Genomic DNA, 1,153,433 nt, shown 5'->3' on the forward strand with positions numbered 1-1,153,433 from the left:
TATGGAAACTAAGTAGACTCCCTTATTGTGCACTTCAAGGAAGAAAAACGTGTTAGGAAGCGCACATGGTGGTGGCACACCTACAATCCCAGCACTCAGGAGGCTGGGGCAGGAGGTCTGAGTGAATTCAAGGCCAGCCTGGGCTGCATAGTGAGTTCAAAGCCAGCCTGAACTGCATACTGAGACTCTGCCTCAAAAAAAAGTTTGAAAGCATAGTTTGACCAGAAAAGAAATTGGAATATGCTCTTTGTGTTTGTTAAGAGTGGTTACAATAGTGATTTAGCCTCCTTTCACTCCAGAATAAAGTCAGAGATGTAAGGGAGAAGTTGACAGGTATATGTATGTCATTGTCCTAGAAAGAGGATATAAAATAAAGAAGCCTGGAATCAAAAACCCTAAAAATTTGGCCCTGGTATACTATTTCCAGGGCAGGTCTAGCTGTTGTTGCTCTTCCTCTTCTTCTTCTTTTTCTTCTTCTTCTTCTTCTTCTTCTTCGTCGTCGTCGTCGTCTTCGTCTTTTTCGTCGTCTTCTCTCTCTCTCTCTCTCTCTCTCTCTCTCTCTCTCTCTCTCTTTCCCCCATCTTCTTTCCTTTCTGTCTTCTTTTCTTTTTGTTTGTTTGTTTTTGAGTCGGGGTCTCACTGTGCAGTTCAGGCTGACCTTGAACCCACTATGCAGCCCAGGGTGGCCTTGAACTCCAATCCTCCTGAATCAGCCTCCCAAGTGCTGGGATTACAGACATTCTCCACCATGCATTGTTTCATTTTGTTCTCAGGCATACCCAGACACTATTTTAAGGCATTCCTTTCTAAAAGTCAGTGGAGAAAGAAATGGAGGTTTTTGTTGGACACAATTCTAAATGCCTCTGATTTATCGTGACTTTACTTTCTGCTGGACCTCCACTGAGACTTGTAGGGAGTTGTCACTAGGGCGCTGCTGCCCCAACACCCCAAGACCTCCCTCAGTTTGTGAGATTTTGAGCTCTTTGTCCTTTAATGGAGGATGTTAATAGTAGAACACATTAGAGACTAAGAACCTAAGGCTTGTGGGACTATTTTTTCTTCACTTTTGCTAAAAACAGGCACTATTTCCAAGAAACACATGTATGAGTGCACATTAATTTTACAAAGTACCGTGTGGCATTTGCATATGTGCACATAACGTTTTAATCATATCCATCCTATTCCTCTCCCTTCTACTTTGACAACATCTTTGATCTTTCATCGTGTTTTGTTTCTTCATGGAACTTTTTTTATTCTGCATGTCAAAGAAAATGTGTGACACTTGTCTTTCTGAGGCCAGCTTACTTCTCTTAACATGATCTTCAGTTCCACCCATTTCCTGTTTTTCTTTATGGTTCTTCCATGAATAGCAACTAGGTTCATTTCATCTTTGGCTATTGTGATTTATGCCACACACAAAAAAGAGGGGTAAATGCAAGTAGCCTTATATTATGCTGGCTTTATTCCTTTTGGAACGACATAGCTATATCCATATGGTAGTTCTATTTTAATTTTATTAGGAACCTTCTAGGTGATTTTCATACCATTTCCTTAGATATCGTAAGGGGAAAAGCCACAGGTGCTAGTTCCTTGCAATTAAACAAATACCAGGCGAAATGAGAACTAGTATTCTCAGTGATTGTCTCCCCGAGATTTCTTCCCACATGTGTTTTCAACTGAAATTGTCCCACATCAGACTAGCCAGCACAGAGAATACTCAGCATGGGCAAGCATTTGCTCCTTATTGCTCATAGAACAGTGCCCAGCAAATGAGCTTTCTCGTAGGCCTGTCCATATTTTTTGCTCTTAAATTCAGTCCCTGGTGACCTCTGATATCTCAGTCATCAACTGTTGGGGTCTTCTCCATCCAACCCATCCATCAACACATTGATCTCCGGCAAAAGGTGATGCTTTAACTGTTTGTACTCAGAAGCTTCCGGTGAGTCCCTTCTGAGTACCACCTCATTCCAGACACAAAGAGCCCGTGAGAGCTTGCAGTGACTAACCGCAGATCACAGTTCTAAATTACTGTCCCATTGTTACACAGTTGGGCCAAATTCAATGAAGTGTGTCACATGCTGCCAGCCTCCTGACCTTGTGTAGCACATCCTCTCCAGCTGGAATTCTCTTTTTATGTGTTACTATCCCACTCATCCTTCTAGGGGCAATCCGAGTATTTTCTCCAGCTATTGCACTGTAACTTATGTATAATGTTTCCTTAAATAATATATGTAAACTTAACACATCTTTTATCTTGATAAGTAATTTCATTGCCCAGGTATGTTGATAAGTCATCTAATGATATTTAATTTTAAATTTTAAGTAGGATAAATTCTTAAACTTTATTTACCAATAATAAGATACAGTTTTTTCCTGTATAAGCCTACACTTAATCACATAGTTTAAATTTGGATTGTGTGGCTAACAGGTCAGATTCTACAATATTCCGGTTTTTTTAAATTACAAGTATTTTATTACCAAGTACAGTATAGATCTCTCAATGATTAGCAAGTAAAAATGTAGATTTTAAAACTTCAGGTAAACTGAAATTTCTAGACTAGAAATTCACCATTTGTCTAATGATCAGAAATTCCCACCGGGCATGGTGGTGCACTCCTGTAGTCCCAGCACTTGGCAGGCTGAGACAGGAAAATCATTAGCAAGTTTGAGACCAGCCTGGGCTACAAAATGAGCCCAAGGCCAACCTGAACTGCATAGTAAGACCCTGTCTTGAAAAGAAAAAAAAATTCCCAACAGAGAAATATGTTATATGTATTATGTATTTCTGGGAAGAAGTTATTTGAAAACAGAGACACACTCAGAACCATTTCTTGATGCCCCTAACAGTAGAGCATCTCCAAATGCACAGCCTTCAGAAAGAATTGATTCCGTTAAGGCAGATTCAGACAACATCCCAAACAAGTTTTTAGTCTGATACTCCCAAATTGCAGTTATTAATCCTTCAACGATCATTTACTGACCCTCTTGAAATTTTGCGTATTCTTTCTCTTGGACTAGACACAACCCATTGAAATGACATCCAATCAGTGCCTACATTTGTTCCATCCCAATGTCTGATCTCATTTTTTCCTGAAAATAGAAGTCTACAGATAGGCAATGGATGGAGCAATTAAAGCTGAGCCAAAATGGAAGAAATAGTGTAGAATCTGATCTGCTAGCCACACAATCCACATTTAATCTAATTAGTAATTCAAATATAATTCTTGTCTAGACAGGTACATAATTCAGGTTCAGTTCCTCTCTATGGAGGAAGCTGGATTATGTCCCCATTTACCCATCATTCTCAATATTACCTCTCTGTGAATGTGTTTTATATAAGCACTGGCCTTTGAACTAATCATAACATCTTATTGGCAGCCTCATTAATAATGCACACAATAAAATCCTTAACATGCATTCATTTTCTGTATTTGTGAGAGCCATAATCTTATAATTTTATAATCATTTAACAATGTTTATTGAATTAAACTATACCAGTTTCTAACCTGTTGATTTTAAGTATTATATTAGATTTCTTGTCACTGACACAATACCCAACATTGCAACTTAGAGATGTTTCACTTGCAACTTAGAGATGTTCACTTGCTCACAGTTTCAGTCCATGGACAGCTGGCTGCACAGCAGGAGTATCAAGGTAGAAGGCCATGGCAGAGCAGAGATGCTGAGTTCATGTAAGTTGGACAGCAGCAGAGAGAAGATAGTGAGGGACCAGACACACAGCCCAAAGTCATGCCTCTGGGGCACGTCCAGGAGCATCCATTAATCTGCTAGGAGTTTCTTAATCCAAGGAAGCTGACTTGATAGGATTAATGGTCACAAATATCTTTACTTCTTATATATAACAAATATAATTCATTCAGCCCTCTACACTCATGGCTTCTGTTGTAGAGAATTCAACCAACACACATCAGAAATTTTTTAAAACTGTTCATACAAAACATACAGAGACTCTCCTTGTTCTCTAAGAAATAGAGTATAACTATTTACATAGCCTTTATGTTAAGTATTATAAATCATAGAGATGCCTTGTAGTACAGAAATGTGTGCTCAAGTTATATACAACTATGACACCATTTTTGTAAGAGAATCAGCACCCTGGGGAAGAGGTGTTCCTGGAAGTAATCTGCAGACAGAGAGAGACAGCTGTACTTCAGATCCTCAATATGAAATCATGAACACTGAAGAAAGATCTACAAGAGACATTAAAAGCTTCCTGCAACCTCTTCCTGCTCCTTGGGGACAATCACCATTGGCGGTGCAATGCAAGACTCCCAGACATTTCTTTACACTGCATTTTTTGAAAATATTTCTATGTAAAATATTTCTGTGTGATTTTTTTACAACTTACTGATACAAAAACGTGACCCACCATGGCATCCTGCAACCTGTTTTTTTGGTTTTTTTTCCTGGCTCAGTAAGTGGTTGATCTGCCTCAACAGCTCCACAGTAGTCCATTGTATGAATGGCTTGTACTTGTCTCCAATTAATTCCTTACTAATGGATTTTTCATTGCTTTATTTTCTTGGTCTATCCATCTTGATGCTTTTGCCCTTTTTAAAAATTAAATACCTCCATAAGCACTGTTAATATTGCCAGGCATGTAATTTATAATTCCTGAAGTTACTGCTTCAGAGTCTATTTAGTTTGGCTGTCCCCAAGAAATTTCTCTCCCCTTTTGTGTACGATAGTTTCCTGGTACTCGGGAATCTTTGAGTGCTGCTGATGGAAAGTAGTTCTCTAAGTACAAAAACCGAGTGGCATATAAATGGGGCCAATATGATAAACACGGTTTCAGTGGCTGAGCTCGTTTCCTAGAGAGGGAGCATTTCAAGGCATAATTGAAAGCAGAAATTCTTGTTCATCACTTTAAAATACCAATTTTTCCATATTAAGACAGCATGTAAAACAGTCTCTGTAGGCTCCCTATATGTATTGAGTATTTGTTAATGAGATTTTGGAAGGGGAGTGGATTTTGTTTGTTAGATTATTTCTGTTTGTTTGTTTGTTTGTTTGTTTTGAGATCCAGTCTCACTACAAATTCAGGTGGCCTAGAATTCACTGTGTAGCACACACCAGGCTCAAATTTGTAGTGATCCTCTTGCCTCAGCCTCCCAAATACTGAGATTAAAGGAGTGTACTACCATGCCCCACTGGAATTTATTTTTTAATGGAATATATTTTAATGGTTAAAGATGTGACCCCCAAACTATACCTTGGTTTGCATTTTGGTTTCAGACTGTTTTGTACTGTGAGGCAAAAGACACTTAAATTTCTGTTTTTCAATCTCAAATTTTGAAAAAAAAAACCCTATCTACTTAAAAGTTTAGTAGCTAAACATATTTAAAGTGCCCTTTACTATGGAACTAGTAAGAAAAAGATCCTTGCTTTCAAATAAGTTGCTACAGACAACTTATTTGTAAGTTGTAGAGACATGTAAATAAGGGTTTACAATGTTGTGTAACTGAGAGGTTTCACAAGATACAGCAAGCATCTTTGGGACCAACTCTAGTTTTGAAGAATATGGGGAAATTTCCTACAAGCAGAAAAGGTGAAGAGTCCCCCAGATCCCCCCCACTTTCTTTCCAGATACAGACCGATACACGGAATACCTTGACTGCTGTGTGATCTGGCCAGCTGCATGGAGTTTTTCTCCCCACTGTAGCCTTGAATCCAAGCCCACGTATTGAATGCTCCCAGGCACTGATAAAGCTGTGTAAGTTATTGCCTGAAATATCAAAAAATTCAAATATGTGCTAAACACAGGAATTAGCCCCAGCCCTGAGCCAGCTTTCTTAAACTCACATACAAACTCCATGTCTTAGTTACTGTCTCATTCCTGGGACCAAATATCTAACACTCACAATTTAAAGGAGAGGTTTATTTTGGCACAGTTTGTAAAGGTTTCAGTCCAAAGTGGACTGGTTCCAAGTACAAAGCAGCATGGCAGCAGAGAAAAAGTTTACGGCATGGCAGTCACGAAACAGCCATCAAGGGAAGTGGAAGGATATATATTATATATCTCCTTATATATATTCTCCTTCTAAACCATGCCCACAGTTAGCCATCTCTTCCCACCAGGATTAACCTCCCAGTGTCACATCCAGCTATAAGCCTGTCCGTGGACTAATCAAGTAGCCACATCTATGATCTAATGAGTTTGCAAAAGCCCTACCTATGAGTGCATGAGGCATCTAGATATAAACCATAACACTTCACAATCTGCCTCCTTTGTTGTGAACATACAACACTCCACTCAAGCATATTATGAATTCTCTTAATAAATGCTTTGGACTGATCACTCTGATCATTTCTTGAGGATCCCAACTGACCACCTCTCTGGATGGTTTGGAGCAATTCTTTTGTGAATTACTACCCCTCTTGAGGAAACTTAAGTCTAAGGTTCAACTGAGGGGAACAGATAAACATTAAGACTTGAAAAGTCTTTGAGATGGCAGATAGAGTCCACTTCTCTCAGGTACATTTTGGGAACTGCAAACAGTTTGACAGGATTGGCTCATGAATGGTATTTGATGAAAAGAAAGGACATGATGTTAAATTGATGACTGAAGAACATATGATACCAAGTTTCTTTTTTTTAGCTTTTATTTTTGTTAGTATGTTTGCATTACATAATGACATTTCTTATGGGGAGTTGGTACACACACATAACACATCTCAATGCAAGAATTTAACTTTATCTAAAGCCAGAGAATGGACATTATACAGAAAAACAAGTTATTTAGTGTTAAAAATGACAAATGTGACAAAATGAGTAATGCAGTGATACATTTGACTATTTAGCAGGTAGCAAAAAAAATGTACTGGCTGTCTGTCTTCAGGAGGCAATTAAAATTCAGGTAAGTGTACTACTCTCCTAAAGCAGCCCCTTACACTACACTTGGAGCTTTTCCACTTACTGTGATCTTGGGTAAGTAACTTTGCCAATTCTCTGAATTGGCAAACTCTTCCATGTGAGATCAACTTTGTGTCACCTAATTGTTCTTCACAGGTTTTTTGTCAAACTCAAATGATATCATGAATACAAAGGGCTTAATACAGTGTTCAGTGTGTTAGACTAACGAATGCAAAGTAAGTATATTATGCAAAAGAAAGAAAAAAAGCAAGCAGTGTTGTTAGGTGGCCAAGCTCTACTTGAACTCACCAAGTTTAAACTCTGGACCTGCCAGTTAGTAGTTATGTGACCAAAGAAAATCCCTAAGATGTTTTTATGCCTCAGTTTTAGTTATGAAGGGATGAAGAGAGTAACCCCTCTTTCATAGTGCTTTGGTAATGGGGGAAAATGACATAATTTAGGTAAAGTGCTGGATCCTTAATTCACTTAAATATTTGTTGAATATATTTATCAGGCGGTGGATGCAGTGTTAAACACAACACACTGATACCGAAAATGTCTTCGTGGATCTTATTTCCACATAATAGTAATGTGTCCCTGGCACACAGAAACATAAAGTGTTTTAACACTAGACGACTTGAGTAGTGTTAAATCATTTCTATAATTTTTACTATATGAAAATAATAGTATTTTCATATAGTAAAATATTTTTGGTAATTTTTAGTAGTAATATGCTAGACATAATTATAGCCACATTCCAAGATAATTGAGACACTGGAAAGACACCAGATATTCAGAAGTGGAAATAAATTTGAGGCTAAGACTACTAGGAAAATTTTGCTTTTATTATTATTTTTGCCCGAAAAAGCTGTGAATGTTACTCCAGCACCTGCTACAAGTCTTCTTAGGGAAGGTACACTTGACGCTTACTTCCTTAAACTACGATAAAACATGAGGAAAAGTCTTGGAAGAGAATTACTAGTTTCTGCCTTTATTACATACTGCATGTAAACACAGAGAGGTTTTGAATATATCTTATTGCTTAAAATGCGTCTACAGCTAGCAGTTCAGGGATTTTTTGTTAATGAATTTATGAACTCAATTCTTTAAAGGGTGTAACGTGAAGAGTCAATCTAGCGCGCAGCAGGAAGGCCACGCCCCGTCTTCCGTTGCTGGGTAACTGACTCCACCCCCCGCCCCTAGAAAAACAAACTTTGGGGTCCAGAAATGTGGCTACCTCCCTTCTGCGTCCCTGCACAGGGGTTTTTGTTTGTTTACAGTTGAAAGCAGGTAAAGAATATCAGTCAATGGAGATGTTGGATTTGACCCCTGATCCCAAGAAAGAATGCTAGAAAACGAAGTTTGTCCATCAGCAGGAACCTTCGTTCACGGCCCCAGTAACTCCTTTCCGGGATAAAAAAAATTCAGTCCCGAAAGCGCGCCCACCGCGAGGAGGGAACCAAGTTAGCCCCACCTCCCAGTGGCTCTCGCGATCTTTGAGGCGAATGTACTGACGTCACTTCCTGCATCGACTCGGCTACTCCACGGGGATTGGTGGATTTTCACGGGTGGCTGCGTGACGTACCTCCCGGAACTTGTGGACGCACGTGCCGTGAGTCCTACGGACGGGGCCGGGGTTCCGGGATTTGGAGAGTGGGCTTGCTGCGTTTGGTGGGAGTGAGCGCCGCACGGCAGCAACATGGTAAGCAAGCGTAGGTTGTTTCTGCGGCTGTACGCCGTGGTTTCATAGAGACAGGGGCCGTTGCTGGTCACTCTTGGCGTTGGAGTTGCATTCTTCTTCCTGTTTGCTTTGGGAAAAAGAGAACTTGTGCGAGAGAATAAGATTGGGCCAAAAGTGAGGCCACTTCGTTGGTTCCTTTGAGCATCAAGGTTGAGTAGCGAAATAATATGGACGGGGATAATCTTAAAATAGTAGCTGTACCTCTCCTGGCTTTATTCACTCGTTGGTGAAGTTTACCCTGTTTGGAACGGTCTACTTCAGAATTTCTTGTGGCGGGCTCCTGGACTTTCTGGTTTCTGTGAGGAGCCTTCCTAGGGCAACCAGACCAAAGGAACTCTATGTTGTTGGTACATCACAGTGTTTAATTTCCTTTCTCTGTAATTATCTGATTTGCTTGCCGAGAATGAAGACTTTCTCTGACTTTCCCATTGCTGCATTCCCAGCTCCCATATCAGTCTGGCACAGCCTAGGTGCCAAACTAAGGTTTGTTGACAGAAGGTAAGTATGGATTTTATACAGCACAGCCTTTTTTTCTGTCCCGGAAGTGTAGATTGGAAAAGTATGTTGACTCTTAACTTGATGTATTGCAGGTACATGTGAGAGCTGTGGTATGATCCACCGAATTTTGGTTCTGTTTTAATGACTTGTTCTGGTTCGTTTCCTTCAAAGCCTCACAGAAAGAAAAAACCCTTTATAGAGAAGAAGAAAGCTGTGTCTTTTCACTTGGTCCACCGGAGCCAGCGAGATCCTTTAGCAGCAGATGAAACTGCACCCCAGAGGGTTCTGTTGCCCACACATAAAGTAAGTCCTGTTCTTTTAGCCCGTAACTTGCAGGTGGACTTTTGGTAGAGTTTTTGTTTTGCTTTTTTGTTCGTTTTTGTAGCGCTCAGGGTCAGACCCAGAGCTTCATGAGATCAGGGCAAGTGCTCTGAGTGAGACTTTTAAATGAACAAATCTGGAGTAGTGGTAAATATTCACTAAACCATTGGTTACAACGTTGCATGGATGTTACTTAAGGCATAACCATATGCTCAATATTTGCTTTCCTAGAGCCCTGCCATTTCATGATCTCTTCTTCATAGATTTTGGTTGTGCCTCCTGATCATTCATGAAATGTAAAACCTCTGAGCTTAGGGATTGGCTTTAGAAAATGCCAGGGAGCTTTGTAAAGGTTGATTTGACTTGTTAAAAGTGGATAACATAAAAGAAAGTGATGAAGGACATTAGTCATATTTACCCTTTCAGTAGAACTGGTTTTCTTGTACATTGATTTGGGGGGGAGGGGAGTGCCTTTAAATACAAGAGTATACTTACCTTTCAGAGCCCTCAAGTCTTCTAATCATCCAAATAGAAGGCTAGTGCAAGTTTATTTTTTAGCTCCAATGTTTGCAAAGAGATGTCTAATAGTCCTAGGAATTGCTTTTGTTCTGAGAGGAAAGTATTTTCTACTTTCTTTTTGAGATAAGATCTCACTCTGTTGCCCAGGTTGGTCTCAAATTTGTGGGCTTAAATGATCTACCTCCCAATTTCCCAAGTAACTGTGACTTCAGGCATCTGACACAATACTTGGCTTGTTTTCATTCAATTTTAATTTTATATGGCCTTACGGCTTAGAAGCTGCATTTCCTGATTTTGTCAAAATTCTTTGTCTCATTAGTCTCATGTGGCATATGTGTTCTATTGTGAACATTGTGCTCATTGTAAGATTCCTGGACCTTATTTGTGGAAGAGTCACTAATTCCATTTTGTTTGTTATCTAAGATAAATGATGAAGAAAGACGAGCAGAACAGAGGAAGTATGGAGTGTTTTTTGATGATGACTATGACTACCTGCAGCACCTGAAAGAAACATCAGGGCCCTCGGAGCTTATCCCCACCCACACCTCCAGTGCATACAGCAGTAGAGATGAGAAGGAAGAATCTTCAGTAACTCCTGTAAGCCCGCTCAACAACCTGTGTGTTAGAGCGTGAGTGTGGAAATGAGTAAAGCAACCAAGGGCAAGATAACTGCCTGGGGCAAGAAATGGTGATAGTCTGAAGAGTACACATGGGCCACATTTCTACCTAAAATTATGTGTGCATGTGTATATGTTATCGAGAGTAGGCCACCTTGTTGCTAGTGGTAAGTGTCAAAAGTAAGTCTTTGGCCAGTTTCAGAACCTTTAATTTATAGATATGGTCATGTGAGGCAGCACTTTCAATAGAAAAGCAGTTGTGTGTGGTCCACTAAAGTATAAATGAGCACATACTGTATTTGTATGGAGCTAGTGCTACGCGTTAAGTTCTCTTTCCCCTGTTTATGTTAAGGGTATCCATGTGCTCTGTTGTCTTTCAGTATGAATTTCGTTGTAGCTATTTGTATGTCATGTGGCATTTTTACAAAAGAGACATTGAGATTATAGAAGCAAGAAAACAGACTTCAATGTTCCTGTTATCCGGCTCTGTGATGGTCTAACGTTGCTTCCCACAGGGAAATGAGATCAGAGCTTTTTTTCAGCTTGTTGTTGAAGAAGAGTTGGAAAGGGTTAAGTTTCTGATATCACCTCAAAGAAAGAGGTGATAAGTGCAGCAGGCCCTGGGTGAACCAGGTGTCTAGGTGTCCTCTTTTCTAAGACCCCACATCCCACTACTCCTCACCACCCTCAGCCATCATCCAACCAGCTTCTGTTTGTTCATCCTCAAGGCATTATGTTAATAGTATTACTTTGATAGCTCACTTATTTCAATACCCCATATCGGGAAAGAAAAGAGGGGCCTAGTACTGTTTTAAAGTAAAAGTTGCAACTCTTGACTGAATGTATTAGCAATATAAGGCTAGCTCCTAGTCCTTAATTCATTATAGGTAAAAGTAATCATTAATTGGTCTTTAGCAGAATCAACTTATTAAATGAATACCTCAGTTGTATTTACAGCAAAGACAAGTGAATTATATTTAAAAACAAAAATGCCGTTGATTTTTATTTAGTGCTGTGCAAAAATGTGAATTGATCCCATGGACTGTTTTTACCAGTTTGTAACCAGCTACAAAATTGAATAGTTCAAAACAGATTAAACCTTAGAAACAGATTGTAGGACATTAAAGAAGGACGGTAGAGAAATGAGTTTTAGCTTGCCCTGGTTTTCACATGAGAAGAATGAGTGTTGCTATTGCAGGAAATAGCTGGGCAAACTGGGTATAGTTGGAAACTGTTGCAACCAGTTTAAAAAAAAAAAGTTAATGTCTCTAACAACAAAAGTAATCAATCAAAAGTAATCAAAATACTAAAACTGAATTATGTATACCATTTTTTGACTAGCTTTCAAAGGCTGAAAAACTACAGGTAAATTTACTAAATACAGCTTGACCCCTTGCCCTAGAATTCTAAGGATGGTCAGAGTGATATAGTTAAAAACTAAAAGACTATTTTTATCATAGGTTATATATCATTTTATTTATTTTGATAAGATATTTGCCTTTGGCTTTATGTCACATAAAATCCTAATGCAGACTTAACTTGAAGGACAGTAAATGTCTGGAAATGAGATCCATGTCAGTATATGACTTGTCCATGTCTTTTTCAGTGTCATCTCAGCCAGTTTCTGGCATGATATTCAGATATAACATACAGAGGTAGAAGAATACAAAATATATGTGGTATTCCTTTAAGACAGATGACGTATGAATATCACAGTTTTAGAGTTAGTAATTCTTACATGAGTAATGTAATGTCCAAAAATAAAAAAAAAATTACATTGAACAAGTTAAATGGGTGAATAACACAAAAACACTTGTTTTTGAATAAGAATTTGTCACAGTATTGCCACTAATGCCCTTCAGAATCCTCCTCCTTGCTTAGAGCACACTTCTTCCATCATTCTTGCCACCTTGAAGGCATCTTTTTGTGAGTGTCGTGGCTGCTGCTAAAGAGCATGAAAAATAGTTCCGAGAGGAAGCCGAGAAATGCGGGACTGCTGTGGGCTGCAGTGGTAGGCGTGTACATGCTCACTAAATTGTTTTGAATTACTCTGTGGTGGGTAGGCACTACGCGGGCTTTATTCGGTGGTCTTAACTGAGTAAAAGTAAAAAATTTGAGAACTTGGAGTAGTTCTTGTTTTATAAGGCCTTGAAAAACCAGGAGCTTACACACAAAGTGAAAATCAGGATTTGGTACAAGTTTCAGAAAGTCACTTGATAGAGGTATTAAGGGAGTTTAAGCTGGCAGAGGTGTGAAGGTTAGATTAGGGGTGGACTGCTGTGGTAATCTGTCTCGGGTAACCATAAGCAGGATGATGCCCAAGGGAGGGAGTGAATTTACTCTGCAGGAGGTCAAAGGGACATAGGGACAGAGATGATTTATGACCACTAAGGGGTTTAAGACAGCTGATTCAGCGAAAAAGTAGACCAGAAATGAAGACATTATTGCCAGTTTAACAAGAAAAAATTAAATTTTATTCTGATACTTCAGGGAGTTGGGGCTAAAAGATCTGGATTTGAATCTAGAAGCCCGTGGAGATCTGTCTCGGGCAGATACGCTGTTTAGCCTTTTTTCCTGTTCTTCCCCTGACACCTCTGGTACTCAGGGCTTAGGGTCTAGATGGAAGAGTGAACTGGAGCGGGTGCTGTGAAGTGTTGCAGGGGTGGCTTTGAGGTGATGCCGAGATATGCAGATAGGAATATATGACTGGCACTGGGTAAGAGATTGCAAAATGCGGTTGTCACAGTTTCCTAGGGCAATTGGTAATTTAAAACAACAGAAATTTATATTCTCACAGTTCAAGAGGCCAGAAATTTGTCTGAAACGAATGTATTCACAGGTTCCATTCCTCTTGGGCTTGGGGAGATGGGGTGAGGCGCTCACGTCTGGGCCTTGCTGGCACTCACTCCTTACAGTGCTTGGGCTCGCGGATGCGACACCGCAGTCTATTCCGTTGTCACATGCGGTTCACCCTGCTGTGCCCTTTTATAGAATACACCCTAATCCAGTACAGCCTCGTGTCAACCTGTTACATCTGCAAGGACTTAGTGTACTTTTATGACTGATAGTTACTCCACCATGGACTTGGGTAAATTGCAAGGAAAAGAGACTTATTTTTGCTCACATCCAAGGTTGAGGGGCCACATCTGCCGGTGGCCATGCTGCTGTGGGCAGAGACCAAGGTAGCACATGAGGTCACAGGCACACATGGCAGACCTAGCAAAAGTGGCATTTATAGCAGAGCTATTCTCACAGTGACCTGTTAATCCGTTATATGAATGTGTTAATCCATTTATTAGGTCGAAGCCTCCTCACCCTTTGGAGTACAGCTGGTCTTGTCTCTTAATATCTTTTAATGACAAGTAAATTTTAACAACAGTTTCAGAGGGCACAGGCTGTTGCCAGTGTTATTTTACATGTGGTCACAGATGGAGGGGCCAGATGTGAATTTTAAGGGGATACTTTTCAATCCAGTCAAGTAGTGGACAAGTATTTTGTAAGTAAGTCTAACATTCATGTGGTTTCTTTCTAAGAGCACTGGAATTAAGTTGCCTTCATCAGTGTTTGCATCAGAGTTTGAGGAAGATGTTGGATTGTTAAATAAAGCAGCTCCAGTTTCAGGTGGGTGTAGTTTCCATACCTAATAAATGAGACAATGAGATGGGTCAGAATTCAAGTTAAATTCATGAGGAGGAGAGGAGAGTGGTTCTTTTGTATTATGCTTTCACATTCTTAGAACTTTAGAGATTCTATATGGAGAAAATCATGGGAAAACTACTTATTTCTTTAATAGGGAAATTTTAACATCACTTAACTTCTTATGACAATAATAATGACATCTACAGATAGTGTAATTTTGAACAATAACCTTTCATCTTTCAAAATTTCTCCCCAGGGCATAAATGCATATTATAGAAATGTATTCTACTATGTATTTACACTGAAAAAGTGGATTTTTAATAAATGTTCAGTACCGGCATTGTGGTTTAGAACAAACACAAAAATCCTCCAAATTAGTGTTTGGTGTTTTCTGAGTGGCCTAATTATTTGCCATCACTTGTCCTGTAGCTTTCAATCTATAGATTTTTGAGTTGCCAGTGTGGTAAGGGCTTCAATTAAGCCAGAATAAAACATAGTTCCAGACTACAAGGAATTTATGCCAGTTATAAGATAATAAATGAGAAATCAAAATTTCAGTACAGAAGTGTATCAAGACTGGTGGATGGAGGGATATCAGACCTAGTCTCAAGGAGTTGGGCAAGGCTTCCTAGAAGATATCTGAGTTGATTTTTTTGTTTTGTTGCTGGATATTGAACCCAAAGTTTGTCATACGCCAAGCAAATGCACAACCACTGCGTTACACCCCAGACTTTAAGTGGGAGGAAGGAGGGGTAGAGATTAGAGGTTATTCCAGACAGAAGACTGTATGTAGAGAAGCTAAGAGACATGAGTGTCTGAAGCCGCCTACATTTTAGCATGCCAGAAGCAAGGATAGGAGTTAGAGTTAAGCAGTGGCCATGTAGCATGTGGTATTGCAAGCTGTACCTGATAAAAATTTGAACTTAATTTTCCTGAACTCTATTATTTTTCAGATAGAAGAGTATAGCTGAAGAAATCAGAATTTATTAAAGATTTTTACATTACTGAAAAGACAGAAAATACAGTATTCTGTAGGTACTCATTGTGAATTAGTTCGAAGCATAGTTTCTTTCTGCAGGTGAAAGCTTTGAGGTTTGCTAAATAAACAAAGTTGAATAATCTAGATTTATGGAAGAACAAAAATTACAAGAGGAGAAATTTTTTTCTCCCATCTTTATGTCTGTTTTTAACTAGATCAAACTTGAACATAATTATTTTATCCTCACTACCTAACTAGAGTCTAGAATATTACAGTATTCAGTATTTAGATTAAGTAAATTGTACATTTTTGCTCCTTTTTTTTTTTAGGCCCTCGACTAGATTTTGATCCTGACATTGTTGCTGCTCTTGATGATGATTTTGACTTTGATGATCCAGAGAACATGCTTGAAGATGACTTTATTCTTCAGGCCAATAGGCCAACAGAAAAGGAAGAAGGGATGGATATTCCGTACGTGTAGTTTGTTTCTAAGTAAAGTTGACCTAGGACTGCTGCTTCTTGAGAAGGAGGGTAACCACATCATAGTTGGGGAGAGACCTGCAAGAGTATTTAGACTTTATCTGAGACATGAGGCCTCTGCCAGCTATTGATAGTGCTGGCTGACATCATAAGAATTTTGTTTACCCCTTCATTTTTTTTTTTTTTTTAACTCTGCCTGCTTGGTCAAGCAGCCTCTCTGTTCCTGCCTACACCAAAACCTTTCCTGAGTGCTCTCTAGTTTTATTTGTGTAAAGTTTTCTTGTTTTGACTCTGGCTACAGGAAATCTGAGGGTGAAGACAGCAGTGAGTGGGAAGATGAGGACGAGACAGGGAGTGGCAGTGACTCTGCAGGTGACCACAACTCTGCAGGCCCATTGTCAGATGAAGATGTGCCATCCTTCTTTGGAGATGCTCACAGGCCCATAGAAAAGCATTTGTTCTGGGAGGAGGAAACAAAAAGTCGCTTCACAGAGTATTCTATGACTTCCTCAGTCATGAGGAGAAATGAGCAGCTGACCCTACATGACGAGAGATTTGAGAAGGTGAGGTCCCCCCAAATGACACTGAATCCTAGTAAACATCATTGTTGGAAAAGAACAGGATTAGAACCAAAGGCTAAAACTATCAAGGACAGAAACAGCTGGGGGTTGTTTGTTTGTTTTAAATTTAAAAAGAGCATAAAACCACCGTAGTTCTAGTTCTGAAAGGAATAGAATAGGCCCAGAATGTCGACTGGTTAAAACATTCTGACTGACCTGAGAACTGAGATTTTGATTGTGAGTCTCTCTGACCAAAGTCTCCAAGCTGTTTTCCTAAAGTGTTGACCCGAGTATAAATGAAATTGTATTTCTTTCAGTTTCTCATACCTGGAGTTTTCAAACAAGGCAACCCTTAACACAAAAGAAAAAGGATACAGGATACTCTAAAGGCTTGAATTACATTATCCTGGATTGGGGTGTCCTTTGACTGACCGGCTCAGAGCTTCCATTTCTGTCCTGTGGACTGTGTGTGTTCAGGTCTCTGCCCTACTCACGCTGCCCAGTAGCACTCACCACCTTCTGCTATCATTTCTGATTTGTGTCTTACATTATGTTGTGTGTGGGTTTGTTTCGGATTCAAATGGAAGTTCCCTAAGGGCAGAGATTCTTGTGTGTTTCACTGGTATATCCCAAGCCCTAAAGTGGTATGTGGCCTATGGTAGGAGTTCACACTGTTTAATAAATGATAGAGTGATGAGATGGTTTCCTTCAAAATGAACTCAGGGCAGAGGTTCTGACTTAGCTGCATCTTCAGAAAGTATGTTTCCTTCATCTCTTTCATGAGAGGCCAGCTGTTAGCTCTTCACTGGTCAGGAGATGGACCACCACCTGAGTATTCTTCAACAAAGCCAAATAACAGTGAATGCCATCTAAACAAGCATGAAATGGATACACTAATAGGAGGCTGTGTTCAATTACATGATCTTTTAGGCTCTATAACCGAGGAATTTCAAAATATTAAACATTCTGAGGTAAAGATTTCTGCCAAGCATGTTAGTATCCAACCCAAGTAGAATAGCTGCTTTCCCTTTCCATGTTAAAGAGGAGCCTGTCTTCAATCTGCATGTGAATCTGGCAGTAACTGGCCCTATTATCAAGGGTATTAAATCCCTGCTGTTTTCATTAATTTACCATTGGTGTGACCTTACGGTAGTGCTTAAAAATTATGTGGGATAAAAGTAACATTTAATGTAGTAATGAGTAATTTATTTTTCATGATAATCCTTTTTCCGTTTATATTCCAGTTTTATGAACAATATGATGATGATGAAATTGGAGCTCTGGATAATGCTGAATTGGAAGGTTCCATTCAAGTAGACAGCAATCGCTTACAAGAAGTTTTGAATGACTACTATAAAGAGAAGGCTGAGAAGTATGGCGATTTTTTTTTTCTTGCTTGTCTGCTTTTATTCCATCTCTAATTAGGATCTATTCTTATACAACTGACTTGTGGGAAAAAATCCACCTAATCAGAATCATCATCGAGGGAACAGTACATTTTCCACAAACTTTGGCTCATAAAGTCACATGTTTTGTCTACATTTAAGAATTGAATTCTGACACTAAATATGACAGTAAGAAAATAGAAGGAACTACTGACTCAGCCCCAGTGACTTAGAAGAGCCCTGGTGGGAATATGAAGACTTTTCATTTGGAGACTAGGGCGGTGCTTCTAGTCTGTTTGGTAAAGAGTTATTCTGGCTTCTAAGAGTCCATTTTCTTTTCATCCTTCTGAAATGCTAGCAGTTCTAAGAGGCAGATATTTACGGCATAGAGAAATGAGTTTTTCTCTCCAGTTGGACTAGCAGAACTGATCAGCAAATTATTTAGTTGACTTCTCTAGGAGAAACTGGCAAGGTGTTTAAACCTGCTAGCAAAGTGCTGTATTCTGTGATCATTTCACCACATGGGTCTCTCAGTAGGAAAAGGGGTTACACAGTGTGAAGTATCCAAATGCATTGAAAACATGATAGGCTAATCCTTTTCTGTGTTTTAAAAAGGCCTGTCCTAGAGAAACCACCATCTTGTTTGATGTGTAGCTCTCTTTCTAACCTTACAAAGAGTCGAGCCCCTTATCAGTTAGCAGAGTGAATGTCCAAAACACACTGGGACGGAGAAGCAGGGATGGGTACGGCCACATGTGACTGAAAATGACAGGTGGTCACAGGAGCATGTGGATTTTAAAATTCACTATTTTCATAGCTGTTTGAGTAACAACCATAATGGGTTTTGTTTTTCTCCTTTCTTTATTTTAAAAACTTCAACCCAAAGTTGTATAAAATTGAATACTCTTGAACCTTTTGAGGATCAAGACCTGCCAGTGGATGAGCTTGAAGAATCTGAAGAGATGATTACTGTAGTTCTTGAAGAAACCAAAGAGAAGTGGGATTGCGAATCCATTTGCAGTAAGTATCTTAGTGTCTACTGCTCAAACTATTAGTAATTTTACAGTGTTAAGTACATCAGCTTTGAAAAATGCATACATTTTTCAATAGAAGTTAAGCTTTTAGGCAGTATGTGGAAAGAATGTATAAAGGGGAGTATTCCTATTACTGAGTTATAAACAATTTTAAAACATTTTATCAGAGAGACTCCAGTATTATTTTGCATCACCATGGTCAGGAATATAATAGGAACACAGTAATTTTTTCTGAACTAGAATTTACATACTGATAACCTGATTTTTTTTTTTTTTTTTGGTAAGGTACATACTCCAATTTATACAACCATCCACAGCTTATCAAATACCAACCAAAGGTAAGTCTGGGTGTCCTGAGCCTATTTAAATACCTACTTTAGGGAACAGAGTGTGCTCACATTCTCATTGCAGCATTCACTTTCGTGGCTAAGCAGCATCAGTGTTATTTAGGAGCTACATTTAATGGGAATAGGAAATAACTAGTTCTATCATCTTTATTTCAGCCCAAACAAATCCACTTATCTTCTAAAACAGGAATACCTCTCAATGTCTTACCTAAGAAAGGACTCACAGCAAAGCAAGTCGAACGAATGCAGATGATTAATGGCAGTGATCTGCCCCGGGTATCAACTCAGCCACGTTCAAAACATGAAAGCAAAGAGGGGAAGAGAGCAAGAAAGCAAGCTATAAAAGAGGAGCGCAAGGTAAAATAGTTTCTAAGTTTACAAAGAGTTGGTGGAGGGGAGTCCAGGAATGTTCTTTCCTCATGAACAGTAGTTTGTGTCATGTTAAGGATGTGAATAACTTACGGATCCTCTTGTACAGGAACGAAGAATGGAGAAGAAAGCTAACAAATTAGCGTTCAAGCTGGAGAAGAGAAGACAGGAAAAGGAGCTGCTGAACTTGAAGAAGAACGTGGAAGGTCTGAAGCTGTAGGTGGTGGGATGCTGAGGAGGAGGCGTGTTCCCATCAGGGGCTCCACGTGTGCGCACTAAGCAGCCAGGTCTTCAGGGGCCACTGTGTGCGCTGCCATTTTTAAGGAGCAGATGGCAGAGAGAGAAATAGAATACTTAAGAGTATTTTGTACCACCAAGTTTTCCTATCAACTGTCTTGTAAATATTGTAACATTTTAATTTAAATTATAAGCTTAGATTTGCCCTGAAATAAATGACTTCATAAATATGAAATGTTTGGATAAGTTAAAGGAAAATATCTTCATAACTTGAATGGAATTGATGTATTCATTTATTTGTATGGTTGTCATAGTTGTTTTTTGCAGATGTTCTCAAATATTTCTTTGAAACCTCTCCACGCCTTTTCAGGAATTTCATGGTTTAATTTGCTGTATGTAGAAAAGTGGCCTGGTTAAACTCAACTTTGAAATGCTGAGTTTATCCTGCTCAGTGGTGAGAAGAGTTTTCCTGAGAAGATTCCACTAGTCGGAAGCTATTTTCTCTTCTTGTATACAAAAGGACCATTTCAAAGGAAGGGTAAAACCGAATATTAAAGTCATTAGAATTCAGATGTCCTGTTACATTTCTGGATGACTTTGGGGATTTAGGAATAGTGAAGGCAGGAACAGAATAGTTGAAAAAGTAATCAAGAAAAAACTACTTTGGCTTTAGTAACTCCCTAGCTCAAAATCAGAACTCTACTTCAGTTTAAAAACTAGTGTTGTGCTCACTTAGGCAGCATATTACTAAAAAGCAGAATGTTGTCTTTTTAACATTATTTAATACTTGGAACCTTTTATATCTGACAAAAATACGTAGCTGAAGACTGCATGTTTTTGATGGGGTGTTTTTCTTTTAACGTCTACAGACTGAAGGTTTAAGCAGTTGGCTCCATCACAGCTGTTAATTATTTGGTAAACTGTGACTTTTGCAGCCACCCCTTATTGCTCCATCAGTGACTGATGTTACCCAGACTGGACTATAAAAGCTGTGGCCTCTGGGTCCTCACTGAGTGAGGACCAGAATGTTTAAGACAGAACCATTTTTGGCAGGTGAGCTACATTTGATATCTAAATTACAAGAAATATTTTCATCTCTAGTTTTTGGCTTTTCCAAAGCTGAGGTAATCTTGTTCTACCAAATGTTACCAGTTTAAATAAGTTACTGTAGGAGCCAAGCATGGTGGTTCACACCTGTAATTCCAGCATTGTGGGGAGCTGAGGTAGAGGGGCTACAGGCTGAAGCATAGCGTGGGTAATTTTTGACTTAGCAGTACTCTGTCTTAAATTTAAAAAAAAAAAAGAAAAGAAAAACTGGGGATGTAGCTCAGTGTGGAGGCCTGCATTCTTAAGTACTGTATTTTATTCCAGTACTTAGGAAAAAAATGTAGGACTTTTTTTTTTTTTTTTTTTTTTGGTACCGGGAGTCGAACTCATAACCTTGTACTTTCCAGGAGCTTATACCAGTGAGCTAAATCCTCGGCCCTCATTTTTTTAAAAGAGTTGAAAAATAACTGTATTGGATAATGAACCAAAACTTGGCTATAGAAATAGATGTAGCTTGCTGAGGAGCTTTAAATGCTAACCTGCAAAAGCAAAATGTCAGTTGATGGTTTGTGTATCAGGGATATGAGTCCTGAAAGGATCAGGAGTTTATTTTGTTGTCTGTCTCAAATGAAGGTTCGGAGGACCAGCAAGCTTTAGACGCTGGCTGTCACTTTGTCCTGGTGCTATTTATATTCCTGTAGGGCAGTGGTGGTGAACCTACGTGCATGTCACAGCAAGTTGTAACACGGGGAGCTCTAAAAGGTTCCCATCAGTGACGTATGTTTGACCAACATAATTTACAATTAGAGGAGTGATGAAGCCACAAGTCTTGACTCAGCATACGGTGGCATAAGGCAAAAAAGCTCCAGACTTAAGAGATCTTAACTTTATTCTGGAGAATAAATTGATTATAATTTAAGCTTGTAATATTTTAAGCTTGTAATACCCGCCCCCTCCCCCCCAGCAGCATCCTGGATCCCCCGCTTTCCACAGCCAGGCACTCAAGTTGGTTGATAGTTTAGACATTTATAAATAGTAGCTGGGAACTGAACATGTAAGCTCCATGCTAAATAGTAGGAGTTCCCAGAGGTCAGAAGTTTACTTGTCAAGAACTATTCGGCTTCGAAAAGGAGGGTGTATGTAGGTTGGGCAGTGGGGCCAGTGTGACAAGTGCCATTCATGAGAAGCTTGGTACTCACTGTTCCCCCGAAGTGTCTCAAGCCTTCCTCAAGGTGGGTGCTTGTTACCACCCTCTGTGGAAGCGCTTCCCTGAGTGTGTGTGTAAAAACTGCATTCTTCTCCTCCCCTGCTTTAGCTTCACTGATGTGCGAGACTGTTTTCTAGTCTCTTCTCCCTGCAGCAGACTTAGCAGAATTTTCGTGTATAGCTTTATCTTCCGTGTCTTACTGTGCCTGGCATGTGGTATTGTCTGCTAAGCAGTGTGTGACTGAATGAGTTTGAGTCTGTCAGACATTTCAGAAAAATACTTAAAACTTGGAGGGAGCAGCAGCACCCACATTCAGGGGGCTTAGCATGAAAAGGGCCTCTGTGAACTTGGGTAAACGGCAAAGTCATGACGAATTTGCCAACTGTTTTTTATTCCTGTTCACATACTCTCCAGGACTGGTTTAAAACTACTTGATAAGGTCTTTCAGTATCTTACCTGCTGTGACCTTTTCTGTATATTGTCTGTGAGGCACTGTGTCCACACCATTGTGATGTGATTATGTCACCTAGGTGAAGGACAGTTGTACTCATCTTAGAACTTTATGGCGAACTTTCAGTACTTAATGTTTTGTTGATTTGTTTTCTGGTCCCCCTCCCGCCACCTTGGGTGCTTGCATTGGTTTGCTTTATCAAGTGTGCTCTAGTTAGAGGACAGGAGAGAAAAGGTCAAAAGAAGGTTACAGATTCTTAATAGCCTTGTATTTTAGTTATGAAACGTATGGGAGGGTATGTCAAACACACACCCACCATTCAGCTCAGAAATACAATATGGAAGCTGCCTATGGAACCATTGTCAGTTTATTCTGCTCTTTCCTCTCAGGAAACTTAGTCATCTGTAAACCATCTAGGCTGTTATACTAACATTTCCTTCCTTTTTTTTTTTTTTATTGTTTTATCTTTAAACCATCTGAATGGTATCCCTAAACACAAAATCATCTGTTTTTGAACAACTGAAAGAGAAGCATAAAGCTGGCTGTGAGGGCAGTGTTTGCCTCTGATAGGTGAAGCGTCCTGGAGAAGATGAACTGAACAGGCCCTGGGTTGGACTTTAGCCTCTGTAGTTTACACAAAGAATTCCGTGTGCAGATGCCAGAGAACACAGTTATAAGTCCCAGGGAACAACTCAGCAGATTTAGAGCTATGATCGAAAGAGTTACACACATAAGGTTGTATGACTGGGCTATATTTTCTGCTTCAAAGGTTACGGGACCTACCTCAGTCTCAGTACCCATGTGCATGCTTCCCTCAGGGTGCAAGGAGCATCCTCATCTAAATGTGTGGATGTAAAGAGAGATTTGCGGGCCATGGACAGAAAGACCCCATGTAGAACAGAAAGGAGGCGGTTTCCCATGGATACACTCCGGAAGATCACAAAGGCAGGAAGTACCTTGGTCCTGTTAGCCCCCAGTGTCTGTCACACACCTCCAGCTGGGGCGGCTTGTGCTCTGCTCTGGGATGCCATCTCCCTCTGCAGCTGAGTTGCCTTTTTTTGTATCTTTTCCTCACATAATTTGTAGATCATGTGCTCCACTAATTCCACAAGAAGGTACATGGGATATACACCTTTGGAGAAGTTGGATGTTTGGAAATGGCCTCTATCTTCATATTTAACTCGTGGTAAAATGATACAAAATTCTAGGTTGCAGGTTTTTTTACGTTGGAAGTTTGTAGAGGGTTTTTTAAAACATATTTTAATTTCCCAGTTTGCTGTTTGGCAGTATGAAACTATTCTGATTCTTAAGCTTGTGTGTAACAAGTTCTTTTTCTCTGGAAGTTTGTAGAAGGTCTTTCTTCAGTGTTCTGAAGTTATACAATGATCTTCGTTTCTTTCAACCAGGAGGCCTGTGTCCTTGAAATTGTGGAAAATTACTTCTTTCATCACATGTTCTCCTTTGCTCTCAAATCCATTTGGTGTAGGACTACCTGGGCTGGTACTCTAATTTGCTTGTTTCTGTACCAGTTTTGTACCAGTTTACTCTTTTCAGGGAGATTACCCTAAGTGCCTTCCTACTTGTTAGTTTTTCATTTCTCCTACAAAGTCTTTAATTCCAAGAGCTGTAATGTTCCTTTAAATTACTTTTTGTTTGTTTTGGACTTACTTACCCAGAGACATTCTTGAGACCTTTGGAAACTCTTTGTTTATGATTAAGTTGAGGGGGAAAAAAAGATTTGAGGGGAAGAAAACATTGAGTATTTGAGGGTAAGCTTTCTCATAGGGTGAACTTTTTGAAAATCTCCCATGTCAGTATTTTTAGGTATTTCCCAGTACAGTAGTAACTCAGTTTTTATGAACTTAGGTTGTTTTACAATTTTGGGAAAGATGACTGTGTAGGGAAGACGGCAATGGTCATGTTTGTCCTTGATACAGTTTGTGAGCAGAACCAAATTTTGCTGAACACTTTTGTTTTGTTTGAGACAGGGTCCTTTATGTAGTACAGGCTAGCCTGGACTCACTGTGTAGCCCAGACTGGCCTTGAACTTGAGGTGATCCTCCTGCTTCAGCCTCCTGAATGCTGGGATTACAGGCATGTGCCATGATACCCAGCTTGCTGAACACTTTTGTTTGCAAACCAAACTGTTCTCCAAAAGAAGCATTCATGAACAAGCTACTGCTTAGATTCCCAGGGAAGTTTTCATTCTGCCATGAAGATAGAGTCTGAAAGCCAAGTAGAAGGCGACGGCAGGGTGGTCCCTGCTTTTCAGTATCATTATCCATGAGATTACTCACTGGATTTTGTATATAGATGCATACATGTACATCTAGACAGGTGCCTTTACACGCAGTCCTCCTTGGTAAATTCCCTCTTTGCAGTCCATGGACTTGACCAAAATTTACCTGTAACACCCAATCCAGTGCTCAGGCCACTTAGGCAGTCATTTCTGAGAGACGTGTGTGGTCATAAGCCACCCATCAACCGTGTTTCCAACTGAGGTCCAGCAAAGGGGTTTTCTGCCCACTTGTTTAAGGTCTGGAACTAAACTGGTATTCTTTTTGAGGGCTTTTTTTTTTTTTTTTTTGCACTTTTTCTTGGTGATTTCATCATTTAAAATCGATGGCCAATTTCCACAGGCCCGTGTCTTTCACCATCCACTAAACTAAAATGGAAATAGACCAAAGATCTGAATATTAAAACAGAGACGCTAAATCTGTTGGAAGGTAGAAAAATAGAACTCTTGAAAACATTGGTATACGCAAAGGTTTTATGAACAAAACCCCAAATGTGCAAAAGCTTGCACAAAGAATCAACTGAGATCTCATTAAAAAAAACTTAAGCACAGCAAGAGAACCACCAACAGAGTGAAGAGACCCACTGTGTGGGAAAAAATTTTTTGCCAGCTGTTCCTCAGACAAGGACTATCTAGAATTTATAAAGACCTAATCCAAAACTGGGCCCTGAAATAGACACTTTTCAGATAAAGAAGAAGAAATGACAAAAAAAAAAAAATTAAACATCACCAATCATTCAAGAGATACAAATTAAAACTGAGAGTCCATCTCCAGAATGAATGGCTGTTTTTAAGAAATCAGGGACAACCCACTTACGATCTCCTCTTGTCCCTCAAGCTGGAGCTGTCTTTCCTTTAATAAAATTTCTTACTTAAAAAAATTAACCAGTAACAAATGTTAGTGGAACCATGGAGGAAAAAAGACTTCTCTACTATAGGTGGGAGTGTATACTGCTGCAACCACTGTGAAGATCAGTGTGGAGAGTTATCAAAAGGCTAAGATTCCATTCAACCCAGCTATTCCTCTTGATATGTTACCAAAAGAATTAAAAGCAGTGATATATACACATCCATGTTTATAACAGCACAGATGTAAAAATAACTAAATCTTGGGAACAGCCCAGATGCCTAGCAACTGAGGGATGGATAAAGATGATTTTTAAAAATATATATAATGGAATACTACTCAGCCACAAAGAAGCATAAGCTTGAGACATTTTTTAGGTAAACAGATGCACCTTGGGAACATATTCTTAGGTGAAATCAGATGTGTAAATAATTGCATTGTTTCTGAAATTTGAGAAACCAAATATGTAAATAAGGATCAAAATGTATAATAAAGATTGTGAAATAGGAAAATGTTCAAATGGGAAGGGGAACTGGCAGGAATGGGGAAGATAAAAAAGCAAGAAATGGAAACAGCTTTTATAAAATAGGTGGTTTGGGGGAGGAGAATGCGAAAAGAATCACAATGTATCATGTACAGATATAAATTCCCTATGATGAATGTGAGCATATATTCCTAAGATGTGCCAATAAACTTCATTAAAAACAAAGTGGATGCCAAGCATGTCAAAATGCCATCTAGTATCCCCAAGCACTAAGCCATGATATGCCTGTAGGAGAAACTACATATACTAGGCCTCTGTCTTGGTTATGTTTCTCTTGTTGCAGGGATAAAATACCTGTCACCTAAAATGAAGGAAGAAAAGGTTTATTTAGCTCACTGTTTGTGGAGGTTTCAGTTCATAATCAGCTGGCTCCAAGGCAGGGTGGCATCCCACAGGTGCAACACTTGAAGGCAGCAATCAGGAAAAGCAACCAGAACAAAAAGATGCAAGAGCAAGCCTCTTTTCCTCCTGTGTGTTGTACACACACCACCGTCCCCTTCCAGCATGGGTAGCACTCAAAAAATCTTGCCTTCCTCTTGCACGGATTGAGGATATTTACCAAGTAAGAATCTTGGCTCTTGGCTCTTTTAGTTAAACTAAACTTCTCAAGTTAACACAGTGTATAAATCATAACAGCCTCATTCAACCAGCAGTTCTGCTTGACATAAGTGCTTCCTGAAGCCAGTGATATATATTAAATAGGTATCTCTAAGCAGAGACTGGCATAAGGGGTTGTATTCACTGAACCCAAAAGGGGCATGGTCAGTGACTCTTAGGAAGCGCCCTGCATTTCCCCTGGGAGCAGCAAGTGGGTCTGTTGCTAGTCCAGTGATCACATGGCTTCCTGGAACAGGGCTGGCACCGACAGTGAGAACCGCTGCATACGTGTGCTCATGTCTATCTGCCGGCTTCCCTGGGTTTGCTGCGGTGCCCATGTCCTCACCTGTGCCATGTGTTGTCTGTGGCAGACGTTCTCTTCTGTCCTTTTCAGAGAGTTGACTTCTGCCAAAGACAGGGAAGGGCAGTTACCCAAGGACAGCACGGGATGTGTCAGGTGGAGGGTTATTCAAGAAGCTTTCCCTGGGAGTCGATCAAAATGGCGGCTTGCTAGGGGATCGAGCGAAGAGTCTCCGGAGAAATGATACTAGAAGCTAGAATATGACAACATGGAGAGGGCCAGACAAATCGATAGTGATTCTTATTAACCAAGACAGTGCAGCTGGAGGATTTAAAGTCATGCTGAGACCGTGAACGCTGATAACGGGAGGCTGCAAATCCCACACCTTTAAATCAACAAACTGACCCGTGGACCCAGCAGGAAAAGCTGTGTTGCTTTTGGTGACTGCGGGAAACTGAGACCCGGGACTCTGAGTAGCAGCCAGGACTGCACCGCTGCCCCAGAGGAGATGTACAAGGCTCTGGAGTTTCAAATCTAAATGGTGCGCAGATAACTGACCGTTCCATGCTGTGCCGGGAGCGCACGCTGTGCACCGTTCCGCGCTGTGCCGGGAGTGTGGGAAAGGTGGGCAGCTTGGTGTGCGGTGGACCCAGAATGAGGACCTGCTCCGGACTCTGGTGAGTACTGGGAACCCCGCGGCTGCTGGGGCTGGCCAGAGAACATCTTGGAACTGGACAGTGCCCGCCACTACAGGGAAATCAATAACCCAGAGTCTGGCGGCAGACATTTTAGTGTTGGGCAGCTCGGTGACATCACCAGGTCCCCCTGTAGGAAGGGCTGGTGGAAGACATCTTGAAATTTGGCAGAGCCTGATTACGTGCTGGCTTCAGCTCCATACAGAGAACTAGTGGGAGACATCTTGGATTTGGGCAGATCTGCTGTTCTGGTGCTCCTGTCACAGAGAGGTCTGGAAGAGAACAGCTGGGATTTGGGCAGAACCCTGTGCCATAGTGACATTAGTCAACTGCTTCTGGTACAAAGAGAACTGGCAGGAGCTACTGGGGCTAAACCAAGCCTCTGCTTGGGGCCCAATAAGCGGATACAAAATTTGTCACAACTCAGTGACATCCAGAAAGTACAGCCTAATTTATGGACTGACTGGCGCAGAGGCTGGAGACTAGCCTGTACCGCCCCTGCATCCCAGCCTACCCCAGATAACAGTAAATTGGGGAGGACAGCAAAAACTCAAGTCAGCACGCTTCTGAAAGGCCCTAAGCAATTCGGAGAGGGCCAGAGAACCCCAGGACAGTCTGAAAGAAACCAGAAACATGACAAGAGATAAAAATTTAAAAAAATTTCCAGCTGCCCAACATGAGAAAATAAGCCCAGGAGAAGTAAACACTGAAGAGAACAAGCACCATCCATTGTTCGACACAGCATCAGCCGAAATTAAAAAGTACCTACATAATCTCATAGAGGAATTTAAAGCTGTACTCCTGATCCAAGTGAGGCAAAATATAAAGAGATTAATTAAAGAAATGACAAGCCCCGCCCAAGAGAACACAGATGGAAGAACTGAGGAAATCAGAAAAGAAAGAGAAACTTCTGAAGAAGAATTTAAACATAACTTAGAATACATGAAACAGATCCAAAGAGAATACCAGGAAACTAAAAACTCCATTGAACACTGGCAAAATGCCTTGACCGAAACTAAAGACAGCCTTCTGAAACTTGAAGAGAGAATTATGGCATATGATCGTGAAAGAAAAAGCCTCTTAAAAATAACAAGGAACCAAAAAGAAGCAATTCAAAAACTGGAGGATGACAAAAAGATACATAACTTAAGAATAAAGAATGTGAGTGAGGAAGCAGGAGCAACCAAAAATGAAATACAAAAAATATTCACAGATATATTAAAGCAAAATTTCCCATGTATAGCAAAAAGAAATGATATCCAGATAAAAGAGGCATACAGAACACCAGCTAATTACAACCAAAACAGATCTACGCCTAGACATATAATAATCAAGATTCCAGAAATCCACCAAAAGAACAGAATATTAAAAGCATCCAGAGAAAAGATGCAGATTACCTACAACGGGAAAACTATCAAAATAACAGCAGACTTATCAACACAAACTCTTAAGTCAAGAAGGGAGTGGGGAGAAATATTCCAAGTCCTGAAAGAAAAAAATATGCAACCAAAGTTCATATACCCATCAAAACTCTCTCTCAAAATTAATGAAGAAATAAGATACTTTCAAGACAAGGAGGAACTGTGGGAGTTCGTGGCCACCAATCCAACCCTACAGAGAGCGCTGAAGGACATTACAGAGAAAGAGAGGAAGAGATACCAGGATTCCAGCAACAGTGGCAGAGATGCCTCAGTGAATGGGGCAGACAATGGAATGAGGGAATAAGGTGGACAAATTATAGCAGAAAAGTGGAGTAGCAGACATGAGGCAGAGAGGGTAAGCTATAGTCTTTAGTATAGACAGCTCTGAAACTATATTTTAAAAAAAGCAGAGGTCATTGTTAATGGTGTATAACGATTTAAAAGACACAGTAGTCCTAGTGCCATATTTAGTTTGAATTTAATTTGTTCTGGTCTGTCCACTCATGTCAGATTTGAGGGCACAGACCTCTTGAACCAAAAATAGCAGGTTATACCATGGTAACTATCCTTACTTTCCTGTTAACTTAAACTGAAATCCTGTATTACTTATATTGTCTTACTATGACTGATCTTAATTGAATCTGAATCATAAGACTATTGGTTGGCCTTGGCTGATTTTATTTGAAATTGGTATGCTTGTTAGTATCAACCCTAAAAGTAGAGGAAACTACTCCGAGCATGACAAGTTGTAAAGGATATCCATACTGGTATTAATTAGTAACAGCTCTCAAATCCTACAATGCTGTCAAAGTTAAGTTTTTATAAAAATAGGTGATACTATGTTTAACTATAATAAGCCAGTGTTGTGGACAAATCTATTGAAAATAACAAGAGAAAACATAGTAGCTACGGAAGATCATTTATATTGTAGTCTTATATGTCTTATCCATTGCATGTTTTTCTAGGAAATTGTTTTGCTGTCTTGCTATGACTTGGTTTTCCCTATAATACACAGAGGATAGATATATATGTAGAAATTCACACATGGTTTTTTTTTAATTATTTACGGGAACAGATTATATAATGCAAGATGTAAGGAACAGATACTCTGAGGAAGAGACGCTGAGAAACCCGAGGCTTATTTTGTAGCATTATAATATAAATTCTAGCAATCTATTGTTCACTGATTAGAATGACATTGGACTGGTTTCTTGAGTTCAACTTCAGCATATGTAGAGATGGGGACAGCTATCACAAAGAGAATGAGAGATGCGATGGTAGTTACTATTGTCTTCCCTAATTTGGAACTTGAGGACCTAAAAAGACTTCATCATCCTGTAATGATTTGATTAGTTCTATAATATGCAATAAATATATAAAGTGGGTGAAGATAGGGACAACTATTTGTGAGAAACTAGAGACAGTTAGATAATGAAGATCTCCAGTGGACTTGCTTTGAAATCTGTATTTCTTTAAATTGTTTTTTTTTAAATGTTCTGTTCTGTTTTGATATGTTTAATCTTACCCTCTTTGAGATGTAAAACAAATGTGTAGGACTGATAATCATATTACTGAGCTTTTGTTCGATCATAGAGCAGAATGGTTTGTAGGGTCACTTTTTGAATGTCATTCTAAATACTTTAATTCTATAACCTGAACAGCTATTTCTAAGATGACAATGTGTAACTTATCAACCAGCAATTTCTTACCGTTTGTTTGTCTGTAATTTTGTATTATTTCTACCCTTTTTTTATCTCCATGTACTTTTTTTGTTTCCTTTTCTTTAAATAAATAAAAAAAAAAAAGAAGAAGCTTTCCCTTTATTTTCTGGGTGCTGGCCCAACTTTTACAGTTCTATCTAGTATGCAAATCCAGATGGCTGTTGGTTCTTCCCTCTTCTCGGATTGGCAAGTGGATTTGATGGGACTTTGAGTCTTGCAGCTCAGTCATTGTGCCTGTCCACTTGCCACAGCCCAGCTTGCTGTTGTCTTCTTTCCTCGCTGTCCCTGTGGTCCTGTTTCTGTGTCCCTTTCCCCCTTCACTGTAGCCTTATTATGACTTGGCAGAGAAAGCAGATTGGTATCTTAATTTCCTTTACTTTGTGACACATGTTCCTGTGATAATTGATAAACTGAGGTCTTCCTGCCAATCCCTTGCTGCAAGGACATGGAAATTGTTGGGATTGCTAAATATTTGTATATTCTGGACTACAAAGAGTTCAATTGTTAGCCCTCTGAAAGCAGAAATATCTTGCTCTTCCCTTCTCTACTGTGCTGTGTAGGAATCTCTAAAAGCATTCTTTTGTTTTGCTTTGCTTGTTGTTTTTTTGGTACTGGGGATCAAACTCATGACCTTGTACCTGCCAGGCAGGTGCATGTGCTGCTGAGCTAAACCCCTGCCCTCTAAAAGTATTGTTAACTTCCAATTCAAAAAGAACATCTAATCAGAATCAGAACTTTTTCAATTTCACTCTTCACCCTTTCCATGTTTTTTTATAAAGCTTTGAACAGAAATTTGTATGTATTTGTCTCTTTTGAGACAGGGTTTCACTATGCAGTTTGGGTTGGCCTTGAACTCACTTTGTAGCCCAGGATGGTGTCGAACTCGGCAGTAATCCTCCTGTGTCAGACTTCCAAGTGCTTCCAAGTAAGATCACAGGCATATGCCACCATGCCCAGCTGAACTGAGATTTTTATAATGCTTATTTTTCATTTTTGCTGCACTAAGTAAAACTGTTTCTTATTTCCAGAATGCTATCTTTTCTTTGATTTTAAAACTTTCAAGGATTGGGGCTGGGGATTTAGCTCAGCGGCATGAGCGCCTGCCTTGCAAGCATGCGGTCATGAGTTCGATCTGTGGTACCAAAAAAAAAAATTTTTTTTTCAAGGAATATAAGCCAAAGCTTAACACTAATAGCCACCATCATAGTTAACTAACTCCAAGTAGAGAGAGAAAACAGAAATACCTGTTGATATTCATTATGGTACACCATTTTCAAAGGGGTTCTTTTCAATTTTTTAAAAATCAGTCTGAGTTTTAGATTAATAACATAATCTTTGTAAAAAATTAGAAAATCCAGGAAACTCAAGAATAATCCCAATCATTCCTACTACTCAGAGATAGTTACTATATGTTACGGATTTAAAAACTTAATGCCAGCTGAATTAAATCAGTATGATGCTGAGTGTAGATGGCCCACCTGAGAAAAGTTGCCAGCATAAATACAGATGTGGAGAACACAAGCGAGGCACTGTGGGTTTCTCGAAGTGTTGCTGTTTTGAGCTGTTGGTTCTCCTGGAAGAGCTCGTCATGACTAGCTTCCCAGTGTGAGTTTGACCATTGTCACTGGAGGAGCTCAGGACCTTGCTGGTGAGAGTGTTTCAGGTTCACTGTGGGAGAGCTCTGGTCCTTACATCAAGCATCACTTCCTGACTCCGAAGGGGAAGACATATGCCACTTAATCTCCATGACAAACTCGTCATGCTGGCTTTCTGGTGTGTACCCGACTGTGCTTATCATTGGAGGAGCTCGGGATCTCTGTGTCACTGAGGATGGCTGCAGTGCTTTTCAGGACAGCCCTGGTCCTTGTTTTGAGCGTGACTTCTCGGCTCCAGTGTAGAACCCTCAACCTACCAGCACAGCTCCTTCACCCTGCTGGCATAGACTTCTTAGCTTCCACTGCTGACTTTTGGGCCTTCCCAGCACAGATCCATAAAACAGACTGGCATGAGTACGTGTCCTGGCTGTACACCTCCAATTAGACTCATGGAGGCATTGTCATGACTGCTAGGTTTTCATCTCTACTCATGCAGGACATTGCTGTGGGATCCAGGCCCTTGGCTGAATATTCCGGGTCTTTAGTGTTGTGGACAGATTTCCTTTACTTTCTTGTATTAAATTCTGGGTGATCATCATAAAATAATATTATAAATTCTGTGTCCTCATTCTAATTGTTCTCTGTGCAACCCTGACTACAACACTATGTATCTTTCCAGTATTGTAGATATGTGAATAAAATATATCAACTTTTTCATGTTATTGTCCCAGAATTATTTTCCCAGCACTGGGAATTGAACTCAGGGACCACTCAGCCATTTTTTATTTTTATTTTGAGATAGGGCTTTACTAAGTTGTTCCTAGAAGTTGGCCCATTGTCTTAGCTTGGCCTCCCAAGGAGCTGGGATTAGACATGTGTGCTGACATGCCTGGCTCACGAGTCATTTTTAATTGTTGTATCTCATTTATCAATTGGTAATCTATTTGTATAAAGGGCTAAGTAGTATAGTTCTTCTTTGGCTTGTCACAAGTCTCATAACTGCACATCTCTGCCATGCAGTGTGAGATCAGTAGGGGATCCTATGTAAATCAGTGAGCATGGCTGTGTTCCCTCAAAACTTCACTTACAGAAATAGCAGCCTCAGATTTAAGAGGACGCAGCCTGCCAACTTGTAGGTATTATTTTAACATATTTTATTTTGACATAATTAACAGCTTCACAAAAACTTGTAAAGTAGTACAAAAGAGATCCTATGTGCCCTTTACACAATTTCCCCCAAGTTTCATCTTAAATTACTCTGGTACAACATCAAAATTAAGAAACTGACATTGGTACAATATGCATTCTCTATCTTCCTTAAAATGCATAACCACAACCAACAATGAAGACACGGATCTGTCCCATCACACAAAGGTCTCATTCTGTCCCTGTGGAGCTTACGGTGTGTAGCTTAGTATTAGCTACAACCACCTGCCTTCCCAGCTGATCATTCTTACTCCTCCTTGACAAACTAAATTTTCCATTTCTTTTTTTTTTTTTTTTTTAAGCTGGGGATTGAATCCAGGACCTTCACAGAAAGATACTTCCCTGGTTCTTTTTTGATTTAGAGACTGAGTCTTGCTAAGTTACCTAGGCTGGGCTCGAACTTGCTATCCTCCTGGGTTAGCCTCCCTGCATGCTGGGATTACAGGCATACCCCACTGCCCCCAGGTCCATCCCTAGTTCTGTCACTTTGATAATGTTAATACAAATGCAGTTGTGCAATATGTGACTTTTTGAAATTAACTTTATTTTCACTCGACCTTAGAGTCTATCCAGATAGTCACAAGTGTTAATAGCATTCCTTTTTTTCTGCTGAGTATTATTCCACCATCTGAGTGTACCACTGTTTGTTTAGCCATTCTTCCAGGGTAGGGCATTTTGGCTGTTTGAAAGGCTTCATTTTAGGTTGTAGCAAGCAGAAATCCCATGTAATTTTAGTGCACAGTGATAGCGTGGACCTTCACCTCCACTTTACCTCAGCGAGTGTGGCAGGTGCTCTATCCCTTGTAGACAAGCTTCCAAATTGAGCATGATTCTGAATGTGGTAATCCATCCACATACAAGTTGGGGTTTTTTTTTCTGGTTTTTTTTTTTTTTTTTGTACTGGGCATCGAACTCATGACTACCTACTTGCCAGGCAGGTGCTTATACCACTGAGCTAAATCCCCGGCCCCTCATATACAAGTCTTGAATTGAATCTTATTGTGTCTTTTAATATTTTCAAGTACTTGAAGTCATTTAAAATGCACTAATTTAAGCCAAAGGTCATTGATCCTGCAGGGATTTCCAATTGCTTTAAGGCTAGTACAGATATAATAGTCCATACTTAGAGCAATGGTCGAATTCATCTTCTAGATGTGGAGACATCTGGACTACTGTAGAGACAGACTCAGGTTCAAGTCTCCCTCTTACCACTTACAACCTGTAGTCCGAGAGCAGTCACCTTCCTGGGACCCTCTATTTTCTTGCTGTTAAAACAGTGCAAACCCAGACTGAGGATGCAGCCCAGTGACCAAGCATGTGCCTAGCACACATGAAGCCCTGGGTTCAATCCCCAGCACCACCAAAAAGGACCAACCCTGCTTCACAGGGCTCTATGAGGAGCCCAGGAGAAAACATAGAAAAAGCATCTGGGGAAAAGGAAATCACCATATAAACCCTACTCTAGTAATCCTAAAAATAGATTTCCTTCACTAATATCTTAGAAAAAATAATAGATTTATAATTAGAATGAATACTTTCTGTGGAAGGCTGGGATAACTTTGCTGGAAAAAAAAAATAAAGATCCAGTCTTACAGAGCCTGAAAGAACAGACAGGGAGGAAGAGTTCTGTGTGCTGAGACGGCTGGCCTGAACTGAAACACAAAACCAAATGACAGGCGTGAGGAGCCGTGATGTAAATCAGTAATGTCTGGAGTGTCCACCATCTGCTTCCTGTTGGCCAGACCTTCCTTCTGCAAAGGCTCTTCCTGGGTTTCCACAGCCCTGCCTCTCCTGCTTCTCCGGGCTCCTCCCCTCCCCCTCCCTTCCCCTCCCTCTTCCTCCCCCTCCCTTTCCCTCTCCCCCCCCCTCCTCCTCATCATCATTTCCTTGGCCCCTCAATATACGTTTCCCTAAGGAGCCTCTCCATACTGTGCTTTCCGTGACTTCTTCCCTGGCAAGATCATGCCTTGACTTCATTTCTCAAAGTTTACATCTGTGACTCTCACTGAGCTGACCTCCTCATTTCCATCCTGCTGGCGGGACGGTCGACTTCAGCTCAGTATTTCCAAGGCTGAGGTCATTTGTCTTCCTACAGCAGCCCTTTCTTTCCAAGCTCCCTGTTTCTATCCATAACCCCAAGGTTCACACTGCTTAGACGCTCAGCGCAGTCCTGTTTTCTGTGTAGCCCTCCTAGGCTGTCCCCAGCCTGGCCACCTGGCAGATTCTTGGATGCTGTGTCTCCCATTTCCTCCTTCCCTTCTGGGCCTTTCCCTCCCGGAGCCCCCTTCCCCGCCCTGCCCTGTCTCTTCTCACCGTGGCCTGTGACTTCTGCAGCTCTGGGTAGCTCCTGACTCCCGGCTGATTCCCTTGTTTGTGGGGCAGATGTCAGATGATTATCCTAAAACCAAACGGTGCTCAGATCACAGACCTTCTAAACTCATTTATGTAATAAAGTCCAGGTGAACCAGAAGGCAGTACCAGAAGTCTGTAATGTTCTCACTTGACTCTTTCCTGACTTATTTTCCTGCGTTCTGCCCTCTTCTTTCCTTGAACCACGTATGGTTTTTCTCAGTATTTCCACAGAGCAATAGATAGCAGATCATTAATTATTTGTTGAATGATCAGCTGGTCCTAAGGTAGAAACCAAGTTCTTGTTTGGATTATACCTTTAGCTTTTGTTGAACACCTTATTCTGTGTCAGATACTGTGAGGCTCTTGGAATAGAGTAGGCGCAGACTGAAGACTCCAGCCCTGGAGGAGTTCCAAAGGTGTTAGCACTGGATTATTTATACAAATAGTTATAAATTATATATATATATATATATATATGGCATGTGTGAGGTTTTTTGAGACAGAGTCTTTCTATATAATCCCTTGAACTCATGCTGGCCTTGAACTTGCAGTGATCCTTCTGCCTCAGCCTCCTGGGTGCTAGGATGATAGGCATGCACCATCCTGCCTGGCCGTCACTTTATATTATGACACTAACTTTGCACCAATGTCTAAAGCATAACTATCAGGCACTTCATTTAAGCACATATTAACTACAGAGTCAAATAATTAAATTCTGATTGCCTGAAGGTTATGGAATTTACCTGTCCAGTCAGGTGAGTTTGTTTTAGGAAAGGAAAGCACAGGAGAGTTTCCGCAGGATCTTCTTTAGGGAAGGAAGCAGCGGCGGAGGAGGGGGGACGCTGTGAGGGTGACAGACTGCTGAGGTCACCGCTCGCCGGTCACTCCTTCTCAGCCAGGTCGTACCATGAAGCTAACAGAATGTTCTTTTGACTCTCATGCAGGAGGCCATCAGCAGTTGTTTCCCTGCGAAATCTGTGGGAGACACTTCGCAGAAGATGTTCTGGTAAATATAAAGATGTTTCTAGATGGGTTTCCCTGGAGGCAGTGAAGAGGTGGCAGCGCCAAGATTGAAGACATGCGGAGGGGAAGCCAGAGAAGCACAGTCCCGCTGGCTGCCAGGTGCCGGCAACACTGAGGCACTGTGACGCTGCCACATCCAGAAGTGACCCTCTTAGCCACTCTGCTCCTCACAGTGTGCGGGTGGAGGGGTCCTGGCACAGCTGACCAGCCCTTTAGAGGTTTTGGCTCTTCTGCCTTTTCTTTAGGCATCAGAAATTCAAATTCCAAGACCAAAAAATGCCAGGGAAATTAGCTAGTCAAAAGGAAATGAGCGTTGAATTTCAGGCATCTGGCAACTTGGCTGCAAATTTGTCACTAATTCTGACAAGTTATTTAACCTTCCTATTTTCTACTTTGCCATGTGTAATGAAGCCTCCAATCTGAGGGGCTTCATACCATTTGAACAAAGAAATATGCAAATGCAGGGCCTGATCCAAATTCTGTTATTCAGACACAAGCAATATGTCAGGGTCCTTGGTTGGTGGCTATAATGTCAAATAAAACCTTAATCTACTTCAAAACTAAGGTATTTCCACACCGTATGTTTATCTTTTAATGAGGCACATGTATTGAATTTATGGATTACAGTTACTAATGGAGGACACATAGAAGAGGATTCGTTTTCCAGATATACTTCGAGTCTTCTCAAAGAATTACAGCTCAAGCTAACAAGAATTACAGCTCAAGCTACAGTGTTAGTGTACATTCTAAGGATGGCAAACAAAACTGAGTCCTTCCTTATTTCTTGGGATGATTTCTGGGACCTCATTTGTAATCTTATAATTAGTGGATGTGATTCTACACTGACTGCACTGGGCGTGAGTGCTGTAATTTTCCTCAGTAGCCCATTATTTGGGGCTTGGAATATTGGCCTTCATTGGATCAACTGAAGATGATGATAGGCGGCTTGGCTTTGTAGCACCTGTTTTATTTTTTATTTTGGCTCTTCAGACTGGTTTAAGTGGGCTAAGACCAGAAGAGAGACTCATTCACCTAAGTAGAAACATGTGCCTTTTGTTAACCACAGCCTGCATTTCATCCATGGAATGACAGACCCTGAATTAATGTCTCTCAGGGCCTCCCATGTTTCATCTTTTCATAGACATTTTCCTGTGCTGTTTGTCTCTGCTTATCTGTTCATTCTTCCTGTTTTACTTAGCTATGTTCTTTGGCACCACTATGCACTAAATACATGGTTGTTTGCAGTTACAGCCTTTTGTGTGGAGCTCTGCCTAGAAGTAAATTGTTTCCCTCACTGTTTATACATTATTCATGATTGATGGCTACTATAATGTCCTCTGGGAAAAGCTTGATGATTATGTCTACTATGTTCGTTCAACTGGCAATATTATTGAATTTATCTTTGGAGTAGTAATGTTTGGAAATGGGGCTTATAATATGATGTTTGAATCAGGAAGCAAAATTCGGGCTTGTATGCATGCATATTTTAACATCTACCTACAAGAAAAAGTGACTGGAAGACATTCATGAATCGTAGAACTGTTGTTAAGAAAATCAATTCACTTCCTGAAATAAAAGGGAGCCGCTTGCAAGAAATAGATGATGTATGTGCAATCTGCTATCATGAGTTTACAACATCTGCTCGTATTACACCATGCAATCATTATTTCCATGCGCTCTGTCTTTGAAAATGGCTATACATTCAAGATACTTGTCCAATGTGCCATCAAAAAGTATACATTGAAGATGATGTCAAGGATGACTCCAGTATATCTAACAACAATGGATTTATTGCACCTAATGAAAATGAAAATCCACAGGAAGTCAGAGAAGATGCAGAATCTGACAGGGAACGGAATGAAAATGACAGTACAGACTGAGACAATGATGTGCAAAGAGAAAGAAATGGAGGGATTCAGCACACAGGTGCAGCAGCTGAAGAATTTAATGATGACACTGATTAAAATGCATTTACTAATCACTGAGGGTATTTGTTTAAAATTGAGTTCATCCAAAATGGAGTAATACACTTCAGTTAACCAAGCACAAAAAACAGTATCAATGTTGAATCTGTGAATGGTTTTCCGTTTACTGTAATGTGCTACTGTAAATATACCTCTTTAATTACTCCTGGTCTCTTTAGTGACCCATTTAAATTTGTGTATATTATTGTACATAGAATAAAATGTTTTCATGTTTTTATGACAAAATTTGAACAAATAGCTTTTCATAGATACATTAGTCATATGGTGCGTCAACTGTGCCAGAGATTCTCAATGCAATTATGTAGTATCTGAAACTCTGTGGGCTAATGATTTTTTTTTTTTTTTTTTTGGTACCGGTAATCAGCTCAGGACCTTACACTTGCCAGGCAGGTACTGTGCCACCGAGCTATATCCCTGGGCCCCTAGTGTTTTTAAAATGGATATTCAGGGCTGGAGATATAGTTCAGCCACACAGTGTCTGCCTGGAAATTGGGAGGTCATGAGTTTGAGTCCCCATACAGAAAAAAAAGTGGATTTTCAAATTGGAAAACTCTAAGCGCCAACCAGAAAAATCACATTAAAGTCAAGGAAATAAAGTGATTATAATAATTTGACCAAAGGAGTAATGCGTAAACTAAGGAAAAAATTATCCTGCCAGAAATGACTGAAAAGGTTTTTTGTTGCCGTCGTTGTTTTTAAAGGCAGGGTCTTGCAATGTAGTTCATTAGGCTTTGAAAGAACTTTGTAGCTCAGGCTGCCTTGAACTAAATGGTAGTCCTCTTGCCTCAGCCTCCAGAGTGCTGGCATTATAGGCATGCGCCACCACGCCCTACTTTGTTTTTCCTTTGGTCTTTTTGAGACAGAGCTTCACTGTGCAGTTCAGGCTGGCCTCAAACTCACTTTGTAGTTTACGCTGGCCAGAACTTGCAGCACTCCTCCTCCATCAGCCTCCTGAGTGCATGCGCCACCATACCCCACACACCTGACGTTTCAGAAATTTGAGTTGCTAGGTTCAAAAGTCTTGAGTTATGCCGACCTGTCAGAAGCAGGCTTTAGCAACTAAGTTGTGATATACAATAGAATGTGCTGAAAAGTGTCCTTTCAGTCTTTTGATGAGAAGACACAATGCAAGCAGCTAGGTTTTGTTTCAAACTGCTGCATTGAGTGATAAAAAATTCTGATTTCATGGATATAAATAAAGGAAACAATGTGAAGTGATTCTTTAGACAGCTTTCAGGTTTTCTTCATTGAAACTTAGAGTAAATTTTGCCAGAAATTTTTCATTCATGATGAAATATGCCAATTAAATATCAAGAAAAAAATTTTAATTGTATTGTTATGTAAGGTATTAGCTAATTCCAGTGGACCCTCATCTCTTACTGCTGACATTATCTCTGGTATTTGACTAAAACAAAACAAAACAAAATATGGTTAAATTTCCAAATATGTATTGTTCTAAAGGCATATAATCATCTTTTCCATGTAAAAGAATATCTTGTATTACTAGCACTTTTAGCCTAGTAAGTTTAATAAAGTTTTCAGCAAGTATAAAAAAAAAAAAACAAAAAACAAAACTAGGGTATTGTACAGCTAGTAGGCCCAAACATTGTAAAGAGATTCCTAGGAAGATGATAAAAGATGTTAACAGTCTTACAATAATACTGTGATCCGTGAGGTATTTCAGATCAAGGAGACATATCTCAAAAGATTTGGATCATAAGCCTGACTACGTTTATGGGCTACAAAATGAAATTGTGGTTGGGGTTTTTTTCCCCCACCTAGGGAATTTAAAAAATAAAGTCTGTTCTTTTCATGACCTATGGTTAGAGCTTTCTGAAATTTTAGGGGGGTTTCCCCAGGGGATTGCTCTTGCCTTGGCCAGCCAGAAGCTGCACCTCAGGATGTAGGTTTGAGTCTTGGGAGGTCTGTGTGTAGAGGGATCAGTAAAAGTCTGGTGTGTTTTGGATACTCTTGAGTTCCATTCCCTGAGCCTATTTCTAGGCTGCAGACAAGGTTTGATCAAGCAATCTGATATCCTTTGGTTTAACATGGGATGTCTTGTTCTTAGCCCAATGTGGTGAAGTTTTTAGAGCCTACACTGTATTGGGTGGAGATATGTGGGTGATAGCTATTATATGTTGCATACCCACCTGTTATGGATTTAAAACTGGTGGTCAATTTAAACACCAGCTGAATTAATGAAATCAGCATGGTGCTGAGCGTAGATGGTAGATGGTCCACCTGAGGAAATTTGCCAGCACAGAGATGTGGAGAAGACAAGTGAGGCGTTGTTGTTTCTCTAAGTGTTGCTGTTTTGAGCCATTGTTTTTTCTGGAGGAGCTGCCGTGACTAGATTCCCCAGTGTGAGTTCGATTATTATCATCAGAGGAGCTTGGACCTTGCTGGTGAGAGTGTCTGTGGTTCACTGTTGGGGAGCACTGGTCATTACTTAGAGCATCACTTCCTGACTCCAGAGTGGAAGATGTATGCTGTTTAATCTCCAGGAGAAGCTTTTCATGCTGGCTTTCTGGCATGTACTCAACTGTGTTTATGGTTGGAGGAGCTCGGGATCTCCGTGTCACTGAGGATGGCTGTAGTGCTTTTCAGGACAGCCCTGGTCGTTGTTTTGAGCGTGACTTCTCGGCTTCAGTGTAGAACCCTCAACCTACCAGCACAGCTCCTTCACCCTGCTGGCATAGACTTTCTAGCTTCCACCACCGACCTCTGGGCCTTCTCAGCACAGAGCCATAAAACAGACTGGCATGAATCCTTGTTGTGGGCTCTAGATCTCCAGTTGGACTCATGGGAGGCATTGTCATGGGCTCCAGGTTTTCATCTCAACTCACGCAGGACATTACTGGGGATCCAGGCCCTTGGCTGATTATTCTGTCTTTGGTGTTGTGGACAGATTTCCTGCACTTTCTTCTGTTAAACTCTGGGTGACCATCATAAAATAATATTATAAATTCTGTGTCCTGATTCAAATTGTTCTCCTCACAACCCCTGACTACAAACACCACCACAGAAAATGGCAAAGGGCTGATGTCATCCCATGGGGACCCCGTAACAAATTTTAGAAAAGCAGTTCACAGGCAGAGGTCTAGGTATTTATTCTCTAGTTCTTGTGCCAAAAATGCTGAGTACTTAAAGAACTTCTGGTTGGAATAAAGAAGGTAGTCTCAAAGTTTTAGGTTAAATATGTGAAAAACAAATTTGAAGTCAGTCTCTTTAGCTGTTGTATTACTTTTGCATCACTAAAACAAGATACCTGAGATGTTCTCCTTACAAAGAGAAAAGGGTTATTTTAACTCATAGTTTCTAAGGGTCCAATCCATCATGGTTGTTTGGCCGATTACTTTGGGCCTGTGGTGAGCAGCATCTCAAGGCTGCAAAAGCATATGATGGATCAGAACTGCTCACCTGATGGCCAGGAAGCAAAGGACAGGCTGCTAGGAGGAATGGGCAGCAGTCTCATGATCTCTTTCAAGGCATGCACCTGGCAACCTAAAAATCTCCCTTTAGGTCTAACCTCCTGCAGGGTCCATGGCTTCCCAACAGCACAACCTTGGGGGACAAAGTGTTTAGCACCTGCACTTTTGGGGGACCTTCACGATCCCAGGCCTTTCATTGTCTTTGCCCAGACACAGTACTGTATTGAATGTGGTGAGGACAGCCACATAGACTTGCTCTGCTGTGGTCCAAGAGTTAGAAAATGGACTGGATTCTGAAGTAGCAAACTCCCTCACCGGAGTGGGGGCTGTCAAGTACACAAAAGGATTAAAAACCTCTGTGATTATGCATTTCCAAAATTCTAATACCTCTTTCCTTTTCTAGAAAAGGCATGAACCAATATGTAGAAAACTCTTTGACAAAAAACGTAAACCCTTCAATTCCTTGAAGCAGAGATTACAGGGCACCGACATTCCCACCGTGAAAAAGGCTCCTCAGTCTCAGGTACTGTCATACAGTCTTTCTTATGCTTTAATACAGTCTGTACATCTACACCCATTTTCAGTCTCTCTGGTTTTGTTTTTGCTTGATAAAGAAGCATAATATCATGTAAGTGTAATCTACCTTAGCTCTTTTCTTCATAACCTTCATCACTTATGTTTCCAAATATATTTCAGATACTTTCCAGATGTGGGTAAAAGAATTGTGTTTATATTTTCATTAGAGTTGCTGTACCTCTAGCAATTAGGAAGGATGTCACTTCCACTTGTCTTCCGTTAAAATTTGGTAGTTTCATTGTTTCTTATTTTTGTGTTTCCCTTCACTATTGTGACTTGCAAACTTTATTACTAAAGTTTTCAAACCTCAGGCTGGGGGTTTAGCTCAGTGGCGTAAGTGCCTGCTTTGCAAACACGAGGTTGTGAGTTCAATCCCCAGCACCAAAAAAAAAAAACCTCTTTAAGTAGTGTTTTGAAAAACAAATTCTCCTTTCTCCAAATTTTACAGTCCTATTTCCTGTAGATGCAAATCCCAACTTAAAAAAAAATTATCCTTGAGGATGTGGATAGTCTTAGGCAGTTTGTTGATTCTGATTCTTACAGTCTCAGCCTGTGAGGAAATCTAACTGGAGACAACAACATGAAGATTTTATCAACGCAATTCGATCGGCAAAGCAGTGCATGCTAGCTATGAAAGAAGGCCGGCCTCTGCCTCCTCCACCCCCTGCCAGCGTCAACCCAGGTGTGCAGACATGGGGGTTTGCCTCCTCCTCTTCTTCTTTTTCTTTCTCCTCTTCCTCCTCCTCCTCCTTTTGTTTTTTTCTAATACTGGAGTTTAAACCCATGGCTTTGCTCATGCTCAGTAAGCTCTCTACACTGAGCTGTAACCCCAGCCCTTTGGTTTGCTTTAGAGGCTATGCTTGTCTGTTGCCCAAATTATTATCCTTCTGTATACTCTAAAAGTGACAGTAACGTCTACACAGAAGTGATTTTATCAATTACATAAGGGTTGTATGTATATATGAAAGTCTTTCCCTCGATTCCTAGAAAGATCGTTGTGTCTTCCTCAGTCTTAGCGTGAGAGCACCACTGTGCCTTGCTGTCATCACACAGTTCCAGGGCGTGCGTTACTGTGCCTCGGCTGAGGACCAAGGAGTGTGCCGTGACCTAAGCAGTGCCACAGGCGTCGCAGAGTCAGACGGCCACAGCTGCCTGCCTGCCTGCCTGCCTTCCGTCCTTCCTTCTTTCTTTCCTTCCTTCGTCCTTCCTTCCTTCCTTCCTTCCTTCCTTCCTTCCTTCCTTCCTTCCTTTCTTTGTCTTTCTTTCTTTCTTTCTTTCTTTCTTTCTTTCTTTCTTTCTTCCTTCCTTCCTTCCTTCTTCCTTCCTTCCTTCCTTCCTTCCTTTCTTTCTTTCTTTCTTAAATTCTTACAACCAGGTTTGCGTTTTAAATTGTACTGTTTAGTGCTTTTTTGCTCCAGGCTTTTTATTTTGGAAATTTTCAAATCTATGAAGAAGGAATAGTACAATACCTTCTACTGAAATGTGACAAATTTGCCATTGTCACCACCCCTGTCCCCTGCGGAACTATTTCAGAATCATTATCCTTGACTACTCAATGTGCATCTCTTCAGTGGATTTTCCTGCATAAGTATTAGTTTAAAAATATAGACTCATGTTTTCCCAGTTATCCTAGAAATGTACTCTGGAGCTCTCCCTGCCATTTCTCCTCTTTTCTTGCCACAATCAGGATATGGTCAAGGTGGAGGTTTTTAGGTTACATTTATGATCTTTTAAAAAATCTTATAGATCTGCCAAACTGTTTGTCTCTTGGAATATCTCATGTTCTATAGTTGTCTGCTTGCTTAGGCATCTTACTGTTTAACTAGTTTTTCTGTCCTATCCTTCTGTACATTAAAAGTTAGGGCTAGAAGCTTAGTTAGATTAATTTTAATCCTCTATCAAATATATGATTTGCAAATATTTTCTTCCACCTTGTGTACTGTCTTTTGATTCTCTTAGATAGAATCTTAAAATTTTAGTAGTCTAGCATATGTTTTTTTTCAATATTTGTCCTTTATTTTAAAAATCATATATTTGTCATATATTTTAAAAATCATGGCCAAATCTAATGCTTTTGTATGTATTTTTTGTTCTATATTTTTAGCTCTTATGTCTTTGATCCATTTTGAGTTGTTTATATGTGATGTAAGGAAATAATTCAACTTCTCCTTCTACACAAAGAACACCTCTTTCCTCAGCACCTTGATGAAAAGACTTCTTCCTCCATGGAATGGCCTTGGAATTCTTATCAAAAGGCAATAAACTATATATTTGAGAGTTTAATTTAGGTTCAATTCTGTTCCATTGGTTTGCACGGCCATTTTTATGCCAGTACCACAACATTTTGATTACTGTAGCATTATAGTAAATCTGGAAATCAGGAATTGTGAGTGCTCTGATGTTGTTTTGGCTATTAGAGGTTTTTTGTTTTCGGTTTTAGATTTAATGTAAATTTTAGGATTTTTTTTCTATATCTGAAAAGTTTTGGCATTTTAATAGGAGTTGCATTTAACCTGTAGATCACTTTGGATAGTACTGTAATCTTAGGAATACTGTCCTCCAATCCATGGTCACAGGATCTCTCTCCATTTATTTATGCTTTCTTTAATTTCTTTTAACAGTATTTTGTTATTCTCAATGTACAAGTCTTTTTCTTGATTAAGTTTATTCTTGTGCATTTTACTTTTTATTTATTGTAAATGAAATTGCTAACTTCCTTTTCAGAATGTTCACTGTTAGCATATAAAAATACTACTTATTTTGGTATAATGGCTCTGTAATGCGACAGCCTTGCTGTATGTATTTATAGCTCTAACATTATTTTTGTGGAATTCTTAAAATCAGTAAACATAAAATACAGTGAAATGTTGGTTTATGAATATAATTCATTCCTGAAACATGCTCATAATCCAAAGCACTTGTGTATCAAAGTGAATTTCTCCATAAGAAATAAAGAAAACTTAGATGATTTGATCCACAAGTCAAAAATATTCATATAAAATGATTATAGCACTGTAATATAATATAAAATAACAAAATATAAAGAAAAATAAACAAATTAACCTGCACTTTGAAAACCTTCGTAGCTGGTATGAGGGAAACGAGAGAAGGGTTACTGTGTAGGACAACTGTCACTATCCCTAACTGTCACTATCCCTAACAGAATCACTGCTCTCTATTGGCTTAATGGAATCTTTCTTTTTGAGCAACCTTAACTCACTGTTTACTTGCTTTTTCCTTCTTTTGAGGGTTTCATGGAAATGTGACATTGTATTGTCACTAAACAGATTCACTGTTTGTGCTGCTAAGGATTATTTGGCTAGTGAGGGCTTTTCTACAAAATTTTGTATTGTTTCCTACATTTTATACATCTCCCTAATCTCATTTGAAACGAGAGAGTCCTCCTGCTGTTTCTCCCTCCCCTGCAGAAACTTGCTCTAGAACTTCTTGCTGCTGGGAACATGACCCACAGTCCTGCAGAGGAGGAGGGGAGAGAGGAGAGGAGGAGAGACAGAGACAGACACAGAGACCTGGACAGAGACAGAGAGAAGAACACTGGCCCAACTCAGTTCACATGCTACTCATATTGCAAGACATGGCTCTTTTGTCAAGTTAAAATTTATGAGAAATGTGTTCCTGTCTTGCAGAACACTTACAGAATCAGTTACTCCCAACCCAAGAATTCACTGTAATGTTATCTGTAAACAGAGACTTTGTTTGTTGTAAACAGAGACTTTGTTTCTTTGTTTTTATTTGTATCCTTTCTTTTTTTTTATTTTTTTCATGTCTAAATCCTCTGGCTAGCTAGAACTTCTAAACTATGTTGAAAGAAAGTGGCAAAAGTGAGCATTCTTATCTTTTTTATCCATTGAGTAAAATGCTGGCTGTGGGTTATACTTTATTATTTAAGGCATTGAAATAATGACACATCTTGAGGATTATAACAAATGGAAATATGCATAAAAACAATAGCATAAAAACAATAGCACAAGTTTGAGTCCAGAAAAAGAACTTTTTTGGTACCAGGGCTTGAACTGATGAGCTCGCATTTTGCCAGGCAGGTGCTGTGGAGGACATACTATTGTAAGGTCCTTACATTATACGTCACACTACATACAGTACTATTTGAAGATGGACTCAAAAGTACTGACTCAGTTAATAAGACAATGAATTGAGATGAAAATGAAAACAAAATCAATCTAAAAGAGAATCTAAAAGAGGAAAAAATGAAATCCGATGAATACAAATAGCAAAATGTTATGGTTAAACCTAACCATAAGTGCATATAAATGACCTATACACTCCAGATAAAACAGATGATTAAGCTGAGTAATACAGAGCCAACTATTTTATGTATTTCATAAGAAGCACTTAAGGGACACAAGTTAAATGCATAGGAAAGGTATACATATAAATAATAATCATATAACTAGAGTGGCCAAGCTGACGTCAGGCAAAGTAAACTGCAGAGTCAGTATTCAGAGAGATCTTGATTCAAAAGACTTATTCAACGTGAAGACCTATCAGTTCTACATGTTTACGTACCCAGTAATGGAGCTTCAAAGAATGGGAACAAAAACTGACAAAACTGGAAGGAGAAGTAGACAAATACACAATTATAGTTGGGGCCTTAACACTCTTCTTTTAGTAACTGATGGACTATGCAAAAGCAGAAGCAAAACCAAGAAGATGCGGTGGCTCAAGCCATGATATCAGCCGGTTTGACCTACCTGGTATCAGTAGTTACAGTTTCACAAACAGCTGCAGCACACACCTCACACCGTTTTCAAATCCGTGGAACGTTCGCCAAGACGGACCTTAGCCAGGACCAGAGAGCGGGTCGCGGGAAACTTAAAAGGGTTAGGACTGCAGTCATGAAGACTCTACTTTCTGCTCACAATAAAATAAAATTAGAAATTAATGAAAAATGTATCTAGAACATTCCTGAATATTTAGAAATTAAGTCTTTGCTAATAAGCCATGGATCCAAGAAGAAATCACAAAAGAAATATTTTTAGGAAATATTTTTAACTGAATGAAATGAAAACATTGAAATTCGTGGGATTTCATCTTACATAGTACCCAGGAGCAACTTTACAGCTTTAAATGTTTATACTAGAAAAAAGGAGGTTTTGATCAGCTACTTTGGATTTTCTATTTACAGAGAAAAATAACAAATTAAACCTAAATTACATAAGGAGAAGAATGTAATAAATCTAGTTTATCATAACAACATACTTTTTGAAGCACATGGTCATCTCAAAAGAGAAAGCTTTGACAGTATTACATCTATCTGTGTCTAAAACAAAACAAGAGCCTCTCAGGAAAGTGGAACCAGGAGTGAGCTTCCTCCAAATAGGGCACCTAAAAATCTACAGCTCACAGTACACGGTGCAGAAAAACTGAGCATTTGCCACTAAGCTCAAGGAAGAAGCAAGAGCATCCACGCTCTCAACACTACTAAACGTAGTATTCAGTGTCATAAGGCAAAAAAATCAATCAATAGATAATATATAATTATATGTAATATACATAAGTGATATGTATGGCATAAAGATTGAAGAAGTAGAAATAAAATTATCTTTATTTACAATCAATGTAATTGTGAAGGAGTAAATGTAGAGAACTACAAGGGAACTAGGGAACTACAAGACAGCTACTGAGAAAAGCAAATTTGGTAGGTTGCAGATACAAGGTCTACACAGTAAGCCAGGTGTAGTGGCCCCTGCCTGCAATCCCAGCTACTCAGGGCCGAGGCTTGGGAACTGAAAATTGGAGCCCAGCGTGTGCAAGTTAACCAGACTCTGTCTTGAAATTAAAAAATAAGATAGAACGGTGGTATAATTCAGGTATTCCTGGGTTCAACTGCAAACAAAATATATACAAATTGAATTGCATTGCTATTTAAAAATGAAGTTAAAAGGCCAGTTACTATAATATAAAAATTAAATATTTGGGAATATAGTTAGCAAAAATGTGCAGGGCCTAAGAGATGGAGCAAGGAGGAAGGGAAGAAAAAGATGTAACAAGAATCAATGTGTTATATACATGTACCAACACTACATGAGAATGTAATCATTATCTACTGCAAACATGTACCAATAAAAATAAAAACATTTTAGTTTTAAAAATGTACAGGACCCGTAAAATGAAAAGTACAAAACATTTCTTCAAAGAATTGAAAAGGACCAAAATAAGGAGCAAGATTTACTATTTTTCTGGCTTGGGAGATTCAGCATTGTGATATCATTTCTACCCAAATTGATCTGTGGTTTCAATGTCATTCTAAATACCTGCATTTTCACAAAGGTGGAATTGGATAGCTGACTTCAAAAATGTGTAAAATATGGAAGAATTTGTAGCAGCCTTGGGGAAAAAGAAAACAAAACAAAAAGCACAAAATCTTGACGAACATCAAGAGTACAGTAGTCCTGACTTGGAAATGGATGTATCGATTGAAAATAGAATCTAGATATAGGCCCTGCCCTCGTTCTATATGCAACTGACTTATTAAAAGGATGCAAATATGGTCATATCACCAAATGATTCTGGAACGACAAATGATTCTCTATATCCATATGGGAAAAATGAACTCTGATTCTTACAATACACATAAAAATTAACACACATCATTTACCGAAGTACTATAACAATAAAATTTCTAGAAAAAACTAAAAATTGGTCAACAAAGATTTCTCAGACAGGACACAAATGCTAAGTTTTTTAAAAATTTGGTAGTAGATTTGGCTTCATGAAAAATAAAAATTACATTTTGAGACATACCACTAAGAACAAAAAGGCTACCTACAAGCTGGGAGCAACTATTTATAACATCCATTTGAATCTTTTTTGGTATCAGGCATTGAACTCATGACCTTGCACTTGCCAGGTAGGTGCTTATGCCACTGAGCTAAATCCCCAGCCCCTATAACATCTATTTGAAAAAGGACTCATGTCAAGAATATATAAAGAACTAAGCCAGGCTTGTGGCACACTTCTATTCCCAGCACTCTGGGAGGCTGACTCAGGAGGATCGCAAGTTCAAGCCCAACTTGGGGAACTCAGAAACTTAGCAAGACCTTGTCTCAAAATAAGAAATTAAAAGGGCTGGGGATGTAGTTCAATCCTCACTAACATTAATCGATCCATCTGTCCATCAAACGGAACTCTTACAACTCAGTAATGACACAACCCTCCAAGAAAAAGACAAGAATTGTATTTGAACAGACAAGTTGCAAAATGATACCAAATAAAACACTTTGCACTGGTGTTTCCTCGAACAAACACTTAACCTATGTAGCAGTTCCACTTTTAGATACTCTTGCAAAAAAAAAGTCCACAGAAAAGCCTTATATGTGAATGTTCATAGCTTTATTTATGTAGCATAACCTAGAAATCCACCAACAACCAACAAGCAAATTATGGAATGTTTATAAAGTGAAATATTACTTAGCTACACATGCAGGAGGGTGGATGTTCTGTGATATTAGAGATGAAGTGAAATTTGTGTATAGCGACAGGGAAGTAGAGGCAGCGTTAGAGGTCTATACCTGAAATGAAGCTTGAGGGAAATTTGGAAGTGATGAAAATGTCCTCTGTGCTAATTAGAGTGGCACATTTGTCCAAACTTGTTAAACTGTACACTTCAGATAGTTAAATTTTATTTTACATAAATTAACCTTCAGAGTCATCTAAAAAAGTACAAAAACAAAATGCCACAGTGAGATTATACTAAAAAGTTATCTACCAAACACATGATCTGAACTTCTGTATCATAAAATAATCTGCATAATTGCTTTCACTTTTACTGGGTAGTGATGAAAATGTAGCTTAAGATAGATAATGTGCTGTCTTGAGAGGCTCATTAGAAAAACCTGTGGCTACAATTTTAATAATATGAAAGTAACAAATTTCATGGGGAAAAAGCATCTTTTATGAGAAAGAGCTTTGTTTTAGAATACACAATATGTAAAGGGCTAATTTATAGCCCTTTAGTTGAATAAGTGAAACCATGTCAAATGTTGTACTGTGTGAATTTTTCTCATTACTAAGTTGGATCTAAAGTGTGAGGGTTGTTTTCTCTAAAAAAAAAAAAAGAAATTTCCCCTTGCAAGGCCTCCTTGCATGTTCAGTTCATTTTCCTTTCACATTTTTATGCCAAAATAGAGTTTTATAATTAAATTCTTTCTTGTGCACTTAACTATAATTATATGCAACAAGTAAAATAATTCTATTACAATACCACATTTTCATTATGACTTGATTATTTTGATTGTGCAAGAATTTTATATTATCCAATATTCTCAGGCTTAAGTACTAGAAAATGCATGCATACACATGACTAGAAATATATATAATATGGCCTAATATACCTGTCATTGAAAGTCATTCCTTTTTCTTTCATGCTTCAGGTTTTGTAACATTCATGGGTGTATTCTATTCCTTACTGATGTAACCGAGTCAGAGGATGATTTAAATTTCCAGGATATTGTGGTACTTTATAGAGGCAGTGATGTAAAATATTTAGATTTGGGGTTATTCTTTGGGGCCCAAGACATTCGGTCACTGTTTCATGTGGCGTCTCTATCAGTGTTTGCATTTAAAAATGACGCTTATGTTTCTACCTTAACTTTGTACAAGACTTGGCCACCAGAATCCATTTGTAGTCTGAAGTTTGAAATCATCTCTATTGAAATACATGGGACATCGTAGTTTCTGTAAAAGCAGTGTTGACAAATGAAGAAAGGTGACTCTGAGCTGAGGAGGAACGTGTGGCTCAGTGTGCCACAGTTAGATGCTTGTTTAGAAAAATAATGTTCTCCATTCTCAGAGTGTTCGGTATTCAGCATAACGCAGCGGGGCAGACTCCCACCCACTCCCTGCAGCTGAGCTGCTGGTCCCTCCTGTGGACCCCAGAGAGGCCCCCACAGCTCATCCCCCCCCCCCATAGCTTATCCTGCCAGGTGGCAATTGTCTATCTGTCTCATCATCCCCGATATTTTGTTGGCAGGGAACTATAACTGAACTTGGTTGCCCCCATGGTGGCACATGGTGGTACACAGAAGGGTGACAGTGAGTGACAGAGCAAGCAGTTCAGAATTGCCCTGGCCAATGTCTTTGCCTGTTTGAGTAGGGTTCATTGCTAATGCTAGTTGATAAAAAATGAAGAAATAACCACCCGCTCACTACCTCACCAGGTTCTATACAGTTTTCTGCAGCATTGTTAATAAGCTCTGAGTCATCATGGCACTTCCAACGTTAGTTTTCTCCTAACCAGTCGCATCCCTTCCTGTTTGGTAGTTGCAAACACAACCTTGCTGCACCAGAGCTAGCATTTATGAAATATGCAGTCTGTTCCTCTCCGCTTACCATGCCGAGCTCACGAGGGGGTAATCCTAGTTAACTTTTGCAGCAGCCCAGTGAGACGGATGATATGAACGGTGCTGAGGAAACTGGCTTAAGGAAGTTGAGTAATTTGCCCAAGTTCACAGGCATTGCAAGCTCCAAACCAGCCCGGCAGGTTCCAGGCCTCTGCGCCTTTTCCCAGTGCTGTCTTGTCTGACCTGTTTACTCTGAAGACATTTTTCGTGGTGGGATTTTTGTTGCTTTGATTTGTTTCTGTGTTGGCCTGCTTACTCCTTGACTGGATAGGCATGGCATCCCCATCTCTAAAGCTAAAGTTTCCCTACCCATAAAGTCTTCCTGCCACCAAGTATGTGTTCAGGAAATTTTGATCATTAAGTACTGCCTTTCAGAATGTGAAATAGCCAGAATGATAATTTCTAAGTGCTTACAATTCCTACATTTTAGGACAACTAGGACATGATTTGTTCAGATAGAAAATAGCCCGAACTGCTTAAGAATGTAGGAATTTTGACTGCACATATCTAAACTTCCATGCTGAGTTTAAGGTTGGCCTGGTGTAGGAACCTTGGGGGGAGTTTCTGTTATGTCACTCATATCCTCTTTGTTATCCTTTAAAGTTGCCCAAGTCAAAACAGAGCAAATTCCATCCCTGCCTGCTTCAGCCAGGGAGGCCCTGACTTAGCTTTGCTACAAACAGCTCCACATTCCAAGAAGACCTACATCTTTCTCACTTCCCGCTTGGTCTTGTCTGACCGTTGCAACTGAAAGAAACATTCAGACGCAAAGGTATTTCGCAGAATCCCAGAGGACTTAGCAGGCCAACAAGAGCTGCCTGGAATTCGCATCCCCGAAGCTGAAGCTGAGTCTGAGGCCATTTTCCCATCACCCCTCCTTTGTTTCTTCTCTGATTATTTGACCCCTGACATCTCTCATCCTTTTACTCTCCTGAACATATTATTTGCCTCCTCACCTAGTAAAGTGAAAAGACTCCAGCTGCTGCAAAAGCGGTACTTCTTTCCACTAGTGACACAGCAGCATTGCCTTCTAGCCTTACCCCAAAGCCACATTTCGAAATGAAACCTTATCTCCCTCGGTAAGGCAGTCATTTCTGTATGACCTCCTGCCTCACCTGGCACCATAGCCTCTGCTTCATTTTGGATTTTCAGTGCCTTTCCTCACCAGCAGTACCAACGAGCTCCCATTTCTGGGCTGCTTTCCTTACATAAGGATTTAATAAATAATCCTTTTAATGGGGAAGTTCCTAAGTATAAGGAACCTACTAAGGAAAGGTGTCACATACACATTTTATGGGCACATTTTTGATTGAAATGAGTGCTCAGGGAGTAAAATTTCTCCTGCAATCTCATTTATGTTGACCCTTGCTTGCCTCCCGCTCTGTCTCAATGCTCTGTCTCATACTAGAGTTTGGGAACTTGTTCTTTCATGCTGTTCATATTTTACTTATCTTTTCAGTTGATATTCTACTTACAGAGTTCGTTCCATATTTGTTTCTGAATTGTTAATTGGCTCTCTGCTATTATCTTCACATTCAGACTATATCCAATGCCCATATTGTATGAGGAGATTTAATGAAACCGCTGCCGGCCGGCATATTAATTTCTGCAAAGATCAGTCTTCTCGTCGAGTCTTTGATCCAGCTCAGACTGCAGCTAAATTGGCATCAAGAGCTCAGGTAAATGTCCAGGTGTGGGCTCTGTGTCCTTGGATACCTGAGAAATCAAGGAGAATTTGCTCAGGTTCCTCAGCTAGCAAGTAAGAATGAACAAGTCAAGAGAGCTGATGACTGTCACTTCTTTTGGAACCATCTTTGCAGATTAGCATCTTTGGGCGTTTAAATATGTTATGTTTGAGAGTTCTTAGGATGAAGGCTGGGATATATAAAAGTTTCTATGAGGTTACAATAATAGCCTGTTTATTTAGTGATAATCATCAGCCAGAGAAGAACTGGGACTCTGAGTTAAACTAGCCTGGATGGGGTTATCCCCAGGAAGACACCCCACAGGTCATGTGTTCCGGTCTATGGTTGGGGGAGGATCTTCAGGGTTTTCAGAGGCACGGAATCAGCAAGTTAAATGGGCATGCAGATGAATCAAAGCCTCCATTACAAATGGGTGCCCATAAGGAAAGGGCACCCTTATCCCCTGAGCCGGATAACAATAGCTTTGCAGGCACAGATAGGACTGCATCAGCAAACAGCTCCATATACATCAAAGTCACAGTGACATAACTCATAGTATAGTATAAAAGCTATTAGGGTCATAGCATGGCTCAGCCACCAAGAAAAGTATTAAATTGGTCTTGGATACTTTGAGCATACAGCTTACTTAGAAATTCTTCAGTTAAATCCAGCACCTAATAGGGGTGGGACCCTTTCCATGACAAGCATATGCTACAGATGATGGATTTTAATCAATCTCTCTCTCTCCCTATCCCCCCCGCCCCGCTTCGTCCTTAAAGTAGGGAGTTATTGCACATCTACTGTTCACCAGACCATCCAAGCTAGGTACTGCTTAATCAGGGATTTGGATTTCAAAGAAGGGACTTAGAAATAGCACAAGATGCAGTAGTTTAGTTGACATAAGGAGAGCTATGGAGGGGATTCCTGAGCATCTTCAAAGGCAAGTGAACATTTCCTCTGTAAGATTTAAAATGAGCTCACCAGTTGCAATTTGCAGGCAGGAAGGGCAGCATCTGCAAAGTGGCCTGCTGATTGAGATTGCAACATGGGAAAATGAGGTCCCAGAGTAAGAGTCCTAATAAGGGTATGTGGGGAAGGATGCAGAATAATTGATGTAAGAAATGTTTGCTGCTAGAAGGTTCGAATTCAACCTAATTTTGGAAATGTTTCTTAGGTGTAACTCTCTCCACTTTGTAAAGCAGTAGAGAACCAATTACATTTCTGCAAATGGTTCTTTAAACCACCAGTCCACAGGGTAGCAGGAATTCCTAGGCTAAAAAGGGCACAGGGAAGCAGCAAACGGAAGTGTTCCTTAGGCCTGCAGAAGGCCAGCTGGCACTGTTCCTGACTTGCTCTCCAGAGCTAAGCAGTGCCTGGGAATACAGAAGCGACCTCCTTGCTCACTCTCTGAATCCTGTCACTCACTATCAAGCATCGCATCATCACCACTTTGGGGCCTTGATTAACAGTGGTGCTCATTCAGAAATGAAGCAAGAAGGAAGGGGTGGCTTCGGTCTTGAAGGGCTGTTAAATGTGTTTCCATTTTAAACATAATCAACTTTAAAAATGCATCATATCTTTAGCGCAAAGAGCCCAATATGGGCCACTAAAAATAACTTGCTTTGGATGGGGATGAATTGCCTGATGTAATCTCACAAACTCCCTTTTCCAGGCGGGAAGTCTTATGCAGATTAACAGGTTATCTCTGACCATAGCTTGTGAGGGACTGGAGGTGGTTTGGAGCAAGATGAAAGGAGCCCCGGGAAGCCTGTTGGTTCTATCTCAGGCTAATCCCATCATTCTGCCACTGCTCTAGGAGGACTGAGATAACCTAGGGACTCTGGCATTCCATGCTTAAAACGTTTGCTGCCAGTCAGTCTGATTTTTTTCTCTGTTCATGTTTGAAAACAAAATTGTCTTAACGTGTAATGAAAAAAATGTTTCACAACTCTGTCTTTATGGACAGAAAGGGATTTCCGATGTCTCCATTCACCCACTTTTATAGGGTAAACATACCGCCACTGACTCCAAAGGCTTGACTGTGGGATGAAAACTCTAAGACTCAGATATGGCTTTGAGCAACTGTGATGGTGCTGGTGGTGATGGGGGAACAGGGCCCAAGTGAACAGAGGTGCCGGGTGTGTGTCTGTCCCTTGTCTCTGCAGATGACTCTAATGTGTTGGTTAAGTGGAAATAGCTTTAGCTCCAGTTGTTACCTGGGCTATAGTACTGTGCTCCGTCTCTTGTCTCTCTCTCTTTCTCTCTGTAGGATAAGGCTCAGGTGAGTCCCAAGAAACAACCAACTGTAACTAGTGCCGTGGGAGCTTTGCTACAGAATAGAGCCATGGGAGCAAAGAATGAGGCCTTGGGCAAGTCAGGTAAGTCAGCGTGCACCCCACCTCTCAAATAACGGTGGTCACCATTGGCTTTGGTATCATCCATAGTGGGCAAAAATTAAAATGGCATCCAATTTACTTTAGTGTGTTTGAGGTTAAAGATCACTTGCAAGAGGGGATATTTCTTAATTTAACAGGATTACACAGCCTGGACAGTTTACACAGTCCTATTCAATTACAGCAGCAAGAGTCTAGAATCATAGTTCCGCAGTCTATTACAATTGAAAAGAGGCTGAGAATAGAAGATCGCCTGGCATTTGTTGCATTGAAAATAAAGGAAGAAAGTTTCCTTTCTTTCTAGAAAGGGAAATGAACAATTTCTTCAAAGTGCAAGCAAGGCATGACCACCCTGACAGTACTAACCGCATGCCAACCTGTTTCGTTTAATATTCCACTCATCTTTTGAATATCTTTCTCTACATCTTATAGAAAGAGAAATTCAGGCTTGAATAGATGTTATTTTTCTAGGATACACAGCAAGTAGCCCACAGCTTGGATTAGCTAGCTCCTGTGGTATTCGTTTGCCTTAAGCTCCATTAATAGGTGGAACACTTCAACAAGTCATCAATATGTGATCAACATACACTTTCAAGGCAGTGTGGCTTGTTTCATGGCCATAGTGGCACTTCTGGGCAGCAGAAATACTTTGAAAATATTATCAGAACTTGAGTACAAGTTGCTAGTCTCAGAATCCACAAAGTAACAGTGCTAAAAAGTTTTATTAGTGGACCTACAGCCTTTCTAGAATGGCTTATCATAGACTAAAAAGGTAATGGATATTTTTTAAATGTCCCTACACTTCTGTGAACCCAAACCATTGAAAGTTGTCTAGTGGAGATGGTGGTTGTGGGTTTTGTTTAACAATACAATATTTTGTAATGTAAGTTTTTATGCCATTTTTAAAATTGTAAAATATCTACATTCGCAATCTTAACCACTTTTAAGTGTACGTTCACTGGTGTTATATACATTCATAATGTGCACAATAATCACCATCATCCACCTGCCCAACTCTTTTTGTCTTTTTTTTGTTAGTGCATGTTTGCAGTGTATAATGTTTACATTCCTTATGTGGAGTTGGCCCATATACACAACACATTTTAATACAGCTTTTCCTCCCTGCCAATTTCTTGATCCCCTTTCCATCTGAGAAAGATCTACCTTCCTACTTCCTATTATTTGCTCTTTATTTGCACTTTGGGTTTCTCATGTAAGTGAAACTATGTGATATTTAAGCCCATATGTCTGATGTATTTCACTTAACATTACGGTCTCAAGGTGCATTCATTGGCCTACAGATCTTTATGGAAAAGCAGCGTTATGTCTAAATACACTTTCCTTACCCATTCACTTGTTGCTGGACATAAGAGTTATCTACATGATTTAGTTCTTAAGAATTTCGCTGCTATAAATATGAGTATGCATGTATCACTGTAGTATGATGCTTCTAACTCTTTCAGTAAGATACCAAAAAAGGGAATACCTTGGTCAAACAGAAGTTCTAGTGTTAGAAGGAATTTCCGTACTTATTTCCATAGCCACTGTACTAGTTTGCGTTCGCATTAACAATGTAGAAGTGTTCCTTTTCCTCCCTGAAGCCTCGCCAGCATTCATTATTTGATTTCTTTCTTGTCTTTTTTTTTTTTCCTATCGGTACCGGGGATCGAACTCACGACTGCCTGCTTGCAAGGCAGGTGCTTATGCTGCTGAGCTAAACCCTCAGCCCCCATTATTTGATTTCTTGATGATAACCATTATTCCCTTTCATCTTTTGAAGGTGAAGCTCAGGACCTATTAAACAATTACTTTCTGTTCCTTCCTCCCCCGTGCCTGGTAGCTACTATTCTAATTCCTCTCCAGATGGTCTTGAATACTCTGAGTACCCATGTAGATGGATTCATACAGCAGTTGTCCTTCTGTGACTGGATTATTTCACTTAGCATAATGTCCTCAAGGCTCATCCATGCTGCAGCATATGCCAGAATGTCTTTCCTCTTCAAGGATTAATAACATAGTGTTGGGTATTTGTGACTGCTTATCCATTTATCCACCAGCATATGCTTGGGTTGTTTTCACGTTTTAGTTATTGTAAAGATTGCTGCTACGAACATGAATATACATGTTTAAGACTCTATTTTCTTGAGACTTAAATTTCAGTTTCTTCGGGGGCATGCACTCAGTAGTGAAACTGCTTAATTGCATGATACTTCTATGCTTAATTTTTAAAAGAACAATGGTATTTTATATAGTGTATATACCATTTCTAACATTTCTACCAAGAAGGCATAAAGTTCTATTTTTTCCAGATTTCATCAACACTTATTAATCTGGTTTTAGTTTGTTTCAAGAATGGGTCTCACATGTTGCTAAACTGGCCTCAAACTTAGGATCTTCTTTGCCTCAGCCTCTTAAGTGCTGGGATTTTAAGTATGTGCCCCACATGAGCACACTCACATAGATTTTCTGCCTGGATAGTAGCTGTCTTAACAGGCATGAAGTGGTATCTCATTGTACTTTTGATTTGCAGTTCTTGGATGATCCATGATGCTAAGAATCTTTTCAAGTGCTTAACGGCCACTTGTTTATCTTCTTTTGAGAAACATCTATTCTAGTCCTTTGCCTATTTATGAACTGGTGACCTATTTTTTTGTTACTATTACTTATTCTCTGTGTATTCTGGATACCACCCTTATCAGATATATGATTTACAAGGGTTTTTTTCTTATTCTGTGTGATGCCTTTTCACTCTGTTGATACTGTCTTTCGATTCATGTTTATGAAGTCTACTTTGTTTCTCTCATTAGTTACTTGCACTGTTGGTGTCATAGTCAAGAAATCATTGCCTAATCAGTGTTACACACACAATTACTCCTGCATTTTCTCCTAAAAGTTTCATAGTTGTAGGTTTTATGTTTAGGTCTTTTACCCATTTTGAATGCATTTTTATAGAATGTCGGGTAAGAGTCCACGTTCTCTCTTTTCCAGTTTTCTCAACACTACTTGTTTAAAAGACTGTTCCTTGCCCACTAATGAGTCTTAGATCCTTGCCAAAATCATTTGATTGTATATGCAAGAGTTTTGTTCCTCTCTCTTTCTCTGTCTCTCTCTCTGTTTTTTTTTTTTTTTTTTTTTTTTTGCTTTGTTTTGTTTTTGAGATACTGGGGTTGAGCTCAGGGCCTTTGCATACTTTTGTTTCTAAAGCCCTTTGGTCTTTTGTTTTGGGACAGGATCTCACTAAGTTGCTATATTTCCCAGGGTGAGGTTCAACTTTGCAGTCCTCCTGCCTTAGCTTCTCAGAGCGCTAGGGTCACGGGTGTGCCCCCCACATCCAACTAAGGGTTTATTTCTAGGATCTTCATTTTATTTGTTTTAATGCTGGCCCCACACTGTTTTTGATTACTATAACTTTGTAAAGTTTTCACATCAGAAAATATGACTCCTCTAAGATACTGCTAAGTTTGTTTTGGAAATTTGGGGCTACTGAAATTCAATATGAATTTTAGGGTGGTTTTTCTGTTTGTGTAAGAAACATTATTGGGATTGTGATAGACATTTCATTGAATCTGCAGATTGCTTGGGGGCAGAACCAGCATCTCAAAAATATCTCCCAATCCATGAACGGTGGAATATGTTTCAATTAATTTATGTCTATACTTTCTTTCAGCAATGTTTTGTAGTCTTGCTTATTTATTTGTTTTGGATACTAGGAATTGAACCCAGGGGTTTTAGCATGACAGGCTGAGCCACATCCTAACCTGCTTTGTAGTTTTGTTTTTTAATTTTTCTGCTGTGTAGTTTTTATCATGCTTGTCTTCCACCTATTTAGGTGTTAATTCCAAAGTAGTTTATTCTTTCATGATACTACTATAGATGAAATTGTTTACATGATTTCCTTTTCAGATTGTTCTTTATTAGTATATCGAAATGAAGTGGATATGTGTACAGCTATTTTGCTAAGTTCATTTATTAGTTAAAATATTTGGGGGCTTCATGTCATTAGAGTTTTCAACATATAGTTTTTCAGATGATAGCATCTGTGAACAGAAATAATTTTACTTCCTTTCTAATTTGAATTTTTTCCCTTTCCTTTGCCTAATTGCTGTCTAGAAATTCTATTATTGAATAAAAATGATGAAAATAGAAATCCTTATTTTCTTCCTCATCAAATATTTCGTCTTCAAACATGTAATGTGATGTTCTCTGAGGTTTTTGTGTATGGTTTTTATTATGTTGAACTGATTTCCTTCTAATCTTAGTTTACTGAGTGTTCAATTATGAGAGGATGTTGAGTTTTGTTAATGCTTTTTCTGCATTGAGATGGTATTGTTTTCCCCCTTTATTCTACTGAACTGGTGTCTTATGTCAATCAATTTTCATATGTCAAACCATCATTGTATTACAAGAATAAACTGTACTTGGTTGTAATACATAATCCTTTTAATATGCTGCTGGATTTGGTTTCCTTGTATTTTGTTGAAGATTTTTGCATAACTATTTATAGGGGATATTTTCCTGCAGTTTTCCCGTAATGGCTTTGACTGTTTTTGCTCTCAGTGTATTGCCAGCCTCATGGAATGAATTAGAAATTGTTTCTTCTTTAAAATTTTTTGGGGATAGTCTGAGAATTGTTGTTAGATGTTCTTTAAATGTTTGGTAGAATTTACCAGTAAAGTCATCAGGTCGTGAGCATTTTGGTTGTCGATTTGATCTCCTTACTAATTATGAGCTGATTTAGATTCTCTAATTCTTCATAATTTGAAGAATTGGTTGCCTTCGCATCTTTTAGGAACTTGTCCATTTCATTGAAATTATCCAGCTTGTTGCCATACAATTGTTCTCACAGAACCTTGTTTCTGTAGAATTGATAGTAATAGTCCCATGTTCACTTCTGATTTTAGTAATCTGAATCTCCTCTTTTTTTTCTTACTCCATCTAGCTGATGGTTTGTTACTTTTGTAATCTTTCGAACGAAACGACTTTTGGCTTTTCTTTCTTATTTTTCTATTTGATAACTTTAGTTGGTTCTTTCTTTCTCATTTCTTAAGTTGCAAAGTTAGGCTGTTGATTTGAGGTCTTTTTTACTGTTTTCATGCAAGATTTATATTATTAGTCAGCTTTCCTATTGCTGACACCCACAACTTAGAGGAGCAAGAAGAATTTGGCTCGCGGTTTCCAATGGGTTCACTCCATGGCTGGCCGGTTCCAAGGCAGAAACAGCATGGTGCGAGGGAGAAGCCAGAGGACAGCTGCTCACCCTTGGGAGTGGGAGCAGAGAAAAAGAAGGAGAATCCGGGACAGGAACACAGCCTTCCAGTGAGCACCTCTAAGCGGGACAGTCTCCTCACAGCATGTCAGCTATTAGCCCATTGATGAGAACAGCTCCCCTCTGATTCAGTGAGCTTCCAAACACAGGAGACTTTGGGGGAGCATTTTAGATTGAAACCTTAACAATGTTTATAGCTATGAATTTACCTTAGCAATGATTTGGTTGTGTTCCATGAAGTCTGATATGTTATGTTTTCAATTTCATCCATCCCTGAGTATTACAGTTTTCCTTGTGACTTCTTTTCTGATTAATTGGTGAAGAATACATTTAATTTCCACAAATTTATGATTTTTCCAGTTTTTCTTCTGTTACTGATTTCTAGCTTCATTCTGTTGTGATCAGAGAAGACACTATGTATGAAACGTATCTTTTTAAAAATGTATTGAGTCTTAATTTGTAGCTGAACATGTGGCCCACTCCAGAAACTGCCTGTGTGGGCATGAGAAGAATGTGCACGCTGCTGCTGTTGGACAGAGTACTCCGTACAGGCTGCGTCTCTAAGACGGAGTCAATTTATGATGTTGTTTAAGTCCTCTATTTCTTTATTTATCTCTGTTTGGCTGTTTCATCCATTATTGAGAATGGGAAGTTGAGATCTCCAAGTATGATAGAACCATTTACTTTTCTTTTTAATTCTGTTTGGGTTTTGCTTCAGATGTTTTGATGGTCTATCATTAGATTCATAATTGTATCTGTCTGCTGTCTAAACCTCTTATTGATATATAATATCCTTCTTTCTCACTTGTAATGTTTTTCACTCAATTAAAATTATTTTATCTACTATTAGTGTAGTCACTCCTTTTTTTTATTAGTATTTGAATGTTATGTCTCTTATTCATCCTTTCACTTTCCGTCTATTTGTGACTTGATTTAAGGTGAGCTTCTTGTAGATAGCATATAGCTGGATCATTCTAATAGTCTTTGCCTTTGATTGGAGAGTTTAATCCATTTGCATTTAAAGTAATTACTGATGAGGAGGGATGTCTTTGATTTTAATATTTGCTTTTTATATTCCTCATTGTTTTTTCATTCTTCATTTCCTGCATTACTATCTTCATTTGTATTGAATTTTTGCAACAAAACATCTAAACTCTTTTCTTTTGTGTATTTCTACAGTTATTTCACTTCTAATTATCCAGGTTGTTATATGTAAAAGTTGTAACACTTTTACTTGAACTTGCAGTGCCTTTCAGTAACAGAGAAACTGCTCCTTCAACAGCTCAGTCCCCACCTCTTTTGGTTGATGATGTCTTTCATTTGTTATATTCTTCAGTGTTAGAATTTAGTTTTGGTTTCTCTTTGGGAATTCTCTCTCTCTTTATTAGTATTTCCATGCTGTTCATTAGTTCATAAGTTTGTTAACTTTCTCTATATCTTCTTTTAGTTCTTTAAGCAGCTTTAAGACCGTTCTTTAAGTCTTGGTCTACCAGATCTGTTATTAGGTCTTTTTCAGGCATAGTTTCTGTTGATTTTTTTTCCCTTTGAATGAACCATATGTTCTTATTTCTCCATGTACTATGTGATTTTCTTGTTGAAAACTGGACATTTGATCTAATAACAATAACTCTGCAAATCAGAGTTTCCTTGCACAGGGTTTTCCTGATTTTTAAAAATTTTTTTCTTTTAAATTTTTTATTTATTTTTTGAGATGACGTTTCACTATGTTGTCCTGTCTTGCCTTGAATTTTGGGCTAAAGTGATTTTACTGCTTCAGCCTTCTAAGTTTAGGGGGTTTTGTTGTTGTTGTTTATTTCTTTTTAGGTACTGGGGATCAAGGTCATGACCTTGTGCTTGCCAGGCAGGCAATTACACCCCTGTGCTACATCCCCAGCCTGATTTTCCTTAAAAATTTTTAAGTCATCCAAGACTGTCCCTGTTCCAACAATCAGCCTGAGGTGTAAACTGAAATCCCCTTGAATCCTTTTTCTGTTCCAGTTTTCTTATATGTGTAGTTGTTTCTTATATGTGTAGTCCTAGACTCTAATAAGTCACCTCAGCAGGCAGTAGGGTCACCATGGCTCTGTCTGTGCCTCTTTGATCTGAAAAAATAATCAGCGATCAGACCAGAATATCAGAACACAGATTCCCAATATTTGGAGGATAGGATCTGTGTTGCTCTCTGACCCCCAGGAGCCAGGTGCAGATGCTGCAGGAGCACTGTGGGCACAGTTGCCTGCATGTGGCCGGGGCTGCGGGATGTGTGCCTGCTCCCACGCCCGGAGCTGAAGCTGCCTTCACGTCTGAACCTTCAACAGACTGCAGAGTTCCAGCAGTCACAACAGGCAGCCCCACCAGGCCGCTGTTCTCCGGGTGGGGAGACAGGTTCCGGAGCCCCGAACTCTGCTGACGCTCCGGAAGTTTCTTAGACAATCCCTCTTCTCCCTGGTACTGTGAAATCGAAACAATGAGGTGGATTTTTGCTTTCATTAAGAAAAAAATAAGTCAAAGTGTATGTTTATCTTTTTGGTAAAATTCGTCCTAAGAAAACTTCTTTTTAAAGTATTGCGATTAGTAAGTAGTGCCTCTCAGAAGAGACGGTTTCTCTCTGTTAATTTTCCTATTTTCAGAGAATAGGTGATAATGCTTCAGAGCATGAAAGTGGGCCTGAAGGTCTGATGTCAAAGCTTCCTTGCGGAGAAGGAATATTTCTTAATTTGCCAGGATTCAGTGCTCTGACGGTGGGCGCAGCTGGCTCCTGTGACAGCACCACATGCCTGGAACCATTGGCCTCTCTGGTCTAGTAAGCTTGTGACCAGATTGGTACTAGGAAAAGGCAGCGCGCCAAGCATTCTGTTGAAAATCAGGGAACATTTTCTTTCCTTGGGCAAATAATTCTGAAAAGTGGCAGCAAGGAAGCCGTCCTGAAATTAGGAGTTGGAAAACCCACATGTGATGTGAAGTGGAGTTCAAAGGCCACCGTGCTGACAGACATTCCAGGAAATGGGTTTGCAGGCCGCTAGATCCAAGTAAGTGCTATGTTTGTTCTTGACTACTTAGCGGAAGGTTATAACTACTGTGCTAAAGGCAAATGTCCTAAAATGACACACAGCTGGTTTATACCATCTGCCCTCAGCTTCTACTCTTTCTTCTTGATCCTTCCCCAGCTACAACTGCTGCCGTCTGGTTCTTGAATGTTATATACATGTGTCCTCCTGCCACAGGGCCTTATGCTAATTCTCACGTCCTTCTGTGCTTTGCTGAGTGCCAGCACCTCAGCGAGTTTTCTGCAGCCTGTATTCAAAACTAGTCAGGGCCTCCCAGTTCCCTGTGCAGCTTTTGTGACCAAAGCATTTACTGCTGTCTAATATTTAATATATATTTAATTCATCCCCGAAAGAGGAATGTAATTTCCAAGAGGGCGAAACAGTATCTTGTTTTTAATGTGCTACTATATTCCTATTGTTAGACTTGTTCACGCTGCACTTAAAAGGATTTCTTGAATAAAAGTTATGAGGCAAAGTGGGGATCTCAATTCTCTAATTTCTCACTTAAATTATTGGTGTTTGTCTATAATTGATATTAGGTTTAGGAGATAGTTTCTTTTTTTCCAATTTCAGGCTTAGGTGCTTTACTTTTTAAATCTCTTTTTCTTGTCTGTGGCCTCACCTGCTTACATGTAAAAATAAAATCACTAGATTTAGTGTGTCTCTGAGAGAGACGCAGATCATTTGGAGCAATACTGGGGAGGAGGAAGAAGTATATTCAAGGAGATGTTCAAGACTTGAGCGAGAAGGCCCTAAGTGCCCTTCACTAACGTAAACACCCCAGCACAGATCCGAATCGCACCTTGGGCGTCTGTTGCTTTGTCTGAGCTGTGTTAACACGAGGCTCTGTATAACATGGGGGTTTGCCACGGGTGAAGGTAACCCTCAAAGTGGATGTGTGGGGAGCTTACTCCCCAGTGCAGCAGTGTGGAAAGAGTGGCCTTCAGGACGTGATGAAGAGCCATCTCAGTCATCCGGAGATGGCCCTCATTAGAGGGAGGTCGGCCCTCTTCCGCCCCCTGACTCACAGGGGTGCACTCTTGGCCTTCTGCCTGGACAGTGCGGCAGAAATGCGTCTGCCTTCCCAGCCTCGGGAACTGTAAGAGAGAAATCTTGGTTTAATGCACCCACTCTCGGGTATTCTGTTATCATAGCACAAAACAGACTAATTCAGAAACTGTGACCAAAACGTGTGGCTATCGCTGTAGCAAATAAATAAGGGGCACATTTCTGAAAACGTGGTGTTGAGGAGCGGCTCTGGCATTCGGTAAGTGGAGGCTGGCAGGACTTGAAGGAGAAGGCCAGAAAAGTCTTTCGTTAGTGAAGTCTTGCGGGCAAACCTGGTGAGGACGCGGAAGGCAGGAGCTGCCTGCCGGAAAGCCCCGCTCCGATGTGAGAATACAGCGGTGGGGAGAATACAGGCTTAGTGGCTGAAGCGCTCACCTGGCAGGTGCAACGTCGTGAGTTTGATCCCTGGTACGGAAAAAAAAAACACATATACACACAAAAAACTCCCCGACAGAACGTATTTGAGAATGCAGTCATGCACCACATAACGGTGTTTTAGTCAGTGATGGGCCGGGCTGATGATGACAGTGCCCTGTGCTACAATGGAGCTGAAAATTCACCTCCCCAGCTGACGCAGCTGCCAGAGGCTGTGGCACAACACTCCCCTCACGTGTGTGTGGCATTGCTGGTGTGCACAGAACTACTGCACTGCCAGTCACATTATTACCTGGTACTAGACAATGACAGTACACGGCTCCCTCACTGGTTTATGTTCCTACTGTGCTACACGTTAGCAGCTCACAGCTTCTATTCATTAAAGAAGTGCTTGCTGTGACACAGTCTGCTGCGCTGAGCTGGCAGCAGCCTCACATCTCATGTTACCAGGTCTCTGGACACACCCAGCCTGTCAGGTGTCTACACAGACAGCCCCAAGAGGTTCTCAGAGGACTGACTTTGCCACGTAGGTTCGTTTATGTGCCCGCTGGGACGGTCACGTGGTAACACGGCCTGATGATGTACTTCTCTAAGTGTGTGTCTGTCCTCAGCTGCTGTGTGACTGTCCTCAAGTGCTCATGGTCAGAGTATTGGTAGAATTCAGAAACAGGCAAGAAAGGCCATTCTGATGAGGTTTCACACGGGCATGAGGGAGAAGGCCCTGGAAACAGGAGTAACGGGCATCCTTCCTACACAGCAGCAAGGGACTTGTTGGAATTCTGCCCGGGTCCATGGATTTTGCACAAAGCAAAACCTAATAGCAAGGAACTCAGATATCTGGCAAAAGAAGTGTCTAAGCCTCGAAGTATTCAAGGCAACTCATGGCTTCTTTTGATCACTTACAGTAAAGTGGAATGATTTCAAAGTGGAATTTATAATTAAAAGGAAGGCAGAATGGAAAGATTTAGGAAACGCTCAGTGTGGCCATGTAAAGAATAAGAAGGGTTCTTGGAAGAGAGTGCCAAGGCTGGGGCCAAATGGCTGTTGGCTGAGGAGACTCATCCGGATGGCAGAAAGCCAGGTCCTGCTCGTCAGGTCAGCGGGGCACGGATGCTAAGAGCATGTTTTCCAGAGCAGCAGCCTTCAGGACAGCATGGCGAGCCTGTGGCACGCGCACCATTGCCAGATGTTTGTCACCATGGGAAGCTCTAAAAGCTCCGCCATCACTGCCTTAGGGCCTCAGTGCCCACTACCCTGCATTTCAGGACTCTCCTCCCCCAGTTCTGGCACGGTACCCCTCTGCTGTCCAGGCGGGTTCAGGTGGGATCAGTGTGCCTTGGACCACTACTCCAGAAGGTTCAATCCGTAAACCCTCCTTCCTCGGCTAGACCCCCCTCATTTACAAAATGTCTATCTGCCTATATCCTGTTATCTACCTTTTATTTTACTCTAAATTATTTGTACTTTGGGTTTCTCATATAAGACAAGCATGCAGTATTTAAGCTTGTGTCCTATTTTGCTAAGCCTGATGATCTCATGATACATTCATTTTCAAATGACTACACATGACTCAAATCTATCCTCCTTTAGAGCTTTGCAGCTCCTTGATTTGATATAATCCCATTTGTTGATTGATGATGTAATTTCTTATATAATTGGGCTTCTGTTCAGAAAGTCCTTGCTTGTGCCTCTGTCTTCAAGAGTTTCACCTACTTTATCTTCCAGAAGATACACTGTTTCCACTTTAATATTTAGGTCTTTGATGTATTTTTATTTTATTCAGTGCATGATGAGAGATGTGAGCCTAGATTCGTTAACCAGTTTCCCCAGCACCATTTGCTAGTTTTTCCCTGGCAGGTGTTTTTGGCTCCTTTTCAAAGACCAGATATCGACATGTGCCTGGGGCATCTTGTCTTCTGTTTTCATTGTAGAGTTCTTTTGTGTCCTTGATTAAAGTAGTATTTCAGTATCTAACGTATTTAAGCTCTTGTGAATGGTATTCTTTTCTTGACTTTTTCTCAGTATGCTAACTGTTGGGGTACAGGAACACTCTTGATACTCATGCACTGATTTATATTCTGGTACTTGCTGAATTTATTTTTTAGTTGTAGGAGTCTTTTGGTGGATTTTTTTTTTCTTGTTAGTGTAATCTTGACTTTGGTTGCATTCTGATAGTTATCCACCTCTTTGATCTACTCAGTTTAATAGGATTGGATCCCACCACCGTGTTGTGGGGAAAGGTGCCTTTACTGGTTATTTCAGTGTCAGTAGATCCAACATATATCAGCCATGTACATTAAAACTTGTTTTAGCAACGTCTCCCTTTTATCAGTGTCCCATATAGACTGTACTACACTGCTCCTAACAGGTAGACTGCAGTGTAATGGGAAGGAGCATGGAAAAAGGAAGAGAGAAAGGAGGAGAGAGTTAGATCAGAAGACAGAAAATATCTCCAGGTGAAAAACAGGCCAGAAATCTGCCTCTGTTAGAATTCTTTTTATAGTTGGAGGAAAGCACTAGTTGTCAAGAAAGGATGCAGGAGGAGGGAAGGGTAGAGCAGCTGGAGCCTGAGGGAAGCTGTGGGAATGTCAGACTGTTGATATGTGGATAGTCAGCAATTGCAGTGATTTTACCCCGACATGCCCATGAAAGGTTTTCCTGTGTTTAGATCAAAGCACTAGTTCATTCTCGTTTTCTTCTGCGCATATACAGATATTCCCTATATACAGCTAGATGAAAGGAAGAACAGAGCAAAAATAATAGGAAAAGAAAGAGAGGAAAAAAAGACACAGAGGAAGTAAAAAAGAAACCATAACCACACCAAACCAAATTAAAACAAATCCCCGTACAGTTCAAACAAAATGAACATCTTCACAGTCCGGTTAATACTACAGTCCAAGTTCTACTAGTGCTCTAAGAGAACATGATTTGTTTGGCCAAAGAATAAAAAAGAACTGAGAGCAAGAAGAAATTTAAATGGGATGGTAGAGAGCCATGAATGTTAGGTGGGGACCGGGGCCAACCGCACACCTGCCACGCTGGCATCTGCGTGAGACACCTGTGTGAGCGAGCAGTGGTGACGGCCATGGAGCAGGTCCTTTCCAACCACTTTAAGTGACCCTGCTGAGAATTTTTCTGGGAAATAGCATTTTAAAAATTATGTAAGAATTCATGCTTACTCTGAACGATCTTGGGAAATGGAGGAGGAGGTATAAAAATCATGCATAATTCTACCACTCTAACCACTGCTGTCATTCTTTTTTTTTTTTTTTTTTCCTTTTCTTTTCAAATTATTTATCCAGAGCCAGGGGCGAGTGCAATGACACAAGTACTACCTGGCAAGAGCAAGGTCATGAGTTTGATCCCTGGTTTTAAAAAAAAAAATCAACAAAATTATCTATCCATACTTTGTCTTTCTTCCCTTCGATTAGTGGTGGGGTCAGAGTGCATGTGTAATTACACATGCTGGTTTTTTCCTAACCTAACATTGTATTTCCCTATGGCAGCAGGGTATCTTTAAAGATACAGCACCAAATCATGATATGATGTAACTCCTTCAGCTGTTTTCTAGTGTCAAGCAGATCACTGCCTCTACTTCTTTACTGTATTAAGTAAGCCCCTTGTTCACGCACCAATGGTCCCTACTTATGTTGTGCACACTTCCAAGCGCTTCATGTATGAACTCATTTAATCCTCACAAGTGCATGAGGAGGTCAATGTACATTTATATCCTATTTTACAGATGAGGAAGCCATAAAGAGGTTAAGCAGCTTGGACAAGCAATTTAACTGAAAGCAGCAGAGCATTTCCCCAAAGCTTTTTCTGCTTTAGGAAATCTGTGTCCAAACATATAAACATCAAAGCTGTAGATACACACTAGGAAGTGGTTTCCGGAAAATATGTGATCTTGCATTCCCACAAGGCTCTAGCACTAAGGTTTTGACTTAGCAAGTGTTAAGGCTTCTATCTAGATATTCCCACAAAGCCTTATGTCCTCATAGGTGGGGTTTTGGGCAGTAACTGGACCATGAGTGTATGATACTGGATCAGCCTACTGATTGGCTTAGCATAGTTCTGGGTGTGACTGGCACTAACCAATAGGCTTGTTGTCTGGACAGAATAATAAAGGAAAGAGGGAGAAAGGCTCCTTGTCTCCTGCCTTTGCCCATGACTGTTTCTCCTCTGCCATGCTGCCCTGCCTTGGAACCAACTATGCACTGAAACCTCTATAAACTGTGCGCTAAAGTAAACCATTCTTCCTTTAACTTGTGGGTGTCAGGAATTTGTCTCACACTAAGAAAGTGATGAAGACAGCAAGTTACTGGTGACTGTTTTTATGTGAGAGCAATTAATATACTGGGAACATGTGATGACCAAGTCCTTTCTCGGCATCTTTGTGCAGAAAGAAAAGTTACTGTGAAAATGTAGTTCTCGGATGCGTACCTGTGTGGCCTTTCAGAGCTTTGCTGTGGGCTCTGCTTTTATAAAGCTAAGCATTTACCCGGGCTAGCATCCTTTCCTTACCTAAGTGCGTAGCAAAGGCAATGAGCCGCGAAGTGTCCATTGGCGATTCTTTGGCAGAGGGAAAACCTGTGTTATTTCTTAGTGAAACAAACACCAAACATTCTTTATTCCCATATCCTTTGGCTTTTTAATTTATAAAATTTCTTTGTTGCCACTTCTTTATAAAACACTGAATATTAAGACAGAGGCATCCCAGGACAGAGGGAATTTGTTGCTTTCTACAAAGGACAGCTTTTCTGAGAATCCTTCTCAAATATGTAGTCAAAACCAGACCACAGTACAAGTGTGCTCCTATCTACAGACTCTTGTATCTCCATACCTAACAGTTCTGCTGCCCAAAGGCCAAGAACACTGTTTACAAAATGAGTTCAGTGTGACATACATAATCCCTGGGAGGGAAGGCAATTTGTGCTCCAGAAGGCTTATCACACGCTTTCTGGCGTGAGAGTTGGCAAAGCATTATGAAGATGTGAAATACTCAGTGTACATTTTGAGAGCTGGGGCAGGAGTGGGAAGGATGTTGAGGTCGTACTGTATAAATGTGGGTCACTTGAGGGGAGATCTGAATTCAGGGGTAAACAAAGAGCTACAGGGTAGTGGGGAAAATCACCTGAGACAGCCCTTGCTTTCTTATTATTTGTCCCAAGTCAGAGAGTGGGTGTTCATCTATAGCTACGCAAACGAAGCATCAGAAACAAAATTGGACTCCAGTGTAGGGATTTCACAACTATACACTCCCCCACCCCGGGAACTGGACTGTTTTGCTTTGACATAATGAGAAATCTGTTTATGTTTGCAAAGGATCAGGTATAGACTCTGCTTCTGGAGCAAACAGACAAGGATTCAGTAAATCTTCTAAAAAAGATTAACTCCTAGAAGCCAGGTAAGAAAAAAAATCCCACCCCGAAAGCAGGTTCTGTTGATCATGTAATATTCAGGCAAACCTTTGAGGAAAAGAATTCATAGCAGGCACAGCTTGAATTGGAGTAACAAACATGTACTCTTAAAACTGTCCTGTTCATGCTGGCTGTGGTAGTCATATCTGAAACTTCAGCATTCTAGGAGGCTGAGGCAGGAGAACTGTATATTCAAACCCAGTCTGGGCAATTTATCAATTTACAAAACCCTGTCTTGAATTGAAAGAAAGAGAAAAGAAGGAGAAAAAGAAAGAAAGAAAGAAAAACTGGTGGCTACGATTCAGTACAAAAGCTTCAGGCTCAATCTCCAGTACCACAAAAAGAAAAAAAAATGTTAAGCATACATTTTGAAAAGATGTTTAGGTTTGATCCTTAATAGGAAAAGGAAATGATCCCTTCCCCTTGAAGTTCCTGCCTTACTCCTTTTTCCAACCCCACCTCCAGGACAGTCCTGAGGCTGTGAATTGTTTGCAAAGCCAGTATTGATCTAAGGAGGCCTGTTTTTTAACATTCTCTGTGCGGAAGTTCTCCGTGAACTTCTAAAGCGCTGGCTTTTCTTTCTGCTCTCAGGCTGATTCCGCAACCCTGCAGCTGGGTAGCTCTACCCAGGAATGTCCCCCGGGGAAGGGTGGAGGGCAAGTGTCAGTCTGTCCAGCCATCACTCTGATCTTCAGTTTTCCTCACTGACTCCTTTTCAAAACAAAATTATTAAATACATCAACCTTTTATTTATGTTGTCTGATTTAATGTCCGATGTAAAGATTCATCGGAAGTGCTGCTTTTTAAAATTGGACATTTCATAGGCATTTAAGGGCAATGTTGCTTTGATATTTGAAACTTTTTGTGAAATATTCATTGGATTACTAGCATTATTTATTAGGAATATTCATCTCCATAAAAATCTATGAAACAGGACAAAAGCATACACTGGGGCACAGCCTTTTTAACAAATGGTGCTGGGAAAATTGGATATTCCCATGCAGAAGACTTAAGTCTAGATGCATATATCTCACCATGTAGTAAACTGAAATCAAAATGAACCAAAGAAATAAACATTAAAACAATTCACTGGAAGAGAACTATGTAAAATTCTTGAGGATATATGCTGAACAGAACCCCAGTGGAACAAGAAGTGGTACCAAAAATTAACAAACAGGATCATATCAAATTAAAAAGCTTATGCACAGCATAAGAAACCACCAACAGACTGAAGAAATAGCCTAGAGAAGGGAAAAAAAAAATGTTGCAGCTATTCCACAGAGGACTAACATCTAGAATATATGAAGAACTCAAAAAAAGTTAGACTTCTCCCCAAATAAAAGATTCAATCAAAACATGGGCAAGTGAAATGAACAGAAGTAGTGCAGAGGTACACAGAGCCAATAAATACATGAAAACATGTTCATCATCACCACCCCCGCCTAAGAAAAACGCCAATTAAAACTACACAGAGATACCATCTTACCCTAGAGAGCATGGCTGTTATATAAAAAAAATCAAATAAATGGCTGGGGAGAATGGGGAGGGCAGTGAATTCTTACACATTGCTGGTGGGAATGTAAACTAGTACAACCACTATGTAAATCAGTGTGAAGAGTCCCCAAAAGCTAAAAATAGAAACTCTATATGACCCAGCTATCCCCCTTCTTCCCAGAAGCATTAGAATCATACATATTACAGGGATACATGCATACCCGTGTTTACAGTGGCACAATTTCTAATACCTTGATCTTGGAAACAGCATATATGTCATCACTAGACAAATGGATAAATATGTATTTATACAGAATGGAGTACTACTCTGCCATAAAGAAAAATTTGAAGGACTCATAGGCAAATGGATGCAACTTGAGACCAAAGTGTTACATGAAATAAATCATACACAAAAGCTTACATATCACATGGTTTTTCTTAAGAAACCCAGAGTAAAACTAAAGAGCAAAATGAAACATAGGCAATAGGAAGTAGGGAGCTAGATCCTTCTCAAAGGGAAAAGGATCAAGAGATAGGAGGAGGACAGAGGGAAAGAATGGTTACAGGATGAAAAGAAGGAATTAGAATCCTTTGCGCATGTGCACCGACTCCACACAAGGAATGTAAACATTATGTACTGCAAACATGTACATAATAAATCAATAAAGGAAAGGATGGGTGGAGGGGGGAGTAAAGGAGGGAAGGGGAATGAAAAAGGAATTAAAATATGCTATATACATATTATGGCTTATATCTAGATGTCCCCCCCCCCTGCAAAAAAAAGCCTCATAGGTGGGGCTTTTCAGAGGTGGATGGATCGAGGGTGTATAAATAGATCAAGGGCATGCGATAACTAAATTAGCTCACTGGCTTAGCATAGTTCTGTGTGTGGATGAACGGAAGGTCCACCCTGAGTGTGGCTGGCACCATCCAATAGACTTGTACCCTGAGTGGCATAAAAGGGAAAGGGAGGCTTGCTGGTCTGCTGCTTTCTATCTGCTCTGCCATGGACTGTACCTCCTCTGCCACACCCTTATCCAATGTTGCCCTGCCTTGGAGACTGTGGACTGTGGACTGAGACCTCTACAAACTGTGAGCTAAGATATACCTCTCCTTCTTTAACTCATGGGTGTCAGGTATTTTGTCTCAGCAATGAGGAAATAAGACAGTATATGCACCAGCTTCCCACAAGGAACGTAAACATTGCGTACTACACACATGTTCTAATAGACTAAAATATTTTTAAAGTATATTTTTAATATAAACACTAATTTGTTTCACTTATACCATTTTTTTTAGTTTTTCAAAGAGAAAGTTTTGTGCTTTTATTGTTCTTTCTTTGTAAGAATGAGTCCTTTTGTCTATGACTTGTACTCTGAGTAACATTTGGGCCATTCTTTTAGGATTATGACACACATGTATTAACTGTTATTCCCTTTTGTGCTGTGAAATTTTTATCTTTTCATAGAAGAGTGCTTTTCATATTTTATTAGTATCACTAGTATTACATTAGAATAAGAAGCTGTGAAATCCCAGCTATATTTGCACCCATTATTAGTAACTATTCCTATTGTAGAATTGTCCCCCAAACACAAGTCACACAGATCATATGTATTGGAGGAAACCAGAAGTGGAGGGAGAAAGCTTACACAGAAACCTCTTGGGGTGGGAGGCGAGCTGAGGGCCTCAGACGTTTACCTGTCATGGCCAAACAGTATCCACCTGTTTATTTTCTTCTCCATTGGTGTGTTCCAATTGGCAAACCTTCCGGAGCTTTCAGTGATAACAAACACCTGCTGGGCCCATGTGCCATAGGTCTGCCCCCATTGGGGTACACAGCTGCTGGGAGGCAGCGGGTCAATTCGTCCTCCTCCCCACCATCTGAAAGATGAATAAGCTTCTTTTCATAGAGTCATTTATACTGAGTTCATACTTCTTAGTCCAAACCCTTTTTCTTAATTTTTTTTTTTTTTTTTTGGTACCGAGCATAGAACCTCGTGCTTGCCAGGCAGGCACTTAAGCCACTAAGCTAAATCCTCAGCCCTACACCCTTTTTCTTAATCAGAAACTGTAACTGGGAAAATTAAGCCATGTTGCCTGTCTAAATTTCAGTAAGAGAATCACAGGTTGAAATCCACAGGCTGGATTCATCTGATATTTGTGACCTGTATCTCGGGGACCAGATGCCATTGTTTGATGTGCAGGAAAGTCAGCTCTGTGTTCTGGAACTGATAAGCCACGCAGGAGTACATGTGCCCTCCCATCCCTTGTCCTGGGACAGGAAGACCTAACCCTGGGAGACCCCTTTTGCCCAGTGGAGGAGGGGGAAGAGCCCCAGTGTGGACACCTTGGGCAGAGGGTTCCTTCCAGGGAGCTGCAGTCTCCTGGGATCTCATTTCCTCCCTAAATGGTAGCTGAAGATGCTGGTTTGACATTTGCATCCTGCCATTTCAGCTTCATCGGGTCAGCTCCTTATGCTTCGAGTAAGCCCTGAGTCACTGCGTGCAGGGTGGGGACCTTGGTTTCCCAATACGTAGGACATACGCACTGAGAGGATTCTTGGAAACTCAAAGGAACTCAGGGCTTCTTTTTCTCTATCACCCTCACCCTACTTAGAGTTAAAAACAAATAACCTCGTCAGATTGAAGGGCCACGGTACTTTCTAAAGAAATTCCAACAATGAATAAGTACATTTCTAATTTCTACTAGGAATTAAAAGTAAATTGTGTAAAACTGGCCGAGAGTACATAGTATTCTAATCTATATACATCGTATGATATTATAGGGTGTGTAATGTGTCATACATTATTATAAGTTCTTAGCACATATGCCTCAATTAATGAGCCTTAAACCATACAGGCTGCACTCAAAAAGCAGTTTGTAGGTCAGGCTAGTTTTTGTGGGGACAGTGATGACCAGGAGGGGGCATGCGGGAGCCGGGAACGTTCTAATTTCTGAGTAGCTGTCAACAGGCAATAGCTATATGAAAAACCGAACTAGCCAGGTTGCAAGATATGTAACGTTTATTATATGTAAATATATGTTTATGAGAAAAAGCCTCTAAAAACAAAGGAAAGACTGTAAAAAGCTTTTACATTTTAAAAAACTCATTAACAAGACACCAGTTTCAAGAGATAGATTACAGATACAGTTACATTGCAAAATTCTCTTTGAAAAAAGCTAATGACTTAATTCATGAATTACAAATACACCTATCAGCAATTCAAAACAATAGGAATTTAAGCAGCTTGAGTAGTTAAGCTAGGCAAAGAAAATTCCTGTTTAATATATATATATATTTAATTCCAGTAATATTCTCTTAAATTCCTGTTAAAAATATAATCAGTATTATAGTCAGCACAATGCCTTTGACTGACGCCTGGATTATTTTACCACTTTACCTGGTTACACAGTGATTTTTTCTGTCAGATGTAACTGACATCGGTTTTGTCTTTCAGATAAATGAAGTGAGAACTCACATTGCAGCATCATGTGGAAAATATTCGAACTACATTTAAAACGCGCTTTTTTAAAATGGAGAAATCAATTGTCCCGCCAACAGCTGTGTCTGTAAACTGCAGGTTGGCTATGGTAATAGTAACTAAACTACATCCCACCCTGAAGGCAGAAGAGTCCCTGAAAAGAAATACACGGCCTAGTCATAATATGCCATATAAAGGTTATATTCTCATTTTTAAAACGTCTCCCAACGTGGAGAAACCCACAAACGCTTCCATGGTTCCCTTACTAGGCGGCGCCACATGGAATTATTCGGTTAACATCATTATAATCATGGCTTACAGTTAAATTCAATATGACCAAACACATACACATAGCAGCCGTGGGTTTGGATGTTGTTTATGACAGTGTTTGCAGTTCAATTAAAGAACACGGGCTTGTTAAATTTGGTACAAAGCTTGAACACTCAGGACAGATTGGCACAACACATGCAGTTGGAGAATTTTCTCAAGTCAGACATCACCACATCAGCCACAGTCCTAGTCCCAAATCTCCCTTTGTATTACAAATGATGTTTAATTAAAATGCTTCTGAAAACAGCTTCCAGAGTAAGACCCCCCCCCCAACAAACCAACCAACCAACCCAACAACGCTTCTAAAACCCAGTTCATCATCTGAAGGCGTGGTGGAAGTGAGGCAGGATGGCGGTGCTGGTGCCGGCCGCGAACACGTGCGGGATGGGGGGCAGCGGCAGCTGGCCCAGGCTCACGGCGCCCACGGCCAAGGGGGGCTCTTGCTGCTGCTGCTGCCCCAGGCAGCTGAGCCGGTGGGGCAGAGGCTCCGCGGGCCCCAGGCCCAGCGGGCCGGTGCCGAAGGCGCCCTGCGTGGGAGGCGGCAGCTGCCAGAAGCCCAGCAGGGAGGAAAGGTCCAGCGAGGCTGGGATGGCCAGGTTCACGGCCTCCGCGGGCAGCTCCTTGTGCAGACTGACCTTCCCAGGCCCGGCCTTGGCCAGCTCGAAGCCGGGGTGCAGCTTGTGAGGTGACTGAGGCTCTTGCAGCGGCAAGTCCTCGAACAAATTGACATTGCAAAACCCTTTAGCATCTGCTTTGAGGGGCAGGCTCGCCAGGGCGGGGTATGAGGTAGAACCGGCGTTGTACTTGTGACCTGGTAGGGTCGGGGGAGGGGAGCTGGGGGCCACCGCGGGGTGCAGGGCGGCCAGGGGATCCGGCAGCGGCGGGGGCGGGGGCGGGGGCGGGGGCGGGGGCGGCGGCGGCGGCACGGACGGGGCGCTCGGCTCCGGGGGACTCAGGGGCAGGCTCTGCGGTTCGGTGGGCAGGCCGGCTGCAAGCCCGTTCTGGGCAGGGGGCCCTAGAGGGTAGGGAGACAGGGGCGCGGCCTTCAGCGGGAAGGAGGGCGAGCCTGGATGGAAGGGGCTCAGGAGGTCCCCGCCCTGCAGGCTCTCCTTCATCAGCTCCTGCGAGTGCGTCTTCTTCGTGTGCCGGGTGAGGTGGTCCTTGCGCCCGAACCTCTGCGCGCAGAACTGGCACAGGAAGTCCTTGCAGCCCGTGTGCACCACCAGGTGGCGCCGCACGTCCTTCCGGGTGTAGAAGCACCTCTCGCAGTGGTCGCACTGGTGCTTCTTCTCCTTGGCCCCGCTGGGTGGCTTTTCCTCCGCGTGGGATTTCAGGTGGTCCAGCAGCACCTCCGTGCTCCCCAGCTCCAGGGCGCAGACGCCACAGGTGAGGTCCCCGCTGCTGGCCGCGTGCAGCGCCAGGTGCCGCTTGTAGCCCAGCATGGTGTTGTACTTCTTGCCACACTCCTCGCACCCGAAGGCCATCTTGTTGGGGTCGTGGGTCTGGAGGTGGTTCTTCAGGTGGTCTTTCCGGTTGAACGTCTTCTCACAGTGGGCGCACTGGTGAGATTTCTGGGGAGAGTGGGTAGCCATGTGCCTGGGGCGGAAGCAACATTGCACAACAGGAGTTGGAGCAGGGTGTAGAAATAGCAGCACACTGGAATGTTAATAGTTCGGTGCATCTTCACTTTAACATTACCTTTCCGTATTTTCCAAATACGTACAACTTTATCATTAAAAATCAAAAACTATCCCGGCATCGTGTCATACACCTGTAATTCCAGCACTGTGGGAGGCTGAGGCAGGAAGATTACACGATGTCTCAAAAATAAAATGGGCTGGGGATACAGATCAGTGTGCAGGCCCTGGGTTCAATTCCCAGTACTGAAGGAAAAAACCCAACCACAAACCCAAGGACTGTTAGAAGTATATTGCAATTTTTATACCTAGAAGGAATGTGTTTTTGAAAAGTTACTGTATCCTTAATGTGTATAGATTCTAAACAAATATAAGTTTTAAAAGTTATGTGATGAAAACTACTTTTCAGGAGGTTAAATATGTATTTGATGCTCTTAAAATTCCTGAATTTCCTATGCCCCAAGTTTTAGACTGTTGTTCCGAATATAATTTGTGTGTGATCTCTACTGATGGAGCTACAACGTTCGGACCAGAGACATAAGACTGTTAGGAGCTTTTTAAAAAGTCTGTCCTTAGCCAGGAGAGGTAGCAAATGTCTATAATCCCATCTTCAAGGAAGGCTGAGGCAGGAGAGTGGCAAGTTCAAAGCCAGCTTGGGCAATTTAGCAAGACCTCATATCAGAATAAAATTAAAAAGAAATTCAGGTCTCCCTGATTCAGTCTCCAGTACTGGAAGAAACAACAAAACCTTACCCTTAATTGTGGAGAAAGTATATAATTGGAACCCAGTTGTTAAAAACTGTCACTTTAAGTTATATAAGGCTTACTTTAATAACTGAGACACCAAGTACTATATATGAGTATTCCTTATAAAACAGAATTCCTTCTTTGCAGCTTGCAAGGTACCAGGTACTTTAGAGCAACTGCCTCCTCTAGAATCTTTTTAGAGGCTTAACTTGTCTTACTAATAATTGTGGTGCAATTGTATCCTCTGAGTTTGTGACTTTGGATACAAAAGAATTTCTAACAACTCATTCTATTAACGAAAAAAAGATACACTCTCTTTCAGACTGTATGTTTAACTCAGAAGTGTACTTAATTATACTTTTTACCCAACCCCCTACTCTGTCTTACTCATTCCTGATAACTGGTCGCTACCAGCTGGGATTTAGAAGACAGTGGTCCCACTGAGAGGCAGACTGGAAGCCAGTTCAAACATTATAAAGCTGAGCTGGATCACTGTCTTAAAAATAAAGCCCAACATTGCACACCTCCCTCCTCTCTCTCTTGAGTAACCTGCGAGGTGCACAGAATAAAAGGTTTGCAGGAATATTGTGCTGGGTGCCGAGGGCGAAGGACCAGTCCAACAGGCATCTAAAATCAAATATGCAGCTGACTCCACATTCAAGGTGTACCCAGGTACGTCCACAGTTGCACAAAGGATTTTTAAAAGCATGTGAAGAGAGGAAATTGTTGTCTTGTTTTAAAGCTACCCACATGTGTGCAAGAGGGATTATTAGTATGGCGCGGGGCTGACATCAATTCATATTTATGCTGTTTCAATTTGGCTTAGTACTAATAAATAGTGCTGCAAAGGTCTGTGCTGGATCTCCTATCGTTACCTTTCTCCGCCTCTTTCTTTGTAAAGGATTTTAATCTGGCTTGGTTTCATCTGTCATCCAGGAGCAAATCAGCTTGAGGTGAGTAACTCCGGATGTGGGGTTTCCTACTCACTCGCTCCTGGGCTAGACCTGTGCTGGCCCTGGAGCCCAGGCTGGTTCCAGCACCTGAGCAACACCATCGCCTTTCAGGTTTCACCATCTTCCATCCTTTAGTTATTTTAGCAGTTTTTCCTTTGCCCAAGATCCGATTCTTCCCCTTTTAACTTTCCCCTCACGTCCTCTTGCAACAGTCCCAATCGAAAACATTATCATAGCTGAAAATGCTTCAACAATTTGTTTCTTTCTCAACTTTTCTTCTCAGCTTACCACTCACGAGACTTCCCTTTAGAATGGCCTTTAGGGGATACCAGAAGCCACCACCTCTGGCTGTCACTGAATTAGGTCAGTGCTGTGAGAACACTTCCAATCTTGGGCTTGAATCTGCCCTGCCAAGTCCTCTCTCCTTTCCCTGTGCTGTCTCCACCTAACTGGTTTCATTGTTTGCTGTTCTTGAACCTATGTTCTCTTTTCTGGTTAAGCAAGTCAGTTATTTTCTCCTTCAATTACTGCTCATAAAAAAGAACTCCCATTCCAACTGTTGAGAAATGGGGTGGAACTGTTGCCCTATCACCTTTTCTTTTTTAAAGCCAAACCTTAAGCATCCTGCCATCTTACCAGGCCCTCCTCCCTTTAGGAGAGTATGGCCAGAGAGGAGAGCCTAGGGCTGGGTAAGGCCCACAGGGCTTTCATGAAGGCACAGTTTCCCTTTAATGCTTACTTCATACCCTTAAGTGGACAACTCATTTCCCTTGAGCCACCCCAATGGTGCTTAAGACATCTTCAGGGCGGTTTGACCACATAACCCCAACGAATTCCCCTCTTTCCAATCATCAGCGTGCTCTGCTGTCTTTTCCAGGTATTTCTTTCCTGCCTGTCTCATGGGCTTTATCGTCCTGCAGCTCCGCTGCACCCCAGGCTGCCCTGAGGGCTGGGGCAGTGATGCCTGCTGTACACACAGCAGCAGCTCCAAGCAGAACGGGGAGCCACCACCATGACACTGTGCGCACGGCATGCGCACGGCATGCACTTAGACTACCATGACAACTAGAGTGGCCTGCATACGGTGGGAAATGCTGGAATTTTAATGCCTATGCATTTACAGGCTTAATTTTAAAAATCAACTTATGGCATAACACAGCATCTGTAACAGTGGTATGCTTAAGGCCAGCAGTAAAATTTACATTTTTGTTTACTTTGATCAAGCACTGTCCCCAGGGTGCTCCAAGATTGAATGATAATGAGGACCCTGTTAACAGCACTCAGATGGAAAGGCACGCTTGCCAATACTACTCTCACCTGTGCATTTTTATGCACACATCAGAAAGCTGAAACCTAAAGACATGAACACATTTCCCCTAAGCAGGCATCAGAAGCAACACACATTCATGGGAGTCTTCGCGTGTGGCTCTGCGGGCACCGTAAACGTCATGCACACAGCTGTCACTGTCAATCAGACTACTGTCTGGCTGCGTATTTTACCCTCTCTGTAATATCAGAATCCCTGGAAATAGCAGCTGTATGTCATGTATCATGGTGGCATGCAGTGCCTAACAGCTCGCAAGAAGTAATTTGGGGGCCTAGGATTTAGCTCAGCAGCGTAAGCGCCTGCTTGACAAGTCCGAGGTTGCAAGTTCAATTCCTGGTACCAAAGGAAAAAAACAGTAATTCAGATTAAATATGTTTCTTTAAAATAGACTCATCTGCTACAGCAGTGAGTTTTACCCTTTAATAGATAATCACGGGTGCCCCTGGATTCCGCTAATGCATAGATTGCGCATCTCTACACGCAATGGAGCCCCAGTGCGTCTTCCTTTTCCAGGCAAGGTGACAAGCTGCTCTAGAAGCCCACACTTGTACGCATATCCTGCCCTGCACCTTCTCTTGAGGGACTTGAACAAGCCCTTGCACTTGTGCTTGGACTCCTGCAACACGTCCCAAATCGGCCTCTTTACTCCTCATGTACACTGCTATCAGAGACACCTTCCTAACATCCTACTCAATGGCTGAACAACCCTTTCAGACAGTAGCCTGGTGCACAGCGCATCCTCCCGATGCTCCCGGCCTGGCCCCACCGCTCCCCAGCCCTCTGTGCACAGCGCTTCACAGCTGAGGCTCTCAGCCGTACCAGAGCCTGCTCTCTATGCTCGCTGTCACAGCTGGGGGCTGTGCCCTTCTGAGATTCTGTGCTGTCCTCCTGGGCAGTGAAGGAGAGAGCCCAGGAAGCAGGGGGCCGTGTTTAAAGGTGTCTGTGTACCACCTCTTCAGCTGTGAGCTCGCCTCTGCCTTTATGCCCAAAGGAACAAACTGATACTGCACAGCCAAGCCACCAGAGAGAACCACAGCGATCACTGGAGAGACAGTTTTAAGAATGGCTAAAAGGCTACCGCGCATCCCATTCCCCTTGGAGCTAGCTGTCTGAGGGCCGGAGGAGCCTCTCTGGCGTCTCTCACCTCATCAGTTTGTATCTGGACACAAAGGCTTTGCCACAGTCAGTCTGCGAGCACTTGAACGGCCGCTCCCTGGAGTGAGAATAATTGTGGATAGTGAACTTCTCCAGGGTGAGGAATGTCTTGCCGCATAGCTGGCAGGGGAACGTAGCCATGGGCTTTGCTGCTCACACCTTTCTCTCCAGGTGTGCTGATCCAACGCTGTGCCATTTAGCACAGATGGAAGGAAGGTGCCAGAGCCGGGCACATCAGTGGCGTCACTGCAGCTGGGCTCCAGAGCCGGGCAGAGGCAGCATCACCGCCCAGTCCTACCCAGACTCGGTGCTCTTGGATGCACCAGGTTTGCTTCCTGCTTCCCTGTGTCCTGGTTCACATGCAGACTTGAGATCCAGGCACAGGAAGGGGGTCTGCATTGCTACCGCCGAGCAGGGTCCTGCATCACCAGACCATCTGTGGAGACAAGAAGTGCCTCGGGTCAGCTGTGGCTCTGCCTCGCTTCTCCTCTCTGCCTCTTTGGAAGCAGCCACCCACACTCAGCGTGTTCTTCTAAATGGCTCTAATGAGCACAGTTCTCCCTGTGCACTTCAAAAGGCCCTTCTGCACGGAAATCTGCCCTTCTGTGTCTCCAGGTGGCTCGCCACCAAGCATGCACCTATACTTGGGGGTGATGTGGCACACTCCTTACAGATAAGGACAGCTCCTCCCATGGGTTCAGCCTCAGCTGCTGTGTGGTTTCAGGTTCGGGTGACAAAAGACAAAAAGAAAAACCTGCCTTAGTGTGCTGGAATGTTTGCTCACAAACAAAATTTCCCCCCTTCCTATTCAAACCATGGGCTTTCCTTCACGTGCTGTTAGCATAAGGTAAGTTGTTTATGACACCTGTTTAAACTTCCAGAGGATGAGAAAAAATCATTTGTATACATCTAAGGCAATTTGCTTGTGAGATCACTGGGTACAAGGACTGCGGTAAATATGAGTAAAGCCGGGAAGCCACACTGATGAGGTGAGGGGAAGAGATGACGTTTCCATGGAAATGAGACTCATGGCTGCTCCGACAGCACAGGCCACACTGACGCTTGTTGCGCCATCCTCTAGAAAGGTGTAACGTCCATCTCTGCCCCTTTTGTTCACTAGGACATTTCCTCATTCTTCAGCTGCCCCTACTGTTACAGTCAGGGATGGCAAGGAAAATGATTATGTACAAGACATAATTTATAATATTATTTTATATTAGTCACCCAGAGTCAAATATAAGAAGCACAGGAAATCTGTCCACACACTAAAGACCTACAGAACCCAGCCCAGGGCCTGGATCTCACAGCAATGTCCTACATGAGTCCAGCTGAAGAGCTAGAGCCCATGACAATGCCCCCCATGAGTCCAACTGGAGACCTAGAGCCCATAGCAGTGACTTATACTGGCCTGCTTCATGGGTCTGCACTGGGAAGGCCCCAAGGTCATGGTTGAAGGCTAGAAAATCTGTGCCAGCGGGATGAGGGATCTACACTGGAGCCAGGAAGTGATGCTCAAAATAAGAGCTTCCCCTAAGTAAACTGCAGCCATTCTCAGCAACAAGGTCTAGAGCTCCTTTGACAATGAGAACAGCCACGTTCGTATCAGGAAAGAAGCTCAGCAAGCTCTCCAGGAGAACAATAGCACCAAACAATATCATCGCTACTCTTCCTCTCCAGGTCTCCTTTTTATGCTGGCAACAGCCCTCAGGTGGGCCATCTACACGCCACATTGTGCCGATTCAGTTCAGTTGGCGTTTAAGTTGACCTTCAGTTTTCAATCCAGCACAGCTGGTAGGGCAGTTCTAGGCGCTGTGCCTGCCGCCCCTTTAAACTCCACCAAACTCCCAACTGTTTCCTCTATCAATGGACCTCATTTGAGGACTCGTAAGTGTCTAAGCACCATCGTGAGTAACACAGCCTATGAATAATGCAGTTGATCCTGGAACCTTGTGCTATTTGAGAGTCATCCCTAGTGGGGTGGAGCCTAATCTTTCAGGTGCCAACACTTAAGAGATATTAGAGTACAGGTTGAACGTACCAAATCTGAAAAACCTGGAATGCTCCAAAATCTGAAATCTTTTGAGTATCAACCTGCAACTGCGACTGGAAAATTCCACACTTGACTTCATATCATGGGTTAGATACATTAGAAATGTATAAAACCACCTCAGGTTATGGTTAAGATGTTTATGAAATGCAAGTGAACTGTGTTTAGACGAAGGTTCTACATAGATATAATATTCCAAATCCTAACAGCTCTGAAGACCGGAACACCTGTGGTTCCAAACACTCTGGACAGGGGATATTCAACCTGTCCTATATGCTTATATCAAACGTGTGAGTGAGTATCTCTTGTATGTAGGCCAGCCTTTTCTCTATGTTGCCAGGTAACCAGGGCATGTCTCTAATAAAGCTCTGTTCCCTGCAGTTGTTCATTTATGGCTAAGTCTGCGTGTTTCAAGTTGTTCTTTACTGACAAGCTGACTTACTTTTGCAGTTACTTGCTCACTGGAAAGCTAGATATTATTTTATTGTAATAATAGTTTAAGTACTTTTTAAATACTAGTACAAACATCCATACCTCTTCTAATTGGTAAAAATTATAGGAAACTTATAGCATTTCTTATCCCCCACCCTAGATGTTTTCAGTGCCCGGCCAGAGGTCACAGCAAAGACAAATACCTCTCACTGCCCTGCCCCTCCAACTTGGAGCTGACAGAACTGGCTTGGGGGCGCTGACCTGAAGATTTGGCAGGAACACAGAGAAATCCTCAGCCAAACCCCCTTTTGGATTTCAATTCTCCTTTCTGATCCTATCACCTTTAGCTGGACTTCTGTCCCAGCCCTGCCCAACACCCTCCCCCACCCCCAGCTCCCTTCCCCCACAGCCACCCCAACACCCCGGCCACAGAGCCCTTCTAGGAATTCTATCACATGCACAGCCGCAGCCAGCGCTGTGGTCTGACCTCCCCGATGCAGCCTGAGTCTGGCCACAGTACCGGGCCAGCTGTAAAATACACTCATTCACTTGAAATTGCCTGTGTTCTTTCCAGATCTATTTTTAAGAGAATAAAACAGCTACAGGTTATAAAATCTGAAATGCATGTTTCCTCCTTTCTTTTGGAGTTTAACTCACAAATCGCTTGTCACTCTGGAGGAGCTGGTTTGGTAGGAAGAGTTCTGTATTTCTCTTACCTACTTAGCAATTCCAGGAACATATATATTTTTTCAATTTATCTCGGTAAATTAATTTTCCTTAACTCTTGTTTCCTGAACTTTCTGAGACAATGGTAATGCTGTGTACATCATGCATGGTTCCCAAACACTCGAAATTGCCACTGAGAAACAGGAACTCATTTTGTTTAATTTTAACAGCCACATACAGCTAACGGCAGCTGTGTGGCACGGCACAGGCAGACGCTTAGTCTCTAAGATACCTGCAGGGCAGATGTGGGCAAGGCTGGTTTCCCTCGGACATAACTCATGATACAGATGTGCCCTCAGGTGTTTTCTCTGGAGTGGGGAAGGAACTAGGCATTTGTTTTTTAAACAGTGGAAAGATTTCCTAGTTCAAATTCCAGCTTACCCACGTAGGCTACATCCCAGGTTTCTGTTTCCTCTTTTATGAGAGTCACCCAATGTATGTAAGAGGGGTGTTGGGGACAAGCAAGTGAAAGAAAATGACCAGGAAGCTAATTTTAACCTAAAAAAGTACCAGAGAGATGTTGTAATGTTATGGACCAGTGAGGTTAAGGTAGAACCATGTACCCAGGACCAACTAATGGTTCCTAAGAATTCAGAAAGGAATCCATCGGAGGAAAGACACATCCTCTCCCGTGTGTACACCATCAATTATTCCTACAGGGAGGAGCCAGAGGGAAGCAAAAAGCCCGTATACTTTGTTTCTCAGCAGTTGTAAACCCCCATGGATTATTTACCAACGTTACAGGAGTACTCAGGAAAATCAGATATATTCAATTTTTAAAAGTTCCCTTTGAATGAAGTTTTTCAGGTCCACTTTCTGGTCAGTTGGTCCCTAGATTCACAAGCCCAGCAGTCACACACAGTGCCTGTGCCCATTCTTCCCTGTAGGGAAAGCAGTCACCCAAGATGGTGACTATCATCGGAGTGTTAGACGTGGTCATGTTTTATTTAGGGGTGAGGCACATTTCCTCCACTTCAGGTTCCCAAACCTTCCCTCGAAAACAAAGTCTTTCAAATTTTTTATTCACATCTAACTTGTTCTATGAATGTTCTCCCCAAAACTTTCTCTTACGAGTTGCACATTTATGATAAATGTACTCAGCCTAACACAAAGTATAAAGTTGGTCCTCAGATGTTGAGTTGAATTAATTACGTGCTAGTGAACACTTTAATTTCTTTGTGAAACCTTTAGTGATTGACTAACTCAAATTCATAGGGTTATACAATTCCAGTCACTGTAACTATGTATTTCATAAGTATGAACCTTAGAATACAAATGTTTGCACAGTTCTTGTGATCATGAACACCTATAAATTGTCTTTCCCCAAAGACCACATATTCTTTGCTGCTGAAGATCAAAGCTTAGTTAGCTATTAAAAAACATAAATAAACTGTGTGGATAAGGCAACATCGCTCATCACCAGGCACTCTGTTAGTACTGGCTGTTTCCAGAAGATTCTGAACTTTGGTTGAAACCCGATGCACTTTCTGGCCACAATCCTGAAAACGACTTACGGTTGCTTTCTGTTACCTGGCCCATCCCCAGCAGTCCAAGGAAAACTGACAAAGTGCTGGTCTTGATGTGGGCCAGCCTGCCCTAGCCTCACCCAGATTGCATTTGAATTGGAACTACGGTACTATTTCAACACCTGTCACCCTGGAAAGATGGTAAGTCTTCCCCCAAAACATCTCAGAACATAATTTTCAGTCCCCTTGATTCTAAAAATACGGAGTGAGTGATACAGATCTGCCAGGATGCCGAAGAAGGCTTGTGCCATCTGCTTCATTCTGTTCATGCTGATTATTTTAGGGATGAGAGAGGATCAGACGGGAGTAAGAACATATATATATGGCAACAGCCTTGGAAGACTGTTCCCTGGGGCCGGGGGGAAACAGCGGTGAAGGGGGGAGGTCAGAGCACAAGTGCAGTTCCAGGACTTTCCTGGTGCTGCGTAACACAATCACCTAACGGGGGACAACTGTTTCACAGCATTCTCAAAATAAACCATGACTTCTGGCTTCTACTTCCATTGTTCCCAGTGATATGATGCAAGGCCCGTGTCTGAGGGGAAAATGCGTTTCCATTTTTGGCCGTCCAGGATGGATGCTCTCAGTTTTTATGTTCATATCACTCATCACTACTTCTTATGGATAAAAGGTTCTACTCCAGATCTCTCCCCCATGCTCCAGAGTCCCAGATACAAATAACACTAAGGCCAGTTTTAAAAGACCTGTAACAAAGATGTTTTTTCTTATTGTCATGACTTAAGATGCAACCAGTCCTGGAACAGGAAAGGTAGAAATTCTTTGCTTGTCTGACCCTAGGAAGCATCTGGAGTGTTAGTATCAGTTTTTGAAGGACTTGGGTAGAGGAGAAAGAGGAGGAGGTCTGGAACCCCCAGGGAATTGTTTCTGCTTATTTTTCATTCTGTGCATGCATCATAAGATCTACTAAGCACCGTGTCCAAGAGAATGCAGTGTCAGAAGAGATGGGCTCCATGATCTGCAGAAAAAGGTGCTCCTGGTGTGTGACTTCACATTGTCATTGATATTTCCTTGCCCATGGGCCACATGTTTTGTGTCTGCCTTCTAAGGAATTAAAAGGAAAAGGAAAAGTGGTGTGATACTGTTTTTCTGGAATTTGGGCAGCAAAGCAGCTTGTGCAAATTTCCTTCCAGTGTGGGTAAAAGTGGTCACTTCACAGGTCCTGTCCTAAGAGACAGACCTACTTTACAACTAGGTGGTAACGTGCCCTCAAGCCACAGGGATTTACTAGTCAGCATCTTTTAAAGTCACTTATTAAAATAAATGCCTGGATGAAGCATGAAGATACTATTATTGAGATCCATCAACACGAGCTGACATCTCTGTGAAGGAGGTGCCGCCCAGCACGGGCTCACAGGTCCTGTCTGGGGACCTCTCTTCTGTAGTTGCATAGAGGCCAGTCTGCTTGCTATTCATGGCTACATTCTCTCGTGCAAATGTACATCCCCTCTTGGAATGCCTGCCATCCAAGAGGCAGGCCCACCTGGCCGACTCCTCTCCTGTCACTCTTGGGCACAGGAATGAGTTCCTCTTCCAGGCCACGGGGCTCACTTGACGGTCCCGCACACATGTCCAGCGCACCTGTCTGAAACCATTTCACCCCAGGGTGTGCTCATGGCTGGGAAGCCTGCCTGCCCTTTTCCCACCCCCCACCCCCCCCGCTGCCCTGGTATGGGAGGACCACCGCAGTGTGCTGGACAGTCTGGTCTACTGCCTGGCTTTCTTAAACTGTTGGTTGAGAGAATTTTATTATGACAGCAACTAAGCTCTTATTTTCTTAAAAATAAGACCTCGCATAAGAAAGGATGCCAAAGTGAAGTGTTTATGTAATATTCAGAGAGAGAAAGAGAGCTCTCCAGTGTGTTATAGCACTGCTTTAGAACATTGGATCTACGTGCCAGCTGTAAAGTTTGGAGAGGGTGGGTGGTTCTGTTTGCAAACAGCATGAGTTGTATCTACTTAAAGACCGTAGAGTGAATAAAAGCACACTGCTTTGGTCTTCCCAGAAACTCTTCTAAAGACAAGGGGGAGGGTAGGTTGCCTCAAGGATCCTGGCATTACCCAGATCGACAACCACAACAATGACAACTGCATCGAGGCCCTTGTTGACAAAGCCCTACCCAAGCACACGGGAGGAGCCTCCTTGGCTCTTTAACGGCTCTCCTGTCCTGTATCAGTAGACAGTCAAGGATTACCAGGAAACAGGAGACAGCATCTAAGAGGAAAAATCAATACAAAACTTAAAGAAAAATGCAGCTAGGGTGGAGAAGAGAGAACACAAGAAAAATTTAAAAGCTGCTTAATATCCCAAAGGAGGTAGGAGAGATACATAAAAGATAACCAGGGTATTAAGAGAACAGGATATTTAAGGAGCCACACTAACAAAACTGAGGCAGGGACACATGTTGGAGGCAAGTGTGCTAGGAGAGCATCTCAGAACCTGTGACTTTAATTGATTTTCCTGATGATTCCGAGCCACCTGTAGGTTGATAATAGGGCTTGGAGGGTCCCTGATGTTTCCCATGTGCACTGCGCCTGTTGCTCACTAGCGAGTGACACACAGAGCATTCAGCTAATGTAATCCTGGGGCTAACAGTAAGATTGTTTACATGTACAATGGTTAAAATGTGAACAGTTGGAACAAGCACCTGGGATTACTTTTAGGTTAACAAAACAGAGTTTATAATCTTCACTACAGGACAGTTACCTAGAAAATATTCCTTTATTGTACTAGAAGCTGTGGATCATAGAATAAAGAAATAAACAGAAATAAAACATGTAAATTTAAAATAAATCTTTCATTTATTGTAGACCATGTAGATCAGGGTCTAAAAGATACCAAAGAACTCATACCAGAAGATTAGCATTATAAAGTTTGTCAGTATTTAGTTTTAAAAACCAAACTATAAAAATCCACTGCATTTCTAAATACCAGAAAACAGAGATATAATTTAAAATGCCATATATGTTAGCCAGAAAACAAAGATACCTACGTAACACCCAGCAAAGGGAAAAGAGGCAATCTATAAAACTGGAGTCACAGGGAGGATGTGTGTATTCAAAGATTTATGCTTTGAGGGGCCGGGATATAGCTCAGCAGCACAGTACCTGCATGGCAAGCACAAGGTCCTGAGTTCAATTCCTGGTGCTGAAAAATAAAAAGATTCATGCTTTAAGCAGCAGGTATGATATGATCCAGTTGGATCTGCTCATGCAAAAGTGATAAATCATGATGAAAACAATTATCAATAGGATAGGAATTTGGTTGTCTAGGGAGACATCAGCTATTGTTGGGAGATCAAGATGAGTTTCAAGGAGGAGCCAAGCTTAAGCTGAGCTTGCAGGTTTAGCACGTGTTGGAGGGGGAGCTGGTGCACTCCAGGCCAAGGTAACAAATACACATGTAATATCTGAAAGCAAGTTGTTTAGTAGGACTGAAACAAGGACTTGAATATGGAGCAGAGCAGTGAAGCAGGCTGGAGAGGCAAGTGGAGACCAAATCATGCAGGGTCCCCTCTAGCCAGGGACGTGTGCATCTGTGGCAGGGCAGGGAGAGAAGAGGGAACCATAGCTGGAGAATGCTACCGCGACCCTGTCTCAACAGCACTGGGAAGAAAGCTAAGCCCATGACTGTGAGTCACAGGGTCACGGAGAACCAAGAGAAGCCAAGCTCCAGGAGAAAGGGTGCCTCCAGCACGGAGGACCCAAGAGCAAGTTACAGGAATTCATTAGAAGTCATCACATGCCCCTTTCCAATGCCGCTCTGGCAGGATAAGTGATGCAAGCCTAGTGTAGACCACTTACACTTCTACTTGTCACAGAAGAGACAATGTGACCTATACAAGAAGAAAGGGGCAGAGGTAAGTGACATGGTGGAAGCAGACTAGTTAGACTACAACTTAGGATCCCCAAAAGAGGTGATGGTGGCAGCAGAGATGGAGAGTCCTAGAGGAAAACTCCTACAAAAAGGGAGTTAGGGATTCAGTTTCAGACATGTTGGGTTTCCTGGTGCTTAACTCCACTCAGGCCAATACGGAGATGCCCAGCAATGGAGCTGGTGAAATCCCCTCTGAAAAATGGGGCACAGGCCTGGCACGGTAGGGCATGCCTATAATCCCAGCGCTCTAGGACACTGAGCAGGAATCCAAGTTTGGATCCAGCTTTGGCAATTTAGAGAGACCCTGTCTCAAAATAAGGGGAGGCTTAAGAATGTAGCTCGGTGTGAAGGCCCTGGGTTCAGTTCCCAGTACTGGGAGGAAGGGGGGGAAGGAGGGAGGGAGGGAGAAATGGACAAACGGACAGACAAATGGTGAATAGCACCCTTTGGCTTCAGGGGAAGAGGACACTATCCTGAATTCTGAACATTGCTTATCCAGGTGGCCTTATAAATGTCTCTGAGCTCTCTGTGGGTGGCCCCGGATCCTGACAGGAAGCTCACACAACCAACTTTGATCACCAGTGTTTCTCCTTCCCAGAGTAGTTTAGTGAAGAGAGTTCGCCCTGGGCGAAGGAAGACTTTGTTTTCTTTCTGGCAGGCCACAGCTAGACTAATCCTCCTCGCGGGTCCTGGTCCTCTGCAGGCAGGGTGTGCGGCGGGCTCGCGGGGGCACACAGTCCTCTACCCTGCCACAGCAGTGCCAGCTTCCGCCTGGGAGCTCCAGGCCACTCTGTGGTGCGAACCACCAGCAAATGGTAACCGATGTTTGGTTCAAAGCTTGATGAGATCTGCTACAGACCCCTGCACGCTGATCTGACAGACAGGTCCCAGGCAGCTTTCACAAGTCTTTGGTTCTCTAGCAGAAGGTGGGCTGTCTGCAGCTGCAGTCTCTCTGTTTTATGTTGTTTAGCTCTGAGGCCAGCAGCTAACTTACCGGAACTGGCCACTAGCGGTCAAAAAGCAGCAGCTAATGCCCGTGATGCTGTCTCTCTCAGAGTGGGGAGCAGCTCCAAGGCGTGCCCTGCTCATAGATGCGAGCCCCAAATAGCCACAGGTGCCAAACTGCAGGAGAGAAGACCCTCTGCTGCCTGGGGCCCTGGGGGGTGTCTCCATCAGTGCATGCGCTGGCTCCCAAACACCCACCAGCTGCCTTTCCTCATCCTGCAGAGGGTGAGCAGGGCTGATTCACTGGGGTTCCCAGGCAGTGCCACAGCCACCTAGGGGACGGTTGTGTCCAGAAAGGCAAGTGTTAAATCCAGGATTGACTCTCAAGTGGAGACGGCCTGTCCTTGTTTTAAGATGACCATTTATTGATGGAGATTCTAGATAGCCTGGACGGGGAGAGGAGTGACAAAAGGCTTTGGTATTAGGAGCAGATCACCTAATCGTTAAAGTCAGGGATGGGGACTGGTCCTTTGTGACAGCTGAAAATATATCCCCCTCCTCCCTCCCTATAAATCCTCACTGCCTGGCCTTTAGACCCTTTTAGGGTCTGCTTCTATAGCTGATGGCGTAATCTCTTTTCCTGGATGCTAAGTGTAGGTCATGGAGGAACCAAAACTCCAATTAACAGCAGGACCTATTGTCCTAACAGGGACCCCATTTAGGGGACAGAACAGCCTGGTTCCTTTTCTGGAAGTGTTGAGGGTGCAGGCTCACACGGAGAAAAGCAGCATGGAAAGCTTCCCCGCCACCCCGACAAGGGCAAGCCAGACTCATGAGTTTAAACTGGAAGGAAACTTTTACTCTATCCTAGCCAGAAAGGATGCTCAAGGCTTGGGTGGTTTGTTTGGCCCTAAGAGAACAGTATTATCAAACAGAAAAAGGGCAAGCAGAGTTGGGTATGACGTGGTGGTGCACACCTGTAATCCCAGCACACGGGAGCTGAGGCAGGAGGACCACCATGAGTTCCAGGTCAGTCTGGGATACACAGTGAGTTCAGTGCCACCCTAAAATACAAAGTGAGTCCCTGTCTAAAAAAAAAAAAAAAAAGAAAGAAAGAAAGAAAAAAGAAAAATATTTCAGTATGTCAAAAGGATCTGATTGGGTAATGGGACAAGATGATACATAATTTTTCTTTTTCCTTTCTGAGTCTCTGCACGGCCTAAATTTTCATTACAACTGCTTAGGCTGAGCCCTGAAGTACCATCAGCAGGACAGAAGAGGAAGGCGACTGCAGGCAGACGAAAGAAGGTGGAAAATCAGAGCAGGGCATTTTGGAGCTTGGGCCAGGCTGGCTGGGAGGTGGGGGAAGGTGGAGGGGATGGAGGAGGTGGGGACGGTGCAGGGCCAGGCTGGGACCTGCGGGCTCATTACACTGGGAACCAGAAGCGCATGAGGCTCCCTGGTTTCCTCAGCAGACTGCATCCAGAGGGGACCTCAGAGGACAGTCGTGTCTGCCCCATGTGGCTGAGTTACCTGGAGAGAACAGCAAACGTGAGGTACTGCTCTCAAGACTCCTTGCCCCCTGCCAGTCAAGCCCAGGCCCAGTCCGATGAACCGGGACACAGACGTGATGGGTGCTTTTACAGTGACAAAGTGCACTTGTGTTTCAAGCTCTGTCAGAGGGTGGCTAGCCTGAACTTAAACCAAGTACTAGATGACTGTGTGACAAAAGTCAGACTGCTGCTTCTGTGTCTGGCAAATTGTTCACTCAGAAATAGATCTGAGACATACAACTGTTTATCAGTGGTCCTTTAAGATTACCTGGGTCTCCTTTAAAACTGCTAAACATTTTGTTGGGTTTCTGTCTCAAAGCCAAGTAGCACTGAAGAAATGAGGTGACTTTCCTAAGCCTCTGCACTGGCTTCTTGGGAAGAGCGGGTGAGGAATGTTAAGGCAATGGGCAGAAAGCAGAGAAAGGCAGAACACTCACAGCCAGCCCCTTTGCTTTTCACCTTCTGTCTGCTTCCTCCCATTCACAACTTTAGGCCCTTTGTTTGTTTAACAGACCATCACAATTGCAGGCCAGGCCCGGGCTCAGTGGAGGAGGAATGCACTGTCCGCAGTGCACATGTGTGGTCCAGCCCTGCCCAGCGAGCTGCTCCCAGCGCCCTGGAGGCCAGCACCTTGCTCACAATAAGCTGACACCCTGTGAGCCAGACTTGCTGCTCCTTCTCAGGAGCCTGCAGCAAGTCTCAGGTTGCTCTTGGTCTCCTCTGGCCTTACCACTGAAGCTCCTGAGACAGCATGGCCTGGCACGGGCCACCCCTGCCCGACTCCCTCCAGTGCGTCTGCTCTGACAACTGCAGACCCCAAACAGGACCTCTCTGAGATTGCTCCTCCCTGACTGCCAAGCCCAGCAGGGCCCCTATCCTGTTTCTTAGTTCCTGGTAGGTATGTTCAGCACCATTGGGATGAATTTGAATCCCTTGGTCAACAGATCAAAATGATATTCACTAACAATGCATTTCCATGAGAATCAAAATAATGCTGTATCTAGTACAATGATAAACGTATTTCAGTGGAGCTCACAAAGCCCACCCATGCTATTCTATCTAATGATTTCCGTCCTGTGTTCTGGTGAGACAGCTACAAAGACATTACTGTCCCCATCAAGGCTCACTGGACTTAAGTTCTTCACCCACAAGCACTGATTGTGAAACCCAAAGGATGGATCACACTAAGAAAAGGGCCTGATTCATGGTAAGGGTCCAGAAGTGTTAGCCCCACTGGGTGCAGCCCTGCTCCTCCTCACCAGTGATACTGATGGAGGCTATCACTGGCAGTCTCTTCCCACTTCTGCCCAACCGCAGTGTCTGCAGCAACCGAGACCTTCAGCAAGAGCTCTGACTGAATTTCCAAAGAAAGCCTAAGAATGGGTAGCAGGTGCCGTGGTGCAGCTGCGATGTGACTAGTCCCCTTCCCGGGTGACCCCTCAGCTTCTACACAGGGAAGGGAGCCTTGACACATGTTAAGGCACACAAGTAAGGCTGATCATACGGGTGGTTGTTAAGCTTCAGAACTGACAAGGTTGTCAGCGGAAAATTCCGCAGATCTGCAGTTTCCCTGGGGCTGTGGATGGGGTCAGCAGGGAAGTGCTGCTTCACCAGATTCCCTGCAATGCAGAGGATACAAAAGAAAAGCAAAAGCTTGCCACAAAATATTCTGCAGTCGGAGGAGGGAAAGAGAGTAAAGTCTACTTATTCTCCACTAGAACCTTCTTGATGATGTATCCTTGCCTCTGTTTGCTGTGTCTCCAAGCAATTATTCATACACACAGCCCACTAGAAATGACTTTAAGGCTTGCAAACCTCCTGGGTAATAGGAACCGTCAGCTGTGAGGTGGGTTTGGAGCTCTCCCTGCAGTCTGAAGATCCCAGCCTGTAAGACATGGTTTGCACACCTCCAGTCAACGCAGTCAGAGAAACGCTCTCCCCACTATGCTGTAACCTGCATACACACACGTGTACCCCACCACAGTGTCACAGATTTTCTACTGCTTTTTCATGCCCTTGATGGGTGATCCTTCCTTATATCCATTCTTTTACTGCAACTGAATTAAAACGACTGTCAAGTTTTTCCCTGCCTTTTCAGCGAGGAAAAAAAAAAAAAAAGAACACGTGAAATTGCTTACATAAAACATTCAAAACAGCCCTCAGAGGAAATGGCATTTCTTTTAAACCAACAGAATTAAAATACCATAAACAGGCATGCAAATCTATGCAGTAATGGACCTGAAATTATGAACTGAAAGTCAGCCATGATTGGTCAACACTTTCAACAAAAGCTTGTGATAAACATTAAGGTTTATCAAATAAGCAAGGTCAAAACACTGACATCTCCAAATTGAATATTCAATTTCGTAATGACTAAATCTGGTTGGGTAGTTGAAAATCTTTTTAAAGGACAGATTCTTAGATCAGCACAGACTGAAATATCTTGGGCACCCTGAGAATTTATGATTCTTTCAGGTCCTCAGGAACCAAGTCTGCTGCTAGCTTTGTACCACTGAACCTTGATGAGCATTTCAAAACCAGTATCTCTGTTCACCAATTAGAGACAGAGATAAAACGTGGCTTCTTCCCACTAAAACCATTCCAACCAACAGAGCCTCTTAGTGGGAAAGCTGCACAGGATTTTCTTCACTAGTACAGGGATAAATTGATTATGAAATAAAGTCAAGTATAACTCACCTAGGTGACTTAATCACTGGCTGCCTGCTTCTTTTAAGGGCCATGCCCTTTTATTCTGTATAGAACTTCCTTGTAAGTTAAAAATGGAGAAATTAGGAGTTTTTCAGACAACTGAAGTTTAAAAATAACCCGACAGAACTCTGGAAGAAACTGGAGGTGAACAGGTTATTTGTCTGAGTCACTCGGTCTGTGTTCGGTCTCCTCCTTATTTTGCATGTCTAAACACTTCACAAATCATCTGCCTGATCCGCCTCTCATCTTGAAATGCTCAGTGTTTACCAGGGTGGTTTAAATGGATGGTCCCCAAAAGCTTGTAGTAAACTCTCCCCACCAGGGCTTTAAAAAACAGGAAGGCAAAAGAATCAAATTCTTCTGGAGGATGGTTTGCGCTTGTCCATCTTACAAGTGGACAATATCAACTTATTTATTCAGATGGTGGGGGCAGCTTTTCCTTCCCAGGAAAGGGTATCCCAAACACAAGATACACAAGCCCAGCCAGCAACAGCTTAGCTTCATTGTCAAAATATTCAAATTGTAACACACACACACACACACACACACACACACACACACACTCACACTCACACACACAACAATTCCTTTCAGAATTCAACAATGCCCCTTGGTCCAAAGGCTCACACAGGAGCTTATTCTTAAGCTGTTCAGTGTAAGCTGCGTTCGTGAAAGCGGAGTGCTTGGACAGGGAGGAGACTATGTCCCGCAGCCGTTCCCACCTGCCGTCTCAGCACCAGGCTCCCATGGTCACAGCTAACAATGCAATGGGAAACCTAATGCAGGCCTGGCCCAGGGACAGTCACATGCAGTATATGACAATTCAATACAGTGGAGAAGAGACAAGCAGGAAACAGCACATCTCGGTTTGATAGGTTGCAACTTGCAGACTGCTCTCCGGGTCTGGATGTAACTTTTAAAAGCAGAGGTTTCTGGATGGCAATTTCTTTTTATGTATGTTGTAAAAAGTCACCCCGTAAAGTTAATCCTAAAGATCAAACTTTCTGAGTTCCCCAGTGGCCCACAATATCATGCTTCCCTTGGAAGGGAGATTAGCACGTGATAACCACATTCGTTCACTGTCTTTAATGAATGGGGAATATTTTTAGGAAGCCTTTCATTGACAACAAAAAGGAAAGTTTTGTAAATCTAGAGCATATGATTTCTAGAGTGCTTTTCTGCTGAGACAATGTGTTTTCGAGGTGTCTGCTTCTGAGGACAGAATTTAGGGATGTTCTTTTTCTCAGATAATGAACGGGGTTAACTACTGGCAGAGCAGCTGCTGAAGCCCAAACTGAACAAAAACATTTCTTCCAGTTCTAGCTCATTTGCTTCTCGTGACTCCTGGTTTTACTTAAGCAAACTCTCCAAACTGACTTTTTTTTTTTTTAACTTCTAATGATTTGAATAGAGAAGAAGTAGGCAACCCTAACCTTGGAAAATCAGTCTTTGTTTTCAGTGAAGGAATCCTTTAGACTGAAGATTTGCCAGGTTTGTTTTTGCAAAGCCTCTCATGTGTTTAACTTTCTTTCTAAAGTCCGTAATTCCAGATGGGAAGAGGCCCACCTGATTTCGCAGATTACTGACAACTAAATGCTACCACAGCAAGATGCATCAATCATGGTGAACAACAAGACTGTATTTCCAGAAGAGACCCTCAGATTCACCTCCAGACAATGACATCATTTTAAAGATGTCCCAGGAGGGGTACGTTGTTCAAGGATCCCATGAAATTTAAACACATTTGTGAGCCTAACACCGGACCCTCTACCTTCTTCTATTATAGATACTCCCAGGGAGACATCATTCAAACACCAGGGTATCTAATGCTTCCTGAGGTCAGAGGCCTCCCAAATATCTTCAATACCAAACTTTTAACTATTTTGCAATACCCAACGCCTTGCATTGCAAGCAGTCTACCACTAAGCGACATTTCCCACCCTTTTTATTTTGTAAATTTTCAGATAGGGTCTCACTAAGTTGCCCACGCTGGGCTCCAACTCATCAGGAGCCTTCTGCCTCAGTTTCCCAAGTAGCTGGGGCTGCAGGTATGCGTCACCATCCCTGGCTCAACCCTGGCCTCCCTCTCAAATTCCTAGACCAGTGCACCTACCTCTTCCCTGCACTTCTCAGCCTGTATTATGTCGTGGTGCCCCACCTAATCATGTCTTTTAAGTGGAGGTTTCACACTCCAGGTCTCAAGCTGGCACCTCCTGGAGCTATGTAAATTGGCTGAGGGTATCGCTGTGCAGTGATGGCTATCAGGTCTTGGTTGCTCAGAGGTGATGGCTACTGTTTGATACTTAACATCCTCAGTAAGGCTCTGAGTAGGCAATGGCAGCCCTATTTTACTATGGGAAAACAAAGCCTTAGAAGTTGTGCTGATTTGCCCAATTCCACAACCAGCAAGCTATTGAGCTGGATGTGAACCTGGAATATGTGATTTGAGACTCCATCCCTTCGCTATAACTTCCCAGCTACCACCAAGTCAGAAACTCTGGAGTTATAACGAGGTTTTTCTCTCTGATTAAGGTATAAGGTTGTTATGGGTTTACTGTCTTAAGTCTGCTCCCTCCTCCTAGGTCCCCTAGTTACTTCTTCTTAGGTACGGACTGCCTTTATTTTGGCTTGCAATTCGGCATGGTGGGCATCTGACTTTGTCCCACCCCCCTTCCCTTTCTAGCTCATTCAAAACAATGAAAGGTTCATTATCTCTTGTATTTTAACCCAGCCAAAGCCAGAAATGGGCTGAAGACGTCTGTTAACATCTAAATCCAGTGAAGAAATTCTGCTGGACTTCTGAGAGCAGCGGAGAGGTATATGGTGGCGGGAGGGGAAGGACACACTTCCATTCCACACCGGAGGCCAGAGTTCAAATGAAGATGGTGCTGGGGAATAGCTTTGTGCAGGGAGAATCGGATCCATGGTCCCTCAGGAAGGTGCTATGAATCCTACTTAGAACCCTGCTTCGCTACAACAGCTGGGACTGGATCTGTTTTTCATAAAAAGGCCACCATCAGCCCATAGAGAGGTCTAGTGAAGGTTCTAGTGACCTGAAGGTGGGACATGTGCCTTAGATCCTGGGCTGGACAGTGCACAAAGGAAGGAAACCAGGGCAGACGCAGAACACGCACAGATAACGCCTCTGATCCATACACGAATACCTAGAAAGGGGAGGCCTTAATCTTAAGCTCTGGACTGCTAAAAACAAACAAAAAAGGAAAATAGGGAAATCCATTTTGAAGCAGAAAGAGGAGCCTTAATGCTGGCAATTTTAGGTCCAGGACACCCCTGCTCCCTAACCCTGGGTGTCCCTCCCAAGTCAGAGTGCAGGGAAGGGGTCCGGACTTGATTTCCATATGATGGAAATGATGGTCTCCATGAAACTGAGGCACTTTGTGGAAGGGAAAAAGGGTATAAATCCTGTGAATGGGTTGATTCCCATTCTCCAAGGAAACTCCACTTCAGCTCATAGCTGAATGCCTGCCCCCTCCAGAAAAGGATTTTTAAAGGCCCTGGTGAAGCCTGATAGATCTGCTATAACACAGAAATTAGAACTTTTGAATGCAAAGAGCTGTGGCCAGCAGAATTTCAGACAGGCAAGCATCAGGCAGCAGAGCAGCTTATTTTCTTGCCAAAGGGCACACTTCTAAATGTGAAGGGTGGCTGGGGTGTGCAGCTACGAGGGCTGTGATCCACAGGAAGCTGCGTTCCCATCTGTGGTGCCTGCACCTGAGTGGGGAGGGATGTGGAGAAGGAGGACTGCCCACTCCACCGGTACAGCCTGAATTCTTATCTAACTTCTTCCAGATACCCAGCACCCTAGTGAGAAGCCCGGAGCCAGGTCCAGGGAAAGCGCCACTTCTGCACGCTGGACACAGATCCATATTCTTCCCCAGGCTCTCTGGGTTTGAACTGGCTCCCTTCATTTCGTCAGAAAACTGCTGTCAGTGTGGTTCCTCTAACATGCAAATATGTTCCTGTCAGTCACCTGTTTAGAATTTTTCAACGGTCCATTCACTTCTGTCAATTGCAACCAAGAGACCTGTCTAATTCAAGCCACTGAATTTTTAATACTGGGCACAGTGTTCACAGTGTTCATTTTGAGTTATAGAAAGAGACTTCAGGTAGCAGATATAGAGATGATTCTCCTGATTTATCAATTATGCACACTGAAATGGGCAAACAGATAAGTCGTGTATAAGTACAAAGTCCCTATGATGAAAATGATCGTTATGTATGTTTAAAATGTACCAATAAACTTAATTTAAAAAAGAAAATAAATAAAATAGGCACATAGTAATTCCCATAGTACAAATCAAACCAAGCAACAAAACTGTTCGGAAGAATAAATGCTACCACTGAATGCCCAAGTTTCTCCACAAAACCACTGAGAGTTCTATTTCTTCCCTGAATCAGAACTAGCAACATTTATGTACTTTGATTTGAATAACTGAGACAAATGAGAACTATCTCTGGAAAACAAAATAAAAAGACTGTATCTTAATTTACATGGTGATTGTGTGTGTTTCATGAGTCACTTTTAATTCCTGCTACTGAAACAAAAGGAAAAAATATTACCTTGATAAATTCTACAAAATGGACCAATTAAGATATTCCCCAAATAGAACACACTTTGTTATAGCATAAACATATATAGTTTCCAGCATTTTAGACATCAAGAAATATATTTTATTTGTTAATTTTAATAGTTATATTTATACTTTCCTCTATTCTAATTACCTTCATTTTCACTTTTTATTTTTTGTTCATGAAGAAGGGAATGTGAGTTTTAATACTACTCTCTAGATAATAAGTTTTCCTACCTGAAAGTGTACAATGATGTGTTCTACTCTTGCTTCACTCATTATGAGGGATGCGTACTCTACTTAATACTGTATTATAGTAAGATGCTGTGGTTAAAGAACTCACCCAAGAACAGTGTTCTTCCAGATATAGCCCAAGACAGACTGGGAAGAAAACTAGCTTCAGAGTTCTAACTTTAGAGTTTAATGCTAATTCTGCTACTTGACCTCCACAAAGTTGCATAATTTCTTCTCTAAGCTGAGTCTCCTCTGCCACAAGATGGGGATGTCTATCTTTCGGAACTGTTATAAGAAGATAAATTATATGGACACATATAGCAGCATAACGATAGGTATAGTCCAAAAAAGATGAACATAGTTAGGTGTGGCCTTTAAGAAGTAACAGGAGTGATTTTTACTTACACAATGGATGAGCTCATAACAAGGAAACTTTAATATTGTTAATAATTTATTTTGGAACCCCAAACATGCAACAGAAAGCATTTACATGAGTGATCCACTTCCATTCTCTTTAATGTGAATCATCATCTTACTTTCTAACATATTCATATAACAGAAATTTCTATTATTATCTATTTGCTTTAACAGTGTACAGTGTGTATTGGAAAAATTACTAAATTCTTAAGTAGTGCAATACAATTTACTGTGCTAATGATGCAAGACTGAGCTTGATGACAGAAAACAATTGTGAATGGACCTGGCATGAACTGGTCTTACAATTATCCAAAAGATGAAGCCATTTGTGCATTTTTAAGTTTTTCAAAATCTTTTCTTCTGAATGTGTTGTTGGGGAAGTAGACCAATTACGGTTAGAATTATCTGGAGATTACACCCATATACTAATCTCCATGATGAATGTAAACTTCATGTACTGCAAACATGTGCAAATAAATGAAAACCCGCTATTAATATTAAATGTTTAAAAAATGATCTGGAGAGCAGAATGTACGTGGGCACACCTGATACCCCCACGTGGACAGCTGGAAATTAGCCTTACGATCACAAAAGTCAGGCAGTGATTTATCTTTGGAAAATGGTGTGTGTGTGTGTGGGTGTGGGTGTATGAGAGAGAGAGAGAGACAGACAGACAGACAGAGACAGGCAGAGAGACAGAAAGATAGAGACAGAGATGTAAGATGGATAAGAACACTTACAAAAGCCACCAGAATAAAAAAAAATGGGACTACAGTAAGGGAATTTTGCATAAAAGTACCTGGGAAGAAGCCAAGAGTTACGGTCAAGCAACAGTGCAAAAGCTGCAAAACAAGGGAAGGGCTGCTTCAGGGTGAAACGGCGTGGACAGAGACCCACACGTGCTAGGAGAAAACCGCACAATTGTCGGACAGGAAATTTAAGGCAGAAATTAAGGACCATTATCTTGAAGTGTGTGGTTAAAACAAACCATTATCTTTGTGAGAATGGTGGAAAATGAGAAATAAAATGTTGATATGTAACAGGGACCCTGCCAATCATAGATTCCTTCAAATAAATTCTGGACCTACCTCACTCACAACGTTAGGAAACCTGGAAGGAGCACGCACAAATGGACAACGGCCCCGAGTGTGACTCAGGAAGGACGATTTAGAGACTGTTACACATCACATAGCAGATACGAGATCTGAATGGAGGACAATACCACGTCCTAGTACCTTCTTTGTTGTTTTTTAAAGATAAAACAACTTTAAAACATCTTTTTAGGCTGTCTGAAGGTAGTGAGTTATCTCAACTGATTGTTCACAGTCAGTGCAGATTGAACTCCTTGTTCTACTCTTTCCCCCCTTCTCACTTCTGCACCTGACTAGTCTTTAAAAAAAAAAGATAAAAAATCCCATCTTTTTAAAAGAGAAGGAAAGGAGATCAGAAATGTTCTAGTAAGCAAATCATGATACACAAAAATCAATGGTACAGCACCCATTGATTCTAATTCAGTATGGGTAGTAGTGATGTTCTTAGTAAATTTTATTTATTTTTTTAAAATAGGGTTTTGTAAGTTCCTTTATCCCTCAATCCTACTTTTCCCTCAAGGCCTAAAGTTCCTCAAATGCAAACTTTCTAGCGCCGAGGTCTGCGGAAATGCTGTAACCCTTCTCCTGATGTGGGCTCCACTGCAGGGAGGAAACGTGAACAGTTATCGATGGCCACAGGGGAGGTGAGTGTGCAGGCATCTGAGGGCTTAGCCAGACATGCTTACCTTCCTATTTGAGGTACAGGTGAGTTTCACATGTGACCCAAAACAGAGGCCACATCAGATGTGAGAGCAAACCTAGGGGAAAAGAACATAAGACAGAGGTATAAAAAAGGACAAAGAAACCACACTGGTACCCCGCACGGCGACATTTACCTCTGCAGAATATGAACTAGGAAGTGTCAGCATCAAAAATCTCTCCCCATCACACCCGTGCCATCATGGCACTGTGTCACAGTGCAACATTCCTTTAGTTCCTGAAGGAATACATACGTATGTACGTATGTGCGTAGGTACTGATTTTGAGTCATGGACTTGCTAAGTTGCCCAGCATGGTCTTGAATTTCTAGTCCTCTTGCCTCAGCCTCCCCAGTAGCTAGGATTAGACTGTTTGCCACTACACTTAGTTTTAAAGGATTTTCCATTTGCAAGAAGCAACAGCGATGTCATTAACAGCATGGCTATGGTATCAGAAGGCACGATTCAAATCCTTGCACTAACTGGATCTACCCAGGAACCTTATCCAGTCTGTTTAACTTCTCTACCTCAGTCTCGGCACATGCAGCACAAGACCCTTCGCAGAGTAAATGAGTTAACAGGAGAAAAGTGCGTAACCCTGTGTCTGGTGAGCAGCAAGCACTTAGACATTTGCAATTATTTTCCGAAGTATAAATATCCTACAGCTTGAAGTGGAAATGAGAAGATAATTAGAACCTTTTTAGAGTGTCGGCTAAGCCAGGGAAGGTAACACAAACCAGTAATCCAGCCACTCCGGAGGGTAAGGCAGGATTGCAAACTTGAGGTCAGTCTGGACAACTTAGTGAGACCTTAAGAACAAAAACAAAAACAAAACTAAACAGGACTGGGGATATAGTTCAGCAGGAGAGTGCACGGCCCTTGCCTAGCATGCTTGAGGCCCTGGTTCAGTGCTCAGTGCCAGGGGAGAAACTGAAAGTGTCAACCAACCAACTAATCAACCAACCAACCATATGTCCACATAGTGAGCAGAGCTGCGATGAAGGGGTCCTGGCAGAGGGCGGGGCTACTCAGGAATAAGGAAAGGTCCCCCTAAGCAGCGAACTATCAAAACCAAACACCTACCTCTGCAAAACTCCATTTTTTTTTTTTAAAGACAAGACTGTCCTGAGGGGGGTCCTAGTGCACAGGACTTGACTTGGGCTCTGAACTAGGCTGGGGTTTTTTTCCTTTGAGTGTGGGTTCTTGTTGAAAAAAGTCTCACTAAAGGAGATAATAAGCAATGTTGCACAGTTATACATACACTAGCCATTTAACATCCTTGTGAATATACTGAAGATTAATACAAATAATTCAGTAATGAATTATTATGAAAATCTTTATACTATAGTAACACTTGGCTTCATATACATCTTACGTATGATTTTAAATGATCTTATATTTCAGGATCTCCTGCAATTCAGTCTAGTGGGTAAGGAGGGTATCTCATTGTTAGTGACTACAACATGAGACTTTTTCTTTGCGGGATGGAGTGGGGGGAGTGTTCAGAAATGAACACAGGGCCTTTGCACTGAGCTACATTCGCAGCTGTTTTTATTTTTTATTTGTAGACAGGTCTTGCTAAGGTTGGAATCAAACTATGATCCTCTTACCTCAGTTTCCCAAAGTGCTGGAATTACAGATATGTGCTACTACCCCTGGATTACATAAGCCTTTTACAAAACCACCTTATTTACTCAGTGTGGGTAGATGGGAAGCTAAGAGGGCGGAATCTGGTGTCTTTTCTACTAGAATGTCTGCTTAGGTAGCATAACAAAAATATAGGACAGAGTTCAAAAACCTACTGATCCCTGAAACTGTTTTGAGGGGCTGACTCCTGAATTACTTGAAATTGTTATTTCAGTATTTGGGCTGAAAAAAATGACTCTTTTACGGAGGATGCCACAGTTGAAGTTATCTGATTCTATAAACATAGCAAGCACACGGTTTCTGGTGGCAGCCACTTCCTTGGCCTGCATGTAGATAAAGCAGATAAAGATAAGCTTTACCGCTGAGAGTTTACTATCACACGGGAAAGTCCAACTTGGTTTCCTAGTTTTTCCTCTATTCTTCACCTCCCCCCTCCTGTGGAAGGACTGAGCAGCCAAGCTATAAAACTTTAGAGTTATGAGTAAAGCTTTCTTATCTACAAGTGAATAGTCAGGGAGATGAGTCTACCAATGATCAAAGTCACGGTAAGCTTCCTGTTTTAGAAGAAATCTATAATCTCAGCATAAAATAACTTGTGAAATCTACCATATTAGTACAGCCCCTACAGATACCCATTCCTCTACAGGGGTCTTACCATGACCCACAAATCTGTACACCTCTATTTCAAATTTCATTCTTTTCTTTTAGTCAGAACAGAAATCCAAGTAGATTTCTTTCAAAATAACGGTAGTGGTACAAATTAAAATGAGTTAAATATTAGCCAGTTTCTGTGCTTTTATGCTTGCTTTTCTATACTCTGCAATTTCTCAAAAGTTTTCGTTATGACTTTAAGAAGTTATTTTGTTATTTCGTTATGATTTTAAGAAGTTATTTTTCCAAAGAATGTTGGGAACTATTTCCTCCTTAAATAAAGCTCAGGCTTAAAAAATAGATTGTAATTTGAGACTAGCTCAGAAATTGAGTTTGTCTTAGGGTCCTGTGAAATCAGAGTTCTCAAGCCTTCAAAATCAGTTTCCCTTTCACTTTTCACTGAGAACTGAAGGCGTTTGCTTCCTCTGATAAAGGATTTATGATAGAGGGGTAGTTAACCTGGTTGAGGAAATTGTAAAAGGATGCTTTGTTTGCATTATTTAAAATTACATCATACAATTAAGTCATATGAAATGGGAGCTGCATCCATCTGAGCCACTAATTTTGGATAAGTGAAAGCATACGAAATTCTTAATTAAAAGCTTTTTCATCTTAATGGCAGTAGCAAAACATCACCTTGAGGTTTATTTTTAAGGAAGAATAATGGAGCAGAGAGCTGGCCTCTGCAAGGGACAAGGCCATACACGGTTAGGCTAGCGCCTCCTCCTGCAGCCATACACGGTTAGGCTAGCGCCTCCTCCTGCAGCCATACACGGTTAGGCTAGCGCCTCCTCCTGCAGCCTGGTGGGCTGCCCAATGAACCTGCCCAAGGGAAAACCTGTTTACTAATCCTCCATAAAGAAAAGATTTCTACAGCTATAGCACCAATCAGGTAACAACAGACCAATCAGGTGTTTCCTAAAGTTTAGAATTCACTGCGGAAGGCTGGATAAGTAATTACATTCAAAGAAATGTCCAGAGAGCCATCAAGCCTCATTTATTCAGCCCCATTTACTGAGCCGAGTGCTTTGCTAAGCTTGGAGATATCAAAATGAATACAACACAGCTGCTTTACTTCCAGCTCACAGAATACACCGAAACAAAGGGCTGGGGCAGTGTGTTAAGTACTATAATTGAGGTGTGCACAAAGGGCTGGGGGCCAAAGGAAGACGCCATAAATTCTTCCAGGGGTGGGGACAGTGGCAAGAAGGGGTGATGACATTTCCTTGTGGCAAGTGCAAGAGTTTTTCTTTACTATGGTCTAAAAAGACAGGTGGTAGTTTTAAGATTTATGAACCATTGTAATTTTAGGTGCTATTTTGGCCCTATTAGCCAGTTTCACCTATATTTGACACTGACTTTCAGTTACAAAATCCTAGGAGTATACATTTTTAAAAATAAATGTATTATACTATTCTCCATGAAACACACACACAGAGCAGACTGGCAGGAACTACCGGCACGAGTGAAACTTAGATCCCAAATTTGAAACCTCAGTGAATAAAAGCCACTTGACAAAATTCATGTACAATACTTTTTTTAAAAAATAGGATAAAAATGATATGAAAATTTTAAAAAAGAAATAGAAAATTAACACTCCGTGATATACCACATTGTTATCTTGAAAGTAGTTGTTCAGATTGCAAGATGTAGGCATGAAAGAAATTATCAAACCACCAGACAATGAAAACACAACTGTTCTTTTCGATGAACAAAGATTAGTAGTTTACTTGTCTATCTTGTACATATTTACATACACACAGATGTGTGTATATATTCTTACTTTAAATATCACTTTTTTCTTCTGAAGGCAAAACTAAAAGCTTCACCTTATCATAGTATGGCATTTGCCTTTCTCTACATCTATGTTTTTAAAAAGGAGGGTGTTGAATCAACTTCTACTTAAGATCACTTATTATGCATACCATATTCCTACTTATAACATAGTTGTGACAAAACCTCCATTGTTCATTACACACCAGCCCCAAACTTGAGTCATTCTAATGTAAGCATGAGAAACTCCCGTCTCCTTTGGGGTGAATTTCCAAATTCCTCTGTGTTAAATTGAGGTCTAATTTTCCTTGTGCCTGGTTTTCACAAGAAGGTCCATTCCACCCCATGTGCTCCTTTTCAGCTGTCAATAAACACAAGCAGTGAATTCCCCACGGCTTCACAAAGCTAGTTAGGCAGAGCCATTCAGTCCTTCAGGAAAACAGGGCATTGATTTCAGCGAGTTCCCAGGGAGCAGCTGCAACAAAGAGATCAAAGGCCCACCTCTCTCCCCGCCAGAGCTTTCATTAGGCCCAGCCCAGACGAACAGCGACAGGTCTCCTTGAGACTAGAGAGGCCCGGACGACCACCTCATGGTTCAATTCAAACTCATCCATTTCCTACATTCCGGTGACAGTCCAGAATGCTACCCATGACAAACCGGCACAATCGGCCGGCATAATATACTGCTCGCTAGTTCATCCAAGGTCAGAGGGAGAAAACTAGCGTGGAGGGAAGTCCGCTGCTTCTGGGCCTGCTGGGCCTCGATGGCCCCCTGACAGTCCATAAATAACCCTCTCCCTCTCACTCTCCCTTTCTGCCTGTGTCCTGCGCCCCCACGAGTGATGGGCTCACTTAACAAACTGCAGTTTCTTTCATGTCATCGAAGCCGAACTGTTAGGAAACTCTGTTCCCTGTCTAACACTCGCCGAGGCCCCAGGGCCCGGCTGCACGTGCAGGCAGCCCTTTGCATTCACTCCTGAGTGCTGAAGCTCCTCTGCTGCTCCCAGCCAGCACCTGCCAGGTGAAGAGCCAAGCGGCAATGGCTAGAGAAGGCCACAGCACTCCAAGACAGGGTGCGTGAACGCGGTTTGCAAAACAAAATGTAAACTGAGATTAAGGAGATACAAGCTTTTTTTACTGAGCCAGGGGTTCACTCAAGCCCCTGAATGACAGGCTGTGTGTGGATGAGTTGTGCTGTGTGTGTAGGTAAGCAGAGAGGGTTGGCAAGCGGGAATCTGAAAGACATGGACTCATCCCCATTGGTTACCTACAAAGAACAAATGTAATTAAAAGGCTTCTGAACTCGACATCGGATCCAGAACTGCTTCTCTGACGCAGCCTTCATGACAGCCCGTAATAAGATGCATTCGTTTCATTCATTCCATTTCTGCCACTCACTCTGAGCAAACACGGGAATAGATGGGTTAAGTTTTGAAATTCCTAAACTGAAAAGAAAATAAACAGTATTGGAACGAAAGGTATGGAGAACTCATTCCTTGATGCAGAACACGACCTTCCCGCATGCCTACTGAGAAGCTGTGGCCAGGACCTGGGGGACCGTGAGAACCTCCGGAGTCCACTGTTCTCTGTCCACCACCATCCCTCTTTGCCTGACCAAGGTGCTGTTTTGCCGAGTGCCCAACAGCCTTCAGGGAGAAAAAGACTTCCACTTGTTTTCAAGTGTGGACAGAAAAGAAATGGAAAATACAGAACTCTAAAGTGGACAGGAAAGATAGCCTGGGACCAAGGCAATACGGCCGCTAAGTCAGACCCCTAAGGCTGACTCCAGCACTGACTCACTTTGGGCTCTGAGGACATATTTAGCCTCTGTCTTCTATTCTTCCAAAATGCAGAGTGAAATATACGCCAGGAATTTCTTTACAAGGTACTGTGAAATGATCACTCCTCCAAAACCATGTAGTGCCTTGGAGAAGGCCAGTCTTATGAGTCGCAGGCCGCCTGATTCAATAGAGGGCCTCTGAAACTTACAGGTTCCTGTAAGTCACTTTATTCTTTTTTTAAAATTTTTTTTTTCGTCTTTTTCCTTTTCATCGGTACCAGGGATCGAACTCACAACTGCCTGCTTGCAAGGCAGGCGCTTATGCCGCTGAGCTAGATCTCCAGCCCCCAAGTCACTTTATTCTTAAAAATACTCCAAACACTACTTTAAAGAAAGGGTAAAGCAAGTGACCACATACACCCATCAAACCATTTCTGTATCGTTCAGAAGCATTTACAAAGCATTTAGGAAAAGGATCGATTTGCTCTTTTCCATGACCCCAGGGTAGGTAGTTTTTAGTCTATTTTTGAGGAGGAGAAAATAGGCTCAAGACGAGTAAATGAATCTGCCAAAGTCACCAAGTTAACTAGTGGAGTTAAAAATTTCAAATTCAAGTACTCTACCTCTAAGCTACATGCTGTTTATATTACACCTAACTACTCTGTACTGTGACTATAATTAAGCTCTCTTGCTATAACTAAAGTAATAATCATAATCAACTTCATTTTTTTAGTACTAGAGTTGAATCCATGGTCTTTTGCATGTTAGATGAGTGTTCCTCCTCTGAACGATACCCCCATCGCTTTTTATTTTTATTTTGAGACACAGTCTCACTAAGTAGCCCAGGCTGACCTCTAACTTGCAATTTTTCTGCCTCACCTCCCAAGTGCTGGGATTATAGGCATCTGCCACTACACTTCAGTAGCTCAGTTTCCCCATCTGTAAGAGAGGATAACCATACTTTCACAGGGTTTGTAGCAGATGAAATTGGACAACTTGTTTAAAGCAGTCACATCCCTGTTAGCAAACAATAAATGAGCAGTAATGGTAGTGAATACCATCCACACTGAAAAATTAAATCAACATAAAATCTGTTTTTCCTTTTCAGTTAAAAAAATTCCTTTTCAATAAAGATAGAAAATTATAAAACTTAACTTTCAGCCTCTAGGTTACATTTAACCCTCCCCTCCCGCACTTAAATTTAACACTTAAAGCTGGGGTTTTACGGAGATCAAATAATGAACCAAGATCAAACTGTTATATAAGATTTAAAAAGCTACTTTACAAGGTAGAAACACTAATTAAAGTATCTTTTAAAAGAGCTAATCCAGGCAAACACGTTTGTATAAAACAAAGTGTGTGGTTTTTGTGAAGTTCAGCTTCAGCTCTTGAAATCTGGCCATTTCAAGAAGAAATGTATCGATAACAGGAAGAAGTCACAGACTTAGGCATGAAAGGAAAGATGCATGCGGGGTGTTCATGGATGTAGATAATACTTTAGTTTTCAAAAAGAACGAAGGATACATGTGCTATTCCATCTCCTTCTCACATTACCAAGCAGCAACAGATCAGCTTTCCAGCACAAGCAAAGACTGCAGCGGTAAACAGCAAGCTTCATGTTTCACTCTTTTTCTGCACCGCTCCATGGAGGGAGGTAGCAGGTAGATGTGAGAGTACAGGGTGTACAGAAGGCTGTGAGGGGACAGAGACAGACAGGACACCACACCTGGGAAAGCCAGGAAAAGCCTTCAGGAGAAGGTGACATTTACACGCCAACCTCTGCCCAGCACAGATATACCTCTGAATATTCCGAAATGTCCCTCAGCTCAAAATGTTTCTGTGAATTCCAAACTTGTCGTTCAGTGACTTCTTTATCACCTGTTCATTTACAAACTTACGTGGGTCCTACCTTCCCTTTTAAAAACCCAGCTAAGGCACTGATATAAAGAGACCGGGAGCTGAGGGCACTGCTGTGTGACTAACCATCACCATGTGCCTTCTTCATCTGCAGTTGTGATTTTTTTTTAAAAGTTATTATTCATACTTGTAGTATGTTATCTAGTCCACAGTAGTATATGATATATGACATATCATTTTAAGTGTGCATATTAATTTATAGACAATATTGATGAAGATTTTTTCTTTACTGTTATTTAGCTCAAAAAGTTATAGTTGGAAAGAACTCTACAGTATGTTGAAAACAACCAGTCCTCGTGGTGCAGCTCTGTAATCCCAGCACTGTGGGAGGCTGAGCAGGAGATCCAGACTTTGAGCATGACTGGGCAACTTAATAATTAGTAAGACTCTGTCTGGGGAGTGGAGGGAAGACAGCTCAGTGCAAAAGCCCTGGGTCCAATCCCTAGTACTAAAAAAATTACACATTCATATATAAAGAAGAATGAGTCTCACCAAAGAAACTTAGCCTATAGCTGGGAAGGCTAATGACTTTCTCTCATAACAAGAGCTGAGTCACCTTTTGGCCCCACTCCTGACCCTGACTTCTCTAGCAACAGAAGACAAATCTTTCTAGAAAGAAAGCCATTCAGACCTTTAACACCTGTGACAATCCCGTACAATGAGTCATTAAGGTCACTGTTTTCTAGTTAATTTTTATTTGGTTCCAAATGCTTTCTAATTTCCCTTGGGAACTGCAGTAATTTTCAGAGCAGTTTTAGGTTCATAGCAAAGTTGGTCTAAGCATAGAGATTTTCCATTTATTTCATCCTCACATATCTCTAGTCTCCTGCATTACCAATGTCCACCACCAGCTTAGAACATTTGTTATGAATGATGAATTCACACTAACACATCACCACCACCGAGAGTCCACATACATTATGACTCTTCCTGATGCACATTCTATGAGATTGAACAAATTATGATAGGTAACCATCACTGTATCATATGAAGTTTTGCTGCCCTAAAAATCCTGTGGTTCATGTATCTTCCATAAACCAGAGTATTTCATGCTCTCTACCATTTTGCCTTTTCAGAATGTTAGTCCTACAGCCATAACACTATATTATGCAGCTTTTTTTTGACTGCCTTTTTTCCTTTATTAACAGATTCCTGCTGGCTTGAACCATCAGTGACACATACATGACAGTCCCATTGGGTGGCACAAGCTGCTCAGCAGAGAGACATATGAATTTATGGCCCTGTCTTGAACATGTTAATATGCATTTAGATTTCTTCTAGCTATTTACATGGCTTGACAGCTCATCTTGGTGCCAGTTCTTTTCTTTTTTGTCCCATGGGTTATTTGGTGTTTTGTTTTTTGTTCCATGGCTTGCTGTTTTCTCGAAGATATTTTACTATTACTGTAATTTGATCTAAGTAGATATAGGACTATTTATGCTCTCTATTTCTCTTTGAGTGAATTTTGGTGGTATATATGTGGATTTCAAGGTACTAGTCCATTTTGTCTAATGTATCCAATCTGTTGGCAATGACTGTAGTCCTTTATCAATCCTGTAATCAGTGGTGTTAACTACTCTTTCATTCCCAATATTGATAATGTACATTTTTTCTTTGGTTGTCTAACTAGAGGTTTATAATTTTACAGTATTGATCTTTTCAAGGAACTGTCTTTTCATTTTACTGATTTTTCCCATTGCTTTCCTGTTTAAATTTTTTGACTTCTGCTTTAATTTCCACTATTTACTTTTGCTGGGGATTTAGCTCAGTGGCTTAAGTGCCTGATTGGCAAGAGTGAGGTCATGAGTTCGACCCCCAGGACAAAAAAAAAAAAAGTTTAATACTATTTACTTTCTTCTGATTGTTTTAGGTGGAATAGGTGGAATTTGTTCTCCTTTTGCTAATTTCCCAAGGTAGAAACAGATTGGTTTTAGTTCTTCTTATCTACTATATGTATTAAATGTTTATTTTGATGAATTGGTTTTTCTTTTTCAATTAATTTAAAATATTTCCAAAATTTCCTCTGGACTTCTTCTGTGACCCTGTTATTTAATAGCATGCTAATTTCCAAACATTTGAGAATTTTTAGCTTTTTCCTTTATTAACATCTAGCTTAATTCTGCATGTAGTTTGAGAATATATTTTCAATGATCTATATTCTTATAAATTTGTTTAGACGCATGATTCAAAAAATGTCCTCGGGTTATTTGGAAGTATAATGTTCAACTAAAAGATACCTTTTTTTAGATTCCGCTCTGTTCTAATTTAATTCTATTATGGTCAGAGAACACTTTATTCTTTTGAATTCACTGTAATCTACTTGATAAATGCTCTGAGTATACTTGTTAGGTACAGTGTTCTACAAATGTCAATTATGTCAAACTGGTTGAGTGTCTTACTATTCAAGTCCTTTGTATCTCTACTGATTATGTACTTTTTCTTACAGACAAGGTCTTGTTAAGCTACTAAATTGCTCCAACTCAGCTTGAACTTGCAATCCTCTGCCTCAGCCTTCCCAAAATTCGGGATCACAGGTGTGTACCACCACACCTATCTTCACTATCTACTTGATCTGTCGTTTATTGAAAGGTGTTGAAATCTGACCATAATTATAGACTTGCCTAGTTTTCCTTATCTATATTAAAGGTTTTTTTAAAGGTATAAACAATTAAAATCATATCTACTTGATGAATTTACCACTTTATCACTATGAAATAATCCTCTTTATCTCCAGAAATATACTTTGCTATACAATTTCTACTTTGACATGAATATAGCCACTGTAGGATTTCCACAATGGATTCTAACATGGTACATTATTTTCTTTCTTTCAGATTATAACCTTTTTTGCATCTAAATGTATGAAATACATTCTCACAGGTAGCACAAGTCATTTTCTTGAAAGTCTAACCTGACATTCTTTGACTTTTAATTAGTGTATTTAGACTACTTTATTTAATATGATTTCTGAGCTAGGCTTAAATGTAGCATCTTATTTGTTTTTTAATTGTCCCAACTATTCTTTTTTCTTTTATTGCTTCCTTTAGAACTGAATGTATTTTTTGATTTACTTGTATCCCCATATCATAACACTGCTTTGATATTTTAGTGGGTGCTTCAGAGTTTAGAGTTTTATCTTCAATTATCACAGTGTGTCTTCAAGAATATACCACTTCACATATGGCATAAAAACTTTATGATTCGGTGTTTCTATTTTTCCTTTTTTGACTTTTCTGTAATTATTGTTGTACCTTTTACAGATCATGTATCTCATACTATATTATTTCTGTTAAAAAATTAAATTTTGAAAACATGTTAATAAATTGTATATGTTTAGCCCAGTGGTTACCATCTCTGGTGATTTATGCTTTACTTCTGTTTGGTATTATTTTTCCTCTCCCTTCAGGAGCTCCTTTAACATTTTGTTGCACAATGAGTTTATCTATTCTTTTAGATTTTCTACTCTTTTTTTTTTTTTGATACTGAGGATCAAACTCACGACCTCATGCCTTGCTTATGCCACTGAGCTAAATCCCCAGCCCCTAGATTTTCTATTCTTGAAGGACTTCATTTCACCTTGTTTTTTGAATGTATTTTCACAGTTATAATTTTTTTATTTTAAAATGAGCAACAATAATACAGAATTTCAAAACAATATAACAGGAAATTAACAATGGTTAATATATTATGTATTGTTATCTTCAAAGTAGTTGCTCAGATTACAAGATATGGGCATGAAACAATGATCAAACAATGAAAGCACAAACCATTCTTTTTGATAAACTAACAGAGATTAGTAGTATAACTATCCATCTTGTGTGTATCTAATATATGTAGTCTTTTCCCTTTCTGTTTTCTTTTCCCTCATTCTAATTCTTTCCTATTGAGTAGTTTCTTCTCCTTTCACTTTCACAGTATCTACTGTGCATTTTGGATCCTGCCGTGTCAGTCTTTTACACTAGGGAGACAACATGATGTTTACACATGTAGGTTGATTTATTTTGTTTATGAGTATCATCTCAAATTGCATCCATTTACCTATAAAAGCCATTCCATCCAATAAAAAGCCATGTTCCATCCAACAGCTATTCCCCTTCTGGGTGTTTTCCCAGAAGAACTGGAAACATCATACCACAGCAATATATGCACACCCATGTCCACAGCAGCACAATTTGTAATAGCCAACTCTTGGAAACCAAATGTCAATCAACCACGGAATTAATAAAAAGGATGTGGTATTTTTACACAGCTATCAATTTCTAAGCTGACAGTTTTAGTTGTAGTACTTTAAAGATGTCGCTGCACTGTCTTCTGGATTACATTGTCTTTGAGGAGAAGTCTGCTGTCATTCTTGTCCTTCTTCCTCTTGTGTACTGTCTTTTTACTCTATTTAAAGCCCTTTTTTAATATAGGTTTTAAACTGCTGGATTACAGTGGACTTTGGTGTAGTTTTCTTCTGTATTTGACATTCACTGAGGTTCTTAGATTTGTGGGCTTATCATTTTCATCAGATTTTGGCAGGTTTTCAACCATCATTTTCTTAAATACTCTTTCTGTCCCGCCCCTTCCACTGGAGATGCCAAACATACATGTATTCACCCATCTGAGGTTGTCTCACAGTTCACTGATACCGTTTTCATTTTTTTCACTTTTTCCCGTTTCATTTTGAATAACTTCTATTTTTATGCCTTCAAATTCATAAAATCTTTGATCTGTGATGTCTAGCCTGTGATAATTCCTACCCAAAGTGTCTTATCTTATATGTTTATATCATCTCTAGAAGCATAGAAGTTCTAATTAGGTATTTCTCTATCCTTCTTTAAAAAGTTTATGCATTCCTTTAACATATTGAAGATATGGAAAATAGTTATATCAACAATTTCAGTATCCTTACTAAATTTACTCATTGAATTTTTATTAAATAATTCAAAAAACCTGTTTAAATTTATGTTAGTATCTTCACTTATTAAATCTGCCATTTCTCTGTTGATTGACTTTTCATTACTGAATTTGCTTCTTTATAAGCCTAGCCAATTTTGATCAATGGCATTGTATATTTTGAAAATTTCATATTTCTTAAATATCCTTGAGCTTGGTTCTTAGATGCTATTAGAAACAAGTTTATTCTTTTAACCAAAAGCCTGCAACTGACTAAATCTGGTCCACTGCCCATCTCTATAAATAAAACTGTAGCACAACATAGCCATCCACATTCATTTACATACTGTCCATGGCTGATTTCACACTACCGTGGCAGAACTGAGTAATTATAATAGTGACCACATGGCCTGCAAAACCATTTTCCATCTGGCCTTCACACATGCAAAAATAAAAAGTTTTGATTCCTCTTTAATGGCTTACTTTTAGGCAGGACCAGAGCTGCCTGTATTCTGGGGCTAAGTTCCCAATATAGAGGCTTCGTTGTTCTGAGTACTCCATCTAATGTCTCTTACATTACCAAGTTTTTCTACTCTTTGAATGGGAGACACATTCTTCTCAGCCCTGCGTGTGAGTTACTTTTTCTTCCCAGTGGATGTTTTCTCAGCCTTGGGTGGTTACCTTATATGTATGCATTAATCATCACTCAGCTGAAAACTCTAAGGAAGTCCTACTAGAACCCGCTGTTGGTGCAACTCTCTCTTCTCTGTAACTCTGGCCTTCAAATTTTCACTGCCTCAACCTTCCTGAACTGCTAACTCTACCACCTCAACTCAGAATCACCAGGTTGTATGAAGCTCCTTTTCTTGCACTGCAGTCTGGGCCAAATCATTTATTTTAATTCTCTCTGCATTCACTGTCTTTTGCCACTTGCTCAGTGTCTGAACACTTTTTCCCCAGTTCAGGCAGGAGAATAAATCCAGTTCTCTTATTGGAAGTAGAAGCCTCCTCAGTAGAGGTCCTGATCTCTCATATTTGCATGAATGTTTTATATATAAGAAGGTGCTCTAGCTTGAGTCATTTTCCATCAAAAGAAAAGCATATTAGGAAAAGTCAGTAGCTACTAAATCCTTCCCCTCTTCTAGCCTTCCCTTTCTGTGCAGTGTATATTGGGAAATGGGAGCCAAACTGTAATGAGTTTTATTTAACATTTGTTTTACATACACACAGTATTTACTGAGGATCTATTTGACTGGCAATCATCTAGGAGTTGGGATCCACCAGTGTGAACAAAATACACAAAAATTCCTACCATTGAAGAGCTTCACTTTGAGTGAAAGGGACACACACAAAAAATATGATATCAGATGGTGAAAAATGAAGGGATAGGAAAATGGTGCCAATTTAAAATATGCTGGCCTGGGAAGCCTGCGAGCAAAAAATGATAATTTAAGGAAGAAGTAAAAACTCAGGGAAGATCTGAAGCAGGTAAAGCAATCACTCGTGGTTACTTGTGGGAATAGTAACTGCAAAATGTGAAGCAGGGGTAAGAAACTGTGTGTGTCTCAGGGAGTAAGCGAAGGGAGCAGCAAGAGGTTAGGCCAGAGGCAACAGTGCCCGTATCACCCAGGTGCTGCTAAATGAGACAGGAGCCAGCCCTAGAAACACTGGAGCAGGAGAGACACATGAGCAGACCTACAGCAGACTTTTAAATAATTTATCTGGCTGTTTGGAAAATGAGTTAGAGGAGACAAAGTATAAAAGGACGGAGACCAGTTAGAAGGGATTATGGTAAGTGGATGTCGACGGCAGGTAGCAGGACCGTAGCAGAGGAGTGGGGGTATCTGCGAGGTGGGCTTGACAGCATCTCCTGACAGCCGGCTCTGCAGAAAGTGGGATCAGGCAGAGATGAGAACGGTGACAGGGCCTCTCGCCTGCGCAACTAGAAGATTAGCTTCCATTTACTAAGAGGAAGAAGACCAGGGAAGAAGGCAGCATGGTTGGAAGTAAAGGAGACTTTGAAGCCCAGGTGAAGGCTTGGTAGGTTTGAGGATCAGAGTCAGCAGCTGGATGTTTGAATCTGGAATCCAGAGAAGTTCACACTGGGGATGAGCAGTGTCCAGTGCATATGTGTATTTAAATTCAGAAAAATGAATGAGATTAGCTGGGGGTGAACCCAGACAGAAGAAATATCCATAGTGTATACGCCGAGACAGCCAACATTTGGAAGTCAGGGAGCAGAGCGCTCCTGCAGAAGAGGAGGTATTACAAAGAGAGACAAAACAGAGTGATCCTGCCTTGCCACAGGAAGGCAGCTGGAAAGTGCAATGACTCTGAAGACAAGGGAAGAAAGTGCTTCACAGAGAGGCATGATCATTTGTGTCAGGGTTATGGATTGGTCAAAGTAAGAATTAGCTGACAGACTTGCATTATGGAGGTCACTGGTGATGCTTTGAGAGTTCCGATGGAACAATGGGAACCAAAGCCTGATTTAAATGACATAATGAGCCAAGTGTGATGGTGCAGGCCTACATTCTAGGAGGCTGAGGCAGGAGAACTAAAAGTGCCAGGCAACTTAGCAAAACCTTGTCTCAAAATGAAAAAAAGTTGCAAAGAACTGGGATGCACCTCTGTGAAGGTCCTGATTCCAACACAGTACATAAAAATGGGGTGGGGGAGACAAAATGGGAATAAAGATTGAGAAATTGTGTAAACAAAAGTAGAGAAAGTAAATAGAGTGGCAGCTAGAGAGGAATGGGTGTTAATTTTCGAAGTAAAATGGAGAAGAGACAACTATTAGAGCACTATCCCTGAATAAACAGAAGAGGATGGATCATCAGAGGGAGAAATCGAGAAGAGGACTTGGAAATTTATGTAAAGAGTTTTAAATAGTTCTTTAGGAATTCACTGTCCAAATTACCAGAAAACATTAGGAGCCCACTTAAAGTTATCGGTCAAAGTCAGGCCAGTGAGCGTGGCTGGCTGCTTTTCTCCAGCTTGGTTCCACTTGAGAGCTGCAGCACGGACCAGGTAGATGGAGGCACCGGGACCCTTCCAGCAAATTACACAAACCAAGAGGGAAGGACGAGCAAGGAGAGTGTGTGGCTGATTTTAACATTAGGGTCGGCTACTTATGCCGAGTTAGTTGGGAAGGACGTGAGATACAAGGGAAGCATGGCGCACTGTACGTGGAGGATGCCTAGGTGGAGTTAAAGATGTGCTTGAGTTGGGGAGAATGGAGTTTCGGGGCTCAAGGAGGGAAAGCAGCTATTATTAGTGACTTAGGTCCACAGTATACCCATGGGAGGAAATGGCAGAAATAGTTCGGAGGTCAAGCTCACTGAAGGAGAGGTAGTCAAGGAACCCAGAAGCCGACATACTGGAAGGATTCTACATAACCTTAAAATCACCAACAACTGGGATACACTGGCCTTGAAGAGAATGATGCTGACCCAGGAACTGAATAATCAAGGATAAAGCAAGGAATAATATGACAAGGAAAAATATACCATGTATTTTTCTTTTTAGATTTTAAATTTTTATGTTGTTTTAAAACTATATTTATCATAATTATTTAGATATGGCTTTGTCAGCTGATCAATGACTCTTTTATACTACAACTTCCTCTATTCTCCCGAAATGTCATTCATTTTTGCTCTCACTGGGAAAAAAGTACAACTGATCCTGTCAACTATACCAGTTGCCTAAATTTTAAAACAGTATTTCCTCCCAAATGTTTTCCGGAGCACCAGTCCTATGATGTATTTCATGACATGGGTCACATGGTCAAATGTTTGAGGAACACCACAAACCAAAACCACTTTTAGAAAAATCAGTGGTCGGAAATAAACTAGTTTAATTTTAACTCAGTTTTCCCCCTAGTATAATGACCACAGTGTCATTTCCCATAAAATATCAATTAACAGCCCAAGGAATGAACATTCAAAGGCATGAACTTTGGGAAAGACCACAGTACAGATGTGTCTCTTTGGCAGTATTATGATTGTGTCTGGATGTCCCCTTGAAGCCTCATGTACTTTTAGATGGGGCTTTTTCAGAAGTGGCTGAACCTAGAGTGTGTGACTGATTCATAATGCAATGCTAAAATTAAGGGTGCTAGAATTAGGGTGAGTGATTGCTATCAGCATCACTGATTAGATTGGCACCGCCCTAATCTCAGCAGTCTGGATAAGATACAAGGGGCAAAAAGAAACTTGTTTCTCTTTTGCTCTTGTTGCTTTTCCTGTCTTTGACACCATAAACAGTTGCCCCTCTAACATATGCCACCCTGCCTCAAAGCCAGCTGATTACAAACTGAAACTGCCACAGAAAAAAATTTAAAAAAATAAAAAATAACTAAAAAAAAAAAAAAAAAAGAAGAAGAAGAAGAAAAAAAAACCTCCACAAACTGTAAACTAAATAAACTTTGCTCCTCAAACTTTCAATCTTGGGTATCTTGTGTCAGCAATAAGAAAAGTAACCAAGACAAGCAGCTTAAAATAGAAAATAGAACAGAACTTGCTAGAACAATAATCAAGGTATATACTGAGTAACTGTCAGAGAATGCAAGCCTTTATTACATTACTTTATAACAGTAGTCCCTTGTATTTTTAAGATGATGAAAAATAGCCATCTTCAAACAGTGAAAGGTGTCTTCTAAATTGGTATAGCATATTTCAATCCCTGTGCATCTGTTATGGTTTGTATTTAGATGTCCCCTCAAAATCTTATGCTTTCATAGATGGGACTTTTCAGAGGGGGCTGGATCCAGGGTGTATGCTGCTGGAATCAAGGACGTGAGGTGGGGTTGATTTTTAGTGCAATGCCCTCCTGTAGGTGTGATACCCACCCCAAGGGTAGGTAGCTCTGATAAAACAGAAGGACAGAAAGAGTGTCACTTGCTGTTTGCTTCCTTAGTACTTTGCTGTCTTCCTGCCTTCTCCCCACCATCAACTGTTTCTCCTCTATGATGCCCGCAGCCCTTGGAGTCTGCCATGCCACCCTGCCTTGGAGCCATCCAACTATGAACTGAAACCTCTACACACTGTGAACTACAGTAAACCTTTGATCTTTTAATTTTGGGTGTTGGATATTTTGTCTCAGCAAGGAAGAAAGTGACTAAGTCAGTATCAAAATCAAAGATGCCACAAAGATGACTTGGATGAAGACTGTGATAGCCAACAGATTGGAAGCATATAAAACCTGACTTCTGCAGGTGGCCCTCGGGTCCCACCTAGTATAACCCCAGAATGAAGTCCTCAGGAAACACATACTGCTAAGCATGGTAGTATACACCTCTAATCCAGAGTTTGAGAGGCTGTGGCAGGAGGATCATGGAGTTTGAGGCCAGCCTGGGTTCTGTGAGCTCAAGGTCAGCCTGAACTACACAGCAAGACCCTGTTCCCCAAAAACAAAAATGAAAAGAAATAGATATTCCTGGCCCAACTTGGGTAGATCAAACTTTTTCAAAATAATTATTACCTACTAGCATCAGAAAAATGAAACAGATCTTAACATAAAATATATGAGGAAAACAATAAAGTTTTATTCCTCCTGTTGCTCCAGGACACCCCCACCAAAATGTACTCTAAGACAAAGTGCTAGGAAGAAGGATAAAAAATAGAAATATCAACTTACAAAGGCCAAAGGTACTGTGCATGAATCGGGCAGAGATGATCTGAAAACAAACAAAAATCATTAGTTTTATACGGTAGTTGCGTTGATCTGTTAATTACAATTTTAAGATTGGTGGAGATTCACACAGTTTTAAGAAAACTTTCATTCACTTCCCACAAGCTACAATGTAAGCAGTATATTAACACAGCTCACAGACCTTTTGAGATCACCCAGCTTATCCATGTATATTTCGTTCTATATGATTTTTACCGCACCTAGAAGCTTCCATTTCCACCACCACAGTCAAGATGCCGAACAGTTACATGGCCATGAGGGTCACTGGTGCTTCTCTAACCATGTGACCAGACCCTCACCACCACCCTCTTGAGTCCTGAACTCACGAGCTCTATCTTTAATATTAAAAACAGTAATGTGCATTTATTTGTATTTTACTCATAACCCATAAGGGACTATATTGACCTATGTATCAAATTATGAAAAAAGAATTTTGCTTTGCTACACCAAAGACTCTACCTTAGGTTGAGGAACAAATTTTTCTAAAACAGAAATTTCTTCTCATTGTTATGATAGCTTTGACCATACTCTCAACAATCAAAACGTGAAAGGTAAGACAGCTAGATGTGCTATCTAAATTCACACTCTGTATTTTCAATATTTCTGCAGCAAGAAATCTGCCAGTGCTTACTGTGGCTCAACCAAGGTATTTGATATACATTAAATCCTCATAGCCCTCCGATATGTACAGACGTATCATCTTTGCTTGGCCCAGGGAAAAACAAAATCACTGAGGTGTTTAACAAGTTACTTAGTAGCACAACTAGCAAAGAGCAGATTTCAGCATCTGGGACCAGATTTTTAGTATCGAGAAGAATCTGTACCTCAAGAAACCAATGAAAATGAAATCAAACTATTTTGTGTTATTACCACAAATCAACCTCATTTTAATATACAGAACTGAATAAGGAAAATGCCTAAAACAATGATTAGTAAAATGGAAAAAGTGCTTTATTCCAACATGAAATGATAGAAAATCATCAAAAACAAGGGGCAGAACATGCCAGCAGCACTGTGATAAAGCAACAGATAGCTCGCCAGCCTTGCATTGCTAGGATTCAATATACACTGCAGATCGTCAGGCAGCAGTTTATACAGGGCTGCGAGTACTCTTGAAAAAATATATTCAATTGGGCAAAGATTACAATAGGAAAATTGGAATTTTCAGCCACAGATAAAAAGCTGCACAAAATTAGGCTCCTTAGCCACTAGTCATCTGAAGGTCCGGAGATAATGTCCAGATAATAACAGCAGGCATCTATTGTGGAGAATATTCAGGGGGCCTATTAGCTTAATGATATAGCATTATTACTGAGGATTAGTAGATATTCTTTCTGTGAAACCACATAACGCATTTAGGATTAGCTGTGGCATTTCTACCCATCATTCAACAATGCTCAAAAGGTCCCCATGCGGTGAGCCATTGCTATGCCACTCCCATATGCTGCTAGGCTTTCTTCCCTGTGCTGATTTCACAGACATCTGGATGATCTAAGGCCAGCAGGTAGCCAGGGCGGAGAACACATTATTGGCATTGTTTGGTGTCCATATAACAGAGTCACACACAGAAAAGAGGGAAATGCAGCTCTGAAGCTCCTCTTCTGCATGAAGCCACATACTACGCATCATTCCTGATTCTAAGGGATGAAATCGAACTCATTATCTCATTAACATGTAAATGGATCAAAACTTTAAAATGCTTGCATGTTATGCAGTTTCTCAAACCACAACAGTGTTGACTTACGGTAACTACACTGTCCTCCCTCTTAGTTACCCAGAACTCACACTTTCTCAAGGATGAGAAAGTAGAGGGTGAAAGTGAAGGTGTCCACTTCTGCCTTTTAGACCACACCCCATGGCACCTGCTCGCTGGCCCTCACCAAGAGGCCAGACATTGAGGCTGGGCCATGAGGGAGGCCCTGGGGGACACTGAATACAGCACCCCTTTCAGTGATTCCAAAAGTGCAAGTTTTTGTAAGCACCATAATTTCAGGAATAACCCTGTCTTCTTGAGCAAGTATAAGGCAAGTGGCAAATCATTTTTTTCTTAAGGTTCTAGCTCCACAAAATGGGACAAAATAAGTTTCAAAGTTCTAAGAGAAGAAAAACTGGAATTCATTCATCGGTCACATTTATGGCCAATTCTTTTTGCAGGGAGACACATAGGACTTCGTTTTTAATTTAACATGGTTTGTTTTTCTTATCGCTCTTCCTAAAAGTGCACTCTTTATTTAGAATAATCTTTCTCCACACACAGAACATCAAAACTCACAGATTCTTTTCCCATTCCCAGAAGCATTCCTGCACGAAGCCTTGGTAAGCAATGCTGACTACCCTTGAAGTCTACCTCCTTGTTATTCTATTGCTAGGCAGTCATCCAGTGACAACACGGTGTCAATTAGTCCTTGTGTGGCTCTTCACTTTAAAGTGCTACAAAGTTAATCGAATTTTTCAGGGTTTTTTTTGTTTGTATGTCCCCTCAGCTACAATGTCTCTGCTTTCTGTTTTATTTTTCTTTTTTTCTGGGGCAAGGGATTGAATCCAGGGCTGCCTACATGCTAGCCATGTATTCTACCATGAAGCTAACTGCCCAGCCTTTTTTAAATTTTTATTTTGGGATACAGTATCACTGTAAGCTTTCCAACTGACAATCCTCCTGCCTCAGCCTCCTGCTCAGTTGGGAGGACACGCATGTGCCATCATGCCCAGCCCACTGTTTGTCCTAAACTGTTAAACTCTTAGAGGACAGGTGCCATATCTATGAAACTAAATTGACAAAGGCCAGCCGGCCTTGCACAAACATCCCACAAGGGCCTTTGGTAGTGATGATCACAATCACCCTAACGATAATGGCAGGTTCACTCCACTTAACCAAAAGTTCTGGTTTCTGTCAACCTGGCCCCTTCACTGAGAAGCAGGACTCAGTGTCAGAGGCTCCTGTGGACACTTTCTTTTGACTTCCATTATCTGCCCGGTAGATAAAGAGTCCTTAAAGACTTCTCAGACTCTAGGACATAAAAAACTGACCACACCCACCTTAGCAATTTCAGGTCACGATAATGAAGGACTGCAGAGGGGGTGACAGACAAGGGTTATTTCTCACAGCTCTGGAGGCTGGGAGAGGGCCCTCAGTACTCTGATGAGGAACCTCTCTGGGGTGGCAGACTGCAGGTGTCCATGTGTTCTCATGGCCTCTTCCAACAAGGGCACTCATGAGGGCTCCACCCTCGGACTGACTGCTTCTCAAATGTCCACTTCAGAACATCAAGACCAGTGTTTCAACATATTACTTCGGAGGAGTCCCAAACACTCACAGGTGTCTGCCAGGTCACAGTCAGAGGTCAGCTGAGCTACCAAAGGTGCACTGGACCCAAACATTCAGCCCTCTGTGACGACGGCCTTATGTACACATGAAGGAGCTTTCGGCGGTGCTGACACACCCCCTGCACAATTTCACATCAAAAGTACCACGTGAAGACGGTCAGCTCAGAGCCATCCTCCACCCTCATACACAGGCCCTGTCTCCTTTACCTCAAGCTGCACTGCGATCGTGGCAGCCCTGGATAAGCACCTCATCCCTCCAGCTCTAAACCCACAAATTTCCCGCACCCACAGGAGGATGTGCACGTTCTAGAACCAGAGGCTGATCCCATCTCTGGCCTCAGAATTCCTTCTATTTTATCATCCTCGCTCTTTCTACTGGAGATACTCACCCCCAGTGTAAAACCATGCTGTGGTACTTCCCAATTGTATGAAAATGCATTACCCCAGCTCCTACTTTATCCACATCCTTTCTCACTCAAACTTCTGAGAAGACTGAAAGTTACACAACCTGCATCTCCTCAGACGCCCGTGTGTGCCAACCCCTTCCCCGCTCTCATCGAAGGATCCCTATCAAGGTCACCGAAGCAGTTCTGAGTATCCTCTTTTTTAAAATCAGGACATGGAGGCTCAGCTGGGTCACCCTTAGAGATTCACAGAAGCTAGACTGCCTCGAAGTGTTCTTTTCCCAGCTTTCATACCAAGGACTTCATCTTCCAGGGACTCTGTCCTTCCTCGCTTACACCACCTCCTCCACTTTAACTCTCCGACTTTCTTCTTGGAATATCATTGATTTTCATTACTTTCGATTGACAAAAGGACTTTATTTGCCTATGAATGCTTTGTGTTGACCTCTTGGTGTAAATTGCTTATTTGTCTCAATAACTTGAGAATGGGCGCTTCTAATTCCTGAATACAAATACAACCTTGGCTGTGAGGATACAAAGCCTTTCCTAATATGCCGCAGTAACAAACCCAACAGCAAGCATCTGACTTCTGACCACAACTGGTGTCCTCAGCCAGCTGCCTGTCCTTTCGGGTAGGGAGACCTCACTGTTTCTAAGTTGTTCTCATTTGATAGTGACACGCTAGGCGCATCACTCAGAGATGTGCCTCGGTTCCATCACCTCGAGAGGTCAGGAAAACTAGAACTGATACAAATATGCTATGAGCACACACATGAGAAACTGGCTTTGACATAATGGGACTTCATGAGAATTTTAGTTGTCAGAATACAATGCTCGACTTCAGTGATGGGAGCATCGTCCCTCCTAGTTCTCCCTCAGAGGCTGGCTTAATACACATGATGGGGACAGAGACCTGTGACCCCCACATCCACTCTGGTTTTCTAGGTGCACGAACACTGTGCTTGCTCAGGACTGCTGCGAAATGTGCACACGAGTGACTCTCCTCCAGACCCAAGCTTCCTTCTGGCCCTTGCCCGGTGACACAGTTCTGCTGGAGGGAGAAGCCCCAGGGCCCTGGAATGTGCTGGAGGATGCTTCCAGTGCTGAGAGCCATGGGATTCCTACAGGAAGTCTGCTTGCATGACTTTCCCAGTTGCCGCCTCTTCTGAAGGCAGGCTGTGGCCCTCCTGGGCCTGACAGAGGAGGCTGTGAGGGCCAAAGCTGGCTGGGAAGTGAGTGGGACCTATCAAGTACAAGATCCCAGGGCAGCACCAAATAATCCTCTGGACTCAGACACCACCAGGAGCCCACCATCATGACACAGCATGTACTTTTATCTTTTGCTTTTACCTTTTTTCTCTTGCCCTGCCCAAGTTCACTCCTGCAGAGTTGGTTTCTTCCAGACCCACTTGTCCCTCCCTTCCCAAATAAACTTCTGACACCATTTTTGGTTTGTCTCATCCAATTCTTTGGTTGAGGCAAGGAGACCTGGAAAACTTTTAGCCGGCAAGCTGTTTCTAAAGGAACTACCTGATAACAGGCCCAAGGGGGAGTCAGGGGCTGCCTGCTTGCTGACTGTGCAGTCACAAGTCTGCTGTGTGTCCTTCATGGTCCAGAAAGGGAAGACGGCACCAGTGTGGAGTTTCTCTTCCAAGATTCCATAACCAAACGTGGCTTTCCAGGCCATATGGAGATAATAGTTAGATAGATGGTAAAGACTGTTTATATTTCTACGTGAGCTTCACTCCTTATCACAAGCAAGGGCCACGTGACTAGCTCTAGGCTGTTAATAAACAGTTAATTATGAGACTGATGGTTCATAACTGGACATCCACCCAAAATCGCAGCGCTCAAAGGTGGGGAGGATGCTTGTGGAAGGTGAGTGCATTATGGGGTGCTTCAGCTAGCCTGGTGGTGGGAGGTAGGGTATGGTCCCAAGAGGCAAATTACTGGGGGTGTGACCTGGCAGGGCATCTCCCATCCAGGCCCCTCTCTCCTCCCTGTGCTTCCTGTCTGCCAGGAGGTGAGTGGCATTCTTCCCGTGAGGCTCCTCCCCCGTGCCACTCCTACCCTGGAACGAGCCCACCATGGACTGAAACCTCTGCAAACTATGCGCCAAAACGAACTTCTTGGCTTTTGAGCTTGTAGGTGCTGGGTATTTCATCTGGGACACAAGAAAATGAGTAAGGCAAAGACCATTCAACATTCTCTTCTCCTACCATAGCAACAAGACAGCTAAGTGTCTCAGATAATAATTATCTTATTTGACTCCAAGATGATGGCACATTCATCGGCTTGCCCCTTATGAGGGGCAGTGCCTCTGCAAACCCGCACTGAATACTTAGTATGAGCAAAAGGTGAACTTTTAGAGTGAAGCCCCTGAGGTCTGGGGATGGCTTGTTAGCACACCATAACATTAGCACATCCTGACTAGGTAAAAACTGGTACCTACAGTAGGACTGTGCTTCAGCAAAACCCTAATATACATAACCTTGGTTAGATAGTCTGGAAGCAGTGAAGAAACTCATGGTTCTCAAAAAAAAAAAAAAAATGATCCTGTATTTTCTACAGTGGCTACGTATTTGGTAAAACATTTGCCTCTGGTACCTCAGAAGTCAGAAGCCCTGCCTTAGTGAACTTGTAGCCTTTGGAGAAGAGAACACAACACTTTGGAAGTGTACATAGGCCATTACTGGCCTCATCTGGCAATAAAGAGATGAGCTCAGAAAAAAATTACTGCATTTTCCAAAATAAGTGAAAGGAAATGGAGAGATTCTCAACATTTCAGCTTTTACAGGTAGAACTGACTCCCCCCACCCCCATTCCAGAGAAGACTTTGAAGGCTGGAAGCCCAGGAAAATGTTGTTGTTGTTGTTGTGGGTGTTGTTAAATTAAATTGCTTCAGGACAAAGACAGACAGTGTATCCATTAAGTCATTTCATGGTGATAAATGACAGAAAGAAAAGGGTAAAGATCTTCAGGAAAGGCCAGAGTGTCCCAGTAACTTTGTACAGGTTCAGAAAGAGGGCTACAGGAGTGAGAAAGCACATGAATGTACCAGATCTGACAATGAAGTCTTGTCTCAAAATAGAAATTCAGGGGCATGTTTATATGCACACAGAACTTGCATAGTGGAAACATAAGAAACATTCCAAATTTTGGAGAGTATTTTGCTGTCAAAGACAAAAGCCTCCCAGCTGAAGTGTCAAAATGAACCTTCTCTATGCAGATAGTAGGCCAAAGAATAGTTCAGATGCCAGAGGAGCCAAACTGTCTACTGCCACTTTGAGTGTGGCTAAGAAGGAAGAAAGAATCCTCTGAGAGCAGAAACTGAACCTCTTAAAACAAGGAACAAAAAGGTAGAATTGAGGCCTAATCAAGAAACATTTTGCTTTCCTACAGTGACCTGATTTGAGAATTGCTGTGGACCACCTGATCTCTGTCTTAAGGCATGTTGATTAAATTTACAGACTAGGTTTGACTGAGTAGTTTCTTAATAATTCTGGAGAAATACCTGAAAGACAGTAATTATCCTATGCATCACAGACTGCACAGCCTCAGTGAGTGGCAGGCCACCTGTGCTCCACACTGTGCCTCTGAGAATGTCAACATCTTCTTTCTGCTTTTTAAAAGCCATTTTCTAAATTGCAGCTTAATACAAGACTTTCAAAGTGACAGGTATTACTCTGAAAGCATACGACACCGACATCACACCACACAGAAGTGCAGACAGAGACAGCAAAGCAGCTCTGCATGAGGAAAACTCTCAGAACCTCACGCAGAAGCCACACTAATGGCATCAGAAACACAGCTCGCGTTATTCTTCTAACACACAAGGCAGAGAATGAGGGAGCAGCACGGACACTAAGGCTGCTTCCGTTCAGTGAAGACATTTCCCTGCTGTGTTTCTAAAACATCCACTTTTACAAACTGAATTGTATCCACCAACTCCAATGTGACTATATTTGGAGACAAGACCAAGAAAGGTAATTGAGATCCTAAGAGTAGGGCCCTAATCCAATGGATGGGTGCCTCATAAGCAGAAGAAGATCGGAAAAACTGCGCCCTCTGTTCACATGCTACCTAGGACAGGCCCTGCAGGGCACAGAAGAAGGAGCCACCGTGAGCCAGGAAGAGCCCTCATGAAAGGGAATATTCTCACACCTCTGACCTCTAAAATGGTGAGAAAATTTCTGTTGTTGGACCACCCAGTATTATTATGACAGTTCTACTTTATCAAGACATTTACCAAACAATTTTTCTTTAGAGATGAGGCAGTAACAGAGGGCTAAACTCCTAACCAATGATTTAGAATCAAATTTATAAATAATGGTGACAACCAAACAGGAAACAGTAATCCCACTTTCTATGTTAACTCCAAGGGTAAATGCTTGTCATTGAGTAAATGCTTATCAATATAAGTACAAATAATATATCAAACAGTAGTAAGCTAAAAGAAAAGCCTTCGATTTTTTAGTCTAAACACAAATCCTAAAACCAATCCAAAATAAATACACTAACATTCACAAACCTTTTTAGAACTTTTAAAATTTAGTTTTGTTTTTTGGAGACAGAGTCTCACTATGTAATCCAGGATAGCCTTGAATTCACTATGTAGCCCAACCTGGACTTCCAACTCAAGGTGATCCTCCTGCCTCAGCCTCCTCAGTGCTAGGATTCTAGGCATGCACCACCACTCGTGGTGCTGAAAGTCTTAGAAATGAATTATAATGCAGAGTTCAAGTACACGGCTAAAGGCACTTAACATATTTAAGGGCCTAGTGGACAGTCAATCCTCATGAACTCCGTGGCTTTCACCCACAAGTTATTCTAATCTCATATTTAATAATTATTTCATTTCTTGTGCAATAGCTGAGCAATCTGCTAGTGATTTGGTGGACAAAAATATCTCATTTTCAAAGAAGGCTTCCATGATCTGAATATTGAAGATTTATAGTTATATAACTTCAAATAAATGTAGCCACAAGGAAACAGCAGTCCCTTCTTATCTACTGATGTGATGGTAAAAAAGAGTAGATGGATTCATATTGTATCTTTTCTATCAAACACATCAAGGCATATGTATCAAGTACTCACAGCTCTTGTATCTCTATAAGACCTCAGGGTGTTTTTTTTAAAGTATTATGATCATAATACACATGTATTTTTAGCCAGAGGCCTACAAAACCTGGAAAAACACTCCATCAGATCAAAGCATCACCATACGAAGCCAGTAATGACACCAAGTACCCAGTCCTCCTGTGCACAGCTTAGTCAGTGGTGGGAACCCTATGGCATAAACACCACAGCTGGCTGTTTTGTAACACTGAAAGCTCTCAAAGGTTCGCCATCACTGGTCTTAAGTGATTCTTAAGTGATAAAGCATCAGCTTGTCACACTTTAGATAATAGCAACAAACAGCAGGTTATCAGCACCAACTAAATAATCCATTCAAAACAGCTCAGCTAAGAACACAGAAAAATAGAAATAAGAGAGGAAAATGATGACTACGAAAACTGACCATCACTTACCTAAATTGCTTGGAGCCAAAAGTGTCTTGGATTTTGGAATATCTGCATATGTAAATGAGATGGGACCCAAGTCTGAGCATAAAATTCATTCATGTCTCACTGTCTGTCTATTTGTCTGTCTATCAGTCTAGGTAATCCCATACACATTTGGAACACCTATGTTTTAACTGCAACCCTCTCATATGAGATGTGGTGTGTAACTTTCCACTTGCAGTATCATTTCGATGCTCAAAAAGTTTTCCACTTTGGAGCATTTCAGATTTTAGATTTTCCGATTAGAGGTGCTCAGCCTACTCTGCTTAGGAAGTGTATGCGGGAATTTCTCCTTCTGGATGGATGTAATATTGACCTAGACGGTGGTTCCACAGATACGAACATAGACCGAAAAAGCCATCAAGGTGCACACTTATTTAAGACAAGCAGTCTTTACCTCCTTTTTCCTGCAAGTATTTTATACAGCAACAGAAAAAGGATGCATACACTTTACAAAAGAGAATCAGACTCTGTCTAGTAACCCAGTAAAGGTTATTAGGCAAATGGAAAATGTTCTACCTAAGAAAAATACCAAAGTGTGATTAAGTTTCTATTTGACTCCGCTCCCCAAAATAAGGCAAAACTAGCATATTTAAACTTTCTCCATGAGTAACAATAACTTAGAAGACAGATTCAAAGAAGGAGCCCATTAGTTAGCTGTACCCCAACATGGTCACCAAGTGAAGACTCCAAGTAGCATATTGGCAATGAACACAAGACAGTTCCAGTGAGCATGGTACTATAAACACTTCCATCCAGTATTCCATTTACTTAGCTATTTTTAGCACCAAGGCACTATGGCACAAATGAGTGAGAATTCTGAGCTGGACAAACTAGTTTTGCCACTTACTAAGTATATGGTGTTAGGTAAGTTTCTTAATTCCTTTGATAGCAAATTTCTTCACAATTTCAAACAGAGATAATACTTACTTTGCAAAATTGTAGCACAATTATAGTCAGTACTTAATAGTAGTAGCTATTTAGCAATAGCTATTTGTATGTGAAGTACCATGCTAGGCATTTAAACCCCATCTCTAAGAACCTGACCATCTGGAAATGACATTTAGATAAAAAGACTGGTGATACAAGCTTAAGAATTTAACAAGGGCTATAGATTACAAATTATAGCGTTCCGATTTAGCTAGGAAGATCGTAGAGTATCTTGTGAATAGGTCTGAAAAGTTTTGGTTGAAAACTGGTTTGGGTGAATTTAAGGTTTAAGAAACGCATGAATAAAAACATGGCCACAGATATAGTCCTGTGTACTTTCCGGATTGCCACGCGGTCAGGACCATCTGCCTGCAGACCAGTCCTAAATAGTAAAGGACTAGAAAGCTAGTAAAACAAACTGGGATGGTGACTATGGTCTGGCTAAGAACCCAACATGTGTGCATGAGTGTGCGTGCACATGTGCACATGTGTGTGCACACGTGTGTTGTGTGTAACTAGTGGGTGGGGTTCATGACACATTTTCCCAAGACCTGAAATGCATTTTGATGCTTCCTATTTGCTTTCTTGATTTATAAATTCTGATCACTATCCACTTAGATGATCGTATGACTCATAAAAATGAACTTGTGGTGTTGAAAGCATCATTCTACAAGACAAATATTTAGGCAGGGAACTGCTGGGCCAGGGAACACAGACAACAGATGCCATCAAATGTCCTGATAGTAACTTTTAAATAAATGTTGCTATCTATGAGTAAATTCACCATGACTTCCTTTTAGAGAAAAAGCCATGGGACATGAGGACATTTAATACTTTTATCATTATTAAACAGTATTAACTGGAGCAAGGAATTAGCTTAGTGGCACAGTGCCTGCCTGGCAAGCATGAGGTCCTGAGTTCGACTCCCAGCACAAAAAAAAAAAAAAAAAAAAAAAAAAAAAAAGCAAAACAGTATTCATCACTTACCACGTGCTAGTAAGCACTGACTGGCCCCAGAGCCAGACGTTGGATTCATCTGTGAAGGACCCGCAGAGAAAAGGAGGAACTTGGGGAACCAGGACCTCAGGAAAACCCCAGAAAATCACAGGATGGCCCTTGGGTGCTACCTGGGTGGAAGGGGTTAGAAAAGGTTTCCTGGAAAGAGGACCTAAACTGGCTGTTTTTATTTTTAATTTTTAATGATTTACTTTAGCATAAAAGTAACTTACTAGGAAAAAAACTTAATTTCAAGCGTGCTTTCAGTATAAAACAAGAAGTCCTTAAAGTTAGATGCGCCGACGAAGTCACTGAAGTTGCCCGTGCACTATCCTAACCTAGGACCTTTTCAGGGTCCACACTTGAAGCGTTCAAGCGGACAGCAGATCCAGTCCGTCTAGGAAAGCATCCACACAGTCTTAGTTCCCAAAATGGATGCAGATGCATTCGCTTGCGTTCAGCTCCGCGATCCCTTTCTAACCGACTCTTTCCTCTTGGCCTCTGGGCCAGCTCCGGAGACACCGGTCTGCAGCTCGCCGACCTGCGGTCCCACGCACCTCCGCCGCGGGGCAGGACCGCCGGGCGCCGGTCACCATCTGGGGCGTTTCGCACCTCGCCGCCCGCCGGCCCGGTGCCACCTCGCGCCCCACGCGCGCTCCCCAAGGTGGCGCAGCCGCACGGTTCTCCTCCTCCCGCGGCAGCGCCTCAGCCCGGTTCCGCCACCGGTCCCGGAGCCCCGCGGCCCCGCGTGCCGACGCCACCGCCACCACCTACCGTCTGCGTCGCCCGCCTGCCCGGCTCCGGCGCGGCCGCCCCAGCGTCCCCTCCGTGGCCATGGCGAGACCGAGCCCGCCGCGCTGCGCCTCCGTCCAGAGTCCAGAGTGAGGCCGGCGTCCCGGCCGCGCCTAAATTAAGGCTCGGGGCGGTCCCGCGGGCTGAATGACAAATGGCAGATGCCGTGGGCTTTGCCGCCCGCCGGCCAAGAGGACGCTGCGCTCAGGGGCCGCCGCGCACAGGCGGAGCCGCGTCGGAGTGGAGCAACCGGAGAGGAGGGGAGAGAGGAGGGGGGGAGGGGGCACGGTGGGGTGGGTGGGGCAGGCAGGAGCGCAGGGCAGGGGAGCGCAGGGCAGGGGAGCGCAGGGCAGGGGAGGAGAGTGCTGGGCCGCCGCGCAGGCGTGGCGCAGCTGGGGTCCCAGGAGGAGGGGGCGCTAGGCTGGCGGAGCCCCAAGTGGCCACAGTGGGGCGCCCAGGTGTGGGGATGGCACCGGAGATCCGAGACCCGCCGGGCGCACGCTGTCCCGTGGGTGCCCCGCGATGCCTATCCCCGAGCTCACTTCCACGCTAGCAGCAGGGTGAATCGGCCACGCGCCTGGCAACCCGGGTTCTGGGGGGCGGGGTGAGAGGTACTCTGGGCGACGGCCGCGGCCACCGGACAGATACTCGGACAGAGACTGGGACAGATCAGACAGCAGCGCCTCGGGCTTGTGCTGGGTACACTTCCACCTACAGATGCCTGAGTATTACTTGGTGTCAGGAACGGAGAGTTTCTTCACCACTAGTCCTGAGACCCTCAGGAGGCTGGGAACGCTGCCGGGGGCAGGACACCACGACCACACAAGGGACGCAGTTTCCCCTGTACACCTCACAGGCTCTGAGAGGGATCAATTAGCATCTTACAGTCCCACCCACCTCTTCCCCGACCTCTGGATGGCCACTGCCTCGGCTACTGTTGTCTTATTAGAGACCAGAACATTCCTGATCCGATCTCTCTGTGGCTGCTCCGTCTTAATTCCGTATTTAAACGAAGGAGATAGTCACCAGGAGGAACCATTCCCATGCCCTTTGTTTCTATCTGTACCGGATACACTGCCTTCTTTGACAAGCCATTTTCTTACACAGGGCTTGCACATCAGAGTCGTGTTAGACAAAACTGTTGCTTCCCACTGCCCATATATACATAAAAACTGAGCTGGGTAAAGTATTTTGAACTCACAGCTTTCTTCAAAATCTCACAGGACAAGAAACAACTGTCCTGATTTCCGACACCAGAGGCTCTGTGGAGAGACCTGACTAGTCCAAAGCCACTGCTTCACCCGGAGGCGACGTGATCTTGCTGTCATTAACATGCTCTTCCCTGTCTGCATGACCCACGCTTAGGGGCAGTTCTGTGGCTTCCTCGCAGTGCTGCACAGTGGCATCTCTGGCTCCGTGGCTTCCACACCTGTTTTCTAAGTGTCAAGTCTACTTTCTTGTGCACTGAAGGTTGCTGGTCAAGGCAGGTGGAGGAAGGGGGCCTGAGACCCACCAAGGCTGAGTGCAGCGCAATCCAGGGGCCTCATCACCCTGGAATCACCGCTGCCTGTGGCTCCCAGTTCCTGTGCTGCCATGGCTTGGTTCCGAGAGAGTGGCACAGTTTCCTCTCCTGGCAAGAAGCCACAGTGGCGCCTCACAGTTCTCGGGGTGCCGCCCACCCCTTTCCAAAATGCAGGGTGAGTGGGATGGTCCTCGGGGCTCATCCCACCATCCCCTCCCTCCACGGGCCTTACAGGGTAGGTAGGAGGCTTAGCACAGACACCCGCTCTCGGGACATTTTAACTGACACCTTTGCCATCACTTCTCAAATTTCATATTATGAAGTCACAGTTTTTCTTCTTTGGTTATAGCAGATTTTTATTTATTAATTTATTGTTTATTTTCCTGCTGGTTTCTTCCTTTTGGGTGGCTTAGGCACTTAATTTCCATTTCGTGTGTGTGCTTCTTCATCCGGGGACAGTCTGCCTCTCTCACAGGTAATGAATTATATGAAATCCTGCTCCTGTGTCTAGGCCCTTCCCGCAGTGCTCACTTTGAACACAAGTATGCCGCTTTGGTGGCTGTCGTACCCTTCCTTCCCCTAAGCTTCCCTCACCAACATGTGCCTTGGTGTAAAGATGTACCCCAAGACAGCCACCGACCTCTACACAGCCAAAGCACTGAGGAACAGCTCTATGATCAAGTGGTGAGAACACGCCTTGGTGAGGAACAGACGTGTATGTCACTCATGTTGAAGGCTGCCACTAGAATTCACGGCAGTGTTGCGGAACCTGTACAATTTTCAAGAAGCATGATTTCTAATGCTTTTATGAAAAATCTCCTCATCTTGGAAATAATACAGGGGCCAAATGAAGTCTCTCTCAAGGTCAAACTGGACCTCGGGTTACCAGTGGGGACTCTGTTATACAAAGAACCACTCAGAAGAAATTCTGTAAGCATCCATCTCCTGACATATTATTTTGTTCCACACACTGGTCAGTGGCTTCTGACAATTTCTTTACCAAATACACAGCAAGAAGAAGGATTCTGACATATATACAATTTGATAAAATCTGTCAAGACCCTACACTACTGAAGACAGCTGTTAATAAGGGTAATAGCTATTATGGGGCTAAAATACACACCAGCTTGGGTGCCAACTGGTGCAGGTCATGAATAGATTAAAAAATAGCAGAGGAAAATAGTTTTTCAGTTGAGGTAGGAAAGACATTTGCTAAAAAATCTAACATTCACTTTTGAAAACAAAAACTAGGTGTAGAATGGGACTTTCTTGGTCCGCTAATGGGTGTATTTGTTTCCTATAAATGCCATAATAAATTACCACAAATTGGTGGTTTGAAATAAGAAATTGAGTTTCTCATACTCCTTAAAGGACTTTCAAGTCTGAAAGCAAGACACGGGACCAGCAAAGGCCGTGTGTGCCCTCTGGTGGCTGTAGAGCAGACTCTTCCCTCGCCTCTTCTGGCTTTTGGTGGCTCTTTAGGAGTCCCTGACTTCCAAGGCTTCTCATTCTGTGTGTGTGTCCTGTAAGGATGCCTGTCAGTGTAGCCAGGACCCACCTGAATAACTGGGTGCTTTCATTTCACTATCCTTAAATTAGCTTCTTCCGCAAAGACTTTCTAACTTTTTATCTATCAAATAAAAGAAAAACATTCTCAGGTTCAGGGATTAAGACACAGCTAGCTCTCCTTTGCAAGGCCGTCTTTCAGTGCGCTAGAGCAGGTACAATGATGTCGGCTTTGTTGTGAAAACTGCCAGGCTGATCCTAAACTTTACATGGAAACGAGAAGAATCTAGAGGAAAAAACATAACCACAAAAAAGAAAAAGTTGGAAGGCTTATGCGACCTGATAAAAGGCCTACTATAATGCTAGAGCAATTAAGCCAGGATGGTGCTGGCATAAGAAAGAAAACGAAAGGATATATTAGGTCCACAAATAGACGCACGCATAGGATTTACTGGTGATTGAGAGGGCTGCGATGTAAGGCCATGGGAAGAGAAATAACGGTATTTCTGGTTGTTTCTAATGGAAGGCAGAGGGAACGAACTTCTAGCCATTTGGCATACTGTATATGAAAATCACAACAAATTATCACAGTCCCAAAGGAAAAACAAGGAGCATAAAACTTCTAAGCCTGCCCTACTTAATACGACAGTCTTTGGCCACGCGTGGCTACTGGGTACTTGGACTGTGTCTAGGCCACACTGAAGTTCACAGTCAAAAACATACTCTGGCTTTCAGGGGCTCCGGATCAAGAAAAACTATGTGAAATACATCATTAATAATTTTATATTGATTACATGTTAAAATGATCATTTTTAAAAAAAAATAAAATACATGCTTTAAACTAAGTGGAACTGTTTCTTCTTCAGTGTGACCACCAGAAAATTTAAAACGACATATGATATTTCTGTTTGGCAATACTCATCTGGAAGAAAACCTAGCGCTAGCCAAAGATCAATTGGGAGGAGATACAAAGCAATGATCATAAGAGAATAAATCAATAATTGCAATAAAATAAAATAAAACCTCCTATTCTTAAGGAAAGACTATTAAGGAAATACAAATTCAAGCCATATACTGAAAGAAAATATTCATGATACCTATCTGACACAGGGGCTGTATCAAACTATTTGAAAAACACACAATTCTGTAAAATAAACAATGCAATAAGAAAAACAGGCAAAACACTTCAAAAGAACTTCCTCTAAAAAAGCACATATGAATGAATGTCCAGCAAACAAAATAAATGGCATTTAACCTCATTTCTTCAATGACTAATGCAAATGAAAATGAAATGCCAATACATACCCACTTAAAGAGCTAAAATTGAAAGACTAACATAGTAAGAATTGACAGCAATGTGGAAAAACTGAAACTCTCACTCCCAAAGGGAAGGGAAATTGTTATCACTTGAAAATTTCGTTTGAAGATAAGCATCTTCAGTGATCTGGCAATCGCAAGAGGTATCTATCCCAGAGAAGAAGCTGTACGTCTAGGCACAGACTTAAATGGAAATAGTCACGCTAATCCCAAACAAGAAACAATCCAAATGTCAGTAATAAAATGAGTACACAGCTGATAGTCTCTGCAGCTCAGCCGAATCCAAAGAACATGGTGCCAAGCCAAGGAAATCACAAAGATGACACACTAGAGGGTCATGTTTCAGAACGACATTTTCATGTGTGAATTTCATATGAAGTTTCAGAAATACTAATCCGCAGGGACAAAAAGCAGACACGTGGCTCCCTCGGGTGGATGCAGGAGGGTCCTGGGTGAGTCCGTGGGGCGAAGGAATCGCCCCGTATTCGGACTGATGAGAGGATTACCTGGGTCAGTACATTTGCCACACCGCGCTGTGTGACACTTACAATAGAGGCGTGTTATTTGTCACTCATAAACCTCAGTGAAGTTCATTTTGACTACTGCTTGAATAGGATGAGAAGAAAAAAATACTAGACTTTTTATCTTCATCGCCAGTAGTCTGAGTTAGAGTGTCCCTTCTTTTGGTTGCAGACTTTCTCATCCGCCCTCGCCAGGACCTTGGTTGCACATGGCACAGATGCAACTCCAAGCCAGGCCCTCCCCTTGCCCTCACCCTAGCCAGAGGCTTCAGGGAGCAATCACATCACACAGTTACAATGCATGCACCAGACTTTAAGCCATAACTACTGGGGTGAAGTCTTTTAGTACATTCAGCTCAACGAATACTCAGTGAGTGTCTCAATTTAATTTCCTCTAACCAAACTAGAAGTGACACTTGGGAACCTCTAAGAACGTGTTGTTCTTTGTAGTTCTGGCTTCAGGCCAAGCCACCTGTCCCCAGCCCTCTGCTGGCCTCTCTGCTTTTCATGCGACTGTCCGCTTAGTACACAAGATTCTGGTCCCCTTCCTCTTCTTGCCGCTACCTGCAGCGACTTCTCCATTCAGGTATCATTTCCCCAAGCCCCGCCATGAGAACATTTTGAAAAACTGTTCCCTAAGCAAGACTAATGTCCATTTCCGTCTTCCTGGAGTCGACCTTTGACCCCTGAGGTGAAGTCCGCTGTCTACTGTCTCCATCTCCATGCACCGCGGAAAGCGCATTGAGAAGTGATTAGTTAACCAGATACTGTAGACCTGTCTTCTTTTGTTTTTTCTTTTTTTGCAATACAATGGTACTCAAATGATACACAAATGGGGACAGGAACTTTAAAGTTTAGTAGGACAAAATTCAGTGTCTAGCTTGAAACTAAAACACCACGTTAAACATACGAAAAAAAGTCCCACTTCACCTTTTATTAGTACACTATCAGAATTAGTAAGAAGTAATTTCAAGTAGAATCAACAGCATCACTTTCATTCCCACTTCATGTAGCACACACAAAAAAAGTGCATGCTGACAATGACCAAGTGCTGACCTTTGCGGCAAAAAACTCAGTTATTTCCGGATGTCAACTATTAGTATTTATTTTCTATTATAATTAAAACATCACAAAAGTCACCATCCATAGGTGAGATGACACCAGACAAAGGGAGAATGGAGAAGGCTTTTTGTAATGCAGGAGGATTAGCTATTTTCTGTTTGGTTTGGTTTGTTTTTGCAGTGCTGGGGATGGAACCCAGGGTCTTGCAAGTAAGGCAAGTGTTCCACTACTAGGCTAAAAATCAGCCCGTCAGTGGTAGACCCCTATAATCCCAGCTACCTGGGAGGCTGAGGCAGGAGGATTCCAAGTTCAAGGTCAACTTGGGAAACAGAAAAAGTAAACAAGGCTGGGGATGCACAAGTCAGTAGTAGGGCACTGGTCTAGCATGCGTGAGAGCCTGGATTCAATCCCCAGTACCATGAACGAAAGAATGACAAGGGAAAGGAAAGGAAAAGCAAGGCAGGCAGGCAGGCAGGCAGGCAGGGGAGTGGTGTCCAGGGAGCCCTCCACACTGGTGGAGCCTCAACACACAGCACGGGGTCTATTACTTAACTGCATGTCCACGTCACTGTTAGATCTCTTACCTGTGATGTCTGGCTCTTCCATCCATGCCCTTGCTTCTGTCACCCATGGACCCACTATGGATCCTGCTCCGTGGAGGACTGTGGCATTTGAGAAGTTAAAGTTCCCAGCATCCTGCGCTAACTGAGCATTCCTACAGATGATTTATTCAGTTCTGTAGTCTTCGAACGCCTTCCCTTCCTCCAAATGAAACTTTCTCCACCCAAACAGTTCTCTGAATCCATAGCAACCCCAAGTCTCCAAAGCCAGGAACTGTTCTTCTGTGGAAACCTCAAGCTCCAAAATCCCCACCCCTGATCACAACTTCCTGCCCCTCCAGCACACTCACTCGCTTACTGGCAGGACCTTTACTGACTGAAGAGAGACACCACCCACCCCCGTCCCGTCTCCTTCATTCGATGCCCTTCTCGTTTCTGTTCTTCCCCAGCCACCTGGGCTGCATGCTTCTTCCTGTAATTGCTTTTTCTCCTCTGACCTCAGATCACAACGTTCTGTCCTTGCATGGAACCAAGCCCCAAAGCACAAAGGCAAGCCAGTGAGTAAGCTGAAAAGGAATCATGCAGAAAAGCTGTGTTTTGTAAGCATCATAGTAGTGAATGATCTGTACAAGAATCACCAGAGGAGGCCCAAACTAAGGTAGGAAATTGGAGAACAGGATATTTCCTGTTGAGGTATTGCCTCCAAGGATGTGTCTCTTCCCAAGTTGTAACAAAATGACAAGGAAGTGGGGCAGTCACTACAGTGGTGAAAATTTCTCCATACTTTTTTCAATCTCAAGCCATCTGTGCCATCACAAGAGCATAATTACAAAGTTACAAAAAGGTGAAAACAGTGACTCTACAGTAAAGAGACCTGGCAGATTCTCCCTTAACTATGTGATTACAATTAGGGTCATCTCCGCCCCAGAACACAGATGGGTGTGCCAAACAAGAGCTTGGACATGCATGTTCCTCCCAGTGCAAAGCACAAGAAGTGAGAGCCAGAGTCGAGCTCAGCGTTTGCTGAGAATGAGAAGAATGCTGGAAGAAAATGCATGAAAAAGCCAGGTGCAGAAAGACAGATACTGTGGGATTTCACCCATGTGACGTGTGAAAAAGTCAAACTAGTAAGAGTGGAAACTGATCTCGTGGTTACCAGGGAGCTATTGGGTATGAGATTGGAAAGATAAATTCACCAAGGGACAAAAATTGTAGTAGTTCAGGAAGAATAACTTCAAGAACCTTCGTGTACATGACCATGAGTACAGGTGATGGACTGAGCATCTGAAAACTGCCACGAGCACATTTCCAGGTATTCTCAGCACACACAGAAACAGGATGTGACGTAAGTAGGTTATTATAGCCATTCCATAAGATAAATATATTAAAGCATCGTGTTATGCACAGTATTTTTATGGTTTTGTTTTTGGGTATTTCTCCTCCCTTTGGTGGTACTAGGGATTGAACACAGGGCCTTCACACTGAGCTACATCCCTAGCTCCCCATCTGTTTTCCCTAATCATTTTGTTTCATTTTGATCTATTGTTTTTGAGCCAGGTTGGGTTGTCCAGGTTGGATTCAAACTTGTGATCTTTCTGCTCAGCCTTGCTGAGTGCTGGGATTACAGGCACGTACCACCATATCTGGCTTTGATTTTTGTCAATTTACAAAATAAATAAAAAATAAAATACTTTAACAGTGACTCAACTTCCCTCAGTAATACATGTTTTTAAAAACCATACCATAGGGGCTGGGGATTTAGCTCAGTGGCATAAGCACCTGCTTTGCAAGCAGGCGGTCGTGAGTTTAATCCCCAGCACCAATTAAAAAAAAATACCAATAATGGCACACCTGAACCTGAGCCTCCTGAGGCAACACACTGAGAAAGACACATCACTGATGCAGTGTCCCACTAAAAACGCATGACTCTAATCATAAAATGATGGAATAATCAGATGGGCCCAAATTGAGAGATATTAGAAAAAAGATGATTATGCAAAGAGATTGACATTATAAAGAGAAAGAAAAACTAAGATTACAGAGTAAATGAGATCAAAAATATTAAACTGAATGCAAGGCTTCATCCTCCACTGGTTCGTGGCTTTTTGTTTAATGCTGTACAGACCTGGAGACCACTGGACAAACTTGAAAATGCACTGTCCTTTGCACAACAATACCAGACCAATGTTAAATTTCCCAATTATAATAAAAGTCATACTATGGTTATGTAGGAAACATCATTGCTCCCTTGAGACAAATGCTAAAGTGTTTAAGTTTAAGCAACCCTAAGTCCAACTTACCCTCAACCAGTTCAGCAAAATAAACAGATATTATATTATTACTGAGTCTGACTGAAGGGTGAAAGAGCTCACTGCAATATCCTTCCTGCTTTTCAATTTGAAAAATTTCAAAACCACAGAAAGTTATTTAAAAATGGTAAAATAGAAAACAAAAATACTCCAAGTCAGATTAAACAATCTCATTAAGATGTTCTTTAACTGTGCTGAGCAATGCTAAAATGCCCCGAACTCCACTGAACGTCTGTTTCCCCCAGCAAATCCAAACTTGGGAACACTGACCCCCTGCCGGTGGCATCCATGAGGCTGAGCCCTGTGACAGGCTGTGAATTCAGGAGAGGACGGCAGCCCTCACGACCTGCTGAGTGTCCTTCCAAAACCAGAAAGTGACTCCAAACCCAGCAGCACATGGAACCTGGGCCTCCCAGCCCGCAGGCTGTGAGAGAGCAATCACTGTGCAGTCAGCAGTCTGCTTACCAGTCCCAGCAGCCTGGGCTGAGATGGTGCACATGAGGAAACAAAGCCTCAGGAGGTGAAGGGGTCTTCTGAAAGTCTCTCAGGTAGTAAGTGACCAAACTGAAAACCTCTTTCTAAACCAGGCACAGTGGCATAAACCTGTAATCCCACTACTCTGGGAAGCTGAGGCAGGAGGATTGCAACTTCAAGCCTGCACTGCTTAGCAAGACGCTGTCTCAAAACAAAATGGGAAAAGCTGGGGATGTAGTTCAGCAAGAGGGTGCTAGCACACACAAGATTCTGGGATCAAGCCCAGTATCACAAACAAAGCAAAACAAAAACCTCTCTTCTGAATCCATAGTCTTTGCTCTGCTACTCCCATAAAATCATGAACACAACATGGGCACGATGGTGAAGACAGACACAGAAACTAAATGGGCGCATGTGATTTTCACTATGAGGTTTGAGTGAGCCCACAACACATTATGTCAATTGAGGCTGAAGCAAGACTTCACACTCTAAATCTACTACAGAGTAAGGAAAAAGCCTCGATAAATTCAGTTTTGTCAGGAAATTTTGGCAAGCATTATTATGTTTTTATATTGTCCTAAGTTATTACTAATATCTTTTAAAAATTATTCCATCTATAGATCATCTTCAAAGTACTGTGTCCCTTTTCTTTATGAACCAAGCCTTCCTAATATCTTACAGGAGTTTTCCTGTTTTGTTCATCAGGGGACTTACGGCAGGGAGAAAAACAATTTCCATTTTTAAAAAAGCTTATTGATGATGGAAGGGGACAGAGAAATTCTAAAGGGCCACTCTGTTTCCTCACCTGCTGACACAGGTACAAAGTTTGCAACACACAGTGAACACAAAGGTCGTCACCACAAACAGAGCTTCTGAGACATGAGTCAGTAGACTGTTGTCCTATTGTGATTTTTCAAGTTACTGACAGATTTATTTTGCTCTGGTGTGCCATCCTAATCACTGATCTTTTAGGCAGAGGGAGTAATAAAATTCTACAAGGAAATTAAATACTCTCAATGTCCAGATCATGGAGTCCTTTTCCTTTGTGAAAGCAATTAGAAAGGTAAGAAGATCTAACTGTATACTGGTAGCATTCCAGGAAGGTTTGAAAAGCTGAGGTGGTAACAGCATCGCAGAACTCAATGTTGAAAAGCACCTGCTCCCGTGCAGGTAACTTAATACTCCCATGTTATAGATGAGGTGGTCAAGACTCAGACAGACTGAGCAGCAAGAAACAGCCAGAGGACAGACTAGCTGGAGAAGATGTGAGTGACCGCCCCTTCCTACCTCCAGCAGATCTGGAGATCGGAACCAGAGTTTCAGAACCACCCAAAGAACTTTTTAAAGACCCATATGCCAAAGATAAACCTCAGACTGGGAGAAAATATTTGCAAATCCCAGATCTGATATAGGGCTTCTGGTCAAACAAAAAACACTTGCAACGACAGAAACCCAAACAGTACAGATTAAAAATGAGCAAAAGGTAAAATACGCAGAACACTTGCCAAAGGAAGTGAGTGGTGCATACGATGGCAAAAAAGGATCACTGTAACTTGTCTTGGGGAAAATGCACATTAAAACAACAAGATACTGCCCTACACTGATAGGATGGCTGACATCCAAAACACTGACAATGTCAACCGTGAACAAGGCTGAAAAGCAAAAACTGATCACTGGTGGGAGACCCCAAAATGGTGAAGCTGCTTTACAGGAAGACATTTTGGCAGCCTGGTAAAAATCTAAATATCCTCATCATACTGTCCAGCAATTTTACTCCTTGGAATCTGCCTGCTTGATTTGCAGGCCTCCGGTAGAAATCGGCAGAAAACCGGGTGCTAAGCAAATCACACTGCACCTTCCTCTCCTCCAATAACCATAACAATCAGATCTTAAGACAAAAAACAAGGCAGACAGTGGGCCAGGACCAGAGTGCAGCTTGTGGCAGAGAGGTGGCTCCCAGGGTATCAGAGTCAACAAGCCTCGCCTCTCCTGGGCAGGTGGGCCAGTCATAGAGGGGGACCAGCTCTGAGACTCCAGGGGCAGGAAGCCTGCTGAGGTTTGGGAAGAGAGAGCAGAGGAACAGATCACGGTAATGCTCTGAAGAGGGCAGGAAGTAGGATAGAGTCAGGCCCAGGGGGTCTGGTTCCCCAGTCCAGGTCAAAGCTTCCCCGCTGTGGACATGGGATTGCGAAGAGAGCTCACTGGCTGAATACTGCAATATACCTAAGATCCTAAGGATGCTTTCATTTTGTTGTCAGAGCTTGGGTTTTTCTTTTATTGCTGTTGTTTCTTCCTCTCTTTTTTGTTTCTCCCTTCTTGATCCTTCATCTCCCTCGTTCCTTTACTGTGGCATGTAAGGACAGGTCCACACATACATGCAAAGGAGAATAAGAATGAACCGGAACTTTCATCTAAATAGCACCTGTGGCAGGTCAGTTAGGGTAACCCTCACCATAACTGCGCATAGAGGAACCAAACCCAAGCTAACTACAAACTTATTAGCAGGTTCTGACATTTTCACAGCCTCCCACAGTCTCCCTCTCATCCTTCTCCCACTCTCACAAGTAATCGCTCAAACCCCCTGACACCAGCCCTTGACTCTGCTGTCTGATCTCCTATATATGTTTCACCTAGTGATACTTATTAATATTTCTTTTCTCACCTTTCACCCATGCCAAATCCACTATATACCAGTCTAACCATTAGTATCCAGTGCTACAGTCTGTGTGGGCATTGATAATAGGGTGAAACTGTTAAACAAGTTTTAATGTACATAACTGATACATGCTTGGACTTGTAAACATGGATATAATGGGTAGAGATTCTCTGCTTGCAACACAGCGACCGAGACTGATTCTATTAAATTGAGCAGCTTGAACAGACAGACAAATACCAATATGCAACCAAAGTCAAGATCCTATCACTGGGAAGCAAACACTAACTAAAGAGATCTCCTTGCAATCAGCAGTCTTTCTGCTCTAACTGATCTTCAACCATCAACCGAAAGAAACAACAGAAACACAAGAAAACAAGGCAAAAAGTGCCTCCAAAAACTATTAATTCCCCCAATGTTGATCCACGGGGCATTGATAGGGAAAAAGAAATCAACACCCAGACAATTGAATTATACAAATTGATAAAAAAAAAATACAACCACCACAACAAAAGCAGATCAGTAAGATGTTCAGGGAGCTCAAGGATGATGTAACTCAATAGGTAACAGACTTAACAAAAATAAAGATCAGTGAGCATAAGACAGAAAAAAGCTAGCTCAGCTAGCCAACACAATGTAAAATATGAATGACCAGGTTAGCAAGAAAAAAATAGGGACCACAAAATGATACCAAACATAAATCTAGGAGATTTTTAAAAATTCTATTTAAAGGATGAGCAACAGAAATGACTAATGTGAGGAAAGAGTCAGAACTAGAAGACAGGGCTGATGAGGTGACTCGATACTCACATATCGCTTAAAAACAATGAGATCACAGAAAATGATCTAACAGCTTCTAAATGATGCAAATATATTCTAAGAATAGATGGAATCAGAGAAGAAATAGAAGGTGCTGTAAATGGCATTAAAAAATCTGTTCACAGAAATCATAGCAGAAAACTTTCTATGTATGTTGAAAGAGATCAGAACTGAGATAAGTGAGACACACAAAAACCCAAATAGCCACAACTGGAAAAGAAAACAAATCACCTATAAGGGTAAAACAATTTGAATTTTGTGGATTCCTCAACACAAGCCTTAAAGGCCAGAAGAGGAAGGGGGGGGGGGAGATCTTCAAGCCCTCAAAATAAATTTGAAGCCAGATTATTATATCCTGCAAAATTACCTTTTATTTATTTATTTATTTGGTCTTTTTCGTTTTTATCGGTACCAGGGATCGAACTCACGACTGCCTGCTTGCAAGGCAGGAGCTTATGCCGCTTAGCTAAATCCCCAGCCCCAAAATTACCTTTCAAAATGGACCGAGAAATTAGGACTTTCCAAGACCAACAGCACTTTAAGAAATTCATGACTATAAAACCAGCACTACCAAAGTATACTCAAGGATATCCTAGACAGAAGCAATGAAGATGTCAAAGGCAAAGGGCCCACTGGAATGAAAACAGCAAACAGGGCAAGTAGTTATGCAAAAGGGAAAAATAAAGGAACAGAGAAACACCACAATGGCAGGAATCAGTAATAAGTCAAATGGTCTCAACTCTCCAATTAAGAGACACAGACTGGGAGAACAGATAAAAATACAAAACCCAGTGGCACGCTGCATGCAAGAAATAATCTTTAGAGAAGACCATAGATTAAAAATCAGAGGGTAGAAAACAGTTCTTCATGCAGCAGAAGCCTAAAAGCAAGCATGAGTGGCTATCCAATTTTCAGCAAAGTGGACTTCAAGCCAAAATTGATCAGAAGAGGCAACCACGGTCATTCCATGAAAGTAGAGGAAAAAAATTGAACAGGAGGAAACAACAATTATAAACATATATGCACCAAGCATTGATACATCCCACATCATAATACAAATACTATTAGACATAAAAGATCAGATAAACAACACAGTCCTAGTGAGGGAGCTCAACACCCCACTTCCACAAACAGATCAACTTGACAAAATCAACCAAGAAATATCAGAGTCAGGCCACATCTTCAAACACATGGACTTAATAGATAGCTATAGAGTGTTACACACCCAACAAAAACAGAATATTCATTCCTTTCAGGAGCTTTTTGGAACTTTCTCCAAAACAGACCACCTATAAAGCCATAAATTTTGTCTAAATAAATACAAAAGAAAGGATATAATCCCATTTATACTATCAAATCATAGTGGAATGAAACTAGGAATCAGTGACAAGAGAAATCACAGAAATAATATAAACACAAGAGGATTAAACACAATAAATTACAATCACAATAAATCACAGAAATAATATAAACACAAGAGGATTAAACATTGAATAATCAATGGATCACAGAAGAAATCTAAGAAGTCAAACATTTCCCAGAACAAAGAATAATGTTAGTGCAATATACCAGAACCTATAAGGCACAAGGAAAGTAGTAGTTCTATGAGGGAAAATATATAGCCATGGATGCTCACATCAGAAGCAGAGGAACTCCAAATAGATAACCTAACTATGCACCGCATAGTTCTGGAAAAACAAGAACAATCAATCCAAAACTAGTATAAGAAAGGAAATAGAAAGATGAGAGTGGAAACTAATGAAATTGAGACAAAAGTACAAAGAATTAATGAACAGCTATTTCTTTGAAAGGATAAACAAAATAGACAAACCCTTACCCATATCAATGCAATTACGAACAAAAAAGGTGAAATCACAATTGACATCCCTGAAATCCACAGGATTATAAACAACTAGTTTGACAACCTGTTCTCCAATATATCGGACAATTTAGAAATGAGACTTCCAGAAGGAGGGTGCAGTGGTGAGCAGCAGAAAAAAGAGATTCTCCAAGATTTGGTGTTCACACACTGGAATATAGCAACATGAGGAAGTGAAGGAGGAGGGAGGTGGGTCCCCCGGCCCAGGAAGGATCTGAAGCAAGAGCTGAAGCCCAAGGGGCGAGCAAATAGACAACTTCAACAAAGCAGCAGCTGGTAGCAGGCAGCGCCTTTTCCCTGAGCCTGGACTCACTGCATGGGAGGGGGCAGCTCAAGCCTGCGGACACACAGAGACTGCTGGCCACCCCAGAGGCCTCCACAGGGAGATGCAACAGCGGAAGGGAGCAGTGGATATGGAGGACTGCGGTGGCTGCTGAGTGGTGCAGGGGTGTAGATGGCCCTCAGGAGAGAAATGGACAGATTTCTAGACACATATGAATTACCAAAACTGAACCAAAAAAAATAATAATAGTTCAATAACAGGCAACAAAATTGAGATAGTAATAAAAAACCTACCAACTAAGAAACGCCCAGGATCCAGTAAGTTAAATACTAAATGCTGCAAGAACTTCAGGAAAGATCTAATGCCAACATTCCATAAACTATTCAATGAAAGTGAAAGGGAAGGAATGCTACCAAACTCATTCCTGGAAGCTAGCATTACCTTGATACCAAAACCACACAAGGACTAAATAAAAAAAGTAAATTGCAAGCCAATCATTGTAACGAGCATAGATGTAAAAACGCTCACCAAAATGCTGGTAAACATCATGCAACAAATCATTAAAAAGATCATACGTCAGGACCAGGACCAAGCTGATTTCATTCCAGGGATGAAAAGAATGATTCAACATACATTAAATCAATAAATGTAACAGATCACATAAACAGAAGCAAGGATGAAAGCCACATGATTATCTCAGCAGACACAGAAAACAGCCATTGACAAAATCCAACATAATTCATGATTATAAAAAGAAAACCCTGATGAAAACAGGCCCACAAGGACTTTATCACAATCTGATGAAAGCCGTTTATGACAAACCTACTGCCAACATCATAATAAGTGGAGAAAGATGGAAAGCTTTTCCCTGAAAATCAGGAACAAAACAAGGTTTTCTACTCTCACCACTCTTGTTCGATACAGCCAGAGCTATCAGGCAAGAGAAATAAAAAGGATATATATTAGAAAGGATGAAGTCACATGGTCCTTGTTTTCAGATGACACAATCCTGTACCCAGAAGACACACACACACACACACACACACACCCTCCAGAGAAAGACTCCTAGAACTAATAAAAACTCAGCAAAGGAGCCAGATACAAAATCAACAGTGTTCCTTTATCCCCACAATAAACACACAGATAAATAAATCAAAAAGACACTATCATTTGTAATAGCTTCAAAACAATACATAGGTATTAATGTGATCAAGAAAATGAAAGACCTCTGCTATGAAAACCACAGTTCTTTAAAAAAGCAGTGAAGAGGTTGCTGGAAAATGGAAAGACATCTTGGACAGGCAGAACCAGTATTGTCAAACTGGCTATATTAGCAAAACTGACACACAGATTAATGCAATTCAAGCAGTCAAGATGTCTATCAAGAGATGAATGGATAATGAAAATGCAGTAAATATGCACAATGGAGCAGTACTCATGCAGTAAGAAGGATAAATTTCAGTCATTTGTAAAAAAAAATAGGTGTGCCGTAAGATGATAATGCTTAATAAAATAAATCAGACACGGAACTTTAAATATTATATAATTTATCTGAGAAACCCAAAGTATAAATAATTCAAAAAGCAAAGTAAAAGATAACAGGAAACGGAGAGATAGACCTTTTGCAAGCATAAGGGGATCTAGAGGTAAAGAGAAGTAAGGAGAAGAGGAAATAAAATGTCCTATGTACATACATTATCTCCCCATGATGAATGTATTCATTATGTATCATGAACATGTACTAGGAAAACAATTCTTTAAGGGCTAGGGACATAGCTCAGTATAAAGCACCAGAGTTCAATCCTATATCTGAAAACCTGGGAGAACCACAAAGTCTTTTGCTGGGTGAATGAACAAGCTATGGGATGAGCTGTGCCTGAAAAACTGTCTAGATTTTTAAAAATTTATTATAATGAAAGACACGCAGCCATTAAGTGCCATCAGGATGCTCAGCCTCACTTCAAACACACTTCTCCATTGCTATGGCCACTTTCGGAGGCACTTGTGGAAGTGCTCTTTCACGGCTGTCTTGAGTTGCAGGGCCGTGGTGCTTCAGTGTCCTGAATGGATTCAAATGTTTGCCATCCATGATCGTTTGACTTTAGAGAACAGCCAGAAGTACCAGGTCTGGTGAACAGGATAATGTTTTTATGAGCTTGCCTTCCTGTTGGATGATGCGGCAGCAGCAACAGAATCCACTGTATTTTTAAAATAATACTGCATGAGGATATGAAAGAGGACTTGCAGAACTGCTTCAGAAAGTGGCGAGAGCAGTGGGATAAACGTGTTTGCAGAGATGGGGTATATCCTGAGTGGAGATGACAGCTACATGTCTTTTCCTATAGTGTATTTTAGTTGTGAACATTAACCATATGTTTTTACCACATTTCATGTACTCATGATTTGGAAAATTATTCAGAATCAAAAGAAATGAGTAGAAACTCATGCAACAACACAGAAGAGTCATAATGAATATTCTTAGGTAAAAAAGAGCTACTTAAAAAACTACATACTGTGTGTTTTCATTCATGTAACATTTTGAAAAAGGAATATTACAAAGATGAAAAACAGGGCAATTACTCTAAGTGTTAGGGAGAAGATGATGGACGAGGTATATACAGGGGTTTATTTTTAGGTCAGTGAAGTTATTCTATGGTAAGTGTGGTGAATACACAATCATACATAATCTTATGCATTTGAAAAAAAGACACAGAATTGTACTGCATGAAGAATAAACCTCAATGTATATGAATGTTATGGCTTAGATTTAAAAAGTCCCTCAAAGTCTCATGTGTTTGGAAGGTAATGGGACTGCGGGGTTGTTCTGGCTGATGTGCAGCTAGGAGAGGGGGTCTGGGAGGAAGAGGCAGGTCACTGTGTGAGTGTGTGAGTGTGTTTGTGTGTGTGTCTGTGTGACCTAGAAGAGTCCATCTCCTTTCTACCTTCTCCCTTCACTCTTTTCTTCCTGTCTACCATGCAGGGAGCAGCTACTTTTCCAGCATGTCCCTGTGCCATGCTGTCCAGCCTTGAAGACAGCCAACCATGTAGGGGCTGAGACTGCTGAAATGTGAGCCCAAATAAACCTCTCTTCCTTTAAACTGTGCACATCAGACACTGTGCTCAGGGATGAGAAAGTGACTAAACCAGCAAAGGGTTAAAAATTCAACCAAGATATCACACAAGATGGTATGCAGAGTGTGACAAAAAGATTTAATAACATGGGAGAAGGTCAGAGAAAAAAGGGGCTGGCTTATATAGCTTTGAAAAACACTAAAGACCCAGAGTATTACACTTGAAGTAATTATTGCACCCGGATTGGTAAAGTTGTTTCCCAGGTGAGTTCAAATTAACAGTTCTTAAATCACTGGCAATACACTGTGAGGATCTAAACAGATGGTGGAAACACTCCAAGACAACAAAATAATGGTGTACATCAAAGGAACAGGGAAACCAACTGGAAAGTGCGCCAAAGAAGCAAAACCAAAACAATCTGAATGCTTGATGATTTTCTCTTTGCAGAGACACAATGCCTGAACCCACAACTTAAGAGGAAGAAAGGTTTACTTAGCTCACAGTTTGTAGAGGTTTCAGTCCATAGTTGGTTGGCTCCAAGGCAGGATGGGGTGGCAGAGGAGGTTTGCAGGAAGGGGGCAGATAGACCCCCACCAGGCCACACCCCAGTGACCACTTCCTTTACGTAAACAGGCTTTGCCTCCCAGCATCACAATTACCTATAAACTCATCAGTGGGCTCATCCACTGCAGAGGACCATATCCCCATGATCTGGTCACCTCCAAAAGCCCCACCTACGAGCGCAGGAGGCTTTAGGAGGACATCTAGATATGTCATAACACTGAGCAACCAAATAATTCCACAGTATTCCATTACAGCCCAAAGTATAATACTCATTTCTTATCAGCATGAGTCCATGCTGGTATAGATAACTGAAGAAATTAATGAAGAAGAGACAAACCCCACACAGGAGAACTCCAGATAGCATCTGTGACTCCCCACTCCCTAGGGGTAATCTGCACATAGTGACTTCCTCCCAGAGCACAGAGTCTGGAGGCAGGGACCGAAAAAGAAAGCATAACTTTTCACTATAGAAATCACAAAAATTACCTGAACCAAGTGATCACGGAGAGCATCGACAGTGACAAGACAAACTGAGAACATGCACCCTTTTTCTTTACTTCTGTGATCTCCCCCAAACACCAAACTTCCCTAACAATGAGAAAAATATTAGACAAACTCCAAATTTAGAAACATTTTACAGAACATATGATCAGTGTTAAAAACCACCAAAGTGCTCAAAAGAAAAGAAAATACGAAATGCTATTGTAGTTAACAGATCCCTGAGAAGACATGACTAAATGTCATGCAGTATCCTGGATGGGATCCGGGCATAGAAAAAGGACATTAGGGGGAAGATAAATGAAATTGAAATAAATTATGTAGTTAATAACACTGTAGCATTATGGGCTCACTAAGTGCAACAAATATTCCATAAAACTATAAGATGTTTACAGTGGGGGAAACTGTGCTGCAGAATTCTCTGGATTATTTTTACTCTGTATTATCTTTCCAAGTATTATTTTTTAAAATTCCAAAGCTATCCTTTAAAAGCATATTTAAAAAGCTAGGTGTAAATATCCATGCCTGTAATCCCAGCATTCCAGGAAGCTGTGGCAGGAGGATCCAAAATTTAAGCCCATCCTGGGCAACTCTACACTTAGTGAGATTTTGTCCCAAGATAAGAAAATTAAAGAAGAGATTAAGGATGTAGCTTAAGATGTAGTGCTGAGTTTAAAATCACTCTGGAGACACTCAAAAAACTAAAAATAGCAGTTCTATTCGGACCAGCTATGTCTCTTTTGAGTATCTTCCCAGTTGAGTAAAAGACATCAATTAACAGTGATACATACAGGTTTATAGCAGCGTGACTCACAGTAGCTAAAGCTTGGAAGCAGCCTTTATGTCCAGCAGCAGAATGGATAAAGGAGCGTAGTATTACATACAATGGAGTCCTATTCTGCTATAAAGAAAGATAAATTTGAGTCACTTATAGGCAAATGGATGCACCTTAAAATCATAATGCTAAGCAAAATAAGTTGAACATACAGGTTAAATATGACATGGTTGGGCTGGGGATTTAGCTCAGCGGCATAAGCACCTGCCTGGTAAGCACAAGGTTGTGAGTTTGATCCCCAGTATAAAAAAAAATCACATGATTTCTCTTATATGAGAAGTCAAAGTAAAAATAATTTAAAGTGCAAAATAAAAGACAGATGGCAAGAAACAGGAACATACAACTTTGGCAGGTGAGATGGGGACATTAGGATGAGGGAGAGGAAGGGGGAAGGGAAGAAGTAAAAAAGAAATATAAAGCCATGTATGTACATTTTGGTGATGAATGTAGTCTTTATATATTGCAAAATGTACTAAAATAATAAAAATACCAGAATGCAACTAACAATACAGTTTTGCAAAACAATTTTGTCTACGTGTATCTCCTGAATTATGACATAAAATGCATTTCTTAAAGTAAGTTAAAGCCAAAAGAATTTGAAAGATGATGTAATAAACCATAGCCCTGGCCTCAGGACACTCAAATTTAGCAAAGAAAAAATGACAAATAAGTCTTAGAGAAAGAAAAAGATTTTCTTTAACTATAGCACAATGAAACAACTTTCCATGATTTATACAAAAATAATATTATGGTAACCCATTGACACAATCTTTTCCTCAAAAGAGCCACTGCATATTTATAATTATTTGCCTATATTTTATTCTACCACATCTCCAAAAGAAATTTACGGCAATTGTCTAACTGATGGTCATTATGCATTGAAGCTTAAGAGACCGGGCACTCAACTACTGCACAAATTTCCTCTATAAATATCCTAACAAGCTTCTGACAGTATGTTTTTATTGCCATCTCTATTTTCATTAATTTCCAATAATTCAACTATACCCAAGCCCCTGATTTGTCCAAATGTGTTTTGTTATTATCTCAAATTAAAATGAGTATGTATTTTTAATCTCTACATTACTTTTACACGAACACAGTAGTGCTAAAGATTAATTAGTGTTTAATACTTGGGTGCCCTCGGAATCACTGTGATGCCTGCACGGCAGATGGAGAAGTAAGTGACAGAAAGTGTCCCGGCACTCCAGAAGGTTGAGGCAGAAGGACTGCAGATTTGAGCCTGGCCTAGGTAACTTCGTGAGTCAGCAAGAGATTATCTTGAAATTAAACATTATTAAAAGGCTGGGAGGCAGCTCAGCGGGAAGGCCCTGGGTTCAATCTCCAGTGCTACCCGAAAGAAGAAAGGAAAGGAACAGGAATAAGAGCAGAAGAAGCAGAAGGAGAGAAGGAGGAGGAGGAGCAGCAGCAGCAGCAGAAGCAGAAAACGATGAAGAAGAAGCAGAAGCAGAAGAAGATGACGACAATGACAATGACGGAGAAGAAAAAGAGGAAGAGGAAACAGCAGCAGCGGCAGGAGAAGGAGAAGAAGGATTGAAAACAATTTTGGAATTTAATATTTCCAAGTTGGACCACTTTGCTCAGCCTTCTCAATACGAATCAGCTAGTTTAATGAAACTCGGCAGTATCTGAAGTACGTGGTCTCTAAGAAGTTAAATCTGTAAGTATTCAGAGCAAAAAGCAAAATTGTGGGTGAAGGTTTTCTTATTTCCTGCAAATTCCGAAAGAAAAGGGGAGGAAGAGAAATGAGGACAAAAGAGTAGGAAGGAACAGGAGAGAAACAGTTCCTCAAGGAAAATATTGAAGGAGGCACAAGCCATTCAGGAGCAGAACAGAAGCAGCCCAAACGACAAGGCTGACCAGCAGCACCCCAGCAAACCCTGTGATCATGAACACACACACACACACACACACACGGCCGCTTACTCTGAAGTGTTCCTCTTTTGAAATGAGGTAGGTATTTAAAACAGTCTCTTCACTGGGAAACAGTTCTACGGGGTTCTTGTAACGATGTTCGCTGGGTTTATTACATGTTTGGTATTCTTTCTAATAGTCTTGTTTCTCTAGTCTTGCTAATATGTGCCCAGACTCACACATAAGAAAGGACTTTTCAGAGGTTCCCCCATACTGCAGTGTCATTAATTTTGATAAGAGAAAAAACAGATGCCTTGCTGGATCTTAAGAAGGCAAGGAAATGTAAAGAAATCAAAACCCCCAAATGTATAAAGCGTCCCTTTGAAGTCTCAGCACCTCAAAGAATCCAAGTTATGGCTTAGATGGTTCTTCACCACTTTTTCTTATTATAATTTTATGCTATAACCAAAGCAGAGTTCCTAGTTAATTATTTAACTACATACAGTTATTGTATAAACCATTAACTTTGAAGTTTATCTCTTTTGAATACTCTAAAATTAACTGTTACCCTTGTGAATGCTCCAACTATGTTAGAATAAAATTCAGTACGTATTTTGAATTATATTTTTAAAAATCAGATCTCCGCAGTCTCCTGATGAAAGTCCTCTGTCTTAATACTGGTGCCAGCTTCAAGGAAAAACACTTTGTCAAAACTCAAGCTGCACACTGAATTTGATTCTGTTTTATTGTTTGTAACTCAAAGTTGTAAGGAAAAAAATACTCTACCTGGTGCAGTGAAGCTGAAGGAGGTGGTAGAATGGGATGGAGGCAGGAAGGGAGGGACAGAACTTTTTAAAAAGACCAGTTCTAGGAGGAAGAATTTAAGAGAAAATAAAAATGCAGTATGTAGCAGTAATTTTAGGACACGATTGTAATTTGAGCTGCTCCTGTCTGTACAGTGAAATACATAAAAGTGAATATTCCCTGAGATGCTGATGTCTGGCTAGAAAAGAAGAAAATCTGGATAAACCAGCTCCAACTCTGGACAAACACCATCAGTGTTCTTTAGCCCACTCTTGGGCTGCTAGCGTTTGGAGGCTGACGAGACTCCGAAACAGGAGTCCTTTACAAATGCACCTTACACCAACGTTGCAACAACAGCATTTACACTGTTGTATTTTTTTTCTTATTATCAGATGTGTTTGTTACAGACTTTTATGACAAATAGGAAAACATTTTAAATAGTGAAATAAACTCTCAGCAGGTATGGTGGCTGAGGCAGGAGGACCACAAGTTCGAGTCCACCCTGGACAACTTAGCAAGGCCCTGACTCAAAACAAAAAATAAATAAATGGCTTGGGATGTGGCTCAGTGTGAAGGCCTTGGGTTCAATCATTTAAGTTTTAAAATTAAAAAATACTCTCACTACCCAATTATAATTATTAATTTGTCTTCTATTTTTTCTACCCATATCTTTTATGTAATCGAAGCAATTTGGAACTGATATGGTTTGATTTTGATCTTGGTCAAAACAAACATATTCTCATATGTTTATTTGTAAATGTATTATTCATATGTGTTTAAGAACCTTCCTCCTGTCGATGTTATTTACACAGATTCCATAATAAACCATTACATAGTGATATCACAATTAAAAGCACCATTCTTCAATGACCAGGATTCTACACCATCAATTTTTAAATTTACAAATGATGCAACAAATATCGTTACAAATAAATACATTTTGGGGGGTCTTTTTGAGACAGGGTCTCTCTATGCAGTTCAGACTAGCCTTAAGCTCACTTTGTAGCCAAGGCGGGTCTCAAACTCACAGTGACCCTCCTGTCTCAGCCTCCCAAGTGTTGGGATTACAGGCATGAGCCACATAAATACATATTTTTTAAATGTCCTTAGGTGAGCAAGGAATTTATTGAGTTTGATACAAGCTCCAAAAGTCACAAAAGAAAAAAATGATAAATTCCACCACATAACACAATCAAATTTTCTGTGTGACGAAAAACTGTAAATAAAACCAAAAGACAATAGGCGGAGATATGAGCGGAAAAAGAGTTGTTACTTAGGATAAAAGTCCTGAGGAACAGTAAGGAAGATACCAACAACTCCATAAATGAATGAATGAAGTCTATGAACAAGTACAGTTCATTTAGTAAGGGATAAAGAAACAGCCCTTAAATCTACTAGAAATGTTCTTCATCATAAGGCAAATGCAAATTAAAGCTATACTCAGATTTTTTTTTTCATTTATCAGATTGGCAAAGATCCAAAATTTTAACGTACACAGTGCTATCACAGGTTTGGAGAAAAGCATTTCCTCTCGCATGTACTGTTGGAGGGAGTCTTGGAAAGCCCTCTGGGCAACAACCATCCAAAGGATGAATGCACATTCTTTGATCTCATAGTTCTGTTTAAGAATATACTTGCAGATAAACCAATGTGTGCAACATGACAGATGCACAAGGCTGGGTAACAATGCATTCATTAACTGTAATAGTAAATGTTCGATAATAGAAAACATAATACAGTATACATCCATAGCATAATGTAAGAGGCGGCTCACAGGTCTTTATGCATAGACATGTAACAGTCTCCAAATACTATGTAAAAAGCCAAAATAAAGTCCAGTTTATATAGCAAGTCACCACTTGTGTGACTGGTGTGCCAGAAGGGAGATGGTATACACACACACGCATGTACACAAGGGTTTGGATAAACGATACTTGTCATGGCTTGTATCTAGATGTCCCCCCCTCTCCAAAAAGCCTCATGTGGTTATAGGTGGGACTTTTTCAGAGGTCGTTAAACCTAGAGTGTGTGCCTTGGGATCAAGGATGTGATGCAGGGTTAAGGGGGTGTGTGCTGCAGCAGCCTGGATAGATTATGAGACAAAGAGAGCTGCTGTATTTGCTTGTTGCTTGCTGCGGCTGCTTGTTGCCTCCTCTGCAATACCTCCCTGCCAGGCCACCCTGCCTTGGAGCCAGCTGACTATGGACTGGAGCCTCTACAAGCTGTGAGCCCAATAAACCTTTCCTCCTTTAACTCTGGGTGTTGGGTATTTTGTCTCAGCAATGAGAAAGCTAACTATGAGGAGAAAGATTAAACTTTGAGGAGAAAATATTCGAATAGTCTGAGGTTCATGATGACAAGCATCTATGTCAAGAATATTGAGAGCAAAGCTGCTCACAGAAGGGAAATGGCCAAAATGTCCATTATAAGGAAATCAGCGTGGCACAGAACAGTATTCTTTACATCAGCAAAAATGATTGAAATTATAGTCGGGTTCAAAAAAAGGTAAACTTTTAATTTATATCACTTAATTCAGCTTTAAAGTTGAACAACTGAAACTAAATATAACAAATGCTAGGTAAAATTAAGAAGATGGTAACAGAATGATTAACACGAAGATCTTCACTGTGATAAAAGACCCACGAGGAAATGCAAGCGTGACACAGAGAGGATCTCATAAAGTTAATGGTAAAAGACACATGGATTTTAAAAGTAGTTTCTATGCACCAGGTCGGATGGTGCACACCTGTAATCTCCGCTCCTTGGGCATCTAAGGCAGGAAGAGCTCAGCCTGGGAACAGAGCGAAGCACCGTCTCAAAATAAAAGTAAAAAGGGGATGGAGATGTAGCTCAGTGGTAGAGCACGTTCCTAGCATGCACAAGGCCCTGGGCTCAATCTCCAGTACAGCCAAAGGACAAACAAACTCTTTGCTATGATGTGGACACAGCTTGAATGTGACCCCAAAGGTTCATGGACAAAAAGCAGCAGTGGTGAGGGTGTAGAATCTGCAAGATAGGTGGCTTCGTGGAAGGTGACTAGGTTATGGGGCAGCACCTTTGGGGGGGACTAATGAGATATCCTGGGACTGGATTAGCTCCCTCTAGACGGCACCCCAGATTCCTTTTCTGCATGTGCTGTCCACCACTGTGACACCATTCACCATGCCAAGCAGATGATGGCACCGTCTCTTGGGCCTCCAGAACTGGAAGCTAAATAAACCTCTTTGAGAAGCAGCCAGCCTCAAGTATTTTATCATAGCAACAAAAAATAAACTAACTCTGTACTCAAAACATTGTATATTCGTAAATTATTTAATCAATATCTTACTTAAAACAATGTCTAAAAAGGAAAAAAAAGCTAATAGGATGTGAAGTAGTAGAGACAACCAACCTTGAATAATCCTTACAACCTTTTGGTGGGAAGAAAAGAGAATACAATAATTAGAAGGAGACAGGAGCTTTTTACTTCTTTTTTAATTTTAAAGAAAATAAAACCAAACCAGTGTAAAAGATACAGGACTTTAAAATGTTACAAAATCAATAATAGCTACCATAATGCCTTTTAATGTCTTCAAAATAGCTGCAGATAATGTCAGATATAGTGAAAATCACATAGAACCGAATAGAGACAATAAAAACAAAACAATGAATGCAATAAAAGACTTCAGAACAAGCCAATTGTAAATCGAAAGTTGCTGCCATAATATATCTTGCTATCTTTGAAATAGCTGCTCTTGCCATTGGATCTGATATAATCAAACAAAACAAAAGAGAATAAAACCCAACCCAACAAAACAATGGAAATGATACAGGACCTCCAAACCAAGAACATAGGGAATTAACAATAGCTGCAACCCTCAGAAGAAGATCCCTCTTAGTTGTCACACTGTGTACCGCTACCCTCTGACCCATAGACCACTGGCCCTAGATCTGCAGGGTTAGTGAAACACCAAAGCACCACAGGCATCCAATTGCATTTCACCTCCACAGCTGTCATCACAGAGTGTGTTTCTCCAGATAAGATAAGGTAGTCACTTCCGTGGGGGTGGGCATAGGGGTAGGGTGAGATTGGTACTTCTTGTTTGCCAGCCTGCGCACCAGAAGGGGCTGGGGTCTGTCTGTTCCAGTCCGGCTATAGCCGGTGCATGGCCCTGGTTCCCAATCAGGGTTTGCTTGCTGATGCAGCATTATTCTCTCTACCTTTGGTCTGTGAATGGACACAGGAGCTTTTTTTTTCTTTCAGAATAGAAAATGCCTCACACGCAGTAGATGGCAGGAAGAGAGTAACAATCAGTAGCGATTTGGAGATTCAGCTGTTGATCGTAGTAGCAGTGGGAATGGCAAAAGCGAGCAGCTAATGAGCATTTGTGCCAGTTAGGGGCTCAGCTCTGCATGCCTAGGTCACAGTGCCCCACAGCACTATGCAGCAAATGGAAAGCTGAGGCACAAGAAGGTCTGCAACATGCCTGCGGTGTCACGTTTTCAGAAAATACAAAATCATGCACCACTCTGGCAGACGCGGCTGCAGGGCAGGGAGTCTTACCCCGTGCTGTCTGCCTTCTGGGTGAGACTGGGAGGGTTTGCCTGAGAGGCAGCCAGGTCCTGGCAAACAGGAGACAGACCTGAACTAAGAAGGAAACTTCAGACCCTGGAAGAAAGGACAAAGGAACGGGACAGAGGTGTCTAAACCAACCGAGGGCAGGCGTGGGGTGGATAGGAATCAAGCACCAATTTTTGTTTTTATTTTGTGATGCTGGGGATTAAATCCAGGGTTCCACCGCACTGAGCTGCATCCCTGGCCATTTTTTAAATTTTCATTTTATTTTACCATATTGTATTTTGAGACAAGGTCTCACAAAGTCTCTAAATTGCTCAGGCTCTAAATTGCTCTTGAACTTGCAGGCTTCCTGCCTCAGTCTCCCTCCCCCTGCCAGAGTCGCCGGCATTATAGAGTTGTGTCACAAATCTAGCTGATTTGTTTTCTAGTGAGATAGGAGGTCAGGTTTTTCCTGAAAGTGAATGACAGGGCAGGCTGAATTGAACCAAAATATTTAGGCATCTGGTGAGAGCTGAATGGAATCAACCAAGGGAACACGAGACCCATATTGCCCATGGAAAACTGATTCTGGAACCCACACCTTGGGACACCTTTTTTTTCCTTCTCTGTATCTTGATTAGTTGAATACAAATAAATAAAAGTGTCTGCAACATACTGCCTCCATAAAGTATTTATACCAGCAAGTAGGGCTTGTTCAGCATCCCTGCACACAACCCTTCCCCAGACATTTTTAACTTCTGTGTTATACTCCCCTACCCTCTGTGTGAGAAGAGAAAAATACTTCTGCACTTCTGAAAGACTAGCCTTTCTTCTATATTTATATATCCATAATTAGATTATAAACTCATTCTAGGGAATAAATATATCTTATGTCTTGCAGGACTAAGCATATAATATTTAATATAACTGTTTCAGTCATCTCAATAATATAGATTCTACATATCTTTCAATTAAATTATAATTATATACAAAGTAGATTTTTCTTCCATGCTTCCAAAAATGTACTTGTACATAGATTTAAAACTCTTACTATTAACACAGCTCTTTTTTTCTTTTTCTTTTTGGATAACAAACTCTTGTCTCTCCAGGATATCATCTAACCCCTGACCAAATTTTCACAAATTCTAAATGAATTATGTTTTTCTACAGGCTATTAAAAACTCCAATTTAGGGAACCATATCTGTCATTCTTTTATTACAAACAATATCTTCAGGCAAAATCCACTGACGAACATTTATAGATTAGACTTTAAAGCATCTTAAATCATCTTTACGTGTAATAACATATTAAAATCTAAACAGCCATGGAATTTACTATAATCAGATAAGGTCTAGGAAATCACCTCACTTTATTTCCGAAAGTTTCTCTGTATATCACACACTTAAGTTACAAAATAAATGAATTTCAAAAAAACACACAATTGGCCAGTACAGGAAATACCATAAGCCAAGCACAGAAGGGGGAAACCAGTAGCTACGACATGAATGTGAAATGGAAAGAGACCTTTTCTGCACTGTCAGCCTTCCCTTTGCTAGGACACAGCACCTTACACCCACGATTTAAAGGAGGAAAGGTTTGAAATAGCTCACGTTGCAGAGGATTCAGTCCATGGGAAGCTGCAGCATGGTGGCAGGAGGGAGTGGCAGAGCAAAGCTGCTTAGTCCCAGGTCTGGGAAGCAGAGTAGAGGAGCAGCATGAGCGAGCAAGGAGCCAGGGACTACACACAGCACCAGGCCACGCTTCCATGACACCCAGCCCCACCCAGAAGTGTGGTCCTCCAATCCCCAACCAGTCACACAACCCCACAACCAATCCCTTCAGTCCCTCAACCAATCAAGTTGACACTGCCCTAACTGCCACCGGCCCCTGTACAGATGCCAAAATGTTCCCACTAGTATTTTTGTCACACAAATTCTACTTCACTGCTTTGAATCCTTTCGGTAAGGATTCATAAGGTAAGGATTCGGTAAGGTAACATGCATGCACGCACACATATTACACACAAGGGCACACGCATGGGCACGCACATACTCAAAAGACAGCTAAGGATAACTCTCCTACCTCCTTTGATGCACAAGAGCATCTTACCTGATGCCCTTTAAACCAATGTTTCATGTTTCCAACCACAACCAATAGCAACAAAAATAAGTTACAAACTAATTCACATACTTATCCATGAAGTTTTATATAACAATATCTAACTAATCATGATACATTCAAAGATATTTTTATTCTTTACAATGCTGGTTTTAGTCTGCCAAAATGAAACTCAATCGTTTGAAGAGACTGCTCCAATAACTCTACTTCAATTGTTTTAAATGTCATGATCCTAAATTGTTACTCAAAAACTGAATGTGATTTGCCCGAGAACCAGAAAAAAGTTGTAGTTGACACCCCTACTCCACCGGGGGCAATACCTTTCTTCTTTGTATACTGATGAATTCCAACTTAGGATGGTTTAACTTCTAACTTTACCATGGTGCAAAAATGATATGCATTCAGTATAAACAGGACCTTGAAATCCAGTGTCTTCCTGGGCTGCTCACCTGCGGCATGATCTCTCCTGATTCCAGGCAGTAGTGGCCGCAGTCACAGCTCCCAGAAAGCCACGCAGTCCTAAGGGGAAACACTGGACACGCTCACTCCACTGGGAGGCTCAGCCAGGACGTGCAGTTGGTGAGGGGTATTTGATGCATTTCTACTTAGGCTATTTTTATTTTTTATTATTAGGATATGTCTGTGATATATAAGGATACATTCATCTTGGTACACATGCATACTGAAATAGAGTCCCAATTTTGATTTCTCTGTCCCTTCCCATATCTTCCCCTTCACTCTACCCCTAAGTCCCCTTTCCTTCACCAAAAGGTCTGGTCCCCCCTTTTTATTTTGCTCTTTAATTTATTTATACTTTTGGTTTTTCATAGAAGAAAAATCATACCTTGTTTAACATTTCTGATTTATTCTACTTAGCAGTATGGTCCCCAGGTGTAGCCACCGTCCTACAAATAAATTTATCCATTTTTATGGCAGAGCAGTATTCCATATACACTGCATTTTCTTTATCAGTTCATCCAGTGGTGGACATGGAGCTTGTTTCCTAGATGTAGCAATTCTGAGTTGTACTGTTACAAACATAAGTATTGCATACTGTACACTGTAATGCAATGTCTTTGTATGCTTGTAATATGATGTCCTTCGCTTTTTTGAGAAGATACCCAAAATAGGTGTAGCTGATTCAAATGGAATTTCTATGTTTAGTGTTCTGAGCAATCTACACACAGATTCTAATCATGGCTGTAGCAGTTTACATTCCCACCAACAATGTAAAAGTAGTTCTTTTTTCCCCTCCTTCAATCTTGATAGCTTTTGTTGACTTTTTGAGTTCTTAACAATAGCCGCTTTCTGGCACAAGATAGAACCTCAATATTGTTTTAATTTTCATTTCTCTTATGGCCAAAGATGCTTTTATTTCATGTATTTACTAGTCACCTGTACTTCTAAGATGTGCCTATTCATTTTATTATTTATTTGTGTCTATTCATTTTAATTGCCCATTTTTGATTGGGTCTTGAGTATTGTGGGTTCTGATTTTTTTCAAGTTCTTTATGTATTCTAGATATTAGTCTACTATCTGGGGAGTAGCTGGCAAAAAATGTTTTCCATTTGGTTAGTTGTTTTACTGTGCCAAATCTTTTAAATTTGATATCATTTTGTTTGCTGATTCTTGGTGATATTTCTTGTGGAACCGGGTTTCTATTCGCAAAGTCCTTGCCTTTGCCTATGGCTTCAAAGGTTTTAGTCATTTGGGGGCTGGAGGTTTAGCTCAGCCGCATAAGCGCCTGCCTTGCAAGCAGGCAATCATGAGTTCAATCCTGGTACCGAAAAAGACAAAAAAAAAAAAAAAGTTTTAGTCATTTTATCTTCCAGAAGATTGTTTCAGTTTTAGTATGTAAATCTTTTATGTGTTTTGATTTTAGTACATGGTAAGAGACATGGGTCTAGATTCAATCTTTTGTATGTAGATAACCAGTTTTCCCAGCACTATTTGTTAAAAAGGTCACTTTTCTTGATCTATTAAATGTTCAAGATGTACCCTCATCATAAGCCAGAGACCCTTGTGCCTACATACGAGACACACTATCCATGAGGACCGCTTACACATTTCTGGGGCCTAGGGCAAATCAGATTCCTTTACTGGGAGAGTAAACTAGGATCATGTCATTAAAAGAACATGTGAGGGAAATCAAGGGGTGCAGTCCAGGGCCAGTGAGTGGTCCCACCAGGAGAGGGGTAAGGAAAAGGAGAAGAGCCTTTCTGTATATATGTAGCCAGGGAATCTGGAATTCCACTAGCCAGTATGGCCAGGAGGGCGGAGCACTGAATCTGAAATCTGGATACTTAGTTCAAGTCATAATTCCACTACTCTGGGTGAGACACTCTGTAGATGTAATCATTGCATCTGTGACAGATGACACAAAACAGGAGCTCTGTCTGGAGCCCAGGCGGTACACGTACTTGACAAACAGTAAGTGCTTGGTGGATATTAGTAAAGAAATAAATGGATGAATTCTACCATGCTCATATGGTTTCAAGCATGATGCCATGCCCATTGGTAATTTTTGTTTTAAAATTCAGTCTGAAATAACTGGAGACCCATTATACTGGCAGTGCAAGGAGATGGTGGGAGTATTATACCTGCCCTAGAAAGGTAGCTTGCTTACAACATAAGGGAGAAAAAGAGGCTTTCTGCCCATTTTTGGCTCTTTTACTGTCTCCTGCTGTCTTCAACTATTGCCTCTCAGCCATGCCACCCTGCCTTGCAGCCAGCTGATTATAGGCTAAAACCTCCACAAACAGTAAGCTAAATAACTTTCCAACCTTAATTTTGAGTGTTGGGTATTTCGCCTCAGCAATGAAGAAAAGGTAACTAAGTCAGAATTTAATACCAGTGAAGTGGTATCTTTGCTCTCTATACCTGACCATGTGGTTCAAAAGCCTTTAGAAGTGATTGTGGGAAGAATTTGGAAAGATTTGGACATGTTGTCTGAAAAAGCACAGCTGTAATAACTTAGGCTGCTCTATATGGGAGATTCTGATCAGAGCTCAGAAATCTTGCTGGTAAAGACCAGGTTCAGGAGATTTTGGCAGGGAAGAAGGACTGCATTGGCTCTTGGACTTTAGATGATGTGTGTTATAACTTGGCAAAAAGTTTGTCTGCATTTTGTTCATATCCAGAGACTTTGCCTCAGATTAAGATTAAGGGCAGTAGACTAATTAATCTGGCAGAAGAAATTTCAAAGCAGTTGAATGTTGAGATAGTGGCATGTCTATTGTTGGGGCATGTTTGCCAAATTTATGTTGAGAATCAAGAGCAAAGAGCCCAGAAGTATGATTTAAAATGTTGTGAGTTTGGCCACAAAGGAAGGTCCAATAATGCTGTGGACTACAAAGATAGAGCTGAGGAGATCTCAATTGCTGAGAAGGAACAGGAGAATATAAAAGATGGCTTGAAGGCATCACAAAAAGCAGTGTGTCTCAAACTTTTGCAGCCTCAAAACTGCAAAACTAAAAGACTTTGCTTAGAGGAGAAACCCACAGAGCACAATGTTTCAGAGTGGTGGCAATGTAGAGAATTTGTTCCTCAGAACTGGAGTCAGAGTATTGGATGATCCATGTACTCAACCTCTACAGCCAAGGGAGAAAAAGAGGCTGGCCACTGCTCCAGCTGGTAGCGGATCTTGGAAGCATCCATGTGGCACTGGTTTTAGGTGCATGTCAAATGCAAGATTTGTGGGCTTAAGAAGGCTTCCACCCTGATTTCAGGTCTGGGAGACCAGGCAGTGTTCCCTTGAGAGCTGAAGAGTAAGAGGCTGTGAGTGTGAAGCTGAAGGTGCAGTGGAAACCCCAGATGTTTTGAAAAGCCCAGAAATGTGGATTGTCTGAGCAAAGTTGCAAGGAGAGAGCAAAGCAGGCCTAAGAGAGAAGCCATGGGAGCTATAACCACAAGAAATGCCATGAGCATGAAGTCACTCAAGCCCTTTGGAGCTCACAATTTGCCACAGATTGCCTTCAATGTTACATAGGAAACTACAGGACTTAATGTTTGCCCTGCTGAATTTTGGGCTTGCTTTGGCCCCAGTTCTTTGTACTGTCATTTCTAACTTTTGGAATGAAAATGTTTATCTTGTGCCATTGAATGCTGGAAGTGTTTAACTTTGTTTTCATTTGTACAGGGGCTCATAGCTAAGTTTGTCTTACATCTTGGAGGAGACTTGGGACTTGGACTTTTCGGCAACTCTGAAATTGTCAGAATTCTGGCAACCCTTAGAGATGAATTAAATGCATTTTGCATAAAAGGGATAAACATGAGTCTTCAGAGGGCCAGGGTCAGAACGTTATGGTTCTAATGTAATATAATGCCGATAGGCTTAATACTGGTTCTTAAAGATTGTTAAACTTGTTTTATAATGTTTAAGTTGTGAAAAGGTAAGAATAAGCCTGCCTTTGTATCTGGAAACTGGTGTCTGGTTGCCAAATGGACAAGGGGTGGATTGTAATGGTTGATACATTATGTCAACTTGAGAAGTTTACAAGTTTAACTAAGTGATTCAGCAGGGAGCCAGGGTCCTTATTTAGTAAACATCCTGATGCTTAGGGCACAGAGATGATGGAAGTGCTACATCTGCCCTAGGCAGGCAGCCTGCTCACAGTATAAGGGAGGAAAAAGGCTTCTTCCTTCTTTAATTTTGGGGGTCAGGTATTTTGTCTCAGCAATGACAGAAAAGTAACGAAGACACAGTTACTCTTTTAGCTGGACAAAAAAATTTGCTTACTTCAATTATCCCATGAATCCAAATCCTGACAAAGAACACACCAAAATGAACAGCTTCCACACCACTAAACTGATGTGGTCTAATGAAACATTATTTAAAAACAGGTCTTAAATTAATTAAACTGCATGATTGAATTTAAAATTCTAGTAAGTTACTTTAATAAAAAGAATTATCCTATAAGAGCTCATAGTTATTAAATTATAAAGTTAACATGTTCAGTGTAACATAGAATACAAAATTATATAAAGTAAGAATTGGAAGTTTACTAGACCATCTATAGTCCATTCCCCAGAATTAGCCAAGATTAAGTTTTGTAAATGTCTTGCAAACTTCTTTTATTTCTCATTCATTCATTCACTATGATTAAGCACAGAGCTTTTGCAGAGAGCTATATCCAAAGTCCTTTTCAAAAAATTTTTAGTTATCCAGCCTGGACTCAAATTTGCAATTTTCTTCCCTTAGCTACTCAGTGCTAGGATTATAGGCACATGCCACTGGCCCTCGATCCAAACTTCCTTTCTACTGATGCAAGGAAGAAGAGGTGTGTGTTTGTATTCATGTGTAAGGAATACTAAAGGCACTTTTGTTACAGAAGTATTTGCGCAAATTTTGAATGTGTAGAAGACATATAGTATTAGCAGATGAACAATAATGCAAAATTTAACGACATTTTATTTTGTGTTTCCCACAGCTCAGAGTTTGCACATGTACAAACTAAAACATGGAGGAACACAGCTCTTGCTCTCAATTTCCTTTCAATTAATCCATGAGTTTGTTTAAAGTGAAAATGAAAGTGCTCAAACTCCTTAAATATAAACAACTCAACTTTTATTTATTTATTGTCTTTTTCGTTTTTATCGGTACCAGGGATTGAACTCACAACTGCCTGCTTGCAAAGCAGGCGCTTATGCCACTGAGCTAAATCCCCAGCCCCTTCAGTTGTTTTTTTTAAACATGACTGATATTTTTAAAAAAAGAATCCATCCAAGTTTTGTTGAAACTCAAAAAATAGAACTTTCTGTTGAAAAACATCCTTTACATGTAGTGATCCACAAATGTCAAAAAAGAAAAGTACTGCACACTGACTGACCTAGATACTCCTGTCCTTAGATATTCCTGAAAATACACTTTCAGAAACAGGAGTCCGTCAGGAAGAAAGCTCATCCAGTGCTTAGTTTAACACTTTCATTTTACACACAGGAACGCAGACTCATTAAGAACAGTGGCAGCACCAGCCACACCCCACATCTCCTATAGTGCTCCTGGTGCTCAACATCCTAAGAATTTTATTCTCCAGTGGGGTTTTATGTGGTGTCAACGTAAGTTTTTATTTGACCTGAGTGGCCCTTGCCCCCAAATCTAACTCCTTAGAGCCTGTGTGTCTCTGCTACCCTAGAGCTTCCAGGCCTTTCCCCAGCTCCAGGCTCAGTTCCAGTCTCGTCCATGCCCCACACTCCTGCTGGTCATCTCCACTCTACCCCAATCCCGCCCTTCACAGTCAGGCTGAGCACAGTCCTGAGGCTTCATAAAGGGAAATATATGCACACACATTTCCAGATATGGAGCTACCAGCTCTCAGAGATATAGACCATACCATACCTATAGGTACTTTAAGAAGAGCAAAAGGTATGCTTACATTATTAACAATACAAATATGGAAGGACAGACGAGCACTTCCTGGACAAGAACGGAGGAGACCACTGGGTCTGACAGCAGCATACGGTGGAGGCACTCCCATGTACTTTGTGGCATGATACCATCATTTTTAAGACAGATAACAGGAAGTAGGAAGATATTTTTCAAATGGCAAGGGGAACAAGTGCTCAAGAGAGAATGCAGGAGGGGAGAGAAAGGGGAATTTTTAAAAATCGAAAACAAAAATCAAAATAGTGCTTTTGTAAATGTGAAGGGGACCGAGAGATGGGACTAGCAGGGAGTGGCACTGGGTAGGAAACGGAAAAAGAATTATGATGTGCTCTGTGGATGCACCAACTCTCCATAAAAAAGGGAAAACTAATAAAAATAAATAAATATACAAAGACTGGGAGGAAGCACCCGATCCCCAGAAATGATTACACAGCCCCTGTCTTATCTGGGTGCTATATCCACCTAGAGACAGATACGCAGTCCAAGCACATAGCCCAATCACTGGCTAAAAATTAACCTTCACAAGCTGACATAGGAATGCCACTCTTACTTTTGAAAATAATCACAACGATATAACAGAAGTTCAACAAAGACAAAAGTACAAGAGACAAGATGAAGAAAGGTAGTAAAAGGTTCTTTACTTTTCTTTCCCTTCCTTCTGTCTTTCAAGTCACACTCACCTTTTGGCAGCTCTGAGGAACTGCACACTTGTGCGGAATCAGTTTGTGAATTACTGTTTGCTACCTATTGACACTGTCACTTTAAAAAAATAGACTTCACGTTTTAGAGCAGGTTCAACCTCAGAGAAAAATGGAGCAGAAGGCAGAGTTCCTATAGAGTCCCTGTCCCCACACATGTCTATCACCTTTGTCAACACACCCCTGAAGTGGTACCCTTGTTGTACCTGAGGAACTGACCCGGACACCACATTCTCACCTAGAGGCCAGGGTTGACACTGGAGTGCATGCTTAGGGTTGCACATTCTACGCGATGGACAGACACACGACAGGAGTCCACCGTGACAGTAGCAAACGGCAGTTTCACTGCCTTTAAGTCTTTTCTCTACAGTCCTCACTCATAACCCCTGACCGCACTACCTTGTTACCGTCTCCATCCTTTTCCTTTTCCAGCTCATTACACAGTTGAAGTCTTGCAGTTTGTACTTTACCAGATTGGTTTATTTCACTTAGTAACATGCACTGCAGGTTTTGCCCCTTCCTTCCACCTCTGAAGTGCTCTTTTTGTTTTTAGAACTAAACAATCTACCCCAGTCTCAATGTGCAAGTTTATTTGTCAATTGAAGGACGTCCTAGTTGCATTCAAATTTAGACAATTATGAATAAAGCACCTATAAACATTCTAGTGTAGATTTTTGTGTGAACATAAATTTTGAACTTTCGTGGGTAAATATTAAGGAATGTAATCACTGGATTATAACGAAGGAGTATATATAATTTTGTTTAAAAAAACTGCCAAATTACTTTCAAAGATACATTCACTTTATTAAACAATGTCAAGACCTACATAAAAGCAGAGTGAATGACACTTTACATACTGTAAATTGATAAAAATGGGTAGCAGTCTATTTTATTTATATCTAGTTTGTTAGAAACTGTATATTTGCACATCTCCCAAACATTAACAAGATGTTTTATAAATCATGTTTTGTATTGGATTAATATACATATTTAAAAATCAACGGTACGTGTGGTGGTGGCATACACCTATAATGCAGCTGTGTAATAGGCTGAGTCGGGAGCATTGTAAGTATGGGACCAGCCGGGACAATTTAGGAAGACTGTCTCAAAAACAAAATAAAAGAGGCTGGAGACATAGCTCAGTGGCTCCTGGTGATTTGATCCCCTGTGCTTTTTTTAAAAAAGGTTTTTTTTCTTTTGATCACAGAGGCCTCGAGCTATACACCTGGGTAAGGGATAGCCCAGCAGTGGCAGGAGGACACACACATCTTCACCAGCTCTACTGTGAAATGCATGGATATCCCTACCCCAGATGCCATCTCTCAATGTATCCCCAAAGATCCCACCCCCACAAGCTACTAAAGATACTGTATTTCCTTCAATTCTCATCCAAAAATGCCACGAAAGTGGCTTTCTTGGCCCATAACTCTAACCCTTCTCCTGAGAAGCCAAGTCTGGTAAATTGGGGCCTTGCAGAAGTGGCACTGGAGAGACTGCCAAATACCCTGCCATCCCTTCCCTTGTACTCCTTCCCTCCATTTTTTCTACCTCCATACGCTACTTCTCTCTTGCTTCAGCCCAAAGTCTTCAGGTTCATGGACTCATGCAAATTAACTACCAAAGAAACCTATTATTACTGTTGCAGTTGTATCTTCAGTCTGACCTCCATCTAGTTTAGGTGAAACCGATAGTTCAGCTTGTGACCTGGTGGCAGGTTGGTTACCCTGGACCACTTCTATCACGGGAAGGACAGTACCTTATCCTTACTGAATAGAGTACTTCCTGTGGGTACAGATTTGCCTTCTCTACATGTAACGCTTCTGCTAAAACTACTATCCATGGAATTACAGAGTGCCTCATCCATCATCATGGTACGCCACACGACACTGCTTCTGACTAAAGAATGTACTTCATGGCCAAAAAGTGTGACAGTGGACTCATGTTCCCCTCAACCTTATGTTCTGCTGGCCTAAAAGTCTTATTTCCAGCGGGGTAGTCTACAAGAAGGCACAACAATGACTCATGGAACTAGAAACTGAGACTCTTCCCCCACTATTAAGGGATCCTCATGCCTCTGAATCTGAGTCCACAGGTTAAAAAGGAGTTATAGTAATAGTAGAGGGTAAAACTGGACTGCTACCTCACAGTGGAGACAAGAAAAAATATGGAATGCCAGAGATCACACAGGGCATTTCCTAGTATTACCATGCCTTATTACTAAGGTCAGTGGGAAAGTACAACCCAATCCAGGCAGGATGACAAAAGACCAGAACCTTCAAGAATGAAGGGTCCGCCTGCCAGGTAAAGAATCAAAACCCAGTGAGGGACAAAGGAATACAAATAGATAGCTGTAAAAGGAAGTTACAAATACCAGCTATGACCAGTTACAGAAATGAGGACTGTAATCGCAGCAGTTCTTTCCCACTTTGCTCACCTATGAGCATAAATGCTACACACATATATTAATCAGGTCTTTGTTTTCTTTCTTTGTAACATTATGTTGATTAACGAGAGTACTTCAATATTGTTAAATATTTAAGTTACGGAATTTCTGAAGACGTGTCAAATCATGTTAGGCATAATTATGAGATTAGGAATAGTTCAAAGAGCTATGTCTTGTAGTCAAGTGACAAGAGGTAGATTGTGACTTCCAACTGTGATACATCAATGTGCCTGAGTAGGAACTGCCTAGATGGATTGGGAGAGCAAAGGCTGAATGTCTAGATGAGTGGCATGCAGGCAGCAAACTGAGGCTGGGAAAACCCACCCCAGATGTGAGTGGCACCAACCAAGAGCCTGTAGTCTGGGTGGAATAAAGAAAAGCAAGAAGCAGCACGCGTGCCTGTTGTGAAGAACTCCAGCGCCTTTGAGCAGACGCGCTCCTGCTGCCATGCCTTTGTGCAACAGTCTCCAGGTCCTCCAGCCTTCCCACACAGCCGCATACCAGCGGCTCTGAGCCCAGGCCTTTCACCTTGGACAGGCGCTGCATCCTTGATTGCTCTTGTTCCGCAGCTTTCACCTTATTGGGCTGAGCAGCTAGGAGATGTTCTCGTTCTCAGGCCACAGATGGCCACTGGAGACTCACCCTCCTCTGATCCAGTAAACCTACCCAATAAATTGGTTTCTCCAGACACCCCTCACCAATGCACCAGAGAAAAGAGACCTCAGGATGAGTCTTTAATTACTCAAGGCATCTCTGGCCTTGTATGAGGGAGAGGCCACGCCAGCGGCCAAACAGGGCATCCCCCTCACCAACATGTGAAGGACAGAGCAGACTGCCAGGGTGTCCCCCCACCATTACTAAAGGTCAGTCAACTTTTCATTCTTGCTTTTTTCTTAACAGCTCTCACCCTTTATTTGGTTTCCTTTCCATATGATAAAATGCCTGATCTACAATGGAAAAAAAATACAGATATGGCAGGCACTTTCATTCTTTTAAGGTAAATTAGTAATCTGGAAATGGCATGCATTTGTTTCTTATGAATTTACTCAGTGTAACTGAGCCCATGGATCTTGCTAAGGTTCTCCACCAACTGGGCAGGACTCAAAGGCCTGCTGGATCAGTTGTCTCTGATAACAAAGACCCCAAAGTCCTCATGGGACAGCTCTTTCCAGTTCCTCCTTCCAGGGACCATGTGATTTCCTGCTCTATAACTCCTCTTTCCAGTAACAGGGAAGGATCACTTCTATGTGTGATTCATACAAGTTGAGTATCCATTATCAGAATACTTGAGAAATGTGTTGAATTTTTTTTCAGAACATCTGTTTGTAACTGATGAGCTATACTGGGGAGGCTTTGAGCTGTGCTCAAAGCCAGCAAATATTCGGTCTCATGTATACCTTTTTCACACAGCTTGAAGGTCATTTTACCCAATACTTTAAGTGTATCTGCACTTTGGCTGGGATTTGTCACGCGAGACCAGCTGTAAAAATTTCCATTTGCAGTACCTTGTTGGCACTCAAAAACGTCCGTATTTTGGGGCATTTGAGATTTTAGACTGTCAGATTAGGGATGCTCAATCTATACCCTTCACAGCCTGTAGCCCAACCATAGCGCTAAGTTTTCCAGCTATTTCCAATATACTTCACAAATGTCTTCAGCAAATACCTACCATGAAGGTAGTCTTTAAGTCTTTAAGTCTTCTTTAAGTCTTCATCACCTGCCATGAATTTGAGGGAGCCTTGTTACTGTCCTAATAAGCTCTCTCATTAATATCTTCCCATCCTAAGCCTACCCAGAAAGGAAACCTGTTTTCAGGTTGGGCTACCTGAGGTCATCTTGAGAGTTCAGCTTTAAGTTCTCTATCACTACCTTTACTCTTTTACTTTTCTGTTTTCCAGTGCCACAAATCTGACTTAGTCACTTACTCCACAACCTAAAAGAAAAGAGGTTTACTTTGGCTCTTATTTTCATTCTGTAGTCAGCTGGCTCCAAAGCAAGAAGATACAGCAAAAGGCCATCGCAGACGAAAAGCAGTTCACATCATGGCAGCTAATGAGCAGAGTGAAGGGAGAAACCAGACAGGAAGTTGTACTCTACCAGGTGAGCTGTCTCTTCTGTCCAGGCCTCAGGTCCTGACATCACATTTAGCTTTGTTCTCCAGGAGCCAATCATCTTTCAAAAGCCCCATCTTTGAGCACATGAGACTTCATGGGGCATCCAGATATTAACCATCACATTCCACCCTGACCCCCAAAACAGTCCTGTACGTCTCTTTATACAAATGCATTTAGCCCACCTCTAAGAGTTGCCAAAGTCCTAGCACATTCAGCATTGCTGAGAAGTCCAAGTCCAAAGTCTCTTCTGAGACTTACAGGAAACTCTCAGCTATAAACCCCTACAAAGATTTAAAAGAAATTTAAACATTGCCAATATACAATGGCACGGGGCAAACATTCCTGTTCTAAAAAAGTGGAACATGTGACTAGAAAGAATTCAGCCCAAAGCAAGCCTGAAACCCAGCAGGGTAGATGTTAAATCCAGTTGCTCTGTGTCCAAGGCAAAGACACCAGCTCCAAACAGTTTGGGTGTCCCCACCCCATGGCACTGCTAGTAGTTGTAGTCCTCATGGCTTCTCTCTTGGGATGGCATGGATGACTCAAATATTCCATGTTCCTGGCTTCTCCAATTTCTTGGGGGTCTCCACTTCACTCACAACTTCACACTGCCCTCTCGGGAGCACACTGCCTGGAAGTCTTCTGAAATCTGGGTGGAAGCCTCCCTGACCCCACAACTCCTGCATTTTTCAGGCCTATAAAAAACCAAAACAGGCAGATGATGCCAAGATCTGCTGCCACCTCAACCAGTAGCTAGGCCTTCTTGTACCATAGTTACAGAGGCCTTTCAGTTCTCAGATGATGGAGCACTGTCAGCCAAACCCCAGAAAATCAATTTCCTAAGTGCATCCTTGAGCAGGGTGTCCTGGGACTCTCCTCCCAAAGCAGTCTTTCACTTTCACATTTTTTTGCACTAAGGAGGATACAATCTTTCTGATTCCCTGGATGCCCTCACGGCATATCTCCTATTGTCCTGATGCAAAATACTTGGCCTCATTCTCATCTTTTCAGCAGCCTTGCTCTCCAAGTCACCACCTCCTTTAAGGCCTTGCTGAAAACTTTTCAAATGGGCCTTTTGCTCTTGTTTCTCTTGTTTTTTGCTTCTTTTCCTCTGGTTTCTCACAGTAGATCTCAATAAAAGCAAGTAATACAATAGCCTGAATGTTGGACTGCTTTAAAAATTTCTCCATCAGACTGATTGGTTCATAGCCTAATCTTAGTCTTTAGCAATGTCTCGAGACATGAGACACATTTTAGACCACAGCATAATATGTACATGGTCTCTAACTCAACTGTCAATGGAGTCTTTAATCTCAGCTGAAAGCTCCTGAGCCTGGTCTTCTCTGTCTTCACTGCTTTCATCATTCTGGTTTTTTAAGCTCCAACTAGAATCTCTAATCAAGCTCAGTTTATAGTATTCTAAGCCTGCTCTTCCAGCCAGCATCTCTAAATGTTCCCAAACTCTTCATGAAAGCCAGTTCCAAAGGCTTCTAAACCACAGGGACAGATGGTCACATGAATGACCCCACTCTTTTGGTACTAAATCTGTCTTAGTCACCTTCTTGTTACTGAGACACAATACCTGAAACCTACAATTTAAAGGAGAAAAGGTTTCTTTGGTTCACATTTTCAGAAGTTTCAGTCCTTGCATAGGCAGCAGCATGGTGGAAGGACCTGGGTAAAGGAAAGCTGATCACATTATAGCATCCAGAAAGGAGTGAAGGGAGAAATCAGAAGGGAGATGCACCCAAGCAGGCCATGCCTCCAGTGACCTACATCTCTTGACCAGGCCTCACTTCCTAATATCACATTTAGGTTTAGTACACCCATAATTCAATCACCCTTCAAAAAGCTCCCCTTTCGATGCATAAGTCTATACATAAACCATAAGAGCCACCCAACTGCCCCTCAATCCCCAGGTGATGAAGTATTCAAAAGATTATTTGCAACCTTCTAGAAAGGGTGAGTCCCTCTCTTCTTCCATGAAGTGCAATCTTATGAGAGCCTTCTAATCTCGTTCTGAGAGAATGTGACACCAGCCGGGTTTCTCCCTTGCTCTTTAGCTAATGCTGCCTGTCATCTTCATGTTATCATTTCTATTACCCAATATCTTTGTAGGCACATTTGGTGTGAAATGCCCCTTTGGACTACTTGATTTCAAAGATGAAAAATGCTAAATTGAAATACACGCATATGAAACTAGAAAGGAGATTCAGGAAGATTAAGGATGCCCTTTTCTAAGAAAAAACTGACCCAGCACTGGGAACTACTCTCAAAAATAGCCTTCCTTTATACTTTTCTGTGTCCTTATTTTTAATAAACAGATTCTTGGTCATACGTTTCCATCCTGAGTTATGTATTATCTCTACTCAAATCTGACCCACATCCTTGAGTTGTTTGTACATGGTACTCTCCACCACCTATCCAGGGACCACAAACGTGAAAGTAGCTGTGCCAGGAAACAGGATTTCTGACACCAAAATACCAGCTGTAGATGAGAGTAGTTAAGTCACTGGACCAAAAAACCCCTATTTTTCAAATACTATTACATCACATTACAGGAAGTTGGAGAGAGGGGTTCCCCCTTTTAAAGCTCTTCCATATATGACTTCCTTATACCATTTTTGTCATCTTCTCCTCAGGAGTTCACTCATATACCTGAACTTCCAAAAGAAAAATGCACAGATTTTTAAAGAAATCAGTGAGACTGGCAAGGTGACACATGTCTGTGATCCTAGCATTCAGGAGGCTGAGGTGGTAGAATCACAAGTTCAAGGCCAGTCTGAACCACACAGTACCTGAGTAAACTCAAAAAAGTAAGACAGGAAGGGAAGGAAGAAGGGGAAGAGGAAGAAAGACAAAGGGAGGGCGGGTGGAGGAAGGAAAGAGAAAAGGAGACAGAGAGATCAAAAAGTAGAAACATGGCAGGTAGTGGTGAGCAGAACTGCTAACACACACCCAGGGTTACAACTTTTGTCCTGTGCCTCTAGACTGAGGAAGCACCCAGATTGGGTCATGTGTAACTCCTCAGCCAGGGCATGGAGCAGATGAAGAGAGATATCAGTTCCCAGAGACAGGGCCCTTCATTTCATGGTCACTACCAATGAGCCCCATGGCTTTATTCAGCCAGCCTCTCCCTAATCCAGCTTCTTCTACAATTCTAAGTGGAGGCCAAGACTGTTGGGCAGCCTACCATTGATGGTCTCCGCCAGTATCACAAGGTGAGCCAGGATCAAGGGCAGCAGCCGCTGCCCACCAGAGCCTACCCCAGCCACATGCCTGCTGGCCCTGTGGCTGTTCATCTTCACTAGCTCCTCCCCCTCCCCCAGATGACCTGGTTACTCACATTTTACAGATGAGCAGATACAGCTGGTCAAAGGGCACTGTGGAAGGTCACCAGCTAGCTAGTAAGCTATTCCACTTGGAGGCTGCTTAGCTCATCCTTTAATTCATGCCACTTCTATCTATCTACCTATCTAGCTCCAAGAAGCTGGCTCCCAGGTCTGATTCACTCACTTCTTTTTTCCCACCTTCAGTTCCATCAAAGTCCCTCTTCCCTTTATTCCTCTTCCCTTCTTTTGTGCCTGTAGTGTCCTTTTTAAGCTTTTGTTATCAACACATTGAGAATGTCAGTAACAAAAAAACTAAAGCAACTCTCAAAAGCGCATTCACCAAAATGATTTATCTGAAACTATTTTAAGCGGAACTAAATAGTAAGAATACAGGGCACACTTGGAATTTTTCTCTTTAGCAACCTCTTGCTTTACTTTTGACAGAGCTGAGACTTTTAAAACTACAAGCCTGCTCAGTAAAGACAGAATGCCCAGCATATTTTGAAAAGTCACCGTGAAACCAAAAATCCCTTCCATTTGAGGCCATTTGAATTGTATCAGATGGGAGAAAAGAACGTACAATGCTACATACAGCTTTTGCAAGTGGGCTGTTGACCCCCAAGACTTCAGTGCCTCCTCTCCCTGGGCCACACAACACATCTGCTCACTTTTGTCAGCATCCCCAGGTTATACCGCAGCCTGTTTTCACATTGGTCTCCCCGACTAGATGGAGAGGGCTGCGGGGAAAACCAACATTTTATTCATCTTCGGATTCCGAGAATGCCCGGGTACATGAAGATCCTATACATAGGTCTCTTGGAACAGAAATTCACAGTTAGCAGGAAAACACGCGGCTTTCGGGCAAACTGGGGTTTAGCAGAGGGCAGAGCGTTGTTGACAACTGGCTGATGATTTGCCTAAAGGAAACTAATTAAAAGCTTTTAGTTCTTGAGAAGAAAAACTAAACACGGTGTATTTTCAAATCATCCTCCACAGACTGGAGTGTGCTCACTTTTTGTTTGTATGGTGCGGGTTTTCCGAATTAGGGTCACACTATCACTCTCACAGATCTGAGCCCCTGAAAAGCAACCCGCCTTTCCTTCTGCTGCTCACCTTTACTAGGCCCCAACACCGATGCAGAACCAAAGCATGAGCCTGTTTATTGCCACCTGCACCCTAATTTTCTGTCTCTATTCCTTCCTTGTCCACACTTTCCTACATACCATTTCACCTCTAACGACATGTTCTTAAGGTCACTCACACGTGAGAAAACCTTGTTTGAAGTCACAACAAAAGCCCGCTTCCCCAGCTTTGCTCCCCCTGTCCTAAGACCCCACCCCAAAACCTCTGATCAAAACACACAAGCCTGGGGCTCAAGCCTCTGTGCTCTTGATTCAGGGCCTGAGGGGCGGGCAACAGGTGGCTTTGAAAAGCTCTCCACACAGCGAGGCCGCCCCGCGCACTAGCTCTGGGGACCGCTCCTCCTAGGCGACCGTGCCCACGCGGAGGAGCCGCTCCCAACGCTGCCCAGCCGCGCCCGCCGCCCGGCGGCCACCAGGCGCGGGAAGCGAGGCCCGCGCCTCCGCCGAGAGCGCCCCGCCCCCACCGCGCCCTGCGGGAGCCCCGGGGCGCCCCGGCCGGGTCCCTGTTTCCCCCGAAGTCTGCGGGGACTTCCCCCGCCGCCGCCACACCACTTTCTTCCCATCAACTCAGTCCCCCAAGGGACCGGCGACGCCAGAACTTGAAATTCTCACGTTCGGGCGCTTCCGAAATGACTGCCCTCGGTCCGCCGGACCCCCGCCCCGCCCCCGCCAGCGCGCGCGGCCTCCCGGACGGCAGCGCACGCCCCCCGCGGGGAGCCGGGCACCCGGCGGCGCCAGGCGGAGGCTCCCGCTCCCGCTCCCGCGTCAGCCGCCCCGCCCCCGCAGGACCCGCGCCGAGCGCGGCGCTGGGGAAAAGGGAAGCGCGCCCCGGCGGGGCACAAAGGCGGACGCCCGGCGGGCTCCGCCGCGCCCGCCGCCCGCCGCCCGCCACCCGCCGTCCGGGGCGACGGGGGAGGCCAGACGCGCGCCCCGCCGGGGCCCGGCGGCCAGGAGGCCTGCGGCGCCGGCGCGCGTGCACGTGGACACCTGCGGCCGGCCCCGCGCGCGCACTCAGCGCGCCCCCGCGCCCCCGCTTACCTGGTCCCGCGCGCCACGCGCTGCCGAGGGCCCGCGGCCCAAAGTTGTGGCGCGCAGTCGGCGGGGCGGCGCCGGCAGCCGGGGGTGGCCAGAGGTGCGGGCGGCCGCCGGGCGCGCTGCGCTGCGCCGCTGCGACTCGGCGGCGCGGAAAAGGAGAAGGGGAAGGGGAGGAAGGGGCGGGCGCGGCGGCGCGGGTGAGCCCCCGCCGACCCCGGCCTGCTCGCCCCGGGGACTCCCGCGCTAGCTGGGCCGCCCCCGCGGCGGCGCCTTGCCCGTCCCGCGAGACCCCGGCCGACGTCTCGGCGGTGGCGCGTGTGGGCTCCGGAGTCGGGCCCTGCGCGCGCGGCAGGGCGAGCTCTTAGGCAACGTAACTTTACCCCTCTGCAAAAGGAGGGAAGTGGTAAAGCCGAGCCCGGGCGAACCCACGTGTTCTGGGCTGGAAACTTAAAACAGCCTGGGGGAGGAGGGCTCCAAAGACAAGACGCAATTCTCCCGGCTTTTGGAAGGCTTGGGTGCAGAGGGGGCTCAGAGCTTAAAGTGCAGGAACTTCACACATGCAAGCTGCTACTGTGAACCCTTTTAGGGTTATTGTGAGAATGAACAAGATGAGCCTGGAGGCCCTGCCTAGTGCCTGGCGCACCCCTAAGGTGCTGTTTAGGCGATGCAGGTCCCTGGAACCGATCAGAGAGACCCGATAGAGGAAATCACATCAATTGCCAGCTATGTGCAAGGTGTTTGAAATGCCCAACGTGCTTTATTTACGGAGACTCGTGTGTGTGTGTGTGTGTGTGTGTGTGTGTGTAAGCAGTGTGCAGGTGTCAGCACTTCCAAAAGTAAAGCTCGAAGTCCTGTAACTTGCTTAGTGTCTCACACAATTCTGCCATTATTTCAACCACCCGGTTTTTCCACAGTTCCATGTCACAAATATTAATATGTAAAGTATTACTCTAACTTCTTGTTGGGACAACAGAAGAAAAGAAATTCCCCAGGAGAGAACAAAGTGCCTCAGAAATACCTACTCATGAATTTTCACTGCAAAATTTCCCCACCTCAGAACAAAAGCAAACGAAATGTTTTCCTGCAGGTGAAGTACCCTACTGCAAAGTCAAGAAATAGCTTTCCTGACTCGTATTCAGGTTGCACCTTCGTTTTCTGTGCTAGCACACTGTGTTTACTTTTCCTATCATTTACCCATACTACTGCAGTTCAAATTAATGGATTTATAGCCTACCCGTAGGAGGCTTAGATATAAAACAAACAAAATGAAATTCTTGTGCAAGACACTTCATGTACTTTTTGTCTGAATTTCCACATCTCTGCTGTAGTTGCAATTACTTGCTGTTAGCAGGTGAAAGTGGAAAGTGTGTTAATTCATCTATATGCGCACAGACCGAATTTGAACCTAACTGTGCTTGGATCCTAAACTGTGGCTCCCCCCCCCCAACACCTAGGTAAAAAAAGAATAAACTAATAAAATACATTAAGTCATTTATGTTGTGCAAAGTAGGGGGAAAGGATACATCAAATTATGACAGCTGTTTTCTTAAATTGAGTTTCTGTAATGAGATAATTAAACATAAAACTCCAAAACCACGGTGTAGTATTCTAAGGTGAGGAAAGCAGAGGATCCATTACAGTATCAGGAACAGTAAAACATGTATGCAGTGAATTCAATCAAAAATACTGTAACCAGTAAAAGAGTAGTTACTGGGAGCTTCGTGTGTGTGTGTGTGTGTGTGTGTGTGTGTGTGTGTGTGTGTCTGTGTGCGTGTGCGTGTGTGTGTGTGTGTGTGTGTGTGTCTAAGAATGAACCCAGGGTGGTGCATATGCAGGGCAAGTGCTCAGCCACTGAGTTCAATCCCAGCCCAATGATCTCTTAAATCACAATCTTTTCGCAGAATTATTCCTGTAAAATGATAATACAACCAAGGACCTTCGCCCCTTGGCTTATAAACTGCCAAGTTAAATTTTAAAAGGAAACAAAAAGACAGTAGAAGCAAAGAAGCCAGGCACAGTGGTGTGCACCTGCAATTCCAGCTATGTAGGAGGCTGAATAGCAGGATCTGAAGTTTGAGCCTGGGCGGTTTAGCAGACCCTAAATCGAGATTTAAAACAAACAAACAAACAAACACCAAGTGGGCTGGGGATGTAGCTCAGTGGAAGCAACTTTTTTTTAAAAAGAGATGAAGACCAAAGAGGACATAACAAAGCAGATCACATCAGAACAATGCAAGCAACACAGCATTTTACCACAAGACAACCCATAATTAACAGTAACTACCATAATGTCTCTCTTTCTTTGAAACAGCTGAGCATAACTTCATATATGATAGTATCAAACATAACAAAACAGGATAAAACCATTCAAAAGAATGAAAGCATTACAGGGCATTCAGAACCAAGTAACAGAGAACAAACAATGGCTACTTTGTTATTATCTCATTTTCCATAGAAAATTTGTTTATACTATTTCATAGAAAATTTGTTTATACTATCACACATAATAACATCAAATAAGATATAATATGATAAAACCAATGGAAACAGAAGAACAAAAGTGTAGCAGGACTTCAGAGTAAGATGATATTAAAATCAGCACTGGCTATCACAATGTCTTGTTTTAAAATAGTATTCATACCATCACAGATAATAAAATCAAACAAAACAGGATAAAACCATTCCAACTAATGAATGCAAACATTATAAGGCTTCAAAGCAATGCAGTGGGGGATCATATATGTACTCTTACCATTTCTTACACTAGGGAGACTATATGATATTTATACATGTGAGTTTGATTTATTATGCTTATGAGTATGGTCTCAAGTTGCGTCCATTTATTTATAAATATCTCAATGTGATCATTCTTTATAGCTGAGTAGTACTCTGATGTATAAAAATATTACAACTTTTTTATCCATTCCTCAGTTGATGGACACGTAGGTTGTTTCCAAGATCTGGCTAAAGCATACTTCATTAGCATGCACCGGCCCTCAGTTCCACCTCCAATATTGTAACAGCAGAGAATTAAAGGATCATAGAGGAGAAGAAAGGAGGAGTGAGGGGAGACATTCTTTCCTTTGCCTGCTTCTCAGAGGGAAACAACTTTAAACTTCAGCAAAAAGCATAGAGGCATGTTGCATTTTATAACTGAGAAATGGGAGCCATAGTTTGACTTTTATTGTATAGGCATAAAACTGGTGTTTTTGGAAGATGGAAATCAAATCTGAATCCCCAACATTATCAGTCTCTGAGGCTTTGGATAGTGGGGGGTGAGGGCTGCATGTTTAATAGAGAAGGTCCCCTCACTACTACTCCCTCTGGCAGGGAAGCATTCATGAAGGAAGTGGACTCTCAAAAACTTGCAAAAACAAGTTTAGTAAAGGAAATGAGAGGGCCACACATACAGCTTTCACGGAATTTTTCAGGGAGTCAGAGAAAGCGTTGAAATGGGAGATCTAGTCAAACGAGGAATAACTTGCTTTAGGTTTTATCCAGGCAGACTCACTCCAGAGCCAGAGCTCCTTAGCTGATGCTGTTAATGGGTTTGCAAGAGAGCATGTAAGCCCCTCTGGTCCAGACACTGCAAGTGGCAAAATAGAAAGGAAAGAAAGAAAAAGGGGACTCTAAACTTTCTTAAATAGCTGCAGAAGAAATGATGGGCTTGAGCCTAAATCTGCAAGCAAGTTGATTCCCCAGTCCCAGATGGAGACCAGAGCTCCCTTTGGTCACACACCTGTTAGCACAACCATCATGAGCAAGTGTCACTAGCAGGGCCAGCAGTGAGTTGGTTTCAAAGTACAGGATCTATCCTTGTGTACAGTCTGCACAGCTGCACACAACACAACTATTTTTCATGCACTGATTCCACTTGAGGTTACCATGTGCAGAGACATGACTCCACCTACAGGGCCGGGTGCTGCTCTCAGCTGCTTAACCAAAGCAGCAAAGGTTGCTGGGGTTTGAGGCTGCAATGCCCATACCCATCATGTGGAAGAGCTACCGTCTTTGACCACGTCTCCAAATATGCAGCCGTGAGACAGACTAGAGACTATGTACAGTAGCCAGAACTGTCTCTGCTGGTGCAGAAGTAGAGCTAGTTCAGTAAAAGACAAACAGCCTCAACCCCACGGGCACTAACACAATCAAGTAAAGCAGAGACTAAAGATCCGTGTCCTCTCCCTTGTCCCAACTGTGCAACCTGGCATGATGGTGGTAGTCAGTTTAATCTGTGCAGATGTCTGGGGTGAGGGAAGCCACAAGTATCTCCTGTCTTGCTTTGGCCATAAAGAATAAATTTGTGATCATCTTTTTTCAAGTATCAGTACTTGTGCATCTATTATTTTTTTCTTATATGTTTACCTTTTCATTTGTTTGTTTGTTTTGTGCTCCTGAGGATTGAACTCAGGAGTGTCTACTACTGAGCCATCTCCCTAGTCCTTTTTATTTTTTATTTGAGACAGCTCACTAAATTGCCCAGGTGGGACTCAATGTTCCACTGCCTTTTAAGTCTCTCCCATACATTCTGCTTCGATGGTTGTTACTTTCCCAAGTTGCTCCATATTACTGGAGCATCATAAGAATATTTGTTGGTGGGATCTGCTGTGTTTTCCTCCTTTGAGTTCATATACTGAATCCTAACCTCTCAAGTGATAATATCAAGAGATGGGGAGCTTTGAGAGGTATGGTTATTAATCCTGACATGTCAACTTCATTGGATCATGGAAATGCCTAGCTGATTGGTTAAGTATGCTTTTGGGTTGAGTGGGTTGTGGAAGTGTGGCCTTTGGTACTATATACAGCCTTCAACCATTCCTGTTCCCTTGCTTTGCCTCTCAACCCCCATTAACAAATTATCTTCGCTCCACCAGGCCCTTCCATCACGCTGTTTCTGCCTTGGAACCAGCCAACCATGGACTGAATTCCCTGAAAACGTGAGCCAAATTGAACCTGTGCTCCTCTAAGGTGGGGGCTGGGTATTGTATCTCAGTCATGAGAAAGCTGATGAAAGCAGGTGGTTAGATGATGATAGTAAACCATAGATTGGTTTAGTGCCTTTACAAAAAAGACCTCAAAGATGCCTCTTTTCTTTCCTCCTCATGAGGATACAATATGACTATGGTCTACAAAGCAGAACAGGGCTTTCCCTGGAACCCTGTACTGGCACCCTAGTCTTAGAATTCCAGGCTCCAGGTCTGTAAGAAATAAATCTCTGTTGTTTATAAAGTGGTCAGTCTGTTATTTTGTTATTATTTGTTATAATAATCTGCACTAAGACAGAATTTATATACGGTAGTCTTATTTCCTATCTTTGAACTTGCTGAGGGAAAGGGGTAAGTGTTGTAAATTGCCCCAAGGAAATAGCTTACATCTCTAAATAAAAGCAAAGCAATTATCAATAACTACAGGAAATCCTACTGAAATTACCTTTCCATTCAGAGCTGTTATCTCTGCACAGAGGAAATTATGCCCTGGCAGAAAACAATTCTCCCAGCTTTTGTAATTGGTTCTCCTAACATCCACAACTACTTGTTTGGCTCCATCTTTTTCCTCCTTGCCTGAACGTGATAGCCCTTTAGTTTTCTAGTCTCAGACCTTACCCGTTTTCTTCTCTTATTCTTTTCCCACCCGTGTCTGTAATAAGCACATTATAAATCACTTAAAGGCAGGTAGATCCAAATCTACAGCCCTGGAAGATCCTGAGATACAGAGGTCTGTTTTTGATTTCCTGATGAATCTCTTCCCCAGCAACTTCTGCCAGACCATTCAATGTTCCAAACTGAATTTAACATGTTTGTCCAATAACTAGTTTCATGTTTTAATTTTCTTAATTCTAAAAGCACCAATAATCTCCCAAACACTCAAATTTGAAAGCTGGGAACTTCTTTGCTTCTTCTCTATCCTTCTCTCTGTGTATCATACCTCCCAAATTCTATCCAAGAATTCACTTAGAGTAAATTTGGTGTACTTATTTTCATGATATCTGTCTTGTTTTGTCTTGAATTATTGGATGTAGCTATTTCTCATGGGCTTTTATTTTCCACTTCAGGCTTCACAAACACTCCATTGAGCCACATCTCAAGCCCTAAGGTGTGACAGTTTTAAGGAAAAATCTTTAAAAAGAAATTTAAACAACAATATGTAGATACTTATATTGCTCTCAATTATAGTATTAGCCTCCAAAAAATTATTTTTGACAAAGAGGAGATATAAAATCCATCATCTACCCTCAACTAATGTAGCAACTTAAAATTATTTATAGCTATATTTGCCTACAAGAAAATATTTTGCAACAATATATTGGTCGTCTTGAAAAAATTATTTTATGATGAAAAATTTAAACATAAAAGGTAAAATAATTCCCAAACAACGATTGCCCGAATACCAAGTTTTGCCACATGAGTAAAATAGTTGCTTTCTTTTCTTTCCTTTGTTGGCATATTTAAAGCAAACTTCAGATACCAGCTTATTTCATCCCTACTTTCTTCCCTATACCATTAAAATTGTGTTTTACAAAAGGAGCATATAAGCTTCTCCATACAAGCACATAGATTATAAAAGCATATACCAGTGTTACAATGCCATTTTACCACTAACAAAAATGAGTTATAGTGTTGGTGGTATGGTTTGTGTCTAAGTGGCCCCCCAAGCCTCATGCAATCATGGACAATGGCTGAATCTAGCATTCATGATTGGTTTGTTGTCTAGCACTAGGATTGGCAGTGTGAGTGCTGTACCTATCCAGGGTGGAGCCAGCGTACAGTATAAGGGTAGGGAAAAGGCATGTTTTCCCTCTTTTGTCCTGTTCACTGTTGCTGTCTGCAACAGCCATGACTGGCTGCCCCACAGCCTTGGGATGAATATGGACCGAAGCTTCCAAAACTGTAAGACAAATAAAACTTCCCTTCCCTAATTTTTTTTTTCTTTTTGAGACAGGGTCTTGCTGTGCAGTTCAGGCTGGTCTTGGGCTCACTTTGTAGCCTAGGCTGGTCTTGAACTCGCAATGATCCTTCTGCCTCAGCCTCTCAAGTGCTGGGATTACAGGTGTGAGCCACCATACCCGGCTACCTTCCCTAATTTTGGACATCAGATATTTTGTCTCAGCAATGAGAGAAAACTAACCAACACAGAATTTTGGTACCAGAGGAGCAGGGTTGTTGCTGTGACTGTACCTGACCATGTGATTCAAGAGCCTTTGAGAATGTCTTATAGGAAGAGTTTGAAAAGGTTCGAAGATACTACCTGAATGCATAGAGCTGGAATGCCTTAGGTTGTTCTGCATGGGAGATTCTGGTCAGAGATCAGGAGACTGATAGAAAGCCTGCTTGTAAAGACCAGGCTTGGAAGGTTTCTGCTGGGAAGAAAGACTGCATTGGTTGTTGGACTCCACATGATGTGTGTTATGGTTTGGCAAAAATTTGTCTGCATTTGGCCTGTGTCCAGAGACTGCCTGAGACTGTGATTAAGGGCAGTGGACTGGTTAATCTGGCAAAACAAATTTCAAGGCAGTCAAATGTTGAGATAGTAGCATGGCTATTGTTGGAGGTTTTTAGCCAGATTTATGTTGAAAACCAAGAGCAAAGAGACTAGCAGGGTGGTATAAAATATTGTGAGTTTGACATAGAGGCTGTGGACTACAAACATAAAGACCTCAATTGCTGAGAAGGAACAGAAAACTAAAAAAGATGGCCCAGAGGCATCCTGGGAAGCAGCGAGTTTCTACCCTTTGCAGCCTCAAAACAGCAAAAGTGAAAGATTTTGCTCAAAGGAGAAAGCTGCAGAGTGCCATGTTCCAGAATGGCTGAGGAAGCCAGAGGAGGTTCCAAAATGGTGGCAGCCACACCAGATTCCAGAATGATGGTGCATAGAGAAGCTGTTCCTCACAATCAGATTGAGAGAGCTCAGCAATCCAGGCACTTGACCCCTACAGCCAAGATAGAGGAAAGCCTGGCTACTGCTCCAGCTGGCAGTGTGTATGTGGCACATGGTTTTAGGTGAGTATTAAGGGACCTTCCACCCTGATTTCAGAAGGCCTGGGAGGCCAAGCAGAGGGCAGTGTGTGAAGCTGTGAATGTGATACCAAAGGTTCAGTAGAGACCTCAGAAGTTTGGAAAAGCCAGGAATGTGGATTATTCAAGGAAAGCTGCAAAGACTGAGCAGAATGAGCTTAAGAGAGAAGCTGGGGCAGCTGAAACCCCAGGAAGTGCCATCGGGGATGGAGTCACTCAAGCCTTTTGGATTGTGCAACCAAACTGTTTCAGATACTGAGTGTGAAACTCCAGGACTTAATGTTTGTTCTTCTGGATTTTGGACTTACTTTGGTTTCAATGCTTTGTAGTCTCCTGTTTGTAACTTTTGGAATGGCAATGTGTATCTTGTGTCATTGTATACTGGAAGTGTTTAACTTTGTTTTCATTTATACAGGGGCTTGCAGCTAAGAGTCTGCCCTAGATGTCAGAGGAGACTTGGGACTTGGACTTTTCAACAATGCTAAAACTGTTAGGACTTTGGCAACTCTTGGAGATGGACTAAATGCCTTTTGTATAAAGGGTGTACATGAATCAGGGATGGAATATTATGGTTTGTGTTCAGATGCCCCCCCCCCAAGCCTCATGCAGTCATGGACATGGCTGGATCTAGCATTCATGATTGGTTCATTGTCTAGCACTGAGATTGATAGTATGAATGTTGCACCCACCCAGAGGTGGAACCAGCATACAGCGTAAGCATGGGAAGAAGGCATGTTTTCCTTCTTTTGTACTGTTCACTCTTGCTGTCTCTGGTGGCCATGAACAGCTGCTCCTCAGTTGCGCCACCCTGCCTTGGAGCCAACTGCATGTGGACTGAAACCTCCAAACTGTAAGATAAATAAACCTTCTCTTACTTCACTTTGGGCATCAGGTATTTTGTCTCGACAAGGAGAAAAAAGTAACCAAGATATTGCTTAATTTTTAGCCCATATTCAAACTTTTTCTATTGTGTCAAAAATGTGTTTTCCAATTTTTTTTGGTGATGTTTTGTAGTAATTGGGAAACATACAAAAACTGCTGACTGCATTTAGTCATATCTCATAAGTTCTTTTTCACTTTCTTTCTATTCTATGCCACTGATCTGTGCAAGAGTCCACAATGTCTAAATGTCTGACAGTCTACTTTTGTCTGCTTACATCTTTCTTTTAACAAGTTGTTCATCTGTTCTCATATTTCCTGTAAGCTTATGCAAATCATTTTATTTTTTATATTTTGTGTCTTTCCTCCTACCATTTGGTCACTCAGAAAAAAAATGTGTCTTTCAACACCTTTTTTGATTCAGCTCAGTTGGTTCATGACATTTCACTAAGCACCATGGTGGTGAATGAGTCATATTCTAGTGGTTTTCTTAAGAGTAGACAGATGACATCATGCAAGAATGAAAGACACATAAATGGGTTAAACAAAATAAAATTATTTTAGAAGAAATCCAGGAAATGATTATCATGATTTTATACAGCTATATTCTCTAATTCAGTGGGCTCAGCTAGAAGAATATTCTTTTTTTTAAAATTATCCATTTGAAGGAAAAAATACCTTAATACAGAAATTACTTTTTTTAACTAGGAGAACTGGGACATAAACTGTTTAGATGTGAAGCATAATTTATTTTTAAAAAGCTGAAAAGATCTATTGTATGTTTGTGCTGACATTACACTTTATACGTATGTGAAGTATGTTGTCTTTTATAAGTTAAAAACTGGAGTTCTCTGAGGGGCAGACTTTCTCAAGAATATATCCCTGTGAATCAGCACCATGTGTAGGCTGCTGGGGAGACAGCCAGACACCAGCCTTTTCCCGTGAGTCGGCACCATTTGCCAACTGTAGGAGAAGAGAACAAGTCACCAAGCCATGTACAGGCTGCTGGGGGGAACAACCAGACGCCATTCTTTCCCCCTTGAGTCAGAGCCATTTGCAGACTGGGGGGAAGAGAACAAGAAGTCAACAAGAAGCAAGCCCTCTCTATGAATCAGTACCATGTGAGGGCCGCTGTGGGAGAGCCAAATGCCAGCCCTTTCCAGTGCATGGGCTGGGAAACAAGAAGAGCCAAACGTCACACCCCCACGCATACCATAAGCAAACAGCTGATTTGGAGAGGCACAAGCTGTGATGATGGCTACTGAGGTGGAATACAATTTAATGCTTGTAATGTTTAGTGTTTCACTGACTTTGCAGGTCTAAAGCCGGTGATCCGATCATCTATTTGGAGGACGGCAATACGCAGGGTAGCCTCCATGGGGGAATCTCCTGCTGAGGGTAGTGGCCATTGTTGATTTCCTATTGTCTTGTTTTGAAGTCCTGTATTGTTTTCATTGTTTTGTTCAGTTTTGTTTTGTTTGATTTTGTTGTATCTGATGGTGTGGGCAGCTATGTCAAAGATAGCAAAATATATTATGGTAGCAATTTTGCATTTACTGTTATCTTATTTTGAAGTCCTTTATTGCATTAATTGTTTTGTTTTTATTGGTTCTATTCTGTTCTGTTTTGTTTGATTTTTTTCTATAGCTGGGTGTATCTGCAGCTATTTTGAAGGCAACATTGAAAAGGCATTATGGTAACCATTGTTGATTACCTATTGTTTTGAATTCCTGTGTCTCTTATACTGGTTTGTTTTGATTGGCTTTGTTCTGGTTTTTTTTTTTTTGCTTGGTTTTATTCTCTTTAAAATAAAAAAATATTGATAGTCTAGTCATATTTGTATCATAAATACATGTAACTTTTCCATGAAGATGTAGTTTCTAAATATTTTCTCTAGATTTATGGATAATTTCCAAAACAGAGAAATTTTATAAGGGATATGCCACAATTGTTACACTTACTTAGGTTATTTGGGTATCTACAATGTATCAGGTATTTGTTTATACTGTATGATAAGCCACTTGAAGGTCACAAAACTCCCATGAACTAGGCTCTAGAGTTAGATCATTTCAAGAAGAATCAGCGGCACAAACCAATTAGGTACCTTTCCCAGGGTCTTTCAGAACCAGGACATGAATCCAAGTGGCTTTAGCCTGCCAGTAACTTCTATGCTATGCAAATCTTCCATTAAAAATAATCTTCCTGCAGAGGTGGGTGGAAGCAATTTAACAGTTCTCAACCTGTGTAGGTTGGTGGCTTCTTCCAGAGTGGGTACAGGCTACTGCTTCAGTTACACAAGAGCTTCAGGAATCCCCATCCAAAGAGAGCACTGTGGGAGAGATCTGAAGACACTGTTAGTGAGCAGTGGAAAGCCCCTGTCACTGGGAGGTGGAATGAGTCTAACATCTTCCCGTCCCGTCTCTGCCTTCTGACAGAACTAGTTCACAACTGCCACAAGTCAAGAAAAAAGAGGACATAAGCACCCTTGGGGGTAATCTGTAATAAAGGCCACATTGCCTAGGCTTCCCCTACCTTTCAAGAATGCAGCTGATGGCAGTTTCCATTTTGAAAGTCAGCAAGAGGGAAATCACTTAGGTGATATTTGCTTGTCATGCATGATGAACATGTGAATAGTAAATATGTCACTATTGTTCATTTTAGACTTTCAGAGGTTTCTGTAAAGAAAGTCTTCTTGTACAGTAAGAAGACATTGTATAAAAATTACACAGGGACTTCTTGGATTTTGCTTCAGTTTGCTGCAGAAACATCTCTGTGTCTAGAACCACACTGCACTGCCTGAAGTGCATCAGTTGTTTAGGGACAACTAATTTAGGGGTTCTAGAACAAAGTACCTAACAGAGATTCATAGTTCTGGGCCAAGGTGTCAACAGAGTTGAATCCTTCTACTGCCTGTGAGGGAGAATCTGTTCCACACCCAAGTCTCAGCTTTTGGTGGGTTGCTGGTGATCTTTGGCATTCTTTGGCTCTTACACTCATCTTTTCCTGAATTCCAACACAGTGTGCTCCTTGTAAGTGTCAGTCTCTGGGGTCAGATTTCCATCTTTTATAGGCACCAGTTGTAATAGATTAGGGCCCACCTTAGTAACTTTAAACTTGATTGCCTCTATAAAGACCTCATTTCCAGATAAAAGTTACCCTCTGAGGCACTGGTAGGACTTCAACATACATTTTTAGGCGTACACAATCCAACCCATAAAAATATTTTTATTAAAATCAATATCTTGCATCTTTTGGTACCAGGAATCAAACTCAGGACTTTGCACTTACCAGGCAAGCACTTATGCCACTGAGCTATATCCCCAGATTTTTTTATTTCTTTATATTGTTTATTTGTTTCTTTGTTTTGTGGTACTGAAAATTTAACTCAGGACTTCACATGTGTTAGGCAAGTTGGTACTGGTGAGCCACATCCTAGTTCTTTTAATTTTATTTTGAAAAAGATGAAGTAAATTGTCCAGGTCAGTCTTAAACTCAATCATCCTCCTGCTTCAGCCTCCCACATAGCTAAGACTGCAAGTGGGTGCCACCATGCCTGGCTCCTTCTTTTTTTCTCCTCAGATTATTTTCCCTATTTTATTCCCTGATGCCAGACATTTCTGTCTCTTTATTCTGTTGCCTGTCCTCTCCACCATTCTTTTTTTTTTTTTTTTTTTTTTTTGCATATTGATTCCCAGTTAGACTTCTACCATAATTTTGAAAAAGAAAATCTCGCTTGGAAATCTCCATCCTTTTTTTCCATTTTGTTTACTTGAGTTACCCTCTACTTAAATGCTATATTCACAATACATTTCTCTCAGAAGGGGGTTCCTTGTTCATGCTAACCAAAACTCTACCACTGTGGTACATCTAGTCCTTCATTTATTTTTAATCCTTCTAGCCCTGATACCTATCAAGGGCTTTATTTCATAATATATAAACTGCTGTCATATTAGGATGTGACACTGCTTTATCACTAAGATCATGTGGCTTTTAACCTGGGCACATTGATATCATTCTCCGGGTGATTAGAATATTAACAGAGGCAGAATTTCTCAAAAGACTCCACAAAATAACTGAGAGCTACTAGTTTGGGGCTCTTATGCTGACTTTGCAGGTACAGACAGACAACCTCTTTTGTCTCTAGCTTCAGGAATGTTGATAAACATACCAGATTCTCCACTTCTTCCCAGCATGAGGGTCATAAGAGCTGAGCAAATACCCCAGTGTGTGTCTCTGGATTTTTTCCCATGCTGCTGATGCCCATGCTGCTAAATCGTGACGTGGGAGTGTTGACATTTGGGTTTGCACTGTCATGAGACCTACAGTGATTACATGATACAAAATAATTTCAGAGATATAAAAAATGGGAAGAGAAAACAATATCTTAAACAAAAGGCAGTATGCAGAAGCATGTGCTTAACTGATTACATGTTTAACAAATGGTAAAAGGCACAATGAGGGCTTGTTTTGCTGCAGATCCATCCAGTCTTCCTTGATGAATGTCCTCCTGGTCATCCTGATGGATCAACCTTCTTGTTTACTGGGGTCTTAGGTACTTCTGGAGGCAATGACTCCACTGAGATCCAGGAATGGACTATGCCCCTGCATAGACTAATGGGTCCAAGGACAGTCCAGATGTTTAACTTGGCAGCTTTCAGGCCCAGAGCCAATACTGAAGAATCAGAAATAAGAAATAAAGAGAGGAAAAATGAAGTCTGGGGCACTTATTTGAATTCTGAGTTTTAAAGCACCAAAGCTGAGGTCCCTGAGCTGGTTAGTGACTCAAGCCTGTAAGATTTAGTCAGTGAATTTAATATCCTTCTTTTGCAATTTAAATCAGCCAGACTCAGAACAGGGAAGATCAACCGTAGGCACAGATACACGTTCAACAAATATTTATCGAATGCCTTCAATTACTAGCCCTAGACTAAACCTAAACTACAATGTGGAGAAAAAAATTGTCCCTCTATTCAAGCTCCTCAGAGGTCAAAAGAGAAAATCCTCCAGCAGCCTTGACTAGTTTAGTTTGATGCCCTGCTTGAACTCCTTTTAGGATCTTCAATATAATAAAGATTAACTTTGTATAAATGGTTTTGTCAGGAGGCATTTCTGAAGTATGCTGTGTAATGGATACAATTTGGACTGCTATTAACCACACATTTGTGATAAATTACAACTTCTTCTTAGCCATAATCCCTTATTATAAAAAATTAAGATATGACACCAACGGAGAACATAGATTTCACATTATCTTTTGGAACCAGCTTGCTGTTTCAAAGGAGCTCTTACTAAAGATACCCAAGAAAAGCAGAGTAGTTTGGATTAAATCCTTTTTGGGTTTATGTGCCCTGCAATACTGATGTTCAAGGTTCAGTTATTGGAGGAAATCTAGAGCAGAAAGTACTCAGCAGATTAGGCTGAAGATTAAAGAAAAGATGCACAGTATTTGCTGTACAAAAGAAATGCTATATTCACGTCAGCACTTACTGTGGCAGAGATAAGGCAACTGATGTTGATTATTCACATGCTGCACGTATGAAATTGCATTTTAGAATTTCCATAGTCTGACACCAAAAGATTTCAATCATTTAGACCTAGTCAGAAGAAATTATATGACTTGAAGCGTATAAAAATCAGTATTCTTGAGTGCATACTTGTAAAACATAAGCTAGATATTATTATCACCAGTTGAATTTCAAGCAATTAAACGTTAAGTGAAAACAGGGTTTCAGTAGGAATATATATATGTATATATATATATATATATATTATATTATATTATATTATTTGAAGCCTAAAATTAGACATACAGTGAGAGCCAATTTTTATTGTGTTGTCTAAGATGTGTCGGAGGCAAAAATAGACTTTTGCATAACTTAGAAATTAAACATAGGATTTGAAAGGGGTGTTAAAGATCTTTAATATGTAGTGTGAGGCAAACCTGTTGATAGAGGAAGGCAGACTGAATATATTCTTCAGCTTATGAACTTAATTCGTTCCATGATTCTGGACAAGATGGCCGCGTTAGGCCATATTAGGGTTCGTGCAGGCAGGATGGTCTCAACGTGTTCATCACGCAATGCAGAGTTCATGAATGGAAGCAAAATTTTGCTCAGCGCTTCTGTTCAGAAAGGGAATTGTTCGCAAAAAGAAGCGTTCATGAACCAAGGCACGGGAGTACTGTACAATTTTCACAAAGCCATGAGACAGCCGTCTTCTGACAATGTGAAAATCTGTGATAATTTTATAGGCTTTTAATATTAAATAAACTTTCTGTGTGATGATAGCCATGTATACATTACATGTATTTTTCAAAAAAAAAAGGAAATAATTCTTCCTGAAATACAAGTATACAGGCACCACCTCCAAAACTGACTTTATGGAGAACGAGTGGTGAACTATTTGCCCAGCATATCCAAAAGCCTCAGTCCAATCTTCAGCACTGCAAGACAAAAGACTAAAAAGTCTGGGCCAGGGATTTAGCTCAGCAGCATAAGTGCCTGCGTTGCAAGCACGTGGTTGTGAGTTCAATACCCAGTACCAAAAGAAAAAAAAAGCTTAAAAGTACTGGGAAACAGCTCCGGTCTCACACAGGGCACATGATGTTATCAGCGAGTTGCGGTATCTGACTGGCTTTCTATAACAGTATCCAGACATTTTTATCTCTCTACTACAAGTATTCCCAGAGTCCTGGCCTGAACTTTGATATACTTTATATCACATTCTAGATTTTGCAGTGTGCAAAGTTACTGGCTTGAACAGTGAATAAACTCTCAACTATGAGTATCCTCCTGAAAATACTTACTAGATAAATTCATTATCTTTAGATTTTTTCTTGTATTTTTGGTATAGAAACATAAATAACCAGTTCAAATGTAATTCATACACTAAACGCATTCCAGTGCTCTTCTACTATACCTGTAATAGCATATAAATGCTGTTTGTCATTCTATTTTCCATCAATAATGGTATCTTATGAAAATCAATTTGTGTTGTCAAATCATGGAATTCCTTGTGAAATCATTAAAACTTCTATTCTCTATGTACAGACTTCAGAAGTAAATGGCCTTTAACACGGTATGTCTTAGTATGTAAATTATAAAGATGTTCTAGGGCAGAACTGGATTGAAGATGCATTGGCTTCATTGCACTAGTTATGTGTTAAACTCCTTATCACAGAGTATCAAAAATCAATATGGAAAGGAAGAGGGGACAAAAGCCAGAGGAAACATTGACAGCCTGGGGGTGGGGGAGAGATGTCTAATTAGATTTTTATTTCATGAAGGTAAATATATTGACTTTCCACAATTTTCTCTCTAAAGGTTACAAATCTACTTAAGTAAACTGGAAAATAAGGTTCATATTTAGTCCTGAGCTTGCATGTTACATTTATCATCCCCAAGGTGAACCCTTATGATATATGTTTTTCTTAGATTTCGTTTCCATTGATTGGTAATTGTTTTCTGCTACATATGTGACATATTTGGTTTTTAGCAAAATATTCTTTCCTTAAGAAATTAAAGCAAGGCTTCCAATGTGCTTCTATAAAAATAGATATTGTAATATTTGTATTAGGTCGAAAGCATATTTTGATGTTTATGTCGCTTGAGGGTTTCATCTTATGTGAGATTATCAAGTTATTTGAGTCACAGATGTTTTTTGCATTGCTTACTTATATCAAATGGATGGGAACAAATGTGTGTTTCTTTGAGAGATGCTGAGGTTTTCAAAAAAACACAAAACCATGATAAGACTGAAGTCACTTTGATGAGGTGTTTAGTTCATCATGAAACACCAAAGTTCCATTTTGAACCCAAAGGGTGGAAAGACCCATGATCAGTGTTAGTTGAACATTTGTCCATGATTCATTTCAACCCTACCTGGTCTTCACTGCTTTTTGTGCATTTGTTTGTTCATTCATTCCTTTATTTTGTGGTTCAACACTTATTGAGTACCCATGCTGTATTATGTGCAGTATTGCAACATCTGGAGACCCACTGGAGTTCTGCATTGCCCACATGACTCCTGAGCACAAGACTTTGTATCATCTTGGGATCTGTTCACTTAGTCAGTGAGGATGCTTTGCAACATCTTATGACCTACTAGTGTGGTGGTCAACAAGTATCTGCACAGCCTTTAGAGTGCACTGAATGCTGAGCTACATAATGAACAGTATCAACTAAAACAATTTTCTTTCAAGTCTTTACTGGATACAGTTCAGATTAATCAAGCAAGAAGACCCAAGGAATGAAAGATGTTCCAGCCCTATGTGTCATGGAAAAGATGCATTTTGTCTTTTCTTTTAAACTCATTTTAAGGAAAATTTCTTCTAAAACCTATTCTTTCTTTGTAAGTTGAGATGGTTTAGGATAAAGGAGCTCTGTGGGTGGTGACAGGGGTACTTTCAAGGCTGGCAGTAGAGTTAGATAACCAATGGACATGGGAGAGGAAAGCGTGCAGAAGGAGGAAAGGAAGAAAAGATGGAGAGCTGGGTCCAGATGGAAGCCACGGAGTGAGAGGAGCTGCCTCTTGCTCTAATCAATCGATACGTGTCTTCTTCCCCACACTCTCCAAGACTGTGCACTTGGTGCAGGTTTAACAAACACTTAGTACAGAAATGGCTTAAGAGTAAAGTTATGAAAAAAAGAACCCTGCATTATATAATACTTTTTTTAAAAAGTCAAAACACAGGATACACTCCTGTGCCCTGAGGAGGAAACCACGCCACGTGTGACAGGACACGGATGACCATGTGCAGCGCAGAGCAGTCTGCTAGGGAAGCACCGCGAGCCGCCGGCAGCCTTGCTGGGGACAGATGTGCAACCGTGGCGTGCTCCTGCGACGTGGCCTTGAAAAGGAGCCCAAGACTGGTCATCGCTGAATTAGAAGAGGTCTTACAATACATGAAAAACCTTAAATGATATGGGCATAGTTATACATAGATTCAGAGAGCTTTGTTGAGAATCTTTGGCAAATGGAGAGGGGGAAAGCGCCAGAAGGATGAGAAAGACAGGAGGGAGGAGAGGATGAAAAAAGAATTGAGCTGCAGTATGTACACGTAGCATTTCCCCATGAGAACTGCAATCATGATACACTGCAAACATGTGCTACTAAAAAAACCAAAACTCGAGTGGGATGTGACAATGGAAATCCCAGCAACTCAGGAAACTCAGGCAGGAGGCTCACTTTGAGTTTGAAGCCAACCTGGGCTACAAAGCAAGTTCAAGGCCAGTCTCAACTGCACAGTGAAATCCGGTTTCAAAAAGACAAACAACAACAAAAAATACCTTGAGATGTAATTCACATACTATATAATTTATTCTTTAAGGAGCACAGTTCAATACATTTTGGGGACAGTTCAATATGTTATAAAATGTAATTAGTCACATTGACCATCCTGAAGTGGGTGATTAATTCAGTGTTACTGTAGCCGGCTGCAGAGGCAAATTCGCACACTCCCAGCACTTGGGAGTCAGAGGCAGGAGGGACATTTTGTGTCCAAGAATTCAAGACCAGCGTGGGCAACTGAGAAAGATTGTATCCTCAAGAAAAAAAAAGGAAAAGCATTATTAATTATATCCATAATAAGAGGTTGGGGATTTAGCTCAGCGGCATAAGCACCTGCCTTGCAAGCAGGCAGTTGTGAGTTCAATCCCCGGTACTGGTAAAAATGAAAAAAAAAATTATATCCATAAATGGTGTACAGCCATGATCACGGCTATTTCCAAAGCTTCTTCATTGCCCTAAAGGAAATGTCTGTGCCCATAGAGCACCCATTCGCATTGCCCCTCCCAGAGCCCTGGTGACTGCTGCTGTTTTCAGTCTCTATGAATTTGCCTGTTCCAGGCCTGTCATCTTAGTGACACCACGCAATGTTTATCCTTTTTGATTATTTCATTTAACACAGCTCCTTCAAAGTTCATCCACACCGCAGCACATACAGCATACATGAATTTTTGTGGCTGAATATTCCAGTGTTTTATTTGCCCATTTATCCACTGGTGGACTGTGGGTTTTTTTTTTTTTCACCTTTTGACTCTTGGTGGAGTAATGATGAACTGCACATAAGCATATAATTGTCTGTTTGAATTCTTCCTTTCAATTTCTTTAGGCATATACCTCTAGGATTGAAATTACTGAACTGTAAGGTAACTCTATCTTTTTCTTTTTCCCCATACTGAGGATTAAATACCGGGCCTCTGCACTGAGCTACCTTGCCAACCCTTTTAAATTTTTTAAATTTTGAGATGAGGTCTTCCTAAGTGGTTAAATTGGCTGATATCAAACTTCTGACCCTCTGCTTCAGCCTCCCAGAGTGCTCAGATTATAGTTATGCGTCTTTTCAAGGATCCAACAGTTTCATTTGTATATTCCTAAAATATAGTAAGACTCCTTTTAAAAAAGGGATAATAGTTCCTTAACGGAAATCTGTTTGTAAAATCCAATGAGCACACTGACAACGCACTCACAGAAGTGACCCTTAAGGGGTGAGGAGGGGATGGAAACGAGGAGGGAGGAAAGCTTCGGGTAGCAGCAGTCGGAGGAAGCCGGCGTCCATTTTATCCGAGATGCTTCTCTTTGAGTTTTAATTTCTTGTCTGTTTCAGGGGACAGGGCCTCCCTCTGTAATCCAGGCTGGCCTTGAATTCATGCAGTCCTGCTGCCTCAGCCCCCCGAGAGTCACCATGCCCAGCGCTTCTTTTGTGAAACGGGTATATATACATACAATTTGCAGAATTTTTTTTAGAAATATAAAAACAAATTTGACAAAAGATAAATCAGTTGTGAATGTGAAGGTAGGTGGACTATCCATGTTATACTGTTACTTGTACCTTTTTAATTGTTTTAATAGAAAAAGACAACTTTTTCAGGAGAGGACATATCATTTGATCCTCTAATCAAAACTGATGAGGCAGAGAGCAGCAGTGACATTCAAGAGGTTAAAAGAAAACAAAACAATTAAAACAATACATGACATGATTGTAAAGAACAGCATTAGGGAGCAGGCTGCAGTGGACCAGAGACAGTTCATTAGTGAAGGGCTGGCGAGTGAGGAAATGGGCCCGGGAGGGACACCCTAGATTCTGCGGTACTGCACCGGCCCGGTGGGGCTGCTGTATCCTCCCAGCCCCATTTCATGCTGGAAGACACTTCTGCTTGTTTTTGTGAGAAGACAGGAGGAAGCAGGGATAAGGTCCTTTGAAAGGAAGCCTAGACAGATAAGAGGGGAGGGAGAGACAAGATAACAGCTGAGACAGGGATGGGAAACGGGGGAAGCAGAGAAAGCAGGATTCTGAGGTGGCCGGATCAAAGGGCAGCGCACTTCAAAGAGCTGCTGCTGCAGGCCTGTGAGGCTGGGGGAGCGGGGGTTCCTGGGGCTCGCTATCTGCCAGCGGCAGCCTTCTGCTGCTGTAGGGCAAAGTGACAGAGTGACAGTGAGTGACCATGAAGGTGGGCAGTGGGATGACGCTGTGTGTGCAGTGTCTGAAAGGAAGATGCAGGACATGCGGGATCTGGAAGGAACATGGGCCGAGAGAGGAAAAGGCAATTAAATTAAGAACAAATTCTCATCTTTCCGAGGGACACCCACTGCTAGCTGCCAGATCGCTCCCTCCTGACGCTTCATCCATACACATCTTCAGACAGTGGCCGAATTAGTGAACACAAATGTCTAGATTCCTCTTGTCCTGGCAAAAGAATGAACTTGGGATAAGATTGTGACTAATCGGTGCCATAGAATTCTCTTTTTGCCTCCCATGTCTCTAAGTTGCTAGCCTCAGAGAGCTGACAGCAACAAACTTCCATTCACAAAAGTCCTTACTCTCAAGTGAGAGTCCAACCCTGGAGACGTCTCCTGAGGCTGTGAGTTCCTACCTATACACTGTCACCAAATTCAACTTTCTCAAGCCTGGGGTTGAACACTACTTTCTATTCCAGAATTGTTTCATTACCTAAATCAGTAACCCCCAAATCTATTCTGTTTTATCATGGTAATTGTTTCTTAAGAAAGGGATTCTAAGGTCAGATAAGTGTAGGAAATGATGAATTAAAATTTTTTGCTGTAAAATGTTAAATGATCTGAAGCATCTCCCAAGATGTGAGGCAATTCTCAAAGGAATCTAACCAATACTGTCCTCACAGCATTCCTAGAAACCAAAAACAACTCCACTTTCCATCCAAAAAGCTGCCAATAACTTTTCAAACTATTAGACTTCTGTAAACCACAGTTTTTTAAACCCTGACCTATGAAAAACCCGGATGCTGGAAGGAGACCTGAAGGTAAGTCTTTGTTCTTCCCTTTCTTGCTGACTGATATCAGGCAAACCGTTTAGTTTGCCCTCTGTGTTGCTTATTGATGTCATAACAACTGTCTCAAGTTTCTTGTGGAGCTTGAGATAGTGTGTCAGTCTTTAGCGCATAGTAGGCACTCAATAAAAGTAACTCTTACAGTGCCGTTACCATCCTAGGGCTCAGACTGGTTTTCTAGCCTTGTGACAGCAGGGCACAAAGACTGGGAGGTGGGGTGCACTGGAAGAAGTCATTAGAAGTAGTGGAGTGGTTCCTCAGTAGGAAAGGGTGATTTGAATTCTCCTGCCCTTCTGGGGTGACTGGTTATACCCCCAGAGACTCCCAGCACTCTGCCCTCGTGCTGATAGTGCACCTTCTGCTTTCTTATGCAAGGTCCTGCTCAAAGCCTTTCTCAACAGCGTCTCTCCCACCGTCCTGGCAGTTTGCTAGGCTCACTTCCTGAAAACTCCTCCCTCCGCCCTGTCTCGATCTCCTTTCTGGATACTTAGCGCTTGCTGCTATATTTAAGTGCTACTGCATTTATTTTGTAACTTGCAGCCTCTCCAGGGCAGAGCCCGTGTCTCGTTCTTTCTTGCGAGCCTGACGCAGTGATCCGGAAAAGGATCACTACAAATTTATCAAATGAAAAAAATGCCTAACTCTTTATGGTATTTCAAGTGGCGTCTTAATTGCAACATTCATGTGAATAAAGATGAAGACGGCTAATTTCATTTCTGAAATTGAAATTTACACAGTGTAAAGCTGTTTCCCAAAGCAATTTCCATCAGAGTCATCTGCTGCCCTCCTGTGTCTGACACAGATATCATTTCCCTGCATCAGAAGAGCCATGGAACAGCAGAGCAGTTACACTTGTTTGGGGTGCACCTTACTTTCAGATTCTTGGATACAAGTTTTTCCATACAAGATTACTCTTTCTTCTGTGCTTATCTTTATTCAACGTATTTCAAAGCTAACAGTTTTTAGTGTTATATGAGATCTCTTATATTCCTTCCTGTATTATTTATACTGATATTTCTTCAATATAATCTGCTAAGCTCTTAATATTTCCATTTTTAAAAATTGGAGACAGTATCTGACATCAACTTATTCTGGTATTATTTCTATATATTTGATCTACTTGGGCAGTGGGATTTTGGGGATTTTGTATTATGAAACCAGACAGACCTGGTTCAAATCCAGGCTTAGATAACAAACTGCGATTTTGCAAATTAGGTTTTTTTTTTTTGTCTTTTTCATTTTTATCGGTACCCAGGATCGAACTCATGACTGCCTGCTTGCAAAGCAGGCGCTTATGCCACTGAACTAAATCCCCAGCCCCGCAAATTAGTTTTAATCTATAAAATAAACATGGTACTTTCCAAAGATTAAATAAGATAAAATGCTTAAATAGTATTAGTATGATAGGAAGCATGTCTTCAAATATCTCATTTCTTTGCTATTATCTCTCGGCACAGTTGATAGATCTGTGTTATACATGTAGAGAATATAGTGCTGGGAGTTTCTCGGTTTCTTGATAGTGTAACACTTTTCTGATGAACGAAGAGTAATATTAATGAATATGACTTTTTCACATGTACAGAAAGATAATTAACACAAGTTGAAGACTGCCTGTGTACATGAATTAGCAATACACTATCTTCCTGTTTCCAACAAATGTGCCAGACACTTAAGATGCATTAGTTAATGGGTGAAAATCTTTGCCATTGTGTAATTTAACAACATAAATTGTAATTAACTGGAGGTCTTTCCCTGTTACTAACATTCTTTTCAATTCTTGCAATTCTTAACATATGTACTACTCACATATGCCATCCCATACTGTAGATCTTTTTCTCTTTCAGCATTCAAGACATCATCTTTCTTGGTCTGTCTGGTATGGCTTTGGATAGGGCTCACTGTAATGACACTTTGTGTATCTTTATCAAGTTTTATAAGGATGGTGATTTATAGTTTAACTCCTTAAGGTAAGGGGGAAACAGCATTACTGTTAACACTTTTATTTATTTATTGACACTGATTTAATTGCTAACAATTATAATAGTTTTTTGGTTTTTTTGTACTGGGGATTGAACTCATGGTCCTGCACTGCCAGGCAGGCACTTCTGCCTCTGAGCTATATATCTGGACTATAGTTTCTTTCATGTCACCTATTCTTTTTTTTTTTTTTTTATTGGTATCAGGGATGGAACTCACCACTACCTGCTTGCAAGGCAGGCGCTTATGCCGCTGAGCTAAATCCCCAGCCCCTCACCTGTCTATTCTCAACAGTGCAGTGAGAAGGCTCTTCTGAAAGCACTCAATTGATATTTTGAAAGTGACAGCCCATTTCATTCATTTTCAACAAAAATGTCTGCTAAACCTTCAGGTGTAGATAACTATAATTTATTGCTCATTCTTCCAAGTAAAAATGATAAGAATGTCAAGGAATCTGTGAAGTCAAAAGTACTTGTATACATGATTGTACCACTTGCTTTCCTATTGTTTGTGAAATTAACAATGAAAAGGACAATAAAATCATGTATACTTTTCATTGTTAATTTCATAAATGGTAGAAAAGTGGTACAATTACTAACATAAATCAAGGGAGTGGTACAAAACTGTATAGTAATCATTGGATTGTCATGTTCTCAATAAAAGCAGCTAAAACAAGACAAGCCTACCACATCACTTAAGAACATCAACGAAGCTATGAAGATTACTGACTTAATGAAATTGTACTCCTGGAAGAGCTGTCTTTTGCTACTTTGTGTGACAAAACTGGCCGTGCACATAAAGTGTTCCCATTAAGTGATGGATTCCTCAGGGGAAAGCATTCAATTGTCTTTTAAGGACACATCAGTTTTACATGAGCCGGTTTTCAGATTTGGGTGTTTGATAGAAATAATCATGTTCTTAAAAACAAATTAAGTGGGCCTGTCACTTAAAGAAAAATGAACTATTTTCTGCTAATAATCAAATTGAAATTTTCAAGCAAAAATTTAACACCCGTAGAAAACACAATGCTGGGAATTTCTGTTTATTGATACCGTCAGAACCTCCTGATGAAATAGAGGTGGTATTAATGAATTTGACCTTTTCACTAGCACAAAGTATCCAACACTTACAAGACCTGTGTTATTCAATGAGATAATGATTTCCAATCCAAATGACTGAAGCTTGATGTTCTAAATCATTTCTGAGTAAGTGATCTACCCAGAGCTCAAGGTAAGCCAAGGAATTTTAATGTGAAGCTTACAGAATGTGAAGTTCATTGATTGAGCTATAGATTCCATGTTGTACTTTCAGAAACTACCACTGGTTTTTGCTTAAATGTGAATAATACATATAATTATTTGAAATGGCTAAAGTCTTCCCAAACCACATACTCATGAAAAGCAGATTTTCTCAAACTTCAACCAAAACTTTTTATACCAACAATAAAAACGCAGAAAATGAGAACCCAATCACCTATTAATTCCGGTGTCAAAGACATCTCCAAAAGTGTTTTTTTTTTAAAGCCATTCTTCTCATTAAATTGTTCTGGAAGTTATTTTTCATAAAACTGCTTTCATTATGTAATATGTAACTTTGTTATTGTTACAAGAATTGCTGCTTTCTTGCAAATTTCCTGCCATAATTCCTACTGTGATGAACATTAATAAGTATGTATTTAAAATATACAATACAATACAGTCCACATCAATGTATATTTTAAAAGTATAATGGAGTTTAAATGTCAGGATGTTTTAAGGACCAGTGAGCAAAAATGTCAGAGGCAGCAAACCTGTAATTCCTCTAGAACACTCGATCTTAAATTTCAGCCCAGCATGGACCTTGGCAAGACCTGGTCCCCAAAACAAACAAAAGCCACAGAGGCTAGGGACGCGGCTCCTGGAGTGATCTCCAGCAGCACTAAACAAAACTGCCAGCTCATTTCTCTGCTTAAAAACCCTCAATGACCGTTTTCACCTCCCTCAGATGTCCTTGTCTTTGCCTACGGGGATCTACAGGTTCCCCCTCCATGACAGCATCTGTCGCTCAGTTAACCCCCTCGCTCTCTCTCAAGCTACCCTGGCGTCTGGTGTTCCTCAGATCAGCCAAACACTCCCAGCTTCGGGGCAATTCCCACAGATTTCTGCAGGGCTATTTCCTTCTTCAGTCTTTCCTCAAATGCCATCATCTCAATAACCTGAGCATCTTATTTAAAACAGGAACCTTACCAGCTTGCCTCACCTCCTGGCATTTCCTAACGTTTGTTCCAGTGTAGTTTGTTTTGCCTCCCTTTCCCCGACTAGCACAATGGAAGCCCCACAAGCCTGGAGAAAAGCCTGGTATGCACAACTAACTCAACACATATTTATTCAGTGTTGAATGAACCAAATAACTCATCTGCCAGCTAGTCATCTCTGAAGTCACACGTTTCCAAGTAGGTGCATTCAACTTACAATAGGTCAATGACAGGACCCATTTTGAAATGGGAGAATGGAATATAAAAATTTTCAAAACTTGGAAGGCACCGTGGGCCTGAAAACAACACTCGTGAACGATATCGGAGTGGAGTAACATTAAATTATAAAAGTGTGGACGGTGATTCCAGGCCTGATCATGAACGCAGGCCCTGTGCCCTGTCCCCATCTCCTACTCGCCCTTCTCAGCAGACCTTGGTTCCAGCGTCCTCCCCGAACCCCTCCACCGACACAAGCAGTTCACACCAGGAGCCTGAGCCATTTCTAAACTTTATGAAAAAACAGCGACAACGGCATCGACAAGCCAAAAGCCATTCTCTAAGTCCCGTCTCAGTCCAGCGCAGCCCTCCCCAACGCTTCCCGAAATCCAGGACTTCTCAACCCACACGGTTCTCGGGTCCCGGAGGTCTCTCAGGGCCGTGTCCAAAGGGCACATGAAGGCAGGTCGGAGGGACACCTCTGGAAACGCACGTCCATACACGCGAAGCCTGGGAAGCCGGAGGCACCAGGGAGCGGTCCGAGGAGGCCGGAAGACGCCGGGAAGACGGCAGCCCGCGGAGTTCAGGCGGGGCGGCTCTCAGTTCTCCTCGGGCTTGTCGGCGGGCGGCCCGCAGGGCTGCAGCATCTTCTCCATCAAGTTGAAGCGGACTCGCGCTTTGCTCTCGTTCTCGGCAATGGCGAAGTAGTTGAGGAGGTCGAAGTGGCCCATGTAGGAGCAGTACGAGTCGCGGTGCTGGTTCACCAGCCACTCCCACTTGGTGGTGTCGGCGTGGCCAGTGCCGATGTACTTGGACTGGAGATGCTCCAGCTGGCTGTGGATGGTGTAGCGGTCCGTCATCTTGCCGCTTTTCCTTCAGCTCCCAGAACACAGGCCGAAGAGAAGGAACAGCTCTGCGGTTTCCCGCCGGGGAGAGGTCAAGACGCGTCACCTCCGCACTCGCGCAGTCGCAGGAGAATGGCGTCACGACAGCGAGACTGCGCAGACTCTCGGCCAAGAGGCGGAAGCGGAAGTGCATTGTCACGCATTAGCGTTGCCTAGGCGACCCAGCAATTGTACCGCCCCTCGCAGAGCTCCGCCTTGTGGTCCACTCAGCGGTCCTAACCTGACTCCAGTCTCGCATTCTGGGGCTTGTAGTCTCGTAGTTCACGCTCGCGGGCCACAGGACCCTCGCGCGCTTTTTGTTGTTGTTGTTGTTCCCTCCCTACGCACCTCCGTCTTTCTTTCCTTCTTCCTTTCTCCTTCCGTCTCTTCTAGAGATAGAACCCAGGATCTTCGCACTGAGCTACATCCTCATACTTTTTACTGGGGACAGACTCGCTCAGTTGCCTAATTGCCCAGAATGCGTTTATCTCTAGATTCTCCTCCCTCAGCCTCCCAGAGTGCTGGGATTCCAAGCGTGCCCCGCCACATTCCGCTGCCCCTTGCTTTTTAAGAGGACTTGGGCTGCGTAAGAGAGAAGGACGGTGTTTGGGGAGACGGCTTGGGGTTGAGAGGGATTGGGAAACGCCAGCTAGGACTGGAGTACGAGCGCCCATAAAGATGCGCTCGCAGGGTGGGCAGCAGGTCGTTCCTTTACTGCCAAGGGCGGGCCCCCCTGAAGTCAGTCAACCCGGGGTCTGATCACAACTCTGTCTCTTGGCGTTGTTTAGGGTGAGAAGGTTGTTTCAACACCAGCAGCGCCTTGGTTTCCAGCTGCGTGTCTACAGTACAGCGCGAGTTCGACTCCTCCCAGTCTGTGTCTGGTTTCTATGCTCGTTCTAGCCGCTCACCCTACCCCCAGACCCCGCAGCACCGTGCTCCGTAGGCTTGTGGCTCCTCCAGACAGGAGAGGCCTCTTCGCCTCTGGGCCTCCCTTCGCTTTTCCACAATCCCTTCTATCGTGCTCTTTGGTGCAAATGCGCCCTCAAGCGAATAAAAACTGCTTGAGAAAAAAGAGCCTTTGCAGCTGTGACCTGCAATGCTATCTCTGTAGTCTGGCGGAGATTAAATTCTCAAGACACCTGATGAATGCATGGAGAGATGACAACGAAACGGAGGGAAGAAGCTGCTTATTCTTTGTCATAATTAAAGTTTCATTCCTAATCTGGAGAGTATTGTAAGGCGTATTTGTGCTTCGGCCATTTAGATGTACCACACCATGCTCTTTTGCCATTGTTGTGGTTTCAGACTTTGTTGTTTTTAAACACGTAAAACAGTGCAGATAAGCTTGACTTTTTGTCCGTGCCCTAATCTTGCCACTTCAGGGTACTGTCCTGAATTTAGAGGCCTCTGAGTGTCCTGTGCTCTTGATGCACTAGTTAGACATGTTCTCTGCAGTTGGAAATTCTTGTGATAGCTTCAGGGACTTGATTCTTATGTTGTTGCTGATTTTGTTTTTTAAAATAGAGTCTCACTATGCAGGTTGGGCTGGTTTTGAAGTCATTATGAGGCTCAAACTCAAACTCCCAGCAATCCTCCTCCTCAGCCTCCTAAAAGCTGGGATTGCAGGCATGAGCCACCATACCCTACTTGGGGCCTTGATTATTATCAAATATTTAACTGCTTTCAGTTTTGTCTTCACTGAAAGGAGGTTCTTCTGGATTTGGGGAGTACATGATTTTTCTAATCCAAGAATCTCTATTGTATCTTTCCCCCAGAATGGATATCTTTTGTATTTTTTTTATTCTGGTTGCAATGTGCAGTTGATCAGGATGCTATGAATTTTCATCATCTTCACGTGAAGGTTAAAACACTTTATCTGGAATTCTGGATTTGGAAAGTTTGTGACAAATCCAGTCTGTACCAATGCCATGTGTCACCTGCCTTGGGCCTCTGAACTCCTGAGCACAAGATCGCTGCTGTAAATGCAGCTACTATCACTCTTCATAGGCTGTGCCCAATAACGTTCCGCCTGAACTTCCCCAATAAATTATGTTTTGTCTGATCTTTTAAAAGTAAAGGCTCTTGTCCTTCTTGATCTTTTGATCAAAGGCTTTAGTTTAAAAAAAAAAAAGTTGTCTAGCAGCCAAGGATTTAGCTCAGCAGCACAACACCTGCCAAGCAAATAAAAGGTTGTGAGTTCAATCCCTGGTACCCCCCCCCAAAGTTGCTTAATACTTTGAATAATCAAAGCAAAATTCAAAAATAAAGAACCATGCCGAGAAATTCATTATCCAACATCTATCTGTGTTCCACCCCATCATCAATAAGTATTCATGTAATATTAGTTTCTTGCATATCCTTCAAGAGATTGCTTTTATGAATGCATGAGCCAATACAAATATACATGATTGTTATCAAATAAATATCATATCACACGATTGCTATCTCTTTTTGAAGCTCAAGTGGTAACAAAATGCCATAGTTCTGTACCTTTGTTTTTATTTTTGTTTGATTCTGTTTTATGTTCCCTGATGCATAATGGAAATCATTCTATATCAGCCCCTTTGGTATTTCTTCCTTTTTTGTCTTGTTTACAGGTACACAATACTCTGTTGTTAATCATTCTCTAAATCACCATTCTTGTATAGCCTGACACTGATGCTGCTTCCAACACCTCAGTAAACAGTTTTGCCACACTGACTGATTTTGGTCTTAGTGTTATTTTGCACAGGCACAAGTGTATTCACAGGGCAAGTTGCTGGAGTGGAATTAGCACATTTTATAAAGCAGAGATTGTCAGTGATTTTCACCTGTTGCATGCTTCTAGAAATTAATTAAAATTTTATTATGACTTCAAAAATGTGAACTTTACATGGTAATTAGCTACTCATACTTTCTTTGGTAAAAATTATTTTAGACTTCGGTTTTTTACTGTTAAGTATTAAAAGGACTTTCAGTGCGAGGAGTTGAAACCATGTTTCACACCAGGGGGCGCCAAAACCGTATTTAAAACCTGCAATAAACCATAGTTGAGAAGGCTTTTGTGAGTTGCCCTGGACCTTCTGGGAACACAGGCAAGGTGCCTGTAGAGCCTGAAGAGAACTAAGACTGATAACTTAGGAGGTCTCCTTGCCATCACATAGATTTTACCCGGAGTTTTCTATTTAGCTAGACTAGGTGGTGATGTAGAATTTAGCTGACACAGATCGTAAAGAATTTTTAAAAGAATTTCATAGCTGTGACTTTACTTTTCTGTGGTTAAAAATATCTTCAGCTTCTGTTTTTCTTTTCCCAGCCATTGTGGGTTTCATGTATCCCAGCAGGTCATACACACTAGATTCAGCCACCTCCAAAAGGCCCTAGGACCACGTGAGGCTTTGTGGGGACATCTAGACACAAACCATACGAGTGATTAAGAGAGAACACTCTGGGAGGTGACATTTACATGTGTCCTGCAGCTGAGAACAAGCCAGCTATGCCAGCAACTCTGGAAGAACAGATACCTTCAGGCAGGGAACCCAGGCCCTGGAGTGGGGAGGCTCTTGAAGCGCAGGAGCTGGGAGAGGGTTGGAGCTTGGAGACAGGGAGACAGAGTGGCACTAGCTGAGGGTGAAGACGGCAGCAGTGGCCAAATAATGCAGGGTCTTATGGGAGTTTATGCCTTAGTGGGAAGCAAGGGAGGGGTTTCAAGCCAGGGGAGCTCCGTGAAATCTCATTGCAGAAAAGGCGCTTCAGAAATGAAGAAGAGAATGAGCAAGGTCCAGCTAAAGTCACCATCTGTTTGCAGATGTGAGTATCAGAACGTTCTGTAACTCTGAACGACTCCTAATCCAGCTGTGCCGGTAGCTGTGTTTCTGGAGTCTTTGTGTTTCTTCTGCCTGGAGCGTTCTTTCCCAACAGGTCCATGTGATCAGGGACCTCATTTCGTTTAGGCTTCACTTACAATATCTTCTTTGTCTTCCTCTCCTTCTCCTCCTCCTCCTTCTTTGTAATTTTTATTTTAAAGAGAATTAAACCAAGCAAAAATAAAACAGAATAAAGCCAGTCAGAACAAGCAAGTGTAAGTGACATAAGACCTCAAAACAATAGGAAATCAACAATGGTTACCATAATGCCTCTTGTTGTCTTCAAAATAGCTGCAGATACCTTCAGACATAGCACAAATCAAACAGAGCAGAATAGGGAAGGGAAGGGAACCAATAAAAACAAAACAATGAATGCAAAAAAGGACTTCAAAACAAGATAATAGTAAACCATAATATATCTTGTTATCTTTGAAATAGTTACCCATGCCATCAGATACAATAAAATGAAACAAAACAAAATAAAACCTAACTAAACAAAACAATGAAAATGATACAGGACTTCAAAACAACATAATAAGGAATTAACAATGGCACCACCTTCAGAAGGAGATTCCTCCTTGGATACTACATTGTGGTATTATTATCCTCTGAATAGATGGTCAGGCTACTGGCTTTAGACCTGCAAAGTCAGTGAAACACTAAACACTACAAGCACTGAGTTGTATTTTACCTCAATAGCTATCACTGCAGCCTGTGTTTCTCTGGATTAGCTGGTCTATTCTGGGAAGGGGTGGGGAGCAGTGGCTCTTCTTGTCTTCCAGCCCACGCACCTGAAAGAGTTGCCCATGGTGCCAACTCCCAAGAAGGACTTGACTCCTTATTGGCTCTTTGTTTTCCTCTCCTGCAGTCTGTGAATACAATGTTCCCTTCTTAAATTCACTTCTAGTCAATTTACCCCGAATTGTAACCTGCCCAGGCTTTAAACCCGCATTTTCCTTTATTTTCCCTTCAGCATTTATTACTGCTGTTAATACATTCACAGTATGTTTTACTTATCTTGCTTGTTATCCATCTTCCTAACTAGAATGTAAAATCATGAGGTCAAGGATTTTGTGTTTTGGGTCCCTGCTCTGTCCCCAGGACCAGTTTAATGATTGACATAGGTACTGAGTGACTATTTACTGAATGAATGAAGGTGTGTGTCAGACCCCTGCAAGTATAGCAAAGGATTGGAAACAATCTGAATGCCAACAGTAAAGAAATAGTTACATAAATGTGCAGTTCTCACCTGCAGGGCTATAATTATAATGTGTGTGTTTTTAGAGACTGTTACAGTTCTTACAGTATCCAGATTCCTCTGAGAGCCTCATGTGGGCCAGAGCTCTGCAAGGGAGCTGGATTGTAGGGCCTTGTAGCTACCGGGTAGGAGGAGGCTGTTGCTGTGGATGTGACCCAGAAGGTTGTGTCTCCTTTCCTGGCTGCTTGCTTGATGCTCTTTGCTTCCTGCATGTTGTGACATGAGCTGTTCTCTGCCGAGGCCCTGCAGCCACAGTGCTGACCACGCAAGGATGGAAATTTCTAAAGTGTGAGCTGAAACAAACCTCTTTGCTTTCAGTTGTGGATGTGAGCTATTTTGTCCCAATAATTAGTGAGTGACTAAGACAGAGATGCATGACCATAAATAAATAAATGTAAAAATATGTTCATTTTCTACTAAGTGGGATGTGGAAGTTAGAGAAAATACCAATTACATGATCACATTTTTACAACACACATCCTCAGCCAGCCAGCCCACGCTGCTCTGGTATCTGAATAGGAAGAGGATTATGGTCCAGGGGTATAGCTCAGTGGCACAACATGGTGCAAGGTACAAGATCCTGAGTTCGATTCCTGGTACAAAAAAAAGGAAAAGGATTATGGGAACTATTAACAAAGTCCCTCTGGGGGAAGGAGGTGGTATGATTGAGGGGTTTACACATTATTTTGTTTCTATCAGCTTGCATTAATATTTAAATAAAAATAAAAATAAATAGAAAGTTACTTAAAATAAAACAAAAAGTGTGAATTCCTCATTACACCTATAGAAAACATTAAAAATTTAATATATTAATGATATTACATGTTGGGAAAGGTGTAGAGCAAATGGAACCCTCACGTAACTCGGAGACTTTTTGTGTTGTCTTTTAAAGCTGAAGTATGTACGTTAAGTGGAAATGCATTTAAACATGCACAAATATCTAAAACGATTCTGCAGGAATATTCACAGCAGAATGTGAAGCCAAGATAGATCCAACCCAAGTGTCTGTGGAAAGGTACAAATGTAGTGTATTCAAACAGTGAGGTGTCACACAGCAATGGCAATGAGGAAACTAGCTACGGCTACTTCCAATAACAGATTGAATTTCATAACTAACATTTAGAAAAAGTAGCTGGATACAGCAAAGCACATACTATATTGCTTAATGCATATAAAGTTTTAAAATTAATCAGAATTAATCTCAGGAGCTAGAATGCAGGCCACCAGTTACTTTTAGTAAAATTATGATAGAAGAGTGAACAAATGGAATTATTTCTTCACATCCAATGTATTTCTTGTAAGCATAAACGTCCAATATATTTCTTGTAAGCTCGCAATATATTTCTTGTAAGCATAATCTGATTTGAGCAAAGCCTGCTATAATTCTAGGCCCAATTTTATCACTTTACTTCCCATAAAAAGGAGCTCAGTTTCTCTCTTCTCTACCCTTACATTGTTCCAACTATTTTCTGGATGTAGATGGCTTACTGCTTACTTGAATGCAAGTTCTTTTGAAATATGTGACTGTGTTCTCTCTTATATCAGCACACTGACTGCCCCACGCAGGCACTCAATAAAAACTTGTGACTTAGACTATTCTCTAAGTGAATGAGGCAGGCAGATAATTCCAATCTCAAAGCATCCCCCAGGAGCTGGGATTAGTCACCTCGAAGTGCTGAGCACATGCTATGCAAAGCCTAAGAAGTGTAGATTTTAAGGGGACAATTCTTTCTTCCGTGCAAGGCCTTATGAGATTCAAGGCACAGTAAATTACAGTTGCTGCAGAGTTGCTCCTGGGAGTTAAGCCAGATTGTGTGAGACATCTGACCTGCTCAATCGGCCTAGCTGAGGTCCTGGCATGGTTGTGATCACCAGTGGTGACACGGAGTGTGAGAAGAGGTGGACAGGATTGACCTGCCGTGCAAGTCTGAGCCACTTCAGGAACGCACTCAAACACGCCACTTGGTATCAGTCTGCTGAGGGTGACCCAGGGAAAGGGGCTGAGCTTACACCTTTTCTTTGATTTGAATTTGACCAAGTGTAAGATTTGTCTAGCTTTTTTTTAGCAAAGATTGAGCACCGCTCAGGGGACTTACTTCACTTTTACTTTTTAGCACAGACGTATTTAGGAGAGAATTAATGGCAGATACAACAGATACATTCTTATTAAAGTGTATGTCCATGTTTTCCAGCTTTACTTTCATAAAACAACCACGTTTTAAAATCTCCCCATGTGTTTTCCTGATTTTATTTCTTTCATTCTATTACCCTTATATGTCCTCTGTGTTTCCTAACTTACAAGCTTTCAAGGACCCAGGTAATATTGCTGTCTTCAGTGGCCCAAAAGGACAATGAAAGGGAAGCAAGTTTAACCTTGATAATGCTGTCTAGCTGTTTGTGATGGCTTACGGTCAAAAAGAATTTGGGCTTAGAAATGATTGACATACATAGCCTGGTATAAGTGGCACTGGTGCCATTTCCCATCCGTTCCTTGTAGATTTTATTTTGCTGATGTGAAGCTCTATGCAAAGCAGTTTCAGTCTCCCCACTTCTGAGTAGATTTATGCCCCTTGGTCTGTCCTGTAAAGACATTCTGGCCTTACGCTGGCGAGGACTGTTTGAACAACGAATTTCGTGAGACACTGCTTTTGTTATTTGAAGAGCTGATTTATTGTTAGAGATGCAAAATATTTTTCTGTCAGAGCCCCTCTCTGGGGTCCCCATGATAACAGAATTCTGCTTGGACATTTCCTTTTACCTCCACTTTTGTGTCTCTTGATTTGCACAGACCATCCCTGTATGTGGCCTGACTCTTAAAAATGTAAGACCACCTGTAGCACTGCCCCACTTTCAGAGACCAGGCAAACTCGGGTCTTGCCTTTCGCCTGTCCCCGGGAACCGTGGTGTCTGTAGGACAAACGATGTGCCCGCTTACAACCACCTGACCCCGCTCCACAGTTCCCAGTTATTGACTCCAACACACTCAGACACCCTTGAAACACAGGTTCCCCATCACAAATCCACGTCCGCATATGTGCAGGCTGCAAATGGGTGCTTTGGTGCGGGTGTGTGCACCTGAGAACCTCAGTGAGTCAAGCAACCACTGTTGGCAAAGTGTCTAATTTGGGAGTTCAGAGAGGCAGGCGGAGAAGTAGTTTATCTAAACTGTTTGGGCTTAGAGCTCCCTCTTCACTTGGAGACGATTTTTTTTTTTTTTTTTTGTCTTTTTCATTTTTATCGGTACCGAGGATCGAACTCACGAAAGCCTGCTTGCAAGGCAGGTGCTTATGCCGCTGAGCTAAATCCCCAGCCCAATAGACCATTGTTTTAAAGGACTATCTGTTGTTCAGAAAAGATGCCAGAGACCTAAGCTTTCCTCCTCTTGCCACCTCAGGGCCACATTTCTTACTGGTAAGTAATCTAATGCCATAAATTGTAGACTTACTAACAATAATTTCTGTTTTCAAGCCGGGTGTGGTGCATTCCTATAATCCCAGCACTCAGAGGACTGAGACTGGAGGATCATTGCAAATTCAAGACCAGCCTGGGCTACAAAGAGAGCTGAAGGCCAGCTTGAACTGCATAGCAAGACCCTGTCCCCAAAAGACAATAAATAAATAAATAAATAAATAAATAAATAAATAAATAAATCTGTTTCCCTGAAATGGAACTTTTGATGAACTGAAATATTACAGCCACTTTTTGTTTGTTTGTTTGTTTGTTTGTTTGTTTGTTTTGGTTTTGGTTTTTTGAGACAGGGTATTGCTAGGTAGTTCAGTCTGGCCTTAACTCACTATGTAGCCCCGGTCAGCCTTCGATTCATGGCAAATCTCCTGCCTCAGCCTCCCGAGTGTTGAGATTGCAGCTATGCACCACCAAACCCTGGATTAAAGCTACAGCTTTGAGTAGGTGAGTGCTTTATAATCAGGTGAAGATTTATAATTATTTCTTTTTAAAAATTTTATTTAAAAGGAAAAAAAGAAAAAACAAGACAAAACAGTATAAGGGTACAAGTAATACAGGACTCCAAAAAAAATCACCAGTAAGAAATCACCAGTTAATAGATTACACATTGTCATCTTAGAAATAGTTGCTCAACTCACAGGATCAAAGCATACAAAGTGGACATTCAAACAGTGAGACTGCAAACAGTTCTGTTCAATGATCCAACAAAAACTCCATAATATGGTCATCTATCCTAACACACCTAAACTCACTTGCAGTTGTATCCTTTAAAAGAGCACTTTTTTCCTCTTTTTTTTAATAACAAAATCTATATATTTTGGGTTTTATTACTCCCATAGTTCTTATTACTTTTTTATAATTATTTCTTAAAATGGTAGAATAAGTCATGTCAGTATTAACGCTTGCATATTAGGTTTGGGAATAATCTGCTTACGTTTTTATTTAAAGTGTTTTTCATATTTAAAAGATAAGCATACTAGTCTATCTGACAGATATGATTTTACTTATTTAAAATTATAATTGACTTACAAATTCAAATGTAAAAAAGAATGTGAACAAGTGTGTATATTGGCATACAAATCTTTAAGAGAAATGGATTTACCAAATTTACAAACTTAAGTTTAGATTTATGAACCTTTAATATGTTTAAGAAGGTTTATCTTATTAAGATCACATGTTTGCTTAGTCAGGCATTTGAAATGCTGAAAGTAAGTTGAATATTTTAAACCTATCAATGCGGTTTAAAATATTTAATGGTGGTTTCCAGATAAAAAAATCGATACAAGCACTTTTATTTCAGCAAGAAGAAAATAAAGTAGGCCACACATAAATGGATACCTGATAGATAACCAAGGTACGCTTTCCTATAATTGGTGCTGGAACAATTGTGTACCACTGGGAAAAAGACAAAATTGGATGCCTCGTTCATACTATATAAAAAAGTCAATCCTAGGCAGATGTGAGGTCCAATATGCTATATATTATAAAGCTCTTCAGTGGTTAATCTAGGAGGATATCTTTCATGACCTCAGGTTAGAGGATTTCTTAAATGAGATATAAACAGCACTAGCTATAAAAGTGAAGGTAGTAAATTTAACTTCCTTAAGATAGAACGCCTCTATTCCCCAGTGATGTGGTTTGGATGGCAGACATTCCCCGGGGGCCTCATGCTCTCTTAGGTGGCGCTCCAGGGAGGTGACTGGCTCACAAGGGTGATATTGCCAGCCTGCTGTCAGAAGGTGGTTCTGGTGGGGGAGGGAAACAGGCTGCTGGGGGTGTGACAGTGAGGATATATCTCCTTTCCACACTCCTCTCTTTGCTGTCTATTTCCTGGTCACCATGATGCGAGCAGCATTTCCTTTGTTATCTACTTCTACGGTGTCACTTCTGCCTGGGAGCTGGCTGACCATGGACTGAAACCTCAAGCCAGAATAAACATCCCCACCTTTAAGTTTCAGGTGCATATACTGTGTCACAGCGATGAGAAAGCGACTAAGAAAAATTTGGTACTAGAGAAGTAGAATTGCTTTTATGATAATACCTGACCGTGTGGTTTAAAAGTCTTTGGAACTGATATGTGGGAGGAAAGGAAAGGTGGAAAGGTTTTGAGGTCCTGGCTAGAGAAGCCCAAGAAGGCTGTAAGCTGAGCTTGATGGGAGATTCTGGTAGAAGTGGCGGGATAGAAATAAATTTATTGTGGTCAGACTCAGAAGTCCAAAATGAAAACAGAAAAGCAGTCAGTCAAGGCCAGGCTAATGACGTTTAAGCTGAAAATAAGGACTGCGTGGTAAGCTGAACTGAAGAGCATTTATGTTATACTCCAGCAGAAAATTTGTCTACATTTTCTTCAAATCTGGAGGCTATCTTTGCAGGAGACTTTGGGGCTGAGGATGGCAGACTAAACTGGTGGAAGAAATTTCAAGGTAGTTCAGTGTGCATACTGTGTCATGAGTACTTCTGGGGGCTTTTAGCCAGGTTTATAATGAACATTAGGAGCAAAGAGCCTGCTGAAAATGTGTTCAGTTTTGTCAGAAAGTTAGTTTCCTTAAAGTCAGCACAGGACTTAGCTTGATTGGTGAAAAGATTAGCACTAAAAAAAAGTCAAGTACTTTATATTAGGACAACAGGAAGAATGTCTTGAGGGCATTCTGGGAATCAGCAAGACTCCACCCATAGCAGACTCAAGAGTGCACAAGTAAAAGATTTTGCTTTGAGAAAAGGGCACCCTAGCCCCAGGCACTAGAGGCACTAGTGAGTTGATTTTCTTGGATTTGTTTTATAGAGCTCAAACATCCAGGTACTCAGAGGCTGCTGCAGGCATGAATCAAAAAGGCCTCTTTGGTAAGATGTAAAATGTAACACCCAGCCACATAACTGGAAGGAGTGACTTGGTATCACCTAGAGTGTTGACACTCATCAGCTTTATTTTAGTGTCAAGCTACTGAATCTTTGTAGATAACACATCCTAACAAGGCATTCCATGTAACTACCACTTTTATGTCACCCATTTAGTGATCCCAAATGAAATTCTGTGGACTGTTCAGATGGCTCAGAAGTAGTTAGACTATTATTGAAAGGGTTTTGGCCCAGACAGGACACTGTAGCCAGAAAAGCCTCAACCGGAAGCAGGAAGCTCCTATCTCTCCTGCCCCTAGGAATTTACCTGTGACACCATCTTCCCGCCCTTGGAAATTTACCTATGGCACCAAACCTAGGACCAATGGGCTACCTGCGCATCCCTAATGCCCTCCTTAGGTTCTACCCCAAACCGAGGCATACCCCCACGCCATGTGTCTGCCGGAGAAATCACTGGACTCCAGCGGTGGGGGGTGCCAGTCATCTCTCTCCGTGTTCTCAGAATAAAGGCCTCTTTTTGTTTTATACTTCTCATCTTCTGGAAATATTTTTCATCTTTTGGAAATAATCCTATCATTTATGGGTACAGCACTAGAGAAATAAGGAACTGGTCATAGCTGTTATCCACATATGCTTTTGGGCCTACTTCAGATGGATATTGAAAAGAAAGCAGATCAACAGCCACAAAACCCACACATCAGAAGCTGTGCTCATTTGTTAAATACACACCACATCTACTACAGCAGATCTAATTGAAGTTGCTACTTGAAGAAAGTTTATATTGTTCATTATTATGCTCCTGATTATTTGATTTCATAAAACTAAGTGGTGAGGGGCTGGGGATTTAGCTCAGCAGCATAAGCGCCTGCCTTGCAAGGAGGCAGTTGTGAGTTCAATCCCCGGTACTAATAAAAACCAAAAAAAAAAAAAAATGGTGAATTATATGCAGATATGATGAGACCTACGATAGTGTCTCTATGTGCAAATTTTCCTCTTATAGAGAGAGACCCAGCTATCAGATTTAGGCCTACCCTAGTCAAATTTTACCTTATCTTCACTATTTACATCTGTAATAATTCTATCTTCAGATAAGGTCTGGGGGTTAAGACTTGGACATGTATTTTTGAGGATACAGTTCTACCTACTACAGGGTCAAAGGAAAAATTAAGTAACTGTAGACATTTATTTAATCCTTAAGTGAACCATAGTGTCTCATTTTTTATAGAGAGAGACTAAAACTGAGACAGGATAAGTGACTATGCAGGGTCATGAGACACTAAGAGGCTGAGCTAGGACTGGTCCACTGCTCTCATGCTCTGCAATGGACGCATGTGACCCTTACATGGTAATTTCAGGTTCCAATTAGGTTTCCACCAATCCACTGCCCATGTAATGACTTCAAGTTGAACCTCTCAATGGACTGGAGCCACAGGAAAGGGTGTCAGTTTCAGGAGTGGGTTTTGGATCCTCTGATTTAGGCTGCTTCCTCTAAAGGAGAAAGCGGAAGCAAGGATGTAGTCTGCTTGTGACTGCTCCTGCAGGAGCATTGGAGCACTGTCCTGCTTTGTGACAAGGGACTCAGTATTTAGTAACCTAGGGTTATACTGACTGTGACCGGCCCCAGGGGGTATTAATTCTGAGATAAAGTGGCTTTTCTTCTACTGGGATACAAAGAATGTAATGCATTGGAAGCAAACTATGCTTAAAGCAACTTGGCAGGTGTCATGGTTTATGTCTGTGTCCCCCAGGCCTCATGAGTTTGCATTGTGTATTTGTGATTGGTGCATTGTCTAGTGCTTGGATTGATGGTGTCAGTGCTCCACCCACATAGGGGTGGAGCCAGGATGTGATGTAATGGCAGGAAGAAGGTGTGTCTTGCTCTCTTTGCTGGTTCTTCCTTGCTGTTTGCAGCCACCATGAAGCCCAGCCACGCCTGCCTGCCTTGGAGGCAACTGAGTGTGAACTGAAACCTCCAAAACCTGTAAGAAATAAGCCTTTCCTTCCCAACTTTGGGCTTCAGGTATTTTGTCTCAGCAGTGAGTAAAATATAACTAAGACAGAATTTGGTCCTGAGAGTGGGGTCGTTTGCTGTGATTATACCTGATCATGTTTTTCGAGAGGCTTTGGAAATGGCTTGTGGGTGGAGTTTGAAAAGGTTTAGACATGTTGCCTGGATGCATAGAGCTGGAGCAGCTTAGGCTGTTTTGTAGAGGAGATTCTGGTCAGAGCTCAGGAGACCAGAAGGCTGATGATAGAAAGCCTCGTGGTAATGACCAGGCTTGGGAGGTTTCTGCTGGGAAAAAGGATTACATTGGTTGTTGGAGTCCACATGATGTGTGTTACAGCTTGGCAGAAAGTTTGTCTGCATTTTGCTCCTGCCCAGAGACTTTGCCAGAGACTGAGACAAAGGGCAATGGACTGATGAATCTTGAAAAAGAAATTAAAAAGCAAACAAACTTTGAGGCTGTGGCATGGCTATTGTTGGGGGCTTTCAGCTAGCTATATGTTTCAAATCAGGAGCAAAGAACCCAGGGGGATAATTTAAAATGCTGTGAGTTTGGCCAGAAGGAAAATTCCAGGAAGGCTGTGGATTGTAAACACAGAGTTGAGATTTTGATTGTTGATGAGAAACAGAGAGATAAGAAAGATGGCCCTGGCACATCCCAGGAAGTGGGTCCCCACCCTGTGTAGCCTCACAGCAAAGGTAAAACAAATTTGCTCCGAGGGAAAAGCTGTAGAGCCCATGTTCCAGAATGGTGACAGAGGCCACATGAGGTTCCAGAATGGTGGCAACATAGAGAAGCTTTTTCTCACAATCAGGTAAACAGAGCCCTGCAATCCAGGCAACTGACCCCTACAGCCAAGAGAGAGAAAAGCCTAGCTACTGCTTCAGCTAGCAGCAAACCTTGGCGGCATCCACAAGGCGCTGATTTTAGGTGCAAGGAAAATGCACAAAATCTGAGGGTAAGACAGCTTCCACCTCAATTGCCAAGGGCCTGGGAGGCCAAGCAGTGTGCCCCTGAGAGGGCAATTTGTAAAAATGTAAGTGTGAAGCCAAAGGTGCAGTGGAGACCCCAGAAGTTTGGAAAAGCCAGGAATGTGGATGATCCAAGGAAGGCTGCAAAAAGCGAGCAGAGAGGAGTTAAGAAAAAAGCTGCAGGAGTTGAAATCGCTGGATGTGCCCTGGGGGTGGAATCACCCAAGCCTTTGGAGCTTGCAACCAGATTGCTTCAGATGCTGAACATAAAACTCTAGGACTTAATGTTTGCCCTGCTGGATGTTGGACTTCCTTTGTTTCCAATGCTTTCTATCCCCTGTTTGTAATTTTTGGAATGGTAATGTTTATCTTGTGCCTTTGCATTTCAGAAATGTTTAACCTTGTTTCATTTGTACAGGGGTTAGAGTTAAGAGTTTGCCATAGATCTTGGAGGAGACTTTGGACTTGGACTTTTCAGCAATGCTGAAGATGTTAGGACTTTGGGACTCTTGGAGGTGGACTAAATATCTTTTGTATAAAAGATGTACATGAGTCCTGGGGGCCAGGGGTGGAATGTCATGGTTTATGTCTGTATCCCCCAGGCCTCATGAGTTTGCATTGTGTATTTGTGATTGGTGCATTGTCTAGTGCTTGGATTGATGGTGTCAGTGCTCCACCCACATAGGAGTGGAGCCAGGATGTGATGTAATGGCAGGAAGAAGGTGTGTCTTGCTCTCTTTGTTGGTTCTTCCTTGCTGTTTGCAGCCACCATGAAGCCCAGCCACGCCTGCCTGCCTTGGAGGCAACTGAGTGTGAACTGAAACCTCCAAAAACTGTAAGAAATAAACCTTTCCTTTCCCAACTTTGGGCTTCAGGTATTTTGTCTCAGTGACGAGTAAAATATAACTAAGACAGCAGGGTAAGACACAAGCCAGAAAGGGTCACGGATCCTGAAAATTTCTGAGCATTTTTTTATCTGTAAAATCAGGATATCAATGATGCCAGTACATAGTTCATGGCTTTATTTATGAAGTAAATGAGGTTGAAGAATTGACCACTTGAACCAAGTGGAATTCAGACACGGCAGGATTGGCACACAGCCTGTCAGAAGCCTGCAGGCTGCACGAGATCACGGACCTCCCTGAGAGGAGACTCAGTCAGTGTCTGCAGTGATCAACTTATTGGCTCCCTCACAAATCTTTATGCAAATGCCACAGTTCTTCCTATGGTTTTCCCAAAATGCTCTTGTTGAAACTCAGTCCCCTATGCGGTGGAATGAAGAGGTGCAGCCTCGGAGGTGCTTGGATCCTGAAGGAAAAGCCCTGATGAATGGGACCAGTGCCGCACAAAAGTGGCCTGAGAGCAACCTCGCATCTGTGGTCGGGTGTGGACAGAGCAGGAAGATGCCATCCATCAGAAAAGAGGTCCTCGCCAGACACCAAATCTGCTAGTGCCTTTTCTTGAGCCTTCAGCTCCAGAACAGAAAGCAATAGATTCCTATTGCTTGCAAACTGCGTAAAGAGAGGTACTTTGTTAGGGCAGCTTGAAGGGACTGAGACAGTGTGTCACTCTGTGCTGGGCTGTGAGCATGCTGACTGGCTTGAGCACGTAGACACAGAGGGGCAACCCATCCAGAGTCTTTTCCTTTAGGAGCTGAGAAGCATTTGGGAAGAGAACTCAGGTCAAGGAGCTCTGAATGGGGCATGGTGACTTTGGCCATCTGAGATTATTGAAGACTAGGGGCAATATATAAAAACAAAGGATTTAATGGAAGCTCTAATATGCCTGAAACGAGGAGCTCAGCTCTGCAACTCTTCTAAGTCTTCAATATGAATGCAAGTGGGGTTCAGGACAGTTTTTCCCATGGGACACAGAACATCAATGGTTTTGCCATCTTGAAGGGATCATTGTCCTCATCATGCTGGGGACAGCTCTCAGTAGGTAACACTGGGACTCTGCAGGAAAGGGCACAGGTGAAATTTGCAGAAATTTGCAGAAACTCTCCAGGACTCTGTCTTTGGTGTCAAGCCTCAAGCCAGTAAAGTTTGGGGACCTTGCATACAATGCCACCATTCCTGGTCCACCCAGCAGGGTGCAAAAATCCTAGCAGATGCTCACCTCATCCCCTCCTCTCTAGTTCTGCACTTCCATTTCTGGGAAACCACCTCAAATACAATTTTTGTAGATAGAACTAGAACCCAAAATATCAGCTTTGTCATTGATTTTCATTCCACCTATATACAATCAGAAATCACAACTGACAGGGATAGTTTTGAGAAATGGATCTGTAGGCAATTATGTCACTGTGTAAACATTGTGAGTGTCCTTCCACAAGCTTAGATGGTATGGACTATACCTCACTCCTAGGCTACACAGCATTTATGAGTACACACTTGCTCATAAGACCATGATGAACAAGTAATATGAGATTAAATCAGTCCCAAAGGAAAATGGTGCAGTCAAGCTGAGAATAGAGAGGCAGAAGGATCCCAGCACTCTTGGAGGCTGAGGCAGGAGGATCACAAGTTTGAGCTCAGCATGAGCAATTTAACAACTTAGCGAGACCCTGTTTCAAAATAGAAAGAGAACAGGGTCTGAGGATACAGTTCATTGTGAAGGCTCTGAGTTTAATCCCAAGTACCAAGGAAAGAAAAAAAAAACACAAAGCTCAAAAGAAAAGTTTCCATAAGCACAAGATGGATGAGGCTGCTCCTGGGATAACAGGGCACTGAGCTTTATTATGAACTATAAGAGAGTGATAAAAAGTACAGTACTGTAAATACATAAACTAGCAGCATAGTCATTTTTTATCATTATCAAGAACCATGTACTGGATGCAGTTGTACTGGCCGGGGTTCTCTAGAAAAACAGAATTGATAGGAAATATGCATGTAATTTGGCAAGGAGATTTGGTAGATAGCTTATGAGATGAGGGGTGGCAGAGTCTACAGTGACCATCCACACAGTGAAGAGCTGGAGAATCCAGCAGTGGCTCAGCCCAAGCCCTTAGAATGCTGCAGAGTGAGAGGGATCAAGGATGTAGCATTAGTCTGAGACGGAAGGCCTGGAAGGTGCATTGGAAGGCTGAAGAAACGCATTTGATATCCACATGCATCAGCAGCAGCAAAAGACGTGGCACTCAAGTGGAACATGGCTTACAAAACATGCAGTAGACTTCCTCTTTCTCCTTTATTCCACCTGGTGCCACACATGATCCAGGTGGGTCCCCCCTCAAATTGCTGGCCCGCATGCCCATCATATCTGGATACCTCTCACAGAGGCATCCAGAAGTGTACATCACCAATCTCCCAGGTGTTTCTTGATCCATTCAACTTGACACATCATGGTCAGATATGGACTACACTTTATGTATTATATTGTAGTTTATGTGACTGGTGGCACAAGAGCTGTGCTTACACCTGCATCACCATAAACACGAGAGTAACGCATTGTGTATAACCAGCTGTGATGTCCTGAGGCAATAAGCTTCATTATAATCTTACAATGGGACCAGGCTTCCTTAGGCTTCTGCTAGCTCAGGATGTAGCAGGGCAGTGTGTGCTCCAGAGCCCTGATTGGTGTCCAATTCTTCCTGTACACTCAATGTTAAGTGTTGGAGAGAGGTCTACTAGGCTTAGAAAAAAGAAGTACGGGTCTAACAAAAGAGATCAGAGAGGGCCCAGGAAAGGGACTGCTCAAAGGTCAAGGGACACATGCTTGCTTACAGAAGGTTTAAGGTGAAATTCAATGTTTCAGGAAGAGATGTCCTTATGAGGCCAATGTAGGATTTATGTTCAGATAATGTCTTTTTTTAAAAATTTTATTTAAGGAGAAAAAAGAAAAAAAAAACAGAAAAAGGGTACAAGTTATACAGAATTTCAGAAAAAATAAACAGTAGGAAATCACTAGTTAATTACATATTGTTATCTTAGAAATAGTTGTTGAAGTTACAAAACTAAAGCATATACAGGGAACTTTCAAACAGTGAGACTGCAAACAGTTTTGTTTAATGATCCAACAAAACTCAATAATATGGTTATCTATCTTATACACTTAAATATATATGCAGTTATATATTTTAGAGAACTTTCTTTTCCTTTCTTTTGTACAATGACAATTACACATTTTGGGTTTTATTACTCCCACAGTTCTTATTACTTTTTTTTTTTTTTGAAGAAAGTAAAACCAAATGTGACATACTAGGACAGAGTCAGTCAAATCAAAAGGATGGACATAATACATAATGTAAAAACAAAATACAAGGTGATCAACAATGGTTACCATAATGCCTCTTGTTATCTTAAAAAGAATTGCCTATATCATCAGTTATAATAAAATTGAACAAAACAGTAAAGGATAAGACCAATAAAACGAAAATACTGGAGACATTAGAGGACTTCAAAAGAAGATAACAGTCAACCAGAATGGGCGTCACAATGAATCTTATTGTCTTCATAGTTGTTGCCTATAATTTCAAACTTGGTACTATCAAGCATAACAGAATAGAGGAAAATCAGTCAAAACAAGATGGTGAGAGCAATACAGAGTTTCAAATCAAGTTAATAGGAAATCAAAGTGGGTTACTATAATATATCCTGCTATTTTTTATTTATTTTTCCCTTAATTAAAAGGATAAAAATGAAAAAGTAGATAATAAAAAGGAGATTGAGATAAAAAAAAAAGGGCATAACAACAAAACAGCGCAGGTCAAAACATAGCCATTTAAGCAAAATAGTGTTTCACCGCAAGATAATCTCGACCTAATAGTAGTTACCATAGTGTCTCTTCCCTTAAAATCTTTGGGTATAACTTTGTATACTATAGCATCAAACATATCAAGACAATGTAAAACCATGAGAATGACAGTATTACAGGGTATTTAGAATCAACTAACAGAAAATGAACAATGGTTTCTGTATAATCTCTTTGTCTATAAAAGTTTTTGTTTATATTATCACATATAATAAAATCCAATAAGATACAACAGGTTAAAACCGATGGAGACAGAAGAACAAAAGCTTGATGGGACTTCAAAACAAGAGGATATTAAATCAGCACTACCTATTATGATGTCTTGTTTTCTCCAAAATGGCTGTTCCTATTATCCAACCTTCTCTGCCTCATTTCTGTTGAGCTCTTTTTCTGGCATTAGTTGTCAATTTGTCCTCTTCATTTCACTTTCTGCTCCATTCATTGTGGCTGCTCTGCCACTGTTTCTGGAATCTTGGTATTTTTCATTTTTAGAATATCCTGCAGTAATCTCTGTAGAGTTGAATTGGTGGTTGCAAATTCCCCTAGTTCCTCTTTATCCTGGAAGCACCTTGTTTTTCCATCAATTTCTAGGGACAGTTGTGCAGGATATATCAATCTTGGCTAGAGGTTATTATCTTTTAAAGCTTGAATTATTTCCCCCATGCTCTTCGTGATTTGATAGTTTGTGCCGAGAAGTCTGCTGTAATTCTGATGGGTGTTCCCTTGTAAGTGATCTGTTTCTTGTCTTTGACAGTTTTTAATATTCTGTTCTTATATTGGATTTCTGGAATTTTGATTATTATATGCCTGGGTGTAGCTCTGTTTGGGTTGTAGGTGGCTGGGGTCCTGTATGCCTCATACATCTGAGTATCTTTACCTTTTGCTAAATTAGGGAAATTCTCCTGGATTATTTCTGTGAATAGCTTTTGTAGTTCATTTGTTTGAGTCCCTACTTCTTCTTTTATGTTCTTAATTCTTAAGTTATAGATTCTCTTATCATCTTCTAGTCTTTGTATTATGTATGCTGTTTGTTTTCTTGTTATTTTTAAGAAGTTTTTCATTTCATGCTCCCACCTTACAAATCTGTCCTCCAGTTCTGATAATCTATCCTTAGTTTCTTTCAAGCTGTTATGCCAGCTTTCAATAGAGTTTTTAGTTTCCTGGTAATCTCTTTGAACCTGCTTCACATATTCTATGTTTTCTCTATTTTCTCCATCAAACAATTCTCCCCTTTTTTTCTGTTCTTCCATTCCACCATCTGTTTTTTCTTGGGCAGTGCTTAGCATTTTTCTAACTATTCTTCTTATTTCTTGCTTTATTTCATTAAATACTTCATTTTTGAACTCGTCTATGAGGCTCTGGAGATACTGCTTTATGTCTATAGGTGCCGTGTTTGATATTGCATGTTTTCTGTCTTCATTCTCTTTTGCATTTACCTTTCCTGCATCAGTGTTCTCAGGATTGGGGACTGAGGACCCTTTCTTGTTGCTCCCTTTTCCCATACTTTTTGTTTCTTCCATACAAGTGTATGTAGTTTTTTTTTTTTTTTTTTCTCTTTGTCTGTTACAGTTTGTTTGAATCCGCTGATGAGGTGTTCCTGCCCACTGCAGTGTACTAGGGAGACACAGATCTGGGCAGCCTCTGCTGGGCCCGCCCCTCCAGGTCAACCTACTGAATGCTTCACTGCTAGGGTGCACCGCCAGGCACAGGGACCTGATTTGGGCTAGCCTACTGGGTCTTAGTCTGTGGCGTCACCAGGCCAAGCGCTCCCCACCACTCCCGCTTGAGAGGGGAATATGCAACTAAAGTCACTGCAGGGTCCTATTCCAGCTAGTCTGCTCATTCCCAGAATGTCCTCTGTTGGAGCCTCCTAGTCTATGAAAGGGTCTCCATTTCTCTCACTCACCACCGATCGATGCAGGGCTCCCTGCCAGTCCCGCTCTCAATGCTGTTTGGTTCGCCGATTCCCGCTCTCAGAACTTTCGCGCATCTCTCTCCCTGCCGCGGATTGGGACGCAGTATCGGCAGCAGGAAATTCAAATTGCGGCTTCCAATGGTGCGGGATCCAGCTTCCGCACTGAGATTTTATCTGTTATAGCATCAGGATTGCTTTTCCAGTTGGTTTCTCTCAGCTTAGTTTGTTCCTGGGTCGGCCGGGTACATCTCCCCTCACGTAGGACTCCTCACAGGGCACCGCTCCTGCATTCTAAGCTGGTAATCTCAGAGAGCCTCCGTGGCTGCTGTTATTTGACCGCCATGTTCTTCCGGAAGTCCTCAGATAACGTCTTCATCTTAATTAGGAGTTTATTACTTACTTCGAATACTGTAGCCGTGTGTCCACATCTGAACTTAATAAACAGCTAGTGGAATGGGTCAAGGTGGGAACAAGAAGGATAGGAAAGACTGGGCAGAGGGAGAAGTCCACACTGAGGGCTGGAGAACGGTAAGTGGATTCGATCACTGCTTGATGCAGGCATGCAGGGAAACTTCACAGAAAATCTCATTAATTTGAAAGACTCATATGTACCAAGAGCCACAATAGTAATAAAAATGTGAAAAAGAGTTGTTTTCATATTTTAACACAAGGCAATTCAGCATTGCAACTGTTTTTGTTTCTTCCTTCTGTCACAAGAAAATTAGCAGCATGTTTTTCTTTTTTCCAAATAGACCTCGAAGGTTAAAATAGAAAGCTAAATAACGTAAGTGACATACTAAGTGTCTCAGCAAGTGTTTGACTGAGATAAGTTTTAACACTTCTGCAAAAAATTCAAAAACTGTCACTTCCTTGTTAGAGCTGAAAATAGACAGCTTACAAGTTGTTCTTTCTGATGTGAATCCTTATTATGCTTAGTGTTATTAACACAAATCACTCAACATAATTCCAAATGGATGCATGTAGACTTAGAAAAAATTATGTAATGAATGATGCTAGATTGTTGCTAAAACATTTAATCCAGTTTAAATGAATGTTTGATCCAAAGAGAGCTGGTTCAGGTTTTTCTTTTTCCTCTTATAAATTCACATGTTATATGTCAATTTCATTTACTAAGCATGTATTATGCAGCTTTTAGTAAGAATTCAGGGACTTGGTACCATCAGGACCACAAAGATAAACAAAGATGTAGTGAATACTGTACAAAGGACAATACAGTTGTGTCTATGAACGTGAAAATGTTACAATTTATTGTAACAGGAGGCAGCCTAAAATAGTGACTATTTAGAGCAAAGGTAGATGCTTTTAATACATGGGACCTGAAAATGGCATTTGTAAAAGAAATGACCTAAGATAGGCTTAGATATCAGCAGTTGGTGATTTTAAGGAGACAATTTTTGTAGGGCACCTATCATGAGACAAGTCATAGAGAACTGAATCTGCTACCATGTTCAGCAAAAGGCAGGTTATATGTTAGATCTAAAATGTCCCCTCAAAGTCTCATGCGTTCAGATTTGGAAGGTGATTAAATCATGTGGATGCTATCCCTCAACAGTGGGTTAGCCGGTTGATTTCATTGGTGCACATGCTGTTAGCAGGTGGAGCCTGGTTTGAGTGACTCACTACAGGTGTGACCTGCAAGGATGTAATTCTTGGCCACAGCTCCCTGCTGTCTGCCTCTGGCTGCTTTGGGTCGAGCAGCTGTCCTGTGCCACACCCTTGCACCATGCTGTTCTGCCTTGGAGCCAACCACGGACTGAAGCTTCTGAAACCTTGAACCAAATAAACCTCTCTTCCTTTACATTGTGGGTGTCATGTATTTTGTCCCAGCAACAGAAAAATGACTAACACAGCAAGGTAGGAGGGAAGATGAATATCGTTGAAATGCTATTGTGGAGAATTTTAATTCATGTTAGCAAAACAGAAGGGGCTTCATCTGTAAATGAAAAAGACTCATTGAAGATTGTGAGATAGGAGAGTAATTTAATTAAATATGTGCATTAAATTTATAACTGATGATGCCAACTGAGGAGAATTAATAAAGGTAGATAGAGATTTATTAGGCAGTCATGGAAACAATTTAAGTAGGAGATAAGGTCACATTTCAAAGCAGATTGGGTCCCAGTGGCAAGAGAAATTCTTGTTCCTCAATGTTCACGTGATGGTTAACCTTGATTGTTAACTGGATTGATTTGAGAAGCGCCAGGAGACTAGTAAATGACACTTCTGGGTGTGTCTTGGCTCCTTTCTCGCCACCTCTTTCTTGCTCTGTTTGCTTCCTGGCTACTATGAGGTGAGCAGCTTTCTTCCACCTGACCGTCTGCAGGATGTGCCTGCCTTGCAGCCAGCCAACCATGGGCTGACCTCTGAAACTGGCCACCCTAATGGACCTCTTCTCCTTTAACTCGTGTATGTCAGCTCCTTTGATCCAGCAAAGAAAAAGAACTGGAACAGTACATTTTCCCTCTTCATTTTCTTACTGAGAAGTCCCCCACCTCCAGCTTTCACTAGGAACATTTGGATCTGGAGACATTAATCCCTGCCTCCGTCCACACACACACCCAGTTAATGAGGCCATGTGTTTAAGGTCTGGCCAATGGATGTAAATGGAAACAAGCGTGTAACTTCTGTGGAATAATGTGCCAGGAAGAAAATGTGTTTCACTTTATTGTTTCTTCTTTCTGATGGTTGAAGTGTAGAGAGGATGGCTACTCTACACAGAGCAGCCCCCTTGGCTGAGTACAGGCAACTTAAAAGAGCCAGAGAGGTCTCAGGCCTCAGGCCGAGACACCACAGGGGTCAGGCTGCACTGTGGCCTCCTGAGGTCTGAACTGAAATGGAGCAGAAGAGATGAACATCATTCTGTGCTGGACACCATTCTGCAAGGAGGCCCACAGCCTGTTCACAACTTCTAAACTTGTGCTTTTAAGATTATTTTCTCATTTGAAAGACCTCACCTTCAGGACCTGCCTCATCTTGCGAATACTCTAGTGTGGACTTGTGTCTTCCCACAAAATTTTGCCCACTCGTTTATTTGTTCATGATGTCAATGCCCCCTTCCAATCAACAGAACAGTGACGTCTTTCCTGCTTATTCTGGGCCCTTTGTTGAGTCCTTTCTGTGCACGATCTTACTGAGCCCTCTAAACATCACTGTGACAGGAATGCCCTTTCCAGTGACCCTAGATTCCCTATGAGCAGCTCTCTCCTGCAGATTTACAGTGGAGGTGATGTATGTGATGTACTAGAGCCTCTCAGGAGAACTCTGAGGAGGTGGCTGCCTTCAGAGCTAAAGGAGCTCAGTAAAGAGAATGTGGCAGTGGTTAACACCTACTATCTTCAGCTTTCTGCACCAGCCACAATCCTCAGCAACACAGAAACTCTGTGCCTTTCAAATATTGAAAGCACCTACCATTCAACAAGTATTTGTTATTTATTTTGAAAACCACATTCTGCATTTTATTTTGGTAAACAAAATTAAAACTAATCATTTTGTATTATTATTCATATAAACTATCCAGTTATCTTAACACCATTTGCTGAGAAAATGGTATGTATGTCCCCCATCTAAAATATTATATTAACCATAGACCGTAAATTAATTTTGTTATGTGTGCATGTGTGTAATTGCATGCTGTGAATTCAAATTCAAGTAGTTACTCCTTGGGATATAACCTTGATTTCTTAGTCACTTTCTTGTCCCTGGGACAAACATCTGACACCCACAACTTGAAGGAGGAGAGCTTTGTTGTGGTTCCTGTTTGTAGTCCCTGGTCAGCTGTCTCCCAAGCAGAAACGGTCTGGTGGAAAAGTGTGGTGGGACAAAACCTGCTCATGTCAAGGTGGCGAGGAAGCAGAGAGAGAGAACCCCAAAAACCCTGCCTGTGAGCACAGAAAGCTCTTGGGGGGAAAGTTTAGACATAAACCACAATGCTTGTAGTTGTGTTTTCCTTTTAACTTTTTAAAAGTAATTATAGACCCAAAGGAAGTTACACATACGCCTCAGAGTCCTATGTGTCCTTGTCCCAAATGTGACACCTTCCATAACTGTACAGTATCAAAGCCAGGAAATCAACATTGGTAAGTTATTGTTAACTGAACTATAGTTATTCACATTGTCACCATTTAAAAACTTTTGTTTTCTATTATATGTGCTTATGGTTCTATGCCATTTTATCCCGCATATACATTTCTGTAACTACCACTATACTGAAGAAACAGCTTGATTTCATTACCTACTGCTTTGTATTTATACTAGCCCTCCTCTTTTCCCAGTCCTCTACCCCCTGCTAATCTGTCTCTATCTCTATCATTTTGTCATTTCTGGATGTTTTATAAATGGAATCATTATAGTATGTAACCTTTTGGGGATATATTTTAGATACGCATAATGATAACGTTCATTCTTGGAAGCAAGTATTACTCTGCTACCACAACCCAACAGGACCCAATTAAAAAAGAGAACTGCATTAGGCCCATCCCCCTGGCAAACAGCATACAACAAATCACTAGGACTATACACCATGACCAAGGGCAATTCATCCCAGGGATGCAGGGATGGTTCAACAAATGTAAGTCAGTAAATGCAATACACTATCTTAATAGAGCAAAGGAGAGAAACCATTTGATCATCTCAATAGACACAAAAAAGCATTAGACAAAGTCCAACACTCATTCATCATTTAAAAAAAAACTACAGAAAATTGGAATAGATGATCTTTATCCCAGTTTGATAAAAGCCATCTATGAAAAACCAGCTCCCAACATTATACTAAGTGGACAAAAACTGAACGCTTTCACTTTAAAATCAGGAGCAAGATAAGGATGTTCACTATCATCTCTCTTATTCAATATAGTTCTGGAAGCATTACCCAGAGCAATCAGACAAGGGAAAGAAATAAAAGGAATAAGGAGGGAAAGGAAGAAGTTAAATTATCATTATTTGCAGATGATATGATATTTTACATAGAAGACCCAAAAATTCCACCAAAGGCCTTTTAGATTTAATAACCATATTCAGTGGTGTAGCTGGATACAAAATCAACACTTGAAAATCAATAGCATTCTCGAACATGACTAACAAGAGAGAAAGTAGAAAAAAAATCCCAAAATTTATTTGAAATCAGAAGTCATCTACAATAGCAAAAGCAATTCTGGGCAACAAAGGCAAGGTAGCAGGTATCAAAATCCGTGACTTGAAATTATACTATGTAACATTTTGAGTGATGTTTTTCACTGGGCACATTACCCTTGAGGTCCATCTGGTGGTTTCACCTATCAATAGTTCATTTTTTACATGAATGAGTAGTATTCGCTTGTATAGAAATACTAGTTTTTTCAACCATTCACCCAGGGAAGGATGCATGGGCTATTTGCTGAATTTTGCTATTGCGTATAAAATTGTTTTGATCATTTGTGTAATGTTTTGTTTCTTTAGAATAAATTTTTAAGAGTGAAACTGCTGAGTTATAAGATAAGGACTTTTTCTTTTATCAGACATTGACAAATTATCTTCCAGAGTAACTAAGTCATTTTACATCCCCACAAACAACAATGGGAGATACAGTTTCTCTGTATCTTTGCCAACATTTAGTGTTACCATTTTTTTTATTTCAACATAATTCACACAATATAATTAACGATCTCAAAGGGCAGAATTCACTGGTTTTTAGTATGCACAAAAGGTGTGCAGATACCACCACAGATTTCATAAAATTTTTATTATCCTCAGGAAAAAAGTCTCGTATCCATTAGCAGTATTCCCCTTTTCCCATTCCACACCCTCAGATGCTAACGACCACCAATCTACATTTTGTCTTTATGGATTCTCCTATTCTGGATACTTTACATTCATGGAGTCCTAATGTATAGTCTTTAATGTCAACATCATTTTTTATTTTCAGCACATACTAATATCTCATTGTGGTTTTAATTTGTATTTCCTTAATAGATAATAACACTGAACATCTTTTCATGTGCTTATATGTCTTGAAATATTTGTTCATATTCTTTGCTTTATAACTGGATTGTTTGTGATTGAATTTTGAGAGTTCTTTATCCTGGATCGGTTTGTCTCAGATCCATGGTTCGCAAACATTTTCTCCCATTCTGTAACTTGTATTTCCATTCCTGTTTACTAGATCTTTCCCTGCAGGAAAGTTTTGGTTTGTTTTTTGGTACTAGGGATTAAACTCACAACCCCCTGTTTATCAGGCAACACTCTGAGCCACTGAGATAAATCTTCAGTTCCTTGCAGGAAATTTTTAAATTTCATAATTTATTAACTTTCTTTTTTACAGATCACACTTTTGGTGGCAGGTCTAAGAGCTCTTGGCTAGCCCCATCCCAGAGAATAGGAAAATGATAAAAGAGCTAAGAAAAAAGGTCCATTAATCCAAAATGAATAGAGTAAGAATATGATATTTAAGCCAACAACATACAGAGTACACTAAAACTGAACAGCATGTTTAAAGTCCTAATAGGTACAAAAGAATTCTCTCTGTCACCCACACATACACACCACTGGAGACTGAATACATGCATTTGGGGAGGAGGTTAACTCTGTGGCATTATCATGTTTGCAGCTTATGCTGGCATTTGAGGTCTAGAGGACAGGCAGACAGGGAAGGAAGATGGAAATAAATGGAAGAGAACAAGCTAGAACTCACGGGACAGACTGAAGGCTGTCATCAGCTCCCTCTGCCTCTGATCTTGGTGGCACCTATGTGTCCTGCAGAATCTGAGGCCCTTCAAGATCCAGTTACACACACCTGGCCCAGGGGTGGAGGCCTAATTGCTGCCTCACACAACACCATGATCCAGCCCACGCGTTTGAACTACAAAGCTATCACTGCTTTGTTCCCTTCAAATCTCCCACAAGAATCTCTCCTGTGCCCTCCCCGAGCAGCAATGTCCAGGAAAGGGAAATCTGGGAAACACATTCGAGCCCTGCCACGGCATCTGATGGCCCCATTTATTCTAGCAAACTTTTAATAAGGCGGACATGGTGATAGAGATGTCTAAAGCCATCTGCAAAAAGTAGCATGCAAGTCAAGTGGACTTCGATGACTTTTATTGTAGGATCCACATCCCATGAAGAGTTTCCTAGACTTTGCTTAATGAGGATTCCATCTGGCTGAAAAGAAGTCACTCGCAGGGGGGATTTTAAGAGGAGTACATTAAGTGTACACATGCTGGGGCACAGCAAAGCAAGCCAGAGAGGAAACCTGGGGCACACAGAAGTAATAGTAGGAAGTCTTCCTCCCCGAGCTCCCTGCAGCCTGGAGCCAAGCGCCACTAGCGGCTAGGCTCACAGCTTGTGCTGGAAGCTGGTGTCACTTAGGAGAGATAGTGAGTATCCTGAGCGAGCCTCTGTCCACATCCACCCTCTGCTGTCCTACCACTGCAGCTTGTGGCTCAGAGCAGCAGGCAGAATGGGCAGATATGGACTTGGAGGACAGAGAACAGCAGGGGCAGCGAGGCCTGTCCAATTTGGCTGGACTCCTTACCAAGTTACAACAGAACCTGAAAAAGTTATGAAGAAAAATAATCTGGCACAGGGTTCACATTTTCTGGAGAACTTATTCGTTTTCATGAATGTTGGCATGCATTCATCATCATTTTGACAAACATCATTACTTTTCATTTTTTTCCACCAATGGAACACTAACATAAATTATCTTCACAGTAAAGACTGACTCAACTTTCAATAAAAGTGAAATATGGAAATCTGCCGTATTCTCACTCCATTACTCATAAATTTCTGTGTGTTAGTCAACTTCCTTAAGTGTTCTGAGTCACCATAACTCATGGGTAGGCACTGAGAATGCAATTCAGCTGTTCTCAAGTTGAAAGCGTGTAATGGGTTAATACGTTATTTAAGCAGTAACATCAGAAAGCGGAGCTCAACACAGCCAGAGCCCTAAATGCACTTAGTTCAAAAGTTGACGGATTCAAACTCATAAAGTCAACATCATAAATCTCATAACAAAACACTCCCAACTGCATTCTTGCCCTGAAGTATAACTTGAAAGTGTCAAATATTAGTCTGGCTATGTGGAGTGCACTTGGGTTCATTCCTCCCCTTCTTTCTGCCTCCCTCCCTTCTTTCCTCCTCTCCTCCCTTCTCCGCATCTTGAAGCACTTTCAGGGCCTGTTTCATTTCATCTTGAACAGAGCTATTGCAAAGACTTAACTACCCTGGCCACAAACGGAAAGCAGGGCACCTCTTCTGTGGTCTTCTCACTTTCTTTATTTTTGGTTTTTTAATTTTATTTAAAGAAAGACTAAACATAACAGAAAATGGGTAGAAATAATACATACGTTCAGAGAAAAAATAAACACTAAGAAATCATGGTTGGTGTTTACATACTGTCCTTTTACAAATAGTTTTTCAAGATACAAAAGTGGAACATATGAAGTGGGAATTCAAACAGCGAGACTGCAAACAGTTCTGTCCAGCTATCCAACAAAAACTGAGTAACATAGTTGGCAATCCTACACTCTTAAACATACACAGTAATCCATATCTTCATTTATGTTTAGATTAAACAAACTAAAGCAGGCTAAAGTCATTCTGAACAAAGAATAATAGTATTTCTGGATTTCATATCATGACACCCCAGGATCAGCACTGGGTACTGTAGTGTCTTTTTAAAATTTTTATTTAAAGAAAGACTAAACAAAACAGAATATGGGTAGAAATAATACATAATTTCAAAGAAAAAAATAAGCAGTAAGTAATCACTAGTTGATGATTACAGATTGTCTTCTTACAAATAGTTATTCAAGATACTAAAGTGGAGCTTATAAAGTGAGGATTCAAACAGTGAGATTGCAACCAATTCTGTTCAACTATCCAACAAAATCTTAGAAAAATGGTTATCAATCCTATACGCTTAAACATACATGCAGTTATCCATATCTTCATTTATGTTGAGATTGAATAAACCCAAGCAGGCTAATATCACTCTGAATAAAGAATAATACAATTGCTGGGTTTCACATTATGACACTCCAGGATCAGCACTGGGAATTTTAGTGTCTCTTTTTCTTCAAAGTATCTGTTCATTTCATCATGTGTCATAAGATCAGTTCTCATAAACTGTTTATAGATTCTACACATGCATGAGTCTTAGCATGTATTTCTATCCTTTCTATATTAGAGGAAGAAACGAAACAAAGCAAGACAAAACAAAACATATTCCTATAAACACATGACAAAAAAGACATAGAAGACCATTTTACAAGGAGTTCTACCATGGTTCCTGTGTTGTCTCTTGTTTTCTTCACTAGAATTGGCTATATCATCAGATGTAGTATAATTGAATATATCAGTACATAATAGTATAAATAAAAACACAACTTTGTATATAGAATAAAACTTCAAAAACAGGCACTTATCAAACCAGAATGTGTGTCATAGAGTCTTGTCATCTTCAGTGTAGTTGCCTATACTCTCACACTTGATACTATCAATCACATCAGTTTTGAATAAAATCTATCGATACCGAACAACAATCAAACAAACCAGATTTAACTAAGATCAGTCATGACAAAACAGTATAAGTCATACAGGGCTCCAGATTAAGATAATAGGAAATTAAAGATGATTACTGATCCTGATGTTTTTGGGATAGCTGAATGTGCCCTCAAATCTAATGCAAGTAGACAAACTGGGACAGAATAAAATCTATCTAAGCAGAGTAGTGCGAGTAATGTGGGTTTTAAATCCTGATACACTATTAACAATATCTTCTGCCACCTTTTTTAAGACTCTCCCTCCCCTTTCACTTCCCCAGGGTACACTGTGCATTTTTGGGTCTGACTAAGACCCTTGGTTTTAAATTAGGGGGGGCAACCTGCTATTTACCTAAGTGGTTCCGAACCTTCTCTCTCCTGGACTTGATCTCTAATTGTATTCCTTTACCTATTAAAGCCTGTCTTCCCAACCTATCCACAAATACTGGTCTAGTTGTCCCTATTACTCTCTGGTTCTCTGTCACATAGAGCATTGTTTTCTCATATTTGATTTTCAGTCTATCTGCTCTTTTTCATGTTAATTATATTTCCTATAAATAGCACCTTGGTGGACCCTACCTCCTGATCTACTCCACATGTGCTTTTTTTTAAATTTAGTGTATCAAGGCCATCTATATTAGAAATTTTAACCAATCTTCTCTGCCTCATTTCTGTTATGCTCTTTTTTTGGTATCAGTCGTCTGCTTGTCTTCTTTATGCCACTTTCTGCTCCATTCATTGAGGCCTCTCTGCCACTGTTTTTGGAATCCTAGTACTTTTCTCTCTCTCTCTAGAATGCCCTGCATTCTCTATTATTCTCTGTAGAGTTGGATTAGTGACTGCGATTTTCCCAAGTTCCTCTTTGTCTTGGAAGCATCTTGTTTCTCCATTAATTTCTAGAGACAGTTTAGCAGGGTATATAAATCTGGGATGGAGGTTATTTTCTTTGAGGGCTTGGAATATTTTGCTCCAGGCTCTTCTTGACTTGATGGTTTGTGTTGAGAAGTCTGCCATTATTCTGATGGGCCTTCCTTTATAGGTTATCTGTTTCTTGTCTCTAACAGCTTTTAATATTCTGTTCTTATATTGAATTTCTGGGATCTTGATTATTATATGCCTGGGTGTAGCTCTGTTTTGGTTGTAGGTGGCTGGAGTTCGGTATGCCTCATACATCAGAATATCATTTTCTTTTCCTATGTTTGGGAAGTTTTCCTTAATTGTTTCTGTAAATAACCTTTGTAGTTCCTTTGTTTGTACCCTGCTTCTTCATTCACATTCTTTATTCTCAAGTTATAGATCCTCTTGTCATCTTCTAGCCTTTGTGTTGTTACTGCTTGTTCCCTTGTTATTTTTAAATGTTTTTCCTTTCATAATCCCATACTGCAAAACTGTCCTCCAGTTTGGATAATCTATCCTTAGTTTCTTTCAAGCAGATTTGCCATCTTTCCATAGAGTTTTTAACTTCCTGGTGTTCTCTTTGAATCTGATTCATGTATTCTATATTTTCTCTGTATTCTTCATCAAATGGTTCTCTCCTTTGTTTGAGTTCCTTCTTCTGTCTGTGTATTCTTGAGGGACGCTTAGCATCTCTTTTATTAATCTATTTATATCTTGCTTTAATTGTTATGTTATGCTCTTTTTTTGCTATCCGCCTTAAGGGCAGGTCACTTTGAACTCATCTATGAGGTCCCAAAGATATCTCTTTATGTCCACTGGTGCCATGTCTGACATGGCTTGTTTGCTGTTCTCATTCTCCTTTGTATTTACCTGTCCTGGATCAGTGTTCTCAAGGTTGGGGACTTTTTCTTTTTGCTCCCTCTTCTCATCTTTTTTGATTCTTCCAGGAGGCCCCAGTTTCTTTCTTTGTTGGTTACAATTCTTCTGAAATGTGCTGGCTGGAATACCCTTCCCACTGCAGTGTGCTAGTGAGTTGCAAATAGGAGCAGCATATGCTGGCCCCTCCCCTTTGGATTAGTCAAGCTGCTGAGGCCTGCACTATATTACTGTGTGCCCCGCCTCCCCTTCGGGTCAGTCAAACTTCTAAGGCCTTCACTATGTTAGTGTGTGCCACCGCTGTAGGGAATTGATTTCAGATAACCTATTGGGTCTCAGCCAGGTCACGTGACCCAGGCTTAGCTCACTCCACCAATCCCATTCGGGAAGGGAACAACAGACTGAAGTCACTGCTGCCCCTTGTACTTGCCAGTCCTGTCCAGTCCCAGAATGTTGTCCATCAGAGCCCCCCTTTCTGTGGAATGGCTCCATTCTCATCACTCACCACAGGTCAATGCAGGCTCCCCACCAGCTCAGCTCTCTGTTCAGCTGGCTGACACCTGACCTCAGTGTGTCTGCACCAGCCTCCAGTGAGTCAGAGCGGTGGGACCTCAGATGGCCCACTGAGGCAAGAACACTGAACTTTTAGCTGTTCCAATAATAGCACCAGGACTGTATGTTTGATTGGTTCTGACCTGAATTTCTTCTTGGGACAAGAGAATTCATCTCCCTCTGTTTGGGCTCCCCATGCTGTATTATGTTGAATTCTAAGTTGACTATTTCAGGGTGCCTCTGTAACCAGCTGTTATCTATCCGCCATCTTTCTGTGGTCTTCTTACTTCAGTAAAATACATCACAATACCTTGCAGGACTATTTACTCACTTCTTATTGGAGTAGTCTATACTTTCTATGAACTGTCAATTTCATTTAAAAGTAGCGAAGTTTTAGGTTTATTAAAGCAGGAAAAGAGACACGCTCTGCAGAACAAGGGTGGGCCAATTAAAAGTAGGAAAAGAAGTGAATTACAGGGCAAGAGGGACCCTGTGATAGGGAGAGCCAGCAGCAGCCATCTTTTGGATCTGCCTGCCTCAGGCTGACTTCAGATCCAGGTTGTTCTATCAAAAACCTGCTAGAAGAATGAAAAATAGCACTTTCTGATTGATTTTTGGGAACTTGTGTGTGTATGTGTGTGTTTGTGTGTGTATGCATGCACATTTCCTAGATTTCCACAATCGGACCCATCCATTCTAAAAATCAGTATTCTGATTTCACCCAGTGAATCCTTTGTCTTGCGTAATGGAATACGTCAACCGAGACTATAAGAATAGCCTTTTTTATTATTTAAATTATGCCACAGAGATATAAAACAAAGAGCAGAACAACAATAAATACAGAGATGATACATGGGAGTATCACCTCTAGGCCACTCTTCAGGTCAAGAGGAAGTAGGTTGGCCACAGGGACAGAAGTCATCAAGTCACCAGAAACAGGCCTACCAAGCTCCTAAATCAGCTCAGGAATCTTGCCATTTTAGTTACTTTTCTCATTGCTGAGACAAAACATCTGACACCCGGAGTTAAAGGAGGAAAGTATTATTTCACAGAGATTTCAGTCAATAGTCAGCTGGCTCCAAGGCATGATGGGGCATCACAGAAGAAACAGTTTATGGCAAAGCAGGGCAGGCAGGAGGCAGCAAGCAGCAGCCAAGTGACAAGGTCCAAACACAGCAGGTCTCTCTGTCCCTTGTATGTTAGCCAGGTGACCTGCCCTTAAGGCGGGTAGCATTGACCCTTAATTCTAGGACCAGTGAATCAACCCCAGCATCACATCCTTGATCCCAGTGTCACACACCCTAGCTCCAGCCACTTCTGAAAAGCCCCACCTATGACTGCATGAGGCTTTGGGGGGACATCGAGATACAAGCAGTAACACATGCCAACAGTCGATCTACTTAATTGTGTTCACTAAGCACTGGAGAACATGGGTCCAGAGGAAGGTCTGCTCTCACACATGGCCGTCTCTCAAGATGGCCATCTCTCAGTATTACTCTCCCTCCATCACCATAAGAACTACAGTAGTATTTATTGGCCTTCTAATACCTGCCAAGCACTGCTTTCAGGTCTTTACATGATAGGCTCCCTTAGTCTTCATATTACTATAGGAAGGTGCTCTTATTCCCTTGACTTTTCAGATAAAGAAACAAGAGGGAGGAGGCCAGGTCACCCAGTCAGTATCACCTTGCCTTGCAGGGCCAGATTGTGGCCTGGGCAGCCTGACAGCCTGGACCCACTGAGTCCCCCCATGAACCCGGAACCCCAGTCAGGAGCCACTAGGCTCGGCAGAATGCCCAGCACTGTACACACTCAGAAGTACACTGAACGACTCCATAATCAAATGAATTGGGGGAGGGAGGAAGGTGCAGGAAGGAATATACAAACAGGTGCTTGTAAAGGTGGGAGACTGTTTCATGGTAAATAGGAGTAAGAAAGAAAAATTTGTTTTTCTTGTCTTCTTTAAGCAAACAGATATGTTGTTAAAAGATTTCACATGATGTTATTTATCAGTAATCATAATCTAAATCATTTTTAAATGAATACCAATCATATTCAGAATTTATCAAAAGTTTATAAAAAGATAAGGTTAATGTATCAAATAATATTAAAATTATCTTTAAAATCAAAAGATATAATACAAACAAGAAGCTACTGCACACACATCAGAAAGGTTAAAATCCAAAACCCTGGAACAACTGCTGACAAAGATGTAAAACATCGGGAACTTTCATTGGTTGCCACAACTGCACAAAATAGTCTCTGGTGTGTGGTGGGACAGAGGAGGAACTTCTGCAGCAATTATGGTCTCCACTGTTAACATCCAGCTTTAACTCCAAACTCAGGGGAAATAAGATAAAGGTTAAAATGCTATGCTTAGACTTGGTGGTTGTGCAGGATCGACTAATGGTTAACTCGTGACTCCCAGATGAGCTGAATCACTGTGGTTCTGGGTGTGGAAGACCCTCCACGCAAAATGGTCCAGCGACTAGGAAGACAGTTTGGCAGTTTCTTACAAAATCAAACACCATCTTACCATATGATCTGACAATCACCATCCTTGGTGTCTTACCAAATGAGTACAAAGCTTATGTTCAAATAAAAACCTGCACAAAAATGTTTGTACCAGTCTTAGTTGCAAATGCTAAAACTTGGAAGCAACCAAGATGTCCTTGAATAGCTGAATGGATGAACAAAACGTGGAACATTTGCACAATGAAATATTATTATTCGTTAATGCATGGTGATAATTGGTGGCTATTGGACATAAAGTCAGAAAATGATCATGTTGATAGTGGCTCTCTACTTTCTAGGTGCCACTCTGAGCTGTTTGCATGAACTATTAGACTGATTGTCATAACTTCTTTACATAATAGTCTATGCTGCAGTTATTCACATTTTGATATTTCTGAAGTCAGGATCCATTTTCCACTGCTGCTACAGGGCAGCAATTGTCAATCCGAATTGAAGCTTGTTTAATATTTTCAGAGGTATGCCTTTATTTCAGCCGGTCACCTGCGAGCATAATCAACCCAAGTACACTAAAAATTAAAATATTTCCTGGAGGATCTTTGTCTCACCTGAGCAATGTGAATGGAGGCTGCAAATTTCCGTGACTACCAACCTTATGCAACTGCTCAGGGCACATTTTTCCTCCTCTCTTTAGTGTCAAGATTGAGACCCAAGTCTTGGAATCTAGAAAGACTTTCTCTCCAGAATATCTTTTTTTTTTTTTTTTTTACTTCAACTGATTCATGATGGCAGTAGCAACAGTAAAATGAATGAAATCAAACATAATTGCCTCACAATGGTACCATTTAAAGCAGGGCTTTATATTGTGTGTTCCATAAAACCACTGTACCTTTCTTCCAGATAACTATAAATTCCAAGTAGGATGTGCTTTGACATCAGATTACAGAACAATAGTATTGTGCCATCCTTCAGTGGGAACATACAAAACCTATCCCTCAGGATGAAGAAACTCATGGCCAGATGCTGAAAACCAGGTTACAAGGAAAATGTGAACACTGTGCTCAAAGAATCCTGATAGCCCAACCCCACCACATGTTCTGCACGACTGTGCACCAATGGTATCCTTGTGGTCAGTATCACAGCCCAAGGAAACGGAATCCTCCATAAGCATATGATTTTAAAAAAGATTTTGTATCACTTTTTTACTGATTTAGTTTATTGGTTCACTTTAGATACACATAATGCTCACATTCATCACAGGGAGTTTGTACCTATATGTGATATATCTTAATTCTTATTTTTCCATTCACCTATTCTTTCTTCAATCCTTCTTCCCATTCTTATTTATAAAAGTTTTGTTTATATATTTTTTTCTTTTCTCCTTTTCCCCCCTTCCTTAGTTCCCTTTCCCATTTGAGTATTTTCTTTTTATTTGATAATATCTAATATACATTTTTGTCTTCGTTTCTCACACCAGAGAAACCATGTGATACTTGATTTTTTTAAATTAAGTGTATGGTTCCAAGATGCATCCATTTAACTAGAAAAGCCTCAAGTTTATCCTTCTTTATACCTGAGTAGTACTCCATTGCATTAAAAAAACCCACATTATCTTTATCCATTCATTGGTTGATGGGCATTTAGACTTTTCCAGGATTTTGCTATTAAAAACCGTGTATCTATAAACATGGGTGTGCCTACATTGCTGTAAGATGATGTTTTTAATTCTTTTAGGAAGATACTAAGAATGATTGGGTCAAATGAAGCCTCTAGTTTTAGTATTTTTTTTTGTCTTTTTCTTTTTTTATCAGTACCAGGGATCGAACTAACGACTGCCTGCTTGCAAGGCAGGCGCTTATGCCGCTGAGCTAAATCCCTAGACCCTAGTTTTAGTGTTTTGAGGAATCTCTATGCTGATTTCCACAGTGGCTGCACCAGCCAACACTTCCACTAGAAGTGGAAAAGGGTTCCTTTATCCCCACAGCGCTTCCAGAATTTGTTATTGATTGATTACTTGATAATTGCTATTCTTTCTGGAGTGAGATGGAATCTCAGCATTTTAAAAATTTGCATCTTTTAAATGACCGGTGATGTTGAACATTCTTCATGTATTTATTTGCCATTTCTACTTCTCCATCTTAGAAGTGTGTATTTATTTCACATGCTCATTTTTGTATTAGGTCCTTAAATTGGGGGTATGATTTTTTTTAGTTCTTTATATATTCTGCATTTTTAGTATTTTGTCTGAGGAATATCTGGAAAAATGTTTTTCCCACACTATGAGTTGTTTCCATTCTGTATACAGTTTATTTTGCTGTGCAAAAACTTTTTCATAGGAGGAGACCCCAGATGTTATGTTAGTATGTTGTTGGCTGATAGAAGATAGATGGCTTTTATCAGATTAAGACCCATCTATTCCAATTTTCTGTAGGGCTTTTATCAGGAATAGGTGTTGGACTTTGTCACTGTTGTTTTTGTATCTTTTGAGATGATCATGTGGTTTTTGTCTTTGGCTCTGTTAATATCATGTATTGCACTTATTGATCTGCATTTGTTGAACCATCCCTATATCCCTAGGATGAATCTGACCTGCTCATGGTAAATAATCTGCTTGATGATTTGCTGCATTCTGTTTACTAGGATCCTACTGAGGACTTTTCATCTATGTTCATTAGGGAGATTGGCCTAATTTGGTTCCCTTTTGATTGAATCCTTATCTGGTTTTGGTACCAGGGTAACACTTGCTTCCAGGAATGACTTGGGGATTATTGCTTCTTGTTCAACTCCATTAAAGAGTTTGAGGAATAGTGACGTTAGATCCTCTCTAAATTTCTTGTAGAATTTAGCAGTGACTCCATCAGGACCTGGGCTTTTCTTTGCTGGTAAGTTTTTAATTACATGTTCAGTTTCACTGACTGGTTTATTTAGAAATTTTATATCTCCTTGATTCACTTTAGTAATCCATATGTATGTAGGAATCTGTCCATTTCTCCCATGATTTCCATCTTATAGAATAAAGTTTCTCAAAGTAAGTATTACATGATCTCCTGGATTTCTGTAGGATCCATTGTGATTTTACTCTTTTTATTCCTAACTGCATGAATTTGAATCTTTTCTTTCTTTCTTTCTCTCTTTTTTATAAAGTTGGCTAAGGGTTTATCAACTTTATATAATCATTCAAAGATTCAACTCTTTGATTCATTGACTCTTTGTATTGTTTTCTTAGTTTCCACTGCATTAATTTCTGATCTGAGCTTTATAATTTCTTCCCTATTATGAACTCAGTATTAGGCTGGTTATTTGAGCTCACTCTGCTTTCCTGATATGAGTTCATTGCTATAAATTTGCCTCTTAGGACTCCTTTCATTGCACCCCGTAAATTCCAGTATGTTATAACAGCATTATCATTTAATTACATACCATTTAATTTCTTCTTTAATCTCATCTGTGAGCCATTGGTTGTTCAGAAGGCTGTTATTTAATGTTCATGGGTTTATGAAGTTTTTGTGGTTTCCATTGCCATCAATTTCCAATTTCATTGTACTATGGTCTGATAGTGTGCATGGAACAATTTCAATTCATTTGCATTTAGTTAACCATGTTTATAGGCTAGTATGTGGTCTATTTTGGAGAATGTGTTATACGTAGCTGAGAAGATTGTGTATTCTGATGTGGGGTGATACACTTATAAATATCTACTAAGACCATTTTTTCACAGATTTGATTCAGTTCTGATATTTTGTCATTTTTTTTGTCTAGTTGATCTATGTGACAGTGGGGCATTTAAGTCTCCTATTACAGTTATGTTAGTGTATTTGATTGTTCATGACAATTAATATTTATTTTATAGTCAGGTGTGCTGGTATTTTGTGCATATATGTTTATGACTATTACTTCTTCCTTTTGGAGTTTTCCCTTATTAAGTATGCAGTGACCCTCTTTGTCTCTTCTGACCAGTCTTGGCTTGAAATCTACTTTGTCTATAAAGAATAGCTCCCCATGCTCTTTTCAGGTTCCTCTGGTATGCAGTGTTGTGTTCTATCCTTTGACTTTCAATCTATGATTTTTTTATTTAAATGTTTTTTATATGCAGCATATTGTTGAATCTTGTTTCTTGATCCATTCTGCCAATCTGTTTCTTTTGATTGGTGAATTGACACCATTTACATTGATGGTTATAGCTGATATGTATTAGTTTATCCTTGTCATATTATTTTCCTGTTGTTGGCTTCTTTCTCCCCGCCTCCCACTCCCATTTAATTGCTTGCATTGACTGGTAGCTTCTTTCTGAGGATGTGCTTGGAATTCAGTCTTTGTTATCTCTTGGTAAAATTTCCTTCAGAACAATTTGTAGAGCTGGTTTCGTGGTCATGAATTTCTTCAGTCGTTCTTTGTCATTGAAATACATTATTTCTCCATTGTTTGTGAAAGATAGTTTTACAGGGTATATCAACCTGGGTTTGAATTTGTTCCCCATCAAGACTTGAAATACTTTACTCCAAGGTCTCCTTGACCTAAGTGTTTGGGTTGAGAAATCTGCTGTGGTGATTCTGATGGGCTTCCTTTATAGATGATTTGTTTCTTTTCTCTAGCAACTTTTGTGCTGAATTTCTGGACTCTTGATTATTATATGCCTTCATGTAGATTTATTTTGGTCATGGTTAATGGAGTTCTAAATGCCTCACATATCCTTGTGTCAAATTCTTTTTCCATACTTGGGAAGTTTTCTGCCATTGCTTCTGTGAACACGTTGTTTATGGTGTGTGAACCGTCTCCAGCTTTCTCACTGACTTCAGTCAATCTTATGTTATTCTCCTTTACATCATCTTGCAGCCATTGGATTGATTTTTCATAGTTCCTTGGTATTTTTAAGAAATTTTTCTTTTCCTGATTGCTAACCACAATCCTGTCTTTTAGATCTGATGCTCTGTTTCACCTTGGTTCCATCTACAGCATATACATTCAATGGAATTTTTAATCTCCTGTATATCTATTTGAACCTGTTCCATGGCTTGCATTTCTTTTTTTTTTTTTTTTTTTGTCTTTTTCATTTTTTTATCGGCACCAGGGATTGAACTCACGACTGCCTGCTTGCAAGGCAGGCACTTATGCCGCTGAGCTAAATCCCCAGCCCCTTGCATTTCTTTCCTATGTTGGGCGTTCATGGTTTCTATCATTTTCCTAAGCATCTCTACTTTTTAAAAAATTGGTGTCTACTCTAGATTCACTGAGAAAGTCTTCATTTTGATGGTCCTCTCTTTTTCATCTGAGAGATTATTTCTGATCTGATTTTTTCTGTAGCCTCAATCATCTATTTTTTTTTTTTTTTTTTTTTTTTTTTTTACTTCTGCTCCTACAATTTCAGAAAATTCAGTTGGGTGACTTCTGTTTTCCTCTACTTCACTGTCCTCTGGACTTGTCCTGGGTGGGCTGCAGGTCTGAGGTTGCACTTTGCTTCTGTGTGTTGTCTTTTTCTATTTTTTTAATTTTAATTTGATTTCTGTGTTGATGCTTGTAAATGTCTTATGGTAGGTAGCTTTATCACTGGTATTAAAGTTTCCCTGGGCAATGTCTACTCCTCAGAGATGTCTTCTAGTTGCAGCTGGCCCTTGCCCTTTGTGTCTGATCCAAGATCCTACCTACCTTCCCAATTTATAAGGGATGAGATGTTGTTACCTGTTTGGCTCAGCATCCAGTCATTTTGGTACTAGCCTGTGGTGATGGTTATGACCCCAGACAATCATCAGCATGATTGTCAGTACAACAGGCATGACATCCTGGCCAAAGCAGTGAAATTTTCGATAACACTAGCAACAAGCACAGCCCAGAAACTGCAAACTGTGGTAACTATTAACTTGGTACCTAATCACCATTAGAGCACGATCTCCAGGTGTATAATAAAATCAGCATAACCCAGGAACCTGTATGCAGTAAGCTTTCTCTTAGCAGAGTGCTGTTATGCTCTATATATGGGATGGAGGGAAGAATTTAAGAGAGATAGAGGGCAAAACAGAGAGATCAGTGAAGAGAAATGTAGTAGAAGCGAGGATGAAAGACAAAAGATGATAACCTAACCTTTGGGAAACCCAAGAAGAGGACAGGAGAGAAAGCAAAAGAATATCAAGGCAAACCAGAGAGACTAGAGACAATGTTCCCTCACATGAAGATATCAAAAAGTCAAGGAAGTTAGCTGGGGAAAGAGAAAGAAGATGAACAAAACAAAGCAAAATGTGAAAACCTAAACAATCAAAAAAATCAGACAAAATAAGAAAACACAAGAAAAAGGAAGAGAGAAAGAGAATACAGTCCCTCTGGTGTCCGCAGGTCCGGGGCAGTGCCGGGTCAGACCCTGAATCTGTGCTGGGTGACCCGCCAGGTCTGCAGTAGCATTGCTCTGCATGCGGGGCCGATCTTGGCCTCCAGATGTGGAGCTAGGATTCTGTGCCCCTTGATGGCCCATTCACGTCTCCCTACCCTGTTTGTCTCAGTCGCTACAGCACCCTCAGACAGACACAGCCCCAGGCCCTCTCAGTCCTGCGCGCAGCCCCCCCCCCCCCCCCCCCCCGGCCCTTGCACAGCCTTCTCTGTTCCACTCCCCGCATCTCTCTCCTCTCATGGGCCGGGGGTGGTGCTGCTGGCCCCTCACTGCTCCTGCTGTCTCTACATAGTTGGGAGCCTGGCGGGGAAGGGCTGACCTTCTGCTCATTGCCGCGCCATGGCTTACGGCTGCTGTTAGGCCCCTCTGGGAGCAGCGCAGGAGGGGCCCTGTTGCTCCACGCGTTACCTTCCGTGCTGCCTCTGGGATCCCTCAAAACAGATGATTTTGAGGTTCTTGGAGATCAAAAAGAAATGTTATCCTTTGCCATTTGAGAGAATGCAATGTGTATTCATTAATATGTTACTTAGTAAAAAAACAATAATATGTCTTTTTGTATTAAAGATCAAAAGAGCAAGTTTTGTTAGTAGCCTTTCTGTGCGTAGGGTGACTCTGTTTACCCTTGATTTAGCTTTGTATAGAGGTCTTCTTTTAGAGCAGGTTTTTTCCTTCTTAATGCCACATAAAATTAATCACACAGTCAAACATACATCATCATAAATAAAATATTAATATTTCTATTCAACAGATTAGGAAAGTAAGGCACATATAGGTTAACTTGATTCAAATTCAAACAACCAAAAAGTTGGGGTATCTAAATCACTTTCTCTCTACTGAGACATAATATGTGACACCTACAGTTTAAAAGAGAAGTTTATTTTGACTGTAACTTGTAGAGATTTCAGTCTACCATCAGCTGGCCCCAAGGCAGGGCAGCTTTGCAGAGGGCCGTGGAGACGGTGAGCTGCTCATGGCATGGTGGGCAGCAAGCAGGGAATCAAGGCGGGAGCCAGCCGGGATGGGAAATAACACCTTCTTGGTCACTCTCACAGTGACTGCCTCTTCCAGCAAGGCCTCATCTCCTAAGAGCAAGTCAGCTGGAAAACCCCTATAAAACAACCACTGCCTAAGGTCCCTCCACTGATCTCCTGAGACTTCAGGGGCACATCTCGATGTAAACCATAGCAAGCGGATCACAGATTGGCTACTCCAGAAGCATTTGCAGAGATAGCATATGAAGTGCAAATGTTCATTTGGGACCCATCTCAGGAGGGGATTAGAAGCAGGGTTGGACAAGCAAAAAAGTAGTATCCGGACACAGACCTGACGCAGTTCCAGCTGACTCAGCTGACTCTGGAACAGTGTTTATCAAACTGTCTTGCAAAAAATCTGAATTAGCCAGGCCTTTCTTCCAGTATGGGATGCAGGCTGCCTGGGGTTTCATATAATGTCAGGGCAAACGGCTCTCTCTGCAGCTGAGACAGACCGGGGTACACTGACAGGTAGATGCTGCCTGCTGACAGTATTCCCAGGATCTGGGCATCCAGTCCCTCCTGAGACAAGGATCTAAGGACAGCATTGGAGTGGTCTAGTTCCAGAGCTAACATTCCTAACTGCTGGAAGTCCTCTCCGTGACGGGCTGCCCATTCTTTTATACCATGCTTTCCTAAGTAGCTCAGCCATAACATAAGCTTGTGTTTCCAGTTAGTATTGATGTTTAAATCAAATTTTCATTTTGATGGCAATATCAACAATGACATTCCAGGGTTACTGGTATAGTCAAGTTTCTCACTGTTAGCATCTGGTTGACAGCAGTGTGGCAGCCAAACCAAGTCTGACCCCTGGTAAAGCTCCTGAGGTGGCGGGGTGATTGGTAGCACTGCAGATAGGCAGGGGAGAGCTGGGCCAGCACCCAGCACACAGCAGTGCAGGCGCCCGAGGACATGAAAATCAGAAGAATCCACCTTCAGCCCTACACCACTCACTGTGCCGCTCACCGCGCAGCACACGCATTCGGGTGGAGATGGAAGACACTCACTGGCTCAGGTAATTAGTGCTAGGCACGATAATAACCACTCAGTAAAGACACTTTCATTAGAATAAAGTCATGCACTGGCATTTTATTTAGGGACACTTTTAGGTTGATCGACTTGTTAATAAATCATGGATGAATGAGTTGGGATTAATTGCTTAAAGGAAAAATCATAGCAGTGTTAGTGAGGGAATCACTGGAAATGGTGCCTCCTGTATTCAGAACAAAGAGGCCCCTGTGGCTAATCAGTGAACAGTAAAACACCAGACGAAGTTTTCTGCACTCAGAACAGAGTTTGGCGGTTTTTGTGTTATCAAAATGACATTAAGTCAGTATAGTTCCTTTGAATATATAGCTTTAATGTGTGGGTTGATTTGGATGTTACAGGTTTGTTTTTTTTAAAAAAAAAAAGACTGCATAAACAAGAGGAATTGATCATGTTTTAAGGGACATGCTATTTATAGTACAGTCAAGGAACATAATGGTAGACAAGGATGATCAACACGGGTGCCGTGTTTTCTCCTTTAAAAAGTGTCCACTCATGAACCCTGTTGGAGAGACACCGTACTAGACCCACAGAAGGAATAAGATGTGAATAAGTTGTACGCTGCAACCACAGCCCTGTGTAATCTGTCGTGAATTCTGATTTGCACGGGAGCATCCACTCCGTAGATGTTTCCTGTGACCAGGATGCAGAATTGTGGCAAAAGTTCCTGTTTCATAATTCCCCTCTGTCCAGCATCACCTTGCAGCACCCAGTTTGCCGTGTTTAAAGCAATCTGCTGGAGCAGCTGCTTTCAACACGCACGGAGAGTGGTGCAAGACCACGCAGCCCCACCCGGAGTCCTCCTCCCATTCGGGGCAAGGAGCCTCAGAACGAGGGAGTCAACTCCCTGCTCCTCAAGTTCCCTTCAAGAAGATCCCTGCTGGGGACAAATATCCTCTGGGGAAGACTCTGTCCTTGGAATGTGTGAGTTCGTTACTCAGAGGCCATCTGTTTTCATTAATACCACTTTTGATCGTTCCTCTTCTGAAGCACTTTTATTTTTGTGGTGTCAGACTGTACTTTTCAGTGTTTTAGGGTCATGAAAGGATGCGCTACAGGTTGTGGACTTACAGAAATTACAAACCACCAGCAGAGAAGAAATCGGTCCGTCTGAGGAGTGTGTGAAAGGGAAAAGTGAGCGGAATATGGAGGTACAGCAAGAAAATGAAATGGACGAAGAGGAGGAAGAAGAAAAGAAGACCAGGTCTCAACCCCAAAGTAAGGTTTGTTTAGGTGTAGAACCCTATCTAATAGGGTCACAAGGTGTCTCAGTGGACAAAAGATGGGTGTAAAACTGTTTATTTTTGAAAGTGATGTTCTAGACTTAATTATTCTAATTCCAGGTTAATATTTAAAGGCTGAAAAGAGCACGCTTTTTTCTGTACAAGTCACAGCTTATTGGTTGCGTTCACTTATGCTCTTCTGTTTCACTTTTATAGTTCTGCACGGGAGGACATGGTGCAAAAAAGAGGTTACCAGTATTGAGTAACAGTTTTACCTTAAAATCGTTTAGCAACTTGTTATGCAAAATCATAGCTGCAGCAAAATAGGTTCCATCATGAACTATTAAGCAGATCAACTATACTCTCTCTACATCAGATGTTTTTTAAGCCATTTTAATCAGATAGGACTCTTTATTCTATCTGCATACATAAAGTAGCCAGAGTATATAAAACATTAACCTCTGATAGTAATACACATACATTGGAGGAAAGTTTTTACTTAGTTGAAATTTGGGTTAAAATAAAAACATGACCGTGTCATTTCAAGAATCATAGGCAGGGGTGAAATTTAAAACCACGTTAATACAATCTCTGCCTCTCATTTTCTAACCATCTTTGTGTATCATGCATGGAAAAATAAATGAGTTTATGGAACAAAAAAATTTGCTTTCCTATGAGTTATACTGTATGTTGCATTTTCTCTCTTTTTTTAAAGTAAACTTTCTAAATTTACCTAGAGTTTCATGTTGCTTTTTGATATAGATAACAAGATGAAAGAAATCATTTGTTTGGAAAACTCTTATGCGTTGGTTCTTCTGTGGTCTTTGATGTTGTTCTTGGATACTTTTTAATGGTTTAAAACAGGGACTTTTGTGCCAGGCCCTAAATTTAAATCTAAGATGTTCTGTATGATGGACAAGACACTTTAAGGTTCAGTTTACCCCTCTGTCAAGTGGGGTTGGGTGTGCACACTTCCAAAATTTGTGATGAGAATTAAATGAAATTACAGTGGTTTGCCTGTGAATCTAATATGTTTCTATTCTGAATGTACTGGAGAAAAATTTATGATATATAATGTGGTTGCTTTGTAAAGCCGATCCATGGATTAAACTAAGTATGTAACAATATCATCGGAGGTATTTTTGTAAAGATTGTAGTTATATAGTTTTCAGGGGTGGGATTTAGGTATATAATTTTGGTACTAATTAAGGATGTCCTATCAGTTAGGACCCTATGAGGAAACAATATCACATTCGTATTAGGACAAGCAGAATTTATAAATACAAACTGACTATGATAAAGATATGGACAGGGTAGACAGAATTGAAGTGGAAACTTATGCAAAAATCATATATAGGGTATCTGGAACTAGGACGGAGAGATACATAGAAAGATCGGCTAGAGTAACTGCGCCCTTCTGTTTGGAATACATTCTCCAAGCTCGGGCCTTCTTTTCTTTTCTTTCTTTCTTTTTTGGAACAGGATCTTGCTATGTAAGTTCAGGCTGCCTTCAACTTGGTGCTAGCCCAGGCTGGCCTCAAACTCATAGCAGTCCTCCTGCCTCAGCCTCCTGGGGGTCTGGGATTACAGGCATGAGCCACCACGCCCGGCTCCTCTCCCCTCTTGCCTGAGCTCTCTCTGGCCAAGCCCAAGGAAAGCCCCGGGGCCTTTTGTACAAACTATCAGATCAGCCTCCCAATGTAGACAGCAGAGTGGCAGGAAGGGAAGGTTCTAGAGGAGAAGCAATGCTACCTGCTGGCGTTATAAAAACCAGAGATTTATTGTTCTCATTCCAGTCACAGTTGACAAGTTTATAAAAGGGAGTTGCAGTTTTATTACAATGCATTGGGCAACATCCCTCCAGGAATTAAGTTTTAAGGTGTATTTTTTTTTGAACCACAGGGAAAGAACATCAGAGGGGAACACAAGAGTTTAAAATCTATGTTCTCTAAAAATTAAAAAAAAAAATTTGCTATAGGAGAGCTAGAGAGAGGTTTCTAAATCTCATTCTGTCTGAGGGCCCATCTCAAGGACCTGAGCTCAGCCTTTACTTAGACTATGCATCCATTCCTCTTTCAACAAATATTTACTAAGTGTCCCCAGTGTACTGCCTGTTGCATTAGGCTTGGAGTAAAGTTAGTGAAACAGACACACTATGTTGCCAGTTTGAAAGCTACAGTCTAAGGGATTTGTCAAATGTGGCAGAGAAAGCCTTAGACGGTTTCCTAGGTTTACATTCATGAAGCCTGTCATTGACAGCAAGCTACAAAACCTCTGTGTGACCAAGTATCATATTTAAACAGAAAAATGGGAGAGCCTGCTGATATGCCAAACAGCCATAGATTTTTAAGCAGCCTATTTTCCCCACACGCCAAAGAAAGATCTTCCACCTAAATTTTAACCTAGCCAGCTCTGGAAAAGCTTAGCTAAGTATTATTTGTGAGTCAAGATAGAGGTGGCCATCAGGAGCTAGAAAACTATCCAGTAATGTAGCTGGAGAACCCTGTGCAGTGAAAGAAGTGTTCTGTTCTGTACTGGCGGATATAGGACCATGCGTGAAGGGGACAGAGTAAGCACTTGGGGTGCTGCTTATGAGACTGAGGCTGAATTTTAAATTTCTCTCATGTTAATTACATTTAATTAGCCACATGTGGCTTTGGGAAGGCTTCACGCAGACTGAGGAGAAGCTGTGCAAGCTGGGACTCGCTGAGCTCGCCAGCTTCATTTACTCTCATTTCCACTTTCAACGGGGTTAATAGCAGACTTTTTTTTTTTTAACACAACACCGTGTGCCCCACAGGGTATCAAATGGGGAGTAACGGAACATGGGCTATGAAATAAACAAGTGTTGGAGGTGGGTGGAGGAACTGGAACCTTTGTGCCCTGCTGGTCTGAATGCAAACTGGTGCAGCAGAAAACGTTTTGATGATCTATGAAAATTTAAACATACAGTCACCATGTGAGCCAGTTGTTTTGCCTCTGGGTGTGTGCTCAGAGCAGGGGCCCTGAGAGAGATGTTCGCACCCTGCTCTCAGCAGCACTATTCACAACTGCTAAAAGGTGACAGTACCACAAGGCTCCCCAGACAGACGGGTGGATAAACAAAAGCTGACATACCCGCACGGTGGGACATTATTATTATAAGATTAAAAAGGAAGGGAATTCTGGAATTCTGACACTTGCTATCATGTGGGTGAAGATTAAAGACACTGTATTAAATAAGCCAATCACAAGAGGACACATAGTCTATGATGCCACTTAGATGAGGCACTGAGAGTAGTAAGTGCATAGAAACAGTGGGCTGGTGGTTGCCACAGGTCTAGGGGACAGGAGGGGAGGAGAAGGGAGTGGATAGGAGAGGACAGGACGGAATTAAGTGAGGCTTTGGGGTTGCTGAATGCCACTCAATGGGCAGCTGGGTTTCATGACCTTTCACCCCTGAGCGCTGGGGGACTTTGAAGCCCTCAAAATTAGGCAAGGTCATGTCCAGAGGTGCTGCCACCTGGGAGCCCTCACACTGCAGTCACAGCCTTCTCCACATGCGGACCCTGTTTTATCCAGGCTCTGCCCCAAGGTCCCCGTCGTCCCCATCTCTCTAAAAGTCCAACCAGATTAAAGGTGAGAGCCGACCCTCAGGAATGACTTATAAACCCAGAAGACCAACCTGGGGCCTCGGAGGTGAGGGGCCAACTGGGTGTAGAGAGGAACTCAGATGGGCTGTGCTCTAAGCTTTGCTGCGTCTGCTTCCCTGTCCCCAGCTCAAGCAGCCCACTCTGCAACAACCATCTCACATTTTCCCCAGGAATCTCTCCCTGCAGCTGCCACGATTTCTTCATCCTCCAAACACTCAATCCGTTGACCCCCTAATGCCTTTGCATTTTACCTCAGCGCTGTCTTTTATGCCCTCACCTGGCAGGCCTGGATGACATCTTGTAATAGGATCATTTTCTCACATACATCCTCAGGCCTCTCCCTTCCCCATCAGCCTGGCAATTTCAAGTGTTGGTTGTTCTAGACTCTCACCTAGTTCAGTCTGCACCCAAGTAAACAAGTGAGGCTGGTGAGAACACACAGGTGGCCAAACCAGCTGGCCTCCTGTGAGTGTCATGATCCCTGCCCTCTATCCATTCTACCATCAAAGTCTATTTCCTTTTCCACTGTCACAGACAACGATTTCAGCCTTCTCCTCACTTTTCAAGAGTCCCCACTCCTCACCCTCAGCAAGTGGCCTGGTTTCATATTCTATCGATGAAGTAGGTTCGGCCTCCTCATGCCCAGAGTCTGTGCCGTGACGCAGCTCACCTGCCTCCTGCTGGAACCGACCTGTGCACCGTGCGCTGGAGCCAGCCCTGCTCGACTGCCAAGAACTTCACGCTAGCGAGTACTGCTCAAATCCCCGACGTGGTCACTCTTTCCTTCCCTTCTGCTCCACATCCAGGAGCGTTTGATCACAAAAACTCCTTCAAACACGGCCTCTCTGCTTCCTTCTAGCTGTTGCTCCATTGCTTGGTCCCTGTTCTCTTTTCTACTCTCTGGGCCTACTCCAAACCGGCCTTGGTCACCCCACCACTCAAACCCTTCTTACAAAGTTTGATAAGCCAATTGTTTCATTTCCAGCTCTCACTTTTTGTCCTTTAAAGGCATTTAATAGAGGGAATAATTTTTTTTTCCTCCTCCTTTTCTCTTTCTTTCTCTTTTCTTCCAGCACTGAAGATTGATCTCAAAGCCTTCACACTAAGCTATAACCTCAGTCCTTTCTTTAATTTTGAAACAGGGCTTTGCTAAGTATTTGAGGCTGGGTTCCAACCTGGGATGCTCCTGCCTCAGCCTCCAAGAATGATAAGATTACAGGATTGCATCACCATGCCCAGCAAATTCTTTCTTGAAATTTACTTTCACTTGGCCTCTGAAATCTCTCTCTTGGCTCACCTCTTGCCTCACTAAGCACGTCTTCTTATTCTCATTTCTTTATTCTTTTATTATCCTGACCTCTGGACTATAGACTGAGGCTCAGACTTCAGACCAGTCAATTTTAGCTGCATACCATCTATGTGCTAGAGACTTCTAAATTTGTATCAGCATCTCAGACTCATCTAACCAGCTACCTTTCTTACAATGACAACTACAAATAGAAAATGTCAAGCTATGAAACTCACCAGGTGCCCTCGATAAACAGTCTTTCATTTCTCAGACAGTCCCCCTACTCCAGTACAAGGAGCAACTTTTATTTAGTTGCTCTGGTAAAACCTTGCTCTTTGACTCCTGTTTCTCCCCCCTGTTCTGCCTCTCCGTCATCAGCAAGTCCTGCCAGTCTTTGCTCACGGACTTGTGCTAAACTTGCCTGCTCTTGCCCTCTTCACTGCTCTGGCTTCTTATTAGTCATTGATTTTCCAGAGAAAGAGAACAATAGGCAGGGTAGATACCTACTGTATGTGCAGTACAGATCACAAGGAATTGGCTCCCAGTTACAGAAACTGAGCTGGGGATATAGCTCAGCAGCACAAGGGTCTGCCTGGCAAGCACAAGGTCATGAGTTTGGTCCATGGTACAAAAAATAAAAAACAAAACAAAGCAAAAAACATAACAGTTATGAAAGGTGAATAGTCCCAAAATTTGCAGCCAGCCAGCTGGAGCCCCAGAAGACCCAGGAGAGCCCATGGTGTGAGCTGTAGTTTGAGTCCACGTTCAAAGAGAGGACTGAAGACTCACATCCAAAGATAGTTGGGCAGAAAGACAATGAATGCTTCCTTAGCCTGCCTTTGGTGCTGCTCAGGCCTTCCCTGGGTTGGACAGGCCAGCTCCTCCTCTTGTGCACTGAGAAGGGCAAACTATTATTACTCACCCTCCCAATTCAGCTGTTATTCCCACAGAAGCACCTTTTTGGGCCTAGAGAGCAACCTGGGACCAAATATTTGGAAACTCTGCAGGAGTCAAGGTGACAATCACAATTGCCACAGCAGTCTAATTTGTTGATTGGCTTTCATCTTAATTTATCCCAAACACAATAGTGGAGAGAAACATCACACTGCTTTTCTGCTGAGAATTTTCCATGTCTCCCACCTAAAGGTAAAATTTAAAAACTAGGGTGACCACCAAGGCCCTGCTTTCTCTACTTCCCATCAGTAGCTTCACACACACACACACACACACACACACACACACACACACACACACCCCGCCCCCACTCTTTCTCCAGGAAGCCCAGCAGCTAGGCTGGACTTGGTCTTAATCCAAATACCCACATTGTTTCCTCCCGCAATGGTTTTCTTATCTGACAGGCCTTTGCAGGAAGCTGTTTTTAAAATGCCATCCCTCATTCCTCTTATTTACATCTTTTAAAGATAATTTAAGAAAAGTTTTATATTTATGAAAAACTTTTTTTTGGCAAAGATGGTAGCCCTCATTCATTATCATCTTCCGTCCACCTGAAGTTTATACTTGCTCATCTTTCCTTGGTTTTGCCCCTAAATCCCATCCTGGATATTTCTTTAATTTGGCTTTCAGGTCCCTCAGGATTCCCAGGCTGTGGCAAATTTTCAGACTTTCCTAGTTTTTGATGACCTTGAAAGCTCTGTTGGTTAGATATTTTATAAGGATTTGCCAGTCTTGGAATTTGTTTGATACTTTTCTGCTGATAACACTAGGATGGCGGGTTTTTCAGAGGACAGCCACAGCAGGGAAGTACCGTCTCCACCGCCACGTGAGAGGTTCTGAGGAACATCAGTGACACATGACTGCTCAGGGTGACCTTGAGCTCCCGGATGAGGTGACAACTGCGAAGCTCCTCTTTCTCCTTCCCACACTGGACTTTCTCGGAGGCAGTCACTAGGTGCACACAGCGCACAGGTAGAGAGTAGAGTGGCTGCGTGCTCTGAATTACTATATATATTTTTATTAGCACAGGACTGAAGAACAGAGTGACTCCACCGGTCGTGGGGACTTGGTACTACATAATTACTTGGCATTCTATGTGGAAGTTTCACGTCCTCCCCTGCAGTCACTGATTCCTGTCACTGCAGACTCCGGTGCGTCTCAGTCGGAGCTGTAACCTGTATTACTTTGCTCCTTAGCTTTCTGTAGCTTTGGGCACTGGCGGCTCTTTCGCTTGGCTGGTCTCTCTCATACTCCTCCATCACTCCTCCCCTCCTTTTGGTACGCTTTCTTACTTTTAAGGCTGAACCCTGTTTTCCAGGACGCACCCCGACCTCACACGAGGCAGGCTTCTGGGCTGCCGTGCTCTCTGCCGTGCCAGGGCCCCGGGAGCGAGGTGGTGCCCACCGTGCCAGGGCCCCGGGAGCGAGGTGGTGCCCACCGTGCCAGGGCCCCGGGAGCGAGGTGGTGCCCACTGTGCCAGGGCCCGGGGAGCGAGGTGGTGCCCACCGTGCCAGGGCCCCGGGAGCGAGGTGGTGCCCACCGTGCCAGGGCCCGGGAGCGAGGTGGTGCCCACGGGCTCTGCGGCGTGTGGCCCGGGCGCAGACGACCTTCTCCCGCCGCGCGTTCCGGGCGGTGCGGGGCGGGGCGGGACCGCGGGGGGGCGGCCCGGTTCTGGGAAGGCGGCGCGCACCGGCCCCCTCGCGGTCCCCGCGCCCACCACACCCACGCCGAGGACGGCGCGGAAGCGCCGGGGCTGAAATGTCACCCGCGCGGCGGGCTTCCCCCGGGAAAGTCCAGCGCCCGGCCGGCGAGCGCCCAGCCCGGCCCGGCCCGCCCCGCGCACCGACCCCGCGCCGCCGTCCCGGGGCGGAGCCTGGCGCATCGCGGCCCGCAGCCGCCCGACGCCCGGCTGCACCTGCCCGCGGGCCCGCTCGCCCGCGCCGCCCTCGGCTCCCTCCCGCCGGACCGCGCACCCGCCGCGCCCGGGCACCGGGCACCGCTCCTGCCTCTGCGACCCGGCGCGGCCCGGGCTCTGGCGGGGCACGGAACGCCTTGGATCCCAAAATTCCGTGAATTGTGGAGGGCGACGGACTGAGGACTCACGGTAATTATTGCAGAGCTACCTGTTGATGAACTGACTTTATAAAGTATCCTCCGCAGACCGCTTTTCTCCTGCTCGTCTTCCTTTTCTCTTTGCTTTCTTCTTTTTGCTCCTGGCCTTTGGCCTTTGAGCCTTACAGACGCATAGAACAGGCAAGCGCTCAACCACTGAGCTACATCTGCATCCTATTTCTTTTTTATGTCTTATCTTACTTCTGAGACAGGGTCTCGCTCAGTTGACCAGGCTGACCTAGAACTTGTGATCCACCTGCCTCAGCCTCCCCAGCAACTGGGAAGACAGGCGGGCATTACCGGGTCACTCATTCGGGGGGTGTGTGTACGTGTGTGTGTGCTCGTGTGTGTTGGGTTTGATTTGGTTTGGTTTGGTTTGGTTTTTAGATGGGGCTTTATTTCAGCTTGATCATCTCTTCACTTCCTATTAGGGTGCACTTTCTCAAAAACACCAGAATGGGTGCTTGTGACCTGACCTCAACTGTGACTTGAGCCAGGAAGTAGACACTGTACCGCCTTGAAACTGTTCCCACGATTTCATTTTCTTTTCTTTCTTGCCTCATTTTTCCTTTTTCAAATAAGGCCAGAATAGCGCCAAAGAGAACCCTGCTCCCCCAGGAGGGAATTCTCGCATTTTCTGCTCTCCAATGACTTCCTGTCCTACAGCGTGCTGTTTCTCACCAAAGGGAGGAGTTGTTGTTTCCACGCGGGCATCCAAAAATGAGTCACAGGGCTGCTGCCTTAATTGTGAGACTTTGCAATCACCTTTTGAAAAGCAAGTTTTGCTGTCTTTGTATTTAAAATAAGATTCTAGATGGGAAGGTGACCTGGGCTGCCCAACTGGATCTGGGCTGTAGTAAGTAGCAGCTCAAGTTTTTAGTTCCCTAAAGTGCCAGATAGGACAACACAGCAGCTGGGGTCACTAGGCTGATCTCAGATAGTAACCCTGAAGACCGTGTGCTTTGCTACAGAAAACCAAGAGAAAATTAACTTCATTGTTCAATAACTATTATGCTGTTATTTTCACTGCATGGTAGAAATATGTCAGTTCATGTCATACGGTGCTCTCTGAAAGCAAAATATTTTGGAGAGTTTGTTTTTACTGAATTGATGCCTAAAGCCACTTGAAACATTTTTAAAGCAAGTGGCTGCCTCTTGGGGCTGAGAGGTTTGACTGTTTGAGCAGACAGCTCCTGTTGTGGCTGGAAAGGGACAGTAGAGAGGGGACTGAATCTGACTGGAGCTGAGTTCAGCCTGCACAGCAGGTGCCTGCCACCTTCCTGTGCCGAGCTCACCACTGAGCACTGGTACACAGCCAGGAACAAGAAAAGAGGCTGCCCACGAGGGCCTTAGAGACTCAGCAAAGGCCAGCGGGGGCACTGCAAACCCCGCTGTAATGGGGGTGGTGCCGAGACACATCTACACCCAGGGTGGAATTTCTGTCCCCGTTTGATGCTGCTGCACATCTGGGATTCAGAATGTGCAGGATCCTTGCTGAAAGAGTTTGTCCTTGTGGGTGCCCTAGTCTTCCTTCCACAGCCACTTAAAATATTTTAAAGAGATGTACTTTTCAGAGTTCAATTACCATATTTCATGTTATTTAATGACCACGTAAAAATAAACCCAGGCTATTATTACCCCTAGTCAATTGCAAGTGCTTTTACCTGTGTGCTGTTTGAAAACACAGATGGACTAATTAGTGGTTTATACCTTTATAGCACTCTATTCAAGCTCATTGAATAGAGTGGGCTCATTGTTTTTAATCAGCAGATCGCCTTATCTAAGGTTTGCTTTCCATTACTTCTTCTACCCAAGAGGTTCCACTGAGGTTCAAAATATTAAATAGACATTCCACAATAATAAGGTACTTTCAGAGAAAAAAATGATGCTCACATAGCTTTTACTATACTATGTTGTTAAAATTCTTCCATTTTTTTATTAGTTGTTGTTACTCTCTTACTGTTTAGTTTGTAAGTTAAACTTTATCACAAGTATGTATGTATCCAGTTTCAGATATCCCTTGGGGGATCCCGGGGTGAAACTGCATATTAAATTTTCCCAATTATCCAAAAAATCCAACTAGCAAAGGAACTAGTGCTAAACTTGAAATAAATCTTAATGTCCATTTTTCTTTCTCCTTCAAGAGCTTCCAAGTTACTTGCCATATGAAAAAGGAAGGATGGGGTGGGTTGTTCGGTATTATATTCCCCAAGCTTGGCATGGGCCTGACCCTAACAAGTGTCAGGAAGTACTCAGTGATTAGAGAATGACCTTTAACAGAGGAGAAGGAGGAGTTATCCAACAGATGGAAAGGCAGGGGACCGAGCAGAAAGAACCAGCCTTGGGTGGTCAGGAGCCTGCAGCTTAGCCCGTGTGGGCAGGAGGGGAGGAGTGGAGGAGGCTGGAGAGATGGGCAGGGCTACCCTGCAAAGGCCTCCGTGCCACACATGAGCTGTGGTTTTATCCTCTCAAAGTCTTTGAGCAAATGAATATTGTCAGTGCATGATTTTTGAAAGCTTGGAATAGAGAAATCGTAGGCTAGATTAGATGAACATGGCATTGCCCTTAGGGAATTCCTGTCACATCTGAGAGGAGACATTAAAGAAGGCTGGAGTCCCACAGTGGTGGCAAGGAGTGGAGAGGAGGGAGATGGCTGACAGGTGTGCAGGAGGCAGAGCGGAGTGCAGACTCGGAAGCGGGCCTTTGGGAAGACGACACCTGTGTGTCTCCTTGATGACTGGGATTGTCTGCCACGTGGAGGGTAGATTTGGGCTACACGATGATGCAGAACTCACGTGGTAGTTGGCTTATACTGAGTACTCATTAAAATATTTTGACTGAATAATTACACTAAGTAGAAGTTGAGTGCCCATGATGTGCCATTAACACAAATTGTTCTGTGATGTAGGTGCTCTAGTGAACTGCTCTGACAGAGAAGAGTGGGTGGCAGTGTTAGGGACCCACAGAGCCAGTAATGATCTCAAGCACTGGGCTCTGGCCTTGTATTCTGAACCAAGTTACTGTGATATGCCGTCTCAGTAGATGAATGATTGAATGATGTTTTGAACTTTATGGAAACTCCAGTCAGAATTACTGTCCTGATCCCAACAGTTCCTCTCAATCAGGAAATAGCCTCAAGACATAAGGTGGACCCATAGCGGCCCGATTTTGCTATCCAACACCCTCTCCCCGACTTTCACCCCAAGAAGTACTTGATTAACCCAGAAATGAACCTGGAATTACCAGAAATGTTCCTGGGAATTTTACATCCTAATGGATACTCACAGTGTCTGAGGGTTTCTAGAGCTTCAAAAGCATGGTACCCACCAAACTGCCTTGGCTGTCACCCTTTCCAAGAACCAGATACCCAGCAATTCGTATTTCTTAGATGTGCTTTGCTGCTAAGATTTTCCACAGGGAAGCAAAGCAGTTGGCAGGAGTTAATGTACACATGGTAGGTGGAGAATCCTTAGTTAAGGGCTTGCGTTCTGCATAGTGGAGACTGTTTAGTTAAGGTTTCACCCTAATGTGAGCTTGTTACGTGCCTCTCTTGCTTCCGATTTACAGAATCTTACTAAGTGAACTTGACCCATCAGTGTCCTTGTGCGATTGATTTTGGCTGGGCAATATGAATCAAGCATCTTGGGTTCACACCCTGCTTTCTATTATGACATCTAGGTAGATCTTTGTCCCCATGAATATATTTTGACCAACAATCCTGTACCCCTTTAAAAAAATCTAGCCCAACTCTTTCTGACTGTCATTGTTTGATAATCCAGCCTACTCTTACTTGAGCTAATGTCTTGATTTTTGTTCACTTATCTGAAACTGAGTATTTTTGCCTCCAAGATTTCTACTTTGGACCATTTGAGAATTATAAGACTGAGTTACAGCTGCACCCAAAATGAATCAGCGACGTCAGTTAAAGTTTGAAGCTTTAAAGTGTCCAGATGTCTAAACATTGCCTTTTAAAATGGTTTGTCCACATCAGAAGTGAATGTTTCACATAGTATTTCTACGGCTTTGCAGGAAATCGCGATGCTGATAGTTGTCCATTTTGGGAAAACAATGTGAACCTTTTTGGGGTGACCCAGCCCATGTTTGTAGCCTTTGGTTTTCATTCCCACCTCCCTTCTGTGATAAGCAGCAAGAAAGGGAACAGACTGGGTTAACGGCTTGTGTGGGGTTGTCTTGCTTCCTCATTTCTGCAGGGTTTCCCTGCAAACTAGGAAGCGCGGAGCAGTGCACCACATACTGGGGTGCAGCTCAGGGTCCCCGGAACTCCTTCCCATTCTAACCTGGGACTTTGGTTGAAGGCAAAGCCACGTGTGCATGTCAGTGTTTGTGGGCCTCTCCGTCTGAGCCTATGAGTGGCGGACATCAGTTGTATATCCGATTCGAGTTCTTTGTAAGATTTAATCCATTAGTAATTTCTACTATGAATCACAGTTTTAGAGTTAGCAATTTCAGTTGTCCTTGAGATGATGAAATGTGCTTTTTAGCTCAAGTTGTATTAATTTTTCATTTTTTGTTTTGTTTTTGTTTTGGCACCATGTAGCCCAAGTGGCCCCAAGCTCACAGCAATCCTTCTGCCTCAGCTCCCTGGTGCTGGGCTTGCAGGACTGTGCTACCACCCAGCGCAAAGTCTTCTTATGTGAATATCTCCTTCAATTTTCATAGCATCCTTGCAGAATAGAAACCATTAGTATTATTGTTGTACCTGCTTTTGTTACTGCTGTGGATTTCTGTGCTGGAGGTTTTGACTGAGATGTGCCCTGCACACCACACGGACCAGAGAGGACACAGGACTACTCAGAGGGAGAAAGTGAACCCAAACAGTGCGACCCCCCCATCTCCCCACCCCCGTCGTCGTCTTCTGACCCGCGTCACCCTGTGGTAGGGGGCTGGGCAGGGTCTGGGAGCTGGCTCGCTTCACTCAAGCACCATTCTCCGAGCTTCAAACCCTGGCCCTGCCGAGCAGCGCCCACCAAGCCGGCATCTGTCCCAGACCTCTTTACAGACTCAGAATGCTGCCCAGACAGCGGGAAGGTAAAGTAGCCTTAGTCCTGCAAAGATGTGGCAGGAAAGCCAGTGGGAATCTGCTATCAGCACCTAACTGAGGGCTGCCAGTGTGGTATCACTCTGCCTGTACCCAGCACTCTGGGAGGCTGAGACAGTAGGGTCACCAAGTTTGAGCCCAACATGGGCAATTTAACAATTTATTGAGACTCTGTCTCAAAGGGAAACAAACAAACAAATAAGTAAATAACTGGGGATGTAGCTCAGTAGAGCGGGCCTGGGTTCAGTCCTCAGTACTGTCAAAAACCCAAACAAATAAAAACGAAGAGGGCTCAGCTGGTATCCCTGGCTCACAGCCACCCTGGATATGTTGAGATGCAACAGAACCATAATACCAATAAGCCTTTGTACAATTCTAGGCTGTCACAAAGTCACACTGGCAACAGTTTGGTGATCACTAAGCCTAAGTTCTGAGAATTGCATTAGGTGGCGTTGCTTTGCAAGGGTCCCTGCATAAACTGGGGTGCAACAGCCTCCCACATCCTTAGGCTCCATGATACAACCTGGAATTCCCAGGCCACAGCCCTGTGCAGCAGGTAACAGTAACACCGTGGTACGTGTCCGCGTGTCTAAACAGAGAAAAGGCACAGGAAAGTGCAGGGCGGAGGATAAATGACGGCAAGGAGCCCGCAGGACTGGCCCTGGGCCAGGTGAGTCGGGAGTGAGGGAGAAGTGATGTGGGCACTTAGTACTGTGCTTTATAAAAGCAGCGCAGAGTTAGGCTGTACCACATGGACAGAGATATTTTTCTCAATAAAAAAAAATTAACCTTGGCTTGCCGTAACATTTACTTTGCAAGTTTTAAAACTTTAAACTTTTCGGCTCTTCTAATAACACTTGGGACACAAACACATTTGTATGACTGTGCAAAAATATTTTTTATGGTCACTTTATAAGTCTTCCTCCTTTTTTTTTACTTTTTGGTTAAACACTAAGACAAACGCACATTACCTCGGCCTGCACAGGTCAGGATTATGAAATCGCCATCTTCCACCTCCACATCTTGTCCTGCAAGGTCTTGAGGGGCAGTAAAACGCCTGGAACTGTCCTGTCCTCTCGTGACAGTATGGTGGTCCGGCGTCCTCCTGGCCAGGGCTCTTCTTGAGATGTGTTTTCTCTTTTCAGAAATACATCCATGGCAGCTTGCTTAGTTTGTTTCTTTTTTTCATTGTAGATGTCCTTGTAAGCTGATACTATATTGTCATCGGTCCTGTTAAGGAAATCTTTGGGTGCTGGATCTATGTTTTCCAAGCTTTTAAGGAGCCTGCCAGGTTCTGCAGAATCACTGTTATCTACCCCCCTTCTTGTGAGTTTTCTTGGGGATTCTTTTTCTTTCTCTTCTGCAGTGTCTGTCTCTTTCTTCTGGCCGTGTGTCCTCTGAGTCATAGGAATGTTTAACTCTGCTGTAATCTCATGGGGAGTGCCCGTACGTGTTCCCTGCATTCCGTGTGCAGTATGTGACTTTATTAGCTACAATTCCCACCCATCCTCTTTTGTAAACCTTTGAAAGCCCCAAACTTGTTCAGTGAATCGCAGTACGAATAGCCTTTAAATCCCCTAAGCATCAGAATCAAAACAAAAGAGGAAGAGCAGTGCAGAGCCCATTCTAGATCCACTGGAGCAGGTTCTAGAGGTGGACATGAGTGGACATGTCCTCATGTCCATTCCTCAGGCACTCTGATCTATGCTTCTGTATTTGACGACTCTTGCCCTAAACCTGTGTCTCTGTGATGGTCACCAAACATGTTGGGATTTTCACATCTTATCCGGAAGCCACGCTCTGCATAGCAGCAGAGGGTCTCCTTAGCCTGTCCCCACAGCTGGGTACATGAATCACAACCTTGCTTTTCATTGAAATTCCTGATGTGGCCACAGAGAACCTGGTCCAAGTTCCTTGGCTGGCTGCTGACCAAGATTGCTGGGCAGGTGGGGTTTAGAGTGTTGGCCTTTGGCTTTGCTTTTTCCTGTCTCAAATGGCAGGGCAAGAGGTGAATAGTAATTTCAGGAGGAGAATCAGTGAGTTTGGAGAAATCAGTACACTTTCCAGGAGAAAAAGAAGGTCCCAGGAAATCTTCCAGGTGAAGCTTTGAGCTGCTTTCTTAAAACTCTGACAACCATCGAATAAGATGAGAGAGACGAGTTTGGAGGGAAGCTTAGCTTTCATAAATATGCAAGAGCATATATATCTGATTCACTGAGATGGGCCATTATTGTTCTTTAAAGGGAAAAGCTCTTTTAAGCCTATTGATTTTGAGACAAATTTTCAGAGGAAATATTAGTCCCTACAGAATAATCCTGGACACCTTGATCCATTTTCTTCCCCCCGTGACAATAAGCTGCTGTAGCTCCTGGGCCTCACATGCTCGTGCTTCTGCTCAGGTTGTCACCTCCTGGGTCTCTTCCCTACCTCCCAGCATCGAAGCAAACTGCAAAGCACTTAGAATTGGAAGCCTTTCCTTCTCTCATCATCAAGCTGTCCAAGTGTTCCCTGTTTCCCTCCATTGTCCTGTGGTCCAAGCAGCCTATCAGGATGGGGACAGGGTCCCAAGAATAAATTAGACAAAGTTTAATGAAAGGGAGACATTCTATTTATGAAGAAAAAAAGAAGAAGAAGGGGAAAAAAAGTAGATAGAGAGTTACCTTGATAAGAAAGGATCAGGTAGGGGCCTCAGGAAGGACAGGGACCCCTGAACCCGGTGCCCTTTGTTCTCAGCTATTCTATGGGTGGGGCATGTGACTCTTTCCTCTCCACCCAAAACTTGTCAGGATGCTTTGGGTCACCTCTGCCTGACATCAGGACTTCCAGTGGACTGTGTGCAGCATTTTTCTGTTTACTTGTCTTTGATGTAGCTTTAAAGGTCTTATCTTTGGCATGGGTGGCTGGTCGGCCAGGGGGTGCCTTATTTTCGGTTATCTTAGAGTTAGTAAGGGGGCTGTGGATATCTGTGGTACTTTGTAGTGACCCTAGAGGGAGTAATGCAGTGACTCTAGAGTATGTAAGTCACAGTGTATAGGGGTGAGGACACCCTGCCTTCAAATTAGCTGCCTCTTTGCTTCCCCTGTATCCTGGGGAGAGGGAGCTTAACATCTGTGGACTTGGCTTTCTCTCTGTGTGTTGCCTGTCAGCTCTTTTTTTGGTCTCAGTGCAAGTCCCAAGGCCACTGGGTACCTTCCTTTATCTGGGTTCTCTCTCCTCTCCTCTCCTCTCCTCTCCTCTCCTCTCCTCTCCTCTCCTCTCCTCTCTTCTCCTCTCCTCTGCTCCCCACCCCTCCCCTCCTCCTCTTCTTCTTCTTCCTCTCTCTCTCTCTCTCTCTCTCTCTCTCTCTCTCTCTCTCTCTCTCTCTTCCTTTCTCTGCCCCTGTCTCTGACTTGCCTCCCCAGGGAACCTCTCTAGTAGTAAAAGTTTGCTTTTAACTCCCAGTCAGGCTTAGCTGGAAGACCTCAGGAGGCTCCTATTTTATTTCCTTGCCCTCAGACCCCCGTCTTTATATCTATTACTGCATTTATGGTCAATGTTCTCCCTACCAGCCTGTGAGGGCAAGGACTGTCTTTTTCACCTTGTGTGCAAAAAGAACTAGCTTCATCCAAGTGACTGAAAATAACTATTCCTGTGAGCATGCTTTCTCAACAAGTATTTATTAAGGGTTTCTTAGATTTCCCAGTGTCCCCAGAAAACATGGCAAACACACCAGGTTCAGCCTGTGACTCCCCCAGCGCTCAGAGGCAAGCATGAGATAAGCAGCTGACAGGAGACTGTGTTGTGAAAGGGTCAGTCACAGAACATGGTGAGTCCCTGGAAAGAGGAAGTACCAGAAGTGACTTTCACAGAGCTGCAAACCCAGCTCCTCTAAGGTCCCCCCTCAGGAAGCGTAGGTTATATCAAAAATAGTGACTAAGAGGCTAGGACCTCCTTTTCACAAAGGCAGATCTTTTGGGCCCACTTAGTGCAAAGTCCTTTGTGTCTGATATGTGAGCACTCATAGTGGCAAAAGAGAACAAGGAAATGGGTGCTTCATTGATGGAGTGAAGTAGACGCACGGACCAGAGAAGGATGCCCCTGTGTCTTGTACACAGGCCTTCCCTAGAAGCTAGTTAAGATTTTCCTATGTAATATGCAGGGGAAGAAAATAACCCAAAACTTCTGGAAACTTTTTTTTTTTTTTGGTACCGGGGATCGAACTCATGGTCTTATGCTTGCCAGGCAGGCACTTATGCCACTGAGCTAAATCCCCAGTGAAAATCTTTTAAAAAATAAATTTAAGAATGTGATTACTGTGTCCGAGGGGAGGGTAACAGACAGAACTAGTCTCTGGGCTGGGATGCAGCGACCACCGGGAGCACACGTCCTTAGAGGCCGGGCCTGCTGGGACCTCTCGGCTATCGCTTGGCCTTCCGCACCTGGTGCGAGAGGGTGCAATACCAGGGTTGCAACTTGTGGCCTCGCTTAGCAGGGCCCTTCTCTCCTTTTCTGGCCAATTCTTGTAATCATCATCATCATCATCATCATCATAAGTTGCTTGTATAAATTTTAAGCTTAGTTGAGGTCAAGAATTATGTATTTTCTGACTTTTTTAACTTGTGTGATTTCATTTTTTATATTAAAAATGATTTAATATTATTCTCCAGTTCTGTTTGTGCATCACTAGGGTATCATGTGATATATGTACGGGTGTATCTACATGCCCACACAGTGTGGCATGATTAGATAAGCCAGGTAACATACCCACTGCTTTACTTGTCTGTTATCTCTGTAGTCGGACATCTGAAATTTTCTGCCTTATATGAAAATACATAGTGGGTTATTACTGATTGTAGTCAATTATATAGACCCCTGTATTTATATCTATTACTACATTTATGGTCAGTGTTTTCCCTACAGCCTCTGAGGGCAAGGACTCTCTTTTTCACCTTGTATGCAGAGAAAACTAGCTGCTTTTTGTGTATATGAAACTTTGTACACCGTGTCAGAAACTCATTTCCTCCTCCCATGCGTTCAGCTTTATTGGATTCCACGCACAGTGAGAACATAGTCAGTATTCATCTTTCTGTGCCTGGCTCGCTTGACTCAACCTAATGTCCTGTGGGTCCATCCTGGTGGTCACAAATGACAGAATTTCCCTCCTTTTGAAGGCTGAATACTATTATATGGTGAATGTGTTCCTTATTCTTAGTTTTTAAAACATTTTTAACACTTATTCTTCATTTTTTAAAACATTTGAATCCTTGCAGGATTTTTTATTTACATTTACCAAGTTAAATAAATACTTCAGGGTTAGTGCCTAAGTTCATGGGCAGTGGTTAGGTTGGGGAGAGTAACCAAATTATGTCCTTAGCAAGAACCTGTTTCTTGTTTAACTTGACATCACAGGTATGCCGAATGCTAACGTACATATTTAACCTCTGAGTGCCTCCCAGGATTACTCGGAATACCACTCAGTGGACTAATTGCAGAGAGGAAGGATTACATCACCACAGAGCAGCACTTAACTGGATGTAGGTAAAGATGTATAGTGCCCTGCTCTGACCCGCTAAAGTCAGCTGAAACGTCCACGCCATCCAATATAAATACCAAGATCTGTAGGCTTGAGTCATTTGCAGGAAATAGATGCACCTTGAATGGACAGTGTAAAGTAAAATAAGACACACACATCTTAACTATCACCTGGTTTCCTTTATATGAGAAGCTCAAAATAGAAATAAAAGATAGGTAATAGGAAATAGGGGGTAGATCTTTTGCATGTGGGAAGGGGACCAAGATGGTAGGAGAGGGAAAGGCGGAGAGAGGAGGGTGGGGAGGAGGAGGAGATGAAAAAAGAAGTAAGGTGGGTTATGGATGCGCACCAACTCCTCCGGAGGATGTAAACATTGTGTACTGCAAACATGCACTAAATAAATACATAAATAAATAAATGTGAAAAACATCAATAACAGAAAGGGTTCAACGGCACTGGACATGAAAGCCAGGCTTAGGGCTGACGGGGGGATGGGCCTCTGACATCAGTGATGACCTTTGGCTGTGGGGTTTTCCTCTTCCCTCCCGTCCCTGGTTTATCTCAACTATAACCTATCTCCTCAATGTGGTCTTCTTTTCCTATAACTATTATAGAAAAGGAGCGTTTGAATGCTCCAGGCATTTGTTCCTCTGCTTTCTATTTTGTGGGGTCCATTATTGGAATATAAGTAATGACTTTAGCCGCTGTGACTGTAGTCTGATACTTGATTAACTGTAAATTAGTTTTGCATATATGCTGTCACTAGGGATTTGAAATTTTCAACAAAAACTTGGGACAATCAAGTGGATTCTTTTCTCTTTCAGAAAGTGTAGCACTTTTTAGAGGGTGAAGCTTGTTTCCTAAAGGAATCATATTATAGTAGCATCAACTCATCTGAAAAAAGGATTAACTGTTTGCAGAGCAAAATCCCACATGGTCAGCATATTTTTGTTGTTTAATTGGAAAGTGTTCTCAGGTCATTGATTTTCCTTTGCTAAACTTTGTGTAGTATGGACATTTCTCTTGAATGGAAAATGTTAAGTAAAATATTGACACATAGATCCCTATACCCATCACTATTAGCAGAATAAATATTTTTATGTCAATTTAGTCTCAGCAACTAAAGCATAAATAAATGTTGTATTTTTGTCTTTTCTCTAATTTTTGGCTACATTAGTAAGTCTAAAGTGGTGTCTTATTTTTAATTTGTATTTATTTGCTAAAGAGCAAATGCTATTTTTTTCATATTTTTATCAAGACTATTTTATCTCTTATTGACTTTCTATATATATTTACCTTTATTTTATTATCATGTGAAATTATCTTTTTATACAAAAATGAATACCTGAATAATGTGTACTTCTGCAAATATTTTATTTCAATTTCTTGCTTTAATTAACATTATTCTTCTTGCTGTACACAGATTTCAGATTTTGTGCAATCAAATTTATCTCTCTCTTTGGGATGTCTTCTATAGGCTCAAATTTTATCAAAAGAATATATAAATATTCTACATGGAATATATAATATATAAATATTCGGCTTTATTTTCTATTAGTGTTTCTTCTATTGATTTTGCATGTTTAAGTCTTTTTTTTAAATTTTATTTAAGGAGAAAAGAAAAAAAAAGCAGGGAAAGGGTACAAGTTATACAGATTTACAGAAAAAAAATGAACAGTAGGAAATCACTAGTTAATGGATTACATATTGTCATCTTAGAAATAATTGTTCAAGTCACAAAATTAAAGCTTGTAAAGTGGACATTCCATCAATGATACTGCAAACAGTTCTGTTCATGCATGTTTAAGTCTTTTATGTCTGGGGATAAAGAGAATTAAAATTTTGCTAGCCTGATTACTTACAAGCTTCCTACCTGATTTATTTTCTGATGGCTTCTTGTTCGTATTTTAACATTTTGTGTATAATCCATTTCCTCATGTTTTCTATATTTTGTCATATTTTTATAAAGTGTCAGTCTCTTATATTATCTTATGATAGTTATCAGTGTTTGCTAGTACTTCCTCCGATATCATTGCTATGTTCTTTTCAATAAGGTTTATTTTAGGATCATTTTCTTTGTTGGATTCTTTATTTAACCTCTGGTAGGAATTTTGGATTTAGTTCAGCCAAAAAATTGATGTGGGGAGCGTTTCAGATTCTGGTTGTAAGTGTTCATTCTAAAGTGGAGTCTGTAGGTGATGCTGACCCCTGGGGCCGCGCCAGGCAGAGGGCTCTTAGTCGCCTAAACTGGGTGTCCCAGGCCGCCTTTTTGATTAAAGATTTGGATTTCCAGAAAATCTTTTGGTTCTTTTTTGTTTGTTTTATTTTTCTTTACTCCACTATGTTAATTTTATCAAACTTTTATTTGCATAGTTAGTTGTTAAAACATTTAGTAAAAAATGAAAATCTCTTGGAAAAAGCCAGTCTTCTTTGCATTTCTCCCTCACCAAAGCAACCACTTTCAACCATTTTTGGTATTTATCTTCATATCTCTAAATAGCACACGTCTATCGCTATTTCTTGATTTCTTTTTAGTTGTCAGCATCACCTATTGACTTCTCATCTGAAAGATGGTGATTTAGCTCCACCTCTCGATGAGTACCCTTCCTGCCCCTTTGTCCCCCTTTCACAATTTAAATTTGGCTATCATTCATTGATTCTGGGTTTTTGTGGGGTTTTTTTGGTCTTTTTCCTTTTTATCGGTATCGGGGATCGAACTCACGACTGCCTGCTTGCAATGCTATGCCGCTGAGCTAAATCTCCAGCCCCCATTGATTCTGTTTCATGATTATGAAAAAAATAATCACAGCTGAGCCATGCCTTATACCATGATCACTTTCTTTTAACCACATTATTTTTCTTTTTTGCTTTCCTGGAAGTTAATATCTGAGAATTTTGTTGTTAGTATTGTTTTCTTATACTTATAGTCTATTCAACTCCAAATTATATAAATCCCTTCTCAAGAAATGTTGGCCCAGCAGAAATTGTATCAGCTCATCTTTCGGAACAAATCTGGAGCCTTCTCCCAATCTAGACTGATGGTCTTTTGTATCAAGTGCAAAGCTGCCGGCTTGGGTTTCCCAGGATGCCTCTTTCCACTCTCCTCTCTTGAAGCTCATATCCTGTATCTTTGGTTTTCTTTCTTCGTTTTGTTGAGCTCTCTCCAAATAGCTTTGTGAGGAAAAAAGTACAAATTTTTGAGACTGTGTATGGGAAATAGTTTTTATTCTACCTTCATATTTGCTTCATAACTTGACTGAGTTATAAAATCCGAGGTTGAAAATTCATTTTTCTTGAACGTTTAAAAGTATTACTAAACTTCTTTTCTTTCTTTAAGTTTCCAGGGTTGCACATCCCTCCAAAGGAGTTTCTGCTGCTGTTTGTGAGCTGATCCTTCTGTCTTTACCTCCACCCCTCTCTCTCTCTCTCTGTCTCTTCTTATTTGCTCATCTCTGTAAACTCACTGGAATATCCTTCTGGAATTTCTGTGTCAGAATGTAAAGGTAAAGGACTGGATCTTTATGTTCTGTGTTTCCTGTGCGTATGCCTTTTTATCCCTTTTTCTTTTTGTCTTGAGAAGCAATTCTTTTTGGATCTCCCATTTTCCTCCTGTCAGGGTGCTGGGAAGCGGATGGAGGAGCACGGTGGAAACCCTCCACTCCTCCTCCGAGGTGCATTCTCCCAGGACTCTCCTGCACTTTGTGGTCTCTGCCATATTCAGAGTGGGGTCCCTTGCTAGGACATGGACAAGGGGTGGGAAATATCCTACTGCTAAAAAACCTTCTAAGCAGATCCAATTTGCTGTTACTCCACCATCAACTCCTTTCCCATAGGAGCTCAGCCTTTAATTCAGATTCCTGAGTCCTGGGTTTTCATGTGATGGCATAACTTTGATATTTCCTGGCCTTTTTCTGCTCCTGGCTGAGGATCAACTTTTTTTTGACACACGGTCTCGCTGTGTAGTTTAGCATGGCCTTGAACTCCGTATGTAACCCAAACTGGCTTCCAACTTGCAGCAATCCCTCTGCCTCAGCCTCCCGAGTGGAGTGCTGGGGTTACAGGTGTGTACCACACCCAGCTGGGGTCAATTTCCTTAAATCTTCTAGACAAATTATCAGTAGTTCATTTGCTTTACCACTTCCAAAACTGGGTTGCTGCTTTTTTCCCCCTACTCTTTATCCTGGTTGGCTTATGTCTTTTAGAAAGTTATTTTAGTGGAGATTTGGTTGGGAGCAAAGTTCAAAATAGCCATTTCATTCAGAATATAGAAAGCATCTTTAAAAACACAAATTTGTTTTCTGAGTGGAGTACTATTTCTAGGTTGAGTGTGATCAAAAGAATACATAGCTCCATAAAATAGCTCTTTACATTCTTAAAACAGAAAGGATGGGATGTAAGAGTGGGCTGATGAAGTGGACAGGACTGAGTTTGAGTACAGCAAGGCGAGGCTGAGGGGCAGGTCTGTCTGGGGGACGCCTTCAGAAGAAAAGCAGGATGAGATGGGCAGGCAGTGAGAAGTAAATGACTCAGCTGTCACTTAGGCTGTTCCTGCGGATGTTCATGGTGAGTGTGGATGTCTGCCAGCGTGAGTAGAAACGTGAGTGTTATATAAGAAGTGCCCGCCTTTGTGGAGAATTCGCTCACTGTGTATCGGGCCCTGTCGATAGCTCTAGAGGCTGATGGTGTTACTGTGCAAACTTGTGCAGAGTGGGGACTTCCAGGCAGGCTACTGGGCTTCCAGGTCTCATTGAAACCTTGGTGTCATAGCTGGCACTGAAGATGGAAATTAAGAAATTTATTGTAAACATACAGAAAACTGAAAATGTGTCCCTTTATGATCTTGTGTTCTGTCTTTTAATGTGTTGTAATCTTAGTAATGGGGAAGTTACATAAGTCAGTTTTAGTTTCAGCTGTGTCTATATTTTAAATATTTTATTAATCTCATCTAATTTCAAAATTCTTATATTCTTATTTCTACTTTTATAGGTAAAGCTCACATTTTTATTTCTAAATTGTGGTAGATTTTTAGCTAATGGAATTGAGACATTTCAATCTTACCTAAGTCTGATTATAAAAAATGCTCAGCAGGAGGTAGAAATGAATTATCGTGTCTCAAGCTATATCCATTTTTATTGGCTGAGAATTATTCCGCATGGATACCAATAGTCTAACGCTGACCCATTCCTTACAGAAATGCCAGTGCTTCTGTGTGGACAGAAGTTATTTATTGATTCCTACTGTAGACAACACCAATTCTCCTGCAAATGTGCAACATCCCCTTTAACCAGAATAGTAGCATTCATGTAAGGGGAAATGTGCTTATATTAGCACTAAAAAGTGTATCTTTCTAGCACCTACGGTCGCTGCTTATGTATTTCTAGGCAGCACAATTGCTATGCGAAACTCATTCTGTTCAGGTAACGGCTAACATTTTTCATCTGCTATTGCATTTTAGTTTATTAGTTTTGTTTTACAAAGCAATTTATCTCCCGTGAGAGGTATAATGTGAGACAATCTCTTTGCAGTAAGAGTGTTCACTGTGATAAGTGCTTTGTTGTCTCGGCTCCCATCCTGTTTTGAGATAGGTTTCCTCACATAGCCTAGAATGGCCCTGAACTTGCCACTCTCCTGTGTCAGCCACCTGGGAAGCTGGGATTACCATCATGGACCACCGCACTCAGTTTTGGCCCTGTTTTACACAGTGCATAGAAGGCATCTAACTCAGACATCCTTGAGGTTATTATTGAATATAAAGTATTAACATCCTAGGACCTGAGTATAGGAGTAACACAAAAACTGATCAGAGAATCATGATTTGGTTTTATAGAATCATTTGAGAACCCTTGGCACTTGCAGGACATATCTTGAATAAACTACCTGGTGAAAAGAAACTGATTATCCATGGCGATAGTTTACAATATAGCTATTTCTTGACTTACTGTGGGATTCTGTTTAAACCCATCATAAGTTGGAAATGCCAGAAATCTAAAACAGCTTCACACACCTAAGCTTCTGAACACACTGCACAGTGCAGCAGCACCAGACCCTGGTGTGTGGGTCCTTTCCCTTCGTGCTCCTGTGGCTGCGGGGACTGTGGCTCCCTGCTGCTGCCCTGCGTTGTGATGGAGGGTGGCACTTGGGAGTGCCCACCTGGGAGAAAATCAAAATTCAGAATTCGAAGTATGGTTTCTACTGACTGTGTGTTGCTTTTACCCCATCTAACCCTAACAATAAAACCTTATTAACTAGACCGCGAGGGGAATCTCACCTTCATGAGACAGAGGGAGATGTTTGATGCCATAGATTGAATTTAAAAATGTCAATCTGCTCTCAAAAGAAAATCTAGCCAGACTTCATAAGCACGAAGTCCCAGAAATACCATCCCTAGGACTGACCTAGACACTTCAGGATTCTTCCATTGTCTCTAAGGAATGTGGAATTGGGTAACCACCTTGGGATTCTTAAATATAAAAGGTCATGCAAGCATTCTCCTCCTTTCTAGAATTTCTTTTATTTTCCTTGCCCTGGGTGTGCTTTTTATGTGATAACACCTGTACTAATGATTTTATTGTGGACAATCAGGGTGCTGTGTCCTGTGACTGTGGGTCTGTGAGGGAACACCTCTGTCAAGAGGAAATCCCAGAGTTCCCCTGAAAATATTCTATATGTCACAACAACAGGATCAGTTCCTCTAAATGCTGTTTTTTAAGTGTTCATCACTTTGCAATACAGAAAGGAATCTTCAGTGATGTAGGACATTTTTATCATTGGCTGTTTTGTAGAGTTATTATATATAGTTATATTAGATGGTGGGAAATGCTTACTGTTTATGTCACAAACATCTGCAGTATTTGATTTTTAAATTATTGTTAGGAAGAGGAAGGATTGTTTTTATAATCAGAAAAAGATTTTCCAATAAAATAATTGGAAAAGAAGTATGAAAAGAACCTTGAGTAAGATATTAATCCATAGGTATTAATGCTCCCTTAGGGTCCCAGAGGAGACAGCTAACCAACCCTTGGCAGTACCTTTTCAAATGCGCTATTTACCTGACCAAACTGCATGAATAAATGAGAATAAATAGTGTATACGGAGGGTTTACTCTCCGGCAGGTGCTAATTAGAGAATTTATGTGGCTTATCTCACTCAGCCCTGGTGACCCTACACAGGCAGGACAAACCTTTAGAAAAGGTGGCTTACAAAGAAACGTGTCACAGGCAGAGACCTGGGGATTGCACTCATCTGTTGGGGTTTGTGCTTACTGCTGGCAGCTTTGAAGCCCAGCAGCAAGAGATGGGATCTAAATGTGACTGTGTCCCAGAAGGCACCTTCACTCCCTCTTGTTCTTCCCTAGCAGATGTGGACTTCTCAGCCGATCCCACAGCTCTGGAAAGCTGATTGCCTGCAGGGTTAGTAAGGCCGTGGTCAGCTTTTGACATTCCATAGGCACCTGGTTCACAGCCCACTAATTCTTACGCTTTTTTTGCACCGTGGCTAGAGCCTTCAATGACAGTGTGTAGCAGAGCCTCTTTGTCGACAAAGTCACACCACGCGTGCACACACACACACACACACACACACACACTGCTCTTTATTTCGGTGATCAAGCAGGAGAGGTGTGGTACACTTAAAACTGTCTACTTCCATTTCAAAACTGGTTCTTCAAGTGCTCAAAACCTCTTGTCAGCCTGAACTTCAGCCAGGGTTAAAACTGCCAAGTATCTGTATGTTGTCCTGACCTCACAGCCCAGGAACTCTGGGTCATGTGCTGATTGTCACAGAGCTTTGCAAACGCATTCTGTGGAGGCTGCCTATGTGTGAGGTTATCATTTTTTTAAACATCTTTTTCCCCTTCCTCATCATGATTCATCACAATCCACAAAGGAAAGGGCTGTCTTCAGATCTCCTAAGAAATATGTTCTTTTTAAAAAAAGTTTATGCTTTATATTAATTTTTGCATAGGCTATGACTAGACTATCATAAGTATAGACTGAATTAAAATCAAGATGTATTATTAACCTATGACCATCAAATAGATGGTATATGTCATCAGGACAGTTGTTTGGTACATGCTGCTTAGCACATACCAATATACCAATAAAGACATACCAATAAAGTTCTCCTTTAAGTACATGAGAGTTTACTTTCAAAAAATTATATTTCTTCATGATTCATGTCAGTGCCCGAGGCTGTGTTTAAAGAAGAATACATATTACATAGCACAGAAAAACCCAAAGAAAGGTGTACCTTGGGCTTCTCAGTGTAACAAACCACCCCTACAAACAATGTGCTGCTCATCATGGCTGTGAGGGATGAATGGAGTAATCCCCGAGGGGCTTCCCTTGCACTGCCTGGCAGACCCTGGGCTCTAGTGGTTCTCTGCCTCACCGGGGCTCAGATGTACTCTGCATGTGCTCCTCGTCCCCCAGCAGATCAGCCTAAGCTTTCCTGGTGTTCCCAGTCCAGTAGTCCAAGGGGACAAACCCTAGTGTGCAGTGCCATTTCAGTGCTCGTAATGTGTGTCCTACCATCTGCTGCACCCTCTTGGTTACTATTAGTCTCATTGCAAAGTCCAAATTCAAAGGGTAGGGGCCCAGACTGTTTCTTGATGAGAAGTACAATAGTGTGCGCACATGGACACATACCATCTGCTAGTTTTCTTTCCATAATTTCAGTTGTGATCCAGAAATATTAAATGGAAAATTCCAGAAATAAGCTGTTGCTCAATTTTAAATAACTACTACTGCATTGCTATGAATGTTCTTGTTGATTTTTAGTTTATCGGTGTCAAGTTTTTTTTCTCCGCCTAATTTTTAAATTAAACTTTTTCACAAGTATGTATGCATAGGAATAAACAATACATAGAGGGCCTGGTACTATCCATGAATATAGGCATCCAAAAAAACATGTTGAAATACATCCCCACTAAACCGTGGGAACTGCTGAACTGCTAAGAGTTTGTATCTATGATGGGAAATGGGAACAGAATCAAGGAGCCAAACCACACCTTCCCAGGAGCCAGGCTGTGTGTGGGCTGGGACAGAAAGAAAAGCAACACCCCACCCACCCCCTGGTAAGCAGTAGGCTGATTCGGAGGAAGCCAGGCTGCCATGAGAGCAACTGAAGTAAAGAGTAACTTGATGCTTGTATTGTTTGATTGACTTTGCGGCCTAAAGCTGGTCAGAGTATCTGTTTGGAAGATGACAATATGCATTATAGCAACTGGGAAGGTGTCTTATTTTTGAAATCCAGTGTTTTGTTCCATTTTACTGTTTTGTTTTATTCCCATATCTGGTAACCTGAGCAACTATTTTGAAGATAACAATCTGCAGTAAACAACCATTGTTAAATTACTATCTTGTTTTGAAAACCTATATAGCTATTGTTGTTCTGTTGTTATGGTAGCTGTCACTGTCATTTTGCTTTGGTTGTTTTTTTTTTTTTTTTTTTTGGTTTGTTTGCTTCTTGATTTTTCTTTTTTTAAAATTCTCTTTAAAAAAATAAAATGAGAAGTAAGCACAGGGTATATGGGGGGAGCAACCATGGTGTTTGTGAGCTGTCATCATCTCTTAGTATGAATACATGAATAATTATCATAGAAGAAAGGAAAAAAAACATAATCAAACAAACAAAAAAAAAAAACCAATCTGTGTCTACTGTATCATATATAGTCTACCTTGGGCGAAATCACTTGCATTTCTCCTGGAAATGAGGAAAACATGCTCATTCCCATAATCTTGTGTGAGCATAGCATTAGCTTGTAAATCTAGAGAGTTGTTTCTGGTCTGCACCAGATGCAGATTAACCTCCTCAGATACAGCTCTTCAGCTTTGGATCCCCAAACAGGTGTGGTGGCGCATGCCTATAATCCCAGTGCTCGGGAGGCTGAGACAAGAGGATCGCTGTGAGTTTAAACCCAGCCTGGGCTACAAAGTGAGTTCAAGGCCAGCCCAAACTGCATAGTGAAACCCTGTCTCAAAAAACAAAACAAAACAAACAAGTCAGACACGGGTCCTCTATTCTGACACAATGAACCGGAAGGATGGGGTCTTTCCCCGTGCACTCACAGAACACAGTGATGAGATTGGGAAAGGTTGACCAAAATAAACACTGCATTTTAAAGACAAACAAACAAAGCCTGAGCAGGATACAGAAGACATCGCGGGGCTACAGCAGTCCTATGCAGGGTACCTGGTCCCAGGTCCCTTCCTTGGCCAAGATTTGTTTCTTAATTGGGACCCAGCTCTAGAACTTGGAAGTGGCTTCTTGGTTTAAATTCTCCACCACTCTCCACTCTGTCTCTGCACACTCTTCCTCTCCCGGAAAAGATGCTCCACTGTTGCTTCCAAACAGCTTTCCCAGTCTAGTTCCTTCCCATAGAGAGCTGGGGGCCCAGAGCCCTCTGTCCCTTTAAAAGTTTCTATTGCTTTTAGACCACGCTTTTGCATTTGTTAGTAAAATTGTAAAACTTTGTGTATTTCTCCTAAACCTGATTAGAGCCCCTGACCATACTACCCCTGGCTATGATTTATTTCAAGTCAGAACTCTGCTTCTTTGGCTGAGGACCAGGCTGCCCTGTAAGCCCTTCCCTCTGGCTACGACAGTCAGTGAGGCACCGCACTGAGTTTTGCAGATGTTTCCCTCTGAATATCTTTTCTTATGTTGAGAATCTCCCTGCTGAGAAGACTGGAAAAGCAAAAAGGCTTTACTTCCCATTCTATTGAGTCCGAGCTTCTTTCTGTGTTCTCTCAATAGCACGTGAGATAGTTTGATTTTTAGCTCTCCTCTGCGTTGTAGAACTTCGTATGTAGCTGGAAGCACTCAGCTGACATTTCAGTAGTCAGTCTGGAGATCGTTGCAGCCTGATCCAGAATTCATTAGGTGCATTTTCCCCTTTTCAGTTCTACACGCAGCCACAGGCAATCGCGTTGCCAGTTGTTCCGCTGTTCCACGGGTGGCCTTTTCCCTGATCACTCCAATCATTTCCCAGTCCTCCAGCTTCCTCTCACACTGTCATCTGCCCAGTATTTGCTGACAGTTTCCTCACTGTACTTCTCCAGGTGCCTGGACTCAGAGTCAGTGGTGAATGTTTGAGATTGTTGTTCTGACAGCATGAATGTCCTAGGTACCAGCTGCAGCATCGGTTAGCTTTTGCTGTGTAAGGAACTGCCATGAATCTCAGCGGCTGAAAAATGATTATTCCTTCTCACAGGTCTGTATCCTGGCGAAGCAGTCTTGTGCTGGTCTCTGTCAGGGCTCATTCATGCCCGGTCAGTGGTGGGAGACCTGGGGCTTCTTCAGGGTTGTGGCTTGGTTCTGTTGACACCACTACATCATAAATGCTGAAGTGTTACTGGCCAAAGGAAGCTCCAGCCTCAAGCCAAATTTGAGGAGTTGAAAAATAGTGTGTACCTTTTGATCAGAGGAGCTGCAGGCTTTCTCAGAGCGTGTGTGGGAATGTGGAGAGTGCGGGAGAATGAGGCTTGGAAGGGAGGATGTGAATGGGTAGTCTTCACATCATGGAAATGAGCTACCGATCTTCAGCCTTAGTAGTTTGGAGACTATCTAGGAGTAAAATAGTGAAATTAATAGGTATCCTTTGTTGGAATCCCACTATATGCCATGCTCATAAAATGCTTTACACATACTCAGATTTTATTCCTATAAATGGAAATGTCTAGGCCATAAAAATTTCCCCATAATTTAAGATATTGAAACACATAGGCTGTTTGCACTAATGACCTTCTTCCCGTCATTTTTGGAAGCTTACTTAAATATAGTGAGTAATTTTTGCCTCGTTTTAAAATGAAAGCACCGTGCATGATAATGCCACAGTGTTTTTCTGCTCTCACTGATTTTACTTCACAGCTTCAGCCTCCTTGTAAGGTGAAGCAGCTGGTTGATGGACTGCATGTTGATTGTCCAGGCAAATGACTAGTTTACGGTGGACACTCAGGGTGTCACTGATGTGAGTGTTTCATTGCTTGCTTTACTTAGCAAGCTTGATTCTTGAGCGACGCTGGTTCACACTTCACTTCCCGTTATTGAAGGCGTGGTGAATGTGTTATCCTGCTGAAATCCATAAGGGAAACAAGGAGGTAACTCACGGCAGTTTGTGGAGATTGATGAGCAAGGCTTGACATTTGAACCCTAGAGGAAGAGAAACATACTCAAGCAAACAGAGCATGGTTCAAAGATGTTAGTAAGGACATCAGAGTCCTCCATAAACTGTGTCAGTGTTTTCTCTGAGGAAGCAGTGAAGTGTGGCAGTGTATTTCAGAAGAGGATTTCCAGCAAGGATCAGCAGATGCCTCTGACACACAAAGGGGGAAACCAGTGATTGTTTAAGGTGCTTAGGTGGAAGAACCTCATGCACTGATGATGTTGGATAATGCGATGTTTCTGTACCTCTAATCATCTTTTTTTTTGGTTACAGAGTTCAAAAATTAGTATAAAATTAGGGCCTAAGAGATAGATATAGAAAATTGGAAATCAGAATGTGAGTATTGTTAGAAAGTCTGCCTTTGGAGCATGCAGTGTATCTTAGCCCCAAGATCCTTTTGATTCATGAATAGCTGAATATTATATGCAAAACTCATGTATGTCTGTCTGTGCATCTTTGTTCCTCTCAAGACAAGAACCTCTTGAACTTATATTAAACCAGAATGGAGTCTAAAACATCTCTTATCATAAATACAGATAGATTGGTCCTTGCACACTTTTGAATTTGTTTCCTTCCTATAATCTCCAAGTTGATCTCTTAATCATGTGATTCAATTTTGCTGTGCTTTACATCATGGATTCCCAGGTCTGAAGTTTCTCATTACTTTCAAAACTACCTTAATATGTTTCTGGGAAAGCTTTTTGTTTCTTGGAATTAGGCAAAATGTGCTTATTGGATGCGTTAGTCCACTAAGGCTGCCCTAATAAAGGACCTGGGTCTGGATGGCTAGCACAACAGAGCAGTTCTGGAGGCTGGAGATCTGAGCTCCAGGAGTGGCGGGCAGGGTTGGTTCCTTTAGTCCAAGGCAGTGCTCCTCAGGGGAAGATGGTTGCTGTTCCCTGCTTCTGTGTGACCCTTCCTCTGTGCGTGCACAAGCCTCTGTCAGGATGCCCGCCAACTGAGTTCCTCTTATTGGATTAGGGCTGCCCACTGAAGACTTCGTTGTGACTTCATTACCTCCTTACAGACCTCAGCTTCAAACCACAACATTGTCAGGTACAGGGGCTAGGGCTCCTGCACATGAATGGGTGTGGCGGGAAGGGGATGAGGGGCACACATTAACCTGTAACAACACAGGAGCATTTTTTCTTGTTCCTCCATAGTAAGCAGGCACAAAATCCCTCCTTTCTGGAGAAGATATGACCATACATTGTGTTTATAAAAAGTTCATTAGGAGCAAATTGAGAACAATAAATTTCATGGTGGTTTTTTGTAGAATCCAGCGTATTGGTTATTTATGTATGGAGTTAACATTCCTATTCATTTTCTTCTTTTTTTCCCGTGTGTGTGTGTGTGTGTGTGTGTGTGTGTGTGTGTGTGATTGGAGATCTGAGCCAGGGTATCCCACATTAAGCAAGCATCTTTCCTTCCTAATATGTAAGCAAATCTCAAGATTTTATGTGCCCAATATGACAGGTTCTCCCATGAAAATTGAGGTCCCGGAGACCAAGATCTATAGCTAACTGTTCACTGTCAATGCTATCAGAGAATTTGAAGAACTCGAAGCTTGATTTTCCATTTTTAAAATATTTTCCTCTGGTTGGTCCCTTCAGTAATTATAATCATTCATCAAAAAGGAAGATGTTGAAGTTAATGATCTCTTAACATTTTTGGCCTTTTGGGCTTCCATAGATTGAGGATGAGTTCCCACTTGACTTAAACTTCTTCTTTGGCTCCTGTCCATCCCAAGGACTGGCAAGGAGTGCTTTGGAAAGCTACCAATAGCTACCTGGTCTTTTCTCTGTCAATTCTTTACTCATTAAAACTGCCACCAAACTGAGGACCATTGAAGTTCTCCAGAACTGCAGGATTTTTATAAATAAAGAGCTGGCATAACAGGTACCTATGGAGTGGGTCACAATTGTGCATGTGAGTTAGAATTAAGTAGCCATCATCTTAAACCTACTGGATCAGAATCTGTAGTGGCCTAGAAATCTACAGTGTTTGAAGGTTTCCAGGTGAGTCTCATGCCTCTGAATGACTAAAAGCCACTTAACTATCATCTCTTTTTTTCCCCCTCTCTCTCTCATATGTAAAATTTTATTTTTCAGTGAAAGAAGGCTTAAGCGCTTCTCCCTTCTTCCCTGTAGGGTTTGGTTTTCAGGACAGATTACATGCATGCCTAAGATTAAAATATGAAAGCAGAAGCACATGTATGGTAGTTGGTTAAAGATTTTCCTTTGAATTCTTCATCTCTGAGTGAATTAAAAGATTTTAGCAACTCTATGAATAAAATTTGCTAAAGTTTTCAACATCACCTTTTAGCACAGAGAAATACGAAGGTCAGTAGAATTGTTTGATCTTTGTCGTTTACCATTGTTCTTTTTGGGCTCTCGCAGTACAGAATCAAGCTAATGAATGTGAAGGTTATTCTGTGGTCTTTTGGTGCCCTCTTCTATAGCTTGATGTAACTTTAGCAAACTATATATTTTTAAGGTTTTAAGAGACATTCCTAGCCGTGGGTGCCTCCTGGTTGATTTACTGTGGCAGTCTTCCCAGTGCTTGCTCCTGTAGCCAGCAGACCTTCAGCGTGTCCTGCTGGGAAGGGTGGGCTGGAAGGCCGGAGGACCTTCACATCCTTTCGCCCTTCTTTCCTCTCTCTTCACCAGACTGTGGACCTAGGCCTTCACCTGATTGAGGACCTATAATAGTAAAGTAACTCTCCATAAAGTTCTTTCTTTACAAAAATTAGTTTATTGTACATTTTCATTTGCGTACTAATCACATTTGTCATAGGGCATAAAGATTTTTCAAAATCATTTTCTATGCTGTTTGACTTAAGCTTTATTCTTTGTCTTCTGGGTGAGATGATTTCCCCAAGTAGGGTTTTCATGGCTTCAGAGAGCAATAGACAGTGAGGGCCTGGCTCGGGTCACCAGGACACCTACAGGCAGATCCCTCGGGTCCTGTGGGTGGCAGTGCCCCTTTATTACCCATTTCCATTTCCACATTGGCCAAGATGCAAGAATGACTCCTATCGTCCATTCTTGTTTTGTCATCAGAATTTGCCCATGTGGCACGGTAAACTGTATTAGCTACTACCCTGAGCAGTTCAGATGCAGTTCAACTCCATGCAAGCCAGCTAGCGCTGGCCCCCCCGGGAAACAGCATAAACTCCTTTCCCTTTTCCTACCTAGGACAGTACTTACGATTTTCATGTCACTAGATAACCTTCTAAACCCTGATTTATGTGGCAGCCGGAACCTTATTATTGTGCACTGAGATCATTTCTGATATTCTGTAAAAAGAGCATGAAAATGAAGGTGTTTATAGCTATGAACCTCACATGTCTATAAATACCCTTACAATAAACAGCCGTCGATCATAACAAATGCAACCTGGAAAGCTTCTGATGTATATTTCTAAACTATCCTCTAGGAAGGTTCTATCAATGTACCTACCAGCATGTTGAAGAGTTCCCAGAATCCTTACCCATTTGAAAAAGATATTATTTTTTAAAAATCCTGCCAACTTACTGAGAAAAGAAAAAGAAAAAGAAAACCCACAATTTGATTTGTATTTCTTTGGCTTGTAGTGAAACTCTTTACTAGTATGCCTTTATACATCTACTAAAAGTAATTTTGTGCATAGTGACTGTCTTATTTTCCTAGTTGCTTGGCCAAAATCCCCAAAGGACGAGAGGTGTAAAGGTTTCAGCACGCACTCTGGTGGCTCCAAGGCAGGGCAGCTCAGCAGAGAAATAGCTACTCACATCCAGATGCAGCAGGGAGTGAAGGGAGGAGTCGGGGAGGGAGATAAACTGGTCCCTCCCAGGCCCGCCCCCAGCGACCACCTCTTCCGACCATACTCCACTTCCTAGCAGCACCTCAGCCCTAGTTCCCAAATCCGGTCACCTTTCAGAACCCCCTGCACTGAGTACATGAGGCCCCGGGGGCATCTGTATGTTAATCACAGCAACCTGGGATACAGTCCTTCAGAATCTCCTTCTGCTTGTGCGAGCTCTGAAAGTGACAGCACCTGCTCCCTAGAGCCTGTATCACAAGAAATTTACAGAATGTATCACAAGAAATGTACTCAGACAGCACCAGACATACAGTAAGCACCTGAAATAGATCAGGTATTCCTGCGTTCTCTGTCTCGTAATCTTTGTTTTGTCCTTGGGTGAGTGACAGTCTTTTTATGTTTTGTACTTTTTACAAACATACGCTGCACATATCAAAAAGCTAGAAGAAAGGACTTTGAAAGTTTTCACCATGAAGGAAATGAGAAATGTTTAAAGTGATAAATCTATTTCACTGGATTTATACATTATGAAATGTATGCATGGATTCAATCATTACAGGGTATCTGTTAATATGTAAAATTTTTATGTGTCATTTAAAAATAAGTCTAGAATAACTGAAAATATAAACTAGCTTAACCCATCATCATATATTGTTATTCTCTGCGAAATCCAGGCTTTTAAATTTATTCAAAGTGATCAGATAGTTGATTATCAAGACACGCAGCCCAGAGGAAGGTATGGTTAGGATCCAGGCTGGCTGTTTTTTGTCTGTCACTCAGTCTTTCTGTTGGGAAAGTCACCTTCCCGCCATCAAGAAAGTCTGGTATTGATTTTAGTTACCAGATAGCGTAAATGGCATTTTAAGCAGAAAAACTTCTTCACTATGATGGACTAAAGCATCTGCTTAATTTATGTAAATGATGTTGATGGTGGGTAGGAGGCCATGGCTAATATTTCACTGCTTTCCCATTTATCACTAAATCCAGCTTGTCAGTATTATGTTAGTGGTACAGTATAAGAGAGAAGCTTTTAATTGGAGGTCAAGATCCCTGGAAATTTGTGTAGTCATTCAATGCTACTGCTTTCCCCTTCTTAAAAATAATATCAGAAAGAGAGACATTTTGGGGCATGAAATGGCACTGTCCATGTAAAATAAATACTCTCTATATTGGTGCATATATATATATATATATATATATATATATATATGACAATTTTCACCTTAGTGGAAAGATGTGCATATAGAGACATTATTTTGCCTTAGTAAGCAGGAAAATTATCAGAACCACCCTTACAAAAACAAACTTTGCTTTAGCTGCCAACTTTATTCAAAAAGCCATTAAAAATGTACATATATTCCCGAGGTATGGTAGATAAATAAAAGTGTGTTATATTACTGCTACATGGCTGTGATTGAAGTTTTCCACAAAAAAGTTTGTTTATTTAGGAAAATATAATTTTATAAACCATACTTACCATTAGGGGATGATATTGGGAAAAAAACAAATAATCTCAGCTTCTCCTCCTCCTTCCCTCTTCCTTCCCCGTCCCTTCTCCCCTTCTCCTCTCCCTCCTTCTTTTTCTCTTCCTCTTCCTTCTTTTCCTTTCTCCTTCCCACTTTTCCTCGTTGCCCAGGCTGGACTTCAAACCATAAAAACAAGTGTTCATCCTGCCTCAGCCTCCCGAGTAAGCGGGTCTTACAGGGATCTGCCGCCTCCGCTGGCTTCAACTTCCAAATTTTATACCAAGCTTCCTTATTAATTTGTCTTTATTTTGTTATTGTTTCCCTTCACACGTTTTTCCTTTCACAATATGTTAAAAAGAAAAAAAAAATCACGCTCTGCATTCTACAGTAATTACCTGAAGAGTTAAATGCATGGGCTGCACAGGGGACTTTCGGGTTGGTTCCAAACCTTGAGAATTCTTTATTCCAAGTTCTCTGTAATTGCACATCTTTTCTTTTTCCTTGTGTGTGTGTGTGTATTTTGATTTGTGATGACTGGAAAAGTACATCCAGAATAAGATACTGTTTCCTAAAGCAAAGTTTTAAATTGCTGGAGCAGCGCCTGTAACACTGAACACGGTGACGGTGGCTTTCACTCGTGTTATTTCTCTGTCAGCTCCTTTATCAGCTACACCCAGGAATAAAGAACGAGGGGCCCTGAGGAGAACGCAGCTGAATTTTAAGCTTCAACCTCCTTGAATGACTCTTCCCTGGAGGACTCTTTTCACAATTTTATTCTTTATTAGTACATTAAAAGTCACTCTGATGGGCTGAAACATCTGCGGTGCACGGTGATCCCATTCCTCCAGGGGAGTTAGCTAGCACAGGGACACGGCACATCCTAATTCTTTTTCATCCTGTTCTCTCCTTCCCCTTCCTTCCATCTCTTGCCCTCCCCTTTCCCATCTGCAAAAGATCTGTCTTCCTACTTCCTATTCTCTTTTATTTTGCCTTCTGATTTATTTATGGTTTGAGTATGAGAAAAACCAGGCAATATTCTGATTCACTTCACATAACGTGATGATCCCAAGGTGCTTCCATTTCCTATAAGGTATTCAGCTCCAAATGATTATCCTTCTTTACACCAGAGCAGTACTGTGCTGTGTACAAATACCACATTTTCTGTATCCGTTCCTCCGTCGGTGGACATGTAGGCCGCTTCCGAGGTTTAGCTGTGACAAAGCGTGCAGCTGTCTACGGACGTGGGCATGCACGGATCACTGTAACACGATGTCGTTAATTCTTCAGGAAGAGCCCAGCAAGAATAGCTAACTTTTCTGTCTCCGCTTGCAGCCAACATGAAGGACCGGCTTGCGGAACTCCTGGAGTTGTCCAGGAGCTATGACCAGCAGTTCCCAGACGAGGACGATGACTTCGACTCGCCTCACGAGGACATCGTGTTCGAGACGGACCACCTCCTGGAGTCCCTGTACCGAGACATCCAGGACATCCAGGGCGACAACCAGCTGCTGGCGGCCGACGTGCGGCGGCTGGGCAAGCAGAACGCCCGCTTCCTCACGTCCATGCGGCGCCTCAGCAGCATCAAGCGCGACACCAACTCCATCGCCAAGGCCATCAAGGCGCGCGGCGAGGGCATCCACCGCAAGCTGCAGGCCATGAAGGAGCTGAGCGAGGCGGCCGAGGCCCAGCACGGCGCGCACTCGGCGGTGGCGCGCATCTCGCGCGCGCAGTACAACGCGCTCACGCGCGCCTTCCAGCGGGCCATGCACGAGTACAACCAGGCCGAGATGAAGCAGCGCGACAACTGCAAGATCCGCATCCAGCGCCAGCTGGAGGTCATGGGCAAGGACGTGTCGAGCGAGCAGATCGAGGACATGTTCGAGCAGGGCAAGTGGGACGTGTTCTCCGAGAACCTGCTGGCCGACGTGAAGGGCGCGCGCGCGGCGCTCAGCGAGATCGAGAGCCGGCACCGCGAGCTGCTGCGCCTGGAGAGCCGCATCCGCGACGTGCACGAGCTCTTCCTGCAGATGGCGGTGCTGGTGGAGCAGCAGGCCGACACGCTGAACGTCATCGAGGTCAACGTGCAGAAGACGCTGGACTACACCGGCGAGGCCAAGGCGCAGGTGCGCAAGGCCGTGCAGTACAAGAGGAGGAACCCGTGCCGGACCCTCTGCTGCTTCTGCTGCCCCTGCCTCAACTAGCAGCCGCCGCGTCCGTCCGTCCGTCTGTCCGCGTCCTGCAAGCTCCTTGGCTTTGCGCGAGTTACGGTAAAACTGACCTTGGGAAAGACGGGCTCTTTAATTTCTGATTCGTCACTTGATGTGCGTCATGTGATTCCTGCCTAGAGACAGACTTTTTTTCGCATCTGCTCTACTTATTAAAATCACCTCGAACACTTAATATTCTTATCTCATTGACTTTTATTATCTCCCACTAAAATATACTTGGGGGTTATTTTTCCTAAATATTTTTAAGTACTTAATATTGAGAGCGCACTCAAGTTGAGGGATCAGTCACATTTTATGTATTTTTCACATGAGTTATTTAAAATTTATCGTTTTACTCGATTTCATATGCACGTATATATGTGTAAATACTAACAGATACTAACATGTATACATAATGATCAGTTCGTTTTACTTTTGTAAATGTGCTATAGAAATATCAAGAAAAACACTTCTCCTGTCTTTTGGTTTGTCTGTTTTGTATTTTGCTTGTCCCTTGTCCAGTTTGGCTCAAAACTTTTATCATCTGGCATTGATATGCAGGGAAGACAGGTGTCAGAGGTTGAAAATATAGAGAGAATTAAGAGATGATAAAGTTATGTTCTTGGAAATGGTGTATTTGTTCTTTGTTTGGAGCATTCGTTTCACACATTACGATGGCGTAATTTTAAATGAAGTAACCCTGTTTCTCAAGTGAGCTTACTAATCAGAACGTTATAAATATCCTCTTACATATGTGAATCTTGCCCATTTAAATTGTGTTGTTTTTAAAACTTTTTCCACCTAGGTACTTTGAAGCTACAATATCTGGGCGGAATTCTGAACACAAAGGAAAAAAGCTCCAAGAGCTTCTCTCCTGAGTTATGATAGCTTAAAATCATCACATTTTAGAGCTCTGATTTGATCTGCAAACTTTGCAATGACCTAAGCCGCATCTGTCCTGCCTCCTATCTTTCTTCTAAGCCAATGCTTAGCTCTTTCTACCCCACATTTTGGGCACTTTTTAATCATATTCCTCAGGAATTCCAGAGGTAGAATTTTAAGAGGAAAAGGAGGAGTTTGCGAAGTCTTCAGGCTCACTGCTTGGACCTACTCACAACCAGGCAAACCTGGGCCCTACTTAATTTTAATTTCACTGTCCAACATGAAAATTGTGGAAAATGTGTCCCACCATGCTCTTCTCAGATTGCTCCTCATTTCTTTCTCAGGTGACCCAAGGGACTTACTTGGTTGCCCTTTGACTTTATTGTCTTTCCATAGAGAGGAGATAACGTCTCCATAACAGCCCCACTGCCATAGTTTTCACTGAGACAAGAGATACTGTAAATGGACACTGCCAGCTGTTTTCTGTAAGAGGCAATGAATTTGATTTGATTACACTCTAAAATAGCTGGGCATGGTGACACACACCTGTAATCCCAGCACTCGGGAGGCTGAGGCAAGAGGATTGTTGCAGGTTTGAGACCAGCCTGGGCTACAAAGTGAGCTCAAAGCCAGCCTGAACTGCACGGAAGACCCTGTCTCAAGAACAAAACAAAACAAAAACCCTAAAATAGTTTCCTTACTTCAAACCATCATAACAGTAACTGAGCTTTCAGGTTTTGGTTATTTTAATTCCTTGCTTTACCTTGAAGGATTCAAGACCACACTTTACTAAGAGCCTGAGGAAAAGCAAAACCTTCCTTTCTGCCGTCAGGCAACCAGCTGAGCTGGCACAGCAGTTCAGAGCACAAATTCCCGACTCTGCACTGAGGTACAATCCTGCTCTGCACCGCCAGCTGTTTGAGTTGGACACATTACCTAAGCCTCAGTTTCCTCATCTGTACAATGAGGGCGACAGGACCTACCCTACACAGTTATCGGAGTGAATGATTCTCCGTGTGAAAGCATTAAAAATGGCACCTGGTACACGCTGAGCACCGCCTTCACGGTCGCTGTTTCAGAATTTCTTTGGCTGAGAGAACTTGTAAGTTTTAAGTTTAGAGGGAAGTAATTTATTCTTCAGTTAATAGCCTTTAATAAAATGGAAAAGGAAAACAAGATTCTATCTTCTCTGATATTAGGGCTTTTTTCCCTACAGTGATGCAACTTTTCACAGTGGTATTTGAAATCCTTTGTGTCTCCAAACATGTTTTGAACAAATGCCTCCACCACAGTCAGGGAAGCAGAAGGGAGCTGTTGTGTTCTGCCTAATCTTGGCACATGCTTTCTCCTGATTCTCCCCAGAATGTGATCTGGAAAGGAGCAGTTACAGAGCCTGGATCCTAGACCCATGGGGAAGACATACGTGGCCCACATCCTGCCCTGTGCCCAAGCCCACCTGGCTCTGCCCATCATGCCAGGCAGCTGATAAAATACCAGCTTCTCCCAGGCTCACCGAGAGACACTGAGGCTTGTTGCTTTCTCTAATCCTGTGACACTCAGCTGGAAAATGCTGGAAGATGACTTTGGACAAGAAGACCTTGTGGCAATTATCATACATGAGAATCATTTGTTGTGCAAAATGAAAGAACCAGTTATGAAGAACAATGGATCCTTCACAGAAGAAGGTGGGAACCCTTTAAACCCACCGTAAGCCATACAGTGACTGCTCGTGACTAGTGAGATGCCCAACCTGATGGCCATTGTCACAGATTACAGGTGGTGACAGCTCCAGAAATGTCATCAATAGGAAAGGTGTTCGCCTAAGATGCTGGTGTCCAAGACACAGCATTAGAATGTTTTAAGGGCTGGTCATTAAAAACATTTGAATTTTGATATCATAGCCTTCGAAGTTAATAACTTGGAAAAGAGAATAGTGTTCTTTTCATACCAGTGCTCTTATTTTTATCTTAAAAATACTACCTATACTTTATAGTTAAATGTCACATGAAAATATTTTAAAACTGTACCACACATAGTTAATATTTTGAAATGAATCTACTGAAAGTTGTGCATAGCTTAATAAAATAAGACAATATAAAATAATAAAATGTTAATAACCCTTAATAAAGTAGAGGTTTTAGGGATAAGTCTTCTCATTCTATTTTCTCCCACCAGACATTTTCTGTGAAATGTGCAAAGCATCTCCAGCTACAGCATGCAATTCATTCATGTGCAATCAAGATGATAGTTTGAAATACCCAGTTGTCTCCAGAGTAACAGCTGACTTGTTCTGATAGCAGAACTGAAAATCATTGTGATTCATACAACAGAGCCATTACAAATAGAAGATGAGCAGGACACAGAATGTGACTGCATCAGAAGAGAAGTGCTGAGAGTCTGTGTTACCAACACGCGCTGGGAAGAGCAGACAAGTGCGATTAAACACCAGGAGAACTTGTTGCAAAGATTTTATGTTTATTGGTAAGAAAAAGATTTTCTGAGCTGGCTTTCTGAATGAGACTATGGAACATGCTTTAAAAGTCACGACATCCCATGCTATGAAAACTGAAAATCAAGTTTCCAGTATTAATCAGTTTTTCTTAGTTCTTAACGTTTATTGTTTTCAGTCCGATTGTATGGGTACATTTTATGTATACATAATGAGCACATTCATCATAGAGAATTTGTTCCTGTACGTGATATAACTTGACTTTTTCCCCATTCCCATACCCCCCTCCCTCTCTTCCCCATTTACAATAATGTTTATTTTAAAGTGTGTTTTCCATCCTGTTTTAATTATAAGCGTCTGTCCAAGCCACTTCTTGAACATCTTCTATTTTTACCTACACCTCAACATTTCCATGGTCCTAGAGCCAACTCTGAGTGGTCCATTCCTCTGCATCCTAGCATCTAACAGTATTTCATATGGGTAAAAACAACAGGGCTTTTCCAGCTGGGGTGTGGCTCAGGGCTGAGCATGTGCCTAGCCTGGGGAGCCCTAGGCTTAATCCTCAGCACCTCAAAAACTAAAAAAATAGCAGAACATGCAAAGTTATACATATAAGGGGTGATTGGACAATACAGTGTGTGTTTAGATGAATCACGGTAAAACAGTGTCATTCATCCTCCGTCTCTTGGGACTCACTTATCCCACCATTCTTGCCATTTTCTGAAGCAGGTCTGGAAGTGCTTTTTCATGGTGTCTTTAGGAGACTCGATTTTAGAAGTTCCAGTGAAAGCTGTGGTTAGTGCCACCCAGGACAGTGGCAGCCTTGTGAAGGCATTGCAGTGCGTCATCATCCACCCTGTTCACTGGGTCTGGCCCCATGCAACTTCTAGCTGTTCCCCAAAGTCAAAATACTATGGGGTGTTTCCAAAAAGGATGTCAAGGGCTACCTGGGAGCTGTAGCTCACTGCCTCTGCCCAGGTCTGGTACTCTGTATCCCTATCTGAGGAAAAGACCCAAATTCAAATTTGAAAGTATACTTTCCACAGACTGCAGATCACTTTCACAGCATTGTACAGCTGAAAAATCAAAACCTGGACCATGGTTTGGTCAAAATCACCTGTATTCATTCAACAACAGCTCCTCATCCCCAGAGCCTCCAGCCACCACTAGTCTCCTTTCTCTCTACAGGAGTTTTGAGAATAATCCTTTCTGGAAGTGGGAATTGTATAGAACTTGTCCTTTTGTGTCTGGCTTATTTCACTCAGCAAAATGTCCCCAGGAGTTATTCATGCTGTAGCATATGTGTCTGAAGTACCTCTCCTTCTAAGGCTGGAAAACATTGCATTTTGTTTGCCCACTCATCCATCACTGGGCCCTGGGGCTGTTGGGAGCAGCACCATCATAGGCTTAGAGCTCTGGGGTGGCTGTCCCTGTTGGGATAAAACCTCAGCTCCTTTGAGGGATTGTGGAAGCCCTGCAGGACTCAGGCCCTGTGTGCTTTCAGCCTCTTCCTCCCCTTTTCATTGCAGACTTGTTCAGCTGATGGCTTTCCAGCTGGTTGTTTCCCTGCTGGACCACACATCTCACTGGGCCTCTGTGCCACTGAGGTCTACTGAGAAGCAGGCTCCAAGAAGGGGGTTCAGCAGGTGACAATTTTATTAAGGGACATGCTGGTGAGAGAAAATGGGGACCAGGTTGGTTGAAAAGACTGTTCCACTCCAAGGCAAGCCTGTCCTGGCGAAGAAGAGAGGAGGGAGTAAGCAGAAGTGACCCAGGCAGCCAGTGAGGTGTCTGGGAGCCGGAAGTGACCATCACAGACAGCCACCCCCAGGGAGCAGGCCTGCCTTAGCATTGCAGCTCAGGCACTGGCTGGGAGGCAGTGGAAATGGGAGGATTTCAGAGCCCTGGAGCTCTATGAGGTGCCTAGCATTGTCCCTCCTCCTCTTCATGATGTTTTGGCTCAGAGGTTTCTGTCCATAGTTAGTGGACGCCATCCCTTTTAGGCCTTGGTATGGTAGATGCATCATGGTGGGAGGGCATTTCAGAGGAAAGCTACTCACTGCATGGCAACCAAGGAGCAGGAAGGAAAAGAGCCAGAGAGAGAGAGAGAGAGAGAGAGAGAGAGAGAGAGAGAGAGAGAGACATCAGAACAAGATCACACCCTTTCTTTGAGCGTGGCAGGCTGTGGCGGCCCAGGACGGGAGCCATTGGCGTTTACTGGAACCTGCGCCATGCTGGGACCTGGAGCTCCGGGAAATCAAGCAAGCCCTCCCCCACTGCCTGTTTTGTTTTGTTGAACTTCAATATACATGAAAGTATGGACAGCTATTTTGAAGAGAACAAGAGACTCTACGACAGCCATTAGTGACTTTCCTATTGTCTGGTTTTGAAGACCTAAATCACCTTGTTCATTCTGTTCAGATCATTTTTATACTATGTTGTTTTGTATGAAATCCATGTATGCGAAGACATGACAACCATTTGGAAGAAAATGAGACAATATGATAGACAGTGAAGATCTCAGGTCATCTAGCTTTGAAATTTGTATCTCTTACATTACTTTCTTATGTCCTATTTTGTTCTGTTTAATTTTACCCCCTTTAAAATAAAAAATAAAAAAAAGATTACACCCTTCAAGGTCATGGCCCCAGCAACCAACTTCCTCCAGCCAGGCCCGGCCTCCTGACAGCACCTTCAGCTATGAACTCCTCAGTGGGCTGATCTACTAGTGAGATTGCACCCTCGATTCCTGAGTCTTGGGGGAACATTGGATACTAAAGCCATAACAATGACCAGTAACATCTTATTTGTTTTGGGGTCTTAGCAATTTGTAAAGCATCTTTTATGTAATATGCTTTCTGATATTTATGATCTCAATACAGAAATAGACTCTTGGGATTTGTTTCCTGGGATAAGAGGTATCGTGTATGCCTTTGTGAATGTGTGTTTTTACAACACAAAGCACAATGTCAAGGCTGCCCTCCTGTGGAGGACCTGTACACAGCATCCTGGGTGGTGCCCAAAGGTGGACCTTGGTGAGGGGAGAGACAGGGGATTAGGGACCAGCTCCTTGGGGAGAGGCAAACTTAGTCCATTTTCTGCTGCCATGCAGAATACCTGAGATGGGGTCATTTATAAAGGAAACAGATTTATTTAGCTAATGGTTCTGAAAGCTATAAGTCCAAGATCAGTGCTGTCACCTGAGTGGCTTCTGATGATCTCATGCTGTTCCATGCGTCCGAGAAAAATAGAAGAGAAATGAACATGCACCAAGAGAGAGCAGGCAGAGAGGGCCATAGGCCTTATAACAACCCATTCTCAAAATCCAATCCAGCCTCGAGAGTGAGCTAAATCCTGCAAGAAAGTAAGGAATGCATGATGGCTCCACCCCATGACCCACACTCCCGGGCTAGGCTCCGCCTCCTAGCACTGTCTTCCTGAGCTCCAAACCTCAGCCCTGCTTCAGGAGGGGACAGACACAGAGTCTCAGAGCAGTGCGGCCAGGAGGACTGTGCGCTGTGAAGGCTGACCACGGGGAGTGAAAAGGGCTGAGTCCTCCGCACTGAAGCCACCAGCCCTGGGGTCCAAGAGAAGCTGGGAGTAGATGCTGGGAGGTGGAGGCTGAAAGGGTTTTGGCCCAGACAGGACTCTGTAGCCAGAAAAGCCTCAACTGGAACCAGGAAGCTCCTATCTCCCCCGCCCCTAGGAATTTACCTGTGACATCATCTTCCCTGGGAACTTACCTATGTTGCCAAACCTAGGACCAATGGGCTACCCGAGCATCCCTGATGCCCCTCTTAGGTTCCACCCCAAACTGAGGCTACTTACATACCCCTGACACCATGTGTCTGCCAGAGAGAAAGCTGGACTCCAGCGGTCGGGGGTGCTGGTTCTCTCTCTCTGTGTGTTCTCAGAATAAAGGCCTCTTTGGTTTTATACTTCTCATCTTTTGGAAATAATCCTATCATTTGGTGCCGTGACTCAGTTGGCAGGTGATTGACTCCTGGGATACATCCAGTTGAGTCACCAGCCGATTCACTAACTGGATTAAATCCTGCTGATTTTCTCTCCCGGAATCTTAACATGTTGCCGCCCACCTGCACTCAAGACCAGCCAATTAATTTCAGGTGAGCACTTTCTGGATAATCCTTGGCACTGGTCTCAGCCCCAGGCACTTCCACATCCTTAGGACAGCCCAGGGCAGGGTCTTTCTGAGCAAGCCCATGTCCACAAATCTCTTGTCCTTTGGGTTCAGATAGCCCAAGGCAGAGCTTTTGGACCGCCCACACTGGGTGCCCTCGCTTCCCTTTAGAGCTTCATGCTCTCACGGGCAGAACTGTTACTGGACTCCACTCATACATCTCTCAGTAACGACTGGAATATACAAGTTTTGAAAACTTACCTGCTGTATAGTGCCACAAAACAAGTGACGGCTTGCCTTCTGCAGCAAGGCTTCTTTCTTGCCTGAATTAGTTATGGGAAACGTGTTCTCTAACTCCCAAAAGACGCCTCTACAATGCCTAATTTGCAATTTACGTACCCTTAAGATTAAAAGTACCATAAAGACTAAGCAATTAACTTTTACTGCCAGGAGGTCTGGCCAACCTATCCAGTTAGCGGCAATCATTGGCCCAGGGAAGGAACATTTGACCCCTGCGTTCTCAAAAAACCTCTATGATTCTTGCCAGGCTAGCAACAGGTTGATAGAACTCCCATACATCGAGGCCTTCCTGGTTCTGAGAACACGCCCATCTCTCATTCGGTCCTGTACTCCCACCCAAATACTTTTAGCTAGCTCTGCCGCTACCCAAACTGTTTTTTCCTCCTGTCAGGATTTGCTTGATGATGTTTCTCCAGTCTTTCCTCAGCCACCACCTGCCTACCCCCAAACTCATTCCTCACTGTTACCTCCTGCTGTGGTTCCGCCCTCCCCTCCGCCAGTCTCTGATTCTCTCAGCAGTCCTGGTCCCTCTGCGCCTCAATTGCCTCCCACTGTGCGACCATTTTCCTGTTCCTCTCCCGGGACCCATAACTCTCCCAGCAACTCTAATCACTCTGTTAGCATTTCCTCAAAGTCTCCTGATAATCATTCTCCTGATAATTCTCTGACCTCTACAGCATTCTCACCACCCGCCCACCATACCCAATTGCTGCGGGATTGTTCAAGCAAGCTGCGCGATTGTTCTGGCTTGCGCAGGGAATGGTCGCCATCTTACAACCCTCCGCCACGTGACAGGGTGCTGCCATCTTGGGATGGATCTCACGGTCAATGGGCGTCCCCTTGTGGTTCCTCTTGTGAACAGCAACAGCTACTGTGTTGCGGTCCACATGACACTTCATTGTGCTGCTGATAGCAATTTTCTCGCTGTAAGCCACACAATGAGACGCATCTGCCTGTGTTTCCTCGTCCCAGGGTGACCAGCAGCCGCTCTGTAGCCACTCTACAGGTGATTGCTCACACGCGTCTACCAGACGGATGGCTGCCCAATGACCCTCTACTCTGCAATCTTCTCCTCAAGCTCTGCTACTGCTTCGGGAGCAAGCTGGTCCCCAGGGACTGTTTAATATACATGTGCCTTTCTCCCTTTTTGATCTGTCCCAGATTACCCACAAATTAGGTAGCTTCTCTGTTGACCCACAGAATTATATCAGGCAATTTGAATTTATTACTAATTGTTATAATTTACATTTTAAGGATGTTTATGTGATTTTAAATACCACCCTCAGCTCACAGGAGCGAAATCAGCTGTGGCAAGCAGCTCGAAAAGAAGTGGATCGCAGGCATAAGGCAAACACCACTGATAACGACCCTGGGCCTGTAGCTGGGCCAGAACAAGATCCAAACTGGAACTATCAGAATGGATAAGGTTCAACAAAATTACATAAGATGATTGAGTGTCTGATTGTGGGCCTTAATAAGATTGCTCACAAACATATTAACTATACCAAACTTTTAGAACAGGTCCAGGAGGCTAATGAAAATCCAGCTGTGTTCCTAAATCGGCTTTCTAATCCTCGCACCCTGTGAACAGTTCCAGCTTCACACACTTCATCAGGCCACCTCCCAGCCCCTCCCCCATGCGCCGTCCCAGCCCCTCCCTCCCCCGTGTGCCATTGTTGCTGCCGCCTTATTCATTTCTGGGGGCAGTCCCAGCCCGCCCCTGCATGCTACGTCCGGATGCTCGCCCCACCCCCACACTGGGCATGCTCTGCTGGTGCACCGCAAAACAGTATCTCAGTGCCTCTGCTCAGACATGCTTTTTTTACAATTCAGCTCCGCTCAAGATATGCTATTTTTTTATTACAATTCTCAAACCATTTAATCAAGGTTATTGGCCACCTAATAATTTTACCAGCCTTGTTTATCAATCAAAGCCTTCACCAATCTCCTGTTTAACAACTAAGGTTATAAATTCCTTTTTGCTGGGAACCACTAGCTCTGTTCTAAGACAATTATAAATTTTACTTGTCTTGGTTCATACTACTGCAAATAACAGGTTTCAAAAATGTAAATTTGTTCAACATTTGATAATATTATATCAGTTTTGGTAAATTTATTCATAAGATTGGTGAACCTTTACTGCAAAATGTTTCCATTAAAATGAGATTATACTCCAAAAGGGAGAGGACAGACTAAAGCCTTTTTGGGCAGACTAAAGCCTTTTTTGTTAATTCCATGTGGCACCCTACAAAAAAAGCGATATGCCATCCAGATAAAGTCTGCTCTCTGATCTAAAATGCCAATATTAAACTCCTGCATACTTACTTAATTCTACTGTAGTCCAAATCCCAAACAAAAAGGCAAAACTTGACCTTCAAACCTTAGAGAGATCTTAATATGGTTTTTCATATTTTTAACACTTGTGACACTTGGAGTTCTGAGGCAGGTAAACCTTCACAAGGTGGAGCTGCCTGGCCCCCCATGGACCACGCTCAAATGCAGCAAAAGACATTGGGCAAGAAAATGCCCCATCCTGGTGTTCTTTGAGACCTTACTCCAGGGCTGCTGGACTGTCCTAGCCACCAGAGAGTGGGTAAGCCATCCTAACTTCTAGCCCTCACAGAAAATGTCAACACTGCCAGATTCATCACCAACAAAATTGAAGACTGAGGGGGTTCAGGGCAACAACACCCCCCTTTAAGGTGTCCGTCCCAGAGTCCAAGTCACACTAAAGTCTCAGGTAACACAATTCTCTATATTTGTGGACATAGAGGCCATATATACAGAGTTCTTCCTGAGTTTTCAGGCTGCTATATTAAGTCCTCAATCTCTATGACGGGGTATTGATGGTCAACCTATGCCATTTACAAACAGGGCCTGTTTCGTGCAGGTCCTAGTCCTAAATCTTAAAATGCCTTTTATACAGGCTGACTGAGACACACTGAGGCCTCAACAGCTTACACCTGTTATTGCTAATAAACCTCTCCCCAATGATATAAGACCACCTCATTCCTTTCTTATTCACCAATTTCTCAGGTAACCCTGGTCAAGACTGACAGATACATTTTGTCTTCTTACTTTGTCTATACTTTTTCAGGATACATAAAAGCCTTTCCCACAACCAGAGAAATTGCTGGTGTACTTGCTAAAGTTCTGTTACAGCAAATCATTCCAAGGACAGTGACCAAAGTTGCTAGACTACCATTCTGGTTTTGCATCACTCAGGCCCTAGATCTAACCATCCTGTTGCCTACTCATCTCTGCCTTACCGAGGCCCCACAGCCACGACTCTCAGGCTGTCATATTTTGTTATCCACTTTGGTTCCTAGTTTCTTAAGTTCTATTAATGATCATTTTTACAGCAGGACTGTTGACAGTCTTTCCTAAAGACTCCCACATTACGTGTAAGGTAATCTTCATAATGTTCTATGTGATAACTGTCGTAGTTCTGTCTACCCTCAGCTGTCTGGTTAAGCGTGACATCCCTGAAAGCCTAAGCTCTTACGTTCCCTATACTGGTACAGCCACTGCCTCCCCTGCTCCCCCTATTTTTTCCAGTTCAACTCCTGGACTGGAGACAAATTTTACACACCTACCCTCTTATCTTTTATGCTTTCAGATGGGGGAGTAATCACCTCTCATAACTTCACTCCTCCTAACCTCACATTTATTTTTCAGAATTCTACCTTACTTTGCAAATGTTTCTACCTCAACATGGTCCTGATATAATGACATGTCTAAAATCAAAGGCACTTTTCCCTCTACCTCACCTGGGTCCTTAAATATGACAGTGCCATGCCTCCTCATAACATCATGTCTCTTTGTTTTTCCAGTCTAAGATACGTGCATTCACCAGTGAAGTTGTCCTGGATAAAACACCTGGCACCAGCGTCTACCTGGGCATCAACTGTCATCCCGTCGACTCCCCTAGATTCCAGTACAGCACCCCCTGCTAGCAGGAAATAGTTAAAGAGAGAAATCTTTGCCCCTTTTCATAATAATAATTGTAAGACAGGATATGAAAGGGTTTTGGCCCAGACAGGACTCTGTAGCCAGAAAAGCCTCAACTGGAACCAGGAAGCTCCTATCTCCCCTGCCCCTAGGGATTTACCTGTGATGTCATCTTCTCCGCCCCTGGGAACTTACCTGTGGGGCCAAACCTAGGACCAATGGGCTACCCGTGCATCCCTGATGCCCCCTTAGGTTCCACCCCAAACCGAGGCTACTTACATACCCCCGATGCCTCGTGTCCACCAGAGAGAAAGCCGGACTCCAGCAGTCGGGGGTGCTGGTTCTTTCTCTCTGTGTTCTCAGAATAAAGGCCTCTTTTGTTTTATACTTCTCATCTTTTAGAAATAATCCTATCAGAGGCTGAAGAAATATCTCAGGAAAGGGACAGATTCAGTTTGGATGGGAGCTGTAAAACTTAGTTTTCTCTTCCTATCCTATTCCTTCAATTAAAAAAAATCTTTAAAAAAAATAATTTGAGGTGCTAGGGACACAGCTCAGCAACAGAGTGCATACTTTGCAGGTGCAAGGTCCTGGGAACCAGTGGCCAAAAAAAGAATAAAAGAATATTTGGAGGATATGTCAGCTGGAGTCTGAACAGGACTCAGTCCTCTCTGGCTGGCATCTAGTAGGTAAAGAATGTAGCTACCTGCTCCTCATCGTAAGTAGCCGAGTTCAGAAGGACAGCTTTGGGCTTAGTACTATAATGTCCGCAGTCATAAATTGGCATGTATGACAGAGACCTGAGACGCCACAGTCCATTCCTAAGTGTGTCAGGGTACCCCACCACCACTTTGCCCCAGACGGACCTCCTAGAAATCCATAATGCTCGCAGGATGTGGTGGTGCACATCTGTGATCCCAGCACTCTGGGAGCTGAGGCAGATACCTCAGTTTGGGCAATGTAGTGATTTAGCAAGATCCTGTCTCAAATTTTAAAAAATAGAAACAGGGCTGGAGATATAGCTCTATAGAGGGAAGGTCTTTTGTTCAATCTTGAATACTGCAAGTATCAAAAAAGACGAGGAGGAGGTAGAGGGCATGAAGATGCCTAACTGCTGTGTGGAGAAGTAGCTTCGAGGCATTTTCTTCCGCAGGAGTTAAAGACCCGGGGAGCGGAAAGAGGACAGGACCTTCCCCGGCGGGGAGCTGCAGGCCCCCACGTTCCTCCTGTGACCCCGAAGGTGCTCTGTCTGGGCCAAGGTGCCTCTCCACAGCCAGAAGTGCAATTCCTTCAAAACTGGGTTTCCCGAAGCAAGCAGATCTCCAGGGACAGAGAGCAAAGTCATCCCGAGATCAAAATAAACTATTTAATATGCATCTCACAAGGATGGGACTTTTGCTTGCCCCAGGAAGGTGTGACTCACCCATTCTTTGGCCTTGCCCTTTAGTTTACACTGAGCTAATGCCCCCGAACAGGCAGCATAGATGGGGTGATGTAGTCTCTTTTCTCAGACTCTGACACATTCTGTAATCTGGTTTATGGAAGAAACCTGTCCAACAAGAAAGGCTGCCTGGTGGTAAGATGTTGGCACATGCATTGAAGAAGAGAGAGCAAACGGTCATCTCACCCTGCTACTGCATCGATCCTTCTCAACAGAGGATCCTCATTTAACCGCCACATTCTGGTCCTGCGCCCAGGTCACTGCATGAGAGATTGTGAATATCATTTGATACTCAGAATGAAAAAACTCCAACTTCATGACTTTGCCTCTATTTGCATCACTCTTACATGCAGTACTGTAATGTATGACAGCGCACAAAGCTACTGTACTGTACAGTACACTCAGCACATACTACAGTACTTTGGTTCATCTGTTTTTCTGACACAGGCTCTTGCAGCCTGCGCTGGCCTTGAAGTCACTATGGGCCAGGCTGGCCTGGAGCTTGTGTCAGTCCTCCTGCCTCAGCCTCCCCAGTGCTGGGATTACACACGTGCCCCATCATACCTGGCAGAAGAAATTTCTGAAGACATTTTTTTTTTTTCCATTTTCAAAACTGCCACAGAGCTGCGGGGGCACGACTGGCACGGGAGTACCCGGGGAGCACCATTAGCAGGGCGCCCGCCCGGAGCCTCTGCCAGCGGCTCTTGTCCCCCGTCCCAGGCCCCTGTTCCTGTCCCCATCGAGCTCCGGGCCCGCTGGCGCCTGAGTGAGGAGGATGTAGGAGGAGGGCGAGCCGTCTGGGAGCCGGGCGCCCAGCTCTGGGTCCCGCCGTCCAGCCTCCCGGCCGCTGGGTCCCGCCCTCCTGGATGCTGAGGGGAAAGCTGGCCCTTGTGGACGAGCAGCGGGCGTGGTCCCTTCTCCCTGCCCTACCCGCAGGGAAGGCAAGCAAGGATGGCAAACTGACCGGAGAACAGTTGTGGAAACCAGAGCCTGAGTCAGCAAATAAAACTTTGAAGAGTTTCAGCCTGGTGTTTTGTGTTTTTGTTTGTTTTTTGTACCCAGGGTGTGGAGAGCCTTTGCAAAGAAACTGTCTACAAGGCTTTGTATGTTAAGATAAAATGCTAAAGAATAGAAATGTTAAGGTAGATTCTTACACACGCGCACAACACACACACGCACACACGTGTGCACATGCAATACAAAGTGACACTGATCTATATTGATCGTACTCGGACCAGGAGGAAGTGTTTGCTTTTTAAAGTTTTGGCCGGATGGTTTTTTACATTTTCTTGACTCAAATCATTTGATGCTATCTCTTAATTGTAGACAATATGTTATGGATTAAAAACTGGTGGTCAGTGTTACACTAGCTGAATTATATCAGGAGGCTGCTGAGTGTAGACAGCCCACCTAAGGAAAGTTGCCAGCATAAAAGGAGACGGTGAAGAAGAGCAACATGTTGAAGGTTCTCCTAAGTGCTGTTGTTTGGAACTGTTGGTTCTCCGGGAGGAGCTCACCAGGCTGGCTCCCTGATATGAAGTCAGCCGTTATCACTGAGGTGCTCAGGACCTTGTTACCGAGAGTGGCTATGGATCACTTTGGGGGAGCTCTGATCCTTACTTTGGGCATTGTTCCCCGGCTCTGGAGGGGAAGATGTGTGCTGTTTAAGCTCCAGGAGAAGCTCGTCATACTGGCTTCCTGATATGTACTTGATGTGATACTTTTCAGGGGGAGTTCTGGTCCTTATTTTGAGTGTCAACTCTTGGCTCCAGTATAGAACCCTCAGCCTACCAGCACAGCTCCTTCACCTGCTAGTATAGACTTTCTAGCTTCCACTGCTGACCTTTGGGCCTTCCCAGCGCAGATTTGTAAAACAGACTGGTGTGAGTCCTTCTTGTGGGCTCTAGACCTCCAGTTGGACTCATGGGAGGTACTGTCATGGGCTCTGGGTCTTCAGCTGGATTCATACAGGACATTGCTGTGGGCTCCAAGCCCTTAGCTGAATTTGTAGGTCTTGAGTGTTGTGGACAGATTTCCTGCACTTTTTGTATTTAACTCTGGATGACCTTCATAAAATAGTATTATAAATTCTGTGTCCTGTAGGTAATTGTTCTCCTTGAAACCCCTGACTAACACAATGTTTAATTAAGTCAGCTTACTATTAATAAAAATAAGATACTTCAGGCATATGGAAATACATGGGTGGTTTAGACAGAGCATGTTTGGGTGTGTCCTTTAATTTTTTAGAAAAGTTAGGTACCTTTCTACATAGTTTTAAAACAATTTTGTTGGGATTGGGACTATTATACAATAGTTTGATAAATCTGTGTGTTGGTGGCACATGCCTGTAATCCCAGAATTTAGGAGGCTGAGGCAGGAGGATTGCCATGACTTTGAGGTTAGTCTACGCTACATAGTGAGTTCAGGGCCAGCCTGAACTATGTAGAGAGACCCTGTCTCTAGACAAAAATAAAACTAAAAATATTTTGTTGTTAGAAGTGCTTTTACACGAAGAACCTAAAAGAAGCTACTTGTCTCTTCTATAGTAAGCACAGGTAAGTAGGCCAGTTCTAAAGGCAGGATACATATACAGATCTGAAGAATGAAATTGGTGAATTCAGTCGAGAAGAGAATCACAATAGACCTGTGGTCTCTAAAACATTTTACTTAAAAGATATTTTTTAATGTTTGCTGGCTGAAAACAGATGTGTTTCTCGTACATTTTTGTAGTGTTTTGGGAGGAGGAAAACTGTTTAAGCATCTGATACACTGTGGGATGAAAATGTCAGATGTCTGTACCCATTCTGAGTTTTAATTTGTTTGTTTCCCAACTGAAGAGTGTTACCAGGGCTTTCTAGTCCCGATTATGGGAAGAATTGTGATTATAGAAAATGAAGTGGAAAGTAGCCAAGCTAGTGTATTCATAAATTATGAAAATTCTGTTTCTAATGTAATAAACATAAAACTGTAAAAAAAACAGAGTCTCAGAAACAAAAATTCTGTAGTTCATAATTTAAATGAAAACTCAAAGAATTAAAAGTCTATCAAGGAGCAGTGAGCAACTGAATTCTTCCTTAAACTTTATTGCAATAAACAAACAAAAGGAAACAGTCACACATTCAACTTTATGTCAGGAGCGCCTCTGAGGTTTGGGAGAGAGAAGTTCTATGGTGCCTGAGGCCCACACAGCTGGCAACAGGCTGGGTAACAGTGCTGGGTGTGTCTCAGGAAGCTTCAGGCGGTGAGTCATCAGACTGCTCCAGGCAGCAGAGCAAAGCAGGGAGGGAGGATTATTGCCCTGCAGTGCTGGGCAGCATGAAACCACAGATTTGCATTTTACAGGTGTCAGGGCCATCAGAGTCTGCACTCCCGCAGTGCTGTGGAATGGCTGAGAATCTCTCCTTCCCTCCTCTCTTTTTAGATGGTCTCCTCCATCCCATGGCTTTGCAGCTCCACGGGGGCCATTTCCAAATCTCGGTGGGTGGGGAGAAGACTGAGCGGTGATGAGCTCAGCAGCTCACATAGTTTGGCTGACAAGGAGCCAGGACCCAATCTCTGCCTCACCACCTGTACTGTGCGCATGCATAGGAAATGTTCCTAACAGCCAGCACTTTATCACCAGGTCTAGGCTAAGGCCCAGCTTGCCTGAGCTCCAGACTTTTGCATCCCACTCTCTGCTTGTCCTATTCCTTGAATGAAAGTGCTATGGGATCCTCAAGCTTGGCATTCTGTTCTCCTCCTTCCATTAATGGGACTGTAGCAGGATTCGCATGCAGGGCTCAGTGGGTTAACATTCCAAAAGGCTGAGCCCAAAACCTAGCGGGGTTTTATCTTTTATTCAGTTTGGTGTCTTTTTCTCTCATAAATAATAACACACTCACCTACTACAGCCTGATTGGTTAGAATCTGTGTTACAGAGCAGTGCTATAACACCACATGTGTATATCGGAACTGGGCCATGTGCATGTTGTGTTTCTTGATTCCAAGAAGGTTCCTTGCTCACTGTATTCCGTGGGGAGAGGCCCAGCCACAGTCCTCCAGGAAGGACTTGCCAGGTATTTAAAAGATCAGAATCACCTTCAGTTCCACTCTCTCTGTCCCCAAAGAAATAAAATTAAATAATATCAAAAAATAAAAGATTAACATCTGTCAGTCATTGGGTGCTTAATGTAATTCAAAATGAACACCAGGCACTTTAGCTGTAAAGGCAACAATTTGCTGTTTGGATTTGTCTAACTGGCCCAACAAGAAAGGAGATCATAATCTGTATTTTGATTTACAGTTAAATTTACATAATCCCTCATGTTAATGATTGCTCATTCAATAAATGTCTGTTATGTACACAGCTAATGCTAATTAATTTTGCTCCTAAGTTGCATATCCATCTTTACGTTTGTCTGGACCAGCTTCTCTTAGGCCTGTGGTTACAGAGTGGTTTCCAATAGTTCCCTTTTTCGTTTTCGGAAGTGTCTATGTTAGGGTGATTAAATTATATCATTGTTACAGTTTATATCTAGTTGTCCTCCAAAAGCATCAAGTACTCAAAGATAGGGATTTGGGAAGAGGCCTGGACAGCGGGAATGCCACAGCTGACTTCTTGTTCGGAGGTGGAGTCTGGCAGGTGAAAGTTCTTGCTCTAGTATAGATTACATTATGGCAATGGTCTAACATGGTGGAAGGCCAAACTGGAACTCTTATCCTCACGACCCTTTTCTTCCTCTTCAGTCCTAATTGCAATTTTCTTTCCCATTTGGACAGGAAGAAAATGTCAATCAGTTCCCTGCACGTCAGTCCCATACACCACGCCATGCACCAGCCCCATGCACCACGCCAGCCCCATGCACCACTTCCCATCAAGGTCATATAACCCTCTGCCCCTGTGTATCCAGCTGGAGGAGAAAGCCAAACCCCCAGGGGTTGTGGGCTCCTCTCCCTGTCCTCAGTAAAGGCCACTTTCACTTTCTCTTTCCTTCTACTTCTCTATTGTGCCAGGAAACTCTAACAGTAGGAAGAGGTGAGAAGTGTCATCATCCGTGTCCTCCCCCCTCGCCCCTTCCTCCAGGCTCCCCTCCTCTCCCCTTGCTTCCTAGTTGTCATGCCATGAGTGGACTCCCTCTATCCAGGCCCTTCTGCCATATCGCTTCTGTGTTTAAGTCTGCATAACACGATTGAAACTTAGGAACTGGGAGCCAATATAACCCTCTCCTCCCTTAGGCTGTGGACGTGAGGTGTTTTGTAAGTTCGTCCTCCTTGATTAACCAGTGTAGTCTGCACTCATCCTGAGTGGCTGTAGGAAGACCTTACCTTTCTCCAGATGTCCCCTCCTTGCTGAGCACTCTATGGGGATCGGGGATGTGGGTGTGTTTCCTTGCCAGTGCCCAAGGCCAGCTTTTCTCACTAGAAAAAAGCACAAAGCAAAATCAGTATTCTTAAAGACAAAAAAAAAAAGAAAAGAAAAAAAGGAAGAGTAAAGGCACATAAGGAATGGAGGAAATATTTAAAAAGGAAAATATTGATGTTAAAATGGAAGATTAAAATTTATTAAAAACAGGAATGCAATGGAAAGTGAACTATTGCAAAAGAATAAGGAAATGGACCAAAAAACGGGGCTGGGAGCGTAACAGTGCTAGTGCACTTGTGCCCAGCAGGAGGTGAGGGTTAGCTCTGATCCCCAGCGCTGTTTACGAAACAAAAATCATACCAAATTTAAAATAAAATTTTTAAAATGAACCCAGTTTAGGAACAAGTAATTTTAAGCTAGAGTAGGAATAAATAATCATTTTAAAAGAGTGTAGAGGTAATATTGTTAAAGGAAATACAAATAAAGGCAAGATAAAGAAAGAAAGACCAGATAGAATACTTAATAAAGAACTGAAATTGATGGCTTGGATGTACAGTAGCTCAGGGATAGAGCTCTGGCCTAGCATAGGAAAAGCCCTGGGTTAGTCCCCACGAAACACAGAGACAGGGAAAGAGGAGGAGGAGAGGGAAGAAAGAAAATTAAAATTGAAGTGGGGAACCTTAAATAAATCAAGATCATACGTGTAAAATACCTCTCAGAGTAACGCTGAGACACTGCTGCCTGGGAACAAAAGCTGGGCCGGAATGAGGCAGGAGAGTCTAAAGGGCCCTGCTGACTCCCAGCTCAGAGTCCGTGGTAAAATTCCCACATCGAATGTTCTGTACACTTGCACACCGCTTAGGGACCAGAATGCATACTGAGAAGGGCATCATTTAGGTGAACTTGGTTTTGTGTGTACGTCATAGAGTGCACACACACAAATCTAACAGGTGCAGGGAGGTCTGTCCCTCGGCATGGCCTTGTGATGCAATCAAGAGTCATAGCACGCAGCTGCTGGGGGCATATGATGGGCTTGTGCAATACAATATTTTTCTTATAAACACTCAGAGGACACTCTATAACAATAAAAAGTATACCAAATGCCTAAACCAGTAACACCATCATTCAGTAATCAAGTATGATGTACTGCACATAAATCATGTGAGTTACATGTTTATATGGCAGGCTGGTAGGTTTACACCAGCAGACTCATGTATGACCCCAGGATGGCTATGATATCACTAGGCCTTAGGAATTTTTCAGCTCCTCTAAACATTACAGGACCACTGCTGTACATCTCACCACCACAGACGGAAATGTCACTGCACAGAGTATGACCATTGTTAGGTTCTGGGTAGCTGAGAGACAGAGGCAGAGAGCAGTACAAAGCCTGTGTCTCCCCTGTCCCTTGTCCCGTGTCCCTGGAAATCTTGCATCTCTTTGAGGCATCTGTCAGAGGAGATTCAGGGCTGTGTGAGAGAGCCTTGCCACAGACAGCATTGGGTGACTTCACAGGTTTAGCCGCCAAATTTTTTCTCTGGACTCCAGAAGAATAGCAAGCAGCATGAGGTAGTTCAGTGTACACAGAAAACGCTTGGCAGTTCCCAGCACACGCCAACAGATGGTGCTGGAAAGTAGAATCAAGTCTGAAATCAAGTGCTTTTAATTGAATCTTCTAGTATTATAGTTGTCAGCCGGTACTGTATCAAACCCCTGTGAATGGAAAACAAGTTTGCCTGATAGCAGCCACCAGGCTTCATCAGACGCTTTTAATGCTGCGACTCCTGAGTATTTCTTTGTTCAGATGATGGTTAATTTAAAAATGGTTCTAGGTACTACAACAGTAAGAGATCTTTGTTCTTTCTCTTTTTCTTTTTAAGTAATTTTGTTCAGATGACTTCAGAACCTTGAAAAATTTATATATATTTTAAAATTTAATGCGTATGCTTTATATAATATTGAATTTTGGGAAACTTTAGCTGTGCTTTCAAATTTGGAAAAAGTAGTCCAGTTTACCCTGTTGAGTTGGTGTAGTATAGAAATTAGCAACCACATTTGTAGGAAACCTGTCTATGTATTTGTCTCTAAGCAGAGGGCGAGCAAGAATAAAAGCAAAGAGGCACAGAATTAGTTTAGAAAGAGAGACCAGGGGGCTCTTGTCTCCCTTAGATGGACAGCCTAGAACATTTAGCTCATCACACTTTTATTTAGTTAGACACAGAAGCAAGACATGAGAGTTCAGAAGCCTCATCTGCCTCGTGTTATCCATGGCACGTGCCCAGGTAAACCACCAGATCTCAGCTGGGCTGATTCTTCCCTGGAACTTGCGACGCGCCTGCAGGCCTGCCCTTTGCAGTCTTTCTCCTTTGTGCTCACAGAGAAGGCTGACTGGGCCTCAGCCTTCATATCTGGCCCCCTACGTCTCCCTCCTTTTGTTTTGGTAGCAGCAGTTGAACATCAGTTTCTGCCGTTCTTCTGTAGGGTATAGGCATTCTATCTTTTATCTTGAGGTCTGTAGCGGCCACAGTAAAGTATCTGTACTGGCTCCTTTTGAGGGCCTACCCCTGTCCGACTGCCTCTAATAGTTCTAACTTGGCTGTCCCCCTTCTGAAGAAGTACCTCCACCTTCCAGGAGTGGGCAAAGGGCGAAGACTGTTCTGGCTACTCCCATCAACACGACTATACCTCGACCCCAACCACCATCACAGTACAACAAACGCAGCTCCAAGAATTACACTGTCAGGCCAGGGATTTAGCTCAGTGATATAAGTGCCTGGCAAGTGTAAGGTCATAAATTCGATCCCCGGTACAAAAAAAATATAGTAATAATTACATTATCACATGATCCCATCCAAGGGCAGAAGAAACAGGAAAGTAAGGGACAGCAGCCGAGATGGCAGCAGCAGGGCCACTGGATGACCAAACCTGCATACATCACCTCCTTGCATTGTGTTCTTTAGAACTGTCATGGTTTATGTCTGTGGCCCCCAGGCCTCATGAGTTTGCATTGTGTATTTGTGATTGGTTCATTGTCTAGTGCTTGGATTGATGGTGTCAGTGCTCCACTCACATAGGGGTGGAGCCAGGATATGATGTAATGGCAGGAAAAAGGTGCGTCTTGCTCTTTGCTGGTTCCTGCTTGCTGTTTGCAGCCGCCATGAACTGCGGCCCAGCCATGCCCGCCTGCCTTGGAGCCAACCGAGTGTGGACTGAAAACTCTAAAAACTGTAAGAAATAAATCTTTCCTTTTCCAACTTTGGGCTTCAGGTATTTTGTCTCAGCAGCGAGTAAAAAGTAACTAAGACAAGAACCAACCAGCACTCAGGGTGAGGAATTAGCCTCCTCCAATTTCAGAAAGGAATAAGCTTTTACATATTTTCTTACTTCACCACACAATGTGAAGAGGATCTCACTGCTCAAATAAGCACATATACATTAAGAGCAACTTAAAAAGTGGGAAACTTCTCTCTGTAAGCAGTTTCTGAAATGAAGTCACTTGGACATCACAAAATGTCTTTTTTTTGAGATGGGGTCTCACTATGCAGTTTGGACAGGCCTTGAGCTCACTCTGTAGCCAAGGCTGGTCTTGAACTCGCAACGATCCTTCCACCTCAAGGTCCCGAGTGCTGGGATTACAGGTGTGAGCCACCACGCCCGGCTTCACAAAATGTCTTACTGACATTTACTCCTGATGGTGTCAACAGTAACAAGCCACTGCACAGCGATTTTCATTCTTTGCTTCCTCAAGGGGGTGTTGATCCTGTCTTACCTCGCCAGCATGTCTTGAGCCCTCCTTTCCCATGTTGGGGGAATCGCCTCCATCCTGAAGCCAGCGTCCTGAGAGAGAAGGTGGAGTGTGGATCCTTAGGTCCTTGCAACTAGGACCAGGGTCGGGACTGCGGTCCTTCCATCCACCCATGTCCAGGGGAAGTGCAGAGCTGGAGGACAGCAGCACCCCAGAATCCGGTTTCCAGACAGGACGCTGTGATGGGCTGAGACCTTGGTCTCCGTCTCTGGGCTTTTTCCTTCTGGATAGCCTCTCTCTCTCCAGTCTTTCCAACAGAACCCAGCTGATCAGTCTCAGAACTTCTGCTATCCACTGTTTCACTTAACTAAGCACACACACAAAGGCAGTGGTACAAACTGATAATGATTTTATTAAGTGACTGCTCTGTGACAGCTGGGTTGGGCTTTTTTGTTTTGTCTTTTTGAGACAGGGTCTCACTATGCTGCTCAGGTTGGCCTTGAGCTCACTTTGTAGCCTCTGCTGGCCTCCTCTGCCTCTGCCTCCGAAGTACTGGGCTTATAGGTGTGGGCCACCAAGCCCATCCGACAGCTAGGTGTTTAATTAAAGGGTGTGGTGGTGGGGCTGGGGTCCTCTCAGGTTCAGTGGGTTAACCAGTTACCGGTTGAGGGACAAGTCTTGCACAACCACATGTGGCTAAGGGGCTTCCTCCCAGAGCGGAGGTTGGATTCCGAAGACAGGCGGCCCTAGCCAGAGAAGCAGCTGCACAACAGAGCCCGGAGGCCACACAGCAGCCTCTCTGGGATGTAGAGGGGGAACCCAAGGTGACCCACGTGCGTGTCCTCCCCCCTCAATGGGAGCCAGGTCAGACCTACTGGAAAGACAGAACGGTGGGAAGGGAGTGTGGCTGCGGCTCTCTTTGAAGAAGGAAACCTGCCGCACCCCACATCGACATCGTCTCTCCCGTAGCACTTACCGGGAACTCACTAGACTACCTCCTGTTGGGCCCATTCCTAGACAGCAGGCCGGACTGCTGAGAAGAAATTTAACACAATCCAAGCTACCTGAAGACGTACCTCTAGGGGCGCCCTGGGAGGCGGCTGTGTTGCTCAGAACCGCCTTACACTGAGAGTTTGTTGGACACTAAGCCTGGGATAAACAGTCTCGCCTGTCCCACAAGATCGTGGAAGGACTAGCAGCAGAGCTCTGCGGTGCTCCCTGATGCAGGGCAGCCTGCCCAGCAAGCCTCCGCTCCGATCGGAGTCTGTCACTGGGTCCATGCGCAGCCTGAAGTTCAGACTGAGCAAATGCACACCTCCTCCGCAGGCGTGGAGAGAATGAAATCAGCTAACCCGCATACAGAGCGCACAGCAACACCCGTCACACAAGGAGCACCCCATTCCCGTCCTGATCACCAACTGCCGTCTTCAAGGCCAGCTGCAGGAAGTCCGAGGCCCTCGGCTGCAGTGTTAGAAGCCGAGATGGCGGCTGGAGGGTGTGGACCGTGTGTCATCATTACAGGAATGTCCACGCCCAGGCCTGGCACGGTTCAAGTTCCCCATTTCCCACCAGCGCAAGGCCTAGGAGTCTGTGCTTGTCCCGTTCTTGTGGGTTTCCTGTTGGGTGGCAGTACAGGTCACCAAGAGTCAACGAAGTTGTGTGGTAGTGCCCCCCCCCACTTCTGTCCCAGGCACCTAAGGGCTAGAACTGTGGCCAGGATGAGGCTGAGGCTGGGGGGCCACCCCTGCGACCAGGGAACAGGTCCCCAACAGCAAACAAAGTTGTGTGGTATGGGGGGCGCCCCACTGTTGCTGCCCCAGGCACCACAGGGCTGGAGCTGGGGCCAGGCTGAAGCTGGGCGCCCACTCGAGTGATCAGGGCCATGTCTCCAGAGATCAAAGGGGTGCAGCTAGGCAGGCAAGACCGGCCGGCTGCAAGTCTCAGATCGCGTGACCAGTGGGGCGGGGTCGCCCGTGACGTGGCACGCTCGACGTGGCACACGAGTGTGCAATTTCCCGCCTGGTATAAATTCTCGGCTCCCCGCCACTGCACGACACACTGCCCCTGGCTCCGGGGCAGAGCCGAGGGCCTGGGCGGCCCGGGAAGCAAAGCCCCGCGGAGCCGTCGAGGAGTCGCGCACGGCCAGGCCGGCGACGTCGATGGGGTCCTGCGGAGGAGGCACGCTGCCCGCCGCCCCAGCCCTTGACACATTTCCCCAGATCTCCCTTCGCGCGTGCCTAGGGCCACATGCTGAGAAGAAAAGCGTCCCGCAGGTGCCCAGGCCCCAGAACTCCGCTGCCGCCTAAGCGCCACCCGCGCAGCTCAGTCCCCGCTGCGCTCCGGGATCTGTGCCCGCTCCACCCGCCCGTGCCGCCGACGCCGGCCTAGGAACCCGGAAGTCTGCTTCTTTGTTTGCGGCGCCCGCGCGCCTCGAAATCGAAAGCTAAACTGGCGGAGCCCGAGCCCTGCTCCGTCAGGCGCCCGGGCCTGCAGCGCGCCCCTGGGCTGCAGCCGAACGGACTCGGGCACCTGGGAGCGGAGGAAAACGAAGCAGCCTCCGGGCCGGGGCAGGGAAGGCTGGGCGGTGCCCGGGATTCCTGCGGGAGGGAGCGAGGAGCAGCCGACTGCCTTGTAGGAAACGTAAGAAAGGTGCTTGCGTATACCAGGATGGCCGAGTGGTTAAGGCGTTGGACTTAAGATCCAATGGACATATGTCCGCGTGGGTTCGAACCCCACTCCTGGTAGTTACGTTTTCCTAACCGTATTACGTATTTTTTCAACCGGGTACACCGCTAGTATTTTGTCGTTTTTCAAACCGAGCACCCCACGCCCGGGAAAACGAGAATCCTTTTATTCTGGCAGAGACCAGCGCAGCACTACGGTGCTCGACTCTCCCCGGAAAGAGCCCGGCGGTCTGGGCTGAGGGGCCGGTGGAAGTAGCGGAGGGGCGGCGGGGTGCGGTGGGGCTCGTGGTCCGCTGGCTGGTCCTGCAGCTTGGAAATGCACCCCGCGCAGAGTTTTAAAATACAGCTTAAAGTACTAACAGCCCGCCTGGGCTTTCTCTTTCCTTTATTTCTTTAAAATAATAGTAATAAAAAACCTGACTTCAAACAGTAGTTACTTTAGCAGTGCAAAGAACTCCTCGCCCAAATTCACAGGGTGATCCACCAGGGCGATCCACCACCTGCCCACCCTGGGGTCCCCTAAGTCCCTCGCTAATATTCCTGTAGCAAAAATCTCCCGTTGAAAATAATGCATTTCATTTGCTCGTCTCCGCTGAGAATCACAGCCTCGGTCTCTTCCAGGACCTTGAAAATCTGTATCGATGGACAGGCTTGTCTGTCGGTCTGTGCCCGAGAGGAGGGCATACTGCAGGGGCAGTAAATATTTGGGGGTGAAGGGATTGGAGGGGCTGCTTTATTCAGTCAATAACCAGTTAGACTGAGCTCGTCTTTCTCTTTCCTTAAAAACTCAACGGCTATGTTTTTATTGAAAAAGCAGACCTGTTAAAATTAGAGAATTCTTTATATTTTTATACAATATTTTGAAGTTAAATTTGAATCGTTTTGTAGGTATATCACCCCTAAGCTTATAATGCTTTCCTAATAATTATTTTCCTACGATAAGTTATTATTTGGAATTATAAATTAAGGGAGTGGGTTATGAACATTCTGTGGGTTTGCGCAAGCTGTACGTTGACTCAAAATTGTTTATTGGACTTTTTTCCACACAAACTCTAGAAAAAAAACTTGTTACCGGTACCTTTAAACAGCGACACCTACTGGTGAAATTAGGGAAATCTATTTCTTAAATTTTACCTTTTTTTTTTTTTTTTTTTTGCTAAAATTCTGTTACTCCACAGTTACTGTGTGTAGGAGTAGATCAAGGCTACAAGTAGCCACACCAGTAAGGTTTTTTTTTTTTCTTGCAATCTTTAATGATAAATATGCCACTGACAAGGACCCCAAGTTGCTGATATAATATGTACGGGTCATTGGTTGTTTTTGTTTTGTTTTGTTTTGTTTTTGTCTTTTTGAGACGAGGTCTCGCTATGCAGTTCAGGCGGCCTTGAGCTCACTTTGTAGCCCAGACTGGTCTCAAACTCACAATGATCCTCCTGCCTCAGCCTCTGGAGTGCTGGGATTACAGGCGTGAGCCAACGCATTCAGTTGGTTCATTGTTTTAATCATAGGAATAGAACCTTTACCTCAGTGCGTTTCAATTTAACCTTTATCATAGAACTTTTGTCATCTTTGTTACATTCTTGACCATTTTAAAATTCTGAGACAGGGTCTAAATGGCTCAGTCGCCCGGGCTGACCCTCCTGCTTTAACTTCTCAAAGCACTGAGATTAGAGACGCAGGCCACAATGCAGGTGTTTTGCTTTTTGTTTTGTTTTTTGAGACAGGAGAGTCTCCCTATGCAGTGCAGTCTAGGCTTGAGCTCACTTTGTGGCCCAGGCTGGTTTTGAATTCACAGTGATCCTCCTGCCTCAGCCTCCTGAGTGCTGGGATTACAGGCATGTGCCACCGTCCCAGCAGGTTTTAATTGTAATTCTATTCCTTGCAGATTGTGACTTCGCACTATTTAGCTGCTTTGGGTCTTCATCTTCTCTCCTACCAAATGGGATTTGTAGCCAAGTGCAGTGATGCATTTCTGTAATCCTAGCATTTAGCCAGCCTAAGGCAAGAAAATTCCAAATTCAAGTCCTGCCAGGCAATTTAGTGAGAATCTATCTAAAAAAGAAAAAAAAAAAAAAAAAGAGTTTGAAAGGGTTAGGGATGTAGCTCAATGATAGAGAACCTCTGGATTCAACCTCTAGAATCCTGCCCCCAAAATGATAGCAGTGCCTACCCAACAACTTACTGCGGGAAATAATGTGATGCTGATAAAGAGCTTAGAGAATGACTAACACGTGTTGTAATCAACAGATCAAAGGATTGTACTTTAACAATTCTTCTAAAGCAGGATGGCGAACCTTTCAGAGGCCAAGTGTCCAAGCTGAACCCAAAACCCACTTGTTTACTGCAAAGTGCCAACACTGCCATTAAACCTGAATACTGAGGTTTTGCTTCAGAAAAACCAAATGTTAGCTGATGCTCGGCTGCTGGAGCGACCTGGCTCACATGGTGACCAAGAATCCTTTGTGTGCCCACTGTGGCTTGTGTGCCACAGGTTTGCCATTACTAAAGTGTATCTGTGAACTGACCGTGAGCTCAGTTCCCCAGCACCACCCAAGGGCACAAGTTGTTCAGAACACTGGTTCTGGAGAATGTGCATTGTTGTTGCTGTAAGAATTACAGAAAAGTCAAATGAGTAAATCAACAAAAAATTCAATTGTATCTGATCTGTTCATTTTTTTTTTAACTAAAGGTCTTCAAATGCCAAATTTCCAGCCTCTTTTTAAACAAAACCTTGGGTGATTTAGAGTTTCAACCTCTAACTTTTCAAACACAAAGAAACTGAACTTACTGTTCTCCCGGGGGGATCACACCCACTGGGTTAGTCACAAATACTATATTAAGGATGTTGTTCACATTTTTTAAACACGAGCAATCCTGACCCACCCAGTTCAGCTTTTTAAATGCAATCTGACTTCAATTTTTTATTCCACCTAAGAAATTTCTCTCATTAGGAAGATGTGCAAAGTAATACATAATATCCTGCTCCTGAGTGCAGCGAAGGGCATCATACAGTGCAGCCTGGCACTGAAGTCTTGTTATTATGCATACAATCTCTTTCTCGAGGACTCAATGTGACGCCTAATCCTGTTAGACATCACAAAGAAGAATGTGGGAAAGTGTACTCTTTCAACTGCAAATAACAAATGAAATTTAGAAGTGGCTAATGAGCTGAAATGACCTTGATAGTACACTAATTGGCTCCATTTGTCAGTTTCTTCAGGGCTGATTTTAGTCTCCTGGGAGTAACCTCAGACAGAAGTTAAAATGGAGATGAATTTGGGTTACTCTGGGTGGAGAAGCCCACTGGACGGATCCAGGTGAGAAGTGTTCCTCCCACTGGATGGCTCTGCAGTGAACGATTATTATAGTAACAGTCACACTGCCACTAAACCCCTCACTTCAGACATGCTCATCCACTGCTCTTGCCACCTTCCGAAGCAGTCTGGAAGCCCTCTTCATGAGTGTCTTCCCAAGACGTGATCAGAATTTGGTGGGTGCTGCTGCCAAGTGCCATCCAACAGGAAGGTGTGATTTCACCCACCTTCCTCACCAGATAAGGCACCTTGAAACATCTGGCTCTTCCCCAAAGTCAAAATAAACATGAAAGTAAACATTCGGAACCAATTTAGGACCCCATGGTGACCATAACAACACAACCAAAGACATGCATGAAAGAAGACTTTCAGAACTGCTTCAGAAAAGGGCAAGAACAATGGATACCTATGTTGGAAGTGAGGGGGAGGACGTGGAGGGGGAGTCATGGCAGCGGCTTTTACTGCACAGCAATAATTTTTTAATTTAAATGCATCACATTTTGATTACACCTAGTGTGTGTGTGTGTGTACATGTTCTCTATGTATTATCCATCTCTGTATGTGCAGCTATATATACCTCCACTTCTAATGCAACTCCACAAAGTTCATTTCAAAGTTTTCCCTCCTATATTTATATCTAACCTTCTCCAACAATGAGAAGCTTCCCTCCCGTTATTCTCCGGGAGGCCACTTATTCACACAACCCCGAAGTAGGCACCCAATTTCCGGTTGCAGGAGCCATCTCATCTCCTGCCTCTTTACAACTGCCAACCTCGAAGACCCAAACTGCTTGTTGGACCCATGCCCCTGGTACCAACCCTGGGCCAGGCCCACGCATAGCTCTGAGTCCCAGTGCTGAACCTGATAGAGCTCTTAACAGCCTTATTTAAACTATCTCGTAGTTGGTTGAGATTGTTTTGAATTTTTGTCAAGTCATCCAGGGCATTCACGGCTGCTCCTAGTTTGGGGCTACCCAAGCATTTAGTAGATTTTCTATTAGAACTGTGGATAAAATCTTGAGTACAATAGAGGGAAGACTTTCCTATTATTAAAGATATGCTTTATAGGCAGAATTGATACATCGATATGCAATCTTTGTGTGCCATTTTGCAACCTATTCCAACTTTACTTTTAATGATTATTCGGTTTGTATTTATCCACTGTGACCACAAAAAGAGCTGGAGATATGCTTCCTCACACTGCATCAAAAGTAAGATGCACTTGGCCTTAGTAAATGATCTTATTTAAAAATATTGTGCATCTGATCCAAGATACTATTAATGAATATAAGGGGTCAGGTAACTTGCTCAGAAGGCAGCTAATAAGCCAAGACCTGGAGTTGAACCTGGATGGCACCACAAAGACTTGCTCTTTCCAGCACCTCGGTCAGCTCACAGCCCCAGGACAGACCTCCCTTTCAGTTTCTATGTTATGTTAATTTAGTGGGACCCTGTCAGCTGCAAGTCTTGGCCTCTGGGCACATTCACGGCAGGACAAGGAGTATTCTGCCACATCTTCAGGCACTGCTCTTCACAACTTCTAAAATCCCTACCAGCATGTCCTACTGACTTGAAACCTGATGTAGAAAAGCAGGTTTGTGTCTCTGGTGAAGAACGAAGCTTTTGAAAAACACAATTATGAAACTGAATTATTTATACATGGTTGTTATAGTTTAAATATAAAGGTCCCCTAAAAACTCAAGTATTAAGGGCTTGACTCCCAGTGCAGCAGTGTTCAGAGGCGGGTGACTGACCTCTCATTACAGAGCTCCTCGGCACATCAATCCATTGTCCAGTCCAGAAATTACTGAATAAACTCTGAGGGTGGATGCAGCTGGGAAAGCCCACTGGGATTTGGGACCCCACCTCTTCTTCTCTCTCTGGGTGTTTTCCAATCCTCTTTGTGCCCCCACTGCCAGGGAGAGCACCTTTCCCCTGCCATGCCACTCTGCCAGGCTCCTCCAACCATGAACTACAACCTCAGAAACCGTGAGCCTCAATACACCTTGTCTCCTTCAAGTTGTGTACATGACGTGTTTTGTGCCAATGACTGAAAAGCTGGTAATAACATGAGAAATAGTCACTCAGGATTGTTTCTTTTCCTCAGAATTTCAGTATTTCAAAAAATATGTTGGAGGGTTGGGCAACTTTTTAGTTCAAGGCAGGTCTAGAGGTTTTTGTTGTTTTCTTTTTTAAAGAACAAAGCTTTCGTCTGATGCCCACGGAGGCTCAGAAGAGCCACAACAGTCACTGAAAATGTAACTAATTACATACCTGATAAAGGTGTGGTTACTCGTTCATTTGGATGCGGAGGGGGAGGGAGAGAAAGAGAAAGAAAGGGAGACAGACAGAATATGAAATCTCAAACACTGCAGCTGTCCGTGGGCTGTTGTGCTGGATTCTGTAGGATGCTGGGCATAACCTCACGTCTTGGGGTTGCAGTCATGTTGGAAGGGTCAGTGCAGAGGAAGAGGGACAATTCTAAACAAAGATCCAAGTTGACAGGCACGGAGAAGAGTCCCCAGTGAGGACTTGGTGACTTCGGGAGGGACTGTGGGAGGCCTTGTGGAATCCTTCAGACGGGCTGCACGAAGACACAGAGCCGCCTCTGTAGGGAGCAAGTAAGCTGGCGATCACTCAGAAAAGTCCACCCACTGCCCCTGCCAAATCCTTGGGGCTCTCTGGCCCCTGAGCACTCGAGTGAGGGCTCATGGTTGCCACCTCTCATGAGTGTGGCCTGTGGTGGCCCAGAGCTGAGCAAGCACAAAGCCCTTGCCAAGACCACAGAGATCTCTTTCACGTTATCCAGGAAAATACATGGTTTCTGCACAAGATCTGCATCCTTAGCTAACGTTTTCACACCCATCTTTATCGAATAAATCTGGACCTTTTGTCCAGCCATTTCTAATTGTTCAGGAAGCAATGCTACCAGGACTGCTGGTTGACCCCGTCCCACCATCTATTCCTCATTTCTTTCTATGGAAATTGAAGCACCATATGTAACTAGACACTAAGCTGCCAGGGATTAGTCACTGTTATCTAACTTAGTTGCAAACAGCAACATAGATAAGTTCTGGTTAACGACTTCTAAATAGAAGCATTACTGGAAAGTTTCCAGGAAAACATTCTCAAAAGACTCTGTGTGTGTGTGTGTGTGTGTGTGTGTGTGTACGCACTGCAAGGAAAGTGGCTATGATGGCTGATATGTCAACCACCACATTGCATCATGAGACTGGAACCCACAGGTTGAGGTTAGAGACAAAGCAAACCTAGACTACAAAGCTACACGTGTCCTCGAAGACAAGAAATATCTGTTACTTGGGGTTTCTTTCACCTGTGGTTAAGGCTAGTCCCATACAATATTAATATAAATATTAGTATCAGTTATGGACATTTTGGGGGTGCTGGGAATCAAATGCAGGGCTTGTACACGCTAGGTAAGTACATTTAAATAGTGGTTAGAGAAAGAACCCATAATGGAGACTGCAAAGGAGTCAGAGTTGTGAAAGAATAAAATCCTCCAACACCATGAATGTCTCTTGTTGGCCGCATGGTGAACAGTATGGTTCTTGTCCTGGGGATGTAGGGGCTTCCGGTTGAAGCTGGCACCCATTTCATGCACATGGAAGCCAATGTGCACTCAGGGGCAACCCAGGGAGTGCAGTGACTCAGGCACCGTGGGGACAGGGACTGGGCCCCGACGGGTCGGTCTGCCATGTGTCTTTCGAAGCAGATGAATACTGCAGGAGAGCCCAGCCTGACCCTGGGAAAGAGAAGTCTGCAAACTGCCTTTCTCAGATGGCAAACTCTTCTTTACCTCAGACTCTGCAGTCCTGTGAGGCCCTTCTCATGGGCACCTAGGAAAGACAGGAAAGCTGATGGTGGCTGGTAGCTGAATTCTCATGCTGGCCCTGGCCAGGAGGACCCTAGCCATCTACGCCATTTGCTTTTTGTTTGTTTGTTTTGTTTTGTTTTACCTTGTAGAAGAGGGATTTGAGATGGGATCTTGGTATGTAGTTCAGGCTGGCTTTGAACTCACTAAGTAGCCAGGCCTGCCTGGAACTCTCTAAGACCCTCCTGCCTCAGCCTCCTCAGTGCTGGGATTATAGGCTTTCACCATGCCACCTGCTGAGTTTTACAGCTGCTCTTTTATATTCCAAATGGGGCGCTCACCACGTGGAGGCAGGCTGGGAAACAGATAGAAGAAAGTTTCACAGACTTAGAGGCTGCCCTGCCTTTTGGGGCTAGAATCAGGATTTCCTGTTTTCCCCTTTCCTTATATTATCCATAATGATTTATTTTCTTTTCTTCTGTTAAAACGTGGTATACTGCACAGTTCTTGAATCATGTCGAGGCACTTGCTCCTTTTTATCTCTGTTCCTCGGTGCCAAGGGATCAATTGCTAAATATATTTCACGTCTTATTTATTTGGGGGAAGCACTGACACCATTCCGTCAGCTTCTCCACACCCAGCGCACAGATAAATCACTGTAATTATTTCTTCTCCTGGAAAGGAACCGGAGGTGTAAAAGCCAGGCTAATGTGCACCTTAGTGCACCCCAGTGACACTTTGGAAACCGGTTGTGGGAGCCTTTAAATACATTCTGTGCTTCCAGATCTCCTGATTGTATAGAGAACTGAGGCTCCTGGGGTGAGCTGAGAGTTTTTACTGATTTTTCAAAGACTACCACCCTTGGCTATAAGTATCTATCTATCTATTTATCTATCTTTCTTTCTTTCCTTCTTTTTTATTTTAAAGACAATAAAACCAAGCAAAATAAAACAGAATAAATCCAATCCAAACAAAACAATGAAAACAATACAGGACTTCAAAACAAGATAATGGGAAATCAACCCTGGCTACCATAATATATCTTGTTATCTTTGAAATAGTTGCCCATACCATCAGACATAATAAAATCAAACAAAACAAAGCAGAACAGAACCAAAAAAAAAAAAAAAAAAAAACCAATGAAAACAATACAGGACTTCAAAACAAATAATAGAGAATTGACAGTGGCTACCATAACGCCTCTCATTATCATCTTCAAAATAGATGTCCAGACCATCAGACACAGGCATGTAAAATTAACCAAATAGTACAAGAACTAAGTTGCTTCTTTTCTTCAGTTGTTCTTTTCAGAAACTTCAGGTGTGTGACCTTAACATCTACTATGTCTGTGTCTCCTGAACATGCTGTGTGGGCTGGAGGTCTGAGACTGTATTTGTCCTTCGTCTTGCTTGACATTTTCCTGTGTGTCCATTGTTGCATCCCGAGTGCTTCCTGCTTTGGCTCCAGTCCCTCGGCGTGGTGGATTGCACTCAGCAATCCACCTGGGTTCTTCTGATCCGGGCTCCTGAAGCAGTGGAAAGGCAGAGTGGGGTCTCACAGCACGGCTCCTTCTCTAGAACCCCAACACTGGGCTCTCCTGATCTCTCCAGGCTGCTGTTTCATGGCCTCAGAGCCGGCTATGCATTTCTGAGAATTTGTATTGAGGCTTCCAGCTCAGTCCTCAGGGTTGAGGAATTCTCAACACACTCAGAAACACAGAAACCAGGAGACCTAGAAGGTGGAGCCCTTTTGAAGCTAGGGTTAGGGACTTTTTTATTTTTATTTGGTTGTTTTGATTTCTTTTTAGCAGGCAATTTTTTTCCCATCTAACTATCATCTTGAGGAAATTAAAGAGTAATCATAACCACAAATACTTATCCTCTTCATTGAAAAAGGAGAGAAGAAATAGAGGCTTGCTAGAAAAGAAAAATACCTCCTATTCCAATAGGAGGCAAAAAGGAAAGTTTTTTCTGATAAACATTTTTCCTTAAGGTGATGGACAAAAAAAAAAACAATGGCCACATAAGTAACTTGTGTTGATGCTGTAGACCTAACAGGCAAAAAAGTAATCAGGAAATGTATGAGCTTGGGGTTCTAAGATTTGATAAATCTCATGTTACCACAATGGCTAAATTGTGCTACAAAAGTACTTATTTTTCTACAGCAGAAATGTTTTTGGTTCATTGTCGGGAAAGGGCTTGACTGGTCACAGTGGTTCGTATTTAATCCTCTCCACTCCTGGCCTGTTTTAATTTGAATACCCTCAAAATGAAATCTCCTAATGGCAAACTGTATAAGGAAATCTTAGTGGTAGATATGAGTCTAACTCATTTTCACATAAGCAGATTTTTTAGATGATAAAAACTAACCATTCACAGAGGCCCAGAAAAATAATTGGTAGAATTCTATTTTTGTTGAAAGCCCATTTCCAAAAGCTAATTCATAGAAAAATCTAATAGATCAGATAAAAATCTGATAAATTTTTCATGCATATATAACATTTCCTGGTAGGAAATCTAATGAGATTTTAAATTTCTAATAACAATATGAAATTCAGTATTTGCTTTTATTGAAGACTCAACTTTCCAAAATTTTACTATTCCCTATGGGAATCCTTCAAGTCATAACTTTAAAGAAAAAAAAAAACACATGGGATTGTTTCAACTAAATTCTGATTTACTTTAGATGGTTTTTAATCAGAAATTAGGAACTGGGCGGCCAGAGGTGAGTGTCCACGGACCATCCTGAGCCCCAGGAGAGTTTAAGATCATCGCCCCCAGTGGCCAAGGAACTGCCCAGTTTCCAGCCACCTACACTAGACTAGATTATGTGTCTCAACTAGATTATGCCCAGTGACCTTCTTCAATCAGGAGAGTTGAGGGCATGTGAAGTGAGTTCTAGAGCATTGGTCCTTGCCTGGGGAGGGCTTTGGACCATCATCCACAGTGGTTAGGTGCCCACTCAGCTTCCTGGAACACTGGAGGTGGCACAAGAGGTCCAATGGGCCTGACTGGACCATGCTCAGCAACCTCCATTCAGTCCCAGGAGCTGAGGGCATAGGAGACAATTTCCAACAAGCCCAGGGGAAGCTTTGGAATGATACTTGAAATATGGAAATATAGGAAAATGACAAAACAAAAGACCAAAATGCAATCTCAAACCTCCAACCCATCCCAAGAAAGCTTAGGAGCTATGTACATAGAAGAAAATATATGCCATACACCTGTAATACCTGAAATAATAGCAACTGAAATAAAGAAGCAACTCTGGGAAACTCTAAAGGAATTCAAATTAGAAATAATCTACCAAGTAAAAGGAAAAATGATAAAAAAGTAATGAAAGAGATGTGAAACACAGTTAAAGAAGACACAGTTAAAAAATTAGAGGAACAAAACAAAAAGATAAAATCCCTGGATGAAGCAAACAGAATACATGAAGCAGATTCAGATATACAGGAAATCAAAAATTCCATTGAAAGTTGTCAAAACTGCCTCTATGAAAGTGAAGATAAAATTTCAGACCTCGAAGACAAGATGGAAGCTAGTGAACAGGAAAGGCAAGATCTTTTAAAAATAACAAGGAATCAGGAAATAACAATTCAACAGCTGCAAGATGATGCAAAGAAAAACAACGTAAGATTGATAGGGATAAATGAAAAAGAAGAGGAAAACACAAAGGATATCAAGAGGATATTTACAGAAGTGATAGCTGAAAATTTCCCAGACATGAGAATGGAAACTGACATTAGGATTAGTGAAGCATATAGAACTCCAAATAGCCATAACCAAAATAAAACTAGAAATCCAACACAAAAATAGAATATTAAAAGCTGTCAGAGAGAAAAGACAGATGACCTATAAAGGAAAACCTATCAGAGTCACAGCAGAATTCTCAGCACAAAAAATGAAGTCAAGAAGAGCATGGAGTGAAGTATTTCAGATCTTAAAGGAAAATGATTTCCAACCTAGACTGGTGTACTCTGAAAAACTGTCCTTCAAAATGGATGGAGAAATAAAATACTTCCATGACAAAGAACAGCTGAAGAACTTCATGATCACCAAGCCAACCCTGCAAAGAACACTGAAAGACAGTTTAGATACACTTAGGAAAAAAACACTAAGCAAAGCAGACAGTTAAACAGAATGGAAAGATAAAGATGCAACAGCAGAAAGATAACATGTCAACAATAAACCAACATATAACAGTTATAACCATTAATGTAAATTGTCTCAATTCACCAATTAAAAGAAACAGACTGCAGAATGGATCAAGAAATAACATTCAACCATATACTGACTACAAAAAAATCCATCTAACCCAAAAATTAAACTCACAGACTGAAAATCAAAGAATGGAAAACAATACTTTATGCAATAGGCACCCCCAAGAAAAGAGGGGTAGCTATTCTGTTTGCAGACAATGTGAACTTCAAATCAAGAATGATCAGAAGAGATAAAGAAGGTCATTACATACTGGTTAGGGGAAAACTTCAAGAGGAAGAGATAACAATCTTAAATATATATGCACCAAATTCCAGAGCACCCAGTTATACAAAGTAAGTATTAATAGAAATGAAAAATCAAATAAGCAATAACATTATTATAACAGGAGACCTTAACACACCATTGACACCAAGGAACAGATCAACCAGACAGAAAATCAGCAAAGAAATAACAGAACTGAATCATACCTGTGAACAAATGGACTTGATAGACATACAGAGTGTTCCATCCAACAACATCAGAATATACATTCTTCTCAGCAGAACATGGGACATTCTCTAAAATAGACCATACACTAGCCCACAGAACATACTTAAATAAATGCAAAAGAGTTGAAATTATCCCATGCATGTTATTGGATCATAGCACCATGAAATTAGAAATAATGATAAAAGAAACTGCAAAAATCCCACAAACACATGGAAATTGAATAATACACTCTTGAGCAAGCAGCGAGTCACAGGGGAAATTAAAGAAGAAATTAAACAATACCTACAAGCAAGTGAAAATACAAATACAACTTACTGGAATCTGTGGGATGCAATGAAAGCCGTCCTCAGAGGAAAATTTTATTGCACTGAGTTCCCACATCAGGAAAACAGAAGTAATACAAATAAAAACCTGATGCTACAACTCAAACATCTAGGAAAAAAAAAGAGCAAGTCAAACCCAAAGCCAAAAGAAGGGAGGAAATTATAAAAATCAGAGCAGAAATTAATGCAATAGAGACTACGAAAACAATCCAAAGAATCAATGAATCAAAGTTGGTTCTTTGAGGGACTGGGGGTTTAGCTCAGTGGCATAAGCGCCTGCCTTGAAAACAGGCAGTTGTGAGTTCGATCCCTGGTACCGATAAAAAGGAAAAAGACAAAAAAGAAAAAAAAAAAAGTTGGTTCTTTGAAAAAGTAAATAGAATTGATAATCCCCTAGCAAAGCATATTTTAAAAAGGAAAAAAAGATCAAATTCATTTAATAAGGAATGAAAAAGGTGAAATCACTACAGACTTTGTAGAAATACAGAAGATCATCAACACCTATTTCGAAAACCTCTACTGTCGATAGGTTCGATAACACAGAAGAACTGGACAGATTCCTAGAAACATATGAAATACCAAAGCTGGGTCAAGAAGATGTAAAACTGCTGACTAACCCAATTTCTATTAATGAAATTGAAAATGTAATTAAGTCCTTACCTACAAAGAAGGCCCACACGCATTCACTGCGGAATTCTACAAGAAATACAGAGACGACTTAATGCCTCAAACTCTTCAATGAAATTATAAGGGAATCAATCCTACCTAAGTCATTATTGGAAGCAAATATTACTCTAGTACCAAAACCTGAGAAAGACTCAACTAAAAAAGAGAACTACAGGCCAGTCTCCCTAATGAACAGAGATGCAAAAATCCTCAATAAAATATTGGCAAACAGGATGCAGCAAATCATCAAGAAGATTATACACCATGACCAAGTTGGATTCATCCCAGGCATGCAGGGATGGTTCAATACACATAAATCAATCAAGGTAATCCACCATATCAATAAAGCTGAAAGTAAGAATCACATGGTCATTTCTATAGCTGCAGAAAAAGCTTTTGATAAGGTCCACCATCCATTCATTATAAGACCCTGACAGAAAATTGGAATAGATGGTCTTTACCTCAATATGATAAGTCCATCTATAACAAACCAACAGCCAGCATCATATTAAATAGCCAAAAATTGAATGCCTTTACCTTAAAATCAGGCACAAGACAAGGATGTCCCTTATCACCGCTCCTATTTAATATAGTACTGGAAATACTAGCCAGAGCAATTAGACAAGAGAGAGAAATAAAAGGGGTAAAGATAGGAAAAGAGGAAGTTAAATTATTGTAATTAGCAGTTGACATGATACTCTACATAGAAGACCCCCAAAACTCCATTGAAAAAACTCCTAAATATAATAAATAAATTCAGCAATGTAGTTGGATACAAAATCAATACTCAAAAATCAACAGCATTTCTATACAATAACTACAAAATCACTGAGAGAGAAATAAAAGAAGCCATACCCTTCACACTAGCATCCAAAACAGTGAAATACTTAGGAATTAATCTCACGAAAGAAGTAAAAGATCTATACAGGGAAAATTATAATACCCTGAAAAAAATTGAAAGGGATCTCAGAAAATGGAAAGACATTTCTTGCTCATGGATAGAAAGAATAAATATTGTGAAAATAGCTGTTCTCCCAAAACTGTTATACAGAATCAATGCAATCCCAATAAAAATACCATCAACATACCTCATAGATCTAGAGAAATCATTCCTAAAATTCATCTGGAACCAGAAGAGACCTAGAATAGCAAAGACAATTCTAAGCAGCAAAGGCAAGGCAGGAGGTATCCCAATCTCTGACTTGAAGTAATACTACAAAGTAACTGTAGTAAAATCAACATGGTACTGGGCTCAAAACAGACCTGAAGATCAATGGAATAGATTAGAAGAAACAACCACAGCTACCAACAACTCAACCACCTTATCTTTGATAAAGGGGCCAAACATGTTCACTGGAAGAACGACAGTCTCTTTAATAAAGGATGTTGAAAAAACTGGCTCTCCATATGCCGAAAAGTAGAACTAGACCTATTCCTATCACCATGTACTAAATTAAAATCTAAATAGATCAAAGATCTGAATATTAAAACAGAACCACTAAATCTGTTGGAAGACAAACTTGGTAAAAATCTTGAAGACATAGGGGTAGGTAGAGAATTCATGAACAGGAATCAAACCACACAGGAAATACTTTCCAGAATCAGTAACTGGGATCACATCTTATTAAAAAGTTTCTACATGTCAAAAGAAATCTCCAGCATAGTGAAAAGGAAACCCACAAACTGGGAAAAAGTCTTAGTGAACTGTCCCTCATACAAAGGACTTCTGTCTAAAACATATAAAGAATTTTTAAAAATCAGACCCCCAAAATTCAAAGATCCAATCAAAAAATGGACATCTGAGATGAATACACAGTTCTCAGATGAAGAAATACAAATGGCAAACAAATACATGAAAAAATGTCCATCATCATTACTCATTAGAGAAATGCAAATTAAAACCACACTGAGAGGGGCTGGGGATTTAGCTCAGTGGCATAAGCGCCTGCCTTGCAAGCAGGCAGTCATGAGTTCCATCCCCCATCCCCCAAAAAAGTAGGTGGGGGACCAATCAGGTGATTAGGAGTCTGGGCTCTTTGAACCCCAGTGATCTTAGCTCATGAGGCCAACTTCCAGGGAATGAAAGGGGCTGCAGATCGAGTTTCATCATGAGGAAAATGAGCCAATCATTCACATCTGTAATAAGATCCCAAATCTCTGGACACTGGGCTTCAGAAAACTTGTGCTGGGAGGGTAAAGCGTCTTGGCTCTGTGGGGAGAAGACATGGAAACTCTGAATTTGGGACTGTGATAGTCAACTTTTCATCACTGTGACAAAATACCTAAGAAAACAATATGAAAAAAGGAGAGAGTATTCTTGACTTAGAGTTTCAGGGGTTTTAGTCCATGGTTGCTTGGTCCCATGGTCTTTGAGTCTGTAACAAGGCAGTGCATCTTGGTGGGGAGTGTGTGAGAGAGGAGACGGCTCATCTCATGGCATCCAGGAAGCAAAGACAGAGAAGAAGGGGCCAGGGTCTCAGCGTCTCCTTCAAGGGTTTTCCCTGGTAACTAGACTTCCTCCTTTTAGTTCCCACATCTTATAGTTTCTTCCAGCTACCAATATACCACGAGCTGTTGTCCAAGATTTTACCATATGGCCCACTGGGGGACATTTAAGATCCAAACCATCACAGGGATCCCCAGGATTTCCTTTATATGTCTGTCTCTCTGGATGGTCTTGATGTGCATCATTTATAACACTGTAATGCTAATTATAGAGCTTCCTTGAATTCTGTAACTCACTCTGAAAAGTTATTGGATCCCAAAAGGGGTAGTAGGAGCTCCCAAATTTGTAGATAGCTAGCAGTGCATGTGGCCTAAGGACTCCTGAATTTGTAGCTGGCATTTGAAGCAAGGTCTTATTAGAATTGTCCCTGTAGGGTTCATTATGGTGGTTGGCAAAAGAGTTGTGTTATACCACGATAGTAACCAGGTTTGAGAGTCACTATTCTAGCAAATGGCAGCTTAGGGCAGCAAATGAGTGCCAAAATCAAAAGTCCATCCAGGCTAGGCCAGGATACTGTCAGAGTCCAGCCAGGATGAGGGAGTCACGGAATTAGAATGACAGGCAGAAATGAGGCACAAGGGCTCAGTGTCACAGTCCTCTAGCAAGAGGAGTAGAAATTATGAACCAACACAGAAGGACAGTGGTGACATGGATGGGATATCTCAGTCCTCAGACAGATATACCCCACACTTCCCAGATACAGAGGACTTGGGGAAGGGGTCAATGACTCTTTCTAGTGTCATCACCACTACAGCCAGCACAAGAAATTGTTGGTCATTTGCTAGGGTGGCACTGAATCTTCTGGTGCTAGAATAATCCTTGCTCTAGTGCAATGGGACTGAGGCCAGGAAACACCAGATACAGAGCAGCTGAGTTCTTCCCAAAAGAGCCTCCATAAAGGAAATAAGCTGAATTTGTAACAGTTGCAATACAGTTTGGTGTCTTGGATTTTTTGATGTCAAAGTATAATAATGATCTCTTTGCAAGATTGGTTGTCACCAGGAAAAGTGAGCTGACTGGCTGGTTTCCCAGAGGCTCCCAAGATGACACTGATCCTAATGAATTCACCACAGTTCACTGTCATGCCCAGCTTTCCAGGTGCATAATTCCCATCTCACTGCATTTTAGAATTGAGTTAACTTGGACAGGCCAATGGACACTGAGTAAACCCCAGGAGGCTGAAGTGCATAAGCCAGAAAATATTATTCAGTTACAGTGTCCTAAAGTGATGGAGTATTCTTTGTGTACTAAACTCTTTGGGAAAGAAAACTTTATAAAAATGTTATATGGTGAACACGGAGCTAAAACAAGTCTGTTACACTGCATGGGTGTAGTCCAAATGGTTATGTTCATTACAACAGATTAATGTGTTGCCACTCTCACCTCCAAGGCGACAGTCCTAGGAGATGAAATTTTCAGAATGTGACTAGGTCATGAGGACGGAGCCCTCTGAATGGAGTTAGTGCCTTAAGAGGCGTAAGACCTGATTATAGTGACGTATTCCTGCAATCCAACTGCTCAAGAGGCTGAGGCAGGAGGATTGCAGGTTTGAGTCCATCCTGGGCAACTTAGTAAGACTCTATCTCAAAATAAAATATTTTTAATAGCCTGGTGATACAGCTCATGGCCTGAAGTCCCACGAGAAGGGTGCATCCGTCCGTCTGCACCGTGAGGGCACAGCCCTGTGAGTGGCCTCCAGCCTCCCTGCTGAGCTCCTTGAATCTGTTCCTTGCTTTACCTCCTTCGCCAGTCAGTGCCCTCTATGGACAGATTCTCCTTTCTTTAGAAAGGTTGTTAACTTTAACCAGACAACTGCAGAGATTACTGGCCCGAGATCATCCGCTATTTTCATCAGTGACTTTACATAGATCTTCTTGGGTCCATTATGTCATAGTTTCATGTTTCACAGTCAGACAGTATTTTTTAAAATTATCTTTATTGTTTTCTTTTAATCAAAGACATTTTAATTTGTAAAGTGTGGAAAATATAAAGAGCAAAAAAAATTCATAATCTACCACAGAGTTTGAAATAAAGTGGAAAATTCATACAAAACTCACCGCATCGTTGGAACATAGTTATATTTTCTTTACTTACAAAGTTTATTGCTGGGTGACTGAGTATTCTTTTAAACATGGTTTAAGCGAGATTAAATTTACATGCCATAAAACTCACCCGTTTGAAGTATACAGTTCAGTGAGTATCACTAAATATACAGAGTTGTATAAACATCATCACACAGTCTAATTCTAGGGCAATGCTATCAATTTAAATTGATCCTTTATGCTTATTTCCCCAGCTCCAGGCAATCACGGATCTATTTTCTGTTCTTATAGATTTCCCTCTTCTGGACATTCCATCGAAGTGGAAACATGTGATTTGGCCTCTTGAATAGCTTGTTTCACTCAGCATAATATTTTTGAGATTCATCTATATCGTAGCGTGTACTGAGAATTATTTCCTTTTTATTTCACAATAGTCTTTTATTATGGGGCGCTGGCACATTTTACTTACTGATTCAATGTTTGATGTAAGATTGGATGGTTTCCATTTCTTCTCTATAACTAACAATAATGCTGTAATCATTTATGTGCAACTCTGGGCACAAGTTTTATTTTTCCCTTCATATATAACTAGAAGTAAAATTGCTGTATTGTAAGGTAGATTTATGTGTCACTTTTACAGAACAATGGTGCATCTGTACCACTTGAAATCCTCACCAGAGAGATATGAGGGTTCCGTTTCCTTCACGGTATTGTCAACACTTGGCATTGTCTGGGTTTTCAATGGCTGTCATCCTTGTGGCTGTGAAGCAGTACCGCATTAAGCTTTTAATTTACATTTTCTTGATAAGTAATGATGTTGACTATCTTTTTCTTTTCTTTGCTGAACTACCCATCAATACTTTTATCTGTCTCTAAAATTCAATTGTCCTCATATTGTTGATTTGGAGTTTTTTAATATTCTGGATAGTAATCATGTATCAGATATATGGTCTGGGAATATTTTGTCCTCTTCTGTGGCTTATCTTTTCACTTTCTCAGTGGTGTCTTATGAAGTGCAAAAGTTTTAACTTTGATGGATTCCAATTTATCAATTATTTTCTTTTGTGGGTCATGCTTTATTTTCCTACGATCTATTTTCAATTAATTTTTGTATATGGTATGAGGTAAAGATTTAAAGACACATTTTGCTTGTGAATATCTAATTGTTCCTGCACCATTTGTTAAAAGACAACTCACATTGAGTTACCTTGACCCCCTTTTTAGAAATCAATTGCCCATAAATGTACTGTTTATTTCCGGGCTCTCAGCATGGCTCCATTGATTTATATGTCTTCTCATATCAATTCCACACTGCCTTGATTACTGTAGTTCCCTATTAAATTTTGAAACTGGGAACTTGGCTCACCTTTCTGGCCATTCTGGGTTGTGCCTTAGCCACCATTTGGTATGGTCTTTCTGTCTCCTGTCTTGCTGGCAGCCCCCAGATCTGGTTGCCATCAGTGTGCCCAATACTGGCATAACAGTGACAATGACTCCTCCCTCTCCTCCTTCCTCCTTTTCATCCTCTTCTTTCTTCTTGTCCTTCTTCTCCCTTCTCCCAGGTCATTTTCATCATGTGCTTTGATCTGCAAACAGAAGGCCACCCTCTCGTGTGGGGGCAAGTCTCTCTGCACCCTACCACACATAGGCTGCCAGCAGAGAGGAGATGAGGAAACGGCCCCTGGCCTAGTTTCAGCACGGAGAACACTCGCTCTCTCCCAGCTGACACATGAAGTACACAAGGAAAGAGGTGATTGTGCGGCTGGCTGTGTTCCCTTTCTCAGCCGGGACCTGAGTTCATATTCCAGTATCACAACGCTACTTGTTCCAGCTGTCTTTCTCTCTGGGACGCCGACTCTCTCGTCATCAAAGGCTCTGTGCTGCCCCAAGGCTGTCTTTCTCCTCGCTTCCGGCCAGTCCTTTGCCCTCCTTTCAAGGACTAGGTCAGGGAGCTGCATTTGGTGTACTGAGAGCTACTTTCTGAAAGATGTCCACTGTTTTCCATGTAAAAGCTTAAGAAAGGAAGGGAAGTCTTGAATTTGTTCACCACCTTCCTATCCCGAGGGGAAAACTTGCCTACATCTAATCCCTTACTGAAAGGGTTTTGGCCCAGACAGGACACTGTAGCCAGGAAAGCCTCAACCGGAAGCAGGAAGCCCCTATCTCTCCCGCCCCTAGGAAGTTACCTGTGACGCCATCTTCCCGCTCCTGGAAATTTACATATGGCGCCAAACCTAGGACCAATGGGCTACCTGTGCATTCCTAATGCCCGCCTTAGGTTCCACCCCAAACCAAGGCTATTTACAGGCCCCCACGCCACGTGTCCGCTGGAGAGATCCCTGGACGCCAGCAGTGGGGGTACTGGTCATCTCTCTCCGTGTTCTCAGAATAAAGGCCGCTTTTCATTTTATATTTCTCATCTTTTGTTAATATTTTTCATCTTTTGGAAATAACTCTAGCATTTACTAGGAGAAAACAGGGCTGGAATGAGAGGCAGTGACTCTGGAATGAGAGGCAGTGATTCCTGGGTTCTTCTGAGAGCCCCTGTTTCAAACCATGCTTTTTTTTTTTTTTAAACCAAGGATCAAACCCAGGGGCTCTCTACCACAAACTACAACTCTAGGCCTTTTAAAGTTCATTTTGGGACAGAAAAGTTCACTAAGTTGTCCTGGCTGGTTTTAAACTTAGAACTTTCTTGCATCAGCCTCCCAAGTAGTTGGAATTCCAGGTATTCACCACCCCACCCAGCTGGCATTTTCATCATCATCACAATTTTTGCCATACAGATAAGATATGTTGTCCCATTCTTTGCTCTGTATTTTCTTTGCACCAATTTCCTTTACTGTGCCAATAAGTATATTTTTTAAATAAAAACCTTAACTCTTGTCTATAAATGAAAAGCAAGAATCAATGACCAAAAACAAACTCACTAAAATGAAACATTGTTAACTAAGTTCTGATCAGATATTGAACAGCAAAATTTCCACATCTGTGATTCTGTTTCTCTTTGTCAAAATAGAGATCAATAGTTGAAGATACAATAATGACAAATGGATCATTTCTCCTTCTCCATTCAGAAAGACTAAAGAAAAATCAAAGGAGAAATAAAATTCTTGCTAAACAATTCAGTGTTTTTAATGTTATGTCTATGTGTCACCTAAAGTAGTCAGTCTGTTCACACATGTGGAAGCCCATGGTGTGTGTATGATTAACACAAATGCTTCCCAGTCTTTTCACAGCTCATCACATATGGGGAGCAGTGTTTGTTGGCACACTGGACCAAACCAAGACAGCTGCTTACCATGTGAACCCACTGCCCTGGCGGAATGGACTCCAACCCAGACAAGCACCCCCAGTGTCTCCTGTGGCAAAGTAGGTGACTATCTGAGCACACCAGTACCTTTCCCAGGTTACATTCCACTGAAGTTCTTTCTAGGATTCTGTCATCCTGTAGTACAGGTGCTCATCGTTTAATTATCTACATGTTTAATAACTGCAGGTTTATAACCTTGCTTGGACTCATGATCTGTGGGAGGTTTTTTTGGTGTAGTTCTGAATATCTTGTTTATAGACACTCAATGTCTTTTTGTACAGTATACCTCATTTAAACAGTACTATAATTTTTACTTTTTGGACTGTACAATATAGTACAGTTGTTTTATGTGCTGTTATATATTATAGTACTTCATGTAAAAGTTACACACATAAAACAAGTTCTCAAATTGGAGTTTCCTTTAACCATTCCTTTGTTCTGAATATTGTAATGTACGTATTATATGCAATTTCTCATTCAGCAACCAATTCAGTTAAAGTCCCAGGAACAGAACTTGATTCTTAAACAAGGAATGTCTATTCATTCCTTTCAGTTTCTGGAATCCAAGAATTCAACTTGAAGTAGTTACTTTTGAATATACGTCTGCCAGCTCACAGGCTGGCTAAGGATCATTTCTGCACTTTCTGGGAAGTTCTATTGTGGGACATTCGGCATCTCCTTTCAGACATATGACAGAGGAACAGTTCTGAAATAGAGTTACTATGTTAAACAGGAAAACGAATTCCCTTGCTCCCTGACCACCAAATGAAACCTAAGACAACTTCTCTTCTGGGGTTTTTGCTACTCTTTTCTCAACAGACACACTGGAAAATCTGATTCAGTAAAAAGCAGTATGCATGCATATGTGCATGCGTGTGTGTATGTGTGTGTGTGTGTGTCTGTCTTTGCAGAATCCTTATTCACAATCTTAATCTTACAGATAAGAATGCACTTTAGTTACAAAAACAATTGGTGTATTCACAAGCAAACACGATTAGATAAGACAAAGTACTGTCTTTAAGGGCAGTAGCTGGGGTTACCTTATTTGGAAGAATCTGGATTGTTACTTGGGCTCTCTGTGGCTCAAAAACATCTGATACTAGTTTAGCGATTGCATGATTCATTAAAGGATTTTGGTTTGCTCCCACTGCTTTCATCCGTCTTTATCCTAGAGGTTTCCTACAAACAGACTTCAGTATTTTCCTGAATGGATAGATTATTTCTCTGATTTGATTTGTGTGTGTTTACGTGCCTGGTGTGGGACTTCTGAGTTCCTTTCTTGGGTGGGAGATGAGCTTTGGCTTCAGACTGGAATGTCCAAGAATAACTGCTATTTAAAAGACTCCTTGTGTGCTGCAATTTTAAGGACCTCTCATAACTGAGGCTGAATTCTATCCATAGACACCAGAGAGAGTAGGAGGATTTATAACCCTGATTTGTGCTCAGGGATCGCCATTACAGTGATGCCTCGGTTCATGAAATTAATTGGTTTCAGACTGAATTGGTCACAAACTGATTCAAATTTTCTCATAAGGTTCAATGTAAATAAACTTAATCTGTTCTGAACCATATGCATTTTTTAATCACAAAAATATGAAACAAAGTAAGTACAGGACAGTATGAAGAGAGAGAACACTGATTTGTTTGAGGTAATTTCTAGCATGAGGGACAAGAAAGTGGGTGGGGAGGAAGTTATTGTTTGGAAGGAGAGACCCCTCCCTATAGGGGAGAACTCCTTCGGAGTTTTCCTCTCTTCTTTGTTTCTTAGCCGAAGGGTCGAGTTTGGCAAAAAAAAAAAAAAAAATCTGTTAATGTCCCTTGATCTTCCCTGCACCACATAATACTCTGGAAATGAGAGACCATCAGATTCATCACCCTGGTCATTACAGTTAGTAAAATGGTGCTTCTTGATGAAATCCTGACACTTGTTCCATGTTTCCATAATGGATTTTGTCACATCAGTGCAACCCTTCTCCCCGTCTTCCTCTTCCTCGGTGGGATGTTCCTCAGCAAGCACCTTCTGCCGCTCACTCTGGAGTTCAGTAGGTTCTTCCATTGTCAGCTCCTTTTTAAGGTCCTCAATAAGCTCCTCTGTGCCTGCACAGATCCAGGCTCTTGCCTATAGACAAGATCTCCCCCAATGCCTGAGCATAAGACCCCTCAAAGTCCTGCTCTGTGACTCATTCTGGCCAGTTTCCTCCAGGCTGAGTTTAAGGTCCAGTACATGATATCTTCCCAGGCTTTGTCAGTGAGGTTGATGCAGTAGAGGGCATTGAAATGTTTCTCCTAGAACTCCTTCAGAGTCAAGGACGTCCCTTCAATGACATTAAAACGCTTGCTGAAGAGCTCCTCTGTGTACAGCTCTGTGAAGCTTCGATCGCTTGCTGGTCCATGGGTCTCAGAAAAGGTGTCATGTTGGGGCTGGGGGATCAGGGAGGACCTGACTCAGCCTCCATATCATACACCAAGCCTGGAGGATGTGCCAGGGCACTGTCAGCAGAAGGCACCTTTCAGACTTTCAGCTGTCAGAAATATATTCTTTCACAGTCTGTGTAAACGCCCAGTACAGCCTGTTTTATGAACAAGTGCTTCATGAGCCAGGCTTTTGCACTGGCCCTCCACATGGCAGGCAGGGTGGCCTTGCACACACCCTGTTCCTTGATGCACAAGGGCTCTGGCAGTGGTCTCCAGTAGTGGCTTAATCTTCAGATGGGTGCTTCGGTTCACACACAGCCAAAGGGCCGATCTGTCCTCCATGTTCCTTTCCTCTGGGTGATACCGGTTCTGTTTCCATCCTCTTCCAGAACAGCCCTGTTTCTTCACAACTGAGCACCCGTGGAACGGTGTATCCTTCTGCCTCCTGGAGTTCTGCAGATCCTTTCTTGTAGGCTTCTGCAGCGATCTCATCAGAGCTGAAGTCTCACCACGTCTTATCACACTGAGGATGCCTTTCCTCTAACAGAATTTATCAAACCACCTCTACTGGCATTACATTCATCACCGATTGTACTTGTAGAGAGGTTTTCTTGCAGTAAGTCACCAGGCAGTTTTCTGGCTGTTTCACAGATCACAGCTTCACTAACGCTATCACCTGTCAGCCACACTAACAGCAGTTTTCTCCCCTCTTCCCGCACTTGTGCCCTCTGCTTGGTTAACACTGTTACTTCTTTTGCCACATTAGCTGCTTTGATGGCATCTTTAGTCTTCAAAATAGTCAAGACTGTTGACTTCACCACCTAGTACTCTAAGGTCAGATCACTCACATGAGTACCATGCTCACTCATTTTTACAGTTTCCTCCTTCAGTTCACTGGTTATTTCCTCAAGATCTTCTTTTTACCATTTTTGCTCTGACCTTGTTGTCACTTTCATTCCTGCCCTGCACATTCTTGTCACTTTCATAACCACTCTGCACTTCCTTTTTACCACCATTGCTTGCTCTGGGCTTTCTTTGGAGCCACATTGTACAGGACCGTGAGTGCCATAAAGTGCACAGAAAACCACGCAAGTGTGCACAGGTCTGTCTGCAAAGAGATCTCAACGTGAGGAAGCCAAGACCTCACATCAGAGCAGCAAGACAGCCGTGGTTGTGTTCCTCAGGGGATGCGGAGTTAGCCACAGAAAAAAAAAATATTGCTGAACATGTTCATTCACGAACCAAACGGTTCATCCACAGAAGCATTTGTGAACCGAGACATTACTGTACTTCATGTTTAGTCCAGTTCTTCACTGAAGCCCACAAGAAGCATAGCTGGGTAGTATCTGAAGACAGCATGGAAAGAGGCGGCTCTTGATTTCCAGGCTCTTGATTTCAAACATTCAAATGTAGATTCTGAGCTCTGGATGGAGCCTGAGAAATTGCCTTTCAACAAATTCCCAGATGATGTCCAAGAAAAGGACAGGCTCCATACTTGAGGAGTATAGAGTATTTACCAAATGTACCTGAAGGTAAGATAAATCCTATCCTTGTCTAATGTGGGAAGCATAATAAATAAGAAAATAGGAAATAAACAGGAAAGTTATGATTTGTGATATATGCAGAGAAAAAATAAATAGGATGATGTGTGGGGGAAGATGGTCATAGGAGCTCTCCAAGGAATCAAGGTCATAGGAATCTCCAAGGATTTAACCTTTATCCTAAGCCAGACTGCTTGTAAATGCCTCTGTGTTGGGAGAATATTGTCTTTGGTCGTACTGCTTCTTTCCCTGTAGGTGCCTTTTTGTCAACTGCACCTGCTAATTATTTAAAACTAACCTAGCCAGGATATAGCTCAGCGACATAGCTCTTGCCTGGCAAGTGCCAGGTCAAGTTCGATTTCCGGTACCGATAAAAATAAAAATAAAAACCAACCTAAACATCCTCACTTTCACGCAGAGTCTCCCAACCAATATTCTTTTTGAGTATTCTGCCTTAAATTATAGTTGCTATGTGATAATAATGGTTGCATTTCATAAGTATGCATTGTTCTTTTATTATTTCCAATTAGCCAACAGCACTAGTAGATAATGTTGTTATCTCCATAATTTAAAGAAAGGGAGGCAGCTTAATAATTTACTCAAAATTAACTGATGATCAAGGGGTAGAGTTGAGATTCAAACTGACTTCCCGATGGATCTGGAATTCTTTTTTTCTTTTTGAGACAAGGTCTTGCTATGCAGTTCGGGCTGGTCGTGAGCTCACTTGATAGCCCAGGCTGGTCTCAATTTTCTGGTCTTGACCTCCCACGTGCTGAGATTATAGGCATGCGCCACCAGGCCCGGCTTCCAGTAGATATGTTTTATCTCCTGTAGAAGATCTTAAGCAACATGAGACAGGAAACTATTTTATCTGTATATCCTGAAATTTAAAAAAAAAATGGAGCTGCAGAAGAGTGCTAGCATTTGTGTATTACAGAAGAAACAACAAAGGACACAGCACTGCCCTCCCATCCATACGAGTGTACTAGAAGTGCTGAAAGAAGGTACGCACTGAGCAGCTTTAACAATAAAAACGTGTTGTCCACCTTATGGAGGCTAGAGTCGGGAATCCAGAGGTCAGCACGGCGTGCTGGGCGTGCAGGTGCTGAGCAAGTCGCTGCTCGGGTCTCTCTCTAGCTTCCACAGCTCACCGGTTGCATAGATAGCGTTCTCTCGGTCTGCGAATCTCTGTGTCCAAGTCTCCGCCTGTTTTTGAAGATACCAGTCATATTTGATCATATTTAAGATGCTTCAGAATTTTCATCTCAAAATAGATTGAGCTTAGAAAGTTCCATTAAGTTTTAGCACTAAAAGGAAATTAAATATTGCTATAAGGAGAAGAAGGGTGGTGAGAAGTGACCTATACACAGAACTTCATGTTGTAAAATATGTTGAAATGTTGCCAAGGGAAATTTTAAAATATAAAGTTCAACCAATCACAAAGCATAGGTCATGAAAATGTTAAGAATATTCAAGGGGGCCAGGAATTTAGCTCAGCAGCAAAGCGCCTTGCCTAACAAGCACAAGAGCCTGAATTCAATTCCCAGCCCCCTCAAAACAAAACAAAACAAGAATATCCAATCGGCCAAGTATAGCTGTTGCTTAATAAGTGGCAAATTTCCTGAGGAGATTCTCCCACCTGATTTGTCTTTGTATTCCAAACAACGTCCTGGTGTTGCATGTAACAGGTCTTATATTAAAGTGAATGAATTTTTTGGAAAGTGGCTTATCCGTTTTGACAGAGACAAGAAGTATTCAAAGATAAATGTAAGAAATTAAAGAAAGCAGGTAATGTTTTACTGCATGCCAACCACTGTCCTAGGTACAATCAGGAACAAGGTGGGCTCTGTTATCCCCATTAAAACGACGGGCAGTTTAAACAGCTCACACACCTAGAAAGTGGTGGCAGTGGAAATTCACATCTGGGCATTGACATTTACGGTTCGTGTTCTCAACCAGTCTACAGCAGCAGCGGGTAGCCCCATGGGGAACGGCCAGAGCTTGGTAAGCAAGCAGTTCTTCACTGCAGACGTCTACTATCACCAGCTGATGTATCGCTGGACTTAGAATTTAAGAATGCAAAGCAGTCACAAGCACTCTAACTTTGGAGTCACTCTACACCTAAGTTTAATCCCTGACTTTGACCTAGTTTGCCTAAATAACCTTGTATATATTACAGAACTTCTCCAAGACTCGGTTTTGCCATCTGTAAAGAAAAGCTGATTGTTACCTCATAGAGCTGTGATTACATGTGTAAAATATTCAGCACAGTGATTGGTACATAACAAAATCTCAATAAGGGATAGCTAAAAATCATGCTTATTTGGTAATATTTCATTGTATAAATAGACACTCCTTGTCCAATTTTGTTAAACAAAAATTGTAGGAGATCACTGCTTTCACCTGAGCTCCTGTACTAAGCCCCAAGAGATCAGACCAAACCAAAACGAAGTCACTCATGCTAAATGTCACATCACCAAACAGCAATCGTAAGGAAGCAAGCGGTTATCAAGAGACTTGTTTTCCCTAGATATAGGAGATTACAGTCTACCTTTGTCACTAGGATAAAAAAAAAAAAGTGTCTTGTGCTTTAACTCTTACCAAGAGGAATTCACAGTACCCTGATGGTAACCTGATTTTTTTCATATTGTTCAATTTTGTTCTTTCTACTTTACAAATTCCATTATTTAACTATTGCTTATTGGAAGCTCTCATTCTCTTTTATAAAATAAAGACCCTTCCTCTATTTATGAGTAGCACATAAAGGCTGATTTGAGCTATAAGTAAATTTGTTACAGTTTTATCCTTTGACAATGTTGACATACATTTGGATCACTTCTATTTTTTTGACCATTTTCAATAAAGCTACATTCCTGTACAAGTCTTTGTATAGACATGCTTTTATGTAGAGTAGCTATTATTGCTTAAATTACTACTTACATACATAGAGTAGAACGGGAGACACATGCTCAGTTTCCTAAAGAAGTTACACCATTGTACTTTACCCCAGTAGTATACACCCTGTCAACAATTGATGGGATTCATTTTAGTTATTTATTACTAGCAATTTTATCAACTTAACCACTGTTAAATGTATAAGTGTATTCATTATGAAATATGTCCCCTGAGAATTTCTAGAAGTTTTGGATTTTTTTTTTTTTTTTTTTTTGTACTGGGGATCGAACTCACAATCTCACACCTGCCAGGCATACGATTATGTCACTGAATTAAATCCTCAGTCCCAAGTTTGGAAATTTTTTTGAAACTGTGAACCTATGAAACAATATCTCTTATTTGCCAACCCCTCCCCTGCAACCACCATTCTACTTAGTGTTTCTACAAATCTGAGCATTTTAGACACCTCACAGAAGGAGACTCACACAGCATTTGCCCTTCTGTGGCTGGCTTATGTCACTTAGCAAAATGTCCACCAAGGTTCATCCATGTGATAGCATACATAGACTCTTCTCCCTTTTAAATGGCCCGGTGGTCCATTATACCCCATTTTGCCTAACTATTCACCTGTTAGCAGGCATTTGAGTTCCTTCTGCCTCTAGGCTGGTGTGGTTAAGAAGATGTGTGTGCAGAGCTTTTTCAGATTCTGCTTTCAGTTCTTTTGGGGGTACAGCCAGGAGTGGGAGTGCTGGATTGCATAGTAGTTCTATTTTTAATTTTCTGAGTAATCATCATACTGCTTTGTAAAGTGCCTGCAGCATTTTAGATAAGGGAGTTCTCATTCCTCCATATCCTTGCTAGCAAGTGTCATTTCCTGATTTTTAAAAATAATAGCCACCATGATGAGTGTGGGGTGATGCCTCAGTGTGTTTCAATTTCCATTTCTCTGATGATTATTGATGTTGGGCAACTTTTCATATGCTCATTGGCCATTTTGTATACTTTGGGAAAAATGTCTATTCAAACCGTTTGTTCTTGCTAATTATTTGATTTTATGTTGAATTGTAGGAATGCTTTATATATTCCAACTATTAACCCTTTATCAAATACATGTTTTACATTCCACAGGCTCCCTTTGATTCTGTTACATTGTTTAATGAATAAAAATCTTTCGGTTTGATGTACTTTTGTCTATTTTTGCTTTTGTCACAAGTGCTAAAGCATCAAAAGAAATCATTACCAAAACCAAGACTATAAAATTTTCTTCTTATATTTTATCCTAAGACTTTTATAGTTTTAGGTACAGTAGTATTTCGGTTCACAAACTCAATTCTCTCCACAATTCTGGCTTCAAATTTCCGCATAAGGTCAACACTGAACCTAACCATTGAACTTGATTCAGTTCTTATCCAACGCAGTTTGTCACCGGAATAGTAGAAAAAATGAAGTTCATGAACTGAGGTATTGCTGTATTACAGTTAGGCCTTCACTCCAATTTGAGTTAGTTTTTGCCTAAGATATAAGATTAGGGTCCAATTTCATTTCTTCACTTATGGATATAGTTTTTTCCAACATTTTCCAACTGTAGCTTCCCCACTGAGTGGTTTGGGCCCATCCTCTAAAATTGCTTCTCTGTTATTTGAGGGTGTGTTTTTCTGGTCTCCTTAGTTCATTGGCCAATGTGTCTATCAGGCTATAACACTCATGAAGTTCAAACTCAGCCTGGAAAACTTAGTGAAATCCCATCTCAAAATAAAAATTAGATTAAAAGGCTGGAGATATGGCTCAGTGCAGTACACACACACACACACACACACACACACACACCCCTCAATAAATTATATGTTTTATGTATGTGTAGTTTATTGTACAGCTCAGTAAAGCTACACAACTTGTGAATTTTCTAACCCAAAATTTTAAACTTACAGGCCTACATTCTACCTGATCATCTTTATCCTTAATTACAGTCTATTAAATATTCTTACGCTGAAAACTTGCTATGGGTAAATTTGACTCCTTGGCATGTTCACAGGTCTCCCAATCTTGATGCTGAGTGGTTACTACATCTGCATCAATTAGTTTTCTTCCCGCCCTGTGGAGGAACTGAAGTTTGACAGAGATATATGCTCCCAGACATCTCTCAGTTTGACTATTTCATATCTGTTTTCCAATGTGCATCCCATCAAAAAAGGTTCTATAAAACATCTTTGTTGTCTTGATTTTTTAAGAATATAGTATTTATTTTATTGCAAATACTCATGTTTAACTTTACAGACTTATTTTCTAGGAGCTTTGTCAATGATACAACTAGGAATGATGTTACAAATGACTTTACGATGTTAATTGTGTTGTTGAAATTATACCATTTACGTCACAGATGTACCAACTTTTACACCAGTGCTTTAAAAAAAAGTTTTTATCAAATAGACATGGTAGAATGTGCCTGAAACTCCAGAATTCTGGCAGGCTGAGGCAGAAAGGTTGAAGATTGGATACAGCCCAGATAATTTAGAGATTTAGGGAGACCGTGTCTCAAAATAGAAAATCAAAAAACCAGGGAAATGTAGCTCAGTGTAGAGAGTGTGGATTCAATCCCAAGCACCACACACACACAAAAAGTCATAATTGCTCTGTGTTAAAACAACACTATGAGTTGGGTTTGATGGCGCATGTCTGTAATCCCAGCACTCAAGAGGCTGAGGCCAGCCTGGACTACACAGTGAGTCCAAGACCAACCTGAACTACATAGTGAAGTCCTGTCTCAAACAAAATCAAACAAAAACAAAACCCAATACTATATACTATGTAGTAGATAAAAATATTTCAAGACAACACAATCTATGGGCAATTTGACACTTGTCTCTTAGGTTCTTAATATTACCAATGTCAGTCTTCCTTGTTTTAGCTGTTATGAACTCTCTTCTGGTGCAAACACAGCCATTCTTACTCCACAAAGTGGCTCCATCTATTATTAAAATCTCTATGGTTCCCATCGTCCCTGGTGGAAGGCTGTGATACCAATGTAACTTATTCAATCTTTTATCCAAAACTATTTATTGGACATCAAACTATATGCCAGGCTTCCATGCCAGAGACACCATAGTAAGTAAGCAGAGCAGAGCCCTTCCAGTGAACAGATAGTGCAGTTGGGAAGACAGTTAATGAACGAGCAGTTATAAGACTGCTAAGTGCGGACTTTGGGAGAACATGGCGGACAGACAACAGCAACTACTGAACGCTCTCTAAAGGCTCAGCTCAGAGGCCAGGAATGATGCGGACTAAGGAGATACGAACCAGTAGAGATATGCTCTGCTGACTCAGGAACGAACTGGGCTGAGAGAATCCAACTTGGAATATAGTCCTGGCGCTAAAATAGGAACAGAAAAATCTCGGTGTGGAGGCTCGACCCCGCGCCATTGGAAACCGCGGTTTGGATTTCCCGCCACCCAGCGGCTGGCTGCCTCCACAGCGGCTCAGCAAGGAGAGACGCGCCGAGCTCTGGGAACGGGAGTCTGCGAACGGAGTCGGAAACGTGACGGACAGGGAGGAAGGCTGACTGGTGGCGAGGTGAGCGAGGAACTGACTCCCTACCACAGTTTGACTTCAGCGGAGGTTTTTCTGGGCTAGGGCAGTCCTGTAAGAGCAGGGCGCGGTGGCAACTCCAGCCGCACATTCCCCTCTCGGACGGGATTGGTGAAAGGTGCCTGGCCGGAGTGACGCTGCTGGCGGACTCCCTAGGCTGGCCTAACCCAGATCCCAGAGCCTGACGGTGGCCTGGAGGAGCGACCGACTCCCACGTAGGCTGCCTCCTCCACAACTCCCTGGGGCGCAGCGGTGGGCGGGAACAACTAGCCAGCGCAATTTGATCAGGCTGTGGCTGACAGGCAGGGAAGCCGGGCCTCCTGTGTAAGATTGCATTTTATAAGGAACAGAAAATATGGGGAAGGGAAGCAACAAAAAAGGCTCCTCGGCCCCCAATCCTGAGAATCAGGCAATAAGGGACACTGCACCAATATACATTAAGCGCCATTTAGAGAGTCTCATAGACCAATTCAGGAATGAAGTTATCAATGACCTGAAGTTAGAAGTATGCAGAATAGTTAGAGAAATGCTAAGCACCACCCAGGAAAAAGCAGATGGTGGAATGGAAGAACAGAAAAAGAGGGGAGAATTGCTTGATGGAGAAAACAGAGAAAGCATTGAGTATGTGAAGCAGGTGCAAAGGGACTATCAAGAAATTAAGAAGTCTACCCAAGACTGGCATAACAGCTTGAAAGAAACTACGGACAGACTATCTGAATTGGAGGGCAGACTTGAAACATGGGAGAATGAAATGAAAAACTTCTTAAAAATAACAAAGAAACACGCAGCAATAAAAAAAAGACAAGAAGATGATAAGAGGAGCCATAACTTAAGGATTAAGAACATAAAAGAAGAAGTAGGGACACAAACAAGTGAACTACAAAAGCTACTCACAGAAATAATCCAGGAGAATTTTCCTAATTTAGCAAAAGGTAAAGATACTCAAATGTATGAGGCATACAGGACCCCAGCTACCTACAACCCTAACAGAGAAACACCCAGGCATATAATAATAAAAATTCCAGAAATTCAATACAAGAACAGAATATTAAAAGCTGTAAGAGACAAGAAACAGATCACTTACAAGGGAATACCCATCAGAATTACAGCAGATTTCTCTTCACAAACCATCAAATCACGAAGAGCATGGGGAAAAATAATTCAAGCTTTGAAAGATAATAATCTCCAGCCAAGATTGAGATATCCTGCACAACTGTCCCTGGAAATTGATGGAAAAACGAGGTGCTTCCAGGATAAAGAGGAACTGGGGGAATTTGCAACCACCAATTCAACCCTACAGAAAGTATTGCAGGATATTCTAAAAAAAGAAAAATTCAAAGAACCCAGAAATAGGGGCGGGGAGGCCACAACAAATGGAGAAGAGAACAAAATGAAGAAGACAAACTGACAGCTACTGACAGAAAAAGAGCTCAACAGAAATGAGACAGAGAAGATTGGATGATAGGAACAGCTTTTTTTGGAGAAAATGACATCTTAATAGGTAATGCTGATTTAGTACCATCTTGTTTTGAAGTCTCATCTAGCTTTTGTTCTTCTGTCTCCAATGATCTAAACAGGTTGTATCTTATTGGATTTTGTTATGTACGATAGTATAAGAAAAACCTTTTAAAGACAAGGAGATTATACAGAGACCATTGTTCATTTTCTGTTAGTCGATTCTAAATACTCTATAATGCTGTCATTCTCTTAAATGGATTTACATTGTTTTGATATACTTAATGCTACAGTATATGAAGTTGTACTCAAGGACTTCAGGGAGGGAGTCAATATGGTAACTATTTTTGGGTCAGGATTATCTGGTGGTGAAACACTATTCTGCTTAAATGGTTATGTTTTGATCTGCCCTGTTTCGCTGTTATGCCCTCTTTTTTCTCAATCTCCACTCCATTATTTACTTTTTTATTTTTATCCATTTAATTAAAGGGAAAAATATAGCAGGATATAATATAGTAACCCACTTTGACTTTCTATTATCTCGATTTGAAGCCCTGTATTACTCTCACCATCTTGTTTTTGACTGAGGTTCCTCTATTCTGTTTTGCTGGATAGTATCAGGTTCGAAAGTTTAGGCATCAGCTGAGAAGATAATGAGATTCATTATAACGCCCATTCTCGTTGACTTTTATCTACTTTTGAAGACCTACAATATCTCCAATGTTTTGGTTTTGTCGGTTTTATTCTTTACGGTTTTGTTCAATTGTATTACAACTAATGATATAGGCAATTCTATTAGAAATAGCGGGAGGCATTATGGTAACCATTGTTGATCACCTTGTATTATGTTTTCACATTATCTATTATGTCCACCCTTTTGACTTGACTGATTCTGTTCTGTTATGTCACATTTGGTTTTACTCTCTTCCAAAAAAGCAATAAGAACCGTGGGAGCAATGAAACCCAAAATGTGTAATAGTCATTGTACAAAAGAGAGGAAAAGAAAGTGCTCTAAACTATATAACTGCATGTATATTTAAGTGTATAAGATAGAAAATGATATCACAGAGTTTTATTGGATCATTGAACAGAACTGTTTACAGTATCATTGTTGGAATGTCCACTCTACAAGTTTTAATTTTGTGACTTGAACAATTATTTCTAAGATGGCAATATGTAATCCATTAACTAGTGATTTCCTACTGCGCATTTTTTTATTCTGTAAATCTGTATAACTTGTACCCCTTCACTGTTTTTTTTTCTTTCTTTTCTTTTCTCCTTAAATAAAAATTAAAAAAAAAAAAAAGACTGCTAAGTGCTACAATAAAGGCCATTTGCTGTGGGAACATTTCTTTTTCTTCTGATCTTCGGAAGGAAAAATCATTGGTTTAAAGAAAAAAAAAGCGATTTTGTATTCCCTCCAATTTTCCAGTGTTAGCAACCCAAAGGAACGGTCCACGTAGGGAGTTTCTGCAGAGACAAATCCCTTTTCTTTCTTTGTAGAGAAATAGAAATCTTCCTGAGGCGTAGTTCCAGTTAAGCTGTTGACTAGGTAGCATGAGGTATTTATAACAATTCTCTTGGTGACTACAACTGTTCTCCTCATTTTGTAAACTATCCCTGTCTGGGAGACAGAAATTATCCTCAAGAAACAATGTTTTAGCTGGGTGTGATGGTGTACACCTATAATCCTGGCACTGAGAGACTGAGGAAGGAGGATCACTGTGATTTGTAGGCCAGCCTGAGCTACATGGCAGGACCCTATCGAAAGAAAGAAAGAAAGAAAGAGAGAGAAAGAAAGAAAGAAAGAAAGAGAGAGAGAGAGAGAAAGAAAGAAAGAAAGAAAGAAAGAAAGAAAGAAAGAAAGAAAGAAAGAAAGAAAGAAAAGAAAAGACAAAACTTTTTTTTGTCTTTTTTGAGACAGGTTTCATTATGCAGTTCAGGCTGACCTTGAACTCACTATGTAGCCCAGGCTGACCTGGAAGTCTCAGAGATCCTCCTACCTCAACCTTTTGAGTGGTGGGATTACAGGAGTCCACTACCACACCTGGCTTTCTGGCTTTCTTTTCTTCTCTCTCGCTCTCTCTTTTTCTCTCTGTCAAAAATAAGTTTTGAAATTACTGTTAAGGAAGCTTTTAGATCATATGTACTGGTCTAAGGTCTAATGATGACCTTGAAGAGATGTTTTTTGGTTTCAGATTTCTTCAAAAGCTGGGGAACTCTCATGGCCATGTTTAAGGCCACGCTGCAGTTAACAGTGCCTAAACATTGTTTGGTATGAAAACCACTTAGCGGACCAAGTATAGCTAAGCCTGGTAAGGACTAAGTACAGGCCCGCTCCAGGGTCTTCTGAAAGGTGAACCAGCCAGCTCAACCAAGGCCAGCGGCAGCCCGCAGAGAAAGTGTCACCTCTGCTCTAAGGTGCCCATCCGAGGGGTGCACCAGAGCTGTCCTTCAACCAGGCCTGAACCAAATGGGAGATAAGTTGCACGTTTACAGGGAGAACCCCAACGCAAGTACTACAGGTCCAGAGCCCAGGCCAGTTGGTGACTTCCTTATTCTCCATTTGTCCCTCGAGTTCCCACAAGAAAGGGGAGGACTTTGGCACTTACATCTTCCTTCTCCCTAAGCTACCTAACAGCCCTGGTGTGTGCGTGTGTGTGTGTGTGTGTGTGTGTGTGTGTGTGTGTGCGTGTGTGCAGAGCTGTGAATGAATGTGACAGTTCTGCTGTGTCAGTAATTCTTGGCTGACACACATGTTTACCTGGGGCTGGGAGCAGAGCTCAGTGGTAAAGTGTATGCCTGGCATGGTCAACACCAGGGCTCCACCCCAAGCAGCGTGGGGGTAGGATGTCCTAGCAAGGGACCTGGAGTCAGACAGTACCCAGTGAATGCAGCGCCATGTGATGGGAGAGCCTTATACAGTGAGAAAATCAGGGAACCTGTTTATGTTGCTTTTACACGGACTAGAGTAGAGGTCCACAGGGCTGGATCAGTGGGAATTCTTGCTAAAGGCTAAGATTTGTGAGTCCAGGAAGATTCTGATTTGTGGTCTGGCAAGAGAAGGGGTGGGTGGCGCCAGGCTTGGGGTGAGGGCTGTGTCTTCTAAGGAGATGCTGAGCAGTTTCAGGAAATAAATTTCACATTCCATGAGTAATGTACTAGCATTCTACTACATAAACTCCTACAACCTGTGCTGAAATACAAAATAGCTGCTCTTTCCTCTCGCTTTCTAAAGAATAATTTGGGTTGATCCCAGGGTTATAACTAGCAATAATTAGAAAAAGAATGTTAAGAATGTAAAGTACGTATCACACCTAGTTATGAGGTTTAAGAATTAAATCAGATGTTTATAAGCATTAGTGCAAATCTCATAATAAAACCAAAGGAAAACAGTTTCCAAAAGCCATGTGTCAGGCACTTTTGAGGAAAGTCTGAAAAATAGTGACAACTCATTGAATACTGTATTTCCCAGCTGCACTGAGTGTGTTTGTGCACGGGATGTGGCCCTCGGGAAGTAGGGGTCATTATCCGCATTTTCCAGTTAAGAAAACAGAAAAGTTAAATACTGTGCTAACGTCTTACCTGTTCAAGACTGGAACCAGGCTGTGTTTTCGGGTGACAGACTATCTGTTGGTGTGTGGCCCCAAATATGTGAGATTAATTATTTAAAACTTTCCTGAAATAAATCTAAATGGGTATCTCTATCTAAAAGTTCTGAGGTGATAAGAAAGGTTTGTGACTCAGAAGGGGTCACCTGAGTCACAGAGTGAAGACCTGACTTCTGATGCCCGGTACACCGTTGGACAAATGGGGAAACAAGAACCTGGCCGCGGGCTCTCCCTTTCTCCTCTCTCCAGGTCCGCTGGTCCTGCACCTCTCTAGGCCAATTTTTAGTGAAGAAATGCAGCTTTCACAGCACTGGCCCGGGGGCAGCATTCTTTTCCAGCTCTGGAATCCTTTAGCTTGTGAGCTGTCACACAGCCCTTAGGTTTTCAGCCTCTGATGACTCAAAGGGGTGTGGAAACGTTTGCTCCTCTCTCTGGAAGATTCCTCTGTGACCTTTTCCACCTCCACCCAGTTCTGAGGCTGAACCTCTCACTTAAAGACAAGCTTTGTTCTTAGGGACATTGACAAAGAAGCCGAGAGTGGGCTTCCTTTTGAAGAGAATTGCCTGGATTGCTTTTTTTTTTTTTTAAGTCAGTTCTACTTTTAGTCTTTTAAATATATATTGGTCGGGAAATTCTTGGCAAAGATAAAAAGCGGTATTAGAGTTTTCTGAAGAAACTGCAGTATCATCATGAATCCTATAAAACTAGTATGAAAGACAAAAGTCCCGACCAAAAGCTTCTTTTGAACATAACCAGAGAAGCAAATGTAACTGCTGAACCTTTATTTGGCAGGGTCCAAACACTTGGCTTCCTCAAAGCAAGCGTCGAAGAGATGCAGATCAGGTCCAAGGAAAGCGTCCCAAAGAAACCACACTATTCAACTGGCCCCCAGGAGACAGTTCACCAGTCACAAGGACAGAAAAGTGAACAGGGCGACTTTGGAATTTGGAGAGGTCAGACTGGACAGTGGGTGTTATTGTGATGACCCCTCGAGTTAATATTGGACAAACCCCACTCAGCCTTCATTAGCTGATTGTTATCCTGGGTAAGGAACACAGTCCAACGAGGATAACTAGGAAGAGTAGGCTCTGACCTAGCCGTGGAGAACCATTTCATGGAATAGCTCTTTAAAAAATCTACTAGTCATAGCCTGGAACACAAATAGGTCTGGTGATAATTAAATGATGATTTATTCACACCAAGAAATATATAAAATTTGACTCCGTTTTGTATGCATCTCGACTTTGTATCTTTTCTTTCCAGTCTATAATTTTTCTTGGATCCAATGTTCCTCGTCTCCTTATTGCTTAGTTTCAATTTTATTTAATCTCATAAATTGGCTTAAATCCCATCAAAAAATCAGTAGGTCATTAAATAATTACATGCCAAGAGAATGATACTAAGAAATTTTTTTCTTTCTCTCTCTCTCCTTGTTTTTTTTCTTTTGGTGTTTTAAACAAAGATTAGTTGACAGTCTGATGATCTCAGTCCCAAAGTATTTGGCTTCAGCCTTTTTTCAGAGCCCCTCAGCTCTGGTAGGCAAGTGATCTCCAGTTAAGATGACAGCCCCCTCCCTCTACTGCTCAACTTTGGATTTAAAAGTTGAGCCTTTGCGATTTTACACTGCGCTATCGCTCTTTTAAAGATTATTAATATTATTGCCTTTCTAGTTGGCAGTTCTGTAGTTATTTTAACTATCCTGAACTAAAATGCAAACTAGAGATTTTTAAAAATACACAAAAACCGTTACTTTGGAGGAAAAAAGACTTCAGTTTAAAGACAATCCCTAAACACTATCTGTCTCCCAAAAAGGAAAATTTAAAATATACATATATTTTAAAGGCTTTGCAACTGTAGTGCAGACACGAGTCTCACTGCTTCAAGTCTAAGTTAGTATCTTTAAAAACCTTGCAAAGCCAGTGAAGAAGACCTGTTTGCCCAGCACTCCTTGATGCTGAGACACCGAGGGAAGAAAAAGCTGGGCTTCCATTCTGAGGAAAACCTGCAGGCCCAGAGGAGAGGTCAGCACGGGGCAGCCACTGGCCGACTTGGTCCTCCCAAGAGAGGCGCCCTGTGGGGCGGGGGAGGGGGAGCACCGGTGCCTGCACAACTGCTCCCCACTTCCCAAACTGTTCTCAGTGTCTGCAGCCCCTGAAATGGACCAGGTTTCTCTCACTTAGTGACTGGGCTGGAGAATCTGGGAGAGAGGTTCTGTGGATGATGTGGGCCCTGCTGAGGTCTGCAGGCTCTGAGGACCTGGCCCCGGATGATCTATCTTCTTGTAGTGGGCTTGTCCACCAGCTGTCCAATGCAGGCCCTTGAGGCTTGCAAGTGAAATGACTTGTCCAAGGTCACAGAACTAGTCTCTGGAAGAGCTGGGACTTGAACCCAGGGTTTTCTTCCAACTCATTCATATTTAATAAACCCAGTGATGTAGGGGAATAAAACTCCCAACTTACTATACCCAGTAGAAGTTTGTGTTCTCTAAAATCAAAGAATGAATTTTAGGAACAACGGAGGTTAAAAGTAGGATATATTTATTGAGAGAAGAGAGCTTCTGTCTGAGAGAGACAGAAGGGGTCCTGAGCGGGTGGCCAGGGACTCTGTCTTTTCCAGGGACTTTTATATAGCAAAATCATGAGGTGAGACAGGTTCAAGATGGGGAAAACTGGGAACTCATAAGGCAGATGGGCATAAGGTGGGACAGAACTATGGTTAGCCAATAAGATTGATAGTTCTGGTAAAACTGATTACATTAGGGAACAAATGGGGAAGTGACTTGGTAGTAGAAATTGGGCATTTTTAAGGAGCAGTGGCTCTTCCCTTAGGGGGTTGGAATGGTGACTCCAGACTTCCTCAGGAGTTAGGGAACTATTTAGAATATCAGTCCCTAGGATGTGGATGCATTTGTTTGATCTTTTGTCTTGAGGCCTGGCCCACAGCAGGAGGTGCCTGCCTCCCCCACAGTCTGGACTTTTGCACTGGCCCCTTTGAGGACCTAGTCCTGTCCCACTGCCTGTAATATTTCTAACTAACTTAGCTGCCTGCAACACCAATATATAATACATTACAATTAACTGATATAATTTGAAGGTGTACAACATAATGGACTTCGATACACACACAATATACATTTGAATTTTAATTGTAGTAAAAATACATATAACAAATTTCTCTTAATTTTTAAGTGTAAAGCTCAGCAGCATGAAGTGCCATATATTTTAGTGATATCCACTAAGTTAGATGCCAAGCATCTATACTGGAGTTGAGGGCCAGGGATTTAGCCCAGCGGTATTAAGCACCTGCCTGGCAAGCACGAGGTCATGAGCTTGACCCCAGGTTAAAAAAAAAAAAGCTGACCCAGGAAGTTGAAAAGGCCAATCAAGAAGATTTTCTTGACAGGTGTGGTAGTGCACAACTGTAATCTTAGCACTTGGGAGGCTGAGGCAGGAGGATTGCTGTGAGTTCAAGGCCAGCCTGGGCTACATAGTAACTCCACGGCTAGCCTGGCTACATGATAAGAATCTGTCTAAAAAAAAACCACCCAGAATATTTTTTCATAAATCAAGTACTTAATGGACACACATTATGTAGCCAACACCAGTTGAGATCAGACAGCCTCTGGGCCTCCCTTAAAACATGATTTGTTCAAGAGACAATATATATATGAGTAGAATATAGCTAACTATAAAGGCAGTATATAGTATGTTTTTAAAACTGATAGTGTTAAGGTAGAAATGATTGAGTTCATCAAAATATATGATCTTCATGTACAAATAGAAAGATGGTAACTCAAAGACGAACGTCAAGTTTGCTTTATAGTAACGGAAAAAGAGTTGGAGACATAAAAGTCTCTGAACATTATACTCAAGTGAAAAGAATCCTATGGAAAGCTGAAAGTACAGCTAAAAATGTAAGATGGGGTCGCATTAAGCTGCTGGTTTGGAACATTTCAACACAGCGTTATTGCTATGTAATGCATTTTAAAAATAGTGAGTACAGCAGTTTTGTATTACATTAGGATTGCTTCAAACAAAACTTTAATGTTTATACAGTCATTTAATTTCTATCATTCTGACTTAGATACTTAAGGCAAAAAGAGTTCTGCTAACTTTGTGATAAAGAGAAATCCCTGCTTTCCCTGTTTTTGTCTTTGCCAGGGAGGAGCTCCCATGAGGCCCCGGAGGCAATGTCTAGGATCCAGGAGATGTTGGAAGGACCCAGGAAATTTGGTTAAATTTGGCCTGAGGGGAAAAATGATTTAAACTTATATCAAGAATAAATTTTAATACTGATGGTATGGAACGATGGGGCCATAAAATCGAAGTGCCTCAGGCCTGAGACTGTCATCACGCAGCCCTGCCTCGCCCTCTAAATCCAGCTCTCTGACTTCCCATAAAACTGTGCTCCTTGTACTATCCTGCATGAGCTTATGAAACCTGCGAGTTTGTCAATTTTTAATTTTGTTTTAGAACTTTTACTTAAGTTTTGCATGCACATATTTTAAGAAATCACTAGCCCTGCAAAGTTTGCCAGGACGGCTATCAGTCTCTCTTGCCTTTTCCCATCACCTTTTTCTCAGGAGAATCTGCTCTCAACTTGAGAGCTGCTTTCTGGTACTTACCTCCCACCTCCAGCACATTCACGGTGTCCCTCCCTTTCTTCAGTCTACACGCCACATTTCATCATAAGACGGAGACTTAGATACTATTTCTCTTCCACCTCCAACAAGCACAGTTAGAAATACTCCTTAGCTGCTCATCTTCCTTAGTTAGAGCGCCTGCATTTTTGATTAACGAATGCAGTGTTGGAGGTTATGACTATTATGACTCTTCAGGTGAGTGTTGAGTCATGCAGGGAACTACGATTGCCTTTCCTTTACTGTAGGATTTTTCCCTCAGTGAAGAGTTCTTATGTTTTCTCCCTGCCTAGCTCTCTGTTTGCTTATTATTAACACATATTCTCTACCACATCTTTAAATACCTTCTATCTACATTCATGTAGAGCATTAGATTATTTTTATCTTCTCAAGTCTCTTCCGGGGCATTTGAGCCTGCATAAATTTATGAATTGTTTCTATATTTTTGTTGTATCATCCTGAGTGTGGGAGTTCTTTTTGTATTTCTCATGTTGGTTTTCTTGCTATCCTGAACTCGTATGTTTATTTTTCTCAATTTATCCCATCATTTTGTTAGTACACATTCACTATGGTTTATGTCTAGATGTCTCCCCCAAAGCCTTGTGGGGTTACAGGTTTTTTGGAGGTGGAGGTGGTTGAATCTAGGGTATGTGATTGACTGGTGGTGCAACGCTGGGATTAAAGGTGCTGGGATTAGATTGGATAGGTACAGCCCTGATCTCGGTAGACTGAATTAAATATGAGGGGCTTGTCTGCTCTGTCTTGTTGCTTTTGCTGTCTTCCATTGCCATGAACTGTTGCCCCTCTGCCATGTGCCACCCACCTTGCCTTGGAGCCAGCAGTAAGGACCAAAACTTCTTTACACTGTGAGCTAAATAAACCTTTTCTGCTTTAACTTTGGATGTCAGGTATTTTGTCTCAGCAAAGAGAAAAGTCACTAACACAACATCCTTCAGTAACTCCCTGAGCATGTGTATGCTGGGGGAGGGGGTTGTAAGCTTCTTGACCAATGATCTTTTTCCTCACTCTTTCTTGATGGTCGGCTAGACATTTAATCCTAGTGGAAACAATTTCCCTTGAGAGTGTTGAGTGCCATTGCTTCATTTCCTTTCTACCTTACTGCTTTGCTGTTGAAAAGTTCAGAGCCATTTTCACTTCTGGTACCTTTTATGTGATTCTTCTCCTCCTGCAACATTCTGGAAACTATAGAATCATTGGTCCCCACTGTCTTCATCTGCTGGGACTGCAATAGCAAATGGCAGTAGGCAGGGTGAATTATAAGCAACAGAACTTTTATTCCGTAGTCTTCTGGAGGCTAAACATCTGAGATTAGAGTTCCAACATGGCTGGTTCTGGGGAGGACCCTCTCATGGTCCTCTCACTGCAGCCTCGATTGTCTGAAAGGGGCCGGGGAGGGTTTCCTAGGGTCCCTCTCCGAAGGCACTATTCTTTTTATGAGGGCGTCTCCTTCATGGCCTAGTTATCTTCCACGTCCTACAGAGTTTACTTTTACTGCTAGATGCTCAATGAGTCCTTTCACATCAGACACAGATTATCCTTCAATATTGACAAACTTTAAATTATCTCATTAATGAAATGATTGCTTTCTCTCAGTCTCTCTTTGAGGAATTTCTTCTAGATTGGACTTTTAATTTGCTAGTACTTTTCCTTATTTTTCATTTATTTATTTTTTTCTGGAAGATTTCTTCAACCTTCTCTTCCAATTCATCTTCTTGATGTTCACTTCTACAACAATGTTTACATATTTTTCTTTAAGTTTATACTTTTGGTTTCCTATTATTTCTTTATTTCTTTTTTGAGACAGGATTTTGCTACATAGTTCAGCCTGGTCTGGACTATGTAACCCAAGATGGCCTTGAACTCTCTGTGATCCTCCTGTGTCAGCCTCCTAAGTACTAAGATTACAGATGTGTACCACCATGCTTGGCTTCTATTCTTATTTTTTTAATTTAAACTCTACTACCTGTCTACAGATATTAATATGAGCTGTACAAATTTTTCTCTGCCAGCCTAATCTTTATTTCCTTGAAGTTGTTTTTGTTTTCTGTTTATATATTTTATTGCAACACTTGTGTAAGAGATTATCCTCAAATGTCTGATAATGCTTGTCTATTCATGGCTAAGAGGGTCAGAGTAAAAGGCTGAGCAAAAGCTCACTGTGCACGAGTGTATCAGTTATGTCCTGTGCAGGAAAGGAACAGAACATTGCGTATCTTGTTACATGTAACATATGATAGTTATTGTATATGTTACGTGAATCATATGCACCATATAGAAAGAATTTACAAGGTAGGCTTACAATGGCTCCTTGCAAAAAAACACCATCTGCTTGCTATAGAGCTGGAGGATCCAGCTGAAAACTGAAAGCCTGCTGGGTGTGGTGGTTTATGCCTGTAATCCCAGCCCTCGGGAGGATCGATGCAAATTCTAGGCCAGCCTGCACTGATTGCCCAAACCCTGTCTCAGAAAGACAAAAAAGAAGGCTGAATGCCCAGAGTTCTCTGTAGAGTTCTCTCGAGTCTGTACAGGAAACCAACAGCCCGCACTGGAAGACAGATGTCCAACGATGATGGTGAAGACTGCAGCTCCTCTAAAGAAGCCAAAAGGGGGACTTTCTTCCCACGTTTTATTCCAGTCAGGCTGCAAGCCTATTGGTTGGTGCCATTCACACCCAGGATGGGTCTTCCCTCTTCCTAACCATCCCAGCCCCAGCAGCATGTGCTAAGCAATCTGCTCAGCATGTCTTGTTCAAGTTGATATCACGATAACCGTCCCAGTGAATGACCAACATTTTTTTAGGTTGTCTGTCTTCAGGCACTTCTCCTTGGGTTGATCAGATTCCCTGCAGAACATGCTTCTGGTCTCCTGGAGTCCTGTGAAGCCTACCTGCCTAGACTCAGCTGGTGCTGGGAGAGGATCAAATATGCGGCCCAGTCCTCCTCATTTTCCATTCAGTTCCCCACCCTTGGCTTGGTTCCCAGATCCAGAATTTCTCTAGTTTGCAAGAGCACATTTCTATTCCGAGGAGGTTACAGTTACGGAGCACTCCAGGGTGGCTCAGGGAATGGCGGGATCTATACACAGCTGTCAGCGGAGCTCCTCATCCCTTCCCATCCTCTCCACTGCTGTCACTGCTGGCTCCTTCAGTTCCTGGACTTTCAGCCTACGGTTCAGGGGGAGGGGGATTTCCTCTCCACTGTCTCCTGCTGATGGCGGGGTGTAGGCTTCTACAGACCTGCAAAGTCTGTTTCCGCTTGATCATCTGCCCCTAAGCACTGTTGTCATCATCTGTCTCTCTCTGGGTGATTCTATGCCTTTAAAAGTACCTTTAGAAAAAAATCCCTTCGGTATAATTTCCGTGGACTGTGGGAAGAAGCAAGATTACAGGGTGTGTTTAAGCTCCATCTTTATTTTGAAGTGACCACAGTTGAGGTGTTTACTCTAGTAAGTTTTGATTTATTTACCTTTTTACACAAATACAATGACTTTTGGGGCTTTTGAAGTTGTAGATAATATTTAGTAAAGATCTGTGATCATTATACTTGCCAGTCTTAACATGGTTGTTGGATTAACCCAATGTTTTGCAAACTTGAGTAATGTCCTAGCCTTGTTTATCTAACGAAAAATAAAACCAATAGACTGCTGGTGCAGAGTTACATTATTTTCATTAGAAGATTACTTAATGTATACAAATGTAAGCACAGACTATGCTCATAGCTCTTGTCCATTTATATAAACAAAAAGGGAAACCACTTAGTTCACCAAAGTTGTGTATTTAAACCAAACTAACAATATACATTAACGGTGACAGATATTATTATAACGGGGCTAAATTGCTGATCTAAATATGAATGTGAGACATCTCTGTATCACGGTTTCTTTTTGTTCACTGTCCATGTGCTACCAGTATGACATGAAAAATAAATCATCCATCTCGCTGAATTTGAAATACAGGGAAACCTCTTTTCAGAGAGCATGATTTGTTGTTCTATGAATATTATTTAGCAAGAATGTATCTTTTGCCTCCAGCACAGGTTCCTAATAAACACAATAGTAAGTGGTGATGCTAAGGGGATCCACGAAGCATGAGTGGCCCTTAATTTAATTTAGAAAGATTTTCTGAGCAAGGTCTCTGCTGCATATGTGAGTTCATAGACAACAGTCTTAGATTCGTGGCTCCCTGAGAAGTTCCCTAAGAGGGGAGATGTTATACTCTATGCTTATTGCCCTAGTAACCATGTACCTGGAGCACCAACCACATTATTACAAATTTATTATAAATTAACTGACCGCGTCGTCATGCTGTTATGTAATGTGTCGCCCCCCGCCCTTAGTAACCTGTGTGCTATGTCAACCTTTGTTCCCCCTTGTAAGAGACAAATGATGTTGTGTCAACCATTGTTCCCTTTATGAGAGACAAATGTCCCTGGAATTGGCAGATCAAGGGCTATGAATTGGCTAACCACCCACTGTGAAATGCCTCTGACCTCAAGCAAAGGGGAACAAAGGCCCACCTTGTTTCTGTTTCTCATCACTATGTACTTAATGATCAATGAGCTAATCATAAATGAACTATAAAAATCAGTCAAAACTCTAACTCAGTTGCACAGCTTTGCAAATTCCATCTACACTGTGTCGCTGGGCCAGCTAAAATAAAAGCGCTTCTTCCTAAAAACGACGGGTCGTCCTGCCCCATCTTTTCCATCTCAGGGGTTTTGCCCCATTTTTCATCTCAGGGGCCTTTTTGGGGAAATACAACAGAGGTGACAGTTTCATCAAAGCAGGGAAATATCTGTACTTACATACTGTTACAGAAATGATAAGCGGGTCTTCCTGGATTAAGAACAAATACATGAATAAGGAGGAAGAGTGCATTTTGTGTAGTTATGTGATTTTATTCCAGTATATAGACAGCCACAAGTTTGAAGTCTGTGGTGGTTCTACCTACACCTGCTCAGGTGTGAATGTCTTCACCAATGCCTCTGTTGAAATTTGATCTCTATTCTGAGCTATTAGGAAGTGGGACCTTTAGAAGTGATGGGTTCTGCCTTTGGGAATGGATCAATCCACAGATGGATTAGTGGATTAACAAGCTAATGGATTAACAAATTAATGGGTTATTAGGAGAGTAGCCCTGTTTTAAAGGCCATGTAGCCCATGTCTTTGTATGGGCCCCTCTCACTATGTGATATTCTGCGGCACTTTGAGGTGCTATAGTAACCCCACCAGCAAGAAAACTCTTATCAGATGTTCACCCCACTTTGGAACTCCCCACTTCCAAAGTCATGAGCAGGACAAGGTTTAACATTTTATAAATTACCCAGCCCATGACACTTGGATTTTACTGCACTGTATTCCAATTTGATGAAAAAAATCCAATACAGTGTGTCAAAATAATCAATGATCAAAATAACACTTAAATATTTTGCCCCTCTCCTGTGACTGAATTCTTGTGTTCTTCCTCAGGCTAACATTGCTGGAAATGCCCCATAATCTGCTGGTTCCCCTGCGGAGCGGCCTCCCTCTAGGCACTCAGTCTAGTGTGGGAAACCCCATGTACAGTATACCTGTACCAGTTCACCATGATAGTTTGACTGACAGGGACTCTGGAGAGGTGATTGGTTGATGAGGACACTCACCTCATCAATAGCTTGACCTCATCAATGAGTAGAAGTGGTCACATGGAGATGTGCTGGGAGGTTATACCTGGTCCAGGGCCCTTCTTTTCAGACTCTTTCCTTGCTTGCTGGTGGCCTGGTGCTGAGTTGAGCAGCTCTTCTCCACCACGCTCTTTCATTGTACCATTTCTGCCCGGGGGCCAGCTGACCGTGGACTGAAGCCTCTGAAACCAAAATAAACCACTCCTTTTCAAAATTGCAGGTGTGAGATACTTTGTCTTGGAAACAGGAAATCTGACTCATCCAATATATCCCAAAAGCAGAGTAAACATCAGTAAGAATTTGGCATCTGCCTAAACTTTATGAGAGAATTTTCTAGAAGGTAAAACAGTTGATCAAGGCCAGCTAGTTGGTGAAGGACTTTCCTTGGTCAGGATCAGGGTTAACTCACGTCGGCTGCCTGCCCCAGTACAGAAAGGCAGCCCCAAAGTGAGGCATTCAGGAAAGCAGAGCCATGGGGACACTCTGGGATGCTAAGCAGTCCTCCGTGAATCAATCATCTGGGCGACTTAGTGCATGCCTTTAAGATGGACACCAAGGACAGTCAGCTCAGCTGGGCAGCCTCTCCTGCCTGAGAAGTCACATGAGCTGGTTCTCGATGCCACATTGGTCTGTCTGACTCAGTTGACTCAGAGACTGTGGCCCAGAACCTGAACCCTGATTCTGGGTAAGGAAGCTGGCAGAGTTAGGCTGAGGGTGAGCCGGCCCAGGCTATGTCTGTGCCTGTGTTTGGATGTGCATGTGTCGGGGAGTGGGAACAGCAAAGCAGAACTTCAAATAAAGGAAGCATTTCTGCGGGAAGCATCACCACACAACATTGCCCATGCTCTTTCTTAGATTCTGGTTTTCTCAGAGGTCTGTTCTTAACCTGGCTGGTTTTTATGTTAGATGAGATACTTCCGGCTACAAGTGATAAAATCCCAACACACATTAGCTTTCAGAGTACAGGGGATAAGAGAAAGGGTACTGCCTGTGGGTATGGTGGCCAGGGCTCTCCTTCCTCAGTCTCTCTCTCTGTATGTTTTTAGCAACCTGTGCAGTGGTCTCAGTTTCTCCAGTAGATGTGGGGCTCCAGCTGGTAGGGGGTACAAGAGGAGAACAGCATGGGATGGTGAGAGAGTCTCAAGTTAGTGTTTATGCTGATTTACCAATTCTGGGGAAAAAAAGAACTTTCCTTCCTAACATTGCTATGAAGCCCTTGGAATGAACTCTGTTTGGCCTAGTCTTTGCTCAGTCACTAAGAGTGGGGTTGGGACTGTAGGCTTGGCTATTCCTGAATCATGAGCCAGGATAGGAAGGGGAGTAATTGACAGACTCACAAAATCCAACTGTAGCAGGACAGGAACAAATACCCTACAGGAAAGAGTAAAGTTCTTTTAGGACAAGGGAAAAAAGCCAGGCATGGTGGTGCACACCTATCACTCCAGCACTCAGGGGCTGAGGGAAGAGGATTGTACTCAGTTCAAGACCAGCTTGGATCACATAGTAAGTTCAAGGCCAGCCTGCGTCACATCATGAGATCCTGCCTCAACAGCAAGGAAAAAGTGTGCCTGGCTTGGTGGCACATGCCTGTAATTCTAGCATTTGGAAGGTTGAGACAAGAATCCGGTTAATTTTAGGCCATCCTGCAGTACAGAAGGAGTTCAAGACCAGCCTGAACTATACAGCAAGACTCAGTCTCAAAAAACAAAAGTAAGCAATACAAAATAAAGCAGGTGCCAGGCAAAGGCAAGACAGCAGACGTCTTTTACAAGTCCTAATCTTTTAAGGCTCCGGGGTCCCTTCCTGATGTCCTCTGTCCCATAGAGGAGGTAGGTATCTCTCTGCAGGCTCTCATTACCTCTAGGCTCCTCCACTGTGCTGTGCAGGGCTAATTTCTAATTATCTCATTATTCAGGGTCAGCCACTGTGGCTTATTCCTATTTCCACAGTCAGCTTCTCCACAAATACTGCAAGTTCCAGGAATGCTTGCAATGCAGGGACAAGGGTGATTCCCAAGTGACAAGCAAATCCTCCTCAGAGAAAGAGGAAAGAATGTCAGAAAGGTAAAGGAATCAAGCAAAGATAAGTACTTTGGCTAGGTCACTGCTTTGACTGTCACAGTGACAGCACTTGAGGGGGCATCACTCTTTGTATTTTATGGATTGGAAGTGAAAGGTTACATTTTAAAAGCTCACAACTGATATCTGTCACCGTCATAATTAACACTTAGGTAACTGAACTCTAGTCCAGGTCTCATTCACGTACCTTAAATTTGCGTCTCCTCTTCTACCCTAGCTCCCTCTCTTCTTTTAAAAATGAATTTTCATTTATTTGTTCATATTTTGAAACAGATTCTCACTATGTAGTTCAGGCTGGCCTTGACCTCTTTATGGGGCCTAGAGTGGTCTCTAACTTGCTGGGATCCTCCAGCCTCAGCCTCCTGAGTGTACCACCATGCCTGTCTGTTAATGAATTCTTATAAGGGTCCTCTTTCGACTTTTTAGCAGTTTGGACCTCCACCCTACCCTGTCACTATTATTATTAACTAAATGGAAGCCCTGGACCCTCCACCATTTTTTTTAAATAGCAGTGGAGCCAGGACCTTCTGCCCCGTAACACTAGCCAAGCCCCCTGCTCCCAAGCACCATCACGGGCCCTTTCTTCTCGCCATTTCTGGGCCTTACATTTGCTTCTTTATCTGGAAAATTAAAAGCCTGAAGGACTATGAATCTTTTCCAACAGCAGCAATGTAAAAGAACACAAAGTAAATGAAAGCACCGCAGTGACCGTGCAGCTGGCCAGTTCCTCTCAGGCTGCCCTGGGGCACCCTGGAAAGGGAGGCCGCACCGGCCCCTCTGCTCTGCCTTCCCCCTCAGTCTCTTCCGCTCTCCCTTTGGTCGCTCGGTGGATCTCATCCTCTCTCACAGTCCTCACACACAGTCCTGCCCTTGGCCCTCATCGGCTCCCTGCCCCTTCCCTCCCAGGTGTGTTCCCGAAGCCACCAGGATGCTAAGGCTCGCAGGTGACCTCAAGGGCAGCTGCACTCTGCAGGGAAACCTGGAATTCGCAGAGGTAAAGCCTAGTGTGGGGACTCTGAGATGAGGATCATGGTATGGATTTCCTTCTTTCCCTCGCAGGACAATTTCTAGGCCTTGCTTGCATCTAAAGTGGCCCACATGAGGCCAGTCCCCCAGGGCACAGCGCTGCCTGCCTGGGTCCCCAGCCAGCCCCAGCGAACCCTGCTGGGTCATGTGTTCAAAAAGGAGCCCTTCCCGGCCCCCATTAAATCAGAATTTCGGGAATGGCAGGTATTCTGAATTTAAAATACGCTTCCCTAGCTGCTTGACAGCTCATCGAGGTGTGAGGAATTCTGCATTTGTGTTATCTGTTCTTGAAAAGCTTCATGCATTATTGCTACGGTCCTTGTTTGTTTCCCCAACTCAATTACAAAGAATTTTATTTATAGGTATCTGTAACTTGTACAGGTGCTAGATATTTGGCCCAAGAATTTAGTAAATTTAGTAACACATTTATTAGACCATATTCTAGTATCTCTGATACACAAGCTGTAGATTTACATTTTCTTGACCTGCAAAAAAAAGAGGCCAGTTCCCTAACAACATCTTCCCACTCTGCTACATGGGGTAGAGAGCTTGGAAGGAGGTACTTGAGTTTTACACACTTCTCAGGGGCCTGTGTTTTTACTGCGTACAGAGAAACCGCATGTGGACATCTTGAACAAAGTGTAGCAGGTGCTGTTTGCTTTTTGGCTCTTCCATCAGGGTGACGCTCGTATGTGTGAAAATACCCATGTGAATTGGGTGTGCGCTGCTATGTGGATCCATAAATGCACCACGCACAGTCATTTCCTCCTGCCTCAAGGGCTTTCTGTCCCCCTTGAACCCATATAAGTCGCTTCAGCGTTCACAATCCTGGGAGGACTGGAGGGCAGTTCTGACTTAGGTTGATGAGCAGCCAGCCACACGGCTACACCACCCTCACTTTCTCCATGTGCTCTGCAGTCCTCTTCATCTTCGTGAGGGGCAGATGACTCACTAGCCTGTGGGCCAGCGGCCCCGCTGCAGAGGCTGTGGACAGGCTCGTAGGTGACCAAAGCCTGGCTGCACACACTTCCTGGAGGCCGCTTTCACTTGATTCTGATTCTGGAGATTCGAGGGAAGATCACACTGTGGAAACAGGACGTCCCTTGCCAAACTCTCTGAACAAAGAGCAGGGCCAGCTGTGGGCCTGTTGGTTATTCCATTGACCAGACTTCATCTGGCCTTTGGCCTTTCGAGTCCAAGGTTAGCAGCTTCTGGAGGAGGATAGGGAGGGGTTAGGGCACAGGTCCCCATAAGGCTCTCAGCCACTGGAGCTGTTGGGGGGCTCCCACTCATGCAGAAAGCTACTCTTGTCCCCTTTGCTTCTTCCCTCCCAGCCTTGGGGATCACTGAGCATCCCTTCAGAGTTTAGAAACTCAAAAGTGACCCGCGTGGCAGTGTGTGCCTGTAATTCCAGTACTTGGGAGGCTGCAGCAGGAGGATCACTAGGCGTTGCAGGTCAACACAGCAAGACCTTGTCTCAAACAAACAAAAACATGGAAATACTAGGCCGCAATACAACCTACTTTCAAAAGGTCCGAGTTGAATACATATTTATGTTACATCTCACAATTTCTAAAGTGTTTTATATTATATCACTCACAGTGAAAAAGTCATCAAACACCTTCACATGGCCTTATCTATTTTAAAGGGGGGAGGAATCTAATTCCCATCAACTTCACCAGGACACAGAAAGAAACAGCTGCCAGAAGTGTGTATAGAATTATTAGGTAGCACCTGACTTATTTTTCCCTTACTGTGGTCCTTGTGTCTATTTGCTTACATAGCATTTATTTTTTTGGTACCAGAAATTGAACTCAGGATCTTGTGCTTGCCAGGCAGGCACTGTACCATTGATCTATATCCCTGGCTGATACATTTTATTTATAAGGGCAAGACTTCTATCAGATCTTCCCTTCTTTTATTTTCTCTTTTGGTTTCTTTTTGATTCCTGGTCTGGCTATGTAGGCCAGGCTGGTATGAACTCACAGTGATCCATCTACCTCTGCCTCCCAAGTTCTGGCAGTACAACCACGTGCCACCACACCCTGCATCTACCTGATTTCTTTGAGTCGTCCATAATTGTCTGAAGAATCAGAGGCTCACATTGGTGTTTTTTAGATGATGGAAGGAGTGAGGTTAATGGACTAAGTCACACCCATTTCAAATTAATGCTTCGAACTTTTAGTTTATAAGAAGAAAATCCCCCAAAAGAAAGAACTTGTCTTGTTTATTTTTCCCTCCTTGCTAAGACAAAATACCCTACACTCAAAATGAAGGAAGGAAAGGTTTCTTTAGCTCGCAGTTTGTGGAGGTTTCACTCCATAATCAGCTGGCTCCAAGGCAGAGTGGCATGGCACAGGGTGAGCACTTTCAGGGCAGAAGACAGCAAAAGCAAGAAGAGGGGAGAAGAAGCCTCTTCTTTATATTGTAAGCAGGCTACCACTCCACCAGAGCCAGGGTAGCACACCACCTGTGTGCCCTACTCCTTCACAGGCTGAGAATGTTTTCAAAGTAAAGCTGCTGGCCTGCTGCTGAGTCTGTTAGTTAAACTTATAAACTTCTCAAGTTGAGAAGTGTCAACAAAGTATCAACCATTACAATCCACCCCTCCTCCACTTGGCAATCAGACACATTTTTAAAAATAGGTTTCCAGGTACAAAGACAAGCACATTCTTATCCTTCCATGAGGTGAACATTGTAACACAGATTCAATAATCCTTAAAAATCAGTATTGTCTATCAACATTATATTCTATTAGAATCATAACATTCTTCCTCTGTCCTTACCTTACTTTTTACTCCTCCTTGAGACAAAATACCTGATAACCAAAGTTGGGAAAGGAAAGGTTTATTTCTTACAGTTTTGGGAGGTTTCAGTCCCTACTCAGTTGGCTCCAAGGCAGGGTGGCATGGCTGGGCCACAGTTCATGGCGGCTGCAAACAGCAAGGTGGAAACTGACAAGAGAGCAAGACACACCTTCTTCCTGCCATTACATCCTGGCTCCACCCCATGTGGGTATGGCACGGACACCATTAATCCAAGTGCTAGACAGTGAACCAATCACAAATGCATAATGCAAATGCATGAGGCCTGGGGGCCACCAACATAAACCATGACAGTCCCCCGAAGACTCATACACACACCTTTATGCAAAAGGCATTTTATACATCTGCAAAAATTGCCAAAATCCTAACAATTTTAACATTGCTGTAAAGTCCAAGTCTCAAGTCTCTTCCAAGATGTGAGGCAAACTCTTAGCTGCAAACCCCTGTATAAATAAAAACAAAGTTAAACACTTCCAGCATTCAATGACACAAATAGTCTAGAACATCTTAAGGCATTCCAGCATAGGTGGTTATGGACTGAAACCTTCACAAACTGTGAGCTAAATAAGCCTTTCTTTCCTTAGTTTTGGGTATTGTGCATTTTGTTCTAGCAAGGAGAGAAACGTAACCAAAACAGAATACGGTACCGGAGAAGTGGGGTCATTGCTATGACTATACCTGATCATATGGTTCAAGAGTCTTTGGGAATGACTTGTGGGAAGTTTGGAAATGCTTGAAGATATCACCTTAAAGTGTAGAGGTGGCACACATTAGGCTTTCTGTATGGGAGATTCGGGTCAGAGCTCAGATCAGAAGGCTGATAGAAATCCTGCCATTATAGACCAAGCTCAGGGGGTTTCTACTGGGAAGAAGGACTGTGCTGAGTGCTAGACTCCAAATGATGTATGCTATGGCTTGGCAAAAAGTTTGTCTTTACTTTGCTCATATCCAGAGCTTTTGCCTGAGACTAAGATTAAGAATGATGGACTAATCTGGCAGAAGAAATTTCAAGACAGTCAAATGTTGAGGCTGTGACATGGCTATTGTTGGGAGGTTTCAGCTGGATTATATTGTGAATCAACAGCAAAGAGCCCAGCAGAATGATTTAAAATATTGTGAGTTTGTCCAGAAAAAAAGCTTCAATAAAGCTGTGGACTGCAAAGATGGAGGTGAGGAAGTTTCGTTTGCTGAGAAGGAACAGGAGAATAGACAAGATGGCCAAATGACATCACAAAAAGCAAGTCTCCACCCTTTTCAGCCTTGAAATTGCAAAAGTGAAAGACTTTGCTTTGAGAAGAAGGCCTCAGAGCACCATGCTCCAGAATGACAGCAGCCACACCATGTTCCAGAATGGCAGCAGCATGGAAAATTTGTTCTTCAGAATTGGATTCAGAGTGCCCAGGGATCCAGGCACTTGACCCCTACAGCCAAGAGAGAGGATTGGCTATTGCTCCAACTGGCAGCAGACCTTGATATCATCCACATGGTGCTGGGTTTAGGTCTATGCAGAATGGAAGAGTTATGGGGGTTAAAAAGGCTTCCAGCCTGATTTCAGAAGTCCTGGGAGCCCAGGCAGTGTGCCCCTGAGAGGACAGAGCATATGGATCATCTAAGGAAACCTGCAAGTAGGGAACAAAGCCAGTCCAAGAGAGAAGCTGTGGGATCTACAACCATCAGAAGTGCCGTAGGGTGGGATCATTTAAGCCCTTTGGAGCGCACAATGTGCTAAAGATTGCTTCAGGTGCTGGACATGGAAATACAAGACTTAATGTTTGCCCTGCTAGATTTTGGACTTGCTTTGGTCCCAATCCTTTGTATTCCCTTTTGTAAGTTTTGGAATGAAAATGTTTATCTTGTGCTATTGAATGTTGGAAGTGTTTAACTTTGTTTTTGCTTGTACAGGAGTTTGCAGCTAAGAATTCGCTTTCCATCTCTGAGGAGACTTGAAATTTGGACTTTTCAGCAAAGCTCAAACTGTTAGGACTTTGGCAACTTTTGCATATGGACTAAATGCCTTTTGCATAAAGAGATGTAAGTGAATCTTTGGGGGGGCAGGGGAAAAATGTTATAGTTCTAATGGAATATAATGCTGATAGGTTAATACTGGTTCTTAAACCTTGTGTATAATGTTCAAGTTGTGAAATACTAAGCATAAGCATATTTTTGTATCTGGAAACCTGTTTAAAATAATGTGTCTGGTTGCCAAGTTGACAAGGGGTGGATTGTAATGGTTGATACATTGTGTTAACTTGAGAGGTTTAGTAGTTTAATTAAGAGACTAAACAGGGACCAAGCAAGAGACCAAGCTGCTTACTTTGAAAACATCCTCAGCTTTGCAAGAGGAGGTCAGGCAGATGGCTTGACTATCCAAGGGAGGTAGCCTATGTACAATATAAGGGAGGAGAAGAGGACTGTTCTCCCCACTTTTGGTCTTGTTGCTTTTGCCCTCTGTGCCTTGGAAATGTTGCCCCTGTGCCATGCCACCCTACCTTGGAGCCAGCTAATTATTGACTGAAACCTCCACAAACTGTGAGCTAAATAAACTTTTCCTTCCCTCATTTAGGGTGTGGGGTATTTTGTCTCAGCAAGGAGAGAAAAGTAACTAAGACAGAACATAAGCTAGTACCCTTATAAGGAAGACCCTCGGGACCTTGCCCTTGCTCCTCAGCAGCTGGAGACCAGAGGCTTTCAGTGCACAACCTGAAAGGGGTAATGTGTACTTGCTGAAAACTCCTTCATGAACCATAATGTCTTATGGTTACTGAGCCAAAGTTCCTCTTCAACACTGAGCAGGCAACAAGTTCCTTCATCAACCATCCTTTCTTCTACATTTGTGTGAACTACTGTGAGCTTTGGAGTAACACACATGGAAGGAAATGTGCAAATAAGAGAAATGCACTGAGTTGGGGTTGGTGGCATATCATGTAATCACAGCACTCAGGAGGCCAAGGCAGAATTGCTGTGAGTTCAAGGCCAGCCTGAACTACATAACAGACTGTCTCAAAAAACAAAGCAAAGCAAAGCAAAGCAAAGCAAAGCAAAACAAACGTGATGAATGTGGTGGTACACACCATAATCCCAGCACTTGGGAAACTGAGGCATGAAGATTGCCACACCCAGCCCAGGCTTCTGAACCACATAGTGAGACCCTATCTCAAAAACAAAACGAAACAAAACAAAAAAACTCAAAACCAAAAGCAAAACCAAAACCAAAACCAAACCAAAATAAAACAAAAACCCACCAAAAAATAAACAAAAAACAAAACCCAATCAAAATAAAAATAAATGCACACACGACCGAAGCTCACCTCTTCCTAGCTATTTTTGGCCAGCCCTTTAAACTTGGAATAGGTTCCAAGAACAGATGCGTGTTTGTGTGCAAACTGGGAAAAGAGAACAATAAGGCCAGCTCAAATACCATTTGTACATATGAATGAATACATCATGACATTTCACATATTTTCCTTCTGTTAAAAAGGATGTTTAATGCCCGGTGTGGGGACATAGGCCTGTAATCCCATTGCGGAGGCCGAGGCAGGAGGATCACAGAGAATTCAAGGCCATCCTGGGCACATAAGAGACTCTCTCAAAACCAAACCAAACCAAAACACAATGCACTAATACTTCTCACCCCCCAAAACGAGCAACACCGGCAAACTCGTATGGGGTGCTTTGGTGGAACAGCTAGACATTTGCCTTAAAAACACAGACCTCTCAGCTGAGGGAGGTGTGACTCCCCTTACCCGCCTGGGAGTTAAGGGGGCAGTGTGCGCGCAAGCACCCCGCCTCCCCGCCCGCAAGCACTTTTCACCCCAGGGCTGCGGGCGGGGAGGGCGTGCAAGGCTGGCGCTGATTGACCCGGCGCGCAGTCAGGTGACCCGGGGCGCCACGTTCCCGGAGCGGGCCTGGGTGGCCGGCGAGCGTGCTGGGCAGAGCGAGAGGCGCAGTCTCGGGAAACAAAGTTGCGGGGCAGCCGCAGCTGCAGCAGGCTGGGCGGGGAGCAGGGGGCGCCGCGGGCGCGGAACGCGAGCCCCTTCCCGGGGGCGGAGGTTCCGCACCGCACCCGCCCTGCTCCGCCCGGGGCGCTGGGCTGCAACAAAGGGGCAGGTCCGGGCGGGGAGGAGCGGAGCCGCGAGCGGAGGAGGAGCCTCGGCCGGAGCTTTCTCCGCGCGAAGTTGGGGCTCGCTGGGCGCGGGAGCGGGGCGCACGCAGCTGCCCGCGGGTGTTCTCCTGCCGGGGGCGGAGGGACCTCGGCCTCTAGAAGCCAACCGGGTGTCTCGGGAAGACTCCCCCCCTTCTTGTGGGTCACTTGTGCACCCGGGAAACTTAGTGTTTGGTAAACTTGCTGCCCGCGCGTTTGCGCTTGAACTGTTTTGTTTTTGTTTTTGGCGGAACTACCCGGCAGGAAGATTGAACAAGTCAGGGGCGTTTCCAGTTGGTGTCAGTTTTTTCCCCTTTCTTTTTGGTTTCTGTCCTGTTCTGCACGTTTCATTAAAAAAAAAAAGAAAGCAACGATCTCCAACAGCAACCGTCGCTCTACTACACTCACCCTCGCGCGCACCCCCGCGATCGTGGCGACCCCGAGTCGCACCGAGGACTTGGGCGCAGGCGAAGGCTGCGGGCGCGCGTGGCCGCTGGCGAGCAGGTAAGCGAACCGGTGCGTTCCTGAGCCGGGGGCGGGAGAACGGGACGCGGCCCCCGGGGACTAGGGCGGGCATGGGCGGGAGGCTGACTTTCCTGCGGCTCTCCCGCCGCGATCGGGTCCCTGAGTCCCAGCGTGGAAGCTGTAACTTCGCCGTGCGCTCTCCCGGGACCCTCGGTTCGGCTCGGTGCGCGGAGAGAGCAGGCCGGCTTCGTGCAGCGCGCTCCGGCCACCAGGTCCGCGGAGTCGTTACGAGGTGCGAGGGACTCAAACTTCCCCGACTGGCTCCTTGCCGCCGCCGCCGCCGTCCCCTTGTTGCTCCCTGCCAAGGACGAGGGCTGCGCATCCCTGCCTTGCGCCGAGCGGGGCGCAGGGCCAGTGGTTTCCGAGAGGGGACGTGGCCTCCTCGGAGAGCCTGTCGCACTGGTCCCGGCCCGGGAAGGCGGGGCCCGGCACTGTCCGCCTGGCGAGGGTGGGGAGGGGCGGCGCGGTCGGCGGGCAGGGCAGCCTGGTCTCTGTGGCGGCCGCTCCCGAGGGTGGGGCTCCGGGCTCGGGGCGCGCTCGCCGGCTCCTGCGGCTGCGGGAGGCGGAGGGCACGGGTGCCTCCTGGGCGCGCGGACTCTGGGCGTCTCTGGCTGCGGCTGACAAGGTAATCAATCCGTGTCCCCCTTTGGTCTGGGGTGCTAGGGTCGCTCAAGGCCACTTAGAAAACCGACAAAGCGCTAATTGTAGGCTGGCAACTTTCAGAAGGCACATTATTAGGATAAATTTTTCTTTTCAAATCTCGGATTCCAAACGGGATTTGTTCTAGGGTTGTTTCAAGGGGAGGAGAAAAACTGCCCGACCTTCGAGAGCCCGAGGATCCACACTTTAAAAAAAAATTGCTGAAGCTGGGTGTGAGGACTCCACGGCCCCATGCGCTGGGTTGTACCGCAGACTCCCCAGCCTGTCCCAGCTTTCAGGTCACCAGGGTCACCAGGGCCTCGCGGGCCAGTTCCCCATACGGCGCCCTGGAGGCTCAGGGCACTGATCGCAGCGGCCAGAGCGCGCCGCGCTCGGGGCGAGGCCGGATCGCTGGGTCGGGTCGGACCGGGCAGGGAGCCGCATCCCCTCCCCGAGCGCGCACCGGGCTGTGGAAGCGGAGCTGACTCTTCCTGGGCGGCCGCTGCGAGGCGCGGCCAAGGAGCCTGCGGATGGGGAGATCCGGTCGGGCGCGAGCCCGAGGAATGCGAAGCTCGCTGGGACTTGCGTCTCTGTACCAGGCGGCCAGGGCCGGGGTTTCCGCGCGGCCCCGCACCCCGGCGTTTATGGGACCGGTGAGACAGCTCTTTAACCTTCCTTTGGTGTTTACCTAAAATTTATTGCTCCTGTAAACAGTATTGGTCACAGGAGCGTTAACCTGCCCTGGAGCGCCTGCGGGGTGAGTGGCAGCGCCTGGCCCGCCGCGTTTCTCTTACTGTGTTGCACGCGGAGCGCAAACTTGTTCCTCTGGCTCTCCTTCCACCTTCCACCGTCTCTGGCCGTCCTGGGCTTGGGTTTCTCTGGAAAACGGTTTTGCTTAGGTCCTAAACCACGTGGCCATCAGAACTGCGTATTGTTGAATTTTTGTTCATGCCAGCACCTTATTGAATCTTGCAAATTCTAACGTGCAGTTCCTAAACGAAGAAAAAAATTACTTTTTCTTTTAAGGTCATTCCCTGCCTTTTCACTTAGATTGTTTTTGAGACTGGGGCTTGCTGTGTAGTTCAGGCTGGCCTTGAATTCACTCTGTAGCCCTCCTTGGCCTCCAGCCCAAGAGCTCCTCCTGCCTCAGCCTCCCCAGTGCTGGTATCACAGTCATGCACCATCATGCCCGGCTTTTGTTTTTTCCCTTTAGGTTTATTGCTAAACACTTGCATTCTGGTCCATAGGACAGAAGCATAGGAGTGAGGTAAGGTTTCGGTGGGACCTTGGTCAAACTTTGCAGAATGTCATTTTGAACGAGAGGAAGGCTAGGGCCTGGGTAACAATGAATTACCACTGTGCAGGGCCTTCCCAGGGCCACTAAAGCAACACCCCTCCCCACTCCGCCCCCCAGTTGTCTGGTTTCTCACCTAGCTTTGTGTGGAGGGCAGCATTCCATCCATTCCTGGGATTCGGAAGGCCAGGGGTTACTTTGGGACACATTGTTAGTGGTGAAACTTGATTGTACCAGCATTTTAAGATTTAGAGGAAAGCTGAGACAGGAGGATGGCGGTGAGTTGTGGGTCAGCCTGGACTATGCAGTGAGTTCAAGGCCAGCCTGAACTAGCATGAGACCCTGTCTCAACGAAACCAAACCAAACCAAACCAAACCAAACCAAACCAAACCAAACCGTATAGATGTCACATCCATGGCCTCTGTTGCTCAAACCAAGCTCCCCTGGTCCTTGGTGGCAACAAGTGACAGTCCCCAGTGATGACTTGTTTAAATGGCCTGTTATTCCCTTCCCTTCTCATTGTTTCCAGGCCCTTTGATCACCTTTCCTGCTATAATTTTGTGGTCTTTAAGAGATTTGCAGTATATTATCAAGCAGAAAAAAAATTTTTTTGAGAGAAGTTCTTATGTTGTCCACACTGGTCTTGATCTTACTGTGCAGCCCAGGCTGGTCTCTAACTCAAGGCGATCTCCTGCCTCAGCTTCCCAAGTGCTTAAATTACAGGCATACATCACCACACCAGCTGGAATATTACCTTGGGAGGGCAAATTAGAACACTGTATTGAGGAACTATTACAGGTTATGTGGAAATAAAGTCCCGTGTAAACAATTTTTTTCGTCTCTCTCAGTATTTATTTTTGATTTTTGAGACAGTGTGTCAGGATGTATTCCAGACTGGCCTCCATCTCACTGTGTAGCCCAGACTGTTCTTGAACTGGCAGAGACCCTCCTGTCTCAGCCTCTCCAGTGATGGGATTGCAGGTGTGCGCCAACCTGCCAGGCACTACTTTTCTCTTTTTGTGGTGTGAGTAGAGTACTGGAAAAGCATTGACAGGGAGACCTGGGGCTAAGTCCAGTGTGAAGGAGAGCGTTAGACTTACCTCTCAAAGGGACTAGTTCTTCCTAGGAAAGAAAATCATTCTTAGGCAAGCCTGATTGTCCTTAATAAAAATTCTATACATTCTTCTGAACAAGGCTTTGGGCTCTTGAAAATACAAAAATACACTTAGGAATTTAGCAAATTCTGCAGTTTTGTACTCAAAGAACTTGTTGACACAATAATCCATAAATTCTTAACAGTAGGAAGGACATAAAAATAAAGCTTTTTTATAGTCTCGTAAGAGCTGGCAGATTCTGCTTACCCAATCCATAGATGCTAGAGAGACAATGGTTCTTAAAACTTACAGTTTTCATCTACCTCAACTGCTCTCACACTTAAAACTATTTTCTAGAATAATTTGCTTATTAGTAGAATACACCCTTTTCTTGACATGGTCAGAAGAAAGGATTAATATTATATATGATGCACAGTACTGTATGGTATAGTTTTTGAATTTTGTATTATCAAAAACAATGTATATAATATTACATATATATAAAGTGGTACATTTTTTAGAACAGTAACGTCATATGATGTGTCCTTGAATTAAGAGGTTGAGTTCTCCAATCCTGGTTAGCATTAAATGCTGATTCTGATACTTGTTTTAATATGTGAATCAATATACATTCTCTGCAGGTTAATGTTTGGATACATTGATGGTTACAGTCCCACTGAAATGATCAATGTACTTAATAGGCCTTTGGCCCCTCCTCCCCCTTTTGGGCTGTGCTGGGAATGAACTCAGAGCCTTCTCAGTCCTTTTAAAATTTTCAGTCGGGTTTTGCTCAATTGCCTCTTTGCCCGTGCACGACTCAAAGCTGCAATGTTCCCGCTTCAGCCTCCCGAGATACTGGGAGCACAGGCATGTGCCATCATGCCTGGCTTTGGGGTACTCTTGGATGAGGCTGTTGTCAGTAAAGAGGTGCACTGCTGACTGTCAGCTTGAAGTCTGCTTTTTTTGTTTTGTCTCCCAGGAAGTATTGGCAATTTAATACTGTAATTATTTGCAGTCTTTAAAAAATGTGGTGCTGCTGACCAAAAATCTTCAGTTCTCTAGAGTTTGGAGATGCTTCTCATTAGCTGCTAGAGAGCGGGCTTATTTTCTTTGAGTAGTACCCACGTGCCTCATAATTCACGTGCTAGGCCTGCCTAGGAAGGTTTGCATCCGTGGATGCCACATAGAGTCTTCCGGACTTAGCTCTCTGAGCAGCCCGACATCCTCGTTCGGGTTTCCGCCTGCCTTTTCCCCTGCCCAAGGTCTCAGAAGGCCCCTCAAAGTCGCCAGATCCAAACCCCACTCGTGATTTCTCCCTGCAGCCAGCGGCCCTCCGGTGCACCCCTGCGGCGATCCACGTACCTCTGCCTCACCGGGCCAGAACTGGGAGTTGTTCCGCGTGTTCCTGACCTGGTCAGCTGAGGTCCAGGAAGTTCCCGGACCCTACCCACCTCCCTCAGTTACTGTCACAATGTCCCACCTGGCCATTCCGGTTTTTTTGCATCAACCCTTGTCCATGTTTTATAATCATGTCCTGTCTGTAACGTTAAATACCCATGACAGATACCTAGGCGCCCTTTGACTAGTTTCTTCTCCCTTTTACAATAGGTCCTTCCTACGTCTATGCAGTATGCACATCTCCACATACATATGTATATAGATACAGATGGACTTGCTGTCTGTTGACATTAAATTGAGGCGGTTGTCACATTTCATTGCTAACTGGCCATCAGGTATCTCTTACAGTGGAAGACATTTTCCTGCATGGCCCCACCACTGATGAATGTTAAAGACATTGAACATTACTGCAATAACATGGCTTAGTCTGCAGTCCAAATTCACACTTTTAAATGACCTTCAAATGTTTTAAAATTCTGCATTTAATCAAGGGTTGCATTTGGTCCTTAGGCTTAGTTGTTCTCCTTTGATCCACAAGGGTCACCCTCCCGCAGGTAATTTGGGACTTTCTTCATGTGGACAGTTCTGAAGAGGCTAGGACATTTGTTTTGAAAAATCCTGCAGACCGGATTTTTCTGCTCGTGATATTCTTCACGTTAAGTATTTTGGAAAGGATACCATATAAAGGATGGTGTTTTCTTTCCATCCTGTGTGCCCCCTTGTGGGTTATGTGAAGTTTGATCATTGGCCGGCTTTACTCCCGACATTATCATTAAAATTTTTTAAACACATAGAAGAGTTGAAAGAAATTCAACTGGGCATGATGGTGCACACCTGTAATCCTAGCACTCAGGAGGCTGAAGCAGGAGGATCCATGTGAGTTTGAGACCAACCTGGACGGCATAGCAAGACTGGCTCAAATAAACTAAAAAGAAGAAGAAATTTTCATTCAACATCCATACACCCACGGCCTGGGTTCTTTAGCGATTTTCTGTATCTGGTTCTAGTATTCGTTGGCTCCCTCAATGTTCCTGTAACCCACCTACAAGCCACAATGTCTTTTAAAAAGACCATTCGGATGCTTTTGCTTCTGCTGACCACCAAAGAGACTCAGATGGAAACCCACAGCCTCGATCTGGACTCCGTGGCTGAGGCTGTGCTTCTGCCTCATCTCCTCACCTGGCTCCCCAAATCCACCTGCTTATTTGGTTTTCTCTTCTCTGAAAACCCTGGCCTGGGCTCAACTCTTTGTCTGCTTCTGCTGCTTCATACAGGAAGCTCTTACTTTACTTTTTCGGCTTCCCTTTTTGGCTAATTAATTTCTTCTTATCCTTGAAGGCCAAGCTCAAATGTCTCCTCTTGAAGAAAGCCTTCTCGATTGCCAAGGGCGGGTCAGATTCCTCTGTGGTATGCGCCTTTCCTTTGTAGACTGTCAGGACTGTACTGGAACAATTCATTATGTAATGAATTGTTTAGTGTCTTCAGCTCCTCAATGGGGAGGCTGTGTATCCGGTTAGTGGTGTTTGGATCGGTGCCTCACACATGGTAGACACTCAATACTCCACCACCGTCCATGGAATAGATACGAATACCATAGCCGTTGTCTGTCACTGGTATGTAATCATGTGCATATGCATGCATAGAAAGTCAGTTCTTTTCCTTTTCCTTGTAGGGATCCATGTCAAGGTGGTCCTTTATGCAGAGTTGAAAGTCTCACAAAGAGGACTTGGGAAATTCTTTGGATTACACTGAAACTCTACTAAGATGGCCAAATATGGAGACCGTGAAGCCAGGCCCGATGATGGGCAGAATGAATTCAGCGATATCATAAAGTCTCGATCTGGTAGGTGATGGATGCTCATGATAATTATGAATCTATGTATCAGCACTCTAGAAGGAGTAGGTTCCTGGGTCTGTTTTGCATTTTTCTTATGAGATCAGTTTTGTAGAAGGCAGTATAATGTCTTGGAGTCTCCTGGCTTCATTTTTTAATTCTTTTTGACAGAGTTTTGTCTTGAATGTTGACTGGCATTGACCAGGGAAACTGCTGATAGTAGTTGGGTGTCGTTCATTCATAGGACAACCCCATTAAAATACAAAATGCAGCTGAGTAATTTTTCCCCTTATTTCTGAAAATGCAAGGAGGTTCCATACGGGAAATAGGAGCCACCATGCTCTCTGGCCGGAAGGATTCCTTGGTTTGGTTGCTTTCTCATACACCTCCTGTCCCTTTGGGTGCACAGCCCTATGACGGAACAGCCAGCGTCTTAACTTGGCTTCTGTTGAAACTTCTGAAGAACTTTCCCAAGACGCATTTGTACCCCCAGTTCCATGAGCTTCCCCAGGACTGCTGAATGGTTTCCATGTGAACACTGACTCTGGGGACCTCTGGATGCCCCCTTCCCTGTGTGTCAGGTGTAACCCAGTGCCTTTTGCTTCTGGCCGATAGATGTCTCTACTGGGGAGATTTTACAAAGGCAGATGCATTAGCTCTGCACTAGACCTGCTGAATACAAATTTCTCTTTTCTTTCTTTCTTTTTTGTGCCGGGAATTGAACTCATGACCTTGTACTTGCCAGGCAGGCATCATTTGCTGAGCTATATCCTCAGCCACCAAATTTCTGTATTTCAAAAAGCTTCCAGTGTGATTCAGAGATGGGCTCCAGAGGTAGATATTTTTGAGCAGTTAGGTCCTTTCTGAGTTTTGCAAATTACACAGAGCTCTATTCTGGGTGTGAACACTATACTTAAGTAACTTCAAGAGTTACTTTGAGGTATAAAATTATATCAGTGTCACTTTCAAAATGAAAAAGGAACTCAAATCCTGTTTTGAAATGTGAACCCTTCATATATTATGGTAGGATCTTATTTCTTCTGTTTCTTTTGGCGGGGGGGGGTGGGGGACATGGTCTCCTTACGTAGTTCAGGTTGGTGTAAGCTCGCCGTAGAGCCCAGCTGGCCTTGAACTCACAGTGATCCTCCTATCTCTGCCTCCCAAGTGCTGGGATTACTAGCATGCATTACCCCGCCTGGCTATTTATTCTATTTAAAACTGCAGAAATACGCAGAACCTCAGACCTAAATGAACTATCTTAGGATGCACGTTTCCCTCTGTGTTCCTGGGGTTTGCTGACTGGTAAAGATCTTGGATATTGTCTATAAATAAGCAGTGGCTATTTTGTAGCTTGTGGTAACTTCTGAAGTACAGCTCCATACCCTATGGTTTGTGTACTTTAAAGTATGCTTTGAACATGTTCTATTTGCTCCAACGTCTTCTGTAGTCCGGGCTGGCCCTGCACTCACTGTGTAGCCCAGGCTGGCCTCGAACTCCAGGTAATCCTGCTCAGTGTAATGTGTTTTTAAAAAGGGCATAGCAATTGGCCAAGTAATTCTATTTCTAGAGATTTACCCCTAGGCAATACATAAAAATGTACTTTCAAGAAGTTGACCACAGCCTTATGTATCACAGAAAAAAATTGGATACATCAAATCCAGTGTGGAGGATTGGTTAGGTCTTTATTCCCCAAAGGACTTGAAAGACTCACAAATTTTAAGATTGTTAATGGGTAATTAAGGGTGCCATAATGAGGTAACTCTAGGACATACCAGTGAGCTTTCTAACTTGATTGTAGAATATTAGAGCAGATTCTGTGGAACCCGAGCAGAGCTGTTTACTTAGGGTGTATTCACATAGTGAAGACCAAGAGTTTATAAAAGCTGATATGGATGTGTATCTCTGTGGGTGTATGTGAGCAAGCACGTATACATTAGTTTAAGAATATGTGGTTGATAGTAGTGTTAAGTTAAAAACAGTGATATACAGAGTGGTTTATGTGACAGATCTTTTAGAAAAATGTATCAGGTATACACTCGATACATTGCAGAGAGTGATAATCTCTGCATTGTGTGATCATGCTTCTTTGTGTCTGCATGTGTCATTTAAACCTCTTCTTATAGTTTTAAGGGCTCCAATTGCCAATAGTGCTTTAATGGCAAGGTTACGTTTATCACTGTTCTTTAGTGGCACCTGTTTCTAAGCACATTGCCATTTTAGCTGTGGCATGGCTGAGATGTGAATCACATTCTTCTGGCTGGGTTGTGTTACAGAAGCCTGAAGATAAATCTGGATTTGAATGGGGCTGTTGGTCTCAATCTTGCTTTCTGGAAAGTGCTTTTTACTTCTTTTAAAAAGGTCAATAGTCAGTCTGCATAAGGTGGTACTATCTCAAGGTACTCCGAAGCTTACGTATTATTAGAGGATTTTCAGTTTATGCAAAGCGGAAGACATAACTTGCATTTTTTGTGTCATTTATCTTTGCATCCACCCATTCATTATCTATCTAACCATCCTTGAACATGTTCTATGCAGAATTTGTTGCTTTTTCATTTCTTAAGAATGAATGTTTTCCTCCTAGAGAATTTTGATCATTATCTGCTGCTCTGGGTTTTTTCCTTTGAAGATGGCTGGGGGGGGGGACGGAGGTTGGGGGGAAACACTGAGGCTGAGAAATATCAATCAATGAAATCTTTTTTTTTTTTTAAATCGGTACCAGGGATTGAATTCACGACCGCCTGCTTGCAAGGCAGGTGCTTATGTCGCTGAGTTAAATCCCCAGCCCCAGTCAGTGAAATCTTTTGCTATGCAAAGGTTCTTCTCCCTCTCCTCCAAATCCTCGCTGCGTTTGAACCGCCCAAAAGCCTAGCACAATAAAATAAATATGCATTCTCTGTTAATTATTGGGATTGTTTGTCTCCCTCCTTCAGTCTTAATTTGCTTTGTGCTATGTGTGTGTGAAGATTTTAATGTTTAACAGCTATTTCTAAGGAGATCTCTTTTCCCATCCTTGTGGTCTGGGAAGTTTATGTCTGTAATCCCATGGAAACGTTACTGGAATTCCAGTGAGTTAATTCCAATCTACCACTTCCAGTGCAACCCACAATAAAGACACCAAGAAAAATTTAAAATTATGAGAGAGTCAAGGGGGTCCCGAGTCCAGCCCAGGTAAAGGTTCGTGGAACAAAGGCCTTGACCCAAGGCCTACCCCAGATTTTATTAACTTGTGAAGAAGGAAGTAGCTAGAAGATGAATGAGTGTAATAATGGTGGGAATTCATGAGCGTGAGCTGAGCTGGCTGAGAGGCCAGAGAGCACCTGTGCAATCTGCAGAGGGAAGAACATGCAGAAAGACCAATCTGCATGACACAGTTGAGGTGTCATTTAACCGTTAGGTGGCAGAGCTTCAGTTCAGATGTGCAAACTTCTGCCCTGGGAAGTCACAGCCTCTTTTATCTGGAGGCTGGAGCCCAGCTGACAGCCCTGGAGCAGTGGCTCTGCCATCCTGCTGGGCTCAGTGTTTAGGGAGACACTGGGGCTGGCAAACATTTTCAGAGTCGGCATCAGTACCTCCGCCAGCCCTGTTTACGTTGCTCAGAGCCAACTGAAGGAGAAGGACATAGCTTAGCCAGCTCCGTACATAGCAGTACATGGAGTCGGGCCGGGAGTAGCCAAAGTGGAAATAACTGCTTTTTATTCCAGGAGAGTCCTTCAAGTGGCCCTCTGCAATTTCCATCATCTCAACAGAACCCAGAGTTATCAAGTGTTTTGGTATAACAGTTCCATGAGCATGAAAGCCATACCCTTGCATTATGGTTGCAGTTTAGTTGCTTTGGATTTGAGTAAGGCTGACACAAGAACTTGGTCTTTAATAGTGAGGATTTGAGGCTGGGTAAAAGCAGACTTTCTCTGCTTAACGGTGTATACATCAAGTTTGTCACCAGTGGCTGGGTTATTGACAGCCTTAATTAATAGGCTTCATAAATCTTACAAAGTTAGTAAAGATTTTCAGACAGTAGGCCCAGAATAATACTTTTTAAGTGAAATAGCTTGCCAGTGTAAGCTCCTGCCTGGAACGTTGTAAAATATGGAACAGTGGAGTGGTTTGGGGTGTGTGTGAGATCGCAGACTATCCTCACTGCTAACCTACTTGAAAACCCCAATACAGGATGGGTCATCTTTGACCACGAGGCTCAGAGCTGTTGTGCTGAATCTCAGCGCAAGATCCCTTCAGAAGCGTAGAGGTCAAGGCAAAGGACTGTGTCACCTGGCGACAAGTAGAGAGCTCCTGGTGGTGAGGGGATTAGAACCCTGGACTCTCAGATGGAAAAGGGTCATTTATTGTATGAATTTTTTTTTTTTTGTCTTTTTCCTTTTTATCAGTACCGGGGATCGAACTCACGACTGTCTGCTTGCAAGGCAGGCGCTTATGCCTCTGAGCTAAATCCCCAGCCCTGTTGTATGAATTATTAGAGTAAACTTTTCCTTGTATGATTCAGTCCTTTAAAGAACCATGTTTTTGTTACTGTTTTTGCGACAGGGTCTCACTACGTAGTTTAGACTGGCCTTCAACTTGAGGCAGTCTTCCCGCCTCAGCTTCCTGAGTGCTAGGATTGCAGGTGTTTGCCATCACGTCCAGCTTAAAACCCACGGCTGGAAACCTGCATGTAACATTGGTGTCATTTCTTTACTCACAATATCACTGTCTAATTCTGGGGTTTAATTGTTGAGGGAGCTATAGAAGTCTGCGCCAGTGCTGTGATCTCATGATGGGATCTTATCCATGATGATGATGATGATGATAATTTTGGTATTTATATTTAGTTTTATTTAGCATATGTACTGTCCAGGTACTGTGAGCAAACATGGTGCTGAGTTTAATCCTCCCCATCACTGTTTAATGGATAAAAAACCTGAGCCATGAAGAAGTCAGTTGTGGAACTACCTTCTCTTTCAATTTTGTGGTAGTGCGCACCCCAGGGCTTTTGCACTTCCCCCTTCTTGGATTCATGGTTCTAATATAGAGATTAAGTTTAAATATTACCTTCTCTGAGAGATCTTCCTTGCTGACTTTGGGAGGTCACACTAGCAGTCATTCTTGCCTATATCACTCTTCAGATTCCCTGAGTTGTTCTTCTCACTATGTACTACTTTTTTGCAATATCAGTCAATATCTTTCCCACTAGAATTTAACTTCACAGAAACCAGAGAGGGGTACATCCTTGGCCCCAAGCCCAGTGTCAGCTCATAGCTGGTAGGCAAGCAGTCTGTTCAGGGAAAGGACTCCAGGTCTTGACCTGGCTAGGACTGAGTGAGATTGGGACCCCATGCCTGACCTCAGAAAGCCTGCCCAGGACTTCTGCCAGACTGGGTTCGTTCTGTGGTTGGTGGTGGTTCTTTATCTTGTGTCTAGTGGTGTCCCTTGCAAATTTTTCACTGCACCAGTGGAATCATCCCCCTCTCCCTGGGTGGTTACCAAGCTTGGGTCCTGGCCCCCCAGACCTGGGGTTGTTACCAGAGCCCAATGCAGGGAGTCGGTGCCTGCCCTCCTGGGCTGTGGCTGCCTCTGGTCTGGTATCTCTCTGTGCTAAGAGCTGGCAAGATGGAGAATACCTGAGGACAGAGAGTCCTTCGGGCAGAAGATGGAGAAACAGATAACGGGTCTGTGACGTGGGTTCTCTTTTCTCTTCCCCTCTGACCGCTGCTCAGGGCTTTTAACTGGTCTGTGACAATGGCGGTGGATTTCAGCGGCAGTGACATGTGGCCCAGGTTCAGCCTGGTGCCCGGCCAGATCGGTAACTCTGGCACTGGGAGCAGCGTGTGGGGGAGGGGGAGAGAGTCCAGCGCAGTGAAAATGAGACAAATTCTTGAACCCAAACTGTTCCACCAGGCTACACGGCAGGCTGGGCGTCTGCAGCCGGGCTCTGTCTGCATCCTACTGTCTGCCAGCATTCAGTGTGGGGAAAATTAAGGTGGGAGACAAGTGACCTTCCTTGTTGACCTTTCAGAGACCTTTGTTTAGCAGAGACACTGGCTGCGAGGTGTTTGGGGAGCATTGATCTACTTTTATCTCTTACCTTTAAAGACCGATCTGGGAGGGGATTTTTCTTCCCAGCTTAAGGGGCTGTGAAAAATCATTCATTTCTTCTCCTGAAGCTTTACGTGGCTGGAATACCTGTACTTTGAAGGGAGGTCTTGGAGCAGCCTTGTTTTTGTTCCAGGAGCCCTGGGGATTCACTGCAAGAGGAGGACCCTGGACCCTGGGGAGGAGAACAGCTCTTCTGGGGTAGTGCAAAATGTCAGCCAGTGTTACCTCATTCTGCTTCCCCTAAGTTTTCTGTGTTCCTGGGACTCTCAGAGCTTTCCTAAGATTGTGAAGCTCCAGAGGGCACCCCGTTGCCGCCTGGAAACCTCGGGTTGCAGAGAATAACTCCAGGCGAAGGAAGTGCATTAACTATATGGACTGAACAGAAAACTCAATTTTATTGAACCTTGTTGGAATCGGGATGTACGGACCACAGTAGACAAAGAAACACGCAGGCTCATTTCAGCAGTTGGTAAATATGAGTTAAAATTTAATCTAAAGCACTGAAGAAAGGTGGTTTCACACCTATTGGCTGAAGTTTTTCTTCCCTTAAACTGTGTGTGGAGGCACAGACATTTAATATTTGTATTTATTTTATGTAATTTATTTACTTACTTTTTTGAGACAGAGTCTCGCTATGCAGTTCAGACTGGCCTTGAACTCACTTTGTAGCCCAGGCTGTTCTCGAACTTGCAGTGATCTGCCTCAGCCTCTCAAGTGCTGGGGTTACAGGGGTGCACCACCACACCTGGCCCTTTTGTCTTTTTGTGTGCCTTAACTGCTTAGCGGGAAATACACTCAAGTCAGTCTTTGAAAAGCCCGTGTGAGTTTTTAGAATATATTTATTCCTGAGATGATGACTTGGGGCCCTAGAAATGGGAAGAAGGTCCCAGTCATTTCACTCTCGTTTTCTCTGTTGTGCTTAGATTTGCACAAGTCGATTCCTGGGGGCGGGAGTTCTGGACTCTGCACTTGTGCTTCTATCCTGTATCCTGTGGGGCTCCTCTGTCTGAAACATGTTCTCTTGGCCCAGACAGCAAGGAGGAATTGTCTCTTTTTGCTTATCCGGCTGCTGAAATTAAGTTTGTGGTAGAAAACCTCTCATCAGCGTTGGGAATTCTATTGTAATGGTCAAGCACCACCACACCTGGCTCATCAGTGACTATTTTCTAAGGAACTTTGTTTGGGTGTGTGGCTGGTTGACTGTCAGGTATTATTTATGTCAGGTTGACAGTACTGAGGAAGATGTGAGGCAGATGCCTTTGGAGGCTGATTCTCTTGCCCCCCTCATAGGCGATGTGTGCATCTGGCTATTTTATATTAATTCTGTAATTGAGTGGATGTACCTGCGCATGTTTATTCTGAACACTGTGTTTCTCACACCTGTCTCGTGTGGTGTGTATAACTCAGGCTGCAGGGCTCATCAGCTTTTTGGATTCCCAGGGAGGCCAGGGAGGCCCTGGCATTGGGAGCTTCAGCCAGCTGCTGGGTTATTCTCTGTGACGTGCTTGGCTTACACGCCAGAAAGAGAGGCTTGAATCTCACAACCAAGGTGAAAGTGCCTGCACTCCACGTGCGAGGGAGTGTAGTCAAGTAGTCATGATTTTGGGGGGGGAGGGGTGTACCCAGGAGCAAACTCATGACCTCACACTTGCCAGGCAGGCCCTTGTGCCACTGAGGTAAATCCCCAGCCCCTTGTTATGATTGTTTTTATCTTTCTTAAGCTTTTAACAAACTTTAGTGTGCCATGTTTGCAGGGGGGTTGGTGCACATCTTAACCCTTTTTACTTCCTCTTCCCCTGCTTTCAAATATTTATGATTTTTACTTGTAAACATTCCATTAAACAATTAAAAAAGGGTGTTGCATTTGTATGTGAGTGTGTGTGTCTGTGTGTGTGTGTGTGTGCCTTGCCCATAAGCACTCCATTGTTTTTTGGTACTGGGGATCGAAGTCATGACCTTACACTTAACCAGGGAAGCGCTTGAGCTACTGAGCTAAATCCCAGCCCTAGCACTCCATATTTTGAAGGGCTTGGTTTGTGAAATTCCTCCCCCCTCTCTCTCCTTTTTTTTTTTTTTCTTTTCTGTACTGGGGCTTGAACCTACGACCTTTGCACTTGGCTACATCTCCAGCCCTTTTTTATTCTTTATTTTGAGCCAAGGTCTCACTAAGACAGTGGGCTGTCCAGGCTGAACCTGTAGTTTGATTCTCCAGCCTCAGCCTCCCCAAGTGCTTAGAGGTGCACCACCATGCCCAGGATCTAAAGACAAAAGAATTCATTCATTTTTCTGTGCTCAGTTTTCTTTAAGGTTGGAGAAAAGTGTTACATTTGCGTTTACATCTGTGTTTTTTGAGTTCTCAATAGGTGGCATCTGGTACTCCTATTTAATATAGCCGTGCTTTCCTTTGGAAGGAAACAGTTTGCCTCCCTTTTTTTCATATCACAAGCTCCCTATGGATCTGTAAAAACATCCCTGAGGTCCTATTAGGTCCTTACGTTCATTCAAACCCAGCCCCAAAACCACAACAGAGCCCTGCAGTGCTCTTTCTTGGCGCTTGAATCTTTCACTGCTTTAAACATTTAGGGAGGGAGGGATTTTCAGTTCCTCACTGATTAAACACCCTGCAAGGTTTGAGCTCCTAGGTGCCCTCCCTGTGCCTTTGTGTGGCGTTTTAGCGGGGACCTCCCTCCCTGAGGCAGTGGGAAGGTTTTGAAAGGGGCTCTAGGTGAGGCCGTGGGGCGTGATCTGCTGGGCCTTGGCCCTCTTCTGCTGTGGGATAAATCTTAATGAACCAATAGGGAGGAAGCTTTTTTCAGTTTATTCGAAACATAGGGACCACAAAATAAAACCAGCAAAGTCTACTTCCAGGAAAATCAACTTAAGGATAAAGTTTGGTTTCTAAACTGTGCATGATGTGTTTTTCAAAGTTAGTTGTTACATTGCCAGTTTTGAAATTATGTTGTTTTTGAAAATCTAAAGTTAAAATATTGAGATGGGAGCGTGAACTTAAGTCCTGTTTGGCACTGAAAGCTTCTGGCTGGCTTCATCCCAAAGCGCAGCCTTTGGAGGCTTCGTGAGTAAAAGCCTGTATGTGTTCTAGCTACAATGCGTGCCTACTTTCCCTCGTCACCCCACGTAGTTCCCGTAAGTGTTGCATGCCTGTAGTCCTAGCAGTGTGGGAAGCTGAGGCAGGATCACAGGTTTGAGTCTATTCTGGGAAAGTCAGCAATTTAATGAAACTCTATCTCAAAATAAAAAATTGATGCTGGGCATAGTGGCTCATGCCTGTGATTCCAGCACTCTGCAGGCTGAGGCAGGAGGATCACTGTGAGTTGAAGGCCAGCTGGAACTGCTTAGCAAAACCTTGTCTCAAAAAACAAACAAACAAAAAAGAATGTAGCTTGGCACAAAGAGCCTGGTTTCAGTCCGCAGGAGAAAGCGAAAAGTACAACCCGCAACACATAAAAATGCTAATTTCTGTGATTACATGTGGTATTAATGGTCAGTTCCGTAGCTTGCGGCCTATGTAGCGTATCCAACCTTGGTTGTGTAGAACTCCCACTTAACTACTGTTTGTATAGAAAAATCAGAGTGGACTTGAAGTAGTGAAACTTGCATGTCTGTTGGCAAGAGATGTACTTTTTTGCATTAGCAGAGTGATTCTTTAGAGAACATAAATATGGGTTGCTGTCTTATTGGGGACCTAGCCAAGATCCCCAGTTGCCTGTATGAAGGATAAAATGAGAAATAGAGACAAATCTAGTAATGTGTGATGGAGGACCGGGAGGTCAGTGCTCAGGATGGGCAAAGACCCAGATGTTCTAAACCCACCACTGTTACTGGGTGTGTGCAGGGCAGGGGTGTATGCAGGGACAGAAGGGCCAGCCGAAGATTCAAGGTCGATGACGCTGCAGGCAACAGATCATCCTGGGATGACTCAAGAAGGCACAGATGATCGCATGCTAAGAAGGATCTTGCTCTGGAGCGTTCTTGTTCATTTTAGTTTTAGTGTAGTCTTGGTGGGTGGGAGAGGATGACCATCCCGAGAGTTAATGGGCAATTTCAGAGTGCTACCATAGTCCCAAATCTCCTTTTAGCCTTTAGGGAACTGTGCAAACTTAATTGTTACGAATTCGTGGTCCCCAGTATGCCCTGTCTCAGGTTGGCCTTGAGGGGTGTTCAGGGCAGGACAGGTCCTAGTCTGGGGCGCTTGGCACTGGGTCAGATAGATTGCTTGCCTGTGTGTTTAGATGAGACATGTCCCAACTGGGGGTGGTGGCTCATGCCTATGATCCCAGCATTTAGGAGCCTGAGGCAGGAGGATCGCTGTGAATTTGAGGATAGCCTGGACTCCAAGATGAGTTCAAGTCAGACTGCATTACATAGTGAGACAAAACAAAACCCCCACACACCCACACACACACACACAAACCAAAGAAGAGCGATGCATGCTGAAGTCCTGACATCTAGTGCCATCTTGCCTTTTAGTCCACCCTGCCCTGCATCCCGGGTTACTGTCACCCAGGCAGATGGAGCCACGTGAAGACTCCCTTGCCCACTCCCTGCCTTTGCTGCTTGGCTGGTTTTGGTTTCTGTGCCTGCTTGCTCTTCCTCATAGTCTGAAGTTATGAAACCGTCAACGTCAACATCAGCGTAAACACCCAAAGCATCCTTCTCTGTCCCCGTGCTGGCATCCACCACCCTGTTGTTCATTCTTTTCCTCTGCTTTTGGCTCCTGCAGCTCTGTGTGTGTACCTGCCTTGCTCGTTGGCTTTTCTGATGCCAGCTTTAGCTTGGTCTGCAGGTTTGGAAAGGGCTTAGTAGCAGCTTCCTGAGCTCTTTCTTTTGGGCTTATTTCCCTCCGAGTTTATTCAGCCTGGTCAGTGCTGCTGAGGGCTGGGCGGAGGTACGAGGGACACACCTCTTTTCTTAGCCTGTCTTCTGCCTAGCGGGGATGAACACATCCTTTTTAAATTATTCAGTCCATTTACTGTGTGCCTGGTGATACCTAATCACAAAATTTACGCGGCTTAGTTGTACCTGAGCTGGCACATTGTACACACACAGCATTTTAGCTGTTTGCCTGAAATGTTAAGCAAATCCTTATAAAAGGATGAGGTTCTGTTACAGGTAATCTGCGCTGGAGGCACAAGCGTTGTCGTCTTTGGTCTTCTTATCCAAGGTGATGAAGTGCACGGTGCAGTGTGGGGTCCTCCCACAGTGCCTCACTTGGCTCACGTGCCTGAGATCCTCACGTCGGCTTCTTCACTATCAGCAGTTCCCTGGTCACCGACTCAGTCCTCGCCCTCTCTTTCCTCCTGTCCCCTCTCTATCCTGCCTTGGCAGCTGAAGTACATTCCCCTCCCCTCTTAGTGCGTTTGTCAGGCCTGAAGACCTGAAAAGGATGCTGCTGGCTGCACATGCCGCGGGTGGCTTCTGTGTGGTGTGCATCATTCTCTGCCAGGTCTCCCAGATGAAGCCCCTGGCCCCGCCTGCCACCGCGTCCTCCTGAGCGTGCGGGGGAAGGAGTCGAGCAGGTAGCGGTTGGTGAGAGTGACTTCCTGAATAGCCTGTCCACTCGGACCACAGCTGTCTTGCAGCACTGACTCTCGGGGCTTCTACCTTTTTGGGTGCAAGCCTCCTAATTTGCAAGACAGCGTCTTTTAGAGCTGTCATAGGCAACCTTGCACGAAACCCAGTGCAGTGACTGACCCAGTGACTGACTGGCTCAGCCACACACATGTCCTTTCCCACATTCACTCGGTGAGAACCTGTGCCCGGACCTTCCATGAGCTCTGTGTGAAGAAAGGTCCATGTAGGTCTTGCCTGTAGAATCTCGTGAGCGTCATCCTGGTCTGGTACTTCAGCGTCTTGCAAGGTGGCCCAGGGGTCTTTGGCTTTCTTGTTCCTGCCTCTGGGAAGTAGACATTAGGACAGAGGTTCATGTTCAGGTGAGTGGAGGGGAGTGTTCTCAAGCCCCAGCTGAACTGGCTATGTTAGAACAGAGGCAGTGAGCAGGAAAGTGTTGTGAACAAAGTTGAGATTGGAGATTATGGGTATCAGGCAGAGTGTTGCAGGGGTAGGTGGTGTAGGGGAAGGATTTGCAGGATGGCTGGAGGTTGGTAACAACATGCAGAAAGCCTCAGTGTCAGTTTCACCTTTATAACATCAACCAGATATGTAGGGTTTTTTTGTTTGTTTGTTGGTTTTTTGATCTTTTTGAGATAGGGTCTCACTATGCAGTTCAGGCTGGCTTGAACTCACTTTGTAGCCCAGGCTGGTCTTGAACTTGCAACAATCCTCTTGCCTCCGCCTCCCGAATGCTGGGACTATAGGTGTGCACCATCATGTGCCAGGCTTAATTTTGCAAATCATATTGCAGCTTAACTTTCAAAACAGAGTTAAGGGGCTGGGGGTTTAGCTCAACGGCATAAGCGCCTGCCTTGCAAGCAGGCAGTTGTGCGTTCAATCCCCGGTACAGATAAAAAGGAAAAAGATAAAAAACAAAAACAAAACAAAACAAAAACAACAACAACAACAAAAAACCAAACAGAGTTAATAACTCTGTCTTTCTCCAGGATAAGTTTTTTAACTTCACATCTTAATATTTTAGAGTTATTACTACTTAGTTGACTGCTAATGTTTTTCTTCCACTGCATCTTTGTTGTCTTTTTTTTTTTTTTTGAGACAGGGTCTTCCTTTTAGTGCAGGTTGGCCTTGAACTCACTTTGTAGCCCAGGCTGGCCTTGAAATTGTGGCAATCCTCCTGCATCAGCCTTCTGAGTGCTGGGATTACAGGTGTGTGCCAGCACTTGTGGATCCCCATTGCATCTTGCTCATTGAATAAAGTTTCAATAGCATTTGTATTTTTTTCTTATATATTCTAGAAGGACGACTGTACTTTAGGAAAACTTGGACAAATTAAAATGAGTAAAAAGAAAGTTTATTCATGTTTATGCAATACTCTGTAATCATTCCTTGAAAAAAGTAGCAAAGAAAGGTAATATTAATCTCATTTTAAAGTGAGGATAATAGTCTTGGACAGCTGAAAGAAAATCTATATGCAAAAAAGGGCCTGCAAAACTGTTTCAATGCAACTTTAATTGAAGAGTAGAATGTTTAATGTGACTCTGTGAAGATAATGTCGTCCTATATTACTGATTTCAGCTTCAACAGAGAGGACAGGGTGAAATGCAAATTAAAAATAAATTAAGAGCAGATGTTGAAAAATATCTTTCATTTAGGGAATAATTAAATTGTGGAAAGGTCATGGGAGTTTAGTCAGTAAAGCAAGGGTGCTCAGAAATCATAATTATTCAGCAAACAGATGCTTTTCTTACTGTGATGTTCTGTGTTGGTGGTCTTGGGAGTGGGAGAAAGAAGAGGCTGGTTTTGTTGTGCTGTTTTAAAGTTTCATCTTACAAATCCTCATGTTCAGCAGACCAACTTCAGATTCCGTGGTGTGAGCTGGTATTTCAGAAATGGTGTTTCCCTTAACTTTCAGTTTTCTTTTTGAGACAGGATCTCACTGTGCAGTTCTGGCTTGCCTTGAACTCACTGCAGTCTGTGGTTTCTGGGATTCGCAGTAATCTTCCTGCCTCGGCCTCCAAAGTGCTAAGAACATAGGCAGGCAGCACCGTGCCTGGCTTATTCCTTAATGTTTAAGAAAATACACAGGATCTCCTTTGAAAGCTCTTGCAAGCATTGTTGGGTTGTGTATTGGTGATGCCTAAGTTTTTGGTTTAGATCCATGGATCCATTTGGATCCATATGGTATGAATGAGACACAGGTCTGGTTATCAAATACGTGTCGCCTAGATAGGGCAGTTACTCGGAATTTGAAGAAAACAGCTCAAGCAGACAGGTACATGGTTTTGAAGTGGAGCAGCAGAAGCTGCTCTGTGAGCGTGTGGAAGGGTGCCTGATCCTGTGTCTAGGAGCCTCCATCCACCTTGGAAGTGGATTCTGTGAGCAGATCCGAGGAATGAGTACAAGGCAGAGACAGGCTGCAGAGTGCTGTTAGCATAGAGGAAATCAGGACACCTCAGAGTTTTGTCGGTAACTTTGGGAATGCTGGAGAATTAAGCTGGGACCAGTGAGTGAAGAGTGAGGTGTTAGGCATTTGGTTTATACTGGAAGGTAATGAAGAACCCCTGAAAGAGTTTAGGCATTGAAAAAATTTTCTGGTATACAGGAAATGTTGTATCAGCTATTCATATTTTGACAAATTGCTTTAGACTGGACTTTTTGTTTATTAATTTTTCTATCTTTCTGACATAGAATTTCACTGTGAAGTTTAGACTGGGCTTCAACTCACTTTATAGTGCAGACTGATCTTGAACTTGCAGAGATCCTCCTGCCTCAGCCTCCTGAGTGCTGGAATTACAAGTGTGTACCACCATGCCCACTTTAGACTATACTTCAAAAAGCAATCACAGCAGCATGGATAAATCTCAGAAACAATTTTGACAGCCTGACATGGTGGTGCACATTTGAAATCCCAGCGCTCAGGAGGCGAAGGCAGAAGGATTGCCATGAGTTCCAGGCCAGCCTGGATAACATAATGAGCTCAGTACCAACCTAACCTATACAACAAGGCCCTGACTCAAAAAACCAAAAGTGAAACAAAATAATTTTGAGTGGAAACAAAACTCAAGTTGTGTAATGAATTGAATGATACCATATATGTACAAAGTCCAAGTACTCTGCCAGAATGACTCTGTGCTGCTTATATACTCATAACTATGTAGCAAAATATAAAAGTATTCATGGAGATTACAGGTAGTGAATTATAGAGCTCAGTGGGGCGGGGGGGGGGGAGAGAGAGAGAGAGAGAGAGAGAGAGAGAGTCTTCCACTTCATCCATTGTATTGAATTCCTCCATAAATGTAAAAATAGCATCTGAAACAACTTAGAAACCATGTTAATGTGTCAAGGCTGGATAATGACTGTGGTAAACCAGATCCTTGGAAGAAGAATCCGAGCTGTGTGTGTGAGAAGTGTCCCTGAAGGGAGGAGGAGGAAGGATTGATAGACAAGTAGAGGCTGATCGATTGGATTTGGTGCATTTCTAGCCCAGAGAGGGAAAGACTGGGTTTTGGTGTGGACGAGACCAGGCTGGGGTTGCAGGCACTCGGGGGTTGGGAGGGGGGGACTGCTGCAGCTGAGGGTGAGAGATCCTGGAGCCCGAACCAAGCTGGCAGCGGCGGGGGAGCAGAAAGCGGGGAGAGCTGGGCAGTGCTGCCGCAGAAGCATTCAATTCAGACAGAAGTCCCCACGTGGCGCTAGGCTTAGGCTGAGTGGGCGCAAAGTTTTCTGAAGGACAAAATCTGTGATCCTGTCTGACCCAGTTTTGCATGTGATGAATTTTTATCTATTGATGAATCTTTCCCTTTTGTTGCTAAAAGTGGAAAATAATCAGCCACAAATTACTCATTAACAGTCTGGTTCAAATTTTATTTTATTTTTTAATTAAAGGAACTTAAGCTTCATCAAGCTCAGGTGGAGTGGGTCTCACAACGCTTGGTTTTTTTTCTGACATCAAAGGAGATTTCACCCCAAAATGCAGCTGTACTTGGCGTCACCACCTTTCTCGTGGCTTCTCTTCCCCAGCTGTCACCCTCACCATCCTGGGAAGGTCTCGCTTCTCCGCCATGGCCACCGCAGAGCACCTGCTGACCAACCTCACTCTGAATGTTCCTTCCTTCCCACCACTGCCTGCCCTTTCTTAGTGGCCTCAGCTCTTGGGTCACTGTCCCTCTCTGGAAGTTACTGTCATCTCAGTGAGCGTCTTCATTTCCTGAGCTTTTCCTTCTTCGCCCTTGTCTTCCACGCTGTGGTTCCATCCCGTCCCTGAGCACACCACCCTTTGGGGTGGCAGTGAACCTTGTGCTGCCCACCATGTCAGTGGTTTCTGGCTGCCTTTCGGGGAGGTCTCCAGCCCATCAGCGTGGCCCTTTTGTTGTGTTTTTCCCCTCATCTTGTCTTGTCTCAGCTCTTCACTTAGTCCTTTGCTTAGTCCTTTGCTTTCTAGTTCCATCGAAGCTGGGCCAAATCCCATGCCTTCAGCTGCACCCTGCTCCTTGGTCTGAGTTTCCTTGCAGAGGAAAGGGGTTGGAATGAAACACCCGGCGCGAAGTCTCAGTACAGCTCACCTCCCAGGGACGGTACCTGTTGTTGTCACAGGTAATTCTTTCACACCATCCCCTATTCCTGTAACATTCACCCCTTTTCCCCATCCTGACTCAGCTGCTGCCGCTACCTGCTCTTGTCTGAAGAAATCTGAAGCAAACTAAAGTGGGACTCGTGCGCTCCTGTACCGCATCCATCCCTAATGCTGTGTCTGTGTCAGCCAGACTGGATGCAAAGCCCCCGCGTCACTGGGCATGGTGGGCTGGACGTGCAGTGCTGCCCTCTTAGTTAGGAGCGATGTTCCCTCTGTCCTCTCCATCCCTGCAAGTTCCCCATTAGTGTGTCCCTTCCATGAGTGCCCAAGTATGCTTTGGTTTTCTTCTTCTAACGAAATTTCCATCTTGATCTCTCATCTCTCCAGCTCCGGCTATGTTTGGCTTCCCTTAAGGAAGGATTACAGTGTTTTATACTCCAACAGTTCCAATTGCTGTCCTCTGTCCTCTCTTAAAAACACCCCAGTCTGGCAAAGCCTGTCCTGGTCCACCAAACTGTTCCATCCAAGCTCCTCGAGATCTCCTCGGGGGAATCCCCACACAGTCTTGCGTCCTCCTAGATGGCCTGGGTCAGTCCCTTTCTCCTGCCGCGGGCATTCCCTTCGTGCGCCCTCTGGGACACCCACAAGCTCCTGCTTCTTTTTTTTGCAGTGTGGGAGTTGAACACAGGGCCTCATGCATGTGAGGCAAGCGCTGTACTGTGAAGCTTGATTTCCCTGTCCCTTTCTACTTTTTCACTTTGTGATGACTTTCAGTAAATGATCCCGGCTGACTTTAAACTTGCAAACCTCCAGTCTCAGCCTCTCAAGTACCTAGGATGACAGGTGTGAGCCACTGCGGTAGATTTTCATTTTTGCTGGTTCTTCCTGTCAGTGTTGGAGGGCCCGCGCACTGCCCTGGATCCTTGTCTCTTATCACCATTCCCTGAACGCTGACCTCACATTTCTCTCTGGTCCAGATTTCCCTGTCTTGGACTTCATCCTTATATTCCAGCTGTGTTCTTCAGTCTCCTGCCTGTAGGCCCAAACCTGGAAACATGAACTCTCAGTCTCCCCTTAACCCAAAGCAGTCTTGCCTGTGTCTGAAAGTCTGAAGTGAATATTTTTTCTTTCTAAATTACTGAGAGTCAGGTATTCTATGACAGCAGCAGCCAAGAGACTAAGACAGCCCACCAAGACTGGTCTCAACCCAGGTGTCCAGTGATCTTCTTTAGAGCAGAAGCAGACTGCACTATCTCAGGTTCACCACTCTGTAATGGCTCCCCACCGTACTCAGAGCTTTAGGGTCTGCAGGACCGAGGTGATCCTGCTGGGCTTCCTTTTGTGCTTGCCCCTGTGTGCCCGTGGCATCCCACAGGCATCTCCCAGGTCAGGGATTTAGCCTGGGAGCTCCTGCAGTGGATCCTCGTCCATGTGATGGAGGCCTGCCTCTCGGAGACCTGCCTGAGCGCCTTCCATCTGCTGTGCATGGCTTTCTCCTTTTGCAATCTCTCCCTCTCTAACAGCCTTGTTATTGATTTATTGCGTATGCTGCTGTCTCTCCCTGCTGAAAAGTAAACTGCGAGAGGGGGCAGGTATTTGGTCTAAGTTAAATTGTGAGTGTTCAGAACAGTGCTGCAGTTGTGTTTGATAAATCTGTGTTGAGTGAATAAACACATGGCATTCTTTATTGCTTTCAACATGTATGCAGTGCCTGAGACAAATATCAGTTAAATCCTGATTGTTTTTAGGTGATTGATTCGCTCCATGCCAGTCTTTGACTATGTTTCCCTAATGCTGATGACAGATGCCTTGGGGTTATTTCAATAGTCAGAAACGAAACCAGAAACCTGATGTCACTGGAAGGTGGCTCCATCTCAGTGCATGCCGACAGTCTTTACTTTTTCAAGATTGTTCTTTATTCAGTGATCGTATTAGGTTATGTTGCCATTAAAAATGCTCATTTAATGAGAAGGTGATGATAGATGTGACTTACGTATGAGAATTGTACTTGGAAAGCTTTTTTCAAAGGACTAAGTACTCAGAAAGGAAGTCTAGATAAGGTCTTGAAAGATGTGACCACTTCCCTTTGTTAGGGGGTTTTTATTTTTAATTTTATTTATTTATTTTTTGTGTAAGGCGAAACATCTTTCCTCAAATGAGGCCCATTTTAGGAATGTGACAATCTGGCAGGCAGTATGGCTTTCTAAACAGGCAGATTTGGGGTGTCGATGATGGCAGGCCAGGTGGTCCACCCCAGCTTGAGGGTCGTTCCTGTTTTTTGGGACATAACTTCCCCTCATTGCTTCTGTTGCTAAGTTCTCAGAAATCTGGGTGTTCTGTTAAAAGGAGTTTACTGTAATGTCAGAGAGGAGCCAGCTTCTCAGTTCAGCTCTGCAAAGAATACCAGCAGGACCTTGGGTCAGCCCCTCTGTCCCTCCGCACAGTGAGTGGGGTTGGTGGTAAGGTTAGCAACAGTGACCAGATGGCCAAACAGTCTGGAAAGCCAGCTCGCTAACGTGTGACCGTGAAGGCTGTGTTTGGGAATGGCTCAGTTCTGCTGCTGCTGCTGCTTCTTCATCATCATCATCATCATCATCATCATCATCATCATCATCATCATCTCTGCAGTTTCTCTTTGGTCTGCAGTGATCTTGTCACCTTTCCGAGTATTCTGCACACTTGCCATCTTGCGGGTGCTGCTGTTAGGATTATAGAAAGGATTATATGATGGCATTTGGGATAAGCCTGATATCTCTAAATTGAGTTTGGTGTTGGGTACAGCATATGATTTTACACATTATTGAAAAGGACGAGTAAGAAAAATCCCAGAGGATTTCAGTGTTTTGTTTTTAGCACTGTCTTGGGAGGCTGCTGTAGGGAATGGCTCAGAGCCGTGTTGGGTGTGGCGTGGGCTTGAATTCAGTCATGGCTGTGTGTCCCAGCTGTGTGAACTTGGGGCAGTTGCTTACCTGCTCCACGCCTGAGTTTTGTATCAGTAAAGTGTGGGGGGTAGTAAGCGTGTCTACGTCTTCTATTTTAAAAATGTAATGAGTTGATGTATGTAAAGCAGTGTGGTACCTAGGAGCACCTGATTATTCCTAACACACAAATACTTCCTATAATGTGGGTGTTCTTTCCAACTTTTAAAATAAGCATGTCACATTTTTTTTAAAAAATCATAGTGCACAAATAAAATTGTGGGGTAGTTAAAAAACATACCCAGAATTTTTGTTTTGTTTTGTTTTTGCTTTTTCAATATGAACTCCTTCTCTTGAGCATTTTCAGGTCATTTTGTAGGCTTTCAGGACATTTTATAGACTATGATAAATTCATGTGTGGAATTCTTTTAATTTTCTTCTGTGTTATTTAACTTTTTGATACCAGGAGTTAAACTGTGCTGCTGAGCTGTATTTCCAGTCCTGTTTGTTTATTTTTTGAGACCGGGTCTCACTGTGCAGTTCAGGCTGGCCTTGAACTCACCATGTAGCTGGCCTCAAACGCATGGATCTTCCTGCTTCAGCCTTGCAGTGCTGGGGTTGCAGGTGTGTGCCATTATGTCTACTTCTGTATTATTTATTAATTTATATTTTTTCTGATAGGAGTTTTGAAAGTATAACTGCATGGTATAGTGTCTCTCCACCTCTCTCCTCCCCTCTTTCCCTGTCTTTTCCTCTCCTTGCCAAATCTTTTCCACCAGCATTTTCTTTTTTTCTCTTTTTATGGTACGGGGGATCAAACTCATGATCTTGTGCTTGCCAGGCAGGCGCTTAAGCCACTGAGCTAAATCCCCGGTGATCTACGCAAGCATTTTCTTTCAATCATTTGTGCATGAGTTAGAGGAGAGGCTAGCAGGTGTACTAAAGAAACCTCAAAATACAGTGACCCAGATGCAGCCCAAGTTGATTTCTCTCTCACCTTCCGGTTCAGAGCTGGTGGCTGCTGTGCCGTGGTGAGCGGCGCTGGTCCACGAGGTCTTTCAGGGAACTTGAGTTCCACCGTGAATCCTCCTTCCTCCCTCTGTGCTGTCTCTGTGGTTCAGGCTCCTCTCTCCACCCCGCATCCAGGTTGTCAGCCAAGGAAAAGATGAGGATAGGAAGTGAAAACTCTGCCTTTTCCTTTCTCAAAGGCTGTGACCCACAACCCCTTCCTGCATCTCACAGCTTGCAGCTCAGTCTTGGGACCTCATCTGGTTGCTGGGGAGGTCAAGCAGTGTGGTTTGCGGCGAGCTCAGCTAAAGCAGGCTTTAGTGGGTTGGGGAGAAGGTTGTTCCTGATACTAAAAGAAGAGGAGGATGGATAATTAAGAATACTATAACAACATGGCGGGCCAGGCTTGAATTTGGGATTCCGTAGTTCTGCAGGGTTCAGTGCCTGACCGTGGTGGCAGGGAGAGGTGCCCTTGTGCCCAGCTTACAGACTCCCATGTGTCTCTCTGTGCGGGCTCCAGTCTGCACTGAGAAGGGCTTTGCACCTGGTCACCTGCTCAAACATCCCAGTCTCCTTGCCTCACTCCCTTGCAGCGGGGCGGTCGGTCCTTGGGCTGTGAGCTCAGTGCCTATTTGATACAGGTTAGAGGTCCTAGGGCCCTGGGCTGTGTTGTAGAAGGAGCTGCATGGCTCTAGGTCCTGTGATCTCTCAAAAATGGTCTGCAGGAGACCTGTCAGATGCAGTTTCGGACAGAGTCCTTTCTGGGGTAGGTCTAAGGGTGATCCTAGAAAGAGAATCATTATTACATGGATTCAAACCTCAACCCTGTTCACTTTCTCATGTTTCCACTTAATATTTGTCTCCACCATCTTAAATATACAAGTCATGCATTTAATCCACTCGAGAATATCTTTGAAATGAAATGGAGTGTCGCTTTAATGGATGCCATGGGCGGGAAGGAACAGGGAAAAAGGCTGGAGACTATTCACTTATTTAGCTTAAGGTTTTCAACAGTTTAAAAAAGAAAACAAAGCCTCCAAGTGGCCCTTGTGATTCCATGGCAGTTTGCCCAGACTAGAGGGAGCCAGTGTCTGGGAATCAACACTAGATTCACTTTGGTGAAATTGAGAAATAAAAAGTGACCGAACAAGTCCTAAGAATGTGGCAGGCGAAGTCCTGCAGAGGGCTGCTTCCCAAATACCCTGTCTCTCTGCTTGGCCAGCCTGGACCCGGGACACAAATCCTAACCTGTCCCCAGTCTGCTGACAGCAAGTTTCCTGGGTACTTGAGTAGTGAGTGCATACGACCCTCTTTGATTGACCAGCGATCGCTGCCTCTTTCAACTTGGATCATGATCTAAACTCTTTTTTCTTTTGATGTTTTTTGTTTTTATCGGTACCAAGGATTGAACTCACAACCGCACACTTGCAAGGCAGGAGCTTATGCCGCTGAGCTAAATCCCCAGCCCCTATGATCCAAACTGTTAATCCTTTATCCAAAGCTCTTGGAAGTGGGATTGGGGTGGCTCAGTGGTGCAAAGACCTGGGTTGATCCCCAGCACCGAGTAAACAGAAACAAGGGTGGGACGTGGTGGTGTATGAGGAGGATGGCTGTGAGTTCAAGGCCAGCCTGGGCGACATAGTGAGACCATCTCAAACAAAATGATAGCCTGGGAACCAGCTGTGGCTTTCTTTTTCCCCTTCCAAAACGTGATCCATGTATTGTACATTATGTAATACTGTATTTCCCTGGAGACTGGAATACCGCCCTGAAATTAAATATGCTAATATTTGTGCATCAGAAAGTATGCGTATTTACACTAAGTGGGGCACACAAGGTTATTATAAAAAGCTTCAGATCAGATCAGATCATGTTTTGCTGCCAAATGGGTTATGAAAAAACCCTTTGGTTTCAGGAGCTTTTCAGACCCTAGTGTTGGGCCGGGGTTGGGCGTCCGGGGCGGGGACTCCTTACTCAGCATGTCCTCCATGCTGCTGTATGTTTATTGCATGGACAGACCCAGGAAGATGATATTTTTTATCCTTACTATCCTTTTTTTTTTTTTTTTTAATCTTTTGAGACAAGATCTCACTTGTAGTTTAGGCTGGTCTTGATTTTACTATGTGGTTCAGAATGGCTTGAACTTGTGAGTCCTCCTGCTTCAGCCTACCCTGGAATTACAGGTGTGTGCCACCAATTTTTTTTGCTTAACAGATAGGGAAACTGAACATATCAGGTGGAGGGAAGACTGTAGAGCTGTGAAGTGTCGCAGATACACTGTTCTGTAGGAAATGCAGTTGTGCCCTGCCTGCCGTGGACTTCCCTTTTCCAATGACTTCATGGTGCTCCCGGGCCTGGCGGGACTGTAGGTCTGGGTGCTGCCGCACTGCTGACAGAGTGGGCAGCCGAGGGGTGAGGTGCAGGGAAGAGGAGAAGGCTCGTGTGTGGGGTGCGCAGGGACCTGCTGTCAGCGGAGGCCCACCTCCGAGCTGGGGCAGGGCCCGTGCTTGGGCAGTTGCTGCTGCGTGCTGCTGTTGTGTGCAGTGGTTTCCTTTTGCAAGTGTGAGGTGTGGCAGCTCCTGTGCGTGGCTGCGTGGACACAGTGCCCCTGCCGGAGAGGTACCGTTAGACGGGTACACTGCTTAGCGTTCTTTCCTCTGTCCTGCTGTGGTGGCTGCACTGGCAGACAACCACCAGGGCTGGCACAGTAGAACTCCACCTGGGAAGTGCCTCACATAGGGTAAGCCTTGGGACTTGGGTGGGATCTTCTTTGACAAATGAGGATGCGTGGTTGCGTGAGCTGTGAAGGTCCTCTGAAATGGTGGCTCACGGTTCTGTTGCCGTCCCTGGAGGCTGTTCCTTGCCTTCCCTCCTCTGAGTTGGAAGAGGCAGCAAGATTTCTGGATGTGTTTCCTCCAGGTGCATCCTCATCTGTGGTTATATTAAAAGTGGGTACAGCAAGGCACCATGGGGAGGCATTAAAAAAAAGACGAGGGAGGGAGGGAGAGATCAACAGAAGGGAGGAAGGAGGGGGAGATGGGAGGAGGAAAGACAAGGGGGAAAGAATTGAAAAAGAAAGGCCATTCCCACCAGGAGCTGGGCTCTAGCTCAGTGGTCAAGCGAAGAGCTTGGCTGGGTGCTGAGAGGTCTGGATTTAATCCCCAGCACCTCTGCTCTGGCACAGTACGGATCATATGTGGCATTTGGTGGCTCTTGCTGGCTCCAGAGTGTTCATTAGCTAAATGGACGTGGTCTGTATCACAGTGGGTTGCTGTGTGACTTAGGAAACTCTTGTGTAAAGAAAGCGTCGGAAATTAGAAAGTCTGGGTAAATGTACTAGTCTGCTGGTCACTTTGTTTTCAGCGTCTTCGTTTACATTACCTCCACTTAAAATTAAACACAGTCTGTTAAACTTTTACTTCAAGTAATGCACGAGTCCAGGAGTCTTAGCCAAAATCAATGTTTTTATTTTATTTTATTTTTTATTTAACAGGAAGCATCTGGATATACATTAACTTTTAAAATTGTAACCAGTTAGTTACACCATAAAAACTAGCAATGTGTGAACTAATTGGTTGCTTGCTCAACCAGCGCACATGAGGAAAATTAATTTTAGGTGGAGAAAATACTTCCTAAAGAAAATCAGAGGGAGGCAGAGAGCGAAGTATGTGTACTGAGCCTTTTCAAGTGTTACGTTTCACTTGTTCCCAACAGTTGTTCTGTAGGGAAGATACACTTGCTTCTGTTTCACAGGTGAGGAGGGTTTGACTCAGCTTTCATTATGTTTAGAAGACTCACCCCCCTTCCTGTCCCAAATTCTTATAGAAAGTCAGATTTGGGGGAAAAAGGCAGAGAGGGAAAGAAACATATTGATTTTTTTTTTTTTTTTTTTGGCCGTATAGGGGGGATCGAACTCAGGACCTTGTGCTTGCCAGGCAGGCACTTATGCCACTGAGCTAAATCCCCAGCCCTAGAAACATGTTGATTGCTCATGAAATGCTGCCTGCCTGATGGAAGGTGCCCTGTCCCCTGATAGAAGGTGCCCTGTCCCCTGATGGAAGGTGCCCTGTCCCCTGATGGAAGGTGCCCTGTCCCCTGATGGAAGCTCCTTGTCCTCTGATGGAAGCTCCATGTCCCCTTGTCAGTCCTAGGAGACAGATGGGTCTCAGCATTGCTATGAGAATAATGGTTAGTTACAAGGTTGACATTGTCTATAAATTTACAGAAATACTTTGTTCAAGTTCATGTAGAAGGTTCCTCTTTTTCTCTTAGAGGGGCCGGTGGTTTAGCTCAGTGGCACGCTGCCTGCCTGGGAAGTGCAAAGTCCTGAGTTTGATTCCTGGTTCAAACAAAAACAAACAAACAAACAAACAAAACAATGTAATGGGCCCAGGGATATAGTATAGTGCCTTGGTGCCTGCCTGGCAAGTGCGAGGTCTTGAGTTTGATTCTTGGTTCCAAGTATGGGGTGGGGGGCTTTTCACTTAGAACCTTGTAAATGGGACAAAGAATGAAAGGTGCTTCGTCAGCTGTAAGTCATATCAAGATAAGTAGAATTCTGACTTGTGGCAAAAGTAAGCCAGGCACAAGTAAATGAAATCATTAAAAAAAGAAAGAAAGAAAGGAGAGGAGAGGAGAGGATGTTCTCCAGTGGTTTGCTTTAATACAGGAGCAAAATTAAACTTTTTTTCCTGGTGTGTTGATAAATTGCCAAGTCGCTGTAATAGGAAGATGGGATTCTACTTTTACTTCTCATAAATTCACTTTCCAAAGTGGTTCTCGTACTTTCCTACCAAGGAACCCTTTGGTATCCCATCTGGTCTCACGGTACTTTTCCCATCGTGGTATGTAAATTTCTCCTCATGCAGCTAAATAAGTGTTAATGGAGCATCCTTTCTGGGTTTTCCCTCTTCTGTTCTCTTCCTGGAAATAGTTTCCAGGTGAGATGTTTTCTTCTGACAAACCTCAGGTCTGCCTGTTACCCTTGTTTGTCCTATTATCTCTTTTCTGAGCTTCATTTTGGCTCAACTTCTCTGCTTTTAGGATTTTTAAAAAATACCCTGTGATAGACACGGAAAATTCTGGGCAGCCATTAGTTTGCCGGGTTAACACCGTTAAGGATGAACTGCTGTGGATTGCTCTCTGCTTTCTCTTTAGAGAAACGTTTTCCTTCAGGGTATTCCTTCTTTCTCACTCCTTTAGTTTTATTTAGGGAATACAACCAATTAAGTTTTGCTCAGTTTAGTTCCCTTATAATGTTCCCTGTCTTTTGTTCACTGCTATAAACAAGTGAGGCCAGGAGCTTTTCAGGGAGAATTTTGTATACCACAGGATTTGTTTGAAACCTGGAGTGTCTGTACCTTCGGTTTTTGGCTTCAAATTATTTAAAGTAAAAATTGGAGTTATAAAATCTAGGAACCGGGAAGAATAAAAATAACAGTTCTTCTGTGTTTTGATGGGTCTCTGGCATTGTGAAAATTAAATGAGTTAGGAGTTGACCTGTACCGTTAGAGACGGTTGCCTTTGTCCTTGTCATTATTGTCATTATTTCCTTTTGCCATTCCTGCTCTGTGCTCTGTCCTTTCTGTGTCATTTGCTCTTGACTTTCTACAGGTTGTCAATAAGAACAGAGGGGACGTTAGACCCAAGTTACTGGGTCTGCTTGAATGGGCTTGGACTTACATTTTAGGCCACTAATTATGCAAATAATAGAGCATTACTAACAATGAAATAGCAGAGGATTACTAAAGTTATTTATTTTTATTCTTAATTGTGATCAATCATCTTCATAATTATTATGAAATAAATGGTAATTTGCCTGGAATGTGCCTGTACTTAGACATACACAATTGGACATTCTAGTTAGCTTTCGCTGTGTCATAGTAAGGAACAGCAGGGATTCTGTGGCAGAGGACCGCTTCTCCTAGACAGGATAACAGACGTACAATCATTCATCAAGGAAATTGCTGCCATGCAAACTGCTCCCCACGCCTTCTTTTCAGTCCCGGTGTGGGCTGTCTGGGTCTGGGTTGATAATGAACGAGCTTATGTCTCATTTAAGCCTGGAGCATTGACCCAAGTTGGCTTTTACAGATCTGTTAAGTACTCTCCCAACTCCTGCAAATCTTTCAGTGCTTTATTGATCAAGTTCTCCTATTACCTTTCCCAGCTCCTGGGGATGGAGTTGGGGGCTCTGCCTCCTGAGCGCATGCAAATAAGCCGACTGTCCAGCTGTTTAGCATCTGCTGATAATTTAATCATCCCCATCTCTTCGTATTAAATGCATTTGCATATGTTGTAGTGCTTGCTTCATTTTAACCTGAAACACTCTAATGGTTTGGATCTGAGGTGCAGATTTCCCAAAGTCCCCTCTGCTAAAGGTTTGCTTGCCAGTCGAAAACACTGTTGGAAGTTGCTGGAACCTTTAGGAGATGGGGCCTGGTGGGAAGAAGTGAGGTCATGGGGTGTGGTCTAAAGGGCTGTTGGGACCTGGCCCCTTCCTCCCAGTCTCTTTGCTTCCTGGTCACCATAGGTGAGAGCTTTGCTTCACCATGCTCTCCTCACTGACCATGACATTCTGCCTCACCCCTGGTCTCACAGCAGTACTAGGTGCGATCTCTAAAACTTGAGCCAAAATAAACCTTTCCTCCTTTAAGTTGATTATCTCGGGTATTTTGTCACAGTTCTGGAAAACTCACCAACTCAGAGATGACATGAAATAATCAGATATGTAAAAAATATTGCTGTAGTAGGAAGCACAGCTTACTGATTTTTGCATGCTGTGTCCATCACTTTTATGGATTTACTGTTACTCCTCCCTTATACATATGTGTTTGTATACAAATGCACATACACATATACCTGCATGTATATGCTGTGTTTGTGTATGCAGTACACACATGAATTCATTAATTATCACAGTGATCCTCGGAAGGAGGCAGTCTTACTACCCTCACTGTACAGTCAGGGAGCCAGGCACAGTTAAATGCCCATCTAGTATGGCTCAGTAGTGGGTGTCGGATCTGGAATTTAAGCCCGGGTAGCCATGTCACCTGCTTTATCACTGTTGTAGTGCTTCTCAGTGCTCAGTCTCTTTAACTCCAAGCAAGTAATAATGGTAGTGAATATTTGGAAAAAGTAAAAGAAGAATCAGAGGCACAAGCTCAACAGATTTATTGTGGAACAGACCTGAGAGGGGGACGGCTGTGGGCTGAGACCAGCTGCTCTCACACAGGTCCCGGGGGCTTTTGTAGGGTTATAGGGAGGGGGGTTGAGTGCAAGGGGCTTGTGGTCATGGTGGCCCAAGGACGGGACTTGGGGAAGCTCAGGAGCCAGGGCCCCTATCACTAGCAGGCTGACTCTGCCCTGAGTCTCCAGGTGCGGCTCTGTCAGGAGGGGCCGCTCTAGAGGGGTCTCTGTCCAGGCTGGTGGTGGTCAGATTCCTTTAGCGAAGAAGCTCATAGTTATTTTCTTATGAGACAATCAGAGAAAAAAAAAAAAAAAAAGAACCTGGTCTGTGTTTTTTTTTTTTTTTTTTTTTTTTACCATTTATGGATTCTCTCTCTCTCTCTCTCTCTCTCTCTCTCTTTCTCTCTCTGTCTCTGTCTTTGGTGTGTGACTTTTTGTTACAGAGTTTGCTTCTCCTATTGCCTGTGTGATCTTTCTGGCCCCCTGCAGAGGGCCCCACTGTGCATCTGTGGTTTCCAGATTGTGGGTGGCTTTTCACAGATGCTCTGTGGATCACCTTAGGACCAGGCATTTACTTCCACCATCGAACCTCTCCTTTGCCCCGTCACCAGGGGTTTGCATGTTTCCTTGATAGCTGAGGGAATAAAGGAACCTGATTCTGCAGGCCTACACGGGGCCCATGAAATGAGACTGACATTTCGGTGGGTCACAAGGTGGACAAGAGGTAAAAGTAGATGTCTTGGGCTCTTTGAAGTCTCTGCCTCAAGCAGTTTTGGCACATAGGGACCATGTGCCTTTGTGAAGGATTCTCGTGCAGAGAACTCGCAGAAGAGGAACTGTGGAGGGTGCTGATTTTGATCCTTCCCAAAGGCATTGCCAGTCCCCTGTGCACATACAGAAAGTGGCCCAATTCTGGGTTGCTTAGCGACTCATGATCTAGTGCCCACATTTCAGGAACAGAGATGTGTGTGGCTCTGCAGGATTACCTTGGTGATGCAATTTATTGGTTATTTATTTATATCTTGGTAATTCTCAGGTTTGGTGATTTGCATGATAGTGCTTCCTCTGGGAGGCTATCTACTTGTCACAACCACTATGTAAATTGTGAACTAAATGATATATTATGTGTAAATATTATAGGAGACATTTTTTTTTGTACTGGGAATTGCACTCAGGGCCTCAGGCTTTCCATGCATGTACTGCTGAGCTATATGCCCAGCCCCCTAGTTTGTAAATATTATAACATTATGTACCTCCATTCCTCTTACTCAATTAAGAGTAATTGAGTCCTGACCCTTCTGTAGGGTCAGGGGTCAGGGGTCAGGGGTCGAGGGTTGGGCTCCCTCCCTGGGCAGAACACCTGAGCTTACAGAACTGCGCCCCGGGGTCTGATGGCGATGAACTGCAAAGTCCAGGACCAGGTGGAAGGCAGGGGGTGTGTGGGTGAGGGAAGGGGTGGATGGATAGGGGGTGTGTGTGCACGGGACACCACAAAGACAGGGAGGCCACCTGTCAGGGCTGGCACGGTGCTGCCTGTGTTCTCCATAGTCGGCTTCATCTTCATCCCCATTGGCATCTTTGTCACTTCCAACAACATCGAGAGATGGAGAGTGATTCCAGAGGGACAGAGCCTTCCCTGCCCTGCAGTAAATGTGATACCTCGCGTTTGCACCCCCGGCTTCACACTGCAAAAGGGGTTTGAGGCCAATGTGTTCATGTATTTTGGCCTGTCTAATTTCTATCAAAATCATCGTTGTTACATGAAATCTCGATGGGGATTCCCGTGCTTTGGTTAATCCCAGGAAGGAACGGGCGCCCTAGTGAGGAAATGAAGACTACTAGTTGCCCCTTGTGGAGCTTTTGCCAACAGTGTGTTTAATGATACCTTGGAATTGTTTCTGGGGTCCGGTGAGTCTGATCCCACACCTACACCTGTTCTTTTGAAAAAGAAAGGTATTGCTTGGTGGACAGATAAACAGAAAATTCAGAAATCCTCCTGGAGGAGGAAGCCAGGAAGAACAATTTAAAGGAACAGCAAAACCAGTAAACTGGTTTAAGCCAGTGGTGTGCTGGAGTTGAATGAAGATAACAATGGCTTCATAAACGAGGATTTTATTGTTTGGAAGTGCACTGCAGTGTTGCCTACTTTTCAGAAGTTGTGTCATCTGATAGAGTGGACAAATGACTTACATCCAGTGTTACCAGCTGGACAGTGATATTTGGATATCACATACAGTTACCCTGTGCATACTTTTGATGGATGCAAACAGATAATCTTGAGTACTATCTCATAGATGGGAGGAAAAAGTCCATTTTGGGAACTTGCTTACATCACCGTTGGATCAATCTCTTTTCCTTCCGGGAGTTGTTCTGTTAGTAATTAATCATAAATATAGAAACAGTAGTGACACTGCTGACACACAACATTTTGAGGTTGGCACATAAAACTTCTTTTAAAAAGCAGTCTCCATCCTTTGTTTCTTTCCTGTGGATGACTTACACAAATAGAGGATGGGTGTAAAATTTAGCTGTGCTGCTATCAATGCTGAAACTGCTAAAGTTGCATTTTAATGTTTGCTTCTTGCTGGGACAGTGCGTAGCGCTTCTCTCAGGTGACGTGCGTCTGCTGCTTCTGTGCTGGTGCTGTGCTGATATATCATGTGGACGTGTGATGCTGGACGTGTGTGCCTGTTGTGTGATGAAGGGGACTGTAAGACGCATGTTTTGCTGCACAGCTGTAATCCCATCTTCCGGGAGCCCAAGGCAGGAGGGTCGTCATGCGTGCAGGGCCAGCCTGCACTGCATTGTGAGATCCTCTGGCCAAAAAAAGGGCACAAGTGCAATCACTTGCTAACCTTTCAGATTCAGAGTAATGGAAAGATGGAGAAGGATCAAATCTTTGTTTGTTTTTGGTACTGGGAATTGAAGAAAGACCAAATTTAATAAAATGTCTTCATTTACAAAAAAAAAATTGAAGGAGTAATTGAGTGTTATAATTAATAGAATTCTGTCATAATTACCAGAATATCAGAGCACTATTTCCTCCCTCAAATTTGTGATAGGGAGGAAGAGGGCAAGGAGACAGTTGTGTGAGTATCTGTTTTGAATTTTAGAGGGTAGTAAATATCCTTAGATTACAATCCATGCGACACAACATAAATTTTTATTTTGTGGTAAAGTTTTACACAATTTAGTAATCATTACTTTTTTTTGCTTGGTGCTGGGGGTCGAACTCACAACCTCGTGCTTGCTAGGCAAGCGCTTATACCGCTGAGCTAAATTCCCTGCCCATCATTATGTTTTTTAAAAGCTTTCAGAAAAACTTTAAGTTTTAAAGAAAATGAAAGGATACTGTTTTCTATTACTTAATAATATTTTTGTGATACATTATATGTATTTCATAACATGTGCAAATGTGTTTTTAAGCTTCCATGACTTCTCGAGGGTTAATGAAACTGGTTGTATGTAAACTCTAAACCAAGAAATTTGGGCAGTAGCTTGCAATTTTATAAATATACTGGAAAACCTTATTTTATTAATTCAAGCTAATTAGTTCAAGTTATTCTTCCTTAGGTAGACATAAGCAATTTCCCTGGGTTTTATGGGTGTTGTTGGTATCTAACTGTGAAGTTTTTTCTAGTTTAAAAGTCAGTCTTGAGGAATTTCTTCTTTTTGTGCACCTTACTGTCAGAAATGCACACGTTCCCTTTCAGCCAGAATGGAAAATGCTTTTTTGTTTTCAGTAATTGTAGGCAGGCCTTTTTGTGAGTCAGCAGGCTTCGCGGAGATCTGAACATTTGGGTGATAGAACTTCTACTTTAGATGATTTTCCCCTTTCATTATTAATATGCTCAATAACTTACAATCATTTTTTATTTAGTAAATGTAAGTGAACTTTGAGTTTCTTGGTTTGCTTTAATACACATTTTTAGGGATCAAATGTATTTAAAATTTTGATAAAGGTTTGGTGCAGTTCAGGATTTTCAGTACATAAAGTGAATCTGCATTGAGAACCCAAAATATCAGCTATAATTGGGCTGCGCTGAATCACCAAGTATAAAATAAAACTTCATATTTGAAAGTAGGGGAGAGGGGCTGGGGATTTAGCTCAGTGGCATAAGCGCCTGCTTTGCAAGTGAGCAGTCGTGAGTTTGATCCCTGGTACCGATAAAAATGAAAAAGACAAAAAAAAAAAAAAAAAAAATAGGGGAGAATAGCTTTAGGCTCTAACTATAAAATTTCCCTCTATGTGAAATCACTGAAATCCTTCTGTAAATTGAAGTCAGATTTTAAGTTGGACCTAATCTCGAATTGAACAGTTAGCTGACAGTCGCCAGCTGATGTTAGTAAGGTGACTTCACAAAGTCTGATTTTGGCTGTAAAATATTTGTGAAGGTCATCTTTTGGTTTTTGCAACCATGAGAACCATGTCCTGCATGCAGACTGTCACCATGTGAAATCAGTGTCAGGTCTGTTGTGAAGAGACATTTTGGAGTCTTCCCGAGCGTACTTGGAAGAGAACAGAAGTTGTAGCAAAGCAGTAGAGTGAGCTGTGTTCATCGCCGCTTGTTGTCATAGTGCTATTATAATTGCAGTAAAAGAGCAAGAAAACAGACTTTTGGCCAAAGGGAAGTGGAGTGGAGGTAACTGGGGGGAGCGCCCCCAGGGTTCACTGGGATGGTGGGTGTAGGGAGGCACTCTTGGAGGGTAGGGCCTGCCCCTGGGGACAGGGTGGTTGCTCTTTGAAGGTCACTCTTGTGTGGTCCCTTGAGAGAGGGATGTTGTAAAAGGATCGAGTCTGGCTCTTGTCCTCTTTGCTTCTGGTTCAAGATGTAATCGCTTGCTTGTTCCCACAGTCTGACTTGCTGTCTGGATTATGGGATGCTGCAGCCTGTAATTGTGCTGTTTGGACCTTAAACCTCCAAAGGTCTGAGCTAAAGGAGTGTCTGTTTTTTATAAGCAGCATGCTTCTGGTCTTCCTGATAGCCCTGAAAAGCTAGTAGAGGATAATAATGGTGGTGTGCCTGCTGCTGGGAGGACCAGGGCAGTGGTCACGATGGCCTCCTCATTCACCTCACACACTGCACGCTATTGCACTGAGTGAGCCAGACCCTCTGCGTCAGGTCACAAAAGCTTGAGAGAAATTTGGGGCTAGAAGTTGGAGATTTGTTGAGAATCTCTAAATGGCGCATTCTGACACTCAGTCTTTCCCTTCTACTCCACCTGCACTGGAAACAGGTGCTTATGTGTTACCTGGAAAAACGGAACTCGAAGGTGGGATTCCTGGCCATAGAGGATAGCAAGGTACTTACTTGACATCAGGAAGATGAAGTGGCACCAGGATGTCCCCAAATTCCTGAAGCTGTGTGCCTCTCCTTGCCTGCCATCCCTGATAATTAATAGATGCTTTTGCTGGGAGCGTAGTACAGTTACAGTGTGTAAACTGATCATTCCTTAGGAGTCCACTGAGAGCAGGTGACATTATGTCTGCTGTGAAATGCTGGTGTCTGGCAGTTGTCACCAGATGTTTGGGGACGAGGGGGAATGGAAGGGAGAGGAAAGGGAAATAAAATGATATACCAGGACCCCATGATAGATATATTCATTTTGAATGACAAATACACTAATTAAAAAAAAAAAAAAACTACACCAAAATAACCAGTAACCATACGGAACTTATGTAAGGCCCGACAAACCTCGGGGCTTTAGCGTTCATCTGAATCATCACATTTTGTGTGGCTTGTAAATACCCACATTTGTTTTGGGGCAGGGTTCTTCTTCCCACAGCAGCCACACATTTCCCTCATTTCTAGCGAGGGTGGTGATGTGGTATATTTCGCTCCTTAGTAGTGGAATGCGACAGCGAGGACCCGAGGCTCTGGAATGAGCAGAGGTTTCATGCGGAACCCATGTCTCCCTCCGGCATTTTCTGGCTTACGCACCACTTGGAGTAGTGCATTGCCTCCTGCTCTTCTCACATAATTGTGGCTAGAGGCTGTGAGTCACAGAGAGGCAGAGAATTTGGAGCCCGAAGATGCTGGGAGAGACTGGTTGGTCCAATTCCTTCGCCTTGGTGAGGAATTTCAGTGCTGGAGGGAGAACATTGCTTTCCTGAGATTAAACAGCTAGATGCCACAAGTCCCAGACTTAATTCTTCTGTGTCTTTGGGTTACCTGGACACTTTTTGCACACTTTCCCTGGTCGTCTGGTGGATTTGTGCCTGAGAGGGATGATGGCATGATTGCCTGTTGAGAGTGAGAGGTGTGTGAAGCTCTCCATGGACTCTGGGCTCCTGTCTAGCGGTGAGCTGGAGGGGATTAGTAAATCACCTGGAGGAGCAGGTGATTAGATTAGATTAGAGCAGGCTGATCAGGATGACCGTGAGCTCCGAGTCCAAGTTTCAGGAAAAGTGAGACTGGGAGAGAGTGCGGAGAGGGGCAGTGGGGGAGGAGGAAGGGGAAGAGGACGCGTGCAAGGTGCATGTCTCCATGGCTGGAGAGGGTGAGAAAGCTGCTGAGTGGATCTGGAGCTGCTCAGCAGAACTGGCCGGTCCCTGCCCTCACTGTGTTAGAGAAGCCTCAGCCTGCAACTAAAGCCCACAGGCTGCCTGGGAGGATTGCAGAGCTTGATTTTGGGGTCTTCTCCCACATCTGCTCTGTGCACCCAGCCCCTGGATGGTGCCCTGCTTTCTGACTCCAGCCCAGCCTGGCCTTTCTCAGGCCTCCTTTGTTGCTGGGGACGTGGGGGCATTAACGGCTTTAACCATTGGCTGATTAGAGCAGCTGGTGGTCAGGTGTGAGTGATCTCTTCTCTCCTCCCATGGGTGGAGACGGAGACTCAGACACCCACAACCTTGGTACAGAAATAGCCTGGGCCAATCTCCGCTTGCTAGGCCAGAGCTGAGGAGACACAAGATAGAGGTAGAAGTGTTACCTGTTACACAGCTGCCTGTGTCTGGTAGCCTCACTTTACAAACCTGGGAGGGGTCTGCAGATCTAAGCGGATGGAATTTTTTGGCTCAAGACCCCCTCTTCTTCGGGGTGTCAGGCATATCCAGAGTAGTGGAGCCGTGCAGTCAATGAAACTTGCCTGTCTCTTCTTGAGAATGATTCCTTTCAGAGTTTTGTATGATATTTGTGTTTATTATTGAAATGACCCTTTAGTTTATTCTGAATTATCCTCTTTTTAAAGGATTTTTTTATTCCTCTTCAGTGAGTGAAAAATATATTCAATCCACTGAAAACAAAATGTGTTTCTTGATGCACGAGATGTTTATATTTCATGATAGTGACATAGATTAGGGTTCTTACTTACCCCCCTCCCTCTGCCTTCATAACCCTTGCAATTTAATGAAGGCGTACTGCCCCTCCCCCCAGATTCTTTTTCTGGTAATGGATATTTACACCAAGTTACATCCCCAGCCTGTTTTATTTTATTATTATTTTTAAAAATTTCAGTACAAGCTCTTGCGAAGTTGCCTGGTCCAGATTTGAACTCATGATCCTTCTACCTCAGCCTTCCAGAGGCTGCAGTCAAATATTTTTGAATGCATAAAATAAAATACATGTACTACTCAGGGAACCAATTATACTGACATGCAGTTTTCAAAATACTTAAACCTGTGATAGATAGTGTTTGCACTTTGCTGGCGCACTCAGTAATAACCTCTGGCAATTCCAACTGCTACACTCTACAGTGGCACAAGCCAAGCGATTTCTTCACAGGTTTCCACTGCAGCTATATTGCGATGTGAAAACAGCTACCATTTTTGATGCAGGCAAAGGGAGTGTTACTCCTGTGTTTGTGACCTTCCTTCTCAGTGGATGGAGTTACACATTTCTGTCAAAAGTTGTTGAATGTATCTGATGGCTTTTTCTGACCAAGTTTATGGACTTCCCCGTAACAGCCCCAGATAAAGGTATCAGCTTCCAGCTGTCATTTGTTCCTCAGACCCTGGCAGTGTGTTACAAACGTATTTTAACAGAGAGGATCATTTTAAGTGAGCACCCCCTACACCAGGCCCCATACTGGGCACGATCAACAGAATTGGTGAACACAACTATTACAGCCTCTCATTGCTGGAACACAGTACCTGCCACCCACAACGTAGAGGAGGAGAGGTTTATTTTGGCTCACAGTTTGTAGAGGTTTCAGTCCGTAACTGCCTGATGCAGGGCCTGGGCAGCAATGGCAGAGGAGTGTGGAGGAAGAGAGCTGCCCAAGGCATGGAGGACAGGAAGTGGAACGAGAAGGGAGAAGCCTGGAGGGAGATAAACCCTTCCAGGCCACTCCCTTAGGCACCTGCCCCTTCCGACCAGACCCCACTTGAAACAGCAAGCCAGCTAGAAGCCCTTTTAATTCAGTCTCCTTCCAGAAGCCTTGAGTTATGAGTAAATAAAGCGAGGGAGACAGCTAGATATAATATTGGTGTCTTAAATATGTACAGACTAGTAGACGAGAGTGACATTGAACTACAGGATCTACAGACAGTGACCTATAGGGTTAGCATTGTGCTCTGCTGTGATAGTGAATGCTGAGGGGATCTCACTAGAGGGGACAGCAGGGGGTGGTGGTCAGAGAAGGGCTCCCAGTGGGGGCCATTGAGAGCGACATTCAGGGCAGGCGCTAAGCTAGCAGAGCTTGGCCCCTAGGAAGCCTGGGAGAGCCCAGTAATTGCAGGAGGACATGAGCAGAGGGCTGTGCCTTGAGACCAGCAGGAAGCTCCTAGTATTTCTAATTTGGATCCAGGAGACATTGTGTACCTCTTAGTTTGAAAGCATATATTATTTAATATGTTAATGGATGGCTCCCTAAGAGCTTTGAGATTCATTTGGAATGTACAGGGTTTGAGAAAGTGATTGTAGAATTTGCAAGAACATACTCCCTTGCAAGAGGTAGAACCATAAAACAATTTTATTTCAGTTCCTCAGTGGATCTTCACCCAGATTTCTATTTGGCTTGAATGTAAACAGCTTTGCTGTTTGTGGAGCAGCTGGAACAGTGGTGTTTGTAGAAATGCACACCTTGCTGTTCCCGGCAGATAAGAGCTGTCACCAGGTTGGGTTTTAAGGGGACAGGCCTGGTGCCTGGCAAGCCTGGAGGTGCAGACTGGGATTGGGCCATGCTGGGAGCCAGGAATGCGACCATTCTGGTTGGAGCGGTTGGGGAGGGACTCATCTCTCCACGTTCCCATACTGTTTGGGCCCTGGGTTTCAGTTTGGCTTCCTCCACACACATTTGCGAGCCCAGGGAGACGCATTTAACTTGGTGACTTGAAAAAGCATGCGCTGGTGGTTTGGGAATTCTCTTTCTATTTGGAGGACGGGCTGAGCCACGGAGGAATGGAAGTGGCCCCGGAATCCACACACGTCATCGCTGGAGAAGCACAGACAGGTAAAGAAGACTGGCTCACAATTTTGTGATCACTTAGGCATTTGCTCATCTACTCCTTGGTAGGAAACTGAAGCAGGACTCTTTCAGTCAAGAATTAGCATGAAAATTCCTGAGCAGCAGATTCTAAATGATTTGTCCTCTTGGTGTTCTAGAAACTTAAAAAAAAAATAAAAACATTATCTCTTAATAAAATTTTGGAATATGTTAGCGATGTTAAAAAATTTAACACGGCAGTCTTACCATTTTGAAGTTGTGGTTTCCTCCTCTTACTGGACTGGTGGCTTTTTTAGGGTGGGACCCTGTCACTTTGGGTATGTCTGTCGGATGTGAATTCTTTGGATCCACTGTGTAAGGATACGCTGTAAGGATACGCTGTGAAACTCATTCTTTGTGATGGAACAAGATTTGCCCCAAAGCCTCTGTTGTGTTGAAAACTTTATGGGGATGGAAGTCATCCTGCTCCTCCAACTGTTGATGAATAAGGTGTAACCAACACGCCAGTCCAGATCTCTGACCACTGAGTAATGAAGCAAGGGCTTCTGCATTCATTGAATTTGGCTGTTTCTCTCTTGGCTTGTTTGCTCGCTCACCTGCTATTTATTGCATCATCCTGGTGCCGATACTTGGAAACAGACACGAGGTGGTGGGAAGCATGGCAGTGCGCACGTGAGGTGCTGTGGGACCACTGCAAGATGTTAGCTCCTGGGGTTTTGCTGTACCTGAGAGGCAGGGAGTGTGTCTTGGAGGAAGGATTTGCAAGATTTTGCAAGAAAGTGAGGGGAACGCGTGTATAAACGCAGATGTTTAGAGACTCCTGGTGAGGTGCTGTCTTTATAGTGCATTTCCTCCCTGACTATCCATCGCTCCGCCCAGCTGCATGGCCAGCTTTCTGCGCCTGCCTTTCTTGGTCTCGCTGTGGCCCCAGACTCAGGCCAGCTCCTTCCCTGGGATTGGGCATTGAATTAAACTGCATCTCCTTGGAGAAGCCTGATGACATCATTCTGAAGCGGAATTCGACCTGTTACCCTGCCTTGCATTTCACGTTGGGACCTTTATCACCATTGCTAATTGCTTTCCTGGTTCACACGTTTGTAACTTTAGTGTTGCGAGGTCCTCAAGCCCGGGTCTCCACCTGGACTGGGACAAGGAGGTCTTGCTCATGGCATTGTTGCTCATTGCCTGTGCAGTGCCCATCCTGTGGGATGACAGATGCCTAGGGATGAAGGACGAGAACACCCTGTACAAGCAAAAGCACTTGTAAAGGATTTACTGTTCCTGTTTGTCTGTGGACACTTAGGCTATTTGGCTCTCAGCTAAGAATTTTATTCAGGACCTTTGGGTGTTACCTCATGAATTTTGGCAGGAATAACTTGAAAAAAAATAAATTTAAAAACATCAAATATATAGGGAGAGAGTTCTCTTGAGAAAGTTTAAGTTATACACAAAAGAGAAATTGACACATTTAAATAAAATTAAAGTGTCATTAAATGGAGTCATTCTCTATACTAATTTTAGAATGGCATTTACTGCAATGTATTTTCATTTTTCCTGACCAGTTCTTTGAAACATTATGAGAATTTTGGTGATGCATCCTTATGTGTGTTCCAGATACTTTATTCTTTTTTTTTTTTTTTTTTTTTGTCTTTTTCGTTTTTACCGGTACCAGGGATCGAACTCACAACTGCCTGCTTGCAAGGCAAGCGCTTATGCCGCTGAGCTAAATCCCCAGCCCCCAGATACTTTATTCTGATAACTAATATCACTACTGTTTTTAATGTACTTAAACCTCTTATTTGTGTAATCACGTTCTTACACTGATATGATTTTTTTTTTAAAGCCAGGCATGGTAGCACATATTTATAATCTCAGCATGTGTGAGGCTGGGGCCAAAGTCCCTAAGAGTTCAAGGCAGGTTTGGGACCTTACATAGTGAGGTCCAGGCCCGAACTGCATAATGAGACTCTGTTTCAGAAACAAACAACCAAACAAATAGAAGCATAGGAAAATCTAAAGGTGGATAACGACCAAGCCTGTATCTGCCTGTAGAGCAGAAGGTGTGACAGGAGAGCTCTGTTTGTATTTATAGCCCCATCCCTCCCTACATTACCACCAGAGTTCTGCCACCTGCCAGGACAGCTGTGGCATTAGATTCTCATAGGAGTGCAAACCCCACTGTGCTTTTGTGGGATCAAGGTTCTTTGCTTCATGTGAGAACCTAAGGCCTGATCTGAGGGGCAGCTGAGGTGGTGATGGAATGGAATTGTGTACCACAAGCAGATACTACTACTACTACTAAGAAAACAGGAATGAACCTGTCTCTCCATACACCAGATAGTAAAAAAATTGTCTTCCATAAAACTGGCCCCCATGGTGGAAAGGTTGGGGACTGCTGGCTTGCATGATTATGTGTCCTGTTTGGTCCTCTCATGACGAGAATTTCCCATGTATAGATCTGTTAATCTCCAAGGATGATAAATTGGCCTTCTCAGCTCTAGCTGGGGTGAGTTTTTAGAAATTCCTTGTTGTACAGCTCATTAGTCTTTTTTGCCCTTGGCTTCTTTTTCTTTTCTATTTCTTTTTCTTTTTTGTCTTTTTGAGAAGGGTTTCACTGTGCTGTTCAAATTGGCCTTGAACTCACTTTGTAGCCCAGGCTGACTTCAAACTCACAGCGATCCTCCTGCCTCAGCCTTCCAAATGCTGGGATTATAGGCTTGTGCTACAAACACCCAGCTGCCCTTGGCTTCTGATTCCAACCTTTTGTTCTTAGAGAAGTGAGGAACAATACATTTACAGACTACCCTGAAGGCAGGATGTTTTGTTATCTTTACTTATGAAGAGAATTTTCTGTTCACTATTTTTTTACTCATTCATTCCTTATTGTTCACGTACTATCCAGTCCCCACAAGCTTGTGGTCTGTTGTGTAATTTTTTTTTTAGTAATGAAATTGCTCCTGGCTGGAGAGGATGATGTCTGCCCTTCTGACATCATGGTCTAATGTTAGGTTGTGCTTGGCTCCCGGTGCTGTGGAGGCGTTTTCAGTCTTAATTTCTCCGGAACTCAGCACCTGTTGCTGGCTATTCTTGCATATGAAATCTAGTACCTAGAGTCACTTTCACTTCCTTTTCCTCCCCCACCCTCTTTCTGGAATGTATACGTGTGTGTGTGTGTGTGTGTGTGTGTGTGTGTGTATAGGGTCAGATTAGCAAGGCATGTGAAGGGTCACCCCCCTCCTCCAGCAGGGGCGTGATGTCCACACCCTCAGAGTCCTAGCCTTGCTTCCCTTTGTCCTTCCCTCTCTGGAAGGCTGACCTCTGAACACTCTTCTCTGTGGCATGTGTTCGTACTACAGTTTGCTGGCATGAGGAGGCTTGGGCTTGCAGCTGCTGCTGCTGCTGCTACCCAAGCCCTGGAACCTCATTGCTATTGAGGAACGTGTATTTCCGCTGGGCCTCCTTTGGTTTTTGGCTGGGCCTCTGGGGAAGCGGAAGTATCGTATAGCATCATTCACTTTCCTAAAAATAACTTTGGAGTCTCTGGGGTTACTGAGGGTGCAGGCCTTGCTATGACAAGGCACAGGTCCAGCAGGAGGAAGGGCAGTGGGTTGGCAGCCCCATGCCGAGCTGAACAACACTGACTGCCTGAATGGTGGACATTCTATAGAGAAGAAACATTTGCAGGACGTGAGACTTTGTGTGAAATTACACCAGCAGTCCCAACTTGCAAGCTGTTTGCCCTGGAATAAGAAGGCCTGGCTTTGTTTTTAATTTGCATTTCTTAATTTGCATTTTTTTTTTTTTTGGATACAGGGTCTTGCTATGTAGTCTAGGGGGCTTGAACTCACTGCATACTCCAGGGTGTCCTCGAACTCTCAGTGATTTTCCTGTCTCAGCTTCCTGAGTGCTGGGATTACAGGTGTGTACCACCACACATGGCTTCTGTCTTTGTTTTGGGCTTGTCTCTGTATCACTGTTTTTTCTTGTACCTTCTGACATCGTTTCTGAGCCCTGTGTTCCCCTCCGCCTCCCTCTTTGTGACTCCTAGGCCAGCTGGGTGTTTGTTCCTTCCAGAGTACAAATCATGCCCCCTTTCACTCAGCCTCCACCTGTCTTTCCCTGTTTGAGGCTCTGGTCTGTCTCAGTCCTCGAACCTGACCCACAGGGGCACGCCGACACAGCCTTGCCACGTCCACCCCTCTGTAGCACTGGTGCTGAGTCACTTGCCTCGCTGGGAACTGGTTCTCTTCAAGGCTGCGCTAACTGATTGGAACAGTTGCTGCCCAAACCTATCAGTGAGTCCTGGGGTATGCAGCCTGGAGAAACAGCTGCTGAGTCTCTTGGTTCAGCCTGCTGAGTGATAACCATTCCTGCTTCCGCTGTTCCTTAGCTCTTGGGACTTCCCTTGTGCCATGTTGGAAATCTTGAGGCTGATGTCAGATAGGCCCAGCCGGTTCCTCAGGATTGGTTTTACAAATGTGGTGATTACTGGATCCTTCCTATAGTACCCCCTAGTCCGCTTCTCATTCCCTAGGCACGGAGGACTCAGCAGTCTGGGCGGATGTGCCCATGATGACCCAGGACCATCTTTGCATGCCACAGCTGCAGACTGGATCTACAGATGACTCACACAGAGTACTGCCCACCTCTTCTGAGGCCCCAGCATCCTCAGATTTGCATGAGGGCACTTGCGTGAAAAAAGAAGCCGTCCTGTGACCAGCACTGGGGTGCATAACACAGTGTCTGAGGGACTGCAGGAGGCAGCGCTTGGTGAAGCCAGTTTGTACATAGGGACAGTTCAGGGACAGTACCTGGACAGAGTAAGCCGATGTGGTGGGAAGTTGGGGCTAGAAGCCAGCCTGTCACTCCACAGGCAATTGAGTGACAATATTATAGTGGTCAGGACCTGGCTAAAGCCACCACACTTAGCTGGGGAGAACCAGCAGGAAGACAGGCAGTATAGAGCTAAGGGGGCAAAATCAGAGTGACCCCATCTGAATCCATAGGCTGGTGGGTTCCACAAGACTCCTTGTCATTTTTCTGGCTGGATTGTATCACTGCCAGCAACTATAGCAATCTTTGTTGGTACCCTATCATGAAGCCTGAGAGTTTTAGAGTTCTCCAGGAACTAGAGAATTTTCCCTCACTGATGCTGATGAATGCACTGCAGGAAAACTCACTTCTGTCCTTGCTCCTGTGGTCCACCAAACTGCCCACTGATTTGTAAAAATGGCAACATGTACGTAATTCACAAAATCTTCCTTCTTTTTTAAAAATAATACTGAAAAATTCCTCTTTTAATATGTGCATTGTTTTATTGATGTCTTTTCGTATCTTATTTTTTGGTTGTTTGAGACAGGGTCTCGCTCTGTAGTCCAGGCTGGCCTTGAACTCATTACTAAGCCCAGGCAGGACTCACATTTGCAGTGAGCCTCTTGCCTCAGCCTCCCGAGTGCTGGGATTACAGGCGTGCACCACCACGCTCAGCTCTTTACTCTTCTCGTTAATTACTATCCTGCTTCCCAGAAGAGGTCTGGCAGTGACCTTGTGCCAATGGAGTGAGATGTTTGCAGGTGGAGTGGGCATCCCAGGGGCCCTACCCTGAGCAGTGAGCGATTTGGGGCTTCAGATTGGATCTTCCTGCTGCGAAGTGCTGGCCTCACTTGGCTTTGTGTAGTGATATGCTGTTCTGCTGTAGGTCGCTGTCACCTGCTGGGAGGCTTGGGGTTGTTCTGTGAAGTTGATGCTTCTGTGTCTGCACTGAGAGCCGTCCTCACCTCTCTTAGTGCAGGGGGAGGCTGAGCGTACCTACCGCCTCTCTCTCTGCTCATAAGGGATTCCGTGGGATTGCTGTCTGCCTCTGAATCTCAGTACTTTGATGCAGCTTTTCTGAGATAATCATGAGAAGGATTATAATTTAGGAATTTTCTTCTTAATTCATTATTTTAAGTATAAAGTCAGTATTTAAGATCTGCCCTTATACTTGTCGGTTGTTTCTTAGCTTTTTGATGATGGGAACTTAGATTTGACTCAATTTTGTTGATTATAGAATCATTCAATTCCTTTGGTATGCTAATATGGAAATAAAGGCATGATTTTAAATTTTATTTATATCTAAGTGCTTTGGAAACATAATCTCATGAAAAATCACTCAACTCATTAAATACCAACCTTGGCATAACTTTTCTGAGTTTGCTTATTTTTAAAAGTTTTTCCTGGCTTTGGTATTTTTCTTTTTTAATAATTGTTTTAACCAATACCAACGTAATTTAATGAATATTTTTAGACACATATTGTTGAAATCATGTTAAAAGTTCTTTCCATGTTAACATACAGGATTTTGTGAATGATCTTTACTCTGATCAAGAACCAAGGTAGACTTTCCTAGCCAGCCAGATAAGAATGAGTTAAAAATTCTGACAAGACCTTTGAGTGCTGGAAAAGTACAATTAGTCTTCCGTATCTGTGGGATCCATATTTGTGGATTCAGCTATCTGTGAATTAAAAAATTTGAAAAATAATTACATCTACAGTAAAGATGGATTGGTTTTTTTCCTGTCATTGTTTCTTAAACAAGACAACAGAAGAACTCTATACATCACTGACATTTAGTAGATACTACAGATAATCTCTGATTCAATGTAATGCTGTGTAGATGGCCTGTTCAGCTAGGGGGATGTGGTTCAGATTGTGGGGAGCCATAGGAACCTAGAAAAGGTGATCAGGCTCCATCCTGGCATGGGGAAAACTTTAAGGATTTTGGAGCTGGGAAGTTGCAGATGTTTAAAAAGATGTTCTGCAGGCCCAGTGGGGGTGAATGAACCTGGAACCAGAGGGGATGTTTCTGGTGACTTTTCCCAAGAACTTAGGGTAAAGCTGCCATAAAGGTGGGTGGGTGGTGGGAGAAACTGTGGATTTGGTGGTTACAGATCCATAGTCCTTATTCTGCAGTTTCAGTATCCAGAAAGAGCTCTGTGACCCTAAGGGTATTTTTTTAGTAATTTATCTGACGGATATACCTGAACTTGGCCTGAACTTGTTAGGTGTTGAAGCCTGACCTAAACTGTTAGGATTTGTTAAAAATCCTTTCTGATCCTCTCACCGATCATAAAATACATTTGCTGCAGAGCTATTAGTGTGCTTGATTAGGGAAAATTGCCCTGGAATTTAACGGGGTTTATGACTTGTGCCTTAACTTTTCTCAAATGGGAAAAGTTCTGGTTTGACTTTGGCTGGGGCTTGGAACCAAGGGGCCGTGAAAGGGACGAACCCATGTTTACAGAATGCTGTGAGTAAGGTGCCAGATAAAACACGAAGAAAGAACTGTTCCAGCCTGTGAGGCAGGGGCGTTGATGATGACACTGTCTCGTTACCATGAAGGGAAGCAGAACTGCGTGTGTGCGTGCTTGCGTGCGTGTGTGTGTGTGTGTGTGTGTGCGTGTAGGGCGATGGTGGTGGTGGTGAGGGGAATTGGACACATTCATCCTGTAGCCCACAATTTATTGAAAAGAATGTATCTTTGGTATTCAAGTGGTGCTTGTATCTAGAATCTTGAATTCCCCATTAGTTGAAAAGATTTAAATCAGATCTGTAAATCTAATGTTCTTGGAGAATCTGAATTCTGAAACTGCCAAGTTAAGTGAATTTCCAAGTCAGTTTTATGTCTTATGTTCAACTTTTTGTTTTTAAGCCAATCTGGTTTGCATCATAAGGTTAACATTTTCTGATCTGGGCAAAATGTTTTACAGTGTATTCGAGAAGGGTGTGCATGATGGCAATCCCAGCTACTCAGGAGGCTGAGTGAGGTAGGAGGATCGTATGTTTGAGGGCAGCCTGAACAATTAGCCAGACCCTCTCTCAATACTTAAAACAGCTGAGGCTGTAGCTCAGAGGTGGAGTGCTTGCCTGAGTTGGAGGGGCTGGGTTTATCCCCAGTACAAAAAAAAAAAAAGTGAGAAAAGAAAGTAGGCGTGTCTAGAGAGTTCACAGGAAGGCCATAACTCTTCCTGTCCTGCAGTCTCCCTGTGTTGCAGGGTGAGGCTTGGCTGTCGCTGCGGCTGGCAGGGTCAGGTTCATTCCTTGGGACTGACAGTTATCACCAGGAGGGTTTGCAGATAACAGGAAGATTGAGATAGATATGTGCCTTCAGTGACCTCTGCTTCCCTGATGTGATGACTTCTTGTGTGTTCCCTGGGGGAGTGGGGATTAGACCTGGAGTTTCAGCTGATTTGCTGTGTAACTTTGTGTCTGCTCGACTCTTTCCTTTTGATGAGAATGGACTGAGGCTGGCAGCCCAGTTGCTGCGGAGCTATAATAGAGCTGGTGTATGTACCGAATTTGATTACTGCTGTCAACACCAGATTGAATAAGAAAGTACATACTCCAGACAGATACTTGCACTGTAAATGGTCTATCGATTTTACAAGGACTAAAAATGAGGCCACCATATAATCGAGCAGAAGGACAGATCTGAGAAGTGTGGGTTCTGACAATACAGACGGGTTTGAAAAAGTGTTTCCTGTTAGGTATTTTTAGAAGAATCCTGGGGTAACTTTTGGTAAACTGATGACAGTGTCTGATGTTCTTCATTGTCAAGCCCTTAGAGAAAGTCCAGGACAGCCTTTGCACTTGTGTTTGGGCAGAGGTTTCCTCTTCCTGCCTAGAAGCTAGTTTAGAAATTATGTTAGTTGATCCAGACCTTCTTGGTTCCTGAGCTATGATGACATTTCCATTTAGCTTGATTATGAATGTTTTAGAAATTTCCCACAGTGGAAAGTTCTGTGAGACACCTTACAGTTCAGCGCAGTCAGTTTCATAGCCAGCTGTGTGCCAAGAAATAACTAAAACAATGGATTGCGTAGAGCAGCCTTGGGACATGGAAAATTCTTAGAAGATGGATGAATCATACTATTAATACATGCTGCAAGGCCCGGGGCCTTACGTTGGAAAATAAAGGAAAAAGGTTTACTTTTAAAGCTAATAGTTATTTGATCATTTTTATTATCTTTCATGTAGATTTTTTGTTCTGTTTAGTTTTTTTTAAAGGAATTAAAAAGTTAAGTCCTAAAGTTTTCAGAAACAGGTAATTCGTATTAGCATGATGGTCCATGAATTTCCTCAAACATGTTAAGGTCTTAAAAGTTGATAATCCCTTTATCAGATTTTTGAGAAAAATTACTCTTCTTCCTATATCTCAAGCTCTTAAGGGGAAGGGGGAAATTACTATTATTATCCAGACCCAGACTAATTATCCCGCTTTAAGTCAACTTCAGTGTTTGTAAGTTTCTCAGTCTTAATTCACATCTGGTCTAAATTTTTTTCCTGAAAATAATTAGGTACTCTGGGGGGCTGAAGCAGGATGATGGAAGGCTTGAGTTCAGCCTGGACAATGACTAACTGAGATCCTGCCTTATAGAGGGTGTCACAATTCCTATACTACAAAGCTACAGTGATATAAACAGCATGGTAAGGGCTGGGGATGTAGCTCAGCAGCACAGTGCCTGCCTGGGAAGCATGTGGTTGGGAGTTTGATCCCTGGTACCAAAAAGGCATGGTACTGGCAAGGAAACAGCCCAGAGGATCAATGGCATGCATAAAATAATTCCTAATACAATCAGCCACCAATGTTTAGCAGGTGGGAACCCTTCCATGGTACTGGTTGAATGCTGGAATTCTTTGATGAGTCCACCACACACGGAATGCTCAGCATCCTGCTTTGCCACTGTAGTCAGTGTTCATTCTGATTAGCTTTTGTATTTTGAGTTCTTACCTTTGCCTGTGGGAATGGAGATAGTTTGGCCTGCTGGTGAAAAGTGGGCTTTGATAACTGGCCATCCAGGAAATGCCAGTGAAATCACAGCGAGATGTTACTTCATCCCATCCTGGATGGCTGTAATAAAAAGATGGGTAATAACAAGTATTGGTGAGAATGTAGAGAACTTGGAATGTTCAAAAACCAAGTGTTGGTGAGAATGTAAATGCTGCAGCCCATTGGAAAATGGGCAGTTTCTCAAAAGATGAAGCATATGATTATTATATGACCTAGCAGTCTGCTCTTGGAAATGAGAGTATGTGTCCACATAAAAAAACTTGGGTACAAATGTTCAAAACAGCAATAATCATAATAGCCAGAAGGTGGAACCTGCCCCATGTCCCTGAACTGATGAGTGTGTAGGTAAGATACGGTTTACCTATGCAGTGGAATGTTATTTAACCATAAGAAATGAAACACTGATGCGCGCTACAACGCAAAATCTTGAAAACATGCAATGTGAAAGAAGCAAAAGAGTCCATACTGTGATTTCATTTACATGAAATGTCCAGGACAGGCAAATCTGCAGTGTTCATAAGTAGATTTAAGTGGCTGCCTTGGGCCAAGGTTGAGGAGAGGACACGCAGAGTGTTTTGGGTGGGGGTGATGCAAAAGGTCCTGCAGATGCAGTCGATTTTGGTGATGATGGAGCAGTTCCATGAACGTACTGATGATAGTCAGTGTGTTAATTGCACATGATTTGAATTATGTATCAATACGACTGTAACTCACTTTGGGCTTTTGTGATGTACGTTGTGTCCCTGCTTTTCCCTGTCTCCTCCCAGCAAGCCTAGGAGAGGGCTGAGATGAGTGTCCCAGTTCACACCTGTGGGGAGCAAGGCTTACAGAGAATATTCTGCCGTCCATACGGTTTCTAGTCAGCCCTCTCTCTTCAGTGCCTCAGCCAGGAGCAGAGAGAGAGATGCCTTTTCATCCAACCCTGTGTGTATCCTGATAGAGATACACACAGAGATACACACTCTATGATGACAGTCTTAGCAACAAGGAGAACATTCCAATTTCAAAGCAGGAAAGAAAAATGCCTCAATGAGACTAAGAGAGCAGGTGCGAGAAAATGCATACTAATTTTTTTTGCTTTTTTTGCATGTGTGTAGCCAACAAAAAGGCAAACAGCCTAAATAGAATAATCTGGAAATTATGAGTCAAAATGGTTATAGCTTGTCTTATAAATCTTTGTGGCTAAGTTTTTTTTTTTCTCTCCATAATAGCAATTTTAAAGGATTAAAAAGAAATCCTCTTGAACTTTATTGCCCAAAGAATATATAGATCCTAAAATAAAGTCATAGGTGCAATTTATTCTTTGAAGTATAGCTGATACGTAACCAAACTCTTTGCCTAATTGTACGGCCTGGGCAGACACCTTTACTGACACACACGCAGCGTGGGGGTGGGGTGGTGGCTGAGCCCCTTGACATCTGACACTGTCACCCAGGAGGAAAGTGGTCACTTCTCCACAGTACGTCAGAAACACTCAAAGGCTTTTACTTGTGACTGTTAAAAACAAAAAAATTACCTAAAGAGATTTCACTGGCTGCAAAGTGAAACTTCCTGTCTGGTATTTAGGGGAGGGTGGGTTAGGTTTAGTCAGATCCTCTTGTGGGAAAAATAAAAGGCACCACACACACACACACACACACACACACACACACACCCCACAGGACGTCCCAGTGTGCAGTTCGCAGGCCGCCTTTGTTGTTCACTTCCTCTGCATCTTCGCCCTCATCCTTTTAGCAGCTGTAGGTGATGAGCGGCCAGGCAGCCACCACCTTGCACTGGAAAAAGTGCAGATTGGATTTGCCCGGGCAGGCGGCTCTCCAGGCTTGCAAGCGATTGCCAGGTAAGTTCGTCAGCTTGCAGGACACCCGGCTGGCTGGGGCATCATGGAAAGCAGAGCTCTGAACTGAGGCAGGGCCGGGTGGGGATGTGGGAGGCACGGACAGCCTGCTGTCCCGGACCCCACATCTGCTGTCACCCCTGCCTGCTCCAACCAACAAAGTCTGCTTTAATTGGCTCTCGGGAAGGTGGTAACTGGCTGGTATTGATGGCATCTTTGGAAAAAGTATGCTGAAACCACAAATGTGTTGTGACAAATGTGGCTCGCTGTTGTCAAAGGAGCTTAGGGTGTGTGAGCTACTTACAGTCAGGTGGAGAAGAAAATTTCTTCCGTGGTGTACTGAACACAGACAGACCACATCTCATGTTATATTTGGGTTACTGTGTTGGCTGAGAAGTACTTTTTTGTAAAATGTAACGTTGAGAGGTGAGAAAGGGGAGAGCCAGATATTTGTACTTTTGGGGGTGATATAAAGGAGAGTTTGGAAACAGGCTTGTCCTGGAGAACCGTGTGGGGTGGCTCTGTTGGTTGGGCCGGGGGGAGGGGGACTTAGTTTTCCTGGTCAGCTGGGACGTCTGCATCTTGTTGAATGTGTGGAAGTGTGAGCTGGCCCTGATCATGTGAGCACAGAGAAATCATGTGTTTTGTCTGGCCACACAGCCATGAATGAATTGTTACTATGGAAAGACTTTTGGGCTAACTAGAGTTTCAAAAAATGTTTTTCTTTCCTTTAGAATCACTCTTTCCCTCCCATTGTTTTCCTTCCTAGCTTTGTATGAATGAGGTGCCAAGTGCTTGCTTACTCTCAGTATCTGTTAAACTACGGTGAATGAAGAAGCCTCTAACTTTAGTGAATTTGGGTTCTGGGCCGAGTGATGTAGGATATCTGTATGCTACGGTTTGGTTCTTTTCATTGGCCCTTACGTTGCTCTCTTGTTAAATAACTGCGGCCCCAGCACAAAACTGAAATATCTTGCAAGGACTTGAATTAAACTTGAGGCATAGAAGCAGCCTTTGCAAACACCATTGCCTTCACAGGTATTTTGGGACTTTGCCTCTTCTTTGCCTGACCTGAATCATCTCTTAGTGAACTTGTCTTTAGCTGATTGTCTTATTATAGAGGGTCCAGGGTTGCTGTAGTGATTGAAATTAGAAGAGAAATACAGACAAACTTTGAAACAATAAGTGAATTAAGGGAGTAGGCTACAGCTTTAAATGTATTTAAGTGCTCTACTGATCGAGTTCTGGTCTATTTAGATAGCATTCTTTCCTGCCCTCTGGCCAGTTGAAAGGTTTTAGGAAATAGAAAACTTTTATTTTTTTTAATAAAAAATATTTCAGGGCATGTTATTTTAGTAAAAATAGAAAATCAGTGTGTACATGATTTCAAATCCCACAGGGACCTAGCATCTCTCTCTCATCAGTTGTTGCTGAAGTTTTTCTCGTTTCTGTACTGTAGATGTCTTCAGTGAGCTTGTGAGAAGTAAAGATGTTAAAATTATTGGTAAAATCAACATGTTCACGGCTGGTTAGCAGTATTCTATCTGGGGGAGACCAAAGTGAGAGAGAGAGAGAGAGAGAGAGAGAGAGAGAGAGAGAGAAAGAGAGAGAGACCCAGACCCAAAATGAAAAATTATTTGGAGGCATCCCGGGGCATCTAAGTCCCCAGCAGTACCTGCATGATTTATGAGTGGAAGTCGACCTGCTCAGGACACTGCTTCTGGAAGCCCTGCTTATCTCTCCTGCCTTCCTGCTTTAGGTGGCTGACGGGACCCCATGTTTGTGTTGGCCACTTCCTTTTTAGATAGATGGGTTAAATGACTCCACCTTGGCTGCCCCGTGGAATCACAGGTTTCTGAAAACCTCCCACTGTGGGTTCTGCTGGAGTTAGACCAAGGCCTTGACTTGGCAAAGCATCCAAGGGTGTCTCTTGGGAAGTCTTGTGTTGGAGGGGCACAAGGGGGTCTCCTTGCTCCCCAGTGAACTGAGCTCCACTAGGAGGGGACCCCCACTTTGTGCCTGGCAGGCAGGAAAGGCTCAGCACCTACTGTGGAATGAATGAATGAGTCTGTTGTGGGCAACAGGAGGGTTGGACAGAGACTTAGCTTGGGGTCTGTGCTGGTGGGGAGAATGGAGTTTTGTGACCTGGACGGAAGCTCTAAGGCAAGATCCTTTGAGTGACTTAGTGAGACAAGTCAGGCTGAGAACATGGGTGTAAGAATCTCATCAGGTGTGTGTGTATGTGTGTGTGTGCATGTGCTTGCGGAGGTGGAGGTGGGTGGCATTTGGTGATACTACCATGAAGTCTACCTGAGACCCAGCTAAGTTGCAAGACCCTCAATTCTCTTGTCTTCACATCCCAGGGTTGCTGGGGTCTTCTCCAGTATCCCATTCTTATGTCTTATTTCGTCAACATCCAGGCTCAAGGCATAAAAATTCAGGTGTTCTGCCTTCCCTGGAAGGATGGTGTGGGAAGGCTCATCCAAGGTCTGGTGGTGGCTATAGGAAGGGAGTGTGATCATACTTGTCCAACCCACAGGTGACGACGTGTGATTAAAGGAGCCAGACTTCCCAGAGATTAGAATGAAGTCAGACTCTGAGAAAATCCTTTAGATGATGTGAGGTTTTTGCTGATCTTTGTGTCTGTTGAGAACATGAGTTTGTGGTTCTAAAGACCAGAAAAAATAAAATTCACAGAAGTCTGAAGATGAGAATCATTAAAGTGGGAGAGGGGTAGAGAGAATGACTTGTTTGAAATAAGAGTTTTTGGGGGAGAATGTGATACTGAGCAGCACTTTAGGAGATGGGTTTTGGCACTCCCTGCCATCCTTGCTACGAATCGAATGAGTCACTGAGCTTCTGAGACCCTCAATGAGGAGTTCCTGGAGGTTTGTGGTTTGGAGTCACCAAGTAATGTGTTTTCAAATGTTTTGCAAGCTATGCTAATAGTTCTAGGTGAATGAAAGCAAAACTTTTCAGGTGGGTGTGGCAGCACATGCCTGTAATCCCAGCTCTCTGGGAGACTGAGCCAAGAGGATCTCAGATTCCAGCTTGGCCAGGGCAATTGAGCAATTTTGCAAGTCCTGACCTAAAATAAAAAATTAAAATAAGGGCTAGGCATTTAGCTCAATTGGAGGCCCTGGATTCTATCCTTAGTACTTTGGGTGGGGGTAAATTCTACAAAAAATATAAAAATCTAGTCACTTGAAAATGAGCTTTGCCTGATAGGTAGGGTAGAGTCCAGGAACAAGAAATTGTTTTAGTCAGTTCTCTTGTTCCTGCGACAAAATACCTGACACTTACAAGATGAAAGAGGAAAGGGTTATTTAGCTCACAGTTCATAGAGGTTTCAGTCCATAGTTGGCTGGCTCTAAGGCAAGATGACGTGACAGAGGGGCATTACAGAGGAGAAACAGTGCATGGCATAGCGGGCAGGAGGCAGCAAAGCAGCCAACAGCAAACCTCCCTGTCCCTTTTATTCCATCGAGGCTATTGGCCTTTTTGATGGTGCCACTTATACCCAGGGTGGGTCTTGCCATTATCCACAGCCAGAAATACACTAAACCAATCAGTGGGCTAATTTAGTACCACACATCCTTAATACCAGCATCACACATCTAGCCACCTTCAAAGAGCACCAGCAGTGAGCACATGAGGCTTTGGGAGAACTATAATATTTTGCTCATGGTGTCACTTAAAGATATTTAAACTTGTCTTTCTAGTGTGTTTTTCCTTGGCATGCTATCGGTCTTGGATCTTTTCAGGTTTTCTCTTTGCTTTTCTGGCCCCTCCTCGGAGGGTACCAGGTGCTTCCTCCCCGTGATCCGAGTGTCAGATCCAGTCTGGGCACAGAGGCTCCCTCACTCCTGCCCTAATATTTTGACCTTAATTTTAACAGTCCAGTGATCTGGCAACTTGAGTATTTTTTTCCCACCACAGTATAGTAGGACTTTCATTGTTTGGCAGAGGAAGATGAGTCATAGCCTAGTTTTACAATTGTGTTGCAGTGAAATTCTAGTGCAGGGCTGCAGGGACACAGGTCAGACTTGTGGTTTACACCAGAGTATTGAAATGCGAATTGTGCATTGGGCAGAGGCTGGTGCCTATCATCCTGGCTATGGAATTGCTTTCAAGTTGAAGGAGCATTGTATCATAATATATTTTGCACCCTTGATCTAATTTTTAGCAATGTATTTAAAATATTTTAATAAAATACCTTAAATAAATCAGAATCACAAAATTTCAATGCAGAATGAAAATTATACAAAATAGAAAACTGTCATTCTGTTATTGGATTTAGGGATTCTGTAGATTTAGGGCCTTGGTGTCCTGAACAAAGAATTGGACAACATATGTGGAAAAGGTAGTGAGGTTTTGACATGTTCTAAAGGTAGAAAAAGTGTGCTCTGCACAGTGAGAGCTGGCTCCCTGGAGAGCCCATGGAGGCCGTGAAGTCAATGGCCGAGACTTTGGGCTGCTGTTAGGTCCAGGCTGTCCTATCAAAAGTCTGCTTGATTTTGCACCGTAAAAATGAAAGAAAGTGCCTTCTCTGCGCAGGCGCTGGCTTGCTGTGATTGACAGGTATGCCGCTTGCCCGGCCTGCTGGCCACTCCCTAATCTCCTGCCTCAGTCTTGTCTATGATTTTCCCTCATAACATTGTTTATAACTTCGTCCCATTACATTTTTTCCCTTTGAACTCAAAAAAGTTTGTATCTAAGTCCCTATAAGTAGTTTTTCTTTGTGCATGAAAATTGAAAGCATTTTGTATTAGTGATTAACATCTCATTTTAAAAAGAAACCTGGTGCTGCACACTTGTAATCTCAGCACTTGGGAGGCTGAGGCGGGAGAATTGCCTTGAGTTTGAGACCATTCTGGGCTGCATAGTAAGACTGTGTCTCAAAAACAACAGATAAACAAAACAAACTAAAAATACTCATCCATGTGTGGTTCATGTTTATTCTTACATGGCCATCCGCAAAAGATGGAGAGATGAAAACTAACAGATTAATGTTTGAACTTTTTGTTTTTTGGTGAGCCTAAACTCAAATGTTGATTGGCTCTTTGGACCAATTCTTCACTGAATTGACTTTTTATAGTTTGCCCATTTTCTTCTATTATTTGCATGTGTGACTTTTAAATCCTTAATGGTTCCAGAGGAAATTATTCCAAAAATGGCTGCTTTGGGATGAATTATTTGCATTTCTTTTGAGTTTTAACATGGTTAACTTATAAGTTAAAGACAGATATTCTTTCCTGATCTCTGGGATAGAGGTTTGTGTCTATGGATTTAGATTTTGTATTTTCTTTTTCTTTTCTGCTTATTGTGTTGAGACTAGTAATTATGTAGGTGATCTCACTATTTTATTACATTATTCATATACTGATAAGTTATTTTAATATGCATGGTAAACCTAGAATTATTTAGAGAAAAATCCACTTTCTGTGTTTTTGATGGAACATGTTAGTTAGTAGAAAGAAACTTTGCAGTTAGAGTTAAAATTAAAATCCAGCTGTGCTGCCACTGAGTCTTGATTTCTTTAATTGCAAAATGGAGCTAATGGGACTGATGTTAGCCTTTAAAAGTTCATGTATGTAAAGTAGCTTGCATATGACGTGGCCAAGTTGAGGGAAAATTATCATAACTGGTGACAGTTTATGGTAGCTAGCCTTTCAATTTCAAGCTATTACAGAAATTAGTAAACTTAGGTACTGATTGAAGGCAGGAATTAGTTTATGTGGGCTATCTATCTATCTATCTATCTATCCCATTATACAGTTTGCCGTCATCCTTCAGAGCAGATCTGTTACTGATTTTTTCACATCAAAGCTTGGATGCTGTAATCCTAGACTGGGCTCCTTTAGCCACAGATCCACCCGGGGACCGGAAGTGGAGAGTCATGCAGGACACCAGTGGCCTGCGGTTGTTTGGAGGAGGGCTTGGTGGCTCAGTACCCGAAAAGTTTTGCTCATTTCCACACTTGCTTGCATTTGTTAATAAACATTTTATTGTTTCTAAGTAAGCGAAGCCAGCAAAGACAAAGGGCACACAGCCTCCCATATAGCTGACTAGCTGTGTGCTGCTCTGTGGCCTGTTTACCTTTTGGTGCCTTATATAAAAAGCTTTATTTAGTCTACAAAGAGTTATTGCACCCAATTGAGGCAAACTGTCATAGTAGTCTGGAAACATGATAAATGTCAGTTGAACACTGCTAATCCAGGTGTTTGTAGAAGCCGGTAACAGGGTTTGGGAGGCAGGCACCTCGCACACATGCTTGTAGGATGCTTGCATATCCTCCTGGAAATGCCCAGGCAGACAGCGATGGGCTCGCACCCTGCGAAGCAGCTCCCCTCTTCACTCCCACACTGACCTCCTTCCCCTGGGACACCCAGCTCCTTGCTGGGAAATGCTGCCAGCATTATCTCTTGGCTTCTGACCTAGTTTTCTTGTTGACTTCGGGATTGTCTGGCTTCAGTTTCTGTTTGGACTCCTCAGCAGTAACCCCCTTTTCTGGTGTTAGAGGCTCTGGGCTCGAGTTTAGTAGAAGAAACTTATTTCTCCCCAGAGATTCCTTTTCTTCTATGATAACCTTAGCCCCCTTCTATTGACTAGCATCCATCAATACCCTCAGAACTGTTTTGTTGCTAGAATTTATTATCTAACTGGATTACTAGGGATAAAGCAGGAGAAATATATACATGTATATTTTTTATTTGCATATTTTCTTTGGTTACAGTGGTTTAAGGGACATTTGGGAATAGATGAGAAAAATAAACCTTGAGCTGAAAAAAAAAAGCCATTCTGGTTTCTCTGTTCATGTGAATTTTTAAAAATAAAACTCACTTTGTCTTTGCTTGTATGCATTAAAAAATCATGGTGTGTTTCATTGTGATAGATTTTTAAACTGGAAAGTGGTGGGTATCCTGCAGGTGGGCTGAGGAAACAGTTCTCATTTAATCTTGCGCGTCCCACTGGCCCGTCTTTACCTCCTGCCTACTCCTGCTTTTACAGAAGAATTTTATATTTTATGATGAGAATTTATTTTGTGGCTAAATGAAGTGTGCACTAAAAAAAATCTTTGTGATTGCGTTCTGTGTCTTCATTGAATTGGTTGCTAGGCTGTAAACTGGGAAATTTCTGGAAGTAATGAAATCTAAATAAAAATAGAAAGTATTATAGTAAATCTGCATCTTCATTAGTAAAATAAATTGACATCCCTGTCCTAAGATCTGGAAGACAATCCATAAATATTTGCCTGGTGTTTTATGATGAAAAATTCTACCATATTGGGTTTACATTGGGCAAAATGGAAGTGTTAATCTCTCTGTAAAATTTTAAATTTTTTTCTGTATGTGTTTTAAGTAGTACTTTGTTGTCTATCAACCTCAACACCCCCCCCCCCGCCATGTCTGAGTATGAGAAGTAAGAACAACAAAATGCAGTGACCCAAAATGAATGATTTGTTGGCCAGTGGAATTGCTGGAGTGTCTTAAATCTGGTTGTCAATGTAATGATTCTACTTCCGGTGGCCCAAGACCGCCGCGTGTGCCTCCCTGGGCACAGACCTTACCAGGAACTTTGTCCCCAGGCACGCAGTGCAGGCTCATCATGGAAGCGCTTCGGTCCTAATTTTGTGAATGTTATTTTACACCCAGGTATCCATTTCTAGATGTAGAGTTAGGTAAATTAGAAAGGTAATGGATGTGAGTGCTGCTACAAATGGAAGAGAGGTTCTTGTTAACATCCTGTAGGGAAAATGAACAAATAAAGAGCAGCCCAAAAGTCACAAAGCCAGCAGCCTCGGTCAACAGGGCAGTCTCTTTTGCTACTCAAGTAGGCTAAAATTGGAACTGTAATTAGCATGTGAAAAAGCCTTTCCACTGAAATGATTATGCCAGTTATAGGAGGCAGATTGGCTTTTCTAGGCTGTAGCTTCCAATCAGGCTCTAGAATCCTGTATTTCTGTTTCATATTTTGTCAGATCCAACTGGTTTGAAACAAAGCCCCTTTCCCTGGCTCTGGAGTGCACTGAATTAGGCCCATCTGTGCTGCTGTGGTCCTGCTGCTTGGGCCGCTTCTCCGAGCCAGGGTTTAGTGACTTTGACAAGCACTGTAAATGTGGCTGGTGGTGAGCAGCTGGAAGCACGGTGAGTCCTGATGGTCTTTGCTGTCAGATCATCAATAGTTCGAAGCTATAGTCAGGTACACCTTGTCCTGAAATTCTTTTCTGACCTCCAAAGATGTGTTTCTCTCTTCTCTGTTCCCATGGCTTGCCTGCCAGCATCAAATCCAAAGATCTGTGTTACTCAAAGTCTGATCTGTTTCTGTAGGGTGAGGCCTGGAAATTCACATTTCAATCATCTCTCCAAGTGGTCGTTGTGCATGTTTGATTACCTCTGCTTTAGACCATGAGCTTGAAGACAGCTGTTTCATACTTGGTTTTCAGTTCTCAGAACTGCCTGAGCTCCTGGCACATTTGGGTTGCTAAAATATTTTTTTCTGGTGAATGAGATAGAATTCTAATCAGAAATGTGTCAAAGTAGGCAAGCCTGTAAAGTTCAGTTGCCTGATCAAAAGCTGCCTGAGTGATTCTAGATCATTTATCTTTATTGTTTTGTAGTCAGTAGTATGCAAAATTGAAAATTTATTATGGTCATACCAGAATGAGTTTTTAATCTTTTGGCCAAGAAAATCCACTGTAACTTTATTCTTTGCATTCTGATCTTTTCTGAAACAAATTTTCAGAGTAGTTTTACATTTACAGAGAAATTGCAAAGATGGTACTGAGATTTCTGGTTTGCCTTATATCCAGGTTCTCCCGATCCTTGTTCTCCAAAATCTTATTTTACCATTTCCTTTGCTGCAGTCACTGAGCCAAGATTGATACATCACCATTCACAAACTTGCTATTATTAATAACATTAACTCAGAGGCCTCTGTTACTGTTGGAAGTTTATAGATTTAGTGGGCCTGTAATTGCAGCACTCTGGAAGCCTGGGACAGGAGGACTGTAAGTTTGAGGCCAACTTGAGCAACCCAGTGACATAGCAAGACTCTCTCTTGCTAAACTACAAACTGTAAAAGGTTTGTGGATGCAGCTCAGTGCAAAGGTCCTGGGTTCAATTCCCAGTTACTACCAAAAAAAAGTTTATAGATTTATAAACAAAAGAATATTTTTGATTTAAATTGTTTTGAGTTTGACTTTTTTTTAAAGTTTGAGTTCAGACTCAGAACTTTTGAATTCTTACATACAGTCATAGTTGTAAATATATCCACAAAACAAAAAGCCTAATACTTGTAATAAATAGGTTCTGAACAGGTATTTTCAATGTTACTTACCTTCCAGAACCTGGAGAAAGGGAAGGTTATTTCAAAGGCTAATGTTTGGCTAATATATTTGAAGTGGTCCATATTAATGAAAATAAGTACTTACTGACATGACAGGTTTCATTAGGCATGATATTTGTTTTAATTATAGTATCTTTAGGTAGAGAGAGTGATACTTCAAAATAGTTAAGAGGTACATGTGTCATGGGTCCCAGCCAATCAGATTGAAGACCAAATAATCAGAAGGATGCCAGCTGGCAAATATAGGGCCTATTAATGTCTAAAATGCCCTAGAAATGTCTCCAAAAATTTCCAGATGTCTCCCAGTTGAGAACCTCTAATATAAAATAGTTATAACAGCCCGTCATGACGCTAGGAAGTGCTCTATAAATAGTTCTGCTATTACTGACATTGGTATCTTGGTTCATTTCAGTAATTTATTTCTGCTAAGTTTAAAGCATATAGTTTAAGCAGACACAGTAGGACTGTATTATACCAAGGTATCTTGTTTTGGTGAGGTTGCATTCTGCAGGTTTATGCAGACCCAGACCCTGCAGGAGGAGAAAATGCAAGCTCTGTCCCAGGTTTGTTTTCAGTGTTCTTTACTGTCCCTCATCTGTCATCTTCCCTCTTGACACCACAGCCTGTTGACACTGGATGCCCCGGGGGAACCCGGAAGTGTGGAATATGGAATTTGAAAACAACTGTTGTAAGGCTCCCCCACATCCATTGCCCGAGATTCTAAGTTGGGGGCTGTATTTTGGCTCATGCCAAATCCCCCTCATTTACCACGATGATATGTTTTTAGCATCCTGATCCCTGTGATTTGTTCAGGTAATCTGAGCTTCAGGGATCTGGGAAGATCACAGTGTTTTGTTTTCTGTGACTTCATTTTGTATTGTATGCTCTGGGTAGGTAAGACTTTACCAGAAATGTCGAAGCTCACCAATTTAATATCTACAAACAGCATATGTCCTGTTTAATGTTCTAGAAACAGATGCTTTAAATTGGTTAAACAGTCCGTCTGCTATGAATTCTGAGTATCCATTTTCTTATGAGCAGAATGAATTTTTTTAAGCCTCAAATCCATGAGAACAGAATAATCAATGGATTTGAGAATCAGTTGAAAATTCCCTGTATTAGAACTATTGATCTCAGAACTGCCTGTGAAAACTTTGACAACCTTGTATTTTTCTCCTTTAAATGTACTTGGCTATTCTTAGCAAATATTCATTTGCTAATATTGGTTTATTATAAAAATAATGATTTAAAATGAGATTCTATTGGTTAAGCAATTGTTTAGTCTGCTCAGATAGATTAGTGAATTAATTTTGAAAGGCAGATTTTACATCTCCGTATTGGTTAGCTTTTTTATTCCCGGGACAAAATATCTGATTTACACAACTTAAAGGAGAATGGGCTTACTGTGGCTTATGGTTTGGAAGTTTCAGTCCATGGTTGGCTGGCTCCAAGTCAGAAACATCATGGAAGAAGGGCGTGGCAGAGGAAGGTGGCTCAGTTTGTAGCACTTGGTAAGTTTCTAAATATTAGGGGATATGCCAGAGAGGAAGGAGCCAGGGACCAGATCTAGTTGCCAAGGTTATTCCTGATGACCCACCCGACCACACCCGGAAGTGTGCTTTGCTAGTCTCCTAGCTCTCTTTCGAGCCACTCAAGTTGGCAAGATGAATTGTCACAATCCCATGTAGAAGTTACGATCAGTGTTTGATGTAGGAGAAGGGTGGGACCCTGTCCTTCTCTTACTCTGTCTTGTCTCCAGTGTTTATAGTATCCTGAGTCAAACACTTGGGCTTTGGAGCTAGTCTGCCTGAGTATCATTTCAGCTATTTCCACCTCCTAATTCTGCAGTACCTGGGCAAGTTGTGTAATTTTCAGTACCTGTAATCTTTGCCAAGAGGTGGGGACACTAAAAGCATTCATGTTATCTGGATATTGTGAGGATTTGATTGTGTAGTAATCCATATGGGAAACACTAAACAAATGAGCCTTTCCTCTTCTAAGTTGTTTTTGTACTGGAATCAAAATTACAACCTTGTGCTTGCCAGGCAGGCACTTGTTCCGTTGACCTATATCCCTGGTGTAAGTTTTATTTCTTATTGTCTCATTTAGTCTCTGTATTTATACTTAATAATTATAATTATGTATTTCTAATTTTTGTCCTGCTTTAGATTTATATGATTTCATGGGCATTTTTCATATTTCTCAGTAAAAACGACTAGTTACGTAATTTGTTTAACTTTTTTTGGGTTTTGTCCAAATTTACTTAGTTTCTTGAATTTTGGTATTCATTTTATTTCTAGTTTATCAGTATTATGGGTGAAAAATCCCTACTGATCTGTGAAATGGGTGTGATACAAATGCCATGAGGTTGCTGTAACAACATTATTAGTGCTGTTACTACTGCTCTTCTGAATCATGACACTTTTGCCACTTGGCCAGTTATTGTTGTGGTGGGGGCTTCCTGTGCATGGTAAATGGGTGACTGCCAATATCCCACGGGCCCACCCATGGGTGATGCCAGAGGGTGGCAGACTGATACGTCTTCCTCTTGCCTGCCGTCTCCCAGGGGCAGATGGGCTCTGATTGAGAATCCCTGATGCAGGCTGTTAGAACAGTCTGCACTGCTCTCTGTGTGGTGGATAAATATTTGTTTGCTGTTATTATTGCTATTGGTATCCTTAATTTCTGTGATTTATTTCTGATAAATTCCTAGTACTGCGCTGTCTTGGATAAGAGCTTTGATCGTTGGGTTGTGGACGTGTATTATCAAGTGCTCTCCAGTGGAATGAGTTGAGCTTTAATAAGTTTAATTGCATTTATTGATACAAATATCAGGACTTCTGAGATGCAGCTGGTATCTGGTTGATATTACCACATAATGCGTTAGCCTTAATTTCTCTAACTGCTGGTCAGGGTGAGTTCATTTCTTGAATTCTTTTTAGTTGTGTTGCCACATTTGACATTTGAACAGTTTGACAGTGGTCTTTGTCCATTTTGTTTTTTGTTTTTAGTTCCCTATGCCATCCAAAATTTACCCACAGGAACCAAGTCCGTATTAAGTGTCTTGGTTTGACCTTTTTGTATCAAGCACTGGGTGAGGGCTTTGGGATTGTTTTGTCTTCCCCGTTCAATACTCTGCTGTTTTAGAGTAAAACAGTAATTGACACTTTACCATAATATGAGACTTTTTGGAATTTCAGTGTAAGGTTATGTCCCCCTCCCACCCCCCTTTTTAAATGTTTTTTGGTACCAGGAAGTGAACTCAGGACACTGCGCCTGCCAGGCAGGTGCTGCACCTCTGAGCTTCATTATTCCCTTTCTAAAGGATAATTTTGTGGGAAAGAAACTGAACTTTACATTCTGTGATACATATCATCGGATGAACATGATTGCCTGTGGCTTAAGCTCTCTTGACCCCTCTTTCCCACTCTAGGTATCTTTCTGAAAGAGTTAAAGACGTATTACAGTGATTCACAGAAACCCATGCTTACGGCAGCACAGCTCACAATAGCTAAATCTTGGAAGTGGCCTATAGTTCACCAACACATGAATAATGGTTAAAGAAAATGTGGTATTCACACAATGGAGAATTACTTTCCCTTAAAGAAAGATAAACTTGAGTCATTTGTAGGACAATGGATGCACCTAGAGACCATAATGTTAAATAAAATAAATCAGACGTGCAAGATGAAAAATCCCATGTCTCTTATATGGGAAACCTAAAGTATAAATGTATTAACAAGCAAAAGAAAGATAAACAGGGAGATGGGTTTTTTCCCCCTCAAATGGAAAGGAGACCAAGAGATGGAGGGAGAGTAGAAGAGGGGAGGGAAAGGACACATAAAAAGAGTTAAGCTGGGTCCAGTACGTGTATCAGTTCCCCACAATGAGTGGAATCATTAAAAGCACTGCAAACATGGACTACTAGAAATAAAAATTTAAATACAGCATCCATGGGGAAGAATTGCAACCCTAACTCGGCACGGGCCTCACCCCTCCCCGGCACTGTCCTGCCCTGGGACTCCCAGCCCTAGGTGCCCGCCTTCCTGTGCCTTGGAGTGTCACTGGGTGAGCTCGCACACAGGCCTGGAAGGAGAAGATCTCAGCTCTCAGCGGGTCTGTCTTTTTACCCCGGTTCCCCAGCTTCCCAGGAGGATTGCAGTCCAGTGACAACTCTCTCCATACTGAGCCTTTTATTGGCCAGCTTCCCCAGGGCTTGCTGGACGGCCTCCAGAACAAACCACTAGACTTGAATCTTTCTCAGGATCTGCTTTTGAGGGGACCAGAGTGAGGCGTTAGCCAACTTCCCTTTGATGCTGACTGATGAAAGGAAAGGATAAATCCAACCAGAAGAGCAGGAGTCTTTCACAGACCTGTCTGGTCTGCAGGACAGATTAAAGCCTCCCAGGCTGACATGGTCTCGTCCCTGAGCACCCGGTCTTTGTAACTTCCTCACACCATGGCCTGACTCGAGGGCTTGCAGGGCTGCAGAAAACCTGAGCTTTTTTTGTTTGCCACTTTCCCATATGGAGACTGACTAATGTTAGGAAAGAAAAATAAATGGTAAAGCCCATTTATCTGTTGCTGTCCTAATTTTGTCCTTCACATTCAAGTTAATTATTAATGCCTCAGGAAAAATCCTTAGCTTGACAGGCAGGCCAATATTAGTTTTAATTGTGGGCGCAGTCCAGAGGGCTGTGCTGGAGTTAAAACCATCCAGGAGTTGTGGAAAGAACAGATGGTTCTATTTCTGGATGCTAGAAGGGATTTTGCAAGGCTGTAAGGAAAGAAATGTCTGCTAATTACAGGTACAGCTCGATCCTAGGTTAAATTCATTCTCCTGCCATTGCATCGCTCAAATTTAAACAATAAAATCAAAGGCCAGGTAAATCTTTCTCCTCCTGGTCTTCCTCATCCTCCTTCTCCTCTTCACCCAAACAAATGAAAAGAACAATCTAACTGTAAGCATTTGCTTTAATTAAAAAAAAATCCCCTTATTGGAGCTGATTTGTTAAAGTCAGATTTGGCTAGGATATGCTCACTGGCTGTCTTTGAAAGGTTGGGGTGCAAAGCTGAGGTGCTGCCCTGGGCATTCCATGCAGGGTAGGAATTTTCACCCCAGGCATGGATAGAGAGAGCCCTGCCTGGCCCCCTTCCTCCTCCTCCTGCCCAGCGCCCAGCTGTGGTCTCTCAGAGGCTGCACATCGGCAGGAGCGTTTGTCATCCAGTCACGGAGCTGCTCTGCTTCCTCTCCAGTGAAATGTTGAATGTGATTTCTGAAAAGCTGAGGTCATTGCCAGGTCTTCGGTGTCCTTTGCTGTAAGTGAATTCGACCCAGAAGCGAGTGTCGGCCCGTGGAGGTTTCCCGTTTTCCGTGTGAAAGTTCTGCCTTTGTTGTTTGTGATTAATAACGGGATAGGAGACAAAGCCAAGTGATTTCATTGTGGAACACAGCCTTGAAGGTCATGAGAAACTGCCTGTTCAAGTTCGGCCTTGCCAAGCGTGGGGGAAAGGGCTGCATCAACACCTGGATGGTTTTAGAAATAAGGCAGAGAATGCAGAAAAATAAGGGACGCGTCCTGTGCCCTGTGACCTGATGAGGACTTGAACCTGGTGCAGCTATGTTGGCGTGATACAATGCTTGGCTTTGGACACCAAGTGACCGCCTTTAAACAAAGATGCATTGAGGTCCTACTGTGTGCCAGGCTGTTGCGAGTGGGTTTGTTGTGCTAAGAGAGGCAATTGAGAATTGGCTGTTTGTTCAGAGCTCTATTTTTATTACGTTTTAGATGATGCTGGTTTGTTGTCTGAAGTACGATTTGGGGGACCCAGCGGGCAGTGCTATCCTAGCACGCTTGAGGCCCTAGCTCAGTCTGCAGCACTGGGGAGGGAAAAAGGGATGCAGGATTTTGAAACAAATTTCTCAGCCCGTAGGCACTTAGAGTCTCATTATATTTTCAGAAGATTTTATTGGCTCACAACTGATGGGTATTGTTTTATTGTTTTTGTTTTTTGAGACAGAATCTTGCTGTGTAGTTCAGGCTAGCTTTGAACTCTCCGTGTAGACCAGATTGGTCTCCAACTCCGGTGATCTTCCTGTCCCAGCCTCCGGAGTGCTGGGATTATAGGTATGTATCACCATGTCTGGCATGATGATCCTTAAATTTAAAAACAACAGGAACAAAACTCATGAAGCCCATCATCTTATGGAATTGTGTGTTTTTTTGGTATCTTCTTTTCTATGTGTTTTCTAGGCTTTAGATGAAGAATTTAGGAAAAGATTAACTTTTCTAGTCCCTCCTTGTCTTTCCCTTTAGGAAAAGGCGACTCAATGCCTCAGCTCTTATACAAGCTGCAGCAGCCCTACGCTTTGAGTCTCAAGGTGGATTCCTTTGAGTGTGACATAGGGAGGGCCTGCCCTTCTCATGAGTGTGTTGTGAGATTATGTGGGGGCAAAGTCTTACACACTTCTCTCACCTGGTCCCCATTAGGATCTTTCCCTGCTTACAACAAACAAAGCAAAAATAACATGAATGCATTAAAAAACATAATTTTATTGGACTTTTATTGTTTCTGTTGAAGTTTTTATTCGACGGCCAGCTCTTAATTTCTTCTCAATGGTCAGAATTTTTCCTTCTTTTTTTTTTTTTGTACCGGGGATTGAACTCATGACTGTGCGCTTGCAAGGCAGGTGCTTATGCCACTGAGCTAAATCCCCAGCCTTTCTTTCTTTTCTTAAGGATGCATCAGTTTATTTCTTTGCTGACTCAAGAAATATTTATTATATATTTAAGGTGCATACGGAACTAAGAGAGCGAGACCAGAGAGTATGCCAGCTCCTTCTAAGAGTTAAAAATCTCAAGAGTTAGATCATGCAGGAGTGGATCTGTCAAATATAAATAAGCAATTAAGGACCATATGAATTCAAAAAATGATGGCAGGGTGCACTACAGACAGGGAAAGGAACTGAAAGGACCTAATGAAATTGGGCCTCATCTGCTCTGGAGGCCGATAGGATCCTTGGAGAGAAGGAAGGTGCCCTAGGAAGAGGCTGGAATGGATAGGGCTGCTGCAGGGAAGGGCCCACAGCCATGCCACGGAGGTGCCTAATCTTGTCCCACATAGATACCCGTGGTCTTGAAGGCCGGAGATAATGTTAGGGGTTTTGAGTGTGAGGGTTTTTGTGATTGGGAGGAGGTTAATTTGTTTGCCTGGAGGGGGGCTACTTGGGGAGCTATTTTAGTACCTTAAAGGAAGGATACTGGGTATTCCATGTTGAGCTTAGTACCTCCATGAATATCTTGGCCCTGTTGAACAATTAAATTGAGTTATGGCAAAGCTCACTGCATCAGTTTGTGTATTTGAGATTTTGCTGCCAAATGCTGAGCTCATTGCTCTTTTGGATGTATCCGATGGAGGAAACTTTTGTGTGGATGGATCTTCTCTTGTTAGCTCCACACGATCGCTTTCCAGCTTGGGAAGTCTACCGCTGCCTGCAGAAGCTGCTTCTGATGGTGCCCAGCTTGTTCCCGTGCATTCCCCGTGAAAGAGGAAAGGAGGCACTGGAGCCCCACGTCCTCACTGCCGGGCCTGTCCCGTGGGCTTGCTGTTGTGTGGGTTTTGCTGTGGTTGCTTGCCTGTGCGCAGCCTCGCTGGGGTGGGAAGCCCAGATGTCTCCAGCTCTGCTCTTGCTGCTTTGCACTGCTGCTTCTGATTTTGTTTCTTACTTTGTGACTCACAGACAGAGTTGGGTGACTGAGGTGCTGCAGGTGAGGGGGTGAATCACTAAGATGGTTTTCTTTTGTGGCTGTAGGGCATTGGTATGAATTCATAGCTTGCAGCACAGCACTTGTATCGTCTTGTAGTTCTAGAGGTCAGAAGTCTGACGTGATGTAGTCTTGTGGATATGATCTATGAGGTGAATCTGATATGGCCCGGGTGTCACTGGGCCAAAATCAAGATATTGGTAGCGCTGCATTCTTTTTTGGGGAGTGCCAAGGATGAATCCATTTCCTTGCTTTTGCCAGTGTCAACAGGCTGCCTGCTTTCCTTGGCTGATGCTCCCCTCCTGCTCAGATCAGCAGTGGAAGGTAGAGTCCTTCTCAGCTGTGCACCCTAAAAGTCTCCTGCTTCCTCTTCCACTTAAAAGACCCCTGGCTTTGCCCTGGGCCAACTGAGAGAGTCCAAGACCATCTTTCTGTTTTACAGTCACATTAATTCTCAATCAAAATTCCACCTGAAGCTTCAGTTACCCCTCACCATGTAGCCAAATGTAGTTATAGATTCTCGGTTTAATTTTAAAAAGTTAGACAAAGCTTTTGTTGGGTACACGTGTGTGACATCATCAACGTGTATATGTTTGTCTGTGGGTGGCTGGGGGGAAAGGAACGCCCCAAGTACTTTGAGCTTTAGGGATTGCATAGGATCCACGGGCTGCAGTGGGTCCTGTCGAGTAGATTGTTAACTTCCCTGAGAGGTAAAAGTGTAAGCCACTCAAGATCATCTACTTCCTACACATTCCTGAACAATGTTCAGCAGTTAATGTGATCTAATGGATTTTTTCTGCAGTATTGCTTGGCCGGATGTTATGAAGGATAAATGTCCACTATATGGTGCTCAAGTATATTGGGGAGGAAGCAGGAGAATGACCACACTAAAAGTGGAATTTTAATGATTCCTACTTTATGAAAAGCAAGGATGTTCAGAGGTCGGTCATGCAGTGTTCTTCCCTCCCCACATACGTGGTTTCAGGACTGAACTGACCTGAGAAAGGAATTTATTTGCACTGAATTCAAATATGATTGTTGTAGCTGGTAGAGATTTTATGTACATCACATTCTGATCACATTCTGCTTCCGATATAATAACCCTGACGGTAAGTCTCATGACTGTGACTGTTGATGTGTTATAGTGGTACAGAAGTTGTTTTCCTCCTCCTCCCCTCCTCTCTCCCCCTCCCCTCCCCTCCCCTTCCCTCCTCCCCCCCCTTCCCCCTTCTTCCTTCTTGGGTCTTTTTGAGACAGTTTTGCTATGCAGTTCAGGCCAGTCTTGAACTTGTTTTGTAGTCTAGGCTGGCCTTGAACTAAGTGATCCTCTTGCTTCAGCCTTTCTCAGTGCTGGGATTACAGACCTGTGTCATGAAGCCTGTCCAGTAGTTCAGTTCTTAATTTACTTATAAATCGTAAGAGTAACTTGTGGAAACTGTCACTTCTAAGAAATTTCTACTTAACCTCCTTTTTTTGGGGGACAGGGTCTTGCTAGGTAGTTTAGGTGTGCCTTGGACTCACTGTGTATTGCAGGCTGGTCTGGAACTCAAGGCCATCCTCCTGCCTCAGCCTCTCAAGGGCTAGGATAACAGGCGTGCACCACCATGCCTGGCTTCTATCCGCATTTTAAAGAAGCCTTCATACATGTGTGAAGGATTTGTTAAGAAAAATACTCGCAGTGTAAAACAGATAATTCACTTAGACCTATCACTTCTTCCTTATTATTTTTATAGAAGTGAATGAAATTTTGTAGATGACTTTTTTCTCCTTCAACTCATTACTGTATAGATAATGCAATTGTTATAAAATAATATTTAATGTAGAATAGACTAGTATAGATGTTAGAGTATGCAAGACAATACTATTTAATATTTTTGAAAATATACATTTCTGAAAAACACAGATGACTATCACAGTGCAGGTAGGTTTTGTCATAGACAAACAGATGCCCTAATAGCATAATAACCTACCTACTAGCTTACTGCTTTAATCTTTTGTTATCATGTGGAAAAATTTTGTCAGCTTCTGTTTTTTAAACAGAAAATTATCTTCAAGAAGCAGTTATTTGTTGAGTGAGAGCCAAGAAGGAGATTCTGGGAATGCTAAAAGTCCCCTAAAAGGAAGAGGTTTGTGTTTATTGCTGATAATCCTTAATGGCCTCATAATTGAGATTCTTTAGGTATAAGAATGACATTGACTTAAGGAACAGTGGAACTGGCACACAGGAAACACCAGGAAAAAATTTCAGTGAGGCATACACCAAATAACTTGTTCATGTTTGAAGTTAGGTATTTTCCCCCTGCAGTGCCTAGAAGTGCAGTGTGTATCTTAAGGTGTTTACTAGAGAAACAGATATAATACAAGATACACAAATGTGTAAGAATTTACAAGGTTGGCTCACAGTGGCCACCCACAGATCAGGTGTGGAAGCATGCAGAGGGTGTCTGCACCTGGATATGGGAGGAAGCAGTGCGTGGTCCAGAGCTCACTGCAGTGTCCCTTGCGAGTCCGTGTCCGGAGGCTGGTGGGTCTGCCATGGAAGGCTGAAGAGTCTGCGCTGCAAGGTTGGAGGATCTGCCCTGGAAGCTGAAGAGTCTGCGCTGGACGCCAGGAGATGACGTCCAAGGCGAAGCTGAGGACTGGAGCTCCTCCAGAGAGCAGAAGCAGATCTGTCCTTCTGCATTTGCACTCTGCACTATTCAGGCTGTGAGCTGCCCTGGTGAGGGTCTTCCACACCGTAGGGTATGGAATTGCTGAGCTAAATTCTCGCACTCAGGTTGACACCATCCAACAACACACAAGGAAATGAAACATTTTCAACATCAAGAACTAAATCATAAATTTACCAAAAAGTAAAAGTAAATTTGACTTAGTGGCTGCCTAGGAATTATAAAACAGGACCTCCGAGAAATACAGCAATTTATTTTGTGATTTAGGTGTCATTACTGTGTTTAGCATCAGGGATTTTGTTTCACTTGTTTTATCCTTTAATTTCTACTTCACCTTTTCATAAAATGAGGTTTTATGGTATTCCATTAAGATAATGTCAATTTTTTTACTTGGCCTAGAGATATATTTAAATAAATCATTAGATGTTATGGAATTTCTGCCTCCACTCAAATTCACATATGTAAATCCAGGCATTATTTTTCTTACCATGTCAAGAAGTTGGTGAAGTCAGTAAAAATTCTCCAAATATGTTCATTTGCTTCATTTTCTCATGTGTATTCATTTGTTTTCATGTCTGTTAAGGTCTGTAGGACTATCTGATAGAACATAACCCTAGATTTTATTTAGTTTTGTTTATAAATAAAAACTGTACAAATTTAAAAAGTCAAATGTTTCATAACATAAACATTATATCGTCCTCCTGAAGGAGAGACAGTTGCTCTTGTTAAACAGTTTTTGTGTGTGCTAGTTTGCTACTAATGTTTGCTAGTTTTTGTGTGATATAATTTACCTCATATTGTGCCTATTTTTAAGAACAAATACAAGATCATATTTGTATTGTTTTGCAAATTTCTTTTGTTGGACTTTTCTTTTTCCTTTATACCTTAGTTAACCATGTTGAGAACTTTTCTATGCCAATACTTATAAATGTAACATATTCTTTAGAACAACTTTTAAAATTTTCTTTTTTCTTTTAATTTGTAACAATTTACAGTTATGGGTTACAGTGTGATGTATCCAGTACACTTGTAAGTTTACCATCATCTTTTAAATCACTGTATTAGACTTTATTTAACATGAACATGTTAACATGAATTTATATTAAAATAATTTGTAGATGAACTTTTTTTGGGGTACAGTGGTGCCTTGATTCATGAATTGAATTGTTTCTGTGATTCTATGCTTAGAATTCGGTTGCAACCAGAATTGCGGAATGAATTCTGTGACCAGAATTGTAAAATTCAGCTTGTGAACCAAGGTACTACTGTGTTAAGGACTAGGGATTGAACCTGGCTTTTTACATGCGCTGCACCCTAACTCCCTGCCCCTCCTTTTGAGACAGGGTCTCTCTGAGCAGTTCACGGTGTGTTTGAACTCACTGTGTAGCCCAGACTGGCCTCAGATTTAGAGCGATCCTCCCGACTCAGCCTCCCAAGTGTTGGAATTACAGGCCTGTGTGACCACACCTGGCTCCCCTAGTGCTTTTCATTTTTAATTTTTTTTTTGAGGCAGGGTCTCTCTAAATTGCCTACATGCCTAGGCTGCACTTAAACTTTCTCAGACTCCTGCATCCCAGAGTCTGGGACTACAGACACCTTCCTGCATAGTTTGTAGAGTAATGGTCATATTTTAACTAGGTGGTGGCAGAAATGAGAAAATGAACAAATGTTTGGAATGGCGGGTAAGTTGCTAAGCCTCGGCTTTGTTCCCTCTTCTCAGAGAGGGCTGTCTGTGCAGGACTGGGGAGGCACACATTTTGCAAGGAGGGGGTTGTTGACTAAGAAATCAGCCTCCACCTAACAGAACACCCACTGTGACTGTGTGCAATGTTTGAATCTCAGCAAAAAAATACCACTTGTAGTCTGAATTCCTTTGTTCTAACAACATAACTCAGTAAGAAAGAAAGTTTCCTACAATTGAAAAGAATAGACACTGTTGAGAGGCCAAGTTTTGCCTTTTAAGGCTGATTGTGCTTTATTTTAATTCCTTTCTTCTCAAGTTAAGAAGACTATTATAAACAAGGGGAGGGCCCTCTGGTATTTCTATACAAAGCTCCAGTAAGCCTTCTTTTTTTAAAAAAAAGTTAATTATTTTGAATCCTGCTTATTTATTTAGTGCTTACTGCGGTAGCGTCTAATGAGCTCAGTTTTGCAGACAGCACAGTGGCCCTGGGTAGCAGAGGTGGTTGGTTCCAGGAGCCCCACGCTGGCAGAGTTCCTGGCTACTCAAGTTGCTTTCTGGACCGCGTAGCATTTGCATGTAGAGTATGCACATTCTTTTAGGACATGTATAGGTTCCTTGTAATAACTAATACAAGGTAAATACTATGTACTTTATCATTTCAGGAGTGGTGATAAGAAAAAAATGTTTTGTGCAGATAGAAGTTGTTCTTTTCATCAGAGTGGGGCAGTACTAGAGATTGAACCCAGGGCCTCTCTGCCACTGAGCTGCATCGCCAGCCCTTTTTGTTTTTAAATTTTGAGACAGGGTCTTGCAGAATTTCCCAAGCCTTACTCAAACTCGTGTCCTCCTGCCTCAGCCTCCCTAGATGCTGGGGTGATAGGAAATATTTTTGTTCCGTGGTTGATCGATAGAATCCATGGCTGTGTAACCCACTGACAGTACAGGCTGACTAAACTTTCCACCGACCAGGGGGGCAGACTGTCTGGGTTGAGTCCATGCTCCAGTTCTTTTTCAGCCGGGTCTTGACCATTTGCTCATCTATAACATGGAGGATAATGGTAGTTCCACCTCTTGGTAGTTATAAGGAAAATAAAAATGCAAGTGAAAAGACAACCCAGAGAAAAACATTGTAGACTACATCCGATGAGGGTCTAGCATCCAGAATATATAAAGAATACTTAGAAGCCAACTATCCAAAAACAAATAGTCCAAATGAAAAGTGAGCGCATGAACAGACATTCCTCTGAGGAGAATACACACATGGCCAGTAAGTCATGAAATGATGGACAGCATCTTCATCATTAGGGAAATTCAGACCAAAACCACAGTGCCGCTCCACTTTACATCTACTAGAATGGGTGTGGTAAATGGATGTGGGAATGAGGAAGTACCGACCCAGATGCCGAGAGATTGGAGTCTTTACGCTGCTGGTAGAAACGTGTGGTGCAGAGCAGTTCTAGGAAACAGCTTTGCAGTTCTTCAAAAAGTTAGGTGTGGAGTTACCATATAACTCAGAAAATCCTCTTTAAGTACATGCCACCCCCAGCAAAAAAGAGAATCTGTGTTCACACAAACAGTTGTACGTGTATGTTTGTAACAGCGTTCATCAGAGGCAAACAGTGGAAACGGCTGAAATATCTGTCAGCTGATGAAGGGGGCCAACAAAATACAGTCTTCCCATGCTATGGAATATTATTCAGCCATAAAAAACAAACACAGTAGGGATACAAACCACCTGGTGCACAAACCTTCAAAACACAGCACTAATGGAAAGTAATTTGGTACAGATGGCCATATACCTGATTTCGTTTCTATGAAGTGATAGATGGACAATTCCACAGAGATATAAAGTAGATTAGTGATTTCTGGGGCTGGGAGAGAGGGCAGGGACTCAAGAGTGGATAGGATGATAAAAGTATCTAGGATGGGATAGAGGTAATTATTGTACAGTGTTCTAAATATACAACAAACCACTCAGTTGTACACTTTAAAGGATAGATTTTAGGCCAGGTTTCCTAAGGCTGTACCTGGGAAGCCATAGCATGTCTAAAATGAGGAAAGCATTCTGTGTGTGCTAGCTAAATCCCTGGGTGCTGTCTCAATCTTCGTTATTATTTTAAAAAGATGATTGCTCCTAATGTGGTTCTGTTACTTCCATTTTTTTTCTTCAAATTACGGAAATACTAGCTATTACAAAATGTTTTCAAAGGCCTGCATTTGTGAACTGGTCCTGGGATGGAAAAGCTTTAAATGATTGTGGCTGTATATCTTTTTCCCTTTTGCTTAGGCTGCATCTTTTTAGTATAAAATAAAGTACTTCTTGGCAGGTCATATGCCACGTATAGATTTTTCTTTTTACTGTCTTTCATTTGACTTATCTGACTGGCCTCTCAATTCCTGAGTTATTGGAGAGAAGGAAAAGAAACCAAGAATAGGATAATTCTAAGAAATTCTTTAATCTTGGCAATGAAATTTCCTTTTCATGTTACTGCCTTGTAGTAAAACAAAGAGTTCTTCCTTTTTTGGGTCAGTAGCTACATAGTATGAGGCTTGATGGTAATCCAGTGTGCTAGCAAATGTTCTCTAAAGATATTTTATGTAAAATAGATACCAAAAAGTGCCTCTTGGCTTTAGTCTGCTGTGGAATAACATTTAGACTGTGTCTGCTAAAAGTGTAAACATATCTTAAACACTGTGATTCTTTTGGGCATTTAATAAATTAGATTTGGGTGGTGTTTCATGGATTCAAGGAATTAAAGGATATTACAGAAGTGTATGTACTTTAATAAATCATAATTTATAAGCATATTGGATTACTTGGTTAGGGCGAGGGAAATGCACATTAACTGTCTTTTATAGCTCTAAATTTAATCTGGGCTGTAACTTTCATTTCTGGATTTCCTTCCGCAAGCTTACAGGGTATTCTAATTTCATTATTATCAATATCAAGATCATTTCACAGCTTCCTGGCAGCTAGGCGTCACAGTGACTTTTGCCAGGCTCTTTGTTTAGATTGTGACCTTGTTTGACTTTGATTACTCTTGTATCTGCTTTCTGTGGGCCTGGCTACTGATTCTTGATAATTCACTTTGACCTCTGGTAAAGCTGTGACTCTGGTGGTGGGGACCCACCTGGTTCGTAGAGTCCGGCCTCGCCCTGCCAGCTGAGTCTGTGGGTCTGCTTGCTGGTCGGAGTGCACCCCATAATGACCTGGAACTCTGATGCATGTTCTAGCTCTGTCTCTGTCTGGTGGCTGTCGGGGACATCTCTCTTCTCCTCAGCGCTGTCTTCTACGCAACAGCTGGATGTCATACTTTCTTTGCTCACACAGGGTAGCCACCTTTTAATAAATTGTATTAGGTGTGGCATGAGAATTATTACCAAACTCTTATTCACAGGTGAATGAGTTAAAATGGTTATTGACTTAAGACCCTCTGTCCTTCTGATTTGAATTTTTGTAAAATGATTATTGCACACTAAACATTAATATCTTTTATTTCCTTTATATTTTGTTGTTCAGGAAAAATATTTCCAGTGAGTACTGGTGATTTATGCATGAAAGAATTATGTTTAGGATCACCAAAATTGTCTATGGTTAAAATCTTCTATTAGGGTTTAAATTTGGTGAAGTGGAACATTTACCGAAGTTCAAATAGTGTGCATAACTTTATGGCTTGGTTTATGAAAATGAGTCAGTCATAGCAACATTAGTAAGATTATACTCTGAGCTGCAGATTGGAAAAGTAGGGGTACCTTATTTGTCACACTGAGTGGAATAGCCAAAGGTATGGTTTTCAGATTCGATGACTGTTTTATGTAGTTTTTATGCCAACAACATTTATTTCTCTGTGTGCAAGCATATATTATGGATGGGCTTGTGTATAGGCTTGAGTTAGTGTATTTTGTTGCTGAGTATTTCACAGAGATCTGTTAAGTCACTTGGGCACGATGATGCATTTATGCATAAGCTAATGTGGTTGTGGTGCTGGGCTGGCAGTGTGAGCGTGGAAAGACAGACGCGTGGGTGGGCTGTGCTTTTTTCCACTCAGTGCCACGCACAGTTGCTTTCTTGATTAGCTGTGCCGATCTGAGCTGTGGGGCAGCTGCCTGTGTGTGGCTTAGCCCCAGAAGCCACAGGGTCAGCTCGGAGTCCCGAATGTCTCTGGTTACAGTCGCTTGGTTCTTACTGGAAATGAGCAATGGGCATGGCGGCCTAGAGCCAGGCTTCAGCTTGTCCTTATTTGTATGTCTTGATTCTCCCATCAGAGCATCACAAATAATCTTGCACAGAGCCATGCTTCTCTCTGCTTTTACAAACACGGAACCTTGGAAAAGGAAATGATTACTCATCAAAACTCTAAACACTAGAATAAAATGTTCCTATTTAGATCAATTAGAGGTCAATTTAGTGCTCTAGTGAGCTTTAGAATTGCTTCTCTTGAGGGAAAGGAAAGTAGAGATGATCAAGATGAGATATATTTATGGCCCAATTCCCCAAGATGAATGTAATTGTGTACTGAAAACATGCTGATAAAAATTGCTTTTCTTGTCTGCTTTTAGGGTCTATTTTTATAACAATTTTTCTTCCTATTGTTCCTTGAGGTCTTGTCAATAATAAAATGATCTTAAAACATGCCAAAAAGATAAAATGCAAAAGTCATTAGGTCATCTTGGTGTTCATGCTTTCAAAATTTTACAGAAGTTTGGCAAGGAAATAGTTATTTTAATTGACATGTAGAAGTTTGAGGTCTCCATTGAATTCTGGGTGAATATATACTTTGTTGAGACTCACTGAGGACCTTTACTCATTCATTTGATAATTTTTTCATTGACAGCCAGTATTGGGAACTGCATATGCCACGGTGATCAAAGCTGGTTTCTGGGCCTTATAGACTCACACAAATCGATATGTAATCAAATTGAGATTGTGTACCAGGGTGAAAGAGAAAAGGAAACAAGATGCTTTGAGGGAGTCTAGAAGTCTGCTCTAAAGAAAAGATTTTAAAAAATTAACCCCTGGCAGGCGAAGGGGACCCTCCCTTCAAGGCCCTGTATAACTTGTAATTTTGCTGTTCTGAATTTTGTTGTTTAGCTGGCTGCCATTTAGAGAGCAGACCAGAAAGGAATAGAGCAGAATTCAGGAGGCAGTGTTGGGAGGTGACTTGCTTTACACTGGAGGCAGGAGATAGCCGTAGCTTAAACCGGAGGATGACAAGACATGAGGAAGTATTCAAGGTATTTTGAGAAATGAGAAGCAGCCAAACTCGGCAGAGGTGATAGATTGTGATGTTAGAAGGAAGAGCTATCGAGGACTCACTTCAGGGTCCTGGCAGGAAGCCGTGAATGGGTGAAGGTGCTGCGTTCCGAGATGCAAAAAACTATAAGCAGAGTGGATCAGCAGGCACACCAACAGTTACTGATGTGTCAGCGTGAAGGAGCTGTGTTGTATTTCAGCCTAGCTGTCAGGTAGGTGGTTGGATCTGGAAGGGCAGAGGAACATTCCCGCTTCTCTCTGAAGGCTGGTAACTTGAATCTGTGAAATAAATTGACACTAGACAGATTAATGGGAGAAGAGGCATACAGACTTACTGTGTGCATGGGACTCACACAGAACATGAAGCGCGTGGAAAAGCCAGTTTAGTTCATAAGCCATCTGAAGCTGCAGGATGGAAAAGGAGTTTGGGGTTTTTGGGGTGATCTGGGGGGCAGTGATTGTGGGAAGGTGAATGGGGGGAAAAGCACAGTAAGCAAGACTTTCTTCTGTGCAGATATAGTTTCTCGGATAGCTGCCTGCAGAATAGGTGCCAGGCTGTGTCAAGGCCTTTCGAGGAGATGGCTGTGGGCTGACTTCAGTATCCTTCCTGTGACGGGGTGATCTCTAGTGGTAGGATTCCAGCAGGGGTTTGTGACAGTTACATTCAGAAACTGCCACTATGATTTATATCAAGAAGTACCCCAGAGCCTCATGCACTCATGGGGAGGATCTTTAAAAGGTGATTAAATCATGGGGCCATATAGCTAATGAGGAAGGTTCCTGGGAGTGTACCTGGAAGGCACACCCCACTCAGGCTTCCTGTCTTTCTTCTCTGCTTCCTGGTCTCCACGAGGTGAGCAGCTTCCTCTGAAGACCCCCTTCTACCACGTGATTGCTGTGCTGAGCTTGCCCATCATGGACTGAAACTTCTCAAACATGAGCCACAATAAATCTTTCCTCCTTCAAGTTGCCAGTGTTGGGTGTTTTCCCAGAAACCAGGAAAGTAACTAAGACATAGTCAGATAAGGAAGTTTCAGAGGAAGCTGCACTCTGAGTTGCAGGGGAGAAAGAGGGAAGAGAGACAGGGAATTGGGATGAGACTGTGGGTCTCTGCTATTTCAAAGCATTCTTCACTCCAGAGTGCCACACTTCAAGGTACCATGTTCTGAGCCCCAGGTTTACATGGTATATATTTATCTCGTACTGTAAAGCAGAGTATTAAACTTAACAGCAAATCTATGTTAATAAGCTATTACTGCTTAACAAATTACTGTCAAATATGTCACCTTAAAACAACAAATAGGAACTGCGGCTGTTGCTTAGTGGCCTAGCATGGGTGAGACCTTGCAATCAACAGCAGCAACAAAACCACGAACTTTTACTTTCTCATGCAGGTTCCTAGGTCAGTGGCTTGGGTAGGTGACTGGGGCCCAGATTGTCCCAGAAGGTCGCATGAAGGATATTGGCCATGGTGGTCTTCATGAAGAGCTTGACTGAAGCAGGAGCTGGATCTCATGGCAGGGTGGCTTACACTTGGCATTTTCAGCAGAGGTTCTCGGGTTCTTGGTGGCTCTTGGTGGGAGGCCACAGCTCCTGGATGGCGTGATCTCTCCACACAGCTGCTTGTGGGTCTTTACAACTTGGCTTTCCCTAGAGCAAGAGATGGGAGAGACTGCAAGGAGGGAGCGCACTGCTGTGTGCGACAGTCTCAGAGCATCATCACTTGTACTGAATGGTGTTTGTGAAAAGTGAAACCCCTGTATTCAGCTCACACTCAAGGGGCAGGAGATGACCCATCACTCCTTTATTTTTTAAAATTTCTAGTTAGTGTTGATTGATTGCGATACTGCGGATTGAACCTAGAGTCTTCATGCTGAGCTACACCTGCGGCCCTTTTTTATTTTGAGGCGAGGTCTTGCTGTGTTGCATTGGCTAGGCTTCAACTTGCTGCTTCCCTGCCTCGGCGTTCCAGAGTGCTGGCATTGTAGTTGTGCCACCACCTGGTTTAAGTTCCATCTCTAGAGTCAGGAATACCAAAGGATTATGACCATTTTAAAAAAAATCATTATTAGAACCACCACCCTGATCTTGTAATTCAGAAGAGAGGATTGGGGTGGCTATAGAATATTGGGAGTTTTGTGTTTAGGAGGCATGGGGGCCGATGTCAGACTGCTTAATAAGAAACCATAAAATGGGGAGGAAGCCTATGGCTGATCCTTTAGGAAATCTCACTTCCAGAGGATATGCAGTAGAGGAATAGAGATGATGCTGAATCTGCAAGGATGAGAATGTGTTTCTCAGGCAAGAGCATCCCTGTGGTGGAAGCCTCCTGGGAGTTCTATTTACTTTCACTTTTATGAATTTATTTTTAAAATGAATGAATGAACAAACAAGCAGGGCATGTGTGTGTGCAGAATTTTAATACTGAGTGAGTTTGCCACAGAAATGCTCATTAAAAAAAAGCAGTAAAGATATATAACTATCAAAAAGACCGAAGATAACAAATGCTGGGACACATGTAGAGAAAAAGGAGCCCCTGCACACTGTTGGTGGATTTGTAAATTAGTACACTCCTTAAACAGTTGAAAATGGACTGGATGTGGTGGTACATGCCTTTAATCCTAGCACTGTTAAAGGCTGAGGCAGGAGGATTGCAAGTCTTTTAAATGCAGCCTGAGCAACTTAGCAACTTTGTGAGAAACTGTCTCAAAAATAAAATATAAAGAGAGGGCTAGAAAAGCAGCTGAGTACGAAGGCGCAGGATTCAATCCTTAATTAAAAGGAAAGGAAGGAAATGGAAAGGAAAGGAATCACTGGATGATCCAGTAATCCTAATAGTGGATATATACCCAAAGGAAAAAAATCAGTATGTCAGAATGACATCTTGACTCACATATACTTTTGTAGCACTATTCCTAATGGCCAACCAATGGAAATAGCTTAAGTGTCCATCTGATGATAAATGGATAAGGCATACGTCTACACTATATCAGACAGCTTTCCTGCTTTTGAGCTAAAATACCTGACACCTGCAAGTTAGGGAGGAAATGGTTTATTTGGCTCACAGTTTCTGAGGAATCAGTTCATTCTCATCTGGCTGCAAGGCAAGAGCATCGTGGTGGCAGGGTGTGGTGAGGCCAAGCCGCTCACCTCGTGGTGGTGGTTGGGAAGCAGAGCTCAGGGAAGAGCACCTAGGAGGGATGTCCTCCCCAAAGGCACCGCCCCAGCGGCCACTCTCGGAATCCACCTCGAGAAGGCACCTTACCCTGTGAATGTCAGTGGATCAGTTCAGTGATGAGTGTAGCATCTTGGCCAGGAGTCTCTCAGTCTAGTCAAATGGACAGTGATGTCATACACCGTGGAATACTTTAAAACCAAAGAGAAGAATGGGTCCCTGTCATTTGTGACAGCGTGGATCAAAGTGAAGATAACTGTATCAAGGGAAATGAGCCAGGCACCAAGAGACAAGTACTACACGATCTCACTCATATGCAGGATTTGCAAAAGCTGATCGCATGGAAGTTGAGAGTGAAATGCTGGCTACCAGAGTAGGGTAGAGAGAGACAGAGGGAGGGGAAAGGTGGATCAGCGCGTGTTCCTTTAGGCCTGGGGTGAGAGGCTGCGGGATGCAGCTGCACGGTGTGCTGACTGTAGATGATGGTGATGTGCTGTCCGGTTCAGGAAGCTAGAAGGGAACCTGAACGTTTCTGTCATAAAGAAGTGGTGAGTGAGAAGGCAGACATGTTTACTCTGATTTAACCATTTAACCATTACACGATCTATACATCTATTGAAACGTCACATCCATAATAAATTTAATCTAAAACTTTAAACCCTCCCCAAGTGAGTAAAATAAAATACATAATGAATGAATGAGGAGGTCGTGGTAAATAAATTTTTGAATGTCTTCGTACTGTGGTGTATTCAAGTGATCTTAGTAAAGAAGGTGTACTATCATGAAAACATGTTCGGTAATATATTTTAAACAAAGCTATACAATACTATTTTTAAACTTTACTGTAAAAAAGAAGCAGTTGACAGTGTCTTCCAAGAGGATATATATAAGAAAGTTAATACTGGTTAGCTCTGGGTGGAGGGAAAAGTGAGATTTACATTTTCTAGTTTGTCTAAATCCTGTTTCAATTGTTTATATTTTTGGTTTTTTGACCCAGGGTCTCTATGTAGTCAGGCTAGCCTTGAACTCGCTGTGTATACCAGGCTGGTTTTGAACTCATGGTGATCATCCTGCCTCAGCCTCCAGAGTGCGGGGATTATATGCCTTTGTCACTGCACCTAGCTAAATCTTGCTTCAGGAATGTGTTTACTTTTTTAATAAATTGTTTTCAGTTACCACCTGTCAAAGCAAAGCAAAATACAGTAAGAATACCGATCCTTAGAACTTGACTGAGGAAAATCACAGTCCTAACAGAACCTTGCTCACTTAAACTGAATTTCCTAGTAGCCTACTCAGAGGACACAGAGAATGAGTGAAACATACCACAGTCTAGAAGAAAGCAGCTTTCTGAGTATGCCACTGCCTGCCCTATTGCTGGCCACCAAAGGAACAGGAAGTGGTGCCTGCTGTCCTTGGAAGTGATGTCACGGCAACTGCGGAGCCTCTCTTGAGTCTTGGTGAAAGCAGGGAGCAGCTGTGGGTGGGGCAGTTCTGTGAGAGCAGCTGTCCCAGCCCAGAGGCTGCTGCACGGATTTGGGACCACAGTGACCGGCCTTCTGCCACCTTGGTTGTCAAATGGCAGTGGTTTTTTGACTCGAGGGTCCATTTGAGAGACCAGCTTCTCTGCCATCTCTGGCTTATGGGCTCCTACCTGACTCATTAAACCTGCTTGGAGCAAAAAAATCTTCATTTTAAGAACATTCTCCAGGGACCTCTGATGTGTGGCAGTGTCTGGGAATTTGGGCAGAACACCATCCTTTGGGGAGATGACAGCATTTACGTTTTATCAATAATGAACCCTGACACTCTTGCTGTGTGCTCTGATTCTGTTATCTGTCATTCTCACAGAAGTGGGTGAATTGTTGCAAACCCCCTTGTGTATAGGAGGAAAATCAAAGCAGTTAAATGTTGTTTAAAACATACACAAATAAAAAAAATCAAAAAGAAGCTCAATAAAGTGGTTGGGAGCTTAGCTTGTACTTTAAAAGACTGTCGGGATTAAATGAGGCGATCTGTCCACAGTGCCTATCCCAGTGCCTGCCTCACAGTAAACATTTAATAAATGCCAACTTTTTGGTGTCTGTGCTCATGTGTGGTGCCTGGGATTAAACCCAGGACCTTGTGCATGCTAGGCAAGTGCTGTACTGCTGAGATACTGTACCCTGATCCAATCAATGTTAGCATTATCCTGAGAAAACATTATTTTGGATTAAGGTTCTGTCTGCATCTAAGTGCATTCATGTCCTTATTCCAGTCATCTGTCTTTGTATATTTCTTAGTGTGAAGGCTATGTGACATGGGGACTGTTACATTTTAGTCTTATTGGTGTCCATTTTTACAGAAGGAAAATGTTCTAACTCCATCTCACACACCAGAAGCAATCCTGAATTTCTTGCTTTGGGTTTATCTTGGTCCCACCAAATTGAATGAAGAGTGAGTTTAGTTGCATATAAGAGAAACTTTATGTTACTTATTCTTGTTGCTGAGACAAAAATACCCATTGCCCAAAGTTAAAGGAGGGTGTGTTTATTGGCTCATGGTTTGTAGAGGTTTCAGTCCGTAATCTGCTGGCTCCAAGGCAGAGCGGCATGGCTGGGGGACATCACAGAGGATAAACACTTCATGGCAGACAGAAGGCAGCAAAAATAGCCAGCAACAGTGCCAAGTATCTTTCTGTCCTTTATGTCTTATCCAGGACGCCCAACCTCAGGGTGGGCAGCACTTACACCTTTAATCCTAGCGTCACTTCCTTGACGTATCACATACCATAGACCCAGCCACCTCTGAAAAGCCCCACTGTGACCGACTGTATGAAGCTGTATGAAGGGGAACATCCAGATACAAGCTATGTCACTCTATCACTCTGACTTAGAAAGAGTTCATTTCTCGTCTAGCTTGTAGTTAGTCCAGGGCTGGTTGCCTGCTTAGGCAAATCAGCCACTTCCGTCTTCCTGGCAGAAGAGGGAAGGGTAAGGGCGAGAAGTTCACGTCAGCCACAGCTGTTCCTTTTCATCATAGCTCTGCCGGGTGTTCCATCCAGCACGCTTCTGCACCTCTGCGGCCAAGGCTGACCGTATGGTTATCCCTAGTTGCAAGAAGTTGAATATTAAACTGACCACATTGCTGTAAGGAAAAAAAAAAAAAAAACCCTAAAATTTTCATTGTGTGAGCTAGTAAAGGAGAAAGGGTGCACGAGTAGTTAACAACAGTGTGTGCCACGATGAGTTTCTGCAAATATTTTCCTGGTCACAGTGAGGACAGTTCTGATTCTGGAATTCAGGTTATCTGCAGTTATATTCCCAAAGAGTGGTATGTGGAAAAACAAGTTTGAAAGATGAAACTGGAGCTGAATGAAATTTCTCCCTTCAGCTTATTGGATAACATTTGTGTTAAAACATGCTAAAAATCTCTTCTTTAAAAATCATACTGAAATAGAAATGAAAAATGTTTGTCCTTTGTGTTTTTCCCTATATTTTTTATTTTGATAAAACACCCATAGCAAATTTTACCATTTTAACCATTTTAAGTGGGTGTTCCTATCGCCGTGAAACTATCACCTCTGTACCTTTTCCAGAACTTTTTACACTCTACCTTTCCACAAAACCACATCTCCACCCTGTTAAGCAGCTCATAACCTTTCTTCTTTGGCCCTTGGTACTGACCATTCTGATGTCTGTCCCTATAAATTTATCTTACAAGTGGAACAATATAATCATTGCCTGGTGTGGCTAGGGAAAGCCATTTAACAGAATGTCCTCAGTGTTCATTCATTTGTAGCATAGGAGAATTTCCTTCCTGTTTAGGGATGAAGAATATCTCCAAGGTGGGTTCGAGTCCACATTGTTAATCTAGTCATCTGTTGATGGGCACTTGGCTTGCTCCCACCTTTTTGCGGCTATGAACAGCACTACAGTGAACACGGATGCACACACCCATGTCTCTTTGAGGTCCTGCTTTTGATTCTTGAAGGTATTTTATTTCACTTGCTTTTAACTGGAGAGACTTAGTGTTTCGTTGACATGACCATGAACATGGTGGTTAGTTCACTCTTGTCCTGAAGGAATTGAGACAGCTCTGAAGAAAGATTGCCCATCAAAGTCTTTTCTTTTAAGTTATTCTCTCTCTACCCTCTAAGAAAAATGTGTTATTGTGAATTCTATTTTAAACAGTCTGTAGGGTTATGGAAGGAAGTGAATAATTGCAGAGTTCCTGGAAGACATTAAGCATTTTCCTGCTATACTATAAAAGGATTCTAGGCTTTAGGGTTTCCTTACAAAAGGAGACAAGGAAGAAAACAGAGCACATCATCTTTCCTCTGCAAGGCCATGTTGGTGGTGCATGTGGATTACTGCGTGGGAGTCTGGCCTCCTGCACGAGTGATTTAGCAGCAGAGAGTATGACTAGTGTCGGAAAGCCAAGTCCCAGTGCACCATGCATTTGTGGTTTTTGTAAAACTGACTAGGATCATTAGGACTGTTCAGTTTAAAAGGATGAAAGTGGAATGCAGACATAGTTACTGGTTGTAAGTTCATTTATTTGAGGACAGCAAATACGAACTTGTACTTCTAGTCTTCAACTGTTAAACACATCTAAACCTTTGATGCTTATAATAGATACGTTTAAGAAAAGTAAAATGAAGAGTTGTTTTACATCCAAAATAATTATCAAGTTGCTACTCCCACTAATGGTTTAGACCATCAAACAAATGTCAGACCCATGGTAGACTATTAGCACCCACAGTGCTGATTTAAGGCTGAACTCCAATGTTAAGTAGTGACATAGAGGATAAGATGACCATCAGCATGTAGCAGAATGGCCTGAATCCAGTTTCTCTCTATCTCCGTCTGTCTCTGTCTCTCTATCTCTGTCTCTGTCTCTGTCTCTCTCTGTCTCTGTCTCTTTTTCTTTTTTTCTGTCTTTGTTTTTTCGAGACAGGGTCTCACTATGTAGTTCACATTGGCCTGGAACTCACTGTGTAGCCCAGTCTGGGCTTGAACTTGTGGCAGTCCTCCTGCGTCAGCCTCCCAAGTGCTGGAGTTACAGATGTGTACCACCACACCGGGCCTATGTTATTGATTTTTTTGGTTTACATTGTGGTTTTTATGTCTATCTCTCTCATCTAACTTCACACTTCAGTGGGAAAAAAAAGTTTACACACTTCAGTGGGAAAAAAAAGTGCTTGGTAGCACATACAAACTTTTTACATAGTTAAAGTGAATTGAAAATAAGTGATACTCCTTTTAAAGTAGTAGGCTAAGTATTTATTTTATTCACTTTGAACTTACAGGCTAGATCTTAACCATGAGATCTGTGGGAAAAAACCTTTACCCTTGAATTTTTAAGGGGAAACACAGTGTTCCTTTCTGATATTTTTCATGCTTATTATAAATATTTATCTTGGACAAAGAATTGGATTTCAGTGGGGTTGGAGTTTTGCAAATTTGATTATTAAAATGATTCTTCCTTTAGTTTTATGATTTTGCATTTGATTTTCACTCAACATTAGAACACTCCAAATAGAGACAAAAAACGCAATATAAAAATATTCCACAAGGCAATTTTGCAATGTTGTTTTTCTTATTTTAAAAATCATATTTATAGTAGGTGGCATTTCATTCAATTATATGAATAAAGGACAGATATGTCTCATTTCCCCTGAAGTTTACATTCTTCTTCTGAAAATAAGCAAAATATTTAAGCTTTCCAAAAGGTCTGGGCAGCTTGGTATGATCTATTGGCCACATTTGGTTTTGCAACAATCCTCTGGTTTTCTCTCCATATTGGTTCATAAAGGACCTGTGCGCTGACCATTTTGTCTTGAAACAGTTGAGGTTGCTGCAGAAGGTGTTTGTGAAACGACTCAGCTCTCCTCCACCATGTTTTGGTGGTAAATAGGCTGGAAGATAAGCGACCTCCATAAGTACACGTACACATCAGGCCACTTATCTCTTTGGACTGGAAACCAACTTCGCCGGAAAAACAGGTGCAAACAGAATCAGTTTAACCTGGCCTGTTGACGTCCAAAATGTCACCCCACACCCAGATCCTTCCTGTCTGCATGTAATTAACGATATGCAGAAGGCTCCCTGCCCTCCTCCCCTCCCCCAGCAGCCCTTCTGTCCATCTAGCTCCCTTTTTTAGCTGTCAAATTTTCCTCCCTTTCTCTGTGTCCACCTCAGAGTGCAGTAGAACATGTCTTTCATGGGATGAGTATTTTAAAGAAAAAAAAAATAGGTAGCAGATGTTTATTTCTTATAGAAAATGAGAAATACAGTGAATAAAGATGGATTGTATGATCTCTCATAATCTTTTAATTTAGAGATGCATTGCTAATATTTTGGCTGTTGGCTTTCTAGACAAAATGGCACTCTATGCACAAGTGAAGCACTATGTTATGTAGTCTTTTGTGTACTGCTTTTTATTCTTTAATTCGTTGTGAAAACCTCTGTGGCTTAAAGTATTCATTGTACACCTGCATGTCATATTTAATGATTGTGTTTATACTTAAAGATATACTTTCAAATAGTCATTACAAATGGACCTTCAATCACAACAATGCTATGATGAGTATTTTTAAATATTTAAATATCTAAATATTTGTGTCCCTATTTTTTTTCCTTGTGATTAATTTCCAATGTTTCTGGGGTGATGGTTATGTATTTTTCAAGTATTTTGATACAGATACTGTCATAGTGCTCCATGACATTTGTAATATCTTGTTATCTTCACCTGAACATTCTGCTGACCTCTAACTCATTAGGTGCCGAGGGAAACGTTAATTGTAATTTTTAAAAATAGAGAAGCACTGCGGTCCTTCAGGGTATGCAGTACACTTCTATATAATGAATGTCTGGACTTCTTTTTCTCCTTCATTACTTTTCTGATAATTCAGTTGTCCCAGCATGGGATAAGGCTGGAGTAATATCGGTCAAAGGATCATCAAACGAGAGAAATGAATTCAGGAGATCCATTGTACAATGTTGTGACTGTAGTTAATATTGTAGTGTATGACTTGAAAATTGCAGATTGAGTTTAAGTGTTCTCATTACAGATAAATGCAAACTATGCAAAAAAAAAAAAAAAGAAAATTTGTTCTAAACTTAAGAATCACAAGAAGTAAAGAGAAATAATACCCCCAGCCCCAATTCCCAACTGCGACCTTAAGGTCGCCATTCAACACCTGTGGTGTCCACCTCTCCTTTCTTGGCGCGTTGATCCTCACCACTTCAGGCTTTCAGAGGTCTGCCTGGTGGTTACGCTAACCCTGCACCTGGCTTTCTTCTGCCCTTCCTCCTGCGAATCCATTTTTTCCTGTTAATCTCACCAAAGCGCACTCCTGATCACATCGACTTGCTCTGAAAAGCCCCGTGGCTCACATTACTTGCTCATTTCACCACTGTGCCTTTGGAGCTGGGCAGCTGATGTTCCTTCTGTTCATTTTGACATAATCCTAACGGTGGTTCCTGTTCCCCAGTGCAAACCCGCACCCAAATGCAAATGGTTCTTTGAATCCTTCCATAATCCCTTTCTCATCCACATCAAGAAATAATTTTCCTATGAATTTATGAATGTGTCTGTACCTGGTGTATTAGGTCTCAATGTCTGTTACTTTGTTTTTCATTTCAGTCTTTACTCTTTGTTAATACATGTTTGTGATATATAATGAATCCCTTTCTCGTGGGGAGCTGGTGCATAGACACATCACATCTGCTACCTTGGCACCTGCCTCGGCCCTGCCCCATGCCCCAGTAAGGACTATACAGCTTCCTGAACACAGCATCTCAATCCCTTTTGGGACTTACATATAGCAGATGCTCGCTAACTGGTACTGTATAGCTTCTTAAATAAATAGGATTTACCACCGAATGGAAGGAGTACGGTTTATTTTTTATTAAATAAGGAGAAAATGTAATGAATACAGCATTCATTATACAGCACTGATTCTTAAGTCCACTTACTGGATCAGGAAGAATCTTACAACGTCATTAAAGTTAATTTGGTCGTGCGTAGCTGTTAATTTTTCCTGTAGTTTTGGTCCATGTTACATACTAGTTCCAATACGTAGTGGGACGTGAGCAGTAGTCATTGCTTCACTTCAGGGTTATAATGCAGAGAAGTTTCAGAACAAATCCTGCCCTGTACCCTAGTACCCTCTAAACAGTTACTGTTAACAAGGACAAAAAAATGTAATATATCAATACATTTAGAAATAGTGAGCTTATGCTCATATTTTTGGTTTTATATTGGGTTAAATAAAATGTCATTAGTAAAGTTATGCACATAACTTGCATTATATTTTCACTGGACAATGCTGTCTTAGAGGATTTAGTTACTCCTATAACCAGCAGCGTATAACTGGAATCCTCTTAGCCAGTGCTGACACAGGGATTATCTCCCAGATTTACTAGATTTTTTAAATACTCAACAATCAGTGGTGAGAATATCAAGAAGAGATTTTGGCAATCTGGTAATTCACCAATGGAAGAATACTTCTGGCATTCCACTAATGCCAATTTTCAAGCCTCAAGAAAAGCACACTTCTCCTGGTCACCGGGTTAATTAGCCAAGTTTCTGCTGTTGATGACAGTAAAGATAAATGCTTCCTTTGTGGCAGTGGCCCCTCTGTAGTTGAGCCTTTCTAATTAGATTACTGCTGACCTTCAACATGATGTTATCCTGAGATGGAGCAATTACAAGGCCTGGAGTGGTTTCACCCACAATCTGTGTGGCCCTGGGGACCATGAGAACTTCTCGGGGTTAAGGACCCTGAGAAGGATCTGGGTGCCTGCCTTCTCCTTTCCCATCTGTCCTGAGCCTCCTTATTCACTTTCCCTAGAAAAGTGATGCCTCCCCAAATCCTCCAGCAAGGCACCATGGAAGCAGATGCTTTAGGACTGCAACCCCAAGACTCTCCTTTAGGAATTACGACCTGGCCAGCACCTCGTTACACTGAGCCACGGCCTCTGCCTGCTGCCTCCCATGCAGGAAAGAGAATTGTGAAGTGAGGCCCCTGGAGACAGAGGACGTGGTGAGGTTGGACCACTCATTAGAAATTCAGTCTGATTTAGCTGATTCGTTTGACAGAGAGAGCTAATTTTGTTCATTAACAGAGGACACGTTCTCCATTCATTGAAGAAACCAAACTTGTACCTGCCTAACCATATGCTAGAAATCACATCTTTGTAACTGTTTAAATTCATGATAGATTCTCATTGTCTGTTTAAAATGTGCATGGGATTTTTCCCCCAGATACTCAGGAATAGGAGTTTTTCCTTTTCTCGTTTAGTGTTAGGGATGTCAGGGCCCCGGCATGCTAGGCTACGACTTGACACCGAACCGCTGCCCCAGCTGAGCAAAAGTGCATATAGCCTGTGACTTAGACTAACACAAAACAGTAATGTCACACTGCCTGTCTGGGGATCTTCTTAAGTGTGTAATACACAGCACACAAGAAGTGGTAAGAAGAGAAAGACAAGATGCAGAAACGGTCCAGAAGAGAAGCTGCAAATGGTGTTGGGTTGGCACAGGGAGAACGGCCTGGGGTAGGCCGGCCGGTGTCGCAGCTGAGTGTGGCTGTGGGGAAGATGTTGGAAGGGGCCGTGCAGACTGGCGAGTTGGAGGGAGGTGAGGACCTCAGAGCCAGTGGGCCGGCGGAAGCAGGTGGGTACTGCAGCTGGAGAGGAGAGAAGAGGGCCTTTCAGCCCTCGAGCCTGCAGAAATGTGGGGAGCTCTGTGTGAAGGGATCTTCATTCTGACCTTTAAAATCATCTAGGCTTTAAGGATTGTGTAATCATTATGAGCCAGAGATACTTTTTAAATCTAAGAGTTCCTTGGCTGCTACTTGGGACTCTCTGCTTAGCAGACTGGAAGCCAGCACTCAGGTTTACATGGGTCAGTGTTGTCCGATTCCTCAGCCTTGTCCAGGTGTCTCTCCAGGCTCAGTGGGCCAAGCCAAAGCAGTTTTAGGGAGGGAGCCACTGGCAGTCCTTTGGATTCATGGGAGTTGTTGTCTTAGTATCATCATCCTTGGAAGCCTGGCGGGGTGATGCAGGCCTGTAAGTCCTGTACTCTGGGAGGCTGAGGCAGGAGGTTTGAATGTTGGAGTAAAGTCTGGGAAACTTTAGTGATTGAACAAGGTCCTGACTTAAAATCAGCATAGTCTTGTGCATTGTTTAAAAACAGTAAGACCCTTCTCAAGGAAAGAAGTGAGTGGTTCATAAACTCTAACCTTAAAAGATGGGAACAATTAATGGTTACCTCTAACTCTGAAAATAATTCTTTTGAGAGCCAAGTAGTCATTTTGTAATACTCTGGATTAATGCCAAAAAGAATAAAACCTGTTCTGAACCCCAGCTCCTTCAGGATTGCATACTGTTGAACTTGGACTAGATTGGAAAGCCCTTATAATAACTCTAAGTGTGAGGAGTTTGCCTGGTTGCTTTTGCGTTTTTGAAAGGCAGCTTTATGGTCAGCGTCGTTAGTCTTTAGGGAAATGCAAAGCGAGGCACACTGACGTATCACCTTATACCTACGGGCATGGCTGTAATTTAAAAAGAAAACCTCGGGTAAGTTGGTGTTGGAGAAATGGGAACCTTGGTACCTTCGAGTAGGAGTGTGAATCCATAGAGTCACCATGAGACACAGTCTGGCGTTTTCTCAAAACTCTAAACAGAATTACAAGATGATAGCCCAGCTTTCTATTCCTAGTTGTATATGCCCCTCAGGAATGCAAGACAGGAATTCAAACCAGGCACATGTGGCTGGTGGTCACTGTAACATTGTTCACAATAGTCAAAAAGTGGAAGCAGCCCAACTGTCCATCTTTATGAATTTATTTAGAGATGAAGCCTTACTGTGTTGTCCAGGCTGGCTCAAATTCATTGTCCTCTTACACTGACCTCTTGAGTAGCTGGGATGACAGACATGGGCCACTGTGCATGGCCTTCAACTCCTCATCTTTAGCATATGGATAAACAAATGATGATATGTATGTATGGTGGAATATTACTCAGACCTAAAAAGGAACAGAGTTCGGCTACTTTCACAAACACGGTGTGCTCCCACTTATGAGAAACATCTAAAATGGGCAAATATGTAGAGCCTGGAAAAGTAGTTTTGTGGTTACTAGGAACTGGGAAGCGTGGAGTTACTGTGTTGTCATGCAGTTCCTGTTTTGTGGGATGAGAAAGTTTTAGAAATAGATATTGGTGATGGTTGCATAACATAATAAAGTTAATTAATGCCCCTGAATTGCACACTCTAAAAAACTTAAAAGTCACACATGTGCAGCACTCCTGATCTTATCTGTCATTTTACTTCCTGCAGGCCTAGTTAACTGAGGTGAACCGTGATCTGAAAATACTAAATGGAAAATCCCAGCAGTAAATAGTTCATTCTTTCTAAATTGCGTGCTGTTCTGACTGATGAGCCTGGTCCCTTTGGCTGGCTTGCTCCATGCTGTGTGGGACAGGAATTCTTGCTGGGTCTGACCTTCCCACACTGCACACCACGCCACCCCGCCCCTGTGGGGTGGCCGTCTTGGTCACCAGGTCCACTCTGCTGTGTCACTCATGCTAGTGCTCAGAAAACCCTGCTTTTCTTCCATGATGACCCCGGAGCACACGAAGGGTCGCTAGCGATCTGCGTGTGCCAGAGAGAAGCTGCAGAGCTGGCTGAGTGAAGAGGGAGCGGACAGACACATGCTCCTGTCACTTTTAGAGAGCATTGTGTGTTACAGTTGTTCCCTTTTATTGTTAGTTATTGTCGTTACTTTGTTATTGTGCCCAATGTACCCATTAAACACTATAAATACATATATGTAGGAAGGCAGCCTGCTGTATTTAGGGATCTCAGGCTCCCACTGTGAATCTCGAGGCATCTCCTCCCTGAATGAAGTAGGACCACTGTTTGTATTTTACCACCTTGAAAGAATTCTTGAGATACCTAAATCCACCGAACCTAAATCCACCGAATCTAAATCCACTGAATCGTCAGGGTAAATGGTGAATTGTGAGGCATGCCATATGTATCTCAGTGAAATGCTTGTTATTAAAACGGTGTTAGGAGTGGGGAGAGCAGGGGGAAGGAGAGAAGGAAAAGGGGAAAGAGTTACAACGTGTCACACACATTGTGTCACACCCCTTCCTCTCATCACGGTCTCTGACTCTGGCAGAAAGGTGAGTGGTGTGGGTGGGGTAGTTCTGTTCCCACCGGAAACAGTCCTCTCCCGTGTGCTATAGTTGTGGATTCCGAGCACAGCTGCGGCGTTCCTGAAGCCCAGGACCCCAGCCCTGCTGTTTTGGTTATTTTAGGAATCTTTATTTACTTCCAAAGGTATTTTCAAGCTTACGTTTCTAACTCTGAACCATTCTTATTTTATGGGTATAAACAACCTTCAGGATTGATAGCTTTCTGAAGCTGGGATTATCTTAGCCCTCTTCTTTTATCATTATATTTCATAATCCTCTGCGTTTTCATGTAGATTCACCATTCTTACATTAATATGCTTTTCTAGTCAGGAGTTGGGTGTGAGGCTCAAAGGAGAAAGGTAGTGTCTAGTTTTCTTCTGTCTAGAACACCCTTCATCCTGTCTTCGTGTGAAGCAGACTTTAGCTGTCCTTCAAAGACAGATTTCAGAGGCCTCTTTGGTTCTGAAACTCTTTTAACTTCTGCTGCTTGGAAGTATGTTGAACGCGGCCCTGGTCAGCCTGGCTTTGCCACTTGCGGGGTGGGTGGTGCTGGCGGTTTCTTTAGCTTCTGTCTCTGGGACTTAGGCTTCTCCCTAGAAAGGTGGAGTTGCTTTGCTTCCCCATCTCCAGATATGTTTCAGAGAGATTGTTCCCTTGGGTTTTGCTTGTTTCAAATCTGTTTTAAATGCAGCTTTTCATTTAAATAATGTCATCCTTTAAACATAGCAAACTTACAGCAGTATTATTTGACGTGTTTGTTATGTAAACTTCTTTTATTATGCGCAGGTCTTTCCATAATTTTGAAAGCCACACTTTAAATTTTAGGATTTTTCTTTTCTTTTGGTTCTCTGAAGATGCCAGATTTGGAAACAAACCTAGGGAGTCAAAACAGTCTGCTTGGAAGTGGTCTGGCTCCTACTGGCTGTTGGTTTACATATTTATATTTTATGGCTCATTATATAATAGTGATTATTTCCATATGACTTTGTAGCACATATTATTTGGATAAATGCACTGATTTTGTTGGAACCCCAGCAGCCTGTGTGTATGGAAACAGGAGGGTGTACAGACGCAGTGGGGGAGCCTCCTGGGGTGGCTCCCGAGGTGATTCATATGTAGTGCTCAGGAAAAGAGAGTCTACTCTGAAGTACTTTTTATTATTTCTAAAGTAATCTTCACTTTCGAGGGTGCGTTAAGCTTAGTGTTTGTGAAAGAGGCTTTAGTAAAGTCGATTCCAGCTTTAAATCATCCAAGAAGACTTTTCTGCCTTGGTTTGAAGTCCAGGCACTTCTTTTTTGAATAGCTGCATTTTATGGAGCTCATAATTAGGTTTAGGCCAGCCAGTTGGACACACTCACGTGGCTTCCAAAAATGTGCCAGCAGATAATGCTTTTTCTCAGATCCTAGTCAAATATTTTAGCGGTGGAGTGCATCTAATTTCTTTTCTGTGTTTTTGGGGGTAGGATTTAAATTGGAATTTATTGCTAAGTTCTACTAAGAATTTTCGATGCGCATTTTGAGCTGGTGAAGTAAAGATGCTTGCGAGTTGGTTTTCTTGAAGATAATCAGCAGTTTTGTTGGTGTCTTGCTTTCCCTCTTGTACCCGTCACAACACTAAAGTTCCAGGCTGGGCTGTGGCGGTGGCCCAGATCTGTGTGAGCACGTCAGAGGCATTTTAAGAAGAGCAAATGATTTAGAGGAAGAATTTGGAAAAGCAGCCTAAAGCTGTTTAACACATTTTTTCTTCTCCTAATTCTGTCCCGTGTTTGTCTCCTAATATATAAAGGTCAGTAGTGGAGAAGATTCAGTAAGCCGGGGAAGGTCTTGAGAAATGAAATGATTTTCTAAAATCCAAATATAAAGAGAACACATGTTTCAGTTTGGAAACCTGAAAGAGTATGTTTAGTGGAGGTAGATTTGCTATTTATTGATTTAATGCTTACACAAGTAATATAGTTATGTGTGAGGTGTTGTGTGCTTACACGTTTTTACTTTGATGGAATTAAACAAAATCAATTAGTATTGATAATAATAATACACTGGCTTGAGTTGTGGTAGTTGGAGACTATTGATGTTCTTTGTAAACTTCTAGGAAGACAAAAGGATTGATCAGGATAGCAGGACAGATTTCCAATGGTTCTGTTTTTGCTAATCTCCTGGAGAGACAGGCTTAGGTCAAGGTTGTTTAGCATAATTGTCTCCACGACATAGAGGTCAGTTCCATACTAGTATCTGTTCCTAATCTGTTACAGTTTTAATCTCATCATTGAAATGCCACAGGCTAATTGTCTTTTTATTGAATTTCTGTCTGTGGATAATCAGAGGTGTGTGTGAAAGAGAAATGCAAGCCAAAGGCTTCTTGAAGTGTGAACCTTTTTTATCATTAGCTATATCAGGAAAATGAATGCAGGAATTTTTATAAGTTTCGAGTACTTTGAACCATGTGGCTGTTCGACAGTTTACTTCTGAACCATTTGAATGTTAGAAGAGCTTCATTTCATCATTTACTTAAGACTCATTCAGACTTTGATTTGATTAAATATCATAGACTACTTTAGAATCATTACCTTATTAATTTTTATAAACACTTATGTACAAGAACAAATCTGTTTTCAAATTTGATTTCACTGTGTGTGATAAAATAAAAATATTTTATTTATCATTTAATAAAGGGTAGGTACTCATATCTTTACCTATACTACCTATAAAAATTCTACTTAACAAAGGATGTTTTAGTATGTTGGTGAAATACAAAAGTTAAATGCCTTGAAAAGATTAAGAGAAATAAAATAGAGTAATGTTTATTCCTTCGAATTTTGCCCATTTCTGTGGCCAAAAAATTATTAAATAGTATGATTATGAAATTAAGATATTAATGTTTTATTTCTACTCTTTTATCTCTTGGCTTAAATAATATTGGATATGGCAAAGTTTGCAGAAATAAGTTCTTTTTAAGGTACTGGGAAAAATTGGATTTTCCTGGTGCCCTGAAATACAGAAATTTAGTATTTAAATTCATTTTAGCGAGTCGGGCCTAGCGCCCTCTGCAGGTCGATGTGTGGAAATAGCCTCGTGTTCCTGGTATGGTCCTTGTGGGTTAGAGCATAGAGACCCAGAGCTCACTGTGTAAGCAAGCCCTCCTAATTAGTAAATGGCTTATTGTCACATTGATCGGACACGGGGTAAAGGCTGCAGTAGGGGCTGATGCTGTCTTCATTGCCCTTCCTGAGCAGAAGGTCACCACCTGCAGCACTGTTAGCCCCAAGAAGTTTCTTAGGGAGCAGTTTCATGGTCTGTGTCAGTTGCTCCCTTTGTGTCATGGGGCTGGTCTCCAGTTACCGTTATGGATCCGTAAGCTACACTCTTCTAGAGCTACTGCCGTGCTCATTCCAGAAATGACCTTTTCGCCACACACTCCTTTCCGACGGGAAGAAAGAACAGTTACCACACACTTGATGCGTATCCAGCTTTTTGCCGCACTGCCAAAATGCCTGGGATAATTTACTTAGGAGCAAAATAAGTTTATTTTAAGCTTTGAAGGTTCCAGTCCATGACCCAGTGGACCCATGGTGTTGGGTCACTAACTGGGGTAGCTAGGAGTGAAAGACCAGTGAAACGCTCACCTCATGGTCTGGGAGCTAAGGGAGAAAGTGGGGTCCCCAGATCCTCAGGGACCCAAGGACTTCTGCACGGCTCCACCTCCCCTCAATAGCACCAATTTGAGTACCCAGACTTTAACAAATGGATCATTGAGGGTCACTCAACACCCCGGCTACTGAACTCAAGTTATTTGACATCAAGTTATTTGGCTCTCACAGGGTGGGAGTAGCCTGAGTGTGGGTTGGCCGCAGAGTGCCTGGTGCTATTCACAGACAGATCCACAGCTTTCCTCACTTCTTGGCAGATTTCAGAGACATTTTTCACACCTACTTAGGGATTGTTAATTGCAGCTGTGTAGGCTTTGAGGCAGCAATGACTCCTGCTGATTTTAGTAGAAAACTAGTGGATCATGCCTGTAATCCCAGCCTTTGGAACGCTGAGGCAGGAGGATGGCCACAAATTTGAAGCCAGCATGGGCTATATAAGCGAGTTCAAGGCCAACCTGCATTATATAGCAAGACCTTGTCTCAAAAAATAAGCAAACAAACAAATAAAAGCCCAAGAGTGGCTAACGGAGGGTCAGTTGTAAGTAACAAAGGGTCAAGTGCACATTTGTTTATCGGCCTTGTTTACATTCCTACTGTTACAGCAATTTTAGGTTTACCAGAGGCAAAGAGACCCAGCAGCACTGGAGAAGGGGAGGTGACCAAGCTTTACTATGCTAGTGCACCCAGAGGAGGCTGCGCTCCAAAGTCCAAGCCCTGAGCCTGGGTTATAAGAGCTTACATAGGGATTGTGGCGGGAAAAGGCAAGCAAGCTAAATTATAGAAGCAGAACCAAGGCAGGTACTCCAAGGCAACAGGTTTACAGCTCTGCACAACCGGGTGTCCCCAACCCCGCAGGTTAGGGAGTAGGGTAACAGGATGTGGGTGAAGCTGCTTGCTTATCGGGATGGCAAAGGTTGGAGGGTTGTCAGCAGGGGGTGTCAGAGTTGATACTATGATTATAATAGCAATAGTGAACAGAAGACCAGCTCTTTTGAAAGGGTTTCTGCCTATGTTTATGATCTTCACAATACCCTCCCATGCTCAGTGGTACTTACTTCTACTTTATAGATGAGAACTGTGAGTCTCAGAGACATTATGGTGATATACTGAGCCATGGTCACACAATAAGTGCATCAGGGTATGGTCTGTTTGGTTCAAGGCCCGTTGCCCTTTTGTTAAAGTACATGAACTCTGTTTACCTAAAATTCACTTTGCTTATTTTCAAGCTTGGAGTTCTTGAGCTTTTAGAGGTCAATTTTCATTTGTTATGAGTTGGACAATGATTTTAATCAAAACCAGAGTTGGTAATGTTTTTGTCTGTTGGGTTTTATTTTTTGAGATGTTGACCTCACTGTGTAGTCCAGGCTGGCCTTGAACTCCTGATTGTCCTGCCTCAGCCGTCTGAGTGCAGATAGGCACTACCACAACCAGCTTATTAATAATGTTTTTAGGCTCTTCTGTTTTCGCTACCTATAAAATGGTTAGATAGAGGCTGTTATTAGGACTTTATGTCTGTCTTTCTATAGAAAAATGGGTTATAGAACTTGCAACTATGTACTCCTACCTCTATGAAAAATGGAGGAACTTACGAGGTACTTAGTTTTTACAGGATAACTTTGATTTTTAAAATATTTGAACATGCTAAAATGTTGATCATGTTTGACATTTTACTTACAATGCAACACCAAGTATTATATGTCACAGAAAGCAAAATTGTGATTCTGTCTCAAAGTCCTGGGTTTTAGCTGGTTTGGGGAAAGGTAGCCAGGTCCGTCGGACCAGGCATCCAGATCTCTGCTCCAGGTTTTGGTGGGCTCTGGCAGTGATGGATCAGAACATTCTTGCTTGGCCGGGCACTATGATCCCTTGTGAGCTGTATTGATAGGACTTTTTAAAAGTCCCCACGTACAAATGATACAAATACTCATATTCTTTTCTCTGCTTCCCTTCCACAGATGAACACAATGATGTGCAGAAGAAAACCTTTACCAAATGGATAAATGCTCGATTTTCAAAGGTAACCAAGACTTTCTAGAACCTTCTGGTGATTCGCATGCTTGACTCTGGTTGGTGGAGTTTGGTTGGAGGTGCAGCCAGGATCTCCCAGGAGTGCGACCAGAATATCAAGATGCTTTGACTCTTCCTTTGTTTTCTTTGAAAATTTGTTTAAATGGAAATTCAGAGGTGACAGTTTATGTGGTGCTTCTTATTTTTGCCTGGCATTCTCCACATCCCTAAGCCAATACTTTATTACTTTTGAATCTGTGACTCTGGATACATTGGGAAAATTTGGGATTCACTTAGCTAAAAAATGATGATTATTTCACTTTGCGTAGTTAATAACAAATTATTGTCGAGGTAGCCTTTCTGTTCAGTGGAACCATATTTACAGCTTTTCATTATGTGGATGTTGCTAGTGGTTATGTGCCCTTTGGGTTCTCTTCCTGTGCCGTTCCTCATTTTTGCCTCTGAAGATCTGTTCTTTCTCAAAATTTTTAACCACTTGGAACAAAATCAATGCTTTGATCAATATTTTCTTAAGGGCTAAAGTGAGGAATTGGCAGTGGTCTTTACAGATGTGTTGCAAGTATGATTTTCCACTGGTGGAAGTCAAACTCTTGTCTGCTTGGTCCAGGATGGGAGGCGTCTTCAGGTTCACTGATTGTAGGACTGTGATAGTGAGACAAAAAGGAAGTTTCTTGAATAAACACCACTGTGGTATGTATGTATGCATGCATGCCTGTGTGTATGTATGTATTTATAACCAGGAACCAAACGCAGGACCTTGAGCTTGCCAGCCAGGTGTCTTGCAGCTGAGCTATATTCCTGGCCCACTGTGGTCTTTAAATAAAGTACAAAAGCTACTTTAATGTTTATGTTTTTAACTTTCTGTTCAAGAAAGCATTGAAAATCAGGAAAATATACATGGATATTTCTTTCAGGAAAAATAAAGATGTTTTATTGTTACCTTAAGTAGCAGCACAATTTTAAAAATTACCCAATATTTGTTAAGCTGAGCAAAGTGGTGCCTACCTATAGTGCCAGCCACACAGGAGGCTGAGGCAGGAGGATTGCTTTAGCCCACGGAGATGGAAAATAGCCTGGGAAAAATAGTGAGACTCATCTCTTAAAAATTATTGCTTCACATCCCAATATTTATATTTGATTAGCAGATAGCAGTAGTGCTTGTTAGGTTTTGTTGAAGGACTTTTTATCTTTCCTCTGACAATATAAGGAAGGGGAAAACTGACATGACAGATGAGTTCATAATGTGGAGAATAAAAATACAGAGGTGTTTGTGTACTTGGTGATTTTATGTATAGGATTATTCCTAAACAGAGGCAGGGTTTTGGGGGTATATTTTAAATTACTTTATTCTCGAGGCACAGCAGTGTGTTTTGGACTTCACATTACTGAGAACTTTTGCATGTGCTTGTGATCATATTCTGAACAATTCTCCTTTTAACAACTGAGAGGTTGGCTGTGAGGAGTTGATGGTAGCTGTCTCATGACCGCTCCTGTGGCTAGGCTGATCCGTCCTGGTGGTTATCACATATAACGCGATCATTTTCTATACAGAATAAGTGAAGCGGGTATGATGGTTTTTAATTTATTCATTAAGGAAGAACTGCTTTAGAGTTCATTTTGATGGTGAATTTGAAAGCATTGTTTTCTGTGTAGACACGTTAAGGAAACATCTGAGACTGGGTGAATTTCTTCCATGCCTATCTTTTTAAATGGAGAGAAGTAGACAGTTCATTAAACACAGTAGGGTAATAGTGATGACAACTGTGAGAATACTGTAAACAAATTTTGTAGTGTTTATGTGGGTCACTGACATTCTCAGAGACCCAGATGACCCATAATCCAGTAGAATTACCATGGTTTATAAACGAACTTACAATTTAACTGTGTGCATTTATAAAATATATATTATATTGTCATAGAATTGTGCACTTTATCCTCTTATAAATTGTCTGAGGATGCTTAAGAGGCTGGTCAAGAGAGTAGAAAGTGCCTACCAGTTTCTTTTCTACTTAGTAAATATTCTCATTCTATAATCTGACATAGAAGCTAAAGCCTTGTTTTTTTTGAAGAAAAAGTATCAAAAGTAGAATGACTTAGAATATTGTCTTCAGATCACCTCTTGTAAGAAAACCAAAGTCTAGAAGAAATTTAAGGGGATCCCGAGGATTTGGATATGAGGTGGAGGGGTTGTAGTCGTGGTATGAAACTTTCTCTATACTCTTGTTCTTCCCTCTGACTGTCTTCAAGACTGAACACCTTGGGCTGGTGTTAATAAGAGGACACATCACATTTCCACACTGGGACATTTCCATAGATTTCCTTGTGGCTCAGCCTTTGCTGAGCTAGGGAAAGGTTGTAATTTTGCATGATGTCACCAGGTAGTCCAGACCCTATCACAAGCAGCACTAAAGTCCTATTGAAGGGAATTAATTTTGTTTCATTTTTTAATCCGCATCTTTGGCTGTCTTGTGCTGCACTTTATTTATTTATTTATTTTTAAAATTTTATTTAAGGAGAAAAAAAGAAAAAGAAAAAACAGAAAAAGGGTACAAGTTATATAGAATTTCAGAAAAAATAAATAGTAGGAAATCACCAGTTAATTACATATTGTCATCTTAGAAATAGTTGTTCAAGTTACAAAATTAAAGCATGTAGAGGGGACTTTCAAACAGTGGGACTGCAAACAGTTTTGTTCAGTGATCCAACAAAACTCAGTAATATGGTTATCTATCTTATACACTTAAATATATATGCAGTTATATCCTTTAGAGCACTTTCTTTTCCTTTCTCTTGTACAATGACAATTACACATTTTGGGTTTTATTACTCCCACAGTACTTATTACTTTTTTTTTTTTTTTTTGAAGAAAGTAAAACCAAATGTGACATAACAGGACAGAGTCAGTCAAATCAAAAGGATGGACATAATACATAATGTAAAAACAAAATACAAGGTGATCAACAATGGTTACCATAATGCCTCTTGCTATCTTAAAAAGAATTGCCTACGTCATCAGTTACAATAAAATTGAACAAACCAGTAAAGAACAAGACCAATAAAACCAAAACATTGGAGACATTAGAGGACTTCAAAAGAAGAGAATAGTCAACCAGAATGGGTGTCATAGTGAATCTTATTGTCTTCATAGTTGTTGCCTGTACTTTCAAACCTGGTACTATCTAGCATAACAGAATAGAGGAAAATCAGTCAAAACAAGATGGTGAGAGCAATACAGAATTTCAAATCAAGTTAATAGGAAATCAAAGTGGGTTACTATAATATATCCTGCTACTTTTTATTTATTTTTCCCTTAATTAAAAGGATAAATGAAAAAGTAGATAATAAAAGGGAGATTGAGATAAAAGAGGGCATAACAACAAAACAGTGCAGGTCAAAACATAAGCAAAATAGTGTTTCACCACAAGATAATCTCTACATAAAAGTAGTTACCATAGTGTCTCTTCCCTTAAAATCTTTGGGTATAACTTCGTATACTGTAGCATCAAATATATCAAGACAAAGTAAAACCGTTCAAGAGAATGACAGTATTACAGGGTATTTAGAATCAACTAACAGAAAATGAACAATGGTTTCTGTATAATCTCCTTGTCTATAAAAGTTTTTGTTTATATTATCACATATAATAAAATCCAGTAAGATACAACAGGTTAAAACCGACGGAGACAGAAGAACAAAAGCTTGATGGGACTTCAAAACAAGAGGATATTAAATCAGCACTACCTATTATGATGTCTTGTTTTCTCCAAAATGGCTGTTCCTACCATCCAACCTTCTCTGCCTCATTTCTGTTGAGTTCTTTTTCTGTCATTGGTTGTCAGTTTGTCTTCTTCATTTCACTTTCTGCTCCATTCATTGTGGCCTCTCTGCTACTATTTCTGGATTCTTGGTATTTTCCTTTTTTAGAATATCCTGCAGTATTCTCTGTAGAGTTGAATTGGTGGTTGCAAATTCCCCTAGTTCCTCTTTATCCTGGAAGCACCTTGTTTTTCCATCAATTTCTAGGGACAGTTGTGCAGGATATATCAATCTTGGCTGGAGGTTATTATCTTTCAAAGCTTGAATTATTTCCCCCACGCACTTCGTGATTTGATGGTTTGTGCTGAGAAGTCTGCTGTAATTCTGATGGGTGTTCCCTGTATGTGATCTGTTTCTTGTCTCTGACGGCTTTTAATATTCTGTTCTTACATTGGATTTCTGGAATTTTGATTATTATATGCCTGGGTGTAGCTCTGTTTGGCTTGTAGGTGGCTGGGGTCCTGTATGCCTCATACATCTGAGTATCTTTACCTTTTGCTAAATTAGGAAAATTCTCCTGGATTATTTCTGTGAATAGCTTTTGTAGTTCATTTGTTTGTGTCCCTACTTCTTCTTTTATGTTCGTAATTTTTAAGTTATAGATCTTCTTATCATCTTCTAGCCTTTGTATTATTGCTGTTTGTTTTCTTATTATTTTTGAGAAGTTTTTCATTTCATGCTCCCATCTTACAAATCTGTCCTCCAGTTCTGATAATCTATCCTTAGTTTCTTTCAAGCTGTTATGCCAGCTTTCAATAGAGTTTTTAGTTTCCTGGTAATCTCTTTGAACCTGCTTCACATATTCTATTTTCTCCATCAAACAATTCTCCCCTTTTTTTCTGTTCTTCCATTCCACCATCTGTTTTTTCTTGGGTGGTGCTAAGCATTTCTCTAACTATTCTACTTATTTATTGCTTTTTTTCATTAAATACTTCATTTTTGAACTCATCTATGAGGCTCCGGAGATACCGCTTTATGTCTATTGGTGCCATGTCTGATATTGCATGTTTTCTGTCCTCATTCTCTTTTGCATTTACCTTTCCTGGATCAGTGTTCTCAGGATTGGGGACTGAGGACCCTTTCTTGTTGCTCCCTTTTCCCATACTTTTTGTTCCTTCCATACAAGCGTATGTAGGAGGCCCAGTTTTTTTTTTTCCTCTTTGTCTGTTACAGTTTGTTTGAATCACACCGGTTAGGTGTTCCCACTCACTGCAGTGTACTAGGGAGACACAGACCTAGGCAGCCTCTGCTGGGCCCGTCCCTCCAGATCAACCTAGTGAAGCCTTCACTGCTAGGGTGCACTGCCAGGTGCAGGGACCTGATTTGGGCTAGCCTACTGGATCTTAGTCTGCGGTGTCACCAGGCCATGCGCTCCCCACCACTCCCGCTTGAGAGGGGAATATGCAACTAAAGTCACTGCAGGGCCCTGTTCTGGCTAGTCTGCCCGTTCCCAGAATGTCCTCTGTTGGAGCCTCCTAGTCTGTGAAAGGGTCCCTATTTCTCTCACTCACCACAGGTCGATGCAGGGCTCCCTGCCAGTCCTGCTCTCAACACTTCCTGCCAGTCCTCGTGCTGGACTTTCAAAGATAATTGTTTTAGTCAATTTTCTTGTTGTTGGGGTGCAAAACCCGACACCCACAGTTTAAAGGAGGAGAAGTTTAATTTAGCACAGAGACCATGCTCAGCTGACTCCCAGGCATGAAACTCATGGTGTAAGGCTGTGAGGGAGTGAAAAATGTTTACTTCTGGGCACTAGGAAGCCAGGTTAAGAACGCTAGAAAGGAAGGAGCGAAGGAGCAGACATAGATTCCAAGGCTATGCCTCCTTGACCCAGAACTACAAGTGTGCTTTTGCAATTCCTTGGGTGAACCTCAAAGCCAACCAGCCTCCCTCCAAACCCCCAGAATAATTATTCCATGGTCTGCTGCTTTCCTGGGCTGTGAGGTCCAAATAGGAATAGATGCTATCTTCTGCCATGTAGGACTTTTATTTTATTTTTTAGTTGATTAAGTTTATTAGTACACATTAGGTATGTAATAATCACATTCATCATAGGAATTTTGTATCTGTACTTGATATATCTTGATTTTTCCCCCTATTCTCCTTTTTGCCCTTCAACTCCTCTTCCTCTCATTTATAAAAATGGTTTCCTTTTTTTCTTTTTCTCCTTTTCCTTTTCTTCCTTTCTCCTTCTACTCTTCTAGTTTCCCTTCTTGAAGATTTCTTTCCTGTTTCACAAGACCAATTATACACTTTTGCCCTCAATTACACTTTTGGTATCTCAAACCAGAGAAACCATGTGATACGTGAACATGGGTGTCGGATTTATTTCACTTAAGAAATAAATGGTGCATTACCTAGAAATGTCTTAAGTTTGTCTTTATGTTTGAGTAGTACTGCATTGCATTCACAAAACAAACAAAAACCCACAACTTCTTTATCTATTCATTGGTTGATGGATGTTTGGGCCATTTCCAAGATTTAGTTGGATGTGGCTGTATCACTGTGGTATGATGCTTTAAATTATTTCAGGAAGATACCAAGAAGAGGAATATTTGGGTCAAATGGAACCTCGAGTTTAGTTTTTTGAGGAATCTTCACAGTGATTTCCAGTGATTGCACCAGTCTACACTCCCACCAAAGTGGAGGAGTTCCTTTCCCCCCACAGCCCCTTCAGCATGTTGTAGGTTGATTTCTTGATAACAGCCATGGTTTATGGAATCTCAGTGTTGGTTTAATTTGCATCTCTCAAATGATCAGTGATGTTGAATGTTTTTTCATATATTTATTTGCCGTTCTGCTTCTTCATCTTAGACATGTCTATTCATCTCAGATACCAATTTTTTGATTGGGTCTTTAAATTGGGAGTAGTCTGAGTTTTTTTATTTTTTATTTTTTTGGAGTTTTTATAAATTCTAGATAGTAGTCCTTCATTTAAGGAACAGCTGGAAAATTGTTTTCTCACACTGTGAGTTGTTTTTTCACTTTGTGGGTGGTTTGTCTTGCTGTGCAAAAGCTTTTTAATAAGATAAGATCCCAGTTGTTGATTCTCAGTGATGCTTTCTGTGCGATTGGGGTTTTATTCATAAAGTCTTTGTCTACACCTATGTCTTTAAGAGTTCTGCTTACTATGTATTCCAGCAGACTTAATGTTTTTGTTTTACTATTTAGATCTTTGATCTGTTTCCATTTGAGTACATGGTTTAAAACGTGGGTCTAGGTTTAATTTTTGGCATGTGGAAAGCCAATTTTCCAAGCAGCATTTATTAAAGAGACTTCCTTTCTATGAAGGTGTTTGGTTCCTTTGTCAAAGGTAAGGTGACTGAGAATGTCTGGAGTTGTTTCTGTGTGTTCTAATCTCTTCCATCTATTCTTGGGTCTGGTTTTTGGGTCAATACCATACAGTTTTGTCTTTCTTTCTTTCTTTTTTTCTTTCTTTCTGTCACAGTAGCTTTGCAGTATAATTTCAAATCAGGGATTATGATGGTCCCTGACTTGCCTTTGTTGCCCAGATTTGCCTTTGCTATTCTGGGTCTCTTTTGGTTCCAAATGAATTTTAGGATTGTTTTCTATAATTCTGTGAGATTATGTGTTTGGAATATTTTATTAAGATTGCATTAAATCTGTGTAACAGTTTTAGAAGTGTGGCCATTTTCACTATATTGTTTCTGTCTATCCAAGAACAAGGGATAGCTTTCCATTTTCTAATTCTTCTTTAATTTCCTTTTTGAGAGTAGTTAGTTTTCAATGTAGAGGTCTTTTACTCCCTTAGTTAGATTGATTCCTAGCAATTTTATTTTATTTTTTTGGATGCCACTGTGAAAGTTATGGTTTCCCTAATTTCTTTTTCAGTGAATTTTTTATTTGTGTACAGGAAGGCTGTTGACTTTTAAGTGTTGACTTTGTACCCAGCTGTGCTACTGAATTTGATTATTAAATCTAGGAGTCTTATGGTAGAGTTTTTCAAGTTTCTATGTAGAGTATTATACCATCTGCAAATAATCATGATTTAATGTCTTTCTTCCCTATCTATATTATTTTTATTTCTTTCCTTGTGTAATTGTTTTGGCTAATGTTTCCAGAACTATATTGAATAGGACTAATGATAGTAGGCATCCTTATCTTGATCCTGATTTTAGAGTGAAAGGTTTCGGTTTTGTCTGTTTAGTATGATGTTGGGTGGGTGTCATAGGTGGCTTTTATCAAATTGAGAAAAGGAATCTATTCAATTTTCTGTAGGTTTTTTTTTTTTATTATGACAGGATACTGGACTTTGTCAAATGCTTTTTCTGTATGTATTGATATGATCACATGATTTTTGTCCTTGGCTCTATTAATTTATTGAATTGTATGTGTTGAGCCATCCCTGCATCCCCATAGGATGACTCCTACATGGTCATGGTATATAATCTTGCCCATTTACTGCCTTCTGTTTGCCAGTATCTTATTGAGGATTTTCTCATTTATGTTCATTAGCGATATTGGCCCATATTCTCTTTTTTGATGGGTTCCTTCACTAGTTATAGTGTAACAGTAATGGTTGCTTATCAGGAAGGAATGGGATTTGTTTTCCCTTGAATTTCATTAAAGAATTTGAGAAGTATAATTCTAAATTTCTCGCAGAATTCAGCATTCAATCTGTCAGGCCTGGGCTTTTCTTTGTTTGGTAGGCTTTTAATTAAATCTTAAATTTCACGGAGTGAAATAGTTTATTCAGAAATTTTATATTTTCTTGATTCAGCATTGGTAGTTCATATGTATATAGGAATATCCATTTCTTCTGTGTTCTTACCTTATTAGAATGCAGATTCTTCAAGTAGATCATTGATGATCTGGATTTCTGCAGGATCTGTTGTGATTTCACTCTTTTTATTTCTAATTGTATTGGTGTGAATCTTTACTTTCGTTCTTTTTGGATTAAGGTTGGGTAGGGATTGTCAATTGTATTTAATTTTGCAAAGAACAAACTCTTCAATTCATTGATTCTTTGCATTGATTTCTGGTCTGATCTTTATAATTTCCTCACTTACGAGCTGTTCTTTTTCTAGGCACTTGAGGTTCAACATTAGGTTGTATATTTTAGCTCACTGTTTTCCTGATATGTGTATTCACCACTGTAATTTTCTCACATAGAACTGCCTTCAGTGTATCCCATGAGTTTTGTTATGTTGTATTGGGATTATCATTTATTTGTAGGACCTAATTTCTTCTTTAATTTCATCTGTGATCCATTGGTTACTCAAGAGGGTGTTATTTAACTTCCACATGTTTATCAAGTTCTTGTGATTTCTTTTGCCATTGATTTCCAGTTGCATTGCAGTAAGATCTGATACTAGCATGGAATAATTTCAATTCCTTTACATTTATTTAAATGTGTTTTATAAGCTAGAATGTGGTCTATTTTGGTGAACATCCTATATGTAGCTGAGAAGAATGTGTATTCTGATTGTGGTGGAACAGTCTATAGACATCTCCTAAGTCTACTTTTTCACAAATTTGGTTCAGTTCTGATATTTCTTTGTTGATTTTTTGTCTAGTTTATCTGTTTGTGACAATGGAGTGTTCACATCTCCCATTAGAATTGTGTTGGTGTTTATTTGATTTTTCATGTCCATTAATATTTGTTTTATATAGTTGGCTGCCCTGGTATTTGGTGCATGTATGTCTATGGTTGTTACGCCTCCTCTTGGATTATTCCCTTTACAGGGTTGCAGTGAGCTTCTTTGTCTCTCTTAATCAGTCTTGGCTGTAAGTCCACTTTATCTGCAAATAGCATGGCTACTCTTGCTTTTTTCTGGGTTCCTGTTGCATGGACTATTGTTTTCCAAGCTTTGACTTTCAGCTTATAAATTTCGCTTTGAGTTAAATGTGTTTCTTGTATGTAGCATATTATTAGATCTTTTTTATTTTCTAAGTGCTGCGATCATTATGCACCTTTATATGCATGAAATCTATTCATAAACAATCTCTGGGAGCACTTGTTCACTACTTTGCACTTAATTCTGGATCTTGCTTCTTGATCCATTTTGCCAGTCTGTTTCTTTTCATTGCTGAATTGAGATCATTAGCATTGATGGTTATAGCTGATATGTATTGACTTATCCTTGTCATGTAATTTTCCTGTTGTTGGCTCTCTTGTTCTCCCTCTGTTTAATTGCTTGCCTTGCCTAGTGAATTCATTCTGTTGGGGTTTGTGGAGTTGTAGTCCTTGCTATCTCTTTCTAGAATATTGTTCAGAACATTTTGGATCGCTGATTTGGTGTTCATGAATTTCCTTAAGTATTCTTTGTCATGGAAGTATCTTATTTCTCCATCAGTTTTGAAAGACAGTTTTGTGGGGTACATCAACCTGGATTGGAGGCTGTTTTCTTTCAGAACTTGAAATACTCTACTTAAAGCTCTGTGTGACTTGATGGTTTGTTTTGAATAGTCAGTGATTCTGGTAGGCTTTCTTTATAGGTGATTTTTTTTCCTCTAATCACTTGTTATATTTTGTTTTGGCATTGAATTTCTGGAATCTTGACTATGATATGCCTGACTATAGATTTCTTTTTCTTTCTTTCTTTCTTTTTTTGGATCATGGCTAATTGGAGTTCTATATGCTTCACTTATGTGTACATCATTCTTTTTCCCTGCTTTGAGAGTTTTCTGCCGTTACTTCTAAGGACAGATTTTTTTATGTTGTTTGCACTATCACCTGCTTTTTGACTGACTCTGATCAATCTTATGTTATTGTTCTTCACATCATCCAGCAGCTGTTGGATTGATTTCTAATGGCCCTTTGTTGTTTTAAGAAATCTTTCTTTTCATGACTGCTAACCACAATCCTGTCTTGTATATCTGATGCTCTGCTCTCATATTGGTTTATTTTGCTGCATATAACCTCCTAGATATCTGTTTGAATCTGTTTCATGGATTCCACTTTTTCCTGTTTGTTCACTGGTTCCATGATTTTCCTACACTAATCTATTTTTTATCTGTATTTGCTCTAGAGTCACTCAGCATGTCTTTGATATGGTCTCCGTGTCTCTATTACCTGAGAAATTACTTGTGATTTGATATTTTCTAGAATTTTGCTCATCTGCTGTTGTACTTTCAGTTACCCCTTCAGAGGGGTCAGGTGGGTGGCTTTTGAGTTTTTTCACCTCATTGCTCCTTGGGTTTCTTTGTCTTTGGTGAGCTGGAAGTTGCATCTTATTTAAGTATCTTCTCATTTTCTTTTCTTCTCTTTTTTTGTACGTGTAATTCCTAGGTTGATGCTTATCAATTACTTATGGCCATAGCTTTATCCCTTGTATTTAGGACCGTTAGGAAATGACTTCTCAGAGTGTTGTCTAGGTGTAGCAGGCTTTTGGTTTTGAGTCTGTTGCAAGATCCTACCTCTTCAATTTATTGAGAATGTGAACTTGCTGCCTTCTTGGCCCAGCCTCGGTTTCTTTTGCATTGGCCTACAGTAATGTTTTTGATGCTTAGACAGTCTCAGTCTTGCTATACCAGGAAGAACGACTGATTAGAACAGTTGTGTCACCTTGGCTAAAGTGGTAAAATCAGCAATAACAGTAGCATCAAATACAGCCTAGAAAATGGAAAACTGTGTGAACGATTAATTTGCCACCTTTAACCATGTAAACTAGATTTCTGGTTATGTAGCAAAAATCTAAAATGAACCAGAAAATTGTACCAGTAAATAAATCCTCCGTATGACAATTTTACCCTCAAGGGAGAAAAGTTAAGAAGGGTATTTGGGAAATAAAGAGGAGAAATAAAAAAAAGAGGAAGAGACTAGAAGCAAGACTGGAGGACAAAGGAGGATCACACAAACTTTGAGAAACTGGTGAAGAAGACAGGAAGGAAAGAGAGACGGCAGAAATAAAATTAAGGACAGAACACAACAACAGCAACAAAACTGGAAACTGTGTTCATACGCATACAAAAACAAGAATAAATAAGAAAAAACAAAAGATGGGGCTGGGGATTTAGTTCAGTGGCGTAATGTCTGCCTGGCAAGCACGAAGTTGTGAGTTTGATCCCCGGTACAAAAAAAAAAGAAGAGAAAAAACAAAAGAACTGAAAATGAAAAAGGAGGAGAAGAAGGAGAAGAGGAAGAGGAAGAAGAAGAAGAAGAAGAAGAAGAAGAAGAAGAAGAAGAAGAAGAAGAAGAAGAAGAAGAAGAAGAAGAAGAAGAAGAAGAAAACAGGAAAAAAAGAAGAAAATTAGAAAGAAAAAAGTCCACTTCAAGGCATGTATCTGCTGTCACTGGTGGACATTAAAGCAGACAGTACAGATTTGAGTTGATTAATCTCAGCAAGCCAATCGTAGCTTTTTGGTTATGTAGTGGATAATCCCAGCAAGCCTGCTCTTGCAGTTCCACTGAAGTGTAGAGTGGTTTTTTGCTGTGAGGTGGCAGTCAGATTTCTTCAACCTGCAATAGTCCATGCCTCCTGCCAGCTTGAACTTGGCTCCCTGCTGATTTGAAGTTGGCTCCCTGACCCTGTTCCTGGGAGCCTCTAGATTGAGCTGGGTTGCAGATACTTTGAGTGCTTGAGCTCTATTGTCCCCTCTCCTGAGGACTAAGGGGTAATTGCCCTCTTCTGGGCTATGTCTGAACCTGAATAATGTACCTGCTATTGCAGTTCACTGCACCCATTGCTCTGCTCACTGATGCTTGCCCTGTGGACACCTCTGGGTTTGCCAGTAATCATTGTGCATCTACAGATTTGAGCAGCTCCTCCCATGAGTGAGTCTGGGTTCATGGAGCAAGCACCACCTGTCACCACTTCGTTTTTTATTGGAGTCTCTCTCTTGGCTCTCCCTTTAGGCTTCCGTTCTGACTTCAGATTTTTCCTGGGTCCTCTGGGCCCATTCCCCTCCTTCTTCTCTTTCATGTGTATTCTGATGTCTGGACACCAAATCTAGGAGGGGCTCTTTCTCTGCTTCTTGTCATTCCACCATCTTCCCAGAAGCTGGGAATTTGTTTGAAAACAGACATCTCTCTGGGCATTTTCTTTGTGGTCCTCTCTCCATCCCAAGGATTAATTAAACAGCGAGTCTTATTAATCTGAATACACACAGACACAGACACACACACACACACACACACACACACACACACACAAATTGTCCACTTCTCTCCATCTTTAATAAAATCCTCCTTTTGCAAGTGAGTATTATCTGTGTTAGGAAAACTTGTAAAAGATTTTAAATGGTTAAAAAGTATTAGAGTCTCTTGCCTATTCAGCCATATGGGCTACCTCTGTCTTTCCTTTGTAGTTACTTTATAATTCTGTAAGTTGTAGAAAATAGGTAATACAAAAGATTCATAAAATGCAAATTAATCAATGTGCAATTGATGTGTTGACCTTCGTACAGACCAGTTTTGGGCTCCTTTATAAATTTAGTTTAGCTTTCCTTTTTTACATGTAAATATGTGGTTCTTTAAATTCCTGCTTTGAGTTGGTTTTAACATTTTACGGGTTTCTTCATTGATTAATGAGCCAAATAAAATCTTTGCTAGAGACTAATAGACTAATATTCTCCTTGTGTGGGAGTCAAAGTTTTCTTTAAGCACATGGACTAGTATAATCGCCTACTAACTAGTTCTTTTTTCATGTTTTACCTTTTCCATCCTCCATTTCTATTTTTGACAAAGTAGCTAGTGTGATCTCCCAGGGTAAACTGATTGCTTATCCCTCCTCTGGAAGATCTTTCATTGCCTGCCCATTGTCCTTTAAAGTCTTTTTCTTTTGAATAAAAAGAAATTGTATATATTTAGGATGCACAGTATGGCGTTCTGATCTTCGTTATTTCTTTAGGTCCTAAGCTGTGGCCTCCCTCTCATCTTTATATTTCATTGTTGTTGCTGTGGCTCCTCATTGTGCTCTTGCCTCACTGTCTGTGTCCCCTCCCGTGGGCTTTCCATGGTCTTTGGGCAGCGTCTTCCACCATGTTTTCATGGCTGGCTCCGGGTCTTCCTGTTTGCTTGAGCTCCAATGGCACTTCCTCAAGGATATCTTTGTTGAGCTATGCTCTCTGTTCTCAAAATGTTACCCTTCGAAGCGTGTGTAGGGTACTTTAGATAACTGCACTCATCCTATTCCAGACAGAGAGGTAAGCTCAGAGAGTGAGGGGACTATTTTGTTCACTGAAACAGATTGTTGACATCAGTTAGACACCAGTGAGTATTGAGTATGACACAGACATATATTTCATGTGTCTAACTAATAATAAATGTTCATGAGCCATCTGGAGACCGTTGTATTGAAAAGTGATTGGAGTTAAATATAGATTGGAGTTCAAAGTTGTATAAATTGTGTTATTACATGATGGTGAATATAACATTTCAGGACTTTTGCTGCATTTATTTATAAAATATAAAAAACCCAGCTTTGCAAATTTTCCCTACTTATCTAGTTTCTTGTTAATTTTTGTGGAACAATTTTTAAACAGCTATTTGGATTTAGTAGGAATCATTCTCTTTTTTACACAGTATTATTCTTCATTAGAAATCATTTACTCAATTCATAGTGAAGAAGAATGTGATTTAAAGCTTAAAAGTGGCTCAATTCATTCCTTGATAAAAGATTTAGGAAGGGCTTGAGAGGACTTAGTAATATGATTCTAAAATCATCTTTTGATTCTTAGTTCTATGTGAATATAGCAGAAGATAACACTCACTAGAGAACTATGTAATTTTTTTTGCTGCAAATTCTTAATATAACCCAGACTTACAGAATGCTTTGGAGTAAATTATGGTTCTGGAATTTTGAAAAGTTATGAAGACAGTGATTATTCAAGGAGTTAAGAGTTAAAATGTCAAACATTCATGTGTGAATGTACGGTTTTACCTACTGACCTCAGGCAAAGATTTAACCCGTTTTTAAGCTCACTTTGTTTTCATTCTTTTTAGCCATAAAACACAGTTGATCCTCATTACTTGCCTTACATTACTAAGAAAGAGGTTTCATTGCTGTGAAACACAAAGATCATAATTGCTTAGGAATGCTAAATAAAGCCCCATGAGGTACCCTTAACTTGGCGATATCCCCCGAGAATGCTAAAACAGAAATGGAAAACAGCCTTGGCTCATGAAGCCCCTTTATAGTAGCATATAGTGTGTAAAACTCGGCTGTTCTGAGCCATCTAATTTCCAGAGCCTCTGGCTTGTAAGCGGTGGTCTCCCGAGGGAGGCAGCCAAGGGCCTGTTGCTTTGCTGTTGGAAAATTTGTTCTGCTTTGAGCTTGCGTTTTCTTTGGCTGACTTTCAGAGCTGCTCATCTGGCAGGGTTGAGAACTTAGAAATGGCAGCAGCTCTTTTATCAGTTTGGCAAGGCGATTCTCAACAAAGACATTTAACACAGAAAGGTTAGGGAGACAATATGCAAAGTTAAACATGCAGAGCTTGAGTGTGGGCGCATTTCTGCTCATCCCTTTGTTGAAGAAGAAGATGAGCCAAGTTGTCATACGTTACAATTCCAGCCTTGCAATTTAAGTTGACACAACACAAGGAAATCTGAGTTTTTTTATGGATTTCAGTATGAAGAGCTACTCTGTTGTGTTCCTTCTGGAGGCTGTGGGGGCATGGCTGTTAGTATCCTATTGTTTTTTACATGTTGGAAGTTGATAGCCACAAGAGTAGGAATGGGAAAGAAAAATCTCCAGGGAAATTTGCAAACAGTATGCCATAAAAGTAGGTGCAAACACTTTTTCACTTGCAGGTGTTCCATCTTCCTTTTCGTATTATGAAGGAGAGTGCGAGCTTCCTGTGTGCTGATGATAAACAGCATGTATTGCAGAGCTTCCAGCCCGAAATTTTAAATTATATCTATTAACTACTGCCTGTACAAGGCCAACAATACTGTGGACTCTACATTCTCAAACATCAGCTTCCAGGTGTTTTGGCAGACCTTATATAAGATAGCTTTGTTTTGTTTTAATTCCATTTGATCTTTTTTTGAGAAAGAGGTTTCTCAGTCTTAAAATTATACTTGAAAAATAAATTTCATCTGTCTAAAGTTAATAACATAGTTGAAATGTTATTGTGTGTGTTATGCTTTGGACAGACTGAGTACCTAATAAATTATTTCAACACAGTCTGTTGGTATTCGTAATTGTGAAGCAAATTTGGTTGTATCTGTTGAGCATTTGTAATTGATGATCAGTTTTGGAATCGATCTGCTGAGAGGAAGCGACTCTTACCCTTCACCTAGCAAGGGACAGAGCCACCTACCTGGGTGCTACGTGATCTCCGGCTCTCCAGTGTCAGGGGCAGGTCTGATGGTGCAAGAATGGGCAGCCTCCGTAGGAGTCAGTTGCTGGCCAGGTGGTGGTGTGAGGGAAGGCACGGTATTAAACCGAGCAAGGAGAGGCTGGACCTCCTCAGCTTTACCTAACCCAAGAAACCTTTTTGCTGCGCAGGCTCTAAGTAGCTATCTTTTCAGCAGCTACAAAGGGTGTGCAGCTTGAGAGGTATCACACATGAGATGTTTGCTGTTTTCTGTTGGGGAAATTTGAAATCCTGCCAAGAGATTACCTGGTACCTAGAAAGAGTATAGTGAAGACAGCTTAGTTTTGAGTGTGTGTCAGATAAGGCCCATGAGAGCACTCTGGGCATAATTTCACAGTGTCGTGAAGTAGTGAAGGGAACAATGAGCCCAGTGAGCCCTCCTTTCCTGCAGAGATGGGTGGATGACCGTGGGGTGGCCTCCTCTCCACCTTGTGAGCCCTTCCTGGTTTTCCTTTGCACTATATTTGTGCCATCCGAAGTGCTGGGCCTATTTTATTTTTTCAGAAACTAGGTTAAGGGGAGAGACGGGCCAGGGCAGCTGCCTTTCCTTCAGCAAATAAAGAAAATTTCATTTTATTTACCTTTCGTTATCATTTCTGATACCATTACTAATGTCTCACTCTGGCCCAAGGAGCCTATCTTTTGAGGAACTAATACTCTTCCAACTTTTCCACTGCTTTGTCAGTTGTACATATATGGAACGAGCTCTGTAGTTGGTTGAGTTTGCCTGCAGAGCTTGGCTGTGTGCATGGAGTTGGTCTCTCCTCCGCCTGTGGACCTTTGCCTCTTTATCTGTCCATGGAGTACACAGGTGGCCCCTGCCTCTGCCTCCTGCGTCTGGGTCCCACGCACAATTATTTATCATCTCTGCACGTTATTTCTCTTTCCAAAAGTGAGGCAAAAGCTCTATTACTTGTCTGCATAATTTAAGATTTCCTAGAAGGTATTGTTTGATTCCATGTGTATTTTATACGCTTTTGTAGGCTTCAAGGTTGACAGGTGTTGATGCGGTTACACTTGGTGGCCTTGTAGTTACTGTGACACTAGTCTGAGTGCCTGGACCCTCACACACCCTTTCTCCCTTTTCGCTTCTCGTCTTTGACCAAGAGTTGACTTAAGGACCTGTGCTGACCACCCTAGAATCCTTTTTTTTTTTTTTTTTTTGTCTTTTTTGTTTTTATCGGTACCAGGGATCGAACTCACGACTGCCTGCTTGCAAGGCAGGTGCTTATGCCGCTGAGCTAAACCCCCAGCCCCACCCTAGAATCCTAGGGAGTGTCCACGTTCCTCCGCTCACGGCTCCACTGTAGCACAGGCTTTAGCTTGTTTTTGCCGCTGATGTGTCTGAGGACGGCGCTGTCCTCACTTTAGTCTGCTCATCCTGCTTCCTGTCTTCTCATTCTAAAGCACTGTTGGCTTTAGTTCGTGTACCACGGACTTGAATCGCAGAAGTAGATATTGCAGATCACAAGCTCTTTCACTGAGGAAACTGTATATTTTATAATTTAGATGACCCTGAATTGTCCTGACCCGCGGGTAAGTCCACGGAGACCCTAGAGGGAGAGTGGGGATGATTAAAAAGACAAGAGACATGAAGAATGGAGACAAGACAGAGCTCTGATCAAGTCTCGTTTATACAAAGAAGGAGTAACGAATATATAGGGTATATAGGGTATTGGGGAAGGGGCTGGGTTCTAACACTTCAGCAGGTAACTTAGCAACAGCGGGAAGTTCTAGTGAGACCGGAGGTTATGGGGTAATTTGAGTCTCCTGCGCACAGGCCCATAAGGCAGGCTAATTAGCATAATCACTGTATGGGCCGAACCACAGGGACATGTGATAGGCTAGGTGAGGAGAGACAGAAACTTAACTACTAAATAGAAACTTAACATTAAGATGCCTGTTGTCTTATTAATGTAAGATGATGGCCAATTGCAGGGTTTCCCACACTGATTATCATTTTGTTTGATCTGGACTAGAGACACCATTTTAAAAAAATCTGTTTCTTTTATGTTATATGTAGACATTAAAATATTACATTTAGAAGAAATACAAAGAAAATATTTTCACCTACTTTGACTCTCTCACCAAGAGAAAAGAGGAACATTTTGTTGTGAAGTACTCCAAGGATGTATTTACACGTACATCTAGTAGAGTTAACTAAGGTGACATTGTGTGTACATGGTTTGTTGATGCACTGTGGAATTTCAAGAAGATGCAGTGGCAGGAAGTGAAAAAGGGTGTTATGTTTGTGTCAGCATCAGAATTTGGGATTGGTGAGTTTTGGATCTGAAAATATTGTGAAATTAAGTTACTCCTTTTTGAATATTACAACTAACTTCATTACAAAAAGCAAACAGAGGAGAAGAGAATATAGAATTTACAGCATATCATTGGATGCTGGAACTTCTTTTTTTTTTTTTTTTGGTCTTTTTCATTTTTATCAGTACCAGGGATCGAACTCACGACTGCCTGCTTGCAAGGCAGGCGCTTATGCCGCTGAGCTAAATCCCCAGCCCCTGGAACTTCATTTTTGAATTGATTATAATAAGTATAAGCATATTATGTTAAATATTCTCTCCATGTACATTTGTGTGTATATATGCCACATAGATGTATCCATGCGTATGAGGGAGAGAACAGCAGGAACAGGTGCTGAGTAATTGGCTAAATGTCTGTTTAAAAATATGGCATAAATTAAAGCAGAACAGTCAAGCAGTGTCAGAGAGTTCAGATTTATTGAGATTATCAGATATGCTCTGAAAGCATTTTGAAACTGTTATCTTTTCACTCACGTTATATACAAACTATTTGACTTGATCCTTAGCACTTAGGCACCCCCCTCCCCATTTATTACTTTTGGCAGGATCAGGTGGCTCATGAGTCTCCTGTCACCACTCGCCATGTTGATCTGGCAGTGTCTTTGTTTACATCTGTTTAGCTTCCTGGAGCCCTGAAGGTAAGGGCTGCCTGTCTTTGTCCCAGTCCTCCTCAGGGTCAGCACAGTGTATGACAGAGGAGGCGCTGTCACTCTCCCGATCGAAAAACTCAGGTCTCAGCTGTGTCTCTGCTTTGTTTGTTGTTGGTACAAAGAATCTTAGGTGATATCTTACCCACACTGACTTACTCAATATTACTTTCATATTTAATCTTGTGTTTTCTTTTTTAAAGTGTTTATATTGCTGTGACTGCTGCTGCAAAAAATCTTGGCTTAGGATAAACCTAATTGTGATTTTAGAGTCCTATTGAAACAAGGCAAGAATAATGCAAGATCAGGGGAGAGCGGGTGGGGCTAAAGCAGAAGAATGGGGTGATGTGGTCTGGCCCTGAAATGAGAGTTATTCTAGTTCTTATGTGGAAACAGAGATCGGCTAGGCTGGTGCTGGCCTTCAGTAGAGCAGTCGCAGCGAAGGTGGTGTGAGGGGCCACGTTGGGGTGAACTTTGGAAGATGGAGGGCAGGGGGTGCCTTGGAGGGGAGTGTGAGTGGAAGGGAAAAAACAGAGAACGATGCCTGTGATTTTGGTTGTAGCAAATATGAGCCTGCTACTGTACAGGAGAGGGTTTAGAGTTTGCAGTTAATGGTGTTCCCGGTGTGTGTGTGTGTGTGTGTGTGTGTGTGTGTGTGAGAGTGATTTCTCCCTAGAGGTTCCCAGTGGATTCTTCAGAGGACTCCCTGTTGATGACCATATGGTCACCTGTATTTGGCCCTGTTCTGTTCAGTGTTGGTTATTAGTCGCTCTGTAACCTGGTGTGCCTGCAGATAAGATTCATTGTGCAGCATGATGTTTTATGAAATTGCAAGTACAATATGTGGAGATTATACATATGAATTGAGACTCCTCGCTTTTGAAACTCTAGAAGTTCAGCCAACTGTGAGCCTGCTTGCCTCACAGCCATGCTTGGCTGGAACCAAACCTTGGCTTCCCGGAGCCTGGCTGCTGAGCATCCTGGGCGCTGCGGGAGTGATGGGGGCTGCTCCTTCATGTGTTATGATGATGGTTTATGTCTTTGTTCTGACACGTTTGTCAGCAGTGAAGTCCCTGCTGTGGTATTAAGGCTGGTTCCTATGGTCAAAATGTGAGGGTAAGAACAGGTGTCAAGAGAGTACAAGTGAGTACTGGAAGAAAGATGGGGGACAGTTGGGGGCGGCCAGCACTGGTCAGGCCACGACCATAGCATCTGTCATCTGGACTGGTAACACATTACCTTAAAAAAGTTTTAAAAAGTTAAATGGTCGATTCCCAGTACCAAAAACCAAACCAAACCAAAACAAAAAAAGTTAAATGGGTTGCAAGCCTCATCTTTCTTCCTAGTGGAGAAGTATTCATTTGTACTATTTTGTGTTTATTGGAAAACTACAGAGGCTCTCGTGAATGGGGAGGGTGATCTAACTTGGCATTTCTGCAGGGCCAAGCACAAAAGTGGTATTCACCAAATATTTGTCCAATTGAATTATTAAACTGTATTCTCTCTGTCCGAGAAATATCTGCAAAGAAGTCTATGCAAAGATTTAAAGATCTAAATAAGAGCTTGACTGTTTAGATGAATCAGTTCTTATTTTTGTGGAAAGATGACTTCTGACATTTCCAAACTTTTTCCCAGAGTAGGTTCCATGTTTAGAACCTGTATTACAGAAACATCAGACAGACTTTAAACTGGTGTGCTGGGAAAAACAGTCTTCTTTTGAATTCATTTCATTGCAGTACATGTTGCCTTCTTTGGGAGGTTGTTAAATATGTTCCTCCCCAACCCTGGTGATTAAATATTTCCTTCTCTGTGTGTCACAATTGTATGCCCTCATAATTTTAATGATGGTAGCACAGATGTTGGGAACATGGGCTTGGAACTAGATTAAATCAGATTCTCATTCTGTTTCCCACTAGTTAAATCATCTTTATGTCTCAGATTTCTCATCTGTAAATGGTATTTACCTTAAAATATTACTGTAATGAAATGGTGCATGTAAGGGTACACCCAAGTATCTATAAGTCCCTTAGAACATAGTTGATCCATAGTAATTTTTTGCTGTTATTATTTAAGCACATCTTGCATGGTGTATGAATTAAAAATGGTTATTTTTTACAATTTTTACAATTTTAGATGATTATAAAAGATCAAAAGGAATACGAGTTTTTGTGACACATGGAAATTATTTGAAGTTCAAGTTCTGGTGTCCATGAAATAAAGTTTTATTGGAATGTAGTTGTTATTGCAATTGGCTCATTCATTTATATATTGTCTGTGGCTGTTTTCATGTTACAACAACAGGGTTTAGTAGTTTCAACAGAGGCCACATGGCCAGCAAAGCCCTAATGATGTCCTTTACAAAAAAGTTCTGTCTGTTTCTTTACAAAAAAGTTTGAGACAGGGTCTTGCTATGTATAGTTCAGCTGGCCTTGAACTCACATCAATCCTCCTGTCTCAGCCTCCCAAGTGGTGGGATTACAGGCATGCACCACCACATCCTGCTCTATAAAATGTTTCCCCCCCCCATGATCCCTTCTTAGTGCATAAAATCCCAGATCTCCACTTGTATCTGCTAGAGTTATTTCCAAAAGATGAAAATTATTAACAAAAGATGAGAAATATAAAATAAAAAAGTGGCCTTTATTCTGAGAACACGGAGAGAGATGACCGGCACCCCCACCACTGGCGTCCAGCGATCTCTCTGGCGGACACGTGGCGTGGGGGCCTGTAAATAGCCTTGGTTTGGGGTGGAACCTAAGGAGGGCATTAGGGATGCACAGGTAGCCCATTGGTCCTAGGTTTGGCGCCATATGTAAATTTCCAGGGGCGGGAAGATGGCGTCACAGGTAACTTCCTTGGGGCAGGGGAGATTGGGGCTTCCTGCTTCCGGTTGAGGCTTTCCTGGTTACAGTGTCCTGTCTGGGCCAAAACCCTTTCAGTATCCAGGTGGTGTTTGCAGGGCTGGTGGTAGCATTTGCCTAGGTTGGTTGCCACCGTCATCGCTGTGATTGTCCTCCTCCTCCTCCTTGTCTCCATCCTCCTCGTCCTCAGTAGTAGCAGCAGCAACAATCCTGTAGATTACTCTTATGGCCTTGCTCATGTCCAGCAAGTGTTCCACCTCTACATCTCAGCCCATTTTTTTGGCATACTTCATGATGCCATTCTAATTGAGTGAGACAGGATCTCAGTGCAGTTTCAATTTGTATTCCCTGCTGTCATCTGATCTTTTCACAGATAAGCAGATGCAGAAGGGCCATGTAACTTGTGCAAATTCTGTGGCTAATAAAGGGCTCATTGTGTACAGATGAGGTTGCCAACAGACAGTCGTAATTATTTGTAATGTGGAAAAATATTTGCACTTACTTTATTTTATGCTATCTTTTGGTTGGTTGAGGGAAAGAAGCATTAGAGGCAGGTAGTTGATGAAGATCAGGTCTGCACTTGGCACTTAGTGATAGCAATTAGGAAGCAATACGATGTGTGGGAAACATTCCTGACTCGGCTTCCAGGAACCTCTGGGAGGCAGCTTCCATGCCATGCAAAACTGCTCATTACTGAAATTGGTGGTGATCATCTCTGTATCACCAACACTGCAGCTGCCCATCACAGGGGCAGTTTAGAATAGAAAATCAGCTTAGTTACAGATACAAATGAGCCACAGCTTATTTATTTATTTTTTTTACCAATTGTGTGGTGATGTTTTCCATATGTACCCTCTTTTAGGGTTGATGAACTAGGGAAAGCACATGTTTATAAAAAGATGTAAGTTGACTGTTAGAGTTATTTAAAAATAGATAAGGAATCAAGAGGGGAGAAAGAGTGGGGTGGGGATAATAAAGACCTCTACAATAAAAACTAGTACTCTGAAAAAGGAGATCAAAGAGGACATTAGAAAATGGAAAAGACCCTGTTTATGGGTATTTAGAACTAGTGTCAAAATGGCCATACTTCCAAAGCTGATACACAGATTTAACACAGTCCCAATCTAAATAATAACAGCATTCATCACAGAACTAGAGAAAATAACCCTAAAATTCATATGCAATCAGAAGAGATCCAAAATAGCAAAAGCAACCCTGGATAACAAGAGCAAAGCAAGAGACATCACAATCTTGAATTTGAAGTTATATTACTAAGCTACTGTGATGAAACTGCATGTTATGAGCACAACAGACATGTAGCTCAATGGAACAGAATAAAGGATGCAGAAACAACATCAAGAACATTCAGCCATTTGATACAAATACACACACTGGAGGAAAGACAGCCTCTTCATAAATGGTGCTGGGAAGACCAGCTTTCCACATGCGTAAGAATGAATCCAGACTCATACCTCACACCATGTACTAAACTAAAGTCAAAATGGATCAAAGATCTAAGTATTAAAACAGAAGTCCTTAATCTACTGGATAATAAAATACGTAACACTCTTAAAGACAGGTGCATGTGAGGACTTTCTCAGCAGAATTCCAGTGGCACAAAAATAGTACCAAGACTCAACAGATGGCATCATATCAAATTAAGTAGCTTCTGAACAGCAAAGGAAACAACAGAGTGAAGAAACAACCTACCCAATGGAGAAAAAACTCTTGCCAGCTATTCTTCAAATGGAGAATGAATATCTAGAATACACGGAGAACTAAAAGGAAAAAAATTATAGACACCCCAATGTGGAGATGCCCCAACAGATGAGTAACTGAGAAAACAGACATTTCTCAGGAGAAGTACACGTGGCCAGTGAATAAATACATAGAAAGATGTTCAGCATCGCTCCCATCTCAGTGATGCTAATTAAAGCAACACTGAGACCCATTTCACTCCTGAAAGAACAGCTCTGATCAAGAAATGAAATAATGCAAGTGCTGGAGAGGAGGCTGTGACAGAAACAAGGCAGGCTTCTGCTTCGTTGGTGGGAGTGTAAACTGGTGCAGCCACTATGGAAATCAGTATGGTGATTCCTCAAAACACTGAACTAGAAGTTCCATTTGGCCTAGGCATTCCCTTGCTAGGTATCTTTGGAAAAGAGTTAAAAACATCGTATTACAGTGATAGATGCATAACCATGTTTTTCTTTGTACTGAGGATTGAACTTACAACCTCACGCTTGGCAGGGCAGGTGCTTCAGCAGCTAAGCTACCCCCCCCCCGCCGTCTTATGACTGTGTTTATAGCAGCACAATTCATAATAGCTAAATCTTGGAAGCAGGTTATCTGTCCACCAATAGATGAATGGATAAAGAAAATGTGGTCTTACACACACAATGGAGTGCTACTCTGTTATAAAGAAAGATAAATTTGAATCATTTGCAGAAAAATGGATGCACCTTGAGACCATAAGATTTTTTTTTTTTTTTTTTTTTTTTTGTGTCTTTTTCCTTTTTATCCGTACCGGGGATCAAACTCACGACTGCCTGCTTGCAAGGCAGGCGCTTATGCCGCTGAGCTAAATGCCCATACCCTGAGACCATAAGATTAAGTGAAATAAATCAGACACACAAGCTTAAATACCACATAGTTTTTCTTATGTGAGAAATTAAAATATAAATAAATAGAAAAATAAAAGACAGCTAATGGGAAGTAGGGAGACAGATTTTGTTAAAATGGTAAAGAGATCAGGAGATGGAAGGGAGTGAGGTTTTCTGGTATCAGACACTAGAGTAAGCTGTAAGATTTTCAGTGGGAGTTGATGGCGTTCACCCATCAGGGACAAAAGTTTAGGAATTCCATAAGCTGAGTCAAAATACTGGACTTCGACACACCCTAAAGTGTCTTAATTGTTAAGAAATTGCTGAGCAGTAGAGCCTTGTCACCTGAGAGCTGAAATTAATGACATCACCTACATCTGGCAGGGAAACCCCGCCCAGTGTCCCGCCCTCAGGGCAAAGTCTGATGGTGGCTAGGACTGCCCATGCGTAGTCCGCCTCGCATCCAGACGTGGAGCCTTTGCTGATATTTTTAATGTTTCTTCGTGTTCTTCCTTTCTTGTGCGCTGATGCCAAAGTTCAGGCACATGAGTTGCATGACCACGGCTTTATTTGTTCTCACACTGAGCAGTAGTGCAATTTATATCTTTCAGCTCAATTGGTTCATTAGGCAATTTCAGAATTCTCTTATTAGTGGTTCTTTCTCTGCAAGGCAAGCTTGAATCATTTGTAGGTTGTCCAGAACTTTTTAATTGAAAAAGTGAAACCACTAATTTATTGGGGCTAAGTGTGTAGAGTATGGGATTTCTGCTGTGAGCCTGACCTATGTTTTGTTTTTTTTCTTTCTCAGAGTGGGAAGCCACCCATCAATGATATGTTCACTGACCTCAAAGATGGGAGGAAGCTGCTGGATCTTCTGGAAGGCCTCACAGGGACATCACTGGTGAGAAGCCAGCTCTGCGTATGAGGCTGAGGGTTTGTCTCTGGTCACTGTGATCCTGAAGGCCATGGCAGTTACTTAGAATGTAAAGACTGAAAGAGGAGCATTAAAAAAGCTACTTAACTAAAGATGGGATAAAGCAGCAGGTGGGCTTTCTCAAGAGCTCTAACTTCATCAAAGATAAAACTACCAGCATGCCTATTTCTTAGAGACTGCCCAGGTAGGGGATTACAAAAAAGCATGGATTTATAGAGAAGGCATAATTTTTCAATGGTAGTGAGTGTGGAGATCACCATTTGTTACTTAACAGATACTTCAAGAGCCAGTTAGAAACTATGGCATTTATTTTTACTCAGGTTGTCAGTGTTATCTTGTGTGTTTATCAAATCCAACTTTATTACTCTGAGTATTCTCCACACATGGGAATAACCTTTCTAACAACGAGGATGTATTTAATGCATACAAACTTTTACACTAAAGCTGGAATGACTATAAAGGAACAGAGAGATGCCTGACCCTTCCTGCCTATGTGTGAGTCCACCTTTTTCAGGCAGGTGATGGCTGGTCACCTGTTGGAGAGGTTGGTGTCTCTTTTAGATAAGATTCCCTGGCCAGTGAGGGGAAGGAAGCTGCCCCAGATGGGGAATTCCGGCCTTCCAGGTGGGCTTTTGCAGTGCCAGCTGGAACTGGAATCCTCCTTGCTCTGTTGCCCACATCTATGCAGGATACAGGGGATACAACTTCTAAACCTTTCTGCGTTCAGATCAATATAGACAAAAAGAAACTTTGTCCTGTAGCGCTGGCCCCCAAATTTGTATGCATGCTGGAATCACTGGGGAATCTTTTAGAAAGTCTCCTCACTCTACATCCTAGACCCATGTTGTCACAAGCTTTGGTGATTGGTTTTGAAGCTACCCAGGATGTCCCAGTGTGCAGGCAAGTCAGGCAATCAGTACCTCTTAAACTGTTGTTCCTAGGAGAATTTGCATCCTGTAATCACTAGGTCAGGGATGCTGGCCCAGACCCCTGGCTCTGAGGATGCTGTGTACTGAGCTGTTGTTCTGCATCCATTTCTGTACCAGCATTTGTCACTCACATGTGACGACAATGGATCTTACTTACTTTGTGTTTTGTTTTCCAGACAAAGGAACGCGGTTCCACCAGGGTCCATGCCTTAAATAATGTCAACAGAGTGCTGCAGGTTTTACATCAGAACAATGTAAGCTTGCATAGCCACAGGGGATTCTGTGCTGCCATCAGCACTGGGGGAAACCAGCCACCTGCCTCCTGCTCTGTGCATTGGTGTCAGAAAATTCTTACCAGAAGTATCGAGCTTTTCTATGTGCGAAGGAACGCTCATGCTTTTTCTAATGGCTTTATTGGTCTACTGTGTAAATAACAGTGTTGAGATTTACATTTACTTCATTCTCTAAAGTGAGAGTTCTCTTACCATTCATGGGTATTGCTGTGCAAATGTGCTAAGTCAAAGTCATAGAGTTTTTTTTTTTTTTTTTTTGTCTTTTTCGTTTTTATCGGTACCAGGGATTGAACTCACGACTGCCTGCTTACAAGGCAGGCGCTTATGCCGCTGAGCTAAATCCCTAGCCCCAAAGTCATAGAGTTTTGTGAAGACATTGTTTTAATAGCTACGTTTTCATTTTGATAGGTGGAATTAGTGAACATAGGAGGAACAGACATCGTCGATGGGAACCACAAACTGACCCTGGGCCTCCTATGGAGCATCATTCTGCACTGGCAGGTGAAGGCATCTCCAGTCACCTCTCGCCAGGCATTGAAAAATGTGCTCTTTGTGGATTACTTTGCAAGGGCTTCGTGACAAAGTACCAGTCTCTTGGGCTTGACCTACAGAAATTGTCTCGCAGTTCTAGAGGCTATAAATTCAAGGTCAAGGTGGCTGGCAGGGTGAAGTCCTTTGGGGGCCCAGGGGAAAAACCTGTTCCATGTGTCCCCCAGCCCTGTGGCCTGTTGATCATCCTTGGTGATACTTGGGTAGTGTAGCGCCACCCTTTACCTGGTGTTCTCCAAGCCTGTGTGTTCGTGTCCCAGTGACTCCTTTTATAAGGATAACAGGGCGACCTCTTACTTACATCTGCAGGGGCACTGTTCTCAAATAAGGTCCCATGGTGAGATTCTGGGGATTAGACTTTAACATACGGATTTTGGAGGAGGACAAAACTGACAATTTGCTCTATTTTCTTAGCCTAGGGGAATAAAATATCTTTTTTAAAATACTGAGTTTAGAAAATTGACATCATTTTAGACTAACTGAAGAGTTTCAAGAATAGTTCAAAGAGTTCAAAAACACCCTGCAATCAGTTTCCTCAAATGTTAACAGTAATATTTCTTCTGCTTATTCTGTCTTTTTCTGCCTAAATATTTCCACGTGTATTTTCCAAAAACAGCATTCTTCAGAAACCCAGGAACTCCTTTACGATGCCATAATATAACATGAATAAAAAATGTATGCTAATATTTATAATTATATATTATTATATAAAATGTTGCATACTAAAGCAATATACAATTATTAAAAATACCCTTAAAAGAATAGTTGTGTAATTACACGCATACATTGCATATCTCATAGAGATTGTTCAAATTGCCCTAATAATATCCTTTATAGAAGTGAAAAGAAATCCAAGGTCATGCATTACTTTTGCCATGTCTGTTTAATCTTTAGTCTAGAACAATCTGTGAGTTCTTTATATTTCATGATGTTGATTTTTGAAGAGCACTTGGCAGTTACTTTATAGAATATCCCTTTATGGGGCTTGGCTCATGTTCCCTTGTTACTAGATTCAGGCTGTGTTGGCAGAGACCCCAAAAAATGATGTTGAGTTTTTCTAGTGCACCGGGGTGGGGGCACACCCAGTCTACTGTAGCTTTTCCTAGCAGTGTTTGTGTAAATGGTGTCTGCCAGGTTCTTCACTGTAATGTGACCACACTTTGTTATTAAGTAATGTTATGTGGGGATGCACTTGAGACTGTAAATATTTAGATGTTTATCCAGCTTTTATCCATTAATTTTAGAAGCCATTCATAATTTTTACCTGGATCAGTTCTGAGTTAGATGATCAGTGAAAAGTGAATTTCTAATTTTGCTCTTCTCTTCATATTTATTCATTGGCTTTCTACTTGAAGATCTTTCTGTTGTCTCTTGTCTGACTGGCTATCCATCAATCAATCATCCATTCACTCATTTGTTTATGTATCAGTGAATACATCATGAAGTTTTACACAGGGGTATAATCTCTTGCTAGTGGTACTCATTTCAATGTGATTCTAGATTTGGCCTGTGTGAGTCTCTTAAGTTGGCTTTGGGGTCTTTTTGATATGTCCACATCATTGTTTGGACCTGCCTTAAAAGATTTTAGAGTAATAATATAAAATGGTTTTTTATTTTGGTACTGGGGATTGAACTCACAACCTCACACTTACTAGGCAAGTGCTTGAGCCACTGAGCTAAATCCTCAGCCCAATAATATAAATTGTTAATCCTAGAGTGTAATCATGATTGCTAACAGGAAAGATACTTCATTCTTTGATTTCTTAGTTACTAAAAAGTTCTTCCTGTCTTATTTTTGTAGAAAAGAAAAATGGGGGTTTCTTGATGTAAATGGCTTTGTAAGTGACAATAATAAAAAACAGGTTTTTTTAGATGTGTGCCCAAATCCTAAGGGGCAGGCTACCACTGAACTACATCCTCAGTCTCCTTTTGTGATTCTTTTTTTTTTAAATTTTGAGACAGAGTCTTGTTAAGTTGCCTAGGCAGGACTTGAACTTGTAATCTTTTCTCCTTAGCTTTTCAAAGTGCTGAGATTGCAGGTGTGTGCTACGGCATAAAACATAACTTTTATGTGACTTGTCATCATAGTACAGCTATTGTTTAAGATGGAGAAAACACATTCTTGGATAAAAGTACAAGAAAAAATAACTCAAATCCCAATACCCACCCATAAACACCTTTCCAGTGTTTATAGAAAAAATTCGAGGTGCAGCGAATGTGCATCCCCTGATACACAGTAGTTGCTTGCTGAGGACCCCGTTAGAGTCCCCGTGAGGTCACAGGCAGTGCGGTCTGTCCCTGCAGGTGAAGGACGTCATGAAGGACGTCATGTCCGACCTGCAGCAGACCAACAGCGAGAAGATCCTGCTGAGCTGGGTGCGGCAGAGCACGCGGGCCTACAGCCAGGTCAACGTCCTCAACTTCACCACCAGCTGGACCGACGGACTCGCCTTTAACGCCCTGCTCCACCGCCACAAGTGAGGCTCTGCTGGGCTGAGAAGAGGGTCGCAGGATGTGCATCTCTTTTTGGCCTCTTTTCTGTGCTTTCTTGCTACAGCGCCTGCCCCACTTCTGCGCATGCTCTCTCGAAACAGGAAGCAGAGAAACCCGAAGTAGAAAACTACTCCGGGCTTGTTGATTGCTTTCCGAGGTTGCACCCGCGGTGCGGAGCCCATGATTCCGCCTACATATTCATGATAAAAAATGTAAAAATAGCTCACATAGTTCAGTCCCACTCACTCAATACTAACCATTAATATATACAGAGAATTGTGTTTTTGTTCTTGCAACAAAAGACTGCATACTCTGTGCAAATTTGTGAACAGATTCTAATTTGAATATAAAGACCAAAGGCCTAACAACATCCAGTGCACTCCTGAAGAAGAACCAGGTTGACGTATTTTGCAAAAAGAAACTAGAACTCCAAGGCTATGTTAATTAAGAGTGTGTGGTGTTACAAATAAATACAGTAACACAGTAGTAGGCTGAACCGTATACAATTGCCAGTGCTTGATGATTTTTTGTTGTATAAGAGCAGTAGTTTCATTCTAATAGAATGAAGTGCTGTGAAATAGCTCCATTATGCAGGATAACTTAGTTTAAAAACAAACCGAAGCTCTGCTGATACTGCAGATGCATAGACTGTGTGGAGCAGCTGGTTATCCGTATGTAAATAAGGGCATTGAGTTGTTACCCCATCGGACCCAAAAACTAATTTCCACCTAGATCAAGGATTTAAATGCCAGTGGCAAAACTTGTTATGTATTATTGCTATTTTAAGTTACTAATTTTCTCAAGTTTCATTTTTTTGTATGTTCTTGACCGGTACAGAAAAGTGCAGTAAACTTTTCTCTGTTTTACATCTGGAAATATTAAATTCCTGATGTGTATTATGGAACTCCTTCTCTTCCTTCCTCCTTTCCTTCCTTCCCCTCTTTCCCCACCCCCTCTTCTTTTTGGTTCAGCCTTATGCTTTGTCCTGTAATAGAGTGTTCATGAGAATTGATGATGGTGAACAGAATATTTTGTTCTTAAAAACAAAAGCAATGCTTTTAATGTTTTTCCGTAAGAGCGATGTTTCTCTTGTGAGGTTAAAAACCTTGCTTCCATCTTCCTTTATTAGTTTAAAGAAGTTACCATCAGTTCCCAGGTAGTTAAGAGATTTTATCAAGAAGCTGTTGAATTTAATCAAAACACCTTCCATCTGTTAATTGATTGAACAAATATATGTGCTAGATACTGGGTCTATAGCAGAGAACAAAATGGGCAAAAATCCCAGTCCTTTTGGAGCTGTTTCCAAAAGAGGGAGACAGTCGGTAATTTAAAAAAATGAAAATATAAATTGTAAAGTATATAGAAATGGGAAACATACTGAGGTGAGGAAAGAGGAGGCTTTTGGGAGATCAGTGAATAAGGTGAGCTGAGTGGCAGGAGGGAAGGGATGAAATCAGGGAGGGACAGTAGCTCCTCTCAGGCACTTAGTTTTTCTGTAATTCTGGTCGCAAACCAAATTGGACAAGAATCAAGTCAAACTGAATGGTTAGGTCCAGTGTTGACCTATGGGGAACTCTGGTTCAGTTCTCCTTCAGTTTGGTTTGTGATCAGAATCTTGGAAAGAATCGAGGTAGTGAACCGAGGTCCCACTGAGCTAGGGGAAACAGGTAGAGAGGTTGTTCTGAGGTGCTGCAAGAACTGACAGAGAGCAAAGAAAACAATCAATTGGTTGTTAAAGCAACAATGTCTAAATTGTGGGAGCAGCAGAAAATCAAGGTAAACAGTAGCAGCGTGGAAGGGCACAATTGTGGGAAACCTTCTCAGGGCCTTTGTTGTGGGACGTCCTGTGGACAGATTAGAGCTGGACGTTCTGTTCAGTTCACTTAGCTGGAGAATTTTGTCCATTAATATTGATTGTGATAATTGATACATTTAATTTTATTTTTACTTCTTAGTTTCTGGTTTCTTTTGCCTGTTTAAAATTGTTTTCTTTCTCGTCTTCTGTACTGAAGGGGTTTCCCCAACCTTCTTTTTAATTCTACTGTTTGGGGAATACTATATACCTGGATCCTTTAGTGGTTTCCCGAGAAATCTTAAAATATTTAATACATGAACCTTAGAATGTGTTGTTATTTTCATTGTTGTAATTTATCTTCAAATGCTGTTTAATATTTGACAAAACTTTGAGAAATGAGATATAACTTTTTAAGAAAGTTGAGAATTAAAAAAAATCTCAAACTTAAGTGCCTTAGAGTATAACAATGACTACTTTGTTTCCACAATATTTTATCTTCATTTTATTTTACTTCTTTGATGATTTCAGACCTGATCTCTTCAGCTGGGATAGAGTTGTCAAAATGTCCCCCATTGAGAGACTGGAGCATGCCTTCAACAAAGCTCAGAGTTACCTGGGAATTGAAAAGCTGTTAGATCCTGAAGGTATTGTTCATTATTTAACTTCAGCCTTGATTTTACTTTACAGTATTGAACTTTTGGAAAAGAGTATTTTGCTTTTTCTTTTTTTCAAGTATTGACATAAGATATAAGTATAGATATAATTTATTATAGACAAGTTAGTAGTACTTTTATACCAACAATTTGGGCTATCCTTTAGGCATGAAGTTAATTATTTCATTCAATAATAACTAATCTATACCCAGTAGGATTTAAAGTTTTAGAAAAATTATTATATAAAAACATCAGTATTTGGTTTAGTTGATAAAATTGGATTTTATGAGATCTTGCCTATGATGCAAAGACTTTACAGATGTCATAGGATTGAACTCAAGACTTATTTTCGTAGTATAAATGAGGTCTTGTGTCATTATTTTTGGGGGTAACATGGTAGCATGGTAGCATAATCTTGAGCATTCTGGGGAAGCTTCTAGAGAGGATTTTTAGAAATGGAACACTGAATAAAAATAAATAGTGCTCTTGGCTCTTTCCTCGTATCATGATATGAAATAATGTACTGAGACATGGTATGGCAAAGATTGTATGTTAAGCATTGTTTATGGGTACTAAGGAGAATTGTTTTATTCCTAATATTGAACAGTTCACATGTTTTGGACATCTAATTTAAGCTGACTCTCTCTTTCTTCCACTTTTAGATGTTGCTGTTCAGCTTCCTGACAAGAAATCTATAATTATGTATTTAACATCTTTGTTTGAGGTGCTACCTCAGCAAATCACGATAGATGCCATCCGAGAGGTAGAGACGCTGCCCCGGAAATACAAGAAAGAATGTGAAGAGGAAGAAATTAATATACAGGTAATGACGCATTTTTATTAAAATATTTGACGTAACACATTTGGTTTCTTGTATCAATGCCCACCCACTTTCAGAGGGTTTTTTCTTGATTGAGATCATCTTGGTTTCTCATCTTACATTACTGTAAGTTCAATCTTCAATTCGTACACTGTCACATGCTTGCTAAAGAAAACAGCTCAGCCGACTTCATTAAGAAGGAAATAGTATTATGTCACACAGCAAGGCAGGAGTAGGCTACAGGGCTGCTGACAATCAGGCTGAATGACTGCTTGACTCCCATTGTGGGTTAGCATCTTTTATCCAGTTGTCACCTACATGACTGAGGGTGGTTTTGTGTATGTCAGCATTATCTTTTTCTGTAATTATCTTCTTTGGGGGAACATTAGTAAAGAATTGTCCTATTTTGATCTCCCTAAGGGCTATCAATATATAGGGTTTATTTCCTCTATCATTTATAAGTCTGTGATAAGCTACTTGTCAAGTTTTTTATGAAAGGACTTACAAGATTTTATTCATCAGAATACAATTTTTTTCTAGGAGATATTAGTAAAATAATTACTTTTTTCTTCGCTTGCTTTCCTATCTTGAATCAATCCGTATTTATCTCTTTCTATTTTAGTCTAACAAGTCTTCCTAATTCATTAAATGAGAGACTTTTTAAGAGTTGGATCAGACCTTGGAAGTCACGTAGTTCAACATTTAGCAACTCAGTGACCAAGAGATACATGATTTTCAAAAATTATAAGAAATACATTTTGCAGACTCAGAAAGCATGGGCTCTGAAATTTACGTTTCATCCTTTTGCTGCTTATTTGGGGATAGCTACTTGACTTGAGTTCATGTAGATAAAACCACCTACTTGATAATGAATTGCTATAGCTAATAAACACTCAATAAGCATCAGCTATCATCATAATTTCTCCTCTAAATTTTTTTTTTTTTTTGTCTTTTTGACATAGGGTCTCACTATGCAGTTCAGGCTTGCCATGTGCTCCTTTGTAGCACAGGATGGTCTTGAACCTGCAACGATCCTCCAGCCTCAGCCTCCTGAGTGCTGGGATTTCAGGCGCCCCCAGCCTCAATTTGTTTTGACATTCTTATTCAACAAATTCTTTTTTAAAAAATGTTACTTGAGGCCAGATGTGCTGGTGCACGCCTGTCATCTCAGTACTCTGGGAGACCGAGGCAAAGGATTACTTAATGAGGTGCCGTTTCAAAATAAAAGATAAAAGAAGTGGTGGGGAGGTAACTGGTGAGGGCCTTGGGTTGATCTCCACTACCACTTTCCCCCTAAAAGTTACTCAATTCCTGTGTTAGAACAATCGTGCCAATGTTGAAGTGATGTGACATCCCACCCCCAAGTTTCCAAGAATTTACTCTTCAGATGTTCTTCAGACAGTATGTACCAGTCTTTCTTACTTTCTTTCCATTTCAAAAAACGACATGAGTTTTAGAAGACAGAAAGCTTATTGAGAAATAAAGGTGAGAGATAAGACTAGACTATGAAATTAAATGATGCTGAGGAAGCATTAACTTCTTATAATTGACTGTGTTTGCTCCTAATAATGCGGTCATTGTTCTGCCATAATGATGCACCTTTTCAGGGGCTCCTACCATCTGGGTTTGCCCCTTGTGTTTTAGAATTCTTTGTTGAATTAGGATTCTTTGTGTTAGAAAGGAAGCATATCTTAACTCTTAACAGCTGTAGCTATTCTCTTAGTAAGGCAGGAGCTTTCTTTTGACTTTTGAGGTGTAGATAAAAGAACGACTTCTCATATACTGTTTGCTTAAGAGCAGATGTTTAGCACTAACTTCTTCATTTGCGTGCTTTCATTAGTGCTTCGGAGGTTGAATTATTTGTAGATATGAAATAAGACGGGGTTTTAGCCACCTATCCTTTGACATAGCTTCTCATCCACTGCTCTCCGGTGAAAGCCTTGCTCTCTGGTTCTTTCCTTTCTGCACACGTGCCTTAGGTGAATAATTCCTGCATGTCTTGCTAGATATCTGCCAGTTGGAAGTCTAGTCAAGTATTTTAATCAGTACCTCTCAACATTTGCATGTGGGTTACAGCTTTCATTTCTCAACTCAAGCTGTTGATACCTATGCAAGTGACCCTGGCCGATCATTGACTGGTATAGTTCCTGCATATCCTTGTTAGAGTGTAGAGTTTGGTCCTAAGGGGTCATCAGAGTTCCTTTAGCTCTGCAGTTTCAGGAGTTTAGATGCAGAAATTATCTCAGTTTCTTTTTTCTGTCTTGGTACCATCTGTCCCTTAATTGTCCCTTTTCACCTCAGAGCTCATGGCTTCATTTTTTAACTCCAGTATTTCATTTTCTGGATTCGTTTGAGTCTCACTCCAGAATGCCTTTGGTATTTTCTTTCTTTTCCAGCGTTTGTATTAATTAAAGACCTTTTCTTCTCTTGTAGTTTGCAAGACCAAGCTTGTCTCTGCACTGCGTAGTGGACTCCACTACGATTCTTGAACATGCACGTTCTTTTCTGCAAAATGCTTCTCTACCCACTCTCGCATACCGAGCTTCCCATATTTCCGCCATTAAAATGGAATCTTTTAGGGAAGTTTTCTCTGATTAATCTGTTAGAATCCAGTCCTACACACACATTCTCTTGTTTCTTGCTATTGTGCCCTTTTTATAAATTAGTAACAATTTAAAATTATGTTTTAAGAGCATTGAGAAAAGCAATGAAAGACTTCATGCAGGGAAACCATATGATCTGATTACGTTTTCAAAGTGAGTTGTGGAACTACGGTTTGGGTGGCAGATATTAGGAAGCCATTGTGGTCCAGAGGAGGGACTTGGGCAGATTGGAGATGGAAGAGTCTAGGTAGATTACAAATAAATTTCAAGCATGTGAATTAATAAATATCGGCATTGAAAAAAAGAAACTAAGACTGGCTCCCTACTTCTTAGCTGGAGAATTTAATTTAGGTTCATGGTGGAGGAAAAAAAAGTCTTAGGAAAAAAGGGCAGGTTTAACAGTAGGAATGGTTTGATATGCTGGTGACACATTCAAGTGGAGATGTCAGGCAGTTGGATATAGGAGTTTGAAGTTCAGAAGAGAGTTTGAGACCGAAACTAAAGTGGCAAAATGTCTGGGGGCTGTCGATGATTGTTTAAACGCAGTGGGTTAGATGAGATTACTTAGGCAAAATGTATTGAAAGAAGAGAATAATGAAGACTTAATCGCTTGTAGGTTGGCAGCTTTCATTGGAGTGGAAGGGACCCAGTGTGATTACTGACTTAAGGGATACATTGCTTTGTGAGGTGAAGAGTAGCTTGCTAGCCACGTGGAAGGATTCTGGGAACTCAAGTGAGAAACGTGCAGTGACCAGTTCTTCATGTGTGTTACAGTGGCGTTGGTACTATCAAAATATATTCATCAAAATATATACTATATATTATCAATATATACTATATAATATATACTATCAAAATATATTTGGCAGGTTCATTACATGGTCACCTTAAACATGATGCTAGGAAAGTGGATTTATCAACTTTCCAATTGAGTTTGGGGAAAAATACCAAGTCAGAGTGAAGAGAATGTTAATAAAGAGTAGCTGTTAAATACATAAATGTGACTTTTATTGTTCTGTGTTCATTGATGTACCTGTGAACGTTCCTGTATAAAAATGGTGAATGAGAGTTGATAATGGGAGACTGCCTGTAGGTGAATCTTAAAAAAAGTTTCCCTCTGAACAGGATCAAAAGATCATTAGAGACAGTAGGTTTGGTTTATAAGATTCTAAAGTACATAAAGAAAAATTCTATTGCTTTGGAAGGGCTTGAGATAAATTTATCCCATAAACTTGGAAAGAGGGAGAGAGAGAGACAACTGAGTGCTGGTGCCTCAGAAACTAGGGCTGTGTGTGGCTGTTTTTCATTGTCTAAGTTGCAGTGCTAAAATACAGTTCAGTAAAAGCATTGTAAATGGGCGGGGGTGTCAAAGCTGAATTCTAATTTCTCTCTTTTGGGGTAGAATACAGCCATTGTTTGAGGTTCATATTTTACAGCTCTTCTGTGAAACTTTTCTAACTGCTTTAGCTTTTGGTGAACTCAAATAGCAACCCTTGATTGGGACCATGGCATTTAGAACTTTGTACATAGCTATTTATTTTTGCCTAGAAATGATTCATGTGGGTTATTTCTCTCTCCTCAACTGTATTAGAATTGCGACGCGCCAGGACTCATGAGCACAGTTGGTTTTGTGCCTTTTGCTGCCCCAGCGTAGTAGACAAATGCTCTCTGACTCACTGGTGACAGTGCTGGCCCGACTCCTGAGAGCTGGCTGATGCCTGAAACCCTGCGCGTTCTCTACATTGTATCTTTGCTGAATGCCTTGCATCTTCATGACAGTTGTGGCATTTTCTTGGTTTTTGTTCAGAGTCCAGCGGCAGCGGAGGAGCACGAGAGTCCCCGAGCTGACACCCCCAGCACTGTCACTGAGGTTGACATGGATCTGGACAGCTACCAGATAGCGCTGGAAGAAGTGCTGACCTGGTTGCTGTCTGCTGAGGACACTTTCCAGGAACAGGATGACATTTCCGACGATGTGGAAGAAGTCAAAGAGCAGTTTGCCACCCATGAAGTGAGAATCTGTTGTTGTGGGGTGGATCTTCCTGCTGTGGGGCCCCTGCTTCCTGGGAGGACCCACCCTGATGAATTCTGTTCCACCCAAAGGTCAGGGTGTATTTTGGGAATTGTGATATTTAAGTAGATCTTTGTTATAAAACTAGTGTGGGTGATTAGCTGTGTGTCAGAATTCAGATTCGAATCTTAGCCCCTGGGAACTTGTGTATTTCGTGGCGCCCCTTGAGCAGAAATCAACACATAGTCCTGTTCTGTTGTTTTTGGAGTGTATTGCTATAGTTAAAAACAGAACAACTAATTAATATATCAGATCTTTAGGGTTTGAGTGTTCCCGGGAACTGATTACTTTCATTGGTTCAGTGAGTCAGCAAATGTCATACCCAGTGTTCATGTACAATTTTATGTAACAAGAGTTTCTTTCTATCTTGAGGATATGTTACATTGTAGCATAGTGATTTTGACACTGGGAAGGTTTCTTTTTGGTTAAGTACATTTTTTGTGTACAGATGTAGAGATACGTGAATAGTCAGATTTATTTGCTATTTTGGATAGAAATAGTAGCATTCCTTAAACAGTTCCTTTTGAGTGAGTGTGGTTTTTTTTTTTAATTGTATTTACTGCTAATTCCACATACACTACCTATTAGTCACCTAAACAGCATTTGCTTTAAAAAGCAAGTGATTTAATATGATTTTATATGATTTAATATTTAATATGATTTAATATGATTTTTCTTGATCTGTTTTTGTTTTGAGTTATGCCAGCCGCTTGTTTCTTATTTCCACACCTTAGTGCATTGCATCAAGGTCTACCGGCTCTGTACTCCACTTGGCTATCTTCTTCCTCTGCTGTGCTGATATTTGGGTTTTGTACCAAAAGATATTTATAATGTTTTTTTGGCTTTGAGCAGCTCACAGATCACAATGATGTACCTTTGCAGGCTTTTATGATGGAGTTGACTGCACATCAGAGCAGCGTGGGGAGCGTCCTGCAGGCGGGCAACCAGCTGATAACACAGGGCACTCTGTCGGATGAAGAGGAGTTTGAGATTCAGGAGCAAATGACCTTGCTGAATGCCAGATGGGAGGCTCTGAGGGTAGAAAGTATGGAGAGGCAGTCCCGGTGAGTAAGCACCAAGGAGGCCGCATCTTATTCCACAGGATACATTGCAGGATTGAGCTCATGTAGGAACCAGTGTGTCTATAAGAAACAAGATCAGCTTGGCAAGTGCAAGGTTGTGAGTTCGATACCCGGTACCAAAAAAACAAACAAACAAACAACCCGAAACAAACTAACAAGATCAGTATTGAAATAGCCTAAGGGCATTCTCACTTTTTAATTTATAAAATTGCTAGAATTTTGCATGATCTTCGTTGATATTTTAGCCAAGCCTAATGGTAAAAGTTGAAATATGCATATTGATGGAAAGGGAAAAGTCCATGTGACTAATTATTGATTTGCTCTAATATTAATATGGCAAACTACTAACTGGGTATGGTGACAAGGACTATTTGATGTGGACCTTTTCTTCTGTTTTGTAACACTTTAAAACAGTCTTTTCTCATGTTCCATTTAATGTGTTCGGTTTGCACTATACATGACATTCCATTGCTGCTTCCACCTATTTAATAAGTAGGAATTCCTGAACAAAGAAACAATGATCTTGGTATATCCCAAGGTGCTTTTATTTGCATTCTTTGACTGAATTTAATAGAATCTCTTTAGGGAGAAAATTAACCCTGGTTTTTAAATTTTTATTTATTTATTTGTTTGTTTGTTTGTTTGTTTATTTATTTATTTATTTTTGTCTTTTTCCTTTTTATCGATACCGGAGATCGAACTCAACGACTCCCTGCTTGGAAGGCAGGCGCTTATGCCGCTGAGCTAAATCCCCAGCCCCTGGTTTTTTTTATTTAAAGACTAATTGCAGTTATAAAGGGTCAGACATGGGTGTGTTCCCTTGCCTCACATCTCTGTTACCTGGAGTCTGGGAACGAGCTGGTGGCAGCGATACTGTGTCCCCTGGCCAGGTTGCACGATGTGCTGATGGAACTGCAGAAGAAGCAGCTGCAGCAGTTGTCGGCCTGGCTGACCCTCGCGGAAGAGCGCATTCAGAAGATGGAAACCTGTTCACTGGATGACAACTTAGAATCCCTGCAAAAGCTCCTCGAAGAACATAAAGTAACTGTGCCTCCTGTTTCTTTCCTACCTTATCAAATATGCAAGAGCAGCACTTAGCTTCTCAGGAGCTGATGGCTTCTCTTGTTAGTGTGGCATTGGGACACATCTTCCATGTCATCTTTTATTTAGCTTATAGGGTGGAGCTCATGGGGCTATGAGGTTTCCAAGCCAGGGATGACACTGCAGGAACAACTCTACACAGGTTTGCATGATTTGCTTTAAAAGCACAAAGGTTTCCTAAGATTCCAGAAGGGTCTTTTTGGACCTCTAGATGGTTAACAACCCTTGCAAGGCATGGGTGAGGAGACAGATTGTTTAAGGAAACCTGTTGGCTTTTCTTTGATACACAAAGGTATCAGACAGCGAGGGAGGAACAAATACCTGGTGGACAGTTTAATTTGGTTCTAAATTTACTAGGTAAATTTTCATAGTCACAATAAGAAAAGGGAGAGCATAATATTTTCTCTGTGAGCTTAAGAATTGTATTGATCTATGAATCCAGTTACCTGCTTATTAAAGCTTTAGGGATACATTGAACACTACTTAGGAAGCATTTGATAGCACTTGATAGTGTTTAAACAAATTACCTCTTTAAGTCTATTGGATGACTGTGTTTTTCACGTGGACAAAGGGAGAAGGGAAGGTATCCATATATCCTTAATTGCTTTCTGGGCTGCTGAGCAGAATGGCTTCTGAGTATATCAGAAGTTTTCTCTCTATGCCGTACTGCATTAGGTAAAATGACCCTTGGTCCTGTCTATGTAAGCTCTGAACTTACTAATTTACCAATTCTACATACTGGTCTTAATCACTAGGATAGCATTCAGCTCTTTTATCCTTTTTTTTTCTTTTTTGATTTGCCAGAAGTTAGAATAAAATTGACAATGTGCTATTTGCAATCTGATAGGACCTTGCATTTTCAGACTGCTTTGGTTTATAAAGAAATATAAATATGTACAACGGCCCTGTTTCATTAGTAGAACACTTAGGTTAACGATTGGAAATTTAAATACAATGCTTATTATGTGTCCTTCGTTACTGTTGACAAGTGCATGGACTTTAGGTAAATGTGGAAGAATAGAAATATTAGTTTGTCTTAATGTCTCTTCCTCTAGAGTTTGCAGAATGATCTTGAGGCTGAGCAGATGAAGGTAAATTCCCTGACTCACATGGTGGTCATTGTAGATGAGAACAGCGGCGAGAGTGCTACGGCGCTCCTGGAAGACCAGCTGCAGGTGAGGACCCTGCTGTCGCAGTGACCCTGACAGGCCCGTGGCCCAGGACCCAGGACGTTGTGTTTCTGTGCTTATGTCTTCTCTCTCTGTCCATCCGGAAGGATAGGAAAACCTACGCTGTTAGCTTTTCATCACTATAACAGAAGACCTATATTTTTGTACACATTTGCAGTTCATGTTTCTATTCCTCGTGTGGAATTGGTCTATGCACATAACACATCTTAATCCTTTTTTTATCCCGTTCTTATCCCCCTTCCTTCCTCTATTTCTTGATTCCCTTCCCATCTGAGAAGGATCTGTGGCCCTATTTCCTAATTATCTCTTTTATTTTACTCTTTATTTATAATTTGGGATTCTCATATAAGAGAAACCGTGCAATATCTAAGCTTGTGTATCTGATTTAATTCACTTGATCTTACTGTCTTAAGGTTTATTCACTTTCCTACAAATGACTCAAGCTTATCTTTCTTTATGACTTCCTTATGAGGAAAAGAGGTTTGTTTAGCTACGCATTTTAGAAGCCAGAATTCCAGCCATCATGGTGCAGGCTTTTATGAGGGTTCCTGTCGGCTGGATCACATCAGGTGGTACAAGTGCATCTCGATCTGTGTGGTCTCTCCTCTCCTTAGAAGGCCAGGATTCAGTCGTAGTGGCCTCACCATAATGATCTAATCTAATGTAGTAACTGGTCAGAGGCCCTACCTGTAAACACCATAGAAAGATGGTTTTTATTCTCTACATACCATTGATATAAGGCTCTGAGGATTAATGCTTACATGAATTTTGGAGAGATGATACTTTACACCTACCGTCCCCTCTTTGGGGTTTCATAACAAGTAGATTATAATCTACTTGTTATGGTTCTTTTGGGGTGGATGAGTGCAGGATTGCCTGCCCAGTTTTCTGGCGCATAACAGTAACATAAGTTGAAAGCACAGGAATTGGTTGCAGCAAGCAGGCCAGAGACTTTCTTGCTCAGAATTAGTTGAAGAATTTGTGAAAATGGAGATCCCAGCTCCAAGCAGACCTGATTCTCTGTGTGTGAGTGTGTGTGGGGAAGCTGGGATGAACAGGGAATGTGTGTAGTGTAAAATAAAAGTGTCTGTGATAACTAGATTTTGAGAGTTTCTGCTATTTAGCATTTAATATCCCTGTTTCTTTGGCAGATCATGTATTGAGTTTCAACATCTTTAGTATAATAGATTGCTTCTTTTTGCACAGAGTCATAGTATATCTTTATAGCACTTTATAAAAAGATTTATTGGTATTTCATTTGAATGATGCTTGGATTGCCTGGCATGATGCTGCCAGTTTATGATTCCCAGTAACTTCCAGACTGTAAACTCATTATGTGAAATCCCCTTTCAAGTTATATAAAGTTGCCCAGCGGTTCTGAGACTTTAGTGCAGTAGTATTAACTTACTCTAGTAACCCGAGAGGTAGGTATTCTGCTTTGATGGTTTGGCAGTGTGAAACTGAAAGTGAGAGGGGTTAAGCGACAGCCCAAGCGTGAAACAGACAATGAGTGTTCATGCACTTTTGGGAGAGCTCCCCTCTCACCCCAAGATCTCTGCCGTTTGTACTCATGAACAACTTAGGCTGACACTAAACATTAAGATAGTAAAATGTACATTGCATCACTGTTGCCTGCATATGTGTAACTTGCAAATTAATTTTTAACACTTGTTATTTCCTATGTATAAAATACATTCTTGGGAAAACCATCACAAAGGATTTCTAAAAATTAATCACATTTATTTACTTGATACTGCATATACTTCTAACATTCTGTTGCTGATTTATGTGGAGTGTTCTATGGCTCATGTAAGGTACACAGAACAAATTGATCACCTTTTATTATTTTATAGAAATTCTTGTATTTCAAATATAGTTTTTATAAGTTAGACATTTTTCCAAATTTTTTTATAACATTAAATTTTTTTGACATGTGAAAGGTGGTTAAGAAATATAATTGATGTACTTTTTAAAAAACATAGCTATACCCTAAAAAAATCTGAAGTAGAAAAAATAGATGTATTTATTTTCAAATCACATAAAAAACCACAATGAATTGGGAGGAACAGGATACAGTTCTAGTTTTGCTGCTTTCTAGCTCAGGAATGTGAAATCAATAGTTAAATTCTGCAGAAAATTTTTTCTCATTTATACATTTACAGAATTAGTCTGGATTCATAAGATTAGCCTGTATTAATTTAAAGTCACTTTTATAAGTTTTTCATGACCTTCTAATCAATAATAAAGAACAGTGGACACATTTTCTCGAAGGATCCTGTTAAGTCCCTTCTGGCTGGTTTAACAGAGGCTGATTTCTTCCCTGCCGCCCTCCCTAGAAACTTGGTGAGCGATGGACAGCTGTGTGCCGGTGGACTGAGGAACGCTGGAACCGATTACAAGAAATCAATATATTGTGGCAGGAATTATTGGAACAACAGGTATGCACTATTATGCCTCAGAGATAAAATAGGTTGGGGAAAGCAACCCTCGTTTTACTGTGGCTTTAAAATAAAGTTGTCCTGTTTGCTTTGCAATGAAAATTACAAGTTGTTATTATTTTTGTATTTTAAATGTTTTTGAGACAGGGTCTTTCTATGTAGCCCAGGTGAGGTCAGCCTCCCTAGTGCCGGGATTACAGGCACCACCATGCCCAGCTGAAATAGTTCTTTATTATTTTTCAAAATCAGATTTCTAAGCCAAGTGTGGTGGTGTACTTCTGCATGTCCAGCTACTTCAGACCTAAGGCAGGAGGATGGTTTGAGTTGGTGAGAATGAGGACCAGCCTCGGCGTTATAGTCAGATCCTATAGCAGCAGAACAAAACAAAACACTAATAAAAATAGTGTTTTTTATCTGTTTTATAGCTGATCACACAGCTTATTCATAAGGAGCATGTGTGTGGGTTTGTGGTAATAGCAGTGAATTTGTCTGTGCTCATTATGTGTAAATGTTGGTGCTTAGATGTGCTACTTGGTGCTGTTGGACATTATAAATATTACTGGACTTGTATCCTGGGTGGTGGGTTTGAACTTAGGTCAGCACAACTCCTCGCCTATGACTTGCACTGAGTAAATAAAGAGTAGGTGCATCTGCATGACACTTTGTGAACTTTAAATCACGAGACATTTTCTTGACTTTTAACCTGGTTAACTACTGAGATTAACGAGAAAATACTTTCAGCAACCCCTTTCATTAAGCAGTGTGCTTTTTCTACTAGGGATTGGTCACCACTGAGCATCAGACTAGTAAGCAAAGCTGTCACCCTCCTTTTTCAGTCCCGGGGGTGGCCTTTTGCTTCCAGAAAAGTGATCATCGACACGGAAGCAAAAGCCTGTTCTCAGATTCCAAGCGGCGTGGCTTGTGGTCTAGGAAAAAGGCAAATGCTCTGGATTCCCTCATCGCACGGGGTCTATTTTGATTCTTTCAAATGCATTGCATTTCCTTCCACAAAAAAGCAACTGTGTTCTCTTAAGGCGGGGTGGGCGGGGGGAGAGGACTGGAGGGACCGCAGGAAGGACATTTTGTGGTTTAGCAGAGATGGTGGCAGATAGTACATTGGGGGAAGGAGGGAGCAAAATCTGTTGAAATCTGAATTATTAATTACCACTTTCCCCCCAATCTTTGGTCAGAATTTTCTTATTAAGAATCATGTAATGGGCCCTGATTCTGCTCCCTGAAATATTTATATTGCACTTTACAGATCTTTACGTTTATTTGGGACCTTGTTTTCAGGTCAGAAAGATGCCAAGACTATTTAAAGTTTTACTGTGGTCGTGATAGTCAGTGACGTTGATTGCCCGAGAAATCTGTGATGTTACTTTGCTGCTGAGTAAAATAATTTGAAATGTGGAAGTAATTTTAATTTTATAATTTTAAAAAATATTAACAATGGAAGAAGTGGCTAATATTTTGCCCACTTTTATGACTTGAAGTTTGAGATTGATCTTCAACTCGGTTTTTACTGGAGATAGGACTTTGTAACTGTCTCGTGTGTGTTTGCGTGTGTCATGTCTGTCCCTTCTGTCCTGTGACATGCTTATTTATGTGCATACTTTCTCAGCCTTGTTGGTTTGAAAAGTTATTTCAGGCTATTTGTCATTTATTTTCCTATTTTTTGTCTCTCCTCTCTTCCCTTCCCTGTCCTTTTCTGTCTGTTCCCTTCCTTTTGCTTTCCTCCTTTTCTCCTTTTGATACAGAGATGAGGCTAGCTGTCCAATGAGTTAGTTGATCAGTAAAGCAATTAAGAAAGCCTCGGTCCCTTTGCAGATACAGAACCAACAGCAGCCCTTCCCCGCGCTATAATAAAAACGGTTTCTGCTGTAGCTCCTGTGTTCAGGAAGAATTACCCTAGTGGAGCCGTAGCTGTTTTTCATTCCTCTTCAAGATGGTAGAGAGCAAGAGGGGTCACTTTTGCTCTTTTTTAAAAAAAAAACTGATTTATTGGTACACTTTTGATATAATGATCACATTCATCACAGGGCATTTGTTTCCCTACACAATATATCTTGATCCTTTTTTCCCCCATTCTTCCCTCTCCCTTCTACCCTTTTTCCCTTCTTTATTTACCAAACCTTTGTTCTCTTTCCTTCTTTCTGTCTTCTTGTTGTTCCTTTTCCCTTCCTTCCCTCCCGCTCTTACCTCTCTCCTTCCGTTTCCCACTTGAGTATTTTCTTCCTACTTCCAATACTTGTAATCCATTTTGGTCCTTTTGCACTTTTGGGTTTTCACACAAGAATAACGATGTGTTATTTACAAGTGTGCTTGATTTATTTCACTTAAGTTTATGGTCTCAAGGTGCATCCATTACCTATGGAGTCTCAGGCTTATCCTTCTTTATGGCAGAGCGCTATAAAGAATACATATCTTCCTTATCCATTCATCTGAGATGGGCGTTTGGGCTGTTTCCAAGACTTAGCTATTAGGGATTGTGTTGCTGTAAACATGGGTGTGCATACGTCACTGTGGTGTGTTGCTTTTCGCTCTTTGAGGAAGAGACCAAGAAGGAGAATAGCTGGGTCAGACTGAAACTTCTAGTTTCATGTTTTTGAGGAATCTCCACAGTGATTTCCAGTTCACACTCCCACCAACAGTGGCGAAGGGTTCCTTTCCCCCTTCTTTCCCTGCCAGCATTTGTTATTGGTTGATCTCTTGACAACAGCTATTTTTTCTCGTATGAGGTAGAATCTCAGTGTTGTTTTAATGTCATCTCTCAAATGACCAATGAGGTTGAACCGTTTTTGCTATCTTGTTTGCTGTTTGTACTATGTCTTCATCTCAAATGCCCATTTTTGGATTGAGTTTTTAAATTTGGGAGTTCTGAGATTTTTAAGTTTATATGTTCTCCATGCTGGTCTTAGTCTGAGGAAAGCTGTGAAATGTTTTCCCCTTCTGTGGGTTGACTCTTCACTCTGTTGGTGTTTTCTTTAGGAGTTCATCAGCCTTTTAATACAAGGTCCCGGTTGTTGATTATTTGAATTATTTCCTGTGTGACTGCGGTTTTGTTTATCAATCTTTACCTACACCTATGTCTTCAGGACTTTTCCCTATTTTATCTTTCAGCAGAAACTGAAATTGTGAAGTTTTTGTTTGAATATTTAGATCTTCAATCCATTTTGATTTTAGTTCAGATTTTAATTGTGAGAGATAATGAGTCTAGGTTTAATCTTCATCTTGTGGAAAGCCAGTTTTGCAGAACCATTTATTAAAGAGACAATTTTTCTTCCAGTGAAGGTGTTTGACCCCTTTGTCAAAGATAAGATGCTGAGTGTGTTGGAGGTTTTTTTTTTGGGGGGGGGGGCTTATGTCCTGTCCCCTTTTATTTATACTTTGTATGTCAGGTTCAAGGTTATGACTTAAAGTTATTCACAATAAATAAATAATGATGGAATTTATATTTTGCTCCTGTTTATGAAGTCTTGCAAGATTTTCAGAAGTAAAACTTCAGATTTACAAAATGGTAATTAGTATATTTATAATATTTACAATTGGAATATTCATAATTTCTTTAGACTTTTTTACAACATAATACATAAGCTAGACACTACAGCAAGTACATAAGACACAAGCTGGTAAATGGCGGTACCATCTGTTTGTCTGCACAGGTGAAGGGCCACGGCAGCAGCCTCCTACGGCTCTTCTCCAAGGTATAGTGGTCTGTAATGGTTGTAGGGCCTGTATTTTCTTTCCTGCCCATTTCTGCATGTCTAAATCCAGTACCCATCTCCCAGCATATTTGAGCTGCCATCTTTTCTTGTAACCATCTCAGATTTCACAGTCTGAGAATTAAAAAGTCTTTTCAGAATTCCTATCTTTCTTCCATGGCACTTTATTTATTTACTTATTTATTTATTTTTTATTTTGAAGAGAAAACACCAAATGAGACAAAATAAAGTAGAGTCACTCAAAACAAAAGGATCAACATGGTGTATGACTTAAAAACAAAATATAAGGAGATCAATAATGGCTACCATAATGCCTGTTGTTATCTTCAAAAGAATTGCCCATATCATCAGGCATTATAAAATCAAACAAAACAGTACAGAACAAAACCAATAAAAACAAAACATTGGAGACATTGTAGGTATTCAAAAGAAGATAATAGTCAAACCAGAATGGGTATCGTAGTGCATCTTACTGTCTTCAAAGTAGTTGCCTATTCCCTCAGACTTGATACTATCAAAACGAACAGAATAGACTAAAATCAGTCAAGACAGTGAAAGCAATACAGGGCTTCAAATCAAGTTAATAGGAAATCAAAAATGGCTACCATAATATATCCTGCTATCTTTGGGATAGCTGTCCATGCCGTCAAATCTCATACAGCTAGACAAACTGGAACAGAATAAAACCAAACTAAACAGAACAGTGAAAACAATATGGGATTCAAATCATGATAACAGATTAACAATGGCCACTGCCTTCCCTTTTTAGACAGTTCCTCCTCTTTCACTTTCACAAATGTATTTTACATTTTGGATCCCACGAATTCTTTTAATTTTTATGTTAGGGAGGCAACCCACTCTCTACCTAAGTGATTCTGAAGCTTGTTACCTTTGAGTATGATCTCAAGCTGTATTCATTTGTCAGAGTTTTCTTTCCTTATAACTGAGTAGTTTTCCGTGGTATAAACATGTTCTGGCTTTCTAGACTCTCTGCAGCTGATGGGCAAGCTACCCCCACTTTGTTTCTGGTTTCCTGTCACGTAGAGTGTTGTTTTCTCATCTTTGACTTTCCATCTGTAAACCCGCTTCGGGTTAAATATTTCTTATATAAAGCATATTGATGGACCCTGTCTCCTTATCCACTCTGCCTGTGTTTCTTTTTATTGGTGAATCGAGGCCATCCCTATTAGTGATCGTGGCCAACCTTCTCTGCCATGTTATTTTTCTATCATTTGTTGTCTACTTTCCCCTTCGTTCCACTGTCTGACCTTCAGTGAGCCCCCTCTGCCGCTGTTCCTCACACTATGGTCTTTTTCTCTCTTTCTAGAATGTCTTTCAGTATTTTTGTAGGGTTGCTTTGGTGGTCATGAACTGGATTGGATTTTTGAGACTGGTTCTCACTATGTAATCCAGTCTGGTGTTGAACTCACTGTAACCCAGGCTGGCCTCAAACTTGCAATGATTCTTCTGCCTCAGCCTCCTAAGCACTAAGATTACATGTGTGTGCCACACACAGCTTTGCATCTTCTGATCTGTTCCATTGATCGTCAGGTCTGCTTTTATCATAGTAGCTTTGTAGTATAGTTTCAAGTCAGGTATTGCAGTGTCCTCTGCCTGCCTTTTGTTGCTCAGGAGTGCTTTTCTGTGTTCAGGAGTTCAAGGTTCAGGAGTGCTTTTGCTATTCTGTGTCTCTTCTGGTTCCAAATGAATTTTAGGATTATTTTCTCTGGTTCTGTGAGGATTATCTTTCCATTTTCTGATATCCTCTTTGATCTCCTTTTCCAGAGTACTTTAATTTTAAATGTAAAAGTATTTTACTTACTTCATTAGAATAATTTCTATTTCATTTTTCTTGATGCTGCTGTGAAACATGTTATTTCTCTGTGTTCTCTCTCAGTGAGTTTACTCTTTGTGTATAGGAATGCTATTGATTTTTAAATGTTGACTCTGTTTCCTTCTATGATGCTGAATTTGATTATTAAATCTAGAATATTATGGTGGAGTTTTTGGAGTCTTCTATATAGAGTATCATGCCATCTGCAAATAATGGTAATTTAATGTCTTTTTTTCCCTATCTGTATCCCTTTTATTTCTTTCTTTGTCTAATTGCTCCAGCTAATGTTTTTGGAACTATGTTGAATAGGAATAGTGATAGTAGACATTCTTGTCTTGTTCCTGATTTTAGAGTGAAAGCTTTCTGGTTTGACTTTTAGTATGATGTTGGGTGTTGGTTTGTCATAGACAGCTTTTATCAGATTGAAAGAAACACAGTCTATTCTAATTTCCGTAGGGTTTTTATCATGAATGGTGTTGGACTTTGTCAAGTGGTTTTTCTGTGTCTGTTGATTTGATCATGTGTTTTTTCCCTTGGGTCTGTTACTGTGTTGTGTTATACTTCTTCATTTGCATATGTTGATTTGCATGTGGTGTATTACATTTATTGATTTGCATCCCTACATTCCTGGAATGGCTCCTCCTTGGTTGTAGTGTATAATCTTGATTACTTGCTGCATTCTCTTTGTCAGTATCTTATTGAGATTTTTTGCATCTGTGTTCATTAGGGAGATTGCGTTGTAGTTTTCTTTCTGGTTGGATCCTTCTCTGATTTTTATATCAGAGTAATGCTTGCTTCTAGGAATGAGTTTGAGAGTATTGTGTCCTTTTCAATTTCATTAAAGAGCTTGAGGAGTATTGCATTAAGTCTTTAAATTTCTTGCAGAATTCAACAGTAAATCTGTCAGGGTTTTTCTTTGATGGTAGTTTTTTTTTTAACCTGCTTGTCTTGCTCTTTTATTACATTACTGATAATTTTTTCCTAAAAGAACATGCATTTTTGACCAGTGAGTTGAAATACTTTCCACTTGGCTTTGCCCATGATCAGACTTCCACCTTTAAACAGAACTGTTGGTGATCTTTGAACAGCCGTGTAGTTTTCCTGCATGATGTTGTGGAAAGATTATTGGTTGAGAATGAGGGAGCATGTTCAGCTGAGCCACTAACTGCCAGCTCTTCATACGTATGTAACTTGACTTCTTTCTCCCTCTTCTCTAAAATGAGAGCCTAGCACAAAAACATCTCTGTGATTGTTAGTGTCTCAAGTGTTACTCTTTTTACAGTTTGGATAGTTTAAATTTAGAGTTTTCCATCTTTCCTCCAGAGAATTAGATTTAGTTACTGTATTAGTCCATTTGCTGTTGCTATAACAGAATATCTGAGGATTCATAATTTGTAAAGTCTTATCTAGCTCACAGTTTCAGAGTCTTAAGCTCCAAAGAGCATGGTGCTGGCTCTGGTGTGGGTCCCTCTGTGTCACATGGAGGTAGGTGACATCATGGCGGGGGAGAGATCATTTGGAGATCATATGGCAAACCAGAAGCCAGAAAAAAGTGTGTGGGGGGGTTATTCTTTTTTCAGGAACTAACCTCCGTCCCATAAGAACTGTACTGGTCCCTGCTGAGTGAGGGCAGCAGCAACCTCAAGGATCTACCACTAGGTCCCACTTCCTTTTACATCATCACACAGAAAGTAAGCTTCTGACACACTCTAACCATATCCAAACTAGGGCAGTTACCCAGTGTGGGACTCAAATGTCAGGATGATCTGAGAAGGAGTATTTAAAGAAAGATATTTTTTGAGTCACTCAACCCCTGATTTGGGTGTTTGAAGTTCTTCTTATCCCCAGATAAAAGTGAAGCAACTAATAAAAGTGAGTAATTTTTAAAAAAAATTTATTTAAACAAAACAAAATAGTAAAAGGGTACAAGTAATTCAGAATTTCAAAAGAATAAACAGTAAGAAGTCACTAGTTAATAGATTACATATTGTCATCTTAGAAATAGTTGTTCAAGTTACAAAATTAAAGCATACAAAGTGGACATTCAAACAGTGAGACTGCAAACAGTTGTGTTCAATGATCCAACCAAAACTTTGTAATATGGTCATCTATCTTACACACCTAAACACATTTGCAGTTGTATCCTTTAGAGCACTTTCTTTTCCTCTCTTTTTTACAACGACAATTATACATTTTGGTTTTTATTACTCCCACAGTTCTTATTTTTTTTTTTTTTTTTTTTTGGGAAGAGAATAAAACCAAATGTGACAAAACAAAGCGGAGTCAGTCAAAACAAAGGATGGACATAGTACATGATGTAAAAACAGAATACAAGGTAATCAACAATGGTTACCATAATGCCTCTTGCTACCGTAAAAAGAATTGCCTATACCATCAGGTATAATAAAATTGAACAAAAAAGGACAGAGCAAAATCAATAAAACCTAAACATTGGAGAAATTACAGGACTTCAAAAGAAGATAATAGTAAAACCAGGATGGGCATCATAGTAAATCTTATTGCCTTCAAAGTAGTTGCCTATACCCTCAAACAAAAAAGAATGTGGTAATCATGATTCCCCATTATATGGTTTTGAAGCCTTATAAAGTTTTCACTCATTTATTGGAATGGTTTTTTTCTGGGCTGTTTGATTTTATTGTCTGTGATGATATGAACAACTATTTTGAAGAAAACAAGACATCATAATAGCTAGTGCTGATTTAATATCATCTTGTTTTGAAGTCCCATCAAACTGGTGTTCTTCTGTCTCCATTGGTTTTATCATGTTGTATCTTACTGGATTTTATTATATGTGATAGTATAAACAGAAAATTTTTTATAGGCAAAGAGATAATATAGAAACCATTGTTCGTTTTCCGTTAGCTGGTTCTAAATACCCTGTAATACCTTCATCCTCTTGAATGGTTTCATACTGTCTTGATATGTTTGATGCTATAGTATACAAAGTTATACTCAAATATTTCAAGGAAAGAGACACTATGGTAAGTACCATTAAGTCGGGTTATCTTGTGGTGAAACACTATGTTGCTTAAATTGTTCTGTTCTGACTTGTATTGTTATGTTGTTATATTTTCTTTTATCTCAATATCCCCCCTTTTTAAAAAAATTTATTTTTTAAATTATTTTTTTAATTAATGGGAAAAAGTTAAAAAATTAGCAGGATATATTATAGTAACTTTTTTGATTTCCTATTAATTTGTTTTAAAAGTAATTTGAGAATTTGGTTACATTGAATTACCAAATGGTTTCCCAGACTTAGTTCTAAATTTTTGTTATTATTTGTAGTGCTTGCTGAAAGCCTGGCTCACCGAAAAAGAAGAGGCTTTGAATAAAGTCCAGACAAGCAATTTCAAAGACCAGAAGGAACTAAGTGTCAGCGTTCGCCGACTGGCAGTAAGTGACATTAATTGTCATCATCTGTGACGTGAACCTATGATGGCCTAGAGTTTTGTACTGATACTGACTAGAGTTTAGTGAATGTAGGTTATGGAACGTTCTCGAACACTAGACTGCTGTCATGCTTTGATCTGAAACTGTTTTATAGTTTGCAGGTTTTTGCATAGTGAATTATAAAATATACATGTTCACATTTCCTGATGAGGGGACAGGAAGGTAAGGTGCTGTTAAGAGAGAACCATCTAACGTGTAATCTAAAACACTAGATTCTGAAGGAAGACATGGAAATGAAACGCCAAACTTTGGATCAACTGAGTGAAATTTGCCAGGATGTGGGGCAATTACTTGACAACCCCAAGGCATCTAAGAAGATGAACAGTGACTCAGAGGAACTGACTCAGAGATGGGATTCGTTGGTTCAGAGACTGGAAGACTCCTCCAACCAGGTACCTTTTGATATGGATGGTTTGTTATATAGTGAGTAAAATTTACATATTCAGATTGGTTCTTGTGAAATAAGACAAATAAATATACTACGTGTTTCCTTATATTTGATGAATAATTGGTATGAATTGGTATGGAAATCTTCATATACCTACAGTGGATTTGAATTGATGGAAAAATTCTAATCATAGCCATAGTTTAATCTGTAGTGATTGAGACTACCTACCCAAGAAGATAATATAGTCTTACAACTTTAAATCATAATCTCGAAAAATATTTTAGTGAATTGAGATATAACTTTGGTTTATACACGAATGTTTATAACAGCATTATTTATAACAGTTAAAAGTGGAACAGCCCAAATATCTGTCAAAAGATAAATGGCTACACAAAGTGTGGTATATCCATACATTGAGCTCCATATGTTACTTTTTTATATATGATTTGTAAAATGAACGTATGTTTGTGGTAAATGATAAATATATTCCTTTTAGGGAATTGGCATATATATGGCAAATAATTACATATGTACACACACACACACACACACACACACACACACACACACACACGTATATGTGTACAATTCCCCACAAGGAATGGTAAGAAGTTGTGGCCTGTGTGTCAACCTGGATGAACCATGAAAACCTCATGCTAAGTAAAAGAAGCCATGATTCCATTTATACAAGGTGTCCAGCACAGGTAAATCCTTGCTTAGAAAGTGGAGTTGTAGTTGCCAGGGCTTCGGGAGCAGGGAGGGGAGTTGTCTGCTAATGGGTGTGAAGTTTATTAGGAGTCAGGAAGGAGATACTCGCAGCCTACTAATAGCTAATGAATGGGGTACCTTTGCAAAGGGGGAACAGTAGGATGTGTGAATTGGATCTCCAAAAAGCCCTTTCTGCAAAATTAAACTGAATGCTGTTTCTTCCAGGTGACTCAGGCTGTAGCAAAGCTGGGGATGTCTCAGATACCGCAGAAGGACCTGTTGGAGACGGTTCGTGTAAGAGAACAAGTAACTACCAAGAAGTCTAAGCAGGAACTGCCTCCTCCTCCTCCCCCCAAGAAGAGACAGATCCACGTGGATACTGAAGCTAAAAAAAAGTGAGAACAGAGAGAAGAATTTCCAAACCCCAAATTGCACATAATGTATTTGATAGTTGGCACTTACTTGGTACTAATCATTAATCAGGATGCAAATTCTAGACATACTTATTATTATGGAAGTTCCGCTACTGAACGCCTTTGCCTCTTTTGAACATTCTGCTTTATAACCTAGCAAAGCATCAGGTGTCCTGGATAATTTTCTTAGTCCTGTGTTCAGTTAGCACAAGTGTGTGATGGAGCCCTTCTTTCTTCCTCTTTTTCTGTTTACCTTGAAAGGATATGATTTCCTGCAACTTCTCATTTGTTTTTTCTTTCACCATTTGCAGTTCTGAAAATGTTGCTTTAAGTAGCTTTCGTATTCATAAATCTCCTTTATCCTTTCTTCATTAAAAGCACTTAATTTCAGTTGAGTGAGGTGGCAAGGGATTTAAATGCAGTTATTTGAGAGGCTGAGGCAGGAAGATTGCAAGGTGAGTGCAGGTAGCTTAGTAAGACTTTCTCAAAATAAAATAGGATAAAAGGGCTGGGGTGTAACTCAGTGGCAGAGTGTTCGCCTAACATTCATGAAACCTTGGATTCAAATTCCTTTGTTAATTCTTTTGGAAGACTTGTTAAGATTCTTCATGTTTGGCTCAAAAGGTGCATCTTTAGTTAAAATACCTCTTCGTGCTTTCCTGATTGAAGAGAAAACGGGATCTTTGTCAGGAGCCTTGGCAGAGCTGATGTATAGACATCGGGCACTTGCTGGTATTAGATTTCCATTAAACCACACGGCATCGTGGTACTGTGTGGTACTGTGCCCTCCTCCACACTGTGAGGCTGAATCCTCAAAACAGCCTTCGGAACTCACGGTTATTCTGCCCCTTTGCAGTAGGATCTCGGGCCTGGGGAAAATAGGAAATTACTTGGGGCCTGAATAAAAACGATATGCTTTTCCTAATTTGGCTTTGGTTAGACATAGCAAAATTCTGGTTTTATCAGATAATTTAGTTTCCTTTTCTGATGAGCCTGTTTCTGCCTCCCGATGCCTCTTCTTGTAGTACCAGTGAGCTTTTGAGGTGTTGGCTGCAGAATCTGTGCTTAAGGAGCTGTGGCAGCCCAGGAGGAAGGTGTAATTAGTGTTGGCATAATTTTACCTCTTCTGAGTGCCTGTATGTATGTGGTCAGAGGTATCAGGCCGTGTATGCCTCCTGTGCCCACTTTGTGGGTTCGTAAGGCGGGAAGCTTGGGGAAGACTAGCATGCCCCACTTTGAATGCTTAGTGTACATTTAGGAAGCTTTTTGCTGTGAGAAATGAAATCCTTTGTTCAAAGTGTCTTGCATGATGAGGTCACTCTTGTTTCACGTTACAGGAGTCCAGAGGCTGGGCAGTCTTAATGGGCTTCGGCAGCCCTCCACATTGAGTGCCTGTCCTTTATGTATGGCAGTTTTCACCCCCAGCCTTGTTCTCCAGCAGGCTCTTCAATATGGTACCTCTTTGCTACGGGAAGACAACTGTTCTGTTCCAGTTTTCATTGTCCTAAAATCCAGAGTGCAGTCGTTCCCACTGTGTGGCTTCCAGAGCATTATACCTTCATTCCCCTGTTACCTGGTCTTGGAATGGGCTGCCCCAGCAGTGGGGAGCCTCCGTATCCACCGTAACCTGGGTGCTTACTTCCTCCAGTCTTCTCTTGACTCTTGATCCTGCTGGCTGTGTTGTACTGTTGTTGGTGTTACTTTATCATCTGTGGGGATAATGGGAACATTCATTTTCAGAGTGTGGGCATCTGTCACTGTGACCTAAGATCATTTTATCACTTTTGATCCTTTGGAGGGCAGAGATTGACTGAATCTCCAAGGTTATTTTTGATAGGTAATCTCTGGATGGCCTTCCTTTTCCTGAAAAAGTAAACAGAAATCTGCTCTTAGGATGCAGGAGGAAGGAGCTCTGCTTCTTGACAACTTCACTGCTAGTTATTTGCCTGGAGCAGCACAGAATCCATATGTATGCTAAATTAAAGCTCTGTACAGCCTGGGTTCTCTAAAATTGAAGAGTTAACTGAGCTGTAAAAGATCCTAGTCAGGAAGGGACCAGATACTGGGATAATTTCCTACCTAGGAGTTGGAAATATGACTGCTGGGCCTAAGAACCATGAAAATTTGGGAAAGAAAAGCCTAAATTATTAACTTTGAACCTCACTGGCTGTAATTAGGAGGGCAGGGCCATTGGAGGCTATAAAACTTTTGGAATGGGAGCCTCCTTAAGGGGAATTACTTAGTGCTTCTGGATTGATGAGAGGTAGCAGTCTGGAAAGTTTTATGTGACCCTCAGGTGATGATGCCTGAGGTGGGGGAGGGGTGTCTAGACGCCACGTTAAGTCAGAGTTTCAACAAACACCCAGGAATGTGGAGCAGTGTTTGGTTGGTTTCGGCTGGTAGCTGTTCACTGATTAACTTCTCTTACTCTTCCCCTTTCTCTGCTCCAGTATTTTAGAATAAATTTAGGACATCTCAGAATTTTTGTTGTATGACATATTACCAGGAAAACTTACCTGGAGGAGAGGACAGTTAGTCACAATTCACTAGAAATATGTGCAGCACAGTTTCCCAAAAGAATTGGGGCTACAGCCGGGTTGCTGCTTCACCTTCTGAGATGCTCTGCACGGGGAGCTGTGCCTGCCTTGTTTTGAATCGCGGCTCTGCCATGTGTTTGTGTGGACAGTTACTTAAATCCTCCGTGAGCTCAGTTTCTTCAGCTCCAAAAGGGGTAACATTCCAGCTCCTCAGGGAACACAAAAGTAACAGGATTCTATCCAAGCAGAAAGCCCTTGCTTATTCCCAAGCGTTCTGTGGTTGAGGGCAAACTCCTGAAGTTGTGGAGCTTGTGATTCTTGGCCACGCTGTCAGTTATTTTTCTCCTCTAGGTACTGTGTATTCCTGCCACACCTAGTTTGCAGTTTGCTAGATGGGCCTTTTCCTTTCTTTGTTTTCCCTTTACAAGGAAAACTGCTAAGCAGAGCCAAGTTCCACCCTAGGAAGCCCTGCCTTCCTTCCCTGTCCGGTTAGGAGCTGCTCCTGTGCACTCGGGAGTCAGCACCTAGCACCTTTCCTTTGCTTCCCAGTGACTGGAGGCTGCGTAAGGGCTGAGATTCGTGTGTCTGACTCACCTGGCTCTCAGCGGTCCTGCCCAGCTGCCTGGACTGTGTGCTTGGCTTTTCCTAAGGCTCCGTCCTGACCTATAGAACAGAAGAAGGCATTGCATTTAGGAATGTTTATACTAGCTCTTTTGTGCTATCATCCAACCAAATCCAGTTTTTGTTATCCACAAAAGCTTATAACAATTCCAGTAAAATTTTTATGTAATTATTTGATTAATTCAGTAGCATTGTAATATTATTCTTTCCATACTCTTCACTGTAAAGATATGATCTTTTTCATGGCTGCTGTTTCTGGGTTATTGTTTGAAAACACATAACATGATGGATGTCTGAGTTGTTCTTTCTCAAGCCAAATAAAACACCAGGAGAAAATAAATGATAGATGGTAACCTATGAATCTTAAATCAGGTTTGATGCTGTCAGTGTGGAGCTGTTGAACTGGATTCTGAAATCCAAGACTGCCATTCAGGCCACAGAGATAAAAGAGTATAAGAAGACGCAGGAGACTTCAGAAATGAAGAAGAAGTTGAAGGTAAAACATGAAACAAAAATTATTCCAGTGGATAAAAACATCAGGCTAGGTTTCTTGTGGTCTTGAAGATGTGGTGGGGCTGAAAGCTTCCTGGGGGAAAAACCTGGACAGCAGATGACTTGTAGAGGTACAGTCTGAGTCCCTGCTTCTACATTGTTTCAGTCCCTGTAAGGAAGGGAATCATTTTTCCTTTTTCCCCACTCACCACGAGGGTGTGCCGTAGGCAACATTTCCTAAGGTGATCCAGTTATCTTTACTATTTTTTCACTCGTGTAAGTTTTCTTTGTCTGGTATCTAAGAATTTAGGACTTTCTGTTATTCCTAAGCTTTTTATTTTTCTTTACCTTTTTGTCTTTTTGAGACAGGATCTTGTTATGCAGTTCAGGGTGGCCTTGAGTCACTTTGTATCCCAGGCCCCTCTGAACTTGCAAGGATCCTCCTGCCTCAGCCTCCTGGGGGCTGGGATTGATTACAGGTATGTACACCACACCCAGCATTCCGAAGTTGTTTTGCTTTTGGGTATAGCAAATCAGTTCACATCTCAAAATTTCTTCAATGTATTTTCTTTAAAGAAGAAACACAGTTTTTAAAAAATAAATGCAGTCAGTCCTTTGGATCTTTGGGGCGTAGATTTAATCAACTGTGGATCAAAAATGTTAAGAAAAAGTTTTCCAGGAAGTATCACAAAGCAAATTGCATTTCACTTCCTGGAACCCCATGCTGCATCCATGAGAATGATGTGTCGTGTCGGGGTGACCTTCTGCAGCCTCTGCCGTGCCCCAGCACTTGGCTTTAAAACAGAGTCCGCTTCACATCTTGTTCCTGGAGTGAGGATGTGGGATGACTGGCTGTGCACTGCAATCTTCTCCTTAAAATATCCATAGTATAAGGATTATTCATCTAGCGTTTATTAAGTATTTTAAGTAATCTAAATTGGGTTTCTGTTGTTGTTTTTAGACTAGAGCTCACTGTAGTGCAAACCAGCCTGGAACTCACTGTGTGACCCAGGTTGGCTTTCATTGTGATCCTCTTGCCTCAGCCTCCTGAGTGCTGAAATTATAAGTGTGTGCTGCTAAGTCTGGCTGGAGAGTTTTAAAGCATATAGGAAGATGTGTGTAGCCTGAATGCACTCAGTGCAGCATTCACTTAAGGGACTTGGGCTCCTTGGAGTCTGGTATCAGAGGGGTGCAAGAGCCAAGCCCCAACAGTTATTGAGGAAAGGAGTTATTAAAGAGAAGAGCTCCTCCTTGTGCACAGAGCACAAAGTGCTAAAGCTTGGGTCATTAGCATTAAACGTAGTGTCATTACTTACGCGTTTGTAAGCAGTAGGATTGTGGCTGAAATTTGCATTACACTCTTAGACTTACAAGAACATCAACAAATAATACTAAACCTCAGAATATTTCTCCCTTTTTTTGCAGTGATCTCTGTTATTGCATATTCATTTCTTTTGACTTAAATCATTATTTTTATGATGTAGAATATTCAGATTATGTTTGTGAACTTAAAACATTAATTTTTGCTCTTGGTAAGAATTCATAGTGAACTTTTTTGGGGGGAGGTGAGAAAAGTGAAAGTTTTGTGGTTGTTATTGTTTTGTTTTGAAGTTACTTTTTCAGACTTATTGATCCCTGGAGTGCTGGTGTGCAGCGTGGATTTACATGTCTTTTTAATAGTGGAGTAGTCTCTTAGGTAAACTTGGATAGAAATAACCTGTAGAAAGTTCAAGAAGAGCTTTAAACATAAACATTTAAAATAGCATTAACATTACATTGAGTAGAAGCATTGGATACTTCATTCTTACACTGAGACTTTATTTGCAGGAATTAGAAAAAGAGCAAGCAGAAAGAAGCCCCTGGCTGGATGAATTAAAGCAAACTGGACAAACGCTTTTGGAGCAAATGGGAAAAGGTGGGGCCTTTGATCCCCCCCCCCACTCTTTTAAATGGTAACGCTGAGTAGTATTTGTGGTTGGATACGTTCAGCAGTTATTGTAACTCCCTAACACTCTTTTGCTGTGAAACTGGTTTTCAAAACTATTTTAGGCAACAGAATCTTTCAAAATAAAATCTCATGCTGGAGCTGATTATTAAAAATAGATAAGTCTTTTCTGCTTTGGCAATCAGAAACCCCGAAGTCCCAGCAGAATAGTTAAAATCCAGTGGCACAGAACATTGTAAACACATCCTCGGGATGTGTTTATCCTGGGATTTTTTTCCCACACGGTTTGGATAACAAGGGAAAACTGTACTTTGGTGACATTTGGAAAATGAGGTTATGTCAAGTTAAATTCATTAATATAATTTCATATTTGATCACTTCTGTTGCATTATAATATTTTCTAGGAATTTTTAAATAGTGAAATCTGATGCTACTTGTATTTGAAATTTTTATTTGTATGAAAGAATTTTTTTTTTTTTGGCCATGACTTGGAGGAGTTTCAGAATTAGCATTTTTGATTCATTCTTTGGTCTAGCTCTTTTTGGAGAGTGTGGGGAAACTGAGGCTTGAACCTGGGACCTTTGCATGGAGCTACCTCACCAGCTCCTCCTCCTCATTTTTTATTTTGGGTCTTGTTGAGTTGTCCACGTGGGCCTCGACTGCCTCAGCCTCCCAGAACGCTGGGATTACGCCTATGCCATCATGCCTGGCCCTTTTGCCAGCTTTGAAAGATATTTGTTGTACACTGTATTCCTAGTTCTAACAGGAGGTAAATTCTTTGAGGTGGGGGTGTCTTCTACTATGATCCTTGACTAGTGCCCCAGGTAACTAGGGCAGAATTAGGATAAAAATAGAGTTTTCAAAAACAAAATCTCCAAAACAATAATTTTCAGTCTTTAGTTTATGACTTCTTATTGTGGAAATTGTGACTATATACAAAGCAAATAGGATAACATAGTGAACTTCCTTCTACCAGCTACCTGCTTCACTAATTAGTGATATTTTGCCATTCTTTAATGATTTATTATTCTTCTGCTCACTCCTTACCTAGTAAAACTTACTTGTATTAAAGTATAGGAAGCCTAGTCATGGTGTTTAATAAACAGATAAACCTGTGTAGCTGACACCAACAAATCACTATGTAAAACATTTCCATCTCCCTGAAAATTCTCTCTCGTCCCTTCAGCTCAGCCAGTCAAGCCTCCTTGAGCAAGTCACTGTCCTTACTGTTGTGAATCTTAGATTATTTTTGCCTCTAGACCTTCAGAAAGTTTATTCCGTGTCCATCTGGGGGATTTAACACACAGACATCAAATGTGTAGCATGTACCCGTTTATGTGTTCTATATGCATCCATCTATCTTAAAATTATGCAAATGTATTTGTATCCCTCCATATATTATTAGTAAAGGCTAATTTCTTTTCTGTAAAGGAACACACACAAGTAGAACAGTATACTGTTTTGAAATCTACCCTGCTAGGATGTCCTAGTTATTCGGGGTGTAGGCGCCCCACTTGGGTGGGATGTTTATTTGGAAGAGACCTAAAGATAAAACCAGACCCCCATTTCCCTTAAAGTGTTGATTCTTTCAATCATTATAATCAATTGAGTATTAAATTTATGTTGAGCTCAGGCATAGATTCTTTGTCTCCGCATTGTACCTGGGACTCACAGTCTGGTGTGAATATGGGGCAACTTCCTGGATCTGAGCTCTGGATTCCCATGTCAGCTTCTACTTGGCCGGGCAGAATTTGTGTGCCGGAAATTAGTGATGATCCATAGGAAAGACTTCACCTCGGTGAGAAGTTGGCCAGGGGTGATATTTGTAGTGAGAACAGCAGGGAATTGAAGAGTGGATAAACTTGGGTTTTTCTGACTTACTCAAGTTTCATGCTTTTGGACAAGTCAAAGAATGCTTTTGTGTCCCTATTTCTGTGTCGAGGAATTGAGAGAGCTTATTAGCTGACTTTGCTTTTGCTCACTAAAACCTTACCATGAAATAGTAGTGTTCTAAAAATACATTCTGGAAGGTGGATGCAGGTGAGAGTGCTGTTTGCAAGGGCCAAGTTCAACATTGCAGAGCATTGGATATGTGGTTTTATAAAGAAGGATTTGGTGACCTAATTAATGTATGCTTGTCCAGCTTCGTAGGAAACATTTTATTTGTTGTGTTACAATGGGTTTTATTTCCCCTCAGTTTTAGTAAAAATAAAAGTACATTCACTAGAAGGTGATGATTCTGTTATTTTAAAAGGTTAATTTTTTTTTTAAAAGATGTATAGGGAAGCTGAGAAATGGGGCCACTGATCTGAGAAGAATCTATGTGTGTTGGGTTTAATTTTCTTACTTTTGGTTGGCAGGAACACCAGTGTTTTGTTAGGGAAGGAAGAGATGTGATTTTTTTCCCGGTCCCCCGTGGTCTTCACATTTTATTCGCTTACCCAGATTGTCAGACTCTCATATTCTTTCCTGCCTGTGTCTAGGGCCCTTAGTCGTGTTGCCTTTGTAGCTCCAGAAATGTTGAACAGGGGTGAAGGCACAATTGGGAAATTGTTCACTCCCCATTCCAGGAAATTTCAAGTAGATCTTAGAACATGAATAATGCGTTGGAGGATTTACTTACAAAATGAAATATGACCTCTCTCCACTTAGGTAAGGTTGTAGAGAAATGACTCAGTTTCATTAGAAAAGCAAATAAAATTCATTGGTAAAACACACACTCAAGCAATCATGTCACTGTTTTCCTGAAATCGGTTTCACCAAAAAGCTTTACTGCTAAGTTTAACCTTTCTGACAGATCTATTTGACTGAGCTTTGGGATCACTCATAGAGCTCGTGCATGTTTAAAAAAAGGAATTAATTTCATTTGATCTTCCAGGTGGATACACCTGATTTTATGGTTTGATTCTCTTGTTCCTGGAAATACTCAAGTAAAATAATACAGACTTACATAAAGTGGTGCTTTTGAATTGACACCAATTATGGATGGCTAGATAGAGAAGTTTATGAAAACTAATGGTGATTTTGTTGATCAGTTTTCTCATCACTGGAACCAAAAACCTGACACCCACAGCTTAAAGGAGGAGAGGTTTAATCCCTGTTTCAGGGGATTCAGTCCATGGTCACCTCGTTCCAAAGCAGCTGACATGAAATGATACATTCAAGATATGTCATGATGTTTGTATTTCTGATTTTCAGAGGATATGGTGTGCTGTAGGAATTTTGAAGTTACACTGTCTGTGTGTGGCTCATAAGTGAATTTTGTTTTCCATGCTTTTTTTTTTTGAATTCGAGCTCTCATATCCTGGGTTTTGATTACATATGTTTACAAAGCAGAATTGTTTCATTATCTTCCTACTCAAGTAATGAAAATGTTAAGCCCATCCTTTCCACATGTGCTCTGAATATAAAGGCTGCATTGCCTTTAAAATATAAAAGTAAATTTTTATACTTTTGATGGTATTTTATGCTAAGAGGAGGACTGTGAAGGACTGTGTGTATAATTTTGTCATCTCTAAGAACATTTTTATTTTTCAAAAATATGACACATTATTAAGATTATAAATTATAAATGACAAGATTCTTATAATTCACATAATGTTTTTAATGTGTTCTCTTTTTTTTTGGTACTGGGGATCGAACTCATGACCTTGCACTTGCCAGGCAGGTGCTTATGCCACTGAGCTAAATGCCCGGCCCCTAATGTGTTCTTAAAGTAGCTCATCTTCTTTGTTTTTATTACGACATGTTTGCAATCTGTAATGTTTACATTGCTTGTGTGGAGTTTGTACATGTACATAACACACTGTAATTCCCTCCACATCCCTGTTGTTTGCCGCCCTCTTGCCTTCCTCCATCTCTTCAATCCCTTTTCATTTAAGAAAGATCCATCTTTCTATTTTTTATTATCATTTACTTTGCTTTGTGTTTATAGTTTGGGTTTCTCATATAAGAGAAGTCACAAAGTTAAGCTTGTGGGTTTTATTTATCTCACCTGACACTGTGGTCTCAAGGTACATTTACTTTCCTACACATGACTCAGATTTATTCTCCTTTATGGCAGAGTAACACTCCATTGTGCATAAATACCACATTTTCTTTGTCTATTCATGTGTTGATAGACTTGTAGGCCATTTCCAAGATTTGGCTGTTAGGAACTATGCTGCTGTAAACATAGGTATGCGTGTATCATTGTAATATGATGTCTTTAACTCTTTGGAGAAGATGCTAGAAGGGACTAGCTAGCTGGGTCTTATCACTGCTTTTATTTTTATTTTTTGGTAGGCTGTGACTCAAACCCAGGGCCTTGCATGTGCTCTACCACTGAGCTACATCCCCAGCTCCTGCTGTGGTATTTTTCTCATTTGATCATCTTCGTACAGTGTGACCAGTGAGCTTACTGGTGTTTCTTGAATCCAGCTGCTGGCCTAACATTCCTGTGTGTAACTGGCCATTTAACAGCAAAAAGAATTCTTGCCATTTACTTTGCAATTCAGTGGACACTGTGGTTTGGTCATCATGGATTTGAATTGTCTTCGAGCTTAACTAGCCAGCTGTTTTTCAGTTTCTTAGGACCCAGGGTCCAGCTTCTGATGGCAGAACCCCAGGTGCATCCAGGCAGTTGATTTTATTCTCCTGGCTCAGAGTGAAGGCTAACAGTGGCGTGCTGCCAAGGGTGGATGCTCACATCTGTGGCCGGGGCGGTGTCCTGCTCTTTACTAACATGCTGTGGAGATAGCCATACTGCTCTGGAGTTGGCCTTGGAAGACACCCTTCTCCCTTTTAGATCAAGGAGTTAAAATAAACCTAGATATTTTCAGATGGCTTATTATTATTCTTGTGCTTAAAGGGACTTAAGAAACTGATCATAATATGTGACACTGGCTCACTATTCTGAATAAGTCAGAATATTAAGAATCAATTCCATGTGAGATTTGCAACATTACAGGAAAGGTCTGCTTATTTTATTTCTGTGCAGAAGGTCTTTCGACTGATGAAATAAAACACATCCTGGAGAAGATTTTATCAGAGTGGAAGACTATATCTCAGCATCTGGTAGATCTAACAAGGAAGGTGAAGCTTCAGGAAGATATAAATGCTTATTTTAAGCAACTGAATGAGCTTGAAAAGATTGTAAAGACAAAGGAGGAGTGGGTGCAGCATGCAGCCTTTTCTCAGGCTCCCCAGCGCCCCTTGTCAAGTTTGGAGGACTCCTGTCAGGTAAGAGGCCAGCCTTCTCCCGTACGCAGCTGCCTCTGCTCAGCCCTGTCTGAGGGGAGGCTGCCCTCCGCTGACTCACTTGGGGTGGACTCTGCCCTGATGAACTTTCAGTGGGGAGGTCCATCTGCAAGCACAGAGTGATGTGACCTCTTATCTCTTCTGTAGAGGGAGCTGACGAGCCTCCTGGACCTCCAGCCCAAAATAGAGATGGTGCGCGTGAGCTGCTCCGCCCTGCAGTCTGAGGCTTCTGTCCCGAGGTTCGTCCAGGCGGACTTGGATAGCTTCATGGGCCGCCTGCAGGCTGTGATGATGGCTTTACAGGGTCACCAGCAACAGCTAGCCAAGGGTAAACCGACTCCTTTGTTTCTCTTGCCCAATGACTTTAACACCTCCACTCTCTCAGTTCACCTTAATCTAAAAATTACTCCCCAAATTGATACTGAAGATACTTGGATTTTGCATGAGTTGTACTGTATTTTCCTCTCTTACCTGTGTGGATCAAGGTCTTAAAGTACGTTCGGTCTGTTTCCTGGACTCTCACATTTGATTGCAAAAATACACACAGTTTTACAGCACTGTAGAGTTGCTACTAATAGAATATTATGATTTTTAAAATTTTTTATTTTAAAGAGAAAAGCAAAATGAACAAGCAAGGAAGCACAAAACCAGCAACACGAGCAAAATGACAACAGCTGCAACAACTACAATAATAATACACCGTGGCAGCAGAGTTTCAAACCAAGATGATACAAATTTAACAGTGGTTGTTAAACTGCATATTCTTACCCTCAAAATAATTTCTCAGGCCACCAATACAGGCATGCAAGATCGATCAGACAATACAATTTCCCTCTGAGCATTTTTTCCCCTTTTAGTATAACTATTGTAACTTTTGAGTCTTATTTGCTCGTTCAGTTTTTTTATACTAGCAAGACAATATGGTGTCTATACATGCAAGTCTGATTTATTTCACTTATGAGTGTGGTTTAGAAGGTTTTTGTTTTGTTTGTTTGTTTTTTTGTGGTGCTGGGGATTAAACCCAGGCTCCGTGCATGCTCGGAAGCATTGTATCACTTACTACCCCTCCCTGGCCTCAGCTCGTAAGACATTTTTAGAGGAAGAACAAAGCTGTTTCTTTCTGTGATCATTCTCAGACTGAAATCTGACCACTAGTTTTTATTTGCTCAAAATGGTTAAAGTTTCAGCAGTATAAACCTTTTGTTAAAAGACAGCATATTCTTTTTCCAGAATCTGAAAAACTTTTAATGTGTTCTTTTTGAAATAAACTTTGCTTTGGAAAGTTCACTGCTACAGGTTTCCAAAATCATCCCTCCCTCCCTTCCTTCCTTCCTTCCTTCTTACCTTCCTTCCTTCCTTCTTTCCTTCCTTCCTTCCTTCCTTCCTTCCTTCCTTCCTTCCTTCCTTCCTTCCTTCCTTCCTCTCTCTCTGTGTCTCTCTGTCTCTGTCTCTGTCTCTGTCTCTGTCTCTGTCTCTCTCTGTCTCTCTCTCTCTCTCTCCCGTTCTCCTTAGGTTCGGCTTGCGTTGTTTTTTGTCTGCGTAGTGCATTTTCAGAAGCTGTGCGTGTAACCTCTATCTTTTGGCTATCGTAGATTCTGTGAGGTGTTAACAGTCCGCATGTGTGCATGTTAGGCAAATGGGTCTTGCTGCCTTTCTCCCGGACAGGGTTTTATGTCTTTGTTCATGGAAACAGTTAACCTAGAGTGTGGGATAAATGTCTGAGGGAGCTTCTTTGTTAGCTCACTGGTGCCAACTGCTTTCCTCGTGAAAAGGAGCAGACGGTGCTTTAACTGTGCTTGCGAGCTGGTCGCATCTCTTTGTACTTCGGATGCACTCGCTGCCTTCCCACCCAGCATAGCTTGTGTGGGACTTTTACTTCAGAGATGGAAGTGGATGCCAGGCCAGCTGGTCGTTGCCACCGCTGCTCCTCGGGTGCTAAGAGCCACCCCGCAGCAGCATGGCTTTGTCCACATGCCTGAGCTGAATGACTATGACTGGGGAGGATCTTTGTTTTCCTTTATGCTTTGTGTAGCAGTTGGGGAGGAGGAGGAGGCGATTATGTGGGACAAAAAGAACATTGTCCTTCCAGCTTCAGAGAGACATTTCATCATGATGAAATAAAGAAAAATGATAGTGAGTTACTCAGTATTTCAAGCATCAACATCCGCAGGAATGAAGTCACCATCTGACTCTTGGAAATGCCAACAGGCTGACCTATTTTATCAGCTAACGGGGACCTGTTTTAATTTTACTCATGAGGTCTAATTTACCGTGTATTGGAATTTACTTCCTATATATTGAGAATTAATGATACATATAATGAAGTAGCACTTACATTCTTAGCATTATTTTTTTAAAGTTTTTATTTCTTATTTTATAAAATTTGTGGGTTCACTTTGATACAGTGATCACATTCATCCGTGGAATTTGTACCTATTCATGATATATCTTGATTCTTTCCCCCAATCCTCTCTCTTCCTTCAGCCCTTCTTCCCTGCCTTATTTACACAAGCTTTGTTTCCATTTTCCCCTTCTATTCTTTCTTTTTTTTTTGGTTGCTTCTTCCCTTCTTCCCTTTCTTTTTCCCCTTCCCTTGAACATCTTTTTCCTTTTCCCACCATCTTTCATGCATTTTGGTCTTTATTTTCTCGTTCATTTCTCACGCATGAGAAACGAGATGTTTAAACATGTGCGTGCCATTTATTTCACTTAAAAGCATGGAATCGAGGTGCCTCTGTTTACCTAAAAGTCGGTGTTTTTACATGAACAGAACGGAAGAGCCAGCCTGGCCGTGAATACTTGGAGGCCCTGAAAGCGCTGAAAGAGGGGCTCGGCGATGTGGAGCGGAAGGCGCAGACCTCCCTGCGTGTCCTCGGCCAGCCTGCCGAGCTGGAGAAGGCCCTGCAGGGCAGAAAGGTAACGTGCGCGCAGAGCCCAGGCACCGGTTCTGATAGGCGCACTTCCAAAAGACATTTTTTTAGTGATTTAGAAAAATTGGTTACTTTTGTCATAACTGGCCAAGATTTTCATGCAATATGAAGGCTCAGTGGCTGTCATGTGGACCTTAGATAAAAGGAAAGATGGCTCTAAATACTGATAGAAGGAAAGTGCATTTTCGCCCTGTATTACTGTTAACCCAAACTTATCAACCTTTTCACAATCTGCTGAAATATCTTTTATAAGGAAAGGCGTATTAGTGGAATTAATGCTTCTATTTAAAAAGTCAATGTTGATTAAAAATACTTCCCTGGTTATCTCTGAGCAGCTATAAGGCCCTGTCCCTGGCCTCAGTGGATGTGCTATTCTCAGGGTTTTTAGTGTAGAGAACGTTAGAATAATAAACTCATGCAGTTTTGTTCTTGTTGGTAAATTGCTTGTTTTAGGGCCCTGAAGGTAGCCCACATTGTCACATGCGCATTAGATGCGTTGCCGTGTGGCCTTTTCATCTTTCGAACATTTTCCAGGCCCTTGGTGAAATCCTTGAGAAGCAGAAACCTGCATTACATAAGCTTGCTGAAGAAACAAAGGCTTTGGAGAAAAACCTGCTTCCGGATGTAGAAAACACATACAAGCAAGAATTCAGTGATGCCCAGGAAAAGTGGAACAAACTAAAGGTCACAGTTTCTGAAGATCTACGTTTGCTTGAAGAAACTGCCTCCAAACTGAGAGCTTTTGAGGTAAATTCAGGTACCATCAGGAGTTTGCTGTACTACAGAGCAAAAGGTGATTGTCGCAGGAGACTTGGGTGACTATGTTTTGAGTGATCTTTCTGGCCCTCTGTGTACTGTGCACCGTTAAGTCCCCGATTTACAAAGTTCTGTTCTGGTAGAGTCATAAGTTCAAAAAGGTAAGTGTTAGGTAAAAGATGGACCCAGTTCACCCTGTTTGTTTCTTCAGGTAAAAACAAGCTTTTAACTTTTTCTTGAATGAGCATTAAGCTGAGTGGGACTGGACTCTGGTGCTGATCCTGCTCCTGCATCCACCTGCTGAGAGATTTCTCCATCTCCTCTATCACTTGACCATGTTATTTGGCTACTACTGTTGACTTCATTGGCAGCAGACTTCACGTGTTCCGTGGCCTTGACCTGGTTCTTTAGAATTGTGCCAGTGGTTAAATGATTCATGTTGTAAGAACAACTGACACCCATCATCTTTTCCCCTTGGCCCAGTCTTTTGGTTATTTTAGCCCCTATTTCCATGGTTACTGTTTGCACATCTTAGCAGCACCCCCTCATCACTGCTGCTTTTCCTCCTGCTTCTGGGCATCCCGGGCTCTGACTGAGCCCTGCACAGCTGTGCACCACCGCACTGTGCAGGAGCACACAGCAGCACAGCTGTGACCACATCCACAGACAGCTGAGCTACTTCCGCGATTTGTTCGCATCTAGGAATGTTCATGATGCGAGGTCTTTTGTATCTGTGAAAGTTCTCAATGCAAATCCTCATTAGTCAGGGATTTACTGTACCAAAGTTAGGGCTTATAACTTACCAGACGTACTTCTAATGTGCTGGTGAGCACATGAGTTTCTGTCTTATGGAGATATCTTCTTGGCAAAGGAGAGGATAGTGAAGATACAAGAAAATTGCTTAAAAATGGCCAAAATAGAGTTTTAGCATGGGGAGGGGAGTGGTTACATGAGATAATTAATTAGATTGTGGTGGTAACTGCTGGAGGGGCAGCAGAAGCCAGAGAGCAGCAGACAGCTGAGACCTTGAGCACATTTGTTTGCTTATGGGATTGGGAAGTGAAGCTAAGACCTTTACAACGAGCTACATCTTCAGTCTCTTTTTACTGTTTATTCAGAGACAGAGTTTTACTATGTTGCTAAGCCTTTTTTTGAGGCAGCCTTTCACTGTAGTCCAGGGTGGTCTTGAACTTACTATGTAGCCCCGGCTGGCTTCCAACTGGTGGCAGTGCACCTACCTTAGCTTCCTGAGAGCTGGGCTTGCAGGTGTGTGCCGCCACGCCTGACTATATTCACTCTAAAGAACACTCCTATTTTCTTATTTGCTTGGAAAGAGTTGTTTGTTACTGTGATACTCACAGTTCACTTGGAAAAACTTCATATCCTCTCCCAAGTTATGAGATAACTGCAGTACATATTCATTTGCAGGTTAGCTCTGCTGTCCTATTTCAATGCCCAAAGCATAGTTTTTTTAGTTATTTAAGTTCTATTTGTCTTTAAGGTATGAGACATAGTAAGTTTAAGATTCATGCTATTTATAAAGATGCTTCTTTGGGACACAAATTGGTTTTTTTTTGGTCTTTTTCCTTTTTATCGGTACTGGGGATCGAACTCACGACTGCCTGCTTGCAAGGCAGGCGCTTATGCCACTGAGCTAAATCCCCAGCCCCCTGGGACACAAATTTTTAAATGAATTTTTATTTGTATAAGTAATGAATGAAAACTGCTCATTGTGAAGGAATTGCATGACATAGAAATGCATGGAGCAAACATTTAGAGTTCCTGTACGTCCTCAGTAACATTGTCCTTTCCTAGAAGCAGCTAATATTAATCACGGTTCCTTCTGCATATTAATATATTCAAAGTAAAAAAAAGAGAAGCCCACAAATATTGCTGTTTTTTCCCCAGGGTATAGACCAGATGATACTGAAGTTTGGTGAGGGTTTTGTAAATAGCTAGTTTACTGCAGAGCTTGGAATGTGAATTTCACTGTTCAAAACAACAGTGCCTTTCAGCAGCCCAAACATTTAAGCCTTGAAAGTGGTTTCTTGCCTGTTGGCTTATTTTTTAACTGCTTTATTTATCCATTAGGAATCCTATGATACTAGTAAGAGGCTCCTATCTGTGGGCGGGTTGTAGCTTTTTGTTATCGCTGGCGCTTAAGGCTCCATTCTGTGTGTCTGCATGGCCGCTTCCTCTGCACAGGTCGAGGCTGGCGTCCTCTGTGCTGGTAGTGTCAAGCTCAAGTGCATTCTGGAATTCCTCCTTTGTTTCTGTGCAGCACAGACCTGGTGACCCAGACTCCTGTTCCTGAGCACTAACACGCTAATCGCTGCTTTGACAGATCATCCTCGGCCCCCATCAAGGCAGCAAAACGATTGAAAGGAAGTGAAACAGGGAATTCTTTTTTCATTCTTCATTTGACTGACAGGATTTTCTCATGAATTGCAGGGATAAGATGAAATCCGATTTCTGTCCTTTATTCCTGGTGGAGGTATTTTAGGATTGGGGGCGTGAGGTGTTTCACTTGGTTTCCTCTCCCCTATTCAAGGCCCTCTCTGCAGTGTGTGATAAAGCTGGGGAATCGCAAACAGGACCCCAGGCGCACACAAAGCTTTCATTTCTGGCCTCTTACTGCTGTGCCAGGCTCCCCTGGAATCTCCCACTCTGGCCGTTTCTGTTCCCCGCTGCCTATCTCTTCCCTCTGGAATTCGCCTTCCGTAGGGTGCTCACAGCCCTGTCCTTTCCTTGCCCAAGCCCTGCGTGCATCTCTCCTGGAGGCTGTGTTGTGTGGGGGGCCTAGGATAGGTCCCAAAGGACCACCCTGGGCTTTCTCTGTCTCTGGAAACCTCACACACTCTACTTGCTGGGATTCCATGTGCTCCTGGGATTGCTGGTTCTTCAGGGTTTGTCTACAAGCTGTCTTCAGCCCTGTCCACCACCATATCCATAGCTGGAGAGCCCTCTCTCCTTGTGGTTCTGCGTGTGGCCTCTGCACTCTCCTGCTTCCGTCTTTCCCCAGGGGCGGGAGCTGCAGAGGTAGGAAGCGTGTCTGGGGCACAGCGAGGGCCTGCGGATGGCACGGCTGTGACCCTTATTGCTCTGTAGGTGCCTTTGTGCCCACCTGTACCTCCTGGTGAAGCTGGAGCTGTACAAACTGGCATTCCTGGTTTCCTCAACTTCGGGACACCTGTGTGGTCACTCCTCTCCCCTCAATTGCTGGGCAGGCAAAGGCACACCCCAAAATGGACTTGCGCCAACCAGGGTATGGGAGGGCACGGGCAGTGGTTTTCCACCTGGCAGAGCCAGGGTTTGAAATTATTTGGAGAAGATGTAATTTCAGGGCAGAAGGGTAGAAGGTGCAATAGTAAACGCTTTCTACAAGTAACATGCAGTATGAACCAGATGTTTAATGCATTTACTTCTTTCTAGGTAACATACACCTGATATAATTAATTATGTTGTAAGTTTTTCTTTCTCATTTTGAGTATGTATTCCCTTTACTAGAGGGAATGCTGGTGCCCTCTTAGATTTAAGAGCACGGTTAGTTTTAGGTAAATCAGTGGAGTGGCAATGCCATTCCTTGTCCTTCCTACTATGAGAGAACATTCTCTCAGGGTAATTTTTGAAGCTTACGAGTATTGTAAAACCAAACAAAATAGGAATCCTACTTTAAATGACTATACTAATTCTGATTTCACAGTTCTTTTTGTCTGTCATGGGGTAGAAATTGGCAGCTTAATAAGCTGTGGACATTCCAACACCTGGGGGAGGATAAAGATAAAATGCCAAGAATTTTAGCTGTAATCAAGTCTTCCAGGTTGCTGTGCCTTGGAATCTTAGTGTCCTAAGTCCTGAGTTACCAAGCTTTGTCTCCGCAGGCCCTAGCTCAGGAGAGGGGCTGAGGTGAGGCTGTGGGGGTGGTTTATTGCCTAATATTCCTTTTCTGTAATCCAGAAATAGTGTATTCTGCTGGGATGCTTATGCATCACTGCTTTTGATCAGGGGTGGGCAATTTAAAAGTTTGATCATTCCAAAGTAGAATATTTGATATTTCGATGTCCCAAAATACCACGTTGGTGGTATTTTGAATCTTAAGTACTTGTGAGTAAAATAGGAACAAGATGTGGCTGCCCTACAGTAGAATTTGTAGTTTAAACTTTACAGACATTTGTTTTAGAAATTTAGTACTAATTTTTATTGTTTCATTTTGCCTTACAAGAAATGAGATGCCCCAAAGAACTCTCTCTCTCTCTCTCTCTGTCTCTCTCTCTCTCTCTGTCTCTCTCTCTCTGGGTGTGCATGTCCATGTGTTTGTGTTTGCATGCCTGTTATATTCATGTATTTGTTCTGTAAGTGGATGGAGGTAAGGAGAAATTGAATACTTATTATCCTAGGTGGAAGACTCAGAATGCATAGCTGAGTGCTTTTGAAATGGATAGAGAAGCGTGGTTTCCTTTTTCTTTTGAGCTCCTTCATATTCTTTGTTTTTCTTTACCTCCTTCCTGAAGAATTGACTTTGATGAGCTGACTTTGGTTATTTTCCAAAAACAGAGGAAATGTCTGGCACAAGTAGATAGGGACACTTTTCCCAGTGGGAAAGAGGAGATCCTGTGGGAGAAGGGAGTGGGGAGCAGAGCGCCATCTCCTGTGATTCCCTGCACACAGGTGGCAGCTGGTCTTACCTTGGTGACCTTGCCCTTGCTCTGTGGCATGGCTGTGGGGCGGGGGTGCCCAGTGGATCCACTGCTGCAGGCGTTTCTTCTGTTTGGGCCATGCTTCCTTCCCCTGTCTTCCCTCCAGTGAGCTCTGTTTGACCACATCTGGTTAGAGGTAAAAGCAGTGGCTCTTTCAAATGGTTGCTTTCAAACAATTTCCCTTGAACAGTTAAAGATAGAACAAGTGTTCGTATTGGGAGCAGTTTAAAAAAACCAAACAGGTCTTAATGCAAACATCCCAATTCTGGCTGCTCATTCCTATGGCATCTCTCATGGGGCATGGCCTCTAAAACTTAGAAGCGATCAGTCTTGTTAGGAGGTTCATAAAGCAGTCAGTTTTGTAAATCTTGCCATTTATTACATGCTTCTCTGTGGCCATCTCTGTCCCCACTTACATCGTTTTCCAGAACAACCAAGCAAGGTTGTCATTTTTCCAACTTTGACTCAGTGAGCAAGTTAGTTTCTCAAAGCCATTGACTTGTCAGGCACTGAGCCTGGTGACCCAGGCGTCCCTTTAGGATCCACACAGCCTTTCTTAGAACTCTGTGAGATCAGATTCATGCACACGGGTTTTACAGTGAAACAGTATGGCTTTTCAAATTCCCATCTGTTGCTTTTGTCGCTGCTGAGATGATGGCATGTGGCTATCTGTTGGTGTCTTTTTCTTTCTTTCCATGTCACAGTATAAGAGCTGGAGAAGGCATGAGCATGTGTGAATTGTGTGAGACTGGGTGAATCTCAGAGGTGGGAGAGGAGGAAGGAGGGAAAGAGGTGGTGGGTACCATAAAACTTGTCATTTGCAGTCATTAGATAAGAGTTCAGGCTGCATATGCTAGTCAAAGCTTGTGATTAAAATCCTCCTTGGAGTATAATGCTTGCATAGAAATTCTGAAAATCCTTGGTGAAAGAAGCTGTCATTTTTCCTGTATCAAAACTAGATTGAATTGATGTCCCAGTCGTGCAAAGTGCCATGTGCAGAGTGACAGACAGGGTTAAGAACGGAGGGGAAAGACGACTGGGCAGAGTGCAGGGGGGCCAGCAGAGCTTCCCCAGCTGTGCCTGGATCGCAGGGGCTGCAGGAGTGGCCGGCACCGTGCCGTGGTACTGACAGCAGGTGGATAGGTGGTGTCACTTTCGCTTTCACTTACACCAGTGGCCCTGCGAAGTAGGAAGTGTGGAACAGTCAGGGAGCCTGAACTGTGGCGCCCATGGCAAAAATCACTCTGTTCCTGTAGTTGCATCCCAAATTAGTGGTGGGATTTTTTACCCATAAACTTGGGGTCACAACCTGACTTTTTGAGAAAAGGATCTGACAAATGGAGATGGTTGAGTGTCCTAATTAAGGAGGAACATTAATTTCTAAAAGCTGAAGATCTAAAGGGAGCTTGTTGTTATTTTTCTGGCAGAATTGTGAGACAAATAACCAATGAGGGATATTATGTGTGGGGGAAAGAATTTGTGGCCACCAGGAATCAGTGAGGACGCTCTAATATATGCCTTACCCAAAGTCATTTCTTTAAGACTCTCTCTGTGCCTCTCTCATCTGTCTGTCTGTCTCTGTCTCAATCTCTCTCTCTCTTTTCAGAGTCAGAATAATAGATTGTTAGATACAGAGAGCAATAGAATTTCACACTGCAAAAGGCACATACATTCACATGCGATCATTCTTGGCAAGTCCTGACTTCAGAAAAATATTTGAGATAATTTCTTACAGTCTTCTAAGGAGAAGATAGGAAACCAGTTAGTGCAATAAATCTGCATCCCAAGTAGCAATGCTTAGTGTATTCTAGAGGCACCCTGAAAGGAAATGGGAATGTCTGACCATTACAAGACTAGAGAAATAAACGAGGCCTGCCTTCAAACATAATGTGCTTTTTTGAACAGGCTAGTACATTCATTTCCACTTCTAGGAATGAACAAGAAGTAAAAACTTGAAGAAAGTACAAAGATATGGATACCTCAACACTAGGGAAATTACCAAAACAAGGCAGACTGACCAGTGATGGAATGGGAGGCCGTGGTTCAAAGAACTGACCATTACATTAGAACTTAAGGCTGATTTGGTCTGCGTTCTTTAAAACCCAGTTCCAAAGTCTCTGAAGTCTCCCTCTCTCTGTCTGTCCCTCTCTCTCTGGGGCTTCGTGCTAGACAAGTCCTCTACTAAAAGCTACATCCCTATCTTCTGGTATCTCTTGTTCTGCAGAATATTTGTTCTCATTTGTCTCTGCATCTCTGTACCACACATAGTAATTGGAGCACAGTGCATACTTAGTAAGTGTTGGATGAAGGAGTGGAATTAGACACCATGCCATTCTGGGTTCTAGAAGAGGAGGCATCCAACAGTAGAGCAGAGGGAAAACCATTGCGTTCCTTTCAATATGCAACGTCTTTATTGTCTCTCTGAGTAACTAATGTTAGGAGAAAAATTCTTTTAAGTTATACGAGAGCAAGAGACTTTTTAGCTGATTTTACCTAAGAAAGTATTTTTTTCTTTGTGATTTGAATTTTGAATCAAAGTTATTGTTCACATTTAAGCAGAATAGCTTAGTTCAGTGGAGAGGGTTTTGAGATTTCTTAGAATGATTACCAAACTGCTGTCTCATAAAGATTTCAGTCTGGAGTGAAGAAAAAAATTCTCAAAGCTGGAAGTTTAAACAAAGAAATCAAATAAATGAAAATGATGCTATCAGAGATTTGAAAAGTTGCTTTTCTCCCCAGTAGTGATAGATCTTGAGCTGTGATGGGTTGAATGGCACTGAATAATATCCGCTTCTGTTATTGGGTTCGACTTAGGCCGATTCAAAAGTCATTGAGAAGTGGATGGGTGATGTGAAAGATTTCTTAACCGAAGAGCAGGCTGACCAAGGTGACGACGTTGGTCTACAGAGGCAGCTGGACCAGTGCTCTGTAAGTTTTGCAAAACCTCCTGGAACAAATAACATTTTCTGCTTTTTCTTTGTTATAGCTGTCCTTATTAAAATCATAAGACGTGGCATTGAAACTAGATAAAGTGAGCATCTTTTGAGTTGATTGCTAGTAAAAGTGTGACAGATGCTCGTTTTGAAGTTTTTGGCCCTTGTCATTGAATTTTGGGCAGAGAAAACACGAGGGACTTTAGTTCTCCAGGGGCTGCTGTCTTGTGTTACAGTGACACCTTTCATGTAATAATTACCCATTGCATATTGCTGTTACTATGCCACATGGTGAGGCTTTAAGAAAAACATATTTAACAAATGAAATTTGCTAGTACACTGCATGCAGTTCATACTTGGTGAAATCATTAGCCTTCTCTGAACTAATTAAAAGCTATGTTTCCCACTGAGAGTCAAGGATTTCCAGTCTAACTTAGCAGATGGCTATACAAAGTACCCAGGTGAAATGAATTTCTTAAGGCGCAGTATTTCTTCAGTAGTTGAAAGTCCAAAGCAGTCTGTTGTTATGATTTTGCAGGGATCTGGGCAGATAAACTGTAATTATGGCATCTACTTCTGTAGGAATGAATTCACCATGGGCTTATTTTATGTGTTCAGGCATTTGTTAGTGAAATAGAAACAATCGAATCATCTTTGAAAAACATGAAAGACATTGAGACTCACTTTCGAAGCTGTCCAGTTGCTGGGATGCAGACCTGGGTGCAGACAAGGCTGGTGAACTATCAAACCCAGCTGGAGAAATATAGCAAGGAGGTGAGTTTTCAGCTTCACTGTGGTTTTGAAGAAGAGAAGACAGCGTCCTCTTTTGAGGAACAAAATCTATTTGTGACCTGTCTAGTGTGAAAAACACTGATTCAGAATAACTGTAGCATGGGTGACCAGTTGGAACAAGAAGTCTCCCTCCGTCCTCCGTCCTCCTCCTTTCCCTCTCCTCCTCCTCCTCTTTCTCAGTCTTCATTAATCATCCAGTGTGACCCAGGCCTTAGGTTTTCTTTTCATGCCAGCTTTACACATACATTTGTTCCCCTTGGCTTTCATTCCAGTGTATTTAAATTTACCAGATATTTATTAGTCAACTCATGATTAATATATATTAATATCTCCCATGGGGCATCATTCTAAGCACTGAGGATCTACGGGCAGACAAATAGAAACCCTTCTCTTGCGGAGCTTGCATTCTGGTAAGGCAGATGAGTGATGAATACTAGCAGGTAGTGATAGTGAAGAATTAAGAGTTCACTGGATTCTTTCATATAGGACTTTCGGACACTGGGACGTTTGAATAAAGAACAGAGAAAAGTAAGGGACAGACCATGAGAGATGCTGGTATAAGGGGATGTAGACCTGGAGAAGAGTGTGTTTTAAGGCTCTGCAGAAGAATTGAGCGTGGTGTGTTCTTTTAGTAAAGAACCAAGGGCAGTGTAGCTGAAACGGGAAGAGGAGTTAGTGGGCTGGAAAATGGGAATATTTGAGGTCAGAGGGCACACAGAAGATGGATTAGGTATGGTCGTGCAGAGGAAGACTTCGGATTATTTTTCAAGTGTGGCAAGAAGCCATTTGAGAATTTTGCACAGGGAGGTGACATATGATTGATCTTTCAAGGTCGCTGTGGTTTTCCCGTGGGTAACGTGCTCTAGGAAGGCGAGGATGGAAGCAGGGTATACATATGCTCCGACTGCGGCCTCTCGGGAAGAGGATGAACCTGATACCGGGGAGGTAGTGGTGGAGGTTGTGAGGAATGGTCACTGGGCTCAGACTCTATGTGATAGAAAAAAGAACTGTCAAGGACAGCTCAGGACCTCCACAAAGCTTCTGTTTTGTGTGAATTTGGTGCCTTTGTCCGAGATAATGAGGACTCAGTGAGGAGAAGGGTACCCAGGCACATAGGAAAGGCTGCTTTCCCTTCAGGAGGGGTTAAGTTTATGATGCTCTTAGACATGCAACTGAGGCACTTGCAGCCTTGGAAGCAGAAGGATGCTAAGAGGAAAGGGCAGGAAGACAGGTGAGTAGCCCAGGGAACCTGAGGGTCCAGGAGCCAGGGGAAGCAACTTTCCATACTGTCCAGGCTGAACATTGCTGTAACTTCAGAACAGAATCGAGCTTTAACCTCGAGAAAGGCTGTGTTCCCTGGTGTGCCAGGAAGGGATGACATGGAGTATCGGGAGGAAGTGGAAAATAGTCAACAGGGCCAAGAACGACCAACTTTGAGAAACTGCTCTCTTCCAAGGACTGGAGAAATGAGGTGCATGCTGGAAATGGAAGACCTAAACAGGTTTTTTGTTACTTTTAATAATGAGATGTATTAGAGGATGAATCATAGAAAAAGGGTGACCTTGCGGAGCAGGAGAAGGTAATTCTGGCAGAGACAGATTCTTTCTGAAGTGACGTGTGCCTGCGTGAAGGGAAGGAATTGCTGTGAACGGTGTCCCCTGGGAGGGGAAGGGGAGGCTGTTGTGTGGACACCCTCAGGGTCACCTGCAAGAGCTTTCTTCTGATTGCTCAAGTTTTGTGAGAGAAATGTAGCTGGGTGAGCAGTAAAAGAAGTGAAAAGTAGAGGAGAAAAGGTGAAACACGGGCATATTCCACAGAGCATCCAGCAAATAGCACATCTCCTAACACGGTGCTTTCTGGCTACTGTTTATGCAGGAAGAAATTACATTGGCATCACTGAATTTATTTTGCATCTGTTGGTTTCCTCCCAACTTTTAGATATCTTCAAATGTGAACAAAAGTTGAAACAAAACCCACATGTCCATTCTGGGATTTGCCAGTTGTTTCTGTTTTGTCACATATTCTGTCTGTCTCTCTCTGTTCCTTTTTTTTCCCTATAAATGTATTTTTGACAGAAACTAGAAATACTGTGACATGCCACTCCTATTTTTGTGTGCTTCTCTCAAGAACAGGGGTGATGTGCTACAAAACTACCATGAATACTGTTATCATACATAAGTAAATAATCTTATGTGATGTCATCTAATATTCTGTTCAAATTTGTATTTCTCCATATACACTGTAATCAGATGACATAGATTTACAGGAACTAGAGTTTTTGAAAAAGAAAATGGGTTGAAAGTGGCATTGAGGCACAAGGAAAGTGATATCCATCCATCTACCCACCCGTCCACCCATCCATCTACCCACCCATCCACCCATTCACCCACCCACCCATCCATTCATCTACTCACCCATCCATCCATCCATCCATCCATCCACCCACCCATTTACCCACCCATCCAAATACTACAAATATAAATCATTGTGATTTAACCAAAAGGTTGAGAATAAATGCAGAAAAATTACAAGTTTCCTTAGCTAAGGAACCATCTGCATTTTGTATGAGTAATATTAGTTCCAGGCATTGGACTTCATTGACTAGTGAAAATGTTACAGTTTTGGACTTTTTTTTACACCAGTAAGAAAAGATAGACATATAAAGCAATCACTTAACAGAAAATGTCTCATCACATTCATGTTATAATGAGTGAAAGAACAAATTAGTGATATAAAATAAATCCTTTTGAGGATTTTTTGTTTTTTTTTTGAAATCTCTCTACAATAGTGTGTTTTTTATATTTCTTTGTGGGTCCTTGAAAATAGCGAAACTAACTACTGTTCAGAAAGGACTAATAGAATCTTCTTTAAATGGAGCTCAGGACTCTAGACCTCTGTATCTATGTATTTATGTATCTCTGTGTTTATCTGTCTGTCCATCTATCTACCAGTCACCTATCATCTATTAAATCTGTATTTATCACCTATTAACTATCATCTACCTGCCTATCATTTATCTCCCTTTCTTTCTTTCTCATCTGTCAATCCATTATCTATCATCTGCCTATCTATTATCTGTCCAGCTGTCATCTATCTGCCTATCATCTATCTGTTGTGTGTAACTACCTTCTCTATTGTCTGTCTGCCTGCCGGCCTGTCTGTCTGTCTGTCTATCTATCTATCTATCTATCTATCTATCTATCTATCTATCTGTCTGTCGTGTACTTTGTTATACAGAGAGGTCACCAGCTGAACCATTAATGAGCCAGGCGTGGGAACTGGGCTGTGTGTTGCTGACACTTTTTTCTAGAGTGCCATGGGGGACAGTGACAGAAGCTCTCTATCCTTAGTACTGATTCTGTGTGGAGGCAGGAACAGGAAAGCCACTACCTCATACTTGACCCATAGTCTTGCAAATGCCATCCTGTTCCTGTACTGGCCTTTGGTTACTGTCAGCCTAGCAGCCAAGTGAGCTGTGGTGAGGTGGCCAGAACTGTGACCTTTATCTCCTCCCGCAGTGGAGGCTGGTTTGTGGTGAGGGCCAGGGAGCATGCTGAAAACACTTCCAGATAGCTCTGAAATTCTTAACTCAGCCATGGAACCAGATTCAGACAAGGATCTGCTTTGTAACATAACTTTTTTGTATCTGGCTTAGTAGATTTTCGAAGACAAAATTTTGTAGAACAGTGTTTCCTTGTGATCTTCATAGTAAACTTATCCTTCCTGTTTTTTAAAAGTGAAATCTGAATGGGAGTCCCATTTAAAAGGGAGAAATGGGCACTTTGATTGCTCCCATAGCCAGCAGTGCTACAACAAATCTATTTGTATGGATCTGTAGGTTAGATTTCGGTCGCTGGGATTACTCTGTTCAAAATTATGCTTTTTCAAAATTGTAATAGTTATGTGTAGATTAAATTTGTGCTCACAATGTATAGGATTATGTTATGAACTTTTTTCCCAGTTCTGGGAATCAAACTCAGGGCCTGCACATTTTAGGTAACCGTTCTGCCACCAAGCTGCCCCCCAAGCCCAAGAATCCTGTTATAAAGTCATTTTCATTATTATGCATATTCTATGGTATCAGCCCAAGATGTCTGAAAGGTTTTTCCTAAATGTTAAAACATGAGACTCTGGAAAATTACTGATGTGTCTTTAAATGCTGAAAGCTAGAACTTAACATGTAATGTATTAAAACTTGTTTGGGGGAATGGCCTTTCCTTTTTAGATTGCTGTTCAAAAGAATAGGTTGTCTGAAAGTCAGGAAAAAGCAGTAAACCTGAAGAAAGACTTGGCAGAGATGCAGGAGTGGATGTCCCAGGCGGAAGAGGAGTACCTGGAGAGGGACTTCGAGTACAAGTCACCAGAAGAGCTGGAGGGTGCTGTGGAGGAGATGAAGGTGAGGCCGGGGCAGGCGGGTCAGCGGCCTCTGTACCTCCTCTGTTTCTTTTAAAACCAGCAGACAGCTAACTGTAATTAGTTAGTCAACGAACTAACCAAACAACTCGCCAACTAGCCAATTTTTGATCCTAGCTTTGAAGCTGTGTGTATGTTTCCTTAGTCTAAGATTTTAAATTTAAAAAGTAGAACAAGGTAGGGGAGAGTGATAATTTCAGTGAGGAAAGAAAGCTAAGAATCCACTGGTTCAACCTAATCTATGGGCTGAGCCTAGGAGGGCCCTGGAGAAAATGTCAGGTTGGAATCTTGGGGAACCATCAAGAATCATTTCAAAACTTCTGGTAGTGGGTATCAAGGAGAACTGCATTTAATTTAACTTAATTTAGCTTTATTTTTGTATGTATTTTATTTTAGTGTTTGAGTTTTGTATATATATAACAGAAAGTAGCAGTTTTTAAGTGTACATTTCCGTGGTATTAGCTGCATTCATGATGTTGTGTAACCATTCCCACTATCAATTTACAAAAGTTTGCAGGGAGAATTATTATTGTTATTATTATTTTTTGGTATTGCGGATCCAACTCATGACCTCTCATTGGACGGGCAGGCGCTTGTGCCACTGAATTCATCCCCAGCCATAGCACCCTGAATGCACGCTATCTCCTCTGATCTTGGAAGCTAAGCAGGGTCGGGCCTGCTTAGTGCTGGGATGGGAGAATTATTTTTTTTTTTTTTTTGTAAGAAACAAAGATGTCTCAAGTTGGTTGGAGATCATCTTTATTTCCCCAGGTGTGTGGGGGTACTTCTGCACCCCAGCATGCCCATAGAACAGGTAAGAGGAGTAGTAGGAAGAAGCCAAGGGTAAGGCTATCAGCTGGGTTCATGGGATGTATTTCCTGTAATCGTATAGTCTTGCGTACTCTCTTTTTTTATATATAATAAAAGAACTGGGCATCATTCCCAAACGCCTAACACTGCTTCAATTGTCCTTGAGTATTCAAGCCAAAAGAGATAGTGTCTTAAAAGCTATTTTTTTCTATAAAGTTAAACAACATGGTGCATATTTAGCCCCAAAGTTAACTTGCCTAAAAGTATAACGAAAACAGAAATCCCTGAAGTTATTTTTTAAAAAAAGATCAGATGACACGCATACATGTTGTGTTAGAGTCAAAACAAATGTGACAAGACGGTTACTGAAGCTGTAACGACTGAAACATCTTTTTAGTGTAGTTCTTTTTGAAAGATTTTTCCATTATTAGTATATGAATACTAATTGATATCAGCCCAAAATGTGTGAAAGGTTTTACCTAAATGTTAAAACATGAGACTCTTTGTGGAAAGATACTGGTGTGTCTTTAAATACTAAAAACTAGAACTCAACACCGGCTGGCCTCAAACTCACAGCAATCCTTCTGCCTCAGCCTCCCGAGTGCTGGTGTTACAGGGGTGCCCCATCATGCCACCCTAAATTCTCTTATCTCATTTATTTAGTCTCTCTTTTACACCAATGTCATAGTTCTATGAGGTTTTTAAAGTCATTGAAGTTGAAAGTTAAGAAAAATCGGTTTAAGATCTTTGATTGGGTGGTGGTCAGTGTATTTTTATTCTTTTAAACAGCCGTTAGGAACTGAAAAGCCAGGACAAGCACTTGCTTTCCCCACCCTAGGGGAACTGAAGACCATTAAGCAGTAAAGAAGGCGGCAGGTGAAGGGGAAAGGCAGGTTGATTTCTGTGCATGTGAGATTTCTCATGGTCTTGGAAGCAGCTCTTTTTGGACCAGATTGTCGCAGTGTAACTTTGTCATCTCTGAAGTGCTGTTCATTATCAGAAGGAGAGCGGTACCTTGTCCCAGGAGGGAAAAGTGATGCCATTACTTAGAGAACTTTTCAAAGGTTGCCTCTACCACAGTGCCTCTCGATGTTTGTGCAGATTCATTTATTTTAGTCCAATGCTTTTAGGCCTCCAGAGGTCAGCTGAAATGAATGCATTTGGATGCTCCCGTCCTAGACCCAGAATTTGAAAATATTTCATGTCAGTAAACACAGTTTAGGATACTTTGAGTGCTAACCCTGGTATTATTAAAGGAGAATGCTGGTTGGGGACGTGCACAATGAAATATAGGATGAATGAGGGTTTATACTTTGTATTTTTATTTTAAAACACACAGTATTAATTACCAAATAATGTTCCAGTTAGGCAGTTCGGATCATCTTTGTGTTTAAATTTTGATTTAGTTATTTATTTTAAATACAAGAAAGAGATTTGTTATAGAGAAAGGACAGTGTTTTTTCAAGTTCATCCTTTCTTGGAGCAGAGGGCGAAGGAGGACGTGTTACAGAAGGAGGTCAGAGTGAAGATTCTGAGGGACAACATCAAATTATTAGCTGCCAAGGTGCCCTCTGGTGGCCAGGAGTTGACGTCTGAGCTGAATGTGGTGCTGGAGAATTACCAACTTCTTTGCAACAGAATCCGGGGAAAGTGCCACACACTAGAGGTATGATTTGTTTTTTTCCAGTGAAACATTTGTGAGATCCAAACTCTCTGATATGCTGACCACTCTTAAATCTGGGAGGAAAAAAATCTCAAAAATTTTTTTCAAATATTGGATCATAAAGGGAAGCTAGTTTTCAGGCGATATGCTGATAAAAACAAGAGAGTTATTTTTTTAAAAATCTGTCTCCAGTTATCAGAGAGTTCTTTAGCAAGTCATTTAATATCTTCATACTTCAGTTTTTTTGTATTTGCATCATGGTTTCCATATGACATGATTTGTAGGATCTAGTCTAGCCCCCAAATTTCAGAACATGTTGTAAATACCCACTTTGTTTTGTTTTGGCTTGAAGAATACACAGAGGTGAGTTGAAGGTTTTTTATTCTGTGTGGTATTCAGAGGTATAGAGTTACTTGAAGGAAAAAAAGAACTTAAATATGCTGTTATTTTGCTGAACATTAGATAAAATGTCATGTTAGTAGGTAAGCGATTCTATGAGATTTTAATATAAATCTTAAGAAAACCAATTTGTGCTTATTTTCATGTGAGTATGGCTTTTGTTAGATCTTGTGGAAAGATTGAAGATTTATTTATAGCAATTTAATTTAAATTCAGTGACAGGTGGAATATATTGTATTCAAAATGGTTAAAAATGCCAAAGACAGTATGTAAGCTAAAAGTGCACATTCTTGTTCGTTCTGAATCTCTTTTGCAGTGAGATGAATTATGATAATTTAGACCAATTAATAAGGAAGGCAGTTGATCAGGGAGCAGTTCAGCCTCTTGGGAGCAATTCTCTGTGACCTTCTTTGCCGCAGGAAAGGAGGTCATCCTTAAATATGGGCAGATCTCTCTGTTTTTTTGCTTGTGGAAATTTGGGGCACTAGAAACTTCCTTTTCCTTTTGCTCCATCTAAGCCACAGCCTGGCATGTTAGAGTTGAGGGCTCTTGTGACTTGTTTTGTGCACTTTAAGTTAAGTACGAGTGGGTCCTATATGTTAAAAGGGTTAAAAAATAAATACACACAGTTACCCACCCACCCATCCACACGCACACAGCAGAGAATTGTCTGTGACAAAGGCCAGATGGGGCCCCCCAAACTTCAGATCTTTTCCGTCTGATTCTATGTAGGAAACCTTGCTGCCCCTGTCCTGGAATTTAGATAAAAGTTGGGCTATTGGTACTGCCGTTGTTTACATCAATTAGCTCTCAGTTGTAATTCAGGGTGACCCAGGAGATGTTTAATTTCCTTCAAAGTTAATAAAATGCTATAATTATGAGTGATTTTTATGTTCTATTGAAAAAAACTAATAAGCTTTTCCTCATATTTTCACCATTAATTATAATTGTACTTCTGACAGCCAATCAGGTCCTTGCGGTTTATTTCAGAGTGAGACACCCTCTTGCCCACAGCTCTCTGTCCATGTGCCTTCATTGGTTTAATAGGATCTGTCGACAAATTTGATTTTATTTCATTTACTTGAAATTCCAACTAAAATCTGTTCCTAAAGTCTTGCATGGACTCACGTTGAAGTGAAATTACTGCTTATTGAAGAGACTACGCCTCACGACCCCTACAATGCACAGAACTAGTTCCTTGTCTACCTTAGATTTTGTCTTTGTGCCCCGTAGGAGGTCTGGTCTTGCTGGATCGAGCTGCTCCATTACTTGGATCTTGAGACTACCTGGCTAAACACTTTGGAAGAGCGAGTCCGGAGCACAGAGGCCCTGCCTGAGAAGACCGAGGCAGTCAGCGAAGCCCTGGAGGTCGGAACCTGAGCCCTGGGTGGCAGTTCTTTTTGTTGCAGTCACATATGCGTTAAATTGGGGAACTTAGTGCTTTGTGTGGACAAGTGTGTTTGCTTCCTCAGTCCTTCCCATTGTATCTCCTTTTCTCCTGTAGCCTGAAGTATTTCTGGAGTCAGGTGCATGTATACAGTTGGGAACCCATTCAAGCGGCAGGCTGAGCTATTTGGTGATTTGTGCCTCTTGTAAACAGTGGGGCTCTTGTGGGTTTCCGGTTTATTTCACCTGTCCCTGGGCACAGCTCTGAGTAGCTGTCAGGACAGCTGCTCTCTTGTTTTTGTATAGAGTCATTTTTGTGCCTGAAGCAGAGAAAAGACTGTGTTCACAGTGGCTTAGTCTGTTGTTTTCACACGTCTGCAATGCATGATGAGGCCAGAACTGCTGTGTAAAAGATTGGGGGTCCACAAACCCGGACTCCAGCCTCTGAGGCCAAGAAATGTCCTTGGTGCTTTATGTTCTGCAGTTATGTGCACGTATGACACATGGTGACGTGTCAGCTGTTTCTTAAGTGAATCACAAAATAATTCATTCAGGATTGGCTTCAGAAAAAAAGAGAAAGAAAGGAGATGTGCTCTTGGAAGACGCAGCAGCAGGCCGTAGAGACCGAGTGGGTGATTGATTTTGAGGTCCGAAATCAGCGCCCTGTAGACCTCATGTTCGAGGACGCGGGTCTCCAGAGGGAGAGGCCAGGAAAGGGAAATGAAGCAAAGCTTGCTGTCAAACAGTGACTTCCTACTCTGAGAGCCATTCCGTGGTCGTTCCAGATGCACGGAAAGTAGACAGAACTGTAAAGCAAACTCCAAAATAAACATTTTAAATGTTTTGTGTACTTCTCTCAGCTAGTCTTGTTCTGTACACGATGACAGGTCGTCCACCGGGTAAAAGGCTTTTGATCACTACAAGAGCTAAGTACTGACTAGGGAGAGGCGAGTTATTTACTTCTTAGGTTCAATTTTCCTGTCTGTAAAATAGGAATAAATTTTAGTCCACATGGTTAATAATTAATATAATTAATATTATATTGAATATGTTAATATATGTTGAATATGGTCTTAAAGAATATGTGTAGAAAAATGAATACCTCGTTTTAGTGATACAATTTATAACAATTGAGAAAATTCTTTTGTGTAGAATTTTTCTACTTTTAAGCTTTGTAGCATATCGTTAGAATTTCTCAGATGATTGGTCATTATTGGAAATATTTTTATGAAATCATCATAATATTTCATGCCAATTTCTCCATTTCATGGATTTCTTCGTACCTTGATGGCTAATTTTGTGACTGAGTCATTTATCTGATTCCTGGTATTGTTTTTGAGGTTGCTTTCTAGAAAATGAAATTATTTCATTTAAACATGTTATTTTTAGGATCCTAATGCATTTGCCTTAGTAAACCATTTTTTTCCCCATTTTCTCTCTGTCTGTGGTCCAGGCTCTGGAATCTGTTTTGCGCCATCCGGCGGATAACCGGACCCAGATCCGGGAGCTTGGCCAGACTTTGATTGATGGAGGAATCCTTGACGAAATAATCAGTGAGAAGCTGGAGGCTTTCAACAGCCGCTATGAAGACCTGAGTCACCTGGTAAGAAGGAGGACATGCAGGAGAGTGACTGACATTTATGATCTGGAACGATGACAAGTTCCACACTGTGTGGAGCTGTCCTGTTATAGTGAAAGTTGGTCACATCTATACTTGGCTCATATGAGTTCAAGTGTTATTATTATTATTATCTATTTTTTGTAGGCGTCAAGATGGGACTCATGGTTATTTTTTACATTGAGCTACATCCCATCCAACGTTTTCTCATTTTTCATTTTTATTAAGTTGTCTAGGCTGGACTTCAACTTGGGCTCCTCTTAGGATGCTAGGACTCCAGGCATGCACTACCATGCCTGGGAGCTTGGTTGGAGCTTTGATGTTGGTTGAAGTTCTCAGCAGCATTAATAGGACACCAGCGTTTTGAAGTACTAAGCAGAACAGAATGAATCTATCATTTATAAGACAGGCAGAACTTGACGATTAAAAACATTTAGCAGCTGGGGTTATTTTTTTGTGAAACACTTAATTTTTGTTAATCATATGATAATTCTATGTAAGAGTAATAATTTGTTATCATACAAAATACTAAGGCCATCAGGATTATCTTTTTCAGTTGTAGAGATTGAACCCAGGGCCTTGCACATTCTAGGCAAGTGGTCTGTCACTGAGCTCTGTCCCAGCTGTTTTTATTTTATTTTGAGACAAAGGGTTGCTCAATTGCCTGGACTGACCTTATACTTGAGATCCTCCTACCTCAGCCTCCTTTGTAGTTGGGGTTACAGGTGTGTGTCACTGCACTTGCAAGGCCACCAGAATTTGGCATAAACTGTTAAGAAATACATCATTTCTTAATTTGTATCCATTACTGTTAAGCATGTTCATATGTGTAGAGAAAGAACACTTTTTTTCGCTAGGAAAGCTGGGAAGATACTAAATTCTTTCAAATAACTACTTTGTAATGTTGATGTTTAGACCATAAATTATACCACATTAAAAATTCAGTAAATAGTGACACATATTAAGCGCATTTATAAATTTTATTTTAGATTTTGGAAAAGAGATTAAAATGTTTATTTTATTGACATACACTTTATTATATTATATTTGTTGATATATTTTTATTATATTTACCTATTTTTATTGATAGACACTAGTGATTCCTTAAAATGCTCTAAATTTGTAATAACTTACAAATTGTATTCTGTTGAATGTGTTCTGTAAGAAATCATTCCTTTCTTGTATTTTGTGATTGCATACAGAAAGAAGTAGAAATTATTAATCACAAGGTACATAACATATTAGAGTAACATTTCCATGTCATAATGACATTGTTTATTTGTAAGAAAGGGGAAGGTTTTGAAGTAGTGCTTTTACAATCTTTTCTTAGTAGCCAGAAAATATATTCCACTATTTATATTTGTGCTGAACACCTCATGATTAAATTTCTCCCATGTATAGGCGGAGAGCAAGCAGATTTCTTTGGAGAAGCAACTGCAGGTCCTGCGGGAAACTGACCACATGCTTCAAGTGTTACAAGAGAGCTTGGGGGAGCTAGATAAGCAGCTCACCTCATACCTGACAGACAGGATAGATGCTTTCCAGGTGCCACAGGAGGCTCAGGTATTGACATGCATTTGAGTGCTTTTAGTTGGAAAGAAGCCAGGGAACCCTTCCTGTCAGTGCTCGTGAGAATGTTTGACTTTTCTCATGAAGCGAAGCAGCTCTTAGGTTTCAGAGTTCTCATGCTGTTTTTGAAAGTCTCTGGCAACTATCCAGCATTTTGTTAGCTACAAAGTTGGAATGATTTCTTCTTTATAAATAAAGTTGTGAACATTAGGAATGACCAATGCAAAGACTTTAGCATGTTCATAGCGACACTGTGTTCCAGGCTTGTGGTTCCACAGACTTTGAAGAATCAAGTAAGGAAACAAACGAAGGAGGTTAGGAAAGTTTTATTGGCAATAAAGAGATGGCAAAAAGGAGAAGAAGAATAGTTCCTGGATTTCCAGGAGGGTCCAAATGGCCCCTCAATTTAAAATTACTTACAGGAGAGTAGGGGACAGGAGTTGCTTTATTGTTTAGAGCTCCCCTGTCACGGGTGGTGCTGTGGATTTAAAATGACCATTTGGGACTCTGCCTCTCTAGTCCAGATCGTTCACACAGTGTTTACAGTAAATCTGGATCTCACATGGAACTGGTTATAACTTCCTTGAAATTCGTGATCTCAGTAGGCAGTGGGCTGGCTTCCATGCTGCCTAAGGAAATTCCTTCTTTGTCCAAAGTCCTAGTGCACTGTCTGCCCTTAATTTTTATCCGTGTGGCTGGTCACCCCACTTCTGTCTCAGGTCCTTGCACTAACTAGCTGCCTTCATCATAAGCTAATTAAATAAACTTTCTACAATTGTACACAGTAGAACATGTATTGTCCAGCATGGTGGCCCATAGTATTATTATAAGTTAAACGACACGTTTACTAATGCTTGGGAAATACAATATCATGCCTCACAGAACTATAAGTGACTTTTTGTATTGTTTCTTTGTATGCTTTTAAAAAAAGACCGCTTCCTCTCCCCTTTCAAACCCTTGGTAGAGAATCCAAGCAGAGATCTCAGCCCATGAGCTCACTCTGGAGGAGCTGAGAAGGACGCTGCGCTCTCAGCCTCCTGCCTCCCCGGAGGGCAGGACAGCCAGAGGAGGAAGCCAGGTGGATGTGCTTCAGGTAGGAGCAGGCCAGGGGTTTCATTTTCATTTTTAGTGTGCTAGGGAGAAAAAGAGGAGGAGGCGGAGCTGGTTACTGGGAGCTTCAGTATTCTTTGGGATGTAAATAGAGGGATGGGGGTGATGTATTGATGGCACGCTGACACAGGGTTGCCAGCGTGGAAGAATACTGACTGGGATTTTTTAACTGAGGAGAGACACAGTGAGCTAGAGTTAGAAGCTAGCGCTCTGTAGCTTGCTCTCCTGATCCTGTTGGGATGGTGAACCGGTATGTAGCATCACTTAGTTCCTTACTGGTTTCTTTGAAATTGACTTTCACTCTGAGCTTGTGATAAAGGACACTTGAATTCTGGGTTCTTGAACTGTATTTTCTGAACAGGTGAAAAAATTAATCAATGAAATTTTAGCTCCAGTCAGGTCAGCTTTGTCCAAGTTTATTTCCAGACTTATTATTTCTGAGATCAAGACATGCAGCGTTGTGTACTTCGTGACACTGGACTGTGTATTTACGCAGACAACTGGGTAACTTTACCTGGTTCCTTTAGGGATTCTTCTTTGGGTGTCATTGCTGAGTGTCTCCCCTGGTGGCTTCTTTCATAGTATTTTAACTGTTGCAACACAGTCTAGAGAGAGAGAATGTTATTCTGATGTGAGTTACTCATTTTCATTTTGGTCAACAGCGGAAACTTCGAGAGGTGTCCACAAAATTCCAGCTCTTTCAGAAACCTGCTAACTTTGAGCAGCGCATGCTTGACTGCAAGCGTGTGCTGGAAGGTGTGCAAACAGAACTCCACGTGCTGGAGGTAAAGGACGTGGACCCTGAGGTTGTGCAGAGCCACCTGGAGAAGTGCATGGTGAGGATGCTGGGGACCGTGGCATTGGCTGAGGATGTGCTGAACGCAGGGGCTGATGGGAGAAAACACACTAAAAAGAAAGAGTGTTGTCTTTCCAAAGAAATTCAGAAGAGATAAGAGAGAGTAAATTTAATGATTACAGTAGCATAGTTAAACAAAGAGACAGCTTAACCACAGCATGACATTAGGGAAGACTTCAGCAGTGTGGGGAACATCAGCTGAACTCTTGAGGATACATCTTTTTTTATACTTTTTTTTTTTTTTTTAAACCTAGGGCCTCGTGCGTGCTAGGCAAATGCTTTGCCACTGATCCTTCAAGGATGAACTGGAGATAGACAGACAAATCATGCTTAGAAGAGATGTCAGAAGTTTTACCATATTAAAAAGAATTCCTTCTACAGGAACTGCTAGTTTATAAACATTCAAATAAAGTTTAAATACAAGTTGAATCTTAAGATGAGAAAGAAGAAATGATATATAAGGGCTTATTACTACTTTAGTCTTGAACTTTATAATTCAATCAAGTAGGAATTTTAAAATAATGTGGCTTGGACAGTATGATCTTAGAATTAGTTTCTGCCTGAAATACCATGAAAAACTCTGGTATTTGTTGGGTAAAAGTCTGGGGATGATTCTTTGTGCTTTTCAAAACAGCGATTTCCACATATCTGTTTCTCAGGTGGGAGAAGAGTGCATGAACAGGGCACACTTTAACTTATATCTGCCTCTGTATAGGCAGTTCCTCAGCTCTTGGACTAGAGCAGCAACTAGAGCGAGCACTGTGTCTGCTCTCATGTCAGGTGTCCAGTGCCTGTTAGGGGACAGCGTCCTGTCAGATGGCTCAGGGTCGGATGATGGTGTGCAGCATCAAGAGAAGGTGCCCAGAGCTTTGGGATCTGGGCAGCTGGGGCGAGGACATCTCTGAACTTGACCCACAGAACTGTGGTTTTGTGTCGTCATAGCTGTCTTGATATATGGAATTTTATACATATTTACATTATGTAAATGATATTACACTCATTGTGGTAGGCTTGCTTCTTTAAAGAAATACAAATAAAATATATAAATAAATACATAAATAAATAATTCCAAATCCCAACAGTCAGAAATAGTTACCATTGACTTGTTTTCTAGTCATTGTACTTAGGACATTTTAAAATACAAAGTGTGTGCATGTTTGTGTGTGTGTGGGTATGTGTGTGTGTGTGAGCTTATGGGCTGGGTGGTTAGCCCAAGCCTTGTGTGTGCTGTTTACCATGAGCCTGAGGCCTAAAATGTCATTTTATACATGGTACACATCTATGGTTTAGTACTGATATTTTTCTTGTTTTGCGTGGAAAAATATTTATGCTGAGTACTTTAATAAACATTGAATACACATATCTGAGTTATTTTAAACAAGCATAACTTCTGTCAGTTTATTTTCTTGCCTGACTTGAAAAAGTTATTACAACTTTAGCTTCCTTTGACTCAACCTTAAACAACATTTGAGAAAGATTCCGCCCTTTGATCTTTGTTAGTTTTAAGCTGTCAACTGGTGCACGTTTTATTTTGAACTAATTGTAGTTGACAAGGTTTAGTACCATGTGAAATTTGTCTTTTTTTTTTTCTTGGTAAAGAAACTATATAAAACTCTGAGTGAAGTCAAACTTGAAGTGGAGACCGTAATCAAAACAGGACGGCACATTGTCCAGAAGCAGCAAACTGACAATCCCAAAGGCATGGACGAGCAGCTGACCTCCCTGAAGGTCCTCTACAATGAGCTGGGTGCACAGGTGGGTGTGGCAGAGCCACGATCAGTGAGTCTGTCTGTATCTCTGTCTGTCCCTCCTTTCTCTCTGTCTCTGTCTCTCTCATTTCTAGCTGTTTTATTGGTGCTGAGCCCTCTGCCTTGTATTTGCTAAGCACAGGCTTTGCCATGGAACTACACTGGTATTTTAAATTTCACTTCTTGGAAAATGCATACTTGAAATTTGTGGCATGAATTTTTGTTCCAGTCATGACTGCTACATTTCGTTAAGTGGATGCATTAAGATTGTAGTGATCAATATTCATGTAGAATTTTTTTTTTTTGGTCTTTTTCGTTTTTATGGGTACCAGGGATCAAACTCATGACTGCCTGCTTGCAAGGCAGGTGCTTATGCCGGTGAGCTAAATCCCCAGCCCCTTCATGTAGAAATGTATGTTAAATTTTTAAATCCAGATTAATAGTCACACCTTCAGTGTGACCAACATTTCGTAAGTCATTTTCAAGAAGCTCTACAAATAAGGTACTTTATGTAAACACAAATTCTGGATTCTTGGATTTTTACCTTATTGTATTGATATTGTATTGATCTCTAAATTATTGTATTGATATTGTATTGAGATATTGTATTATGTTGAAATCTCAGGACTCTATTATTATATTATTTGACCAGAAGTTCATGTCCATCCATCAGGACTTAAAAACTTCCCAAGCAGCACCCACAGTCTGGGCTTTTTGGTGAACCCTCGTGGGAGTGGCAGGGCCATTTATTGTGAGTGACTAGATCTGCCGGGCACCTTATCTTCTCTTAGAGAATGTTTGCTGTGAACCCTGCAGGGCAAAAGCACATGTGGAGGGGCACCCTTCCTGAAAACTGCTAGGTAAAGTTTTGGATCCTTCTTTCAAAGGAACTTGGAGGTTTTTGCATAATCCCAGAGAAGAATAGCTGAGATTTTATTATTAGTTGAAAATTAATAAGACAAACAGTCCATACTTTGTCTAGGCAGTTTTGATTTCTCCTGTGCAAGGTTTCTGTTGTCGTGTGAAACATTTTGGAGCCTGGTGCATCTGAAGCACAGACCTTAGAGCTTGTTTTTATCTTATAGAGCTGAGGTTTTTTGTTACATATTCACTGGCTGGGGTGTTATGGACAGGAGTGAATTTGCTGGTTTTTGCATTCCTTCTCTAGTTGTGACTCTGGTTTTCACATTAATTAATTTTCCCACTAAATATAATTGTGACTTTAGTGGTTGTCAGGAGTTGTGCAGGTGTGAGGGATCCTGAAGTAAGCTATCCTGTTATCTGGTGGAATTTAGGAGAGGCGGAGGGGAAATCATTAGTCACACAGCCGCATGAAGTGATTTCCGATTGTCCATCTGAAGTGCTCTGAAGGAACAGGTGTGATACTGTCAGAGTGCGGCTAACATAGGACTTGGCCCAGCCTTGGGCACGGTGTCAGGAAGATGGGATGAGAGGTTCCCTATGAGGGTCATACAATTTGTGTTTAACTCTCCGGGTTAAGAGCAATAGGTAGCTATTACGGGGTTTTTATGTAGTAGGAAGGTGGTCTGCCCTGCCGTGGGTTTTTAAACTGTCATCCACTGCAGTGTGGAGACTGAATTGGAGAGAAGCAAAGGTGGATATGTGAGACCAGTGAGGACGTCCTGGTCCCCAGTGATACACAATGGTGGCTTGAACTAGAATAGACAGCAGAGATGGAGTGGGCTATGCCAGACACACGCAGGAAGTGGGACCAGTGGTAAACACCTTGTGATGGACTAGCCATGGGGTAGAGGAGAGGGGGACTAAGGTCTGACTCCTGGGCTTTAGACTTGATTACATGCATGTGTAGGGTGCTGGAATGAAAGGTGGTGTCATGCGGCAACCATAGGAACAGGGTGGATATGTTGCCATTTTTACGCACCTTAGAGGAAATTAATTGGAAATGTCAGCCATTCACATGGTTGTTCAGGGTGAGGGAATCTATGTGGCCTGGAGGATTATTTTATGAGTCATGGATGTAGAAGTGGTGACTAAAATTTTCAGGAAAGGTGAGATTGTTTAGGGAAAGGATATAGTGAAAAGAGAGGACAGCTCTGACCATGTCTCAGCAATTACATCATTTAGCAAGAAATTTGAGACAGATGAGCTTATAAAAGAAACTAAAGTAAGTAGCAAGAAATGATTGGCCTACCCAGACAGTGTTAGGTCTGGTAAGGCAGGGGGAGGTGGTATTTTGAGAATGAGTGTAAGCATCTGCCTGAGTATTATCAACAGTTAAAAAATGATGGCCACATACAAGTGCCCTTAAATCTGTTACCATTGGGCTTATTATTGAATTTAGCAAAAAACAATTTCTGTGGCACGAAGAGGGTACAAACTAGAGTGGCATGGTTCCAGGTATATTTGAGAGAGAAGGAAATGGAGCCAGCTCTATAAGTAAACGATTTTGAGGATTTGTATGGGAAATATCTTCAGGGGTGGTGGGATCAAACAAGGGACTTATTTTTAATTTTTTTATGTGTATTAGAGAAGAGTGCAGTTTAATAAGTGATGGAGATAATGCTCTTGAGAAGGAATGGTTGGCTAAGAGGAAGAAAGGATAAATGGTTGGGTTAAAAATTTACAGTTTCTTATGGCCTAATTAGATATGCAGTCCATCCTAAAAAGTATTGATTAGACTGAAAAGGTGTAATTTTTATCAGATGAACTCTAAATTATTTTCCTCCTGGTTACACATATCTTTGGCAGTATTAAATTTTGTAATGTTTGTGTAGTTGTCTGGACATGTCAAAGTCAGATAAGTGTCATCTGAATACATCATACCTTTTAATACAGTACAAGTGTTTGTCTCTTACATTTAATGTGCAGAAGTGTGGTTAATTTAGAGTCTTGAATTTTAATTAAACTACGTGGCAAAAATATTTCACCCTTAGGAAGACATTTGCTAATAATTAATCCTTGAGATGAGAAAGAATAAAATTAAACCTAGGAGGCCAGAAAAGCCAAGTGCAGTCCCATGTTACTTATTTAAAAACTCTGATCTGTATGTCACTCTACCTCATGCAAGGAAGTCCCATTTCCTGTGCCGAGCTGGCTGGTCACACTTCTACTTGGACGTTGCTGCCGTGTGTGCACACATCAGAATAAGAAATCACTTCGTTTTAGGTACCGAGTTACGGAATCCCTTAAGGAGGCACCTTGTCAACTTTATGTTGTGAACGGCAGCTGTTAGTTTGAGAAGATCGTTGTGTAATGCGAAGGGTTGGAATTGCCTCATCCAGTGCTGAGTTCCCAAGTTGCATCCATTTGCCTATAAATGCCCCAAGTTTATGTTTCTTTATGGCAGAGCAGTACTTCATTGTGTACAGATACTGTATTTTCTCTGTCCCTTCTGCTGATGGACACATACGCCATTTCGGAGGCTGAGGTGTTTAAATTTTGCTTTTGTTGACATCAGTATCCATGTACCTATGGATACTTGTAAGCTGTGCTCGTCCTGTCTTGACCTTAACCTCTTTGAGTTTCATTTTCCTTGGGTCTGAAGCACAAAGAACAGCAGGGCCTATTACAGGAGATGCTGTGGATTTTATTGTGTAACACATGTATGAGGTGTGATTTTAAAAAAGGCAGTGGATGTTTAAATTGCAAATTGAAATTACTACGGCAGAAGATGCATTGCCATTAACATTCTTCAGCACACCCCAGATGTTCAATTCCTTTTGCCCTTGACCAGCAGTCAGAACAAAACAAGAATAAGGTTATGTTGCAGAGTCAGGTACTGTGTTTTAAATTGTGTGTTAATTGTAAAACCCAGACTTGTGAACAGGTGCGGTTTCCCCCTCAGATTGCTGTAATAGAGTTCCTTTTCCTAAACGGAGTCCTTCCTTGAGAAGATTCTAGGCCACCTTCTGTCCAGTGATAATTAGCAACTCTTTAACTTGAAAAGCACAGTTAGTCCTTCGTGTACGTATTTTCTCATGTAGTTCTCATCACAACTCTGTGAAGGCCGTGCCTCTCCCGGGGATGGGACACCAGTGGTGGGGCTGGGCTTGCTACTCGGGTTGCTTAGCATGGTGGCTCCCTGTAGACTAGCAGGACTGGAGGGGTTTCTGAGGTGCCGCCGATGTGGACTATGCTTGTCTCAAGGTGAAGTAAGCATCAGGTTGCACGTTTAGTTGGCACTCTGATTCCCTTGCATGTTGTTCACATCCCGTTGCCTGCAGGTGACAGAAGGGAAGCAGGACCTGGAGAGAGCGTCTCAGCTGGCCCGGAAGGTGAAGAAGGAGGCTGCCTCTCTCTCCGAGTGGCTCTCTGCTACTGAGGCTGAGTTGGTGCAGAAGTCCGCGTCTGAAGGTGTGCTCGGTGACTTGGACACAGAAATCTCCTGGGCGAAGGTGAGTGGCAGTTCAGGTGGCCTCTGACATCGTGGCTGTGACGTTTGCAATCTGGATAGATACCGTTTCCCTCCATTTCATATTAGACAGAGCTTTTTCTTTGTTCTGTTATTTTATCCATTTCTCTGTCCTGGAACAATTTAAAAGCAGCTATTTTAATAAGATATTTTTATTTGGATTCTAAAGCATTAGACTCGCAGGGAACATCAAGGTCTTTGGAAGCGTGATTGCTTATTGGGGTACTTGAAAACATTTTTTAATCAGCCACTTTCAAAATCTGTGGCAGTTTTTTTTATTCAGTCTTTATGAAGCATTGTGCTGATTTTAATTCTTCTTTAATAATTTTTGTAGTGGTAACTAATGTTTCTTTCACAAACCTAGGGACAGAATTTTTGAAAATCAATGCAGAGTTCTTTTTAGCTGTATAGTGAGTTGAAATTGCAGAGATTAGAGGATTGATTTGGGAATTCTTTCTTCTGAGACAGACAAAGCCCACAAAGGAGTTCTTTCCCCAGTGCATGCTGTTTTTAGTTCCTACCCTAAGAAAGAAGCAGGTATGCCACGAAGGGTGCCGAAAATAACTGATGGGTACAGAAACTGGTGGCTATGCAAAGACTCACCTGTTACTGCGGTGTCCTGCAGGGTGCCTGCTGTGGAGAGCAGCTCTGGGAGGAGCAGGCTGTTTTCCTTGGTGATGCTGGAGAGAGCCAGGATATTAGGCCCTGGAAGGGATAGACTCAGCTTAGGAAACTAACTCATGAAAGGTGTGAGTATACTGTCAGCTCGATGAGTGACGAGGTGGAGCGAGGGCCAAAGAAGGGAGTGAACAAGATCACAGGTCATCTGTGTGCTGTGCAGGATTGCGAAACTAAAGAACCCAACTATTTGCCTTAAATTCAGATTTTTCAGGAAGCATTACCTTCTTTGGACAGTATACTTTAAAGTTGTTTTCTTGTTCATATCATGATTTGTATTGTGTAGTGTGTTCTCCGTCTTTGCACTGGAGATACAATCCACGTTGTTTATTTGTATATGTTTGGTGTCTGTAATGACGACATTAATTGTGGGAGATGGTACGTGCATGTAGTACATCCTAGGTTTTAGATTCCCTTTGTTCTGCTCTTTCTCTACTTCCCTCCATCTCTGGTTTCCCTCCCAGTTTGTGGAAGATTTATCTCCTTATTTCATGTTCTGTCTTTTATTTTGCTTTTTAAATTATTTATAGTTTGGGCTTTTCATATAAGAGAAACCATGCGATATTTATGCTTGTGTGTAGGATTTATTTCATTAAACATTATGGTCTCGAGATACATCCATTTTTCTACAAAAGACTCACATGTATCATCATTTTTTGCAAGCATCACACTCCATTATATAAACACAAAACATCTTGTGTGTCTGTTCATCTGTTGATGGACAGGTAGGCTGCTTCCAAGATTTAACTATTATGAATTGTGCTGTTATAAACATGTATATGCATGTATCACTCTTACGATATCCTCAATTCTTTTTTTAAAACTTATTTTAAAGAGCATATAGCAAAACAAAATACAATGAAATAAAACCAAATCATGAGAATGATCTTGAATTTCAAAAGCAAGACAGCAGGAAATCAACAATAATTACTATATTATTTATTGTTATCCTCTAAATAGTAGCTCAGATATAAGTACCAGATAAGCAGAAAGAGTTTATCAAACAATACAAGCTCTAAGTTGTTGTTTCTTTACTTCAGTTACCATCATCTCAGAAATCTCAGTTGTGTGCCTTTTAATTTCTTCTATGTCTGTGTTTCCCCAACTTGCTCTGGGTGAGATTAGGCAAAATTAACCAGCGAAAGCACTAAGCTGTTTCTTTCCTATAGTTGCTATCATCTCAGAAATTTCAGGTATGTGAATTTCAATTTCTTTCATGTCTATGTCTCCTGGGTTTGTTTGGGGTGGGCTGGAGGTTTGTGACTGCACCTTGCTCCTTCATCTTGACACTTTCCTGTGTTCCTGGAATCAGCTGGCCACCGAGTCCCAGATATTACCTACACTGTGTGCCCACCCTGCAGTGCAGGGGATTTGGCCAGGCCTGGGTTCCTCTGATCCGAGGCTCCTGAGGTGGGCAGAGAGGCCCTGAGGCATGGCCGCCTCTCCTCTGGACCCCAGTGGCAGGCCTAGGTTTCTTATTTTCGCTGAATTCCTTCATTGTTTCTCTCCATAGGCTTCAAGTCTCACTTCATATCCTTCCTGGGCCCAGGGGACCCACTATCCTTCCCCTTCTCTTCCTCTTGTTACATTCCAGCGTCTGGACACCAAATCTCGGAGAGGCTCTTTCTCTGTTGCTTACCACCCCACCATCTTCCTGGAAGTCTCCGTGTCTTCAGTTCTTTCAGGAAAATATTTAGCAAATGAATAGCTGGGTTTAATGGAATTTCAATTTTTAGTTTTTTGAGGAAACTCCATAATGATTTCCTTAGTGGCTTCTGAGTTTATCTTCTCACCAACAATGTAAAAAGGTTCCTTTTCCCCACAGCCTGCCAGCATTTGTTGTTATTTGATTTCTTGATGATGCCCATTCTTTCTGGGATGAAATCTCAGTGTTTTAATTTGCATTCCTCTTTGGCCAGTGATGTTGAACTTTAAAAAATGTTTTTAAAATTTTTATTTATTTTAACCCATTTGTATTTCTTCTTCGGAGAAATCTATTCATTTCAGTTGACCTTTTTTTGATTGGGTCCTTTATTTTGGGGGAGTGGTGTCTAAGTTTTTTTAGTTCTTTATATATTTTAAGAATTGGTCCTCTGCCTGATGAATGACTGGTGAGTTTTTCTCATTCTGTAAATTTTCTTTAGTCTGTTGGTGGTTTCTTTTGCTGTGCAGAGCTAAATTTAATATTGTTCCATTTGCTGATTCTTGATATTTATTGTGCAATTTGTGTTCTGCTTGGAAGTCTTTACATATGCCTACATCTTCAAGAATTTTTCTTATTAATATCTTCTAGCAGATATTTTTGGCAGTTATTTGATCCATTTTGATCTTATTTTATTTTACATGATCAGGGAAATGGGTCTGGATTCAGTCTTCTCAATGTGTGTAAGCCATTTTCCCAGCATCATTTGTTGAAGAATCTATCTTTCTTCATACATAGTGAATGATACTATTTTCCTAATTATTTTTTTGGTGGGCTCATTATTGTTGTACAAGGACAGTATTGATTTTTGTATGTTGATATTGCATCCTGCTATATTATTGAAATTAATTACTAGTTGTAAGTATCTTTTGGTGAAATCTTTATTGTCTATGTAAAGGATCATGTCATCTGTGAATAATAATAATTTGGACAGTGTCTCCTGGCTTCCCTTCAGCCATTGCAGACCCCTTGATCTCCTGATAGGAACTTGCATGGGACAATACAGTAAGCTCTAGGCCTTTGACGGGATCCTTCAGATTTCTAGCACACAGTCAGTCCTTTTGCATTTTCCACACCCAACTCTGGGCAGGCCTTGTAAGCCACATATATTTGTAAATCCATATATATTTGTGTATCCTGCATCTTGTAAATTCATATATATTTGTGTATCCTGCATTAAATCTGTTTCTTTACTAAACAATTACTGGTGCAGCCTAGTTAGTTATGATGTATGATGTTTTTCATGATTTGCTGCATTCTCTTTGGCGGGATCTTGTTGAGGATTGTTGAATCTATGTTTATCAAAAGGATTGGTCTGTAGTTTTCTTTTCAGCTGGGTCTTTGTCTGATTTTGGAATCAAGGTTATACTAGCATCCTAGAATGAGTTTGAAAGCACACCTTCCCTCCCAATAATATTACAGACTTTGAGGACTGTTGGTGTTAGGTCTTCCCTGAAATTCTTGTAGCATTCCCTGTAGGGTCCTGGGCATTTCATAGATGGAAGGTTTTTATCACTGTCTCAGTTTTTATTACTGCCTATTACTGTGCTATTTCAAAGTTTTTTTTATACCTTTTTGATTCAGTTTTGGTAACTGATATGTGTCTAAGAATTGATCCATTTCTTCTAGACTCTACATTTTTATTGCTATGTGAATGAGTTTCCTTTTTTATTAATTACTTATATTTAATATGTAAGTGGTATTAAATATTGTATATTTAATATTTGATCATCTGTGTCTGTACTCAAGTTCATTTTTGAAAGTTGATGCTTACCATTTTTTTAAGGCTAAATAAAAAGTTTTTCTCTCAAGGAATTTCATATTCTTAAGTTTCCACCTAATTTTATTATAGATTTGAAATAATGAAGATGGAATATATAAATCACATAACACATTCTGTTCACTGGAGTGAAGTAAACATCATTGTGAAATATAATCACTCATCTTTTTAAACATTCTGACTTCAGATTTAAGAAATATGCATATTTCACAGCACTTGAGTGCTTTTGTACTTAAAGATTATGTGAAATTATTTTTAATGTAAAGCCTAAATGACATTTTTATGTTTGAACTTAAGTAATGCTTTTATTTCATACGTTAAGTATCATTTTGAGCATATTTTCTTTATTATGAAATCTATTATAATGTGTATGCTATTGAAATTTTATTACCTGTAGATAATTATTTCTCCTAGTTCAAACAGCCTCTTCTAGTCATTTGGTAAATAACTCTGGAGGAGTGTGGCTGATGATTACCCCTCCCTTCCCTCCTTCTCCCCTTCCCTCCCACTATGTCTCCGGGCCTCTCCTGGTCTTTTCCTTCTCCTCCCCCTTCTTTTCTCCTTGCCGGAGGAAGAATACATGAAAGAAATGTTGCAGTACACTGATAAGTATTCTAATACTTGACATGGTCAAATGCCTGTTTAAATAAATCTCTTGTGAATTTCAGTTTGTCTGCTTTCCAAAATATGACTGAATGATGTTCACATGACAACTTGAACTGTCTGAAACAGTACTTGGTTTAAATATTATTTTAAGAAAGTGTAACAATTTAAAAATGGCACAGAGACATTAGTAGCAGTATATGCGCATATCACTATTTGACTGAATTTTGTGACTTCCATCACTGTGATTGTACACTTGACTTAGTCAACTTAAAATTGTATCAGTCTAACTGTCCCGCACCATCCTGTTGCCTTTGCCTGTTGCCACAGTTTTAAGACCAAAGTTTAGACTTGTTAGTTCTCCTATGATTTACTTGATATAAAATATTTTTTGTAATGTTTGTATGCCAGACTGTATATTAAGCAACCTAGATTCAGGATAGTCTCCTTCCAGGTAATTATTCTACATCCAGTATTTCCTCTCCTAATCTAGAAGATAACTTTATTTTGAAAAATCTTTTTATTGATGTAATTTTTATTTTATTTTTTTTTTGTGAGACAGGGCCTCGTGTGGAGTTCAGTGTAGCCGGACTCACTATGTAGCCCTGGCTGGCCTGGAACTCACTCACAGGGATCCTCCTGCCTCAACCCAAGCACAGGGCTTATAGGCCTGTGTCACTATGCCTGGCTAGAAGATAAATTTAATGTGGATATTTTACAGTTATGATTTCTGAAATCCTTTTGTTTTGCCAATGTGCAGTTACTGAGAATGAAATTGATTCTGTGTTTGTAAGGCTATGATGTTTGTAAAAATATGGGATTTATACTTAAATAATTACATATTTTGAATATCTTACACTTCTCGATATTATTTAATTAACATTAAAGTTTGCATCATAAACTGAAGAACTCTTAGCATACTCATAAGTTGAGGAGGAACTGAAGCCCTTTGGAATATTATATATTATGTAGGAAGTCATGGACTAAAGTGGTTGTGTACAAGAAAAGTTTTTAAGAAATAAGGTGACATGCATACACATTTTATAATTCTCAAAAGCTCAAGTGGGTCATGATGTTATTTTCTAGAATGTTCTGAAGGATCTAGAAAAGAGAAAAGCTGACTTAAATGCCATCACAGAGAACAGTGCTGCTCTCCAGAACTTGATCGTGGGCAGCGAGCCTGTATTGGAAGAGAGGCTGTGCCTCCTCAACGCGGGGTGGAGTCGAGTTCGTACCTGGACGGAGGATTGGTGCAATACTTTGATGGTATGTTGCAAGAGAAATTTCGTTGTGAAATCACTTCTCTCCTTTAATTATTATTATGTGCTTACAGTTTTGATAAGATTTCCCAATCCTGTTCTTCTGTATGTCCCAGTAATAGTCTGCTTGTGAGTTAATTTCACTAAAAATCCATTTTACTTTCCCATAATAACTTGTGTTTACCTCTTTGAAAAGGTAGTAATTGCAAGGAGTTCTCAATGTCTCTCTTAGAGAATGCAATATTCGTGATACAGATAGAGAGTATAGTTTTTATTTTATAAATGTCATAGAATTGAATTTTCATATTACTATAGGCTATTTATATACATGTGTCATTATTATAATATTCTAATATTAGTGCAATAATAGGTAAGAGCATAAGTTCTAGCATTTGACTAAAAATTTTGATGCTAACTGAGTGACTTGGTCAAGTTACTAAAATACTTTCTAAGCCTCATTTTTCTCATTGGTAAAATGGCCACTTTTTTTTTTTAATGTCATGCAATTTTTTTTAACCTGGTGGTTTTTGAATTTAATTAAAATAGTCTCATATAACCATATGCAAAACAACCAATTTTAAATGTTATTGTAATGATGATGATTATTGAAGGTTTTAATTATGGTAGTCTTTTGTTTATGCCATTATATTGTTATTTCATGGAAATTTGGCCATTTAATTTTCATAGTGGTTTTCTGTGTCTTTTGTACTAAAAAATGAATAGATGGTGTCTTAGTTACTTTTCTCTTGTTGCTGGGACAAAATACCTGACACCCAAAATTAAGGAAGGCCTTTGCCCTCAGTTTGTGGAGGTTTCAGATTCTAATCAGTTGGCCCCAAGGCAGGGTAGCATGGCACCGGGGCAACAGTTCAAGGGGCAGAAGACAGCAAAAGCAACAAGAGCAAAAGTAGGGGGAGCCAACTTCACTTCCTCCCTTACACTGTAAGCAGGCTATCCACCCTCTAGGGCAGATGTAACCCTTACACTATCTCTCTGCCCTCCTCTTCCACAGGATGAGGATTTTCACAAAATGAGGAACATGGCTCTGCTGAGTTGTTTTGTTAAACTTCCAAACTTCTCACGTTGACACAATGTATCAGTCATTACATATGGTAACCCCATTCTTCCTCAGAGAGGGAAATGGTGGTTCATAATGTAGTTTTTAATTCTGACATCTCTGATAGGATTCTTATAAAATTCATAGACTTACTAGGTTATAAGTAGATACAGAGGAAATTATCACTGTTTGAGCATTTATTGAAATCAGTACAGACATGTGAGTCTGTGACGATCAGAGCTTACATCTTGATCTCAAAGGTTTATGTGTGTTCATTTTTGTTCTTATTACCTTTATTTCAAATTCTCCCATCACTTACTTCTGTACTTTTTAGTCTGTCCTTTCCAGAGTCCCCTTCAGGTATTATATTTTTACTTCTATTACAGTGTTTGATTTCTTTACCTCATAGCAGTAAAGAATTCTGGCGCTTACCACTTCTCGCTTCTAGTCTCTAGATTACGGTCTCAGTTTTTTCATATCACTTGTTAATTAATATTTTCTTTCTCCATCATCTTCCTATATTCCAGGTTAATGATGTTTCCTTTTATCAATTCTATATTTTTTTTGTTTCCTTCATGTTACAAAGTATCATTCCTGCCAGTTGCCAGTTTCACCATATGTCACCCCAGGCCCCTCCTTTGTGGTCAAATCCTAACTCCTTTGTCTCTACAGAACTTTTTAAGTTTTACCTGCTCAAGTATTCGTTCAGTGCCCTCCAGTCCTTGCTCTCATTTGCATTTTGCATCCTGCTCCAGGAGCGTTCCTGGGGTCTGTACCCCGTGCAGTGCCGAGGGGTAGTAACACCGACAAGAAATCAGGCCCTGTCCTTCAAGTGGATAATGTCTCTTGCACAGGCAGAATCTTATCTGATTCATATTTTCATCATTTATTAATATTATGTTCTTATGCATAATAAATGAGTTTTTAAAAATATAATTGAAGGGGACAAATGAGATCAGTTGTAACACAGGAATGTGAAATGAGAAACAAACTTAAAATTGGAAAGGAAACTTGTGTCTTTTATTCTCCTTCCACTTTTTATGACATTGAGGTCTAAATCAAATAAACTTAAAATGGGCTTAGGCACAGCTGTCCGTTTACTGGACGCAGATTTATTCCCTACAGAAGAGCTTTGCAAGAAGGTGAAAACCCTTCTTTAAATTCAGCGTACGAGTTTCTCTTTGAAGGTCTTTCTTAAATCTCTTCTAAGATTATCATCTTAAATATTTCATAAGATTGTGTCCGTGTTTTATTAATTCCTCTGTAGAACCATCAGAACCAGTTGGAAATGTTTGATGGAAATGTTGCTCACATAAGTACCTGGCTTTATCAAGCTGAAGCTCTGTTGGATGAGATTGAAAAGAAACCAGCGAGTAAACGGGAAGAAATCGTGAAGGTAGCAAACTGAGGAATCAGGAACACCTGGGGAAGTGGGGTGTTTTCCTGTGTCTGTCTTCTCTTGCTCTTGACTGAGTCACATTTATATTGTCGGGAGAAATCAAGATCCGCCAGTGAGTTTTATATGAACATCTTTCAGTCTTTGGTTATGCTGAAATCTCTCACTTAGAAGAGATGTCCAAGCATCCCAGACATTTTATTTGCTTCCTTTAGTTGTGTGTAAGCATCACAAAACTGTATTTGATTTTGGTATTTCCTGCAGCATAATTTTGTGTATTTCTTTTTTCACATTTAGCGTCTACTATCTGAGCTGGATGACGCCAGCCTTCAGGTTGAAAATGCCCGCGAACAGGCTGTTATCTTGATGAATACACGTGGAAGCTCGAACAGAGAGCTTGTAGAACCTAAATTAGCTGAACTGGATAGAAACTTTGAAAAAGTATCTCAGCACATCAAAAGTGCCAAAGTGAGTAGTTATATTTTTATGAAAAACTATTTTTCCTAGGCATGTGTCTGGTGATCGATGGTAAGACCGTGCATATACAAAATTTTAAAAATTAAAATTATTTTAATCTCTCTTGTTTAAATGGAGTATTTGGCCTTACATATTTTAACTGTGAATGTAGAGATAAAGCAAAGGCTTACAGTTGAAACAACCCATTTGAGGAAAGGGTTCAAAGGCTCAAGTGAAGCTTAGAATTGGCTGTGAAGTGACACTTAAATCCCAAGCTAGGAATGAATTAATATTAATATAATATAATATTAGATGTAATTATCTATTAATAATATTAATAGACACATAACTTTACGGTTGTATGTTAATATATGCATTCACACTGCACACTTTTTTTTGAGCTTAATGTTTACAAATGCCAAAGTTGTAAGTAAATTCACAGTTTAGACTTTAGGGATAGATGACCTTCCTGATTCTATGAACTGAAAAAGAAGATAATAGATAAGAACTTTCCATTTCTAAAAAAAGGTATTTATTTATGCTGTCTTGTTATAATCCCCTCCTCCTGCCCTCCTTCTCTTTCCTTGTTTTATGAAGAGAGGAGAGGAAATATTTTACCTAGTGTCCCTGGCTGGGGAGGGTATTCAGTGTATGTTATATATAAAAGAAGAAAACATTTTGATAGTTTAGTGAGGGCTGAAAACCATAGCTGACTCTGTGCTTCTAGATCTTTGAAACCAGGTGTTCACTATGAGGAATCAGAGAATTCTGAGTTTTTATGGATCTTACTTGTGCCTATAGGGTGACTTTTTTTTTGGCTATTCAGTTAATTCCTTGAGAGTCAGATATTGAAATTATCAAAGAAGTGTCCTCTTTTTTATGTGGGGAGTAAATGTTACCTGATTTTGCTTTAGTGAGAAGTATATAGTATGGTAGACCAAGTGATCTCTCATCGCCTTACCTTATTTACAACTTACAGAAACTAAGCAGAAACTCTGCTTTAGCTTTTGCCTTCCTTAACCTGCTCCATATCTTCTTATTTCCTGCCCAAGTTCATTTTATTGTATTTTCATAGGTATATGAGTAATTTTTCATAGTATAAGAATTAATGCACAAGACATAAAGGTGAGGTGAGAGGAAGTATAAATAAAGTTATCCTCATCCTCATAAATAACTGTTGTAACTTTTGCCATATATGGCTATTTTTATTCATGTGTATGTGATAATTAATTATCAAGTATTTGTAATTTTGTATGTAATTTTTGACATGCCTTTTAATGGAAGTAGAGTATTCTGTTAGGTGATCAGTTATCATTTCCTAAGTTGATTTTTCTCTTTTATTGATCTTCTGTGAATACTATGTTTGTTAAAGTCATCTTATGCATATGTATTTGTGCACCTTTTACCATATTCTTCAGGTCAGTTCTCAGAGTTCCTTGCAATTTTTGCAAAAATTTGTACAAAGATTGTTGAATAGATGGTTCACATAGCCCAATAGAAAATCTGTGTCAATTCCTACTTTAATAATTGGGATGCAAGAGTGCTGGTTTCTCATATTTAGTCAACACTAGGGATTTTTTTCCTACATTTAGTTTTATTTAAATTGGCCATGTCAGTAAACAGACATGGCGGACATTGTCTGAAAATAATGTGTTGCGAACTGCATGTTTTTTTGAAGTTCAGGTATCAAAATCCAATGAGAGTTTTTCTGGGGATGCTGAACAGGGAAGCGGCAGGCTGGGGCCTCCTTGTTCTCAGATCTCTGTTTAGAGTTAGGAAATGGAAAATTCGGGGGAGCCCAGATCCATGAAATCATCACTATGAAATGAGGGAAATAGTTAATTCAAGTAAGTGCTCATTCCTCGCTCGGCACCTGTTCTCCAATGAGTTCCAAAGAGTCCAGTTGAAAATACATTTTCAGAGCCCTCTTTTCCTTCAACAGTTGCTAATTGGCCAGGAACCCACTTCACACCCATGTGTGGTCACCACTGAAGCATTCAGAGCTTCTGTGCCTTTCTCCGACTTGGATAAACTAGAAAAGGACATCGAAAGTATGTTAAAAGTTGTGGAAAAACACCTGGAACACAGCGATGGCAGCGAAGAGGTCTGTGCAAGGAGGTTTTCAAAAACTACAGTGTTCTCAGTTTTATTTTCATTTAATTATATTTTTATGTCAATACTGTTTACTCATAACCTTTCAAGACATCCAAAGGTGATGTTCTGAGTGTCAATAATAGATTTTTAAGTGATTCATGTGATTCTTAAATACACAAATACACAACCCATGTTTTCTGTCCAAAAGTAACTGTTCGCTAACTTAGGCTTACTTAGCTTTGCAATATTTTAACTTCAAATATAAAGTATTGAAGAGAACCATGAACTGTTTCATCATTCAGATTAGCATCTCTTGACTTATCCCTGCACTTCATAGGTTACTTCTCCTACTTGGCAGCCTATAATGCTGACTCTATACAGATCTTTTGATTAATACTTTTCTTTTCAACATCCAGATGGATGAGGAGAGAGCCCAGATTGAAGAAGTTCTACAAAGAGGAGAACAAATGTTACATCAGCCTATGGAAGATAGTAAGAAAGAAACGATCCGTTTGCAGCTGTTACTTTTGCACACAAGATACCACAAAATTAAGGTAGATTGATGGGGAAGCTCTGCTGCATTTAAATGAATTATTCAGCTTTGGCATTTAGATATTTGCTGTTATATTTGTCAACAGTTGAAACAAAACCAGCTAACATATTATCTCCTGCTTTCTAATGTGTTTTACTAGAGTTTTTATTTTTGGATATGATAGAACCCATTTCTGATCTTACATGAAATTTCAAAAAAATCTGTCCCTTTCAGATGTGACTTCCTGCAGTTCTACTTTTTTATATATGGAGGCTGTTACACTGTGATTTATATTCCAGAGCAGGATTCATTCCAAGCTTCCTTTACAATAGCAGTCTTCTGAGCTGTATCCCCTCACTATCTGTAATGCTGGGGATTGAACCCAGGGCCTTGACCTACTGAGCAAGTTCTCTAGCACTGAGCTCCATCCCAGCCCTTTCTATTTTATTCTGAAACAAAGTCTCACAAAGTTTCCCAGGCTGGCCTCCAACTTGCAATCCTCCTGCCTCAGCTTCCCAGGTAGCTGGGATGATAGGTGTGTGCTACCAAGCCTGGCGTCCTAGCTATATTTTCGGTGTTGGTGACACTCCCCAGGAATCTGACCTTTTGTAGTGTCTTCGAGGATCAGTTTTAGTTGATCATTTTGGAGTTTGAGAGTGCAGTGTTTTTACTGCCTATTGGTGCCTCCAACCTCATGGGGGGCACCTTTCTGGGGTGTTTCAAACTGGACCTGCCATCTCTCTCCTTGCAATCTCTGTCTCCTGATTTATTTCCCATCTTCATTAAATATTTAAAAAATTATCCAGTATCCATAGCAGAAACTCTAGCTACACTTCTGACCTGTTGCTGTACTTCCTGTACCTTATTCCTTGTACCATGTCTTGCAGGAATTAAAACCTCGAGGCTAGGTAAAGCAAGATACAGGTCTGAGATTGAAGTTAGATTACTATTTTGCCAATGGCTTTTGTATTAGTTATTGTTTTCTCAATGCTGAGACAAAATACCAAACATGCAAAACTAAGAGAGGAAAGGTTTGTTTACCTCACAGCTTGTAGAAGTTTCCCGCTTAGTCAGCTGGCTCCAAGGCAGAGTGGTAACCATTGAGGAGCAACCGTTCATGGTGGCAGAAGACAGCAAAAGCAACAAGAGTGACGGGGCCAGGGCAAGCCTCCTTTCCTCCATTCCTCCTTTTTAGTGTATGCAGGCCACCTGCCCTGGAGTGAGTGTAGCACTCATATCACTAATCCCAGCAACAGGAAATGAACCAATCACAAACTAGATTCACCTTCCTCGCCCCAACTGCATGAGGCTTTGGGGGGATATCCAGATACAAACTATAACAGCGTGTTACACCAACGTGGAAAAGAGACTTAATGCCTCTTAATTCATGGTACTTCCCATAATTCAGATTTACAGTGTTCTTCTATTAGATTTTGGCAGTTCTTTCCAAATGATTTTCTTATGTCCAGTTTTTAACTATGTCACTTCCTCCATATGTGCCTATGAATTTTTTCATCAGTGTTATAGCTGACTATGTCATTCCTTTTCCTGAGAAACTTTCCAGAAAAAGATTGCAAAATACAGGAGCTTTGAGTACACGGTTTATCATTATCATATCATACCAAGGTTTAAGTCTCACCCTTGGCTACCGATTCTTCAGGCCATTGTCTCTCACAACACAGCAAAACTACACTGGGTTGCTTCACATTTTCCTAAACACACATATGCTTTAGCATCTCTAGGATCTTGCTAATTTCATTTCTGTTCCCTACAGTTGATTTTGTCTTGTTTACCTGAAAAATATATTAATTTTAAGAATTTTTTCCATTCTTTTACTTCTAACATTTGTTGGAACATATTATACTTAATGCTTTTTAAACTATTTCTAAAAGTATCTATCATCTTTAATAGTTCTTTAAGAATTCAGGCTATGTCTTATTTACCTGTAAGTCTCAAAACAGAAGTCATTACTTACTCAAAATAGAATAATTTTAAAGCATTAACTACACATATAAATTTGTTTTTCAAAAGTACTAATGTTTAGTATTAGAAGTACATTAGATGATTTCAGTAGCAATATTCATTGCAATTAATGTATTTTAGTCTATTTCTTGAGAACAAATACATTATTTTCAAAATCTGTAGTTTTCAAAACTAATATTGTTCTTAACTGTGAGTCTTAGAATCATTGGAGTAGCTTAAGAAATAGTAATGCTCAAATCTACCCCTCAAACCAATTAAATCAAGTTGGACCTAGATGTGGTCATTTAAAGAAAAAAAACTACAAACTTCCTAAATGATTCTAATGGTGTTTTATTGCTATGACAAAACACCTGACCCCTGCCAGTTAAAGGAGGAAACGTTTGTTTTGGTTGACAGTTTGTAGAGGTTCAGTCTGTGGTTGATTGGCTCCACAGACGGACAGCATGGCAGAGGGCCCTGGCAGAACAGAAACAGTCCATGGCAGGGAGGCAGCAGACAGCAGCCTTTCATCTACTTTTCCTTTTATTCCATCCAGGGTGGGATGTGAGTGGCACACACCCATCTCCCACACCCAGAGCCATGCAAAGCCAATCAGTAGACTAGTCCAGTTACCCCCCCCCCCCTTAATCCACTTCACACACCCTAGATCCAGCCTGCTCTGAAAAGCTCCACCTATGCGTCATGAGGCTTAGGTGGGACATCTAGATATAACCCATAACAGGCAGGCAATTAGAATTAGGAACCACCAGTTTACAGGACTCATTTTCTTATTTGAAATACTTGTTAAATGCCCCTGTCCTACTTCTGTATTAGGTTATTGCTATTCTTAAATATGTATGTGTTCACTATAAAAAATCAATTAACCTCTTGGCATATTTGCAGTATTTTCTTATTGACTTTTACATTCTAATTATTTTACCTTTAACATGCAATTTAAAGTTCTTGTTAGGCCACATCATACTAAGGTTTCCTTTGTAAGTTTCTTATTGTGTGCTGGGGATTGGTCCCAGGGCCTCGTGCATGCTGGGCCTGACCTAGCCCTCAACGGTATCCCCAGTCCTTCTTTCATACTTTCTTACAAATCTGTTTTGGACCTAAAGTGTCCTACCCTCAGAGAGTTGGTGAATAGTTAATTCTGTTCAGTTCCAGTTTTTCCCTATAGTTTAATAGAGTGAAGCCCAGAAAGCTTTGTAAGATGCTCGTTTAAATTTCTTTATCTATTTGGACTTTAGTTTGCTGAAGAGGATGAGCCTTATCTATCCTCTTTTCAGGATATCAACACTATCACTTTTCAGCACCACCCTGCCGTCTATATGTATTTCTGTGTTTCAATAAAATTCATAAAAAATAAAAGCACCCAGAAGTAAAGTCTAGGTCAGATTTTGAGGACCGTTTTTTCCTTCTAGGCTATTTTGATTAATCACTCTTTGGGGAAAAATCTATTTTGGGATTATAGAAATCACAGTTTGAACCACCTTGCTGCTTCTACAAGAGTGTGAAGGTTCCCTGGCTGTCTTTATTGTCTGAATGGAAAGAGAGACAGTTTTGATGAATGTGACTTTTCTTTTCAATTAGACACTGTGTATTTATGATGCCTGCTGACCTCCCTGGTTCACTGTGAAGCCTTGGCCTGCTTGGCTTGGCAGAAGGACAGACCCTGTGATGTGACGGGGGACCCGCACTGGTGCCCTGGATAGTCACAGTTGCTGAGCTATAAAAGTGGCACTCAGCAGAACCTCGTAGAGCAAATTGGAAGCAAAAGTCTGGCCCACAGTAACGTCTAGTGATGCAAAAGTGGAAAACACTACAGCGTTCAAGTGTCTAGAGACATAATCAAACAGTGGACTGTTCAGAGCCATCCCTGGACTTGGAGAAGAGGAAGGGTCAGCCAGATCTGGGGAATGGAAGAGAAGCCACCTAGGCGGTCGGGACTCAGTTGGTTTTACTGCTTTGGGATGGTGGTTCAGCCCACACAGACTTTCCATGGGTTATTTTCTTTTTCTTTATAGTTAAGTGGAAGAACAGTCAAGTCTAATTTTGTGCTCTTCCAAAAAAGAGATCTATTTTTAAAAATGAAGACTTGAAAAGTTAAAAGAAAACTTTCTTTTATTTGAAAAGAAATTAGCATTTAGCATCTTTTTATTCAAAACTGGTACTTGGGTGGTTATATTATTTATTTCAGTAGTCTTTTATGTTTGCTTAAAAATAGAATTTTCTGTTTTAGACATACGCATTTATGTCTAGAAGCGCTTTCTGGCTAAAATTGGAATGTGTGACTTTAAGATAAATTATTATTAGCAGTAAGTATAATTAATTTGTTGATAAAATCAGGATACCTGTGGGCTTGCTTCAAAGTTGGCTATCCAGAAATATGAAAAAGAAAATAAAATGTTTGGAAAAAATTCTGGAGACATAGCTCAGGGGTTGAGTACTTGTTCAGTTTAATCTCCAGAATTACAAAAAAAAACACCTTTCTTTTATTAACTTATTTATATTACTTAATACCAGGCTGAAGATAAAAATTATAATAAAAATTGTTCAGGGTTTCTGAATTGGAGCAGATTTAAAATATACAAAATTATAATTAAAATCTTAACTTTGATTAATGGTCTTTAATGCTTTGGTCTAAGTAGCCTTTTTTCCCCCCATTTTGTTGTTAACTCATTTTGAAGATGTTTTAAAGTATATGTATTACTTAAAAAAACTTTTTTTTTTTTTTTTTTTTTTTGGTAGGCAATCCCTATTCAACAAAGGAAAACAAGTCAACTCACTTCTGGAGTTAGATCATCATCTCTCCCAGCGGATTATCTGGTTGAAATTAACAAAATATTACTTACCATGGATGGTGTTGAATTATCCCTTAATGTTCCTGAGCTAAATACCACTGTCTATGAGGATTTCTCTTTTCAGGAAGACTCTCTGAAGGTACATCTCCCGGCATTGTTTTGGAATAGCTATAGTTAACATAGAAATGAAACAAGACATTTATCTTACATTCTTAGATGGTGTGCATTCTTTAAAATTTGTACTAAGGAATTAATAATATATTTGAATAATAAAACTTTCCCAGTACTCACTGAAGAAATGTAACAAGCAATTTTAATTTATAAAAGTTGGTACGGATTTTTATGTATGCATGGATATTAATGGTTTGCAATACCAAACTTCATTATACTCAAACATACACAGAAGCTATCTTCCTATTTTATAATCTTGATTTTCATTTGCAGAAAATGCAACATATATCAGGCCATCTGTGTTGATTTAAGACTTTGGTTGTTGAAGGATGGAATGACATCTTTGATTAAAAGTATTTAATTTTTTCAAGCCTCTTTATATACTTTGATTGCATTTATATAAATGGAATCATTGATGGATTCTCTAGGTTTGATAACTCATTTTTGTCATTTAAAGTAGCATTATTAGATATTTGAAAATATAAGTAATTCTACTTCACGCACTTCCTGGCCTTGATAGAATGTCATCAGAGTTTTTCATAGGTCCTATCTAAAAGCCAGTTGGCATGAGCAAGGACTTGTTTTTTCCTCCCTTTTGTTAGTATTAGTTCATTCCTCTCTTTGGTCAATACAGGATATTTTTAAAAGATGTTGCCAGTTTTCACAAGCAACAATAATGATGTTTTATTGTTGTTTTAACATGGTATTGCCCAGTGTAAATTTTCAGTCATCTGTGATCCTTTGGCCCTTTGTTGGATTTTGCTAATGGGTGGCAATGTCTCTTCAGAACATCAAAGACCAACTGGATAGACTTGGAGAGCAGATTGCAGTTGTTCACGAAAAGCAGCCGGATGTCATCCTGGAAGCCTCTGGGCCCGAGGCCATCCAGATCAGGGATATGTTATCTCAGCTGAACGCCAAGTGGGACAGAGTTAACAGAATGTACAATGATCGGAAAAGGTATGTGCATACTACGTTCCTATTTAATTTCTAAAACCATGCCTGCAGGTCCGTGAGTCACAGAGATGTTGAGGTGCACATGACACTTACCGATAGCATGTTTCCCATCCTTGTAACGTGCTCTGCCTAATGCACTGTGATGACTCTAGTTCTACTAGCGAGGAATTGATCACACAGAGGTGACTATTCATAGCATGGTATCTAATATGGAAACACCTTTAATTGTTAATATCTAAATAATGTCCTATTCTTAAAAATTTTAAAAAGAATTTTCATTAATGTTCACTTTTTCTATATACTTGATAATTAATGTGACTGAAGGATAGAGACAGCTATAGATAACTGGGATCCATACATAATATCGAGTCCTTTTAAACAGCCTTCAGCTTCACAGGATCTTTTTGAGCCTTGTTCCTAGATTTTGGTTAGGGTTATTAATAGGTAGAAATAGAAACTGGTATGATTTTTGCCAGTAGATCTGAATGTAGTAGGAATGCAAATGAGATATAAAATAGTCTATACAAAAGGGAAGTTAGTAGACTTAACACTGGAAAATTTTAGAGACAGAAAATCCAGGCTTCATATTCTTCATTTTTTAAAAAAAATTCAGCTGGTGCATTTCATGTGACTGTTGAGTCCTTGAAAAGGTATTTTTCATGGCTTTTCTTTGAATAGATTTAAAAAATCACCTCTTTGTACATTTAGAGAATATATTTTTATAAATACCTTATCTTCACGAATTTTGTCAGGCTTGATTGTTAGAGGAAGAGAGATTTCTGAAAAGTAATAACATCTTAAGGCTCCACGTAGCATCATAAAATTGGTTACTGTTTGCCTGCTACCAACAGTATTTGCAAATATGTCCTTTTTGAGCTCTGGTTAAAATTGGCAGAATTTTTAAAAAGGATTGCTGCCAATATTGTATTCATGGGTTGCATCTCAATTTTATTTTAATTTCTTTATCTGTGAAATTTGAATATTCTCATGTATGTATATTGGACTTGGTACTGCTTATTTTTAAATCATGCATTACTATTTTTTTAATTTTTCAAAAGCTTTTTTCTTTGTTAAGGTTATTACGCAATTACAATTTTTATTTATTTAGCTCTCCATATGCTGTTTGATTTGGTAATGGTGGTTTTTGAAATACAGAAAAGTCTGTTTTACATAACTGTATCTTAATTATATCTTGTGATTTCTTTAATTAAAATTGTGAGACAGTATGCATAAGTGTTAGTTTTTCACTATGAGTATAAATACATATATTTTAAAAACAATTTTAGTGCTCGATTTATAATTTATATTTAAATAATCTAAGCTGATCCAATGGCAGTGGGTTATCAGAGCTTATTAACCTTAGTGTCACTAAAGTTGGTATACAACCCCCCCCCCACTGCTAAATTAGATTGGCTTAAAAAATTTAATAATCTAAACCGTCTGATTTTTGTTTCATTTTTGCTACAGGGTTTCATAATTTAGTTCAGGCTGGCTTTGAACTTCTGTTGTATAGCATGAATACAGCTGTAGAATGTGTCGGTCTATGTTCTAAACACTCCTTAGCTAACTTTTGGTGCAGCCCATTAAGTACTAATCAGCTGTATTTCGTTTCATTTTTTTTAAATGAACAACTAGTTTTTCAAAGTAATTTTTTTTTTTGTATCGGGAATTGAACTCAGTACCTTGTGCTTGCCAGGCTGGTGTTTTGCCGCTGAGCTATATATATTCCTGGCTGTCAGTATTTTATACTGAATAAACACATCCCTTTTGTCATTGCAGTTTCCTTTATTATAATTTTGCTTTCTTGTACCAATAGTGTCAGTCAACTACTATCATATTTTCATTTTTAAAAGATATTTTTTCCATTTAATAAAGTAAGACCCATATTCCTTTTCCCACAATTATTCTGAAGTCTGTATTCTTTTTCTAGTAAAATTTTAACAGTCAGTTCATGGCCAATGATCAGTTGAAAATGTGGTCTTTGTTTTACCATTTCGGGCTCTTTACTGTGTGACCTTGGAAAAATTTGAAGGTAGTTGAAACTTTCTTAGCAGGATCATTACAAAAAAGTTGTGCTTTTCTTGGTTGTGACAGTGTTGGTGTTGGGTTGCTTTCTTCCACACTCTGTGTGTGTGTGTGTGTGTGTGTGTGGATTTAAACTGCCTTTGCTGGGCCTTTTCATTATATGGAGCTACCATTGGATGCACTGTTCTTTTTTCAGTTATTCTGTTTGCATTTACGCAATTGGCTAAGGTGGTGGAACCTCAAAAACTGTGTTGATTGCAGACACCCATGGTATTTTCTCTTTAAAAATGTTCCTTTAAGAAAATAGTTCGTTCCCTGAAAAACTAAGATTTTATCACAGAACTAGCTTCCTTTAGGTTGGAGAAGCCTCCCTTAATATATTATTATTTTATTTTCTTTGTTTGCTCGGCTATATTTGCTAGAGGGCTGTCTGTCTTATTTTATCTGTCCAAGTGCTTGGATGCATTGATTGTGTTCTTACTTTTATTTCCAAGTTTTGCTTTGTTTTTCCTCTCCTTACTTTGATGAACTCTCCTAACATTTCTCCTTGGCGCCGCTCTATTAAATCACCTGTCACAAGCAACAGATGAGAGCTTCCTTCCGCTTTCCCGTCCTCGTGATTACATTCCGTGGCAGTTTGCCTCGCATTTCCGTTCCTAGTCATCGGCGTGCCAGCGGGGCCACCAAGGCCACTTTCTGTTCCAGGTCTCTGAGCTGCTTTGTCTCCTACTGTTCAGGCTGGTTGTTGGCCTGCAGGAAAAGAGAGGTTGGTATCGGGAAAATCAAGCAAGTCTTCCTTCAGAAGCGCCGTGGCTGCTCTGTGGTGATTGGAGGTGTCCACGTTCTTATTTCCAGCAACAGGAACTTTAAAAACAGTTAGCAGATAATGGTGCTCTTTTATCTGACATAGTTCATCCCTCACACTCAGCTATTTCTTCCTGCCCATCTTGAACCCCAGGGCCCTTATGTACGTCTTCTCTAAGAAATCTCTTCTCAGATAGTTAACCCTCTTTATGTTTTTTTGTGGCATTCATTCCTGTATAAACTTAAGTCTAGACTTTTCTTGAGTTTAGAAACTTTGTAACAGTGTTCTCAGTGGACTTTAAGCTTAATATGTTACATATTGTTCAAAGTAAGTGAAATATTTTTTGTTTTTGTTTTTTTTTTTTGGCTCAGTTCACACAGTGTGTTTAAATTTTTCTTCACTTTCTTTTTCTTATTTATACTCAGAATTCCATCCTCTACCATTAACAATTTCTTTTTACATCATTTAAAAAGTTTTTGGAGGTCTATTTTGTTGTAGAAAAACTTTGCCTCTCTAGCTACCTTTCTATTTATTCATGCATTGTGAGTTTGATGAAGATTTTTTGCATGCTAATGAGAGGCACATAGAAAGGATTACAACAGATAAGGTCTCTTTCTCAGAGCCTAAGAATAAAAGGTATAAAAATGTAGACAGGTTATTACTAGCCAGTGGACAGGGTTATGAAAGGACAGTACATGAGGTCATGTTAAAGATCCTGGTAGAATTGAGCAGATTGCTTGCTACTGTGGAGTTAGGTGAAGGGATAGGAAGAATTCAACAGTGCGTCAGGGCATAGATGAGAGCAGTGTGATGTGTTTGAGTGGAAGAAAATAGTCCAGTAGTCTTAGAAGCCAGAAAGGTGTAAAGGGCCCAAGTCAGAAGGACCTTGTGTATTGCATTAACCAGGCGGGAGCAATATTTGCAGTATTTTACTGATTGGTTGACAGTTTATTGATCACAGCATAGGTTGGTGGAAGGAAGACAAGACGGAGAGACCAGATGTGACTGTCAGACGATGTTAGATCGACAAGAAAGCAGTTATGGAAGTGACAGCTAAGGGACAATAGGAGGAATAAGTGGTCGGATCTGCAGAATGTGGTGCTTGATGGGGAGCTTGGAGTAGGGAAGGGGTTGGACAGAAGGCAGCCTCTTGTCTCTGGCTTGAGGACCTCTGTAGGCGATGGCACCCATCTTTAGCTAGGGGACACCTATAGTGAGATGAGCTCATGGAGAGGACAGCAAGGCCACTTGGGTTGTTAGAGATAGTGAACTGTTTTCTGGTTCAAAGCCAGATAATGTTTGGGGAAGATTATCAAGGCTTGGACTTCCGAGACCCTCCACTCCTTGGAAGTCTCCAGGCCTTTTTGGTTTGCTGGTGCCTCTCATCTTTGCAGGCTGAAGAAGAGAGGAGGTTATGGCTTTGCAAAGCTGGCCTGGGAATCCTGCTGTGGGAACTCTTCTCCATTTAATCTATGGTTATAATGCTCAGAGTTTTTTGAAGTTTAATGTTCTGTGAGTAGTGGTATGGGTCTCTCTAAGCTTAGTGTTTATATTTTCAAAGCCTTTAGATCTTTGGAGCAACCTTATTAGCAGCATTACCTATTCAATATTGTAATACCTTAAACACTGCAAGTTGTGGTTGTTAATACATGGGCTTACCAATCACACTAAGATCACTGCAGCATCATTTCATACTTTGAAAAATGTTATTTTCCTCATACACAATAGACTGTTGCTTTCCTGTGTTCAGTTGACAAATATTAGCTGAATTTTAGAAATAATTTCTTACACAGGAAGACAATATAAACATTAGTGGTTAATGATGTCAATGCAACCATTTTATTTTTAAATAATGATGCTACATTTTTATTACACAAAATGTAAATTTTATTAGTATTGTTAGACCTTCTGAAGGTTTTTGTTTGTTTATTTCTGTTGTTGTTTTGAGACAAAGTCTTACTATATACATCCGGCTGGCTTTGCACTCACTGTATATCGCAGGCTGGCTTCAAACTCAGTGTTACCCTCTTTCCGCAGAGTGCTGGGATTGCATGTATGTACCAGCATCCTTTTGTTCAGAAATCTTTTAAATCTCTCATCACTCTACCACCCTGAACATAAATGAAAGAACAAATGATTGAATGAAGAAATAAATAAAATGTCCTTAGATCCTTATCCAATAAGGCTTTCCCTTTTTCTTCTCATTTGTATATTCCGAAGATGCAAGTACTACCGTTTTTACTTTATCTTCTCTGAGAGAGGTTTACACAAGACCTCTGCAGCCTTTTGTCTCACTGCCTAACCTGTGCTTTGCATGTACTTTGTTCTCTGTCTTTAGGTGAATGGCATACTCAGAATTACTCATTATATAAAGCATATTAGCTTGCTTGGTTGCCTAAGAAAGTGCACAGACTGGGTGGCCTAAACAGAAGACGTTTTATTTCTCACAATTCTGCAAGCTGGAAGCTGAGAGCAGGATGCACCAGGGCTATTTTCTGAGGCTTTTCTTCCAGGCTTCCAGATAGCCTCTTTCTCATTGTGTTCTTTCGTGAACATGCTCTGTGATCGCTTGCTTCAGATTAGGGCTCCAGCCTCACTTAATTACTTTTTTTTTTGGAGGCAGGCTTGCATTATATGATTCAGGCTGGCCTTGAACTCACTTTGCATCCAGGCTGGCCTTGAACTTGCAGTGATCCTCCTGTCTCACTTTCCTGAGTGCTGAAATTAAAGACATGCGCCAAATTACTTCCTTAAAAGCCCCATCAATAAATACGCTGTCATCGTGGAGGTGAGGGTTTCAGTTCATGAATTTCTGCTGGATAGAATTAAGTTCCTAACAGAGTCAGTGGAGTGCAAGGAAACTTAGAAGTCGGTTACTCTTTGGAATTTTATAGGGGTAACAATGTATTTTTTTCTAAGAAAATAAGTAATTCGCCATGTGTTTTACCATGTATTGAAATGTTTAGTGTATAAAGTTGAGTGGGTTAACATGTTTGTAACTAATGAAGCTTGGTTTTGCAAGCAGAAGAGTCTAAATATTTTTTTAATGAAAAGATGCCCTGGTGTGTGTGTGTGTGTGTGTGTGTGTGTGTGTGTGTGCGTGCATATACATGTACCTGGGTGAAGGGTGGAATGGTGGTGTGTATGCAGATTTCTTTGCTCTTGATATGGTGCTCGAAGAGGAATTCCCTCTATCCTACTGTGAACATTGGTCCTGTAAAGCAAAGAGCTGTGAGTTTACCACATTTGGGACATGTCGGTTTAAATGAGAACTGAGTTTTCTTTTTAGAAAAAAAAAATGCTTGTAGGCATTCCTGGAGAGTTTAGAAACCCATTTCACTTTCCTTCTGGTCCTGCAGTCACTTTGATAGGGCTGTAGAAGAATGGAGACAGTTCCACTGTGACCTTAATGACCTCACACAGTGGATAACGGAAGCGGAAGAGATGCTGGTGGATACTTGTGCTGCCGATGGCAGCCTGGACCTGGAGAAGGCCAGGACACATCAGCGGGTGAGTGTGCTTGTCAAAGGCAAGGGGGCTGTCACAGAGACCGCAGGTGTGTTGCCATGTGTCACTCAAGACAGATTTCAGAAGTGGGAACCATATATACTAGTGTTTTAGTAGATAGATAATTTATAATAATTCTTGGTCAGTTTTTGACTTAAAAGGTGTAGGAGAAATTGATCATATACAGTTTTCAGTAGGGAATTTAAAGAAGTTTAAATAAAAAGTTGTGTTTAATGGCTAATGTGGGAAGCAATTTGATTTTATAAATTGTTTAAGAATAGTTTCCTTCTTTTTCTTTTCTCTTGGTACTGGGCATTGACCCCAGAGTCTTTCACTGGGTTATATCCCAGACCCCTTTCATTTTTCCTTTGTTTGGTTTTGTTTTGAAACAGATTCTTGGTAAATCACCCAGGCTGACCTTGAACTTGAGAGCCTTCTGCCTCAGTTTCCATAGTAGCTGAAATTACAAGTGTGCACACCAGGCCTTGCTAATGATTTCCTCTTTTGAAATTTTATATTGAAAATGGCATTTGTACAATTTTCTACCCAAGATCTTACAAGGCCAGAAAAATACAAGTATACCTTACCTCTGTTTTCTGTCCTTCAATACACAGGCATCTCATTTTTCTTTATATCATAGTTAATTATCATAAAAGTAAGTTATTCTTGAGCTACAGCAGGGCAGCTACTCATGTAAAGTTTAATTCAGTCTAGAAAAATCTAACAGTGGCCAAATAAATTCTTCTGGTAACACGAAATCTTTAATGATAGAAAGAAAGCAAGATTTCAATTGTACTGATGGTAAAAGTATTTGTTTTCATTAAAATTTTAAAATATGTTACCCATAGGGGCCTCATGAGGAATTAAAAGAGAATGTTTTTTTTAATTGTTTTTATTTTTTTCATGAACACATGAACACATTTTCCATGTGTTTTAGAGTTACAGATCAATGCTTACATTTGACTTTAAATGTCCCTTTACTCTGTTAAAAATTTGCAGACCAGTGAAATAATGTGTCTTGGTTATTTTTCTCTCATTGCTGGGACAAAATACCTGACATCCAAAATAAAGCAAGGAAAGGTTTTTGTAGCTTACAGTTTTTGGAGGTTTCAGTCCAGACTCAGCTGGCTCCAAGGTAGGGTGGCATGGCTGTGGGGCAGCTGTCAAGGTGGACCCCAAGCAACAGGACCCAAAAGGGCAAAGGGAAAAGCAGGCTCCCTTCCCTCCCTTATATTGTATGCCGGCTCCACCCCTGGGCGGGTACAGTACTCTCACCACCAATCCCAGCGCTGGACAATGAACCAGTCACAAACGCCAGACTCGGCTGCCTCCGAAACTGCAAGAGGCTTTGGGGGAACATTTAAACAAAGCACAGCACAATGTCTCAGTAAAAATGTACACTGAGGTTTATTAATATATGGCTAGACATAAGAGTATATGGGAGAAAAATTTTTTAAGAGTTGTTTTTAGGTGCTTGTTTAGAAGAAGATGAGCAATTCACATTCATCAAACATTATTGACGCTTTGGCTTGTGTGCAAACAGTTACTTGTTTTATATCTTAGATGCTGCAATTTCACTTGGCGTTCATGAGAGTGGTGGATTCGATTTCAAGATAGAATGCATTCAGTGTGTTGCTCCTTGAAATGCAATTAAGTAAAAAGCCTTTTCCATGAACACAAAATACCTTTCCAAGAATCTGTTTCTCTAAGGCTTTCATGACCCCAGATCTGGGTGGCTTTGTGGCACTGGAGTGGTATTGCCTAGTGCTGAGATGAGTCCTGAGTTGTGCTGTATCCTAGGAGCTTGAGGAGGGCATTAGCAGTCACCAGCTCAGCATGGCTGCGGTCAACCGGCTGGGGGATGGGATTGTGCAGCAGCTCCCCCCAGCACATGGGCGCTTCCTGAGAGACAAGCTGGCAGCTCTGAACAAGCGCTGGAGCGCCGTCCTGGCCCATGTGAAGACCCGGCAGCCCAGGTGAGTCCGCTGCCGTTGCTGGAGGTGGAGAGTTGATGCATTTTGGGTAGAATCTGAGGTCCAATCCCATAGGTTCAATGTTCCTTTGTCGTCGATATTAAGTCTGAAATTGTTATATATATGTATATAATTTTTCTTTTTGAGACTGGGTCCTACTGTGCAGAGTTCAGGCTGGCTTTGAGCTCACTTTGTAGCTAAGGCTTCTCTTAAACTTGCAATGATCCTCCTGCCTCAGCCTCCAGAGTTCTAGGATTACAGGCATGCGCCACCATGCCCAGCTCAATTTTAATCTTTAATGTACACATTAATAATACATAATACATTCCTCATGGGGAGTTGGTCCAAGTGCATAACGTTTTAATTGATTTTTTATTTTATCCTCTTTCCTACCATCTTTCTTTTTCTTTTCTTTTTTTTTTTTTTTTTTTTTGTCTTTTTCGTTTTTATCGGTACCAGGGATCGAACTCACAACTGCCTGTTTGCAAGGCAGGCGCTTATGCCGCTGAGCTAAATTCCCAGCCCCTTCTGCCATCTTTCTTGGTCCCCTTTCCATTTGTATGAGAGCTACCCCCTATTTCCTGTTATATATTTTTTATTTTGCCCTTTATTTATATTTGGGGTTTCTCATGTAAGAGAAATCATGTGCTATTTAAGCTTGTACCTCTGATTTATTTCTCTTACCATTGTGGTCTCCAGGTATGTCCAATTTTCCTGCAGATGCCTCAAGTTTATCTTTCTTTATAGCAGAGTAGTTCTCCATTGTGTGTGCATAGCACATTTTCTGTATCCGTTCCATCTGATGGACATGTAGGCCGCTGCCAAGATTAACCTATTATGACTTGTGCTTCTGCAAACATGAGTGTTTTCAGGCTGATCATAAGGTCTCACTTTCCCACTCAGGTATCATATATGCAAAAAAGAAAAAAAAAGCCTTGATTCTTTTTGCTTCTGTTTGCTATGATCCGATGATGATGTGGTGGGTAACTTGATTTGGTTGGAAGAACACACTGGACCTCAAGTTTCCGCTTGAGTTAGGGTCAGGATTTCCCCACACTCGTTTCCTGACCAAGTCTACGTTAGTTTAGGTTGCTCTTGGCATCAAAGGCTGTGCTGCACCTTCTGTGCCAGTTACCTGTAAATCATAGAAATCCTCACCTGTGTAATGTAATCACTATATTGTCAGTTATTTTTATTCCGATTATACTAAAATAACCCAGTTGTTATTAGGTTGTCTTCAAGTGCAGATACAAACTGTAGCAACCTTCTAGGGAAAAAGCTGGAGCAGAGGTGGGAGGCACGAGGACCATGTCAGTGTGAGAGGTTTGCAAGAAATGAGCGGCAGAGGCCGCTCAGGGCACCAGGGCAGGGCTGGAAGAGGAGGTGCTGTGGGCACTTCTAAGCCGCGCATATGCATGTGCGTGAGGGGTCTTCTTGCTTGTAGTTATCTGACTCCTGGGCTTTCTTGATGAAAAGCGTACACCAGTGGCTGTCGGGGTATTAACAATAAATGCGGAAGTTACCTAAAGATTTTTAAACAGATCTCTGCAGTGTGTGGTAAGCTAGCAAGGTTAAACTGATATGTGTTTCACTCATTTTTTTGGCAGTGTAATGGATAATAAACCTCTTCACCAATATCTTCTATTTCATCTAAAGCAATTTTGTTTTCCTAAATTTATATTGGACTTCACTTCAGGTTGTCCCCTATCTTCCATCTGGAGCACCATGGAACTTTTAGAGCTTTTTATGTACATACTCTCATCAGTGTCACGGAGAAGCATCACACAGCTCAGTTTGTTTTTATATTGAGGTCAGCTGTTTGCAGTGTAGTGACTTAATGGTGCTATTCCCTACCAAGCAGTTGTTACATACTTCTTGAACAGAATTTATAATGTTTTTACTGTTATAAATAGCACTTGTCATGTAGATTATATCTAGCTGGTTTACCAATGAACACATGAGGTGACTCAAAAATGGCTTATTGAAATCACTTGATAATGAAAGTTTACTTCATGCTTCTATTCTCAAAGTATTAAATGAGTCATAATAAATATTGGAAATTGAATTCCAGTCTTTTTTTTGGAAATGAATAATTCATATTAGCATTTTGCAGGTTTCCAAAGTTAAATGCTTTTCAATATGGAGGGAATATTACCTGTTTTACTATTGATGATCTTAACAGTTTGTGTTGTCACTTGCTTTACTTGCTTTATTTTTAATCAGGTGTATTTTCTTTTGATGGATATTGAAAATTGTGGTTATATAGTGATATTCATTAGTTTTTTAAGCATTCTAATATTTCCCTTCAAATTGACAACTAAATAGGTATCAAGCCTTTTTACATGTATTATATCATTATGTTAATCCTTTTGTGATTAAAAAAGCATATCTATAAAAATGTAAATCATTATTAGAGATGGCACGATGTAATTCATGAAAAAATTATGCTCAGTTTTTCAACAAAGTCCTAATTATGGCAGTTTCAAAAATCGTACTGCCATTAAGTTCTCAGGTTTCAAACCCTTTTGAAATATATATCACCTTATTTGTCATATTAGTTCTAATTGTATTCTCATCTTCTGACAGATGGTTTGTATTCTTATAAGTGTTATTCTTACTACACTTTATAAACGCTAATTAAGGCTGTTCCATTTTTATGTTCTTCTGACTGTTTTCTTTGGATCCTTTAAAGCTTTTACTGTATTTACCCCTCAATCTCTTTTTATAAGTTCGTATGATATTCAAACATAACCCTTATTTTAATGATCCAGTCAGATTTACATTTCTTACCTTTCCTAATACTTGGAAGAATTTTCAGTTCTTGATACCTTGCCTTACTGTTTTTGCTCTGTGAATAAACTGATTGTTGCCACCTGATGTAAATAACATGCTACGTAATGACTTTCTATCTGCTAGAGGCCCCAAAAGATTATTCTTTTCCTCTTAGTATTTTAGATAAAAAATATATTTCCTATTTTTTTAAAAAAGCTTCTATTATGTTATATGGTATTATCTAACTCTTAAGAAGTTTTTTGTACTGGAGTGCTGGAGGTTTAGTTCAGTAGTCGAGTATTTGCCTACTACATGCAAGGCCCTGGGTTCAATTCCCAGCACAGTAAAACAAACAAAAATATGCATTAAACTTCTAGGTAAGTTTTATGGTGCAAGAAGATAATATTCTTTAGTTTCAATGGTTTTTAATTAGGGATTTCTTTTTGTCATTACTAAGTTGTGTTTAGTCTGGTAAGATGTATACATTACTGGTAATAGTCCTAAAGTACTTATTAAAAGTCACTATTAGGAATTATTTTGGAGGAGGAGTATTTACTCAGGATATCCAAAGCAAACATCCTTAATTAGATAATTTTCCTTACTATTCTTCCATAATACTTTCTCGTAGGCTGAGAGGAGAGAGTAAGCAGGTGCTGGACTACAGAAGAAAGCTAGAGGAGATGCTCTGTTGGTTAGCCAAGGCAGAGAACACCGTGCAGAAGAAGCCAGCCACTGAGCTGGGAGAAAACCTGCCAGAGTTACAAGTAAGCGGCTTCTCTGTGTCCACACTTGCTGGTGCCTTTTGAGGCAAGAACATTCCCCGCTGAACATAAGATTTGGATGACTATAGAAAACGGAAGGAAACTTTGTACTTTGTGATAAGCGAGGCAGACTTGAAAGATGCATTGTTTTGTTTAAGGAGCAGCTGTAATTGTGACCTTATGAAGATAAAGCTTCAGTCACATAAAGAGACCAAACCATCATGCTCTCAGTAGTAAACTGAAGGTTTTTAGGATTTTAAAAGGACCTTGTCATTTTTAGAAAATAATAGGACCATAAAGTAGAGTTTTGTGCTTTTAGATTCAGAAGATACTGAATGATGATGATCTGTAGAACTAAGTTTTACAATAAAACAACTCTTGAGTGGGCAGCAGAGTGACTCAGCAGTGTTTCCCTTGGGTTGAGTGTCATGGTTGCTTTAGTTATAATTTCTTTGTCAATTTGTAGCTAACAATAATTTACAGTTGTACTTGCTTGTAATGTATAATGATACACAAAGATATGTAAATGCATTCAAAGATACATCTTATATCTAGAAGTACTTGTATGTTTTGTTCATAATTTAAATACATTTTGCAGACCATCAGCATGGTGTGCTCATATTTTTTTATTAAAATGTCATATCGTGTGTACATACACGTTCAGGTATAGAATTGTGTGTGAAACTGCTTATCAATGTGATAAAAGGTTTGATCTTTAAGAAATAGGATTAAGGCATTTTGAGGAAGAAAGTTTTAATACTAATGAACTATATTGGGACAAATGTTGATTTTATTTTCAAAATGTGAATATATTGAATACCTTGTTTTACCAAAATTTTTACAGATTTTTAGTAATGTGCCTTTTGTGAACTGGTTGGGAGGAGATAAAAAGGGGAGGCAGTCAGACAGTATGTGAGTATTTAGGGACAGTGGTAAGGTGTTGGTAAAAATAGAAGTGTAAATACAGTGATGTAATAGGACGCTGTGAAGAGGGAGAGAGCCAGCCCGCGTACATTTGTGCGTATGTGCACACAGGTGAACATTAGTGTGAATCTGCTCTCTATCGGTTACAGCTTGTAAACATGGGTGCATGCTTCCAGAAAGCTTACTCTCTGCATAAGATCTTAAGATCACACATTTACAGGAGTGCTTTCCTGAGAGATTACTAATACACTTTTTGAACGTTACACAGTTAACTACATCTGTCTTCTGATTCCTCTAGGACTTAAGGCAAGAGATGGAAACTCAAGCGGAACAACTTAAATGGCTGAATAGAACTGAACTGGAAATGCTTGCAGATAAGAGTCTGAGCTTACACGAAAGAGATAAACTTTCAGAAAGCTTAAGAGGTGTAAATGCAACATGGAATAAGGTGTGTGTGCTGAGTTAACTCTGACACCTTTTTCATAGCCACTGATTTTATGATCAAGAAAGTGGGATTTTGTAACTGATTTACCATTTAATTATATCCAATATGGCACATTTTACTAGTTCTACAATATTTTCATCTGTCGTAGACAAAAGCATTCTGTATGTTTTTTGTTTGTTTGTTTGTTTGTTTTTGGTACGGGAGTTGAACTCACAACCTCGCACTTGCCAGGCTGGTGCTTAGGCCACTGAGTTAAATCCCTGGCTCAGAAGCATCCAATGTTAAGGAATACTCTTTACACAGGGTTTTTTGGCTGAGAGGATTATAATGAATATATATTAGAGTTAGGCAATAAAATGCCAATAATTTTGTGATTGAAGGCTGTAAAATAACTTCCTAGTGTTGCATGTATATATTTATTTGCAGTGATTTTATTCATTCAGTATATGTTTACTAATTTCCAGTGAAATATAATAATGTGACCACATCATTGACTAAAATGACTAAAATGAGGTCCTTTATGTCATACCGTTACTCTTTTGCAGTGGAAATGATTACAGATACAGATGAAATCAAATTTCCTGTTCTTTTGGCCTGGTTCTTGCAGTATTAGTGTAGGTGGTCTGTGTAGGGTGTTGCAAGGATATATTCTTGCCATGTTTGCATTTGCATGGACCTCTTATAAAAGTCACATTTTCTTTTTGGTCTTTTAAAAAATAATAGCCATTATCCTATAACTAGTGAGGCAGGTACTTCATTGATCTCACCTCTTTAGTGGAGAATTGCTGAATAACCATTGTGTCTCGCAATTTGTATCTCTAGCCTGGGCCTCTGTCTGTACTCTAGACTTGAAAATAAAAGCTTCCTGCTGAACACCTTTGCTTGGACATCTGACCAGCACCTTAGACAAATATACACAGTTTAGTTCCTAATTGTCACCTGCTTCCTGTGCCATCATGTGCTGCACAGCTCAGTTAGTGGAAGTTACATCCTTACCATTCTTAGGTCAGGAACCTGGGAGTCCGTCTTACAGAAGGTACATGAATTGTATCAAAAGGAGACAAAAGCCCCCAAAACCAAGAACACTCCCTCGTTGACCTCTTTTATCCTGCTGATTGACAGTTTAATGAATGGCTAAAAGGGTATATACGATAAGGCAAACACAGTAGGGTTTTGACAGTTATAACTAAGGGAGGCCCCTGATGTTTTTGGTATAATTCTTTCAGTTTCTCTTAGGTTCAAGAAAACCATAAATTTGATCACGTCTCATTGCCCTCATTCCTCCTGAGTCGTCTCTAGTCACCATCATTGCTTGTCTTGATTACTTCAAAATCCTGTTCCCTGGTCCCCCAGCTTCCTTGTTTATCTTTATCAGTCTCCTCTCAATGAAGCAGCCAGAGTGATTTGTTAAAATAGAATTCAGGACCGGTCACTCCACTAAGAGAAGTCTTGAAGGGTTTTCCATCTTACTCCCAGTAAAAGCCAGATAACTTACTGTGATGTAAAGGCCCCTGGTGGTCTGGCTTGCTGTTATCTCTGTGTTTATCTGCTGCTTTCTGCCTTCTATTCCTTCCCAGACATGTTGGCTACTGTGTCACTTGCAGACTCACTGTGTCCACATTCAGCCTTAGCACGATACTTACTTGACACAAAGGATTCACAGTGCCAGTTTGTGATATTATGTTACACAATGCGAAGCTTCCATTAATTATTGCAGTCTTGTGTTGGGTAATTATCAGTGTCTAAGGCCAAGCAATGCTTATTAGGCAAAAAATATCAAAACTCACTTTAGGAAACACTAATGTAGGATATTTCATGGTATTATTCTTTTATTAACTCAGTGGGTTTTCATTGGATTCACACCCTACACAAGGTATCATTTTATAGAGCTAGGAATAAAGAAAAGGGTATGGCACCACTCCTCACCCGGAGAGCTTATTATGGGAGGAGACAAGCAGACAAGCCATTGTAGCATAGAAGCATCCTTTGCAACAATACAAGCAGAGCACTTGCTTGGCTTTGGGGATTAAGCATGGAATGTTTGGGGCTGGAGATCTCATCCATGTTAATTTGTGGAGGATGAGTAAATACTGGTCAGGTGAAGAGTAGAGGGAGGAGCATTTCAAGGAGAAGTAGCAGCACAGGAAAGTGTCACAGAGAGGCAGAGAATGAGCACGGTGCCTCTGGGTCCCTGGTGCAACTCAGTATAGAGTGTGAGGCTGAGAGGTGCTTGCAGAGTTCAGAGCCCGGAGGCCTCTGCATGTGTGGAGCTCCGTGGAATCTGAACTTCTTTTTGAGAATAATGTACTGCTTTGATGGTAGTTCATGGCTGCTGATGTATTTTAAAGCAGACAGTTACATTTTTGAAGGAACATAGTAGAGAAGAGTAGAGTAATCCCATGAATGTTTGTAGGAAATCAGAGCATAGAACAGTTTACGAAGAGAATCTCAGAGAAAATAGACAGTGAGTTCAGATTTGAATGTGCCTGAATGTCCAGTTGATTGAGAGAGCTGAACTGCAGACAGCTGGAGGTATTGGGAGTCTTCAGCCTTAGAAAACTCCAGAGGGTCGATGAGACCCATGGAAACCAGAACTCAGAGAGAGTCCAAGGTCAAGGCTGGAATGACCAAAAACAGATCTGCAGCGCAGTGGTATTTGGTGGGTGGACAGAAGAAAATGAGCTGTGGAGGAAACTCAGAAGAGGTGGTGGAGAGGAGGGAGAGGGTGAGGATCACAGGGTGTGGGCGGGATGAAGGCACAGGAATACGGGTCTGGGGGTCACAGCAGCTAAGAGCTGGCTGGCTGGCGTTCTTGACAGGAATGTCAGCGGAGTCACGGCCTAAGCAAGGCTGCAGCCGAATAGTGAAGCTGCACACAAAAGCTTAGCCGTTAAGGAGAAGAAAAGCGGCACAACTATCACTTAGAAAAACCTTCTCTTTTGAAAATACGACCATCTTTATTTACATAGTATCTGTTTCTGTTCGGCCTGCTCCTGTAGATCTGCAGAGAGGTGCCCAGCACGCTGAAGGAAACTACCCAGGAGCCCTGCTGTGTCTCCCAGACACGGATTGCTGGTAAGATACAGCTTATTCCTCGCGTTATTAAAGTGACTTAGCAAAATGTGTAATATGATCTGCATCATGTACAAATTAGGAAGATTTATTTAAAAGCATCAGACAACTGTATTATTCTACTTTTAATTGTTGGAAAAGAACAACTTCCTTAAGCCTGTGGTTTATTTGACTGCATGATATGGGTGAGGCATTTACTCCTGAGGTCCATCAGACTTGCTTTACTCTGGGTGAGGGGGCACTGGGCACCATAGGTTCTGCCGAAAGGAAGGATAGAGGCCAGGGAGGCAAATAAGGATTGTCTTGGATACGTACAGCTTCTCAGTCCATCAGACGTCACTTTGTAGTCTGGCGTGCGCTTGGAAAGTGTGTTAGGACCTGCTTGTGCCTGAGAAGAGAAGATTTCCATGTTCTTAAAAGTGGGTCAGAGCTAGAACTTGGAAGGGTTTCCTTCTATCTTTGTCCAGAAGAGACGGGAGGTTAATGTCCCATAGCCGCCGTCACCACTACCTAATAAGCACTCTTGACCACTCTGCTGCCCTCTGTTGAGTCAGCTGGCAAAACCTCAACTGTGATGAACCTCAAACACCCGCCTTGCACCAGCTCTTACTGTGGATTATTCCTCTTCCTCCTCCTCCACCTCCTCTTCCACTTCCACAACTCACCTGGTATTTTCTCTGGTACCTCTACCCCCTTAAATCTTCATTTTTATTTCTCTTCTTCCTTCTGTTTTTCTTTTCCTCCTCCTTCTACAGAGACTGAAACAGTGCCATGTGACAAAATAATTTTTTTCTCTTCATATTGAGATTGCAGGATTACTGCAAGTTTGTGTTCTGTATTATGTGTATGGCCCAGTGCCTTGCAGAAGGAATACCTCAAACCTGACTGGTTTTCTTGGTTACTATCCAAAGCACTTCAATATTTTGCTTTTAAATGCATGCTGCACTCTGTATCTGTGAGGGAGGGATTTGATGCATTTTATGAATCAGAAATTGATTGTTTTACTTTCTTAGCATCATTGTAGCAAAGGATCAGGGAAATTTGAATAATACTGAAAAAATGCAAGATAGTCATGAGGCTAATCTCAGCGCATCCCTCTCTACCTATCCAGTGTTTTAATTTAGCTCTTTCTTCCTTTTAAATGATACTAAAAATAAAACCAGTCACTTTACAGTGAAAGACTGTTCAGTGCCATCTAGAGCACTCACTTCCATCTAGTTCTAAAATATTTTCATCATTGTGAAGTCAGAACTCTTCCCCAGGAAGCAGTTTCTCCACTTTCTTCCTGCTCCAACTCCCCGCAGCCGCCAGTCTGCGTTCCCTCTGTGTGGATTTGGTTCATTTGGACATTTTATGTGAAGGAATCATAAGATGCTTCTTCCACTTAGCATGTTAATGAGGTTTATCTGTATCTGCTTCTTGCTGGCTTTACTTCTTTCAATGCTGTGATCATCCAACTCGAATGGGCATCAGAACTGGTAGAGGATGCTACAGCCCTTTCTCCTGTTTCTCTAATAATGACCTCGTTTAGTTAAAGAATTGAATTAGGACATGATTGTGATCCACAACGATTATACTTACTGTGTGGAGTTTGTCCGTGTACATAATGCATCGTAATTCTTGTTTTTTTTTGTCCCCTTCCCCTCCTGGCCTGCTCAGCTCCTCCTAACTCTTGGTCTTCTTCTCATTGGCAAAAGCTCTGTTTTCCTCAATTCTTTTTCTTAAAATCTCTTTTCCACATCTTGTCCTCTCCTCCTCTATCCCTTGTCCCTCTTCCCATTTGAAAAAGATATCCCTACTTCTTACTGTCTTTTCTTTGCTCTTCATTTACACTTTGTGATTCTCACATAAGAGAGCCCATGTGAAATACAAACGTGTCTGATTTTTTTTACCTTAACATCATGGTTTTTAGGATGTCTTCATTTACCTACCAGTGGCTCAAGTTTATTTTTCTTTATGACAGAGTAGTACTCTGTTGTATATAAATATCGCATTTTCTTTTTTCTTTCATGTGTTGGTGGGTCTACAGGCTGCTTCCAAGTTTAGCTATTATGCATAAACATGGGTGTCACTGTAACTCCTTCTGGAAGGTGCCTAGAAAGGGAGCAGAGCTGGGTCCTGGTTTTCCCAGGACTCTCCATAATGACTGTACTAGTTTACAGGTCTGGGGAGAAAGGAATCCTTCACATCCTTTGTGGGATTGTAAACTCATCTCATCTTTAAAAGGAAACACAGCCTGTGTTGGAAGGAGCTCTTCTTCTGTTTTCCCACCACTGGACACGGCCTGCCTGCATCTGCACCCGCGCAGTCTCGGCACACTTCCCGCCCGGGACAGATCCTCTTCTTGCACTTTGGATCACATCTTCTCTAGGTTTTGGCCTTTTTTGCTCCTCCCCATTGGATCATTCCCTTTGACATACATTTTGATGTATGCAGTTTGAATTTATTCCTTTAACCAATGTGTGTTATTGGAGTCCATGATTGTGTGGTGATCCTCCGAACTCTCTTCTTGAGCTGTGATCAGCTGTAACTATCAACACTTTTAAATTTAGCTGAATCTACCAGTCCTTAGCCAGTAGCCTTGAGTCATCCTTGACTCTCTGCTGGATTTTGTATGCAGTCTGTTAACACTGTGTCAGTCCATGCTCCGTTGCAGCCCCTTGACTGGCCTTAAACACGCTCATCATTATGTAGATTGCTGGAATATCCTGGCTCTTCATTCTGATCTGTTCTTATCAAAAGATCTATAAAATTTTGATAGCAGGTAGAGTGATGCATTATACAGGTTTGCCTGTGTCTCTCCTTTGCCCACAACTGACTAATCACCTCCGTTCTCACAGATGAGTTCCAAAGTCTCACCATGACCTGAAGGTCATGTCAGGTCTGCCTGCGGCCAGCTGTCTTGTCACATTTCTTGTTACCTTTCCTTTTGTTCATTCTGCTGCAAACACACTGGTCTGCTCAAGCCTTCAGGAGCACTTTCATTTCTGGTCTTTGTGCTTGCTATTCCTTCTTTTTTTTCCTCCAAATGTCTGTCCCATGGATATTTCAGACTCGGTTCATTAAGTTTTTCCTAGATAACTCCTTACAGATAAGCTTTTCCACCCACCACATCTGGTATCCTCTCTGTCTCTCTGTCTTCTTGTGTTGGCTTTACTTTATAAGATACAGTGTATCAGTGTTCTCCTTGAAAGGAGCGGGGAGGAGTTTCTTGCATACTTTCTACTTACGTGATGTAGAGTGGTACCAGCAGAGAGTAGATTCTTACTTTATGTCTGAATTAAAAAGAATCCAAAATGAAAAGGAATGCCGAGAAAAGTGGGCAGAGGGAATGTGAGCCTTTCTTCGGGATTTAAACCTCAGGGCGGAAGTGCTGGTTGCTTCAGGAGCCAGGGCTAACGTGCTGCTAGCTTGTTCCAGTTTAAGCTCCCCCCAGTTGAGTGTGAGGGTTCTCGGTCTGCATTGTTTTTAGACAATGAAATGCTTTGTTCTCAGGATGCTCTTACACTTTTGAACCTTACTAAGGCTCTCCAAAGAGTTTTTTAAAAAATCTGTTGATATCTCTCTATATTTACTTAATTAGAAAGAAATTTCAAAATGATTTTTGTTTAAAATAATGATTCATTTTATGTTAGCAAAATTAATATTTTTTATAACATTAACATTGCAAAGTTTTTCAAAGCAAAGAAAAAAATCAGAAAATTGACATTGCTTTAGATTTTCAAAATCTCTTAAGTGGCTGGCTTCTCAGAACATGACTGAGCTCTTCTATGTTCCGTGTTAGGTGTGTTGGTATGTCACATGTGATACAGTATTGGCTGAGGCACTGTTGTGTACTTGAGAGAGAAAGATCATAACAAAGCATGGATGATGATGATGGTGATGGTGGTGGTGACAGTGATTATGGCAGTTATGACGTGTGGTCATGATGATGGTGATGGTGGTGGTGGTGGTGATGGCGTGGGCCCCCAGATTCCTGAGAAGTTTCCAGGAAGACAAAGCTTCCAACTTCTTGATTTATCAACCTATGTTCTACGTGTGTAGCGTATTTCATTTTAACTTGCATTTTCTCTATTACCGGTGAAGTTGAACTTTTTTTCATATATATGTTGATCATCTTTCTTACTTCCTTTTTTGTGGATTGTCTGCTGACTTTTCAGACTTTTTTAAAAAGTCATTTGTTTACTAATTCTTTGTCTTCGATGTCCATAGCAAATACTTTGACAATCTCTATTTATGGTACTCTGTGCAGAATTCTTAAGCATCAAGTAGTTTATTAGCTAGCTTCCTTCTCTTTATATGTGTTCACTATCCTGCAGTGATGGACGTGTTCCTTTATGTTGTTAGGTAACAGTTTTGCTTTTTATATTTAGGCCCTTAATCCACCAAGAATTAACCTACCTGTGGATCATTTTCCAGCTCTAGCTTTAGGCCACCACATTGCCAGCAGCCTTATGAAACAGTAAATTTTCCTTCATTGATCTATAATGTAGTCACTGCCACGTTCAGGGCTCTCTGCCACTGTCTTAGTTACTTTTCAGTCTCTGACACACAATATCCAACACCCAATATTTAAGGAAGGAAAAATTTATTTTGACTTACAGTTCGTTAGTTTTAGTCCATAGCCAGCTGGTTCTCATGCAGGGAAGCATGCAGAGAGGAACAGATGAGGAGAAAGAGCTCATGGGAAGGAAGCAGGAAGCAGAGAGAGATCAAGGAGGAGGAGGGAGCTAGACTCTTCCAGGTCCCACCCCGGGTGCCCACTTCCTTCAACCAGGCTTCACCTCTCAAGTCACATTAGCTATAAACTCATCTGGATGAATCTACTGATAAGTATCACACCCCTATGGTCCAGTCACCTTCCCAAAGCTCCACCTATGTGCACCATAACAGCCACCTATGCCCTGTGTTTCTTCTTGTCCATTGATCCCTTTGAATGTCTAGCCATGTCATACAGAGAAATAATGATCGTTAGTTAAGGATCTCAGGCAACCAAATAGCTGATGAAACATATCTGTCTTACAGAAATATTTTGAAGCATTGTTTTTGGCCCTTTTCTCCTTTGTATTAATTTATAATTTAAACTATTATCTTGTCAAGTTGTGGACAAACCTGTTGGAATTTTCGTTATAGTTGCACTGAATTTATGTTTTGACTAATCCTCATTAATACACCATATACTAAAGTAGGTTTCAGGTGCATTTAGTCATTTATTTACCTCTTATATTGAAATCAAAGAAAAGTAACAGTCAACCTTCCCCCATAAATTGCACAAAGTAAATGAAAAGAAAACATTTATCAAATCTTTGGAGAAGATTTGGAGTTTCTAACCTTGAAAGTCCTGAGTGTTACCCAGGACATTTGCACATGCCTATAATCCTAGTATTCTAGGGCAAGAGGATCCCAGGTTTGAACTCAGCCTGGGCAACTTAGTGATTTAGTGAGACCTTGCCTGAAATTAAAGGCTAAAAAGGTCTGGGATGCAGCTCGGTGCAAAGGCTCTTGGGGTAAATCTCCAGTAAAGAAGCAGAAGAGGGGAGGGGAAGAGAAGGAAAGAGGAGTGCAGAGAAGGGGAGGAGTGGGCGGGAATGGGACGTCCTCAGGGAACAGTGCCTGAAGACATTTCTGATGGCCTTGGTTTTAACATCTATATGCTAAAAAAACCCAAACAAATCGCATTAAAATACCCCCAGATAAAAAGCATCTTTTCAACAATATGGTACCTTATCTATATAAAGAGTTCATCCAGGTTGATAAGGAAATGGATTAAAAGCATTGATGAATTATATCATATTAGTTAACAAGTACAATAAATGTTACTCTTGCTTGTAAAAAAATCCACATTAAAATAAAAGTGGTGAAACATCTGTTGAGATGGAGTATGTGGTGGTGTAGATGCAGGATTTATATAGTTTTATATGCTGCTTTGGAAATGTAAATTTCCAGCTTTTAAGGAAAGCAGTTTGATAGTGAGTATTAAGTAAGTTTTTAAGTATTTTCTTCTCCAGCAGTTCTACATTGGGAAATCTCTACTAAGGTGGTGACTGGAAATGTGGCAAAAACACAGAAATATATTCCTTCAATTAAAAAAATGTAGGAAATGGGTTAAGTAAAGGCGAATATTTGTATGAATCATTACACTGGTATTCATATTGCTGTTTATTAAGAATGAAATATGCTCAGGTCATAAAGTTAATTGAAGTAGAATAGATAATTTTGAATAAATTTGCTTTATAATTAAGGCAAAACTTCTTGACCAAATGAGAGAACGTTTTGGATTGTTCCATGGTTGGGGTACTTTTATTCTCTTGTTGATCCTATTTGAGGTTTGGGTGGCCTAGCATTTTGTGATTCCCTGTTTAGTTGGCCTCCTGGCTACCAAAGGTAATGTTGATTATAGGCTCTGTCACAGCCATTCAACTGTGGTTAAATAAAAACCCCTTATAATTTTTATTTAAACCCAACTTGACTTAAAATACACACATGCACGTGTCACTATTATGGCACTGTAATAAAAATACCACGTTGATTTATTTTCAGAATTCCCCACTCATTTGTCCCCACATTGCCACATTTTCCATTTCAGCTCATCCTGGTGCCCAAAAGGTGGTGCTGGTCTCATCTGCCTCTGAGGTTCCTGCCCAGGCTCATCGCAGCTCTGAAATGTCAGTTCCTGCTGACCTGGATCAAACGATAACAGAACTCGCCGACTGGCTGGTATTGATTGATCAGATGCTGAAGTCCAACATTGTCACAGTCGGGGATGTGGAAGAGATCAATAAGACCGTTTCCCGAATGAAAGTAGGTGCAGAGTGTAAAGCTCGTCCTAGCGACACCGCAGCACAAACAGGAGACCGCGTCTCTGTGGATCTTTGTTATTTACCCTAAACTCCGAGAGAGAATAAGGCTTCAAGCATTCTTTAGCTGTCAGACAGCTATTCCGGACTATCTCCAAAGGAAAAAGCTTTTCTTCCATTGGTAGGATTAAGTATATTGACTAAAGCTAAAGATTTGATGTGCTTTTAAAAACCCAGAACTTTTATCCTTAAAAGTTAGGCAGGTGGGTAGACGTGCAAGTGAGCGTTGACTGTCACTGCCCAGGTGGTGTGGGATCATTTCTCTAAGCTCCATTTCAACTTGCATTTCATCACGAGCTTGTTTCAGTTCCAGCTTTAGCAATAAGATTCTCTCCACTGTAATTTTATTATTGTAAAAATGCTACCTCATACCGACTTGGGAAGTTCTGTTTCCACAGTTAGTTTCTGCCGGGCTCTGGGCAGTGTATGCAGAGGGAGAATGAAAGGAACATGCCACATACGACTGCAGAATGTGCTGTAAAATGATAGTAACGGCTTTCGCTGGCCTTTATGAAGCGCTTCATGTCTGTAGGGCATTTTCTTAAATATTTTTACATGTATTATCTAAGTTACTTCTTTTTATCCCACGTTACTAATAAGCTCATATTTCTAAGATGCTGGGGCAAGAGAGCACGGCAGTATCTGGTTTACTGTGGCAGGTCAGAGTCTAATAGACGCTGCCCGGCGGGTACGGGCCACCTAGTAGGGGAACCAGGATGAGGAGGAGGCTCGAGGATTACAAGGGGTGATCAGAATTACAGGGAACGTTTCAGTGTGACAAACTCACTACAGTAAAAGATGCCTTGCTTGAATCCCCTCCAAGTACTGCCCCTGCTACAGCACACCTACCCTGTCATTCTTACGCTCTTGGAAGCAGTTCTAAAAATCCTCTTCGTGAGTGTCTTTAGGAGGTGTGATCAAAAATACAGTGAGCACTACTGCAAGTGCTGCCCAGTGGAAAAGGCAGGGTCGTAGTAAAAACATTGCAAAGTGTGCTTATTCACCCCGTTCGCTGGGTGGGGCACAGTGTGACTTTCCCCAGTAAGAATGACTGTGAAAGGTAAGCTTGTGAATCAGTTCAGGGCCCTGAGGCAGCCGGGACAGTGCAGCTAAAAATGCTCATAACAGAGGACTCCAGACTGCTTCAGACAGTGGCAGGAGCAGCAGGATCAGTGTTGTAAAGCGTGAGGGAGGATTTTGAGGGGTTAATGACAATGTACCATTTATTATAACAAAAGTTTTAAGATTTAAACGTTCACCAGTTTTTCCTTCATACCCTGGACAGTAGTGGAGGACAGGCTGTGTGGTTTTGACGTCACAGTGAATGCCATTCCAAGTAGAAGGAGCAGAGTGAATACAGACAGAGGCTGGGTTTAGGAGGAGCATTAAGGTTGGCATCAAGCTGGTGCAATCCCGACATCCAGGGGAGGAGAGGCAGTGCACGGGGTCTCTGCGGCAGAACAGGTGGGGCAAAGCCCTGCAGACTTCTGCTGTGAGCAGGTGGACGGCATCCTTTCTCCACTCCTTTTTCTTTTCTGAGTTGTGGCTGAGAACTGCTGATAGCAGTGTTTTAGTAAGAAGATGAGGATGGATTGGAGATGCTTGAATCAAGGAAAAGAGCCCTTGCTGAGTGGCTGAAACGCTTCCATTGCAATTAGCAGAAATAAGAAAGAGAAAATAGCGTGTGAATGATGATTTGAGTGATTTAGTTGTGGGCTTGTTGTGTCAAGAGGTCCTCATGCCGTTGGGCAGACAGTGATCGGCATTCATGGAAATGTGCTCTGGGATCCCGGATTGAAATCTGTGAGAAATGCATTTTAGGAAAGCATTTGTCATTGTAGAGGTGACTGATGTCTACAAAATCAGTGAATTCCCTAAAAGAAAGAGCTGGGAAAATCTTTTGCCACGCTATTGGTATTTATTATAAACTGTGTTTTCTATTTTTATGACTATTATACAGTTAAAACGTTTGTTAACCTTTTTCTCATATTAATCAGTGCTGAGAGACAGAATGCAACTGGAGTAGCAGTTTTCGGGCCCAAGATGATCAGATTTGCAGTTACTCCAGTCAGCAATCCCTAGTGTGTGGCTTCAGCTCTGTGCTCATACCTAATGTAGAACGGATCTGCAGGGTGTTTGCAGCAAGCATGGCTGTGTTTTCAGAGGGTCCTTAATTTAACCTCCTCAGCCTTGATACAGCGGAGCTGTCAGTAGTTTATTATTTCTTTTCTTGAAAACTAAAACACAGGAAAAGCAGTTGGCTTTGTGATCCCTGTAATTAGTGGAAGAGCTGTGAATTGAACCCAGGACCTGTGACTCTCCACACTGCTAATGCCTCACTGCCCCTTAGAGCAGGAACACAGCAACTACAGCTCTGCGGTTAGCCAGCCCGCTCCACTAGGTGAGTGACTTGCGAGGACGGATGCCTTCATAATCCTTTCTCTTTACAGATCACAAAGGCCGATCTAGAGCAGCGCCATCCTCAGCTTGATTTTGTTTTTACGCTGGCGCAGAATTTGAAAAACAAAGCTTCCAGTTCAGATGTGAGGACGGCAATCACAGAAAAATGTAAGTTCAAAGTACACACTCGCAAGTAGCCGGATTCTAGGTCTTCCTGGCTTAGCATTAGTTTTAAGCAATTCCTTACTGATTCTTTTTTCCTTATAAATTAAGGTTTCTTTTAAAGAAATCCAAATATTGAAGATTAGCAAATCCCATTCTTCCACTGTACTGTCTTCCATAAGACCAGGTGTTACCACATCTCTTAGCTCACCTTCTTTTTTTTTTTTTTTTTTGGTCTTTTTCATTTTTATCAGTACTGGGGATCGAACTCACGATTGCCTGCTTTGCAAGGCAGGTGCTTGGGCCGCTGAGCTAAATCCCCAGCCCCTTAGCTCACTTTCTTAAAATGCCTTCCATACACATTTATGAAGCCACTGCTGTGTGCCTGTGTGAGTAGTACTCATGTGGTGAAACTAGTTCAAAAAAATTAACCAAAAATGAACAAACCAAACACCTGTATACAAAGATACCTGTTTGGAGTTTGCTTTGACTCCAAAAGCATCTTGAATCTGTGTGGCATACAGAACAATGTCTTACTGCTCGAAAGTGACATCTGGGGATGGTCACAATCTGCTTTCATCGTCCTGTCTCTCCTATGCCCCTTGGTCCTTTCTTTAAAACTTCAGACATTTCTTAGTCTCCTTACCTTTATTCGTGTTATTCAGCTTTTCCTTCCCATGTGAAATTCTACTCAGCAACTGGCATGTCACTCCCTTCGTGAATTCTTTGCAACCCTTCCATCCCTGGAGCACTGTTTTCTACCTTTGGTTCTCACTGTGACCTTATTCGCATGATGATGTCATCGTAGATCTCAGAACTACTCTGTTCCTCTCTGCCTTCCACAGATTCTCATTCTTCGGCTTTCTGGCCCTAGGGTTTCCACAGGCTCAGCTCAGATTAGGCACGTAATAAGCAATGTGCCAGAACATAAGCTGGGAGCACAGAGCTCACTGTTTCTCAGGGGAAGGAAGCCGGCTATTTTTCTGTCTTAGTTACTTTTCTTGTTGCTGAGACAAAATGCCCAACACCCAAAGTTAAAGGAGGAGAGGTTTATTTAGCTCACAGTCTGTAGAAATTTCAGTTCATAATTGGTTGGCTCCAAGGCAGAGAGGGAGAAGGACAGCAGTCCACGGCAGAGGAGAACAGCAAAAGCAACGAGAGAGGAGGAGAGAGCAAGCCTCCTTCCATCCCTTACGTTGTACGCAGGCTACTCGCCTTGGGGCGGATGTAGCACAAACATACCCTTAATCTCAGCATTAGGCCATTGGTCATTAACAAACTCTGCAGAGCCTGCCCCCATGATGCATGAGGCTTTGGGGTGGCTTCTAAATGCAAAGCGTAACATCACCAAATAAGAGTGTTATTTATTTGTTTATTTTTGCATGAAAAAAGGATAAAAATGATGATACAGAATTTCAAAACAAAATCATAGGAGATTAACAATGGTTAGTATATTGTGTGTTATCTTCAAAGTAGTTGGTCAGATTACAAGATGCAGACATAGAAAAATGATCAAACAATCAAACAGTGAAAGCACAAATCATTCTTCTTGATAAACTAACAGAGATTAGTACTATAGTTATCTATCTTTGTGTGTGGGATAGGGAAGACCCTATACCAGTTGTTCTTTCCTTTTGAGCAGTTTTTTCGTGTTTCACTTTCACAATATCTAATTGTACATTTTAGGTCTAGTTTAGTCCTTTAGTTTTGTACAGTAGGAGGCAATAAGATGTTTATACATGCTAGTCTGATTTATTTCACTTTAACTTGGTCTCAAGTTGCATCCATTTACCTATAAAAGCTGCAGGTTTATCCATCTTTATAGCTGAGTAGTACTCCATTGCACAAAAATAAACACATCTTTTTTTGTTCATTCCACAGCTGATGGGCACTTGGGTTGTTTCCAAGAACAGAAATGTTTTGATTCCAGAATAAATGTGGTGTGATAAGGTTATTGTATGGTGATAAGTTAGCAAAGCACTTTTAGTTTTGGATGATTTGGACTCATTTTTACTATGTAACCTGTTTTTCCTGTTTTTGTTCGTTGACTGGTTGACTGACCCCTTATGGGATTCTGTGGTGACCCTGTTTCCTCTTTGGCCTGGGAGTGCTTCTATGTTTATGGTGCTGTCTTAGTAACTTTCCTGTGTGAGACACAGTACCTGACACCTGGAATTTAAAGGAGTCGAGGTTTATTTTGACAATTGTTTCCATCCGTAGTCCATAGCACTGGCTCCAAACCAGGGCTGTTTGACAGAGGGGCTTGGAAGAAAAGTGTTGCTCATGGCATGGTGGACAGAAAGCAGAAGGAGAATCAAGAGAGGAGTTCTGATGGGAGACAAACCCTTCTGAGTCATGCCCACAGTGACCTGCCTTTTCCAGTTATACCCTGTCTCCTGTCAGCAAGTCACCATAGTACCCAGTAATCCAGGCGGATTTCAAAAGCCACACTTAGGAGTGACAGAGGCCCTAGGGTGGTGTTGGCAGACGTGTGACGTGAATGCCGCAGTAGCCTGTGTCACTGGAAGCTCTGAAAGGTGCATCATCAGTGACTGCACTAGGAAGACATCTAGATCTAAACCATAAAAGCTTCAAACTTCTTGTAATAGCATCTCAATTTTGTTCTTCTTCAATGTTATTTTTTTTCTCCAGCCCCTTCTTTGTTTCATCAGAATTTATTTTAAGGTTTGTCATTGTTTTTCACGGAGTTTGCATCCTCCTCTTATTGAATGCCTTCTTTTGTTCTCTCTCTCTCTCTCTCTCTCTCTCTCTCCCTCTCCCCAACATGTCTAGATCATCACTCATTACATGGAGAACCATCAGCTATGGTATAGTACAAATAGTGATTTGTTGTATTCATTATTTGACTCATAGTTTTCAGAGGTTTCAGTCCACAGTCAGCCAGCTTCCAGGAGGGACAGTGTGTTAGAGGGGTATGGCAGAGGAGGCTGGCTCCTGCATGGCAGGAGAGCAAGGGAGGAGGGGGCATAGACCCATTTTCTAGGCCATGCCCCAGTGACCCACCTCCTCCACCAGGTGTCACCTCCACACCACATTTAGCTATAAACTCATCAGTGGACTGATCCACTGGTGAATGTCATAACCCATGATCCAGTCACCTCCTAGAAGCCCCACCTATATGACCCTGAAGCTTTGGAGAAACATCTAGATATGAGCTCCAAAAGATACATGCACATCTCTTTATACAAAATGCATTTACTTCTTCTCTAAAAGTTGTCAAAGTCCTAACAGTTTCAGCCTTGCTGAAATATTCATGTACTAAGTCCTATCTGAAATTTAAAGTGAACTCTTAGCTGTGAGCCCTTGTGAAACTCAAAAGAAAGTTAAACACTGCTTCCTACAGAGGTGAAGGGTAAATATTTCCATTCCAAAATGGAAGAAATGGTGGGATAGAAACACATGGCACCAAAGCAGGGCATTAAATTAAATACATTACATCCCATAGGTCCATGTGCAGCACCTGAGGCAACCTTTGGCAATGTGTGAACTCCATAGGGCTTGGATAACTCTTCTGTATGACATCGCATGCAGTTGTAGCTCTCAAGGAACTTCTCTGGGGCTTTGCTCACGTCTCTGGCTTTCCTCAGATGTTCCATGTTCCTGACTTTTCCAGCACTCAGGGGTCTCCACTGCACTTTTGGCTCTGCTCTCACATTTTTTCATCTGCTCTTTTGAGCAGACTGCCTAGCCTCCTACACTGTCTTCTTCAGAAATATAGGTAGAAGCCTCCCTGACCCTGTAACTCTTACATTCTGCATCAGGGTAATACCAGCACTATGTGGATGATACCATGGTCTGTTATCAGCTCGAGCGGTAGCCAGGCTTCCTTCTATTTATAGCTGCAGGAATCATGTACCTGGCTGGTTGAATGTCATGAACTGAATGCTGAGGAGCAGATTCCCTAGGTGGCTGCCATTCTGGAACAGGTTGCTCAAGGGCTGTCTTCTCAAAAAGTCTCTTCCCTTTGCAATTTTGAGCCTGCAAGTTTAGCTTTGTTTTCTCATAGTTTCTCAAGGCACTTTTCCTTTTGTCTTATTCCAAAGCACTTAACTTCTTTTTAATGCAAATTTTTTCAGCAAAGAAACTCTGCTTTGATGCATCTTTGCAATTCCCAAATTTACCAGAACTGCCTTTCAGGCCAAACTCAAAACTTTTTACACCATTCTTCTGTCCATTTGTTCTTGATTTTTTTTTTTTTCCCTCTTGATTCTTGACATGAATCTAACTAACTACAAGTCTCCAATAGTAGACAATGCCATGACCTCAACATTTGACTACCTTCAAATTTCCTGCACCAGATTGGTCTGGCACCCTTAATCTCAGTCTCCTGCAATGCCTGTGAGGAGAAAAATGCAGACAAATTTTACCATGGCCTGGAGTCCAGCTGCCAGTGGAATGCTTTTTACCAACTGAAACCTCCTGAGCCTGATCTTTACCAGCTGCATTTCTATCAGCATTCTGGTCTTATGTGCTTTGATCAGAATCTCCCACCAAACTTATCATTCTTTGACTGATTCTCCAGCTGGCATCTTCAAACCTTTCCAACAAATTTATCCTGCAAGCTGGTTCCAAAGACTCCTGAAACACATGGTCAGGTAGCAACACAGCAATCACCCCACTTCTGGTACCAAAATCTTAGTTACTTTCTCATCACAGAGACAATAAACATCCACAGCTTGAAGAAGAAATGGTTTATTTTGGCTCACAGTGTGTAGAAATTTTAGTTCATAGTCAGCTAGCTCCAAGGTAGAGCAGCATGACATGGGAGTGTGACAGAGGAGGCTTGCTCCTGGCATGGCGGACAGAGACCAAAAGGAGGAGGGAGGGAGATAGACCCTTTCAGGTCACATCCCCAGTACACCTTCTACAACCAGGATTCACCTGCCCTTAGCACATTTAGCTATGAACCAATCAGTAGACTAATCCACTGATAAGTGTCATGCCCCCGTAGTCCAATAACCTCCCCCAACTCCCACCCATGAGTGCATGGTCATTAGAGGGAGCATCTAGGTATAAACCATCACACCTGTGGTTTAGCTGTTATAGGGAACAAGATGATTTTCTTATTTTTCAGGATAAACTTGTGATGTTTGCTGTTGCACAATGCCTTAAAACTTGTATTTGCTTCATATTAAATGACTCTGTGAGTAATAGAATGTGCCTTAAGGACCTTATGTCATTTTTTTAACTGACAAGTAAAACATCATAATATACTTGTCTTCCTTTTAACTTGGAAACATAAACAATTTATTTAAATTAACTCACCATAAAATAGTCTCATTGAACAATTTTTAAAAATTATGACCTGTTACATAACAATTTTCAAACTTCTGAATAATCTTAAATTGATAGATTTTGTGCTTTCTAGAACCCTGTCATTCCAGTAATGTTCCCTTACCTCAAATGGAATGTTATTTTATAGTTGAGGGCCTTAACTCACATCTGAAACATCATCTAGCAGCTTGTTTTGAAACTTCATTTGTATATTATCAATGTGTTGATGGTGGTATTCAGAGTTGTTGTTTACTGGTATTTCAAGTCACATACAAGAAATACTTCTGAAGTAATTAATCAAAAGTTTAAGTTTTATTAACTTGTTTGTTCCTTGACTATGTTAAAGAGAAGAAATGAGAGTAGGATAGGGTAGAGCAGAGAGGAGAGACAGGGAAAGGAAGAGTGAGAGAAAAGAGGAGTAAAAATAGGAATTTAAAAAGAGGAACAAAAAGTCAATCTGAAATTTTTGTGGTAAATTTTTTTTCTAATGCTGGGGATTGGTTCAGGGACCTCGTTCATGCTATAAAAGCAGTCTACTACTGAGCACTTTATTTTATTTTATTTTATTTTATTGAGACAGGGTCTTGCTAAGTTGCTTAAGCTGGGCTCAGACTTGTTTTCTGAGTAATTAAGTTTACAGGCATGATGCATCATATCCAGAAAATTTTTACTTTCAAATGTTTGTCTTGAACATGTATAAATGTTTCCTGTTAGAGAGGTTTCATGCTGCGAAAGGCAAATGTGAAAAGTGTTCTTAACTGGTTTGTTTCCTTCTAAAATCCAGTCTGTTTTAGAGAATCACCTTTGAGGTTAACAAGAGACTATCTGTATCTTATTTTTTTTAGTTTTTTTTTTTTAAAGGGAGTAAAATTAAACACATCAAAGCAGAACAAAATAGGACATAAGAAAGCAAAGTAAGATATAAATTTCAAAGTTAGACAACCTGACCTTTACTATCATATTGTCTCTTGTTTTCTTCCAAATAGTTGTCTTCACATACAGAGAATTCATACAAAACAACATAGAATAAAACTGATCCCAACAGAATGAGGAAGGCGTTTTAGGTCTTCAAAACCAGACAACAGGGAAGTCACTAACGGCTGATGTAGAGTCTCTTGTTCTCTTCAAAATAGCTGTCCATACTTTCATGTATATTGAAGTTCAACAAAACAAAACAGGCAAGGGAGCGGGGTTGCTTGGTTTCCCGGCACTCCAGGTCCCAGCATGGCGCGGGGTCCAGTAAACGCAGGTGGTGGCTCCCATCCTGAGCCATCACAGCCTGCCACGCTCACAGCCGCTCACCACGGCAGTGGCGGGGGTGGTGGTGGTGGTGTTGTTTCCTTCAAGCCCAAGGTCTGAAATGGCCAAAAGACCATAGAAAGGCATCTTTTTAGGCTCCTGCTTGAAACCAACAGCGTCAGGAAGCTGCCGGCCTTGATTCAGGGCCAGGACTATCTGTATCTTAAAGTTCTGCCTATATCTGCATCAAACTCAACTTTTACAACAGTAGATAATTTTTAATGTGAAGATGTTTTAGTATATTTATTTATTTAGTGAGACAGAGTCTCATTATGTAGTTTACGCCATCTTTGAACTTACTAGGTAGCCCAGGCTGGCCTCAAACTTGCAGTGATTGTCCTGCCTCAGCCTCCCAAGTGCTAGGATCGTAGCATGTGTGATTTACTGCATTTAAAATACAGTTTAATCCAATTTTTTCCCCTCAAACCTTGCTTCAGATATACATTAAAAGCCAAGTACAGTGGTACAGCTGTGGACCAGCTAGCTACTCAGGAGGCTGTGGCGGGAGGATCACAAATTCAAGCCAGCCTGGGCAACTTAGTGAGAATGACTTTTATTAATAAGGAGAGCTCAGTGAAGTGGGGTATACCTGTAACCTCAGCCCTCTGGAAGACTGAGGTTCAAAGACTAGAACTTTTAGGCCAACTTAAGCAATTTAACCTTGCCTCAAAAATTAAATAAATAAAAGAGGGGCGTGAATATAGCTCAATTTGAAGACTCTAGGTCTAATCCCCAATACTACCATCGCTATTTTATAGTACAGCTGACATGCCTGAGAACTTCTTTCTAATGTATTAGTCGATTTGTCCCCTTTCTGTTTTCTGGTTAGGGACTTAGGCGGGATGAAGGTGCAGTCAGGGATCAGTGTTTTATCCCCCTCCGCTGATAGTTATCCTCAGGATTCCTTCCCATGTTCCTCCAGTGGAGAAGGTACAGACCCACTGGGACGGCACGCAGCACGGAGTGGAGCTCCGCCGCCAGCAGCTGGAGGCCATGGTGGCCGACAGCCTCCGGTGGGAGGACCGCAGGGAGGAGGCGGAGGAGCTCGTGCGCAGGGCCGAGGCCCGGCTCTTCTCGCTGCAGCAAGCCCGGAGGGACCCGCTGACCAAGCAAGTGGCCGACAACCAAGTAAGGCGCCTTAGGGTTCTTGCTTTCTTTTTGGTATCATCTTGTTGGACTTACTTTTTTCTTTTGTAACTGCCAATACCGGGATCTTGTTATGATATTTTCCTAGGTTTTTAGGCCACATATTGAGGTGCATATGGAAAACTTGACTGGGATTCTTCTTCTTCTTCTTCTTCTTCTTCTTCTTCTTCTTCTTCTGCTTCTGCTTCTGCTTCTGCTTCTGCTGCTGCTGCTGCTGCTGCTTCTTCTTCTCCTCCTCTTCCTCCTCTCCTCCTCCTCCTTCTCCTTCTCCCTCTTCATTTCTAAAGGCCTAACAAATAGAAGTGTGTCATTTTGAAAATAGAATGACCTTATAAACCTACATGGAGGAAGTGAACATTTTTGAAACATTTTCCCCCCAAAATGATTTTATTCCCTTTTTTGCCTATGTTGAGGAGTATTTTTATTTATAAAATTAACGAGACCTTCCTTTGAATGCTATTATAGTAAGCAAGTCAACTAATCAAGTTCAGTTTCTTTTAATACCTTTGTAAATGCCCCGTTTTACCAATGGTGGGTACCATTTTTTGTGATCAGTTTGATTATAGAGTTTAATTGTATTCATGGTATTTTTATGTTTTAAAATTTCTACAGTCATAGAAAGTATTCTTGAGTTAGAGCTTGTGGCTGTAAGGCTATGCTTTGGTACAACATTTTGTTTGGCCTTCAGCTGCTGGCCTAGGATGCAAATAAGAATAGCACAGTAAAGAAGGCAGAAACAAAATCACAGACCTGGAAGTTTGCTTTTATCCTTCACATGGTGGACTTTCCGGTTTAGAAAGCAGCCCGTTAGGCACGCTGGTTTTGGACCGTTCTCTGTATTCTTGAGCTCGCTGATTGCTTCCACCAGATGACTGAAGGGACCCTTCAGTAGGCAGCACCACTCCCAGTGGCATCAGTGTCTCCGTCATTAGGCTCAGAATACTGTTGTAGCTGCGGGCTCAGCACCTGCGATTCAGTCAGCCGCGGGTGACGGATGATGTGTTATGCAGTGAGCGTCACGTCTGCACTGACCATGTCCAGACTCTTCATCACCATCTCGTTACTGTTCCGTCAGCAGTGTACAATACCAGCTATTCTGTAGCATTTACATTGTATTAAGTAATGTAAGTAAGAAATGATTTAAAGCATACATGAGGGTGTGCACCATTTTATATAACGAATGTGACCATCTGTGGATTTTGATGTCCACAAGAAAGGAAGGTCTTGTACCCAGTCTTCCACAGCTTCTAAGAGAAGACTATATCTATATTTCTAACTAATAAAGTTGTTCTTTTCTGAACCTTGAGACTTTGCTTTCTCTTTTTCTAGTTACTGATAAGCGTTATAGGGACATTGAACTATGAGGGGAACTATATAGGGAATTGAATGTAGATCTGGGCAGATCTGGACCGGGAGGCTCTCAGGGACTGGGAAGAGTGTCCAGACCCCACTGCCCATGGAGTCCATGCGGCCCTTCAGGCAGCTCTCAGGAACCCTTGGCAGGCTGTCAGATCCGTCCCTGCTGTTACTTTGTGAACACGCAGTGACCCAGGGGCAAGAGACCGAAGGCCTCCTTGCTGCTGGTCCTTGCCGCTGCCCCAAGCGTGGATAGCGGAGCGCGCTCCTGTGTTCCTTCCTGTCCAGTTACGTGTTCCTGCAACTTAATGTGATCAGTGTAAGAATCAGGTCTGGTGCGGAAGGAATGGAAAGAACCAACAGCTTGAGGAAATAAGTACCTCAGAGAGGAAAAGATAATCTTCAGTGCATCTGATGTCTAGAAGTTTTTAAAAATAGTTCTTTTTTCTCTAGAGTAGTTGTGTTTTAAGCTTATGTGTAACAGTTTGTCCTTGATTAGTTTTATTCTTGCGATATCTGTGTGTTAAAAGCCTTAAACCCTTCCAGGACTACTGGTGTTTGGATAATACTAATTACTGACTGACCACATCTAATAATTATGTCTTAACACCTTAGCTGTTGCTTCAAGAACTGGCTCCTGGTGACGGTATCATCACGGCCTTCGATAATGTCCTGCAGAAGCTGCTGCAAGATTATGCTAGTGATGACACAAGGAATGTGAAGGAGACCACTGAGTACTTAAAAACGTCGTGGGTCAATCTGAAACAAAGGTAACTGTACAGCCCTGGTAGCTTCATACATCTTGTCAAGTTGAGAATTTGATTTCTTTGGCTTTTTCGGGTAAACAGGCCAAATGCGTGCATACTTGAAGTGAGTCTTATTATTTTTTCAGTTTTTTTTTTGTTTTAGCTATCAAGTTTTATTATAAGGTCAAGTTTAATAGTTTCATGATGACACTATTATCTTTAATGTGCATCTTTAAAAATAACTTTCAAATGAAAAATAGAATTTCCATTTACACCTTTACATTTTGTTACTAGTTCTCAAGCTGATAATGTGCTGAATTAATATTCTAATGTTTACTTAATGAGGAAGGTGTAGTTTCAACAGTGCAGTTTTCCTTGAATGTATCGATACAGATACATTGTTATTTGTGCAATTTTCCAATGATTATTTTACATGGTCTGATTTTCTTGTGACTTTTAGTGCTACCTAAAATACATTTTATAGTATCTTGTTGGGAAACAAAGTATTTACAGGTGGCTCAGTTTAATATTATCACTAATGACAATTACAGCATAGCATATAATAATCTCATATGTGGCTGAGATATCTTTATTTGACCACACACTTTTGGATCCAACACTTGACCTCTGAAATAATCAATGTGTATTTAAGGTTTCAATTAATTATCATTTATTTCCATGGCTCTCTAGTCAGTATATTTGGAAGAACCTAAAGTAGCATATGAATTTATAGGAGATATTTTTCTGCCACTTTAGTATATGATTTGAGGAACTGTTAACAATAGTTAGCATTTCTTTAAGGCTATATTCTTAATTCATCTTCAATAAAAAGTATTTACTTCATGTATAGTCTTGGAAAGGCTTGCACCTAGGTGAAACTACAGTTTCAACGACTTTAGCTATTCAAATGTTGCTTCCTGAAAACAAATTTGCTATCAAAACACATTTTCTTGCAGTAGATAAAATTGGTAATACCAGAACACTTTATGACAGATACTCCTAGTACTAAAGTGTGCTCTGGCATTTAAAGAATGTTTCACATGGAGAGATTTTTTCTTCATTTCAAGAGTATTGTTTTTTGTTAGAACTTTTAAAGCAGTTCTGAAAACTCCAAGAAGAGACTGATTGGGAAAGGACATGCGTGAGCTTGTAGGTGTTGCTAAATATACAAGGATCCCCGAGGAAATCAGATTTAAATAAGCGTACAGGCCAAAGCAGCCTGCCTGTAATTGTGGTATTTCTAGCACTTCAATACAACTTTCTCTGTATTGCAGTACATTGTTTGGATAGAGTCAGGGTCCCAGGGAAGAAAGAGCTGTAAACACCTTCAAAGCCAAGATAGAACTTAAATATAGCTCATTTCTGTTGTTCCCAGAAGTTCCACGTGTAAGAATTATGACTCTGTTTTGTTGAAAACAATACCAGAAAAATTGACCACTGCGGAATGAGTGGCTTGCTTTATTTAGAGGCTCCCATTCTTTTTTGCCTTCACTTTGTAAATATTTTAAGACAGCCTACAGCAGCGGTTAGATTAGATGGAAGAGGCAATTAAAAATGAATTATATTCCAAGGTGATCTTCCATTTATCATAGCTAAGACAGCCTCAGCATTCCAGTTTCACGGTCGTTACAGCGCGTTGCTCTTCCTGGTTTCCTTTGTGCATGTAGGGTGGGAGGAATAAGCAAATGTATTAAAATTCAGGCACCCTGTAGATACATTTTTATTTGTGAAGCTGGGAAAATACTGCAGAATTGTGGCTTTTGGGAACCATTAGTTAGGGAGAGCAAGGGTTTCTGTATGTAGAGAGAGTTTTCTGTTTTAAACACAATGATATTTTCAGTTTTCACTGTTCTTAATGAACATCTTTCTGGAATATAGAGGTGTTTCCTGGCCTCCTTAACCAAAGTGCCAGAACCTGTGTGAAAGTGCCTCTGAATGCATGACATTATTGTTTCACAGATATAATTAAGGAACTTTAACAAATTGTAAATGACCTCACAGTTGATCTAAACCAGTGTTTTTCTCAAGGTTTTAAACTGTCTCTTCTCGAAGCATCCTTTTCAGGCCCCACCTCTATGACATATTAATAGTCTGGTAGATTATGTATCCATTTCCGTGTGGTCAAGTGGTGCTTTGTGTATAGAGAGGGTGAATATTTTCTGCACACCTCCAAGAACTACTCATCACCTCCTTTGAGAATATGTGGGCTAATCTAGCACTCAGGCTCAGAGAAGTTCAGTGACGTGCAGATTTGCATAGAAAAGCCAAAATGATACTTTTCTAAAATAAAAAGGGGGAGTTGGTGGCAAATTTATTTGGGCCGGCTTGCTGTGTATGTAGTTTATTTTTAACTACAAATGTTATTGTCTTGTCACCAGAGGGGACCTGAGGAGCTTCTCCCAAAGAGGAAGTAGAGACCCCAGTTCACTACACCTGCGGGATAGCTAGGTTTGCAGATTTCCATCCCAGAGAAGGAATTTTGGGATGTATCACTGAGAGGCACAAGCAGATTTATTAGGCAGTCAGAGAGGAGTGAGCTGCTCGCAGGATGAGATGAGTTGTGGGTATCTATGTGGTTGGGGGGGTCCTCAAGACGGAAGCTCTAGGATATGAACAGTATTTCTAGTGTCTGTCAAATTCCCCATTGTAAGGGGCTAGGTTAGGATGCAAACTATTTGCACAAGTTTAAAGTGTAGTGATATTTTATCCCTCTGATAGAGCTCTTCCCTTGTAGGTGGAAGTCTGGGGTTAGTGGATCTGTAGGGTCCCCCCATTGTGAAGCACTGTGCTAAACCCTTCACATGGGTTATTTCATTTAATCTTCACGACAACGCTAAAGACAGGCAGTGTTTTCCTTAGTGTTACATTGATGAATAAACCAAAGCTCAGAGAAGTTGAGGAATTATTCAGGATCACACAGTTCATACTAGCCTGGGACTGTAATTGTGTAGCCTGGCTGTTTGTCTTTAGAAAGAGTTTCAATTTTCTTTTCCTTTGTTATTATTTTTTAATCGCAGCTGTTGTTTGTGTCAGCTGTTGCTGGTGACTGCCTTGTGTGCCTGCCTCTCAGATCTGTCTGCCGTTCTGCTTACTGGGTCTTGTCGGTATTGAGTTTGGAAGCCGTTACAGGTTAAAGATTCCGGGGCCTCTTCCGTGAATGATGAAATGCCCTGCAGTGCGGGCTTTTTGTGCCCATTCTGGCCCCTAAGAGACTTTTCTTCAGGGCTCTTCTCTTGTAGCCAGAATCGGATTATTATATGTCACTGTCAGGCAGATTCTGGAGGAGGGAAAGGTTATGTTTGCACATGGATTAGCATTGTGGGGCATAATTTGTGGAATTAAGTCACTTTTCAAAGGAAATATTTTGCGTGAACTACAGTTGGCCTTGGGATTTGGCTACTCACAGTTACAGGGCCATCCCGACCTCTCTACAATGCCAAGATCCAAGAAAAGCTCTGATAACAGAAAGCTCCGAATTGACAGCAGGTTGTTGATTACTGTCATTATTTATCCCCGTTAGTGGCAATAGCCTTGCTTTTAGCTGCATAAGTATTCATATGTTTCTTTGCTAACTGAATGCTAGTAGTTATGCTCTGTGAGCAGCAGGCCTCTCTAATGTTAACTAATCTATAGATCTTGATTACTATTCTACCTTTTGACTGTTTTCTCCCTTCATCTGTTAATAACAGTTAAGTAACTTTTAGTACGAGTTGAGATATTGATAGCTAAATTGTGCTCGCACAAGTTGATTGTCCCTTATCCACCACGCTTCAGACCAGAAGGGATTTATTTCTTTTTTATTTTGGAACATTCACAAACACATAATGAAACATCTAAAGCATGAGACTCAACTCTAAACATGAAGCTCATTCATGTTTTGAATATATGTTAAGGACCTGGGAGTTCAGTTCAGAGACAGAGCACTTTCCTAACATTATGAGGCTCTGGGTTCAGTTTTCAGTAGGGCGAAAAGAGAGGAAGGGAGGGGGAGATGGAGATGCAGGGGAGAGGAATATTACATATAGGTAGAGGGAATTTATGCTCTATTTTTAATAGTTTTGTACATGAAGCCATACTGGTTTTTGTTGTTTTTAGTACTGGGGGTCGAACTTATGACCTCCCGCTTGCCAGGCAGGTGCTGTGTCACTGAGCAGTATCCTCAGCCTGAAACCGGTTTAATGGGTTGGGATCTTCCACTGTGGCATTCTTTTATCACTCAAAAAGCTTCAAGTTTTGAAGCATTTCAGATTTTCAGATTAGTAATGCTCAAGTTAGTAATTTTGCAAGGATGTCAGATTTGGGTCTGAAAGGTTATTTTAGCTGTATAGGCACTTCAAAACTAAAATAACATTTTATGTTCATGTATATGTATGCCTGTACAGCATACATTTATAAACAGGTTACCAATCCTGCAGTACCATAAAGCAAAAGAGACAGTATTAAATGTCACTGATTATTATGGATTTTCTCTTTGTCCTTATCCACACAAAATCGTGTTTTGCCTCTGATATTTTGAGGGATTTTAAGACAGTCCAAGCAGAGCAGAAAGCACACAGTGTGCTATCTGTACTTCTTAGTTAAATTCCCACCATATATATTTACCATTTGTGTGAATTTATTTTATCTCATGGAGTCTCATTTTCCCTGGTTTTCAAGTGGAGAGCATATGCAATGTGTAGGATTATTGTGAGATCAAAAGTTATGTATAAAAGTTCTTGGTTTGTGGTTTATCCTTAACAAAATGTTATCCATCCTGTTCTTTCAAATTATGTCTTCCTTATAAAGCCTGCATGCCTTAGCGTGCTTCACAGAACTTTCTGAAGCTAAATTAGCAAAATGTTGGGTCATTATTAGGTAGCAGTCGTCATCTTGAATGGTCTTAATGGTAAAATACTGGATGATGTGCTTTACTGAATATAGTATAGTACACACTAAATCTTTGTACTGGAGGGAACTTCTTAGACAATGCAATGGCCTTGGTTAGGGAAGATATCCCAGGTACTGAATTTATGTTGCACTTAAGTATTTTCTGCACAGTGGAAGTCTTACCAGCCTGCAGAGAAGCAGTGTTGGGGACTCGCCTCAGGCATGTGAGCCCTTGGTTTCTTCCCTAGCACGATTAGTGGAGAAAAGAAAACACAAGAAAGGGAAAATGAGTGGCGCAGATGTTTTAGATGGCACAATTATTTCTTTAAAAGCTGTAAAATAAGTATAGTATGGACTGATCAGTGAAAGGTCTTTTTCTTCTTCTTCATGCATTGAAGTGCTAGCACTTGAATCCAGGGCTTTGCTCAAAATAAACTTCTCCCTTATTAATGTTCTAACTTAATGATAAGGGCCAGTTAGACATGTGAAATGTTCGTAAGCATTATATAAATATTGTGTATATTAAAAATGGATGAGTGAAGTCTTTGACTATTTTGAAAATGGGTTAAATTAGAAAAATTTGAATTTACTTTTGATAGCTTTCTCATGTGTTTTGTTGCATAGTTTAAATTACTGTTATTTCATTTACCACTTTTCCAGTAGTCCTTGTTTATTGTCCTTATAGAATAGTAAAAATGAAATGTTTTCCAGTGTTTATCCATTGTTCAATTTGGTCAATCGCTTTGAAGAGTAATCGATAGAGGACAGTCATTGAAATTGCATTTTATGGCCGAACACCGACACAGTCTTTGCACCCATCAATTGAATGCTGTAGTAGCTGACCTTCCTGACGCAGCGGGCATGGGGCAGTGTGCAGGAGGCCTCACCCTGGGGCCCTGTGCACCAATACGCCACTCAGAGAGCTGGGCCAGTCAACCTGCTTCATCCTCTCAGAAGCTTGCTTTTTTTTCCCTTGAAAGCCACCTTTAGTTTTGATCTTGTTTCTTATTTCTTCCTTCCTAGCATTGCATTTGTAATTTAAAAAAATTTTTCATTGCATTTTTGTTTTCCTTTTAAGCTTGGGAATTGAACTGGCCAAGAAGAGAAGTATAAAAATTATACTCTTTATATTTTCCTCATTTGGTCTATTGTTTTAGTGTTGCAGTATCATTTTACTTTCTTCTAAAAAATATTATGAAGCATGTCTTTGTGGTATATCATGTTTTTATTTCATAGATATTAGTTTTAAGCAAGCAGCTATTTTCTCAGTCCATTTAGCTCCATAACAAACCAACGAAAGGGTTAATGTTTGTAGTCTTTTTTTCTTTCACTTGTTTTTCCCATTAATAAACTAATCAATAATAGGTGTTTTATTTAGCTTGCTGTTTGCCAAGCTCTGGGATTACTCTGAAATTTCACCCATAATTTTGCCTGGTATTGTTACTTGGAAATTTACATTCTATAGGGAATGCTGTGTGGTTAAAAAAAAAGTGACACTTATGAGAGAGAAATAAAATTAAGAAGTTGCTGTGTAAGTGAGGAACTTAATGTAGTCTGGATAAAATTTAGAAAGCAGGAATCAGAAGGTGACATTTGAGCTGCTTCTGAAGATTAAAAAGAAAATTCCAGAGTAAACCACATTTATAAAAATCAGTGATACAGGATGGACCAGCAGGAGCTTTAATAAGCCTCTCCCCAGCAGAGGCTCTCAGTGAGCCAGCCTGAGTGTTGGTTACCGCTCACCACCTGAAGGGGCTCAGCAGCTGGCATGAGTTCAGGTGACCCCTGCTCACTCAGAGGAGCTAAGTGGGCTGGTGGGAGCATCAGTGACCTGTCCCCTGGAGGAACTTGGTGGGCTGGGGTGAGCACAGGTGAACCCTCCCTCTAGCCAGAGCACCTCAGCTGGGCCTGTGAGACCCACAGTGACATAGTAGGCTGTGGCTGGGGCACACACCATGGACAGGTGGATCTCATGTCTTGGGAAAGTCTGAAGCTACAGTAACAGTACAAGCTAAGGGTTCATTCACACCAGTATTCCTAGGCCACTCAGCCCAGAAAGAACCCGGGACTTACTCACAGGCCACACGGAGGAATTGAGGTGACTGGCCCCTCCCCTGCACTTTGAGACCTGACAGCTCGGCAAACACCAGCCACACAGTACAACTCTGACTAAGATACAATGGATAGGAGGGACTAGCAGGATCAAAAAGACCAAAATATGAGCAAAATAAGAGGTGAGGATGACAAGATGAAAAAGCAAAATACAGTCTCAGGCCTCCAGCCCATTTGGAACAAGTACAAGAGATATCAACATATAAAACATTGGTAGACATACACGTGACATTTTTGAAAAGATAACAAGTGAAGTAAAAAAAAATGCATGTGACTATAGAGCAAGTCAGATCACAAATAATCTCTCAGATAAAAAGAAATGATAACCTTAATGAAAGAATTGTTCAGCGTAGCTAGAGAGAACATAGATAAAACAATTCAGGAGCATAGAAAAATGATGGAAACCATGAATGAACAATATAGTAAAGAAATAGAGTGCATGAAACAGATTCAAAAAGTTATCCAGGAAATTAAAAACTCCACTGAAAGCTGACAAGACCACTTGAATGAAACTGGAGTTAGGTAGACTTTTAGACCTTGACTACAGGACAGCAGCTATGATCACCAAAGGAAAGATTCTCCAAGATGAGGCAAAGACAAACAGTGTAAGACTGACAGGTATCAGTGAAACAAGCAGAAGTCAACGCAAAGGACATTAAAAAAAAAAAAACTAATGCAGAAGTAATAGTAGAAAATTTCCCAAGCATAGGAACAGACCTGACATTCAAATAAGTGACGCATATACTCCGAACAGCCGTAGCCAAAATAAATCTGTACCCACACATACAATAATCAATGAGCAATGAAAATCCTCATTACTGTAAATCATTATAGATCTTGTGGAAATTCAGAAGATCATCACTACTTACTTCAAAAATCGTTACTTACATAGGTTGGAAAACACAGAAGAAATGGACAGATTCCTAGAAACGTATGAATTGCTAAAGTTGAATCGACATAAAAACTTTGAATAACCCAATATTCATTGCTAAAATTGAAAATGTACCTTAAAACTTAGCAACAAAGAGAAGAGTATGTCCTGATGGATTCCCTGCTGAATTCTACGAGGAATTTAGAGATTTAATGCCAGTATCCTCAAACTCTTTAATGCAATTGAAAGGGAAGCAGTTCTCCCTAACTCATTCTTGGAGACAAGTATTACTCTGATACCAAAACCAGAGGAAGTCCCAACCAAAAAGGAGAACTATAGCCAGTTTCCCTAATGAACATAGATGCAAAAATCCTTATTAAATACTAGTAAACAGAATGCAGCAAATCAATGAGAAGATTGTATGCCATGGCCAAGTGGGATTCATCCTAGGAATGCAGGGATGGTTCAACATATGCAAATTGATAAATGTAATCCACCACATCAACAAAACCAAAGACAAAAATCACACAGTCATATCAGTGGATGCAGAAAAAGGTTTTGATAAAGTCCAACACTCATTCATGCTAAAAACCTACAGAAAATTGGAATAGGTTGTTTCTACCTCAATCTGATAAAGGCCATGTATGACAAACCAACAACCAACATTATACTAAATGGGCAAAAATTGAAACCTTGTACTCTAAAATCAGGAACAAGATAAGGATGTCCACTATCACCACTCCTATTCAATATAATTCTGTAAACGTTAACCAGAGCAATTAGACAAGAGAGAGAAATAAAAAGAATAAGGATAGGAAAAGAAGTTAAATTATCATTATTTGCAGATGACATGATACTCTGCATAGAAAAGCCCAAAAACTCCACCAAAAGATGGTATTCTTATACAGAAACATGAAGTTCACTAAGAGGCCAATTATGAAAAGAACATCTTTCACAATAGCATCCAAAAAAAATGAAATACTTGGGAGTCAATCTAACAAAGGATGTAAAAGATCTATATATTGAAAATTACAGTACTTTTAAAAAGGAGATTTTTAAGAGAATATCAGTAAATGTAAAGATACCCTTTACTCATGGATATGAATATTCAACATTGTGAAAATGGCCATACTCCCAGAACTGTTACACAGATTTAATGCAGTCCTAATCAAAATAACATTAACATATCTCACAGATCTAGAGAAAACATTTCTAAAATTCATTTGGAAACGGACGAGTCCTAGAATAGCAAGGACAAAACTTGGCAACAAAGGCAAGGCAGGAGGCAGTTTCCCTGCCTTGAAATTACACTACAAAGCTACTGTGATAAAACCAGCATGGTACTGAAAAAAAAAAATAAACAAAAACAGACCTGAGAAGCAATGGAACAGAATACAGGATTCAGACACAACTACAAATACACTCAGCCACTTTATCTTTAAGAAAGGAGCCAAGGATCTTCATTGGAAGAAAGATAAGCCTCTTAAATAAATGGTGCTGGATGTTAAAGACTAAATGTAGACATTTGTCTACCACCATGAACTACAAAATGGATCAAAGATTTAAATATTAAAACGTAAACTAAATTTTCTTGAAGAGAAAGTAGGTAGAAATCTTGAAGCCCTTGGGGTAGGCAGAGAGTTTGTGAACAAAATGCAAACTTCATGTGAAGTACTTCCAAGGATGAACAACTGAGATCTCGTCTTACTAAAAAGTTCTGCACATCAAAAGAAGTCACCAACAAAGTGAAAAGAAAACCCACAGAATGGGAAAAAATTTAGCCAACTGTCCCTCAGAAAAAGCACTTTTATCTAGAACATATGAAGAACTGAAAAAAAAGTCAGGTGCCCCAAATTCAAAGACCCAATCCAAAAACGGGTGTGTGAGATGAATACACTTTTTTCTGGTACCAGGGATCGAAGTCACGACCTCATGCTTGCCAAGCAGGTGCTTATGTCACTGAGCTAACTCCCGGGCCCAAATCCACACTTCTTAGATGCAGAAATACAAATGGCAAATAAATAGATGAACAGATGTTCAGCATCATTGGTCATGTGAAAAGTGAAAATTAAAACAACACTGAGATTCCATATCATTCCAGAAACAATGGCTGTCATCATGAAATCACCAGTAACAAATATTGGCAGACCTGTGGGGAAAAAGGAACCCTTCTTCACTGTTGGTGGGGATGTAGACTGGTACACCCACCGGAAATCAGTGTGAAGATTCCTCAAAAACTAAGACTGGAGGTCCTGTTCCCTGCTGGGTATTTTCCCAGAAGAATTGAAAACATCATGCCACAGTGATATATCTGTACATAGAGATGCACAATTTACAATAGCTAAATCCTAGAAACAACCCAAATGTCCATCAACTGAAGAATGGATAGAAAAGATGTGATATTTTTATGTGATGGAATACTACTCAGCTATAAAGAAGGATAACGTGAGGCTTTTATAAGTAAATGGATGCAACTTGAAACCATATTCATAAGTGAAATAAATTAGTTATATATGTAAATATCATATTGTGTCCCTAGTGCAAAAGCTGAAGGTCAGTAAGATCCAAAATGTACAGTAGGTATTGTGAAAGTGAAAGAGAAAGAAACTGCTAAGAAGAAAAGAACAATTGGGATAGGGGAAAGAGAAAAACAGAAGGGAAATTTTATATATATATATATATATATAATATATAATATATATATATATATAATATATATATATATTAGATGATACATATGGTAATTACAATATATCATATATAATATATACTAGCTAATTATACACTAATTTGTGTTCATCAAAAAGAATGGTATGTGCTTTCATTGTTTGATTGATCATTTTTATGCCTATCTTATGCCTAATCTGAACTATTTTGAAGATAACAGTATGCAATTTATTAAGCATTGTTTTGTTTTCAAATTCTTTAATGTTGTTTTTAGTTTTTCATTTTAAAATAATAAAAAAAATCAGAGTGCAGGAAGGAGAATGGGGGGTGTTTGAGTAAGAAAATCCAGGCTTGAGATGTTTTAGGAGAGAGAGGCAGAGGCCAGCCCTGGGCAGGTGTTTGGCTATGTTAGTACAATGGGGAGGCTTTGGAATTATTTAGAAGGGGGGATTTATGTAGAATAAAGGCTAACCCCAGTGAGTCTTATATGGAGGATTGGTTTTGGGGGTATAAAGAATAAGAACTGGGAAGACCAGAGGAGGAAATGAGAGTTGCAGTCCTGCTGGGAGAGGTGGGACCCTCAGCTACAGTGTACAGTGGTGATGCTTATGGCGGACTACTTGAGATACACTAGAGAAGTAGAAAAGGTCCTTCAGTGGGTTCGGAACGTGGTTTGAGGAAATGTAACTAATGAAGATGACATGTTGTAAAAGGATGAGTGGCAGTATTAGTCACTAACTTGGGAAAGGCTGTAGGAGTGTATGAAGAAAAATTAAAAATTGGATTTTGATGTGTATTGAAATGTCTGTTAGCATCTAAATGTGTAGGCAACTGGATATGTGAGTATGGAACTCAGATACAAATGGGGAATTCTAGACAGTTACACTAGAAATTAAGTCTGTGGGACTGGATGAGATAACCAGGGAAAAGATGCCGAAGACTTGACTGTGTCCATAGGGCCTCGGATGATTAAGCAGAACAGCAAAAGAAACTAGAGGGATGGGGTCTCAAATAAATTAGGAAGACGATTCCGGGACATTGGAGGTCAGTAGTGGAAGGAAGAACCAGGCCTAGTGGTGCACACTGAAAGCCCAGCACTAAGCAGGACGGCTGCCATGAGTCTGAGGCTAGTGTGGGCTATGCAGTGAGTTCAAGGCTAGCCTAAATTACATAGCGAGACACTGTGCTCCCAAAAAGCATTGTAGAGGAGAGAATATTTCTAAAGAAAATGCTTCACTGGGTCATCAAAAAGAAGGCACAGGACAGCATTCATAGAATTCCACAGCTTGGGGATTCCCAGTGACTGAGAAAAATTTTTGAAGTCATCACACCAGAGTCAGAGGATAAGATGAAGGCAAGGAAGTCAAAATTGGTAGAAACAACATTTGAGAAGTTTGTTTTGAAGAGGGACAGGGAGATTGGGTGGTCCCTGGAGGAGACTGAGGGTAAACGTGGGGCATGGTAAGACATGTTTGTGGGCTTATGGAAATGATTCAGCAGAGAGGGGAATGATGAGTCAAGACAGAGGGAACAAGGAAAGAGGAAGGCAAGTCTGTATAGATTTAGAAGCAGGATCAGGAGAATTGACATTGGTACGAGTTGGGATGCATTTTGTGTTATGAATGGAAAAGCAATGAGAAGCTGAGTATGGATTCACGAGGGCGAGCACCTCAGTGATGGATTTGTGCAAGGACTAGGCTTTCTTTACGGTCACCGAGGCTGGAGGTGGCTCTGAGAGATGTCAAAAGAAGAGGATTTGGTTCTGATGGAATCTTGGTGAGATTCTGTGAATGGGACAGAGTTTCCTAGGATGACTGTGTAATCTTGCTGACTAGTGGTAGGTGTCAGTGTGGTGTTTACTGACGTTGAAGTGTTACAGTGCTCCTCTACTCAGGACACAGATAGGGGACTGAAGACTGCTGATAGGGGAGAGGGTCTTCGAGTGGGCGTGGAGATGTGGAGAGCATAGTTTCAATTCTGTGACACATTTCTTTCTCTGGGTCATGCAGTCCCTCTCTTGAGCTATGGCTTGTCCAGCAGAATCTGGGTTTGATTTCAGATTCTGCTCACAAATTGAGTCAGTGGACAACCTTTACAGCCACATGTGATAACCCTGAACTTGGAGCTCAGGAGTGAACATATGGATTAATGTCTTACACTTCAAAACAGCAGGAGTCTGCTGAAGCCAGAACAGTGGGAAAAAGTGTCTCTGGAGAGCTAGGAGGCTCCTTATTCTAACTCATTACACTGAGACCTAAAGGATCTTGGGAAAAAACAAAGCAAAATAAAACAAAATAAAACACTCATTAAAAGCCTGCAGGGTAATTGATGGCCTTAAGGAAACCAATTTCAGTGAAGACATGATACAGGGTTTTCTGACCTTAGAGAAGAGCTCTGTGGCATGATGGGAAACAGGTTTTGGGGCAGATTGGGGTAGATTAAGGAAGGATTACAGTCCAATATTGGTTGACTAATAAATGTCAGCAGTGATCTAGCTTTTAAACGGGTGCAATGAGGTACATCCTCCTGCAGAAACAGCTCTGAGGTCTTGCATGTCTGTTTGCTAGCACTAGGAGCTCCCGGCTTGCTTCTGCTTTGCTTGTACAAGGCTTTGGGCAGGTGTCTCGGTGTAATGGTGGGAGCAGGGAGCCTTCCTGTCAGCTTCCAAGTGATAGCATCAGTGGTGTTAGATGGAGTGTCCTAGCATTCCAGGGAGTGAATTTTTAAGTGCTTTGGTGGTGACTCAACCTCTATGTAATAAGGATTGGTTACCAAAAGACCATAGATCATTGAGACTGTCTGCAGTGACCTAAGTCTTCGCTTTGATTGCATTTTCCCCACAGCATGATTTACTGTATTTTTCAGATAAATGTTACTTTATTTACAAAAGAACAAAATTACTTTGTTGAAGGTAACTGTTGAAGAGCTGAAAGAATTGTTTCATTATAAGTTTTCTACCTGTCACTCAGAATACTGTTGCTACTGTTTTCTGCTGTAGGAGAGATAAATATATTTAAATCTTGCATCACAGTGAAGGTCACCTTTTAAGTACACCAAAATGTAGCAACATATAACAGGGTTTCATAAGATGTCCTATTCCATTAAAGTCTTTCTAAAAGACATTTTTGAGTGTGTGTGTGTTTTCAAGTGTATCCTTTTGACCAGGTATAAATACATTCACACTTGATTAAACAATGTGTCCTAAAGCTGAAAGTATCAAATACTATTTAACTCCTTTAAAATGACATTTTGAAGTATGTGATGTGCGTTGCCATGTTTTGTGTTACAACATACCTGTCAGCTATTTAATATCATACCATAGCTGGTTTTATTGCAGGTATCTCTTTGGAACCTAAGAGCTTATATTCTAAAATCCTAGTTCTGTTTAATACAAACTATTATAAATCTGTCACTGATAGATGTTCTTAAATCTCTTATGGGAAACTGTACATATTTTCGGTTAGTGCTTGTACTAAAGAATCCTGTAGTCTGTTAATTCTTCTGTTTTGAGTATGTATTAAAATTTCAGCTGAAGTTACTCTTGTAAACTGCAAATGTGATGTATTTTAGGTTTTCAACCAGTCCTTATTCTTTGTGATCTATAGATTAAAAAAAAATTACTAATATTTTCTCTGTCTTTGCCTGTTAACCACACATTTCCTAAACTTTAGAAATTGTTTCTTTTCCTGTAATAGTGCTCCTTTCCCTAATTCTCTCGTCATTTCCCAAGCTTTACTCCAGCTGTTCTTAGATTTTCTTGGGATGTGGAAGCCAGAGCAGCTAAACAGAACATCTGCACTGAGACTGTGGTTAATATGAGTTCAGAGCCAGAAGTGATTTCAGGAAACACCCACACGAATGCTTCCTAAACCTCTTTGCTGTCGCACTCTGCTCACCTGTTCCCGTCAGTAACGTTTAATTTGTAAGCAGAGGCTCTCCACGAAGCTGAGTGTGAAACTAGGAGTGGGGGTGAGCCTGGAGAAACCCTTTCAGAAGGTTTCATAATCTCTGTGGTGGATTATGCAGTTTTAAAAGGACCCCCAGACATGTTGAAATGGGTCTTTTACTGCATGAGTCCAAGCTCCTTATTTTAAGGATTAGCACACACACACACACACACACACACGCACACGCACACGCACACCAGTTAGAAATTTGGAATGATTTCCCCTCAGCCATATTGCTGATAGATGACTGAAGCGGTAGAATATGGTTGTTTTCTCCTGAGAGCTGTGTAACAGTGGCATTAAAGCTAATTTATTAGCCTGTGTGGTAAGTGTGCTTATGTATTCCTGATTTTAATCATTTTTGCCGTATAGTTCTAGGATAAATCATGAAATTTCTTGAAAATGATATAAGATTTTTTGGTAATATTTAGCATATTGTGTAGCCTTGGGTCACATTAAAACAACAAAACAAAACTAGGACCTAGAGAGAACCAGTACAGTTGAACTATATTCTATTAGAAATTTCATATAAATTACATTAATTTCAAGAATCATAAATGTCTGTTTTTCTATATATATTATGATCAGGTTTTTTTCCTTTTTCAGTGAGGGGAATTAAACCTGTGACCTTGTGTGCATAGGCCAGGCAAATAATTCTACCAATGAACTATACCCCTGCCCTTGATTCTAAGGATTTTAAAGTATCCACTCATCATAATAATATGAAGAGGAATTAGGCTGCTATAAATTCATTTAGTTTTCAGCCTCCTCATTATTTTTAGTAGTTGATTAAGTTCACGGTAAAAAAAGTTGGCACTGCATGCATGTGAAGTTAAAAAATTCTCCAGGACATTTATTATTAAATTGCACATTTGCATGTTATTAGCACTATGCGTCTCCAAGTAGTTCACCAAATTCATATGTAAGATCGGGGAAATATCATTTATTGAGTATGTATTATATCTTGATAGGTTTATGTGCATGTACTTCATTTTCTCCTTGAAATATCACTGCAAAGGAAGTGCAGTTGCCTGTTACGCTAGTTTATTCTGTTTTTTAGCTTGTCGTACTGCTGCTGTGCGTAGGTGCTAGTAGTGATCATTCAAAAACCTTTAACTGCTAAAAAGCAGGTATTTGTAGCCATAACCAGAGACGCAATGAAGTAGGCAGCATAGTGACCCCCCAAAATGAGAACAACCCTGTGTTTCAGGTGCAGTATCTCCTGGGTGTAGGAAATTCCCTGCCTTCACCCCAACAGTTCTCAGATATTTGCCTTTTTCGCCCTAGCTAGGTATTCCTAGGGTCTAGAGAGCTCATCACTAATGCTGTATTTTTACATTAGCTGTTGCTGCATAACCTGGTGTGTACATTAGGGAATTCGCAAATAATAACGGTTTTAATTATGAAGAATGACTTTACTGAATTTTCTGAGTTTAGGTACTGATTGTTCTTACAGTAAGAATCGTCTGGTTGTGGCGGTTAATTGTGTGCGTGCTTTTCTGTATTTGCTTTCTTGCACCTTTTTGGCACAGCCCTTATTTTATTCTTAATACTGTTACTGTTGATGTTTTAAAAATTGGATACACAGGCAGAGTTGGGAGAGGATAAGAAGACACACCTACCACCACATTCCGGTGGCTGACTTTTAAATTATAAAAATCAAAGAAATATCCTTATGATTTAAAAAGAAAAAAACCCGAAGCTCACTAAAGGGTTTAATACAGGATAGAGTTTTTCTCTTTCCTCGGAGCAGTCCTACTCCGCAGGGACAACTACTGTCTTGCTTAGCTTCTCTTTATATCATTTATCCACTTTCATATTCTAAATAAAATGAGTATCAGTTATCTTAATTCATTAATCTTAGGCACTGTACACCATCATCCTGTTTTAATCAGTACGTAGGTTTCTTATGCTACTCTTCCCTTCTCTTCGTCATTGAATTTTTAAGTAAATAGCTAGCTTTGACATCACTGTCCGTATTCTAACATTATTAACAGCCACGTAATGAAGTTTACTGTAATTTTGTTTATGTGTGTTTTACCTGAAATTAGTAATTGCCATGTTCTTACACGCCCACTTTCCTTTGTTCCTGTCGGTAATTCTCACATTTCCCATGGCTTGGCATTAGAATTTCCTGCAACGTCGATCACATTAAGCACCTGTCACTTTTAGTATTTTTATTTTGGAGACCCACTTTCTAGCCCCGCCTGGCCATCCTACCATTCATTTTATAAAAATTATCTTCAAGTGTGGAATCTCTGTTTTCTGGATTTCATATTTCTCTCTTTTTGGGTTGTTTTCTCATTTTGTTTGAGTGTATCTTTTGTTAGTTTTGTCCAGTTAAAACAAGAACGCAGGGCAGTAAGAATGATGGTGGTCCTCATCTGTGCCAGGTTGAGTTCACGCTGCCTTTTCTGTGATCTCCTTTTGCCACCAGGTTAAGGACCCTTGGGTTTCTACCGGGGTTCAGTTTCTTCTTTTTCTTTGTTAATCCTTCCCATGTCTTCCTCCTTCTTGATTTATAGATTGAGTTTTGTGGAGTTCATTTCCTGTGAGGTTTTAGAAAATGGTCTATGGGAGAAAAATCTTAAAGACATATTATGAATAGATTGTCATTATTCTATAAATACTTAATGATAATTCTGTCATAAAGCCTCTGAGGAATGTGGAGAACCATTTCTGTCCATAGAAAAAGTGGGTAAGAGATCTATTTATTGTTAAAGTAAAATGTAGGTGTGAGATAAGATCATAATCCACGAGCTTTTCCAGAACACATATGATTAATTTCTGTATAAAGAGAAATACTGGCCTCTTATGAACTCAGAAGAAGGAAATCTAGTTGGGGTGGAATTTTCTGAAAGAGTTGTTTTTTAATCATTAAAGAATAGGAATCTATTAGGTAGAGATGATATGAAGGACACTTTAATATGGAGAGAAAACTTTTATATGGACACAGCTTCCATAATCTAAAGAAGAAGTATACCACTGTGACCTAAGCAGTTATACGGGAGAAAACTACAGGTAAAGTAGAGAAGTCACCTGCTAGCCCACAAAGGACATTACCTTGGGTGTGAGGTAATCTGAATTTGTTTTGCAGGCAGTCAATCGCTACTGGAGGTTTTTTAATAAGCAGATGCTGGGATAAGGCTGATGACATTCCAGACTGTTCATTAAATCAACTCTTAACTTGTATTGATTTGCACTGTTTAAAGATACGTAAGATGGGTCCTTTAAACCACTATATGATAATAGTGGAGATGTAACCAAGGCTCTGTGTACAGCAGCGTAGTAGGCAAGTGTGCCACTGTAAGCTATATCCCCAGCATCACCGTGCCCCTTGCCCCCACTTTTATGTTTCTGGAGACAGAGTCTTACTAAGTTGCCCAGGCTGGCCTCGAACTCCCAGCCTCCTTGCCTCAACCTCCTGAGTAGGTAGTATCACAGGCATGTGCTACCATGCTTGGCACTAAACCATCTGCTTAATGTTGAATATTGCTTCAGATTTTCCTCCTTTCTAGAGTTCACGTAGTTATGGATTGCGTGAACGTTTGCTGATGCTGCTGCAGAGAGTTTGCATTAGAATGCTGGAGGACTGGTGTAAATGTGTGGGAGAGCAACTCGATGCCCACCATGAGATGGAAATTGTCGTCATAATTACGTCATGATATGGATGTGATTTTGTTAATACCTGTGTCTCTTCTGCCTTTGCACAATTCCCCGACTCCTTTGTTAAGGATGATTCTAGCTAGACACACATACAAATAAATCTCGCCAGTGACAAACCCAAAGTCTTTTTGAGGCCTTCCACTAGGGTTTTCCACGGGATGTACATGATGGGGACCATCACCCTGGAAGTAACGGAGCCTGCTTGTCACCTTGTTGTTTCTTCCAGCGTGGCTGACAGACAGAGTGCCCTGGAGGCTGAGCTCAGGACAGCGCAGGCCTCACGCCGGGACCTGGACAACTTCCTGAAGTGGGTGCAGGAGGCCGAGACCACGGTGAACTTGCTGGCCGATGCCTCTCAGCGGGAGAATGCGCGTCAGGACAGCAGCCTGGTCGGGGAGCTCAGGCAGCAGCTGCAGGTATGTGTGGGAACCACAGCCCGCCTCGGTGTTTATGCTGGTTCTCCGGATCTGTCTGCATGTGAGCTGTGAACAGGTGAGGGTGTTACCTGGTTCGCACAGGCAGTCCTGCTCCCCTGTGCATGGTTGGTTTCTGCAAGTAAGATCTATGAAATACTTTTACTTAGTATTATGGTGGAAAAAGTCCCACCCTGTTTTATGAAAGGAATAATAGTTTATGTCGAGATGGAATCTTAGCGTTACTCTGTTTTCTGTTGCAAACCTTATTACAGTTATCTCTATTGAATGTTAATTATAAGGACATTTCCCCTTAATATGAAGTTGTGCCTTTCCCTATTTATTATAAATACTTGATATAAAAGCTCCACAAGCTCTATGCGTTCGTTTGTGACTCAAGCCATTAAGGTTGAAGGTGTTACTTGTGTGTCTATCTTTAAGGTCACAACTATGATTGCATATGCAATATGAGTTTGAATTTTTCTTCTTCTTTTCAAACAAGTTTCTTAGAAATCTTGTGAAGCATATCTGAATCTTATTTCCACCCCAGAGTACTACTGTGTTGTGCTTTTGGATTCTGGTTTTTTATTTTATTTTATTTATTTATTTATTTTTTTGTCTTTTTCCTTTTTATTGGTACCAGGGATTGAACTCACAACTGCCTCCTTGCAAGGCAGGCGCTTATGCCACTGAGCTAAATCCCCAGCCCGGATTCTGGTTTTTGGGAGGTGGGTTGACCAGTTCTCCTCCTTCCTATCAGCCTTCTCACTTCACGCTTAACTCAAAACCTGCTTTGGTGGCGAAGTGTCTGTCTCCACCAGGTTTACTTCAGATTCCTGCCTTCTGTCCTGTCTTGTCCCATCGGCTCGATGATCATTGCCTCTGGCTTGCTGGTGGACAGATGTTCCCTTGTCTCTGGATTCATGTCTCCACCTGTCCCATGGAGTCACGTGGCTCTTCAAGGACTGAGATCATGTTGTTCCGTATTGTTGCCTACACAGTGCCGTGGGTTCAAATCCTAAGTAAATACCGACTGCTTTTCTTGGATTCCAAATTTACCCGTTGACCTTCTGTATTGATGACTTTTTGAATCTGTTCTTTGGAACTCCTGACAATACCCAAAATACCCATTTTGTGAAATGCCAAAAAATATACGAATCAGGATAGAGAGGCTTTCTGAACCTAGTCTTGTTCTTACGGTTTTTTCTCTTAAGTTTTAAATTGTTTTCATTTAAAAGGTAAAAACATTTAAAAAGAATCTGTTTTGAATAGGGTTGTGTGTAGTCTACATGCATGAAAACTATTTTTTTACTGTTGCATTTGTAAGAGTGATGAAATTCTCTGTTTACTTACATTACTTCTTATGCATTGCACAGAACATTTTTGACTTGGCAATAAGTGTGACCAGGCAAGCATTGAGGGTTAATGTGTTATTTTACACATTGTTACAGTATGACATGGTTACAGTGTTAATTGGTATAATATTTGTGGAGAGTTAAACAGGGCTCCCAATGTGTTACATGGTAGATTATACTATTTCTTGTGATTTAAACAACTGTAAAGATTGACTTTGCTCATGGGCATTTAATTTATGAAATGATGTCGATTTCAAGAGATACTTAGACTATGCACTTGAGTTGGTAACAGTGTACAAACAATGAACAAAGCAGACTCAAAAATCTTTTTAATGAATGCTGGCAAGGCACAGGTCTACTTGAGAGTTTAATGATGTTTTCTGATGCATTTTATTTGGGATATATTCTTACTATAATGCAAACTTCTATTTAATGAGTACTCAAATTTTTGGAGAAGTAAGTTTAAATGAAAATGTTAAGAATCTTTTAAATAAAAATAACTAAGCACTGGATCATTTATCTTATGGCAAACAGCAACAAGAGGAAAGACTGCTGACTGAAATCCTAAAATATTGTGCGTAGTGATTGCTTCTCAGAGATAATTTAATGTTGCTAAAACAGTCAGTTGGGTTCACATAAAGTATTAAAGATGGCATCTGCTGATTTGCAGATTCCTTTGGTTATGTGAAGATAAGCATGTGCATTTTTAAATGTTTAGGATGTTTCACATTATAGTACTTTGCATGAATGCTTCACTCTTCTGTGAAGTGATCTTAATTTTAAAGTATTCTATTTTGTTAAAAATCACTCTAGTTTTATTTTCAGTACTGTATAAGTGGATGATTATTAGAAACTTAAGTATTTTTGGTTTGTTGGGGTTTTTTGTTTGTTTTTAAAATTTTTATTTTGGTTGTGATTTGGCTGTGTAGTTCAGGCTTTCCTTGGACTCACCCGGACTGGCCTCAAACTCTTGGTGATCCTCCTGCTTCAGCCTCCTGAATATTTCTGAGGCAAGGGAATTTTAATTTCCCTGTGGGCTTGTGTATTAATTATTTATGTGAGTGATTTTTGAAAATGGGAACTTTTTTTGAAAATGGGAAGATGAGTGTTGAAGAAATTGAATCTATAATACCACTTTAAATCATAAAATAAGTTTTCTGGAGAGGTGGTGGTAGTGATGAGTGTTCTATGTATGCATGATGCAAGGTGGAACAAGGACCTGGTATATTTGTGCCCCTACACATGGGGTATACACAGAAGTGCTGAGATGACACATTCCCTGCCTATATGTGCTTCATGTCTTGTGACAGCCAGATGTAAGACCATGAGAATAGTTTGCAAAGATAAAATGTATTCTGGACTCAGTTTAAAGTGAATCTTGGATAAGTTTTTTTTTTTTTTTTTTTTCGTTTTTATCGGTACCCGGGATCGAACTCACGACCGCACACTTGCAAGTCAAGCACTTATGCCGCTGAGCTAAATCCCCAGCCCTAGAATCTTGGATAAATTTTGATAAAGGGTAGTTTGGAAGTGCAGTGGAAGATGAAGATTAATTACTGGAAGTATGATACACTATTGCCATTTCTTTTAAGAATGCAGATCATTTGGATTTACGTATTTGTTTCATTACCGCTGCAAAGCTGTTAGGTTTTATTCCTCGGCAGCAACCTTTTGGCAAGAAAAAGCCAATGCTGTGAAGCTTTCAGGAGAAAGAAGCTCTTAGATTGCCACAGCAGTCCAGGTTACACAGGGCCTGCCATGCCCTCCTCAGCCTTTTATAGTTTAACCTGCTGGCAGTGGGGAGCAGTCTTAGGGGATATTGAGCAAGAGATTGATGCATTGAGATTCCTGCCGTGTAGGACTCTCGCTGATGGCGTGATGAAGAACGGCCTTGCTCCAGGCAGGAGTGGAAGCTGAGGGATTTGTTGGGAGATCTGAGCAGGACCAGAAATGAAACACCAGCGAGGCGAGTGGCTCTAGCACCTAGACAGTCAGTCCTCGGGAGACTGCCAGGTGGGGTGGAGCCTGATACTGGCATCTCCGGGGGTGGAGCCTGATACTGGCATCTCCTGAGAGAAACAAGTGGCAAGGATTATTTAGTTAGTGGGGTATAAAGGGGAGACAAATTCCATTCTGACTTGAATGAAGACATTGGAATGAGGTATTGAGTACCATGCAGATGGAGATGCCTGTTATGCAGCTGTCATTGTGATTCTGTATTCAGATGAGAGAATTTGGCCCAAAATAGAGAAACTACCAGTTTATTAAATATTAACTTTGAGTGAGAACCTAATTCTTTTAATCAGCCAGTTTTTAAAATTCAAATGTATTCATTTTAATTTGCATTCTATGATGTTCAGGCTGACCCTGAACTTACTAGATAGCCCAGGTTGGCCTTAACCTGCCACTCCTCATCCCTTGGTCTCCCAGGTGCTGGGATGACAGGTGTAGCCATTGCATCTGGCCAATTATATTTTTCATTTAAACATTGCATTTTAGCAATGTGAATTAATTTGGATGCTTGGATCATTTGATGGATAAAATCCTAAGATGCTGCAGCCTTTCCGTGGTGGTATGAAAAGTGTTTGACTTTGATTTGCAATCATTTGTGTTTTGGGATTACTACATCCTCATATTTTATGTTGGTTTTTAGCTCATGTTCTGCAGTGCATAGAGTGCATCAGCTCTTTCCTTGTATCCAGCCCCAACATCAGGAACTATGCTTGGGGGTAAAATACAATCTGTTGGGAAGTTCACATTATGGTTCTGAAATAGGAATTAGACAGATTGAGCTTCCATAATCCAAACATCTGAAATCTGAATTCTCCCAAATCTGGAGCCTTCTGAGTTCTGATGTGACACACAAGTAGAAAACTCTGCACTGTGAGATTTTGTTCCATTCCTGAAATTATTAAAAATATTCTCTAAAACTGACCTCAGACTGTGTGTAGAGGGTGTATATTAAACATAAATGAATTATGTTTTCGGATTTGAGTACCATCCCTAGGGTATCATATGATTTGTGTGCAAATACTGCATTCCAAAATTTGAAAAAAAAATCTGAAATTCAGAACACTTCTTGTTCCAAACATTTCAGATAAGGCACACTCAGTTTGTAACATATAGATAAAGTAGATGATATATAAATAGATACAGATTGTTTTCCAGCCTCCCAACTATCTTGGATTACAAGCATTGCCACCATGCCCAGCTAATTTCATAATTGTATAGTAACTTTATTGGCTGTAATTCACTTCACTTTTTTTTTTTTTTTGTCTTTTTCCTTTTTATCGGTACCAGGGATCGAACTCACGACTGCCTGCTTGCAAGGCAGGCACTTATGCTGCTGAGCTAAATCTCCAGCCCCCTTCACTTTTTAAGTACACGTATAGATGTACAATCATCACCAAAATCAACTTAGAACATTTTTATCATCACTTTCCATCCCTTCCATCATAAGCAATCAGTAATCTGTTCCAGTTTCCCTAAGAGCACAGTTTTTTATTTTTTATTTTATTTTTGGTACCAGGGATTGAACTCATGACCTCGTGTTTGCCAAGCAGGCACTTACACCACTGAGCTAAACCCCTGGCCCAAATGCAATATTTTAAATTGTATTCCTTGTCTGTGGGCTTTGCTTTGGGCTTCAACAGATATAGCGACACTGTCAGCCTCACCAGAGGGAGGCAGCATAGGTTCTCAGTAGAGATCTGTGGAAACAACTGACAAGCAGAAACCCACAAACATCTCGCCAGGTGGGACTCTACCACTCCGGGCAGGGCCTTAACTCATTAAATGTGAAGGATGGAGGAGTCAGGCAGATGAAGTAAGAGAAGACAAGAAATACTGGAAAGTCCTGCATCTCCTTTGAAGAATGGTGACAGTATCAGAGAGGTGAAATTGCAGGCTCCTGGTTTGAGCAGGACTCTGGTAACCAGAGCCATCTGCATTCTATTTCTGGCTGTGCTCTTTGACCCATTGATTTAATCGCCCTGGGCTTTTCTGCTCATCTCCTAATGGTACTTTACCCTAATTGATACTGTAATTGCATTTAAGCTGCAGCAGAAAATTTGTCACAAATACATATATATATACACATTAAAAACCAAAAATTCTGTGCTGGCTCTTTATGTGCTATAATTATAGACTTATATTTCTTATTCATAAAATTAAAACAGCTTTACAGCAAATAAAATGAGATCATGAAGATGCTGTCTAAAAGGCAATGTGAGAATTTAGAACGCTTGGTAGTCAATTACAGATTTTGCTTTTTATTAACTTCGCTGTTTAATTAGGTGAGTCCTCACCTATTCAGTTTGGGGGGGGGGCTTCCCCTGTGGCAAGCATGTGGGAGCCTTTTGGATGGCTGTGAATTTAGACTATTCTGGGGAAAGCCACAGGCTTTTCTGCAAACATGTTTTGTTTTGGATGATTTGGGGCCCTCGAGGCCTGTCCTGGGGAGATTTATTAGCACTTAGAGTATGGGCTGCAGTCCTTGAGTCAGATACCCTTCTGCTGGCCCTGAGATTTCGAACAGGATCTATCATTCACCCTTTCCAGAAGCAGGAGGCAGAGCTGTGCTTAGCCAAGTAGCACACGCATCCCTCTTTAGAGTGTGGGGTGAATGGCACTGGGTCTCCTCCTGCAAGCCAGCTACCGGGCGTGCACCGAGGTGGTGACGAGATGTTGCATCTCTGTTCCCAGGGGATGTCTGCGTTGTATCTGCAGCTTTAATGTTTCACTTAATCTCCTTTCGCGATCGAGCGCACTTGTCTCCGCAGCCGGCAGCGCTTGGCTGCCGGACAAACTCGCTTCATTTCTGGCCACTCTGGGTTGAACCAGTCCTGACTGAGCGTCTGCTGGGGGCTGGCTGGGTGGCGTTTGTACCCCCCTCTTCCTAGTGAGAAGTTGACGGAATACCAGCCTCCTTTCCTCTAGAACCTAAACCTCCGTATCTTTTCAAATGCATTCCTGGAAACGAGCATGCTCAGAGAACTGACAAATCGTTGTCCAGTGACCGGGAGGAAATGATCGTTGCTCTTCATTTATAATGCAAATTCTGAGGCGTCTCCAGAAGTGTGGTAAACTTAAAATGATGGCTGTGGTGAGAACGTCTCTGCAGAAAGTTGTGGTTTTGTTGCATCGTTTACAAAGGATGGCAGTTTCTTCTCCTCGGTACCAGAAGCTCTGTAAGGTAACTGAGTGATTGAAAACAAGGATCTTGGATATCTGAAAATTTGACTGTTGGTTTGGTTTGAAAAACTAATCTTTCAGGTTTTTATCAGGGCATGACTCTCTTTTTTGGTAACTGTAAAAACTGTGAAAGTGTGTGACTGACTTAAATCTTAATAATCTGAAACAAGTCCTGTTTGAAGGCTTGCTTTATTTTGCAGTTGACACAACCTAAAATTGTGAGATGAGCTAGTGCAACTGTTGGGGGAAAATACGACAAAACTACATTCACCAAAACCTGTTAGCTCTGTGGTACTTGGCGATTTCGTAATATTGAGAGGCATGTTAATCTTACATGAACTTCAGTAGAATTAAAAGAGCTGAAAAGAATCTTTCAGTAGGTTGCTTACAAATGCCCATCTTTTTATAGATGGTTTCTGAATTACCAAAAAAAAAAAAAAAAAAAAGAGCACAGTTTAAAAACAGGTTTTATCCCATCATCAACCTCCTCTATATTCTTGGATTTGCCATACATTATAGTTAAACCTGAAGGACTTGATTTGATTTGGGCAGGTGGATTAAGTGGAGGTTTTGACAGTTGTCTCAGATGCTGTGCCCGTATTCACAGCCTGAATCATTGCATTAGCTCCTGCATTTTTAAAGTTAACTCTTGTATGTTTGATCACAGTTTTATGTTATTTAAACTACTCTCACACTGTCATTACTTTTTTGCCAAAACTAGGCAATGTGATTTAAAAGGAGAGGATTATAACGGGAAGGTCAAAGCAAATCATGTTATCACCACTGTATGTTCTCTTCTTTCTGATCATTTTCTTAACACAGTGCTCCAGAATGTGTCCTGCTGCTCTGGTTCCTGGACAAACTTGTTTGAAACTGGGAAAACTGCTTATAAGACAATATCGCTTTTCTGATGATATAAGATACATTATGTCTAAGCACCTAGATTGTGCGTATATGAGAGTGGACTGGGAAAAAAGCAGTGTTCTTTGGTTTTATCATACCATTTTTCATTAGTGTGGCCAATTGCATTTATTTCTATCTGGAAATAATTTTTTTTAAGTTTTAGGAACTAGATTAAGATAATGAGGCATTCTCAGAACCACTTAGATGGGTTTTCATTTGTATAAGTAGTTAATTAAAACTTAATACAACATATTAATTCATTTGTAAAAGTTCCTAAAATTATTTCAGTGTGTTGCATTTCATCCACTTCAAAGAATAAAGGTATTCTGATAAATCGTTTGTTTTTCATGAAAAGGCAGTTTTGATAAATTAATAAATTATTATTTACTAATTATGTTGTATTTTAAACCACTGGTATGACTAGAGGAAACATTCTTTTAAAATAGCTGGGTCATTTTTTCTTCTGTTTCTATGAGTACTTTTACAAAACCAGAGTTTTTTTAAGTCACATAATCATGAGTTCTGGGTACGAAACACAAGTCAGTACTGGAAGAAGTTGCAAATTAGTTCCATAATTTAACCCCAAATAAGCATGAGTTAGGTCACTGATGTCATAGATAAGCTAACTCCCATAAATGCACACTTTTGGAAGACTTCTGATTTACTGAAGGTACAATTAAAATTTAAATGTTTAGAGTAAATGCTGTTTTCTTTTTAGGAAATTTATAGTATTTGCTGTTGAAATGTTATCATACATATAAATCTTCACACATGTAAAGTTGAACAACTGCCCCGAAATGCAATGAGAAACTGACAGTTCCAGTACTTTCCAGCAGGGGTCAATGTAAGGCAGTGATATACGAGATTTTGGCTAAAAAATTGGGAATCCAGATTAGGAAGTGGCACAGTTTGCATGAAATAAATGAGCTAGTAACATATATTTTATTTCCCAGGTTATATTTTAAAAACTGATCTTAGTTATCTGAGTTAGTTATTACTCATATGATTTGTCTATATATATCATATACATGTTTTAATTGCAGAATTAAATATTGACAGCTACCATTTCTAGTACTGATGTAGGTATCCATTCCAGCTACAAATACTTAATTGTATTTTAATCTTCAGTAGTTTCTGAATGATACTAAAAAGTTTAAATAGATTTGGTATTTACTATGAATTCTCTTGGCTTTAAATTATAAAAATTATCATATCTTTATCTCTCCCTTTACCTTCTGCATTCTCTAAATTCAGTTTCTTAGAAAGTTTAACCATACAAATTCAATGATTAACCATACAAACATAGGGGCAGGCTATTGTAAATGCATTTATAGTTTGAGATGAATCAGAATAAAATTATGTAATCCAAGCAAAACCTGACTATCTTAAATTCATTTCAAAACCCACTTTCTGTTAGTATTTGCACTTTTAAATTCTTCTGTAGGATCGCTCTTTTTATATAGTACATGGAATGTCAGTCATTCATCAAACTTTTCCTCAGTGCCACTGCATATTTCTCTGCTTATTTTCATCCTTTTGTAGGCTGTGAGGAAATAGTTTATGTGCTACACAATTAATGATTCCTGTAGAATATTCTGTTTCTGTGTTTTTTGTTTTTTTCCTGCCTGTTTCAAAGAGGGGCCGGGGTAGGAATGACAGTACCCTTTACTGATCCACAGTTCTAAATCAAAACATGCTTCCCCAATCTATTTACACAATCACTTTTATTTTTGCCTCTAAAAATATTTCTTCCTGGTTACACATTGCATAAAATTTGGGCAGGAAACAGAAGTATAAGTACTGCTTGCTTGCAGGTATAATTAGCAGCACTGAAATTACCCCAGTGACCTAAAATCACCCAATAGTGGAAGCTAATTTTTCCAGATTGGGTTTGAATTCCTTAGTTCTTTTAAAATATTGACTATAAAATTTTTCTACTCTTGTAGAGCCCATAAAAAGCAAAGCTGAGTATGTGATTTTAAAAACTAACGCTGACTGTTTGCTTTCATTGTTATGTGATTACTTTAAGAGTTTTATATGATTAAATCTTTGTATTAATAGCTGATTGTTGAGTTGGCATGGAATTATATTAGTCTTTGCTTTTTTTCTTAGTGCCAGTTTTCATGAAATATTTAATAATCGAGGACATGATTAATAGTAGCTTCTTATAAAAAAGACTAGCATTATAGAAAAATGAGAAAAATTTAAAAATAATTAGTATCATTAATTGAGTTCTTTATGGTTTAAGCGCTTACATCTTTTTGTTTTGAATAAAATAGCTGATTTGCCTGGATAGGTATAAAAATTACTTTAGCTTAAGTGATTTTTGTCTCAAAACTTTTTTGATCAAGTTATCCTATTGGTAAAGAGATTTTAAACAAATAGGTATGCGTAGGTATATATTCACTTAAAAATGATACACATCAAGGCAAAATCATATATTAAGTATCAGTAGGATACACTTTCATTCTTGCTTTGTGCTTTTATCTTTTTGCATCCAAAATTGGCATTTTTGTGCATTGTGAACACAAACCATTTTGGTGACCACTGGTTTAGACAGTGGAATTGGCTATTTCTATCCTTACCCGGAAGAGTAGGTGGAGTTTAGTCTTTCAGAATGGTGCTGATCTCAAAGACATCCGCAGATAACCATGTCTTCTGTGGCATGAGAGCAGCCACCTCGGAGTATTCTCTGAATAGTAATGAGAGACCAAAATTTTTCATTTGGCAAGTCAGGGTTGACGGGTGATGTGTGTGTGGGGGGTATGTTTTTGTATATGTGGACAATGTGAAACTATGTGAATACTGGTAAAGCCTACAGGTTACAGTGCACGGCCCCAGAGGCCCATCAGTCCCTCACCAGGTTTTCAGATGAAGTAAGTTCACATACTGTCATCTACGTGCATAGTTAAAGGTCCTTCAGAGGTAGCTAAGGTTAAATATGTGCTTTTCAAAGAGCGTCGGATGGAATGGTGCACTTGTTTGGGTTAAGTGTACATGCTGGTAGTGCAGTCATCTCTCATTCCTCTTTCTCTCCCTCCTTCCCTTTCTCTCTCTCTCTTTTCCTTCCCACCTTCCTTCCATCTCGTTTCTCAAATGAAAGAAAATATTTGACATTTAAATTTATTAGTCTAGCTTATTTCATTTAACATGACAGCCTCTAGTTTCATCCATTTTCCTGCAAATGACATGATTTTGGAATACATGCTTTTTAAAAGTTAAATTTATTTATGCATTTTTGCTGTAGAACATTCAGTAGAGCTTTACTTTGTCATGACCGAATATTGAGATTTTATAGTTCAAGATTAGAGTTGCAATTTCTCTCCATAACCAAATCACAGGGACTGTTTGAGCCATAAGAGACAGGATCATGGGCCTCTCTCCTGAAGTAGAATTCCTACTTGATCATATGAAGCATTGGTTTCATGAGAAACTCTTGGTCTGGTTAGTTCAGGTAATTTGTGAAGGGTGAGATTTAATGGAGAAAGATGGCATATGCCAAAGGGTTTGCCGTTCTGCAACCCATTCAGTGATGCCATGAGGTGTGGTTCATGAGAGCTGGGTGAACACCTGGCAGGTTGCTTTTTTGACCACTCTTTTTCTTCAGTATCCCCTCAACAGGGTTAGATGTCTCAGAGAGTGAAATGGTCAAAAGGAAAATACCTCTGTCCGTCACTGTTACTGTCTGATATTTTTCTCTGCCTTCTGAAGGTCGCAGCACTATTTTAGATAGCTTTCTACTCTCTGGCTTATTATAGCCTCTCCTGATTGTATATATCAAATTTATTTTTTAATTCTCCAGTTAACATTTGTTAATCAGATCACTCAAGCTATCAAAGAGTTTTAGCTAAAATCAGTGTAATTAGATCTGATGTAATGCTTTGTCATTTAATTAAAAAATAGTACCCTTCTACATGGCTGCATGTTGCATAGTTTTCTAATAGCCAAAACATCATTATTTGCCCGAGTCCAGAAGCAAGGTACTAGAAGTGTGACACAGATTGGAATCAAAGTCCCGGAGCATTTTGGATATGGATCAAAGCTCTCCTTTATTTTTCAAGTATTACTTAATAATTGTGACTTTTAAAAAAACGTTGATGGAATGTGTTTTCCTAGGGCAAGGTTTATTAAATTTCAGATGGAAATTTCCAAACTGTGTGTAGTGCACAGTGCCAGATTTTAAATGCACACACATTAACTATTCATCCTCTTGCTCCTGACTGAGCACTGCCGGTTTTGCTTGGTATAGTTAATAGTTCGTTTTTAGTGCTCTAAGCAATTAGTAGAGCTCCTACCATAGAAATAGAAGAACACAGAAAAATTTGATTCCATTGTAGGTTTCTCAGTTTCACAAAATATATTTCTAGTCAAGGTGAATGAGCCCAAATAATTGAAATTGGAAAGAATAGGTAGTACATCAAAGTCAAAGGGTTCCTTTTTTCAGTTTTCTTCCTGTAGTTTGTTCGGGTCTGTGGAATACTAGGGGTTAATTTGAAACAAAGCTTATTTGGAAAATCAGACAATGCCTTTCTTTTTGTCTTTTTCCTTTTTATCAGTACCGGGGATCGAACTCACGACTGCCTGCTTTACAAGGCAGGCGCTTATGCCGCTGAGCTAAATCCCCAGCCTAGACAATGCCTTTTAACACTTAACAAAAATAGGTTGATATGAAAGTCTGATGATAAACTTGGAATAAAATTTTGAAAAATTATGAAATGAAGATGTTGAACTGTTTTCACAAGACAACTGTTTTGAGAGTGTTAAGAGAAAAAAAGGCCTATTAAAGCAGTAATAGATTGGAAATTCTCATGATGGAAAAATGTCTAATAAATGTTTGATAATGTGTTCTCTTATGTATTGTATCATTAACAGATATGGAATTAATTAATATTATTATATTCTTTAACCTTAAGAGATAGGTGGGAATCGAATCGTCATTATTTACTTTGTCTTAGTCATTTTCCTCATTGCTGAGATACAACACTAACAGCCACAGTTTAAAAGAGGAGAGGTTTATTTTAGCTTATAATTTGTAGAAGTATCAGTGCATAGCCATCTGTGTCAGGAAGAGCACTGGAAAGATCTGTGGAGTAAGACTGCTCATGTCATGGTGGCCAGGAAGCAGAGGGAGAAGGGAGGAGCCAGGGAGACATGCACCCACCTCTTCAACCATCCCCTAACTCCCAACAGCTAAGCACCCTGAGTCAATCACCTTCTGAAAGCCTTGCCTTTGTGCACATGAGGCTATTGGGGGACATCTGGGTATAAACCATAGTGCCCATTTAACAAAAAGAGAAACAGCTTTTAAACTCTACAGGTAAAAGAATATGTCAGAGCGCCCCCAGCTGGTATGTGGCAGTTTGTAGTAAAGATCAGTTTTCCAATTTCAGGTCTAGTATTTGCACTGCATTTCAGATCGAGGAATAAAACCAGTCTACAGTGATACCTGGTTTGTTGAACTAATTTGTGTATTTTTTGGGAAGAAGACAATTCAAATAATCTCTTGTCAGCATTTTTCTCATCTCCCTCAATTTATACATTTACCAGCCTTAAATCTTTAGAATGTGCACTTCTTATCAATTATAAGGTTCATATTCTCACAATTTTTATAATTCATAGTATTTTTTGCTTTGTTTACAGAACTATAAGTATTAATAAAGGTGGTGTTTACAGTTAAAGAAAAAAAAGGAAAACCACATAATTGGTTCTGAGGCCCCAAAAATACCCTTATAAATTCACTTTTCCAGACTTTTAATGAATTTACACAGTGATTTCTTTCATTAACGTATTATAGTTTTCACGGTTTTTCTCCCAGCTTTACTGCTGGTATCACTAACTTTCTTTGCAATTATGGTTATGATGTGTTGCACAAATAAAGTGCATTTAAAAGGCACAATGATGACTTTTTGTGTACTAACACAGCATTATGTTGTCTGGAACTTAAGAGTGGAACTTAGACTGAAATGTCACCCCTTTTGTGTCTGCAGTGAGATGCGACTCAAGACTTATTGTTGGCCTGTACAGGTTTTTTTCAAGTTGGATTTTCCGTTCATTATTGAGCAAAGTTACAAACTTAAAGCAGGTATTTTTTTCAAACTTTGTTTTGCGAATAGTGGGAAGTTCGAGCTCAGTGCCAGAGAACAGAAGTGTCACTGTATAATAAGCCTTGCAATATAGAAGTAAACAAAGAAATGTCACATTAAATAGTATATACCATATTGTTTCATTCTAACGTCTCACCACGTGGATTTTATTGTCTAAGAGAGCTGAAAAATATCTGTGGAGTCCTGAGGTGCGGAAGATACTGGAAGTCATCTGCTTCCACCATTTCATCGTGCAGATAAGCCAACATTTTGTGAAATGGATATTTTATTGCTGACAGTTTTAGGGCTTGATAGGTACTTGCTTTCTCTCAGAAGTTTAAACACAGTGAAATAAGTTTTTGCAAAACTATTTTGATGTCAAATTCTGGCTTCATAATTTTAAGAGAACAAAAATTTTGGTCTAGTTTAAACTTGTAATCTGAATGCTTTTTTAAAATGGATTTATTTGCAGTTTTATAAAGAGGATGAATTGGTTCATTTTAATGCAAATTAATATAGTGAGTTCTGGTTTTTGATTCATAATTTAGTTTGGTTTGAGTCTCAATGCCACAAGTATTGAATTATGTATTCACTGAATCTAATTCCCCATGTTCAAATGTAGTTTTTAATCATCATATTTTAAAGCACATAATAGCTCCTTAAAAAATTAAATGTAAAAAGAATCTACACTGGGCCTTTTTTAATAAGAATTTTTTCTAGCTCAATTCATAGAACATGTATGGCTCTCACATAAAATGTGAGGTCAAAGAAACATAAAACGATACAATATCCATGTAAAAAAAAAAGGAAATTCACGTAAGTTGTTCTCAAGGATTTTTTAAAGTATAATTGTTTTAGACTTGCTTTTATTCTGAATTATTTTAGTTGACAATGAGTATTGTGTATATCTGTGAAGAAATCCAGTGACTAGGAGAGTTGATGTGACTTCACAGGAAGAGTGTAAGCAGCACCATGGTCTTGGCTCTGCCACGTAGCAGTTACACCACCCTGAAAAAGTCACTTAGCTGACTTGGGTCTCCCTCCCCTTTGTTTTTAGGAAAGGGCGTTTTAGTGTCCATGGTTCTCACCGCGAGTGTGACTGTTTGCCCATGGCGATTGTTGGGTCCAGATGACCTCGTGATGGCCATCCCAGCCTCCCATCCCTTGGAAATGTTAGTGTTTTCATGACTCTTTCTATTCAGCCTCAAGTGTACCCTGTCTCGCCAAGGAAGTTCATGTCACCTGGGAAACTTTCTGAAAAATTCGTGCCCTGCTAACTGACTCTGTAGGTATGAGATGCAACCTGAGCCATCCCAGGTGGGGACTCTGCAACCACTGCTCTCCGCAGAGGAGGAGAAAGAGGCTCGCTAACGTTCCTTTTTGTTGCTTTGCAGCTCTGCCTGAGGGAGTCCAGGCCTTTCCAGAACCAATGGACTTGTGTCAGAGTGTCATGTGAAATGAGCGTTCTCAATTTATGAGGCTCCTCTAGATTATCATTAGGTTTCCAGGTAGTACTGTACCTAAAATTTTAGGTAACCAGCCATGGAGCTGGTACACTGCTAATGTGCTTAACACATTATGATTTTTGAAAAGTGTCCTGCTCCTGGAAACTAAACATAGTGCAACACAGTCACTTCTACTGTGTCAGATGCAGGAGGAAAACCAAACACGTTTGCTTAGAAGAGACTCAAAAAATGCCATTCATTTTGGGCATAAATTCACCCCAAAACATCTGAGTATGGTGTTCTTGGAATAAGTCTACAATAATGGTAGCCTTTAAAATTTCTTATTAGTATTTGTATACATAAGTATATTCATCACGAGGAATCTGCACACGGCCCTATCACATCTTGATCCTCTATACTTCCCCACTCCCTCCCCTCTCTCCTAATAGCCTTTGGAAAAAGGCTATTTTCATATTTAGCAAAGAAATTTGGTACAATGAGTTTTACTTTTATGTAAGGACAAAGTTTATAAGGTAAAAAGGTAGAAGGAAAGGGAACTTTGGATTCAGAAATCAGGTGTGTGTGTACCTGAGCAGTGTAAGCTGTCTGGAGACTGGCACAGAATATCCAGCACCTGTTTACATGCTCTTTAGCTGCCTGAATATCTAAGTCCTCCCCTTACAGTTGATTTCAAAAATATTTTGTGAAGTTGTTAGCTGAAAAAAAAATCCTGTTATAGAATATAACTAAAACCTAGTCAGGGTAAAAGGATTTGCCCAACTAAGCATGGGACCAGGATTCTATCCCAGGATTGTCTGAACTCCTGATGTTGAGTACCCATGTACTGTGCAAAGTGTCATGGAGCACAAGAAATAAAATTATAAGCTGTTCAAACAGAGGAAAAGGATACTAATTAATTGTGACTTGAAAACGACAGGAAATAAAGGTTGTCCCAGATACGGATCTTAAGGAGTGGGGAACATTTTGGGAAGGCAGAGAATTCTGGGAGTAGACAACAGATTCAGGAAGACAGGGAAAACCAAAGTATGTCCATGGCACTCAGGAAATGCCAGCCACTACAGATGGCCAGCATGTTCACTCATTAAACATTTTCATCTTATTAATATTGAACTGATTTTTGATCGTCTGCTAGGTATACCAGGTACATTTGACTTTAGAGCATTTCCAAAAGTATGTTTTTAAAGGAAAATATTTGTGAATATCAAAGAAACTGAAGCACAAAGATCATGTCCAAAAGACAGTTCTAAAAATGCAATTTATTTAATATTTGTTGTATCTTTGAAATAAGGACAAAACTCTTAAGAATGGCTCCATTACAGCGAACATCTTTTTCATGGATATAAGTGATTTTTGCATGAGAATGACAAAAATGTTATACTTTCATATTCTGATTCTGATTGGTGAGAGAATGACACAAGATTTTAAGGAGAACTGCAACATTCACAATGGAAGTCTAGTATTAAATCACAGATTTATAGAGCTTTAGGGTTTATGGAAATTATTTTACTATCTTGCATATTATGTATATGAAGCAGAAATGCTTTAACTTTATGTGTACTCCTAAAGTGCTTTAATATGTGATTTGAAGCTGCCTAAGGTCATATAATAAAGTTATACTTCATATTTAAGCTTTCAGGACATTCATCTAGTGTATGAAATATATTTTTACAGAATTTGTACACTGTATAACTGGTGATTATTATACTTAGCTATTTCTTTCTTTGTTTTACTTTCCAAATTGCTAACTTACTAAAATTTAAGATCAAATTTTGTTTTGAAAATATCTCTTAAATGGAGTATATATAAATATTTAAGTAATAACTCAATTTCAATTTCCCCTTCATTTAACAATGTTTGCATGATAAAACAAAAATGTAGTACACTTTGACTCCAGTTATTTAAAAAAAGAACTTTATTGAGATATTCACTCCAAATGAACAAATCAGTAGTGGTTAGCTATTCACAATATTGTGCAACCATCTCCATGACCTAATTTTAGAACATTTTTGTCATAGTCCGTCTTCCCTCTGTGCCCCCATTTCCTCCCACCCCCTCTCCCAGTGCTAGGCAACTACGAAGCCTCTTTCTGTCTTTTCTTCTTGTTAATTAGGTTTGATACCATAGTATAAGGTAAAGCCATAGAAAAGTTAGGCTGATTTACTGTGATAAGTTTAGTTATTCATCTTAGAAAATCTGATAGTTTTAACTATTAATGACAAAGAGAATAGTTTCCATGACTTACAAACCACATATGCTATATGTCCTACTTTCAGTAAGTACAGTAAGAGTGTAGTGGGAAAAATGATGGATTTGGAATCAGAAGATCTAGATTTCACGAACTTCTTTCCTGTTTAATCTTCTGCAGTGCACACATCAAGGGGAATCCTCAGTTGTTTTAAAATGCAGACAGAAATGGCAGTATGTCAGGAAGCAGAAAGTTACTAGAATGCCTTTGAGCACATGTTTGTGAATTGGCTCTGCAGAGAACTGCTAAAACTGAAACATTGGATTATTCATAATTCCTTTTCCTTCAAACAAAACAGTGACAACATTTACCTCTCTATACTTTTGCCACAGTTTGCTGCTAGAATACTTTTTGGAAGTAGTGGTGGAACATACTGATTAAAAGCCTCTATTTGTCCCAAGTTAGGTGGCAGGACGTCAAAAAGGAACTGCCTCGCATCTTCTGCAGTGCAGGGTCAGTTTGTTTTTCTCTTTTCTGGGGCACACGGCCAGCTTTCATATTAGGTGATTTCTCTGCCAGTAAAACCCTACTGGTCTTTCCAAAGAATTTAGATTCAAATTGGGGCTGATAAAAAGGATTACATCTCCGAGCAGAGCTAATGGTCCCTGAGGCGACAGTATCTAGTCAAAGGAAAGGCTCTCAAATCTGTGTTCAATCCAGAATTAGGGCAGCCATGGTGTTTAAACTGTGTGCATTAGTAATTTTAGGTGAGCCCATACAGCACGTAGGAAGACTTGAGGAAGCTGTTCCTTGAATTTCAGAAATAACATTCTAGCAGTTCTCTGGTAAATTTTGCATAATGTAGGGTGAGTGTGAGGCTTTGATAGGAAGTGAAGAACCTGAATTAATGGCCATAGAGAGAGAGTGTGTGTTGTTTTGCATTAATTCTTAGAGCAAAGCTGTCCTGCTTCATTACATAGCCTGTCGCTATAGTGTAGTGTGGAGAAAAAGATGCTTCTAATGGAAGTCTAATAGCCTATTGTGCTTATTTCTAAAAGCTGTAGAGCTTGATAGGAAGCTAGTGAAAGATTTGAGAAACCGTATAATAGAAACCAAAATTTCAGGAAGTCACATGTGTTTGAGAATCGATACTTCATTAGACTTTTTAATAATTCAGTAGTACGCTTGTGCCAAAGTCTGCCTTACTGTAAGCGCAAGAGTAGTTTGTAGATGGGCGTCCTCAGTGGTGGGGTGAGGGTGGCCGTCGGTCACCAGCCAGGTGGCTTTCCTGTTCCTCCTGTGTATGGAGCTCCATATGCAGCCTGAATGGAGCATGAAGAGCACATAGAGTTCTCTTATGAGCACTGGAATGACAAAAAACAAACACCACCTTGCGATTTTGGGTATTTCCAAGTGTAGCCTCTTCCTGTTTTTAAAGTTGAGGAGCCAGAGTCTTTGAGGGTTAAATGATCTGACCTTTTTGTATGATTAGTGGCAATGGCAGTCTGCTTTAATGAAAAGTCTATTAGTTTTCGCATTTTACGATATGCAAATTACGCAAAAGTGTAATTTATAGGTTTCTGAGGTGAAGCATAGACACTGAACGCATCAGGTAGTTGACATGAATGAGTTACTTGAAGATGGTTCTCTAAGATGTATTAGATTTCATCTCTAAGATGAAACATGGTAGCAACTTAAAAGTTGGGGAATCTGGATATCAGTATGTGAATACTTAATATTCAGTCAGTTGTTTATATAATTAAATATTTTCATAATAAAATGTGAAAGTAACAGTTACCCCACTGTAATAATTAGATTACTTAATATTTTGCAAACTTAACTGTTGAGAATCATAAAAGAACTTCTACTCACCTCTTTGTGTATTCTGCACATTTCTTTTTTTTTTTTTTTGTCTTTTTCCTTTTTATCGGTACCAGGGATCGAACTCACGACTGCCTGCTTGCAAGGCAGGCGCTTATGCCGCTGAGCTAAATCCCCAGCCCCTATTCTGCACATTTCAAAATAAGATGGTGACAAATGCAAAATACTTTAAAAGTGACTTCATTTGCTTGGTGGTATAAACATTAACTGAGTGAATCTGTAGCTTTCATTCTTTGGGCTGGCTTAAATTTTAAGACTTTTAAGACTTTCTTCATGGGGCTGAGGATTTAGCTCATTGCCACAAGTGCCTGCTTGCAAGCAGGCAGTCCTGAGTTCAATTCCCGGTACTGATAAAAAGGAAAAAGACCAAAAAAAAAAAAAAAAAGACTTTCTTCTTTCACCCAAGCTGCATAGATGCTGCCTATGAAGTGCATGACTTCCCAAAGCATCAAATATGTAATTTTGATACCATCAGTTATTATACACTGCTAATCCTATAGAGAATAAAAAGAAAATTGTCCATTTTGAAAACAGTCATTCTTTAAAATTCAATATAATATGAAAGTTTGGTTTGTACTTCTGTTTAATAAGATTTTCCAAATTCATGTTTGTGTCTTCTTGGCCTCTGATTTGACTTGGTCGCATTTGGTGTGGCTCCTTCAGGGCACACGTCCTGGCTGCTTCTCAGCTTCTATGTCCTTCTGGTTTGTGCCTCTTACATATCCAGCCTTCCTACATTGCCAGATAAACTGAATTTTCTCCTTAGAAATTGTAATCTTTGAAACATAAAGTTGTACTTATTTACTAAAATTACGTGGAACAACACATTTTATAGAAATTTCCAGGAATGAATTAAAATGTCACCTGCCAGACTAGAAATAATTCAAAAAGTGTTTGTAGGATTTTAAAATGTATGTATTTATTTCTAGCATCTAGTTTGTGTGCTTGATCAATGGCTCTTGATTAACCTCCCTGCTCTTTAAATTAAGTAAAAATTAACAAGTATTTATTGCAGTGTAGGTGAAAGCTCATTGAAGTCTCAAAACACTGTGTAGGGCAGTAAAATGTTTTCTTCCTTAATAAAGGTCAGATACTGAAGACCAGGAATTAGCCGCCTCATATATTTTCTGATATATAGCTTCTGAGTACAGATATTCATAGGGAAGTGGGGTTTTGATCAGAGATATGGGGGTGTTACTAGGGCTGGAAGGCTATAGGGAGTTCTTTATGCTGTTACTTTGTGTGTGTGTATGTGTATGTGCGTGCGTGCGTGCGTGCGTGCGTGCATGCGTGCGTGTGTGTGTGTATGTGTGGTGCTGGGAACTGAACCAAGGGCTTCCTGTGTGTGAGGCAAGTGCTCTGCAACTGAGCTCTGCCTCCACCCCATGATACTATTTTACATTGCATAAAATCTTTATTGAGATACTCACTTCAAATGAACAAATCAGTAGTGGTTAGCTATTCACAATATTGTGCAGTGGAATTTAACTGAGGAATTTAAGTGCTTGTAAGGCAGAGAGGGGTAGTGAAAGAAGCTGGAGTGGAGGGGTGTTCTTCCTGACACACCTTTACCTATGCAGTGAGTAAAATGGGTATGTAACTTCACTGTGCTGGCTTTAGTTCTTTTCATGTCTATATATTGGTTTCTCTAACGTATGAAAATCGCTTTTTTAAAAGAAACTTATAAAAGTGTGAGCGTGATAACCCATGTCTGTAATCCCTGAATTCATTTGTCACTCGGAGTCACACAAGTTCCAGCCCAGACTGATAGCTTTTGAAATGAATGTACAGAAAATCACTTTTAATTTTAATTTTGTTTGCCAGATCTAAGTAGATTCCATTAGTGTTTTGAAATAGCATTTACATTTTGACAAGGATTTGGCTCAGTGGCCCAAGCGCCTGCCTGGCAAGCGCGAGATCCTGAGTTCAATCCCTGGTACCCCCCCCCCACCCCCCGCCATTGCATTTACATTTTTACTCCTGGTTGTATTAAAAAGAAAGTACTTGTTTTGTGAAGGCTCATAGGTAGGGAAAAAGAGAGTGAAGTTTAACTTTGCTACTCAGAAGAAAATATTAACATCTTTATTCCATTTCTCTATTCTCTACATATGTGTATGTAAAACATTTTTACACATTTGGAATAATATTTTGTATTATGCCTTTGCTTTCTTGAATTTTTTGCTTTTTCCTTATTTTATGAGCATATTTTATATTTCTTTAGCTGTTTGAAAAATCATGATTTTTTATAGCAATAGTACATATTTTACTGTGTTTTGTATGTTGGAAAATAATTCTCTTTTGATTTGGATTTCATAACGCTGCAATGGACTCCTTTAAATTATATATTACTGACTATAATTGATTATAGCTTTTGTAATAGATTATAATGTATTTGTCTTCGTTAGGATATGCTTCTGTAAATGGCACTGCTGATCCAAACTTACACACTGCCAGCTGACTTTTTAGAAAGGCTGTACCAATACAAACCTCTAGAATGCATAAGAATACTGACATTAGTATATTATTGTTAACTTTAAATTTTGTAATTTTGAAATCTTTATTGATTTGAGATTTTGTATTGCAATCATTTGTTACTTGTAACAATTGTTTATTGGCCCTTTCTCTATAACAAATTTCTAGTTTCCTTTGAGGTAGCATATATCTGTTTGTAGTTCAATACTTTGTTTTACTTATTTATTTATTTATTTATTATTTTTTCTCTCTTTTAAAAATTTTTTTATTTTTTATTTTTTTTATCGGTACCGAGGATCGAACTCACGACCACCTGCTTGTAAGGCAGGTACTTATGCCGCTGAGCTAAATCCCCAGCCCCTGTTCAATACTTTGTGATCATGTATTTGATGGTAAAGGAAACTAAATTACTTACAAAATAATCCTGTTATTGAAGTTATGAAGTATATTGTTGGGGCTGGGGATTTAGCTTAGCGGCATAAGCGCCTGCCTTGCAAGCAGGCAGTCGTGAGTTCGATCCCCGGTACCGATAAAAAGGAAAAAGACCAAAAAAAAAGAAGTATATTGTTGCCTAAGTATTTGAGAGAAAAATAGCAAGTCTTAGTTTCTATAGTAAAAAGTTTTGACATCTTATGTAAAGAATTAGACATCGCAGTGGTTTGTTAAAAATTTTACATGACAGATATCTTCATTAATTCCCAAAGTTGAGGCAGAAGTTACCAGAATGGCATTACACAAATAATATGTAATTTATAGTGACTTCACTTTTTAAAATATTTAACTAATTCTAGAAAGCTCTGGTGCACCCTGGAAACAGAAGTGGTGTGTAGGGTGCGGTAGAAACATCAGGCTTTCCAGAATGCGCTTAATTTCTACCTTCGCATCTCTGTCTCTTGTTTGCTGTCTTATAATTCCACTTCTGGACTGTTTTGAATTCTTCGTCACTGTCAGAGAATGAGCCCTGCTTTCCACGTCTGTGCAGGGGGAACAGTGACTCATGTCTCTGAGAGCTCTTTATTGGTAGACCTTCACTGTAAGGTCCTACCCCGCACAGCGCCTACCAGTACACAGGTAGGTACTGTAATTGGACCTCTTAAAGTGTTTTCCAGAAGGACCAAACAACATTATTGGAGAAAGCATGTATCGGTAGAGGAATTTCTACCCAATTATGAGTGATCTTGTTTTCCATCATCAATGAGCTGATTATAAGAATTTAAAGAATTAAAAATTGCTTATTACTATAGCATTTCATACAGCTGTAGGCCAGCCTACAAGTTTACAATAATCTGTAGATACACGGTTTTTTTTTCCACTCAGGAGCTTTGTACAAATAACTCAGTATTTTTCTACAAATGGCATATTCTTTGTTATGAGAACTTACCTTTTCTGTCATGTGTGTGTCCCTAGTATAGTGTGTGGTATAATTAAGCTTTGAAGATTGGAGTTAGATAGCATGTTTGATAGCTTTAAAAATCAAAATATAAAATTACTAAAGTTTCCAAATATTTTATATGAGCCTAGTCTTTTACATGTTTTTGGAAGGATCCGCTCATCATAGTCTACTCTTGGCTTCTGTAAAACTCTCTGTTGCTACTGAGTAATAAAGCTTTGCTATTCTGAAAATGTTCTTCCATTCCCTGGAAACAAAGATCTCTCACTCTCTCTCTCTCTGGCACTGGCTTTGCATTACCTCTTGGTTCTTGGGCCTTGGGACCAACTCGTAGCACTTACTCAGCTCGTCGTTATTTTCTGATAGTTACATCCAAAATAGCAAGGTACAAGATTTGTTCTAAAAATAAATGCTATAGGCATGAAAATTTTATAGAACATCTGACAATAGTTTGTTCCTCCCTGACAACCACAGCCCTTGTCATCTGGCTTTGACACATAATAATTACTCAACATTTGGTGAAATGATTAAGAATAGAATATAATTGTCAGTTTACTGTACAGGGCATTGATAATAGAGCTTCTTTGCTGTGTCATTATTAAATCCTAATTCCAGATCTATTTCCACTCTTCTTTCGTTGGGACACAGTAACTTTTCCCTTATCATCTACTTTGGCGAGAGATAACCAGTCAATTACTTGTAGAAAATTACTTAGAAATGAATCAATATTCTATTTATTGTGTCATTTCTACTTTGAAAGGTTATAATCTTGTAGTTCCTGCAACTCATCTGAGAGTTCTTTAATTTCAGTGTGTATTGCACTTGATTTTTCCTTTGCATCTTTTATATCTACCAACTGAGTTTAACACTACAGATAGAGGAGGAAATGTCTACTTTCAGATTGTGTCAGTGTAATTGTAGCTTGTTTCCTAATTGCTAGAATATTTAGAAGTTGAGAAAAAAATCATTTCAAGGATTCAAAAGCTTTTCCTCATTTTGAATATATTTTTTGCAAATGTTTTTCTTTATAAGTTGCTAAAAAGAGTAATTTTCAAACTGTACATTTGTTTTAGTTGTGCTTAAATTTATGCTGCAATGACTCTTTGGATATTATGGAATATAGTTTGTAATTTTTTCATGCTTTAACATTTTATTTGCTTATTAGAATCTTATGGAAATCAATTTTGATTGTGCCTCCACTGAGCTGAACTGTGGCAACATGATGACTTTGATCATAGATGAACTTTGTTGTATTCAGTGCTTCTGATAAACGTATTTGACATTGGGAAATAATAGAGCTGATCTCTTGTTTTCGTTGAGTGGTGACATCATCCTACACAAAACAATAAGTTCAAATCATCTGTGGCTCATACATGCACAGATGTAATTGCTGATAGAAACCAACAAAGAGAAGGAGAAAGGCAGGGCAGGCTGGAGGGTGTCTGGGACCTATAATAATTACCATTTTCAGTGACAGCATCTGTTGTGGCAATATTGGCAGTATCTCAGGAGAAGGCAATCATCAAAATTAGCTAATGCTCAGTTTATGTGCCACAAAATGTACTGACATTTTCAATATTTTCACTGGTTTTGCATTTTCTCATTCCAGTAAATACCTGTTTTTGGGTCTGAATGGATGCCTTGTATTATATAAAAATGACCTTCAGAGCATCTCTCCAAATTGATCTACTAAGTGTAAAGTTTGTATTCTGTTGAATCATAGTAGCATTGACTCAAAATGTTACAATATCAATTACCCAACACTTTGAAATTGGCTGTCTGGTTTTGATTGGCTGTCTTGATTGAGATACTCTTTGAATCAGAAATTCTCCCAACCTAGAACACATGTTTCTCAAATCTATTCTTAATATTTCATTCTGGAATTCCGTTTTGAAGTTTACATATCCATATGAACTTTAAAAATTTGTTGGTGACAGGTAACCCGTTGACTCTGACCTGGGATTCCTCCTCACCTGCAGAGGGCGGTGTTGCCTGTCATTCTCCCGGCCTCAAGGGGGCGCCTCTTTGGTGGGGCTATGGCTTTACCACTCCTTCTTGCCAATAACCTGTAGAGTTTGCTCTAGTTTGCCGATTTAAGGAATCTTCAAATGAAGGAAATCATTTTTCCTCTTTAAAGGAGAAATTCACTGGTAAATCAGTGAATTAGTCTCCAACACTAAGATAGATAAACAAACTGGGGTCTGAATAATTGCTAACAAGGATATTTGCTGACCCAGAAGTTCTGCTCTGGAAATACTGTGATGAGCTGAAATATTTCCATGTGTGTCTTGTTAGTCCTGTGATTAACAAACTAGTTCTCCACCAAACTCTGGAGATAGTGCATGCTGTGAAAATGATGTCAGTGGTCTCAGGTGTTGGGAAATTCAGGCCATCTTGTCATCCTTTGGTCCTGTAAATGCGTGTTCTGTTTTCAAGGCTATGTGAAAAATTCTGCAGTAGAGAAATAGATCTAACTTTGCTTATCTCAAAAATTTTCAAACATTCTTTGAGCCACTTTTGTTTTTAAATCCTGGAAACAAATCAGGCCAACATTTAACTACTAATACGGTTTTTGGAAATTTGCAAAAAAATGACCAAAGCTTTTACCAGATAAATGCTTGTTTATGTGACTATAAAAAGGCACTTTGTCACTGGATCCTTGGTCTCAGCATATTTAGAGCTGGATCCTGGCACTATCAGAACTTGCTGTATAAAACACTGATTTAGGAAAAATGAAGTGCAGAATTATTGGATGGAGGGAATTCTTAATTTTTGCCCATTTCAATGAAGAGGGTTGTCCATGAAACAGTGGAGCTCACCTTCCAGCTGGGGAGGAAGCCAGGGACAGATTCTTGGGGCTGAGTGCTGGGTTGGGAGAGAAAATCCCATTCTCGTGAGCTTGGAGAGGAGAACTTTCATACTGGACCAGTCCACTATCAGTCTGATTAGGTTAAATACTAAAAATAGGACAAAAGCTGCTTTTAAAGATACCTTTGTCTTACCTAAGAGCTGGAGGCACATCAGTTTCCCATGTGTTATGAGTATTGATATTGGGCAACTTTGATAAAAGGTTTCCCCCAAAATATCAAGTCTTTACAAAGAAAACCTCATACAGTGAAAGCTACTTTAAGATTCCTCTAAATGCATTTTGAAACTAATTGCCAGGAAATGACCTTTTCATCGTTGAGATCTTAGCTTGAGTGACTCCTGTCTCTTCTTCATATGCTGGGCTTTTCTTAGGCAGACAGTAAAGAAAGAGAAGCCTTCTCTATAGGAAGCAGTAACTTTAAATGAAAAGATAAAAGAGAAACACTGTTATGTTTATTGAATGAATGAGGGTAACAAAATATATTTTTAGTAGGTAAGCCCATAAAGCTGTATTTTCTCATATAAATATCCTTAAGTCTTGATTTATGTAAAGTTGAGCTTGATCCTGAGGAGTTTCACGGCTGATTGTGATGGGGCATGCCTGCAATCTTAGCTCTTGTGAGGCTGAGGCAGGAGGATCTCAGCAAGTTTGGGGGCCAGCCTGTGGATATGTAGGGGAGACTCAAAAAAAAAACAAGAAAGAAAGAAAGAAAAATGGTTTTGGGTCTTAGCTGGAATATGGAAGGCAGAAAGCTTAATATGAAACTTAAAAATTGGTGGTAATATTTTTATTATATTTTATAAAATTAAAGAACACTTATAGAAAGCTCAGTATGGTGTGCATGCTTGTAATCTTAGCACTCTGGGGAAGCCAAGGTGGGAGGATCACAAGTTCAAGCCCAGCCTGGGCAACTTAGAGAGACCCTGTCTCAGAATCAAGAAATATAAAATGGGCCAGGGATATAGCTCAGGTACCAGGCTCAGTCCCCAGCACTACACACACAGAAAATAGATATAGACACACACACACACACACACACACACACACACACACACATACATATACATATACATATACATATATATAACATATATTAATATGCATGCATATTAATAAAAATACATATAATGTATTTTTAACACTTTAAAAAATTCTGACCAGTGTCATTATAAGTACCTATCAGAATGTCAGCTAGCCACCAATTTCTTCCCTCTTCCCCCAGGTTGTTTCTGGTAAGAAAGAACAGATTCTTATGCATGGAGCCTTTTCCTTTTTTTCCGATTTTTAATAATGTCTTAACACTAGAAGTCTGTGTAGCATCTTGGATTTGCTGTTGCTAGTTTTTTTGATGGGCGGAAGGGTGGCCTGACCAAACACTTCTAATCCTTGTATTTAACAGTTGTCAGCCTGTTCCCAAGGTGCTCTGTGAAAAGGTGTTGAGTGAGGTCTTGGTGCAACGGGAACATATATTTAAATACTGTCTTAAAATCGAAATATGGAGAAAAGATCAGCTGATTCTAGGTAGGACAAATGGAGGAGAGACGTGAGTGAAAAGAGTACCTTCCGGATTATAGGAAAAATACGAGTGTCATGAGAGAATCAAATACAGAAAAGTCAGTGATAGATTTCCTGAGAGTTTCCAGTGAGTTTTTCACTTAACTGTTAAGTAAATCATTTTAGTCTTAGCTAGCTTTCATAAATATGAATGAATTTCAAAATAGTTACGATTTTTGGAGCTAAGTAGTTTATTTTGCGACAGTTGCATAGTCATCAAACTGAATGAGTGAAGGGATGAGTGAATGAGCTGATAGTTAAAACAATCCTGGTGTTCCCTGAATGTTGTCATATTCCTTTGGCCAGCGGGCCCCCATTACCAGCAGGCCTTAGGAAGATCCTTCCCAATACCTTGTAAATGAAGCCATGAAATGAGCCCTTGCCAGCAGTGTTAAATGTGATGACTGCTAAATTCCATGTTCTATGATCTATGGCATTTATGTGAAATTGAAAAGTAAACTTTTCCAGCAGGGCATGGTGGTGCATGCCTATAATCCCAGCACTTGGGAAGCTGAACCAGGAGGATCTCTGTGAGTTCGAGGCCAGCCTGGGCTACAAAGTGAGTTCAAGGCCAGCCTGAACTACATAGTGAGAATCTCAAAAAAATAAAAAAAGAAAAGAAAAAGAAAATAAGCTTTTCTTAACTCATTCTCATCTTGGGGAAGTGATTTCTATGATAGTGACAGGAGTTTAGAAACAAGTTTTTTTTTTTTTTTTTTTTTGTCTTTTTCATTTTTATCGGTACCAGGGATCGAACTCACGACCGCCTGCTTGCAAGGCAGGTGCTTATGCCGCTGAGCTAAATCCCCAGCCCCTAGAAACAAGTTTTGATATCAAACAAGAATTACTTCCTACTTGCAATGTAGGAATTGTAAACATCTCTGAAAATGCCAACGGCACAAGTGAGGTCGCTTTGTGTCCTTCCATCAAGGTACACTAGTTCGCTCCCTCTCCCAGGTGTGGATTTGCCCTCTTTACTCTGGGCCTCAGGAAGGAAGGATGACTCCCTCTGCCTGTGTGCGGTGTTCACTTAGGAGCACACCGGCTTGCTCCCCGTGTGCAAACTCAGGGTCGCTACCCACTCCTGCTCTGCCATTTTTGCCGTGGCTCCTTTTTGAATCCTTTATGCAAACCCTTGGCTAATGCTCGATCGCTCGCTTCTTTACTTCTCCGACGCTCTGCTCCTGCCTGCTCTACACTGGGTGCTGTCAAAGTGTCTTCCTAACCGTTTCTTGCCATCTTCACTGTTAGAAAGTCAAAGCCTCCCCATCTCCGTTTCCGCTGGACACAGGTGGCCCCCAAAGTGCTCTTTTTGCTTTCATTTTTATCTTGCTACAGGATGTGTGGTGACCCAGGGATCCTAGAGAACCAAGTCCTGTGTTTGCAGTGCTCTGATGGCCTCTGAGCATGCTTAAAATAAGATCCAGACCTCTTGGCCTGCTCCACACAGTCCCAACATGGGCAGGCTCCTCATGTGTCTCTTGGACCTGCTTTTTAGTCCTTCCTGTCTCCCTGGCTCACTGCACTGGATCATAGGCCTAATTTTCCTGACTTGTACCCAGAAAACATTATTACGTCAGGACTTTTTTGAACATTTTTTTAGTAGTCCATGTTTGCAGTCTGTATTGATGACATTCATTGTGAATTGTAAATACCTGCACAGTGCATAAAGTATATACTCCCCTCCATGCTACAAGGTCTCGTTTCCATTTACCAAAGATATAGCTGTGTATTTCCTGTTGTCTAAATTTTATTTTGCTTTTTGATTTGTTTATATTTTTCATGTATGAGAGGTTATGTAGGATTTACACTTATGTGCCTCATTTATTTCAGTTTATATTATGGTTTCCAAGTGGATCCATTTTGCTACAAAAGACTCAAATGAATCGTTCTTTGTGACAGAATAGTATCCATTGTGTATGAATACCACACTTTCTTTGTCTGTTCATCTATTGATGAATATTTAGACGGCTTCCAGCTATTATCAACTGAGCTGCTATAAACATGGATATGCGTAAATTACCATAACTTGGGAAGATACCAAGAAGGATAATGGCTGGGTTAAGTAGAATTTCTATTTCTAGTTTTTGAGGAATGTTCATTCTGATTTCTGTAGTGGTTGTACTAGTTTACATTGGTACCAACTGTGTAAAAGGTATCTCCTCCTATCTAGCCTGAGCAGCACTTGTTACTATTTGCTGTTTTGATTATAAACTTTTTTTCTGGACTAAGATGTTTTAATTTGCATTTCTCTAGTATTTCTGGACCTTTGCATTACTGTGCCCTTACCCAGAAATAGTTTTCTCTGATTTTTTTGGTGATAATTCCTTCTTAGTATTGGGCCCAGAGGTACATAATATTTCACCCTTCATTTAACTCAGTTACAGGGTATTAAGATAAGACATATATTGAGGTTGAAGTATTTGAAAAGTGTAGACTCTTGAACTGTTGTTTCAGTAATTCTTTTCTTTTTTTTTTTTTTTTTTGTCTTTTTCGTTTTTATCGGTACCAGGGATTGAACTCACGACTGACTGCTTGCAAGGCAGGCGCTTATGCCGCTGAGCTAAATCCCTAGCCCCTGTTTCAGTAATTCTTAAGCAGTTTTGCTTAAGAACTGCTTAATAAAGCAGTGTTTGAGGCTAAAATTTAAAAATGTATTAGATATTTTAAAAATGAATTACACAGATGAGAGAAATAATGGTTAGCAAACTCATTAAGTTACAAGCCATGTTACTTTGTAAGGGCAAGCACTGTAATGCCAGTCATAATTGTGAATCAGGTATATTGGTTTCCGCAACAGTCATGATCGGTGGGTTCTCTGGAAGTTTACATTATGTCAGAGAGATTCTTCTGAATTTTAAAGATTACTAGTTTGAGATGAAATTCATATAACATACAAGTAATCCAAGTACATGTCTGTAACTTGTTACTTGGATTTTCATCTGTATTCCTGTAGTTATTCAATACCATCTAAAAAAGAGCCAGAACACATTTACGGTTCTTTTTCAAGGAAAGCATTTTTTGGTCTTTCCAAAGCGCGTGCCCACCTGGCTCATTGGATGGGCTCTCGGGGAGCCCTGCACTTCTGCTCTTGTGAGTTGTGAGCCTGTATCTCCCATGCCAGGTGCCACCCCAGGCCCAGGTGGGCTTTGGTGTAGCCAGTCCACTGTGGCCCTCTACTCCATGCTGAGCAAATCTGAGGGAGCTGGGGGTGGGGCTTTTTATGCTTCCATTGATTATTCGTTTGCCTTTGAATCTACAAACAGAAATCTGCTACTGCAGTAGACCCATGAATTCAGTTCAGACCCTACACTGCTGACACTCAGGCAGAACTTGTGGCATGACACTGGCTGGCTATGTTCAGGGCCAATGGGAACGATGTGTTGAGAGACCCAGAAGGTATTTTATTAGAATTCGACAAAAAATTTCTCTCTGTTCCATCTGTCCAAATTTTAATCTCTTAATGATTCGATACTGCTTTTGGTAGATCCACTACTCCAACATGACTCTGGCAAGGGCAAGGCAAACCATTCTGTAGTATACAGATGATATGTCTAGTAACATAAGCTAAGCACCTTTTTAATCACCTATAGGCCCAGCTACCCAATTCCTGCCATCAATTAAAATCAAAAACTACTCTGCCCTGATTTTCCTGATGTGCCACGTATTTAAACTAGTATAACTGGAAATCTGATACAGCAAATATTCTCAATTTGGTACCAGATTTGCATTCAGTAATTAATTGCTCTTAGTAGCACCAGCAGTTTGGTACCCAGGTTTGCATTTGGCACGTAGTTCCTTTTAGTAGCAACACAGTTTTTCACACTAGACTTGTGGAGGCCATGTTTGTAAAGCCCACGTAAGTGTTGGACTTCATCCAGTCCGAAGACACTGTGGCTGTACTCTGGATGTACCGTGGGCATCTGATCACTCTTGGGTTTGCATTAGAGTAGCCTCAGCTCTGTATGTCTTCACTTTCTCTCGGCACAGCCAAGGTAGATTTCTTTCTGGGAATATGTCCTTGTTATTCAGCTCCTACAAAGCCTTGCATGGCTAAGTTGTTGAAGCACAGTCTCCCTGTATTTAGTAAAGCACATAGAGGTACTGCTTTAACTGGGGTGCACTACAAGGGAACATAATCCAAATTTATTGCCACCCACTCAAGTAGCATTCCGAGCTTTCTTGAGAGTATAGGGGATTTTATCAATGTACGGTCCAATCATTTCTCTAAATAATCAAAAATCTGTCCCTGAGTTTAGCAGTCTACTGGGAAATTCCTCACTTTATATCATATTGTGCCTCTTACAAGCTTACTTTGATTAAATTGCACCTTGGTGTTTTAAGAAGGCAAGGCATATGAGTTTTAGCACACTTATATTGTAATTCAGAAGATGGATCATTTCTGCAAACTAAATTAAAAGGTACAGGGACTATTCAGAGCAGCCATCTGTTACTATTTGAGAGTTATAATTAGGGCGATAATTTTAATGTCATTGTCATATGTTGGAAAAAGGGAGCTTCAGGACATCATTTGGAGACTCCACCTTTCTCTATAATGCCAGAGTACTTCCAAATTTAGAATTCTATTTTACGATACTTTTTCTTCCAATTTTGAAAATTAAATGAATGCTTTTGTCTTCCTGGTACTGTAAGATATCATGTCTTCTTGAATATAACCACCCTCAATAAGAATTGCTTGTGTTTATGACGTGCCTACTCTGCCATAAACTACTCTTCAAATTTGAATTTGAGCTTATATTTCTGTGTATTAAATAGGTATGTATAAAATAAGGAATTACTAGCTGTACTCAGTTATAAGCTAAAAGACTTTACGATTAGTCTTTATAACCCATTTGCTTCATATAATATATATATTATATGTATATATATTTAGTCACCAATAGTTTAAAAAATTTAAAACACAAATCCCATTTCAATTTTATTTACTTGTACAGCTATTCATTCCTTTGGCAAATACTTAGTTTTTGTGCCTACTGTGTACCTAGCACTACTATAAATTTTGCTCAGTTCTCTTCTTCTGTTGTAATTATTTAATGTTTAGAAATTAAAATGCTTTATGTATTAATATGGTATCTTAGGTAAAGCTAAGCATGTTGCTGCGTCATTAGCCACAACAATATGCAAAACAGCCAGAATTCACCAAATACACTTCACACATATTTAAAATGATATGTTTAGGTATAGTGTTAATACACTTTATGTTCTTCCCATCAGAATTTATATTTTTTGAAGCAGGGCCTTTAAAATGAGAATTAAAGTCAACCATGCATAACCCTGGATGTGATTAAACTATTCAGTCTTTTAAAAATAGGACCATTTGATTTTGTTGACACTTAGCAAATAGTCCATTATATTAGATATAATTGCTTTGTGCTAATAGTAATTTTAAAGTCATAAATGATTCCCTCAAGGTCTTAGTGCTGTATTACAAGTTTGCTATCTATATGATTAAAATCAATGCACTAATACTAAACTGGTTGCTAAACAGGACATATTTTATTACTGAACCAAGAGAACGGTCAGCTTTTGGGTTAGTATTATTAATTCTTTAAATCAATAGAAATACGGCCAAAGTTTCATATTCATTTGTAAAGTGCAGCTGCTTTTTAAACATTGGGATTATTTGCTATTTCAGCAGTGTCTTCCATTTTAAAAGATGCCATTATCATTTGAGAACACTACTTATCAACTTGGCCAGTCTGGAAATGCCAACCATTATAGGATGAAGTACAATGACTATTTAATGAGGCTGAATGCAGCTTTACAACCTCTTAAGCCAGAATATAGGAGAAATCCAGTTTGCCTTTAAAACTGTTGTCCCTGTGGACAAAGGTGTTAATGTGCCTTGTGAAATTTCTCAGTGGTAAATACGTCTCTTGTTCTATGCAGACTTCCTCTAATGTATGTGAAGTTGCTCTGAAATTTGCTTGAATTTGCCAAAATACGGAGTGTCCTGCCTCTACTAATTCTAGGGCATCATAAGGAGAAGGTGAAGTTACAGGGATTTCATAGAACAGAAGACAATTTAAGCAGGGCCTCTTAAGATTTGACCCAGTTCTCAGAGTGTTATTTTGTGCATTAATGGTCATTTTACATTTGAGTTAGAAATAAGGAAGCATTTTTAACCCACATGAGTGGGTACAGTAGACCACCCAGAAAGGCTTTTCTGTTTTTTGGCTTGGAGTAACTCACCATGTGTATACAGCGTGAACGTAGCATGAGCCAGAGCCCTCTGCTATAGATGTCCTGTGTGCCAGTAGGGGTCTGTCTGTCTGTGTGTCTGTCTCTTTCTTTTTTGGATCACCAGTGTAAATCAGGCATTCTGTATTGGATTCTTCTCACCCCCACTGGTTTACTTTAGACTCCCTGTGCTTGCACTGAGCCTGCCTTATTTTGGGGAGGCTTGTGAATTTAATGATATCACCGTGATGGCCTTGATTGCCGAATGGAAAATGTCACCACTGCATGCCAGTTCGTTTAAATCATTTTTAACTACCCACCTGCGCTGCTAAGCCCTCCATTTGAATTTTATTGTCTAATATGTTTTCCTGCAATACCAACTCCTTTAACTCTTTTTACCTCGGTGAATTAATCTGTGTGTGCCACTGCCCTTTTAACTTCTGTCGCTGTTCAAATAACGGCACCATCTGCTTAAGTGGTAGAGTCATAGGCCTTTCTTGTTTTCAAAATAATTTTGCAAAAGCATGCAGTAGTTTGTGCAAGAACCTTAACACTTTAAAGTGTATTATTTGGGATATGTCGAATATCTGCCCTCAACGTGCTGAATTGAATGTAATGAATGAGAAGAAACACCCAACACAGAGTTGGCTGTCTTGATAATTTTAAAAAGATCTCTGTACACTCCTGTGTCTGCATGTCATGAAGATCTGGTTTTCTTGATGGAGGCTTGGTGAGGTAGGACCAAGAGAGCTCTAGGGACTGCCCTGTTTAATTCTGCTTTGTTGGTGACATTCCCTCTGAGAGTCACGCGGGGACAGGAGTTGCTGTAGCGAGTGCGTGCGCTGGGTGGAGCAGCGATAGGAAAGAAGAAAAAGCGGAAGAATGGAAGCGTGCTGAGCAGCCAGAGGAGGGTGGGAGTGATGTCTGGAGTCCTCATTCTTGTCCCCACAGTGGACAGGTTGGACATCTTAGATTGGGGTGAGGAGAGGCTTGTGTAGTGAGAATGGCCAGTGCCATATGATTAGGGTTTATGTGTCTGCACCTGGGCAGACGTGTGCTGTAAGGACACCCTGAAGTCAAGTGGTGACCTTGGGTGAATTAGTTGCCCTCTCTGGTCCTCAGATTCCTCATCTACGAGGTAGAGACAGAAATAGTACTATTACCTATTAGAGTTTTTATAAGAATGAAATGAACTAGTATGGTAAAAGAAAGTGTCTAGAAAAGCGCTTATTGTAATATTCATATTTAGTAACTATTGTTAGGAATAACAACTTGGGTGAGTTTTAAAAAAGGCACGAGTCGTGAGCCATTTCAGAAATGAGCAGGTGTCTCCTTGCTAATGTGAATAGACTTTCTGTATATGAAACTTCATGATTCTTAAACATAAGCATGCGCTTTTCTGAATTTGCTCCTCTTTATTCTTGGAATGTCTAGCTGCTAGAAATTGCACCTGATCTTTCAGGCCTCATCTCAAACGTTACCTTCTTTGTGAATTCTTTCTGAACGCCTCTTGGTAGAATTACTTAATCTCTCCGCCACCCTCCTTGTCCCTGGACACATACTGCTGGTGACATTCCATCCTGGTGGGAGCACCCACCACTTAAGGGAGGAGAGTGTCCTTTTGGCTCACATTTCGGAAGTTTCAGTCCATGGTCAGCTGTGGGAAATACAGAAACAGCCTGGTGGGAGGGTCGAGGAAAGCTGCTCACATCATGGTGGTCAGGAAACAGAGAGAGCAGGAAGGACCCCAGGAGGGAGCTTCTTTCCACAAGGTCACGTGTCCAGTGTGGGCCTCTCCAGCCAGCGCCCACTTCCCACAGCACCTTTAGCTACAGTGCCCCAGTAATACAATCACAAGCCGCACCTCTGCGTGCTTTAGGCTCTTGGTGGACATCTATAGACCGTAACACTTGCTTTACTCCCTGCTTTGGGCGCTCCTGGCGCCTAGTTAAAACCTTTAATCTAGCACTTATTTTATTGTAACAAGATCATCATCCTGTCTTTGCGTATTCCTTCTTGCCGGACGATGCAGTGTTTTTCTATAATTTTAATATTAACATATAATCTGTGGACCTGAGCCAGCTGGATGTCCTTCACACTGGTTGAGGAAAGGAAGGCATAGTGACCCTCAATGTTCTTAAATTACCTTCTGTCCGTTCCTCAGTCATCACTGTATATTTTAACCAGAGCTGATTTTTAACTATTTAATAAGTTTTGTTTTATTTTCTACCAAGCTTTCCAGAAGCCTCATAAGATGATGTGGTTGGTTTATGGACAAGAAAGTATCTGTTTGACTTTCTCTCTTGTGGTCTTCTCTGTATTTCCATTCTCTATTTCCATCTTTTTCTTCACCCACTTCTTCTTCCCACGCTCCTCTACTTCTCCTTTCTTGGGGTTAAGATTGTTTAATGCTCTTGCTTGTTTTGGCTCATTCCTTTAGAAATCCGCTTTCTTTTAATATAAATAGATTTTCATTAATCACAAAATATGTCACACTTTCATGATATTTTAATTAATAACCAATTGACTAATTTCTATTTTAAATCTACCCATGCCTGTCATATTACCCACTAAATCTAGCATTGAATCAGTGGTTTATATTGTAACAGATGGTGTCCTATAATCGAGAATAAGTTATGAATAATATTATGACATCAAATTGAAGAACAATAGCCATATGTAAATTTCCAGGATTGCCACCTGGAAATATAAACTGGTTTATTATTTTTGATGGGCTAATAATGTTTTTTTTCTGATATCTTTATAGATAATATGAAAAACTATCCACATTGTCATGCTTGTCTCCTAGTCTCAGGGGAAACAAAGCTTGAACATTTATAGACTTTTATTTATAAATGCTTTTTTTAACTCTGTTTCCTCACTACATGGAAATTCAGGTCTGGAAAACAGGAAAGGGTTGTAGAATGTTGGGCCCATGGTTGCTGCAGGTGAAATCTGTTCTGTTTTGAATCATCTCCACTTAAAAACTAAGATGAGATTAATTGACAAGCAGGCAAGATTATTGGCAACTCCATAAATATTAGTAGATCATGACACTTTTTGAGTTGTAAATATGAGCGGCATTTTGAAGACATATGGCACATTCTTCCCTGTCAAGCAGGTGTCTTCCAGAGGTTATGAATCCATCTCCCCTGTAAAGTCAGTGCTGATATGTTACTGGTTTTACTCTATCATAGTCAGTCAGGTGGCTCTTCAGATAGAAGATTATACATTTGGATTGCATTCCAGTTTTACAACTTTGCTAGCTGGGCAAATTGGTTAAGTTGCTCAAATTGTCTGGCTCCATTTCTTAGACAAAATGATTGAAATAATTAGTTTAGCGCTATGTGTTTTCATTCTTGTGATGTTAGTAAAACTTGAGCCTATAAAGTCATTTCATCAATTATTTAAGAATTTAGATGTAAAAATACACCCTTAATTCACCTTTGAAGTTCTTGTATTTATAAGTGACAGTGACAGCAAGACTTAGTGTTTCAAGTTCTTTTATAAATGACTTCAAATGATTCTAATTGCTAAATTACTCTGTGTCATTCGGTGGTTGGCGTGGATCCCCTTCAGAACACTAAGGCAGGTTAATTTTACTTTTGTAATAGCACGGAAAAGAGTGGACCCTTTTCAGGTCGATTACTAAGCCAGCTGCTGAAATTTCTGGAGTAAAAGTGTCCTAAAGCCTTGGGCTCTACAGAAATAAAAATATATTCATTTTAACATTCTCAATTCATTCCTTGCTTTGTTAGTGCTTTACAGATTTCAAGGCTTAACAAAAAACCCGCATGATGATTCATGGAATTTGCTCACTTCATTCAACAACAGGTTATATATAGCACACATCTTGGGGAAATTACTTTTTATTGGTAGAGGACAGAAAGACAGGAAGATGCAAAATATTCAGAGGCTTTAATAAGCTCTGGCATTTTATAGGACAGATACATCTGTAGTATTAAAAGAAAATCAATATAATGAAGTGATTATTGAAAGGGAGGAAAACAAAGTCCTACTGCAGTTCAGACTTGGGAGAGATTATTTCTAGTTGTGAAAATCGACAAGCTGGTGAAAGCTTTATGTTGGACTTTGGAAGGTCGGAAAGGTGGACAAGGAAATAAAGGCCCTTGGGCACAAAGCGGGCCGTGGGGCTGGTGGGCTGGGAATGGGATACATTTTTCCACGCCGTGCTTGTTGAAAGGAGCGTAGTGGGAAAACGAGCAGAATAGGAAGGTAGAATTTGGCCAGATTACACAAGATTCTGAATCCTTGTCCAAGAATCTCGTGTTGATTCTTTCCAGACATGGGGAAGTTATTCAAAGTTTCTGCGTGCACACACATCACTGTGCCTTAGCTGCAACGTGTCGTGGAGTCAGAACAGTAATGGGTGAAGCAAAGAGGGGTGACATTATTAATAGTTCACCTATAAGTCTGAAAAGCTGAAGAATGGACATGTTAAAGTGAAAAAGCAGGCGTGAGATTTGGTAGAAAACAACTATTGGTATCTCGTTCAGTAGGGCTGTGTGAGAGACAAGGGGGGAGAATCCAGAGATGCTTTTCCAGAATTCCAGTTTGGAAAACCAGAGGAGTACTTGGGAGACTCTCACCAAAAAGAGTACAGTCAGCAAATGTCAAATGGGGCTGGCAGAAGGATGACGGGGAGGCGACGAAGGCCACCCCATAAATTCATGGCATTTTGGCGAATAAGCCAGCCTCCAGTGAGAGAGGTCCCATCCGCAGCCAGCAAGTCAGAGCTAAGATGGTAGGGAGACAGCTCTGTAGGGGGGTGTGCACACATACCCGAGGAAACTGGATTAAAGGCAGATTTATGAGAGAAAAATCAGGCTTCTGCAGTCTCACTTCCATTTTCACAGCAAATGGAAATAGGTGTTTTAATGACTACCAAGATTGAATTAGCAATACAGGAAAATTAAAATTAGCAAAATGGTAAAATTATTGGAATTTGTTCCCAGCTAGATTGTATGCATGGGGGAGTGGTGAAGTGCCCTGGGGAGGGGGACTGTGGGGAGGGCACGCGACAGTGGGGGACACTGGATGTAAAGTGATCTTGGAGTACAAAACGAAGTGCAGGCTGGGAGGCTTGTGTGTTGCTGCGTCAACAGTGACTTAGTTAATACGGAGGGTATTTCTTGAAGAAGGAATTGGCTTCTATCTTCATCATACATTTCAGATACCCCTGCAGGCTACCTGGCTTATGAAACACCACGTGATTATACTGCTTTGAGCTGGATTTTTATGGCTTGTATTTTACCTAAAGAAGCTAGGCTAGGATGATCGGTCTGTGAGCTGATTATCTGTATATTTGATTGTTGTAGTTATTAGAAATAAAAACTTGAAATTCAGTAAAAAAACATTTTATTTTTGGCTTGTGGATAAAATCCCTGATCTAAAAATCACTGTTGTAAGGATTTATTTAGCTTTCTTAAAGGAGACTGTTGAGAAGTTGTAGGACTCAGTTAAAGAAGCTGCTATGCTTTTTCTGTGAAAAGCTCCCAAATTTACAAAGAACTCTGATGAGGAAAACATTTACAAGTTGATTTGACCTAAGTATTTTCTTTAGTTTCCTTTAGTTCCATGTTACTTACTAGAATCAACCATATGGAGCGTAGAACAAAACCTAATGTATAACTTGACTAAGGTTATTTTTCCTTTCTGGGTCAAATTGAGTATATTTTATTTTCTTTTTGGCTGTGCATTTATGACATAAATGTTGAGAAACATTCATGCTTAATTATTTCAAAAATGTAAACAAAATTGGAGATTTTATAACATCAACTTCTGAAACTGAAATGGAGGAAGAAAATCAGTTTGTAGCTGAAGACCTGGTTGTTGACCCTAAACCAAGCAAACGGGTTTCTTCTAGGACGTGTTTTTGTGGTTATCACAGAAGTTAGGGTCTGAGGATGATCATGAGTTAAAAAGCAAACACTTGACTGGGAAAGTCTTAATTAAACGATAAGTTGAGAAGTGGGTTAGTTCTTCTTCAAGAGTTTAATGAAATGTCCAATTTACATTTTTAAACTAGTCTTCTATTTGCCACTCTTCGGTTTGTTTGCCATCACACTGCAAAAATTACATTAGATCGCAGGCCTCTGCTCTAAATCAAGCACCTCTCTCCAGTTTAGACCTTGAAGATCCCCAAAAGTCCGTGGGTTAAAAGCATGGTCCACGACCTGACGTTATGGAACACGGTGGAAGCTTTAAGAGGCAAACAGTGGTGGTGAGACCATGGCATGTGTGTCCCAGCCGGCTTGCGTTTTGTCTGAAAGCTCTGGAAGGCTCCCCATCACTGAGGTGCAGGCTTAATGGGAGGTCTTTTGACCCTTCAAAGAGATGGTGGGAACCCAGCTCCCTTTTCATTCTTGTTTACTTCGTGCTCCTCTATGATATGCTGCTTCCCTGGGGCCAAAAGCAATGGAATTGTTTGATCTTGGTCTGGGAGCCCCCAATATAAACCTTTTTTTTCTTTAGAAGAACATTAACTCAGATACTTTGTTACAGTAGCAGAAAGCTGACTTGCAAACACATGCTTAAAAACTTACACACACATGGCAGTGTGTGTTTAGATTACCCACTTATCTGTTCCAGGCATTTTAGTTTGGGCCTTTAGTTTGTGTTTTTTATGTTTTTTAGGAGATTAAAGAATTAGATTTTATCTCTACAGCAATTACTAGTTCCGAGTTTTTGTAGAATCTTATGCTCTACTCTGTGTGTTTGTGTGTGTACACAGTGGAAGGATCAAAAGGTTAGAGTAGGACTGGATTCATGGTAGGTTTGTTTCTAGGAGAATGATAGTTGGATCCAGGGGCTTTGTGTCCAAATTCCCATTGTAGAAACAAAAGAACAATCAAAGGGAGTAACAGCTGGTACAGTAATTTAGCACTTTGTTTCTTTTTCCTCCCCTCCTCTTTCCTACCTCATTCTCTTTCCCTATGTCTTCCTTCTTTCTTTGCTTTCTATCTTGTTTTGTCTTGTCTATCTAGATTCTCTTTATGTGGTTCAAGCTGGTCTCTACCTTGACCCTTCTGCTTTAGCTGTCAACTATTGAGATTACAGACTTCCTTCATATGGTTTCTCATTTTAAAAAATTAAATATCTTTGTCTTTGCATTCCTTGCTCTATTTGGTTTCTGTGAATGTGACCTATTATTACAAAATGGTAAACCATGCTGTCATGGTATACGTGTCTGGCCCCCAGGCCTCATGAGTTTGCATTGTGCATTTGTGATGGTTCATTGTCTAGTGCTTGGATGGATGGTGTCAGTGCTCCACTCACATGGGGTGGAGCCAGGACGTGATGTAATGGCAGGAAGAAGCTGTGTCTTGCTCTTTGCTGGTTCCTGCTTGCTGTTTGCAGCCACCATCCCCGCCTGCCTTGGAGCCAACTGAGTGTGGACTGAAACCTCCAAAAACTGTAAGAAATAAACCTTTCCTTTCCCAACTTGCGCTTCAGGTATTTTGTCTCAGCAACAAGTAAAAAGTAACTAAGACACATGCAAAATATGTAATAATTTAAAATCTGATATTTTAACCACTTTTAAAGTGTGCACTTAGTGGCACTAGGTACATTGACCTAGTCGTGCAGACATTGTCACTCTTCATCTCTTGAACCTTTACGTCACCCCAGAAGCTCTGAGCCCAGAGTGCAGTGTCTGCGCCAATGCCAGTCCCCCGTCACTGACTTCCGGCCTCCTCTGTCCATGAACATGACTATTCAGGGTACGCTGTGCGAATAAGTGAAGTTATGTAACAGTTGTCATTTTTACCTGGGTTGTTTATCCGCTAGCATAATGCCCTCAAGGTTCTTGCAGGTTGTGACATGTGTCAGAATTTCCTTCCTTTATGATTCATTAGGTTTATACCACATTTTATGTATCTGTTGTGTCTGTTCTTCTGTTTATGCACATTGTGTTGCTTTCATTTTTTGACTTGTCACAAGACTGCTGTGAATATTGGGTCCAAGTACCTGAGAGATTGCTTTCAAATTTTGGATGTATATATGAATCCAACTTATTAGTGAGGTTTTGTAGTTTTTTAAATCTCTTCTAGCTTGTGTCCCGATGAATGCTTCTTTTTCATTCTGAATTTATCAAGTGTCCTTTCATTAGGACAAATCTTCTGGGAGACTGATTTTTGATACTTGGAATAGAAAAGAGTTTTTTAAAAAAGGAAGAGAGCTGAACAAAATAAAGTGGAAATAGAGCTTCTGCAAATGGGAAGGGGAACAAGAATTGGAGGGAGCAGGGATAGAAAGGAGGTGAAGGGGACAAAGAAGAATGAAAATGTGGGTCCCTGGACAAACTCCCCGTGATAAATGTCATCATTGTGTGCTGCAAGCGTGTACTAGGAAAAATGAAAATGCAAAAGAAAAAACCCTTACACTGGGTGTGGTGGTGCATGCCTGCAATCCCAGGACTAGGGAGGCTGAGGCAGGAGGATTGCTGAGAGTTCAAGGCCAGCCTGGAATGAGCTCAAGGCCAGCCGGAACTGCATAGTGAAACCTTGTCACAAAAAAGCAAAAAAAAGAAAGAAAGAAAGAAAACACCCAGGCCTTCATGCATGTTAAGTCCACATACTACCACCGAGCCCTGTGCTAGCCCCTTACCTTGAAATGTGTGCAGGATTCCAGTGCTTAAAACTTCTACTTGAGATTATTGGTTCCTCTCCTAGAAGAGTTCCTCCAAAGCTCTGCTAAGTGATTCCCATGCACCGTGACTCTGTAGAACTTGAATACTTTTAACTTTTCCCGACTTTTTCAATAATGGACTTTTTCCATAATGGACAGACTTTATTAGGTAACGCTTCTTCCCTGAGAGCTGCTCACTGAGCTGGACTCCTGGCTTCCCTAACTCATTTTCTGACTCGAGTATTCTAAACGGAGTGCACAGAAGCATTCTGTTGGTTTTCTTTCGGTTGCTGTGTGGAAATCAAAGGTCCTGGCTCTCTGGAGATTCCTGGAGGCCGAGGTGTGGACTTAGCTGTCTCCAGTCCTCCTCCTTCTGGGGGCCTGAGTTGGGAGCAGAAAGCCTGCCGGGGAAGCAGAAGGTTCTGGTTCGAGGGCTGGTTTACTCTGCAAGGCAGTGAACCTGCTGGATGTTTAGTCTCAAAAGATACCATGAACCTTTGGGCTGGAAATGAGGCTCTGCAACTATTGCTTTTAATCGTGGGTTTCCTGTGTGTACGGAAAGTTGGTTATTCCCTCAGTAACTCTTTCTATAGTTTCTGACCACGCAGGCAGCATTTCTTTCTATTTTTTGAAGATCTTTCCCTTTCACCACAAGGCACAAATCTTTTGTTGTGTTTTTTGTCTTTTTAAGACAAAAGGGACTCAGTATATAATTCAGGCTGGCCTTGAACTCACCAGGTAGCCCAGACTGACCTTGAACTCATGATGATTCTCCTGCCTCAGGCTCTCAAAGGCTGGAATTACAGCTGTGCACCCTCATGCTCAGCTATGAGACAAAATCTTTATTGTTTACTCTCAATTTAGTATCACATATGAGTAATGTTTTAGCACATTTCCTTATATATTTGGCGCTGTTCATTTTTCAGAAGGAGCTACCTATATTGTGTTTTTTAAAAAATAAAAGGATGTGTAATAAAACCCCGAGACGTCTCTGACTATATATTCTCTTGAGGGACAGCCACAATACCAATTTTTATATGCTGTTCTAAAGATCCATGCTATATTGCTTTTTCATTTTAAAGTACAGCACACATACAGAAGAGTATATAAAACCATCACACTATAAAAAAAATCATAACTAAAACAATCATTCAGGAAAAAAGTTCTTGCTGGTCCCTTGAAGTTGTCCATGTTTGCCTTCTCTACTGGATTCTTTCAGAAAAGACCTGTAGGGGCTGGGGATTTAGCTCAGCGGCATAAGCGCCTGCCTTGCAAGCAGGCAGTCATGAGTTTGATCCCTGGTACCGATAAAAACGAAAAAGACAAAAAACAAAACAAAACAAAACAAAAAACACCAGAAAGGACCCGTAGCTGGCCTTGTTGGTGCCAGCCTGTAATCCCAGCATTCTGGAAGGCTAAGTCAGAGGATCGTAAGTTCGAGCCCAGCCTGAGCCATTTATTAACTTGGTGAAATCCTCTCTCACAGTAAAAAAAAAAAAACATACAAAGGGCCAGGGATACTGCCACTGGGAAGGCCCTGGGTTCACTCTTCAGAGTCTTGCGGCAACCATTCTGTGTCCAGCCAGGGGGCAGGGGGCCGCCTCATTGATGCTCTTCGTACACCTGCTATGGAGGTTCGAGACGCATTCGTTGAACACTGAGGAGTCATTCCTGGTGCTTTTGAACTCCAGGCAGCTGTGCCTTTGTAATCACAGTGCTCCATGTTGCTTCTGCGTTAGTCATGACAAGATGTTGGTACGCCACCTATCATTCCACTGGAAGAGTCCTTGAAGAGTTAGTAAACTGACATTGTGTTAGGCACAGTACACACCTGTTCGTGTTGAATGGGAATTTGGAACTTGGGAGACAGTTTTTAAAATTTTAGAATGTTATTCCTATTGGGAGTTACTGAATTTCTGTATTATGGGAAAGATTAACATTCACAAAGAGAGTGTGGCCTTATTTCTTCCACCATCCGCAGAGTGCTGGATGGAAAACAGCTCATTAATAAGTGTTTATTGACTGGAACTGCACTGTGCAGTTGTCATGTGCGTGTTTAAGTTGTTCTCTTCACTGCTGAGATTTTCCTTCTGATTGCTGGCCTGAAGATTAGGCTTGAGTTCGATGTTTATCTGCCTGTGCGTCTTGGGCTGCAGTGGTCGCCCACAGTAAGTGTCCCCAAAAGGCTGTTCAGGTTTCTTTTGATCTACATGAGAAAGGAAAGGAAAGCGAAGGGAGGGAAAGGAAAGAGGAAACAGAAGCAGAGGAAAGAGGAAGGGAAGGGAGTGGGAGGGAGGAGAGGGGAAGGATGGGAAGGTTTTGGTCAGTTGGTTTGGTTCTGCTCTCTTCACTTTGCGTGTCTGCTCCTCTGCTGGAGGTGAGTCCCCTGACCACAGCTGAGACGAAGAAGAAGCAGAGGGTGCTGGGTCACTTGCAGTGGGAAACTCTTGTCAGTCTTTGTGTGTACCTGAACTTGGGGTGACAGTCCCCTCTAGTAGGAGGACAAGATTGTGAGATTGATTTGCTAGGATGACGAGAGAGAGAGAGAGAGAGAGAGAGAGAGAGAGAGAGAGAGAGAGAGAGAGAAAGAGAAGGTGGGGAGCCATCTGTTGAAGATGCTGTGGAAATATTCTTGAGTCCCGGCCTTCTGGACTGCACTCATGTCGCCTGGCCTACTTCAGCTCTATCAATCTTTTGTTATTTTATTGCATAATTTGTGTTCTAATTATTGGAGCAGACAGAAAGGTTGGAAGGTAATTTCACTGTAGCTTTGTGATTGTCCTTCTTTAAGTTTCAAAAAGCACTCCTTTGTGAGAGTAAATGATCAAGCAAGGTGGTTTCTTGACAGAAAGAAGGGCGGCTGAATGGAGAGCTGGAGTAGGTGTTGGGTCCTCATGGGGAATGAGGGAGGTGCTCAACAGGATGGTGAGACTGAGGAGGGCGGGTTTTCTCTCATGCTTGTCTACCACGGATCGGTTTCCTTGTCTCTTCTCTCTTGTTTGTGAGTTTTTCCTTTAATTTTTAAAAAGAAATCATGTCTGAAATAATATTCCAGTTGATGTTGGGGAAAAAATGATGTCTGTACTCTAGTGTGGTTTGATACTCATGTGCTGAAAAGAAAAGAAAAAAAAAAGAAGGAAAATGAATTAGAAAGAATGCAGGCTACATTTGCATGGTCCACACATTCTGAGCTTTTCTGAGAAATCCTCAAGGACTGATGTTCCCACCCTCAAGTATTAAGGCCAAGTCTTTGAGATGCCGTTGCTTCTGAGAGGCTTGGGAAGCCCCTAGGTATATAAAAATATAAAGAAATTGATTAGAACACGCACTCCCTAAGCTTTCTGAGTTCCCTGTGGACTAACTAGCTTTTAGAGTTTCCTGGAAAAAGCTAAATTGTGGTGCGAAAACTCAATTTCCTCTCGACTCAGCCCTACTTGAAAACAACTGAAGTTTCAACTGCTCTAAAAGGAATTCTTTAAACAAAATTTTTTTGATATTTACATCTGAGTATTTTCAGTCTCCTGGGTTTGTATGAAACTGTTTTAAAAATTCAATATACCAAATGCAAAATCAAAGAATGAGAACTAGTCTAATGGGTCACTGGAAATACCTGTACGATAACTGTATCTTTTGTAGGTTGAGGGTGGAGCTTCCTGGTAGAAGGCTTGCCTGGCATTAGCATGCTCAAGGCTCTCTGCTTGTTCCCCAGCGCTACAAAAATACTGTTTATGTGTTTTATTTTCAATTTAGTGAGACTGAAAATAAACAAATAGAAAAGCAAGAGTTGGGAAACATTTGTGAACATATCGTCGTGGTAAAAGGCATTTATGTCCCCCCAGAGAAACTCTTTAACAGAAACTTTAGTTTGAGGTCCCGTCTTTTTGTTAATGAATTTACCCCTGGAATTCTAGAATATGAAGTCTGAAGTAATGGCAAACAAGAATGAAAACTATTCCAACAGATCACCAAAAATATAGTCAATTCAAAAAAGAATACTGGTGGAGTGGATTTTGCTTCTGGTGTGATGAGTTCTTTTGAAGTGGTTTCCTTCCACCCCAGGAAACCAGAAGCACTTGGAGAAATGTGATTTTGCAGCTGGCAGTGCCCCCGTGTTTGGGGCTGTCTGGTGAGGCCCACATGTGGACGCTGTGGGGTGGACGCCTGGCTGTCCCAGCTGGTGGCTCTGGAGGTCCCAGTGCTCGGTTGTGCAGGTGTGGGCCCTTGCTGGTCAGGATGTATAGAGAAGCACAGGGCCAGGTAGGGAAACAGCACCAGGAGGACCAGGCTGGGCACATGTGGACGCGCACTCCTCCCAGGGCCCCAGACCAGCAGCTTAGAGCCTGGTGGCCAAGCCATTAGAACTGGGGACCCCGGGAGTGTGGCGGGATGAGAAATGCAGGGGAGAGGCCCCATCACCAGCTGGGTCCCTTCAAGTGGGCAATGCTTTGGGCCTGCACTTAGGGGGGACGTCTTGGTCACCTCAGATTAGAGCCGCTGTGTGGGAGCAGACTGGCGACTTCACACAGGTCCACAGGGCATCGCTGGGACAGTTTAGATTCTTCTGCTGGCCAGTGCCAGCCCAGGAGGAGCGTTTACTATAAAGATGACTGAAGGGAGCCTGCCGTGGTGGCAGATTCCTGTAACCTCAGCACTGGGGGAGGCTGAGGCAACAGGATCGCAAGTGAAAACCCAGCCTGGGAGACATACAGAGTTAAAGAGACTCTGTCTCAGAATAAAAATAAAGTGTTGAGGGCTCCATGCAGAGGCCCTGGGTTCAGTCCCCAGTACTAAAAAATAAAACAAACAAGCCAACGAAAAATACAACTGAGGAAGATCGGTGAAGACAGGAAGAGTCTAGAAGCTTCACTGAGTTACCCATTGAAATGATGTGGTTAAATGGCATTTGTGCAGTCGAATTTTCATAGCCACAGAGTTTTGCGTGCAGGGATCCAGTCAACCAAAAATGGAAAACTCTGGGGGCGAGAGAGGATGCACTGATTTTTTGTCTTGGTATTATTCCTCACGCAAAACAGTCTGTTTACTTTGCATTTATATTGTATTAGGCATTTGAAGTAGAGCTAATTTATATAAGTACTATATAGGTTTTTTACTTGTCTGTTTTGGCAGGTGTGGTGGTGCACACCTGTAATCTCAGCACTGGGAGGCTGAGGCAGGAGGATCCTCCCTAGTGTGAGGCCAACCTGGGCTACATAGCAAGTTTAAGGCTAGTGTGAGCTACATAGCGAGACCATTAAAAAAAGAAAACCAGAAACGAGACAAACATGGTGCCGCACGTCTGGGACCCCAGCACTTTGAGAAGCTGGGGCAAGAGGAGCAGCATGGGTTGAGGCTAGTCTGGCTACATACAGAGTTCAAAACCAGCCTGGGCTGTATAGTGAGGTCTTATCTCATAAAACCAAGCAAGCAAGCAAGAACGCGATGTTTCCTGACGCCTTCTTTTGGTGTTTGTTTATGAGTGAAGTTTAGTGCCTTTAAAGTGACCACATGGATGGTTATATTTTTATAAGTATACTTGTGTTGTTGTTGTTTTGTTTAAGGCCTTATAAGATAAGTGAATCTGATGCTGGAAAAATAAAGAGTGGAGGGCAGGGGAAAAGAGAATTAAATGTGTTATGTACATGTGCCCATTCCCTACAGTGAAGGTACCATTGTCTACTGCAAACGTGTACTAAAAAATGCCAAAACCAAAATTAAATACAGATCCACGTTAAACATGGGAAGATTCGATCCATGATTATTTTTAATTGACAGAGCTAAGGTTTACCTGAGAACAGTTTCAAACCCATTAACACTGTTTCAGTGGGACTATTCTGAACACATTTGAAGTGTGGGAACGGTTTCTGACAAGACATTGCCCTTTATATCCTACGATGCACTCTTGTGCATTTTCTGTCCTTATTGATCTGATCTCTGTTTTTATTCTTTGGTGCCATATTACAATAGAAAAAAATATTTTGTATTTTTGACATACTTTCAAACTACCGTATTGTTTCTTTTGAGTGTGGTAAATACTGATTTTATTACTCTCGGGAGTGCTTATCTCTAGACTCAGGTGCTTCCTTTAAATATTGGTTCACAGGTAGTAAATTTCTAGAATTTTTATTCAGTCCTGAAAGAAGGCACTTAGCAGAGGGTGTGTTTGCTGGTAAAACTTCATAATAGCCCAAAAACTTTGTGTGTCGCATAGATCCGTTTGGAAAATTAGATCAATACATATTTTATTAATCAGTGTTACTAAATGGTGTTCTGAGTTCTTAATGATATTCAAAATTAGTTTGGAGGCGATCGTGTATTTAATGTGTGTTTTCTGTTGTAGAATGCCATGTACTGAGTTGTAGCGCTGGATGTGATTCCTCTAGACGTGACGGGGTAGCTGCCCCATCTGTCACTCTGGAGTGACATTACTGCTAATGATCTGTTATTGAATAGCTCCTTAAAAGAATGGCTCACCAATTAAACAGTGCTGTGTTCTGATTTGTTGCCTCCACTTCTTTTTTTTTTCCTCTACTTCTTGAGTTGGATTCCAGGTTCTTCTTGTCTCAAACAAAAAATTGGACAAAATGAGCAGAAAGCAGTGACGAGGTTTATTTGGAAAGGTGAAAATGAAGAGTGAGGGGGAAACTGGCTCTGCAGAGTGAGCTTGGGCGGAGTACTGGAGGAAAAGCAAGATGAAAGAGCATCCTGGAGAAAGCAGGGGGCGGGGTTACCACGAGAGACCAGGACAGCAAGGTCTTGTGGCCGCCTGTGTTCTTGTACACTGTCCATACCTCGAGAAACCCTTGAGAACTTCTGCACGCAGGTCCTCAGGGCAGTGCTGGGCTTCACATCTCAGGCTGATCAGAGAGAGGCCCGTCTCCTTGAATAAGGCTGCAGCTCTGAAGAGAAGTCCCCAAGCTGGGCTCTGGGAAGTGTTGTAGGGCACTGCAGTTAACAGGTCACGCCCACTTCCCAGCCAGCTTGCCATATCCCAGTCTCCTTAGTCAAATCCAGTCATTTAATTCCAAGAGCCAGTTCTCAAGTGTTCTTGTCTCCTTGCATTTGATATTGATCCATCTTTTAACCAACTGTGATTTTGTGTTTTGTGACTAGGTTAAGATGAGCTGCTCTGTAACGTTCGTCCATTCAGTCATAATTTCTTTCACAGTCAAACTTTTGAAACACTCTCATTGTCTCAGTCCTCTTGCTCTGTATTTGCTCTCTGTAGATTTCAGACCAGACCACGGCAGTGCGATTGCCAGGCTTGTTTGTGATTCTATGGATTACCTCTTTGTGGATCCCATAATTTTATTTCTTTATGTTTTACATTGGCAGTACTCTGTTAGTTATTTTTACCTTTTTAGCTTTTATATCCTCTTAATTTTATTGCTATACTTGATCATTTCTTCTTCCCTTTCAGTGTTTCCTTTGCTTAGTGCTCAACCGACTTTCCAGATTTCTGTCCTCAAACCTCTTGTTTTTACTCTCCAATCCTCCCTGGCTTCTGTATCTCTCTACTGCTGGTGATCCACAAATCTCTACCCTTCTCTATAGCTTCTTCTCTAAGTTATTTTGTCCAAATGTTTACTGGACACGTGAGCTGGCTCTTCTGCAGTCCCTGAAAAATGCAAATGTATGGGCGCTTACTATATTTCCATGTTTAGTTCATTTTTCCCAGTTATCCAACCCAAAAATTTAGGTATCATTCTGAATACATTATTTTCATCATTTCCTGTATTCAATCACATACCTAGTCTCATTGCTTCTTTCATTTTTACAGTTTTCAATATCTCTTTGAGTCAGTGTAGCCAAATAAAGTTGAGATGGTAAGGGCTGGGTTAGGGCTCTGTTGCTATGGGAGATTTTTCTGAGGAAGAGGTAGACATTCACGATCTTGACTGAGGTTGAAGACGTCAGAACAGACCTTCCAAGGGAGGGTATCTACAGACAATTTTGAGAAATGCATTGGCTACTAAGGTAGAAGACACCCTTAGGGGCACAAGGGAGAGAGAAAAAGCCAGAGAAAGAGGCAGATAGGTAGCCACAGACAGAGACAGGGATACACAGAAAGATACAGAGACAGACTATTTTTAAGGAAAGCCTTTAGGATGTGGCAGAGATGATGGAGACCACATTAAGATTTAGAAAAATGGCTTAGTGAACAAAATATTTTAGGTGTAAGAAGAAAGAAAGAAAAGTAAGGAATCATGATGACCACACTGACATAAAGGAACTTGTTTTTAAAAATGTTACTTCATTCAGTGATATAACAAGCAGCTATGACTTACCACTGAGATATAATTTTTCTGCCTAGGAAGAAGCTTTGGAGTTTGGTATATTGAGAAGCAGTTTCCTATTGCGTCAACTTAATATGGACATTTGAAATTTCTTATAGATAGAATTTTGTCATTACACAAAATGCACTAGAGGACCACTGTAGCCCACCCCACATGTGATATAGTAAGGATACCCTTAGTATAATACTGAGTTTTACACTTCAACTGAAGCTTGAAAATATTTGCAAGAATATGCTACTTAATATACAATGTCTAAAATTCCTTTTATATGTATTTTCACTATGGGTATCGTAAATACACTTTATATACTTGCTTTACTGAGGTTACTACCTTACAGTATTTTTTGAAGAATTGCCAGAAAAAATGTCATGTGTAGTTATTTTTGTATTGAGAATCCAACTCAGGACCTTGCCCTTGCCTGGCAGGCGTTGTGCCACTGAGCTGTATCCCTGGCCCCTTCTTACTTATTTTAATGTTCCTTAAAATGTGTCTTGCAACTGTGGATTTGAGGCAAGAGGTATATAATCATGAGTTCAGTTTATATTTATTTGTTCAAAGCTCTGATCTCATGAAAATTGCTACATAAATACTATTCTAACAACTGTTATTATTAGGGGTTTGTATGAAAGTCTGCCAACAAGGTCCCAATATTTATATTATAGATCAAAATGTTTCGAAAAGAACTGCTTCTCAACTGTGATCTTTGTTTTTAAAATCTAAAATACGCTAGACTTACGTTCATTTAAGAAAATAAATAATTAAAATAATTTAGCATAGTGTCTCCTGGCAATCTTTTTTTCCCCCTTTTTTATTTGAAAACCACAAGTTTTTGGACAAAGAATATGTCTTTCATGTTATTAGGTAGATAAACAGAAATAAAAGGGTTTTGGGGGCACAGCTGAGAGTTTGAAATTGAGGAAGTTCCACGCACTGAAGTGTAGTATCATAGGGTTCCTGTGACAATAATGTATTATTGGCATTATTCCTTGGCTTTACAGTAGTTATGGCTTCTAGATGCCATGCTTATATTAAGTGACAGCAAGCTAATTTTATTTGTGTTTAATGTTGAATTATCTTTTGTATTCAATTATCTTTTGTTATGAACATTAGCGCTAATTGTGTAGAATGGTGAATTTTATTGTAATAGTTCTGTGCAAGCTACTTTCAGAGTCTGAGTTTGTCAGGTGCTTTCAATAAATTCAACTGAGTAGAACTCAGTTATTAAGGAAAAAGCACTCAAGACCTGAATTAAATATCCATGCATAAAGTAATTAATTTGTGATTGGTTTATCATATGCTTTTAGGTTCACAGAAATCTTATTGCCAAGGAATCTTGACATAGGCAATGCAGGTGTTTATTGAATACAAAATTAGCAGCTATATTTAGCTGTAATTGAAGTCTCCTGTGCTATGTAAACCCTATTTCGCTCTGACTGAAACTTTTTCCAAGTTAATGAGATCTCTAACAAGACAGTTTATATTTTTTAATGATAATTTTTCCTTAATTATCATGTGTATTGGTTAGCCAATTGTGACTCAGTAAACAAGCTGTGAAAGCGTGGTCTGAATTTTTTTATTATGGCTTTTTAAAAATTAGTTTATCTTATCTGTACGAATAACCAGAATTGTAAGCCAGGAAATTATACAGGTGCGGGTTTAACGTGTGGTGCGTGGCCCCACATCAGCTGTATTTATCTCAAGCTGCTGGCTTTTTCTTAGTGGGCACAGTCCTTATTTACATTTTTTACCTAGCCATTGCCTTTTAATTTTCTTCTAATCTGCCATCATTATCTCCACGTCCTCCTTTTCTGTGCAGTCTTTTGTTCTCTGAACCCTAATCCCAAGAGGCTAAATTGACACATTTGGAAGGATGCGGAAGGGATGCTTCTCCACGGAGGAGGCTTGTGTTTGCTTGCCTCCCTCTCAGATAAGTGGCAGTGCCCATGGCTCAGTGCCAACAGTTTATACTGGTGACAGGAAGACCAGGTCAGAGGTAAAATGTCACAAAGCCACCCACTTTCTCTCCTCTCTCAAAGAACTCTGCCTTATCTTTTTAAGAGAATTTTAAAACTGTACTGACTTCCCAAGTGGGTTGTATTTATGACTGTGCAGTGTCTTCTGGGATGCACTTCTTAAACAAATTTCATATAATTAGAAATATTGACCTTGAGCCTAATTAATACAATCGTTTTTATTATTCTTTCTTTTTTTATTCCTTCTGTGTTTACATAGACAAACTTTAAATATTTACACAGAATGTATTAGAGCCCCCAAGCCCTCTGTTTCTTTTCTTCTTTTATCCTACATGATCGTGTAGCTTCAGGAAAATAAAATGCTTGTCTTAGAAAATTTGTTGATGGATAGAAGTAAAGTACAAGACAAAAATGGAAGAAAGTGTACAATCAAAGGCCCCCAGTTCTATCAGAAAATGATGAAGCAGAGACAGTTAAAATATGTGCATGCCCCCCCATTTAGAAGTTAAAATACATGCATGCCCCCTTCTTCATGGAAGAAGTTGGAATGGTGGAAGTTTAGATTTTGATTTACTAAGAAAGGCAGGAAGAGCGTGTACTTTAAGGGATCGCAAATACTCAAGGTTTAGGTGAAAGTCCAAAGTGTCACATGTGACTAAAACACAAAGGAAATGAGTTTAACTTTTTCCAATGAGGTAGTACGTTGCATTGGATAGTTTTGATGGAAATGTGTGGCTTTCTACTTATTTTGTAAGTGACTTTGTTTTGTTAAAAATTTGCATTAGTTTAGCTGAGCTAGTCCTGAGGGTAGATAAAAGTTTTGAAAGCATCATAGTACAGTACTATGTTATATCCATGTTTGTAGCTGCACAATTCATAATAGCTAAATCTTGGAAGTAGCTGATATGCCCATCAGCAGATGAATGGGTAAGTTGCAGTGTTTATGTGCAGTGGAGCACAACCCTGCCACGAAAAGGAAACTTGAGTCGTTTGTTGGAGAATAGATGCACCTTGAGAGCGTAAGGTCAAGTGAAATAAATCAGACGCACTAGGTTAAATATCACATGGTTTCTCTTATATGAGAAATTGAAATTATGAAGAAAGAGCAAAATAAAAGGAAGATAATAGGAAGTAGAGTGATAAGCCTTTCTCAAATGGCAAAGGAAGTCAGGAGACAGAGGGAACGGAGAGGAAGGGCAGGGAGAGGTCATGGAAAGAGGAATAAAGATGTATCATGTATATATACCCAGCATCCACAAGGATTGTAAACAGTGTGTACTGAAAATATGTACTAATAAAAATGTTTAAAATTTTTATATTCTTCTACATACGTGCTATGCACAGTGTTAAAAATCATGCTTTTACGTAATTGAGTCTTATAGTATTTGTATCTCCCATATTTCTGACTTAATTATTTTCATTTTCCTGCAAAGAGATCAGTAGAGAATTTTTCTTCTCAATATTGAATTGTGTATGACTCTGATTTATATTTAGATTTGCAAAACAGGGAAAAATGTGAATAAAAGGTATGGGTTTATAATTACTAAGGCAAACCAATACATTTCAAGGAAAATCATTTCATTTAATGAGTATTTCATTTTTGAAATACTCATTAAATGAAATACTTCATCTTCATCATTTCATACCACTTTAAGTGAATTCTAAAATTAGTATTGAAAAAGTCTCCCTAACTGGTTCAGATATCTGATGTTTATAAGTCATTTGGACTCTGAGGTCTCAAATGTAGAGCTTTACACATAAGTTCAATACCTTTCTAAACTGAGTTAGGTATAAAATAATGTAGTACTCAGAGTGACTGGTCACTTACTTGACTGCTTAAGAGTTAAAAAGAAATTGTGAAACACAGTGTTATTTAGAATTACAGACTGTTCATATTCTAATAGTGTTTGGAAAATCTCTAAAAGTGAAGGGATATTTACGAGAGCTCTAAAATACAAAGCATGTTTAAATCCTCCTTTATATGTTTAATTTTATATTTGGCCACATGTTCATACATTTAATTTCTAGAGGCCTAATTCATGTATGTTTCGCAGCGTGTAATTGTATTTTCCATAGTGCTTTACTTTTTGGAAAAAAACTATGTCCTTTTAAAATATTTATTTGTTTAGAGACAGGGTCCCTTGCTAAGGCACTAAGTTGCCCAGGCTGTGCTTGAACTAATGGGCCCCTCCAGAATGCATTACAGATGTGTACTGCAACTCCAGGCTTGTGATTAAACTGTTCTTATGCCCAAGTAATTTTTTGTTTTGGAGAATACAATAAAGTATGAGTTTTGTCTGTCCTAATAAAAATGCATACTTTTGTGTATTTTAGTGAAGTAGAATTGCACCTTTAAAAATACAGTTCTAGACTTTACTGTTTAGTTATAAAACACTTTGTTTTGATTATGCCTTTAAACCTGACCATGTAAAAGTCAGCTCCTTCCTTTTGTGAGCCATTCCCTTTTCAAATTGAAAAGAACAGAGGAAATACAAACACTTAGGTGAATGATGGAAATAGAATCGATTTTGTGCAGTGGTGCTTCCAAGGGCTGGATGGTATAGGTGTGCTTGGTTGCCCTGCGTTCCACCTAACACTGTCAGAAAGAAAAATAAAATAAAAATGAAAATGGTATCATGCAATATTAGCATAGCGGATATGTAAGTTTGACTCTTTCATAATAAGAGATAGAATCTTAAGGGTTAGAGGAAATATATAAGAATTTGAAAAATCAAATGAGTTAGAGACCACAGGAGTAAAGAATGCCATCAAGAAATCTTGTGCTTAGCAGAAGAATTGAAAACATTGTGTTACATTTGATCCATACATACCTATGTTTACAGCAGCACAACTCAAAATAGCTAAATCTTGGAAATGACCTATTCAGCAGATGAATGGGTAAAGGAAATGTGGTATTTATACACAACGGAGTACTATTTCTACTCTGCCATAAAGAAAGATAAACTTGAGTCTCTTGTAGGAAAATGGATGCACCTTGAGACCATGATGTCAAGTGAAATAAATCAGATGCACAAGCTTAAATATAGCATAGTTTATCTTCTATGAGAACTCAAGTTATAACTATTGAGTAAATTAAAATACAGGCTATAGTAAGCAGTGAGATATTCTTTCTCATATGGGAATGAGGTGAGGAAACGGGGGGAGGGGGGAAGGGAAAGGGGATGAAGAAAAGGAATGAAGATACGTCGTGTACAGGCACCAGCCCCACACAGGGACTGGAAATGGTGCGCTGCAGGCTGCAAGCCTGGTTCTGACTGGCAGAAAGTGGGAGCAGCCAAAGCAGAACTGGCTGCTTATGGTGAGAGAGGGAGAAAGCAACTCCTTATAAAAATTTGTGTCAAATGGTATTCAGTGATCCATCACTTTGAATCAACACATCTGTATTGAGATCCTATGATTTAGCACAGGCTCTGAGGGGGAATTTCTCTTTTGCTCAGAACTTGAAACCCTTTGCTTGTTGATCTTTAACATGGGTCACTAAACAGATTCTGCTTTACCTGATTAAATAAATGAGAACAAGGCCTAGATCTACTCTTTCTACTTTACTGTACACTTACTTATGAGCTCACCGTGTCAGATGTTCACTCCCTCTAGAAGATTAAGAAAATTAGTAGGTACAGTGTCATGCAGCTCTATGTAGCTTGAAAAGTTATTAAGGCATAGATTTTCCTCACATTTTTAACCTTTAATTACTTATGGGAAGTGTTCCCTTGAGTGTATGACAAGTCGACATTACTTGTGCCTAAGTCCAGTGGAGTCAGAGCATTATTTAATTTGAAATTTTGCAAATCATGTGCATGTTAATTTCCTTCCTTTAACATTTAATTAGAGGCTTTTTGTTCCAATTAGCTCACTGAAATGTTGCTAGGTTCCTCTGTGGCTGTCTGCTATTTGAACAGAGAAGCAACTTAGTAGAATAATGGAACAACATGATTGTCATTACTTTGTTCTAATAATTCTTTTTTTTTTTTTTTAAGTAAGGATTTTTTCAGGAAGCTATTCTAAAAATGTGTCACACTAACTAAATGTAAAATCCATCTTCTTCCTTGAGGCACATTTTCTACTTCTTCACTCCCATGCTCCTTTACCCTCCATCATAATACCAATCAAGAAATGTGTTTTTCCTCTCATGCCTAAGAACTCCAACTGGGAAAATAAATATATCAGGAGGTGGCTTTTAATTTGACAAAAGGTCTACATTACAAAAGGGTCTCCTGAAGATTACTTTAAATAGACAACTCTCTTCATGTGCTGAGAATCAAAGAATGCTTTAAATTTTAGAGGATTTTTTTGTTGAACAGGCACACCTGTTTCTAATATTCATATGTAAATGGTGGCTATTTACAAGTGCGTCCCAGAGTGTGGTGGGTAAGTGAAAATCAGCTTGAGAATTACTCGTGTTTGCTAATGTTAAAATCAAGATGAGTCTATTTTTGCTGCAGTGCTGGTGTGATCAACAAGTATGGTGAATGCATATATATACATATATATAAACATTTATCACAGTAAAGGTCATTAACTGCCATTAATTCTCTCCTAATCGACCCTCTCACATCAGACATGCTTATTCTGACTTTTTCACCACTTTTTGAAGGAGTTCTGGAAGTTTCCTCTTAGGAGTATCTTTAGTTGTGCTCTAGTGATTGCCTACGTGTCCTGAATCAGTTCAAAATATTTACCTTCCATGTCCTTTTGACTTTGAAGAAGAGCCCGGAGTCAGATGGTGCCAGACCTGGTGAACGAGGGTGCCATGTAATGTATCACATTCCTTTCAGTGGCACTGGGCAGCAGCTATCACCGTATTTTTGACTACTACTCATAAAGACCAAAAGAACACTTCCAGAACTGCCCCACAAAGTGTCAAGGACGATGGGATATGAGTGTGTGAAGTGAGAGTTGAGTATTCTGAGGCAGATTAATAATGGCAAGTGTCTTTTACTGTAACATTCAGCAAATGCTTTGGTCCTGCATAGCATTTTGCCTCGCCAGAGTCTGGTCCTCTTCCATCCTAGTCGTAGAGAAAGATGGACATCTGAATCACACTAAGAAACGAGCTCTGGATTAAAGGACACTTAAAAACCACTTAAAAAGAACTCATCACACCTATTGGACAACACCATGTTTGGAGTTTTTTGTTTTTTGGTTTTTTCTTCTTTCATGCTAGTCTTAGTGCCTTTAGAATGGAGATAATCTATTATTTGTCACTCGAATAATTTTGAGTAAATTGAAATCTTTAATTGGATCTTTAAAGCCCATAGTATTTACAGGGCTTATTTCTGTGAACTGTGAAGCTACTGGTATTTATTCTTTTGAAATCATAGAATGAATGGCTTTTCTTGTATTTTCATTGCTCAAAAATGGCAGCTACTGCAAATTGATACTTTTGTGTCTTTTTTTCACATCTAGTACCCATTGCTGTAAAATAGAAATCACAACAAAGGATGATATATATTGTAATTGTTAGGTATTCATAGGGATTGCACTGTTTAAATACCTGTTCTAGTAAGCACTTACCATGTGCCAAGAACTATGCTAATCATGTTACTTATGTTATTTCACTTAATCCCAACACTACTCTGTGCGGTTTAGGGTATTAGTGAAACACTCTATAGATAAATACATGGAAAGAAACAGGCTCAATCTTGTTCAGCAGTGATTTGACCTGACATTTCCAACATTGGCATCAACTTTTTTTTTTGGCTTTTATTCTGCTGTCTAATACAACCCAAAGCTTCAGAACCTTTCATTTCTTTATGGTGCAAACATGCCATTCATTCTGTGTTTTTCAGTTATAATTCAAGTGTGAGCAGTTTACCCTAATGATCCAGTCCTGATTTGGTCAGAAAATTTACTAAGACCAGGAAGGACAGACTTTAGAGGAAGCACATAGAACTTTTAAGATAAACTCTATTTTTGTTTTAGTGTTAAAATTTAACTTTTAATCACTTTACAGTATTTACTCAACTGTCAGTGAAAGGATAAATCTTTTACCTCATTTCACAAGAGGGCAGCACTTTCTTTTAACATTTAAAGTATGACTCTTAAAAAATGCAGTCAAATTAACATTTTTCTGTCATGAAGTTAAGCTCCCGTGGTTTACAGAAAGACAGTAACCTTTCTTTCTTCGGAGAAGTTTATGAGTACAAATCTTGCCATATTTTAAGCTCCCTTTAGAAAGTGGAAAGATAGGCTACAATCAGTCTCTAGAATGTTTTATTTGAAGTTTGATTTAGATTAACTATTTTGTCAACCTTGTAAACGAATGAGTCTAACAAAGTCATGACTCTCTCTTCAAATATAGAATCACACTTAGGATATATAGTTTTAATTATTTTAGTCTTGGAAAACAGAAACACTTGCTGAACTATGGTTATATGACTAATATGCTGCAGGTCATTGGCAGAACTATAGACGAAAGAACCTGTAAACAAAATAGGACATCACGTAAGTAAAATACAAGCCAATTGTGCGGCTTAATGGAAATGACCTACTTGAATAGGAAACTATTGAATTAAAGCTATAGTGCAAGACTTTGAGCGGAGGGTGGAGATCAAATTGGTGGAAGGTTGAATAGTCCGGAAAAATTGGGAGACTATTACTTAAGATAACAGAAGTCAGATCAACAGTGAAAAAGTAAAATGTACATTATGGACAGCTATAAAAATGGAGTGTTGAGAACACTGTGAAGATACAGAGCCTGGTAGGTATACTAAGCTGTATTGTTAGAACATCTTAAGAAGTAGGCACTTTTAAATGGCCTCTTCTACTTTGTTTGTGTTTTACATTGGTGGGGATCAAAGCCAGGGCCCGGAGTGTGCTCCGTGAGTACTGAGCCACAGCACCTGCCCGCTTCCTGACATCAGAGCCACTGGGCATATGAGACAATCTGCATGACTGTTAAACAGAATCAATATTCAGTTCCTCAGTTACATGAGCTGTGTTTACCTGTCAGTAGTCATACTGTGTACTCTTGTGGACATAAGCACGGCAGAGCAATTCCATTGTCACGAAAAGTTCCCTTCTCCGTCACTGTACGACAACTTAAATGTTCTTGGGTTGGAATATGGGGAACCATTTACAATAGTGGGACTGATAGGACAGTGTGAGGGACGTTTGCATTCTAAAGCTCTAAGCAGAGAATCAACTTTTGTTAAAACTTTTCTCATTAAATGCTTTCATGGACAAACACAGCTTGCCAGTGTAAGCATTTTGTATGTGTTTTGAAAATGTCATCTATGTACATTTTATTGCTTTTTTTGAGACAGGGTCTCACTTCATAATCCAGACTGGTTTGGAACACAGCATTGCCCGGGCTGGTCTGGAACTTGTGATCCTCTTGCTTCAGCTCTCAGAGTGCTAGGATTGCAGGCCTGTGCCACCAGGGTCAGCTTCATTTATACTTTATGTCAGCTATTAATATACTTACTGGTTTTATAAACAAGGAAGAGAGAAAAAGAAAGAGAGTGAGAGAGAGAGAGAGAGAGAATAAGTTTTTCACTAATGTAGTGTTTGAAGAGGATTCAGTTTGCTGTGTCACACTGAGGACATGCAGAGGATAATTTGAGGTTAGACACTGGACTTTGGAAAGGTGGCATGAAATCATCCCATTAGGTGGTGAGAAAGAACCGAAGTAAAGAAGAACCTAAAAACACTAAGAGATTTGGATATTTAATTAGCTTGTTTTTATTTAGTATTTTTGAGGTGCTGGGTACAGAATCCAGGGTCTTGCACATACAAAGTAAGCGCTGTATCACTGAGCCTCGTGTTCGTCTCATAATTAGTTGATGTGTGTTGGGTATATGTATCAGTGATGCCAAGTGGATTTGAAGCTTCAGAACTTTTTGAACCTATGTAGAGATATTATGTATGACATTTATTCAGTAATTCAATAACTGTTTTTGGTTCTCTTGTGAGAGGCTGTAAGAAATTCTGCAAGTACATCTTTGAGGAAAATAGAGTACTGCTATTTTAGGAATGGACTCACTAATGTGATGAATATTTTATTAGAGTTGCTTTTTAATAATTAGTGATCAATGATGGGCTTAATGTAATCTATTTGTAGATATTTTTAAAATGTGTTGCTAGTAATAGCAAATGATGACTCTTAAATTGTAAACATTACAAATATATGCAAAGATATTAAAAAATCACAGAGTCCCAAAGCAATATATTGTAATAGTGTATTTTTAGAGTTTGTATTAATTTTTTGGAAATTGTGACAGCTTAGCAAAACCTTCACCCATGAAAAATTCATTATAGACACTCTCAGTATTTCATATAATTGTAGGAAAGTTGAATTATTATAACTGAAAATATCTTACTCCTAGTGAAGTTTTGGTGACACTAATGACCAGTTACAGTGTAAGGTACTATTAACCCTTGGTAACAGTGTTTGTTACATGACACAGGAACATTGTACATAGAAAAATCAGATGCAGGGGACTGGGGATTTAGCTCAGCGGCATAAGCGCCTGCCTTGAAAGCAGGCAGTCAGGAGTTCGATCCCCAGTACCGATAAAAAGGAAAAAAGACAAAAAAAAAAAAAAAATCAGATGCAGACCACGTATGCAGGGTTGCACAGCTAGGTAAGTGTCAGAAGTGAAAAACAACTGATCTTGATTTGGAGAACACTGCTCTTTCTTAATTTTCCCGTGAGACTACTATAATATTTTAGGATTGGGGTGAAATAATACAGATGAGTAATCTAGTTCAGAGGGAACATTAACTACCACTTTTTCATGATTAAAATTTTTTCTGTGTTGCTTTTCGGGTTATCATGGTATTGAAAAGGCCTGACTCTTAATTTCTGATAAGAAAGTTTTCTGGTGACTTAAATCTTTATCATTCTGAGCTGTCGTCTTTTGTGAAAGAGCATATACTTTGACTGTAAGGTATTTGAGACTTTAAAGGTATACTTGCAACAGCTAAAGAAGGTAACCAGTGGATTTGGCAGTAGCAAGAGAACCAGAAAGGAAAGATGTAACTCGAGTCAAAGAATACTGATGTTCTTCAAAATAGTTGATGCTAACCTTGAGGTTGTGTTTAAGTTTTCCAAGCTAGGTTTATATTTTTCACCATTAGACAGTGTTCATAGCATCCCTAATAATATGTTTAATATTTTGAATCTACTAATTAAAGCCAAGCTTCTAGACTATATGTACTTATTTGATTTTTGCACATTGTCACCAGTTAAGTCCAGTGATTAAAATAGGTATTGTAATTTTGGTAAAAGTCACATTTAGTTTTAAAAATGAATTCAACTCTTTCAAATCATTCATTGTGATTGAAATCATGATCAAAATCATTTATTATGAATGAACTCATTCATTATGTTAATTTTAAAGGCATCTGAAAAATAATACTAGTCCAAAAATGTTTGATGTAATAGAACATTGCCTGGGTATTTAGCCTCTCAAAGTTACAATTTTACTTCAGTCAATAGTTGTTTTATACAGACGAACATTAGATTCAGTGTAGTGCTCTTAAAGGCTCTATTACTTTATCATCGTTCCGTATTTTAAAGTTAAACAAAATTTAGGTCAAACTCTGGGTGTAAACTATGCTTTAAGTTCCTTTTCCCCTCCTTCTGCTGCTTAGATCAAGAACTTTGTGCTTTGTGTGCACCACCACTGACCTACAGCCCTACCTCACCTCCACTTTTTAGATGATTTTGAGACAAAGTTTCCTATGTTACCCATGCTGACCTTGAACTTCGAAGCTCCTGCCTTAGCTTTTCAAGTAACTAGGATTGCAAGCTTCTACCACCATGCCTTGCTAAAAAAAATCCCTTTTTGATAGTTTCTAATGTACAACTAGAGCCTACAAACCATTATAAAGATCCTCCTGCTACGAGGTCTAGCCCCATCCAAGATGGCAGATGGCTGGTTAACCTGTGATGGTACATTTCTTTGTTCATAGTACATCAAGCATTCCTTTTCCAGGCAACAAGCAGGGTCCATGGTATTTTCTTTTTTTACTGTTGTGTCTTTGGTCTATAAATAAAACTGCTGTTTGTAAGCAGGATTTGTCAGCATCTAGGAGACTAGTGCTTGCCTTTTGCTGTAGGGTAGATGGGCACATCCTCCCCCATGAAATGATGCGTCAGTGGCTTGAGCAAATGGGTGTCTATCATCTGATTCTATAAACAGTCCCCAAATATTTACACCCTAGAATATCACAGTGTTAAATAACAATAGGAATACTGGCCCTTGGAAAGAGAGGACGGAATGATATAATGCCTATTGAGACACAAAGTTATTATTTAAATGAGCAGGAGTTACTGGTTATTGAGTAACTTATGAGAACAAAAAGGCTTTGTCCACGTGGCCTTTAGAAAAGTTTACCATTGACTAACTCATTGCTGCCGGAAGCTTGCTTTTATTGGGGGCTGATTGGCCAGTGTAATAGACCATCTGGCACTTCCAAATTCTGAAACTTTGAGAGACAATGGTTGTCTCTAGTGGCATTAGCTTTCAAACAGGATATGGCTACCAATTTAGGAGTAGATTTCTACCTAGAAAGATCCGTGTGTTTTACTTGGCAGTTTCCTTATAACTACTGATTTAATTTTGTGTGAAAAAAGTAACATGAGCTGTGATAGAATTTTCAGGGTTTTTTTGTATTAGAAGAAACTTCAAATAAACAGTCTGTTCTAGACATTCAAATTTCTAGTCCATCATCAGAGGTAATCATTATTGCTATCTTCTTAGATACTTCTCCAGAAATACTATCTATAAATCTCTCTTTAAGTCTCATAGTTTGTACTTATATGGAACCATCTCACTATCCAACATATTCATACCTTAGAGATTATTTGTTAGCACATAGAAATCATTTCCCCCTTTTACATAACTACATGAAATTTCATTGTTTGAATCTGCTATAATTTACACATTTTCCTCTTGATAAGCATCTAGATTGTTTCAGCTTTTTGCTATGTTGGGTATACCTTATTGAACATTCTTGTCTATACACAGATTTGCAGATTCCTAGGGAGAGAATTTCTGAGTTAAAGGTAATATGTATTTTAATAGTTGATGGGTGCTGTTAAATTGTCCCTTGGCCTCACATTTGGCAGATTCTAATAATCTTCAGGAAGGATGATGATTTAACCTAATTCTGTCAAACAGAGGAATCCTTTATTGTGTAGTCAGCCTATTGATTCTTAGAAATTGGGCATATTTTCTAGAGTCACAGTTTATAAAGTACTTCATTGGGACTTTTGGGGAAGAAACAAAAGCATAATGTGGAGCTCAATACCCAGAATAAAGCTATGAGGGAAGTGAAATACAGATACATGTGAGTAGGAAGAAGAGTAATGATCATCTCTCAGCTAATTAGTGAGTCACATATATACGTGTTCTCGTCACCAGTATATCAACTGGCTGTTAGTACAGTGAGTCAAGGTGATTCATGATTAGGGCATGGTGGGAGGTTTCTGATGTCATTTTTGCAGACACTTCTGAATGGATCCTAAGCAAGCAGATGACAGGAAAATATGTGATTGGAAAATATGTGATTGAGACTTAAGTCAGTAAGTGAACTGTGATTGAATGAGATGGCGAGCATTGGAAAGACTCCCTGTAGTGCCCATGGACTTGTGGTTGAGCTCACGGGGATAGTTTGAACTTACTCTGTTTACCCAATGTTCAATTCCTTAAATATACATTAGATTCTAGAATAATGCTCTGTTAGAAATGTACATTTTTTTGCGTATGAAGGCAAAGACAATTTTAAATTTTGATCTATTTGCTACTTTTGTCACGATTATTGAAGTTTATGTTGCCTCCAATTTTCTAAAATCGGGCAGCCAAGGAAAGTTAGAAAAACCTTTAGAAAGTCTTCTGGAACCTTCTTCCTAGCACCCCATGTGATTTAGCTGCATACTCCCCAGGCTTTCACTGTCAGTAGACATCTGGAATTTTTAACCTTGGCCGCCTGAGATTATTTCAGTCTTTTCTAATGCCGCCTATTTTTTTTTTAGGAAGGATACGGTTTGGAAACATTAACTTGTCTTGGCATTATTTTTGGTCACCTAATAAAGTGTTCTCCAGATCATTAAATATTTAGAAGGCTGTTGAAGGCTGACCCCCTGCACCTGGCTGGCTCAGAAGTGCATCTGCTGGCACTTCTCTTTCTGAATCCTGTCCTCGGCCACACACTCTCCTTAAGAAAAAAAAACCTCTGTGTTTTAATATGTCTATTAGAATCTCTTGACTATGAATTATGGAAATATAGAAAACATTAAATCTCTTAGGAATCACAAGTTTTATTTCCTAACTGCCATCCATATCAGAGTCAACATAGATGTCATCACGAAGAGGTGAACATTAAAAATAATTCTTTGTGTAAAAAGCGTATTGCCTGGACTTCCTGGGATAAAAAGAGAGTTCCTCCTTTCATGGGGTAAGGCCTCCTTCTCTGGGTTGAACTTTCTGCCCTTTAGGGCTGTATATTACCTTAAATGGCTACCAGCTGACAGACTTGGCTGCTGGCTGGAGTTCCCTAGAAAGCTGTCCTGGATCCTGCAGCGTCTCTTCCCAGAAGCCCAGTGGAGTAGGCGGTGGATTGAAATCTCAGACCATGACTAGAGCCTTACAACTATTTCATTTTTGAATTCTAAAACACCAGTTTAGCATGACTATGAAAAAGAGAATTGTGAATATTTGCTCCACAAGAAATAAACCGGATCTTTCCTTGAGTCTGAATGGGCTTCTAACAAGTAATTTCTTTTTTTAAAACTTCATTTTAGTAACAAACGAGCGAGCCATCATATAGGGATTTATTTGTAATCACCTATTGACCTCCAGATGCTTCATTTTAGAGGCTCCTCAGAAGTCTTTTTTTCTTTCGCTTTGCTTTGGGTTCTTTGTAGTGGCCAATATAAAGACAACTCTGTTAGGTTTCACATAGAAAGCATATTTTATCTTTACAGTTTTAAAAATTTGAAACTTTGTATTTAGTGGGGAAGACACCTTAAGATCTACTACTGGAGTAAGATAAAATTTGGTTTTCAACTAAGCAGTTAGACCCCTGCTTTTCCTCCTGTGTGACTGACCCCAACAGAAGCTCCCTGCTCCAGGATCACCAAGGAAGCCAGCATTTAACAAATTCTACAAAACAGTTTTCAAGTGCGAACTAATTTTTAATTAGCTTAACCTTTGAAAGTTCTTCCCAAAGCCATATAGGCACATAGATTTCCTCGTTTTGCCAACTGAATGTGGTTTTTTTTTCTTCAGTCATTTAGATTAGGTTTTATTGATTCCATTGCTGAGTTTTCCTGAGCTTCTCTGTGGCTCTGAAACTTTTGCTTTTTGTTTTTTTTTATGGAGCAGTGCGTTTGTGTTGGAGACAGGGCTCAAAGAACTGGGGATTCTTGGCTTACTGTGTCTGGGTTCATCATAGGTATTTGTAGTATTAAGTATATTCTACTTTTTGAGGACTGGAGAATAATTTGTTTGTATACTAATTTAAACTGACATAATCTCACTTGCTTCAAATGTCATCATTCAGTTTATTCAGTCTCAGGTGATATGTTGCTCTCCCTGGAGACCTCCATTTTTTGTTAATGATTAGAGGATTACAGGAGATAAAGTATGAAAGAAGTGCTTGCTTAAAAAAAGGGGTGGGGAGGAGTATAGAAATGAAAGGAATATATTACCAAGATGAAATTTTTATAATGGCTTTAAACTGAGAAAATAGGATTCTTTAGAGATATCAAACACAAATTCATAGTAAAATGTGCTCGTTGTTACAAAAATGACTGACAAGTTTCACTTAATTTGTCGGTTATCAAATAACATACATTTTGAATAATGTATCAGCTGTTTAACTCTTTGCATGTTATAGATTACATCTGGGTTTTTCACATGAATAATTACTTGTCTTTAACACGTTAGAACAGTTTGGGGGCTGGAGCTGGATATCTGTGAAAAAGCACCTGCTCGATATGAGCAGGATCCCTCATTCAGCCTCTACCACCAAATAAATCAATAAACAAACAAAAGTAACATTTCAATTGTCTTCTATTGTTTTATTGAGATATAGGTACTCTGTGATTCAAATTATTTAGGAATTAAAGAGAGTGTTTTTCTCTATGCTCTTTTGAATGGTCCATTTTGAATATAGAATCGTTTGGCTTTGTACACCATACCCCCTGCCTTTCTCTACATGAAAGAGTGTGTTCATAACTAGATTTGTTTATATCTTAATTTTTGATATTCTATAACTTACATTAAGGAAGCTTTATTTAAGAGTTTTCTCTGTTGCAGTAGTGGAGAATGTCAGTTTTAAGATAAGGTAGTTCTAGAGATTCTGACTTCTAGACATTTTTGCCCTAGTTGGGGACACTCTTGTTCTCTTACCATAACTTAGGTAGGGCACACTTACTTTTCACCCTGATGAGAGTTTCTTGCTCTTATCTTTCTGAAAGCATCCTTCCTAGAAAGATGCTGCTGTTCTTGCTTTATCTCTGTGCCTTGTGTTGAGTCTCATGTAAAGATACAAGATACTCGGGGGCCTTCTAATAATGTACCATCCTTGTCTTGGCAGAAGAGCCCTTCAGTGATAAGACACTTTTTGAGAAAGACCATGATAGCATACTCTCCTGTTCTGCTACTTTTTATTTAATTCCCTTTTCTGATATGTGCATGGGGTGGCTTGTTTGCACATGTCTCTGATCACAGTCATCCAGCACCTTGGGTGGTAGCTGGAAGTTTGCCCAGCTGTGAAAGATTGTTCCTTCTCTCTCTCTCTCTCTCTCTCTCTCTCTCTCCCTCCCTATCTCTCTCTCTCTCTCTCTCTCTCTCTCTCTCTCTCTCTCTCTCTCTCTCCTGTATTTATTTATTTATTTTTTGGGGGTGGTGGTGATGGGCCATGGTGCAGGTGGTTTCTTTTGTCTTGTATTTATGTAAAACGTTTATTTGCTGCTGTTGAAAGATCTCAGTATGTGGCCCCAGTACCCTGACAGAGCAGGTTCCCTGGCTTAGTCAGTTGTCTAGGAGTGTCTCCACTCAGTTTCTGATGGTTGCTGTTCAGGCCAATACCAGTCCCCTTTGGATCCAAGTTGCAGATTGCCTTTATGTAGTAATTTCTGTGTAGCCCTTAGGTCAACACATTTGCTTTGAAAATCAATAGTGTGTGTGTATTCATCTGAATTTGATGCATTGAGGTGAAACACATTAGGTTAGAAATCCCATAAAACTGCTTTGCCACTGGGGGCATGTAGGATTTTATGAATAAATAATGGAAATATTTTAAAAGCTTGTTAAATTTTGTATAAATGGCCATATGTAAAACACATGCGTTTTAAATAATGATAAGTTGGAAATGAAATAGAAAGAAAAATGACTCACAAATCTAAAACATTAGTATGTATTGTATAGTGATAGGGGATAGGTTTTTGTCTTTTTCTGCTGTGAAATGGAATCTTTTTCTCCATACAATTACGTGAGTGCTTCCAACTTTGATATGTAAGCAATTCAAATGGTCTATTAGGAGATGCATATTCTCATTTAAAGTTATTTATTTTTCCTTTTCTCTGGGCTCCAATGTGAAAAGTAAACTTAGTTACATTAAGATTAACATCATTCCATTTGTGATGTGTCGCCCTTAAAAGCACTCTACGTTTATGATGAAATGCTACACACAACTAGAGAGACATGTTTCATATGGTCATATGGACAGTCCTGTCCTTCTTAGCTTGGAACAATGTCCATAATCTCAGTACTATGTAATTTGGATTGAGCTTTTTCCTCTAAAGTGATTGCACTTAAAACTTTGTGGAAGATCGTGTCTCTGAGTGATAATTTAACAGCAAAGTGGAAGAAATGTTCAATATAATTGGTTGTTGCTCACGCTGTGAGGACTTTCATTTCTTCTTTTGTCAGAAACAAGTAAACTCACCATATGAAAACAGTCTGAGTGATTTTCAGTGACATCAGTGAGATCAAAGCACTTTCCTTTAAAAGTGTTTTCCCCATCATTTTACCTGTAAAACCGATTTTAAAAAGAATTAATAAAATTCTTCACGCCCATTTTCCTTTGTGACCTGCATTGTGTTGGACACCCACTCCTTTTTCTTTTCATGGGTGGGCTCCCGATGGGAATTTAGATCCTGTGATCCATTCAGCGTGGAGACAATGGAAGAGATACTGTACTGAGGTTTGGGGCAGGGAGGCCTCCAGGAAGTGGGAGTGAGCTTTGCTTCAAACTGTGTGAGGAGTGGTGGAAAGGGAGGATGCTGATTAAAATAATAAACAACTGCTGGAAAGAGAAGTGGGTTACCACAGTGCTGTCAGCGTGCTGCCTGAGCGCAGTTGACTGAGCTTGCTCTCTCTCTCCCGATACACACCCTGCCGAGGGGACCGTGAGATTTGCCGCTGAGAAAACTTTGCTCCGGACCCAGAACAACTTTTGAAACAACTTTAGTGCTACCGAGTTGACAGCATCGCTTAGGCTGGGCCGACCTGGGCAGATGGACTGCAACTAGCTTGGTGGTTACCATAGCAACCTGGGCTGCCTGCGTCTGGGACAGTGGAGACGTGGCCCCTTGCCCTGTTTCTTCAGCTGAGAGTGTCCTCTTCCCTGTTCGAACTCTGCACAAATCATGCTCTCTGGAAAACTGGCTCTTTACTCAGGATTTTAATTTTTTTTTCCTCTCTTTTTTCTTTCTGAAACCAGTCTGAATGGAGGAAGTTGGTAATACTTGGCTTTCTGGCTTTTTCTCTCTCTTTCTTTCCTTTTCTCATGCAAGTTTCCAGGCTATAGCTTTTTTTTTTTTTTTTTTTTTTTTTTTTTTTTTTTTTTTTTTTTTTTTTTGCTGTGTGTAATTGAGACCAAACTCTAAGCTTGGGGCCAGGAGAAAACAGTTGTGGCCTGCAGGTCATTAGTGAGGTGAGCAGAAGGAGATCCAGAGAAAAAGGAGACATGCCAGCCTTGTGGAACGCGGCTCCCAGAAAACGCAGAAGCAGGTCTCTTCCCTGCGACCTCCGAAGTCCATGAGAGAGCGGACCCGGACCCGTGGTGGGGTGGCTAAAATGTCCCAGCGGAAGCTGCTGCTGCTGATGGACCGTAGCGCAAGGGCAAGGCTTGTAAAGGATTTTGCAAAGGATTTTAAGGTATAGCCAGAAAAAGATTGGAGTTTTAGAAGTTGTACGGCGCTGTGTGAAGGAAGTTTGCCAGAAAGATGTATGCTTCAAGGGCTACTGGACGATGATTGGTCTGAACTTCAGCTTACGGGAAGTGCTTGCAAAATTTGAAAAGGTATGCAGAAACAAACTTCATGAATGCCCTCTCTTGCCTTCTTCCTTTTCTTGTCCTTTTTTTTCCTTATACGTTCTGATGGCAGATAGCCTGTTGCCTCCTTTGCTTTTTAAATAAAACTTTTAAAGTATGTATAATGTGAAGATAGTCTTTGAGATTATTTTTTGAGGAACACGTTTTTTCCTTCCATCAGGAGGGCTTCTGCTGATGATGCCTATCAGTTTTTCAATTCTATATCAGATGGGAGCTTTCCTACTCAAACTTGCTGGGAATTTAACTATGATTTATTTTGGGGAGAAAATGAAACAATCACCAAAGCCCAGCAACAAACAGCGGGTTTTGGTGCCAAAGTCTGACTTCATCAGGCATGGGTTCTGTTTTCCATGCCCCTCAGGTTTGTTTATCTCTCCACCGGCCGCCTGCTGAGCTGCTGGTGCAGCTGTCTGAGGATGCAGCTCTGAGGAACAGAGAAGTTGCCTCGTGGTAGTGACTGTGGCATCCTCAATCTGGGGCTGTCCCTTGCCATCTGAGTGGCTGTTTTAACTGTGGAGCACTTGGGGCATGCTGCGGAACTTTACTACTTGGATTAGTAATTTTGGATTCGGTTCTTTTTTCCATAGGAAGGTTCTTGGCATGTGCTGGAATCCAGGCAAGCCTGCCAAATGCTACCTTACATTTCTAGTTAAACAAAACAGAAAACCTCAACCTGCCACTTAAGGGCTCCTGCTCTCTTTATTTAGTCTTTGGATGCCAAGCACTATTCTTTTCGCAGTTTCTACTCTCTAAAGGGAAAGAAAAGACAGAAGGAGGTGGAGTCCTTGCTCCTTGTGTGCACAAATCAACTATTTATCAGTTATTAAAGATGCGCTCTGTGGTTTTCACCATGAATACCCCATGGTTCATTGCAAGTACAAATCTAAGCAAGACTGGATTGAGTCATTAAAAGAATAATGGGGCTTTTTCTTGCAAACCACAACTGCCAAAGGAAAAAGATGTAAAACTAGGCCATTTGAAAGGTCTGAAAGCTTTTCCAAAACAATTGCTGTTATTCCCTCTCTCCCAATGATCGGAATAGTGTGGCGGGAAGAGGGTGGAGAAAGATTTAGCTTCTCCTTGGTGAGGCTCCCCCTGCCATCTCTCTCCACACCCCAACTGCAGAAGTGAGAATTGTGCGGGTGACAGGGGGCGGACTTTGACCTTTCACTTTAATAGGTTGTTAAGCTTTTAAATTCCTGAGAGTAGATGGTTTCCAGTCAGCTTGCTCACCCTTTAGAAGGGGCGGGGAAGGGAAAGAATATCTTCCTTATGGCAGCTGGGAACCGCAGGTGATGAACTTTATGACCATAAAGAGATCTGTTAGGCTGTGTTGTGTAGATTTGTCTGTTTCTTCCTTAAAAGATTTAGGGCGTATATCACATGAATAATTCATTATGTAGACCCCTTGAGAGGCAGAGAGTGAGGGCAATTGCTGGACTTTTTATTGTAATTGCTGCTATTAGTCTTACAGTTTAGGTCTGATTCCAGAGGTTAGGAACCTGTCCTAGCTTCCAGCCGTTTATTGGGCAGAGTTAGATGTTCTGTGGTGGGAGTGTACTGTCTTTAGTGTCTGGATAGTTCATATTCTTATTTTAGTAGTTGAATTGACAGTAAAAGAAGACCACTCGCTTACGTCTGTTGAAGACTTAATTTCTGAATTTTTTTTGAGGCAAGGGCAAATTCAAAGAAGTAATTCTGCAGCATTTCACAGTCAGAGGTTCTCCATGTATATGTTTATTTTTGTGTTGGACACCTTTATAAAAATCGAAATAAGAGCTAATCTCTTTGCCATATTTCATCTGTGTGAAACTGTCATACACGAATACGTTTTCCCCCAGCTCAGAGCTTTTTTAAAAACAAGTCCATTGTGCATTTTCACAAAAGCTGTCTCATATATTGAGTTTATGTTACATCATTTCATTTCCAGGAAAACTGGAGTTATGGAACGATACCTCTGCCTTACACCTAGCAAATATAACTGCAACACTTAATGTCCCCCAAATCTGAAAGCAATAATTCCAGTTTTAGGGAAAGACCAAGGCTTACTGCTCTGATACAAAAGCCTTGGGATAAGTTGAGAAGCTGAGTAGCAGAGGTAGGGATCCATTACTTTCAGTTCCTTTAGTCTTGTCTTAACTTCAGGCAGGGAGTTTCTAGAGACAATCCTAAAACTTCAGTGATTTAATATTTGTCATATTGGCAGTTTTAATTGTTCAGTATGATGTTTATATGTTCACAACCAGGCATCAAAGGTAAGTTTGCTTTTTTCCAGAAGCCATTTGAGGCTTTAAGAAAATCAGGATCCATTGTTAGAAAAGTGGACCTGAATTTTGCTGTGTTCACAAGGGGAGGACAGGCAGCTCAGTGAACCCTCCCGTGCTGGGTATACAGAATTCTGATCAGATGATTAAACTTGCCAGATGAAAGCAGACCTTCTGCAGGTCACAGAGCTAAATCAAAGGGGCTAGTCTACTTGCTGGTTTTAAATTTTAGAGATGTCCAGTGGTTTTGTGATTTTGATTCACATATGAATGTTTGACACATGGTTGAGTATCTAGTCCTGAGATATACCTTGTCAGATTTGTGGTTTTCAACATAGGCAGCATAGGCAAATTGCTCTTGGTGCTTTTTTTCTGATTTCCTAAAAGAGCAATATTGGGAGCGCCTTGGACCCAGGAAGGTGGTAGGATGCACTGTGTTCCCAAAAGGTGACAACTTATCAAGGATCATAATCATGCATACTCAAGAGTGGTACCTGAGAGGAGAAAATTCTTTCCAGGGGAAAGGACCTTGGGCAAGATATGCCTCAGCAAGCAGGTCAGCATTCTCTAATGGAAGTGTCAAGGGTTGTGGCTCAGGGAACCAAGGTGACCTTCTGGAGAGTGTAGACTCACAGTTGACTGGAAACATAAAGAACCTCTCCAAAATCTGGCCTGTGAATTACTTTTCTTGCCACTCTGATCTTCATGAATTAATTTCCTCCCTGAAAGTACTTACTAAAGGAAGTGCAGCTTTGGTGACTATCACACTGTCTTACTGGAGCCATTGGGTTACCTACTATCTTTGTTCCTTTGGCTTAGTAGCCACAGAGGATGGAAGAATAGTTTTCACTCAGTCACATGTTGGTGGCTGTCATCTTTACTAATGTATGTATGCAGCTCTGCTCCTAGATGAGTAATGATAATGGTAGTTCTCCAAAGATTTTGTTTTTATTTTTATTTTGATAGATAATTGTGGCTCTTTATGAGGTACAGACTTGTGTTTTGATACATTTGGACATAGTATAATAGATCAACTTGGACTACTTAGGGTATCCATCATCTCAAGCATTTACCATTTCTTTTCATTTATCACTCTGAATGAGAACATTCGAGTCCTCTCTTCTCGTTAATTTGAATTCTGTGATACATTATTGTTGACTTTAGCCAACAGGAGTGGTTTGTTAAGGTGCACCCGGGTAGCACTGCTGTTTCTGTGAATCCTTCAGAGTGACACTGTGTGGACAGACGCCACCCCGTGCCACCTTTCCTGATGGCATTTACTTCCTTGATGGTGACTCTAATTTTTAAAACTTACACTATGCAACTGTGTTCACTTTGAATACCTAATTTTAAAGCAGATGTGTCCTAGGTGAAACTCAGCAAGCTTCATATTCCAAGGTCTCTTTGTTTAATATTTAGTAAATATTATTGAAGTACCAGGCACTGGTCTGGGCCTAGAAATGGAGTGAATGGGGAGCTTGAGGCTACACAGAGCCTGTAAGGTGGAAGGGCAGCAAGGACGTTTTGGAGGAGAATAAAGTGTACAGTTAAGCACATGTAGAGGGAGTTGGTCTCAGCAGTGGTAGGCTTACTTAATCTGAGTGTCTGTGAAAGCTTTCCTAGAAAATTATTTGCAAACTGAGATTTTTAAAAATGGAGTTCAAGGTGAAGGAAGGGACATTGTGTGTGTGTGTGTGTGTGTGTGTGTGTGTGTGTGTGTGTGTGTGTATGACACTCACGTAAGGGGAAGAGATCCAGAGATTTCTGGGCAATAGAAACTGCTTTGACACTGATCAGGAATGAAAGATGAATCGAGTGCTCCAGGATTGTACTTTAAAATATTTCAAGTGCAAGAATTCATAATCACTTTGTCAAATTTGTTCAGGTTTGATTACACAATCTGATTTTGGGGATTCAGGTGAGACAAAGACTTGACCATCTAAAACATTTAATAAATGCTGTTAAGAAACTAGTGTTTGTGTGCAGATCAAATCTGTTGACATAGGGTACATTTTAGAAAGAGCCAGCTTATTTTAATTTGCTGATTTATAGAGTTTCAGAGACATTTGGGATGGAGTCAAGGATTTGGAGCATTTTTGGGGGGTGTGAAAGATTTTTGTAGCAGTTTTTACTATGTTCAGATTTCAAACGAAGTTTGTTTTTTGGTTCTCTTATTATTGCACGTTAGTTTGTTCAGATTATCATGCAAGTGCAATAAATTGGTAGTTCGATACAATCAGTAATTAGAAGCTTCTACTCTGTTGTCTTGCATATATTTATAATCATAAATAATGGGCAAACAGGGGTTGGGGATTTAGCTCAGTGGCATAAGTGCCTGTCTGGCAAGTATGAGGTCATGAGTTCAATCCCCAGCACAAACAAACAAAAAACCAACCAAACAGTATTACATTCTTTGTACAAAGTCATTCGTCAAGTTATAAAGTCTACTATGGAGCTTTGGGTGTGATTTAATATTGATAAAAACATGATTCAGAGAGTAGTTAAAATCTGAGATTAGTTGTAAGAAAACACAGGTTATAGAATAACAAATTGAATAATTGGTTGAAATCAATAAAGTAATTGAGATAATCGGGTAATTAATTGCAACTACTTATACTTTGGAAATCTCACATGCTGTCTCAATACATATTTGCATATGACATAGTAACCTTTGATGATGACTTTCACTTATTGTATTATTATTTAGGTATATCTGACTTTTGAAACGCTGTGATTCTTCATTTTCAAGTTAAAACTGGCAATAATTTCACTGAGCTCCTGATAATCAATCGTAAACTGTCTCTGAGATCCGGCCTGATTTGTGAAAGGCACAGTAGATTTATTTTCCCCTGATGGTTCACATTGTTTATTTAGCCCGAGCTTTGGGGACTTAATAGGGAAGTTGTTGCTAACCTCACTTCTTCACTTTCAGTAACGGGGTCAAAACTCCTTCAGAGAAAACATTGCTGTGGCCCTGTAGGGTTAGGTAAATATGCCGTGGAAAAATAAACCAGAATGGTGTCAAAGAGACCCAAAGAGGAGGGATCTCTTCCAGCACCGGCCGAACAGGAACACAGAACACTTCTTGGTGGAACTGTGTTTCCTATCAGAAGCTTCCAACAGTTCCATTTATTGTAATCTGGAGAAACATTTTTACTGATTACTACTTAATTATAGACTATTATAAATCAATTTGTATGTGATACTCATTAGAAAGTGTTTGTAGTTCTCATATGGGTTATGGGAATTAGGATATATTCCCATACAAAGACCATGTTGATATTTTATCCATTGTAGAGTTAGTGAAAGAAAGAAAGAAAGAAAGAAAGAAAGAAAGAAAGAAAGAAAGAAAGAAATGAATGCTTTCCTCTCTTTGTGAAGTTTATTTTGACCCCATAGCAGGTGTTGTTTGCAGAAAAAAATTGTTGGTCAGTGATTTAGATCACTGCTAAAATTTCTAGCCATCTTTTGGAGGACTCTTCTGAAAGGTAGTGGTGTTTCTGTAGACGAAATATGCAGTCCTCATTTTCTACAGGTTGTTCTAAACCTTTTCAACTTTCTACTTAAGGTCCAAGACATTTCTCTTGCCCTATTTTCAAATGTTCAACTACTTGACTGTCTTGCTTTAGCCCTGTGTGCACATGACTGACTTGTGTTAAATGCTCAGAAGAGCGTGGCTTTGTGCTTTGAGATAGATTACACTCCCATTCTAATTATTAGCAACCATTTGGCGCTATTTAACCTTCAGACAAGCTGGCAGGTGACAGAGGTGAACATCAGCAGGTCTGGGTCTCCAGCTGTGCAGCTAGAGTAATCCTTCTTTCAGGAGACTTTATTTTAGCATTTGATGCTGCATCAGGGTTGTGGTCTGTAGCCTCCCATGCTGGCATCCTGCTTTTAAAAGCTGTGTATCATTGCACAGTGATTTGTGAAAGAACATGATTTATGAATTGTGTTTAATTCTAAATTTTCAGTGAAAACTTACATGCAGCTTTGTGCACAGGTTTCTAAGTTTTAGTTTCCCATTTAAAAAAATTTTAAGTGGAAACATTGAGCAAAATGATTACTACATTCCATTCCAATTCTTTGTTTTCTCTTAACACTACAGTGATTAATTTGCCAGTTAATGGAGACAAACCTATCCATAGGTTTATTTGTGTATTGTTTGCACGTTTATCCATGTATCAGCTATATGTCTTATTTTACATTAGACTCATTCTTTGTAACAGAATCTGTAAATGATACAGAAGGGCCAAGAATATGATTTTCTGCTTTTAGGAGCCTTTAGCATACTTGGCAAAGTAAATATGCCAGCAAAGGTTAAATTAGAGAATAATGTATGCTGATTTCCTTTTCTTTGATCATTTTCTTGTTATTGATTTGCTTTCTCAATTGATGGTGTGTGGAAGGGTTTTCCACATACTGAAAGGTGCAATCCAACATGAGTATGTGCTCCTTGCTAGCACTCTTAAAGCGTGTTTTATAGAAGTCCTTCCCATCGTTGGTTGGGCCAGTTTACAGTTCTGCTGTTTTAGTCCACTCACCATTCTTTCCACGGTGAAAACACATTACCTGACTGGAATTGAGGAGGTAAATTTACTTCATGGCACCCTAACTTTCTGATGCTGGGGAAAGTTCTTATTTATGCATTTGATGCCCTCTATCCTTCTGCTTCTCTTGAATATAAAAGCAAATAGTCTGATCACAAGTGGTTTGAGTTGCCTTGTGATTTTGGGTGTGGGCCACTGATCTTGATGTTTAGAAACTTACATAGGAAATTCTCTACTGTTCTTGGCAGTAGAGAATCAAGAGTTGTTTTCCTGGTTATGCCATTGAGCTTCTGAAGAAAGACGGCAGTCGTGCAAATAAGAGGTCACGGTGAACATTGCCTTCTAACCTTTAATGTGTAGCTCTTGAGGTCCCTTCAAATGCATTTCAGGATAGAAAAATAGACTAGTTTCATGCCAGGAACCAGACTAGTGGAAGAAACTTAGCACGCTGTTGTCTCCTGCTGCCTCGTCCATTTCTGCTTTTCATTGCTTGGATTAGGCAGCGTTGTGTGTGGAAAATGACAGTCTCATCGTTATCTTAGTTTTAGGTGCTTCAGATAGAAACTTGATGAAATAAAAAGATGGTTGAAAGTTCTTTGTACAATCTCTTAAATAGCATATTTCCTGGCGTGAAACTAGTCCATTTTTGTCACTCGTGAGATGAACACAAATTCTATTGACACCTCTTACAAGATTTATGATTCAGCAATCTCAGGTTTTGCTCAGGGGTTTAGGCCTGATTCTTCACCACAGATCACACTTTGCAGATGGACTTGGTTTAACTTTGCCACTTAGGGTCACATAGCTTCAGAGATCAGTGGAATTGCAAATGCATAGTTCTTGTAGGCAGTGTCAATCAAACGTTGTGTTCATCTCATCCACTCTTCGAATCTGACTCTGTTAGCAGCAAGGTAATCATCACAAGTCTCATCAGAAGTGATAATAGGGCAGTGATACCTTCCAAACGTTAGTAATTGCTGTAGTGAGTTATGAGAGACCTTTCTGTAAATGCTTCTGGTTAGTAAAAGCCTGTGGGTAATTGAAGCATGGTCACTTAGATGTAGGTCTTAAAGTCTTGGTTCTTGATGGATACTGAACAGAAATGAGTTTTAAATGAATAAAAGCCTTCTGGGTGTCTAGTGAACTTCTGTGTAAATTATTACGATGCCATTTGAATTGGAGAAACGTAAGAGAGAGGTTTAGTCAGTTTGTGTTACTGTAACAGGATACCTTGAATTAGGCAGCCTATATACAATGGAACCTTGTTTCTCACAGTTCTGGAGTCTGGGAAATCCAAGATCAGGGCACTGGCAGATTTGGTGTCTGGCAAGGGGCCACTTTCTGGTCCACAAGTATTGCCTTCTGGCTAAAAGGTAGAAGCAGCGAGGCTGCTGTGGGAGGCCTCTCTAATAAGGACCTACTCATCTGCGAAGGGCCCGCCTGCGATAACCATGGCATTCTGGGTTAACATTTCAATGTACAGCCTTTGCAGGGTCACAAACATTTAGACTATGGTAGAGGCTTATAAGGGAAAACCTAAGATGAGAAGATGATGCAATTATTGTGTTGTAAAAGTTTGCTGCATTTTGCTGTTTCAGATTCATTTGTGTATTTCTCAGAGGAGTTGCTAATGCAAGTTCTATTATTGCCATAGACACCAGTACCCACCTTTGTGGCCCGTGCTGGTGTCTGTTTCAGTGTTCACACTCACTGGTTGATTGTCAGTGGCTGTCACACCAAAGCTAGTCACCTCTGGGTTGCCTCCATTTAATTCAGGATGGAAAGATATATATATATATATATGAAATAGCATAATGAGAGAATAATAAAATGATTGATTTAGTTAATTGCAAAAAGAAGTCTTACTTTTTTATAGAAACATTTTGAGGGGCTGGGATATAGCTTAGTAGCAAAAGCACCTGTCTGACAAATGCAAGATCTTGAGTTCTGTTTCCAGTACCAAAAGCAAAAAAGAAAAAAACACCTCCCCCCAAAAAAAAGAAAGAAAAAAGAAACGTTTGAAGAAAAATGTCAGAGGAGTATAACAAAAAGTAAAATTACCAGTAAACTTCACAGACATTAGATTAGTTTTGTTTTTTTTAAAAAATCTTTTAATGTATAACTTTTCACTTACATGTAACTCAGTTATATACGATAACTTAAATGTCTACATTAAAAATTAAGTTATGCATAAGTACGTGCTTCTGTTTTAAAACTATTACTCAATGTGTTAAATATTTCTATTATTTAACATTCTTAGGTAATTTTTACAATAGTTTTACATTTTTCTATAATCTGCTGAATGCTTCCTTAAAACTATGGACCAAATTTTATTATTTATAATTTTCATTTTATTCATCTTCAACTAAAATTCATAAAAGTTAACTTTTTCTATTTAATAGGAGAAAAAAGTATTTTATTAGTTTTCTTACTGAGGATGATCTTGAATACAAAAATATTGCTTAAAATTTTAGAATAAATTTTACAAGATTAAAAGGGCAAGCTACTTAAAAGTTTGTTTGAAATAGGAAAAATGTTTAAAATTATACAAGAGAATGACGTAAGGAAACTCCAGATTTTTAGGGAAGTTTTACCCATGTGGAAAAGGAAGAAAGAATCTAAATAATACGTAACATTCAAAGATTGAACAATGACAATTACATAAAAACTCAAAAATTGCTCATTGACTCTGGCATACTAACATTTCACTTAATGGTGCATGAAATTTAGATTACAATCTGTTGTGTTTTTAAAATGTGGAAGATCAACATATTGAAGATTTAAAGACTTATTTTCAGTGTGAGAGTTATGGAAATGCTAAGTCATTATCATTTAATTCAGGTTGAATTATTTTCCTTTAAAGCAACTCATCTGCAAATCCAAAAAATAACAAAGCTTTACATAGAAATGACAAGTAATGTTGAGCTAATACCTACCATTTGCGTTATCTCTTGTTTTTCTCTTCAGGACATCCAGGCGGAAATTGATGCCCATAATGACATATTTAAAAGCATTGATGGAAACAGGCAGAAGATGGTGAAAGCTCTGGGGAATTCTGAGGAGGCTACTATGCTTCAGCATCGACTGGATGACATGAACCAAAGATGGAACGACTTGAAAGCAAAATCTGCTAGCATCAGGTCAGGAGAGACAACATCTAACGAAAAAACAAAGGCTGGCAAATTGTTGTATTTTTATAGATTAGGAAGAAAAGGGCAGTAGACCACCAGGGCTGCTCTTTCAAAGTAGTTTAAGATTTAAAAGCAAAATTTGTTTTCATGGTTATATTGTTAGCCCCATTCATGCATGTCCAGGGCTCTCTGCCTCTTGTTGCTGACTGTCCAAAGATGCCCATATTATATTTTAAACTATGTAATACTGCTCATAACAATTCTACCAACATCTGCTAATGTCTAGGTTTTTACGTTGGTAACAAGGACTGTGTTAGGTTGTATGCAAACATTAATTAGTACATTCTTATGCTGCATGGCAAAGGTTATGTCAGTGACCAAGAGCGTATACAGTGCGTGGTCCCACAGAAATACGTTGCTAGCAATGTCATAGCCATCTTAGTTTGTATAATTCTATTCTATGGTGTTTGCACAATGAGAGAAGTACTTAATGATGTGTTTCTCAGAATGTACCGCTTTAGTGACATATGACTGTTCTTGGAAAATTCTAGTAAAACGGATTGTAAAAATCCTTTCTTACATGAGGAAACGAGGTTTAATGACAATAAGGAACTTGCCAAGTTTTTGAGCTAGTAAGTGCTGAGCCAGAACTTCAGTCTAAATCTTTGGACTCTGACTTTGAACATGTTCTTTTTTTAATCCATGATTTTTATTTTCTTTTTTGTGTTGCTGGGGATCGAACCCAGGGCTTTCTGTGTGCAAGGCAAAAAGCTGTGCCACTGAGCCACATTCCCAGCCCTTTGAACATACTCTTGGTTCATCATGTTGTATTTTTGATCAAATTGAAGATATATTTAAAGAGAACAAAAATTTCTTATTGACACCAAAATGGAAAACTGACGATACATATCTGCATTTGGAAAGAATATTAAATAAGTATGAGCCTCAGGGCCAGAATTCTTACTAGGGAAAGACCTTGAAAAATTATCCAGCATGATAGAATGATTAGTGTTAATGGGGGTCAAGAATATTTTAATAGTTGGTAGGCAGTTTCTCATTAGGTGTAAGTTTATAAGATACTGACTAAAGAACATGCTATTCAGCAAAAATTCAAAGCAGAATGTCCATGGAGCGTGATAGATCAGTTTCTCCTGCTGTAACATTATATTTCATCCACAGCCTTAACAATTGATCTTGGACTTGATTCTTTAGCTCTACTGTTAGTTCTCTGATTGTAGGCAAATTACTTAGTAACTTGTATCTTAAAATATCAAACTGTACTTATTTTTGCAATAATCATTGGGATGATTTGATAGGACCTTAATCTCTGTGGAGTCTGTCCACTAAGCTGCCAGTCTTTGTAGCAGCTAGTTCATCTTTTCATACACAGAGTGTGTTCAGGTGTCTGCTTCAGCGGATTTTGAGATTGCATCCAGTAACTTCAAAGAGAGCAGAAGTCTTCAATGATTATGTATTACATATGAATTTTTTATTTTCTTTCTGATGTGATGTTGTAGATTTAGCTATTACTCCTCTGTCCAGAGATTCCACTGGAAATGATGTCAACATTAGCAAACTGTACTTTTTAAACAGGACAATAATGAGGGGGCATTGTACACTGAGAAACTGTGCTCCAGTAAGACTTTTAATGTTCAACTGGCGAGATCTCATCAGCTCGCAACTTTCTGTTCCTCATAAATGTAAGCAAATAAAAAGGTTAAAAACATTACAGAGGAATGCACTCATTGAGGATCTAGTGAAACAGAAATCTCAGCTAATGAACTAAAAGCCGTAGGACTGGCTGTGGTGAAGATTGTGTACACTTTTATAAAGGCCTGCATGATAAAACAGATCATTCCAAGTGGAAAGCTACAGGGGAAAAAAAAGTCTTGGGCTTTCTTGGGAGTTTGTCCCCATACCTATAAAATTACATTTGTTTTTTTAACCTATAAAAAAGAACTCATATAGTACAGATGGAATAATACTTAATAAGCACGTCAATAGTATTTTTAGAAGATAGAGAATATGCTTGTATTGGTAAACTTCTGCCAGATCAGACATTCTGGTAAAATATAATAATGAATCAATATGAGAGTGAATCAAAATAATCACCTTATAGCCTACCTCAGGAGATTTACATATTCTTTTAAGCATTTAATGGAAACTTAGTTCTATGCTTAGGATATTGCTAATTACAAATAGAGAGTCGGTGCCCCTAAGGGCTCACAGACCAGTTCACGTTAAGGTAGAGCCCATAGGACAGAGTGGTAACGTTCACTTCAGATATTAATGAGAGCCTCAGAAAAAAGGTGATTCCGAGGCAGAGCTTTTGGAGGGTGTGGAGCTCTTCCTCAGACTCAGTGAGGATGAGGAGGAGCATCTGTACAAAAGGCTTAAAGTAATAAATTTTCATAGAATTTAGCAAGTTCATTGTTGCTGAGAAGATACTTGCTGGAGGTGTGGTAGGGAAGAGACTGTAGCTAGAATAAAGGTGAAGAGAGAGGTAAGACTCAAATCATAGAGCCTCGGAGTGTAACAAGCTCTGTTCCCCTGGTGGTGGGATTTGGAATTGTTTGGGCAACTAAGTTCTTTTTGAACTTTGGAGAGATCTCTGTCTTACGACCATGGAGCATGCATTGCAGGAGCCTAGTTTTGGAGCCAGGCAGATCTGCTAAGTGATCCTTTCAGCTTCTAAGAAAAGGAAGAGCAATTGGATGAATTTAGTTTGCCTTATGGAGGTACTGATGAGGTGTCCAGCAGCAGGTAGAAGTAGCCACAGGATGGATACATGCTTTTCAAGAGAGAGATGTAGGAGCAGCAGACAGGTCGGGAGGGCGGATGTTAACCGAGAGAAGGGACAGGTAACCGTTGTGAGTTAACCATTCAACAGGCTGAAACATAAGAAGAAGGCAAAGCATAGAGGCTTGAGAAGCCTTGATGTGTAAGGAATAGGTGAAGGAAAGGGGAAGCTTGCACAGGAAACTGGAAAGTATCTGTCTTTGAAGAGGAGATTGTCAAAAGCTAAGGAAAGAAGACGTTCGGTGGGAAGGAAATAGGTCATAACATCAGCTGCTGGAGGAAGGGAAGAAGATCAGGATTATATCATCCAGAAGAATGCTGGTCAATGCTGGTCTTTGCTAGAGGAAGGCATGGTAGCACATACTTCTAAGCCTAGCTACTTTAGAGGCTGAGGTAAGAGGACCAGAGGTTCAAAGCTCACTGGGCAATTTAGCAAGGCCAGGAGACATAGCTCAGTGCAGAGGCCTTGGGTTCAGTCCACAGATTTAGGGGTGGGGCAGGGATGGAAAGAAGTTGTGCAGGGTGGTGTTTAGTGGTGTTGCAGTCTGAGCTAGACTAACTGCTTTCAAACACTGGCTTTGCCACTTAGGAGGGTGCCACTTAGAAGGGTGCCACTTAGAAGGGTGCCACAGGTTACTGCCCTCATATATGCCGCTCCTTCCTCGTATGTGAATTAAGAGCACCCTCCTTTGAGGGCTGGCATGATGATCTCATGCAAAGGGCTTACAACAGCAGTACATGCTAAGTGCTCCATAACTGGTAGCAAATACTCTTCTCATGGATTGTCACTTGGTTAGGGACTCGTTAATTCAAAAGAGAGAAACTCAGCCTACATTACCTTTCTTTCTTTCTTCTTCTTTTTTTTTTTTTTTTTTTATCTTATCCTCTAATGTTGGGAATTTTAGGGAAGATCCCCAGTGTCCATTTTTCCTGGCAGGAGTCTGAACAAGTATGAAACAGAAATGTGATCCACATCACCAGAACTGTAATGTTGGGGAAATCCTGCCAGAGGCCAGGAGGAGGACAGAGCTTCCAGTGTGAGCTCAGCAGGGCTATTCAGAATGACTGAACCCCAGAATGACACAGAATTCCTAGCAGTCAGTCTCTGGTCAAGGAGGCTTCCCAAGAGAGACCCTCAAATAGAAGAGTGCTTTGAGGGTCTATTATGTCCAGGTTCTCCTGTGTCTATAATATTTCTGTAAACTCTTCTGTTTTCTTCTCCAGTTAAAGTTGCCTTTTCTGTAACTGTCTGCTTTGCTTGAAGCACTTCTTCATAGACGTTTATGTCACCACTTTCCTAGAGGCTCGTGGAGAGGAATATTCTGAATAATTATCAGTGCTGTAGACCCCAAGCAGCAGAATGCCAGCCACAAACTGGCACCAGCAGGTGCTGTGGCTGAAACCAGAGTCCTGCCACACAGGGATAAGAGGGAAACTGGCAGCCTCTCAGGTACTTCTTAAATGCTGCATCTCCATCTCCTGTCCTTTTCTCCTGAGATGTGCTGCCTGCATTATCCCAGCCTTCGTCATCTTATTCCTGCCCCCTCCTGACCTGTGGGAGCTGCTCTGCGTGTCTGCTTGACCTTGACCCCTTCTTTACTGACTCGTCACTGTCCTTTTCCTGACTGTCACTCCTGTGGTTGGTGTCCATACTGGCAACTTTTATTTTAATTCCCAAGTTTCTTTTTACTTTACCTCTAATGTCCTTTATCCCGAAGTCACATAGACTCAGGCATCCTGGGACTCAAGCAGGACCTTGGTGCCCTGAGATGATCTGTCTCTGGGAGACTTAAGAGCACACACATCTTCTTGGGCTCCACTGCACTCCTGTCTGAATGTGCAATCAAGTGTATCAAGTTAGAGTTGTGTACCCCACATCCGTGAGGCAATACTCCTTTATACCAACGTTATCGGTCCTCTCTTCAGTTGCTTATTCTATCCGTGGACCATTGACCTGCTATTATCTAACTGTATAATTTTATCCAGTATACAGATCATAAATTGACCATACTCCAACTACCTGTAGAGAGTTCACAAATTTACATCTTTCAGTATTTCCAACTGTGGAATTCTTGGCTTTGTTTTAATTTTTCCTTATCTTCCTGAACTTGCTAATCTCTAGCTGTTTAAGTCTTTCCACATTTCTCCCTCTACCAACATGTTATTCCCAGCTTGGAGCTCATGGTAAGACATCTTGGTGAAGTCAGGACTGATCTCATTGTCTCTTCTCCAGCTTGAACTTTCTTTTCCAGCTTCTGACACCAATGACGACGATAACCTTTCCCTGTGAGTAATCTTGGGCTGCCAAGTGCTGCCCTGACAAATGTAAAATAACGTTTCTTCTGTAATTGGACACTTGCTACTTATGATTGGTGAGGTGATTCCAGATGGCTTTTTAAAAAATCATATTCACCACATCCCTATTTAAAGGATTATGGTTCCATTTTAGCCCCAAACCTGCCTCTGCAGGTGGCTTTACCTCACTCTTTTCCAAGGAGGAGGTCATCTGACTGATGCTTTTCTGCTCCGTGGAGGATGTAATATTCATGGATTCCGTGTTTTCACTCATGTTTTGATTGTGCTGAAGTAGATATTGTCATGGCAGAGAACATTTGGCACCATTTCCTGCCACTTTTAGGAAAGAGGATAGCTGCCAAAGATCATAATAAGAATATTTATGTGCCCAGTCTACCCTAAGTGCTTCATTTGCCCTACCTCCTGCAGGGTGTGTGCTCATTGAGAAAATGTAATAATGTGAGGCTTAATATCTTAAGTAATATTTTACAGTCTTTTTTGATGACCATGATCAAGCTTTTAAATTGCTAGAATCCAATGTGCCGAATGTTATTTAGCAATCTGGAAATAACACAGACAATTTGGTATTTCATGGTAGATTGGGATAAGAGAGATAGTTAAAGATTTGAAACTTCAGCTAGAAAATGTGGTCTTAGGGATTTCGATAATATTTTATACTCCCTGTGAAGTATGAATGGGAAATCTACAAATATATTCAGTGCCATGAATGACATGGCTTAAATTTTTACGTTAAATTTATTTCGTGTAAGATGATATTAATTATCCACTTATCAGCTTAATAATGTTTAATACAGGTCCTTATTAACATATGGTTTCAAAGGCCAGGAAAGTTGTCAAATCTAATGAAAACAGAGTTCAAAGATAAAATTCTATCTTTCTGTTCTTTTATGATCCTCTTAAAAATTCAGGGCACCATTTTAAAAGCCCTTAGAAAAAATTAATCTTTTAACATCATCATTTACATCTACATCATTTACAACCACATTTTACAATGTCATTGTCACCAGTTTTAGCCTTAGGAACCTATTTTCTTAATCATATTATAAAACTACTAATAAAATCTCCTTTTACCAAATCTAATAGAGGAAGACTCTCTTGCTTTATTCTTGTTTTTCCCTGGAGCAATACGTTCCAGCGAAACTTTCTGTCACGATGAAAATGTATCATCTGTACTGCTGTGGTCAGTGGAGTACCCACCAGCCATGTGTGGCATAATCAGGTACATACAGTGCAGCTAATAAAACTGATGAACTGAATTTCAAATTTTATTAATTGCAATCAAGCTAAATTTAAATAGCCACCTGTTGCTGGTGATTGTCATACTAGAGGCATAAATTTAGGGTTGTTTTCAGTACAGACTAACTTATGTGAGAACTTGATTGTTTTCTTCTGGTAGGCCTTTTTTTTGTCTTTTTTTTTCTTTTTAATCGGTACCAGCAATCGAACTCATGACCACAGACTTGCAAGGCAGGCAGTTAAGCCACTGAGCTAAATCCCCAGCCCCTTTTCTGGTAGGTTTTAATTCCTTTCTGAAGACCAGAGAGAGTGGTTTCTACATAGTTACTTTTCTACTATATGTAAATAATTAAGTACCATTTGGGGGGATCTTTTTATGTTACCTGTTATTTTTTGCAGTAATTAAGGTATTTTCATTATGACCCTGTTTATTACCTATAGGTTTTACTATAAATCAGAAAGCAATTACATTTGTAGAACAAATGCCAAATTTATTATCTTCTGCAGTAGGAGGTACTGTATCTTTGTCTCTTCTGAATTTGGGCCATTAAGTCTTTGTTAGATCTTCTTTCCAAATGTATTCTTACCTATCCGTAGATCTATCTGGGCAGTTTCTGTTGGTCCTCTTAAATGCTGTACGTGGTAACAGCAGTATAGCAGAAAGAGTTTGGACTTTGGGTTAGATTCCAAATTCTTACATTTTCTGAAGACGTCCCCACCTTCCCTGTGCCATAGTTCCACATACCATTATGGCCAGGTTTCCTGTCTTGGGGAAGCTTTGCTTTACTGGCATTTCTTTTACTTTGGACTAAGAACTGTTCACTGCATTTCTTTTTCTCAACCAGTGGGTACTTGACAGCAGAGTGAACACTATATATATATATATATATGTTTTGAAAAAATGAAAAACAATTTTCTTTTAGCAACTGCCTTTCCACTTACACTATTTTATTTCATATCTTCACATTGGAGAAGGATTGATAATTTGCTTGAAGATACAGTTTTGTGCAAGGAGAGACTTGGTAATTTAAAACAAATGTTAGTTAGTGGTTTCTATCGTAGTTGCTTTTCTCCTATATGTAAATAATGAAGTACCATTTTGGAGGATCTTTATCTTCTGACAAGTTTTTGTGTTCTATATGTTTTCGAATCCCTATGTACTTTAAATTGTAGTAAAAATGACAATATTTAAAGAATGACAACTAGCAGGAAAGTTCAGCTGAGTAGACATCATTGTAGGTTGGTTTTCCAGTTAGTGAGAGTGCCTATTGCTTTATACACATGAAGTACCCAGAGAGTGAATTGAAGCAGTTAGAAAGTTAGGATAAGCGAATGAGAGCCCTCAGATACGTAGTTAGAGAAATTAGTGTTTTAAATGAAGATTCAGTAAACATGATTGATGACCTGTTACCTGTGATCTTGGGAGACTGAAGTTTTAAAATGTTTATAGTAACATTGAGAAAGTACAACAAACCAAATAGAAATTAATTTTTTTCTTACAAAAAATTCAGCCCACTGCCCAGGAAAAGACTTTCATCTTTCAAGATGAAAGATGAAAATGATTCAGGAACACTGAAGGCTACTACAGAAGCATGCATTTATATGAGCATATGGTAGTAATCCACTGAACTCAGAGGTGTGTCTATTGGAAAATAAATAGAGCAGATTTGCCAGAAAGAGATGCTGCCAAACAAGCTTGCTTTTTTACTATGAGAAAGTAAAGATGCAAAGAAATAAGTACTCCAATCTTTTCTAATTTCAAAGCCACCTCAGCATCTCTTTAAAAAAATACTGGCTTCATCTTTATAGATAGCCCTTCAGGTGGTGAATGTGGTTAAGGTTCAGTGATCCATTTTATCGTTTCTGTGCTGTCAAAAGCATTAATTGCATTGGAAAAGATGTTTGAGTGCTCTTCAATACATGAGTGCAACTGATTGCAAAGGAATATAATGTGTGGCTCAGTTATTGATTAATGAGTGGAAATTCAGATTTCGAAGATGCAGGATCAAATCTGAAATAGAGGTCAGGGTGCAAGCATCAGTTCTTTGCCCATGGAGACATCAGTCACTTTTTCACCAAATGAAGACCTCTGATTTCTCTGACTTGTGTTTTGTGTTTTAAAATATTGGGAAGAAATTGCAGCAGCTCAGTCACAAGGACTAGCTGAAGCATGGCTTATAACTACAGAGTTTTCAGTTAATGTTATTGGAATTACTGAGTTTTGCTCTATGACAAGTGAAATTATTGTTTATCAGGGAGAGGTAATTACATATTTAGACTAAAATTAATCAATAGGAACACAGAGAAACTGGAGTTCAAGCAGAATCAGGACATTGTGAAAGCACAGTAAATTGAGGTCAGTCAGCACCTGTGGAGCAAACAATAGTAAATGTAAGAAAATAAAATACATTTTCTATCATATAATTCTCAGAGAGAATTACTTTTAAAATACTTTGAACATCCTTCTGTGTTCAGATTATTTTTATTATAGTATGCAGTGCTAGCTTTCCATCACTGTGAGGAAATACCTTAAAAAAATCAACTTTTTGAGGGGCAGTATTAGAGTGTGAACCTAGGCTTTTGCACTGAGTTACATTTGTAGTCCTTTCTTATTGAGGCAGAATCTCACTAAGTTCCTAAGTTGCCCAGACTGGGCTAGTGTATATGATCCTCCTGCCTCAGCTTCCCAGAATGCTGGGATTATAGGAATTTGCCACCATGCCTGGATGAAAATAAACTTTAAGGAAGAGAAAGGTATATATGGTTTCCGAGGTTTTAGTCCATGGCTGCTTGGCCCTATTGCTTTTGGACCCATGGTGTTAAAGTATATCATGGTGAGGAGTGCCCGATGGAGGAACCTGCTAATCCTATGCTGACTAGGACGGAAGGAAGAGACTGGTGTCCCAATGCTGCCTGCTGATGTTGTCCCCAATGACCTAACTTCCTTCCACGAGGCTCTGCCTCCCTACAGCAGCAAAAGGTGGTGACCAGGCCTTCAGCATGTGATTCTTTGGGTGGCATTTAAGATCCAGACTCTAACACAAACATACCATCTTTGATTAATACATAGAACGTTTGAGTTGAGTACTTTATCTCATATTAAACTATTGAAGTGAAACTGTAAATAGATTTTAAGATATTCGGCCTTTTACATGTAACTGTATAAGAATACTAGTTCATGGTATCTTAAACGATATATAAAACTTCAATTATTTAATAGTTTTATGGTTATGATGTTTTCAATTAGACCTGAAGAGAAATTGCTAGAATAGAGATTTCTAGTTCTGAAAAACTAGAAACTTTTGAACATGAACTTTTTTTTTTGTCTTTTTTCTTTTTATCGGTACCGGGGATCGAACTCAAGACTGCCTGCTTGCAAGACAGGCGCTTATGCCGCTGAGCTAAATTGCCAGCCCCAACCATGAACTTTTTAATAAAATATCATCTTGTTGAATATCTGTTGATGGCAGTACCACCTAATATGATAAACAAGTAAACATTTATTTGAGTTAGCTGTGAATTGAGCTATGAATTTTGACACAGATGTTCAAATCACATTTTAGCAAGGAAAATACTGTACTGTGAGGTCTGCAGACAGTAGTTGCTGTGCCTGTTGGTTGGTTCCATAACACTTGGTAAAGGAATCAGATTGTAATGGCAGTGAAGTGGGAGTGATGTTTGAAGATATGAAATGTGGCTTACAGAGGTTTCTTGTAGGTGAGTTTGCCCCAAATAAGTCCTTTGTTCTTCCTAGGTCTTCACCTTTTGCAAACTGTCATATAATGAGGCTGTGTCTGTGTCTGTCGATCTCAGATCTAAACCTGAAAGATCATGGAAAGTCAAGGAAATTCCCTTGTACCACATTGGGGTTTAAGCCACATCCACTAGGGATGATGTATCCTTGAGGAAAGCCCAATCCTGTGAGTCTGGAACTTTTCCTTACTGACCCAAATTTTCAAATCAGCTGTCTGTGGACCTGAGTCTGGGTATGTGGGATTTTTCCAAGGCCCTAACAAGAGCAAAGAGAAATTTGTGCTTTGATTTTATTGTACTTCTGTTTCCAAGTGCTCTTGCTCTTACTGGAATCTTAACTACATAAAATGTATTTTTAAAAACATGATCTTCAATTATGACCTTCATAATTGAGTAATTCTGAAGGTGCATTTCTGTGCTAAACTAGAGATTATTATTGAGACAGACTTCCCCATGGAAACAATGCATAAAGTACTGCAATCACTTGTTTCAGCCAAGTTGTTCTCTATGTACATGATCTTTTATCATTGCATATCGATTGATAATCAGCTGGTACAAAATATATAAAAATGAAGTTTGTACCATGCTCTTGGTGGTAACACATCTGGTATGTGTCTTTCTAAGCACTTTTGTGCATATAGTTTCTTTTATTCCTTCTCTCATCCTTTCTTCCCATCTGTAGATAAAATGATGGGGAAAAACCCCTTGGATAGTGTGTATGTTATGCACCTGTTGCGAAAAGTTACATAGTGATTTTACCTTGTACTATGGACATCCCTCTTGAAGTTCTCATTTATGCCTTAGAGATGTGGAGGTACACATTTAAAATAGCCCCAATATCCTCTGAACCTCAGAGAATATTTGATATAACTATTTCTTACAGGATTTTTTTTTTTTTTTTTGGCAGAGTCAGTCTCTTTTTGGAAGTCAGCATTAGTTGGTCACACGATTTCCTTGGCTAAAGGGGATTGTATAATTCCGTAAATGCAGTCCAGACTTCTAACTGGGGCCAGTATTCTTGCTCAACAGGGCCCATTTGGAGGCCAGCGCTGAGAAGTGGAACAGGTTGCTGGCGTCCTTAGAAGAACTGATCAAGTGGTTGAATATGAAAGATGAAGAGCTTAAAAAGCAAATGCCCATTGGTGGAGACGTCCCGGCCCTGCAGCTGCAGTACGACCACTGTAAAGTAAGTCGATCTTCTAGGGCACGCATCTTTTTCTTTCTTTTCTTCAAATTCTGGTGAAGTGGCTACTTCAGACAAAATTCTGCATGAGTACCAAAGTTGAACTGATCATCTTGTTTCTATTTGTATGTAGCATTTTATGTAAATTTCATCCATCGCTTCCATTTGTTTCAGGTTAAATTATCTATTTAGGTAAAAACAATTTGTAATAGTCCTAGTATCTAAAGTGTAATGTTGGGCTGGGGATTTAGCTCAGTGGCATAAGCTCCTGCCTTGCAAGCAGGCAGTCGTGAGTTCGATCCCTGGTACCGATAAAAAGAAAAAAGACAAAAAAAATAAAAAAAATAAAGTGTAATGTTATTTGTACCTTACGAAACTTACATAACTTTCAGATAGATTCTAGAATATTAATACAGCTTATTGGGAAAAAATTTTAAATGACAAACATCTTAAATTCAGAGTTTGGAGAGCCATAAAGTATTACAAACTATTTATATTAAGTGAGAGTGGGAAAAAGGCTTGTGGTAGTAAAGAAATAGGAATTTAAGTCTTAAAGCAAATGCAGATGATGCTATTTAATTCATTTCATGTTTTAGTTTCCTGAACTTACACTTTCTTTTAAATTACATTTTTATTTTGCTCAGATTGTACTTGACTTGATTAGGAACTATATATGCTGAAATGTTATCAATAGACATATCCCTAGATCCTTTATTTTTAAAAGTTCATTGTCCTGGCTGCTTTTCAGTGCTTTATTTATGATTCTTCCTACTGCTTTCTCATATATTACAGACCATATTTTTTGTTGTGTTTTTTATCTTCACATGCAGCACAAGTTCATTCTAAATCTATGTATTGTATGTAATGTTGGAATTCTGTTCCCCTTGAAAAATGACAGACACTAGCACCTGCTTCTTCTAAAGGAGGATACCATCTATTTTATCAATTTCTTTAATAATATGACCTTGAATTTATTTTATTTGAATCCCTTATGAATAAGTTATTAAAGTTAATATTCCAATATAGTGTATCTTTATAAACTTCAGACGTGCTCATTACTAGGAGATCGTATATACAAATTTGAAATTAGTGCGATAGTCAAGATTTGAGATCAGAATTCCAACCAGCCTGTCTTGTCAAAATTGTCACACACAAAGGCACACGTGTATATATTCTTTTTGGATTTTGATATTTGCTGCAAGTGTAGCGTTCTTGAGCCCCTTTCTTGTGTGTGGTACAGTGGTCTGCTATGAATTGTGTGACTGTAAGGTGAGGGGGCCCTGGAGAGGTTTAGCATAGTAGTGGGTGGCCCTTCATAGTTTAGAACACAGCCCAGGTGAGAATTGTTCCTAAGGGGTTGTGGTAGTGGATGAGGCACCTCCTAATAATGCCATCAATGATGATCTCATTTGTGAGTTAATCCACCTGAGAAAATTAGAGACTTCACTACGCGTTCACTTTCCCAAAGCCCATTTACAACCAAGCCTTTGGCACATGAGTTTTGGGCAACATTTCAGAGTCCAGAGTGCTAACCATTACACATGGAACATTTGGGCAACATTTCAAATCTAAACCGTAACAGGCATTCATCCCTTTCTTGAAGTTTCTGCCTTCATGACCTGAGCACCTCTTCTCCTTACCTCCTAGGGTCACCATTTCAGCATATGAATTTTGCAAGTAAGCATCTTAACCATAGCAAGTAGTTCCATATGTCTACACTGAATGGTTCTGAGAATCATGAAATAATGTAAAGGACAATTATTTTAGAGACCTATATTATTTTATGTGGATTCTTTCACCAGCGGCCTTTCCAGATTTTCAGTATTTTAAATTACATTATCAGAATTGTCATAAGTCATATCATATAAATATCACATAATTGTAATTAATTTATATTAATATGAAAGCATATTATAATTAGGATGAATCATTATGCATTGGTATGATTAGGGCCATTATGCATTGGTATGATTGGTATCATTATGCATAGGTATGATTTTCAGAAATATGGCATTATTTACTTATTGAACATTACTAGCCATAACTAAAACGTCTAAATGTCTTTAGATTCAGCTTGTGTCGAGTAATTCAAAATCATGTGAAGAACTTGAATAAAATAACTATAAATAGAAATCTGAGTGTCTTTTATATGTATCACTGATGGTTTATATATCCAGATTGATTCGGTTTTGGGGGACTCTTTAGTACTGCGTTATTATCCTTTATTCTGAAACATCTTGTTTGGGAGCATAGCCCAGGAGCTTGCATGGACTGGTTTTGCATCCCACTTCCTCTGCTCCCTTGCTGTGTGATAGAGATCTTGGAGAGGTTGTCAAGTCTCAGTCTTTTGTTTCTTCTCATTAGTATACTTGAGGTACTGAACAGTATGTCTAGCAGATGCTAGCTAAATATCGGTTAGTTCTTCTGTAAACTAGGACTTGTGTTTTCTAGTACATTTTAAATTGTACTCTTTCCAGTTGGCATTTTATATTTTTCCCTAAATTCATTGTTTGTAGACACTCTTTAGTGCCATGACTTACTGAAAGACATCTTGGGTTCCTGAGGAAATTGGATGAAGTCACTGAAGTCGTTCTGAGAATTTGCATAGTACAGGACAATGGTTCCAGAGACTAACTCCTGTTCTTAATAAAAGAAAGCAGCTTATGCTGGAAAGGCCAAGGCCACAAGCCATATCTGCATGTATCACATTTCCCTGAAAATAAGACTGGGCCTTACATTAATTGTTGCTCCAAAGGGCACAGTAGGGCTTACTTTCAGGGAATGCATTTGCCACTGTACTGTGCACAGGCTACGGATGAGATGCGCTCATTTAAGGACAGCTCTGCCACTGGAAAGGAGAAATTGGGCTCAGTGGTTCTACGGGAAATGGAGTTGCAAGAAATTCAGGCCAGATTCTGGGGTTTGGAGAGTTAGACAGTGTTCCAGAAGGTAACAGGACTGTATTTGAATACAGACTTCTGTACAGTACCTCAGTGTACAGTACATCCGAACATCAGTGATGACGTTTTTCATCGCTGTTTCTTGATCCAAGCAGTATGAATCACTTCACACCCCCCCATCCACTCACTGTGTTCACTTAAAGCTGTATACGTTAAAGCTGATGCTTGTACACAAAGAACAAAAAGGCTCAGCCTCTGCATCTCAGTGATACATTTTAATAATTCGAGTTCCTAAAAGTCCATGCTTGCGATTTGTCATCTGTTTCCAAAAGGAACATTCTGCATTTTAATTTTTAAGTAAGGTCTGTAAGACTTGAGTTAGAATGATGATACTGTGAGTGTCACATATATCCAGGCATCCAGCAGTTATGGATGAAACATGAAATGGGAAGCCAGCCATGACACAGCTGGGATCTAAAATATGGCAGTTTCTTGTAGAGTAGAAACAAAGCAGAAAAGCAAAAGTTTCTAATGAGGCTGATACTGCTTTATAAAACAAAATGAAATGAAACAAAGTAAAACCAAACAAGCCCTCCGTGATGAGGAGGAAGAAAGTCCCAGAGCAAAGTTTGTGTGCAGACCCTTCTTCCAAGTGGAAATGGTTAACTGACACGTCGGCATTCTTTACTTCTGGAGTGTAAACACTGTGTCATTATGAAATATTAGTGTATTATGGACCGTTAATTAGATGCTTATACTTTCTTGGATGGGACTCAGAATATGAATACATTCCTAGTTACATCAGTAATAAATAGTTTGTTGAGTGCTTTAATAATACACACACACTCGAAGATGTGTTAAGATAATGATAATGTCATAGGGCTCCATCAGTAAAATGTTTGGTCTGGGCCTCGCCACACAGTAAATAGTAATTGAGAAATGGTATCTTCTCCTATAGTTGCTGAGGGTATGTCTTTTTTTTGTCTTTTTCCTTTTTATCAGTACCAGGGATTGAACTCATGACTGTCTGCTTGCAAGGCAGGCGCTTATGCCGCTGAGCTAAATCCCCAGCCCCTTGAGGGTATGTCTTGATAGTCTTGATCATTTTGCTTGGTTTACAATTATGTTAAACTAGGGAGATGCTCAAAAGGAAAGAATGACTGGAATAAGGGCAAGGAGAAAAGGGAAAAGATTACCAGTCTATGTATAATATATAGAGATAATTATATTACTGATCTGTAGCAGTTCATCAAAAAGAACGATTTGTGCTTTCATTGATCATTTTTATGCCTATATTTTATAATCTGAGCAGCTGCTTTGAAAAGATCAGTATGCAGTGTATTAACCATTGTTAATCTCCTATTATTTTGTCTTGAAATTCTGTATCATTTTCATTTTTTCATTTAAAAATTTTAAAAACTAAAAGTAAAATAAAATTATGTAAAACATTCAATTAAACTATATTAATGACTATTGTGTACAGCCCAGTTCACCTCAACATAACTGGACCCTAGTCCTATCTAGAAGTAACCTGTTACGTTGGACCCCAGTCCTATCTAGAAGTAAACTGTACAGTCATACATGTTGAATTCCTTCAGATGTTAAAATAGACCACTACTTTACAATATGTAGGGATTTTAATAAGTTCTAAAATGAGCAGGTAAAGTTGAATATTCTATTAACTTAAGTAAAAGTTTTAGATTTATTTTAGAGGTTTTTATAAAGTGAGATCACTTATGTATAGCTTTGTTCTCAAGAATGTAGATTGTCAATCAACACTTATTTACAGATCACCTATAATTGTATATAGTACTAATGTGTGGTGCTAGTTAGTATGTAAATATGTAATACACTAGCATTAATTTGAAATGACATCTTACTACAGTGATACATCCATGCCTATGGTTACAGCACCACCAGCTAAATCTTGGAAGCAGCCTGTATATCCATCAGCAGATAAGTGGATAAATGGCTTGTACATACAGTGGAGTAGCATTCAGGCACAAGGGAAGATAAACTTGAGTCATTTGTAGGAAAACGGATGCACCTTGAGACCACAGTGTTAAGTGAAAATCATTCAGACACACGTTTAAATATCACATGGTTTCTATGGTAGGAGAAATTCAGAGTACAAATAAGGAGCGAAATAAAACATAGGTGATAGGAAACAGGGAGGTAAGTCTTTCCAGAGGAGAAAAGGATCAAAGATAGAGGAAGGCAGAGGGAGGGGAGCGATAAGGAGTGAAGAAAAGGTATTGGCATGTGTGGTGTACATGTACCCAACCCTACACAAAAATCGCAAACATGTACTACACATACATACTAATTAGCTAAATAAAGTAAAAAACAAATACTAAGAATATGTAGCACTGTGGTTTCAGTTCAGTCAGATACTCTTAAGTCTGAATAAGGGTGGAATGCAGTACTGTGCAATTCACACTTTATTTGCATAGGAGAATAAATACTGAGTTATGTAGGGGCAGTTATTAATGTTCTAACACCTTTTCTTTGATTAAAACAAATGCATGTTGGTTTTAGAAAAGCAAATCACCAAAAATAATTAAAGTTCATGTTTCAGGTATAATTTCTTTTATGTGTGTTCTTTCCCAGAGGGCTACTCTGTCCTTTACTTAATTTAATGCATAATATTCAAGTCTTATTATATAAGTTAGGACATGTGGGCTTTAAATGATTGCCAAGTTTCATTAAAATAACTAATTCTCACACTGTCTTTAACACAGCAGCACCTTACCATTAAATTTAGGCTCTGTGGGTGTATACAGAGCTTTTAAACCTCTCTTAAAATGATCCAAGAACCTGCACACAAACCTGTTAATTTTAAGGTCTTGATATGTTATGAGGTAACCTATGGTGGGAAATTGGCCTTTATCTAAAATTTTTAAAAAATTAATTTTCCTCTGATCCTTGGCACCTGCATTCTGACCATACACACAAGTGTGTTCAGAAAGCTGGTATTAACATGCAGTCTACACACAGCAGCTCCTGCCTGCCACAACTGATCCAGTTGTCTGCACCTGGGACCCCCTCACCCCCACCTGATAGAGCCGGAATCTCACTCCCAAGGGCCACAGGATATTCATGTTTAGACAGTGACCAGGGAGCCTAATCACAGCCATTCTTGGAGAGGAAAATGATGACTGAACAGTTAAAGTAGCCAAGAAGCAGAAGTCTATGAAACCAATCAGCACAGTCCTAATTTAACCCAGAGACAGTTTCTTTTAGCTCACTGTTCATTTACACTCAGGAACCTTCTGCACTGCACCTGCTGTTTGCTGTGTGCTTCGCTAGGTATTGAGCATGCATCAGTAGCACAATGATTTTCGCTGTCACCAAGCTCATTACCTAGCAAGCCGCAGGACAGGCCTGACAACAGGTAGCTATGGTAGATATGAAAAGCCCTATAGTATATAGGGTTGGGCAAGTGGCCAGGGGGATGTGGATGAGTCATGACTGTGCTTAGAAGATGGGTGGACAGTCCACAAGAGTAAGAAGCCTTTGTTCTAAGGAGAATTTGGTATAAGTAAGACATCAGTGAAGAATATTGTCTAAAATCCTGCGTGAGAAAATCCTGCAGATTAGCCACCACACATCTTAGAATGTGTCACAGAACACGAGGTGTGCACAGCTGCCTCCTTCGTTAGCTTAGTGTGAGGCTGAAGGCGAAGGGGCACACAAGATCAGCATGTGACGGGATTGATGATGGGGGATGCTGCGTGCATCGCCTGGAGGAAGGGATACATATTTGTGTCCCTGTATTTTAGAGTATGGGCAAGAAAGTTGTTTCATTACTGCAAGAAGCTGTAGGGTTCCTATCTTGGTTGTAGCATTCATAGTATTCGGATTTAGGTGCTATTTCTGATGTTAGTAAAGTAGAAAAAAAAGGAATTTGTGTATTAGCTGTTCATCTAGGAACATGAACCAAAACTTCCATGGCACTGAGGGAGATTTTATAAAACATTTTGTCTGCATACTGATGGGAACTGAGCCTGTTTTCCTTCTCTTTTTCACGTAGTTTTATTGGTGCTATCAAATTTAATGACTCTTCTGCCCTTTTTGCTGTCATACTATAATGACTTCGAATCCATCTATGCTGGTTTAGCATTGAAAGCAAGTTGAGGAGAAAAAGGTAAATTGTAAACTGATTCTCCTTAAGCTGGTATCATTTTCTTTCTTATATTCTCCAGTAAACAACTAAGAGCTTTTTTGAACCAAAAGCTCAAAGCCTCCTGTATCAGAACTGGCTCTAATTTGTTACGGTATGGGTGCAGCTTGTTGGGCCTTCTGTGCAGTTGTGCTGGGTCCTGTTCATAGAAGGGCCCTGCACTTGGCCGAATGTTTTGTTGCTGCCATCTTGAAATTCTTAATAATATTTGGACAAGGGGCTCTGCAATTTCACTCTGCAGCTATGCAGCCCCGGCCACATGTCTCTAGTACATTAATGTATCTGCAGTGGCACAGGTAAAACATAACAATTTTTAAATAATGAATGGGTGCATACTTGAAGCATCCTGTGCCTCAAGTTGGCCATGCTAAGACCCACTGTGAGTTACACGCTCCTCTGTGACTTGCCTTGTCTATCTGTCAATCCTGGTGACTTGTGCACTGTTCTCTGTGCTGTCTCTTTGCTTCCAGGATGTCACCCTCGCCTGATTATCTCATTATTCCACTAATTGGACCATCTCAGTCTTCTTTTCTCTCCCCTGTCTACTGAAATTGGGTTGCACCAAGGGTCAAGGTGTGCCAGAGTCTTTTACTCTTTCTTTCCTGGGCTTAGGTTCTGTAAGTCAGCTTCTCCCAAATATGTATGTGTTTATGTGTCACCTCTCCTTGAGAGTCTCATGGACATGTCTGTCCCACTTCATGTGGCTAAACACTTCAACTGACCCTTCAGACTTGTACACAGGTTTCCCTGTTTTGCTTGGTAGGAATCCTATTTTAGTTGATTAGGTAAAAAGTCATAATCACCTTCTATCCAGTCTTGCTCTCATATTTAGGCTGTTAGAAAGTCTTCTTTGTTCTCTGTTCAAAGCACAGAATCTGAATCTGCTACTCTTACTATGCATCGATCTCTCTGCACAGCCAGAGTGTTCCTGTTAAAATAACTCCGACTCTGCAGTGGTTTCCCTTCTGATTCACAGGAAGAGCCCCAGTTCTCAGAGGCTCCTGCAAAGCCCCACACAGCTTGCCGTATCTCTCATGCACACCTTGTTCATCTGATCTCTTGCTGCTGTCTGTTACATACTGGTTTCAGCCATGCCGTCTCTTGCTATGCTTTCAGTCACAATGCCGTGTCAGTACCTAAAATGCTGTGTCCTTGGTGTCCACATGGTTAGTTCACTCATATCTTTCCACGCTTGCCCTATGGCATCATCCCAGCACAGCCAGCTAGGATTGCTCAACTGAGCTGCAACCACCTTGCATGAGCTACTCATCTCTCTGCCCAGTTCCACTGCTTATTATCCCTAGAATTTATCATCTAGTAACTGAACTTACTTATTTTTATCATTCATGGTCTACACCTCAGCCTCTAGGAGCTCTCTTAAGTGTTTGTTGAATGTTCACTGAGCGAAATACTCCAAAGGGAATATCTTTTGGTGGGGATATTCCTCACTTGTTTACAGACCAAAGAATATAACATTTAGAAAATATTTCTATTTAAAAATAGCTGAATGCTTAATAAAGATAATATGCACTTGGAAATATAAGCAATGATATTTTACTCTGAATGGAAATAATTTTAATTACTTGAAGCAATTGAAGCACGAGAAAGTCTATCAACCCAATTGTAGTTCTAACACTATAGTCAGTGAAGAGATTACCTTTTTCCTGGCTTGATACTGCTTACATCGCCCAATTCAAGAGGAGGAAAAGTTTTTATATGAGGGAAAATGAATTAACATATCTATGATTATTAAGATAGCTTCTTTTTTTTTTTGTCTTTTTTATCGGTACCAAGGATCGAACTCACGATTGCCTGCTTGCAAGGCAGGCGCTTATGCCACTGAGCTAAATCCCCAGCCCCTGATTATTAAGATAGCTTCTAAAACATCACTTCTTATTGTACTTGTCTGTCAAATGCTAATAAACACTCCCCATGCCCGTGCTTCGCCTCTACCGGAATTTAACATGAGTTAAGATTCCTAACAGAGTGTAGCTCAAACATATGAAATCACTTATTTGGCAACTCTATTGTTATGCATTACATTTTATAAACAAAGTTAGCTTCACTGAAGTAAAACATAACCGGTTTCATAATTATTGTGGATGTAAAAAGTGGACTTCTGAAACACATTTTTAATTTTCAATAATGTGGTTCTTTAGTAATTTGTTCAAGAGCTCTGTTTTGCAACATGGTGAATATAATTAATAACAATGTATTCTTGAAAATTGCTGAGAGAGTACATTTTAAGTGTTCTCACCACACAAAACATTTTGAGTATGTGAGATAATGCATATGGGGATTAGGTCAGTTTAGCCCTCGCATAATGCATGAATATTTCAAAACAATAATGTTGTTTTGATGTTGCTTAAGATGAAATATATACATTTTCAGTTATCAATTAAAAATAAAGACAAAGAAAAATTAATTAATTTTTAAAATTATATTTAAAAAAGTAATAGTTGGATATGATGATGATTATTCCTAATCGTAGCTGCTCAGAAAGCTGACGCAAGAAGATTGCAGGTTTGAGGTCAGCCTGGGCAACTTACCTAGACCTTGCTTCAAAATTTAAAAAATAATGTAAGAGGACTGGAGATCTACTTGAGTAATAGAGTGTCTCTGGATTTGATTTGCTTAAAAAAAATAGTAGCCTCTTCAATGAATAATATGGTCCATTTTATTAAGTATTGTTTTGGTTTTTTTTGGTACCAGGGATTGAACTCATGACCTTGTGCTTGCTAGGCAGTGCTTATGCCACTGAGCTAAATCTCCGGTTCTATTAGGTATTCTTCTTTTAAAATATAATTTTTAAGTATAATAACATGTCAGACTTTTTTTAAAAATAAAAAACAAAGATATTGGCCATAATTTTACCACTGTAATATGACCGTTTTCCTTTTGCCTTACTTATCCTTTGTATGTTTGTGTTTCGGCTTTAATGAGGGCTCAGTTTTTATCCTGTCTCATTCACTTTCAACTTCATGTCACACTTTCTTCCCATAGCCCAGTGGTCATTATTATAGTAAGTTCTCCAAGTTACATAATGGTCCCCAATGTGGCTGTGCCATAGTTAGCGTAAATATTTTCCAGGTGTTGGGTATTTTAAATTGCTTTGGATTTTTAGAAATCATAAATAATGTTGGAATGAGCACATTTCTGTTCGTAGCCATTTTTGCTGTATTTTCTTGGGAACTATCCCAAAAGTAAGAGTCTTGATTCACACCCTGTGACCATAGTAATGACTCATGACATACTGCCAGCCTATTTCCCCTGAATCAATTTTCTGCCTCTGGCAACCTATGAAAGTACAGCTTGGTGGCCTCCCTGCTGATGGGGTCTTGTGTTTGTCTCTCTTTTTTGTTGGACCTTGTATTGTTGGCATTGGAATGGAGGTGCCTCCTGGCAGTAGGGAAATCTTAAAAGCTGATTTAGTGTATGAGATGCTGGCCTCAGGCTTCTTTCCTGTCTAAGAGGTGGAGAATTGGGTGGATAGGTTTGGTTTAGTTATGCTTAGGATAGAGAAAAAGTTATCTACAACTTGTTCAACTCGCAACTTGAAGAAATTTGCTGTTTGTATCAAAGTCACCTACATCACATGATCTAGCTGACCATTTTTGCCCCAGATTTGGCTCATTGTTCTGTTCTGAAACCAGTTGACTCCAAAAGTGCATGATATATACATTTCTTTGTAAGTGACACATGTATTTTGCAACGTAATGTTCTGTTTACTAAGTATTTTGGTTTAGACTTGGAGAATCACATACTTCTTTTTTTATAATTAAAAATTTATTCCTTAAAAGAATTAAATTCATGAAGTTCAATTTTTACTAATGAAAGACTGATGTGTTATTTTTCCAATGCTATGACAAAATACCTGAGATAATTAACTTAAAAAGAGGGAAGGAATTTTTTAGCTTATGGTTTCAGGGGTTTTAGTCCATGGTTGGTTTGCTGTGTTATTTTGAGGCCTTTGGGGACATTGAACATCATGGTGGGAACATGTGATGGAATAAAGCTTCTTGGCTCACAAGGATCAGGATATAAAGAAAGAGAATAGGACTATGGTCTTAGTATTCCCTTTAAGAGCATGTGCCCAATGACCTAAATAGGTTCCATCTGCTCAAAGTTTTACCACCTCCCAATAGTGCCCCAAGTCTCCAGCATGTGACCTTTGGGAGACATCTAAAATCCAAATGATGTTATTTAGGAACTGGTATGAGTTATGCAAACCTGTAAAGAAAATAGCTCAAACTTTTCCACACAAGTATATTAGACAGCTTTCTGTCATTGTAACAAAATACCAGCGATAAGAAACTTATAAAATAGAAAGGTTTGACTCACTTTTAGAGGTTTGGTTTGTGGTTACTTGAAACTGTTGCTTTAGACCTGTGGTGGCACAGTACATCATGGCAGGAGCATGTGGTGGAAGAGCGTTGCTCGCCTTTTAGACTCTTTTAGGGTCTCAATAGCCCCTTCAGAGGTATGCCCCTGATTATTTAACTTCCTGCCACTGGGCCTGTCATGCTTGTCATCTAAAATGTCCTGCAAAAAGACTCATTGTGCTAAAGACTTCTTCATTGCCAGCTGACAGGCTGTGGGGAAGAGACTGGGTCACAAGTCTTACTAAGTGGTATAATCAGTTGACAGCTTCATAGCTCCGTGGGCAGATTTGGAAATGGGGCCCAATTAAAGAAAGCAGGTAACTGGGGGGAGGTTCGTAGGGTATGTGTTATCCTCACCCCGTTTCCTCTCTGGCTTCCCCCACTCTCTCCCGTGAAGTGAGCAGCCTTCTGCTCCTGTGGCTCCTGCTCTCATGTTTCCTCCCTGGGAACCAGCGTACCATGGACTAAAGTCTCTGAAACTGTGAGCCAAAATAAAACTCTTCTCTTCTAAGTTGTACATACCAGATATTTTGTCCGAGCTCTAGAAAGGTGACTAACACAGGGCCTCATCTCCAGTACCCTCACAGACTGTGACCAGGCCTCTGGTATAACTTTTGGCGGGATACTTCCAAACTGTAGCAACAAGTAACATCCAGCAGAGACTTGGAATCAGTTTAGTCTTGGACAGGACTGAGAATGATTGTAAGGCTTAACATCATCTTAATAATAATGTAATATTCTATAATATTCCCTGTTCCACCTATGAAATTAATAGAAGGAGCACTATTATTCATATGCAGAGAAGTTAAAGGACAGGAGTGCAGGACCTCACGTTGAGTGTGCCTACATGGAGAAGTGTTCTCATACTATTAAATGATATTCAGGCATCTCTGTAGACATTTAGAGTTGGATAAGAAGCAATTTATTTGGGGGCTGGGGATTTAGCTAGCGGCATAAGCACCTGCCTTGTAAAGCAGGCAGTCGTGAGTTCGATCCCCGGTACCGATAAAAAGGAAAAAGACACACACACACACACACACAAAAAAAAAAAAAAAAAAAGAAGCAATTTATTCTGGCTGTTGCTCAGAAGAACACCGCTAGCCCCATGCTGAGTTTGAAAGAGTTGGGGAGGTCAAATAAGCGGAAGGGCTGACCTCTTAAAGCGGTTCGGTGCAGGACTCATGGAAAGAAGAAGAGCTTTCTAATTAAAAAATTGATGTGCCAAAAGAAAGAAAAAAGGAAGAAGAAACAAAGGAAAGCAAGAAGACTCTGACTTTAGCTGCTCATCTGACATTCCAGGGCACCACTCAGTTGAAGTGGGCGTATGTATATAAGGCCTGTAACAGGCAACAAAACAAAAGTAGAAATCAAAGCCAAAGAAGATACTCAACACTACAGACCAGGTTAACTTTCTTATGTTTATTCTGGCTTCTTGAGTTGCTTTTCTCCTATTACCTTTAATTCCAGTTCTTTTGCAACACACAGTTTCCGTGGCTTTGGGATGCCCGCGTGTTTTGAGAAACTTGATCTCCCTTCCTCCTTTGTGTATTTGTACATAGTAAGGACCCTGGGCTCGATTTGTACTGTTCTGTGAGATCTGTGACACTTAGGCATTATTTATTCTTCTCTCCTTTAGATTCTTAAGTGTCCTATAGACTGGGATCGTAGCTCCCTTAGGATGGAAGAAAGGATTTCTTATTGCCACGAAATAATTGTTATGTTTCTTTGCTTATCATTTGTGGCTCGAGGTATCTGGGGTTAAATCTCTTTCCTCTGAACACCTCAGAGTGTGCCAGTTTAAAAATACAATACTTGTTTTCCCTTGGAAAGTATTTTGCATCTTCCTTCTCATTAGAGCTGATACTGTTCTGTTTGTAGCCAAAGCTTGATTTTGCACATTTGTCATGTGGGAGCGTGACTGAAGGTCTTTGCAGCTATTTGGTAGAACAGTGTCTTGGTCCATTTTCTGTTGCTGTTCAAGAGTACTCAAGACTGGTAATTTATAAAGAAATATGGTATAATCAGCTCTTAGTTCTGGGGCAAGGAAGTTGACAATCAGGTGACTGCATCCGATGAGGGCCTCAGCCTGTGTCAGCTCATGGAGGAAGCAGAAAGCCATGTGAGTGTGTGTGAGAGCCAAGGAGCTGACCTCTTTAGAGCACCTGGCCCTTGTAAGAATGAAGCCATTTAGGTGGGAACTAATCCAGTCTTGAAGGAAAGACACTCATCTCTCTTAAAGGTCTCATCTCCCAACGCTGTTACATTGGCAACTACGTTTCAGCAAGAGTTTTTTGGGGGCCAAGTGCGTCAGAACAATAGCAATAAAGCTGGGTGACTTTGTGACAGGTTGTCACACAAGCACATTGTTAGCTGAGCATCCAGCTGTGAGTAGTAAAGTTAGTGGATGTCTGCTACATAAAGAAGCCAATAGCTGCTCGGTGCCTCTCCAGTCAACTGCAACTCTTTCTCCTCTAGCTTTTGGTATTAAAACATTTTTATAAAAGCAGTAACCCTTTCCTTCACCCCATCAACTCTTAACAGCACCATGTCCAAGCTGGACACTCTTAGATCTGCTTCAGGGTCTTTGCACTTTCTGTTCCTTCTGCCAAGAATGCCTCTTTCGCAGGATCTTTAGGTGTTTAGGTCTTTTTTTTTTTTCCCACATCATTGTCTTCCTTACCTTACCAACCTTAAGTCATCCTCTCCTTTTCGCTTTTCCTGTGTAGAATGTTATAATAATGAATCATGTCTCCCAGGATCCAAACTCTTGTACAGAGGGACACCATGGCTCCTCTAACTGACAGAACATATTTCTCCATTCTCTTGAGTTTTACAACTTACGTCAAGAAATAGAATGTGACAGAGATGTTGCACAAACTTGAGAGCAACACTGTCCAAGTTGTTCTCCTTAGCCACAGGTGACGATTTAGATTGTAATTTAAATCACAATTAAGTTTCTGAGTTCTGCTTGCCACACGTCAAGTGTCAAGTGACCACATATAATCATGGTTCCCCCTTGGATAGGATCGTTTTGGAACCTTTCTGTGGTTGTGGAGGATTGTTTAACAGAGCTGTTCTAGAGCCTGTGACTTAATGAGATCCAGTAGGAACAGGAACCACTGTGCTTTGCAGAAACGCAGTCCAGCCTGCTGGTCAAATAGGGACTGTGTATCTAAATGGAAACCAGTGGCTCCAGCCAGTAGACAGCGATAATTTCAGCCCTGTGGAGGAGGCCACCTTTCCAGACTCACAAGTTATCCTCCAACCCCATTCAAGCTGCAGCCTCAGGAGTATCCCAGGTGGCCCCAGAAGAAGAACCGATCAACCCATCCAATCATGAAAAATCAATGGCTTTGAGTCATTACCTTGTAATATGTTTGATACGTGGTAGTGATACACATACTAGTTCTACTAACTGACTTTAGTTTTGAAACAATGCCCTCTTGAACTAGTTTCTGAGTTATAGTATGGGGAAAAGGGAGAAGCCCATAACACCCCTGCTGTGAGATTAGTTTCATGTTGATCTAGGGAGGGAAAAGATAATTTTCTAGTAACAAAGTATATACTAGAAGTGGGCCAAAATAATTCAGCTAGGTGACAGATAATAGGAGAAAACTGTAACAAAACAGTATTATAAGTAGTTTGCAAGGTAGATAGCTCGAATAATAGAGAACCCACCAGAGTCCATTAATTATTTTGATTGATGGATGGTAAACAGGATTGGTGTGCTTTCTGTATTTTGCTGTGCTATACTTTGGAATGGTACATAGTTGTATTTAATTCTGAAAGCATTCCTTCCTTTATTTGTTTTACCCAAGTATGCATGAGGTGCTTTCTGTATTTGTCTGTGCAGGCTCTAGAGAGGATTTCAAATGATTTAGACCTGAGCCTTACCCTCCGTGAGGTGTGTGGCCACAATATGTCAGGACAAGGTGTCTTAGAGGAAGCCGGAAGCCAAGTGGGAACAGACATCTTATTACTGAACATTTTCCACATGGAGGATTGTCTTACTTTGTAAATGTGTGAAGATAAAAATTCGAAAAGCAAAAAATTACCTGGAAGATTTTGAGAGTTTTTTTTTCCTGTAGTAGAAAAACAACATTATTTTTTGCTTTAACAACATGGGCACGTTGGCAAACATCTATAATCCCAACAATCTGGAAGGTTGAGACAGGAAGACTGCAAGTTCAAGTTCAACCTGGGCAAAGTAGTGACTCACTGAGACCTTCTCTGGAATTTACAGACAAGGGCTTGGGGAGTAGCTTAGTGTGAGGGGCTGGGTTCAGTCCTTAGTACTGCCAAACAAGGAAAAGGAATGACTTTACCGAGATATTATACAGTTACAGAATTCAGCACTCTAACATATACATGTCAGTGGCTTGTCAGTGTGTTTATAGACTTGTGAACCATCATCATCATCATCATCATTAGGTTGAACATTCCCTTTACCTGCAGACAAAGGCCCATATCCAGGAGGAGATCGTCTCCATTTCCCAAACCCCCAAACCTATGGAACCACTATCCTCTTTCTCTCTCAATAGGCACGCCTGTTTGGACATTCCATAGTAATGGAATCCCATATTGTTGGCTTTTGTGTGTGGCTTCTTTCATTGAAAATGTTCTTGCCATCATCTATGTTTAGCATTTATCAGTATTCCATTTGCCTTCACTGCTGAGTGAGATTCCATTTTGTACATAGACCACATTTGGTTTATATCTCCATTTACCAATGAATGGACATTTGGGTGTGCCCAAATTTTGGCTGTTATAAAATGATCCTACTGTGTTTGTGTGTTTGTATGTGGGTAGATATTTTTAGTTAGCTTCTATATATACCTAGGGATGCATTTGCCTGTTCGTAGAGGAACTCTTTCACATTTTGAGGAGCTGCCAAATTATTTTCCAATTGGCCTCCCCATTTAATATTCCCACCGACAATGCACAAGGTCCCGGTTTCTCCACGGCCCTCCCTCCCACTGCTTGTTATTGTCTGGAAACAGGACTGTTTTTGATGAAAATATAAAGTAATTAAAATAGAAAAATGTCCAATTAGATTATGTTGGATTCATTAGCGATAGCCCATATGCAAGTCACGTGACCCCAGAGTATAAAACTGAATACCACTTTGTAGCTTTGTATACAAAACACCTCACTGCAGTCTAATTACCTTATCATTAATGTTCACCAGGTGGTTGGGAAATTCGGTCTCTCTTTTATGTCTAATCGCGAGGCAAAGGGTGGCGAAACGATTATGTGTGTAATGCTGTTGAAAGATAAATCCACTTTTGACATGCAATTAAATGTAATTAAAATAGGACAAATTGAGCAACAAAATTAAATTTGCGAGGCTCAGTATAAAGAGATATGATTAGATGTACGCTGTTTTCTAGGATTTTAGGTGGTGAGTTCCCATCAGGGGTAGCGCCCCGGCCTTTCCGTTGACTTGGCGTGGTCTGGACCTGCCTGCTTGCAGCTGCTTTGCCTTCTTGCACCTGCATATCAGGGTTTAGGGGACTCCCCAGTTAGCAGCTGTTCAGAGAACATTGTTTTGTGCAGTGCTGGAGTTTAATGTGATCAGGAAGGAAAATAGTCTTGTGGAGCTTTCTCAGAGATAGACTTGTTCCTTATGAACCTAGGGGACCTGGCAGTGATATTATAAAAGCAAAACTGTAATTCCAAAGGTCACCCCCAACCTAATGGTCCAGGTCTTCTGTGGCTTCCCATCACCCACTGTGTGCCAAGTGTCACATGCAGAGGCCAAACCATGACCTGTCCTCTGCCTGCGTCATGAGCCTCAGCTGCTGGCGCTTACAGGTATCAAGCCCCCCAGTGTGCACACTGGGATTCCCCCTCCTTCCCCAGAGTGTTGTCTTGTTTCCTCTGGTGGGAGAACACTTCATCTCTGCAAGACTGCATTTAGGCCCCACCTCCATTGGGAAGCATTTCATGAGCCCCCCAAAGGCTTTGCTGCTCCCAGACATAACACTGAACTGCACGCTTTGTTTACTGCAACAAAAAGAGCAGAAAAAGTCCCGGAGCTTGGATCTGAGAAAGATAGAGAATGAACAGTCACGACAGCAACTGGGTATCTGCCTTGCTGAGTGCAGGTGGAGGTCTGGAAAACACAGAGATAGTTAAGCAGAATAACGAGATGGAGACTGTTGGGGTGAGGAGGTGAGGGTCAGTGCATGCTTCCTTGACCAGTACAAGCGGGTGGAGCTCACTCAGAAGGCCTACACGGGGTGAGGAAACGGAGACTGTGATGGGAAAATCTGGGCCGAGAAGGGAATTGCTGCCTTGTGAGAGCGTCCAAATTAGACTGATAGAATTCCAGCGTAAAGGGGAATTGATGGTTTAGTTTTCTAAATACCCTTCCTGTAGACAAATGTGCATTTCCATTTGGATTTTTGAAATTCTAAAAATGACCCCAGGACAGAGCTTCTTTCCCTTCGTCCCTCTCTTATCCCCCTCCAACACATTACTTTGTGGACTGTTAGTAACCCAGACCTTCCGGTCAGGAATCCTGTACCAGCGAGGTTCGGTGGACACGGAATCTCCTGGAGTCACCCAGTGAAATATGTGCTCCCTCCGCGTTCTCCTACTTCAACAGGACCAAACCGCCTGCATTTCCTTCTCCAGATTACATTTCTTTGTGTTTCATTGTCTCCCAATTTTCAGTTTCCTTCCACTTCGTTACCTGTGAGTGTGCCAGGTCTCTAAGTGCTGTTTGTGGGTTCTTCGCCCTGTTGGATAAGCCAGAGCACAGAGGTGTTGTTCTAATGCTGCTTCCTGCTCTTCAGCAGCTTGCATTTAAGTGGGTGAATTCCTGGTCCTTCCCTTCCCAGTAAAGAACTCTAGCCAAACCCTTTAGGAGTCTTTATTACTTTGCACTAAGTGGTTAGGTTTGGGTTTACCCTTGACCATGAAAATAATAACTTGGCTGTAATACCCACTTGTTTTTCACAGCTCTTTTTTAAGCAACCTGGTTTTTTCCTATACCATTATTTTATATTTCCAGTGGTCTTGGAAGTGAATACTTGACATATTTTGATTCCTCTAGTGCCTCTTCCTCTAACAATACAATGAGCTTAGTTAAAATAATTGTCGCAATACCTGTAAATGTGTATGTATATTTCTGGGTTTAAAATGTAACTTTTCCAGTTGTCTTATGCCTCTTGAATTTCTATATGTTGGAAATTTTATCTTTATTTTTGCGTTGCTAAGGATCGAATCCAAGGTATCATGTATATACAACCCCGTGTATCAGAAAATTTAAATTCCAGGAGGTAATCTTTTTTGTTTCCTAGAGTGTCACACATAGAATTTCCCAAGCTGTGTTTCTTAAATAGGAACTAGTGGAGGCATGGTCCCTATTCTCTCTCAGCATAGTCACACCATGCTGATTGATATAATTAATTGATGTAAAGATTTCATTGACTTGCGGTACCTTCTGAGGCATCTTTTGGTTTTAGAGATGCTAGAAAGGACATAATCACCATGTTTGATGACTTTAGAGAAAGTTTATTTCATTCTATACAGTGTGCTATAGTTATCATAGGTTATGGATGATTTTGTTCACTTTTATTCTATTGAATTTTTAATCAAGGCAATAATTGCATATACTTTAAAAGTCAAATGCTGTAATATTTACAGTGCTTATCACACAAGGTAGCATCCTGCCCTCACCCTCTCACTGCTCCTTGCTAGCGCATCTCACCTCTCTTTACCTGTCTCCTTCAGCTTCACACTAGTGTTTTTCTGATTATTCTGATTTTTCTCAATTCTTTTATTTTATTGATTGTGTAAGAAGATTTAGCCTGCAAATAGCCTGTCATCCTAACATAGGTCACATGCTGTTAAAAGTCATGTTCAGGAAGAAAGATTACACTGACTCTGAAAGACTGGAGTGCAGTATTTTAGAAAATTATACTTCCAACAATTCATATAGTGAATTTCCAAGGAAATGCACTAAAAATAAATACTAGAACCAGAGATGTGGATGTGCATAATATTAAGAGAATAACAATTTCAAAAACAATTTTGATTTAGTTACAGAGTTAAAATTACACATGAAGAATCTTCATTTACTCGTATTTTGCAGTAGTCCCTGAAAATGTTTTGTTTTCAAACCCTGGGCCATTAGTGTCTTAATCACCAAACATTTTAGGGAAGAGGTGAAAGTTTAGCTCTACTTAAATGAATAAATGTACTAAAGACAAGCTGTTCTGAGAATCATAATTTATATGAAAAAAATCACAAGGGAAAAATAGTAATTGCCTCAGCAGGAGAGATGGAACATATTTTAAGATAATTGGAGAGTTTCAGTTATGTGTTCTCTTTGGTTTAGTTTTGATTTCATGTACTTTAATTTTTTTCTTAGTGTATTCCAAAGAGTGTAAAACACTTCTGAAGATCTCATTTCTACTTGTGAAATTGCCTTCTTCAGTTCCATTGGATGCAATTTTTTGTCACTCTTACAAGAAAAAAGTGTCTTAGAGCAGACTATTGTGTTTCAGAGATCTGACAGTAGTGGAAACTTTAAAAGTACATTGTGTTTAAGTTCAAATGCACTGTAGCGATTTCCTTAGGTGCATATTTTAACGTTTTAGTCTTTCCTTCTTTCATTTCCTTTTTTTCTTCTTCCTTCTTTCCTTCTTTAACATTTAATTTCTACAGGAACTGCCTTTTTTCTTTTACTCATATTTTTCATCATTCTTATCTGAGTAATCTACATTTTCACTGACAACTTAGCGTAAACGCTGGTTATTAATCATCTTTTGACAGGAATGGTTAGAGGACGTCTAACTGAAGCTGTTCTTTTATTTACTGAACACATGCAGTTAAATTCAACTTCTGTTTTTTTTTTTTTTTTTTTTTTTGCAAAGGCTCTGAGACGTGAGTTAAAGGAGAAAGAATATTCTGTCCAGAATGCTGTAGACCAAGCTCGAGTATTCCTGGCTGATCAGCTTATTGAGGCCCCTGAAGAACCACGAAGAAACCTACAATCAAAAACAGGTGAGACTGGTTTCTTTAATGCATCATAAAAAACACATGTTAGGTGTTTAGTTTTAACATCATTCAAAATCTAATATTTCAGACTTTTTTCTAAGTATTTCATCAAATATGTCATTATTCAACAAATACCTAGATCCTTAAAATCAGGAAATAAAATTGTGGCATTATTTAAAAAGGAAATTAACTGCAGAAAAAATGAATTCATGTAAAAAGCGTACTGTGACTATACAAGAATAAGGAAATTAACTGCAGAAAAAATGAATTCATGTAAAAAGCGTACTGTAACTATACAAGAATAACTTTTAAGAAATAAAATGTGCATTTCTCCATTATATAAAAATGTATGTATCCCTGTACAGTAAGACGAGTTAGTTAATAAACAGTTGCAGGTAAAATAATTTATTAATATGCAAGAGTAAATATGTAACTATTTCAACACTTATAGAATGAGGTTTTTTTTTTTTTTTTTTCTGTACCAGAGATTGAACTTACGACCTTGTGCTTTCCAGGCAGGTGCTTATGCCACTAAGCTACATCCCCAGCTAGAGTGAGGTTTTTTAAACTTCTGTTTACAAAGTCAGTAAGAGTAATTCAGTCTTTTTTTTATAGAGCATTAAACTAAAAAATAAGCCATAGTACTTAGGTGTCTTTGTTTAAAATTGAGTCAGGAGATAGTACAGTAGCAAATACCAATCTGTCATAGTGTAAATTCAGGAGATAATTTGTAGTAAGTTTTGGAACCAATATATATCTCTGTTATGATTTTTTCCACTGTTGACAATAAATGCATCCTGGTGTATTGGAGGCATGCAATTCAACACATTTTTCTATGCTTCCCATCACACAGCAGAAGCCATCCTGAAAGAGTGCTCTGTGCTGTGTTCAGCAGTGCGGATCACAAGGACCTGCCCCTTGTAAGGGCAGCAGAGCTGGGAAAGGCTCGCATGACTGGGCCAGCACTGCCCAGACACTTGGAAGGTACCCTGTGTGCTGTGAAACTTCTTCCCAGAAGGGACTTTCAGTCAGATACATTTCCTGTGGAGTCCTGATTTGCTGTAGCCTTTGATCCTGTTTTTGTGTGTTGTACATATACAGAGTGTGTGTGCGCACATGTGTACACACACACATACACACAGCACATGTAGGTCTTTTCTTACATAACTTTTTATTTCCTGCTAATGGTTTCATGGTGTCTCCAGGCATCCTGCTGGAAGTTTAAGTCATTGTTGAGTCTCCCATTTTCATCAAACCTCATGGTATGCCATTCACTCAGGACTGTTATTTATATCGTGGAAGAATTATTCCTTCTCAGTATAGTTGGCCCTTCATTTCTTGGGTTCTATATGTCTGGATTCCAGTGACTCTGAACTGAGATGATTTGGAAAGAAACAAAACATGTTCGTCTGTACAGATTGTGTATCACTTCTCAGCATTTTATCTAAGATTAAGTGTGTACAGTACTATGCAGAAATTTTCCCTGCCATTATTTCTGGTACAATAGAGTATAATAACTATTTTTGTAGGATTTATGTTGAATTACATGTTATAAGTAGTCTAGAGATGATTTAAAGTATGTATGAGACTAAATGTAGGTTATATGCAAAGATGAAGTCATTCATATAAGGGGCTTGAGTATCTATTTTAGGGGATCTGTGGGGTACCCTAGAACCAATACCTTGTGAATAAGAAGACATAATTGTATTCTTCCATGTGAATGATTTAGGCCCTTATACATATATAAACACAACATACACCCAAATGTGTACCTCACTGTACTGTGATTTCCAGACTCTCAGCCTTTTATGTAGCATTTTGGAAGAATGTTAGCCGGAATCACTTGCTGGATTTGGTAGCACTTTTAACATCACAGGTTTCCGTCCCTGTATGTAACGTGTATTTGCTCATCGGTTGTCTCTATCTGCTTTAGCCTGTTCCTGACAATCAGTGAGTCTTGCCATAAAATCAAATCATATTCCTCTCCTGTAATTCATGGCACTAGCATGATGTTTAAACATCTTTGTAATCATAGCCCCCCCCCTGGGTTTTCAAATCTGTTTTTCCCTACCACTTTCACAATTCCATAATCAATGTATGCTACCTACTTCCTTGCATGATTTTAGATCTGTCTTCTCATAGCTGTGCACCTTTCTCTTCTCGTCTCATCTCTTTTCTTTCTTTCTTTCTTTCTTTCTTTCTTTCTTTTTTCTTCTTTCTTTCTTTCTTCCTTTCTTTCTTTATTTTTTTTTCTTTCTTTCTTTCTTTCTTTCTTTCTTTCTTTCTTTCTTTCTTTCTTTCTTTCTCCTGAAGTAACATTTTAAAGACTACTTATATCTTTAACAAAAAACGTTAGACTGGATAAAATCCTTCGAGATGAACTAGTCCAGATATGCTCACTTTACAGAGAAGAAACCTGCGGTCCACTGAACAGACATTACCTAATAAATCCCCAACACAAGCTACTTTTATTTCTGTTGACTTGTTAAAAGTGCTCTGATTTGGCCTGAGTTGAGGAATCTAGTTTCAACAGTGTTATGTCCTATATATGCTTTGGAAATATCCGGCACACGATAAATGTTTGAAGAACAATACATAATTACTTGTATAAGTGGGTAGTTTAAAAAAAGTTGTTTTTATTTACTATTCTAACTTTTCACACAAAGTTGCATCTACTACAGGGATATTTTTGAGCTAAACAATCATTCCTCATCACCACTACCATGAAATTTAAAAACAAAGAAAATGAGCCCAAATTGTAGAGCGTTCTTTGTAAGGGGTAAACTCAACAGCTGTTGATTTTCCTCGTACCCTTGAGCCTATAATGTGTAGCTGTGCATGGGAGAAAGTGATGTGCCAAGCAGTAGGGAGGGTAATGGATTACTGACTTTTAAGATGAAGCGAAAAGCAAATCTCAGTTATTCGAGAATAAGTGACAAGCATTGTGTAGTCCTGTGTCTGTCAGCAAACTCCATCCTTCTTTCCACCTGCATCTAATTTCCCAGCAGTCTTCACGCCTTGCTGTAGCTTCTCTGCTGTTCAGACCAAAAGCCATTGGCTCTTTTGTTCTTTTATCACTCACATCCATTTCATCATTACATCATTCAAAATATATCAGAATCTGATCCTTTACCGTCACTGGCACCACTAGCACCTGGTCTCGGCCACCATCACTTGTCACTCTGAGGACTGCAGTTTCCTGCTGCTCATCTTCCTGCTCTGCCCTGGCCCCTTGTAAGTAAGTGGCCATGCAGCAACCAGAAGGAGCATTTGGAAATCCAAGCCACAGTTGATCCCTACTGTGTCACCAGTCTGAGACTCCTCTTCTGATTCAGAGATGTCTGACTCGGATGGCTGATGGCTGGCTCCATGTCCTGTCTCTGACCTGGTCCCATTCTTTCTCCTGCAATAAGAACCATCTTGCTGTTCCCTGAACGGCTCAGCTGTCCTCACATCTGTAAGCCTCTGCCTTCCCTCCCCTCTGCCTGGGTGGCTGCACCCTCCCGGTGCCTGTATGTGTGGCTCCTTCCTCATCAAGGTCTTCCACAGCATTCTCATCTTCCCTCAGGTTTGTTTGCCAAAATATCACAGATTTTACCTGTTTATCATATGATTATTTCTTGCCCTCCCATAAGTTCTGTGAAGACCAAGATTTGGTTTTTCCCTTCCATAGTTTTGAATGTGTAGAGCACTTTCTGACACATAGTGAGGCTTATTCATTGAATGGATGTATTTGTCATCTGAGCATTGCCAGGAATGGATAAAGAAGTACAAGACACATTTGCGGTCGGTTGAGTTTAGTTGGAGATCAAAAATAGCAGAAAGATGAGAAAGCGAACAGTGAAACCTGCATAGTCAGGTGCTTGCTTGGCCGTGCATCCCATAAGAGAAGGACTTGGAGGGTCAAAGTAGACAGTGTCACAGGAGCTTGGGAGGGCCCTGTCCCCTGCATGGCCATCCTTCCTCTCCAAAGGGTCCTCTGCAGAGAACTCAGCCAGTAGTGGGCGTCTCTGTGTAAGGATGAGAGGTCCAGCCAGAAGGTGAAAAGCTTTTGCCTGGATAGCAACTGGGGACAGGAGTGTGTGTGTGTGTGTGTGTGTGTGTGTGTGTGTGTGTGTGTGTGAGAGAGAGAGAGAGAGAGAGAGAGAGAGAGAGAGAGAGAAAGAGAGAGAGAGAGAGTCCTTCAAAAGACAGGGACCAAGAAAAGCACACTGAACATTTCTACTTCATATTGCAAGAAAGAAGATTCTAATACAATTTTCTTTTAAATTTGGATGAAAAATTTGAAATTCTCTTACATTACCATACTCAATTTAAAGTCTTTTTCCTTCTGATGTTTTTGTCTCCTTGCTTCTCTAGACTTTACAGAGAAAGTCAGTAGAACAAAAGGTCATCATCTCACTGATGCTTCCCTTTGCTGTAGATTCTTCTTAGTGGTCAGTAATTGAAAGGTTAAAAAGATAATCGCCTTTTGAGGTCTTAGTTTGCGATGACATTCAGGATACTTCTAAGCATCAGCTTTTGATAACACATCTGGTAGAGGAGAGAAGAAGAGTTCTGTCAGTTTAACTTTATGTATTCTTTTGTTTTGTTTTTCGATTAGCAATTTTCATACTCTCTTGATATTATTTCTGTAATGCTGGCTGATTTTACCTGCTGTTAAAAGTAAATGGAGGAAAATTACCCATAATGGCTTTTACACTTTTGTTGTTTACCATGACTTACGTACAGCTGCTTTCAGAAATAGAGAACATTTGAGCATTAGTTATCCTGACTGACACTGAAGTACTCAATGTGGGAGACATTAGTGCTGGAAGAAATTTTACTATTTTTTTCAGTATTTTTTAATAAGCACTTTTTGAATATGTTATGTGTACCATGCCCTCAGGCACCAACATGGATCCATCTCTTTATTTTTAGCTCCAGAGAATACTTTTCTCTATCATTTTCTCTTTAATGCCTTGTTTTCTTCCTAGCTCATTTTTATATGAGCATTGTTTTAGGGTAGTATTTTTTTTTAATATTTAAAAACCAATGCTTATATTACCACTCTCCATTAGGCCTTTTGCATCTTTTGCTGGGCATCCTTCATTACTTTTGTAATTGCTCTTTCTCTGTGAATGTAGGTGCTAGAAACATATTGCAGAAGCAGAGCACGGGTTTAAAAGCCCTCTGTACCGGCCAGAGCAAGATCCAGGTTCCTTCCCCTGTCATAAGTGCTACCTAGTGATGTGGCCTCAGGTTTTCTGTCTGGCCCTTGCCATCCCTCTCTGGACTCCGTATTTGATGTCTCCACCAAACATCTTCTGGAGGTCTTCAGTAATTCTCTGCCTTGCCTTTATCCTGCTGCCCATCCTGGCTTTTCTGCCTGTAGGTTCTTCTTACCTTATTTCCATCTTTCCCTTCCCAGCTCAGCTCAGGCTTTGTATATTCTCGGGCATGTTCCCTGTCTGAACACTTTTCCAGGATTCCCTGGGCTGTGTTGTTTCTGTCTCTGTGTATGTCTCTGTGTCTGTCTGTCTGTCTGTCTCTGTCTGTAACTTCGCTCTTTTCTAGTTGCTTAGTGACCAGTCCTATTTGTTAGAGATCCGAGGGTGAAAAATGCGTGGAGCACCCAGGTAGACACGATCTGGAAAAGACCGAGCAGACCCTGCCCTGGGCTCCCAGGCAAGCTGCTGAGGTCCTCTCCACGCCGTGTGAAGCCAACTTCAGGCAGTGCTGTAACTCATTGGAGCTAATGCCTATAGAATTAGGGTTAGTAAGCAAAATGGGAAATGAAGAGGCAGATAGAGAAATGACGCTGACAATCTGACAGAAAGAAGGAGAAAGGCTACTTACAGAGGAGATATTTGGGCAAGTTGGTGTAGTCTGTGAAGCTTTTTACAATACAAGAAAAGCTGAAATTCAGAATTATAGTTTATTTTTTGAAGATTATAAATTGCTTAAGAGAAGGTATAGAAATTTATGACATTTTAATAAATTCCAGAACGATAACTTTAAGAAAATAAGACTAAGTGTATCTGTCTGAAAAACTGAGCTATTAGAGTAAATGTATTCTGCTTGTAAATGATTAAGTAAATGTGATTTTTTAACCGAACTAAAATTGCTTGAATAATTACAGAAATTTTACAGAGTTTACAACTTTGTCAGTAGTTCCTTTATCTTGTTTAGAAGTATAGAAATAATTAGTTTAATTTAATCAGTATTATGTCAATAAGTAATTTTCCCTAGTAATGCTGTTGAATTGTTTTTATTTGATTGTAATTACTCAGTCTGCTTTAAAAAAAAAAAAGGAATACGATGAAACAACTCTCTCTTGATTTTATTGTTGTTTCTGTCTTTTAAAACACTGTCAGATTCATTCTCTGAAGTATCTCAATGAGTTAGACATCATAAGGTATGATTTAAAAAAATACCAACACAAGGACGAGAAAATACCTCAGTGCTGCCCAGGATCACCCGGCTATGGAAGGGCAGAGGCAGGGACAGAGCACCAAGCCTGTGCCCCAAGGTTTGACTGGCTTTCAGCCTCATCGCTTTAATTTCTCTCTCCATGACCTTTGTGCCCCTTCTTGACCCCCAGTGTCTGAGTTGCTTATCCTTGCGTACATAATGATTGGTTTCTCATCTTGAGTGCTGATTGCCCTTGCTGTTATCAGCTCCAGATCTGAATTCCCATGCAAACCACTGACCTCATTACAAAGCTGCATGAGACACTGTGAGACTCAGAGCCACTGGTGGCCTCAGACACTCCTTGCACCCCAGCCTCTGGAGGTGGACGTGTGCCCCTCCCCCACTCCCCGCTCTTGCCTGAACTTCATCAGGTGGAAGGTCACATCTGCACAGGGTGCTCAGGCTTCCATCTTCACCCCTCACTCCTGCCACGCACAGGTGCTGGAGCAGGCAGTGAGCAGAGATGCACAAGCCCCGCCCCACCCCAAGCCCAATGCACGTATTTTATGATTTGAGCTTATGTATCAGTCACCAACTAAAGCTGCTGTTGACTTTATGGAATAGTCTACCTCCAAAAATGTGTTTAAGTTTCTTCCTTACATGTATGTATATATGTGTGTGATCAAAAATGCAGTGAATATTTCAATTTCAAAAAGTTATTACAGTAACAGATGCATTGCCATTCATTCCCCTTCAAAATCCTCTTCCTCACTTTGAACACACTTAGCCCATCATGCTTGCCGCATTCTGAAACAGTTTTGGAAGGCCTCCTCTTTGAGTGTTTTTGTGCCACCATGGCTGCCTGGATGTTGTGAATCCATTCAAAATGTTTGCCTTTTGTGGTCATTTGGACTTTGGAGAACCAGATGATGCCTGACCTGTCCAACAAGATGGAGAGGACACATAGTAATGTTATTACGAACCTTGTTTTTTCGTGGATAGTGCTGGGCAGTAGCATTCACTGATGTTTTGATTTAAAAAAAAAAACTCATGAAAGAGGACTTCCAGATTTGCTTCAGAAGATGATAAGAATGATGGGATGGGTGTGTTTGAAGTAAAGGAGAATATTTTAAAGGGGATTGATGGAACTGTGTCTTTCACTGTAATACATTTTTTAAAACTTAAAGCATTCACATATATTTAAATCACACCTTATATATAGTAGACTCGAAACATTGAATGTGGAAGAACCACGGTGGTCAGAGGTTAGATGGTATATATGCATGATGTTAATTTGGAGATATAGTTATAGATATAGATATATATACCTGCATATTTCATTGGTGCCACCCAGTGCATGTGTGTGTGTGTGTATGAAAAACTTACATAAGGAAAAATTCTTCTACTGTTGATTTTTTAAAGATTAATAATAAACAATTGGGACTGGAAGTGTAGCAGCCCACAACACTGCTACAGGGCAGTGTCTTTCCCCAGTACTACCAAAAAATAAAATCATACTGTTATTATTAATTAATTAATTAATTAATTTTGGTACCGGGAATTGAACTTACAACCTTGCATTTGCCAGGCAGGCACTATGCCACTGAGCTGTATCCCCAGCTGAAATCATATTATTTTGTTCATTAGTTTTCCTATGATACAACAACAGTTATTTTTATTAGTTATTTGAATGTCATTTCTGCTTCTGTCTGGTACAGTTGTTTAGCATAATTGAAATGATATTTAATTAATAGTTGTACTAAAAACATGAGGTAATTAATTTAGTGTTTGTACATATATAGTTGTACATATGTATATATATATACATACACAACTTTAAGTAGTATATTAGTATTAACAGTTAATAAACAGCTTTTCAGTTAAAAATACAGGATTTATGTTTTTTCTTTGATCTTTTGGTTATCTGCGTTAGTAGCATTTAATCTTTTAACTCAGGCTATGCTGTTTTCTTTTGATAAATGTTTCATATTTTAGAGAGCCAAGTATTGGGAATATTTCTCTTTTAGTGAAATTGCATATATTTTATAACATAACAAAGAAGCGATAGATGACGTTTTTCAGTTGCTTATTTTATGCCAGTATTAGCAAATGTGTGCAAATAAAATTTCATGATTATTATGAATGAAGACATAAAATTATCATGTAGTTTAATAGAAGTTTTATACCAATTCTCAGTCTGACTTAGGGTTACATTATTTCCTTCTGTCTAATAAAATAAGGCCAGATGACGCATTACCTCACAAAAGTAATTACACTGGTAAAACTAACAGGTGTTTTCCCCAAGGGTTTCCCCGTAACAGTTTGATCAGTTAGAACCCCACTCATAGCAAATAGCGAAGCTCATGCGCCCACACACGTGGGGCAATGAATTGGTACCACAGCCAAGCCACCTTCACTGGAGGGACACAGCTGGCTTCAGGGCTGGAACACCACCCTTAATGTCTCACTCTGCCTCTCTCCGCAAGTGTGGATTTCTTTGGGTTTTGTCTGACCTTATTTTACAACCTCATGTCAGGAAGAGATAGAGGGCCCATCTCTGAGGTTGATTGGATTTGAGGAACAGATCCTGGGGCTTCTGGGATTGAGAGAACCCTTTATCTGTGTCTGATGGAAGAACAATTTATTTCCATAGAAGAAGAGGTAAGTGAGAAATGTTAGTACACAAATGGCCACAACAAGCAACATTTTAATCAGAGGTGACAGGGTTTTAGGTACTGTGCCAAGTATCTCATGTACCGTGTTTTGCATAATAATACTCGTAACACCTGAGACATGGGTACTGTTACCATTTGACAGATGAGGAAACCGAGGAGAGTGTGAGAGGTTTAGAGGTCTGCTGCCCCCTCCCTCGTGAGAGAGCTGAAATATGAACCAAGCCTTGTGGCCCTAAACTCGACACTCTCACCACCGTAGTGTCCTACCTTTAACTACCTACCTGTCACCCATATTTCTAGTCAATAGAAATCACACTTTATTTTCTACATTCTTTTACATTAAAGAAATACATGTGACGAAGAAGTATGTTCTCTACTTCTCCCTACACTGCTGTTTTTTCAGTACTAAAATGCCACATTGCTTAGCAGAATCACACGCCAGCTCACTCATCTGCTACCGCTGAGGGACAAGGTGTTCCAGCAATGTTAGACTTTCTCTTTTTAATTTTCACAGAAGAACTTAAAGTACACATAATTGCTTTCAGGCTTGCAGACCACAGCCATAATTTAATTAGCTTCTCAAGTCTAAATTACATTAGTAAAGTTGTAATGCTTGAAAAAGCACAGAAAAGTATGTTACTTTCTTTCCCAGTGTGCTTAACTACAAAGTAATAATGTGATCCTTTCCAAATTAATGCTGTGTAATATCTATTGGATACAGTGAACCCAGCCTCCAAACTTTTCTGAAATATGGGTCAGCTGAGTACTCCTTCTGATTGGGTACAATTTTCAAAAACTTTTTTCATACTGATGTATACTATAGCAGTGAAATCCCATTTAAATTGTAAGAAAATGCTCGGTGGTAACATGGGTTAGTTTGAGGGATGCAGGCTTTCATGTTATTTGTACACCATCTGTTATTTTGTCTAGCCAGTGTTACAACCATTCATAAATCAGCTTTGCCTCATTAAAAGGATGGCAGCAATTTATATGTTTGTATTTTATGATAATCAGCATCTGGAAAGCTACTGTCTGATCTGAACATAAAGGAGAGGAGGATACCAAACTACTCCAATGTAGGAGTGCGGTTATTTATTGTTGCTGCTGTTGTTGCTATTGGTTGGTTCTTAGTAGAGAGTTGCAATCTTTCAAGAATGAATTAGAAGCTCTGCCATTTTTTAAAGGAAGTATAATCCTAGCAAAGACATACGTTTCCCTTAATTAGGCCTTGTTGCTTATTTGGGCAGTACACACATAAAGCTCCCTATCTTTTTTCAGATGAGTGGCTAAGCTTTGGTAGAAAGCTTCTGACTAATGTAGCTTTAGTTACCACTAGCTCCTGTGTTCAGCCAGCAGGCAGTTTGGGGAGAGATCCAAGAAATAAATAACTTTTCCTAAGACTCCTGTCCCCTGATTCTTTAAGGGCAGAATTTCCTTTTCTCTTCTGCTCTCTTTTGTTAAGTAGAAGATGTTGTATGGAGACCTCTCTTCACATAACAGATACTTGAGGAGTGCTCACTACTGCCAGGTGGTAGCCTAGGTAATGAAAATACAGGAGGGAGCAAAACAGATACCCTGGCCCTCCTGAGACTCACATCCCCACTTTCTCCTCCCCTTTTCCTGCTGCCAACCTGCCTATGGTGACCCCTCTGCTGCTATCCAACACAGTAGCTAATTTAAAAGTTAGTTATCACAAAACTGCTTTAACTGTGAGGACATTCAGAAATTGGAAGTCGGCTCTCGGGTTGCTTAGCTGGGCCTCGGTGGTCTGTTTGGAGGCTCTAGCTGTTCTTGCTCTTTCCCCAAGGGGTCCTCTTCCTGCTGTGCCTCTGCTTCTTCCCCAGCTCCTCACTACTCAGTCACTGTGGTCTGTTTTACAGGAAGAGTAAAGCTTGTACATATTTAGAGTCTAGTTCCTGCTCTACTGGCTTTCTGATCAGAAATGCCTTCTATCTCCCTGCTCAGAATGGGATCTGTATTCCTGTCTCCTTGTTCTTTCTTTCTTCCTTTTTTTTTTTAAACTGGGGATCAAACTCATAACCTTGAGCTTGCCAGGCTGGTGCTTATTCCACTGAGTAAATCCCCAGCCCTCTTTCCTTTTTCTTAATAGCTTGCATCTTGGTGTTTGTGGAAGATGCTCCTTGAATTGCTTTACTTTGGAGTTCTTGACCTTCGTTAGCATCTATATTCTGTGCTGTGCATGTCCTCTGTGTGTGTGTGTGTGTGTGTGTGTGTGTGTGTGTGTGTGTGTACTTGTGCTGCAGATTAAACTCAGAGCCTTGCACATGGTGGGCTATACACTCAGCCATGGTATTTGTAAAGGAGCAGAGAAATCACTTGGCTTCACTGATGGATACGTAACATCTTTATGATATTGTTATGAAAAGATTTAAGCTAAACATATAGCAGGTTGATCTAGAGACCTGAGGAGTCTCTTGTCCTTGTCACCCTTGTAATTTATTAGATAAACGTAACTGGAAGTATTAATCAGCTAGTGGCACTTCATGATGTACTTATAATCTGGCCTATGGTGACTGGTTACCATGAGTCATTGTACAGAGTAGGAAATAGGTTGGGCCCTCTGAATACAGAATGAATCATTTCAGGGAGATGGAGTTGATGTTAATTACCTAATTAGGAAATTTGGGAAGAACAGAGGTCCCATTATTGAATGAGAAGCATTTTGGTTATAAAATGATGGGGTGAGGGAGAGAGAGAGAGAGAGACAGAGAGAGAGAGAGAGAGAGAGAGAGAGAGAGAGAGAGAGAGAGAGAGAGAGACAGACAGAAAGAGAGAGAGAGAGAGACAGAGAAGGGGAGGAGTGCGGCAGCAGCCTGTTCTTTCCCTTTAGAGTCTGAAGTTAACCAAGCCAGTCTTTCTTTGTGAAAATCTCCAGCAAGGTCTGAACCTCCCAGAATTAGTGATAAAATGAGAAAAGAAATTTAAGAAAAGAAACCTCTGTTGAGAACTTCCTGTGTTGTGTGCCAGGCATGTGCTAGTAGCTTTATAGGTGTTAAACCTAGGTTGAAAAAGGGGAGGAAGACATCCAAGATTGCCAACTCATTTGTATTAGAAGTGATCTACTCTTCCCTGGCACCAAATTGTCCAGCAGTGAAAATGTTACTTGCAGTTTTTCTTGTTTGTCTTATATTTTCCTTTAATTTTTTAGTGAAAGATAAGACTAAGATTAGGAATACATGGAGAAAGCAAATAGTATGAATAAGATAAGTGAAATTACCATTACAGTGACTTTGTAAGGTTCATCTTTTGCGTTCACAATAAGTAATTATAAATACTTTATATAGATACTGGAAGAAGGAAGAAAAAATAAGTGAAAAGGTTTTATGAAGTCTCAATAAAAACTAAAGCTAAAAATTCAGCTCAGTAATTATATAGTGGACCCACAAATCTCTACTCTGATTACTGCAATATTCAAGATGGAAAGAAAGGAAACCTGAATGAAATACAGCATTAGAAATTAAGGGAAGAAAATCACAGTGGTGGTTATAAGTGTCAGTATAACAACTGAGAAAAAAATACAATGAAGAGTGGAAGTCTTTATTAAAAACAATACTGGAATGATCCAAGTGGAGTTGAATCATTATTTCATTCTTTCATTCAAAAACACTTCAAAATTTCCTTACACAAGCACAAAAAGGATTTTCTTTTGCTCTGCTGCTAAAATTTCCTTTTTTGCCCAGTTTTCTTTTTCTTTGTTCTTTTTAATTTTTTCTTCAGTACTGAGGGATGCTGTAACATTCATTTTCATTCCCCAGACTGTTTTATGTTTTTATTTCGAAACAGAACCTTCCTAAATTGCCCAAGCTAACTTCATTTTTTTTAAAAACTCAAAAGTTCATTTTAATTTTTTATTCTTTTAAATTTTATTTTAAAGCAAATAAAAAACCCAAAACAAAGCAGAACAAAGCAGAGGGGAGTAAAACAATGCAAATAACACAGGATTTCAGAAAAAGAAAGTAGGAAATCAACAGTGGCTACCATGTCTCTAGTTTTCTTCAAAATAGTTGTCCATACCTTCACACACAGTAAGTTAATACACATCAAAATAGTATGAAAACTATCAAAACACAAGAGTGAGAGCCTTAAGGGCTTTCAAGACCAGACACTAGGAAACCAATTATCAAGCTAACTTCAAACTTGCAATCCTCTGGCCTCAGCCTTTCAAGGAGCCTAAAATGTCCTTGAGATCCACAGATACTCTGCTTTTCTTGCATAATTGACGGTAGAGGTAAAATGGATTCTGGGAACACACTTGGGAAACAAGAATTGCACTTGATGTGGCCAAGCCTAGAGGCCAGCCTGGGAGTAGCAGGCTGTGCAGAGCCTGGTGGACTCCCAAACCGGAGGGATATTCCAGCCTCTCTCCCCAAGGTGTAAAAGAGAACATGGCATAAACACCACACAGGTAATCTACACATCATAAATGATAGAACTGTGGGGGAGCGGCAGTGGCTGAAAAGATAAGAAGTATGAAATATAAATGACCTTTATTTTGAGAATGCGGGTAGAGACACCCCGATCCTCTGGGGCGCGGCATCTCCCCACAGGGTCAGCAATCTCTCTGTGGAACACGTGGAGTGGGGGCATACATGTAACTTAGGTTGGGGGTGGTGCCTGAGGGGCATTAGGGTTGCACAAGTAGCCCATTGGTATTTTTTGGGGGCCATAGGTAAATTTCTAGGGGTGGGGGAGATAGGAGCTCCTTGGTTCCAGCTGAGGTTTTTCCAGCTACAGTGTCCAGCCTGGACCAAAACTCTTTCATATCCCATCTTATGATTATTATTATGAAAAGGGGAGAAGATTTCTTTCTTTAACTGCTTCCTGCTGGCAGAGGGCGCTGTACTGGGGTCTAGGGGAGTCGACGGGATGACGGTTGATGCCCAGGTAGACACTGGTGCCAGGTGTTTTAGCCAGGACAACTTCACTGGTGAATGCACTTGTGTTAGACTGGAGAAACAAAGAGACAAGATGTTATGAGGAGGCTTGGCACTGTCATATTTAAGGACCCAGGTGAGGTAGAAGGAAAGGTGCCTTTGATATAGACATGTCATTATATCAGGACCATGTTGAAGTAGGATCATTGTCACAGTGAGGTAGAAATCTGAAAAATAAGTGTGAGGTTAGGAGGAGTAAAGTTATGAGAGGTGATTACTCCCCCATCTGAAAGGGTAAAAGTTAAAAGCGTAGGTAGGTAAGGCTTGTCTCTGGTATGCATGACGTTGGAGTCTTTAGGAAATACTGTTAAGAGTCCTGCTGTAAAAAGAATAAGAAATTAGAAACCAAATTGGATAACAGAACATGACAGCCTGAGAGTCGTGGCTTTGGGCCTTGGTAAGGCAGAGATGAGTAGGAGAAGGACGGTTAGATCTAGGGCTGGAAGGGCACCACTTAGCCTGAGTGATGTGAAACCAGGATGGCAGTCTAGCAACTTTGACCACTGTTGAGGTTGTCAAGAATATCAGGTATGGGTCGCTGTAACCTGGTTGTAGTCCTTGGAATGATTTGCTGTAACAGGACTTTAGCAAGTATATCAGCAGTTTCCCTGGTTGTGGGAAAAGCTTTTATGTATCCTGAAAAAGTATAAACAAAGTGAGAAGGCAAAATTTATCTGTCAGTGTTGACCAGTGTTTTAGAAATTGGTGAATAAGAAAGGAAGGGGGTGGTCTATCTGGAACCTGCACAAAATAGGCCCTGTTTGTAAATAGCATAGAATGACCCTCAGTGTCTCCTAGAGATTGAGGACTTAATATAGCGGCCTGAAAACTCACGATGAACTCTGTACATATGGCCTCTATGTCCACAAGTATAGAGAATGTCTTACCTGAGACTTAGTGGGACTTGGACTCTGAGACGGATATTTTAAAGTGGGCTGCTGTTGGCCCTGAGCCCCGTCAGTCTGTAGCAGCAAGTTTAAGCATATCTGTCTGTGATGAATCTGGCAGTGTTGGCATTTCCTCTGAGGGCTGGAAGTTAGGATGGCTTACCCACTCTCTGGTGGCTAGGACAGTCCAGTAGCCCTGGAGTAAGGTCTCAAAGAATGCCAGGATGGGGCATTTTGTTGCCCAATGTCTTCTGCTGCATTTGAAGCATGGTCCATGGTGGCGGGCCAGGCAGCTCCACCTTGTTTTTTGTTTACCTGTCTCAGAACTCCAAGTGTCCCAAGTGTTATTGTTATCTCTGTTGTTGAAAACACGAAAAGCCATATTAAGGTCTCTAGGTTTGAAGGTCAAGTTTTGCCTTTTTGTTTGGGATCTGGACTACAGTAGAAGATATCTGTAGAATTAAGTAAGTATGCAAGAGTCAAATATAATCAACAGGGTATTTATAATTTTAGTAATGACTTCCCATAAGGACAGGTCCCGAGAATTTTAGGAACTGACATGTCATTTATGTCATATATATATATAAGTATCTCTTTTTGTTATTAAAATGTCTAATGCCATCTGATTTCTAGAGGATGGCCTGTTTAATTAATTTTTTATCTTTTTATTTAGGAGAGAAATCAGCTATGGTGTTATTTAATATCAGTTGAATATAGTTAATTATGGCTCGGTGGAGGGCTGAGCCAGGGCAGGCAGATAGGCTGGGAAAAGGTTGAAGTTTGGCTTCTGTCACAGTGCCGGTTTTGCTGTTTTGCATGTATCATATAACCCTTGACTTGGAAAAGAGCTAGTGGTTCCTAGCAAAAGGAATCCATAATCATCCCTAACCTTAGTTGTTAAACAGGAGATTACTGAAGGCTTTGATAGATAAACAAGGCTAGTAAAATTACCAGGTGGCCACTATCCGGTTCATCAGCCAAAGTCTTGTCTATTGCTGGCTTATTTAACCTTGATTAAATGGTTTGAGAATTGTAAACAAAAAAATAGCATCTCTGAGCCTCTGAGCTGCTGTCTATATGTGTCTGTGTTCAAAGCGGTGCTTGTGTTTGGGAGACTCACAGTGCCTAAGGCAGGATGGAACTCTGAGGCTGGGTGAGGCGCACCCAGGGTGGGGACATTTGTCATGGCTGGAACACAAAAAAGGCAGCAGAAACAATCTGAACTTTATATCTGAAAACACGAATACAGCATCAGATCACAATTGTCTGCTGCACCGGTCTCTGCGCTGGCAGACAGAGCGCGCCTGCAGACAGAGCCATACCGCGCTTGGGGGCGGGGGCTGGGATCTCTCTGGCACGCAGCGCGTAGGTGGAACACGCAGAGTGGGCGGGGTGCTTAGGGCAGGCGGGGTGCTAGGGTGGGGGCAGCACACGCAGAGTAGAGGCGGGGTGAGCGCCAGGGTGGGCTGAAACTGCCCCCAGATATGGCAGTGGCGGTGGCAGTGGGCACGTGGGGCAGAGCTGGGAGGCGGAGTTGGGACTCGGTGTGAAGCTGGGGCTGCTCCCGGAGGTGTGGCTGGTGCGGAGCTGAGCCACCAAGTGGAGCTGAAACTGCTCGCTGGTGTGCGTATTAGGGTGCAGCGTTACAGCGAACCCCACGTAGACCTGGAGTGCCGCATGAGAGCTGAAACACCGCGCGGGGTTGGGGGGCGGCGTGAAAGCCTAAAGCAGCAGTATCTCCCAACATTGTTTGGGCTGCAGCGCAGAATGAGAGCTTAAAGTAGCCCACGCGTATCTCTCAACACTGTTTGGGCTCATTTCTCCCATCTCGGCGGGAATGGGTCGGAGTGCATGGCGGAGGAGGAGGGAGAAGAGGGGAAGCAGGGAGGAAAGGAGACCCTGAGAAAGCTCTGAAAGGCCGCAAGGAAAGACGCTATTATCTCTTTATGTGTGGGGAGGGGGAGAGATCCTGGAGGAGCGGGAAAGGACACACATTCCCAAAACAAAGGCTTAAAGATGGAGAGTTTTGTAAACTTGTTGTTAGTGTGATAAGCCATAGATAGATATGGGTTGGGGCGGCAGGAAGTGGTCCCCAAGATAAAATCTGGTGTGGGGTCTAGCCCATGGAGTTCTAGCCAGATGAGGCAACGGACCATGGTCTGCTAAGTGTAAGTCATCACTTTTTACTTATAGACTGATTGGTATATTATATGGTTCCAAAACTCAAAATAATTGACCATCACCAATATATGAGTGGATTTCTCATGGATTTAGTAAGAACTCTGCCTGTGAGAACTTAAAAAGCTCTGAAGGATGTGAGAGTCTTTCAGTGTGGGCATAGGCTGGCCCAGGAAGACTCTGCCTTGGGCTATCCGAACCCAAAGGACATGAGAGTCTCCTAGTGTGGACACAGATTGGCCCAGAAAGACCCTGGCTTGGGCTGTCTAAGGATGTGAGAGCTTTACACGAACCCACGGAAAGGGGCAGAAAACCCTCCTGGGGCCTGGCCCAGTGGAAATCTCTGGGGGGTTGCTCACCTGTGGTAAATTGGGTCTGTGATGTTTGTGAACCAGCAGTGACAGGTTTACAGCTCCCGAGTGTAGAAGTGAGGAATTAATGCAGAATGCAGTCCGGTCCTGGTCCTGAATGGCAGGGGACTTAAACTGGGAGGGCCCAGGAGGCTCTTGTCTGCCATTCCCTGTCAGGGAACCATATGATAGAACTGTGGGGGAGTGGCAGCGGCTGAAAAGAAGAATGAAATATAAATGACCTTTATTTTGAGAATGTGGGGAGAGACACCCCTGATCCCCTGGGGTGCAGCATCTTCCCACGGGGTCAGCGATCTCTCCGTGGAACACATGGAGTGGGGGCATACATGTAGTTTAGGTTAGGGGTGGTGCCTGAGAGGCATTAGGGATGCACAAGTAGCCCATTGGTATTCTTTTGGGGCCATAGGTAAATTCCTAGGGGTGGGGGAGATAGGAGCTCCTTGGTTCCAGCTGAGGCTTTTCCAGCTACAGTGTCCAGCCTGGGCCAAAACTCTTTCAATAAACATAATGGGGCAGGAGAGAAATGTTGGGATTGAGCTTTTCTTTGGATTCTCTTCTTCCCAAGTTAGTTCTCTATCCCTCCTGAAATATCATTGCAATACAACAAAGACATTTCTTTTTTTTTTTTTTTTTTTTTGTCTTTTTCGGTACCAGGGATCGAACTCACAACTGCCTGCTAGCAAGGCAGACACTTATGCTGCTGAGCTAAATCCCCAGCCCAAGACATTTCTATTTAAGTCTCATAATACAGAAGCAAACAAAGAAAATGTAATGTAATATATAGTAGATGCTATATAAATAAATGAACCTAAATACAAAAAATAGAAATCTAATATATTCTACCCTCAGAGTTTGGCCAGTAAAGTGCAAAGACTTGAAAAGAGGAGACTGAAGAGATACTGAGCAAATGCATTTGCACACGCACAGGCACACCCACACGTATAACAGACCACCCCTCCCCCCAGTATATTTCAGTTTGTTGCCCAGGCAACAGTTCTGGTTACAGTTCCTGTTCCTTTTGTTTCTTAGAAAGGGTTGGTCACTGTGATGCGTAGCTGGTCACTGGATGCATATTGTAAGAACCAATTAAAGATAGCCAAGTACAATGCCTTTGTAGTTCCCCTGGCAGATCCTATAATAACTTCCTTCCCTGAGCCTCCAAGGCCTGATACTTTGTTAACGATCCCAATCAGTGCCTAATCACATAAAATAAATTTATTCTAAGTTCTGGGTGTTGTTTTGGTGTTTCTGTTTGCTGTAGCAACACACACACAAACACACATACTCACTCTTAAGAATGTGACATGGGAAAAACCCTGGCCCTCAGAATGGTCAGTAAATTGATTTCACTTTATTTTGCTATTTCCTCTGCCAGTAGCGTCAGGCTCATTTACTTTTCAGATGCAAGTTACATTTGCTCTTCTCTCTGAGCTTCCTTGCTGTCTGGCTCTCTGTGTTTAGTGAACCTGTACTAGGTTGAGGGGATGACTCTCAAGGTGGAGATGCCCAGTGAGCTTTGGCAGAGACACCAGTTTACACTCCAGTGGGTTCCCTCCTGACTGCACATGGAACCACCCAGAACACTATGGCTTCCGTCTGCAGGTCTCACCTGGACCAGCTAAATTGGTGTCTTCTGTGGTAGGGACTTGAGTGTCAGCCTTCACAAACTAACCAGCTCTCATTGTGATTTCCTATGTGATGCCAAGCTTCAGAAACACTGGTTAGGAGAAAATTTTCCACTCTTGCAGGTACTGGGAATTGAACCCAGGGCCTTCCCACTGAGCTATATGCCCAGCTCCTTTATTATTTTTTATTTTGACGCAGGGTCCTGTTGAATCCCTAAGGACAAAACTTTATGCTCCTCCTGCCTCAGCCTCCCAGAGTGCTGAATTGTAGCTGTACACAGAGTACTCAGCTAAAATATTTAGAAAATTTTAAGGAACATTTATCCTTTCATTTTCAAATGAGAGAATTTTTTACTTAAAACAATAATACAGTCAATTCCTTTGATTTCATTTTTTTATGCTTTTATGAAATACTAGTTTAAAAAAATTTTTTTTGCCCCAAATTGACATAACTTGATAGTTCCCAGATTGCTGCTTCTGACAGTTTCACAAATGTCCTGGAAAGTTTGGGTTTCACTTTGTGTGTTGCTCTCTCCTTGGCTGAAGTTGCTGCCGCAGGATGTACAATTCTGACTGGAAAGTGATTATTCAATGTTTCCTCTCTGGCAAACAGATGGGGAACTGAATGCAGAGCTTTGCTTTCCTTCTGAGTAGCTGCTTGAGTGGGGATTGCATAATAAATACAAAAGGACCACACAGTCAAAAGATTTTACATTAAGCAAAGACAAAAAAAAAGTCACAGTCAATGCAAGATGTTTTGTCACAGGACAAAGAACTCTGTGTCTCTCTCAGACGGGTTATTTCATGACTGATTCAGAAACAATTTTTACTTTATCCAAGGAAAATCATCATAATTAAGCTGTCTCTCCTGAAATTAGTTGTAATTTTTTTAAACAATAGTCAGTGAAACTCAAGCACTGAAAATATATTTTTGAAAAAGCGGAAGTGACTTATTAACTAACACAGGTGTTGCTGTCAGAAAACCTGTCCCCTCCGTCACCATGAGGCTGCTAGGAAGGACTTGCGCATCTCTCACATAGCATTTTATATTTATATAAAAGTTATAAACTATATCATATAGATTTGCATTGCATGGATATCTTGAAGGGGTAAGAATCTAGGTAAGGTTTGCCTTTTGAATGGAAGGCCTTTCAGAGAGGTCTTCCTCAGGAACCTAGGACTTCTGAGCTGTGGCCTGAGTTAGATCTGTTCTCCAAACTTCTTGGCATTGTCTCCTGATTGTTGCCTGACTCTTGTTTTGCAGTGCACTTACTTTCCTATATTTTAGCCTCTCCACCAACTGTGTGGCTTTCTCTTCTATTCCTCAATTCAGTTGCCAAGGGCCCCTTCAAGTCTCTCTGTAACTTCTCAGAGAGAAATCAACTCAATTCAGTGCTGGGGTTCTTGAAGTCTTCACAGTCTCCTAGGTTCCCATAGATTTATTACACTTAAGCTGTTTTTAAATAACAATGTCTAGAACTTTCTGGAAATTTAAATGATACTCTGGAAATTTAAATTGATACTATATGTAGTCTGTCTTCTTTAACTTGGCTTTAAAAAATATTCAGGTAAAGGCAGGTAGGTCAGTAGATGTCAGGGCTGAAAGATATTGTTTAGGTGTGCTTCCTGCAGTTCAGCTTATGGTGAAGGTCCTTTCATCCTGAACTTTGGAATATACTTTACCAGTGATTTTACCACATTTGGAAGTGAAATGGAAATTGCTAATGTGATTGATAGCAAAAGATGAAATGTTACCTTAAAAATTATATAATGATCTCCAACTTACAATTGTTCATTTTAAGGTTTTTTTTTTCAACTTTATATGGGTATGGGAGAGGCATACCCATATAATTGTGGTTTTTACTTTCAGTATAGTATTCAATAAATTACATGAGGTATTCACTTCATTGTAAAATAGGTTTTATGTTAGATAATTTTGCCTGATCAAAGGTCAGTGTAATTTTTCTGAGCACACAGTAGGCTATGCTAACCTACAGTATCCCATATATCTCTTAAATATCGTGATTCATTGTATTTTAACATAATCTTATCATAAATCAATAAGAATATGGATGCATTCATTTTAAATTCATCTACACTTTACCTTGATTGTGTTTTTGACATGTCTCTGTTTTAAGATGATGCCATCAAACCATAGGGAAGCATATTTTCAGGTGTAGAGGGTGCCAAGACCCTAGACATGTTTGGCTATTCAGATATTCCTTTAATGACTTACCTGTTTAATAATTATTTGGACTTGTTACCTGCGTTTTAGTCTTATGATCCATCTTTTTTTTTTCTTGGTACACTTCTGTGTATCTTATTTATGGAGCCGTAGTATCTTTTTTTTTGTACGGTACACCTGGTTTATACAGTACTATACTTTTTTCTGATTGTACTGTACAGTCTGGTAACAATAGATTTATGTTACATTATGCATCACAGTACTGCATGTATGATTTATGCAAATGAAAGTAATCATGAAGTTGAAGTTTCCTTTGACCATCTCTTCGTTCGGAATCTCATAACGTACCTACTATAAACAGTTCCTCATTTAGCAGCCAAATCAATTAATGACTTAGTTGCAGGACCAGCATTTGGTTATTAAGTGACAAGAGTTTATAGTGGATACTTTTCTAACCTCTTTTGAGAGTGATCCTTTGGTGTGTTGTTCTCCTCTTGTCTGGGCAGTTCTCCACCTCTGTGTTTCTGGCCCTTGATTTTGGGCTTGACTGTGATTTCTCGCTGTGTCTTTTGCTTAGCTTTTGCAGTCTTATTCCTCACACCAGTGTCTTATGGCTTGGTCTTGCATTTTGCCTGCCCTTTTCTTTCTTTTTCTTTTTTGTTTTTTTTGGTCTTTTTTTCTTTTTATCAGTACCGGGGATCGAACTCACGACTGCCTGCTTGCAAGGCAAGCACTTATGCCACTGAGCTAAATCCCCAGCCCCTGCCTGCCCTTTCTATCTGGAAGTCTGAGCTTCATTTTGACACTATGGAAGTCCTCTTGATCTATTACATGTTTAAAGTGGTCCTTATAATTTTGCTGTTTTCCTGTTGAACCATGTGGATATTTTATACTTCTGGTCTGCAGAAAATGCTCTTCATTAAAAATGAACTGCCAAAGAGACTTAAGGATGATAAAGTCTCTAAGATACATGATTTGTCTTCAGTTGCTTCTTCTTAGAAATACAATGAATTAATCTTATTTTCTGAGAGCTTTTCTTCATAACTTACAGCCACCGTCCGCTAATTATACTTCCAATTTCTCTTGAAAACAATGAAATGAAAATGTGTATTTGGATTTCATGTAACTAAATTATGGTGAAGAAAAATGGATTTATTTCTTGAGTCAACTTGCTACATTTCAAGGCTTATAAATACATTAAAATTCAGAACCCATGAGAGACACTAGGCCATTTATTAATCAGAGTAGCTATGTTGTTCTTTTGAGTGTATGTTTACAGGTAGCTGTGAATTAGCAGTTTAAGTATGGAGAGAATTTTCCTTTGCCTGACTGCTATAATTTTATCTCTGTGTCTGGCACTAACACTTGCCAAGGTGATATTCACACTTGGCTTTACAGAATGTACAAATGATCAGAATCCGAACAGTTTCATTCATTCATTCATTCATTCATTCATTCATTCATTCATTTCTCTTTTTTTTAATCACAGAATTGACTCCTGAAGAGAGGGCCCAAAAGATCGCCAAGGCCATGCGCAAACAGTCTTCTGAAGTCAGAGAGAAGTGGCAGAGTCTCAATGCTGTGACTAGCAATTGGCAAAAGCAAGTGGACAAGGCGTTGGAGAAACTCCGGGACCTGCAGGGCGCCATGGATGACCTGGATGCCGACCTGAAGGAGGCCGAGGCTGTGCGCAATGGGTGGAAGCCAGTGGGAGACTTACTCATCGACTCACTGCAGGATCACATCGAAAAGACCATGGTCAGTGTCTTCGTCACTTTTCTTCCTGTTAGGAAATTCTGGGCTCACGTTTTAGTCTAGTCTGCTGGCTAGAAAGGGCCTGGCAGGGAGGGAGCGCAGGGAGGAAGAGAAACCCTTCTAGGCCACGCCCCCGGCTACATGCAGGCCACGCCCGTGCCTTGTCTCCCTAGACCTGCCTCCCAGGAGCAGTCAGCTACAGTGCCCCTGTAATCTAATCACCTTTAGTCATCCTGCCATGATTGTCTGTAGCTGGAGGGAGCTTATGTAGATGTAAAACATAATAGCCAGCGTCATTGCTTTTGACAAAGGAATTTTAAGAAATGCTTCGTTGTTAAATATAGCACAAATAAACAGAGCCACATATATAAATTTGGTAATAGGGACTGTTTTACAGCTATCACTCCTCAAACCCTTCACCCAAGTGGGTGGTCACAGCAGATGTTTTCCATATGTCCTTCACACTCAGAATCCCCTCCTGCAGTAACTCCTAAAATGGCTTTTATGATACTTTACCCTGTTTTGATTCTTTTCTCACTCAGTTGCACATCCCTAGACAATGAACATTGCTTACCTTTTATTTTTAATTTTTTAAGAAATTATTTTTAAATCTTTTTAAATTTATAGTCTCACTTTCAATCCTTTTTTTCCTTTTACTTCCAGTGTCTTTTTTGAAGAAAGTGAAATACTCGTTTTGTAGCATTTCCCACAGCTTAGGTTTTGCAGACTGTTAGTCAGAAGCGTAGTGTTTTCCCTGAAATTGTCACTCTAAATTTAACGTGTGCCTGAGTACGTTAATACTGTAAAAGCCATTAATGGTCTGTATCTCTTTTGGCTCTCATATTCTAGAGCATTTTTCAGAAAAATCTTAATGAAACTCAGGAAAAAAAAACAGGCAGAAATAACATGTATAGGGAATGGAAGAGCTTGTAATAGCATATTAAGCTATATATTAGACAGCCATGAATCAAAGAATATGATGATGAAAAATTAGAAGGCATTAGTATGATTATCACATGGAATTTTTATTGCATAAGTGTGTGGCTCTTGCATATAGACACTGGATATTCTTCTTCTTTATTCATGTGACTGAATAGGAAAGAGAAAGATCTGAGAAATTAACTGGATAGTCAGGAAGATTATATAAGCAGATTTATGTATGTGTAAACTTAGGAGTAATAAACACTTCCGATTACTAAGTGCATTTACTTATGTGCCAAGAACTGTTCTTAGCCTGTTTATGTAAACATCTTTTAATCCTCACACCAACTTAGAAGGATAGGGATTATTACTATTATGTCTATTTTACAAATAACAAACCTGAAGATAATTGTTCAAGCCTGCATAGCTGTTGATTTGTGGAGTTTTCATGATTTTTATGTATGTGCTCCTCTTTCATTGCAGAGATCTTTCATGCTAATGCAGTTATATACAGGACAACTTCTATCCCTTATTTGAGTTTAATGCTCTACAAAAGTTAAATACCAAATTTTAAACTTGAAATTTATTACTGAAAGAGCATTAGGTTTTTGGCACTTTTCAATGTAGATATGTGAAATTCTCCAGTTACCTTAGGACTTAAGTAGGCTTCTTTTCTCACCTTTAGTATCCTAACAATCATTTCCCTTGCATGATCGTGAGTTTAAAATAATCTACTGAGAACACAGCCATTAATATACTGTCTTTAAGCAATTGTACCTTTCTTGCATTTTACAGATGGTTTTAAACCAATTCTCTGAGTTAGTGGTTTATAAACAGGAGGTAGTTTTGGATAACAAAAATGCAGGAATTTATACATTTGAATTGGAAAGTATCATTTCAATGTAAGTTGATTAATATTGCAGAAAAATTGTATCTGATTCATCTCATTTGATTAAAGGAATGACCTGTCTGTGTATCTGAATCCTTTCGTTCAAATCTCTGCTTAAGTGGAAATCTAGAAAAAAACTGAAATTATTGAGTTGAAAGGAATAAACTGTGAATTAAAATATCTTACCATCTTATTATGAAAATATAAAAACCTAAGTCTCATTAAGCCAAATAAGATAAATTCAAATTCTGGGCTGTTTTATAGATGCTGTAAAGTATATTCCAAATCCTAGTGAAGCTATTGGTAGGTAAAATGAAGTACTAATTATTGCTGAGCATTATTAAATGTCAAAGCAACTGGAACATAAAATCTTTGGGAGTAATCAAATAATTTCAACTCCTTATAATGATCTGTAATCATTCTTATTTGTAGAATATACACCTTCTGGCCGAGGCAGGTTTGGGATTCACACCTGCCAACAGGCAGTAGTTAGCACTTTGATACTAACAGATGTTTCTGTTTCTGTGGCAAGGAGGGCCACGTAGGCTCTTATCCTCTTGAAGAAAAGTGCAGTCAATGCATGATAAATTGGTTCTTTGTACCAGAACACATGGCAGTTTTGAAACCATTTAGAATTTGCTTTATTTCAAGCCCCTACTTGAGTAGCTCTTTAAAAAACCAAAGATAAACTTACTCGATAGAAAGATTCTTCCTTGCCATAAAACACCTGACCACATGAATAAAAACCAAACCCCAAAGACCTTGCTTGTCAAAGCTCATTTAATGTTTCCACTGATGGCTTGTAATAGAAAAACATTATTTTTTCAGAGAAAAAAATGTAAGCTTCTTTATTTTTCTTTAAGAATTTAAAATCCTACCTGTAACCTAGGAGGAAATAGTACTGTAAAAAGTTAAAACGGTGGCTGGAGAAACCTGAAATGGTGTTTATTCTGAAAAATTCTTAAACAGAATCGGAAGCACCCATGCTTCTTCAAAAACAGACTGAAGAGATTCTCTTTCCATGCCCTAAACCGCATTTCCCTCCGTCCTGTGCACCTGTATTAACAGTTAATCCTTTGTACCTACATGGCCTCTGTTACCACACAGCCACTTTTCTTCTTTAACCGTATCTGTGCGTACCATTGTGCGTGCCCATTCTGTCATCCAAAAAGCCACCGTCTGCAAGAATAGAGAAAAAGCAGCACAAATTTCAACTCTTTCTCCTGCCATGGAGCCCCCATTCACATTCCTTTCTGAGCTTTCCTTCTTCCGGTTTTTGATATGTTGGCATCTGCAGAGTTCTGGCTGTGTTTCTCACTTCATGCGTGTTACGTTACATGTTTCTCATGTCACTCATACAGTGCTACCTCTGACGTCTGTTTGTCACACTGATGCTGGCACAGATCTGTTCTATTATTTCCTGGTCACTTCTACCCTGGACTTCTTCCTGTGGCTTTGGGGCATTTTTAAAGAATTCTAAAACATGTTGTCTGATGTACCTTAAATATTTTCCTTTTAAAAATAAAGTTGGTTCCTTAACATTATTTTGAGGGTCATTGACTGTGCTTTTAGCTTCTGTATATGTTTTACCTCTGCCTTCTTTGGAGATTTTTCATCTGGACCTGAAAATTAAACTGCCTTCAGATAAAATAAGAGGAAAATTGCATACACCTTTCACTCACATGAGTTTTTATTTAAAATGGGAACCCCTATAAGAAAATCAAGACCCAGAGAAAAGGCAAATCTTTTAAATAATTTTCTATTAGATAGAACAAAGAGAGACAATTTTAGAAAATTAACTCAATTATGTGAGGGACTAAAAAGATAATTATTTTAGCAAACCCTATGCAGAACTTTGTTCATTTTGATCTCCCATCACTGATGATAAAAAGGCTATTTTCCTCCTGGTGGAGAGAACACATTTTTTGTATGGAGGTTTTATCTCCTGCTTTCCGAGAGAAACATTGGAGGGCAGAGCACACTTTTCATATCTGCTTAATGATTTAAGTATTTTAGCCCAAAATAATTCTTACATAATAGTATTATGTGTTGGGGTGGCATGTTCTGCCATGCTCTGCATGTTATGGAGGGGAAGTTACATAAACTACCTAGACAATCTTGGAAGAGAGAAGGAAAGGGGCACGTGGAGAAGCTTTCCTTTATAGACAGGAACAATTTTGATTAATCCTGTAGTATGACTGGGTCTTTGTGTTTTTCAGAGCACTTTGATATAAATTATTTTATTAAACTTAGAATGATAAAAGAAAAGGGTTCATGGACAGTATGTACTTAGTCGCTAAAAGAGACAGAAAGATAGGAATGATAAAACGAGGTTAATGCTAACAGGACATGTATAATTCCTGCCATTTGTAAGCTAAATTTGGCACATGATTAGCTATGATTTTGTGACATACTTAAGAATTTAAAGTATACTATTCAGTCTTAGTATTCCAACACTTTCATCACTGTCCGTTGGCTTAATCTTGTCTCAAATACTTTGGTGGGCCTTTGTCAATAAAAATGAATTCTCTCTCTTGTATGGCATGCCTTGTTCTGACTGCAGGAAAGTGTTCTCAACAGGCTTCCATTCTTTGTTGGGGACAACAAGAATGTGGATGCTCATGGTACCAAGTACTAAGTAGAATCATACAGTCTGATGCTTAAAGTATTAACAACTAGTTTGGTCCAAGCAGTCAGAATGGCCCCATCCAATACAGGATTTGCACCTTCAGTGTGTTGGCTGAAAGTCCTGGTTGAGTTGGGAAGACCAGAAAGAATATCCAAAGGGCACAGGAATGGAGCCTGTAGCCAATGCCTTAGAGGAAGAGGCCTCGGAAATCTTCTGTGCCCCAAATTCAGTCTTAGAAAAAGTCCACAGCATCCTGACAAAGGCTTTGTTGGGAAAAGGGAACATAAACATAAAAGCAGGTGGAGTACTATAGAGAATGGAGAAAATTACTGTTGTCACAATTCTCTTTGCTCTCATAGATGTATTACTGATCTAAAGTACTCACCATCCCCTCTTCACATACATCCCCGACTTCCCACTCTTACTAACCCTTTGCACTGTGCTCACAGATGGCATTTGTTGGTTCCAAGACTCACTTACCTTGTTTTCTCTAAGCTCTGCTCCTCCTTGATTACTCTGCATCCCTCACAGTGATCACATGTGATTGTGAAAAGGATCGTGCTTCCCTCTCTAGTTTGGAATAGATAAAGGTTTGCGGCTGGGAGAATTGCTTTCACTGGCCACCTTCTACCTTAATTTTAATTAGAAACATATTCAAATTAAGTAGTTGCCTCAAGGGAAAAAAAAGTATGAAGGTAGCTATTAAAATAATGAAGTGAAAATATGAAAGACAAAGAAAATCAAAACTAGTGATCAGTAAAGTGGACAATAGCTGCACACTTTTTCCCAGACTAATTTTCTTATAGTGTGATATGAAGGAAATATGCAACAGTGTACATGATGTTTGCATTATAACTGTTCTCCTCGCACATATGCAGATTCTCTGGTTGTAAGGGTGACTGGCTTAGTCATCCACGTTACTAAAGACCCAGTTAAGTCAGCTGTTGTGCAGTGGGCATTGCTAGTCGATGGTCCTTGAGCTGACCTTGCCCTTGTCTTTGTCAGAAAGTTTGAAATACTAGCTTTCACTGTATTCTTTCCAATGACATATGTATTGTTTTGTTTTGTTTTAGGCATTTAGAGAAGAAATTGCACCAATCAACTTGAAAGTTAAAGCAGTGAATGATCTGTCCAGCCAGCTCTCTCCACTGGACCTGCACCCGTCTCTGAAGATGTCGCGCCAGCTAGATGACCTTAATATGCGATGGAAACTTCTCCAGGTAGCAGCTTATCTCCTTTGTGGTGCTCACTTGCATCTCCGGTGGTCTGTAAACCCCACCCACTAGTCCAGCATCAGCTTCACTTGTTTTGATTGTTTTGTACAGTGAGTACAGCAAGTGATGACATCGGGTATTTATCTTTTGGCATTTTGAGCCCACGGGCCTCATTTATTTATGGATATACATTTTAATGCAATGTTTGGTGTACTTTTTATATGATATAAGATCAAATAAATCACTGTAATTAGAACCTACAGCGGGTAACGGAAACACTTTTTATGTAACAGCTCATAAAGAGTCATTTTTCTTACTTGCATTATGTATTTTTTTCTTTTTGAAAAACAATGAAAGTTATCATTTCTCTTTTCACTGTTGCTCTTGGGGTGCTTCGAGCTTTACTCTAGTGTTTAGAACTGAGCTACTCTAATGCTTAGTGGTGATAAGGTCTCTAGACCTTGCCTGCTCATTGCAGGTTTAGTAGGGTAAAACACAGGCAGCTTCTGCATTCCAGGGCACTTGCCAGCCGTTGTGCCTGTTGAACACTGGTTTGTTGTGCAAATCTGGATTATTGTCATATTTGATGGCCAGTCCTTAGGAGCCAAGATAATTTCACTTCCCCTAAAAATTAAGATTACTTTTGAGCAGAATTTTGAAAAAATAAGTCATACTATTTGAATTTGGATCTAAAATATAATACTAATATAAACATGCAGTTTCACTGTAGCACATTTCATGTATTCAGATATCAAAACATTCATTGGCTTATATTTTCTTTGTGAAATTAAGGACATAAGAAATGAGTATTGCAAAGAGTGTTAATAATCTGAAATTAATCAAACAATCTATTAAATTCATTTGTGCACCCAGAAATGTTTGACCTTTATTCTTTTTTGATTCTACTCCATTTCTTTAATTCATTATCAGATGAGGATTCCTGTGGTCCTTACTGATTGACATCTTATTCTGTTTCTCTTGTCACCTTCTCCAAAGATTTACTTCCCTGTCTGTTTTTGTGATCATTATCTCCAAAGATTAGAAGTTCTGTGGTTACCATCTCCAAAGATTAAAAGAGTAGCATTCATCCAATCATTGGGGTCTATGGTCCTGGTAATCTTAAATTAGATAAGAAAAATCCATTCTAGCAGGCAACTTGGTTAAGATTCTGAAATTGCATTGTTCTTATTCAATAAACAGAATGTGGCATTTGGGTTTTTCTTTTTTTGTCTTAATGAGTAAGTACATTCTAATGTAATTTTATTTTCTAACCAGGAGAAACCAGAGCTGCCCAGTGAGCCAGACACAGTTTCCCTGAAAGCCAGCTGAAAATAAGCTTGTGGTCTAAATAGCACAGCTGACTAGCACTGCATAGGCAGAGACTGGAGAGTAAATGGAAATGTTAGTGAGCCTTGTGCACTTGTTACTGATTTGCATTCAGTTTTACAGTTTACAACACTTTGTATTTTTATAATGTGGAGAACTAAGTGTAGGATGTGTGCAAACAGATTTTGATGATATTAATCGACTGGTATCCACTGAGATACCCACCTCAGTAAGTAGAGATGATCAAGGCAAACTCAGAATAAAATGACATTCCATCTTTGCTTGTCTTATCGCTCTTATTTTCTATCCTGTCGTTTGAGTCTGTCTTTCCATCCATCCATCTAGCTACCTATCTGTTTATCCACCCAACCATGTCTACCCTTGGGATATTCAAGGCTTCTTTTCATATGTTGTCTTTAGCACTTACTGACATTCAGTGCTTTAGAAACCCTGTACTGACCTACAGAAAGTAGTGGAACAGGAAGGGAATAGATTCTGTCACCAGACAACCAGGATACAGATACTAATGCTTCTGCTTATTAGTTGTGTGGCCTTGGGAATCTCTGTATCTCAATTTCCTCGTCTGTAAAATGGTAATAATAATAATAATACTTAGCAAATAGAGTTAGTGCATTAAAAGAGTTAATTCATTTAAAGTGCTCAGAAGGGTGCCTCACATTTGTTCTTCCTTAGTTTTAGAAGTTGATTTCATAGTTCGACTTTGATACTAGTAATAGAACAGTCTATTAAGCAGTAATGTCTTAGGCAATCTCATCATTTATTGTAGTAGCTATATCAAAGATATTATTAAAGTCATTGTCTTGAAATCAAATTATTGCATCTCACCTGTGTGTGCAGGTTTCTGTGGATGACCGCCTTAAACAGCTTCAAGAAGCTCACAGAGATTTTGGACCGTCATCCCAGCATTTTCTCTCTAGTAAGTACCAGTAAACTTGACCAGTTACCACTAATTGAATGACCTAGTATACTCTTTCACTCTCACTCAAGAACTCTTTGCTCTATGTATGAGTACTTGTAGCAGATAAAATGGATAAGAAGAGGTATTAGCATTAATGAAAATATTATTTATTATTTGTTATAGTATGATACTATTGATAAATCTTGGAAAGGCAGCAAAAATGAATTTATCTTTAGCTCTGTAGTTTTGTATTTGACCATTTGTTATATCTACTGTGATATATCCTCATTGTTTTGGTATATGCGAAGGTTAACTTCTTCATACAAAATGTCATTTTCATTGTTTTAAATTATTCTTGTCCATAAAATGTGCTTATTAGTTTAAAGTGCACCTGCAGCTTTTAAAGTTAAAAAAATTCTCCATAAATCTTTAAAAGAGAAGATTTTAGTTTATTAGGCTCACTGCAATACTTAGCTTTTCTTCTGGACGAGTATTGCCTACTTAGTCAAAGCACACATCCTCCAACTGGGAATTTTTAATTTTCTGTACAGTTCATGAGAACTTAAATAAATAATCCAAACTCCTATTTTATTTATTATTCATGGCTGAGAACACTAAAGAATGTAGGATTTAGAGTGACTAAGATTGAGTTTAAGTATTCATTGTCCCTCTTACAAAATCTGTGAATTTCTGAAAGTTAATTTGTCTTGAAATACCCTAAAATCTATTTCCTCTGATTGTCTTGAAAATTAAATAAAAAAGTGTATCAACTTACATAAAGCCAGTTCTAGCCCCAGTTCTTGGCACAAAAGCTTTAAGTAAATATTAATTCTTTTCCTTTCATTTCCTTTGGCAAATATAGGTTTAAAAAAAGCAATTTGTTTAGTTCAATTTAAGTAAAGTTTAAAACTTAAGCCAGACTATACTTCTCAATTATGACAATTTCTTTGAATCTACAACTATAGAGAAAACTGAAGCATAAAACCGTATCTCCTAACTAAACTGATTGCATAATCTTTTTGTAACTGTTGAACTGCTTTACCTGAATTAAAAGTCAAGGTTTCCTTTCATAATTTCAGGATGCCTAATCTCTCTCTCTGTCTCTCTCTCTCTCTCTCTCTCTCTCTCTCTCTCTCTCTCTCTCTCTGTCTCTCTCTTTCTCTCCTCTCTCTCTCTCTCTCCATTCAGTTTCCCAAACCTGAACCCTAAGGTAATCTTTCTTTGAGAGACATACAGGCCCTCCTGGAATACATCCCCAATGTCTTTTATTTTTTTAAATTCAAAGTCTCATTAAGTCTCTAAATTGTCCAGGCTGGACTCCAACCTTTCACCCTCCTGTCTCAACCTCCCAGAGTGTTGAGAGTACAAATCTATCACCACATCCAGCTTCCAAGACACATTTTAAAGTTTGTATACCATCAGCGTCGATCAAGTACATCAGTGTTCAGTATGCTTACTAGCTATGGAGTATTCTAAATTTCTTGATTTAATAAAATGTGAAACTGTATTAAGACCAAAGTAAAGAGGATCTTTGAAAATATTTGAGATTCTTTTTACAGTTCTAAAGATCATCTGTTAATATTGATGCAAAGCCTGCTTTTCACTTGGCAACCACGCTTTCATTATAGAAACCTACTCATGCTCTTAAAGACATGAAATCTTGTGAAATGCATTCCCACTTTGTGAAACTGAAGCACATAGTCTTTTATTGTCTAGCCCTGGCAGTCCAAGGAAGTTGAAGTTATTCAAGTCAAAAGAATTATTAAAATGAATGGAAAAGAGTAAACAAAATCCCAATTAGTAAATGTATTAATTGCTGCTTAGAATCTTTGGCTTTATTTTCTTGGGCTTTAGCAGTGGTTACGAAAGAAGCCTGTTAGGCACAAAATAAAAACTGACCTGTTACCCTGGTGCCAATACTGAAGTGAGGTTGGCTGTGATGAGAAATTTAATATATCTAGTTCTGCATTTTCATCTCTGTTTTACACCTTCATTGACCCAGTTGGAGAAAAGAGTGCTTGCATTTCATAAAGAGCGGGAAGATTGCTCACTGGCAAACTTGCTGAACTAGTATCCCGAAGACGGAGGTCATATCCAAGCTCCAACATCTATTTACTAGCTCTTGCTTTTGGGGATTTATTTGTCGCTGTGTATTTACTTTCTTATCTATCAAATGGACCTGTAATGTGTGTGTCCTACTGGCTTTTGGAAGCAAAAGATACATTTGAAAATGCTTGGTGTAATTTAGAATGCTATGTATTTGTAAGATACCAACATAACATGGGATTCAAAAAAAATCATTTGGTGACAACTGACTACATGAAGATCTTAGTGATATTTGCAAAGTTTTATTTGCATTTACTGGTTAGTTTTTAGCAAAATTTTTTCCTAGCTCTAGATTGATTTGTGCAATTCTACTGAAATAAGTCTTAAAATAATTGGTTTAATGAATAAGCAACAGATTTTTAAAACAATACGTATCTAGAATTGTAAAAATTACACACCTCAATTAAAAAGTCTCAATCATGTAGTTTCTGTCACAATGTAGGAAACTACTTTGTGTGTATCTCAAATGAAAATAAGTGTCTGGGATTCTTTATCCCCGATGATTGCTTTAGTTCTTAAATCTTAAATTGCTTTTGTCTGTTTTTATGTTTTCTTTTTTAATTCCACGTAACTGGATTCATATAAATGCCTTCTGTGCTCAGTAGCTGTTCCTTGTGAATGTGATGCCAAGTAAAGAATATTATTAGTGATCTGGAAAATCCAGTCTTAAGAAATCTAATTTTTAAAATCTAGTTATAAAATATATGCAGAACACATTTCCAGATGGCACAAAGTTTTAAATCATAGCGCTTATAAATAATAAAAGTGGTTTTTTAGAAGCATTTTTATCAGCAGGTTCAGTTGGTTAGAATTGGCTTAGAAGCTGAACCCGGGTTGTTTCTTTCCTACCTTTGGATGAATATTTAAAGCCATGCTGTTTGGCCTCATGCATTTCATACTTATTGGAATCCAGCTCAAAACCGAGAGCAGTTCTCATTGCATTTGCTATTACAGTTGTTTTGCATTAAGGTGGAAGGCTTTGGAGTTACCAGTTTTTCCAGTAATCTCCCTTTGTTTCCACAGCTTCAGTCCAGCTGCCGTGGCAGAGATCCATCTCACACAATAAAGTGCCCTATTACATCAAGTAAGTTGATTTTAATTCTCGGTTAAGGTATCAAGAAAATAAAGTTTTATTGACAATTCAATAAGCTTCCTCCATAACTTTCAAAAATGGGATTCAATCTTATCTGGAAGAAACTCTCTTTATATGATATACAGATATATATATATATATATATATATATATATATATATAGATAGATAGATACATATCTACATAGATATATATATCTTTATATGCATATATGTTTATATATATGTGTGCATATATATATATATGCATATAAATCCTAAAAATCAGAGTGATATTTTTTATTTATGGAATTTTCTTCATCTTTGGGAAATTTTATCCATGTTATTAGTTTAGACCATCATTCTCTATTTTATTGCCAATTTAGCTCTTCCTGTTTCTTATGTAACAGTTTATAAATTTTATATAATTTACATAGCATATAAGTAGAATTGAATTCTTGGCTTGTATTTATTGTCACAGGACAGAATGATAAATTACTACTTCTGCAATCCCTTGAAGTGTCAGCTGGTAAATACGTTGATTTACAATGTGATGTGGTGATGTCATATTTGACTCTACTTTTTTATGTAAGGAATGCAGGCCATAACTGACAGTACACACTTTGTCAGAAGACAGCTGTGTCTACATGAGTGGCGTGACTTCAGGCAGACTAGGTAGAGGTCTCTGTGTCCACATTTTTTTATGACATGCATGAAACCAGAGATGATATCTCCAAAACCCATGCCAATGCTAAAAACTACTCTTCTAAGATTAAAAAAAAATTTTTTTTATTGGTACAGAGACTCGAACTCATGACCACAAGCTTTCAAGGCAAGTGCTTATGCCGCTGAGCTAAATCCCCAGCCCAAAACTACTCTTCTGATATCATTCTTCCAGAAAAAATTTGTGCATGAAATAATATTTTCCTATGCATATTTTCTTGCAGCTTAAAATGTATCCTTAGTTTAAGAAATATTATTTCCATAACATTTAACAAATATAATAAGGAATACATGTTACATTGTCTTATGAGAATTTAACACTTTTGTTCATGCATATTGAGTTATGATGAACTTGAGAACAAATTTATCAAATTAGTTGGTTGATGTCCAGTTTGTGCAAGCATGACTTAAAGGAGTAGGGCTGGGAAGATACATGGCTTTATTGAAAGCAGTTATGATAATCCAATTCAAATTTTAAACCTTTCAGAAATTTTTACATTGATAAATAGTGGTAGTGGTATTAGTGGTCTTTAACTCTGGTAAATATTGATTTGAAGTGAATAATACAGGTGTAGGTATAAGTCTGAGACAGAATAATGCTCCCACCAAAAGATGCCCCCACCTTAGTCTTTGAAATCTGTGCATATGTTAGGTTTTTGGAAGTCGGCTGACCTTAAATTAAGAGGGCTGCCCTGACAGTCCCAATATAATCACAAGAGTCTTTCAAAGTGAAAGAGGGAGGCAGAGGTGTCAGACTCAAAGAGATTTGGAAGAAGCATCTTCCAAGCTGCTGGCTTTGAAGATGGATGAAGAGAGTCAGGATCTTGGAGATATAGGTCGCCTGAAGAGGCTGAAAAATGAAAGGAAATGGGATTATTGTAGAGCCTCCAGACTGGAGCACAACCCTGCCAACTTTGGTTTTAGCTCACAGAGAAATAGCCATAGAAAACTAGTACATGTACTGTGAAGCGTCTAGAAGACATGCAAAGCAATTGTAATTACTTGACTAAATTTACCTAGAGTCCTCCATCATATGATTTTTTTTTTGTAATGCAAACTGGGTTTTGGTTTTAACTAGATAAAACATTAAATCTCTTTCTCAGTTATGTCCATATAATGGTTCTATTGTTGAAACTTTTAAAGTCTACTGTTAGTATAAGCTCTGCTACTAAAAGGAATTTGTCTAGATTCAGGTCATTTATATATGACCAAAAGTTAAGTAGCCTGAGTCATGATTTCTCTAATTGATGATGTTCATAGTTCCTGAAGAATCTGGTAAGAGTCTATTCTTTCTCAGTCTTCAATCCATGCAAAAACTGGAAAAGTAAAAGTTTTCCTGACATATTTTTGGCTAGTCCTATAATGAGTCTTTTATTATGTGAGATATATATATGTGTATATATATATATATAATATATTAATGACTTTTAGGACCAAAGCCTACTAAAAACAGTTCAAGTCTGAAATGTTTTTAAGATATTAAAATATTTATAAATTTTCTTATCTATAGAAAGCAAATTCTCCTGATTTTAATTCTCCTTGTTTAATCAGAAGCTTTCATTACTTGCTGTGTTGTGTAACTTGTGTTTATTTCCTCATTAAAAAAGAACAGCAAATTCTGGGATAAGAGTTATAAAGGCTAGTTATTTCCACATGAAGAACTGCTGTGAAAACAAAGTTTAATACCCAAATAAATTAATAAACAAGTAAATGATAAACAAAAAGACTTTGAATCTGCATTTTCTTTTGCATGGCTGCACCAGTAAGCAGAAGAAAAATGTTAAAAACAAATTTAGCCTGATTGTCATGCAACGGAATTTTCCTTGGGTAAATTGGAATATATTGATTTCACCAACAAATAACAATATTCAGGTAAAAAATAGTAGATGTTGTCAGTATTTACCTATACACTTTTATAATGCATTCTAATGGTTAAGTGAAACAAGAAATTTGAAGAGAATCAGGACAAATTACTTTTATTACATATTTTAGCTTTGCAAATTAGTTAAAATATACTTCAATGTTTTCCCAATGTATTTCTGTCTTTTTAGGTAATTTTTGCCTACTATTTTGAAGTGTACTTGTTTCTAGAAAATGACCAAATATAGATCTAAACTGTTGGAGTTTTTGTGGGGTAAACTCCTGTATTTGTTAATTTCTGTGTTAGTCTGCTTTCCAGCACAATAACAAGTATCTGAGGTAATAAACTTACAAGGAAAAGACTGTTTATTTAAGCCCCCAGTTTTGGAGATTCCAATCCAAGATCAGTTGACTCATTATTTGTGGACCTGTGGCAAGCCAGCTTACCCATGATGGGAAGCATAGAACAGAGCAAAACCACTCTCCTTATGACCAGGAAGCAAAAGACAGAAAGAGGAAGGGCTTGGGGGTATCCCACAATTCCCTTAGCGGCACCTAACCAATCACTGGAAGGCTTCCACTAGCCACACCTCTTAAAGACTCCTCAACCTACCACTAGTGCCACTGTATAGATAGAATAAGCTTTTCCTCTTCACCTTCAGGTTATATGTAAGATCCAAACATAGTGAGCTCTTAAGTTGAAACACATTTTTAAATTATATTTACAGAGTATAAGAAAGACTTTCTGAAACTGAACTTATTATATTTTCTAATAGAACCCATGACACTTCATTGTACTGTAGGTTTAATGAAGTTTAAAATTGGTTCCTACTGTTAGCACAATACACAAAAGTTTACCATAAAAGCCAGATCACTTCCCTTGTATACTTTTTGTGTGTTTCATACAAATTATTTCTGCATCTGAAAGTTAATGTCTAGAGAATTTGTTTCAGGGATAAAAGAAATGGGATAAAAACTTCAGGTTAAACTTTCCTAGCGTGTCAAATTAATCACACAAAAGTGCTTTCTCACTTTGTTTCAAAAATAAACATATAAAATAGTAAGTACTTGTAGGGGTACAAATGGTGATCATTGTGATGAATTGTACTTTTGAACATTGACTTGCCAGACACTAGGCTATACTCTATGTATGACTTCTTAATTCTCTCAGTAGCTCAGTGATAGTGTAATAATAGATTCTGTTATTGTTTCCATCTATGGTAACTAACATACACATTAATAAGTAATTAATAAATAGGGACAGAGCCTGCTGAAAGCAGCCAGGAAGTGGATACAAACTAGTGTTTAACCCAGATCTGACCCTGGCTCTGAAACTTTTGCCCACCATGCTTCTGACCCTGGGTCCCCATCAAGGAGACACACTAGAAATATTTAGAAAATAGGAAATTTGGGTAGAATAAAGGATTGTATTTAAGAAGGCAAAAATAGTGGAGAAAATAGAAGTAAATAGCTTTTTCTTCATCCTGTAGACTGGTTACCATTTATTATCTGCCTACTGTATCCAGCAGCTGAGCCTGGCTGTCCAAGAACAAAATGTGTGGTTTGTGTGACACACTGTGCCTTCTCCAGGGTCCTGCTCTGTCTTAGTGTGGGCTTTTCCATAGACTAGCCCATGTTCCTGTGTTTAAGAAAGTTTCATACTATGATTTAGTAGCAAACTACTATGATTGTTTACAGATAAGAGAATATCATTCTCCAAACTCTTGCAGACCCTGATAGAAGGCTGGGAAAGAATGCAGTATAGATTACAGCCCTCTGCCTTTCCCAATCTTGTGGTAGGGAGATTTTGGCCCATACATAGATTTCCATCCAAGATTAAGACAGCAGCAATGCTGGCTCCAGGTATCCAAGATCTTAACATGGAGATAGTTATGTACCTGTCACCCTCTTGGTGAGCCCTACTGAATCATGGAATTAGGAAGATCCCAAGAGAAAGGGATTTTTTTTTTTTCTTCCCCTACAATGTCTTCTCTAAACACCATGTACTTTGCTTTTTAGGAAATCTTAGTCTTGACACAAGTCTTAGTCTATACTGCTCCCAGGACAGGCCTTTACCATCACAGCTTAGCAGATCTAGGGTTCTCTCATTCCCACTGGAATCTGAACCCCAGATGTCAATTCTTTATACATTATGTGCATTGTACCATCTCATGCATTCAGCTTCAGTGGAGACTTCAGTAACCTCTGGATGTGCATAGCACATTCCTCAGTATTCCAGGATATTAACCAGAATCAGCTAAGCTACGTCTATACACATCACTTTCTTGCATTGCTCCTGCTTGTTCCTACTCCTTCTTTAAGTAACCCTAAATCAAGATTTTTATTCATTTATTATATCCTCCTTGATATTGTTGTTTTCTGTTCTTATAATCCTGTAAAGCTAATAGTCCTGTAGAGCTCTTTTAAATCCCCTTCTCAGCTCCTAAGGTCACTCTCTACCTGCCCAAATCTGTTAAGTGCTGGAGAAAAGAAGTCTACAGTTGTAAAGAAACCCTGAGGAGTGAGTAGTTTTTCTTTATAGCAATTAGATGGTTTGTTTGCGTGTACTACATGTACATGTCTTGGTAGAACTATATGTACAGGCGACAAGTGTAAGCAGGTTGATCAGTGGGGAAGGCATGAGGAAGTATGTATGGTACACAAGTCTTTGTGACTTTGTTTGTGAAGGAGAGAAGGGTGTTACTGGTAGGCAGCAGAAAATGTGGGAGAGAGAAAGAGAGAGAGAGAGAGAGAGAGAGAGAGAGAGAGAGGGAGAATGGAGAATGGCAGATCTATAACTTTGTATTCTCAAGTACAGCTTTACTGAGACAAGGTTGATCATGCAGCATGAGAGTTTTAAATCCTGGGGAAAAATTGGCCATTGATAAGAAGGTGACAGTTCCTCAGTAAAGGAGAGAGGAAGGCCAGGTAGCAAGTAGAGGGGAATTAACTGATTTGATTGAAGGAATCCTAGTGCTGTTTAGTTCTTTGGTGAAGCATGTAATACATTCAAAGGATTTTAAAGCAGGAAGGGAAACTTACTTTTACTTTGAGCAAAAGAAGGCAGTAAGAAATTAGTGTCTTGGGGGTTTGACAAAGCAAATTTATTAAGGAATATATTGTAGTTACAAGCAGTTGCACATTTTAGGTTTGAAATCAGACTTCAACAGTATAATAGGCTGACTGTTGAGCAATTTTCTCTGATTGTACTCTCCAGCTGCTTGGGTTCAGAAAAGGCAAGTGATTGAGCAGATCGAGGCCTAAGGTTTGAGAGGGGTGAGAAGAAGTAAGGGAGATGGGGTTGTTTGTAGTGATTATCACAATGGACTATGGCCTTGGACTTGGGTGGTGTCTTCAAGAAATACTTTACAACCTTAATTTTGCAAGCATACTTCCATAACAAGGCTCAGGGTTACAGTCAGAACGTCTGTGTTCAGATGTCGTGTTTGCTACTTCTGTGTGACCCAAGCAAATTATCTGAATATCCTCTGCTTGAGTTTCCTTCATCTAAGTAAGATTAACACTGTCGCCCAAATCACAGCATTATCACATGGATTGAGTTTACATGTGGCAAGGGAGAATTTTCTACCAAAGAGTACAACTTGAACACTAGCATAAGATTCTCAGATGACAATTAATATTATGCAGCTTTACCTAGTGTGTTATCTTTCACTTGGACAGCAAGGAAGAAATATTTCTTTCTGATTATCTTGTCCCAAAGCAATGTGCGTAGATCTTTCTCACATGTTTGTATTTTAATTAATTCATTCACCTTTAGTTTTTCTCTTATGTATATTTCCATTTATAACAGGACTGAAATGATAAATAGCAAACGTCCAAAATCCAACTTTAAGCATGAAATTGGGTAGACAGTAGCAAGCAAATATTTTTGGCTGTCAGTTTTTGGAGAAGCAGAATGCCTTCTAATCATCTTTCCAGGTTTCATGGGGAAAGTAAGACTATTCTAATGAGGGCAAAGAGATCTAAAACATACCTTCCCTAGAGCATGTTTGCTCGGAAATCAGTATCTTTCTAATTTGTCAAAAGTAAACATACTTTACTCTTAGTTCATGGCCTCATGAGGTAGTAGGTAGCTAGGATGTAACACTTCTGTGCTTTGTTTGGGTTCTATCATATTGTTTGTGTCCTATCATATTGTTCATGTTGTACTTTCTATGGTTTATCAGAGTCCATTATTCTGAATGGCACCTGGCAGAGGCACTATTTAATTAACCTTGTTGGTATAATATTTTATTAACACCCATGATGTGTGAGACCACATATTAATCTCAACTGGGATGCGTGTATGTAAAGGGGCACTGTTAGAAACCACACCACCCCACTGATGGGTAATTCCTGTCTAAAGTCCTGTGTAAAGAAGGACTAAGTAGATGTTGAAGAATACTTCTCTTCAGATTTGGGGGGTGGGTGCCAGGGATTGAACTCATGACTTTGTGCTTGCCAGGCAGGCTCTTATACCACTGAGCTAAATCCCCGGCAGTACTTCTCAACATAGATAAAAACCTTTACCCTCATTTCAAATATAAAAAGAGCATGTGTTAACTATGTCACTTAACTCATCAACAGGAGAACCAATAAAAAGCTCTAATAGTCTCCAAGGAGAAGACAAAGTGTGTCACCTTTATAGTCAGATAAGGGATACCAAGATGAATTTATTTAGAGGTGCCAAGCTGACCAAGTAGTAAATTCTACAGGTCAATAATAGCTCCATGGCATGCAAATTTGCATTTCTATGGGCATGCACTATGATGAGTTGTTTTCAGTTTGCAGAATTTAAAATAGCTTAGGGATAATTTAAATTTTACAGGGTACTGCTAACTTTACCCCACCCAGAGCCTGCTTACATAGACACAACTGAGGGAGGCCCGCACCCTACTTACATGTCCCACGTTCTCCTTAAGCTTTGGACTCAAGTGTTGCTGGCTGCCTTGTTACATTTTAAGTTTTTCATTGTATATTTGACAGATTCTTATGTCTGATGACTTTTTAAAAAGAAGATTTTAGGAAACTCAGACGGGTAACTTTATATGATAGCTCATTATGCCAGTATTAAGTTTTACTCCCTATTCATATTTGAGATTAACTTGAAGCTAAGCTGCTTGGGGGGGGGGGTGCTTCGACACCATTTTGATTGACTGTGCTAGGAGAATCGGAAGCATTTTGGCAAGAGTTGCCAAGCTACCTGCAGCTGTTCAAATACTTTGAGCCGTTAGATTCACAGTGTATTATGTGCTAACCCCTTCTCCCCACTTAAATAGAAAGAAAGAAAGAAAATCCAACAGCAAAACTGCATATCTACTGCCTTATTGTACTGCTGTTTGGTAAGCTACAATTTTACTTTTGTAACCAGAGGCTGTATTTATTTTCAGCGTTGGCAGTTCTGCCTAATGAATCAACTGGTATTGAATTCACAAAGGAGATGCCTTTCCCCTCCCTCCATCTGTTTGCCAAATGTGTGTGTTCCCTCGGCTCCAAGACGTTGCAGTGGCACTAAAGACAGCCATTAGCGAGCGGCTGAATTCTCAGCCCTCTGCCTGACTGAATAGTGGCATTTTCCTCTTGTGGTCATGTAGGGGTTGTGTGAGGTAAAGCTCCACATCTGGGATTCTAGAGAAAGTATCCTTATATGTGTCATTTAAGTATAAACCCCGAGTCTGCATGTCTGAGAGCGTTAGGTTGGTCCTCAAGCCTTGGTGTGATCTATCACGATGGGGTGTCTGTCTCTGGACAGTGGTCTCAGGATAGGGACTGAACTTACTCAAAAGATAAGGGATCAAATGAGAGTTGTAGGCTAAGACTATGAACCCATGATGATACACTGAAATTATACTAGATTTTCAGCAAATTGTTCCTTAACTCTCACTGGTATTATGGAGGATATTCTTTATGTGATTCTGCATTTTTATCAAGTTCTTGACCACACTATAAATAGGAAGAATTTAGAGCTGACAACTGAATACTTGACCCATGTTCTTTAGAACAACGTAGATAGTGAAAGTGTGGATGGTTTTGTTGGTGTGAATCCAGGAGAAATTCTTACCCCCAACATTGGAGTCAAGAGCCAGATGGCGGGGAGTCAGTTTTTCCAGCTCACCCTGAAACAGATCTTCCTTTTGTAGAATTATTGGATATTATTTAGCTTGAGGGTTTGGAATTGCCAGAACATTCCACATGCTCAATTTCAAATAAAAACTTGATATATTTATCAAAGTGAATTAATGAATTATTTGTGGGTTGTATTATCTGTGCTATATGAAGATACAGTGGTTATGCTCTTTTCCCAGGGACACTTTTTGTTGTATTACATAGGTTTTAAAACAAAAACTTTTTCCTAGATTTGTACTATGAAGAATATCATCTCTGTATACTATGGTGTTTCACAAAGCTCTTACTAAACAGTTTTGTAAGAACTTAGTGTTGTCTAAGAAGTCTTTTGAGTACTATTAAATGTTATTACCCTATTCCGACCTAGATAAGGGATAGTAAGCTATTTTTAAATATAAGGGCACTAATCCATCAAAGTTATGAGCTACTACACACACACACTGAAGTTTAAACACTACATTTTTAACTTCATCTTCTTCCTCAGTGACTTCCAACTAATATATATATGTTTTGTTACTTTTAGAAAAAGAGAAAGTAATAAAAACTTGCTTTGAAAGTGAATAATGAGGATCATAAACAACATAGCTTAATACAAAGTCTTCCTGCTTCTTGAAGAATGTTGAGAAGAGGGTAGAATAAAAATGTGCAAGAGAGAGAGACCTACCTGGAAGGTGTGGGAGCTCCAGGTGCACAGGAAGAGGGGAAGGAGAGAATCTGCCTTAAGGAAGGAGGAAGCCTGGGTTAGAGAAGAGCTTCATAGGTCATGAGCCGGTGATTTTACTCAGCCTTAAACTCTTCATTTCTCTGGTCTCTGAAAATTCAGTTAGGCTTGCTGGATGATGATAAATTTTCGCGGCACTTCTGCTGTCTGAGAATTTGTTCTGAATGAGGATCTACATCCGCTTTGCAAGAGTGGACTTATTCTGCTGCCTATATTAACCTGGCCATATCAACCCTGGGGCCCAGTGTCCCCGACAGTCACTCTATATGCAGATTTTAATACTTAGTCTCAATTCTTTTGATAGCAGGTAAATCAGAATTTTTCATCTGTTGCTCAAATAAAGTACATATGGTTGCTCAAATAAAGTACATGATTGATGTTTCTAGTGTTAAGTAATAGTTGGGTCGTGAGTGATCCAGATGGTGACAATTTTGTATGTATCTTTAAATTTCTGTTAAAAAAATTCTATTTGAATATTTTCTGTGTAGCCTATATTTTGTGGTCTTTTGCTTGTTTTTAAAACTTTGACTTTTTTATTTCAGCCATCAAACACAGACAACCTGTTGGGATCATCCTAAGATGACAGAACTCTTTCAATCCCTTGGTGAGTGTTGTTTTATCAGATAGGAGCAGATTATAACTAGATGACCAAGAACTGTGTATTCTGAAAGGAAACCAGTTGCCAGCTTTTTTACATGGCATCTTACCTTGAAAGACTCACATTCAACTCTCTAAGGCCACACAGTCAACAGGGCATTGTCTTTCTGCTTAAAAGGATGTGTGGTTTGGAGAGGTAGGAGCCAAAGCAAGTTCTTTATGGGGAGGGAGGAATGGAACTGTAGATGTGACCTGTCTCATATTGAGTCTTCTTAAATTTCAGCTTTGAAAAAGTATATAATAACCATGCAGCTTTAGTACATGGCCTTATTTTGTGTTTAGTTTTTTTTTCTTTTGAATTTGGAATTTTTATAAATCAATTAACTAAGGCAATTTAGTTAGCTTAATGTCATTTTGCTTAGGTCATGAAAAGCTAAATTCATTTTAATATAAAAATGCAAGAAAATACTTTGGGTGAGGATCCTATTCTTGTGTGAATTTCCAGCAAAGTATTACTTTTAGCCGGTTGCTTAACCTGCTTCCATCAGGTTGCCCCAGTGGGGTTTTTAAAGTTTTTCTCCGGGTAACTAGGGAGGGACAGAATAGCATCCAGCCTCCTGTTCCCATTTCAGCAAGAGGCATACATGTTTTTTATGTTTTAAACCCTGAACTTTCTTCGGCAGGACCTTTTATTGCCACAAAAGACTATCAAGCAAGAAAAATCACTATTTTCTGTAGTTTTTAAAGTGAAGTGGCAAATTCTGAAGATTTGTAAATTTTCTTTTTACTCTACTGGCTCTAATACTCTGTCTTTGGAGCACAGAGGAAGAAATCAACATATTTATTGTTTCCAAGATCACAGTAGTTATCATCTTAACCAGGTCTACTGCAGGGCTAAAGAAGCAAACAGGTTAAGATAAAGGGAGCACAGCCCGAGTCCATCTTCATGAGCCGTGTGATGAACAGCTTGGTTGACTGAAAACTAACTGTGCTTGGGAGAAATGCCTCCAGAGGAGGGTGATCCCCTGTAGCAATTCAGAAGGAATTGATTTGGCCGTAATAATAGCTATGTCTTCTTTTCCTCATCTTCTTTTTTCTACATAGGGGCAGAAAGTGTGATCCCAGACCTTATCCATCATAAGGATCATAATCGATGGCCCTGCAATACGAGACAGGTTAACTAGACAAAAACTCAATGAACTTAATCAAAGCTTTGTGGAATATGGGAATCTTGAGAAATAAAGACGCAGGGAAAATGGTCTGGCTTTCTGTACAGGTTCCATGAGGAATAGACAGCCATTTAAGTGTGAATGGAGAAAGGGTCTGATCTGATGATATTAGACGTAAGGGAAAGCTGAGCGGGTCTGTCTGTCCAGGTTCTGCTTAGCCTGTCTGTGTGGCCCTCAGGATGCCTGTCATGTGAGAGTCTCCAGGGGACAAAGAGGGAGGTCAGAGAGGACCTTTTCTAGCTTTTATGGCTGGCTTTGGAAGAGAACAGCTCTAGATTTTGTGACTTGCTTTGAGGAAGAGCAATTCTGGTTGCTTTGACTGCTTTGAGGGAGAAAGCGGAGCGGAAGACAAGGGCAGAAGAAAGTTAGAAAGACCTTGCAGTAAGGCCTTTCCTCTTCCAGTGTCCTGCAATTCAAAGAACTCAGCGTACCAGTGGGCCCTGCTTCAGGTTTTGAGCCTCACTTCCTGTTGAAAATGCTTTCTTAGAATTTTCGGCTTAGTACTGCTTTGAAATGTATTGCAACATGGTGCTAATGATCACTTTATTTGCAAAACTAAATATGGCGAAATTAGGAGAAGGCTTTTTGCTGAGGACAGACATGGTCTTTTTCCATCATCCAATGTAAGCAAATGCATTCTTGGCATTTGATATAAGTCAAATGATAGGCCTGCTGTTTAAATTGTTCCTTTTTCCATTTCAGCTGACCTGAATAATGTACGTTTCTCTGCCTACCGCACAGCGATCAAAATCCGAAGACTACAGAAAGCACTATGCTGTGAGTTATTCTACCAACGTTAATCACTCTATTCTGTGGATTGCCTTTTTCTTTTTTAAGACAAAGCGAAATGAAAAGAACGATGCATTTGTGGCGTTAACCTGATTTTCAATGTACTCTGCTCCAGGAGTTGGCTACAGTTCTCTACAGGCTTCATTATTTGCCCATCAGCATGCAGTAGTGAAACAAATGAATGGATGCTACTCTAATTGGAGAATAAATTTAACCAAAACACAGGAGTAGCATAGAAAGCTTTTGCAAACATTGTACTGTCACCTAATTTAAAAAAGATTAAATCAAGGAATCCAAGTAGTAGATTTGCCTTCTTAGTACTTCGTATCCATTTACAAGTACAGTGTTCCAGACCTTTTGCCTGCATAAAGTCATACAATAAGGGAACACTAAACAGTCACATTTCTGATCCAAATGTGAACAGGCACCTCAACAAATTAGAGGAAAAACTTCTGTTTTCTTTTAAATATGTCTTGAAACATTTAGTATCATCAGTGACTTTTTCCGGAAAAAGTGTGAGTTCAGACAGGTATTCTGCAATAGTCATTTTGCCAAAGGATTATTTCTTCCCCTAAATAACATAAAAGTAAGTAAAAATATAAACGTTTGTAATAGAGAATAGCTTTAAGCTCTCTAGATTCTATTTGTGCTCATAGAGTTAATCATCAGTTTACTCAGAGAACAGATAGGCCTTGTCAGATAGCTAATATGGAAAATGGCATTTGCCTCCACTTTAAGATAGGGTAATTTAAAAAGTTCCAAGTGTTTGCATTTGCTGCATTTTATTAAAAGTTGTATGTTGAGGCAGCTTAGTGAAGCTTTAGTAATTACCGTTAGAAAAATGGTATGTTTAGGGTTGAGAATTTTGCTCCTTGAAAGTCAGTAGTAATTAGCAGTGAATTTTAAACTGTCTGCACGAGGGAAGTTGAGCAAAGAGATGCGTGTAGTCATCTAAAGAAAACAAAGCCATGCAGTGCTTTAAATAATAATTTAAAAAACAATTTCTATGTGGAAGACAGATCTAAAGGGCTGAGAAGTACTTGCAGGTAAAACAATGGAAGGAGGAATGAGGTGGAATGAGGACCCTTGACTCTGGGTCCGCGGAGCCCTAAAGGTATTTAGCAGGATGTGTAGTAGCTGCAGCAAGTATTGCAGAATGACCAGTGCAAGAAAGTGAAGCCGACACACTGCGGCTGCTGAGCAGTGCACGGGGCAGGGAAAACAGGGAATGAATTACGAACACACAAAGCGGGAGTTCAGCCACTCAGCTGCACGTCCAGTATCCAGCTGATGGGTCTGGAAGGCCTTCCCAGGCCTGCTGAGCTACAAAATGAGGACAGATGACTCAGCCACAGAGCTCCACTGACGCATCATTGTGAGCAGAGGCCCTGTTTCCAGGAATACTTCTGGGTGGAGGAGTGCATGCCTGCATTTGGTGTTTTCTTCTGTTGGTTCTTCTCAGCCCTGAAGGTACAGTTCGGCCCTTCACCCTGCACTCTCAGACCTGAAAAGAACCAAAGAGAGACTCTCACTTCTCACCTGAGGAGCACCAGGGATGGGCAAGGGAGGAGTCAGTGCAGGGTTGTGTGGGATTTGGAATGTTCCAGATGACAGCCCCCCAGCCGCTGACCTCTGGCTTCCTCGGCCTGCAGCTTGGGCCCATCTTCCACTTGTCAAGTTGCCTGTTTATGATTAAGCTGCTGCTTCCTCTCCCAACATCTCTGTTTACTTGAAATGCTCTGACCCTTTCTCCTCCTCTGTAGGCAACCCTTTATTCCCTCCAGATACCATTAAAAATGCACCTCTTTGGGAAACATTTACAAGTTCCCACCTGCCTCCAATTTTTCCAGGCCTTTCTGATTGTCTGTAACAATGGCTCCTTATCTGAGCGACACATGCTTGCCTTTGTGGCAGCCTTGTGTCAGAGGAGTGCCCGGTCTCCCTTGAGAAATGCTTGAGGTCAAAGTCAGCTCTCACTCTGTGAAAATCCCCGCCTAGCTTGCTGCCCTGGGGAGAGAGTGTCCTGGCCTTCCTCTACCACTATATCTTTAGTTGGCCTCTAAGATGGTGCAGGAGAGAGAAAGAAGGTTTGGGCTTTGGTTCCCACTCTCAAGGAACTCCCAGTGCTGCTGCATGTGGAAACACACTCCTGCTTTCGGCAGATTCCTGTTGCCCTGCTCGGTCCATCTCTCTGTTCCCTTCTTCACCTGGCTCTGCTGCGGGCACTCACAGTCCTAGCTAATGACTGGAGAGGCAGACAGATTTGGTTCCTGCTGCTGGGAAAGCGCTGCTCCTGGCTCACTGTGCCTGTGCCTTTCTGGTGGCTGCTGTGCATGCTTCCTTGAGGTCTTTGGCTGCCTTTAGGGTTTTGATGAGACTCCCTGTGGCTTCTCACTCCAAGGTAGATCACTCCTGATTCCCTGTCTCATCAGATCCCTACCTCTCCAGCCTAGCCCTTGACATCATGCTTGGCTTAAGTACTAAGGCACAGTGTCAGAGTCAGAATTTTTAGTACTCCATGTGCATAATTATTTATCTTCTATCCCTCTGAAGCAAATTAAGCTTTTATGAGAGGGATGAATTTGTGTTTCTCCTACTTACAACCTCAAATAACTTAGAACGTACTGAGCAAATGATTTGAGTTTGAAGGTTTTATGGGAATGAACAAGAAGACATGTGTAGGACTTATAGTGGCATTTTTAATAGTAAAATTTGCTTGATTCATAAGTGTGATATGCTAAAACAGCAAGATAAATGAACTAACAAGCGGCATAACATGGTGAACATTAGAACTATAAAGTTAAGGGAAAAAACAACAAATGGCAAAGAAATTTGTACAGTGTTTCCAATTGTGTATAGTTCAAAAACATGCAGCCCTAAATGCTTTAGTGTTTAAGCTCATGAATATACTTTGAAGAACTGAAAGTGAAGTACAAAGCTTAGCAATTATGACTGTGATTATAAGAAGGCACAGTGAAGGAGGATTTTCTAAGGGTCTTCTATGATGTGGGCAGTGTTCTTTTTCTTCAGTTGTGTGTTATGGTTTGTATCTAGGTGTCCTCCCAAATCCGCACGTAGTTTGTCATAGGTGGGGATTTTCAAAGGTGGCTGGATCTAGGGTGTGTGGTGCTGGGATCAAGGATATGATGCTGAGATTGATTCATGCCGTGATGCTAGGATTAAGACGGTCAAGTTCTGGGTATGAGCGCTACTGTTTTTCATCAAACCTATATTTATGTGTGTGTGTGGGCACCCATGCAAGAGTGCGTGTGTGTGTGTGATACAGTCTTTAAGAACTTTTTGGGGTAGATGACAGCAGAGAAAAAAAGAAAAGTCCTATCTCTTCACAATAAAGGCTAGTTTCCTGGAGTAACAGACCATAAAGCCATACAAAAATGATGCCATTAATCAGGAAAGCATCAAGTAACAGGGTCTGAATAGAGTCGTTTAGCTACTTTTCCAGTATACAGAAATTTCCTTAAATCCAGCTTTGGTCATTTGAAGGTGATGCTGCTCTGAGACCTTTCTGGCTCCTGAAACTCTCATATTGTTGTATTTAATGCTCTGATACTTTTTTTTATAGTATTGGGAGCTATACAAACACTGCCTATTTATTTGAGTTTTGGCAGTAGAGCCAAGAGGAGGATGCTTGCTTTTGATAATATGTAAGACAGACTGGAGGGGAGAAGAGAAGGGACAGAGGATGAATAGATGCTTCAAATGAGTGATGATCAAAGCTGAAGCTGGAGAGTTAATAGTAGCAGAGAAAAAGGAAATCTTGAGATTTGCAGACAGGGTAAAAGGAAGGCAGGACCTTTAGTTGAGACATAATAAAGAAGTTCCTACAAGAAAATAATGCTGCTCTAGGGAACTGAGGAACAGGAATGTACCACTGTTCAGGTGAGAAATAAAAAAGGAGCTGGGGTCATCCAGGGAGAAGTCGTAATGGAAGTGATGGTACCAGTAAGGGTACCAGATTTGCCCAGCACAGGACAAGTATGAACCCTTGAGCACCACCTTTGTTCCGGGTGCTGGGGAAGGAGGAAGGAGGAAGCGCATTGAGTCCATGGTCAGGTGCTAAGCAGTGTTCATTTTTGGCAGGACAGGAGAATGATGATGCATTTCCATCTGACCCTCTGTGCCTCGTACGTGGGATTCAGGAAAAATCGAAAGTTGCTTAGAAAATGATTCTGCTATTTGTTTCATTTACTGCATGACTGAGCTGTCATTTGCCTCCCTTTGCAAAAAGAAAATCATCATTTTCTGTGATTTAAATGCAGTCAGTTCTTTAAAGATACCTGAATGTGACACACTTCAGGAAGATGCATGCTTGGCTTAGGCACTAAGGCAAAGTGTCAGACTCAATCACTGAAAATTGAAGACATGATAGTCTGTGGGATGTGGCAAATTACTGTCACAGCTATGCTCTGTACAACAAGGGAGACTTTTCTGAAAGAAGTAAAGGACAATGTGATCCAGACAATGGGCTTTTTAAAATTGGGGCTGCGTCACTTTATGCCATGTGGGGATCCAGTAGCAGGGCTGTGCTGCCAGCATGATTACCTCTGGAATTCAGAAAACTTAGAGGATTTGGCAGTATTTGAATCTATTTCTTTGTGTCTGTGGAGAATTGTAGTTCTGTAGCTACTGTCCTTTATTAAGGACTTTCTGTCAGGCACAGTGGAGAGTAAATTTTCCTGCTGCTACCCAGAACTTACTAATTGAAAACAATGCATGGTGCCAAGAAACAGGGTAAAAATGACAGTGAAAATTGCAGGTGATTCTTTCTCAGTTTCTAACACCATCTCTAACCCATGTGAAGCTTGCACAAGTTATTTTTATTATCAACTTACATTTACTGGTACTTTCTTTGACTTCTAAGAAATGAATGTGCTGTTATCTGGACTTACATGTTTTATGTTCAAATTTATGTCTTTTAAAAACTTTCTTTCATTTTAAAAATCATTTTAATCTGTATAATTTTGTAATAGCTTTTTCCCATTGTAGATAACTTAGAAAATCAATAATTCTCTGTTCTTTAGCAGCTCGTGTGGGCACATTTCATAAATGTTCTTAAAAATTCAAAATTATTGGTTACTTGGTTATTAAGAGAAAAGTAAATTCAAAGGAAGCTATTTCTTCATTTTAGGTAACTGTCAAAATATGTCATTTTTTTGAGGGAATGGTTTTTGCGTTAGACCTGGAAAAATAGTTATATACTCTCAGCTCCACTGATATTTTTTTAGAAATGGTAAAATGTGAAATATGGAGATAGAGAACACGTTTTATAGAGCAGTTTTGCATGAGCAGACCTTAAATTAATGTGACTTCTTTAACTTTTCATACCCATTATGATTAGATTTGGAAGGATCATTTTCACACTCAATAAATGCAATAGATATATTGTAATTTGATAACCTACTTCTTTTCCTTATTTTTGATAGACTAATAAATGACTCAGAATTGAGTTTCAAACACAAAGATTCTGCCTTTGCAAGTGTGTGAACCCCTCTGGCCCTTGCGTGTCTTCTTGAGGCAGAGTCTGGCCTGGGGGCTCCATGTGTCTTTCCTTCTGTAACCGCACGCCACCAGCTCTAAATCACTTACGTAATCCACGCTGCACCTTCTTTGGGGCCTGCTGGACTAAATTAGATTGTTATCTCTTCTCAAGCTGCTACCCATGTGTCTCTTGTCCCTTATCTACTTTCCACTGTCCGCTTCTAATCCTGTCTCCTTGAGGAGGCTTTTGCAGTTGTTTTCCCAAGGAGCACCCCTAATCCAACAATACCAAATCCAAATGCTCCCAAACCTGGAGCTGTGTAAGCACTGACATGACAGTCCAAGTGGAAAATTCCATTCCTGACCTTTTTTGATGTGTCAGTGTCAAAATACAGATGCACTAAAAATAGTATATAAAAATGACCTTCAAGTCATATATACGAAGTATATATGAAATATAAAGAAATTTTTATTTAGACTTGAGTTCTCATCACATATATGCAAATATTCCAAAACAGAAAAAAATTCCAAAAACCTTAAAACACGTCTGGTGCCAAGCATTTCCAACAAGGGATCTTCATCCTGTATCAACCCTCACAGATTTCCGCTTTTTCTCTTTCAAACACTTTTATTCTTTTAGTGGCCTTATCAGGATATCTTTGAGAACAGGGGCTCTGTGTGTATGATGCATACTCCTGCAGTGCCGTGCTCACTCTCAGTGTTTTACACATGAGGAGTAGAGACGGGAACACATAAACAAGTGAAGACCAATGTCCAGTGAATCGCTGAGCGTCCTCATTAGCCCTGTGTCATGAATGCTATGTGTATGCCAGTGTCGTGAGAAGCAAACCAGACGTGGGCCAGATTGTGATGGCCTTCTTGATCGGATTGATTTAGGTGGCCATGAAGAAGAATTATTTTTCTGTCAAACGTGTTTTATTAGCAGAGCATCCTTCAGTGAACTTTGTGTGTCATTGTGTGCATGTTATAAAGCTCTGTTTGTGAATGATCAGTTAGGCAGTGATACAAAGTCCGGGTTGATCAGTGGTACTAAGTTATGTTACTGAGGATCAGGAAGTTCCGGTGTGTTATGCACAGCAGGGTGACGAGAGAAAGTAGTAATGCATCGCAGATTCTGAACACTTACAAGGAAAGACCAGGAATCCTTTCATTGCCAAGAAATAATTGGTGTTTGAGAAAGTAGATATATTTAACCTGACTTAAATATTATGCATTTGATACTGTATCAAAATATCACATGACATCCCATCAGTGTTAATAAATGCACTTTCATGTTTTTATCTGTCAATTAAAAATATTCAGGAAATAGTAAATTTAAAAATAAGAAAAAGTAAAGAATGAAGGGAGGTAGTCCATGGGCTTTCTTCAGGAGATGAGGACATTGTCGTATTTGAGATGTTCTACAGTGAGGAGTAGAGGTAGAGATTTATGTCTTTCTACATTTAAGATCCTACCCAGGGAAAAGCAAGAGAAACAAAAAAACAGGGAAAAACTGAAAGCTAGAATTCAAATTCAGATGCATAGAAATGTGGGTAAGAGTTTAGGAATCAAGGAATAAAAATGCTATTTATTTCTTTGAACACTGAATGAACTGAAAAGGATATTTTACTTTAATTTAGGGAATTAAGCCAACCTCTTGAGACTAGAAAGACTTTGTTTCCATGTTGCTTTGAGTTCACTGACAGTATATTATCCTTTTTCTCACCTGACTAGTGGATCTCTTAGAGTTGAATACAACAAATGAAGTTTTCAAACAGCACAAGCTGAACCAAAATGACCAGCTGCTAAGTGTCCCAGATGTCATCAACTGTCTGACAACAACCTATGATGGACTTGAACAAATGCATAAGGACCTGGTCAATGTTCCGCTCTGTGTGGACATGTGCCTCAACTGGCTGCTCAATGTGTATGACACGTAAGTTTGTCATTTTTCCATTAATTTACAATCACTGAGTAAAATATGTTAGTGATAGAAAACAGTTAGTAAAATTTTTAAAGTATGCTTTTCCCAGTGTAAATATTGAATTGTTGAAAATGAATGACTTTCCAAACCATAGGAACTCTTAATAAACAATAGAAGAAAAAAGGAATATGCAACTATTATTTTAAGGGGTTGCTTCAAGTTACAAAAACATTCAAATTTATAGTGGTCTTCCTCAAGAAGCTAGAAAAGCCTAATACAGCTGTGTCATATTCCCTTCCCCTTATTCCTTGTCTTACACTGCTTCTTTTTTTCAAGAAGGAAAAGTTTTGTATTTAGCATTATGAGGTAAAACAATTTATTAGCTCATAATATTGTGGTCTTCAGTCTTTGTGTAACAGATTAAGATCAATTTGAATGACAGGGAATGGGATTTAATTTGTCTTTCAATATTAACTATATTTACTGCCATGATGGCTAATGTGTTCATATGGCATTTTAAATAATGTATGCTACAGGACATTCCAGTATTTTTAATTTAATTAGGTGCTCACTGTTACATAAAGAGCACTCTCAACTTCCAGCATAACTCATCTGCCATTAATTTGGCCTTTATGATTGTGACAATCTATTTGTGAACTAATCAGTTCTAGAAAGACTTGCCGTGGGCTGACATTTCTGAAACATTAGGAATTATTCATTCTTCTGGTAGAGTTTCACAGTATGCAAAAATGAAATGAGAAAATCAGGACTGTTGTCTTTCTCTCAGAATCTAAAAGTTACTCTGTTAACTAGCTACAGTGTGTGAAAATTTTGCACGCATCATCCTTTGATTTAAAGAGAAAGAAAATAGATGAAAGTTTGTAAATGTATACATATTAAGCAGCTGATTGATTTGTGTAAGAATAAATGAGGAGGGCTGAGAATTTAGCTCAGTGGCACAAGTACTTGCCTGGCAAGCACCAAGTCCTGAGTTCAATTGCTGGTACCAAAAAAAAAAAAAAAAAAAAAAAAAGAGAGAGAGAGATAAATGATAATAGTTTTAGAGATGCTTTATCTAAAATTTTACTGTTGCATTAGAAAAATCGTTTCTCCTATAATGTTTACAAATATTATGAAATATTTTTTTAAATAATAAAATAGAGGGCCCCTGACAAATTCTCTGAAGCTTGAATCTTTATTATCATAATGAATACGGTGGGATTTACTACATCTCTGTTAGGTGTCTGTTCGTGCATTTCATTTTAATACAGTTTTTTATTCTAGAATAAAATGTTACTATTAGCATTAAACCATCATTAATTTGCTCTCTATTTTTTAAAACCTCAAGGGAGACATTTTCTGTAGTAAATTTACCAAAAGAGCCAGTCTGTTAAATATTTTAAGTGCAAATACTTATTGCTAAATTCACAGAACAGGGACTTCACTCAACCCTATGGAGCATGAAAGACGTATATGGACATCTTTAGTCATATTTTAAGGAAGACCTGAAAAAAAATTGAAATACTTTCCCTCGGCATCCTTTGTGGCTCTGACACACTGCGTTAGTTTTTTAGGGCTGCCACAATGAAGTACAATAGACTGGTGGCTTAAGTAGCATCATGCTTGTCCTCGTTGTGTTGTGGAATAAAGTCTGAGATCCAGCCATCAACTCCATTGCTTTTTCTTTCTGAGGCCTCTCTGCTCGGCTGTGTTTTCTTGGAGTGTACACGTGGTCTTCTGTGTTAGTTCATTTCCTCTTCCTATAAGGGCGCTGCTCATTTTGGATTAGAGCCCTCCTTACTGATTTCATTTTAACTTGATTCCGTTGTAAAGCCCCCATCTCCTGATACAGTCACCTTCTGTGCTATGAGGAGTTAGGATTTCAATGTGAATTTTAGAGGAACACAGCTCCCAACTCACACATTCGCTGTGTTCTCTGGACCAGCCAAGGAAATAGTCAGGAAGGAAGACGTGTGTGAAATGTGGTCATATTCTAGTGGTTTATTGGTGGCACAGGTCTACTTCCACCATCAAATATGAGCACATGGAAATACTACTCTAAAGTGCACGTTTTTATTTAGAAAGACTAAGATATCATGAAATTTCCCATCTCCCATTTTAAAGGGAAAGAAAGCCTGTTGGACTGATCTTCCCTTCGTGCACAGAAATGCAGCAAAGACCATATCTAGGAAAAAAAATGGTGCTTTTTACATTATTTTAAGTAAACTGTCTCTTTCAAGTTTTCCTATGTACCCAGCTTGTGGTTACATTCAGAATTTGGGAAGAAGAATCCATTTTTATGTATTGCAGATGACAAGAATTTAGATTCCTGGTTCTGATTGCTGTGTGACTTGGCAACCACTTCACTTTGCTGTTTCAATTTCTTATCTGAAAATTTGAGATAAAAATACCTGCTCAGTTTATCACACAAAAGGTGACTGTGAAGGGCAAATGAACTAATATGTGTAAAATCGTCTTTATAAGCTATAAAGTTGGTTCCATTGATGAATTCATAGTTTCAGTCAGTCTTCATCTTCTCACGTTAAAAAGTCTGTTTCACCATCTTCCTGCTAGACTCAGTGGAAATCAAAGGCATTTAGATCATGATTTAAAGGAATAATCTGGAACCCATGATTTAAATATTTTTTAATCTGTGAGATTTTTAGCCTCATTTGTTGTATGTTAATTCATTTTTTCCAGTATTCCAAGATGGATGTAATCTGAAAGGTAATTTACTTGCCAGTTCAACTGATTTCAGTAGTTCCTCAGGAACACTGGCAGGGCAACCAAATACTTAAATATTGGGCCATGTCGCTTACTCTTAAATTTTATTGGTCCTAAATTTTATTGGTCCTAAATTTTATTGGTTTCCCACTGTCTCTCAAATATTAACAAATCTTTTTCTTAGTGTATGTTCATGATACAGAATAATTACATTTATCTTGAGGAATTGGCACATCTTGATCATTTTTGCCATGAGAACTCTCAACCTCTACGGTCTCACCTTAATCTAACTTTTTGTAACTGGCACTGACACCCTACCTCTGCCTCCTTGCTCGGGCTTTTCCTGTTATACTCCCCATAGTTGAGAGAATGAGTCATTACATGTCTGATTTTACACCTGTGTTCTCTAGGAAATGTTTTGATACTATGACTATTCACACTAATCTCTGATGACTGTTCAGCCAGAAGGATCTTGTACTTGATTCTCTATTTCCATGTATAAATGTCGATCTTATGTGTTCTCTAGTTGTTCTCTTGTCTTACCTCCCCAACTAGTAAATGAGCCTATCTTAGGTAAGAACTGTGTCTTCCATTTTTCTCTTGATCCTTAAAGTACATAAAACATTTATAGAATCGTAGGAAGCCTTTAGGATTGTTCGTGGTGGCTGAAGGGGTGATTGACATTTTCGATTGTCTTTCTGATGATGTTTCTGTCTTGTGTTGTCGAGATAGACTGGAGGTCATGCTCTGATGTGTATCATTTTGATCATTTTCCCTTAAGGGATTGCTTTGTTCTTAACGCACATTTATGTACTGGTCTTCTGCTGTTCAGTAGACTTTTGTTGTTTTCTGAAAGTCTATTGTTTGTAGTCAGAGAATGAAAACTTCCGATTTTAAAGGAAGAAAACAGACATCGTGTGTTGCATGTGATAATTAAGAAACCCCTAAAAAATACTAAGTAGAAATGCAATTTATAGCCTGGCTCAGTTAAGGGTTAATTTGAAACTGGCATTGCTTTAGTAGTAAGCAACTGGGCATCATTATTTTAATCTATTCTGCTATTTTTAATTATTATCTCACATATCAATTCTATATATAGTAAAGATTCAGTAAGTTGTTTAAGTGTGACTTAAAATAATCATAAATTCTGTGCTGTTGAGGAACTATTTGATATTTCACCAGTCTCCAAGCATGCGTTCTTTTTAAATTTAGTCTGTGCTTTGTGTGGCATGGTTTATATATGGAAAATTACTTGAGTGTGATCTATCTGAAAGAACATTAGTATTATCACAAAAATACTAGGAAAGATTCAAATATAACTTGGCAGTAAGACTACTTAAAATTATAGCAGTGTGATAAATTATTTTATAATATGAATTACTAAATATTATTTAAGCATATGTCATGTAAACATTTGGTCATAGATTTTAGGTTTACTGTTTCAGTACTTAAGAAAATTAATAACAAAGACTTAAACTAAAAACTAGTTCCAAATCTGAAATAATAAAGATGGTGGTGAAGACTTTTTTCATGTTATTGCTTTGGAAGTATCATGTATTTAATACTGTGGCCAACAGTTGGTGGACAACTTACTAATTCTTTGATAAGCATTAGAATGAAGATAGCTCTCCATTTTTACAGACAAAATAAAGTTTTTCTTCTAGTCAACTTGTAAGTGAAGCTAAAATGATCTCTTACTGGCATAGAGTGAAACTATTTCCTAGCATTGATTGAGATTAGTTATAGCTTGATAATCCCCCAGATTATCAAGACCTCACACCTATTTAAGATTGTTGATTATTAAAATTTATAATGACTGCTCTGACAGAAACCTAAGTAAATGAAGATATTCATCAGCTTCAGAGTCTCCATTACATACTTAATTTTCTAGTCAGTTTCCTTACATTTGTCTTTAGATATACCAGTAATATAACCCTTTCTTACTGCATTGTTACGTGCATATGTTAGTAGCTTTAGTCATTTCTTGCATTTATAATTACTAACAAATTTTAATTCATAATGAGATCTTTTTAGCTTTATCGTTACTATTCTCATTTTGCTTTAATTTGTCCTCCTGGATTTCTGTGTGTATAAAGTGATATCAAATTAGGTATTTCTCCAGTAACAGTTGATTAAACCACTTTTAAAGTTTGTCGTGAAGTTTTAGTATGGGTTTAATATTAATTGTAAAATGTGAGTAAAAAACATTTGTGATACAATTTTTAAATGTTTTATTCTCAAGAAAATCACTGGGAAAAAATTAGAATATTGCGTACAGTTTTAAATGCATCTAACATATTGGGATTCTTATCATTTCAGGGGTCGGACTGGGAAAATTAGAGTTCAGAGCCTGAAGATTGGATTGATGTCTCTCTCTAAAGGTCTCTTAGAAGAAAAATACAGATGTATGTAAGACCTTTCATGTATCAAGTGTGTTTAATAACAATATTTATAACAATTGAGAAATTGCTTTTTATGATTTTTCTAGTAATAATGGTTCCCACTTTTTAAGTTTTTATCATACCTGTACCGGGTTGGACAAAAGATGACCATGCAGAGAGGTTAGAATTTTTGTAAAATGAAAAGCTGATTATATGACCACTAGGTGCAGTGCTTTAATGGAGTGAAAACCAACTACAGAGTTTTATCTCATTTAATTTTTAGAATAATCACCATAAAACCCAGGCATAATGATTTCCATTTTCTAGTTGAAAAAAATAATGCTGAAATAGGTTAAAAACCTAGCTCATGGCTGCAGAGTTCAGTGAATTGTAGAACTAGATCGTAGGTTTCTCTGACTCCAAAGTTCAAGGTTTTCAACCGTATAAGTCCAGTACTTAAAAAAAAAAAAAAATAAGAGTTAAGATGGACTAGAACCTTTATGGACATAATCAAATCATGTTTCTAATTATTATATAGTGGTGGCAGAAGAAAATGTTAAATATGTACATTATGTTTGTCTACAATCACCAAATAAATTATCTGTCAGTTAATGAAAAGCATCTTGATATTGGAAAGGGCATGGCTCTCAGAATGCAGGAGACTTGCCTTTAACTCTCGCACTTAGAGGCTGTGTTGTTGGGCAGGTTACTTGATCCCTTAGAATATAACCAAGAGGAGGCTCAAATTTAAGGAATGTAATTCGATTCAAAAATAAAGCTAGTAGTGAAAAAAAAAAGAAGCTAATAATTCTTGCTTGGAGAAGAAACAGAGATAGTACATGTTAAAAATTCTTATAAATGATAGTTGTTGAACAGATGATGGCAATTGCTGCAATTTGTCCAAGTTTTTAACTATCTCTTTTGATCTGATTTTCCCCATAAACTGTGAGCAGCTTAATCCAGACTGTGTGTTCTATAGAGGTAAATGTATGCATTGGAAAGAGAGAGTGAGGAATGTTTTATGAATGGAGAGATATCTTTAAAAAAGGAGGAAGGCTGGGGCTTTAGGTCAGTGATGAAGCAGTGGTAGATGGTATGCACAAGCCCTGGATTCTGTGCCCACCACTAAGAAAATGAACACACAAAACCCAAAACCAAACCCAGCAAAACAGCAATAGCAATAGTATTTGATTCTAAGCCCTGAAAACATAGCTACATTTTGTATCTTATGGGAATACATATATGTTTTTAATACTTTTATTTTCTCGATCCTTGAAAATTGGGAAGTTAATTTGATTTTGAATTTGAGATCTAGAAGATGATGACTTGCTTTGCATACATAGTTTGAGAAGAGAGTCAGTGAAGAGATACAGATGGATTTAAAAAGAAAAGCTGGTTGTAGGATCAGGAAATGAGAGACACTGTCGGAGTGATAGCTCTGTAAGTGATACAGAAAATCCTTTATATAAAGCTTTTGTGCCATTTTATACAGAACTTTGTCTTTCTTCAGTATCATAATCATGAAATGATATAATTTCCAAAGCTACAAAAGTGATTATTTTTACAATGAGTGTGAAAAGAACATGTTAATGAAAGCATCCATGTTCCAAAACTAGGAAAGAATTTTTTTTAATTATTTGGGATTTGGGATTCTTGTGTGCTCCTGAAAGAAGTGAGGTTCTTTGAAGAAACAGTTACATCTTGGTTCTAAGCGTGCCCTGAAATGAATGCAAATTCAGGCTCAAAGCTTACATTTTCTATAATTCAGCATCAAATATTCAGACTTTGGCAGGGGGAGCAAAAGCCCCCTGCGCTGAAAAATCTCTGCTACTTAATTTAATCCACAATGTATGCCATTTTAAGATTTAATGAAGTAAGAAATCTCTTGGCTGCCATCATTAATCTAAATTTTTCCTGGGGTATTGAGACTCTGGAAATGTTCTGAGGTTTTGTTTCTTGTTTTTCACTGAGGTTCTTAGCAAATCTGATTCTAGTTGTGATTTCCTGAGTGATAGAAGAACGTTTCTTCATTATTATTATTTTCTTTGTTAAAATTAGCATTCGAGATCATTTGCTTTTTCAGTGGTAGAGGTGGCTTGTGCAGTCAGTAGATGTCCATGTGAACACTGAGTCCTGTAATGGCCAGAGTCAGTGTCTCCTCCTGTCTCCCCCTGCTCCTGCTGGTGCCTGCCTGAGCATATCTCCGGTTAGGTTAAGTTCCACAGTCCCTTTCCCTTTCCCCCTCTTATGGCCCAGGGGCTTCCTGACCACACCCAAAGCACATGTGTGCAGCACCTTTCCAATGACGGTTTCCTGCTCGTCTGACTTCATTTATTGGGATGTGAGTTTTAGATTGTGAGCTTTCTTCTCAAGGCCCATCACTCCCACATCCAGACACTGCTACTAGTTTCTGACTATAACATTAAAATTAGGAGGACTTAGGAGAATTCAGAAGTAGATTGTGATGTTTAAAAGCACTTTTTACATTTTGTGAGTAGTCTACCTCCATAATGGTGTGACAGCATATCTGTCTGCCTCAAAAGAGGAAAGACGGGCATGATTGAGATTTCTGAAAATGCAAACTTCTCTCTAAAGATTGCTGTAAATATGCATCAAACAGGTTTAAGTGAAACATCATAAAATCCTGGAACAATATTTTTGGGCTGTGATAGTCTTATTTTTGAGTAACAATAACAAAAAATGAGTGGAGCTTTAAGCAAATCTAAGTAAAAAAATGATAATAAAAATTAAATGTATCAGTTTGATCTCCAGTACCAAAAAATTTAAATTTATCTTAATCGAATTTGCTTTTCCTACATAGGCTTATAATTAAAGCCATATTTCACTATAATTACCATGTCAGTAACACTGAGCTTGGTTCAGCTGATTGAAAATTCACTGCTGACAGTGTTAGACCAAACATCATTCTCCTTTAAGACAATTACACATTTTGATCTGATGTTTATTTATTAGGCATTATTTGAAAGTAATTTTTTTTAGAATCCATAAATACTTACTTCCCTTTTTTGTATTCCTGAGAAGTATCTCATGAAGAACATTTAGATTGAGGGTACTTTTGAATTTTTACAACTTGAAAATTCTTCATAAAAGTTTAAATTTCTAGTTATTGAGGGATTTGTTTTGTTTTTCTGCTACCAGGAATCAAACTCTGGACCTTGTGCTTGCCAGGCAGTCGCTGTGCCACTGAGCTAAATCCCAGGCAAAATTTTAATTTCTAGAATGAGGAAATTTCATGTGAAATGTCTCCTTTGCAGAAAATGTATCTTAAGACATTAGTTTTAATTTTGGGAATCCTGCAATAATTTTAATTCTTGAAACACTATAGTAGTAACTAGATTAGACAATGCCAGAAATAAATCTTAATTTTTATCGTTTTAAAAAGGTTAGAAAACAGATTAGTGTTGTTGTGCTTTGTTGAATGGAAAAGACTTGAGAGTCTTTTAAATCTGAAAAACGTGTTTCATTGTGTGAAGTAAAACAAAACTAATCTTTGCAGTTGGTAAGGAATGAAATGTGCACCTCTTTATACTTGTTAGTGTTTCTCATATAAAATCTCATATAAAATAGATTCGGGCACAGAAATCTTTAAAAGAAGCTAAAGTGTGTATTTAATAGTACATTGAAGTTGGTAAGCAAATCATGAAAATGTAAAGGTTCACTATTAAGGTGCATTTATTACTTGGGTAAGTCAGGAGGGAGGCTTTATTTTGGCTCATTCTGCTTCCCAAGGCAACTCTCTCACTGAGATCATAGAATTAACCCATGCACATTTCTTGCACTATTTAAAAGAGAAATTTATATCAATTATCAGTCCAGCTATGTGTTCTGACATAAGTTATGTTAAGAGGTCCTGATGGTTCAGCTGATTGAAAATTGATACTTAGTTATTTAGTGCTTGTTTTTTCCATGTATACCCAAGCTCCCTGAAGACACAGAGTAGCGAGTAGGCGCCCACAGAACATGAAGCTCAACATGGGTCAGGAGAACAATTAGATTCACATCCCCTTAATTTTTTTTTTTCACATTTTTTATTCTAATTAGTGTGTTTGCAGTAAGTACCCTCCTCTTGCATGTAAGACGTCTTCACTCTTTGCCTTCTCTTCTCCTCCCCTTCTTCCTCTCCCCGCTCCCTCTGTTTCTTGTTCTGCTTCCCATTTGCAGAAAGATCTCTCTATTTCCTGGTACTTGCCTTGTGTTTTACTCTATAATTTTTTGTGCTGGGAGATTCTTATAAATTATTTCTTTTACTCTAGATAGTTCAGTCCATGTGCGTGAAGTAAAAGAATGCTCTGAACAGGTGGGAGATTTCCCTCTTGCTGGTCCCTCTTGCAGATCTCTTCAATGAGGTGGCGGGGCCCACGGAGATGTGCGACCAGCGGCAGCTTGGCCTGCTACTCCACGATGCCATCCAGATTCCTCGGCAGCTGGGGGAGGTGGCGGCTTTTGGAGGCAGTAACATCGAGCCTAGTGTCCGCAGCTGCTTTCACCAGGTAAACAGGGATCGTTGGTACACGGGGCGAGTTGGGGAAGTCCTTTGAGGGTTTTCTGAGAACTGGAATTGGGAGTGCACTCTGCACCCAAATAATGCATACTTTGAGGAAAATGTCAATAAGTTTATTTTCAAAGGCATGTTTGATTCAAAGAATTGCGATGCCAGCAAAGATGCTGGGTGTGTGTGTGTGTGTGTGTGTGTGTGTGGCACAGTGACAGTTAGATCTCAGTGCATGGCCTTTCCTCTGCCCTGTCCTCATCTGACCACTTGTCCCTTGATCCCTCCTTTCCGTCCATATTGGTCAGTTCCGATTCCCGTCCTGGTGCCCCTGGGCCTGTCCCCTCTGTTTAGAATACTCGTCCATCTCTTCTGCGAACGAGCTCACTTATCCTCACTCACGCTGTTCAGCCTTCCAGTGGACACTTAATGTTCAGACCCTCTGAAAATCCTGCTCTGCCCTCTTCAGATGTGTTTCTCTACTATATTCACCTGACACTCATTACGGCTAAAATTGTGCCCTGAACTGTATAATTAGTTATTTAGTGCTTGCTTTGTCCATGTATACCCAAACTCCTTGAAGATAAAGACTGTGTCTGCCTTTTACTGTCATACCTTGTCTTAGTCGGCTCAGGTTGCTATGTCAAAGTATCATAAACTGGGTGGCTTATAAGCAACAGACATTTACTTCTCAGTATGGAGGTTGGGAACACCAAGATAGAGGTGCTGGTAGATTTGGTATCTGGTGTGCTTTCTGGCTTAAACACACAGCACTTCCCTAGTGTGCCCTCATTTGGCGGAAGTGGTCAGTGAGCTCCCTCGAGCCTCTTTTAAAAGGGCACTAATCCCATATCTGAGAGTTTTACTCTCATAATCTAATCACCTAGACAAGTTCACACTTCCCAATCCCATCCCTTTTGGGGTTAGTTGTCAATATATCAATTCAGAGATATTAAACAGACTATCACATATCCCCATTTATAATTCTTTGAACATAATAACTATGAAGCTCATAATAGCTTTGAAGTCCCTTGTACACAAGATTTTTAGAAATATAAATTTAAAAAGATATTATTAAAATATTATTCTCTTTTCTGAGAATATATGTACAAGTGGAAAACAGTGTGCTCAGTTTTGAGTTTTTTTGGAGGGGCGCAGGTACCCGGGATCAAACTCATGACCTTGCACTTGCCAGGCAGGTGTTATGCCTCCAAGCTAAATCCCCAGCCACTGTGTTCAGTTTTATATTGATCAAGCTTACTAATTTTCCCCTGGGAAAGCACTATTGTTTTTTTAAATGCTCACTTTGTATCAAAACATTTTAGAAATGTTACTAATGTTTATATATATATATATATATATATATATATATAACTAATGTTTGTACATACATACATGCACATATATATGTATATATAAGTATAGTCCTAAAGTATTGTACTAAAACATAACCAATGATTTATCATGACCGAGGAAAAAAAAAACCAATACTAGCTGTCTGTCTTTGAGGAAAACCAATGTCATGGGTTATTACATTGTATAATGGCCCTTTCTCTTATTTTAAAAATAAAAAAAAAATCCCAAATGATTTTTTTTGTATGTGATTTATAGTCACATGCTAGTTCATAGAAAGAACTCAGCCACAGAGGAGATGATGTTGGTGAAATTTAACTTTGCACACATAAATATTCCTTAATATTAGAATTTCAACAGGGACCAAGAAATTTTATACAACTTACCATGATAAACTTGGAAATCCCACAAAATGCATTTGTAGCAATATGCCTCCAATGTGAAGATTTGACAAGACTTGGTCAGGACATGTTGAGTATTTTGAATAGCCTTGAAGTTTGTGAGGTTATCAGTAGTGTTTATGTCACAAATTCTTACCTTGTAGGTTAGCCTTTCATTGCTAAGACAAAAGGCCTACCATACACAATTTGAAGAAGAAAGGTTTATTTTTGGCTTAGGGTTTCAGAGGCCTCAGTCCATGGTCAGCTGGCTCCAAAATGGAACAACATAGTAGAAAATGTTGAAGGCAAGTTGCTCACCTCATGGTAGCCAGGAAGTGGAGCACAGGAAAAGAGCAATAAAGAGAGGAAAGGACAGAGGACGTTATTTTACTCTTCTGGATTACATTCCCAGTATCCACCTACCCCCATGAGGCCCATATTCATATAGCACATTCAGCTATGAACTCATCAGTAGATTAATCTTGATGACACTAGTGCCCACGATCTAATCCTGTTCCCAAATCCCCACCTTTGTGTCTTTTGAGGGACTCTTTTGACCCAAACCATAACATTATCTAAGATAAATAAGTTTTATAAAATTAAAAGTATTTATTGGAAAAGATTACCTAGAATTGCATAGTTTTGGTTTTGGGTTTGGTTTTTCAAAATCGAAGATACTGAGAATGTTTTGCTTGTTTGTTTTTACTGTGTAACAATTTCTGCGTCATATGTTTTTAAATTCTGGAATTTTCTTATTTTGAAGATTCTTAAAACTTTTGTGACTTCGCTGGCCTGGAGTTACGGAACTTTTCTCTTAATTCAGCACAGACACCCAGAAGATTAAGAAGCAGTAACAATTGTTGCAGCTTAAATGAAAAAACTGTTCTTCACTTTTAGTATATTTGTTTCTTTACCAGAATAACAACAAGCCAGAGATAAGCGTGAAAGAGTTTATAGACTGGATGCGTTTGGAACCACAGTCCATGGTTTGGCTTCCAGTTCTGCATCGAGTAGCTGCAGCAGAGACTGCAAAACATCAGGCCAAATGCAACATCTGCAAAGAATGTCCTATTGTGGGATTCAGGTGAGATACACTGCTGGTGCTTACAGCAGCCTGCTGGTATTCTGTTTGTGTCACCTCCATGCGTTCCTCATCCCTCCCCACTTAGTCCTAGTTTGGGTTTTGCCTCCTAACTACATGGGAGGCAATTCCAGCTGTGTAACAATGGCATTCCTTCTTATAACCACTGCATTAACTTACTTTATTATTGCTATCATTATCACATTATAATTTATTCTACTTTGGCTCAGAAGCAGAGATTTTTCTGACTTTTTCTCCACCTAGGTCACAGAAATGTTTATGAAGGAAAATTGCACAGCAATATAATCATTTGGTCTTGATGGAATTTGTTGGACATTTTGAGGTCTTTGGGATTAAATTTAGTAAATAAGAACAAATAGTTAAATACTGTGCAAGCAGTTAAATACTGTGCAAGTATTTATTGCGCATACACACGTAGGTACTACTATGTTTTTTAAAGTTTGTAAATACTGCTGGAAATTTTCACTGATTTTAAATTAAATTTTAATATAATCTTAGATTTACAAGATGTTTGCTAAACTGAGAATTGTTTCAAATAGAAACACAGATAACTGCTTAATAGTAGCATAATCAAATGAGAAATATATTTTTCTTTCGTGTGATTGAGGCTCAAAGATAAGCAGTCAAAGACCGTTATTGCTTCCTAGTCACCTTGATCCCTAATTCTGTCTGTATGCTCTAGCAGTCCTAAAATGCGACTACCATTTTTTCTCTGACACTTCACCCTAACAATGACTTTTCTAGATAGGGGTCCATTTCTAGGAAGGAAGAAGAAGGAACAGTTCTCTTAGCTAAGTGAGTCCCTTGCAGTCCCAACTCGAAATGCCACCCAGTGACAGTACACAACTGCCATCAGTAAGGGAGACTGAGACACATTGCATTGGCTAACATGTGCTGACCCTACAGAGGTTTCTTCCCAATGAAGGAAGAAATTGGCTTTCTAATAGTAAACGTACCACTTGGGGGAGGAAATGTCTGACATGCCTGTCCCAGCAAGCTGATAGGTCAAGACTTACTGTCAATACAGGCGATGTTTCAAGCAAGTAGTTGCTTGTTGAAGTAAGTTGCCTATACTGTAGACATATTGATTTTCTTTAGATCAACTTGCAGAATTTTGCAAGTCACTTAGAAGCTACTCAGCACTTAATACTTTATACTATTAACCCCATGTAACCTTTACATTTTGTTTCCATTTTCAGAGTTAGCCTTTTTTTCTAGCAATGTGGATATGATTTATGTGCTAGTTCCACCAGCAACACAACCAGCATGAAAGACTTGGGGGATGTCTTTCACTCAGCTCCACAGAAATTTAGTATTTTCATTTCTCTAAATAAAATGCAAATGGAAGTCAGCATACACTATAACTTTTACCCAGAAGACTTAAAAACAATTTCAAGAATACAGAGATCAAGATTTTATTTTATTTGCTGTTGGGGTATTTCTTGCTTTTTAGTTTAGTTTTTTTTTTTTTTTTTTTTTTAATGACTAGTTGAAACCCAGTATTAAAATACTCAGTCTAAAAAATAATGCCTTTGTGAAAAAATTTTAAGATCCACTTCTTATTAATGATTTAATTGATATTGTAAATTTTGATCTATCAACCTAATTATCACAGCTCTTTTTACCTCTCATTTTCTATTTATATTCAAACACCACAGGAAATCATCTGACATGGATATTTGTCTTATCACATCTAAACAGATGGAAACACATTTCAGAGATTTAAATTCCAAAAATGTAGTTTAGTGTTCTACTGGAGAGGTGGTTTTCTATGTCTTAATTTGAACCTGAAATATTAAGCAAATTCCATTTTTATGATAAATTTGCTTTTTATTTCCTTAGTGATTTAGATAAATAAAAGTCTATCCCTGAAGATTGATTTGGACTAATTAATACAAATACAAATAATAAATTGTCTTCTCTCTAGATATCGAAGCCTAAAGCATTTTAACTATGATGTCTGCCAGAGCTGCTTTTTTTCGGGTCGAACAGCAAAAGGTCACAAATTACATTACCCAATGGTGGAATATTGCATACCTGTGAGTATTGAACTTATTTTAAAATATGTATATATATATTTGCTTATGTATATATATATTTGCTCATGAGTGTCTAAACTTTTATTCAGTTTATTCACTTAACTCCTTTTTTTTTTCTATTTTGTTGTTTGGTATTGGGAAGCGAATTCAGGGCTTTGCACTTGAGAGGCAGGTGCCGTGCCGCTAAGCTACATCCCCTGTTCTTAACCCTTTTTTTAAAAAAGCCTTTGTCAAGATTTCTTAACCCTATTTTTTTATTGTTTCATTTCCTGTAAGAATATCTACATTGATGAATTAATTAATGGAGTAAAATTATACATCTCTTAGAAAACATTAATTTCTTAACTTTTTAATGTCTGTTTTGATTTTAAATTTAAAATTCTTAGAAGTCCTCTTAAGAATTCACAGTGATCTGCACTGAAAATGAAACTGTCTGATGAAATACAACATTCTTTTAAACAGCCTAAAAATATTTCTATATTTAAATACTATATTACAGTAGCCAAAAAGTGGAAAATGAAGAAATTAAGCATATTCATAGATGTTTCCCTGAATAAACTACCTTCTAGTGTTTTTCCATGCTCTGATTTTTTTTGTTTTGTTTGTTTGGTTTTTTTGTTGTTGTTGTTTGTTTGTTTGGTTTTTTTTTTGTTGTTGTTTGTTTGTTTGTTTGGTTTTGTCTTTTTCCTTTTGGTCGGTACCGGGGATCGAACTCACGATTGCCTGCTTGCCAGGCAGGCACTTATGCTGCTGAGCTAAATCTCCAGCCCCTCATGCTCTGATTTTGTTTTTACTTTTATATTTATGTATTTTCTGATCCTGATTATTTCACTTGACATTACATATAGTAACCAAAGTCCATCTTGTCACAACCTAGTATTTCATTAGAAAATATTTGCGCAAAGTAGTATAATTTGTCTAACCCATCCCTTAAATTTGAACGTTTATTTTCAATTTCCTGATATTGTAAAATGGTACTTACGATATCTTTGTGAAGATAGAACTTTCCATATGTTACATAGCTTACATTTTTAATAAAGAACTACAAGTAGATGATGTCAGATAATAAGTTAGTATTTGTATAGCCAAGATATTTGATGCCTATTTATTTTTCAAGAGGGATCTGTCTTCTCTCACACTCAGACCACACTTTGTTAATGTAATCCGGTAGCATTGCATACAGGTTTTTGTTGTTCCTCCTACCTAAAGCAGTGTTCTTCTGAAATTATCCTCATTTCCTGTCAATAGCTATTCTTTATCTTCCAAATTATGCCAAGATTTACTCAGAGAGTTGTACATGTTCTTTGGTTTAGGGTATTAAGTTACATTTTGGATCATAAACTTAACAGAAAGGCAGCAATACTTATAAATTATACACATAAATCAACTGGGCATGGTGGCTCATGCCTATAATCCCAGCAGTTGGGAAGCTGAGGCAGGAGGATCACTGTGAGTTCAAGGACAGCCTGAACTACATAGCAAAACCTTGCCTCAAGAAAAGGAAAAGGGAAAAAAATTATTAATTTTTAGTATCATTTCAAATAGAGACTGGTGGATGAAATATTCATGATTCTTCAGTTTAGCCAAGAATCAGATTCCTTCCATGACTATTTATGAAGCATCATTTATTACTATCAGTAATTTATTTATTCACTGAAGTTAGTACTGCAGGTTCACCATGAGGTGCTTTTATGAAGACACTGAAGAAGTCAGGACACATTTTAGTCATGATACACTGTTTTATGTCTGTGGGTTCGTGTGCACGCAGACACCCCGTACACTTTGATTTTGCAGAGATGACTGGGTTTGTGAATGGGAGAACTAAGGCGCAGAGAGGGAGGCAGCACAGCCAGGGCTGAGCGTCTCCGCCTACAGTAGTGACAACTGACAAAGCAGTGGTTGGAGTGAATGTCCTGGGGCCAGCTGCCAATCCAGCCGACCCTGTTAAGTCCTTTGGATGGAGACTGGGAGACAGAGGTCCTGTTCTCCTTGACTACATTTCAAGAAAATGGCTTCAGGTCCTTGAGAAAGATGCTCCTTGTCTGTAGGAGACATGTGTACCTCTCGCAGAAGCCGAAGAAAGATTCAAGTAGAGAACTCTTTAGTAAATGCTCTTGGAGTGGTCAGGGACCATCTTTACCTCTAGGCTGAAACAAAAGTGAGTTCTTTTGACAGCTTAGTTACTTCTTTTTCTTTTTCCTTTCCTTTTCCTTCTCCTCCTCCTTTTCCCCTCTTAGGTACTGTAGGAGGGGACTGGACCTACCAGAAATTATGTTTATGCTCACATCTTTTAGATGAGGGTGTGGTTAGGTTTTTATAGCTCAAAGCCTTGGTCCGGAATGGCTCAGGAAGACGATGTATGACAGTGAACAAGGAGACAACAAAATGAGATGGTTATGGATTGTAGTAAGTGACTTTAAACAATGGATAAAGGGAGAGAGTGATTAGGGACAGCACTTTAGATAAAGAGATCAGGGAAGTCTGTCAGAAGGGTTGACCTTGTAGTAACGAGGCATGAGAAGCCAGTTCACAGAGAAACGCCACCCACCGTGGACTGGAGGAGGAGGTGGGGAAATGGGTGGTGTGATGAACCACAGAAGGGAAGGGGAATCGCTCCCACAAGGAGGGTAGAGGTGGTAGCTCCCATGACAGAATCAGAAGAGTAGAATGAAGATGGCAGCCACAGAGCAGAAAGCCAGCCTCGGCGCTCCTCTGGGGATAGGGTTTTCCTCACTGCACGAGCCACACTTCATGAGCTCCATCCGGGAAGAACTGCACAAGGAGGGAATTTTTCTTTCCTAAAGGGATTATGTGAGGATGTAGGATTAAAGAGAAAGACAGATATCAGTTTGTATAAAGCTCTTCAGATTTTATAAGGAATTTGGACTGAGAAGAAATATGATATTAATATTTATATGATAATAGCGGAGATTGAAGAGGTTGTTTACAAAAAGCTAATTTCAGAATAGGAAATCATAAAGTAAATGTATGGTGGTGATAAAATTATCATTTTCCATGTTCTTCAGTACAGAAATTCCTAGGGTTTGCTGTAACACACCCTAACATTTTGAAATTGGTTCATCCTTAACTCCCCTGGGCAGCAGGAACATCCCTGGAATCACTACCACATGTAGGAATTCTGCTCGCCAGCTACCAGCTGCAAGTGACATCTGTAAATTGCCCCAGACTTTGGCTGCCTGGCCCCTGCCAAGTCGTCATTACCATTTCCGAGATTACAGTGCACTCTGCAGTGTCTGGGGATGGGGATCCTGAGCCCCGTTTCTGAGACTGAGTAGTGATCTTCTCAGTAGCCTACACATTATTTTCTGCATTTGACCCTACCACTTTTCTTTTTGAGCTTGAAAATGAGCACAGAGCCTCATGCATACTAGGCAAGCACTCTCCACTGAAATATCTTCCTAGTCCCTGATCCACAGTATTTATAAAATAAGTGGAAATATACGTAAACTAAGTTTTTGAAAGGTGAAGTCTTGTATTAAATCATAACAAATAACAAGTAACTGCTTTCCAAAAAATTTTCAACACATATTTGTTGACTGTTTTGCCCTCTTCCTTCATGTAAGCTGTGTTTTTGGCTCATCCATTTTTACCCCGTATTCCCTCAACTCATTTAATGTGTACCTTAGAAAATGAACTCAGATACGAATTTATTTGTTCTATGTGGGGATAATAAGCACTGCTTGATCTTGATGTTTACATTTCTCATAACCCATCTCTATTTTTGGTTAAGAAAATTTTCCAGCCACATCACTGACCTGATCCATTTCTTCTGTGAGGTCCTTTATCAACCTTATCTCAATGGTTCTATTGTTAAAAACTCCCTGCAGTTTATAAACCTTATTTTAAATCCTAAGAACTCAAGAGCTCCAAAAATATTGCACCAACAAAACAGCTTATTATATATGACAGTGTTTGTGTTCAAATGTATGAAGACTAATAGGAACCAGCTAGGAATAGGAAGACTAGTAGGAATCAGCTAACATGAAGGTGTTTAAACATTCGTTATAAAATATACTAAAGGTGTGATTGGAAAATATGAAAAATAATTTTTAAAAAAAATTATTACAGAAAAAGGCATGTTCCCATCAATCCTTCCAAAATACTCCCTCCGCTTTGAACATACTTACCTTATTATTCTTGCCGTGCTCTAGACTAGCTCTGCAAGTCCTTTTTCATGAGTGTCGTTAGTTGCACTCTTCCTTGATGTCCTGAATTGATTTAGTTTACCTTTTGGGTCATTGGGACTTTGAGGAAGAGCGAGAAACTTTTTGACTTAACTGACTTGGGAGCTGCCTAGGGAAATAGTAAAGTGCACTGCTGCATCTGTTTGGGTGGCTCATGGAGGGGTGAACTTGGGGTTCATACTGGTCCCTGACCCCTTCTTCTCTGGTGCTGTTCCCTGCTCTGCTTCTGGGCTGCCATGAGGTAAGTAGCTTGGCTCTACTGCGCCCTTCAACCATAATGGTCTTGCCTCGGAGCCAGCCAACCATGGACGGAATCCTCTGAAATTGAGCCACATAAACTCCCTCAAAATTGTGGATGTCAGGTATTGTGACCCAGTGGCGAAGAGCTGAGTAATGCTTTGCAGCTTCCTCTGGGCTTTGAGCCTCTCAGGAGGGCAATACATCATGGTGGGAAGACATGGCAGAGCAAAACTGCTACATTGTGAGTCAGAAAACAGTGAGAAGAGGAAAGGCCGGGTCCCACAGTCCCCTTTAAGGGCACCTCCCCCAGGTGATGTAAGGATCTGCTCCCTGCCCTGCTTCTGTAGGTTATACCTCCTTCTCCTAATACCACCATGGGGCCCAAGCCTTTAGAACATGGTCCCTCAGGGGACATTTACCAGCCACTCTTTGTTATCTGCTGCTAAAACTATCATGGTCAGCGATGTTTATAAACTCTTCTTATCAGGAACTCACTGTCTTGATTTCTAACTCCCATGATCTGACCACACTTAAAGGTCTCAGCTGTCAGTAGGGAATTAAATTTCCAGCACAGGAAGTTTGAAGAGACACACTCAAACTACAGCTTAGGCATTTTGCTAGACACTAGAGCTATAGAGATATAACAGAAAAAAGTCATCTATATTAGGAAACAAGATTGTAATTTTTTAAAAAATAATGTATCTTATAGATCAAGATAGTGGTTGAGTTTTTCCTTATGCACTGCTATAAATTTGGAGATCATCATTTATTTGTAAAATTGCTTCATTTTACATGAAAGTAATCATATCCTAAAAATCTTTATTAGAATAAGAGCTTATGGTTATTTAATTTCATAGTGAAAATTATCCTAATTGGATCTTCTTTAAAATTGTTGTAAACAATTGAAATTCAGTTCAAATTAGGAACATTTTTATGTGTTGTTAGAATGTACAAAGTTTATTTTGAAGCCTATTATCTTAACAGATTTCAAATATATAATACATTGTTAATTAGAGCCATCATGCTGTACATGAGGTTATCAGAACTTACTCATCTTCTAACTCAAAGTTTTAAGTATGTTTCCCCTTTAATACTGTATACTCAGAGCCTGGTTATTGCCACTCTTCTACTACGAGCTTGAAAAAAATTTTTTTTAGGTCTCACATATAAATGAGATCATACAAAGAGGTCTTTCTAAATCTTTACTTAGTATAACGTCCTCTAGGTTCACCTGTTGTTGCACATGACAGGATTTCATTCTTTCAAAGGCTGAATGATTCTCTCCCTGCCTCTGGCTCTGGCTCTGGCCCTGGCCCTATCTCTCTCTTTCTCTCTGTGAATGCGACATTTTCTTTACCATTCGTCTGTTGGGGCATACTTAGATTGATTCCATATTGTCACCACTGTGAATAATGCTACAATAAACATGAGAATACCAGCATATCTTTGAGACAGTGCTTTTATTATCTTGAATATGTACCCTTAAGTCAGATTGCCAGATCATTTGCTAGCTCTATTTTTAAGTTTTTAAAGAAATTCTGGACTATATCCCATAATGGCTATACCAGTGATATTCCTTTTTTAAATTATGGAGTGATAATGATGAATTTCACAAATCGTTTGTAAGAATTCATGTAATTGCTGAAAGTGTGAGAGAGAACTGGAGAGGGTTAACTGCTAAGCAGAATGGGTGATGTGTGGAATTGCTACTGGGGTTAATCATGAGTCACCGAGATGAGTAGAGATTGCTACATTGCCACAGAGTGCAGCTGAGGTTAATTGGCGAGGATTTGCAGTTTGTGACTCCATCATTGCTCAGCAGCTTCAGAATTAAAAGATGGTAGATTTAGTTGAAGGCCAAGCAAGTGCAGAATTCGAGAGGATTGATGGCCCTGTGGCTGACACAGGCTAATCACATGCCAAAGACATCCTCAAAGGTGTGTCAGGGCCAAGCATCAGAGTGAAGGGGTAAAGAAAAAGTTTATTCAAATTAAAGAAAAGACAGTAAAGTTTGGCTTCTCCAAGTAAGAGATTTTTGACTGAAAGATGTTTTCAATTATGATGAGGCCTGAGATACAGCTGTGCCCCCACGTGTCACTAAAGTGGGTTGCAGAAGGTTCGGAGATGTGTAACATTTCAAAGATCATTGTACATTTCTTGGAAATGGAAGATGGTAGCTGTTGTTTCATTGCACCATGAGTGGAAAGTGCAAGTATGTGTAGGTTTTAGTAAACGAAGCTAAAAGGGAAATGATGTGAAGAGGGGAAAAAAAGAAGCCTTTTCTCCCATCTGAGGATCATGAGCAAGACCCCTAAAATAAAAGATAGGTTCAAAAGAGAAAGGCACCCAAATTTAGTTAATGTTTTCCCTGGCACAGGAGCTTTCAGAGGGAAATGAAGCGCTAAGGAAAAGGCAAGCTTGTCTACTTTTAAGCAAGATTCGAGGAGAGGAATCATGGGGAAGTAAAACTCATCTGAGTGGTAGGAGCTGTGACAGTGAGAGGGGTAATTTACCAGGCGTGTTCTCTAGGATTTCACTCTTTGTGTCTTCAGAGATGTCTTCTGCTATTTCCTACTAATTCTACAGACTGATTTGTGAACTCTAGAGATGTGTACTTGTGTCATGGTTCTAGGGACTGAGAAATCCAAGATCCAGAGGCTCCATGTGATAAGGGCCTTTGTACTGTGTCATTCCATGGGGGGAAAGCATCACAGGGCAAGATGACACTCTGGAACGAGAGAGGAAAGTCAGACTCAAAATAGGGCCATACACATCCACTGAATCAGGACCCTACATGCTGTCCTATCATAACGGTGTTAAGCCATTCATGAGGGCAACTCCTGAGTGCACCACGTCTTACAGTTCTCACTACTAAATGGTGTTGCATTGGGCATCAGCTTTTTAGTGCATGAACTTCAGGGCATGGTGAGGGATAAAAGGATTTTCCTTTCCTCCAGGTGCAGGGAGTACTCTTCTGAAAGGTCTGATCTGCTTCAGGGGAGAAGGATAGCAGGAATTCACCAGTTGATCCTTCTGCTTCTCCTGTTTTCTCAAATGTCATATTTTGGGATAGCATGTGCTGAGCCCTGTAGAGTGTGAGCCTCCTTGTCCCTTGGCCTTTGTGAAGGAGAGATTATGCAGCTGATAGTGAGATTGGAGGGTAGATGAGTATTATCATGCGAGCATTGGATCCATTATGGGGCAAGGTTCAAAGAGTGATTATGAGCAAGATGTAGAGTAGTGTGTAAAAGAACAGAGTCCACAGTAATAGGCAAAGCAAGGTAGAGAACTGGAAGCCACATGCACCTTGGCGCAATCCATGTGGGGAAAATGAGAAGTGGGGGACACCTAACGGTAGGTGTGAGGATGCAAAAGGTTAGTTGAGATGGAAGGATGGTTTGGGAGGTGGAGAGACAGCATATTTACCAAGCTTTATTGTCTGCGTGGTCAATAACATCAGCTACTTCCAGCATTCAGTCTTTCAGGGTGAATTCATTGTATACTTTGCTGCTTGTTTGCTGGGCTTTGAACAGGCTGCTTCATGCTGATAGTTTTTCTGAAATTTTGGTGGGAAAAGGAGAAGACAGGAAAAATTCCTCTTTATGTTACTAAAGCAGATTGGTAGCGTGATTTTTAAAGAAGTATAAGTTGTGGTTAAAGCAACAGTTCAAACATTCTTGTTGTTCTTGATTCATATATGAAGAAATAACCCAAAATTTTGTATTGTCCATGTTGTTAAAAACTATACAATAACAGCTTTCTACTGAAGAAATAGAAGAGGCTTTAATTTTAAGTTAGAGGCCAAATTATGCCTTCCCTTTATGAACTCAATCTGTTGGCAAAAATTCAAAACAAAGCAAAAAGAACAAAGACAAAAGAGCTAGGAACAGTTTTGTGTATTCCACTCCCGCCAGCATCAGTGCAGTCGGAAGGCTATGAAAATCAGCTAGAAGAAAATGCTGACTGGTTCCTTGTTGAGTTAGTGGAGTTTGTTTTTGGCAGTTTTGCCTTTTCAGATGTAATTTAGGATGCTGGCCAATTGCTTAAAAATGCAGCATCATTCCAGAGTAGTTTTTCATCTCTTGTCCACCTTACATTGTTTCCCAGGAAGTCCAGTGGACTTAGATCCTTTCATTAGCTTTTAAAGTGAGGTTTGAACAAAATCTGTTTTGCTTTGGATAACTGATTCCATCTTTACTTGACCCTTTGGTGATTCTATTAATGTTAATTTTTCAGCTTCATGGTTTACCACTGGGACTTGGAAGATTTATCTTCTCTTACTGATTTCATCCTATTTGTGGAACTCAGTTATATCTGAATTTCAAGTTGAAATCAATGAAACTTAAATAAAAACCAAGGGATTACTTTGCAATTAAGAAACCCTATTGAGACTGTCTTTAAAATAGATCCTATAGAAATAGCATGTACTACTTACAAGTGTACTATTGGGAATGACTGACTTCTTCATTTGAGAGGTAAATGTTGCCAGTGAAGACTGTTTAACAGTGCTTTTAGTACTTATTTATGGGTAATGTTTCACCATTCTACTTGCATGTTAATTTATGTCTTTATATCTCCTTGTTTCCTTTTGTCTGTAAGTATTTATATTTTTAGTTTAAAAAATCTCAGTTGTGTTTGTTATGAAAATAGTAATGTCATTTCAAGTTATGAAATGTCAAAAAATATCATTTCAAGGTTTAAGATGAGTGTTTATTTGTGATTCTTTTCGTTATTTTGGTTAAGTCATTGCATAATTAGTTGAGATTATTTGACATCATTGTCGATAATCCCTTTATAGCTTCCACTCTGTGGATCTTTACAGTTAATTGCAGAAGTGTTTTGAGTGAAGCAGTAAAGCAATTCACTCAAGGTCCTACTTGATTATGAATACTGCAGGGTTAGCATTTCTAAATTCTAGATTCTTCTACATTTAGCCTTGCTGCTATTTGGCATTCACATTAATAAGAAGTAAAAGCCTTTTAGCCATTTACTAGTGTTGTGGAAGTTCAATAGTACATATCTATCAGCATTTAAGCTAAGCAGGTACCATTTGAAATACAAACAGAGCCATTCAGAGTAATGCACATGCAATTATATGTAGGTGTGCAAACTCAGGGAAAGATGGGGTGACTTGAAATTGTGCTCTATATGATGCACATATTTGTTCTCAATTAAGGAACAGTTGGAAGAGAAAAAGTTTAAATGCCCTTTCTTTTTTCTTTTTCTTTCTTTTTTTATTTTTGACGAAGGTGGTGCTGGTAAAATAGAACTTGAAGAGTGAAAAGTCTTGAGTCGACTGCACACGAGATTTTCTTTAGGATTTGAATACTGAGTGTGGTACCCCCAAAGTGAGACCCCAAAATGTTGTTCAAAAAACAGGGCAAGACATTTTAAAGAAAAAGAAGCGCTTTTATTTATCCTGGCACCAGCAACACAGTGCAGTTGGAGTTTGCAAAGCTGTGTAATTGGCTTAAAATTTTGACAGACTTTTATAGAAAGAACAATCACAAAGTAAATGAAGAAGACCTTTGTTTCCCTTTGATTGAGGGCAAAGAAGTTTCGCAGTTGGTGGTCAGTCATTTCCTTCTTTACAAGAATTTACAGTCCTTTGTCTGCTAATTTCAGGATCAACTATCTTTCATAAAAGAGGGACAAAGGTTGAGAGGAATATAGGTAACTGGAGGTCGACTGAGAAATGTTAACACAGCAAACAGGTTACCAGGGTGATGGGCATGCAGAACAGCATGGTGGCACTACAGTAAAACACTGAGCACTCCCGAGCTTATCTGATCTAGGGTTAAAGACTTGCATGAATAGATTTAATCCAGAGCAGATTTTGTACTTCAGCAACACTTTACCTTTTGCATTTGTCTCCTGTTTGTTAAAGTAGTCACATAAAAGAATAATAGGGCGACTAGACAGCAAAACTAAACATCCACAGACAACATCTACAACAAAAGAGGTGATAAAGGTAGCCCCCAAGTAAAACTGCATGGCAACAAACCTTCACCAGCTGCCAAATCTTTCAGAGTATCACTACCTATAGGAGACGAAGAGAAATAAGCAAAGCTATGTGGGATCTGGAGATCCCTGAGAAGTACAGATGGTATTCAGCAGAAAGTAGGAAGGGCTGTTTCCTGAGCAGAGGTCTGGCTGGGAGGACCTTTCCTGGAGTCCAAAATGCAAAGGGGTGAAATTTCCACAGTGTCTCAGCCTTCTATGGGGTCTCAGATCTGATCCATCCAGGCTTTCTTCAAGAAGGATTTTTTTTGTCTGTTTTTTCTATTCACAGTCAGTGTAATTTAGTAGGAATAGAACTAAGCTTGAGCAGCTGAGGGCAACACAGAGATTAAAAGAGATACAGACAGACAGACAGACAGAGAGAGAAGGTCTTGTAAAGTATGTGTGAGGTGTGTGTTTGAGATTGGGAAGGGAAGGAGGAAGTCCTGAAGCCCAAGTGTTGCTCCAACTGGGTATGTATGTTTCCTCAAAAGTAATAGAAATGACTCTAATGCTGCAGAATAAAAAGGAGCAAAGGGAAGGAGGAGAAAAAGAATTGAGATACGTTATATTCCTGTTCCCATTCCCTACAGCATGGATGGCATCATTATGCAGTGCAAACTTGTACTAATAAAATTAAGACATATGCTGGAACCTATTTCTTAATAAGACATGGTTTTAGGACATGAGGCCTTTGGAAATGGAGGGAAGTTCGTGCATTTGTGAGAGACTGCTGCAAGCTCCTCGGTCCCCTTCCAATCCTTGTGTACATGATGGCAAGATGGCCATCACCAACCAGACACCAAACCTGCCCATGCTATGATCTTGGACTTTGCAGGCTTCACAACTGAAGGATAAGTTTCTGTTGTTTATAAGCACCTGGCCAGTAGTACGCTGTTATAATATCCTTACAGACTAAGACCTCTACCCTATCATTGTGTATCAAATACCACACAGAAACAAAAGAAGGATCTTTATGAAGTTGGGAAACTTCTCTGAGAATTACTTCATTCTAAAGATGTAAGAAATAAATTGCACAACAAAAAGGAACTGAACAACCAAAACATCAAGATAAAATCTCATACAACAGAATTTTAAGAGAAGGAGATAAGGAACAAAATAAAATCATTACAAATGGTGCCTGTCGGTAAAATGCTTTGAACAGGTTGAAGCTTTCGTCTCCTACTTCAAAAGTAGCTATGTAACCTTAAAAAAAAGTTGTTCATGAAAAAAAGTCCTGAGACCTGGGACATGCATGAAAAGAGGCGACAACTCAAAAATGAATTAGAAATGAAAAAAAAAAAAATCAGTTCAGAAATTGAGACTAACCCTAAGGAGGCAGGAATGCACAAAAACAACATGTTAATACCCTAAAAGAAATAGAAAATGAGTAAGAGAAACACTGTTAACTCCAACAAAACAAAACAAAAGACCAAAGCAATTAAAAGAATTCAAGAGAAAAGAAATATTCAACATAGGCCAAAAAAGTGTCAATGGATAGTGGAAATCCCCAAAGAAACCTGAAGCATGAGAACAGAACAGATGCTAACAATGAAAATTCCAAGAAAAAGTTTTCTCAAAAAAGGAAAAAAAAAAAAAACCCAGCAGCTGCATGCTAAAAGAGCGTATCACAGTATATCACATACTTAAGAATATTGAGAATGACCAACACCAAACATCTTGGTGTATTTACTGGAGATGGGGGAATAAAAAATCTTTGCTTATTTAAACATAAAGGAAAGACATGACCTTGTAGGGAAAGAAAGTTAATCATCATACCTTTTGTACAAAGAAAATGAAGGAACATATTTAAGAAACTCAAGAAAAAGAGGGCAACCAAGGATTTCATATCCAGAAAAACTGACCTTCTAGCATCTAGCATAGAACACTGTCCTCAATATGCAAGCACTTCTTTGGGAGTTTTATCAGAGACTAGACTTCAGACATCCAACTAACTAGAGAGACAGCATGGCAACCAATGGAGACCATTAGCTTATTGTCCACAGAGCTCATACTAAATGAGGTTAAGTATAGTAATCAATGGCTTATTATCTGAGAACATAATGTAACTATTTTGTGGTTGGGAGGAGAAAGGGAAAATAGTTTATTTTAATGCTTTCAAACATTCATGTGATGTAGTATGCTGTATTCTGAGACTGTTGTATGTATAATATAGGAAAACCCAAATAAATAATGATGAGGTTGTCAAGTTCCGTCATCTCCCTTGTGTCCCCAAGAAGGGATATTCTAGTTGTGGAAGAGATCAAGTCCTAACAGCAAGGAAGGCAAGTCAAAGCCCCACCACTGGGAATGTGAATCAGATGCATCAAAGTAACCTTGTGGGGAATGATGCCTTTCATACGTGTTTCTGCTGCAAAAGCCTAGACATGGTACAAGGTGAATTTAGAGTATCTGGTATTATTAGATAGCAAGAAAGTTCTTAATAACTACTACTAGTCCCTTGATTAAAAAAAAAAGCTAACTGAAAGAAGCTGCTGGCAGTCAAAGATGAGACACACTGAATCTTACTAATGGTGTTAGATTGAAATCCACAAGTATGGTAAAATCAAGTTCATAATGATGTTTTAAAAACAACAACAGATTGATTAACTTTGGATAATCAAAAAAATTGATACTGAAATTGGTCATCAAAAGAAGGGAAATCATAGCCACTCTGCGTTTCCTAAGTGAACTTAGTGGTTCCTAAGTGAACCACTAAGTAGCTAAATTGTAAATGCATAGAGATGTTTCTTTATAAAAATATTTCAACCAATAAATGAAAATGAAAGAGAGAATTAAAATACATCACTATTCTTGTAACGCCCTATGTTGGATATAGACATTTAGCATAAACACCTGCTAAGATCACACAGAAAGATGACCAGATTTTGTATGCTTCCTGTAATCCTGCCAAACACCAGCACTTGTCTTGCCAAAAAATCAAGTCTGAGTCTGATGAATTCTCTTGATCTGGGTGTCAATCTGCAGAGTGTCCAGGGGATAGAGGAACATGCTGCAATGTACCAAAAATGCACATCCTGCAAAACCCAGACTCGAGAAAACTACTGTCAAATTGCCTGGTTTTTCAAGCCGTGTTTTTCAAAGAAATGAAGAACCACCTACATGTTTAACACAATTAGTATGCTGCATCAGATATGTTTAAATGAGCGAGATTGAAACCATAATACTTAGAAATAACAGTTGGAATGATAAATTATTTTTAAAGTACAAATAAATTATAATTAACTTTAAAATACAAGTGAGGATAACTATTTTTGTGAGAGAGGAAAGAACTTGAGAGTGGCAGGGATTTCTAGAATATCTAGCAAAGTTCCATAGCCTGACCTAGATGTTGGTATCACCTTATAATAATTCATGTAGCGTACATTCGTTGTGTATATGTGTTAAGAAGATAAAAATCAATTCAATCACCAAATTTTAATGACTATCTCTGGGTGATCCAGTAGCTTGCGGTTTTTTCTCTTTCCACTCCTTTATATATATATTTTCTTTCAATGGTATTTACACTGAACATGTTCTATATATGCAACTTAAATCTATAAAGTACTGTTTCAGTATATTTCTTTTTAAACAGCCACATAGGATCTTAGCAGTGCTTTGCTTAAAGTGAATGGTGAATGCAAATGTAGTCATAGTTATTTTGTTAGGAGCCATGGATTGTTTCTCCTACAAAGTTTAAAAAATAGTTCTGTTTTTCTACATAGTCTCGATATGACAAAAAGGCCCAGGTTTTCCAGAGCAGCTTCCTCCCACTCACATGGCTAGAATTATTGGAAAGCTTATTGTTAGTTTCTCTGCAGGTCAGATACCCGATGATAATCTTCTTACAGGCCACGATGGTTAAACGAGATTAAAAGAAATCAATTTGTAAGGCTAAAGGTTCTGTACTAACATGTTACCCTTGTCTCACTGAATGGCATCTACAAAATATTTCATTTTCCTTCTCTTTTGCTTTAGGTACAGCAGTAAACAAAACCCTAATTTTTCAAGAAATGTATTTTCCTTTTAGAATATTGAGTAACTTGTTCAATAATAAGGGTTCTTTTAGTTCCATCTTCCTCTTTTAATAGTGGTACTCATTTGCTTTTTAAAAATGAAGAGAATATTTTGTTTAATGTGAAAGTAGAGTTAAATTCGATTATACTCATTATATTTAGATGTGGTCCTTTTTTTTTTTTTTTTCTGTTTTCTTTTTAGCCAAACCATTGCACTAGCACTGTAAATAGAGAAATATTAGGTACTGTCATTGAATAGCAACTTAGACCAAGTATGTGTAAATAGTTTAGCATTTTGGTACAAAATAGGCTTAATTAATTTTCTTAGCTCTCTCAAAGACTTATATTTTGCTAACCTATTATAACCCTTAGTTCTTTTGAGATGAATTACTTCTCACATTTTCTTTTAGTATTGCGTGAAGTTTATAGCACTATTTAATTAATGCCCTTAGATTACAATTTTGACTATTGATTTTTCTCCCATATAAAAGTTAAAAGTCAGTTTCTGTGTGAATTTGCACTAATTAATATATATATATATACATATATACATATATATGTATATATATACCTTGATTGGAAATGTAATTTAATTTTACTGTTTGTTATAACACTTTGGGAAGGTGAGCAGGTGTTTTTTTTTTTTTTTTTTAATTTTTGTGATAAGAGGTGGCGTGGGGTGGGAAATTTTTGTTCTGTTTCTTGTTGGGCTGATTTTGCTCTAAGTTTCTGTCTTGAATATATTTACCTAAGTAATGTATGATATGGAATTAGACTTTTGCTCCTGTAGTATTTGCTACTTTTTTCTTTCTCTAAGCAAGATGTTTTGTAGGAATTCAAATATAGATGAACTAGAAGAATATTAGTGAAAGAAGCTAGTCATAAAAGAATCATATACTGGGGCTGGGGGTTTAGCTCAGCAGCATAAGCACCTGCCTTGCAAGCAGGCAGTCGTGGGTTTGATCCCTGGTACCGATAAAAATTTAAAAATTAAAAAAAAAAGAATAAAAAATAAAAGAATCATATATTATATGAATTTGTTTTGATGAAATGTCCAGAATAGGCAGATTCAGGAACAAAAAAGTAGATTAGTGCTTTCCAAGGGCTGGAGGTCAGTAATGGACATATAGTTTCTGTTTGGAGTAATGAAAATGTTCTGTAGTTAGATGGTGATTACAGCCATTCAACTCTGAGAATATTCCCACAACCACCGAGTTATACCGTGTATATTGAGGCAGAGGGGGACAGAGAAGCCTTTCTTCCAGTCAGACAGCCTTGGGTTTCACTTGGAAACCACTGGCCTGAGAGATCAAGATCTGTATAGTGGCAGGCATGGAGGTGACCCAAGTAAAAGCATGAGGGCCCATCTTCATTGAGTACTTCTCTCTACTAAAAAGTGCCGAGCAGGGGGCTGGGGATTTAGCTCAGCGGCATAAGTGCCTGCCTTGCAAGCAGGCAGTCGTGAGTTCGATCCCTGGTACCGATAAAAAGGAAAAAGACAAAAAAAAAAAAAAAAAAAAAAAAAAAAAAAAAAAGTGCCGAGCAAAGACCCTGAAATAAATGAGTCCTAAAATCTTATTCTTAGGCAGGCAATCAAGGTTTTAATTCAGTTATATGCAGAGTCTTCACTTTATATGTCAATTATATAAAGATTTTTTTTCCTTTCCTTTTTATAAGACATTCTGGGAAGCTTATCTATAAGCTTCATTATCTGCAATGTGCTACCTAATAGAAAGATGTGAGCATCCTTTACCAGTGATGCCACATCCTTTTGGTTTCCTTCAGTCCCAAGTATTCTTTCTCTTAATGTTTCCTTTTTTTGACTCTCAACTTTATTCTGGTTATTTCTCCTGTTCTGCCCAGTAAGATCTTAATACACACAAACACCATTTCTCTTAGCAACTTTTCCTCCACAGGATTGCCTTAGTTTTTGTTGTTTTGTTTTTTGTCTGTCCATTAATAGCTTTTTTCTGCCCTGCACTTCAGCTTTGCATTTGGGATGCTCTAGATCTGTGGAACGTCAGATCATTATTTTCATTCATTCAAAAAAAGATTTAACAGTATGACTCTTATGGCCATTTCTAATGATAGCTTGGGACTGTTGCTACTGGAGGTTTGTGTTGTTTAGTTTAATAATGTGAAAAAATTAATGGCTTTTAAATTATACATAAATACCTTGCCTTATTCATGCCTCCTTTCTGCTCCTCAAACTTAGAATAGATCCAAAAGTTTTTGTGATTTTTTTTTTAACCAGAAGCAAACATATTTAGGTAGAAAGAGAGCAGAAAGAAACAAAACTGTATAAAGATTGATTCCAAATTAGTTGTTTTTAAAAATAATTGTATTTTTTAAAGTTTCAGTTTGCAGAAGAAGGTTATGTGAGACCTGGACAGACTTACTGTGGAGGAAAATATAGGGTGGGAGCAGTGAGCTGGCCACAGAATAAGCAAATATATTTATCACTCAGTTAATGCTATAGAAATACCTTCTCTTTATAAGGAGATGAGAGTGAGGTCTGTTCAATGGTAAATTGGTCAGCATAGAAGGCGGACAATCTAGGTTTTAATTCAGTTCTACACGTAGTATAGAACTGGTCATATAAGTATTTTAAATATAATTCCAGAAGGACTAATGTTGTTACTAGATTGCAAAGACTGATACTGAATTGATGATAGGGAGGAGAAAATTGAGACTTAGAGAACAGTTCGTGGGATAGAGTAACAGGGTAGGTTGGGTCATTTCAGCCCCTCTGATCCTGATTATTAAAACTAGTCATCTTGAAATACTTAAGGAAACAATAACATTGTATCTCATCTTTAAAAATTTGGTTCAAGTGAAATAATTCCATGCCTGTGTCCTTGAGAAAGGACAGGGAAACAGCATTCTTTCTAAAATAGAGCTCCAGGGCGCTTCTGTACTTTTTCTCCTCTTTATTGTTTTTCTCTTTTTCCAGACTAGACTGTACACTGGCTGGGAAGAAGCCAGAAGGACTTAGTGCTAACGTACATTTATGCAGCTTAGTTAAAACTGTATTAATACTCAGAACACTTCATCTGTACTTTTAACAGCAAATCATTTTAGTGGTTAGGAATCAACCAAGTACATTTCCAAAACTAATTTTACTTTTTGGCTCAAGGTTTAAAACATTGAAGAAATGGCCTACTTTCAGCAGAATTTTTTTTTTAAATTATCACTGGATGTAGGCCATGATGAGTTCCAATTGTGATGTGTTTACAGAAAAGTGTGCATTATTCTCAAAATGCATAAAACTACCCAAATGGTTGGCATTTAATTGTGTCAATTTACATCTACTCTGATTTTATTCTGGATGATTATCTCTTTCAGTTAATGAAAAGCGTGATGATTTTTTTTTTTAACCTTACAGACAACATCTGGGGAAGATGTGCGAGATTTCACAAAGGTGCTGAAAAACAAGTTCCGGTCAAAGAAATACTTTGCCAAGCACCCTCGGCTGGGCTACCTGCCTGTGCAGACAGTCCTTGAAGGTGACAACTTAGAGACGTAAGTTTTATTTTAATGTGCAATCATCAGTGAATACTCGTATCCAATATTATCTTAATGTTAGTGACACAAGAGACATTATTTAATACCAGAAAGATTGTTTTCTTAAAATGTTTCATTTCAAAAGAGAGGAAGTTGGCATAAATCTCCAGAACTATAAATTTTTATTATTTGCTCTTGATTGGTGCAGATTTAACCTAAAGTGTGTTTTTAAACTGATAGTTCTTCTAAACTGGTTATCCTTTTTCTTTTTTAACTTTTTTTTGTTGTTGTTCTGTTTTCTATTCTTTTTTCTAAGTTTTAAACATTGAATCCAGGGCCTTTGCACTGATGTAAGCTTTTCTTTCTTGTCTTTTAAATTTGTTTGTTGGTTTGTTTGTTTATTTATATTTTGAGACCTGGCCTCCCTAATTTGTGGGACTCAAACTTGCAATTCTCCTGCCTCCGCTTCCCAGAGTACTGAGTTTACTGACATGTGGTCACCTTCTTTTTTGATCTTCTCTTCTCCTTTTAAAATACTTCATCAGAACTAGGATTGTAAATTAGTGGTACAATGCCTAGGACTCTAGGCCCTGAGCCCAACCTAGCACTGCAAAAGAAAAAAAAAAAGTACTCAGACTTCTCATTTGTTCATTTATTTTTCCATGTTTCCCTTTTTGGGGGTTGTTTTACTATTTTTTGTAGTCCATGTTATATCTTTTTAATACAGATTTACCAGTAACACTAAATCTCTTGCTTCAAGTATGTATCTATGCTAAATGTCATTGATTGTGTTTCTTAGCTATCTTAAAGATGAAGTAAGAAAAATGAAATACCTCTATCTATTACAGGAAACTGACAAAATCACTGAAAAGCATATACAAGTGCTACCTTGATTCAAGTTTAATTCTCATCTAATTCATAGACTGAATTAGGTGAGAACTAAAGCAAAATTCCCCATAGGTCAACATTGAACCTAGCTATCGAATTTGATGGGTTCTCATCCAGTTTGGTATGCGGTCAGAATTGTGGAAAGAATTAAGTTTGTGAACTGAAGTAACCTCTATTTTCACTTGACAAGCATAAATCAAAGTTTCAAGATAGAAAAATGACTGTGGGACTATAAAGCTAAATAACATAAGAATTTATAGCCTGAGATGAAATGGAAAAAAAGAGAAAGGTTTAAAACAAGCCAGAAGAAACACAAGGAAGTAATTTAAAATTACTAAAGAATTATCAAGATCAAAATAGATACGATTTAAATCTTTGAAGCACTTTTTAGAATATCAGCCTGGCAAAGCTGTTCCCTTGTGCTCCTGGCTGGGAAAATGAATTTTTATCGCTAGTTACCACCAGAATAGGTCATCGCAGAGAGCGGTGCTGCTCAGGTTGGAGAAAATCATCCTCAAAGTGACCGTAGGACAGAGAAGCTACAAGAGAGAAACACTGAAGTATGTGATGATCATAAGTAGAGAAAGTGGTTGCAAAAACCATAAAGGATGTGCCGAGTGCTATTTTTATGAAGTACAACTTTTCTGTAACCTTTGAAATTCATGATTCCTTTTGTTTTGTATGTGAGAGATTCTCAGAGATAGTAGGAATCCTATGTGTTCTGAGAATCAGTGTCTCAAAGATGTCAAAATGCAGTAGATGATCTGATTTTTTTCCCTATACATGGCCCTGTAGACCAGGAACCTTGCTAAACTACCTTGTCTCTAAATAGTTCTACATATAACACATGCACATACAGAATTAAGAAAGAATTCCTTTTGATAACTTTGTTTAGCATCAGACTTTTTCTGATGAAGTTATATGCTTTCCTCGTGATGTTTTCCATGATCCACTTTAGATCAAATTTTGTGAAATTGATTTCAGTTTAAGGAGAGCTATTCAAATACATTCAGGAAAGGTAGCCTTTGGGTCTCTGTTTTGTGGGCATGCTTTCATCTTTTTCCTTGAAACATTGTATACTAAGAATTCTTACTTGTTTTAGAATCCAATGTACAGTTTAATAGTACTAAACTCCTTGTGATACAGTTTTACTTCTGTTTGTATCAGATCCAAGTAACCTTTGCAGTGGCTGCTGAAACACAGAATTATCACATGGTGTTTTGATTTAGGACATCATTGGATAGATTTGAACTAAGCATTGTGCCTTACAGTTTTTTAATAAATCATCAGCATTTTGGGCCTCAAATATCTATATCCTTCACACAAAGCAGACCTTTTATATTTCTTTGAAATATTTTTAATAGTTTGCCTTTCCTAATAATCTCAATATCAGTCATCCTACTTTAAGTGATTCTTTGAAAGTAAACATGAACAGGAAAGCATGCCAGATAGTGTTTAGCTCTGATTTTGGGGATGTGACGCTCCAGATGCGTCACCTCACACAAATTTACTGCCATCTTCAGTGTGAGAAAGGAAAGAAGAGAAAGGAAGAAAGTGGTGTAAGATTAAATCATATGCCACAAGACTCACTGAAAAGGAGTTATGAGGGGCAGGGATTTTAGCTCAGCAGCACAAGCACCTGCCTAGCAAGCACAAGGTCCTGAGTTCGATCCCTGGTACCCCCACCCCCAAAAAAGAAAAGGAGTTATGAGCTACTAGACTTGGTGGACAAATTCTCTTCTTTTTAAAATTCTAGACAGAGCTGGACGTGGTGGTGCACGCCCATTATTCTACTACTAAGGAAGCTGAGGCCATCCTAGTGAGTTCAAGGCCAGTCTGAACTATATCGTCAGACCTGTTTCAAAAAAAAAAAAAAAAAATTAAAACTGTCTGGATTTAGTACAGTTTTTTTGTTTTTGTTTTTGTTTTTGCTGAGCCTATTCTAGTACAGGCCCACTGAATCTGGTATCACAGTTTATACATGTCAGCAGTAAATGTTGGATTTCATTTATTCTTCTGTTTGTGGGAATAGAACATTGGAGAAAACTCAGTGAAGTAGTGAAGATGTTGAAGTGATGTATGGAGCTGATTACAAATTTCTTTTTTCTTTAACCCTTGTAAAATGTCGTGTTTTAGCCTCCGACCATTAATTATACACCTGTGGATAAAGGGACTTTATAGAGGGAAAAAAGGCATTACTAACATGGTATGCATATCCATGCTAATATTTATTCAATAAGTTTATAGCTCTATGCAGTAGTTCTCAAAGAGTAAAATAAGAGTAGAGCTTTATTAAAGAGTGTATCATTGAAATATACCCAAGAAATAAGTTAAACTGGCAGCAAAATAATTTGAGAGTTGTAAGAGATTACTATTGGCTTAAAACAAATTAGTTGATTTCTCTGAAGATTAAAAAAGTAAACAGACACCAGGGTACACTTGATGACGTGTTAGAGATCTTACCACAGGAGGCAACTCGCAATAGTTACCAGGATGGCTGCAAAGGCAGGGAGACGGACAGCCAAGCTGAGCCCCAGAAGATGAGCAGGACCACATGTTGACGTTGGGTGTGTTCCTAGGAGTACAGAGGAAGGCAAAGGAAGCATTTTCCAAAGCTTGGAGGCTTAAAATTTAGGCAAACAGAGTGGTAAGCTGGGAACAGTGGCAGGAAACGGGAGTAAACAGCTTGACAGTGAAGGGCACTGTCGGCCACTCGCAGTGTTTGATATTTTCGGGGTAGAAGGGTAACGTGAATTAAAAATGTAGGAATAGCTGAGATCCAGCAATCTGCTTAGAACAAGACAAAAGAAGACAAAAGACCAGAAGGATAAGGAATAGATCTCTGGTAAAAGAAGGCACCAACAAAGTTGTCCAAAGTATTTTTAAGACCTTGTTTGAAGGGGCGGGGTGGGCGTGGGGGACTGAAAATCGAACTCAGGACCTCGTGCTTGCCAGGCAGGCGCTATGAAGACTTTCAAACTTTAAACTCATCTTAAGAACAAAATAAAATCTAGTTCCTTGTGTTTTAGTATGTGACTAACCAAAACACCGTGCACAGCCACCACACTGAAAAACAAGAAGAAGCTGTGTGATTAAGCCTGGGCCATACTGACAGTTATTATTACGGTTACTGTTATTTTGGTGGTACTGGGAATGGAACCCAGGGCTTCAGACATGGCAGGCAAGAGCTCGCTACTGGGCTACATCTTCAGCTCTGGTTTTATTTTTAACCCTCTTTAATCATTAGATCCAATTATAAAGGGCTTAATTTTTTTCCTTCTAAAAATAAACATACAACCTTACATTTTTTTCCCTGCAAATCAGAATGTTTTAAAGTCAGTGGAGTTTAAAGTTGGATTTCTTACCTTGATTTTTTTTCTTACAAATTGTTGATTGAAAAGAAAAGAAAAACTTTTTCAGAGAAACTCTTCAACTCTCCGGTACCCAGTAGCCCCTTTGACCTCTGCCATTCTTCTCTCGGTGCAGGAATCATCACTCTTGTGCTATCTGAAATCATTTCACAGAAACCAGTCAGGTAGTTTCACAGAGATTTTCCAAGCTCTGTGAAGATCAAAAACAAGCAGCAGCAACAACAAAAAATCCGTATTTTTCTTTTGTTTAAAACTCATGTCAAATGTTGTGGTGGACTTGAGTTTCAAAAATAATCTCTTCAACAGCTACTGTTGCTAGAAAATGTCTAGCAGATCTGCCCCTTGACATGTATCATCCTTGTCTCAGAGTTAAGGAAAAAGTGATGTAAAGAGAACGGTGGTATACTGTGTTGTTCTTGTATCTCTTTAACACCTGCATAATTAAATCTGCTCACAGAATATTGTATTCTGACAAGCACAAAGTTAGATAAATGCCTGTTTTTGAGAATAAGTCTGAGGAGCCTTTAAGCTTTCCATCCCAGGGAGATAACCTCTGTCTCTTCAGAGTCTATGCTGTGCAGACATCAGCTTCACAGTAGGCGATAATGAGATTGTTAACTTTTCCTTAAGCATATATATACAATAACAGTAGAAGAAACAAAGAAGTAGATAATTTTGCTTCAATCAGCGTTAGCTTTTGCAAGAGACTGATGTAGTTGAATAGACAACTATCTTTGCACTTTCAAATTTACATTCATCAGTACCCCACCCTCCCATCCTGTGCCTCCAAACAACAACAAAAAAATGTTTGAACTTGTAATTAGGATCAGTTGTTTGCAAAGAAAATATTTCCTGGAGAAGTGGGGATCCCTCCCCAGTTTGATTCATTCCTCTGATTCCAGCAAAACATTTTCCTTCATTAGTTTCCTGCACTGAACTCTAAGATGTTTCAGTTTTGTTGATGACATGGCCGTTTGGCCGGGAGGTGGGGGAAGATGTGCAGGTCACTTTTTCCTTTTCAGTGTATCTGACGTTTTATTTCTTCATGTATACCTGGGTTTGAGTTTTTGCATTTAAAATTGGATGAAGAATGAGAAAATCTGATTCTGCTTCAATGCTGATCACTATATAATCTGCTGTCACACACTCATCTTCATCGTTTTGATCACACCTGTTCTCTAAGAAAAGCAAAACCACAACTGCATCTCCCCTCACGAATACTATCTTTCCAGTTGTGAGTCATTAGAGAACATTCTGGAATTTGGTTCGCAATAAGATTGCTTTAAAATGTGCTCGCTATCCTGCAGCAAATACCTGACCAGATCTGTGAGGAGGCCCCGAAGTCTCCTACAGACACTTGAATACGCAGCATCTTCTCTAGAATAAACTAAGGCTTTTGATTCCCCCTGGGTGGATGTCAGAGCAGCCACATAAGGAGTAGAAGCCAGCTGCGATCTGCTCAGCCCTCTGCTTTGGTGTGAAATTGCTCTGCAGTGTTTGTTCTGTGACTTTTGTTTCCCTCTCCCCTCTTTGCAGTCCTATCACCCTCATCAGTATGTGGCCCGAGCACTATGAGTGAGTATTCACAGCCCGTATGCACATGCTGGGGGTTCTGGTCAGGTGGACTGGCACGGGGTGATGACTAAACTCTGGCTCTAAAGTACTACTCGTGCGTCCTGGGTACCAATCCCGGTGGTTTGTTTGCATGGCAAATTCAGCGTCTAACTGAACTAACATTCCCACTAGTGGCATCTGTCAGTATCTGGGCATAAAGATAGCACTCTGTGTTTTCCTTTTCAGCCCCTCGCAGTCCCCTCAGCTCTTCCATGATGACACCCACTCAAGAATAGAACAGTACGCCACTCGGTAAGGGACTTGAACAGGACCCTGTGCTGTCACCCAGAGAATGTGCATTCTGAATTCACATGACACCTGCAGCTTACCTTCATTTGAGGAATGCTGTTTTGCAAGAAGTCGTGATTCTGTTACATTTGCAGTTGGGGCTCTCATCTTTTCATCTGGCAGTTTGCACTCTGCCGAACACCTGCTATGGAGGCTCTGAAAAGTAAATCTCAATAGGCTGTGATTACCGAGCTCCTGAGAGCCCAAACATGGTACAAGTGGGATTTAGAGAATGTAACTCCAGTTCAGTAAACCAGAGTAGCGATTTACAGAATTCTCAGGAGATAGTGCACATGTGAATGACACTGTGTAATTAAATTTATGCTGATGCTTTGGAATTGGGGTTTGTTTTAGAGGCCCTAAGCAATAGTACTGAGTGGTCCTGATGGTATAGATAAACTTTCAGTAAAATAGTTAATACCGCTCATCTGTGGTCCTAAGAACCCGTGATGCAAATGCTAATGTAATCCTAAGAATAGTAGCCAACTGAATTAAGTTGGGACACAGTAGAATTTTTGGAGGAAAGCACACTTGGGGTTGTGGGAAAACATACTTGGGAGCATTGAGCTGGGAAGGATGACTTGTTTACTGAGGGAGCGAGAAGGTGCAGAAGCTGAGGTCTAATAGTGAAAGGCCCAGGGCTCAGGACTTCGGTCATGTCCTGAGGTAAAGGAAAGCCATGAGAGTCTTTAGAGCTAAGAGGTGCACACTTGGAAGTGTGTGAGAATCCCACCCTTGCTTCAGTGTAAAAGACTGGCCAGAGGGCTTGGGAGGCCACTGAGGAGACTTGGTCAGCAGTGCACCATGATAAGAAACAGGGGCCTCCAACCCTGAAGGTAGTGGTGACAGAAATGTAAGTAACATTGGATGTCGCTTTCATTTCAAGAGTTTGTTAGGACCTTTGAAACCTCATCTGTTTTGTCACAATATGATAGTTTAAAACTATCTTGAGGATGTGCGTCCAGTTGACATGTGCCGTAGAGACCACACGGGGCAGTAAGCTCTCGTTTCCATTTTTCAGGCTGGCCCAGATGGAACGAACCAATGGTTCTTTTCTCACGGATAGCAGCTCTACCACAGGAAGTGTGTAAGTACCTCATGGAATTAGCACTGCCTGCGAAGGCTCATTGCTGAATTCCATTTATCAGAAATAATCTTTAGGGACTATGGCTCTGAATTTTGATCCCAGTCAAAATTAATAAATGTGATTCCAAAAATGTCTACATGGATTTTATGCTTCCGTGCTATGATAAACTATGCTTATTTACCTAGTTTAATATGCATTAATGAAAAAAATCTCTATTGGTCAACCGATCTGCTTTAGAATAGTCAGATCATTTCATTTATAGGAATGTAATATTTATTGTCCTTGTTCAATTTGCAGATCTAATTCTATAGGTCACAAGTCTTTCCTGCCAAGTCCTCTTTGTTCTGCTTGCTAGCGTTTTGTCTGTCATCATTGTATTTAGCAACTTGGTCCACATACACATGGACCTGCACTCCCTACTTCAGTGAAAAGTGACTCCCTTGCCAATATTTTATTTTACTGTGAACCAGCAGAAAGCTCACTGACTTTATCTTTTCAGCAGCTTTCTAGACAAATATTTTATCTCTGATTTCCTCATTTGTGTATACCCAAAATGGTAGTGAAACTTTCTTGCAAGTATTTTATCGCTTATTACCCCACTGTTCCTGTCATCTTTCACCTAAAACCTTTCTTAGCCTCATAATTCACATTAAGTCTAGGCAGCGTGTAAAAGACTCCATAGTAGTGTCCAGTTTATGTGACTGTAGGTTCACTGTGTTTTGGATCTGGTGAAAAATTGTCAGGTTAGAGACAAGAGAATTGTAGAACATAGTGTGTAAGTATTTTATACTAAAAAAGACTAGAGAGAAAGCAAAGGATAAATATCCAAAGCACAGTAATATAGACTGTCTCCTTTCCAATTCTGAAAAAGAAATTGTTCTAATTATCATGAGCCTTATAAATAAAAGCCCTCAGGAGAGAATTATTTCAATTTTAAATTTCAAAGATTATCACCTTAATACTTGATAATGACATAATAATGATTTATACCTTATTATTCAGATATTCATGCAACAGTTATTCATATTCACGCAACAATTTCCAAATCAGGATAACAGTGTATTCATGATATTTGTTTTGTATTTAGTACACTAGTACGCACTTCACATGAAGTCATTAAATACACTAAATATCTTGTAAATCAAAATAATTTTCATCAAGGTTAAAAATGGCCAAAGAATGAAATAAAAATAATAATTAAGATCAAAATCTTACCTCCTTAAGATGTCTTTGTCGCATTATATGAGCAGAGTAGAAATCGTGCTCAAATGTAATATATTGCATCTTCAAATAAAATAAACACTAATTACACACTGAGCACTGATGTTTCAGAAAAGATAATCAGATGGTTTGCAGCTGAATATGTCTTGATAGACTGTCATTAGATACATTAACATATTCATTCATCCAACGAACATTTATTATATACCTACCATGCAGTGGTATCCTGGAGCCAGTTGTGAGCTTCTCATCACTGGTTACTGGGGCCACAGATTTTGAGAAGATTCTAAGTTGTTTCTTAGATCACTTACTAAAAACTAATTTACGTACATATATACATTGCAATTAAACAAGCTAGATTAAAATAAAACAAAGGCAGTACTCTAAACCTATCATGCTTTAGTTATTTTACTTCATTTTACTATTATCTGTGTCCTTGGGGTTGTTTATCATGCCCATTAGATGATGTGCACCTGTGTACTTTTTCCTAATTCCATTCTCAGTGAGTTCCATAGCTTAAACTTGGCCTTGAAAGAATGTAAACCCCAGAACTTGGGAACCTACTAATCAAGGCCCTTTGTTTTTCTTTGGGAGAACCCATTCTTGTGCGTTTATTAGCCAGCCACAGTGGCACGATGCATCTGCAGGTGTGGGTACGCCCTCCACAAGTCTTGTAGGATGCAGGGGAAATATGTAAGTGCTCCAACACGGTAAGGTCATGTGTGGTGGCACAGTAGTGGCCCCTAAAAATGTCCCCATCCTAATTCCTAGAACCCATGAGTATGTTACTTCATACAGCTAACGAGAATTCACCGATACGATTGAGTTAAGGCTGTGGAAAGGCAGAGAGTATCCTGAATTTTCCAGGTGGCCCAGCGATCACATGAGGTCCTTCTAAAGGGGAAGGTGAAGAATTAGAAGAGAATGAGGATGGAAGTGGAGATCAGGTACAGATTTACATTTAGCATTGTGAGTGGAAGAGGGCAGGTTACCTGACAGTGTTAGAAAAGGTAGGGAAATAATTCCCTCTTACACATAGGACTAAATGAAATTAATATTATAAGATCGTGTCAGCCGTGAAAAGACAAATTGTTTTCTAGTTACTGGTCCATTAATATTTTCTCAGTAAATACATTCACAGAGTAGACTCGTTCTGTGAGAGCCAGCAGTGAGGTTCTTTGCCTTCACACCTAAATTGCTGGTGCCCTGTGGGGTCCTTTTCCTGTGAATCTGCAGTGATGCTACCATTCAGGGGAGAAAGCAAATAACGAGCCTGAATCATTGAGGCTGTAACCCTAGATCTGAAATCCGCCAGTTTGACATTGAATGGTCACCTTCCTCCCTTAACTGGTAACATTTATTGGCTTAACCATGTCCATTTTACCTCGAGTAGGTGAGTATTTCTACAGCAATACTGGGGCACCACAGCAGGCTCTCAACATTTTCTGATCAGCGTCTGCTTCTGACTTGGCAACAGTTGTATGCCACAGTCTGTTCCCTTTTCCTAGCAAGAGGAACTGTTTTTAGTTTACTAAAGAGGAAATACATTGGTTAGGCCATTGAAGGTAGAGAACTCTCATTCAGATACCTACGGGTCATTCTTTTCCTCCCTTTAAGTTATACAGGAAGATGGAGTGGCATTACATAACACTCACCCTAAACTCTCTGTCCCACGTATTTTTCATGAGTGTCCCCTTCTCTGCAGTGGGCACTGCTCTCCGTCACTGTGCTCCTGTGGCACCTGCACGCTGGGGACTCTTTTCCCTGATGTCACCTCTACAAGCAACTTCCTGGAGTAGTGGAGAAGCAGGACTGACCTGTTTACTGCATCTCAGCCCATTCTCGCCTTACCCAGTTTGATATAGAAGGGTGGTTGATCCCCTTAAAAAGCATACAAAATTAAAAGCAAGACAGATTTTAAACTATTTGCTGGAAGTAAATGTGTGTGTTACCTAAGGCAGATTTTTTCCAAAGTAGTGACATATGAGATAAAAGATAATTTTAAACTTAAGTTATGTGTTAAAATAATTTTTAAAAACATAAGCAGATCATATCCATGAGTTTTAGATAATGGTTAGAATGAAACAAGTAAACATTACAGTGTTCCGATGTGTGGTCAATTAAAAACATTCCAGAATGGATGGGGCAGCATTTGGGAGTGGGGTTCGGCCCCTGAAGTCCGTGAAATGCAGAGCATTAAGCATTAAGCATCTAACACATTTAGCCCATCACGGGGCAGCCAGCCTTTTGGTAGATGTGTCTTTCCTTTCTAACTCTTTCCATTCTCTGTTACTAGGAAAGAAAAATCTCAAATCTCATTCAAAATGTATTCATTCCTTCTGTGAGCCCTGAGCTGGGTTATTTAATGTGTCAGGACAGGGCATTACATGGCAACCCTTGGCACTCTGGGTACCCTGGAGAAGCCCGGCATAATTTTAGAAGTGCCAAGTCTAGAGGCTTCAGAACCCACATTTGGCTGGGGGAAGGGGATGTTTTTGCTGGAAAAGATTGCAAGCCAACTCAAAATATGCCTTCAGTAAAAAATGGCATGTTAACAAATTCAACAGTACCCTGGGGCTGGGGATTTAGCTCAGCGGCATAAGTGCCTGCTCAGAGCGTGGTCGTGAGTTCGATCCTTGGTACCGAAAAAAAAAAAATTCCACAGTACCCCTTGGAACTTCTCTCTTTCTTGAATTCACTTTGCTGCTAGGCAGCTCTTGAGGTATTTTGTTATTTCAAACTGCTTCAAGAGAGATTTTGAATAACAATGGTGAGGGTCCCAAGACAGTCCCATGCTCCTCTTCTGTATGGAACATGCCAAGGGCCAGCACTCTTCTGTGCCCTTTGCTCATCCCCAGGGAATTGTCATCAGACCCCTTGAGGTGAAACTCTTGTCCCCATTGCTACCATCATTTCCCCGTGAGTGAAGAGAGCTTGCCCTGGGTCTCAGAGTCTGATGCAGGCAGATCAGCCTGAGCACCCTGGTTCCAGGCATGGTCTCTCCTGGCCGTGCCACAGTGTCACCTGTGCTACCAGGGGAAGGAGGGAGGGTTTCCCATGTACGATGCTGAGGGAGGTCCAGAGCCACCGTAGATCCATCCAGTCTACCAGGAGGTTGTGGCTGTCCTTTCCTTGATTCTGCTCTTTCTCTCTTTGTGCCCTATTTCATGTTTGAAACCTGCGTAGATTTTCAGTGCAGAAAGATTCTACAATTCAACAACCTATCTGAGCAGTTTTTTAAACTGGGCTTTGGGTGATCTCAGCCTTTTGATGAGGGAAAACGTCTCGTGCTATTAAGTACTAAGGTTGAGATTTGAATTGGAAGTTTACCTTTGAGCTATCCAAAGCCCTTTGAGTCATTTGTGTTGTTACGCAGTGACCACCCTCCCTGTAGACTGACTTTCTGGTTCTCTCCTAGTGTGTCATGTCCCATCCTTCATGGCTTTTTCTTCCATGGAGCTCTTTGTTTATTTTCTGTACCTTCATGTGTGATGGGCTTCAAATCTCCTCCCTAAAGTAGGAACCAGCCTCACAGCTTTGACCCCACATATACCCAATCCCCAGTACTCCCTGATTCTCTGGAAGTCTGGCTCTGGATAAGGAGGCATTGATTTTAAGGATACAAAGAATCTTTGAAGGAGGAATTGGGCAACTACCTTTGAGGCAGAGGTTGGACTCCAGGTAGTGTTGGGGAATCTTAGGCTGGAATGGAATGATGACAGTTCCTCAGGCCACTGCTGTCACAGTGTCTCCCTCCTCTGCCTCCGTTGCCCTTGGGGACCCTGTTCTATGCGAAAGGATCAAAGGAGAGTCTGGTGATGGGTTATGCTAACATCCATGTTTGCAGTTCTGAAACCTGGAACAGAGCAGTCCTTAAACGGAAGGAAACTTGTATTTTTACTTAGTCTCACCCACTTTCCAAAAGTCACTGGATGAGTCACAGTTCTTTTGTCATCTGATAGGCACTAATTTTGTAATCTAGATTGTGTTTACTATGTGTGACAAACAATAGTACAATTATACTCCGTCAAAACGCGTTTCTTGGTACAGACCTACATTTTCTATTTTAGCACGAGACACACTATTGATGTTTAACAACCCTAATCTGGTATGTCATGTACTATTACAATTACAGAGTGTGTTCTTGGTCTTCACTGCATGTAATTCAGAACTCGAATGTATCTATTTTTATGTTTAACTTTTAGACCTAATAATCTGTGAAAAACACTTAAGACTAAAATTGCATGTAGTATATAAATTATCTTTAAACTCTTATTTTTATAAAAATTGCCTTAATTTTCCTCCAGACATCTTAATAAAAGAGTATGATGCTGGTTACAATGGTAATTATGATATTATAAACCCTGTGAACTTCTCAAAAGAAAAGAATCTCTGTAAATGTTGACAATCGAATATTCCTTAATGGAATTTTGACTGGCTTCATAGTACCCAAATCTTTAAAACAAACATTTAGTTTATATTACATAATTCTGAGCACTAAACTTAATCCCTAAGATCAAATGTTAGCATAAATGCTCTAGTAATACAAATAGTCTGAATGTGTCTCACGACAACAGGTGAGCTCTATGTCCAAGTCCCTAGTCAAATCATGTCAGGCAGCTTATGGGATCCAAGTTTTCTTATCCTTTTCTTTTCAGTAGATGATTTATAGGTATGATAACTTGTTTTTAAGCCTTATAAGGATCAACTTACTTATTTCAACATCTGACATTACTATGTACTTCTGTTTTATTTTATATCTCCTGGCTTGTTCTTTCTTTTTTGTTTTGGCCACATAGACAAAATGTTTTGCCCGTGCAAATGAATGATCTGGCTGGTTGTAAGAATGACTAGATTGGAAATCCAGACTGCCCCATCATCTTTGAACATTTACTCTGGTGGACTGTAGGGAGCTAAATATTTTTCTTTCTGTGCAAATAAGTTACTGTTTTGTTGTAACCTCTGGCTGATTGATTGTATAGTTTATCCTTAAGATGCAGAAATTTTACTAAGGTATTTATGAATGTTTTTCTCTTTTGGATTCTCTATCCTTTTAGTTTCTGTACTCTGGTCTACTTAAGCATAACACATATTTGCAAAATGTTCTACTTTACTGTTATTTTGCAATTACTTTATACTATATCCTTTGCATCTTTGTACCTTGTCTATTTGTTCTGTCCCTGGGTTAATCCTGTGCATTTTATCTCCTCTTATGGCCTCTCTCTGCACACAAAGTGAGGGACACACCTCTGTGCACTACTTGTGATCCGCTGTAGCTGACTGCGTCCCAGCCGTGTGTATATGTTAGTCTCCCAGCCTGCTTCTGCCTCCTGAGGATAGTTACATCTATATTGCAACCATTTGCTTCCCCTGGGCCTCCCTCCAAGATTTCTGTTTTGAGTTTCTATATGAGCAACCTAAGAAATTTAGATCTATTACCAAATGCAACTGCTCTATGGTGCAGTTTTTTCCCCTTCTTAACCCCTAAGCCTCAGAGCAAGCATGGGATTCTTCTAGAGGCCCCTTTTATCTCCCAGGGCCGTAGCAGTGTCTTCAGGGGCTTGAGCGGAAGAAGCACATCTCAGAACCGTGGCTGCTCAGCCCATCGAGGCTTGTGGCCCTTCCGGTCCCCAGTCTCCCCATACTCACCTTTTCTTTTTTAATTAATAAAGAGAAATTTTCCTGAGCAGCGAATAAAAATATAACATAGTTGGTCCATATAAATAACAAAACTTCCTTTTAAAAATATTTTTATTGTAACTTCTTTTTAAAAGAGAGCAGGAAAAATATGTAGGCTGCAGCTTGGATAGACCTGTCAGGATGGGCATCCGCATGCCTTGTTTGTGGTTTTTAACTTCGTTTCCACCCATCCTCTTTTCAGAATTCATTTGACAGAGAAGGTGAAGAGATCAATCATTTGTGCTTATATTGCAGTCTCAACCGAAGTGTGTGACCTTTATTTAAAAATACACATGCACATTTATATATGCGAATGTATGTATCTGTGGCTATATATACATATACATGCACACAATCATAAATGTAAAGTCAGATGCAGACAGACAGACAGATAATCTGAAAACAGGGAGAGGAGACAGAATGGCAAAAGCTACAGAAATCACCAAGGTCTGCTATGGCTGTTGAGCAGACCGAGTGCTCACTTTTTTCTGGGGTCTCTGAGGTCCCGGTACACAGAACGCACCTTTCCATAGGACTGGCTCAGTTGTAGATGTGACTTCAGCACTTGCTTGTCAGAATAGACTGCAGTAACCCAGGGCTAGCTTTCATACCAGACTCACAAAAAGGAGAGCTTGTGCCCTTCATGTAGTTTATGTTTTAATACAGAACAATTGTCCTAAAAAATTGCCTGCTGATTATATCAAGTAAAATATCTATAGCTACTTTGTAACCATGTACAATTCTCATTTGTGCTGAGCTATTTCAATCAAAAACTATAGAGATTATAACATCCTATGGATTGTGTAACATTTCAAGATTACTTACAAGCAAATGTTGAAGACTAAATAGAGTTCCACTAATTCTTTCTCAATGATTTTTTTAAGATGGAATTTTTTTATTAGTACATGTTCATAGTACTGCTGTTTCCATTCCTTGTAGGGAACTGATCTTTGTACATAATACACCTTAGTTCTTTGTAAATCCATTTTCCCAATGATCTCTTAATGTCCTCTTGGCTTTCAATGAGTACTTTTACCTGTATCTTTCATATTAATTGTTTTAAGTCTTACATTCATTAACTAACTGGCCGCATTTACATTAATCATTGTGCCTTATTTTATGCTGGCTGCTGAATAAAATCTCTCTTCTGAGATTTGTGAGGAATAACTGTGAGACTAAGACAAGTGTGAAGAGTGAGATGGCAGCGGAATGTATTGCTAGAGTCGTGAAAGAGACATCACGGGGATACTGAGCTCTAACACAAACTGGCCACCAACCCGAGCATCGTCCCCCACTACTTCTGGACATCTGGAGGCTTTGCCATCCAGACCTGAGCTTCTGTGTCCATCCCTTTTGTGCCCCCAGGGAGGACGAGCATGCCCTCATCCAGCAGTATTGCCAGACCCTTGGAGGCGAGTCCCCAGTGAGCCAGCCACAAAGTCCAGCTCAGATCCTGAAGTCTGTGGAAAGGGAGGAGCGCGGAGAGCTGGAGCGAATCATTGCAGACTTGGAGGAAGAACAGAGGTGGGCTAGGCCTGGGGAAACAAAGTATACCTCCCTGTCTTTCATGTGAAGGTCACGCTGGCTCCTCACAGGCCTTCTTCCAGAGTGGTTGTCCAAGATGTGGGGGGACAGTGGAGTCTAGACTTCAGTGGACACTAACCCACTGGGATGAAGGCTGCAAATCCAGTGGTGTCGGGGCTTCAGGGGTGTTTTCTCCTAGAACACTTGCCTAATGCGCTGATTCTCTTCTCGCTGGCACATTTTACTGCTAATGCACACCTTCACTTGAGAGGATATAGCAGCCCAAGCTACCTTCAGAGCTGATAGACTCTTTGGGAAGGAAGGCAGTGTACACAATCGCAATTCCACGTTTGTCTTCCTCGTGTAGGAATCTGCAGGTGGAGTATGAGCAGCTGAAGGAGCAGCACCTGAGGAGGGGGCTTCCTGTCGGTTCCCCTCCAGACTCCATTGTCTCTCCCCATCATACCGCGGAGGACTCAGAACTCATAGCAGAAGCAAAGCTCCTGCGGCAGCACAAAGGTCGGCTGGAGGCGAGGATGCAGATACTAGAAGATCACAATAAACAGCTGGAGTCTCAGCTGCACCGCCTGCGGCAGCTGCTAGAGCAGGTGGAGTATGCCGGCCTCAGTGGTCACCCCACTCCTGAGGACCCTAGCTCGGCGTCAGAAGTAAAGAGGTCAATCTTCAATTTCTCACCTCCGCAGTTAGTTTTAGTTAGTCTAGCTTAGAAATCTCTTTTGCATGCACATATTAAATCCTTGCTGGCACAAAAAAATGTGTTTTCCCAGTTTACAGTAGAATTTTTTCTTTAGCACTGAAATCTGTGTCAGCTCAGAATAGTGTGATAGAGAAGATCCTGTGACATACATATGCCCACAACGCATGTGGGGAGCGTCTGCAGAGATTACAGGAGAGCAAATGATCTGGGCTCTGCACGTTAAAGCTTTCCTCTGGGGACTGAGAGTGCTTGCACCCCTGTATCACTGTTTTCTGTTTGTAAGAAATTGAGTGACAGGTGGTTATTAATTTGCTACTATTATTTCCTAACACTGGACTAAGTTTTATGGCAATTGCTTGCAAGCTTTCTTGAAACTTGCAAATATAGCATACATTGTGATGAAACCATATATGTAAGATAAATACAAAAATAATGTGACTTTAAAGAAATACCATCTTATATTTTCCCAATTCCTTTTTTCCCTTTTTTCTCCCCTCCCTATCTCTCTCCCACCCTCCCTTCTTTTCTTTCCTCTCCCTTCCTTTCTTTCTCCCTTCCTTTCTTCTGTCACTATTTTCTTTCTTAATGCTGATCAGAACCTACTAAATCAATTTTATGATTCAGTGGGTAATAACTTGCAATTTTAAAAAAGCACTGTTCTTCAGTTTATAAAAGAACCATTCTGTCCTTTTCTGCTGCCTGCAGCCTTATTAGAAACCATAACAAAACAGTTTCATGAATAGCAAATACATGTAACAGGATCGTATCATCTGTAAAGACACAGCACGTAGATACACATGGTCACACATAGCCTTGAGGAATAGGAGTCATCCCACAGAACTAGCCATGACGATACCTCTACGGGGAGTAGAATCCCTGCCAAGGGGCAGGAAACTCATTGCTTGAACAATCCTTAACATCAGCATTCAAGTCATCTTCTGTCTTTTTCTCCAGTCTGTGCACCCCAAGGCCCCTTGATAATATAATAGAGATGCTTTTCTCCAGATATGCTCTGTTGAATCAAAGAAGGAGCTACTTTCTCTCCAGTGATTTGCCCAAATTTTAGAAAATCATTCTGTCACAGTTGTCATCAGTGTCATTTTTAACTTGTCAGATGATTCAAAATGTTATAATTTCTGTATTACTTGTATTATGACCCACGGGCCTCTCTATACTGTACTATGTACTTTACTTTTTTTAATTTTATTTAAAGAAAGACAAAACAAAACAAACAGGCAGATGTAGTACATGCTTTCAAAGAAATAAACAGTAATAAATCACTAGTTGATGTATACGTATTTCCCCCCCCACAAATAATTGTTCAATATACAAAAATGGAACATATAAATGGGAATTCAACCAGGGAGACTGCAAACAGTTCTATTCAACTATCCAACAAAAACTAAGTAATATGGCTATCAGTCCTGTACACTTAGACATGTACACATTTGTTCATATCTTCATTTATGTTGAGACCAAACAAAACAGCAGATTAAAATCATTCTGAACAAAGATTAATAGTATTGCTGGATTTCACATCGTGACACTCCGGGATCAGCACTGGGTAGTGCAGTCCCCTTTTTTTCCTTCGAAGTATTTGTTCATTTCATCCTGTGTCATAAGATGAGTTCTCGTAAACTGTTTATAGGTTTTACGCAAGCATGAGTCTTAACATGTGTTTCTATCCTTTCTATATTAGAGGGAGAAACAGAACAAAGCAGGACAGAACAAAACATATTCCTATAGACACATAAAACTATAAAGACATATAAAACTGCTGTATAAGGAGTTCTCCCATGGTCACTGTGCCGTCTCTTGTTATCATCAAGAGAATTGGCTATATCATCAGATAAAGTATAATTTAATATATCTGTACATAACAGAATTAATAGAAATACAACTTTGTAGATAGTGTAAGCTATAAAAACAGGTAGTAACCAAAGCAGAATGGGTATCGTAGTGAATCATTGTTATTTTCAGTATAGTTGTCTATACTCTCCATCTTGATACCATCAGCCTAATAGTTTTGAATAAAATCTGTCTATAATAAGCAACAATGAAACCAGATTTAACTAAGATCAGTCATGATACAACAGTATAAGTCATACAGGGATCAGGATTAAGTTAATAGGAAATTAAAGATGATCACAGTGCTATCTCCTGATATCTTTGGGACAGCTGTCTGTGCCCTCAGACCCAGTGCTTATATAAACTGGGACAGAACAAGTTCCAACCAAGCAGAGTGGTGTGAGTAATAAGGGTTTTAATTCCTGATACACTATTATTAGCAATATCTTCTGCAGTCTTTTTTAAGATTATTATTCTCCTTTCACTCCTCCAGGATGTACTGTGTATTTTTGGGTCTCCCCAACACTCTCAGTTTTATAAGGGGGTGGGGGGCAACATGCTATTTACCTAAGTGTTTCTGAACTTTCTCACTCCTGGACTTGATCTCTAGATGTATTTCTTCACTTATTAAAGCTTGTCTTTTCAACCTATCCATAAATACTGGCCCAGTTACCCCTGTTACTCTCTGGTTCCCTATCACATCAAGTTCTGGTTTCTCATATTTGATTTTGGTCCATATACCCTTCTTCAGGTTAATTATATTTCCTATAAAGAACATCTCAGTGGACCTTATCTCTTGATCCACTCTGCCTGCGATTCTCTCTTTTTTCCCTTAAGTTAGTGCATCTAGGCCATCTACATTAGGAATTATATCCAACCTTCTCTGCCTCATTTCTGTTGTGCTCTTTTTCCGTCATTAGTTGTCTGTCTTCATTTTGCTTTTTGCTCCATTTGTTGGGGCCTCTCTGCCACTGTTCCTGAAATCCTGGTTCTTTTCTCTCTCTTTAGAATGTCCTTGAGTATTCTCTGTAGAGTTGGATAGGTGGTTGCCAATTTTCCCAGTTCCTCTTTATCTTGGAAACATCGTGTTTCTCCATTAATTTCTAGGGACAATTGTGCATGATACATCAATCTGGGCTGGAGGTTATTTTCTTTCAAGGCTTGGATTATTTCGTCCCACACTTTTCTCGATTTGATGGTTTGTACCGAGAAGTCTGCGTAATTCTGATGGGTTTTCCCTTGTAAGTGATCTGTTTCTTGTCTCTGACAGCTTTTAATATTCTGTTTTTATATTGGATTTCTGGGATCTTGATTATTATATGCCTATGTATAGTTCTGTTTTGGTGGTAGGTGGCTGGAATTCTGTATGCCTCATACATCTTGAGCATCTTTTCCTATGTTTCAGAAGTTTTCCTTAATTATATCTGTGAATTGCCTTGGCAGTTCCTTTGTTTGTACCCCTGTTTCTTCATTCACATTCTTTATTGTTGTCTTCTAAGCTTTGTATTGTTACTGCTTGTTTCCTTGTAAAAATTTTTCCTTTCATGTTCCCATGTTGCAAACCTGTCCTCCAGTTTGGATAATCTATCCTTAGTTTCTTTCAAGCAGTTTTGCCAGCTTTCAGTGGAGTTTTTAATTTCCTGGTAATCTCTTTGAACCTGCTTCATGTATTCTGTGTTTTCTCTATTTTTGCCATCAAACAATTCTTCTCTTTTTTTTTGTTCTTACATTCTTCCATCTGTTTTTTTCTTGAGAGGTGCTTAACATATCTTTAATTATTCAATTTATATCTTGCTTTACTTGGTTAAATACTTCACTTTTGGACTTGTCTATGAGGTCCCGAAGATATCGCTTTATGTCTATTGGTGCCGTGTCTGATATTGCATGTTTTCTGTCCTCCTTCTCCTTTGCATTTACCTTTCCTGGATCAGTGTTCTCAGGATCGGGGACTGATGACCCTTTCTTCTTGCCTCCTCTTCTCATATTTTTTGTTCCTTCCATACAGGCATGTATAGGAGGCCCACTTTCTTTCTTTGTTGGTTTCAGTTTGTCTGAAGCGCACTGACTAGTGGTCCCACCCACTGCAGTGTACTAGGAGGCACAGACCTGGGCAGCCTATGTTGGGCCCATCCCTCCGGGTCAGCCAACCTGCTGAAGGCTTCACTGAAGGTTTACCACCAGGTGCAGGGACCTGGTTTGGGCTAGCCTATTGGGTCTCAGTCCACTGCGTGACCCAAGTCAGATGCTCCCCACCAATCCTGCTTGAGAAGGGAATGGCTGACTGAAGTCACTACAGCCCCTTGTTCTGCCCAGTCTGCCCAGTCCCAGAATGTCCTCTGTTGGAGCCTCTTTGTCTATGGAAGGGTCTTTATTCCTGTCACTCACTGCAGGTCGATGCAGGGTTCCCTGCCAGCTCTGCTCTCCAATTGGTTCACCGATTCCGACTCTCAGAGCATTCGTGTCTCCAGTGAGCTGAAACTGGTGGGCTGTCCCAGCTGCGCCAGTTCAAGCTCAGCAGCGGCAGCAAGTTCAAGCGGCAGCACCGAGACTGTAGCTGTTCCAGTCGTAGCACCGGGACTGTATTTTTAATTGGTTTCTCTCAGCTTAGTTTGTTCCTGAGTCGGGAGGGTGTATCTCCCTCTCTTTGGGACTCTTCACACTGTATTATTTTTGGAATCTAAGTTGATTATCTCCGAGAGTCTCTGTAGCCTGCTGTTATCTATCTGCCATCTTTGGAACCACCCCCTACTATGTACTTTCCTGTGTGTCTAACATTGTTTCAGAAATTGTGTGACACAGCTTTGTGAAAGGTTTACTTCAGGACCTCCAAACTCTGCATCTTTAGAAAATAACAGCTTCTTAAAAGTGACCCACATTCTTTCTTTGGCAGCATGTACACTTAGAGAGAGAGAGAGACAGAGAGAGAGAGAGCGCCAACACCTTTCTGTTAAGATCTCAGAATGTTTGATTTTTAACCTTGGTATCAGGCATGTGCCCTGAAAAATTACTTTGCTTGACCATGAATTTGAAGTTTTTGAATGGTGCCTGAATAAGTGATGAATTTTCTCCTGCAATCTCTTATTTTAGAATGAGAAGTGCATGTTAACAACTTAACGTATACACAGAATCGCTGCCGAAGGAAGCTGTACTTGAAACTTGTATTTGCCATAGCTGATTGATGCGTTAGGAGGGCTAAAGGCTTTCTGCCTGCTTTCCCTTCCTCTCCCTCCTCCATCCCGTGAGAATACCTAACGGCTTACGTGTCTTAGAATTGCACAGTAATGCTTTTTGAGATGGATGATATTGAAATGCCTCCAAGTATCCCAGACCATGGAGCTCTTCTTATTTCTTCTTAATGATTCAGCATGAATGCCAGAAGTAGATAAAAAAAATTCAACTCCAATAGCAGAAACAGGCAAAACTATTAGACTTCAACTAATATGGCCTTAATGGGAAAATTTGCATGAAAATGAGACTTGTGCATTCCCTGTACACTGGATCTCACTTCTGATTTTACCAAGTACTTGTCAATATGCCCATCACCATTTCAAAAATGTATGTAGGAGTATACTCACAAAGTGTTGATGGTGTTATACAGTGCACTTTAGAAATGCCTATTTATCCCTCACAGAATTCTGTACCATGGGCACTGTTATCAACATATCCATTTTAAAAATAAAGAATCTGTGTCACAAAAGGTTATATCATTTGCCCAGAATTAAACCAGTTCTGAGTGGCAGTTAGGATTTGATTTCAAGCAACTGACAACTGAATCTAAAATCATGCTCTTCACCATTCTCTCCATTATTACTTATGTTTTTTTAATTTTTAAAATTTTATTTTAAAGAGGATAAAACCAAGGAAAATAAATAGAATAAAGCTAATCAAAATAAAGCAGTATAAGTGATGCAGGACTTCAAAGCCTTAAAAATCAACAATAGTTACCATAATGTTTTTTGTTGTCTTCAAAATAACTGTGGATACCTTTGGACCTAGTAACAATTGAACAGAACACAATGGAATAGAAACAATAAAATAATGAATGCAATAAAGGATTTCAAAACAAGCCAATAGTATGTCCAAAATGACTACCATAATATGTCTCGCTGTCTTTTAAATAGCTGCTCATGCTGTCAGATTTAACATAATCAAACAAAACAAAAGAGAATAAAACCCAGCCCAAGAAAACACTGAAAATGATATGGTTTCCAGGCAGGGATTGCATCCTGGTGAGGCCTGGTTCTCTCCCCTCTGCAGCCCACGAATGGCATTGACTCCCATGATTACTTTTAAACATGCACTGATTTTAAAGTTTGATAAATTTACCATACTAGAAGCCCAGTGTTAGTTTTGAAAGGCAAAGGAAGGATGTTTCTAAATTTGCTTCCTTGATATAAAAGCAACAGAAAAGTGAAGGGGTAGGAATCACATTGATAAATAAATTTTGAAATGTAACCAAATAATTCTTCAGGGAAGGAGGAAGGACCCATGGTACTCCTCAAGTGAAGTAGTGGTTCCTCCACCCAGCAAATGCTTAAAGGTTTTGGAAAATGCTGACAGCAGAGGCCCATCCCTCCTTTAATCCACGGCAGAGGAGATGAAGTTGACAGGGAAATGTCCTTCAGGGTTATTTCATTCCTTTCTCTCTGATTCTAGCCTGAGCCCGATTCCCGAATCAATGGCGTCTCCCCCTGGGCTTCTCCTCAGCATTCTGCACTGAGCTACTCGCCGGACCCAGACCCAGGGCAGCATTTCCAGCAGGCAGGTCGGTGTCCGCAAATGCAGCCGCTGTGTTCGGTCTGCTTTGTACTTGGCCATTTGTTTGCTTTTCATTTTAAGTTGCATTCTCGCAAACTTTAGAACATGCAAGAGTATTCTCTGTAGTCTGAAATGAGTGCAGCTCCATTTTAACAATCTCAGAACAGCAAACATTTTAGGATAATAAGCTGTAATGTAACTTGCTTATATAATGTGCAGGAGTGGATTGGATTTCAGTGCAAAATTAAAAATACTCTTTCCTTTTGGAATGAACGAGTAATTAAGTTTTTTGTTTGCTTTGAGAATGATCCTTTTTTTTTGAAAAAATAAATGTCTCTGAAATTTTCACATTTGTGTTCAAAACATAATAGTAAAAACTATTACAGCAAACATTATCATTTTCCCTGCCAAGGTCGGGGAGCTCTTTTCTTATATTTACCCAGCCTAACATTTCCTCTTCTGTCCTCTGGGTCAGAGATCCCATGCGAGACCATCAGTGGTCACATGAGGACCTGTCACTCATGCCCGGAAGGACCCTAGGTGTTGAGGAATGACACTTTGTTATGGGTGAAATTCAACTTCTGAAATTCTGTGCAAGACTGTAGACTGAGATTAAATTAATTTATTTGTGAAATACACTGTCACTGGGGCTGGGGATTTAGCTCAGCGGCATAAGCACCTACCTCGTAAGCAGGCAGTCTTGAGTTCGATCCCTGGTACCGATAAAAAGGAAAAAGACAAAAAAAGAAATATATTGTCACGCACCTTTCCTTTGTTCAGAATAAGTTAGCCCACACTGAAAGCTCCACAAAGAAAGGAGGAAAGAGAAAGCGATAGATTATTTTACTTATGTGAAAAAATGCTTGTCATGCCAAATGATTGATCTCCAAATAAGACATGGACCTCAGTGAATACATTACTTATTTCTCAGTCTTGTATTTCCCTTGATGATTAGATTTTTTTCTACACAGACTTTTAGTCCATTTTGTCATTACTGAGAAACGAATGCAGAAATATCTTCCATGTTTCCTCCTGAAGTCGTCCTTTTCCATGAGAACCCATTTCCCCTGATTTTTTTTGAGGCTGGGTAGTGTACTTTATACAGACATGCAGTTGTGGAAAGCAGGATGTTAATGTCAAGAGGCCTGTTGTTGTTTTTTTCTGTGCTGTCACAGCGGCCGAGGACCTGTTGGCCCCGCCTGACGACACCAGCACAGACCTCACAGAGGTCATGGAGCAGATCAACAACACATTTCCATCTTGCTGCTGTGAGTATGAGAACCAGAGCAACACCCCATTTTCCCTGCCATTCCCCCTTTCCACAAAGAGCTCTTTGTCTGCTTTGGCAAGACAATAAAAACTGGTATTAGAAACAGCACTGAAATTAATGGAGACTAAGGCAAACATTATGTGTGTTGACAAAGAGAATGTAGTCACACAGACAGTCCCATCACCAGGGTGTGGTGACAACATGGTCTCGCTCTTTGAAATTTTGCAACAAGCCTTAAAAGTGGTAAAATGCAGGCAAATAAAACAGTGTCTGATTCTAAGAAGCAGTTACTTTCTTCAGTGCAAACTATCATTTAAAAAAAAAAAAGAAAAACTGGTGTTACTTCAAAGGACAGCTTTCAGTGACCTGCCAAACAAGGCACGAAAATGTAATTTTTTTCTCTACGACATTGTTGTCAGGAATGTCATCAGATTGTGATGCAGCAAGGGATTATTTTCAGATTTTCCTCTTTTTTTTTCTTTTGACTTCTTTTTTTTTTTTCATGGAATAAAGTAATCATTGTGTAAAAAGCCAAATAATTCAAGACATCAAAGATTATGACTGTGAATTTTCTGTATGAGTAACCAAGAGCTAGAAAAGCACCAAATAAAAATGCTCCAAATCTCAGGAGAAATTGTATAATGGTTCTAATTTATTGATAATTTTTCCCAAATGTTTTGGGCATTTTGCCACCTTACAGTTTCTGCTGAGCTATCACCTGAAATACCTCCAGTTTCAAACAGAAAGTCTCTTTGTATACAGATGCATGCTACTAATACCAGCATTATACTGGAAATAATATTTTAAAGAACATGAAAGTATCATTTATAATTTAGGGCAATATCATCCCAAACTGATTTTAAAACTAGACAAACATTAAGACTAACTAAGACTTTATAAAAATCACAGCCTCTCTTTTTACCTATTTCTGCCATCACTGTCTCTGTAGAAAATATATCCTAAATGAGAAAGACACTATCAATTATTAGTAGAGGAGTTAAATAAAATATATTGATGTGATTACAAAGTTTACCTTCATTTTGTACCACTCCGTAGTTTTAAATATGCCATCAATAGCAGGACTTAAACTATTTAAAATGTATTCTTCTCTGGATTTTTAGGACTATTAGCATAAAGCACATTTTATCATTTGCATAAACATATAAATACATCTTTTTATTTGCAAGCATGTCATTTCTCAGGTTTTCATTTGTTAATACTCATACTCTGCTTCTTAAAGTTTGTGTAATTGTATTTAATGTTTATCAGTTGCCACATTCAATCCCCAGAAAGCATGCACATAAATATGTATACATACCAATACACACACAAACACACACACACTTTTGACTCTGTAGAGACTCGTAAAAGCTTCAGAAAGCCTTTTGATGCCTACCTGCTGTTAGAATGTTGCTTTCTTTTCAGACTATTTAAACCACCTTGATAGAGAAACAGATTCAGTCTTTTATTACTCAAGGTTGAACTTTAGAAGTCGGGGTTCTAAATTGTAGAGTATTTAATGGCTAGATAAAATATTATTATAAAAAGTCGTATTTTTCATAAGTCAGAGTTTCAAAATCAAAATTTTAAAATATATTACTGTTTAGTTCAGCTTACCCCTAAATACATTGATAATTAAAGAACAAATCATTTAAATTGAATTCTGTTTAGAAGGTTTTATCTAAATATCATTTTCAATTTAAAAATTAAGTGGCAGTGTGAGCCAAGAGATATGTTTAAATATATACCTTATAATCAATATAAAATGGATAGTTTCCAATTAAAATTTCTATGCTACAAATTTAAGATTCTTTACAAGTTTCATTTTCTAAAGTACTTTTAAGAATACAATTAAAAATATAAATGAATATGACTAAAATAATAGAGAACAGTTGAAAGTACATAACTGGAGAGAAAAAACAAATCTTATGAGGTAAATGAGTTTATTTCATGTTATAATCCCCTTTTTAATGGTGTTTAAAATTCCTGTTAATTGGGCATGTTATTAATTATTCAGGTTTAGGGAATAGCTGATAAGAGTCCCCTGATACCTCAGTAGGAAGCTGGCTTTGTGTTCTGGTGGTCTTAAATTTGCATATCTACAATATCTATGTCATCTATTCTTCTGAAAGTTGTGCCATTAGTTTGTTTAGTTTGCTATTTTTGATGTTAATATTGTGCTTTGATAACATAAAAACATCCAGGGTAATGATAATTTCCCATTAAAAAAGGCATAGTTGACTGATTTTATAAGATTCATTATATATCTTAAGTTGTTTATACTTATTAAATCTTTTTAAAATGGATGCATAATAATCAATACATGGAATAGCTTGTTGCCTAATACATATTTCTGAGATGAAAGCAGGATGAATTACTGAATGATTAAATTTTCACACTGGGAATTTGAGTTGAACTTTTCCTAGATAGTAGTCAGAAGCTGTTGTAGAAGTCATTTGCATTTGTACTTCTCTTGTTGCTCACCTGGCAAATATTTTAAGGCCTCAGTATTCCCAAGGCTTTGGAGGACATCTAAACAAATTGGTTTGTCACCCCTCAATGCCAAGCCAATCTCTTGAGTCCCTATCACTAATGAGAATTTTAAAGTTGGTTGTCACCGGCCTAGGATGAATTGATCTGCATGTTCATCTTGACTTTTGATCCTTTGTGGATTAAAAATTAGCATGGCCACAAGTGAATTTCTACTCCTGGCAGTCTTGGAATTAAAATGAAGCTCTGTGTTCATGAATCCTAATTGCATGGATTGCCTGCTCTAGCATGAGTTTCTGGTTTTAACTGGGTTGTATGTAGTACTTTAAAATTCCTCTGTATTGTATTGATATCCCAGGTAGTTGTCATAGCATCTTTGAATCATGGCTTTTTACAATCTTTTAAAAATTATACTGAATTTCAGAGCAGAGGGGCAGATGCCTAGTCTTTGTGGCATAGTTAAGGAAAGGATTTAATGGTACTGCCTATTAAGAAATGTATGTACTAAAATCTCCACTGACTGCTGTAATCATTTCCTTTAGCGAAAAATGTTTTGCCTCTTTTATTTCATTTAAATCCTTCAGATATATGAGATGCTGGTGGTAAGCCAAGTAGTTTTGCTGAGAGATCAACAAATGCTTTTAAAATTACTGTTATTCTGCAGGTGCATTTCCACTATGAATTGCCTGTATCTGCTAAACTTAAGTGGTATTATCACAAACTCAAAGCCAACTGACATGCAATGATTTCTTGATTTTCTTTTAAATATATATTTATGTATTTGGCCAAGGAAGCATCTATAAAGCCTTTTATTTGATAAAAAGTTGTAAGGTTAAAAGTATTGTTTTGGAGCAAAATGGATTAGCGATTTGTTATATTTGTTACTTACAAGAGAAGCATAACTCTACTTCTTTTAGAAAGGATGAACTTGGTAGTTGTTCCGGCCAGGAATCCCTGGAGTGTGGCTCACATGCACATGGAAGTGTACTCTTCTTGTGTGATATAAATTGTGTCTGGCAGGACTAGGCTTACTTTTCCATTCTTCCCCAAAACTCACAAGGACTCGCCTCACACTTCCCTCCAGACATCATGGGGAATTCCTACTTCACACCTTGTTTTTTCTCACAAAGTAACCAATACTCAGTGTGTGGTCATCAATCCCTGCCCCCTCCATAGAGAAATGAAAGATGAATGAGTTCAACAAACTAAATGATGAGAAAGAATTCTTAGTTGACCAAGAACAGGCGTTGCCCTTATTAGGGAATGGAGCGCCTCCTTTCCCTCTCTGTGCTCAGTGTGGTCGTGATTGAGAGGGACACGAAAAAGTAGAGACCTTGGAGATGAAAGTCAGCTGCCCTCACAAAACCCACCAGGTCGGATCAGCTTTACTGTTACAGACTGCAGAACAGGGAAGAAATTGAAACCTGAATGCAAAGACTAGTTAGACACTGCATTCCGACTACCCTGGTGCTCGTTCTGGGCCCACCAGAAACATTATAAGTAGCTGGCATTATTGTTGCCAGATAGTAAGTTCTCTTTGATGAAAGCCCATAGCACCATCTGCCTACCTCATTCCCTAGTGGACCTCTCGGTCAGAATTTGTACCTCAGTAAAATATACAGAATGTGTTTTGTTCTGTTGTATAAACCCAATACGTGGCATAATATAAAGAGGAAATTTTGAGATTTTTTTTCAGTAAACACTAAATGTTTTAGTGTATATTTATTTAAAAGAGCTAGCCTATTTTGGGTGGAACCTTTGTATTTTAAATCACAGAGGATATAAGAAATTAAATGGGAAAACTGGCCTTCGTTGAAGCATTGGTGGGTGAGTGGAGAGGATTGTTCCTTATTTTCTTTGAGGGCTCATTGAACAGTAATGTATTATCCTGCTTAGAATGCAACATTCATTTGCATGCATGAAAGCTGGAAGCAACAAAGCGGCAACAAAAAGGACTTCAGTTGACTTCTTTTGTTTTCTTTTTCAGCAAACGTCCCCAGCAGACCACAGGTAAGAATTAGAGGCCTGACTGGCTCACTTCTTGCTGATTCAACCTACAGTAAGCAGATTAGCTACCACTGATTTTATCCTATTCTATTCTCTCTGCAAATGAGTAACTTGTTTGACATTTAAATTGTTAGTTCATTCTGTGCAGGTTTGTTGATCTGGAGGGGTCAGGAAGACGAGTTCCCAAGCAGACCAAAAACACCATGTGCACTAATATCATGTTATGTACTATATGAAGTCACCTGTATTAGTTTGGCTGATCATTCTTTCCTATGTATCTGTCACAGAATGTGGACCCCCTCCCCACCAAAAAAAAAGGTACCAAAGAAAGTACAGACAGTGTTACTTCAAGGAGGGAAAGTTTCAATGTTTCACTTAAAAATTCACTGAGATTGTTGGTAGCTATAGCTTATGCTTTCCAGTCCTTTCCTAGTCAGATACGCTTGATAATAACGTGCCACAGGGCCATGGTTCATCTTTCTCGAGAGGGCAGTTTCTTCCATGAATTTGTTAGTAATTTTCAATCAGTGAACCTTGGGATTGACATACTGACAGGAGAAGCTGGCTTCTTAGCTAGCAGACAAGGGGTGTGAAATAGTGCAGCGAAGCCCTAGTGACAGCTGTAGATGTCCTCTCCGATTGCTTCTGTCATGCTAGTAAGTGAGAAGCTAGGACTTACTTCAGCAGAGTGAGAGGTTGGGGAGGTGGTATCAGAAGTGTGAGGAGAGGATTGAGAATGTGCTTGGAGAACAGGAGAGAAGATGCATCCAGAAATAGAGTAGGAGGTGCAGACAGTGGGCGCTTCTTAACATACCAGTCCTGTGTTTAACAGGTGAGTCTGCAGGGTCAGATGCTGACTTCTGGCCACATGCAAGTTCATAAACAAGTACAAGAGTTGCCTGGGTATTGCCCTTAATTTAATAAAGTCATTGTGGCTTAGCCAACCAAAGAGAACAATTTAAGGGAAAGAAGCAAAGAAATAATTTTGATGATTGAACTAGATACCTTTAGTGCAGTGGTAAAAGACATGAGAAATATCCTGTATAGGAGATAGGGGGAGAAACAGAGGCAGGATCTATGGATTATAGAATCAAAGAATGGGTGAAATTGCCGTTCTGGCCAAAGTGATTGTCAGAAGCGAGGGATGATTGAAATTGAACTGTTGGCAGAGTCACAGGTATTAGAATTGGTCTACATTTGAGGAAATGTTTGGCTAAGGAAGGGAGAGGACAAGATCACTGGAAGAGAGACGTTCAAAGAACTGGGTGTTGGAAGAGAGAAGTTCAAAGAACTGGGTGTTGGCAGTCGTTTGTGGGTCACGTGGAACCATCCTTCTAAGTAAAACAGACATAACTCAGGGGTGGAGAGTGACTGTGTCCCAGACAGGCTTTCATCTGCTGCTATGCTCTTCAAATGGGTGTTTTCAGAGAGGTGGGAAAGAAAGAATTCCTCATGGAGGCCTAGGAAGAGCTTCCTGCATGTGAGGAATATGAGAACATTATGAAGAGGAAGCAGCTGTGACTTCTGGGAGTTAGAAAGCTGTGTCTTCAGGGAGATCTTAAGAGCAGTTAGAGCAAACTGGGAAGGAAGCCTTCATAGACAGACGAGTGTCTGAAAGCGAGTGTTTTGGTGAGGAATCACATGATCCAGAGGGCAGTGAGGAAAGGTTTCACGAACTAGGGAGGTAGGACACACAGCGAGGAGTGTGGATCTCCTTATGGAGCTCAGTACAGCAGATGAAAGCGTGACCAGTAATCTGGAGCATTTTTTTGGCAGCCCATTAAAAAGAGAAAGGCTGTGATGCCTTCAGTCCTGATGGTCCCAAAGTGTTGCTGAGGCTGTGAGTGATGGGGGCTGAAGGAGGGAGAGATTGTCTTCCTGCAAATGCTTAAATACTTTAGAAGTGCTCAGAATTTAAAGCAGAAAGGCATGCTAGAGTCCTACTCTGTTTTTAGCTGTTAGATGAATTTTTCTTGGCAATATTGCAGCTTAGTGGATAGAACAAACGTCCGGCCCTTGTGGAAGGCCCCTTTCCGCCTTCCTCCTTCCCTCTGGGGTTGTTTTCTGTTTTCTTTTCCCTTTGATGTTACCTCTCTTCTCACTTTCCACACCGCTGCTCAAATGGGAAATTCACGAAACGTGTAGCTTTTCTTCTGGACAGTTGTGCTGCTACTTACATTGTGTGGTTATAGATTTGTGGAATGCTGAGACCTAAAGTGAGAGATACTGTGCGCTTCCTGAGCGGACACATCCAGTGTTTAGGGATAATAGAAAACATAGAATACTCAAAAATTCTTGAAGCCTCCACTTTGACATGAAATCTTAAATTATCAATATTAATAGGTAACAGCAAGTAGAATTAATTTCTCTCCTCTTTGTTTCCAAAATACGTAGACTTTCCACTGACCTCACATGAGAAAGGAATTAGCACATACAGATGAGATACCTCCCTTAATTTCATCACCGTGAGGGTCTCACCTCAGTGTGTTGTGGCTCAATACACACTTGGAACTCAGTGAACGTTGCCATCAGTGTTTGCTGAGTGTTTGCTCTCGCTAACCTGACAATGAAAGATTCAGAATATGGAATACAGAATCATACTTAATGTGGAAGAGGCTCTAGGCAGTCAGTGAGGGTGCTACTTCTGGTCTACCTGGGAAGTCACATGGGAATTTAGGGTCCCCTTTGAACACAGCCAAATGAGACCGCCTACTTCAGACAGAATCACTTCTAATCCTTTAAGGAGTTGAAAGGTCTGCGCCATGCAGAATGCTTTATGCAGATGATGCTGTTTTCCCCTCCCACAGGCCATGTGAAGCGTCCATCCTGCCAGCCAACATTTCCTGACGTCCAGTGTCGCTCTTTCCTGCCAATGCCAATTCCAGCTTCCATGTACTCCGAAGCTCCCTGGCTCCTCGACGCGTGCTGTTGAGCGTTGGGTGTGTGTTCTACTGAAGGAGTAAAACACTGACTATCCAAAGAGAAAAGGATATTTTGTTTTTATAACAACCATATATTATTGTTTCCTTCTTCCCTTTCTATGCAACTGTAAATTAATGAACAGAGAGGTATTTGGAAATGGTAATACATTTGTCACCGATTTGTATAATGTATACAGACAGCATTGGGAACGTGGGTGGGGGCTTTCTAATACGATTCTGTCTTTTTAATACCCATGACAAAAACTGCGTAAGAATTAGGAGACCACCTGACAGTTTTACATTCCTTCTGCTGCTCCTATTAACCTTGTGCAATGACTTCATTTATTTCTTTGAATCCTTTACCATTATGTTTGGTTATTTATAATTCACCAGCCACATGACCAAATAGGTTCTGTGTATTTCTTTCTATGATTTGGCCAAATTAGAAAGAACCAAAAACAAAAATCATGTGGGCCTAACTGGCATATCTATTGGAACTTTCCCCCCACTTTTTGTTCCTTTTTCTATGTAAGTAGGTCTTTATTTCTTTATTTATTTCACATCCCTGTCTATATGATAGAGTACATTATAATAATCTCAAAGATCACGTTACCAAAGGTTGCCCATGTAAGCATATTTTTAGTTTGACAGAGAAACAAAGCTTGGTACAGCCTTTCCTGGTCACCAGGTCTTTGATTTTTATCATAAAATAAACAGCAGACCTTTGAGACAAGAGCACATCATTATCTTTCATTCCCTTTGAAGAGAATCTTATTGTTGTTTTTGTTTTTGTTTTTTCAAGTCCTGTACAATTCTCGTAACTCCTACAGACACAAATTCAGTGCAGGTCTCATTTTTCCTTTTGGATGAATGAACAGATGTCTTACTTCCTGTCACTTGTTCAGTACATTTGGAAAAGATGTTTTCCAAAAGCCTGTGCCACAACTTTTACCGAAGAATGAAATTAATGTTCAGATGGGCGTATCATTGCCTCATACTTTGAGTGCATTCAATTAGGTATATGGTTCCATTCTTTTATTTAACATTTAATGGATTCGATGTAAACATGTTACTCAATTACCAAATGTAGTGAAACCAAAAATAAAAATAATATATTTGGATTCAAACATACCTGCTTTTAAAACACCAGGACATTGTAACTTTGAGTTCTTTTTCACTGGGATCTGGCCAAGAAGGAGGCTTCAAGTTAGAAATTATTATTATTTTAGAATAGTTTGGGTGGGTTGGGGGGCAAGGGTGTCTATTTGCAGCATAGATATTTTGAGCAGAAGAAAAATGTTTTATATAAGAGGAAAGCCATGACTGACCACCTTTCTACCTCAAGCCCATCTTCCTCCATCCTGTTGAAATAGCTTTATGCCGCTGCAGTCCGCAAAGTGTAGAGCTTTTATCAGGCCATATGATACCCAAGAAAGCACCTATTTAATTAAAAAAAAATTCCCTGAACTCAGAGCTCCAGGTTGTAGATTTGGTGTCTTCCTTGTTACTACTTTGAGAAGTCATGTGTTAATTTTTTTCTGCCTGTGTTTGTATGCAAAATGTTCTCTTATCTGCTATTACAGAAAAGCTACATTAAAACACTACATGGTAACCTCCTAAATAATAATAAAAAGAAAATATATTACAGTAACAACAGTGGGAAGCAAGTATAATGTCCTTTTGAAATATGTGGTAAAAAACTAATCATAGAATATCACCTAATCTGGTTACATGTTGTATTTTTCATCCTGAATAAAAGTAATTTTAACACAAAATGACTTTGGTGTTCTGCTGTACTCACTAATAGTATATCATCTTTGAATGTACATTGATGAAATTGTAAGGGCAGCCTGTATCCTGTATTTTCTCTTATACACACTAATCCTTTCTCCTTTTGTTCTCATTATCTCACTTTCTTCTCTTTTATATATTCATAGAATTGTGTGATTCTTGATTGCCTTTACAGATCAAAAGCTTACTGATAAAGAGAAAATGTTAGATGCTAAAAATATGTGCAGAAAACCTATTGAGCCTTCATTTTCATAACTAGATATTACTGGCATTTCGTTGGTCATGCTTTCAAATCCACTTGTAGCCTTAGGCTCTTAACTCATGTGCTTTTCATTTGTGTCCCGGAGTATGACCATTCTGGTAACCAGTTTAATCAATTTCTAGAGCCATCCAATGGGAAACAGTGTCAAGAATCATATTACTTGATTCTAAAGTTTTATGTGATTTAAGAAAACCCCTGAAATATTTATCAACATAAACCTGAAGCATTCTGATGCACTAATGTTTTAAACATCTTGACTCCAAGAAATAATATTCACATTAAGAACTCCTAAGGAAGCAATCAGTTTCCAGCAACTTCTTTTTTTTTTTTTTTTTTTCTTTTTCCTTTTTATTGGTATCCAGGATTGAACTCACGACTGCCTGCTTGCAAGGCAGGTGCTTATGCTGCTGAGCTAAGTCCCCAGCCCCCATCCAGCAACTTCTTATGTATGCAGTTGAATATGAAAGTGAGAACAAGTGAAAAAGATTTTTGTTTGTTTGTTTGCTGAGCCTTCAGTTGCTTATACATCATTGTGCTTTTCTTTTCTTTCTTTTCTTTTTTTTTTTTGAGAAGGCAATCTGCTGTTGGATACCCTGTCTTCGACACACATTCATCATTTCAGTAGGCTAACTCTGCTAGACACCCTGCTAATTTCACTAGTTGATAGCTTAATAAAAATGCAATAAAATACCACTAAAATCCTATGTAAACCTGTGAAAATAGGGTGCAAGACTTCATGGACATACAATGTCAGCACATGTTTATGTGCAGTTTAGCAACCAAAATAAGCCTGCTATGGAGGGCAGCCAGGAATTAATCACACGGGCAGTATATCCAGTACCTATGATATCAGTTATCTATCACCACATAATGTTGCATGGCAGCCATGAAGCCTCAAGAAGAAGCATTGTTTTGCTCATGAGATGGGGGTTCAACTAACCCAGGAAGCACTTCTGTGACCTCAGCTGGACTTGCTCACACATCCATGACATCTTAATTACTTGTCTCATTGTTGACACAAAATACCTGATGCCCACAATTAGAGAAGGAAAGGTTTATTTATTATAATTTTGGAGTTTCAGTCTACTCAGCTGGCTTCAAGGCAGGGTGCATGGTATGGTGGGGCCGCTATTGATGGCCACTGCACAATAGCAGGAGTGAATCAAGTAAAAAAAAAGACACGCCTTCTTCCTGGCCATACACTGTGTGTTGGCTGTACGGTGGGGGGAGGGGAGGGGGATAGCACTCACACCATCAATCACAGTGTTAGATAACGAACCAATCATGAACACTTGATAGAGCCACATCCATGATTGCATGAGGATTGGGGGTGCCATCGGACCACAGTTCATAACATGGTAAGCCTCAGGTAACTTGAAGTTTTCACTGATGGTGCTTAGCTTGCACCAAGTTGAAAGAATGCCTGGCTGTTGACTGATGTGGAATGGCAAACCCAGTAAGAAGCTCAGCTGCATTCCTTCCAGCACTGCAAGCTGAACTGACATGTTTTTATGTGCATTTGATGTGCAGCTGCATGGCCATGTGAATGGAAATTTTTTTTCTGACAACAGAAACATTGGCACTTCAGGCAAATTCTGTTGGCCATAGAAAATTTCAAGGCTAAGTATGAAGAACAGGTTCCATCTCTTAATTACAGAACAAACCATAATGAAGGTACATGGAGGGTAATGAATTGGGGCCGTCTCACCATATAAACCATATAGGCAAAGTAGACAACTTAGAGGTGAAGTCCCTAAAGTATCAATTTTGTTGGGTAACATATTCACAGGCTCAATGAAAGGAAAAGATAGTCCCACTATAAGGCCTTTTAACACAGCAGTCAGTATCAGTCCCTCCATGCCAGCTAAACAGTCTAATGTCAAAACAACAAAAGCCAGCTGATAAAAACCCAGACACACATAGGGAAGCTTAGCATTTCTGTGCCCGAAATCATAAGGAGACGACTTAAAGAGCGAGAGACGAAAATCTAGAAAAATGAAATAAAGGAACTATTCTAGACTTGGGGACACATTTATTTTGACTGAACTGTTAAGTAATTTAAGATAAAAGTAGACAAAATAAGCCAGACAGACATCATAGCAGATACTTAGTAATTCCAGCTATGTCAGAGCCTGAGGTGGATTCCAAGTTCAAAGACAGCCTTGGCAGTGTAGTGAGATCGTGTATCAAAATAAAACTTTATAAGAGGATTAAGAATGTCACTTTGTGGTAGAGTGCTTGCCCTGGATTCAATCTCAATCTCTCTCTCTCTCTCTCTCTCTCTCTCTCTCTCTCTCTCTATATATATATATATATATATATATATATATATATATAATAGATAGATAGATAGATAGATAGATAGATAGAGAATGAATGCAATATATAGGAAATACAGGAAGTTCTTTACTTTGACCAAATGAATAAGCTACATTTGTCGTGCTCTTCCAAGCATTTGTTTAGAAACATGCAAGTTATTTGTACTTTGCATGAATTTACAAATGTGGCACTAATCCCACATTTTGGAGGCCTTCAAACTGTGACATTTTAAAATCTTTGAAGTTGGCACATAGTCTTGGTTTCAGATTTTTTTTTCACACAGCTAATTTGTTGGTAGTGTTTTGAGCTTTGCATGTGGGTAATTTGGAGACATAAATTCACAATTTTCCTTCAAGTCCTCAGACATTGAATTTGTAATCATATTTGTCAGGGTCCTTTGAAAAACAGAACTCAAAAGTATGTGTGAAGAGATAATGTAGGAAAGATTTATTATGAAAGAGTGGCTCATAAAATTAGGAAGCCCGAGAAATCCCACCATTGTCTGGCTGCAAGTTGAAATCCTTGCCGTGTAATTTCAGTTCAGACTCAAAGGCTGGGAAGCCAGGGAGTCAGTGGTGTAGATTCCAGGCTGAATCTAAGAACCCTAAAACCAGAAACTGCAGTATCTCTAGACGGGAAGGTGGATTTGTCAGCTCGAGCTGAAAGATCAAGTCAGGTCCTCCTCCCTTTCACTCCTACCGCAGCTCTCACTGGATTGGGTAATGCTTACCACCTGTCTTCCTTCCGTCTACCAATTCTAGTGGTAAGTTCTTTCACAAACACACTCATAAACCCAACCCAGAAAACCACCTGACCAGCTGTGGATGTCCAGCACTCATTCAAGTCGACACTTAAAATTAACTATCACAGTGCTTAAATGGGAAGAGGTCCCAGATTGCTATGAGGTGTCATTACAGTTACTTCTTGATATTACTTTGTTAAGACCACTTTTCAGAAATATTAAAATACTGATTTAAAAATCTTTACTCCAAGTCAATTATCTTCAATCTTTTTTCTTTAATTTAGATAAACTATAACGATTAGAAAGAATGAAATTATCATAGTGTAAATTTGGCTCAAGTTAGTAACAACATTCAGAATAGTCTTACTATTTCCTGAGCTTGGGTGTAACTTGGATGGAACCAGGGTCCTCGTATGTTGCTTGTGATGTCTGTATGCACGTGTGTTCCACATTATCCTCATCATATCCTGTTCTCATCCTACTTCCATACTGTCAGGGTTTATTGTCAGTGATGTCTAATCTAACATGCTATTTAGTACAAATCAAAAGCCATACTCAACACAGTATCCCCAACTTGTCAGTGATAAACTATGAAAATCTAAAAGGTATAGATCTTTAACCAACTGGAGGATGCTAACTGGGAATCAGCAATCTTCCTTGGTTTGAAGTTTAGTGGGTATGAATTCTTCAAAAACAAACTTGAGTGTCTTGTGTATGCCAGTCACTGTTCAGGCTGCCTAAAACAGAGTGAGGCATTAGTTCCTTCCTAACCTAGTGGATAAAAGCAGAGAAAAGCAAACACTTGCAAAACAATAACAGGAGCTAGAAGAAAGACTAATAGGTTCCTGTAAGAGCATAGTGAGTACCTTACACCCTCTCAGAGGCGGTCTTTCTAAATAGTGATATAGCTCAAGGGAAACAATGAATTTTCAGTGGTTTCTGGGAAGGCTCTTGTGGAGCAGGGGCCTCATGGTAGCCACTGTTGATTTCCTATTATCTTGTTTTGAAGTCTTGTATCATGTTCACTGTTTTGTTTTGATTGGCTCTATTCTGTTTTATTTTGTTTGATTTTATGCTCTTTAAAATAAGAAAAATGTAGAATTAACTAACATTTGAAGATCACCAACTCATGATGTCCCATATGCTTACTTAAATGTTGGAAGAATATTAAGAAGACACCACAAACTAACTAAATATTGATTATAGCAGCATTTCCCGGAGTGAATGGATTCCCTGGTTAAGGAATGTTGAGAAACTGGATGCTCTGGTGGTCGTTGGAGATTTATAGTACATTGAATTTATTAAAAATGCTCAGAAATCTAAAGAAACAAGACCTGCCTAAATGCATTTTACCCTGTATTTCTAAAGGATTTCATCAGAGAACCTTTTTGTTTCTTTTAACATTCTGTAGTGTATACTTTAGAAGATGAATTAATGTCATACGTTTTAATTTCCAAACATGTAAGTAGAAATCTGTGATTATAAAAATGACAAGTGAATAGTAAAGCAATTATCAGTATCAATGCAAAATTTTAAAAAGGATAGTCTCCTTGTATGACAACCAATGCCTTCTTATTTTCAAAAAGAAATGCTAAAGCATGCATAGAAATCAAGAAAGAGAAAACAAAAACGACAGTTTATCTTCAACCCACTTTGCTTTCAGTTCAAAACACATTTAAATTTCTAAAGAAAATGATTTATAATTCTCAAATCCGTATAGCCTAGGTAAGCTGTGTATATCAGTCATCACTAAAGTAGGCATGAATTACAAAAATAATAGTAGGCAGCAATGGCCAAAACATTAAAAAATGTTTCCTGAGGCCCTGTTTGTAGTTCTTTCCTTCACTTTATTAACAGCAGGATGTATTAGTCAGCTTTTTCATCTCAGGGACACAATTCCTGACACCTTCAATTTAAGAGAGGAGAGGTTTAATTCGGTTCCTGGTTTCAGGGAATTCAGTCCATGATCAGTTGGTTCCAATGCAGGAACAACACAGCATAAGGGCAAGGTGGAACACAGTAACTCACTTCCTGGTGGCCAAAAGCAGAGCAGGTGAATGGAGCCAGAGGAAAAGGGGCCAGGGACTAAGTTCATACCTTCATCACTCATCCAGACAGGGCGTAGACCTTTGCTTCACTAATCCTGTGGGCATTTTGTAAGTCAATCAAGTTGACACAATTAAGGTTAAGTGTCACAGGATTCCTGTTTTTTTTTTTTTTTAAACTAAGGTATTATCCATTGAGAATTTGATTGTGTGTAGACCTGTGGTCTCTCTCTCTCTCTCTCTCTCTCTCTCTCTCTCTCTCTCTCTCTCTCTCTCTCTCCCTCATATCTGGGTTTTGGAATTGGTATACAGGTTGCAAACTCTTGCATTTCTTTTAAAAAGTAGTATTGTGCCTTACATGGTCCAAATGGTCTGAAATACTTTATAAATCTATTTCTTTAGTGTATCTAGCAAATATGACTGTCTTATACACATTTCTCACATTCTATTAATAACAAATAGAGGATAGCAATCACTGGCAGTGCGCACTGTAATTACAGACCTCCTGAGGTTAGTTACCATGTACCAGTTCCTTAATTTTTGGCATTTATAAATTTGTTGTTTAGGTGTAGTGCCTGAATGCAAGCACTTAGGACAAAACCCATAAACTGGATACCAGAGTACATACAACTGCATTTTGCCTCTCATCAAAAACTAATAAATTAGTTAATGAATTTATTTATCCTTAAGGAGTCTTTGCAAGATTTAACAGAGCTGTTAGTAGTAGAGACACTGCAATCTTTTATTTTCTTCCTCCATATTTCTTGGAGTCTGATCCACTCTCTCCCAGGCCTGCTACATACGAATCTCCACAGATCATGCTTAAATCTCAGACATGTATTCCTGCTCATCCCCCGCCCCAGCACTAATGTAATCATTGATAGGACAAAGCTGAGTGTCATTTAAAGTCATTAAAACAGAACACAACTTGAAAGGTTTGGTAGCATTTCTGATAAGAAAGGACTTGTTAGTATTGCAAAAGAAAGACACTGCAACAATTTAGGATTGGTAAGTGCAACAAGGTGAACAATTAGAGACAAGAGTTTTGAGCTTGATGCTATCCACTGGAGAATGAAATAGCTTGAAATGTTCATACATACAAGTGTGTTTTGTTGCTGTTGTTGTACTAACATCATGACAATGAAGACAGTGATACCAAAAACTACATCAATAAAAGCAACTTATATATGACACCCTGTAGATGCTGTTGGTTCTTCAGCCCAAGGTGACGGAGGGTCATTAATACCCATAGGCAAGATCAAGCTACATCTTTACAGTAATTTAATGTGTCCTATTGAGTTGTCTTCATGGGTGTGGGATACTCCATCTACCTTGAGGCAGTTTCTCATTCTTTTTGCTGGATGATCATTGGACAGGGCAATGGCTATGCACTGTATGTAAGACTTTGGGATCATGGAACTAAGCCCTGAAACCCAGACAAATACTAAGTAAAAGATTATGATTAGCGTTTGCACCATACTTCTTAGAGACCACCCAAAGTAAACAAGAGAATAGATCTGGGAGTGAAATTAGGGGTGGAGTTACAAAGCAAAAGTGTATATATTAATAATTTGTCTGACTTTCATATCTTATTAGTAATATTATAGATATCCTAATGATCTGGAAGGATGGAATAAAAACTTTTATTCACAAAACAGCTCTTGTCTCCCTTGAACTGTTTATATTGTATTTAAAGCTCTACTCTGAACCACTACCTGACTAATTTCATGAAACTTTCAGCCAGGAATTCCATAGCTTTGGCAATATTGTCTAGCTCTTCTGCCAGTATATAGAATATATGATGCTCCCAAATGTTCAGAATTCTTGAAAAGAGTAGAATAAGAGTCTTATGAGGAGAATAAAGTAACTAATTACTCTTCTTGAATAGTTAGAGATTCCATATCAAGGCACAATGTTTATACTTCTTAGGTAACAATCTATTAAACTGTTATATATTAATCTCTTTGTAAAGAAAATTAATTGACCAAAACTTACTGTAGGTGATGTTGGAATTATTCTGGAAGAGAACATAAATTTAGCAGTATAAAGAGCCCCACCCATGAAGGAGCAAAGATAGAACTCTCATCACTGGAGGAGTAGCCAACAATTTGTTTTTTGTCAAATACTCCCATGAAACAATATTGTATTGTCGCCAAACAATTTGAGCCGTTATTATCCTACTTATCAAGTGTGGTATGACACTAGACAGTGAAATTTATAAAATTGATGTCATGAGGTAGATCTAAGACAAAGAAGCTCCTCATCTTACTCATAAAATCTGTCCAAGTGAAACAACCTCCAAATATAGATCCCCATTCCTGTTCCTAAGCCCTGCTTCTGTGAGGGCTCTGCTACAAAACCTGGCTCCCTGGAAAGGTCCTTGAACATTGTTGCAGTAGAGAGAGGCTCCAACTTTTCTAAGTGCAGTGTGATAAGGGTTTATATTTCTAAAGATACATTCTTTTTGTGGACATGACTTACTTGTCTTGTAGTTACTGAACTGGGGATGCCTTGAAAAGCAAAATGTGTTAAGAGCGATATTTACCCACTCTGGGATAAGTCACGTTCTAGGTAATGAGTTTTGACAAAATTCTAACTTCTTTTATGGAAGCCTGGTGTCTTTATTGAACTAAAATAGCAAACAGATCAATCTTGGAGCTTTCCTCATCTTTAGAACACAATAAAAGATCATCCACAATTGGGTAAGAATAAAATCATGGAGAAATTTAAAGTTCTTAAGGTTATATTTGAAGACAAATGACAAATAAGAGAGGCTGTCAGTATTTTCCTGGGCCATAATATTTTAGGTTTTTTGGCTGATTTTTTTCCAGGAAAAAAGCAAATAAACTCTGACTATTTTGACCTTAAAGAGACACTAAAGCAAGAAGAACATAGATTTACTACTCTGAAATTGTAGAGTCAAGAGGTTCTTAAAAGAAAGTAGTATTTGAGTGTGGTACTGCCAAGGAGCAGGGAATAATTAATCTGGTGTCTTGGAAAAAAAGACATCTGTCCTCTGGGCTTTTATAAGGATGATAGGAATGTTGTAAAGAAGATGACAAGATATACTGAGCTCTCTGTTAGATTGCTGGCTATCGTGTCAGTCCCTTGTCCATCACTAAGGCAAATATCTGTTGCCTACAACTTGAAGAGAAGTTGCTTTTGAGATCATGGTTTCAGTGACTTCAGTCCATGATTGGTGAGGTCAAAGGCAGAAAGCGCAGGGAGGTTGGTCTTGGCAGAGAAAATCTGTTCACTACATGGAAGCCAGAAGAGAGTGAGAGGAGAAGGCCAGGACAAGATTATGTCCTTCCAGTTCACACCCTGGTGACCCGCCTCTTGTGACTGGGCCCTATATCCAAACAGCACAATCAACTATGAACTCATTAATGAGCTAATATATTGATGTGTATAAGGCCCCAGGATCCAATGACCTCCCTAAAGTCTCACCTCTGAACACATGATGTTCTTAGGGGGCACTTTCAGATCTAAACCGTAACTATTACAGTCCCCATTATTCCCCAGCTAACAGGGTATTGTTCAAGTTTGAAATGAAGTTTAGACAGGGCAATGAAAGCTGGATAGGCTTAGTCCCCCAAATACAACCTGCATCAGTAAAATACTTTCCCACGGAGTTTGGTATCTCTCTGAGACCTGTAATGTGCACTGGAATGAGATACACAGACACTGGAAAGTCAGTGTTCAAATTCACTATGCCATTATTACGAACAGGAGGCACTCAGGAGTTTGAAGATAGCGACTATTGTTCATAAAGGAATTTGGGACTTTTGCTTATCCATTTTTAAAGTAAACTTTCCACTTACAGAACATAAAATAATGCCAGACACAAACAAGTGATTGTGTTGTGTTAATATTAAGACAGTTTGAAACAAGAATAAAAGGTTTTTAAATCTGACCAATAACAAAATTGCTGAAATGGATTCTTTATCCCTAATAGTTACATGTGGTGTGTAGGAACCTCACCTGGGAGCTATCAAGGTGGTGCAGAGCAGGTTTAATTTGCATTTCCTCAAAATTCCTCCGGCTCCTTCCAAATACCTGTTTTCTAAGTCAAGGATCTTGACCCACTGTGGCAATCTTGTTGGGAACTCTAATGTTGCCAGTTAACTGGTTTTCTTAAAACAAAGCAAAACAAAATGCCTTGAAATCCTATTCATAAAATGATGAGAGAACACTAGTTGATAGTATTTTACAGGAAGAACAAAGACAGGATCTATTTGGGGGTTTTAGATCTTCTACAAGGTAGAGTTTTCAATGCAATGGCTTAATTAAGATTGGATAAGGACCAATATTTGTGGGCATACCAAAGCAAGGACTTGTGAGGTCACATCTCAAAAGTTTCTGACTAATGAACAGACGTTTGACAGTATTTCCTGAAGAGATTAACAACTTAGTATTCATTTAAATAGAGTTTAGAAAAGTTCCCAAAATAAGCAATTAAGTTATTTGCAGTTTCTGAGCAATGAAGACAGTGGAATGTTAAAAGCAAATTAGTAAAATCATGTTAACACAGTAATCTGTGCACGTAGACTTTGAATACAACTTTATATACTTTATCTCAGTTGGAGTATTGCATATGCACAAAATAACTACTCTAGTTGAGTGTATCGCTAATGGTCATATTATTTATAAAAATGGATTATTTACTTAGAAATGCCAATAACAGAATGATCATGAACAATTAAGGTATAAATAATACTTATTATAATTTCATCTTTCATATCCTAAAATGCTTATTAAAATCACATTACAATTTCTATGTTTTGAATTCAAAGACACTTTATGTTAAGAGCTAAGGAATGGAATATATGATTTATTTTTCAAGGGTATGTGAGATGTTTATTTTGACAGTTCAAACTGAAAACACAATGCATGAATTTTTTGGACATACATTTGCATGTAAAGAAATGTAGTATAGAGTATAGGAGCAATAGTTTAATATATTTAAGGAAAATTCCAACAATCATTAATTAATGAGATAATGGTTGTTAAATTTCATGAGGCAAAATTATTATCAGTAATGTGGAATATTCACATCAATATTAAATGGCCTTTGCCAGGTATCATGATGCTTGTCTGTGATACCAGCTCTTGGGAGGCTGAGACGGGAGACACTGAGTTTGAGGCCAGCCTGGCCTACATTGTGAGTTCAAGACCAGTCTAAAATACATCAAAAGACTGTGTCTCAAAAAGCTCAAACCTAACTCAACCAAACCGAGCCAAGCCAAGACAAGCCAAGCCAAGCTAAGCCAAGCCAAGCCAACCCAATCCAACCTAACGTAAACCAAACCAAACCAAACCAAACCACCAACAAAGACTAGATGATCTTTCTTAGCAATCTACTCAATAAATTGAGGTTCAATTATAACTATTGACCATCAGTGTCAGCATTGAGAACTCATTAGAACTACAAATGTTTGGGTTCCACTCTGGACCCAACTCAAAAACTTTAGAATTGGGCACAGCAATCTTGCTTTAATGAATTGATTTGGATACAGGTTTATGTTTGAGAACTACCTATGTTAGGAAGAATCAAATTGTACTGAACCACATCAGCAAACTTCTGAACATTTTGCTGTACCAAAGATTGTAATTGCTGAAGATTAACTGTGTGAATTTGTTTTAACAAATTATAGTTATAAATGATTTTAGATATCATTGAAGGCAAAGAGTTACCACTGTTACAGATTTGAAAAATAAAATGATGACACACACAAACACAAATGAACGCATTTTAAGAATTTAACAATAAGAAAATCAGTAAAATGCTAAAAACTGTATGGCAGTATTTATCAGAGTAACAGAAGTAAGGTTGAAATTATTTACACTTTCAAGAGTATTTTAAAACTTTGTTAAGTATAGTACTGTATACATATTCAACATTTACCACTTTAATCATTTGAAGAATACATCTTTGTGGTAGCGAGATACATTTACATTGTACAACTCTCACTACCATCCCTTTCCAAATTGTTTTCATCTTTATAAACAAACTCAAACTGTGCAGTCAATAAACACAAACTCACTATCACTGTCTCCCTATGGCTTTTGTAACCTCTACAGATATTCTTTGTTTAATGATCAAGTCTCTTTCCTGTGGCTAGGTGTTTATATCAATTGCTTTCTAAATGAGGGCTTGTATATAGTATGCACATTTCAATATTCAGAAAAAGAAAAGCCCAAAGGAGACTCCAACTTATTGATTTTGCTTTTATTTGCATAACTCTTACATGCAATACTGTAATGTGTAGTATCAGAAAATAAGGCTACACTGCTGTGTTGCAAAAACTATGTACTATATAAACAAAGTGTTGAGGGTCTATCAACAAGATGTACAGAAGTGTGCAAAAAAAAAAAAAAAAAAAAAAAAAGACGCGCAGTAAGTCCAAGGGGTGAATCATTAAATCTGAACAGTGTGCCTTGGTTGTAAGTCCAAGGAGTTGCTAAGCAAGTAGGTCATTAAACTAGGAATGCCTATATTTTACTGTCTCCATGACTTTGCCTGTTCCAGTAGAGTCATACAATATGTCTCCTTTCATGTCTGGCTTATGTCACTTGGTATAATGTCTCAAAATTCATTCATGTAAGACGTGTATCAAAATGAATTTCTTTTAATGGTAGAATGACATACCATTCATTGCATAGCTACAGTGCATTTTGTAAATTTGGCTTGTTACTATTTTTTACCCATTATAAAGAGGGTGTATTTTGGTATAGTGGTCTGCTGGGAGTGAATGCAGATCATGGGAGACTAACTGAATGAAGGACTTATGAGAAATTATCTCTGCACTCATTTGAGAAGTGTAACTGTGGAAGCGAAAGGAAATATAATATGAACCAGAGAGTAGTAGTAGGACCGTAGAATGTTCCCTTGGGGTGGAGAAGTCCACATCCCTGAAAATTCTGGTGTGTGTATTGAAATACTGTGTTCGAAACTTTAGTGTTCTCTTTTCATCAGTCCACATGGCAGTCCCCCAAAAGTAAAGAATTTAATGTAATCTGATGTCCATTTACACTGCAGATAACAAGAGGGGGAATCTTCTCTGTATCAGACAGCTGACTTATACCCTCTCCACGAGCAATAGCCTTTCCTTTTCTCTTTGCCCCTCTCCATGTCTTTGTCTCCTCATCCTACCCTGGCTTCTCCTATGTTTAAAACTCGAAGTCAATGGGAAGTTGCACCTAAGTCTATAATTGCTAAAAAAATTATTAAAATATTACAATTCTCATTTGCCTTCAGTCTTAGCAACATGGCTCCCATTTACCACTAAGCCTATGGAAAACATGAGAAAAGATGATTTCAAATGTCAAGGAAGTAATTTTGTTTTAATGTAAGAAGCCAATCAGAAACATGCTGTGACTCTTTGAATGAGAAACTTCCCTGTTCATCCACCTTAGAAACAGCCAGTAAAAGACCACGGGGCAAATATCCTCCTGGTCCTCTGTATGTTACCTGCTGACCACTCAGGTCTGTACACTTGTCTGCCAAGACACAGGAGGCTTGGTGAAAAGGAAAAAGGGTTTATGCCACGCTGGTTGGGAGGACACGGGGGCTCATGTATCCCCAGATCACCGTCTCATATCCTGTCCAGGAGTGCCGGAGTGCTTTATAGGAAGGAAGAGCCGAGAGAGGGAATCCAGTGGAACAATCCTCCAGGTCCCTTTCACACTCTCCTTTCCCCGTGGAAAGGGAACCTGATGTGACCTCCCAGGCCAGCTTCTTACACATTCTGTCCATTCTTCCTGACTGATGAAAAGAGGTAACAGTGGCTACACCATTGGCTTGAGGAAGTTTGGGAAAACAATCTGTGTTTAAAGGAAAAAATTTTCTAACTTTTGAAGTTCCATTTTGCCTTGCCTACTACATGTCTCAGGCCACATTTTCTCTGTGGCTTTTAAGAACTAGGCGCTTAAGAACTAGGTAGTCATGGGCTAATTCCTTTGACACAACTTCTGAAAAGGTTAGGGAATGTGCTGGTACTATTAAATTCCTGAAAAAATATTTAATTATGGTTAATAATGAGTCACCATGGAACTTCATTCCTTTGCACAATCATACAGGACTTTTTCAAGGTAAAACCAGTCTCAAAATCTGGCCGTTTGTTAATTTGCCTCTGCCAACATTGGGCAGTCACATCGAAGCATGTCTAGATCCCTCTGTTAGTACACCGTGGCACTCTCTTTATTAACCATGTGCTGTGCTGTTACACACTGTTACCAGGCCCACTGACTGATACAAGGTTCAGGTCCTCATGGAACCCTGCAGGACAGCCATCATGGTCCCATTTCAGAGATAAGAAGATATCCAGCAAAGACCTCCTCACTGTCCCACATGCGCCTCAGCCCAAAACTCTGTTCTAACCTTCAAAAACAACCTTGCCAAAGAGCCGGAGCTGCACAGAAAGTTTAACCCACACCAATCAGCCCAAAACTCCAGAGAGGTGAGGATATCACAGAGGAAAATGATTTGGGAACACTGTTTTCAGCAGAACTCCAAACTTGCCTTCCTGTTCCCTAAAAGACAGGGGCTGCAGGAAGCCAGACTGGGTGTTTCTGTTGTTGCTCCCAACGGTCCCATTAGAGATATTCTGGGCATCGTGCCAATGTTTCTGTGACAGGTGCAGAAGATAGAGTTAATCACAGTCTCTGGTTCATGTCACGCTATCCCGCGGCTTGATGCCAGACCCCGCTTTCATCTGTCTTGCTTTTATCTGTTGATTATTTCCTTTTATTGCCATAACCCCCTCCCTTCCTCCTCTTGCTGCCACCAAGGCAAACATTTTAATGTGTCTGATGCTGCTCTATTTTAAAGCTCTTGAAAACCTCTCCTGGGGTTCTGTGCAGGGGTGTGGGTGCTGGGGCCTCACTGAGAAGGACAAACCCTGCACTGCAACTCCCTGGGGCCTCCCACTGTGCTCCTCACCAATGGGAGACATCTCCAGAGCCAGCTACTTTCTGCACCTGCTTATTCAATTCCAAACAAGCATACTGCTGTCTGTCTTCCCGTTCACAGCCTAGTGAAAGCCATGTGCAATGATTTTAAAAACTTCACGAAGAATATCTACAACTAGAAAGCAATCAAAAGTATGCAGCTTACATGTCTGGCTTTATCTCAACATCATCTGTGCCATGAAAAGCGAGGGGTAGTGACATGAATACTTTTTTAAGTTGCCCCACGTGGGAAAATCAGATTCAAGGGTGTTATAGGTTGGTCTGTGTCCCTCTTAAATTCATGCTGATATCCTAATCTCTAACAGGGACATATTTGCAGTGGGACTCAGAAGGTCATGATCAAGGTTAACAGAAGTCATATAGTGGGGCAACAGTCCACCTGGAAGAGACACCAGGGCCATCTTTGTCAGCACAGAGGAAGTCCATGTGAGGACACCATGAGAGGCTGGCAGTCTTAGTCTACTTTGTATTAGTAAAGCATAAGACCACAGACTGTATAATTTACACAGAAATTCATTCCCTATGATTATGAGGCCAGAGAGTCCACTACCAAGTGCCATTACTTGGTGAGTCTTTCATACTGCATCATCCCATTGCAGTAGGGATAGAAGAGCTTCTCTCTCTCTCTCTCTCTCTTCTCTCTCTCTCTCTCTCTCTCTCTCTCTCTCTCTCTCTCTCTCTCTGTGTGTGTGTGTAGGAGGTGGATAGGGCTTAAACTTATCAAGAACCTGTTTCCTTGAACCAACAATAATTACACTTTTTTTTTTATCGGTACCAGGGATTGAACTCATGACCACACACTTGTAATGCAGATGCTTATGCCGTTGAGCTAAATCCCCAGCCCCCTATAATTACACTCTCTTGATAACAGCAATAACCTATTCATGAGGACATTGATCTCAAGATCTCCTCACCTCTTAATGATCTTATTTCTCAATACAATGTCATTTCAGTGGCAATTAAATTCAACATAAGTTTCAACACTGACTACAGCAGTGGCCAGCCATGAGCCAGGAAGAGATTTCTCAGGAGAAACCAGTGTTGATGATACTGATATAGGGGAATGAATCTCCCAACCTACTATGTCCATGAGTTTGTGTTCTCTAAAATTGAAGAATAAATTTTAGGAACAACAGAGGTGAAGAGCAGAATATATTTATTGAGAGAAAGAAAGCTTCTGTCTGAGAGAGAGAGAGAGACAGAAGGGGACCCAACTGGGTTGCTCAGGGCTCTCTCTGTCTTTTCCAGGGACTTTTATAGAGTAAAACCATGGGTTCAATGCAGTGGGAAGACTTGGAACCACAAGGCAGATGTGCATAAGATGGGACATAACTATAGTTAGCTAATAAGATCAATAATTCAGGCAAAATTGGTTAAATTAGGGACAAATGGGAAAGCAAGTCATGTAGGAAGTGGGGATTCTTTGAGTTGTGACCTTTCCCCTAGAGGTATGGGACAGTGACTCCAGGGTGATAGGGAACTAATTAGAATATCGGTCTTTAGAATGCAGATGCATTTGTTTGATCCTTTGTCTTGAGGCCTTGCCCACAGCAGGAGGTGTTTTTCTCCCCTGAAGTTGCCTGGTGTCTGCACTGGCTCCATCAAGGACCTAGCCCTGTCTCATTGCCTATAATACTCTTAACTAACTCAGCCGCCTGCAACCGTACCTGATCTTAGACCTCTAGAACTGGGAGAATAAAGTTTTGTAGTTTAAGCCACTTGGTGTATAGTAATCTTTTATTGCAGTCAAGATAACTAAAATATAAATACTCCTCCTAAAAAGAAGAACTCCTAAAAAGAAGATCTAAGTTTTTACCTTGGATATAATGTTTGTAACATATTTGAGTGTTGTTTCAGTCAGCTTTCCCAGTGCTGGGATATCTTTAACCAAATACAGTTTAAAGAAGGAGAGACCTGATTTGGCTCACAGTTTAGGAGATTCAGTCCATGGTTGGTTGACTCTGCTGTAGAAGCATCACGGTGGAGGAAATTTGCACCCAGGAAACAGGGAAAAGAAGGGCCAGGGCCAGGTCATGCTCCCCAGGATGTACCTCTAACTAGCCCACACCTCTCAACAGCACATTCAGTTACTGAGCTCATCCATGGTTGAGTCCACTGCTGAGTATAGGGCCCCTGTAATCCAACCGTTTCCCACACAGGTGAGGAACATTTTAGAGCCAGACCATACAAAATGGTAATATATTTTCAGTATAAAGTTAATTCAAATTTTATTTAACTTATGTACGGGGCATTACTTTTGGGAAGAAGTAACAAATCCTACTGATGGCTCTTATTCCATGTCACGGCCGAGTAGGGAGGTACCCAGGGAGAAGCATCACTCATAAGTGACTCAACAACTGTTTTCACCCAGCTAGTCCTTGAAATGGTACGACAAAATACCAAATAATCCATTTGTTGCTGTCTCTAACACCCAAATAAGGGAAAGAAAAAGTGGGAAAAGTTTGGCTGAGTAGTACATAATGAGTTAGCTAATCTCCTCCCTGCTTTTTATATTTCATAATTCGATGGGTTCTTTAGTATTAGTGGACACAAACTTCATTTCTGACTTGTTATTATAATTGATGAATGCAGTCAATATTATTAGGTAAACACCTGGCACTGGAATCTCTAAAAGAATTCCTCTTGTTTTTGGGCAAAACACATCTGTAGAGCTTGGGGACATCCAGTGTGATATGTCATGAGCTCTGGGAAAAAGAACAACTGTTCTATAGGAACAGGAGAAATGTACCCATTAATCTGGGAAATGGATCAGAGGGAATAGAGAAGCTTGAGGTTTGATGCAAGAACATTTGCTGATAGTACTCTCCCCTAAGACTCTTCAGATCTCCAGGAAAGTGAGCACACTTATATGTGATAGAAGTGAATTTACTAATAATTCAAGTGAAAGCTGAGGCATGGGAAGTGGTAGTGACCAAGGCCACTCTCTTGGTCTCAGTGGTAAAAGAATCCCCCCAAGCAAGCTAAGTACCAAGGGTTGGAAGAATTTATGGTCAGGGTTCCAGTTCCAGCACAAGGCTACAATCCCAGGAGTCTGGAAGGCTGAGGAGGAGACTTGCAAGTTTGAGCCTAGCTTGAGAAATTTAACAACTTAGTGAAACTGCCTCAAAATACAAAATAAAAAAGGGCTGGAGAGGTATGAGTAGGTCAGTGTGAAGGCTCTTCACTTAGTCCCCAGTACCACAAAAACAATGATATCTTCCCCAAACCAAAAATAACTCCACTACAACCTGACCTTCCTCCTCATTCCCACCTTCATTTCCACTTGGTTGACCTCCTAGGACACTGGGCTCAGGAGAGGTAGGTCAAGGACTGAACACCATGCTAAGCTGCATAAAGGAAGACTAAGAAGGTCCCAGAGATGTAGGAAGCAAGTGCACATGAAGTCTGGTTTGCAGAAAGCAGCCATATAGCTGGGCAGCAGTGACCATCAGTTTTCACATCAAGCACATCCTCAAACCTTCAAATGGAGTCTAGGTGCAGAGGTAGGAAATCCTGTGTTCTGTTCGATAACCACTGATTCTCCTAGTCTTGCATCATTTTCAGATGCAGTGGGGGTCAGCTGGTCACAGATGTGTTTCTGAGGTGACCCATTGATTTCTCTTCCCTTATTCTACGCCAGCAACAATTTTCTGAAGCTTCAATTTAACTCCATCTGTAGAAGGTAGCATTCCCTTTAAATGACTCATCATTTTAGACTTGAAAAAACAGAATTAGAAAGGACTGAGCTTTTGAGATAATTAGTTTTGCATTGAGCTACCAACAAGGGCAGAGCCTCTCTGACTCCTGACAGATATTTCCCATGGCCCTCTTCATGGATGCTTTTAATCCATGATAGGAAGACAGAAAGGCAAGCAGGGTCTCTATTAGCACACCTCTCCTTTCCTTCTAATCTCTGCAGCCCACTTTGTGAAAAGAAAGAATGATTCTGACCTATTTCATTCCAGCAGTAACTATAGCCCTTATCAATTTTCAAAAAAAAAAAAAAAAAAAAAAAAAGGGAGGGGGTGAAAATTTGATGGAGCAAGACCAGGGCTGAAAAAGAATATCACTTGGCCTCTCCTGCTTCACATTTCTCTTAACTGTAATGATCACATTCCCTTGGAGGCAGAAACCTGAGGTTACTTGTGACAGAAATGGAGATTGAGCAATTCAGGTTCCTTGTTTATGTGTTTATGATTCCATTTCAGTAGACAAGAGATACCCAAGGAGTCTTCTCATTTGGTTACATTTTCATCTCTTCCCTCCACTAAATTTACCTAATTGGAAATTAAAATTAACATTATAGGGATAAGATGTTCTTTTTCCCCTCTAGGGCCATCACCTGGCACATCCTTATCATAGTGTCCATTTGAAGAATGATGGAAGGGTCTGAGGAGAGAGAATGCTTCCCTGGAGGCAAATTGATTCATCCAAAATTAATCCTTTTGCAGAAATGCACCATGGGAATATACACAGAAGTTTCTGGAGACATCGATGTGGAACTATCCAGAAAGAGCATTCTATCTCCTCTCTATTAAAATTGTGGGTCACTTTCAAAGCCCATGTCATCAATAAAATTGATTATTAAGCTCTCAAACATTTCAGGAGGCTGCCTGCGTTTCACAGATACAATGTCAGAATGACCCACGAAAGTTTTGGGCAGGGTCCAGAGGAGAGGAAAATAGATACAGGAAGAAGCCTATAATGGTCTATTTGTCCTTGATCCCTGACAATTTTGAGATCTCTTCTCTATCACTTGAGATTGACAGAATGGAGACCTACAGATGTGTAAAAACACAATCATGCTGGAAGAGATCATTTCATTGAAGACAATGAAAAGCACAGCATAGCAAATATAATATAAATGAAATAATACCAAGTGTACAGAAGTAGAAAAATAACCAGTGATAACCCAGCTCCCTTTCATCCCTTTCACTGTTTTCACACACGGTCAACGACCAGTTTTCCCAGATACAGATGGCATGAGACAGCGCCGGGAGTCTCAATGTGACAGATGGAGACAGTTTTTGGAAATGTTTACAGTGGTTTGCCAACAAGAAACACTCCATTGCTTTCCTGAAACTCGTGGAGCTCAAGGTCAGCCTGTTGTGGTGGAAGAATCTTTGGGAGAAATCTCTGCTTGTTCGCTGACACAAAAGACAGACGCTTTCATATGAGGAGGAGATGCACTGAAGGGCATTGTGCATCTGCTTTAGTAGATATTCTGGAAGACAGTGTTGCCCAGCGTGAGAATAAAACCTGCTTGACTTTGACCACGCGAGTCCTTAGAGTCTGATGTTTCAGCATCCTGGCCAGAGTCTGAAAATAAACCCATGGCTTTTAAACATGTATGGAAATCCAGCAAGGCTGTTAGTGGCTATTTTTAAAAATCACGAGTTTAAAATAACCCAAGTGGTTCTCAACAAATGGACTGATTCTGTTGCCAAGAAGTGGCAAGAGGGAAGAAAGCCTTTCTCAAAGCATCTGGTGGAGGCTGGGTGGCCAAAGGACATTGCGCCAAGACATCAGTAGGAGCTCATGTACTGAATGTGATCGCATGGGCTGGCCGATGCCCCAGGGACACCAGTGACTGACTTTCAGAAGGATCAGTGAAGCACAGCATTCTGTAGACCAGGCAAGCTGGGAGGGTAGCAGAACCCACAGAGAGTTCAGCGGGGCAGCGCCACCACCATGCACTTATCAGGTATCCCCTCCCGGCCTTACCAGCCAAACATCCCTGGATTTCTTGAAGACTTCAGACCCAGTGATCAGCCCTGGTCCAGGCAGAGTTTTTCACTAGTGTCACAAAATTTTTTCTCTGTTGAGACTGAGTAGTAGAGACACCTGGGGTTTGTGTGACTACAGAAGAAAGGTCATGTGCAGCTCAAGGGCAACTAGCTGCAAGCCAAGGACAGAGTCTGATGGTCTCTTGCTTATGGGCTTCCAACATGTGTGAGAAAATAAACCTACATTGTTGAAGTCAAGCTTTATGGTACCTCATCAGTACAGCCCCCCAATCTTATATGTTCTCTTTCTTTAGAGCTTGATTTCCTTCTTCATCATCTTTCTGTTTATTTTCTTCCATATGAAAATTAAAATTAAAGAAAACATCTCATATTTAAACTTTAAATAGAGATTAAACAAAGAGCATAACATTGGGATCCACAAACATATCCCTTACTTTACTACTGTACATTTTTACTTTACTGTAATGGTAGCTGGCTATATGTCTCCATACCTTTGCCTCAAGGATGCAGGAAGCAATATTTGCGTTTATCTACTTGATATCATGGAAGGCAAGGGGAACAAAAGCATCAAACCAAGGTTTTCACCAACACAATGCTGTAACAGTTCTGTTGTATGTTTACCTAAGCATCACAGAGAATGTAGTACACTCACACTATTTAGGATTTGTTTTTTTTTAAGTTTTCTTTTGATTTTTCTGGTAGAAGTAGCCTAATTCAGTATGATGCTGTGTGAAAAACCAGATTTGCAAGTTTTGGAGGAGATCAAAAGTGAATCATCAGATGACTCATGCACGGATGATGAGGATGATCCATTCTGGTAAAATACATGCCTTCATAATAGAAGAGTGATGTAAGTGGATGATAATGATGATGATGATGATGATGATGATGATGATGATGCCTTTGGCATTTGACCATATGAACCAAAATTCCTGTAGCAGTGAAATGAAGCAAGAATCATAGACGTAGACAAGGAACACAGACATCCTTGTTTCAGATGATGAATTTAGCTATTTAGCAATGTGTATACGTATTTGGTTAGTTGAAATATTGCACAGTGACCACAAACCCAATGGGATGAGCCAGTGTTAAAACTAGGTCTGAAAATACAGTGAGAGTCTTGGCAAGGGCGAAACATATTGGACAGAATGCCAATCCTGCTATTCAGTGTTGGAAACTGTAATAGATGAAATGCTACAAGATGCTGCGAAATACATAAAGGTTAAACTATCAAATGTTCTGCATATACCAATAGCCATATTAAAAATGTATTTACTATGACACCTCACTAGCATTCATAGGTCTACTGTACTTAGCAGAGATCTCTCATGGTAATCACAGGAATGTAAAGGACTTATGGAAAAACAATGGGTCAAAATATAGCATAAAAGTTTATGCCTTATAGATGTGAAGACTTACTGTGCTTTCAACTTAGACATTTATTCTGGAACTCAGCCATTAGGTCCTTTTTAATATAGTCGTAAACTGAATGACGCTATAAACAAACTTGTTGCTCCCAAAATAATCAGAATATGACATTTGACAATTGTTTTATTGGTTTACAATTGATGTTACGCTAGCAAATAGAGAATAAGTTGGCTAGCACAAGAAAAAATCCCAGAAATTCCACATGAAATATTTCAGTTTCAAAACTGAGAATTCTATATTACAATCTGGATTTCAGAAAAATTGACATTGGCCTCCTATATGGCAAGGAAAAAAAAAAAAAAACAGGTACTGCCTATGTCAACATTTCACCATGATGGGAAAATTGATGGGGAAACCTGCCCAAAACAGAAGCCTGAGATGGAACAATTGGAACAATTAAGCAGAGTAGATATTGTTGATGAACTGAGCAGTACCTATGATGTCACTCAAAACACAAAGCATTGGCCAATGTTTGTATTTTACTCAGTGCTAAACATGTGTGGTGTTGTTTGATAGCTTACAAAGACAACAAGTGAAAAACGTGGAAAAATGTCTTGGAGCATTGGGGCTAAATTCATAAAAGACAATTTATAGCAGAGGAAAAACAAAATGTTTCCGCCAGGGAACTGTGCAAAACTGTTGGGGAGCACACTGGTGATCTGACAGCTGAACAGGCAGTCACAGCATCCCAAAGACCGCTACAACAAAAGAAAAACCAAAGGACATCAGCGGTACCCTACAAGAAAGGCCAGAAGAACAAAACATACGTGTTATCAATGTAAGCAATACTGGCATATGGGGCATCCAGTTTTCATGTGTAAGACTGTCTTGGGCATGACAACTGAAGCAAAGATTATTGTTGTTGTGTAGTCCTATTGGTATTTTCATTGTAATTCGTACAAGTTATTATTTCTGATGTTATCTCTTAAGGTTTTAAAGCAAGTAAGCAACTGATGTGAAAATGTTGATGTCTATTTTAAGCATTTATTATACATTTGATATTTTATTCTATTGCTATCTTGTTTCCCTGCTAAGGATATTGTGCAACATAGTAGGACAAAACAGGAGAGCTGTGACAAGAGTCACCTAGGAAAGGAAAGCTAGGCATGTGTGTTGTCAGTGTAAGCAACATATGTGCGAGGAACTTGAAGTTGTCATGTGTGAAGACTGCCGTAGTTGTGATGATTGCAATAAATAATTTTGATAGAGGTGAGTTCATATAGGAATTTATTTCTGTTGTTCTTTTTAATACTTTGTACACCAAAAGAGACAATTTTGAAAATTTTGATGCTTTTTAATGAACGATAAATATTAAAAATGCAATGCCTTATTTTTGTGATTTTTTCCTGTTAAGCACTCATTGTTTAATATAATGAAACTCATAAAATTAGAATTAATAATTCATCCATAGCAATATTCTAAACGTTTAATTGTGGGTTTGACACATGCATGTTTATGGGCCTTGCGGAGAGAAAATGTGTTATGCTCTGCTTAAAAATGGCAGAGGAAGGCTGGCTGCAAAAGAGAGCCTCTCGGGGACCCACAGCGGAGACATCAGGAAAACAACAACCCAGTGAAGAGGAAAAGAGCAGAGTTCTGGGAATGAAGAAACCGCTGACAGGAAAACTGGAAACCCCAGAGAAAGCGGAGAAACCAAGACAACACAGAGAAAAGAAGGAAGCCATGAGGAAGGCGAGCCCTGGCTCCTGGGGAGGAGGTCTTGTCTCCTGAAACACAGGTAAAACCGCACAGGGTTGGTAGCCCCAGAGAGAAATAAAGGCTGGGCTTACTTTAAGCTGCAAATACAGTGTGGGGTTTTATTTATTTCCCCTCAGTTTTTAAAATAGTACTGCATATGTGTTTGCAATACATACTAAATACTTTTATTTACTAATGAAATCGTATGGCGGGGGATTTGGTACATAGATAAATTGCACCTTGGTCATTTTTATTTTCCCTCTCCGTCTCTTTATTCTCTCTCACTCCCCACTCTGAAAGTGGCTTGTTCTGCATGGAAGCCTAGACTTAGAGAAGAAATTCACAGCAGTGCGGCCCTACTTGAGAGTGATTCAATGGGAAGAGCTTTACTGTTTAAGCTCGAGCCTTTCCAGGAATCAGAATTCACAGAAGAGGGACACTTCAGGGTCCCTGGGGTCTCCCTACTGCAGTGACTGGGTGGGAAATGGTCACGAGTCACAATCATGGGGAAGTCGCTGGCTAGGCACAGATGGTTTAAGAAATGTACGCAGCAGTGAGCGCAGGTTGTGAAGAATATGGCGGTCCTCTGTGGTGTGAGAAGCCAGGCCAGCCTTGTGGTTTTCTGAGGGCACTGGGCGTGAAAGTACAGGCATTAAGTCCAGAAGAAATCAGAGAAGAAATAAAAAAAGTTCCTAGCATCAAATGACAACAGAAACCCAACATACCAATACTTGTGGGACACAATGAGATCAGTTTTAAGAAAGACGTTTATACCTCTGAAGACACACATAAAAATAATAAAGTGACCCCAAGTAAATAACCTAATGATGCATCCAAAGGTCCTAGAAGACAAGAACAGTCCAAATTTGAAACTATTAGAAGGAAATAAATTATAAAGATCAGAGAAGAAATAAGTAAAATTGAGAAGAAAAACTACAAGGAATGAATGACTCAAGAATTTGGTTCTTTGAAAGGGTGGGAAGAGGAGCTAGGGAGGGGAGGCAGGGATGAGAGAAGGGAGGTGAGAGCCAGGGCAGTGAAAAGGGCCAGGATGAGACCCAGACGTGGCGGGCCCCCATGGTGAGTGTGTTTACTGCACATTGCAAACGTGTACTAATAAAAACTGAGAAAACAAATGACAGAGACCTTGAAATGTTCCCTCTTTTGGGGTTGTCACGTGATTTTTAATTTACCCTGCCCCTGCTGTGTGTCCCAGGAGGAAAGCTAAGTGGTTGACCAGGCTCTGGCAGAGATGGGAGCTGGTGCTGGTTCCTGAACACAGGCCCTCCGTCTGCCTCTGGTCTGCTCTCAGGCCTCCGACTGGAAATCAACACGTGGTCTCCTAAACCGATCTTTGCTTTCTAGCATACTGAGGATGAAATATCGGGTCTGAATGTGGGATGCCAGGGAAAATTCCAGTGGTCCTCAGCCTCTGTATCATCTTCATAAGGAAGCAAGGAGTCTTTGAGAAGGAAGGCAAACATACCACTCCAGTTACAGACTTAAGGTCGAGGGACCGCTGAAGCAAAGGAGCTTACACACAAATGATGGTGTCTGTGTGTGCCCACGTGTGCACGTGTGTAGTGGAAGATTGAGCACAAGGTTTTGCACGTGCTCGTCGTGCTCTACCACCTAACCATAACCCTGGTGAAAGGCTGTATTTTCCATTCTTGAATAGCTGCAGGTCTAGGGGTAGAATTAGCTCAGTATTTTGGGCCTTTCTCTTGCCCTGCATTGCTTTTCTCAGTGTCACCTTCGTTCTCATACAAGTCAGCTACCACAAGAAAGGAATATATCTTCCTGTAACTTTTTAGTCTTCCAATTCTTCTCAGAATCCTCCTGAAGGATTTCTCTAAGTTCTATTTTTATTTCTCTCACAGACTACTCTAGCTAATACTTTCTTACTTCCCCATCAGTCTCTGTCTGTTTATCTTTCTGTAACAAAATAACCCAGGTTAGATAATCTACAAACAGTAGTTTTCATAGTTTTGGAAGCTGAGAAGTTTAAGATCAAAATGCCAGTAGGTTGGTGTCTGGTCATGGGCTACTCCTCATAGAAGGTGTTGTCTAGCTGTCCACACACGGTAAAATGGATACAGGGACTCAGAAAGACCGAACACTGTGTCATCACATGGGAAAGGATTCAAACAGAAAAAGTCTATTCTCTAATGCTCTTTTATAAGGGCACTGTATTATTTAACTTCATGATACTATCAGAAAATGCGCAAGGCAAGTACCTTATAAACAGAAAAGATCTTCTTACCTCATGTTTCAGGGAGTTCCAGTCTCAGACAGGGAACCCCATGCTTAGGGCCTCAAGTGAAGGTGACATATTATGGTGGATCACTTATGCTTGAGCCAGGAAGTTGAAAGAGGATGAGATTTGGGTCCCACAGTCCCTTTTGGGAGCCTGACCTCAGTGATCTAAGTACTGGATGGCAGGGTCCCAATTGCTAAACATTCAAGAGTTCCATGGGCTTCTAGTACACGTGCTTTTGGGGAACACTCAATACCCACACTGTAGCAGACGCGGATCCCATGCACATGCACTCCACCATCATGACTTAATCACTCCCAAAGGCCTCACATCTTAAGTTGGTCCTACTGGAGATTGCACGGCAACCCAGATGCTTCCAGGGATACATTCAGACCCAAGACAACTCGAATTCCATGCTGTCTGCATGGCCTGTTGGGCAGTACCTTTGTTTCTATCGCTGTGGTGGACCTGCCAAGACTGCAGCAGGTGACCTTCTCCAGTTCCATCAGTGCGTGCTTCTCCCTCTTGAGCAGTAGTGGGAGGCAGAGCAGAAGCACTGGCATCGTCAGTGTAGTTATTTCCTCTTCTTTATACCAAGAGCGTGACTGTATTGAAATTTTCTTAAATGTTTGGTAATACTGAGAAGGAAAAGGATATTTTAATCCAGAGAAAAATTAAATACAACTCTAATATCATTGTCTTTTTATGCTGCTGTTTTGGAATAGACTCTTGTTAAGTTTCCCAGGGTGGCCTCAAACTCATGATCCTCCTGCCCCAGTTTCCCTTGTACCTGGGATTACAGGTATGCATCACTGGTGTGCCTTAATGTCATAATCTTCAGTGATGTGGCCTGCAAAAAGGGCAAAACATGACAGGGCAGAGACTAAACAAAACTAAACTTGTATTTTACTTATTAGACTTCTGTTACAGTTTCAGGTTCTACAATCCTAATCACATTGGAATATCTAAGGATAGTAACTAGTCTCCAATCTCCGCATGTTTACTATCATCTACATGTTTCTTTCCAAAGCCATCATGGAATACAAAGGAAAGGAATATGTAAGAACTTAAAAAATTCAGATCTATGCGTTCTTATAGAATACTTGGATGTGTATAGGCTCTGCTCAGAGTTAGGTCCGTGAATTACGGCTTCATGGTCTTTTCAATCCCCTCCCTCACCTTCTCCCAGTAGGAAAAGTCAAACGGGAAACAGTAACTGAAGGTACACCATCACTGGACATCTGGTCAACACCAAGTCACTTACTAGGACTGTGTGATTATGCTGGTGTTTTGTTTTGACAAAATTTCCCATCTCATGTACCTGGACAAATTAGATACAAGGAGAAAAATCTGCATACATGAGAAAGGAAATGGGGGACTAGGTGCTTGTAGGCATCCAGGAGCAGGTTTGAGTGGAGTTGGATTTTCAGTGGGAAAAATTATATTTGATGTGGCACCATTTATTGTTTTGTGATTTTCCTCTAATTGTTTCACATATCTTCTCCCCTGGCCATATTTTAATAAGCAGAAGCAAGACTTATATGCATTTGTTTGCTATAGTGAGTAGTAATATTTTGGAAACATTACTATTTCCAAAGAATAAGGGGAAATTATGAAGTTTTTGTTGAGTTACCCAACAAACGAATAACTGGAAACCAATGTGAGCCAAAGTTATGAAATGATCGCTGTAGCTATAAGTTCAATAATTATCAAGATTGACTGTTGTAGCAATAAGCTAAAAAAGGCTTAAATTGATACATCAGGGAAGGGTTGGAATGAAGCCTGGGGAAGATTCCAGCTGAGCAGGTGAAAGAGACTTAAATGAATGTGCTGGTGTGAGTGTGTAAACTCAAGTGGACTGAGCCAGTGGAACTTTAAGATAATGAAAAGTTCAGTGACAGAATGATAGTGATACTATAATGTCTCAAGAGCTGCCACAGAAACGAAACAAGCACCAGGCATGATGGCACAAACCTATAATCCTAGCACTTGCAGGCTGAGGCAGGAGGATGGCTGAGAATTTAAGGGCAGCCTGGGCTTCATAGTGAGTTTAAGGCAAGCCTGAATTACATAGTGAGACTGTCAAAAACAAAAAACAAAAAAGAAAAAAGAAACAAACAAACAAAATGAAAAAGACAGGTCCATGCAATAAAGTGGAACCTGTTATGGTCTGATAGACATACTCCACTGAGATCTCTTTAAGGAGAGTCTGAAGGAACAGAGATTAGAGATAAAGAGACAATGCATGAATCACTTGGAACTGTGCTTTGTCTATGGGAAAATGTTATATTAGTTATTGTAAGTATTGCGCAAAATTGGCAGTATGTCAGCATTTGCCACAGTTTCAGAATTTAAATTTTAATAAGCATATATGACTGCTTGAATAGCTGTTTCTTTTCCTGTTAGCTTCTGCACAGATCTATGCGATACTGAAAGAGATGGCCATAGCCATGTGACTTTCTTCTGTGTTGCAAGCATGGTTATCACAACTGTTGCCCAGGGAACTCTTGATTAGTAAATGATTTTATTTTCTCTTTGTTAGTACATCAAAAAAAATGTCTGAATTTCTATGTTCCAAAGTACAGAAAAAATTTCACTTCTCATTGAAGGAGTAAAGTCTTCCTGTATTTTCTATGTTTATTGTAAAATGCTTTTCTGTCTCTATTTTCCTACCAGCATCAGTGGCTGGTTAATTGATTAGTTTATGCTTTTGTTTTTAACAATTTCATGCTTTCTGGGAATGCATTATAGATGTAGAGATACTAGAGTGAAATTCTTGGTTTTTTATATAAAAGTCAGTGAAGAGAGATTTCCTCAAAATCAACCAAGACTGCCACATTCGCCATGATGGTATCTGGCTATTCTGAATCCAAATCATCTTGATGTTGCCATCTACTTTAAATTGAGCACCGAGTAGCACCATTTTCCTTGAAAGACTTCAGTGAAACAACAGGAAAGGGATTTCAAAGAGCTATGAACCCACAAAAGTAAAACAAAAAAGGGAAGAATACAATAGGCAGGGGAGATACTCCAGCAAAAGCATGTTTTACTAGTCAGGGCTCTCCAGAAAGGCAGAAGCAATAGGGGAAATTATTTTAAGAAATTGGCTCAGGCAACTGTGGGGCTGACCAAGCCTAAAATCAGTAGGGCAGGTCAACAGAGTAGAAACTCAAGTAGCAGTTAATAACACAGAATTGAGGTAGATTTATTTTAGAAAAGTAAACTTCAGTTTTTGCTTTTAAGGTTTTCAACTGACTATATGAATTTGACCAGCATTATCCAAGGTAATGTCCTCTATTTAAAGTTAATTAATTATTAGAGTTAACCTTATCATTGAAATACCTTTACAGAAACACCTAGATTAATATTTGATTAATCACTGGTTGCTGCAGCTTAACCAAGCTGACACTTAAGCTAATCATTGCATATAATGATTGATAATTAGAGAGATGAAAATTGTAACTGTAACTGATTAAAGCCTGAAAGGGCTCCTTTTTCTACTTAAGAAACAAGCAAAATAGAAAGCTACACACACACACACACACACACACACACACACACACACACACACACGCACACACGCACGCACACGCACATACACACACAAACACATTCCACAAACACGTCTCCCCCATGGGCTAGTATTTCTAAGCACAAAACACTTGAATGCAAGGGTACTAATATGCCAAATTATAGTCCATGGTGGGCAGACATTAAATGATTCCAAATGCCCACTTTGGGGCATTCCCACCCTTACAAAATCTATTCCTCTTGAGTGTGTTAGGACCTGTGACTTCATTCTAACAACTAGATTGTGGCAGAGGTTGGGTGTATCACTCCTGTGGCTCTCTCATGTTGCAGTAGCTAAGGCTTTGTTTTGCAAGAACATTTGCCCTGGAGATTCTCCTTTGTGAGCTTGGTGAAGTAAATGGTTGTGCCACAGAGGCCAGGTAGCAAGGAACTGGGACCAGAGTGAGCTCTAAATGAATTTTATCAATAAACCAAATGAGTTTAGAAGCAGAATCTTCCCCAGTTAAGCATCCCTCTGAAACTTTCTGGGCAAGCACTGTACCACTGAGCTGCATCCCAGCCCTATAACTGTCTTTACTCACAGAAGACAGTCTATAAGATCAGTAAACCAAAATCAGCTACATTTCTCTAGACAAATAGAAATCAAGTAGAAACAATTTTGAAATGAATTTGAAACCGTTTAAACATGACACCATTCACCAGTGCATAAGTATAAAATGAATTAAGAGCTGACAATAATTGTGTAAGAAATTGTGTATGCAAAAATTACATATCACTGTGACTAAACATTTCAAGACATGTATCATGTTCACAAATGAGAAGATACAAGACTTCCCAGATGCACATTTTCATTAATCTGTAGGTTAAATATAATCCCGATCAAAACACCAGCAAAGTGAAATGAAGCTGATTCTAAAGTTGATGTGGAAATGTGATGGAAAAATTCTAGACTATTCTGTGAAGAAAGAAAGCCAAGTCAGAGGCCGTCTGGCTGATTTCAAGTATTACAGTAAAATCTATAATTATCAAGACAATGTGGTTTTGATACAATGATTGATAAATTAGTTGATGGACCTAAATAGAGTCAAGAAATAGCTTCAAACAGGTGATCAACTGATTTTGACAAAGATGTAAAAACAACTAAATGGAAAAAAAAAGATATGCTTTTGAACAATTAGTGCTAGAAAATTATTATAGTTCTGAATGTCATAATCTAGAAAACTTCTGGAAGACAATATATGAGAAATATTTGAAATCTTGGGAGAGACTGTGGTTTCTTTTTTAAAAAATTTTTTATTATTTATTTAAAGAGAAAGAAACAAAAAAAAATACATGGAGATTAATAAAAGGGTAGAAATAATACAGAATTACAGAAAAAAAAACCAGTAAGAAGTCACCAGTTGATAAGTTACATATTGTCATCTTAGAAATACTTGTTCAAGTTACAAAATTAAAGTATGTAAAGTGACATTCAAATAGTGACACTGCCAACAGTTCTGCTCAATGATCTAACAAAAACTTAGTAATATGGTTGTCAGTCCTACACACTTGTTTTTTGTCTTAAAGAGGGTAAGATTAAACATATCAAAACAGTTCAAAAAGAAACAATTTATTTATTTTTTATTTAAAGAGAAAAACAAAATAAAACAAAACAGTAAAAGGCTACAAGTAATACAGAATTTCAAGAGAAAAAATATACAGTAAGAAGTCACTAGTTAATAGATTACATATTGTCGTCTCAGAAACAGTTGTCCAGGTTACAAAATTAAAGCATACAAAGTGGACACTAATACAGTGAGACTGCAGATAGTTTTGTTCAGTGATCCAACAAAAACTCAGTAAAATGGTTTTCTAACCTACACACTTAAATATACTTGCAGTTATATCCTTTAGATCACTTTCTTTCCTTTCTTTTTTACGATAACAATCACACATTTTGGGTTCCATTATACCCACAGTTCTTATAACTTTTTCTTTGAAGAGGGAAAAAAAATCCAAAAAACAAAAAACAAAACAAAATAGAACAGAAAAAAACCCAATGTGAAAAAGCAAAACAGAGTCAGTTAGAACAGGAGGATGGACATAGTATATGATACAAAAAGAGATTACTAGGTGATCAACAATTGTTACCATTATGCCTCTTGCTATCCTAAAAAGAGTTGCCTGTATCATCTGGTATAAAAGAATTGAACAAACAGTACAGAGCAAGACCAATAAAACCCACATTGGAGACCTTACAGGACTTCCAAAGAAGATAATAGTCAAACCGTAATGGGCATCATAGAATATCTTGTTGCCTTCAAAGTGGTTGCCTTTACCCTCAAATCTGATACTATTAAACAAAACAGAATATAATAAAATCAGTCAGAACAAGTTGTGGAGGACAATACAGGGATTCAAATCAGGTTAATAGGAAAACAAAACAGTTACTATAATATATCCCGCTATTTTTAATTTAGTTTTCCCTTAATTAAAAGATACTAAGAAATAATTTTTAAAAAAAGAAAAAAAAGGGAGAAATTGAGATAAAAAAGAACGTATCAATAGAACAACACAGGTCAGAACCGAACAATTTAAGCATCATTGTTTTTCACCACCAGATAGCCTGACATTAATAGTAGTTACCCTAGTGTCTCTTTCTTTGAAATATTTGAGTCTAACTTTGTATACTACAGCATCAAACTTATCAAGACAGTGTGAAATCATTCAAGAGAATGAAAATATTGCAGGGTATTTAGAACCAGCTAACAGAAACCGAACATTGGTTTCTATATTATCTTTTTGCCTATAAAAATTTTTGCTTATACTATTACATACATTAAAATATAATAAGATACAACATGTTAAAACCAATGGAAACAGACAACAACTTGATGGGGCTTTAAAACAGTATGATATTAAATCAGCACTAGCTATTACACTGTCATTTTCTTCAGAATATCTATTTGTAGTATCACAGACAATAAAATGAAACAACCCAGATTAAAACCCTTCCAATTAATGAGTGAAAACATTATATGGCTTCAAACCAGTGTGACTGGGAATCATGATTATCATGTACTTTTATGTATTCTTATCATTTCTTACACTAGGCAAACTATTCGGTATTTATACATGTGAGTCTGATTTATTTCACTTATGAGTATGGTCTCAAGCTGCGTCCATTTATTTATAAATATCTCAATGTGATCATTCTTTACAGCTGAGTAGTATTCCATTGTACAAAAATACCACAACTTTTTTATCCATTCCTCAGTTGATGGACACTTGGTTGTTTCCAAGATCTGGCTATTACAAATTGTGCTGCTATAAACATGGGTGCACATATATCACTGTGGTATGATGATTTCAGTTCTTCTGGGAATATGCCTAGAAGTGGAATAGCTGGGTCAAATGGGGCTTCCAGTCCCAGCTTTCTGAGAAATCTCCAGACTGACCTCCACAAAGGCTGCACCAGTCTACACTCCCAACAACAGTGCAGGAGAGTTCCTTTTTCCCCACAGCCTCACCAGCATTTGTTATTGTTGGTTTTCTTGATCCTGGCCATTCTTTCAGGAGTGAGGTGAAATCTCAGTGTGGTTTTAATTTGCTTTCTCTAATGACTAATGATGATGAACATTTTTTTCATATATTTATTTGCTGTTTGTATTTCTTCATCTGAAAATTGTTTATTCATCTCAGATACCCATTTTTGGATTGGGTCCTTGAATTTTGGGGGTCTGATTTTTTAAAATTCTTTATACGTTTTAGACAGAGTCCTTTGTATGAGGGGCAGTTCACTAAGATTTTTTCCCAGTTTGTGGGTTTTCTTTTCACTGTGTTAGAGACTTTTTTGACGTGCAGAAACTTTTTAATAAGATGTGATCCAAGTTATTGACTGTGGAAAGTATTTCCCGTGTGGTTTGAGTCTTGTTCATGAATTCTCTACCTACCCCTATGTCTTCAAGGTTTTTACCCAATTTGTCTTCCAATAGATTTAGTGTTTCTGTTTTAATATTTAGATCTTTGATCCATTCAGATTTTATTTTAGTATATGGTGATAGGCATGGGTCTAGTTTTAGTTTTTGGCATATGGAGAGCCAGTTTTTCCAACACCATTTATTAAAGAGACTGTCATTCTTCCAGTGAACATGTTTGGCCCCTTTATCAAAGATAAGGTGGTTGAGTGTGTTTGTAGTTGTGGTTGTATCTTCTAATCTATTGCACTGATCTTCAGCTCTGTTTTGGTTCCAGTACCATGTTGATTTTACTACAGTTGCTTTGTAATATTACTTCAAGTCAGGGATTGTGATGCCTCCTGCCTTGCCTTTGCTGCTTAGAACTGTCCTTGCTATTCCAGGTCTCTTCTTGCTCCAGATGAATTTTAGGAGTGATTTCTTGAGATCTATGAGGTATGTTTATGGTATTTTTATCAAGATTGCATTGAATCTGTATAACAGGTTTGGGAGAATGGCCATTTTCACAATATTTATTCTTCCTATCCATGAGCAGGAGATGTCTTTCCATTTTCTGAGATCACCTTCAATTTCATTTTTTAGTGTATTATAATTTTCCCTGTATAGGTCTTTCACTTCTTTCATGAGAGTAATTCCTAAATACTTCATTTTTTGGTTGCTAATGTGAAGGGTGTAGCTTCTCTTATCTCTCTCTCTGTGATTTTGTTATTAGTATATAGGAATGCTATTGATTTTTGAGTATTGATTTTGTATCCAGCCACATTGCTGAATTTATTTATTACATCTAGGAGTCTTTCAATGGAGTTTTGGGGGTCTTCTATGTAGAGTATCATATCATCTGCAAATAATGATAATTTAAGTTCTTCTTTTCCTATCTTTATGCCTTTTATTTCTCTCTCTTCTCTAATTGCTCTAGCTAGTATTTCCAGTACTATATTAAATAAGAGTGGTGACAGGGGACATCCTTGTCTTGTGCCTGATTTTAAAGTAAAGGCCTTCAATTTTTGGCCATTTAGTATGATACTGGTTGTTGGTTTGTCATAGATGGCCTTTATTATGTTGAGGTAAAGACCATCTATTCCAATTTTCTGCAAGGTTCTTATCATAAATGAATGTTGTACCTTATCAAAAGCTTTTTCTGCATCTATAGAAATGATCATGTGATTCTTACTTTTGACTCTATTGATATGGTGGATTACATTTATTGATTTACATATGATGAACCATCCCTGCATACCTGGGATGAATCCCACTTGGTCGTGGTGTATAATCTTCTTGATGATTTGCTGCAGCCTATTTGCCAATATTTTATTGAGGATTTTTGCATCTGTGTTCATTAAGGAGATTGGTCTGTAGTTCTCTTTTTCAGTTGGGTCTTTCTCAGGTTTTGGTACTAGAGTAATATTTGCTTCCAGGAATGACTTAGGAAGGATTGCTTCCCTTTCAATTTCATTGAAGAGTTTGAGGAGTGTCAGCATTAGGTCTTCTTTGTATTTCTTGTAGAATTCTGCAGTGAATCCATCTGGGCCTGGGCTCTTCTGTGTAGGTAAAGACTTAATTACATTTTCAATTTTGTTAACAGAAATTGGATTATTCAGCAGTTTTAAATCTTCTTGACCTAGCTTTGGTACTTCATATGCTTCTAGGAATCTGTCTATTTCTTCTGTGTTATCAAACCTTTGAAAGTAGAGGTTTTTGAAATAGGTGTTGTTGATCTTCTGTATTTCTATTGGGTCTGTAGTGATTTCACCTTTTTCATTCCTTATTGCATGAATTTGAGCTTTTTCTTCCCTTTTTAAAATAAGGTTGGCTAGGAGCTTATCAATTTTATTTATTCTTTCAAAGAACCAACTCTTTGATTCATTGATTTTTTAAATTGTTTTCTTAGTCTTCACATTGCATTGATTTCTGCTCTGATTTTTATAATTTCCTCTCTTCTTTTGGCTTTGGGCTTGACTTGCCTTTCTTTTTCTAGATATTTGAGGTGTAACATCAGGTTATTTATTTGTATTTGTTCTGTTTTCCTGATGTGGGAACTCAGTGCAATAAATTTTCCTCTGAGGACGGCTTTCATTGCATCCCATAGATTCCGGTAAGTTGTATTTGTGTTTTCATTTGTTTGTCGGTAGTGTTTAATTTCTTCTTAATTTCCTCTGTGATCCACTGATTACTCAAGAGTGTGTTATTCAGTTTCCATGTGTTTGTAGGATTTTTGCAGTATCTTTTATCATTGATTTCTAATTTCATAGCACTATGATCCCATAACATGCAAGGATGATTTCAACTCTTTTGCATTTATTTAAATATGTTCTGTGAATTAACATATGGTCTATTTTAGAGAATGACCCATGTAGTGCTGAGAAGAATGTGTATTCTGTTGTTGTTGGGCAGAATACTCTGGATATGTCTATCATTTCCATTTGTTCACAGGTGTGATTCAGTTCCTTTATTTCTTTGCTGATTTTCTGTCTGTTTGATCTGTCCATTGGTGTCAATGGTGTGTTAAAGTCACCTGGTATAATTGTACTACTGCTAATTTGGTTTTTCATTTCTGATATTACTTGTTTTATATAACTGGGTGCTCTGGAATTTGGTGCATATAGATTTAAGATAATTATCTCTTCCTCTTGAAGTTTTCCTGTAACCAGTATGCAGTGACCTTCTTTATCTCTTCTGATCATTCTTGGTTTGAAGTTCACATTGTCTATAAACAAAATAGCTACCCCCACTTTTTTTGGGTTCCTGTTGCATGAAGTATTGTTTTCCATCCTTTGATTTTCAGTCTGTGAGTGTCCTTTTGTGTTAGATGGGTTTCTTGTAGACAGCATGAGGTTGGATTTTGTTTCTTGATCCATTCTGCCAGTCTGTTTCTTTTAATTGGTGCATTGAGACCTTTTATATTAATGGTTATGACTGTTATATATTGGTTTATTGTTGACATGTTATATTTCTGCTGTTGCATCTTTATCTTTATGTTCTGTTTAATTGTCTGCTTTGCCTAGTGGTTTTTTCCTAGTGTATCTAAACTGTCTTTCAGTATTCTTCGCGGGATTGGCTTGGTGAACATGAAGTTCTTCAGCTGTTCTTTGTCATGGAAGTATCTTATTTCTCCATTGATTTTGAAGGACAGTTTTGCAGGGTAATCAGTCTAGGTTGGAAATCATTTTCCTTTAGGATCTGAAATACTTCACTGCATGCTCTTCTTGCCTTTATTGTTTGTGTTGAGAAGTCTGCTGTGATTCTGTTTTTAGTTTTTTTTTTTTTTTCTTTTTTGTTGGTACCAGGGATCGAACTCATGACCACACACTTGCAAGGCAGGCGTTTATGCCACTGAGCTAAATCCCCAGCCCCTTCTGCTGTGATTCTGATAGGTTTTCCTCTATCGGTGATCTGTCTTTTCTTTGTGACAGCTTTTAATATTCTATTCTTTTGTTCTATTTCTAGGATGATGATTATTATATGTCTGTGTGTAGTTTTATTTTGTCTATGGCTATTTGGAGTCTATATGCTTCATTGATCCTGATATCAGTTTCCAATTTCATGTTTGGGAAATTTTCAGCTATTACTTCTCTTAATATCCTCTTGACATCCTTTATGTTGTCTCCTTTTTCATTTATCGCTATCAACTTTATGTTGTTTTTGTTTGTGTCATCTTGCAGGTGTTGAATTGTTATTTCTTGATTTCTTGTTATTTTTAAAAGATCTTTTGTTTCCTGTTCACTGGCTGCAATCTTGTCTTTGAGGTCTGAAATTCTATCTTCACATTCATTGAGGCAGTTTTTACAACTTTCAATGGAAGTTTTGATTTCTTGTATATCTCTTTGCATCTGTTTTATATATTCTGTTTGTTTCTTATATTGTTCATCAAGGGATTCTTTTTGTTTAGTTCCTCTAATTTTTTAACTGTGTCTTCTTTAGATATGTTCAGCATCTCCTTCATTTCTTTTATCATTTCTTCTTTTACCTGAGAGATTATTTCTAGTTTGAATTCCTTTAAAGCTTTGTGGAGTTGCTTCTTTATTTTGGTTACTATTGTTTCAGGTATTTCAGGTATATGGCATGTATTTTCTTCTATGTACATGCCTCCTAGGCTTTCTTGGGATGGGCTGGATGCTTGAGATTGCATTTTGGTCTTTCGTTTTGTCATTTTCCTATATTTCAGTGTTTCAAGTGTTGTTCCAGAGTTTCCCCTGGGCATGTTGGAAATTGTCTCTTATGTCCTGGGCTCCTGGGACTCCTCTGGTAGTGTAGCTCCCTCCTTGGGCAGCAGAGCCCCTGGATTAAAAGAGGGTTGCCAGGCTCCTCTCAGGTAGACCTAAAGCCTCCTCAAGCCCCACAGTTTCCCCCTGGTAGCAAGCTCCCCTGAGGGAAAGAAGGCCACCTGTATGGTCCAGGCAATCCCAAATCATGCTAAGCCAAATCTAGTGTGGCTGCAAGCCCAGCGGATCCCCAGCCTCCTAAAGCCAGGATCTCATACTCTCCCAGGGATTGGATGTTGTGTAGTCATCCAGCTCCTTGGATAGCAAAGCTTCCCAGGCTGATAGAGGGTCCCCCTATGGCCTAGGTAGACCTCAAACCTCCTCAGCAGGGCTGCTCCCTCCTCCAGGCAGTGGCGGTAATGCTGGTGCTCTCCAGGTCAAAAGAAGATCACAGGCAAGGCCAGAGTAGGTTCCAGTGGCTCGGGCCAGCTCCCTCTTTCTGGCGGGCAGCTGTGGTGCACTCCTCAGGCAGGAGATGTGGCGGGTGGGGCTGGAACAGAGTCAAAAAGAAGCAATTTAAAGAAATACAGATTTCAAAGCACGTCCACTGGTGATCTTCACTGTTTATCTAATTGTCTCTAGTTTCTTCCAAATAGTTGTCCCCATCTTCACACACATTAAATACATACTGCATATTAGAGAACTAATCAAATCATTACAGGATGATGAAAGCTTTTTAGGTCTTCAAGATCTGACATTGGGGAAGACAATAATAACTACCATAGTGTCTCTCATTCTCTTCGTAGTAGCTGTCCTTATCTTTACATATGCTGAAATTGAACTTAAGAGACTAGACTAATATCACTATGATCAGTGAATAATAGTATTGCTACATTTTATATCATAATGCTACAGAATTAGCATTGGGTTTCTTAGTGTCTCTTCTTCAGAGTATCTGTTCATTATATCTTGCATCATATAATCTGTTCCCATAAATAGTTTAAAAACATCTTCTCATGTGTGAATTTCTACATGTATATCTATCCTCTCTGTATTATAGGGAAAAACAAATCATAACAAGACAGCAAAACAAATTCCTAGAAAAGCATGCAATGAAAAAGACACATAAGACCACAATATTAGGTGATCTACCATAGTTACTATGGTTTCTCTTGTTATTTTCATTAGACTTGTCCACATCATCAGGCTTAATAGAGTTAAGCATAGTATTATATAACTATTTTTATGAAAACACAACTTTGAAAACATTGTAGGACTTCAGAGCTGTTAATAATCAAAACGAGTATGGATATCTTTTACATCTTGTCATCTTCAGAGTAATTGCCTCTACTTTTAGGGTTGATACTATCAAGCATACCAAATTCAAATAAAATCAGCCAAGGCAAAACCGCAGTCTTATGAATCGGATTCAAGTAAGTTCAGTCATAGTAAGACAATGTAAGTAATACAGGGTTTCAGTTTAAGTTAATAGGAAATTAAGGATAGTTACCATGGTATAACCTGCTATTTTGGGGTCAGATGTCTGTGCCCTCAAATCTGATATGAGTGGACAGACTGGAACAAATAAAATTTAAACTAAACAGGGTGATAGACTACTGTGTCTTTTAAATCTTGATACACTATTGACAATGACCTCTGCCTTTTTTCTTATAGTGTATCAAAGCTATCTATACTAAAGATTATAGCTTCCCTCTCTGCCTCATGTCTGCTACTCCACTTTACTGTTATAATTTGTCCACCTTACTCCCTCATTCCATTGTCTGCCCTGTTCATTGAGGCCTCTCTGCCATTGTTGCTGGAATCCTGGTAATCCTTTCTCTCTCTCTCTCTGGAATGTTCTTCAGCACTCTTTGTAGGGTTGGGTTGGTTAGGCCGTGGTGATTTCTTTAGATATGATACTCATAACACAACCTACAGAGGAAAACTTGGTGATTGAAACTTTATCAAAATTTAGACCTTAACCATTATAAGTACATTGTTAGGAAGATGAAAAGACCATTGCAAAATAAAACCTTTGTAAATCATACATATAGGATAATATATAAAGAACTACAAGAATATAGCAATGAGAAAGAAAAACCCAAATAAAAACCCAGCAAAAATGAGCAAAATATTTGCAATTGCACTTCACCAAATAGTGTATAGATGAGAAACAGACCATAACAAGGTGCTTAGTATCATGGCCACTTGCGAGTACAGATTAAAACTACAAATATATCCCAGGGATTAAAATGGAAAAGAGTACCCATACCAAATGTCACTGAGTATCCAGAGCAACTCAGAAGTACTTTAGGGAGCAGTTTGGCAGTTTCTTAGAATATTAAATGAACACTTGCATCATGAAGTCATTCTTCTAGGTATTTACCCAAGACATATGAGAGCATATGTTCTTACACAAAAATTATATATAAGGAATCAGCACACTGATTTCCACGGTGGTTGCACCAGTTCACACTTCCACCCTCAGTGAAGAAGGATTCCCTTCTCCTCACAGCCCAGCCAGCATTTATTATTGATTCCTTGATGATAGCGATTCTTTCTGGAGTGAGATGAACTCTCAGCATTGTTTTAATTTGCATCTCTTGAATGACATATGATATTGAATATTTTCTCATATATTTATTTGTTGTTTGCATTTCTTCATCTGCGGAGTGTATATGCATCTCAGATGCCCAGTTTTGGTTTGAGTCTATGAGTTTGGGAGGCTTGATTTTTTTCAATTGTTCATATGTTTTGGATATAAGTCCTTTATCTGAGGAACAACTGGCTAAAATTTTTTCCTTCTCTATGGGTTGTCTTTGCACTCTGTTAGTAATTTCTTTTGTAAAAACTTTTAAATAAAATGACATCCAGTTGTTGATTCTTTGTATTTCCTTTGCAATCTGAATTTTGTTTGAAAGTCTCTGCCTATACATAAGTTTTCAAGATTTCTATGTATTTTCTCTTTCAGAAGATTGTTTCTGTTTAAAAATTTAGGTCTTTGATCCATTTTTTTAGTTTAGTGCATAGTGATAATTTTAGTGCTTTATTTCTAATAGAATCCTTAAAATTTTGAATTTTGAAATTCTGAAAATCAATTTTTCTCTTCAGTTTTCTTCATTTTTCAGTGGTTACTCACTATTTTAAATTGTCATTGTTATTATTCATGTTTGTTGTGTTGTGCATTTTATTTTCACATCATTTTCAATACTGGAGGTATAAGTTGTGTAAATATTTTTAGAGAGTGCTAACTCAGGTTGTGAATTTTTTTGCACGCTTGACTACACAGAGTTGCATTATCAAAATATTCACTTTGTAAGTACTGTTTGTACACATAAAATATTTAAAGTTTTTCAATAAACAATCTTTTTGTATCTCTACTTATGAAATTTCTCAAAATATTGGCTTTTGGTGGTGATATATCACATTTTATGATTTATCTTTTCTAAATATTTTGGTTATCAATCATGGTTTTTCAGGTGATCATGGTCACAATTGCATTTACTGATATTTGCTTATATATATTTTGGTGTTTGACCTATTTCTTTACAAATGTGGGTTTATACTTGACTGTGTTGAATATACTTGACTGTATTAAACTTTTGTGATTGGTATACCTGAGTATTTATCCTTGCAAAAATATTTGTTATCCTTGTCTCCTTTACTGTGTAAAGTGGCATGTAAAGAACTTTGCTGTGACTGTGCTGATTCTCAAAGGATTTCCCTCTGAAATGCAAATAACTGTTTTTTAAAAAATAATTTTACTAAATTATTTTTTCCAGAATTATATTTTCAGCATTTTTATTTCTTTGGATTTCTGATCTAACCATTTTAGCCTTTTAGGGATTTGATCTTTTGTGATTTCAACTTTCAGGATTACAGTGATCAGAACTGTATCTTTAGGAATAATAGCCCAAACTTAAAAGCAAAGTATTAGCAGAGCCTTCCTCCTTCAGAAGCTCAAGAGGAGAATATCTTTTTCCTCTTCCAGCTTCTGGTGGCTTCTGGCCATCAGACTGCCTCACAAGGCCATTTTTTGCGAACTTCTTCCCACACCTCTCTGTGCCTTAAAAAGAACTCTTACCTCATAATGACATAAATCATAGTAATTAAGGCTTGCTCTAAATCTAGGGTACTCTCTTCCTGCACTCCTGAGTTTAATTTCACTTCAGTGACCTTGTCTTTAAATAAGATTTCATTCACTCGAATGTATGGGGAGGGGGAGACACAATTTAATACACTGTGGTCCAAAACTGGAAACAGTCCCAATTTCCATCAACTGGGGAATAAGTGGATAAAAAGTTGTGGCATATTCTCACAATATGTTTAGTAGTAAATAGAAATGAATGCCAATAATACAGGCAAATTTCAAGATAAATATGCTGAATGAGATGTGTTGTATGATTCAATTTATTTAACATTGGGAAATTGCAAACTAATCTGTAATGACAGAAATCTATGTATTTATTGCAAAGGCTGAAGAATAGTGTAAAATGAGAAAATAGAAATGGAAGACAGACAGGAACATAAGGGAATTTTGGAGGGAAATGCTCTGCTTATCATCTAGATTGTGGGGATGGTTTCATGTCAAATATACTTGCTTACGTATGGTTGTCAGTATTTGCTCTGCCTCTGAACATCTTCATTGCCCATTCTGTTTGATACTGATTCTAATTCCAAGGAGCACCCTGATTTATTTGCCAAATGATGTTTATTAGGGATTTCAGAGCCTGATTTGAATGCTAGCAAGAGGAGACATATATTCTAGAGAGCCAAGAGTTCCTGAGACATTAAGGGTCATCTTTACCACATAGGGAGAGAACGTGGGTTTATTTATTTTCAGAAGAAAGCAGGGAAAAATGGAGGGAAAAGGGAAAATGAACTCTATTGATCTCCTTTGAATCTTTAGACTCAGCCATTCCTAAAAGAGCCATGTCTTTTGACTTCCCAAACAAAGGAGCCCCCAAATTGTCTTTTAGACATAAGGTAGTCTGAGATTCTACCATCACAACTGAGAAGAAATTTACAAAATAATGAATCCAATTTCATATCACTCCAGGATGGAAGCTCATAACCCTGTCATACTGAATGCATTAGCATGCAAGAATCAACCTAGGGAAAATGCTGCCTTGGACTGTCATAAACAATAACCAGTGTAAGCACAATGCAGATACACAGCAAATGACACTGTTTTTTTTGTAATAATACAGGAAAATCTAAGCATACTATAATTTAGAAATGATTCAGAAATCTGCCTGAAGAATGACATTGTGTTCCCTGGAGGCAACAGAAGAACACAGGGGAGAATTGTCAAGATTGGTCCAGCCAGGTTGACCTAACTTCCATTTCCAAATAGGATGCCTGCCAGACAGAGTAATGAGGAATTTTTACTGTAACAAGACAGTAAGTTCCAGACAGTCCAACCTCACTGTTTGACATTGTGGAGCTGCCTCTTCCCTTGGGTCCTCAGCTTCCTCATCTGTGAAATGAGGCCACTGCAGCATTTGTGTTCTGCAGTTCCATAGTTTTATATTCTAATGGGAAAAGATATCTGCCTGATAGGCTGGAGAGTTGGACTAAAGAATCCTCCCCAAAGAGAGACCTACCAGGACTCCTGAAGGTTGAATCTTCCTGTGGAACCAGGCCTCCAACCTCAGCACTGTGACATCTTGGGACATATGACTCAACTCTACAGGTTGTTCTGGGCGTGGTAGGCTGTTTAGTAGCATCTCTTCTCTCTGCTACTTGATACTAACAGCACCATCTCTCAGATGTCATAGCCTAAAATACTCTGTTCAAACCCAAGCATTCCTTGGGGAAAACCATCCCTTTTCAAAGGCTCCTGGAGGCTTTGTGATGGTGCATCTACTGGGCAGGCTGTCAGCGAGGCAGTGAAGCAGGTGATCCTGGCCTTACAAAGGACCTTGGGTACTTAAAGGAAGCAAACACTGTGGTGTTCAGTGAGATCCAATACAAGATAGGATGTCTTGGAAAACCAAAGAGCACGCCCTGAGTTTTGTTGTTGTTTTGCTGTATTTGAGAAAAGACTACTATGTAGTCCACAGTGACCTTGATATTTACAAAGGGCTGGACTCAAAACCACAGCAATCTGCATGCCTCAACCTCCAAGAGCTGGTATTGTAGGCATGTGACACTATGCTTGGCTAAGAACACTCCTTTGGATTGGGATCAACGTAGTCTGAGTGTGAGAGCACAGGGTGAGAGAATCTGGATGTTAGAGAACACTCAATAGCATAAACCTAGAGAAAAAAAGGCAAGTAGTGATTTGGGGTACAGAAGAAGTAATTTTTTGATGACAATCTGGAAGGCCAACATTCTTCTTGGGTCTAAATTGGCTGCACCAGAACCCAGAGCCTGTCCTGAGCAGAATCTGCAAGCCTGCCCTGGAGCCCAAGGGTCAGTGACTGGAAGTCTGCACACAGGAGCTGAGAGGAAGTGGTTCCTCAACCTGTAGAAGGTAGGGCTGGGATTCCCTCTGTATGCGGATTGTGAAATTCAGCTCCAAGTGAACAGAACCTACCTGCTATGAGGGTTTCTGGTAACCCCACCTCCCCAGAGAGATTATTCTACTTCTATTGATGAAGATAATGACAATGATGATGATGGTGGTGGTAATGATTTGTATATTGATAATAAAACTTATTCCTTTTGCCAGATCATTTTTCTCACTTTTAGGATCCAACTTACTCCTTAATGAGTCATTGAGGCTACATGTTAAGTGGGACCATTTGTGTTTAATATGTCAGCCTCTCTGTTTGGAGTTTTGCTTTTATCTTGTTGAATGCCGGGAGCAATTTAGTTAAAGGTTACTTGGGATATTGAGTAAGAACTGTCTTTGATGGAATACACCCAAAGATTACAGAAGAAACAAAGAAAATAATTGTTCAACCCTCCCCTTCCATGAATCCTTATCTCAGTATAAAGAACTGATAATGAGTGGGAAAGATAAATAGGGACCCAACATAAAAGCAGGTCAGATCCATGGGAAAATAAGACCCTGGCTAGTTTGTCTCTGAGAGGCAAAGGGTATGGTGAGCCAACAAATAGCAAAAAATCTGGATTTCAGGCATGGTCGTGGTGGTTGGAATGTAGAAGGTGTAAAGAAAAATTTTCATCCTAAACTAAGACATTAGAGAAATGTCATCTTTATTCTCTTGGTGTTACTGATCATTTTTAGAGCCCCTACTCACCAAACAACAGGAAGGATGGAATGTGCACCTACAAGTGGAGGAGTACTGGTCACTTTCCCATCTCTGAAACAAAAATACTCGACACTTGCAACTTAAAGGAGGACAGATTTATGTATGTATTTTTATTAATTAAGTTTATTGGTACCTTTAGGCATACATAATAATCACATTCGTCATAAGGAATTTCTACCTCTACATGACATCACTTGCATGTTTTTCTTCCACTCCTTTGCCCTCCTTTAACCCCCTTCCTTCCTTATTTATATAAGCTTTGTTGCCATACTTTGCTTTTTTTCTCTCTTTTCCTTTCTCTCCTCATGTCCTAAATCAGGAGGACAGGTTTATTTTGTCAAAGGTTTGTTTGGCTTCAGAGGGTTCTGTCCATGGTCAGCTGACCTCAAGTCAGAAATGGCATGGTGAAGGGGGCAAGTGGAGGGAAGTTGCTCAACCAGAGAGAGGAGAGGAGAGGAGAGGAGAGGAGAGGAGAGGAGAGGAGAGGGGGGGGAGAGAGAGAGAGAGAGAGAGAGAGAGAGAGAGAGAGAGAGAGAGAAGGATGGAGTGAGACAGAGAGAAAAACAGAGAGACAGAGAGTCAGAGGGGTGCTGACAAGAATACACTTCTAGATCATCCCCCCTTGAGGCATCCCACCCCACCTAGCAGTACATTCAACTACAGACTCATCAGAGGATTAATCTACTATGAATACAGCACCCTCATCATACAATTACTTTCCAAAAGCCCCACCTCTGAGCACATGCGATTTTGGGGGGATACTTTAGATGTAAATCAGCAGTGAAGGAATAGGTTTAGTTCAGTCCAGTAACCTTAGTATGATAAACAGAGCATATTTTCCCAATTATATAAATAATTCAAATACATAGTAGAAAATCCAAACAATACATAAACGAAGAAATTAAAAATCAATCAAAGCCATATCATTCTTGGAGAACCATCACAAACTTTGTTTTTTTTTAATTTTTAAAAATTTGTTTTATTTTAAAGAGATTAAGACAAAAGAGGACATAACAAAGTAGATCATGAGAAAGGGAAAGGTGAGGAATTGCCTAAAAAAGGAAGGCAGAGGACATTGTTAATAGTGTATCAGGATTTAAAAGCCATAGTAGTCTTATCGCTCGGCTTAGTTTGTTTTATTTTGTTCCAGTCAGTCTACTCCTACTAGATTTGAGGGCACAGATAGCTATCCCCAAAATAGCAGGTTATACCACGGTAACTATCCTTAATTTTCTATTACCTTAAACTGAAGCCTTGTATTAATACATTGTTTTACTATGGCTGATCTTATTTGAAGCTGGTTTGTTAAACTGCTGTTTTGCCTTGACTGATTTTTTTTGAATTTGGTATGCTTGATAGTATCGAGTCTAAGAGAAGAGGCAACCACTCTGAAGATGACAAGATGTAATAACATACTCATTCTAGTTTGATTATTAATTGCTTTTGAAGTCCTACAATGTCTCCAAAGTTGTGTTTTTATTAAAATAGCTATGTAATGCTAAGTTCAATTATTAGATTTCTGATGATGTGGAGAACGCTATTGAAAATAACAAGAGAAAGCATAGTAACTACTGTAGATCACTTAATATTGTGGTTTTATATGTCTTTTTCATTTCATGTTTTTCTAAGAATTTGTTTTTTGTCTTGTTATGATCTGTTTTTCCCTATAATACAGAAAGGATAGATATACATGTAGAGATTCACACATGGGAAGAATGTATGAACAGTTTACAGGAACAGAGTATATAATGTAGGATGTAACGAACAGATACTCTGAAGAAGAAGAGACACTAAGAAACCCAGTGCTAATTCTGTTACATCATCATATAAAATCTAGCAAAACTATTATTCACCGTTCAAAGTGATATTAGTCTAGTCTCTTATGTTCAATTTCCGCGTACGTAAAGATAAGGACAGCTACTATGAAGAGAATGAGGGACATTATAGCAGTCATTGTTGACTTCCCCAATGTCAGGTCTTGAAGACCTAAAAACTTTTCATCACCCTGTTATGATTAGAATAGTTTTACTATGTTTAGTACGTATTCAATGTGTGTGAAGATGGGGACAACTATTTGGAAGAAAACTAGAGACAATAAGACAGACAGTGAAGATCTCCAGTGGACTTGCTTTGAAATCTGTGTTTCTTAAAATTGTTTCCTTATGATCTGTTTTGTTCTGTTTAATCTTACCCTCTTTAATATATGGGAAATTCTTTTGAAGATAGCAAGAGACATTATAGTAGCCATTGTTGATCACCTTGTATTTTGCTTTTACATCATATACTATGTCTATTCTTGTTTTAACTGACTCCATTTTGTTTTATCACATTTGGTTTTATTCTCTTCAAACAAAGTAACAAGAACTATAGGAGTAATAAAACCTAAAATGTGTAGTTGTTATTATAAAGGAAAGAGGAAAATAAAGTGCTGTAAAGGATTTAACTGCATGTATAAGACAGATAACCATATTACTAAGTTTTTGTTGGATCATTGAACAGAACTGTTTGCAGTCTCACTGTTTGAATGTCCGCTTTAATTTTGTAACTTGAACAGAGACTTCTAAGATGACAATATGTAATCTATCAACTAGTGATTTCTTACTGTTTGTTTTTTTTTGAAATTCTGTATTACTTCTACCCTTTTTTGTTTTGCTTTTTTCTCTTTAAATAAAATTCTTAAAAAAAAACAGATTAGAACAATGCAAGTAACACAGCATTTTACCAGAAGACAACCCATAATTAACAGTAGCTACCATAGTGTCTCTTTGTTTGAAATAGTTGAGCATAGCTTCATATAGGATAGTATCAAGCATAACAAAACAGTATAAAACCATTCAAGAGAATGAAAGCATTACAGGGCTTTCAGAACCAAATAGCAGAGAACAAACAATGGCTACTATATTGTCTCCTTTTCCATAGAAAATTTGTTTATACTATCACACATAATAATATCCAATAAGATATAACAGGATAGAACCAAAGGCAACAGAAAAACAAAAGCACAGTAGGACTTCAGAGTAAGATGATACTAAATCAGCTCTGGCTATTCTAATGTTTTCTTTTCTTTAAAATAGCTGTTTATACTAACACAGATTATGAAATCAAATAAACTAAGATAAAACCATCACAATCTTTGTGACTCCACTTTCCTGATGGAGAGCCCCTGGGGTACATGCTCGGGGCTTTTTGGACTCCTCCCCTCCTTTCTTTTCCCTGGGGATGTTATCTGGGCACACAAAGAGGCTTCCTATGACTTCCTGGCCATGGAGTAAAGGATGGTTGGATGTGGCTCTTTTAGTCTCCACAACACTTTTTCTTGCCTCCAGTTTCTGCTGCTGTTCCTGGATGATGTTGAGGGTTAGAGAATTCACGGTTATATCTCTTTTTCCTTGGTAGACTCATTAGTTTAATGGTTTTCCTCCTCATTTCTGCTGGCGCCGTGGACCCATCTGAATCTCTGCACATCCTTTGTCTTTTTCCTTTGCTTCTTCAAGACAGACCAATGGCCCAGTGTTGCCCAACGGAGCTGTGGAATCTCTGCCACCTGTCCACACGATGAGGGCAGCTTCTAGATGATCTGCTCTAGGGTCCACATTCAAATTCCACTGCTCATATCATTCCCTTCACACCATGCATCAATGAGCTCCAACCTGGAGCAGTGACATGGGGCCTATTCCATGACTATGTCTCTCCCCTTCTGCTCTTTCGTGTCTGTACCATCCTGCAGGTCCAGAAGGGGTGACTCTCTCCTGAAGTTAGGGTCTTTTCTCATTTACAGCTTCAGGTACTTCCAGCCTGTAGCACAACTGCACTCTCTTCTCTCTCTTCCCATATCTCTCTGTGGCTTAAAAAAAAAAAATCTTTCTCCGATAATGACACAATTCATTGTAATTAAAACTTGCTCTAAATCCAGGAAATATTCTTTCTGTAATCCTAAGCTTAATTTTATTTACAGTGACCTTATTTCTAAATGAAATTGCATTCACACTAACTAGGAGGTATCGCTTGCACAGTTTTTCAGGGGATACAACTTGAGAGGACTCGTGCTTGGCTTGTATTACAGGTACTGTTATTATCAGTGAAGTTAACAGAAAGACAGGTTCACTGCCTTATGAATTGGGGAAACACAATGTGTGTTGTAGGTAGAAATAACAGAATTTTCTGAGTCTGAAGACCAGCCCACTTAAAGAGAGAATAAATGGAAATGATCACTCTCCTGCTCGTGACCAGGTTGCTACATGTTCTTGAAGATTACAAGGTTCTTTTCTATTTTGAAGACTTCAGATTGGAAGTGTCCTGTTGCCAGATTGCCTAAATCTGCCTTGCTTCTGTCTCCAGCAATGAAAGATGCTCGTTCTCTGTCCCTCAGTGCTCTGAGCCCCAGGGAGATTGGCTGTTTCAGAGGCTCCTCACAGGGAGTAGCTGGGATCCCTCACACTTGCATGCCTGGCATGCAGCTCAGTGCCCAGCACCTGGGTGGCTTTCCCCAAACAGTTTTTGAAGGGAAGAATGGGAAAATCAGTGAGGGCTCTATTCTATTCTACACAGCTCGGGTTTTTTTTTTTTTTTTTTTGAAGACTGAGGTTCAGAACACTATCTTCTCCAAGGTCATGTGTGATTCTTCACATCTGCACTCATATTCTGATGGCTAGACAGCGAGACATTAAAATCCGTCAGTGTTTCCACACTGTCCACCTAGCCGGCTGTCCTGCTCGGTTCTGACATCTGTAAACAGGTCATTTGTATTCTTCCATCACTGGCATGCTCTGAAGGAACATCCCTCAGGTTCACAGAAATGAGTTAGCCTGCAGGCTGGGCAGATGATGGATAGGTGACTTTGTCACTGGCCAGGCTCCTTGTGGAAAGGCAGAGATGCCTCCCCTACCCTGCCAGTGTGTCCAGGCATGACCAGAAAGCTGGGGGCATAGGCAGAGCTGGCACCCAAGAAGCAGCCATTTCTCTCCCAAGAAGCTATCTTTGGCAACAGAGGACTGCCACTGCACAGGACTGTCTGTGACGTTCTTTCTGTTCCCTGACCTCCTCAGAGAAACCTGTCAGGAATGCAGCTTGCATGTGTCCTCAGTGGGGTCCTTCCCTGCCTCCCTGTCCCGCCACCACCCCTTCTTTTTCTCTTTTAAAAACAGCCTAAGCAGAAATAAAATATTTCTGCTTTCAGATGTTGCCTGGGAGCAACACAAAGTGTACTTGCCTTGAGATTCCAAAATCCATCTGATTTACTTTTCTAAATAATTTCTGGCTATTTAGCCATTTGTTGGCTGCATTCTTTGAATGCCTTCCTCTTTCTGATGGCTCAGGTAGAACCCTTAGCCACTGCCATTCTGTCTACAAGGGTTGAAAGAATTTCTCTTCCTGCTCTGCATCTGGCCACTGTCCAGCATCTATTGGGGCTGCTGGACACACCTGGTCACGGTTCTGAGCTTGGTGGTCCCCCAGGCAATAAGAGACAGGCTCAGGGCCACCCTGCAATCTTTTAGAGAGCTCTAGACACTGAAAAACACCTGGATTTCATTCTGTGTTTCATCTCTCTAGAAGACAAACTGCAGAGTATCTCTTGTAAACACACTAAGGAACATGGTGCTTTAGTGTAATATTGACACGATCATCAGCAAATGTGCCTCTTACTCAGGTCTCAATGCCAGGGGAAAAAATGCCTTTCTGTGACTCCCCTTCCTGATAAATACCCACTTCTCCTGACTTATAAATGTAGCCCAATTCTTAAATCAATTCAGAGGGATCGTTGTGTTAGCTTTGCCAGGGCTGTTATATAACAAAATACCACAGTCTAGGTGGCTTAAACAACAGAAATTTATTTCTGCCAGTTCTGGAAGCTGTAAGTTGCTAATCAAGATTGCCACCATTGGTTTCTTCTGACTGGTACACGTCTGCCTTCCTGCCAGGGCTTCACATTTCTTTTTCTTCCCCTGTGCATGTGCATCCCTGGTGTCTGTGTATCCAGATTTCTCCATAGAAGGGCACCAGTTGCTTGGGCTTGGGGCCAACCCTAATGGCTTCATTTTAATTTAATTTTCTCTTTAAAGGTCCTATCTCCAGATGCAGAACTGTAGGCTGGCATTGCTTCCATATTTGAGTTCTGAGGACAACCAATTTAGCCTGTGACAAATGTGCAAGCTTTTCCCCCAGAATATTCTTCCAGGTCAACCATTGGCATAGACGTTTATACTCTTATTTGAACTTTCAGCATAATCCTGAATAGAGTGATTATCTACCTGGTCAGTCTTTAAGCCAGCCCAGCCATCCACAGGCCATTCGCAGGGGTGTCTATATTTATGGGAGCTTCTTTGTAATCTAATGCATTTCAGAGTTGTACCTCTTACCTCTCCCCTGCAATCGAATCCTTCATCTGTGCCCTCTGGTGTCTATGCACTGTAGCTCCTACAACCTGCAGAGCCCTGGCACAGAGCCTGTCTAGGGACAGGTAATATGTAGGCGAGAAAAAGGAAAGAAATGAAGCCATGTGACTTTCTCAAGGCCACACCCTAGCAAGTGACAGAGCCAAGATTCTGACCCTGGCTCAGCAGTCTCCAGACTACATTGGGATCAACTGGAATGGACAAATCCTCTGCTTAGAATCTTCTGTGTTTGACTCAGACCTTTAAAAACATGATCTGAAGAAAGTAGGCTTATCAGTCTTAACTCTGTTGAATCAATTAATTTGTCAATTGAAGAAGACTCATTTCAGGGCCCGGGGATTTAGCTCAGCAGCATAAGCGCCTGCCTGGTAAGCATGAGGTCATGAGTTCGATCTCTAGTACCAAAAAAAAAAAACAACAACAAAAAAAAAAAACAAAAAAAAACAACAACAAAAAAAGAAGAATCATTTCTTCTTTATTCAGTGACAAAAGTTCCTCTCTTCCTTTAGGAAGAAGCTTATGGAAGGAAATGTTTTGTATTTTCATCCTGATGCAGCAATGATTCCTTTGATCAACTCATGTATTTTAAGTTCTTGGGGATCAGTCACTGAAATTTCTGACCTCAGTGAAAGTCAAAGCTCTTTATGGTCAGCATTTCTTATTTCAAAGGATAATTCAAAGATTTTCTTCCTGAGCATCTATAGGAACACATTGATTTGTAATGCTTAAAAAAGATACTCTTAGTGTCTCTGATTTTTAAAACCATAATTCAGGGCCTTGTGTACTACTTTTTGTCATAACCAAAATTGATTTTCTGAGTTTTTGCTTCCTTGGTGAATTAATTTCTTCTGGATCTGACTTTGATTTCTACACTTAGTTGGGTGGGGGTGTCCTGAGAGTTCTTTCTAATTGACAAATTAACCAATCTAGAATCAGATGACAGGCTTTTATAGTAAGAAAAACCTCCATTCCCTCCTATTTTTTGTTCATCTGCCAGGAAGAAATGTACTTGAGGTCCCTTGAAATGAGCAAGACTCAGCATGGAAAAACATTTCCTCCAGACATTTGTTAAATACTCCTATATTTTTTGGAACTGTAACAGATGAATAGCATTAAATATATATGCTTTGGTGCTTTATTATTATTATTTTTGTCTTTTTCCTTTTTATCAGTACCGGGGATTGAACTCACGACTGCCTGCTTACAAGGCAGGCGCTTATGCCGCTGAGCTAAATCTCCAGTCCCCTGCTTTATTATTTTGAAAAGCAATTTTATGGAGGTATAATTTACACACACACACACACACACACACACATACACATCAGCCTTTGATAGTTCAAGCTGGTTTTCTTTTACTAGTTTATTGATAAGTTTTATAATAATATCAATTCTCTTAGTTTATGATACAGTCTACCTTGCTTTCATTTTTGGGCAATTGAGGAAAGTTAGATTTGTTTAATTTCTTTTTTTTGTTTTAGTGAATTTCACATGATACAAAATTAACCATTTTGAAGCACACGAGTACATAGTGGCATTTAGTACACCTGCAAGTATATCTTCAGCTATCGTCAGTATGTAGTTCCAAAACATTTTCATCATTCCCAAAGGAGAATCTGTACCCATTTAACACTAATTCCTAATTCCTTCTTACCCACTGCCCCTGCAGACCACCAATCTGTTTCTGTGCCTTAATTATTCTATTTGCTTCCTATAAGTGGAATCATGCAATGCATGACATTTCCTATCCAGCTCCTTTTAGTGAAGATAGCATTTTTGAGGTTAATTCACTTTGTAGCTCATCTTGGAACTTTATTCTTTTATGGCTGTATAATATTTCATTGTATGGGTATACCATGATCATTTTATTCATTTTTTTTTTGTCTTTTTCCTTTTTATTAGTACTGGAGATCGAACTCACGACTGCCTGCTTGCAAGGCAGGAGCTTATGCTGCTGAGTTAAATCCCCAGCCCCCTTTATTCACTTATTGATGGGCCTTTGGGTTGGTCTTCCTATTAACTATTGTAGATATGCTTCTACAAATATTTGTGTACATTTGTGGGAATATCTGCTTTCAATCTTTTGGAGGTAGAATTTAAAATTTGATCTACAATAACCGTTTCAATGGATGTGAAATGGTACAGTGGTACCTAAGTTCAAGAACACTTTTGTTTGCAAACAATTATGTGACAAAATTTTATTTTTGTTTGCAAACTACATCAGGTGACAAACACTACTGGGGGGCATCTTTCTCACACAAACACAAATGTGTTCATTTTTTTCAAAATCAAAGAGCAAATTAAGTTCATGAACAGAAATGTCACTCTACAGCAGTGGGCATTTCATTTGCATTTCCTTAATAACTAAATAAAATTATCATTTTGGTATGGATTACCTTAAATCTGAGGATGATTGGAGGAATTAAGATTACTGCCATCCTCCAGAGGCAGCCCTGCTGGCTGGGGGCCAGTGTCTTCCCTCCCCCCACTGTAAGACCACTGGCTGATTTGGAGGAACAGAGGCTAAGATGGTAAGTACTCAAGTAAACAAGTGACCTAATGCTTGTCTTGGTTGATTTTGCAAGCCCAAAGCTGGTAGTCTAAGCAACAATTTAGAGGATAACTATGTAATATAGTAACTATTATGGATTTCCTACTGTCTTATCACTGTTTTGTTTTGTTTCATTTTATTTTATTCCCTTTAAAATAAAAAACTATTGTCATTTTAAAAATTAAATATTCCATGCCTTTCCATTTATTCAGATCTTTAATTTCAGCAATGTTTATTTTATTTGTTTTGATGGTTTATAGGTTTTGGATCTCGTGCCTTTGTAACTTTGCTGTATTTGTTTACTAAATCTAGGACATTTTTGTGGATTTTAAAACACATATGTATATGTTTTATTATGTAGATACATAATAGTATATACAAAATCATGCTATACAGTGTTAATTCTTGTTTTTCAGTTAATGCTTTTTTATTTCTTTTACTTGTCTATTACCCTGGCCAGAACTTCCAATATAATACCAAATACCATTGTAAAAGTGGAGTTTTTAGATTTCTCTTGATTTTAGGAAGAAAAACTTTCATTTTTGCTATTGAGTTTGATACTACTTATTAGTTTTTAAAACAGCTATCCTTTATCACATCAAAGAAATTCCAATTCATTCAATTTTGATTGTGTGCTTTGTCACGTGTCAAATGCTTTTCCTGTTATCAGTTGTGATTGTGGATTTTATCTCCTATTTCATTTTATTAGTATAGTATATCACATTGAGCTGTCTTTGTTGTACCACGTTTGCTTTTCTGGGATAAATCTCAGATGATTTACCTTCATTTTGAAGAATATTTTCCTAGTTACAAAATTCTAATAGGCAGTGTTTTCAAAACGGAAATACTTGACCGTTTTTCTATTTTTCCCCTCTGATATGAAGGCTGAATTCTTCTTTTGCTTTTAGCTGTTCTACAGTTTTCCTTTGTTGTAGTTTTCCATGATTTTATTAAGATATTCCTTGATGTGATTTTTGTTTTGTTTTGTTTTGTAAAATTATAGTTGTTATTACACTCAGGAAGGTTTTGCCCACAATTTATTCAAAACAGGAAATAAAAGTGATTAAGATACTACATTGATATGTGTCATCTCCAAGATGGATATAATTACCATGCATTACAAGCATATGCTAATAAAAAAGAGACTAAAATATTTTTTATACTCATCTCCTTGCTCTGGGACTTTAATTGCATTCATGTTAAACTATCATATTGTCTTAGAAGTTAGCAAGGAGATTTTGTTTTTAATTCTTTTATCTTTTTTTTTCATTTTTGTATCTTAGTTTACATAGTTTATTTTGCTGTTTTCAAGGGACTGACTTTTTGTAAAGCTTTTAATATTTTTTAATGCTGCAAGATTGCTGTGTTCTTTGTCTCCTCCCCTCGTGCTACAATCCAGAAATTGCCTCCAAGCCAGAACCAGAGTGACGACAGCACTCATCCGGTCTAATTCCCATTCTCAGGAGTCACAGTCCGACACTGCTTGTGATCCGGTGCTTGCATGCTGGGCTCACATGTTTTATGCAGTTCTTAAGTTGTTTAAAGATTGAGAAGATGGTGTTGCTGCTGTATTAGCTTCACTTAGTGCTTTACTGATAGTCTGGCTTTGATATTTTCTTTCTTTCTTTTTTTTTTTTTTGTACCAGGGATTGAACTCATGACTTTGCACTAACCAGGCAAGTACTTGAGCCACTGAGCTAAATTCCTGACCTTTTTGATTTTCTTTTACAGACTTTTCCCCTATTTTATTCATATAGTATATATTTTCAATACATAAAAATACATTTGCAATGGAGCATTGGTACATATATATGTATAATCTTATTTCTTTGTATTTTCTCATCTTTTCCTGATTAGTCACAGATGTGCCTAAATAGTTACTTGACTCTGAAATGGATTGATGAGTCACCTTCATTATAAAAGATATTTTGCTACAGGTTCCCTGTAGGAGATAGAAGAGGTTTGAAATCAACAATTACAAAACCCAATGGTCTGTCTGAGGGCAAGAATGTACTTACAAGGGCTGGTCAAAAATGTCCTTTGTATCTAAATAAACGTATCACAGTGAGACATATTGCCATTAACTGTCCCCAATACTCCCACTTGTTTTGGACCCAATCATCTCATTGTTCTTACCATGTTTTGAAGCAGTTCTAGACGGCAACTTTCTTGTGTGTCTTAGTTACACTATCATGGTTGCCTCAATGTCATGAATCATTCAGAACATGTGTGGCAATTCCTTTTACATCAAAACAAAAGGTGTGTCCTCATCAACCCTATCTCCAGGATCTGGTACTGGGCAACTTCTGGCTCTTTCATAAAATCAAAATGTCTATGAGAGATAAATATTTTGAGTTTGTTCATCAAGTCATCCAAGCAGCATAACTGAAGACATTCATGAAAGAGAACTTCTGAAATTGTTTTAGAAAGTGGGAAAAACTGAAGTCTGAAGCTGGGAAGAGTATTTTCAGGGGGAATAACGGTACTGTGTCTGTTACTGTAATAAGAAGTTAAAAAATTTAAAACATTCACCATGGATTTTGATCATACTGCTCATGTCACTACTACGTTTTCAATGTCTCCATCAAAAGTCCTGTTAAGTTTAATCCCCATTGCTGGGATAGCAGAGGAGACCAAGTGAGACTGTTATGAGGTTGCTGAGTCAGGAGGATATGCTCAAGGATAAACTAATTCATTGGTGGGTTAATGGGTTAGTGAATTAATGGCTCCCTGTATTAATGGCTCCTCCCAGGGAGGCGCTTTATTACAAAAGTAAACTTTTATAGTAAAGGGGACTTTTGGTATGAAAAGGAACTTTAGTCAACTTTATAGTGTTATAATGAAATAATGGAGGTAACCAATTTACACAGAGAAAAGGCTTAGTTGGGCTTATATTTTTGGAGGTTCAAGGGCTTGAGGTCTGTATCAGCTTAGCTCTGGTGAGGATGGTGAATGGTGAACATCCCGAAAGGTGCATATGTAGAAATGAAATGCTCACATCTTAAATAGGGCAGAGAGAGAGTAAGGATCTAACGTTCTGCAATCCCATTCAAGGGCGTGACTCCAGTGACCCGCGGAGGCCCATGAGACCCCATCTCTCACTGGTCCACAGCACCTCTCAGCAGCTCCTCAGGGACCAGACCTTCAGCATAAAGCCTGTGGGTATGCTTAGCTTATTCAAATCAGGAGCTCTTTCTGGCTTGCTGGCTCTGCCTTGCTGTGTGATCCCCTCTGGCATGTGATGGCCCAGCAGGAAGGCCCACACCAGATGCCAAGCAGACACCAGCGCCCTTGGAGTAGTTCAGTTTAGCTATTAGATGCTGGCAGTCAGAGTCCACTAACAATAGGGTAAGATAAACAAAATAGTCCTTTGAGTTAAGAGCTAATTCAAGCAGCTAGTTCAGCATAGAAATGTAAAAGAATACACAAGAACAAAGGATGGAAGGTTAGTATAGGAAGGAGAGACAAGGACCGTTCCTCTCAAGAGGAAAATACTTAAGAGTGTGCTAAATTAGGAGACGGTGCCTCTCTATGTCATGACTTTCTGAAACATTAGAAGTACAACATAGCCAGTTCATTTTGAACTCAGTTTTCTTTGACACAAGCCTCTTGCCATACTTTGTTTCTTCATAAAAGAGCAGGACAAACAAATCAACTAGAACGTCCATTCAGAGTCTCCTCGAGGTGGGCATTTATCATGAATTTTTTCTTCTTATTTCCAAAAAATGCTCCTAAGTTCTTCCTCTTGGTTCGCAATTTCATTCTTCAACTTTGCAATGCCACAAGCTCGGTTTCACCATGAGCTCAAGTCCCTTTTTTAAAAAATAAATCCCCAGTCTGTGATATTCAATTATAATAACAGAAAATAAACTAAGCCTCTCACATCCAAGTGAGCCCTCTTGACAACATATTGACTTCCATGCCACCTGCTTACAGTAAGCAAAAACTGGTCCCTAATATTCGAAAACACTCCATCACCAATAAATAAAACCTTCTTGCCTGTTGTCTTATTGTTTCTACTCATTTCAAATATCTATAGATTTGGGAAGCACCACATGCAATTTTGTACAATCCATTTAGAATATTAAGAAGAATCGTAACATCAAAAGGGCTAGAAAGATAAGGTCAAGAAATTTTTTTTTAAGAGCAGAGTATATTTATTGAGAAAAAGCTTCTGCCAGAGAGAGAGAGAAGGGGTCCCAAGTGGGTGGCCAGGGACTTTATCTTTTCTAGGGACTTCTGTTACTAGAGTAACAATGGGCAAAGACAAGGCCCAAGTAATTATAAGCAGTGGGTAAAGAAAACGCAAAATTTGAAGCATAAAAATTAGTTACCTAAAGGAGTCACAGTCTAGTCTATGGAACAAAAGCAAACTCTTCCCTCTGTCCAATGATCTCGGTGGAAGAACTCCAAATGATACAGAGGAACAAAACTCCCTACTCTGTCTCTGGTACGAGTTCATGTTCTCTAAAATCGAAGAACAAATTTTAGGAACACCAGAGGTTAAGAGCAGAATATATTTACTGAGAAAAAGAAAGCCTCTGTGAGAGAGAGAGACAGACAGTAGGGGTCCCAAATGGGTTGCCCTTGAGGTCAACAAACTTAAAAATTACAAAACATCATGCCCCTGCTACATGTAGATATGCTATACATACATACTATTTCTGCTTTCCAGAATCATGCTTAAAAATGAGTCTAATTCCCATTTTACTGAGTCAGGAACAGTGAGAGAAAGCACTTCTGAGGTCCCAGGCTTGGTAACAGGCAGAGCAAGAATTTACATTTCTATCCGAGGCGCTGGGAAAGCCTTGCTCTTTCCACCGCCTCAGACTGGTATCTGTGACTTCTGAAAAAGGCACAACGCCAGGGGCTTCGCTGGTGTCCGTGTTAACTGTGGAGGAATGGCCCTCACTCCTGTCCACCGCAGGTCCCTGCTGCTGGGTCCATGCCTCATTCAGGTGCCATGGGTGTTAACAGAACTCTCACCAAAAAGGACTCTCGTCTCAGCTCCATTTTGTCTATGCTTCTGAGGTTTTTGGTCGTCGACCCCAATTCTTCTCCTGATGGCTTTCATTCTGCCCGCACTCTTTATTAATTACTTACAGGAATAACAGAGATTCCTCAAGGAAAAACAGCAGGGATTCCAGGTTCTGCATGGGTAGTATTTATATTATTCATCGGCTTGCACTCATTTTAAAATACCCATGTCAGTAATCACACTCAGTAATATTATATTTAATATCAAAATTAAATGTCCTTTGTCAGTAATGAAACTGAGGTTTTCAATGAGCCTATATCCACGTAGCTATTCTAACGGTTAATTAAATCATACTATTTCCCTTTGCCTATTACCTGAAATGTAATATGAGAAGAGAAAGTTGTCACTTAAAAATACTTTCCATAGTCTGAGATTGAGAGAAAGCATCTCAGGTACCGGAAACGAATTGATCCGGCCTGTAAATGACTTGCAGTATGGGGTTTGGAGGTCTTATTCAAAAACGCATTTTCTTCCTACTTTTCCAATTGCCAGTCATATTAGTCCCTAGCTTTTGGCAATGGGCCATCTCCGGTTAGGTTAGAAGCAAACCTGAAAGCAGAGAGATACCATTCGCCTTCCTATAAGAAAAGCACACTGAGTTGCTAATAATAGTCTCTGAATGGGAAAGTTACTTCATTTCCATAATCTATCAGCAGTTTTCTGAGACCAACAAATTATATTTTGGCCAGAGGTAATGAGCTAAGTTTGAAAACATAAACATTAATATTTCTAGAAATAATTTAATGACAATGAACACAAAAGTAATAATGGTTTGTCTGCTATTTATTTTGCTTACCTAATTTATCTTGCTTTAGGAAATCAAAATTATAGTTGTAAAGTGATAGTTATCTGGTGCTTCTTTTATTTCTTTGTCTTATTTTAGGCTCCTCAAGGCAAAGCTTTGACATGAGTTACCTCTGCCTCTGGCAGCACACCTGAAAAAAATAGTAGATATCTGTAAATTCTATTTAAATTAAAAGAAACTCAAAATATTTCATTTCCCAAAATCTTTTTAAATATACATGTTCAGTTCCATTCTGATAGTCTCATGGACTTCTTGAATATTCTGTACTATTTATATATTTTGTTTTACAAAAATGAGAAACTGTAGAACAATATAAAGCACATGCCTACACCTGCCACCCAGCGTTAATACTTAATGCTTGACTATATTTATTTCCTTTAAATGGAAAAAATGATTATAAACCATTTATAATCATATAAAAATAATTATAAACAGTTCTTGCTCTTAGTTTAGTTCTTTTTATCCTGGAGTTTATCCTTATGTGATGTCTGTTAAAATATACATTTGGATTCCATCAATATAAATTATTTTACTTCACCTTCTTTTCTTTGCAGTTATTTTCTTTCAATAGTCTGAAGCTCTATGCAATTCCTTTTCCAATTTCAGTTTTATTGATAATCTTTGGTTATCTAAATTCATTCCATGTTAAAAGAAACATTATTTTCTCTTGAGGCTACTGGGATTTTAAATACTCATTACCATAGCTGGATGTTTCTTTTTGTTTATCTTGCCCTGGATTAACAAGTCCGAATTTTCCTTATTCTGAACTTCCTTATTCATTTATCTTTTATTATTCTGGAAAATTCTTAGCTGTGCCTTAGAATAGCACCTTGTCTCAATCTTTCTGTTTTCTTCTGACACAATGTTTACTGAAAGATGTTTCATTATTGCTCATGTTTTCTAGCTACTCAAGTGTTCAATGTATCGGGTTAGTTCCTTGAGCATTTTATTAATCATTTCATTAGTTGTAACTAACTATTGTTTATCTTGTCAGCTGAGATTTTATAACATAGGTAAATTTAAATTCCTTCTAGAGGTATTTAACCATCTTAATTTTTGAACCTATGTTTGCTAATTCTGTGCTCACAAGTTTTTAGGGTATTAAGTTTTCTTTTGGTTGTTTCTACTGGATTCTACTTGTGAAAGGTGGCTTCTTTGTGAATTTTGTAAATCAGAATTGTGAGCTTATACAACATATGGTGGGTCATGATTTGTGTACATTTTGTACACAAATGTACATTTTGAAGATGGTACATTCTTTCAGAGAGTGTATATGTATCCTTATGTAAATACTATTACCATTTTAAGACAATTTACATGTTAATTTGTCACCTTAAAGGATCTCAGATGGTACAGATAGTACAAATTCAACCTCCAGATGCAGGTGTATATGTAGTTCTCTCTGGGGAGACTTTTGTTTGTTTGTTTTTAATCAACACATTAATATGGGGGCAGACAAGAGGACTTGTCCTCTCCCTGAGATGGTAGATAGTGTCTATGCAATTCACCTTCTTATGGAGGCTTTAGCTTATCAGAGTGATGACTTCTTGAGGCCTTCTGTTCTAATTTGTTGCCTCTTATGAGCCCAAGGACTTCATTCCAGTCTCTATGAGGCTATTGGAGTCCCAGTCCGTTGATAATCAGGAAATGCACTTCTTTTCATGAGGCTGGGACACTAACTTCTGCTTACTATTTCTTTTTAAGAATCTTCTTGTTTGGACCCTTGAGAATATAGTACTTTGGATACACTTATTGTGTTTTCCAGAATTTCTGGTGCTTTATAATGGAAAGGAGTATTTTCAGTTATTTGTAGCACATTGTGGTGCCAGAAATGGATGGTGTTCACTGGGCTTTCTACACAGATGATCTTATTTTCTGCATCAGTGACACTTTTATTTCTTCCTTTCAAAAAAATGTGCACTTTCTCCCTTATTTAATTTGTTAGGAACTTCAGTCTTGAATTTAATAATAGTCAGAATTCATAATTATGTTTGATAAAGATTTTGGGAAAATTTCTTTAATCAAATAAAAGAGTCTTCTTCTAATTCCAGTATGCAAAGTTTTTAAAGCAAATCATGAGTGGATTAAAATTTATTACATATCTTTTCTGCATATGTTAAAATATTTTTTCCATAATAAGCTGGATTTTTTAAAGTTGAGTTTTTCTTAATTATTAAAATATTGTTAGTTTTTCTATAAGTTCTAAGTTCCATTTCTTTTTTTTATTAATAAACAAGAATAGAAACAATACAGAATTTCAAATAAATAGTAGGAAACTAACAGTAGTTTATATATTGCTTATTGTTATCTTAGAAGTACTTCTATTTCTAAATTGAACTATGGTTTTACTTTTGGGGTAAACCCAAATCAATGATGATGTAATCCCCCATAACATTTTAGTTTGAAAAATTTTAAACCTATGAAAGGAAGTAGAAACATATAGTGAGCAAACATACATGTTTCATCCAGATTTGTTAACTTTTTGCCATGTTGTATATAACTTTCTTCTCTTTATCTACACACACAGACACACACACACACACTTCACTGAACCATTTGAAAGAAATGTGTAATAGTTGCTGCCCTTCTAAAAATTTTAGTATGTATTTTCTATGGATATCCTCCAATATATCTGTATTTCAGCAATATTTAAAACATATTAAATATGAAGTGTCAGAAATAAGTACTTTATTAAATTTAAATTGTGCACCATTCAGCTGTCCTTCTGTATTCTACCAGAGACTTAAATTGTCACTTTTCCCAGCACATTTATGCTGTGTCTGCTACTCAGCTGTCAGTTACTTAGTAGCATCTAGGTTATTGATCAACTGCTGTAGTATCATAATGTTTATGTGCAAGTAATACTTATTTTTACTCCAAAGAATAAGAATAATGACGCTGGAAGCTGAGATATGCCAAAGAGAAGTCATCATTCAGTGAATGGTAAATTCTCAACTTTGTCACAGATATGTACATATAGGAGGAAACAGTGTATAGGACGTGTGATATTATTTGGATTTTCAGACATTCAGTGGGGATCATGGAGTGTACCACAGGCGGGAAGGGACCACTGTGTGCAGTCATTCATGATGACTTGAGTTGCACGGCTACAGCAGGTCTGAAAGAAGAATATTTGGAGGTAAAAATATGAAGTCTCTTAAAAATGTTCCCACTGGGCATTAATGTCACAACAAATTAGGCCAGAAAAAAATGGTGGAAAGTTAAGCATCAAAGTTGATGCTGAAAGAAAGGGGATGTGTGGGTCAGGATGCCACATGTGAAGCACATTGGCATGACAAGGGATTCGAGGTAGGCTGGATATATTTGAGTCATTTGTAGGAAAATAGTTGACCATTGAGACCATGATGTTAAGTGAAATACGTCAGACTCACACTTAAATATCACATGAATCCTCTTATATGGCCAACCCAAAATATAAATAAAGGGCCAAATAAAAGATAGATAGTAGAAAATAGTGAGATTTTTCGTTTTTCAAAAGGCAAAGAGACCAAGAGATGGACAGAAAGGGGAAAGAGGGGAAGGGAAAGGGATGAAAACAGAACTGAGATGTGTTCTGTGTGTGTACCACAAGGAATGTGATTGTCGTGTACTGCAAACATGTACCAACAACGATTTGAAAATGCAGAGGACCAGCTGGGATACTTGTTGTTTTTACTGTTTTCAAGAACAAAAATTATCTTTTGTCTGACAATATCTAGGTATATACTTTTTGCTTATTTTGTTTGAATGCTTCCAGGAATGAGATATTCAAAATAAAAATTCTTCTCTTGGGTCTGGTTTAGAATTATATTGACTTTTCACTTATTACCTTCTTTTAGTGTCAAATTCTTCTGTGTCATACAAAAGAGAGCTCTTTTTAAGTCCTATACAAACTTCCCCAAAGTAGTCAGAACCTTCCTGCTCTTCATAAGATTCAAAATAAGTCATTTAAAGCATAGTTTGGCATCATTTCTGCATTTTATTGGTAAAATGTATAGGCTTACTTTTAGCCTAGTTTAGAAGATAAGCCATCAGACATGAAAGACTCTGAAGTGGCAGAAAATAATTTTCTCTTTGTGTTGAAACTACGCTGCTTCTTTTGGTAGTTAAAGACTAAACGGTTCTGCAGAGAAACTTTCTTCTTACAGGGATACACCACAGTTAGGTTATACCATAGACAGGCTTGCAGGAGGGCAGTGTCCTTCCCTGTCTACTGGGGACAGGTGAGCTGTGACTAGGTGTTTGACACTTCCCCAGGCAAGACGAGAACTCAGTCAGTTACTTGGCAAAATTCAGCATCCACTAAATGCTTTGTGTAAAATGCTGAAGCAGGGACCCCCTTTATCACAGGCAAGAACAGAAGGGTGTCTATGAAAAAATGGAATTTAAATGATGTGAACATTCTAAAGAAAGTGACAGCCCAGCATAATCTATTTGAAAAAGAACAAATTGAGAACCTATGTAGACCAATAATCAGCAAAATAAACTATAATTAAAACTCCTTCCCCAACTATTCCAGAAACTCCTAAAAACGGTAGGTATATAGTATAGGCAAATTTTTATTAATTTTCTGAGAAAGTCAAAACGTAAGCATTCTACTTAAAAACATAAAGAGAACTGAAGCTCTCTATTTTATTTCCGTGTTATAAAATCTTTAAAAAATGACATTCTGAGAAAACAATATTGTAGGCTAGGGAATTGCTTCTAACTGTACATTACAAATGATCATCATAACCAAGTTGGTATTTTGTGGAATAATTTGGAATATCTGTTAATGTAATGTTCTACATTGCCTGGAGATTAATAAAGTGGAGCCATAGGAAGAAAGAAGTATTCGATAAAATTCAATATCAATTTGGGATAAATCTGTTAGCAATAGAAACTTAGAGCAAATGAAGGGCAGGATGGAACTTCCTTAATTTAGTAAGGAATATCAGGAATCAAAAGTAAGATATAATGTTTAATGGTCAACTCGGAGCATATTCCTGTTAAGTTTTAGGATAAGACAAGATGCTTGCTGATACTAGAGTTGTTTATCATGAAATTCAGCTTTGTATCCTTTCAATAGTAAAAATAACTGAACTGATAGATATAAAGATTAGAGAGTAAGAGAACACTCATTGCTTTAAAATATTACCATCTCTTAAGAAACAAACTAAGAAAAAATTTTGGGAGGTTACAACATCAATAATTTTTCCTTATATAATTGGTAACAAATGAAAAATATAGTGGAAAGAAGCTACATCTAAACATGCAAAATACTTTTCAAGAGCTAGTCAAGTATAACCCAATGGAGAGTTAAAATAAAATTATCTTTAGCATAAGGGGATAAATGAAACCAGAAAAGAGTTAAATATCTAAAGCATTTTCAGTTTCTTACTCCACTATTGGTCTGGATTTAGACTCCTGCTATTGAAGGAAGGTCTTCATTTTGTTAATTCATGTCATTCTCATGCATGAGGCTTGCCCTGGGAATGCCTTTCCTAGCCGTTGGCCTGACCATCGCTTTGAACCTGAGCTCTGCGAGGTCTTATTGCGACGCTGTCATCTTTGTGTCTCCAGTGCTTGTCACGGCATTGGCCCACAATGGCATCTCTAAATCAAACTGTTCACTTGGAAGAGAAATCTTTTTTTAATGTGCCTATTTTTATGACTTTTTAAAATGTGCTTGCTCACATGACTCACTATATATCGAAGAGCTCTGTGCGGTGCTATATACGTGTGACAGTTGCATGTGATAATTTTCATATTGCATAATGCTATTGAGTCAAAATCAATTTGAACACTTGAAGAAGGCTTTTCTGCAGAAGCTTTAAGCTGTGGGCTTGAAATTTGTGATGAAATGTGCTTTTCTCAGGAAAAAGCTGAGTAGGGTGAATCTTTAAAATACTAACATCAGGCCTACAAGCTGATATACCCATTCAAAGATTCTGTGTAGGTCTTTTAACACTGATTGAGAGTTGCATAGTCATTCATTTGGAGACTTTTCCTCTCGAGCTTTTGTTCTGAAGTAATCAAGCCAGGATTGAGTTTCCTACTCCTGTTTTCTTCCTTAAATGATCTCTTTCAGTTGCTCCTGTTAGAAGTTTGCTTTCTATAAGACGACTGAAACCCAGGAAGGGGCACAGCAAAAAAAGTGAGTTTTGCTACACAACTTGTCCAGTCCTTGTGGCCAGGCTGGCAGCCTAATTAATTGCATTATCCTTTTCCTTTATCATTTGTGCTTGATTCTGAGAGACCATCGCAAGAATATATTGTACTTAGAGGCTGTTACATAGTTTGTAATCTTTCCTGATACTTTTCAAATTAAAAACAGTAACAATTGTAACAACATCTCCCCGATATAAAAAATCTTACTTGGCAGTTTAAAATAAATAATCAGATCAAAGGGCTGGGATGCTCTGTGTGTAATAGAGGATATGAAGGAAATGATATCTCAGAGCCCAGAGATTTCTGCCTCTTGGAACTACATGCAGGAAGCTCCACAACCCGTGACATTTATTATTACCACCATCCTTCAAACCAGATTGGTCAGGCATTTTCATTTCAAGTTTTTCAAGCAACTGAATTTAATCACCTAGTAAGTAACAAAGGTCAATGTGCGGCTACATCTCATCAGACTAACCCGACATGACAGGTAATTACAGTTTGGGCAGAATGAATCTTGAAATTAGTTATAGCATTACATATAAAATGAATAGCATTACATGCATTTTAGTGAAAGTTATAATATTCATATATCTATTTTTTCCTCAGTAAAAAATTCATCCCGATTAACATGAATTATGGTATATCCTTCCAGTGGGCTATTTTGCAATCATTAAAAAGAATAAGGTACTTTATATGTGTGGATAGAAAATAATTTCAAAGACCCATTGTTACAATCTTTAAAAAAAAGACATAAAGTGTTTTTTTTTTTTTACAGAATAATGTACTATATAAATTATTTTATAAATATTGGGTCTGTGTATTCATAAGGCTTGTTTTCTGACCCCACCATTCTACTGGGCTCCCCTTTATATGATTTTTACATTATTGTATACCATATCTTTAATTTTCATCAATTTGAAGTTGTTCAACAGCTTTTTTGTAATGATCTGATTATTATTGTCATTGCCTTTCACAATACTGCAAGTTTTGGAAAGTTAGGACCATGTCTTTTTTTTTTTTTCTTTGTTCCTACAAAGAGAAACTATTCAACTCTTAAAAATAAGCAACCGGAAGTTACTGAATGTCTTTAGCATGCTGGGCTTCAGCTAATGACCTTCTAAAAACTATCTCAAAGAGTCTATTTACTTTTCTTTCTACTGATTGAGCAATTTTATATGTGCAGAGGTTAAGCTACAGGAAACTGACAGTTATGTAAATGCTTCTTGGTTAAGAGAACACAAAGAACTAGTCTGGCAGCTCCTGTCTTACTGAAACTGTAACATCCCAGTACATTTTACTGTCATGTAGGACATTATGCATTTTCTTATCCATTAGTGAATTAATTTCAGCAGTCCTGATTCTACCTATGTATCCTTCAAGCTTTCCTTTGGCCTAATTTTTCTTTTTTGCTATTTCCTGTTAGGAAGATTGGAGATGTCACCTTACTTGCAGAAACATGAGACTCTGATTGGGAATACAGCACCTCTGTTATTTACGGCGATAACTGGGCAGTGCTGGGTGCTCAGGCTGACACCAGGCTGACTAACGTGATGAAAGCTAGGGACTTACACCTCTGAGCACAGAGGGTTGTAGCACAGGGGCAAAAGTTTTTGAAATTATGATTATTGGAGATTGTACAGAAGCGAGAACATCTACCCCATCTTTTCTTCTAGGGAAAAACCACAGATTAATTGTCTTATTTTTATTGTTTTAACTGAGGATCTAAAGAGATCATCTCTTTAAAGAGGAGAAAGTTTCTACACTAGAAAGAGATATTATTCATCTTGCACATCCACCATAAAGCAACTGATGTGGAACAGAGATGAGCAACTCTATGTGGAACACCCTGGACAGTTCTGGGGGAAACAGAAATTTCTTACCGTGACAATATGTCAGTTAAAGTGCACAAGAGGGCTGTACCACGGAGAAATACTGAATCCTAGAGAAAATATTAGGATTGCCTTTCAGCAGTTCTTTCAATGAACTGTAAAAGTGTTTGACATTCATTTATTTGGCAGTCAGGCAGGACTCAGAATTTTTAAAGTTATATTTGATAAACTCCAGTGTCTTACATAGTGCCAGCATATGGAAGATGTTCAATAAATACTTATTGAGCAAATAGTGAATCCATAAAAAGGTAAGAGGTAACATTTTTCTACTTTCAAAAAATGATCCTGGAACTTTAATGATTTGACAATATTAAAGAAAATGCCATTCTTGCCTTTTTTTCTAAGCATTGCTAATGGAGTTATGTTATTCCAGCAACAAGTACACTCCACTTTGCATTTATGTCTTGTATTCCTTCATTTATTGTAAAATGATGATCCTTTACCCATTACACATCTGTACCAGCTGGCAGCGAAGGACAGCTTGATGATCACAGTGATGCTCTGAGAAGGGTAAGTGATCTGAATATGGAACTTCCCAATTCCTTCGACTGTGCGGTCTATTGATTGGGTCTCTTTTGGTTGCCAATAACATACAATTCAAACTACTCCAAGCAAAAAAGAAAATACGGTAACAGGATAATAGACTGCACTGTTCAATTTGAGAGTAATGAAGTGGTTGGAATCTTGGACTGAGATGAAGATTGCGAGGCTACAGGGAATGCACAGCTACTTGCTCGTGTCTCATTTCTGCCTCTTGTCTGTGCGTCTTTTTCTTCATTCACTGATTTCTTCTTAGCTGTGTGGCCTTGTGTACAATGGCTGTAGCTCCTGTTCCTAAGTAACAGTTATTTACTATAGACCAATGACCCAGCAGAAAATAGATTCCTTGCTCTTTCAGGTTAACAAATTGCTTTCCAGATTTCCAGGAAGGGCGTTAACTGCTCAACCGTACCAGGTACTCTGTCAATGAGACCATTGGGCTTGGGGGATAGCGTGTGGGTGGCAACACAGTACAGAAACATGTAGCTTCTGGGTAGCCTTGGGTAGCAGGGGAGAAAGGTAATTTCTAGGAAAGTAATTTCTTGACAGTTCAGTGAGCGTTCACTAGACTAACTTTAAAAAACTATTTGTGAAAAAAAAAGGAGACCATCAACCCAGCAAACTAGGAAAGCATGAAACAGGGCAAATGCGCCATCTGCTAATTAAGAAAGAGAATGAAGAATGTCAAGTTGTGGAAAAGCAGAATAAATGAGACTCAGAGGGAAAATGGAGAAGGTGGAAATTTTCCAGTGAGGTGATAATGGTCCTTGTGTTTTCCTAGAGGTGTTTGGGAGTCTAATGAACAAAATTCTAAAAACATTTTGTCAGTTCTCATGCGCAGTTCAATAGAACTTTCTGCAGTGGTGGAAATTTCTCAAGTCTCTACTAGCCAATTTGATAGTCCACTAGCCACTAATGAGCTGTAGAAAATGAGTTTTAAATTTTATTTAATAAATTTAAATAGCCACATGCATCTAGTGACCATCAGTTTGGGCAGTGCAAACTCATAACTGAGGGACTGATTAAACAGACAGTGGTCATACTATATGTAAAGCAGGGCTCTGTCCCATGCACTGTAGTAACCTGCCCAGGAAACTGAGGCAGGAAGCCAACACATTGTTATAAGTCTGGCATCCAAGAAGCCAAAACACTATCTTAGGTAATAATTCAGTAGATCAAACAATCACAATGGCCAGAACTTGAATAATAATAATAACAACAATACTATTGTTTTCTTGTCTCCATTTCTAAGTTAGGCTCAACAAGAGAAAGCCAAATATGTATATTTAAACAATCATATACTATATCTCACTTGTCTTAGTCACAGTCTCATTTTTGGAGACAAAATACCCAGCACTAACAATTTAAAGAGGGTTTATTTTGGCTCATGGTTTTAGCCCGTAGTCTGCTGACAACAGGGCAGAAATGGTGGAAGGTCTAGGGTGGAGGAAAGCTGCTCATCTCATGACAGCCAGCAAGTAGAGAGAGAAGGATGGAGCCAGAGAGGGAGGTAAATCTCTCCAGGTCACACCCCTGGTGACCCACCTCTTCCCACCAGGCTTCCCCTCCTTACCGCACACTCAGCTATGAACCCATCAGTGGGTGAATTCACTACTGAGTCCAGTGCTCCCGTGATCCAGTCATCTTCTCAAAGCCCCACCTCCTGACAGGCCTCTGGGGGACCATATAGTCCTAACCATCTCACACTGATAGTCAGCCTGCTGGCTTGTCTCATGTCAAAACCCTGCCATCAGGCCACACTCAGAACACTTTTTCCCCTCTTCTGCTTGCTGCTGAGTTTTTGTAAGGACGCAGCTGATGATGGTAGATCCTTTGGTTTAGTAAGCTCTGAATACGTAAAGCTGGCTTGTTTTCCTTTGGTGGTATTCATCTTTTTCCCATGTAGTATTGATTTAGTTAGCGACTTGTATTTATTCCTGTATCTCTTACTCTCTTGTGTGTGTTTGTCAATGCTATAATTTCATGGTATTTGAATGGGAAACTACTATTTTATGGGGACTTACATTTTGTAAAAAAATGGACAAAAACCTTAATATATGAAGACTTACATTCAATTGTCTCTCTATATTTATTATATATGCCCATTAATAAGCAAATAAAGGGTGTCAGAGGCAGCAAATTAAAATATAGGGCACCCTATTAAGTTTGAATTTCACATAAACAACAAATTAGTTTTTAGTATAAATACACCACATGTATATTACTTGCCCCGTTATGCTAACATAGCTTTATTGCTTAGCTGAAACTCTAATTAACTTGGCATCTGGGATGTTTCCAGTCACCTTCAGCAGACACATGTCCTCCCAAAGTGACCGTGACTCCAGAGGCAGCCAGGGCTGTTACTGTGCCATATGTCTGCTTCTCATGTACTCTCCTTGGCCAGGTTTTATGCAGGGCACAAACATCAAGAGAGAGAACAGACAGAATGTTCTGGAATGTTCCCAGATATCTTCCTTTGCCACAGTTCCCTTTCCTGCACAAGGCAGAACATGAGATCAGAGTGGACAGAGACCTGGGGCTTCAGGCTGGTACAGGGACTCAGGAGCCTTTACATGTTTCCAGGGACCAAGGAGGATAGTCCATATTGCTGAATGGGGAAGAGCTTCTGTATCTGTCTTTTTCTGTTGATCCTGGGTCATCAAAATCACAGGTCACTTCACTCATTTTAATGAGATCCTACTGCATGCCAGGTTATGTTCTAATTGTCAGGAATTTTGCTGAGCATAAGATGCCTGCTGTTATGGATGTTAAATCTACTTGGGGAAAAAGAACAAACAAATAAAAAATATACGATTGTAGATGTGCTATGCAATATGCACTCTGAACAAAAATTAAGAAGGGTACACAGAGAGTATTGTCAAATGCTGACTGTGCCCTCAGAATATCACAATGACCTGCTGGTAAGGCAAAGCTTTCACAGCTGCTGAAAGATGATCACAAACCTTTCCAATTTCTTCCTAGTGGCTCTGGGCCAGAGGGGAAGGTGGATCCCAACAAGGTCTGGCTTGAAGCAGGTCTTTTTGGGTGGGACCTGATTGGAACTGGTGGCCACAGAAATGCTTGGGTTTAGAGGATGGTTTTGAAGAATATGCTTTCTTTCATGAGTTCAGAAAGTTCTACAAGGTGGAACTTTACCTGAAGTAAGGCTAATAGCATCTGGATAAGTGGTACTGGGAAGTTTCTGAAATAAGCAATAGCTACCATCTTCAACTTGAGTTTTCTTGGCCAGAGAAAAGGAATGGGGAGGCTGTTGCTGCAGGCAGTGAGTTACGTGGTGACACAGCTCGAGTGCTGGGGTCTGTTGCAGTTGGTGAGGTCAGGGAAGACCTCCTTAGATGATTAAACTGAGGGAACCTGACTGGTGGTGGTGGTGGTGGTGTTGGGGCATAGGAAGTCGGGACCAAAAAAATAGCATTCCTGCAGGAGGGAACAAGGGTTGTCCCCTTAGAATGGGAAAGATTTTGCTAGTTTCGAGAACTAGCAGGAGAACTAGTGGCTGAGTGGCCTTGTGAGCAGGGGGAAAGTCAGGAGATCAGTCAGCTTGTTCAGGTTCCTCCCAACTGTTGCAAGGAACTGAAGTTGCATTCCAGTAGAAAAGGAAACCAGTGATGGTTTATAGAAAGGATAGGTCTGATAGACAGGGTTAAAGGATCACTTTGGCAGAAAATGGGCAGCTATTATAGTGAGCCAGGTGGGAGAGCAGATGGCTGCTTTTGGCCATAGCTGTGGATGTGATAAGAAGTCACTGGTGTAGAGCTGTATTCTGAAGGTAGTTAAACTAGATGTGTGGTATTAGAAAAAAGAGGGATCAAGGGTAACTCGTAGCATCTCCAACTGAGCAACAAGGTGAAAGGTTGTTCCATGTGTTTGAGATAAAATTGTGTTTCTCCAAAATTCTTATTTTAAATTGGTAACTTCATTGTGACTGTATTTGGAAACAGGCCTCTTGGAAAATAATTAAAGTAGATGAGGTCACAGGGTGGGCTTCTAACCTGATAGATCTGGTGTTGCAAAGAAGATGACACACTGAGATTTCTCTCTCCCCATGCCAAAGAAAGCCCACAGTAAGACAGTGGGAAGACGGCTGACCACCACACTAGCAGGGAGCTCTCCTTGGGCCCAACTCCGAGGTAGCTTGGTCATGACTTTTGACCTCCCATTCCATGATAAAATAAATTTCTGTTTTTAAGCCACCTATCCTGTGGCATGTTGTTAGGGCAGGCCTAGGAAATTAATATACCACACAATGTTACTTAGGAAATTATGGTAGGAATACAATCGAGCAGTTGAAAAGGGGTAAAACTCAACAATTTGTTTTATAAAGGTGATGGTTGCTTATATGAACTTTGAAACCAAAGTGAATCATGTGGAGACAGAAATGCGGGAGACATAGCATTTGGCTTTATAACCTTATTTCTTTTTTCTATCAGCATATAACTTTACCTCCATCAGTATCACCCATTACTTTCTTCTCCAATCCTTACTGTTCCTCTACATTTTCTTTCTTCTTGTTGAAAGCTCCTTTCTAAAAAGAATTAACTGCATTGTGATATAAAACTACCTGGATTTATTTGTTGTTAAATACTTTGAATTCAGGTCCAATCTTTAACACTTATCCTCTCTAGCCAGGAAGTCTTGGGCATCCAGTCTTTTAACATCACTAGATATCAAGCACATGACCTTAAACAAGAATAAGGACATTTGCCAAGCAAGGTTACTGCGAAAGACAGCAACCCATAGGAAAAACAGAATATAAAAATATTTTATAAGTTGAGAATTGTAATAAAGACATGGGCTCACTGGTATTATGCAGTGACGTCTTACTTAGTGTATTGAGTTAATTTCCTGGGAGTGGTTGCAGATAAGTTGTAGAGAAAATACCTGGCTTGAGAAAACTTAGTGATGCAAGACAGGGTTTTTTCACTTTCTCCAAATCTGTTCATGTAAAGAAGTGATCAATCTACCAACCATTGACTAGTTTCATCCTTGATTCCTGATAGAGTAGATTCTAGTCTGTTTACAAACCAGATTGCCTAATTCTAGAAGCAATCCTGAGGACTATAGTATAAAGAATCCTAGGATGATAAGGGATCCTTGGATATATTGTCCAGGGATGTCAAGATCGAAGTTTAACTCATCACTCTCCTATCCTTTGACTGTGGAAGAGATTGCTTATACTTTAAAGCATGCTTTTTTATCCAACGTTTGTAAAATCCCCAAGTCCTTTCATTTATAAAATTTAAGACATCACCTCCAACCAGTCTTAGTGGGAAAATTTCACTTCCCATCCTCTGATTATATAGAAGGAGAAACCGAGACCTGCAAAGAACCTTTTTAACAGTATCCTTAATATTTTCAGTGGGTACTAAAAAAATCTAAGCAGGGAACTGCATTCCCACATATGCAAAATAAATGTGCTTGTTATTAATGTGCACAACACTTTCCAAAAGCATCCTAATACAAATACATGTACATTCTTATTCATCAAATATTTTTTTCCTGATGGTTGGTCTCCTCAGGGAAGTTGGAGATGCTAACAGATCATTTTTGACAAATACTGGCAATATGAGTCACTCCTTTCTGAGAGATATGATCTCTGTCTTTGCCTACTTAGTTGATGATTAAATGAATAAAATGAAGGTAAAAACAGGAATTACTAGATTTCTATAATCCATTGTTTACACACTGCATCACAATAAAGCTCCTCCGTTCTTGAATTTCTCTTAACTTCTGAAAGAGTTCGGCAGTGATTTTTTTGTCCTCTGATCTTCTTAAGGGCAATGATACATTAAGGGACCTATCATGTCTCAGGCTGCCAAAATATAACCCCACTAGCACTGCGTGCTCTCTGAACATAATACTCTCCACTGACAGGCGTAATTGCTTAACTCAGGCACAGAGACCTCTTAATGAAACTTTCTATGCTGGTGGTAACTTTGTTTTATTTAATTAGCTCTCTTCATGGGCAACACAGGAAGGTGATTGTTTTCTTCCACAGGAAAGGATGTCAGTTCACTTCTAAGGATGGATTAAATAGAAGGTGGCTAAATTACAAGAGTCGGTTTCCATGTGGGCCAAGTAAGTCCTCACGTACACGTTCTTGAGTTACACTATTTGGTTGCCATCTAATCTCAATATCTGCATTTACAAATCTTTCATAAGATCATGCCTGGGACAGGATGTTAAAATTGGACTAATTATATCTCAATTTAAATTACATCAAAAACTATAGATGTATCTTCTAAAGTGAATTTTAAGTCAGGTCACTGTTGTTGAATTGACTCTTAAACCACATGGAAGATCTAAAAAATATCCCCTTAAAAAGCCTAAAGGGAAGACTTGGGAGAGAATTTCTTTGAGGGGCAGTTATCATATTAAATGCAACCTAATAAAAGAATGTGTACAAAAAGGGGCAATCATCTTCTAATCAAGAGTCTAGGGAGAGGAACTCCCTAGCCGGGGTCACACGGAGAGCTGATTATGAGATCAAACCCAAAAGAATGGGGTTTGATTGGTGCTGGAGACAGCTAGTTGTGCTTGAGTTGGGATTTGGGCTGTGAATGCCTGGCTTCTTTCTGACCCAGACAGGGAGACTATTGTTGGGACCCCATGTAGGACCTGCAATAGTCATGGTAGTCGTAGTTTAAAAGAAGGTGTTTGGGAAGAAATTACAGTAATGGAAGCCTGAAGAAATTAACAAATCCTTCAAGACAAACTGGGCAAAATTGTTTAAAATAGAATCAGAGCTCTGGATTACTGGGTCCAAAGGATACAGAGCACAACTTAGAAGCTTACATGCTTAAAGCACTAGTGTTTGGGGGTGAGAACGGCAAATTCCTTGGCTTTGTGTTGGAATTACTCTTGTTCTCTCTCCTAGCCTAGGAGAGCTGGTATGGTACCTCGAAATGTGGTGTTACCAGTATGGCACCAGGCACAAAACCTGGCAGATAAGTTGCCAGAAGGGGAAGGAGGTGAAAATTTGGTAAGAAATGAATGTGGAAAGTCTCTAGCTTTGCTTGCCCAAGTCTGTGATCCTGGTATGAAAAGTGGACTAGCAAACATTTTCCAAGAAGATTCTAGAAACGGAGAAGGTGTAGAAGGTTGAGATAAATGTTCCTCTGCTCCTGACCTACAGGAAGACTGCAGTGACCTTAACTTCATCACAGCACAATGATAAGTCTACAGATGCCTAAGCATTAGCTACAACCTGGAGTGTATTTCTCAGCACGAACCCAGGAGAGTGGACTGAAGAATGAAGCCCCATGAGCTCGAAGACAGAAACAGGAGTTTGACCCGTCTTTAAGGAAACAACAGCTAGTAGACCCAGACTGGGCCTAAAGCTTTAGTAAGCAAAGACTTCAAAGAAGATACTAAAATATGCTTGAAGAAGTTTAAAAAATAATAGCAATGACTCAATAGTAAGGAGGTTTCAAAATATAGTCTTAAAATCAAATAATGGATGAAAGGGAAAAGGATTGAAGGGAAAAAGGAAAAAATGCAAGTTAGTTATACTGTTTGTGTCTCTCATTTCATTAAACAGGAAGATTTGTGCCTAGGTTCTGGTAAACTATAGCATTTCAGTGATGAAATCACCTAAAAGATTATTTCCTGGGTTGTGTAAACCCACTAGCAAGCAACACATGCCTATGTATGTATTTATTTTTATACATATATATGTTTATTTTGCCTTCATTTCTTTCTAAGGAATTTGACCTGCCAGGTGAGAGACCAAGCAGAAAAAAGCTGGTACACACCTCTGGGCGAACAGGGACGGCAGCAGGAGGAAGGGACTGACTCTGTATTAACACAGTCTAGTGAGGCACCTGGAAGGGAAGTTTGTGGAGCAGTTTGCCAGGCTGTCCTTGAGGAGAAGAATCAGCTTAAAATACTTGCCAGGTGGAGACAGCAAGAAGCCACTGAAGCCATGAGAATTTACCAGTGTCCCTTGCCTCTCCTTCCACCCTCTGTGTCTTTCCTACAGCATCTGAGATTGCAGAGTGAATGGGGAGAGGAGGCCACACTCCTTCCAAGTGGCCAGTAGGCCGTCAGTTACCCCCACACCCAGCTGAGGAGGGGCATCAGGCCCCTCTGTCACTGACGACTGACTTGGGGTCTAATGTCGGGATGAACATTCTTACTGCCTGGGTTATTCATGGGTTAAGAGATCTGCAGAACTTCTTCCTCCCTGAGAAAGGTCAGAGGAAGGGAGAGCCCTCTGCCCCTACCCAATGTGGTTGAAGGGTAAATGGGAGCCAAAGGCAAAGCTCCTTTTATGAATTTTCTCCTGCAGCTTACATGTCCTACTTTTAGGCAATTTCATCACTGAAATGCTGTAGTTTACCAGACCCGAGGTATAAAACTTCCTTTGAATGACCTAAGAGACACTCATGGTATAACTGACTTGCTCGTTCTCCACTGACTTTCCAGTCCTTTAATCCTCTGTTTTCTCTCTGTTCCTTGTGCTCATGATTTATTAGTCATCCCTGTTCAGAGCAGACTTCACAGCTTTTTACTTTAAGCAAATGCTTCCCTGCATGGTCAATGAATGCTTCTACTTTTCCACCACATAAATCTTACAATCAGTTAAATGCGAGTGGTTATCTTTCCTGCTTCCACGCATGAACACATGAATTATCTAGTATTAGAGAAAATCATACACTTGAGTTTTGGGATCAGGATCATTTAATGGTCTCCAGCTTCGGATGGATCATTTATGTGCTCAGCAAGACCCCGATAGGCCTCTGCCATTCATTTAGAAGTACCACAGATCTTAACAAATCTGTTCGGATTCCCCTTTTAACTCCTCTGGTGAGGCCGCCTCATCCCAAGACTGCAACAATAATTGAGGTTTAAGTGGGATAAACTTCGTGGTTCACTCAAATCTTCACCTCCTCTCCTTAGCCTCAGGGAAGGAAGTTTCTATATTCAGCTGACATCGAGCTCATTCTCTCCCACCTCTTCTACAGTCACCCTTCTTTGGTATTTTTAAACCTGTCCTCTTGGCTGAGTTCTCAACACCTTGTGATGCACTAATGCTCTTCTCACTTTAAATGAATCCCTTTGGCAGCCCCTTTTCAGTCAAAGCCCTGGATCAGAGCCCTGCAATCCAGCCTTTCAAAATGGAGATTTGCAACTTCTAGTGGAGAAACGCCCGCCCACTGTTTCCTCACTGTGCTCTGTGACAATGTGACGCTGTTGGTGACCCCTTCCTCCTCTAGACCTTTTCCTTTTCCTTCCAGGACAACTAAAGTTACAGTGACCCAGGCCCCTAGACCAGATCTTTCTGTGTTCACATCCTTGGATGTCAGCACTTAGACGTGCGTTCCACAAGTACCGCAGACACATGTGTAACGTTCATTGTGCTGCCTCATCTCTACACACACGCGTGGAGCAGTGGGCCGCATGTCTTGCCTGCCCCGTGGACGTTATCACGTGTCGTGGTGGTATACAAGCCCGGCATCCGAGAGCAAGCAGCACCTGTTTAGCATCGGTCTTCTCCACTCATGTTCGGTTGGCTTTCAGACTGTACTTTTCGACTTCTGCTACAACTTGACCTCAGAACTGTCATGGGCTGATTGCTATTTTCTGTCTTTATAACCCGAACAGTTCAAATTTTTAAAATAAAGTTTCTTGTGTAAATCTCTTTAATCTTTGTACTTGTCAGGCTGAAGCTTAAATTTTTAACATCAGGCTTAAAAGGCCTTTCATAATGCAGCCTCTGCCTCGCTCATCAACGTTACCTGTACTCACCTATTTGCTCTTCTTCAAATCTACTGCTTGCTTCGTGCTTCCCTCCACCGTGTATGCGGTCTCTACTGTGTCTATGACTTTTCCTTACAAATTTCAAGTCTCAGGATATGTTCTGCTTCTCTGGAGGAACGGATTCCTCTCTTACTTTTGCTCACATTCTATTCTGTCTAACATTGGGTCAATGGGATTCAGTTCAGCTTTCTGTAGAGGACCTTGGGGCGGACTTACCTTTTGATCATTGTGTAAAAACACAGAGTACAGTGCTTGCTGTATAGAAGGCACTCAATCAATATTACTTCAGTATAATGTAATCAGTTATAATAAATTGTTTTACTTCTAGCTAGAAACTCCCATCTTACCAGACTGACTCTCTCACAGTCTATGTGCGTGTGTGAGTGTGTAGGCAGAGTGGGTCAGAACTCACAGTCCATATTTTAGTAAATTTCATTTGTTAAAGAAACTGAGGAAAAGAGTCAGGTTATATCTGGGTTTCCGGGTCTTTGTGCTGAGACCACGCAGTAAGTACCACGGTGTTGACTCAAGTGGGAGAGCCAACCTTATGATTCTTATCCTGTTTATTTACCTATTTTAAAAATAAGTAATGATTAGTAATAAGAACTGTGGGAGTAATAAAACCCAAAATGTGTAATTGTTATTGTAAAAAAGAGAGGAAAAGAAAGTGCTCTAAAGGATGTCTCATGTATATGTAGATGTATAAGATAGATAAGCATATTTACTGAGTTTTTGTTGGATCATTGAACAGAACTATTTGCAGTCTCACTGTTTGAGTATCCACTTTGTATGCTTTAATTTTGTAACTTGAACAACTATTTCTAAGATGATAATATATGTAATCTATTAACTAGTGATTTCTTACTGTTTATTTTTTTGAAATTCCGTATTACTTGTATCCTTTTTCTGTTTTTTTCTTTTTCTCTTTAAATAAAATTAAAAAAATAATGATTTTGCAATGCTTGTTCTATGGTTCCAATCAATATCCTGATTGTTAGCACAATGCCAGCCATCAAAGATTTTTAAACTAATTAGGAAACATAACCTGATGCCCAGTGCTGTCTTCATTATTTTAGAGAAAGCAATATATGTGAGGTTGAGTGACTGGCCAAAAAATATTTCTAAAATTATCTGCGAATCAAGAGAAAATCATTGAAACCATTGATCCTCTTTTATCTAGTGCCAGCCTGCACCCCACATCTCTTTAAGGAAACTACAATGAAGCTAGATGTTATAGAAATATTTTTGCCAAATTGCTAATATTTTAGAATTCTAAAGTTATTTTTATTTTATTCATTCTTTTATCCCCCACCATACCAGTGGATGTTGCTTGATCACATTTTATAGGAGACTTGATGTTGCATTTGAGGTTTGCTGTACCCTTGTCTTGGTCTTAAATCTTAGATTGCCACTCAGTGCTGGGCACAGTTTGGATCTGAACTTCTTCCCAAAGTTAGCATTGAAGGCTTGGTTCCAAGCTGGAAAGGCTCTTGTGAACTGGTAGGAATTTTGGAAGAAGTGGGATCACCGAGGGTTTGCACTGATGGATGTGTTTTTGTTCCCCTACCCCTGTGCACAAGTGCAAACCCTTTCCTCCCCTCCTTTCTGGCTGTCACGAGTTGATCAATTTTCTTCCACCACATCCTCCTCCTTGATGTTTCTCCCTGACCACAGGCCCCAAAATAACAGAATCAAGTAACTATGGACTGAACCCTCTGAAATTATGAGCCTAAATAAATCTTTTTTTCTTTAAATTGTTTCCCCCTCTTGGTATTTTGTCAAGTTACCTCGAACTAGCACTATAATTCCCTTAAGTCTGTTTCTTAATAGTAGAATGCATTTGGCAAGAGAATAAAAAGCACCTAAAGATTTGTTCTTTACCTGAACTCATACACATAATAAACCGTAGCCTAACAGCAGTGCTACAACATAAGGGAACAGATTTCAGACTAATTCTATAAAAGAAGAGAGGGTTGGTTCGATGGTGCACAAGGCTTCACACTGAAAGTTAAACTAGAACCACAAAAGAGTGCAATTTTATTCAAGGAGCCAGTGAGTTGTTATTCAATAGTATTAATGTTGTCTTCTTAGCTGAGCAGTGATAAGAAGAAATTGTCCTTTCTAACTAAATCTCTCCCCATTGCCACTTGTTTTCTTCCATTCCTTTCTCTGTAGTAGCTTCTATCTTCCTGTAACCCAAGTTTTTTGGTCTGGTGTTAATTTTTCATTACTTATTAGCCTGTCACGTAGGCTGATTTTCCCTGGAAAACATGCTCAAAGCACCAGAATTCTAGAGATCTAGTTCTAGGACTTGAAATTCCTGGCAGCCAGGATAAATGTCACTTATTTCATTCTATGTCACACTCTTTGTAGATGCGACAAAAGAATAACATAAAGAAGGGCTGTGAGATGCTTGAAGTACCGACAACTCAGGATAGTTTGTCTTTAATCCATATCAACAAACTCCATCTTTCTTGTTTATTCATTCATTTCTTGATTGTCTTACACTGGCTTTGATCATCATCAAACACACATTCTATAACCACAGCACAAATAACGCTGATGTGAGAAATCTGCTTATCAAAGCATATGAGCTTCCCCCGCATGCACAGTTCTGTGCCTGATCCTTTCATCTACCGAAGCACGAGGTATCAAAGCCAAGCCTTGGTTCAGGAAACAGGTATTTACATTTCGTACTGCTTCCTGTTGACATCAGGGAAAACCTTGTAAGTGAAAAGGGGCTGCCTAGAGCCCCGATCTTCTGCTAGCCCCAGAACAGATGAATCAGGGAGAGACATAACAAATGGCAACTGATGGCACACTTCCTCACTTGGCAGAGCTATAGAGCAGGAGATATGGCCAGCAAAGGAAGACTCTTTGTCACTGTTACTGTCTCCCCACATTAGGAAAAGCCAGCTGTAAACTGCAGGTGACTCACTTTCTCAGGAGAAAGTGCAGTAGTAAAATTGTCAGTGTTGAGGCTACATGGTTGTTTTGACTTGTGAAGTACGACTATGAAAAATATGTGAGACCCAGAAGATGACATTTAAAAGAATTTCTCACCATTACTGGTCATTCAAGAAATGCAAATTACAACAGTATTAAGATTTCATCTCACTCTGGAAAGAAAGGCTGCCATCAAGAAATCAACTGATAACAAATGTTGGTGAGGCCGTGAGGACAGAGGAACACTGCTCCACTGATGGTGGGAGTGTAGACTGGTGCAATCACTCTGTAAATCAGTGGTCCAGTGCCATTGGAAACACACAGAGCTTCAAGCTATGTCTGTGAATCATTCACGAGATGACTTTAAAATGTTCTTCAATTAGTGATGAAAACCAAGTGGCCAGTTTAGGGGCCTCAGTGGAGTGGATTGGATTTAGTCCACCAGAGAGTGTTCAGTGACCCGGCACCTGGGAAAGAGCTATCCTCTGTCATCACAGCTGCAGTGAGCGTAAACTCTCTGAGCTGGTTGAAAAGCACCCTTTTGACTTTTAGAAGAGGTGTTTTTAAAGTGGGAATGATTGAAGCAATGTGTTTTCTAGGAGAAAGAGATAGAAAGGAAATTGACTCTACAGAGAGCAAAGGTCTTCACTGCTGTAAAGAGAACGAAATGAAAAACGATTTGCCTCACTCTTCCAGGGAGCTGGAGAATGCACTTTTTGAGGTGATAGAATAAGGTGGTGCTTCCCAAATCCTGTATCTTCTTCATGTCAAAGAGCTTTTGTCCCAAAGTGTTGGTACCCACCTTGTGCCTCTAGCCTTTTCTCCTGTCTCCAGCAGTTTCCTGTTACTATATCAAAATATCTGAGATAATAATAATAAATTTAAAAAGAGGAAGAGTTTATTTTGGGTGGCAGTTTTGGAGGTTTCAGGCTATGCTTAGCTGGTCTTTTTGCTTTTGGGCCTGTGGAAATGCAGCACATGATGGCAGGGAGCCAGTGTTAGAGCAAGCTACTCACTTTAGAGACCAGTGTCCCATAATGCTCTTCAATGTCATGTCCCCCAATGACTTAAGACCTTCCACTTAGCCCCACCTTGAAAGACTCCATCACCTCCCAATAAAGCCACAGTCTGTGAACTAAGTCTTTAACACATAGGCCAATGGAGGATATTTCACATTTAAAAGCATGGCAAGCATTAAAGAAACACATCACTGTGGCCTGGGAGAGCTCTGGTGACCTCAAAAGACAAGCAAACTATGCCAGATAAATGCCAGTATGGACATTTGTCCTCTATACTTCTATAGTCTCTGTCTGATTCCCTTTCTGTCTGTCCTTCTCTGCTTCCCTGTGTGTATGACTACATCCAAACTCCCAAATGTAGTGACTCATAGGACTAAGCAGATGGTCACACTACTGAGTTCAGAAGCTTAGACACTCCTTGGTGTGTACCTGTGACTCATTCAGAAGTTTTACATCATGGCCCAAGGCTGACAAAAACTTAATCCATTTACTTGTTCATTCATTTATTTTAATATTTGCTTATGCAATAATAGCTCTACCAGATTACTGTTCCTTCTCACTGGGATTAGTTCTATTGTCTCTAAGGGGTTCTTGCCTCTCTCTTGTGCCTTACTTTAATCTGTTCTCCATAAGGAGCAGATCTTGTGTATTACTGGTCATCTCGCATCTCTGTTCAAGAGCCATGCTTCCTTCTTCTATTCTGAGTAAAAGAGAAAGTCTTGCAGTGGCCTCAAGCTGCTGAATGATCTTGCTTCTGGATAAACCTCTCTTCATCTTCTACCTCCATGTTCACTACACTTCAGCCAAGTGGACTTGCCTCTGCTGATCTCATGCATCAGGGCTGCACACTGAGTTTCTTGCTTGGAAATTTTTCTCCCTGAGGTTCTCATTTCTTTTCCTCAAAAGTTCCTTTTCCTAGAAAGAATTTCCTAAAACTATACACTCTCTGATTTATTTCTATCCTTTATCACTATCATGTATCCATCTTATTTATATTTGACCATCTGTTTTGCTCCCTATAAAGTAAGCTCTCTTTTTGCTTAGATTATGACGTGGTGCAGAGTAAGTTTTGGGAGGGTAATGAATGCTTTGTTCATACTCTTCTAGTGCTTAAGGTGTAATGATCTCCTTCCTGTCTCTGTTTTTGAGGAAGTCTAACACTGTTTGTGATGCCCACTTTAAACATGTTTTCATGAATGGACCTTGAAGTTGCAGCTTCCTGGGAACACTACTGCATTATAATACTGCTTGCTGACTGGCAGTATTATAGGGCTGGCATGCATATGTGACTAGTATACCTGCTTAATTAGCTTTCGTGCAAAGTGTCGTGAGCATCTTCACTGGGTTTAGCTCCAACAGCCAGTGAGAGGGATTTAACTTGCTAGATGTCTTTTATGAAAGCAGTGAGTTTTTAAAAATTGAAAAGCAATTGACAGCCAGGCGTGGCAGCACATGTCTGTAATCCCAGCACTCTGGGAGGCTGAGGCAAGAAGATAGGACGTTTGAGCCCAACCGAGGCAATATAGTGACTTTATGAAACTCTGTCTTAAAATAAAATTAAAAGGCAGGAAGTGTAGGTCATTTCAAAAAATGAGGAACAATCTGGAAGAAAAATTAGAAAATAGTGTGATAAGGGAAGATACCTAAAATATATGAAATACTTTTAAGACTGAACAGTAAGTAAACATAAACCTCATTGATCTGCTGAAAAGTAGGCAAAAGAAGTGAATAGATATCTCTCAAAAGAAGATGTACAGACTGGAAATATGTATAAGCAAAGACGTCGAACATCATATGTCATTAGATAATTGCGGATTAAAATAGATCAAACACCTGTATTTTCATATAGCTAGAATCTAAATGCTGGAGAAGATGTGAAGTAATCAGAACTCTTATTTATATCTGATGAGAATTAAAAATGAAACAGCCATTTGGAAGGCAGTTTGGCAGTTTCTTGTAAAGAGAAACACATGTTTATCGTTTTATCCAGCATTCATGATAGCTCTCCCAAATGAGTTGACAGCACAAGTCCACACCAAAGCCTGGGCATTGATATTTATAGAAGCTTTGTTCATGATTGCCAGACGTGGAAGCAAAAGATGTCTTTCAACAGGTGAAAGTATAAACAAGCCATAGGCAACCCAGAGAGTGGAACATTATTTAGCAATAATAAGAAATGACCTAAAAAAATCACAAGAAGACATGAAAGAAACGTACCTTCATATTACTAAGTTAACAGAGTCACTCAGAAAGGATTCCACACTTTGAACTTCCAACTACATAATAACCCTGGAAAAAAATAAAACTATGGAGTCAGTAAAGACATCGGTGGTTGCTAAGGTTTCAGGGGGAGAAAAGAAAGGATGATTAGGTTAATCACAGTATTTTTAGAGCAGTGGCAGTATTTTATATCATAGTTTAATAATGGATACCTGATATTATGCATTTTTCAAAACCCATGGAACCATACAACAGAAACTGTGAATCTTAATATAATCTATGGACCTTAATTATAATGTAGCAATACTGGTTCATCAGTAGTAGCAAATGTACCATGTTAATGCAAGATGCTAATTATAGGGGAAGTTGGCAGAGGTGTATGAGCACTCTCTGCCTTCTTTGTTCAGTTTTTCTGTAAATTTCCAGTTGCTTTTAAAAAGGCTTTTGTTTTTTGAAAAAACTAAAACTTGATGGGAGAATTTCACAATGGTGGTGTGTCTTCCTAAGCTAAGTCACTTGTGGAGAAGCACAGAGGACTGAGACAGAGATGTGAGTCCCGGAGTGACTGTGACATGTTTCTGCCATCATTCATTTGAGGATTCTGGTTCTGGGCTCACTGGGCAGACAGGGACTCGGAGTTGTTCCCATTCATTCAACACAGTGGCCTCCTGTGCAGATCAGTTGGGAAATTCTGATGTCTCAGAAACCTTCCAAGAAACATTCCAAGGTCTCTCTGATCTGATAAGATAAAAATGTCTAAGGTGGGAAGCTGACCAACATGGAACTGAACCCTGGAACCAGAAAGGGCCCTAGACTTGGTCTACCTGAGAAGCTGTCACTATGATCTTGCTCCTTAAAAGATCATGTGGAAACTAAGCTTGGGGAGCACAACCCTAAGACACTGTGTCTGTGATGATGAAGAATAAAACTTTAAGACTCTGAGAGGTGGGCTGTTTCATTTTGGAAAATATAGGTTTTAATCTAGGGAATGCAGACAGAAAGCACATGTAAAAGATTGTTGACTGAATTTGGGATATCAGGTCTAGAATGGCTAGACACTCTTGCTATACTGTTGGATCTAGAAGTAGGGGCAAGAGAAGGTATTGAGATTAATGGAAGGAAAAGAGTATCACTTCTCCAGGCAATGCAGTATCTAGACCTCGACACAATCTTCTCAAACATGCTCCATAATGAATGCTATAATCAAATGCTAACTGGTGTCTTTGTTTAGGAGAAGTCAGAACCCCCAGACTGGGATACAAGATCAGTTGCATTTCTTGGATAAAATATTGAAACAAAAAAACCTCTGGGGTAGGGATACTTCATACCACTGGAAATTAGCTTTTCAAGTAGAGCCCCTATCAGAAAAAACATAATTATAGGAAGACTATAAGTTATTCTCCAAGAGAACAGGAAAGTATAAATGCTATAATACTGGATATATCTATTCCCCCCAATAGATTTTTCTTCTCCCAAGATGGATGATAAAAATGAAGAATAATTTGAATATCTAATTAGGAGTTGTAATCTCTGACCATTTAATGCCAGCCAGTGGAGGTTAATGAAATACAGCTGAATGAAATAGAGACTTCATTGTGTGAAAGGTTCCAGGAAACTGAATTTTCCTTTTGTTCTTACTGGGGCTAACAAAAAAGCGAAGTATCTGAAGCAAAGGAAAACAGTCTTCTTGATGACATATTGGTGCCTGATTTTTGATAGAAAATTATTTGTAAGATGGACTATGACCCAAGTTCTAGAACAGACATGAAAGCCTCTGAGGGGGGTTGCATTGTCTCCACAGCGTCGGTTAAAGTCTGTGAAGGGCGAGTGAGATTCCTGATCGTGTGAGAAACTGATGTGTGCCAGGCCATGACTGGGCACAGTCGGGACACACACACTCCCAGCCGTGAGGACAGTGGGCCTGGGAGAGCACCCCGCTCTGCCCAGCAGATCCTCTGCAGGCTGGTGCGAGCTGCCTTTTAAACTTATTTGTTCTTTCTAAGCATAGAGGACAAATCTGAGATTAAGCACAGAGCAATCTCTTAAAATAGTAAAATCTAGCCACTTAATTCTCCTGCTTAAAAGCCTCCTGGTGCTTTTACAGTAATGATCGAGTGTTTTAATGGCTCCTAAACACGAAGAGCATGGCTCCTGCTCTCCTCCCAGGCTGGGTTTCTGCCCCCCACCACTCACTGTGCTCCAGTTGCAAGACTTTCTCTCTATTGGTTGAATTTTACAAGTAGCTCATCTTTATGTCATAAGTATCTTTCCCTGGCCCTTTTTCATGTACAAATGCAATAGAATGCTGCGGGTGACGGTACATGCCTGTGACCCTACCTTATCAGGGGACTGAGGCAGGAGGACTAAAAGTTTGAGTAGAGCCTCGGTAACTTACTGAGACCCTATCTCAAAATAAAAATAAATAATAAAAAAGACTGAGTATGTAGCTTACTTGGTCAAGCCTCTGGGTTTAATTCCAATACCAGGGCAGCAAGAGGCAATGATAGATCTCCAGCAGAAATAAAATTTCGAGAATTGGATTTCATGCTCCAGAGAGTAAGCCATTCCCTATTTCAGTGTAAGCTGAATGATGTTTCTCTCTTGCCTCTTCCATCAACGCGTGTAGTATAGACAGCAGATTCCTTCATGCATTTACTTCTCTTCCTCTGAATAATCTTCTCCATTGTGAGACATGAGCAGATGAAACCTGTAAGTGGTGATTAGGGCTTTGTCTTTATGAATGGATTAATCCATGTGATTAATAGGCTAACGGGTTATCTGGAGACAGGGTCTGCTATGAAACCCATCCTGACTAGGTCTTTCCTGAGCTCTCTGTGTCTCCCATGTGAAGCTCTGGGCCACTTGCCAGCAAAAAAATCACCACCAGATGCAGATCTTCTGTTTTGGATCTAAACTACCCAACCTGTTGTGTTAAGAGTAGCATAAAATTAACTTGATATTCAGTGACACTACAAAGAACCAAGCATCAAAATACTCCAAAAGTTAGACTGTTTTGGGCTTACACTTTAGGACAAAAATAAGTGTCCAAAACATATCACTTCATCCACATAGATTTGGGTCAAATACTCCTGAGAGCTGCACAATGCTGGGCCAGGCTAATTCATTCAGGTTCACATCCTAGGTAGGTCATTTGTGGTTAAAGCTTTCAGAGTTCTGAGAAGAGTTTCATTTCCCCAACTCAGTGAAGATGGAACACTTCAAGCTTCCACAGCAGATGCTCCTCATTGTGTCACTGACAGACCCAAGGCTCTTGTTTTTGAGGAGGCAAGCACCCTCTCGCCATCTTACAGTTTAAGAACTGTGTGCTCTGGGCCAAATATTTGTGTCTACCAAAAAAATCATTTGCTAAAACGCTAATCCTCAGAGTTATGGTGTTAGGAGGTGGAAGTCTTTCAAAGATAATGAAATCGTGAATATGGAGTCCTTACCTTATGATGTAAACAGATAGGAGGCAATCGATTCTTCTCTCCGCCAGGTGGAGACAGAGCAGAAAGGATGCGTCACTACACAGGACCGGAACCTTGCGAGGCTGGCACCTGATCTTGGACTTCTGGCCTCCAGAACTGTGACAAATAGCACCTAAACAATATTTTTGAAAATATCTATGATCAGCTCTTTGGGGTCAGTGGAGCTCTTCAAGTTTGACTGAAGGGACATGATACAGATATTTTCTGTGCACTTACATGTGAAACTTTAACAAGTGTTTTTAAGTGTATTTGCATAGAGTTCCTTCTAATATTAACATGTGTATACTCCTTGTTTAGTAAAGTTTTTTGTGAAGAAAATTAGTTTTTCCGATTCTGAAAATGGCGGCGGGCTAGGGGATTGAGCGAAGAGTCTCTCCAGAGAATTCAAACTCGAAGCTAAAAAAAGACAGCATGGAGAGGGCCAGACAAATCGATAGCGATTCTTATTAACCAAGACAGTACAGCTGGAGGATTTAAAGTCGTGCTGAGACCTTCAACGCCGATAATGGGAGGCTGCAAATCCCGCGCCCTTAAATCAACAAACAGACTCGTGGACCCAGCACGAAAAGCTGAGTTGCTTTTGGGGACTGCGGGAAACTGAGACCCAGACCGAGACTCCAAGTAGCAGCCAGTTCTGCACCGCTGCACCAGAGCGGATGTACAAAGCTCTGGCGTTTCAAATCTAAATGGTGCACAGATATCTGACCGGTCAGCGCTGTGCCGGGAGTGCGGGAAAAGTGGACAGCTTGGTGTGCGGCGGTCCCGGAACGAGGACTTGCACCGGACTCTGGTGAGTACAGAGAACCCCGTGGCTGCTGGGTTTGGCCAGAGAACAGCTGGCCCGCCACCACGGGGAAATCAATAACACAGAGTCTGGTGCAGACATATTAGCCTGGCGGCAGAAACCGCAGCTTGGTGACATCACCAGGTCCCCTTGTAGGGAGGGCTGGTGGAAGACATCTTGAGTCCTGGCAGAGCCTGATTACTTGCTGGCTTCAGCTCCACACAGAGAACTTAGTGGGAGCCATCTTAGTTTTGGGCAGATCTGCTTTTCTGGTGCTCCTGTCACAGAGAGGTTTGGAAGAGAACGGCTGGGACTTGGGCAGGATCCTGTGCCATTACTCAGCTGCTTCTGATTCAAAGAGAACTGGCAGGAGCTACTGGGGCTAAACCAAGCCTCTGCTTGGGGCCCAATAAGCGGATACAAAATAGTCACAACTCAGTGACAACCAGAAAGTACAGCCTAATTTATGAACTAACTGACACAGAGGCTAGAGACTAGACTGTACCGCCCCTGCATCCCAGTCTACCCCAGATAACAGCAAATTGGGGAGGACAGCAAAAACTCAAGCCAGCACGCTTCTGAAAGGCCCTAAGCAATTCGGAGAGGGCCAGAGAACTCCAGGACAGTCTGAAAGAAACCAGAAACATGACAAGAGATAAAAATAAAAAAAAATCTCCAGCTGTTCAACAGGAGAAAATAAACCCAAGAGAACTAAACACTGAAGAGAACAAACACAGTAACCATCCTCTACTCGACACAGCATCAGCCGAAATTAAAAAGTACTTACATGATCTCATAGAGGAATTTAAAGATGTACTCCTGATCCAAGTGAGGCAAGATATAAAGAGATTAATTAAAGAAATGACAAGCCCCGCCCAAGAGAACACAGATGGAAGAACTGAGGAAATCAGAAAAGAAAGAGAAGCATCTGAAGAAGAATTTAAGCATAACTTAGAATACATGAAACAGATCCAAAGAGAATATCAGGAAACTAAAAACTCCATTGAATATTGGCAAAATGCCTTGACAGAAACTAAAGACAACCTTCTGAAACTTGAAGAGAGATTTAGGGCTTATGAACGTGAAAGAAAAAGCCTCTTAAAAATAACAAGAAACCAGAAAGAAGCAATTCTAAAACTGGAAGATGACAAAAAGATACATAACCTAAGAATAAAGAATGTGAGTGAGGAAGCAGGAACATCCAAAAATGAAATACAAAAAATATTCACAGATATATTAAAGCAAAATTTCCCACGTATAGCAAAAAGAAATGATATCCAGATAAAAGAAGCATACAGAACGCCAGCTACCTACAACCAAAACAGATCTACGCCTAGGCATATAATAATCGAGATCCCAGAAATCCACCAAAAAAACAGAATATTAAAAGCAGCCAGAGAAAAGATGCAGGTTACCTATAACGGGAAATCTATCAAAATAACAGCAGACTTATCAACACAAACTCTTAAGTCAAGAAGGGAGTGGGGAGAAATATTCCAAGTCCTGAAGGAAAAAAATATGCAACCGAAGTTCATATATCCGTCAAAACTCTCTCTAAAAATTAATGAAGAAATAAGATACTTTCAAGACAAGGAGGAACTGTGGGAGTTCGTGGCCACCAATCCAACCCTACAGAGAGCGCTGAAGGACATTACAGAGAAAGAGAGGAAGAGATATCAGGATTACAGCTACAGTGGCAGAGAGGCCTCAGTGAACGGGGCAGACAATGGAATGAAGGAATAAGGTGGACAAATTATAGCAGAAAAGTGGAGTAGCAGACATGAGGCAGAGACGGTAAGCTAGTCTTTAGTAGAGACAGCTCTGAAACTATATTTAAAAAAAAAAGCAGAGGTCATTGCTAATGGTGTATAACGATTTAAAAGACACAGTAGTCCTAGTGCCATATTTAGATTGAATTAAATTTGTTCTGGTCTGTCCACTCATGTCAGATTTGAGGACACAGACCTCTAGAACCCAAAATAGCAGGTTATACCATGGTAACTATCCTTACTTTCCTATTGACTTAGGCTGAAATCCTGTATTACTTACATTGTCTTACTATGACTGATCTTAATTGTATCTGAATCATAAGACTATTGGTTGGCCTTGACTGATCCTATTTGAAATCGGTATGCGTGTTAGAATCAACCCTAAAAGTAGAGGAAACTACTCTGAGCATGACAAGATGTAAAGGATATCCATACTGGTATGAATCAGTAACAGCTCTCAAATACTACAATGCAGTGAAAGATAAGTTTTTATAAAAATAGATGATAGTATGTTTAACTATAATAAGCCAGTGTTGTGGACAAATCTATTGAAAATAACAAGAGAAAACATAGTAGCTACGGAAGATCATTTATATTATAGTTTTATAAGTCTTATCCATTGCATGTTTTTCTAGGAAATTGTTTCGCTGTCTTGTTATGACTTGGTTTTCCCCATAATACAGAGAGGATAGGAACAAATACTCTGAGGAAGAGACCGGAAAAACCCGAGGCTTATTTTGTAGCATTATAATATAAATTCTAGCAATCTATTGCTTGCTGATTAGAATGACATTGGACTGGTTTCTTCAGCTCAACTTCAGCATATGCAGAGATGGGGACGGCTATCTCAAAGAGAATGAGAGATGCGATGGTAGTTGCTATTGTCTTCCCTAATTTGGAACTTGAGGACCTAAAAAGACTCCATCATCCTGTAATGATTTGATTAGTTCTATAATATGCAATAAGTATATAAAGTGGGTGAAGTTAGGGACAACTATTTGTAAGAAGCTAGAGACAGTTAGATAAGGTAGATCTCCAGTGGACTTGCTTTGAAATCTGTATTTCTTTAAATTGTTTTTTATTTTTTTTTAAATGTTCTGTTCTGTTTTGATATGGTTAACCTTACCCTCTTAGAGATGTAAAACAAATAGGTGGGACTGATAATCATATTACGGAGCTTTTGTTCGACCATAGAGCAGAATGGTTTGTAGGGTCACTTTTTTGAATGTCATTCTAAATACTTTAATTCTATAACCTGAACAGCCATTTCGAAGATGACAATTTGTAACTTATCAACCGGTAATTTCTTACCCTTTGTTTGTCTGTAATTTAGTATTATTTCTACCCCCTTTTTTTTTTATCTCCATGTATTTTTTTTCGTTTCCTTTTCTTTAAATAAAAAAAAAAGAAAATTAGTTTTTCCTTGAACATTGGAGATTTTCCTATTCCTCCATGTTACGAGGATTAATTTTTGTTTTTGAAACTTCGCTGAAAATAGAGAAACTGTAAAAGACAGGAATAAAAACAAGACTCGATATACTTTGAAAGTTGTCATTTCTTATTTATGTAATTACCAATATGAATGTATTTTCCCTTATTTCTTCTCTCTAAAATTAGAAGCAAAAATTTCCAACTGACTTTTTAAAGAATCCAATTTGAGAAGGTCTAGTTTTTTGAAAGTCTTTTCACAAGCTTAAGAGATGTGATAACTAACTCTTTACCTATGTCTTCTACCATATTTTATTAAGTTGATTTTTCTTTGGTTTCACTGCAGGTAGGGGAGAAAAAAATCTTAAAGTCAAATTTACCCTTTGATATTTAGGAAGCAAGAGTTTTTAGAGTTTGAGAAGCAGTTTTATATGGAATTTATATTTGTGAGTGTTTCATCCTAAATAACTTCCTAAGGAAGAATATCTTTTATTTTGTTAATACTTTTGTTTTTATTGGCCATATACTCTGATACAGGAGTTATATTTCTAGAAAGACAAAATTTGTCTGTTATAACCAGTAAATAGAGGGTTGAAAACTACAGAACAAGTTATACAAATAAAGATGCAAAATGAGAAAAGAGACTGAAATTTCTTTCCCTATTTCCTGTCTGAAAAAAGTTTGTGATACTTACAGGTAACATGTGCAAAAATAGTGATATATAAAAAACATGAACATTCTTTCATGATTAAGAAAGCTAATATCCTGGGTTTATTACATACATCATATTACACACACACACACACACACTCACACTCACACATAAACACGAGCATACTTTACTAGGCTGCTTGTCTTAGAGTCAGTAGAGAATTCCAACCATGGTACTCTAAAATTTATGACCTTTATATTATGCCCATCTATCACATAAAAATAGCTGTATTTTAATGTATTTAGGAATAAAACAACAAGAGAATAGGACTGTCTAGATCTTGAATCTGAGTGAAAAGATATGAATTTCCTCCTAAGAATTTAAAATCACAAATCTTAAGACAGGTCAATTTGAAAACCTTAAGGAAAAAATTGTATTTAAGTAGTCTTATACTTGAACCTCAGGCCAAACGAACAAACAAACCAACAAAAACCATAAAATACACAAGGTGTTGGGTTGGGGATATAGTTCAGGGGCACAGCACCTGCCAGGCAGGTGTAAGGTCATAAGTTGAATTCCTGGTACCAAAAAAAAAAAAAAAGAAGACAAAAACATATCATTGACATTTATACAGAGGGTATAGGCAGTATATATGGCATGTTTTAAACTATAAATATACTCTTTAAATATGCACAAAGATCAAGATAGTATAAAAATTACTGAAGTTTATCAAAGAAATAGCAGGCATTTCTACAAAGACCATTACAACTAAAAGCAGAAATCGTGAATTGAGCAGATTAGAAATAGCTAAAGAAAGCACCAAGGAAATGGAAGAAGGCTTTGAAGAAATTTTCTATAATGCAACCCAGAGAGAAGAAGAAAATGGTTATTAAAATTAGATTATAGAGTGAGAATTCTTTTTATGGTGTATATTTAAGGTGTCTAATGTGTAGGACATTTGAATTTGCCTATACATGGTGAAATGAATATTACAGTGAAGTGAATGCATGTGTCTGTGTCCTCACATGATTATTTTTGTGTTTAGTAACAGCTACTGCAATATATTGCCTAGCAAGCTTCCAGTATACAGTACAACAATTATTACCAAGCTGTATATTGTATCTTAAGAGTATTCATCCTATGTAACTGTAACTTTTTACTCTTTGACCAACATCTCTATTCCCTTCTCCATTCTATCTGTGTTCTATTTATATGTATTTGGTTTTTAAAGATTTTACCTGTAAGAAAGATAAAGCAGCATTTGCTCTCCTGTATGTGCTGATATCACCATGCATAATGTCCTCAGAACTTCAGAAATAGTTCAAATGCCAGAAGAAGGTCACACAGCATAAGGAGGAGACAGTATTTGAGGAGATGGCAGCTGAGGATTTTAAGAGTTATTGAGACATCAGATCTCAAATCCATGCTTACCAGTAGGGCACAGAATAAGGTGCAATGTAGTGGAGAAGATCAGTAACAAACAGTAGATTGTAAATACATGTAGAGTGAAAGATTTAAGGATTATCTTCATAACAAAAGAATGAAAATGCAGTTTGCTCTCTGTATCCAAGCATTCTGCATCTGCCAAGCCAATGAACAGTAGATTGAAAGTAGTCAAAAGTGATATTTGTGCTGAATACCTACAATTTTTTCTTGTTGTTCTTTAAATAATACAGCATAACCACTGTTTTGCATAGCATTTACATTATTTCAGGTATTATAAATAAGAGATGATTTAAAGTATATTGGATGATGTGTGCAGGTTAGATACAAATATTCCGTGATCTTTTGTAAGATACTTAAATTTTTTTTTAAAAAAATTATTTTTAAGGTAGTAAGATACAACAGAACAAGATGGAACAAAGCCAAATGAGACAGTATAGTAAAATTGGTACAGAACTTCACAACAGGTTATGGGAATAACAGTAATAAGTACCATGGTATATCTCGTTATCTTCACAGTAGTTGTTCTTTAAATCAGGTATAGTAAAATCAAATGAAATACAGCAGAGTATAGAACTTATCAAAACAATATTGAATACAGCAATACCATTAATCACAACAACACAAAACAGTGATAAAAATATTTGCCTTCAAAGAGATGGTAGAAGGAAATCTCCCTTATTTGCTATACTGCATTGGTCAGTCTCCCAAGAGATTCTCAGATGTCTGGCTCCCATTTGCTAATGTGGTGGATGGGATGTTTATTCTCACCCTGAGTGCTGGTAGGCTCACAGATGCATACGCGGGAGGCTAGCTGGTTGCTTGGTTTCCCTGTGCTCTAAGTTCCAACATGGCCTTTTGTAAGATACTTGAGCATCTAGACTTTGTTCCTTGTGAATGCTTGCAGAGCTAACCCCTCTTTATTAGATAACTAGAGATGATTGGTCAGTTAAATAATGTCTTGTATATGCTGGGAAAAAAAATAAAAGCCCTGAAGGCTTAGAGATCTCTAAGAAATGACTCAGATACAGATGTTACCTTTCAATTATGAAGGAGAACTATAGATTTCTTGGTCAAGTTAAAGATGGGAAGAGTTTTTCACTCTAGGCTTACACTAAAGGATGTGCTTTAGGTAAAAAGAAAATAATCCCAGGTGGAAGATCTGAAATTTATGAATAAGTGACAAGAAAGTGGTAAATGTGGGAGGTGATTCCACCAAATCTAAATGCACAAAACAATAATAATAACAACAACACAATAATGACTGAAGGCAATTGTATAGTTCCAGAAAAGTGAAAAAATTTGATTGATTATACCTTCTAAAGTACCTGGCCAGACTAGCACAGAGGATGAAAAAAAGTAAGGAAATGAGAGAAAAAAACAACTGACTTGAAAGTGGACAGAGAAGAAACTAAGAAGAGAAAAATAAGTAGAAATAGAAAATAAGCAGTAGAAACAACTAGAAATCTACCATTGATCATGTAGAATTTAAATGGACCAGACACTGCAGTTTAAAAATTATATTCCTGGCTGAACAAACAAGCATGACAATGGGCCATTGATAAAGACATCTCTAAATCACAAGGAAAGTGTTTGCCACAAGGGGTGAATTTGTCAGCCGCTGAAAACACTTTGATTCTTACGCCCAGCAAATGCAGGGCAGTCAGGGTCAGCTCAGATAATAAACGGCTGAGGTGTAAGATCATCCTGCCTTGTTGTCCAGAGCATTTTCCAGTGACTTCTTACATTGTTCAGAATAAAGCAAAGCATCTTTACTGTGATCTTGAGGGTCCTGTACAGTCTGACTTCCCTCCCACGTATCTTCCTTTTCTGATCTCTCATCCTGCCCAGCTCACCTCACTTTAGTCCTACTTGGCCTCTGCTATTCCTTGACAGCATCAATTTTGAACAGAATTCTGTCCCCTCAAATTCATATGTTGAAGCCACCAGAGCTGCTATATATAGATGTTTTTGTAGAGAAGGCTTGTATAGATGTAACTGCATTAAAATGGGACCATAAGCTGGGTGTGGTGGAGTGTGCCTGTAATCCTGGCACTCTCGGAGGCTGAGGCAAGAGGATGGCAAGTAGATCTTTACCCAGATATTTTCAGTGAGGCTTTCCCTGGCTCCCCTGGGTAGACTGGCAACCTCTTCTTCCCAACATCTCTGTTTCTCTTCTCTGTTTTGTTTCCCTTTATGCACACATCTCCTATCGCACTCCACATATGATATTGATTTGTTTTGTTATTCTTTGGGTCCCACTATTAGAATATAAGCTCCACAAAGATAGATGTCAGTTTCCTCTACCGCTGTATTTTCAGAGTGATAAGAACTCAGATCCCAGTATGGGCCCTCAGTACGCTGATCAAATACATGCTAATATGTCTTTCCCACTAACTGCAACTTGAAGGGTTTCGTTTCCTGGTTGTTTAAGGTGGCAGCTGGCATTCCCTACAGAGGAAGCCACCCTCATTGTCAAGGGCACCCAGTGCCCCAGGGACCGAGTGGTCCTGGGTTGCCAAATATGAGCTCAATGGGAATTTCACCCAGGAGGATTGGGAAACTTGGCTTTCACAGAAATCTTTGGGATTTCAAACTTGCAGTCAGTGGTTTTGCAAGTTAGACAACAATTACATTTCCCATTATATGGGGTGGCATCAGTAGATGTAATTTCCAAGAATAGCTCATTTCTTCTTTTTCTTCTATTTTTAAAAAATACAATAGTAGAATTTCCATGATTATGTTTGGGAAATGGAAAGTCAGTAATAATGGCATAGTGGTGAGAACAGTGCCCTGTCTGCTGGTGTGTGCATGTGCATGTTTGAAATCAGCTAAATTTTAAGGTTGTATGAAATACTTCAGTGGGAATAGAGCAGGGCTGATTGGCCCTATTGGCTCTCCTAATTTACATGTCACTCTGTAATAAATGGATTTGTTATTCTGGCATAGGCTCCACTGATTTGAATTTAAAGACATATTTCTTTTCATATTTCATCCATGCATGGCACAGGAATTCAATTATGCACAAAGCATATTACTCTAAACAAACAAGCAGAATGACATATTTTTCCAGTGACTTGACTTTTCCCAATGCAGTGAAATGTGACCAGGAATAGTGTGAACAAGTTTGATGTCATGGAAACTGATGATGTTATAAATCTTGACTTTGAAAGTTTTCTTGGAGGGCTGGTTTGAATCGCATATGACTACTTCTAAACTATGATCGTCAAACCCTGGAACGTCTTTATTTTTTCATTTCTCACCTCCACATCTCAAAAATCTACCGGGATGAAAGCATTTACCTCATCTAATTCCTGTAAGGTTCCATGAGATAATGCACGTTAAAGCATTGAGAACAATGCTTGTAAATCTGTGACAATGTTAACACTTTTTAATGTCATTATGTCATGGCTTCCTGGCTCTTTCCTCTGGTTTCTCCATGTGTTCCCAGTGGCAGTGGGGTTTCTTTAGACCTGCAGTGCCTCACAAATGACGCATAACATTTAAAAATATTCACCTAGAGAGTGGCCTGTGAAACTAAAAGTCAAATCCTACTGGATTTCAGGGCCTCTGCCTTTGTCTGAGATCTAGGGGTCAGACTGGGGAACTGAACTGGGAACCCAAAGACTTCTTGTTACCATAGAAACAAAAATTTTTTTCTGATAGTTTAGAATACAATAGAATATAAACAAAAGTTTACCTGATAAGCCTATCATTCCCTAAATATTTCTTTATTAAGTTAAGTGTATACAATTTTAGGGCCTGAAAAATGAATTTAGACAAAACAGTTCTTATCCATGTGCTTGAATTTAGTGATGGAGACGGGAGAGCACAAGCCTCACAGCATCCCTCCTACACATGGGGAAGAAGAGCCGCCTCTCATCTCCTCCTCTGGCCAAACTCATCCTGCAAAATGGGAAGTTTGTGAGCCAGGGAATATGCCTTCCTGGAGCCCCTTTTTCTTCTTTGTGGGCCATTCATAAAGTACTCAGCACTCCCACATTCTCTACTCAATTGACCTCCAATTGACTTCTCAATTCTGTGGTCCAAGTCCACTGAACAACTCGTGCACACCCAAGAATCCAAGGCATGGCAAAGGAGCAGTGGTTTCAGGAAGCGAGTGATGGCCGAGGCTGTGTGAAGGGAGCAGCTTGGTGTTTAACTGTGATGTCTGTGTGCATTCGTAAGGCCTCTCATGGTGGAGGACAGATAGGAGCTGGGGAGTAAAGAGCATCAGGTTGCAAATTAGGGGCATGGTGGGGAGGCACTGGCTCTTCCTTTAGGTCACATGCTAGTACTCCAAAGAGTTCAAGAACTCTAAATTTGAATCTATCCTCTTGGGTCTTTTAAGGGTGAGTTATCAAAGTAAAAGGATCAAATGTATTTCACTGAGGTGTTTGCTCTCTTGGTTTGTGTTGTGTGCTGTTGGGTGGCTTCCATTTCACTCCTGATCTGGACTCCACAAGTGTTAGAAATGACCTGTGTCAGAACATAGATTACAGAATCCATGGAGCCACAGACTGCACAAGGTCGGAGTAGGGGACCTCTAACATCAATGTAGTTTACTCATCTCATTTTACAGAGAAGGAAAATGAGACCCTTTTGGCGTAGGCAAAATTTATAGCTTTATGAATTCTTTGATGAAAGAGAACACATCTGCTGTTAACTTAGGAGATATGCCAGTTAAGAATGACACCCACCATGTTAAAGATTGCATATGAAACTTATCAGAAGTTATTTGTATTTTTTTGTGTGTTTTGGGCACTTCAAAAATTATTTGACTAACTTTCCTGACAGATGGGAAATGTATGAGTGAGCCAGTGTACAAGACTTGTATTTGTCATGTAACTGCCGCCCCCTTTTAGGAGGTTTGGCTTAAGCCCTTCACTGGGAATCAGACCTGGGTGACCCTGCATCTGTATATATGTATATCAGCTGTTCCACCTTACCCTGGTAGTGGCTGTTTGCAGATCTATTTTATTTCTTTGTTCTGGGAGTAGAAACTGCTGCTTATTCTTCTTAACTCGAATATACCCAAGGCCAACACACAGTAGACAATTCAAATACTGAATTCTTTTAATCCATAAGAAAAGTAAATTTGTAAATGGATGCACATATGGTACAAAAAAGGGATGCACCACAGATATGCACAGAGGTACAATGTAGGCACCTGGGTGACTACTCTCTGCTCAGTGCCATCCTGGTGGTAATCATAAATTCCCAGGAGCAGATGCCCAATTCAAAGACCAGCCCCACCAGCTTGCCAAACACCTTCCAAGTGGCTGATAGGACTCCTCTGCTTTAGGAATATTTGTGACTGCTGGGAGAAAATATAAAAATAGCTGGGGGTAGGTGCTGGGGACAGGAAGTGGGTAGCACACAAAGAAGAAACCTGGGAGAATAAAGACTGAATGATTGCAAGGACAGAGAAGCCAGGAAGTCAAAGACTGAAGACCCAAACACTGGGTCATAGTAGTGATACGGGATGGGTGACAGCAAACATTTATAGCTGGACTCTGGGTTTGCAAAATTGGAAAAAAGAACTTGGTCATCAGCACTGCTCAGGTGCTCAATGATGTCTCAAAAGTGTGTACCACTGAAAGTAGTTTCCCTTCTCTGGACCTAAAAACAACATGCTTATAACAGAAAACAGTTACCGAGCCCTCCTTTTTTTGTCAGAAGTGTTTTAAGAGCTTTGCAAGAATATTCTCCTTATTCCTCAAAATGCTTTTTTGAAGTTGATACTTTTATTAATCCTATTTTGCAAATTAGAAAGTGGAAGCAAAAAAAGGTTATGTAAATTGCTCAAAGTCACATAGCAAGTAGGGACTAGAATGTGGAATTAAAATGTGGGAGGCATGATTTAGAGCCCAAACTTTAATCGATTGCAGGACGCCACATCTGCATGGTTGAGGTTTGTTCTTTGTATTTCCATGTTTGTTATTGTTCTCCTGCTCATGGTGCCTCTCCACATATACATAATCCTGACATATCTGCCGGTCTCAGTCACTAGGTATTCAGTAGTGTATGGTCAGAGGTGTTATGCTAACCCCAAGGTCCTTAAAACAGGCTAAATCCTTGGAATACAATCTCTTTCTCTTTGATTTGTCCCTAAGAAAAGTATTATGTGATCATAGCACATTGTGTCCTAAATTCAGCTGAATGTCCTTGGTCTCCTTCCTTAGATTGAGAAGACTGAAGAGCCCAACCTGTTCTTGTTTTTTTTGTTTTTTTGTTCCTGTCTTTTTTCTTTCTTCTTTCTTTTTTTTTTCTGCCTGTGGTACCATTCTGGGTACCATTGTCTGGGACAAAGTAGATCCTCCAAAATAGTTCAGTGACTACATGCACTGCCTTCTTATTTATACCCTGGGCTGTAGATATATATATTTATACTCTATCCTAGACTATCCTGGGAACAATTGTATGTACTTAATCCAAAAATGATACTATGTAGGTATTAAAACATTACTTTGGTATTAGAAATGGGAATCCATACTTATAACTTTGGAAAACGTGTATGTAATTATTAGTACATAATTTAAAATAATATCTTTATTTATATAACACTTTATAGATTGGGAAGTATTTCTACCTATATTATTTCACTTTATGCTTGCAGTGTGCATTTGAAGGTTTACTGCTCCAGTCCTAAAGACTGCTCCTGTGGAATTATGGTAGGCAGCCTCCAGAGCGAGCAGAACCTTGGCCTCTGGGGCGAGTGAAACCTTCTCTGTTGTTGCAATCATATGTATCTCTCCATTCTGGGGCTTCTCATGTCTCTGACCAAGTTAAAAGATCTGGATCAAGTTAAAAGAATCTCTAGTGGATGCAAACTGATTCCTTTTTGCAATTAAGGAAAGACGATCCAATTCTGATTGAATTTTTTAAAAATTTCAAATCCTTTCCTTCCCCTCACTCAAATCTTTCCTTCCCCCTATGGTAGAATCAAAGTATTCTATCATAGGATCAAAGTATTCTACCATAGGGATAAGAAAATGGAACCATACAGAAGTTAAATAAATTACCAAGCAATGGCTGTAGGGCTACATGGCTTGCTCATAAATATTAATTGTGTACTTTGCAAGGGATTTACTGGCAGCTCTGAGAAAACTTCTGATGGTAAATAATTGAATCTGTTTGTTGATCTCATTTCTACATTTCCTTTCCAGCTCTTTTCTTTAAAGGCAAAAAGGAAACAACAGTGTTAAATATATTCAAAAGCCTTTGATTTAGAATCATCAGGAGGTAAAATTTCATTTCATAAGCTGCAAACTGCAGATTTCCAAAGACAATAAGGCAAAGGTTAATTGTTCTTTATGTAACAGCTTCTTAGTTTATTACAGGTTCCCAGAGTCGACGCTCAGAGAATTTGTATTTTACTTAATTGTCTCCTCTACCGATACTGTGCCTTGCCCATGGTAGGAACTCAATAAACTCTTAAAATTCTATATGTGATTTTCTTGAGAATGTGTTATAACCCAAGCAATCATAAAAGATTCTACTTTTTACTCTTAGATGATTCATTGAAATCATTCACAATGGGAAATATAAAGCAGGAAAACATCGGTTTCTGCTGCTGAGTGAAGAATATCATTAGGAAAAATGTGAACGTGGATTCAGTGCAACTACAAAACTAAGAACAGTTTCAATGTTGAACTATACACTGATACAATCTTTGACACAGAACATAATTAACGTTCAATCTGAAGATTTCTCATAATTTTTCTTGTTATACACTTTGATGAGGTTGCTGAGGAGCTGAGGTGTACACGAGATGTTTGTATCAATACTCACAGCCTTGGCTCCTCTTACACCTGAGGCTTATGTCAGGTGTCATCTCAGATCCGGTGGAATCCACAAGGCTCTGCGGAGAACTGGCTTGGCCTAAGGAAGTAAAAAGAGAGCAGGTCAAAGATGAGTAGACCCAGTTCTCTACCTGGATGCTGTTGAAGGAAACTTTGCTGCCTTCTAGTACTGAGGAGCTGGCTTTTTCTAAAGCTTCGGTTGAACCCTAAATCCCAGGGCTTCTCTCTGGGGTAATCAAGGCACAGGTCTATTATGAGATCAGTCTAATTTCATCACTGTCACGTAAGGCAAAGATGTCAACACAAATTTCTGTAATTTCAATGAGTCTTCCAGAAGTTCATGTGTTGGAAACTTATCCTCAAATTAAAATGTTAGTGGATTTGGAGGCCAGGCCTTTTGAGCTCATTAGGATTAGACAAGGTCAGGAGGGTGGGTTCCCATGATGGCATTAGTGACCTTATAAGAAGAGACCTGAGTTGCTGTTCTTGTTCCCAGTCTTGCCAAGGAATGTCCTCCACCAGGGAGAAGCTCCTCAGTTGATGGACTTTCCTGACTCCAGGTCCATTAGCCAGATAAACTTGCATTCTTTATAAATTAGCTCGCCTGTGATATTCAGTTACAGAAAATGGGCTAAGAGAAATATCTGAAGAAGTAAAGATCAATGCCTCAGGAATTCTGGGAACTCCTCCATACATCTGGCCTTTAAAAATAGTTTTCAATTTCCTGAGCTCTTTCTGACCCTTCTATAAAGAACTAATTAATAGAAGTAGTCATAGTATCAGTGGAGTGCTAGTAAATGTTTCACAACTGGCTTTTCAAAAAAAGTATATGTATGTATATAAGTTTTACTGACACAAAGGAAACATTGGACATAATTGATTAAAGTAATAGAATGCACAGTGCCCTTTATATTAAGTACTGTAGAGCCACTTGATTGTCCCAGAACATTGTGGTCAATTTTTATAAAACCCTTAATCAACTCTTCATCTTTATATAGTCAGTCCAACCAGAACCATGATGGTGGGGTGGATATGAGTGTTGATCAATATTTTTATTTAGTTTGGTGAATAAGGTCAAATCGAAATGAAACAGAAAATGAGGCAGCATGTCAGAACCTCATTACACACCACTGATCCGAGCCATTCCTTGGTGTCAAATCCTGACAGGATAGTCTTCAACTTTGTGCTGTTCACATTGTAATGACAACAGATACTTGCAGATTTGATCTGCGTTATTTACACGCTGTCCATCAGCTTCTCACATCTAGATTTTCAAAAGGCATAAGTCAAGCAGTGACCAGTAACCGCGGTGGCCAATTAAAGCTACCAATGTAGTGTCACAAATTATCGAGCTGTGAAGAAATGCAAAGTAGCATATCATTATGTGTTATTCCTACTGTATAGCTACAGTAGGCATGAAAACCTCAAAGGTGTATGTAACAAGGAGATATAGTGAAATAATTAGGAAGTAATGAGTTTTGGGTTATTTATCTTTGTTTTTAATAATTCATTTAATTGCAAGTTTACATAATTTAATTTTTAGTAATGGTTTTGCTTAACAACTGACTAAAAAATTCCTGAGAAGTTAATGATCAGCTCTTGTGAGTCAGTGTAAGTAGGTTCCAGGCCATTACCGGCCACAGCGCATGAATATTAAAACATCACAATGATGGGAAATTAGAGCTGGACTGGCTCTCAGGGATCAGCTTGTCTGGTATTGGTCCCTGGCGAGAGTGGGCTCTGCTGTGCTGCGGTTTCAATAGGAGACTGTGTCAGCACAGTGATTTCTGGTTTGTTTCCCAGATTCCTGTGATGTGAATCACTGAAAAAGCATCCCTGGCACACAGGGCCCCTCTGAGCCGAACGTGGCAGGGAATGGAGGAGAGGGTGCACTCGGTGATGCCAGGCCAGCTCGGTGCTCCTGTGCCATGCTCCACGTCCTGTGCATAGGGGCTGGGGCTGATCAGAATATATGGTGACTGTTCAAATAGAAAAAAATCATTCTGGTACAAGACACCTTGGCATTCACTGCCTTCAAAATATTCCCTTTTGTGTCAAACACACTTAACCCATCTTTCTTGCCACTTCAAATAATAGTAACACCAATAATTATGAAATAGGAGCTGGCTACAGAGGGAGGGAGGAGGAGGGGTGGGGAAGAGGAATAAGAAAGAATCCAAATGTGTCGTCTGTCCCCTAAAACGAATGTAAACTTCATCAGCTGTGAACAAGTACTAGTAAAATAAAATACATTTTTTCCCGTATTTTTTATTAGTATCCACTTGGGATGCATCATCAATATGGTCATCATGGTGGCTTGCTGCATACATACAGCACACGATCCACTTTACTTCCCTCCATCCCATCTGGCCCCAACTCCCATCTCCACAAGACCTACCTCCCGTTCCCTGTCATCTGTCTTGCTCCTAAATTATTCACACCTTTGGTTTCTCATATAATGTACTTAACCTGCCGTGTCTGATTTACTTCACGTTCTGAAGTAGCTCTGAAGTCCTTTTCTGCATCTTAACGAGGTGCGATTAAAAATACAGTGAGTGCTGCTGCCAATAACATTGAAAAGAATGCATCTGGCATCATGCAACTTCTCCTTCTTCTCCCAAGATCAAAACGACCCTCAGGGGTAAACAGGTTAGATCAACTCAGGATACTATGGAGGGAGCCACAACGGAACAACTAAAGACATTCACGAAAGACGTCTTGCAGAACTGCTTCAGAAAGTGGCCAGAACAATGGGATGTGTGTTTGACGTGACGGGGACTATTTTGAGGGGAATTAATGCATATATATTTAACTTTACTCATTTTTAAAATTTCAAACATACATAATTTTTGATCACACTTCATACATAGATGTACAAGTGTGCGTGCACAAGTGTGTATGAGTTGGGGAGGGGAGGTAGAACCAAAAAATGGAGATATTAAGAAGGTCCATTCTGCCATTCAAGACTCTAAGACAGTAAGCCACTGAGGGTTTGGGAGAACATCCAGGTACCTCTCAGGGAAAGATTTTCTCTGTAACTTGAGGAGCAATCAGCTGAGAGTCAGCATGGAAATGATAGAACTTTAGGGGATAAATGAACTTTTGAAAGTGTGATTATGTAGAACGAGAGAAGGAAAAGTTAAAGTCATCAACTCCAGCTGGGACTGGAGTCATAATAGCTAAGAATGGGTAACATTTACTGATTTACTGCATATTTATAATATGCTAAACACTTCGCATGCATAATTTCACTTAAGCTTTACAACCTCTGTATAAAATACTTTTTCTCACTGTTTTTCAGATGGGGAAACTGGTTAAGATTGCTGGATAAAATGATACCAGTAGGAAAAAGCAGAATTGGAATTCATAGATACCGTGAACCTTTGAATCATGAATATAAACAGTGGTATGATTTTCTCCATCATCTACACCTCTCATGCCTGAAGCCAAGTTTTAACAATTAGATGGGGTAGAAAAGTAAGACCAGTTATTTATGACCAGCATGAAAACAATCCAACTTAATCATTTCTAGCACCTTTAAAATCCTGGGTCAAAATACAGTCATCAGCATGTAAAGGCATTGGAGAAGTTTCTGTCTCGCCATTCATTGGCTGAAATTCTAACTTTGGAGGTAATGGTATTTGAGGGTGACTTGGGGAGGGAAAAAGTGTTTGATTTCATCATAAGGATGAGACTTGGTGATGAATTAATGCTCTTATCAAAGGAAAATACACAAGATCTCTGTCTACTCTTTTCTCCAAGAAGACACAGGAGAAGCCCTCTGAAATCAGAAAACTTGTCCTCACCAAATACCTCTGGTTCTTTGCTTGGGGGCTTTCCAGTCTCCAGTACTGTAAAAAATAAAGTGTGACAAATTGACTAAGGTGACCATTGTCACAACACAGTACCAAGGGTCACAGAGGGCTACCAGACTCCAGGGGTCCAGACACCAAGGCTGAAGACGAATTGCTTTCTTCAAGATCCTAAAACCATTTAATCATTTGTCTTTACAGAACGTATACTTACTCAGTACTAGTCTGAGAGTCACAGAGGAAAATCATTTCAGATGCAAGACTGCAGACAGAGTGGAGAAGTCAGTGTCCTTCCCTGGGATTGGGTTACTGTCTCAGCAGGATGGGCTATGATGGCCCCAGACACTATTATTAGCTTGAGTGAACAAGAGAATGGGCAAACATCTGGCAGACAGTGGACCATGGTGGGCCCTCCATGGATTTGTCTTGAGTGTCACTGCCCCAGTGATTTGGAGTCAGTATTTTCTGTTCTCCTTGTTTGCTCTGTCAGCCCACATTGCCACCAGGAATGTGGCAAAACTACTGGCAGCAGTGTTCTTTTTTATCACACAAAGCATCTCTTAGCTTTTTTAATATTTTGAAAATAAAGCTACAGTGGCAGTTATTGTGACAGTTTTAATGGCCCACTTCAAATGCAATTCTGATGAGGGAGGATGAAGTTGCTTGCTAATATCCTATGTGACGGGTTTAAAACATGGCTTCACACTTCTTTGGCATGCCCCCTCCTAGAAGACGAGGTCTAGCTTCTCATGCATCTAGTTGAACTTATAACTGCTTTGGTCAAAAGTGTACAGGCAAGTGGTGTTCTCTGTGTAGCTTCTTTCTGTCCCACTGAAACTATTCATAGGTGACTCTCTCATACTGTAAGAAATTCAAGTCACAAGGAGAGCCAATGTGTGGATATTCTGTTCCAGCTTTTAAGTCATTCACCACAGGTCTCAAAAATGCGGTGAAGGCGACATCTCAGGAATGGCGCCCTTGTCCTGACTCTTCCGCTTCTCAGGAGTGTGAGTCTTTTTGGCCAATCCCCTAGACATTGATAACGGGGTTGATTTCCTCAATCCTAACCTATACAATCTGGGAGTCCAATGAATTGGTCATAGTCTTATGTTACTGTGATGGTTTGGTTCAACACAAAGGGACCCGGAACATTTGCCAGACAAGCATCTCTGCAAACATGGATGCTGGACTGCACTTGGCACTGCCAAATCACTGACATCTCATTGCTCTGAAAAATTGCTTGGGTTCTTGACTCCCAAGGAAGTAGAGGATCCACGAGTACCAGTCCCCATGTCAACCTCTAAAAAGTTAGCAATGGCATAACCTTATAGAAGAAATACCAGCACAATATAGGAAGAAGGGTTATTAGAGAATTATCTTTACTCTAGTGCTGATTTTGGGGGTACTTCTATGTCTAATTTTATGCTCTCTGAGTGTTTCGGGTACAGAATATGTTGGGGCTATTTCTTTGCTCTTATTCTACTTATGTGTGAGTCTCAGTGTTTTGGCTGCATTTCTGGAAGCAAGGATTCAGGGCAGCATTTTTGTATACCCAATGGCATCATCCGGCACAGCCAACAATTGCACCCTGGCCCAAATCCAGCATGCAGCTGAAAGGCCGCTCGCATTGCTCCCATGGCTCCCCAGGAAAGCAATTGGTGAGAACTGGAGGACTTGTGTTGCTGTTTGCAAGGTAATCAGATCCAGGAAAGTGTGTCAGAGCAGCTGTGGTTGAAAATTGTTCTGTGGGCAGGCATTTTCTGCCCCCCCTCCATAATAACATAATGAAAGCACATTATATATTTTGAGTGCTATGTGCAAATTGATGCCCAGTTTCTGCATCTGTACCAACAAGTTCATTTTTTTATTTATGCAATTCCTTGTTTATGTTGTATAGCACAGTGTCTGGATGAAATTTCACTCTTTTTAATAGCTAAAAATAAAGCCACTACAGACAACCTTATCAGTAATAAGTCCAGATTTGAGTTTGCCTAAATGTAAGTTGTTTGAACTAAATTTTAGATTAGATGAGCCTACTGTTTCATCTGACAACTAGTCATTTCCCTCAATATATGATTATAACTTATTTCTAAAGAACTATTCAGCAGTATTGTTGGACGAAAAAACTGTTTTTATGTCATATTGGTGTAGCCTAAGGCAGGCATATTATTAGTTATATAAGTAAACAAACATTGAGTAGTATATAAATAAATTTTTGTATTATTTATAGTCAAAAGCATATCCAGGAATTATGATTGTGTAACCCTGTAGAGTTCTTCCTGGAGTTCTTTCCTGTGGAAATCAGAGACATTTCTTTAAAAAATGCTAAAAATAGGAAATAATATGTCTTCTGGTAAAACCCTTGTAAACTTCATCTTTCTTCTAAAGACACAGATAGACCTGTTTAGAATCAGACATGAGTCTTGGCTTTCCTCCTGTCTAGCGAATGTGGTGCCCTAATAAGACAGGAAAGCCTCTCCTTCCTTTATAAAAGGTGACCATACACCGCAGCTTCCCTGGCAGTAGATTTCTCCCCATATCCCTGAAACATTTACTTGTAAAAGTATCTTTTACTCTCGAATATGTACTGGTTCAGATGACGAATTGTATGATCCCTCTATTCAGGGGACAGACTGTCTACTACACACACAATACCACTGGGGGCAGACTGCCTTTGTTCACACACATCACTGGCCACAGCATGGAGTCCTGTGTCCAATATCTTCTATCAGGCATGAAACAGAATCAATTAAACATATATTCCCTTTGGTTTTTACTGTAAAACTAAATAACTTTCAATTAAAACTCAATTTGTCTTTTTTTTTTTTTTTTGGTATGAATTGAACACCTGTGACTTTTCTGCGAACATTTTCTGGCATTGATTTAGATTCTGCAAACATTATTTGCAATCCTTGAAAGCTTATTTTAAACATTGTACTTTAGGATGGTGTATTAGTTTATTTTTTTATTGCTATTGTGAAATACCCAGCGGAGCCTTCTTATGAAGAAAAAGCTTTATTTAGCTCGCAGATCTGGAGGTTCAAGGACATGGTACCTGAATCACCTCAGCCCTGTTGAGAGTCATCTTGGCTACATCATGTTATGGCAGATGGCGATGGTAAGAATGCCCATGGGAATAAAGGATCTCATGAGGCAGGAAGCGGGGGAGAGACTGGCTGGGGCCGGCCTCAGGCTTTTGTAAAGATGCACCTATGACACCTAACCAGGGTCCCATGTGAAAAGCTTTAATCACTTTCACATGTCTGCACCTAGACCTCACCTCCTAAAGTTCCTACCTCTTGTCATAGCTGTACCAGAGACCTCGCCCCACTCCTAGAATAGGGATCTCTGGGGGTGTGAACCACATTCAAACCACAACAGATGGACTAAATAATGTTTCCACCTGAATTTCTTAGTGTCACCCAGTGAAAGGCCAGATATAGTGTAGAACAAATATCAAATGTGCATGCTAGCATTCTATGTTTAAGTTTGTGCTCTGTTCCACATGGAGACAATATGTTCCCCTTTGCTTAGGACTATTGCATTTTGCACCTGTACTTCAGTGCAGTCCTTATAAATGGCCTCTTTTGTTCTCACAAGCTTCCTGGTTTAGAAGATAAAGGATATGATAACCCAGCATGTAGAGTCAGGCTAATCACTAGCCCATGTGCCAAAAAAATATTCCTTGCAGAAAGTTCTTTTGAGGAGTAAGTGAGATAGCAAATCGAATTAATGAGTGGTAAAAGACTCTAGTTACTAGCACATGGAACCCATCATGTGAGCTTCCTAGTTGCTCTATAGTTGGCAAAATCAAGACCTTTTGGACTTCCCCTGGTTCATCCTGATTGTCGCTATCAGTAGAGGTTGCTCCTTAATTCTGGTTCATTAAGTTTAGGTACAAAAGCGATAACTAGGAAAGGAAGCATAGTGTTACTAGTTTGGGAAAACATGTGATATCCCATTGCAGAGCTTTGATGCTGGCTGAAGCAGCCGTAGGCTGGAGTAGAGAATTGTTTCTTATTCCAGGCCTAGATCTAGCAACTTGCATGCTTCTGTGTGCCAGGGGAAGGAGAGAGAGGAAAGGGAGAGAGGAAGGAGGAGAGAGTTGGTTATAGTGCTGACTTAGAGCTCTCTACCTGGAAAATGACTTCAAGCCTTCTCACACTGGAAATATGAAGGTCAAGCATGAATCATTTCATCCTACACTCTCTTCTATAAACAGCATTTCAAAGTAGAGGCAACAGTGCACAGTTTAATGAGCTGTTGTCTGGTTGCTTTGTGTGGGTCAGTCTTTCAACTGTGCTTCTGAGCACCACGGGTTAGTTCTTGATATCTTAAGTATCCTTTAGAGACTTGGATAAACTAGATCCTTAATTAGTAGTTATTGGCTAGATAATTGCTTTGTAGGTTTAATTTTGTTTTTATTTTTGAGGGGACATGGTGTTTTATATCTTGACAAATTCACATGGTAGGTTTGTCCACCTAATTCTGAAAATAACCAAGTCACTTACATTGCTGTAAAACAAAACAAAACAAAACAAACAAACAAACAAACAAACAAAAAACAACAGCAACAACAAAAAACAAACCTGATGTTCCTACGCTCCTCAGAAAGTGATAGAGATGCTAAGACATCTTTGGCAATCTTTCACCAGCCAGTTCATGCTTCTGAAAATATCCGAGGAGACAAAACCATGAATAATCGTTCTAAATATGGGTAGAAAAGGCCGGCTGGCTGGCCAGTACACTCACCTCCACTTCTTTCTGCACTTGTTCTCCAAATGGCCCTAACACCGTTTTCCAGGTGCCCCTGAAGGTAGGTGTGGACCTGTGACTGGGGTCTGGCCTCAGTGGATGTCGGCAGACGTGCTGTGATCAACTTCTAATCTTGCACATGGAATTCTTCCCGCCATGGTCCTTTATTGCTGTCCCTTCTGCCTGACCAGAATGGAAATGACCCAAGGAAAACAAAAAATCTGGGTTGAAAGGCCTTTACTCTGAGGCTACTCCCAGAAGTCATTTGAAGAGCTACCCCAGATGAATGAGAGAAACTTGAGATTTATTTGTTATAGAAGTCAGGGTACAAGTGATTTTTTAAAATTAGAATAACAAATGAATTCCCCCACATTTGACATACATGATATTTTCTGGAAGAATTAATTGATTATAAGACATGTTTTGATTTTAGATAAGTTAAAAGTAAGAAACTGTATCTTAAGAATTAATGAAACAGGATAATTCAGTATTCTTTTATGCTATCGTCAATTTCTTGAAGAATAGAAGAACTACTAGTATCTCATAATCAGAATGTAATCTCCTATGATCTGGAAAACTTAAAATCTTATTAATTTTACCCACTCTCCTTTTTTCAACACTAACAGCATCATTTTGCCCGTCATAGACACTCAGTAAAATGAGTTGTCTGAAGTGATGACGTCCACATTTGGGAAGCAGAATGGTAATTTATTGACCTGTGGTAGGAAGTCCAGTGTCGGCTACCACCTTCCAGCCTACAGGAATAATAAATCCTCTGTCTGCAGAAAAAAGGTGAATACCACAGAAGATCACAGGCTCAGAAAACACTGCTATTTTGATGAGCTGGCTGCTTAATGACTTCACAGGATGATGCAGGTTAATGGGATTTCTGAAACACGGCAGAAGACTACATTTGGAGCCAGGCACTTTACTGTGTAATGCAGACTCCTGTCAACATACCTCAAGACTTGAAAAGATGAGTTAATGTATTTGAATTATAGTCTTCAGTGCTAAGCAAAAAAATCCACTAAACTGTTTGCCCTATTTAGTCCAAATAATTTCAAGTGAATGACTTCTTGCCTTGTGAACAGCGGTGACTGTTTTGCTTCTGCGTACCTTTTGCTTCCCTTGAGGCAGTCTGAGAGGCTAAGAGAGAGGCACATTCCCTGTTGGGAGGGCACCCTGTCCAGACTCCCCTGAATGTGGCCCCTTGAAGCAAAGCAGGAAGCGAGACCTGCCACTCTATCCCCAGTGTCAATCCTAGCACCAGGCCTGGAGTTGGTGCTTTACATATTTGATGACCAAACTGTAACTTTAAGAATAGCTCAGTGGATGCCACATACCCGAGGACTGTATCACCTCCTATCAAGAACTGGGACATAATGGTAACCTCTATCCTGAGCCAGGCTCTATATGTTATTTTGTTTGATATGAGAAGAAAGCATTCACAGCATTATCTTTATAAAATGAGGAAGAAGTTCAGAGATGTATGTGTCACTTGCACTGTCACAAAATGATGAAGCTCCGTTTGGGATCACAATTTGCCACACTGCACCATGGTTCTGAAGAAATGGCTTCTTTTAGTGATGGAACCCCATCATTGCTCCAAGATGACCGAGCTCCAGCTCTGGGGTCTCCCACCTTCTTGGTGGAGGAGGGTGATCAAATCAGTGAACCTGACACGGAAGGGATACCACTAGTATTCAAGGAAAATCATATCAGCTGTGTGGTCTTCTTTCAGCCTGAGATACCTTGGACTTCAGGAGAGCATGAACAAAGTGATCACCTCACGCCTTTTCTCACTTCTGCTGCCAAGCATCAATAGTTCCTTCTAGATTCCACTGGCTGCGGCATACTATTATTGCTTGAGTGATGAAAATATTTTCAACAATATGCGCTTCTTACAGGCGCTAGAGATCAGCCTCCTTAGGAGAGGAAAACATAGCAATGTCATTGTCCTTTAAATTATACCAAAGCACTCACAGCTTTTCTTTTAATCTGAATGAAAAATTGACATCCATTTACCCGGTGGCATAATAGAACTCGGATGTATTTTTCAAAATAGTTATTACTGACATACTCTTTTATGTACCATTTGTCTTGATTCGGTCACATGGAAGTTTTCTCTAGAAAATTAGAGCTGCAGTGTACACATCCCCACTTTTCTCCTTCCCTGGTCTCTACTCAGTGTTACCTCACTTGTAGCAGCATACTAGTCACAGGCTGAAATGGTTTCATATGTGCTGGAATAACTCATAATATGTCATGTTTCAGATTGGCTAGCAAATCTATAAACTGTGTATTACTCAATGCTAGGAGCTCCATTCAGTGATATCATTTTCAGGGAACTGATTATTTGTCAGGCAGTAGGTTCTGTAACAATATATTACAGTGGGGTTTTTTTTTTTTTTTTTGGAAGCTATGAATGCAATGCTTGCTGTTATCTCAGTGCTGGCTGGAAACCAGGGGCACATTGTAAACATGGTGAATAGATTCAGAAATGTTCATGGAGGTAGAAGACCAGTCATGGGTCTTTGATTACTGCACAGCAGCTGGCCTTGGAAAACCCAAGTACAAAGTAGTATACAGTGTTTTTGCAACAGATGTTTCCATTCTGATTTTTGTCCTACATGATGAAGGAAAAACAATGTAACTACAGAATTGGAAATCAGTTACTATTTAAGTGCTAAGAAAATACTTACAAATATAACAAGGAGTGTCACGATTATCCTATCTTTTGAGTTTCTTCACAATGAAAATAATGTCTTTAATATTTTCGTCAGCTAAAGTCATTTCTCTATCTATGAGGATATGTGTCTGCTTATTGAGATGGCGTTTGGAAATAGCATCAGCAGTACACTGGAATTTGCAACCAAAAACTCAAAGCTGGAGCTATAAGATGTGTTACATTTCTTTATTTCCCATGAGTCTACCCTGAATCTCCTCTTGACTGGCTAATGATAAGCTGGCCATTTGTGGGGAGCAGACAGTTCTCAGTCAATTAGAAAACAACAATAGTAATAATAATGACACAAACTTGAGTTAAATTGGCCTCTCCAGTTTACTGTAAGATCACAGCTGTCCAGGTTTTTTAATTCCTTAGTAGGCAGCATCCATGGGGCTTTCAGATCTCACAGGTGAAGGTGACTTTTGGTGCCAAGAACTCAGTGCTTTTGGAAACTTATTAGGCTTTGTGCTCTAAGTCCTTGTTGGACATGGTGTCTTCTCCGCTTTCTGGTCTTGAGTTTTGCATTCCTCTAACAACAATGGATTTATTCTAAAGGTGAATAAAACTATTTTCAAAATCCCTCAGTTGCAAAGAGCTCTTATCATGTCTTTAAAAAAGCTTTTAGTAATGTATTCACATAGTACAAAATTTTCAAAAGTGAAATATTTCACCCATGATTTCTTCATATGAGTGTTTCCTGGCATTTTGGAAGTCATGATCAGTGGAATTTGAATTGGGGAAGCATTAGTTTCTTGAAATCATGCCCAAGGCCCGTACCATGTGTTCCTTATAGGAACACATTACTGCTGGTTGTCTGAGAGTAGAAGTGATTTCAAAAATTCTCCCACAACTCACTCAGCATTGTCAAACAAGGGCTCTGGCTCAGGAGGCTAATGGAATGTGCATATACCTAGGCCACTGGAAATATGTGAGTCCTGGAGAAGAAACGAGGTGTGGAAACTGGTAACCAGAAGCTAGTCTAGACACTTCATCAAGAAATATTTTTTAAATAAGGAATATATTCATTAATACAATAAATGCAGGCATCTAAATGTCAGATACATTTTTCTTTTAAAGTGAAGATCTTGAAAATATTGCATTTATCAAAAATTTTGTATTTGTGAATTCTATGTATGTTTTTTATAAAGCGGTTATAAATATTAGCACTTTATGTGTGATATCATGTATTTTGCTCAGCATAACATATTGTCTCTAATCATAGTGCATCTGAGGCAAATTGTCTTTAAGGAGTTTGATGTTCCAGATTAATTGTCATGCGCAAGTATCACAAGCACAGCAAAACACCCCAAAGAATCAGTGGTCCAGTGACAGAGCTGGTACACATATTCATTAGTATGTTTCTGTATGTAATGTTATGAAGTTATACAAATATAGAGCTAAATAAAATTACTTTCGGTTGTTTTTGTATATATCTTAATCTCAGATTATTTCTGTACATTGTGATTCAGAACTATTAGTTATATAAAATCCACATGAGAAGAGTGTACTATAATGGAAACCAGGCATACAATAAAAAGCAATTTTGAAAAAGAAAATTTGGTGCATAAAAGGTAAAAGTTGACAACAAACAAAACAAATCAAAAGCCTAACAACTGCAATTTCAGCTAACAATTCTGAAGGTCAAAACCATAGGACTAAAATAGCCGTGCTAAATAAATATAACAAACAAAAATGTGAATAGATAATATCAACACAAAGCATAATGAAGTTAATAAATCCTCAAACTGGAAACAAAGAGTAAAAGAGAAAAAGGAAATAGCAAAAACAAAACAAACACAATTTGTATGCCCACCTGTGCATGCAAAAATTAATAGCAGCTTTACTAGAAAATTAATTGAATGTGACAAGTACCATGGCATCCTGATAAATTTCCATCAGTGCTGTCTAGTCATAGAGGGTTATTTTTCCTCCAAATCTTTAAAGTAACGCTTATAAGAATTTAATGGTACTTACAGTGGACATTAGAAAAAATTTTCAAGTTGTTACTATGAGCAATAACTATAAAAGAAAATTTGAGTTTCTATAAGAGCGAGCTAGTGAATTCAAGAAAAGATATTGTATAGATTGTATAATTTATAAAGTGTTCTAATGGGTAGATACAACTTCCTAAGAGTCAAAAGGATCCTAAAAGAAGGAAGCTATGGGATTGTACATTAATCAGTTCTAAATGAATAGGTGGATGCCTAGAAGAACATTTTTATTAATATGTAGTACTATTTTAAAGCATTTAAAGAAGTAGTTATATCTGTCACACTTTTAAGTGAAAAAGATTTGCCTTTCAGAAGGCACAATAGAAAATGATGTTCTTTAAATAATGATAATTGTCGAAATTATGGGAATGACACAATAAATCACTACCTTTGATTGACTTTTGTATGCTCTTGAAAAAAATGTCAAAATGAAAAAGCTAATTAATTCAGGGTAACTTCCAAATCCTTATTAAAGTACAGGAAATGTTAAAAATGTATTATTGAGTTAGGTAAGCAAACTATGAACTATTCCCACCCTTTGTAGTCTGCACTAAATGTGATTAGGTGGCCATTGTATTTCTGTTCTCACTGAAACCTTAAGAATGACTTTTAGTTATTCTATGAGCTAAGAATTCTCTGTGTGAAAGTGATAAACGGAGGTAATGACTATGCCCTTGGACTGTTTAATATTCAATTAATAAAGACAAGTGACTCATGAACACATTGGAAGTGATTTTAAATTCTTGCTATTTTGACAGAAAACAGTGACTTCAATTGATCATATAAATGTCTATTACAACTATAGTGAAGACATCAATGACAAACTGGTCAGTGACTGTCATGGATGGAAAGGTATTTAAAACTGATTGTGACAAAAGAAAACTCAAAATGACCCAGAATCTTGCAGCATATATATAAAAGAAACTTGGTAGAATTTTTTTTTCTAAATGGGGAAATTTAAAAATATTTGTCATAAAATAAATTATTTTTAAATCTGAATTATTCTAAATTTTCAATATTAATTGAGGACAATAATACACCAATCTTTAATTAACCATGCCCAATCAAAGACTGAATTATATCCTGCCATGTAAAGAAACAAAGAGAAACATATCCTCCTACAGAATGTTCCCAGAGCTGCAGCAGTGCCTGAATCTGTGAGGAACCCTCTGTGTTTTTACACAGGACAAGTGTTAATCTGCTCTTCCATGTCTTATGACCCGGTGCCTCTCCGTGCTTTGGGGTCTTTATGAAGTAAGATAAGGGTTACTTCAGCTCAGGAACTGCAATGTTGCTACAGTTGAAAAGGTAACTGTGCCAGCCACTAAGTAACTAATGGAGGAATAGCATTTCAGCATGGATCTGCTAGGCAGTAGGATGATCCATATCCTGAGCAAGGTAGTACAGATGGAGCCAGATTTCATCATGTCGCCTGGAACAGCAAGCAATGCAAACCTTGTGAACTGTTCCTTTCATTTAACATTTAATGATTGATTATGAGTCACTGAAACTATAGAAAACAAAACTCAATAAGGAGGAAATACTGTAATTAACATGTTTCTCCCCTGAAGCCTTGGAGGCCCAAAGACTGTTGAGGAATATAGCAGATGAGAGGAGGATATTTTGAAACTGAAGCAAAAATGGTAGCTCCTCTATCGTCTTGACAGCCTGGCTTGCTAATCAGTGTGGCTGCCCCTGGCTAGGGTGTTCCTTTTTCTGCCCAGCCGAAGTAATCTGAAAAGAAAATATTAAAGCAAAAATGAAAGTCATGCTTGGCCATATACCACTAATTTATTTACTGAGTTCCTGTTTCCCCAGACAGTTCTGCACTGTCCTCACCAGTCATTTCCAAAGGTCTTAGAGCTCAAAAGAGGGACCTTAGGCTGTGTGCAGTTAAGAGATGGCGGCTGCCACCGTCTGCTGAAAAACCATGTCTTTTTGTACCTTTTGTGCTGGACTTAGAGGTTAAATTTTCTAAAAGAAGAAGCTGTGCGTGTTTCGAAGGTATTTAAAATTTACTTTACTTTTTATTACTGTATGCTTGTGATACATAATTACATTCATCTTGACCAACTGGGGCGTATATACATGTCATCTTGATCAGTTTTGCTCCTTTCTTCCTCCCTAGCTAGGGCCCCATGGCCACAGTCTATCCTTCAAAAGTCTTTTGCAGCCTGTAGAGTTTAGAGCCATGACTGGCAAGTGTCCTTTGGCCCTGCTTTTTCCTCCAGGCTTGCCATTCTGGTCCTCAATCTGCATGTTCCTTCCTTATTTGTGCCAAGTCCTCCGCCTGACACATGTTCTCCTCTCCCACCCTCCCTCCCTTTCCCTGAAGCCTCAGCTTGAGCTCCTGCATTTTTCTCCTTGGCTTTTCCAAGTTCCTGCAATGATTTATTTATTTAGAGCGGTTTTGGCAGAGGACTCTCCATTGCCTCCTAATTATTTGTCTCGTTTCCTCATTATGAGGTTTTCAACAGCACTTGTATAGTACATCTGAGACCTAGCTCAGGACTCGGTAGACAGCAGGAGCTAAAAAAAAAAAAAAAAATTAAATGCATGCAAACAAAAAAGTAAGCCCTACTCATCTATCCTAATTTGTCAAGTCAAAGTCAAAGGGAAGGATCCTGAACTCAAAGGGATGTGGAAGGGCTGAAGAAGAGAGAAAGTTTCCGATGCACAGGGCACAGGTGGCTGGAGATAGATTTTCTTCGGTAGAGCAAAGAAAGCAAGCAATGCTGTCAGCGTCTTGGGCCTTCATGCTGCCCACATGTTCTTCTTCAGAGCACTTATCTTTTCTGTTATTGCTTTTTTATTTTGAAGATAATAAAATACAACAAAACAACACAGAACAAAGATAATCGAGACAATGTGGTGAAATTGGTACAGCAGGATGTGTGGATACCAGGATGACAGTAATAGGTGTCCTATTCTATCTTGTGAATAGTGAATAGAGCAAAGCAGTTAAACAGAAGAAAGCAAAACAGTGAAAACAATATTTGCCTTCGAAGAGAAGATAGAAGGAAACCCCCCATATTTGCTATATTGTGTACTGTCATTGTCCCAAGAGATGCTCAGACCTCTGGCCCCAGGTCAGCATAATCAACCCAACAACACAAGCATTCAGTTGCTTTATGTGCTTTAGTTGCTATCAACTCCGGCTGTCCTGACACCATCCAGTTGCTAAGCTAACCGGGTGTGGGGTGGTGGGGTGTGGGATGTTTGTGTCTCAGCCCGCGTGCCAGTGGGCTCACGGGAGATGCTGACTTGTTCTCTCCTTGGCGCCTGTGACTTGCTTGCACCACTTACCAGGATGGAGGGCTCTTTGTCTTCTTGTTCAGCCCCCCAAGTTCCAGCATGGCTGGATCTTGGGAGACGCTGACTTGCTTTCTCCCTGGGGTGCCCGCTGCTCACTGGTGCTGATTCTTGTATTGCATTTCCTTTCACTTGATTATGAATCTAGGTACAGTTCTCCCCTGTCCCCGGCATTTTGCCATTATACCAGTTATTTAGGCATTTTGGGGACGGTGTGGAATCCAGCATCATTCATGTGTTTATTTCTAGGAGCTAATTCCTCATGGTCAGACACTTCCTACAGTCCTGCAGTGCACCCATTATTCTTTTTTTTCCCCTTTGATTACAGGGATCGAACTCATGATCTTGCACTTGCCGGGCAGGCATTTATGCCATTGAGCTAAATCCTCAGCCCTGCACCCCATTTTTAAGGTGAGGTGCTTCTGTCTCTAGAAAGGTGTTCATCTGCTGAAGGGTAAATATTGAATTCACTCTGAATCGGAAATGAAAAGCCTTCTTCTACTCACCAGAAAAAAATGTGGTTTTCATAATGTTGTCATTGAAGAAATAGTTGTCATGGCAATGATTTGTATGACTTGGAATAGTCACTGGATTCGTACTCTTGATGTCAGGTTTCCAGTACATGGGAAAAATATAGCCTAATCAGGCTTGTGTAGCCTTGTTGACATACTTGATTGAGTTTTCAGAACCTCAGGTGATTTTTATGCATATTTACTTTCAGCCCTCAAGATGTGTGTTTATGTCAGAATTGTCCTTCTGCTTAACCTCACACTGAGTTTCTTCAGTTGTGTAGCTTGGCAGTGTACGCATGTGAGATTCAAATTTTAGCAATGTGGAAACAATTTGATTGAATTCGAAAACATTTTTAGTGCCCACTGTGGGCAGGACACAATGCCAAGCCGTTATGGCTTGTATCTAGATGTCCCCTCAAAGCCTCATGGACTCATAGGTGGAGGTTCTTCGAGCTGGACAGATCATGAGTGCAAAGTGGGATAAATTGAGGGCATGTAGCACTAAATTAGCCCACTGATTAGAATTATCGTATCTCTGGCTGTGGATGCTGCAAGAATATAGAAAAAACCCTAAGGCATGTGCCTAAAATTACATAGCAGCCTACAATTTGAAAATAAGTATAAATTTGGCTTCCTATTATGACAAGTACTACATAGAATGGTATTATTATAAATTAGAATTTCTAGCATAAATCACAGGAGAGTGAGGTAAGTGTGTAAGACTTGGAAACGCAAGGTATATTTTTTATACTCCTTCCTGGTTTGTTTGTCTATTTATTTTACTGTTTTCCTTCTCAAAGATAAGCAGCATAGTTTTATTAACAATTGATCTCTGGGATTCAGTATTTTCTCTGTAAAATGAGGTTATAAAACTATTTTATTTTCAGTTCTATTGGGGAATCTAAATGAATCAGCATATACAAAGTGCTTAGAGCATTGATAATATAAACTGGCAATAATAATAACATTATTACAAGATGCTATTCATTTCAGGTCCATCTGGCATATCTTGCTCTCCTGGCTTAGGCCAAATTTGAGTCATGCTAATCACTAAATTGGCTTAGAGATTTGGTCTCATCATTCATCAATCCATCCATCCATCCACCCATCCGTCTGTCCATCTATCTGTCCATCCATCCATCTGTCATTCATTCAATATGCATAAGCTATGAGATCAGGGTTTAGGTGTAGTATATGTAGTGATGCATAGACAGTCTGGAGCGGAAGAAAGATTAGTGATGTGGCCTCTTGGGATTCCATGGAGCCATAAAATTGCAAAAATGAATCTGATATCTAAAGTTTCATTTTGCCAAGTAAATATGTTAATAAGGACCAACTTTTATTTTGTTTCACCATGTTTTAACACCTCAAACAGTAGGAAGAATGTGATATTAGAATAATTGAGTCTTTACAGTAAAATAAATTTTGTATTGGGGAAGAGCTGGCACATTATAGGTTCTGAATAGTAATTTGTTGGTTGAACATACTGTTCCTTTATTTTCTCAGGATTCTGCAGACTAATAAAACTTCGTTGGCACACCAATATCCAGGAATATGGGCAAGATGTGCTTCTATTTAGATTACACTTAGACACATTTTACTTTATGCATCTTCAAGAAAAAAAGAAACTAGATGCAAACGTATGAGGTTACCTGACAACAGAAGGTGATAATGATGTCTGAGCAAAAAATGTTACAGGGATAAAATTCAGAGTGTTCTTTCACAATTATGGGAATGAATTTTATTTGATAAATCAAATTTTTATGAGCTTCGTGACCCTTACATGCTTTGTGGTTAAGGATTCTGTTTCTAAGAGTTTATGTTATTATGTTTCTAAGGAACTTTATGACTAACAGTTAAATATTTCAGGCTGCACAATGCTTGCTCTCAGCGCAGATAATAAGATAGAACTGTAGAGATATAAATCAAGTGATTCCCTGTTTACCAGGATCATCTTTTATCAGTGCCCTGTGTTCATTATGATCCCATTTTCAAGCAGTGTCACTGTTTTCTCACCTTCATCCTTTATCTCTTCAGCTTGTGATTATAATAGACTTAGATCAGCAGAATGCTTCTTCCCAAGCTTATTAGAAACCATGTTACATTTTTCTCTTAATTTTAATCAAGTCTGAAAAATAGTTTTCTTAAGTAATTTTATTGTCAGCGGAACCACCAACCAAGAAATGACTACAATACAACTGCTTTGTTAAGATTGAAAGCAGCAACAGTTCTTTACCTAGAATGAAATACAGTGATCTAAAGTAATGGTGACTTTCTGCTTTTGCAAAGGGCTAGAATTTGAAGGACAGAAAGTTAATGCAGGGAGAGAAGCTTGAAAGGGTGTAGTTCCCTGCCTGGCACTGAGCTTTTAAGCATGGATTCTGGAAGGTTGGGAGAAGGTGCCAGATGAGAGAAGTAGCATATTTGGGGATGATGTCAACTTTTGGACCATAACAATGAAGAATCACATTTCCTGGGAGTCAGAGAGCTCCTTAAAGTCTGCTATAACCGAGCAGTAAGAGACACCAGTTGACAGCATTACTGAGGGTCCACCTGTTAGGCAGCCTCAGCCTTTTTGAGATGCAGAAATCAAATTATCTCTAATGCTATTGTGTTCAATGAGACTTTCTATTTTCCAGCTTCTTATGATGTTATTAAAAATTTTAGTGTACTTTTTAAAATAAAAGTCAGGATCAGGAATATATATGGAAGACCTCATTCTCATGAAGAATAATTCACATTTTCATTCAAAACCTATTTACTCTGACTCCAGACACAATTCTAATGTGTTTAGTTATTTGTTGTGTTGACTTGGATGAGTAGAAAAAGAGATAACAGAGAGGAGAGAAATTTTAGTAGCAAAAACAAAGGATTCAATTATAAATTAAGAAAAGAAATGGTCTACTTTCAAGAAAAGTGGCAAAATAGCTATTAAAAAAAACCCAAAAACACACCACCACCACCCAATTATTCCTTAAATCTAGAGTACGAACTCTAGATTCCTTGATTCTTTAGTGCCATTATATTTGACACTGTGTTTAAGAAGATACACAATGTGTAGAAAGTTTAAGCCATCTGTCATTATACAGCTAATTCATTTTTTCTTCCGGGAACTGTATGAAATAGGTAAGTCATGGAATTGGAAATAAATTTATCCTAACTCTCTCCCTAGAATCGTTTTATTTTTCTTCAAAAATCATGTCTTCACCTAGCAGTGAAGGAAATGCAGCCAAAGAAAAAGTTACCAAAGTGAAACAAGAGGCCTGTTTTGCGTATTCCAAAGAGATCAGAGAGCACTCACTCTTCTTTTCATGGTGACATCCTTGGCAATCTAAAAGACAGAGAAGATTTATGCGGAAGGTGTGGTGATCAAGCAGGCATTTCACATTCATTTTCAGAATTGTACTATGTAGGCACAGTCCTGAGATATTTTTTTTTTTTGAGGCATTTCCTTGGTTTATAGTATTTATAGGTCTGGATGGTTTTGTGCACTGTAACTATTTCTTGAATCAGGTCATCGTAGCCACTGCATAATAGGGACCAACTCAGCGATTCCATCACTGTAACTTGATCATTTCAACATTTGCTGAACTCTTTTATTTTTGATCTTCTGGAATATTTGTAGCTTCTACCACGCTATTGGTATTTTTTTTTTTTTTTTTTTTGCTCATTCTTCTTTTCACAGTACTGAAATCAGAAAAGATGAAGAATATACATGGGTATCTCATATTGCATCTGTATCAGCCACAGAGTCTAGCTCAGGTCTGTGGATACCACTGTCATTTAATAAACATACGATGACCAATAAATGCATCAAAACCTAGTTTTAAGAGTGAACTAAAAGAAAGGGAAATATATTGGGAACTAAGGATATATGTGTTGTGATCAAAATAGCAGTGAAGGTTTAAATTTTAAAAAAATATTGCAGTGAATCATATTGCTGTTAAACTCCCTCAACGTGTTCCCACTTGCTTCAGACACACTTACCCTGCTGTTCCTGCCACGCGGTGAAGCAGTTCTTAGAGACCTCTGCTGTGAGAGTTCCCCATTGCTATGCTGTGCCATCTCTACATACTGAAATCATTTAAAATGTTTACCTTTCAGGATCGTTTCGACTTTGGGGGAAGAGCCAGAGTTGCATGGTGCCAGATCTGGTGAATCAGGTAGATGTAATGTTTTTAATTGATTCAGGACAACAAGGTGGCCATGAAAAGATGTGAAAGAGGACTTTCAGAACTGCTTCAGAAAGAGGCAAAGAAGGATGGGTTAAGTGTGTTTCAAGAGGGGAAGTACTTTAAGGAAGATTAATGGCAATGTGTCTTTTAATGTAATTTAAAAAACATTTAAAGATTAACCATACATTTCATCACACATCAGGGAGCCACATTATCATAGTCTTAAGCAAAATAGGTCACTTGCCTTAAGTGCCTGCCTGGCAAGCAAAAGATCCTGAATTTGATTCCTGGTACCAAAAAAAAAGGTAACAAAAAACACAACTAAATATACATATTTTCTTTTTTTTTTTTTTATCTTGGTTGCTTTCTTGAAAATTTCCAAACTGATTACTGTCACAGATGATAGGAAATGCACTGGTAATTACACTAATATGGCCAAAACATTGTGAAGCACAAAAATTCGATAAAACCTCTATTGATCTATAGACTCTGAAAAGTTAGGCAAAGATGATTAATCTCATATGTGCTTTACTGCACATCTATGTCTTTGGAATAATTATGACAGTTATAATCTATTCTCTTTTTACAATCTATTCTTATCCTCATCCTAATAATAGGTTTTCAATTTATGACAAAGCAGCAAAAACTGCAGAGCTTTATTTATACTTAATCTTGAGCCTAAGGTTTTGGAAACTACTTATTGTAAAGGAATTAATTTTTTCTCTCTTTCTCCCTTTTCTTTTTAAGTTGATCAGTTTTGGACCTGTATTTTTGTATAATACAATCAAAATGGGCTTCTGTTATGTAATAGTATGAACATTGCTTCTCTAAAATTTTTTTGGAAAAAATATATACATATTTTGGAAAATATATATACTTTTTTTTGGAAAAATATATACATATATACTTTTTTGGAAAATATACATATTTGTATATATTTATGGGGTATGAAGTGATATTAGAATTTATCAGTACAAAGATTAAAGCAGACTAATTATCATATCCATCACCTTGAATATTTAATATTTGGGATGAGAACATTTGAAATTGATTCCTTTAGCAATTTTGAAGATGTAATACAGTATTATATTCACCATATCATGCGATTATCTCAAAAAATGCAAACAAAAGCATACCTGCTGTCAGAGAAAAACATTACTAAATTCTAATAGGGGTTTGTTATAGTGGCTTGTAAGAAATAAAGACAATTCTAAAGAACCCAGGAATCTAATTTTTAAAAATTCTTTATGTTCTAGACAGAAGTCCTTTGTCTGAGGGGACAGTTCACTAAGATTTTTATGCAATTTGTGGGTTTTCTTTTCACTATGCTGGAGATTTCTTTCAACATGTAAAAACTCTTATTGATTCTGTGAAGTATTTCACATGCGGTTTGATTCTTGTTCATGAATTTTCTACCTACCCCTATGTCTTCAAGATTTCTACCTACTTTATTTTTCAACAAATCTAGTATTTCTGTTTTAATATTTAGATATTTCACCCATTTAGACTTTAGTTTAATACATGGTGATAGCCTGGGTTTAGTTTTAGTTTTTAGCATATGGAGAGCCAATTTTTCCAGGATCATTTGTTAAAGAGACTATCTTTCTTCTAGCGGACATGTTTGGCCCCTTTATCAATGATAACATGTTTGAGTGTGTTTGTAGTTGTGGTTGTATCTTCTAATCTATTTCTTTGATCTTCAGGTCTATTTATATTCCAGTACCTTGCTGATTTTATTATAGTAGTTTTGTAGTATAACTTCAAGTCAGGGGTTGTGATGCTTCCTGTCTTGCCTTTGTTGCTTAGAACTGCCTTTGCTAGTCTAGGTCTCTTCTGGTTCCAGATGAAGTTTAGGAGTGATTTCTCTAAGTCTATGAGATATGCTAGTGGTATTTTGATTGGGATTGCATTGAATCTGTATAACAATTTAGGGAGAATGGCCATTTTCACAATGTTTGTTCTTCCTATCCATGAATAAAGGATGGTATTCCATTTTCTGAGGTTGTCTTTCATTTCTTTTTTTCAGATTTCCAAAATTCAAAGACCCATTCCAAAAATGAGCATCTGAAATGAATACACAGTTCTCAGATGAAGAAATACAAATGGAAAATAAATACATGAAAAAAGGTTCAGCATCATTAGTCATTAGAGAAATGCAAATTAAAACCACACTGAGATTCCATCTCATTCCAGAAAGAATGGCTAGGATAAAGAAAACTACCAACAACAAATGCTGGAGAGGCTGTGGAGAAAAAGGAACTCTCCTGCACTGCTGGTGGGAGTGTAGGCTGGTGCAAGTGTTGGTGGGAGTATAGGCTGTGGAGGTCAGTCTGAGGATTCTCAAAAAGCTGGGATTGGAAGTCCAATTTGATCCAGCTATTCCACTTCTTGACATATTCCCAGAAGAACTGACAACATTATACCACAGTGATAGATGTGCACCCATGTTTATAGCAGCACAATTTGTAATAGCGAGATGTTGGAAACAACCTAACTGCCCATCAGGTGAGGAATGGATAAAAATAACTGGTATTTTTATACAATGGAGTACTACTCAGCTATAAAGAATGATCACATTGAGATATTTATAAATAAATGGACGCAACTTGAGACCATACTCATAAGTAAAATAATTCAAACTCACATGTGCAAATATCATATAGTCTCCCTAGTTTAAGAAATGGTAAGAGTACATAAGGTACAAAAAACTCAATAAATACAGTGAAAGGTTAAGAATCTGCTTAAAGGAGAAAATAATGTCTCAGAGAAAATGAAGAAAAAGAAAAAGGAAGGGAAAAGAAAAAAATATCTAAAATTATATAAGCACACAGGATAGCTAAGGTGATTGTGCTACAAATTCTATTAGTGCTTAGAACACAATAGTTAACATTCATAGGATTGGAACAATTGTGCATATTATTGTATGGTGATCTGAGGAACTCTTGAAGATCGTTATGTAAAATGACAACGCTAGTTATGCTCCTACCACCTTGTTTTGAAGGTCTATATTATCAGTGTTTTGGGCTCTTTGCTATTGTTGTTTATTTGTCTTTTTTTTGTTTCATGTTGTTCTAGGAATTTATTTTGTTTTGTTTTTCTCTCTAGTACAGAGAGGATAGGTATACATGTAGAGACTCATACATGCGTAGAACTCCTACTAACAGTTTATGAGAATCAATTATATAATACATGATGAAACAAACAGCTACTTTGAAGAAAAAGAGACACTAAGGTACCCAATGCTGATTCCAAAGAGTGATGCTGTGAAATCCAGCAATGCTATTATTTTTTGTTCAAAGTGATTTTAGCCTGTTTTGTTTTGTTTAATTTCAACATACATGAAGGTATGGACAGCTATTTTGAAGAGAACGAGAGACATTACGGCAGCCATCGTTGACTTCACTACTGTCTGGTTTTGAAGACCTAAAATGCCCTCATCATCCTGTTCTTATCAGTCTAATACTATTTTGTTTTATATGAATTCACTGTATGTGAAGTTATGGACAACTATTAGGAAGAAAACAAAGACAATATGATAGACAGTGAAGATCTCTGGTTGTCTTGCTTTGAAATCTGTGTGTTTTACATTGTTTTCTTCTGATCTGTTTTGTTATGTTTAATTTTACCCTCTTTAAAATAAAATAAAAAATGATTTATTATAGTTTGTTAAAAAAAAAAAAAAGAACCCAGAAAGAGTAGCGTGAGAAGCAGCCCCTGTACCTCAGGGTGACATTAAGCACCCAGGAAGGGACCCCTCTGGGCTTAGCTTCTAACTACCCTGGAAAGGACCCTCTAGCACTGTGGGGAGCACAAAAGTTGTTGTGATAAAACTTATGGACCTTGGTGGAAATGTACTGCCTGATGCCGGGCAAATGTTCTATCAAGCTGCCTGCAGGGACTCAAGGGGAGGCTTCTGTGCTTAATCATGGATACTGTAAGTCTGATTTCCTTTTTTAAATCCTGTACTGGGAATTGAACTCAGGACCTTGTACTTGCCAGGCAGGCACTTGTACCACTGAGATATATCCCCAGCTTATCTCTTTTTCTTATTTGGCCTTTTACCAAGGGTCCCAGTGGCAACTGAAGTCTGATATGAAGCAGGTCAAGTCCCCAAGCAAAGTGCAATATATTCTCAGATCCTTTGACACTTGTTTTTAGAATCTGAGGAAAGTGAAAAGAGAATGATCATGGTAAAAAAAAAATCTGTTGAAAATGTTGAGCCCTTTCTTTAAGAGGATTTAGTATCCATTTTTAGCAATGTGTTAAAAATATATAATTAGCTTGTTGATTTCTAAGCCATATCCCAAAAGAACTATTAATTGAATTTTTCAGGTTGCAAGAAATAGGAACCAATTCTTTTGAAATTAAAGGAAATAAAGATGAAGGACTTCATTGGAAAGTGGATAAAATTAAAGAAAGAATTGGGCATCCTAGAGTTTTGCAAGACAGGTCTAAGTACAACTTTGAAGTCTCAGTTCTCTCTAATGTCCCCTACCTTCAACTTTTGGCCTGAACCTAACCCAATTTCTGTGAATGTGGGTTCCCAGGCCTCACTAGTAGGCACAGGAGGGAGACTGAATTATCCATTTTGGGTAAAATTACGCTAACCTGGATCCCCCAGTGACAGTCAGGATACAGACTCATAGTATGGTTTTGACGAACAGGAGATTTAACTGAGCATTAGGGGTGGAACCAAAAATATTGTCATCCTGTTTAGCTGGGTAGATGGCAAAAATAAAGCTACACAAAGGGGAAACTTTACCTGTAGCCAAATGTTGCAAATAAAACATTTGAGAAACTATCTGGGAGCAGCGGACTCTGTTCCCTCAAGTGATAGCTGGTCCTCATTTAGGAATGTTTAGCTCGTGATTGGCAAGAAATTTACTTCCATCAGATAAAAGTCTAGCCATAATGAACATCTTCCTGATAACTCCTGTACATTTTTCCAAGAAGCTGAAAATGGTAATTAATGTAAAAGCTGTGTTTATTGGTTCGTGAAATTGAGTGCATGCAGTCTTTTGATGCCGGAGCTTCCTGATAGTAAGAGTTGGAGAGAAGGCAGGAAACACACTACACATTAAAGACTCAATTTACTTGACAAGATATGGCAACAAAGAAGACCTCATGTCAATGAGAATCTTCGGCTTTTGTTTGGTTTACTAAAGCAGAGACAACAAAGCAAGGAGCAGGTGTTTCGCCCCCTTGTCCCTCTCTTAATACTCCTCACCATTCTAATAAGGTAAGCTACAGGCTGGGGTGACATTGTCTGTGACACTTAAGGACTCAGCTAAGATGCTGGCCCTTGCAACTGTTCTGTACTCTTAGCAAGAGGTCAGGTTGGGACACTGTGTCTGAAAGATTCCTCAAAGCTCTCAAAGGACACCTAGGCAAAAGGGGCTGGAAAGACTCCTCTGAAATAGAAAAAAATAGGAAATTGTACTATTATAAAGATTCTGGGACAAGGATTCTAATGAAAGGAAACCATGTTCTTTGCAGTATAAGTTGTGAGTTTTAGTTGTTTCTAAATCTGAATTTCACAGTATTTTTTAGAATCAAATATTAGTTATGAGAGTAAAAAATGCCGAGGTGAGTCTTGAAGGAATTTACACAGAGAGTATATATGCACACATGTGCATACACACATCATACCAAACATAATACACGTATAAACACGGACCATATATGTATGCATACTTCACATGTTACTTGCATATAGAACCATAATACTACACATACACAAACTACTTAGAGCCCCTCAAATGCGTACACTCATACATATGCAAATGTTATCACATACTACACAGTATCACAAGCAAACACATCATGTAAGTATGCAATTATATTACTAACCTTCATGAGTCTCATCATACAGACCACATCACCCTCATGTACATCCCGCAACATAAGACTCAGTTACACTGTAACCATACATAATGCACACATGGCATGCTGTTGGAGGTATACATGTCACTTTCCCAGCACATCATAGCACGCATGATAGATGCACAACAAAGATACACAACTTTGCAAACCACAAATACAGCTGGATCCTACATACCCCACATGATATGTGTGTCATAATACACTTTTCAGACATGTCGTACTATACATAACACTTACATGATCACCTATAATTTGCTGTATTTGATTTGGCTGATTTCTTTCATGTCTAATTTCATGTCAAAGGAGCCACTAAGAAGACTCAAAGGAGATATAGAGGTAAAAAAAAAATACCTTGAAATTAAGGGGTGATTCATAGAATGTCACAGCTGTAACATGGGGCTGAATAGAAACAACTGGATCAAAGACCTACCCAGCTTTGGGGGGAATTATATTGACAAACTCATCAGCCAGGATTTCAGCACCTATGTGATCATAAATCAGCCTGAAAGCTTTGAAATTCCACCAGTAGGACATGGGTTGAAGCTATGTAGCCCCTGCGGAGGGCATATTTCTCAATCCTCAGTTCAAATGTGACTGTGGAAAATAATAGATACTAAGAAATTCCCAGGGCAAGAGCAAAATGAGATTTTTCACTGCTGTGGAAGGAGTCGTATTTTTTTTTCCACGTAAACTTTTTTTTTTTTATTGCTTTGGACCATGAATGCTAAGAATCTCCCAGCTTTCCCTTTTCACTATGGAGATTGTAATTGGACTACAGGTCACCGGTCTGCCAGGAGGCCTATCTGTTCCTAACAGAGAATGCAAGTTGGACATTGTGTTGTGCCCAGACACAGCAACTGAACAGCACTTGGGTTGACTTTCTCAGGGCCATGGTGAGTGTGGTTATGTTAAGAAGACAGGTGATCCGTGGCAGAGACTTCTGACAGTCTGTAAGCACTGATGTTTCCTGTCCCATACTGTCGCTGGAGGAGCACGACGCCTTGCCGGTGGCCACTGTTGTCAGTCTCACTTGGTTCAAAAGTAGGGAGGGTCACATGATAGGTGACTAATGCGAGAAAGGGGAGGGTGATGCATATCAGCTTTGGATGAAGAAGTGAGCATGACTTCACTGCCAGCAAGCAGTGAGTTCAGACTTGAGGGAATGGCAGCGTTACACAAGGGCAGAAGTGAGGGAGCCTGAATTATCACACAAAACAAGGGGTTCACCAGCAAGACCTGGCATTGGGCTATGATATGAGAAGGATAAATATCTTTTATTTTAAGGTGCTTTACTATAGGATTTGTGGATTATAAGAGCACTACACTACTGCAGACCTCATAAGTAGATATTACACAGGTATGTACACACGTGCCATGTATGACTCACAGCCACACATGTATTTCCTTACAGTTTGGTGGGAGCCTCAAGGCCTTCATTGCTGTAGCAGCATTTGCACTAGAAGGTCCCAAGATCCATGGCCACTCTGGACAACTGAGGAGACAGTCACAGAAGAGTAAGTTCTCGATTAGCAAAGACTAATATGCAATTGGAAATTTCTCACATGGGCTTTGTTCTCTTGAGTCTTCAAAGATCAGGAGCACTCTTGCTCTACATTGAGATGGGTGAGAAAGAAGGCAGAATTAAAGGAAGTGAAATGAAGAAATATCATTAGAGTGGATAAGTGAATAATTACAGACACGAAAGAGCGAGGTAGTGTTCAGAAGGCAATGACTAATGGGCGGTAGTGCTATGTAAGGCAAAATCTGCTAATTACCTGTTCAACAATTGTATGACTTGGTTTTCCCATTATTGAGACATGATACCTGACACCTGAAATTTAAAGGAGATTATATTTGGCTCACGATTTCAGGGGATTCAGTTCAGTGTAGTGAATTTAAGGTGGGAATGTCATAGCTGAAGGTTATGGTAGAGCACAGTTCATTGTGACCACAAAGCAGAGCAGGGAAACAGCACCAAAGAGAAAAACATGAAGCACCAGAATCACCCAGAAGTGTGCTTTACTAATCTGCTGAGTGGCTCCCAAGCCAATCAAGTTGACACAATTAAGCTTAACCACCACAGTGACCTTTCTGTTTTACTGCTCTTCTTCCTGATTTGAGAGACAACTTAAATCACACATTAGGGATAGTTCATTTCCTCTAATAAAAGGCTAATTCCTAGAGGAAATTAAATCCATTGCCAAGAACAATGTTTGGGATTACGTGTAAGCTAGACTCATTTCCCACACGTGGCTTCATGAATAGTTAAATAGAAGGTGGCCGTGGCCAAGAGCAGGCACTCACATGGAACTGGGTAGTTTTTAAGAACAGTTTTCCAGTTTTCATCTTAGTATTTAATTTTTTAGCCTCATTGTTTTTTGTCAATTTAAATAAATATTTTATGTGTAACTTAGTTTCAGCTTTCTAGAATTCACAGTAGATGGCCATGCTAAATTAACACGAGTTCTTGAGAACATTAAACATGAACTTCAAAAAATCCTTACTCTGTCTCCAAAACTGTCTGGACACTCTTGTTCTCACCTAATTTCAGAGCAATAGAAATTATTATTGTTATTATTATTGCTTTACTGTACATTCTACTCTGTACTCATTAGTTCTTCGTAGAGGTTCCATCACTTATTCATTCTTTGTGTGTTTGAAGTCTATTTTGGTCTGTAAGCAGGAGTATGTCTCTTTAAAAACAATAGAAGAGGACCCATAGCCACAAACACAGTGAAAAGCCATGCTAAGTTCAACTACTAATGGCATTTTTCGTGGAGTTAAAAATCCTAAAATTCGTATGAAACCTCCAAAAAACCAAAGCAATGTAAAGCCAAAAAATGAGGCAGGAGACATTATATTATCTGATTTAAAAATATCCTCAAAAGTTATAGTAATCAAAAGCATGTTGTATTAGCACAAAATAGACAACAGATCAGAGGCACAGAATGAAGAGCCCAGAAGTAAACCTGTACATTGAAGGCCAGGTGACTTTCATCAAAATTGCTAAAAACACACAATGAAGAAGGACAGTCTCTTCAATCAAACATGCTGGGAAAGTCACATTAAAAATAAAACTAGGCCCCTAGACCTTGCCAGTTACAAAAATCGACTCACAATGTTTTAAAATTTTACATGTTAAGACCTGTAATTGTGAAACTATTAGAAATAAACACAGGGGAAGTGCTTTAGAGCATTACAATAGGTGAAGATTTTAGACCCCAACACAGGAATTCTAAGGGAAAGTAGACAAATGAGAATACATTCAACTAAGGAGTTTCTATGCAGCAAAGGAAACACTGAAAAAGAGTAAAGAAACCACCTACAGAGCTATACATCTCAAAAGGGACTAATACATAGAATATGTAAGAAAGTAAAATAGTAGCAAAATCAAATAACCTAGTGTTTTTTTTTAAAGTGAAAAATGGACTTAAATAGACTTTTTTGAAGAGAAGACATCTAAAGGTCCAAGAAGTATAAGGAAAGAAACCCCAAATAATTGCAACAACAAAAAACCCAAAACTGAAAACAACTCCGCATCACTAATCATCAGTGTGGTAGAACGCAGACTCCCAATGGAATATCACTGTAATAAGAATGGCTGTTTTCAAACAGACCAAGGAGAACACTGCTGAGCATGTGGAGAAAAAAACTTCCATGTACTTTTCATGGGGATGTAACCTATTAACAATCATTGTGGAAAAAAATGGGCAAGTTTCTAAAAAAAATAAAGACGTTCAATGCAATCCTGCAATCCCACTGCTGACTCTGTCTCCAAAGGAAAGGAACAGTCCAAAGGAAAGGAACAGTCCCGTGTTCACTGCAGCACAGTAGCCAAGAAATGGAAGCAAGCTAGGGGGTCCGCTTATTCCCACATGGATGTAGAAAATGTGGTACACATGCACAAGGGAATACTATTCAGCCATAAAAGGAATGGAGTCCTGTCATCTGTGACAACATGGATGGGACTAGAGATCACAGCTTTCTTAAGCAAAGTAAGGCAGGCACAGAAAGCTGAGCACTGCAGGATCTCACTTACGTGCAGAAGCTAACATAGTGGACTTGCAGAAGTTCAGAGTGGAACAGGTGGCTCGTTGCCAAGTCTGGGGAGAGTGGTGGGGGAAGATAGATGAGAAGTTGATCAGAGGTACCAAGTTACAGTAAGATAAGAGTGTATAATGGGGTCGCTACAGGCAACAGAAATGTACTGAATATTTTGAAGCATTATAAGAAGGGATTTTGACTGTTTTTACCAAAAAGAAATGATAAAAATATGAGGGGATAGATGCTTAAAATGTTTTCACTTCACTCTGTGTGTGTGTGCGTGTGTGTGTGTGTGTATGAGTGTGTGCGTAGGAAAACAAAACATTGTACTCCACTAATATGTGCAACCTTATATTTTTATGTCCCAGTCAAAATAAGTTTAATTTTAAAGTACAGCATATTATTTAGGTTAAATGCAATGCAGATTAACTTAATTGAACCCAGTGTCAATGATCATCGCTGAAATGTATTGATTACATTGTCTTTCGGTTTTTCTATGCTAGATGTATTTTAAAGTGGTGTTCATGTCACACTTGGTCAACAAAAACAGTCAAACACAGCAGTACCCGGGTTAAGCCTTTCAAACCTGAGTGTTCTTCCAGCCCAGACATTATCATCTTCCTTCTGTTCACCATTCAAGTTCTTGAGAGTTTCATGTTCACCTGAAGTCTCCTCCGTGCCTACCCTCTCAGCAGTATGGGAGCGCTTTCTAAAGTCACTAGTAACTTCCCGGTCATGAAGCAGGGAAATCGTTTTTATTTCCATCTCTGTAGCGTTCCACATTGGTTGTCATTCTTTCTCATTGGCTCTCATTTTTCTTTTTCTGCTTCTCGCATTGTTCTTTCTCCATCTCCTTTACCACCTTTGTTCTCCTTGGGGTTTGGAGTCTACAACAGGGATACAAAAATCTAGGTTTTGGAGTTATTATGTAAATCAAATTAGGTAATTTATATAAGAGATCCGAGAAGCACCAAGGACAGAATAATTTCTCAGAAAAAAAAATGCAGTCACTGCTAATGTGTTCTTTTCGGACCAGTGGAATAGAAAGGTGTGTGAAATCTCAAAGTATGATTATAAGTTTGGATTCCAAGAGTGAGAGCAGGAACTGCGGTGCATACAGACAGCTGAAGAATGAACAATAGTTCTGTTAAAGGTTGAACTGCTGCCTACGGTAGTGGCCTTTCTTCTGGAAGATCCTGAAGTGACACAAAGAATCACATAGCAAGAGCCTGGAGGACATGTACTCTTCTCCTCCATCTCCTTCTTATGAAGAAGTCACTATTCAATCATGCGAGCCCCACACAGATGACCAGATGTAAACTTAACCACCTCCCAAAGCCTCGCCTTTAAACTTCATAGTTGCATTAAGTTTCCACCTTCTTAATGTCTTCTATTGGGAATCAAATTTGAACTTGAGTTTTTCAAAGGAAACGCATGATACCCAAACCATCGTAGTGTCCATTGTGCATCAGGCAGGATTCTGTTCACTGATCATTCAGGATTGCAGGCTGCTTGGCCAGTCTCCATCTCAGCTGTGGACAGTTACAGTGCAACACGCAAGAGAGCTCAGCAAGACCTCCTATGGCAAGAAGATGCTGAGGTTTGCTAGAGACCAACGTCCCGTTTACTCATAATTTATTTAGCTAAAACACATGAAGTGCATACATCCACAAAATTGTACGTCTGCCACACACTGGAGAGACAGAGAGTTAGAAATATTTGATAATTGAGGAATATTTAATAAGTCATGACTGGAGTGTGTCTCAAATGAAAAGAAGATACTTTATATTTTAAATGAGCAATTATAAAAAAATGCATTACTTTTTATTTAAAATTTGGGTTTCTCATACAAGAGAAATCATGTGGTATTTAAGTCTGTGTGTCTGATTTCTTCACTTGTCATTATAGACTCAAAACACATTTGTTGTTCTACAAATGACTAAGCTTACCTTTCTTTAAGGAGGAGTTATCTCCATTCATATGTTGAAGCTGCTCCCAAAATCCAGCCATTGTGAGTGGTGCTGCTGTAAACATAGGTATGTATGTAGCATTGTGATAGGATGCCCGAACTCTTTTTGGTAAGATATCTAGATGCAGAATAGCCAGATCGTATGGGATTTCTAGTGTTAAGTTTTTGAGGAATCCCCACATTGGTTGATAGTTTTCTTAATTTTCTGAGTTGTAAAAAATCATTTGTAAGAATGAGAATTTCGCCAATGTCTTCCTAAGGCAAAAGGAAAGAGTGAGACAGACGGAAGAGCAGAAGACAGAAGAAAAAGAAAGGATGAGGGACAGAAACAGAATATAGAGAGATGTAGGAAGAAATGTTTACTGTTCATAGGTGTGACATTTGCTAAAAATAAGGAAATTTTTAAAAAATGTTAATTCTTTTAGTGTTCTGTTTCATGAGAAAGCAATAAAGGTACATACACATATCTTAGACACATCTAAGCAGTATGAATTTTAAAAAAATAATTAACCAGTGCTCTAGATCTAACAGCATGCTTAATTTGTAAATTTAACATTTATTAGGGGAAATAAATATGTTTTATTCCCCCTATGAGTTCAAATCACCCTTTTGTTGAAAGGACACTGTTGGAATAAAAGAAACATTAACATTTCTAGCACATTTTAAATTTGTATTGACAGTAGATGAGAATAGCAAGTAATTTTTGATGTGTTTTTCTCAACTGTTCTATTTTTGTATTTTAATGAACTCCTTAGATTTTCTGGTTAAGTCTATTCCAGTTTTGAATTATTTTCTTGGGGAAAATAATTAAGGAAAAAATTTCTGTTAGGGGAAAAGTTCACAGTAAGACGAGTTAATCAAAGCACAAAGGAAAGAGGATTAAATTCAATGAGGCAGCTGCAATTTTAAATATTTTTTCCATCTCTTCAATCAAGACAAGTGTCTTGTTCTTAAGAGGGTTATAATCTAATAGGGGAGAAGGAGCACATACATAAAAAGATGAATAGCACTACGGGGAGTCCAAATGCTTCACATTTCAGAATTGGAAGTAGCTCATAAAAGCTGGAATAGCTTGGTCCTGAATTGATCTTCAAAGAAACAAAACAGGAGGGAGGTTCTCAACTATGGGGCATGACAGTTAATGAGTTCAGGGTTTACCACAAAAGTGATGAAGCTCTGAAATTGTGACAATAGTTGCCCAACTATGTGGCTATTATGGAAATCATTATATGTTATCAATGACTGAATATTACCGTATATAGATTACCTCTCAATACTTGGAGTATTAAAAATATTAGCATATTTTCTTTTTAGCATAAAGAAATTCCTGCATTTGATCCCTTACTATACTACACACACATATGCACACACACACACACACACACACACACACACAAACACACACACAGAGCACACAAAATCTACAGAAAGGAGATGGCAGCAGTTATGGACATTATTCTCCTGCACTTAATCTCTCCCCTACTATTTTTTTAAAAAGGGATATTGGCAGTGCTCAAGTTTACAACCGAGTTCACAAGTCACGGACTAATGAAAAACTAAATGCAAAATAAATATATGTGACTGCCTTTCACATACAGTTTGCGAGTTACTGAGATAGCTGCAGGGACTGATGAGCCTCTCTGTCTCCTTTCTTTGAGTATAAGAACAACTTTCTGCAAAGAATAGTTATAGCGTGATGTGTTGTGAATAAAATGTGACAGAAGGCTAAGGATGGATGTAGAGTGTTGCATATTTGGCCTATTTTTCTATTAGATACAGTTTTTACTCTAATTCCACTCTCTATGGTGAGGTTTGGTTTGGAAAGCTTTCTGTGGATTGAGTTTCCAAGTCAAAAGATCTGTTGGATTCCACACTGGTTTGACTACTAGGAGACAAAAAGAACTGAGGGAAAAAGGTATTTTTCATCTTTTCTTCTTGACTCAAGCAGCAGGTTTAGCAATAGCTGCATTTTCTCAGTTGCTATAGCTTCTGTCATAGCTCCAGCCTCTTCTGGGTGCTTTTCTTTCTTTCTTTTAAAAAGATTAAGATAAAAGAGGACATAACAAAACAGATCAGAACAATTTAAGCAACACAGTGTTTCACCCCAAGACAACCCGACATAATAGTAGCTACCATAGTGTCTCTTTCCTTGAAATATTTGAGTATACCTTCATACATTATAGTATCAAACATAACAAAAAAGTATAAACTCATTCAAGAGAATGAAAGTGTTACAGGGTATTCAGAACCAACTATCAGAAAACATACAATGATTACTATATTATCTCCTTGTCCATAAAAATTTTGTTTATACTATCACACATAACAAAATCCAATAAGATACAACATGATAAAACGGATGGAGACAGAGGAACAAAAGCATGGTAGGACCTCAAAACAAGATGATATTAAATCAGCACTAGCTATTATGTCTTGTTTTCTTCAAAATAGTTGTTCATACCATCACAGACAATAAAATCAAACAACCCAGAATAGAACCATTCCAACTAATGAATGAAACATTATAAGGCTTCAAAGCAATATAATGGGGAATCATGATTACCATATACTTTTATGTATTCTTACCATTTCTTATACTAGGGAGACCATACAGTATTTATACATATGAGTTTGATTTATTTCATTTATGAGTATGGTCTCAAGTTGCATCAATTTATTTATAAATATCTCAATGTGATCATTCTTTATAGCTGAGTATACTCCATTGTATAAAAATACCACATCTTTTTTACCCATTCCTCACCTGATGGTTAGGTTGTTTCCAAGATCTGGCTATTACAAATTGTGCTGTTATAAACATGGGTGCACATATATCACTGTAGTATGACGTTTTCAGTTCTTCTGGGAATATGTCAAGAAGTGGAATTGCTGGATCAAATGGGACTTCCAATTCCAGCTTTTTGAAGAATCTCTAGACTGACCTCCACAATGCTTGCACCAGTCTACACTCCCACCAACAGTGCAGGAGAGTTCCTTTTTCCCCACAGCCTCTCCAGCATTTGCTGTTGTTGGTTTTCTTTATTCTGGCCATTCTTTCTGGAATGAGATGGAATCTCAGTATTGTTTTAATTTGCATTTCTCTAATGAGTAATGATGATGAACATTTTTTCATGTATTTATTTTCCATTTGTACTTCTTCATCTGAGAACTGTGTATTCATCTTAGATGCCCATTTTTGGAATGGATCTTTGAATTTTGGGGGTCTGATTTTTTAAAATTCTTTATGTGTTTTAGACAGAAGTTCTTTGTCTGAGGGACAGTTCACGAAGATTTCTTCCCATTTTGTGGGTTTTCTTTTCACTATTCTGGAGATTTCTTTTGATGTGCAGAACCTTTTTAGTAAGACGTGATCTCAGTTATTGATTCGGAAAAGTATTTCCCACGTGGCTTGATTCCTGTTCATGAGTTCTCTACCTACCTCTATGTCTTCAAGGTTTTACTCAATTTGTCTTCCAATAGATTCAGTGTTTCTGTTTTATATTCAGATCCATTTAGATTTTAATTTAGTACACAGTGATAGGCATGGGTCTAGTTTTAGTTTTCGGCATACGGAGAGCCAGTTTTTCCAGCACCATTTATTAAAGAGACTGTTGTTCTTCCAGTGAACATGTTGGTCCCTTTATCAAAGATAAGGTGGTGAGTGTGTTTGTGGTTGTGACTGTGTCTTCTAATCTATTCCACTGATCTTCAGATCTGTTTTTATTTGAGTACCATGTTGATTTTACTATGGTTGCTTTGTAGTATAACTTCAAGTCAGGGACTGTAATGTCTCCTGCCTTGCCTTTGTTGTTTAGAATTGTCTTTGCTATTCTAGGTCTCTTCTGGTTCAAGATGAATTTTAGGAGTGATTTCTCTAGATCTATGGGATATGTTGATAGTATTTTTTTTTTTTTGTATTTTTACCGGTACCAGGGATTGAACTCACGATCACAGGCTTGCAAGGCAGGCGCTTGTGCCGCTGAGCTAAATCCCCAGCCCCTAGTTGATGGTATTTTGATTGGGATTCCACTGAATCTGTACAGCAGTTTTGGGATAATGGCCATTTTCACATTATTTGTTCTTCCTACCTATGTGCAAAGGATGTTTTTCCATTTTTTTCAGGTCTTCTTTGATTTCTTTTTCAGGGTATTATAATTTTCCCTGTATAGATCTTTCACTTTTTTTTTTATTTAAAGAGAAAGAAACAAAAAAAATATACATGGAGATAAAAAGGGTAGAAATAATACAGAATTACAGAAAAATAAATGGTAAGAAATTGCCAGTTTATAAGTTACATATTGTCATCTTAGAAATAGCTGTTCAGGTTACAAAATTAGAGTACGTAAAATGACATTCAAATAGTGACCCTGCCAACAGTTCTGCTCAATGATCTAACAAAAATTTAGTAATATGGTTATTAGTCCTACACACTTGTTTTATATCTTAAAGAGGGTAAGATTAAACATATCAAAACAGAACAAAACAATTAAAAAAAGCAATTTAAAGAAATACAGATTTCAAAGCACGTCCACTGGAGATCTTCACTGTCTATCTAATTGTCTCTAGTTTCTTCCAAATAGTTGTCCCCACCTTCACACACATTAAATACATACTGCGTATTATAGAACTAATCAAATCATTACAGGATGATGAAGGCTTTTTAGGTCTTCAAGATCTGACATTGGGGAAGACAATAATAACTACCATAGTGTCTCTCATTCTCTTCGTAGTAGCTGTCCTTATCTTTACATATGCTGAAATTGAACTTAAGAGACTAGACTAATACCACTCTGATCAGTGAGTAATAGTATTGCTAGATTTTATATCATAATGCTACAAAACTAGCATTGGGTTTCTTACTGTCTCTTCTTCTTCAGAGTATCTGTTCATTACATATTGCATTATATAATCTGTTCCTGTAAATAGTTTTTTAAAAGAATCTTCTCATGCGTGAATTTCTATATGTTGCTGGGATCCTGGTATCTCTTCCTCTCTTTCTCTGGAATGTCCTTCAGCACTCTCTGTAGGTGGCCACGAACTCCCACAGTTCCTCTTTGTCTTGGAAGCATCTTATTTCTCCATTAATTTTGAGAGAGAGTTTTTATGGGTATATGACTCTTGGTTGCATATTATTTTCTTTCAGGACTTGGAATATTTCTCCCCATTCCCTTCTTGATTTAAGAGTTTGTGTTGATAAGTCTGTTGTTATTTTGATAATTTTCCCATTGTAGGTAATCTGCTTTTTTTCTCTGGCTACTTTTAATATTCTGTTCTTTTGGTGGATTTCTGGAATCTTGATTATTATATGTCTGGGTGTAGATCTGTTTTGGTTGTAGGTAGCTGGTGTTCTGTATGCCTCTTTTATCTGGATATCATTTCTTTTTGCTATACATGGGAAATTTTGCTTTAATATATCTGCGAATATTCTTTGTATTTCATTTTTGGTTGCTCCTGCTTCCTCACTCACATTCTTTATTCTTAAGTTGTGTATCCTTTTCTCATCTTCTAGCCTTTGAATTGTTTCTTTCTGGTTCCTTGTTATTTTTAAGAGGTCTTTTCTTTCACAATCATATATGTCAAATCTCTCTTCAAGTTTCAAAAGGCTGGCTTTAGTTTCTGTCAAGGCAATTTGCCAGTGTTCAATGGAGTTTTTAGTTTCCTGGTAATCTCTTTGGATCTGTTTCATGTATTCTAAGTTATTTTTAAACTATTCTTCAGAAGTATCTCTTTCTTTTCTGATTTCCTCAGTTATTCCATCTGTGTTCTCTTGGGCGGGGCTTGTCATTTCTTTAATTAATCTCTTTATGTCTTGCCTCACTTGGATCAGGAGTACCGCTTTAAATTCATCTATGCAGTCATGGAGGTATTTTTTTTTTTTTTATTTCGGCTGATGCTGTGTCCAGTATTGGATAGTTACTGTGCTTGTTCTCTTCAGTGTTTACTTCTCCTGGACTTATTTTCTCATGTTGGGCAACTGGAGTTTTTTTTTTTTTTTTCCTATCTCTTGTCATGTTTCTGGTTTCTTTCAGACTGGAGTGTTCTGGGAGTCTGTGGCCCTCTCTGTATTGCTTAGGGCCTTTCAGAAGTGTATTGACTTGAGTTTTTGCTGTCCTCCTCAACTTGCTGTTATCTGGGGTAGGCAGGGATGCAGGGACAGTGCAGGCTAGCCTCCAGCCTCTGTGCCCGTCAATATGCAAATTAGGCTGTACTTTGTGGGTGTCACAGAATCGTGACTATTTTGTATCTGCTTATTGGGTCCCAACCAGAGGCTTCGTTCAGCCCCAGCAGGTCCTGCCAGTTCTCTCTGTGCCAGAAGCAGCTGGCTAATGTCACTGTGGCACAGGGCTCCACCCAAATTCCAGCTGTCCTCTTCCAGACCTCTCTGTGCCAGGAGCAATTATGTAATGTCCCCATGGCTGCAGGTCTGCCCAATTCCAAGATGTCCTCCACTAGTTCTCTCTATGTCGCTGATGCTGATACAGCACTGGGCTCTGCCGACTTTCAAGATGTCCTCCACCAGACCTCTCTACACCAGGGTTGGCTGTCTGATGTTACTGAGCCGCGCGCTCTGCCCAACTCCAAGGTGTCTTCCACCAGACTCTCCGTGTTATTGATGATGCTGTGATGGTGGGCTCTGCCCAATTTCAAGATGTCTTCCAGCCAGCCACAGTAGCCATGGCACCCAGTCCCCAGTACTCACCAGGACTCAGTGCAGGTATTCCTCTTGAGTCTACTACATACTACACCACTTGCCTTCACTGCATTCCCGACACAGCACGAAACGGTCAGAAAACTGCATGGTACCCGGCTTCGGAACTCCGGAGCTTCTCACAATCTCCTCCAGCGCAGCTGGGCAGCCCTGGCTGCTTTGCGGGGTCCCAGGTCTCAATTTCCAGCAGTCACCAAAAGCCTATACAGCTTTTCCTCTTGGGTCCATGGTCAGTTTGCCACATTAAAGGCGTGGGATTTGCAGACTCCCGTTATCAGCCATCGAAGTCTTAGCACAACCTTAAGTCCTCCAGCTGTGCTGTCTTGGTTAAAAAGAATCATTATCCATTCATCTGGCCCTCTCCATGTTGTCATATTCTAGCATCTAATATGATTTCTCCAGAGAGACTCAATCCCCTAGCAAGCTGCCATTTTTGAAACTCATCTTTCACTTTTTAAAAAAAAAATTTATTTAAAGAAAGACTAAGCAAAACAGAAAATAGGTAGAAATAATACATATGTTCAGAGAAAAAAATAAACAGTAAGAAATCACAAGTTGATGTTTACATATTGTTGTTTTACAAATAGTTGTTCAAGGTACAAAAGTGGAATATGTAAAGTGGGAATTCAAACAGCGAGACTGCAAATAGTTCTGTTTAACTGTCCAACAAAAACTCAGTAACATAGTTGTCAATCTTATACACTTAAACATGCATGCAGTAATCCATATCTTCATTATTTATGTTTAGATTAAACAAACTAACTCAAGTTAAAATCATTCTGAACAAAGAATAATAGTATTGCTGGATTTCACATCGTGACACTCTGTGTTCGGCACTGGGTACTGTAGTGCCTTTTTAAAAATTTAACTTAAAGAAAGACTAAACAAAACAGAAAATGGGTAGAAACAATACATAATTTCAAAGAAAAAATAAACAGTAAGAAATCACTAGTTGATGATTACAGATTGTCTTCTTACAAATAGTTATTCAAGATACTAAAGTGGGGTATATAAAGTGGGGATTCAAACAGTGAGATTGCAACCAGTTCTGTTCAACTATCCAACAAAAACTTAGAAATATGGTTATTGATCCTATACACTTATACATATATGCAGTTATCCATATTTTCAATTATGTTGACATTGAATAAACCCTAGCAGTCTAATATCACTTTGAACAAAGAATAATACTACTGCTGGGTTTCACATTATGACACTCCAGGATCAGCACTGGGTATTTTAGTATCTCTTTTTCTTCAAAGTATCTGTTCATTTCATCAGGTGTCATAAGATCAGTTCTCATAAACTGTTTATAGATTCTACACATGCATGAGTCTTAACACATATTTCTATCCTTTCTATATTAGAGTGAGAAACAAAACAAAGCAAGGCAAAATAAAACATATTCCTATAAACACATGAAATGAAATAAACATATAAGTCCATTGTACAAAGAATTCTACCATGGTTCCTGTGTTTTCTCTTGTTATCTCCAATAGAATTGGCTATATCATCAGACATAGTATAATTGAATATATTAGTACATAGCAGTATTAATAAAAGCACAACTTTGTATATAGATAGAATTTCAAAAACTGGCAGTTATTAAACCAGAATGTGTATGGTAGAGTCTTGTCTTCTTCAGTGTAGTTGCCTATACTCTCAGACGTGATACTATCAATCATATCAGTTTGGAATAAAATCTTCTCTGTCTCATTTCTGTTATGCTCTTGTTTGCCATCAGTTGTCTGCTCATCTTCTTCATTCTGTTTTCTGCCCCATTCATTGAGGCCTCTCTGCCACTGTTCCTGGAATTCTAGTACTTTTCTGTCTCTCTAGAATGCCCTGCAGTATTCTCTATAGAGTTGGATTGGTGGTTGCGAATTTCCCAAGTTCCTCTTTGCCTTGGAAACATCTTGTTTCTCCATTAATTTCTAGAGACAGTTTATCAGGGTATATCAATCTGGGCTGGAGGTTATTTTCTTTTAGGGCTTGGTATATTTCTCTCTAGGCTCTTCTTGACTTGATGGTTTGTGTTGAGAAGTCTGCCATTATTCTGATGGGCATTCCTCCATAGGTAATCTGTTTTTTTGTCTCTAACAGCTTTTAATATTTTGTTCTTACATTGAATTTCTGGTAGCTTGATTATTATATGCCTAGGTGTAGCTTTGTTTTGGTTGTAGGTGGCTGGAGTTCTGTATGCCTCATATATCAGAATGTCATTTCCTTTTCCTATGTTTGGGAAGTTTTCCTCAATTATTTCTGTGAATAACCTTTGTAGTTCCTTTGTTTGTATCCCAGCTTCTTCATTCACATTCTTTATTTTCAAGTTATAAATCCTTTTGTCATCTTCTAGCCTTTGTATTATTACTGCTTGTTTCCTTGTTATTTTGAAACAGTTTTCCCTTTCATACTCTGTAGGGAGTGGCGCAACAAACCAGTGCTGCCACCCTGGGGCTCACTCCTATGGGCACATAATGTGCTTGCCTACATTAACCATAGTCCTCTCCTGCTTATGTCACATACCCGGACATGACAATGACCCATCAGAAACCACCCTGTGGCCTCTTCCTGTCCCACCAGCCCACCCTTGGCCCATAAAGGATGCGACCACTTCCTAAATAAACAAGACTTGATTGGACTCCTCAATTTGTCTCAATCTCTCTTTGTCTCCCACCCTATTGTATTCAACCCCATTCTTCCTCCAGGTACATACCCCACGGATTTATCTGCAGGCCAGATCAAGTGGCACCCAGCATGGGGGCTATTTGGCATGGGGGAGTCAATGAGGGAGCCATTCGAGAATGCCAGCTAAAAGTGAAGGCAAATTGAATCGAGGACCAAGTCCTGTACGGATGACCGCCCGATGTGCTGCCCGAGTCACGGTGAGTGAACGGCAACCCCATTCCCTTTCCCCAACATGGGTCAAGCATTGAGCGAACATGAATTGTTCATGGAAGACCTTAGCAAGGCATTAAAGACAAGAGGGGTAAGTGTTAGAACAAAAGAATTGTTGCAGTATTTTCAGTTTATCCATAAAGTTTGCCCTTGGTTCTCCCTAGAGGATTCTTTTTACAAATTTTTTTTAACTTTTTTTTTTTTTTTTTGGTACCAGGGATTGAACTCATGACCACCTGCTTGCAAGGCAGGTGCTTATCCCACTGAGCTAAATCCCCAGCCCCTCTCCCTAGAGGATTCTATAGATACCAAGAGGTGGAAAAGAGTATGAAATGCTCTAAAAGGTTATTATAGGGTCTTCGGTCCTGAAAAGGTTCTGGTGACCACCTTTGCATACTGGAGTTTAATCTCTGAGCTCCTGATCCAGTGGCATGCAGATCCTCAGATTGAGGAGAGGTCAAGGTGAGGCTGCCCTGCATGACTCCGCTAATCCTACACCAAAACCATCCTCAGAAAAATCTGAAGCCTCTGACCTCTCAAACGCAGAGGCTGATGACCTGTTAGAGGTCTTTCAAGATGGTGATCTGTCGCCACTTTCTCCTGTCGACATGAGTGACAGGTTCCAAGATGGCGGCCCGCCAATCCCTGCACCTCCACGGCCAATTGGGGATTCATATAAGTCTTTATACCCCAACCTCTCTGATTTTCAAGAGGTCGACTGGGAACAACTAGCACAACAAGCCTCTACATACCACCCTGACCCTGTTGCGGCACTGGCCGCCATTAAGCCGCCCCCTGACTATGATGATGCACTTAGCGTCTGCCCTCAACCTTCTAGCATGCTAGCAGAATTAGAACAAAGAAAAAGGGATCTTTTAAAACAGATACAGCTAGAAAAAGAATGCCAAAATCTTTCAACTCAACTGCAGGCCTTCGAAGCTACACAGCCTTATAGTGCTCCTAAGATGGTGCCTGTTTCCAGCAAGCCTCGTAGTGCCCTTAAAATGGCGCCTGCACCCGGCTAGCTCAGTCAGTAGAACATGAGACTCTTAATCTCAGGGTCACGGACTGTACCACACCCATGGTGGATTTGGACCCCTGCCAAACAGACTACAACTGCTGACAGCCATGTATGGAATCCCCTGTGACTGCAGGGGGGCTCTTCTCATTCTGGAGGAACACAAACCAGTCAAATAGACTGCGGTCATAAGGTAGCGGTTCTCGTGGCCAGGCCCTCCCCTACAGGGGGATTAACTCAAAATTGAGAATGCAAAACTAAACCCCAAATTATACCCAAACAAAATAACTGACTGGGGCCTTGCCCACAGGAGTGTAAGTCATATCAGATAGAGATGCATAGCTCCTGTTATGATGCTGTACAAGAATGTACTAGCTTAGATAATGCCACTTATTTTACAGCCAAACTTACAAAAATAAAGATGGCAACAGCCAGAGGCGATTGGGGCCTCAACCCCTCTGTATCAGGAAGCCCCATATACACCCAAGCCTCCTGCAAAGGTGAAATCAACAAGCCAGTCTGTTGGTATAAGAGGGCTCCAGTCCATGTCTCAGATGGAGGAAGTCCTCAAGACAAAATGAGAGAACTTTATGTTGAGAAAAAACTAAAATAAATAGAAGACAGTCTATTCCCAAAGATCAATTACCACCCGTTAGTTCTCCCCAAATCACGGGATGTGGATTTAGACCCACAAACTTATGATATCCTTTCAGCCACTCACCATGTACTTAACCTCACTAACCCTGCCTTAGTGCAAGACTGCTGGTTGTGCATGGCCTTAGGCACTCCTATGCCCTTAGCCATCCCCTCCAACTCAACAATTGACTCCTCTCATGATCCACATAATTTTACCTGTAGACCTTCCCAATCATTTCTAGTCCAGCCATTAATAACACCCAACATATCCGCGACCTGCCTACAGGGCTCTCTCCAAAATGATTCTACCCTTATAGATATGGGCCATCTCCTGTCCACTGCCTGTGTTCAATTTGTCAATCATACAGGCCCCCTGTGCCCCCCGACAGGACGCATTTTTGTCTGTGGTAATAATAGGGCCTATACCTATATTCCAGCCAACTGGACAGGTACATGCATAACTGCTTCCCTCCTGCCCGACATAGATATTGTCTCAGGTGACCAACCTGTCCCGGTGCCAACACTTGATTACATTGCTGGCTGCCAAAAATGAGTGGTAACACTGATACTGCTTTTGGTGGGAATGGGTGTCACTGGCACTGTAGCCACAGGTACTGCTGGCCTCGCCATTGCCTTAGACAAATATACTGACCAACCAGTTGTCTGAAGATGTTCAAGCTTTATCCTTTACGATAAAACTCTCCAAAACCAATTAGACTCACTAGCAGAGGTCGTCTTACAAAACAGACGAGGGCTAGACCTGCTCATGGCAGAGCAGGGAGCAATCTGTCTTGCCTTACAGGAAAAATGTTGCTTCTATGTCGATCAGTCCGGTGTTGTGCGAGGCAAGCTCCAAGAAATAGAAGAACGACTTCAACAGCTATGACAACAAACGGCTGCTAACTCCTTCTCCTCCATGTGGGGGGGACTTTTCCCTTACCTAGCACCCCTTTTGGGTCCTCTAGCTGCCCTGTTGCTTCTCCTCTTTGTGAGTCCTTGTATTTTTCAGAGGATTATGGTGCTCATTAATAACCAGATAGACATGTTTATGGCAAAGCCCATTCAGGTACACTATCACCAGCTGGAGATGGCAGATCAACAAACCTACCGGGAAGGATTCCCACGAGTGGCCCATATGACGATGCGGCCTAACTGCCCTGGGGCAATGGACAGACAGCCAGAGACGGGCAACTAGGACATACATGTTACACCACCGGCCGCCTAATACCGGCACAGGACCAACTGCTGTCCTGCAAGCCCATGATGGGTAAGGCCCGGTTGGGTTCATGTAATGAGGTCCTTGACCTAAGACAGGCGCTGTCCTCACAGGGCCTGCCATACTCCTGATTAAATAACATAGAAAGGGAGGAGATGTAGGGAGCAGTGTGACCGCCCCATTGCTGCCTCCCCGGGGCTCACTCCTATTGGCACATAATGCGCCTGCCTACATTAACCATAATCCTCTCCTGCTTACGTCACATACCCGGACGTGACAATGACCCATCAGAAACCACCCCGTGGCCTCTTCCAGTCCCACCAGCCTGCCCTTGGCCCATAAAGGATGTGACCACTTCCTGAATAAATGAGACTTGATTGGACTCCTCAACTTGTCTCAATCTCTCTTTGTCTCCCACCCTGTTGTATTCATCCCCATTCCCCCTCCAGGTACATACCCCACGGATTGATCTGCGGGCTGGATCAATACTCCCACATTGCAAAATTGTCCTCCAGTTTGGATAATCTATCCTTAGTTTCTTTCAAGCTGATTTGCCATCTTTCCATAGAGTTTTTAATTTCCTGGTGATCTCTTTTAATCTGCTTCATGTATTCTATTTTTTTTTTTTTGTATTGTTCATCAAATGGTTCTCTCCTTTGAGTTCCTCCCTTCTCTCATCTGTGTCTGCTTGAGGGGTGCTTATCTCTTTAAATAATTTTCTTAAATCTTGCTTTATTTGGCTAAGTATTTCACTTTTGCACTAGTCTATGAGGTTCCAAATATATCTCTTTATGTCCACTGGCACTGTGTCTGATATTGCATGTTTGCTGTTCTTGTTCTCCTTTGTATTTACTTGTCCTGGGTCATTGTTCTTAGGGTTGGGACCTGGGGACTATTTATTGTTGCTTCCTCTTCCCATCTTTTTTGCTTCTTCCAGGAGGCCCCAGTTTCTTTCTTTGTTGGTTACAATTCTTCTGAAGCGCACTGGCTATGTGACCCGTCCCACTGCAGTGTGCTAGTGAGTTGCAGACAGGGACAGTGTATGCTGGCCCCTCCCCTCCAGGTCAGTCAAGCTGCTGTGGCCTGCACTGTCAGTCAAACTTCTGAGATTTCACTGGGTTAGTGTGGTTAGTGTGCGCCACCACTGTTGGGACTTGATCTCGGATAACCTATTGGGTCTCAACCAGGTTACATGACCGAGGCCTAGCTCACTCCACCAATCCTGTTCATGAAGGGAGCAATTGACTGAAGTTGCTACTGCCCCTTGTACTTGCCAGTCCTGCCTGGTCCCAGAATGTTGTCTGCCCGAGCCCCCCTATTTATGCAATGGCACCATTCCCATCACTCACCACAGGTCGATGTAGGCACCCTGCCAACTCAGCTCTCCTTTTGGCTCACCAGCCCCCGAATTCAATGTCGAAGCAGTGGGACCTTGGACAGCTTGGCAAGTCATGGTGGGACCTCGGCAAGCCGTGGCAGGACCTCAGCAAGCTGCAGCAGGACATCTGCAAGCTGCAGCGGGTCCGTGTCGGGACCTCAGATGGTCGGCAAGTCTCCTTAATTTCTTTGTGGGATGAGAGAATTCATCCCCCTCTGTTTGGGGCTCCCCACTCTGTATTATCTTGAATTCTAAGTTGACTATCTCAGGGAGCCTCTGTAGCCAGTTGTTATCTATCCTCCATCTTGCTCCTCCTCCCAATCTTTCACTTCTTTCGTGAGATTAATTCCTAAGTATTTCATTTTTTTGGATGCTAGTGTGAAGGGTGTGGCTTCTCTTATTTCTCTGTCAGTGATTTTGTTGTTAGTATGTAGGAATGCTATTGTTTTTTGAGTATTGATTTTTATCTAGCTATATTGCTGATTTAATTTATTATATGTAGGAGACTTTTCAATGGAGTTTTGGGAGTTTTCTATGTAAAGTATATCATGTCATCTGCAAATAATGATAATTTAACTTCCTCTTTTCCTGTCTTTATCCCTTTAATTTCTCTTTCTTGTTTAATTGTGCTGGCTAGTTTTTCCAGTACTACATTGAGTAGGAGCAGTGATAAGGGGCATCCTTGTCTTGTGCCTGATTTTAAGGTAAAGGCCTTCAGTTTCAGTATTCACCTTTCCATCAAAATCTACCCCAATTTTTCTAGCCAAAGTTAACCACTCTCAGCATATGTGTTGCCTCACTATGCTGTGAGGAGTGGTCTCAAGACCCTCCAAATATATGTATTCCAACACATTTCACACTGTGGTGGAATTAAAGGTGTAGCACTTGGGGGCATGAATAAATCTTAAGGGCAAAGCCCTCCTGAATGTTTAAGTGCATTTTAAAGGAAATGCAGAGAAATAGTTTAGGCTCCTTTTGCCCTCACCTCCTACCATTAAAAAATGTAGCATACTCAGTATCTCCCAGGGGTGCAGCAATATGGTGGCTTCTTGGAAGCAGACATAGCAAGGCCTTACCAGACACCAAACAAACCAGCATCTTGATCTTGGACTTTTTGGCCTTCCAAACTGTGAGAAATAAATGTCTGTACATTTTAAATTATCCAGTCTTTGTTATAGCAGCAAAAGTAAAGTGAGGTCTCTTGGCATCTCAGGTCCTCTGCTGTGTAATCATTTTTTTGTCAGTTGTTCTTTGTTTATGGTCATATGAGTGGTTTCTAGTTTTCTGTTTAGATTCTTAGAGTGACACAGCGTGGCCATAACAAATGTGAAAAGAGCATTTTTGTAAACAAAGAACTGGAAAAATTCAAGGACATTAGAACACAAAAGGAATCTAGGAAATGGAGGCCATTAGTGAAGATCATGAATTTGATTTTAGACATGTAAAATTTGGGAAAATGAATGAGTGAATTTGAGTAATGAGTGAATGGCTGAGATATGGGAAGAAGATAGGGATGGGAAACAAAATTAGAGACCTATCTCTGTATGAATGAAGGAAAACCAGCAGCAGCAATAACAAATAACAAGGAAGAATGCACAGATGATAAATACAAAAGGGTGTGAAGAGAATCTTGAGGAACCATGAAGGGGGCCTATTAGAAAACCAATGAAAAAATAGAAAGATTTCTTTAGCCACAGAGTAGAGAGACCAGTCTATCAGTGAGGACAGAATTGTGGAAACTGGACAAGGGATATAGAAGAGGAGAAAATAGTTAAATGCTCACACAGTGTGGTCAGAGAAAAGGCAATTGATATAGGTGAGTGAGTTTGTTATTAGAATAATATTGACTACACTAAAAATGTGATTTCATTATTATTGTAATTGCTGGTCAGACGTTGCCAAATGATTAAGTGGGAGAAGAAAATATTGAGTTGAAAAATCTATAGAGATAATTTGATATAGACTTTTTGTTTCAGAAATTAAAGATAGAGCGAATATAGCTAAAACAGGTCAAATAGATATTTTATTTTATTTTTAAAAAATTTCAAGAAATATTAAGATATGTTAGTTAACTTTCTGTATATCTGCTTTTATTATTTATACTTAGATGTCCCCCCAAAACCTCATGAACTCATAAGTGAGGCTTTGGGGAGGGATCAGACTATGAGGGTGTGGTACTCATCAGTGGATTAATGCAGTGATGACTTGGGAGGTGAAGCCCGGTTGAAGGAGGTGGTCACTGGGGACGTGCCCGGGAAGGGTCTATTTCCCTCCCAATTCTTTGGTCTCTCTGCTTCCTACTGCCATGCCATGAGCAAGTCTTCTCTGCAATGTCCCTCTGCCATGCCACCCCACCTTGGAGCAAATCAACAATGGACTGAAACCTCTACATATTGGGGCCAAAATGAACTGTTCTTCCTTACAGCTGTGGGCACTGGGTAGTGTGTCTCCATGACAAGAAAGTAACTAAGATGCCTCAGATAATCAGTTCCTAATGAAGGAAGGTTTATGTTGGCTGACCCATTGGTTTTAAAGGTTTCAGTCCACGACCAACTGGGTCTGAGGCAGAGCTATATGTCATGGTGGGAGCTGTGGCAGATGAAGCTGCTTGCCTTGTGGCAGCTGGGAAGTGAAAGGTAGAGAAAGAGGAAGTGGTGAGGCCCCAATATCTCCTTCAGTACTTCACCTCCAGCTGCCTAACTTCCTCTCCCTACATGCCACCTCTTAAATGTTTCAACCCTTCCAGTAGTGGCATAGACCTGTGACCACACCTTCAATACATGGGTCTTTGGGGGAACTCTTATTCAAACCATAGAATGAGATCTGATCATATTTGTAGATCAGGGAAACTCCTCCAATGGAAATGGCATAAGTAGGAATGAATGAACTACTGAGAACAAATCATGGAATATAATGCTGGTGAAAAGGAGCAAAATCAGGGTACCGGACACAGAGGAAGTGATACACTGAAGGTATTAAAAAATTATTACTTGGAAATGAGAAGGCACCAATAAGCTTGTTGATGGATACAATAACAGGTGCTTGCAATAAGAATTGGGAAGTGATAGGCCTTGAGATGATTATCCTGAATCTCATTTGGAGAGAATGAGGGGGTCAGGATGTGCGGGAAGGTTTGAAGGACAGCTGCAGAGAGGAGGTCAAGAGTAATTCAGCTATGGATGGTTAGCATACTGAGTAGCACTATTGAGAGCCTGGGTTGGGCTAAAGAGCAAGAAATCCATGAACCACAGGTATCGGCTGAGAAAGTGATTAGCTGGTGAGGATGACACAATGCCGGTATCTAAGATAGATTTGAGAAGTCTGGTGAGGAGCTGAGTCAGTAGCACTTGATTACTATGTGAAGGAGTCAACATAGAAAGTGCTAAGTGAAGACTGATACCAGGAGTTCATTGCTACTGATATAAAATGTTTCTGTGTAGCGGAGTAGATATAAGGTGACAGCCTTGACTTATGACATTTAAGTCTGAATTAAAAAAATATCTAGCAGACAGTTCAAGATGTTGGTTTACAGCTCGGAGGAGCAGATGTAAATTGGAAGTCAATAGGAAGGGCCAATAGTGAAGTTAAGGAAGTGGGTAAGAGCTCCCAGTTAAATGGTGTGGAGGAAAAGAGTTAGAATGGCAAAGACAAAATCCTTAACCACATTCGGGAAGGGAAGGGAAATGGAGTTAGAGAATATGCAGATATGAAGAAGCTAAAACTTTTCTTCAAGTAGAAAGTTACAGTGCTAAGTTAAATTCCCTAAGCCCAAATATTTCGCAAGTGGAACTACTGTTTCGGTCCATATCCCGCACGTTTGCATCCCTAATAGACATCTTGCAGAGTGCTCTGAATGGCCCTGATATATTTAAGAAGATGAGCCCATTCACAGAAGAGCACTAAGTGAAAAGGGAATTTCTGCAAATGGTTCATAATAGGCACATTTTTGGGTGACAAAGCACATTGAGAATTCCTAGGTCTGTGCATAGAAGACCTAAAAGGCTACATTTGGACAGTTGAAAGTGAAAATATGGAGCTACTATAGTGAAGTCTTCAAATTCTTACTTGAAAATTAGAAAGATGACTCTCTGTCCCAATTCCTGTGAAATAGAATACCGCACTGCTAGATTCTTTCAGAGTTTCATTGTAACCTAAGACTCTTCTACAGTGGCAGTCTTTTCAAAGGAATCTGACACATAGGTAAGACACAATATTATTCTGTTTATCTAGGATAAGCTCCTTACAACACAAAAAGCCCTGCTTGCTCAGAGATGACAAATTCTTGAAGCTGTTATTAACAATGTAATGACAGTTATTTCCCATCCTCAAAGAGTCAAGTATAATTGCTTAGATCGGGGGTCAATAAATGGGGTAAAGGGGCTGGGGGTACAACTCAGTGGCACAGCACCTGCCTGTAAGCATGCGGTCCTAAATTCAATTCCTGGTACCTCCGCATAAAATAAAATAAAATAAAATAGAATTAAATAAAGGGGTAGAAGAAGAAGTAGGAATTACATTAATTTCATGAAAGAAACTTTTGAAATGCACAGTCTCTGAACTCTGTCTTCCTTTCCTTTTAAATTTCCCCCCAAACAGAGACAATTTACATTTATCTTAGGACACATCCTGATAATTGTTTGAAGGAATCTATATGTTAATCATAGCTTTTTATGTCCAAAGATCTAGAAGGATCTACATATTGTGGAGTTACGGCAGTCATCCAGAAGTTGCTGTAATAGGCTGCTCTCCGGGTTTACAATGAAATCTTAGCCATATATGATGATGATTCTATTTTTTTACTGGGTTCAGCTCTGTTCTGTCCCATTTTCACTGCCACGTACAGCTGAAAAGACCAACTTTCTAGATGATTATCAGACTTATCTATTAACTGTCCCTTTACCTTTAATCATATTCATGTGAATTTTATTTCATACTGCTATCAGAGTGAATTTTTAAAAGAATCGATTGTTAATATCATTCATTCATTTACTCCAAACATGTTTGATGGCAGAAATACAATAATAACAAGAATGGAAGTTTGTTGGAAGGGCATATAGTCAAGTAATCACACCAAGGAAAAGATTAAATATATAACAAAAGAACTTGACCTTCCTGTAATACCAGGAATAGTGTGTTGTGCAAATCACAATGGAAGAGAGAGGTACCATGTAGAGAGACAGGAAAGGTGGGTTAATATAGACAGAGAAAGTGGCCTAGGCAATAAGGTAGGCCCACAGACAGAGATGCCATGATAGGCATGTGACATGTTTGAGGAGCTGAGAGATTGGCATGGCATATGGTTGCAAAAGCTGGTATAAGTCAGAAGGGTTAAACTATGCAGGTTCTTATTGGCCATGTTTAACTTTTAAACAGTAGTTTTAACATAGTAAAGGTAACATTCGATTTGCATTTTAGCTAACTCTGGCTTTGATGTAACCCTCAGCTCGTAGGAAAACCAGTGCATATAAGGAGATGAGAGAGGCCTTGACCACCATATTTCAGATAAGAAATGATGGCAACCTGGCCTAGGATAATGGAAATGCAAGAGGAAATGAATTGATGGCTTGGGAGACATTTTATCAGTCATTTGTAGACAAAGGGGGCACAAAGATGAAACAAGAAGATACAATGCCAAAGATGCTGCATATATTTCTGGATTAAGAGACAACAGGAATTATGGTGGCATTCTTTGTAATGTGGACACCAGAAAAGAGACAGTTTTGGAGGAAAACTAGATATATTGAGTATGGATATATAGGGTAAAATAGCCTTGATATTTCTAACTTTGCAAGTGTTTACTGCTGCCCATTGTCTGAAGAGTAAAATGACTCTATTCAAGGTGGATTTATAAAACCCTGGTGACCTACATCCCACTCTCATCCTCTGTAATACTCACATATACTCTATCTTTCAAACACTGAATGAGAGGAAAGGCCCTGAAAGTGTTTCACATCCTCTTACCTGTGCAAATAGTCTGGCTTTTGCTGGGCTGATCTTAACCTTTTACTCTGTCTTAGTCACTTTCCTGTTGCTTGGACAAAGTGGGGCATCCAAAACTTAAAGTGGGGAGAGATATGCTTTAATTCACAGTTATTAGGGGATTCAGTTTATGGTTGGTTGGCTCCAAAGTAGAGCGGGCATGGTGGAAGGGCTTGGCAGAGGACACCTGCTCATCCCATAGATGCCAGGGAGGGGAGAGAAAGAGAGAGAATATTCATGAGCCAGTGATAAGAATACACCTTTATAGCCCCTGCTCCCAGGCCCAGGGACCTGTCTCTGGAGCAAATTCCACCTCTTAAGTGCACACTTAGCTGTGAACTCATCAATAGAATAACTAACTGGTAAGTATAGCATCCTAATGGTCCAATCACCTTCCAAAAGTTCCACCTCTGAGCATAGTGAGACTTTAGGGACATTTTACATTTAAACCATAGCACTTCCATCTACTGTGCTGGGTTAACCCTTTCATTCTTTAAGAGTGAGTTGATATGTCATCTTTGTAGTTTCTTTTTGATTTTCCCAACATTGTGACTATTTACCTGTATGTTTCTGTGTACCTGTGTTCCTGTGTGTGTGTGTGTGTGTGTGTGTGTAATTATGATGGTGAATTTATTAGTGTTTCCCACTAGATTCCAGTGCCTTGGGAAAGGGGATTGTTTCACCAAGTTTTTCTAAACCCTGTGCATAGCAATAAAGGGATGAGTTTGGTGACAGAGTAAGTGGAAAAATGGATTTTTCTTTTGTCTTCTGGAAAATATTTTTAAAAATATACATTAGTTTAACTAGGTAAAACTACTAGTTTAACTAGGTACTACTAAGAACAGTGTGCAGAGCCAGACATAGTGGCACATGCTAATAGTGTCAGCATTCTGCGAGACTGACAGAGGGGACAGCAACTGCCAGCCCAGTCTGCGCAACTGAGTGACTGAGTCAGAACCTGTCTCAAAATATGAAAAGAGGACCGGAGATATAGCTCAATGTGACCCCTGTACTGAAAAAAAAAGAATTTATGCCATGGTGACAGTGATATCAATAACATAACAATACTGAAGTAAAGAATTAGTCCATTTTGTTTGCCTGCCAAATCAAAAGTGAAAACTCCAGTTAAAAAATCATACCTTTCATTGAGCTTCATAAACTATCATTTTAACATGACGATGAGCTAAAAAGTCAAAATCAGTATTAAAAAACAGCATTTAAAGAACAGGAACTCTTTCCTGATTATAAAAACAGTACTTGTCCACTAAGAAAAATACAGAAGAGTGTAAAAGTAGAAAATACAAATAAAGTCTCATCACCAAAAAAAAAAAAAAAAAAAAAGAGCCATTTTTGATATTTTATTTGTACATCTCCCCAGTCCTTTTCAGTGTAGGCACATATATTCTAACAGCTTTCCTAGTGGAGAAAAGCCTGATTCATTACAAGTCAGTAGGATGGTTAAAAGCCACCTTTCAACTGGATGTTACAGATGTTTCTTGTTACAAAATACGTAGTGGTTTCTGAGTTCTCTCCAGGGCCTGCGGCTCTGTTTCTTTCTCTAAGAGGCAAGAGGACCAGCCAGAAGCAGGATCAGCTTGGGCACGGCTGCTTTTCTCTCTCTGTTTCAGAAATAAATGCCCTTGGCAGCTCTGAGTCAAGTGTGAAGGGAGGGAGTGAAGGAACACACTTAGTCCTCAAGGTTGATGCTTTGTGCTCAGCGCTCTTTTCAACAGGCGCCTTGCTGTGATGGTTATTATTCAACAACTGGGACTTACAGCCTCCACTGACTCACACTCTGAGTCACATTTGGTTTTTTATAGTACATACCTTCCTAAAGAGTCTAGTGGGGACTGCGGATGCTTGCTAACAAAGTACGTGGTCACTGCTGGGTTTCCAGGATGTAGCACCACCCAAGTGCATGTTAAATCTATATTCTCACTAACACCACGTGCATGTCGTGAGATCAAGTGATAAAATGGAGACCATAATATCTGTGTGCAGGCCACAGGGAAGAATTTAACTCAAGCCACATAGAATGCCACTATAGCAACTAAGAGATCATCAAATTATATATACACGTATGCAGATACACATTTAATTTATGTATGAATACATTCACACGCATGCCCATTCACATTTACACAACTGAAAATGTAAACTTTGGACGTAGGATATGTGCCAGAATTGTTTTTATTTTATAGCAATTTTTAAAATCCCAAGTACATTTGATTCAGTTTTTGTACAGCTTTATAAAATGACAGCACTTTAAATCATTTGGCAAAGTTGAATTCTAATGTGTCACAGTGGTTCGTTAATTATTAGGCATCTTTTCCCCAACGTGTGCATTCATTCTCTTATTATTCACTTGGTTACTTGGCTGAGGAGAAATGTCACCGTAATTGCCCATTAATTTCTCAGTTTAGTTTGGAAGGCAGCACGAATACCGTCCCCATCTCCCGGGCCTCGTGTGAATCGGTGCCTCACCCAGCCATCTGCTCGTGCTGTGCTTAGGTTTAGTGGTTTGCATAATACTTTATTCATGGCCCTCGAACCCTATATGCTTTCTGACCCTGTGAATTATGGTCACTTTGGAGGAAATCTGAAGAAGATGAAACACTACACAGCAAACCTCCTTAGTCTCCCTTCTTCCATGCAATTCAGTCACCCTTAAATGTGTCACAACTTGGCCTCATGTTCTGAAGTCCTTTTCATCCAGGAGGTTGTTGAAGACTTGCAGGTGACAGTCATGGGGACACAGCTCAGTGCAAAAGTCCTGGGTTCACTGTCTAGCACCCTCCCCCATATCAAGAAAAAAAAGCAGAGGAAAGAAAAACTCAATTCTAGGAGTCAGGTCTCTCTCAGATTCCTTTTACCCAAAGGATCTGCAAACTACTGCCATTGAAATGTGGGCAAACAAGTGAGTCTCAGACATGTCCTTGTCATCAGTGTCAGGCCCATTTGACCAGAGCTAAGAAGCACTGACTCCATCAGGGAACTCATGGAACAAATTTGAAGTTTTCTTAGCTTAAGGTTGTCTGAGCTGCTATTAAATTTCCTCTGCTGTTTACATCATTATCTTCATTTCTTTGGAATATTAATTTTAAAACATTACTCAGATTGTTATTTTATGATTATTCTTCCTTTTATTCCAAAACATAAGTGACTTTCATGCCATCATTGATCCTGTAGAATAGCAGAATATGCCATCCCAGAATTTGCCACACTGGCACAGGGATGCTTTTGAGTTAAAGGCATTTAAAAAACAGCAGATGCAAGAAGGGCATTGTGACTTTTCTCCTTCCTGGAAGCAGGAGGTAAAACTCCCCTGTAAAAGTTGCCAGAGGAAAAGCAGTGTTTATCATCAGAGATGGGAAACAGAGGCCCAGAGAATCTGTGCAAAACAAATCTTGCTAAACTAACCCTTGTCTGCCTGGTTACTTTTCCACCATTAACTGCCCCAGCCCAAATCTTTAGGCTTGTTACTTTTTCAGTTTTTTGTTTGTTCAACTTGACACATAAGCTTTTCATTCTGTGGGTCTTTATTTTTCTGGCAAACTGTGCCATGTATACATCAAAAGTAATACCGAATTTATATATTTCTCTGTTGTTAATCTGTCTTTTGATAATCTAAGTGCCCCAGCCTGAATCTACGCTACACAGTGGAAAAAGACTTTTGCTTTCCCTACAGTTGTTTGTTGAGTAATTTTATTAGAGAATTGTTTATTTTATATAAAATCTCTAATTTTATTAGAGAATTGTTTTCATAACATAAATGCATAACATAATCTTATGTTTAAAGGCTGTTGATTCAGATTAATCAATTTAGAACATTTTTCTGATTTAGGAAAGGAATGCATCCATGTAGTCGTCACCTCAGTTTTGAAATATTGCTAGATGTATTTATTCTCTTTAGTTTTATTCATGTATCTTTTATTTTCAATCTAAAAGTAAAACTTGTATGCATTTTTATGTCCAACATGTTTGAAATATGTATACTCTGTGAGATAGAGCTAAATGACACATAGTTTATTTCAAATAGTTTTTGTGCTTGGTGTGAGCACTTAAAATCTACTCTCTTGGTAATTTTCAAAAATACAATACATTGTTGTAAGATACTGTCACGGTGTATTACAGTGTGGTCTCTTGAATTTATTTCTGCTTTCTCACTGAGATTTTGCATCCTTTGACCAACATCTCCTCACTCCCATCTGACCATTATCAGACATTAGATAATGTAAAAAATGTTTTCGCCAATTCCACTATGTGCCTCTAATCAATATACATAAGACTTTCGTACACAAAGTAAAGCAAAATCCTTGGACATACATACTACTTCACCCAGGAGGATGTTTACAGATGATTTCATGATATGTTCAGATTGCCTCTGGGGACCAAGACACATTGCAAAAATAAATTATTTTGGTCTTTTGAAAAAATTGTCTTTGAGTATCTCTTATATGGCAGGGTAGTGATTAAAACTGATACAGTCTTTGCCTTCATTTACCATAGACTCTGTTAAGGTAGTTTCCTGTAAAACAAGAACTACATTTAATGAATAGTATGAGAAGTAGCACAGGATAACATAAGAAACTTATATTAAGAAAAAATTCCAGGTTATATTTCTATAATTAAAGAAAAAGGTATATTTTTGAATTACCTTGTAACCAACACAAATTCAGTTCTAGGTTTCCAGTGTGGAAAACAAAAATAGTGTTCCACCAAAGACCATCCAACTTCCGTTGCTTCACTAAAATGCAATGCGACTGATTGTTCCTAGCTTTTTCATATTGGCCATCCCTCATCCAATACCTGAAGAGTAGGCTGCACACAAGGGCTTCTCTGGAAAAGTATCTTCACTCTTTTCATTTTTATCATTAAACTTGCTGCTGTTACTTAATCACGTGGTAATTAGTTACTGTCTGCTCCCATCCCCGAATGGCTGAATGAATATCTATTTTACTTACATATGAAATACCTAATGACATATTTGATCTGAGGAATAATAAATGTGGTAGGTTAACTAATGGTCAACTTGTGACACCCAGGTGAACTGAATCAGTGTGGTTCTAGGTGTGGAAGGCCCATGTGAGAATTGTTGTCAACAGTATTAGAAGGAGACCTAGATGGTGTGTTATGGATTCTTCTGGAAAAGTCTGTGATGCTGGTTTTTCTGATTTGAGCTCTGCTGTTCTCATAGTTGTCAGAGCTCAAGATCCTGCTGTCACTGAGGATGGCTGTGGTTCTCTTTGGAGGAGCTCTGGTTCTTAATTTGAGTATTGCTTCTTGGCTCCAGTGGAGATCCTTCAGCCTGCTGGCACAGATCTTTCATCCCACTGGCACAGACTTGCTGGCGTCCACCACTGATCTTGGCCTTCCCAGCACAGATCCTTGATACAGACTTGCATGAGACATTGTTGCAGGCTCTAGGCCTTCATTTGGACTCATGCAGGACGTTGCTGTACAATCTGGGCTCTCATCTAGATTCTTTGGGTCTCTAGTGCTTGGACAGATCTCCTAAACTCTTTTGCATTTGACATTTAGGTGAATATTATAAAACAATTCTACAAATTATGTGTCCTGTAGTAAGTCTATTTCCTTGTAAACCTTAACCACAACAATTGATGAATGAATGGAAAAGTAACATTCATGAGCCAATGGTAGAAGGCTGAGTTTCTGGTTTTGTGCAGTATATAAATGATGCTCACAGCTGCTTGAATACTGTGTATTAAATTAAGATCTGTGACGATCCAAGAATTTTATCGATTGATTCATAAAGAGTCCAGAGTCAATTAAGTCTGACAATCATTGAATTAAATGAACTTAATCTTATTTTGTTTCTGGGCTCCTTAAAGCTTTCGGTACCTTAACCTGCATTTGACCCTCTAAGGGAGGGATACTGTGTTTAGATTATTTTGATGTAGAAACTTTTTCTTTCAGGAAATACTTGACATCTCATGAGCTGTAACTTGGGAAATTCTTGCTTACTCTGATAGAAGGTTGAGCATATTAAGAGACAGGTCACTGAACTTTGCAATCCAGTTTAACAGTTGCAAATAGTAGCCTACCTGGGTCTCATTCAAAAATCATCTCAGGAGAGCTCTAGGGTTAGAGCTTACCAGATAGCTTGTGCTTTTATCTTTTTGAGACAGATAGACTTATGTGTAAAACTCTTTTGGCCACTGGATTGGCCTTTCCCTCCTGGAAGGCAAGAGAGAAATAAATGATCAATGATCTCTGCCTGAGTCCTTGCACAGCTGACACATTACCTATACTGTATCCCCAGGTTTTCAATATTCTTCAAGTGTCATCCTATAGAGAATCTTTTATACTGAAATCACTATTTTTGCCTCAAATGGAGCTTGCTGGTTTTATTCCCACCAACCAGGGATCCTATATCATCAGTATTCTGCACAGCAACAGGTTCTTTGAAGTCAAGGGAAGATGTTTTCCCAATATTTGGAATTAACACTCAGAGTCCAGGTCCATGCCCAGTGGGTCCCTGCTGACTGGGTCTCTGCAATACGGATGTTCTCCCTTTTTAAATCTAAATACAAGGCTTTCTGAGAGGTGGTACTAAACTAGAAAGTGTCCATTTGACCACCTGTGTCAGTCAGGGTTTTACTAGACAAAGAGATATAACACAACATACACAAATGTTTAGGAAATTTCAGTATTGGCTTAAGATGGTCACCTACAGAGTCTGATAAGGAAAAAGGTCTCTGCACATTAGAGATGGAAGATTTCATTCCAAGATGTGGAGTTCACTGCAGGGTCTCTGCATGTCCATATCAGGAGGCCTGTGGGTCTGCGATGGAAGACTGAAGAATTTATACTAGAAGCCTGAAGTATCTGGGGCCGATGCTAAAGAATCTGTGCTAGAAGTTGAAGAGTTTAGATGGCAGATGAAGGCCTGCTCTGAAAGCGAGGGCATGACTTCAGAGTTGAAGGCGAAGACTGGAGCTCCTCTGAAGAACACAAGCTGACCGTTCCTTCTGCATTTCCCCTTTGTACCATCCATGTGATGAGCTGCCCCAGTGCAGGTCCTCTATACCCTAGGGTGTAGAATTGCTGAGCTGATTCAGTTAAACTTCTAAATTCAAGGTGACACAGTCAGTCAACCATTAAACCTCTCTTCCTACAGGTGGTCTCAAAGGCTACTTACAGAGAAGCTCACTCAATGGAGAGTTCTTCTACGTGTTTGTCCCAGTTTGACTACCATATGTCTGAGAATTCCCTGTCTCTTGTGCTGATGCAGGTCTATTGGGCATCCTTGTGAAACTCATGTTTTTGCAGAGCTATGCTTGTCAAGAACAGGGTGGCTGGAGAGTCAAAGGGTGCCAGCTGTTTCTGTCCAACCTATCCAGTGCCATTCTCTTCCCCCATTGCCGGATGAGGACGCTCTTGCCACCTCTCAGGTGTAAAATGAATTTGTATATTATTTGGTTTAAAATTTAATGTGATGCTAGTATAGATCTTTAAGTCTTCATTTATTTCCATTTTGATTTTAGTCTTTCCAAATCTACTATAAATATATCTTCTAAAAGTAGTCATTTAAAGAGTCAAAAAAGCATCAGCTGTCATAAAGGAGTCACAGAATGGCTCCTTGTTTTCTGAAGACACTCCTTATCTGCTGGAAATTGTAGTGATGGAGTCTGCCTTGGGACTCTGGGACATTCTCTTGGTGGAGACCACTTTCACTTGGAGCAGCCAATGGCACTTGGATCTTTAAACAGAGAACAGCACTGCTTTCATATGAATTTAAACTTTCATTTAATTTCTACTTTTGAATCAAACACAGAAATTTTCCAGATATAAATGATAGTTTCTTCAATGAATGATTTCTTCTTATCACAGAGTAGCCTAGAAATATAATAAAATATTTAATGTGCCAGCATATTGAGTCACATGAATTAGATGCACTCAGTAAAATTTAATTCATTTCTTTTCTCTCTCTCATGAAGCTATCACAAGGCAAATGAATATATGTTTGTGTCTAGGATCCAGTTTTTATGCTCCCTGGTCAGATTTCTAGCAGTTGTAAACAGTAAGTTAAACTCTTCTACTGGTTGCTCTGATGACTGTGAAGAGGTTGGAGGTTTCTTATTTGAACCATTGTTTTAAAACGCTGAATAAGAATGCATGCACCATGACTGTTTTCTTCCCTGTGTCTCACTGGCAAGGTAGAGTTAATACTTTTAGCAATCTTAGTACTTATATTTCAGAGGCCCATAATCTTTTATTTTCTGTGAAGGAGGCAAACAGGATTCTTGATCCTGATTACCTGGATTAATACTGAAAAACCTCTTCAGACTGACATTCTAGGGAAATTGAAAAAGTTTTCTCCTTATTTGAAATGACTAAAACAGCGAGGCTGGAACAAAGGAGTCATCTCTTTGATAATCATCTCACCTTCTTGTCACTTAGAGTCCAATTAAGTAAATGATGACCTGAGCTTTGTCAGTTGACAGCCGATATGGCTTTTGCTTCTAATCAGCCTGCACATCATGCAGCCTTTAAAATACTCTTTTCACCTTTTCCTTTGTCCATAAATATGAAGGGAGTGGGAGTTGAAAAGAGTAGGTTTAAGAATAAATAACTATGCAGATTTCTCTAAGCATTTGTCATAGTCTTTCTAAGTCACCTTTTCTCTTTCCTCTGTGAAAATACATCACCAATTTTAACTTGTCAGGAACATTGGGCACCTGAATTCTGTGGGGGAGTATCATTCGGGAAGAGGCTTTTAAGGATTTCCCCTTTCATTTTCACTTATGTTCCTGCCTTCAAACACATAGCTTCCATTTAAACAGGAAGAAATATATTCTTTAACTGGAAACTAGTTGGGGAAGGATAGGTACATGAAAACAGAGTGTATCATCTGCTTTTGAAAGACTTAGGAGTCTGTCTTCCCCCATCTTCCCCTCTATAGTCCAGTCTTGAGTGTTTCTCACTACTCAGTTGTTTGAGATGCCATTTTATCTTAAAGAAGGATGAAAGCCAAGGGTGCACCAGAGAGGCAGACAGCAATGGAAAACAGAGTGATGAGGCAAAGATTCAGTACACTCATGGAGACTGATCAGCGTTGGTCTATAGCAATGCAGCAATGGCACTTAGATCATCCCTGTAGTAGAAGCGGCAGTGGTATTGCAAATGAAGCCTGTAGATGACATATGTCCTGGTGGCAGTGCAGGTGTCCTACTGCAGCAACTGGGAAAAGAACAGCACATCTGTCATCTCTCCTTTGCCTTCATCTTAGATGAAAATGGCAGCCAGGATGGTGAGTGTGTGCCAGGACCAAGAGCAAAATAAAAAAGGAGGGTTAAAAATAGCTAGCACGACTTTTATTTTTGGCAGTATGATCTATCAGGGTATCTCAATCCCACTCCAAAAATGTTTCTAGGCAAAATTTAATGTAAGACACTTCACATGGCTATGTTTTAAAAACAGAAAAGGAAAATCCCTCCTAAGAGGAAGCTGTAAACCATACAGCTAGCTGAGCATTAGTGGCATTGGCTGGATTTAGTGACCAGGTTTCAATCACCCTTGAGGGGGGGAGACAAAGACGTGAGCGCCATAAGAACTTCACATGAATTCAGAACCATAGCACTTCATAAAAAGATAGACTAAGAAAAAGCATATATATTCACCAGCAAAAATAGGTTGTGGGAAAAACTATCTGTCGTGGTGTTGGTTATGTGTGAGAGAAAAGAATCACTTCTGAAAATGCATAGATCTAAGCCTGGGTTCATTTTATTCGGATAATGTTTATCTGCTGAGAAACTCAAAGTGATAACAAACATTGGGGTAGCCCCAGAAAAATGGAAAAGCTTCCAGTTGGCCATGCTGACTACCTGGGTCAGGAGTGTCATAAGAGGGAACAAAATCAAATCAAAGTCCTGCAACGACTTCAGACACATTGCTAGAATTCATATAATGTTCTTTAAAAGTATAATCCAGGTAGTGAAGAAAATTAAAGATGAAATAAAAATTGATAATAAGACATGATATAACAAAGAAAGTGGATTAGAAAAGAATTAAAAGACAATTTCTGAAAAAAGAAAAATATAATTACTTTACTTCACTACTTAATATGTTTAAGAGCAAATGAGACAGTTAAAACAATAATTTGTGAACTAACAGAAGCAATAACACTCATCAGAGAATGACGAAAAGACCGTGTGCAGGCTTCCACTGGACTGCGAGCAGCCAGACCCAAGGCTCTCCAAGTGAGTCAGCACCATTCATGGACAAGGGGGAGAGAGAACAAGGCCACACCAGGAAGCAAGCCCAGTCTAGGAGCCAGCGCCATGCATGGGCTGCTGCCAGACTGGGAATAGCCAGGCCCCAGACGCTTCCCGGTGTGCAGGCTGGCAAACAAGTATCAATTCTTCCCCACTCACTGCTTCCCCCACCTTAAGTGACCAGCTTTTCTGGAGAAACACAGGCTGTGATGATAGCTATGGAGGTGAAATGCAATCGGATGCCTGTGGTGCTTTGGTGTTTCACTGACATTGCACGTCTGGAGCCAGTGGTCTGATACTAGGCTCAGAGGATAGCGGTACACAGGGTGCCATCTAGTGGGGGAATCTCCTTCTGAGAGTTGTAGCTATTGTTGATTCCCTATGGTCTTGTTTTGAAGTCCTGTATCATTTCCATTGTTTTATTGGCTTGGGTTTTATTCTCTTTCATTTGTTTGATTATGTTAAATCTGATGGCAGGAGCAGCTATTTCAAAGACAGCAAGATGTATTATGGTAGCAATTATGGATTTACTATTGGCTTGTTTTGAAGTCCTTTATTGCATTCATTGTTTTGTTTTTATTGTTTCTATTCTATTCTGTACTGCTTGATTTTCACTATATCCAAAGTTATCTGCAGCTATTTTGAAGACATCAAAAGGTGTTATGGTAACTTGTAATGATTTTGTAATGTTTTCAAGTTCTATACATCTTACTGGTTTGTTTGAATTGGTTTTATTCTGTTTTATTCTCTTTAAAATAAAATTTTAAAAAATGAGGATATGATGAAAAGATAAAATATGTGATAGGTTAAAGAGGGAAACTAAATGATAAGCTTTCACATATATTTAACATGTACCTAGGAAGAGAGAATAAAGGGATAGGTAGAATTCAAAGAGGTATATGTAAACCTATAAAATACAGACCATCTTTAGTATGATACTATACTTTTTAATAAATTCTCACAGAAATAAATTGCTACTCATTGCTAGAAGACTAGAGCTATAACAAATCTTTTGTTACTGAAGAACTTCATGTGACTTTTTTTCTAGGTAAAATGTAATAATTAACATTTCACTATCAGCAAAGCTGTATATATTCGTTAAACAAAGATTTATTAAATACTCACTGTACTTATCTAGTATCTAGGCACTGTTTTATGTGCCGGAAATAAAGAAGTAAAAATAAGTGGCAGAGTTTCTGTTGTCATGGAGCATAGGTTCACTGAATGTCATTCACTAACTGGGGATCATGTACAAACATTTTTTAAAAAGATGCCGATGGATTTAAAAAAGATAAAGCTTTTGAGCCAACATTATCTTTTTATTTTTCTTTCAATAAATTTATTTGTTCAGTTAAGAGTTATCTTTTCACAATAACAAAAATTAGAACCGGTATTAGATCTGTAATTTCTCAACATTTTATTATGGTTTGTAGCATTTTTGCTGCTGAACTAATGATATCTGAAGAATTGCTGGCAACACATCCTATTAAGAGCTGAAGAAATATCAGGTAATCAAATGTTATTCAATCATGAGGGTGGTTGTATCTTAGTGAATAGAAAAATGAACAGGGAATTGAGAAATCAAACCCAGGAGTCTATTTCAAGGTGGCGGTGAGAGAATTGGAAAGCTCAGGGTTGGAGATTGAGTCTGTTTTATTTAAAGTTCAGTCCCCAGAGTATAGCCCAGTCCCTGCTATGAAATAAGTTCTTGGTAAATATTGATTGAATATTGTGTTGTAATTGAATGACTGTAGAAGTCAACTACCCTAAATTGTACCACACAAGATGAGTTAAAAAATAAAATAAAAATCAATAGCAGCTTTCCTATTACATTCTAGGAGATGAGAAGAAAAAAAGCCAGAATACAGGAATATACTTTACTGGCTCAGTGGAAAACACTTCAGAGTCTTTAAATGAAATCTTCACACGAACTATAATTATGATTACAGTTTAAAATGTTATAATCCAAATTAGTATTTTACCTGTTTGCACTAAATATGAGCATAAGAATAAAACCCTCAGTGGCTGACCACACTAGAATCACTGACTGGCAGGTCATCTATGTTAGGGATTAAGAGGATAAGGAAGTGTTTATAATAAAAAGAAATTTAAATAAAATGACTGCCTATCTCTGATAAAAAATGTCCTTAATATTTGCTGATCTCTCTCTTCATTCTTTGCTAAGAGGATGATCTCTGAATCAGCATAAGACAAAGTAAATTTAAGGCATTTTTTGCCCAGAAAATTCAGTCTGCATTTTCCAGCCAGAAATGATCATGTGTAAACCTGTTTGAGGCCCAATTAATTTTAAAAAGAAAGCCACAAAGGGCCAAAGAGCACGTCTTTTCACTTTTCGTGGGGAGTACCTGGCATGGTGGACAAGATGTGTTTGTTCAATTCATCTTCTTTGCTGTAGCTGATGGTGGCAAATAAAAGACCCAGTCAAGAGAGGAAGGGGCCAGAGCACTGCAGACTTTGCAGAAAACAAATACTGCTTCAGGGCAGAAGCTCATCATTTAAAAATATTAGGTGAAGAAGGCCCTCAATAAATATCGAAAATCATTGGCAATTGGCTCAAACATAAAATAAATTGGAAATGGACTGATTTGGACAGTCCAGTTGATTTAGGTTTAAAAAATTGATGTCAGTGGTAATCTGAATGCATAGAATCTGCCCACAGCTAAGCTGCAAGAGAGGGAAGAGGAAATGAGTGGCCGAGTAATATCAACACAGGATGCTAAGGCAGTTAGGTGGTTCAAATCAAAACAACACACAAATAAACAAGCCATGCAGGTTAGTTATCTGGAAGTCCAAAGATCAGAAGAGACTGTACATGTCTGAGTAAGCCTTTAATTGCTGAATTTTAAAAAATGAATATCATCAAGGGTATCTGGAGCAAGGACCAGTCTGTGTGAGTGGATGGAGTGGGAGTTAACCTACCTGAGATCTGGGGACCATTTCTCTACTAGGGATCATCACTGGCAAATCCTGAGAAGTGACATCTTAACTTTTCCAGAAGTCCCAGCATTTTTATAGATGCACTATTCAGAAATTCATTGTTGCAAAGATGGGATTCTTTTCTTTCTTTGTAGAACTATAGCAAACGATCCAAATATTTTTCACCACTTCTCGTCACTGCCCTGTTATACTGTCTGAAGACACGTTGAGTTTTTAATTATTAGCAATCTGGCTAGCATTTTATAAACAGTCTACTTGCTAATTGAGATGAAATGTGTTTTGTCATTAACAAATTGAAACAGTATTGTGTCGGCATGCTATGATATTTTGTTTCCCTCTTTTCATATCCTAATATGAAAACATTAGTTTAGCACCATTTGGTCATCATCCCTCTCTGAGCTTCAGAGCAATTCCAAAGGCATCAGATATTCTGGTACAATGCACTCAATATGTTGAGCTCCACTCATTAATTTTGGAAATTAAATGGTTATGCTTATTAATGTGAGCTTTCACCACTCTCCACGCTTTCAAAGCTGAACTGAAAGAAAATGGCATTATAAGAATCCACATTGGGAAAATATGAATCATGTCAGTGTTCTTTTTTGATGGAGGAGTGATTCTTCAAGGGCAAACCAAATTGTTTCTGTTCTATATACATGGGTTGGAGAGAAGCAGCTTATAAAAAAGACAGGAAATAAAATAGCAGGGTAAGTATTACAGAACTCAATTTGGAATTTTTGAATTTTTTGTGCTTAGCCTATTTTCTTATGGTGGTGCATCTGAAAGTCACAAAAATCAATATGTGAGGGTTTCAGAAGCTCACAGCTTGATGGCCCAATCTGTTGACTCCAACTGCTTGATGCCAAATCTTTGAGGTTGGAAGGGAGGTCTGGTAATGTATGTTTGGAATTTTGTATGTATTTCAGATTAGGACACTTTTACGCGAGTATGACTAGGTAATTGTTTTGGTGTTATACTTTGACAGCAGTCAGTCTGTTTTTTTCTTTTCAAAAAAAAAAAAAAAAAAAAAAACAAAAAAAAAAAACCAAACTAGTATAGAAAAAGCAGCAAGAGAATGCCCTAGGTTTTATCTTAGCATTCATGTAAGATAACACAGCATGAAAGAGGGACGTGCTAAGTGGAGCAAGAAAAAGAGTTGTGAAAAGTTCCAAGTTCATTGTGAACTGTTACTCTCCTCCCTCCCTCTCTCCCTCAGCCCTTCCTTCCTTCCTTTCTTCCTTCTTCCCTTCCTCCCTTCCTCCCTTCTCTCCTTCTTTCCTCCCTCCTTCTTCCTTTTCCTTCCTTCCTTCCAAAGCTTACAGCATTAAAAATCCCACATTTCAGTTTCTGGCATTTCCTACAAAGCAAGTTCACTGGCTTTCCTGGGGAAGAATTATGCCACCAGGCAGGCTTGTCCTGAACGATTTTATCCTCCATACTATCTATCATCTTACTACCTCAACTATTTTTCGGAGTCATCTTATTCCTTAAAGCAGTGAGACTGCCATCTTCTGGTGGCCTTCAACATAGATGATTATTAATAGAGTGATTTTCTTTACTATGTTGATCACTCTTTCATGGTTTGTAATATGGAAATATGTTTGTTTTAGGCTTATGGAATAAAAATCAAGATTTGGTTAAGAAATTGAGGTAATAAAATAGGCTGACATTTTTGCCATTTTATATTTTTTGACTTTTACTAGTATATGTTTGCAGTACATAATGATTATATTCTTGCTAGGGAATTGATACATGTACAAAACTTATTTAAATTCTTTTTTTCTGCTTTTCCTACAACCTTTCTTTTATTTTTCCAGCATCAGATTTTTATCTTATAAAACCTTATAAAGTTAATTATCATTTAGACAGGTATCTTCTTTAAAGCTCATAACAATCTGCTATAGATATTGCAAGGGAATAACATTTTACTTGAAAATTCATTTCTAGAACTAACATATTAGATAAACATTGTATAGAGTCAAAACTATCTGGAAAAAATCATCTGAATTGTTCAAAAACATATGATAAACATGACCATGTGTATACAATCGTATAATAATGAGTATCATCAATAGATGATGTAGGCAGATCAATATATATAAAATGAAGTGCACAGATACAGAATTTATGGTGTTTTCTAATCATGTAAAAGTGTGCAATATGTTTGAAATTCAAACTTAACTGTCTACTTTACAAAATAAATAGTTAAAATTCAGGTGATTGCTCTAAGTTGTATAAGATGGAAAATTAGAATGCTTCCCTTTTTTTTTTTTTTTTTTTGGTACCTGGGATCAAACTTGCAGCCTCGCACTTGCCAGGCAGGCACTTACACCACTGAGCTAAATCCCTAGCCACAATATATTTTGAATCCAAACCAAATATCGATTGCTTATAGAAGAGATCAAATGAATTGGATAGCAATAATTATCAATAAGTTAATATTCACCTATAACAATTTTATTGACTAATTTGACAATTTTCAAATATTTTATTGGAATATTTGTACCTGCTCCATCTCATGATTTTTTTTTTTGTACAGATGTTGCATTCCAGGTCATTTCTCCTCTTTTTTACTGGTGAGAATTTAGGTAACGTATATCAGAAACTATGATGGAAAGAAAAGCTTTCCTCATTCTCTGAGTGTCTTTCTGTATTTATAAAATGTTTTTCTCCAGAAAGCCTCTGATTGTACAATGCACAGCATGAAGACATGTCTATTGCTTAAAAAAAAAAAAGTCTGGGAAAACAGACAATAGCTGTGACACTTTAGGAAATACTGAGTAGAAATTACGGAAACTGCCTTTTATTAAAACAAAAGATTCAGAGATAGGAAGGCACATGGGAAAAGGAATCAGGAATCAAGCTGTGCTACATACATGCATCTATTTCCTCAGATGATTGATAAAGTACATGCACCCTAAATATGTACTAATAAAATAAAGAAGACACTTGATACTGGAAATATTCACCGACTGAAGAACGACAGACACTCACCTGTATCATAGCTAAGTTTATTGGTGTTATTCAGAGTAAAATTTGAGTGTTCCAGAAAAGAGGAATTAGAGAGAGGTACTTTTAGGTTGGTGTTAATTAAAGGCTGGTCTCCTGAGGTATTGGTCAAAACTGTGTCTCGGGAGTTGTTCAGCCTATCAGAGCTCTTGGGAATTCAAGCCAAGTTAGTTCCCTCAGCTTGCCTGTGGTTTTATCTTGTACCATATGGGTCTGAAGGAGGTGGGAAATCTGAGCGTACAGAATTTGTTTACATGGCATGGTTTGGTGTAGTTTACCTATTTTGTGTCAGAAGATAACTTTGCAAGGTTTTTTGTTTTCTGCTTTTGTTCTTGCTGTGGAAATAATTTCATTGTTGGCAGCTTTAATTCTACAGAGACAAAATTTGTGATTCCTTTCTCTTACCCTGCTGGTTTGTTTTGCTTTTTTTGTGCAAATAATTACAAATTACTGGATAAGTGGCAAGCACTGTGTTATTGCTACCCTGAGTAACGGTCATCCAGGTGGGTGATGATTTAATTATATCAGCAAATGTAATTGGGTGATACCAGGAAAGTCTCCTTTTACTTTAAAAAAATAATATTTTTAATTGAATTATCCTCCAGTTCACACAGGAAGATATGTGAAGATTACCAGCTGAGGCAGAAACTGATAGACTGATTTAACAGTATACATCTTGGGTTCTAGATTCACACGCAGTTGCGACCAGAGGACGTCAGTAAAAATGCTGTTCACACATCAAAGAGGCCTGTAGAACCCAAAGGAAGGTGCACATCCAGTTCCAAATCTTTTCTTTCCTAAAGACAGGGGTACAGATTTGATGGTTGGAGCTTCATCAACCATCTTGACCAATGCAGTAAAATTTATGTAATAAGGATGGTAGAAAATAGAAGAAGCCAGTGTCCTTAAATATCATTGAATCTTGTGGATCACTTTCCTCCAGAGTTTACATAATTCTACAAGAAATATGTTTACCTTGTTTCAACCATTTCTATTTTGGAGTTTATATAACTACTTAAACTAGTTCTTCTCAAGAATAAAATAATGAGAAATCATAGTCATTACACATTATAAATACCTCGGGGAGAGGGACAATGTTAGAAATATTGAATATTTAAGCTTTTAGGAATTTTTAACCACAGGATTGCCCAATGCTTCTTATATGACATTTCATACTTTGTAAAATTTTTCAAATGTGAATTTATTTGATCTTTATTTGATCTTGTAAGGCAAGACAGAAAAATTACAAGTGGCCTTATTTCAGGGGCAAGAGAAAGTATGACTCAGAAGAATTATCACATAAACAAATTTACTGACTGGATTAAAAACACCTCCAGTACTAAAATGCAAGTCATCCTTAGTCCAGAGATTCTTCTACAACAATTCCTGAATGATAATTTCTCCTTTCCCTGGCACTAAATGATCATGAAGGCTTAGTAAGGATCCCACATTTCTGTAGGAACAATTTAAATTTGAATCTAAATCACAATTTAAGAAGGAAGTTTTTATCATTTTGGAGGCACCTTACTGAAAAAGATTAACTGTGAGAGTTCTGGGTTCCAACTGTGAGACTCTGCTTAAACTTGATTTCTTTTCTGTCAAATGATAAGAAAAAAATTGTCAATACATTCTCCCCAGGGTTTCATCCTGCATAGGCATGCCGCTGTCTCCTTACAAGATCCTACCCAATATACAATTGTTTGCTTCCTATTTTAGGGGAAAAAATTCTTAAATTTCATTTTGTTTTTAAAGAAAATGCTTCTTTTAGCTATCTGAGGTTATCCTTTTGTGAGAGTCATTATCTGGGACTAAATATCACTAAAGCTTTGTATGAATTGGGAATGACTTCAATTTGTCTTGGTTTCCATGGCAGTAGGTTTGGCATGTTTTGCAAATAAAAATTAGGATGCCCATTGAAGTCTAAATTTCAAGCAAACAATGACTATTTCTTTTTAGTATAAATATAGACCTTGAAATGTTTGGGAAATACTTACACTAAGAATAAATTTTGTTTATCTGAAACTCAAATCTAACCGGGGTCTTGTGTTTATCTGGCAGTCCTGTAAGGCAGATGCACAGACTGGTTTGCTCACAATCTAGCTGAACCTTCCTCTGGTGCTTACCATTATATGGAAAGCTGTAAAGAGTTTTGCATATGCTTTAGGAATGTCAGTCTGACTCTTATATTGATGACTTAAATTTGGAACTGGGTTACATGGAAAGAGAGCATGAAGTTCCATCCTCCTGGAGCAGATCCTGCAGAGGCAATGGGCTCCTGCTGCCCATGATGTAAGCTGAACTTGCCAGTTCTGTAAGCTGCTTTCTGATCACCGTAATGGTCCATTTCCAGGGAACAGACTTGAGGTTCCTAACAACACTCAGCTGAGAGCCTGTTTCTTCAACCCTCATCTTGAGCTTGCAATAAATGCTGTTCTGCTTAATCTAGCTGGAGTGTTTGTCTTCTTTGTAACTGGACTATGACTGGCACAGTTCCTAAACTATTTTAAGTAGGAAGACAAAGAAAGAAATCATGTTTCTATATATTTTAATCTTATAAACCCTACCATAAAAATAAACATTCATTAAAGAAATAATTCTCATTTCAAATTATCAAACAAATCATTTTTGTGTTTTCTCTAGGTCTAGTTCATTTGCATTGTTTTTCATATTGCAATTATAAAGCAGATATAAATTTGCATTCTACTTTGATGCCTTAGCATTATGTCACAAATATGTTTTGTGTTGTTACATATTTTCCATAATTATTTTAGTGGCTATTCAACAGCTTTTCTAGTTGATGTATCATAATTTACTTAATTATTCTTTTTCTTTTGGATGTAAAACTTTTTTGTGTTATAAAGAATTCTTTAGTCAATGAGAGCATTTTCCTACTTCTGAAGTATTCATTAACTTTCCAATATTGGGAAAATTGGGTCAATGGCTGTGAATATTCTGTGCCTTTTAAAATGTTTTTCCAAATTGCTTTCCACAGGGATGTGGCAAATTTAACTGGGTGACAAATTTATTGATGCTTAAATTGAGAAAAGTCAGTGAACGCTAAACATCATTTGGAATGTATGATGGTATACAACACTCCTACCACTCCTACTCCAACATGGGGCGAACTGCATAGAACTTGTGACAGAGAGCCTGAGATAAATTTTTAAAATATTAAAAATCATTGTTTTTAAATGTTACATGTCTCTGATTCTCTAAATGAAATAAATTTCCCTCCCTTTAAATTTTTAAAAAATGTTTTTGCAATAGGATCCAGAAATAGACCTTTTGGTCATACAAGTATGTTCTCATGTTTTTCTTATTCAGCAAATGGAAAACAATTAAGAATAAGTTACTTTTAATAATTCAAATTAATATCAAGTACTTATTATGTATAAGGCCATTTTGCAACTTAATACCAAAAAAATCCTAAATAACAAGATTAAAGAATGGACAATGGCATTGAATAAATATTTTTCTAAACAAGACATACAAAGACCATTGATCAGGAAAAGGCAATTGAAATCACGACACATCACTTCACAGATTTTAGGAAGACTATTACATAAGGAGAAAAAAAGTGTTGACAGTGATGTAGAGAAAAGGGAAAACTTGTATATTGTTGGTGGGAGTATAAGTAAGTACAGTCACTATAAAAAGTGGTATGGAAGTTCCCAGAAATCATTATAAATAGAATTAGTGTTTTACAAAAAATCAGGAACTTTTTCCTGTATCTAAAGAAAAATAAAATCAATTTCTTGAAGACATATCTGTACTTCCAGGCTTATCGAAACATTATTCACAATAGCCCAGTTATGGAAACAATTTAGGTGTCCATCAGCAGATGGATGGATGGGTGAAAAAAATGTGGGGTGTATGCGTGGGGTGTGCGTGTGGGTGTGAAGAAGGAAATATTTTTATAAAATGTGGATAACTTGGAGAACATTTATAAAAATGTGGATAACTTGGAGAACATTTTGCCAAAGAAACAAGCCTGGAACAGAGGAACAAATACTATACAGTCCCACTTATATGAAGGAATCTAAAATAGTCAAACCCATAGCAGCATGCACCAAAATTGTGGTTGCCAAGGGCTGAGGAAGGAAAGCAAATTGAAAGCCAAAACGTATGGGGTTTAGTTACACGAGGTGAGCCTTGTCCGAGAGCTGTACTTCCTCGGCAGCACAGTGCCTACGGTTCACCGCACTGAATCACAATTGTACGTTTGTGAAGAGGATGAGTTGTAGGGGAAGTGTTACTATAAACAAGTAAGGAAGAAGAAAAGAAGAGGAATACTGCTACTGACTCCTCTGTGGTACAAGGTTGGGTTTCTGAGAAAACCATTCCTTAGACTCTGTCCTAAAGATTTTGAAATACATAATTGGTTCCAATTATTTAAGCTAGGTCTTGATAAATTTCAATATCATGAAATGTATGCTCAGTGGAGCCTTTTGGACTCTCATTTCTAACTGTAAGTGCTTTCTGGGAAAGGACTCTCGATGTAGAAGAAGTCAAATGGTTCCCATTGGAAGGTAATACTTTTGATTCCATTTTGACTCACTAAAATAGAAAAAATGATTTAAACTGATGGATTTCCTTATTACATGTTGCTGTCTCAGTAGGAAATTTGGAACAAAATCGATGACTTGTCACGACATAAGCAGAGTGACTTTCCTTATAGTGGTGTTACTGCTTTAAGTGAATGTCACCTCTTGCCTGTCTCTGTGTCTGTCTCTGTCTCTGTCTCTGTCTCTGTCTCTGTCTCTGTCTCTGTCTCTGTCTCTCTTTCTCTCTGTCCATTTCTTTCTAGTATAAAGGACCACACAATCTTCATCACAACTATTTAATCTCTCCTTGTGGCATGAAAGCAGACATGCAGTTCAGAATGGTTAAATATGGCTGTGTTCCAACAAAAGCAGATTTACAAAAACAGCCAGCTGATCCATATAGCCAGTTCGTCAGAATTTGCAAACCTCTGACCTCAGGAACCTGGTCTCAGATTCCCACTTTTTGGGCATTTATCACTAACAGGATTAGTGATTTTTTAGAGTGAAAGAAAAATGCATTAAGGACAATATAATTGAGTTTAACAGTGAACTCATGGTTCTAAAATATAATGATATATATAAGATAATCCACAGCAGAAGAAAATATGCCAGTCCTTCGAAACAAACACGGAGGAACTTGTAAGTTGAAACAATTTTGGGAAATGGGCTCTTGCAAGCAGGTGCAGCAAAATCTTAGCATGAGTTTTAGGTGCTGGATGATCTTATCAACACTAGGAACAATAAGAAATAATACCTATATTTTGGTTTTCATTTTGCCCTAGTAATAACTTTCTCAGAGTCTGAGTTAATATAACAAGTTAGCTGTTCAGTAGAGTTAGTAAGCTACGAGCAGTGAGTGGATCAACCTCCTTGGAGCTTCTGAGGCAAAGAGCTAACCTTTTACATTCAAGCTCATGCTGATGTGGAAACCCTTGGGACTCAGATGTTGCATTTCAGAGTAAGCAAGAATGCAGGTGAAAGTGGCAGGAATCAAGATTTAGAGACCTATCTTGAGCTTACTTAATGTGGGATATTATGTATGCAATTTTCTTAATTTATAAGGCTTTAAATTACAAAATCATCATGCCTCCTTTGTTTTTTATTTTTTATACCGAGACTCAAACTCACAATGCTTGCAAGGCAGGCACTGTGCCATTAAGCACAGTCTGATCCCCAGTCTGATCGTACCTCCTTTGGGTCAGGTAGGAAATCATACCTTTTCCTTTTCTGTTTCCTTTACATCAGGCAAGCAAGTGGGCATTAAGCGGGAGACAGAATACTTCCAGTTGTTATTAAAGGTAATTAATACACTAAACTAGTCATGTTGCAAAGCCAGCTCACGTGAACTCTGAGAGGTAAACTCTGCGTGGACATCAGTGCTGTCTGTGCCCCTAGGGAGGGGCAGATGCCAACTGTTTCTGGGGGCACATCCCTAGGGAGATAGAGACAGGCCGCGTGTGGCAGAGGACGGTGGCTCTGCTTGTCCTATCCTCAGGAGCAGAGTGGTTCGTATTTCCCCTCAGCTGGAGGAATGTCACTTGGCTGTCCTTGCTATGTTCTCTTCTTAGAACCATCCTGATTCTGTCCCCTCTTAGCTGTGCCTTGGGATCCTCCCTTGGTTTCCTCATAGCCTCATTGCAACCAGAAATGATAACTTTTCTTTAAATTAAGTGACTTTCCAAATTTTTGGAGGCAGCAGAGATGAGAGGCTGACTTTCCCTTTCCTGTCTCTCTCTGATTCCATGAGAACTGTGCTTTCTGAGGTCCTAGCACCGAGGTTTTGGAAGTCCACAAATGACCAAGCATCCAGAACAATCTGGTGTCTGTACAACTCTGCCAAGCTTTAAATTTTGTCCAGCAAGGACACTGAGAACACCCCAGACAACAAAAACAAGGGATTACTGCCATACCACTATCTCTTCATAGGAACATTTATAACACCAGAAGTAGGCCACATTCTCAGAAAAAAAGAACAGTGCCTTAAATTGAATTCATTTTACTTTATAAAAACTCACTACATTGTTCCCATAGTTTTCATTTTGCTTCTGACAGTTTATAACTTAATTTTGAATTGGCTCATGTCCGAGGCCTAGTGTTTGGAAAGAACCTTATCTTTGGAGTCAGACAGATCTGGCTTCCAGGGCTGGCTCCTATACTTGACCTTGAGTGAATGAGACAGTGTGTCTCGGGCTGTCCCGAGGGAGGGACTGGCGGTACACCTGGCGTGTGCATAGGAGCAAGACAGTGTGCTCCTGATTCATGTCTGCTCTTGGTTGTCCTTTTCTCCTCCTTGCATCCCAATTACAAAACAATAAACAAAGCAACCTCAGCATGAATTAGTGTTAATCGCTTCATTTTCACAGATAGATGTTAACTAGTTATTTCAAATGGAGCTTTTCTATAAATTTGCAAATATCAGTTGGTGAAACATGACACGGGGTTGGTTTTCAACTCATGCCCTACAGTATTTTAGACAGTGGGAAAATAAACGAAAAGAAAATAAAACAAGTACAGATAAACACAAAGATAAGTCTAGCCCATTTCTCAGGCCCTGGTGACATCAGCTGACAAGAAATTTGGTCCTTGATTAAAATTCTGACTCCTTGAGTCTTCCAGTCTTCTCAACTCTTGTCCTCCAGTTGCCAGCCTTGATCTTCAGCCCAATCCAGTAAGAATCCTGGAAAGCCTGTGTAGCAGGAGTCTCTCTCCCAATCTAAGCCCCTTGGGTAGTTTTCCATCTATCCCCTCACTGTGCCCATCTATAGCAAATTTCCAGTTACCCCAGAGAATACACATTTACGTACTTTTGTTCAACAGACTTGATCCTTATTTTAATAATCTTGAACAAGTTTGTCCTGGCCTGTTCAGCTCTGTCATCCACACATTTATTCAAAATTCACACCATGTTGCAAAGAGATCTACCTAGGAGAATGCAGAAGCCTGGGTAAGGAATTAACCCCATGAACAGGTGGCTTCAGGGTTAACAAATTAAAATTTGTATTTCTGAGATTAGGACCAGATGGAATTGCTCTAATTTAATTATGCTGGGAATGTGAGAAGTAAATTTCTATCCCTCGGGGATAAACCACTAATTTGGGAAGAGGTTGAGTGAAAAAAAGAGTCATTCCGATTTCATTCATGAAATGTTTGTTAAATGCTTTGTATTACCATAATTATTTTTCTAGTCTTCAGAAGAGAAGCAGAAGCTTCCTTAAGTGCATTCAATGATGACAGGTTTGTTATAGGTAAGAATGCCCGAGGTTTTTTCCAGTAAGTGTCAGTACTGATGTTGCTATTAGTAATTAATTCCCCCCACATTGTTCTTTCCTGCTGCTTTACATTGGCCTTCTTAATTACTGAAGTAAAAGAAATAGGGTGTAGGGATAGGAACAGTGGTTCCGAAATTCGCTTTTCTCTGCAGAGCTGCTTAAGGAGCCAGTTGATTTGCATTGTACTTTTTTTGGTCCCAAAGTTATTCTTTTCAGTCAGCAGGAGTTTTGTAGCAATGAGAAGGTTTTGAGCACATGGCTGTGCACATTTTGGCCCACGTGCCTGTGGATAGAGGCTTCCCGGTCTGCTCATTATGTAGTTGTCTGGTTATGACTTGGACCTCTTGGCCTTCTTTGGAGAACTATTTTTTCCTATGATATTGGACAAATAGGACCCAGAAGACTTATTACAGCAAACCAAATGACTTAAAGCAATGCACATTTATTTTCTCACATTTCTAGAGACAAGAAGTCTGAAATCAGGATGTTGGCAAGCCGTTCTGTCTCTACAGGAAAGCTCATGGGAAGGGTCCTTCATTGCTTATCTTCTGGTGATCGCTGGCAGCTCTTGATAGCCCTTGGCTTGTAGATTCATCCCTTCCATCGCTGTCTCCATCCTCACATGGTATTTGTTTTTATGCTCCCATCCAAATTTCCCTCTTCTTATGAAGATAAACATCCATTTAGAACACATACAAACCAGTATTTCCTGCGAACTTGATTACATTTGTAAAGGCCCTATTTCCAAATAAGCCCACGTTCACAGGTCCCTCATAGGCATGAACTTTGGAAGGACACTATTTAATACAGTGCCAAGTCTAAAGACTCTTTATTGTTTTTTTGTTCTTATCTCTACAGCTTTGACAATTTAGGACAGATACTGGCCCCAGGTATTGAAACTTCTTTAGCATCTTTTGACTGTGTTGTCACCTAACATCTCCTGATGCCCTTGAACAGCACCTGCTGTTCATTACTGCTCAATTTATCTATTTCATACCAAGGGAGATCATATTTTGCTCCACGTGGCTCAGCTAGGAACAGGGCACAGATTACAATAATCCCAGTTGCCTGCTTCCCTACTGCAAATCCCTCCAGACATTTCTTTTTCAATTAAGTTGAATAATTTCCATCCACACACGACTACCTCTTTCTCCCATCTGTGTCCTTTGAAGTCTGAAACTGGTATAAATGCTAATTTGAAATTAACATACAATTTATTTCTTTGCTTACCGCCTTTGGCTTATTTGCAACTTCTTAACTAGGCCTCTCCCAAATACCTCGGGAACCGATTTGCTTCCTTCTTAAAGAACCCAGAACTCTCCTGTTCAGTGCTGGTGACACACATGGAAGCCCTCTGTGGATCTTCTGTAGGGACTGGTGATCATGTGCATGTAGGCAGGTGCAGGTAAAGAGCATAGCAGTTACTCAGAAGAAGCAGCCACTTTTCTATGTCCATCACTGATTTTCAGAAGTCCTTAACAGGGCTTTTTATTCAGATGGGAGTATAGTTTACAACATACTAGAAAGGTGGGACCCGTAGGGCAGGGGTATCCAAGCTCTGGGCTATAGATGGGCACCAGTGCATGCCCTGTTAGCTACCAGGGCACACAGCAAGAGATGAGCAGTGGATGAACAAGCAAACTTCACCTGCTTTGCAGCTACTTCCCATTACTCACATTACCACCCTGAGCTCCAACTTCTGTCAGATCAGCAGTGGCATTAGATTCTCATAGGAGCACAAACTCTGCTGTGAGCTATGCATGCAAGGGATGTAGGTTACATGTTCCTTGTGAGAATCTATGTATTGATAATAGAAGTAGACTGCATAAAATAATAATAATAATAATAATAATAATAATATAATGCATTTGGATCATCCCCAAACCATTGTTCCTTGCCCATGAGTCTATGAAAAATTGTCACCTATATAAACAATGCCTGATGCCAGAAATACTGGGGACCCAGTACTGCCCTAGGACACTTCCTCAAAGATCATCCCTTTACCTGAGAAAGTAATATTTTCTAGTATTGTTGTGACTCTTTGTCTTTGCGTGCAGCTGCCAGTCAGCTTCATCTGATCAAGTGATCTCTCTTTGACTTGCTTCGTACCATGTTAGGCAGAGATTTAATGCTGTTTCCAGTGTGTGGCCAAGCAGTGCCACTGAAAGGGACTTGTGGAGGGACTTCAGCGAATGTCTTCTCATGCAGACCTTTCCCTGTCAGTTTACCATGCTCAATCAGGATTCAAGCCATTTAGACCTTATTTCCCTCAATTCTGAGGATAGACTCCTCAGAAGCAAGATAGAATTTTCTCTGAAAGACTGAATGTACAAGCAGGGAATGGCCAGACTCTAGATGACAATAAATCTCTGGACCATCACTTGTGAAACAAACATCCCCAGAAACCAAACTCAGCCTCAGTTGCAAGCAGTCCATCAGAACATTGCCAGTGGCCATCAGCCTCTTTGCATTTTGTTTTGTTTTGTTTTTTTTGCCTCTAATTCAAAACCGACCAGAAAGTCAAATGTGCTTCCCAGGAGTCGTCCCGTTAGATGCATCACTTCTGCTTTGTTCAACCCTAGTGTTCTAATGCCAATAAGCTATCACTGGTTATTAGGTTATTTGATCATTTCCACTTTGGGTTCTATAATGCTTCCCCACCCCTCTATGTATTTGTAAGTCTATCAAATACAAGAGATGGTGACCACTTGTTTTGCTATGGTAAACTCTGAATAAATAGCTATTGATATTCCTCATTTAGGTGGCCTTGACATCTTTTATGAACCTTAAAGACATTTTAAAAGAATGGATTTGAATATTTTAACAGTTCATGAATCAAGCAGCATTCCATCTTCTGACACAAAAGTGGAGTAGGTGATGAAAAAAGTCTTTTATAAGATGTTAATGGAAGCAAGACAAAGGAAATATATTTTATTGGTTAGAGTGGAAAGTCCCTGGTTAGCAGTTAGTTGGCAGTTTCTGATGGGAAAAACCTAGTTTCTTTTCTTTCTTTCTTTTTTGTTTATGTTGGGCTTTTATTTGCTTACATAGGATACCAAAGTTCTGGAGCCTGTGTCTTGCAATTATTAAAAAAAATAAAAAGATAAAAACATTCATAGCCTACTCTAAAGAAACAACATTAAACATGGAATCTGCATGCAGTAAAAGAAGCAAAGCAATGTAGTTAGTATTTAAAAGTACACAGGAGGTAAAAAAAAGTAGTAATAATGTTTCCTCATTTATGTTTATTTATTTATTTTTTATTTGTAATTTACTTCCTTTTTGTTGAATAATGTTGCAGTAGAATTTAGGGTTCTGTGAATTTTTCAGCAGAGCCATGTATAATTGTAGGTGAAGAAGCCAAAGACTGCATATGAGATCAGCAAGGAGGGAGTAAAGCCAAGTCAAGAGAAAAGCCATGGGAGCTAAACCACCAGAAGTGCCATAGCAGTGGAGCCAAGCCCTTTGGAGCTCACAACTTGCAACAGATTGCCTCAGCTGGTGCACATGGAACTACAGGACTTAATGTTTGTCCTGCTGGATTTTGGACTTGCTTCTGTCCTAATCCTTTGTATTCCCATTTGTAAATTTTGTAATGAAAGTATTTTTCTTGTGGAAAATGTTGGAAGTGTTTAATTTTTCATTTGTACAGGGGTTTGCAGCTATAAGTTGCATTACATCTCAAAAGAGATGTGGGACTTGGACTTTTCAGCAATCTGAAACTGTTAGGACTTTGGTAACTCTTGTAGATGGATTGAATGCCTTTTGCATAAAAGGAATGTGTATGAGTCTTTGGGGATCCAGGAGAAGAACATTATGGTTCTAATGTAATATAAAGTTTATAGATTTAATACTGTCCTTAGGGATTGTTAAAACCTGTGTTATAGTGTTCAAGTTGTGATATGGTAAGAGGAAGCTTGTCTTTGTATTTGGAAAGCTGTTTGAAGAAATGTGCATGGTTGGTAAGGTGACAAAGGGTGGATTGTTATGGTTGATACATTATGTCAACTTGAAAGGTTAGTGGTTTAACTAAATGACTCAGCAGGGAGCCAGGGTTCTCGCTTTACAAACATCCTTATCTTGTACAAGAGGAGGGCAGAGAGATAGTGGGAGTGCCACACCCACCCTGGGGAGGCGGCAGCTGCTTGTGATATAAGGTAGGAAATGAGGCTGTCCCCTTTTGCTTTTGCTGCTTTTGCTGTCTTTTGCCACCTGGAAGTGTTGCCCCTGTGCCATGGTATCCTGCTTTGACACCAACTGATTATGGACTGAAACCTCCACATACTGTGAGCTAAATAAACCTTTTCTTTATTTAATTTTGAATGATGGGTATTTTGTCCTAGTAACAGAAAAATAACCAAGACAATAATGAAGACTTTTGCTCTTATTTTCTCCTTTCCTCCTCCTCCTTCTCTTTCACATTCTTTTTTTCCTTCTATCACCTTCTCCTTGTCTCCTTTTCTCTTTCTCTTCCTTTTTCATCTCCTTTGTCTCTTCTCTCTTTTTCCATCAGAAATATTTGATACTACTGCATATGAACATCTCCAGATTAGAAGAAAGGCATAATGATCCATTTAAATAAATGTAAAGACAATGTTTTCTAAAAATGCATTTAGTGATATGTACATATAATAGGTTACAAATAATACATATTTGCTTAGACATTTTAAGAACAATAATCCTTTGAATGGATTACTCTTTTTCAACAGAACATTTTATGATGATAAGGCTGGAGACTCATGGATAGAACTGCAATAGAAGGATACCCAGCTGTAGGAAAAGCCTTGCTAGAAACTTACTGCTCTGCGAGGTAGTCCAGAGGGGAGCCTAAGGTCTTGCTCAGCTAGGACTTTTGCAAAACTTAAATATTTTAAAAGAAACATGAGACTTCCTCAGGAGATAAAGATACAGATATGGCTTGCCATTTCTTCCAGCAATGAAAGCTTTCTGGAATATGCCCATCCACCAGTTCATGCAAAGCAAATGGCTTTCTACTGTCATAAGAGCCTCATGATAGTAACCGCTAGTCCTAGGTAGATGCCAAAAACAACCTGAGGTTCAAAAACTGAGGTTCAAAACATTTCAGTGGTTGGGAAGGAGGTTCCTCCAAATGTTTGGACTGTCATGAATAGTGGGCATGATGGCATGATAATCTCTTTTGGGGGCAAAGTAAGAAAGGGGTACATGCATTCCTCTTAGTATAATTTTACCATTATAGTCACTGCGTGGAGTTTATTTTTGCAAAGAGGTTGGATGACTTTAATCCAGGATGATTTAAAGCATTCATTTTCACCTTTTGGAGATGCTTCCCCTGAAAATGGGCAGACATCTCTCACGCTGGTCATTCTCTGCTAAGGACCAGGTTGATCTGAAATCACTTTTGTTGCACTTGACGCTACCAACTTTCACTCTTTATGTTTCACTCAGCCCCTTTTATGTGGCACATTATTGTTCTTTATGCCTGAACAGTTATCTATTTATAGTTAAAATTTGTGGTTCTGGGTATAAGTCTTTTTCTTCCAGATGAATTTGTTTAATTCTTTTCTAACTTTTAAGTAATGAATTTTAGGTATCACTCAGAGAAGAAATTTATTTCAGAGTTTGGAGAAATGCCTCCTTCCAATGCATAAGAATTATCAAGAACACTTACTTAAAACATAATCTCTTTTCTTTTTCACTGATTGAGTTTCCTGAGTGTCAGTTCCTATAATTATTCCTCTGTGTAAAAGATCAGAACTTCAATGAAGAGTTGAGAAATCTCACTCATATATTCTAGTGGAGAAACTTGATTCTAGGCTTTTATTATTGAAACTCATCTTACTTACCATATAAAAGTCTTTTGTGGTACAGTCTAAATCACTCTTGAAGTCAGATTATGTGAGATTTTCATCATTTGACAGGCATACAAATATCAAACATGCAAATATCAAACATCGAGTGAGTTATACTTTTGTTAGTGTAAGAAATTAAATTCTCTGAGCCTCAGGATTCTTTAAATTTGAAAAGTTAAAGATAATAATATCCAACCTGGTTGTGAGAAAAAAATATTAAATTCTCAAAATACTTCATGAACTTTGAGTTCTTTAGTCACATTGTTTTATGAATAACAGTTTAAGTAATAATTATGAAAGTTATTAATGAACGAGGTGTGATTTGTGGTGTGGTAAAAGTTCTTTCCCCAGGACTAGACCTTTAGTCCCAGCTGCTGGGAACACTAACAGGAGATGACCTTCAGCTCTCAGTCTTACTGGGAATTTATCTTCACTGAAGCCCTACCTTGATTAAGGGAGGTGCTTCCCGGGAGGCCCGCATCCATGACTGAATAACACAGTGGGTAAAAATTTGACAATCTCATGTCATTGTGGGGCAACCTTTAGAGAGAGGGTCCTCTAAACTCTACAACTCCACAGTGGTCATCAAAAACTTTTGTGGCTGTAGTACAATTCATGCCAATCTGCTTCCCACTGTTCCACTGTAAAGAAGTGATCCCAAGATCTCCCTAAGAAAAATCCTGCACATTTAACCTCCATACTGAAGTATATTTCTCAGAGGACTTAAACTTCAAAATGAAGTGACAGGTCCAGGAAAGCAGATGCTAAACTGGAAATGTGAAGCTGGAACCATTACAGCCCAGTTGCAATGTGAAACTGTTGATTTGTGGAACACAGTTGTTGTTACAAAGAGTATAATTACTTAAATAGCCAATGTTAGTGACCTGGTGGCTGTACAGATGAATGTGACTTGTACTACTAGCTGGTGCCATTGTCAGGCATTTGGAAACTGGTAACTATAAGGACAGTGAAACTGAGCAACTACTGATAAGACTGCCTTCTGAAAAAAGGTGATGCTGTGTTAAGAGTAATTAATTAGCAATAAAAAACAATTATGAAAACCAGAAGACTTCCTTGATAGCACCTTTAGAGGAAGGGTGGGGAAAGCAGAAGGGCAGATACAATTTTCTCGTAAGAGCACTTCAAAGAAGACTGGTCTGCTATGGCAAGGTATGATTGGAAGTGACAAGGACCTCAGTAGAATGTGTCTGTGAGTCTTGGATCGCTGGGTTCCCTGGACCTACACGTATGAAAGGCTGTGTTCCTCCCTTGTTTGAAGAGCAGGCAAAAGATTCTGTTGCATGACAACTTGTGCTCCCGTAGGCATCCCCTCCTGGCCACCAAGGCAGTAATTCCAAGGCCTGGGACTTTTAGGGTGTTCTAGGGAAGGAAAGAGCATACCATGAGGCATATGTAGGACCTAGACAATACGTACTGGCAGGAACTAAAAGAGTATGTGTGGCTGTGTTCTGAGGATAATAGCCCAAAAATTGGCAGAACATAAATTTAGATAAAAGATAACATCACGATGAGAATGTTCTTCAAAATTTAACACCCAAAAATGCTATAAATATTCTGCTAAGATAGCTTCAAAAAGCAGGGGAATCTGAGCTACACTCCACAGAAAGTAGGGTAGAAATGCTACAATTGCTGTACAGTGGAAGACAACATTAAAAGGTTCAGGACATTAGGCTTGTTAGACAGGATGTAATACACAGTTCTAGAAATGTTGTTAGAAGTCTGCATTCAGTGGAGGTGCCTGAAGGACGTGCCGTTTTCTACAGCAATAAAGAATGTGCTGGCAAGGGGAGGGGTTGTGTCACTGAGAAAACCAAGACTGAAAATGAGTTGTTACTGATTCAAGCTTAACAATGGAAATGAGAAGGATTCTGGGGGGAAAATGAAGGTGGGACAGCAGCTTATAAACATGCTCAGTTGCCATCATTAGTGGCCAGGTTGGACTGGCAATAAAGTCTGTGCAAGGTGCCCCACCCCACACAGAGTTGTCACAATGTTTAAGCCCATCTTGGAGTACGGTAGATGAAATGCTAATAAGGGGACATGAATTTGTTCTGTCTATGGACAGCAACTGGAGTGATGGGGAGACCACGAGTAGTTGATTCCACAAAACTGGACAGTTACCTGGTTTGTGGACCTAACATAATTTTCACATCCAAAACTCTTCAACTGAGAAAATGGTTGTGGCCCCAGGAAGACATGCTCTGCAGTGTTGGCCAAGTGCACTTAATACACTTCTCTGGAGTCACCTAGTGCTATTTGTGGAGGTAACTGCATTATGAGAAAAAGGGAATGCTTGAATATCATGAGCCTGCTTGATGAGGATCCAAGTTGACTCACAAGGACCCAAAATCTGTAAGAATTAGGGGATCTAGCCTAGCTTATGGTGGGTCCAATGAGTCCTTAAAAGCCATTCTGATATTTATTTTCCTGGTGCTTAAATGTACAATTGGAATGGATGCACTTGGTAACTGGCATAACTCCCTACCAACCCAGTGTCCTCAGGACACATTAAGCCTGTGGTGGAAGTGGCTAAGTGAAAGCCTCTAAACTTCCTCCTCCTCTCCTTTACAGCAGCAAATGTCAAATACAATGAAACAAAAATCAGATCTTGGAACTGATGGCAGAAGTCAATGCCCTTCTCAAAGCTCTAACATTGTGCTGATCTCAGCATATCCCCCATTTAATTGCCAGGTTGGTTTGTGCAAAACCAGATAATCCCAGAGGACAATAGTGGATTATTGTAAACTCAACCAAGAAACAGATCAGTAGTAGCTATTGTGTTCTCTGTGGTATCTTTGCCAGAACAAGTTAACACAGTTTCAAGGACATGATATTTGGTATATTAATTCTTTTCCAATTCTATCCAAAATAGGAACAGAAAGAGTTTGCACTCATGTTGACTGGCTAGTAGTCCTTACTATTTCTTCAGTGTCATAACATAATCCAGATGAATATCCTGTAGAGCCTTACACTGGTTCCTATATTGATATTTTGCTTATTAAAAACTGTTTAAAACTTGTTGAAAAACACTGTAAAGATTCATGGACTCCAGAGAATGGGAATAAAACCAAAAAAAGACCCTCAACATTCTCCATATTAGTAAATCTTCAAAATCGAGGACAAATTATTCATCTTGCATACTGAATGGAGCATATCCCACACCTCAGAACATAGCACTGATGTGTAGCAGAAACAAGTTTGGAAGACTGAGAACAAAGAGATCTGGATGCAGAATCCCTACATGTACCTATGTTAGGAACACCAAGTGTGGGTATATTTTATTCCACATTAATACCTTTTAGAGGGTATCCTTCATGGGAGAGGAACTGAACAACAAAATCTGGAGTTGAAATCAGATAGCATCTTCTTTCCTCAGTTACTCCACTACATTGCACAGTCGTATTACATGAATATCATGACGTCAGGACCTACGTGGGTCCAGTGGATAATGCATGTTCAACCTATCAGGAGAGAATGTGTCTATTATCATAAAACATCTGCATCTGTATCATAACTAAAGTGAAGACTAAAAATCTTCATTGAGCACCGAAGTGCTAATGTGCCAATAGTGAAATTTCATATTGATTAACCACCAGAACTAATTGAATTATTTTTACATTTCCTTCTTCTTTTTTTTTCTTTTTGGTACTGGGGATCAAACTCATGACCTTGTGCTTACCAGGCAAGTGCCTGAACTGCTGAGCTAAATCCTCAGCTCTTAATTGAATTATTTTTAGGATGTATGTAACTGTACTATTTTACTCCTAAAACCACTTAGCAGCACTTGGGAAAAGGAAAATACTGTTAAATATAAGCCATTAAGTATCTTACGGATTTTTTGTGTAATGGTCCTTATACCAAGTTAATGAACAAGTGTAAAGTTAACTTCAGACTAAATTTGATTAACACTTGTTTCTCTGTGTGGATACATAAGGCTGACCACTGAGAGTACAAGGTGGTTTGACACAGGAAATCAGAATGAAGTTCAAAGTATCTGTATCTGTGTGTGTGTGTATATATATAATTCAGGTGCCCACACAAAAACACCCCATTCCTATTTGGTTCTTTAAAATTGTCCTGCTTTGCTCCATCCTGCATGATTTAATGTGCTGTTTCTTATCTGACAGTATGTTCTCTCTGACAGCTAGATTGCAAATTGCAAGGGCAGGAATGCTCATTTCTATCCTCTACATATTAACACATAACACAGAGAGAGCTACAATGAAGCTAGTAAAAGATTTATCAAGACAAAAATTGTAGGCTGGAAGAGAGTGGTGAAAAACCACTAAATGAAAAACCAAAACCAAAACAAAAGCAAAACAAATAAAAAACTAGAAGACCAGAGGAATACTTTACCTAGCAAAGTTATTCTTTAGAAATGAAAGAAAAGCTAAAGCTTTCCCAGATAAAATCTGAGTTGTACCACAACATGTACCTTACAGGAAATGCTTATAGGAATTTTAAAAATTGAAACAAAAGCTTCTAATGAAGAACATGAAAATATGAAGATATAAAACTTGCTGATAAAAGTAAATATATAGTCTAATTCTAACCTGCACACATTAGAACACTGTATAACACATTAACAAAATTTAGCTCAACTTCCTTCTCACCTGAGTAAATAAGTATTTATTGTTTTAATGTACTATATTCATAACTCTGTTCAAACATTTTATCACAGTAAAATCAACAAAATGTTCCCCCAACAATCTCAGAAGACATGCAATTCAGCAGTATTCTAGAGGATGTTGTTCTCTAAGGCATGTTTGAGAAGAATGCTGTAAAGAGAGAAAGGGGAAAATTATAAAATTAAGCAGAAGCAAATAGTACCACATATCTAAAGACTGCATACATAACTAAAGAACACCAGATGGTTTTCTTCATTAGGAAGATGAAATTTGGTACCAACATGACAAAAGAATCTTGGTTGTCAGCTTTTCTGTAATTCTGAGATTCCATTTAAATTGCAAGTTAAATTAGTTTTTCATGAAAATCCTTCAAAATGTTTTATGGTGAGGTTGAATTCATTTTGGGAAGACTAAGGACAAGGAATGTATGTTCTTATGTGTATCACGCATTCTTAGCTTTGGATATTACATGTTTTTTCTCTTGAAGAAATTTTTATTTTTTTAGGCTTCCATATATTTATAATTAAAAATTTCCCTAGTGGCATACTCTCATTTATGTTAGTGTGTAAAGGATGAAAGTTCCGTGTTTCTCTATTTCTTTCTTTTTCTCCGTGTTCATTGTCCTTTCTTTTTCTATTGTTTTCATGTATCCTTGTTTTTGAAGTCTTAAGATATTGCTATTGATTTCTTTGCTTAATATAAATATAATAAAATATTGTTAGTATTTTGCCAATGAGATGGAACAGCATGTGTTTCTTATGAGATTCAGTGGTAAAATAAAATTTCTATCAAAACATCATAAAATATGACAAATATGTGTAATTCCTGAGACTTTCGGTGATGATAAGTAATGATGGAAACTCTGTCCGTGGGTTGCAATAGACTTTAATTTAGTCTTGAATACTTGAGACATGCAGCCTTTTGAAATATAGTCACCAAATCTTGGTGGAAATATATGCCATGCTTAAGGTCTGATTACTGACATTTTGGATTATTTTCCTAACTCCTACAGGAGAATAGAATTTCTGCTTCTTGAAGATAAGTTTGTACCAAGTTAAGTGACTGAGGTTAATACAGATTCTGAATTTCAGGACTCAACTGCAGAGAATCTAATGGCATAAATATTTCCAGAGGCAAAGCAGTTGTGTAGAAATCATAAACCAAGTTTCCCTGGGCCCCTAAGTGCATGGGTTTCAGGGAGCCAGGAATCCTCTGAGATATTAGGCATGTGTACATCTGCTATGTTGTTTTCTAGATAGATTCTTGATCATTTTATCAGGTTCAAAATAAGGTTAAAAATGTTAATGGGAGACAGCATAGAAAAGTTCACAATGAAAACATGTTCATTCATTGGTACAGAGCCTTAGGTCTGTGACTCACAGGAACCTGGAGCTAGTCTCATTTACCCTAGAAAACATAGTATTTCCAAATGTATAAATGAGGGTTGCAAAGGTAAGAACAATTCAAGATTTACAATTTCTTAGCTTGTGTAGTACACCCAGAGGTGCTATCCTTTTTCTTTTGACTCATGCAGAACCCTAAATAAAAGGACAAGGTACAGAACAAAAGCAGTACTCTTCCATCCAAGATATCCAACCAAGCTCAAAAAGGACTTCCTAGGTCTAGGAAACACTTGTGGAAAGAAATTTCCAGTATTTCTGCTTATCCAGAGGAAAATAAGTTCATGGAAAGGGTCCCTTCTACATCAGCTTTCCTGTTGCTGGAACAGAATACCTGACACCTGCAACATAAAGAAAGAGAGGTCTATTTTTGGCTCAAAGTTTAGGAGCATTTAGTCTGTGGTTGGCTGGCTCTGAGGCAGAAATGGCAGGGTAACAGAGCCTGGCAAAGAAAAGCTATTCAACCCATGGCATCAAGGTGTAGAGAAAAGAGGCAGAGCGAGAGATACGCTCTCCAAAGGCACACTCTTGGCATCCTCTCCAGCACATGCAGCTGTGAACTTATCAGTAATGAGTATAGCACCTCGGTGACCTTCTGGAAACGTCACCTCTGGAAACGTGAGACGTTTGGGCAACTTTTTGAATCCAAACTATAACAACTACTTAGGTTTAAGTTGGATTCAAAAATGAAAGAATGAAATCTGTGGGCAGAGAAAAGCAGTGAAGGTTACTTCTGGATATTAATTTTCCCTGCATTTGACGGGTTCAGTGAAATCCTTCTGGCTTTCTTCTGATGTCTTGGATTTTTCAAGGTTGGTGCAATAAATAAGAGTCCAAGGTCCACCTTGCCAAGAGAAGAAAAACAGCCTAATATTTATAGACTTGGGAACATTAGGATTTTTAAGGCTGAACAAAGTATTCTGATGCTGTCTGTGCTGTTTTTCTCTTCCTTCTTTTATTTTCCTCCTACTACTTCCTTTTCTGTGTTTGATGAAACAAAATGAAAAAAGTTCCTGAGGACCCCGAATTTATCCATTAAAGTTATCGGATAGTTGAGAAACATATCCAGTTCAAACTCCTGCATACACGTGAATTTATTCTGAAACACTGTAAGGCGTGATTGTTTTAAGATGTTTAAGTGTCACCAAATGGACTTGGACGTTACCCTTGCTGCACAGGGCTGTGAGGGTGGGAGAGTGCTTCCTAGAACACTTTGTGAGGCAGCATGGGGAAAGTCTAATACCACATTCAAATTCTCTGGGGCGAGGCAGACGAATACAGGCTGACAACATGTTTGCTTGAAGTTGATTGGTATCCTTTAAATGACCAGCGAGGAGAAATACATTTTATTTCTTATTTTCCTCAAATGAATACATACTAATCTCTAACAGAGGTTTAGGCTGCCTTATTACTAATTCCCTCATGAGTTTATGGAACCAGAGCAGAGTATGAGTATTTGAAATTAAGTTCTGGTATAACATAGATTCTCCTTTGGTACTGTTGCTTCAGAGGGAGACTCAGATGGGCTCGCACAATGCTGGTCTTCTCCTTGATAATCTTTAGGTCCCAAATCCTGCTTTGTACTCCTTTTAATCCTTTACAATTACTTGTCTTGACAGTCTCTCTCTGGACTGTCTCAAATCTCCAATACGTTAGTTTCCTGGCAGTTCTAGTGTAAACCTAGGGTATTGTGGCTGGCTGTTGGTGGAGTTTCATTTGCTTTTACAGGTACCATTTTCTTGTGTTTGAAGAGGATTCTCTGATTCTAGGGAAGATGGCTTAGATTGTGGAATGTGCTTCAGCTCCAAACTAAGAGAGCTGTGGTCTTAAGTTCTCTAGAAGCTTTTAACACAAACAGTATGGCAACCATGAAAATTAACTGTTTTCTTTTAGAATCTCCCAAATCTAATTTACATAGGAAATTCATATTGCTATTCTTTACTTCAGTTTTTGTTCCTGTGGTTAAAAAAATCTTAGTCACATTCCTTGTAAAATGTAAAACCTTATCTTACACGTAAAAGCACATGGTTACCCTTTTTTTTCTGAGCATCCTGCTAGTTCTCACCTCAATGAGCAAACATTAATTGACAATTTATGAAACACATATTCCTTGGAGAAAATGGCCTTGATGCATTGGCGGTTTTTCATATTCTTGTGAGAAAAGTTAAAATAAGACTATACCCATTTCTCCCTTTGAAGTCTTGCTTTTTATTTTCCATTAGTTGTTGCAAAGTGGATTTATGGTGTGGGAATTCAAAATCAGGACCAAGTCTTGAATTAAGCTTATTGGCTGGAACCTCTACTGATATACTCACAGAAGCCTCACTGTTTGCTCTTCAAGAATCAGGGCCCAAAAGGAAGCCACCGTGATGCAAAGTGTGCTCCAGTCTTTAGCCAGAATGACCTGTATAGTACGTGTTCTCTGAAGGTAAAATTTGTTCTACTTTGCTGAACATAAATAGTATATGTCAATGTATTTTTACTAAAGGTGAGTGCTGTTGGAATCTTTTAAAAATGATAAAAATCTGTCTTATTTTACAAATCTCAAGAGATATTTAGATTTAGAAAGTTTAAAAAAAAAGTGAACTGGCAGGAAGTAGTAAATCATAAGTCCACAGAGCACACTGAAGACTTGGCTAAAAGTCTGGTCACATAGCAGTGAATACAAAAAATACAGCATTGAGAATGTGTGCTATAAAACAGATTATCTTTGTAATTGTCTATGGGCCCTACAGAACTCTCACATAATCTAGTTTCCCTTCCTGGCTGTTGTTTAAAATGACTTTTAAAACAAAAATTATATGTAAGTAATTTTGCATTTTTCCATTTTTCCAACTCGCTATGCATGATGACTGTGTATGATTACTGTGCTGTGAATGAGTCATTGTATTTAACTGAAAGCATTTCTGCTATTAAAATTTCATTCTTGTTTCCTAAGAAATCTTGCTCAAAGCAATAGTAACATAGTCTATAACTATGGAATACATTATTCACATTCCACAATATCATAATCAGAAGGCTATTACACTCCAGAGAATGTGATGTGTGGTGACAGTGCCTGTGACGATGAGATAATAGTAGCCGTGAGCACTCAGGGGAGAAGGAAGATGAAGTGTTGAACAGACACCGTTGTCATTAATAATAAACACTTGGAATAATGCTTTGCATCATTATTGCTACTGCACACCCGTGGAATTTTTCTTGAAGTTTGAATTGATGACCACACACAAGTAAGAGTGTTGACAAGATGAATGAAAGGTTTGCAAGTTAATGTATTATAAAAGCCTTAAAAACGTGTCTTTAGTAATTACTGTAATGCATGGCTTGGATATTCTGCTTAATTGGTCACTTCTGAAGTGATCTAGCATTGCAGCCAGGTCTGCGTCTATGAGCTCTGAGTCTGTGGATCCAATCAATGGCATCTTGAAAGTATTTAGAAACCACAGACAGTATCTATATTGATGACAATTTTTTTCTTTTTCGCTGTCACTTTAAAATATCCTGTAACAACTGTTTGCATAGTGTTAGTTTGTAGTAGGATTTCAAACTACCTACAGATGATTAAAGTATGTGCATAATACTATGGCATTTTCAGTCAGGGATTGAACATTTGCAGATTTTGGTATCCAATGGGACTACTGTATTTTCTTCCTTTTGTTTCCTAATCAAAACCTAACTTTGAGTTGTATAGTATGGTCGTGTGTGTGTATTTGTGTGTGTGTGTGTGTGTGTGTGTGTGTGTGTGTGTGTGGTAACAGGGATTGAATTTGCAGCCTTCTAACAGAGATGCATCCCAACTCTTTTTTATTTTCAAACAGGTCTAACTGAGTCACTAAGTTGCTCAAACTGGAGTCAAACTTTTGATCTCAGCCTCTGAGAGTGCTGAGTTCTTTGGGCTGAATTAAAAATTTTTTTTTCACGAAGTTTTCTTTGGCTCATTGACTCTGTGCACTTTCAATTCCCTAAATGCTTATAATTTGGACCCTATCTTTTCTCACCTAGGCACACACTGCCTGGTATTGATGGATCTTTATAAAAAATTGCTATTTCTTAAGGTCAGAGGCTGCGTATCTTATTCATTTTAAATTTTTCCAGTGCACATGGCATATGTATTATGTGGCAGGCATTCAACAAAAATTTGTTGAATTATATGCAAATGATGTAATTTTAGCATTTTCAACCTTCTGAGACTTTTAGAAATCTTTTAATTTAAGGTCTAGTTTTATGGATGTAGGAAATGGAGCCAACAGAAGTTAAGATCTTGTTCAAGGTCCTATAACTAATTATAATTTTAAAATAATCAAGTCATATTTTTTACTTAGAAGTGTCATTTATGTTTTAGCTTTCCCTATTTGTTTTCTTAATAAAACTTCTTTTCCATCAGCTTTGCAAAATTGTACCTCATCTATACTGTTTAAGAGATCAGTGAGGATTTGATGTCTCTGTTGTTCTCTTTAGAGTTCCGATGTTGTGATTAATATGAACCAACAGAGTTTTCAAATACTTATAAACTTTCTTCTTCTGACAGTTTTAAGCTTCATTGTGAATTCTCCATCCTTTCTTCCCATCACAATGATGGTATCTATGCTCACATTTCGATTCATTTCTCTATATTTTTTTTCTCATCACAATTAGACCTGTATGATGATTTGTTGAGTAGATGATTCTCTCTCTTGTGTTCTAGGGCAGTTTGACTGTGGGAAATTACATAATGATCATTTTGGCTTCTCCATAGGCCCTAGCACCAATTCTCCGAATGCAGCTAACTCTTCTCAATGTGCAATAAATTGTTTTGTCCAGTGTAATATAATTCAATGATAGTTATAAGAATTTGTTTCTGAAACTTAGGCATTTTTCAGGAAAATCCCTAACCAGGGCCTATTATCTGTTATTTTAAAGGGAGAGAAATTACAATACTTGTGAACTCAAAGCAAACAATACATTTGCTAAAATGTAACTAAAATACATTAAAATATCTAGGGAGAAGTAACTGCCATATTAGGAAATAAAAGGCTTGACCATCACCTCCTTATCCATCTTCCAAATCTAGTAAGACTAGTAAGTAATGAGTCCATGTGCAGTAATACATTCAGTGCTTATAGCTTGTCATAAACAGTACAGTTACCATGGGCACAGAAATGAACACAGCAATAAAGGGGTTAGGGAAAAAGCAAATGAAAAGTTAACAGTTAATTTCTTATAATAAACTATCATTCGCAGCTTAAAAAATTGAGAGTGGGGTTGAGAGAAGAGCTGAAGCAGTAATCTCTTGAGGATTTAGAAGAAGGTGATACAAGGGGAGACAAGTCTATTTAGGCTGAGTCTACTCAGGTTGTTGTAACAGAAAACCATGGGCTTGGAGGTTTAGAAATTACTTGAATTTATTTCTCCCAGTCTTCAAGGCTGAGAAGACCAGGATAAGGCTCCAGGGAATTTGGTGTTTGAGATAGCTCTGTTTCCTGTTTATAGGTGATAACTTCTCACTTTGCATACTCAAAAAGCCAAGGCAGCTCTCTGAGATGCTTTTAGAAGAACACTGATCCAATTCATGGGGACTCTTATCATGAGTAATTAACTTCCAGAGATCCCACCTCCTAATATCATCACTTTGGGGTTAAAGTTTCATCATACGAATTTTGGCGGGAAATAAATATTCAGACCATCACAGTGACACAGGGCAATTACAAGCAAGCCATCAAGATCAGAGGAGCAGATGAAAAGGCACCTTATTTCTGAGGCTACTTAACAGGTACATAGCAGAAGATTATGAAAGACTGGTTGAAAAATGCTATTGCCAATTAATTTTGATTGCTTAAAAGAAGAAAGTTGAAAATCAGAGTTGCTATTGTATTACCAATATGCTCTGTATTAGTGGCTGTCACCACATTTGCATATCGTCACCCTCTCTGTGTTTATTCTCTCAGTAATAGCAATAACTGAGACACTCAGATGTTAGATGTTATATTTTGGATGTAACTCAAGATTTCTGTATGTTGTATTGTTAATAATGTACTTAGTTTCTGCATTAAGTGCTTTCTTTATCTTTGTTAACAGAAAATGCATTTTTTGTGTTGAAAACATATTCTTTATGAAGCATGTATATAATCAAGTAGGGAGCTTACTGAGAAACCACGTATCTGGTATGCATTCTGTGGAATAATAAATAGTGTATTATACCCAATACTCTCCCCATTCTATCTACTTTTGCTTTCTTTGGTTTCAGTTACCCACAATGGTCTGAATACTTTAAACAGAAAATTCTCGAGAGCAAAATTCTTAAGTTTCACATTGTGTTCTCCTCTGAAGAATTTTCACACTCTCTTGTTCCAACTTGCCCAAAACACGAATCATCCCTTTGTTCCATGTATCCATGAGGTATGTGCTACTCACCTGTTAATCACTTAGTAGCCAACCCAGTTATCAGAGCAACTCTCGTGGAATCACAGTACTTGTAAATAGAGTCTGGTACTCTCTGTGTTTTCAGACATCCATTGGCAGTCTGGGCTGCTATCCCCTGTAGATGATGGGGGCGACTGCCCTAAGTTTTAGCCTACTTTGTTCTACTTCATGTTGTATGTATTCTTCCAGGGAAATTTTCTTTCCACAATAAAACTATTCCAAATTGCTGAAGTCATTCAAACATTTTTTGAATACATAAGAATTCTTTGCATAATCTAAAAAATCATGGAGGAGATCAAGGGAGGATGCTGACATGTCCTGAATCAGACACATGGCCTTGTGGGGAATATGATCATTTCTAAAAGAAAGGTGCTAAGTGCAAAGGAGTGGGTCTTGTGTCACAGAAAGAACAGCTGCATCTGGAAGGCTGCTGGCATTTTTCTGGAGGTAAACGTAGAAAGCAAGTGTGAATATGAGAAGCTTGCATTCTCTTTGGAAAGCAGTTCACCATTAACAGTTAAAGGAGCAGCAGAGTGGGAGGTTTATGTATGCTTGTGGTTTGTGAGTTGTTTTCAATAGTAGGTGGTGATGGCATTGAATGATTTGTCCTCTCTCTCTCAGGCCTTTATAACATATCAGAGATAGTGTTTGAGACTGATTCCTTCAACAAGGGGAAAATCTAAAGGCTCTCAGTTATGACGTCTTCTGTCTTCAGTGCCTGGGAAGAAGAGAGACAGGAGTTAGAAATCGTAAACATATCACAATATTATGACTATTCAGTATAAAATCACAGTAGCAGTGAATCAATGCCAGTGGAACACTCATTTGAAGATTTTAATTTTAGTAAGGGGCTCTGGTTACGATAACATGGACTGGGTAGCTCTAGATTTGTAGGACATGGGAACCAAACAGAAGTGTAGGTGCCAGCTGTAGCTGGTGAAGGTCTACTGCTTCCTGTCTGGTCTTTATTCTTCCAACCTATTTTCCTCTTTGACCACTGCCATCACCCTAGTTTTAGGGTATGATTTTTGACTTCCCTGTCATCTCCAAGGGTGAGTCTTTATGATCATAAGCCCATCAGCATGTTGCTTTCCTTAAGGCTATGGAAGCCTTCACTATGTTTTGGCTTTAAAAGGACTGAGGTGAGGTCCTTTTGGAGGTCAGTACAGCAGGCAGGAGAATTCACCTAGAGAGCGGGGTCTTGCTTGCTCTAAGACTCTACCTTAATGAGAGAAAATTCATTAAGAACACTTACAGAGTCTTATCTAGGTTGCAGCTAGTGGTTATGTCAACACTTCTCCCTGTATTTTATGAGGCAGTGAAATGATCCTAAATGAGCCTAGTGGGACCTCTGAAGAACCTATGAAAAATCACTTTCGTCACTCACCAGGACTGGGAGAAAACTTCACCATTGCAGTGAGGTCACTCAGGACAGGCCTGTTCGGAATCTCCCCTCTGTTCATTTAACCTCTCTGGCCAGATTATTCAGCTGGCCAGTGAGGGAAAGAAAAGTGAAGGACATAAAGGAAAAGAAAGACCATGCCAACACCCCCTCTCCATCACCTACAGTAGATTTCCCACTGCAAGTAGGACAAAGGAGATTTATATATGTTAAAATTTAGGATGTTGATGACCCTATAGAACTACGCATTAAATATCACAGTGGAGCACTTATTGTGCCTAAATCTGACTGGAGACTTTTGTTACTATTTTAAAATGTGTTATGGTTTAGATTAAAATGTCTTCTGTAGGCTGTATACTAAAGATTTGGTTGCCAGCTGACAGAATTTTGAGAAGTGTCTGTATCATCAGAGCTGTATGGAATGGATCAAGGAGGTCAGTGGGTTAATCCATGGATGAATTTATAGTTAGATGGATTTTGTAGGCGGTGGAGCCTAATCAAATGAAGCAGAACACTTCATAACTTTGGAATATGGATTTTACTTGTACCCTGTCTCCCCCCACACCGCTTCCCATACCATGAGGGGAATGGCCTTCTGTGCCCATAGTTCTGCCCACCGTGATGTCCTGCCTCAGCAAGGTCCACAGCAGTGGAATTTGCCAACCACGGACTGAAACCTCCGAATCCGTGAGTGAAAATACACTTTTTCTCCTTTAAATTGATTTTTTCAGGTATTTTATCACAGTCATAGAAAGATGACAAACACAGAATAATAAGAAATTTCACAGAATTAGTCTTAGTTTTTGCCAAAGAAGAGGAAGCAGCCAGAGACTAATTTAAATAAGCAGTGTAGCAAAAACAAAATGATCTTCAGATGATGCTTTGTGAATTACTTTTACTTAATGCATCAGGTAAGCATGTTTTCTAATTTTAACAAGCATGTTTTGATTTTAAGTAATAAATTGATATTTCTTAAAATAACTATTAGTGTGTTAAATTTTTCTCTCTTCCTCTGTCATATGTACTGAAAACGTACTGGTGAAACACAAAAACTGAAATGAAATCAAATAAAATGAGAATTTGGACAAAATAAAAGATTTTTAGCAAAACATAAAAAAGATACAATGCAGTAACAAACTAATCAAATTTAGATAAAGTCCCTTTTAGTGGTGTTTGTTGTGTTTTTTTGGCTAGCCAACCTCTCTGAACGCACATGAGTGTTTGGGGGACACTGCAGCACTCTTGCTCCAGAGGAATAAGCCAAGCTCTCACTTTCCTGGCTTTCCTTGCAGCCAGGCCCTGTCATCTGAGCACAGTTTAACCAACCAAATGTGTCACGCGAAACCCTCCATCAGAAAAATGTAAGCCTAGAAAGCAGCTACTGAGCAGACTCCATTTTCCTGCTGCAAGGGGCAGTGCTGCTGTTTGTTTTCTGGGAAATCAGTGGGTGGAGGTCTCGTGTCCAGGGAGAGAGCAGGGAGAACAGCAGTGTCCTTGCACAGCAGGGGATAAGCACAGGCATCCTTAGAAAAGCTCTCCCTGCTTGTGACTATTGTTCCTTGTTCACAGCCTCCAATGCCCTGGCCCTTTATACAATTCTTCAGACCGTCTAATGTCCTTTAGTAAATTGCTTTCTGCTTAAGCTAGCTAGAATAGGATTTTTATTTTCAATTAAGAGGGAGTCTGAGACAAAGTACCCTTCACTCTTCTCATGGAGGAAATGGATCCATTGAAATACCAAACTTGATGCCGTTGAAACATTTAACTAACCTCCCCTTGCTCAAGAAGCAGCCTAGTGATTATCATTTGTATCCACGGGCAGGGAATGAACTAAGTATCCTGGTGTGTTCTAGGTGTTGAAACCCTATGCTTCTTAATTTTAATTCATAAACTATAATTCTGATTTGTGAGCAAATCTTTTGGGAATTTGCTTTATCAAGTATTTGTCCTCACAGATGGAATATATTCAATATTCCATGAGGATAGAATCACATTGCTGAACCTGAAAGCTGTGATCACAAAGTGAGTTTCAGTGTGTTTTTAAAAACTGACCTCTCATAAAGACACAGTTAGGCTTATTTCTGAGTGATACTTTCATATTGCTATGAAGTTTTTGTTTTAAACTGACAGTTATAAATATGGGTCCAAGAAAATGTACCACATGTTCTCTTTTGGATACATTGAGATTATTAATAATGTACGCCTTCTAAAAGAGATAAAATCACATTTAACAAAAATTTTTTTCTACATAATCCCTTAAAATTTCAGATTGATTCAAGCAATTGATCTCTCTTCTTGGACTCATTCAACTTAAATGAAAAATGAAAGAATTGGCTTTTTTTAGTGTCAAATGCAGATTTCTAGACCCAAATGTAAAGTAGAGGAGACAGATAACAGACATAAGAAGGCAGATGTGGACACAGACTAGATAATTTCACTTAGATAAAAGAATAGATCTTCCTTCTGCAGAAGTCTTTGTACAGGAATGATTTCCCTTCAGTATTTTAAAAGTCCTCGTGAGTGTTATGGGAGATTTTTGAATTGAAGTTACATTCTTTTGGTCAATACATCATAATTTCTTCAGAATTCTTTCAATAATTGAATCAACCTAAAAATTCGCCTGGTGACCCATAAAATAAGAAGCTGTTTGCTGAGAAATAGTGATTTAGATTCGATGTTTGTGTGTCAGTCTCAAAATGCTGTTCTATGAAAAGCATAAAGTGCAAGTGATAAAGTATACTTCAGGGAATTAACAGTGAACTTGAAAATGGCTTTTGAGAGAGTAGAAAGTGTCAGAATTTAGAAAAAGCTCAAAGTGTCATTTAGGAACATTGGAAATAACTGTCAGAGAATGAGTGAGATTTTTATGGCAAAATAATCATTGAAGCCAAGAAATATCAATCAGTTGACCATAATTTAAGTTTGCTAAGCAATGTGTGGAATGATTTTGGAACATATGAATGTATAGATGTGAGTAGCTTAGTGATCACATTTATATGCCAATTTGATAGTATCTGCTAAAACTAAATGTATGCCTATTCTATTATTGAGCCATATGTCTACTCCTTGATATAAGCCCAGAGAAATGGGGGTATATCTACAAAAACATGTGTAATAAGGTTCATAGCAGCTTTATTTATAAAAGCACCAAATGGAAACAACTAAAAACTCAGTCAGTCCCAATAAATACATAATTGCAGAACATTCATATAATGGAATAAAGACAGGGAGGAACTACAAGAAGAAGGGTTATAGGTACACATAAAGATACAGATAAATTGTGCAGGTAGGAGAGTGAACACAGAAAGAAAACAGTACAAACTATATGGCTATACTTTTATGAAGTTCGAGAATTTGCAAACTCAGCTACAGATTTAGAAGTCACGATAGTGATTTCCTCTGAGTGAAGTATTGACTGGAAAAGACCACGTAGGCACTTTTTGGATTTTGGGAGTATTTTCTGTTTTGACAGGGTAGTGGTTTCACAGTGATACCTCTACAAAAATGATTCTGAGCTCTATAATTACCGTATTTCTATGTTATGCCTCAATAAAACAGTATCTTAAAACTCATAAGGTCAGTGTTGAGGAGGAAATAATACTTGATTGCATAATTTTCCTCACTTCTCAGCCAGATACTTTCAGGTTGGTGAAGAAATAATTACATTATCAGCTCAACATTACTGAACAGTCAAAGGCCGATTGACTCTCTCACTGCTCAGCTGCTGGATGCTTCCTAGTCATGGTGGAAAAAAAATCCTTCCTAAGCACTGCATCTCCTAACCTTTAAAACTAATGTTGTTATATATATAATATATATATATATATATACCTTTTCATATATATCATTCATTTGTGTATCAGTAGATATAGAGACTGTTTCTAGGATGCATTTTTCCATTAGTTTGACAATCATCCTGATTTCATGAGAACAGCACTCAGGTGCTATGAGTGACTGTCCATTCAAACATATTCTTATTTCTATGCAGAATGGTGGCACACTGAGATGACATAATTTAAGACTATTTGCATTTGCATGAAAAGCTACATGTTTGATCTGAAACATAAAGAAAAAAAATAGATGAAACAAATATCAAAACCCAAAATGAAACAGAGAAAAAAATAACATTTTCAAAGTCAATTTAAAAAATAGTAGTATAGCACCTGGAAAGTTCTTATCAATCTCAAGAGATCTTATTTAATAAAATGTCACTGTCACTTGCTCAACATACATGTCTAATTCACAGTTAAGTCTGGACTGAGGGATTCTGACTTACCAATTTAACCTAGCCACATAGGTGAAACCATAAAGCTAAGACTTTACTATATTAAGATACAAGAATCATTTGTAGGAGCCAGGGGTTCAGCTTAGTAGTAGTGTGCCTGCCTGTCAAGCATGAGATTCTAAGTTTGATTTCTGTACAAAAAAAAAAAAAAAAAAAGTCCTTTGTAGTGATGACATCAAGCAGGATCCTATCATCTATAACCTTGGGATACATTTCTGCAAGAAAGGATTAAACTCTCACGTGACCCTTAGAAATGTGAAATCTGAAATCGGTAACTGGGATGTGATTCAAAATGGCCAAAGATTTGTGTCCAGTTCTGAATGAAATGAGAGAATCTGTGAACCCTGCTCCACCCATTACTACTCTTGAGATTTTGGAAAAACAACACGGCTTCTACGGGATTGAATTGCTATATTAAAAGGAAGAAAACCAGTTTTTGCCTAAATATTCCAACAGATTGAACACACACATTTGTAATTTTTGAATACATATAAAGAAATAAATAAAAACATACGTTCACAAAGGTGAAGAAGATGGGGGTACAGTAGAAAAGATGCAGCAAAGATATGGAGACAAAGAAATCCATGACTGCATGAGTAGCCTCTGATTTAGTGGAGTGGAGGGACGCAAGTGAACAAGGAAGGGGCATAAATAGCTGCAGGCGCAGCCTCACTGCATCGGCATCCATCGGCGTGGTCGGTTCCTTACAATGGAGGTGAGCGATGGAGCTGCAAATAGAACCAACTCCGAGTGGTACAGGAGCAGTGGAATCCTTCCCCTCTAATCATGTGTACCTACTGGCCAGTTAGCTGTTCCTCCCCCCTAGCAAGCAGAGATGGGCGGCCCATCCTCAGGAGAAATTTAACCAGAAAAGCTGCAAGCTTGGAACTCTAAAGAGCAGCAGTGCAGGACTAGAAACCAGAGCTTAGATCCAACCTACAAATGTGGTGTTGAATGATTTACTCCACTCTGTCCTCCCCACTTCATTTCTAAGTCCTGGCCACTAAATTTAAAGACCAATCTTTCCTGATGGGACAAAGACAAAAAGTCAATACATATGGCCATTTAGGTAATCTCCTCAAACAGTTGATTCCTTCTAAAGGAAGTTTCAGTGCTTCATTCTTAAACAAGAATGCAACACCAAGTATGCTGGAAAGATGATGTATATATTCCAACAGGAAGCAGAATAAAGCAATAGTGATGACAGGGACAGCAACAACGAAATTAAGGTACAAAACGTCTCTCTCTCTCTCAGAACTACAAGCAATTTCAAAGCCAAAGAAAAATATTTTGTTTATAATAATTAAGAAGAGGATACTCTTTAAAAAGTTGTAAAACTGAGAAAGAGTTCTTAGAAAATTGTAACTATATATGCTTGCTATCTGGATGTCCTTCCAAAGTGGGGCTCATAGGTGCTGCTTCTGGAAGATAATTGGATTATGGGGGTATAGCTGACTTGCTGTTAGGAGAGGATCTGGTCAGAAGAGGCAGGTCATGGGGTGCATGGCCTACGAAGGGGTCATCTCCCTCCTTGGATCCCCCCTTCACCCTCTGCCTCATCCCAGCCTTGCAGCGGACAGCTTGGATGTGCCCAGATCCTCTTGCCATGTGAGTTCTGCCTAGAGCCACCAAACAAACCATGTATAGATGTGAGCCAAAATAAATCTTTCCTCCTTCAAGTTATGGGTGCCTGGTATTGTGCCTCAGCAGCAGGAATATATAAAAATTAATAGAAAAATGAAGTGAATTAATGGAAGAGTGGAATGCAAGAGTTGATCACATTTCCCTGAATGTAAAGCTAAAATACAAAGAAATGAAAAAGCAAGAGAGGGAAAAAATTAGAGGAACAAACAAGGCATTGCAATATCTAGTTAGGTGAACTTTGAAAAATAAATCATAATTCAAATAATAGTGTTGCTTGGGAGTGGTTATCAAAATCAAAACGCAAGCTACAATTTCGGATTGAAAGGGCTCGTGCATGTCTAGCACAGTGAGTAAGAAGGACTTCAGCTTCATGCAGTTTCTGCACAGCTGAGAAGGAGGGAAAATTAATCTAACACAATGTTTTGTTTATCACAGGAACACTGGACTTCTGGAGACCGCAGTGGTAGCTAGAAGATACAATGACTTTGATTGATATCCATAGGTTGAGGGAAAATTCTGACTTAGAAAGTTCTATCCATACAAAGTAATGTAAATATAGAATACATTGATATTCATATAGGCAAGTTCTCAGAAATTTTATCATCCATATATTCTTTCTTATAAAGTAACAGTATTTCTTAAACAGAATACATAAAAAGGAAGACACATACATAAAACAGAGGAATCAACATGAGAAAAAAAAAAGATGAATGACTTAGAAATAAATCTTACAGACAGCAATTTATCAGGGGAACAGAGCAAGCAGCTCAAATAGTCAACCTGCAGTCCCATCCAATCTGTGGCTTGCAGATTGAACACATCTGCGTTGTAATAAAAATATTTAAAAGTAAGTTGTGTTACTTATATACTTTAAGTATATTATATGTTGTATTTGTAGCCCAAGACAATTGCTCTTCATTCAGTGTGACCCAGTCAAGCCACTCACATCAAGATCACAGGTCACAGGGCTTCCTTGTGACAGATATACATTGTCTCAGGAGGACAAAGTCTCTGGAACAAAACAACAGATATATTGTAATCCCTGATGTGCATGACTGCTCTAAGTGATGATTTTTATAGTTCTGTACAAAATTTGCAGAAGGATTAGTGATAGCAGAACCTAATCAAAGGAATGAGGACAGGAAGGAAAAAAGAGAGCGCCCGAGAGAGAGAGAGAGAGAGAGAGAGAGAGAGAGAGAGAGAGAGAGAGACAGAGACAGAGACAGAGACAGAGATATGTTCACTAATTTACAGGAAGATAAAATACAAGTGCATAGCCACTTGGGGATCAGCTGTGGAAAATGCATGGTAATAACCACTGTAAACACTGAATACTGAGAAGGTGGAGAGCAGGAGACGTGGGTGTGCAGCTTGGAATGACTGACAGGTCGTGTTTTGCGAACACGATTCCACCCATGCTTCCTACTCATGTGCTTCTCTGCTACGTGACCTTGCCACTCTGTCATCAAGAGAAAGAGAGTCCTTTTGCCCTTCTGTTGCACCTGGACTAAACTCAAGACCTAATTGTTAGTGACAAAATGATAGTGGCAGTGACATTAACTGACTCCCAAGGCTGGGTCAGAAAAAAGCCATGCAATTTATGTCTTGTTCTCTTTGCATTCTTGCTTTTCAAGGTTCCTCTGCTGTGTATGAAGTCTGCTTATGCTGGGAGACCTCGTACAGACCATGTCAGGCTGCAATGGCCTCAGCTATTCAAGCCCTCTGCAGCCTGAGTCACACAGCCCAGGTGTCAGATGTGTGTGTGCAGAAATCTTCGAGGAGGCTACCCACTCAGACTCTGTGTGACTGTCATCCTGTCACCTTATGAGGACCTCGCTGACATAACTAGTCATACGCAGATGATCCCAGTCAAGCCACAGAGCTGTGGGAAATCATTGGTTGTCATAATTGATTATTATCTGGGGGTATAATTTTATGAAGCAATAGGAGAACTAAAAATTTGCTAAATCCTTTATTTCTCATAGTTGGAAGTAAAAAGCATCAATTTATAAAGTATACAAGTAATAGAAGTCATAATAGCTTTTGGAAAATCGGAGTTTTTAAATGTAAAAATATGAGAAAAAACAAGCCTAAAATTAAAGAAAAGTAGTCAATATTTCTAAAGAATAAGATTTATAGGGTAAGGCAGTCACTGACTGATCTAGGGCCTGCACACTGTCATGGTTTATGTCTGTGGCCCCCAGGCCTCATGCATTTGCACTGTGCATTTGTGATTGGTTCATTGTCTAGTGCTTGGATTGGGGGTGTGAGTGCTACTTCAGCCTAGGGGTGGAGCTAGGATGTGATGTAATGGCAGAAAGAAGGTGTGTCTCGCTGTCTTTCGCCGGTTTCTGCCTTGTTTGCAGCCACCATGAACTGCGGTCCAGCCATGCCACCCTGCCTTGGAGCCAACTGAGAATGGACTGAAACCTCCAAAAACTGTAAGAAATAAACCTTTCCTTTCCCAACTTTGGGCTTCAGTTATTTTGTCTCAGCAATGAGTAAAAAGTAACTAAGACACATACTGAGCTACATTCTCAGCATTTGCTCTTTTTTATTTTGAAATGGGACCATAGTAAGTGCTAAATTGCCCAGACTGGGGTTGAATTTGTGACTCTCTGTCTTGGCCTTCCAGAATGCTGAGATTACAGGTATATGCTGCCGTACCCACCTAGGTTCCAGTGTTTTTAGCTATGAGCCTTTGGAGCAATTCAGTCTTTAAAGCTAAATACTGGTGCTTAAGGGCAGGGATATGGTTCAGTGGCATAAGTGCTTGCCTGGCAAGTGCAAGGTCCTGAATTTGATTCCCAGAACCAAAAAAAAAAAAAAAAAAAAAAAAAAGAAAGATGTGCTTATATATTAAATAAAATTAGAATTAATGAAAAACAACAAAATTGGAGGTATCTACCCTGTCTGAGAACCAGACTTTGTGAGTGCAAGATTTGTTAGAATTAATAAGCATAACCATAAATATCATCAGCATGCCATAGATTATAATTCTTAGTTTTCAATTTCTCATCCTGAGCTTTCAATATCGTTATTCAAGAAAATTCTGGAAGAACTCTGTTTAACTTATGATACAATTACTGTGTTTAGTACCTGTTTTATATGAGTGTATAAGCCGTACATGATTTGGGTCTCAGGGTCTTTACTTATAATAAAGAAGGGATCAGGGGTGAAGTTTTACACTGATGTCACTTCCAAAATGTTCCATTATCTAGCAACTCTTAAACTCTACCCTAAAGCTTGTAACTACCAAGTTGTCTATTAGATTTAAAATGATCACAGGTAGCAGGACCCAAAATTTTGCTCCCAATATCTCTCTGTACTCTTTAAAGGATTGAAAATCTCAGATAACATTGGTTTACATTGGTTATAGCCTTTGATAATTGAAACAAAAATTATAAATAAAAAGGTGAAAAATTTGAAAATTAGAGTAAAAATGGGAATAAAAATTTTAAATATTTAACTTACTTAAAAGTAATAATGAACTAATTACATGCTAACATGATTTGTGCAGAATAATTATCTAATTAAGAAAAATTTGTGAGAAAACTAGGGTTGTTTTCCATATTTGCAGTTACTGTCCAGGTTACTGCCGAAGTCTATGCTGCGTGTGCTTCTCTGATCAGTTCTTTGCAATATCATGCATTAGATAACCTCTGGAAAATTACTAAGCACTTGTGACAGAATGAGAAAGAAGGCAAATTATGTTGATTCCTATGAAAAGTTTAACTTCATAGATCGCAAGAAGGAGTCCTGAGGACTCCTACACATGTGGTAGAAACCTGGGCTTTAACATCGGAATTCAGTGACTTTGAGGGACTTAAGGAATTAATCTCTAAAAAGTCAATCGATCATCTGAAAGTGAGTGGATAATGGAGCAGAGATGAACCGTTTTCCTTTGTTTAAAAAATGATGAATAAAAGCAGGGTATATCAAAGACCTGACAGATGCAGCCTGTGAATCTGTCTCTGGAATCAGACCACACCAATCTAAATCCTGCTTCCATTCTCCATCGCTTGAGGCAATTTGAGCAAATCAGTCTTCTGTGTCTCCAGGGTTTTATCAGGGTTAGAGGTATTATTCTAAACAGTGCTCACATGCATTTATGTAAGAATGTGGATTTTTTCAAGAAAAAAAAATAAAACCTCACCTTGGGTTAAGGGACTGTGCGTTATCCAAGCTGTAACCTCACTAGTCACATGACCTCAGCAACCACTCAACCACGTGACTTCCACTTTTCTGAGCATGCTTTCTTTGTAGGGCTGTTGTGAGCCACAATGGAGATGTGATTTGTGAAAATGTTTTGGAAAAGTTAAGGGCTATGCTGCTCCACACAGATAAAAAAATTACATTTACTCATATTCTCACCTGTGGGATGATCTACTCCATCTAAAAACATGATGGTTTTGGAAAATGATAAGCATTCTGATTCTTCTGAATTTTCTCTGGCTTTGGGTGTCGAAAATGTGACTGTTGGAACGTTCCTTTCTCTGCCTCTCAGCACTTTGAGTTTTGTGTTCTGAGTAGTCCTCCTGTCTGAAGTGACCTCATTAGCCAGTTTTTTGGTATATGATTTGTTTTTCACATCATGCAACACTTTCTGAGTTTATGAATTCCTTGGGGCTTCCCAGGACAGAAAGTGGAGAGAGACACAAAGCTCTAGAAACATCATTATGATTGCAGTTGCTCGCTAAAACAGAAGGTGATTTTATCATAGGTTCAAAGCTTTGCTGGGAGTAGGGAAGAGCATGAAGAGCAGAGGAACCCGTGCCCTCTGATGAGCACTTGGGCCAGGCAGATTGCAGTGTGTGGCGAGGGTGAGAGGCCTGGAGAGACTAGTCCATTGCATCAGCTTAGAGCTGAGGGAAGTGGAACAGAACAGCAACCTAGGCTTCGATGTGGTGGGGCCAAGGGCAGGCCCTCGAGCGAGTGTACCAGTGGATTTAGCTTGCTCCAACTGTAGCCATGTGTTTAGACTCTTTAATAACTAAATATGAACTTTTCAAATAACAAGGCTTACTTGTTAGTCTCCATCATGTAACCAAGAGTTTCCAGATTTAGCTGTATGGTTTCACTTTTTTCCCTTTGTACATGTTGGTGTGTGGAGGGGCTCTAATACCCTCCAGGTCTAGAACACTCACTTGTCCTTCATGACTCAGGCTAGCCACTTGTCTTCTCTGGGGCATTCTGAGAAAACGTTGGTACTCTGTATTGGTCTACTTCCCACATCTCAAATGGAAGCTCCTTGATCATTAATTCTTAAATGTTGGATTGTCATGATCATGTTTGCCCTGGATGTGGAGACTGTTATGGGTAAGGATTACCACCAAAATGTATAAATCACCTCTGAAAATCTGAGATCTTTCATGGTTCATATAGGAATATCAACAGATGTTTATAGAATGAATGCATAAATAAATTCTGTAAGATACTGAACTAATATATTAGTCACTTGTTGCTGGAACAAAATACCCAACACCCCCATCATCAAGGAGGAGAGGTTTATTATGGTTCATCCACTCAGTGAGTTGAGTACAGGGTCAGTCAGCTCTAAGGCAGAAATAGCATAGAAAGGATAATGGAGGAAATTTGCTCATTTTGTAGTGGTCAGGAAGCAGAGAGAGAAGACAGCAGCTAGGATGAGGATTCGCCCTCTCAAGTCAGGTCCCTAGTGACCCAGCCCTTGAGGTTAGGATTCATCTCCAAATATAACACTTACCACAGCTACCACCTGACTCTACCTTCCTTGGACCTCTTATCAGGATGAAAGGGGGACACGGGCAAGGGAATGGTGGTAATGTGGCAGCTGTTTGAGTGAATGCGAAATTCAACTTCTTCAAAACTGTGGCATAGGAGTGAAAGTGGGAGCGTGATAGGATGAGGGCTAGGAGAGAGCATTGCCAAGCCAAGGCCCCTGTCCATCCAGCACCACTTGAAGGGTTATAAACATGTCAATTTCACTCAACCCCCAGGGGTTAGATGGTGCTATGGGTGGAGCTAGGGCTGTGGGCATCACACAGGACTGTTTTTTACCACTAAGTGGAAGCCTAATTTTGGACAACTTATATAACTACATCTAATCTCACTTTTCTATTTTTAAAGCAGGTCTAAACATTCTGAAGACAGTGAAGAATTTTAAAAATTTCAGGAGATGGATTTTGTAATTTTCTGTGTTTAAATTTCAGTTTAGTCACAGAAGTCCTAGGACAGTCTGTTTTCCTCTCTTTAAGTGAGGACAAAAATAGGACCTGGATGGATGTAAACACTGTCTGGGTGAAAGCACATAAAATGCTTCCATAATGCCTGATGTAAGAGCCTAACAAATGTCAGCTAATATTTCTATTAGAGATTTGCTATGTAAAGCACCTGCACATAGCAGAAACTCATCCCTTGCTATTTGTCTGTCCCTTCAATACGTTGGAGTGGTACCAGCAAATAGCCTGGGCCCTATTACAGAATGGCCAAATGTTTTTATAAATATTGAAGAAATTTATTGTATAGAAATGTGACCTCCTCCCTGTCCTGCTACACCGTTCCTTCCTTCTTCTTTTCTTTTTCCCTAATAGAGTGAATTTAAATGAGGATGATCATTTAAACATGGCTACAGTTGGAGCAAACTAAGTCCACTGGTACGCTCGCTCGAGGGCCTGCCCTTGGCCCCACCACATCGAAGCCTAGGTTGCTGTTGCTTCTACTCTTCTGGAGCATATGCTGGGTTTTGCACAATCCAGGAATCTTGCTCTTTTGTTGGTAGGTTTTCTGAGCATCCTTAGGGTAAAAAAGCCCAGGCTAAGAACCATTTCTTCTTTGTTAAATTATTGTGCATTTTCTCCCCAGAAAACAAATTGAAGTTCTGTGCTGAGGAGGGTCAGCATCAGAGACTCGCTCCTGCTCTCCTCTGACTCCACTAATAAATCACCAGCACACCTCCACACCGGTGTCCAGGAGAAAAACACATTGGAGCTGACAAAACACAGTTTAACTAAAAATAGAATTACAAGCTTTTAATCTGTATTGAAAAAGTACGTGGCAGGAATGGCTGAGGCCTGGAGGAGGAAGAGAAGAGAGGAGCCAGTGTTTCCTGCTTGGCTGGAGCTCTGCCCCTTTTCCAATGAGCGCTGAAATGCTGCTTACTGAGCCCTCCGCTGGGGAGAGCTGCCTGTGGGTTTGGGGCTCAGGTGGATTTTAGACCTTTTCTAAAGTGAAGTGAACTCTTCATCTCCTGGAGCCTGTGGGAAGCCTGAAGAGGACCTCTTCGCTGCAGTGTGGGAGAGCTGAAGGGCTGGGGCTTGCAGCGTCAGCCCTGGAGACTCGGAGCCGGTGTGGGTTCCGGAATACCTTAGACGGGCCTGGCAGCCTCTCCCTGGCTTCCAGGAATCATGTGTGGACAGCTGTTATGCTCCTTGGGACACAATTTTTATAGATCTCCAAAAATTCTACCTTTCATTTTTGACTGTGCTGTAGTTCCATATGTCTGCCCCCAATTCCAGAAACAGTGACCAAGGAGAACTGCCCAATTGAAAACTATTCCAGCTGTATGAAAACCTGCTGAGATTTAGGAATAATTTCAAATTTGGACAGGCTTATCCAAGTTGCCAGAAATAGGGTCTCTAAAAATGTTGGGATAGACTCTGATACTGATAAGTAAGACTTAATTAAGCAAAGGCACAGCTCTGTGCTCAAATGGAAACCAGTTGTGTGGTATTACTAACCCATCAAAATTTGAACAGGTCTCAACGCACAAATGTCATTATTGTTGACTGCATTTATCTTAGTAAGAAGACCTCTGTGTTCGTGCAAAATTGAAAAATATTTTTTTTCTGATAAGTAGAGGTTTTTGCTAAGAGGGATGCTGTCAACACTTTGGGGATTAAATACCTATTCCTAGAGCAAATTGAAAATAAAGGGTATTATTGACTTAATGAGCAGGAGCTCTTTAATGAGAGATCCTATACTTGCAAAATATCTTTCAAATCGTCTCCTTCATAGTCCCATCAGAACAATTCTCCCTGCTTAAGATATTTTAAACATCATGGGGGAAGGCATAAAATTCTCCCCAATAATTTTAGTTTCACGTGGTTACAAGGTCAGTTCTGACAGTCTCTGTGTAATTCCTGTGTGGTCCTTCCTCTTGCTTGCACAGTATGACAAGTGAATTGGGTCAGGGTTAGACTGGATGGTTAATTGATTTTCTTCCACCTCAAAAATAGCAACAACATAAACTTTGTAAACAGGTTCAGGCCACATTGAAGAGAATTTGCCCTAAATAGTGGACAAACACCAGTAAAAAAGCAGTCTTCTCGTTGAATCCCAATATACTTGATGTTCCAATACTATTTTTTGATATAGTGGGAGAGGAGAGAGTGCTTTGCAAAGTGTTTGTCAATTAGTTACAGTCTTAGTGGGAACAGCTGGAATATTTGGACAGATACATTTAGGAGAACATGGGTGAAATGACAGGGTGAGTGGGATTAAAGGAAAACAATAAGGTAAAGTGAACACCTCAAACAATCCACATTGGACCGTCTCTGGGCCTGAAGAGTAAGAAGTCAGAGTGATGACCACAACCTGGAGAGGCCTGTAACATCGGGACTAGAAAGAGCCAGTGGTCAAGAGCTATGATTTTGAGGGAAGGGACAAAGCCATTGCTAACGGATGGCCCCATAAAATGGGAACTGATGGAATACCTTATTCTCCTTCCTCTCTCCTACTTACTGTTTGTGTCTCTTACTGGTAAAGTAAAACTCAAAGTCGTTGAACAGGGAGCCTATGGATACGGTCAATATTAGCCAGCATTCTCAAGAGATGAAGTCAATAGAATGTGTGGGGCAGGGGTGTGGGTAGATCTACTGTAAGGGACTGGCTCACGTACTTGTAAACACCAGCAAATGTGAGACCTAAAGCTTGGCAAGCTGCAGGTGCAGGGAAGAGCGTTGGCTGTAGTCTTGAGTCTGAATGCAATCATAAGGCGGACTTCTTTCCTTCTCAGGGAATCTCAGGCTTCCACTGGGTTTCATGGGGAGAGTAATGTGTGTTACTCAAAATCTACTCACTGGGTCATCAATCACATCTAAAACATACCTACATTCACTACTACATCTAGACTGATATTTGGCCTAATCAGTAGCCCTGTACTTTACCCAAGTTTATACATGAAATTGGCCAGGGCATTGTACAGAGGATTGAGAAAGTGTGAGAGGGGAATTAGTGGAGGAGATACAAACAAAATATTCAACCACCTAGGAAACTTCCCACCTTCCTGCTGTGTTTCCTAACAGCATGGAGCAGGGGTGTCTTGTGTAAGTGCTCAGCCCCTTATTCCACACATGCTGCAGCAGAGTCCCCAAGAGTATTGGTTGAATTGACTTAAATGTTACAGAAGCAAGTTCTCAAAACAAGCACTTAGTGAGGTGGCCCTGGGGAGGAGCAATATCACAAGAGCAAATTGCAAGGAAAAGATAAACGCCATCACAATTTTCTATCATCTTTTGAGCATAGGGCAATGTACCACATCAAATGAATCAGAATTGATCATACCTTCTAAGGTTTAAGACGAGATGACATTTGCAAGCTCTACTTTATGCCTTATTAATAGAATAAATTTAGCCATTGAACTGGATGATCTCCTCTGGTAGTGAAGACTTTAAATTTCTCCCTCTGTAGCCATGCAATTATATAAAGGATTGGCTATATTGCTAAAGTATGATGGAAGTCATTCGTCAGATAAATAATCTTGAAAACAATCTAGTCTTAGCAGTGCGCACCTGCTAGGAACGGGACACCAGATTTACTCATAACAAAGAAATAGGCTGGGAATCACAATGCATCTTACGTGCTTCATGGAAGTCAGAATAGAATGCAAATGGTAACTGGTGGAAACGGTCTCCATAAAGTGCATCTTGGTCTGTTTGACAAATTAGCTTTGAAGTCTCTGAAATAATTGTTTCAAAAAGCTACGGAAATATCGTCTAAGAAAACCCTTTCTTTGACCAGCTCATTTTCATCATTTTGCAATCAAAATCAGGACAGCAATAAAGATGGAGCAGACGATAGAGGTCTTGGGGGTGCAAAATGGCACCTGCAAAGCCACTCTACCACCGAGGACCTTGGAAGTGATTGATCACAATGCCGCTTTGGCTTTGTGTGTCTCTTGGCTCAGCTAAGGATTTTTCTCTTGTTTCTGTTGCTGTCAGAAGGGGCAAGTCTTTAAATGGAAAAGTAGCAGCGAGGCATCTGAGAATGAAATTAAAGAAATGGGAAGATGATCACGTAGCATGGAGAGTACAGTTTAAGTTAATTTTGGGGGGAATGTGCAGGACAATGAGGGTAAAGAAGTGTGGAAATGATCAAAGTATCTTATATGCATGTAAGATTCTGCCAAGGTGAAACCCGTTAATCTGTATAACCAATAAAAAAGACCGAAGAAAACAGCTTTCTTACATGGACAGCCTGAGACAAGAGGGTGGAGTGGTTGAAACGCTAGAACGTTTTCTTTCTGCCCTTGTCTTGGGTCATTTTGGAAAGTTCTTTTTATCTCCCAGGCCACATATATTACACACACACACACACACACACACACATACACACACACACATACCCCTCTCCTGCAGCTGTCCTGAGCAATTCCTCATCTAATCAGGGGCCCTGGGATTTCTCCCAGTGTTCACAGGGCTTAGGACATCACCAGAAATAGAGAAAGTGCCCCCAGTAGAGCTTTCACGAGTTAATTAAGTCTCAATAGGATACTTGATAAAAGCAGCTCAGTCTCTTCTGGGGCAGAATGTTTACTATTTAGTGAGTCATTCTTAAAGCTGGACTTTGTAACAACAGAACTTCCAGAGTTGTGATAGGTAGGGCCACAAGGGCAGCTGGCTTTGCCTGGCCATGGTGAAATCTCCTTCTCTACTGAGTGCTGTCTGCAGGCAGGAGGCAGCTGGGGCGCGTTTAGTGTTGTGCTTCTCTCTCAGTTGGGAGCATCAAGTCACAGAAAGCTGCCTTGGCAGGTGCAGCCTCTCCTCTGCTCCAGAACCCACCAGGAGGAAGGAGGCACCTGCTCTCCAGTCCTTGGAGTAAAGCAGGTGCTAAGATGGCTTAGTACCCATCTGGCCCTTTGCCCATGTCACCATGTGTGCTTCATCAGTCTTCCTCTCCTGAGTCATCCGTTTCATGAAGTTGACTGTACCCCAATGAAGTCACAAATGTCTTAATTTTCCATCTGTACTTGGTGGAATATTTGCAGATAAAAGTTGTTTGTTTCATTTTATATTATGCTTGTTTGACTGATTTCAGTTTGTCCTTTAGTACTATGAGACTTTAAACCTCACAGCTCCCTAAGGAAGTTAATTTTGTAGTTTTCCAATGCTTTTTTTCCCTCTTTGTTTCTGTGCTTCTTTATTCTCTTTCTTTCTTCTATCATTTATTTTCTTTCCCCTTCTTTGTCTTCCTCTCTCCTTTTCTCTGCCTTTCTTCCTTTCCTTTCTTTTTTATGCTTTTTTCTCTTCCCTCCCTCTCTCTCTCTTCCTCTTTCCTTCATCTCTCTTTCTTTCTTGTTTGCTTACTTAACTTCTTTACTTACAACATCAGACATGAAATTTCTCACTTAACATAGTCTCCTGTGAGCTCTCATTCCAAAGGGCAGTTCCTTCCCAAGTAACATGCTGAAATGTGAGACCTGTATTCTGAAATAAATTCTGGTTTATCGCAGCCCAAGCACGCACAGGTAGACTTGTAGGTGACTCGTATCCTTGGTCGTATGACCTCTGACCAGGAGCAGCATTGATGGTTAACTCAATTTGTTGCTCAGCTGTTATCACTTTCTTTCTATATTACATATGGAGAGGGGGAAAGAGATGGAAAGTATTGCTCTTGAGCAGACATCAGCATGTTTTTTCATGAAGGACCAGACAGTATTTAGGCTTTGCAGGCCATGTGATTTCTATCTCAACCAACCTATTCTATTGCAGCATAAAAGTGGCTACCAGCATTGCTCTACTAAGGGGCATAGTGTGTAGCAACAAACTGTTAAAAAAAAAAAACAGGTAGCAAGAGGGGCTCGCAGCTTGGAAATTGGTTTGCTGATCTCTGCTTTATAATATGAACTTCTCTCTCCATGGCGTAGTTGGTTTCCCCAGAGTCTGATCCAGTGTCCTTCTTTCTGTCTTCTCTTGTGTGTGTCCAGCTGCCTTACAACCTTGGGACATGACCTACTTTGTCTCCAAGAAGAACTGGTTTCCTCTGTCATGATGTCATGGAACATGCTCACTTATTTTCTCTGTCTTATCTGTGAAGTCCTTGATGGTGGCATATGTCATAGCTATACCCATTCCATTGAATATACTATGGCATTTGTCACATTTTGGTCCTCAGTGTTCATCATATAATGAAGAAGAAAGTGGGGGAAGATCATCTCTAGTTGCACACTATAAGCTTCAAGGACTCCAAAAAGTGCTAGGCAAAGAGGGTGGTGACAAAGAAAGGTAACAGCAGGAAAAAATGAGTGGATTTAGAGAGAAAGAGGGGCTACAGGCAGCAGGAAGTTATTCTAAAACTATAGTGTTCATTGAGAACTACTGAGCCTGTGTTGTGTTAAAATTACTTGGTGTTATACCAGATAAACCAGCATCATAAAATGTATTCTTTAAGCAGTGAAATAAAAGGTTGCTGTTGCAAAAACCATCTCAGCAATGTATTTGTAGTACCTCTGGGCCTCTAGAATTTATGACAAGCAGACAGACCAGAAGTAAATGAATCAAAAGCAGTAATAAGAAAGGCTGCAAACTATAATTTAGTTAATAATATACCTCAATTATGAAGTGCATCTAAAAATCTTATGAATTCATTTTCTCTCTCTTTTCTCTCTCACTTTATTCTTCTTATGAATTTTCTGGGTGATATAAATAAACATATAATGGTATTTTTTGCATAGTCTCATTTCATAACACTCAGAAGCTACAGTGAAAAGTCTCTGTTTTTTAAACACGTACAAGCTTAACTATCACATCACTTGCTTTATATGAAAAACCCAAAGTATAAATAATTTTTATAGAGCAAAATAAAAGATAAACAATAGAAAATAGATAGATTTTTTTTGTATATGAAAAGGGTGATTCCTTTGGAAGGAATGGGAAGGAAGAGGAGAGAAAGGAGAATAAAAAGAACTGAGATGTGTTATGTACCCCTAAGGTTAATACAAACAATATGTACAAGTTCAAACCTGTACTAATAAATAAAAAATTGAAAAAATCCTGCAAATTCCATGCACAAACGTTATGTGTACACTCCAAGTTCTATTCCTTTAACTACTGAGGGTTAAAACCAAATATTTTTAATGATGGGTACTGTCTAATAAAAGTTAGGAAACAGAATTTATAAAATGTCAAAAATTAAAGTACTGTTTCTGTATTTATAATATATTATTTCCCTTTGTCCATAAGACACGACTCACACAGGAGCTTAGGCTGTGGACACTGCAATTTGAACTCTTTCAACGTTGCCTTACCAGGTCGATCTGCTTCTCAGTACTAGTGGAAAAGGCAAAGCAGTTTACCATCAACCACTCACACATCAAGATCTTAGTAGCATAAAACAGTGTCATGTATCTAGGGAGAACAGTTTTTGCTACTTTTTAAAGTTTATATTACTAAATGATACAGTGTTTCGGTTCTGAAATATCTCCAAAAGTTTATGCATTGAAGGCTTGGTCCCTTGTACGGTGCTCAGTGATGATTACATCACAAGGGCTTTAACCTCATCAGAGGATTAACTCATTGATGGACTCACAACTTGATGGGCAGGTGGCCTTGGAGACTGTATTAGTGAGCTGTTTCATTGCTGGAACCAAATACAAACCATTTACAATTTAAAGGAGCAGAGATATATTTTGACTTACGATTTTGATGAGCCTTACAGTTTTGGCTGCTTTCGAGGCAGAAAGCACATGGTGAAATCACATGGCAGAGAAAAGCTGTTCATTCATGGCAGCCAGGAAGTACAATAGGAAGGGAGGAGCCAAAAATAAGAGCACGATCTTCCTAGTTCCTGCCACCACTGACCTACATCCAAGCAGACCTGACCTCCTAATAGCATGTTCAGCTTCAGAACTCATCACTGGAAGAATTCACTCTTGAGACCAGTGCCCCCACACTCCAATCACCCTGTGAAATACATCAGACTTTGGGGGACATTTGAGGTCTCAACTCTGTTTCTCTCATGGCCCCCAAATGTCTCATGTCCATTTCATTATGCAAGATGCATTTGGTTCATTTCTCAGAATTGCCCAAGTTTTAACAGTTGCAGCATTGCTGAAAAGTTCAGGTCCAAATATTCTCTGAGACTCAAGGCAGACTCTTAGACCCTAAAAAGAAAATTAAATATTTCCAGCATGTGATGGCATAGAGCATGTATCTTGTCTTTCTCCCCTTCTTTCTGCCTGCTGTCCACCATGAGGCTGGCTGCTTTGCTCCTTCAGGTGCTGGACACTATGTGACACTGCCTCAGCAAGTGCCCATCAGGAATGGTGCCAAGTGACCAGAGGATGAGACCGCTGAAACCATGAGCTACAATAAATTTATCCTCCTGTGAGTTGCTTTTCTCAGTTATTTTGTCACAGGAACAGAAAACCGACTAACAAAAATATGTATAATGTACTACGATTTTATGCCAAATAAGATGTGCACGCTACAAAGATTCACTTGCTGTAAAATTGCTTTTCAATAATCTTTTCCATGCTAGTATTATTGAAGTTTTAGTTCCTTTAAAAGGATCATATGTTTAATATTCAGAAGATAAAATGTATTAGAAGAGAAAAACTAGCACAATGTGGTTTACAGAGGAAATAAAGTATGCAAGCTTGTTCTTGTGCAGGAGGTATCAGGTACTGAGATAAACTTACTTATCTGAGGTTTGCAGGCATAAGATCACTTCATTTTGTACAGTGTCAATATAATTCCAGAAATTTCTGATGCTATTCACAAAGGTGGAAAGTGGTTCCCAGAAAAGAAATAAAGACTACGAAGGCAAGTGTTAGGTAGAAAGGAGAGTCTTGTTTTGACCTAAACAGAAGAGCATAATTGTCTATCTCTATGTTTCCAGGAAAGTTGGGTGATACAATGGTACCCAATGGAAATAGATCCAGAAATATGAAGTTAGATATTGTTAGCAACAGCAAGCCAGAGGTATCTGGTAAGGTAGGAGTATCTGCACTCTGGGACTAGAGAGGTTGTTGTTGTCATCATTATTGTTAGGCACTCTGGGACTAGAGAGGTTGTTGTTGTCATCATTACTGTTAGGTATGGGACTCTGAGGAAGTCTTACTCAGATGTCTCAACTCTGTATCAGCAATTCCTTTGGGGGTTCAAGATCAGGTCTGGAGTGGCACTTTTGTTAGATATTTGAAAGAACTGCAGGGTTTTGAGACCCACATGGAGCTAGCAGTAGAAATAAGAACAGCTTTATGAAGGTAGGTAATGCTTAGATATAATTTTGCCTCCACATCCAGGGACATTATCCATGTGGTAGGAAACTTATGGCATCTAGATTCTTCCTCAGGCTCTAACTTTGTTGCATTAATAAAGCATCCATAGCTGCTAGGGCCAGGTGGAGACTTCCAGTTCGTCATAGGGAACCTGTGCCTACACATGACATATCTTGCTTCTTCTTTTTTCCCATTCCCCTCCCCTCCCTTCAACCCAACTTCCACTGCTTGTTTACAAAAGCTTTGTTTCCATTTCTCCTTCTATTGTCTTTTTTTGGTCCCTTCTTTCCTTTTCCCCTCTCCTCTCCCTTATTCCTCTTCTCATTTGAACATTTCATTCCTGTTTCCCAACATCTATTATATATTTTGGTCCTATTTACACTCTGGGTTTCTCATGCCAGAGAAACCACGTAGTATTTAAACATGTGTGTCCAATTTAGCTTACAAAAGAGTATAGTCTTAAGATGTATCCATTTAGCTGGAAATGTCTGAAGCTTAGCCTTATTTACAGCAGAGTGGTACTCTATTGTATGAAAAATACATTATCTTAAGGTATTCATCAGTTGATGGTCATTTGGACTATTCCCAAAATTTAACTATTATAAACTATGCTGATATAAAACATGGGTGTGCATGTATTGCTGTGATATGATGCTTTTGATTCCTTGGAGGAAATACCAGAACCAGGCCAAAAGGAACCTTTAGGCCTAATTTCCTGGGGACTCTCCACAGTGATTCCTACAGAATTGCATCAGTGTATGCTCCCACCAATAGAGGAGAAGGGTCATTTTCCCCCCAGCACTGTCAGTTACTGGTTGATTTCTTTTTCTTTCTCCCTGTTTTTAAAATTTTATTTAAAGCAAAAGAAATCAAACAAAATAAAACAGAATAAAGCTAATCAAGACAAAAGTGCTATAAGACTTCAAAATAAGATGACTATCAACAATAGCTATCATAATATATCTTGTAATCTTCAAAATAGCTGCCCATGCCATCAGACACCATAATATCAAACAAAACAAAACAGAATAAAGTGAAACCAAACAAAACAGTGAAAATTATATAGGACTTCCAAACAAGATAATAGAAAATTAACAATGGCTACCATAATGACTTTTGCTATCTTCAAAATAGCTGTCTAGGCCATCAGACATAGGCATGAAAAATTAACCAAACAATAAAAGAACAAAGTTGCTTCTTTACTTTAGTGGTTATCTATTCAGAAACTTCAAGTGTGTGACTTCTAATTTCTATTGTCTGTGTCTCTTGAACTTGTTCTGTACTGAGGTTGTGTTTTCCTCCTTCATCATGATATTTGCCTGTGTTCCTCTGAATCAGTCCATTGATGCATCTTGGGTGCTTCCTACATTGGCTGCCAGTTCCTCAGTGTAGTGGACTGGACTGGGCACTTGTGTTTGTCTGATCTAGAGTTCCTGGAGGGGTGGAGAGGCACAGGGTAGTGGTTAAACAATGCTCCCCTGATGGCAACAGGGCCTTGGTGTGTGGTTTCTTCTCCTGGTTGGCACTGGGATCACTGGATCTCTCTGTGCCATTGGTCTTCAGGGCATAGTTTCTTCTTATTAAATCCATTTGTTCACAGATTTAGTTAGGTCTGACATTTCTTTGTTGATTTTCTGTCTATTTGATCTGTCTGTCTGTGACAATGGGGCATTAAGATCCCCATTACAACTGTGCTATTGCTCAGTTGATTTTTCATGTGTACTAAATAACTGTCTTTTATATTTTGGTGCTCCTATATTGGGTGAATATATGTTTATGATTGTTATGGCATTTGTGCTGTCTACAGCTTTCTCATTGATCCAAAGCAACCTGGTATTATCCTTCTTTGGTTTGTCTTGTAGCTGTTGAATTGATTTCTCATGGTCTCTTGCTATTTTTGAGATATTTTTCTTTTCACGATCACTAGCTGCAGCTATATCTTCAAGATCTGAAATTATTTTTTTAAAAAAATTTTATTTAAACAAGACTAAATAAAACAGAAAACGGGTAGAAATAATACATACTTTCAAAGAAAAAATAACTAGTAAGAAATCACTAGTTGATGATTACATATTTGTCTTCTTACAAATAGTTGTTCAAGATACAAAAGTGAAACATACAAAGTGGGGATTCAAACAGCAAGACTGCAAACAGTTCTGTTCAACTACCCAACAAAAGCTTAGTAATATGGTTATTAATCCTACATACTTAAACATACATGCAGTTATTCATATCTTCACTTATGTTGAGATTAAACAAACCACAGCAGGCTAAAATCACTCTGAACAAAGAATAATAGTATTGCTGGATTTCACATCATGACACTATGGGACTAGCACTGGGTACTGTAGTGTCTCTTTTTCTTTAAAGTATTTGTTCATTTTATCATGCATTATGCGGTCAGTTCTCATAAAGTGTTTATAGGTTGTACACATACATGATCTTAACATGTATTTCTAGCCTTTCTATATTGGAGAAACAAAACAAAGCAAGACAAAACAAAACATGTTCCTATAAACACATGAAATGAAGAAGATATGTAAAACCACCGTACAAGGAGTTCTACAATGATTGCTGTGTTGTCTTTTATTATCTTCAATAGAATTGTCTATACCATCAGACATAGTGTAATTGACTAGGGCAGTACATAACAATATTAATACAAACAAAACTTTGTAGATAGTGTAAAACTTCTAAAACAGGTAATAATCAAATCAGAATGGGTATCATAAAAATATTTTCATCTTCAGTGTAGTTGCCCATACTCTCAGACTTTATACTATCAATCACAACAGTTTTGAATAAAATCTGTTGATATCAAACAGCAATCAAAAACACCAGATTTAACTAAGATCAGTCATGATAAAACAGTATAAGTTATACAGGGCTCCAGATTAAGTTAATAGGAAACTAAAGATGATTACTGTACTATATCCTGTTATTTTTGGGATAGCTGTCTGTGCCCTCAGATCTAGTGCAAGTAGACAGACAGAATAAAATCTATCTATGCAGAGCAGTGTGAACAATGTGGGTTTTAAATCCCGATACACTATTAACAATATCGTCTGCCATCTTTTTAAAGACTGTTCCTCCCCTTTCACTCCCCCAGGGTGCACTCTGCATTTTTGGGTCTCACCAACACCCTCAGTTTTTAGATTGGAGGGGGCAACTTGCTAATTACCTAAGTGGTTCCAAACCTTCTCCCTCCTAGACTTGATCTCTAGTTGTATTCCTTTACCTATTAAAGCCTGTCTTTCCCACCTATCTACAAATACTGGTCAAGTTGCCTCTATTACTCTCTGGTTCCCTGTCACATAGAGCATTGTTTTCTCATATTTAATTTTCGGTCCATAAACCCTTTTTCAGGTTAATTATATTTCCTATAAAGAGCATCTCAGTGGACCCTACCACCTGATCTACTTTGCCTGTATTTCTCTTTTCTTTCTTTTTTTTTTTAGTGTATCAAGGCCATCTATATTAGAGATTATAGCCAACCTTCTTGGACTCATTTCTGTTGTGCTCTTTTTCTGCCATTAGTTGTCTGCTTTTCATCTTCACTTTCTGCTCCATTCATTAAGGCCTCTCTGCCACTGTTCCTGGAATCCTGGTACTTTTCTCTCTCGCTAGAATATTCTTCAGTGGTCTCTGTAGAGTTGGATGGGTGGTTGCGAATTCTCCCAGTTCCTCTTTATCTTGGAAGCATCTTGTCTTTCCATTAATTTCTAGAGACAGTTTTTCAGGGTACATCAATCTGGGCTGGAGGTTATTTTCTTTCAGGGCTTGGACTACTTTGCTCTAAGCTCTCCTTGATTTGATGGTCTGTGTCAAGAAGTCTGCCATGATTTTGATGGGTTTTCCTTTATAGGTGATCTGTTTCTTTTCTCTGATGGCTTTTAATATTCTGTTTTTATGTTGGATTTCTAGGATCTTGATTATTATATGCCTGGGTGTAGCTCTGTTTTGGTTATAGGTGGCTGGAGTCCTGAATGCCTCATACATCTGAATATCATTTCCTTTTCCTATGCTTGGGAAGTTTTCCTTAATTATTTCTGTGAATAGCCTTTGTAGTTCCTTTGTTTGTACCCCTGCTTCTTAATTCACATTCTTTATTCTTAAGTTATAGACCCTCTTGTCATCTTTTAGGCTTTGTATTGTTACCGCCTGTTTCCTTGTTATTTTTAAGAAATTTTCCCTTTCATGATCACACACTGCAAGCCTGTCTTCCAGTTTGGTTAATCTATCCTTAGTTTCTTTCAAGCAGTTTTGCCAGCCTTCAATGGAGTTTTTTATTTCCTGGTAATCTCTTTGAATCTGCTTCATGTATTCTATGTTTTCTTTATATTTTTCATCTAACGTTTCTGTCCTTTTTTTGTGCTCCTCCATTCTTTTTCTGCCTGTGTCTTCTTGAGAGGTGCTTAGCATTTCTTTTATTAATATACTTATATCTTGCTTTACTTGGCCAAATATTTCACTTTTGAACTATGTCTATGAGGTCCCAAAGATATCTCTTTATATCCACTGATGCCATGTCTGATACTGCATGTTTGCTGTCCTCAATCTCTTTTGTATTTTCCTCTCCTGAATCAATGTTCTCAGGGTTGGGTCTGGGGACTTTTTCTTGTTGCTTCTTCTTCTCATATTTTTCGTTCTTTCATACAGGCATATAGAGGAGGCCCTAGTCTGTTTCCTTGTTGGTTATGGTTCTTCTGAAGTGTGCTGGCTAGGTAACCCTGCCCACTACAGTGTGTTATTGAGGTGCCAACAGGGGTGGCATATGCTGCCTTCTCCTCTCCAGGTCAGTAAATCTGCTGAAGCCTTCACTGCATTCGTGTGCGCCATGTGTAGGGAATTGGTTTGGGACAACTTATTGGGTCTCAGCCAGGGGCATGACCCAGGCCAAGCATACCCCACCAATCTCGTCTGGGAAGGGAACAACTGACTGAAGTCACTGCTGTTCCTTATTCTTGCCAATCCTGCCCGATTCCAAAAAATTGTCCCATTGGCGCCCCTATCCCATGGTGGAGTTTTATTCCCATCACTCATCACAGGTCAATGCAGGTCCCTGGCTGGCTCCATTCTCTGTTGGGCTCACCCACCTCTGGCTTCAGTGTGACTGTGGTTCCAGTGAGTCAAAGCAGTGGGAATTTGGGCCGTGAGAGCATGGAATCTTAATTGCCTCAAAAGTAGCCCTGGGACTGCATGTTTGACTGGTTCTTTTTGCTTTAGTTCTTCCTGGGTTGAGAGGATCCATCTTCTTCTGTCCAGAACTCCCCACAATGTGTTATTTCGGCATTTGAGTTGTATGCTCAGGGAGCCTCTGTATCTGCTTTTATCTATCTGCCATCTTTACCGGAAGCCTAAGATCTGAAATTCTATCCTTTCCTTCATTCAGTCTGTTGCATATACTTTTCATGGAGATTTTAATCTCCTTGATCTCTGGATCTGTTTAATAGATTCTGTTTGTCTCCTATGCTGGGCATTTTTTGTTTCTATCTTTTTCTAAGCTCATCTATTCTTTTATTTGTGTCTTCTCTGTTATCTTTGATTTTAAACATCATTTTTTGTATCTGACAGATCATTTTTATAGCCTTTTCCACTTGTTTTTTTTTTTTTTTCTTTTGTTATTATTTCAGAAAACTCCAGTGTTTAACTTCCAACTTCATCTACTTTATTGAGTTCCAGGCCTATTCTGGGTGGACTGGGGGTCTGTGGCTGCACCTGCCTCTGTGTCTTGCCTTTATCCACCTTCTCTTTATCATTATTTTGTATCTTCTATGTCAGTGTCCACCAACTGGCCCTGATATATAGCTCTGCCAACTAGCACTGTGCCTCTTTCAAGGAGGGAAGCAGACATCTATTCCTCAGGATGTTCTCCAGATGCAGTTGCTTCTTGATAGACATCCTAAAAACCTATGATCTTCTGGTGTTTACGGTTCTGTGATAATGTCCATGTTATATCCCAGAGGTGTGCTGGGTGTGAAGCTGATCTTGACCTCTGGATGTGGAGGCTAGGACTGGTCTTCTATAAGCGGAGTTCTCAAGAGTCAACTGCTGTCTCTTCACTGCTGCTTCAGACACTTCCATATTACTGGCCTTACTGATCACTTCATTCTCCAAAGATGTGTGTGTGTGTGTGTGTGTGTCTGTGTGTGTACGTACATGTGCACCAGGATGTTGTCTTGGGTCTTGAAGTTCCCATTGGTCTTACACTCTTCCAGCCAGCCCTGCCATCAGCTTTTCTTGATTTTTTGATAATTGCTATTCTTTCTAGGATAAGATGGAATATCAACTTTGTTTTAATTTGCACTTCTTGAGTGAACAATGATGTTGAACACTTCTTTTTCAAATATTTATTTGCCATTTCTGCTTCATCTTTATAATTTCCTCCCTCATATGAGCTTTTGTCTTTACTTGTTCTTCTTTTCTTAAAGTTTGAAGTTAAATATTAGGTTGTTTACTTGAGCTCACTTTATTTTTCTGATATGGGAAATCACTGCTATAAATTTCCCTCTAGGACTATTTTCATTGCATCTCATAAATTCAGGGACATAATAATGGTGTTATCATTTAGTTGTAGAAACTGTCTACTTCATTTCAAACTAATTATCATTTAGTTGTGCAAATTGTATAATTTCTTCTTTAATTTCATCTGTGGCACATTGGTTGTTCAAGATGGCATTGTTTAATTTCTATGTGTTTATGAAGTACTCATTGTTTCTTTTGCAATTGATTTCCAGTGTCATTGCAGCATGGTCTGATAATATGCATGGAATAATTTCAGTTAATTTGTATTTTTCTAAGCTTATTCTATTTTGGAGAATACTAATGTTCTCTATTTTGGAGAACAACTCATGTGTACCTGAGAAGAATGTGTATTTAAAGTTGTGGGGTGGAACAGTCCATAGTCATCTACTAAGTTCATTTGTCCCGAAGTTTGGCTCAGTTGTAATATTTCTTTGTTGATTTTTCATCTAGTTGATCTATCTGTTTGTCACTATGGGGTACTGAGATGCTCCATTATAATTGTATTAGTGCTTATATGATTTTTCATATCTGTTAGTTTTTGTTTTATATATTTGGGTACACAGGTATTTGGTGCATATTTATTTGTGATTGTTACCTCTCTTACATTGTTCCCTTTACAAGGATGTACTAACATTTTTGTCTCAATCAGTCTTGACTTGGAATCCATTTTGTTTTGCAAATAGTATAGCTATGCCTGCTTTTCGCAGGTTCCAGTCATATGGAGTACTTTTTTCTAATCTTTGATTTTCAGTCTATAAATTTCTTCTTTAATTAAATGTGTTTTTCTTGTATGCAGTTTATCGTTGTATCTTACTTTTTGATCCATTCTATCAGTCTGTCTTTTTTCATTGGTGAATTGAGACCACTAACATTGACATTATAACTGATATGTATTGACATCCTTGTCATGCTTTTTTTTCTTCTTTTTTGGTTCCCCTTTTTACAATCTCTTTAATTGCTTGTCATGCCTAGTGGATTCATTATGTTGGGGTTCATGGAACTGTAGTCCTTGTTATGTCTTTGTATAATGTCCTAAACGGTGCTGGTTTGGTGTTCATGAATTTCCTCAGATGTTCTGTATCTTGGGAGTATCATATTTCTCTATTAATTTTGAAAGGTAGTTTTTCAGGGTTCATTAATTTATATAGAGTCCTCTTTCCCATCTTCATTGCATGCTGGGAAGTTTATGTTTGTAATACTATGAAAAAGTTATTGGAATTCTATCAAGTTAATTTCAGTCTACCACTTGCAGTGCAAACCATGGTGAGAATAAAGACACTAACCCATATTTATAATTATGAGGAGTCAAGAGGGTCTATTCCATCCAGGATGAGTATTCATTGGAGCAGAGGCCTCAAGCCGGGCTCTAACCTGATATTATTAATTCGTGAAGAAGGGAGTATCTAGGGGATTGGTGACTGTGAGAATAGTGAGCAATATGTGAGGACTGTGAGCGGGGCTACATATAAGGCCTGAAATCACCTTTGCAATATGTAGAGAGAAAGATATACAGAAAGATCAATCTGCATAACATAAATGAGGTAGCATTTAATGTTTAAGGTGTGGTGCTTTAGCTCTGATGTGCAAATTTTTCTGCCCTGGGAAGTCATAACCTCTTATCTCAAGGCTCAATGCATCCGACAGCCCTGAAGCAATGGTTTTACATCCTGCCAGGCTCAACCGCATTTTGATTGAAGTAACAGAATGGGGAAACAGTGATTGTTGCTTAGCTTCAAAGATTCCATATCAGCACTTCAGGTAGCCTTATTTACATTGCTTAGAGCCAAGGGAAGCGGCAACGTCTTAGCCAGCTTTGTACATATCAGTACATGGAGATAGGGCCAGGTTTAGCCAAAATAGAGATAATTGCTCTTTGTTCAAGGAGAGTCATGCAGGTGGTCCTCCACAAATCTGGCTTGAAATACTTCATTGAAAGCTATCCTTGACTTGAAGATTTGTGTTCAGAAGCTTGCTGTCATTCTGACGAGATTTCCTTTATAGATGATTTGTTTTTTTCTGTAACATTTTTAATATTCTGTTCTTCTGTTGAATTACTGGAATCTTGACTATTATATTCTTTGGTGTAACTTTTTTATCACGGCTAATTTGAGTTATATTTGCTTCACTTACCTATATGAAAAATTCTTTTTTTCCCTGCCTGAAATTTTTTCTACCACTACTTCTCTGAACAGGTTTTTAATGTCTTTTGTACTACCACTTGCTTTTTCAGTGACTCTGTTCAATCTTATGTTATTCTTCTGTGCATCATCTAGCAGCTGTTGGGTTGATATTTCATGATCCTTTGATATTTTTAAGAAATCTTTCTTTTCATGATAACTAATTGCAATCCTATTTTCTTTTCTTTTTTTTTGTCTTTTTCCTTTTTATTGGTACCAGGGATCGAACTCACGACTGCCTGCTTGCAAGGCAGGCACTTATGCCGCTGAGCTAAATCCCCAGCTCCAATCCTATTTTCTTTATCTGATATTATGTCCTCATATTGGCTCATTCTGCTGCATGTCTTCAATGGAACTTTTAAACTACTGGATATTTGAATCAGTTTCATGAATTCCATTTCTTTTCTGTGTTAGGTGTTCATGTTTTCCAAAGCTCTTCTTCTTTTTTATCTTCTCTAAGTCATTAAGCCCTTTTTTATTATGGTAACCACTTCTGTAGTTATCTGAAAAATTATTTCTGATTTGATTTTTTTATTGGAGCCTCAATTATCTGCTTTGTTACTTTTCTGATACCACTTCAGAATGTACAGGTGGGTGGCTTTTGAGTTGTTCCACTTCATTGATTCTCAGGTTTGTCTTTGGCTATCTGGATGTCTGGGGTTGCATCTTGTTTAAATGTCTTCTTGTTTTATTTTTTAGTTTAATTCCTGAGTTGATGCTTGTAAACTGCTTATGGTGAGTAGCTGTATTGCTAGTATTTAGAACCCTTAGTAGATGACTATTTTTCAGAGATATCTTTAGGTATAGTTGTCTTTTGGGTTTTGAGTCTTTTTGCATGATTCTACCTCTTCAATTTATTTGAGGATGATAATTTTCTGGCTACTTGCCCCAGCCCCTGATTGCTTGTCACTTGTCTATAGTACTGTTTGTGACCCTTAGGAAATTTCAGTCTTGGCATACTAGGGAGCACAACTGATTAGAAAAATTATGTCACCTTAGCTAAACTAGCACAATCAGCTTATCAATAACATCAAACACATCATAGAAAATGACATACTCTGGTAACTATTAATTTACCAACTTTAACTGAATGAATTAGATTTTTGGCTAGAAAACAAATTCTAAAACAAATTCTAATTATTTTCAGCATATCATAGGGCTTCAGATAATACTGAGCATGAAACACAAAAAAACCCCATAAGAACCATTCTTTAAATTTTACTATCAAGTTCTAATGACATTTATACTTTTCAAGTTGATTTGGATTCATCTTCTTCCTCCTCCTTCCACCCCTGCTCCTCCTCTTCTTTTTCTTCCCTTTGCCCTTCTCCTCTTCTTCTTCTTTCTCCTTCCCCTTTTTCCTTTCAGCACAGAATTTTGTTATGTTGTCCAGACTTGCCTTAAACTCACTATGGAGCCCAGGCTGGCCTTGAGCTTATGGCAAACCTCTTGTTTCAGCCTCTTGAGTGGTGGGACTACAAGCATGTGCCACCATTCCTGGCTGATTCTTCTAATACAGTTGGCCCCACCATCTATAATTTCGTACGCACAGGTTCATATAGTTTTGTATGGAAAATATTGATGAAAATTGTGTTTATGCTGAAAATGAATAAAGGTTTTAAATTTCTGCATCAGTATCCCGTAAACAATATAATATAATCACTACTTACACAGCACTTGCATTGTTATAATGCATTATGGGTAATTTATATTTCATATTTGATGGGAAGTATATAGAAGGATTTGCATGAGTTATGTGCAATAACATACCATTTTGTATCCTTACAGTTTAGTATCTGCCCAAAGTTCTGCAACTAATCCCTCATGGGTATCTATTTATTGCTACTTAAAAATAATCATGCAGTTTCCTTTTTTGTGTAGTTCTTAACGTATAATGTGTTAGTGGAAGTAAATTTGAATTAGTGTATGAATACAAAAATGTTTCCTGAACTATTATTAACCCAAGACATTTTCCTCATTACTAAAAGGAGAAAACATTTTTCGCCTTCCCTTATGCTGAATTGTACATAGCATAACAATACAATGTCTCAAATTTCTTAAAAATTGAACAACCAGTTAAATTATTCATCACCAGTTAGAGTGCATATTAAGCTCATTTTAGGTAGAATTTTTTTTTTTCTGTTGCCAGTTATGCCCTTAAATTATGTGGAATTTGAGAGGAGGCATTGGGGCCATTTCAGTAATAAATCATTCTTGAGTTCCCTGAGGAAGCAGAATTTCACCGCCTAAGTGAACACCCTTTTATTCTACCTGGAACATGGAAGAAGCCAATGTTTTCAACATCAGCATTTCCTTTACCTAAATGTTCCTTAAACTTAAATGAGCTTAATGGCCTATTTTCAGCAAAGAAACATGATAGCACATAGGTGCATGATGGGGGGAAATTTTCCTTCATTATCTTTCTTTTTAATGCCTGTTTGAAGAGGAGAGACATGCAATTCTTTATATTTTGAATAAAATATTCAGACTACTCAGGTTACTTTTGGAACATATCAAAAGGTATTTATTATTAATTATAAAGTTTAAATGCCTAACATTTATTTGATGTTTACAATGTTATAAAAACTTTTAAAAGTATTTGAGTCATCAAAAATGTTTTGAATTGTCATAATGTAGGCTTTATGAGCAAGAGGTTTTATTATTTTTTTACAAAAGAAAAATAGAGACATGAAGAGGTTACCTTTCTTTCTCAGGGGTCCACCATCACTAAATAGCAGTGTTCACACTGGACTTGTTCAGAGAGACATTCTATTAGCCAGGAGACTGTCTTGCACTCTAAACTCAGTCATATAAGAAAGGGCAGCAGAACATGCTCGACAATATTTGCAGGTCTGACATATTGACTGCTTTGAGCTAAGGACAATGAGAAGAAACAAAGCAAGAAAATCTCTCTGCTTTCTCCTATTTGCCTAAAAGCAGGAGAAAATTTGTCAAATTGGCCCTACTCTCCTGTAGAAGTTAGTAACCCTGAGCAACTCCAGATTCAGGAGCTCAGCAAAATCTGCACAGAAGACTTCGCACATACCATTTTATCATTGTTTATTTCCCCCACATGTTTACTTTCCCACACTATGTTAAACCTAGAAATCAGTGTCTTTTTCTTTTGTCCTGTCATGTCTCTAAAATTGTCATTCTTTGGTTAAGGTGTTCTATAGGCTCAGGTCGAACCATTCTTGTTGAGTTGCTCCCTGAGTACTCCGCGTGGACGTAAAATGCACATGTTCATGAATCTATCTGATTTTTCTTGTTAATCTGTAAGTTTTCAGTTGGTTATACAGGATGCTTGATGATGTTTTAAGATGAGTAGAGAACAAGACAATTCTCTATCCCTTTGATATCAATGTTTTACATGCCAATAGTGCTTATCTGAGCCAGTGGTGAAGTAATTATTGTTATCTTCCATCTTATAGACAAGGACTGTGGGCTCACCCTGATCAAAGAGTTTTTCAGCATCCACATGGCTCTAGTAGCTAGTCTTATACATCGGTAGGTTCATCACCTTCTGAATTAACTGACAGTAGATAGAAAATATATATTTTAAAAATTCATCTGTATTGAAGATGTACAGACATTTTTCTTATACTTATTCTCCAAACTATGTAGTGTAATAGCATTTACATTATAGTAGGTATTATAAGTAATCTAAAGACAATTTAAAGCATTAGGATCATGTATGTAAATTGTATGCAAATGCTACCCAATTTCACAAAAGGGACAGGATCCTCTACAGATGTCTGTGTCCTGGGGGAGGGGACATTCTGTAACTAACCCCCCACAGATACCAAGGCACCATATGCATACACTGGGTCTGCTCTATGAACTCTGCTTTCCTGATAGAAGCTTCATTTATTCCAAGACCACACACTTTTGCTCAGTTTAACGATACTAAGATGTTTGATGTTTTCTTTGGCCATACAAAGGCCTATTTTTAAGAGTCAGAAATAATTTAAGAGCTAATTCTATAGTTTCCAAAGAAACTTTCCAAAGGACCCCACTGAGAAAATTACTAATTAAAATTTGGGACCAGATTCCCAGAGTGCTTATAACTGTAAATTGTAACTCAGAGGCAAACCTTGAACTATGGGTCAGCCTGGGCTGCTTTTCTGAAAAAGCCTCTGAGAATGTAAAAGTGTGGGTTAAAGAATTAAGAAAGTTCTTGCAATCGAGATTTGAGACCTATGAAGGTTTTATAACAGTTTTAGGAAGTCAGTTGAAAATAGGTCAAGAAGCCATCTATGCTGTTAGAAGAAATGTGTCCAGTACAGTCAACCATATTAGATTTTTTTTTGGCATAAGATTGTGAAGAGTGAAATATCAAACCTCCTAGAGTGTTCCAATATTTTTATTTGATACACAAATGAAGAATGTTACTTAATTCTTATAATAACCCTCTTTTCTAGAATAGGTATGAAAGAACTTTTAAGCTACTTGGGGAACACAGTGGCTGTACAAAGGAAAATCAGTGGTTGTTTTATAAAAATAAATAATTTTTCTGTTCAGTGATTCATTCTTTATCCATTGGTATTCACAGCATCCACCTATAAGCTGTTTAAAGGCACACATAAGCAAGGGAAAGACAATTGGTTAAAATACCTACTTGTGATGCAAAGAACAAAAGGAACAAAACCACAGTTATATAGCTGGAGTTCAAAAAAAGACAGCGGAAGCTTCCCATCCTCAGTTTCTAGTGACAGTGGCCTCTGAATGGCAGAAAGGAAGCAGGACAGAATGAGACCTGGAAGAATGCTGATGAGTCTCAATGGGCAACATTGCTCTTTACAACTGGGCTCCACTCCATCCTGTGCAGGGACAGAAGCTTCCCTCCTGGTGGAGCAGAAGGTGCCCAGCCTCAGGGGAAGTGATACAGAGGTGAAGGTAACAGTGGGTGCCCTACACCGTGCCCTTACTTTCGGATTCTTCCTCTTCTCTCCAGACATCTCCTTTCTTATAGAGTGAGCCCTGAGCACAGGAGATTTCTGTGTCATTCATATGTGAAGACTTTCAAAGGCATGACTGAGGACGCAGTTGAGCACGGAGGGAGCATAGAAGACCCCACTGCAGGGAAAGTCTACAGCGGTATTTGTTGAATTACTGGTCACCATCTGTTAGTGGACAAGTACTTTTAGTGAAGCTTTTACATTATTTATTCTGTGTGTGTGTCAGTGAGAATACTGTCTCAAGCTATGCACTAGTCCAGTGGCAGTGTGTTTAGTAATCTGGATTTAGGAGCCAACATGCAATAATTCATATTCTGGCTGTGCAAATATATGGTTTTGTGACTTTGGGAATACTTTTCAGCTCATTTCTGACTTAATTTTTAAATCTTTAACAAGGATAATGTAATAACCACACCTATCATAGTCTCTTTGGCCTGCTTTAGCAAAATACCAAGGTCTGGGCGGCTCATAAACAACAGAAATTTATTTCTCACAGTTCTGGAAAATCAAAGATCAAAGTGTCTCTGCATTCATTGACCTCTTTCTGGTTCTCACTGAGATAGTCTTGTTGCTGTAAACTCAAGAGGCAAACATGCAGAGGGTCCCCAGGGCCTCTTTTATTCAGATATTTACTAATATTTTTCATCGCCTAGTTATATCCCAAAGGTTCCCTTTCTAAAAGCACTCACACTGGCACTTAGATTTTAACATGTTAGTAGGAGGGGGCACAAGCATCTAGTCTCTAGCAGGGCCTTTCTCACAGGATTGTTGAGGTCATCAAATAAATTGACAAATGCACAGGTAAAATCAGTGTTTGTTGTGTAATATTAATTATTTTTGCCATTAGTACTGGCATGGCACGGCCTTGGCACCTGTCTGCACACTGTCCTCAGGAAGAAACCGATCAAGTGCTCTCAGACCACCAAAACTATGCAGTCCACAAGGCAGCTGGGTTCCCCAAGGCTCATCCGAGACTACGCACTAACGGATAAGCAGCTGATGGCCCCTGCTTGCTTTCACAGGCCTCTAGTTTGATTTCTCTGGAGAGGGAGGACAGGGATTGGCCCACCCATACACAGGAGCACCACACAGGATGTACTGAGTTGCCCTATACACCAGGAGCTGTTCTAGGTGCTCATGCTGTATCAGTGAACAAAGTGGCTGAGATACTTGCCCCCAGGAATTGATCACTGGGAAAGAGAAGATGAAAAGTGTATTTTTTATTAAGATAGGTGGTGATAAGTATTATCAAAACTAAGAGTTCATTGAAATGGGGACAAGGGTTGCTTTAACTGGAATGGGAGTCATAAGCTTCTGAGATATAACGATGATACTTGCATATAGACTTTAGGAAGAACTTTGGAAGTTCATGAAGATATTTGGGAGAAAAACCTTCTCCTCAAGGACAGCTCAGACTCTAAAGTGGGAAGATGTTTGGTGAGTTGCAACAACTTGGAGGTCAGTATAGACAAAAAATCCCGAGCATTGGACAGAGTAATGGAAGTGAGGCCAGAGAATCAAGAAGGGCTAGATCATTAGAGGCTATGAGAGGGGTTTTTGATTTTGTTCTGGGCGAGAAGAAGTCCTTGGAGCATTTTAATTGGGAAACTGACTGCTTTGAAAGGATAACATCAGCTGCCGGGAGAAGAACATAACAGGGCAGGAAAGACTGAGTGGAAAGACTGAGACAAAATCTAGGGGAAAATGAGAAGGACTAGGGACATGCTGGGTGAATAATTGCGGTAGTGAGCCCTGGTGGCATCCTGCATACAATATTGGGGTTTTCTGAGACGCTACATTTAGAGGTGTGAGAGAAAGAGAGTGTGCAGCAACCCCAGCCATGCTGAATTGTTGCAAGCTTAGATGTTGTCCCATTAGCCTGTCTTTTTGGATGTAAGTGACAGAAAATCAATTCAAAGTAAGTAGTTAAAATATGCACACACAAAAAAAAATAGAGAGAGAACAGATTGTGAAAAGATAGTGTTATGTTGTCAGCAAATTCATTATCTCCCATTTATTTCTCTCTGTGGTCAGCTTTTTTTCTCTAAGCATAGCATTTCTCATGTCTCTACACAGGGACATGGGCATGGATGTTTCTGAGCTCTGGCTCTCACCACTTGCACTTGGAGAGTGCAAGGACTTCCTTGGTCCTTGGAAGAGAATCTTCTGCAGCCACAAATATCTGACCCAAGCCTTCTTGTGGGGCTTCCTGAGGTATTCCAAGGCAGGGTACTTTTCTCCTCTCTCCATAGCCCCAGGTCATAAGTGAATCATTACCCAAATGAGCACAAAACTCAGTTTAGACTCACAGACCTTCTCCCTAGTGCTGAATCCGGGGGAATTTCACATGTATGTACAGGATGGGCATCCAGAGATGGCAGCAGTGACCAGTCGTTCTTTTCAGTGCTTAAACGGCCTAGGACAGTAAAAGAAATGGGTTTTTGTGTTAAGGAAGACTTGGGAGCTGGCACATTAATGCCTGAGAATCTAAACCAACTCCAATGAGATTGGAAGGCTATATGTTGTTTTCCAAATCCGTCTACCACTTCATGTCCATATAGTACCTATACACAAATAGATAGTAAAATAGCCTGTCTTCTCTCCCCTCATCAACCACAAATTTTGGAATGAAAGGAAAACAGATTCAGAGGAAGAAGGAGAGAGAGAGAGAGAGAGAGAGAGAGAGAGAGAGAGAGAGAGAGACAGAGAGAGAGACAGAGAGAGACAGAGAGAGAGAGAGAGAGAGAGAGAGAGAGAGAGAGAGAGAGAGAATGAGAGAAGGAGAATCAGGTGAGGCCAGGAAACCTTTAGATTACTGCTTCAGGCTTGGGTTATTCAGTCTTCTTACATGGAGATCCTATTACTCCTAACTGTACAGAAAAATACAAGGTATTATATTTAATCTCCAGTGTAAAGTGCTGCTGATACAGTGGAGTTTTTTTTAATGAGGTTTCCAGATTGTATAGACACTTTCCTTGACAAAGAAACTCAGAATATCACATAAAGAAAAATAAATCAGACAACTTTCAGTCTGAGAAGTGAAAATTGCTTCAGAAAATTATCATGGGAGACTATTTTTAAAATACTTTGGACAAAAGCATCCACATCATATTCCAAAGAACAAAAGGCTCTATAAAAAATCGAACAAGCAAAAAAGGAAGTCAACACAATGAACCTGTAAGGAATGGGAGTGTGTGGGAAGGCGGGAGCTGTCCTCTGGTGTAGGCAGCATGCTTTACAGAGCGTGTGTCTGTAGCATTTTTTTTAAGGACAATGATCCAACCTGACATGATAAGTTAGTTATGCAAACCAAATTTTTCATGATGAGAGTTTGTGAAAGTTCTCATTCAGTTTTGCTTTAGGCACTTTTGGAAGTGACAGCAATGATAGACACCTCTTCTTAAGCTTTGTTTTGGTAAAGCCTGGGCACGATATATATATATTTATATATCACATGCAAATAATCCTCCTGTCACAAGTGGCTACATAGCTCACACAGCCTCATAAAGTGGCTCTGAAACTTGTTGATAGGAAGGGCTTTTCTGAAGCCACTGAATTTTGCATCAATTTTGTTGATTTTCCTTAATTCACTCGCACCTTCACTCACCCTTCTTTACCTGAATTTCACTACATCATAACTACAAGGCTCCAGGCTGCACTGAACAGCCTGAACTTGTGAAATTCATAGTCTAATACGGTGTGGAATATTATGGATGGTGTGAATTTTGTAGCTAGAGCTTTTCTCATGGCAAATCATTATAATAAAAATGTTGCCAAGAGCCTGGCTTTTAAAGAAACTGTGTAGTAGTTTGTTAAGTCAGCTAAACAGCTCATCCTGAAGTCTTGCTTTCTCCTTTTTCAGTCTTCTTGTCTTGGCTGTTTTCATTGTCTCTAAGTTAGAGAAAGAGTAATTTGTGGCACCAAATGTATTCATTGCAAGAATTGCAGACAGATGTTGGCTAATATTTCATCAACTGCTGACAAGGCCTGCCTTTAAAATGTAGATGGATTTTCATATAGATTTTGATATTCTTTATTTATTTCTTTGAATCAGGGATAACTATGCTTGAGGATTGAAGTTATGAAAAATTATTTTACTTGTCTCTTATTTTCCCAAAACTTTTGATTAACTTTCTAATCTCATTACGTGTCCTTGTTGATTCTTGAACAATATCTACATTTGAAGTTTATTTTTTAAAAAATACAAGGTGTGGAAGTTGTAGGGAGTGTTTTGATTTTGGATATAATGACTTACAAGGTGTGGAAGAAGACATATGATGTGATTCTCTCCTATTTAGTATGTACACAACATAGGCAGTCCCCTTGAATTTATTTTAAAGATTAGTATTCTACTACTCTAGACTACATCGACTTTGAAGAAGTCATATTGTGTTTTTGAAGAAGGCACATTGATATTTGGCTTACTTGAATTAGGCTTGGTCTCTAAAACCAATACTGTGTTTGTTCTTTCTGTAGTGTAACATGCATAGGAATTTAGATGGCATTTTTATTATTCTCTTGATTATCTAATTAGATGCAAGCAATCAATATTTATATCTTATCAAGAAAATTTCAAGATGTTAGAAATGCATAAATTTCAACTTGAGATAAAGAATTAATTCATTTGTCTTTAAAAGAGTAAATTCCTTTGAAATGCTGCCATTATTTTGACCCAAATAGGGTGCTTAATTCTGACTGTTCATCAAAGCGATGTTTATCATTACGATAATTGATCATCTTGCATTTGAGATATGAAGAAGAACTGCAAAGTAATGGATCCTTTGCATTATTTATCACTGTGATCCCTCAGTGTTGTGGCTGTGTGGCCCCACTTGTCCATAATGCGAATTTGTCTTGCTGAACATTAGTTCACTTGACAAGTGTGAGCAACCTGTGAATTTTAGTGTTATTAGTTACACACAGAGCTTTTATTGCATAATTAGTTCCACTTAAAACTCTTTACATTGCTTTTCTCCTTCCCCAGTAACAATTTTCTTTCCTGTAAATGTTCTTACACAGACACATTACACCTGTAACTAAAGGGAGTGTTGTGCCTACTGAAAAGTCTGGGATTAGGGAAAGAAAGAAAGGAGAGAAAGAATTAAAAAAAGGAAAGAAGAGAAGAAAGGAAATCAAACAAAAAGGAAAGAGAAAAGAAAAATAGAAAGAGAATGAAAGAGAGAGAGAAAGAAAGAAAGAAAGAAAGAAAGAAAAAGAAAAAGAAAGAAAGTCATAGAAGCATGTACAAGAGAATCTACTGTGTCAGATAAGTGATATACCTTATCAACAAGACAAATAAATTCAAATTTAGAACCTTGATAGAGACTTTGCTTTTCACATCAGACATGGTTCCAGGATCCAGAGACCTGGATTATTTTATCAGATCACACTATGGGTGAGGTCACCAGGAAGGGACCTCCTCCTTTCACAAAACGTCTGCCATCCATCAAAAAGCTGTTGAATGCATTTCCTTTATGCAAGCAGACACACCAACATTTAGGGATTGTCTTGAAGAGCACAGGAAACTATTCTACTTTTTCTCAGAGCTATATGTAGATTCTTAAGCACACTCCAGGATTCAAGTTTCAATACCTAAAGTGCATGTAAAATGTCTGTTGCGGTTAGCAGCAGCATACAGCAGGATGCCAGATGAGCTCTGCCCCCTTGGTAATCCCCTACTGTCATCTGTGACTGTGTCACTCTCAAGGACACATGGCATCATATTTGTGAGACAAATAAGGCATATGTGTTTGAGATCCCTTGGGATCTGTTTTCTTATGTATAGTATTATATGGCAAAATTCTCAAAAATATTTTAAAACATAAGTTTGTTTAACAGGAGGGAGTACTTATTTGAAGGTTATGGTTGTAAAGTATGGATTATGTATGCTCATGTAAAATATATGTGTTTTCCTGCGAAATGGTTCATGTACTTTTTCTTATGTATATGAAATCAAATGAATTTAAGGGGACAGTGAGGTCTGAGATGAAACTCGTAAAGCGAGAGGGAGCATAAGTGTGTCTCAATGGTTAATACATTTTCTACTGACAAGATTAATTTCTCAATAAAAAACAGGTATTTTCTTGTCTTTCTTCTTAATTTCTCCCCTAAATAAGAGAAAAGCGCTTCAATATCTAGTTTTAACAGAAATTCTAGAATAGAAATTCTTCAATAGAAAATTGAAAAATGTCAAATCTACAGAAAATTTGCAAGAATAGTACAATCAACACACACATGTCAATTACTTAGATTCACCAATAGGTAGCATTTTACTGTAGCCGCTTTATCACTTTCTGTCTCTATTTGCTTGTTTCTTTTAATGTTAGTTGCAGGTTACCGTGAAACTTCAGCCTTTCGTATTTCAACAATTATCTTCTAAGAACATGAATATTCTCCTGAAACATTACACAACAATTATCAACTGGATGAATTTAACATAATTTGCTCCAATCTCAGTACTGTATCTCATAACTTTTAATAATAAAATTTAAGTCTAATAAAATATCATGAAATTGCATTTATGTATTAGGTTCAATATGCTATCTAATGCTTTAGGGAAATCCATACCACCTGGAGCACTTATATGTGAAAATACTCTATTTCTTTCTTTTTTTTTTATTGATACCAAGGATCGAACTCACGACTGCCTGCTTGCAAGGCAGGCGCTTATGCGGCTGAAAATACTCTATTTCAAGTGCTGGAGCCTGAACCCGGGGCTTTTACCCTGAGCTATATCTCCATCTCTCTTTTAAAAAATATTTTAATTGAGATAGGTTCTCAATTGCAAAATTGCCTCAGTCTCCCAGACTTGTGGGATTATAGGTATTTACCACCACCCCTGGCTGATTAAACTTTTCCAATCCACAAAGGAACCTTCATCTTTCAAAATTCAACAAGGCTACTGGGTTTACCGTTTTCTTCATGAACAGCCTCCCTTCCTGTACTGTTTGTGGGCTTTAAATAAATATGCCATACATACTTATCTCTACCATTACATCTGAAAATAGCCAGAGACAATATTTAAAGCAAGGGGTATATTTGCTTGACAATTGAAATTCATTTGCAGAAGCAATCACAGACCAGAATTTGGTCCATGGACAAAAGCTTGTGTACTTGTCATACGTGTTAGTACAGGCTCATCTAATATAATAATGGATGATAGTAGCTAAGAAATGTTCACTTTGGCTGCTTGATTTTATGATTGCAGCAGTATTCTTTATATAGGACTTTGTTATGTAAAATTTTCATCTCAATCTTGGATAGTATTCTTAAATGTCAGTTTAAGACATTATTAAGTTTTAGTGCCTGCAAAGAAGAAACAGTCTTTGTAATGACATACTATTCAAAAAATGTCATCCAAATACATTAACAGACAATATTATAAAACTCTACTGAAAGCCTTACACTTAAATTTTTCAGCTGCTATCTTGAACTGGTAGAAACTGCCTCAGGGATGGTAGCAGGTCTTTGGAAGGTAGCCTTCATCAAAGTGGACAGAGGTCTTAAGGAAACTCTAATGACCCTAAATATGGCTTCCTGTCCATTTGCTCAAATGCACAATGGTACAGGTTTGCAGAGTCTGGGCCGCAGGTCACCATGACCAGGACCTTCTGGAGAAAAGGAGGCATTTCAGTACTGAGATCAGCAAATGCTGACTTCTTGTCCTCTTTTTTCTGTCACACTTCTGCTTTTGGTTGTGTGTATTAGAAAGTGGTACAAAAATATTTTAAAATATAATCTTTAACAATTGAAATTTAACATTCATATAGAACATACACAAATCATAAGTTGTGCTATCTCAGTGATATTTTACTAAATAAGTGCACCCTTGCAACTAATGCTTAGACCGAAAAAAGAAAAATTGCCAAGTCCCAGTAGTTTACCTTTCCATCCATCTACCTCCACCAAAGGAAACCATTATTCTAAATTCTATCCCATAGATTCCTTTGTCTGTGTTTGAACTTGGTATCACTAGAATTATATAGTGTGCATTTTATGTTGCGTTTTTATTTTGCAAAAAACTAAAACATGTATATAAGAAAAGTATTTAACTCAAAAAGAAATTGATAGACTAAAAGTCAAAGGATGCCAAACAATAATTCGTGCAACAAGAGCCCAGGAAAAAGCAAGGGTAGCTATTCTGTTTTCTGATAAAGTAACATCAGACCGAAAATGATCAAAACAGATGAGAAAATTCATTACATACTTGTTAGGGGAAAACATCAAGAAGAAGAGACAACAATTATAAATTTGTATTCACCAAATATGGGAGCACCCAATTATATAATACAGATATTAACAGACATAAAACATCAAATAAGCCATAACAATTGTAATTATGTAGTATGTAATACCCCTTTGCCACAAAGAGACAGATAAACTAGACAAAAAGTCAGCAAAGAATAAAAGAACTAAACCAAAATGACTTAGTGGACTTGCCCATAGAACATGTTTAAGTAAATGCACAGGAATTGCAATTATCCCATGCATATTTTCTGACCATAGTACAATAAAATTGAAAATCAGTGACAAAAGCAACTTCAAAGACTCCATAAACACACAGAAATTAAATAATACCTTCCTAAACAACCAATGGGTCACAGATGAAATCAAAGAAAAAATAAATGATACCTACAATCAAATGAAAATGCAAATACAATTTACCAAAACCTTTAAACAATGAAAGCAGTCCTAAGAGTGAAATTTACAGCGGAGAATTCTAGCACCAGGAAAACAGCATAAATTAACAGTCTAATGCTGCACCTCAAGTTTCTAGAAAAAGAAAAACAAGTCAAATTCAAAGCCCATACAAAGGGGGGGGGATTCTAAAGATCAGAGCAGAAATTAACACAATTGAGACTAAGAAAATAATTCAAAGAATTAATGAATTGAAAGTTGGTTCTTTGAAAGAATAAACAATATTGATAAACTCATAGCCAACCTTAGCAAAAAAAGGAAAGAGAAAGCTCACGTCCATGAAATAAGGAATGCAAGGAGTGAAATCGCTACAGATTCTGTGCAAAGTCAAAAGATTATCAATATCTACTTTGAAAATTTATACCTGCAGAGGCTGAAAACACAGAAGAAATGGACAGATTCCTAGAAATGTATGAACTACCAAACCTGAATCAATAAAATATGAAAATTTCTGAATAGCCAAATATCAGTTACTAAAATTGAAAACATAATTAAAAACTTACTAACAAAAAAAGCCCAAGTCCTGATGGATTCACAGCTGAAATCTACAAGAAATTTGGAGAAGGTTTAATGCCAATACTCCTCAAACTCTTTAATGAAATTGAAAGGGAAGCAATTCTCCCCAGTTTATTCCTGGAGGCAAGTATTACTCAGATACTAAAACCAGACAAAGACTCAACCAAAAAACAGAACTACAGGCCAATCTCCCACATAAGCATAAATGCAAAAATCCTCAGTGAAATACTAGCAAAGAGTGCAGTAAATCAAGATTATACATTATGACCAGTGGGTTCCATTCCAGAATTGCAGGAATGGTCCAACATACACAAATCAATAAACATAATACACCATATCAACAGAGCCAAATGCAAAAATCACAGGATCATCTCAATAGATGCAGAAAAAGCTCTTGATAGTGTCCAACACTCATTCATGATAAAAACCCTATAGAAGATCAGAGTAGAAGGTTGATAGTGTCCAACACTCATTCATGATAAAAACCCTATAGAAGATCAGAGTAGAAGGTTGATAGTGTCCAACACTCATTCATGATAAAAACCCTATAGAAGATCAGAGTAGAAGGTCTCTACATCAATATGATGAAAGTCATCTACGATGAATTAACAGTCAACATCTCACTAAAACTGACAAATACTGAAAGTTTTCACTCTAATATCAGGAACAAGACAAAGATGTCCACAATCACACTCCTATTCAATGTAGTTCTGTAAATGTTAGCCAGAGCAATTAGACAAGAGAGAGAAATAAAAGAAATAAAGATAGGAAAGGAAGTAGTTAAATTATGGTTATTTACAGAGGACATGATATTGTACATAGAAGACTCCACCAAAAGACTTCTATAGTTAATTAATACTGAATGGCCAAATTCTGTAGCATAACTGGATATAAAGTCAACACTTAAAAAACAATAATATTCTTATAAGACAATCAAACTCACTGAAGGAGAAATTAGAGAAGCCACAAGCTTCACAATAGCATCCAAAAAAATGAAATACTTAGGAATCAAAAGATGTATACATTACATCTGAAAAAAGATTGAAGAGGATATCAGAAAATAGGAAGGTATCCCTTGCACATGGATTAGAAGAACCAACCTTGCAGAAATGGTTATACTCCCAAAATTGTTATAGAGATTTAGTGAAATCCAGATCAAACTAGAATATCTCACAGATCTAGAGAAAACATTCCTAAAGTTGATTTGGAACCAGAAGATACTTAGAATAGCAAAGGCAAAATTGGGCAACAGATGATTAATGATGCTTCAGATGATTAATGCATGCATGCAACAGATGATTAATGATGTCACAAGGAGGAGACATCACAATCCCTGATTTGAAATTATACTGCAAAGCTACTGTGATAAAATCAGCATGATACTAGCAAAACAAACAACAAAACAAAACAAAAGCACAAAATAGACCTGAGAACCGGTGGAACAGATAGAAGATACAGGCACAGCTCCAAACACACTCAGCCATCTTATCTTTGACAAAGAGGCAAACATGTCCTCTGGAAGAAAGATAGCCTCTTCAATAAATGATGCCAGAAAAACTGCCTTTCTATATGCTGAAGACTACTAAACGAAGTCAAAACGTGTCAACCATCTAAATATTAAAACAGAAACACTAAATCTACTGGATGAGAAAGTAAGTAGAAATCTAGAAGACATAGGTGTAGGCAGAAAGTTCATGAATAAAAATCAAATTACATGGGAAGTGCTTCAAAAAATCTACAGTTGGGATCTCAACTCATTAAAAAGTTTCTATCTACCAAAAGAAACACAAAGTTAAAAGCAAGTGCACAGAGTGGGAAAAATTTTAGTCAACTATCCTCAGACAAGGGACTTCTATCTGGAAAAGACAAAAATTAAAAAAAATCAGACATCCCAAGTTCAGAGACCCAGTCCAAAAATGGGCATCTGAGATGAATATACATTTCAAGAGAAAAAAATACAAGTGGCACATAAATATCTGGAAAAATGTTAAGCATCATTAATCATCTGATAAGCACAAATTAAAACAACACTGAGATTTTACCTTATCTCAGAAAGTATGGCAATCATCAAGAAATCAACCAATAACAAAAAATGCTGGTGAGGCTGGGAGTGGGGAAGGAACACTTCTCCACTGTTAGTAGAGTGCAGACTGGTGCAACCACTGTTGAAATCAGTATGGAGATTTCTAAAACAACCAGGATTAGAGGTCCCATTTGACCCAGCTATTCCTCTTCTATGGATTGTCCTAGAAGAATTAAAAACATCATGTCATAGTGATATATAGACATCAATGTTTACTGCAGCATAATTTTTATTAACTACATTTTGAAAACAACCCAAATGCCTACCAACCAGTGAGTGAACCAAAAAGATGTATTTTTATACCGTGAAGTACTACTCAACTATAAAGAAGGATAAACTTGAGGCTTTTATAGATAAATGATGAAACTAGGCACCAAGCATTTGTTTAAGAATTGCTTGTTTATCTTCTTTGTTTCAGAATAGTACTCCATTGTGAACAAATACCACATTCTGCTTATCTAAATGTCTGTTATATCCCTGTAATATCGTAATTTTGATTGTTTGGGAAGATACCTACAAGGGGGATAGCTGGCCCAAATGGAATTTCTAGTTGTTCTGCTTTTTTAAAAATTTTTTTGTGGAGTTTCCACACTGATTTCCATACTGGTGGTACTAGCTTGTATTCTCAGTAACAGTGTAGAAGGATTTCTTTTTTCCCACATCCTGGCCAGTGTTATTTATTAATAGATTTTTTGATAGTCACTTTTTTGGGGTTAAGATGGTATCAGAGAGTAGTTTGATTTCTCTAATAGTGATGGCAAACAATTTTTCATGTATTTATTTCTTCTGAGAAGCATCTGTTCATTTCAGTTGCCAGTTGTCTGAAGTTTGAGTAATTCTTGAATTGGGTTGTCTATTTTGTCAAGTTTTCAACTTCTAAAATGTCTAAGTGCTTTTGCATCTATGCTTTTCTGAATGGTAAAAGCTTGTGCCACCAACTTCTGGTCAGTTTCTGACTACTGCTTCAAAGCGCTCAGCAAATGCCCTGCAGGAAAAAATGGTGGAATGCACTTAAGCAGCGGAGTATACTTCCTTCCTTTCCAAGGCTTTCCATCAGCAAGTTTTGGCCATTTCCACCATGAAGTCGCTCTCCCACTTTTTAAAACACTTATTCTGGAAATTGTTTTATTACATTCTTATAGATGCTTTCACTGAGAAAACCTATTAGAATCAGATATGTTTGCACAGAGGAAGTACAAGTCAGGTCAACTAATAACTTCCTAGAGTTTCATGACTGGTCAAATGCTACAAAGTGCTTAGTGGTACAGGCCTAGACCTAATAGTTCTTGGTTCCTTTTGCATGAAGAAGTGCCTGGGAAAGTGACTTTGGAGTCACAGAGATGTGTACATGACTGGATTTGACAGAGTGAGGAGTGCGGAATGAGCCTCAGCTATCAGGCCAGAATGAGAACATGAAGGTTTGAGGCTTTTTTCTCATGGCTTTGCCATAGCATGCTTCAAGCAGACAAAAGGTATAACCACATTTTCATTTTATAACACTCTAAGCGAAGAAAAGGAATGGATGAAAAGACTGTGGTATGGGGGATAGGGAGTGAAGAGGAAAAAACAGATGAATTAAAGGAAGTTAGGGGCTGGGGATTTAGCTCAGTGGCATAAGCGCCTGCCTAGCAAGCAGGCAGTCGTGAGTTCGATCGCTGGTACCGATAAAAACGAAAAAGACAAAAAAAAAAAAGGAAGTTAGTAAATTCACTACTTCTTGATAGATCAGCTTTTAAAACGGTGTCAAACATGGTATATATGAATGTAGGAACTAAGAATGATAGAAACTCTTACTCTGTTCATTCTTCAAACTTTGTAGAATGGGAAACACAGAATGAACCACCAAGACCATGTTTACTAAGTTTATATAATTTTGTTTCTGTCTATTCATATGACATAAAATGGTGCTATGGAATCTAGCCCAGTTGCTTAATTGAATATTTGAATGGAAGACAATCTCATAAAAGTACAATTGCAGGGTTTGGGTTGGGCTTGATTAGAAATCTTAAAGAGATCTGCTCACCTCTTGAAAACTACACTATGCCCCTCAGCAGAATTGCTGACCAAAATCAATAGAAAAGCTTTTTAATAAACCATTTGAAATAATAAGATGGGTGCTGCTTGCAGCCGAATTAAAGCAATATATTTCATTGGCCCAAGAACATCAGGACAGGTGGATTTGTCCCTGTTCCTTTACCATGAGTACTTAATCCTCTAAGACATGTTTGTAAGCCCTTGTAGAAGCTTACCTCCTTTCCTATTTTAGATGAATGCTATAAATAAATGATCTTATATAACTGATCTTGATTAGATATGACAGAGCAATCTATGCCGGTGTTGGCAACACGTGTTAATTTTTATAGACTGATGTAACAGCACTTAGTATGCAAATTATTTACTTGCAATTCTTTTTAGTGACTATTTGGTCAATTCAGTTTCATTCAACATTTACCGATCACCTAATGTACCAGGCACTGAGCTACGTGCTAGAAACATAAAAATTCATAAATAAGAGTCATTGTCTTGACTTGTGGCTGAGGAATTGATAGAGTAGTGAAAAAATGTAAATAGGTAATTTTGTTCAAATCACCACTGTTTGTAGAAGACCCACTATGTGTTTATTGCCCCCATTGCTCAGTTAGTATTTAATAAATCACTGAATCATGAAATTAGTCACACTTGAACATATGCTTTCCTCTATGATGCTTGAATAAGGGACAAATTAAAGAACTGGCCTGATATAGTGTATTTGTTAATTAGTCTCATAATGGCAAGTGTTCTAAATCCGGCTATTTTGGATGCCACTTAAAATGTGGCCTTTGATTTCTATCTAGGCCTGATTTCCATATTTGTAAAAAAAAAATAAAAACAGTAGAGTTTTATTTACACTGTTTAAGCCTAACTGAAGTCTCTCTTATTCTTTGACCCATGAGGTGGGAAATAAATGAGTATAGATGAAAATGTAAAGCCACAGATAATGATGCATGGGAGAGAAAACACAACATGAATGATGGGAAAGTCTTGCTCATATTCCCCAATACTTATGTGCTCTGATGCTCACATACTCACAACATCACTTGGGAAAGAGGCCAGGGGTGTGATAGAGGCTAACACTGTGAATCTGTCTTGATACTTGATGCTGGTCCCACATCCCCAACCAATGATGCTAGATGTTAAGCTAACTGATCATTTAGCAATTTATACATTTGTGTTAAATGAGATATTCCAGTGTGCTGAGTTTTTATTAACGTGGGATGCCTTTCTAACAACAGCAGCTGATCATGTCTCTCTATGCTTATGAGCCGTTACTGGTTCCTTAATGACAGATTCCAAAATCACTTGGTTCTTTTAGGTTGGCTTGCATCACCTAGCACTTCTCTGTACACTCCCAAAGTTGCTGATCTTTGAATCTCTGAGCATGTCTCTGTGCCTTTACACAGGTTCTTTTGTCTGCCAAGTATGCTTTGCACTCATATCATTACTAAATGTCCACTTAAAACAAACCTTCCTTTTGGAAGCTCCTTATGCTGCTTACAAATAGTTCTGATTCTTTTCATTACACAATCATGTAGAATTCTTCCTCCCCAGAATTCCTTGAGTTTACATATGGCCATGTGATTTGCTTTGACCAATGCAATAGAAGAAGTTAATTTGTCACCACTATGACTTTCTGTAATTTTTCTTCTCTTGCTGAGTCAGCCAAAGAGGCCACATATTCAATATGATTGAGTTACTGGTGGCCAATATTCAGGGGCTTTCTCCATTATCCCATAAAGAACAGGTACCTGGGTGAATGACTATATCATAGCAAAAACTATATAAATAAGAAACAATTTTCTTGGCCATGAGAATTTTAGAGTTTTTTTAAAAATGTGTTCCCATACTATAGTCTACTTTGCTTTGACTGATAACACATACCTCATTCCTCCGATTTACCTTTAGACCCCTCTCTATTCATGCCAGCATCACCTTAAGTATTGGTTTGAGCCAACACCACATTACTGAACTCTTTAACACATGTTTTCCTCTGTAGACTTTCCTTTTTTCAGCAACTAGGTTTGTGTGTCTTATTAACTTCATCTCCACCAGCTATCTGTGGCTTCTGAAATACAGATGCTCCATACAAATTTATCAAGACAGAGACTCTAATCCTGGCTCTATTGAGCTTTCAATGCATTTAATATTTTTATTCTTTTAGCTTCTTGTGACAATGTAGATGAGAATGGCAAGTTTGGTCCCTCAAGGTCAATTGAGTTAATAAGAATGAAAGCATTTTGGAAAGTAAAAGGATACAAAATGAAAAAAATTATTGTTATAATCTGGGACCAAAACTCTTGGGATGGGGCTGACTACAAAACACAGGGGACAATGTTTCTGCATTTCTCTTAAGTTTTTTCTTTCTTTTTGGAAAATGGCTCTTTTTTCCCAAAAAGGGAGAAAAAGAGTGTCTTCACAACGCTTTGACCAAATTCTAGCCCTTCGTTTCCTACAGTCAGACAGTGTCTCCCAAGAATCGATTCTCCCTGCACAGGAGGTGGGTTCAGCCCACTGCAGCAGATGTTACTGATGCTCTCTCTGCCTGTGTCTCCTCAGCGCGGTGACTTTTATGCACACACACGCACAGCTTCTCACAGCCAAGCACTCTTGACTTTCTTCTTTCTACTACTCTGGCTATAATGGTGTTCTCAGAATTATATGAATTCAAGCTCAATGTGTGTTCTTACTGATACCTGGTATCAGGCTTCAACTAATCATGGAGTAGATACTGGTGGAAAAGTACCACAGGTTTTTATTTTCTGAACTGGGGAACTCTGAGTCACGAGTTACCCAGAAGTTTAGAGTTGTGCACAGGGTTAGAACATGATATACCCATGGTGGTGCCTGCTCATTAATTCCATCTATGTTACCTTCCTCTCCACCCCAGTTTTCTTTTCCCAATCTATTAACAGTTCTTTCAAAGCATAATGAAAATAAACTACTTACACTTGACTCTTAGGCCCTGGCTCTGACCCTGGAGAACTCAGTGTAAGATCAGTTATCCTCCCCAAAGTGTTTTCTAACTTTTAATATGAAATACGTTACTAAATACATACTGTTGAGGCTTTGGAGAAGGATTATCATGTTCAATTGTATGCAGGATACCTGTGCCAGGTAGAATTATGGCCTTGTGCTTATTGGGAGATTGACTGGTTAAAGGACATAAGTTTGGATGTCAGTTGAACAAGGAGTGGGGTGCTATGTGTAAGCTGAATGTCAACTGCAGTGGCTTTGGGATGTGGCCAGATTAGTGGAGCACATATCAAGGTGTGTCCATGTGCATCACGGAGGTGTGACTTTTGGTGCTGTATATGGCCCCAGGCCCTATTCTCTCTGGTGCTATTTTACTCTGTTTCCAGACACCGTGAATGAGGCATCTTTGCTGTACCCAGTGCTTCCACCATATACATATGTGTCCACCATGATGTTTCTGCCTTGGAGGTAGCTTACCATGCAGCGAATCTCCTGAAACCATAAGCCAAGTTAAACCTCTCCTCCTTTAAATTGTAGTTGCTGCGTACTGTGTCCCAGCAATGGAAAACTGACTAATATACATATATTAAATAATCATAAAATATGAAATAAATAAGTATATAATTTAAAATACACAAGGCATATCAAAAAGTAATATGAAATAAAAGTTATCACTAATCACTGCATGAATAGACATTCTTTGAATTCCTAAATAATCTTTGATGCCCTGATATTTTAACAAAAGTAGCAATGTATAAAACATCCCATGCCCTGAGCTATTCATTATAGGAAAATTTTTACAAGAACATCCTTCTTCTGCTTCTAGTGAGACCACTAAGTCATGAAAAAAATCTCTGGAAGGTGGTGGGAGGTGATGTTTTGGGTTCAGATCCTCAGTTGGTGCCCATTCTTCAGATTTAAGCGTGTGACTAATCACAAATGACACAGGTGCCTTCACCCTTGGCACTAAAGCCTCAGTTCGTCTCTTAGTGTTTCATTCCAGGCACTGGGGAGCCCTGGAGAGGACCAGTGTCTTGTCTGTTTTCTTCTTCCCACGTTGAAATGGCTGATTAAAACGAAGAGAGACTGCCTTCCATCAGCGTTCTGACAGCCGTGGCAGAACTGTTCTTCAAACCTTATTGCCTTTTGATTCCTAGCTTCTTCCTCAATATTGTTTTCTATATTTCAGAACATAAATTAGATATAATTTTCTCTGTGGCTTGAATATATTCCGTGAATGACAGATTTAAGCTTGCCTCCTTACCAGTAAAGGAGGCCCCAAAGGAATAACATACCACAGAAATAACTTAGCTCTGGAACCACTGTAGGGAGAAGAAAAACACCATTGAGAACATATTAGAAATTCAAAAAAACTGTGCTCTTTTTAGCAAATGGAATAAGTTCTTTTTCTCATGTGAAATGTTTCAGGTTAGGACAAAGGCAGATTATTAACAAAGATGCTTTGAGAACATGTGAGGAGGGGAGACATGCCAATTTGAGCTGAGTACATGGGTGTGAGTGTGCTGGCCATTCTGGCTACTTTCCTAATCAGCAGTGATGGCAGAGAGGAACTCACGTCAATTGCTAACGAGCTGAAGTGATTGCACCCCTTGTGGAGCACCAGCTCAGGCACTTGGGGTGAGAGTGCGCTTGCTGGGTAAAATGACCACTGGCAACTTTTCAAAAATCCTAGCTACATTTTGAAAATAGGCTTGGGAACAATCTCGATGCATGCCAAAACAATTCAATAATTGGTGAAGAAACTAGAAGGGAGCCTGTTTTCCAAACAGAATACTTTCAAATTAGAAAGTTGACCTTCTGAGATCATCCTGGGATTCTTTTCCATTTTTAAATTGTTGATTTCCTTTTATGATGCTGTACAGTTCAGATAGCGCTCCTAAATAGTTCACTATGCACTTCAGATTTTCTGTTCGTTCACTCCATAAATATTTATCGAGGGCTTATTACCGATAAAGGCTTTATCTAAAATTTACCTAAAGAGAAAATAAAATTATTGAGGACATGGACTGTATCATACATAAGGGTAAGATAACAGTGGGTCAGATGAACTAAATGGCTAGCAGATTCTGCTATGCTGGGCAAATACCAAGTGTTTGTGCATTTGTGCTGTTTTTATCACACACACACACACAGGGACACACACACACACACACACACACACACACACACACACACACACACTTTCAGGATTCCAAGCCTTCAAAGTCAACATATAAGTAGCAAAACAATAACCTTGGAAAAATATCTAAGAGTTAGGGGATTTGGAGGCTAAGTCTGACTCTACCAGTGACTTTTAATTTGACCTCCAGCAAATAAATTCACCTCTTTTCACCTCTATTTCATATAAAGATGAGAATTTTTGTTAGTTTTACTACTTTATCTTCAACTCCTAGGATAGAGTCTACCAGTACTAGGGTTCAATAAATATCTCTTGAAAGGATGAATAAAATACTCTGGTCCCAAATGCCCAAGCTCTGGGCTAAGCTACAAATGAGCTGCAAAGACTTATTGACAGCCTTTGGCCTCTGGCCGCCACTAAAATCAGTTTAGTGATCTCCTCGGCCCCTTAGGCTCTAAAGCTAATCAGAGCTAGGCATCTAGTCACTCTAATGGTAAGCCCAAGAAAAAGAAAGGGCAAGGCACCAATGTGCCCAGTATATATTAGAAAACTGGCCCAGATGTTGTGTATTCGTAGGGCAAAGTAGGATGGGTGAGGGGGAGTGGCTTGACAGTGGCAATATATCTTTTTTTTTTTAATCAGTACTGGGGATCGAACTCACGACCGCCTGCTTGCAAGGCAGGTGTTTTTGCCGCTGAGCTAAATCCCCAGCCCCCAGTGGCAATATATCTACAAGTAAGAGTTCAGTCATTTACTACCTACAGTATAATTCATTCTCAGGATTTGCTTGCATAGCTCTTGCAAAATTATGTGTTCACAGGGACTCAAATACTAGCACAGGGCAGGTGTTCAACAAGTATCTGTTTTAAGGGGATATCCCATCTTTCCTGAGCATGAACATTTACCAGTGTCTTGGTACTGCCATTTGCCAAGTTTAGTTTTTATTTTCTTGTCTATCAAGAAAAATTTTAGTGTAACTTGCTCTACAAAATGCAAGAGGGAAGATATTTCCTCACAACTCTCTTTAGAGTGGTTTCTCAGTTTCATCCCTTCTTCCATGAAAATGATTAATTTTTTCTCCTGTCTTCTGACAATTGGTTCTTAGGTCATCTACAAAGTGTACATCATAACCTTTGGAGAACTCAGACAAAGAGTTACACAGAGGAAAACTGGATAGAATTTTTTTCTGTTATAACAATATTGAATACAGTCAACAGAAGGAAACAAAACAGTGTCCTAATTACAGAGACTGATTCCAACACAGCCAGAAGGTGGCCATTATATTGTTTCATTGGGAATTGTCATTGAACAAAGTTCGTTGTAAGCAAGGAAACAAATCTTTGCAGTGTTGTTAGGTTGCCCATCTTCTAGTTGTCACAGAAATAGTGCATCAGTACAGTACCTAAATTTATTTTAGGACGTTTTACTTTAAAATGTTTTAATATGTTATTTGGTATTATAGGCAAGGAAAGGAACACCCCAAAACAACTTGTTTTTTCACTTATTTACAAGTGGGCACTGTTGCCAGGCAATACTTACCTCCAGTGTTACCAGAAAATTTGATGGATTAGAACAAAATTAGATTTCCAAGACAGGATTCTGTTTGATTGAAAATCACGGTGCTAAGTGAGAAGGCAGACCCTCTGCCTTTTTGCTGATGGCGTAGGGTTCCTAAGTCCACCCAACCCACTCAGTGCACTGGGGCTGTTTTCCACCTGTGCTGTCTTAACAGTTTCCATTGACAACTACTCACTCTTCCAGTATCACTCGCTCTTTATAAGCAAGCATCTCTCCAGGTGGGTATAGGACGTCCTTCTTCTTAGAGCCCTGAATGGACAAGTCAACAGCAAGTGAATTTTCTTTCAGTCTAGTGACTGAAAGTTTGTCACAACTATGTTTTGCTTAGTAGAGCACTGGGAACCTGGCATGAAGGATTTATTTATATCATCTCTTTAGATGAGTGAGCTCATCTGTTTAATATAACTCGAAGGAAATTAAATTAAATTAAAAATATATAATGAGAACAGTGTTAATTTTATGCTTATTATATCTTTTATTTCTAGTAAAATTAGTAAAGAAATACTAATTAAAGTGATGAGAAGTCGTTCTATTTATCTAACAAATTTCTGTTGAAAACCTATAAGCTAGATTCTGTGTGGGGGTCTTTCAGTGCAAGGTACTGGCCTAGAAGAACTAAATATCTATTGAATGGAAATGTATAGTTCAGAAAATATAGGTCAGAGTAATTTGCTTAGTAGAGTTGAGGTGAGGAATCTGAGAAGGACTTTTACCTCAGTTTACCTGAGTTTCTATCCTGTGTCAGGCTCTCCTGGATAATTCACACATATTACCTACTGCTAAAGGATCTGATGTAACCAAGGAATCACTGAAGATGATAATAACTTTTAAAAATAGGTAAGGCCTACGAAAAAACATGTAATTTTCTAAAGTAGCTTAATAATAGGTAAAGAGTAAATGCATGTTCTTTACCCAAATGAACAAAGAATGACCAAATGAGAAGCTAAGTAGAGGACACAGAGAGCTAGAGACAAATACTTTGAGAAAGGGATGACTGAGAACTCATGTTGATCCCACAGATGTAAAATTTCACTTATTTATTTGTATATATATTGTGGTTCTATGTAATATACTTAATTTTTTAAAAAGACATGAAGCCAGGCCAAGACTGGTTAACAATTGCTTCTTTTTCATATAAATTTGAGGAGTTTAAGAAAAACAAGATAAGTTTGAGGGAAAATTTTTACATTTACTTTTATTGTGACAATCTACCATTTATTGGGCATCAGCAGTGTGTGAGGCAATAAAGGTAGATGTGTTTGGTACCTTAACTGGATTCCACAAAGTCTTATGAAGCATGCATTGTTTATTTTGCCTATAAACATGGATGCTGGGCCTGCAAGCATTAAAGGACTTGTCTAAAAACTGACTTGGTGGCAGAGCTGGAGTATGAACTCCAGTTTGTCAATTCTGTTTGATCTCATTAATTATATTTCTACTTTCCTTGTCCCCAATTTAGCATTAAATATCAAGAGCACAAGAATTTGCTAAGTCTGGATTACAAGTGGGAAATGCATAAAGATGCTGCCTAAGAAAAATTGAGAACAAGTGGACTCACCTGCATCGGAATGGAGATGGACAATAAAACCTCGGTTGCTCGTTTGTACTTGTTTGCTTTTGTCTGCTCATTTCCGGGAATAGATTTGGTAATATAAACACTGTTAATGCTGTAACATGGAGTTAATGAGATAAAAAAGCAAGGATTGTAAGCAATTAGAGCAGGTCACTTAGTATTATTACGTGAAATATATAGGTAATAAAATAAAATGGAAAATATATTTTAAAACAGGGTTTTTGCAAATAAACAAATAAAAATGTTTTGTATATTGATAATAGCAAATGTGTCCTTTAGGGATAATCATGGGAATTTTGAAAACTCATCTTATCCTTCCTTTTCCTGTTTTACAATCTCTTAAATTGATTTTATTATCTCCTTCTAATTACTAGTTTCTCTAGCTAGAAAGTGAAATTATTAGTAAACAGGGTCACAGTGACACTCTTTAAAATTAGGGACTCTTTTGCTTTGGCAATGTTACTATGTCACTTCAGTGTTTTGAGATTTTTAGATTTTTTAAATCATATTGGTCTCTCTGTAGTCCTTGTCAATAAATAGATTTTCACTTTTTAAAAAATACGGTGTCTTGCAAAGCATCTCTCTAGATCAATTATTTACTCTGGTGGTTATTTGTAAATTTCTGCACAGTACAATTTTACTTTTGCTGTAAATTTTTTTCTCATTTTTTCATTCAAAATATAATGTCTTTATAGACAATTAATTGTCTTGCCTGGAGCCACATAAGGTGGCACATGTCTGTAATCCTAGGATACATGGTAATATGGTAATATGGTAATATGGGGTAAAGGGTCTTAAGTCCAAGGTCAACCTGGGTTACATAGTGAGATCCTATCTCCAAAAAGTCTTGATCAGGACTGCAGATGTAGCTCAGTGGTAGAGTACCTGTCTAGCAGTTGTGAGGCCCTGGGTTCAATACCTCCACAAAGTCTTTGTTTTCTTGCTTGCGATATAATTTAAAGCTACAGTTAGACCATGGTGATACAGCATCAGGAGAAAGCAGGAGAAGAAAAATCTGACCTCTTGCTTCGATGTGATCATCATGTGACTTTCAGTAACTCAAAGAAATTCTTTTATCTTTTGGTAGGAATAGACAACTAAAAATTTTTCAAAGTCATACCTTCACATAATATAAATAACCAAAAACACTTGTAGAAATGGGTTCTTGCAAAAGGAAATCAGACCTTTCTCCTCCTTATGGATAAATTGATTCCCAAAGATTCCCATCTCCTTTGCCTCTTAGGATACATACTGGGCATGTGGTTGGTTAGATAAGGAGCTCTGCAGAGACTGCTCAGCAGTCAGCTTTCTCTGAGGTAGCTCTCATGCTATTGCTCCCTCTGGAAGGCCGAGGTAATAACGTCAAAGGCTTGTTAGGGCCGAATATGAGAAGATGAGGTCAGGGGAGCCAAACTTTCCATCAACCTCCCAACTAAGAGGGTAGAGACTTGGAATGTTAGAATCTCCAAAATCACTGAAGCGGGAGGAAAGGGGAGAGAATCGTAGTGGCAGTTTGGATGACTGTGAATAGATATTCACCTGTACTTGGATGGGTGTTTCAGGTCCAAAGTGATCTGTGACTTGGGTCACAGCTGGCATGCTCCCGGGGGAATTCAGAGTCCCAGAAATGGTCGAACGTGAATACCAGGGCTGTCTTGCTTGGGTGCACGTTTCTCTAAACATTAACTTATAATGAGCCTATGAGAGTCACAGTTGTGTTCAGGTAAATGCCTCCTTGTAGAACTCTATACAAATAGCTGCAGAGGGATTCAATGTACCACTGGCTCTTAGAATGTCTAGTGGAAACCATCAGGCACTGTGATGGTTTGCATCACCAGTGTAGGTGCAACACCAAGACAAAAAAATCATGCAAGAATGGAATAGAGGGGCTACACATATAGTTCAGTAGCATAAGCATCTGCCTAGCAAGTGCAAGGTTCTGAGTTCAGTTCCCCCTAGAAAAAATAAACAGAACAAAACCCAACAGAAAATGGAATAGATTTATCATGGATTTGGAATCATTGTGGAAATTTAGGGTTTTATATCTACCAGGAATTGAGAGAGGGATTAATTCTAGAGATCCCAGAAACTTTTTAAAAATTTCTAACTACATGCTTTTATAACACACAGACAGAAAATAGAAGCAGAACCAAAGAGGGTTGAGGTTAGGTAATCAAAGAAAATATTTTAAGGCCAGTACCACAGATTGTAGGAGATGCAAATAAAGGCAGCATGTAGCTCTGAATCCATGAGAATTAGGGGTAAAAGAAACACCAAGCATCACCCCATGTAAAGAAGCAGGACTGTTTGAGACACAAGCATTTTTTTCAACACTTGTTTCCTAGTATACTTGATACCTACTGACTTACCTAAAAGTTTTGATCTTTATAAATAGCATTATTAAGACATGAACAAAAGCATTTTTGAGATGCTCAAAATGGTAGGACCAGAAGGATTAAGAGGTATTTTGTTGGAAACTGGAGAACAAACTATATATATATGTATATATATACTTTAATGTAGTTTCCAGCCACTTGATTTTTCAATTAATTCTGATAATCAAAAAACCATCACTATATACGTAGAGGCACATGCTAGAATGCCCTGCATTTTGATTAGTCCATAAGGTGTAAGTCTGAGAACTTACCTTTAATAATTCAGACCTCATGATGTCTACATGAGCATTTGTCAATAAATCATACCGAACACCAAAACCCACATTTTATTTCACATATTTTGATACTAGGATTGTGTGAATGGATTTTTGTGTTTATTGATATGAATCAAAGAAAACGAATTCTCAAATTTCTTCAAAAGGCAGGTGGAAGCACATGGAAAAAACCAGTGATTGAATGATACCGCACTGCACAACAGCCTCCTTTACCTTCTGATGCTGGTACATAAATATACATAAAGAGCCTGGGAAACATGCCAGAGGAAAAATATTGAGCATATTTTCAGGTTTATTTTTCTTTTATTTTGAAGTTGGATTGAGATTTATAAGAAAATATCTCAATAGAATGGGAAAAGTCAATCAATCATATGGATGTTGGGTCATCAAAATGCAAAAGCATTCAAGCATGGGTAGATGACTAATTTTCACACTTACCACCCACTCTATCTACCCAATATTTGGAGTTGTTAATATAGAGCTGAAATGATTATTGCATAGGATTGACATAATCAAATGGAAAGAGAGATAATACATTTGAAGTTATCACAGTTATTTAACAGTGTATTTAGCTGATGGTCCCCAGCAACTTATAAACCTTTATATTAGTCAGCTTTTGTGTTTCTGGACATAATATCTGACACTCACAACTGAACGGAGGAGGGCTTTACTTTGGCTCATAGTTGTGGGGAATTAAGTCCATGGTAAGCTACGTACAAGTAGGGAACATCATGGCAGAGGGCACAGTGGAGAAAAACTGCTCCATGGTAAGCTAGGTCCAAGGAAGTAACTCAGCAGAAAAGCGTTGTGGAGAAAAGCTTCTCTCAGTTCATGGCCACCAGGAAGCAGAGAAGGAAAAATGCCAGAAAGGAAGGGATGAAGGGCCAAACATAGACCCCAAAGCGTAGCCTCACTGTCCACCCAGACACTCCTAAAATATCTTCCACTAGTCCTCTAGGTAGATCCCAAATCCAACCAAGTTGACACTCTATCCTAATCAAATAAAATAGAATAGTGGTCCTTAACCCCTGGTGCTCCTGGCTGGTACAAGTCTATGACCTATTAGGAACCAGGCTGCAGAACAGGCTAGGAGTGGCAGGCAAGAAAACTAAGGTTAATCTATATTATTGTCTCAGCCCATAGTTTGCGTGACCATCTGCCCTCTGTCATCTGTCAGATCAGTAGTTGTGCTAGATTCTCATAGCATCTACCATGAAGTGCAAAGGCCAGGGTTCTCGGATGCATGTTCCTTATAAGAAACCAATGCCTAAAACCATGCCTCCACTTCCATTTGTGGAAAAAAATTGACTTCTGTGAAAATCGTCTCTTAGTGCCAAAAAATTTGAGGAGCAGTGGGCAGAAGACAGGTAGTAGTTTCACTGGGAATGGTTTCTAGTTGATTCTATCCTTGTATTCTGTCTTTACATGGTGGACCCATGCCAGTAGGGATGAGGAAGCACGCTGAAGCCAAGACTCTGAGACTGATCCTTTCATGGAGAACCCTGAATTTCTTCAATAGCAGGTTTTCAAGTGTTTCTTTTGTGCTAAGTTCTTTTAAGTAGACATCTGGCATGATGATTAAACACCTGAAATTGGAACCAAGAAAACAAAATGGTCTCTTGTCAGAATTGAGACCCCCACAAAAGCTATACAACCCAACCGAAACTGTTTCCACACTTGTAAGAAGATGTGGGCTAACAGTAGCTACTATTAAATATTTTCTTTATGGTGTTATGCTGGCATTTTCTTGCAGTATGTTCATTTTTTAGTATTTTTAAACTGTATTCCACAAAGACTTACCATCTTGGTAGCATACAGGATCCTTTTACTTGCATAATAATGATTACATTGTTCTTTAAAAACACAATCAATAACTCTAACACAATTGCTGTTCCTTAAAATACAGCAAATCATGCAACACATAACGTATTTTCAAGAAAAAGCATCTTGTTTTACTTTCAGGCTCATCTCTCCAAACTGTCAGCATATCAGCAAGAGTAACAGGAAGAGTAATATGAAGTCAGGTGGACAAAATACATAAATCTAATCTGTTGAAAGTGTCCATGCAAGACAGCTAGACTGGGCATTCTGGGAAATCTCCATACCTGTCATTGTGGCCAAACATCTTGTGCGCCAGCTGTCTCTCTCTTCCCTGGTGCTGGACCTCTTCACTCACACTCTTGCCATGTATTTGCCTGCTCACTCCATGAAGACCAGCTGAAGCTTGAAAATCTGACTTCCCACATCTGTGGCTGTTCTCAGAGTGCCTCCAACACATATTCTTGGTCTGTGCCTAACTTTTCAAGGTTTCCAGTAAGGAAGACAGAGTCACCTTTGTATCTACGCTGTCCTTAGAGTCTCACTCCTATGAGAGGAGGCCTTTACATGAAGCACAAAATGCTTACTTAGTTGGACAGATAGACATTTGGATCACTTGTCCCACATCCTTGCTTCCTCAACAGTGTTAAGTATCCTGGGTGATTCTGGGCCCTTTCTCAAAGAAATATCCATGCTTCATGGTAACTTGCAGTCCTGAATTAGCTGTAACCTTTGCCAGAAGTTTTAGTGAAAGCATTTCAAGAACAATAGCAACTGTACAGCAAGGCAGACAGAAGGGAGCTGAAGAGGCAGATCTGGAAATACACAGACTGGGTAGATGCTGAGAGATCCTGAACCATAGTCATGGCAAGAGAGAAAGCTCTAGATTGTCTGCTGTTGAGTAACCTCTTAGCATGGCCGTGGGATAATCTTTTTAAGGTGGCTACAGAAACTGAATTTATTAGTCAGAACCATTCTTTTGACTGGGTTTGTCATTCAGAATATTGATGAGTCATTCTAACTGTAGCCAAACCGAGGAATGAGATTAGATTGGCTTTGTAGAGGATATGTGGGTGATCACCCGTGGACATGTGATAAGGGAAACACCAAAAAAATGTCTTTCACAAAAATATTTGTTCCAGTCTAATATACCTGTGTGTATTCTAAGGGTATGTATATCTCAAAGACATTTTGAGTCACCATGGGACAATGTGGATGGGTTATTTTTGCTCTAGGGAACCGAGTGGGGTCAAATAAGGCTGACAATGGGGTGAGGTTACTGTTTGAGGTTTTCATCTGCACCATGAGGCTCTTAAGTAAACAAAAGCTAGTCTGTGCTTTTTATGTCTTTCACTCATACTTTATTATTGTATCCAGTCTCCTTTACTTGAAACCTGTTCCATTTTCCCTATAATTTTATTTATTTTAAAGAAAATTCACAACTTAAAAATCAGTCTTCCTAGTTACACTGATAGTTTGTATTAGTTCATTGAAAAGAAAGGTTTGGATAATACTGTTTGGATAATATCTCATGACGATATCTTGTACCCTGAATGAGTACTCTGAAGATAACAATAAGCAATGAATTAACTTATTGTTACTTTCTCATTATTTTGTTTTGAAATTCTGGTTTTTACTTCTTTTTAAAATTAAAAAGAAATCAATCTTCCCCACAGTTTTCATCATGGAAATTTGGAGTCAGCTCAATTAAACTGCTAACTTGGACTTTGAGCTTCTTGAGCCTGCTATGTGAATCTGGGCAAAACCATTGAAATGTGTATTTTTCATTTTGATTATGAGAAGAGAGCATGTTGAAGATAGAACCATAATGATGGCTACATAAACAGGAGAAAGGGAACCTAGTGTCAATGGATTAGACAGTGATTCTAAAACCAAAACTTAGGAGACTAACTCAAGGTCAGAAAGCACATTTATTGCATGGCTGGGAATGGGCCATCAGCTAACTCTTTGGCCAGTATCCTATATAACAGGTTCCTGAGGTCAATACTTTTTCTATCTTGCACTGAAGGGCAATAGATACATCTCTTCAACAAATAGAAGCCCAATGCCTTCGCTAGTTGCTTGAATTTACTTCTGTCCTTAAAATATCCTTTTCAATCCATTTTGAAGGCAACACAGTCAAACTTTTTGCTGTTTTTAAAAAAGTTATATCAGTTTATGAGCTTTAAAGAAGCAGAGTAAGGCAGATTTCATTGTATAAATTAATTGCATATATTAGATTTCAATGACTTGAATAACTTTGCTATTCTTATTCCAACATGTTCAAATTAGTTATTCCCTTCTCCAAAAATCCATAATGCTTATTGCATATAATTGTAACTACTGATTATATGTAGATAACTGAAATATAAATTAATTTACATTTATTTGAGTACGGGTGATTTTTCTTATCCATATTTTACTCCACAGCACTTAAAGTGACATATAGTATACGTATTAAATACTAAGGGAAAAATATTCATATACACTTTAACAATATTTGTGTTCTAGTTTCCAGTATAAACAGTCAATGGTCAAGCACTGTGGTTTGTTCCAACATAAATAGTAAATGTTTACTTATAATAGTAAGTGCCTTATAAAGGCTTGACAATTTTTCAGCTTCACCATAGTGCAGGAGTGATCTGCCTTTGGTAGAAACCATTTTGAATTTGATCCTTTCCTGAGAATTACTGTGTGGTGATCCTCTTGCAAGGTTACACGGTGCCATCCAGCCACAGCTCCCAGTCAACCAGGTAGAAACAAAAACTTGTTATAGGGCTCTGTGCTGCTAAGCTGTCCTGCAGTGTAGGTATATGCATGAATTTTAGATGAAATATTTTCAACTGATGCTGTGTATATCAAGGTACAATTCTATTATAAGTTGAGAAGCATCTATATATTTTTAAGAATAATAGGAAGGAATGGAAATTCTACATTGAAACAAACTACAAGTGTGGCACTAACGGTTTCCCAGCTTTCACTTTGTATGATAGTTTGCTCTTTGGATTGTGCCCCAGAGAAAGAAACTGTCCACTGGCTCAGCCAGTAACAGAGTGGGAAGGGGTGTGGTGCACAGTTGAAGGAGAGGAATGGAGATGCCTGTATGCTTTGGCTTTTTTTAAAAATAAGAAATACAATAAAATGCTGAAAATTATTCTACACTAAAAAAGGAGATTGAAAAGGATATAAAAATGGAAGGATAGTCCTTGTTCTTGGTTAGGAAGAACCAACATTGTGAAAATGGCCATACTCCCAAAACTGCTATACAGATTTAACACAATGCCAATCAAAATACCATTAACAGACCTCAGAGATCTAGAGAAAACACTCCTAAAATTCACTCGGAAAGAAACCTAGAATAACAAAGGCAATTCTGGGCAATAAAGGCAAGGCAAGAGGCATCTCAATTCCTGACTTTAAACTATACTGAAAAGCCACAGTGATAAAATCAGCATGGTACTGGCAAAGAAATAGACCTGAGGATCAATGGAACAGATTACAAGATGCAAATACAACTACAAAGACACTCAGCCACCTGATATTTAACAAAGGGGCTAAACATGTTCACTGGAAGAAGGATAGCCTCTTTAATAAATGATGTTGGAAAAAATTGGCTCTCCACATGCCAAAGACTGAAACTAGATCCATGCCTATCACCATGTGCAAAACTAAAGTCTAAATGGGTCAAAGACCTAAATATTAAAACAGAAACACTAAATCTACAGGAAGACAAGGTAGATAGAAGTCTTGGAGACATAGGGGTAGGCAGAGAATTCATGAACAAAATGCAAACTGCAAGGGAAACACTTCAAAGAATCAACAACTAGGATCTCATATTATCGAAAAGTTTTTGCACTTCAAAATAAATCACCAACAAGGGAAAAGAAAACCCACAGAGTGAGAAAGAATTTTAGCTAGCAACTCCTCAGACAAAGGACTTATATCCAGAACATATAAAGAATTAAAAAACATCAAGCCCCCCAAATTAAAAGACCCTCTCCAAAAATGAGCATCTGAGATGAACAGACATTTCTCAGATGAAGATGTACAAATGGCAAATAAATATATGAAGAAATGTTCACCATCTCTGGTCATTCAAGAAATGCAAATTAAAATAGCATTGAGATTTCATCTCACTCCAGAAAGAATAGCTGCCATCAAGAAATCAACTGATAACAAATGTTGGTAAGTCTTCAGGGGAAAAAGGAACACTGCTCCACAATTGGTGGGAGTGTAGACTGGTGCACCCACTATGGAAATCAGTATGGAGAATTCTCAGAAGTCTACGATTGGTAGCTCCATTCAATCCAGCTATTCTACTCCTGGTATTTTCTGAGAAAAACTGAAAAGGTCATGTCACAGTGATATATATATATATATATATACACCCATGTTCATAGCAGCACAATTTGTAATAGCTAAGTCTTGGAAACAACCAAAATGCCCATCAACCACAGAGTGGATGAAAAAGATGTGGTATTTTTGTACATTGGAATATTACTCAGCTATTAAAAAGGATGATCTTGAGGCCTTCATAGGTAAATTGAGACAACTTGAGACTATCCTTATAAGTGACATAAATAATCATATTTATAAATATCACATTGTGTCTCTAGCATAAAAAGTAATAACAACTGTAGGAGTAAAAAAAACCCAACATGTGTGATTGCTATTATAAAAAAGAGAGGAAAAGAAAATGCTCTAAAGGATATAACTGCATGTATGTTAAGTGTGTAAGATAGATGACCATATTACTAAGTTTTTGTTGGATTATTGAACAGAATTGTTTGCAGTCTCACTGTTTGAATGTGCACTTTGTATGCTTTAATTTTGTAACTTTAACAACTATATCTAAGATGACAACATGTAATTTATCAAGTGATTTCTTACTGTTTATTTTTTGAAATTCTGTATTAGTTCTACTATTTTTTCTGTTTTGCTTTTTTTCTCTAAATAAAAATTTTAAAAAATGAAATGCAGTAGAATCCTTTATTCATTTGATACTCACTGCTTTTCCTGGACATGCTAGTAATCTGACAGCATTCAGAGGAGCACGTGGACATGGAGGGGAAGCAAATGAACTCAGATGGGCTCTAAAATCTCAGAACCGAGACTCTCTAAGTTGGGGTGCACAATGTACTCAGTTTATTTCTAAGATTTAATGACAAATCAAAGGCATGAGGACACTACTGTGTAGTTACTAAGGCTTCTTCATGTCTGTGAGGGACATTATACGGTGACAAATTGTCACTCATGTCTAATACCAGAGCTGGAATCAGCGGACAGTATCTCTAATCAGAGCTGAGAGGTGAATGTAAGGGCCAGGAAAGAGAAAAGTCAGGAAGGCAAAACCTGGTTGGCAGACTGGTTTATAAGGAAGATAATTTGAGCTAAAGGAATGTGAAAGTGAGCAAATTTGGCTCCATAGTTTAATATAAATTAAAACAACACTGAGATTTTTCTCACTCCAGAAAGAATCAAGAAATCAAATAATAACAAATTATAGCAAGGCTGTGGGGGTGGGAAAAAAACCCTTCTACAATGTTGGTGAGAATGTAAACCAGTGCAATCATTATAGAAATCAGGATGGAGATTGTTCAAAAGCTAAAACTAGAAATTCCATTTACTAAGCTATTCCCCTTGCAGGCATCTTCTGAAAGACAGTATATTGAAATGATGCCTGCATGTTCCTATTTATAACCACACAGTTCATTATAACTAAGGCTTAGAAATCACCTGTTTGTTCATCAACACATGGATGTATAACGAAAATATGGTGTTACACGTGATGGAGTACTTCATCATAAAGAAGGACAAATTTAAGTCATTTGTTAGTAGAGGGACACACTTTGAGATAATGTTAAACAAAATGAACCAGACACAAAAGGTTTCTTTTTTGAAATAAAACAAAATAAAAATGAGGAGCAAAGAGGGAGAGAAGGTGAAGGTGGGAAGACGGGAGGAAGACGTGTCGTGTGCAGGCGCCAGCTCTCCACAAGGAGCGTGATCGTTACGACCTGCTAATAAAAGTAAAAGTTGAAATTTGGCTGTATATTTTATTAAAAATGAATATTGATCAATGCATCTGAGAGGGGAGGGTGGTTTTACAAACCTAATGAGCTACCTATGTGCACATGTATTAGGATGTTAACTACTGCAGATGTAGAGATTGTCACTTTCAAAAGCATGGCACTTTATATTTTTTGCTTTTTCCTGGTATGTTAATTTAGTGAGAGATTCTTTAATCTTTAAAATAAAATCACTATTGGAAAAAATTTGGTCTGAATTATGCAAGGGAAGAGAATTTTGATTTGGCAACTTTCAAGTCAGTGTGATTGATGGATGGATTGATTGATCATTTGATATGTAGCTGAGCCCCCTAACTGAGAAACAGGGACAGTAAAGTCTGGGAAGAAATAAACCACTGCTGAGCTCCTGGGATGTGGGGTTGCAGAAGACACGGGGTTGAGTTATTCTCTCTGGGTAAGGAGATCACATTCCTGATCAGGTAATCTTCAGCTTTGTTACCTCTTACTAAAAAAATAGCCAGTTCAATTTCATTAGTCCTTGGAAACTTTTCCAGGGTCATGGGTCACAGGACATTTTCAGAGAGCATGAAACAAGCAACTTTTCTTTATCCTATTTTTCCTGACAATTGGAAGCAGAAATCTAGTTCAGATACCCTGAGTCACTGGCAGAGCCCGGAGGTCCATATTCATCCACCCCTTCTTCTCTCGTAGGCCCTTAGGACACTTTCTCTACCTTTATTCCTCAGTGGATATCTTAGTTACTTTTTACTCGTTGCTGGTACAAAATACCAGACACCCAAAATGAAGGAAGAAAAGGTTTGTTTCTTACAGTTCTTGGAGGTTTCAGTCCATACTCAGTTGGCTCCAAGGCAGGGTGGCATGGCAGGGCTGCAGCTCATGGCAGCCGCAAACTGCAAGGCAGAAACTGGCAAAACACAGAGACACAGCTTCTTCCAGCCATTACATCATACTTGGCTCTACCTCTAGGTAGGTATAGCACTCATAACACCAATCTGAGTGCTGGACAATAACCCAATCACAAAGGCTAGATTTGGTGAAGTCCATAATTGCATGAGGCTTGGGGGCCACTGACCTAAAACATGACAGTGGATATAAAGCTCAGCTGATGGGGTACCTTCTCCTCTTGAGCTCCTCTTATATATTTGAATCTTCAGTTTGAAGAGATGAAAGTGCAGTTGGAAGAGGAGTTTTAAAGGAGGAGGGCAATACGCCCTCCAGGAACTGCTTTGGTGGTGGAGGGGCAAATACCTGGGAGACTCAGGAGATTTTGTAGACCACATGTTTCATGTAGAAATTTTCCTCCTGCCATGGGCTCATTCTAACTTTAAAAGGTTTTTGGTTTGCTTGATTATTTTAAATGAGATTATTTTTTCTCCCTAGAATTCTCTTATTTTAATCAAGAAGTTTTTATTTAAGGATAGGACCAATATCACTGTACTTCATGTTTTCATTAAAATTCCCCACCACAGTTTGCCATGTCTGGTCTGAGAGTTGTAATCCTCCCTCCTTTTTTGAATATCACACAAGCATTACATGGAGAACATGAAACAGAAGCACAAATTCCAGATGAGTCATGGAACTATAAAGCAAGTAAGAAGACTGCCAATACAAGTGGAAATTGAGCAGGGAGGGTGTGAGGAGGGAGGCAGAGAGGGGACTTTGTGAAATATCAGAAATATCAGAAAGTGCTGAGTCATAACACTTCTCTGAAGGGAAGTACAGAATGAGCCCGCATCTGCAGCAACACGAAGATGCTGGTGCCTGGATGCAGTTGGAGTTCCCCTGCAGACAAAAAGTAGCATCTTCAAGAAGCAAAAGCCCTGTGTCAGTCAAAGTAAAAGTCTATTATCAACAACCCCACAGCTGTTTATTTTCATTGAGTGCTAAGCTGAATAAGCTGCAGTCTCATTTCCTGTGAAAAATTGCTGTTGATCAAAACACTTGAATAATAAAGTAATTATAAAGTGTAATGTAAACATATACCCCTTGTCGAGGTTTGTCTAAATGTCCCCCCAAAGCCTCATGCAGTCATGGAGGTGGCTGAATCTTGCGTTTGTGACTGGTTTGTTGTCCAGTGCTGGGCTTGCACTGTCCAGAGGTGGAGCCGGCATACAACAAAAGGGAGAGAATTTTGTGGTGGTTGTATAGGATGGTGTCTAAGATGGTCTTTCTTTTTGCTCTTGTTTTTGTCTGTAGTCTCTCTTCTCCCAAAAGTGTTTTCTGTCCCCTATGCTTCCCGGGTTTTCTGTTACCTGTTGATGATCACCTTAATTTAATGTCTTTAATTTTTGCTCAACCACAGCAGGACATAGTTTGGCAAAGTCAGTCTTCTCAACCCAAAATTCCTTAAAAGACAATTCAGAAAGAAAATGTGCTTAAATGACAATTCTTCAATATATAGAAATAACTCTTTTATGTAAGACTATCTAAAATAGAAAACATTGCTTAAACATATGCAAAGGATAGGAATATATTCTTTGCCTAAAAATGTTAATGAGTATATTATTCTTGAAAATATTAAACGAATATCTGAATATATCTTTCTTTAAATATGTCTGTGAAACCCTTTAAATGTATTAAATAGATTTTTCTTAGATACACTTCAACTTTTAGCATTTTACTTTGAAATTTTCTGTTTTGACTATTATTTTTGGAAATCCTGTACAGTCACTTTGTCTTATAAATATGCTGGCCATTATAGAGTTCAGATTTTTTAATGACTAAATTTACCACATCAACAAAAGTAATTTTAAAAACTATTTAAAAAGTTTATAACTACTAGTATGACATGCAGTTTGATAATATTTTTGTGACTTTGATATTGTTACTCTGGATTACATACCTGGCCACAGGAAAATGCCTTAAAAAGAAAGAGGATGGGAGATGGAGAGGAAGGAAAGGGATTGAAAAAATGAATTAAGCTGTATTACATACACATACCAATTCCCCATAAGGAATGTAGACATTGTGTACTACAGACATTTACTATAAAAATATCTACATGTATGTCTCAATGAATTGTAATACATGTGTGTGCTTGTTGAACCACAAGACACAGAACATTATTTTCAGTATCCTGCAAACCCTTTTTGCTGTGACTGCTTTCCAGTTCATTGTATCCCAGATGTCTATATGTCTTCCATGTTTGTAGATTAGTTTTATCTGTTCATAAGAGCTTTTAAAAAACATTCAACTTGCATCTGTCCTGCCTCCTTCTGGCCTCAGCTGTTGGAGTTTAGTCAAAATAAAGGAACTTCCTACTAGTGGAAAGGAGGAGGCTTCCAGTGCCAAGAGAAGGAGAGACAGAGTAGAAGAGGAGAAATGAAGTCAGACAGTGTGCAGTCTCCAGAAAGGCAGGATAAGAATTATAAAGAATTAATTCAGTGTGTGGATTCGTAACTATGGGGCACTGAAAATGTAATGAGTTGATCTTTTAGCACATTGTGTCTCTGTGAATTGTCCAGTGACCGCAGATTCAGCTAAGACCTTCCGAGTCCGCTGTACCCTTTTCCTTGCAGCCACCAACTCACTATCCTCAGTCATTTTCTTGTGAGGTAGTGGGCCAAACTTGGCAGTTTGGAGAACAAATCACACAGTTCTCAGTTGTGTTTCTCAGTGTTGTTCGTTTAGAACAAACTCCTTACGATGCGAGAGAGGAACGTACCAACTCTTGACCCATGGAAAAGCTGGGCAGACCTTGCTCTTTGCAACTCCCTCAAATGGTGAAATGAAGTGGCTGTTCAGGAACTGGGCAAAAAGTTATAGTCTGATATCAGAACACAGTTTCACAATGGCCTAAGCTAATATCAATTGCCAATTAAAAAAGTAAAGACTTGTGAGCAAAATATAGACCTCAATTTTTTAGAAGTCACATTTTCATTTCTTATAAAATGGCGATAAGGCAATTGGAGTTAGAAGTCTGGAGCTCAGGACAGTGATAAATTTAGGAATCTTTAGCCTGTAGAGCATGCTTAAAGTCATGGGGAGAACATTGCTATTGTAGCTGTAGCCAGTCAATTAGTATTATTACATAATTTAGTGGGTTAAAACCAATATTTAAAAAAGAATAGAAATGAATATGTCATAGTGGAATAGGGACTATCAGAAAGAATCCCACAGACTCACAAGCTACTATAAACTATTACTTTGTGAAACTGTTAATTCTGATATATGTAAACACACACGTGTGTGTATATAATGTAAACTGTATATGTGTACATATTTGTATGAATTTATATGTGTATACATGTATATACATGCATACATATGTAGCTGACATACACATGGCATCAGGAAGAGAGTGAGAAGAGATGAAAAGAAAACCTAGGACTAAGTTGTGAATGATAGAAATAATTTGAGGTCTTGGAAATGAGGAACTGGGAAATAATATTGAGTAACTGGTGTTGTGTGATGTTTAATTCTATGTGTCAGTTTGATTGGGCCACAGGTTGCCCAGAATTGGGTAAATGTTATCTTGGTTGTTTCTGTTGCAGTGTATTTGGATGAGCTGAAGAATTAAATCAGTAAAGTTAATAAATCACATTTTCTTCTCCAAGTGGATGTGGGGCTCATTTTTTGGACTGGAGGCCTAAATAAAACAAAAGATGGGCAAGAGATAATTTTCTCTGTCTGTCTGTCTTTGAACTGAAATATTGGGACATTCCTCTCTTCCAATTTAGACTGGAATTTACACTGTAAGCTCCCCTGGTTCTCAACTTTTTGATTGAGATTAGAATTGTCAATGGTTCTCTTGGGTCTCCAGCTTACACACCTTGGGACTTCTTACCTTCCATAAATGCAAGAACCAATGATTCCTAAGTAATGCCTTTAGCTTTCCATGCATAGGTATAGTTTGTGAATTAAGATTGAGAATCTTGTCCTATTTCTTTTGTGTTTCTGGAGAACCATGATTATAGGGAAATATAGGGAAAATAGAAGAGAATTGTCAGCTGTGTCTAATAATGTGGGCAGGAAGGAGAGAAGAGGAATCTGCTTATTGGACTAAGTTTCCAGAAAATTATTGGTTATCTTGGTTTCCCAAGAGTCTATTGAGTGAATTAGTAGGGGAAAAGTCAGAATAGCATGAATGGATAAGAGAAAGGGAAGTGACAAAATAGAGACATTTTATATATCTATATCTAAATAGATAGATATAGATATATATATATATGAAATTATTGCAGGAAAATGTCATTTATTGAACAAAAATGTTATACAAACATAGAAACCTAGACACATACATAACATGATATTTTGTTATCCTGTTATCAAGGAACGTATAAGAAGGGAGGCAAGATGTATACACACAAAAATAATATTTTATTTGGTCTAAATGATTGGTATAGGATTTCTATACACTGACTGTTTGTGTTACTTCAAAATTTATATATTGAAACAATCTACCAAGTGATAGTGATGGGGTCTTTGGAGGTGATCAGGTAATGAGGGTGGTGTCCTCATGAATGAGATTAGTGCCTTTAAAACAATCTCAAGAGAATTCACCTACATCTCCATTGTGTAAAGTCATAGTGGGAAGACTGCTACCTATGAATCAGGAAGCAGGCTCTTGCTAGACTTCAGATCTTCCGGGATGGGATCTTAGACTTCCCAGCCTCTAGAACTGTGAGGAAACCCTGCTGTTCATAAGCTCTCCAGTTTATAAGCTCTCATTTTATAGCACTACAGAGTACCCAGAGCAAATATGGACTACCAAAGTTTTGTGAACAATGCTAAAGAATGCTTCCTTGTGGAGAATTTGCCTTTCAGATCCAGCGGTAAAACCATTCTTTTCATACTCACAGGTATTTTCAACTATAACTTTCATGGAATTACTTTATTGTCCCCAGAAAAATCCTTGTAATTTCAAATCATTCTCGGAATAGCCAATGAAATCCCTACTAGTTTCCACTGCTTATATCTACTTATAGATTTAATTAAATTTAAAAGACTTTAACAGAGGCATGAGGAAACCATCATAAAGTGATGTTTGAAATGTTTTTGGAGATAAGGGTACAGCTCACTGGTGCAGTACCTACTTAGCATGTGTGAGGCCCTGGGTCCAATACCCAGCACAAATAAACAAATACACAAGCAAGTAAATAAAATAAATGTATCAAAGTTAAAGAAACTATTTTTTAAGAAAGGCTTTCTATTAGAATCAGGTAGAATTAATAAAACATGAAATCTCACTGAACAAAATTATTTGCATGTTAATTAACTATTCAATGGAAAGGCAATAGAGAAAGTAGAGACCTTTGGAAGAAACACAAATACTCCCAAGCATTTCTGGTCAAGAACTAGTTTTGAGCAGAAGGGAGTGCTTATGTAACTCCACTAATTTCATCAAGGGTGAGATAGTTATTTTTCCTTTTTTTAATGGGAGGAAAGGGTGTTTGGAAGCATTTAATATAACTTGTTCAAGATTATAGTTGTATTAGGAAGGCAGACCTTTAGGTAATTCCAGTGTTCTTCTCCTGGGTTTCACTTACCTCCCTATGGAAACACAAGGATCTCGGTACATATTAGTTGAGTGATGGGGGAATCAATTCATTGAATTTTGGTCAATAAGCATTGTGTCCTGAGGATAATTCTCTTTTTTGCCATATCTTGAAGATACGTAGCACCCAAAAGTTTGGGCTTATTTGAAAAACTGGTAATGTTAAGACCCTTCATTCTATGGTACCAACTTGAGCCTAACAGATATACATTGTGGAATATCCATCTTTTGGGATTTGATCTTACCACACAATGAAGTGTATTTTATCATTAGAGTTTTCTCCACTTTTACTTCAGTCTACCTGGTCAGACATCCTCATTCTTAATACACAAAAACACCGTAAAATATAGGAAAATCGGTCCTTTCCAGTAGTTGAAGCCCTCTGTAGGCACAACAAAGTAGTCCTCTCCTTTATGACGCAGAATGTGAGCAGATCTGTACACAATTTTGAAATTCTTTATTTTGCCTTTTAAAGCATCATTATTTAGAATTCCTAATACATTCCATTGCTGCCAAAAAAAATTACAATGTTTTGTCTCATTTTCTAGGAATGCACACCTCAGCTCGTAGTAGATGATGTCATCCCATCTGAGATTTCCCTAATTGTTAATACATATGTTCTCCTCATTTAAAGGCACTAAAGATATGGTGGTAAAAATCCTGCCAAAATTTCCCATGTGTAGTGTATGTGCAAATGTGTTAGGAATTAATTTTTCTTATTGGCTTTGGCAGCATGAAACTCGTATTTTATTCCTTAGAGTTTGGGTAAAGGACGCTGTGCAGAATGAAACTGCTGAGCAAACAGCCCTTGGCTTTAGGAGAAACTGAATGAGGTAAGGAGAAGAAACGTGTTGTTTTTTCCTTTGGCAGTGCCAGGACCTCACACATTCTAGACCAGTGCTCTATCTTTGAGCTACTTCCTCAACCCAGAAATAGGTTTTAGAATGCTTGCCTACATCCCATTTCTACAGTACTATACCCAGGAGTTACACAAAGTTGAAATACTCTAAAAATTGAAAGGAAAAAAAAGTTAGATAGTAAAACTCAGAACTAGGAGGCAGAATAGGTATTAATTGGAAATCTCATAATACAGAATAATGTAAATGATGTTTTCTCAGTGCAGGATTATTACATTCTCATTAAGATAAATATAAATCATCAACCTTTTCTTTTCTGGCAGATTTTGTGGATTCTGAATCTGCTAACCAGAGATAAAAGCTTAATTAAGCAGTTTTCTGTGCTAATGATATTGCCTTCCTTGTCATGTCAAATGGAACTAACTTCATCTTCTGCATGTTTATACCCACACATCAGAATCTCTGAAGCTGTCCACTTCTTGGTTTTAGACATAGGTGAAGCGAATGTTTTTACGAGCCTGAGCAATTCTTCCCCGAGACTACCAGTCTCTGACAATGTTCTTGATTCTTACTGACTGACCAGTTTGAGTTCCTGTAATTTGAGCATCTTCTTTTCCTAGCATATTCATCAGAAGATGCCTAGTTAATATTTATAACCATTTTATGTTTTCTTCTCTCTCAAGTTAGACTTGTTTCCTTTCCTGCAAAGCCCTATGGTATACTCCTTACTGCAGCTCTCCTTCAAATATTTCTGGGCTCCTGTCATTGGTTCCTTTTCTCTTAAGACTTATTAATGTGGGGTCTCCCGGTGGCCTTTTTTTTTAGCTTTTCTCTGTGTTGTCTTATCCTCTTTAAAGTATCTCTTATCTACTGATTTATTTCTTCACACCTGTGAGATAGTTTCCATATTTATTCCCAACTTCAAGCATTCATTTAGTTTACCTCTCTACATTTGCTTTCTTAAAAAATATTTTAATGAAAAATATTGTATGTGCACTAGTGTGGCTTATATCTAGACATCTTCCCAAAGTCTCATGCTTTCATAGGTGGGGCTTTTTAGAGGAGGTGAAAAATGGATTGGTCCTTGATTGGCTTAGCATAGCTTTGGGTGGGGATAATGGGATGCTCCACCCTATGTGTGGATAGAACTAATTTATTGGCTTGCAGCCTGTATGGAATAAAAGGGAAGACAGAAGGAAGACTGCTTACTGCCTGCCCTGCTATGGACTGTTTCTCCTCTGTGATGTTTCTCTGCTACATTATCTTGTCTTGAACCCAGCACATTATGGACTGAAACCTCTGCAAAATGTGAGGAAATGAACCTTTCCTCCTCCAACTTATGGATGGTAAGTATTTTGTCCCAGCAGTGAGGAACTAAGGCACACACACAAAAGAGAATAAAAGCAATGGATAGCTACGTCCACATCACATTTCCACATCACAATTCCATTTCAGTATTTAAGCAACCTCATTCATATATACCAGATTTAGGTTTAAGTTTTAAGGAAAGAGTTTGTCATACATGAGTAATAGTGTATATTTCCTAATTAATCACTTAGGCACATAACATATTGCCTAATGTTATTATTGATATTGATCACTGAGTTCTGATGACGTAAATTTGACCTATTCATTGTAAAGTTCCCATCAACAGATTTTGACATCTGTTAATAATCATTTTTAGGTACACTATGTCATTTGGAGTTGGAAAATTCTACTTGTATCATTTTTTTTTTGTTTAATTGGATTGTTCTGAAGAACTTTCTTTGTCCAACTATTTAGGTACCCTGAAATATAATTCACAAAAGGGAGCAAGCATATTTGATTTGCTTCCTTTATGATTTTTTGAGTAATTAATCGATGCCTTAGTAATCTTCAATGTTGACAAATGAGATCTTTTATTTTATTTTGGTTTTTTAAAGTGTCAATGTGGTTATAATCTCACATTTTTCAAATTCTGATACATTCATTTTTTTTCAGTCACTATTCCTTTTGTTGCTCATACTTCCACATATTAGGCAGAGAGAGACACTTTAGTGGGCTTACGTGTCCTATCACAGTGAGCTCATGTATATTTGTTAACTTTCTTGCTTTCTAGAGTGATAGAATATGCCAGATATTTCTTATTTCAAACCTAGAGTAGTATTTTACTAAGGAGGCCTGCTTTCTTTGAGAGAGAAGTGGTGTACTGAGGCTATAATGCAGCTCTAGGAATACTCTTTTGTGCCTCAATTTTCAATGGAAAGAGCTAGGAAACCCTCCCTTCCTTGCCATTCCTGGAAGAGAGCAAAGTATTTCATCACACTAATGCTTTCAATTTAAATACAACATTGTGTAAATTTTTTTCAAGTTCCTGGCCAGTCTGAATTTATTTATCTATAAACTGTTGATTGGTGTACTTTAAATTGTTGTGCTATTTAAAAACAATAAATCCTTCAAAATTTAGAAGTTCTTCTTTTATTAAGCATAATGGTCTTTTATCTATGAGTTGCCACAGTGTTATGCTAAATCGGTATCTTTCTATGCTATGCCTTTGCCATTCAAAAATTTTTATAGCCACATTCTCTGAGATATTAATATTTTAAATTGGCTCTGCATTGGGCCGGGGATTTAGCTCAGCAGGCCTAAGCGCCTGCCTGGCAAGCGCGAGGTTGTGAGTTCAATCCCCAGTACCACAGAGGGCCAGGTGTGGTGGCTCACTCCTGTAATCCCAGCACTTGGGAGGCTGAGGTGGGAGGATCGTTGAGAGTTCAAGACCAGCCTGGGCTATAAAGTGAGCTCAAGGCCAGCCTGAACTGCATAGCGAGACCCTGTCTCAAAAAAAGACAAAAAAAAAAAAAAAAAAAAAAATTGGCTCTGCATTTGAATTAACTTTGTTATTTATCATTATTTGTCTTCATTTTTTACATTTAGATCTCTAATTTCTTTCACTTCTATGTTTCTAATTCAAAATCAGCATACTAACAAAATCATTTTCTCCTCTTAAGAATCACTTTATTTTGACTTCCTTACTTCTGTTATTAGTTCCCTCCGATCCCCTTGTTACATGGACCAAAATCTCCAAGTCTTAGTTGATCTTTTTGTCTCTCATTCTCAGTCACAAATAGATTTATAAAATTTCTGTTTGTGATCTCCTAGTAAAGGAGAATCTGCAAAACATTGTTAAGAGTACAGAAAAATGTTATGAAACACAGACATAACTACCATTAGATGTGGACTCTTGGCTTAAAATGTAAATCAAGTGTTGTATTCACTCAGCCATTAGTTAACTCGTAATATTAACTATAATATGTTGATTTTTAAAACTATGACAGGTGGGCTAAGAAGTAATACACCTCAAATTCTCTAAATGCGTATGGGATGGGGCAAAGGCAACTATTTTTTAACTTTTTTTATTTTAAAGAGATTAAGACAACAGAAGACATAACAAAACAGATCAGAACAGAACAATGTAAGCAACACAGTATTTCATCACAAGAAAACTCGTAATTAACAGTAGCTACCATAATGTCTCTTTCTTTGATATAGTTGAGCATAACTTCATATACAATAGTATAAAGCAAAACAAACTAGTATAAAACCATTCAGGAGAATGAAAGTATTACAGGGCATTCAGAACCAAATCACAGAAAATGAACAATGGCTACTATATTATCTCAATTTCAATAGAAAATTTGTTTATACTATCACACATAATAAAATTCAGTAAGATACAACATGAAAGAACCAATGGAAACAGAAGAACAAAAGCATGACAGGAGTTCAAAGCAAGATGATCTTAAATCTGCACTGGCTATTATAATGTCTTGTTTTCTTCAAAATAGCTGTTCATACCATCACAGATATAAAATCAAACAAACCGGGACAAAACCATTCCGACTAATGAATGAAAAAAATTGTAAGTCTTCAAAGCAGTGTAATGGAGAATCACGATTACCATAAAATCTTAAGATTTTATGGTAATCTTAAGTAAAGAGTACATAAGATTTCTTACAGTAGGGAGACTATATGGTATTTATACATGTGAGTTTGATTTATTTCGCTTATGAGTATGGTCTCAAGTTGCATCCATCTATTTATAAATATCTCAATGTGATCATTCTTTATAGCTGAGTAGTACTCCATTGTATAAAAATATCACAGCTTTTAAAATCCATTACTCAGTTGATGGACACCTAGGTTGTTTCCAAGATCTGGCTATTATAAATTGTGCTGCTATAAACATGGGTACATATATCACTGTGGTATGATGTTTTCAGTTCTGGGAATATGCCTAGAAGTGGAATAGCTGGAACAAATGGGACTTTCAATCTCAGCTTTTTGAGGAATCTCCAGACTGACCTCCACACTGGTTGCATCGGTCTACACTCCCACCAACAGTGCAGGACAGTTCCTTTTTCCCCACAGTCTCTCCAGTGTATGTTGTTGGTAGTTTTCTTGATCCTGGCCATTCTTTCTGGATTGAGATGAAATCTCAATGTGGTTTTAATTTGCATTTCTCTAATGAGTAATTATGATGAACATTTTTTCATGTATTTATTTGCCATTTGTATTTCTTCATCTGAGAACTGTATTCATTTCAGATTCCCATTTTTAGAGTGGGTCATTGAATTTTGGGGGCCTTAAATTCCTCATATGTTTTAGACAGAAGACTTTTGTCTGAGGGACAGTTCATTAAGATTTTTTTCTCAGTTTCTGGGTTTTCTTTTCACTATGCTGGATATTTCTTTTGACATGCAGAAACTTTTTAATAAGACATGATCCCAGTTATTGATTCTGGGAAGTATTTCCCATGGGTTTGATTCCTGTTCATGAATTTTCTACATACCCCTATATCTTCAAGATTTTTACCTAATTTGTCTTTCATCAGATTTAGTGGTTCTATTTTAATATTCAGATCTTTGATACATTTAGATTTTAATTTAATGCATGGTGATAGGCCTGGATCTAGTTTTAATTTTCGGCATATGGAGAGCCAGTTTTTCCAGCACCATTTATTAAAGAGACTATTGTTTTTCCAGTGAACATGTTTGGCCCCTTTATCAAAGATAACATGGTTGAGTATGTTTGTAGTTGTGGTTGTATCTTATAATCTACTCCATTGATCTTCAGATCTGTTTTTATTTCAGTACCGTGTTGATTTTATTACAGTAGCTTTGTACTATAAATTCAATTCAGGGATTGTGATGCCTCCTGCCTTGCCTTTGCTGCTTAGAATTGACTTTGCTGTTCTAGGTCTCTTCTGGTTCCAGATGAATTTTAGGAGTGATTCTCTAGATCTATGAGACATATTGTTGGTATTTTCATTGGGATTTCATTGAATCTGTATAACAGTTTTGAGCGAATGGCCATTTTCACAATACTTATTCTTCTTATCCATGAACAAGAGATGTCTTTCCATTTTCTGAGATTCTCCTTGATTTCTTTTTCAGGGTATTATCATTTTCCCTGTATATATCTTTTACTTCATTCATGAGATTAATTCCTAAGTATTTCATGGTTTTGGATGCTACTATGGAGGGTGTGGCTTCTCTTCTTTCTTTCTGTGATTTTGTTGTTAGTGTATTGGAATGCTATTGTTTTTTGAATATTGATTTTGTATCCAGCTACATTACTGAATTTATTTATTATATCTAGGAGTTTTTAAATGGAGTTTTGGGGGTCTTCTATGTAGATTATCATGTCATCTGGAAATAATGATAATTTAACTTCCTCTTTTCCTATCTTTACCTCTTTTATTTCTCTCTCTTGTCTAATTTCCCTGCCTAGTATTTTTAGTACTATGTGGAATAGGAGCAGTGATAAGGCATATCCTTGTCTTGTGCCTGATTTTAAGGAAAAGGCCTTTATTTTTTTGCCATTTACTATGATGTTGGTTTGTCATAGATGGGCCTTTATCATACTGAGGCTTTTATCATACCATCTATTCCAATTTTCTGTAAGGTTCTTATCATGAATGAGTGTTAGACCTTATCAAAAGCATTTTCTGCATCTAAAGATATGATCATATGATTCTTTCTTTTGGCTTTATTGATATGGTGGACTACATTATTGATTTACATATGATGAACCATCCCTGCATGCCTGGGATGAATCCCACTTGGTTGGGGTGTATAATCTTTTTGATGATTTGCTGCATCCTATTTGCCAGTATTTTATTGAGGATTTTTGCGTCTGTGTTCATTAGGGAGATTGGTCTGTAGTTCTCTTTTTCAGTTGGGTCCTTCTCTGGTCTTGGTACTAGAGTCAATATTTGCTTCTAGGAACAATTTAGGAAGGATTGCTTCCCTTTCAATTTCATTGAAGAGTTTGAGGAGTGTTGGCATTAGGTCTTCTTTGCATTTCTTGTAGAATTCTGCAATGAATCCATCTGGGCCTGGGCTCTTCTTTGTAAGTAAGGACTTAATTACATTTTCAATTTCATGAACAGAGATTGGGTTATTCAGCAGTTTTACATTCTCTTGATCTAGCTTTGGTACTTCATATGTTTCTAAGAATCTGTCTATTTCTTCTGTGTTATCAAACCTTTGAGAGTAGAGGTTTTTGAAATAGGTGTTGATGATCTTCTGTATATCTGTAGAGTCTGTAGTGATTTCACCCTTTTCATTTCTTATTGCATGAATTTGAGCTTTTTCTTCCCTTTTTTACATAAGGTTGGCTAGGGGCTTATCAATTTTATTTATTCTTTCAAAGAATCAACTCTTTGATTCATTGATTCTTTGGATTGTTTTCTTAGTCTCTATTGCATTAATTTCTGCTCTGATTTTTATAGTTTCCTCCTTTCTTTTGGCTTTGGGATTGACTTGTTCTTCTTTTTCTAAATGTCTGAGGTTGTTTATTTGTATTTGTTCTGTTTTCCTGATGTGGGAACTCAGTGCATTAATTTTTCCTCTGAGGACTGCTTTCATTGCATCCCACAGATTCCGATAAGTTGTATTTATATTTTCATTTGCTTGTAGGTATTGCTTAATTTCTTCTTTAATTTCTCCTGTGGCCCACTGATTGCTCAAGAGTGTATTATTCAGTTTCCATGTGTTTGTGGGGCTTTTGCAGCTTCTTTTATCATTAATTTCTAGTTTCATGGTGCTATGATCTGATAACATGCTTGGGATAATTTCAACTGTCTTGCATTTACTTAAAA

General features: G+C 40.2%; 6 protein-coding genes, 2 long non-coding RNA genes, 2 other non-coding genes and 3 pseudogenes across 32 annotated transcripts; 9 read left to right on the top strand and 4 right to left on the bottom strand.

Moving 5' to 3' along the window:
- The first annotated feature begins 8,418 nt into the window (after nucleotides 1-8,418).
- Nucleotides 8,419-19,835, top strand: Ltv1 (LTV1 ribosome biogenesis factor). 3 transcript variants are annotated; one of them, XR_010042111.1, is made up of 11 exons: nucleotides 8,419-8,576; nucleotides 9,285-9,416; nucleotides 10,377-10,550; nucleotides 14,104-14,191; nucleotides 15,518-15,659; nucleotides 15,970-16,231; nucleotides 17,473-17,600; nucleotides 18,500-18,633; nucleotides 18,933-18,985; nucleotides 19,182-19,351; nucleotides 19,473-19,835. XR_010042111.1 is itself a non-coding variant. In XM_003465631.5 (11 exons), exons 1-11 carry the CDS (start codon nucleotides 8,574-8,576, stop codon nucleotides 19,581-19,583), a joined length of 1,428 nt encoding a protein of 475 aa, XP_003465679.2. In that variant the 5' UTR covers nucleotides 8,420-8,573; the 3' UTR covers nucleotides 19,584-19,835. The 3 variants fall into 3 exon arrangements, 2 of the variants coding, with proteins under 2 accessions (XP_063089494.1, XP_003465679.2); XM_003465631.5 differs by having other exon boundaries at nucleotides 8,420-8,576; nucleotides 19,151-19,351; XM_063233424.1 differs by lacking the exon at nucleotides 19,473-19,835 and having other exon boundaries at nucleotides 19,182-19,352.
- A 215-nt stretch (nucleotides 19,836-20,050) lies between these two features.
- On the top strand, nucleotides 20,051-71,516 carry Zc2hc1b (zinc finger C2HC-type containing 1B). Its single transcript, XM_063233425.1, has 7 exons — nucleotides 20,051-20,653; nucleotides 36,825-36,886; nucleotides 42,723-42,842; nucleotides 43,439-43,577; nucleotides 53,815-53,954; nucleotides 56,230-56,338; nucleotides 71,435-71,516. The coding sequence occupies exons 1-7, from the start codon at nucleotides 20,626-20,628 to the stop codon at nucleotides 71,500-71,502; spliced, it is 666 nt and encodes a 221-aa protein (XP_063089495.1). The 5' UTR covers nucleotides 20,051-20,625; the 3' UTR covers nucleotides 71,503-71,516.
- LOC106026699 (E3 ubiquitin-protein ligase RNF139-like) lies at nucleotides 36,909-39,461 on the top strand (annotated as a pseudogene).
- A 4,512-nt stretch (nucleotides 71,517-76,028) lies between the features above and the next one.
- Plagl1 (PLAG1 like zinc finger 1) lies at nucleotides 76,029-180,361 on the bottom strand. Of its 7 annotated transcripts, XM_063233420.1 has the most exons (7): nucleotides 133,846-133,985; nucleotides 121,800-121,839; nucleotides 103,505-103,576; nucleotides 91,208-91,239; nucleotides 90,512-90,551; nucleotides 82,644-83,090; nucleotides 76,029-78,431 (listed from the first exon to the last, which is right to left on the bottom strand). In XM_063233420.1, exons 6-7 carry the CDS (start codon nucleotides 82,793-82,795, stop codon nucleotides 77,153-77,155), a joined length of 1,431 nt encoding a protein of 476 aa, XP_063089490.1. In that variant the 5' UTR covers nucleotides 82,796-83,090; nucleotides 90,512-90,551; nucleotides 91,208-91,239; nucleotides 103,505-103,576; nucleotides 121,800-121,839; nucleotides 133,846-133,985; the 3' UTR covers nucleotides 76,029-77,152. The 7 variants fall into 7 exon arrangements, with proteins under 7 accessions (XP_063089490.1, XP_063089491.1, XP_063089489.1 ...); XM_063233421.1 differs by lacking the exons at nucleotides 91,208-91,239; nucleotides 133,846-133,985 and adding an exon at nucleotides 180,223-180,361; XM_063233419.1 differs by lacking the exon at nucleotides 91,208-91,239.
- Nucleotides 169,456-169,576, top strand: LOC111755598 (U6atac minor spliceosomal RNA). Its single transcript, XR_002790156.1, has one exon. It is a non-coding gene; the product is annotated as a U6atac minor spliceosomal RNA (small nuclear RNA).
- A 25,754-nt stretch (nucleotides 180,362-206,115) lies between the features above and the next one.
- Nucleotides 206,116-206,822, bottom strand: Sf3b5 (splicing factor 3b subunit 5). Its single transcript, XM_005001827.4, has one exon. The coding sequence runs from the start codon at nucleotides 206,699-206,701 to the stop codon at nucleotides 206,441-206,443; it is 261 nt and encodes an 86-aa protein (XP_005001884.1). The 5' UTR covers nucleotides 206,702-206,822; the 3' UTR covers nucleotides 206,116-206,440.
- Nucleotides 206,823-220,069: 13,247 nt separating this feature from the next.
- On the top strand, nucleotides 220,070-290,629 carry Stx11 (syntaxin 11). 6 transcript variants are annotated; one of them, XM_063233430.1, is made up of 2 exons: nucleotides 220,070-220,130; nucleotides 289,126-290,629. In XM_063233430.1, the coding sequence occupies exon 2, from the start codon at nucleotides 289,131-289,133 to the stop codon at nucleotides 289,992-289,994; it is 864 nt and encodes a 287-aa protein (XP_063089500.1). In that variant the 5' UTR covers nucleotides 220,070-220,130; nucleotides 289,126-289,130; the 3' UTR covers nucleotides 289,995-290,629. The 6 variants fall into 6 exon arrangements, with proteins under 6 accessions (XP_063089500.1, XP_063089496.1, XP_063089499.1 ...); XM_063233426.1 differs by lacking the exon at nucleotides 220,070-220,130 and adding an exon at nucleotides 251,523-251,798; XM_063233429.1 differs by lacking the exon at nucleotides 220,070-220,130 and adding an exon at nucleotides 258,548-258,649.
- Nucleotides 290,630-306,282: 15,653 nt separating this feature from the next.
- LOC134472221 (uncharacterized) lies at nucleotides 306,283-314,578 on the bottom strand. Its single transcript, XR_010042112.1, has 3 exons — nucleotides 312,275-314,578; nucleotides 308,469-308,561; nucleotides 306,283-307,905 (listed from the first exon to the last, which is right to left on the bottom strand). It is a non-coding gene; the product is annotated as an uncharacterized LOC134472221 (long non-coding RNA).
- A 333-nt stretch (nucleotides 314,579-314,911) lies between these two features.
- On the top strand, nucleotides 314,912-314,994 carry Trnal-uaa (transfer RNA leucine (anticodon UAA)). The gene has a single exon. It is a non-coding gene; the product is annotated as a tRNA-Leu (tRNA).
- A 56,606-nt stretch (nucleotides 314,995-371,600) lies between these two features.
- Utrn (utrophin) lies at nucleotides 371,601-873,927 on the top strand. Of its 10 annotated transcripts, none has more exons than XM_023563244.2 (75): nucleotides 371,601-372,034; nucleotides 378,154-378,324; nucleotides 474,421-474,482; nucleotides 499,832-499,924; nucleotides 501,063-501,140; nucleotides 501,588-501,680; nucleotides 504,033-504,205; nucleotides 506,545-506,660; nucleotides 507,332-507,492; nucleotides 511,900-512,103; nucleotides 513,046-513,227; nucleotides 514,136-514,286; nucleotides 515,402-515,521; nucleotides 517,873-517,974; nucleotides 526,837-526,944; nucleotides 527,214-527,393; nucleotides 528,323-528,492; nucleotides 532,041-532,164; nucleotides 533,988-534,075; nucleotides 539,084-539,325; nucleotides 539,491-539,671; nucleotides 542,114-542,259; nucleotides 542,808-543,020; nucleotides 550,541-550,654; nucleotides 551,278-551,433; nucleotides 555,677-555,847; nucleotides 558,161-558,340; nucleotides 559,970-560,104; nucleotides 561,576-561,725; nucleotides 563,142-563,303; nucleotides 564,274-564,402; nucleotides 565,082-565,255; nucleotides 566,875-567,030; nucleotides 571,229-571,399; nucleotides 577,266-577,445; nucleotides 579,763-579,891; nucleotides 580,189-580,359; nucleotides 582,290-582,451; nucleotides 582,858-582,995; nucleotides 587,690-587,881; nucleotides 588,701-588,873; nucleotides 595,060-595,210; nucleotides 597,008-597,183; nucleotides 600,581-600,716; nucleotides 601,936-602,085; nucleotides 605,082-605,157; nucleotides 611,741-611,955; nucleotides 614,462-614,579; nucleotides 622,090-622,295; nucleotides 624,285-624,439; nucleotides 642,771-642,960; nucleotides 722,523-722,695; nucleotides 733,820-733,976; nucleotides 754,324-754,453; nucleotides 777,206-777,474; nucleotides 782,984-783,130; nucleotides 785,309-785,387; nucleotides 788,499-788,559; nucleotides 798,519-798,580; nucleotides 800,505-800,579; nucleotides 807,825-808,026; nucleotides 813,058-813,143; nucleotides 817,473-817,630; nucleotides 820,280-820,446; nucleotides 822,392-822,503; nucleotides 840,350-840,486; nucleotides 846,264-846,302; nucleotides 846,528-846,593; nucleotides 847,651-847,716; nucleotides 855,982-856,140; nucleotides 856,508-856,748; nucleotides 863,363-863,471; nucleotides 864,640-864,732; nucleotides 869,212-869,234; nucleotides 872,039-873,927. In XM_023563244.2, exons 2-75 carry the CDS (start codon nucleotides 378,246-378,248, stop codon nucleotides 872,045-872,047), a joined length of 10,302 nt encoding a protein of 3,433 aa, XP_023419012.2. In that variant the 5' UTR covers nucleotides 371,601-372,034; nucleotides 378,154-378,245; the 3' UTR covers nucleotides 872,048-873,927. The 10 variants fall into 10 exon arrangements, with proteins under 10 accessions (XP_023419012.2, XP_063089504.1, XP_063089506.1 ...); XM_063233434.1 differs by lacking the exon at nucleotides 371,601-372,034 and adding an exon at nucleotides 372,547-372,680; XM_063233436.1 differs by lacking the exons at nucleotides 371,601-372,034; nucleotides 378,154-378,324 and adding an exon at nucleotides 414,749-415,074.
- On the top strand, nucleotides 406,030-408,652 carry LOC106026698 (cell cycle control protein 50A-like; annotated as a pseudogene).
- Nucleotides 621,200-621,317, bottom strand: LOC111755593 (small nucleolar RNA SNORA2/SNORA34 family; annotated as a pseudogene).
- A 253,499-nt stretch (nucleotides 873,928-1,127,426) lies between the features above and the next one.
- On the top strand, nucleotides 1,127,427-1,128,433 carry LOC134472186 (uncharacterized). Its single transcript, XR_010042063.1, has 2 exons — nucleotides 1,127,427-1,127,664; nucleotides 1,128,287-1,128,433. It is a non-coding gene; the product is annotated as an uncharacterized LOC134472186 (long non-coding RNA).
- Nucleotides 1,128,434-1,153,433: the final 25,000 nt, after the last annotated feature.

Source organism: Cavia porcellus, unplaced genomic scaffold (assembly GCF_034190915.1).
Source record: "Cavia porcellus strain 051 isolate PalLab524CR breed Dunkin Hartley unplaced genomic scaffold, mCavPor4.1 scaffold_22, whole genome shotgun sequence".
Classification (NCBI taxonomy): Eukaryota; Metazoa; Chordata; class Mammalia; order Rodentia; family Caviidae; genus Cavia; species Cavia porcellus.

Coding starts and splice junctions, on each gene's coding strand:
- Ltv1 (XM_003465631.5), top strand. Junction 18,986..19,150: donor TTATCAAATACCAACCAAAG/GTAAGTCTGGGT, acceptor TCTTTATTTCAG/CCCAAACAAATCCACTTATC. Junction 19,352..19,472: donor CTATAAAAGAGGAGCGCAAG/GTAAAATAGTTT, acceptor CCTCTTGTACAG/GAACGAAGAATGGAGAAGAA.
- Zc2hc1b (XM_063233425.1), top strand. CDS start 20,626: ATGTTTAAGACAGAACCATTTTTGGCAG. Junction 53,955..56,229: donor AATTGGCATCAAGAGCTCAG/GTAAATGTCCAG, acceptor TTCTCTCTGTAG/GATAAGGCTCAGGTGAGTCC. Junction 56,339..71,434: donor TGAGGCCTTGGGCAAGTCAG/GTAAGTCAGCGT, acceptor ATGTTTGCAAAG/GATCAGGTATAGACTCTGCT.
- Plagl1 (XM_063233423.1), bottom strand. CDS start 82,795: ATGGCTACGTTCCCCTGCCAGCTATGCGGCAAGACATTCCTCACCCTG. Junction 78,432..82,643: donor TCCAGATACAAACTGATGAG/GTGAGAGACGCC, acceptor CTTCCGCCCCAG/GCACATGGCTACCCACTCTC.
- Sf3b5 (XM_005001827.4), bottom strand. CDS start 206,701: ATGACGGACCGCTACACCATCCACAGCCAGCTGGAGCATCTCCAGTCC.
- Stx11 (XM_063233426.1), top strand. CDS start 251,726: ATGGAGGTACAGCAAGAAAATGAAATGGACGAAGAGGAGGAAGAAGAA. Junction 251,799..289,125: donor GACCAGGTCTCAACCCCAAA/GTAAGGTTTGTT, acceptor CTCCGCTTGCAG/CCAACATGAAGGACCGGCTT.
- Utrn (XM_063233432.1), top strand. CDS start 426,644: ATGAGCGGCCAGGCAGCCACCACCTTGCACTGGAAAAAGTGCAGATTG. Junction 527,394..528,322: donor TGGAAGACTCCTCCAACCAG/GTACCTTTTGAT, acceptor TGTTTCTTCCAG/GTGACTCAGGCTGTAGCAAA. Junction 595,211..597,007: donor AGGCCAGGACACATCAGCGG/GTGAGTGTGCTT, acceptor GCTGTATCCTAG/GAGCTTGAGGAGGGCATTAG.